At 38.6% G+C, this 1,153,433-nt stretch overlaps 7 protein-coding genes and 2 non-coding genes across 16 annotated transcripts; 6 read left to right on the forward strand and 3 right to left on the reverse strand.

Moving 5' to 3' along the window:
* The first annotated feature begins 1,005 nt into the window (after nt 1–1,005).
* On the forward strand, nt 1,006–222,402 carry PPP2R3A (protein phosphatase 2 regulatory subunit B''alpha). 2 transcript variants are annotated; one of them, XM_032630857.1, is made up of 15 exons: nt 1,062–1,174; nt 32,614–32,768; nt 56,453–58,912; nt 86,703–86,969; nt 95,511–95,614; nt 101,858–101,960; nt 132,758–132,832; nt 140,641–140,727; nt 144,590–144,746; nt 156,230–156,278; nt 156,738–156,827; nt 194,611–194,786; nt 196,079–196,197; nt 197,867–197,973; nt 219,761–222,402. In XM_032630857.1, exons 3-15 carry the CDS (start codon nt 56,921–56,923, stop codon nt 219,885–219,887), a joined length of 3,453 nt encoding a protein of 1,150 aa, XP_032486748.1. In that variant the 5' UTR covers nt 1,062–1,174; nt 32,614–32,768; nt 56,453–56,920; the 3' UTR covers nt 219,888–222,402. The 2 variants fall into 2 exon arrangements, with proteins under 2 accessions (XP_032486750.1, XP_032486748.1); XM_032630859.1 differs by lacking the exon at nt 32,614–32,768 and having other exon boundaries at nt 1,006–1,174.
* Nucleotides 222,403–223,840: 1,438 nt separating this feature from the next.
* Nucleotides 223,841–258,504, reverse strand: MSL2 (MSL complex subunit 2). The gene is made up of 2 exons (XM_032631128.1): nt 257,896–258,504; nt 223,841–227,195 (listed from the first exon to the last, which is right to left on the reverse strand). The coding sequence occupies exons 1-2, from the start codon at nt 258,035–258,037 to the stop codon at nt 225,604–225,606; spliced, it is 1,734 nt and encodes a 577-aa protein (XP_032487019.1). The 5' UTR covers nt 258,038–258,504; the 3' UTR covers nt 223,841–225,603.
* A 32,587-nt stretch (nt 258,505–291,091) lies between these two features.
* PCCB (propionyl-CoA carboxylase subunit beta) lies at nt 291,092–382,954 on the forward strand. The gene is made up of 15 exons (XM_032629926.1): nt 291,092–291,348; nt 293,992–294,111; nt 295,105–295,173; nt 297,888–297,944; nt 300,008–300,121; nt 308,103–308,213; nt 330,574–330,682; nt 331,941–332,061; nt 333,748–333,829; nt 353,566–353,689; nt 379,418–379,525; nt 379,766–379,866; nt 380,309–380,407; nt 381,237–381,336; nt 382,365–382,954. Exons 1-15 carry the CDS (start codon nt 291,160–291,162, stop codon nt 382,484–382,486), a joined length of 1,626 nt encoding a protein of 541 aa, XP_032485817.1. The 5' UTR covers nt 291,092–291,159; the 3' UTR covers nt 382,487–382,954.
* TRNAE-UUC lies at nt 351,385–351,457 on the forward strand. Its single transcript has one exon. It is a non-coding gene; the product is annotated as a tRNA-Glu (tRNA).
* A 3,457-nt stretch (nt 382,955–386,411) lies between the features above and the next one.
* STAG1 (stromal antigen 1) lies at nt 386,412–831,138 on the reverse strand. Its single transcript, XM_032629925.1, has 34 exons — nt 830,875–831,138; nt 703,760–703,877; nt 701,218–701,320; nt 683,990–684,154; nt 651,029–651,125; nt 591,580–591,656; nt 558,549–558,753; nt 542,893–543,044; nt 540,616–540,689; nt 518,253–518,376; nt 494,297–494,395; nt 493,703–493,782; nt 480,593–480,700; nt 477,469–477,583; nt 462,773–462,890; nt 454,372–454,475; nt 438,386–438,478; nt 438,195–438,284; nt 437,831–438,034; nt 436,760–436,830; nt 435,241–435,328; nt 426,280–426,360; nt 412,257–412,349; nt 410,078–410,252; nt 408,220–408,359; nt 405,016–405,117; nt 402,201–402,349; nt 401,326–401,454; nt 396,996–397,198; nt 393,052–393,226; nt 390,775–390,885; nt 390,107–390,221; nt 388,556–388,636; nt 386,412–388,468 (listed from the first exon to the last, which is right to left on the reverse strand). The coding sequence occupies exons 2-34, from the start codon at nt 703,786–703,788 to the stop codon at nt 388,445–388,447; spliced, it is 3,774 nt and encodes a 1,257-aa protein (XP_032485816.1). The 5' UTR covers nt 703,789–703,877; nt 830,875–831,138; the 3' UTR covers nt 386,412–388,444.
* Nucleotides 831,139–945,378: 114,240 nt separating this feature from the next.
* On the forward strand, nt 945,379–946,806 carry SLC35G2 (solute carrier family 35 member G2). Its single transcript, XM_032630825.1, has one exon. It carries the CDS (start codon nt 945,391–945,393, stop codon nt 946,627–946,629), a length of 1,239 nt encoding a protein of 412 aa, XP_032486716.1. The 5' UTR covers nt 945,379–945,390; the 3' UTR covers nt 946,630–946,806.
* A 5,505-nt stretch (nt 946,807–952,311) lies between these two features.
* On the forward strand, nt 952,312–1,035,217 carry NCK1 (NCK adaptor protein 1). Of its 4 annotated transcripts, none has more exons than XM_032630155.1 (4): nt 952,312–952,413; nt 1,014,310–1,014,553; nt 1,031,784–1,032,496; nt 1,034,522–1,035,217. In XM_032630155.1, exons 2-4 carry the CDS (start codon nt 1,014,328–1,014,330, stop codon nt 1,034,714–1,034,716), a joined length of 1,134 nt encoding a protein of 377 aa, XP_032486046.1. In that variant the 5' UTR covers nt 952,312–952,413; nt 1,014,310–1,014,327; the 3' UTR covers nt 1,034,717–1,035,217. The 4 variants fall into 4 exon arrangements, with proteins under 4 accessions (XP_032486046.1, XP_032486048.1, XP_032486049.1 ...); XM_032630157.1 differs by having other exon boundaries at nt 952,330–952,448; nt 1,034,522–1,035,214; XM_032630158.1 differs by lacking the exon at nt 952,312–952,413 and adding an exon at nt 952,468–952,847 and having other exon boundaries at nt 1,034,522–1,035,165.
* A 9,852-nt stretch (nt 1,035,218–1,045,069) lies between these two features.
* IL20RB (interleukin 20 receptor subunit beta) lies at nt 1,045,070–1,075,876 on the forward strand. 4 transcript variants are annotated; one of them, XM_032630160.1, is made up of 8 exons: nt 1,045,070–1,045,335; nt 1,048,002–1,048,112; nt 1,057,483–1,057,609; nt 1,059,181–1,059,371; nt 1,063,466–1,063,590; nt 1,065,679–1,065,829; nt 1,069,338–1,069,480; nt 1,074,961–1,075,876. In XM_032630160.1, exons 1-8 carry the CDS (start codon nt 1,045,263–1,045,265, stop codon nt 1,075,066–1,075,068), a joined length of 1,029 nt encoding a protein of 342 aa, XP_032486051.1. In that variant the 5' UTR covers nt 1,045,070–1,045,262; the 3' UTR covers nt 1,075,069–1,075,876. The 4 variants fall into 4 exon arrangements, with proteins under 4 accessions (XP_032486051.1, XP_032486053.1, XP_032486052.1 ...); XM_032630162.1 differs by lacking the exon at nt 1,048,002–1,048,112 and having other exon boundaries at nt 1,045,121–1,045,335; nt 1,057,438–1,057,609; nt 1,074,961–1,075,870; XM_032630161.1 differs by lacking the exon at nt 1,048,002–1,048,112 and having other exon boundaries at nt 1,045,121–1,045,335; nt 1,074,961–1,075,870.
* A 15,104-nt stretch (nt 1,075,877–1,090,980) lies between these two features.
* LOC116753754 lies at nt 1,090,981–1,091,087 on the reverse strand. The gene has a single exon (XR_004349855.1). It is a non-coding gene; the product is annotated as a U6 spliceosomal RNA (small nuclear RNA).
* Between the last annotated feature and the right edge of the window lie 62,346 nt (nt 1,091,088–1,153,433).

Consider the following 1,153,433-nt stretch of genomic DNA (forward strand, 5'->3'; position numbering starts at 1 on the left):
TATTTTTCTTTCCTTGAACTATAATACACACACAGCACCTATTATATGCCTGGTGCTGTGCTAGGTGCTAGTGACACAGAGTGAGGACAGCTAGGTGTCCAGGACCTGTCCTTGCAGGCCACCTAATCCCTGGCTATTTTTAAGTCTTCACGTACCCACCTACCTCCCACCCCTAGGTGCTCCTTACTCATGCTGTTTGTTCAATCTCCTGATTGACTTATTTTTTAAGTTGTTTACATATTTATGTATTTATTGATTTATCTTTTTAATTAAGAATTTCACTGTTTCACATTTTTCATATGTGCTCTTAGCACATGATTGTGGGCAGGTGGCCTATGAGTTCCTGTGTCAGTTACAAGGAAGGCAATTTTGGGAAGACCTTCCCAAGTTGAGTCCCCCCAGCGCGCGATGAGATTTATGTTTTAAACCAGACCATTTCACATGGTGTTAAATCTCAGGAGTGGTTATAAGGGTGTTATGTCTCAGGATAATTCATAAGTTGTACATTGGTTTTATACGGCTTTCTATATTTGTGTTATATTTAACAATAACTGTTAAAAATAAATATCTCTTCTTTCAAAATTCACACAACTTGTTCACTATATCATAATGACACGTGGCGCAGGTGCTGGCCACAGGTAGGTAGGATCGGAGTGACAGGGAGTGTCTGGTCAGCGGTGAGGGCTACCTGTCCACCGCCTCTGGCCTCAGTGGAGCCATCCAGTCGGCTACAGGAGGGCAAAACAACTAAATGAAGATAACAACAACGATAACAGTAATAATAAATCAGAGAGTGAAACTCTCATCCGCCAAATCGTAGTAAGCACTACGAATCGCATCCCCGCAGGCCCGCCATACAGGGGACTGCACGGACAGCGGCCCTGGCGGCTCTTGCGGCGCCCCTGAGTGTCCCCTTTCACTCTCTGGCCGGCAGAGTGGGCGGGGTCCGCTGGGAGGGGCGGAGCCTGGAGGGAGGGGCGGGGCGCCGAGCCCACAGCAGAGGGTGGGGCTGAGGGATGGGAAGGGGTGGACGGGCGGCTGGGCGGGGCGCGCTTGGGCCTCAGCTCCTCACGCGCCGCTTTCCCAGTCCACATCCCGCGCCGCCCGGAGCCCTGGCGGCCAAGGCTGTGCGCGAGCGGAGGCAGCAGCCAGAGGAGGAGCCGCGGGCGCTGAGGTAAGCGTGGGGCCGCCCGCCGCGCGGCCCGGAGCCCTCGCGTCCCGCGTTCGGCCCGCGGGTTGTGGCGAGGGAGGGGGGCGGTGCGCGGAGGCCCGGGCGGGCGGGGCCGGGGCCTGAGGGCGGGGACCGGCCTGGCCCCAGGGGCCGGCGGGGTCGGCAGGGCAGCGCGGCGCTGGCCCTGCTGGCTGAGCCGCGCAAGTCGGGGTTCGAGGCGGTGCGGGCGCCGCCGCACGACCGGCTCGGTCCCGGGCATTGTCAGCCCGGGAGGTGTGGAAACGGCCTGTCCCGGGGGCGCCCACGGAGGAGGGAAGGCGGGGGACGGCCTGGTCCCTCCCACTTTCGGGGGGCTGGGGGTCCAGTTCGCCCGTACAACCCTCGGGAACTTGTTAATAGGAAAGCTTGGCAGAGAAACAAATGCCAACGTTTTGGAAGAACTGAGAGTCACGTCGTTAGGCGCTGAGCCTTTATTTTCCTTCCCCGCCCCCTGACCAACCTCGGCCCGACTTGGCCAAAGAAGGATGTGTCACCAGCTCGCGGCCTCGGGCGGGATCCCGGGCCCGGCTGGGAAAGGGAGTACCTGAAACAAAGGTAAACAGGGGTCGGGCTGACCCCGGCCTTGCCCTGCGGCCGCCGCTGGGCCGCCCCGGTGGGTCTCACTCCCGCGCCGACCCCGGCCGCCGCCTCCCTCGGAGGGGCTTTCTCCTGGGGGACCTCTCGATGGAAACCAGCTGGCCGGCCTTGGAGTTGATGTTACATCTGAACTCTGCTATGCTCACGTTATTCCCAATCCTCTGACTCTGGTAAAGCTTAAGGAAACTGTATCCAGTTTTAGTGGTCAGCAAATGTAAGGGAGGATATATTGCTCTTTGTAAATTATAAGGTATTTTCTTATTAGGAAGTGGTCTGGAAACACGAAATAAAAATTTTTAACACGTAAGCAAAAAAAGAGTGATTAGTATGCCTTCCAAAATCTGAGGAAGTCTTCCTCCTCAAATCTTTTATGTACAAAACATCGCCCAAACCTTCCGTGCCAAGCATTTTTCTTTGTTCTTCGTTAGTCTCAGGCCTCAGTTTCTCATAGAGAGAGCACCCAGTCTGAGACCCTAAGAATAGCCATACTAGAGCAGAGTGTGTTTCCAGCTCAGTAGGCAACAGGCTTGTGTTATAGTAAAACACCGTTTTCTTTTTTGGTCATACTATTTTAAATTACCTCAATTTCATTTCTTCCAGGAGTATCCATGACTTTTAGTGAAAGCCTTTTTAAAAATCTATAGACTAATTTATACATACAGTTTATTCACACTTATTGCATCCTGTCCTCTCTGGCAGAAGAACTTATAGCATGAGATACTTGTGGAAAAACTTGAATCTTTTCTAACTCTGGGAGCTCAGAAATTGAGGACAGAGGAAAGAAGTTTTTTTTAAATGGAAAGCTTTGGAGAAGTCTTTACCAGGACCAACCTGGCTGTTGAGTTCAAAAAATAGCTTTATCTACGAATAATCTGAACTTTAAGCAGTTAAAGATTTATTTGTATTCATAAGTATTTGCATATTTTAAAATACAGCTAATATTCTGGAAATTGAAAGGGCTATACGACTTTATCTTAGTCTGACTTAATTTGGCCTCAATGTTTAGCTGAAAACACTGCCCTAAGAGAATGAAAGGTTCATTTCAGCAAGAAGGGAATAAAGGAGACGAGTAATATTGGGGTATGGGCTACTTGAGGTGGGTGCCTGTTCAAACCATAACTTTGCTTTTAAACGCTTCAGAGGCTTCGCATTACTTCTGGCAAACAGTCTACACTGATATGGTCCATACCACCCTTCAACACACAGCTTAAAGCTTTACTTCCTCTCTGAAGTTTTTCTTGACATCCTCCTCACCCCACCTCCCCCCCGAAAAACCCCATTGCCTGGCATAGAATTGATCACCCTTTTGAGTATGACCGTCCTCTAAATTAGACGTACCACTGACATTTTGGACCAGATAATTCTTCTCATGGAGGCTATCCTGTGCACTATAGGATGTTTAGCAGCATTCCTGACCTCTAGTTAATAGTTACCAGTAGTCCGCCTGCATACACACACAGTTGTGACAGTCAAACAGTCACACACCCCACACCACCCACACTCAAAAATGCCTCTAGACATTGCCAGATGTCCCCTGGGAGGGCCAAAATCACCCCCAGTTGAGAACCACTGTTCTAAAGGGACTGCTTGTCTTAACACTAATGACACTGCATTGTCCTCATTTGCTTCTGTGTCATTTTTTCTACTCTGCTGGGTTTGAAGGTAAGAGCAGTCATTCATTTAACAAACATCTGAGAGAGAGCCTACCTTGCCAGCCAGACCTTAATTTAGGTCTGGGAATACAGTGGTAAAAGCCACGGATGTGATCTCTAAACTCCTGGACCTTACAGTCTAAAGAGTGACAGACACATACATGTATAATTATACAGTTCCTCGTTACAATTGTGATAGATTCTGGAAGTACAGGGTTCTCTGAGTACATCACAAAGGGGTACTGACCTAGTTTGGAAACTAGGGGTTTCTTTGGGAAGTAACCTATAAGGGGAGGTAGACTGAAGAATAAATAGAAGTTACAAGGTAAAGCTTTGGGGGACTGTATTCCAGGCAGAAGGAGCAGGACCTTTTCTGGGAATTCAGAGGCCAGTATAGCTGGAGGATGGAGAGTGATAGGGGCCGGATGATACAAAATGAAGCTGGGAAAGTAGGTGAAGGCACGGTGAGCAGCAGTTCTCAGTCCAGCCTGTTTATCAGAATCACTAGAGGAACTTAAAACAATACTAGTGCCTGGGCCATGCTCCAGGCCCATTAGATCAGAATGTCTGCAGTGGGTCTTATTTCCTCCCCCAGCTGCCACTTTCCTCATACCTTCCAGCAGGATAACCACTGTTAGTAGTTTTATGTATCATTCTAGACATTTTCTGTGGCATTCAAGCAAATGCATACTCTTTCCTCCTGTTGTTTACGCAAGTGGTAGCATACTGTACACACTGTTCTGTTCCTTGTTTTGTTCTCTTAACAATATCCTGGAAATCTTTCCATTCTATTATATAGTTTTCTTATTCTTTTGAATGACTGTATAGTATTCCATTGTATAGATACACAGATTATTTAATGGATCCTCTACTGAGGGACATTTAAACTGTGTTCCTCTGTTGAGGGACATTTAAATTGTTTCCAGTAATTTACTATAACAAATCATACTATGCATATGCTAGTTCACATGTGTGTGAATATATTTGTAGGATAAATTCCTAGAAGTGGAATTGTTGGGTCAGATATGTACACACACACATTTGTAAATATTTGTGGTTGTAAAAGATTACTCTGGTCATATTGGAGAGAATAGCTTGGAAGGAAATGAGTGGATGTTGGAGAAAACTGATTCTAACTAAGATTACAGTGTGTTATAAAGTGAATTGTGTCCCCCTAAAATTGCTCTTTGAAGCCCTAATCCCTAATGTGACTATATTTGAAGATAGTCTTTAGGAGGTAATTAAAGTTAAGTGAGGTCATAAGGGTTGGGGCCCTAATCCAATAAAATTGGTGGCCTTATAAGAAGAGGAGGAAGGGAAGGCCATGTGCTCACAGTGAGAACATAGCCATTTACAAGCCAGGAAGAGAGTCCTTACCAGAAACCAACCTTGCTGGACCGTGATCTGGGACTTCTATCCTCCAAAACTGTAAGAATGTTAATTTCTGTTGTTTAAGCCACCCAGTCTATGGTATTTTATTATGGCTACCTGAGCTGGCTAATACAGTCAGCCTTTGGTATCTGCTGGGGATTGGTTCCAGGACCCCCCTGGATACCAAAATCCACGGATGCTCAAGTCTCTTATATAAGATGGCGTAATACAGTCAGCCCTCCATATCTGCAGGTTTACATCCATGGATACAGAGGGAAAACTACACTGTGGAAAGGTAGAGAAAAACTGATAGCTGGGACCAAGTTGGTAGCAGAGGAGATGGAGAGAAGTAAATGGATGCAAGGGATATATTTAGGAGGCATAATTGATAGGATTTGTTGATTGATACAGTACAAGCAGTGAGAGGGAGAAATACGTGTATAGAATAAAGCCCAGGGTTCTCACTTACCCAGCCAGGTGAATGGTGTTACCTGAGCTAGAGAACATTGGAAGAATAAATGGTTGAGGTGGTTTAAATTACAGTTCACTTTGGGACTGGTGAGAAGTGGAGATGTCACATAAGCATTTGATAATTCAAATCCAGAGCCCAGAAGGGTGTGATGGACTGGGGATATAAATATTTAGGTGTAAATTGAAGGGTGTAGATGGAATTACCCCGCACAGAGGTTGTACACCCACAGCCCAGAGCTGAATCTGTTTTACAGATCTGTGTTGTTTTTCACATACAGTGGTTTTTGTTGTTGTTGTTTAATTTTGAGTTAGTTGCCAGTAATTTAAAATCTGAAGATTTCCCATGAAAATCCAGATTTTGGAGGTTTTCTTTAAAAGTGAGAAGATGTAGCACTACTGAGCGGGCTTTCCCATATGAGAGCAGTTGATTGGAGCTCTGTCACAGCTGATCCCAGCTGCTTTCTAGTCCACCAAAGAGCCTACCACTCCCTAAAACTTATTCCTGGCCTGCTTTGTTTATTTTCTTCTCTGACTGTGTAAGCATATGTGTGATGCCTGCTCTAAGGAGAGAGTATAGAATAGTGATTCTCATTTTGGCTACACATTGGAAACATTGAATGGTTAAAAAATACTGATGCTGGGGCCTACCTCAATTTCTCTTTCTGTTTGCTTGCTCTGAATTGCAGCCTGGGATTTTTAAAAGGTCCTCAGGTGATTCCACTGAGCAGTGGAAATTGAGAACCATCTATAGAGATTAAGAAGAGAAGAGGGCTCAGGCCCAGCATTTCAAAGTTGGGTCAAGGAGGGTAACCCCAGGAGAGGGATGAGAAGTGGCCAGAGGTACAGTGGAATGACACCTTGCTTGCCCTTAAGGTATGCAAACTTAACCGAATATATTTGAAGGTGTTTCTAATTAGATGAAAGAAAGTGTTCTATTTTGCAGGTATACTTACTGTTTTTTTTGTTTTTTGCATGCATGCATGCATACATATATGCTGTTCATTACTGTATAGAGTTATGCATACAAAAATCAGTTAGGCTTTACGTAATAGGCCATTTAAAGAATTTTCGAGAGTAATTTAAACTATACTCGGTTTTTGTCTTAGAAACTCACTTTCAAATTTAATTCCAGTTTAAGATGTGTCATGAAAGGCAAGGGAAGAGAGTATTTTAAAAAGAGGAGTCATCAAGTAAAGATGTAGACATAAAATGATGTACTGACTTTAGCAAATGGAGTCTTTGACCTTAGCAACAACCGTTTTAGATTGAAAAAGGCAGAAGCCAGATTGAAGTGGATAGAAAGTAAGGAAATGGAAATGGTGAATGTTGGAAAAATCTTTTGAGATGTTTAATCAAAAGGGGAGTGATGAGGCAGGGGGAGTTGTCTTACATGTCTCTATGGTAGGTGCTTAGTCTGTGTTGGTTACCCAAACGCTTCTCCTGACTTTTCAGGGACGTATCTCAGTCGTGCCTGATTACCTGTCTACCCCATTTCGGAGGGATCTTGCTTATATTTGTTTTGGAGACTTTGTGCTTTTCACTGAGGAGATATTTTGCCAGGACCCTTGAGGCTCAGATGTTGGTGATTAGGCCCTTAGTCTCTTTCTTATCTGGAAAGCCATAGAACTCCTAAGGACCAGCAGGGCTCCAGTGACCCTGACATCATCCTTTCAGTGAACTGATGAACAAAGACCAGATTGTTGGCATGTTGGAAATGGAATACTTGGCTATGTCAGGGAATATGTATCTAGCTGTCATTCCTAGGGATAGTTTTTTTTTTTTTTTTTTCTTGCGGTACGCGGGCCTCTCACTGTTGTGGCATCTCCCGTTGCGGAGCACAGGCTCCGGATGCGCAAGCTCAGCGGCCATGGCTCACGGGCCCAGCCGCTCCGTGGCATGTAGGATCTTCCCAGACCGGGGCACGAACCCATGTCCCCTGCATCGGCAGGTGGACTCTCAACCACTGCACCACCAGGGAAGCCCCCTAGGGATAGTTTTTGCAGCTGTGTTTTTTTCTAATTAACTTGATATTGCAGTTTGGTTTTCCAGTTGCGTGTATGTAACATTTCTCATACTTTGAAATCTTTATCATTGATGGTGATTAAAGGGTATGGATATAAGTTGGAGAATTAGGCCCTCATTGAGCTCAGAGAGAAGCAGAAGAAGAGAACACCAGACAAACTTTGGTTTCCAAAAGGTTGTATGAATGCTGTTACCTTGAAGACTTTGGATTAGAATGACTCTCTGGAGTGGGTTGTAATGCAGATGTTCACTACCAATCTGTCATTTATCCATTTCTGCCTCGCTGGCAACCTTAATCTGGCACAAGAGAGTTTAAAGGTCAGTTTTACACTTCATGTTTCTAAGAGTTGTGATCTACCAGCAGAACAGAAACCACAGGGGTTGGAAAATGCCAAGGATTATTAGTGAAGAATGGTATTTATTAGTTGAAGGCATAAGCCCCATTGCTGTACTCTTTTTGCAAACAGGAGTATCATCTTGTAAGGGATTGTCCTTCATAGCTGTCATTGGTTCATCAGGTGCATGATGGTTAACTTCTAAATGAAGGATGACTTTGTGACATGAATAGCAGACTTTGGTTTAAGGTTTATACTGGGAGTTTATAATAAGAAAATATTTTGTTTAGAAACTTTTATGTGCTTAGGCAATTGTAGGAATTCTTTTATCGCAAATATAGTTAGGTACTATGCCTGATGGTGATAGATGGAGGGAAAAGTTCACTGCCAAAGTTGTCCAGAGCTCCTTTGGTTTGTAAAGGAGACAACAGTGGTTGCATGGTAATAGGATTTAGAGTCAGTTCGTGGGTGCATGACCTTGATCTGTCAAGTGTGAGCTGTGTGACTTGCTTTTATTGAGTTAAAATTCACATAACATAAAATTAACCATTTTAATCATTTTAAAGTGTACAATCAGTGAATCTCAATACATTCACAGTGTTGTGCAACCATAACCATTATCTAATTCCAGAACATTTTTTATCACCCCAGAAGGAAGCCGTGTACCCATTAAGCAGTTATTCCCCATCCCTTTCTCCCCCTATTTCCTGGAAACCACCAGTTTGCTTGCTTTCTCTATGGAGTTGTTTATTTTGGACATTTCATATAAATGGAATCACACAAAATGAGACTTCCTGTATCTGGCTTCTTTCATTTAGCATGATGTTTACAAGGTTCATTCATGTTGTGGCATGTGTTCCTTTCTTTGAATAATATTCATTCCTGTCTTTGAATAATAATTCCACTGAAAGGATATACCACCTTTTGTTTATCCGTTTATCAGTTGATGGACATTTCAGTTGTTTACACCTTCTGGCTACTGTAGATAGTGTTGCCAAGAGCTTTCGTGTGCAAGTTTTTACTTGAATACCTGCTTCAATTCTTTTGTATATATACCTAGGAGTGGAATTGCTGGATCATATGGTGATTCTATGTTTAACTTTTTGAGGAACTACCAAACTTTTCCACAGCAACTGCACCATTTTACATTTCCACTATCAGTGTTTGAAAGTTATAGTTTCTCCACGTCCTCGTCAACACTTGTTATTTTCTGGTTTTGGTTTGGTTTTGGTTATGGCCATCCTCGTGGATGGGAAGTGATATCTCACTGTGATTTTGATTTGCATTTCTCTAGTGACTAATGATGTTGTGCATCTTTTAATGTGTTTGTTGGCCATTTGTATATTTTCTTTGGAGAGATGTCTATTCAAGTTCTTTGCCTGTTTTTTAATTGGGCTGCTTGTCTTTTTTGTTGTTGAGTAGTTAAGAGTTCTTTATATATTGATTACTAGACCCTTGTCAGATACCACCAAGAGTGGTATGATCCTTCAGCAACCACCAAGGGTCTTCCATTCTAGTGCATAGTGAGTCGTGACATAACTAGAGGGCTGGGATCCAGCCAGTCACAGAGTCCCAGGTACAAAAGGTATTTGGATACGTTGTACCCATCCAGAATTAAAGGTATATTTTCTTGTAGAGCATGCATTTGTCAAATTCTGTTGCTATTCCTCTCAAATTTATTTATTTTTTAAATAAATTTATTTATTTATTATTATTATTTTTTGGCTGTGTTGGGTCTTCGTTGCTGCATGCGGGCTTTCTCTAGTTGTGGCGAGAGGGGGCTACTCTTCGTTGTGGTGCGTGGGCTTCTCATTGTGGTGGCTTCTCTTATTGTGGAGCACGGGCTCTAGGCATGCAGGCTTTAGTAGTTGTGGCACATGGGCTCAGTAGTTGTGGCTCTCGGGCTCTAGATCGCAGGCTCTATAGTTGTGGCACACGGGCTTAGTGGCTCTGCAGCACGTGGGATCTTCCCGGACCATTGCTTGGATTCTTAACCACCACACCACCAGGGAAGTCCCTCTTCTCAAATTTAGGGATAGCTGTTCTAGGTGTGTGAGTCATAGTTTTCAAAACTAAAGAGTTTTCAGGCTTTGAAGGAGAATAAAGGCAGTTCTTTTTATTGAACCAAGAATTCTCGCATTTCAATGTATCAACCTTTAAACTTCTAGAACTAAGACTATTTTCTGATTCAGTGGTTAGTGATCTCATTCACCTCAATCAACAAATATTTATTGAGTTACCACTATGTGCTTGGCACTTTGCTAGATACTAGAGATACAGTGCCTTATGATACAAGCCTAAACTCTCTCTTGACCCTGCATCCTCCTCCAAATCTGTTCCTCTCTGTTGTCTAACTGACTCAGTCCAGTTCCTTACCACCGGTCTCTCTTGAGTCCTCTCTCTTGAGTCAGGCCTTTACCCTCCACATTGCTAACTCCAGTGAGTAAGTTTTCAGTCTTTTTCTTACTTGACCTTTCAACAGCATTTTGCACAGTTGATTATTCCTTTCTTTGAAATGCTTTTTTCACTTAGCTTCCAGAGTACTACATTCTCTGGATTTCCTCCTACCTTACTGGTGATTCCTTCTCAGTCTTTTTGTTTTCATCATCTAACTGACCTCTGAAAATTGGAGAGCTGTTTATTCCTCAAACCTCTGTTCTTCCTTATCAACCCTATTTTCTTGTCATTTCACCCAGTCTCATGACCTTAAATATACACCAATCCTACCACCAAGGACTACCAATTTTTTCTCCAAGTTAGACCTCTTCTCTGAATCTCATACTCTGTTATCAAAGTGCCTACTTGACCTCTCCATTTGGATATCTAACAGACATCTCAAAACGGAACTCCTCCTCTTCCCCTCTAAAACCCACTCTTCCCACAGCCTGTCCCATCTCGGTAAATAGCAGCTCCATTCTTCCAGGAACCCAGGCCAAAAACCTTGGCAACATCTTTGACTCTCTTCTTTCTCTTTCACCCCACATTCAGTCTATCAGCAAACCCTCTTGGCTCTACATTCAGAATGTATCTAGAATTGGTCACATCCCAATATCTCTACTGCTTCTACCTTGTCCAAATCACCATTGTATCTCACCTGGATTACTGTCATAGCCTCTTTTTCCCTGCTTCAGTCCTTGCTCTCCTAGCAGCTAGAGGGACCCTGTTAAAAGTAAGTTCTCTGATCAGAGGCTTTACATTTACCTACAAGGCCCTACATAATCTAACCCCCCTTTTACTTCCCTGACCTCATCTCCTACTACTCTCCCCTGTGCTTACTTTGTCCCAGTCACAAATGGTTCTTGTTCTTCCTTCAACAAAGCAGCTACATCCCTGCCTCAGGACCTTTGCTTTCCCCTAATATCTACAAAGCTCCTTCTCTCAGGTCTTTGTTAAAGTTCATTTTCCCCAGCACTCCCTTCCCTTTCAAACTCTTCTTCCTAGATCTCTCAATAATCTGGGTGTTCCTCCCATCCCCCCAAGACTGAGCATTGAGGCTATTTCTCTCCCATGCCCCCATATGTTTATTCATCTTTAAGCTTTCTTTTTTTTTTTTTTTTATGCGTTACGCGGGCCTCTCACTGTTGTGGCCTCTCCCGTTGCGGAGGACAGGCTCCGGACGCGCAGGCTCAGCGGCCATGGCTCACGGGCCCAGCCGCTCCGCGGCACGTGGGATCCTCCCAGACCGGGGCACGAACCCGTGTCCCCTGCATCGGCAGGCGGACTCTCAACCACTGCGCCACCAGGGAAGCCCTAAGCTTTCTTTTGAACTGAGTCCCCCCAGTTTTGTTTTGTTTTGTTTTGTTTTAAGCAGTTTGAAAACTGCTTGTCTGTGAGGTTAGAAATAAAAAGCAGAGATTAGTGTCTGTGAATGGGTATGTCATTAAGGACTTAGAAATCATAGCAAAGGCACACTGAGCCCTTCCATTTCGTGATCACAGGCATAGTCCCTGTTTCACAGCCTTGAGAATGGAGCCCTGGAATGCTCCTGCTACGAGTACTGATGAACACAGCACTCCTACCAGCGCCAAGCCCCGAGCACTGTGGCTCAGGTGTCAGCATTTTGTCTTCTGTCAGCATGGTACGTCTTAGCAATCTTGGCATTCTCCTGGCATTCTAGTTGGTACCTCTTTCCCATGGCAGGCCCTGCTCAGTGAGTAGAAGTTCACTCAGTGTTGGCAGCAGTATTGGAATCCATGTATTAAAGGCAGTTAAGGGTTCCACATAATGAAGAGAGTGTGTTGATTCTACTGTGAAATGCCTCCGACTCTAAAGAAAAGGGCAACAGATCATGTCCAATGACGGTCTCTCTGGATAGCAGGTTAAGAGGTTTCATCTGGGTCATTGTTTCTCAGCTTGTCTGTAAACCTGCAGGCCTTCATGAGGGCCTTCTGGCGGGATCATGTTATTAAAGGCTGGAATGGTGTCTGTTTTGATTCATTATTTTAAAAGACAATGCATTATTTCTAATGAATTTTTAACCAAACAAGTATTATGTAAATATGTTCTCCTTGCCTCTACTCTTTTCCTAGATGAGCTAATTTCCTAGATGACAAATAAGTAGATAAATAAATAATGTAATTTCAGATAGTGGTAATAGTGCTATGAAAAAAATTAAGTAGGTCTATTCCCCTGATGATGAACACTTGGGTTGTTTCCAGTTTTTCCTCTTTTAAACATTACTGCAATGAACATCCTTGTACTTATGCAAATGTGTGAATGTTTATATTGTATAAACAACTGAAAGATGGAATTACTGGGTCATATAGTCATATAATCAAAATTTTAATAGATAATGCCAAATTGGTCCCCAAGGTATCTATACTAATATTATTTAACTATATAATATGTAATATAATTAAAAGCAGTAATGTGTTTATGTTTTTTAATAAATAAAATATTTTTATTACTTTTAGTTACACTAGGAATATAGAATACATTCTCTTTGTTAAAAGTAAAAAATTAACAGAGGACAAAAATCCTCATGCCTTCACCAACTTGCAAATTTTTGCCTCTCTCAAAAGTTTTTTAAACTCCTCTCTCCTTGTTTTAATTTTTATTTCCATGTGGTTGAGCATCTTTTCTAGTTTTTGACCATTTGTATTTCTTTTTTTCTTTTCTATTTGGATTGCATAGCAAAGACTGCTGGTTACCTCCTGTGATCCATTCTTCCTTCATCTTTAGTAATAGGAACCCCAGTTTTTAGCCAGGTCCATTGCTGCCCATCCAGAAGACTATATTCTTTGGCTTCCTTGGAGCTAAGTATAACTAGGTAAGTTTTAGCTAACAATACATAAGCAGAAGGGTTTGATATGACTTTCTGAAGGCTCCTTCAAGAGAGGAGGCACTCCCTCATCCCTTCACACATTCTATATATTGGAACACAGATGTAATGACTGGAGCTCTACCAGCCATCCTAGACTATGAGGACCACGGTGGTAGCTCAGTGAGCCAGAAAGTCTGGGTCTCTGAGCACTTGGTCAAGCTGCTGCACCAGCCCTCAACTTCTTTTGCATAAGAGAAATTTAACTTCTGTTTTGTTTAAGCACTCTTATTTTTGTTTTTTCCTGTTATATGCAGATAGTGAATACTTTTTATTTATTTATAGGAGTTCTTTGGCTTCTAGATACTCATTCTTTATTTATGAAAATGGTACATTTTCCTCCAATCTGTTGTAGTCCTCTCCCTTTGTTAGTAATGGTTTTTAATTTTGATGTCAGATTTACCTATCTTTGCTTTCATGGCTTTTGACTTTACTTTTTTTTTTTTACTAACTTTTTTTTTAACTAACTTTTAAATGGATGTCTTTCCTGCCTTAAGATATAAACATAGTATCTTACATTTTCTTATAATTTTATATAAAATTTAAATCTTTAATTCATCTGGAATTTATTTTTGTGAATAGTGTAAGGGAGGACTCTTGTTCAGTTGGCTATCCATTTGAATAATAATTTTTCTAATAAGTGGCATGTCAAATTATCAGTTAATAGATTCTCATATATGTATAGGTTGGTTTTAGGACTCTAGTTCCATTGATCTTTGCTTCTGTGACATTAACACACTTTTAATTACTATAGCTTGATAATAAATTGTGATTTTTGGTAGGCAAGGTCTTCTTTCTTTGTTCTTTTTAAAAATATTAAACATCAGGCTTCCCTGGTGGCGCAGTGGTTGAGAGTCCATCTGCCGATGCAGGGGACACGGGTTCATGCCCCGGTCCGGGAAGATCCCACATGCCGTGGAGCCGCTGGGCCCGTGAGCCATGGCTGCTGAGCCTGCGCGTCCAGAGCCTGTGCTCCGCAATGGGAGAGGCCACAACAGTGAGAGGCCCGCGTACTGCAAAAAAAAAAAAAAAAATTAAACATCTACAGCACAATATTTATAAAACATATGTAAGATGTAAAGCATAGCAGTATAATGAACACTTGTTATCCACTGCTCAGTTTAAGGAAAAAATATTGCTACTACTTTGTCTTTGTTGCCCCCGCTCCCCCGCCAAGATTCTCTTGGCTCTTTCACATTTCCACTTCCATGTGAAATGTTAGAATTAGCTTATAAATTGATGTTAGAATCAATTCATATAATTGAAGGCAATAATAGTTTCTGTATCAGTAATTGCTTTTTGGAAATTAATAAACCAATTATTTAAATGTTTTTCCCATTTAAAAAGCAACTTGGGTTGTTTCCATGTCTTAGCTATTATAAAGCTTCAGTGAACATGGGAGTTGCAGATACCTTTTCAAGTTAGTGTTTTCATTTCTTTCAGATACATACCCAGAAGTGGAATTGCTGGATCATATGGTAGTTCTATTTTTAATCTTTTGAGGAACCTCCATATTGTTTTCCATAGGGGCTGCACCAATTTACTTTACCTTGCACAAGGGTTCCCCTTTCTCCACATCCTGGCCAGTGCTTATTACTTGTTGTCTTCCTGATAATAGCCATTCTAACAGGTGTGAAGTGATAGCTCATTGTGGTTTTGATTTATATTCCTCTGATGATGAGTGATGTTGAGCACCTTTTATTCCTAGGTATTTTATTCTTTTTAATGCAAGTGTAAATGCTATTGTTTTCTTAATTTCTCATTCTGATGGCTCATTATAAGCATATAGAAGTGCAGCTGATTTTTGTATATTGATTTTGTATCCTGCAAGTTTACTGAATTTGTTTATTAGTCCTGACAGTTTTTTAGTAGAGTTTTTAGAGTTTTCTATATGTAATACTGTGTCGTTTGTAAATATAGTTTTATTTCTTCCTTTTTTTTTTTTTTTTTTTTGGTACGCGGGCCTCTCACTGTTGTGGCCTCTCCCGTTGCGGAGCACAGGCTCCGGACGCACAGGCTCAGCGGCCATGGCTCACGGGCCCAGCCGCTCTGCGGCATGTGGGATCTTCCTAGACCGGGGCACGAACCAATGTCCCCTGCATCAGCAGGTGGACTCTCAACCACTGTGCCACCAGGGAAGCCCTATTTCTTCCTTTCTGATTTGGATTCCTTTACTTCTTTTTCTTCCTAAATACTCTGGCTAGGACTTCAAATACTATGTTGAATAAATGTGGTAAGAGTGGGTCTCCTTGTCTTGTTCCTGATATTAGAGGAAAAGCTTTCAGCTTTTCACTGTTGAATCTCATGCTAGCTGTGAGCTTGTCATATATGGCCTCTCTTATGTTGAGGTATATTTCCTCTATTCCCAGTTTGATGAGAGTTTTTATCATGAATGGATTGTGATTTTTGGCAAATGCTTTTTCTGCGTTTATTGAGATGATCATATGCTTTTTATCCTTCATTTTGTTAATGCAGTGTGTCATATTGATTGATTTGTGGGCGTTGAACCATCCTTGCATCCCTGGAATAGATTCCACTTGACCATGGTGTATTATTCTTTTACTGTATTGTTGATTTCAATTTGCTAATATTTTATTAAGGATTTTCATCTCATCTTTGTTCATCAAAGATATTGGCATGTAATTTTCTTTTTTTATAGTGTTGTTGTCTGGTTGAATTAAGGGTAATGCTGGCCTCATAAAAAGAGTTTGACCCACGTACCTATGGTCTTCTAATCTATGACAAAGGAGGCAAGAATATACAATGGAGAAAAGACAGTCTCTTCAACAAGTGGTGCTGGGAAAACTGGACAGCTACATATAAAAGAATGAAATTAGAACACTCCCTAACATCATACACAAAAATAAACTCAAAATGGATTAAAGACCTAAATGTAAGGCTGGACACTATAAAACTCTTAGAGGAAAACATAGGCAGAACACGCTTTGACATAAATGACAGCAAGATCTTTTTTGATCCACCTCCTAGAGTAATGAAAATAAAAACAAAAATAAACAAATGGGATCTAATTAAACGTAAAAGCTTTTGCACAGCAAAGGAAACCAGAAACAAAACAAAAAGACAACCCTCAGAATGGGAGAAAATATTTGCAAATGATGCAACTGACAAGGGATTAATCTCCAAAACATACAAACAGCTCATGCAGCTCAGTATCAAAAAAAGGAAATAACCCAATCAAAACATGGGTGGAAGATCTAAATAGACATTTCTCCAAAGACATACAGATGGCCTAAAAGCACATGAAATGAGGCTCAGCATCACTAATCATTAGAGAAATGCAAATCAAAACTACAATGAGGTATCACCTTACACCGGTCAGAATGGCCATCATCAAAAAAAATCTACAAACAGTAAATGCTGGAGAGGGTGTGGAGAAAAGAACCCTCCTACCCCGTTGGTGGGAATGTAAATTGGTACAGCCACTCTGGAGAACAATATGGAGGTTGTTTAAAAAACTAAAATTAGAAATACCATATGACCCAGCAATCCCACTACTGAGCATATAACCAGAGAAAACCATAATTCGAAAAGATACATGCACCCCTCCCTGGTGTTCATTGCAGCACTGTTTACAATAGCCAGGTCATGGAAGCAACCTAAATGCCTATCGACAGAGGAATGGGTAAAGAAGATGTGGTACATATATACAATGGAATATTACTCAGCCATAAAAAAGAGCAAAATAATGCCATTTGCAGCAACATAGATGGACGTAGAGTTGTCATAATGAGTGAAGCAAGTCAGACGGAGAAAGACAAGTATCATATGATACCACTTATATGTGGAATCTAAAAAAATAGGGTACAAATAAACTTATTTACAAAACAGAAGTAGAGTCACAGATGCAGAAAACAAACTTATGGTTACCAGGGAGTGGGGTGGGGGGGAATAAATTGGTAGATTGGGATTGACATATACACAGTACCATATATAAAATAGATAAGTAATAACGACCTACTCTATAGCACAGGGAACTCTACTCAGTAATCTGTAATGGCCTATATGGGAAAAGAATCTAAATAAGAGTGGATATATGTATATTTATAATAATTTACTTTGCTGTACACCTGAAACTAACACAACATTGTAAATCAACTATACTCCAATAAAATTTTTTTTTAAATAATAAAATAAAATGAGTTTGGAAGTATTCCCTCCTCTTCTACTGTTTGGAAGAGTTTAAGAAGGACCATTATACTGTTTTTAAGTGTTATTCTTAGTTTTAAGTATAGTTTAATTTGTACTCATAATGGATTGTTGGTTAAAGATGGAACATGTGTGAAACACATGTCAAGATATCATAGATTAATGAGGAGCATGAAAAATGATAGTTCTGTAAAACTATTTCAAGATGCTCTTTATGAAATATGTAATTTGCATTCATCTGATCAAAATTTTTATGAAATATCAAGATGTTTCTAATACTTAAAATACTATATGATTAAAGGAAGCTGGGTGAAGGGTATAAGGGAATTCTTTGTATTCTCTTCGCAGTTCTTCTGGAAATCTATAATTAACTCAAAATAAAAAGGTTTTTTTAATCATTTTAAATATAAAAACATTAGCCAGGCATGCCTTAGTTTAAAGTCATGTGTATTCATACATGCTTATAATTGGCATTTGCTATTTCCTATTCTTAAAGCTACTCTAGAGAAAATAATTTCAGGTTGGTTAACCAAATACAAATAGCAAGGTAAAGATACTGTATTGAATATCACGAAACATAGAAGGGGTCTAATCAAATTCAGATGATTTCATTTCTAAAATGAATTGTCAATTGAGAGACTCCATGTGGTATGAAATAAGGAAGAGGTTTGCTCTAAAAAGAATTCATTTTCAACTTACTATACAACTAGTGTTATAGATAGCTGGATGTTTATTTTATTATCATTGATCTTATTCTGTTTAGGTACTTCAGATTCTCAAAAGGAAAGATTTAAATACTTGAAAATATGAAAAAGAAAAAATATACAGGGTTATTCTGTCCAACTGGCTTTTTGTTTATTGGTGATAAAGAGCTGAAGTATATGTTTGCTGAGAACTTCTCTCAAAGAGCAGCATGAAACCATTTCTTCTACCTTGATTAAACTAAACCTCCAGGGCTTCCCTGGTGGTGCAGTGGTTAAGAATCCGCCTGCCAATGCAGGGGACACGGGTTTGAGCCCTGGTCCGGGAAGATCCCACATGCTGTGGAGCAACTAAGCCTGGGCACCACAACTACTGAGCCTGCGCTCTAGAGCCCATGAACCACGACTACTGAAGCCCACACGCCTAGAGCCCGTGCTCCGCAACAAGAGAAGCCACCGCAATGAGAAGCCCACACACCGCAACATAGAGTAGACCCTGCTCGCCACAACTAGAGAAAGCCCGCACTCAGCAACAAAGACCCAACTCAGCCAAAAATAAATAAATAAATGAATTTATTTAAAAAACAAACAAACAAAAAAAAACTAAACCTCCAAATTATCAAAATAAGAGTTGATTTTTATAAGCTCAAAATGGAAGAATTCCAAGTATCAGTTCTTTAACGTTTGTTTGTTTTGGCTGCTATAATGTGGATTAAATTTCAGCCTACATTTCAATATACATTTAGTGCCAAGTCCATTTTTTAAATATAATTTTTATTTTATATTAGAGTACAGTTGATTTACAGTGTTCTTTTAGTTTCAGGTATACAGCAAAGTGATTCCATTATACATATATCCATTGTTTTTTAGATTCTTTCCCATATAGGTTATTACAAAATATTGAGTAGAGTTCCCTGTGCTATACAGTAGGTCCTTGGTGATTATCTATTTTATATATAGTAGTGTGTATATGTTAATTCCAAACTGCTAATTTATCCCTCCCTGCACCTATCCCCTTTGGTAACCATAATAAGTTTGTTTTCGAAGTCTGTGAGTCTGTTTCTGTTTTGTAAATAAATTCATTTGTATGTTTCTTTTAGATTCCACATGTAAGTAATATCATAGGATATTTGTCTTTCTCTGTCTAACTTACTTTACTTAGTATGATAATATCTAGGTCCATCCATGTTGCTGCAAATGGCATTTCATTCTTTTTTTATGGCGGAGTAATATTCCATTGTATACATGTACCACGTCTTCTTTATCCATTCCTCTGTTGATGGACATTTAGGTTGCATCCATGTCTTGACTATTATAAACAGTGCTGCAGTGAACACTGGGGTGCGTGTACCTCTTCGAACTATGGTTTTCTCAGGATATTGGTTGTTAATCCATCTTTTAATTTTTTGACAATTTTATTTGACAACATGTGATTTTCTTTCCATGATAAAACAGTTCATCTACTGTGAATAGAAGTCAAAATTTGTCCTTAAATATTATCAGTATAAAGACTTTGCCACATGAGCTTTATAATAAAGCTTTAATAATATGCTGAACTAAGATGAAATATTTTTACTTAAAACTCCTTTATCTTGTGTCATAAGAAATTTTTTAAAATAATTTTTTAAATTCCTAAGGAGGTTCACAGTATTATTTTTTAAAAAACATTCATTATTCAAGAAAGGTTGGGAAACACTGATCTGCATTGTAGGCCTAATCACTGAAATTGTACTGATTGATGTCAGATTGGGCCTGGATCCAGAATGGCCAGCCTGGAAAAGATGTACCATCCTCACAATGTAGGGACAGGATGTGTCATGGGATGAGGCCCTTTAACTGAAGAGCACAACATTGCCACTCACTTTCAGAAGGGTAATGATTTCCCCCTTTCAATATATGTTGTTGCTTTGGTCTTAAAAGTAGGCAGATGGACACATGTATTGCTCAACTGCCCCATTATGATCAAAGATTAGAATGTCCAAAAGACTCTAGGCTGCTAAAAAAAAAAAACAAAAAAAACAAAAACAAAAAAAACCACATTACATATCCATTACATATGGTGAAGTTTTTTTGGTTACAGATTAAATGAAGAAAGACCAGGAGAGGGAATGCAGTAGAGTATTATGAAAGCAAGAGCTGAAAGAAAAATGGAGAGAGAATATCAATGAAGGTGTATGTTTTCATGTCATAGAAAATGATTGGTTGTAAGGAATAAATATCCACTTAAAGATATATTTGTGGGCTTCCCTGGTGGTGCAGTGGTTGAGAGTCCGCTTGCCGATGCGGGGGACACGGGTTCGTGCCCCGGTCCAGGAGGATCCCACATGCCGCGGAGCAGCTGGGCCTGTGAGCCATGGCCGCTGGGCCTGCGCGTCCAGAGCCTGTGCTCTGCGGCGGGAGAGCCCACAACGGTGAGAGGCCCGCGTACGGCAAAAAAATAAAAAATAACATAAAAAAAAGATATATTTGTAAAAAGTTTATTTATAGGAAAAATACACAGGGAGCACATCAGTTCACTGCAATTTTAGAAACTGAACATACTCCTCTCTCTCTTTCTCTCTGTGTTATATGTGTTCTGTTTTCTTGACACCAGCTTCTCCTGCCATGTTGCTCATTGTGGGATGCCCCAAAACGGTGGTCTCAGCCATCAATTCTGTAGGACTTTAAGAACCAGAGCTCTCACCTAATTGACAGTATTCCAGTGCTTCAATTCCAGGTTCCTAGGAGAGAAAACATGATTGGCCTACCTTGAGTCAGTGTCTCAGCTAAACTTGACCAGGGATTGGAAAACAGTTGTGACTCAATAAAGTTGTTCCGCCTCACCTGTGAACAAGGCAGGTCCCTAAGAAGTAGGGATATCTCTTATTCAGTACATAGGAGAGAAGACTTAAGAAGGAATGGATTGGTGCCCTGAGCTCTGAAAAAAAAGAGGAGATTATAAAATATGTACGCCCCCACAAAAAAAAAGACAAGAGTGTAATAGTCTCCTAAATGTAATCTTCCTAGGAAGATTAGGTCAGTCTACATAAATCGCAACAATATCTTTTTGGATCCATCTCCTGGATTAGTGGGAATAAAAACGAAATGAACAAACAAAAAAACAAATGGGACCTAATTAAACTTAAAAGCTTTTGCATAACAAAGGAAACCATAAACAAAACAAAAAGACAACCTACAGAATGGGAGGAAATATTTGCAAACTATGCAACTGACAAGGGATTAATCTCTAAAATATACAAACAGCTCGTACAGCTCAATATCAAAAAAACAAACAACCCAGTCAAAAAATGGACAGAAGATCTAAATAGACGTTTTTCCAAAGAAGACATCCAGATGGCCAAAAGGCACATGAAAAGATGCTCAACATCGCTAATTATTAGAGAAATGCAAATCAAAACTGCGAGGTATCACCCCACACCAGTCAGAATGGCCATCATCAAAAAGTCTACAAATAATAAATGCTGGAGAGGGTGTGGAGAGAAAGGAACCCTCCTGCACTGTTGGTGGGAATGTAAATTGGTGCAGCCACTATGGAGAACAGTATGGAGGTTGTTTAAAAAACTAAAAATAGAGCTACCATATGATCTGACAATCGCACTCCTGGGCATATATCCAGAGAAAACTATAATTCGAAAAGATACACGTGCCTCAGTGTTCATTGCAGCACTATTTACAATAGCCAAGACATGGAAGCAACCTAAATGCACTTCAACAGAGGAATGGGTAAAGAAGATGTACATGTATACAATGGAATATTACTCAGCCATAAAAAAGAATGAAATAATGCCATTTGCAGCAACATGGATGGATCTAGAGATTATCCTAAGTGAAGTAAGCCAGACAGAGAAAGACAAATATCCTATGATAGCACTTATACGTGGAATCTAAGAAAAATGATACAAATGAATATATATATAAAACTGAATCACTTTGCTGTACACCTAAAACTAACACAACATTGTAACTCAACTATACTTAAATTTTAAAAATTTTTTAAAAGAAAGAAAATAAATAAAAACAAATGATACAAATGAACTTATATACAAAACAGAAGTAGACCCACAGACAAGAAAAACTTACTGTTACCAAAGGAGAAAGGTGGGGGGAGGGATAAATTAGGAGTTTGGAATTAACATATACACACTACTATATATAAAATAGATAACCAAGAAGCACCTACTGTAGAGCACAGAGAACTGTACTCAGTATTTTGTAATAACCTATAAACAAGAATCTGAAAAAGAATATACATATATATATATATGTATGTATAACTGAATCACTTGAAACTAATACAACATTGTAAATCACCTACACTTCAATTAAAAAAATCAGGTCAGTTTACAAAGTGAACCACCCACTGTCCATTCTATAACCTTAGGCAACTTTGTTTCCCCAATAATCTTTACACCTGATTCCCATCCAACAGGAATGAGGGCCCTAGAAGATGAGATAAAGTAAATGATTAAAACTTTAGGAATTTAACCAAAATTTTTCCTAAGACCTGTACTGTAATGTCTGTCAAGGTATGGATAGATACCTTGGTCTGCAGTCTGTTTCCCAGCTACAGTCGATAAAAGTCTGTTTAGGCAGATGACAAATCAGACTGGGGAGCTTCATTAAGTTCCATCCAGCTCACCTAGCTTGGTAACCACCAACATTCAAATGGCCTAGTCCTCCCACTCCAAAGTGGTGGGGTTGGATTTGTCTTGAGCCATTCATGCGTAGCACAGGTGAGTAGTAGCAAGGGCATTTATAAGGAGGAACACCACTAGGGGTAGATGTACTGAGTGACAATACTACCAGCAGAAGCTCTTAATGGTCCCCATTTATCAGTGTGGATGTGTCACTTTTCTTAAAGGACTAAGACCTGGTTGACAGAATGTTCTCAGATGTTTTGGTAACCAAATGCCTATACAGGAATACATTCTCTAGGGATTTGGACATGTGTCAGCTAAGTTTGGAGATCAGGGTAGTACAGAGCCCCCTTACAGGTGAACCAGAGATATATTGATGAGTAGACTTGTATAAAAGAAATTTCCTAGCCATAGTACACAAATAATCAATCATCCTTTGGTAGGCAGTCTTTCTCAGTGTGTATTGGAAGGGAGTCATGCAGTTCTAGTGGATCGTCTTCTGTATGTTGCCTCTCAGTGCTAGGGCATTTGTGATAGGGGCCAGGGATACTGGTCTTAGGTACAAGGCATGTGCTAAACCTTCTCATTAAGTAAAATTAAGGTTAGGATAAGCAGTTATCAGAAATGTCCAAGAGGGCCTCTTCATCCTAGATGGTGTCAGTCAGTCCGTCCTGAAACTAGTTTTAAAAGGTGACTTTTTTCCTAGTCTAGTCTCATCTAAAGAATCAGAAATGGCAGTATGTTAGCAAATTGCTTCTTTCCCTTTTCCCTTTCCTTCCTCATTAAGTTCTTCCTTTATACCGGGCACTGTACTGGTGTTGGGATACAGTGATGAACAAGTAGACAGGGTCCTTACCTTTGTGGAGCCTACATTCTATTGCAGGGAAAATACAGTAAATGTGTAAACAATAAATAAAACAATTACAGGTACTGGTAAGTGCTGATACAGACAGTAAACTGGGTAATGGGGTAGAGAGTAATGAAACAGGGCCTTGGTCAAGGGAGAAGAGTCTATTGGAGGAACCAAAACAAAGGCCAAGGAAGAGCAGTACAAGATGAGGTGAGGGAAGTGGTAGGCAGATTCTGGAGCTATATTAGGCCATGGTAGAGGAGTTTAGATTTTGTTCAAAATGGAGTAGGTAAGCACTGGAGCATTTTAAATAGGAGAGTGATTCACTCTGGTTTGTTTTCCTCTAGTTGTGCTGTTTGGAAAATGACTGAAGTATGGAGAGGCTAGAGTGGAAGCAGAGAGACCAGTTAAAAGGCCATGATGATAGTGCAGGTGAGAAAGCTGGATAATTTGGGCCAAGACTGTAGCAGGATTCTAATGAGAAGTGGTCAAAATTGAGAGAGATTTTGGAGATAGGGTTGATAGCCCTTAGTGAGTTTATATCCTGGGTGTGGCCTACAAATATGTCAGATGGCCATTCCACTTTTGGGGCCTTACAGACCCCTACCAAGGTATCTGTAAAAAGATCTATTGCCCCCATAAGGTACTCTGGTTGTGTATATACCAGGCTATACTGGGTTGTCTGTCTGTACAGTAAGTAATTAATAACAAGTAAACCCTTGCTAGACCTCATCTACAGGAACACAGAGGTCCCTTAGTCCCACATGCAGAATGTCAACTGAATGAAGAACTTTGGGAGTGTCTCAGGGTTCTCATCATATCCCTCAGGGTACTTGAGGCTGAATGACAGGTTGGTGAGGCAGGCTTGGTGGCTGCCCTGACCCTAGACTTGGACCTGTCAGCTCAGTCTGACATACCACATGTATGACCAGCAAATACAAAGCAAGTCGTGAACAACCTCACTTGTTCTATTATAGCAGATAACTCTTGTTTATTCTCAGCTCTCCTGCTCTCAAATTTCTGACTCTGTGCTCAACCTCCATACCTGCTTCTAGCCTTTTGGTTCGGATGCCCATCATGTCACCCTTTGAACCTTGTTCTCAGTTCTGCTTTCCTGTCTGATCTCAGCATCCTTTTTTCCAGCTCCCTGCTCTCCCAAACACACCTATTATTATATTGAATGAAAAATTTTCTGCTGAAATTGTGGCCACAGAGCCCCACTAGAGGTGGTGACACAGACTTGTACCCCAAGGGTTGTTTTTTTTAGTTAGGTACTACTCTTGAGCCCACAGGGCCACAACCTTTTGCCTTAAATTGTCTTACAGACAGACAAGTGCTTCCTACGCTCTTCCATTGGGCAAGCTCAGAGATTCACTGGATTGGAGCAAAAGTGAATGAACTAATGATCTTATTTGTGATACAACTTCAGCTAAGATAGGTCAAGGTTGATTAAATAGAAGGGATCAGTTGGCTCAATAAGTAAGATACCAAAGCTGTATCCAGGGCAGAAACAAAGAAATGGGGAAGCAGTGCGTTCTGTTGAGGGACATGTGAAAACCGTGAAGGTTGTCAGCTCAAAATAGTCTGCATTTCCTTCTTGCCTGTAGATATTCCTATTGGGCTTTTGCCCTGTTCCCCTACCCCAGTTGAATTTTGGGGTGCTTCACAGCATCTGACAGTTCATACATTAAGACAATAACACTGAATTCCTATCTTATGCTGTGCACTGGCTCCACATTGGGGATATAAGGATGAGTAAATTGCAGTGGCTTTCTGACTCACCTCTGCTTCTGCTTCCCTGATCCATCCCCCTGCCACCTGAATCCCATCATTTCCCTTCCTGAGAAACTGCAGCAGTGCTATAAATGCTTAATAAATACCTCATGAATAAATGGAAATTATTTCTAAGTTCCTTTTGTTCAGAGACTCTTTGCACTAAATCTTTGTATTTATGTTTTCTCCAAATCAAATCTCATGTTTTATACTTACATTAATTTTTTTCTTGCCCTGATGTTTGCAGCTCTTCCATGTTTAGAGTCTTCTGCATTTTTTATTTCCCTCCTGTTGATTTAATCTCATAGGTCACTTGTTCTAAAATAATAAAAGTTAAGCTTTGTGCTTGGTTCTATGGCATGTCTTGTATATAATTCTATTTCTGGATATGATGCCGTTTGTGAATATGCTTTTAATTATTTCTCAGTTTTATTATTGAACAAGCTCATTGTCTTAATTATGCTTACAAAGTTTGGTAATATACTTATAGTTTGACGTTCAAATAAGTAGCATTAACATTATTCGTTGGTTTTTAAGGGTCTAAATTTTACTCAGCTTATCTGTTATGATTTTATTTTATATGGCTATTATATGTGTCACAATTTAATCATTCACTAATAAATTTATTAAGTTTTCAAGGTTTCTGAAACACAAAATTGGGGTTAAAAAAAACTTGTGTTCTTGCTGTCCAGGTTACTACAAAGAACTTCACTGTTCTATAGATTTATATTCATCTGTCCTTCCTTCCTTCTGTCCTTCCGTCCTTCCTTTCTTTTTCTTGTGCCTACTGAGATTTGAGATGATTCCTTCTCTAGATGTTGAGAAATATGGAATTATGGCAGGGACTCAGGTACTGACTATCCCAGCTCCTTTGGCTTTAATATGGACAGAGGGGCTTCCATGTTAGAGAAAATTGTGCTCAAATCAGTTTTTCCACTTTCTAAGTATGTAATATGAGCAAGTTTTTTTTTTAACTTCCCTTAGCCTCAGTTTCCTCATCTGTGAAATGGAGATAACACTGTGCTCAATGCTGGCATAAAAATTAAATTAGATAATGCGTTTAAGTGCTCAGCACAATACCTAGCATATCAGTACTTTTAAAGTGATGGTGTAGTAATGCTAATCTTCCCTCTGCAAGCCCAGTACAAGAAGGATCAGTCAGCATAGCAGCATGCCTCTGCCTCTCCCGCAGTCCTTCACACACACCTCTCCCCTGCATCTAAGGAATACAAGCCCAAGATAAGAGTCCTCAAAGAGGAAACATGTCTAGTTCTCCTTGCGCTCTCATTATCTGCTGATGATGCTGGCATGAATTCCTGCAGAGAATGGTCTTACGCCGGATGTATGACCATTTTCTTGACTCTGCCAGTGGAGGCCTAGGGAGGGTATTCTTACTCTGACTCACCAATAAATTTTTGGTAAGTGATAGGCCTTGAGATGTGTGGTTATTAAAATATACTTTTAAATGTTCTAAAGGTGTAGGGTAGGATCATGGGAGAAAGTGGCTGAGACAGGGTAGTAAACAAGATCAACATATTTAACACTGTGGAGAAAAGGTCAAGAACCTAAGAGGCCAGGACATCAGACGGACTATCTATTTGAATGTCAAAATCAATAAGAATTACACTAGAAATAGTGTTGGAGTGACAGTGAACCAAAAGGTAAAATCAAGGAATGAAAGGGAGTGACCTTGGGGAGCCTTCAATCCTGCAATAAGGAAGCGTGGTGGGTGGTAAAGTCTAATGTTATGTGACTCAGAGCAGGGGATTTGGGGAGAGGGCAGGTGGAGAATGGTGTGAAAGTAGCAATGAGGAACCAGAATGGCACCAACCAGGCCTCATGTTTGAAGGGTGTGGAAGAGAAAAAGAGTTGTCATCTAAGAGAGCTACAGGGAAATCAGCATCCTCAGGGGAAGGTAGTTTCAATTTAAATAAGAAGGTGAAGGAAGTTGAAGAAAGCTTCAGAGAAGAGATCCGGGATCTGGGGATTTTGCTGTTGTCTACCCATGAGTCCACAGGGCTCAGTGGAAGGGTTAGGATTTCTGGAGATGGTATAGAGGCTTGGAGTTCCCCCTCCTCCTCCTCTTCATCATCATCATCATCATCATCATCATCATCATCATCTTCATCTCTCCCTTGCATACATCCTCAGTTCTTTTGCCTCTTTCTCACTTCAGCAGCCTTGCCTGGCTGAACCACAGCACTGATTAAATCCAATTCTTTGCCTATTCCATGCCTGTAAAATCATGCTGCTGAGCTTGCATTAAATTAATGATCATAACCTTAAGTGGGACCATAATGCTGCCTGGCAATCATACTAGATTTCTCTAGTCATTTTCTGTTTCATTTCCTCCTAGATGATTATTGCATGTCTCCAGTCTCCTTACATGTTCACCATCTCCTCCCCAGTCTTCACTTTCAATTGATGACCTTGATTCCTAGTTACAGAAAAGAAATAGAAGAAAAAGAGCTTTCACAGGCTTTCACAACCATACCTACCTACTACTTGTAGTAGTATCCGTATCCTCTGCTTTCTTTCCTCTTACTGTGAAAGAGCTAACCTAATAAGTGCTTCGTAATTCTTTCTCTTATATCAGTTTTACCCTCTTTGAATCATTGTCTTATACATGAAAATATGCTTGTATTTTCCCCGATCTTAAAAATAATCCTCCTTGACTCCACTTTCCCCTCTTACTATATTGCCTTGTTTCAGTTAAACTTCACAGCAAAACTTCTTGGAAGAGTTGTCTGTAGTCTGTTGCTAGTTTTTGTCTTCCCATTCTTTTTTTGTACTCAAGCCAGTCATATTTCTGCTCCCAAAATTCCATCAAAACATTTCTCTACAGTTATCTGACTTAACATTCAGGAGCAGAGTTAACCACTGTCTCCTCCTTGTAATACCTTCTTCACTTTATTTTAAAATACTTGTCAAGAACTATGCAGATCTAAGATTTTACCCTATTTGTAAGCTAACAAGTTAGCTTGCCAGTTTCATGAATGGTGGTAGAAGACACAAGACTTCTACACCAGAGATGAAAGACAGTTTACTACTTACAGCAATAGCAGTAGCCAGAGTAGGAGTCTTTTTGTACTGGTTCCCTTAGCGCTAGTTACTCTGAGACAATGTGAAGGGGGCCAGACTACACCTTTCCACATGGTGAGTTGAGTTATTAGAAACGAAACCTGATCTTAGAGAACCCAAATATTTTATAATGGTCAATAAGCTGCTTGCCTTCTCTTTGCTCCAGAGGGAGATAGTACCAAGTTTTCCAAGACTGTTTGCTATACAGACATTCTTGAAAAAGATCATACGGAACTATCATATCATATAAAATATCATATCACTATCAAGACAGGCAGTGCCTTGCTTGCAATGTGTACAGAAACACGAGAGACCCATGGAGAACTGTTTCACAGTTCCTCCCTCTCTGACCACTTATTTTCTCTCTCCTCTCCTTCACTTCCCCAGACTCTAGGAGTGGGCTGTCTAGTGCTATAGCCACTAGCTCATGTAGCTATTTAAATTAAGTTTTCAGTTGCATTAGCCATATTACAGGTGCTCAATAGCCACATGAATGGCATAGATATATAAATATTTCATCATCTCAGAAAGTTCTATTAGACAGCACTACTCTGCATGTTTGAGTGCTCCTAAGCTCAGCCTTTGGATGTTTCTTTCTGTATTCTACTCCTATATAGAAATAGAGATTTCTATAGAATCTTGTAGAATAAGATTTATTATGGAATAAATATTTATATATATTTCTCTCTCTTTTCTTTCTATATTCCCTCCCTTGGTGATCTCATCTAGTCTCAAGGCTTTAAATATGACTCTCAAATTTGTATAATCCTAAATCTCTCCCCAGAAGTCCAGATTTAATTCTTTAATAGCATTCTGCACACCTTTACCTGAATGCCTAGTAGGCACCTCAAAAGTAACGGCCAAAACTGAACTACTGACCTTCTTGCCACAGCTGCTCCCTCTCCCACCAACAAATCTGTTCCTCCTGCAGTCTTCCCAGTATGAATTAAGTCAGTTCTCTTCTTCCAGTTGTTCAAGCAAACAAACAAGTTTTTAAAAAATCAACCCTTAGATTCATCCTTGACCTCCCTCTTTTCCACAAAACTGACACATCTGTCCCATTGGCTCTTGTTTCAAAATATATCCAGAATCTGACTTTTCACCCTTCCCCTGCTACCACCTGGTCCAAGCCAACATCATCTTTTACCTGGATTATTCCAGGCAAATTTGGCCCCCTTTTTGGTCTCCCTGCTTCTACTCTTGTCCCCTGTGGTCCATTCTCGTAAGAGCAACTAGAATGGTCTTGTTTAAAAAGTAAGTCAGATCATGAATTTCTCTGCTCAGAATTCTTTAGTAGCTTCCTATCTCACTCAATAAAAGTCAAAGTCTAGTCACACTGGCATTCTCACTCTTGCTAAAATATTCAAGACATGCTCCCACCTCAGAGCCTTTATAGTTGTTGTTCTTTCCACCACTTCCCCCCCAACGCAGCTCCACACATGTGCTTTTTCCCTCATGATACTGACTTATTGAAGAGACCAAGCCAGTTGTCTTATAGTGAGCCATATAATGAATTTCTCTGTTTACTCATGGTGGTGTGTAGCTTATTTCTCTATTGCCTGTATTTCCTATAATTGGACATTAAATCTGAAAGTTTGATTAAAGCTAAATATTCTTGGCAAGAAAAATCCGTACATTATATTCAGTCTTCATATTACATTGAATTGGAAGGTACATATCTGATTATCCCACCATTAGTGATTCTAAGTTTAACCAAGGTGTTAAGGTGGTAACTTTCAGATCTGTCCATTATAAATTTATATTTTTACCTTTGTGATTAACAATCTGAAGGGTGAATGTTATTTTTTTAATCATGTGATTTTTAATAATGTTTTTTAGCTATATAAGTTTGTTTTTTCAAATAAAATATTTTTTAGAGATCCATCCAATATATAAAACAGATAACAGCAGAACTATTCTAGTTGCAGTGGGAAATGGCTAGTATTGGCAGCTTCCAAGGGAACTGTGACGAGCGCAGTTTGTAATTCACAGAGCCCAGCCAAGTGCTGGAGGAAACAGAGGCCCAAAGAGGATCCATGAAGTCTTAAGGCGGCCTAGCATCTCATGAGAAAGGCTCAGTGCGCTTTGTGTTAGAGCACAGTGTGGGGAGCTCTCACTTCCTGGGAAAGCCGTGGTTATGGATGATCATTAGAATGGCACTTGGTTTTTCCCTGGCAGTCCACCCACTGTTTTTAGTTGTCTGAGTGCTGTCTTTGACATTCTATCTGTTCTGCAGATGTGAAGATTTGAAATTACTTCATTTTTAGCGTGTGTTGGGCTGCAGACTTTTTTTGTTTCCCTTTTGGAAATTCTTCATCCACAAAGAATTCCAGAATCAGACATTATTCATCTTATGTCTGGAACACTAAAATCTCATGAGCTTCCATATGTCTTACCTCTTTCCACCTTTAGAATATTGAAAATGCTGCCACAACTGAAGTGAGTTTTATCATTTCCTTGCTGCTTGCTTCCTTTCTGCACCTTATTTATCGTACAGCCTTAATGTGCCTTTGTAAAGAATTGAACAAGTAAATTTGGTATATCCACAGAATGTATCTAAGATGTATGGTATATATTTTTATTTTCATGAAAAGAGGTCTCCCTATATTAAGTGGAAAAAGCAGATAATAAACTATAATTGTCTCACTTTTGTTAAAAAATTAATATTCACAAAAATCCCATGTCTATTTCTGTGAATGTTTATGTGTGTGTTGAAAGTCAAAAAAGGCAAAAATGTTCATATTGATATTATCTCTGGGTGTGATCTTTATTTTCCTCTTTGTATTTCTCTCTTTTTTTTTTCCCAGCAGTCGTGTCTTATTTCTACAGTCATTACTTTTATAAAGATTAAAATTGTTTTTTTAAAAAATAAGCAATAACAACTTTGATCTGTCAAATCCAAGCTACGTTGAAGGCGATTCCAGGCTCATCCTCTGCTTACTCCATCCATGCCATCTGTTGGGATTTTTCCCTGTTCTCTTATTGTCCCATTCAAGCAAGTTTTCCCCTGACCCAGGCTTGTATTTATTTTACTCCAGGTTCCTGGTCCTCTCCTAGAATTGCTCACTTGGCTCTGGAGAGATTCTCTGTTCTCTTGTACCCAAATAAACTTGTCAGAAAAGGAAAGGAGGATGCAAAAATTATGTTCTAAAAGGAACTGTCACTAGAATGTGATCAAGGCCCAGAAGTGCCCCAATATACACCTGTTGAATGAATTGATCTATTCTTTTTTGTCTCATTTATTTTATAAGTTCCTATAATCAGGAGCTTTGCTTGTTTTCTATAATGCCCTAAACATTTTGGGTACTTAATATACATTAATGAATAGTCCTTTTTTTTAAAAGACCCATAATTTACCTAATAAAAGTGAATGTAGGATCTGTTGTCAACTTTGACCAGAATTTGTGCTTGCACAGGGTTACAGAAAAGGACAGGATTTAAAGATAACTTACATTCAGCTCGTACTCATAGATTTGTGATCGTGGGTAGTCACATAAGCCTCTGAGCTTCCTTCATTTATAGCCTCACTGATTCTCTTCTGGACTCTCTCTGCACTGTCCTCTGCAGTGCTACACAGTGTATATCTGACCTGGTCCCCACCACCCCCGACTGAAATCTCTCAGGGACTCCCTGATGCTACATTGCCTCCCACCCAACCCCCACCATTTAGCGGTAGCACCTAGAAGCCTCTCTTCAAACTTGCCACTGGAATAGCACCAAACTCCCAGTAGCTCCTCACACCTCCCAGGCCTCCTGGGGCCACCTCCTGCCTTGCTCCGTTTGTCCACAAGGCATCTTTCTGCAGCCACTGCTTCTGCTTAACTCCAGGCTGGGCTTCGCAGCCCTCCTCTCTGGGGTGCCTTCCTTGATGTAAAAGATATTCTGTTTCTCTCCCCACTCACACTGCAAGCTGTTTGAGGCAAAATTATAGGATCTGTAGTTCCCTTGTCTTGAAGAGTACCTGGCAGCATTCAAATGTTTATTAAACTGTATTGTATATATGTTCTTCTAAAGCATCCAAATGATTTTTATTTACAGAATGTGATTTCATTTTTATATAATCTCCTCCAAAATAAGAAAAAGGCTTAGAAAAGGAAAATATATGAATTAAAGTAACTTAAAATACTACCAGCAGTCAGAGATGACTATTTTTTGGAATATATTACAGAGAATTTTTTTAAATTATAAAATGGTCAAAGTTTAACCTCCTGATTTTCCTTTGGAGCCAGTACTCCAAGAAATCAGTAGCTTTGCAAATTACATGCATTAAAAATTAATAGCCAGTTCATTGTGCTTCCCACATCAAAGAATACAAAATAGTTTTCTGGTAAATATATAGCTTTTTTGTAATTCAAAACAAGAAAGAATTTTTTGCTTTTCTCGTGTTCCCTAGACCCCAGAGCCATCTTTTGTCCTATTTTTCCAGAAGAGAAGGCGAATCCCAGTGAGGGAAGCGACTTGACCATCTTACTGAGCTGGTCAGTACAGAAGCAGAAGCTGGGAGGAGGAGCCCCTGACTGCCCACCTGGTGCTTTTCCCCTCAGGCACATTTCCTCTTTCTCCACTGGAGTAAAGATAAAAGTAAGTTTTTAAGCACTTCTAATTCCTGTATGCTCAAATTAGACCTGCTGCTGAGATGTTCTTATTTTACTTTTAGTCTCATTAAGACATTAGCCCTAAACCTAGAGCATTAATTGTTCTTTCATGTTCATATGTATAATTTCTTTGAGCACAAGAAAAATATTGCCTTCTAAGAGATTTCTTAATTTGTTTTCTCAACTATTTTTGAAGAGAACACAACAAATAAAAGATTCCAGGTCTCCTTTTTTATCCTGCAAATACATATAGTATATGTTTTTGTATTCCTCTAAATTGTACTCTCGGGATCAGTTTCCATACTGAGTCATCCACCACCGAGCACCCGTGTTTTCCAGGCAAACTGTTTTATTATTTCTAAATGACTCATTCCTTCTGAATCATCACACCTTATGTATTCTGTTAAATAAAAAGTTTTAGGCACTTTTCTACAATTTTTCTTCTTCCAGACTTCAAAATGTCCCATTTAAATGACATGGCTATTCAACCAGTTTTCCCTTGTATCTACGATTTATGTGGCTCATTTTCTTCTTGAACCCTTTCATAATTTGAGATAAGCAGAGGAAGTTCTTTACATCATACCCTCTGTTCCAGATGTTTCCTGAAATAGAACACATAAATAGCAGCATAAAAATATGTGTAACATCATTCTCTGTTTTCCATCATTATATTTATGCTGTTTAAGGTTTTATTAACTTCCCAAATTTTTACATGAATTTAGGGAGAAACACCTGTAAAAGAAAAGTATAGCTTTAATGTTTGTTGGTACACAAAATCTTTGGAATTCAGCATGTTGGAAGAATGTAGCACTTTCCTCCCTTGACTTCCATGTCATATTTGGCTGGTTCTCTTCCTCCCCTTTGGAAATTCATTCTCTGTCTTCTTCCTTGAATCATTCTCCTCACCCTATACATACCAGCCTTCCTCAAAGTTTTTTTTGTTTTCTTTTTTTTGTCTCATTATTCTCACATTCTTTTTTTTTAAATTTTATTGGAGTATAGTCGATTTACAACGTTGTATTAGTTTCAGGTGTACAGCAAAGTGAATCAGTAATACATATACATATATCCACGCTTTTTTTTTTTTTTTTAGATTTTTCTCCCATATAGGCCATTACAGAGTGTTGAGTAGAATGCCTTGTCCTATACAGCAGGTTCTTATTAGTTATCTGTTTTATATATAGTAGTGTGCATATGTCAGTCCCAATCTCCCAGTTTATCCCTCCCAACCCCCATCCCCTGGTAACTATAAGTTTGCTTTCTACATCTGTGACTCTACTTCTATTTTGTAAATTAAGTTCACTTGTACCTTTTCTTTTTTTAGATTCTACATATAAACGATATCATATAATATTTGTCTTTCTGTGTCTGACTTACTTCACTCAGTATGACAATCTCTAGGTCCATCCATGTTCTGCAAATGGCATTATTTTGTTCTTTTTTATGGCTGAGTAATATTCCATGTATATATGTACCACATCTTCTTTACCTGTTCTTCTGTTGATGGACATTTAGGTTGCTTCCATGCCCTGGCTATTGAAAATAGTGCTGCAGTGAACACTGTGGTGCATGTATCTTTTTGAATTACAGTTTTCGCAAGGTATATGCCCAGCAGTGGGATGCTGGGTCATATGGTAGTTTTACTTTTAGCTTTTTTTTTATGTCTATTCTTATACTAATACCACATTGTATTGAGTACTGTAGCTTTATAGTAAGTTTTTCTTTAAAACATTTTTATTGGGATATAATTGCTTTACAATGGTGTGTTAGCTTCTGCTTTATAAAAAAGTGAATCAGTTATACATATACATATGTTCCCATATCTCTTCCCTCTTGCGTCTCCCTCCCTCCCACCCTCCCTATCCCACCCCTCCAGGCGGTCACAAAGCACCGAGCTGATCTCCCTGTGCTATGCAGCTGCTTCCCACTAGCTATCTACCTTACGTTTGGTAGTGTATATATGTCCATGCCTCTCTCTCGCTTTGTCATAGCTTACCCTTCCCCCTCCCCATATTCTCAAGTCCTTTCTTCAGTAGGTCTGTGTTTTTATTCCTGTCTTACCCCTAGGGTCTTCATGACATTTTTTTTTCTTAAATTCCATATATATGTGTTAGCATACGGTATTTGCCTTTCTCTTTCTGACTTACTTCACTCTGTATGACAGATTCTAGGTCTATCCACCTCATTACAAATAGCTCAATTTCATTTCTTTTTATGGCTGAGTAATATTCCATTGTATATATGTGCCACATCTTCTTTATCCATTCATCCGATGATGGGCACTTAGGTTGTCTCCATCTCCAGGCTATTGTAAATAGAGCTGCAATGAACATTTTGGTACATGATTCTTTTTGAATTATGGTTTTCTCAGGGTATATGCCCAGTAGTGGGATTGCTGGGTCATATGGTAGCTCTATTTGTAGTTTTTTAAGGAACCTCCATACTGTTCTCCATAGTGGCTGTACCAATTCACATTCCCACCAGCAGTGCAGGAGTGTTCCCTTTTCTCCACACCCTCTCCAGCATTTATTGTTTCTAGATTTTTTGATGGTGGCCATTCTGACTGGTGTGAGATGATATCTCATTGTAGTTTTGATTTTCATTTCTCTAATGATTAATGATGTTGAGCATTCTCTCATGTGTTTGTTGGCAGTCTGTATATCTTCTTTGGACAAATGTCTATTTAGGTCTTCTGCCCATTTTTGGATTGGGTTTTTTGTTTTTTTGTTATTGAGCTGCATGAGCTGCTTGTAAATTTTGGAAATTAATCCTTTGTCAGTTGCTTCATTTGCAAATATTTTCTCCCATTCTGAGGGTTGTCTTTTGGTCTTGTTTATGGTTTCCTTTGTTGTGCAAAAGCTTTGAAGTTAGGTCCCATTTGTTTATTTTTGTTTTTATTTCCATTTCTCTAGGAGGTGGGTCAAAAAGGATCTTGCTGTGATTTATGTCATAGAGTGTTCTGCCTATGTTATCCTCTAAGAGTCTGATAGTTTCTGGCCTTACATTTAGGTCTTTAATCCATTTTGAGCTTATTTTTGTGTATGGTGTTAGGGAGTGTTCTAATTTCATTCTTTTACATGTCCCAGTCCAGTTTTCCCAGCACCACTTATTGAAGAGGCTGTCCTTTCTCCACTGTATATTCCTGCCTCCGTTATCAAAGATAAGGTGACCATATGTGCATGGGTTTATCTCTGGGCTTTCTATCCTGTTCCATTGATCTATCCTTCTGTTTTTGTACCAGTACCATACTGTCTTGATTACTGTAGCTTTGTAGTATAGTCTGAAAGCAGGGAGCCTGATTCCTCCAGCTCCATTTTTCGTTCTCAAGATTGCTTTGGCTATTCGGGGTCTTTTGTGTTTCCATACAAATTGTGAAATTTTTTTGTTCTAGTTCTGTGAAAAATGCCAGTTGTAGTTTGATAGGGATTGCATTGAATCTGTAGACTGCTTTGGGTAGTAGATTCATTTTCACAATGTTGATTCTTCCCATCCAAGAACATGGTATATCTCTCCATCTGTTTGTGTCATCTTTAATTTCTTTCATCAGTGTCTTATAATTTTCTGCATACAGGTCTTTTGTCTCCTTAGGTAGGTTTATTCCTAGATATTTTATTCTTTTTGTTGCAATGGTAAATGAGAGTGTTTTCTTGATTTCACTTTCAGATTTTTCATCATTAGTGTATAGGAATGCAACAGATTTCTGTGCATTAATTTTGTATCCTACAACTTTACCAAATTCATTGGTTAGCTCTAGTAGTTTTCTGGTAGCATCTTTAGGATTCTCTATGTATAGTATCATGTCATCTGCAAGCAGTGACAGCTTTACTTCTTCTTTTCCGATTTGGATTCCTCTTATTTCTTTTTCTTCTCTGATTGCTGTGGCTAAAACTTCCAAAACTATATTGAATAAGAGTGGTGAGAGCGGACAACCTTGTCATGTTCCTGATCTTAGTGGAAATGGTTTCAGTTTTTCACCATTGAGGATGATGTTGGCTGTGGGTTTGTCATATATGGCTTTATTATGTTGAGGAAAATTCCCTCTATGCCTACTTTCTGCAGGGTTTTTATCATAAATGGGTGTTGAATTTTGTTGAAAGCTTTCTCTGCATCTATTGAGATGACCATATGGTTTTTCTCCTTCAACTTGTTAATATGGTGTATCATGTTGATTGATTTGCGTATATTGAAGAATCCTTGCATTCCTGGAATAAACCCCACTTGATCATAGTGTATGATCCTTTTAATGTGCTCATGGATTCTGTTTGCTAGTATTTTGTTGAGGATTTTTGCATCTATGTTCCTCAGTGATACTGGCCTGTAGTTTTCTTTCGTTGTGACATCTTTTTCTGGTTTTGGTATCAGGGTGATGGTGGCCTTGTAGAATGAGTTCGGGAGTGTTCCTCCCTCTGCTATATTTTGGAAGAGTTTGACAAGGATAGGTGTTAGCTCTTCTCTAAATGTTTGATAGAATTCGCCTGTGAAGCCATCTGGTCCTGGGCTTTTGTTTGTTGGAAGGTTTTTAATCACAGTTTCAATTTCAGTGCTTGTGATTGGTCTGTTGCTATTTTATACTTCTTCCTGGTTCAGTCTAGGCAGGTTGTGCATTTCTAAGAATTTGTCCATTTCTTCCAGGTTGTCCGTTTTATTGGCATAGAGTTGCTTGTAGTAATGTCCCATGATCCTTTGTATTTCTGCAGTGTCAGTTGTTACTTCTCCTTTTTCATTTCTAATTCTATTGATTTGAGTCTTCTCTCTTTTTTTCTTCATGAGTCTGGCTAATGGTTTATCAGTTTTTATCTTCTCAAATAACCAGCTTTTAGTTTTATTGATCTTTGCTATCATTTCCTTCATTTCTTTTTCATTTATTTCTCATCTGATCTTTATGATTTCTTTCCTTCTGCTAACTATGGGGTTTTTTTGTTCTTCTTTCTCTAATTGCTTTAGGTGCAATGTTAGGTTGTTTATTCGAGATGTTTCCTGTTTCTTAAGGTAGGATTGTATTGCTATAAACTTCCCTCTTAGAACTGCTTTTGCTGCGTCCCATAGGTTTTGGGTCGTTGTGTCTCCATTGTCATTTGTTTCTAGGTATTTTTTGATTTCCTCTTTGATTTCTTCAGCGATCACTTCGTTATTAAGTAGTGTATTGCTTAGCCTGCATGTGTTTGTGTTTTTTACAGATCTTTTCCTGTAATTGATATCTAGTCTCATAGCATTGTGGTCGGAAAACATACTTGATACAATTTCAGTTTTCTTAAGTTTACCAAGGCTAGATTTGTGATGCAAGGTATGACCTATCCTGGAGAATGTTCCATGAGCGCTTGAGAAAAATGTGTATTGTTGTTTTTGGATGGAATGTCCTATAAATATCAATTAAGTCCATCTTGTTTAATGGGTCATTTAAAGCTTGTGTTTCCTTATTTATTTTCATTTTGGATGATCTGTCCATTGGTGAAAGTGGGGTGTTAAAGTCCCCTACTGTGATTGTATTACTGTCGATTTCCCCTTTTATGGCTGTTAGTATTTGCCTTATGTATTGAGGTACTCCTGTGTTGGGTGCATAAATATTTACAATTGTTATATCTTCTTTTTGGATCGATCCCTTGATCATTATGTACTGTCCTTATTTGTCTGTTGTAATAGTCTTTATTTTAAAGTCTGTTTTGTCTGATATGAGAATTGCTACTCCAGCTTTCTTCTGATTTTCATTTGCATGGAATATCTTTTTCCATCCCCTCACTTTCAGTCTGTATGTGTCCCTAGGTCTGAAGTGGGTCTCTTGTAGGCAGCATATATACGGGTCTTGCTTTTTTATCCATTCAGCCAGTCTGTGTCTTTTGGTGGGAGCATTTAATCCATTTATATTTAAGGTAATTATCAACATGTATGTTCCTGTTCCCATTTTCTTAATTGTTTTGGGTTTGGTATTGTAGTTCTTCTCCTTCTCTTGTGTTTCTTGCTTAGAGAAGTTCCTTTAGCATTTGTTGTAAAGCTGGTTTGGTGGTGTTGAACTCTCTCAGCTTTTGCTTGTCTGTAAAGGTTTTAATTTCTCCATCAAATCTGAATGAGATCCTTGCTGGGTAGAATAATCTTGGTTGTAGGTTTTTCTCCTTCATCACTTTAAATATGTCCTGCCACTCCCTTATGGCTTGCAGAGTTTCTGCTGAAAGATCAGCTGTTAACTTTATGGGGATTCCCTTGTGTGTTATTTGTTGTTTTTCCCTTGCTGCTTTTAATATGTTTTCTTTGTATTTAATTTTTGATAGTTTGATTAATATGTGTCTTGGCGTGTTTCTCCTTGGATTTATACTGTATGGGACTCTCTGTGCTTCCTGGACTTGATGAACTATTTCCTTTCCCATATTAGGGAAGTTTTCAAGTATAATCTCTTCGAATATTTTCTCAGTCCCTTTCTTTTTCTCTTCTTCTTCTGGAACCCCTATAATTCGAATGTTTGTGTGTTTAATGTTGTCCCAGAGGTCTCTGAGACTGTCTTCAGTTCTTTTCATTCTTTTTTCTTTATTCTGCTCTGCAGTAGTTATTTCCACTATTTTATCTTCCAGGTTACTTATCCGTTCTTCTGCCTCAGTTATTCTGCTATTGATCCCTTCTAGAGTATTTTTAATTTCATTTATTGTGTTGTTCATCATTGGCTGTTTCCTCTTTAGTTCTTCTATGTCCTTGTTAAATGTTTCTTGCATTTTCTTTATTCTATTTCCAAGATTTTGGATCATCTTCACTATCATTATTCTGAATTCGTTTTCAGGTAGACTGCCTATTTCCTCTTCATTTGTTAGGTCTGGTGGGTTTTTACCTTGCTCCTTCATCTGCTGTGTGTTTTTCTGTCTTTTCATTTTGCTTATCTTACTGTGTTTGGGGTCTCCTTTTCCAGGCTGCAGGTTCGTATTTCCCGTTGTTTTTGGTGTCTGTCGTCAGTGGCTAAGGTTGGTTCAGTGGGTTGTGTACGTTTCCTGATGGAGGGGACTGCTGCCTGTGTTCTGGTGGATGATGCTGGATCTTGTCTTTCTGGTGGGCAGGTCCACGTCTGGTGGTGTGTTTCGGGGTGTCTGTGGCCTTGTTATGATTTTAGGCAGCCTCTCTGCTAATGGATGGGGCTGTGTTCCTGTCTTGCTAGTTGTTAGGCATAGTGTGTCCAGCACTGTAGCTTGCTGGTCGTTGAGTGAACCTGGGTATTGCTGTTGAGATGGAGATCTCTGGGAGATTTTCACCATTTGTATTACGTGGAGCTGGGAGGTCTCTCGTGGACCAGCATCCTGAAGTTGGCTTTCCCACCTCAATGGCACTGCCCTGACGCCTGGCTGGAGCACCAAGAGACTGTCCTCCACACGGCTCAGAATAAAAGGGAGAAAAAATAGAAAGAAAGAAAGAGGATCAAATAAAATTAAGTAAGATAAAATAAAGTTATTAAAATAAAAAGTAATTATTAAGAAAAAAAATTTTTAAGTAAAAAAAAAAAAACGGACGGACAGTACCCTAGGACAGATGGTGAAAGCAAAGCTATACAGACAAAATCTCACACAGAAGCATACACATGCACACTCACAAAAAGAGGAAAAGGGGAAAAAATAATCTCTCTTGCTCCCAAAGTCCACTTCCTCAATTTGGGATGATTCGCTGTCTATTCAGGTATTCCACAGATGCAGGGTACATCAAGTTGATTGTGGAGCTTTAATCCGCTGCTTCTGAGGCAGCTGGGAGAAATTTCCCTTTCTCTTCTTTGTTCGCCCAGCTCCTGGGGTTCAGCTTTTGATTTGGCCCCGCTTCTGCGTGTAGGTCACCTGAGGGCTTCTGTTCTTCGCTCAGACAGGATGGGGTTAAAAGAGCAGCTGATTTGGCAGCTCTGGCTCACTCAGGCTGGGAGGAGGGAGGGGTATGTATGCGTGGCGAGCCTGCGGCGGCAGAGGCCAGCGTGAAGTTGCACCAGCCTGAGACGGGCAGTGTGTTCTCCCGGGGAAGTTGTCCCTGGATCCCGGGACCCTGGCAGTGGCGGGCTGCACAGGTTTCCCGGACGGGAGGTGTGGAGAGTGACCTGTGCTCGCACACAGGCTTCTTGGTGCCTGCAGCAGCAGCCTTAACGTCCCATGCCCGTCTCTGGGGTCCGCGCTGAGAGCCGTGGCTCGCTCCCGTCTCTGTAGCTCCTTTAAGCAGCGCTCTTAATTCCCTCTCCTCGTGCACCAGGAAACAAAGAGGCAAGAAAAAGTCTTGTCTCTTTGGCAGCTCCAGACTTTTCCTGGACTCCCTCCCGGCTAGCCATGGCGCACTAACCCCTTCAGACTGTGTTCACGTGGCCAACCCCAGTCCTCTCCCTGGGATCTAAGCTCTGAAGCCCGAGCCTCAGCTCACAGCCCCGCCCCGGCGGGTGAGCAGACAAGCCTCTCGGTCTGGTGAGTGCCGGTCGGCACCGATCCTCTGTGCGGGAATCTCCCTGCTTTGCCCTCCGCGCCCCTGTTGCTGCGCTCTCCTCCGTGGCCCTGAAGCTTCCCTCTCCGCCACCCGCAGTCTCCGCCCGCGAAGGGGCTTCCTAGTGTGTGGAAACCTTTCCTCCTTCCCAGCTCCCTCCCACTGGTGCAGGTCCCGTCCCTATTCTTTTGTCTCTGTTTTTTCTTTTTTCTTTTGCCCTACCCAGGTACGTGGGGAGTTTCTTGCCTTTTGGGATGTCTGAGGTCTTCTGCCAGCGTTCAGTGGGTGTTCTATTGGAGCAGTTCCACATGTAGATGTATTTCTGATGTATGTGTGGGGAGGAAGGTGATCTCCGCGTCCTACTCTTCCACCATCTTCTTCTAGCTCTTCTGCCCATTTTTTAATTGGGTTATTTGATATTTTTGGTATTGAACTACATGAGCTGTTTGTGTATTTTGGAGATTAATCCCTTGTCGGTTGCTTCATTTGCAAATATTTTCTCCCATTCTGAGGGTTGTCTTTTTGTTTTGTTTCTGGTTTCCTTTGCTGTGCACAAGCTTTTAAGTTTAATTAGATCCCATTTGTTTATTTTTATTTTTCCTCAGAGTTTTGTCCTTGACTCTTTTCTCACCTATGCAGGTTCAGTCTTGTCCACTCTTGTGGCTTTAAAACCTTTATCTGGTGCTTACTCCCAAGTCTTTATTTTCAACTCCTATCTCTACTGAATGGGAATTCAGTGTATTCATCTGAATGGGAAATATGTCTCCTGGATGCCCCACCAAAATAACACATGCCTGCAGCTGAGTCTGTCTCCCCTACACCCTTGCCCCCCATGCCTTAGCAAACAATAATCAGCCGCAGCCTCATTTTTACATCTCCCTAGAACCCAGTTTTTAAAATTTGTTATCAAATATTACATATTCTCATATTTAAGGTGTCAATCCTTAAAAGACCTTTTGAAAATATCAGTTTCTCCTCCCAACTAGGCCTGCTCCTCAGAGACAACGACTGCCAATTTTTTCTTAGCTATTTCTTCCATTATTTACCTTCATATTTATAAATGCATATATATTGCAACTTCATCATTAATTAATTTTAGACCTTATGTCTTGCTTTCCTGATATGAATTTCAGTTCTCTCACCCCTATTCCACCACATTAACGAAATAAAAGGTAAAAATTATATGAGCATCTCAACAGATGCAGAATTAATATTTAACAGTATTAAACCACCTTATGAATGGATTAAAGACCTAAATGTAAGACCAGACACTATAAAACTCTTAGAGGAAAACATAGGCAGAACACTCTTTGACTTAAATCACAGCAAGATCTTTTTTGACCCACCTCCTAGAGTAATGGAAAGAAAATCAAAAATAAACACATGGGACCTGATGACACTTAAAAGCTCTTGCACAGCAAAGGAAACCATAAACAAGATGAAAAGACAACCTCAGAATGGGAGAGAATATTTGCAAATGAAGCAACTGACAAAGGATTAATCTCCAAAATACACAAGCAGCTCATGCAGCTCAATATCAAAAAAACAACCCAACCCAAAAATGGGTGGAAGACCTAAATAGACATTTCTCCAAAGACGACATACAGATTGCCAGCAAACACATGAAAGGATCCTCAGCATCACTAATCATTAGAGAAATGCAAATCAAAACCACAATGAGGTATCACCTCACACTGGTCAGAATGGCCATCATCAAAGAATCTACGAACAGTAAATGCTGGAGAGGCTGTGGAGAAAAGGAACCCACTTGCACTGTTGGTGGGAATGTAAATTGATACAGCCACTATGGAGAATAGTATGGAGTTTCCTTAAAAAATCAAAAAAAGAACTACCATATGACCCAGCAATCCCACTACTGGGCATATACCCTGAGAAAACCATAATTCAAAAAGATACATGCACCCCAGTGTTCACTGCAGCACTATTTACAATAGCCAGGACATGGAAGGAAGCTAAATGTCCATCAACAGAGGAATGGGTAAAGAAGTTGTGGTACATGTATACAATGGAATATTACTCAGCCATAAAAAGGAATGAAATTGGGTCATGTGTAGAGACATGGAGGGACCTAGACTCTGTCATACAGAGTGAAGTAAGTCAGAAAGAGAAAAACAAATACCATATGCTAACGCACGTATATGGAATCTAAAAGAACGGTACTGATGAACCTAATGGCATGTAGGGCAGGAATAAAGACGCAGACGTAGAGAATGATCTTGAGGACATGGTGGGGAGGGGAAGCTGGGATGAAGTGAGGGAGTAGCATTGACATATATACACTACCAAATGTAAAGTAGATAGCTAGTGGGCAGCTGCTGCATAGCACAGGGAGATCAGCTCAATGCTTTGTGACCTAGAGGGGTGGGATAGGGAGGGTGGGAGGGAGGCTCAAGATGGAGGGGATATGGGGATATATGTATTCTTATAGTTGATTCACTTTGTTGTACAACAGAAACTAACACAATGTTGTAAAGCAATTATACTCCCGTAAAGATACATATTAAAAAAAAAAGCTTATGAGATTTTTTAAACTTAACAAACTAGAAATAGAAGAGAACTTTCTCAATCTGATAAAGGGTATCTACCAAAAACCCTGCAGCTATCATCATATTTAATGGTGAAAGACTTTTCCCTAAGATCAGGTACAAGGCAAGGATTTTTGAACTCACCACTTCTATTCAATATTGTTCTGAAGATCCTAGCCAGTGCAGTAGTCAGTAAGGCAGTAAATATTGGAAAGGAAAAAGTAATAACTCTGTAGTCTCAGATAATATGATTGTCTATATAGAAAATCCCAAGGAATTTACCCCTCAAATACTATAAGTGAATTTAGCCAGGTGGCAAGTGACAAGATCAATACACATAAGTCAAATCTATTTCTCTATACCAACAACAAACACAGTGGAAAATGAAATTAAACTAACAGTACCATTTGTATTAGCATCAAAAAACATGAAATACTTGGGAGTAAATTTAATGAAAGGCCTACAGACATTGCTTAGAGAAATAAAGGAGCATCTAAATAAATGGAGAGATACACTACGTTCATGGATTGTGATGACTGGAGCATTGATATTGTTAAGGTCTCCATTGTTACCAGATGGAGATTTAGATTCAATGAAATTCCAATCAAAACCCCAGCAGGTTTTCTCTGTGAAAATTGGCACACTGATTCCAGTATCGATATGGAAGTGCAGAGGACCTAGAATAGCTAAAACAAAAAGAAAAAAATGGAAGATTTACATTATTATTTTAAGGCTTACTATAAAGCTATAATAATTATGACAGAATGGCACTGGTGTTTATAAAGACAAAAGAATAGAGAATCCAGAAATAAATCCATATATATAGTAATTTGCTTTTCAGCAAAGTCTCCAACATAATTCAGTGGGGACAGGATAGTCTTTTGAACAAGTGGTGCTGGGTGATGTTCAAACTCAGCTCATACCATTAAAAATTAATTCAAAATAGATTGTAGACCTAAACATAAAACTTGAGACCCCCAGAAAAACCTTAAGAGAAAGCATCTATGTCCTTAAGATAGGCAGAGATCTTAAGACAGGATACAAATGTATTAACTATAAAAGAGAATTTGATGAATTGGATTAATAAAATTAGAATTAAAACCAAAAACTACTGCTAAGAAAATGGAAAGGGAAGCCACAGACCAAGAGATATCTACATCTAAAATATGTAAATGAACTTTTAGAGCTCAGTAGTCAAGGACAACCCAAAAGATTTGAATAGAAACTTCACAAAAAATGATACATTTGAATTGCTAATAATAAGCATATAAAAAATACTCAATATCATTAGTCGTCAGGGAAATGCAAATTAAAACCACAGTGGGGTACCACTTCACACTTGCTAAAATGGGTAAAATTAAGGAAACTGACAAGTATCCAAAAGGTTGTAGAGCCACTAGAGCTCTCAGGTGTTGCTGATGAGAGCGTAAAATGGTAGAACCACTTTGGAAAACTATTTTACAGGTTTTTTAAAATTAAACTACACTTCTCATGACTCAGTATTTCCATTGTTAATTACCCAAAAGAAATGAACACGTATTCACAAAAAGACTTTTACTTGAAGGTTCACAGCAGTTTTAATTCATAATAGTCCAAACTAGAAACAACCCAGATGTCCATTAACTGAATAGATAAGACAAATTTGGGTGTATTTAATTATACATCAATAGAATATCTACTAAGCAGGAAAAAGGTATATACAAATGATGCATGCAATAACATGGATGAATCTCAGAACCATTGTTCGAAGTGAGAGAAGCCAGACTAAAAAGTATACATCTCATGTGATCACATTCATGTGAAGATCTAGAACTGGCAAAATGAATGTATCGTGATAGGACTCAGATCAGCAGTTGTCAGATATTGCAGCATAGGAGAATTGATTTGGGAAAGGGCACAGGAATAGTTTTAGGGTGATGTAAATGTTCTTTCTTTTTTAGGACAGTGGTTACTACACAATATGAACATTTTTACTGTATGTAAATTATACATCAGTAAAGCTGATGTAAAATAAAAGTGAGGTGCTGAAGAGCTGAGAGGAAGCTCTCTGTTTTAGAGCAGCATTTGTCAATTAGTGGGCTTCATGAAAGGTGATCATGTGGATAGATGGGATTTCCAATCTCCAGAAGAGGATTCTTTAATCCATAGTGGGGGCTGGGAGCTGGAGGTAATAAGCCTGGTTTCTGGTGATCTGGACTTGGGCAGGGGAAAGAGGGCTAGTGGACTTACTCAGAAAGTAGACTTTTACTCAACTTTAAGTCCTTTACCACCCTCTCCTTCATATACAGCCCTGGGGTTGGTGCTTTTCTGGTTCATTTTTTTAACCAGCAAATAAGATTTCTGTCTTAGCAGGATGAAGGAGGGATGATTTTCTGAGTTTGTGGAGTAGTGGTGGGGAGAACTCTATTCCTTTGCAGACTTTCAAACAGTCCCCTGTGTTCAGTCCTCTACCCTAGCCCATTTTCTGTGGTACTTGGTACCTCCTAACCTGGGCCTTTGGGGGTTGTGCAGGGAGAATTGGTTTGTTTGTCATTAGTATCCTTTCCTCCTCTACTCTGCTAAGTCATTGACCATTCTGCTGCTGTTTTCTATCTTCATATACAGTGATTTGGGGTTACAGGTGTCTCTTAGGGTCTTTGAAGACAGAGTTTACATTCCTATTTTTGTTCTTACTGTTTGGAGGAGGACCTTAGAACAGTAAAAATCCATACTGTACATTTTCAACTTCAGCAATACCAAACTCCTGCTAAGTCTCCAAACACACAAGGTTTTTTTCATATCTCTGTACCTTTGTAGAACTCCTTTTTGCTTATAAGGTCCCGTTTAATTTCTTCTTCACCTGCAAAGGCTTTTATCTTTCAAAATCCAGTTCTCCCTCCTAACTTTTCTTGTCGGCTGCTTCTGTACCTTTATTTCACAAGAAATCCACTTCATCAGGAAGTTTACTCTGGAGGAATACCAGGAGCCACTGGAAAGTACTTGTTAGAGTAATCATACACTGATTAAAGTGAAAGTGATAGGAAGGGTTGAATGAACTCTGAAATTGCATATGAACCACTTAGATAGAAATTGGGAAAACAGACCCTGGCCCATTGCAGGGATGGAAGAAGCAGGGAAGATGAAAGCCTTGGGGTAGGTGGGCAGGCAGTGTGCAACAAGACTGGAGGAGGAATAAATGTAAACATTCAATATTTATTTATTTTATTTTATTTTTTTGGCTGCATCAGGTCTTAGTTGCAGCACGTGGGATCTTCGTTGAGGCATGCAGGATCTTTCATTGCGGCATGGGCTTTTCTCTAGTTGGGGTGTGTGGGTTTTCTCTCTCTAGTTGTGGCATGTGGGCTCCGGATCACGTGGGCTCTGTAGTTTGCAGCATGTGGGCTCAGTAGTTGTGGCGCGTGGGCTTAGTTGCCCCATAGCACGTGGGATCTTAGTTCCTGACCAGGGATCAAACCCGCATCCCCTGCGTTGGAAGGCGATTCCTTACCACTGGACCACCAGGGAAGTCCCATAAACATTCACAATATAAACTCTAATTTCCCTTTCTACCCCTGACATACATGTTTAGACCGATATTTCGTCAAATTGAAGATTGTAAAACACTCATTGCATGTGCCATTAAGAAAGAAAAAACTCAAACTATGATACAATGCTTTCTTATCATTTAGAACTTTTTTACTTATTAGAAGAGTTCTTTTCACAGATATCGTTTAGACAGATATTTTTAATTATACATAACTCTTGTGCATACATAGTCTTTGGGGCTATGCCATAGTCTTTGGGATTTTTTTTTTGAAATCTCACTTGCCAAGGTTACCAGTGACCTTCACATTGGCAAAGCCAGTGGGTAATTTTTGTTTTTCCTTAACCTCTCAGCAGCATCTAACACTAGTGACCTCCATTTTGAAAGTTTCTCCTTCAGCATCCTTGAAATTGCTTCTTAGGATCCCTCTAAGAATTCTGTTCTTCTCTTTAACCCAGAAATGTCAGTGATCCTCAGCCCAGAGCCCTTCTCACTTTATGCACTCACCCTGAGTGGCCTCTCAGGGCTGCCTCTCCAACCCAGATCTTGCTGCTGACCTGCAGGTTTTTATATTCACACTTCATGCAGTCATCACCACTTGGATGTTCCACAGGTACCTCTTCAAACAACACATTCAGAATAAAACTCTTATCTTTTCTATGGCCACCTCCCATAAGACAAAAACAAAAAGTCTGTGTTGGAAGTGACAACATTAGTCCCCCAATACCCAAGCGAGAAACCCAAGATTCCTCCCTCTTACTCTCTTCTCCTTTTCTGTGAATTCTTTCTCACTATCTAATCAGTGCCCTTCTCTTTGTTAGTTACTGCCACCTTCCTGGTTTAGGGTCTCACCACTTCTTGCATGGATTATTACAGCCTTCTAATTGATTTCCATGCCTCCACTCAGCTACTAGAGTCGTCTTTCTCAAACATAAACCTCATCATGTTACTTCCCAGCCTAAATGTCTTTGTTTCTTTTCGCATAGTTTTCCAAATAAAGTTCAGACTGCTTAGGTTAGCACACGAGACGGTCTGTGGTCCAGTTCCTGCTGCTCTCTGGTTTCCTCCTCTCTTGCATGTCTGTACACTTCCTCCGGTGAAATCAGCTGGAACTATCATAGTTCTGAACTCACTGTGCCATGTTAGGCCTCTGAGCCTTCACGTGTATGTCTCCCTCTGCCTAGAGTATTCTTCCTTTCCTTTTTGTCTAAATAATTCTCATTAATCCCTTAAAACTAGGTATATACACCCCTTATTTGGGGAAGCCTTTCCTTACTCTTAGATCTGATTTAAATACTCTCTTTCAAAATGGACAAAGGGCATGAAGAAAGGCTTTGTGAATGAACAACACAAAATGCCTACTAGGTAAATAAAAAGATGTTCAGGCTCAGATTAAAACAGTGTACTTCATTTATTCACCTATAAAATTTTCAAAGATTTAAAGAGTGGTATCACTCAAGGAGAACGTGGGGAGATGGGCCCACTCCTACACTGACATTGGAAGTATAAATTTGCCATTCTTCTGGAGCACAGAAAATGGATGTATATATTTATCTAAGAACCATTAAAAAGTATATGCATACATATACACCCCTTTTGACTCAGCATTCTCCTCCTTGCAATATATCCTAAGAAAATAACTTTTTTTGGTAAAACATATTTTCACAAGAAAAATTTCAGGATGTTCATTCATAAAAATATTAACAGTGGTTATTTCTGAATGGTAATATGAGTAATTAAAGTGTTTTTCTAACTTTTCTGAGAAGAACATGTATTAATTGTGAGAGCAAAACGGGAAAACAGAAGCCCCAGCCTAGTGCTCCTGATACCCTGTTGTGCTTGCCTCCCCTGTTGCCCTCATTAAACAGTGAGTGTGCTGAGGGCTATCACCATGAATTATTCAGTATCATCCCACCAGCCCCTGGCTCAGAGTAGAAAATGCTGGATGAGTGAGTTACACCAGTAACAGCTAATGAGCATTTCCTGTGTCTTGAGCATTGTTCTAAGCATTCGACATATTAACCTCATTCTCATAAGATGGGTACGATTATTATCTCTGTTTTGCAGGTGAAGTAGGCTGACAAAAGTTAACCAACTTCTGTAAGGCCACACAGCTGTAAGTGGCGGGGTTGGGATTCAAACCCATGCAGACTGGCTTTTACTAGTGACACAAGATAGCATCGTGGTTCTGAGTTAGATTGTATCTCTGATTGAGAATAGTTGGATTAGGTTCCAGGTCTAGGATTCCAGCCAGACAATTGGGCATCAGTTGAATCGTGGTCTAAATAAAAAGGCAGAATTTGACACCCACAGATCTGAACCAAATACCAGGGAAGTAATCTTCATTTCTTTGGCCTTTAAAAAAAAAAAACTCAAATCATTTTAGACTGTAAACTTCTCATTGAAATTGGTATCACCCCCTTGGGATTTAGCTTTGTTATATGTTCCCTCTCTCTGCTATTCATGTCCCTTCAAAACTTAAAGACCTAAATTTTTAATTAGTTCTTTAACTCTTCTTCCCACCACTTCTCTTTCTCAGTAAGATTACTTATGACACGTTCATCAAATTTTATCTTTAAAACCTATCAATCTTCATTTTTACCATATCTTCTCTTTTTTTCTTTTAAAGTCTCAGAATTTCTGAAAGCTGCATTCCTATTATCTGGAACTGTACTGAATAATATGATGGCCACTAGCCATATGTGGCTTTCTAAGTTAAAATTAATCAAAATTAGTTTGAATAGGCAAAAGATTTAAACAGCGCTTCTCCAGGGAGATACGGGGCTGGTCAGTAAGCACAGGAAAAGATGTTCAGCATCATTAGCCATGTAGATGTAGGTTAAAGCCCCAATGAGATAACACTACACACTATTAGAAAGGCTAAAACAATCACAAATGTTGAAGAGGATGAAGAGGATGTGGAATCAACCATATCTCTCATACATTACTGGTGGGAATGTAAAATGGTATAGCCACTCTGGTAAACAGTTTGGCAGTTTCTTATAAAAATACACTTAACGTTCAACCCAACAATCAGACTTGTAAATAACCTGTGGTTAATTACCATAGAGAAATGAAAAACATGTTCACACAAAAACCTGCACACTAATACTCACAGCAGCTTTATTTGTAATAACCCAAACTGCAAACAACATAAATATCCTTTAGTAGGTGAATGGGCAGACAAGCTGTGGTATATCCATACAATAAACTCAGCAATAAAAAGGAATGAACTGTTGATACATGCAGTAAAGTGAATGACTCTCAAAATCATTGTGTTCAGTGAGAGAAGCCAATCTCAAAAGCTTACATACTGTGTGATGCCACACATAAAACATTCTTGAAATGACAAAATCATAATGATGGAGAACAGATCAGTGGTCTGTTGACTATATGACTACAAAAGGGTAGTATGAGGGGTTTTGAGGGATGATGGGGTAGTTCTGTATCCTGATTGTGGTGGTACTTACTATAAAAGGAAGGGAAGAAGGAAAGAAAAGGAAGAAGTGATTCATGTAAAACTGATGGTATCCAAATAAGCTCTGTTAATAGTCAGTTTCCTGGTTTGGGTCACTGTGGTGATATAGGATGTTACCATTCGAGGAAACTGAGGGAAGGGTACACAGGAACTCTCTATATTATTTTTGTAACTTCTATGTGAGTCTACAACAATATCAAAATTAAAATTTTTTAAATGAAGTTACAATTCAGTGCTTCAGTTACACCAGCCACGTTTTAAGTACTCAGCAGTCCCATGTGGCTAATGGCAGCCATATCAGTGCAGATATGGAATGTTTCCATCAATGCAGAAAGTTTTATTAGACAGCACTGGTCTAAAAGCATACATCTGACTCTGGCCAGTGTTCTCTCCTCCTTGACTATTTCAGATTCTAATATCACATGAATACTTTCTTGTATTTTCTGTCATGTTACTTTATCAACTTGTTGTTTTGCTTATTTTCAAACCTAGAGAAATACTTCTCTTTACTTTCTCAAATTTCATGTCAATTTAGGAATTTATTTGACATGGGTTTTAATAGGTATCTGGATATTTAAATTTTCTAACAGTTCTGCATTTTGCTTCTGGACCAATTTTATCACCTGTATTAAGATATAGTCCTGGGACATCCCTGGCAGTCCAATGGTTAGGACTCCGAGCTTCCACTGCCAGGGGCATGGGTTTGGTCCCTGGTCAGGGAACTAGGATCCCGCATGCTGCACGGCACAGCCAAAAAAAAAAAGATTAAAAAAAAAGCTCTCATACAGTTATTCTAATATACTTTCTTGACAGTATCCATTGTATTTTCCTTCTCTTTTACCCTTACCCAAAAGCTTTTTCAAAATCTTGGATTTCTGAAAAGGTACGTAGTTTTTCGTGTTTGGTGCTGTATCTTCCCTGTCTTCTGGATGTACATCTTTTGAAAAGGTAATTCCTTCGATTGCCATGTTCTAGTCTTTTGTCCCATAACACTTATTCCTCTTCGGCACCTTTGTATTTTCACTTAAAAATTAATGGGTACTCACTTTATTGTGGAACTTTACTATGGAACTTTATACTTGAGCTTCATCCACCCTGCAGGATACTTAGCTTTATAGTTTTATATGAGCCACCACCTGGGATTTGAAGACAAGGCAGTAGAGGATGAAACAACAGCTCAAGATCCATTCACATAGCAACAAAGTTGAGACACTGAAGGAAAAAAAAGAATAGGGGTGACTCACCTGAAGAAAGACACAAAAAAAGAAAAAGAAAGGAATATTGGAATTAAGATTTATATATTTGTGGAAGGAAAATCTGAATATTATAATGATATCAGTGTTCCTTCAAAATAATTCACAAGTTTATTACAATTATAATCAAATTCCTATAGGATTTTTCTTAAAACTTGACAATGCAGAAACTCATCTGGAAGACCATCAAAGAATATTTGAAGTGTAAAAACGAATCATAATTAGAAATAGGAGGGAAAAAAGCCAGGTAGTAAAACTTAATAAGACAACAGTAATTATGATAGTGTAGGCTTGGCATAAAAACAGAGTAATAATCATTGAATCTAAAGAGCCAGGAAATATACCCTAAACAGTATAAGGATTCAACAAAAGAAAGGGTTCTTCTTGAATTAATTGTATAAATTGTATCTGATTTCACTGTCTGTAATACATAAATAAACAAAGGATATGAATAGAAAATTTACCAAAGAAGAAATATAACAAATAAGGAAAATAAACAGAATTTTCTAGGATTGAAGAAATAAAAATGAAAACAATGAAGTTCTGTTTCTCATTATTAAATGGGTAAAGGTTTTTATCATTAAAATGCAGATGCGATTGATGGTACAGTTAAACTCATGCTCTCCTTCTCTGCTGTCATCATCTCCTTCCTATCGTGGCCTTACTGCACCTTTCTTGGTGCAGTAGTATTGCACATTCTATCATTCAACAAATCATATCAGCTCTACCTTTGTCTCCAGTGTTCCTCTCCTGGTTCAAGCTCCCAGCCTTCTTGCCTGGTTTATTGCTATAGCCCCTGACTTGTTTCTTCTTATCTTGCTCCTCTGCAATCTCCTCTGAACACAGAAGCCAAAATTACCAATTTATAATGTAAGTCTGCCAGCAATCCCACTACTGGGCATATACCCTGAGAAAACCATAATTCAAAAAGAGTCATGTACCACGGTGTTCATTGCAGCACTATTTACGATAGCCAGGACATTGAGGCAACCTAAGTGTCTATTGACAGATGAACGGATAAAGAAGATGTGGCACATATATACAATGGAATATTACTCAGCCATAAAAGGAAACGAAATAGAGTTATTTATAGTGAGGTGGATGGACCTAAAGTCTGTCATACAGAGTGAAGTAAGTCAGAAAGAGAAAAACAAATACTTTATGCTAACACATACATATGGAATCTAAAAAAAAAAAATGGTTCTGATGAACCTAGGGGCAGGACAGGAATAAAGACACAGATGTAGAGAATGGACTTGAGGACACGGGGAGGGGGAAAGGTAAGCTGGGACGAAGTGAGAGAGTAGCATCAACATATATACACTACCGAATGTAAAATAATTAGCTAGTGGGAAGCAGCTGCATAGCACAGGGAGATCAGCTCAGTGCTTTGTGACCACATAGACAGGTGGAATAGGGAGGGTGGGAGGGAGATGCAAGAGGGAGGGGATATGGGGATATACGTATACATATAGCTGATTCCCTTTGTTATACAGCAGAAACTAACACAACGTTGTAAAGCAATTATACTCCAATAAAGATGTTACATAACTAACTAAAAAAAAAATGTAAATCTGATCATGTCATTTCTCTGCTCAGTAGACATCAGTTGTATCCCAGCTCACTCAGAGTAAAGTCAGATTCATCTTAATAGTCTACAGACCCTGCATGGTTTAGTGTCCTACCTTTCCTTTCTGGCCTCATCACTCACACTGCCCCCCTTGCTTTCTCTACTCTGGTCATGTTAGTCTCCTTGTCATTCTTGTAGTAAGTCAAGCATACTCACACCTCAGAGCCTTTTTACTTATGGTTATTCTGCCTGAGATGTTTTAGCCCAAAATACCTCCTCAACCTGCTCCCTCTCTTCTTTCAGATCTCCGTTCAGTTGTCAGTGAGGTCTTCCCTGACTGCCCTTTGTAACACAGTACCCTCTCATCCTTTCTAAGCCCTTGCTCCACTTCATTTTTCTCTATTGCACATATCACCATCTAAGTTATATGTTTACTTATGTGTTGTTTTTCTTTTTCCAGCTAGATTATCAGTTCAGTAGGTACGGGGACTTTATTCACTGCTGTATCTCTAGCACTTAGCAAGTGCCTGGCGCATAATAGGCACTCAGTATTTATTGATTAAGTAGGAACATTGATTGAACCTTTCTGTTTTGTTTCTTTAATTTTTTTCTTTTATTCTTTTTTTAATTAATTTTTTTATTGGAGTATAGTTGATTTACAATGTTGTGTTAGTCTCTGCTGTACAGCAAAGTGAGTAAGTTATACGTATTTTATGATAGTTTGTTTCCCTCCATCTGGCAGATATAACAATTAGAAACATATACACATCTAACAACACAGTATCAAAATACAGAAAGCAAAACAAATTAAGGGAGCAATAGAAAACTCAACAATAATATTTGGAGACTTCAATAGCCCCACTTTCAATAATGGATAGAACTACTAGGCGGAAGTTGATTGAACCTTTTTGGACGTCAACTTACAGCATGGTTTAAAAGCCTTTTTTTTTTTTAAGTAAGAGAATGTTAAATTCTATCCATTGATGATGAGAGAGAGAGGTCTGCATGTAGCAGGGTCTGAGAGGATGAGATCAAGAGCAGTAATAAAGGTTGTTTTTCTCTCTCTCTCTTAGAGAGTAAGAAAAGATGATGGTAGTGTAATAATTTCCAAGTATAGAGGAAGTTGTACAATCAAGAACAAGCACTATGTGTTGGCCATCTTTAATAAACTCAAAATGGATCAAACACCTGAACATAAGGCCAGACACTATAAAACTCTTAGAGGAAAACATAGGCAGAACACTCTTTGACATAAATCACAACAAGATCTTTCTTGACCCACCTCCTAGAGTAATAAAAATAAAACCAAAAATAAACAAATGGGACTTAATGAAACCTCAAAGCTTTTGCACAGCAAAGGAAACCATAAACAAGATGAAAAGCAACCCTCAGAATGGGAGAAAATATTTGGAAATGAAGCAACTGACAAAGGATTAATCTCCAAAATATACAAACAGCTCATACAGCTCAATATCAAAAAAACACAACCCAATCACAAAATGGGTGCAAGACCTAAACAGACATTTCACCAAAGAAGACATACAAATGGCCAACAAACAGATGAAATGCTCAACATCACTAATTATTAGAGAAATGCAAATCAAAACTGCAGTGAGGTGTCACCTCACACCAGTCAGAATGGCCATCATCAAAAATTCTACAAACAATAAATGCTGGAGAGGTTGTGGAGAAAAGGGAACCCACTTGCACGGTTGGTGGGAGTGTAGAATGGTATAGTCACTATGGAGAACAGTATGGAGGTTCCTTAAAAAACTAAAAATAGAACTACCATATGATCCTACAATCCCACTCCTGGGCATATATCCAGAGAAAACTATAATTCGAAAAGATACATGCACCCCAGTGTTTATTGCAGCACTATTTACAATAGCCAAGACATGGAAGTAACCTAAATGTCCACCAGATGTGGTAAATGTATATAATGGAATATTACTCAGCCATAAAAAGGAACAAAATTGGGTTCTTTGTAGAGACGTGGATGGACCTAGAGACTGTCATATAGAGTGAAGTAAGTCAGAAAGAGAAAAACAAATATCGTATATTAACGCATATATGTGGAATCTAGAAAAATGGTATAAATGATCTTTATTTGCAAAGCAGAAACAGAGACACATAGAGAACCAATGTACAGATACCAAGGGGGAAAGGAGGGGAGTGGGATGAATTGGGAGATTGGGATTGACATATATACACTATTGATACTATGTATAAAATAGATAACTAATGAGAACCTACTATATAGCTCAGGGAACTCTACTCAGTGCTCTGTGGTGACCTAAATGGGAAGGAAATCCAAAAAAGAGGGGATATATGTATACATCTAGCTGATTTACCTTGCTGTACAGTAGAAACTAACTCAACATTGTAAAGCAACTATACTCCAATAAAAATTAAAAGGAAAAAAAAGAAAACTAGGTTGATGGAAGCAAAATGTTGATGCAGGTCAGTAGCAGAAAATGAGGCTATAGGTGATGAATAGATGTTAAAAGTGTTGAAAATGAGTCAAAGGAGCTAGGCCTGCCATGATGCCTGATAGAGATCAGTAATGTGAATTCTTGAACTATGAGAGGTGTGAAAGCTCTCTAAATCCAGGCTAGTTAGTGTCATGTAAGATAGCAAGGAGGGTAGGATAAGAAATACCAATTGAGAGGCAGTTGTAACAAGGCAGAGTTGAGGTATCACTACTCTAGGTTAGTAAGGAGTGTATGAAGCAAAGGCATGAATCAAAGATAAGCCGTCAGTGATGTGGCAAAGAATGAGGTGATTAACTGCATATGGGATGCAAAGGGAGAGGAAATAAAAGGTTCTCTCAGTATTAAGAGATCATATTCCCTTTTAATTATTTTCTTTTTTCATTATAGGTTTTCCTGTCATTCACAGAAAAATGGATCATTTAAACCTTTGGAGGACTCAGTTATCACAATACTTCTATACTACCAACTGAGATTCATGACAGTAAATTTATGACCATAAATGTCTGCATCATAGAACTGCTGAAGAACTAAAAGAGAATATTCTTTAATCTTCTTAAAATTTATTCCTAAAAATAATCCTATAGTATCATGATATTACTAAATTAAACTAGAAGGCACAGTTATTAAATTATTAGACTTGTTAATAAGAGCACACATGTGCAACGGCTACTGTATCCTGACAGTTACCAAACCTCAAATTTTGATGATTTCCCTTTGTGGAAAAGGTCATTATATTTGCAAGAAACCACTGAACATTGTCATCAAATATATTTTCAGCTGAGTGTCTTTTAGGAGAATTTACTTGAAACAAGTTCTAGAAAATTCCATGCCCCACCACTAAGTGGATTTGATATTATGGCAGCAACTTACAGACTTGTGGTTAGTACTGTGAACCACTACAACAGTGTGGTGATAGACCGGCGTTTTGAGCAAGCTGTACATTATTGCACTGGAACCTGCCACACCTTCACCCATGGAGTTGACTGCATTGTGGTCCATCATAGTGTTTGTGCAGACCTCTTACACATCCCTGTGTCTCAGTTCAGAGATGCAGATCTGGACTCTCTGTTTCTACCCCATGAAAATGGGTTTTCCCCAGCTGAAGGTGACTATCCCCATCAGGCCCTCACAGGCATACCCAGGGTCAGGAAAGGATCTACAATTCAGAACACCTGTAACTTAAGGGACATTGCAGGAGAAGCAATCAGTTTTGCCAGTGGGAAAATAAAAGAATTTTCCCTTGAAAAACTCAAAAACTCTAACCACGCAGCTTACAGAAAGGGAAGGAAAGTTAAGTCTGACTCATTTAACAGGAGGTCAGTTGATTTTGACTTGCTCTGTGGCCATTATAACCATGATGGGAACTCCCCATCCTTTGGTTTACTCCGGAGTTCCTCAGTCGAGGAAAAATCTTTATCCCATAGAAACTCACTCGATACGAACCTGACTTCATTGCTTCTTCACAACTTCTCTGAAGAAGACCTGGTTACTCAGATTTTGGAAAAACATAAAATAGATAATTTTTCTTCTGGAACAGACATAAAGATGTGCTTGGACATCTTGCTAAAATGCTCTGAGGATTTGAAAAAATGCACAGACATCATAAAGCAATGTATAAAGAAAAAGTCAGGGAGTAGCATCAGTGAAGGAAATGGCAATGATGCAATTTCTAGCTCTGAAACTGTCTATATGAATGTAATGACCAGGTTAGCATCCTATCTGAAAAAGCTACCATTTGAATTCATGCAATCTGGGAATAATGAGGCTATAGATTTAACAGAACTGGTCAGTAATATGCCTAGTTTACAACTGACTCCCTTCTCCCCAGTATTTGGCACTGAACAGCCCCCTAAGTATGAGGATGTTGTCCAGCTCTCAGCCCCTGACTCTGGACACTTTCAAACGATAGAACTGCAAGATGACAAGCACAGTTCTAGGAAAACAGACACTGTAAAATCCATTCCAAACAACTCTGCAAATTCCTTGTGTAATTTAGAGATAAGTGATCCCAGACCTCTAAAAAATGTCCAGCTTCAATCACAGTCATTAACCATGAACGCTTTAGAAAATGTTTCTTCTGGTAATCTAGTGGAAACCCTTTATATTGAGGAAGAGTCAGATGGAAAGAAAACATTAGATAAAGGACAGAGGACAGAAAATGGACCCAGTCAGGAGTTGTTAAAGGTAAATGAAGATAGAGCAGAATTATCAGTTCGTGGTACTCATCTTAAAAAATGCCCTGCCTCAATGCAAAATGAAATTGGTAAGATATTTGAGAAACCAGTTGTTAATCTATCTGAGGAAGATCTTAAATCAAAAGTTCCTAAAGTTGAAGAGGGAAACCACAGAGATTTTATGAAGCCTAACAGTCAGGAAGAGATAGATAAATTGTTAATGGATTTGGAATCTTTCTCACAGAAAATGGAGACCTCTCTAAGAGAGCCAATTGCCAAAGGTAAAAGCTCTGTCTCTCTAAATAGTCATAGTCAGTTGACTGGTCACCTCCCTGTAGATCTTGAGCCTGAATCTAAAGTCTCTTCACCCACGGAAAAAGTGTCACCTTCCTGCCTAACAAGGATTATTGAAACCAACGGACACAAAATAGAGGAAGAGGATCGAGCCCTCTTACTGCGAATTCTAGAAAGCATTGAAGACTTTGCTCAAGAACTGGTTGAATGCAAATCAGGCAGAGGGAACCTATCACAAGAAAAAGAGATGATGCAAATTCTACAAGAGACCTTGACAACTTCCTCGCAGGCCAGTTTATCAGTCTGTAGAAGTCCTGTTGGTGATAAAGCCAATGACACTATCTCGGTTTTGATTCAGCAGACCCCAGAGGTGATCAAGGTAAGACCCGACAATCTTCAGTTCTGAGATGTCGCCAAAGAAATGTTCTAATGTTTGCAAAATTTATAAACAAAAACTTTTTTTGTTACTCATTTTATGTTCTACTAAAGCTCCTGCCCTGCACTAGGCACGGTCTCACTAAGTTCAGTGGAGAAAGCCAAAAAGCGAAATCTTTAGAGTCAGACTAGTTTTAGTTGCCTTCCCCACATCCTTTATCATCTTCCTAGCTCTGTGACCAAAGGAGAGTTACTTAGCCTTAATATTCTCATCTATATAATGGAAATAATAACGATCAAGATAACTTATGTGAAGCACAAGCAAGGTGCCTTACACAAAGTAGGCATTTAATATTAGTTCTTACCCTCAGTCAACCAGTAGGCCACTTATTACTGAATGCTGTGTAGAGTGCAAGCCAGTGTAGAATTTAAAATCTAGTTGGGGAAACAAAGCTAACATACCAGAAACAGTATGTGAACATGTAAGCATGTCTCTGAAAGTTTTGTTAGTGCAGTAGGTCTTCAAAGAAGGTAAAGACTAGAGGATGTGAGATTTCCTTCATCATACAAGTGGGAATAAATATCCATCTACAGTCATAGGGTAGAAGTATTTTCAAAAGGCTTTGAATCTACCCTGCTACTGATAGCATTGTTTTTGAATAATCCCAGAAAGGGAGTTATCTGCCCATTTGTAGGTATGTGTGTGTGTCTTAGCACAACAGGATTATTTTTGTTCATTTTACATGTCCAACGCAGTTGGTAAGAGGCTCTGCTCCACCTCACTCAGGGACCCAGGCTGATAGATGCTCCATGTTCCTACAGCTGCCCCATTGCCCCATCTGGAATATGTGGCCTGTGAGTTCACCAAGGAAGGCGAAGAAAGGGATGGAGCTTTTAACTGCCTTGTCCCACACATGACACACTTCCCATCTGCTCACAATCCAGTGATTCCAACCTGAAGTCTAAGAATCATAGGGGAGCACATAAAATATTTGGTGAGCACTGTCTCTACCATATGAATATACCATACATGCCAACATGTATGAATTCAGACATGAAGCCAAAGCAAGTTGTAAAATAATGATATGAATTATTTAGAGGTATTTACATTTGTCCAAAAAGTATGAATAAATACATGGATACATCAAATACAGTATTCAGAACAATGATTAATCCCTAGAGGAAGGAAGAGAGATGGAACTGAGGAAGGGTATCCAGGGCCTCAGTAAAATTAGTAATGTTCTATTTCATAATCTGGTGATGGATCGTAAGTATTTTGTCATATTATTTTATGCCATGTTGTATATCTTTAATGTAGTAAATTTAAAAAACAAATGGATATTAGAGATGGCATAAATATGGCCAAGTTAAAAAACAAGTTACGGGCTTCCCTGGTGGCACAGTGGTTGAGAGTCTGCCTGCCGATGCTGGGGACACGGGTTCGTGCCCCGGTCTGGGAAGATCCCACATACCGCGGAGCGGCTGAGCCTGCGCGTCCGGAGCCTGTGCTCCGCAACAGTGAGAGGCCCGTGTACCGCAAAAAAAAAAAAAAAAAAAAAAAAAAACAAGTTACTTATTATTTTAGCATTAATGTTTTCATTGGAACAGGAAAAAATGCATATTGTGATCAGAATAAATTTTACCTCGTATTTGTTTTGTGGCTGTTGTTGTCCTGTGCACATTTTTAGTTACTAGTGACACTAAAGTTTAAAACAATAACTACTTAAGGTTATTAAATAATTTAGGTCTAAAGATCCTCAAGTGTTCACTGAGCATTTCTGTGAAGTCTCTGTGTGAGCCTCCTCATTCATTGATTCACAGATGGTAATATCTTTAGTTAATGTGAGTCAGTGCTGGGGGGAGGAACTATGGAAATTAATTATAAAAATAAGAAAAAAATCCTTTCATGTACATAAGCAATACTGATGTGCTTAATATTTTATAAAGAAAAGAAAATGCCTATATAGCAACCTCAAAATGGTAATAACAGAAGATCTAACAGTATTTGTGATCTGAGCCATGCCAAGATATTTAGATGTATTTTCTCACTATTTCCCCATTAAAAAAAAGTCTACTTTCTCTGATGACATATTCCAATGTCTCACAGCCACTCTAGCGAGAAACTCTTACTGTAATATAGTGTTTTGAATTTTATTTAACCTCTTGCCCCATTATCTTCTGTGAAAAAATTCTTCTAGGAGAGGTGGGCTACAGAAAGCAGAAAATGTGAACTTGAAGCCAAGAATAGGTCCTGTGCAGCACCTCTCCTGTGTCCCTGGTTGACAGCTCATAAGTGTGTCTCCAATCTACGTACAGCTACCTGAAAATGACACAATGGCCTCTAATGAGCTCCCCAGTTTTTTGACAAGTATGGACTGAAGTCAAAATCATATTAAAAGACTCTCCCATAGGTCTTTTAAATAAGTTCCAATATCATAGAATAAAATTTGATGAGATTTCTTCTTTTTTTCCCCCCAGAGGTACATAATTTTTTTTTAATTGAGGTATAATTGACATATTATATTAGTTTCAGGTGTACAACATAACAACTTGATATTTGTATACACTGTGAAATAATCACCACAATAAGTCTTATTACCATCCATCACCATTATAATTTTTATTTCTTTATTGAGATATTGAGATATCTTCTTAATGAAAGTTGAAAAAGTAATTCATGAAAAGCTAATTTAAAGAAACAGGTAATATAAAATGTTTAATTCAGGAATGTACTTAATGCAAGAAAACAAAACCATTCTTCCTTGCCTCCTACCTTTTCATTTTTTTTGTCTTTCTTCTTATGAAATATTTTAAATCAGGAGATGGCAAACGTTTTCTATAAAGGGCCAAATAGTAAATATCTTAGGCTTTGCAGGTCACAAGTTCTCTGTCACATAGTCTTCTTTGTTGTTTGTTTGTTTAAACAACCTTTTAATACTATAAAACCATTCTTAGCTCCAAGTCTTAAAAAATGGGCAGTGGGCCAGATTTGGCCCACAGACTGTAGTTTTTCAACCCTTATTTTAAACAAATAGAAAAGTATTGTGAATGGTAGAAAAAGCATTCTTATTACTCACCACTTAGCTTTGTCAAATCTTAATGTTTTGCCATAGCTTTGTTTCAGATCTTTGTTTTACTTAATATTTTCGTTAATATCATCATCATTTAATAAAAGGTCATCTCAGATATAGTTGAAATCCCTAGGGCTCCCCTCCCCAGTATTCTCTCCCGTTTCCAGAAGTAACCACTTCTTGAAGTGTCAATATTTATCTCCTGCAAGCTTTTATTTAAAAATGTTTTTTAAATTTTATTTATTTATTTTTATTTATTTTTGTCTGCATTGGGTCTTCGTTGCTGCGCGCGGGCTTTCTCTAGTTGCAGTGAACGGGGGCTACTCTTCATTGCAGTGTGCGGGCTTCTCATTGCGGTGGCTTCTCTTGTTGTGGAGCATGGGCTCTGTAGTTGTGGCACACGGGAGTAGTTGCCTCGTGGCATGTGGGATCTTCCTGGATCAGGCTTGAACCTGTGTCCCCTGCATTGGCAGGTGGATTCTTAACCACTCTGTCATCAGGGAGGTCCCATCCTGCAAGTTTTTATACAGTATCGTTGGTCATGTTTTTATTCTTGTATAAAAAAAATGAACAGAAAGCAGCAGAAAATAAAATCAGAGAGGTAGGTTAGGGCCAGCTTACGAATGACCTTCCTTGTATGCTATGCTAAAGAGTTTGTTCTACAAAAAAGAAGCAGACTCTGGGCTTCCCTGGTGGCGCGGTGGTTGGGGGTCCGCCTGCCGATGCAGGGGACGCGGGCTCGTGCCCCGGTCCGGGAGGATCCCACATGCCGTGGAGCGGCTGGGCCTGTGAGCCATGGCCGCTGAGCCTGCGTGTCCGGAGCCTGTGCTCCGCAACGGGAGAGGCCACAGCAGTGAGAGGCCCGCGTACCACAAAAAAAAAAAAAAAAAAGAAGCAGACTCACAGATATAGAGAACAAACTAGTGGTTGCCAGTGGGGAGAGGGAAGCGGGGAGGGGCAATATAGGGTTGGGGGAGTAAGAGGTATAAACTACTAGGTATAAAATAAGCTACAAGGATATATTGTGCAACATGGGGAATATAGCCAATATTTTATAATAACTATAAATGGAATATAACCTTTAAAAATTGTGAATTACTATATCATACACCTGTAACTTACATAATATTGTACAGCAACTATACTTCAATTTTTAAAAAAAGAGTTTGTTCTAAGGGAGTGAGGCGCTAAAGGAGACTTTAAAGCAGAGGAGTCCCACAAATACAGTTTTTTAAGAATAATAATTTTTTAAAGAATAATAAATTAAGGCTTTTATTTTTTCAACATTTTGGACAGTCAAAAATTTTCCAGTTGTTCAAAACATTTCAAGTAAAAGACTTACGTAAGGGGCATGTAGGAATTGCTTTTATATGACATTGATGATTATCCCTGAGAAGAAAGATTGACTTGACAATATTATATATAATTAATATTTTAATACATATGTATTTCAAAATAATTTCTCACAAGGAACAGTATTTGTTGTCCAGAAATACTATTCAAACCTATATTGGGACAGGGAGTCAAATAGAAAATACTAGGAGGATGTTGAGAGATTGATAAAGAGGATATTGGTCTAAATCAGGGGTCAGCAACCTGTGGCCCATGGACCAAATGGGACCTGCCACCTGTGTTTGTAAATAGTTTTATTGGAACACAGCTAAAGTCCTTCACTTACATATGGTCTATGACTGCTCTTGTGCTTTGCCTACTAAGCTGAGTAGTTACAACAGAGACCTTAAAGCCTAATATATTTACAATCTGGCCGTTTACAGAAAATGTTTGCTAATTCTTAGTTTAGGTATTATTTCATAGTAGATCAGCAAAACAGACTTTTGATAAGGTTCAGTGTGATATTTTGTTAAAGACATTGGAAATCTTGGAAACATCATTAAATATCAATAGCAAAAACTACCAATGATGGGTGGCAGTAAAACAGTGTACCAGTAGAAACAGAAAAGTAAGTAAGCGCAGTTTCAGAATCCTTCATCATGGGTTCTGATCTACACAGCTTTCTCCCCTTTCCTCTCCAGTCACTCCCTATCTCTGACTTTTCCACTTAAGATAGATTCCTTTTTTTTTTAACATCTTTATTGGAGTATAATTGCTTTACAATGTTGTGTTCGTTTCTGCTGTATAAAAAAGTGAATCAGCTATACATACACATATAGCCACATATCCCCTCTCTCTCGCATCTCCCTCCCACCTTCCCTATCCCACCCCTCTAGGTGGTCACAAAGCACCGAGCTGAACTCCCTGTGCTATGTGGCAAAACAGATTCCTTTTCATCCCCTGTCTTATTGCCTGTTCTTTTGTCCTTTTCTTTGCTCATGAACTCTCTCACTGTGTCAAGTTATCTATATCATTGGTCAACAAATGAGTGTTTGCCTGTGTACATACATTTTTCACAAAGACTCTAAGTGACAGGAAACAATCCTGTAGGTCCTAGAGTAGCTGAGATGTTATTCAGATGGGTCTGAAATGAGTTAAACAGAAGAGAACAGTATGTTTTCACTTATATGTAGAATCTAAAAAATTAAAGCAAATGAATGAATATAACGAAACAGACTCACAGATACAGAGAACAAACTAGTGGTTACCAGTGGGTGGAGGGGTGGGAGATAGAGCAAGATAGGGGAAGGGGGTTAAGAGGTACAAACTACTAAGGAGAAAATAAAGAAGCTACAAGGATATATTGTACAGCATCGGGAATGTAGCCAATATTTTATAATAACTAAGTGGAGTATAATCTATAAAAATACCAAATCACTATGTTGTACACCTGAAACTAATATAATATTGTAAATCAACAATACTTCAATTTAAAAATAAGAAGAACAGCTTGTAGAGGAGAGAAAGGAGGTGTGGCTGAGGTTTCAAAGGGTTTCATAATAACAAATGGGTGAATTACTTAGGACATGTTTTGACATGGGACATTAAAAAATTTTTTAAACACTGAGAAAAATTGTACTGCTTTGGAAGTTCACGTAATAAATGATATTTTAATTCCATGTTTTATTACCTCCAGCAGATGGTATTACAGTTGTTTCTGGTCTGTTTTTAGCCTTATGGGGCAATAACCTGTTGGCTATTATTCACAGGTTAAAATAATAAACCCTTGCCTCCCCTGAAAATTATTTACTTTTACTTAATTTTAGTAAAAACAAAGCCAGGGGGAAATTTCCATTACTGCTTGTCTCAATGGAAAGAGTGGAGGGCAGGGGGAAGAATTCTTCAATGAAAGAGGAAGATTTTTTTTTAAGCTATACTATAATATTTAAGTCTAGTGAAACCATACAAATTTCACTAATTGAGGGGGAAACCTGTCTGAATTACTAGAAAGTACAAATTAAAATTTTAATGTTTAATTTTTTAAAAAAAACTATTAATTTCAAGATTAAAGAGTAAAACTATTATCAGAGTATTGCCAGGTGTGAACTTTAGCTGGATCTATCTTAATAATGTGGTAAAGATCATTCATAGTTGTTAAAAAATGATTAAAGAAGACAATTTAGGTGATCAAACAGACTTTATTTAACACTTCATGAAGTAGAATCTCCTTTTGGAGAGTGGCAAAATGGAGTGGAAGGCAAGAAACTTTTATAGGATTAAAAATGAAGAAAAAGGAAGAGGCAAATATCTGATTGGCTGGGGCCCCATAGTCAACCTTGTTTGGGGTGAGAAGGCCCACAGTTGGCTTGGCATTTGGGGATTAGCTGACTGAATATACAACATTTTTGGTCAAGTGGACCATTTACAGGGACACATAAGTTATCCAAGTTTTGGTTTGATGACATGGCAGAAGCAGCTCCATCTTGAGCCTAGAAGTTTATTTCAACATAGTTAATACATTATCGGTATGCAAAACGGAGGTTGCTAAAATGCTTTAAAATGCTTTTAAAAAGATAGTTTCTAAATAGCTTAAGCATGTACTGTGTACAGCACACAGTTGGGGATAAAGATAAATCAGACATCGTAAGCTTTGTGGAGCTCACAGTTTAGTAGGAGAGATGAGCTATTTACTGTGATGCAAAGTAGAAAGAATGGATTCCATGAGAGAGATAAGTGAAGTGCTACAGAGTTCAGAGGATGGAGAGAGAGATCCCAGCTTGTGGAATTCAAGGAAGTTTCTCTGGAGGAAATAGCATTCGGATGTGGATACCCTACTCTTATCCAATTAATTTACTTAAGGTCCTAAATGTTGGTGTTATTACAGTGTTAATGATACTAAGGGTAGAGGTTTATTTCTCACATTGGCTTAGACCATTTCCATACTGTTCCAAGACATCAAAATGTACCTTAGTCTTCTCCATCTATCTTACAAATATAAGCCTTTGGTCCCAGGAGAATCCAGTAAGGGAGGCTAGATGGATAGATCATAAATCCATTGTTTCTCTCAAACCCAGGCTCTCTGGTAGTCTAATCTCGATGATCAAGGGCAAACGAAATGGGCTTAACAGAACTCCCCTTCCAAGAGAGTATAAAGGGAAATATCAGGCTGCTGTGCTTATATTATTTCAATTTCCAAGTTAGTAGAATTCACACTAATAAAGTAAAGGGTTAAATGGGTGGGACCCATCTCCCATCATTTTTCTGCAGTTTTTAAGTCAGACTTTAAGCAGACATTCTATCTCACAACCTAATTCGTACCTTATCTTCTCTTTTACCACTTCAGACTCCAAAATTGTAATCTCTGGCTCCCAAACATACCCCTATTAAAAATGTAAGCACATGCAGAGAGATTTATGAATTCCTCTCAAGTTTCTTTGCCTGAGCCACTATCCTCTATTGGCCTTTATTTAGCAAATGGTAGCGTTAAATAAGTATTTATTGAATGAATAAACAAAAAAGTGAATGAATAATCAGATGAAGGATTTTTGCTTGTCTGCTTTGCCCCCTTCTCAAATGGAAACTCTGCCCTCTTGCCTGAAGGCCATCTCTTTCCCGGCCCTTGGCTTCTCAAGGATGCATGCAAAGGGACCTGACATAAGGTTCCCTTCTAGGACTTGAGGGTGGTGCCTTAGCAAGACTCAAATATATCACCCAGACCTCTGGCCTCTTAATTCCTCTAGATTTTAACACCTAAAAACCTATGGTGTTCTGGGGAAAATGCCATCACCTTCCCTGGCAAGAGGGGAGAACCCCATTAAAAGTGTAGATCATTTTACCTTATCGCAGGATGGAAATTTCTTGATTATAGACTGTAGGCATTTTGAGGAGAGGGTGCTCCCTTATTAACCATTGCACCCTCAAGCCCTAGTGTAGTACCTCCATATACAAGCTGTTTGTTTAAATCTTGAAAATTCCTTTTCCCCATTCTCAGAAGTCCTATCTTCATCCCCATGGATTTAGGTTGGAAAAGAACTTTTCTGGACACTTAATTTCAGTACAATTGTTTGTTTTTTCTTTGTTTGTTTTTGGATGCCCAAGAGGGTCAGAGTAATCTTTTAAGGTGGGAAGGATTTACACTTATTACTAGCACTCACTTTGTTTTTTCTGACCCTGATCAGGAATATGTGTCTGAGATACCATTCCAGCGGCAATAATGGGCCTTCCTAGGTTAATGATCTAACATTACGGTTTTTTCAAAGTTTAGATATTATATTCTATAATTTCATATATATTTAAATGCAGAATAATTATGTAAATAAATAAAATTGTATCAAAGCACACTTTTAGAACCTTATTAAAAGTTTCTTCTGGAGCATTTCTCTTTTTACTTTCTAGGTTTGTATCCATGCCTTCATTAAGATGAACCAGCCATGTCATTGAGGGAAAATGTTTCTTCTCCCCCAGCTTTATAGGTGCTGACGGTTTCTTGAGTTCAGTGCTGGAAATGTTTGACTAGAAATCAAAACACTCAAATAGGAAACCATTCTCCCTTCTACTTCATTAACCACCATGTAGACTAATAAAAGTAAAAAGGGATCTGGCCAGGGACAAATATAAATTTGCAGAATGAGTTCAACCAGTGTTCCTCCTCCACCTTTAATGTCTTCTAAGATCAGGTCCTTTTGCATCTCCATCCGTTCTAATTAATCAACATCACTTATCTCAGATATGTCCCCACCTGTATTCAAAAGAATATGATAGGTATGTATGTACTAATGTAGAAAAATGGTCACAATAAATAGATAAAAATATAAATTGCAAAACAGATGTACCAATGTGATCCCTTTTTGTTATTGATATGTCTGTATGTACACAAAAAAATGGGGAGGGGTAAATATGCTCCCAATTATGCATGTTCCTCTAGAAGTAAAATGCAAGACCCAGATATCCAGGTACTTCTGCTAAGTATAGCCCCCCCTACAGCCTCCAGAACAGGAGTGAAAAGGAGCTCCCAGAGCTCAGATTGCTCCTCGGTTCCCCTCACCATTTCTGCCTTAAGACCATCAGGACTAATCTGATATGCCCTTCATCCCTGTTTACATTAGTCACCAGGGAAATCTAGGAATCCAGATCATCACTTTCCTCCTCACCCTACTCTTGTACATCCCCTTTTCTGAGCCCAGCCCTGAAATCCTTTCACCATGCCCTCTTGATCATCCACTGGCAAAATGTCCTAGGTCATCAAACTCTTTTCTAAACATTCCCTTTACCTTCTTGTTCTAACTGAAACCTATTTCTCCCTAAGAGTACTATAGCCATGTGAAATGATGGCACTTTTCTTTCCCACTCCACCCCCTGTCTCACTGGATCTAGAGGGAGCAGTAAATGTTCTTACATTTCATTGCAGCTTCCAGGCTATTCTTTTTCCCACCTCTCTGAAACTACCCTCCCTCAACTTTGAGCTAATGTCATCAGACTTGCCACCCACTACCCCTCCTTGATTTTAGTCATCTACCACCCCCAGGTCCCTTCCCTTATTTCCTGAAGATTTTAATTCCTGGCTGTATGACACTTTCCAATACTACTTGCTAACATTCTTGTGAGTTTTCAGTAGATGAAGCATTCAGTACATGCTTCTCAGTTCTTTGATCTCTCCTCCAGTGAGCTTGTCCTCTGCCCTTCTTTAGCTACTCATTCTCTGGTCCTTTGTTTATGTCAGTGGCTTTAAAAGTATGGTTCCCAACTAACAGCATTAGCATCACCTGGGAGCTGATAGAAATGCATATCCTCAGGCCCAAGCCCAGGCCTACTAAATTAAAACTCTGAGGTTGAGGCCCAGCAACCTGTGCTTTAACAAGCCCTTTAGGTGATTCTCATACATGATCTTGTTTGAGAACCACTGTCATAGTTCATCATTAAAATCACTCTCTGAATGTACCTGTTTCCATGCCTTGCCTTCATTTTGTGGTACTCATCTGGGAAAACTCCAACTCATGTTAAATGTGTTTCTGTCTACTCTGGGCTTTTATTTGTGCAGCTGACCTTGACTGGAGAATATCACACAACCATACTGAGTGGTCTTGTGTTAAATTTATGACTGCCAACATACAGTGCACCTTTAGCACTCTGGCAGTCCTACTACATTTCCCTACTCCCTCACTTTCCCGCTCTGCAAATGACTCTTTCGTAGTTTCTTCTCTGTCCTCTAACATCTCCTCTTCCATCCTTGCCCTCAGCGAATTACTTTGGTTCCTATTTTACTGAGAAAACTGAAGCAATACGAGGAGACCTGTAGCCACCCACCTAGCCATATCAGTACCTATATACTTTCCCTTCCCTTCTGTTGCTGTGCATATACAGTCCGGGCACCTTTCTAAGGCCATCCTCTATACTTGTGCTCTAGATCCCCTCCTCTCCCATCAACCCAGGGACACTCCTCCAGTGATTGACCCTTTTCTCCCCTGCAGTCATCAGTTTTTTCCCTTTGATCATTCTGTCAGCAGATAAACAGACAACAATTCTGCCCTCTTTAAAACCAGGCATCCAAAAGGCACTTTGACATCCAAAAGACACAGCTCCATCAGTACATTTGCAACATAATGCTCAGCCCTAGGGTCCTTGACCATCAATTCTAGCCTTCTCTCTTTTTTTTTTTTTACATCTTTATTGGAGTATAATTGCTTTACAATGGTGTGTTAGTTTCTGCTTTATAACAAAGTGAATCAGCTATACATACATCCTCATACCTCCTCCCTCTAGCGTCTCCCTCCCACCCTCCCTATCCACCCCTCTAGGTGGTCACAAAGCACTGAGCTGTGCTATGTGGCTGCTTCCCACTAGCTATCTATTTTACATTTGGTAGTGTATATATGTCCATGCCACTCTCTCACTTCGTCCCAGCTTACCCTTCCCCCTCCCTGTGTCCTCAAGTCCATTCTCTATGTCTTTATTCCTGTCCTGCCCCTAGGTTCTTCATAACCTTTTTTTTTTCTTTAGATTCAGATTCCATATGTATGTGTCAGCATACAGTATTTGTTTTTCTCTTTCTGACTTACTTCACTCTGTATGACAGACTCTAGGTCCATCCACCTCACTACAAATAACTCAATTTCGTTTCTTTATATGGCTGAGTAGTATTCCATTGTATATATGTGGCACATCATCTTTATCCATTCATCTGTTGATGGACATCTAGGTTGCTTCCATGTCCGGGCTATTGTAAATAGAGCTGCAGTGAACATTGTGGTACGTGACTTTTTTTTTTTCTTTTCCTATGTTTTCCTCTAAGAGTTTTATACTGTCCAGTCTTACATTTAGGTCTCTAATCCATTTTGAGTTTATTTTTGTGTATGGTCTTAGGGAGTGTTCTAATTTCATTCTCTTAACGTAGCTTTCCAGTTTTCCCAGCACCACTTATAGAAGAGACTGTCTTTTCTCCATTGTATATCCTTGCTTTCTTTGTCATAGATTAGTAGACCACAGGTGCGTGGGTTTATCTCTGGGCTTTCTATCCTGTTCCATTGATCTATATTTCTTTTTGTGTGCCAGTACCGTACTGTCTTGATTACTGTAGCTTTGTAGTGTAGTCTGAAGTCAGGGAGTCTGATTCCTCCAGGTGCTTTTTTTTCCCTCAAGACTGCTTTGGCTATTCGGGGTCTTTTGTGTCTCCATACAAATTTTAAGATTTTTTTTGTTCTAGTTCTGTAAAAAATGACATTGGTAATTTGATAGGGATTGCATTGAATCTGTAGATGGCTTTGGGTAATATAGTCATTTCACAATATTGATTTTTCCAATGCAAGAACATGGTATATCTCTCCATCTGTTTTTATCATCATTAATTTCTTGGATCAGTGTCTTATAGTTTTCTGTATACAGGTCTTTTGTCTCCCTAGGTATTTTATTCTTTTTGTTGCAATGGTAAGTGGGAGTGTTTCCTTAATTTCTCTTTTAGATTTTTCATGATTAGCGTATAGGAAAGCAAGAGATTTCTATGCATTAATTTTGTATCCTGCAACTTTACCAAATTTCATTGATTAGCTCTAGTAGTTTTCTGGTAGCATCTTTAGGCTTCTCTATGTATAGTATCATAACATCTGCAAACAGAGACAGTTTTACTTCTTCTTTTCCAATTTGTATTCCTTTTATTTATTTTTCTTCTCTGATTGCCGTGGCTAGGACTTGCAAAACTATGTTGAAGAATAGTGGTGAGAGTGGACATCCTTGTCTTGTTCCTGATTTTAGAAGAAATGCTTTCAGTTTTTCCCATTAAGAATGATGTTTGCTGTGGGTTTGTCGTATATGGCCTTTATTATGTTGAGGTAGGTTCCCTCTATGCCCACTTTCTGGGGAGTTTTTATCATAAATCGGTGTTGAATTTTGTCAAAAGCTTTTTCTGCATCTATTGAGATGGTCTTATGGTTTTTCTTCTTCAATTTGTTAATATGGTGTATCACATTGATTTTGAGGATATTGAAGAATCCTTGCATCCTTGGGGTAAATCTCACTTGATCATGGTGTATGATCCTTATAATGCGTTTTTGGATTCTGTTTGCGAGTATTTTGTTGAGGATTTTTGCATCTGTATTCATCAGTGATATTGGACTGTAATTTTCTTTTTTTGTAGTATCTTTGTCTGGTTTTGGTATCAGGGTGATGGTGGCCTTGTAGATGAGTTTGGGAGTGTTCCTTCCTCTGCAGTTTTTTGGTAGAGTTTGAGAAGGATGGGTGTTAGCTGTTCTCTAGATGGTTGATAGAATTCACCTGTGAAGCCATCTGGACCTGGACTTTTGTTTGTTGGAAGATTTTTAATCACAGTTTCAATTTCATTACTTGTGATTGGTTGGTTCCTATTTTCTGTTTCTTCCTGTTTCAGTCTTGGAAGATTATATACATTTCTAAGAATTTGTCCATTTTGTCCAGGTTGTCCATTTTATTGGCATAGAGTTGCTTGTAGTAGTCTCTTAGGATGCTTTGTATTTCTGCGGTGTCTGTTGTAACTTCTCCTTTTTCATTTCTGATTTTCTTGATTTGAGTTCTCTCCCTCCTGATGAGTCTGGCTAATGGCTTCTCAATTTTGTTTATCTTCTCAAAGAACCAGCTTTTAGTTTTATTTATTTTTACATCTTTATTGGAGCATAATTGCTTTACAATCGAGTGTTAGTTTCTGCTTTATAACAAAGTGAATCAGTTATACATATACATATGTTCCCATATCTCTTCCCTTTTGCGTCTCCCTCCCTCCCCAGCTTTTAGTTTTATTGATCTTTGCTATTGTTTTCTTTGTTTCTATTTCATTTATTTTTGCTCTGATCTTTATGATTTCTTTCCTTCTGATAACTTTGGGTTTTGTTTGTTCTTCTTTCTCTAGTTCCTTTAGGTGTGATGTTACATTGTTTATTTGAGATTTTTCTTGTTTCTTGAGGTAGGATTGTATTGCTATAAATTTCCCTCTTAGAACTGCTTTTGCTGCATCCCATAGGTTTTGGATCATCGTGTTTTCATAGTCATTTGTCTCTTAAGTATTGTTTGATTTCCTCTTCGATTTCTTCAGTGATCTCTTGGCTATTTAGTAATGTATCATTTAGCCTCCATGTGTTTGTGTTTTTTTATGTTTTTTTCCCTGTAACCAATTTCTAATCACATAGCGTCATAGTCAGAAAAGATACTTGATATGATTTCAATTTTCTTAAACTTACTGTGGCTTGATTTGTGACCCAAGATGTGATCTATCCTGGAGAATGTTCTGCGTGCACTTGAGAAGAAAGTGTAATATGCTGTTTTTGGATCGAATGTCCTATAAATATCAATTAAATCTATCTGGTTTATTTTGTCATTTAAAGCTTGTGTTTCCTTATTGATTTTCTGTTTGGATGATCTCTCCATTGGTGTAAGTGAGGTGTTAAAGTCCCCCACTATTTTTGTGTTACTGTCAATTTTCTCTTTTATAGCTGTTAGCAATTGCCTTATGTATCAAGGTGCTCCTTTGTTGGGTGCATATATATTTATAATTGTTATATCTTTTTCTTGGATTGATCCCTTGATCATTATGTAGTGTCCTTTCTTGTCTTTTGTAACATTATTTTAAAGTCTATTTTATCTGATATGAGTATTGCTACTCCAGCTTTCTTTTGATTTCCATTTGTGTGGCATATCTTTTTCCATCCCCTCACTTTCAGTCTGTTTGTGTCCCTAAGTCTGAAGTGGGTCTCTTGTAGACAGCATATATATGGATCTTGTTTTTGTATCCATTCAGCGAGCCTGTGTCTTTTGGTCAGAGCATTTAATCCATTCCCGTTTAAGATAATTATCAATATGTATGTACCTATTACCATTTTCTTAATTGTTATGGGTTTGTTTTTGTAGGTCCTTTTCTTCTCTTGTGTTTCCCACTTAGAGAAATTCCTTTAGCATTTGTTGTAGAGCTGGTTTGGTGGTGCTGAATTCTCTTAGCTTTTGCTTGTCTAAAACTTTTGATTTCTCCATTAAATCTGAATGAGATCCTTGCCGGGTAGAGTATCTTGGTTGTAGGTTCTTCCCTTTCATCTCTTTAAATACATCGTGCCACTCCCTTCTGGCTTGTAGAGTTTCTGCTGAGAAATCAGCTGTTAACCTTATGGGAGTTCCCTTGTATGTTATTTTTCCCTTGTTGCTTTTAATAATTTTTCTTTGTCTTTAATTGTTGTCAGTTTGATTACTGTGTGTCTTGGCAAGTTTCTCCTTGGGTTTATCCTGCCTGGGACTCTCTGCACTCCCTGGACTTGGGTGGCTATTTCTTTTCCCATGTTAGGGAAGTTTTGGACTATAATTTCTTCAAATATTGTCTCTGGTCTCTTAGGCTGTCTTCATTTCTTTTTATTCTTTTTACTTTATTCTGTTCCATGGCAGTGAATTCCACCATTCTGTCTTCCAGGTCAGTTATCCGTTCTTCTGCCTCAGTTATTCTGCTATTGATTCCTTCTAGTGTAGTTTTCATTTCGGTTATTGTATTGTTCATCTCTGTTTGTTTGTTCTTTAATTCTTCTAGGTGTTTGTCCTTTAAGTCTTCTAGGTCTTTGTTAAACATTTCTTGCATCCCTCAATCTTTGCCTCCATTCTTTTTCCGAGGTCCTGTATCATCTTCACTATCATTATTCTGAATTCTTTTTCTGGAAGGTTGCCTATCTCCACTTTATTCAGTTGTTTATCTGGGGTTTTATCTTTTTCCTTCATCTGGTACATAGCCCTCTGCCTTTTCATCTTGTCTGTCTTTCTGTGAATATGGGTTTTGTTCCACAGGACGCAGGATTGTAGTTTTCTTGCTTCTCACATGACTTTTTGAATTACGGTTTTCTCAGGGTATATGCCCAGTAGTGGGATTGCTGGGTTGTATGGTAGTTCAATTGTTAGTTTTTTAAGGGACCTCCATACTGTTCTCCGTAGTGGCTGTATCAATTTACATTCCCACCAGCAGTGCAAGAGGGTTCCCTTTTCTCTACACCCTCTCCGGCATTTATTTTTTGTAGATTTTTTGTTGATGGCTACTCTGACTGGTGTGAGGTGATACCTCATTGTAGTTTTGATTTGCATTTCTGTAACGATAAGTGATGTTGAGCATTCTTTCATGTGTCTGTTGGCAATCTGTATATCTTCTTTGGCAAAATGTCTATTTAGGTCTTCTGCCCATTTTTGGATTGGGTTGTTTGTTTTTTGATATTTAGCTGCCTGAGCTGCTTGTAAATTTTGGAGATTAATCCTTTCTCAGTTGCTTTATTTACAAATACTTTCTCCCATTCTGAGGGTTGTCTTTTCATCTTGCTTATGGTTTCCTTTGCTGTGCAAAAGCTTTTATGTTTCATTAGGTCCCATTTGTTTATTTTTATATTTCCATTTCTCTAGGAGGTGGGTTAGAAAGGATCTTGTTGTGATTTATGTCATAGAGTGTTCTGCCTATGTTTTCCTCTAAGAGTTTTATAGTGTCTGGCCTTACATTTAGGTCTTTAATCCATTTTGAGTTTATTTTTGTATATGGTGTTAGGGAGTGTTCTAATTTCATTCTTTTACATGTAGCTGTCCAGTTTTCCCAACACCACTTATTGAAGAGGCTATCTTTTCTCCATTGTATATTCTTGCCTCCTTTATCAAAATTAAGGTGACCATATGTGCGTGGGTTTATCTCTGAGCTTTCTATCCTGTTCCATTGATCTGTATTTCTGTTTTTGTGCCAGTACCATACTGTCTTGATTACTGTAGCTTTGTAGTATAGTCTGAAAGCAGGGAGCCTGATTCCTCCAGCTCCATTTTTTGTTCTCAAGATTGCTTTGGCTATTTGGGGTCTTTTGTGTTTCCATACAAATTGTGAAATTTTTTGTTCTAGTTCTGTGGAAAATGCCATTGGTAGTTTGATAGGGATTGCACTGAATCTGTAGATGGCTTTGGATAGTATAGCCATTTTCACAATATTGATTCTTCCAATCCAGGAACATGGTATATCTCTCCATCCGTCTGTGTCATCTTTGATTTCTGTCATCAGTGTCTTACTGTTTTCTGAGTACAGGTTTTTTACCTCCTTAGGGAGGTTTATTTCTAGGTATTTTATTCTTTTTGTTGCAGTGGTAAATGGGGGTGTTTCCTTAATTTCTCTTTCAGATTTTTCATCATTAGTGTATAGGAATGCAAGAGATTTCTGTGCATTAATTTTGTATCCTGCTACTTATGAAATTCATTGATTAGCTCTAGTAGTTTTCTGGTAGCATCTTTAGGATTCTCTATACATACCATGTCATCTGCAAACAGTGACAGCTTTGCTCTTCTTTTCCCATTTGGATTCCTTTTATTTCTTTTTCTTCTCTGATTGCTGTGGCTAATACTTCCAAAACTGTGTTGAATAATAGTGGTGAGAGTGGGCATCCTTGTCTTGTTCCTGATCTTAGTGGAAATGGTTTCTGTTTTTCACCATTGACAGCGATGTTGGCTGTGGGTTTGTCATATATCAGCCTTCTTTTTTGACATCTCTTAATTCATCCCTCACCCAAAATCCTGAGACATCACACACATGTAAACCGCCAACAAAGACATTGGGGCAACTGATTTTATAGTAGTGTCACCATGCATTCACTGATATTCAACATGGCAGTGTCGGTGGATTGGAAACCCTATATTCCTTCGAACTTGAGTTGTCTAACATGTTTATAGGCCAAAATTGAATTCTTATGCTCTATAATGAACAGTCTCTACTTGAAGTAATTACTGAAGGAAGAAGAAAGGCAGACTTAAGAAGTACAGAACTCTATGAACCAGAAATTCCAGTTATCCAAGAATTATAATATGTAATAATTTTAGGTTCTTAATTATCTCTGCCTGCCCCAGATCGTAGAAGAGCATCTACCCCTAAGTATTAGGAACACTGAGAGTTAAAAATATTAGATTTATGGGTTCTTTTTCCTATGGAATGTGTTCCTGTCATTTGGAGGAGTTGAAGCAAGACACAAAAATGCTTAATTAGATGTCCTCCTGTTTTGCTACAACCAATGAGGTTAAGGCTAGAGGAGCAAAGAAACCATGGATCACCACCAACATCAACCACCAGCCTCCTTCCCCCACTCCAGTGTTGCATTACTAAAAGTAAAATAACATTCGTGACACAAAGCAAGCTATTAATAAGACAATGAGAAAACACCAAGTTGGAGCATAAAGGAGGATATAAAAATTTAGCATTAAGAATAATTAGCTTATAATCAATTTCCTCTATTAAAGCTTATTTACAATGATATTTTAAATAAAGTCTATGATTCCAAGTTATTATTAGCTTTTTTAACTGCTCTGCCAGTTAGAGCCAAGATGAGAAAGGCTTTTTTAAGTTGAGATGTAATAGTACAAAATTCACCCTTTTCAAAGTGCCTAATTCAGAATCACTATATTTGATACCCGTTACTTATATAATATTGTACATCAACTGTACCTCAGTTAAACTATATGCCCTATAGTGTTCATTGTATCACTTTATGTTTCTACATCAATAAAATACAATCACACACACAAAAAGTGCATAATTCAATAGATTTTAGTATATTCAACAAGATTTTGTAACCATCAGCACCAACTCCAGGACGTTTTCATCATCCCACAAAAAAATCTGTATTCATTAGCAGTCACTCCCCATTCCCCCCTCCCTCCAACCCCTGGCAATCACTAATCTTTCTTCTGTCTCCTTAGATTTGCCTGTTCTGGACATTTCATGTAAACAGAATCATACCATATGTGGTCTTTTGTGTCTGGCTTCTTTCACTTAGCATAATGCTTTAAAGATTTATCATGTAGCATGTATCAGTACTTCATTCCTTTTTATGGTTAAATAATATCCCATTGTATGAATATACCACATTTTGTTTATCCATTAATCAACTGATGGACATTTCAGTTGTTTCCACTTTTTGGCTACTGTGAATAACACTGCTCTGAACATTCATGTACAAATTTTTGTGTAGACAGAAAAAGGCTTCTGATTTAGCTTTTTTTTTCAAAACAGCCAGCTTCCTTTTTAAAATCAGAAGTACCCTCTTGATGTAGCGTAACTTCCTCTTTCATATGTAACTTTTTTTTCCCTGTAGCATCTTATGAGCAAAATCTTTTGATGTCACTTCAGAGTGACTCTCATGTCTTTCTGGACCTGATTCTTCTCACCTCAACACAGGTCCTCACAGCTGAGCTGATTTCCCAGGCTTGCTATGCTATGTGTTTCTATCACTCACTCAAATGTTCACAGTTTTGCTGCCTTGTTTATCCCAACAGGTCTTCTTAACTCTGTGGTCTTGATCAGTGCTATTATCTCAGTCTCCAAAGTCATTGTCACCTGAGGCTGGTATGACTTTACATGTTAGTTTATAAAATAAAGGCTAGACTTATTTTAGGACAACATATTGCATATATCGATACAACATTAACTGTTTAGCAGTTTTATACAAGTCAAAATAAGTGATTCATGTCTTCAGCAAATGTTCAAAATTTTCTCTATCCTGTGTAATCAACCCATTTTTTCCTTAAAACATCCCACAGAGCTGATGCTTTCTGAAGAGAGTGAATTAATATTGTATATCACCACTGTCTTCATTTTCAGAGGGGGAAGGGCAGGGAGTTATGAGAGGATTTGGAAAGCTCTAGAAAATCCATTCTGAGTTCCAAACTAAACTTCAAAGACTGAATCCTACAAAAACAATATGTTGGGTGTCACACACAGTTTTATCCTTTTATCTCCTTCCCACTGTCACCTTCCTTTAGGGTATAGGCTCTTTCTGGACTCACGCCTCAGTTCTGTAGGTCATTTCAGGACATGATAAGGGAGTATCTTTTCTTGCTTGATATATTGGAGGCTATCCTTAAAACAGTTCTATAGTTTTTAGTCATTTCAGAGAGGCCAGTCTCTTGTATGTACCCCTGCCAGGGAACCTGTAAAACCCTGTAACCCAGGAATCCACCACTGAGCTGGTTCTCTTTGAGAAAGGTTATCCTCCTTGCTCAAGCATGTTTGCTCAGGGGGAACATATACGGAATGGTAACACAAGAAAGGAACCCCAGTCAAGGCAGCTGGATCTTAAGGTAACAACTGATATATCCCAGTCATTCCCACAGCAAGAGAGCACCAGTCTTTTCCATCCTCTAGTCAAGCTGTCTTAACACAGTTGCCCTGAAGACCAGGTTGGGCCCATGGTCCAGACAGGACATCCTCTGTCTGCAGGCAGTGTATGTGCATGAATGATCTGCAGGCCAAAAAGAGATGCAGGTTGCTGTGCAGGAAACACCTACTATTGGCTAGCTGTCTTGTTAGGATGGACTTCATGTATGCTGCAGAGGGCAGGAGAGAGTATCGCATGGTTTATTCCAGAAGGACATTGGGAAGACCCTTACATTCGACTCTTTCCATTATAACTGACAAACCTTCCATCTTTGCAAATTGAATTTATAAACTATATGTTTATAGTTTTCTATTCTTCCTCATTCTGTTTAGTTCCTCCCTGGAAAACCTCACCTAGAAACAGCTTTTCCCTTCCAGCCCCCAGCCCCAAGGATTGTACCACTTTCTCTGTGACTGAAGTAAAGAGAGAAGAGAGCAGATCATAGGCCGTGTTTATGTCAATAGTGAAATTCCTTGTTTGATCTTTTTCCAGTAAAGAAGAGGTCACTCTAAAAGCCATGTTCTTTGCTGCTATGTTTCAGTTATCATATACTTCTTGAAACTAACTCACATTCTTAGACTCTTTCTTGAACCAAGCAGGTATACTTCCATACAGACACAAGTAAATATGTAAAAAGCAAATAAACAAACTTCATAATAGTCTTTCTCCATCAATAACTCACTGCCACAGACCAGTTCTTTCCTAACCCCTTTAGGGGACCTGGCCTTTCTCCCTGTGAATTTTTTGGAAAGCCATTGGATAAATAAAAACTTAGAGCTTATTTCACCATCAAAGGACATGGAGAAATGTCTTCTTCCTGCTTAAGAGGGGTAGCAGGACAGCCTCTTAACCACTGTTCTGACTTTGAAACTCCAGAGATTTATAAGAAGTAAATGAAAGTATTTGCTGTCCTTTGCTCTAAACCAACATTGTGCTAGGTGCGATGAAGAAAAAAAGGGATCACTTCTTATCTTCTTCGTATCCTCAGCACCCAGCAAAGTAACTGCACATAATAAGTGTCAGGAATATATTTGTTGAGTGATTGAATGACTTTACAATTGGCCTTACCCTGAAAAGTTTAGACACTATTGGAAAATATTGCCAGATTATAAAATATTGCAGTAGAAGCCCTTTTACCTGAACATGATTGGGATGGATAGTTACTCAATAGGGAATTGTAAACTCTATCCATGTATTCTGTAAAATGTGTATCTTAAACATTTTATTTTAACTTGGAACATTAATTATTCAGATCTTTTAATGTAGAGCCAAGCCTTTTCTTTGGAAATGAGTGTCATAATTGGAAATTGAAGTTTCATGACATCTTTTTGTAGTAAATCACACTCAGTATATTTGTTAACTGATTTCCAGAAACTTAAGTCAGTAGTGAAGCAATTTGAATGTAGTTACCTTCTAGATTTTAATGATTTTTCTCCTTTATCTCACCGATAACTAATTTTACAGCAGAAAAATTTTAGTAGTTTTTTGCCTTTACTGAGTCTTTATAAAATATTCAACTTAGGGTTTTAGTTTTAGAAATATCAACTCTCTTTTTTCCACATTCATATTTCATTAGTTTATGTAATTGAATTGAATTATTACTGTAAAAAGTACAACCAGTTTAAACAGATGGGGACAAATACAACCAACTCTTAGTAAGCATAGAACTCAACTACTGAGATAAGAAACATGAGAGCATAACAGAAACTAAACTATTAGCCATGAACCAGTGGTCCTGGGCATTGGTGGTTCTCCTATAGGTAAAATGGAGAGCATTGGTTCGTCCAGAGAATAAGTTAAGTGGAAGTCATTCAAGAAAGACTCTACAATATTTTATTAAGAGAATTGCAATAAGGGGACTTAAATAGATAATCCTTCATGAAATAGGTAAAATTTGAATTGAATTTCGAAGGATGGTTAAAGTGTGTATAATTTGAGGAGAAGGAGTATTCTCAGGAAGGGGATGAAAAGTCACACCCCTGAATCCATGGGTTGTTGTAGGAAGGGGAGAAATACAACTAAGGTGTGGCTAAAGTGAAAAAGCATTAAATCACAAGTCTAAAAACCCAGCTGCGTTCATAACAGACTTTTTTAATGTTTTAATTTGGAGGTAAATAATGAAGGAGGAATTAGAGCGTTATAGACAAGAGTGTAGGGAAAGCCACCTAGCTCAAAGAGTTAACCTGAATGAGAGAAAATTGGGGAGACAAAGGAAAGGCCCAGGTTGAAGCATTAGACCAGTGGTTTCAATGTAATCCTCTTTCAATCATAGTATATATTGAGAGCTTTCAGGTAAGATTTTGTATGAGTGGAGAATTCTACAGCTTAAAAAGAAATTTGAAAACTACAGGTTTAGGCATATAAGCCCAATATACATGTTATAAAGTGTTACCAGAATGTCTTAAAATCGAGAAAAAAACTTAAGTTGTAGGAAACAATGGAAAACCAAAGAATTTAATTCCCAGTAAATTAGACAAAGGTTCGGCGGAAGAGAATTGTAAGCTGTTTTTGGTTTTGGGGTTTATTTGGTAATATTTGGTTTATATTTTCTAGAAGTAGAAAATCAGTATGGATTGAATAATATGGATAACTGAAAATAAATATTGAATTCTAAATATTAAACATGAGATAATACTTGAAGATTTGCTTGTAAATAACTATGAGGCAGCTATTCAATATATGATAAAATAATAGAATTTTTTTAAAATCTGAGATTTCTTGAAAGCTTAAGAAAAACGAGTCTCACAAATTCAAGATGTATTATGTCATTGCTATTTGATCATCTTTTGTACCTTTATTATAACCAAATTTCATTCACTTCTGTGTATCTAAATCTGCTTTCTTTTGGCATTCCATCATTCCTCTTTCTTAACTAACCAGTGCTTTGACAGTAAATTTTCAAATGTATCCAGAGTCATAATCACTTCAAAAAAGTATGCTTGATCACTAGATAGTCTTCTGCAAACTGACCAAAAAAAAAAAGAAAAAAGATTTGATTTTAAAATCTGAGACTAACAAATCTCTGTATATTCCTGTTTGAGGATGATAGTGTTTTTCTCCATATTTTGACTGGTTATATCTAGAAGGTTTTAGACATTTGCTTCCCTTCAAATAAGAATGTTTTTAAATTATTCTTAAAATAATAGTTTCAAATTTGAAGTGCAGCATGTTCTTTTTTTCATAAAATATTAAATAGCAAAATCAAAAATGCTCTACATGTTCTCTCCTAGCTTGAGGAGAAACTGTTTTATGTGGCTTGACACCTCATGTACTCTGAGTTTAAGAAGTTAGCATTATCTGAGAAGTCACTATTTTTAGGTCCAGCTGTAATGTTTCTAACTTTGGTGCTCAGAGTAGTGGGTGCTTCCTTTCCCAGAAGGCTCTGTATTCTCCACATGGGCAGGTCAGTTTGACTTAAAGCTACCTACGAGGAGCAACAGGCCCATTGCAGCCCGTGTTTCTTACCTGAAAATTATGAGCAGGTCTTGGGAGCCACAGGCTGTATTTTGGAAGCAGCTGCATGTCAGTACAAGCATGGATTGTGGTCCCTGGAGGCTGGGAGAGCACAATGCTTGAACTTAATTTCTTTGGGAGATAAGAAGAAAAAAAATACCTTTCTACCTGACGAGATTGACAACTTATTGAGTCTGACTATCTTCAGAAGTGTGCTGGACAGTTTGATAAGTAAACATCCACTTTTCAAAGATGATGATCAAGGAAACATCTCTACGAAGGGACCCGGACTTAAGGGGAGAGTTAGCTTTCCTGGCAAGGGGCTGTGATTTTGTTCTCCCGTCACGGTTTAAGAAGCGGCTGAAGTCATTTCAGCAGACACAGGTTTGAAACTTGGGTGTTTCTTTTAAAATATTTTTATTACTAATAAAGCCACCCAGTGAACTAACTTACAAATAATTTTACAGCTCACTTGATATTAGATCAAGGAATTAATCTGTGTCCTCTATTCAGCTATTTCCAGAAAGCTATTTGTAGAGAGATTCCAACAGGTTTAAAAATAGACCTTCTGGACCTGAAGTACAGTACTCACATTTTTCTCTTGTAGAGAGGGAATCCAGTTTTAGAGACAATTAAATACAGCTTAACAAATATTTTAGAATTTTTCATAGAAATATCTTTGAGAAGTTAGAATTTCCATGTTAAAATCCTTGTTTGTACTTTGATTCAGTAGACTTAATTTGTATTAACATACATATATCTGTAATGAATCTTTTTTAAAAAAGAATATTGATCCTGATAGTCTTTTTTTTTTTGAAAGAACTATTTTTATACATATAGGCAGTTGTGTGTGTGTGATATACTGTGTGTAGGGAGCAAAGGATGGCAGTTACTCCTGGGTTGTGAAAGAATGTCTTCCCTCAGCTGTGAGGTTGAGTCATTTCTGCCTGCAGTGGCTGCTTGCAGAGATTGTGCTTATTTGCTTACAACTGTAGAGCCAGTGTCTCATCAAACAAGTTACCTAGCACTGAATACAATACAGATCAAGGGCCATATCAATGATGGACATCCAGAATCCAGCAAGAAACCATAGTTTTGTAGTTATTCTGACCTAAAGTAATTTCAAATTATTTGAGTGAATGATATGAAATTGCGTTTTTAAAAATAGGTCAAAAATGGTCAAATATTGGAAATGCTACAGTAACATAAGGGTACTGTTCAGAATGAATATCTAAATGATACTGTATAGGGAAAGACTGTAATGGAGAATTGAGATACTTTACACAGCTAATTCTGTTTTAATGCTGTTCCTAGATTTGAATGAAATAGTTTTATTTAAAGTGGGCAGATGCTAAACTTGGTAAATCTGACGAACTTTATATTACTGTTTTATTCTATAATGTTGTAAAGCGTCAGTTTTATTAAACTACTTTAAGACTTAAATTATATGTCTCCTATTGAACCCAGTGGAAAGTAAATCAATACACCTGAAAAGTTCAAAGTAAATGCATTCTTTTTATCTTCCCTTTAAGTATTAACATCAGTTTTATTAAATATGGACTTAAACAGTGAATTAGTAAATACTTCCCTATTAGTGAACTGCTCTGTGTTAAAGTACACTGAGGAAAGCAAAGTAGACTATTATATAATTGAATATTTTCCCATTCAAATTAAAACTTTGACAAATAGCCAGGGTTTCTTCTGAATGTCACTTATTTCTGTCAAAGCAAAAGTGTAGAGTTAACACTGAAGGGCTTGCTCTAAACCTTCTCCAGTATTGTGTGTTCACTAGAATATTGAGTTTCATTCCCAGTGGCACCAGTGGTCTCAATCCTATGGTTATAATTGCCCTGAAGTTATCCATAACTACCCTGGATGTCACACCATGGGAAACATTTTTGAGAAACAAAAAAGAATTTTGGTGACTGTATATTTGTAGTCTCACAAATCTCTTTCAGCATAGAGTAATAGAAAGGAAATGACACTAATACAAGTGACCTAAGTAAAGCCCCTGAAGAATTATATGCTTTATTTTAGAAATTTAAGAACAGTTTCTACTGTTATTGACTCATAGGACTATGTAATAATAATTGCAGATTTAGCACTAAGGCAGAGACAATTGTTTACTTAGAAGAGATTATCAGTTTGTTAAATCAAAAGTAGTTTGTAAACTTTAAATTGCCTTACAAGTGTAAGTGATTATTTTATTTAGTATTGAATCTGAAGGACCATGCCAAGTTATGTTTAATCTTTTTTTTTTTTTTTTTGCGGTACACGGGCCTCTCACTGTTGTGGCCTCTCCTGTTGCGGAGCACAGGCTCTGGATGCGCAGGCTCAGTGGCCATGGCTCACGGGCCTAGCTGCTCCGCGGCATGTGGGATCTTCCCGGACCGGGGCACGAACCCGTGTCCCCTGCATCGGCAGGCGGACTCTCAACCACTGCGCCACCAGGGAAGCCCTGTGTTTAATCTTTTGAGAATCCCATCCTTTGGCCTTGTGACTCATTTTCTTAAATAAGACATATCTCTGCCCAGCACAGTTTTGAGCCTCTTCCGTATGTTACATCCTGTAATTTCCTTTAATCCTCACAACAACCTTCCAAGAAGAAGGTTGTTGTGAGGATTAAAGGAAATTAATCTGTAAGGATTAAAGGAAATTAATCTGTTTTATTACTGAAATTCTAAAAGGTTAAGTAACTTTCCTGAGGTCACAGAGCTAGTAAGCCATCACTGATTTTTGTTAAGTTTTTCATATTTCATTGGCATCACTTCCCTCGGCAATGTCTTCCTTGACTATTGCTTTATATGAGTGATATCCTGATACTGCAGCAAAGGCTTGGTGTGACCAACTGGCCTTCGTATCCCCAACAGTATTAATATATGAGCAGATTCCACTCTGTATTAATGTCAGATATTAACATGAGAAATGGGCCGTGTTTAATAAAAGTAGGAGATTAAATCATATTTATCACATATTTATATGAATGAAGCCTGTCTTCCTATAATACTTATGCTTTTCAAAGGTAGCTAAAATTTTTACCCTGAATTTAAAAATCATGTTATAAGTCCATATGTCAAAAGGGAATATGATGTTCAGATCTACTTCATACTGATAAATCATTGTTCAGACTTTAGGAATGGCGTTAGGATATAATTTAAGGAAGAACACTCGAGTAATATTTTGTGTTCACAGTGAATTTAAAATAAATTTAGCTAGTCAACAGTCATGTCCATCTTTCATACTTTACGTAGCATTTAATAATGCCATGCTCATGAGCCTTGACAGATAATTTGGTCAAAATTAAGAATAGAAATTAAACTCTGAAAATCTTCATGGAATCTTTTTTGCTTTTTCTATTATGAATCTCAGAACTAAATTTAGTCTTCATTGCTAAAATAAACTTCTACCTGAATATTAGTGTACCTCCCCTCCCCTTTCCCTAAATCATGGTTACTCTTAGTCTCCCTGTTGCCCCCCAACCTTTAAATACTGTCCTTTCTATGTCTGTTTATGGTACACCACATCAAATCCTTTTTGGAAAAAGGAATGATATAAACTATTAAAGAATTAATAAACTGTAAAGAGAGTTTGGCTGTGGTGAAATTAATGACCATGATCCTTGTCTATTAGAGTATACTAAAAATGAGAGAATTGTGTATCTCAAAAAATAGCATGCCTCTGGTGGCAAGTCAGTCAGCCTGGTAGAAGACATTCTAAAACTAAATGCTTTAATTTTCTTAACAAAGACTTTCTTTGCATCAGGGACTAGCAGTGATTTTACCTAGATAAAGTCAAACTAGGGAAGAAGGTAGAAGGACAGCCCCCACAATACATTTTAGATCTATATATTTAAAAAGAACTCATTCTGTTTGCTTACTGAAGGACAGGTAGAAATGCATAGAAACACCAAGAACAGTCTTCAAGAAGAATTAACTAATCCAGGTCCAACAGACTGAGAATTCACCTTAAGGTCCTTAATATGTCAACTGACCTTGCTCTTAAATGTCTTGCTCATCACTGGTGGGAAAATGTACTGTAGGATTTTTTAAGCACAAATCTATGTAGACTCTAGTATTGACAGATGAGTAATGTACTGATTGATTCAGTGTAGGTAAGCATTCCCTCAGAGCATGCTTACCCCTGTCCATGGTTGAGTGAGCTCTTCATCTGTACTGCTTCTAATTGTGGTTTCTTGTGTCTATACCCAGCTTCCTGTTACTGGTGAGGACTTTCCAGTAATATATACTGTTTAGAATATTTGTGTCTCATAATCATATTTTCTTTCCAGATTCAAAATAAACCAGAAAAGAAACCTGGAACACCACTTCCACCTCCAGCCACCTTTGCAAGTAGTGCCCGACCTCTCTCCCCTGTTCCTCATGTGAATAATGTTGTGAATGCAACATTATCCATAAACATTCCACGGTTCTACTTCCCTGAAGGACTCCCCGATGCCTGCAGTAATCATGAACAGACTCTAAGCAGAATTGAAACTGCTTTCATGGATATTGAAGATCAGAAAGCAGACATTTATGAAATGGGAAAAATTGCAAAGGTAATATAACTACTAAATGACGTATAATCTCCCTTTCTCTAGCAATCCCAATCTCCCTCTCTTTACTGCCTCCTTGCTCTCTGTTTGTAAGCATACATAGATCTTTTTTTTCCATATTGGAAAAATGTATTTGATACTGATGTATTAGCTATGGTTCTACTTTATGGAGCTCTTAAGTTTGAAAAAAGCCTTAGAGGTTTCCTAGTCCATCCTCCCATTTAATACAGGAATTCCATCCATGGCATCACCAACACATAAATCCATTATCTGCTTGAATGCCTTCAGTGACAGGAAACTCACTACCTTGTCAAGCAGCCTGTTCCATCATTAAATAGCCTTCCTTGTTAGAAAAATTTCCCTTGTGTTGAATACAAATCTCTCTTTTTTGTTCTCATTCATTGATCATAACTCCTAGCCCTGAAGCCAGACAAGGAACAATTAGGCCAGCTCAACACTGTAATTCTTCTCAGAAATAAATGGATTTGCCACTAGGAAGCAAGTCTGTGATACTTTTCAATATATCCAACTGCTTCTAATTTAAGGTCTTAGTCCCTAACGCTAAGACTACTGTAATATCTTTAGTAATGGATTCTACACCTCCAGCCTCCTCCTAGAACAGTTACTACTGAGCATAATCATCAGTTTATATTTGATCATGTCATTCCCCAGCTCAGCAATATTCAGGGATTCCTACCATCTGTAGGAGTGCTTTGTTTCGTTTGGGTTCTGTTTTTATGATGCATGTATACTGAAGAGTCAGATCATACCTCAGGATTTAGCAGTGGTCTCAAGCTGTGCTTCAAGAGACAGAGGGGCTTTAGTAGGCTAAGGGCTGCACGTGGACAACTAGACACCAAGTGGGAGTTCCCAAGACCCCATGCACCCTTCCACTGGGAATGCTTCCTCTGCTTTCAGGAATAATATTTGAAAGTTTGAAGACTACCGCTTTTGAGGATAAAACCCAAACTACTGTTCCCTGCATGGGCCTGACCCACCTGCCCTCCCACAGGCTTGCCTCTGCATTTGGGCTCTCATAGTTCTCCCCTCCAAAGTGGGCTTCCACTCTGCCACTCCCACATCACCCATCCTCTAAGACCTAGCTTCCATTGTGTCCTGAGAGATGTCCCTGAACCCCCGCCCTGTCATGTCCCATCTTCTCTCCTACCTCTAACCTCAGAACATTTGTTACTGCTGTTAAATAATTTGTAAGTAGAGTGATTTTAAGGGAAGTGAAAAAGAATCCTTTTTTTATTCCTTTTTTCATCACCCCCCCCAATCTTAGAACTTGCTTTTTGACCCCTTAGAATGTTTCTAGTGAAAAACAACCTCTTTCATTCCAAAAGTAAGAGCTCACCTGCTTCTCCTTTATTGTACATATGAGGAAACCGAAGTCCTACAAGTATGTACGTGAAGTCACAGAGTTTGTCCATGTCAGGAGACATGTCCTCTGACTCCTGCATCGTGCTGTTTCTACCCTATCTCCCCTGGACGTATGCTAACATACCATCAACTGACTTCCAAGTTATATCCACCCAAATAAGTTATAAGTTCTTTCAGGACATTGGCATTTTCTTACCCCAAGCTTTGAGAGATGACTATTTTATGAATCAAGTGGTAAATTATCTGAGTGGGCTAGAATGATGAATCTAAATCCAAAAGATAGAATTTAGCAAGGATGAATGAAGTCTAATTTGGAGATAACATGTTAATCGCATAAATGCCAAACAGGGTATGTCTAACATGGTAACAATTTGTGTGAGAGAGACATGAGGTTTCATGGACCACTTCGGGCAGGCAAACAGGAGAGACTGCAGATTGCAGGACATGGTAGTTCCCCGGTGGTCTGCTGGGCTCCCCACATCTGGAGAGCCAATCAGTGACTAGTGCCTCACTGCCAGAGACCTGCAGCCTGCTCTGTCTTGAAGGTCTCTGGGTCGACCTTCCTCTAAGTATTCCCAGCGCCTAACTGAGGAGCCTTCCTGCTGTGCTGCCTCCACCCTCCTGCTCTGGCTCTCCCACCTGGCTGGTGGTAGCCCTGCCCTGCCTGTGGCTCAGTGGCCGCCAGCACTCCACAGTGAATGCACAGTGAGAGGAGAGCAGAGAGCCTGAGGACTCCACATGGTCACGAGAAGTGTAGGAGAGAGCGTAGTCAAGTCAGAGAAGGGGTTTACATGCTGGGGAGTCAGAGAGAGGACTTTCCTATTTACAGGCAGTGAGGATCAATCTGTAGGTGGCATCAGGAAACACTGCCAGTGTTGAAGCTGACAACATAGAGAAGTTTAAAAAGATAGAAAACTATTTTGTTTAGTAGCCATAGTAACAGGCATTTACGTGACAATTTACTGTTTATACCAAATTATCATGTGGCACAATAGCCCGTATACACATACGTGTCTGATTAACTTGTCTGAATTGTACTTGATTATAGCCCTAACTTCCATTAGGGGTGCCAAGCATTTGTGTTCACTGCTTAGACCTTAATTGTCAGCGCAGATAGCAAGGTGAACTGCTCAGACTTTTAAAAAGTTAAAACTAACATTGCATATAAAGATGAGGATGTGTGTATAATGACCTTGGAAGTACTGTATCAGCTTGTTTTATTGGATTTTGTCTCTCTATTCTTAAAATCATTTATTTTTTTAAAAATTCATTTAATCATGTCTTCCAGTTAGCTAGGCTCATGTAATCCAGCTTTTCCTTGGCTACAGCCAGTCTTTTAGCACTCACTAAATCAGTCTTACTTTCCACCGTTCTTTGCTCTACAGACCGTCCTCATCCTTTGGCAGTGCCTGTATCACTGACCCTCGTGTGCTTGTGTTCTCACGACAGGTTGGCTATAGGAAAGGAGAAGACAACCCCTGGGGGACAACAAAGGAGGATGTGGTCAGAGCAATAAATGAACGTTTTTATGGATTCTTATAGTTTACAAAGCTACTTGGAGGACCTTCCCTGGTGGTCCAGTGGTTGAGATTTTGCCTTCCAATGCAGGGGGTGTGGGTTTGATCCCTGGTCAGGGAGCTAAGATCACAGATGCCTCACGGCCAAAAAACCAAAACATAAAACAGAAGCAATACGGTAACAAATTCAATAAAGTCTTTAAAAATGGTCCACATCAGGGCTTCCCTGGTGGCGCAGTGGTTGAGTCTGCCTGCCGATGCAGGGGACACGGCTTCGTGCCCTGGTGCGGGAAGATCCCACATGCCGCGGAGCAGCTGGGCCTGTAAGCCATGGCCGCTGAGCCTGCGCATCCGGAGCCTGTGCTCCGCAACGGGAGAGGCCACAGCAGTGAGAGGCCCGCATACCGCAAAAAAAAAAAAGGTCCACATCAAAAGAAAAGAGAAAAATCTCTCTCTTATAAAGCTACTTGGAAGGCCACCTTGAGTTTACAGTCTACTCTCCATGATGCTTAAGTGTAGCTGTAGAGACTGGGGTCTGTTTTTTAAGTGCAAAGAAAACTCTGTTTATGAAATCTGCATCTGTTGGTGAAGTTTAGCTCATTCATCTTCAACCTCAAACAGCGTGGAGAGATTAATGTCCATTTCTGATTAAATTCTCAGTGTGTAGTTTGTACTTTTTTCCACAGCTTTAAGTAGTAATGGAGAAGAAATGACTAGAGAATGAATCTAAAAGGAGCAAAAGCAGCATAGGATGGGCTTCCCTGGTGGCACAGTGGTTGAGAGTCCGCCTGCCGTTGCAGGGGACACGGATTCATGCCCCGGTACGGGAAGATCCCACATGCTGCAGAGCGGCTGGGCCCGTGAGCCGTGGCCACTGAGCCTGCGCATCCGGAGCCTGTGCTCCGCAACGGGAGAGGCCACAACAGTGAGAGGCCCGCGTACCACAAAAAAAAAAAAAAAAAAAAAGCATAGGAACAGAAACTGAGGAACAGCAAGGGAAGTATTTGTCACCACTGAGTTTTAGCCTCTAAGAGAAAGTTGAGAGAAAAGAATGAAAGTCTTCTGAACCGAACAAAGCCCTCCAGCTCCTCTAATTGGCTGATACAGTACCATCTTGACCCATCGTGCCTGTGGCCTGGAAGCTAGCCTCTCTGTACCTTTTTTCTTCATCTGCAGAACTGGATAAAAATACCCACCCTCTTCTGTATGGGATCATGTCAGGGCCAAATGAAATAACGGGCGTGAGACATTTTAAAAATGTTAAAGAACATTACAAATATTGGGTGATCATCTCTTCCTGTGTATCATTAGACAACCTTGCTTTCAGTTCTTTATGTTGTTGGGCCATTTTTAGATCTAATTATAGGTGTCAGTCAAGCTTTCTTTGCTCCAGCAACGCTGACTCTTTCCTCCTCCTCTAAATCTTAGTTTCCTAAACCCATTTTTAGCACATCTTATACTTCCTCACTTGTCATCCAGTCTTTTCCTTTGTAAAAAGCCTTGAGGGCTTCCCTGGTGGCGCAGTGGTTGAGAGTCCGCCTGCCGATGCAGGGGACACGGGTTCGTGCCCCGGTTTGGGAAGATCCCACATGCCGCGGAGCGGCTGGGCCCGTGAGCCATGGCCGCTGAGCCTGCGCGTCCGGAGCCTGTGCTCCGCAGTGGGAGAGGCCACGACAGTGAGAGGCCTGCGTACCGCAAAAAAAAAAAAAAAAAAAAAAAAAAAAAAAGCCTTGACATGAGCTTGTTCTCTCCTTTGTTATAAGTTTCTATTCTGTTGCACTCAGGTTGATATCATTTACTTTTTTTTTTAGGTTCTTATTGATCTCTGACTCCCTTTATCTTTTTTTTTTTGTCTGCAAGAAACCCACTTAATTAAAAAAAATTTTTTTAACATCTTTATTGGAGTATAATTGCTTTACAATGGTGTGTTAGCTTCTGCTGTATAACAAAGTGAATCAGCTATATGTATACATATATCCCCATATCCCCTCCCTCTTGCATCTCCCTCCCACCCTCCCTGTCCCACCCCTCTAGGTGGTCACAAAGCACCGAGCTGATCTCCCTGTGCTATACGCTGCTTCCCACTAGCTATCTATTTTACATTTGGTATGTCAATGCCACTCTCTCACTTTGTCCCAGCTTACCCTTCCCCCTCCCCATATCCTCAAGTCCATTCTCTATGTCTGCATCTTTATTCCTGTCCTGTCCCTAGTTTCTTCAGAACCACTTTTTTTTTAGACTCCATATATATGTGTTAACATACAGTATTTGTTTTTCTCTTTCTGACTTACTTCACTCTGTATGACAGACTCTAGGTCCATCCATCTCACTACAAATAACTCAATTTCATTTCTTTTTATGGCTGAGTAATATTCCACTGTATATATGTGCCACATCTTCTTTATCTATTCATCTGTTGATGGACACTTAGGTTGCTTCCATGTCCTGGTTATTGTAAATAGAGCTGCAGTGAACATTTTGGTACATGACTCTTTTTGAATTTTGGTTTTCTCAGGGTATATGCCCAGTAGTGGGATTGCTGGGTCATATGGTAGTCCTGTTTTTAGTTTTTTAAGGAACCTCCATACTGTTCTCCATAGTGGCTGTATCAATATACATTCCCACCAACAGTGTATGAGTGTTCCCTTTTCTCCACACCCTATCCAGCATTTACTGTTTGTAGATATTTTTGATGATGGCCATTCTGACTAGTGTGAGGTGATACCTCATTGTACTTTTGATTTGCATTTCTCTAATGTTTAGTGATGTTGAGCATCCTTTCATGTGTTTTTTGGCAATCTGTATATCTTTGGAGAAATGTCTGTTTAGGTCTTCTGCCCATTTTTGGATTGGGTTGTTTGTTTTTTGATTTGAGCTGCATGAGTTGCTTGTAAATTTTGGAGATTAATCCTTTGTCAGTTGCTTCATTTGCAAATATTTTCTCCCATTCTGAGGGTTGTCTTTTTGTCTTGTTTATGGTTTCCTTTGCTGTGCAAAAGCTTTTAAGTTTCATTACGTCCTATTTGTTTATTTTTGTTTTTATTTCCATTTCTGTAGGAGGTGGGTCAAAAAGGATCTTGCTGTGATTTATGTCATAGAGTGTTCTGCCTGTTTTCCTCTAAGAGTTTTATAGTGTCTGGCCTTACATTTAGGTCTTTAATCCATTTTGAGTTTATGTTTTGTGTATGGTGTTAGGGAGTGTTCTAATTTCATTCTTTTACATGTAGCTGTCCAGTTTTCCCAGGACCACTTATTGAAGCGGCTGTCTTTTCTCCATTATAGATTCTTGCCTCCTTTATCAAAAATAAGGTGACCATATGTGTGTGGGTTTATCTCTGGGCTTTCTATCCTGTTCCATTGATCTATGTTCCTGTTTTTGTGCCAGTACCATACTGTCTTGATTACTGTAGCCTTGTAGTATAGTCTGAAGTCAGGGAGGCTGATTCCTCCAGCTCCATTTTTCTTTCTCAAGATTGCTTTGGCTATTCGCTCACTCTCTTTATCTTAATCCTTTGTTTTTAAGCAGATGCAGGCCAGCCATACATTTTTAAAAAATGGTCAAAGTGTATTGTCTTGCCATCCGCTGCCCTTCCAGTTTTTTCTTTTGGCACTTTCTCCAAGGGCCCGATACCCTCATGTTGCCCAACCTTTAGCTGCTCAGGGTGACCCACTACATGAAAAACAAGTCAGCCCTTTCCCATCTACTTCAAAACATATCTATTCTGTACTTTATCTCTTAGGATTCTGCCTTTGGGTCATAAAAAATTTGTAAATGTTAATCCCAGTGATTTACTACTCTTTATGAGCTGATGTGTACACATTTTAACTGGAGTCTTCTGAATAAAAGACTGTAATCTAAGGAAATGAAAGTTTTTAATAGTGGAAGTAGCCCCACTGGAGATAGTAAGTGCACAGTCCCTGGAAGTGTTTCGCTGAGCTGGTGACCACTTCCCAAGGATGAACTAGAAGATTCCTGATCCCTTCCAATTCTGAAAAATCCGTAGTAGCTCTAGTGGTGGGAGCTTCAAGCACCTTGGCAAGCCAGTTCCAGTCTCTCCTTGTATTTTCTCCCTTTTTGTGGCTCTGCACCCCCCACCTCCATAATACAGGCTATTCTTTCAAATTTTCCAGCAGTTACCAACAGCCTGTCATATTTAAGAGCATTTTCTTGGCAAACCACCATTCTGCATGAAAGGAAGGATTGGGATTGGGGAAAGTGGATTTGACAGTTACCACCCAAAGTATGTTAATTGTAAGCTTTGTACCTTGGCAGTCATAATTTATACAATAAACAAAATCCATTTGTTTGCTAAGCAACACCTTTCCCTCATTCTTGACCTCAGTGGAGGTATTTGACCTCTGGACTTAAGAAATCTTAAATTCCATCCTGCTTGCAGCACCGCTTTAGTGGCCCTGGCAGAAGCAATCTCATTTCTGCCCTGTACTTACCTTCCTTGTCCTGAATCTCACCATCCATATCGTCATCTCTGACATGAACCCAGCAGCCCTGGGCATTCTCTCAGCATAACTGATCTCAGATGAGGTACTATGCAGGCTTCTGTGGGGATCCCCCATGCACTGAGGCCTCACATCAGGAGCAGCTTCACTTCAACCTATTGTGGGTTCACATCCAGTCATCTGTCAGAGGGGAAGCTTCCCTTTGTAGAATAAGGCTCAACAGATCCTATATCTAATATGAATAATAAGAATATCTTTATCCAATGACAAGATGTGACTCTCTGAAGAGCTTCAGATTTGGGAATACATTTTATGTGTATATATAAAATTGGGATCATTTATAGAGACTATTTCTCTGCTAATATTTAGATATTATTATTACTTGGAAGAATTTTCCCTCTAGAAAAAAAGCAGGTTAATTTGGTACAGACTGTCTCTTATAAGAGTATAAGAATAATTTTTCTTAATTGAAAGAAAGAGCTTTTTTATTGAGGAGAAAAAAATCATTATCTTTTAGGGTATTGTATTTAATTCTTTCTAAGGCTTTTATAATATGTAGTCATTTGTGGTATCTTCTAAATAAATAATAGCATTTTAATTTTTGCCTTTCAGCTTTCACCTGAATTGTATCCATTTAAATAGATTTATAGCTGTTTTCTTGAACAGTCCAGGCTTTTCTGGTTCTTTTTGCACCTGGGGCTTAATAACACAATAAGCAAAGGAGAGAGAGGGAGAGAGGTGATAGAGTGTATTGACACCAAGTGAGTGAGCAATAAAGGTGGCTGTGTTTTCCTGCCAAAGGGGGAAAGGCATATACAACCATGACGTTCAGTCACTTCTTTTTTTTCCTAAAGGTAGAAAATATATGATGTAAGAGTGGTAGGAAGGGAGGGAGACTGGTTGCTTTTTCAGGTTAGGGGAAAGAAACATCACTATAAATGCACTTGAAGAAAAGGCAAATGGATTTTCATTTTCTTCATTAAACATGTCATCTTCTTATTTTGTTTCCCCTCTGTCTTGCTGAATCTACTCCAGCTGATGTATCTGCCTCTGCCCCAGTTTTGCTCCTCCAAGGGCCCTTCTGTCCACTGTGGCATGAAGGGTAAAAGCCACAAAGGCCCTTTCTTTGGTCATGTCATCTCTTCACTGCCCCTTGGCTTACACTGTATTTGTGCTTTATTTGCAGGTCTGTGGCTGTCCTCTTTATTGGAAAACCCCCATGTTCAGGGCTGCAGGGGGAGAGAGGACAGGATTTGTGTCAGCCCAGTCATTCATTGCCATGTGGAGAAAGTAAGTATGAGTGCAGTTACTCTGGGGCTGGGCAAGGAATTGTCTGGCCCTCATGACATGCTTTATAAAAGTCACTTATTTTACTCATTTATTAATTTTCCCCTTATCCTTTGTTTCAACAAGTAAAATTCAATGACTCACAGCTTATTATGCCCACACACAAATTCTTTCCCTAAGCCTTTATCTTACGTCTCTAATCAGTAAAACAGACCTTCAGAAATACTTCTTTAATGACTATTTGGTAGTTTCTTAGTTTCACTTGTTAACAATTTGAGTCTTAGGATTTGACTCTTGCAGCAGTGACATAAATGCTCCTTTAAGGGGAGCAGACCACACATGTCACATGCTTCCATTCTCATGTGATCAAATTTAGAATTGTATGTAGTTGATTTCTTAAAAATAGCTGAATTCTAGTAGATTTTAGTTACTACTTTTTGAAAGCTCCAGTTAAGGAACAAAGGAATAGTACATCTATCAAGATACTCCTGGATTTTAACATCCTGACAAGTTTTCTTGAACTCAAATCCAACTTTCTTCTCTCTTTTGTTTTTTTCTCCCTTCTTTCTTCTTTAGAAGTTATTTCTTGATATATTTATCAATTTAAGAGACTGTTATAGTATGCCCCTTCTACCTCTTCTAACTGATCAGCCTTCTTTAAATATGCTCTTCTCATCTTTTCTGGGCTAGATACCCTTCCTGATGAACTATTGGGAAATGCTGTTCACCTGATGTCACTATTATCATCATCATCATTTAAAATCAACATATAATAGCAGCAAAATTCAGCTTACAGATTCTTCTGGTTCTTCCATGCCACCTCAAAGCCCTTAGTAGTATAATGCTTGAGAACATAATAGGTGATGAATAACTGTATTCTTATTTTGAAAAATCTAGCAGCAAGTTGAGTTCACCAAGTTCTTCTTGCATTACAATAGAACTAAAGTGATCAGGGGATATAAGACTACCAGTTAATGGACTTCTTTTAAAGAACGACATCAAAGCTAAAAGTTATAAATGCTTCATGTTTTCCAGGTGAGTTTTAGTCATTTTGTTACAGGGAATAGTTCTAAGTTGTTCAAATACCAAGGACTAGAATGGCCCTAGGACTAGAACCACTCCTCATACACCAGCAGGATGACCCTCCAAAGTCAGGGCCGTGGTCACCATTCCACCTCTCCTATAGCAAATAGGAAACAGCTAGATAAAAATCTTAAAAAAAATTTTTGTGTGTGTAGTCGTAAAAGAAGAACTCCTTGGAGTCTAGAATTAGCAAAACAGCACTAATTAGGAGTAAACCAGTAAAAGAATTGGCATTTGCCATTCTGGCTGTCTCTGGCACCCTAGAACCTGAGGGAAGAAAATAGAGCCAAGGGCCTGAACAATAGGGGGGGTCAGCTTGGATTCCCTCTCCTTTCCCTACCAGTAAAGCCAGGACTTCAGCTGGGTGGTCTGCTTGTCTATTATTAATTATTATTGTTGTTATTAGAAGTCAGTGTATAACAGTAGCAGAATTGAAGATCTTGAAATGTGTAGATGTTCTAGCTTTCATTCAGCTAGCTTCTCTCCCCCTGGTAGGTGCCAGGCCCTGAAAAATGCCTCAGGTGGAGTGTGAACAAGGGTTAGAAAGAATAGGGATGTTACACAGCTCTTGTCCTGGGTATCTTCAGCCATTGAGTTCAGCATTGTTGGCAAAAGCCATCTAACAATCTGGGAAAGGAGCAAAAAGTGAGTTATTATTTCAGAGAACGTGTTGAAGAAGCTGGGAGATTAAAAAGGGGTGGGGGGAGTAGTTCATTCTATAAAAAATTAGAGCCAGAGAGAAGAACTATAACTACTTACATTCTAAGTTACTTTGAATATGCTAGGACCCTATGTTTGTGAGCCTGAGGCTGACTATCAAAGAAAAACTAGTAATCAACTTGTTTATCGGCAGTTAACTGCATAATATTAAGGAAAGTAACAGCCAGTTTTTTGTCTTAGACTTCGTGTCACCGGGATAGGGTGGACATTTCTGTTGGTGGACAGAGCAGCAGCACCCGCAACAGCTATATTCCTTTATTGAGATGAATCATTTTCACTCTATCTCTAAGGAAAAGAGATTATTTCTGCAAAGGCAAAAGGCAAAAAGACTTGAAGCACAAGTCTTCATTTTCAGTTACTGTAGGACACTGCTTATGAAGTTATACAGCATGAGCAACTGTCCCTGTCTTTTTTCATTAAAAAAAATTTTTTTTAAATTCTGTGAACAGATAACTGATGTCTGTATCAAAGCTTTATTTTCTGGCCAGATACTATAACGACTGGAGCGCCCTCTAGTGGGAGCTCCTTTCTCAGCACCTAAAATGCGTGCTTTAAAGGAGACTCAAGTATGGCTATTTTGGGAGACAAAGCAACTAAGCAGGATGGTTTGAATTACCACACTGACCTTAAAGAAGACATGTGTTTATTTTTATAATTTTTTACAAATTGTACCCTTTGCATAAAGTGACTTGGGTCCAAGTATAGTATATAAAACTTTCAAGTACAAAAAAATAACTGGCAGGACTTCCCTGGTGGCTCAGTGGTTAAGAATCCGCCTGCCAGTGCAGGGGACACGGGTTCGATCCCTGGCCCAAGAAAATCCCACATGCCGCGGAGCAACTAAGCCTGTGCGCCACAACTACTGAGCCTGCGCTCTAGAGCCCACGAGCCACAACTACTGAGCCAACGCACCACAACTACTGAAAGCCCGTGTGCCCTACAGCCCGCACGCCGCAACTACTGAAGCCCGTGCGCTCTAGGGCCCGCGTGACACAACTACTGAGGCCCACGTGCCTAGAGCCCATACTCCACAACAAGAAAAGCCACCGCAAGGAGAAGCCTGCGTACCGCAACAAAGAGTAGCCCCCGCTTACCACAACTAGAGAAAGCCCACGTGCAGCCAAAAAATAAATTTTAAAAAATTAAAAAAAAAATAACTGGCAGATAATGACACAGAATTAAAACATATTGGCATATACATACACATGCTGACTTGCTCCAGTAATAGGCTCTATATAATCTTGGGGGGAAAGTCAAATACAAAAGTTAACAGCAAAACAGGAAATAGTTTGCCTCCTGTCCCAGTGTTTATGGGGTGGAGGCTTCTGAGCCCTCCTCTGAGTGGTTTGAGCATGAACACCTTAACAGGCTCTTGTTCCCCTGCCTCTGCTCCCCGTCCCTTCCCTGCTCTGCTGCCCATTTCATATCTGTATTTTGACATCTGTTTCTCTTGCAGTCAAGACATTTTTAGGGGAAAGGCATTGCTCCACAGCTTTTCTTTTTGAGTTCCCAGTTTACCAGCTTTGTGACAGAGCTCCTCTTACACAGAGTCAGTAATATTGTCCCAGCTTTTTTATGCTTTACTTCCTCTTACCTTTTCATGTCAAAGTGTGATTTTTCGACTAACAAAACAATATTTCATCCTAAGAGCTCTGGATGATAGTTTAGGATAGCTATGTTTACCTTCTTTCTCCAGCTTTCACGCCTTTTTTTAATCTCTTTCTCTCCTGCCTTATAGAGTTCACCAGCCACTAGCATTGGCTGAGAATCAGAATTCACCTTTTCTCTCTGATTCATGCTTCTGATCGCAAAAGGCCATACCTGATTTGACTTTTCCCTCTTAGAGAGTCTCTCATCTGTCAGTGTCTGTGCAGTTCGTACTTAGTGGTGCTATACCTCACTGCCTTTTGTTGTGATCATCCCACCCATTTTCTTATCCTAAGAGGTGATTCCCATCAACACCTATTTCAGTAATCTTTTTCTGAAATGTATATTTATTTAACTTTGGGGGTCCTGAGCATGCTGAAAAATGTTAAGGAAAATAAATATAAAGATCATTCTATGGCTTTAATAATCGCAAATGAAGTCAGTTAAGGGTATATCTGTTAGATCACAAACATTTTTTGAGAATCTTCAATGTGAAAGTCACTATATCTAGTGTTAAGGGAAAAAAAGAGCTATAACTTTGCCTGCCCTTTAGGTGCCAGAGAAATAAAAGAAAGTTCGTGGTACAATGGTGTATGTAATACATACAAATTAAATAGTACAAAGATCAGTAAGGAATTTAGTTGTCAGAGAAGGTTTTTTGAAAGAGGTAGTTTATTAGCTGGACCTTAAAGAATAGCCAGCGTTCAGATAGCAAAGTTGGGAGAGGTGGTGTTCTAGGAGAGTAAAACAACATGAGAAATGGCACCGAGGCAAGAATGCACACAGCATGCTCAGAGAAGAGTGGTTCAGGCCAGCTGCCCGGAGTGGACGTTTCATTTATCATAGTAGTGAGATAGGCAGACTCTAGCCTAATTAAAGAGGGCCTTAAATGCCCAACTTAGACATCTAGACTTACTCATATAAGTGGTAGAAAACTGTTGAACATTTTTGGAAAAGGGAATTATATAATCAAAGAATGTTTTAGAATGATGAATTGTCCATGATGTGAGGTTGCATGGACACTGAAGCCTGTTATGACCCTCTTCCCTTCTAAAGGTCTCAGCATGAAGGAATAAGACCCTGGACTTGATGATAAGACAGAAATAGGAAGGAAGGAATGGTTGTCTAAAATGTTTTGAGGAAATATTCCTTAGGACTCTAGTATTCCCATCCCAAATTCCAAGCACCTAGTGGTCTAAGTTAGAAAGCTGGGAGTCATCATGGACTTCCCCCCTTTTACCCCTCCACACCTATCAACTACCATTTCCTTTCACTTGAACCATATTTGCCCCTTTCTCTTCATCTCCCACTGCCAGTATCCATGCTCAGGCCCTTGGAAAGATTTCTGCTTGATATTTTTGAAAAACACATCTGGTCATGTCTCAGTCCAAGTTAAAATTCTTCTGTGAGTAGGCGAAAGTCCAGGCTTCTTGACCTAACATAAAAGGGCCTCCAGGGTCCAATCCTACATGCTCATGTCCCCTTCCCTTACCACCCCGTGCTTGCAGCTGCTCAAATAATCTGTGCAGGCTCACACCAGGTCTTTGTACATGCATCCCTCTTGATCTGCAGTAGTCCACTTTCCTACTTCACAACTCTTCAGGGAATTTCACTGGTCCTCCTGTGTCTTTCCATGACACCCTGAGTTTATTACTTCTGTAATAACATTATACAGGATTATACATCTTATTGGTGTAGCTCTTTCACTAGACTGTAAGTTCCTTACAGGGCACAAAACTATGTCTTGGGCTTCCCGGTGGTGCAGTGGTTGAAAGTCCGCCTGCCGATGCAGGGGACACGGGTTCGTGCCCCAGTCTGGGAAGGTCCCACATGCTCCGGAGCGGCTGGGCCCGTGAGCCATGGCCGCTGAGCCTGCGCGTCCGGAGCCTGTGCTCCGCAATGGGAGAGGCCACAACAGTGAGAGGCCCGTGTACCGCATAAACAAACAGACAAACAAACAAAAAACTATGTCTTATTTTCTTTGTATTTCAAGTATTCACAAGGCCAGACAGTATCTGGCACACAATTAGCATTCAGTAAATGATTAAGGAAGAAAAGCAAGAAAGGTTGGAAACTAATTGGATGTGGAGAATAAGGAAGAGAAATAAGTTTAAAATGACTTCAAATTTTCAAGCCCAGATAACTTGGAGTGGTACCACCATTAACAAAAATAGACATCCATGATTTTTGAGAGGAAGATTTTAAATTTGGTTTTCGCTATTTTGACTTTGCTGTCAGAGTATAGCATCCAGATGGAAATGTCCAGCAATTAGTTGGATGTGACGAATTCTTAGAACTGGAAGATTTAATAGGGCCTTCATTTTCTTCTTAAGCCTGGTGCTTCAAAGTCTAATTTCAAAAGCCCCCTACCACGTTAGTCCTGAATGTGTCTGCCAACCTGGACAAGCAGAAGTTCATGTCTTACGTGGTATGTAGTGGTCCATCAGATGTGTTCCCTCCTATTGGGCAGCTCTGGAGTTCTGGTTCCAGATGCCCTGAGCTAACCTGAACAGACATTCTCCTTCAAGTGTATTTTTACATGCATTAGTTCAGTTGACTCTGTGGTCTCAGAAGCATTCTACAAAAATAATGTACCGTCTTGTTGTTGAGCTTTTATTAAGATGGCCCTTTGACAAAATCAAGAGCATGGAAAAATTTCCTTTTTTTAATCACTGAAAAGAGAGCACTTGATTCTTGATCTAAATGGCCTTCAGATCAGACTGAAATTACCAACTATTGATGTTGTAGTCATTGTTCATAGTAGCCAGTCTTCCTAAGCAATTGTTTCTTTTCTAGGTTGCTGAGTAACCATCATGATGATGCCTCTAAGTTTATCTGTCTTCTTGCAAAGCCCAGCTGCAGCTATCTAGAACAGGATGATTTTGTTCCTTTACTTCAGGTAATTTTCATTTCCTTTTAAAAATGGGTTTTATTTGTAGAGTTTCAGAGTCTTTTAAAATTTTTTCAACTGTGAGATATGTCAACTGAGATATACAAATTTAGAGGTCAGATTTCTAGACAAGTTGTTTCCAAGCTTGTTTTAGCAGCAAAATCCTTTTGTTTAGAGAAAATTAACACTGATAATAGTATAAACAGATAATAGTATGAAACAGATAAAACAGGGCTACTCCCACTGAAGCAGAAGAGAGAGGCCTTACTCAGCCTCTCCTCTTGCCCACCCACAGTAGTCACAGAAGCACCTTCTGAAACCAGGCAATTGGCCTAGTTGAGTAGACCTTTGTTAAGGTTAAAGAGAAAGAGATCGCCAACAGAAAGAGCCCACTTGGGGAATATTTATATCCAGGCCTTCTGATGAGAATCAATTGCATGCCAATACTGGATCTGTTTTTATTATAGCATTCTTCATAGCCTGATACATTACTTGTTAATATTCTTAATTTCATATTTAAATATTACATTTTTCTAAGTAGTTCACAAATTACTTGAAGCTGAGACCTGCCTTTCATTTCTGTTGAATGCACATCATTTTTTTAGTTGTTCTAGTAAATCCTTGTTTACTGTTAGTTAGGATACCTAAAGAAGGGCAGAAAGATGCATTAATGTAGTGCAGGTTTTTTTAAGTTGTATTCGTGGCTACCATGAATTTTTTAATAGATTTTTGTTGAATTGCAACATACATACACAAAAAGACACACTAATCACAGTGCATCAATTAATTTTCACAGTGTGAGCACATCTGTGTAACTAGCACCCAGATGAATAACCAAAAATTACCAGTACTCCCAAAGTTCTTCATGCTCCCTCCCAGTCACTGATGCCCTAGGGGAACCACTATCCTGACTTCTAACACTGTATGACATAGATTTCTAGTTGTTGGAACAGTTTTACATGTTCAGAAAATGAAGTTTGGTTGTAATTTATTTTGTGTGCAGGGTTTTGAGCTTGTCTTAATTTGCATGGTAGCCTTGATTATCCTTAGACTCATCTGCTACATGTTTTTGTTCCCCTTTAAAAAGTGTTCATGGGAATGAGGATTGTTAATCGTTTCTTACATTTAATCAAGATCATCATACATAATATCCAATATTATGTGTTCCTATTTATGTTTTGTGAAAGTTCTCCAGCCACCCCTCACCCTCACCAGCTCAATCCATTCGCAGCCGTGCTCTGTCTCCTACAAACTGCATCTTTTTGGCCCCCTTCCCCTAATAGCTTCTGGTTGGGTCTGGCAGATGGATAGCACCGCCAGGAGGTGGGAGGGCAGAAAAGAAAGAAGTTAGCATTTTTTCCCAACTCTTTGCTTCAGCACAGTAATGTATTTCTCTATAATACAGCTTCTGCTGGATGGCCGCTTCTCCACAGTTGTAGTGCCTACTGGGCTCCTGTAGCTCTGTTCCTCCCCTTGCCCTTTGGCCCTAGGGATTGTAACAATATCTTTCTGTTGCTCATCCCCGGTGCCTTCCACTCCCTTGTTTGTTCCCTTAACCTCCCCACGACTCCACACATAATTGCTTCGTGAAAGGTTCATATGGGTGAATTCTTTTTCCTATGGGGACCTACCTTGACTGAGTTTTATCAGAAGCTTTAATAAAAGCTTTGACAGGAATATAAATTAAGCTGTACCAAGAGAATTATGAACAAACAACAAAATTATGAGTTAGTGGACATTTTTACTTCCTTCCCTTAAATGTAAGGAGAAGTTTTATTTTCATATAAGATGTGGACGTATGGAGTCTTCTGGTAAAAGATGACAGACTGATACATTCTCCTCCCATTCTTTTCCAAACTCCTCCAGTTAAAATATAGATATTTAAAAGGAATAAATCCATGAAAATTAATGGAATGGCATAGAGGAACAGAGGAAGAAAAAAATCAGTATACAAGATAGGTAGTATTCCTTGAAGATAGAAAGCAGAAGCAGGCTAAGGAGACCACAGCCTGGAACGAGGGGCTGTATATGGGCTGCAGTGGAGAAGTGAGCTACTCTGTTCCACTCTGCTCATTAGGATCCCAGAGAGGCTGTAAACTTGGAGCTGGCAGAGCTAATGAGAAGTATTAGAAATGGGGAATCATTGAAGGCTGGTATACAGAGCAGTTGACCAGTTGACTCCTTACCTGGTTCCCAAATGTAAAGTGCAGCCTGACAAATTAACAAGCAATAGAGCATGTTAAGACAAATTCCAGTAGAGGAACATCCTAGATAGTGTCTGGCCAGTACTCATCAAAACTGTCAAGATCATCAGAAAGAAGGGAAGTCTGAAAAACTGTCTTAGCCGGAAGGAGCGTAAGGAGGTACAATAGCTAAATGTAATATGAGATCCTAGAACAGAAAAAAATACATTAGGTAACAACTAAGGAAATGTGAATTAAGTATGGCCTTGAATAATAGTAATAATAATGTATCAATATTGGCTTATTAATTATAGCAAATGCTAATGTAAGATGTTAATAATTAGGGATCTGGGTGCAAAATATGGGAACTTTATACTGTCTTCTCAATTTTTCTGGAAGGCTAAAACTGTTCTAAAAAGGCATTTTTAAAAAATAATTACTATATTCAGGGAGATTATATAAAACAAGAATAGATGCTGACACAAGAAAGAGCTGTTTGAATTTTAAAATGTAAGTGCCAAAATTTTAAATTTCAACATAAGGCCTGGAAACTAAAGTTAAGGATATCTCTGGCACACACAAACTCACAGATGGGGGAGAAAGAGAGAGACAGAAGAGAAGACATAAAGGACCAATTCAAGAATTTCAACATCTAACTAACTGGAATCTGAGGAAGAAAGAAGGGAAAAAATGGAGAGAAGGAAATCATCAAAGAAATAATATAAGAGTCATCAAGGAAATAATACAGGATGGAGAGAATTGGGAAGACTGGAGTGATAGGATGGGTCCAGAGAGCAGGAACCCAGTGGGATTCCTTGGGATTCCTGTTTCCTTTCTTGAGGAAATACAACATGCCTGTGTAACCATCATCTGATCAAAAACAGAATGTGACCCTCCCATCCCAGCCTCTCATGTTCCCTCCAGTTACTGCCCACAGAACCAGAATATACAGAATATAAATCTTCTGGTTGAAAGGAGCCTCTGAGTGCCAAACACAGTGAATAAAAAAAAGATATACATAAACCAGTCCTCTTGAAATTTTAGAAAACCACTGGAATCCCCCAGAGAGAAAAACCAGGTCACCTTAATAAGAATAAGAATCAGGATGGTATTAGATTCTCATTGGCAGCTCTGGGGAAATGGATTTGAATTCAGATTTCTACATCCTGCCAAGCTATCAATCGGATATGAGGTTAGAATAAAGTCATTTAAAAATTCAGAAAGTTTATCTCCTGTTTTCTTAGAGAGTTACGGGAATATATTCTACAGCAAATTAAGTAAAACAAAAAAGAGAAATGCATGAGATACAGGAAAGAGTGGATTCGATCCAGAGAAGCAGTGAAATAAAGTCCCAGGTTGGCAACTGAAGAACAGCCAGTCCAGAATAGAGAAGGTGGAGGATTTCTCTGGAAAGGGAGGTAGAAGGGGATAGTTGTTACATGTGAGAACAGGGAAACTGGAGAGTATGATGAAGATGCAGCATCGTGTATCAACAAGCTAAAGAAAAGCAATTAGAAACTCCTTGAAAAATGAAAAACCTGTGTAAGACAGTCATGTATAAACACGAAGCAAACTGAAATGTGACATGATTATAAACAACTGATGGAGGGTAAGAAAAGGAAGTTCATCTAACCTCAATGCCTGGAACATTCTCCTTTGAATGCCCCCAAGGGACATGATGTTGGACCAATAAGAAATGAAATGCATTCCTTATATGCTGCTTAACTTAGCATTCAACAGTATTTATATAATCAAAATGTCATAAAATATTTTGATGTATAACACCTAAAGTCACTCTATGGATTAACTGTAGAAAATTTTATTATGGTTGCAGAACAGTATTTAAACAACCTGAACAATGTAAAAGTCAAAATATTGCCAACAAAATGTGAAAGAGAAAAAGGAGAAGAGAAAATAAGGGTAGGGGTGCTATAATCACCATCCTATGTAAAAGGAAATTAAGGCACTAAGATGAATGGGGTGAAAATTAAATGTATAAATAGATTATTTGCAGTTTACAAAGATAACCAATACAAGAACTAAAAATCATAACCTCAAATATTGGGTAAGGTGAGTAAAGTGGGACAGTTTAAATGAACTAAACCCTCATCTTCCCTAGCAAAGAATAATAGATATTGTCTAAAGTTGATAGAGCTATAAAGAAAAGTAATTGTAGGGACTTCACTGGTGGTGCAGTGGTTGAGAACCCACCTGCCAACGCAGGGGACACGGGCTTGAGCCCTGGTCCAGGAAGATCCCACATGCTGCGGAGCACCTAAGCCCATGTGCCACAACTACTGAGCCTGTGCTCTAGAGCCCGCGAGCCACAACTACTGAGCCCATGTGCCACAACCACTGAAGCCCACATGCCTAGAGCCTGTGCTCCACAACAAGAGAAGCTACCGCAATGAGAAGCCCACACGCTGCAATGAAGAGTAACCTCCGCTCTCCACAACTAGAGAAAGCCTGAGTGCAGCAATGAAGACCCAGCACAGCCAAAAATAAATAAATTTTTAAAAATAAATTAATTTTAAAAAGTGATGCCTATTAAAAAGAGTAATTGTAACATAGTATTTAATTATACTTAAATAATAATTAAATTTTATGTTTAATTATAGAGTTAAGCAGCAAAAGAAATAAAAATATGAATGATTCAAAAGAAGTGGGGCTAAAGGTGCATGGATGGGGTAGGTTGGTAGAATGGTTCTTCCATGATAAGTTCTTATATACTCCTTGATTTTATACCATGTGTATATGTAATTTCTCTTATTTTTATTATGGATAATTTTGAGCATATACAAATGCAGGCAGAGTGATCTACTGAACCCCCATGTACCCATCACCCACCTCCAATAATGATCAGAAACCAAAGAGACAGAGAATTTAAAAAATAGTAGCACTTTCAGTAAGTTGAAATCTTGGTATGGGGAAAACATTAACAAAATAGACCACCAATTAACTAATTTCATCAAGAAAAAGGAGAAAGAACTAATAGACAAAATAAGAAATGACAAGGAGGAACAGAAGAAATTTTTTAAAAATCATAAAAGACTATTTTGCAGGCCTCAAATTTATTTGGAAATAAATTTGAAAACCTAGCTGAAATGGAAAATTTCCTAGGAAAATACATCTGACCAAAATTGACCCCATTTTATTTATTTATTTATTTTATTTATTTTATTTATCTATTTTTGGCTGTGTTGGGTCCTCGTTGCTGTGCACGGGTCTTCTCCAGTTGAGGTGAGTGGGGGCCACTCCTTGCTGCAGCGTTAGGGCTCCTCATTGCGGTGGCCTCTTCTGTCACAGAGCACAGGCTCTAGGCACACAGGCTTCAGTAGTTGTGGTGCATTGGCTCAGCAGTTGTGGCTCATGGGCTGTAGAGCTCAGGCTCAGTAGTTGTGGCGCACAGGCCCAGCTGCTCCGTGGCATGTAGGATCCTTCCGGACCAAAGCTTGAACCCATGTCCCCTGCATTAGCAGGTGGACTCTCAACCACTGTGCCACCAGGGAAGCCCAACCCCATTTTATTTAGAAAGCTTAACAAAGTAATTTCCTTAGAAGAAGTAGAGATCTTTATTAAGGAACTACCCCACAAAAAGCACCAGGCCCAGGTAGTTTCACAAGGGAATTCTACAAAACCTTCAAAGACCAGATAGTCCTAATGCTTAATAAATTATTCCAGAGAATTGAAAAGGAAGGAAAACTCTATAGCTCCTTCTATAAAACAACTGATACATAAACCAGGTACAGACAGTACAAAAAAGAAAATTGCAAATGAATATAATTCATGATTAATAATAAAAAGTAATAAATAAAATATTAAAAAGATGCATACAACCTGGTGGGATTTATTCCAGGAAGTCAAGATTGCTTCAGTATTAGGATCTTTTTTAATATCACATGTTGTTTCTAAGAAAAAAATTATGATTGTCTCAATAGATGCTGAAATCACTTTGGACAAAATTTAACACCCATTCATTAAAAAATGCTCAAGAAAGGAGATATTTGAGATACTTTCTTAACATGATTATAATATATATATACCTAGCGCTAAAGCCAGTATAGAAAAACATTAGAGGCATTTCCATTAAGATCAGAGACAGGGCAAGGATGTCACAATATCCATTACTGTTCAGCATTGTACTAGAGTAATTATACTGTACAAGAGAAAACAATTAGAGGCATAAGAATGGTTGAAGAAGTAAAGTATTCATAGATGACGTGACAGTAAACCTGGAAACCCAAGAGAATCAGTGATAAAACTCAAAACAATAAAATAATTCAGTAAAATAGTAGGAAATAAAATTAACATATACAATCACCAGATCTTCCATTTCTGACCAAAATGGAGTAACTGGGACTGGATTTGCCTTCCTACCCGAAACAACAAAAACGTCAGGCAAGAAATACAAAATAATGGTTTTCAAGGTGCCAGACATCTGGCAACAAAAGATAGTGATTCCTGAGAAACAGTAAACAAACAAAGTGATCCTTATGATTGCCTTGAGAGAGTTTCCAAGCCACAGTGTGTTGATGGGGACCCTAGGCAGAGTTCAGGGAACTCCCTGAGTTTAGGAGACAGAGCTGAGAATCTAGAAGGACCAAAGCAGCTAGAATTCTTGGGACAGAGCACCAAAGAGGAAAGAAATGCACAGAGAGAAAACTCCAAAGAGCTTCAGAACTCCTCCATGAGTATTCATCAGAGGTACTGATCAGCAGATATATGTGAGGAAAGTAACCAAAGCTGAAGAAAGAGCTACCCCAAATTAGAGGGAACAGTACCCATAAGTCACACAGGGCCAATCAAGACTAATATCTGTCTCTACCAGCCAGACTGGAAAACCTCATAATACATGGCACTTTAGGTAGAGTAGTCATAGGAGTCTTGCCTCAGTAGTGGGGAATAATTAGCCCTAAATTAGATAGCACTCAGTCCTGTCTAACAGATCTGAAAAGCAAAATCTAGAAGGATGAGAGGGTTTTTCAAAGTAACTTAACAGCATCCCAGAACATAAAATATTTATTCTATTCAGAACTTGAGAATAAAAGAATATAAAAATATCCAGCACTCAAAAAGGTAAAATTCAAAATGGCTGGCAACACCAGGCATGCAAAGAAACAAGAATACAATTGATGATTAGGAGAAAAATCGATCAATTGAAACTGACTCAGAACTGACACAGATGTTAAAATTAGCAGACAAGTATATTAAAACAGATATCAAAAACTGAATACTTTTTTCAAGACCCAAACTGAACTCGTAGAGATGAAAACTAAGGTGTCTGGGGTGGAAAATATACCAGATTAGATTAACAGCAGATTAAACATTGCAAATTAAATGACTAGTGAACTTGAAGACATAGAATAGAAACTATCTAAAATGAGACATAGAGACATAAAAAAAGAAAGAAAAATGAAAAGAGCATCAGTGAGCTGTGGGGCCTAACTTCAAGCAACTTAACATACTTATAAATGGAAGAGAGGATGTTGTTAGATAAAGAATTTGTCAGGTCTTAGTCGCAGTTTCCTAGGACGGAACTTCTAAAGCCTCGGAATTTCCCGAATGATGAGTGTCTTTGTTTTTCATGCCTGAGTTTATACTAATGAGGTGACTCATCGTGGGCCCCTGTATAGTTCCAGGATGAGGGCTTCCCATGCCAGAAAGGCCGACCATGTGATTACAGGTTTGAGACTTTCAGCCAGGTGATATCAGCCTGACCTCCAAAGAGGCAGGGAGCCTGGAGATTGAATTCAGTCGTGTGGCCAGTGATTCAATCAATCATGTCTACATAATGAAACCCAATTAAAAAGTCTGGACACTGAAGCACAATTGAGCTCCCCCTGGTTAACGATACACGGTAATGTGCTAGGAGGGTGATACATCTTGAGGACACAGAAGCTCCACATTTTAGACCTTCCCAGACCTTGCCCTGTGCATCTCTTATTTGGCTGGTCCTCATTTGTATCCTTTATAATAGAATAGTAATCATAATATATTACTGTCCCCAGTTCTGTGGGTCATTTGGGCAAGTTGTTGAACCTCAGAGGATAATGGAAACCCCCAAATTCATGGCCAGTTAGTCAGAAGTATGGGTAGCCTGGGAACCCCAGAGTTATGGCTGGTGTCTGAAGTGAGAGGAGTCTTGTGGGGGACTGTGCCCTTAACCTGTGAAATCTGCACTAACTCTGCATAGTTAGTGCTGAAATTGCATTCCAGGGGGACAGAAAATTATTTGAAGAGATAATGGCCCAGAATTTTCTGTACTTGGTAAAAACTATAAACCCATGAAACTAAGATGCTCAATAAGCCCAAAGCACAAGAAACACAAATCTATACTAGGGCACATCATAATAACGTGGCTCAAAATCAGTAATAAAAAGAAACTTTGAAAAGTAGCCAGAGAAGATAGTCACATTTCATAGAGTGGAACAAAGATAAAGATGACAGCGGATTTCGTGTTGGAAAAGTCCAAGCCAGAAGACAGAGGAGCAACATCTTTAAAGTACTGAAAGGAAAGAACTATCAACCTTGAATACTATACACAGTGAAAATACCGTTCAAAAATGAAGGTGAATTAAGGATTTTTTTGGACATAGAAAAGCTCAAAGAATTCATCACCAACAGAAATGCACTACAAGAGATGTGTTGTGTTTGTTTTTTATTTGTTTGTTTGTTTTAAAAGTTGTTTAGGCAAGGAAGAAAGTAATACCAGATGGAAATGCAAATCTACACAAAGGAATGAACTCCAGAAGTGGTAACTACATGTATGTGATTTTTTTATTATTCACATCTCTTTAGAAGAAAAGTAACTCTTTAAATGAAACTATCAACAATGCATTATGGTGTTTCTAATATATGTTTAAGTACAATTTGACAACAATAGCATAAAGACTGGGAGAAGAGAAATGGAAGTATATTGTTATGGCTTGCATGTAGTCCATGAAGTTGTATAACATCTCTTGAAAGTAGATTGTAGTAAACTAAAGATGTATGCTGTAACCTCTGATGCACCTCTAAAATAAGAGTTATAGCTAATAAGCCAAAAAAGGAAATAAAATGAAAGAATCATAAAGAACACTCAGTTAACACAAAAGGAGGCAGAAAAGGAAGAAAAAAAAAGAACAAAGAATGGATGGGACAAATAGCAAGATGATAGATTTAAACCTAACCATATCAGTAGTCACATTACGTATAAGTGGTGTGAATACCCCCAAAAGCAAAGATTAGACAAAAAACCAAGACCCAAATATAGTATGTTGCCTGAAAGAAATATAAAGACACAAATAGGTTAAAAGTAAAAGGAGGGGGCTTCCCTGGTGGCGCAGTGGTTGGGAGTCCGCCTGCCGATGCAGGGGACACGGGTTCGTGCCCCGGTCTGGGAGGATCCCACGTGCCGCGGAGCGGCTGGGCCCGTGAGCCGTGGCCGCTGAGCCTGCGCGTCCGGAGCCTGTCCTCCGCAACGGGAGAGGCCACAACAGTGAGAGGCCCGCGTAACGCATAAAAAAAAAAAAAAAAAAAAAGTAAAAGGAGGGAAATATATATACCATGCTAATATTAATCAAAAGAAAGCTCTTACAGAAATGCAAATCAAAACTACAGTGAGGTATCACCTCACACCAGTCAGAATGGCTATTATCAAAAAGTCTACAAGTAACAAACGCTAGAGAGGGTGTGGAGAAAAGGGAACCCTCCTACACTGTTGGTGGGAATGTAGATTGGTGCAGCCACTGTGGAACACAGTATAGAGGTTCCTTAAAAAACTAAAAATAGAGCTACCGTATGATCCAGCAATCCCACTCTTGGGCACATATCCAGACAAGACGAAAACCGTAACTTGAAAAGATACATGCACCCCAGTGTTTGTTGCAGCATTATTTACGATAGCCAAGACATGGAAGCAACCTAAATGTCCATCAGTAGATGAATGGATAAAGATGTATATAATGGAAGCCATAAAAAAGAATGAAATAATGCCATTTGCAGCAACATAGATGGACCTAGAGACTATCACACTAAATGAAGTAGTAAGTCAGACAAAGACAAATATCATATGCTATCACTTATACGTGGAGTCTAAAAAAATGATACAAATGAACTTATTTACAAAACAGAAACAGACTCATGGACATAGAAAACAAACTTATGGTTACCAAAGGGGGAAAGGAGGTGGGGGTGGGGGGGAGGATAAATTAGGACCTTGGGGTTAACAGATGTACACTACTCTATATAAAATAGATACACAACAAGGACTTACTATATAGCACAGGGAACTATATTCAGTATCTTCTAATAACCTATAATGGAAAACAATCTGAAAAAGTATATATGTATAAAATAAGTAGCAAGGATATACTGTATAGCACAGAGAATTATTAGCCATTATCTTGTAATAATCTATAGTGTAGTATAATCTGCAAAAATACTGAATCACTATGCTGTACACTTAAAACTAACATAATATTTGTAAATCAACTATACTTCAATAAAAAATTAAATGAAAAAAACTGATTCAAATTTGTAAAATAAATATCTATATTCCAAACGATAAATAAGTAAAATACAGGACTAATCCCATAAGGGACATACAGTTAGTAGACAAACAGTGGGAAAATGTTAATTCTCCCTAGATATCAAAGAAATGTAAATGAAAGCAGTCTGAAGATGACAATTTACACATTCTAAAAGAACCCCCCAAAAATGTTTATATCCAGTGATGGTGAAGTTGCCCAGAAATTGACTCATACATTCTTACAGCCATGTTGTTCCCACCCTTTAGCCAGAAATGTTACCACTAAGAACTTAAGAAAGCAACAATTTGGCAAAGGTAGAAAGGTCCCTCCTCATCCTCCTGACTTCTAAATGTTGGAACTCCCACAGCTGAGCCCTTTAACACCTTCTCTTTTCCATCCATATGCACTGTTTGGAGGATCTCACCTATATACCCAGATCTCTCTCCTCATGGATCTCCAGGAAGAAAGCAGACCCCAGCAGAGATTTTCCTGGGGGTGGGGTTTGGGGAATTTTTTAGGCACTTCAAGGGCTCTGAACTCAGTCAGAAGGGGCCGTGAAGACAGGAGGGGCCAGAGAGACCCCTAAAGCAAGCTTCTTCATAATATTACTCCCTTATGTTAATAACCAAATGTCCCAGGCTTTATCTGATGGGGAGTAAGGATGAGGTCCCCAGGAATTCCCTCATTGCAGTAGCCCTTAGCTCTCCTGCAGGCCACCAGATCTCAGCTGCCCTTGACCCCTGCCTCAAGTCTGTGAGAATTATTTTTATGAGATAGCCCATTCATATTTTGACTTCCTCACTGAAGCCCATGTAGGAGAGCAAAATTTGCCACCCCAAAATGTCTCTTTGGCATGTAGGTTATTTCAGGCTGAACACAAAGCCCAAAAGACACAGGAAAAAACTTTGACCTTCTCCCTAATTGCCTAAAAGAATTTAGATAGAGGGACTGTTCCTGGAACAGAGCTATCAGCAGAGATCTCTGCAAAGAATATGGGCTAAGTATGGTGGGGGAAACTGGGCAGGGCCTAGAAATCAGAGTCCACTCTGTTCTATTGTCTCTGTGTAGCCCAGCGAACACTTGTTTATCAAACATTTGCTTTTCCATCTTCATGTGAATTGCCTTCCTCCTCTTTGAAGTCCCAAACCACTACCCCCAACATCCACGTGTGTCTTTAGCTGAAGATGGTATTTAAGGTAAAGGCTTTGGCCATTTTGGCTAGTTACTCAGTTTTCCTGGGTCTCTCCCATGTATACACATTTAACTTTTGTTTAATTTTTCTCCTGTTAAAAAAAAAAAAACTCTTACAAATAAATGGAAAGACATTCCATGTTCATGGATTGAAAGACTTACTATTTTTAAATACCCATACTATCCAAAGCAATCTATAGATTGATGCAATCTCTATCTAAATCCCAATGGTCCCATTCCCCCATTCCCTGGCAACTACTATTTCTGTTCTCTGCTTCTCTGAGTTTGACTATTTTAGATACCTCATATAAGTGGAATCATGGAGACGTTGTTCATTGGTTATAAAGTTTCAGTTATCCAAGACAAATAAGTTCTAGAGATCTGCTGTACAACATAGCACCTATCATTAACAATACTGTATTGTGCACTTAAAATTTTGTTAGAAGGTAGATCTCATGTTAAGTATTCTTACCAAAAAACAAACAAAAGAAACAAGAAGAGAAGCAGCACAGGGAAAGTGTTGGAGATGAAGTATATGTCTATTACCTTGATTGCACTGATGGTTTCCTAGGTGTATGCATGTGTCCAAACTCATCAAATTGTGTATATTAAATAGGTGCAGTTTCTGTATATCAGTTATACCTCAATAAAGTTGTTTAAAAATACCAATGGTATTTTTTGCAGAAATAGAAAAAACAATTCTAAAATTCATATGGAATTTTTAGGACTTGGAATAGCCAAAACAATCCTGAGAAAGGAGAACAAAGCTGGAAGCCTCACACTTTATGACTTCAAAACTTATTACAAAGATACAGCAATCAAAACAGGATGGTACTGGCATAAACAGAGATATACAGACCAATGGAACAGAATAGAGAACCCAGAAATAAATTCTTGCTTATATGGTCAAATGACCTTCAACATGGGTGCCAAGAATAATAATGGGGAAACAATAGTCCCCAACAAATGGAGCTGGGAAAACTGGATATCCACATGCAAAGGAAAGAAGTTAGAACGTATCTTACACCATATAGAAAAATTAATGCAAAATGGATTAAAGACCTAAACATAAGACCTGAAACTATAAAACTCCTAGAAGAAGACATAGAGGAAACTTCACGATATTAGATTTGACCATGACTTTATGGATATGACACCAAAAGCACAGGCAACAAAAGCAAAAATAGACAAATGGGATTATATTAAACTTTAAGCCTTCACAGAAAAGAAACAGTCAGCACAGTGAAAGGCAACCTACAGAATGGAAAAATATTTGCAAACGTATCTGATTAGGTTACTATCCAGACTATATAAAGAACTCCTGTGACTCAATAACAACAACAACAAACAACCTGAATTTTAAATGGGCAAAGGACTTGAGTAGGTATTTCTCTAAAGAAAATAAAACGTCTGATAAGAATATGAAAAGATGTTCAACATCATTAAATAAGTAGGGAATGCAAAGCAAAACCACAATGAGATACCACCTCACACCCATTAGGATGGTTACTTTTTTTTTTTTTTTTTTAAAGCATTGGTAAGGATGTGGAGAAATTGGAATACTGGTAGGAATGTAAAATGGTACAGCCACTATGGAAAGTAATATGGAAGTTCCATATGATCAGCAATACTACTCCTGGGTGTACATCCAAAAGAATTGAAAACAGAATCTCAAAGAGATATTTGTACACCCACGTTGATAGCAGCATTATTCACAATAGCCAAGAGGTGGAAGTAACATAAATGTCCATCAGTGGATGAATGGATAAAGAAAATGTGGTATATACATGGAATGGAATATTGTTCACCTTTTTTAAAAAGGGAAATTCTGTCACATGCAGCAACATAGATAAACATTGAGAACATTATGCTAAGGGAAATAAGCCAGTCACAAAAAGACGTATACTGCATGACTCCACTTATATGAGGTATCTAAAGTGGTCAAATTCATACAGGTAGAAAGAAGAATGGTGGGTGCCAGTGGCTGAGGGAGGGTGAGGTAAGGATTCATTGTGTGATGAGTGTAGTTTTAGTCATCCGGGATTGAGTGGGTGGGGAGTGGGGGGAATCTGGAGATCTGTTGCCCAACAATGTGCAAGTGGTTGACAGTATTGTACTATATGCTTGGAAATTGTTGGGAGGATGAATCTTATGTATTTTTTTTGCCACAAAAAGAAAAGAAAAGGCAGGGTGGCTATATTAACGTCAGACAAAGTAGTTTTTAGAGAAAATAATGTTGCTAGGGAATGATAAAGGGATCAATTTGTCAAGAGGATATAACAATTCTAAATGTTTACACACCTAATAACAGACCTTCAAAATGCATGAATCAATATCCAATAGAACTGCAAGGATAAATCCACACTTATAGTGGTAGATTTCCACGTGCTGCTCTGAATAATGAATAGAACAAGTAGAGAGAAAATCAATAAGGATATAGAACACTTAAACAAAACTATCAACCAACCTGACCTAATTGACATTTGTATTACACTTCACTCAACAACAGCAGAATACACATTCCTTTATTTTTTCTCTGAAATCTTGATATATTTGATTATATTTTTCCCCACATGTTATCTTTTCTACTTTATATTGAAAACCAGAAAGGGTATTAGGAATCTGAGTAAGAAGGTATGGGTTCACACATACCTTTGTCATACAGTATACACATTCCTTTAACATGTACACAGAATATTTACCAAAATAGACCATATTCTGGGCCATAGAACAAATCTCAACAAATTTTAAATATTCAGCTCACAAAATATATTCTCTGACCATAATGGAATTAAATTAGAAATTATAAAAGATCTGTGAAAAATTCCTAAATATTTGATAACTAAATAACCTATGGGTCAGAGAAGAAGAAATCAAAAGGAAAATTAGGAAGTATTTTGAAATGAATGAAAATGAAAATACAACATATCAAAATTTATGGGATTCTGCTAAAGCTGTATTTATTTTTTTACTTCCTATTGTACTTTTTTTTAATTTAAAAATGTTTTTATACAGCAAGTTCTTCTTAATTATTTTATACATATTACTGTATATATGTCAATCCCAATCTCCCAATTCATCCCACTCACCCACCCCCATGCTTTCCCCCCTTGGTGTCCATACATCTGTTCTCTACATCTGTGTCTCTATTTCTGCCTTGCAAACCAGTTCAACTGTACCATTTTTCTAGATTTCACATATATGCGTTAATATACGATATTTGTTTTTCTCTTTCTGACTTACTTCACTCTGTATGACAGTCTCTAGGTCCATCCACATCTCTACAAATGACCCAATTTTGTTCCTTTTTATGGCTGAGTAATATTCCATTGTATATATGTACCACATCTTCTTTATCCTTTTGTCTGTCGATGGGCATTTGGGTTGCTTCCATGACCTGGCTATTGTAAATAGTGCTGCAGTGAACACTGGGGTGCATGTGTCTTTTTGAATTATGGTTTTCTCTGGGTATATGCCCAGTAGTGGGATTGCTGGGTCATATGGTAGCTCTATTTTTAGTTTTTTAAGGCACCTCTATACTGTGTTCCACAGTGGCTGTATCAATTTTACATTCCACCAGCAGTGCAAGAGGGTTCCCTTTTCTCCACACCCTCTCCAGCATTTGTTGTTTGTAGATTTTCTGATGATGCCCATTCTAACTTGTGTGAGGTGATACCTCAGTGTAGTTTTGATTTACATTTCTCTAATAATTAGTGATGAGCAGCTTTGCATGTGCCTCTTGGCCATCTGTATGTCTTCTTTGGAGAAATGTCTATTTAGGTCTTCTGCCCATTTTTGAATTGGGTTGTTTGTTTTTTTAATATTGAGGTGCATGAGCTGTTTATATATTTTGGAGATTGATCCTTTGTCTCTTGATTCATTTGCAAATATTTTCTCCCATTCTCAGGGCTGTCTTTTCATCTTGTTTACAGTTTCCTTTGCTGTGCAAAAGCTTTTAGGTTTCATTAGGTCCCATTTATTTATTTATTTTTTTATTTCCATTACTCTACAAGGTGGGTCAAAAAAGATCTGGCTGTGATTTATGTCAGAATGTTCTTCCTATGTTTTCCTCTGAGCGTTTTATGGTGTCCAGTCTTACATTTAGGTCTCTAACCCATTTTCAGTTTCTTTTTGTGTATGGTGTTAGGGAGTGTTCTAATTTCATTCTTTTACATGTAGCTATCCAGTTTTCCCAGCACCACTTATTGAAGAGACTGTCTTTTCTCCAAGGCAAGGTATCCTTGCCTCCTTTGTCATACATTAGTTGACCATAGGTGCATGGGTTTATCTCTGGGCTTTCTATGCTGTTCCATTGATCTATTTTTCTGTTTTTGTGCCAGTACCATATTGTCTTGATTACTGTAGCTTTGTAGTGTAGTCTGAAGCCAGGGAGTCGGATTCCTCCAGCTCCATTTTTTGCCCTCAAGATTGCTTTGGCTATTCAGGTTTTTTTGTCTCCATACAAATTTAAAGATTTTTTGTTCTAGTTCTGTAAAAAATGTCATTGGTAATTTGATAGGGATTGCATTGAATCTGTAGATTGCTTTGGGTAGTATAATCATTTTCACAGTTTTGATTCTTCCAATCCAGGAACATGGTATATCTCTCCATCTGTCTGTGTCATCTTTGATTTCTTTCATCAGTGTCTTATAGTTTTCTGAGTACAGGTTTTTTATCTCCTTAGGGAGGTTCATTCCTAGGTATTTTATTCTTTTTGTTGCAATAGTGAATGGGATTGTTTCCTTAATTTCTCTTTCTGATCTTTCATTGTTAGTATATAGGAATGCAAGAGGTTTCTGTGCGTTCATTATGTATCCTGCAACTTCACCAAATTATGTATCCTGCAACTTCACCAAATTCACTGATTAACTCTAGTAGTTTTCTGGTGGCATCTTTAGGTTGTCTATGTATAGTATCTTATCATCGGCATGATAGTTTTACTATCATGGGAAACAGTGACAGTTTTACTTTTTCTTTTCCAATTTGTATTCCTTTTATTTCTTTTTCTTCTCTGATTGGTGTGGCTAGGACTTCCAAAACTATGTTGAATAATAGTGGTGAGAGTGGATATCCTTGTCTTGTTCCTGATCTTAGAGGAAATGCTTTCAGTTTTTCACCATTGAGAATGATGTTTGCTGAGAGTTTGTCATGTATGGCCTTTATCATGTTGAGGTAGGTTCCCTCTTATGCCCACTTTCTGGAAAGTTTTTATCATAAATCGGTGTTAAATTTTGTCAAAAGCTTTTTCTGGATCTATTGAGATGATCATATGGTTTTTATTCTTCAGTTTGTTAATATGACGTATCACATAGATTGACTGGCATATATTGAAGAATCGTTGCATCCCTGGGATAAATCCCACTTGATCATGGTGTATGATCCTTTTAATGTGTTGTTGGATTCTGTTTGCTAGTATTTTGTTGAGGATTTTTGCATCTATATTCATCAGTGATATTGGTCTGTAATTTTCTTTTTTTGTAGTATCTTTGGTTTTGGTATCAGGGTGATGGTGGCCTCGTAGAATGAGTTTGGGAGTGTTGCTCCCTCTGCAGTTTTTTGGAAGAGTTTGAGTAGGATGGGTGTTAACTCTTCTCTAAATGTTTGGTAGAATTCACCTATGAAGCCATCTAGTCCTGGACTTTTGTTTGTTGGAAGATTTTTAATCACAGTTTCAATTTCATTACTTGTGATTAGTCTGTTCATATTTTCTATTTCTTCCTGGTTCAGTCTGGGAAGGTTATATACCTTTCTAAGAATTTGTCCATTTCTTCCAGGTGGTCCATTTTATTGGCATAGAGTTGCTTGTAGCAGTCTCTTATGAGGCTTTGTATTTCTGCAGTGTCCATTGTAACTTCTCCTATTTCATTTCTAATTTTATTGATTTTAGTCCTCTCCCTCTTTTTCTTGATGAGTCTGGCTAATGTTTTATCAATTTTGTTTATCTTCTCAAAGAACCAGCTTTTAGTTTTATTGATCTTTGCTATTGTTTTCTTTGTTTTTATTTCATTTATTTATGCTCTGAACTTTATGATTTCTCTCCTTCTGCTAATTTTGGGTTTTGTTTGTTCTTCTTTCTCTTGTTCCTTTAGGTGTAAGGTTAGTTTATTTGAGATTTTTATTGTTTCTTGAGGTAGGATTGTATTGCTATAACCTTCCCTCTTAGAACTGCTTTTGCTGCATCCCATAGGTTTTGGATCGTCATGTTTTTGTTATCATTTGTCTCTAGGTTTTTATTGATTTCCTCTTTGATTTCTTCAGTGATCTCTTGGTTATTTAGTAACGTATTGTTTGGCCTCCATGTGTTAGTGTTTTTTACGTTTTTCTCCCCTGTAATTTTTGTATGTTTCTTTTTTTTTTTTTTCTTTTTGCGGTACACGGGCCTCTCACTGTTGTGGCCTCTCCAGCTGCGGAGCACAGGCTCCGGACACGCAGGCTTGGCGGCCATGGCTTACGGGCCCAGCTGCTCCGCAGCATGTGGGATCTTCCCGGACCAGGGCATGAACCCGTGTTCCCTGCATCGGCAGGTGGACTCTCAACCACTGCGCCACCAGGGAAGCCCTCCCCTGTAATTTATTTCTAATCTCATGACATTGTGGTCAGAAAAGATGCTTGATATGATTTCAGTTTCCTTAAATTAATCGAGGCTTGATTTTTGACCCAAGATGTGATCTATCCTGGAGAATGTTCCATGTGCACTTGAGAAGAAAGTATAATCTGCTGTTTTCTTATGGAATATCCTACAAATATCAATTAAACCTATCTGGTCTATTTTTTCATTTAAACTTATGTTTCCTTATTAATTTTCTGTCTGGATGATCCGTCCATTGGTGTAAGTGAGTTGTTAAAGTCCCCCACTATTATTGTGTTACTGTCGATTTCCTCTTTTATAGCTGTTAGCATTTGCCTTATGTATTGAGGTGCTCCTTTGTTGGGTGCATAAATATTTATAATTGTTATATCTTCTTTTTGGATTGATCCCTTGATCATTATGTAGTGTCCTTCCTTGTCTTTTGTAACATTCTTTATTTTAAAGTCTATTTTATCTGATATGAGTATTGCTACTCCAGCTTTCTTTTGATTTCCATTTGCATGGAATATCTTTTTCCATCCCTTCACTTTCTGTCTGTATGTGTCCCTAGGTCTGAAGTGGGTCTCTTGTAGACAGCATGTATATGGATTTGTTTTTGTATCCATTAAGCGAGCCTTTGTCTTTTGGTTGGAGCATTTAATCCATTCACATTTAAGGTAATTATTGATATGTATATTCCTGTTACCATTTTCTTAATTGTTTTGGGTTTATTTTTGTAGGTCTTTTTCTTCTCTTGTATTTCTCACTTAGAGAAGTTCCTTTAGCATTTCTTGTAGAGCTGGTTTGGTGGTGCTGAATTCTCTTAGCTTTTGCTTGTCTGTAAAGCTTTTGATTCCTCTGTCAAATCTGAATGAGATCCTTGCCAGCTAGAGTAATCTTGGTTGTAGTTTCTTCCCTTTCATCGTTTTAAATATATGGTGCCACTCCCTTCTGGCTTGTAGAGTTTCTGCTGAGAAATCAGCTGTTAACCTTATGGGAGTTCCCTTGTGTGTTATTTTTCCCTTATTGCTTTTAATAATTTTTGTTTGTCTTTAATTTTTGTCAATTTTATTACTATGTGTCTTGGCGTGTTTCTCCTTGGGTTTATCCTACCTGGGACTCTCCGCACTCCCTGGACTTGGGTGGCTATTTCCTTTCCCATGTTATGGAAGTTTTCGACTATAATCTCTTCAAATATTTTCTCTAGTCCTTTCTCTCTTCTCCTTCTGGGACCCCTATAATGCAAATGTTGTTGCATTTAATGTTGTCCCAGAGGTCTCTTAGGCTGTCTTCATTTCTTTTCATTCTTTATTCTGTTCCGCAGCAGTGAATTCCACCATTCTGTCTTCCAGGTCACTTATCTGTTCTTCTGCCTCAGTTATTCTGTTATTGATTCCTTCTAGTGTATTTTTTATTTCAGTTATTGTATTGTTCATCTCTGTTTGTTTGTTCTTTAATTCTTCTAGGTATTTGTTAAACATTTCTTGCATCTTCTCAATCTTTGCCTCCATTCTTTTTCTGAGGTCCTGGATCATCTTCATTATCATTATTCTGAATTCTTTTTCTGGAAGGTTGCGTATCTCCACTTCTTTTAGTTGTTTTTCTGGGGTTTTATCTGGTACATAGTCCTCTGCCTTTTCATTTTGTCTATCTTTCTGTGAATGTGGTTTTCGTTCCACAGGCTGCAGGATTGTAGTTCTTCTTGCTTCTGCCGTGTGCCTTCTGGTGGATGAGGCTATCTAAGAGGCTTATGCAAGCTTCCTGATGGGAGTGACTGGTGTTGGGTAGAGCTGGGTGTTGCTCTAGTGGGCAGAGCTCAGTAAAACTTTAATCTGCTTGTCTGCTGATGGGTAGGGCTGAGTTTTCTCCCTGTTGGTTGTTTGGCCTGAGGCAGCCCAGCACTGGAGGCTACAGCCTCTTTGGTGGGGCTAATGGCAGACTCCTGGAGGGCTCATGCCAAGGAGTACTCCCCGGAACTTCTGCTGCCAGTGTCCTTGTCCCTGTGGTGAGCCACAGCCACACCCCCTCCTCTGCGAGAGATCCTCCAACACTAGCAGGTAGGTCTGATTCCGTCTCCTATGGAGTCACTGCTCCTTCCCCCTGGGTCCTGATGTGCACACTACTTTGTGTGTGCCCTCCAAGAGTGGAGTGTTTCCCCCAGTCCTGTCAAAGTCCTGGAATCAAATCCGTCTAGGCTGAGAAGTCTGATTCTCTGGGAATTCCTCCTCCCGTTGCCTGACCCCCAGGTTGGGAAGCCTGACGTGCGGCTCAGAACCTTCACTCCAGTGGGTGGACTTCTGTGGTATAATTGTTCTCCAGTTTGTGAGTCACCCACCCAGCAGTTATGGGATTTGATTTTATTGTGATTGTGCCCCTCCTACTGTCTCACTGTGGCTTCTCCTTGTCTTTGGATGTGGGATATCTTTTTTGGTGAGTTCCAGTGTCTTCCTCTGGATGATTGTTCAGCAGTTAGTTGTGATTCCGGCACTCTTGCAAGAGGGAGTGAGTGCACATCCTTCTACTCCGACATCTTGAGCCAATCACTTTAAAGCTGTATTTAATAAGTGAGTTTAGCAAGGTTACAGTTACATTATCAATGTACAAAACTCAATTTTCTTTCTATATGCTAGCAACAAATAATTGGGAATTGAAATCTTTTAAATACCGTTTATAATACTACCCCAAAATATCAAATACTAGAGGCAGATCTGACAGTAGATGTGCAAAACATGTGTACTGAAAACAGTAAACATTGCTGAGAGAAATTAAGATTTATATAAATGGAGAGATTGTCTTCTTTATTGATGGGAAGACTTGATATTATTAAGATGTCAGTTTTACCTTAGATTTGACTCTTAGAACCATAGTAATGTTTTGCATACTCTCCCTGAAATAAATAATAATCAACCAAGACCTGTAGGCAAGAAACCCAAAATAGAATATAAACAGTAACAAATGAACTGAACTGTATTACAAATGGACAGCACAACCACATTAAAGAGGGTAAAGGAAGATAAGGAAAGAGCTAACCTAAGTAACCTTGGAAAGAATTTTTTAACTGGAGACTCTTAAGACTAAAGACAAAAGGTACTGTACACAAATACTGTAGCCTACTTAGTAAATTACTTTCTCAATGGGGTAGGTGTTGGCAAGTCTGTTAAAGTTACAAAGGAAAGGGGGAAGTCATGAATGAACCTTGTGGTATTGAATTGAAATCAGTTATCTGTATGATTACATAGTTTTTAATATACACAGATAGAAAGAGAAAGAAATATATGTGTACATACGGACTGATATACACACATATATATATTCCTAGTTCTGTCTGCCAAGAGGGTCCACTAGCAATGACACCCTAGTAGTAACAAGCAGCCCCCAGATGTGGTTTCTCAATACCATTCTGCAGTAAAAGGAATCAGGGCTGCTTGGAGAAAAGGTTGATTCTAGGGCTGGAGCATGGAAAATATAAGATGAGACTGGACCATCTTGTGATACCAAAAAATACAGAAGTGCTTACAAAAGGGTGGGACATGTCAAGAGGACACAGGAGCCAATTTAAAAGAGTTCCCAGTGACCAAAGCTAGCTCATAAATTGAACAAATAAGTACGCCAGAGAGAAAGGACAGCTCTTCCTTATAGAAGGAAGGGGGAGACTTAGGTAGGGACAGACCTTCAAGATGGCAGAAGACTAAGACGTGGAGATCACTTTTCTCCCCACAAATACATCAGAAATACATCTACATGTGGAACAACTCCTACAGAACACCTACTGAGTGCTGGCAGAAGACCTCAGACCTCCCAAAAGGCAAGAAACTCCCCACATACCTGGGTAGGGCAAAAGAAAAAACAGAGACGAAAGAATAGGGATGGGACCTGCACCAGTGGGAGGGAGCTGTGAAGGAGGAAAAGTTTCCACACACTAGGAAGCTCCTTCACTTGTGGAGATGGGGGGTGGGTAGGGGGGAAGCTTTGGAGCCACAGAGGAGAGTGCAGCAACGGGGGTGCAGAGGGCAAAGCAGAGAGATTCCCACACAGAAGATTGCTGCCAACCAGCACTTACCAGCCTGAGAGGCTTGTCTGCTTACCCACTGGGACGGGTTAGGGCTGGGAGCTGAGGTTTGGGCTTGGGAGGTCAGATCCCAGGGAGAGGACTGGGGTTGCCTGTATGAACACAGCCTGAGAGGGCTAGTGTGCCACAGCTAGCCAGGAGGAGGTCCGGGAAAAAGTCTGGAACTGCCTAAGAGGCAAGAGACCATTGTTTCGGGGTGCATGAGGAGAGGGGATTCAGAGCACCACCCAGATGAGTGCCAGAGACAGGTGCAAGCTGCATCCATCAGCACAGACACCAGATACGGCATGAGACACTAGGGCTGCTGCTGCAGCCACTAAGAAGCCTGTGTGCGAGCACAAGTCACTCTCCACACCTCCCCTTCCAGGGAGCCTGTGCAGCCCACCACGGCCAGGGTCCTGGGATCCAGGGACACCTACCCCGGGAGAACGCATGGCACGCCTCAGGCTGTTGCAATGTCATTCTGGCCTCTGTTGCGGCAGGCTCACCCCGCATTTCGTACCCCTCCCTCCCCCCGGCCTGAGTGAGCCAGAGTCCCCTAATCAGCTGCTACTTTTAACCCTATCCTGTCTGGGCAGGAACAGACGCCCTCAGGTGACCTACACACAGAGGTGGGGCAAATTCAAAGCTGAACCCCAGGAGCTGTGTGAACAAAGAAGAGAAAGGGAAGTTTCTCCCAGCAGCCTCAGGAGCAGTGGATTAAATCTCCACAATCAACTTGATGTACCCTGCATCTGTGGAATACGTGAATAGACAACGAATCATCCCAAAATTGAGGTGGTGGACATTGGGAGCAATGATATATTTTTTTTTTCCTTTTTCTCTTATTGTGAGTGTGTATGTGTATGCTTCTTTGTGTGATTTTGTCTGTATAGCTTTGCTTTTACGATTTGTCCTAGGATTCTGTCTGTCCGTTTTATTTATTTTTTTTACTATAATTTTTAGTGTTTGTTATCATTCGTGGATTTGTTTTTTGGTTTGGTTGCTCTCTTCTTTCATTCCTTTCTCTTTTTTTCATTTCTTTTTCTTTTTTTTTTTTTTTTTTTTTGCGGTTTGTGGGTCTTTCACTGTTGTGGCCTCTCCCATTGCGGAGCACAGGCTCCAGATGTGCAGGCTCAGTGGCCATGGCTCACGGGCCCAGCCGCTCCGCGACATGTGGGATCTTCCCAGACCAGGGCACGAACCTGTGTCCCCTGCATCGGCAGGCGGACTCTCAACCACTGCGCCACCAAGGAAGCCCTATTTTTCATTTTTTTATTTTTAATAATTTTTTATTTTAATAACTTTATTGTATTTCTCTTTTTTCTCTTTCTTTCTTTCTTTTTTTCTCCCTTTTCTTCTGAGCCGTGTGTCTGACAGGGTCTTGGTGCTCTGGCCAGGTGTCAGGCCTGTGCCTCTGAGGTGGCAGAGCCAAGTTCAGGACACTGGTCCACCAGAGACCTCCCAGCTCCACATAACATCAAATGGCGAAAGCTCGCCCAGAAATCTCCATCTCAACGCTAAGACCCAGCTCCACTCAACGACCAGCAAGCTACAGTGCTGGACACCCTATGCCAAACAACTAGCAAGACAGGAACACAACCCCAACCATTAGCATAGAGGCTGCCTAAAATCATAATAAGGTTACAGACAGGCCAAAACACACCACCGGATGCGGACCTGCCTACCAGAAAGACAAAATCCAGCTTCATCCAGCAGAACACAGGCACTGGTACCCTCCACCAGGAAGCCTACACAGCCCACTGAACCACCCTTAGCCACTGGGGGCAGACACCAAAAACAACAGGAACTACGAACCTTCAGCCTGTGAAAAGGAGACCCCTAACACATGAGTTAAACAAAATGAGAAGGCAGCAAAACACACAGCAGATGAAGGAGCAAGGTAAAAACCCACCAGACCTACCAAATGAAGAAGAAATAGGCAGTCTACCTGAAAAAGGATTCAGAGTAATGATAGTAAACATGATCCAAAATCTTGGAAATAGAATGGAGAAAATACAAGAAACGTTTAACAAGGACCTAGAAGAACTAAAGAGTAAAGAAACAATGATGAACAATACAGTAAATGAAATATAAATTCTCTAGAATGAATCAATAGCAGAATAACTGAGGCAGAAAAATGGATACGTGACCTGGAAGATAAAATAGTGGAAATAACTACTGCAGAGCAGAATAAAGAAAAAATAATGCAAAGAATTGAGGACAGTCTTAGAGACCTTTGGGACAACATTAAACGCACCAACATTCGAATTATAGGGGTCCCAGAAGAAGAAGAAAAAGAGAAAAGGACTGAGAAAATATTAGGAGAGATTATAGTTGAAAGCTTCCCTAATATGGGAAAGGAAATAGTTAATCAAGTCCAGGAAGCACAGAGTGTCCCATACAGGATAAATCCAAGGAGAAACACGCCAAGACACATATTAATCAGACTATCAAAAATTAAATGCAAAGAAAAAATATTAAAAGCAGCAACGGAAAAACAACAAATAACATATAAGGGAATCCCAATAAGCTTAACAGCTGTTCTTTCAGCAGAAACCCTGCAAGCCAGAAGGGGGTGGCAGGACATAGTTAAAGTGATGAAGGAGAAAAACCTACAAGCAAGATTACTCTACCCAACAAGGATCTCATTCAGATTCGATGGAGAAATTAAAACCTTTACAGACAAGCAGAAGTTAAGAGATTTCAGCAGCACCAAACAGCTTTACAACAAATGCTAAAGGAACTTCTCCAGGCAGGAAACACAAGAGAAGGAAAAGACACACAATAACAAACCCAAAACAATTAAGAAAATGGTAATAGAAACATACATATTGATAGTTACCTTAAATGTAAATGGATTAAATGCTCCCACCAAAACACATAGACTGGCTGAATGGGTACAGAAACAAGACCCATATACATGCTGTCTACAAGAGACCCACTTCAGACCTAGGGACACATACAAACTGAGAGTGAGGGGATGGAAAAAGATATTCCATGCAAATGGAAATCAAAAGAAAGCTGGAGTAGCAATACTCATATCAGATAAAATAGACTTTAAAATAAAGAATGTTACAAAAGACAAGGAAGGACACTAAATAATGATCAAGGGATCAATCCAAGAAGAAGATATAACAATTATAAATATATATGCACCCAGCATAGGAGCACCTCGATACATAAGGCAACTGTTAATAGCTATAAAAGAGAAAATCAACAGTAACACAATAATAGTGGGGGACCTTACCACCTCATTTACACCAATGGAGAGATCATCCAAACAGAAAATAAATAAGGAAACATAAGCTTTAAATGACACATTAAACAAGATAGACTTAATTTATATTTATAGGACATTCCATCAGAAAACAGCAGATTACACTTTCTTCTCAAATGCACACGGAACATTCTCCAGGATAGATCACATCTTGGGGCACAAAACAAGCCTCAGTAAATTTAAGAAAATTGAAATCATATCAAGCATCTTTTCCGACCACAACGCCATGAGATTAGAAATCAGTTAAAGGGACAACAAACACAAACACATGGAGGCTAAACAATATGTTACAAAATAACCAAGAGAACACTGTAGAAATCAAAGGAAATCAAAAAAAAATCTAAAGACAAATGACAACAAACACACGATGATCCAAAACCTATGGGATGCAGTAAAAGCAGTTCTAAGAGGGAAGTTTATAGCAATACAAGCCTACCTCAAGAAACAATAAAAATCTCAAATAAATGAACCTTACACCGAAAGGAACAAGAGAAAGAAGAACAGACAAAACCCAAATTAGTAGAAGGAAAGAAAACATAAAGTTCTGAGGAGAAATATATGAAATAGCAATAACAAAATTAATAAAATAATAACAAAAATTAATAAAACTAAAAGCTGGTTCTTTGTGAAGATAAAGAAAATTGATAAACCATTAGCCAGACTCATCAAGAAAGAGAGGGAGAGGACTCAAATCAATAAAATTAGAAATGAAGTAGGAGAAGTTACAATGGACACTGCAGAAATACAAAGCCTCATAAGAGACTACTACAAGCAACTCTATGCCAATAAAATGAACAACCTGGAAAAATGGACAAATTCTTAGAAAGGCACAACCTGCGGAGACTGAACCAGGAAGAAACAGAAAATATAAACAGTCCAATCACAAGCACTGAAATTGAGACTGTGATTAAAAATCTTCCAACAAACAAAAGCCCAGGACCAATTGCCTTCACAGGTGAATTCTTTCAGACATTTAGAGATGAACTAACACCTATTCTTCTCAAACTCTTCCAAAATATAGCAGAGGTAGGAACACTCCCCAACTCATTCTATGAGGCCACCATCGCCCTGATACCAAAACCAGACAGAGATGTCACAAAGAAAGAAAACTACAGGCCAATATCACTGATGAACACAGATGCAAAAATCCTCAACAAAATACTATGAAAGAGAATCCAACAGCACATTAAAAGGATCATACACCATGATCAAGTGGGGTTTATCGCAGGAATGCAAGAATTCTTCAATATATGCACATCAATCAATGTGACACAGCATATTAACAAATTGAAGAACAAAAACCATATGATCATCTCAATAAAGTCAGAAAAAGCTTTTGACAAAATTCAACACCCATTTATGATAAAAATCCTCCAGAGTGTAGGCATAGAGGGAACTTATCTCAACATATTGAAGGTCATATATGACATACCCACAGCCAGCATCATCCTCAATGGTGAAAAACTGAAAGCATTTCCTCTAAGATCAGGAACAAGACAAGGGTGCCCACTCTCACCACTGTTATTCAACATAGTTTTGGAAGTTTTAGCCACAGCAATCAGAGAAGAAAAAGAAATAAAAGGAATCCAAATTGGAAAAGAAGAAGTAAAGCTGTCATTGTTTTCAGATGACATGATACTATACATAGAGAATGCTACCAGAAAACCAGTAGAGCTAATCAATGAATTTGGTAAAGTAGCAGGATACAAAATTAATGCACAGAAATCTCTTGCATTCCTATACACTAATGATGAAAAATTTGAAAGAGAAATTAAGGAAACACTCCCATTTACCATTGCAACAAAAAGAATAAAATACCCAGGAATAAACCAACCTAAGGAGACAAAAGACCTATATGCAGAAGCTATAAGACACTGAAGAAAGAAATTAAAGATAATAGAAACAGATGGAGAGGTATACCATGTTCTTGGACTGGAAGAATCAACATTGTGAAAATGACTATACTACCCAAAGCAATCTACAGATTCAGTGCAATCCCTATCAAACTACCAATGGTATTTTTCACAGAACTAGAACAAAAATTTTTACAATTTGTATGGAAACACAAAAGACCCCGAATAGCCAAAGCAATCCTTACAAAGAAAAACAGAGCTGGAGGTATCAGGCTCTCTGACTTCAGACTATACTACAAAGCTACAGTAATCAAGACAGTACGATACTGGCACAAAAACAGAAATATTGATCAATGGAACAGGATAGAAAGCCCAGAGACAAATCCACGCACATATTATCGCCTTATTTTTGATACAGGAGGCCACAATATACAGTGGAGAAAAGATAGCTTCTTCAGTAAGTAGTCCTGGACAGCCACATGTAAAAGAATGAAATTAGAACACTCCCTAACACCATACACAAAAATAAACTCAAAATGGATTAAAGACATAAATGTGGGACTTCCCTGGTGGCGCAGTGGTTGAGAGTCCACCAGCCAATGCAGGGGACACAGGTTCGTGCCCCAGTCCAGGAGGATAGCACATGCCGCGGAGCGGCTGGGCCCGTGACCCATGGCCGCTGAGCCTGTGCGTCCGGAGCCTGTGCTCCACAACCGGAGAGGCCACAACAGTGAGAGGCCCGCATACCGCAAAAAAAAAAAAAAAAAAAAAAAAAAAACCTACACTGAAGTATCACCTCACACCAGTCAGAATGGCCTTCATCAAAAAATCTACAAACAATAAATGCTGGAGAGGGTGTGGAAAAAAGGGAACCCTCTTGCACTGTTGTTGGGAATGTAAATTGATACAGCCACTACGGAGAACAATATGGAGGTTCCTTGAAAAGCTAAAAATTGAGCTACCATACGACCCAGCAATCCCACTACTGGGCATATACCCTGAGAAAACCATAATTCAAAAAGAGTCATGTACCACAATGTTCATTTTAGCACTGTTTACAATAGCCAGGACATGGAAGCAACCTAAGTGTCCATCAACAGCTGAATGGATAAAGATGATGTGACACATATATACAATGGAATATTACTCAGCCATAAAGAGTAATGACACTGAGGTATTTGTAGTGAGGTGGATGGACCTAGAGTCTGTCATACAGGCTGAAGTAAGTCATAAAGAGAAAAACAAATACCATATGCTAACACATATATATGGAATCTTAAAAAAATGGTTATGGAGAACCTAGGGGCAGGACAGGAATAAAGATGCAGATGTAGTGGATGAACTTGAGGACACGGGGAGGGGGAAGGGTAAGCTGGGACGAAGTGAGAGGGTGGCATGGACTTATATATACTACCAAGTGTAAAGTAGATAGCTAGTGTGAAGCAGCCGCATAGCACAGGGAGATCAGCTCGGTGCTTTGTGACCACCTAGAGGGGTGGGATAGGGAGGGTGGGAGGAAGATGCAAGAGGGAAGAGATATGGGGATATATGTTTATGTGTAGCTGGTTCATTTTGTTATAAAGCAGAAACTAACACACCATTGTAAAGCAATTATACTCCAATAAAGATGTTTAATAAATAAATAAATAAGGTAAACACCACTATATAAATGCCACAGTCAGTTTCCATCAATGGCTGCTGAAATCTGTGGGCACAAGTTTTCAGAGAAACAGGATATTAGCAGTGTCTTAAAGTATCTCCCCCATGATATTTATCAGTTATTAAGGGGTAATAATAAATTTATGGTGGCAACCCAGCAGATACCACTTTAACCAAGTGTGTTCTAAAATTAACACAAGTTGTAAAACATATCAGCGTCACATACTCCTTGTAAGACTGAAAAGGACACAACATCACTTCTGTGGTATACCCATTAAAAGTGTGTAACTTTAATGATGAGGAAATACCAGACAATGCCACATTGAGAGACATTCTACAGAATAACTAACCAGAACTCATAAAGTGTCAGAATCATGAAATAAAAGGAAAGACTGAAGAACTGCCACAGATTGGGAGAGACCAATGAGACACAAGAACTAATGCAGTTAGGATCCTGGAACAGAAAAAACGGATTAGGGGAAAAGCTGGAAATTTTTGAATAAGGTCTGTAGTTTAGCATTACATCAATGTTCATTTCCTAGTTTTGATAATTGTACTATGGTTTGTAAGTTGTTACCATTATGGGAAGCTGGGAGAAATATGTAGGAAATCTCTATAAAATTTTTGCAATTTTCTGTAAGTCTAAAATTATTTTCAAATAAAATTTAAAGAAATAGTAAGGTCCATTGGTTTTAGACTGTATGGGTAGGTATGAATAGCTAACTGCTCTGAAGAAACAAAGGAAAGAGATATAACTGATGTCTGTCCATTCATGACTAGCCAATTAATAGATTATATCTATGTTAGCATTGCTGTTGCCTCTGGTTATTAAATTAACAGTAATTATCTCCATTAGGTTCTCTAGGCTCATTCAAAGTGCTTTTAAAACCTAATTAGAAAATAAAAACAGTATTTCAAGGATTTAATATTCTAATAGTCTTCCATGAGAACAAAATATCAGATTTTAAAATAAATAAAATCCTAAATTGGAAAACACATTTGTCAACACAGTTATTTTGATGAACATTAGCTGGTTCATAGAACTTAACATAGATTTAAAGCTATTTGGCTACAAGGCTATTTTTTTCCCAAAAAATTTCCCATGTCTGTAGTTTGAGAAAGAATCGTTCTAGTGGGCTTGTGTCTATCATCCTTTCTGTGTAAATTTCACTTAGCAATCCCTACCAAGATCTGTGAGATGAATTTCCTGGACATGCATGTTAGAATTACAGTATGTACCTGTAAGACATTTGATTCATAAATCACCAAATATAGCTAAATTAAAATTTTAACTTTTTATTGACATATACTGTTCAAAAACACACATAAGTATGCTTGTGAAATATTTGAATTTAATAAAGTACTAATTAAATTTTAAGTACATTGTTCAATATTCTGAAACAGCGAGTTTGCTCAACTGGCAAGTATTCTACAAGAGGGAAAAAAATTCTGTAGGTGTCTTGGGGATTTTTTGGGTATGTTTGTTAATTTAGTTTGGTTTTGTTCTTTTTCAGGATGTGGTAGATACACATCCTGGCCTCACGTTCCTGAAAGATGCTCCAGAATTCCACTCCCGCTACATCACCACGGTAGGCCGAGTCCCTTTTTGTCTTAATATAACTCTGTAAGTCTCCTTTTTGTCATTATCTAGTATCCAGGCTTTCAGATCTTTATGCAAAATGGGCTATAATGATTATTTTAAGTGGAAGGAAGTAAAATTGAATTAGTTATTTCTATCTATTTGCCTTCTTATATGTGTCCAGCGCTTAAGAGGTCTCTTGTATATAAAATTTAAGTGATATGCTCATTCGGTCTGGTATTATGAGGTATACCTTTTGCTGTATCATTAATATTGATACCCAGTTGATCTTTAGCATTTGCAAATAATACTGAAAAGAATTTTCAACATCCTTTTCCAAAAAAAGATGTATCTATAGAGCCTCAAAGTTAGAACTGAAATGATAATGAAAAATAGATTGTATGTAATCAGAAAACAAATCATGTAAGAATTTAAAATAACATGATCACAATCTCCTATTTTGTGGGGTGTTCTCATCCCATGTTTCTCATACACAGCCTCATTTGGTCAGTCACAGGCAGGGCATGCAGTATGAGTGAGAGCACACAGGCCTACAGCTCATACTGCAGCCACACCAGGAATTCTCTGCCCTAGCTTCCAGATTATCTTTGGAAGAACTCCACAGCTGAACCAACCTCAGGGCACACCTCACATTCACAGCCATACCCGGGGGAGATGATCCCTGCCTCTGGTAAATAGAACAGTCTCCTCTGAGGAAGGCCCTCTCATTCTTAGGGCACTTTTTGTTGGCTACGAATTTGTTGGTTTCTGTTGAGTTACAGAATACTACCATTCTTTTTCTACTGTAGGAACTTCATTATTTGCTTTTACATTGATTCTCTTCTGTCATAAAACTTTATAAGATTTTATTTGAACCATAAGGTGTCACTGTCATCCAAGAGTATCTCAGAAGTTATTTTTGCCTGTTAACCACAACACTCTACTAAACTACCTCCACTACAATCACCCTGGCCCAGCCACTCATCCTTGTGTTTCACATAGATTCCTTCTAATTGGTCTCCCTACTTACACCCTCATTGCCCTACAGTCTAGTCTCCACAAAGCAGAGTTATCCTTTGAAAATATAAGTCAGACCATGTCACTCCCCTGCTCAGACCCTCCAGTGTTTCCCCATCTCATCACTCTGCTTCAGCAACAACGGCCTGCCTCCTCTCTGTTCCTGGAACAGAGCAAACCTGCTTCTGCCTCAGGTGCTTTGTTCTTACTCTTTCCTCTGCCTGGAATGCTCTTCCTACAGATTTCCACATGACTCACTCCCTCACTTCATCCAGATGTGTGCTCAGACATTCCCTTCTTAGTGAGACCTTCCCTGATCACCCTCTGCCTTCTTCACCCTTCTTCTGCCTGTCCCCTCCCTCTACACTTCTGTTCCTTTGTTCTGCTTTATTTTCCTTCTTAGCGCCTATATCACTGATACGTAAATTTTTTGTTTATTGTCCATCTCCTTCTCTATAACATAAACTCCATGAGAGGAGGGACTTTGTCTATATTTAGATGTTGCTATATCTCCAATACCTAGAATAGTGCCTGGCACATAATAGATACACAGTAAGTATTTATTGAGTGAATAAGTGAAGTTATTCATGCTTAAGAATTCTATACATAACCCTGGTTTCAATTCCAATAGGAATTATTGGGTTCTGATTGCTGACTGTTCTATAAACTAAGGACGTATTAATAGTATATTAGAATCTCAAGAATTAGAAAAGATCTTAAAGATAATCTAGACCAACCTTCTACCAATTCAGAGAATGCTGTCTACAGAGCAACCTTTTATTGGGATTTGTTCTTAGAAAAGATATTAAAGAACAGAATTATAAAAGAGATAAATTTTCCTTCTATACACTTTCTAGTTTGGTATTTATTGAAGTATGATCGCTGGACCTATGATGGTCTATAGTCATCTAGCAAGTGGCCCCCAGGAAGTTTTAGGAAGAGTGCAAAGCCATGAAACCATTTTGTTCACATATAATTCACATTTTCTGAGAAATGCTAGTATGTTAGTCATTGAACAAAAAGAACTACATAGGTCAATTAACAGGATCCAATTAAATATTGCTGCTGACATATTTGCGTGACATTTGCATATTATTGTTTACATTTCTTAAATTTATGCTTTATTGTTAGTATTATGCTGCTTTATCCCCAGTTCACAAAAATGAATCCAGTATAGCTGATTCACTTTGTTGTAAGCAGAAACTAATACAACTTTGTAAATCAACTATACTCCAATAAAAATTTTTTTTTTAAATGAATCCATTGCTCAGTAGTAGTCATTAAAGTGTAAAATACTTGTGAAATAATGATAATGGGGCAACTCAAAACATCATAACGTAAGTAGTAAATAAGATCTAACTGAGAATACAGAATGTGAATCTGTATGTCCTGAGATAAGTGTACCTACTGTTGTGATAATCTCATACTACCCTCCAAAACAGAAAGATGCAAATAAAAAGCATCACACTGAATACCTAGAAACAATTTTATTGGACTGGTTATCTGTTCTACCCAGTGCCTTTTCTATTATGAAATTTGGTCAGATAATGACATGAAGTCATTGAAAGTTTTAGGTTATTTCAGAGTACAGTGAATTTTTCTATAAAAAAATAAAAAATAAGCTTTCTAGTATGAAATTAATTAATTTTGTTGCTAATGGCATAGAAGTAACCAAATTAGAGAAGTGTCATTCTCTACCCTGCTCATGGCAAAGATAACAGTATTTCCAAGAAACTTACAAAGATCAGCCTCAGAATTAATGACAGATATCTCAAAAAAAGCAAAATTAATTTATCATATGACCCTATTGAATATATACTCTCAGTGGCATACAGTATAGGACAATTAACATATTTTGTTTGCATGGTAGAGTTATTCAGTTATTTCACTTTACAGTTGGAAGAAACTGCTTACACAGTGTATGACTCAAGTATTAGCTTATGTGTGGCACATATACAATGAAGAAAATTTGGGCAACTTTTATTTTCCATTTATCACTGAAAACCTATGCTACAGGAAAAGACTTTTTATTTGTTTGTTTAGTTAAGTATTTTGTCAGCTGTTTTAGAATGGAAAGGCAGAACACCAAATTTACATATAGCAAAAAAGGACATCACTACCTAAATAAGAGCAGAGTCACTCCACGTTCTCCTTTATTTCCAGAGAAGAGTTGGCAAGTGAGAAATAAGCCTCTTGATATCGAATGAAAATGAGAATTGGAAATACCAGCAAATTGTAGCCCTTGAGTTTGCAGGTTTGCATACTATGCAAAGAAATTGCCAGTGAATAAGGCTCTGCTTATCCTTACTGGCATATGCTGACTTTTGAGGAAAGAGGTACTCATGTGAGGTTTTAAAATTAGTGATAATATTGAAAATACTTTTTGTGATATTGGTGCTGGCAGTAAAGATATTTCTGTGGCTTGCTCAGATGGTGTCTTAGTGGTGTATTCAGTGTCTTGATTGGCCTGAATCTATCACTCCAGGCTGAAATGTCAGGATTTTCATTGTTAAGGACAAGGTAGTGATATTTCCTAAAATGGCTAAACTGGTGGAAACTGCTCATCACTAATAGCTTAACTCTTTCCCCTTGAGAACGTTTTCTTTTGACAGAGAAAGAAATCATTTTTATTAGATAGTTTTGTTTAAGTCCAAGTTCTGCAGGAGACCATGAAGAAATACTTTTCAGAGCCATAGTGACTAGAGTGGATCAGGAACCCATTCACACACACACACACACACACACACACACACACACACACCGCCTAATAGAAGAGCCAGGCTTCCAGCATTGAGTTGTTCATCTGCATTAAAGTCATCTACAAAGAGCAATCTCTCTGTAATTTCTGTGTCTGCATTTAATCTGCTTATCAAAAACTCTGACAGAACCACCAAACACATACTTCTATTCCTGGTGACCTCTAATTGTGAATTAGAGTTTTCCACTTCAATAGATATAAAGAAAAAGAAAGGAGACTGACTTACAATTCAAATTGTCAAGTTGACTAGATTCCTTGGTGAAAAATTATCAAATTTCATTTCTCTCACTGATAGTAAACAGTTTTTCTTACTATTATTAATTTTTACTTTTTTTTATATTTTTAAATTTTTGATTAATTTCTTTTTAAAAACCTAAAACTGGTAGACCAAAAAAGTTAGGGGGGAAAAAAAACAACTGTAATTAATGTAGAACCAGCAGTTACATACTCTCACCACTAGATGGTGCCCCTACCTCGATAAGCTAAAATGCTGAATCAGTTGTGTGGAAACCAATAAATGTGCTGATGTAAGGGGCCACTGAATAAGGAGATTTTAGGCTATGGAAAAATGGAATACAGGTACATTTTATTACAGTATGAGACAAGTAGGTTAGCAGAGGCTAAAAATAGGAAATTACTTAACATTCAAAATGTTTATGAATTTTAAAAATTCTGTCAAAAGAACAAAAGATGAAGAAAAGAATAAAATAAAAATAAATACAGATTAAAGTTTTATAATTTTAAGTGTTATATAGTACCTCCATAAGTAATATAAAATATTTGAGGGGTATATATATACAAAATTTAGATAGACAGGAAACTTAGACTTTAAGATAAATTTACATTCAAAATCAAGAAATAAGGACAAAAATCTAATAATGTGCAACAAAGAAAAGTTTGGTGTAATAATATGTATTGAAATTGACTTTAACTTGAGAGAGAAGACATGGAACTATGATAAAAGATATTCTTAATTTTTATTTTCATATATATAATTTCTGGCCTAAAATCCTCCATCTTTTTTATAGGAACTTTTGTGAAGCTAGTGCTAAAAATACAGTGTTGAATAAAACACTTTCTCTTCCCTGAAGCACCTCACTCAGAGTCTGAGTGACTGGGGCCAGTAGAGAAGTTGTAGACACCAGCTGGTCCCAGCTCCCACCTAACACGGGAATCCTGTGAGCTTCTGCCTAAATAATTGTGGTGAGAAGAAACCTCACTACTTCATACAACCCATTGCTTCATAAGGCTAATGTTAGGAAACTCTTGTTTACATTGAAGCATTTCTAACCAGTAAGGGCATTTCTATCCAGTAATTCTAGTAGTTCCAGTTCTATTTCTACCCTCTGATGCAGTACAAAACAAATCAACTTCTTCTTCCACCTGATAACCATTCAGATCATGGTCACATCTATACTGTAGTCTTATTTTTTCCTCAAGAGTAAACACAACTACATTAGTAGTATCTTTCACAATAATTTTGTATACAGTTCCCTGTTTTATATTTTCTGTACATCTTATATGCAATCTATCTATAAATCATAGACAACAGTACTGATTTTATGTAAAATATTAATTAGAGAACTTTCCTAGGTTAGTATCCATCTGCTGTTCAAAACTTTGGATAGAGTTATTCAATTAGCTATGAATCCAACCCATATGTCTCTATCACAAATATAACATGAAAGTCTTTGTTACACAGCTTTCCAATCTCATTAATTTATCAAGCAATTTTCCAAAGAAGATATACAGATGGCCAACAGGTACATGAAAAGATGTTCAACATTACTAATCAGGGAAATTCAGATCAAAACTAAAGTGAGATATCACTTGTTAGAATGGCTATCATCAAAAAGACAAGAAATAACAAGGATGTGGAAAAAAGGGAACTCATGTGCATTCTTGGTGGGAATGTAAATTGGTGCAGCCAAAGGAGGTTCCTCAAAAAAACTAAAATAGAATTACTGTATGATCCAGCAATTCCGCTTCTGGGTATTTATCCAAAGGAAATGGAAACAGTAACTTGAAAAGATACATGCACCCCTGTGTTACTGTGTCATTATTTATAATAGCCAATAAATGGAAACAACCTAAGTGTTCATCCACAGATGAATGGATAAAGAAGATGTGGAATACAATGGAATATTGCTCAGCCATAAGAAAAGAGTGGAATCCTGCCATTTGCAACACCATGGATGGACCTTGAGGGCATTATGCTAAGTGAAATAAGTCAGAGAAAGACAAATACTGTATGATATAAATCTTAAAAAAAAAAAAAAAAAGAACGCTCACAAACACAGAGAACAGATTGGGAGCTGCCAGAGGCAGGAGGTGGGGAGAAGGCAAAATGGGTGAAGGGAATCAAAAGGTATAAACTTCCAGTTGTAAAATAAATTAGTCATGGGGATGTAATTTACAGCATGGTGACTATAGTTCATAATACTGTACTAAATATTTGAAAGTTACCAAGAAAGTAAATCTTAAAAGTGCTCATCACAAGAAAGAAAAATTCTGTAACCGTGGAAATGGATGTTCACTAGACTTATTGTGGCGATTATTTCACAATATATACAAATATCAAATCATTATGTTGTACACCTAAAACTAATATAATGTATGTTAATTATACCTCAGTTTTTTAAATTATCATGCAGTTATTGACCACCTGATGATATAGGCAGAGCAACATATCAGGCACTGGGATGCAAGTGAAAAGAGATCAGGTTCCTTAGAATTTGGAGGTGATGACAATCAGGTGGACCTGTGTTGAGAATATAACCACAGGATGACCGAAGGAGACTCAGGTGACATCAGGAGCACAGAAGACTGCTCAACCCAAGTGCCTGTGCTGGGGCTTCCTATGGAGTTGGTAACTGAGCTAGATGCTGAAGGGTCGGGAGGAGTTAGCACTGGTAGCGAGATGGGGTGAGGTGTGCCGGGCAGCACAAGTCTGGACCTTCATCCTGAGGCTACTTTTTTCCTGTTATTTTTGGGAATCACTCTCTTTGATAAGGAATCCAGAAACAGAATAGTGGTTTGGTTCCTCATTAGGCCTACTCTTAGGATAGATGTCCAAATGTCTTCTCTTTTTTGTTCTTCTTGCACTAAAATAGCCTAAAAAGGGGATCTAACCTCTTCTATGATAAAAACCACCAAGGATACAGGATTTCCATATCATTAGATAATCAAAACTAAAGCCAAAGTACCAAAAAAGCTGCTTAATTGCTCTTCTCACCCTTGCTTCCTTTCGAAGAAGAAAAGAAAAAAAAGAAAAAACCCTAATAGGTCAAGTGCAAATTAAATGGGTGGGAATAACCCCAGGTAAAAGTGTTAAGAATGCTCTGTGGCCTCCTACCTCCAGGATTGCAGCCTGTCTTCCTTCTCCAGTCCTCCCCTACCATACATCCTCCATTTCAGACACCTTTGCTACCCATCCTCCTTCTCTCCCATCTTGTCCAGGGTCTTCTCCAGAGTTTCACCTTTGTTAAACTTATTAAAACACTAGTTAGTAACAAAACTGTTCATGCCTAAATAAGGACTCAGGTTATAGACTATCCCAGATGTATCTGAGTTTCCAGAGAGAGTTCAGAAGTCTTCAAAACTCCAATGGATAAGGCTATAATAACCAAAATATGCCCTCTTGAATCATACCATGTTGGCAGCCATTCTTCTGACCCAGTAATTAATTGTTAAGCCACCCCAGTGCAGATTTCCCACCTCATATGCCTTCCAGAAACATCTAGCCTAATAAGCACTACTTGAATCCCTATATGAGAGGTAAAACTGAAAGTGACATGTAGGCACCTGGGAAATGCCGACTTGTGAGCAAAGAATTTTTTTATTCTTAGAATTATAAGGGCAGATGCAAACTATATGGATGTAGACTTTTTTAATATAGTATTAATTTTTACTAGAAATTACACTTGATATAATCAAAAGGCCAAAACTTAGCTTGGTTCAAAGAATGTTCAAAAGATGGCCTTTGATAAAGTAATAGATATCTTTAATGTTTTTATTTGGTTTTGTTTTCCTTTTGGAACCAGGTTATTCAGAGAATATTCTACACAGTCAACAGATCTTGGAGTGGAAAAATTACTGCAACAGAGATAAGAAAAAGCAACTTTTTGCAAGTATGCCTCTCATTGAAATTCATATATAAGGAGCAATTTAAATAATAATCTTACTTCATTTAACAAATATTTGAGTGCTTATTGTGTGCAAAGCCCTGTCACTACTTTCAGTTGTTAAGCAGTTATCAGATACCTGGAATGTGTTGGGGGAACAAAGATGAATAACAAGAAATTTTTGCATCAGGGCATGCACTGTGGAGCAAAAGAGAAAAGGGCACAGACAGCCACACCTGACTTGAAAAATTCCACAGAAATGTATCATAAACATGCAGTGAAGGCTTCACAGTAGGACTGGCATGTGATCTTGACCTTAGAGATATCAGGAGTTTACCAAGATAAAGAAATCAAAAGAAAAGGGGATTCCAGATAGAGGAAGCAGCATAAACAAAGGCCCAGAAGCATGAAAGTGGCCCGTTCAGGAACTGCAGAACAGTCTTAAGTGGCCACAGGCTCCAAGGAGAGTGACCAGTGATGAGGCCTGAGGGGTGAGACAGGGCCAGGTTGGGAAGGGCCTTGCAAAAGAAATGGAGGAATTTCAACTTGTTCCTTTTAGCAGTGACTCTTTATCCATCTCCTGCTAGAGAAAAATACTAAAAATTCCTTTTAAGAAAGAATGCATTTCATTCAATTATTTTATTTATTTTACCAAATGAGAAAGTATTGACCACTAGTGGGAGCCTTTAACCGAGGCAATCTTCATGCCTGATTGTTCAAGCTCTTCTATTAACCTAAAAAAAGTAGAATTGGTCACACTTGAAAGGAAATGAAATATTTTACTTTAAGTAAATCATACTAAATGAAGCTTAAGCAAATAATACAACCTTATTTACACTCTGTTTTTCCCATCTTCATCTGGGACAGACAAAGTAATGAAGACTTGGCAAAATTAGCAATCCATAATAAATATGCAAACACCTTTTATTCTAATAAATGAAAAGTCATCATCACGGTCATTATTAATATTTACTGAACACCTGGTGTCTGCCTGGGCTCTCAAGAGGTAATGTGGTATGGGTTGAGATGGCAAGAATTCCATTAAAAAGGCCTTACACCTTAAGAATGATAGGGGCTTCCCTGGTGCCACAGTGGTTAAGAATCTGCCTGCCAATGCAGGGGACACGGGTTTGAGCCCTGGTCCGGGAGAATCCCACATGCCGCAGAGCAACTAAGCCTGTGCGTCACAACTACTGAGCCTGCTTTCTAGAGCCCCGTGAGCCACAACTACTGAAGCCCGCATGCCTAAAGCCTGTGCTCCACAGCAAGAGAAGCTCACACACTGCAACAAAGAGTAGCCCCCACTACCCACAACTAGAGAAAGCCCACGGGCAGCAACAAAGACCCAATGCAGCCAAAAATAAATTAATTTTTTAAAAATGATAATAATCCCTCACATTCCTGAAGCACATTAGAGTTTTGTATTTCTAGATCATTATTATAATCCATATGTTTTTTACTGATGGTAAAATTCATATGGTTGAATGACTTGGATAAGATCACACAGCAAAATAAGTGGTTGAAATGGAAATAGAACTCAAGTGTTCTACTTCCCTCTATTTTCTTCCCTACCCCTCTCCTTAGTCTTCCTCTTAGTACATGAAGGTATGCTCATAAAATATTCAAATAACATAAACGTATATAGAATAATAAGCAGAGGTCACTATCTCTTCACCCTGCCATTTCACTCCCTTTACCAGAGGGAACCCATGTTATCTGTGGTTTTATTCCTCTGTATATGTGTGTGTGTGTGTGTGTGTGTGGAGTATATATTGTATGTGTGGAGTATATAGTTTTGTTCTGTATGGCTGCTTTTTTGAATTATTTTTAATATGTGAGACCATACTTATTACTCTGTTAACTTTTTTTAACTTAACAGTATGTCTTGATGTTTTTTCATTTCCATTCATATAAATCTATCTCATTCTTTTAACTATTGCGTAATCTGGCATGGCTGTACTGTAATTACATACTTCTCTACTGAAGATGTTCAATTCACTTTCATTATCTTCCTATTACAATAATGCAGTGAACATCCTTATACTTTCCTCTTGTGTGTATATGAGTAAGAATTTCTCTAAAATGGAGTACTGGAGGGAAAATCCTGGATCAAATAGCATGTGCATTTTTTTTTTTTTTTTTTTTTTTTTTTGCGGTACGTGGGCCTCTCACTCTTGTGGCCTCTCCCATTGCAGAGCACAGGCTCCGGACACGCAGGCTCAGTGGCCATGGCTCACGGCATGTGGGATCTTCCCGGACCGGGGCACGAACCCATGTCCCCTGAATCGGCAGGCGGAGTCTCAACCACTGCACCACCCGGGAAGCCCGGCATGTGCATTTTTAATTTGATACATCCTGCCAAGTTACCCTACTAAACTCCTGCACTAGTTCATACTTAAATTTACATACTCACCAACAGCAGAAGTTATTCATTTTTTCCATTTTATGACAGTCCAGTAGATGAAAATAAGAGCTCCCTGCTTCTCAAGATATTTGTTTTATTGTACATATTCTGTGTGTACATTTATACACATTAAAGAGCATCTTATAAAAAAAAACATTACAAGCAAGTTTGGAAAACAGAAGAAAAAGCATATTTTACCACCCTAATAAAACTAATATTCTTGTATGTGTTCGTCTAATCTCATTCATATGCATATTTGGATTTTAGAATTTAATACAGTTCTTAATGTGTACAATCTTATATCCTGTATTTTACACTTAACATGTCATGATTTTCCTTTGTTTCTATATAGACTTTATAATTTTTACTGGCTGCAAAATCTTTCATTGAGTGGCTTTTACCATAATTTGGAATTCAAGGTGAAAAACATTATAAGAAAGATGACTATTTCATAATACAAGAGTATTACTTTGATAAAAATTATTTTCTAAAATGTAAATACTGGAATTCCATTTTATTTTCTTTTGAAGATTTAGCTAGTACATGTTTTAACCTTGCTTTTAAATTTTAATTCAGACTTCTCTCTTAATGGACAGCATATACCTAGATCTGCTTTTGGGGTTTGGGTTTTATTCTCAATCTGAAAATCTTTTAATAGGGAGATTTAACTCATTTACCTTTGTTGTGACTGTTGATATATCTGGTCTTATTTCTGTCGTCTCACTTTGTTTTTTCTATTTCCTAAGTTTCCTTGTGGTTTATCTTTTTTCTGACTCTTTCTAAAAACATCTTCATTTATCTGCCCATTTATATGATAATTTGGCTTATTATAAGAATTCTGGGCTCAAAAATTACTGTTTCTGGTGTTTTCCCTAGGGGCACACAGTGAGTCAGGGGAGACCCAGGCTTATTTCCAGCTCAGGGCCCTGCAGCTCTACCCTCCATGCCTTCTATGCCAGGCTACCCCACACTATCACAATGGTATAAATAAGTCACCTTTATGGTAAACTTGATGCCATTACAAAACCAAACCCTGCATGTGGATGCCCACTCTTCATAATAGAATAGATAGAAGATCAGTCTTTTAACTTTGAAAAGTTAAAAGTAATGTGAGTTTATGGCCATGTAATTAAAAGTCTGTTGTCTGATTGTTCTGTGCTTGCTAGTCTGGGGACCTCTGATAGGCTGCAGTCCCCTTGGTGATAGCTCTTCCCTTTCCCTGCTTTTAAATCCTCCGTAGCATCTAAGTCTTTGGTAAGAATATTACGGAGCATGTAAATGCTTATAGGTTGATCAATTGATTAAAAGGTAGGATGAGATTGCCTACTAAATTTCCTGGTTTGGTACCAAAACCAAAATTTTTAATTCAGTTTAGAGTAAAAATTAACTGGGATCTATATAATGGCCAAAGCTGGGTCTTCATATTTTTAAAATAAATTAATCCTTCTATTCATACCATTTCAGACTCTAGCACTTTTGGAAGAAGAGGAAGATATAAACCAAATCACAGATTATTTCTCCTATGAACACTTCTATGTTATTTATTGTAAATTCTGGGAACTAGATAGTGATCATGACCTCTACATCAGCCAGGCCGATCTGTCTCGATACAATGACCAGGGTGAGTGTTTCTATGGATGTTGACTTTACTATTTTGAAGAAGGCAAGAGTTAAATTGTGCTCATTCATTATGGGGAATTCCCATTTCTTAAATCCTGTATCTAATCAAGTCCTCTTGAAAGGGCCAAGAATTTTTAAGTAGAAATGAGTGAAGGTACTAATTTTTTATTTAGAAACCAGATTTAGGAGAAGGGGTTTGGAGGTAAGTAAGAAATTAGAGTCTTAGTTTTGATGAATGGGTGAGTCTTTATAGTGATGCTTATTTTCTGATGATGAACTGAATAAGAACCACATCTATGTAAAGTTTATTTGAAAGAGAATGTATATACACCTTTATAAATTCTCATTTTACAGTATTTATAAACAACCAAGGATGAAAATGATGTTTCTAACTTGCCAGTGTTTTCAAGGATTCATAAAACCTTTACTGGAATTTAGTTCTAGAAAAGGTATTTTCTCTGCAGGTGAATTTTGTGTGCTTTCTTTTGTCAGAAAACAAAAAATTACATATTACATGATATTACCCTTCTTACTTCATTTTGATCAGTAGTAAACTTAGAACCTGTTTCCTGCTGATTTAATATTCTTAACCAAGCACCAAGATACATTGATTCATTATTCTCTCATAAGATTGTCCCTGTTCTGTTCTTAAATGTCTTCTCAGATACTGTGGATTTTTTTAATAAGCCCTTAGCCTTTTAGATATAGCAAAGTACAAATCTTAAATAAATACTTTGAATTTTGCTTCTGATATTTGGTATATCTGTGACTAGTAGTAGACATCTTAAGAAAAGGTTCATTCTATATGTCAGTTTCCAGAGAACTTTCCATTTTAGCTCACAAAACTCAGGTGCCAACCAGGCATCAAGAGGAAATACTAAATTGTACTTATTTGATAAACAAGCATTTTAGTATTGTATTCTTCCTTCAAGTACAGATGTACCTCGTTTTATTATACTTTGCTTTATTGAATTTTGCAGATAGAGCATTTTTTACAAATTGAATGTTTGGGGCAGCCCTGCATTGAGCAAGTCAATCGGTGCCATTTTTCCAGCAGTATTTGTTCACTTCATGTCTCTGTGTCATATTTTGGTAATTCTCACAATATTTCAAAACGTTTTCATTATTGTTATATTTTTTATGGTGATCTGTGATCAGTGATCTTTGATGTTACTATTGTAATAGTTTTGGGGGACCATGAACCACACCTGTATGATAGCAAGCTTAATTGATAACTGTTGTTTGTGTCGGGCCTCCATATTCCCTGAGACACAACAATATTGAAATTAGGCAAATTAATAGCCCTACAGTGGCCTCTAAGTGTCCAAGTAAAAGGGAGAGTGGCACATCTCTCACTTTAAATCAAAAGCTAGAAAGCTTAGAGGGGAAGGCACGTTGAAAGCCAGGACAGGCTGAAAGCTAGGCCTCTTGTGCCAACAGTTAGCCAAGTAGTGAATGAATGTGAAGGAAAAGCTCTCAAAGGAAATTAAAAGTGCTATTCCAGTGAACACATGAAAAAGAAAGTGAAACTGGGAATTCCCTGGCTGTCTAGTGGTTAGGACTTGGTGCTTTCACTGCACAGGTTCAATCCCTGGTTGGGGAAATAAGATTTCCTGCATGATGTGGTTAAGAAAAAAAAAAAAAAGTGAAACAGCCTTGTTTGCTGATACGTAGAAAGTTTTAATAGTCTGGATAGAAAACCACACCAGCTACAACATTCCTTTAAGCCAGAGCCTAATCCAGAGCAAGGCCCTAACTCTCTTCAATTCTGTGAAGGCTGAGAGAGGTAAGGGAGCTTCAGGAGAAAAGTTTGAAACTAGCAGAGGTTGGTTCATGAGGTTTAAGGAAAGAAGCCATCTCTATAATATGAAAGTACATGGTGAAGCAGCAAGTTATCCAGAAGATCTAGCTAAGATAATGAAGGTGGCTACACTAAACATCAGATTTTCAATGTAGATGAAACAGCTTTCTATTGGAAGCAAAAGCCATCTAGGACTTTCATAGCTAGAGAGGAGAAGTCAGTGCCTGGCTTCAAAGCATCAAAGGACAGGCTGACTCTCTTGTTAGGGGCTAATGCAATGCAGGTGGTGACTAAGTTGAAGCCAGCTCTCACTTACCATTCCAAAAATCCTACAGCCCTTAAGAATTATGCTAAATCTCTTCTGCCTGTGCTTTACAAATGGAACAACAAACCGTGGATGAGAGCACATCTCATTACAACATGGTTTAATAAATATTTTAAGCCCACTGTCGAGACCTACTGCTCAGGAAAAAAAGATTCTTTTCAAAATATGACCCTGATTGGAGAGGACTGGCGGCGTGAACACAGCCTGAAGGGGTTAGTGCACCACGGCTAGCCGGGAGGGAGTCCGGGAAAAAGTCTGGACCTGCCGAAGAGGCAAGAGACTTTTTCTTGCCTCTTTGTTTCCTGGTGCACGAGGAGAGGGGATTAAGAGCGCTGCTTAAAGGAGCTCCAGGGACAGGCACGAGCCGCGACTAAAAGCGCGGACCCCAGAGATGGGCATGAGACGCTAAGGCTGCTGCTGCCGCTACCAAGAAGCCTGTGTGCGAACCCAGGTCACTCTCCACACCTCCTTCCGGGGAGCCTGTGCAGCCCGCCACTGCCAGGGTCCCGGGATCCAGGGACAACTTCCCCAGGAGAACGCACGGCGCGCCTCAGGCTGGTGCAATGTCCTGCCGGCCTCTGACACCGCAGGCTCGCCCAGCATCCACACTCCACCCTCCCCCCGGCCTGAGTGAGCCAGAGCCCCCGAATCAAGCGGCTCCTTTAACCCCGTCCTGTCTCAGCGAAGAACAGATGCACTCTGGCAACCTACACGCCAAGGCAGGGCCATATCCAAAGCTGCCCCGGGAGCTGTGTGAACAAAGAAGAAAAAGGGAAATCTCTCCCAGCAGCCTCAGGAGCAGCGGATTAAATCTACACAATCAACATGATGTACCCTGCATCTGTGGAATACCTGAATAGACAATGATTCATCCCAAATTGAGGAGGTGGACTTTGAGAGCAAGAGTTATTATTTTTTCCCCTTTTCCTCTTTTTTTGAGTGTGTGTGTGTATGCTTCTGTGTGAGATTTTGTCTGTATAGCTTTGCTTTCACCATTTGTCCTAGGTCCATTTTTTTTTTTTACTATTTAAAAATTTTTTTTCTTAATTGTTTTTTTATTTTAATAATTTTACTTTATTTTACCTTATTTTATTTTATTTTATTTTATGCTCTTTCTTTCTTTCTACTTTTTCTCCCGTTTATTCTGAGCCATGTGGATGAAAGGCTCTTGGTGCTACAGCCAGGAGTCACTGCTGTGCCTCTGAGGTGGGAGAGCCAACTTCAGGACACTGGTCCACAAGAGACCTCCCAGCTCCATGTAATATCAAATGGCGAAAATCTCCCAGAGATCTCCATCTCAACACCAACACCCAGCTACACTCAACGACCATCAAGCTACAGTGCTGGAAACCCTATGCCAAACAACTAGCAAGACAGGAATACAACCCCAACCATTAGCAGAGAGGCTGCCTAAAATGATAAAAAGTCCACAGACACCCCAAAACACACCACCAGACGTGGACCTGCCCACCAGAAAGACAAGATCCAACCTCATTCACCAGAACACAGGCACTAGTCCCCTCCACCAGGAAGCCTACACAACCCACTGAACCAACTTTAGCCACTGGGGACAGACACCAAACAGAACAGGAACTACGAACCTGCAGCCTGCAAAAAGGAGGCCCCAAACACAGTAAGATAAGCAAAGTGAGAAGACAGAAAAACACACAGCAGATGGAGGAAGATAAAAACCAACCAGACCTAACAAATGAAGAAGAAATAGGCAGTCTACCTGAAAAAGAATTCAGAATAATGATAGTAAAGATGATCCAAAATCTTGGAAATAGAATAGAGAAAATGCAAGAAACATTTAACAAGAACCTAGAAGAACTAAAAATGAAAAAAGCAATGATGAACAACCCAATAAATAAAATGAAAAATACTCTAGATGGGATCAATAGCAGAATAACTGAGGCAGAAGAACGGATAAGTGACCTGGAAGATAAAATAGTGGAAATAACTACTGCAGAGCAGAATAAAGAAAAAAAAAATGAAAAGAACTGGGGACAGTCTCAGAGACCTCTGGGACAACATTAAACGCACCAACATTCAAATTATAGGGGTTCCAGAAGAAGAAGAGAAAAAGAAAGGGACTGAGAAAATATTTGAAGAGATTATAGTTAAAAACTTCCCTAACATGGGAAAGGAAATAGTTAATCAAGTCCAGGAAGCACAGAGAGTCCCATACAGGATAAATCCAAGGAGAAACATGCCAAGACACATATTAATCAAACTGCCAAAAATTGAATACAATGAAAACATATTAAAAGCAGCAAGGGAAAAACAACAAATAACACACAAGGGAATCCCCATAAGGTTAACAGCTGATCTTTCAGCAGAAACTCTGCAAGCCAGAAGGGACTGGCAGGACATATTTAAAGTGATGAAGGAGAAAAACCTGCAACCAAGATTACTCTACCCAGCAAGGATCTCATTCAGATTTGATGGAGAAATTAAAACCTTCACAGACAAGCAAAAGCTGAGAGAGTTCAGCAACACCAGACTAGCTTTACAACAAATGCTAAAGGATCTTCTCTAGGCAAGAAACACAAGAGAAGGAAAAGACCTAAAATGACAGACCCAAAACAATTTAAAAAATGGGAATAGGAACATACACGTTGATAATTACCTTAAATGTAAATGGATTAAATGCTCCCACCGAAAGACACAGACTGGCTGAATGGATACAAAAACAAGACCCATATATATGCTGTTTACAAGAGACCCACTTCATACCTAGAGACACGTACAGACAAAGTGAGGGGATGGAAAAATATATTCCATGCAAATAGAAACCAAAAGAAAGCTGGAGTAGCAATTCTCATATCAGACAAAAGAGACTTTAAAATAAAGACTATTAGAAGAGACAAAGAAGGACACTACATAATGATCAAGGGATCGATCCAAGAAGAAGATAAAACAATTGTAAATATTTATGCACCTAACATAGGAGCACACCAATACATAAGGCAAATACTAACAGCCATAAAAGGGGAAATCAACAGTAACACATTCATAGTAGGGGACTTTAACACCCCACTTTCACCAATGGACAGATCATCCAAAATGAAAATACATAAGGAAACACATGCTTTAAATGATACATTAAAAAAGATGGACTTAATTATATTTATAGGACATTCCATCCAAAAACAACAGAATACACATTTTTCTCAAGTGCTCATGGAACATTCCCCAGGATAGATCATATCTTGGGTCACAAATCAAGCCTTGGTAAATTTAAGAAAATTGAAATTGTATCAAGTATGTTTTCTGACCACAACGCTATGAGACTAGATATCAATTACAGGAAAAGATCTGTAAAAAATACAAACACATGGAGGCTAAACAATACAGTACTTAATAACGAAGTGATCACTGAAGAAATCAAAGAGGAAACCAAAAAACACCTAGAAACAAATGACAATGGAGACACGATGACCCAAAACCTATGGGATGCAGCAAAAGCAGTTCTAAGAGGGAAGTATATAGCAATACAATCCTACCTTAAGAAACAGGAAACATCTCGAATAAACAACCTAACCTTGCACCTAAAGCAATTAGAGAAAGAAGAACAAAAATACCCCAAAGTTAGCAGAAGAAAAAAAATCATAAAGATCAGATGAGAAATAAATGAAAAAGAAATGAAGGAAATGATAGCAAAGATCAATAAAACTAAAAGCTGGTTCTTTGAGAAGATAAACAAAATTGATAAACCATTAGCCAGACTCATCAAGAAAAAAAGGGAGAAGACTCAAATCAATAGAATTAGAATTGGAAAAGGAGAAGTAACAACTGACACTGCAGAAATACAAAAGATCATGAGAGATTACTACAAGCAACTCTATGCCAATGAAATGGACAACCTGGAAGAAAAGGACAAATTCTTAGAAATGAACAACCTGCCAAGACTGAATCAGGAAGAAATAGAAGATATGAACAGACAAATCACAAGCACTGAAATTGAAACTGTGATTAAAAACCTTCCAACAAACAAAAGCCCAGGACCAGATGGCTTCACAGGCGAATTCTATCAAACATTTAGAGAAGAGCTAACACCTATCCTTCTCAAACTCTTCCAAAATATAGCAGAGGGAGGAACACTTCCAAACTCATTCTACGAGGCCATCATCACCCTGATACCAAAACCAGACAAGGATGTCACAAAGAAAGAAAACTACAGGCCAATATCACTGATGAACATAGATGCAAAAATCCTCAACAAAATACTAGCAAACAGAATCCAACAGCACATTAAAAGGATCATACACCATGATCAAGTGGGGTTTATTCCAGGCATGCAAGGATTCTTAAATATACGCAAATCAATCAATGTGATACACCATATTAACAAATTGAAGGAGAAAAACCATATGGTCATCGCAATAGATGCAGAGAAAGCTTTCGACAAAATTCAACACCCATTTATGATAAAAACCCTCCAGAAAGTAGGCATAGAGGGAACTTTCCTCAACATAATAAAGGCCATATATGAGAAACCCACAGCCAACATCGTCCTCAGTGCTGAAAACCTGAAAGCATTTCCACTAAGATCAGGAACAAGACAAGGTTGCCCACTCTCACCACTCTTATTCAACACAGTTTTGGAAGTTTTAGCCACAGCAATTAGAGAAGAAAAGGAAATAAGAGAATCTAAATCGGAAAAGAAGAAGTAAAGCTGTCACTGTTTGCAGATGACATGATACTCTACATAGAGAATCCTAAAGATGCTACCAAGAAACTATTAGAGCTAATCAATGAATTTGGTAAAGTAGCAGGATACAAAATTAATGAACAGAAATCTCTTGCATTCCTATACACTAATGATGAAAAATCTGAAAGTGTAATCAAGAAAACACTCCCATTTACCATTGCAACAAAAAGAATACAATATCTAGGAATAAACCTACTTAAGGAGACAAAAGACCTGTATGCAGAAAATTATAAGACACTGATGAAAGAAATTAAGGATGATACAAATAGATGGAGAGATATACCATGTTCTTGGATTGGAAGAATCAACATTGTGCAAATGACTCTACTACCCAAAGCAATCTACAGAGTCAATGCAATCCCTATCAAACTACCAATGGCATTTTTCACAGAACTAGAACAAAAAATTTCACAATTTGTATGGAAACACAAAAGACCGCGAATAACCAAAGCAATCTTGAGAACGAATAACGGAGCTGGAGGAATCAGGCTCCCTGGCTTCAGACTATACTACAAAGCTATAGTAATCAAAACAGTATGGCACTGGCACAAAAACAGAAATATAGATCAATGGAACAGGATAGAAAGTCCAGAGATAAACCGACGCACATATGGTCACCTTATCTTTGATAAAGGAGGCAGGAATGTACAGTGAAGAAAGGACAGCCTCTTCAATAAATGGTGCTGGGAAAACTTGACAGGTACATGTAAAAGTATGAGATTAGATCACTCCCTAACACCATACACAAAAATAAGCTCAAAATGGATTAAAGACATAAGTGTAAGGCCAGAAACTATCAAACTCTTAGAGGAAATTATAGGCAGAACACTCTATGACATAAATCACAGCAAGATCCTTTTTGACCCACCTCCTAGAGAAATGGAAATAAAAACGAGAATAAACAAATGGGATCTAATGAAACTTCAAAGCTTTTGCACAGCAAAGGAAACCATAAACAAGACCAAAAAACAACCCTCAGAATGGGAGAAAATTTTTGCAAATGAAGCAGTTGACAAAGGATTAATCTCCAAAATTTACAGCCAGCTCATGCAGCTCAATAACAAAAAAACAAACAACCCAATCCAAAAATGGGCAGAAGACCTAAATAGACATTTCTCCAAAGAAGATATACAGACTGCCAACAAACACATGAAAGAATGCTCAACATCATTAATCATTAGAGAAATGCAAATCAAAACTACAATGAGATATTATCTCACACCAGTCAGAATGGCCATCATCAAAAAATCTTGAAACAATAAATGCTGGAGAGGGTGTGGAGAAAAGGGAACACTCTTGCACTGCTGGTGGGAATGTGAATTGGTTCAGCCACTATGGAGAACAGTATGGAGGTTCCTTAAAAAACTACAAATAGAACTACCATATGACCCAGCAATCCCACTACTGGGCATATACCCTGAGATAACTATAATTCAAAAAGAGTCATGTACCAAAATATTCATTGCAGCTCTATTTACAATAGCTAGGAGATGGAAACAACCTCAGTGTCCATCAACAGATGAATGGATAAAGAAGATGTGGCACATATATACAATGGAATATTACTCAGCCATAAAAAGAAACGAAATTGAGCTATTTGTAATGAGGTGGATGGACCTAGAGTCTGTCATACAGAGTGAAGTAAGTCAGAAAGAGAAAGACAAATACCGTATGCTAACACATATATATGGAATTTAAGGGAAAAAAATGTCATGAAGAACCTAGGGGTAAGACAGCAATAAAGACACAGACCTAGTAGAGAATGGACTTGAGGACATGGGGAGGGGGAAGTGTAGTCTGTGACAAAGTGAGAGAGTGTCATGGACATATATATACACTACCAAACGTAAAATAGATAGCTAGTGGGAAGCAGCCGCATAGCACAGGGAGATCAGCTACGTGGTGTGTGACCACCTAGAGGGGTGGGATAGGAAGGGTGGGAGGGAGGGAGACGCAAGAGGGAAGAGATATGGGAACATATGTATAGCTGATTCACTTTGTTATAAAGCAGAAACTAACACACCATTGTAAAGCAATTATACTCCAATAAAGATGTGAAAAAAAAAATGACCCTAATTGACAATGCATCTGATCACCCAAGAGCTCTGATGGAGATGTACAATGAGATTAATGTTGTTTACATGCCTGCTGACACAACATCCATTCTGCAGCCCCATGGATCAAAGAGTAGTTTCAACTTTCAAGTCTTACTCAAGAAATACATTTCATAAGACTATAGCTACCATAGGTAATGATTCCTTTGATGGATCTGGGTAAAGTCCACTGAAAACGTACTGTAAAGGATCACCACTCTAGATGCCGTTAAGAACATTCATGATTCATGCGAAGAGGTCAAAATATCAAAATGAACAGGAGTTTGGAAGAAGTTGATTCCAGTCCTCATGGATGTCTTTGAGGGGTTCAAGACTTCAGTGGAGGAAGTAACTGCAGATGTGGTAGAAACAGACAGAGAACTAGAATTAGAAGAGGAGCCTGAAGATGTGACTGACTTGCTGCAAATCTCATGATAAAACTAACAGATGAGGAGTTGCTGCTCATGGATGAGCAAAGAGAGCAGTTTCTGGAGATGGAATCTGCTCCTGGTAAAGATGCTGTGAAGATTGTTGAAATGACAACAAAGGACTTAGAATATTATATAAACTTAGTTGATAAAGCAGCAGCAAGTTTTGAGAGGATTGTCTCCAATTTTGAAAGAACTTCTGCTGTGGATAAAATGCTATCAAACAGCACTGCATGTAACAGAGAAATCATTTGCGAAAGGAAGAGTCGATCTATATGGCAGATTTCATTGTCGTCTTATTTTAAGAAATTGCCACAGTCACCCCAGCCTTCGGCAGCCAGCACCCTGATCAGCAGCCATCGACATTGAGGCAAGACCCTCCACCAGCAAAGAGATTACAGTTTGCTGAAGGCTCAGATGATGGTTAGCATTTTTTTGCAATAAAGTATTTTTAATTAAGTTATATGTATTGATTTTTTAAGACAATGCTGTTGCACACTTAATAGACTATAGTATAGAATAAACATAACTCATATGCAATGGGAAACCAAAAACTTCATGTGACTCACTTTATTGTGATATTCACTTTATTGAGGTGGCCTGGAACTGAACCCACAATATCTCTGAGGTATGCCTATAGTCATACCTTCCTGTTACAAGAATAGCATAAAGATGGAGATATTTATCGGGGTGTCAGGCCAACCTTGTTAGCTATGCACCTTCTAATTACCAGTGGCCAGATCATCTGTATAACGTGAGCTAGTCTCCAGAGGTCATACAAAACCCTGTGGGCTCTAAAGCGCCTTCTCTGGCTGGCATAACCAAGTTCTCATTAAGCCCTAAAATATTGTATATACAGATACAGTAACTCATTAGAGGCATGTTAAAGGAATGAAGTCCAGAAAAGCAGGCATCTAGGCCTGCATAATGCAGGAGCCACTGAAACTCTGTGTAATTGCCCACCCACTAATCTGTCCTTAATAGGACAACATGATCTTAAGTTTTAGGAGCTTAAACTTTCTAACTCTAAAGAAAGACGTTCAAAAAGACTTTAGCTTCAGAATTAAATACCATTGCCTTTCCTATATAGCCCTCTTCTGTTCTATTTCCTCTTATTTTCAAATTATTAACCCCATAAACCAGTGCTCAACAAACTCTAGGGGGCCCTTATTCAACATTTGGTATGTGGCCAGGAATGGCAGTGCTGACACTCATATTCTCAGCATTCTTCAACCAGATTAATTAACCTTTATGTTGACTGTACCTAACGCTGTGCAGAAGAGTTAGAGCTGGTAGCTGTTAACTCTAATGATATCACTGGTTCTGAAGTTTTAGTGTGCATGCCATTGCCTGGGGCACTTGTTAAAAGAACAGATTCCTATCCTCACTACATCCCTAGGTCTGAGATCCACTGTTATCTCCCTTTTTTTAACTAATGATTTTGGTTACTTTTAACTCACAATGAGGTATGCTGATATAGATTACCTAGGATCTATCATCAAAAGCAACATACTATCTTAAGATATAATCATCCCTCTGAATAAAACTTACTGATGGAATTTATTTAAAAATTGTATGTTATATCATGTTATATCCTGGATTTTTATAGGATGAGAATATAAGAAAAGTATTTGTGGTATGTTTTAGTATCTTTTATAAAATTCTACCTGAAAAGCAGTTCTCCGTTGTTTTACTCAAATTCCCCAACAATCAGTTCCCCCCCCTTGAATTTAATGCTAGGATAAAATCTGTCTTGTTTTAGGGGAAAAGTTGTCTGGTCTCATTAGATAACAAGATCAATACAAATTTTGTACATTTTTGTCTTAGTTGTCAGGATATTTGGAACCAATTCGATGCTCAACTATATTAATATATCCCAGCTGTCAGGCACATCCATTTGCCTGTTCTTTTTTAAATGATTGATTGATTGATTGATAGAGTAAGCCATCTCAAATTCCTGCTTTCAAGAAGTATGTTATACATAAGTAAAAATTTAACTACTCATATTCTCATCATGGAAGATTATTAAGTTTTAGCTTGTGGCTACTTGAAAATAAATTTGCCAAAAATATTGCCTTTTGGAGCATGCTTTAACTAGCTTTGTACTTTTTATTTACATTTAGCTTCATCAAACAGGATTATTGAAAGGATATTCTCTGGGGCAGTAACAAGGTAAGAAAAAGCATCTGAGTTTTAAAATGAAGTACAAGTAATACTTTAACAATGTCATTTTAGCAAGGCTTCCTGCATAATTTGTCAGTGCTGTAGGTCAAATAATACCCTACAAAACATGCAGTTGTGGCTTCATACAAGATGGCAGTAATTCTTTAATATATGGGCATTAGTCCTTTATCTAAATACAGGTAAAAGTATTTAACCTGCTGATTATTTGTATTCAAATTAGAAACCAGATTTCTTTCTTCATATCTACAAATACTTTCTGATTTCATCCTCTAGGCATTTGAAAATAAGATAGGCAGTGCAAGGGGTTGCCCTTTGTGAGGTTTCCAGCATTCTATTTTTTTTTAACTTAATTTCCAAAGAAATGTTACTTTATTTCTTAGTCTCTCATAGTACTAAATTTATCTGAGTAATTGCTCAGGAAACTTTATAACCATGTGTTTTCTTCAGGGGAAAAACAGTACAGAAAGAGGGAAGAATGAGCTATGCAGATTTTGTTTGGTTTTTGATTTCTGAGGAAGACAAAAGGAACCCCACCAGGTATGACTTCTGAGTTTCCTTTGCCAAGATTTTAAACACATGAGCAAAGCTTAAAAAATTCATGATGTATACGAGTGAGTGCCAGCTCAACTAGGGGTGCCAAGATGGGTTTGACTTAGTCTCTGCCCTCAGACTGAATGTACAGCCACAGTGTATCAAGAGAAGTGCTCTTACCCCTGGAAACAAAGGTGAAGTGGCATGTGAGCTGGCCCTGAAGGATATTAAGCATTTATATGGAATATGGGAATAGATGCTGTGGATTTTAGTTGTTTCATGATCTTCCTTGTTCAGTAGTAAATTGGAGAGGAAAGAAGAGCAAACTGTGGATGACTAGTATATGAGAACATGCCCTCATTCTCCCGGTTAGAATCATCTCTCCCTTTCCTTGGCATACCTTGATTTATCGCTGTGAGTTTATCCATCTGTTTCTTACACCTCTGTAACACTGTGTTACACAAGCTAGGAACAAGAAGAAGAGAAAGACATAGATTTTTGTGTCCCTCTCTTCTTTTTATTCCTAGCTTGTGTAACACAGTGTCCTGCACATAGCTTCTGCTCAGTACCAAGGGAGGGAGAGTCTGCAGTCCCTGATGCTGCCTGCTGGTATTACTGACTCAGCTGTCTGCATGTTAGTTCAAAAAGTTATCTAAATGTTGGATATATGGTTTGGAAATCATTGAAATGGAAATAAAACTAATTTATTTCATGGGCAGCATGTTGTCCATTTCAAAGATAGTAATTTGTTGTTCATGTAGACAACTTAGAAAACATGGCTAAAGCAGAAGAAAATAAATTTTAATACTGATAATTCTAACACTCAGAAAAAGACTTAAAAATTGGTATGTGTTGTACAGTCTTTTTCATATAAACTTTTACATTCTCTTTGGACATGTAGGTTAATTAATTCCATAGGATTAGATTTAATCCTTTGGAATGTTATCTCCTAATATCCTCTAGTAGTTTTAGCTAAATAGTTGTAACATCCACTATATTTTTCCTTAAAATAAATTCCGCAGGAAAGGAATTGCTAGGTTAAGGGTGTAGACATTTTTAAGAGCATTTATAAAAGCTATTAAATTGATTTTCAGAAGAACTATCATTTTATACCTTTATCAACAAAGTATTGAGCATATTTTCTATAACCCTTATTCACACTAGGTATCTTCCTCTTAAAAATATTTTCGAATTTGATAAGAATTCAGTATTATCTTTTTTGCATTTCTTTGATTGCTAGTGAGGCTGAATTTTTTTTTAAGACATACTGAATTTTTTTTTGGCTGCTTTGGGTCTTCGTTGCTGCATGTGGGCTTTCTCTAGTTGTGGCGAGTGGGGACTACTCTTTGTTGCACTGTGCGGGCTTCTCATTGTGACAGCTTCTCTTGTTGCGGAGCACAGGCTCTAGGCACGTGGGCTTCAGTAGTTACAGCACGCAGGCTCAGTAGTTGCAGCATGCAGGCTTCAGTAGTTGCGGCGCACGGGCCCTAGAGTGCGCTGGCTTCAGTAGTTGCAGCATGCAGGCTCTAGGGCATGCAGGCTTCAGTAGTTGTGGTGCACAGGCTCAGTAGTTATGACACACAGGCTTAGTTGCTCTAAGCAACATGGGATTTTCCCAGACCAGGGATTGAACCCATGTCCCCTGCATTAGCAGCAGGATTCTTAACCACTGTGCCACCAGGGAAGTCCTGAAGCTGAATTTTTTTCATACATTTTGGGCCATTTTTATTTCATCTTAGGTGACTTGCCTTTTCATGTTTTTTGCTCATTTCTGCTGGATTAATTTTTTAAGTTTATCATTTTATCACAAATATACATCAAGCATTAAAAATTTTAAAATACATACATTCAGAAACCTTAATATAAAATTCATTCATAATTCTTTACCCCATAGTTAACATTTAGGTATATGTCCTCCTACCTCCTCCTCCTCCTCCCTCCTCATTCCCCTCCATCCCCTCCTTTCACTCCTCGTCCTCTCTCTTTCTCTCTGCACCAAGTGAGAAATCATTGTATCATTTAGTGTACAGTTTTGTGATACACTTCTTCACGTAAGAGTATATTTCTATGCCAGTAAGTGTGCATGTTTATAATTTACCATTAATTCATTATTTCGAATGTTTAGATGGTTTTTTTTTAATTTATTTTATTTATTTATTTTTGGCTGCTTTGGGTCTTCATTGCTGCATCGGGCTTTCTCTAGCTGCAGCGAGCAGGGGCTACTCTTCATTGCAGTGCGCGAGCTTCTCATTGTGGTGGCTTCTCTTGTTGCGGAGCATGGGCTCTAGGTGCCTGGGCCTCAGTAATTGTGGCACATGGGCCCAGCTGCTCCGCGGCATGTGGGATCTTCCCGGACCAGGGCTCGAGCCCATGTCCCCTGCATTGGCAGGTGGATTCTTAACCACTGCACCACCAGGGAAGCCCTAGATGGTTTTAATTACCTAAATTTCCGAAGGTTTGAAGGCTGTGCATCTTTCCATTTCTTGCCTTTTTGGTGTTCTGTTAACGCTCTCAATTTCAATCTTTTATCTTTCATGTTTACTTAATTATGAAAAAGCTTTCCTCAAATAGTTCCCATCTTTTCCTCCTATTATCCCATAGGAACAAATGATATAAATGATAATAAAGAAACTTTATATAACAAACATGAATATATACTTGCTCGCCTTTCTTCTATCAGCTTCTTTAAAAAATATAAATTATATACTATAATAATTAGGACAATATATTATTGGGTTTGTAGTATATAGAGATGTGATATACATAACAATAGCATAAAAAAGAGGGATGAGGGAATAGTTACATAGGAGTACCGTTTCAGTATCTCACAGGAATTAAGTATAAATCTGAAGTAATTCTAAGAAGTTAAAATGTATATGGTAAGCCCTAGAGCAACCAGCAGGAAATTAACTCAAAAATACATAGTAAAAAAAAAATCATTAAAAGAGTTAAGTGTCCCACTTAGAAAATATTCACTTAAATGTAAAAGAAAGCAATAAAGGAAAAATAGAGGAAAAACTCAAAGACACATAAAAAACAAAAAGTAAATTGGCAGGCATAAGTCCAACTATAACAATAATAACATTAAATGTGAATGGATTAATCGTTTCATCAAAACGCAGATTTTCAGACTGGGTCAAAAAAAAAAAAAACACGTTTTCTGGATACAGTTCTGTGCTGTCTATATGAGACACAGATTAGATTTAAAGATACAAGGAGGGAAAAAAGGAAAAGGAAGGCTCAAGATATGCCATGCAAACAACAATCATAAGAAACCTAGAGTGGCTGTATAAATATCAGAGGACATAGACTTCAAAACAAAAATTGTTACTAGAGACAAGGACATTCTATTTCATAAAAGGGTCAATCCAACAGAAAGACATTACAATTATATATGCACGTAACAACACAGAACCCTAAAAACATGAAACAAAAACTGACAGAATTGCAAGGAGAAGTAAATAATTCAACAATATTCGGAGACTTCAGCACCCCACTTTCAGTGATGGACAGTCAGGAAGAAGATCAACAAGGAACTAAAAGTCATGAACAGCACTATAAACAAAACTATAAATCAACTGGACCTAACACATATCTATAGAACTCCCCACCTAAGAACAGCCGAATATATCAATATATTTTTCTCAAGCATGTGGAACATTCTCCAGGATAGAGTATGTGGTAGACCATATAATAGCCTCAAAAAATATAAAAAGTGAAATTACACAAATTATGTTCTCTGACCACAATGGAATAAAATTAACAGAAAGAAACTTGAGGATTCACAAATATGCAGAAACAACGCACTGCTTGAATAACCAATGGATCAAAGAAGCATACCTAAAGGAAATTAGGAAATAATTTGCAATGAATGAAAATGAAGGAACAACATACCAAAACTTTAAGATGAGCAAAAAGGAAAACATAGTATACCAAGACTTATGGGATGAAACTGTAAATCCATCTATTGAAAAAGAAGAAATGTCTTAAATCAATAACCTAACCTTCCACTTTTAGATGCTGGGAAACAAGAGCAAATGAAGTATAGCAAACAGGAAAAAAAAAGATTAAAATTGATAAATGAGAGAATAAGAAAACAGTAGAGAAAGTCAATGGAGCCAAAAGTCAGTTCTTTTGAAAATATCAGTAATGTTAAGGCTTTAGCTATACTGATCAAGAAAAAAAGAGAACATACAAATTATTAAGGTCAGAATTAAGAGGGAACATGACTACTGACCATAAAGGAATGAAAAGGATTATAGTATATATATATTATATATAACAACTTTATGCTAACAAATTAGGTAGCAGACAAAATGAACAAATTCCTAGAGAGAGCCAAACTACTAAACTGGTTCAAGAAGAAATTAAAAATCTTAATAAGAAAAACAGTCCCGGGCTGAGGTAGCTTTACTAAAGGATGCTACCAAACACTTTTAAAAAATAACAGTTTTTTACAAACTCTTTGAAAAAATGAAAGAGGAAGGAACACTTCCAAATTCATTTTATAAGGCCAGTATTACCCAGATACCAAAACCAGACAAAACATTACAAGAAAACTGTAAACCACTATCCCTTATGAATATAGATACAAAAATACTCAACAAAATTAGGAAACTTAATCTAGCAAAATATGAAAAAGATTATATACCATGACTAAGTGAGACTTATCCCAAAAATGCAAGGTTAGTTTACCATCTAAAAACCCAGCAATGTAACACATCATATTAATAGAACAAAGGATAAAAACCACATGATTGGCCCAGTAGTCTCAGCAAAAGCAGTTGAAAAAGTTCAATATTGCTTCATGATTTAAAAAAAAAACAACACAGATTAAACATGGACAGGAATTTCCTTGACCAGATAAAGCATATCTATGAAAGAGCTACAGCTAACAACTAGTTAATGGTGAAAGTTTGAATGCTATTTTCCAAAGATCAGGAAAAAGACAAGGATGTCTGCTCTATTCAACACTGGATCCTAGACAGGATTATCAGGCAAGGAAATGAAATAAAAAGCATACAAATTGGAAAGGAAGAAGGAAAATTATTTTTTCATGTAACTTTTTTAATTTATTTATTTTTGGCTGTGTTGGGTCTTCATTGCTGTGTGCAGGCTTTCTCTAGTTGTGGCGAGCGGGGGCTACTCTTTGTTGCAGTGTGCAAGCTTTTCATTGCAGAGCACGGGCTGTAGGCTTCTGAGCTTCAGTAGTTGTGGCACACAGGCTCAGTAGTTGTGGCTTGCGGGCTGTAGAGCGCAGACTCAGTAGTTGTGACACACGGGCTTAGTTGCTCCACAGCATGTAGGATCTCCTGGACCAGGGCTCGAACCTGTGTCCCCTGTGTTGGCAGGCGGATTCTTAACCACTGCGCCACCAGGGAAGTCCCCAAAACTATCAATTTAAATATATACAGGAAATCCTAAGAAATCAATCAAGAAACTGTTAGAACTTAATAAAGGTTAATTTCAATTTACAAAATCAGTTTACAAGATTGATAAAATACATAATATCAGTTTACAAAAATCAGTTGTTTCTGTGCATGAAAAATCCAAAAATGAAATTAAGAAAATAATTCCATTTATAATAGCAGCAAAAAGAATAAAATACCTAGGAATAAATTTAACAAAAGAAGCATAAAAATTACACCGTGAGAACTATAAAATATTGTTGAAAGAAACTAAGGAAGATCTAAATGAAACAAAGATATCCCATGTTCATGGATCAGAAGGCTTAATATTGTCAGCATGGCAGTTACTCCCCAAACTGATCTGTAGATTCAAAACAATTCCTAACGAAATCTCAGCTACTTTTTTGTTGTTGTTTTTGCAATAATGGAAAAACTGAATCTTGAATTCATATGAAAAAACAAAAGGATCAGGGTAACCAAAACAATCTTGAAAAAGAATAAGATTATAGGACTCATACTTTCTGATTTCAAAATATACAAAGCTGAAGTAAAGACCATATAATACTAGCAATAAAGACAGACATACAGACAAATGGAATTGAATTAGGAGTCCAGAAGTAAATCCTCACATTTATGGTAATTGATTTTCAACAAGGATCTTAAGTCACAATTCAATGCGGGGAAAAATGTCTTGTAACAAGTGGTGCTGGACACTGGATATCCACATGCAAAAGAATGAATTTGGACCCCTACCTCATGTTATACAAAAACATTAGCTCAAATGGATCACAGACCTAAATGTAAGAGCTAAAACTATAAAACCTTTCAGAAGAAAGTATAGGAGTAAATTTTCACGACCTTGGTTAGATGCAGTTTCTTGGATGACACCAAAACCACAAACAACAAAAGAAAAAAATGAATGAATTGGACTTCATCAAAATTTTAAAAATTTATGCTTCAAAAAACAACATCAAGAACATGAAGGATAACCCACAGCATGGGAGAAAATATTTTTAGATGATATATCTGATACATAACTTGTTTCTAGAATATATAAATAACACAACTCAATAATAAAAAGACAGATTACTCAATTTTAAAATGAGCAAAGGATCTGAATAGACATTTCTCCAAAGAAGATACCTATACAGCCAATAAGCACATAACAAGATTCTTGATATCACTGTCATCAAAGAAATGCAAATCAAAACCACAGTGAGATACCACTTTACACCCACTGGGATAGCTATGAATTAAAAGTCAGATAATAAACAAGTGTTGGCAAAGATGTGGAGAAATGGGAACCCTCATACACTGCTATTGGGAATGTAAAATGCAGCAGCCACTATGGAAAACACTGACAGTTCCTCAAATGGTTATAGTGTTACCATATGACCCAGAAATTCCACTGCTAGGAATATACCCAAGAGAAATGAAAACATATCCACACAAAAACTTGTACACCCATACAAGTTTCATAGCATCACTATTTTCAGAGAGGGGGAAGATGGCAGAAGAGTAAGACACGGAGATCACCTTCCTCCCCACAGATACATCAGAAATACATCTACACGTGGAACAACTCCTACAGAACACCCACTGAACGCTGGCAGAAGACCTCAGACCTCCCAAAAGGCAAGAAACTCCCCATGTACCTGGGTAGGGCAAAAGGAAAAAAGAATAAACAGAGACAAAAGGATAGGGACGGGACCTGCACTATTTTCAGTAGGCAAAATATGGGAACACCCAAATGTCTATCAATTAATAAATGGAAAAACAAATGTGATATATCCATATAATCTAATATTCAGCAATAAAAAAATATGAAGTACTACATACTATAACAGTTGAATCTTAAAAACATTATGCAGATTAAGACGACATCAACCACAAAAGACTACATATTGTATGAATACATTTATATGAGTTGTCCAAAATAGGTAAATCTATAGATACAGAAGGTACGTTAGTAGTTGCCTAGGCCATGAGGGACGTGGAGAGGCAGGGGTGGGGCAGGGAATGATGTATAAGTGCTACTAGGTATGGAGTTTCTTTTTTGGATGTGATAAAAGTTAATTGTGGTGATGGTTATACAACTCTGGGGATATACTAAAAAGCATCTGACTATACATTTTAGATGGATGAATTGTATGATATGCGAAATATATCTCAATAAAGCTGTTTAAAAAGAAGAGTTGAGATAATACAAAGTATATTCTCTGACCATAATGGAATTAATGTAAAAATCAATAAGAGAAGGATGACTGGAAATTAAACAACATAATTCTAAATAATCCTTGGGTCCAAAAGAATTTTTCAGGAGAAATTAGATATTCAAAAGATAAAGGAATACTATGAATGACATACACACACACGTAAATGTGGTGACTTAAATGAAATGGACCAATTCCATTAAAGTCACAAGTTAACAAAAGTTGTCCAAGGAGAAATACATAACCTTAATAGTCTTGTATCTATTAAAGAAAATTGAATTCATAGTTTAAAACTTTCTGAAAAAGAAATCTCTCAGCCCAGATAATTTCACTACTGTATTCTTCCAAACATCTGAAGAAGAAATATCAAATTCTGTACTACTTCTTCCAGAAAATACAAAAGGAGGGAACAATTTCCAGCTTATTTTATGAAACCAGCATTACCTTGATACCAAAACCAGACAGACACATACAAGAAAATAAAACTACAGACCAACATCCCTCATGAAGATAGACCCAAAAATCATTAACAGAATACTAGCAAGTGAAAGCTCAACTTCTCAACCTCTCAGGCCCGGCCCCTCTTCCAAAATCAGCAGATGCCCCAAGGGAAAGATGGTCACAAATGCTAGGCTCCTCCTTTCTGGATTTCCTTCATCTGGACACCATAGTTCTTCACTGCCCTGTTAATAGTCCAGTGCCTTCAAAAAGGATTTTTACTGCAGATTTTCTCAGTGGGAGGGTTAATCCAAAACACTTAGTTCATCATTACCAGAAGCAGAACCCTTCAGATCAACTTTACATATCTCAAGATACATAACTGGATCTTTACTTATAGAAATATTGCCAAAAGAGGTTTTTAAGTCAAAAGCTTTCTTTTGTACCCCTTTTCTGCCTTGCATGTTGCCTTTCTCCTACCTAACAGCTAACATGTTGCTGAGGCCTTATTCTTTGCCAGGTAACAACTGTTGCATATGTGATGGCTTGTTTAATCTTCATATCACTATGAGTTTAGGTGTCAGTGTTCCCATTTACAGTTGAGGAAACAGACGCTCTGAGAGATTGTACACCTACAAAGTGACCTAGCTTGAATTCAAGTCCAGGTCTGTATCACTCCAAATTCTGGACTGTTTATCAATTAAAGGTATGGCCTATCATGTGAGACAGCATGTTTGCATGTCTGTCTTCTTACCAGCTAGGCTATGGAATCCCTAAAAGAGCATTCTCTTGGTGTCCTGAAATTCCTTATTGCTTAAGAGACTCAAAATTAGGCATTGGCCTAATTTGTCTCCTTGGCTTCTACTGGCACTTACTAGGCACCCAGAGTATTTGTTCTCAGTGCTTCACATTATCTTACAAAAGCAGAATGTGATCAGAAGACAGTTAAATCTCACTGTTGTAAAGTAATGACGAAAATATGTATACATCAAAATCACTTATTTAAAACATAGTAGAAATCAGATTTATGGCTTACGAATGACATGGGTAGAAAAAAATGTATTTCATGAAAGAAGTAATATACTCACTGAAGTGTGATAAGTGCTGTGTAAAATACTACGTAAAAAATTGTGATCTTGAGTCTTTCCTGTGCCTGGTCCTGTCAGGGTTAGATATGGAAAGTGTCTTTGGATAGATTATTTTTTGTGGACAGGCTTTTGCAACCAACCCTCTTTTGGTATGTCCTTTAACCACCCCTCTGGTCTGGCTGTTTATCACGTTCTGCTTCTGCCTTGGTCTTCTGACTAGGTGTCCTCTCCAGCAACTATCTCATTCATCTTTATGTCTGAGGACACTAGGCCAGTGCCCTTGAAGGTAGTAGGTGCTAAAATATGTATACTGAATATGCAAAGGAATATACATTTAGTTAATCCCTAAGTAATAACAAAGTTCCCCGTAACTTGTTTCTGCAATAGCTTATAGGAGTTTATATCAGGGATAAGACATTTCTGGTCTAGAAGTTAATTTCATTCAGCCTGAGAACAAGGCCAAAAGGTAATCTTGTTTATTCTATAATTGTACAAATACAATCTTTAATGAATATAATTATGCTTTAAAACCAAAAATTGGTGGCAAATATAGCAAAATTTTAACACTGGTTCTCTCTGGGTAGTTACTCCTTTTGTGTGCTTTTCTGTTTTCCAGTTTTCTTGCAATGAATAGTCATTACTTCTAGACCTAAGAAAATATTACCTTTGTTAAAAAGAACAGAGGAAAGAAAAAAAATTAAATCTGCATTGGAAAAAACTTCAGAGAGTATGTATTATTTTCAATAAGAAAATTTCCTCTGAACATGTCGTATTTAACCATCCAGTAGCCCCTGCTTCTAAACTTCCGGGGACAAATAGCTATCTACTGAGGTATATTATTTTATTTTGCCAGCTCTGAGCCTTAAAACATTTTCTCTTCTTTGTGCATTGATCCTTTTTATGCTAATACTCACAGAATTACATCAGATTCATCTACCACACAATATTCTTTGAAACATTATATTTAAAGGCAGCTCTTATGTGACTTTGGCAAATATTGAGGCAGTTTATTTGTCTCTTTCTTTGTGTTCTAGCTTTGATTCTCTTTTATGAGCTATTACAAAGAACTGAAGTATATGCTTTAGCTTTATTTGTTTTATAGACTCTTTTATCTTAGTTCTTAATTGAAAATGCAACTGACTTTATATTTCTTAGTAAAGTAAGCTGCCTTTCACTAAAGTCCTATTAGATAATTGCCAAAATCAAGAGGTACTTCCTTCCTATTGTCCTAATTTCTATTATCCTAAGATACGTAAGAAGGAATTTCAAGACACCAAGAGGCCTTAAAGACCACAGGACAGTCTACTGCTTCTTTCTGTACTATTCAAAACATTATTACTTAAAAAGTAATGAAACAGTGGCAAAAGAGCCACATATTACCACATTCATTGTTGCCCTCTGCTCATGAAGTCTGTGTCCTCAAGGTTTTTCTCACAATCAAGATATCAGGTCTGTCTCCTCAAGGTTTTTCACAAATCATGAAATCATGTTTCAAAGTGGGACAATATTAAAACCCTGAGAGTAGATGTGATATGACAGCCAAACTCTATTACCTCATGTTCATTGGCTCCAGTGAATGTCTCCTCTGTTCTTTGATGGTAATGTTAAACATCAAGCTGGTACAATTTTAAAAATAGATTTCTCAAAAGAATTTTGCAAGTATTACAGTTTAATTTGTTGCAGTAATGTAAACTTTATCTTTTGGAATACAGGTGCATTACAGATCTTAGTGTGGCTTACTTGAAAACAATTAATAGTCATAACTTATTTTCACCTTTTTCTCCTCAAAAGAGATTTTTTAAAACCATTAAGTGTATAGAGTTTCTCAGTATAGCTTAAGGCCTACAAATGGTAATTTAACCAAGAGTCTCTTAGAACCTTCTCTTGAGAAGTTTTAAATTACCGTGAATCAGTGGCTCTTTATAGAAAAATATTGTTCCCTGTTACCAATTAATGCTATTAGCTTCATATTCTATGATGAATTAGTGACATGGCTATACTTGCTACTGTAAGTGACATTGCTAAATGATAAAGTGGCCATAGTAGAGTGTGGGTAAGCTTCTAAATGAAGATAGCAACTTACCCACATATAGTACTTTTAGTCCCTCTTGAAATTCCACTAAAATGACAGTACAGAGATTCTTTTAAGGAATAAATCCATAATAACAAAGGAAAAAAGGAGAAAAAAATAAGGATTTGGAAACCAGAAAGTAAAAAAATTTAGCACACTACCTGAAACCTAAGCCACCATAGGAAAAGACAAAGAAGCAACTGGATATATCGCAAAAACCTCCAAACATTCAGGACTTTGGGGTACCGGGAACATTGGAAGTAGGGGTGGGATAAAGATAGAACCAAAAATGAGGAGAGTTTATAGAAAGTTTCTTTAAGGAAACAGCTGATCTCCAGATCATCTCCTCTACCCAGGCAGGAGACTGGTGCTTTATTCCCTCAAGAGTATAAAACAGAGGGCCTCTGGACTGGGGAGCACTGAGCACACTTGAAGGTAGGGCTACCATATTGAAAACAGATGAAATGAGTGTATGCTTACTGAAAGATAAGATGCCCAGTCTTCATTCCTTACTCAACTTTCAGAATCTTGGCAACCTGTCCTTAACCTCTAGGCAGGAGACAAAAAGATGCTTTTCTGGAGAATCTGGCCAGCCCACGAATAAAGACCTGAAAATCTGACATTGGCTCAGCCCCAAGGAAAGAACCCAGGCAGATCATTTTACAGCAAAGCTCAGAGTCAACAAACCCATAAGCCAGAACTTCCAGTCAGCTTTTTAGCATCTACTCTTAAATATGAGCAGAGAACAAAGGATCAGTAAATACCTAAGTAAAGCTTCTTACATAAAAGATAGAGACCAAACAGATAGAAGTGGGAGGAAAGTAACTTGGATGAAACAGAATTCAGGGAGAAGAAACCTTCAGCAAAAACAACAAATACACTGTTACTAGTAGCCTCAAGATAAGAGAAAAAATGAAATTCATAGAAAATGAACAGAATGGTACTTTTTATAAAAGAAACAGCGTGGAACCAAAAAAAGAACTCTGGAAAATCAAAATTATGATAGCAGGAAAAAATAATGTTCAGAAGATAAAGCTAGGTAGACCTCCCAAAAAGAACCCCAAAATTGAAGTAATATAATATAGAGACAAGATATGAAAATTAGAAAGCCAATCTAAAAAGTCCAACATAACTAGAAATTGAAATATAAGATTTACATGGTACTTTTAAAATTCAGCCATAAGAGAGTGATGGCAGCAAGATGGTGAGTTATAAGTTTCCATTGCTCATCCCCTAACAGAAATACCAATTGAACTGTCCATGAACAAAAATACCTTCACAAGAGCTAAGGATTCCAGGGCAGCACCAAAAGACCCAACCTTTGGGCCCACCTCAGCACCAATTCAGCCCCTGTGTCCCCAGGCTTCAGACTCAACCCTGTATTCGAGTTCCAGGCTTACCCCAGCACCAGGCCAGCCCTTGCAACCCCAGACTCCAGGTAGGATATTGCCGACCCATCCTCCAGACTCACCCAGCACCAAGCCAGCCCCTGTGGCCTCAGACTCATCCCAATGCCAAACCAACCCTGGAAACCCAGGTTCCAACAAACCCCAGTAGACCTCAAAATTGGCCAACCCCCAGAGACCCAGGATCCAAACTCACCCTTGCAGATTCAGGTTTTAGGTACCACAGGCCCATCCCAGCACTAGGCCAGTCCCTACAGGATCAGGCTCAAGACCCACCTCTTACCATCAGTGCCCATGGACCCAGGCACAGGCCCCACTCACCTGCTGACCCAGGTACCTGAGCAGCCTACCCAAGTACTCCAGCAGTAAACCTGCTCACAGACCCCCCACTAGACAACCTGTCCAAAATCTCTGAATAAGGAGACTGTTGAAAGGATTTCCCTGCCAAAGCCAATCTGTAAAGACTGAAATAAATGCCTACTTCTTCAGAGGCAGAAACACCAATGCAATGTGACAAGAATCACAAATAATCAGGGAAGCATGACACAATCAAAGGAACAAAATAAAACACTAATAACGTACCCTAAAGAAATTGAGATCTGTGAATTGCCTGACAAAGAATTCAAAATAATCATCTTAAAGGATCTCAGTGAGCTACAAAAGAACACAGACAACTAAGCAAAATCAGGGAAACAATACATGAAGAAAATGAGAAGTTCAACAAAGAGAAATCATAAAAATGAACCAAACAGAAATTCTAAAACAAAAGAACAAAATTACTGCACTGAAAAATTCTATAGAAAGCTTCAACAACAGAGCAATTAAACAAAAGAAAGAATCAGTGAGCATGAAAACAGGTCAATTAAAATTACCCAGTCAGAGAAAAAATAATGAAAAGCCTCCAAGACTTACAGAAGACCATGAAAATAAACAATATATACATTATGGGAGTCCCAGAGGGAACAAAGAAAGAGAAAAGGGCAGAAAACTTATTGAAAGAAAGAATGACAGAAAACTTCCCTAATCTGGAGAAGAAAATGAACGTCCAGATCCATGTAGCCCAAGGAACCTCAAATAGATAAAAATATTAAGAGATCTTCACCATAGCACATTACAATCAAATTCTCAAGTCAAAAACAATTTTGAAATCAGCAGGAGAAAACCAACTCATCACATACAAGGGAACTCTTATAAGACCAGCACTGTATTTCTTAGCATAAACTTTGCAGACCAGGAAAGAGTGGCATGATATATTCAAACTGCTGAAAGAAAAAACTGTCAACCAAAAATGCTGTGCTTGGCAAGGCTATAGTTCAGAAATAAAGGAGAGATAAAAACTTTATCATCACTAGACCTGCCTTACAAGAAATGCTAAAGAGAGTTCTTCAACCTTTCCTTAAAGGATGCCAACTAACATAAAAACATAGGAATTATAAAACCCACTGTAAAAGTAAGAATATAGTCAAGTTCAGAATATTTTAATACTATAAGGATGATGCATAAATCACTTTTAACTCTGCTATAAAAGTTAAAAGGCAAAATAATTTAACTGTAATTACAATAATTTTATAGTGAATACACAATCCATGAGTTATAAATTGTGACATCAACAACATAAAATGTGACAGGAGGAAAAGTTAAAACATAACAGATTTTGTATGCAGTCAAATTTAAGCTGTTGTCAACTTCAAATACTTTTATAACTATAAGATGTTTCATATAAGCCTCATGATAACCAAAAATAACCAAAACAGTCAGACACAAATTAACAAAATGGCAATAGTAAGTCCTTACCTATAAATAATTACTTTAAATGTAAATGGATCAAAATCACCAACCAAAAGACACAGAGTGGCTAAATGACTACAAACAAGATTGTACAGTATGCTGCCTACAGGAGACTCATTTTAGCTTTAAGGACACACAAAGCCTAAAAGTGAAGGGATGGAAAAAGATATTCCATGCAAATGGAAACAAAAAGAAAGCTGGGTTAGCTATCCTTATGTCAGACAAAAGACTTTAAAATAAAGACTAATAAAAGAGAAAGAAGGACACTGCAGAATGATACAGAGATCAATCCAACAGAGAATATAGCAGTTGTAAGTATTTATACACCCCAACATGTAAGAGCACCTAAATATATAAAGCAAATATTATCAGACTTAAATGGAGAAATAAACAGTACTACAATAACAGTAAGTTTCTTTACTACCGCACTTTCATCAATGCATAGATCATACAGACAGAAAGTCAATAAAGGAAATACTGGCCTTAAACAACATGTAGACCAAGTGGAACTAACAGACCTATACAGATCATTCAGATCATTCCATCCAATAGCAACAGGATACACATTATTTTCAAGTGCACATGGAACTTTCCCTAAGATCATATTTTAGGCTACAAAAAAGTCTTACTAAATTTTAAAAGATTGAGTTATATCAAGTATCTTTTCTGACCACAGTGGTGTGAAACTAGAAATCAATAACAGAAGGAAAATTCACAAATGTGTGGGAAGTAAAAAACACTCCTGAAAAATATACAATGAAGGAAAATCAGTTCTAAGAAGGAAGTTTATAGCAATAAATGCCTACATTAATAAAAAAAGAAAGATCTCAAATAACCTAACTTTACACCTCAAGAAAGTAAAAAGCAGACTAAACCTGAAGTTAGCAGAAGGAAGGAAGTGATAAAGATCAGAGCAGAAATAAATGAAATAGAGACTAGAAAAGATCAGTGAAATTAAGAGATGTCTTTTTAAAAAGATAAACAAAATTGACAAATATTTAGCTGGACTAAGAAAAAGAGAAGACTCAAAATTATAATTGAAGAGGAAGCATTACAACTGATACAGAAACACAAAAGATCATGTAAGACTACTGTAAGTACTTATATGCCAACAAATTGGATAACCTAGAAGAATGGATCAATTCCTAGAAACATACAACCTACCAAGACTGAACAGGAAACCTGAATAGACCACTAACAAGTAAGGAGATAGAATCAGTAATCAGAAACCTCCCAAAAAAGAAAAGTCTGAGACCTAATGATTTCACAGTTGAATTCTACCAGTGAAAGAATGAACTCAAATTATTCTCAAACTCTTCCCAAAAAGTGAAGAGGAGGGAATACTCCCAAATTCATTTTATGAGACCAGCATTACTCTTGTACCAAAGTCAGATAAGGACACTATAAGAGAAGAAAATTATAAGCCAAGATCTCTGATAAACATAGATACAGAAATCCTCAACAAAATACTGGCAAACTGAATTCAACAACACATTAAAATGATCATACACCATGATCAAGTGGGGTTTATGTCTAGGATGCAAGGATGGTTTGACATGCAAATCTATAAATGTCATATACCACATTAAGAGAATAAAGGACAAAAGCTATATGATCAACTCAATAGATACAGAAAAGCATTTGACAAAATTGAACACCCTTTTATGATTTAAAAAAAAAAAACTCTTATCAAGTTAGGTGTAGAAGGAATGTACCTCAACATAATAAAGGCTATGTATGACAAGTCCACAGCTAACATAATACTCAATGGTAAAAAGGTGAAAGCTTTTCCTCTAAGATCAGGAACAAGACAAGGATGCCCCACTCTTGCCACTTTTATTCAAGTGGAAGTCTTAGCCAGAATAATTAGGCAAGAAAAGTAAAGAAGAAGTATCCAAACCAGAGAGGAAGAAGTAAATTATTTTCTTTGCAAATGGCATAATATTATATACAGAAAACCCTTAAAGACCACAAAAAACTGTTAGAAAAAATAAATGAATTTCAGAAAGTTGCAGGATACAAAATGAACCTACGAAAATTAGTTGCATTCCTATACACTAACAACACTGAAATATATAAAATCTTAATGAAAGAATATGAAGAGGACAGAAAAATGGAAAGATACCCCATCTTCATGAGTTGGAAGAATATTGTTAAAATATCCATGCTACTCAAAGTGATCTACAGAGTCAGTGCAATAACTATCAAAATTCCAATGACATTTTTACAAAAATAGAAGAACAATTCTAAAATTCATACAGTACTAGAAAAGAACATGAAGCAATGTTAATGAACAAAAACAAAGCTGGAGGCATCACACTACCTGATTTCAAAATATACTACAAAGCTATTATAAAACAGCATAGTACTGGCATAAAAACAGACATATATACTAATGGAACAGAGTAGAGAACCCAGAAATAAATCCATACATTTATGGTCAACTGATCTTTTTCTTTTGGCTGTGTGGGTCTTTGTTGTTGCATGCAGGGGCTACTCTTTGTTGTGGTGCGCAGGCTTCTCATTGTGGTGGCTTCTTTTGTTGTGGAACACAGGCTCTAGGCATGCGGGCTTCAGTAGTTGTGGCATGCGGGCTCAGTAGTTGTGGCATGCAGGCTCTAGAGCACAGGCTCAGTAGTTATGGCGCATGGGCTTAGTTGCTCCACAGCATGTGAGATATTCCCGGACCAGGGCTCGAACCCATGTCCGCTGCATTGGCAGGCAGATTCTTAACCACTGCATCACCAGTGAAGTCCCTGGTCAACTGATCTTTTTCAAAGGTGCCAAGAACACACATGAGGAAAGGACAGTCTCTTCAATAAAGGGTGTTGGAAGAAAATAATAAAAGGTGTTGGAAAAACTGGTTATCCATATGCAGAAGAATGAAATGGGACCATTTTCTCACTCCATATAAAAAATAAACTCAAAATGGATTGAAGACTTAAATGTAAGACCTGAAACTATAAAACTACTAGAAGAAAACATAGGGAACAAGCTTCTTGACATTGATTTGTGGGGGTGGGGGAATATATCCCAAAAGCACATGCAACAAAAACAAAAATAGACAAATAGAATTGAATCAAACTAAAAAGCTCCTAGTAGGAAACAACAGAGTGAAGAGAGAACCTATGGAATGGGAGAAAGTATTTGCAAACCATACATCTGATATTGAAAATATTATAAGGAACTCTAACAACACAATACCAAGAAAACAACTAATTTTAAAAATAGACAAAGAGGGGACTTCCCTGGTAGTCCAGTGGGTAAGATTCCATGCCCCCAATGCAGGGGGTCCAGGTTCAATCCCTGGTTGGGGAACTAGATCCCACATGCCTGCCACAACTAAGAAGCCTGCAAATGCAACTAAGAAGTCCACATGCCACAACTAAGAAGTCTGCATGCTGCAACTAAAGATCCTGCATGCCACAACTAAGACCCGGCACAGCCAAAATAATAGAAAGAAAGAAAGAAAGGAAGGGAGGGAGGGAGGGAGGGAGGGAGGGAAGGAGGGAGGGAGGGAGGAAGGAAGCAAGCAAGAAAGAATAAAAATAGACAAAGGACCTGAATAGAATTTCTCAAAAGGAGACATACAAATGGCCAACAGATAAATGAAAAGATGCTGAATATCACTAATCATCAGGGAAATACAAATCAGAACCACAAGAAGATTTCACCTCAGACCTGTTAGAATGGCTTTTATCAAGAAGACAAAAGGTAACAAATGAGGATGTAGAGAAAAGAGATCCCTGGTACACTGTTGATGGGAATGTAAATTGGTACAGCCATTATAGTAAAGAGTATGGAGGGCTCCTCAAAAAATTAAAAATAAAACTAACTTATGATCAAGCAAATCTACTTCTAGGTATATATCCAAAGGAAATGAAATCAGTGTCTTTTTTTTTCTTTCATTTACTGAATACTGTTTTATTTCTGAGCAAAAATGGAAATATGCTAGTGGCATGTGACATTTTCTGGGCTCTAAAGAAACTCTCCTTTCTCAAATGATGACTGATTTAGAACCAAATGTAATGGTCTTTTTAACCACAGTAAATTATTAAGATAATTTTTGTTTCTAACTCCAAGCCCTTAAAAGTACAGGCTTCAAAGACTAGCCCCTTAACTTAAGCAAAATATTCTCTGACATAAATCGTAGCAATATTTTCTTAGATAGTCTCCCAAGGCAAAAGAAAGAAAAGCAAAAATAATCAAATGGGACTTAATCAAACTTAAAAGCTTTTGCACAGCAAAAGAAACCATTAGCAAAATGAAAAAACTTATGGAATGGGAGAAAATATTTGAAAAGATGGGACTAACATGGGGTTAATTTCCAAAATATATTTTACAAACAGCTCATACAACTCAAAATCAAAAAAACAACCCAGTGAAAAAAAGGGTAGATCCAGAAATAAACCCACACATCTATGATCAATCTATGACAAAGGAGGCAAAAATATACAATGGAGAAAAGAAAGTCTCTTCAATAAGTGGTGCTGGGAAAACTAGACAGCTACATGTAAAAGAATGAAATTAGAACATTCTCTAACACCATAAACAAAAATAAACTCAAAATGGATTAAAGACCTAAATGTAAGACCATATACCATAAAACTCAGAGGAAAACATGGGCAGAACTCTGTTTGACAGAAATAGCAGCAATATCTTTTTGGATCCATCTGCTAGAGTCATGGAAATAAAAACAATAAACAAATGGGACCTAATTAAACTTAGCTTTTGCACAGCAAAGGAAACCATAAACAAAACAAAAAGACAACCTACAGAATGGGAGAAAATATTTGCAAACGATGCAACCAACAAGGGATTAATTTCCAAAATATACAAACAGCTCATACAGCTCAATATTAAAAAAATAAATAAACCCAATCAAAAATGGGCAGAAGACCTAAATAGACATTTCTCCAAAGAAGACATACAGATGGCCAGCAAGCACATGAAAAGATGCTCAACATCATAATTATTAGAGAAATGCAAATCAAAATTCCAGTGAGGTATCACGTCACTCTGGTCAGAATGGCTATCATCAAAAAGTCTGCAAACAATAAATGCTGGAGAGGGTGTGGAGAAAAAGGAACCCTCCTACACTCGCACTGTTGGTGGGAATGTAAACTGGTACAGCCACTACAGAGAACAGTCTGGAGGTTCCTTAAAAAACTGAAAATAGAGCTACCATGTGATATGATCCTGCAATCCCACTCCTTGGCATATATCCAGAAACGATGAAAACTCTAATTCAAAAAGATACATGCACCTTAATATTCATAGCAGCATTGTTTATACTAGCCAAGACATGGAAACAACCCAAGTGCCCATCAACAGACAGTTTAAGGAGATGTGACATATATATATGTATATGATTTAGCCATAAAGAAAGAACGAAATATTGCCATTTGCAGCAACATGGATGGACCTAGAGATTATCATACTAAAAGTGAAGTCAGACAGAAAAACACAAATATTGTATATGTGGAACCTAAAAAATAATACAAATGAATCTGTATACAAAAGAGAAACAGACTCACAGACATAGAAATAGACTCACAGGTTATTTGTAATAACCTGTAAAGGAAAATAATCTGAAAAAATATATCTGAATCACTTTAAACACAATATTGTAAATCAACTATACTTCCATTTAAATAAATAGATAGATAAATAAATAAAATAGTCACTTTGCCCACCTCCCCCAAAGAAAAAAGACTGGCCTTTTCTCAAATTACTACAGTTGCAACTTGTGTCTTCTCTTTCTTTTTCCTTTTCTACCTCTTTTCTCCCCTTTTTTAGGTATAACTGACATATAACATTATACTAACATTATATTAGTTTCAGGTGTACTTCATGATTTGCTGTTCATATGTATTGCAAAATGATCGCCGCAATAAGTCTGCTTAACATCTGTCACCATACATGGTTACACTTTTTTTTCTTGTGATGAGAACTTCTAAGATCGACTCTCTTAGTAACTTTCAAATACGCAGTACAGTATTATAAACTATAATTACCACGCCATACATTACATCCCAGGACTTATTTATTTTATAATTGGAAGTTTGTAGTATTTGACCCCCTTAACCCATTTCACCCACCCCCTACCCTACTCTGGCAAATACCCATCTGTTCTCTGTATCTGTGATCTCTCAGTTTGGGGGTTTGGTGGTGGTGGTGGTAGTTTTTAAATTCCATGTGTAAGTGAGATCATACAGGATTTGCCTTTCTCTGACTTACCTACATAATGCCCTCAGGGTCCATCCATGTTGTCACAAATGGCAAGGTTTCATTCTTTTTTATAACTAATATCCCATTGTGTATATATACCACATTTTCTTTACCTATTCATCCATTGATGGAAATTTAGGTTGTTTCCATATCTTGGCTATTATAATTAATGCACAGTGAACATGGGGGTGTATACATCTTTTTGAGATGTTGCTTTTTCTTTTGATAAATACCCAGAAGTGGAACTGCTAGATCATATGGTAGTTCTATTGGCAATTTTTTTAAGGAGCTCCCTGCTGTGTTCCATAGTGCTGCACTAATTTACATTTCACAGCACACAAGAGTTCCCTTTTCTTCACATCCTTGCCAACATTTGTTATTTCTTGTCTTTTTGATAACAGTCACTCTGACAGGTGTGAGGTGTCTCACTGTGGTTTTGATTTTCATTTCCCTGATAGTGATGTTCAGCATCTTTTCATGTACCTGTTGGCCATTTGTATGTCTTCTTGGGAAAATGTCTATTAAGATCCTCTGCCATTTTTTCAGTTTGTTTTCTTGCTGTTGAGTTTTATGAGTTCTTTATATATTTTTAATATTAACCCCTTATCAGCTATATAATTTGCAAATATTTTCTCTTATTCGGTATGTTGCCTTTTTATTTTGTTGATGGTTTCCTTTGCTGTGCAGAAACTTTTTAGTTTGATGTAGCTTACTTGTTTATTTTGTTGGTTTGCTTTTGGTGTCAGAGCCAAAAAAATTCATTGCCAATGTCAAGGAGCTCACAGCCTAGAAGCTAGAAGTTTTACAATTGCAGGTCTTACATTCAAGTCTTTAACCCATTTTGAGTTGGTTTTTGTGTGTGATGTAAGACAGTGGTCCAGTTTCATTTTTTTGCATGAAGCTGTCCATTCTTCACAACACCCTTTATTGAAGAGACTGTCCTTTCCCCATTGTATATTCTTGGTTCCTTTGTTATAAATCAATTGACCATATATGTGTGGGTTTATTTCTGGGCCCTATTCTGTTCCACTGATCTGTCTGTTTTTATGACAATCATACTGTTTTGATTATTACAGTTTCATAGTATATTTTGAAATGAGGTAGTGTGATGCTCCAGTTTTGTTCTTCTTGCTCAAGTTTGCTTTGACTATTTGGGATCTTCTATAATTCCATACAAATTTTAGGATTATTTGTTTTATTTATGTGGAAAATGCCATTGGAATTTTGATAGGGATTTCATTTAATCTGTAGATTGCTTTGGGTAGTATGGACATTTTAACAACATCAATTATTCCAGTCCATGAGAATGAAATATCTCCATTTATATGTATCTTCAATTTCATTCATCAATGTCCTGTGGTTTTCAGTGCACAGATCTTTCACCTCTTTGTTTAAATTTATTCCCAAGTATTTTATTTCATTCTTGATGCAGTTGTAAATGGGGTTGTTAATTTCTCTTTCTGTTAGTTCACTGTTACTGTACAGAAATGCAACAGATTTTTGTATATTGATTTTGTATCTTGCATTTTTACTGAGTTTATTTATTAGTTTTCTTACAGTTCTTTGGTGGATTCTTTAGGGTTTTCTATATATATAAATATATATAATATTATATCATCTGTACATAGTGACAGTTTTACTTCATTTCAAATTTGGATAGCTTTTATTTCTTCCTCTTGTCTAATTGCTCTGGCTAGGACTTCCAGTGCTACATTGAATAAAAGTAGCAAGAGTGGGTACCCTTTTCTTGTTCTTGGTCTTAGAGGAAAAGCTTTCAGCTTTTCACCATTGAGTATGATGTTAGCTGTAGACTTGTTATATATGGCCCTTATTATGTTGAGGTATGTTCCCTCTATACCCACTTTGTTGAGAGTTTTTATAACAAATGGATGTTGGATTTTGTCAAATGATTTTTCCATATCTATTCAAATGATCATATGTTTTTTACCCTTCCTTTTGTTAATTTGGTGTATCATGTAGATTGATTTGCAGATGTTGAACCATTCTTGCATCCCTGGAATAAATCCCACCTGATCTTGGTTTGTGGTCCTTTCACTTTATTGTTGAATTCAGTTTGCTAATATTTTGTTGAGGATTTTTTCATCTATAGTCATCAGGAATATTGGCCTGCAATTTTCTTTTCTTGTGGTATCCTTGTCTGGTTTTGTTATTTGGGGGTAATGCTGACCTCAAAATTAGTTTGGGTGTTTCTTCCTCTCCTATTTTTTAGAAGCATTTGAAAAGGATTAGTATTAATTCTTTTCAGATGCTTGATAGAATTCACCAGTAAACCTGTCTGGTCCTAAGCTTTTGTTTGTTGGGAGGTTTTTCATTACTGATTCAATCTCCTTACTAGTAATTAGTTCAGATTTTCTTTTTTTCATAATTCAAGTCTTGGTAGGTTGTATGTTTCTAGGAATTTATCCATTTTTTTCTAGGTTGTCAAGTTTGTTGGTGTATAATTGTTCATAGTAATCTCCTACAATCCTTCGTGTTTCTGTAGTATTACTATTACTGTTTTTTCTGTCACTTCTGATTTTGAGTTCTGTCTCCCTCTCTCTCTCTCCTGTTTGGGAATATAGCTACAGGTTTGTCAATTTTGTTCATCTTTTCAAAGAACCAGTTCTTAGTTTCATTGACTTTTCATTGTCTTTTTAGTCTCTTTTTCATTTATTTCTGCTCTGACCTTTGTTGTTTCCTTCCTTCTACTACTTTTGGGTTTCATTTGTTTTGCTTTCTCTCATTGCTGGTGGAGTAAAGTTGTTTATTTGAGGTTTTTCTTGGGTTTTGATTTATTGCTATGAATTTTCCCCTTAGAACAGTTTTCACTGTATCCTCTAAGTTTTGGTATGTTGTATTTCCATCTTGATTTGTCTCAAGGTATTTTTTTACTTTCTTTTATTTCTTCTTTGACACATTAGTTGTTCAGTAGCATGTTGTTTAATCACTACATATTTGAGAATTTTCCAGTTTTCTTCTTGTAATCAATTTATAGTTTCATACAGTTGTGCTCAGAAGAGATGCTTGATATGATTTCAACTTTCTTAAGTATACTGACTTGTTTTATAGCCTAACGTATGATCTATCTTGGGGAAAGTTTCTCATGCACTTGTGAAGAATGTGTATTTTGTTGCTTTTGGATAGAATGTTTTGTATGTATCTGTTAAGTTCATCTGATCTAACATGTCATTTAAGGCTGATGTTTCCTTATTGATGATTTTCTGTCTGGATGATCTATTCATTGATGAAAGTGTGGTATCTAAATATCTTACTATTATTGTATTGCTGCTTATTTGTACACTTAAGTCTGGTAATATTTGCTTTATATATTTATGTGCATAAATATTTACAAATGATGTGTCCTCCTGTTGTATTGATCTCTATATCATTCTGTAATGCTCTTCTTTCTCTCTTATTACAGTCTTTATTATAAAGTCTTTTGTCTGACACAAGTATAACTAACCCAGCTTTCCTTTTGTTTCCATGAAATCTTTTTCCATCCCATGACTTTTAGTCTGGGCATGTCTTTACAGTCAGTGAGTTTTTTGTATGCAACATATAGATAGGTCTTATTTTCTTATCCACTCCCCAATCTCTTTTGATTGGAGACTTTAGTCCATTTACATTTAAATTGTTGATAGGTATGTACTTATTGCCATTTTTTAACTGTTTTCTGATTGTTGCTGTAGTTCTGTTTATTCTTCTCATGTTCTCTTTATGGTGTGATGACTTTCTTTCATGGTATGCTTAGATTCCTTTCTGTTTATCTTTGGTCTATCTTTTATGGGTTATTGCTTTGTGAGTACCATGAGGCTTACATATAACAAATTATACTGAGTAAATTTTAACTTGATAGGAACTTAAGCTTGAATGCATTCTAAAGCTCTACATTTTTGCTGTCTCCTGCCATGTTTTGCTTTTGATGTCACATTTTACATCTTTTATCTTGTATATATCTTAACCAATTATTATATAGTTTTACTACTTTCATCTTTTAGCTTTCATACTAGCTTTATAAGTGATTAATTCACCATCTTTACTATATATTGGCCACTACCAGTGAGATTTATACTTTCATATGTTTTCTTATTACTAATTAGTACCATTTTTTTAATTTTTTTATTTTTTTTAATTTTTGGCTGTGTTGGGTCTTCGTCGCTGTGCGTGGGCTTTCTCTAGTTGTGGTGAGCAGGGGCTACTCTTCGTTGTGGTGCACGGGCTTCTCCTTGCGGTGGCTTCTCTTGTTGCAGAGCATGGGCTCTAGGCACATGGGCTTCAGTAGTTGTGGCACACAGGCTCAGTAGTTGTGGCTCATGGGCTCTAGAGCGCAGGCTCATTAGTTGTGGTGCACGGCTTAGTTGCTCCACGGCATGTGGGATCTTCCCGGACCAGGGATAGAACCCATGTTACCTGCATTGACAGGCAGATTCTTATCCACTGTGCCACCAGGGAAGTCCAGCACTGTTTTCTTTTCTTCAATTCAAAAAAAAGTACCTTTCTTTTATTTCTTGTAAGGCAAGTTTAGTGGTGATAAACTCCCTAAGCTTTGCTTGTCTGGAAAACTCTTTATCTCTTCTATAATTCTTGATGAAAATGTTGCCAGGTAGAGTACTCCTGGCTAGAAGTTTTTTCTTTTAGTACTTTGAATATACCATCCTGCTCCCTTCCAGTCTACAATTTTTCTGCTGAAAAGTCAACTTATAGGGGTTTCCTTGTATGTAGCTAGTTGTTTTCCTCTTGCTGCTTTTAAGATTCTCTCCTTGTCTTTAACTTTTGACACTTTAACTATAATATGTGTTCCTGTGGATCTCTTTGGGCTACTCTCTTTTGGAACTCTCTGGGCTCCCTGGATCCAGATGTCTGTTTCTTTCCTCATGTTAGGGATATTTTCAGCCATTATTTCTTCAATTAAGTTTACTGCTCCTTTCTCTTCTCCTTTTCAGACCCCTGTAATGGGAATGTTGGTCTGTTTGCTGTCCCATAAGTCTTTTAAGCAGTCTTCACTTTCTTTCAATATTTTTGTTTTGTTTTTGCTCCTCTGATTGTGTGAGTTCCACTACCCTGTCTTTGAGTTCACTGATCTTTTCTTTGCTTCATCTAGTCTGCTGTTGAACCCCTCTAGTGTATTTCAGTTCAGTTATTGTATTCTTCAGTTCTGTGACTTCTATTAAGTACTTTCTTATACTTTCTGTCTTCGTTGAAGTTCTCACTGTATTCATTCTTCTTTTCTTCTGAGTTTGGTGAGCGTTTTTATGACCCTTATTTTGAACTCTTTATCAGGCAAGCCAATTATCTCCATTTCATTAAGGATTTTTTTTCTGAGATTTTTTTTTCTGAGATTTTTTTTTCTTTTTCTTTAGTTTGGAACATATTCCTCTCTTTCTTCATTTTGCTTGACTCTCTGTGCTGGTTTCTGTGCATTGATAAAACAAACACCTCTCCCAGTCTTGAAGTAGTGGCCTCACATAGGAGATGAACCTTATGGTTCAACCCTGCCCTAGCCTGTGGTTGTCTGTCAAATCTCTGTACTTATCCAAGCATCCTATTTTAAGTTTGATGGTTCCCTGTAGTTGAGGGTATGCAAAGACTGGTCAGTGTCCCAAAAGGAAGGATCTCAGTCAGCACCTAGATTCAGGCTGATTACAAGCCAGTCTCTCATCAGCAGCTCTTAAATTATGCAAATATATACAGTCCTGTGGAACCACAAGTATAAGCCCCACTGGCCATCAGAACTAAGTAATTGGGAGGTATTCCTGGGCAGCAATCGAAAAACATCAGGGGTGCCAGATGACTATATAAACTCCTTTCTGGGAGATACCAGCAGGCTGATGCAAGGCAAAGTAAGAGTGCAGAGATGGCATCCATCAGCCTGTGTTCCCTGAAAGCACCTCCATAGGGCCCTAGATGTGAGCCAAACCTGAGGCCTGTGACTAAGGCCAGTGACCCAGCACACACACTAGGCCTCTTTCACAGAAAGACTAGGTGGGGTTATATTTCACTCTGTTGTTTGTGTAGTGCTCTGAGCATGGTCGCTTACTATGAACTGTCTCTCCAGTCGTACAGTCTCATGGTACCTGGTAATGTAAGCCTCCCTGGCCACCAGAGCCAGGTGATCAGAAGGTGTCCCCTGGGTGGCAGCCACAAAAACCAGGGCTCCAGACATATATAAAAACTCCCCTCTGGGAGATACTGGCACACTGGAGTGCAGCAGAGGGAGAGTATGAAGGGACTTTGAGGTCTCTAGAAGGGATTACCCTTAGATCTGTGTTTAATTAAGAATTCTACCTCTCTGACTGCAGCTTTGGTGGTAAGCTAATAGGCTTCTTTAACAGAGAGACTGGGCTCCTGGGCGTGTTGCCTCTTGCTGTGCCCTGGGATTGGTAGCTCTTTAAGAATTCTTTCTCCATTGGTTACAGTCCTGTGGAACCCGTGAGTATAAGCCCTGGTGGCCACCAGAGCCAGACGATCTAGAGATGTCCCTGGAGGCAGCCACAATAACTAAGGAGTCAGACAAGTTTATAAGCTCCTTCCTGGGAGATACTGACCAGCTACAATATGGCAGAGGGGAGCTCAAAGACTGCATCCATCAGCCTTCATTCCCTGAGAGCTCCTCCACAGGCCTCTAGACGTGTGCCAAACCAGCAGCCTGCCCCTTAGGCCCAAGTTCCTGGATAAGCAAATAGGCCTCTCACTGAAAGACAAGGAGTGTGTTTCAGTCTGCTATGTGTGCTGTGCCCTGATGTGGTGGCCTGCTAAGAACTGTCTCCAATTGCTATGGTCCCATGAAACCCAGAAACACAGGCCCTGCTGGCCTCCAGAGCCAGGCAATCAAGTGGCATCCCGTGGGTGGCAGCAACAAAAACTGGAGCACCAGCCTTATGTAAAAGCTTCCCTCTGAGAAATACTGGTGCTCTGTAAGGCAGAGGGAGAGTGGGAAACTGGTGCCCTCTGGCTGGAGCGTGGCGCAGAGGGAGAGCGTAAACATGGTGCCTGCTAGTCTGTCCTTTCACAGTAGCCCAGCAGGCCCCCAGATGTGTGTTAAATTAGACGCTTGCCCCTTAGGCCGAGGCTTTAAGATAAGGAAATTAGCCTCCTTAACAGAAAATCTGGGCACCTCCATAGCGGCTGCTTCTGTACTTGGCCCTGGGGCAGGTGAGTCCAAGCATGCAAGCCCTTTAAGAGCCTTTTCTCACTTCACTAGAGGACTCAAGCCTCATTGGTTTTCAAAGCTAAGTGTTTCAGAGAGAGTCCGGATCAAGATGGCAGAGAAAGAAAACCTAAGCTTATTTCCTCCCACAGAGCCACTAAAACTACTTCATATGGAACAGCTGTCTCTGAGAACAGCCTGAAGACTAGCAGGACAGATTTTCTACAACCATAGATATAAATAAAAGGCCACACCAAGACAGGTAGGAGAGGCAGAGATGCAGTCCAGCAGAACCCATACCCCTGGTGTGGCAATCCCACAAGCAGGAGGGATATCGTAACCAAGGAGGTTTCCCCTGAGGAGCAAGGGGCCCCAGCCCCATGTCGGGCTTCACAGCCCACAGGCCTGCTCAGGGAAGATGAGCCCCTGCAATGTCTGGCTTTGAAAATCAGCTGGGCTTATGTCCAGGAGAGCCTAAGGCTCCACTCTTTGTGTGTGTGTGTGTGTGTGTGTGTGTGTGTGGTGTTAGGAAGTGTTCTAATTCCATTCTTTTACATGTTGCTGTGTGTGTGTGTGTGGTGTTAGGAAGTGTTCTAATTCCATTCTTTTACATGTAGCTGTGTGTGTGTGTGTGTGTGTGTGTGCGTGTGTGTGCGTGTGGTGTTAGGGAGTGTTCTAATTCCATTCTTTTACATGTAGCTATCCAGTAAGGCTCCACTCTTGAAGAGTTTGCACAAACTCACTCTGAGTCCCAGCACAGAGATAGCAGCTTGGAAAGAATCTGAATCATACAAGAGGGAGATTCATTGACTAATTTTAGGGCATGTGCCAGAGGGGCAGGTTTCTCGTGAAACTTTCTCCAGGGATAGAAGTGCTGGTGGGCTCCCTTTTTGTTTTTGCTCTCCTTCCACGCAGCTGGCCTGGCTCTGGCAGGCACCATTTCTGTCATTCTCCATCAACCTACCTAACACCTGGCATCCATCCCCAGCATTCCTCTGAGAACTCACCCCACCCAACCCACCAACCTCAGCCATCCCCTCCAAAGCAACTCCCACCCTGCCCCACCTGGCAGGTGGCCCCAACCAGCACCAATGCCCCTCAAAAGTGGCTCCTGCTAGAGGGGACCATCCGTGCGCACTAATGTGCCCACAGCAGTCGCAGCCAGGCCTCGTGAATGGCCAGGCTGGGGACTAGCCCTGCCCACCAGGGTGTCAACAGCAGTTGCGGCCAAGCCACTCAGCTAGCCAGACCAGGGATCAGCTCCATCTACCAGTGCACCCACAGCACTTGCAGCCCAACCACAACAAGAGAACATACACAGCGCATACAGGGGATAACCAGGAGCACCTCGCTCTGGTGACCAGGGGTGATGTTGCCACTGGGCCCCACAGGACACCTACATAAGACCAGTCTTTCAAGACTGGGAGATGTAGCTGATACACGTATTATGTAGAAACAAACACAGACAGTTAGGCAAAATGAGGAGACAAATAAGAAAACAAGACAAAACCAAAAGAAAAAAATTAAACAAAATAGAGATAAGCAATTAACCAGATAAAGGGCTCAAATCAATAGTCTTAAAGTTGTTCACTGGACTCTGGAGAAAAATAGATGAACTCAGTGAGAACAGTAACAAGATAGAAAACACAGAAAAGAACCAATCAGAACTGAAGAATAGAATAACAGAAATGAAAAATACACCAGAGGGAATCAGCAGACTAGAGGATGCAGAAGAATATATCAGCAATCTGAGACAGGGTAGTGGAAGTCACCCAATCAAAACAGCAAAAAATATTAATAATAATTTGTAAAATGAGGATAGTTTGGGACTTCCCTGGTAGACCAGTGGTTAAGACTCCACACTTCCACTGCAGGGGGTCCAGGTTTGATCCTTGGTCAGGGAAGTTCCCCATGCCACATGGTATGGCCAAAAAGTAATAATAAATTTAATTTAATTTAAAAAATAATAAGGATAGTTTAAGGGACCTGTGAGACAACATCATGTGTACTAACATTCACATTACAAGGGTCTCAGAAGGAGAAGAGAGAGCAAAAGTTTTCTTCAAAACCTATTTGAAGAAAAATGACTGAAAACTTTCCTAACCTGGCTAACAAAACAGACATCCAAGTGCAGAAAGCATAGAGAGTCCTATATAAGATGAACCCAAGACACCCATACCAAGATACACTATAATTAAAATCTCAAAAGTTAAAGACAAAGAGAGAATCTTTAAGGCAACAAGAGAAAAGCAACAAGGGACTCCCACATAAGACTATCAGCCGATTTGTCAGCAGAAACTTTACAGGCCAGAAGGGACTGACATGATATTTAAAGTACTAAAAGAAAGAAAGCTTACAAACAAGAATACTCTACCTGGCAAGGTTATTGTTCAGAATTGAAGTAGAGATAAAGGGTTTCCCAGACAAGTAAAAGCTAAAGGAGTTCATCACCGCTAAATAAGCCTTATTAAGAAATGTTAAAGGGACTTCTTTAAACAGAAAAGTGAAGGCCATAACTAGAAACAAGAAAATCATGTAAGAAAAAAATCTCATTGGTAAAGGCAAACATATAGTAAAGGTCAGTCACCTACAAAGCTAGTACGAAGGTTAAAAGACAAAAGTAGTAAAAGCACCTGCACCTATATATAAAACAATTAGTTAGGCAATACACAAAAAGATGCAAAATATGTCAGAAACATAAAATATCGGGGGCAGCAAATGTAGTGCTTTTAGAATGCACTCAAACTTAAATGACCATCAGTTTAAACAGACTGCTGTATATACAGACTGTTGTATATGAACCTCATGGTAACCACAAACCAAAAACGTATAACAGATACACAAAAAATAAAGAGAAAGGAATACACACATAACATGGAAGAAAGTCATCAAATCAGAAAGAAAGAGAACAAGAAACAAAAGAAGAAAGGAACAGAGAAGAACTACAAAAACAACGAAATGGCAATAAGTACACACCTGTCAATAATTACATTAGGGGCTTCCCTGGTGGTGCAGTGGTTAAGAATCTGCTGCCACAGGGAACACAGGTTTGAGCCCTGGTCCAGGAAGATCCCACATGCTGCGGAGCAATTAAGCCCATTCACCACAACTACTGAGACTGCGCTCTAGAGCCCGCGAGCCACAACTGCTGAGCCCACGTGCTACAGCTACTGAAGCACGCGCACCTACAGCTGGTGCTCCACGACAAGAGAAGCCTCCACAATGAGAAGCCTGTGCACCACAACTAAGAGTAGTTCCCGCTTGCCGCAACTAGAGAAAGCCCGCACGTGGCAATGAAGACCCAACACAGCCAAAAATTAATAATAAAATAAATATTTTTTAAAAATAATTACATTAACTGTAAATGGACTAAATGCTCCAATCAAAAGCAAATTGTGGCTGAATGGATTAAAAAAACAAGACCCATTTATATGGTTCACATTAGACTCACTTCAGATCTAAAGACACACACACAGAATGAAAGTAAAGGGATAGGGACTTCCCTGGTGGCGCAGTGGTTAAGAATCCACCTGCCAATGTAGGGGACACAGGTTCGAGCCCTGGTATGGGAAGATCCCACATGCCGCGGAGCAGCTAAGCCCATGAGCCAGAACTACCGAGCCCACGTGCCACAACTACTGAAGCCCGCACACCTAGAGCCCATGCTTCGCAACAAGAGAAGCCACTGCAATGAGAAGCCCACGCACCATAATGAAGAGTAGCCCCCACTCGATGCAACTAGAGAAAGCCCACGTGCAGCAATGAAGACCCAACACAGCCATAAATAATAAATAAATAAATAATTTTTTAAATGTAAGTGAAGGGATAGAAAAATATTTCATGCAAATAGAAATGAATACTAATGATATTAGTATTAGATAGAAATGAAAATCTAATATTAATGATATTAGAATACTAATATCAGGCAAAACAGACTTGAAAGCAAAGACTGTAACAAGAGACAAAGAAGGTCATTACATAACGATCCTTGGGGTCAATCAAACAAGAGGATATAACACTTCCAAATATCTCTGCACTCAACATAGGAGCATCTAAATACATAAAGCAAATATTAACATACATAAAGAGAGAAACTGATAGTAATACAATAACAATAGGAGGCTTTAATACCCCACTTACATCAATGGATAGATCATTCAGACAGAAAAATCAATATGGAAATATTGCCCTTAAATGACACAGTTGCACTTAACAGAACATTCCATCCAAAAATAGCATAATACACGTTCTTTTCAAGTGCACATGTAATATACTTTGGGTAGATCACATGTTAGGCCACAAAACAAGTCTCAATAAATTTAGAAAGATTGAAATCATATCAAGCACCTTTTCTGAAAGTAGAAATCAATTACAAGAAGAAAACTGGGAAAAACACAGACACATAGAAGCTAAACAACATGCTTCTAAACAACCAATGATTCAATATAGAAATCAAAGAGGAAATTTAAAAATACCTGAGACAAATGAAAATGGAAACACAGTGTTCCAAAAACTGGAGCACAGCAAAGCAGTTCTAAGAGGGAAGTTTATAGCACTACAAGCCTACCTTAGTAAACAAGGAAAACCTCAAATAAACAATTTAAGCTTATACCTAAAGAAACTAGAAAAAGAACAAACAACACCCAAAGTTAGTAGAAGGAAATAATAGAGATCAGAATGGAAATAAATGAAACAAAGACTGGGGAAAAAAAGATCAGTGAAAAAAACTAAATGAAAGAGAAGTTACAACTGACACAACAAATACAAAGGATCATAAAAGATTACTACAGTTATTTGCCAGCAAATTGAACAGCCTAGGAGAAATGGATAAATTCCCAGAAACATGCAACCTTCCAAGAGTGAATCAGGAAGAAATAGAAAATCTGAACAGACAGATTACCAATAATGAAACTGAATTAGTAATTAAAAAAAAAAAAAAGCCCAACAAACAAGCCCAGGACCAGACAATGGTAAATTCAAACAAACTTAAGGAAGAGTTAATACCTATCCTTCTCAAACTATTCCAAAAAATTGAAAAGGAAGGAACAATTCTAGATTCATTATACTGATATCAAAACCAGATAAAGACACTATAAAAAAAATTACAGGCCAATATGTCTGATGAACATAAAATGCAAAAATCCTCAACAAAATATTAGCAAATTGATTTCAATCATATAGTAAAAGAACGATACACCATTATCAAGTGTATTCCACAGATGCACGGATGGTTCTGTATGCACAGATCAATCAACATGATATACTACATTAACAAAGTGAAGGATAAAAATCACATGATCATGTGACTAGATGCAGAAAAAGCATTTGACAAAATTCAGTATCCATTTTTGATAAAAACTCTCAACAAAATGGATATAGAGGGAACATGTATCAACATAATAAAGGCCATATATGACAAACCAGCAGCTAAGAAAGTACTCAACGGTGAAAAGCTGAATGCTTTTCCTCTAACATCAGGAACACGAAAAAGATTTCCACCATTGACACTTTTATTCAACATAGTATTGGAAGTGCTAGCCACAGCAATCACACAAAAAAAGAGATAAAAAGTATCCACATTGGAAAGGAAGTAGTAAGACTGTCACTATTTGCAGATGACATGATAATATATAGAGAAAACCCTAAAGACTCCACCAAAACACTATTGGAACTAATAAATGAATTCAGTAAAACTTCAGGATACAAAATCAATATACAGAAATCTATTGCATTTCTATACACGAATAATGAATTATCATAAAGAAATTAACATAACAATTATATTTACAATTGCAACCAAAAGAACAAAATAGCCAGGAACAAATTTTGCCAAGAAAGTGAAAGACTTATACTCTGAAAACTATCAAACACTGATGAAAGAAACTGAAGACAATATAAATGAATGGAAAAATATAAGAATTAATATTGTTAAAATGTCCATACTATCCAAAGCAATCTACAGATTCAGTGCAATCCCTATCAGAGTATCAATGGCATTTTTCATGGAATTGGGACAACTAATCCTAAAATGTGTATTGAAACCACGAAAGACTGTGAAAACCAAAGCAATTTTAAGAAAGAACAAAGCTGGAGGTATCATACACCCTGATTTCAAACTATGCTACAAAGCTACAGTCATCAAAACTGTATGGTCTTGGCACAAAAACAGACACATAGATCAATGGAAGAGAATAGAGAGCCCAGAAAGAAGCCCACTCTTACATGGTCAATTAATGTACAGCAGTGGAGCCAAGAATATACAATTGGGAAAGGACAGTCTCTTCAATAAATGATGTTGGGAAACTTGACAGCTACATGCAAAAGAATGAAACTGGATCACTTTCTATGCTATATACAAAATATAAACTCAAAATGGATTGAAGACTTAAATGTGAGACCTGAAACCATGAAACTCCTAGAAGAAAACATAGGCTGTATACTCTTTTACATTGGTCTTAGCAATATATATTTTTTTGGATCTGTCTTTTCAGGCAAGGGCAACAAACAAAAATAAACAAATGAGACATCAATCTAAAAAGGTTTTGTGCAGCAAAGGAAACCATCAACAAAACATAAAGGGAATTTACTGAATAGAAATACTTGTAGATGATATATCTGATAAGGGGTTAATATCTAAAATATATTCTAAAACTCACACAATATCAAAAAAAACAAACAGTCTGATTAAAAAGTGAGCAGAGGGCATGAATAAACATTTTTCCAAGGAAGGCATACAGATGGCCAACAGACACATGAAATGATCTTCAATATCACTAATCATCAGGGGAATGCAAATATAAACCACAATGAGATCCTCACATCTTTCAGAATGGCTGTTATCAAAGAGACAACAAATAACAAGTGTTGGTGAGGATATGGAGAAAAGGGAACCCTTATGCACTGTTGGTGAGAATGTAAATTGGTGCAGCCACTACAAGAAGACAGTGTAGAAGTCTGTCAAAAAATTAAGAATAGAACTGCTATATGATCCAGCAATTTTACTTCCAGGTATTTACCCAAAGAAAACAAAAACACTAATTTGAAAAGATATGTGCACTCCAACGTTCAGTGAAGCATTATTCACAATAACCAACATATGGAAGTAACCTAAGTGTCCATCAATAGGTAAGTGGCTAAAGATGCTGTGATCACACACACACACACACACACACACACACACACACACACAATGGAATTTTACTCAGCCATAAAAAAGGAATGAAATCTTGCCATTTGAAACAACATGGATGGGCTTTAAGGGTTTTATGCTAAGTGAAATACGTCTGACAGAGAAAGACAAATACCATATGATTTCATTTATATGTGGAATTTAAAAAACAAACAAACAAACAAAGACAGAAACATACTCACCAATATGGAGAACACAGTGGTGGTCACCAGAGGGTAAGGGGGTGGTTGGGTGAAATAGATGAAGGGAAATCGAGAGGTACAAACTTCCAGATATAAAATAAATAAGGCATGTGGATGCACTGTATTGCATAGGGAATATAGTCAATAATGTGGTAATAACTTTGGTGACAGATGGTTACTAGATTTGTTGTGGTGATCAATTCATAATATGTATAAATGTCAAATCACTATGTTGTACACCTGAAACTAATATAATATTACATGTCAACTATACTTCAGTTTTTAAAAAGGAGGGGAAAAAATCTAGACTTGGTGGGAGTTGTCTCAGTTGTATGTCTTAAAAGTTTGGGTGCACAATGTGGGGTTCAGTGTGGGGTTCAAACTCTTTGCTCCTCAGGGAGAAGCTCTGGATTTTGAGTTTCTACCTGATTGTGGGTCACTGTGCTGGGTTGGGGTTTACAGCAAGATTGTGTCTCAGCATCTCCTACCCACTTAGGTGTGAGTTTTTTTCTCATTTGCCCAATATGTAGGAGTCACGCAGCTAGTTTTTAGTTTTTTTCAGAGGAAATTGGTCCATATGTAGCTATAGATTTGGCATGTCTTGGGAGGAGGTGAGTTCAGGATCTTTCTACTTGACCATCTTGAACCATAACTCTGAAGTCAGTCTCTTGAAGAGATATCTGTACTCCCTTGTTCATTACAGCGTTATCACAATAGCCAAAATATGGAATCAACCTAAATGTTCCTCAAAGAATAAATGGATTAAAAAAATGTGGTATATGTATAAACACACAGTGGAATATTACTCAGCCTTTAAAAAGAAGGAAATCCTATCATTTGCAACATGGATGAACCTGGAGGACATAATGCAAATTGGAATAAGCCAGGCACAGAAAGACAAAAATAGTGCATGATCTCACTTATATGGGAATCAAAAACAAGTCAAACTTATGGAAGCAGAGAGTAGAATGGTGGTTACCAGGGGCTGGGGGTGTGAGGGAAATGGGGTGATGCTGGTCAAAGGGTACAAAGTTGCAGTTATATAGAATGAGTAAATCTAGAGATCTAATGTACAATATAATGACTATATATTTAATATAATATTGTGTTAAATAGTGGAAATTTACTTAGAGAGGGTAGAGTTCAGGTCCTCTCATCCCTACCCCCCCCCAAAAAAAGTGGTAACACTGTGAGGAGATGATATGTTAAGTGGCTTTACTGTAGTAATCGTTTCACTGTGTATATCACATTATTTTGTTATTTTAGTTAAAATGTTTTTAAATTTTTTAATGAAATTAGCTACAGTAAAAAAGTAAAAAGAAACGTAAGATTTAAATTATGTATCTTATTTAACCCAATATATCTAAAATGTTATTTCAACATGTACTCAATATAAAAGTATTGATGTTTTTCTCTTCCTAAGTCTTCAAAATCTGTTGTGTATTTGCACTTAAAGACATCTCAAATTGGACTAGCCACATATAGCTAGTGGCTACCATATTGGACCATGCAGATTTGAATTACAAGAATGCCACAAAAAGAGAATGGATAAGGGGAAACAAAGGTAGGGAAGAAACAAAATAATTTGAGAAAATGTCCAAGAACTAAAGAATACTAGTTTCCAAATTGAGCCCAGCAAAATAAGTGAATTAGATTACAGACTAAGGCACCTCATCATATTATTTCAAAACACCAGAAACCTCTATAGGCTTCAAAGGAAAAAAAAACAAACAAACAGGTTACAGTCAAAGGATCAGTGAGTGGCTTTAGACTTCTCAACAACAATGGATAAATGGAAGACAATGGATCAGTGCCTTTAAAATTCTGAAGGAAAAGAACCACCAACCTATAATTCTATAAATACCAACTACATTGGGAGTAAATAAAAGGTATTTTCAATGATCCAAGATCTAAAAATGTAGCTTTTAGGAAGCTACTGAAGGATGTGTTACACCAAACAAGGAAGTAAACCAAGAATGAGGAAAATGTGATATATAAGAAACAGGAGAAAGATGAAGGGAATTCCTTGGGTGAAACTGTGAACCGGGCCTAGAGATCAACCAGTCTAGATGAGAGTAAGTCAGAAGGAACCAAGAAAGACTTCAAGGAAATGCAATTGATAGAATACCTAATGGGACTGATTATGGATTGTAGAAAACTGGTAGAGGTTTTGGGGTTGAATTAGTAACATGTACTGTATCCCAAAAACTAAGCAAAAAAAGAGAAAAGGAAAATGTAGTTATAAACTCTGAATGTTGAGTAATTTATCTATATATTAAGAGGCTGGGGAGGGCTGTGGGTAAGGTGGAATGAGTGGCAAAACAGCTGAAACCTCATCTTTCATAGTGCAAAATTAATCCACTCCTTAAAACAGAAATATGAGAAAGGAGCAATATAGACATCTTAACTGAAATGTAAAGATAAAAACCAAAATCAGGTGTTGAAAATGGTTGGATCTGGGGAAGAGAAAATAAAGGTCTGCCATTTTTTCTAATAAATTTTGTAAAACTATGTCTAAGTCTAAAGTATACACATATGTAACTTTTAAAAGAAACATGAACAATAATAAATCTGAGTGAATAAAGGACCTTTAACGGGCCATTTCTAATGAGTATCCTTATCTCCTAGCATTGAATACTGGTTCCGCTGCATGGATGTGGATGGGGATGGTGTGCTCTCCATGTACGAGCTGGAATACTTCTATGAGGAGCAGTGTGAACGGATGGAAGCCATGGGCATTGAGCCCTTGCCATTCCATGATTTGCTGTGCCAGATGCTTGACCTGGTGAAGCCAGCCAACGATGGTAAGATTGAGTAAAGAGCCATTTGCATTGTACACCTAGGTGTACAATGCACACTCCGTTGCACTGTAACGGAGTGTGGGATATAATCCTGGATGGTCCTAAATTATTTAACTTCCCAGAGTCTTCCATACAGGCTTTCCAAATACAGAAGTATTTAAGTTTCTCCTTTATTGTTAGCATAGAACCAGCAATTGATGGCAAATTCTGTTTAAGAAATAGGCTTTTTCAACTTAAAACAGAACTACCATATGATCCAGCAATCCCACTCCTGGGCATATATCCAGAGAAAACCGTAAGTTGAAAGGATACAGGCACCCCAGTATTAATTGCAGCACTATTTATAATAGCCAGGACATGGAAGTATCCTAAATGCCCATCAACAGAGGAATAAATAAAGAAGTTGTGGAACGTGTATACAATGGAATATTACTCAGCCATAAAAAAGAATGAAATAATGCCATTTGCAGCAACATGGATGAACCTAGAGATTATCATAAGTGAAGTAAGTCAGACAGAGAAAGACAAATATATGATATCACTTATATGTGGAATCTAATTTTTTTTAAAAAAAGATACAAATGAACTTATTTATAAAACAGAAGCAGACTTATAGATATCAAAAACAAACTTATGGTTACCAGAGGGGAAGGTGGGGAGGGATAAATCAGGAGCTTGAGATGAACACATGCACGCTACTATACTTAAGCTAGATGACCAATGGCGACCTACTGTATAGCACAGGGAACTCTACCCAATATTCTGTGATAGCCTATATGAAAAAAGAATCTAAAAAAGAATGAATACGTGTGTATGTATAACAGAATCACTTTGCTGTACACCTGAAACTAACACAACACTGTAAATCAACTATACTTCAATAAAATTAAAATATTAAAAAATATAAATTAAAAAAATTGTTTAAAGAAAAAAAAAGAAATAGGCTTTTTCCATAGAAACAGAAAGCAGACTAGTGATTACCAGGGGCTGAGGATTTGGGAGGGGAGATGGAGTTGGACTGCTTGATGGGTACAGTTTCCTTTGGGGGTGAAAAAATGCTATGGAATGTGACAGTGGTGATGGTTCTGCAACATTGTGAATGTACGAAAAGCCACTAAGTTGTACCCTTTAAAATGGTTAAAATGGTGAATTTTATGTGAACTTTACCTCAAAAAAAATCAATGTTTATAATCAAATAAGCATAATCAAATATGCACATACTTTTAAACTTCAGTAAAAGTTTTTTTCACTTGCCAAAACAGCTCTTGAAATTTACCAGATTTGTTCTTACACAGGCAAAATAACTCTACGAGATCTGAAGAGATGCAGAATGGCTCACATCTTTTATGACACTTTCTTTAATCTGGAGAAATACTTAGACCATGAACAGAGAGATCCCTTTGCGGTCCAGAAGGTACCAGTATAGTTTTAACTTCTATTTGAGGGCTGCAGTATCAGGGGTTGTGTGCTACAGATAAAAATGGTCTCTGTCTGCAGGAATTCTGGTATTTAAAGAGGTAACATTTAAAACATTTCATCACATACTGAAATGAGAGAATAAAGGACCTAGAGCACATCTCTTCCCATAGTATTAGAAAGTATATTGGGCTTGATTTAACTGTACCATTCAATTTCGGAATGACAAGGTAATAAAAACTAGATGCTCTCCAAAATAAGACAACCTTCAGATAATGTAACACTTTTTCAAGTAGTAATGATCACTGTACATGACTATCAGTTTGAAGACATTCTACAGCTGAAGAGGGGTGAGCTGCCTTCCCCATACACAAAAACCTGTGGACTCTCAGAAAACCCGTGTCCAGAAAAACACCAAACAAACAAAAAGCAGAATATCACCACTTCTTCTAATCCCCTGTTTAAAGAGTAAAAATTATATTGATGGAAAAGAACTGTTTCAGTTGAGTCCTATAGGAGTACAAGTACAGGAAACTTTCTCAGTCTTTTCTTTGTCTTCCATATGTTGCATAACTGTACTTGTAAGAATACAAAGATCAGCTTCTAAAACCAAATACTCTGCACTGGAACTTGGGGCACATCAAGATGCATTATCACTAGCCTGAAGTCAGTATTATATCATTGAGTTTAAGATGCCCCATTATTTTATATACCTTTAAGCAAGAAAAATTATTGCCAATTGTAAGTCTGAGATGCATGCCAATTTCAGAGATGTTAAAAGGGTGGGGTGAAGTGGATTAAATACAGTAATTAAGACATTGTGTAGTCAATATTTAGGTACTTGCATTCTTCTAGGCATAACTAACCTTACACCCTAGGGCAATACTAACTCAATTTCATCATGGAAAGACATCATTTAACCTAGAACATATAATCCAAGATGCTGCCTGTATTGTAGAAGGAAAAGAAAATATATGCCCTTTTTCCCCCTTCATTTCTTTTATTTATGTTCTAAATTTTACTTTAAATTTTTTACCTTTAAATTTTCCTTTTTTTCCTGAGAGGTGGTAATTATCAACATTCTGAAAGTGCAGAAAGTGCTCAGTAAATTCCAAGCACTGTGTTGAAAAGACACTGGTTATATAGAGATGACTCAGTATATAAAGAATGGGTATACAGAGATGAAAAAAGACAGAAGAGCAAAAGGCGGCAACCAAGCATAGTACAGCGAAGGAAATGATTGGGGGGAGAAGGGCAGTTTCTAAAAGATAACACAGATAACACGGTATCTGAGCTGGCTTTGAAAGAAGCAATAAAAATTTGTCAGAGGGAGGGATGGTACATTTCAGGTGGGCATAAGCAAACCACAGGTCACTCCACATAGCTGCTGTGCAAAGTGCCAGAGGAGAAGGGGCTAGAGAAGAGCCTCTGATAACAAGGGTGAAGAATCTAGACCTAAACAGTCTAGCTGCTGAACAGCCTTATAATTTTGTAATTCAAGGTGTAGAAAATCACTTTAGGAATGTTACTTTAGCACCACTTTTAACATGTTTAAATGAAACATTTTTCAGATAGGTTTTTTTCAGTGATGTAAAACATTTGTAATGACCTATCTCCAATTCTTTGTCTTTGATGTTGTTTCCTGTGGCTGTCCTCTTCCCAATCAGGATGTTGAGAATGACAGTCCTGAGCCCTCTGACTGGGACAGGTTTGCTGCTGAGGAATATGAGACCCTTGTAGCAGAGGAGTCTGCCCAAGCACAGTTCCAGGAAGGGTGAGTGAGTCTGCCTTGGTCTTGTAGAACTTTTTTTAACAGGGGTAATAACCACATTAGGACCACCTTAAAAAATCAAGCTAGTAATCCTTTCCTATTTCTACCATTTTTGAATATCATAAAAATGAGTGATTTTAACCAACTTCAGTTAAATGAATATTTCCCCAGCAGTCTTCTCTTTCCTTCTTCACTAATTTCCTGAAAAGTCTTCTCATGTGCCATTTCCTTTAATGGAGTTGTACCTTTCACTGAAAACTGAGATCATTCTGCAGTCACACTACTTTGCTAGGGATGTTAGTACACCCTGTTTATAAAGACAGGAGGAGGCTAGAACTGAAGCTCTTTTAAGTAGTAAAGATCATCATGTTTAAAACAAATCTTTATCAGACATGGTTTTGTGCTTTCAACCCTGAACAGGAAGTAACTTCTACAAGGATTTATAATAGGGTATAATTCCATAAAGGGACTGTGGTAAGAAATTAAATTATCCAAGACTTTTACTGCTTAGAACATTTCAGTAACTATAATTTGCTGGCTCTTTTCATCTTCTAGCGATTCCTTTAGCAGTTCCTATGATTCTTCCTTAGTCATTGTTTCTCTAAGCCTCTCAGTTAACCTTTATTATTAATGTAATGGATTTTGAATAGGCAGTATATTAATTTGATTTAATATTCAAATAAAAGAATAAATAGTAATTTTCCTGCTACCCAGTTGTCCCCAGAAGCAACCACCGTTATCATTTTCTGTGCACCCTTCCAAAGACACTCCATCCCCACTCCCTCCCATGTGTTCTCACACTCTCTCATACACAAACACACATATATACATACATATGTGTATATGTATAAAAGCAAATACACATATACATTCTTTTATTTCTTTCTTCCTCTTACACATATGGTACCATACTCATTATTTAGTTTCCTGCTTTTTCCACACTTTTATAAAGTTTCTGTTATACAAGATGAATAAGTTCTGGAGATCTGCTGTACAACATAGTATCTATAGTTAAAAAATGGTATTGTGCACTTTAAAATATGTTAAGAAGATAGATCTCATGTTAAGTGTTCCTACAAAAGAAAAAAAAACACAAGGAAATGTATGGAGGTAATGGATATGTTTAGTACCTTGGTTGTGGTGATGGTATCACAGATATAAGCATATATCCAAAATCATCAAGATGTATTCACTAAATGTGTACAGTTTTTTGTATCAAACTTCAATAAAGCTAAAAATGATAACAACAAAGATTGGGAGAGCAGCATGGTGAACCAGATACTTGTATTTTATGATCATTGAGGTATAAATGAGGCATCACAAATATTTGGGGGCCCTGAGGTGTATGAAAAAATTAATAAAAGAATAACTGAAGGTTGGAGAAAAAACAAATCAATAAATTGGAGATTATTCCATAAATATATTTAATGAATGTGCTAAGTTTTTTATAACTGCATAATATTCCACTATATAGTTATACCATTATTTTACATTCCTCCGTTCACAAACATTATAGTGAAAACAGTGAAATATTAGAGATATAATGTTGCAGTGAATAATCTTATGTGTCATTTTATACATATGCGGGATAAATTTCTAGTGTGTAGCAAACAGATAGCAAACTTGCAAAGACACAGGAGGATTTTAGAGAAACCAACAAGAAATGATGCAGACACCCAGAACTAGGTATGGTGGGAGCATTTCATCCCTAGGCCTAAAAGGACAAGTAGGTGAAACCATCATCAGAACCCAAAGAGAAAAGCTATATGGAGAGGGTCACCTGACAGAACTTGTGACCTTCGTAATGGGATTTAGCCAACCTGTGACAACCCAGCTGAGGGATAGCTGCTAGAATATCCCATTTCATTCTCATATCCTTCAGTATCCTGCAGGCACTTTGCTTTAGCTTCCAACCAGAAACCAGAAGACAAGAGAGCCCAATGGTGTGGTCCATTTGGGTCAGCCTCCTGGGGCACAGAGCTAGGGGAAGAGTAGATCTAGAGGGATAAACAGAAAATACCCAGCTCAGTAGATAATGTCAAATAGTTCTCCATAGAGATTGAACCATTAAGTCTTGAATATCTTTTTTGAGAGTACTGAAGAAGCCATCACCAAACCACCTTCTTTAATCTAGAGATTTCCTTAATATGCTTAGCCACAAAACTGGGACCTCATTTTTATGTCAAAGACCCAGAGGAAACCCTTAAAATCATTCATCATTCATTGATTATCTTAAGTCTGAGGGCATCAGAAAAGACAGGCAAGTTGATTCACAGGCATGATTTAGTTTTTTGGCAGGGAGCTTCATTAATACGAATTGGGGTAAGTGTACTGATCTTATGAAGCAATATCACTACTGTTAAGAAGATGTGTAGATGTTTATAATAGTGAAAACTGGAGACAATCTAAGTATTTAATAAGAAGATGATTAATAAAATTACCCTACACATACACAGTGCAATCCCATGTAACCATTAAAAATCATTTTGTGGATGTATAATTCTTAACTAGCAAAGAAAAAACAGAGATGTGAAAGAAGGCTTTGAAATATCAAGTAAAACTGAATAGAAAGGAACAAAATAAAGTTATCAGAAAATTAGGTATATATAAGGAAAACAAAAGGGATCTAACTTAAACACACTAGACAGTGGAGCAAATGAAATAGAAAAAAATATTCAAAGATAACAGAAAAGCTTTTTTGAAATTAAAGAAGACCTGAATCTGAAAGGTCAGAAGTCACACCATATCCAGGAAATACTGATGATGACTGGCCCCATAGATGTGTGGTGAATTTAACAGAATTCAAAGATAAATAAAAGTTTACTTTGGGGGCTTTTTCCATTTTTAAAAAATGCAAGTCACCAGACAAAAGAGGAAAAAGAAATCAGCCTTGCCTCAGGTACCTCCACAGTAAAAATAAATACTAGAAGATCATAAAATAATATTTATAACTTTCTCAGAGAAAGAAATTCTATATCCTAAAATTTTATACTAACCCAAGATGGCATTCAAACATGAAAACACAAATGGATATTTTCAAACATACAAGAACTGAAAGGAATAAAGCACCCATGAGCTCTTCTTTAAAAAGGACATAATCATAAAACCAAGAGATGAACCAAAATAGAGAGCCCAGAAATGGAATGGCCATGGTGGAAAAGAAATAATAGTGAGTGTTCAATCCATTTAAATATAAAAGGATAGAGGCAGAACATAATATTCTGGAAAAAATAATATAACTAAAAGTGGGATGTGGAGAGGAGGAAGAAATATATGTGTAAGTTTCATTAGCAGGGCCTCAACAGCTACCCTCTAAAGCTGATAAGTCAAGTTGAGGGTTTAAGGCTATTAATTAAACGCTTGAAAAACCAAAGCCAGACTCTAAATATTCTAATTCAATCAGAAAACATGTACACACAAAAAAGAAAAACACAGACCACGCAGCATAAAGATGAGAGAACTAAAACAAATACTTTTAGGTCAGTGAATATAAATGGAACAAACTCACTTATTAAAAGAAAAGTATTGAACTACAGAATGACAACAAAAGCTGAATTAAAAAAGACTAAACACCCCAAAAAAGCTGTCCTGATAACATCAGATTCTTGAAGCAGAAACTCCAAAAGGAATAAAAAGGAGAAATTGAAACCTGTATTTGCAGCCATAATAAAATATTCCCTGAAAATGGATACCTTTGTGGTTTATTGTCCAGAGACCATTTACAAAATACATATTAGGCCACAAACAAAACTTCAGTGGACTTCTAAAAAGTAACAGTAATACAGACTAGCTTCTCATTTCAAGGAGGTAAACAAAGCATCCTGTAGTTTTCAGTCTCTGATACCATATAAAAATAAGAAATACAGAGCACCACTTGAAGTAATAGGAGAAACTTTCAGTGGACTAAAAGAAGGAAAGCAGATGGAATCAGAATGAAGAGGGAGCCAGAGCTTAGGTTCTATGCAGGAAGATGAGGAAGATAATTGCCATAGATAAAGGGAGCAGCACTTACAGATGATTCATACCTTAATTTGACTGAAACCAAGAGCAAAAGAGAGACCAGAAGAAGCAGCATCCCGGGAAGTTGAACCCTGTACATCCCATCCTACCCATAAAGGAAAGACAAAATCAGTGAGTATGGGATCTTCGGGCAGCATGGCCCATCCATCCCCCTATTCCCATTTAAAACACTAGCAACCCCACATTGCTCTCTCCTAAGCAGCCAGTGCAGAGGCAACAGTCTGTTCTCTACTACATAGTAAAGTGGACAAATATCAACCAATAAAATACTCAACAAATGGAAGAACTTTCAACCCTGGAAGGAGACTCACTACAACAATCAGAACAAGACATCAAAATGGGTATATTTACTTTTCTTTTTTCCTGCACCGCACAGCATGTGGGATCTTAATTCCTCAACCAGGGATCGAACCCGTGCCCCCTGCAGTGGAAGCGCAGTCTTTAATCACTGGACCGCCAGGGAGGTCTGACTATTTTTAGAGATAAGAGAGAATATTACACTCTTCAGGCAAGACCAGCCAGATAGTATCTTTCCAGTATCTGGAAATGAAAAGAAAAAAAATCTTAATGAAAAAACATAATCATTGGGCTAAATAATAGAATGGACACATCTGAAAAGTTTTTGATTTGGAATATTGATTGTGATACAGGAGTAAGAAATCCTTGTAGAAACCAGTAGAAATAATAGCCAAATAATTCCCAGAATTTTAGCTGTTTAAACAAATAAAAATATACACAGAAACAGGAATCAGCAAATTTTTTCTGGCCAGGTAGTAAATATTTTAGGCTTTGCAGGTCTCTGTCACAATTACTTAGCTCTGCCATGGTGGTGTGAAAGTAGCCATAATGTGTAAGCAAGTGAATGTGGCTGTGTTCCAATAAAATTGTAATAATAGACACTGAGATATTAACTTCAGATCATGTTCACATCACAAAATATTCTTCTTTTGATTTTGTTTTCAAATTTAAAAAGGTAAAACCATTCTTAGCTCATGGGCTGTACCAAAACAGGTGGTGAGACAGATCTGGCCCACCGATTGTAGTTTCCCAATCCCTGTAGTAGAGTGAAATTTCAGAACATAAAAGATAAAGAACTGAAAAGCTACCAGAGAGGGAAAAGAAAAGATTACCCACAAATTAAACACAAAAAGAAATAGATACACTAACTAATATGTATAAAATAGACAACTAACAAGAACCTGCTATGTTGCACAGGGAACTCCACTTCACTTCACTATATAGTAGAAACTAACACAACATTGTAAAACAACTATACCCCAATTTAAAAAAAAAGACAGAAAGAGAGCACTTCACTGAAATACTGAAAAGAAAAAACCTTTGAACCCTGAATTCTGTTCCTATTTAAATGTGAGGGCCAGATAAAGACATTTTTAAACATTCAAAGATGCAAAATGGTTGCCACCCACAGATGATCTCTGAAAGAAATATTAAAGGGTATTCTTCAGCAAGAAGGTAAATATATCCTAGAGGAATAGTGGGATACAAGAAACAACAAAATTAGTAAAATTTATCCTTAGAATTAGGGAAGTATTGATTATAGATACTGTTAACAGAGAGCGTAAAAGAAGGTCGGGGTAATATGCTATGAATCTTCATTAGAGTGAAGAATATAGACACTGATAAATTTATATTTAACAATGACTAGAGTTAAAGTATGTCTGTTGGGCTTCCCTGGTGACGCAGTGGTTAAGAATACGCCTGCCAAGGCAGGGGACACAGGTTCGAGCCCTGGTCCAGGGAGATCCCACATGCCACAGAGCAACTAAGTCCATGCACCACAACTACTGAGCCTGTGCTCTAGAGCCCGCGAACCACAGCTACTGAAGCCCGCGTGCCTAGAGCCTGTGCTCCACAACAAGAGAAGCCACTGCAATGAGAAGCCTGTGCACCGCAACGAGTAGCCTCTGCTCTCGGCAACTGGAGAAAAGCCCGCACGTAGCAACAAAGACCCAATGCAGCCAAAAATAAATACATAAAGCAAATAAATTGAAATTTATTTATATATGTCTGTTAAAAAGTTTAAGGACGGGGCTTCCCTGGCGGCGCAGTGGTTAAGAATCTGCCTGCCAATGCAGGGGACATGGGTTCGAGCCCTGGTCCAGGAAGAACCCACATGCCATGGAGCAATTAAACCCATGCACCACAACTACTGAGCCTGCACTCTAGAGCCTGTGCTCCGCAATGAGAAGCCACCGCAACGAGAAGCCCACGCAATGCAACAAAGAGTAGCCCCCACTCACCGCAACTAGAGAAAGACCGCGCACAGCAACTAAGACCCAACGCAGCCAAAAATTAAAAAAAAGAAAGTTTAAGGAAAACCACTAAAAGAAATATTAAATAGAAAACTTTCTAATCATTTTTAGAAAAAGACAGTAGACTATTAACTGGAAAAATAGTTGTATAAAGAAAACTCAATCTACTAAAAGACAATGTGTTTATCAGTATTCTTTTGGTGAGAAGTGACTTTAACTCAAATTGGCATAAGGGGGTAAAAGCATTAGCAAAAAGGAAATTATTGAACTTTTATTGAATTCAATAATTATTGAATTATAGAACTGAGAAGTCTAGGGATAGTACTGACTTTAGAGACTTTGACTTTATCTCTTTCATCTCTTAGATAATGCTTTCCTTTCATTCTTTCACTCTTCAGCAAGTTTTTTATATGTGGTGGCAAGATGATACCTTCAAGTTCAAATAAAAGAGAAAATCCCTTTCCCACAAGGTCCAACAAGCTGCCCAGGACTTGTGTTGGCTCTGATTGGCTTGGTTTGGGTCTAGTCCCTGAACCAGCTCCTGAAGGAGTTAGGCCCAGAACTTAGCTTGGACAGGAGTCAAGTTCATCCAAACCATGTGTATTCCCAAGGAAACTTTGGGAATTTTGAAAATATGGCCCCAAAAAAGGAAATACTATACTGGTAAAGGAACACCAGATGTCCACTACAGTAAGAAAGGAGACAAGAAGACAAAGACAGACAAAATAAATGGACAAAGTAAGTCCAGATAAAGTATGAATCACAAAACTCAGAATGGATTAAAAATCCAACTGTACACCATTCTTTTAGATTCATACCTAACACAGGGGTAACAGTCAAATAAATAGTAAACAAGAGGAAATCAGGTATAGCAATGTTAATGAGACAAAGAGAATTGAAATCTTTAAAAGAAACTTACCAGTATTTCAGCAGCTGGCCATGAAAATAAGTTACGAACTTTATGCAATACATAAAACAAATCTGATATAAATACAAGGAAAAATTCACAATCCCATAGTCATATAAAAACCAACAAATCAAACAGGCTGAAAAATTCATAAAAAATATAGAATTAGTAAACTTTCATAGAGGTACTCAAAAGTATACTTGGTACCCAACAAATACACATGGAACCATCACAATAAAGTACCTATTTATTAAGGCATGAAGGAAACGGCAACATTTTTTAAAATTACTAGCATATAGGGCACATTTGTTACTTAAAATGTAACCTGAAATTAACAACAACAACAAAAATGCACATATCTGGAGAGTTAAAAATAAAATTTTGAAAAATTTAATATATCTTAAAATAATTGTTAAGCTAAAGAGAAGATCAAAATACCAACTACAGTTTCTTTTAGAATCAGGCAATGAAAGCATTATATTTATTAAAATCTGTGGGATATGGACAGGGGAAAACTTGTAACCTGTAGACAGAAATAAATGAATTAGGCGATGCATGAAAAAGGATGACAAAATAGACCCAAATAAAGTACATGAAAGGAAGAAGTTCAACAACTGTATTTCAAACAAAAATAAATCTATTAACTTATCCACACATACCCATATTCTGTGCCAAGCACTATTCTAAATATTTTAATTCATAAAACTTCTATTTTGTAGGTGCTGTTATCCCTAGTTTACAGATATTAAAACTGAACTACAGAAGATTAATCTGTCAAATCTACCAACATATATAAAAGAATACATCATAAGTAAGGGGGTTTTATCCCAAGATTGCAACAGTGGTTCAACTTTACAAAATCTGTCATTAACAGATGAAAGGAGTAAAAAAGGAAACAAAATATAAACTGATTCTTTGAAGGCATGTGATAAAATATATCTTCTGGTTTGGAAAAAAATCATAAAACTAAGCAAACTTAAGAGCACCTCCTTAATGGGTAAAGGGTATTAATCCCATGCCCCAGAAACAACCAGCTAAAAATATAATAGAAAAAAATCCTATTTGTGATATCAACAAAAAAAGTGACTCCAAAATATATGTGAAGAAAATATAAAATTTCACTAAAAGTTATAAAGATCATTCCCCATGTTAAAATTAATTTATTAATTTGATATAATCCCCCCAAATATGTTGTAGAACTTGATCAGCTAATTCTAAAACTCATACTGAACAATAAATACAAAAGACTTGCAGTGAGTTCTGAAAAGAAACAAAGGTATGGTGGGGCACAGGGGATGTGTACTATGAAGCCATAGTAATTAAACTCATTTTAGAATCCATGCCAAAACAGAAGATTTATGCAAAGCAATACAGTATATGATAAAGACAGTGTGTCAAGAAAAGTCTAGTCAGTAAAATGTTGGCTCTCTGGTGGAGTGAAGAAAGTACATATTAAGCTAATATCTGCATGCAAATAAAGAGTTTAAAAGCAAAAAAGTGATGGGAGAAATTTATAGGGAAATTATTTATAGATTTGAGTATATTTTAAAAGTGACAAATTCTATATCACAGTCAAAAGCAAACACATAGGGTTGAATACTCTTTCATAAATTGGATTCTTCAAAATCAATAGTTAAGAACATGAATATTAACCAATTCTACAACATCAAAAGATAGAAATTTCACCCAGGAAATAACAAAGAAAAATCTCACTTCACCAACAGTTAAAACGTAGTAGCCAGATGTAACAATTTTAAGTGTTATCTGTACTTAACAACAAAGCCCCAAAATACATGAAACAAAAATTGCCAGACAATTCAACAATTATAGCTGGAGATTTCAACACTCCTCTTACAGTAACTGATAGAACTAGAGACAGTCACTAAGGATACAGAAGACTTGAACAACACAGTCAACGTATTTGATCTAATCAATATATACACTCCACAAAACAGTAACAAAATACGCATTTTTCTCAAATGCACATGGAACTTCTTCAGGAAAGACCATCTGTTAGGTGAATAAAACAAGATTCAGTAAATTCAAATCAAGTATGTTTTCTGACCATTATAGAATTACAAATCAATAACAGAAGGAAATCTGGGAACCCCAAAATGTTTGGAAATTAAGTAACACACTTCTAAAGACGCATGGGTCAAAGAAGACACTGCAGGGAAATTTAATACTATCTTGAAACGAATGAAAATAAAAGAACATATGAAAATGTATGAGGTGCAATTAAAGCAGTGCTTAGAGGAATATTTATGGCCCAGAAAGGTCGAACATCAGTAATATAAGCTTCCATCTTAAGAAGCTAGAAAAAGGAAGAGCCAAATAGACCCAAAATAAGTAGAAAGAAGGAAATAACAAAGATCAGAGTAGAAATCCATGAAATAGAAAATAGGAAAATAATATGAAAGAACTGATGAAACCAAAAGTTGGTTCTTTGGAAAGATTTTAAAAGAGATAAAGCTTTAGAAAAAACGAGAGAGAGAGAGAGAAAGGAATAAATTAAAATCAGGATGAAAGAGGTTGCATCACTATGGACACTATAGAACTTAATTATAAAGGAATATTATGAACAACTTTATCCCAATAAATTTGACATCTTAGATGACATGGGACAAAATCCTCAAAAAACTCAAATTACCAAAACTGGCTCAAGTAGAAATGGAAAATCAGAATAGACTATATCAAGATACTAAAGTTATTAAGTTTTCCCCAAAAGAAAAGTCCAGGTCCAGATGGTTCCAATGGCAAGTTCTGTCAAATATTTAAGGGAAAAAATAATACCAATCTTTCATTAATACTGTCAGAAAATAATAGTAGGAGGGGAACGCTTCTAAATTTATTTTAGAAAGCCAGTATTACCTTTATACCAAACCCAGACAAAGATCACGAGAAATGAAAACTGCAAACCAGTATCCCTCATGAACATCAATATAAGACTTTTCACAAAATATTTATCAAATCCAGCAACATATAAAAAAGATTATACACTCTAAGTGGGGTTTACCTCAGGAATGGAAGTCTGTCTTAACATCTGAAAATCTATTAATGTAATACACCATATTCATATTAAAGGACAAAAACCACATAATTTCCACAGACACACAAAAAGCATTTGACAAAATCCAACATCCATTCACAGTAACTCTTACCCCAGTAAGGATAAAAAGGAACTTCCTTAACCTGATAAAAGGCATCTATAATTAACATCATACGTATAGTGAAAAACTGAATGCCTTTCCACTAAGATCAGGAACAAGGCAAGGATGTTTCTGTCCCTCCCCATTTCTACTCAGCACTGTAACTGAGGGTCCTATCCTGTGCAGTAAGACAAGAAAAAAAAACATTAAAAGTGTTCAGATAGATTGGAAGGAAAAAAGTAAATCTATTCCTAGATTATATATCCTTTAAGTAGAAAATACAAAGAAATCTGTGTAAACGCTACCAGAACTAATAAATGAGTTAGCAAAGTCTCAGAATACAAGCTCAGTATACAAAAATCAGTTGTATTTCCATGTACTAGCAATGAACAATCAAATAGTGAAATTCAAATAAAAAATTCTATTCACAACAGCATCAAAAAGAAAAAATACAATAAATATAACAAAAGAACTATAATACTTGCACGCTGAAAACTGCAAAACAGTGCTGAGAGAAATTAAAGACCCAAATAAATAGAATTAGTATTGTTAAAATGTCAATTCTCCCCAAATTGATCTACAGATTTAACCCACTCCCTATCAAAATCCCTGCAGGCTTTTGTTATAGAAATTGGCAAACTGATCCTAAAATTTATATAGAAATGCAAAATACCTAGAATAGTCGAACACTTTTTTAAAAGAACAAAGTTGAAGGACTTAGGCTACCTGATTTCAAAACTTACTAGAAAGCAAACAACCATCATGGCATTGTAGAATTGCTAAGTATACACAATCAATGAAACACTCTAGAAATAGACCCTCATATATACAGCCAATTAATTTTCAACCAAAGAAGAAAGGGTGGTCTTTTCAGAAATGATGCTGAAATAATTGGATGTCCATATGCAAAAACAAGAACCTCAATCCACATCTCACACCATATACAAAGATAATTATCTCGAGTTCCCTGGTGGTCTAGTGGTTAGAATTTGGCACTTTCACTGCCATGGCCTGAGTTCAATCCTTGGTGGGGGAACTGAGATCCCACAAGCCGCATGGAGTGCCAAAATAATTATTATAATTATTAATAAATAGTAATTATTATCTCAATAAATTTAAGAGCTGAAACCCTAAAGCTTCTAGAATAAAACATAGAAAAATCTTTGTGACCTTGGGTTAGGCAAGAGCAATAAAAATATTGATAAATTGGACTTACTTCAAAATTAAAAACTATTGCTCTTCAAAGACACCATTAAGAAAATGAAAAAGACACACTGGGGGAAAACATTTCTAAAACATCCTGATTAAGGATTCTTCCCAGAATATATAAAGAACTTACAGCTCAATAATAAAATGACAACCTAATTTTTTAAGTGAACAAAAAATTTGAATAAATATTTAACTAAATTAGAGGTACAAACAGCAGAGAGATATATGAAAAGATGCTTTACATCATTAGACATTAGGAAAATGTAAATTGAAACCACAATGAGATACACTACACAGCCACTAGAACATCTAAAATCACCAATTGGCAATGATGTGAAGAAGCTGGAACCCTCATATATTGGACTGATGTGGATGTAAAATTATGTAGCCTCTTTAGAAATGTTTGGCAATTTCTTAAAAAGTTAAACATACATTTATCATATGAATCAGTTCCACTCCTAGGAATCGACCCAAGAGAAATGTTTACCCAAGACTTGTACATGAATGTTTACAGCAGCATTATTCTTAGTAGCCCAAAACTGAAAATAATCCAAATATCCACTAAACTGGTGAATTGAGAAACAAAATATAGTATATCCATGTAATGGAGTGCTCTTCAGCAATAAAAAAAAAAAAAAGGAATGAACCATTGACAAACACAACATTGATGAATCTCAAGCCAAGTGAAAGAAGCTAGACAAAAAGAGTATATTCCAATCTTGTCTGATTCCATTTATGTAAAATTCTAGAAAATGCATCCTAGGGACTTCCCTGGCAGTCCAGTGGTTAAGACTCCGTGCTCCCAATGCAGGGGACACGGGTTCAATCCCTGGTTGGGGAACTAAGATCCCGCATGCCACACAGCACAGCCAAAATTTGAAAAAAAAAAAAAAAAAAAAAGCAGGCTTGCCAAAGGGGAAAGGGGCAGGGAGGATGGATTGGGGGGTTTGGGATAAGCAGATACACACTACCATATATAGGGTAGATGACCAACAAGGATTTACTGTGTGGCATAGGGAACTCCATTCAGTATCTTCTGGTGACCTATAGTGGACAAGAATCTGAAAAAGAGTATATACGTATAACTGAACCACTTTGCTGTACACCTGAAGTACACAGTATTGCAAATCAACTATATTTCAATAAAAAAGAAAATATCACAATTTTTTAAAATTTTCTAAAAAATTCTAGAATGACAGAAACCAAATCAGTGGTTAGCTGGGGAGGGCACAAGTGATTCTAAAGGGGCATGAGGAAACTTTCATTGGGGGGGGGCAGGGGGGTGGATATTTACATGATCTTGAGGTGTTGGTTTTACAGGTGTATACAAAAGTCAAAACTTATTAATTATACACTTTAAATATGAGCAATTTATTCTATGTCAAATATACCTCAATAAATAAAAGGAAAGAACTACTAATACATGCAACAACACGGATGAATCTAAAAAATACCATTCTACATGAAAGAAGCCGGACACTAAAGACTACATATTATATGATTCCATTTATATGAAATTTCTAGAAAAGGCAAAATTATAGAGCCAGAAAACAGATCAGTGGTTGCCTAGTTCCAGGATTGAGAGTACAAAGTGAATGCAAACAAGCACAGGGAGAGGAAAGGCAGATGGAGAGATGAAAGTATTCTACAATTGAATTGTGGTGATGATTGCACAATTACTAAAACACATTAAACACTTAAGATCAGTGAATTCTATGATATGTAAATTAAACTTAAATAAAACATTAGTAAAAAGCAAGCACCCAAAAAAGTTTAGCTTATTAAATTGGCAGGAATTTTTTAAGAGATGGTATGAATTCAGTACATGCTTGCATTCCTGCTGTATACTAAGCACTACTGGATATTGGTGAACACAGACAGGATCCCTGCCTTAGCAGGGAAAAACAGGCAGGTACAATTAAAATAAAGTGTCTTAACTGCTCTCTCATAGAAGCAGCACATTGTAGTAACATACTGCTGGTAGAAGCAAATTGGCCCAACCTCCCTGGAAATTAATCTGACAATATGCTGTAAAAGCCTGAATTCATACCCTTTGACTCCCGATTCTAATTCTGGGTATCGATTGTAAATAATCAGAAATTTAGATAAAACTGTTCTATCCAAACAGTTGGCATTGGTCACAGGTAATTATAAAATTAAAAAATTCAAAGCAACACAAATGCACGATAATAGAATAGTTAAGTAAGTCATGGTATCTATGTGTCATATTTTGCAGACATTTAAATTATGTGTTGCACAAAAATGTAACATGGAGAAATCAGGGTTACAAACTTGTGATATAATCTCAATATTAAAAATGTGTATCTATATAAACATGCTAAATGATAAGGCTCCAAAATATTAACAGTGGTTAACTCTGGGCTGTGGGATTGCAAGTACTTTGGTTTTTTTTTTTTAGTACTTTGGTTTTTTATACTGTTCTGTAATTTATAATGTTTGTATAATGAACATGTACTACTTTAATAAACAGGAAGAAGTTATTTTTCTCCTTTATCTGTTTACATAGCTGATATATATTCACTGCAGAACAGTTAGAAATGAAGATAAAAATCTTCACCTAAAATCTACCACCCAGAGATAGCCTGACTTATCATTTGGGAGTATATCCTTCTAGACATTTCTTTGCAAATAGATAAGTAATTTGTTTTACAGAAATGGAACTTTATACTACATATTGTTTTGTAACCTGATTTAGAGGAAGGAGAAAATAGAGATAGCAGGTCTAAACACTTAGAAGTTTATTAGTCTAAAAAGGAGAGAAAATAGATGGCAACTAAAGAGAATAGGTAACTGGCTCAAGCAAAAGTTTTTCTCGAGTTGTGTTAGTGCTCAAAGAAGGTGCCAGTGTGTGTGGAGGGCAGAGAGGGGAAGCAAAGGGATACAGGCAGAAATACAGGTGAGGGGTCACGAGAGGAGATGCGGAGACCAGCTGTAGTGAAATTTGACCAGTGCATATGAGAGGCTTCTGCTGGACACCCATCTTCTCATGTTGTGGGAGATAAGATAAGGCCTACACAGAGCACATGTGGGTGATGAGATCTCAAGGGGAGAGGAGAAGCCTTACAACAGCCATGGCCTGTAGGGTGAGCACTAGAATGTCAACAAAGGAGAAGAAAGGCCTCTTTATTACAGTTGTTAGTAACTGACTGACATGGTTCAAAAGCAAGGCCAGACCCAGAATTCCAAGGCTACATCACCTAGGGCTTCATCTCAAGAGGAATTACAAATAAATTAGGGTGAGTTTGCCAAACAGAAATTACCAGAATCAAATATTAGAAAGGGAGGATGCATGGTAGTGCCATGGAAAGAGCATAAGCTTAGGAGCCAGACAGATCTGGTTCTACCTCCCACTCACCAGCTGGGCAGGTTATCTGACTCCTGAGGCTAAGTTTCAGAAGATACCAGCAACCACCTTCCAAGGTGGTTGTGAGAATCAAAGATAATACATATAAACACCTGGCACATCGTAGATACCTGACAAATAATAGCTATTACTGCTCCCTGAAGGAGAAGAGATACAATATAACATCATGGTTAAAAGCACAGAATTTGGATTTAGACAAATTTAGTTAACTTCAAAGCCATGCTCTATCAATCACTAGAGCAAGCCTCAGCATCCCCTATACAATGAGGATACCACCTGCCACACCAAGCTGTTTCCGGATTAAATAAGACAATGTACATAATGTATTATGCCCTTAGGCATAGTGCCTATGTAATCAATAAACAATGGCTATTATTACTACCACTTCTGTGATCTTGGTCACATTATATAACCTCTCTGAATTATAATTTAGTCAGGTATTACATTAGCATTCCACTGTCTACCTTGTTCCCTTCATTCCCAGGGCACAGAACATGGCACACAGTTGGCAACAGTAAATATCTGTTGCATGAACAACAGGACTGTACTGAGAATTAAAGATAATGTATATAACGTATCTAACAGTGTCTGGCATATAAATCCTGGGAAAAATGGACCTATTTGTGTTTCCACTGGAGCATGGGCTCCTTCAGGGCAGAGCACCTTGTTTTATTCATCTTGTAATACCAGCACCTGGCAAACTGTTAGGGATGTAGGAGATCCTTAGCAAATGTTTACTGAGTGGCACAGAAGGCAGCAGTAACCTGGCAGCCACCCTCACTACAAGAATAACGCAGGAGCCCAAACAACTTGACCCTCCAAAATCAACTTGAAATTCTCTATCTACTTTACCATCTAACATCATAGGTCACCTCTGGGCCAAGTGCCTGTACCTCCTGATTCAAGGCTCGTACTTAGGTAATGCCTTCAATAAGCAACCTAGTAAAAGATAATAAGTAATCTGGTAATGACTCCATATTTTAGTGAGGTGAAAGAGGGTAAAGGGTCTCCATAAGTATGAGTTTGCAAACATTGTGAAGTATCCCATCTAGCATCAAAGTAATGAACGGTCTTAGGGGAAGCCAAGGTACCAGTTACATATACCTAGTCAACTAAATGACCATGACTATGTGTCACCTACATGAAGATAGCAGGTTATGACACCAAACTTATAGTTAACATTCTTATGGTTTCTGCAATAAAGTTTAAAACTCCACAAAAACTGTGAAAAGCAGGCTAAAGGGTCCCCTATGTTGCTATCTTAAGAAAACGCAGCCTGTAATAATTAGAAACAAGATTCTCTGCCAATCTGACAAATACTTGATTACTTCAGATTTTTAGTTAAGAGTCTTTTACATTATCTCAAAAATACTTTCTTACCGGATATTCTGGTGTTTCACCAACAGCTTTACATTTGATCAACTTAGATTAAGCACAATTTTCTTTTGCATTCTGAGAGTCATTATCTGATTAGTAGAGAAAGATAAGCTTACTGCAGAAAAATTGCAAAATATAAAGAGATTAAAATCATCCTCGGTTCAGTCATCCAGAGGTAACCATTATTTATACTTTGGTATATTTCTTTTTGATGCTTAATGTTACTAGTGTATTCAAAAACATGACTTTTAATGCTTCAGAGTATTCTCTCAAGCAGTAACACATCCATTTTCCCTATCATCGGACATTTAGATAATTTAGAAGAACTGTTTTCTACTGAATGTTTTTAAAGGTGGATTTCTCCTTTATACTAAATATAAACATGTACTGACTTACACCTTGTATGAGATCTACATTTACTTCATTCAGCACTGGAAAATAAGACACTGTAGGCAAAGAAGGCCCATCAGAAACCCACTGGAGCAGTCTTCCAGGAATGTATGCTATTGAGAGTCAAGTCTGGGGTAAGGGGCTGTATGGAGCCTGGCTGTCCTGAGTGAGGTGGGAGAATTTAGCAGAAGAGCAGGGATCGTGGCGGGTGGGGTACGTGTGTGTATACATTGGGGCATGAGTTATAATCTTACAAGTCCAATAGTTCTGAGTCATTATTTTATAATCTAAAATTTATTCTAAAATTTTTATACTATCTACATCCAAAATAAGTAAGAATTAATAATTGATGACTCATGACCCTAGAACTGCAAGACATCCTCAACCATCAAAAATGTAGTATCAGGACTTCCCTGGTGGTCCAGTGGTAAAGAATCCGCTTTCCAATGCAGGGGACGCGGGTTTGATACCTGGTGGGGGAACTAAGATCCCACATGCTGCGAGGCAACTAATCCCACGCGCCACAACTACTGAGCTCGCGTGCCTCAACAAGAGAGCCCACGCGCCCTGGAGCCCACATGCCACAACTAGAGAGAGGAAACCCAGGCGCCACAACGAAGAGCCCACACCTCAATGAAAGATCCCGCACGAAGACTCCACGTGCCGCAACTAAGACCTGACGCAGCCAAAAATAAAGAAAAAAAAAATGAAGTAGGATCAACTTTCTGAGGCAGGAAAGGAGGTGGTACATATTAGGAAATTTTAACAAAAGTTGAAGCAAAAGATTTTCTATAATAGTTACTGAATGGGTCAATAAGGAAATTCTCTGAACCAAAATCTAACTTCTAAAGTATTGATATTTCAGGTAATCCATTTTATATAAATGACTTAGGTTATCTGTTCTTAAAAGCATAAAGGTAAAATTCATCCACTCCTATTTCTAAAGTGTTATAGACTCCAATTCAGAGAACTATTTAACAGTTTATTTTATACATACAGCCAGCATATATCTTAGATTTCCTCAGATAAGCCCTGAATCAAATATTCTATCCCTTTGCCCCTGTAGTCAGAATCCCAGAAGTGGAATCAAACCACAACTCCCAGACAACACCCTGAAACTGCATACAAATTCTTTGTCAGACCACATATGTGCCAGTCATTATTTCTGCTCATTCTAGCTATTATACTTCCATCCCAGGAATCTGCAGAACTAGCCCTAATACTTTTGCCCAGAAATTGCTCATCTGAAAGGGGAAACTTACTTAGGGAAACAGGTTTCTAAAGGCTATCATATTGCTAGCAAAAATATGATATCTGGCAAATTGCAAAAGTATATGAACCATCATTTTCCCTTATGCTAACTATGAAGTTACTAGTAGTTGCTACTATGTTACTACTAAGTTAAAGAATTTGTTCTCAATTTGATATCTAGGGTTTCTTAGTGAACTGTTTGTGAACTCTATGAGTTCTGCTTTAAAGCTCTGGCCAATTAACAGAGAATACCTCATAAAATAATTTCATTTGAGCCCAGTGGAATCCCAGTGACCTACGAGTAAACCTGGAAGTGGTCATTTAGAAGGAATCAGTAAACATTCTCTCTCCCTCAGGAATTCCTGGAGAGCAGGATAAAGATTAAGGCTCTTGCAGTTCTGACTTTAGTGACTTCAAGGTGACTTCTGCACCCTCACCATTTTACTGACTCCAGCCTTCCCCAACAACTCAACACATAGTTTTACAAAAGCATTAGGACATCATTTTTCATTCAACAGTACATTTTAAGCACCTAGCACCAGGCACTAGACTATATAGCCCAAGAAAATTAGTGAGTTATAAAATGGACACTTTACAGTTGAGTAGGGATGACATTTATTTAATTATACAGTTATGAAAGAAATAAACAGGGTAAACCAATAATGGAGAGAGGCTTGCAACTTAGGATGCTGAGGGAAGAAGAATCTCCTAGGGAGGTGATGAGAACCTAAAATTTGAGAAGGAAAATTATGCAAAAAGCAGGGAGCAAAAATGTTCTAGGCAGAGGGAAAAATATAAGCAATGGCTCTGAGGCAGGAAACTGTGTTGAGGACATTTTAAAAGGCCAGTGTAGCTGGAGTATAGTGAGCAACAGAGGGAAATGTGGCTGGAAAGATCAGCAGGGGCCAGATCATGTAGGGCCTAGGGAAGAAACTGAAAAAAGTTAAACAAGGTAGTAGTGTAACCCCACTTGCGTTTTTTGAAGATTACTCTGCTACATTGGTAGAGGGGCAATAGAGGCAGGAAGACAAATAAGGAGGCCATTGCAGACATCTAAATAAGAGATGGTGGAAGCTCAGGCACTGGGAATCAAGAACCTTTTCAATGACATCTCAGATTAAAAGATGAGCACAAGTTAACCAAAGGGGGAAGGGCACTGCAGGCCACTGAAAAACAGGTATTGTACCGTGGCATTAGGTCCCAAGACCTATTCTGACACTGTAAACAGTCTGGTATGACAAAAGCAAAGGGTATGTGATAGGAGCGAAGGCAAGAAGACCAAGTGTTAGAAAACTATTGCAATAATCCAAGCAAGAAAGTATAGCATCCTGAACTAAATCAGCGGCAATGGAGAGGAAGAAGCAGGACTGCATCCATGTGGTATTGAAAGTGGTAGGAGAGAGTGGCTGGATTTGAAGAGGGAAGGGGAAAGGCAGGAAGAGGAGCTTGGAATAACAAGGTTTATGGTTTTGAGTAGGTAGATTATGGTGCTGTTTGCTAAAATAGGGAGAACCAGGGGTATGGGAAGGACGAGTCCAGGTTTGTACACGCTGCCATATGGGAAGAGCCACTTAATAGACAGCTGGATACGTGGCAGTCTCCAACTTAGAAAGAGGCTGAGGCTAGACATGTACATTTAGAAACCACAGGTGAACAAGTGGTAGATAAAGCCATAGAAAGACTGATTGCTCAGGGAAGTACAAAATGAGAAGAGCTTAGTCCAGAATGCTGGGATGCACTAACCCTAATGGGGCAAGAGTTAGAGCAGGGTTTCTCAACAAAAGCACTGATATTTTAAGCTGGGTAATTCTGTTGTGAGGCACTTTCTGTTACATTGTAAGATGTTTAGCAACACACCTGGACTCTACCCACTAGATGCCAATAGTGGGACAATCAAATATGGCTCCAGACACTCCCAAAAGCCCCCCGGAGTGGGGGGAAGCACCGCCAGCTGAGAACTACTGAGTTAGGGTAAAAGGACTCACCAGGACACTGACAAGAGGTTCTGAATGAGCTCCCTCAAACTTAAGATTCCTCCAAAGTCTCTGTGTATATTACTGCTCTTGGTGCCTTGAAAGTACAAAAGAAATGCAGGTGACATTCTACTACATCCAACCCACAAAACATTGGAATACTTTTAGGTACTAGATTGGATCAAATCCATTGCTGGAAATCCCATTTCTGTATGAGGCTACAGTGGGGGAAAAATACATACTCTTTTGTAAAAGATTTTTTATTCACAAATTACAAAAAAAATTGTGACCCTGCCCCACAGTATAGGATGAGGTGTCACCATCCTGCTTCAGTAAGCCCCAGCACTTCTCCATCAAGAGAATAATGTGATATTTTCCAAGAGTTTATGATATATAGACCCTCTCACCTAATCTCTTTTCAACACTTATAAGGGGTAGGAACTGCTATTAGTCGAGGAGGCTGATGCAGGGGGGTTAAGTTACATGCCCAAAGTCCTATTAAGTGACCTGAGATTAGAACTCAACTTCCAAAGTCCATGCTCTAAGGCTAAACCACTTAGCCACTATTCCAGATGGCCTCCATTAGGCTACAAGCTTTGTGAGGAAGGGGCTGGTTGGTCTTTTTCACCATTGTATCCCTAGCATTTGGCTCATGCTTAGCAACAGGAGCTCAAATAGTTACTGTGACTGAGTCTCAGTTCAGACTTAACTCTTTAATTCATTCCCAGATCTGCACTGAGAGCTCACAGACAGCAAGTTAGGTTACCAAAAGGAAGAAAATGCCTTCCATTCTGACAGGAAATAAGCAGCCAGCGTCTGACACTACATTTCTAGAATTAACTTTTCTTTGAGAGTTTTTCCGCCCAGAAATGGAGCCTCTACCATCAACCCTGCTTCAGTTGCATTAAAGCAAACGTACTCTCCTTATTGCCTCCTTATTCAACATACACCATAACTGGCGTATAACTATTGAGGCCTCAAGGAGATGAGGGAGGAGTGGAAACAGAAATTAAGTATGGAATATTTTTGCAAAATGACAGTTAAGTAATTTCTGACAGGATCATAAATGGTACTCAGGGCAACGTTTTCCAAACATCAGATAAGCTTTTTAATAAAAATGTAATATTCTCTACTCTCTATGAATAGGTGCCACCTACTAGGTATTCCTGCCTCAGCATATTTTTCATCACCAGGCAGTCTTGGTACCTTTTTTAATAAAAGGACTATATATCCAGAAATTTCTGCACAGATGAAGCAGCCATCATTCTGAGATAAAATATTTTGTCATCCCTACCTGGAATAGCCAGGAGGGGTGGCCTGGAGGATATGGAACTCAGGAAATACAAGTAACCTCTAAAGAGGGAATATGCTGTGGCGTTCTGCAAAGAATGGAGGGAAACCCATGAGTGGACTTTAATATGCTCTATGTACACATAGATATACATCTTCAACGTACTTCTTGGAAGCCATGGAAGCTATAAAACTATTTGAGGGAAAGTTCCCCACTCCGCATGGAAGCCACTTCAATGAAAGCATTCATGTAAAATTCATACTTTCCAGACCTCATACCCTCCCTAACCTAGCTTCATCCATAATGCTCTCATTCCCATCAAAGCCTCTAGGGAAGGCTTGATTCAGCCAGTTTTCAACATAAGTAAGAGGGAAGGGAGAAGAATGTGTTTTCTGTTCCAGAGCACTGTCCCCTCCAGGGTGGCTCAGTTGTTCACAGCTACCATTTAGCAACTCGGGGTATTTCTGCTAGCTGGTCTTGTCTCTAGTTTGCTATACTAACTTCTACCCAAACATTAAAACTTTCTTTTAAAAAAATCAGTAACTCACTTTTGCTGTTCTTTCAGCTCCTTTGAAGATTATGAAACAGAGGAACCTGCCTCTCCCTCTGAAATTGGAAACAAAGGCAATAAAATAGTGACCTCAAGCCTTTCAGAGAAATGTGGAAAGCTTCAGTCAGTGGATGAAGAATAGCTGCCAATGTCTACATGAAAGGGAGATATGTATTTTAAATGTTTTTTTCTTGTGAAGAGATGCTGTAGTTTGCATATTGCTTTTTAAAGGCTTTGATTTCTGCAAGTGCGTTATCTGCAGCACTAGGAATTTTTTTAACGTTTTTGAGCAATAGCTCTGGATACACATACCCAGTTTGGGAGACTCCTCCAATTTGCCTCAAACCTCTTACAGAGCTTTTCCTCAGAAGCAAGTAAGATATACATCACCTTCCAACGTCTGTGAATCAGCACTCTTCACCCCTGAATGTACCAAGGATCTCTTGGGGACAGTGCCAAGCACAGTTCTCTGCACAAAAGCAGGAGTTGCCTCTGTTGTCCAGCATCCCTGAGGCCCGTCAGGGCTCCTATGGAGCCCAGAAGAAACCTTCACTTGCAGAAAACTTGAGTCAAAAAATTCTGGAACTTGAAAAAGCAGTCAGGGCCTCCAGAACTGAATTAGCCCTGGTAATAAAAGCACTGCCAAAACATCTCAGAGACTTCTTTTAATTGTATGTGTACTGGAGTTCAAAGATCTTGAACTTAATCTAATTTCACAATGACCTGCCAAACTGCTAGTCACTTTACATCCTCAGGTATTGTAACCACTGGGCCTTCCAACCTTGCTGGCAAGCTCTAAATAATCCCTCCCCATCCTGACTGTGGATCTTATATAAAATCTGAAGAAAAACTTGTTAACTGAAGACACGTACAGAATATGACTCACACTTGGGGGGGGGGGAAGTTTCCTTAATTTTAACTCATCTAATATTTGTAGAGAATTATTGAGTGATTAATCTAAAAATTAGTTGATGTCCCCTCTATACTTCATATCAGAAGACCTACTTGAAGACTTAATTATATATGAAAATTCTTACTAGACATATTCATCACTAAATAGACTAGGCCAACAGTAAAGGCCTCAATCTAAACATTATTCCTTAACTTCATGTTGAAAAGAAACTATATCAATTATTGCATCCACTTCAGTATTTATCACAAAAATGGAAGAAAACAGTGATGCCACCCATAAAGGAAAGCAACTTCATGTTTACTATAGTGGTAGATGTGGTCAACACAGAATACATTTTTCAGCAAGCCACAATGCAGCCAAGCCCCGCAATACTGTTGAAGATAAAATTGAAAATAAACTATTAAAAAGGATGGAAATTTCTGACACTATAAAAGAAACCCCCAAGAAACTTTTTAATATCCACTTCTGTCAAAGTCATCAAGTTTTCTCCTGGATTTTTTGTTTTAACCTCAAGTCCTCAATGTCAGAATAGCTTCCTTTGCACCCCACATTGGTTCCCTTGCTGGTGTGACGGCCAGACTTTGAAACAATCAAACCTTGGGCTGTGGTAGGCAAAAAGTGGAGAAAAGGAGAATTTAGGAAATGTACCATCAACTAGTATAGTTAGTAATAGAGTTCGCAATCCTTCCTGTCAGTATTCTCCCAGTTTCCTGTTATTTTACCTTCATGATCAGAACTGACCTTCCATTTAACTATTACAGAAAGTATTAAAAGTTAGTTTCTAACAGTTCACAAAGAATAAATAAAAGCTTAAAAGTGACTAAATTTTTTGGAAACACTACAAAAAATAATCTAAACACACTGGTAAATTATTAGGATTAAAAGTGTTTATGTGGTACATGAAATTTACCGTCTATCCCATCCAACCTTTACCAGGGAACAAAAGCAACTTTACATTTTCAGATAAAAATGCTATAAAGGTAAATTTTGTTAGAAGCCAGATATGGTTTAAAGGTCTTATTAGCCATAATGATCTAAACTATTTCTAAGACTCAGCAAAAATTCAGTTTTCCAATATACATTTGATTTTGGTTTTTTTACTACATGGCTGTACTTGACCTTGTTTCTACTTACTGAAGTCCTCTTTCACTTTGGTCAATAATTGGTTTCAAAAGTCTACAGTTATTATAAAAGTACAGCTAACAATATCATTCCACTTAAGATAGTGCTTTTAATTTAGGTTACCCAAAGTATCACATTTTCAGACGTAAGAATGTGTTTCACTGTACTCCCTTCTTAGTATTGAATGTAAGAAATGTGAATTCTGAGGAACTAAGATAGTATATATTTGACTTTCTGGTAAAGATCATGCAGAATATAATCATTACTGCCCAACTGGAAATTTCAAGTTATTACAATATCCAAGACTCCTGACAAAAGTTAAATTGAGGGTATGATCTTATTGCTAGTCAATGAAAAATGAGTTTCATAGCATAACATTGCCAAGGTAATCAAACTAATGAAATTCTGTATATTTTCCCTGCATCTTATCTATGTCATTGTGTACTGTTCAAAGTGTTTATAAAACTCTAGATTGATCAAATGAGAGAAGTCATTTGCTCAACTTTTGGAAATGTTATGGCGTGTTTGGGTGGAGAAGCCTGCATGATTTAACTTTTGTTTTTGTTTTTCCCTTTTTGCAAAACTAAATAAAGTTGTCAAATATGAACTAAGATAATCACTACACACTTTTGGTTTTAATCACACTTGCAATTCATTTTTATGTTTGAAAGAGTAGCATTATAAACAAACTTGAGTTTCAAAGAGAATAACTCTTTGAACCCCTGGGAAAACTTTATAAAGAAAGATCTGGAAGGATAACACCTCATAATGAAAAGTGATTTCCTCTGGGAATAGGTATTTGGGTTTGGAAGTGAGAAGTTCACAGGGATCAAAGGAGACTTTAAGCCTTATATATAGTATATTCTTTTAAAAGAATGTGTAATTGTTATTTGGATACCTAAAACTTAATTTTTAAAAATGAGGGAGAAAAATTAAAATACCATCCACACATTAGATTCCCATTCTATACTGTGAACTTAGTATTTTCTAAAGCATTTTATATTTGTTGCCTGTGATATGGGAAAAGAAATTTTACTTTTCATCTGTTGTTAAACTTTTACTTTTCTTCAGCGAGGTCACCAACGAGTTATTTTAAGAAAACTAAGAACACAGTGAAGGAATTCTTTATCCTAGAACTGTATTACACCTCTGCTTAGAGATGTAGACCTATGGAAACTAATCAAAAAGATTAGCTCTAAAACTGTCAGCTCTAAAACTTCTGTCACCTAAGGTGAAAGATCATTGGATCATTTATGGTAATTACAAGAACTCAAAAGAACAAGTGAAGATGAGTCATATTAAATGCTGTTATTGTTTTGGTGGTTTCAAATCCTGTTGAAGTAAATCCAGTTACTTCAGTAATAATTTCTCAATCATCCCTTGTTAGCCATTGGTCAGCATTCCTAAAATAACTCATGGTATAAAGAAAAACAACGCAAAAATCAAGGCACTATAATTAATACTCTTCCCCAAATGCATATAATACAGGCCATTCAGAGCGTGCTATCCCAAACTCCTCAGTATTCTACAACATAGAATTACAAAACTAACATTTATTGATAGATTTAAGGTGTAATACAGGTTTCCAAAAGTGTGGCAGTGAGAATACCAGCATAAAAAAGAGAAACTTGTGCTAAAAAAAACCTGAATTCATCACTGGCAATATTACATAACAATCAAGGCCCTCACATACTAATGATTTTCACTTTATCTATATTGCCAACCTCCCATGCATCAAAAAACACAAAACTAAGATTATCAAACTTGGGAAGCAATAAAGTACTCAAGGAATTTTAAAATCATAATATTAGGAAAATTTGGGAGATTTGCAAAATTTATCCTAATCATCCATGTGTACAATCTCATTTCTAGTCATTTTTGCAGTGATCATTAGTGAATAAAGAACAGATTTACAAGTTTATATAGCAGGGCATCTGCGTCCAACACAAAATTGTTACAAACTTTAGGCAAATACATGTTTCATAAGACAGTGCTAACACTTAGAGGAATTAAATAAAATTCCGAAACTTGGAAAGCAAATAAAGACAAGACAACTAAGAAGCATTTTCCACCATTTACTCTTGTTATCAAAAATAGTTCAACTCTTCTCGCAAAACAAAAACAAAATAGTACATACTGGACACATACATCACATTTTTCTTCCTATGGCTTTAGCCCACCCCCACCCACCAAGAGACAAAAAAAAAAAACAAAAAAAAAACCCAACAACAACAACAAAAACAACTCTACCTGACCACATTCACAGAAAATGACACCAGGATACACTACAAAACAGAAGGTGTCATCTGCTCTGTGTCCAAAGGTTTCTTCTCCATGTTTTGTACTAGGTGAGTAACCATCATTGAAAATGCTGTGTGCCAAATCAAAACATAACTTCAACATATGTCAGATCTCAAGAGAGATGGTGAACGTAGTAGAAACTGAAAATTTTCCAGCAGTATTTTTCTTTAAATAAGCACTGTCAAAGCAGCAACTCTTCTTTTAAATCATAAGGTCATTTCTTTACAACCTAGTCAGTCCTTGTTTTATTTGGGCTGTGCTCTTTCAAGCAACTGACTAGATTTCCCTTCAACAGAATGTTGTGACTCACTTATCTCCCCCATAAAAATTACAGGGAAGAAGTGCATTTAAACTGAAACATAGTTTGTGCTTTACATGCAAGAGTATTCTAAAGAATATCCTCCTAGCTTCAAACCCACCTAAATGCACAGGCTTCATAAAAAGGCATTTTTATTAGGCCTCTATAAAGAAGTCTCCACAATGAATAGCACCCTAAAAAAAAAAAAGGAAAGAAAGAAAAAAGCATATTCAAAATGAAGTCTGTGGCAAACAGAGGAAACAAAAATCACTTTGAAGTGGCCAATGGCAATAGGTATAATGCATAAATCTGAGTAACTTTTGGAGCATTATTCTAAAATTATTTTAAATAAATCCCAATTTCTAAATAAAACATTTAAATAATTTTTTAAAAAATTCTGTCACATACCATAGTCTAAATTCAATTACCTTCAGAATAGAACTGTTCTTCTCCACTTCATTTATCCTATTAGAACATTGCTCAAAGTGAAGGATTTGTTTTTTTCCCTAGAAATGAGTCAGACTTAACTAAAAATGGGGATCAACTCAGAAGAGTTTTGTGGCATAAACAGCTAAAAACATCTGCAGTCTGACAATTTCAGTTTGTTCACTTTTAAAAGACAGATTTCTTCAACATTCTAATGAGGGGCAAATTTTCTTTCATAATACTGCTGATTTAAGAACTGCTACATACACCAGTAGCCAATTTTCATGATTAGAAATGGTATTATGTCAGCACAAAGGTTGAGCTGGACACATCAGCTTTTCAACAGGAGAAACATCAATGGCATCTGAAGGTAGCACTGAGTCTCCTGAACAAACTAATGGCTACTTTTTCACAAGATATGAGCACAATCTTTATGGACTGACTAGATACCACTTCCTTACATTTAATCATAAACTTTGATTATGCACAAAGCATGACCATAAACAGTGAGGTTAATGTTATTTTCCTTGCCAAAGTTCGTTTTGTATAAATCAGTTGCATCAGCATTTGTTCTCAAACTATGAGGTTCTGTAAGAACTAAGGACATATAGTTGTAGGGTTACTCCTCCATTATCTGCAAACTATTTCCCCGACACTAACACATATAACTTAGCAATGAAAACACTTGATACAAGTGATCTATATGCAGGAGCTCCGGCAAGTTAAACCAACAAAACCATAGCTGCCGTAAAACTGTAGCTATTTCCCTACCAGAGGTAGGTTTAAAGACCCACTGATTTAACAGTCGAATCTCATGTCTATAGCTTCATCCAAACTTTTATCATCATGTGTACTGGCAGCTAAAAACGTTGTTACTGGGGACCCTGTGACATTAATTACACTGGTGCTGGTACTAGCATTGCGCACAGCAATGCTAGTCACGTTAATGCCCAAAGTGAGCCTGGTCTGCTCCAAGGCCTTTTCTGGCACAGCAAATGCCTCCAGCTTCTTCTCCCCATTGGCCATATAGGAGTTTTGGCAGCCACGACATATACAATCTAAGCAGGCTTTGCGGTTAGAGTAGCAAGGGCAGCGTTGGCCGCGGCATGTAAGAACACTTGGATTTTGAGTAGCACGCCCACATTTACACCCTTTCTTTTCCTGGGGTTTTTTATACACAGTCTTGGTAGGACTTCCTGGCATAAAATGATGACTAGGAATCTTTTCCTTTACTGTTTTGTCTTTTTTAAGAATACCTGGCTTGGTTTTTGAGTGAGATTTCTTGGATCCATGTTCATGACTCTTTTTCATGCTTTTAGCAGATAAAAGTACAGTTTTGCTGATTTTGGGTGTTGTGCCTCCATTGGGAACAGTTGCTATAGGTTGAAGAGAAATTTTGCTCTCCCGTTTCACTGTCACAGGAGCAGATGCCCCCAATGTTGGGCCTCGGATAATGGTAGAAATTGGAAGTGGTTGAACTTTCTCACTGTCGCTTTCTGATCTGGATCGTTTTCTATTCAATTTTGCTACCTTCGGAGTTGCTGCTGTACATGATAACCCATGAAGTGCAGGACTGGTGGACATAAAAACATTATGGCTAAGAGACTGGGAAGAAAGCTGCAGAAAAGGTCCATTGGATACAGTGGCTTCCAAGTTGGGCTGCAAATTAGGGCAACAGACTTCTGTGTTTGAAACAGTTTCTAAGCTGCGGAGTACTTCCTCAACACTCAGTAACAAAGAGTCACCAGGTTTTATATCTTCACTGAAACTGCAAATATCAATGCCTGTGGAGCATAAGTCAGTGGCTACCGTGTCACAGACAGGTGGCAAACTGTCAGACAGATCCTCAGTTTTTATGTCAACAGTGTTACATACATCAATTGTATTTGAATGTTCAGGTGAAGGAATATTTATACCAAATCTATCTATTGAAAGCCCATTATAAGTAGGCAAACCATTGATAACAGAACTGCCAATAGCAATGCTGAGGGTGCTTTCAGATACTGGAGATAAACTAGCTTGAGGATCAGTTGTGGGTTCTGAGGTCGAAGGTAAAGGGGAATGTGTCAAACACAAAGTAAAGGATGAATCTGAGGGTTTTTCCGTCTCCTCACAAAACAATGATCCATCATTAAGCAAAGCCAAAATATCAGAAGAACAGTCGACTGCTTCTATTATATCCCGTGCCAATGTAGTCTGTGTTATATATTCACAGAGTTTTTTGTAGCAGTTCACTAGGATGCTTAACTGCTTGTTTTCCTCAAACTGCTCATAGTCTTTGCACCAGCTACATGAAGGCTTCATCATCATTTTCTTGCCTTTACAACTTTTGCAGACATAGTGTTGGCAGGTGGAGTTGGTGGGTGCAATAGGATCTTGTAGCAAATGTCCTAAGAGGGAAAAAGGAGGAAAGCAAAGATTTTAGTAAGATAAATTTATAATTTCAGTTGAGATTATAAGTAATCTATTAAAGTTAAGATGGAGTAAACTCACCAGACCAGATAACAAAACATGTATCTTACAGGAAACAGAAAAATACTCAATAGCTCACTTCACTTCCATGCCATATTCCCCATTCCTTTATCTCAAACACAATCTTCCTCAGTCTGCGTTTCTCCCCCAAATCAGTATGTTCTGGTCCACTTTCTTATTCTCTTCTCCAAAGGCTAGAAAGAGGTGGTGATCAGTCACTAAAAGCACAAACTAGGCTTACAACCCTTGGGACCTCAACCTAACCCAACTGTTGGTAATGCCACAACATACTGAGCACAGTCATACTGTTTATTTTGTGTTAGACATGGGAAAAAGATAAGAGCAAGAGAGAGTTAGTCCCTGCCCCCATTAAACATCCTTTGAGGGCATTAATCATTCAGTACAATGGCATCTTCATAGAAAAAAGTACAATTTCAAACCATTTCATTGTATATACCAATCATAAACTAAGAGAAGACCAAAATATAGTTATGATGGAAAAGAACTATATTCATTTATTAAAAAAGGAAATATTACTAAATTCTTTTATAGAAAATCAAAATACAATGACAATGGAAATAAGTGTTTAAATGTAGTTAAAAAAAAAAAACAGAGTATAATACTGGGCTCAAATTCTTCTGACAGAATACACAATGACCGTGGTCATGAACCACAAGTATCCAAAGTATAGCAATATAGTATAAAAGTGAAAGTGATCCCCCAACTTGATATAACTCCTAAACTATAAATGATCTATACATATGAATTAAAAAGGGGAAAACAACTAGCTCCCCAAAGAAGCAACTGGTCATTGGTTCCCAATTCAGGACAAATAGTAATTAACTCAAAGCAGCACCTGTTTTCTTATATACATTACATAACTTAAGACTGGAACAGAAAGTACTTCTGGTTATAGCTAGTGAAATCAGCAAACCCTCTCCCTTAAAAGCAACTATAAACCTGAAAATTTTTGACAAAGAGTCATTTTCACAACCAAAGACATAAAACCATCGGAGAAGCATTTATGTTTGAAAAACTGATTTCAGGTAAGGACAGTTGGAATCTGTGGTGTTCTGCTCCGGGGCTACCCAGGTTCTACCCTACCACCCAGCTCTATCAGTGTTACCCTGTGAGAACTGGAAGCTGCTGTGATGGAAGGGGACTCATTCCACTTAGTACAGAAGACAATGCATAAACATGGAGGCATTATCACTGGAAGTGACTTATCAGAAGCTGGCCAGTTGGGGAGGACAAACGGCTCAGCTTTTACTAGCCTGAGGTTACACAAGCTCAGGTTAGACAGAGAGGCCTCACACAAGATGGCAATTTTCCCCTAAGTTGATCTATAAATTCAATATAATCCCTTTGAGAATCCCACGTGGCTTTTTCTTTTTTAAGAAATTAACAGAATGATTCCAAAATTCATATGGAATCACAGAGGACCTGGGACAGCCAAAACAATGTTGAAAAAGAACAAAAAAGTTGGAGGACTTACACTACTAACTTTACAATCTTCCATAACCATAGTAATCAAGACAGTATGGTAATAGCAAAAGGATAGGTACATAAATCAATGGAACAGAATAGAGAGTCCAGAAAGAAATTTACATTTATGGTCAACTGATCTATTTGACAAGATTGTCCAAATAATTCAACAGGGGAAAAGAGAGTATTTTCAACACACTGTGTGAGACACTTTGATATCCCAATGCCAAAAAATAAACATATACAATATACACAAATATTAACTCAAAGTAGATCATACACATATAAATCTAAGAGCTAAATTTCAGAAGCAAAGCAAAATGCAGGAAAAAACCATGACTTTGGGCTGGGCAGTATTAGATGCATCATCAAATGCACAAAAGGGGAAGAAAATTGTAAAATGGATATTCACAAAATAAAAAACTTGTGCTTCAAAAGTCACCATTAAGGGCTTCCCTGGTGGCGCAGTGGTTGGGAGTCCGCCTGCCGATGCAGGGGACACGGGTTCGTGCCCCGGTCCGGGAAGATCCCACGTGCCGCGGAGCAGCTGGGCCCATGAGCCATGGCCACTGAGCCTGCGCGTCCGGAGCCTGTGCTCCGCAACGGGAGAGGCCACATCAGTGAAAGGCTCACGTACCGCAAAAAAAAAAAAAATCTCAAAAGTCACCATTAAGAAAATGAGAAGATAATCCATGGACTGAGAAAAAATATTTGCAAACTGTATATTTGATAAAGGGCTTACAACATGATATATTAAAAACACTTTATGCAAATCAATAAAAAGACAACTCAATTTAAAAATTGAACAAAAGATTTGAATAACCATTCCACCAAAGAAAATATATAATAAGCACATGAAAATATGCCAGTATAATTAGTTATTAAGGAAAGTGAAACTATGGCATACTGCTACACACCTACTAGTATGGATAAACTCAAAATGAGGGATAATACCAAGAGTTGGCAAAAATGTGGAGAAATCAGAACCCTTCTATATTACTGGTGGAAATAGAAAATGGAAAATCACACTGGGGAACAGTTTAGTAGTTTCTTTAAAAGTTAAACAGGGCTTCCCTGGTGGCGCAGTGGTTAAGAATACGCCTACCAATGCAGGGGACACTGGTTTGAGCCCTGGTCCGGGAAGATCCCACATGCCGCAGAGCAACTAAGCCCGTGAGCCACAACTACTGAGCCTGGGTGCCACAACTACTGAAGCCTGCGCACCTAGAGCCCGTGCTCCACAACAAGAGAAGCCACCGCAATGAGAAGCCCGTGCATCGCAACGAAGAGTAGCCCCCGCTCGCCACAACCAGAGAAAGCCCACGCACAGCAACAAAGACCCAATGCAGCCAAAAATAAATAATTTTTTTTTTAAGTTAAACATTTACCATACAAACCAGCAACTCTACTCCTAGGAGCCTATTCGAAGACAAATGAAAATATACATCCATATAAAGAGATGTTTGTGAATATGCATAGCAGCATTACTCATAATAGACAAAAACAATCCAAATGTCCATCAACTAGTGAATAAACAAAATGTAGTATATTCATACAAAAGAATACTGCTCAACAATTAAAAGAACTATTGGTACAAACCAAATCATGATGAAGTGCAGAAACACTGTGTTAAGTGAAAAGCCAGATGCAAAAGAGTACATTATTGTATTATCCCTTTTATATAAAATGTCTAAAAATGACAGAAAAGCAGAAATAGTGATTGCCTAGGTCTGGGGGCAGGAGCATGGGTTAATTGTAAATGGGCACAATGGAACTTTTGGGGGTGATTAAAATGTTCTAACATCATATCGTGCTGATGCTTGTACAACTCTAAAAATAAATAAATAAAAACGCCTTAAGACAAGGCCCCAGTAGTTACAGAGTCCAACCTTCTTTCTACCCAATACAGGAATCCCTTAAAGTACCCTTGACTTAATCTAAGGAAGGCTGTAGGGGATATTAATACATAGAGAGATGTGTACACGCTTAAAAGGATAAACCGTAATACGGTTAAAGAGAAATACGTTATCTACTGGGAAGGAGAGACTGAACAAAGTGAAAAGGGACAGCACTACACTATTCTGGGTTTAATCTGTTTGGTAGCATTTAACTTTTAAACCATGTAAATATTTTACATAATTATATAACAAGACTAAAAACTTTAAAGGAAATTCCTACAAATCAAAAGTAAAATGTACCAAAACTCTAATTTCTTATCAAATTGATGGTATAACTATTCAGTTAACTACTTCAAATGACTTTAAAACAGAAAATTGACTCTAACGTTACATCCTTGTTTTGTTTTCAGAAATTACATTTATTGGTGGTAGTGTTGAAAGTTATTATAAAGTGTTAGTGTCTAATTGTAGGATAAAGTAAATGCTGATGCCCTTGAGAATCTAGATATTTTTTTTAGTAGGAGGAAGGAAGTCATAAGATGTGAAAAGTAAAAAATCCTGTAGTCCTGAATTTCAATTGGATTTATCAGTATAAACTCATGTTTTCATCTTAAAAGTACATATTTCCTAGCACTCACTATACACTGAAAAGGCGTGGCAACAATGGCAATGAACTCAGATAACCATGTTGAAAAACAATTTCTTGTTCAAAGGAATCAGAGCTTCTTGGACAAATGGCTGATTCTAGATCTGTGGCATAAGTTAGACGAGATGAGTTTTGATTACCTTCTTATGCCGGAAAGCAAGGAAACTATCAAAGATCCGGATAACATTAAAGGAACTCAGGAGCAAACCTAAGAGGTTTCCAGTGACCAAAGATGAGAAAATCTGAGCATGCATAAATGCAATGGAATATAAAGCACACCTAAAATGTTCAAATCTCTAGAGTTCATTTAAAAAAAGGAAAAAAAATCAGACACTAGTGAACCAGCTCATTAGTTTGAAAACTGGTAAATAAAGAGCAAGAAGCAAGTATTTATTCTGATCTACCTTACCTATATATAACTAAACCACCAAATAACCAAATCACAGATGAGAAGTTTCTCTTTATGGGAATAATGTAACTAATAAATGAAGAATGACATAATTTGAATGTCATCATTTTATAAGCCCTAATGATTTGCAAACTGTACAAGCTAAGTGATAAGTAAGGATTACCTCTTCTGGCCTTCATTCCATCACTGATTTTCTTTTCACCAGTCATGTCAATCAAAACCTCCCGGGAGGTACCAAACACCTTTAAAGGACTTACACCCTCCACATCTGTGTATTCTTCTATGAGATTTTAGGAGACTATGCCTAATACTAAGAACTGAAAATAGGTTAGAAAACACAATAACTATCACTTATTGATTCATAATTCCACCACCACTGAGTTCCTAAGAACTTCCACTATGTGGCCTCATATTACCTACTGGATTGCCCAACCATTCCTCAACACAAATATTTGAAATTTTAATCTATCATTAAAGATGCCTATAGGCAAACTTGTTTTATGCACTCAGCTAAGTATCCTAACCCTCAAAAGCGTCCCAGAGGGTTCTCTTTACACCTCACAACAAAGGCAGCTCCAGTGATACAGGAACAAAGAAAAAGTTCAGAGGCTTCTTAGAGCTGGGTTAAGTGTTAGCCATATACTTACTACATGTCCCTAAGGAAACTCCTCCCTGCAAAATTAAGAAATGTCAGATAACACTTTTAAAATTGTAAATATACATCTTATACTAGAAAGTAAAATGGATGGGCAATCTTCGTCAAGCGGAAGTGCATCACTTACTGGCAGACTGTACTATAAAAACTGGGTAGTATTTGGGGAAAGGTTTAATTTGCTTTAGCTTACATCATGTTCGCTATAGTTTCACACTCAAGTACAAAAAGACTTGATCAAAACACATCTTCAGACCTTAAAAATTTATAGTTCATGACAAAAAGTTTTCCCACTGCACTGCCTTGAATCCTTAATCTGCAATATATCACAGGAATTATCTTCCTTTACATAATATTAATACAAGTTGTCTTCTAACTAAATGAATTTGATATTATGTGCGCCTGTTTAAATAATACTAAATGATGCTATACTGACCCTAAAAATACTAAAGACTAAATTTCATGTTTACTCTTCACTTTAATAGAAGTTACTAATTCCTTTTTTATTCTCCCTCTTCTTCACTTTTCCCATCCTCAAATCACCCAATTATAATTTGAGACTAAAATTTCATTTTAGATTACAACAGTCATTCTGGGAATTTCTGGGAATACATAAATATTGGCAAGAAATTTGCTAAGATATTTAATATCAGATTTTTTTAATGCTCTTAGCTTGGTGAAACTTTTTATTATAGTAGTTTCATAAAGTCAGAAAGTAGTATAATTAATTTTTATATACCTATGTATACCAGATTCAATAATTATCTAGATTATGCCACATTTGCTTCATCTACCCATCTTTTGTTCTTAAGTATTTCAAAGCAAATCCCAGCAAACCTCTAAATACATCAGTATATATCACTACAAAGTACATTTTCTTATGTAATCGCAATGCCATTATCACACCTAACAAAATCAATTATTTAAATAAATTTTAAACCAAATTTAGGTTTAACTTAAGGTAAAAAAATCTTAAAAGCCCTAGAAAAGGGCTTTAATTCTGGCATAAAAAAAACATTTCAAAAGTTATGTTCTTCTCAGTAAACATACTTTTTAGCCATAAAACGTTCCTTCTATTAAACAGATTTAACATAGACATTCAAATCACTACTTTATAGTATTAATAGACCAAAGGTAGCACTTGGACTGGTTGCCACGCACTTTATCCTTACCCCTGCAAAGAATAACTGACAGCATCAAGAATTACAAAGCAGCCTAAGTTTGAAAGAGAGACCCACAGCACCAAAATAAATAAGCAAGTAGGTCTCAAATCAGCTTGCCCCTTTCTCCATACAAGGGATAGGCACAACTCCTTAGTATAAGCAAACAAAGATATGATTAGTTTTGGCAAACTCTTCTAAATACATAACTGATTCCAACTTCGAACAAAGCCACTGGTAATTCATTCACTTCAGAATACCATTGGTAAAAGTGGACCATACTATTAATGTTATGCTGACATGCAGACTACCAAGTAAATTATGCCTTAACTGCTTCTGAAACAAGATCTTTTATTCTCCTTTGTACAGTGATTGTGTTTAACCCCACTAATATCCTGACCAGATGACTGGGGGAAATTAAGTTTAAGAAGTGCAGAGAGAGGACACAAGAAAAAATAAAACCAATAATGGCTAAAATGCTTAGCAAAACTTAGTGAATGACTAAAAAACGATCTTGTGAACACTGGACCTGGCAATAATAATGATCATAAAATAAAACCTACAAAAGCTACAATAGGTTAAAATCTGACAGGGACAAACTAGATGTGAGCAACAACAGAGAGACTACAAAATCAATTCCTCATTCTAAAGTTTACATGGAAAAGAAATGATCCCAATGAAAATAATTTCAGTAAAATGAAAACTGAAAATAGTGGAAAATGGTTTAAGGAATTAAACTATCTCAATGGCTTAATTTTGTCGTTTGACCAAAAAAAGCATTATATAATTCTAACAGGCACAAAAAGAGCACTGATCAGAATCAAAACATTCTGTATTTACCACCACTCCTTGTCCAGAATTCCTTCTCCTGGTAATGCTTCTATTACAGCAACAAGGAATGCCTAATCAAAAACCTCAGATAATGCAAGTAATTTTATATAAGCCTTATTTGTTGTTGATGAGATGACACTTCAGGATCAGGGAAAATTAGCCAAGTCTAATATAAACAAATCCTGACGTCACTATCAGAAAGCAAAAAATGCACACAGGCAGGTCATGGTTAATAATTAAAACCATCATACCATTTCTCCAAGAAGCATTCTTGGAAACCAGAGTATTAAACAGTCAAGGAATTCACAAAAAGAAATAAATCTTACGATACTTAGATACATGGTATATACGGAAAAGTATCTGGAAAGAGGGAAAAAAATCAGTATAGAGCTCCACAGCTGTCAAATATGTGGTATCCTACAAAAGAGAGAAAGCAGTTTTCTGCTTTTACTGATAATGTAAGCAACATGAAACAGAAGGGATATCATATAAGATACATTTCTACATAAAATATGCTTTCCATCACAGCTTAAATTTGCTTCCCAACAAATGGACCCACATCAAAACTGATTAGCAAAATTAAAGGTTACCAGATACTTATATTAAAGCTCTAAGGCAAAAGGAGGAAAAGAATAAAAATGAAAAATTTCACTTGCTAAAATATAGTAATTATATTCATTGAGATTTTCTTAAAATCATTACTAAAGGAACTTTAAAAAAAATAGTACTAACTGGTTATCTTAAAATACTCAAAAAAGTAGAATTCTTAAATAAGAAGTTTCTAGGTTCACTTATGTTACTGATTCTAAAGCCGATTTCCTCAGCAATCACTACTGAGTAAGATAATGTACTTTTCATCAGCCATTCCTTTCCAAATGGCCTAAATAACTGTATTGACCACCTAAATACAGACAGTCACACAGACAGAAAGAAATACAGAAAAAGAAGAGGGAGGGGGAAAAAAAAAAGCTTTATTAGCAGCAAAAAGAATTTTGTTGCCAGCCAGATCACATTGCTGTGAAACTCCTGAATCCAAGAGAGGACAGTAACTTAAGCAATGACAAAACATTTCACTTGAATGATGACAAGTGGCACACGTGGTCTTGGAAAGGCACTCTCAAATGTTGCAGACATAAAAACTTCAAATATTTTGTTCAGAAACGCAGTCTTGGATTCTTCTGCTATGCAAATCTCTCCTGCACCATAACGGCAAGACTCTTTTTTTATAGACTCAATCTGACTCAATTTGTTTCAAATATACGTCATACGTTTCCATTTTCTACAGTATGACCAAAAAAGAAAAAATATCTTTGTCCAGATTTTAAATTTTCTCAAGAGAAGTCAATAAAGGGACTTCCCTGGTGGTCCAGTGGTTAAGACTCCACGTTTCCACTGCAGGGGGCATGGGTTCAATTCCTGGTCAGGGAACTAAGATGCTACATGGCAAGGCCAATAAACAAACAAAAAAAATCAATAAAAACGTGTGAGCCTGATCTCAAAGCGGGGCGGGCAGGGGGTGGCCTTTAATTTACAAAAGGTGATAAAAATGAAACTGCAGAAACACTAGTAATGAATGATTGGGCGGGGAGAGGTCAATTAAATGCCAAGATCTTTGTTCAACATGTTTGAGAAGGTTCCATTTTGTTCCATTACAAAACATGTTCTTTCTAATAAGAATTTTTTTCTGTATGTTTGACACTATACAAATTGATCATTTTCTTTCATTATATTATTACGTGACTCTTTCAACATTTACCTGAATATTTCTCATAAACATGAAAAACTGGTAGATGTTAAATCCTTTGAAGCAGGGGTTCACAGCCTGCTAGGAACCTGGCCACAAAGCAAGAATCAGCAAGCGAGCAAAGCTTCATCTGCCGCTCCTCATCACTCCCCATCACTCGCATTACCATCTGAACCATTCCCTCCTGCCCCCAACCGTGGAAAAACTGTCCTCCCTGAAGCCGGTCCCTGGTGCCAAAAGGGTTGGAGACCGCTGCTTTAAACTTTACAAATCTGTTACAAATCAAAGAAGTTTTAAAGTTCATCATTGTTGGAAGTCAGGTTCCTAGGCAGTGAAACTCTTGGCAGAGAGGTCAGTGTGCTGAAAGTTTATCAGGTGAGGAAGGAAGGGGCAGAAGAACAAATTAGGCTGGGATGTACCACAACGAAGGCCTCAGATGACCCCACAGGGAGCTCTGAAGCTGGGAGGGCTCTTCAAGGTTGTCTTATGGTGGGACATGGGAGCCAGGTCTTTAATGGACTAGTCTTTGAATGCAGGCTACTCCAAGGAAGGGGATGTGAGCTTGGGTGAGTGGCTCTCTTCAGCCAACAGCAAATCCCAGGGAAGTCTGACAACCCCAGCAACACTCCCACTAACTAAGAAAATGAAGTCCTTCAGTCCTGAAGTGGGGATTTGGGTAGTGTATACATAGCATCCACTACAATTAGTAATTGTAACTGTCCAAATCTGATGAATATGAGTAAAAAAAAATGTAATAATGATGATGTACCTTTAAAAATGACTAGCCTTTGGGCTTCCCTGGTGGCACAGTGGTTGAGAGTCCACCTGCTGATGCAGGGGACATGGGTTCATGCCCTGGTCCAGGAAGATCCCATATGCCGCAGAGCGGCTGGGCCCGTGAGCCATGTCCACTGAGCCTGTGCTCTGCAACGGGAGGCCACAACGGTGAGAGGCCCGCGTACCAAAAAAAAAAAAAAAAAAAAAAAGACTAGCCCTCCATTCCTTAAAGCTATAAAGTGACTAAATATCTAAGTTCTTTCTAGCTCTAAAATTTGATGATGCTAAGATTTTACGGCAAGATCTACAATGTATCAGAAGTCTTGCATTTGAATACCATTAACTGTTTAGGTGATAAGTATTATCAATATATTAGAGTTCTATCTTGTAGATTGAAATTTTCAATAAAACTTTCAAAATAAAATCCAATGAAAGCTTGCATATTTCCACTTCCCTGTATATTTTCATAATTTCAAACTTACCGAATTAACATATTTAAATATTCTCAAGTCTGATGATCTTTCTTCTTTTCAAAACCCTTCCTAAAGGTACAACTAAAAACTGTCCAAACAAACCAAAAAACAAAAAATACCTTCAACCTTCAAGCAGCCTTTAAAACCCAAATGCTTTCGTTTGTTTTGTTTTTTGTTTTAAATATTTATTTAGTTATTTAGTTATTCATTTGACTGCGCTAGGTCTTAGTTGCTGCGTGCAGGATCTTCATTGCAGAGTGTGGGTTCTTTTTTAAGTTGTGGCATGCAGGATCTAGTTCCCTGACCAGGGATGGAACCCAGGCCCCCTGTACTGGGAGCACAGAGTATTAACCGCTGGACCACCAAGAAGTCCCTAAGACACAAGTCTTTGGAATGACATATGCAGCCTTTCAGAATCTAGCCCACACCCACCCTCCCCCCAAAATTTTGTAACATTAAGCTTTCTCCACAAACTCCATACTCCATTCTCACCTGGCCATTCCAAAACAAGCAATGCTTGCTTACTCATTCCTCTGTGATTTGCTCTTCCTAGAATGTCCTTCTTCCTTCCCTGCATGGTAAACTTTATTATTTTTTTTTTCCCTGCGTTGGTTCTTCGTTGCTGCACGTGGGCTTTAGTTGCAGGGCATGGGGGCTACTCTTCATTGCGGTATGCGGGCTTCTCACTGCAGTGGCTTCTCTTGTTGTGGAGCACGGGCTCTAGGCTCGCGGGCTTCAGTAGTTGGGGCAGGCAGGCTCAGTAGTTGTGGCTCCTGGGCTCTAGAGCACAGGCTCAGTAGTTGTGGTGCACGGGCTTAGTGGCTCCGCTGCATGTGGGATCTTCCCGGACCAGGGCTTGAACCCGTGTCCCCTGCATTGGCAGGCAGATTCTTAAACCACTGTGCCACCAGGGAATTCACTAAACTACTTACTCTTTAAGAATTGACTCAAATATGACCTCAGAGAGGAAGCCTTCCTTAATTCCTAGCCCTCAGTTTGTTCAAAAAGCACTTTGCACATTCTCCTATTATAGCACTTATCACATTATACTGTCACCATTCACTGGGTCTCACTCAAGGCCGGAAACTTATTTATCTCTGTATCCTTAAACCAGTGTTGGCACATAAGCCAGCACCTAATAAATGTACAATGAATGAATCATAAAAAGCACACTAGAGTTGGGAGTGACCTTGGAAATAAACTTGTCCCATGGCCTCATTTTAACCAAGATGGCCTTTCATAAGATTACATAGCTAGTTACTAGCAATGAGAAATAGTAGCTTAGTCTATTGATTCCCAATCTAGTATTCTTTCTACTTAACCAGCAGCACCCCTACTTCCGCTACTAAGTCCATGGCATCCACTGAGACAATTTTAGCTTCTTTTCACTTATCAAAAAGAATGATCACTGAAATTGGACCATAACAGAAATCAACATATTAACCACAAGATGTAAAACCTTTTGGGGGAAGGAGACAGAAGAACAGGTACTGGCAGTAACGAATAGTGAGTGGGTCAGGAAGAGTGAAACAAAGGGGAGAATGGATGACCAATAATAGTTTTGTGAGGGTCAGGAAATCTTTACTGCATAGAAATTGGAGCTACAAGAGTCCTGCCTGGATCTCTACACACCAAGCTCAATTTTTAAAGTCAATCTTAAATGTTTTAAGTGAACATATATGCTATAAAGCACTGTACTACCTCCTCTGTAAAGAAAGCCCAACAAAAAAAACCTCAGCCTGCATGTCAGTCTACAAATTTACAGCATGAAAAATCTTAGCTAAAGACTGTATATATATGTATATATACATATATATGTATATATATGTATATATTAAATGGGTGTTATATATATAATATTAAGTATAAAATAATTAAAATATGTACAGTTGGTTTTCATAAGTGATATCACTTTAGAAAGCATTATGAATAGTAGCAGCATTAAACTGATGCTGATCAACCCCAATATATACATACACCTTATTCTTCCTGTGAGAGTAACTATGCTGACTCCGAGTCATATCCATTCAGCTTAGATTCAATCAATCTGTAACAGCATTATCAAGGCACATATAAAGACTGAGAAAACATACTTCTACTGATGTCAAAAGTCTGACATAGGGCCTGAACAATAATCCTTCCATAATCCAATCCATTGATCTAAATATCCCCATTCTCCAACTTTTCCAAATGAAGAATTGTTTAGGCTATCTTCATTTAAGAAAATATTCCTCTTTCCTCAATCACTTCAGCGAGTAACTTCTGAGGCCCTGCTATATGCCAAGCACTGTGCATTTAACAAAGGATACTTGGACGTTTTTACATCACTGAATTACAGCACCAAAATTACACCTCAAAATTAAAGATGTAAAGTATGTCTTGAAACAATAGTAAGAAATCTCCTAGATACATAAACACATGGGAATAATAATCTGGATTCAGCTAAGAACAAAAATGACAATACCATAAAAAGACCTTATGTATCACTTAGCAAATGGGCATAGATGAATCAACTGTTTCAGACAATTTAAACTGTCCTTTTTAAAGCTTGTTTTTAGTTTTACAAAACCTGTGCCCAATATACTTTTTTGCAGACATACGTTGAAGTCTAAACCTCTTAAAAATCTTTTCATTAGGCGAAATTCGTATGAATGCTACTCATTGGGTTTGACATATATACACTAATATGCATAAAATATATAACTAATAAAAAACTGCTGTATAAAAAATTCAAAAAAAAAAGAATAAGCTCAACTCAAAGAGAAATGAATTTGAAATTAGAGAACCCTCTTAAGAAGACAGCACTGTTTTCCTCTTGGCAGAGCTTCCTAACCCAGGTCCATTCTTTTTAAATTTTTGACTAAGCAGCACTTTAGAATATGTTCCTTTAAACTTCAACACAATTTATTTTAGTAGTAAACCAAAAAGCAAATACATGCCTCAAAAAAATCAACAGGTCCAAACAACAAACTAAAGTTTCAAGGAAATTATTAGTTCTCTAATTAAATATTCCAGCAGCTATGTTCTAAACCACTTTTAGCCCCTGATCATCTGGATTCCACAAACCTGTAAACTTTTCTTTAAAATATCTAGCACAAATAATTTCGCAGTATGACAGGAAAATGTGCATTTTAATTTAAAATAAGGGAATATTATAATATATATGCTCTGGTCACTAAAAATGGTGACACAGAGAGGTATTTTGACCACATGACCCGGTAATTATTTTAAAGTTCATTGCATCACTTTAAATAACTAAGCACTACTATACTGAGAGACCAGTGATAGCTAAACATGTATACCAGGGGAGTGGGCGGTGAAAAAAAAAGACAAAATCCGTGTTTCCAGTTTGGGAAAAGGATTACAACCAGTCTGCAGACAAATGAAAAATGGAAATCGACTGTTAAATATCGCAATTTTAAAAGTATGAACGTTACTCAAGCCAAGCTGTTTACTGCACATCTGAATGGTTAAATTTCAGAGTTTAACTTTTATATCTTTGGTCAACCTACAACTATGAAAAATACTTCCTGATACTCTTGGATGTATCAACAGTTTATACAAAGTAAGTAAGCTTCACCAGTCAAGTACTATTATAACTAAAAAACCAAACACTGACCGTACATTATTAAATGGATGATATATAAACCACAACACATTCATAAACTCAAGTCATGCCTCATTTCACATTCTAGTAAGAATTAAAAGAGAATGCCAGACACCATTTATCTTAATAATTATGCAGGGGAGATTTTGTAGAGTGTTTTGTGGTTACAGAGCACTTCTGTAATATTCTGTTATTTTCATATTTTAGCAAAGCCATGATGGTCTCTCGTTAAATTATTACCAATACGATAAAACAGGCTAGTCAATTAGGCACAATTAAATCGATTCTCAGCTGAACAACAAACGTTAATTGAATAAATCAATATTAAGCTAGTTCCAAATTTCCCACACTGGTGTTCCACTGTACCAGAATGCATTAACAGGTTTGCTTTAATACCCTCCTGGAGAGTCATCCCCAAATTTACATTAGTGTCTTAAAACTGAAAACTACCAATGTCAAGAAACTTGCTTAACACAGCATTACTTAAATTTATTGGCACATGTTTTTTCGTTTAAGTACACCTATAAACCTCACATAAGGAGCATTCAAAGACAGCACTACTGTTATCCATGGATTAGTATTAGAATCACCTAGATGGCCTGCTTCAGACTGACTCAATAACTGCAGATACTGCCCAGGAATGTGTATTTTTAAAAAGCTTCCCAACAAATTCTGATCCACAACTGGGATTAAAGATACTTTAACCTTTTTTGCCTTGATGAACTGGGACTTTTTTTTTTTTGCGGTACGCGGGCCTCTCACTGTTGTGGCCTCTCCCGTTGCAGAGCACAGGCTCCGGACGCGCAGGCTCAGCAGCCATGGCTCACGGCCTAGCCGCTCCGCGGCATGTGGGATCTTCCTGGACCAGGGCACAAACCCGTGTCCCCTGCATCGGCAGGCAGACTCTCAACCACTGCGCCACCAGGGAAGCCCAAACTGGGACATTTTTCTAATCAGTTAAGTAAGAAATGTGATTCAAAGATTTCAAGAAATTTTTAAAATAAACATATTATCAAAGATTATACTATAAAGTTCATTTTAATAAAACAAAGAAATTTTGACTTCCCACTAACAAGGGCTACATCTTGCTTTATTTAAATAATGTAATAAACGCATTTTGGCAATATATCTATTTTTAAATGACCTCTCTTGTTTATAAACTCATGAATGTTAAAAACAGGCGAAAATTGAATATATTATGCAAGGACAAAGCTGTAAATGTGACTTGGTTATTTGTAATTCTTGTATCTTTTACAAAAAAAAATTTTTTTAGTGTTCTGTTACTAAATGATAAACTAAGGGTGGCTTTAGACTGGTATTTGCAAACACTTCAAATAACACACAGCCAAGTGTAGTTAGTCTTTATTCTCTAAAAATAAAAGGCCATACTGTATATCACTATGTATTCTCCTGCTAACATTGCTTTTTGGATAATTACCTACACCTTGTTGATATGGAGAATATTAAGAGAACAAAGACAATTTACACAGAAGGATAATAATAATCATGAACCAGATATTTGGAATCATTAGTATTTTTATGTTCCTCATTACCTAGTATTTCAATAGCAACCTAATTTTCTTAATGTTTCTTGTCCCCAACCAATGATCCATTGAATGGATATATGAAGAATTGAGAAAACTAAAACAATATGACTAAGAATTAATAAAATACGTGACTGAGTATTAAAACAACTTAAAACCCTCACGGCAGAAAGGATTTGGCAGAATTATTAACTGGTATGGCACGTGATTTGGTCCAGTAGTCATTTGACATCTCAAATTGCCTCACTTTAGAGGAAGAAAAATAGTTAAATTATCTTCTGTTTTTTAAATAACGGAAACCTTTTACTACATGAACAGTATGGAACACCTTCTTGAACCCAATTCACTAACACTGATATGGGGGAGTTGTTTTTCAAGTCTACAGTGGTGAGCTCCAGTGATCTGTTCATAACCCTATCCAGCTCAATGTTTTAAAATCAAAACCTCAGATGCAAACACTGAAGGCATCTTTCAATGCTCCCACTGGTTTCAGGAACAAATCTAAGTTCTTTAGTTGTTATAGCACTGTCCAGTAGAACTTTTTTATACAATGATGGAAATCTTTTACATCTATAGTAAGGTAGCTATTACCCACATGTGGCTACTGAGCACTTAAGAAGTAGCTCAGTATAACTAAAGAACTTTTCTAAATTGTCACAACAGCTAAGTGGCTGCTATATAGGACAGTGTAGGTTTAGAATATAATCTGAAGTAGCTCAGTATAACTAAAGAACTTTTCTAAATTGTCACAACAGCTAAGTGGCTGCTATATAGGACAGTGTAGGTTTAGAATATAATCTGATTCTGCTTCCAGACAAAATGGAATAATTACATTTTGTTTCATTTTTGTTTCAGTTGGGAGACTTACTCTCCCAAGTGAAACAAAAACTGGACAAAACAATTGTTTTCCAATATACTGGGCAACAGACACCACACAGCAGTGATCCGTGCATGGAGGAACAAATGAGCTAAGCCCTACAATTGCCCCAGCTTGCTGTCTGGAGACAATCTTCAGGCCACAGCACAAGGAGGGAGAACCAAGACAAAGCTCAGTAGTCTCCCGGAGTTGAGAAGACAGAGTCGCGAAGACAAGGCAGCTGGACTTCTCAGGGCAGAGTACTAGAGATGACAGAGCCGCACAGAGAAAGAACACCGTATTTATAGATGGTCTCTTTCAAATCTTCAGCTGAGTACTGAATGATCAGCACATGTTTATAAGGAAATTACCCCAGGATGGAGAAAGAATCCCCAGAAAGGAACAAAAAAAAACAATCCCTATAACTCAAAGGCAGCAGAACAATTCCTATTCCCACCACCTAGTGTGCGAAACCTCATAATTCACAAGGCATCAGACAGAGTAGTCAAAAGGTTCTTGCCTCAAGTAATGCAGAAAAATTAGCCCCTAAAGGCTGCTCTGGTTCCACCTAAAAAAAAAACTTAAAAACAAGCCTTGAAAGGATCAAGGATCAAACTATCTGCAAGTAACTTAACCAAATTCCAAGAAAAAAGCTCAAGAATATTTATAGTACAAAAATACCCACCCACAAGGTTAAAATTTTACCAACAAGGTACCATTCACAATATCTAGCATCCAATCAAAATTAACTCGGTATGCAAAAAAGTAGGAAAATATGACCCACGCAGAGAAGAAAAACCAAAGAGCAACAAAACTTCTACAGGATTACAGCAGAACAGTAAAAATTCACTATGTGACTATTACATTATACATTCTCACTATATTCCATATGTTCAGAATTATTTTATGCACCTAAAAACAGAACTTCAAAATACATGAAGCAAAAAGTGACAGAAATTCCAAAGAGAAACTGATAAATCCATAATTACAGTTAGAGATTTCAACATCTCTCAAAACATGACAATAGAAAATCAGTAATGACACAGAAGATCTAAACAACACCATCAACCAACTTATGAAAATGTTTTAACTGACCATAAACACTGTGAACCAGTAACTATTCTGACTGCAAACAAGATAAAGCAACGCTGATTCTTATACAGGTAAGGTTTCATGAAATAATTCAAGATCCCAACAACATCAGAATTCTACGGTTAAAAATAGATAGGGCTATTTTGCAGAGTAAAATTTAGCTCCCTACCCCAGAGGTATTCAGGAAAAGGCTTAGGTGAACTTTCAAGAATATTACAGAAAGAGTTATTTGATGTGAAAAAATGACTGTATGAATTATGGTGCTTTCTGTCTAAAGCTTTATAAATTCTCATCATGAAGAATAACCTATTAATACCTTCCTTGTAAAACATATGTAAAAATTGAGCTGGCAAGCTCAATGACGCTATAAAAGGATCCCTGAAACAGCTCACAGCTTCTGGTGGATAGAATATGCCAGTCATATCCTATGTCACATCCTGAATAAATTCACTCACAAGCTGGACAACCAACTGATTAACTGTAGAGGGGATTCAGAAATCCAACACAAAGATACCTGAATTGGAATGCTCCCTTCTAACCCTAGAATCCCATATTATATATGGCCAGAGTCCCAAATTTCAGAACAGCAGACAGAGATTTAAACTTCAAGGGAATGGCATTTAGCACGATTGAGAGGAGGTCAAAAGCTATACCCCAGACCACCCACCTGCACATGCAGGATCTTAGTTCCCCAACCAGGGATCGAACCCACACACCCTGCAATGGAAGTGCAGGAGTCTTAACCACTGGACCACCAGGGAAGTCCCTAGGTATGCCTTTAATTGTTGCAAAAAGAATTTTTTTTTTTTTTTGCGGTACGCGGGCCTCTCACTGTTGTGGCCTCTCCCGTTGTGGAGCACAGGCTCCGACGTGCAGGCTCAGAGGCCATGGCTCACGGGCTTAGCCGCTGCGCGGCATGTGGGATCTTCCCGGACCGGGGCACGAACCGGTGTCCCCTGCATCGGCAGGTGGACTCTCAACCACTGCGCCACCAGGGAAGCCCTGCAAAAAGAATTTTAAAAAACTACTTGACTTTGCCAGAAAGCCTAAGTTATTTCCAAATTTGACACCAGACAACATTTTAAGTGCACATTTTTTGTGGATTGTAACAATAAAAATAGACAAATGCTAATTGATAAGACAAACTAAATTCAAAACACAAAATATATGCTGGCTATAAAACTAGATTAAATACAGGTTGAGATAGGCAGATATTCCAAATCTGCAAAGATTCAACATTTCTGAACAGAAAGGCAATGAACTAGAATAATTCTGTTAAAATATTACGGAGTCAGAAAAAGGAAAAGATGAGGAAAATGGTCAGACATACACTAATTAAGGTGAAAAAAATTATCTGAATTAATTTCCTAACATGGGAACAACAAAAAGAAATCTTTAAAAGAGGAAAGCGAATAACAGAAACTAAACAGTTAAGAAAAAAAGTCAAAGGTGATGGACAAAGAGAAAAATATAAATTAAAATAAAGATTCTGAAATACCACCTTTTAAATTAAAAGATAAAATTTAATCAGACCTCACAAAAACAGATTAAATCATACATTAAAATGTAGCCAGGTGGACTCTGAGGGAAGGTGTCAACTGAGAAGCTAATACAATAAGGCATTAACCAATTAGTGATAGTATGCTATCAATGCAATGAAAACAAGGAGTGCAAACGCAGGAGGAGGACTAAATGTTCAAATTAATTTGAAAGAATGAAAACCACAACCCCAAGACTCAAAAAATATGTTGTTTGTTTTACTATATCAAACAGTATATCCTATGATTTTAAAATCAAGGTTTCCAGGAAGGGGCACAAAATTAAAGTTTTTAGATTTTAGCCTTTCCTAAACATATTTCTAATAACATTTCCTCACTAATCCCAACTCCCAGGCACCATCAAATTACTAAACACTGTCTCATCCTTCTCTTCATTCTCCTCAGGCCCACACTAGATCCGGTCTATTTCCTCTCTTAACTGAATCCTCTCCCAAGCTACTGATAAGCCAGGTTTTATCGAATCTTCCATACAATTCAGTACTTTCTGTCAAGTATATATACCCTGTGAAAGCACTGTACTAGACATGTATATAAATTTAAGGATAGAAAATATTTCATCTATTCACAGTGAAATACGCCTAACCAAAGACAAATTGTAATACGGTATACCAAAAAATTAAGCTGTTATGATAACCATAAAGAGGACAAAATTTTCCATTTGCGTTATCTTATGTTGTTTCCTTTTCACTACCACCACTATTCCGGCCTCTATAATATGGATACATCTGATATCCTTCCTAACTGGGTTTCACCACACTCCAATAATCAATCCTATATTCTATCCCAAAACTAACCTTTTTAAATACAAAATCTGTATATAACATCACTCTCCTACCTAAAATATTTCTCAAACACAACAGGGATTTGCAAATTCCCCTACCCATATCAGGATGGGGGGGAGGGGAGCGGGGGGGGGCATAAAATGCACATTACAAGGCCCTGCCCACAGAGATTCCAATTCAATCAGCCTGATATGATAATTGGTAATCTGAATTTTAACAATCCCTTTAGGTTTGATTTAGGTGGGCTATAGAGCACACTTTGAAAAAGAACAGGTCTACGAGGTAAATGTCAAATTCCTTAGCCTGGCATCAAGGTTCCCTGTAAAAAGGCCCCAAGTTACCACTATAGGGCAAGAATGGACTCTCTTCATTAGAGATAAACTTGATTTTCTGCAGCCTAAACAAGCCAATGTTCTCTCCCTCAAGTCTTGCTGAAAATGTTCACTTTTTACCATTCTTCCTGGCCTAGCTCAAGCACCTAGCTTTTCACCAAATTGTGAAAAGGAGATTTTTCTTAGGAAAAGAAACCAACAGTTAAATTAATATATCTGACATAAAAAAAGTAGCTGCCAGAACACAGTACTAAATATTGTTCTTCCTTAACCAACCTACTAGATAAATGTTCCCTAAAGAATTCTTCCCAAATCAGAGAGAACAGGTAAACTTAAGTCCCAAGAAAAAACTGGTAAACCAAACTGCTTTAACCCCAGTGAGGGTTGCCCAAACTTTGACCCAAACAGTTATTCAAAAATGAGTTACGTGGGGGGAAAATCTCACTTACTGTTAATTTCTGAAATTTTTACACATGTGACAAACTTAACTTACGAGTAAGTTAATATTACATCAATGTTGGTAATAACATAAGTGCCTCTAACACACAATAATTGCTGGTTTACTTATGTCTTCCCCATAACACTGAGCAACATATGGGTAGGGGCCATGTGTCTTAATTCATCTTTTTATTCCAGCACTGAGAACAACACAGTGATTAATAAAGATTTTGTGAGCAAAAAACAAAATTTTTTTCAAGATAAAAAAATGATAGTGATTCTCCAAAGATGATATACAAACAGCCAAGAAGCATATGCAGGAGAGAGGGGGAAGATGGCACAAGAGTAAGACGCGGAGATCACCTTCTTCCCCACAGATACATCAGAAATACATCTACACGTGGAACAACTCCTACAGAACACCTACTGAACGCTGGCAGAAGACCTCAGACCTCCCAAAAGGCAAGAAACTCCCCATGTACCTGGGTAGGGCAAAAGAAAAAAGAATAAACAGAGACAAAAGAATAGGGACGGGACCTGCACCAGTAACAGGGAGCCATGAAGGAGGAAAGGTTTCCACACACTAGAAGCCCCTTCGCGGGCGGAGACTGTGGGTGGCGGAGGGGGAGAGCTTCAGAGCCGCGGAGGAGAGCGCAGCAACAGGGGTGCGGAGGACAATGCGGAGAGATTCCCACACAGAGGATCGGTACTGACCAGCACTCACCAGCCCAAAAAGCTTGTCTGCTCTGGGAGCTGAGGCTCGGGCTGTGGGTCAGAGCACAGGGAGAGGACTGGCAGCCTGAACACAGCCTGAAGGCGTTAGTGCACCACCCCTAGCCAGGAGGGAGTCCCGAGAAAAAGTCTGGACCTGCCGAAGAGGTAAGAGACTTTTTCTTCCCTCTGTTTCCTGGTGCCAGAGGTGAGAGGAGAGGGAATTAAGAGTGCTGCTTAAAGGAGCTCCAGAGACGGGCGCGAGGCGCGGCTAAGAGCGCGGACCCCAGAGACGGGCATGAGACGCTAAGGCTGCTGCTGCCGCCACCAAGAAGCCTGTGTGCGAGCACAGGTCACTATCCACACCTCCCCTCCGGGAAGCCTGTGCAGCCCACCACTGCCAGGGTCCCAGGATCCAGGGACAACTTGCCCGGGGAGAACGCACGACGCACCTCGGGCTGGTGCAACGTCAGGCCGGCCTCTGCGCCGCAGGCCCAGCCCACACTCCATACCCTTCCCTCCCCCGGCCAGAGTGAGCCAGAGCCCTCGAATCAGCTGCTCCTTTAACCCCATCCTGTCTGAACGAAAAACAGACGTCCTCCCATGACCTACACGCAGAGGCGGGGCCAAATCCAAAGCTGAACCCCGGGAGCTGTGCCAACAAAGAAGAGAAAGGGAAATCTCTCCCAGCAGCCTCAGGAGCAGCAGATTAAATCTACACAATCAACTTGATGTGCCCTGCATCTGTGGAATACGTGAATAGACAACGAATCCTCCCAAATTGAGGAGATGGACTTTGAGAGCAAGATTTATTATTTTTTCCCCTTTTCCTGTTTTTGTGAGTGTGTGTGTGTATGCTTCTGTGTGAGATTTTGTCTGTATAGCTTTGCTTTCACCATTTGTCCAAGGGTTGTCCATCTGTTTTTTTACTTAAAAATTTTTTTTTCTTAATTATTTATTATTTTAATAACTATTTTATCTTACTTTATTTTATCTTCTTTCTTTCTTTCTTTCTTTCCACCCTCCCTCCCTCCTTTCTTTCTTTTTTTTCTCCCTTTTATTCTGAGCCATGTGGAGGACAGTCTCTTGGTGCTCCAGCCAGGCGTCAGGGTTGTGCCACTGACGAGCCAACTTCAGGACACTGGTCCACAAGAGACCTCCCAGCTCCACATAATGCCAAACGGTGAAAATCTCCCAGAGATCTCCATCTCAACAACAACACCCAGCTTCACTCAACGACCAGCAAGCTACAGTGCTGGACACCCTATGCAAAACAACTAGCAAGACAGGAACACAGCCCCATCCATTAGCAGAGAGGCTGCCTAAAATCATAATAAGTCCACAGACACCCCAAAACACACCACCAGACGTGGACCTGCCCACCAAAAAGATCCAGCCTCATCCACCAGAACACAGGCAGCAGTCCCCTCCACCAGGAAACCTACACAACCCACTGAACCAACCTTAGCCACTGGGGACAGACACCAAAAACAAGAGGAACTATGAACCTGCAGCCTGTGAAAAGGAGACCCCAAACACAGTAAGATAAGCAAAATGAAAACACAGGACAACAAACAGCAGATGAAGGAGCAAGGTAAAAACCCACCAGACCTAACAAATGAAGAGGAAATAGGCAATCTACCTGAAAAAGAATTCAGAATAACGATAGTAAAGATGATCCAAAATCTTGGAAATAGAATAGAGAAAATGCAAGAAACATTTAACAAGGACCTAGAAGAACTAAAGAGGAAACAACCAATGATGAACAACACAATAAATGAAATTAAAAATATTCTAGAAGGGATCACTAGCAGGATAACTGAGGCAGAAGAACGGATAAATGACCTGGAAGATAAAGTAACTACTGCAGAGCAGAATAAAGAAAAAAGAATGAAAAGAACTGAGGACAGTCTCAGAGACCTCTGGGACAACATTAAACACACCAACATTCGAATTATAGAGGTCCCAAAAGGAGAGAAAAAGAAAGGGACTGAGAAAATATTTGAAGAGATTATAGTTGAAAACTTCCCTAATATGGGAAAGGAAATAGTTCATCAAGTCCAGGAAGCACAGAGAGTCCCATACAGGATAAATCCAAGGAGAAACACTCCAAGACACATATTAATCAAACTGTCAAAAATTAAATAGGAAAAAAACATATTAAAAGCAGCAAGGGAAAAGCAGCCAATAACACACAAGGGAATCCCCATAAGGTTAACAGCTGATCTTTCAGCAGAAACTCTGCAAGCCATAAAGGAGTGGCAGGACATATTTAAAGTGCTGAAGGAGAAAAACCTACAACCAAGATAACTCTACCTAGCAAGGATCTCATTCAGATTTGATGGAGAAATTAAAACCTTCACAGACAAGCAAAAGCTGAGAGAGTTCAGCACCACCAAACCAGCTTTACAACAAATGCTAAAGGACCTTCCCTAGGCAAGAAACACAAGAGAAGAAAAATACCTATAATAACAAACCCAAAACAATTTTAAAAATGCAAATAGGAACATACATATCGATAATTACCTTAAATGTAAATGGGTTAAATGCTCCCAAAAAAAGACACAGACTGGCTGAATGGATACAAAAACAAGACACACACACACATATATGCTGCCTACAAGAGACCCACTTGAGACCTAGAGACACATACAGACTGAAAGTAAGGGGATGGAAAAGATATTCCATGCAAATGGAAACCAAAAGAAAGCTGGAGTAGCAATTTTCATATCAGACAAAATAGACTTTAAAATAAAGACTATTACAAGAGACAAAGAAGGACACTACATAATGATCAAGGGGTCGATCCACGTAGAAGGTATAAGAATTGTAAATATTTATGCACCCAACATAGAAGCACCTCAATACATAAGGCAAATACTAACAGCCATAAAAGGGGAAATCAACAGTAACACATTCATACTAGGGGACTTTAACATCCCACTTTCACTAATGGACAGATCATCCAAAATGAAAATAAATAAGGAAACACACACTTTAAATGATACATTAAACAAGATGGACTTGATATTTATAACACATTCTATCCAAAAACAACAGAATACACAGTTTTCTCAAGTGCTCATGGAACATTCTCCAGGATACATCATATCTTTGGTCACAAATCAAGCCTTGGTAAATTTAAGAAAATTGAAATTGTATCAAGTATCTTTTCCGACCACAACGGTATGAGACTAGATATCAATTACAGGAAAAGATCTGGATCAAATACAAACACATGGAGGCTAAACAATACACAACTTAATAACGAAGTGATCACTGAAGAAATCAAAGAGAAAATCAAAAAATACCTAGAAACAAATGACAATGGAGACACAATGACCCAAAACCTATGGGATGCAGCAAAAGCAGTTCTAAGAGGGAAGTTTATAGCTATACAAGCCTACCTCAAGAAACAAGAAAAATCTCAAATAAATAATTTAACCTTACACCTAAGGTTTAATAATTTAACCTTACACCTTACACCTAAAGGAAGAAAACATAGGAAGAACACTCTATGACATAAATCACAGCAAGATCCTTTCTGACCCACCTCCTAGAGTAATGGAAATAAAAACGAAAATAAACAAATGGGACCTAATGAAACTTCAAAGCTTTTGCACAGCAAAGGAAACCATAACCAAGACCAAAAGACAACCCTCAGAATGGGAGAAAATATTTGCAAATGAAGCAGCTGACAAAGGATTAATCTCCAAAATTTACAAGCATCTCATGCAGCTCAATAACAGAAAAACAAACAACCCAATCCAAAAATGGGCAGAAGACCTAAATAGACATTTCTCCAAAGAAGATATACAGACTGCCAACAAACACATGAAAGAATGCTCAACATCATTAATCATTAGAGAAATGCAAATCAAAACTACAATGAGGTATCACCTCACACCAGTCAGAATGGCCATCATCAAAAAATCTAGAAATAGTAAATGCTGGAGAGGGTGTGGAGAAAAGGGAACACTCCTGCACTGTTGGTGGGAATGTGAATTGGTACAGTCACCATATATGGAGAACAGTATGGAGGTTCCTTAAAAAACTACAAATAGAACTACTATATGACCCAGCAATCCCACTACTGGGCATATACCCTGAGAAAACCGTAATTCAAAATGTTATAACACACCATTGTAAAGCAATTATACTCCAATAAATATGTAAAAAAAAGCATATGCAAAGATCACCAACATCACTAATCATTAGAGAAATTAAAATCAAAACCACAATGAGATATCATGTCACACCCATTAGGATGGCTACTATCCAAAAAACAAACACACACACACACACCCCAATAACGAAAACCAAAAGAGGAAACACAAGTGTTGGCAAAGATATGGAAAAACTAACTGGAAACCTTGTTCTGCTGGTAGGATTGTAAAAGGGTGCAACCACTATGGAAAACAGTATGGAGTTCCTCAAACAATAAAAATAGAAATACCACACGATCCTGCAATCCTACTTCTGGGTATATATTCAAAAGAACTGGAAGCAGGGTCTCAAAGAGTGTTTACACACCCATGTTCTTAACACTATTCACAACAGCCAAGAGGTGGAAGCAACTCAAATGTCCAACGTTGGATGAATGAATAAACTAAGCATAGTGTATACATACAATAGAATATTATTCAGCCTTAAATAGGAAAGAAATCCTGTCTCATGCTACAACACGGATGAACCTTTAAAACATTATGCTGAAATAAGCTAGTCAACAAAGACAAGTATTGCATGATTCTACTTATATGAGGAATCTACAATAGTCAAATTCAGAGAGACAGAAAACAGAATGGTGGTTACAAGGAGTTGCGGGGAAGGAAGAAAATGGTGCTTGCTTGTTGGGTACAGAGTTTCAGATTTACAAGATCAAAAAGTTCTGGAGGGGCTTCCCTGGTGGCGCAGTGGTTGAGAGTCCGCCTGCCAATGCAGGGGACACGGGTTCGTGCCCCGGTCCGGGAAGATCCCACATGCTGCGGAGCGGCTGGGCCCGTGAGCCATGGCCGCTGAGCCTGCGTGTCCGGAGCCTGCGCTCCGCAACAGGAGAAGACACAACAGTGAGAGGCCCGCGTACCACAAAAAAAAAGAAAAAAAAAAAGAAGTTCTGGAAACCTGTTTCACAATAATGTAAATATACTCAACACTACTGAACTGTACACTTAAAAATGGTTAAGATGGTAAATTTTACATTATATGCTTACTACAATAAAAAATTTAACTATAGTGATTTTAAGTACAAGAAAAATAAAATCTTAAGTATCAAATGAACTCACACTTGAGAAGAATATAAATGTAAAACATTAGTATAACACTTAACGTACGATTAAACAAATGGCCTTTTAATTTAGCCTCTAAAAGGTATGTGGTTTAAAATAAATCACGCTAAATGTTCAAATTTCATTTTAGAAGATTCTTGCTATTTATAAATTGTTTGCTCAGTCAAAAACAAAGTATTTCTGCTAAAAGAATCAGAACTCCAGAACTGGAAGAGATTCTTGAGATAATCTACTGCACTAATTCCAAAGTGGGCCCACAAACAATGCCAAAATGAGAAAAATAAGGAAAATGAAAGTAGTCTTTCATAAAACTAAATCTATTTAATTTTAAGGCATATACTTTATTCTGAGAGCACATCCTTCCTACTTTGAACCTTGCTCTTTTTATCGGCAGCTTCGTCCATTCAACAATGCTTTTTCAGCCAGGAACTGTCAAGTGCAGGGCTACAACAGTGAACAAGACCAGCAAGACTCTCACCCTCAGGGAACCACGTACCTTGTAGTGGAATGTGAGAGTAGCAGTAGTAAGAAAAGATGACAGGATTTGCTTTTTTAAGTCCTTAACATTCAAAACAAAAACTTGGTCAGCTTAGGTCAGTGGGAAACACTATTCTCCAGCTCTTTCCTATTTTATAAATAAGAAACTGGATATCCAAAAGTTCCACAACTCTTCAGTAAAAGCCAAAACCACTTTGTTTCTAGAATTAAAAACATCAGGGAGGGGCTTCCCTGGTGGCGCAGTGGTTGAGAGTCCGCCTGCCGATGCAGGGGACACGGGTTCGTTCGTGCCCCAGTCCGGGAATATCCCACATGCCGCAGAGCGGCTGGGCCCGTGAGCCATGGCCGCCAAGCCTGCGTGTCAGGAGCCTGTGCTCCACAACGGGAGAGACCACAACAGTGAGAGGCCCGCGTACCACAAAAAAAAAGAAAAAAAAAAAAGAAAACCAGGGAAATATTCATGTCCCTGAGATTTGACCATTATTAATTTACAGGACTCCAAATATCTCAGAGCATACTATTTTTCCACTTAACATATCCTTCCAGTTCTAACAGTATTTGATTCTACATATCAAACTTGTTATGTCATTTGAGAATATAAAAGCTTAATAAAAAACTTAAAATCCCTAGGGCAGAATTTATTGAGTTTCATGCCATCAAAAGAAAATTCATTCTACATACTTCGTGATAAATGATAAAGCAAGTCCAACGTTAAGAACAAGGGGAAAGAACTGACACAGAAATAGTACCCACAGTAATACTGTCTTGGTCACTGTTTCTGTGGCCTAGAAAGTACAATAACTCTCTGGAGCATTGCTATCCCATTCACCAGAAACTTCAGAAAGTTTAAACATACAAAGCAACTGAAAAACAAGCAGTGATAATCAGCTAATTAACATTTCAAAGAACAATGACAACGAAACCTGTAGTTCCAGTGAATAATCTAGGTTTGACAATATTTGACCAGACAGTTCAATCTCTTCTCTCACTTCCCCCTACCTTTCTCCATCTCTGCGCAAGGGTGGCACAAAGTCCACAGACTTGTTCTCATGGGTTCAAAAGGTTTTTCCCACTTAAAAATAAACTCACATATAACACAAATTTGGAAAAACAAACTTAAAGAAGATATTATCCCCTTTTGTGGATACAAGAAATTTAGGCAAAACGTTAAAGTAACTTGCCTAGACAGAAAGTAGAAAAGTTAAGATTTGTACCTAACTGCAAAGTTCATAGACCCTTTTTCCCTCCCTCACCTCCTCTCACTTTCTTTCTCTGAGTCTGTCATAAACACCTACATGCTATTCACTGAACAGGAGAGAATGAGGCAGAAGGAACACAGAAATGTACAAAGATACGTTTGAAAGAGTTAAAAGCACCTGTGACAGAACAAAGAATTCACTGAGGGAGGGAGGGAATTGATGAGTTAGACCATACACAGAAAGAATATATTTTAGGCAGAAGGAACTTCAAAGAGCAAAGGTGGGGAAAAGAGAAGGAAGACATAAGGCATGTATGTTCAAAAAGACAAAAATATCAAACTGACTGAAGCTGAGAAATTATTAGAAATTAAGAGGGCAGTTAAATACAAAGCTGAAAGGGGAGGTTTGGGTCAGACACTGGAGGACCTGTTGAAACAAACTCCCTATTTACAGCGCCAAGATAGAATTAAAACTTAACTTTTACATATCTATTATCCTAATGAAATAAGACTGCACATGCCCTATTAACTGGAAGGAGTTTATGCTTTCCAGCTAGGAAAAAGAGTCCAGGACAGTATCTGACACAAAGATGAAAACTGTTGGATCTGAATTCAAATAACTGGGTTTTTTCCCCCATCTCTTCATAACCACAGACTTATGTCCAAAGAGATGAGGGGAAAAAACTGAACCTACATCCATATTGCTGAAATTTTATGCCAGCTGCTCAATTATAAGGGAGAAGTAGAACCCATAAATCTTTTGCATAGGATGGTGGGGAAGAGAAGCTTGAACAAGAAGGAATAATTAAAAGCCCCAATGTCACAAAAATTCCTTTGAGTTGTCAAGACTGATTTTAAAAAAAGCTACAGTTGGACTTTCTAATGTAGCTCTATCTTTAATACCAGTTTTTAAAATGCAGGTTAGATTCTTGGAAAATGTTCAATTAGACCACAACTGTCCTGAAGCTACTGATAACTTAAAATTCCAAGCATCTGCAAAACTACCATTTCCCTCTTTGAGAGCTAAGTCCCATCCACCATGTAAAAAGCAGACCTACCAGATCTTCAAGTGTTACCTGGATAATGACATCACTCTCTACTGCAGTTCTAGCAGGCCAGGATGGGCTGGTCTATGCCCTCTACATCACCACAGTAGCAATTCCCCCACCAAAAGAAAGGTTTGTGTTGAAAGAAGTTATAGTAGCCCCATCTCCTCATTCCACAAACTATCAAAAGCTATGAAGACATAAAAAAAAAAGCACTCCATTAAAAAAAAAAAAGTGAGAGTGGGGTGGTGGAGTTCGCTGAAACTAAGCAAATTCTTATACTATATTTGTAAAATGTAAGCGGAAAAGAAACTTTGAATCTAGCCCAAAGCTCTCATTTTACATGTTAAGAAACTGAGGCCCAGGGCAATTAAGTGATTTACCAGGGCAACTGCTTCTCTATAAAGGTGTTAAGTGTCAGTTACCAGTCAGTGTAGCACTTAATCGCTTGTAAGAGTTACTTAAATGTTTATGAGATTAAGAGCACGATGTGCAAAAAAAACACTCTTCACCTCTTCTGTACCCCTCAGGGCTTTGCCCCAGAGCTATACGGAAAATGCTGAATGAATCTCAAATGAATACCATTTCTCCCTTCAGCCACTACAGTCGCAAAATTTCTCTTAAGATAAAGCTGAAATGCCTGAATTTCTCAAATTCTGACTAAACAAGTAAGTGGATCAACAAAACCTCAAAAGTTTTGGCGAAGTAAGAATATGAAGTGGAGTATTACTGTTTTGGTTTTGCCAGTTACCCTTTCCTTTATGTTAACGTTTTCAGTCTAAGTTTTTTCAAAAATAAATTATTATTATACGCATACAATTAATAACTGAGATAATAATCACAAATTATTATCACTTTTGAGACACGGATTTATTAGACAATTTAGCATATCTTCATCTCTCAAAAATAACTTGAAAATATCCTGCCCAGCACAAAGTAATACCTCTTGAACAAAAACACCCAAAATAACCCTCTACCAGGCCACAATATAGTAAAACCAACCAAAAAACGTAATCCTGTAAAAAATCCCACCAGCTAAAATGCACTGAACCATCAGTCTGCCCTGGCTCACTGTTTATCGTCAAATTGTCAAAGCATTAGAAGAACCCGGGGGGAAAAAGTTCTGCAGCGACTTCACCGGCTATACCACCACCCACACACAACACGTTTGGGGAAATGCAAACACGCCACATGTAGGTGTTTTAACCAGGTTTAACCACGTTTAAACAAGGTAGGTATTAAGTCAGCTTTGGTATCAAAAGCTTTAAAAAAAAAAAAAGAGAGAGAGAGAGGGACAACAACACAGATGCATATTTCACCTCTTTAAAAAAAAAAAAAACACCAGAAATGACCCAAGGCGAATTTAACAGTTTTGAACATTGAGGCCGCTGTACAGAGCGGTTTGGAAGGGTTCTGTCTTTCTGAAATGCCGGAAAAAAGTCCTCTGCCGAGTTTCAAAACTAAAGACCGCAAACTACCGCACAAATAATAAAAGTTTAATACAAACTACCCCGCCGTCAAACCGTTTCTGCTACCATCGCCCTGAGTTTTTTTTAAAACAAGCACTGAAAGGGGAACAATAAAAAGCGTCTCACCGCAAACGCAGCACGAGAGGGACTGTCGGAAGTAAGGCAAGAGCCTGTTAATCTCTGTAAACGCCTTGGGGTCTCCGGGGTCGTAGTTGAGCACTAGGCGGCTCGCGGAAATGTAGAGAGCAGTAGCATTCACGGGGTTCATTGCAGACACTTCGACACTGTTGGCTCTCGGTTGAAGAGAAATTCCGGATCCAACTTTGTAAGCAGCCAGGGAACAATGGCGAATTTGCAACAATTCGGAGGAAATCGAGGGAGAACCACTGGCCAAAGTTGTAACCAAAATCCGTACAAGTTTGTAGAGCCGTAGCAGTCCTCCCACACATGGGGCCTTGGCGCCCCTCCTCCGTCCCTGAGATTTGCAGACCAAGGGGAAAAAAAAAAAGAGAGAAACCAGCGTTCGAGTTTGTCCCGAGCGGCCGCGGGGCGCAGAACGCGGCGGCTTCGGCGCTCAGTCTAGCCCCGCGGCTCCGCGGGCGGCCTGCGCTCGAGCTGCATCTCGGGACGCGAAGGCACCTCCTGTGGTCGAACTGGGCGGTCGCGAGAGCAGGCCCCGGCCCGGTCCAGGGGCGGGCACGCTTCTCACGGGCTGCAGGGCCCTTACTCCATCACAGCGCCCGGCGCGGAGGCAGCGGCGACGGCAAGGACTGCGGTGAGGTCGTCGGATTCGTCGATCTAGTGCACCGAGCCGCGGCGGCGGCGAACGTGGCTGCTGCGGCTGGCGGAGGCCGCCGCCGCTCTCTCCATATCGGACACGCCTGGCTCTCCGCCCCGGCGATTACAGCCCGGCAGTTCCCTGAGGTGGCGAAGCGGACAGGAGAGGCCCCCGCCCGAGAGGGGAGGGCCGGGGAGGAAGTGCGCGGGCCGGCGGCGGCGGCGGCGGCGGCGGGAGAGGGCGGGGAGCAGGCCCGGCCGGGCCGCGGCGGCGGCCCTAGCTCCTCAGTCGCTTACTCGGAGGTCACCAGGCGCAAGCGCCGCCCCCTCACTGCCCGGCCATCTTCTCCGCGCGGCACACACGGACGCCTCCTCCGCCAAGCACCACGGTCGCCGCCGCCCACGGCGCCCACCCGGCCGCGGCAGAGGCTGAGGCGAGCGCTCACACCGCCAGGCCCCGCCGCCGCCCAGCGCACACAGCAAGGCCCCGCCGCAGGCCCCTCCCCCCGTGCCTCGCCGCCCTCACCCCGACTCCACGCGCCACTCTAGCTCGGTAGGGCCCGGGCTGCTGCGGCCTTAATGTATCCCACGGGCTGTGCGGCGCCTCAGACCCTGCCGGCGACGACGACCGTTACCCCAACGGGCAAAGCCACTGTCATCCCCGAGACTCCCCCGCCGCCGTCGTCGCTAGCGCTCGCACGCATGCGCAGACCACACTCTCACCCCTCCCCCCCGCCCTTTGCTTTCCCTTCGCTTCCCTTTTCCCCTGCTTCTCCTCTAAGAGCCCCCTCCACGCCCTCCCAGAGCTACCGGCTCGCTCTGCGCATGCGCATTCCACTACCCAGCTCCACCGCCTTTCACCCTTACGCGTGCGCTTTGACCGCCCACCCAGAAAACCGGATAAACACATCAGCCCGCTCACGCCAGCCCCTCCCCACAGCCAACCCACCCTGAGCTCATTGCGCATGCCTGGCTCTCCACTTACGGCTCTCTGTACAGAGCATGCTCCCGGCGAGCCGCCTGCTCTTTCCGCCCCTCCCCCATGCGCTCTCAAATTCCCTCTTAGGCGTGTAGGTTGTGGTGAAACATTCGTTAGTTGACCCATCTTTCCCCAGTGTGAGCTGTAGGCTTCTCGCACTACACTGCTTCTTCGGTGTCCGCCAACGCGGAGGCCCTGCTGGGTCGCGCCATGTGGCTCTCTGCGCTGGCGCAACGCGGCCTTTCCTCGCCCTGGCTGACCGCGAAGTGAGGAGGAAGCCCCGCACCGCCCGAAGCCCCGCCCTCGCGGCCTTTCTCCTGGAACCGCGCTTCCCGGCCGCGGAAAGGGCGCTGTCGCCCCGACACTCGCCCAGCCCAGAAGGGAGGCGACGAGCGACGTGGCTGTACGCCCAGCGGGCATTCGAGCTTCAGGGTCTTGGTTGGGGCCGCGGCCCGCGTCGACGGCAGCCTGAGGTCTCTGAGGCCCGGGCAGGCCGTCTGAAGCGGCGGTGCCCGGACCCACCTGCCTCTCCCGCCTGCCCGAGCGGGCTCTACCTGCGGCCTCTGGTCCTTGGAGTCCGACTGACGCGGGCAGCCCGGCTTTCCAGGGGCACCGGCCGGGACTGCACAGAGCTCTCCACGAGAACAGAGTGCAATTTAAAAACAAAACGAACCTCTATTTTAGCTCCTTTAACAGACCTAGCCCCTCTGTGTGAACAGATCTCTTAAAGAACCCATGGTCCTGCTTTAGAACCCAAATCCTTGAAAGTATTATCTTTTTTTTAAACAAGTTTTGGCCTTGTGTTTTTGCAGGAGACCAAGGACACTGAGATATAAATAAACAAAGCCTAAATTAACGTCTGATTCCCCTCCCCTCCAAAAGGACAAAACCTTCTTTAAAAATAGAAACAGCGTTGGAATCATTATCTCTGGGTACACCAGAGCTCTTCAGCATAATTTTTTGCCCATAGTAAATGCTCTACACATGTTTGCAAAGTAAGATTTATGACGTATGTAAATCTTTAGCGGCACAAATACCTGTTAGTTTTAGAGGCTTGCCACTTAGAGTAGAAATGGAGAGTTAAGATAAGGGAACCCATGTAACCTCTGATATATAATTTTTATTACCATTTGAGAATAGGTTTATTTTCTTTACAAGTCCTAGCATATTATCAGTATATAAGTATTAAGCAAAAATAATTATTTTCCTAGTTTTGTAAAACGAGCAAAGCTGTGCAAAATATATTTGGTCGTCATTTATCTAGAAAATGACAGTCTATAAAATTCACTCTTTTTTAAAAGCCTCATCATTTTTTTTAATAAGAGATCTTAGTTCTAAGTTCACTTTCAGATAAAACTGTTATAATATACAGTTCTATTTCTATTCCAGACTCTTAAGTTCTACAACACACAGGTTGTTCTTCCCCAGAGGACCAACACAGAGAGTAAAATAATCAGCACTGTTTCCATTCAGACAGTATAAATTAGCAGTCACCCTAGGCAAGTGATTACTTGCAGGCCCTTAACCTTGCTGATTTTCTCATAAACTAATTTTTTAAAATCTCTTGAGATGTGCACATCAAATTAAGATAAATTCTATTGATGGTTTGTGTGTGAAAGAGAGACAGAGAGAGAGGAGACAGTTCTTTTATAGCTTCTGAAATTGGTTGCAACTGGTGATAGACTGTGGCACTTAGAGGCAAAGCCTCTCCACACTGAAGTATACTCACTTGAGGTTTGCCTAAAAAGAAAACAAAAGAAGGGTTTATATAAAAAAAGTGCTTGGATCAAATAGGAGAAATCATACATAACTCAAATTCCTTAAACTATCAACCTAGGGTAATTTTTTTCATATTTTGTGTTTAATTATTATTCAGCAGTAAAAGTGTTAAAGTTGCCAGATCTAACAATAATATGAAATGCCAGTTTAAAAAATTTTTTTAACTTTTTATTTTAGAATAGGTTTGAAATTACAGAATTATTGCACAGATAGTACAGACAGTTCTCGTCACCCAATTTCCCCTATTACTAACATCTTACCTTAGTATGGTACATTTGTCACAATTAATGAACCAATAGGAATACATTATTATTAACTAAAATCCATATTTTATTCATATTTGTTCAGTTGTTCCCTAATGTCCTTTTCCTGATCCAGGATCCCATCCAGGATAGCACATCACATTTAGTCATGGCTCCTTAGGCTCCTCTTGGCACTCAGTTAAATTTTCATTTCAGAGAAACAACAAATACTTGTTTCCTTCTTACTATCGTCTTTCCTACCCATTTTGAATTAAAGCTTCCCTTTCTGTCTTCCAAGATTTCCATGTGCTTACCTCTATCATTGCACTTACCACACTAAGTGACAGTTGTTGGTTTAGCCCTGTCTTCTCCCTATTATACTATAACTGTTGAAGAGCAGTTTTCTGCTCTTCTCCCTCTTTGCCTTTTATCGTCATTGCCTAGCACAGGGTTTGACATATAACAGGTACTCGGTAATTGTTAAAATAATGACAGGGACTTCCCTGGCAGTCCAGTGGTTAAGACTCTGCGCTTCCAATGCAGGGGGCACGGGTTCGATCCCTGGTCAGGGAACTAAGATCCCACATGCCACAGCGTGGCCAAAAGATTTAAAAAGTAGTAAAAATTTAAAAAAATAAAGTAATGGTGAATTACTAGAAACGCAATAATGTAAGTAAACACCCCAGTACAGTGTGTGGTGAACAATAGGCATGGACACATGTTGGCTTCTCCTTGGGGAAAGACATAAAATGTCTTACAAATTTAAAGACGGTTCTTACATCAGCTAGATCAACGTCAATTCTAAGATCCTTAATAAAACAAGAAGTGTGGATTGATTTGAAACACTCAGAATAATCAACCAACAAGTATTTATTGATTGTACTCTAGCACTTTGGGGATAATAAAATAAACGCAGAAGTAGTTGTAGTTATACTTTCAAAGAACAAAGATCAGGCTGGCAGCAACTCAAAGGGATTTTCTGAGGGGTTAAGCCCTTTACAAAATTGTGAAATAGTTGTTTGCCTTCTTTTCTCTTCCTCTTTCACCCTCCTTCCTCTGCCCCCTCCTTCTTCTTTCTACACAAAAATCTACCTAGAAATAATGTTCCCTCTTCCCAGGTTGCATTCTCCCTCACTACCTAGGGTCTCCACTCCAGTGCCTTTGCCATTATAACCATCTGTTGTCTGTGTCCCCACCAACCCAAATTTATATGTAGAAATCTTTTTTTTTTTTTGTCCGCGTCCCTTGGCATACGGGATCTTAGTTCCCTGACCAGGGATTGAACCCCTGCAGTGGAAGTACAGTCTTAACCACTGGACCGCCAGGGAAGTCCCTATATGTATATAGAAATCTTAACCTCCAATATGATAGTATTACAAGGTAGGGCTTTGGGAGATAATTAGGTCATGTGGGTAGAACCCTTAAGAATGGGATTAGTGCCCTTATAAAAAGGACCCCAAGAGAGCTCTCACTCTCTCTGCCATCTAAGGATACAACAAGAAGTCAGCCATCTTCAACCCAAAAGAGGGCCCTCACCAGGTGATCATGCTGGCACCTTGACTCACACTTTCAGCATCCAGAATTGCAGAAATAAATATTTATTGTCTAAGCGGCTCAGTTTCAGTTTATGGTATTGTGTTATAGCTGCCCAGGATCACTAAGACATCATCCCTACCAAATTTTAACAAGTGCTTAATCTACTGTCATCTGGAAAGAAATCAATCCAATTAACCTCAATTTATGGAGAGTGATAATAGCTTAATCTAACTTCCAGCAAATCTTTGAAGACTGGCCAGAGCAAATACCTCTTTATGGGGAACAGCAAACCAGATGAACTTAAACGAGGACCTAATCCAAACCAATCCTGTTCTTTCCGACCTCCTCCTCAAAAGGTGCCCCTCAAAAGAAACATATCCCTTTGCCTATCAATTCCTGTTGATATTTTTTCAATGAATTCTTTTCTAAATCCATACATATATCCATTCATTTCATCCAAAACATTTATTTAGCAAGTCTAGCGTCTATTTATTTTATATCTCAAATATTAAAATTGCCTTCGGCTTTTTCACCCCTAACTCCAGCCTAGATAAAGCAGCTGCTTTGTTGGTCATCCGCCTAGCAGAGTGCCAGACACATACTAAGGTACCTACTAAATGCTACTGTTTTTATTCCTTAAGACACTTTCAACACTATTCAAATGCCTATTAAATTTGTCCATTCATTTATGCAACCAACATTTATTGCCAGTTATATGCCAGGCATTCAGAATACAAAAATGAATAATTCAACAGTTTCCAGCCCTCAAAGAGTTCACAGTCTAGTTGCAGTGGCAGCTATGTAAAGAGCTAATTTATAATTCAGAGTGGTAAGGATTTAGGGATGCACTTGATGCAAATCTAAAGTATCTTAGTAGATATTTCTGTTACACTATGGGTTAAACAAGCTTGTGTAGACTTTCCTGGGAAAATAACTGCAATTATTCACAGCATTGTTTCTAAGAGAAAATGTGTTCTGCATTCCAAACAGTCAATTTAAAACTGAATTTTTGGAATACAGCCTGTTTGTCCCTGGGGGCTGTCTATGTGGCCATTATCTAAGATCCCTATTTGTCTTAGGACAATTTGTATCTCTTTACAATTCCCACCTGTTCCATATGGCCTATGGTACTACCTGAAGGTTGCTAGTCTCAGGGCCACCAACTTACTCTACAGGGTTCAGCACTACATGACTGAGACAGTTCTCTGCTCAAGCAAGTTGAGTCAAGAAGGTAGGACTAAAGGAGTCTCAGTCCTAAATTTGACTGTTCAAAATTTTACTATTAGGGAAGGTAGTGAGAAAAGTTCATCAAGAGAGTGATGAGAGTTTGGAAACACTGCTATGTGAAATGAGAGCAGGAACTGCTTAGGGACAGAAAAAGGGATTGCAAAAATGGTTTCCAAAAGGGTATACCTCTTGGATAAAATAGGATCTGTAAAGATATCTTAGTAGACACTCCTGGACAATAAAGGCTTAAAAAATGGTCTTTGAACCACGAAAGACCCCAATGAGCCAAAGAACTCTTGAGGAAGAAGAACAAAGCAGGAGGCATCACACTTCCTGATTTCGAGCTGTACTATAAAGCTATAGTCATCAAAACAGTATGGCACTGGCATAAAAACAGACAAATAGACGAATGGAACAGAATTGAGAGCCAAGAAATAAACCTAGGCATATATGGTCAACTAATATTTGACAAGGGAGCCAAGAATACTCAGTAGAGAAAAGACAAGTCTCTTCAACAAGTGGTGCTGAGATAACTGGATATTCACATGTGAAAGAATGAAATTGAACCCATATCTTACAACACTTAACAAAAATTAACTCAAAATGGGGCTTCCCTGGTGGCGCAGTGGTTGAGAGTCTGCCTGCTAATGCAGGGGACACGGGTTCGAGTCCTGGTCTGGGAAGATCCCACATGCCGCAGAGCAACTGAACCCGTGAGCCACAGCTACTGAGCCTGCGCGTCTGGAGCCTGTGCTCCGTAACAAGAGAGGCCACGATAGTGAGACACCTGCGTACCGCGATGAAGAGTGGCCCCCACTTGCCACAACTAGAGAAGGCCCTTGCACAGAAACGAAGACCCAACACAGCAAAAATAAATAAATTAATAAACTCCTACTCCCAACATCTAAAAAAATAAAATAAAAGTAAAATCCTCACTGGAAGTAAACCTTTAAAACAAAAATTAACTCAAAATGGATTAAAGACTTAAATGTAAGACCAGAACTCATGAAGCTCCTAGAAGAAAACATAGGAATAAAGCTCCTTGACATGAGTCTTAGCAATGATTTTTTTGGATGTGACATTTAAGTCACATGCAACAAAATCAAAAATAAACAAGTGGGAGGACTTCCTTGGTGATCCAGTGGTTAAGAATCCACCCTCCAATGCAGGAGACGCAGGTTCGATCCCTGGTCAGGGAACTAAGATCCCACATGCCACAGGGCAACTAAGCCCATGGGCCACAGCTACAGAGACCATGCCCTCTGGAGCCCATGTGCTCTGGAGCCCACGTGCCACAACTAGAGAGAAGCCCACATGCTGCAACAAAGAGCCTGCGTGCCGCAATGAAAGATCCCGCCTAACACAACTAAGACCCGACTAAGCCAAAAATAAATAAATAAATAAATATTAAAAATAATAAAAATAAATAAACAAGTGGGACTATACCAAACTAAAAAGCTCTGCACAGAAGAAAAAACCATCATAAAGTGAAAAGACAACCTGTGGAATGGGAAAAAGTATTTGCAAACCATATATCTGATAAGGGGTTAATATCCAAAATATAAAAAGAACTCATATAGCACAATAGAAAAAAATCCAATATAAAAATGGTCAAAGGACCTGAATAGATATTTCTCCAAAGAAGATATACAGAAAGCCAAGAGGTACATGAAAAGATGCTCAACATCACTAGTCAGAGAAATGCAAATTGAAAACACAATGAGATATCACCTCACATCTGTTAGAATGGCCATCAACAAAAAGATGAGAGATAACAAATGCTGGTGTGGATGTGGGGAAAAAAGGAAACCCTGATGCACTGTTGGTAGAATTCTAAATTTGTACAGCCACTGTGGAAAACAATATGGAGGATCCTAAAAAAGTTAAAATTAGAACTACCATATGATCCAGCAATCCCACTTCTGGGAATATATCCAAAGGAAATGAAAACACTAACTCAAAAAGATAACCGCACCCACATGTTCACTGCAGCTTTAATTACAATAGCCAAGACGTGGAAACAACCTAAGTGTCCATCCATGGATAAATGGATAAAGAAGTTGTGGCATATGTATACAATGCAATATTATTCAGCCATTAAAAAAAAAACAAGGAAATCCTACCATTTGTGACAACATGGTTAAACCCTGAAGGCATTATGCTAAGTGAAATAAGTCAGAGAGAGACAAATACTATATGATCTCATTTATATGTGGAATTTCTGAAAATAAAAACAAACAAACTCATAGAAAAAGAGATCAGACTTGTGGTACTAGAGGCGATGGGAGATGGAGGGAAGTATTGGAGAAAGGTGGTCAAAAGGAACAAACTTTCGGGGCTTCCCTGGTGGCGCAGTGGTTGAGAGTCCGCCTGCCAATGCAGCGGACACAGGTTCGTGCCCCGGTCCGGGAAGATCCCACATGCCACGGAGTGGCTGGGCCCATGAGCCATGGCCGCTGAGCCTGCGCATCCGGAGCCTGTGCTCCGCAATGGGAGAGGCCACAGCAGTGAGATGCCTGCATACAGCCAAAAAAAGAAAAAAGAAAAAAAATGTACAAACTTTCAGATATAAGATAAATAAGTACTAGGAATGTAATGTACAACATGATGACTATAACGCTGATATATGATAAACAGGAAAGTTACTAAGAGAGTAAACCCCAAGATTTTTCATCACAGGAAGAAAATATTTTCCTTTTTTCTTTTCGTTATTTTCTTCTTATTGTATCCATATGAGAAGATGAATGATAGCTGAACCTATTGTAATCATTTTGTAATATATGTATATCAAACCATCATGCTGTATGCTTTAAACTTATACAGTCATATGGGTCAATTATTTCTCTATAAAACTGGAAAAGCATGGTATTTGCAACTCAGAGACAGACTACAAGCTAAGAATGAAGATTTCTAACCTGATATATATATATATATATATATTTGCTGTACACCTGAAACTAACACAACATTGTAAATTAACTATATTTCAACTTTAAAAAATGGTTTAAAAAAATATTTCTAGCCTGAAGTTGAACAACCTAGACTTTGTGGACCATGTTGTCCTTCTTGTTATTCCTGAGCTTTGGGAGGTAGCATGGAGTAGTGGAATTAGTGTGAACAAATCTTTATTCCAATACTTACTATGTAGATTTGGGGAAAATATTCAAGCTTTCTGAGCCTTAGTTTTCTCAACTGTAGAATGGGGATAAAAATACTTTCCTTAAAGGGTTACCATGGAGAGTCATATATTCATCAAATGTGTTTCTAACACAGGCACTATAGGTACACAGGTGAAAAAAACAGTCTCAAGGAGTTCCAGTCTACCAGCTAAGACAGAAATGAACATACAGTTATAACACAATGAGACAAGTATTTCAATATGGTGCTGTAAAAACATGAGAAGGGACACCTGACCAGACATCAAAGCTCAGGAAAATATAGAGGAAGTGATATATAAAATGTGACCTGAAGGACAAGTAGGAGAAGCAGGGGAAGGGCAGGAAGAGTCTCTAGGCAGAAGGAAGAGAATGTAGTAAGGCCTAGAGGAAGAAGCTTGCCTATTTGGGAAATTTCATGTAGTTGAGTAGGGCTAAAACATATATATTATAAGAGGAAAAGTTATGAGATATGAAGGATTTTATGAACATTATAAGAGTCATCCTAAGAGTAATGGGACATCATAGAAAATAGATTTTGGATGCAGGTGCAAGATTAGAAGCTGAGAGACCAATTAAGAAGCCACTGCAGTATTTCACCAAAAGATGACCTTGCCCAGGGGTCGTCAATTACAGTCTGAAGGCCAAAGGCCTATTTTTGTATGGCCTACAAGTTAAGAATTTTTTTACTCTTTTAAATTTTTTAAAATAATACTAATATTTTACTACACATGAAATTTATATGAAATTCAAATTTCAGTGTCCATAAATACAGTCTTGTTGGAACACAGCCACACTCAATCATTTATGAATTGTCTAGAGTATCTTTTGCACTGCTACAGGAGATTTGAGTAGTTGTGACCTGCAAAGCCTGAAATATTTACTAGCTGGCCTCTTTTTTTGGGGGGAGGGGGGCTGCACTGGGTCTTAATTGCGGCATACAGGATCTTTTAGTTGCAGCATGCGGACTTAGTTGCGGCATGTGAACTCTTAGTTGCAGCATGCACGTGGGATCTAGTTTCCCGACCAGGGATTGAACCCGGGCCCCCTGCATTGGGAGCACGGAGTCTTACCCACTGGGCCACAAGGGAAGTTCCTAGCTGGCCTCTTACTTTAAAAATTCACTGACCCTTGATCTTGGGCATTAAGCTAAGGTGGTGTCAGTGAGGGATGAGAGATATTAGGAGACTGAATCAATAGGAGATGGTGAATGGTGGAATGTGAGAATGAGAAACAGTCACAGGTGATGTCCAAGTTCTCTTATTTTGCCAACCATAATAACAAACACTTACATGGCCTTACCATGTGCCGGGCACTGATCTAAGTCGTTTAAGTATATTAACTCATTAATCTGTTCAACAACCCTATGAAGTATTATTTTTATCATCCCCATTTCACATATGAGGAAGCTGAGGCACAGAGGTCCAGTAATTTGTTCAAGGTCACACAGTTAATGTGAGGTGAGAATTGAATCCAGGCTGTCTGGTTCCCCAGTCTCTACTCTTAAGATTATTCTATAAGTTCAGAATAGGGAACTCAGCAGGAAAAATGGGTTTGGAGGGAAATGATGAACGCAGGTTTTAGACATATGCAGTATAAAGTAGCTGTGGAACTTCCAAATTAAATGTCCTATAGGCAGTTGGATAAATGAATCTGGTGCTCTGGGTGTAGGAGGGAAGGATCTGGGTTGTAGATATAGACTTGGGAGTCAGATGGCAAGAGCAATCATGGGAGAGATAGAGATTACCCAGGGGAAATAAGAAGAGAAAAGGGCTAAGAATGAAACCCTGAGGACCACCAATAGTTAAACAAAGAGTAGAGAAGAGCATCCCACAAAAAAACACTGAGAAGGAGTAGTTATAGAGATAAGCAGCAAACTGGAAAGATTTTTCATCTTGAGTCAGGTGGTGTATGTAAGTACTAGCATAACAACCAGCATACAGTAGGCATCACAAATGGTAGCTCCTGTTACTATTGAAGTCTTATTTGAAAGTACTAGCTCTTTCTTAGCCACAGTATGGGGCTGTTCCAAACCTTTTCCACATTCTCACGTCTTTGAACTCCCATCCTCCCTTGCCTTCCAATTCTTAGCAGCAGACCTTACGTCTACTTTAAGGAGAAAATCAAGATCTCCTTCTTCTCTACATCAAAATATTCCATAATTCCCCATCATTCATTCTTCCCTTCTCTTTCTGGCTTCCTCCAGGACTTTGCTCCATGGTTTTTCCAAGTTTTACTTCTTCAGCCCTCCATCCATCATTGCTATATTTCTCAGTTCTATCTAGCTATGCCATATGCTTCTTTCAGACCATCTTTCAGACCTCATCTTCTCTCTCTTCCTTTAATCTGTCAAACTTTTGGTAGAATTCAAGCTTATTTCAATTTTTTCATTAGCCATTAATTTTTTCATCTCTTGAAATCAGATTTATGCCCCCACCATTCTAATGAAGCTATATTCACAGAGGGCCCCTACTGTTTGACTTATTTATTGTCCAATCACTACTTTCAACAATGCTATATTAAATTGTCCTTTCTTGTTCTTGTATTGCATCTTAAGTAGAGCCCGTAACTTTCTGGTTAATAAAGTCCAGTCTAGTTTAAAACTTTGAATCAAGAGTAGGTTTGACTGAAATCACAGAAAACCTAAAATAACTATGGTTAAACAACATAGAAATTTATTTCTTTCATGTTTAAAAACAGGCCAGAGGTAGGCCACGCACAGTTGACATGGTAGTTCCACTGTCATCCGAGACTCAGGCTCTGTCATTATACCCTACCATGCAAATACATCTACCTTCAAGATTATCTTATAGTCCAAGATGGCTACTGAAGCTTCAGCATTTCAGAAAACAGTAAGGAGGAAGGGAAAACAAAAGGGCCCACTTCCCAGCTGAATCAGAGCCTTTTAAGCAGTCTCCAATTTTAAGCAGCCTGCATAACATTTCTCTTATGTTTCTTTGGCCATAACTTAGTCACTTTGCCATGCCCAGTTGGAAGGGAGTCTGGAAATAGCCTTTTAGTAGGTGCATGAACTTGCCAAGTAAAATGGAAGTTCTACTATCAGGGAAGAAGGAGAGAATAGACTTTGGATGGCAACTAGCAGTTTCTGCCACAAACTATAATCTCAAAATGTTTTAAAATCTTATCTCTTCCTCTCCCTTCACTCTTCAAGATCTAGCTCCTCTTGGTGTGTAGGTACAAATAGGAGAGAAAGAATGACAGGGCAGTAGCACCCTTAAACCCAGACTAGCAAGGGCAACTCTGGGGAAACCTCTCCTCCTGTCAGGTAGAGGGGTCCACAGAGCCAAGGAGATTTGCCCAAGAGTCTAAGAAATGGCCAAGGGACAGCAGTTGGTAATAGAGATTTGATGTTTGGATTGAGGTGAGCATGTTAGGAACCTTGAAGAATGAGGAAAATCCAAGGTAAAAAGAGAAGGGAGGTGGGCCAGGAGCCATATTTGGGAGACCAACTGTACCTGTGCTGCCACATTCTGGTGTGAAATGCCAAGGACTTCAAAACTTCTAAATTGTAACCTGGCCTTCCATGCTGTTTTGAAAATATATTTTTCAAAGTAGGAAAATGAAACATATTTTATTTAAAAGTTTTTTGTTAGTTTGATTTATAACTTATAAATATTTAGATATATGGTATGTAAGCTGCCATTTATACTCTTGTCCTGGGCCCTGCTAATGGTTGAGGTGCTAAGGGTCTGCCCAACTGGGAAGGATCGAAGTTCTTACCCTGACGGTTGCCACTACTTCTCTGGCTAACATTAACTGGCAACTGATGTTCTGAGTGGCAGGCATCCAAGTTCAAGGTCTCTCTTGGGTATGTGTTTGTATTTCTCTAGGACTACTCCTGGGTGTCCACTCACATGCGCCCAGATATTCATGGGAGGATATCTCTGGGTTTGCCACTTCCAGGACCTCTTTGGTTCACACTCCCAGCACTCTATCCCATAGTCTCCTACTGCCAGCACCCCCTGGCCTGGTGATAGCTTCCTGAAGTGGGGTACAGCCAAAATGGTTCAATCGTGGCTACTTTCCTCAGGGCCCATCTAACAGGAATTACTCATTCTTGCTATGAAAAATGGTGGGAGTTCAGACTACTCCATAGCCTACCTCCATTGCCCATTTGACATCTCTCTTCTGTTCCTTTCCCTTTGCTTACATCGTCTCCTACTCAAGAATACATTCAACCAGGAAATCAGCTTCCCTTTCCCACACACCCTGACTCCAATCTCACCTGGTGGTGAGAATAGAGGAAAAGCATGTTTCCCTGGGAGGGGAACAAAAAGCCTCTTGCCATAAACACACAACCACAAGACTAGACTCTGATCTCCTATTTCTTCTCTCTTTTCCTATGAACTGGGAAGAGAGAGAAGGTTGGGGTGGTGTCTGGTAGTAGCAGGACTGGTCTTGTTGCCTCAGTCCTGAGGAAAATGGCTGCAACATTTGAGGTCCTCTGCTTCATTATCCTCAGCTATGGGCCCTCAGTCCCACTTCTGGAACAAAGGAAAGGTACAATTCAACAACATCAACCTACTTTAATAAATCTTGACCCTTCTTTTCCTTGACTGCTCTGAAAAAATTTTTTTATCCTTCATTACATCTTTCTTCTGAAAACATTCTTTCTCCATTGTTCCGCGATTTTGCACTGAGTGTTCCTACGTCTGTGTATTCTCTTTTTCACTAGTGGATTATTTCCTCCTATTTCAGTTTGACATTTAAGATAACCTTAAATTGAAATCAGCTATTTACATTCTCACTTATCAGACCATAAGTTTTTTGAGGGCCTGAAGTATTAGTTCATTTATTTTTGAATGGACACATGAGTGGTTGAATGAATGAATTCAGGCCACAGTTGTCAGCTCTTCTTATTTCATATCCCTGCTCTGGCAACTCATCCTCTCCAGTGGATTAAGTGGCCCCTTCTTCTTGAATAATTGTTGTATCTGTATCTCTACTTTGACATCTCTTCAAGCTTCAGATTCACATCTCTAGCTTTCTTCTTCACCTAGATGTGCTGTAGTCACCTTAAAATGTATATATCCAAAACTGAATACATCATTTCCCCAATATTCAGGTCTCACATTGCTCTTCTCTATTATTTCATTATGCCATTGTCCTCTCTTTCTCTAAAGCTTATAACCTTGGAGTTACCACTTCCCCCAACAAGTGTTATCAACCCTTTTTCTTCAAAACAATAACAAACCAGCTTACTACGATTATTATGATTCTATTTTTATGGGGTACTTAGAATAGCCAAACTCATAAAAACCAAAAATATAATGGTGGTTGCCAGGGCCTCAGAGAGGGAATAATGGAGCATTATTATATTTAATGGGCATAGAGTTTCAGTTTTACAAGATGAGAAGAGTTATGAAGACGGATGGTGGTGATGGTTGCACAACAATGTGAATATATTTAATACCACTGAACTGTACAGTTAAAAATGGTTAAGCTGGTAAATGTTATGTGTGTTTTACCACGATGAAAACATTAAAAGCAATGATAACAAACTCCCTTATTACAGATGTTATACATCTGCAAACAATTTATTTTTTTTAATTTTTTAAAATTTTATTTTATTTGGCTGTGTTGGGTCTTCATTGCTGTGTGCAGGGTTTCTCTAGTTGCAGAGAGTGAGGGCTACTCTTTGTTGCGGTGCGTGGGCTTCTCATTGTGGTGGCTTCTCTTGTTGTGGAACACAGGCTCTAGGCATGCCGGCTTCAGTAGTTGCAGCACGCGGGCTCAGTTTTTGTGGTACATGGGCTCTAGGCACGCGGGCTTCAATAGTTGCAGCATGTGGACTCAGTAGTTGTGGCTCACAGGCTCTAGAGTGCAGGCTCAGTAGTGGTGACTCATGGGCTTAGTTGCTCTGCGGCATGTGGAATCTTCCCTGACCAGGGATCAAACCCATGTCCCCTGCATTGGCAGACGGATTCTTAACCACTGCACCACCAGGGAAGTCTTGCAAACAATTTATAAATGCAAACAAAAAAGACCACCTGTAAACCCACGTGTTAACAATTTGCATGTCTTTACAGCCTCTATATGTACACAAATACATATATATTTTCCACCAAAATGACATCATGAATGCAATTCTATTTGGAAACTGTTTTTGGAACCTATTTTTTTCACTTGACAACATGCCATGAGCTTTTCCCCATTTTGTGAAATTTTCTTCTACCACAGTGTTTCTCAAATTATGGTCCCTGGCAGCATCAGCATCACCTAAGGACTTGTAGATACAAATTCTCACACACTACCCCATGTTTACTGAATCAGTAACTCTGGGGGTGAGCGCAGCAGGCTGTATTTTGACAAGCCCCCCAGGTAATTCTAATGTACACAGAAGTGTGAGAGCCACTGTTCTACAATATGACTTTTTAACAGCTCATGATATTCCATTGAATAGTAATACTGCAATCTACTTAAGTATCCTGCTATTATTGGACATTAAGGTTATTAATTTTTCACTATTTAAATAACACTCAGTGAATGTTGCTGCAAGTAAACTTTGAAGACATCTCTGAGAGGGAAATAAACCGCTATTTTATTTAGGCCATTGTATCTAGGGGTCCTTTTATACAGCATCTTAGCCTTTGCCCTAGTGTACCTTCTTTACCTCAAACTTACAGTTGACTTCTAGCCAGACCCTCTAACGTAAGCCTCCTAGACCTATAATTTATCTTAATTAGTATTGACTTATTAAGCTATTTAAGTCTCTAATTTGCACAAATCTCACCACCCTCCTCTGCTCAAGAACTACTACTGTTTATTCATTCACGCATTCATTATTTAAGGTACACTGTCTGAAGTGATATTAGAAAAATAACATGGACACAGTCCTTACCCTCACGTACCTTTATAGTATCGTTGGAGACTTTGACAAAAGGGATATTAATCAAACATTCACACAAATAAATATAAAATGACAACTTTGATAATTACAAATAAAAGGAGAGGATATAAGGGACATATAACAGAAGCATTTGATTTAAAGAAGTCAGGGAAGGCTTCTCTAAGGAAGTGTCAAACTGAAATTTAAGGATGAGTAGACCTTAAGTACTGAAAAGGGAAGAGATGAACTTTCTACCCAGTGAAGGCAAAGACCCTGCAGAAGAGAAGCATGGTGATTTTGAGGAGTTGACAGAGACCAGTTTGGCTGGAGCAGAGAGATGGGGGGATGGTACTAGATGAGTCATAGAGACTGGTAGGATCTAGGCCGTGCAGGGTCTTAGAGACAATGTTAAGAATGTTTGTTGGGACTTCCCTGGTGGTCCAGTGGTTAAGAATCTGCCTTCCAATGCAGGGGACACAGGTTCGATCCCTGGTCAGGGAGCTAAGATCCCACATGAGGTGGGGCAACTAAGCCCGCGTGCCGCAACTACTGAGCCCACACACCACAACTAGAGAGCCCGCGTGCCACAACTACAGAGCCCATGCGCTCTGGAGCCCACGCACCACAGCTAGAGAGAAGCCCGCATGCCACAACTAAGACCCAATGCAGTCATAAATAAATAAATATTTTAAAAAAGAATGTTTGTCTTTATCATATGAACATTGAGAATCCATTGAAGAGTTTAGGTTTGAGAATGGCATAATCACGAAATAGTTGCTTAGATGGATTAACTAACTAACTAACTAGCTAATTCTACCCTTAGACTTTTGTTCTTCCCCATTTATATTGTCCTCTGGGCAAACCACCCAACTTCAAGTCATGAGTAACTGCACAAGGGAGACTGAGAATGAGTGGCCAATGACACAGGAGAAAAACTAGGAGTATGTGATGTCAAAGAAGCCAAGAGAGGGCTTCCCTGGTGGCGCAGTGGTTGGGAGTCCGCCTGCTGATGCAGGGGACGCAGGTTCATGCCCCCGTCCGGGAGGATCCCGCATGCTGCGGGGCGCCTGGGCCGGTGAGCCATGGCTGCTGACCCTGTGCGTCCGGAGCCTGTGCTCCTCAACAGGAGAGGCCACAGCAGTGAGAGGCCCGCGTACTGCAAAAAAAAAAAAAAAAAAAAGGAGCCAAGAGAATTTTTCATGAAGGAGGAAGTGAAAAAGAAGAGAGTGATCATTAGTATTCAAGGCTACTGAGAAGGTGGGTAAAATGTAGATTTAATATGTCCATCACTTCCCAATGCCAATGAGATAGAGTCTGAATTTCTTACCTTGGTATTCAAGGCCCACAACAATCTTATTTTTACGTACACTTCCATCATTTTTCCCATGACATCGCTAAAATGAGCCTTTTAGACATGGTGCTCTTCAGATAAAGTGCCCCATTTATTTTATCTAGAACACTCTGCCTACCAATCACCATTGGCTGTATCTTCTGCCCACTGCTACTTATCTAATTACTACCTATTTTCTAGGCCCTGACCCTGTTTCACCTCCTCTACGAAGATTGCCGTGGAGGCCACTAGAATGTACCTCTCAGATCTCTGATTGCAGTGAGCATAATTGAATGAGGGCACCAGCTATTGCCCTCTGCAATTCATCACTGTTTACACCAAGGTTTTGCTTCCCATGGACTGCTCCCAGACAATGACTGAGCATGGCACAGATACTAAGGTAGGCCCATTCCTGGGAGATGCCAGACTCCTCTGACAGATGACTCTGAGAAATACTAAAACAACCGTCCAAGCTGTCCTTAGAACTGCACTGGGGTGTAAGATGCTTACATCCAATCTTCCTTCCCTCATTCTTTCACTCAGAATCAGACTTGCATTGTAATCTGATGGCTCTCCCAGTCTCCCTTTTTTGCCGCCCCATTTTCTCCAACAGTCATTACCTCTAGCACATTTCTTGCATTATTAATCTTGTTTTGCATCATTTCTCAGGGACCTGGACTTACACAAGTGGTATCAGAAGTGGTCCAAGAAAACAGGTGGTAAGATAGAAACTTGGACTGACTCATCTACTGCCATCCAAAGAGAATGACAACCTGGTTTGTAGGTGGGGCATAGGTAGTTCCTGGCACAAGATGGTAGCTCGGTTGCTAAGGATTCCACCGATGTTAACCTGGGAAAATGGCCCAGTGGAGGGGAATGCTGTGGCAGATGTGATGACACAGGCATTTGAAAAACATGGGAAGGAACAATGCCTACAAAGATAGTAAAATTGGGTTGTTACTACCAAGTTGTATTGATGCCTGCAGAGAAATCATGAGAGACTGAAGGCCACTAACAACAAGCAATTTTTGGTTAAGTGAGAGAGCCATAGGCCTGTAGGATAGGTTACAAAGAGACCTTTATCTCCATCAGGGGAAGGGAATACACAACTGAGTGGCAGGATGAAGACCTAATTGTTAGAGTAGCAGAGCTCCAGAGACATTAAAATGCTCAGCTAAGGCAGGTCTACAATAGCCTTCCAAGGGCACTGAAGTACTGGATAGAGGCGGCAAGTACAGTACAGTGTTTGGGTGGATGGGGTGCCTGCCTTCAAGACACGGTGTATGTATTAAATCAGAGACCTCTATATGGCACTGTGTCCTCATTAGGAAGAATACATGGGTCTGGGAACCAAGCAGAAGTGACCCCACTTACTATGACACCCAATGCCCCACCGAGGAATTTTGGGCTTCCTGTACCCACAACTCTTGATTCTGCAGGTTAGACATCCAAGTCCCCAAAGAGGGCACACTTGTGCCGGAGGATATAACAGGGACCGCATTGAATTACAAGCTGCAGCTGCTGCCAGGGTGCTTTGAGTTGGGTGCGTCCAGGCACCAGCAAGCGAGAAGAATCACTATCCATCAAGAGTAGTTGACCTTGATCAGCAGGGGGGCTGCTTTTACACAATAGGGACAAAGGGGAACACATGTGGAAGCCAGCGATCCACTTGGGTGCCTCCTGGCGCTCTCTGTTGTAGCCATAAATGGACATACAATACAACCTGGCCTGGGAAACGTATGATTACCAATGGTTCAGCCGCTTCCAGAGTGAAAGTTTGGGTCACATCACCAGGTAAGTCAACAAGACCAGCCAAAGTGATTGCTGAGGATGAGGGGATTTGTGAATGGATGGTAAAGGAGGGAGAGGATGAATACCAGTTGTGGCTCTGAGATCAACTCTAGCGACAGAGACTATAGCTTGTGCTACTAAATGCCCTCTTCTGAGTTTCCTCTCAGGAAGAAAGGCCCACAGAAACAGAGAGGAACTGCTTCCCAAACCTGTGGGAAGAGGCAGGTCCATGTGAGGCTAAGGGTAGACTGTGGTGGCTGTGAGAATGTGCCTTTCAGATCTCCAACTGCAAGGAGTATAATTGACCAAGGGCCCCAGCTACTGCTCTCTGAAATCCATGGCTGGATTCACTCTGAGGCCACACATCTTGCAGGCTGCTCCCAGCCAATGACTGAGTGTGGCAGAGAAACTGAAGTTCCTGGGAGATGTGGGACTCATCTGGAGGGTGACTTTGCTTAAGGACTCCCTGATGGTCTTGCTCTGGTCCTTTCCTCTCTCCTTCACTCAGGGTCAGATTTACCTTATGCTCACAGTCTAGAGTCTCTCCCAGACTCCCCTGGATCCCTCCCCATTTTCTCTCACAGGCATCACATTAATACATTTCTTACATATTCAATCCTGTCTGGTGTAAATTTCTTGGAGGACCTGGACTAAACCCTTGCCCTAAGCCCTCAGCTGAACTTTTTTTTTTTTTTTTTTTTTGCGGTACGCGGGCCTCTCACTGTTGTGGCCTCTTCCATTGCAGAGCACAGGCTCCGGATGCGCAGGCTCAGCGGCCATGGCTCACGGGCCCAGCCGCTCCGCGGCATGTGGGATCTTCCCGAGCTGGGGCACGAACCCGTGTCCCCTGCATCTGCAGGTGGACTCTCAACCACTGTGTCACCAGGGAAGCCCCTCCCTATTTGAACTTTTATAGCACTTGCCCCCACTGCTCACCTGACACTTCCCAAATGCTACCTAGTCTCTTAGAGATAGCTACCATTATGTCACACTTGTCAACCTCTGCACTTCACCAAGTGCCCTATACCTAGAAAGAACTCAGTGCAACAGTCATAGGAAAGAGGTTGTCAGGGGTGCTGAGTTGTTCAGACTATCTTGCACCCCAGGATTGATGTTCCACACTTACTTCAAGTTCCTGGTGTACTATATCTTTCTCCACTCTCCAAATCTTCTACTCAAAGAGTTCCCCATCTTTACAGGGTGGTTTCATCTTTAGTTTCCTGTCCCCAAACCCCATACATTTTACCACATACATTGACTCAGTAGAGGATGTGGCATAGACAGCTACCTGACAACCAAATTTTTGTGACCCCCTTTCTGTAGTGTGGAGTTGTTGCTAATAAGAGGCTGGCCAGGCGGCGACCACACTGCCAAGCTTGATCCTGTATCCAGGGGTAGCTGGGATCTTTAAGAGGCAGGACTCCTCTTCCACTTATCTCCTTCCGTATTCTCCAGTTGAATATGGGTAGGGATGGTGAGGCCACAAGTCAGAAGAGGCCTGGGTCCCTGAATCACCATGTGGAGGAAAGCTGCCCACCATGTGGAGGAACACCTACACTGGAATGTTGGATGAGTGAACAATAAGCTTCTATTATGTTAGGTTACTGAAATTTGGGGGTTGGTTTTTTACAGTTGCTAGCATTATTCTAAATAATACAGAAATCATTTGTCCTTTTCTTGGCCACTCACCATCTTAACTCCCTTTTATTTAGAGGGAGTGTCCTTTTATGGGACTCTTGAGGACAAACGGATTAGATCCTTCTCATGCTAGGGTGTGGGCATGTTACTTAGTCTCTGACAATCTGACACATTCCCACTCAAGACTCTGAATGTGGGAGTAATGCAAAGATACATGACAATATAGAAACCGTTCACAGTGGTGGTATGGCCTTGAGAATCCAGGGGCAGTGGCAGCAAGGCCTGGCAACAATGTTTTTTAGGTCAAAGTCCTAACAAGACTGTTCTTGTGGCATGACCTTTTCTGTGTTTTCCTGCTTCTAGATTCACTTGCTTTTTCACTTTTCTTCATTCTTCTTGACAATTCCTTCCTTGCAATAATTAATTATCTTCTTCAAAGCTCCAGAATTTGTTTCATCTACACTATCTCCTATCTACACTGGCCTCTCCTCCCAAGCTAGAGTCAACAGGATGACCATTTATTAAGCACCCAGCACTGTGAAAGGCGCTCTAAATATGCTGTCCGACAATTTAGTCCTTCCATTTCTTCTATAGGGTCAGTATTATTATTGCTGTTAATAAATGGGAAAATTGCAGCTCAAAGAGATTAACTGATTTTTTCAGTGCTTGTGAGTGTTACTTGGAATTCAATTTGGATGGCATCAAAGCATGTTTTTCCATTGCACCAGAAACCCTTCACCAACTCCTAATTACTGCAGTGCTTCTTTCTAGGGCCTCTTATAGCCTACGATCATCTGATTCTGGAAGTACGGAATAATATCAATATTTACTTAATCCTTTCCTATACATAGAAGTGGTTGTAAAGAAAATTTTCTTGTTGCAGCTGTTTTCTAAGGCTTCAAAGAGTATGTGTTCTTCTTTTCCTTTCTTGTCCTTCCCTTCTCTTTTCTTCCTTTTCCTTCCCTTCCCTTTCACCCTTCCTTATTTTCTCTTTCTCTCTTACCCTCCCTCCTTCCCTCCCTCCCTCCCTTCCTTCCTTCCTTCCTTCCTTACTTCTTTCCTTCCTCCTTGACAAAACAACATATCATGTGATATAGCAGATAGTACATGGTGGCATCACTTCAGTCAGCTCCAGGGGAGCTGACTTTCCTTAGAATGCACTGCAATCTAAGATGCTTCTTCCCAACCTTCCTTCCTTGTTTCTCTCATTCACTTAGGGTCACTCACGCTAGCATCAACCATAAGGTTGGGTGCACCATACCCTAATGGAAAGTAATTATCTTTATTACTTTTGATATTCCTCACTAAGTATGTCTCAAATATCAACAACACCCTTGGGAAACTGTATAGGTTTCCTGTGCTCCACGAGAAAGAAGCTGCCTCTAATGATGGAGCTGAGGGTCAGATAGTTTCATTTTCCCAGAGAAACTGGAGTAGGGAGAGACAAAGTCTTTCAGTGATTGAATACCTCCCCTGTATTAGGGACCATTGGTCCTAGAAACATAGAAATAAAAATTATAGAATCCTTACCCTAAACAACCCTATAGTCCAGTGGAGAGTCATACATTAATAGTTATCTTTTCCAGTTTCTAGATGTTAACTTTAATTGATTTAGAACAGCATAATTCATACCAAGTGCTTTAAACCATCCATTATAATAGAAATAATTGTGAAATTAGCATAGATCATATAACTTGTTAGAATTATAGCAGGAATTATAAAAGAAAAAGAAGTGAGGAGAAGCCACTAATTAAAAGAAACATTTCTTAATCCAGTATCATGACTCTTGTCTTAGAATTTTCTGAACAGTTGGAAGAGGGCTAGAAAGGAGGAGGATGAGGGGAAATGAAAGAATATTTCTTGTATCATGGCTGCACTTTAATTTAAATGCAACCCAGTATCCAGAAATGGGGAGAATCATTAAAACTCTTTTGTTTGAAATGGAAAAGGCCATCCTCAAGGGTAGTAGAATCAGTATACTCAGAAGGCAATACTGGAACTGTTCTTGTGAGCTCAAGGACTCTTTCTTCGAATCCACATTGTTTTTCTTATCTTCTACCATCCCAGTTGGATGTCTGTACACAGTATACCATAGTTCTGAACACATCCATCCCAAACCCATTGCCAGGTATAAATACAGATAGAATTGGAGTGTAATGTGGGTGGGAAGGGTGAAGTTAGCAAAACCTGAACAAGTAATTTTAATGCAACTGATCAAGAAGGTACTGGCGTAGAAGTAGGGACAAACCATGGGAACACAAAATAAAAATGTAGTAATTTTGTGGGATGGAAATCATGTTGGATATTAGAAGGAAGGGAACTAAGGCCATCAGGAAAAGCAAGAAGGGGAAGGGAGTGTTTTTAGAGAAAGTTAAGGCTATCTAGTGGGCCAGGTGGAGGGGGTAGGAGAAAGCCCCAAGCAAAGGACTGAACTGGTAGAGGAGAGAAAAGGGAAAGGCATCAGCGGCCTAAGTGTCAGATTTTTGCTTCATAGGGCTGAACAAGGTGGGCGATTGAGAGGTGGAAGTAGAAAAGGGACAGGTTGCTGAGCGGAGCACTGAGGGAAAGCAGAAGCAAAGAGGTAGGAAGACAGAGAACTGGTTAGAGAATTAGAATCACTAAGAATCATAAGCCTCTTTTTGTTGAGAAAGACAAGGACCTTTAGGATAGAGGGGCCAGGGCAGCATGTTCAATGGCGGCAGGAACAACATAAATGATTCAAGCCAGAGCTAAGATTCCAAACTGAAGTCTGCTAATGAGACACTTTCTGCAACCCAGGTAACCAGAGAAAGTGTAAGGCTCTCTTACACAGATATCACCAATAAAATGTAGAAATTGATAAAAGCTGTAAATTAGGAACAAAACCAGATGGGAGTTTAGAGAAAGAAGAGGTTGCTTATAATGGGAAATTGTGGAAATGTTTTGCAGAAGAAATGGTGTTTGGAACTGGAGGCATTAGATTTGGACATGCAGAGATAGCATTGAAGAGAACAGCAAGGCAAGAATCTTCGGTGACCTAGTGTAGTGTTGGGAATGATGTCCTCCCAAAAGGTATGTCCAAGCCCTAACCCCTGGCACCTCTGTGAATGTGGCCTTATTTGGAAATAGATCTTTTCATATGTAATCTTGTTATTGATCTCGAGATGAAGTCATCCTGGATTTAGGGTGGGCCCTAAATCCAATGACTGGTACCCTAACAAGAAAAGGAGGAGGGAGATCATAGACAAGGAGACACAGGGAAGAAGCCCATGTGAAGATGGAGATTGGAGTGATGCTACCACAACCTTAGGAACACCAGGGCATGGACCAGGTTCAGTATGAAGAAAGGGTATGGGAAATGTAGGAGGAAAGGGGTGGTAGAGAGAGCCTCCGGGTTCCAGGTCCTGGAAGTGGAACAACCAGGAACCACTGGAACCTGGGAGAGACAAGAAAAGATTCTCCTCTAGAGCCTTTGAAGGCAGATTGTCCCTGCTGACACCATAATTTTGGTCTCTTGTCCTCCAGAACTGTGAGAAAATAAATTTCTGTTGTTTTAAGGCACCAATTTTGTGATAATAGGTTGTGGCAGTTCTAGGAAACTAATGTACCTGGTATGATTTTTCTGACTTTTTCCAGCAACTGTGGGCAGTCTGTGAGCAGAATCAGAGTGATCCAAAGGAAGCAGTGACCCAGGGTTGGGCCTTGGCATGGTGATCTTTTTTTAAATTTTTAAATAAATATTTATTTATTTTGCTGTGCCGAGTCTTAGTTGCGGCACATGGGATCTTCATTGCGGCATGCAGGATCTTTAGTTGCAGCATGTGGGATCTAATTCCCTGATCAGGGATGGAACCCTGGTCCCCTGCATTGGTAGTGCAGAGTCTTAGCCACTGGACCACCAGGGAGGTCCTGGCATGGTGATTGTGATGGAAAGGAGTTGAGGGAGGCTAGAGTGCTAGAGTAGGTAGAGTTTAAATAGTTATACTGTGGGAATTAAAAGGTTCCATTGAGGGAATGGACCAGATTCAGTATGAAGAATGGGTGTTGGGGGAAGGTAGGAGGAAAGCGGTGGTAGAGAGAACCTCCGGGTTCCAGGTTCTGGAAGTGGAGCAATTCTTGGTGATTACAAGGCCCAGCTTGTGGGTGGCTGTAGTGGAACAGAGCTGAAGGCCCTTCTTGTTGAGGAAGCTGAGGCATTCTCAGGACAGCTAGCCAGAAGATATTGGTATAAAGGCTGAATAAACTCTCTGAGAATAGCGGTGGAAGGCAGATGTGATGGTTAATTTGATGTGTGAGCCTAATTATGTTAGGCTAAGGGATGCCCAGATAGCTGGTAAACATTATTTCTGGGTGTGTCTGTGAGGGTGTCTCTAGAAGAGGTTTGTATTTGTTTGAGTATACTGGGTAAAAAAGGATCACCTTGGGGCTTCCCTGGTGGCACAGTGGTTGAGAGTCTGCCTGCTGATGCAGGGGACACGGGTTTGTGCCCCGGTCCGGGAAGATCCCACATGCCGCGGAGGGGCTAGGCCTGTGAGCCATGGCCTCTGAGCCTGTGCGTCTGGAGCCTATGCTCCGCAACGGGAGAAGCCACAACAGTGAGAGGCCCGCATACCAAAAGAAAAATAAAGGATCATCTTCACCAATGTGGGTGAGCATCGTCCAATCCATTGGGGGCCTGAGTAGGTCAAAAGGGCAGAGGAAGGCCAAATTCCCTCTCTGCTTGAGCTGAGATATCCATTTTCTCCTGCCCTAGGACAGGAGATTCCTGATTCCTGATTCTAGGGCTTTTGGACTCAGATGGAGACTTACATCATTCACTCTCCAGCCTCCTTTTCTCAGACTTTTGAACTCAAACTGAATTGCACAACAGGCTTTCATGTTTCTCCATCTTTCTTTCTTTTTTTTAAAATAAGACCATATAATCTTTAATATTCATTGATACATGTGTAAACATGCAATAAACTATGAATATTATAGAGTGTTTTCTTTTTTAATTGAGATATAATTGACATATAACATTATATTAATTTCAGACATACAACATAATGATTCTATATTTGTAGATATTGTGGAATGGTCACCACAACAAATCTAGTTAACATATGTCACCATACATAGTTACAAATTTTTTTCTTGTGATGAAAACTTTTAAGATCTACTCTCTTAGCAACTTTCAAATATGAAATACAGTATTATTAACTATAGTCACTATACTGTACATTACATCCCCATGACTTATTTATTTTATTCCTGGAAATTTGTACCTTTTGACCACCTTCACCAATTTTGCCCCCATTTCTCTCTCTGTCTCTGTCACCAATCTGAGCTTTTTTTTTTTTTAAGATTCCACATATAAATGAGATCATACAGTATTTGTCTTTCTCTGACTGACTTATTTCACTTAGCATAAAACCCTTAAGGTCCACCCATTGCAAGATTTCATTCTTCCTCATGCCTGAATAATATTTGTATATATATATATATATAATATACATATATAATATAATATTTTATTTATCCATTTATCGATTGGTGGACACTTAGGCAGTTTCCATCTGCCTAAGCTAGTTTGGCTATTGTAAATAATGCTTCATTGAACATGGTGGTACATATACCTTTTCAAATTAGTGTTTTCATTTTCTTTGGATAAATACCCAGAAGTGGAATTGCTAGATCAAGTGGCAGTTCTATTTTTAGTTTTTTGAGGAACCTTCATACTGTTTTCCATAGTGGCTGTATCAATTTACATTCCTACCAAGAGTGCACAAGTGTTCCCTTTTCTCCACATCTTCACTAACACTTGTTATTTCTTAACTATTTGGTAATAGCCATTCTAACAGGTGTGAGGCTAAAACCTCATTGTGGTTTTGATTTGCATTTCCCTGATGATTAGTGACGTTGAGCATCTTTCCATGTACCCATTAATCATCTGTCTGTTTTCTTTGGAAAAATGTCTATTCAGATCCTCTGTCCAATTTTTAATCAGATTATTATTATTATTTTGCTGTTGAGTTATGAGTTCTCGCTTTCTATTTTTTTAAATATTCATGTTATTTTATTGTTTAAAAATTCCATCCACCTTTAATATTCATTGAAAATGCTGACTCCTCCATTTTAAAAAAAATTATTTATTTATTTTTGGATGCATTAAGTCTTTGTTGTTGTGCACGGGCTTTCTCTAGCTGTGGCGAGCAGGAGCTACTCTTTGTTGCAGTGCGTGGGCTTCTCATTGCAGTGGTTTCTCTTGTTGCGAAGCACAGGCTCTAGGTGCGTGGGCTTCAGCAGTTGTGGCTCACAGGCTCTAGAGCGCAGGCTCAGTAATTTTGGCTCAAGAGCTTAGTTGTTCTGCAGCATGTGAGATCTTCCCGGAACAGGGATCAAACCCGTGTCCCCTGTATTGGCAGGTGGATTCTTAACCACTGTGCCACCAGGGAAGTCCCTCTCTCTATATTTTGGATGTTAACCCCTTATCAGATATATGATTTGCAAATATTTTCTCTCATTTGGTTGGTTGCCTTTTCATTTTGTTGATTGTTTCTTTTTCTGTGCAGAAGCTTTTTAGTCTGATGTAGCCCCACCTGTTTATTTTTGCTTTAGTTGCCTTTGTATTTGGTGTCAAATCCAAAAAATCATTGCCAAGACCAATGTCAAGGAGCTTACTGCCTATGTTTTCTTTTAGAAGTATTGTGGTTTCAGTTCTTACAGTGAAGTCTTGAATCCTTTTTGAGTTAATTTTTGTCTGTGGTGTAAGGTAATGGTCTAGTTTCATTCTTTTGCATGTGGATATACAGTTTTCCCAGCACTGTTTATTGAAGAGGCTGTTCTTTCCCCATTGCATATGCTTGGTTCCTTTATTATAAATTAGTTGATCACATATATGGGGTTTATTTGTTGGCTCTTGATTCTGTTCCATTGGTCTACACGTTTGTTTTTATGTCAATACTATACTGTTTTGATTACTATAGCTTTTTAATAAAGTTTGAAATCAGGAGCACAATGACTCCAGCTTTGCTCTTTTTTCTCAATATTGCTTTGGCTACTGGGGTCTTTTGTGGTTCCATGCAAATTTTAGGATTGTTTGTTCTATTTCTGTGAAAAATGTCATTGGAATTTTGATAGGGATTGTGTTGAATCTATAGACTGCTTTGGGTAGTATGAATATTTTAACAACATTAATTCTTTCAATCTATGAGTGTGGAATATCTTACCATTAATTTATGTCTTCTTCAGTTTCTTTCATTAATATCTTATCATTTTCAATGTACAGGTCTTTTACCTCCTTGGTTAAATTTATTCCCAGGTATCTATGTATGTATGTACGTATTTATTTATTGGCTGCAGCACACAGCATGTGGGATCTTCCCTGACCTGGGATCGAACTCATGCCCCCTGCAGTAGAAGCACAGAGTCTTAAACACTGGACCACCAGGGAAATCCTATTTCCAGGTATTTTATTTTTTTAATGCAATTGTAAATGGGTTGTTATCTTAATTTTTCTTTCTGATAATTTGTTATTAGTTTAAAGAAATGCAACACATTTTTGCACATTGATTTTGTACCTTGCAACTTTGCTGAATTCATTTATTAGCTCTAATGTTTTTCTGGTTGAGTCTTTAGTGTTTTCCATATATAATATTTTATTTGCAAATAGTGACAGCTTTACTTCCTTTCTAATTTGGATGCCTTTTTTTTTTTCTTGCCTAATTGCTCTGGTCCATCTTGCAGACAGTAGATAGTGGGACTTCTCCTCCTCCATAACCACATGAGCCAATTATTTTTTTAAAATTAATTTTATTGAAGTATAGTAGATTTACAATGTCATGTTTAATTTCTGCTGTACACTAAAGTGACTCAGTTATACATATATGTATTGTTTTTCATATTCTTTTCCATTATGGTTTATCACAGGATATTGAATATATTGATAGTTCCCTGTGCTATACAGCAGGACCTTGTTGTTTATCCATTCTATATATAATAGTTTGCATTTGCTAATCTCAAACTCCTAATCCTTCCTTCCACTACCCATACCCTTGGCAAACACAAGTCTGTTCTCTATATTTGTGAGTCTGTTTTTGTTTCATAGATATGTTCATTTGTGTCATATTCTAGATTCCACATATAAGTGATATCATATGGTATTTGTCTTTCTCTTTCTGACTTAACATCACTTAGTATGATAATCTCTAGGTCCATCCTTGTTGCTGCAAATTACATTATGTCATTCTTTTTAATGGCTGAGTAATATTCCATTGTGTATATATACACCACATCTTCTTTATCCATTCATCTGTCACGAAACATTTAGGTTGTTTCCATGTCTTGGCTATTGTGAATAGTGCTGCTATGAACATAGGGGTGCATGTATCTTTTCATATTATAGTTTTGTCTGGGTATATGCCCAGGAGTGGGATTGTTGGATCACATGGCAACTCTATTTTTAGTTTTTTGAGGAACCTCCTAACTGTTCTCCATAGTGGCTGCACTAACTCACATTCCCATCAACAGTGTAAGAGGGTTCCTTTTTCTCCACACCATTTCCAGCATTTGTTATTTGTAGACTTTTAATGATGGCCATTCTGACTGGTGTGAGGTGGTACCTCATTGTTGTTTTGAGCCATTCTTATAATAAACCTCTTTATCTATCTATCATTTATCACCTAAAAGTTCTGTTTCTTTGGAGAACCCTAACCCTGACTAATACAGCAGGAAAGAGGGAAAAAGTGAGCCCGACACAGACATCATGAGAGAAGGGAGAGGAGGGTGTGTTGTGGAGGTCAGGGGATGCTGAAAGGTGGTACCAACAGATGGCAAAAACTTCAAAGGGGGACTTCCCTGGTGGTCCAGTGGTTAAGAATCCACCTTCCAATGCAGGGGACGTGGGTTCAATCCCTGGTCAGGGAACAAAGATCCCACATGCCACAGGGCAACTAAGCCCATGCACCACAACTACTGAGCCCACACACAACTAGAGAAACCGCGTGCCGCAACTACAGAGCCCATGTGCTCTGGAGCCCATGCACCACAACTAGAGAGAAGCCTGCACACTGCAACTAGGACCTGATGCAGCCAAAAAAAAAAAAAAAAAAAAAAAAAAAATTCAAAGCAAGAGCAGCTCAGCAAGGGTGGAAGGGATGTCTGGAATTGCCTCTGGAAAAAAGGATAGGGCAGTTCTGTTCATTTCTCACAGAGCCCAAGAGGAGCCAGAAAAGACAAAGATTTTCCAAGATGGTGTGAAAAATGTGTGTGATCTGGGGAAAACCAGGTTCCACATCTTGATAACCATTTTAACTGGAATTTAAGCCAGGTCTCTTGTAACCCAATCTTAGTAGCCAAAGAAACACAGTTCAGGGGAAATAATGTGAATTTAAAATACTTCTTTTTTTTCCTTCAATTTTTAAAATAAAACACTAAGGGTGAAGTGCATTCATAATGCACAAGAAACACTTAAAAAATCCTCTCTCCCCACGTGGAGGGTAGCTGCTCTCCAAAATTTCCTCCAACACTCTTTACTCCTACCACGCAAACCTCAGTAAGGTGAGAAGACACGGGTACTGCACTATACCTAATTGACAGAGAGCTCTGGCCCTTATTCTGAAATTAACTGCTGAATTTGCACTGAGGCCACGCCTCTCCCAGGCTGCTCCCATCCAATCAGGGGCAGAAATATTTTGGCTCCAGGACTTAACAGCCTTGCTGAAGTTTCCTTAAAACTGCATAGTAGTCTAAAAAGCTCCTAGTCACCCTTCTTCCTTCTCTTTCTCCTTGACGGGGGTTCAGAGTTGGATTGAACCTGACTGATAGTTCTTCCAGCCTCTCCCAGATTTTGCTCCATTTTCTCTCACAGGTGGTCCCCTAACTGATTTCTTACGTGTTTAATTCCCCTCTAGGCAGCTGCTTCTCTGAAGATTCAGACTAACACATTCTCCCAAATATGGCACCTCTTCCAAATTTACTCCTTCCTTCTATTTCACCCATTTTTGCTGACAGTGGTCATTGACAAGAATAGGATGGCCAGATCAGGGTGACTCCTGTCTTGAAGTGTAGAAATAACTCAGACATAGGAATTCAATGAAGGGGCACTAGGGACAGGAAAATAGGCCAAAGCATGCAAGGATTCCAAAGGGCAATTGTTGGGTAAATACATTCTCCCTTTTTACTCCTCCTCCCACCCACCCTAGGCTGGGTCTTGCATCTGAAGTAGGAGAAATAACATGATAGATCTTTAGAATTCTGTATTGAGCACCCATGGGCCAGGCACTAGTACAGCAAAAAAGAAGACTGGGAGGAGAAAGAAGGGGAGGGAAAGAGAACTACCTGGAGGGAGCACTTAGGTTCAGTCTAACAGTTGTCTCTGGATCCCTTCTGTGCTGGGCTTTCTGCTAAATGCTGGTTACTCAAAGTTAAATAAGAACAAAATCTTCCTTGCTTCCCGAGGGACCGATAGTTTCCCTAACCCAGGTAGAGGGAGGATCAGTGTAGACTGCCTTGAGGAAATACCTGAGTAGAGCCTGGAAGGATGAATAGGCATAGGAGAAAACATGCTATTGTCTATTTGCTAGCTCAGTTCAATTCCACAAATACATTCTGAAGGCCTCCTGTGTGTTGAGCCTTGTTCCAGGTGCAAGGGCCACAGTGGTGAGCAAGCTGCCACAGTCCCTGCCCTCTGGCTTGGGAATTTAGTTGGGAAGAGTTCTAAACAATGTTAACACCATGTGAGATGTGCCACAGGAGAGGGATCTGCAAAGCATCTTAGGACAAAGGAGTTCCAATGCCCCAACCCGAATCAAGTCCCAATGCTGAATATAGCAAAATTCTTCACACTGTAACTACATCCCTGCTTTTCAGGCTCATGTACCACCATTATCCCAAAAGCTGGGGACTCAACCATGTGTGTGAATCTGAACAGGTCATTATTCCTGGCATGCAGCTACCTTCTCAGAGATAACTTTCCTTTACACACCCAGCCTTGCCTAAATTCTCCACTGTGCTACCAGGCTGGTCCTTTGTCTACCTCTCTAGATTGGAAAGGTCCTTAACGCAGGGACCCAGATGCAGGGCCAAGAGCATCTACTACGGAGTCAGAGAGATGCAGGTGGGCTTTGTCCAGCCATATGCCTTCAAGCCTTAGACCCTCAGCTTCACTGCATATGTAGGTGAACAATTCCTACTCCAGGAAAGTAATAAGTACTAGTGGTTAGTTCTTGGCACATAGCAGCTGCTCAAAAATGTTTGCTAAATTGAGTTCTATTAACGTTGAAGTCTCAGGCCAGAGTTTGGACTTTACGAAGGCCCTGGCTGTGAGCTGGAGCTCGGCGGGGTTAATGATCAACTTTAGCAGTTTACTGTGGCTAAGAATGTGAAATATACACCTTGTTCTTTGCTTTGAAGAGCTGACTATTAGCTGGGGAAACAGATGGACAAGCTCCGAACAATTCAGTTCTAAATCCCTAGAGCAGTGGTTCTCAAACTCGAGAAAGCATCAAAATCACCTACAGGCCATCTGTTGAAACAGATTGCTGGCAACATCCCCAGAATTTCTGATTCAGTAGGTCTTGGATGGAGCCTGAGAATTTGAAAGTTTGCATCTCCATCTCGCTTTCAGGTGATGCTGAAGCCTGGTGCTCAGTAAGTGGTACATAATACGTCTGTGTTTGAATCCTGGTTCCACTACATCTCTAGTCTTGGCTGATCAAATCACTCTACCTCTCTGTGCTTCATTTGCTACATCTGTGAAATCAGGATAGTAAGCTAATGCAGGTAAATGCTTAAAGCAACACTTGGAACAGTGTTCAACAAACGCTGGTTAACTTTATTTTCTAAAGAAAGTGAGAGGACAAAACCAGGGGTCTAGATAGCCAGAGAAAAGCGAGGGCTAAGTCGCTCTTCTGTGCAGCCTGGCGGGCACAAAATCGGTTGACCAGTCCCACACGACTCAGGGTGACGCCCTGGCGCAGCCTCTGGTCTCGAGCTCTCGTGCCTTTCTGCTAAACGCACTCCGCATTCCAGCCCACAGGCTCCCTACATGCCGCCGACGCTGCGCAGGCGCAGACCCCGCGGTGTGCACACGATGCACATGCGCACTCAGACGCGCTGGTAAAGCAAAAATGGCGGCGGCGGCGGCTGTGCGCATGGCGGCACCCGGAATCAGGCTCAGTGCTGTAGTGAGAAGTCTCCGGGCCGCGGTGCGCAGCGTGTGTACCCAGCCTGTCTCTGTTAATGAGCGCATCGAGAACAAGCGTCAAGCCGCACTACTGGGAGGAGGGCAGCGCCGCATCGACGCGCAGCATAAGCGAGTGAGTCCTAAAGGGGCCGAGGCCAGACCGCTTCCGGCGGTCGCGACCTATCACAGCGTGAGCGGCTCGCGGCGTACGGGGCCTCCCAGCCAATCCGCGCGATGCCTCGAGGGGCGGGGCGGAGCCGAGGATGTTCACCTTGTGAACCTGTTGCCTTTCACTGGGGCAGGTAAAATCAGGACAAGCACCGTTGTGCTTTGTCACTGTCTGCTTTCCCTTTGGAATTTTAGACGGGTCTGGCTGGGCTCCAGCGGCTTACCAGTTAATAGCTATGAACTTTTGGACAAGTTACCCCTTTGGAGTCAATTTATTCTAAATAGAAGATGGTAATAATTCTCCCCTTGTAATGTTACTGGAATAAGATAGTGAAGCAATGATAGGCACTTAATTAAAAAAAAACCTTGTTCTTCTCATGCCCCATGAAAGAGTGGTGGTAGGTTCTTGCTCCATTATGGAAGCAGGAAAATCAAGGCGTTTGGCAGGGGAAGTTACATGGGCAAACTCACATTCACCTGGGGTGGCTGTGTGGTGTGCGCAGGGAACTTGTGGAAACTCTGCCCCCCGAATGCCAGCCGAACCTCCTTTAGGATATCAGCGTGCTTGCTGGGTAGGAAAGACACCTTCGGAAGCAGGTGTTTTTTCCTGGGGTTGCTCAGGTTACTCTGAGAGTTTGGCTGGAGTGAGCAGCTGAGGCACTGCCACCCACTGCCCGGGGTACTGCGAGGCCCAGATCGGTGACTTGGGACTTGAAACGAGGCTCGCTCAGTGCGTCCCGGACACGTGTGAGTCTGGCCTGATGTGCTGGATGGGTTAAATAACCAACCTGGAAGATGCAAAAGTGAAATTTTTAGAGGTGAAGGATACTGAGGCATAAATTTACAGACGTGGGGGTAGTGGGGTCTTTAGTGAGGACATTTGCACTGGCCCTTTATTAACTCTAATTTGAGTGTTAATTTAGATGTTGTAAATGCCCATTTGACAAGAGCCTGAGTGTGACAGTTCCTTTTTGCCATTTGGGAGTGAGATGTAAATTTGGTTGAGAGTGTGTTGTGCCTGGAGTGCTTTTCCTCCCTTCCCTGAGGTCCCTGGGGTGGCAGTGTCTGGGTTGAGGGAGCTTTATTATTATTATTTTTTGGCTGCATTGAGCGGCATGCGGGATCTTAGTTTCCCAACCAGGAATTGAACGGGTGCCCCCTGCAGTGGAAGCAGGGATTCTTAACCACTGGACCTTCAGGGAAGTTCTGTGAGGAAACTTTAGATTATCCTCTGGAAAGGCCTGTCAGTGCACCCTGCACTCTTTCTGTTGGGGCCCATGGCTCAATCTCTCCCTGGAAGAACATCCCACCCATTTCCAGGCGGATCTTACTGGATTTAGATGCAGCCTCCAGAAACTGTTTTTCTTTTGCCAAGGCTGACTTAGTCAGGAGGCTTACTTGGTTTAAATCTCCTACCCCATACCCTTTTACACAATATTTGGACTACTTCCCCAGGATAGATTCCCAGAAATGGAATTACTGGGTCAAAAGATACAAACATTTTTAACACTGATATATATTGCCAAATTGCTTTCTTTCTTTTTTTTTTTTTTGTGGTACGCGGGCCTCTCACTGTTGTGCGCAGGCTCAGCGTCCATGGCTCATGGGCCCAGCCGCTGCGGCATGTGGGATCTTCCCAAACTGGGGCACGAACCTGCGTCTCTTGCATCGGCAGGCAGACTCTCAACCACTGTGCCACCAGGGAAGCCCACCAAATTGCTTTCTTGAAAACATTTTATTTTACACAGTAGTGTAGAGGATTACCTTTTTGTTTTAATACCACCTCACTGGCTTTGGCTTCCTTCTTAAGGGGAAAATACAGCTAGTTAGAGGGTTTGTTTTTTTTTTTTAACAGGGGTCGGGGATAGACAATGGGCCCCATTATTGGTCTTGGTCTAAGGGCTTGGGAGCCCAAACAATGGAGGCTCTTGACAGGTTGAGGTCTCCAACGTCACCCTCTCCAAGAACCATTTTTTAACTCCTCTCAAGTGAGCTCTTTAGCACTCTCTGTCCCACTCTTTTAATACTAAGCCACTCTCTGCTGTGGGGTTGTCTGTGTATCACAGTCACTGTCAGGGGTAGGGTCCCTAAGCAGGGCCCCCAATGTAGGAGAGGACCCTGGAGGCGGCAGGAGAAGTGTCCTTGGGGCTGGACCCTAGTGAGGTGAGCTTCTGTGGGGCTCCTTAGAAGAAGCTTGTGAACCTAGGAGTGTAGCCTCAGACCCTTCGCGAAGCCTGCTTTAGTTTTCTATCTCCTGCTTCTCCGTTCTCCTTTTTACTGCTCCTTGGGTCTCCAGTAAATGTTTGTAGAACTCGTTATCTTGTTCCAGGGTCAGGCTCTCCTTACCCCCACTTCTCCTCTCTGCCTTTCCTTCCTACTCCCTTAATTTGCTTCCACAGTTAGTGGCTCCTGGAACAGCCGATCTGCCCTGATTTCCTTACTGGCTGAATTCTACTGATAACACCTTTCTCTTGGGCAGGTTTATGGAATAGAGGCTTTCACATAGGGTGAAGGCAAAAACTAGCCCTCCTGGCCCTCCCATGAGCACTCCTTGCTTACTGACTTTTGTCTATGATGACATCACTGAGCGATTTTTGTTGCATTTTAGGGAAAGCTAACGGCCAGAGAGCGGATCAGTCTCTTGCTGGACCCTGGCAGTTTTGTTGAGAGCGACATGTTTGTGGAACACAGATGTGCAGATTTTGGAATGGCTGCTGATAAGAATAAGGTATCTGTTCACAGTGGTGGTGCAGGCTTCCAGGTTTCACTTACCAGCTGTGGCCCTGCTGTTCGACACACTAGATTAATGAAGTCCTTTCAGGATTCAGGATGCATTGAAACATTTTCAAGTGTGAGGCCCTGGAATTGCAGAAGTGCCTCTTGAGAAGCACTGCTGGGGCTTCCAGGTTCCCCACTCACCTTTGTCTACAGATGAAGGAATGTGGGTGCACTACTCATACCTTGTGCAGGGTGACTCTGGCCCAGCTCCCAGGGCTCCGGTGTGGGTTCACAGTTCTTGCTGGTATAGAATGACAAACTTAGAAGGAGAGTTGGGAATTTTTTTGGATTGTGTTCTGGTCTGCCTAGGCACCAGGAACCCCTAAAGGCTAACCAGTCACCTCTTTTGACATACTTTAAGTTTATGCCTTGGAGTTTTGGAGGTCAGAGTTACCAACACTTGTTCCTTCAGTTGGGTGTTCTCCATGGTGCACAGAGTTCTTTGGACTCTCTTTTGGTCCATTTATTTTCAAGACTATGATCAAAGATTTGTAACCTTGGCACTAAACTTGGTGGCTCCATTTGAGCCATTATGGGCCACACAGTGACTGTCAGAATTCCAAGCAAAATGATAGGTTTGCCTTTTTAAGGTTTGGGGGTGGGATGTGTGGCTCTGTAGAAGTTGCCATGTTTTGTTATGTATTCTCCTTCCTCCTGTGAGGGTTCAGTAGTGGCATCCCTAGGGGGTCCCCTGATTATTCTGCTGAGGCCCACTGAGGCCCAAGACTACAGTGTTCTGTTGATGAAGCAGTAGCCCAGTGCTTGCTGTTGCAGAGCTGAGGGGGGAAGCGGGGATTCCTTCATGTTCTTTATTCATATTGAATTTTAAGGAATTTGGGGTGTGGTTTTTTTTAGGGGGAGTCTTTCCTTGGGGCATAACTGCGAAATTATTTAAGAGAAGTATTTGGTTTTTTTAACTTTCATTTTTCTATTTTTCTGGTAGTTTCCTGGAGACAGTGTGGTCACTGGACGGGGACGAATCAATGGAAGATTGGTTTATGTCTTCAGTCAGGTATTTCATATTCTAATTGGCTGAGGTTTCCTTGAGGGCAGAGCCAGGAACAAAATATGTGAGAAGAAAACAGTCCTGGGGAATGAAAACTTGCCTGTAGTTGGGGCAGGTGAGGGAATTACTTTGTTTCTTAGTGCATATGTCCAGAGTATTACACTATTATAATGTAATAGGGTGTTTTTAATTAGGGAGAAAGACTCCCTAGTCGGTGTGGGGGAGGATCACAGGGCAGTAGTCATCTAAGAAGTCCCAGGAACCAGGAGTTTATCCAAGTGAGTGAGAGTCCTTTTGGCAGGTTGGGTGCATGCTGGGAGGGCAGCTGTGTCCTGGGCAGATTGTGTGGACCTGAGGGAGTGCAACGGATGCAGCTTGGGCAGAGGGGATTTGACTCTCAGAGCCACAGGCCGCTTGAGTTTTAGGCTTTCGTGAAAGAGTTCAAACAATTTTTGTTAGGCTGCATCAAGACATACAGTTTCTTCACACGGACACCATAGGAGAATGTAGTAGGCAGAATAATGGCCTGCAAATATATCCAAATCCTAATCCCTGAGACCCGTGAATATGTAATTTTACCTGCCAAAGGGGAATTAAGCTTGCAGATGGAATTAATGTTACTAATCAGTTGACCTTAAAATAGAATAGCTTGCGTTATCCAGGTGGGCCCAGTGTAATCACAAGGGCCCTTAAAAGTGGGAGAGAGGCAGAAGGGGAGGTCAGAATAATGCTATGTGAGAAGGACTTGGTCTGCCTGTTTCTGGCTTGGAAGAGGGAGGAAGGGGGTCATGAGGTGAGGAATGTAAATAGATAGTCTCTAGAAGCTGGAAAAGATAAGACAACAGATTCTCCTCTGGAGCCTCCAGAAAGGAGCATAGCCCTGCTAACCTTGATTTTAGCTCACTGAGACCCATGTAGGACTTCTAAATTACAGAACTGTAAGATAATGAATGTGTGTTGTTTCAAGCTGCTGAATTTGTGGTAATTTGTTATAGCAGCAGTAGAAAACTAACACAAAGAACATGTTGTATCCTATTTTTTGTTTGATTTTTTTTTCTCCACTAAGAGACAGAAATATGTATATAATTCTAAATATTTAGTTTCTTTTTACAGATCTTAAAGGTATAGAGCTTATTTAGGAACCTAGAATGTTTTCCAGGTTTGAGAGTAAAATAATTATACTTGATTATTTTAAGAGTTATTTAGACAGTACTCATTTGCTAATGAATTACTTTTAAAATATTTTAAAACTGTGTTATAAATGTGTCTGCCAAATGCCTAACTAGAAGGGATCATCTCTCTTTTTTTAATTTATGAGAGCTAGGCAAAGAATTGTATAGAAGGAACCATTAGTAAGATAGCTAGAACAAAGAAGGCTATTGTGCTTTCTGGGCACAATGTTCCCTTAACTATTAAGGAGATAACAAAAATTCATTGAATTGATGCTTCCGAGCACCTCTTATGCCTGTGGGTTTGGGTGGGAGTGAGGGGGAGGTGGAGATGACCGAGACAGTTCTTGCCCTGGAGAAGCTAATCATTTTGTAGGTAGAATGGGACAGAACAGGGGTGGCTACAGTTACCGATAGTCGGTGAGAGGTTCTGGGCAAGTGCCATGGGCTCAGGACAAGGGAAGGTCACATCCGGATCCAGGAAAGCTTTAGGGAAAATGGGGCATGTGAAGTAGGCCCTGAAGGATACTGAGGGGGAGGAGTGATGGGTCAGATTTTTTGTAGTGATCCCCCAAATGTTAATATCTGCAGACATTGTTTTCTGCGGGGAGCTTCTGTTTTTCCAGAGAAGCAGTCGCAGTCTTTTGCGTGATAATTGGCTTTAGATGTGTTCTGGGGGAAGGGGGTGGGGGGAAGGAGGGGCCAGCAGTGGCTCATCATTCACTGTACAGATTAGGCATCTCACCTGTTTTCAGCCTTGCCTTTGCTGCCTTTTGTGGCTGGGGATTGTGACTCCAGAAGCCCTCTGGTTAAGTTTCTTGAGAGAGTAAACCTCCTTTCTCCTCTCCAGGTGAAGAAGAGGCCCTGTGGGGTCTAACTGCTCCCAACACAGACTTCCTGTCAGTCTGCTTTCCACCGCACTTTCTGTGGTTCCTGGGCTGTCCCCTCCTGTGGTTACTCCCTCGGCAGGTGTAAAGGCTTCCATTTGCTCCAAGTCAGATATTCTTGTGCTTTCACTTCCCTCATTTGTTCACTCTCTCTTCTGCTGTTGTTTCCTCTTCCTTTCTTGTCCTCATGGGCTGAATGTGTTTTTAATTCCCTACTATCTTTTTGATGGGGATTTAGGAAGGAGGTCATTCCTACAAGAAGCTTTTTATATCAGAAGGTAATGAAAATCCAGAAGCAAGAAGAAGCAGTGAGGACTCATTCACTTCTTCCACCTCCTTTATCAAAACAGCAGATTGACCTCCACAGAATCTGATTTTTTGGGGTTAATTCTGCCTGAAAAGTTTTCCTTCCCTCAGAGCTACAAGTCATTTTTGTATACAAAGACTAGGTCTTTTGCTGTTCACATTACATGAACTCCTTTTAAGACATTTTATTCACTATTCATTCTATGGAATACTTTATGTCACACTTTCCCCCTAATCTTTTAAACTTCTGAAAATCCTTTAAAAATTTTTATCTATGAATTTTCCATTTCCTCCTCCTATTGGGTCTTCATCTCTGGCTAGTCACTCCATATTATTTTTTGATTTGTTTTCTTTTTAGGATTTTACAGTTTTTGGAGGCAGCCTGTCGGGAGCACATGCCCAAAAGATCTGCAAAGTAAGTATTTATCTTTTATAAATTTTCTTTTTTTAAAAAAAATTTTATTTTATTTTTGACTGCGTTGGGTCTCCGTTGCTGTGTGCGGGCTTTCTCTAATTGCGGTGAGCAGGGACTACTCTTCCTTGTGGTGCACGGGCTTCTCATTGTGGTGGCTTCTCTTGTTGTGGAGCGTGGGCGCTAGGCGCATGGGCTTCAGTAGTTGTGGCACACGAGCTCAGTAGTTGTGGCTCACGGTCTCTAGAGCACAGGTTCAGTAGCTGTGGCACACGGGCTTAGTTGCTCCGCGGCATGTGGGATCTTCCCGGACCAGGGCTCGAACCTGTGTTCCTTGCATTGGCAGGCGGATTCTTAACCACTGCACTACCAGGGAAGCCCCCAAAGTAAGTATTTAATATTGAAAACAAACTCAATACTTTCATCAGTCACATGGGGTGGGGCAGAGGTGTGCAGGATGTGGTGCTGACCTGAAGGTGCCTTCAGTAAAGGGCAGGAGGTCTTAACATTTTTTGTAGCATGGATCCCTTTGGCAGGCTGGTGAAGCCGGACCCGCATTTTTTATATATTTTTAAAATTTAAAGTCTTTATTGAATTTGTTACAATATTGCTTCTGTTTTATGTTTTGGTTTTTTGGCACGAGACATGTGGGATATCAGCTCCCTGACCAGGGATTGAACCTGCACCCCTTGCATTGGAAGGTGAAGTCTTAACCACTGAACTGCTGGGGAAGTCCCTGGACCCGCATTTTTACATATGCATAAAGTAAAATGTAGGATTACAAGAGATTGAAAATTTAAAAATCACATTTGTAATATATATGCTTCCTTATTAATGAATTAAATCGAGATTTAGAAGTGGATAAACTGCTATAATTTTAAAGTTGGCATGAGTTGAAAATGATATTTCAAGATATCTGCCAGAAAGTGGGACCCACCAGAAAGTGGGATTTTCCTGGTAGTCCAGAGGTTAAGACTTCACACTTCCATTGCAGGGGGCACGGGTTCGATCCCTGGTTGGGGAACTAAGATCCCACATGCTGTGCGGTATGGCCAAAAAAAAAAAAAAAAAAAAAAAGATATTTGCAGCAACTTTAATGTGGCATAAAAAATCTGTGGCTTCTATTAATGACAGTCACAGGTATTTCTAATACTGCTGTGGTTAATAAAATTTTCCAAGTTCATGGACTCCTTGAAATCTACTCACAGGCTTCTTACGGTTCTGAGGATCCCAAGTAAAGAACCCATGGTCTAGGTAGAGAATCCAGGTACTAAAAAAGCAGTGCAAATGATGGCATTTAAAAAATGCTGCTACAGATGAGATGCTCTGGTGGTGAATAAAAGTGTAGATCATATTTGGGGAGTTTTGGAATAAAGGTAGAGTTGATCTTTAGTAGCTGGGCAGGGCTTCCCTGTGTAATGGAATACCTAGCTTCTCTGTGTGGTCCTGTCATGTGTTACTCCTGAGACCTTGGGCCAATCCCTAAACTTTTAAACCTTCCTAATTTCCTCCACAATTTATTGCCTCTGTTGTGATTACTAAATGAGATAATGGAAGTGAAAGTGCTTTGTAAATTCTCAAGGACTGTTAGAAATGTTGCTCATTAGGCTGTCAACTACTGACCCATGAGGAAAATCTGTCTTATTAGAAGTAAAAGGGCTGGGCCTGGCCTCCAGTTAATAGATGGGTCCACATTTACTTTCACAAAAATACTGCTTTGCCATTCTATCAGTTCAAAATATTATTTTGTTCAGTCCCAGGCTGAAAAAATACTACAGCCTGGGCCTGAGGCTCTAGAAGTGGTTGCCATGAACAGTCTTCGCCTCTGCAAATGGGAAGTGCTTTGGCTCTTGGCTGCTTGGGGGACTTCAATTAGCGGTTTAAATATCTGATTTTCTGTCTTCCACGAGGTACCCAATCATCATGTGGAATGGAGCCAGTGTTATGGACTCCTGTTTTGAAAAGTACACTCAGAGCATTTTCCAGAAAACCACCATGCTGCTTTGTAAATGCTGTTTTTCATAACAGGGTCAGTTGTCTCACAAAAGATTTTTCTGCTATCTCAGATCATGGACCAAGCCATGACAGTGGGGGCTCCGGTGATTGGACTGAATGACTCTGGGGGAGCACGGATCCAAGAGGGAGTAGAGTCTTTGGCTGGCTATGCAGACATCTTTCTGGTGAGAAACCGTTAATAGAGAATGGAAGAGTACAGGGAGTTCTCTAAGCTGTGTCCTGGTCAGAGCTTCCCTATCTTACCTCATTGTGTCCTGTAGCTCCTTCCTGTGTCATTGGGGTGGCATGAAGGGTGGATGAAAAGCAAGAGAGATGGGGGTTCCTGGTGGCCTAGTGGTTAGGACTCTGCTGTGGCCCCAGTTCAATCCCTGGTCGGGGGAACTGATAAGGTGGGGAGGGTTATCTTTCTTTTTCTTTCATAGAGACCACTGATACTTATAGGGGAAAACAAAATTAAAGATTATTCAGAAGGGAATGTCACTTAAATAATTTTTTTTCAAAAGCAAGGAGTAGGGAATATAAAAGATTAAAATGAACTGACTTGCTAAAAATTAGGAATTTTATTATTTTAACTTTATTTTATATCAGAGTATAGTTGAACAATGTTATGTTAGTTTCAGATGCACAGCAAAGTGATTCAGTTATACATATACATGTATCTATAGAATTAACAGTTTTTTAAAAAAGCAGTGTTTTTTTTTTTTTTTTTTTTTTTTTTTTTGTGGTACGCGGGCCTCTCACTGTTGTGGCCTCTCCCGTTGCGGAGCACAGGCTCCGGCCGCGCAGGCTCAGCGGCCATGGCTCACGGGCCCAGCCGCTCCGCAGCATGTGGGATCTTCTCGGACTGGGGCACAAACCCGTGTCCCCTGCATCGGCAGGTGGACTCTCAACCACTGCGCCACCAGGGAAGCCCCTGTGTTTTTTTTTTTGTTAAGACATTACAAGATCATTATACAAAGTTCAAGCTGTAGTACAAAGAAGAAAGAAATCCCACCATCACCCAAGATCCCACCATTCAGAAGCATTTGGTGAACATCATTTCAGATATCTGCTTTCTTACAGACTAAAAGAGAAAGAAATGAAAAGAAACACAAAAATTAAGTACATTATTTGAAGTAGGAAGTCATTGTAAGAGAGGTTGGGGTGAGGGAGAGATACTGCCAGATGTAAACTTGAGAGAAGGGACAGATCAGCATTTCCAGGGAGGGGAGGAAAGAAAGGACAGAGACAGGCAGACATTGTTTCTAATCAGGCCAGCTGTTCTTGTCATCCCCTGGCCTGCAGGCTTATGAAGGTTTTTATTCCCTGCCACTGCCCTTTGTGTTCAGTCAGAAAAATGTGTGTTTACTTTGTGTACGATACCTCTGGTAGTTGTGGGAGCACTTGTGTACGTTGAGAAGCCACTTTGTAGATCTTAAACCTACTTTTTAATCTTTAAACTTGAGCTCTAGGGGTAGCACACTGGGGAGTAAAGGCACTCCTTTATGTCTTTTACCCACATTCACCAGTTGTTTACATTTTACCTGTTTGCTCTATCATTTTCTCTCCGTATGCACATATTTGCACGGTATATTTTTCTGAAACATTTGAGAGTAAATTGGAGATTGTGCCTCCTTTATCTCTTAAATCCTTCATTGTATATTTTCTAAGAACAAGGACATTTTTATATAAACAGAGTACAGTAATTGAGAAACTTAATATTGATTCATCAGTATTATTCTTATTCATATTTCATCAAATGATCCTAATAATGGCCTTTATAGTTATCCCCCCGCCCCAGTCCAGGATTAAGTACTGCCTTTAGTTGTCATATAACTTTAATCTCCTTCAATCTGGAACATTTCCTCAATTTCTCTTTGTCTTCTATGACTTTTGATATTTTTTAAAAACAGCTTTATTGAGGTATAATTTACGAAGCATAAAATCCATCCATTATAAGCATACATTTCAACGATTTTTAAGAAACTTGTGCAGCCATCACCACAGTCTACAATTTAGAATCTTTCACTCCAAAAAGATCCTTCCTGCCTGTTTTCAGTCAATTCCTACCCAGCCCTAGGTAGCCACTGATCAGCTTTCTGCCTCTATAGTTTTTTCATCTCTCTTCACTTAAAATAATGTTTTTGAGGTTCATTCATATTGTACTGTGTATCAGTGATTTGTTTTTATTGCTGGATAATATTATATAGATATACCATATTTTGTTTATCCATTCACTAGTTGATGGACATTTGGGTAGTTTTTACATTTTGAATATCATAAATAATGCTGCTATGGACATTTGTATATAGCTCATCGTGTGGACATATGTTTTCATAACCTTTGAGTAGATTCCTAAGAGTGAAATTGTTGGATCAAATTATTGAACCCAAGTTCTTGTGCCCAATGCACAGTGAAGCCAAACAAATGGAAATGTCGGAGATTGGAGCGGAGAAAAGTTTATTGTAGGGCCAAGCAAAGACCTGAACTCCTCCATGGGTTTCAGGGAAGAGTTTTTAAGGGGAAGGTGAGGGAGGGTAGTAGGAGGGTGTGTGTGTCTGATTGGTTGGTGGTGAGGTAGCAGGGTGGTGTTTCAGGAATCTCAGCCATCAGCCTTCTGGTTCCAACCAGTCTGGGGTCCACATGCTTGTGCTCAGGGGGCCTGAGTTCCTGTAGAAGAACTCAGAGATATGTATGGAATTGTTATGCACATCCTCTGAGGAGGAACCAGGCCCAGGCCCCATGCCGCACTATTATTTCTTTCTGCATTCCCTCAATCCCCTAATTAGTAACTATTTGAGTCTGCCCTTTGGAACTCAGGGAAGGTCTAGGAGGCTAAAACCTTTTTCCTACAAACAAGAAATGGGGGACACAGAAAGGCTTTTGTACTTGGGAGGGCCTCACAGGGTCCTTCTCGGCTTCATTATAAGTTTATGTATAACTTTTTAAGAAACTGCCAAATTTTTTCCCAAGGTGACTGTACCCTTTTATATTACCACAAGCAGTGTAATTGGGGGTTTCTGGTTCTCCCCATTCTTGTTGACACGTAGCATCGTCAGTCTTTTCCATTATAGTCATTTCAGTGGTAAGTGGTGGTATCTCTCCGTGGTTTTAATTTGCATTTCCCATCTCACTAATCCTGTTGAGTATCTTTTTACGTACATGGTAGTCATTTGTATATCTTCTTTGCTGAAATGTTTGTTCAGATCTTTTGCTCATTTTGTAATTGGATTTTGGGTAAGAGTTCTTTATATATTCAGGATACAAGTCTTCTATCAGATATATGATTTTCAATTTTTTTTAAGTCTATCTTGTTTAATGTGTCATTTAAAGCTTGTGTTTCCTTATTTACTTTCATTTTGGATGATCTGTCCATTGGTGAAAGTGTGGTGTTAACGTCCCCTACTATGACTGTGTTACTGTCAATTTCCCCTTTTATGGCTGTTAGCATGTGCCCTATGTATTGAGGTGCTCTTATGTTGGCTGCATAAATATTTACAATTGTTATATCTTCTTGTATTGATCCGTTGATCATTATGTAGTGTCCTGTGTCTCTTGTAATAGTGTTTATTTTAAAGTATTTTTTCTGATATGAGAATTGCTGTTCCAGCTTTCTTTTGATTTCCATTTGCATGGGATGTGTTTTTCCATGCCCTCACTTTCAGTCTGTATGTGTCCCTAGGTCTGAAGTGGTTCTCTTGTAGCAGCATATATATGGGTCTTGTTTTTGTATCCATTTAGCCAGTCAGTGTCTTTTGGTTGCAGCATTTAATCCATTTATATTTAAGGTAGCTATCAATATGTATGTTCCTGTTACCATTTTCTTAATTCTTTTGGGTTTGTTATTGTAGGTCTTTTCTTTCTCTTGTGTTTACTGCCTAGAGAAGATCCTTTAGCATTTGTTGTAAAGCTGGTTTGGTGGTGCTGAATTCTCTTACCTTTTGCTTGTCTGTAAAGGTTTTAACTTCTCTGTCGAATCTGAATGAGATCCTTGCTGCGTAGAATAATCTTGCTTGTAGGTTTTCCCCTTCCATCACTTTAAATATGTCCTGCCACTCCCTTCTTTGTTGTGGAGTTTCTGCTAAAAGATCAGCTGTTAACCTTATGGGTATTCCCTTGTATGTTAGTTGTTGCTTTTCCATTGCTGCTTTTAATATTTTTTCTTTGTATTCAGTTTTTGATAGTTTCATTGATATGTGTCTTGGCGTGTTTCTCCTTGGATTTATCCTGTATGGGACTCTCTGCTTCCTGGACTTGATTGACTGTTTCCTTTCCCATGTTAGGGACGTTTTTGACTATAATCTCTTCAAATATTTTCTCAGACCCTTTCTTTTTCTATTCTTCTTCCGGGACCGTTATAATTCGAATGTTGGTGTGTTTAATGTTGTCCCAGAGGTCTCTGAGACTGTCCTCAATTCTTTTCATTATTTTTTTTATTCTGCTCCTCGGCAGTTCTTTCCACTATTGTATCTTGCAGGTCACTTATTCATTCTTCTGCCTCAGTTATTTTGCTATTGATTCCTTCTAGAGTATTATTAATTTCAGTTATTGTTTTCATCACTGTTTGTTTGCTCTTTAGTTCTTCTAGACTCTTGTTAAATGTCTCTTGTATTTTCTTCATTCTGTTCCCGAGATTTTTGAACATCTTTACTGTCATTTTATTTTATTTTATTTTAAAAAATTTTTTGCGGTACGCGGGCCTCTCACTGTTGTGGCCTCTCCCGTTGCGGAGCACAGGCTCCGGATGCACAGGTTCAGCAGCCATGGCTTACGGGCCCAGCCGCTCCGCGGCATGTGGGATCTTCCCGGACTGGGGCATGAACCTGTGTCCCCTGCATCGGCAGGCAGACTCTCAACCTCTGCACCACCAGCAAGCCCTACTGTCATTATTTTCAATTCTTTTTCAGGTAGGTTGCCTATTTCGTCTTCATTTATCTGGTTTTTTAGGTTTTTACCTTGCTCCTTCATCTGTAACATATTTTTTTGTTGTTTCTTTTTTGTTTTTTTTGTTTTTGGATAGGTGGGGCGGTATTCCTGCCTTACTGGTTGTTTGGCTTGAGGCATCCAGCATTGGAGTTTGCAGGCAGTTGGATAGATCTGGGTCTTAGTGCTGAGATTAATACCTCCAGGAGACCTCACTCCGATTAATATTTGCTGGGGTCTGAGGTTCTCTGTTAGTCCAGCAGTTTGGACTCAGAGCTCCCACCACAGGAGCTCGGGCCCAGCCTCTGGCCGGGGAACCAAGATCCCGCAAGCTATGTGGTGTGGCAAAAAAAAAAGAAAAAAAAAAAAGAAAAGGAGCAAAGAATATCAAAGAATAAAAAACAAAATAAGGGCTTCCCTGGTGGCACAGGTTGAGAGTCCGCCTGCCGATGCAGGGGACATGGGTTCGTGCCGCAGTCTGGGAAGATCCCACATGCTGTGGAGTGGCTGGGCCCGTCAGCCATGGCTGCTGAGCCTGTGCGTCTGGAGCCTGTGCTCCACAATGGGAGAGGCCACAACAGTGAGAGACCCGCGTAACGCAAAAAAAATTAAAAAAATTTAAAAAATAAAATAAAATTAGAAACGTAAAAAATATATTAGGAAACATAAAAATATAATTGAAACAACTACAACAAGGTAATATAAAACCACAACAGAAAAAATAGAAAAAAAGTGGGGGCATGGGGGGAACAAGCCAAAAGGAGAGAACAGTAACAAAGTATGAAGAATAAAATAAAATTGGAAAATAAAAAATTTATTAGGAAATATAAAAATATAAATGAATCAACAATAGTGAATCAACAAGGTAAAACAGTACCCCAATCTAAAAGAGGAAAAATGAAAAAGAAAAAAGAAGACTTGGCTCTTGGGGTGGAGTTTAGGAGGGGTGGAACTTAGGCAGGGGCAGGGTTTAGGGTGGGGTGGAACTTAGGCCGGTGGGGGGGTGAGGTCTGAGCATGAGGCAGGGCCTTTGCTTAGGACCGTGTCACTGGGGGTTCCTCCCATCCCCTTAGGTGTCTGTGGTCCCCCACCGGTGCCTAGTAGGTGCCCTAGTTGTGCAGAGACATGAATTCTGCATCCTCCTAGTCTGCCATCTTGACTCCCCCCTCTGCCGAGTACGTTCTTGCTTCAGTTTCTGACATATCCGTTGCCCTCCAGGCCATCGGGTGGGCTGGTTCCTGACTGGCGTGCACACTCTGTGCTGGTGGTAGCCTGGAATTCCACACCTGGAGAAACTTTTCAGCTAGCGGGGCAGCCGTAGGGAGGTGGACAGGGGCCATCTCCATAACTTTTTGTCTTGCAAAACTGAAACTCTATACCCATTAAACAGTCACCCCCCGTTATCCTCTCTGCCACCCCCTGGTAACCACCCTTCTACTTTGTCTCTATTATTTTGACTAAATAACTTAAGTAAAATTGTACAGTGTTAGTCTTTTTGTGACTGGCTTATTATTTCACTTAGCACAATGTCCTCAAGTTTCATCTATGTTGTAACATGTGACAGGATTTCCTTCCTTTTCAAGGATGAATAATATTCCATTGTATAGATATACCACATTTTGTTTATCCATTTATCTGTTGATGGGCATTTGGGTTGATTCCATGTTTCACCTATTGTGAGTAATGCTGCTATGAATGTGGGTGTACAAGTTATCTCCTTGAGACCCTGTTTTCCATTCTTTTTGGTATATCCCCAGAAGTAGAATTTCTGGATCATTTGGTAATTCTATTTAAAATATTTTGAGGAACCACCATGCTGTTTTGCACAGCAGCTGTACCATTTTACATTCTTACCAATAGTGCACAAGGGTTCCACTTTCTCCACATCCTCACCAACACCACTTGTTTTCTGTTTTTTTGATAGTAGTCATCTTAATGTGTGTGATGTGGTATCTCATTCTAGTTTTGATTTGCATTTCCCTAATGCAAGTGATTTTGAGCTGGAGGGGGAGGAGCTTGCAACAATGGGGTGAGGTGTAACAACAATGGCCACCTAAATTCCTAACTTCACCTCTGATCAGAATCAACAGCCAGCTGTCGGAGCATAGATTTGCGAAATTTGGAGGGCAGGGTCCTTTTTGTCTGCCTCTGTATAAGCCACTGCAGGAACACATGCACAGCTGCATGCCTCATGGCTGGGGGTAGGGGGTGGGTAGGGGTAGCTGCTACAGTGCTACCAGTTGAAATTGACGAAATTAACCGCGATTTGCCCTCTAAATCTTCCTATGGATGTTAAGCCTTCAGTAGGCTTAACAGAGCTCCAGAAAGTTACATCAGACAGATTCTGCCAGTGTAATTTTTGTCCAGGTGGGGAGACAGATTCCTGATGCTTCCCATTCTACCATCTTCTCGGAATCCTCTCTGTGGATGCCTTTTTGTGCTGTCGTGAGCTATGTCCTGTGAATTATAGAAATTGGTCTCAGACCCAGGTCAAGGCTAAAAGTGGACATACTTCTCTTAAGCTGATGGGGCTCAGGGAAGGTTAGAAGCTGGGGGATGGGCAAGGAGTCATTGGGCTCTTATCTTTCCTGGGTCTTCAAGCCCCCTGGGAAATCTTGTTTTTCCTGGAAGGTGGCCTGAGGCTTGGCTCTTCACCTTTGTCCCTATGGAACCTTTTTGCCTTCTGCCACCTCCCTATTGCCCATCTGCCCTGTATAGGGGTGGGCAGACATTGAAGACTGAGTAAAGTAGCACCTGCCTCTTAGCCTTGCCTTGTAACTGTTGGGCATCCTCTGTGGAGGGTGTGAAGGGGCTCCAAGTAGAGGTCATGGATCCAGGGTAAGTGTTGGCCCTGTATATTCCACCTAAGGTTTTCTTTCATTATTCCAGCCAGTTTTGTACAGACAGGGGTCCTTGCCTGAGGTGTGTTTAGAGCTGGGGTGAGAGTGGTAGGATTCTCTCTGAGCTCATGTCCTGGTGGAGCTTTCGGGGAACTACCGCCCTGCCAAGGAGAGAAGAGGTTTTACTTGCCCCAGAAAGTAATATGCCAACCATCCCACCAGCTATGGGAAAAGTTGCATATACAATATTCTGGAAGAAACTGTACAGATTAGGCCTCTTGTCTCTAGGATAGAATTTCTGTGAATAAAAGCCAAATGTACTTTTATTGTTGCCTCTGTCTTTCTGCAGGTAATGCCTCGAACACCTCTGTAACCAGATGCCTTTGCCTTTCTCTTTTGGCAGAGGAATGTCACGGCATCCGGAGTCATCCCTCAGATTTCTCTGATCATGGGCCCATGTGCTGGTGGGGCTGTCTACTCCCCGGCCCTAACAGACTTCACGTTCATGGTAAAGGTAAGAAAAGGACCTGGTTCTCCTGCCCTTTGAGAGTTGTGCAGTACCTCACCTGCAATAACAATAATTCCTGACCCAGATCTGGGTTGTTATCTGCACGCTTATTGGATTTCAGTGCAGTGCTGATAAGGTCTTGGTGGAGAGAAGGTTTTGGCATGAAGACTGTAGCTTGTGTGGGTTCAGTGGCAGAATGTGCTTGTCTACTTCATTGGTGGGTGATTTTACTTGTTGATCTGAATTGCAAATGATTTTCAGGTAATCAAAGGTCCTATCCTCTGCCCAGACAGATGATCGTTTACTGAATCCTATTCAGAAAGTTTCTCATGGAAAGCTTTTCTGTAAACTGCTTCACTAGGAGGTTGTTTCTTATGTCCCACCTTTATTTCTTCAGCTGTTTGCCATTTTATTACATTTTGTCTATGATGGTAATGGTAAATCTGATCTCCAACTTCATTGTAAAGAGGTCCATATCTTTATTACATGATTTATATGAAATGATATTTTTAAATGATTTTTAAAAGAAGCCTATTTGAAATCATACATGGGTAATTACCTTTAACCTGATACTTAAAAAAGAAATCAGTCTTTTCCTCTTAAATATTTTTAACCATAATGAGCAATAAATGTCAAGACAGGGCTTTCCTGGTGGTGCAGTGGTTGAGAGTCCCCGCCGATGCAGGGGACATGGGTTCGTGCCCCGGTCCGGGAAGATCCCACATGCTGCGGAGCGGCTAGGCCCGTGAGCCGTGGCCGCTGAGCCTGTGCGTCTGGAGCCTGTGCTCCGCGACGGAAGAGGCCACAACAGTGAGAGGCCCGCGTACCGCAAACAAACAAACAAAAAATGTCAAGACAAATTATGGGGCAAAAAGGAAAGAGATTCATCCAGTATGAAAACAGTGTAAATAGAGGAGCATTAAATAGAGTAGGAAATACTTTTCTCTTTGGCAGTAGGAATTAAAGTTTAACAAAGTGCTTACCCCTTGACTCAACTATTCTTTCTTGGTGACAGGTTAAAAGCAACTTAAATGTTCAATGTTCAGTTTAGGGTGGACTTTAAAAATTAAGATGAACACATCTCTTATTTCCTGAGCAAAGCAGGATTCCTTGAACTTTGCCCACTAAATCTATATATGCCATACCTACGTGGTGCTACCCCAATTGTGTCCTACCTGGCAGGAATGGAGGTGTGGGATAAATTCTTCTGGCCATTCTTTCCTCCTCTCCCTACATACATGCTGGAAAATTCTAAACTGCTTTCTCTTATTTTTTTTAAATTAATTTATTCTTTTTTTTGGCTGTGTTGGGTCTTCATTGCTGCACATGGGCTTTCTCTAGTTGAGGCGAGTGGGGCTGCTCTTCATTGCAGTGCGCTGGCTTCTCACTGCGGTGGCTTCTCGTTGCAGAGCACGGGCTCTAGGCGCGTAGGCTTCAGTAGTTGTGGCATGTGGGCTCAGTAGTTGTGGCTTGCAGACTCTAGAGCACAGTCTCAGTAGTTGTGGTGCACGGGCTTAGTTGCTCCGTGGCATGTGGGATCTACCCGGACCAGGGCTCGAACCCTTGTTCCCTGCATTGGCCAGGCAGATTCTTAACCACTGCACCACCAGGGAAGCCCTGCTTTGTCTTATTTTTTTTTATTTTTTTAATTTTTTTTTTTAAACATCTTTATTGGGGTATAATTGCTTTACAATGGTGTGTTAGTTTCTGCTTTATAACAAAGTGAATCAGCTATACATATACATATGTTCCCATATGTCTTCCCTCTTGCGTCTCCCTCCCTCCCACTCTCCCCATCCCACCCTTCCAGGCTGTCACAAAGCACCGAGCTAATATCCCTGTGCCTTGCGGCTGCTTCCCCCCAGCTATCTACCTTACTACGTTTGTTAGTGTGTATATGTCCATGACTCTCTCTCGCCCTGTCAAAACTCACCCTTCCCCCTCCCCATATCCTCAAGTCCGTTCTCCAGTAGGTCTGCGTCTTTATTCCTGTCTTACCCCTAGGTTCTTCATGACATTTTTTTCCCTTAAATTCCATATATATGTGTTAGCATACGGTATTTGTCTTTTTCTTTCTGACTTACTTCACTCTGTATGACAGACTCTAGGTCTATCCATCTCATTACAAATAGCTCAATTTCATTTCTTTTTAAGGCTGAGTACTATTCCATTGTGTATATGTGCCACATCTTCTTTATCCATTCATCCGATGATGGGCGCTTAGGTTGTTTCCATCTCCGGGCTATTGTAAATAGAGCTGCAATGAACATTTTGGTACATGACTCTTTTTGAATTTTGGTTTTCTCAGGGTATATGCCCAGTAGTGGGATTGCTGGGTCATATGGTAATTCTATTTGTAGTTTTTTAAGGAACCTCCATACTGTTCTCCATAGTGGCTGAACCATTTCACATTCCCACCAGCAGTGCAAGAGTGTCCCCTTTTCTCCACACCCTCTCCAGCATTTATTGTTTATAGATTTTTTGATGATGGCCATTCTGACTGGTGTGAGATGATATCTCATTGTAGTTTTGATTTGCATTTCTCTAATGATTAATGATGTTGAGCATTCTTTCATGTGTTTGTTGGCATTCTGTATATCTTCTTTGGAGAAATGTCTATTTAGGTCTTCTGCCCATTTTTGGATGGGGTTGTTTGTTTTTCTGTTATTGAGCTGCATGAGCTGCTTGTAAATTTTGGAGATTAATCCTTTGTCAGTTGCTTCATTTGCAAATGTTTTCTCCCATTCTGAGGGTTGTCTTTTGGTCTTGGTTATGGTTTCCTTTGCTGTGCAAAAGCTTTGAAGTTTCATTAGGTCCCATTTGTTTATTTTTGTTTTTATTTCCATTACTCTAGGAGGTGGGTCAGAAAGGATCTTGCTGTGATTTATGTCATAGAGTGTTCTTCCTATGTTTTCTTCTAAGAGTTTGATAGTTTCTGGCCTTACATTTAGGTCTTTAATCCATTTTGAGCTTATTTTTGTGTATGGTGTTAGAGAGTGATCTAATCTCATACTTTTACATGTACCTGTCAAGATTTCCCAGCACCATTTATTGAAGAGGCTGTCCTTTCTCCACTGTACATTCCTGCCTCCTTTATCAAAGATAAGGTGTCCATATGTGTGTGGGTTTATCTCTGGGCTTTCTATCCTGTTCCACTGAGGTATCTTTCTGTTTTTGTGCCAGTACCATACTGTCTTGATTACTGTTGCTTTGTAATATAGTCTTAAGTCAGGGAGCCTGATTCCTCCAGCTCCTTTTTTCGTTCTCAAGATTGCTTTGGCTATTTGGGGTCTTTTGTGTTTCCATACAAATTGCGAAATTTTTTGTTCTAGTTCTGTGAAAAATGCCAGTGGTAGTTTGATAGGGATTGCATTGAATCTGTAGATTGCTTTGGGTAGTAGAGTCATTTTCACAATGTTGATTCTTCCCATCCAAGAACATGGTATATCTCTCCATCTATTTGTATCATCTTTAATTTCTTTCATCAGTGTCTTATAATTTTCTGCATACAGCTCTTTCGTCTCCTTAGGTAGGTTTATTCCTAGATATTTTATTCTTTTTGTTGCAATGGTAAATGGGAGTGTTTTCTTGATTTCACTTTCAGATTTTTCATCATTAGTATATAGGAATGCCAGAGATTTCTGTGCATTAATTTTGTATCCTGCTACTTTACCAAATTCACTGATTAGCTCTAGTAGTTTTCTGGTAGCATCTTTAGGATTCTCTATGTATAGTATCATGTCATCTGCAAACAGTGACAGCTTTACTTCTTCTTTTCCGATTTGGATTCCTTTTATTTCCTTTTCTTCTCTGATTGCTGTCGCTAAAACTTCCAAAACTATGTTGAATAAGAGTGGTGAGAGTGGGCAACCTTGTCTTGTTCCTGATCTTAGTGGAAATGCTTTCAGTTTTTCACCATTGAGGATGATGTTTGCTGTGGGCTTGTCATATATGGCCTTTATTATGTTGAGGAAAGTTCCCTCTATGCCTACTTTCTGGAGGGTTTTTATCATAAATGGGTGTTGAATTTTGTCGAAAGCTTTCTCTGCATCTATTGAGATGATCATATGGTTTTTCTCCTTCAATTTGTTAATATGGTTTATCACATTGATAGATTTCCGTATATTGAAGAATCCTTGCTTTCCTGGAATAAACCCCACTTGATCATGGTGTATGATCCTTTTAATGTGCTGTTGGATTCTGTTTGCTAGTATTTTGTTGAGGATTTTTGCATCTATGTTCATCAGTGATATTGGCCTGTAGTTTTCTTTCTTTGTGACATCCTTGTCTGGTTTTGGTATCAAGGTGATGGTGGCCTCGTAGAAGGAATTTGGGAGTGTTCCTCCCTCTGCTATATTTTGGAAGAGTTCGAGAAGGATAGGTGTTAGCTCTTCTCTAAACGTTTGATAGAATTCACGTGTGAAGCCATCTGGTCCTGGGCTTTTGTTTGTTGGAAGGTTTTTAATCACAGTTTCAATTTCAGTGCTTGTGATTGGTCTGTTCATATTTTCTATTTCTTCCTGATTCAGTCTTGGCAGGTTGTGCATTTCTAAGAATTTGTCCATTTCTTCCAGATTGTCCATTTTATTGGCATAGAGTTGCTTGTAGTAATCTCTCATGATTTTTTTTATTTCTGCAGTGTCAGTTGTTACTTCTCCTTTTTCATTTCTAATTCTATTGATTTGAGTCTTCTCCCTTTTTTTCTTGATGAGTCTGGCTAGCAGTTTATCTATTTTGTTTATCTTCTCAAAGAACCAGCTTTTAGTTTTATTGATCTTTGCTATCGTCTCCTTCATTTCTTTTTCATTTATTTCTGATCTGATTTTTATGATTTCTTTCCTTCTGCTAGCTTTGGGGTTTTTTGGTTCTTCTTTCTCTAATTGCTTGAGGTGCAAGGTTAGGTTGTTTATTCGAGATGTTTCCTGCTTCTTAAGGTGGGCTTGTATTGCTATAAACTTCCCCCTTAGAACTGCTTTTGCTGCATCCCATAGGTTTTGGGTCGTTGTGTCTCTGTTGTCATTTGTTTCTAGGTATTTTTTAATTTCCTCTTTGATTTCTTCAGTGATCACTTCATTATTAAGTAGTGTATTGTTTAGCCTCCATGTGTTTGTATTTTTTACAGATCTTTTCCTGTAATTGATATCTAGTCTCATGGCGTTGTGGTCAGAAAAGATACTTGATACAATTTCAATTTTCTTAAATTTACCAAGGCTTGATTTGTGACCCAAGATATGATCTATCCTGGAGAATGTTCCATGAGCACTTGAGAAAAATGTGTATTCTGTTGTTTTTGGATGGAGCGTCCTATAAATATCAATTAAGTCCATCTTGTTTAATGTATCATTTAAAGCTTGTGTTTCCTTATTTATTTTCATTTTGGATGATCTGTCCATGGGTGAAAGTGGGGTGTTAAAGTCCCCTACTATGAATGTGTTACTGTTGATCTCCCCTTTTATGGTTGTTAGTATTTGCCTTATGTATTGAGGTGCTCCTATGTTGGGTGCATAAATATTTACAATTGTTATATCTTCTTCTTGGATCGATCCCTTGATCATTATGTAGTGTCCTTCTTTGTCCCTTTTAATAGTCCTTATTTTAAAGTCCATTTTGTCTGATACGAGAATTGCTACTCCAGCTTTCTTTTGGTTTCCATTTGCATGGAATATCTTTTTCCATCCCCTAACTTTCAGTCTGTATGTGTCTCTAGGTCTGAAGTGGGTCTCTTGTAGACAGCATATATAAGGGTCTTGTTTTTGTATCCATTCAGGCAATCTGTGTCTTTTGGTGGGAGCATTTAGTCCATTTACATTTAAGGTAATTATCGATATGTATGTTCCTATTCCCATTTTCTATATTGTTTTGGGTTCGCTACTATAGGTCGTTTTCTTCTCTTGTGTTTCTTTTCTAGAGAAGTTCCTTTAGCATTTGTTGTAAAGCTGGTTTGGTGGTGCTGAACTCTCTCAGCTTTTGCTTGTCTGTAAAGGTTTTAATTTCTCCATCAAATGTGAATGAGATCCTTGCTGGGTAGAGTAGTCTTGGTTGCAGGCTTTACTCCTTCATCACTTTCAGTATGTCCTGCCACTCCCTTCTGGCTTGTAGGGTTTCTGCTGAGAGATCAGCTGTTAACCTTATGGGGATTCCCTTGTGTGTTATTTGTTGTTTTTCCCTTGCTGCTTTTAATATGCTTTCTTTGTATTTAATTTTTGACAGTTTGATTAATATGTGTCTTGGCGTGTTTCTCCTTGTGTTTATCCTGTATGGGACTCTCTGTGCTTACTGGACTTGATTAACTATTTCCTTTCCCATATTAGGCAAGTTTTCAACTATAATCTCTTCAAATATTTTCTCAGACCCTTTCTTTCTTTCTTCTTCTTCTGGAACCCCTATAATTCGAATGTTGGTGCGTTTCATGTTGTCCCAGAGGTCTCTGAGACTGTCCTCAGTTCTTTTCATTCTTTTTTCTTTATTCTGCTCTGCAGTAGTTATTTCCACTACTTTATCTTCCAGGTCACTTATCCGTTCTTCTGCCTCAGTTATTCTGCTATTGATCCTATCTAGAGTGGTTTTAATTTCATTTATTGCATTGTTCATCGTTGCTTGTTTCATCTTTAGTTCTTGTAGGTCCTTGTTAACTGTTTCTTGCATTTTGTCCATTCTACTTCCAGGATTTCGGATCATCCTTACTATCATTATTCTGAATTCTTTATCAGGTAGATTGCCTATTTCCTCTTCATTTGTTAGGTCTGGTGGGTTTTTATCTTGCTCCTTCATCTGCTGTGTGTTTTTCTGTCTTCTCATTTTGCTTATCTTACTGTGTTTGGGGTCTCCTTTTTGCAGGCTGCACGTTCGTAGTTCCCGTTGTTTTTGATGTCTGTCTCCAGTGGCTAAGGTTGTTTCAGTGGGTTGTGTAGGCTTCCTGGTGGAGGGGACTAGTGCCTGTGTTGTGCTGGATGAGGCTGGATCTTGTCTCTCTAGTGGGCAGGTTCACATCTGGTGGTGTGTTTTGGGGTGTCTGTGGCCTTATTATGATTTTAGGCAGCCTCTCTGCTAATGGGTGGGGTTGTGTTCCTGTTTTGCTAGTTGTTTGGCATAGGTTGTCCAGCACTGTGGCTTGCTGGTCGTTGAGTGAAGCTGGGTGCTGGTGTTAAGATGGAGGTCTCTGGGAGATTTCCACCGTTTAATATTATGTGGAGCTGGGAGGTCTCTTGTTGACCAGTGTCCTGAAGTTGGCTCTCCTACCTCAGAGGCAGAGCCCTGACTCCTGGTTGGAGCACCAAGAGCCTTTCATCCACACAGCTCAGAATAAAAGGGAGAAAAAATAGAGAGAATTAGTAGAAGTATGAGTAAAGAAAGAAGGAAAGGTGGAAAGGAAGGAAGGAAAAAGAAGCAAAGAAGGAAAGAAAGGAGGGAGGGAGGGAGGAAGGAAGGAAGGAGGGAAAGAAGGATAAAAGACAGAAAGAAAGATGATACAGTAAAAATAAAATAAAGTATAATATAGTTATTGAATTAAAAAATATTTAAAAAAAAAAATAAGGGACGGATAGAACCTTAGGACAAATGTTGGAAGCAAAGCTATATAGAGAAAATCTTACACAGAAGCATACACATGCACCTTCACAAAAAGAGGTAAAGGGGGAAAAATCATAAATCTTGCTCTCAGAGACCACCTCCTCAATTTGGGGTGATTCGTTGTCTAAAGGAGGGAAGGAAGGAAAGAAAGAAAGAACGAAGGTAAAGTATAATAAAGTTATTACAATTAAACTTAATTATTAAGAAAAAGAATTTTAAAAAAAAAATCATGGACGGATAGAGCCCTAGGACAAATGGTGGAAGCAAGAGTATACAGACAAGATCTCACACAGAAGCATACACGTACACATTCACAAAAAGAGGAAAAGGGAAAAAAAATCATAGACCTCGCTCCTAAATTCCCCCTCTTCAATTTGGGATCATTCCTTGTCTATTCAGGTATTCCACAGATGCAGGGTATATCAAGTTGATTGTGGAGCTTTAATCCGCTGCTTCTGTGGCTGCTGGGAGAGATTTCCCTTTCTCTTCTTTGTTCTCACAGCTCACAGGAGCTCAGCTTTGGATTTGGCCCTGCCTCTGCGTGTAGGTCGCTGGAGGGCGTCTGTTTTTTCGCTCAGACAGGACGGGGTTAAAGGAGCTGCTGATTCGGGGCCTCTGGCTCACTCAGGCGGGGGGTTGGGGGATGGGGGTAGGAGGGGCACTACGTGCGGGGCGGGCCTGCGGCGGCAGAGGCAGCGTGACGTTGCGGCAGAGGCCGGCGTGACGTTGCACCAGCCTGAGGCCCGCCGTGCGTTGTCCCGGGGAAGTTGTCCCTGGATCCCGGGAACCTGGCAGTGGCGGGCTGCACAGGCTCCGCGGAAGAGGGGTGTGGAGAGTGACCTGTGCTCGCACACAGGCCCCTTGGTGGCGGCAGCAGCAGCCTTAGCGTCTCCTGCCCATCTCTGGGGTCCGCGGTTTTAGCCGCGGCTCGCGCCCGTCTCTGGGGTTTGCGCTTTCAGCTGCGGCTCGCGCCCGTCTCTGGGGTTCGCGCTTTTAGCCGCGACTCGCGCCCGTCTCTGGGGTTCGCGCTTTTAGCCGCGGCTCGCGCCCGTCTCTGGAGATCCTTTAAGCAGCGCTCTTAAACCCCTCTCCTCGCGCACCAGGAAACAAAGAGGGAAGAAAGAGTCTCTTGCCTCTTCGGCAGGTGCAGGCTTTTCCCCGAACTCCCTCCCGGCTAGTCGTGGTGCACTAACCCCTTCAGGCTATGTTCAAGCCGCCAACCCCAGTCCTCTCCCTGAGCTCCGTCCAAAACCAAAACCCGAGCCTCAGCTTGCAGCCCCGCCCGCCCCGGCGGGTGAGCAGACAAGCCTCTCGGGTTGGTGAGTGCCGGTCGGCACCGATCGTCTGTGCAGGAATCTCCCCGCTCTGCCCTCCGCACCCGTCGCTGTGCACTACTCCGCGGTCCCGAAACTCCCCCCTCCGCCTCCCGCAGTCTCTGCCCGCGGAGGGGCTTCCTAGTGTGTGGAAACTTTTCCTCCTTCACAGCTCCCTCCCACTGGTGCAGGTGCCGTCCTTATTCTTTTGTCTCTGTTTTTTCTTTTTTTCTTTTGCCCTACCCAGGTACGTGGGGAGTTTCTTGCCTTTTGGGAGGTCTGAGGTCTTCTGCCAGCCTTCAGTAGGAGTTCTGTAGGAGTTGTTCCACGTGTGGATGTATTTCTGGTGGATCCATGGGGAGGAAGGCGATCTCCGCGTCTTACTCTTCCGCCATCTTCAAGGTCCCCCCGCTTTGTCTTATTTTTAAAACATTTTTTCCCAGTTTTATTGAGATATAATTGACATATAACATTGTTTAAGTTTAAGGTGTACATTTAAAAAAAAATAATTTATTTATTTTTGGCTGTGTTGGGTCTTCATTGCTGTGCGCAGGCTTTCTCTAGTTGCAGTGAGTGGGGGCTACTCTTTGTTGCGGTGCACGGGCTTCTCATTGCGGTGGCTTCTCTTGTTGCGGAGCACAGGCTCTAGGCGCGCAGGCTTCAGTAGCTGTGACTTGAAGGCTCTAGAGCGCAGGCTCAGTAGTTGTGGCACACAGTATTAGTTGCTCTGCTGCATGTGGGATCTTCCCAGACCAGGGCTCGAACCCGTGCCTCCTTCATTGGCAGGCGGATTCTTAACCACTGTGTCACCAGGGAAGCCCCCTTAAGGTGTACCTGTTGATTTGATACTTACATATTGTAAAATGATTACCCCCATAGTGCTCTCATAATTACCATTTCATTCTTGTGGTGATTAACGTTTAAGATCTACTCTCTTAGCAGTTTTCAAGTATGTGATACATTACTGTTAACTATAATCTCCATGTTGTACATTAGATCCCCGGAACTTCTTCATCTTATAACTGGAAGTTTGTATCTTTTGACCAACATCTCCCCTCACTCCAACACCACCCCCGCTCTTAGTAACCACTATTCTTTTTCTGAGTTCAGCTGTTTTAGGTTCCACGAATAAGTGAGATCATATAGTATTTCTCTTCCTCTGTCTGACTTATTTTACTTAGCATACGCTAAGTGAAATGCCCTAAAGATCCATTCATGTCACGAATGGCAGGATTTCCTTCTTTCTCATGGCTGAATAATATTTCTCTGTGTTTGTCTGTGTGTATGTATGTGTCATGTTTTTTTTATTGATATGGATATCCAGTGGATAATTCTGTGTGTATTTGTATGTATGTCACATTTTTTTTTAATCCATTCATCCATTGATGGACACTTAGGTTGTTTCCATATATTGGCTACTGTGAATAATGCTGCAGTGAAATGGGAATGCAGTCCTCTGTTTGAGGTCCTGATTTTATTTCCTTTGGATATATACCCAGAAGTGGGATTGCTGGATCATTTGGTAGTTCTATTTTTAGTTTTTTGAGGAACCTCCATACTGTTTTCTATAGTGGCTGTATCAATTTATATTCCTACCAAGAGTGCACAGTGTTCCCTTTTCTCCAGAACTTTACTAGCACTTGTTATTTCTTGTCTTTTTGTTAATAGCCATTCTAAGAGGTGTGAGGCTAAAACCTCATTGTGGTTTTGATTTGCATTTCACTGATGATGAGTGATGTTGAGCATCTTTTCATTAGCCATTTGTATGTTTTCTTTGGAAAAATGTCTATTCAGATCCTCTACCCATTTTTTAATCAAAAAATTTTTTTTGCTGTTAAGTTTTATGAGTTCTCTATATATTTTGGATATTAATCCCTTATCAGATATATGATTTGCAAATATTTTCTCCTGTTCGGTAGGTTGCCTTTTCATTTTGTTGATTGTTGCTTTTGCTGTGTAGAAACTTTTTAGTTTGCAGTAGTCCCACTTATCAATTTTTGTTTCTATTGCGTTTGCTTTTGGTATCATCCATAAAATTATTGCCAGGAGCAGTGTCAGGGAGTGTTTCGCCTATGTTTTTTTCTAGGAGTTTTACAGAGTCGGGTCTTTAAGTCTTTAACCTATTTTGAGTTAATTTTTGTGAGTGGTGTAGGATATGTGTCCAGTTTCATCTTCTGCATGTGGTTATCCAGTTTTCCCACCATCATTTATTGAAGAGACTATCTTTTCCCCATTTAGTGTTCTTGGCTCCCTGGTCAAGTATTCGTTGATTGTATATGTGAGAGTTTGTTTCTGGGCTCTTGATTCTGTTCCATTGGACTGTGTTTCTTTTTATGTGATGCCATACTTCTGTAGAAAAATGACATTGGAACTTTGATAGGAGTTGCATTGAATCTATAGATGGCTTTGGGTAGTACAGCCATTTTAACAATATTTTTATAAACATGGGATTTTTTCCCCACTTGTGTCATCTTTGGTGTTTCTCATCAAAGTTCTATAATTTTCAGTGTTTAGATCTTTCACCTCCTTGGTTAAATTTATACATAGGTATTTTGTAATGTTTGATGCTATCGTGAATGGGCAGGTTTTATTTCTTTTTCAGATATTTTCTATATAGTGTATATTTTGTACATAGTGTATAGAAATACACTGTATTTTTTGTACTTTTTGTACGCTGTATCTTTTAATCCTGTGTTTTCATCCTAAGCAATCCCATCCTCCACTTGCAGAACTTTAATTAACACCTGCATATTGGCACCACCTCCTCTTTCTTGTCCTCCGCAACTAATCATTAAGCCTTAACCATTCTACATCTTAACTATTCCATGTGTTTAATGAGAGTACAATAAAAATGCTAACAGATTCTTTCTTAAAGATCTAGACAAGTTCATATTAACAAGAAAACTACAATGTAAGAGTAGACATTCCATGAAGGAAGTGCAATGAAAGGCTAGTCCTGCCAGGTGAGAAAATACGTTTTAAAGCTAAAATAACTAAAACTATTTGTTCAGTTTGTAAATAAATAGACCAGGGAACAGAACAGAATTGAGTAACAGGACAGAACTGAAAGATAGATCTAAACATATTTAGACATTTAATTTATGATGGAAAGGATATTATTCTATTCAGAGTCACTGATAATGGCAATTTCTTGTATCAAAGACACCAACGATTTCTATATCATTAAATCCAGTTGACATTTCTCAGTCCTATCTTACTTGACCTTCCAGCAGCATTTGACCTATGTCATCACTTCTTCCTCTTTGAAACATCAGGGCACTATACTCTCTTGGTTTTCTTCTAGCAATTCTCTCATTCCCTTGGTGATCTTATCCTGCCTCAAGACTTTAAATATCCATCTATGTATGTGCTGACAACTCTCAAACCTATTTCTTCAGGATGGAATGGTCTCCTGAACTCCAGGATTAAACCTTCAGTTGCCTATCAACATTTCCATTTGGGCTTTAATGGGTTTCTCATCTCTAATGAGGCCCTCCCAAAGTGCTGTCTTGTAGCCTTCCCCATCTCAATAAATGGCAAGACCAGCCTTCCAGTGGCTGAGGTCGAAAACACTGATTCATTTTTCTGTTACATTCTGAGTTCAATCAGTCTAAAATCATATTTGCTCTATTTTAGGATATAATCTAAAATATAATAAAATTCCTATGTACTTCTTATTACACTGCTATTACTTTGATTCAAGCACCTCACCTGGATTATTGCATAATCCTTCTAACTGGTCTTCCTGCTTCTGTCTCTGCCTCCTCTCCCAGTTAATTAAAAAATTTTAAACAATTTAAAATTTCTAATGTAATACATACTCAGCGAAGTACATAAAATACGTAAAGTTTAGCAATTATTATAAAGTACAGATCCATGTAAATGACACCCAGATCAAGAAATGGCCCTCCAGGAGCCTGCCCCCATTACCCTCATAATGAGTATTGTCTCCATCCATCCTGCCTAGAAGTATTTGTCTCAACTTTTATGGTAATTTTAAAATTTGCTTTGCTCTACAGTTTAAAATTTTAATTATGCCTCACTAAACAATGGGGTTAATGCTGCCTATTTTACCTTTAATGTAAAGTGAAACATAACATGCATTCTTTTGTGCGTGACTGTGACGCATGTTTATAAGATTTATCCATGTTCTTTGTAAATGTAGTTCATTTTAGTAGCTGTGTAGTATATTATCTTAAGATCCTCATCCTTTCTACTGTTGATGGATATTTGTGTTTCAAGATTTTTCTCATTGCAAATGATTCTGATATAAGCATTCTTATACATGTATGTTGATGCATACATATTTCAGTTTCTCAAGGTGGGGCAATGTTAGGTCATAGGATATACATGTCTTCAGCTTTTCTATGTAATGCCTGTTTGCTGAAGAAGTTGCAGCAATTTACACTTCTACTAGCAGTGTGTGAGAATTTCACTTGTTCTACATCCATGCCAGCACTTTTATTGACATAATTTAATTATGCCAGTTTGCATGTGGTGTGATCTCTCTCTTTTTTTCTGTTTTGTTTTTAATTTTAATTTTATTTATTTTTGGCTGCATTGGGTCTTTGTTGCTGCACGCGGGCTTTCTCTAGTTGCAGCGAGCGGGGGCTACTCTTCGTTGCAGTGCGCGGGCTTCTCACTTCGGTAGCTTCTCTTGTTGTGGAGCATGGGCTCTAAGCACGCAGGCTTCAGTAGTTGTAGCTTGTGGGCTCAGTAGTTGTTGTGCGCAGGCTCAGTCGTTGTGACACCCTGGCTTAGTTGCTCCGCGGCATGTGGGATCTTCCCGGACCAGGGCTCGAACCCGTGTCTCCTGCATTGGCAGGTGGATTCTTAACCACTGCACCACCGGGGAAGCCCTCTCATTGTTTTAATCTGCATTTCCATGACTAATGAGGTTAAACACCTTTTCATATGTTTCTTTTTTCTTTTTTTTTTTTTTGGTTGTGCTGCGCAGCTTGCGGGATCTTAGCTCCCTGACCAGGGATTGAACCTGGGCCTCAGCAGTGAAAGCGCTGAGTCCTAACCATTGGATCGCCAGGGAATTCCCTCATGTTTCTTTCATGGCATGGCTGTTCATCTATTTTACCCATTTTTAAAAATTGAGGTTTTTGTTTTCTTCTTACTGATTTTTAGCAGTTCTTTGTATATTCTGGATGTAAGTTCTTTATCAGTTATATATATTGCACCTGTCTTCTCCCACTCTGTGACTTCAGTTTTTTCTTCTCAATGCTATCCTTTGAGCAGAATTTTTAGAAAATTTTTTTATCTTGAAATTTCAAATTTACAGAATTCTTAACTGTTTGAGAGTGGGTTATATATATCATGTCCCTTTACGTTTTTAATGCTTCAGTATATAATTCTTTTTAAAAAATTAATTAATTAATTAATTAGACTGTGCTGGGTCTTAGTTGCGGCATGCAGGATCTTCATTGCCGCTTGTGGGATCTTTGCTGTGGCATGCTGGATCTTTAGTTGTGGCATGCAAACTCTTAGTTGTGGCATGCGAACTCTTAGTTGCAGCATGTGGAATCTAGTTCCCTGACCAGGGATCGAACCTGGGCCCCCTGCATTGTGAGTGTGGAGTTTTAGCCACTGGGCCGCTAGGCAAGTCCCCAGTATATAAGGGTGTTTTCTTACATAACCAGTTGTTAAACTCCAGAAGTTTAACACTGATACAGTACGTTTTAAAAAAAATTGTAGAGTATACAGAAGAAATGGTTAAGTGGTAAGATTTAAGTTACAGTTCTGTGGTCTTAGGTATCTTTACATTTTTTGTGCAACCATCGTCACCAGTCATCTCCAGAACTTTTTCATCTACCCCAGTTGAAGCTCTGTACTCATTAAACATTAGTTCTCCATTCCCTACTCCCAGCCCCTTTCTGTTGCGGAATTTGTGGACTCAAACAATATTTGTCCATTTGGCTTATTTCACTTAGCATAATGTCTTCAAGGTTCATCCATATGGTACCATGTGTCAGAACTGCCTTCCGTTTTTAGACTGATTATGCTGTAATAAACGTTGGTGTACATGTATCTGTTTGAATCCCTGTTTTCAGTTCTTTTAGGCATACACGTAGGAGTGGAGTTACTGGGTATTTTGGTAATTCTGTTTAATATTTTGAAGAAACATCATACTGTTTTCCACAGTGGCTGCACCATTTTACATTCCCACCAGCAATGCACAAAGGGTTCCAGTTTCTCTACATCCTTGCCAGCGTTTGTTTTCTGTTTTGATAATGGCTATCCTAATGTGTGTGAAGTGGTATCTCACTGGTTTTCATTTATATTTCCCAAGTGATTAGTGATGTTGAACCTCTTTTCATATTATTTGCCATTGGTATATCTTTTTTGGAGACATGTCTATGCAAGTCTTCTGTTCATTTTTTGATTGAATCATTTTGTTGTTGTTGAGTTGTAGGAGTTCTTCATATATTCTGATATTAACCCCTTATCAGATCATGATTTGAAAATATTTTCTCCCATTCTGTGGGCTGCCTTTTCATTCTGTTAGTGTTCTTTGCACAGAAGATTTTAATTTTGATGAAGTCCAGTTTGTCTACTTTTGTAATCTCTGCTATTGTTATCATACCCAAGAAATCTTGCCAAATCCAGTGTCACATACTTTCCCTGTATATTTCCTTCTAAGTTTTGTAGTTTTAGCTCTTATGTTTAGTCTTTTGATCCATTTTGAGTTAATTTTTGTATATGATGTAACATAGGTCCAACTTCATGTTTTTGCACGTGGATATCCAGTTTTCCTAGCACTGTTTTTTTTTCTTTTCCATCATAGTTTATTACAGGATATTGAATATAGTTCCCTGTGCTATACAGTAGGTCCTTGTTGTCCTATTTTATATATAGTAGTGTGTATCTGTCAATCCCAAACTCCTAATTTATTATAACCATAAGTTTGTTTTCTATGTCTGGGAGTCTGTTTTTGTTTTGTAAATAAGTTCATTTGTATCGTATTTTAGATTCCATATATAAGTGATATCATATGGTATTTGTCTTTTTCTTTCTGACTTGGTTCAGTTAATATGATAATCTCTAGGTCCATGCATGTTGCTGCATGGCATTATTTCATTCTTTTTTATGGCTGAGTAGTATTCTATTGTATATATATACCCATCTTTATCCATTCATCTGTTGATGGACATTTAGGTTGGTTCCATGTCTTGGCTATTGTAAATAGTGCTATAAATATGAATACTGAGGTGCACCTATCTTTTTTGAATTAGAGTTTTCTCTGGATATATGCCCAGAAGTGGGATCCGGCACCATTTGTTGAAAAGACTGTTCTTTCTTCATTGAATGGTCTAAGTATCATTGTTGAAAACCATTTGACCAGGTATGGAAGGGTTTATTTCTGGGCTCTCTATTCTGTTCCATTGGTCTATATGTCTGTCTTTATGCCCGTACCACACTGTTTTGATTTCTGTAGCTTTTTAGTAGGTTTTGAAGTCAGGAAGACCTCCAACCTTGTTCTGTTTCAGAATTGTTTTGGCTGTACACAGAGTTCCCTGAGATTCTACATCAACTTTAGGATGGATTTTTCTATTTCTGCAAAAATGTCATTGAGATTTTGATAGGGATGGTGTTGAATCTGTACATTGCTTTTGGTACTTTTTACATCTTAACAGTATTGAATCTTTGAATCCATAAATGGAAGATATCTTTTCCATTATGTCTTATTTAATTTCTTTCAGAAATGTTTTTCACTGTACAAGTTTTTTTTGCCTTTTTGGCTAAGTTTTACCTAAGTACTTTATCCTTTTAGAAACTATTGTAAATGAAATTGTTTTTGTAACTTCCTTTTCAGATTGGTCATTGTTAGCATACAGAAATGCACCTGATTTTGGTGTGTTAATTTTGTATCCTGCAACTTAATTTGTTTATTCTAACTTTGTGCGTGTGTGGAATCTTTGGGGTTATCTACATATAAAATCCATGTCATCTGCAAACAGATAATTTTACTTCTTCCTTTCTGATTTGGGTGCCTTTTTCTTTTTCTTGACTAATTGCACTGGCTAGGATTTCCAATACTGTGTTGAATGGAAGTGGAGAAAGCGGGCATCCTTGCCTTGTCCCTGATCTTAGAGGAAAAGCTTCCAGTCTTTAACCATTGAGTATAATGTTAGCTGTGGGTTTTTCATATGTGGCCTTAATCATGTTGAAGTAGTTTCTTTCTAGTTTTCTGAGTATGTTTACCATGAAAGAGTATTGAATTTTGTCATGCTTTTTCTGCATTGCGATGATCACGTAATTTTTTCTTTTTGTTCTTTTAATGTGGTGTATTGATATTGGTGTGCTCAACCATCCTGGCATTTCAGGAAAGAATTCCTCTTGGTCTTGGTGTATAATTCCTTATAAAATGTTGAATTAGATCTGCTAGTATTTTGTTGAGCATTTTTGCATCAATATTTATATGGGATATTGATGTGTACTTTTCTTGTAGTGGCTTTGTCTGGCTTTGGTATTAAGGTAATGCTGGGTCTCAGAATGAATTAGGAGGTATTTCCTTCTCTTTAATTTTTGGGGAAGAGCTTGAGAAGGATTGGTGTTTAATCTTTCTTAAAATATTTGGTAAAATTCACTGGTGAAGCCATTTGGTCTTGGGCTTTTCTTTGGGAGGTTTTTGATTACTGATTCAGCCTCCTTACTAGTTACAGGTCTATTCAGATTTTCTATTTTTTCATGATTCAGTCTTGGTGGTAGTTGTGTGTTTCTAGGAATTTGTTCATATCATCCAGGTTATCCAATTTGTTATATAGAATTGTTCATAGTACTCCTATAATCTTTTTATTTCTGTGGAATTGGTAGTGATGTCCCCACTTTCATTTCTGATCTTAGTAATTTGAGTCTATTTTTTCTTAATCCATCTAGCTAAATATTTGTCAATTGTATTGATATTTTTGAGGAGCCAAGTTCTGGTTTTACTGATTTTTTTTTTCTCCCTCTGTTTTTTCTATTTTTCATTATCTCTGCTCTAATCTTTATTTTCTTTCTTTTGCTAACTTTGGGTTTAGTTCTTTTTCTTTTCTTTTCTTTTTTGTTTAGTTCCTTAAGGTATAAAGTTAGGTTGAGAACTTTTTTTTTTTTTGCTTATTGATTTTTTTGGCTGCATTGGGTCTTCGTTGCTACGCACAGGCTTTCTCTAGTTGCGGTGAGCGCAGGCTACTCTTCGTTGCGGTGCGTGGGCTTCTCATTTTGCTGACTTCTCTTGTTGTAGAACATGAGCTTTCAGCGCACAGGGTTCAGAAGTTGTGGCACATAGGCTCAGTAGTTGTGGCTCGCAGGCTCTAGAGCACAGGCCCAGTAGTGCACAGGCTTGGTTGCTCGGTGGCATGTGGGATCTTCCTGGACCAGGGCTCCAACCTTTGTCCCCTGCATTGGCAGGCAGATTCTTAACCACTGAGCCAGACGGAAGCCTTGAGGACTTACTTTCTTAGTGCGTTTAACAGCTTTAAATTCCCCTCTTAGCACTGTTTTTGCTGCATCTAGTAAGTTTTTGTACGTTTTCATTTTTCAATATTTTCTAATTTCCCTTGATTTCATATTTGGTCCATTGGCTGTTTTAAAAGTGTGATGTTTGGGACTTCCCTGGTGGTGCAGTGGTTAAGAATCCACCTGCCAGTGCAGGTGACACGGGTTCGAGCCCTGGTCCTGGAAGATCCCACATGCCGTGGAGCAGCTAAGCCCGTGCGCCACAACTACTGAGCCTGGGCTCTAGAGCCTGCAAGCCACAACTACTGAGCCTGTGCGCCACAGCAACTGAAGCCCACGTGCCTAGAGCCTGTGCTCTCCAATAAGAGAAGTCACTGCAATGAGGAGCCCACGCACCACAGCGAAGAGTAGCCCCCACTCACCGCAGGTAGAGAAAGTCCATGCGCAGCAAGGAAGACCCAACGCAGCCAAAAATAAATAAATTTATGAAAAAAAGTGTGATGTTTAATTTCCACATATTTGTAAGTTTCCAGTTTTTTTGTTTCTAGTTTCATTCCATTGCGATCAAACAAGATAGTTTGTATGATTTCAATCTTTTAAAATTTATTAAGGCTTGTTTCACATATGCCTAACATGTAGTCTATCTAATATAATACTGTTGTCTACTCTACCATCTAGATTACAGTTTGGTCACTTGTCCCAAAAATGTCCTTAATGGCATTTTCTTTCTCCAGTACAGGATCCATTTCAGGATCACATATTGCATTTAGTTGTCATGTTGCATTAATTTCCTTCACTCTGTGACAATTCCTCAGACTCTTTGTCATGACATTTTGAAGGCTACAGAATGAATTATTTCATAGATTGTTGCTCAATTTGGGTTTATCTGGTATTTCCTCACGATCAGAATCAGATTAGGTAGCCCAGCCTCTCTACTACATTAGTGATGTTGTATCCTGCTCAAATAATCACATCTGGAGACAAGTGATGGCCATCTGCTGGTGACATTAATTTGATCATTGTTGAAGTGTTGTCTGGTTTCTTCACTATGTAGTTTTTTCTTTGTAACTGATACTCACTGGGGAGTTGCTTTGAGACCATACAAGTATGCTGTTCCACATTATACTTTTTGCCTTGATTTAGTATCTATTGATGATTCTTGTCCAAACCAATCTTTACAAGATGGTTATTTTCCAGCTCCACCACTTGTTTCATATCAGTTGGTGATCTGCTCTAAGGAAGAGCCCTGCTTTTCTTGGGCATTTGTTTATTTCATTGACTTAATATGGGTTCATGGATTCCCTATTTTACTCAATGGTTTATATTCCATTACAGTACTATCATTATTTTGATGCTCAAATTGTCCTTCTTTTAGCCAATGGGTGTCCCTGTAAGCTGGCTTCTGTGCTCTTTTGATAGGAGAACGAATGTCAAATGTATACTTTATGGGTAGTGTGTTTTAGTTCTTGAACTTTTTCCTACCCTGAAGTCAGGAAGATACTTTCTATTTTCTAAATGTTTTATTATTTTGCCTTTTATGTTTGCATCTAAAGTTGGAGTTGATTTTTACACATAGTATGAAATAGAGGCTAGTTTAATGCTTTAAAAATTTTTTTTCCAGTATAGACACCTAGTTGACCTAGAGCCTTTTATTGAAAAGAACAATCTTTCCTGCTCTGTGATGTCATTTATATTGTGAATCAAGCGTCCATATATCGAGTGTTTCACTGAGCTTTCTTGGTCTGTTTGCTTATCTCTGTGCCAGTCAATACCATGCTATCAATTACAATGGCTTTACGACAAATGCTGATACCTGGTACAGCAAGTTGTCCTTCTGTAGTTTCTTTAAGTGGTATGGATATGGGATATTCTTGACCCTTTGCATTTCCACAATTTTTTTTTTACAACTTTGAGATATAATTGATGTGTGGTGAACTGCACACACTTTAAGTTGTGCAATTAGAGCTTTGATGCGTGTATACAACCATGAAGCCATGACCACAATTAAGATAATGAACATAACCATCACTTCCCAAAGTTTCCTCATGTGTTGTTGTAACTCATTCTTTCCTACCTCCCAGCCCTGTCTTTAGGTAACTGTTCATCTGCTTTTTTTTTAAATTAAAAAAAATTTTTTTAATTTTATTTTTGGCTGTGTTGGGTCTTCGTTGCTGCATGTGGGCTTTCTCTTGCTGTGGCGAGCGGGGGCTTCTGTAGTTGGCGGCTAGCGGGGGCTACTCTTTGTTGCAGTGCACGGGCTTCTCATTGCAGTGGCTTCTCTTGCTGCGGAGCATGGGCTCTAGGTGCACGGGCTTCAGTAGTTGCAGCATATGGGCTCAGTAGTTGTGGTGCATGGGCTTAGTTGCTCTGTGGCATGTGGGATCTTCCTGGACCAGGGATCGAACCCATGTCCCCTGCATTGGCAGACGGATTCTTAACCACTGTGCCACCAGGGAAGCCCTCATCTACTTTTTATCACACAGGATTAATTTGCATTTTCTAGAATGTTATATAAACAGAACCATACAAAATGACATTTTGTATGTACAAAATATATACAAAAAGTATGTACTATTTTTTTTTTTTAATGGGGCTGATTGCTTTCACTTAGGATAATTATTTTGAGATTCACTTGTTGATGGAATTGGGCTGTTTCTAGTTTTTTTGTTTTTGGCTGTGTTAGGTCTTTGTTGCTGCACGCACGCGTTCTCTAGTTGCAGTGAGCGGGGGCTACTTTTTGCTGCAGCGCGTGGTCTTCTCATTGTGGTGGCTTCTCTTGCTGCAGAGCACAGGCTCCAGGCACGTGGGCTTCAGTAGTTGCAGCACTCAGGCTCAGTAGTTGTGGCATGCAGGCTCTAGATCATAGGCTCAGTAGTTGTGGTGCATGGGCTTAGTTGCTCAGGTATGTGGAATCTTCACGGACCAGTAGTTGAACCCGTGTCCCCCGCATTGGCAGGCAGATTCTTAACCACTGTGCCACCAGGGAAGTGTCTGTTTCTAGTTTTTGATTGTTACAAGTAATGCTCTTATGAACATTTGTTTGAGTCTTTGTGTGGAGTGGGGAAGATAGACCTCTCTAGCTAGGCCATTCTAGCAAGATTCCAAACCAAGGATCCAAAATAAAGACTGATACAACACAGATAATAGCCTAAGGACTAATGTCCTTAGTATATAAAAACAACTATCTAGTAGGAGAATGGGCAAAGAACATGAACAATGAGCTGACAGAGATGATTGTAGTAAGATACTTATTGCAGCATTGCTTGTTGTAAGTAAAACACTGGCAACGGTCTAAAGGACCATCAGTAGGTGGCAGTTAAGTAAGTTGCGATACATATCCTACTATACTGATACGGAATAATCTTCAAGAAGTTTGAGAACAGTGTGTGTAGGACAATGTGCTAGAGAGAAAATAAGAGGGAAAAATATATAAATGCTCATATGCATGGATGTCAGAGAAACTGACAGTGGTCGCCTTTGGGGATGGAAATTAGAGGGCTGGAAATAAGGGCTTGCATGTAGACTTACTTTCTACTGTATCTCCTATTCTGATTAAATTTTTTACAGTATGTCTTTATTATCTTAAAGTTAGAAACTAAAAATTAAAGCCTGTCACTCTCTCAGAACACCAAACATTGATTTTCATTGTCTCCAGATGGCTTCACTTAAAGTGACTGATTAATTTTAGGCAAGCTGCACACTATCACAGTGCCTCAGTTTCCTGATCTGTAAATGGGGTGATAATAGTACCTAGGCTTTAATGACACAATCCCATGAAATGCTTAGAAAAATTCTTGGTGTACAGCAAGCTCTGAATAAGGGTCACCTGTTAGGGTGTTCTACAGATGAATGACTGGTAGCCACACTGCAGGCCATTTTGCTGAGAGAGAACCAGGCAACGAAGATTTTTTGATAGACAGTGAGGCAGGGAAAACGTGGGTCTTTGGTTTGGATACGCATCTGTGAGCTGTGTCCTAACCTGGTTTTGCGAGTTCTGGTGCTCTGAGATTGAACTTTCTGGAATTCTCTGGTTTCAGGACACCTCCTACTTGTTCATCACTGGCCCTGATGTTGTGAAGTCTGTCACCAATGAGGACGTTACCCAGGAGGAGCTCGGGGGCGCCAGGACCCACACCACCATGTCAGGTTAGAGGCCTCGAAGCTTACCTTACTGTTGTCAGACACTGAGAAGAGGAATTGCTAGAAGTGACAGTCTGTACAGATATCACTTCATCGACAGAATTTCTTTGAATAGACAGTAGTGTCATGTATTGTTTACAGATATAGTAATAAAGGTGGATTTATATCTCAAACTCGTTAAATTACAGGCTACTACTAATGCTTTCATAGTCTTTGAAGTTTTTGAGCAAATTAGAATGATGGTTACAAGAATTATGATTCATAAAAGTATGTGTGCTGTGGAAAAAGTAGCACAGGGTAAAGGGGGTTGGGATTGTTGCAGTTTTAATGAGGGTGGTAAGGACAGGCCTCACTGGGCAATAATTGAGCAGATTTGAAGGAGTGGACTGAGTGCATACCTAGGGGAGAAGCATCGCAGGCAGAGGCTTCTGAGGAAGGAGAGGGGCTGGTGTGTTCGGTGAGTGGCAAGGAGGGTGGTTGGATTAGGGACATGACATGATTTGACTTTAAAAGCCCAGTTGGGCTGCCTGGTAGAGAAGAGACTGGGGGCAGCGGTAGAAGCAGGGAGTCCGGTGGGGTGAACCTGAGAGGGAGTTTCCTGCCCCACTTTCTCTATCATGTCTATGGCCCTGTTTGGCTCTTCTGTGATTTCAGAGTGTTCTTGAGGAATGATGGCTTGACTCCTTACCACGTGGTTCCCCTTCTTTCCTCCTTTGTTCTGCCATTGCTAAGTACCATGACATGTGCCAGCCGTTTTCCTTTTATTTTTTATTGTCCAGCTTTCTTGAGCGTTAATGGACATATAACCAGGCATTATTCCAGTTGCTGGGCTGCAGTGATAAGACAGGCCTAGCCTCTACCCCGTTGGAGCTGATACTCTCGGGGAGATGTCAGGCAGTAAACAGGGAAATGGGTGCTGCAGGGAAAAGTGTGACGAGAATTCCCACCTGGTCCAGGGATGGAGAGTGAGGGGTGTGGGGAAAGTTGTGCTCTGGAGAGGGGCAGGGAAAGCCTCAGCAAATAGGCGACACTAGGTCAAAGACCTGGATAATGAAAGGAGTGACCCTTGCAGGGAGAACAGGCTGCATGGACTGAGGGTCAGCCTGAAGGTGTGTGGTGTGGTACCATCCTCAGTGGAGGGGGCGGCGACAGGGCTGTTGGCACAGTCTGGTGCAGACCTGCCCTAGAAGGGGCAGGTGGGCATGAAGCTGCGTCTCTGGGCTGACAGGCACCCTGGCCCATTATATACTCCCTGTTTTCTCAGGCGTGGCCCACAGAGCTTTTGAAAACGACGTGGATGCATTGTGTAATCTCCGGGAGTTCTTCAACTACTTGCCTCTCAGCAATCAGGACCCCGCCCCCGTCCGTGAGTGCCATGATCCCAGGTGAGTTGCAGGCCGGAGCTCCTCTCATTTTGCAGGTTGGCTTGTCCTTCTCTGGCCTGTGTGCCCTGGCGGGACCTCCAGGGTCTGCCCTGGTGGGCAGCTTGGAGTAGATTGTGCAGTGGAGTCGGGTGTAGGCATGGTGGTGGCACGTCTGGGTATAGGAGCCACAAAGGATTTTATTTACTTATTTAAAAAGAAATTAAAAAAAAAATTTCTGGCCACGCTGTGTGGCATGCAGGATCTTAGTTCCCCCACCAGGGATCAAATCCATGCCCCCTGCAGTGGAAGCTTAGAGTCTTAACCACTGGACTGCCAGGGAAATCCCAAGATATTTTATTTTTATTCACGTTTTTCCTCTCTCTAATATCTGACAAGTAGCTTGGGAGTAAAAAGTGGCCAAAAAAAATATTATTTCTGAGTCTTTGTCCAGAATTGAGATATATATATGTGTGTGTGTGTGTATATATATATATATATATATATAGTCTTAACATGAAATAAATAAGTCTATATATATATATATATATATATATATATATATATATATATATATAAACATGAAATGATTCAGACAGCATGCCCTTTAGGAAATGTGCTTATGCACACCTGCTTGTGGCCAGAAGCTGGGGCATTCCTGGGGAAGGGTGTGTTGCTGACCACCTAGTGAAGACCTTCTTTCCTTCTTACTCTTCCGGCCGCTGCCTGATGTGGGGAGCACCGCAGAATAAGCCAGAAGCCCAGCTGGGGAACTATAGCTCCAGACCACTGGCTGCTGTCTTCTCCATTTTGTTTCCTCTCTGATTTTGAAGCATTCACTTGGCCTACAATACTTCTGCAGAAGGACTTGAAATTGTGTCCCTCAGGAAGAAGCCGTCCCTCGGGAAGAAGCCGTTTGCAGACACTGCCCTGGGCTTCTACCTATGGGGCCGTGTCTGGGCCCGGGATGCTCTGAAGAGTCATGTCCCCAGGGCCACTCCTTGTCTGCCTCTGCCTCACTCCTCAGGGGATACAATCAGCGGTCCACTGTGTGTAGTCATGAGAGGGAGGGTGGTCACAAGGCCCAGAAGCGATGGGCACAGCCTCCTTTTCCAAGCTGCTGTACTGTTTGGGGTTCTTGAAAGGTTTAGGACATCATTTGAAGGTGTTACGGTCCGAGGGCCCAGACATGTCTGAACAGCCTGCTTTGGCCCAGCCATACCTCCTCGTCATTCAGTCCCAGGGAAGCTGTATGCATATGTGTAAATGACACATGAAAAGTAAGGGAGGACTTTGTTACTGGGTGGGGCTGTACCCAAGACGCTGGTGCTGAGCTCTCTGGGAAGCTGGGCTTGATGGTACAGTGGCTTGTTCACTATAATGTCCTTTGGTACTCCATACAATACCTAGAATGTAGGAGGTGTTCAGAGAGGATAAATGAAGGAATCTCCACATTCAGGGGAATAAGCTCATTTTTTTTTCCTCTAAATGAAAACAGAAAGATCTTCTGGGTTAATATCAAGCTCAGCTTCAGTTTAATATGGTGGTAACAAAGGAATGTATCTTTGGGGACTGCTTTGCTAGCCCAGCAGGGACAGAATCAGTCCAGCCCCCATGCTGTGTCTCCCCCATTTCCTCTCCCATTCCCCACCCACAGAAGGCAACGGGCTCTTCCATGTTGATTATATCTGCTTCTTTTTCTATCCAAAGTGACCGTCTGGTTCCTGAGCTTGACACAATTGTCCCTTTGGAATCTACCAAAGCCTACAACATGGTGGACATCATACACTCTGTAAGTGCCACATCTGTCTGTCTTGTCTGTGCTGGCTCAGCCACGTGCATGTCATTGTGCTTTGGCTCAGTGAGGAAGTGCTTTACCCACAGGCCTTACCATTGGGCAACACAGGCAGGGCACGGGGTGGCACAGAACAAGGGCACTGAGTAGTGTGCTATGGGAAGAGCTAGTGGCTGTGGCCACCCTACTGGCTTGGATGGGCTTGGGGGTTTGGCAGTTGGGTCCGCAGAGCTCAGGGCTCTTGAGCTGGCACTCTGAGGCCCGTAGAGAAAGGGCCGTGTCTCCAGAGCCTGGAGTTGAGGCAGGATGACTCTTCGTGTACCTCTGTTTGGAGCCTCATGCTCAGGGCATTTTGTTTTTCTCTAGAGAAAGGAGAGTGAGTACATAAGGTGTCCTGTGACAGGGTTGAGGGGTGTGTGTGTGGGGCGGAGGAGGACGCGAGTCATTTGTACCTTTTTCTTGGTGTAGCAGGTTCCTGGGTCATTAAGTGAAGAGGACAGTGTTGGGGTGAACTGGGGGCATCCGTCGATGGCCATTGTCTCCCTCACACTTTCCTACGCGCCCTGTGCTCTTAGCTCTTCTCGATTAACTGAACCCAGACGGCTCTGTGGGCGCAGCCTCTCCGAGGCCCTGGCTCTCCCAGTGACCTGTTCCTCCTCCCTGTACTGTGGGGAGTCAGCGTGAGTCAGCAGCCGTGGCCGGGCTCTGCCTTTCCTCATTGCTGGATTCTTAGCCTACTGAGCACCATTTGAGCCCGCTTCTACCAGCATGCCCTCCTCTGACCTTAGCCTTCAGTACTCTCTACACCCTCACAGTTGTGCTGTCCGTCTCTCACCACCTCTGCTCCTGGACTCCCCAGCCCTCAATCATCCCGTTCCTGTGGAGCCCTCTGCCCCTCCTGGCCTCTGCCTTCCTGGCCCAGCTTGGACTCTGCCATTATGCCAGATGTTAACAGCCAGGCACTGTTCTCAGTGTTGGTGCTGTATGACACTGTGATGGACAAAAACCCTGCCTCGGCGACCTCACATTTGGACGAGAGATTGAGAGAACAAAAGCATACGTGGCGTGGGTAGTTTTAGGTCCAAAAGTAGTGTGAAGAAGGTAAAATGGGGTCTGTGTCATCCGTGCTCCAATTCTCCTTTTGCCCTGTGGAGTCCCATCCCTGGTTCAAGGCTGCAGCCAGCCAGCCACCCATCCATCCATTCATCCATCCATCCATCCATCCATTCATCCATTCATCCACTCATCCATCCAGTCACTTATTCATCCACCCACCCATGTTGCCAGTGGGGCCTGAGCCTGCCAAGGGAAAGCCCCGGAGCCTTGCTCCAGCCTGAGCTGGGTCCTTGGTTCACCTCTCTGGTCTCCGGCTTGAATATGTGCCGTGAACCTCCCCTCAGCTCCTGTTTTTATCTTCTTCACTTTCCCTGATCGAAACCCTAACTTCCTTCTCTATTCCCCACTCTGATCAGATGACATCAGCATTTCCTTCGTGGAGAAAATTGAGAGCATCAGGTTCATCACTTTCCATAGGTGCCTGTTTCTCCCTCTCCACCATCCCTCCGTGTCTCCCCAGGCTGAAAGAATGAGGTGCCTCACCTGGGCTCCTCACTCCATTGCTTCCTGTCTGGCATCTTGCTTTCTTGACTGGTTTAACTTCTTCTCCCTCTCTTAACTCCTTCCTCTGGGCAATAAATGTGTTTGAACATGTATGAACTTCTTGTCTGCTAAACCAAACCCTTCTTAACCTGAATCTCTGTTTAACTGACATCCACAGTCTTTTCTACCTTTTTCCTTAAACTCCTCTTGTCTCTTCCTTTAGTCCTCTCTGGAATCTGGCTTCTGCTTTCCTCCCTCTGTTGAATGACAGCTCTCCTAATGACCTCTCCAAATTGCTAAACCAGGGAACTAAGGGCATTAAAGAGGTATAGTTACAGAAGTAACCATTATTAAAATAAATATAAATCCTCCTAAATAACCGAAACATTTATATAGAAAGATCAAATCAATGCATCACATAGAGAAACAGACAAGCCTCCCCAGTGTTCTCTTCCAGGCACTGTTTTCCCACCAAGCCCCTGAGGGAAACCACCATCTTGACCTTTAACAGCATAAATTAGTTGTTCTTGGATTTGTATACTATATAAATGGAATCATATAGTGTGCGATCTTTTCTGTCTGGCTGCTTTCATTCAACGAGATGACTGAAATTCGTCCATATTGTTGCAATGCATGTTATTCTCGTGGTTCTCCTTAGGCTTTTTTTTTTTTTTAACTTTTGAATTTTATTTTTTATACAGCAGGTTCTTACTAGTTATCCACTTTATACATATTGGTGTATACATGTCAATCCCAATCTCCCAGTTCATCCCACCAGCAACACTCCCCACCACCACTTTCCCCCCTTGGTGTCCATATGTTTGTTCTCTACATCTGTGTCTCTGTTTCTGCCCTGCAAACCGGTTCATCTGTACCATTTTTCTAGGTTCCACATATATGCGTTAATATACGATATTTGTTTTTCTCTTTCTGACTTACTTCACTCTGTATGACAGTCTCCAGATCCATCCACGTCTCTACAAATGACCCAATTTCGTTCCTTTTTATGGCTGAGTAATATTCCATTGTATATATGTACCACAACTTCTTTATCCATTCGCCTGTCGATGGGCATTTAGGTTGCTTCCATGACCTGACTATTGTAAATAGGGCTTCAGTGAACACTGGGGTGCATGTGTCTTTTTGAATTATGGTTTTCTCTGGGTATATGCCCAGTAGTGGGATTGCTGGGTCATATGGTAATTCTGTTTTGAGGTTTTTAAGAATCTCCATACTGTTCTCCATAGTGGCTGTATCAATTTACATTCCCACCAACAGTGCAAGAGGGTTCCCTTTTCTCCACTCCCTCTTCAGCATTTGTTGTTTGTAGATTTTCTGATGATGCCCATTCTAACTGGTGTGAGGTGATACCTCATTGTAGTTTTGATTTGCATTTCTCTAATAACTAGTGATGTTGAGCAGCTTTTCATGTGCTTCTTGGCCATCTGTATGTCTTCTTTGGAGAAATGTCTATTTAGGTCTTCTGACCATTTTTGGATTGGGTTGTTTGTTTTTTAAATATTGACCTGCATGAGCTGTTTATGTATTTTGGAGATTTATCCTTTGTCCGTTGATTGGTTTGCAAATATTTTCTCCCATTCTGAGGGTTGTCTTTTCGACTTGTTTGTAGTTTCCTTTGCTTTGCAAAGCTTTTAAGTTTCACTAGGTCCCAATTGTTTATTTTTGTTTTTATTTCCATTATTCTAGGAGGTGGATCAAAAAAGATCTTGCTGTGATTTATGTCAAACAGTGTTCCTCCTATGTTTTCCTCTAAGAGTTTTATAGTGTCCAGTCTTACACTTAGGTCTCTAATCCATTTTGAGTTTATTTTTGTGTATGGTGTTAGAGAGTGTTCTAATTTCATTCTTTTACATGTAGCTGTCCAGTTTTCCCAGCACCACTTATTGAAGAGACTGTCTTTTCTCCATAGTATATCCTTGCCTCCTTTGTCATAGATTAGTTGACCATAGCCATGTGGGTTTGTCTCTGGGATTTCTATCCTGTTCCATTGATCTATATTTCTGTTTTTGTGCCAGTACCATATTGTCTTGATTACTGTAGCTTTGTAGTATAGTCTGAAGTCCTCCAGCTCCGTTTTTTTTTTTCCTCAAGACTGCTTTGGCTTTCGGGGTCTTTTGTGTCTCCATACAAATTTTAAGATTTTTTGTTCTAGTTCTGTAAAAAAATGCCATTGGTAATTTGATAGGGATTGCATTGAATCTGTAGATTGCTTTGGGTAGTATAGTCATTTTCACAATATTGATTCTTCCAGTCCAAGAACATGGTATATCTCTCCATCTGTTTTTATCATCTTTAATTTCTTTCAACAGTGTCTTATAGTTTTCTGTATACAGGTCTTTTGTCTCCCTAGGTAGGTTTATTCCTAGGTATTTTATTCTTTTTGTTGCAATGGTATATGGGAGTGTTTCCTTAATTTCTCTTTCAGATTTTTCATCATTAGTGTATAGGAGTGCAAGAGGTTTCTGTGCATTAATTTTGTATCCTGCTACTTTACCAAATTCATTGATTAGCTCTAGTAGCTTTCTGGTAGCATCTTTAGGATTCTCTATGTATAGTATCATGTCATCTGCAAACTGACAGTTTTACTTCTTCTTTCCCAATTTGTATTCCTTTTATTTCTTTTACTTCTCTGATTGCTGTGGCTAGGACTTCGAAAACTATGTTGAAAAGTAGTGGTGAGAGTGGACATCCTTGTCTTGTTCCTAATTTTAGAAGAAATGCTTTCAGTTTTTCACCATTGAGAATTATATTTGCTGTGGGTTTGTTGTATATGGCCCTTATTATGTTGAGGTAGGTTCCCTGTGTGCCCACTTTCTGGAGAGTTTTTATCATAAATGGGTGTTGAATTTTGTCAAAAGCTTTTTCTGCATCTATTGAGATGGACTTATCGTTTTTCTTCAGTTTGTTAATATGGTGTATCACATTGATTTTGCGTATATTGAAGAATCCTTGCATCCCTGGGATAAATCCCGCTTGATCATGGTGTATGATCCTTTTAATGAGTTGTTGGATTCTGTTTGCTAATATTTTGTTGAGGATTTTTGCATCTATAGTCATCAGTGATATTGGTCTGTAATTTTCTTTTTTGTAGTATCTTTGTCTGGTTTTGGTATCGAGGTGATGGTGGCCTCATAGAATGAGTTTGGGAGTGTTCCTTCCTCTGCAATGTTTTAGATGAGCTTGAGAAGGATGGGTGTTAGCTCTTCTCTAAGTGTTTGATAGAATTCACCTGTGAAGCCATCTGGTCCTGGACTTTTGTTTGTTGGAAGATTTTTAATCCCAGTTTCAATATCATTACTTGTGATTGGTCTGTTCATATTTTCTATTTCTTCCTGGTTCAGTCTTGGAAGGTTATACCTTTCTAAGAATTTGTGCATTTTTTCCAGGTTGTCCACTTTATTGGCATAGAGTTTCTTGTAGTAATCCCTTAGGATGCTTTGTATTTCTCTGGTGTCTGTTGTAACTTCTTGGTTTTCATTTCTCATTTTCTTGATTTGAGTCCTCTCTTGATGAGTCTGGCTAATGGTTTATCATTTTTGTTTATCTTCTCAAAGAACCAGCTTTTAGTTTTATTGATCTTTGCTATTGTTTTCTTTGTTTCTATTTCATTGCTCTGATCTTTATGATTTCTTTCCTTTTACTAACTTTGGGTTTTGTTTTGTTCTTCTTTCTCTAGTTCCTTTAGGTGTAAGGTTAGATTGTTTATTTGAGATTTTTCTTGTTTCTTCAGGTAGGCTTTATTGCTATAAACTTCCCTCTTAGAACTGCTTTTGCTACATCCCATAGGTTTTGGATCATCGTGTTTTCATTGTCATTTGTCTCTAGGTATTTTCGGATTTCCTTTTTGATTTCTGCAGTGATCTCTTGGTTATTCAGTAACGTATTGTTTAGCACTCCGTGTATTTGTGTTTTTACGTTTTTTTCCCTGTAAATCATTTCTAATCTCATAGTATTGTGGTCAGAAAAGATGCTTGATATGATTTCAATTTTCTTAAATTTACTGAGGCTTGATTTGTGCCCCAAGATGTGATCTATCCTGGAGAATGTTCCATGTGCACTTGAGAAGAAAGTGTAATATGCTCTTTTTGGTTGGAATGTCCTATAAATATCAATTAAATCTGTCTGGTCTTTTGTGTCATTTAAAGGTTGTGTTTCCTAATTTTCTGTTTGGATGATCTGTCCGTTGGTTTAAGTGAGGTGTTAAAGTTCTACACTATTATTGTGTTACTGCCGATTTCCTCTTTTATAGCTGTTAGCAGTTGTTTTATGTATTGAGATGCTTGTATGTTGGGTGCATATATATTTATAATTGTTATATCTTCTTCTTGGATGGATCCCTTGATCATTATGCAGTGTCCTTCTTTGTCTCTTGTAACATTCTTTATTTTAAAGTCCATTTTATCTGATATGAGTATTGCTACTCCAGGTTTCTTTTGATTTCCGTTTGCATGGAGTATCTTTTTCCATGCCCTCACTTTCAGTTGGTATGTGTTCCTAGGTCTGAAGTGGGTCTCTTGTAGACAGCATATTTATGGGTCTTGTTTTTGTATCCATTCAGCAAGCCTGTGTCTTTTGGTTTGAGTATTTAATCCATTCACGTTTAAGGTAATTATCAATATGTATGTTCCTATTCCCATTTTCTTAATTGTTATGAGTTTGTTTTTTCTTTTAAAATAAATTTATTTTTGGCTGTGTTAGGTCTTCATTGCTGTGTGTAGGCTTTCTCTAGTTGTGAGCAGGGGCTACTCTTTGTTGTGGTGCATGGGCTTCTCATTGTTGTGACTTCTCTTGTTGTGGAGCAAGGGCTCTAGGTGCGTGGGCTTCAGTAGTTGTGGCACGTGGGCTCAGTAGTTGTGACTTGCGGGCTCTAGAGCGCAGACTCAGTAGTTGTGGGACATGGGCCTAGTTGCTCCGTGGCATGTGGTATCTTCGCTGTGCCACCGGGGAAGACCTATGAGTTTGTTTTTGTAGGCCCATTTCTTCTCTTGTGTTTCCCACTGAAAGAAGTTCCTTTGGCATTTGTTGTAGATCAGGTTTGATGGTGCTGAATTCTCTTAGCTTTTGCTTGTCTGTAAAGCTCTTGATTTCTCCATTGAATCTGAATGAGATCCTTGCTGGGTAGAATAATCTTGGTTGTAGGTTCTTCCCTTTCATCACTTTAAATATATCATGCCACTCCTTTCTGGCTTGTAGAGTTTCTGCTGAGAAATCAGCTGTTAACGTTATGGGAGTCCCTTGTATGTTATTTGTCGTTTTCCCCTTGTTGCTTTCAATAATTTTTCTTTGTCTTCAATTTTTGTCAATTTGATTACTGTGTGTCTTGGCGTGATTCTCCTTGGGTTTATCCTGCCTGCGACTCTCTGTGCTTCATTGACTTGGGTGGCTATTTCCTTTTCCATGTTAGGGAAGTTTTTGACTATAATCTCTTCAAATATTTTTTTGGGTACTTTCTCTCTGTCTTCTCCTTCTGGGACCCCTATAATGCGAATGTTGTTGCGTTTATTGTTTTCCCAGAGGTCTCTTAGGCTGTCTTCATATCTTTTCATTCTTTTTTCTTTATTCTGTTCCATGGCAGTGAATTCCACCATTCTGCCTTCCAGGTGTCTTATCTGTTCTTCTCCCTTAATTATTCTTGTATTGATTCCTTCTAGTGTATTTTTATTTTCAGTTATTGTGTTGTTCATCTCTGTTTGTTTGTTCTTTAATTCTTCTAGGTGTCTGTTCTTTAATTCTTATAAGTCTTTGTTAAACATTTCTTGCATCTTCTCAATCTTTGCTGTCATTGTTTTTCCGAGGTCTTGGATCATCTTCACTATCATTATTCTGAATTTGTTTTCTGGAAGGTTGCCTATCTCCACTTCATTTAGTTGTTTTTCTGGGGTTTTATCTTGTTCCTTCATCTGGTACATAGCCCTCTGCCTTTTAATTTTGTGTGTCTTTCTGTGAATGTGGTTTTTGTTCCACAGGCTGCAGGATTGTAGTTCTTCTTGCTTCTGCTGTCTGCCCTCTGCTCTCTGTAATCTTTTGTGTGAACAAACCACAGTTTATCTACTGTTGGTGGGCATTTGGGTAGTTTCTAGTTTGGAATTATTACAGATAGTTCTGATATCATTCTGTTACGTGATTTTGGTAAATAAACAAACAAACTTTCACGTTTCTGTTGAATCTGTAGTGAGGAGTGGAAGTACCGCCTCATAGCCAGGCATACATGGAGCCTTAGTGGACCCTGCCCAAGGGTTCTTCAAAGGCTGTGTCAGTTTGCACTCCCACCAGCAGCATTTGAGAGTTCTGGTGCCTTAACATTGTCACCAACACTTGACCAATACCATACTGCCTTAATTATTCAGTTGATAGTACGCTTTCACATCTGGTAGAGATAGTTCCTCTTGATTATTCTTTTCTTGGAGTTTTCTTGCCTAGTCTTGTTTATTTTTCCATATGAAATTTAGAAATCAGTTTGTCTTGTTTTAGGGTGAAAGCGGGGGGTGGAAGTAGGGCATCCTTTTGTTGTTTTTATTGGGATCCCATTAAATTTATGCACTAACTAGGGAAAATTGACATCCTTATGAATCTGAAACAATCTAAAAACACAGTTTGCATTTTTATTTGTTAAAGTGTACTTTTCTCTCCTTGACTGTTTTAAAGATTTCCTTGTTTATTCCTAAGTATCTTTTTATTGTAGATGGGGTCTTTTCTATCTTCTGTTGTTTTTTAGGTATATATGAAAGCTTTTGATTCTGTTTATCAATTTTATATCCAATTACCTATTAAGTTCTCTTATTATTTGTTATAGTTTTTCACTGTTAATTCTTTTGGCTTTTTCAAGTATATTAGTATATTGCCTACATACAAATAGTTTTGTCTTTTCCTTTCCAGTTATGTTATATCATTTCTTTCTCTTGTTCAGTTGCATTGATGTACCTCCATATTTTATCAAATGCAGTGATAAGCAGTGGTTGTCATAGTGGGCATCTTTGTTTTGTTCCTAACTTTAGAGAGACTGTCATTAGTATTTCCTAATTTTATATCTTTTTCTTATGTTAAGAAAGCTACCACTGCTTCCTGTTTTTCTTTAACATCTTTACTGGAGTATAATTGCTTTACAATGTTGTGTTGGTTTCTGCTGTATAACAAAGTGAATCAGCTATATGTATACAGATATCCCCATATCTCCTCCCTCTTACATCTCCCTTCCACCCTCCCTATCCCACACTGGTTTCTATTTTAATTTTTGTTGTTGCCTACTTGTTTTCTTTGTAAATCAGGGGTGGGTATTGAATATTGTTAAGTGCCCTTTCAGCATTTATAGAGGTAATCACATTGATTTTTCTTAGTTCTATTTGTAAATATATCTTAATACTTGTTATATTTTATAAATGTTTTATTTTGAATGTTTACATCAATATCATGGAATGTTAGCTGATTTTGGGGGTATTTTATTTATTTTAAACTTTTTATTTTATATTGGAGTATAGCCGATTAACAATGTTTTGATAGCTTCAGGTGCACAGCAAAGGGACTCAGCCATACATATGCATGTATCCATTCTCCCCCAAACTCCCCTCCCATCGAGGCTGCCACATAACGTTGAGCAGAGTTCCCTGTGCTATACAGTAGGGCCTTGTTGGTTATCCATTTTAATTATAGCAGTATTTACATGTCTATCCTAAACTCTCTGACTATCCCTTCTTTAGGGAGGTGGTGTATTTTAAAATCAGGTTTTGGTGTCAGTGCTCTTGCATCATTTATTAGTTTGCTAGGGCTGCCATAACAAAATACCACAGACTGAATTGCTTAAACAAAAATTAATTTTCTCACAGTTCTGGAGGCTAGAAGTCCAGGATTGAGGTGCCAGCAGAGTTGGTTTCTGTTGAGTCCTCTCTTCTGGTTTGCAGATGGCTGCCTGCTCACTGTGTCCCGATGTGGGCTTTCTTCTCTGTGCACAAGAAAGAGAGATCTCTGATGTCTTTTCCTCTTAAAAGAACACCAGTCCTTTCAAATTAGGGCCCCAACCTTTATGACCTCATTTACTTTATCTCCTTAAAGGCCCTGTCTCCAAACATAATCACATTGGGGGTTAGGCTTCAGTGTATGAATTTTGGCGGTGGGGATACATAGTTCAGTTCATGAAGTGCCATAATGAGAATTTGCAAGTTTTCTATGCTTTGGAACAGTTGAAATAGCATTGGGATTATCTGCTCTTTAAAGATCTGGTGGGATTTTCCTGGTGGCGCTGTGGTTAAGGGTCTGCCTGCCAGTGCAGGCGACATGGGTTCGATCCCTGGTCCAGGAAGATCCCACGTGCCATGGAGCAGCTAAGCCTGTGTGCCACAACTACTGAGCCGGTTTTGGTAGACTATATATATTTTTTCTATGAATTACCTATTCCAGATTTTTAATTTTACCTGCATAGGATTATGCAGGGTATATAGTCTTAGAAGATTAGCAAAATCTGTTTCAGTGGTTTTCTCTGACATTTCTTGTTTTATATTTTCTTGATAGTTACCTAGTAGTTGAAATATTTTATTGATGTGTTTCAGAGAATCAACTTTTTGTTTAATTTTTGTTTCTTTTTAAAGCTATGTATTTTCTGCTCTTTTATTGATTAATTCCTTTTGTGCTTTCTTTCAGTTAATCATCTTTTTTTCCTTCTCGAACTTTTGAGCTAGAAGTTTAATAAATATATTCTGTTTCATTTTTAATACTGTATTTAAGTCCATTGTAGAAAACATAGTCAAATAGCCACATCTAACTGTAGGGGAGGTTAGGAAATATGATAGCCATTTGCGCATCGTTTCTTCTACAGTGGTAGAAACAGAAGCTGGATTTTTGGTGGATACTTAGGAGTCTCTGCTACACTCTCTAAATCCTTTTTAAATAAAAACAAATAATATGTACAAACGAAAAAACTTAAGTATAGAAACATGTAAAATGAAATGCAAATATTTTCTCTCTCCTCCTTATCAGTCTTTCCCAGAGGTAAGCACTATTAAATTTCTTGTGTATCTTTCCAGAAAAAAATTTATATGTCAAATATATTTCAATATATTTACTTTTAACTGAAAGTAGATTGTATTATAGACACTTCCACACCTTACTCTTTTTTCACTTTCTTTCCCTGTCATGGCATACAGGTCTACCTTATTCATTATAATGACTGTATAGTACTCCATTGTATGGATGGAACATTATTTAAACTTTACCGTACTGATGGACATTTAGATCTTTAATAGTTTTTGTTGTTATAGCAGTGCTGCAGTAAACATCTGTGTGTATTAGTATGTTTTTGTGACTATATCCATTGGATTAGAACTTAGTAATGGAATTTTGTCAGTGGCATGAATTCTTAAAATTGTTTAAAAAAAAAAAAGAGGGGGAAGGTGGTATTTCTGGGTAGTCAAAGTCTCCTGAATACAAAACTCTACACATACTTGAAAAACTATATGTAGGCCAATAAGAAGAAAAAATAAAACTACCATTTCCATTCCTTTATCATAATTGTAAGACAGGAAACTACAAACTTCATATAACAATAAGTAGAACAATAAATACCACTTTTTAAAAAAAATTATTTATTTTTGGCTGTGCTGGGTCTTAGTTGTGGCACGTGGGACCTTTAGTCATGGCATGTGGACTCTTAGTTGCAGCATGCAGACTTCTTAGTTGTGGCATGCATGAGAGATCTAGTTCCCTGACCAGGGATCGAGCCCAGGCCCCCTGCATTGGAAGCTCAGAGTCTTAACCACTGGACCACCATGGAAGTCCCTAAGCACCACTTTCTAGTAGGATTGTTTCTTGAATTTTGGCAACAAGTCTCTGTGGAGAGCTGGAAGAAGTGTTGAGACACTGCTCAGAAGAAAGAGAAGGGAATTTAGAAGAAACCACTCAGGGAGAGAAAGTTCACTATAAGAGTGAAAATACTGGAAAAGAGTCCTGTTAGGTCAGAAGAGTTACTTAAGAGGAGGGACTTAAACATACACAAGAATCAAGAAAGCATGGAAGGGCATTCCTTCTAGGGAAGAAAAGATTAAAAAAGAAGAGAGAAGCACCTTTGGAAATTGTGAAGTGAGGGAAAAATGAAGAAAGAGGTAAATTTATGTGTCTACAAGATAAAAAAAAAACACTGAAGGTCATACTACCCCTTTCCCTACCACCCTCTTCTAATATCAAGACACCCATTAACTAAGTGGCACTTTGTTATACTGACAGAAGAGGGCGCTCTTGAACTGGGAATCTTGTTCACCATCCCAGACTGTCAACCCTGTCCACAAAATGCAGATACAAGTAGTTTATCTATACAGAGCTACTAAGATAAGAAAACCAAAAATGAGAACAAAAAACTTCAATTGACAAAACTCCCTTCATTGTAAAAGTTAGTCATTCAGCAGATGATCACACTGCAGTAGAGTTCAGTATCCTCAAATCATCACCTGAGTTATGAAAATCAAATTCAGCAACTAATGACAGAAAGGACATAAAATAGGAAGAAGTAAAGTTAGAGGTGACTGAATTAAAATGGAGGGGGACAAAATCATATATGAGAAGTGAAGACAGAATTATAAAGTGCTCTAGGGAGATTGTATTTGAATGAAATTTAATCAGGAATGTTGAAGAAAAGTGGGAAAACAACCAAAAGCATAAAGAAAAAGGTAAAAAAATCAGAAAAAAGTGACTAAAATGGAAGATAGGCAAAGAAGACTGAACATACATATAACTGGAGTGTCTGACGAAGGGCAAACAGGAAGAGAATTAATGTTTAAAACTGTAATCCAAGAAGACATCCCAGAAAAAGACCCAGAGCTACATAATGAAAGAGCTCACTGAGTGTATGGGAGAATTAACCAAGAATGATCAAACTCGAGTAAATATCCACATATAACTATTAGATTTTTTTTTTTTTTTTTGGCTGCACTGGGTCTTAGTTGTGGCATGTGGGATCTTTGTTGTGGCATGTGAGACCTTTAGTTGTGGCATGCAGACTTCTTAGTTGTGGCATGTGGACTCCTAGTTGCGGCTTGTGGGCTTCTTAGTTGTGGCATGTGGACTCTTAGTTGCAGCATGCATGCAGGATCTTGTTCTCCAACCAGGGATCGAACCCAGGCCCCCTGCATTGGTAGCGTGGAGTCTTACCCACTGGACCACCAGGGAAGTCCCACTACTAGATTTTGAAAAGAAAAATCCTCAAGACTTTGGGGCAAAAAGATTAAATAACTTACAAGGATGGGAGAATTAGAGTAGCATCAGACTTTTCAAAAGCAACAACAAAGCAAGGCAACAATAGAGAAGCACTTCCTGGAGACTCCAGGAAAGACTAAAGATTTTATATCTGGCCAAGCTGATGTTCATGTATTAAGACTAAAGAAAACCAGCTAAAACTGAGGGAATTCTGTGTTCCCAGGCTCTTCTTGAGGAAGCTTCTAGAGGATGAGTTTCATCCAACCAAGAGATTACTGGACAAATTTTAGGAAAAGGATTGATAGTGCTTATTTAATTATAAGACTAGAATAAGGTTGGGAATGAGGGTAGAGAACAATGTATAAATGCTATGTTTCAGTTGCAGAAAAAAATGCCACTGAAAGGTGGAAGAGAAGGAAGAGTGAAAGAGTATAGCAGAATAAGTATACTGATTGTTGTGACTCAACAGATATTAATAGTAGACAACCCAGTTAATAAGACATTAGATGAGGAAACAGACTAAGGGCGTTAAAAAGGTATAATTACAAAGGTAACCACTAGACCAAAAATATAAATCTTTATAAACAGCAACATAAAACATATTACTTAAACAGTAAATATAACATGGTACACAGAATAATTACAAGAATAAAAAACATCTGAAATACCAATAAATATGAATGGCCAAACTTATTTATTAAACTTGTTTATCTCATTTATTAAAAGAAAAGGATGTTCAATTTTCCTCAAAAAGCAAGACCAACTATATGTGGTGTACAAGAGACAAAGTGATTCTGAAAAGTTAAATGTAAGGGATGGGGAAAGGTATGTCAGGAGAACAGAAACAATGCTGTGTGTGTGAGCCTAATATTGGGTGATGTGAAATTCAAGTATTTACTGTGACAAGGGAAGACATTTTCAAATGCTAAAAGCCATAATTCACAGTGATGATGTAAAAGATCTATGCCCTAAATGATAAAACTACCATCTTTAAAAAGGAGAAACTATAGGATGTCCAAGGAGACATAGGTAGAAACAAATAATAATAGATTTAAATGTACCATAATTAGTACAAAGTAGGTCAAATGGACAAAAATAAGTAAGATATAGAAGACCTCAATAACATCACAGATAGATATTAAAGATCTATCTCAGACTTTACAGCCTGGTAATAGGCAATGAATCTTATTCTCAAGTGCACATGGAACATTCACAAAAGTTGATCACATATTTGGTCAGAAAGAAAGCATCCTAGCAGTCCATAAAGCAAAAATATTACAAAACAAAATGATTAAGACTAGAAATTTATAGCTACAACAATAAAAGCACTGTCTCATTTAAAATAAATCTGTTAATTCTTGAATAAAAGGAGAAAATATAAGCCAAATGACAGAATTCTAAGAGAATAAAGATAATGAAAACACTACATATCAAAATCTATGGAATACTGTCTATGAGAGGAGGAAAATTTATAGCCTTAATTGCTTAGTGAAAAATGAAAGAAGGAAAAGAAACTAAATTCTCCACTCAAAAAGCTGGGGAAAAAATATTCCAAAGAATAACAAGACAGGATTTAATAAGGATAAAAGCAGAAATTTTATGACTTGGGAAATAGAAAAATAGCTGTAACTAATGGAATAGAGTAACTACTAGCTAACTTTAAAAAAAGGCACAAGTAAAAAGTGGAAAGGAGAAATGATAGAGATAGAAGAAATTTAAAAATCATAAGAGGTTAGATGAACTGGACATTTTATTTGGAAAATACATTTTACCCAAAATTGACCCCATTAGGGGTAGAAAGCCTAAGTGGACCAAATTACATAGTAGTTATTTCACAAAAATAGCACTAGACCTAGATAATTTCATGTGGGAATTCTATGAAACCTTCCAAGACCAAAGAATCACAGTGCTACATAAATTATTTCAGATCATAGACAGTAAACACACACACACACACCCTGTACAAATTCTTTTTATGAAACAAGTATGACATTGATATACCTGAACCTGATATAGAACTGAAAAAGATTTCAGATTGGCATCATTTACCAATATTGATGCAACAATACCAAATAAATGTTAGCTAACAGACTCCAACACCATGTTAAAATTATATACCATAAGCAAGTGGGATTTATTGTAGGAATGCAAGGTTGGTTCTAGAAAATCTATAATATACTGCATTAATAGATAGACAGGAGAAAGATTATATGGTTGTTTTCATACAATGCTGAGAAAAGGCTTTAAGAAAGTTCAACACCCATTTCTAATAGAAACACTCAAGAAAGTAGGAATTGATGAATACTTAACATGATAGTTTAATATACACTTTTTCAAGACAAAGCATCTTAATATGGAAATACTTACACTAAGGTCTGGGACAAGGCAAGGATGCTGTCTCTATCTCCACTATTATTTAACATTGTACTGGAGGTATTAGCCAATGCAATTAGATAAAGAAGAAGATCAGTTAGAGGCAAAAAGCTTTGCAAAAGTTGACCTATGCTTGTGTATGACATAATATGCTAAAAATCCTAGGGAATGCGTGATAAAACTGAAACAATAAATAGGGAACAGGATATAAAATTAACCTAGGAATAGTCTTCATATACATGAACAGTAACCAATTATATTGTGGTAATGTAAAAACTCATTTTGCATAGCAATAAAGATAAAATATTTAGTAATAAACTTATGGGGCAAATTTTAAAACTTCTGAAAAACATGAAAACAGACTTGAACAGATGCAGAGACATCCCTTGTTCCTGGATATTGAGTTAATATAAGAACATCAAAAGAAAAGCTATGGCCATATCCTCTATTAAAGCATGCTGTAGTTAAAACAGTGTAGTCCTGGCACATAAATAGATCAGTGGAATAGAATAGAAAAGCTAGAAGTTGATTCAAGTACATATAGAATTCTGGTACATATGATAAAGGTATTATGTCAAATTCCAGGGGCAAAGATTAGCTCTTCAATAAATGGTGCTAAGGAATTGCCTGGCAGTCCAGTGGTTAGGACTTTGCTCTTTCACTGCTGAGGGCCCAGGTTCAGTCCCTGGTTAGGGAACTAAGATCCCACAAGCTGTGCAGTGTGGCTCCCCACCCTGCAAAATAAATAAATAAAGAAATGGTGCTAGACACCTGGATAGCTGGTTAGGAAAATATAAAATTTTATTCGTAGTTTATACCATATGCAAAAATAAACTAATAATAGATCAGAGAACTAAATATAATAAGTGAAATATTTAAAGAAAGCATAGATAAATTTCTCTAACTTTAGGAGAAGGTAAAGGATTTTGAACTATGATTTAAAATTCAGTTTCAGTTAAAAAATTGATAAGTATGACTATATAAACATTTAAAAATTCCACTCTGCATAGCAAAAAAATACATGAAGTTAAAAGACACCCAGGGGGACTTCCCTGGTGGCACTGTGGTTAAGAATCCACCTGCCATCGCAAGGGACACAGGTTTGAGCCCTGGTCCAGGAAGATCCCACATGCCACGGAGCAGCTAAGCCCGTGCATCACGACTACTGAGCCTGCACTCTAGAGCCTGTGAGCCACAACTACTGAGCCTGCATGCCACAACTGCTGAAGCCCACGTGCCACAATTATTGAAGCCTGAGCACCTAGAGCCCGTGCTCTGCAACAAAGAGAAGCCACCACAGTGAGAAGCCCACGCACCGCAACAAAGAGTAGCCCCTGCTCGCCGCAACTAGAGAAAGCCCGCGCACAGCAGCGAAGACCCAGCACAGCCATAAATTAATGAATGAATGAATGAATGACAACCAGGAATTCCCTGGTGGTCCAGTGGTTAGGACTTCATACTTCTACTGCAGGGGGCACAGGTTCAATCCCTGGTTGGGGAACTAAGATCCTGCATGCCTCGTGGTGTGGCCTCCCCCCAAAACAACAACAACAATGACAACAACAAAAAAGACAACCAGCAAACTGGGAGAAAATATTTGCAACGTATATCACAAGTAAAGGACCAATATCCCTAATACGTAAAGAACTTTTTTAAAAATTGAAGGAATAAAGACTAAAACTGATAGAAAAGCAGGCAAAAATCATGAATAGATAGCTCACAAAAGAAGATACAAAATGGACCTTAAACATATTTGAGAGATGTTCAGCTTTACTCATAATGCTAGAAATGCAACTTAAAATTATACTGAGTTATTTCTCTTTTGTCAGATTGGCCAGTGATTCAAAACTTGAAAATACTTTCCATGGCAAGTCTATGGGGAAGCAGGCACTGTCATGTGTTGATGGTAAGAGCTATCTGAGAGTTTGCCCCAGCAGTCCCACTTCTAGGAATTTACCCTGAAGATACACTTCCCACTTTACACAATTATAGATGCACAAGGTTCCTACTGTTACAGTGTTATTTATAATTGCAAAGTATTCTAAACAACCTGAATGTAAGTGTCAAAATAGTGTACACAACACATAGGAGATTGGTTGAATAAACTTTGGTACGTCCACACAATGGAGTACTATGCAGGAGTGAAAAAGAGTGAGGAAAAGCTCTATGAACTGATATGGAGAGATTTCCAGGATATATTGTTAAGTGAAGAAACTCAGAGTGCAAGAGAGAAACTCAGAGTGTGAGAGAGTATCTATAGTTTGTTACTTTCCATCTAAGGTGGAAGGGGAATTAAAAATCTATAAATGTATCTACTCATTTTTGCAGTGCACACACAAAGGATAAATCAGAAAATGATGACATTAATAACAGGGTGAGGGAGTTCCCTGGTGGTCCAGTGGTTAGGACTCAGCACTTTCACTGCTGTGGGCCCGGGTTCGATCCCTGGTCAGGGAACTAAGATCCCGAAAGCTGTGCAGCACTGCAAAAAAAAACCCAAAACAAAAACATCGTGAGTGGAAGGGATGGGGAGTGACACTATTAACCTATATTAATGTTTACATACTAAAAATAAAATCAAGACAGGGTGGGGGTAAACCTTTGAAATAAAAACAAATGAAACTGTGTTTCAAATGAATAACTTTTGAACGCAGTATTTTGACTATATACCTTTAGTCTAATGACAGAAATAGTCATAAAGAAATACTGAATATTGGGTTTTTGTTTTTTTGCTGTCATATGGGTTAGCAATTCTGAAACCATTTCATTTACATTTGAGGATTGAATAATAACTACGTTTTGAGGATAATGCGAGTTAGATGTCCACTATAGGAGAAAGGAGTTATAGTATGGAAAGGGGGATACTAGAATGAACCCTGTAGTTGAATTGGAAGTTGGAATTGGAGTTATCAGTATGAACTCCTGGTTTTCATATTACTTACAGAAATGTGTGTGTGTGTGTGTGTGTGTGTGTGTGTGTGTGTATGTAGATCTCCTAGCTCTGTGCCCTGGGCTAGCTTCTTAGAAGCAGCCATTTATTCTACCCCCCACCCTTGGGGACCTGGGTCCCTTGGAGAAATGGCTGATTCTAGGGCTTGGGGCAGGAAAAAAATACAAGATGAATCTGAAAGTAAGGTAATTCCAGAATGTAAGGTAATGCTCAAAGAATGATGGAGAAGCATCAAAAGGGCATAGGATCCACCTTGAATGAGCTCTCACTGTCAAATGTGGAATACTTTGAACATAAAATAAATGTTGGTGGTAAAGATTACAATCCACATAATAAAACAAAAATCTATACCTACATACTGTGGATTTCCCATAAGTAAATGGGAAAGGCAAAGACATTTTTGACAATAGAATACCAAGTAATAAATGGAGAAGGAAAAATGGGGTTAGAAAAATTCTTTGGCAGTTATCATGGCAGAAATTGGGTTAATAATCAAGGATCATCTATGAATGCTAACTAAACCTACTAGGTAAAAGCTTGATGAAGCATAGGATTTTTACATAATTTCAGAATATTTCCCTACAAAATACTTATTGATTACAAGTGGAAAAATAGTAACTTTACAGGGGAGAAACCTGATATATATCACCACCATTAATGGACAAAGTGACATCATGTGCCTTTTGATGTGATGCACTTGAGAGGGTCACTTCTGTGATATTCTGCCAAAAATGCTTTACCTGAAATTAAACATGAACAAACATGAAACCCAAATAACCAAGTAACTGACCTGTAGTCTTCAAAAATGTTATGAACATAAAAGACAAAGATTGAGGGGAAAGAATCAAGGCAGGCTAAAGAGACCACATGACCACTCAGAGTACCAGGTGATCTTGGGTCAGGTTCTAGAACCAGATTTTTGTTGCTATAAGGGATGTTATTGGAATAACTGGTGAAATTTGAATAAGGTTTTATAATATATAATAATATATTAATGTTAATTTCCTGATTTTGATAATATCACTGAAGTTATAGAAGAGAATGTCCTGTTCTTAGGAGGTAGACACTTAGATAGGTACTTAGAGGTAAAGAGGCGTCGTGTCTGTAACTTATTCTCAAAACAGTTCAGGAAAAAATGTTGTGTGTATGGACATATATATAGTTAGAGAATATATATACAGACACATACTTAAGAGACAGACAGAAAAGCAGGGTAGGCAGGTTGGGAGAGGGAACTATAAAGCTTACATGGTAAAACGTTAATAAATGGGGAATCTGGGTGAAGGATATTTAAATTTTTTTGTATTCTGGAAATTTTTATGAAAGTTTGAAATGATTTCAAAGTAAGGTAAAAAAAAAAAGTGTATTAAATATGCCAAGTTCAAATAGAACCTTTAAAAAAGACTATACTGGTTTATCCTCTTCCATTTGTGTACGAGAGTGTTTTCCCTTCCAGCAGGGAGGAGGTAGTGCCTCTGCCTGTTGTCCTGCTTCCTGGGAGAACCTGTGGTAGGGAGTAGCTATCCAGCCTGTAATTCTGTAAATGTCTGTCATTCTATAATGGAGTTGGATCTTGGTTATCATTTTGAGCTCAAGAGTAAATTTATCCCTGCAGGTTGTTGATGAGCGAGAATTTTTTGAAATCATGCCCAGCTATGCCAAGAACATCATCGTTGGTTTTGCAAGAATGAATGGGAGGACTGTTGGAATTGTTGGCAACCAACCTAAAGTGGCTTCAGGTAGGAGGGAGACACTCTCATAGACCTTGGGGGGTGGTTGGGAGCCAGGGCTGCCTGGGCCCAAGGTGCCCATCTTCTGCCTTTTCCTCAGACACAGCCTTCAGTGGCCAGAGAAAGAAACTCAAATATCAATAGATGAAGTTGTGAAAGCTCCTTTGTCTCTTAATTTCTTAAAATTAACATAAGCATCTGAAAATGCTTCTTTCATGCTTCTCTAATTTTTTAAGGGTTTATAGATAACTTTCCTCCTCAACTTTTAAGGTCTTTACTTTTTCAGAGGCCTGCTTTCTGTCCCCCTAGTTACATTATGACTCACCCACTAAACTGTGAGCCCCATGAGGCCAGGGGTGTTAGTGTCTTATTCACAGTTTTCTCTCTAGTGCCTTTGATGGTGCCAGGAGAACAGTTGGTCCGTGACAAGTTATATACGCTTTTAAAAAATAATTAATTAATTAATTTGGCTGCGTTGGATCTTCGTTGCTGCACACAGGCTTTCTCTAGTTGCAGCGAGCAGGGGCTACTCTTTGTTATGGTGCGTGGGCTTCTCATTTTGGTGGATTCTCTTGTTGTGGAGCATGGGCTCTAGGCGTGTGGGCTTCAGTAGTTGTGGCATGCGGGCTCAGTAGTTGTGGTGCGCAGGCTCGGTAGTTGTGGCGCAAGTACTTAGTTGCTCCATGGCATGTGGGATTTTCCCGGACCCGGGCTCGAACCCATGTCACCTGCATTGGCAGGCAGATTCTTAACCACTGCGCCACCAGGGAAGTCCCTGATCCATGACAAGTTAACAGCATCTTGCTGTGTCTGTACCCCACAGCTTTCTGGTGAGATGGTCAGACTTGAGTAACAGCCAGGGTGTGGGGACTCTTCCATGGTTGTGCTCTGGGTGGGGTTGGGGTCTCTGGATAGTGCTTCCCTCCTTACTATTTTCCTTCTTAGGTTTCCTTTGAATCCCTATGTGGGACGCATACACCCTCCCTTTTTGACCTAGCCTTATCTTTTATTTCTGCTGTGACAGTTTCTCCTTGTCTTTAGAAAAAGGTTTGTAAAAGTGTTTTTTATTGTGGTAAAATATATACAACATAAAATTTGCCATTTTGACCTCTTTTTTTTGTTACTAAACTATGGTTGATTTGCAATATAGTGTTAGTTTCAGGTGTATAGCAAAGTGATTCAGCCATATGTGTGTGTATATATATATATATATATATATGTACATATATAACTTCTTCAGATTCTTTTCCATTATAGATTATTACAAGATATTGAATATAGTTCCCTGTGCTATACAATAAATCCTTATTGTTTATTTTATATATAGTGGTGTGTATCTGTTATTCCCATACTCCTAACTTATCCCTCACCCCCTCTCCTTTCCTCTTTGGTAACCATAAGTTTGTTTTTTATATCTGTGAATCTGTTTTTATTTCATAAATAAGTTCATTTGTATTATTTTTTAGATTCCACATATAAGTGATAACATATATTAGTCTCTGTCTGACTTACTTCACTCAGTATGATAATCTCTAGGTCCATCCACATTGCTTCAGATGGCAATATTTCATTCTTTTTTATGGGTGAGTAATATTCCATTGTGTGTGTGTGTGTGTGTGTGTGTGTGTGTGTGTGTGTGTGTGTGTGTATACCATATCTTCTTTATCCATCCGTCGATGGACACTTAGGTTGCTTCCATATCTTGGCTATTGTAAATGGTGCTGTTATGAACATTGGTGTGCATGTATCTTTTCGAATTAGAGTTTTTGTCTTTTCTGTATATATACCCAGGAGTGGGGTTGCTGGATCATATGGTAGCTGTATTTTTAGTTTTCTTAGGAGCCTCCATAGTGTTTTCCACAGTGGCTGCACCAACTTACATTCCCACCAACAGTGCAAGAGGATTCCCTTTTCTCCACACCCTCTTCAGCATTTATTGTTTGTAGACTTTTTGATGATGGCCATTCTGACTGGTGTGAGGTGATCCCTCAGTGTAGTTTTGATTTGCATTTCTCTAATTATTAGTGATGCTGAGCATCTTTTCATGTTCCTGTTGGCCATCTGTATGTCGTCTTTGGAGAAATGTCTGTTTAGGTCTTCTGCCCATTTTTGGATGGGGTTGTTTGTTTTTTTGATATTATTTTAACCATTTTTAAGGGTACAGTGCAGTGGCGTCAATTACCTTCACAATGTGTGAACCCATTACCACTAACTTTCCCCCCCAAATTTCAAATCATCCCAGACAATTCATTTCCATCCTACCTCCCACCCTTGGTAATCTTAATCTACTCTCTGTGAATTTACCTATTCTAGATATGCCATATAAGTAGAATCATACAATATTTGTTCCTTGGCATCTGGCTTGTTTTACTTAGCATAATGTTTTCAAGATCCATTCATATTGTAGCATGTATCAGAACTTCATTTTAATTTTTCATGTCTATATAATATTCCATTGCATGTGTATAACTGCATTTTGTTTAATCATTTATCTGTTGATGGACACTTGGGTTGTTTCCACCTTTTTGCTATTGTGAATAATGTCACAGTGAACATTGGTGTACAAGTATTTGTTTGAAACCCTGTTTTCAATTCTTTTGGGTATACACCTAGTTGTGGAATTACTGAGTAATATGGTAATTTTAGGATTACGTTTTTGCGGAAACATCACACTGTTTTCCACAGTGGCTGCACTGTTTTACATTCTCCTTAGCAATGGACAGGGTTCCAATTTCTTCATACTCATCAACACTTGTTATTTTCTGGTATATTTTGATAATAGCCAGTCCTCATGGGTGTGATGTATTATCCCATTGTGGTTTTCATTTATATTTCCCTAATGATTAGGGATGTTGAGCATCTTTTCTTAGGCTTATTGGCTATTTGCATATCTTTGGAGAAATGTCTATTCAAGTCCTTTGCCCATTTTTTGATTACTTAGAGTTTTTTTGTTGTTGTTGAGTTACAAGCATTCTTTGTATATTCTGGATATTAAACCCTTATTAGATAAATGATTTGCAAATATTTTCTTCCATTCTTTAGGTTTTCTTTACACTTTCTAGATAACGTCATTTGATATACAAAAGTTATAAAATTTGATGAAGTCTAATTCTCTTTCTCTCTCTCTTTGTTTTTGGTTGCTTGTGCTTTTGGAGTCATATATAAGAACTTATTTGCAAATTCAATGTCATAGAGCTTTCCCCCTATGTTTTCTTTTAGGAGTTTTATGCTTTTAGTTTTCACATTTAGGTTTGATCAGTTTTGAGTTAATTTTTACATGTAGCGTAAGTTAGGGGTTCAGCTTCATTCTTCTTCATTTTTTTTTTTTTTTTGGCAGTATGCAGCCCTCTCACCGCTGTGGTCTCTCCCGTTGTGGAGCACAGGCTCCAGACGCTCAGGCCCAGCAGCCATGGCCCATGGGCCCAGCCGCTCCGCGGCATGTGGGATCCTCCCAGACCGGGGCACGAACCCGCGTCCCTGCATCGGCAGGCGAACTCTCAACCACTGCGCCACCAGGGAAGCCCCATTCTTTTTTTTTTTTAATAGATCTTTATTGGAGTATAATTGCTTCACGATACTGTGTTAGTTTCTGTTGTACACCAAAGTGAATCAGCCATATGCATACATATGTCCCCATATGCCCTCCCTCTTGAGCCTCCCTCCCACCCTCGCTATCCCACCCCTCTAGGTCATCGCAAAGCACTGAGCTGATCTCCCTGTGCTATGCTGCTGCTTCCCACTAGCTAATTATTTTACATTTGGTAGTGTATATATGTTGATGATACTCACTTCATCCCAGCTTCCCCCTCCCACCCTGTGTCTTCAAGTCCATTCTCTATATCTTTATTCCTGCCCTGCAATTAGGTTCATCAGTACCATTTTTTTAAATATTCCATATATATGCATTAGCATTTGTAGAGAGCTTCATTCTTTTCCATGTGGAAATTCAGTTATCCCAGCACCATTTGTTGAATAGACTTTTCTTTCCCTTTTGTCAGACATCAGTGGGCTGTAGATATATAAGTTTGTTTCTGGGGTCTCAATACTATTCCTTTGGTCTGCAAGTCTATCCATGTTCTAGTATCGCACTGTTTTGATTACTGTACGTTTGTAGTAAGTTTTAATATTGGGAGGTGTGAGTCTTCTCATGTTCTTCCTTTTCAGATTATTTTGGCTTTTTTGGGACCCTTGCAATTCCATATGGATTTGACTGTTGGCCTTTCCATTTCTGCAGAAAAGGTTGTTGGAATTTTGGTAGTGATTGCATTGAATCTGCTGATCACTTTATGAAGTATTGACATTTTAACAATGTAAAGTTTTCTAACTCATGAACACAGGATGTCTTTCCATTTATTATTTATTTATTTAAAATTTTTGGCTGTGTTGGGTCTTCATTGCTACATGTGGGCTTTCTCTAGTTGTGATGAGCGGGGGCTACTCTCTGTTGCGGTGCGTAGTCTTCTTATTGCAGTGGCTTCTCTTGTTGCTGAGCGTGGGCTGTAGGTGCGTGGGCTTCAGTAGTTGCAGCACATGGGCTCAGTAGTTACGACATGCAGGTCCCAGAGTGTGCGGGCTTCAGTAGTTGCAGTTCGTGGGCTCAGTAGTTGTGGCTTGCAGGCTTTAGAGCGCAGACTCAGTAGTCGTGGTGCACAGGCTTAGTTGCTCTGTGGCATGTGGGATCTTCCCAGCCCAGGGATCAAACTCATGTCCCCTGCATTGTTAGGCGGATTCTTAACCACTGTGCCAAAAGTGATGTCCCCTTTCCATTTATTTTGGTCTTCGTTTATATCTTCAGCAGTGTTTTGTAATTTTCAATGCACAGGTCTTTAACGTCTTGGTTAAATTTACTCCTGTTTTATTCTTTTAGTTGCTATTGTAAATGGAATTCCTTTCTCAATTTCTTTTTTGGATTGTTCATTATCTGTTTATAGAAAGACAACTATGCAACTGCTTTTTGTTTGCTGATCTTGTAACCTGCAACTTTGCTGAATTTATTAGCTTTAGGAGCTTTCTTGTAGATTCTCTGGAATTTTCTACATATAGGATCATATTTAATGCATATAAAGATAGTTTTACTTCTTCTTCTCCAGTTTAGATGCCTTTTATTATTGTTTTTTCTTGTCTAATTGCTCTGGCTGGAACTTCCAACACAGTGTTGAATAGCAATAGTGCCATTGGGCATCCTTGTCTTGTTCCTGATCTTAGGGAGAGAACTTTGTGTTTCACTATAGAATATGATGTAAACTGTGGGTTTTTCATATATGGTCTATGTCATGTTGGGGAAATTTCCTTCTATTTGTAGTTTTTGAAAGGTGATAGCTTTTGCCAAATGCCTTTTCTATGTCGATTGAGTTGATCATGTAGCTTTTGTCCTTTGTTCTATTAATGTGTTGTATTATACTGATTGATTTTTTTGTATATTGAACCACTTTTGCATTCCTGGGATATATCCCATTTGGTTATGGTGTCTAATCTTTTTTTTTTTTAAATAAACTTTATTTTTTAGAGCTTCTTTTAGCTTCACAGTAAAATTGAGTGGAAACAACAGAGCATTCCCATATATACTCTGTTTTCACACATGTACAGCCTACCCCACTGTCAGTATTCTGAACCAGAGCACTATGTCTGTTACAATTATGGAATGTACATTGACACATCATTACAAGTCCATGGTTTACTATAGGGTTGACTCTTGGCATTGGATATTCTGTAGGTTTGGATAAATGTGTAATGATATGTATCTACCATTTGCAGCATCATATAAAATAGTTTCACTTGCCCTAAAAATCCTCTGTGCTCTACTTATTCATCACTCCCTTCCCCCAACCCTGATAAACCCCTGGCAACCACTCATCCTTCTACTGTTTCCATAGTTTTCCTTTTCCAAAATGTCATATAGTTGGAATCATACAGTATGTAGCTTTTTCAGATTAGCCTCTTCCAGTTAGTTATATGGAGGAAGCTGGTCTGAGAAGGCCACATACTCTATGATTCACGTTTCCTCTGTGTCTTTTCACGGCTTGATAGCTGATTTCTTTTTAGTGTTAATATTACATTGTCTGGATATATCACAGTTCATTTATCCATTCACCTACTGAAAGACATTCTGGCTACTTTTAAGTTTTGGCAGTTATTAATAAAGCTGCTAAAAACATTCGTTTGCAGGTTTTTATGTGGATGTAAGTTTTCACCTCATTTGGGTAAATACCGAGGAGCATGATTGCTGGCTCAAATGGTAAGAGTGTGTTTAGTTTGTAAGAAACTGCCAAACTGTCTTCCAGAGTGGCTGTACTAATTTGCATCCCCACCAGCAGTGAAGGAGACTTTCTATTGCTCCACATCCTTGTCAGCTTTTGGTGTTCTCAGTGTTCTGCATTTTGGCTATTGTGATGTGTGTAGTGGTATCTCACTTTAATTTGCATTTCCCTGATGACGTATGATGTGGAGCATCTTTTCATATGCTTATTTGCCCTGTCTGTGTTTTCTTTGGTGAGGTATCTGTTCAGGTCTTTGGCCAGTTTTTAATTGGGTCGTTTTCTTATTGTTGTGTTTGTTTGACCTAAACAAAGAGGTAAACTCAAAAAGATGAGTTTATTCAGGAATAGCAGAGGAACTGTAATTTAGGACAAGCAAACCATAGCAAGCTACAGGTGAGTCCATTGAGGGTTTGGGGCAGGTTGTATTTATGGACAGGAAATGTATAGAGGGGAGAGTCCAGTTAGAGTCAGTTAAAATAAACAACAAATGGAGACCAGCCTTGGAAACTTCCTGAGCAGATAAAATCAGTCCAGTCACAGAAACAAAACTCAATTCAGCCCACTTGGTGAGTCCATCCTGACCTGGGTCATCTCCCAGTCATGAAACTTCCCAAGGTTGATATGAGATAACCCCTGATCAACCCCCTGTCATCTGAGAAAATTTTGGCACTATCAGTGTTCTGTAAATCAGGCCTTTAAAGGAAATCAGTTTCTTAGTCCTTAAGTTTTTGTCTTCCTGAGGACACATGTGTGAGATTTTCCAATTACATCCTCCAGTTCTATTTTAGATTGAAATTCTTTCACAAGTTTTGAGAGTTCTTTGTATATGTTAGATAGCAATCCTTTATCAGATTGTGTGTTTTGCAGATACTTTCCCCCAGTCAGTGGTTGTCTTCTCATTCTCTAGACAGTGTCTTTCACAGAGGAGAAGTTTTTAATTTTAGTGAAGACCAGCTTACCAATTATTTCTTTCATAGATCATGCCTTTGAAAGTAGTGTATCTAAAACGTTGCTGCCATTTCCAAGGTCACCTAGGTATTCTCCCATGTTATCTTCTATGAGTTTTATAGTTTTGTGTTTTACATTTAGGTCTCTGGATCCATTTTGAGTTAATTTTTGTTAAAGGTATAAGGTTTGTCTACATCAGTTTTTTTGGATGTGGATGTCTAGTAGTTCCAGCATCATTTGTTAAAAAGACTGTTTTTCTTCCGTTGTATTACTTTTGGTCCTTTGTCAAAGATCAGTTGATTATATTTATGTAGGTCTATTTATGTAGGTCTGTCTGGGCTCTTTATTCTGTTCCATTGATTTGCTTCACCAATACCATACCCCTGGATGATATTGAGTACTTCTATCCATGAACATGGAATATCTCTACTTATTTAGCTTTTTTATTTTGTTCACCAGAGTTTTGTAATTTTCCTCATATAGATCTTGTTTTGTTAGATTTATGCCTATGTATTTTTTTTGGGGGGTAGGGGTGCGCTAATGTAAATGGTATTCTATTGTTAGTTTCAAATTCATTGCTGGTATACAGGAAAGTGATTGACTTTAATAAATTCACTTTGTGTCCTGCAGCTTTGCTGTAATTATTAGTTTCAGCAGTACTTTTGTTCTTTAGGATTTTCTACATAGACAGTCATGTCATATGTAAGCAAAGAAAGTTTGATTTCTTCCTTCCCAATCTGTATGCCTTTTATATATTTCCTTTCCTTGTTCCATTGTATTAGCTAGGACTTCCAGTACAGTTTTGAAAAGGAGTGATGAGAAGGCACATTCTTGCATTATACCTGATCTTAGTGGGAAAGCTTCTGGTTTTTCACCATTACGTATGATGTTAGCTATAGGTTTTTGTAGATGTTCTTTATGAAGCTGAGAAAGTTCCCCTGTATTTCTAGTTTGCTGAGAGTTTTTATCATGAGTAGGTGTTGGATTTTGTGAATGCTTTTCTAGATCTATTGATACATGGCCATGCCACGCAGCTTGCAGGATGTTAGTTTCCCAACAAGGGACTGAACCCAGGCCCGGTCAGTGACAGCATGGAGTCCTAACCACTGGACCACCAGGGAATTCCCTGCATTTGTTTTTTAAATCATGTAAGAAATAAAAAGTGGTGTTACAGGAGACAGGAGAAGATGGCGGAAGAGTAGGACGTGGAGATCACCTTCCTCCCCACAGATGCATCAGAAATACATCTACACGTGGAACTGCTCCTATAGAACACCAACAGAACGCTGGCAGAAGACCTCAGACCTCCCAAAAGGCAAGAAACTGCCCACGTACCTGGGTAGGGCAAAAGAAAAAAGAAAAAACAGAGACAAAAGAATAGGGATGGGACCTGCACCAGTGGGAGGGAGCTGTGAAGGAGGAAAGGTTTCCACACAGTAGAAGCCCCTTTGCGGGCAGAGACTGCGGGTGGCGGAGGGGGGAAGCTTCAGAGCCACGGAGAAGAGCACAGCAACAGGGGTGCGGAGGGCAAAGTGGAGAGATTCCCACACAGAGGATCGGTGCTGACCAGCACTCACCAGCCTGAGAGGCTTGTCTGCTCACCTGCCAGGACAGGCTGGGGCAGGGAGCTGAGGCTCAGGCTTCGGAGCTTAGATCTGAAGGGGTTAGTGCCATGGCTAGCCAGGAGGGAGTCTGGGAAAAGTCTCGAGCTGCCGAAGAAACAAGAGACTTTTTCTTGTCTCTTTGTTTCCTGGTGCGCGAGGAGAGGGGATTAAGAGCACTGCTTAAAGGAGCTCCAGAGATGGGCGCGTGCCGCAGCTATCAGTGCAGACACCAGAGATGGGCATGAGACGCTAAGGCTGCTGCTGCCTCCACCAAGAAGCCTGTGTGCGATCACAGGTCACTATCCCCACCTCCCTTTCCTGGAGCCTGTGCAGTCCGCCACTGCCAGGGTCCCGTGATCCAGGGACAACTTCCCCGGGAGAACGCATGGTACGCCTCAGGCTGGTGCAATGTTACGCAGGCCTCTGCCGCCGCAGGCTCGGTCCGCACTCCGTACCCCTACCTCCCCCCAGCCTAAGTGAGCCAGAGCCATCGAATCAGCGGCTACTTTAACCCCGTCCTGTCTGAGTGAAGAACAGACGCCCTCAGGCAACCTACATGCAGAGGCGGGGCCAAATCCAAAGTGGAGCCCCGGGAGCTGTGCGAACAAAGAAGAAAAAGGGAAATTTCTCCCAGCAGCCTCAGAAGCAGCGGATTAAAGCTACACAATCAACTTGATGTACCCTGCATCTGTGAATACCTGAATAGACAACAAATCATCCCAAATTGAGGAGGTGAACTTTGGGAGCAAGATTTATTACTTTTTCCCCTTTTCCTCTTTTTGTGAGTGTGTATGTGTATGCTTCTGTGTGAGATTTTGTCTGTATAGCCTTGCTTTCACCATTTGTCTAAGGGTTCTGTCCATCTGTTTTTTTTTTTTACTTAAAAAATTTTTTTTCTTATTTATTATTTTAATAACTATTTTATCTTTATTTTATTTTATCTTCTTTCTTTCTTTCCTTCTTTCCTCCCTCCCTCCCTCCCTCCTTTCTTTCTTTTTTTTCTCCCTTTTATTCTGAGCCATGTGGAGGATAGTCTCTTGGTGCTCCAGCCAGGCGTCAGGGTTGTGCCACTGACGAGCCAACTTCAGGACATTGGTCCACAAGAGACCTCCCAGCTCCACATAATGCCAAACGGTGAAAATCTCCCAGAGATCTCCATCTCAACAACAACACCCAGCTTCACTCAACGACCAGCAAGCTACAGTGCTGGACACCCTATGCCAAACAACTAGCAAGACAGGAACACAACCACACCCATTAGCAGAGAGGCTGCCTAAAATCATAATAAGTCCACAGACACCCCAAAACACACCACCAGACGTGGACCTGCCCACCAGAAAGATCCAGCCTCATCCACCAGAACACAGGCAGCAGTCCCCTCCACCAGGAAATCTACACAACCCACTGAACCAACCTTAGCCACTGGGGACAGACACCAAAAACAGTAGGAACTACGAACCTGCAGCCTGTGAAAAGGAGACCCCAAACACAGTAAGATAAGCAAAATGAAAACACAGGAAAACAAACAGCAGATGAAGGAGCAAGGTAAAAACCCACCAGACCTAACAAATGAAGAGGAAATAGGCAATCTACCTGAAAAAGAATTCAGAATAATGATAGTAAAGATGATCCAAAATCTTGGAAATAGAATAGAGAAAATGCAAGAAACATTTAACAAGGACGTAGAAGAACTAAAGAGGAAACAATCAATGATGAACAACACAATAAATGAAATTAAAAATATTCTAGAAGGGATCACTAGCAGGATAACTGAGGCAGGAGAACGGATAAGTGACCTGGAAGATAAAATAACTACTGCAGAGCCGAATAAAGAAAAAAGAATGAAAAGAACTGAGGACAGTCTCAGAGACCTCTGGGACAACATTAAACGCACCAACATTCGAATTATAGGGGTTCCAGAAGAAGAAGAGAAAAAGAAAGGGTCTGAGAAAATATTTGAAGAGATTATAGTTGAAAACTTCCCTAATATGGGAAAGGAAATAGTTCATCAAGTCCAGGAAGCACAGAGAGTCCCATACAGGATAAATACAAGGAGAAACACTCCAAGACACATATTAATCAAACTGTCAAAAATTAAATAGAAAAAAACCATTAAAAGCAGCAAGGGAAAAGCAGCCAATAACACACAAGGGAATCCCCATAAGGTTAACAGCTGATCTTTCAGCAGAAACTCTGCAAGCCATAAAGGAGTGGCAGGACATATTTAAAGTGCTGAAGGAGAAAAACCTACAACCAAGATAACTCTACCTAGCAAGGATCTCATTCAGATTTGATGGAGAAATTAAAACCTTCACCGACAAGGAAAAGCTGAGAGAGTTCAGCACCACCAAACCAATTTTACAACAAATACTAAAGGAACTTCTGTAGGCAAGAAACACAAGAGAAGGAAAAGACCTACAATAATAAACCCAAAACAATTAAGAAAATGGGAATAGGAACATACATATTGATAATTACCTTAAATGTAAATGGATTAAATGCTCCCACCAAAAGACTCAGACTGGCTGAATGGATACAAAAGAAGACCTGTATATATGCTGTCTACAAGAGACCCACTTGAGACCTAGAGACACATACAGACTGAAAGTGAGGGGATGGAAAAAGATATTCCATGCAAGTGGAAATCAGAAGAAAGCTGGAGTAGCAATTCTCATATCAGACAAAATAGACTTTAAAATAAAGACTATTACAAGAGACAAAGAAGGACACTACATAATGATCAAGGGATCAATCCAAGAAGAAGATATGACAATTGTAAATATATATGAAGCCAGCATAAGAACACCTCAATACATAAGGCAAATGCTAACAGTCATAAAAGGGGAAATCGACAGTAACACTTTCATAGTAGGGGACTTTAACACCCCACTTTCAGCAAGGAACAGATCATCCAAAATGAAAATAAATAAGGAAACACAAGCTTGAAATGATACATTAAACAAGATGGGCTTAATTGATATTTATAGGACATTCCATCTGAAAACAACAGAATACACATTTTTCTCAAGTGCTCATGGAGCATTCTCCAGGATAGATCATATCTTGGGTCACAAATCTAGCCTTGGTAAATTTAAGAAAATTGAAATTATATCAAGTATCTTTTCCGACCACAACACTATGAGACTAGATATCAATTACAGGAAAAGATCTGTAAAAAATACAAACACATGGAGGCTAAGCAATACAGTACTTAATAACGAAATGATCACTGAAGAAAACAAGGAGGAAATCAAAAAATACATAGAAACAAATGACAATGGAGACACGATGACCCAGAACCTATGGGATGCAGCAAAAGCAGTTCTAAGAGGGAAGTTTATAGCAATACAATCCTACCTTAAGAAACAAAAAACATCTCAAATAAACAACCTAACCTTGCACCTAAAGCGATTAGAGAAAGAATAACAAAAAAAACCCCCAAAGTTAGCAGAAGGAAAGAAATCATAAAGATCAGATTAGAAATAAATGAAAAAGAAATGAAGGAAATGATAGCAAAGATCAATAAAACTAAAAGCTGATTCTTTGAGAAGATAAACAAACTAGATAAACCACTAGCCAGACTCCTCAAGAAAAAAAGGGAGAAGACTTAAATCAATAGAATTAGAAATGAAAAAGGAGAAGTAACAACTGACACTGCAGAAATACAAAAGATCATGAGAGATTACTACAAACAACTCTATGCCAATAAAATGCACAACTGGAAGAAATGGACAAATTCTTAGAAATGCACAACCTGTGGAGACTGAACCAGGAAGAAATAGAAAATATGAACAGGCCAATCACAAGCACTGAAATTGAAACTGTGATTAAAAACCTTCCAACAAACAAAAGCCCAGGACCAGATGGCTTCACAGGCGAATTCTATCAAACATTTAGAGAAGAGCTAACACCTATCCTTCTAAAACTCTTCCAAAATATAGCAGAGGGAGGAGCACTCCCAAATTCATTCTACGAGGCCACCATCACCCTGATACCAAAGCCAGATAAAGATGTCACAAAGAAAGAAAACTACAGGCCAATATCACTGATGAACATAGATGCAAAAATCCTCAACAAAATACTAGCAAACAGAATCCAACAGCACATTAAAAGGATCATACACCATGATCAAGTGGGGTTTATTCCAGGAATGCAAGGATTCTTCAATATATGCAAATTAATCAACGTGATACACCATATTAACAAATTTAAGGAGAGAAACCATATGATCATCTCAATAGTAGCAGAGAAAGCTTTTGACAAAATTCAACACCCATTTATGATAAAAACCCTCCAGAAAGTAGGCATAGAGGGAACTTTCCTCAACATAATAAAGGCCATATATGACAGACCCAGAGCCAACATCGTCCTCAGTGGTGAAAAGCTGAAACCGTTCCTATTAAGATTAGGAAGAAGACAAGGTTGCCCACTGTCACCACTCTTATTCAACATAGTTTTGGAAGTTTTAGCCACAGCAATCAGAGAAGAAAAGGAAATAAAAGGAATCCAAATCGGAAAAGAAGAAGTAAAGCTGTTACTGTTTGCAGATGACATGATACTCTACATAGAGAATCCTAAAGATGCTACCAGAAAATTATTAGAGCTAATCAATGAATTTGGTAAAGTAGCAGGATACAATATTAATGCACAGAAATCTCTGGCATTCTTATACACTAGTGATGAAAAATTCGAAAGTGAAATTAAGAAAACACATTTACCATTGCAACAAAAAGAATAAAATATGTAGGAATAAACCTACCTAAGGAGACAAAAGAGCTGTATGCAGAAAATTATAAGACACTGATGAAAGAAATTATAGATGATACAAATAGATGGAGAGATATACCATGTTCTTGGATTGGAAGAATCAACATTGTGAAAATGACTGTACTACCCAAAGCAATCTACAGGTTCAGTGCAATCCCTATCAAACTACCACTGGCATTTTTCACAGAACTAGAACCAAAAATTTCACAATTTGTATGGAAACACAAGCGACCCTGAATAGCCAAAACAATCTTGAGAACGAAAAATGGAGCTGGAGGAATCAGGCTCCCAGCCTTCAGACTATACTACAAGGCTACAGTAATCAAAACAGTATGGTACTGGCACAAAAACAGAAATATAGATCAATGGAACAAGATAGAAAGTCCAGGGATAAACCCACGCACATATCGTCACCTTATCTTTGATAAAGGCGGCAGGAATATACAGTGAAGAAAAGACAGCCTCTTCAATAAGTGGTGCTGGGAAAACTGGACAGGTACATGTAAAAGTATGAAATTAGAACACTCCCTAACACCATACACAAAAATAAACTCAAAATGGATTAGAGACCTAAATGCAAGGCCAGACACTATCAAACTCTTAGAGGAGAACATAGGCAGAACACTCTATGACATAAATCACAGCAAGATCCTTTTTGACCCACCTCCTAGAGAACTGGAAATAAAAACAAGAATAAACAAATGGGACCTAATGAAACTTCAAAGCTTTTGCACAGCAAAGGAAACCATAAACAAGACCAAAAGACAACCCTCAGTATGGGAGAAAATATTTGCAAATGAAGCAACTGACAAAGGATTAATCCACAAAATTTACAAGCAGTTCATGCAGCTCAATAACAACAAAACAACCCAATCCAAAAATGGGCAGAAGACCTAAATAGACATTTCTCCAAAGAAGATATACAGATTGCCAACAAACACGGGAAAGACTGCTCAACATCATTAATCATTAGAGAAATGCAAATCAAAACTACAATGAGATATCATCTCACACCAGTCAGAATGGCCATCATCAAAAAAATCTAGAAACAGTAAATGCTGGAGAGGATGTGGATAAAAGAGAACACTCTTGCACTGTTGGTGGGAATGTAAATTGATTCAGCCACTATGGAGAACAATATGGAGGTTCCTTAAAAAACTACAAATAGAACTACCATATGACCCAGCAATCCCACTACTGGGCATATACCCTGAGAAAACCATAATTCAAAAAGAGTCATGTACCAAAATATTCATTGCAGCTCTATTTACAATAGCCAGGACATGGAAGCAACCTCAGTGTCCATCAACAGATGAATGGATAAAGAAGATGTGGCATATATATACAATGGAATATTAGCCATAAAAAGAAACGCAATTGGGTTATTTGTAGTGAGGTGGATGGACCTATAGAGTCTGTCATACAGGGTGAAGTACGTCAGAAAGAGAAAAACAAATACTGTTGCTAACACATATATATGGTATCTAAGGAAAAAAAAAAGTTCATGAAGAACCTAGGGGTAAGACGGGAATAAAGACACAGACCTACTAGAGAAGGGACTTGAGGATATGGGGAGGGGGAAGGGTAAGCTGAGACAAAGTGACATCGACCCATATACACTACCAAACGTAAAATGGATAGCTAGTGGGAAGTAGCCGCATAGCTCACGGAGATCAGCTAGGTGGTTTGTGACTAGCTAGTGGGGGTGTGATAGGGAGGGTGGGTGGGAGGGAGACGCAAGAGGGATGTGATATGGGAACATATGTATATGTATAACTGATTCACTTTGTTATAAAGCAGAAACTAGCACACCATTGTAAAGCAATTATACTCCAATAAAGATGTTAAAAAAAAAAGAAAAAAGTGGTGTTACAAACCAAAAATACAATAATACTGGCTTTTTATATTTCCCCATGTAGTTATCTTTACTGGAGATTTTTACTTCGTCATACAGTTCTGTGATACTATCTACTACCTTTTTATTTCAACATGATGGGCTCCCTTTACCATTTCTTGTAGGGCAGGCCTAGAGGTAACAAACTCCTCAGCTTTTGTTTATCTAGGAATGTCTTTATTTGTCCCTCATTTTTGAAGGACAGTTTGCCAAGTATAGAGTTGTTGGTTGAGTTTTATTCTTTCAGCATCTTGTTTTTTAATTTTTTAATTGAAGTATACTTGCTGTATAATATTATATGTTACAAGTGTACAGTATAATGATTCAGAAATTTTAAAGGTTATACTCTATTTATAGTTATTATAAAATATTGGCTATATTCCCCATGTTATACATATATCTTTGTATCTTATTTTATGCCTAGTAGTTTGTGTCCTTTACTCCCCTACCCCTATATGGCCCCTCCCCCGCCTTATTGCTCCTCACCGGTAACCTGTAGTTTGTTCTCTATGTCTGTGAGTCCACTTCTTTTTTGTTATATACACTAGTTTGTGGTATTTTAAAAATTCCATATATAAGTAATACCATACAGTATTTGTCTTTCTCTGACTTACAGTAAGTCCCTTACATATGAATCTTCAATTTGTGAACTTTCAAAGATGCGAACGTGTGTTCGCCTGTCTAGTCACGTAAGTTAGTTCACGTGCGTGGCATACATTGTCACGTGCTTGCATTCTCTACAAGTGGTTGTGCTTTTGTGTACTTTATGGTACGGTATAGAGTACAGTAGTACAGTATCTTTATTTCAAGCCCAGTATGTCCGGAAGTGAGCATAAAAGCAGTGGTGATGTAGTGGGTACTGCTAAGGAGTGCCAAGTGATAACAGTGGAAAGAAAAATGAAAATAATTGAGAGAGTGGAGCAAGGCAAAAAGATGGTAGACATCACTCATTCTTATAACATGAATTGTTCAACCATCGGCACAATTCTAAAGAACAAGGACAGGATCATGAAACATGAAGTCTGCTGTGCTGACGATGTCAACAATACTATCGAAGAAGCGTGGAAAAGTGATGGAGGAGATGAGAAACTCAGTGTGTGGATGCAGGGTCAGCACCAGTGTCGAGTCCTGTTCAGCTTAATGCTGATTCAAGAGAAAGCTAAAAGCCTTTATGAAGACTTGACAAAGAAACACGATGAAGAATCAGAGGGTGCATCTTTTAATGCCAGCCATGGCTGGTTTCATTGCTTCAAGACTAGAGCCAACCCTCACAATATGGTAGCTGCCCAAGAATGTCCTGTTCGGGAAATTATTGATGAAGGCATGTATTCATCCAGGCAGGTTTTTAATGTGGATGAGACAGGACTGTACTGGAAGAGGATGCCAGACCAAAGTTACATCAGTAAGGAGGAAAAGTTGATGCCAGCCTATAAAGCAGCAAAGGATAAGCTAAGTCTGTTTTTTGGTGGCAATGCTTCCAGCGATATGAAGCTGAAGCCTCTCTTAGTTTATCATTCAGAGAACCCAAGAGCCCTTAAAAGCATAGCCAGGGGCTCTCTTCCTGTTGTGTGGAAGAGTAACCCCAAAGCCTGGTTACACAGGCCATTTTCCAGGACTGGTTTCTCCACCACTTTATCCCGGACGTGGAGAGATATTGTTTGGAGAAGGGTGTCCCATTCAACATTCTTTTGCTGCTTGACAGTGCTTTGGGCCATCCCCCATTCATAGACAACTTTCATTCCAATGTCCTGTAGTGCATCTGCCACCGAATACTATGTCGCTCATCCAACCTATGGACCAGGGGTTATAGCGACTTTCAAGAAATATTATTTATGTCACACTTTTCATCAGGCAGTAAAGGCGAGTGATGAATCAGGAACAAACTTGCGACAATTTTGGAAGGACTATAATGTCTACAGGCCGTAAAAAACATTGACTTTGCTTGGCATGAGGTTACGGCCATCACTGTGAATGGGGTTTGGAAGAACGTTTGTCCGCAGTTTGTTCACAATTTTCATGGATTTGAGAAGGTGGATGAGGAGTCCAAAGAGGTCTTCAGCAACTTGGTGACCCTCAGCGAGAAGCTGGAGCTAGATCTGCAAGAGGATGACTTCACTGACTCCTTGCTGTGCAACATGGGAGCTTACTAATGAAGACCTGATGGAATTGGAGGCCCAGAGAAACGATGAAGAGAGACAAGAAGAAAAAGTAACTGAAGAACCTAAGAGATTCACGAGGTAGGAAATGGCAAGGGGATATTCTTTATTTGAGAAGGCACTGTTAGTTTTTGAGGCACAGGACCCAAACGTAGAATGGTACACAAAGGTTGCAGCAGCCGTGCAGAATGCAATCCGGTGCTACTGTGTCATCTATCACAACAAAAAAAGAGCTACTACCCAGACATCACTGGATCGTTTTTTCAAAAGGGTAGATAGAATTGAATCCAGCAAGGAACTAGAATCTGTGCCATCAATGTCAGACGTGAGTGAAATTGCAGCTTGCTTTCCATCTCCTATTGCTGACAGTCCTTCAGCTCTACCATCTCCTACCTCCTCTCCCTCCTCCAGTCAGCAACTCTTCTTGCCTGTTCACTCGATGCCAGCCCCTGGATACCAGCTGTTGTACTGTTCTACTGTGCTTTTCAAGGTACTGTACTGTAGGATTAAAGATGTTTTCTTTAGTTTTTGTGTGTGTTGTTTTTTATGTATTATTTGTGTGAAAAGTATTATAAACCTATTACCACAATTACTATATAGCTCATAGTGTTAGTACCTAGGCTAACTTTTCTGGGCTTAACGAACAAATTGGACTTACGACCGCACTTGAACAGAACTCGTTTGTATGTAGGGGACTTACTGTATTTCAGTTAGCATAATGCCTTCCAAGTCCATCCATATTGCTGCAAATGGCAAAATTTTGTTCTTCTTATGTCTGAGTGGTATTCCATTGTATATATACACCACATCTTCTGTATCCATTCATCTGTTGATGGACACTTAGGTTGCTTACGTATCTTGGCAATTATAAATAATGCTGCTATGAACATTGGGGTGCATGTATTTTTTCAAATTAATGTTTTTGGGTGTTTTGGATATATTCCTAGGAGTGGAATTACTGTGGCAGAAGAACTGAATAGACATTTTTCCAGAGGAAATGCATATAACCAATAGGCACATGAAAAGATGTTCAATCTTGCTAATCATCAGGGAAATGCAAATCAAAACCACAATGAGATATCACATCACACCTGTCAGAATGACTGTCATCAAAAAGAGCACAAATAACAAATGTTGGCAAGGATGTGGAGAAAAGGGAACCCTGTACACTGTTGGTGGAAATGTAGATTGGTGCAGCCACTCTGCAAAATGGTATGGAGGTTTCTCAAAAAACTAAAAATAGAACTACCATAAAAAATAGAACTTTCAGCACTTTAAATATGTATCCCATTTGGTAATCTTATTGAAGATTCTTTTTTTAAAAAAATATTTATTTATTTATTTTTGGCTGTGTTGGGTCTTTGTTGCTGCACGCGGGCTTTTTCTAGTTGCGGTGAGTGGGGGCTACTCTTCTTTGTGGTGCACGGGCTTCTCATTGCAGAGGCTTCCCTCATTGTGGAGCACGGGCTCTAGGTGCATGGTCTTCAGTAGTTGCAGCACGCAGGCTCAGTAGTTGTGGCACACGAGCTTAGTTGCTCTGTGGCATGTGGGATCTTCCTGGGTCAGGAATCGAACCCGTGTCCCCTGCATTGGCAGGCGGATTCTCAACCACTGCGCCACCGGGGAAGCCCTGAAGATTCTTTGTGTATGATGAGTCACTTCTCTCTTGCTACTTTCAAGATTCTGTCTTTGTCTTTCAATAATTTGACTGTAATGTGTCTCAGTATGGGTGTGTATGAGTTTATCCTACTTAGAGTTTCTTGAATTTGTAGCTTCACGTCTTGTGCCAAAATTGAGAAGTTTTTGGACGTTCTTTCTTCAAATAATCTCTCTGCCCCTTTCTCTCTCTCTCTTCCTCTGGTACTGCCATGCGGTGTATGTCAGTTCTCTTGATGATATTCCATAGGTCCTTTAGTCTCTATTCACTTCATTTTTTCTTTTCTTTCTGTTCCTCAGACTGGATTATTTAAGTTTTCTTATCTTCAAGTTTCCTTATTCTTCTTGTCTACTCAGGTCTGTTGTTGAACCCCTGTAGTGAACTTTTCATTTCAGTTATTGTACTTTTCAGCCATGGAATTTCTGTTTGGTTCCTTTTTATAATTTCTCTTTATTGATATTCTCATTTTGTTCGTACTTTTTTTTCCTGATTTTTTTAGTTCTTCATGTTTTCCTTTACTTCCTTGAGCATATTTAAGACAGTTGATTTAAAATCTTTGTTTAGTAAGTTTATTGTCTGGGCTTCTGCAGGATGGATTCTTTTAATTTATTTTGCTCATTTGAATGGCTGTACTTTCCTGTTGCTTTGTATGCTTTGCTATTTGTTGGAAACTGAACATTTGAATATTATAATGCAGTAACTCTGAAAATCATATTCTCCCCTTTTTCCAGAGTTTGAGGTTTTTTTGATTGTTCAGTGCTGTAGTAGTCCATTTTTCTAGTGACTTTTCCCAACTGTTTTTGCAGAGGCTATATTCCTTGTTGTTTTCCTAAGCTTGTGTCCAGCTATTGTTTTAACAGAGATTACCTTGAACACCAGGTGCCAAAACAGACAAATAAGAAAACATCTCTCCTAGTCTTTGCAAATTGGCTTTGTACTGAGGCTGTCCTTCAACATGTAGCCAGACTTAAACTGAGTTTAGGTATCAGCCCAAGGTTAAAGCCTAAGTTCTTCTCAGGTCTTTTGTAATGTTATGTTTTCATTTTAATTCATCTCAAGGTATTTTCTTTTTAAAAATTTTTTTATTGAAGTATAGTTGATTTTCAATGTTGTGTTAATTTCTGCTGTACAGCAAAGTGACTCAGTTATACATGTATATATTCTTTTTCATCTTCTTTTCCATTCTGGTTTATCACAGGATATTGAATATATTGTTAGTTCCCTGTGCTGTATGGCAGGACCTTGTTGTTTATCCATTCTATATATAATAGTTTGCGAATCCCAAACTCCCAATCCTCCCCCGCCCACACTTGGCAACCACAAGTGTGTTTTCTATGTCTGTGAGTCTGTTTCTGTTTTGTAGACAAGTTCATTTGTGTCATATTTTAGATTCCACGTATAAGTGATATCATATGGTATTTGTCTTTCTCTGCCTGACTTAATTCACTTAGTATGATCATCTCTGGGTCCATCCATGTTGCTGCAAATGGCATTATTTCATTCTTTTTAGTGACTGAATAATATTCCATTATATATATACCACATCATCTTTATCCATTCGTCTGTCACTGGACATTTAGGTTGTTTCCATGTCTTGACTATTGTAAATAGTGCTTCTGTGAACATAGGGGTGCATGCATCTTTTTGAGTTATAATTTTGTCTGGGTATATGCCCAGGAGTGGGATTGCTGGATCATATGGCAACCACCTGTGTAGGAGGATTCCCTTTTTTCCACACCCTCTCCAGCATTTATTACTTGTAGACTTTTTAATGATGGCCATTCTGACTGGTGTGAGGTGGTGCCTCATTATAGTTTTGATTTGCATTTCTCTAATAATTAGCAATGCTGAGCATCTATTCATGTGCCTATTGGCCATCTGTATGTCTTCTTTGGAGAAATGTCTATTTAGGTCTTCTGCCCATTTTTCAATTGGGTTTTTTTGTTGTTGTTAGTGAATTGTAGCTCTTTATATATTTTGGAAATTAAGCCCTTGTTGGTTGCATCATTCGCAAATATTTTCTCCCAGTCTGTAGGTTGTCTTTTCATTTTGTTTATGGTTCCTTTGCTGTGTGAAAGCTTATAAGCTTGATTAGGTCCCATTTTTAATTTTTGCTTTTATTTCTGTTGCCCTGGGAGACTGACCTAAGAAAACATTGGTACAATTTATGTCAGAGAATGTTTTGCCTATGTTCTCTTCTTGGACATTTATGGTGTCTTGTCGTATATTTAAGTCTTTAAGCCATTTTGAGTTTATTTTTGTGTGTGGTGTGAGGGTGTGTTCTAACTTCATTGATTTACATGTGGCTGTCCAGCTTTCCCAACACCACTTGCTGAAGGACTGTCTTTTCCCATTGTATATTCTTGCCTTCTTTGTCGAAGATTAATTGTCCCTAGGTAAGTGGGTTTGTTTCTGGGCTCTCTATTCCGTTCCACTGATCCGTTCAAAGTATTTTCTAATTTCCCTTCTCAGGTCTTTTCTGAACATGCATCTGGCTCTAGGCACGTCTGCGTCTTTCTGAAGTCCCTTGTATACACAGGTGATCTTGAATGCCCTAATTCCCCCCCCAACCCCCTCTCTCCCTGTTTTTTTCCTCCCAGGCCTTAGGAAATGTCAACCGTAATCTTTCACCCCAGATGTCTATAGGTGGTTCTTTTGCCTTACAGTGAGCAATGCCTGCCACTTTTCTGGCCTGAGTGAGTTCTGAGTTAGGTGAAGTGATGAAAGGCTTGCATCCATCTTTCAGGTAGCCCCCAGACAAGGTAGAACAGACCTACATGGTGATTTGTGCCTCAGGTCTTCTTTGCTTCCTCTAGAACCAGGGAAGAGTGTGGGGCAAGTGTAATTCAAAATGCCACAGAGCTTTCCTACAGTTTCTAAGTTGCCTTTTTCCTGATTCAGCTTTTACTTAGTTGTAATTTTTGCCTGTTCCAGAGTTTTGACAAAGTTGGTTCTGACAGTTTCTGCATGTGTTTTGATGTTTCTGTTTGCAGACAGGAGCTTGGAGCTCCTATTCCACCATTTTGTTGTCTAGAAGTAGTGTTTAAAGTTAGGAATTTACACATACTGAAAATGCATTTTGTTCCTACAGTAAGTTCTCGGCTGTTCATGTATCTCTTTAGTTCCTCCTCTTTGCTGTGTCTGTCCCTGGTGTGGACTTCACATGATTTTCTGTGTCTGCTCAGAGATACTTCTTGTCCTGTGACTATGTCTGCAGGTTCTGGCGCCCTCCAGTACAGGTGCACTTTGACAAACTCACTTGTTAAGAAACTGCTTGGCTCATTGTGGAAACTTTATCTACAAATACTTAGAATGTCTATCCCAGGGGCCTGCCCTAGCCCTGGCTGGAGTCTGAATACCTGGTTCCATTGTGGTTCCTCAGCTTCCCTTCTTCTTGACTCAGTAATTCTTTGTGATGTTTATGGGGTGTCAAAAAAGGCAGCTTTAGAGGCTCACAGAGGAGGCCTCTTTTCTGGTTCTCATTTCTTTTTCTTTTTTATTGAAGTATAGTTGATTTACAGTGTTGTGTTAATTTCTGCTGTACAGCAAAGTGACTCAGTTATACGTATATATATTCTTTTCCATTATGGTTTATCACAGGATACTGAATACAGTTCCCTGTATTCAGTATCCTGTGATAAACCATAATGGAAAAGAATATATATACGTATATATTCCCTGTGTTGTACCCTAGGACCTTGTTGTTTATCCAGCCTGTATATAGTAGTTTGCACCTGCTAATCCCAAACTCCCGATCCTTCCCTCACCCACTTCTCCTCCCCCTTGACACTGGTTCTCATTTCTTCCTTGTAGGAATTAGCCAGGGCTCATTGGGCTCTCTGGGTGCCAGGTGCTCTGTCAGGCCTGGACTAGGGCCTAAGATGATGAGGCCATCATCTTAGTAGACCTGGGGCCCACTCTTGGCAGCTCAGGGCCACAGGTTTTCCATTTCTGACTGTGTTCATTTCCCCAACGATTTTATCTTGTTTTGGTTGTCATTGCTTGTATTTTTCTTCATTTTGATTTTTATTCTGGCCTCTTTGTACTTCTTGTGGTTTCTTAATTTAGAATTATCTTCATCCCAGGACTCATCACTCACATTCTTTATTTCAAGTCATTAACATAGATTTTTCTTTTATTGAGTTACAGTTGAGGCACAGTAAATTACATGTTCATTGGGATGGGTTTTGGCAGTTAATACAACTTTGTATTCACCATTCAAAATAAGATATGGAACATTTCTATCATCTCAGAAAATGCATTAGGCAAGAGGGAAGTTTTGCCTGTTGCTATTATTTTTTGAGTTGTCTTTTTATTGTTGATTTGTAGCATTCTTTATATATTCTGGATGTGAATCCTTTGTCAGATATGTATATTTTAAATATTTTTTTCCTGGTCTGTGACTTGTTTATTCATTTAATTAATGGTGTCTTTTGATTCACATTATTTTAAAAACTTGGTAAAGTCCCATTTATCAGTGTTTTTACTTCTGATTAGAACTTTTTGTGTCCTGTCCAGGAAATCTTTGCCTACTACAAAGTTTCAAAGATAGTCCACATCATCTTCTAGGAGCTTTGTAGTTGTGGGTTATGTTAAGATCTACAATCCATTTTGGGCTAATTTTTGTGTGTAGAGTATAGAGTGAAACAGGAGTCTACTTCCGTTTTTTTCCATACAGATATTTAATTGTTCCATCACCATTAGTTAACAAGACTTACTTTCCACACTGAATTGCTTTGGTGCCTGGTCTAAAATCAGTTGTGTGGGCCTGTTTCTTCACAATCTATCCTGTTTCATTGCTGTTTTTGCCTACCTCTATGCCTCTGCCATACTGTCTTGATTACTGTAGCTTTGTAGTTCTTGGTGGTTCTCACCAGGGACAGTTTCAATATCCTGGGAACATGTGGCAGTGTTGGAAACACTTTTGGTTGTCACAGTGGGGATGAGGGGTGGAGGGGTGTGCTACTGGCATCTAGTGGGTGCAGGCCAGAGATGCTGCTCTACATCCTACGTGCAGAGGTCAAACACCCACAGCAAAGAATTATCCTGTCCAAATTGTTGATAATACCAAGACTGAGAAACCCTGCTTTTGTGAGTCTTCAAGTCAGTTAGTGTAAGTCTTCCTATACTGATATTTTAAAAAAGAAAATACCGTTTTGACCATTCTGTCTCCTTTGTATTAACCATGTGAATCTTAGAATCCGCTTATCAGAAATTCCTATGATTTTGATAGGAATTGCTTGAAAAATACAGATTTCTCCACTATACTTGCTATTAAACTTTAAATCTAAAATAATTAAAATAGTATAAGTAATTAAAATTAAATACAATTAGGAACTTAGCCTCTCACTTTTACTAGTCATGTTTCAAGTATTCGGTAGCCACATGTGGCTAGTGGCTACTTTGTCGACAAATAGCGGAGCCGGAGAACATTTTCATCATCATAGAAAGCTCTTTCGGGCAGCACTGGTATAGATCAGTTCGGGGATTGATTTATTCTTCTAATCCATGAGTATATACGTTTTTTTGTAGCTATTCTTTATCAGATAATGGAAGTTCAATTGTACTCCTAGTTTACTGCTAGTTTTTAATTATGAATGTTGGATTTTCTCAGATGTTTATATCTATTGAAGTGACCATATGGTTGTTCTCCTTTAATAATTTCATTGCTTTTCACACATTAAATCAAGTCCGAATTCCTGGATATAACTGCACTTGGTCATGATGCACCAGTGTTTTTATCTAATGCTGGAATTGATTTGGTAATGTCTTAGGACTGTTTTTATCTATGTTCATGAGGGATTTTGGTCTGCATTTTCTTGTAATGTCCTTTTCTTGTTTTGGTATCGGGGTAATGCTGGCTTCATAAAATACTTTGCAAAGTGTGGTAGGAGAGGGTTTACTAGTAACTGAGCTCTCATTCTGTGCCCTTTCACAGATACCATCTCCTGTAATCCTTACAGCTGTGGTAGGAGGGGGATAACACCCCTGCCTTTCAGGTGGCGAATCTCAGGCTCAGAAAGTGAAGTAATTAACCTGACACGTGGCTATAGCTGGTGAAGCCAGAATCTGATTCCAGGGTACAGGGACTCTCTAAGACCAGCCCCTGGATGTCACCTCCCATGACTGGCTGCAGGGGCGAGGCAGGCTGTGCATCAGGTGGCAGCAAGCAGCCCTTCAGTTTACGAGGCTGAGACTGGCTGCCTGCCCTGGGCTTTGCCGCCGGACCCTCAGGGGCGGCGCCACTCCTTGGCCCTCTGGCCAGTGCCAGGTGGGTTCTCCTGTCTTCCCAGTTTTTCCTGGAGTGTGAGGATCCCCTTAGCCGTTTTCTGAGGAGGTAACTTTGGTGCCTCCTTAGTAACCAGCTCTGCATGGTTGCTGGGGGCACATTCCCAGTGTGGGTGGGACTGGGAATTGCCCAGAAGCTCAGCCTGGATGATCTGTCTTTTTCTAGGATGCTTGGACATTAATTCATCCGTGAAAGGGGCTCGTTTTGTCCGATTCTGTGATGCGTTCAATATTCCACTCATCACATTTGTGGATGTCCCTGGCTTTCTCCCCGGTGAGTCATTGACAGAGGTGGGGGCCAGGAGAGGCGGTTTTGCCCAGCGAGGCACCCACTTTATTTGGAGATCTTGCAAAATTCCCTCAGGATTTGTGACGTCTCCATATTCTGGGTGTCTGGATGGTGCAGCTGTGTGAGGGGTGGCCCTTTGGGGAGGGGGAAGACCTCCCAGCTGAGAGCAGAGGCCGACCTCCTGAGGATTCTGTGGGCATCCCGTAACTCTTCCTCGTGACCCAGGCACTGCGCAGGAGTACGGAGGCATCATCCGGCATGGCGCCAAGCTTCTCTACGCGTTTGCCGAGGCAACTGTGCCCAAAGTGACAGTCATCACCAGGAAGGTGAGGAACTCACGCTGGAGGCTGTGAGCTCACTCACTCCCATGGCAGGGCCGTGGCTGGAAGTTTGGCCGAGAGGTTCAGCAGTGCTGGAGGGAGACTACGCCTCGCTCCCCTTAAAAAGCTCTGGAGGACAGCACGGCATGGACAGCCCTGCAGACATGCCCTGCAGGGGTGTCCCTGGTCATCTGGGAACTGAAAGCAGCAGTGGGAGAAAGCAGCAGTGGGAAAAAGCAGCCGGGAGAGACCATGACCATGAACTGTGAAAGGCCTGTGGGCTGCGCCCTTGTGCTCCGGCTCCCTGGCCTCACAGACACTGGGACTTTAGCAGCCCAGGAGGGCTCTTCTTGCTTTCTGTCCTCATTTTGCTTGGCTTCCTGGGGTCTTGCAGGGATGTGACATGGGTGACTCGGGCACTAACATTCAGCATTTGGGTCTGTTCTAGGCCTATGGTGGCGCTTACGATGTCATGAGCTCCAAGCACCTTTGTGGTGACACCAACTATGCCTGGCCCACAGCAGAGATTGCAGTCATGGGAGCAAAGGTGAGGCACCCTGGCTTTCCCTTCTGCATCTGGGAAATGTTGGAGAGGGGCCAGGGCTCCAGGGAGTTGGGGTCTAGACCCTGGCAAGCCTGCCTCCTGCCCTCACTTCAGGCGTGTGCCACCGTCTCCGTGCCCGGGTGGGAGGAGCCTAGAGTGGGTTTTGAGACGTCAGTAAAGGGGAGAGGGCTGAGTCAGCTGAGCTGGCCTTCGGAGGACTGGACGTTTCCCCTGGCCCCAAGATGCTGACTTAGGGCAGGTGCTTCCTGTTGCTGAGCCCGCTCCCCACTCCTTTCCTGCTTCAGAACAGCTGTTGCGGCTGAACCAGCTAACTCCCATGCCCCCGCCTCTCCAAGCTGACTTTCAAGGGTTCTGACGTGAAGGCTCATCTTTCAGTCCTCATTTTTCTACATTTGCATTTCAGTCTTTCCACCTCTGGCCATTGAATTGTGTGCTCAGGGCTCAGAATCATGAAAAAGGGAAACAGCAGTCTGCTTCCCTCAATGAGGGAACTGTGGATTTAACAGTAGAAACTGGGCCAAATATCTTGGCCTCAGAGAAGGATAAATGCAGTTGGAGAGAGCAGGACAGAATCTGGGGAGGCAAACACCTGGCTTAGCCTGGGCTGCTCGTCACTGGGGCCACAGCTGAGCATCCATCACAGCCCCCGGAGTCACGGAGGTCAACTCCAGGCCCCTGGACCTGGCACTTGTCTCTGGTACACTTCGATTTACCAGGACACTGGCAACCACGCCCATGATGATGAGCTGAGGGAGGCCTGCCCAGGTCTCCAGGGGCCTCCAGGGGCGTTCACTAACTCCCCTCGTGACAGGGCGCTGTGGAGATCATCTTCAAAGGGCACGAGAATGTGGAGGCCGCTCAGGCAGAGTACATCGAGAAGTTTGCCAACCCTTTTCCTGCAGCCGTGAGAGGTAGGGCCTGTGGTGGGGAGGGCAGCTCTGTTCGTTTGTTGGGTCACTTGCTTCTTGTTTTACTCCAGAAAGTCTGCCTTTGTCCTTCCAGTTTAATCTGGAGACCAGTGAGGGCTGGTTTGTCCCTGAGCAGTCTTCACTTAAAGACACTGCTTTGTCACCAGAATCAAAACAACATTGCTGAAATGGCTGAATCTCTTAGCGTTGTTCCAGTCACCCTATTGCTGTGAAAAATCTACCCAAAACAAAGTGACTTAAAACCACCACCTTTTGTTTTGTTTTGTTTTGTTGTTTTCCCTCACAGTTCTGAGGGTCAGCGGTTTGGTCTGGGCTGAGCTGGGTGGCTCTTCTGCTGGCTGGGCCTGGGATCAGTCATGCAGCTGTGTCATCTGGTGGTCTGACTGGGGCTAGTCCACGATGGCCTCACTCACATGGCTGGTGCTGGCTGTCAGACTATCTCTCCACGTGGTTTCTTATTCTTAGGGAGGCTAGTCTACACTGCTTTACATTGTGTCCTGAGGGCAAGAGGGAGACTGGGGCAGCTGCAAGGTGCCTTGAGGCCTAGGTTTGGAAGTTGCAGTGTTACTTTTGCCACATTCTGTTGGCCAAGGCAAGTTACAAGGCCAGGTGAAGAAATACAATCCATTTCCTGATGGGAGGAGTGGCATTAGTAACATTGCAGAGGGGTTTATGTACAGGATGGGAGGAATTGTTGTAGTGATTTAAAAAAAATAAAAGTGCACTTTCTCAATTGGATTCCCTGTTGAATTCATCCTGGTAGGGAGAGGGTCACATTTTCCTTTTCTTGCCGAGTGTTCCTAGGCCAGAAGTGTGGGACCTGCCAGAGGAACAGGGGGCTCCTGGGATCAGGGGAAGGTTCACAGGACCCAGCTCCTCTTGTGTCAGGTTGGGCCCTGCTCACACTGTTGGCCGCAGAAGATAGTGCCCTGGCTGAGCACATGTGGTGTTGGATGGGTGGCAGCATCTGGGGCTGCAGATGATCTGCTTCCTTTCCTGTGCTTCCCCAGGGTTTGTGGATGACATCATCCAGCCTTCCTCTACACGTGCCCGAATCTGCTGTGACCTGGATGTCTTGGCCAGCAAGAAGGTACAGCGCCCATGGAGGAAACATGCAAATATTCCATTGTAAATGTACCAAGGGTAATTACTACCTGGCCATTTGCACCCATCCCTGCCGTTTGCAGTCATGAAACCTGGGAATCTAAATACCAGTAATAACTTGGCTAAGTTTATTAAATTCTAGAAAGATTTCATTTGTGCCTTCCTATAAAATTGTTTTATTAAAAATCCCAGCAGTTTTTGAGCATAAATCTTATTTTTTTGTGGTAAAAATCTGAAAAATCAAGAAAACTAAAGAAAACACTCTTCACTTAGCGCTGACCCTTATTTGACACCTCTGTGTATTGTTTTCCTTTCTTTTCCCAAGAATTAACTTTTTTCTCTAAAGGTGAGATAATAAGCTTTTAGGGTGAAGTACTTGTCTGCTTAGGCTTTTGGTTTTCTTACTTTTAAATTATATAACAGTTAAGTGATATGTCCTATCCTTTCAATTCCTTCAGGAATTGTTGAGGATTAAAGGAGATGTTTTTAATTGTGTGTGTGTGTGTGTGTGTGTGTGTGTGTCTACCAGAATAGATACTCAGTAAGGCATATACCCTATATTAATTTCTTACCTTATATTAACTTCTTTCCAGAAACGTGTTCTCACATTTTAAAAAACTTACTTTGGAAAATTTCTAACCTGTGGAAATGTTGCAAGAGTTGTATACCCTTCACCTAGATTACCCAGTTCTTAACATTTTCTACATTTGCTTCATCTTTTATATAAATATATAATTACTGTTTTTACTGACCTATTTGAAAGTTGCAGAATCATGACCTTTTGTCCCCCCAAATGTCAATGCTTATTTCATATGAAACAAGGCTCATTGTCTTACACAGTCTTTAATGACATTGACATTTTTGAAGCATGTTCACCAATTATTTTGTAGAATGTCCCTCAATTTGGGTTTGTCTGATTGTTTACAGACATTTAGATCCAGGTAGGAGTAATACACAGGAGTGTTCTTTCCTTGTATTACATTAGGAAACACGTTAGGTTTTTCCATTATTGATGAAATTGAGTCTGATCGGCATTCTTTAAGCCTGTCAGCACACTTTCATCCACTACTTTTTAGTATCCATTATGATTCTGGCCTCAATCAGTTGTTCTATGTTGGTGGTAAAATACTGTATTTCTAACCCTATCATTATATCCACAAGGAAAGAAGAAAGAGCTTTCTCTTAAGTTTTTAGTATCAATTTAGATGCATAAATTATTTTTTCATTTTTAAACATTTTTTCCTGAAATAATAATTTTTCTTACTATGCTATCACCCTATCAAATTTTCAAACGCACATTATACTAGTTTATTGAGAATCATATATTATTATTCATAACTGAAATCTGGGCTTAGTACATAGTAGGTGTTTCATAAATGTTTTAGTGAATGAATATGTTCAATCATTCAATCAAGAAAAAATAGAGACTGATGAGTTCTTTAAAAATTTAATGTTACTTACTCTGCTGCTCAGAATTTCGTGATACAGCCAGAGGGGCGCTCTTTCAAGCTGGTTCCTCAGTCCTTTTGATATGTCACAATAATTGTGCACTTCCTTATTTTTTGACACAGGGTAATGTACCAGGTTCATCTTATATTTTCCTCACCCAGCTGCAGATTCAGTGATTTCTCTAAGAGCCCTGGTTTCTTTTAGTAGATGAAATTTAGAAGCAAACATATGGCCTGAAACATATTTTTGTCTTCCTAACTAGGTGGTTAGTTCCTAGGGGGCAGAGATGTTTGGCCATAGGCTCCTTGTACTTCTCTTTGGCACCAGCGGTAAGACTGTAAGCCACTGGAGCTGGGAAAGGAGTGGTGGCAGACTCCTGGTCTTTTAGAGGCCTCCTGGCTAAGGAAGAACCGTACGGGTTGCTTAGCATGCGTTTCAATAGCTTAAAGTTGCCTGGCCAATCCAATTTCTGGGGTCGGTCAAGCTAGGATTTGGCCCATCTGAAAACCAAGCTGGTGGCGGAGACACGGAGCTGCAAGATCTTGGAAGCTCTGTCAAGTAGACCAGCCTCAGTGTATTGCAGAGCAGCAGTCAGTTTTCTCATCAGCTGCTCTTAGGAATGTCTTTCCCAACTGTGGTCTCGTCTTAAAGGGACAGAGAAAAATGATGAATCTTGTAACCAGAGAGGACTGGGGTGTACTGAGTAGAGCGCTGGCAAATTTGTGTTTAGACCGAGAGCAGATAATACAGCGAGTTGTGGTGGAGGTAGGAGGCTCTGTGAGTGTCCTGCTGTAACTGTCCCTGCCCTAAGTATGTAAACCGATTTGTCATGAACCACACAGCTAATGAGTGGTGAAGCTGGGATTTGAACCCAGGCAGTACTGTCTGAATCCCAAAGGGTTGGAGTGAGAAAGGTGGTGGTCTGCTCCACTTGGGATTGTATCAACCCAAAGAGCTACTAAATTTGGAAAACTTTCCTACCTTATGCATGATGGCATCTTTTTGAGTTGCTGGAATAATCGGAGCACGCACATCCAGGAGCAGCCTTCCAGTGCTTGTTTGTGTAAAGTCTTTCCAGCTTCTCTCCTGACCGTGTCTTGGTCTCCCCAGCCCAATTCTCTGCTTCTGGATGCACTGATGCTTTTTGCTGGCACGTGAGATGTGGTTTGCCCAGAGTAAGAGAAGCCTGTGAAAGACACTCACCCAGTACACTGACTTTAACACCCTTGATGGAGTTGTTGAATCAACACAGACTCCACCTGTTTGACAGATGTGAACTTTAAGTCCTTCTGGTTTCAAAGGATTTCTGGCGAGCTGTGGCTTTATTATATATATTTTAGTGAAACTACAGGTCCTCATGCTCTTGCTTCCCTGTCAGCATGGGATCTCCACCATTCCAAGCAGAAGCTGTGGCTACTCAGTGGGCAGAGCCTCAGTCTGGGGCCTGTGTGGAATCCAGCCAGCACATTTGGTCAGATGTGGCAGCCTTAGTAGGTTGTCCCTACTGTCCTGGAGATGAGAAATGCCTCATTTTTGTGTCATTGGGAGCAGAAAGCTATTCTTCAAGATGTGATGCCCAGTGTAGACCCCTACAGAGCAAGGCACTTAGGAGGGCATGGATGGAACCTTACCTGAGTTTGGTCTGATATGTGGAGCCTGAGCAGGCACTAAGCCTTTGTTTTCCATGAAGACACTGCTCCTTGTTTGATAGATTCTTTTCTGAGAGCAGGGCCAATAGAGAGTCACAGTCAAGTCACATCTGGGAGGTTTGCAAGCTTGTCCAAAGGTAGAGTCACACATGGGTAAAGCCCTGGTCTAATCTCATAAACACATAACCTTCAAGATGAGCTGCTACAGAGATCCGTGCTCATCACCTTCCCTCCTGGGCTGCCTGGAGAGCTCACCTGCCGATTTATCCCCTGCATTCCTGCCTCTTCTGCACCGCCATCTTAGGCCATCTAATGAACACGGCCCAAAGAACACAGGCCCATAAAGTATGGGATACAATTTTGTTCAGAGTGACACCTGGCAGCAGTGTCAAGAGAAACCCTCACTTCAGCAGGCATGTTGAACACAAGTGATCTTTACAGGGCACTGCTATAGGGGGCAACTGTGCAGAAGTGCTGGGTCTGGATCTCAGGTGGGGGAAGGACCCAGGCTTCAGACCAGTTGATGATAATCCCTGAATGCCTCTTCCAAAACGCAGCCCACGAGAGGCTTCCTCTTGAATCACAGACCACTTGGCCTAGCTAGTCTCTCACTCTCTCCAAGGAAATACAAAGAATGAAAGAAAACTGATGAGCTAGTCCTAAGATTCTGCTTGCTTAAAAAAGTAAAGCCCCATTTGATACAGGAATTTTGCCATCCTTTAACAAATGATCTGAAAGAGCAAACTCACTCTCAGTTTTTGGTAAAAAGGGAAAGCTTCATCATTCTGTCGACAGGACAAGAAATCACCCCTTTAAAGCTTTACCTAGTAGGAACAATAGGATGACTACCACAAGCCTGATTTTGAATAGTTTATTAAAGGAAAGGTGAAGCATCAGTTTCAAATTGTACAAAAGGAAAAAAACCTCATATTGCAAATGTACAATTTACAGAATTACTAGCAAAACCAATCAAGGAGACACTGAAAATACAAAAATTCGATTGACTTCAAACTGAACTGGAAACCCATCGGAGTCGATATTACGCCTTTTCTGTTGCACGGTAGTCCACAATTCTAAGTCAGCATCTGTTTGTTTTCCACGTGAAACTGTCAAGCCAAGGATCAATCTGTGCAGGTGCCAGGGCACTTCCCAGCCTGCTCCCTGGCCAGAACCACAGGCGGGCAGGGCTGGCGTGGTGGACAGTCCAATCAATCATCCCCGCCCCTTCACTTCCAGTGAAACCCACATTTCTGGAGGAAAACGAGACCCCAGCCCCAACTGGAGCCCAGGAATTGCTCAATTAGCAGATAAAACATTTTTGGTGACCAAGTTTTTTTCAGAACTGTACAAATGTTGAGAAAAGTTTGTTTTGTCTGTTTACTAAAAGGATGAATAAAATAATCCATTTTGCTTTCCCACATAGTCACTGGGTGCACAGATTTTTTTTTTTTAAATGCTTTTGTTTTTTGGTAAAAAGGGAAAGCCTTATCACTCTGTTGCAGCTACTTTACTTTAAAAACCAGCCCAGAAACAGCTGTGAATGGATTGGTTTGGAAGTTCTGAGGCTTACTTTAAAAATCAGAAAGGAAGAAAAAGTGGGCTTTTTAAAATAACAGTAGCAGCAAGTCATAAAAGTCTAAGCAGAATGTAGCTCTAAACCATTAAAGGCTGTCCTGAAGATTCATAATTTCTTTCCCCCAAAGAATTATCCTTAATATGCACATTTAACACTGAAATGTTGCTGTATTTCAAGGTAAGCGTAAGACCTTCACCCTCTAAGCACAGATTTCTATGCAGCACATACTTCTATAATCAATCAATCAGTAAACTTAATTAATTCACAAAATTAGTGCATAAGGGTATTAAGTGCATGGGAAGGAGACACGGTTATGTTACACTTAAAGTTACGTTTGAATGGCAAAGGAGTTCTTCATGATTATCTTTTTAAGAAAATGGAAGTCCATGTAACTTGAATTTGGCAGGGCATGAACTAAGTGGTAAAAACAGCAAACTGATAACTTGAGAACCATCTTTGTTTTACTGAGAATACTTTATTTGCTGGTAGAAGTTGCTAAAAATGCACAGAACAAATACCAATAGAAAATGTACTGTATTTGAATCTCCCTAATCTATATAAAATGAATGGTGTACAGCATCTGTTGGAAAAATGGCTGCTTGGACATGTCTTATTTTATGCCCCCTTATAAATAAAAATAAACCTTTTTATTCAAGAGTATATAAAATCGGGGAATTCATATCCATGTCCACAGAGGGTGTATGGTTTTTGGCAGAGATGCACTGTCAGAGTTTCATCTTAGCTTGTCAGTATTCTGCTCCTCCATATTTCTGTATTCCACAAGGTCCAACCAAATCCAGTGAGCTCCAAAACACTCTTCGGCAATTAGGATGAGCTGCTTTACTCATAGGTTTAATAAAAATGGTTAGCTTTTAAAACATAAAAAGGCAAAATGTTAAAACGGTTTTTAAATTGTACAACAGGAAAATAAAGTTAAAAATATTTTTTTTTACTCAATGCTGAGCTTTCATAAAACAGGTGTATTACAGTGTTTATCTTGACAGCTGTTTTAAAAATTTAAAATTTCTTCCTCCCTCCAGAAAAACACACACATCTGTATTGGGATAAGTCCAATAATAGGACACAAATGATTTTTCAGGTCAGTCTTTCTGAGGTGACATTCACCAACATTCTCTTGGGTAATTTACATGCTCCTCTTCTGTCACTGCAAAAAGGGATTGACCTCAATCATTTGATTAAAAAACAAACCAGATCACATCAAAAGTGTTTTTTTCCCCATACAAGCTATCACAGTATATAGGCCTCTAGCTCTAAATAATAGAGTTCCAGATTTGTAAATTTTCTTCAGACTTCAGAACATAGGCATTCCAAATCCCTAGAAAAAGTGAAACACAATTATTAAATTCACGCATAAACAAGACCCAGAAACCATAATAAAGAACAGTAATAATTTAACATTTACTGAATCGTCTTCTATGATAGCTGCAGAATCAAAGAAATCTGGCCTCAGCTCAGCTCTCTCTCGCCGATTTCTTGATGGGGGCTGGAAAGAGAAGCCAGATACTTAATTTTTTCCTGAGATACATTAAGACAATGAACTGTGATAATCAGCTAATATTTCTAATAGTATCATAAATATAAAGAACTGTTAAGGGTCAATTTGAAAGGAAAAGAATCTGGCTTTTACAGGAGCATACATTAAAGAAAAATGTAACAGTATTTGGCTTTTAATTATCACTTAGATAAAAAAGACTTTCAAATTACAATAAATGTGTAAATGCATATAAATAATTTTTGGGCCTATAAACAAAGAACATACCTCTCAATCATGGAATAATTATAAGATTGATCAAATACTAGGTGACAAAACTTCACTAAATTCCCCAGAGCAGGTAGATGGACAGCTACTGATGGGTGGGTTGAGGGAGGGTTACAGATTGGATATGGTCTCATTTACATTTCTTACCAAACCTTTTCATTATGGAAAATTCAGAACATACAAAGCAGAACGCTATGGGGTAAATTATGTCCCCCCAAATTAATATGTTGAACTCCTAACCCCTAGACCACAGAATGTGACCATATGTGGAGACAGGGCATTTAAAGAGGTAAGTAAAAGGAGATCATATGGGTGGGTTCTAATCCAATGTGATCCATGTTCTTATAAGAAGAGGAGACACGCACAGAGGAAAGATCAGATGAAGACAAAGGGAGAAGATGGCCACCTACAAGTCAAGGAGAGAGGCCTCAGAATGAAATTAGACTTGCTGACACCTTGCTATTTGACATCTAGCCTCCAGAACTGTGAGAAAACACATTTCTGTTGAAGCCACCCAGTCAATGGTATTTGTTATGGCAGTCTAGCAAATTAGTACATAGAGAAAGCAGTATGACACCCATCACCCAGCTTAAACAATTTTCAAACATTTGGCCAATCTTGTTCCATTGAATTCCTGTTTTTTTCTTCTCCATGTCATTTCATGTATGACTACTTCAGTATGTATCTCTTAACAGATAAAAACTTCTAAAAAACATAACCGCCATGTATTACTATTTCTGACAAAGAAAATTTCTTAATATCACCTACACTTAGTCCATATTCAGATTTCCTTATTTTAAACTTGTCTCTTCACATTGAACAAATAAGGTCCATATTCTGCATTTGGTTGCTATGTTGGAGTGCAGTGTACACAGACTCCAATTTAAAGTACAAGAGGCCAGACGAACATGCTATACTGAAAGATCTAGTGTAAGCTGTTTTTCATGAAGGTAATAAGGAGCCAGTTCCTGTTATTGCCAGAATTGAAAATCTGACTGCTTTGAAAACAGGCTTGAAAAACATAAGCTCATCCAAATGCCCACAAGTGCTACAAGCGCTACACAGGCCCTGCCCACTGTTGGTCAATGTTACCTCCTCCTCCTCTTCCTCTCACGGGGTTCTGAAAACGAGTATCATCTTACACCAACACCTTCACATATTTTAACAGAAGAAAAATGTATTGAACTTCCTTACCAGGTCAATAACCATAGTATCTTCAAATTCTTCATTCATATCTTCTAACTGACTCCGGGATGACATCATTACATCTTCAAAGATGGGCTCAGCATCTTCCTCCATTAGACCCCGACTGATACAGAAAAAGCATAGTCAGAAAGCTGTTCAGACTGATAGAACCTGGAGTTCTGGCTCTTACACTGGGTCTTTTAACCAATGAAAGCACACCTTCCAATTACAACCAGTAGACTGCACAAATTATGATATTGAACTCTAAGGGAACTAAGAATCATTCATTTGGTTAACTCAAGATTTCATCTCAACTCATCAGAAGGAAGTATAATTTAAATGCAGTAACAATATTACTAGCTAGCTATGTATCAATTCCCACAGAACTCTTAAGTGATTGGTCCCATTATTATCCCAAATTTACAAATGAGGAACCAGAGGCACAGAGGTTTTAGAGCTTATCCAAGGCCACACGGCTGGCAAGTTGCACACTAGGATTTAAATGCTGAAAGCCTCAAGCACCCATGTCCTCCATTCCTATCCTACGCTGCATAGCATATCCTAAATTATGATTTTAACTCTTCTTCTAAGACCAAACATCAGAGAAACCCAAGTCGTTACACAAAATGACCATCACACAGTGATCATGTTCTTGTGACACTTGATGTAACACTTACACGGCATGCCTTACTCCAGTTCTCACTTTCATGTAGTTCATTCCTGTTCTGTCCTTCCGATTTAAGTCTTCTAATTTCGGCTGGCCTAACCAAGAGATCTGCATCTGAGGACTAAGAAAGGGTACTATTATTCATTTTGTGGCAGCAGATGAGGAATTTAGGTCATCAGTCCCCTGCTAAAACGGCCATGGTTGGTTGGCCTAATCCCCATGTAAGGGGAGTTAGCTGGATTTATTCCAGGGTCAAGGTTGAGATCATGATCAAAGGACCTGTCTGCAGAAATGGCAGTAAACTGGAGATCCCTAAGTCTCCAAGAGAAGCTGGCTGTGGAGGCTAGTTGTTAGGTGTGAAGGCAATCAGAATATGTCACCCCAAAATATGCTTCTTTGAGATAAAAACTGTTTTGAACTGAAGGCAATTAACAAGTAGTAAAACACAGAAAAAGTTCCCCCTTTTCTGCCTAAAGGCAGGAAATAAATTCTCCTTTTACTGGAGACAGACTCTTATCAGCCCAGAGATGGCAGCAGAGGCACGTGCAAACAAATCCTGTTAAACAAATGCTTATCTTCCTAGTTAAGATGAGGACTACCTAGCCCTAGTTGGACTACCCCAGTCCAAACTTGTTTGTCTTGTCATTTCTTCACAATTTTCTTTGTCTAAAGGGCTTAAAAGCTTCCTGGCTCTGGTCACTTCTTTAGGTCTTCATTCTCTTGTGAAGGCTCCCATGTACATGTAAAAATTTAATAAAATTTGTATGCTTTTCTCCTGTTAATCTGTCTTTGTCAGTTAAATCTTTAGACCCAGCCAGGGCCCCTAAGAAGGTTGAGGAAAACTTTTTCCTCCCCAACAGGTGCCAGCTTCTTTCCCCAAATCCCTGCTAAACAAGAGCACTTCTCACACTTCTGTATCCAGCTGCTGCCCTACTTACAAGTGTTCCTAGCTGCACACTCAGTCCTCGAAGGGACAGGAATGATGCTGGCTTCGTGGCTCAGAGCTCTCCAGAGCTGAACAAGGGAGGGTAGATCACATTTTTTCTCAGTCCTTCTGAGGAAGTTTGGACTCAGGTACATGCTGAGCCAAATCACCTGTACTCTATCCTTACTGGCACGTGGACACTTGCATAAAATCAACATGACTCTTGGGATGGAAACTTGAACAATTTTTGGTAGCTAAAATCTGCCGCATAAAGTTCTCTCGAAGCAGCTGTCTTTATATCATGTTAGGCTGCCACCCTGATTCAACCTATAAATCTGTAGCAGGAAAAAGACGACAGACCACAGCCAGGAGGGACTGACATGGTAAGGTCAGGGAAGCAAGGCTCCAATACGGAGGATACACCCCCTCCCCCAGTAGGAAATGGAGTGGGAGTGCTGGTCATAAGGCAAACTACCCTCTAAGATGGCCCAGTTATGCAGTGGCTGACAAAGATGATCCTTTCAGCTTTGAAGAAGGCAGATCTTCAGAGCAAAGATTCCTTATGAAAACCCAGGATCTGAATTCTTGTAACACTGCCCCTTTCTATTTTCAACCTGCTAAGTTTGTTGAGTTCTAGTGAGAATTCTCTCTTATCCATCAGAGTAATTCACAGCATTACTCTAATATGAACAGAAACACAAGTGAGGAGCTTACAGACTTTCAAAGTTGAATGGCAAATAACAAAAAGTTAAGGTTTTCAAAGCAAAAGTCATGCCATCACCCTGCCTTTTCCAAGATTTTCAGAGCCGTGGTACTAGAAAACAGTTTAATCACTAGTGAGGTAAAAAAAAGGTAAGAGCTTGATTATCCTACAGAAAGGACCGCTATTCTCAGAATTTATCACTGCTTTAACAATTCTTAATCTATGAACAGTTCAAGTTTAAAATATAAACCAAGACAAAGTACTATTAATTAAATGGCTGATAAAAGTAATAGTCTATTTGGGGTTCAGACTAGGAACAACCTTAGCAGAGACTCTTCTAGGCTCTCTCGCCAAGGAAGTAAACCTGCATGTGTTCTTGGCAAATCTCTGAGAAGAAACAGACCTGCCCAATGAATCTGTAAACTCCAAATGAAATCAGCACTTAGTAAGACACCATGCATCTATAGGTCTCTGGACTTGAAGGAACTGAGATCCACAAGTGTTTGCAGACTTATTATACATCTTCTAATATAAGTTATTTAAACTCTGTGGTTTTGTTTTCTCATTAACTGAGAAAACAATATGCTCAGATGAAATAATTTTTCTTACTTTAACAGTTGCAGGTTTTATGCCAAGAAAACAATTTTTTTACTACTTACTTGTGTAAAAAGTCAGGTTCAGAACCATGTTCAGACTCAGGCTCCTGAATCTGCTCTCCCATGGGCCGGCTATTCTCTCGCAGAACAGTGGAAGTGAGCTGTGGTGCTGGCAGGGGGCCAGGAGTCTGAATCATGGTGTCAGTCCTGTTCAGCCACGTATTATCCAGACTTTCATCTGTAAAATTCCAGTTAATGAGTGTCACAGAGTGTCATGGGTGGAATGAACTCTGGTAGAAGTTATAGCACAGATTTAAAGAGCATGGCTCTGGAGTAGACTGCCTAGGTTTGAATTCCAGTTACACCACTCACTTGTGTGACTTTGTATAAGCTATTAAATTTCCAAAATTCAGTCTGCTCATATACAAAAGGGGATATTGGTAACTGACCTCATTGAGTTGTAAGGCTTAAATAAGGTAATGTATGTAAACATCAAATGTTAGCTATCCTACATTATCATCTCTTCCAAGTCCCTCCATCCCTACAGAAGGGGAAGAATGTGGCCAGCCAGAGAGACCCCTCTAACCTTCCTTTTGCTCAAGCAATAAAAGGCCTATTTACTGGGTCTTAGAGGGGCCCCAGGCAGCAGCACTTAAAATCTGGCTGGCCTTTACTGAGAAATCAGCAAATCCTGTTACACAATTAGGCACTGGTCACCAGAGAAACTCTTTGGCCAGGTTATACTTGCGGGGCTGGATTGAGGGACTCACTGATTTCATGCCTCTAACTTCTACCTCTTTAGAGAAGTCTTCTCTGATCACCCCACTCAGCCCCCACTTACCATTCTTTTTTAGCTTCAAGAGGAAACAAAATCATTCTTGCTCACTTAGGGCTCAATTATACACTGTCCTGCATTGGCAGGTGATCTGTCATGTGTATATGTTATCTCTGTAATTAGATTTAAGTTTCTTCAAGAGACCAGGCACTATTTTTTCCTTCTTCTAAAGATCATTTATAAAGATTTGAACAGATTAAATTACTATTTATAGCATTATTTGCATATCTAAATCCTGATAAAATGCTACATAAAGTTCTACCTATAAAATTCTAAATTACAGTTGACCTTTGAACAATACGGTTTGAACAGCATGGGTCCACTTAAACTCAGATTTTTAAAAATAAGTATGTACTCCAGTACTACACGATCCACAGTTGGCTGAATCCACGGATACAGAATCAAGTACATGGACTGTAAAGTTAGATATGGATTTTCAACTCCATAGGTGGCTGGTGCCCCTAATGCTCCCCCTCACCCCACTGTTCTAGGTCAACTGCATTTTCTTGATGTGGGAAGACTTAAAAAATAGTATTACTGCTATGTGTTTCCTTCTGAAGAATTTTAATCACAAAATGTAGTATGAATCCCATTGTTTTTCCTCCCCCAATAAGTCTCAGAGACATGTGCATGTGAGGCTCCTCCTTTGCCATCAAGCATTCTCTCTCTCTCAGTGTATTCTCCAGTTTCTAAAATTTTGTCAGACCCATGTATGTTCTGGATAGGCTTTTCTGTTCCTGGAAATACCTACCTATTGTCTGGTTAAGGTCATTCCACTGATCTGAAGCTCACTACTGAATCTCTTCAGCAAAGATATGTTACATCTTCTTTTATTCATACCACTTTTCATTCAACATTTAATTCAAAACTTTTATTCTCTGCTGCACTTAACATTTTATGATCATAGGAATGGTCTCATTTAGGTTCTTAACCTGGTAAACCATCTTTCAGCTTTCTACTACATGTCATCCTTTCCAGAAAAATTTTCCCTGATTCATTATGAGTTTGGTCACTCCCTGTATGTTTCCAAAGAACCTTTTTGGCCCATCAGAGCACTCACCACGCTGAACTGAAATTGCCTGCTTCTCTGTCTCCCTTTCTTCACTGGGAATTAATACCCAATCTCCAGCATCTAGTACAGTTCTTAGGAAGGTGCTTGGTAAAGACTTACTGAATAAAAGAGTAACTTCAGGAAGAACTCACTCTTCTTGAAGAGATCCTCCTAACCCTCAAGATTCCTCAATGAAAACACTTCTTGCTAAGCTCTCTCATCTTCATTCCAAACAGATGAAACTCTGTTGCTTAAGGATTCTGGACATGTAACTTACCTTAGTTACTTGGTAAATTTGAAACTGATACGGAGCAAGTTTTCTTTTTTGCAATTTAATGATTACCAAATTAGGTTATCTGGTCTGTATATGCTTCTCCGTCCTGAGGATGATAATACTAACTGCTCCATTAATGTATAGATAAATGGTTATCTAAATTCTCTAAGCCTTTGGTTTCTTCTGTGTAAAACCTGGATAATACTGTTGAACTCAGAACTGATTTATAAAACATCTATACAGCATTTATTATGTGCCAGGGACTGACCTAAGTGCTTTACAAATATTAGTCAAATAAATGATTAAGTGATGTAATGCACGTAAAACACATTCTTGGTATAGCAAGGACTTGATGAACTCTGGCTAAGATGACCATTACATCTAAGAAAAGCTATGAGCAGAAAAAAAATACAGATAGAGGAATAGATGTGGGGTGCCCTGATAAAAAGGCTGCTCTAGAAGACATTTCCGAAAGGAAATGACTGGCATCATTCTTTAGAGAACAGTTCAGGATCTTATACTATAACAACAGGGTTCTGTATTTTCATTTTCTGGGCCAAAAAGATTTTAAGCCCCAAAAGATTTTAAACTTGAAAGGTAATCTTAAACTTTACCATCAAGTCTGTAAATATTTTCAAATCTTTTATTCTCTTCAAAATATACATTCAGCCTAATCTACTGACTGATGCAAGAAAAGGGGCATTACTATATGACGACAACAGCAGCTAACATTTATCAAATGCTGCCTATGTGCCAAGCACTGTGCTAAGTAATCACTGTGTGTGCGCTAAGTTTTTTGGGGAAGTATCTAATTTAATATTCACAATAGCTAACAGGACAGATACTCAGATCATCCTTCATCTGATCAGTGATTGAGGCTTAGAGAGGTTCAGTAACATGCTCAAAGGTTACACAGCTGAAAAACGAGAAAGCCAGGTCTGAATTCTAGAACTCTGAATTTAAGAGTTTGTGCTCTTCATCAATAGTTAATACTGCCTCCCCAATGATGAAAGAAACATTAGACTTAAATTCTAATTAATTTTGCTGCAGGTCTCAGCAAAGTCTTTGAGGAGTCACTATTTTTTAGCAGCAGAGGTACTAAACAGAAGGCTGTGAACAGGGGCAACACAGCGTGATGCAGATCACTGTCCTCTCTTGCTTTGGAGAGATTCTATTAGGAGAAGCATGGAGATGGAGCAAGATTATTTGGGAAAATAAGCATTTTTACTTTGAGTTTTCTTAGTTTAAGACTAATGTTTTGTTTAATAAAGCAATCTTTAGTCTTTTTGGATATAGGAATATCTATTATTGATCACATTTTCATGACAGTTCAACTCCCTGTTCCCCATAGCCTATGAGGGTTAAAAAACCAGATCTGGCCATCACTATTTTAATATACAAAAATAAATTATCCAACCAAGTGGTGGAAATGGAAAGTTGTTCTGGTATATTCATTGTGCTGCAGAGTTCCATCCTCAACTTACCAAAATCTCTCCTATATTAGGATGCATTTTGATAGAATAACATTATGACTGTCTTATTTTAAATTTTAATGTATTAGAGATCTATGGTAAGGGGATCAGTTTTATAAACCTTCCTGTCTCCTCTTTTTCTCTGTGCCTATCTTCCTCTGTGTTCAATGCTTTTTCAAGCTCTTTTTCCTTGACCCGCTTCTGTCCTGTTTTGTCTGTCACAACCTTTGTGGCTGAACCTCTCAGTGTATATGAAACATACAAGGAAATAATGTGCTTAACAGTATTATCTTGCTTCAATGGATTATTTACCACTTTATTTTTCTTGATACTATCAGGAACACTATTTGCCTCATAGTATAAAGGCACACTTACCTTCTACTCGTTTTTTGTGAAGTGGAGGTCGTCCTTTCTTATTCCTTACTGAGGAGGTTTTGCTGCTGCTTCCACTGTTCACAGACATTCTATCATCTTCACCTCCAGTGACTAATGAATTTCTATAGGAGATGAGTGGAAGCCATACATCCTCCCTCCTTTCCATCATCTGTTCCGTTAGGAATTTTTCTAGGTATGAGTGACTAGAAACACAAAAGAAGCAGTCATTTTTATGGAAGCAGTTCATGCATCACTTATTTAATTTTTTTTTCATAACCTGAGGCTCTCTCTCTCTGAAGGTTATAAAAAATCCTTAAGGACACACATTAAACTATTAACAGTGGTTACCTTTAGAAAGAGAGGGATTGAGAATTTAAGGTTTTGCTTCACAAATTCCTGGAATACTTTTTTTTTTTTTTTTTTTTTGCGGTACACGGGCCGCTTACTGTTGTGGCCTCTCCCGCTGCGGAGCACAGGCTCCAGACGCGCAGGCTCAGTGGCCATGGCTCACGGGCCCAGCCGCTCCGCGGCATGTGGGATCCTCCCGGACCGGGGCACGAACCCGTGCCCCCTGCATCGGCAGGCGGACTCCCAACCACTGCGCCACCAGGGAAGCCCCTCAGGAATACTTTTAAACAAGCAAATGTATTACTAAGGGTGTATGTGTATTTCTTCCTTTACTCCTTTCTTTGTTTTTAAATACCAATGTTTAAAATAAAAATCAGAAGTCTGGCAAAAAAGGTTATTGAATTTTCTTTTAAAGTGTTCAAACCAGGGCAGGATTTCTAGAATGGTGGCGTGAGGAGCTTGGCATACCCTCTCCCCAGCAAAACAACCTGTTTGGTGATGGTTGTTGATAGTGGGGGAGGCTTTGCACATGTAGAGGCAGGGGGTCTATGGGATGGCAACTCTCTGTACCTTCTCCTCATTTTTGCTATGAACCTAAAACTGCTCTAAAAAATTAAAGTTAAAATAAATAACATAAATAAATTAAATCACATGTTTTCCTGTCAGTCTGGAAGACTCTACATGGCCCAAGACTGCCCTTCTCAGGAGCAATCAGTGAGGGACCTTCTAAGCTGCCAGTCCCCTGGCTGACCATGGGGCAAAGTAAACACCCTGAACTGTGATAGCAGCTTTCAAAAGCCACACCCACATCCAACAGTAAAAATCTAACTTGCTAAGGAGGTTTAAGCACAACCTTTGATTAATAAGGGGCTGACACAGGCTAAATAATAAAAAACAAGGGAAAAAAAGATCTGAGTAGGGACAGCAGAGGCTGCATACTGCAAGAGAACAGACCTCACAGAGTTTGTTACTCCAAATAAATGACCAAGCAACCAACAACATCTATCTCTAGGAGGATGAAGAATGAATATCAAGAGTAGCTAAATTATTATTTTACAATGTATCACATATGCAATACATTATCTAAAATGGTCAGTTTGCAACAAAAAATTATGAGACAAAGAAACAGGGAAATGTAATCCATATGTAGGAAAAAACCCCCAAGCAATAGAAACTTGGCCCACAACTGCAAAGCAATTATTATACATATGTTCAAAGAACTAAAGAAAACCATGTCTAAAGAATTAAAAGTATAATAACACTATCTCTCATTAAATAGAGAACATGAATAAGAAGATAGAAATATAAGAAAAAGAATCAAATGGAAATTCTGCAGTACAACAATGGAAATTTAAAAGTCACTAAAGGTGCTCAACAGATCTGAGCTGGCAGAAAAGAAATCAGTAATCTTGAACACGTATCAATAGAGATTATGTAATCTGAAGAGCAGAGAGAAAAAAAAAATGAAGAAAAATGAACAGTGCCTGAGAGAAATGTGGGATTCATTAAGTACACTGACATGTATAATGGGAGTACCAGGAGAAGAAAGGTGTAGAAATAAATTTGAAGAAATATGGCTAATCACTTTCAAATTTGATGAAAAACATGAATCTACACATTTTCAAAGCTCAACAAAGTCCAAGCAGGATAGATGCAAAGAGATCCACAACCAGATGTATTGCAGTGAAAATGATGAATGCCAAAGATTAAAAAATCTTGAAAAGTATCAATAGTAAGAGAAAAGTAACTCATTACACACAAGGGAACTCCCAATAAGTTTAAAAGCTGACTTCTTTTTTTTGTTTTGTTTTGTTTTTTTGTGGTACGTGGGCCTCTCACTGTTGTGGCCTCTCCCGTTGCAGAGCACAGGCTCCGGACGTGCAGGCTCAGAGGCCATGGCTCACGGGCCCAGCCGCTCCACGGCATGTGGGATCTTCCTGGACTGGGACACGAACCCGTGTCCCCTTCATCGGCAGGCGGACTCTCAACCACTGTGCCACCAGGGAAGCCCCAAAAGCTGACTTCTCATCAGACACAGTAAAGGCCAGAAGGAAGCAGGATAACACAGTCAATGTGCTGAAAGTAAAACGCTATCAACCCAAAATCTTGTATCTAGAAAACTGTATTTCAAAGCTAAAGATGAAATAAAAACACTCTCAGGTGAACAAAAGCTTAGAGAATTTGTTGCTGGCTTACTTGCTTTACAAGAAATACTAAAGGAAGTTCTTCAGGCTAAAAACAAATCAGAGAGTAATCTGAATTTACAGGAAAAAACAGAGTGCTGAAAGGTAATTACCAGGTAGTCATAAAGGACAATATAATTGCATATATACTTATCTTTTGTCCTTTTCACTGATTTTAAAAAGAAATTGTATAAAACTATGCATTGCTCTGTCACTGGAACAATAACATAGAAATGTGTATTTGACAATGTACACAAAAAAAGTGTGTGACAGCAAAGATGTATTAGTAAGGAAATGATAGCAGATGGTATTTCATACCCACAACTATGAAAATAACTAAAAAATATAATTAAAGATCTCTGAAGGAATTAAAATGTTACACTAGAAAATAGCCATTTAATATAAAAGAAGGCAATAAAAGAGGGAAAAACAAAGGCACAGACATATAAAAAATAGAAATTATTATGGCAGAGATTGTTTCAAAAGAAAAAACATGATCTAACTACAGGCATGCCTCATTTTATTGTGCTTTGCTTTACTGTGCTTTGCAGATACTACATTTTATACAAATTGAAGGTTTGCAGTAACTCTGCATTGTCAAGATGATGGTTAGCATTTTTAAGCAATAAAGTAGTTTTTAATTAAGGTATCGACACTGTTTCTAAGACATCATGCCATTGCACACTTAACAGACTACAGTGGAGTGTAAATATAACTTTTCTATGCACCGAGACACCAAAAAATTCGGTGACTTGCTTTACCTATTACAATATTTACTTTCTTGTGGTGGTCTGGAAGTGAACCTGCAATATCTCTGAGGTATGCCTGTATATGCAGTCTACAAGAAACACACTTTAGATTCAAGGGCAAAAAGACAGAAAGTGAAAGGATGGAAAGAAAGCTATACCATGCAAATAGTAACTAAAATAGAGCTGGAGTGGTTACACTAGTATCAGACAAAATAGACTTTAAGAGAAAAATTACTAGGGACAGAGGAGAACATTTTATAGTGATAAGTAAGAGTCAATCCACCAGAAGACATAACAATTATAAACATATATACAACTAACAACAGAGCCCCAAAATACACATGAAGCGAAAACTGAGAACTGAAAGGAGAAATAACAATTCAGTAAAAATTGTTGGAGACTTTAATACCCCACTTACAGTAATGGATAGAACAAATGAACAAAAGAAAATAGAAGACTTGAACAGCATCCTAAAGAAAACTATAAGCGAAATGGACCTTCAATCTTCTTGAAACCAGTCAAAAACAAAATAAAACTAAAATATAATTAATATAAAAGGAAAGAAGAAAGTTTTCCACAATAGTTAAGCCAGTGTTCATAGATCTTTGAATTAGAGAATAAGAGATCATTTCCACTTGCAAATTCTAGGGTACTGAAAGGTAAATAATCAAAGAAAAACTATATAAAAGTTTGAAAGAAAATTATAGTCCCCTAAAATAGGGGTCCCCAACCCCCAGAGTCTGTTAGGAACCAGGACGCACAGCAGGAGGTGCGCAGCGGGTGAGCAAGCAAAGCTTCATCTGCCGCTCCCCATAGCTCACATTACCACCTGAACCATTCCCCACCCCTACCCCCCATCCATAGAAAAACTGTCTTCCACGAAACGGGTCCCTGGTGCCAAAAAGGTTGGGGACCGCTGCCCTAAAACAACCTATCAGAGCCTAAGTTACCAAGAGTAATTATATCTAGATGATTTTTTTCAAAAATTAAACATTTAAAATTATAATGGTGTCATGATAAAAGCCACTTGTCCTGTAACATGCAACTTACACAGTCTTTTTGTCTTGTCGAAGAAGCTTAGATGAAAATTCACTTAGTACTTCTAGGAAAGCCAGATTAGGAGGTGGATATTCTTGTCCTTTCTGATTTTGGTATTTAAAGGCAAATTCTATGCCATCCCTGAAATAAAAGAAAATATTGTCTTATTCTTCCAAATAGCTAGTATAGTTCTTCAATGGGCTAGAATTTCAAAAATAGTTGGGAAGGCAGCAAAATCATCACTGAAGGTAGTAAAATCTGACAAATTCAAATGGTAAAATAATGTTAATTTGTATGACATAGTTGCATAATAATATTTAATTTTATTACTTACAGTGGAAAACAACTTATATTGTGAACATGTATTTCACAACTTATACTGGGAAAAATAATAAGAAATAGCTAAATACCCACAAAGCTAAATTCCTGTATAGCTTTTAGAGATAACAGAATACCCTGGAAAGATACTGAGATTGTTAGAAAATTTGGTTCTTAGAGCTGGTCATGGTACCAAGCAGGTGTCTGAGTTTTTGTAAGATACTTAAAATTTTTTGTCATTCAGTTTTCCATTATGAAATGAAGTTGCACAGTGCTTTTAAACCTATGTCTCCCACAACACTTTCTCACCAATAGACCAGATAAGAACATCCTGTTAAACTTTCCTTTCTATACTTTATAAGATGAAAAAATGTGTGAAGTAAGTAACTATTTTTCAAATTAAAAATACCCTCCTGGTTGAGAATCACTAGATTAGACAACCTCTAAAGTTCTCATAACTTGAAAATTCCAACATTTGTCACTTTAAAAATTGGTCATATAATAGTTGTTTCTGGTAAATTCCAGTAAACCAGACTGTATATAACAGAGTGTTTATTTAGCTCACTCACTTGTGAAGCGTGGCAACTGCTTCTCGTGTCTTGATCTGGTCCAATCCGAATGTAAGGGCAAAGCGACGTGCCAATTCTTTAATGCCACTTACATGGGCAGATGTCCTATCTAGGTTGGGACCTTGCTCTTGAACAAGTTCATTAAACAACTGGTAGAAAGAAAAAAAAAAAAAGAGGAAAAAACCTATAGTTAAGAAATATTTATTTATTGTTAGAATAAGTAATATAATTTAAAAATATTTAAAAGCCATATGATAAAATATATATTTCCTTCCTTGTACTAACAGTAGCCACCACTGTTCCCGTTCTCCAAGTCATCTACTATTTCTTGAGCTCATTTTCATGCTAGTTGTGTGATTAAATGCAAACCAAATTTCTCTTTTACCAAAAAGGAACACATTTTGGGTTGGGAAAAGGAAATATGTTTACAAAAATATACTACGTATTCATAAACATCTATGTATTCTTTTTGTTGTTTTCACAGGAATGGTAATATATGAAATACAGGGTTCAGAACTTTGTTTTTTGACAAGAACATTATGTAAAAGAAGACCATTAAGATATATGGGGTGATTTTTCCCACCCAATAAAACAAAATATACAAGAAAGTTCTTAAACTGAGTGAAGAGGTTTTATAATTACATAGACATTACATATATTGTATCAAAATAACAGAAACAAAACTCTGGAGTACTAAAGAATATAAAAGCAATCATCATTCTGTCATTGAAGTCAGACACTTAGATTATCTGCCTTCCCTTCTATTATGAGAGACGGATAACCCAAGCTTTCATCTAAAGCCACTCCCTGCTTATGTACTGAATCTCCCTGTCCTTTACCTACTTAGTGGTTTGGTCCTGAGCTATTGCTTTCTCCTGAATCCATTAACTATTCCCTCTCTGTTAGATGCATGCACCTTAAAAATCAAGCAAACAACCCTAACTTCTTAATTCCATCTCCTCTGCCAGTTACCAACACGTTTTTCTCATTCTCTTTACACAAAGATCCTGAGTATTGTTTACATTTGTTTTCTTCCTCATCTCCCAATCTCTCAATACACTTTAATCACACCATTTCACGGAAATAGCTCTTATCTTCTATTAATTATGTTGTCTACCATTTTAGGTTTCTTTAGCAATAGACCAGCTTAAACTACTTACTCTGCCATGACTAGAAACAGCAGTTCTTCCAGAGATTTTCAAATTTATACATAGATAATTGTTAATAAATTCTTAAACTTTAAAATGTTTTCACAGATAATTATACACAATAGCCTTAAACTTTAAAATTTACATTTAAAATAAATTACAAAGAATATATTTCACTGTACGAATATCAAAGTTCTCTTTTCTCTTTCCCATTAGATCATTCTTCTCTCCAAAGATAATCAAAGTTAAAGTCTGAAATGTGACTAATTTAGACACATTAATACATAAAGTGACTAATTTAGACACATTAATATATTACATATATAAAGTTTTAACTTTTACATAAATGGTACTGTACGATATATTTTATCCTGAAACTTGCTATTTGTCACTTAATATTTTGTCTTAAAAATCGTTTAGCTACTTCAGAGTATCAGTATATTTAACCATTCCTCTGTTGATGGACATTTAGACTATTTCCAGTTTTGCAATATTACACAAACTGTTGCAGTACAACATCTTTCACATATACGTTTTTGTGCACACCAGCATGTATCTATGTAGATACCTAAGTAGCAAAAGTACTGGTTTAAAAGGAATGTATACCTTAAATTTTGAAATATACTGCAAAATTATATTCCAAGAAGGTAAGAGCAACTGCTTTCACAAGGGACCTTTTCTTGCCACATCTTTAGCAATCACTGGTATTATCTATCATTTTAATTCATGCCAGTCTATTTGGCAGTGATAAATGTCTCCTTGTTTCAATCTGTATTATATTAATTATTAATTAAGTTATGCCTCTTTTCATGTGTTTACTGCTTTTTAAATTTTCCTCTTCTGAAAAGTGGCTTTTCATTTGCTCACTTTTCTATGGGATTTATTTACTTTTGTTACTGATTTGTAGGATTTGCTATGTATGATTAAAAATATTTTCCCACAATCTGTCACTGTTTTTTAAATTTTGTTCAGAGTGCTGGTTGATGTATAAATCTGTGTAAGTATATATATATAATCAATTTTTTACATTGTGGCTTCTTTCCTTGAGGACTTCCCTACTCCAGGACATAAAAATATCCTTTTATTTTCTTATAAACTTTTAATTTTTAACATGTATATGTAATCCACCTAGTAGTTATTTTGGGTGCATGTTATGTAGGGCTATCACCTATTGAATAGGCCCGATCCTTTCCCCACTGACCTTTATCATAGGCTAAATATATACATACATACCTACAGCCATCCCCAACTCTCCCATCTCTACGTTAATACTAGGCATTTACTAGAAATCTTATTTAGGCAATACATGTGATGTATTTTCTTCTTTGGATACTATTGTTGCCCCTTCCCTTATTAAATACTTTAAAAATGTATTTAAAAATTTTTTCTTTAAAAATGATTACTTATAAAATATCCAATTTGGCATTTCATCTGGTCTAAGAATAGATCACCTTAGGATTTCATCTATTTGAAATGTGAACTATAGGACTGTCTTCCTAAAGAAAATACACATAACACATCTTTGTACCAGAAAGTATCCATAGTAATGTATTAATGCAATGACCTAATTTAAATGAGGTAAGATACCTAGCACACAATAATAAGCACATGGAAGTGCTCAATAATATTAATTCTACTCTTCATCTCTTTCCCTTCAAATTTCTTACCTGTTGTAAACTGAGAATGAGGGTCTTGGCACACTGAATTTTATCAATCTGCCTGGTTTTACTCAGTGTTTCCTTAATAATATCACCATAGTCATTGTAATACTGTGAGAAAAAGAAAAAAATATAGTTTTAAAACTGTTGGAAAAAAAAAAAAAACTGTTGATATTTAATGAGATAAATAGGCTGATGAAAGAAATGGAAAGGTGAGTACAGAGGTGTTTAATTTTTCATCCTAAAAACCTAATGAGAGCTAAAATATATTGTCTAAAGTTAAAGGAATACACATTTGATATTTAAAATTATGAAATAATAATAATTAAACTAAAAAATTGGTAATTCCAAGAGGAGAAGAAGTGATATAGGTGAGCAAAATTCCTCATTCTTTACAACATGGATTCAATAGATTTAAAAGGTGACAAATCAAGAAACAGAACTCTGACAGAAACATCTTAAAGAGCTAAAATCAAAACAGTTAAAATTTCTTGCTTACTTCTGGGGAGTAGGCCTAAATAAGGGGAAGGGCAGATTACAGTAACAGATTTAAGTTTTCACTGAATACTTTTGTGCACTCACTATCCCCCATAACATGTCTATATTTTACCATTATAAAAAATAAAAACACTGATTTCTTCAACAGTGATTAAGAAAAATTCAACTAATTTCTTTATAATTCAGTTTTTGGATACAGGATTTAAAGAGTTTTCCTTGTGAGTAAATAATTAGGAAAAACTTTGAGACCATTAAATCTGGATGTTACTTCCAAGCTAGAGCATAAAACCTATAACCTATGTAAAGAAGTGAGTATATTAGCTTGACAACTGGATTTTTATAATCTTCAAGAAGATGGGTATTCTTCCATGATGTGAAGTGCAAAAAAAAAGGGGAAATGTCTTGAAAGAATCATCCTTTCAGTGCAATTAAAAATTATCTCAATGCAGATAAAAAGAGAAAGATATATGAGAACACTAAAGTGGTTCGACAGGTAGATCAACAATAAATTCAGATTTTTAATGATCACATAGAGAAATGAGGCAAAAAGCCAAATAGACAAGGATGTATAATAAAGAATAGCAAACAACTATTAAAATATTCACAAAAAGATTAAAGCCTAGAAAGAACAGAGGAGTGTAAAAATTGCTAAGGATGATAAAGCTTATTTCTTGAAACCAAGACAGTATTGCTAAGGGATGACAAGGAAAACCATATTAAGCTCATATTTATCTAACCAAACCCCGTTTCGACATTACTTTTGGAAGCCTTGTCTGGTTGCTCACTTAAGTCTCTATTTGTGCTTGCTTTGTAATTTATACATCTATCTCTACAGTAATCATGATGAGGCTTTATGGTTTAGTGGAAAGAGCTAAGCTTTGAAGCTAGGCAAACCTAAAATCGAGTGCCAGTTTTTGCTACTTTAATAGTTGTGTGGGGACTTCCCTGGTGGTCCAGTGGTTAAAATTGGTCTTGCAATGCAAGGGACACCAGTTCGATCCCTGGTCAGGGAACTAAGATCCCACATGCCGCGGGACAACTAAGCCCGCGCACTGCAACTACTGAGCCCACGTGCCACAACTAGAGAGCCTGCGTGCCGCAACTGCAGAGCCCATGCACTCTGGAGCCCTTGCACCGCAACCACTGAGCCAGTGCACTCTGGAGCCCGCGTGCCACAACTAGAGAGAAGCCTGCATACTGCAATGAAGAACCCACGCGCTGCAACGAAAGATCCTGCATGCTGCAACTAAGACCTGACGCAGTCTGTAAGTAAGTAAATAAATAAATAAATAATTTAAAAAAGTTGTGTGGATCTTCGAAAGTTATTTAACCTCTCTGAGCCTTAATTCCCTTATCTGTAAATGATGATATTATTTCCTAACTCACAGAGTTACTGTAATCAACAAAGATAATATAAAAGCTTTAGAACAGTGTCTCAAATATAAATGGCATAGAACACAGGCAGCTATTCATTATTAGCATGTTATATTATGTTTACATTTCAGTTTCTCTGTTAATCTGTAACCTCCTTAGTACAGAAATCATGTCTTATTTAAATCCCTGGCTACTAACACAGTGCTCATCACACTGCAGTTGTTTAGCAAAATATGATGACTTAGTTACTATGTCATAACTAGAATTGGACATAAACATGTGAATCAATGGAATACACAATATTGAACATGGGCAAAATAAAATACTGTGTCTGACATAAGAACAAGGCCAAAATACATAAACTGAGAAGTGTGCCTCTTAGGCTATATCAAAGATTTTTGAGCACTGCTTTTTTTGTGGTTCAGAAACAAAATGCAGCTTCTGGAAAGGAGAGCAGCCAGGAAGGCAACTACCTATCAAAATCCTGTCATATAAAGAATGGTATAAAACCTTTCAACATCTCTTTACCTCCCTCAGGAAAAAAATCCCAAGTTCTCACACAGCATATAAGGTCTACCCTGTCAGTTTCTTTAAATCTTACCTCTGGCTCCATTCTCATAAGCAATCTATGTTACTATATCAAATTACTTGCATTTCCCCCAAACAATTCATTGCTTTGTACACGAAGTCCGATCTGCCTAAAAGTCCTCCTACTACTTTTTTGCTTGACTGGCTAATTTATGCTTATCGTCTCAGACTTAGTTCAGAAGGCACTTCTAAGCAGTTTTCATTAGCCCTCATATTTCTTAAGAGCGGGGTATCTGTTTTATGTATTTCCAGGAACCCCTATACGTACCTCTGTTATACTGTATAAATGCAATTGTCTAATTACTTGACTATTTCCAGCTTTAGACCACTTTGGAGTAGGAATTTAAAAATCTTTGTAACTTGAGTGCCTGGCAACACAGTAGTAGGCATACTTATAAATGTATCTGAAGAGATTTCATAGGGAAGAGAGTTAGCTTTCTTCCGTAAGAGTCCATGGCCTCATGCAAATAAAAAGGCATTCTTTCATATAAATGTAAGCAACTCCTACTTTATGGAACTGATATAATAGTATAGAGTGATAAAAAGCTCGTATATAAAAGAGAGGAATTTTAAATATATCAGAAAATCATCAATAATATTTAGGTAGGAGCTGTCAATTTTAGCTTATTCATCATTCTTTCATGTTTAATTGCAAACTTCTCTGCTACTAAAGTGGAAGGAGAAAAATAAGAATATGAAACTACTATCTTAATAAATAAATATCCCATTTAAAAAAAGACTGTAAAACTATACCTTCATGTAGTGTTTAAAGATGTCTGCAGCTGCATGCATGTCAACAATATCGTAGATGATAAGTTTGCTGAAGGCAGCAAGTAGATTCCTTCTCTTATGTAAGGCCTCAATTTTATTAGCTTCGTCTTCTTCATCACCCTCTAACCACAGAAAATAAATTACTTATGAACTTTGGCCCTCTATCCAAGGTAAAACAATGCAGACAATCTGCATAATAAAAAACCAGCTTATAACTTTACAAACAGGTACAATTCAGTTTTAGATGGGCTAAAAACTGTTAGCTATACTGATTATTTTAGGGTGCTATATTTAGTTAAACATTTATTAAACACTTAGTAGGCACTAAGGTTTCTGTCTTCTAGGAGATTGTCATAGCAAAGATTGAGTAAAGTAAACAAACCATATAGATTTTTTTTCTGATACTTTTGTCATAATAATACTGTTGTTCTGTTTACCTTTAAAATGCTGTCTTCTCTTATCTGAATATTCCTTATGTGCTAATGTATTTCTACAGAGAAGAAATTTCTAGAAATTTTTAAGACACAGGGAAAAAGTTTTCTTTTAGAAAAATATATGGGGAGTAATGGAAATTATATGGAGGAGTTAGTTTTCAGTTCTTGTCCTAAACATGGTTACACTGTAAGCTGAGAAAGTATATTTTGCAAACTATGTTAATGTACATATGCATTTTTTAAAACAAAACCTTACCAAATGCTTTCAAACAAGTAGTCTTTATTCCTCAAGTTTTAGATTCTTAGGCCCTATTGGCTTATCTATTTCTAATCCCAAGAAAAATCTCTCCACAAGGCCATAGACAATAAAAGTTAAGACATTTGTTTCAGGCTCTGTACTGACCCTCTCATGTTTTGTCGTGCCCTTATTTAGGGACAGTGTTCTTCCTTCCCTTCTTTGCGTGTACATATTCATAAAAAAACTTACTCTCAACTTCTCTCTTCCCTTTCTATTAACTGGTCCTGCTGTGAAGCATCAATGCTTTGAGAAGTTGGAAATCTTTTTGCTTAAGATAAGTAGAAGGTAAATTTTATCTCCTGAGATTAATATGAGCTCAAAATAAAGATCCTTTGTTCACAGCCCAGTATTTTCTAAAATGTTCTATTAAATAAAGAATATTCTAATAGCACCAGGTAGATCTGTGGATCTGATATGCCACAGATCTTAGAGATTATCTATTTCACAAATAACCTATGTAATATTTATTTATAATTATTTATATTCAGTCTAATTTTACTAAGTTTTCATTCTGCAGGCTCAGCACAATTTTGACTGGTGAGGTTTGATAACATTCTTTTAGCACTTAGTATCTTAGAGTCACATTTTGTTAATTTAAGTAATATATGATCACTACTCAGAAGGAGAAAGGAACTCAGATGCTTTCCTTTAGAAAAATTGTGAACCTGGAAGCAGTTCAATTAGAAAAAAACCATCTATCCTAAATATACATTTTACACATGTGGGAAATGACAAATGTACACAATTATTTATTATAGCATAGATTATAATAGTAGAAGATTGGAAACTAGCCAAATATCAATATGAGATGAATAATATAAATTATGCTCTATTTAAATAATAAAATACTATGTAGCTATTAGAATAAGGAAGCTCTATATGTAGTGATGGGGAAAGATCTTTAAGGCACTATGTTAAAATTAAAGCAGGGACACCTCACTGTGTATATTTTTATTCTTGTTGGTTTCTTAACTACATGAATGTATTAACTTTTTTTTTTTAAGAGAGAAACTGTAGTATTTTTTAGGATTGAATTTGAAATTTTTTCTCATATCTTTTGGGGTTGGTAAAACAAGATCAATATTGACAAAATGATAGCTACAAATACCCATGCTCTGGTTCTCCTCATCTTGGTCAATGAAAACATGATCCATCACAAAACTGAGGAGTTCAGACTGAAGTCCAGTATCTGGATTAAACACCAAAGGCTGAAGGCCCTCCCTGCCACCTGTCATTAATTGGTGGCTGAAAATCATCAATAGATCACAGAGTAACATGAAAGCCTGGAATGCAAAGGAAATTCATCAGTAAAATATTGTACAAATGTAGCTGTAACTACAAATCAATGTTAATGAAACTATACTAAATTAAAAACAGCTCAATAACAGTACCATAATAGAAATTCTGAGTATTCAAATTGCAGCTACTTAATTTTAATTTCCAAACTGAATAAAATTATTTTGTCTCATTACAAACTAGTCGTACTTAAGACTCTCCACCCCCCTAAATATAACCTGCTTCTTTTACTTGGCTATATTAACTCAAAACAGTTAAGAGATTTTTGACTTGAAATTATAAAAAATGAGTTAAACTCAACTCTGGAAATACAAAATTGATATAATAAATTAATGACAGATGTTACAAATCAATCTTATACTGCATAATCAAATAATAAGCATAAATCTTAAGACAAACTGTATAATTCAACAAATTACAATGTAGTACTTTAAGTCTGTAAGCTCCTATTTTGGATTCTTCTTTAAAAAATCTATTGTAAAACGAAATTTTTAACAGTAGGTTAAATTGAATTCAAGGTCATTCACATAAAAAACAGTGTCTGAAAGCTTCCCAACAAATGTAATCACATAAAGAAACTTTCAGTATATTTCCCCATAGAGAAAGTATTATAGTTATGTTGCCAAATTTATCCTATTTAATGGATGGTACAAAATAAACTTGTATCACCAGTTTATTGAAACTGAAAGATTTTGTTATGGAATAACTGAGGGCTCTGATACCTCAAAACAATCCACTCACCCCCTTCTAAAAATTGACTTCTATGGGAAAACATAATTTTGGAATGTATCTGGAGATGGCTGTATATTTGGTTGTTTACCTCCAGCAAAACTCATGGCAGTTCATGCTCTAAGTACACAACCATGAAATACATTACTTGAGTCACTTGAAAACAGGAGAACATGAAAGAAATCCAGGAAAATATATATTTTTAACTGAGGCCATACTTTTGCATGTCACCAAACAGTGAGGATGCAGAAACACTAAATTTTTGGCTTAAATGTCCTGAGCTAGGTACTTTTTAGACAGCACTGGTTGAGTTCAGAAGGTTTAGAGAATAAGGTTTAGGAAAGACCATTTCTGTTCCCATTTACGTTAGATGCTGATAACTCAATAAAGAAGAGACCTGGATAACCTATTTGTAGGAAGAGACAGCAAAGGGTAAGTACTGCTGTACTCTTTTTAGATATAGACTCGTTTTGTAGCCCAACATCATTAAAAAAAAAACGATATGGAAAAGGTATATCTGTTTTATATAAAAGTATTTCCTAATAGAACAGTATAATTAAATAGATTACAAAATCACTTTGTGAAAATGGTATTGCCTTGGGCTCCACTTTGACCCTCTTTGGTCTGCGACCTTTCCGAAGGGGTGAGGAGTCTGTTGGACCAATGGGATATGCCCACCTGCACCTCTACTTTACATCACTGCCCAGGTACAGGGATTCAGGAATTCCTTGCCCTCACAGACCTGATTCTGCTACCAGGGGGTGCACAGGCATCTTTCCTAGACACACTGCATCCCCAGTGTGTACTCCTAGGCCCCAGGGTAATCAAGGAGCAGCTGTCTGAAGAAGTGATGTTGATAGTTTGGATATGTGGGCTGAATTGTTCATATGCATGTGTGAGGAGTTCTACCTGGTGTGGGAAAGAGCTGAAGGTGAGAAGAGAAGGTGGACCCTATGCCAGCTCCCCAACTCTCCAAGTTCTGGTAAGGAATCAAAACTTCTAAATCTGAACCTGCCTTCCAGGCCATTATGACAGTATACTTGTCAAGGTACAAAGACGTGTAACAGGTTAGCTTACTTTGTAACTTAAATATTCAGACATCTATATTCTTGTCCCAGGTGCCACAAATGTTAGGGATAAACCTGCATGCTAAGAACTGTCATAAAAAATAACATCTTTTTAAAAAAAATTTACATCTTACTGTTCTTCAGTAACTCATTTGAGTTATTTTTATTGAGAGCTCTTAACTGACAATTTCTTACCTGTTCCTTCACTGGAGTATTAACATTAGATAGGCACTGTTGGCAAACAGCCAAAAAGGATTTCACTGTTTTCCTCAATACCAACAAATCCTCCTGTAAGACATATTCAAATTTACAAGCATGAATTACAATATCCTATAAAACTGATCCAGAAGAAATAGTAAATGGAAAATAGCCAAACTAGTTTATTGTTAAGGAAATTCATAAAACCAAATATATTGTTGGGAACCAAATCATATAGTTATTTCCTAGTTATCTTAATGGAAGGGTCAGCGAAACTGATAATCCTGAATACTCAGTTCTATTTAGCTTTGGAATGCTCAGTATGATTTCCTCCAACATATTTGCCTTTATCAATATGGTTTACTCAGGCTGATATTAAAATTTTTAGTCATTGCTATAGCAAATACTAGCTGGTAGGAAAGTGACAGAGTGCAGCAGCATACTGAAAAAAATCAATTAAGCAATAAACATGTACTCCCATATTCTCAGGACTCTGCAAAATGTCAAGGGGAAAAGATAACTTTAAGATAGTGTCCATGTTCTCAAAGAGTTAACATCTTAGCAGGGAGTTAGACCAATTAGAGAGTAATTAAGTGTTTAATTTTTTGGTGTTAACTCTAACTGTAGCAGAAAGAGCTGAGTTGGAGGCAGCTTCATAGAAAGATGGCCTTTAATCTAAGATTGGATGGGTGAATAGGATTTAATCAGATGGCCATATAATATTCAAAATGAAACATCTGAAAAGTATAAAAGGAAATTTAAATTTATCAAGTACCTATAATGTGCCAGGCACTGGTATGAGGGCTGTTACATAATTTCATATTTATATTGATTAGAAGAAGTAGTTATTATTAGCAAGTGTTTGAAACCAGGACTGTCTGATATCAGAGTTCACGATCTTTTCACTGACTAATGAGCAAGACGCATGCAGATGACTCAGTATGATATCAATATTTAAAATAGTAATGAAGAGTAATTAAATGAGCATAGGCTGATGTAGGAATCACTTTTAAAAAGTACTCTGTGAAACTAAAATTCTTTAAACTACTCTATTTTGTACAGATGAGCGTACTTATTCCTTTTTGGGATCTTCACATCCCAAATAATGATACTTTAAAAATTATACATTATTTCCTTTTGCTAAAATGAGTGCAATATTCAGAAGAAGGAAATAAGATCATCTTGTGCAGAGTAATAGAAAGGACACTGCCTCCAGGACCTTTAATGTTCCTGCAGATGAACATCCAACAACCAAACCTCAACATTCCTTGACCTTTAATTTCAAAGACTCACAAAGCAGTAGGGGAAATAGACAAGAGAACACGCAACTGCAACAGAATGTAAGGAGTGCTATGTTGGAAAGCCTAACCCAGAGTCAAAAGTAGTCACAGAAGGGTTCCCAAACAAGACTACATGTAAGCTGAGTTCTGAAAAACTAAAAATTATCTACCTATATGGAAAGGTGTTCCAGAGGGCACAGAATGTTCAAAAGCCCAGAGGTGCTTTTGAGAGACTGCGAATTTATTGCAGCTGAGGCACAAACAGGGAGGAGAGTGGTGAGAGAAAACTGAAGAGAAAAAGAGGACCCATTTTCCATTTAAATGGAAAGTACTTAAAATGCTATGCTAAATTATTTGGCTATTATCCTGTCGGCAATAAAGGAACTAATGAATAGGATTTTTATCATGAAGTTGCTAATAATTTATGTTAAAGAATCATATTCTAAGCAGAAGGGAGAATGATATAAGATAGGGAAGCTAGTTAACAGTAAACACAATCTTCTGTTGAGGGCTTATTATGTGCCAAATACTGTGTTCTAAGGGGAATAAATTTAAGTCTCACAATCACTCTATGAAGCAAGTGGTTAATACGCCTATTTTACAGATGAGGAAACTGAAGTTCGGAGCATTTATAGATTCTAAGCGATAGAGTAAGGATCCATACCTAGGGTTATCTGACTCTAAAGCCCATGCTTCTAATCATTATTCTACAGTTCATCACATATTAACAAAGGCCGTGGGAATAATCTAAAATGAGGGCCTGAAAATGAAATGTTGGCAGAAAAGATGTAAATAGATTGAAGAGAAATTAAAGCAGGCAGGATTGATAGAATTTAGGAACTAATCAGAACAGGGGATGTTGATGTTACGCCTACATTTCTAGGTAGTTGCCTACTAAATGGCTTACGGTATAAGGCACCAAGAGAGTTAACACAGGAACAAATGCTAAGGTAACAAGTTGGGCTTTAGAGATGATGATCTGCGATCCCTGAAAGATATGCTACTACAGATGTCTAGTAGGCAGCTGGATGAATTCAAAGTTCATGGTAAAGAATCTGAGCAAGAGTAGAGACTTGGGAGTCCTCTGTATTTAGCTGGCAGCAGAAGCCATGGAAGTAGATGAGACTGTTAAAGGAGAATATGTAAATAAAGAGGGCTGACAAAAGTATCCTGGGGAACACCGATATTTAACAGATGGATGAGAAAGAAGAGCATATGAAGAAATCTAAGAAATGGTCTGAGAAGTAAGAACAAAACCAGAACATGGCATCCCAGAGGTAAGGTAAAAATGAATGGAAGGACTTCCCTGGTGGTGCAGTGGTTAAGAATCCACCTGCCAAATCAGGGGACACGGGTTCAAGCCCTGGTCTGGGAAGATCCCACATGCCGCGGAGCAACTAAGCCTGTGAGCCACCACTACTGAAGCCTGCGTGCCTAGAGCCCATGCTCTGCAGCAAGAGAAGCCACCGCAATGAGAAGCCTGCGCACTGCAACGAAGAGTAGCCCCCAGTCGCCACAACTAGAGAAAGCCTGCGTGTAGCAATGAAGGCCCAACACAGCCAAAAAAGAAAAAAGAATGGAATAGTTTAACGATGACAAATGTTACCAAAAGACAAGATAAGGATTAGAAAGTATTGCAAGGATAAAGGGCTAAAGTCAAACCGCAATGGGTAGAAAGGAGATAAGAAAGAAGGCAACTCTTTCAAAAAAGTTTGACAGTAAAAATTAAAAACAGAACTACCATATGACCCAGCAACCCCACTACTGGGCATATACCCTGAGAAAACCATAATTCAAAAAGATACATGCACCCCAATGTTCACTGCAGCACTCTTTACAATAGCCAGGACATGGAACCAACCTGTATGTCCACTGACAGAAGAATGGATAAAGAAGATGTGGCACATATATACAATGGAATATTACTTAGCCATAAAAAGAAATGAAATTGAGCTATTTGTAGTGAGGTGGATGGACCTAGAGTCTGTCATACAGAGTGAAGTAAGTCAGAAAGAGAAAAACAAATACTGTATGTGAACACATATATATGGAATCTAAAAAAAATTTTTTTAAATGGTACCGATGAACCTAGTTGCAGGGCAGGAATAAAGATGTAGACATAGAGAATGGACTTGAGGACACAGGGTGGGAGGGGGAAGCTGGGGCGAAGTGAGAGTAGCATCAACATATATATGCTACCGAATGTAAAATAATCAGCTAGTGGGAAGCAGCAGCATAGCACAGGGAGATCAGCTTGGTGCTTTGCGATGACCTAGAGGGGTGGGATAGGGAGGGTAGGAGGGAGACGCAAGAGGGAGGAGATATGGGGATATATGTATGCATATGGCTGATTCATTTTGGTGTACAACAGAACACACACAGTATTGTGAAGCAATTATACTCCAATAAAGATCTATTAAAAACAACAATAACAAAAACCAAAAACAATAAAGAGTGAGAAAAATAGGACAGCTGCTAGAGGTCTTTTGGCGTCTTTGTTGACCTTTTCAACATAAAAGATTTGAGAATATTTGTTGAATAAGTAACTGAAAGAAAAACAAAATGCAGGCCATGCTACTAACTAGCTATGTGACCTTAGAGAAATTATCTTATATCCCAGAATTACAGATTTTAAAAATCTATAAACAAGAGGGTTGAACTATGTATTCTCTGAAGTTCTATTGCATTCTGTGATTCTGCTGAATTAATTTAGGCACTCAAACGAGAACATATGGGTGCTAACTGGTAAACCTAGTATGCAAAGGATGAATGTTCAGTTCCTGCTAGTACCTAGAATAGTGCTTGGCACATGGGCAGATGTTTAGTAAATATTTGCTGAATGAAATCCAAGTACACATAATACAGATGATACCACAATCCTAGGGAGAAATATGTAATGTGTTCATTTTATCACACAATAAATATAATTAAAAAATGATGCTAGGAGGTATTAATCCTCCTTTATTCCCTTAAATTTCATGGTTAGTGTGCAGTTTGACGCAGTCTAGGGAATCAGCTATCTTTGGAGTTGGAGGCAAAAGATTCCTTTAAAGGTCAGTGTAAAATGATTATTTGCCAATTCATCTGAGGAGTTGTAAATTTAACATCACAACTAAGTAAGCAACCTACTGATTGTAGCATTTTAAGAAGAAAGTGGAAATGGGAAGTAACCAAGGAAATACTGAGAGAAGCTAAAGGCCTTCTTTAGCAATAAGTTTAGCATAGATTTGGATGCAACCTAAATATTGAATGCTCAAGAAAGTTAACTTAATTGTAATCAGTTAGAATTCATTGAGAGAAATATAAGTACCAATCAATAGGTTTAGGTAAACAGGCACAGATACTGTATATTTAACAGAGTTAGCTAATCTCATATAGTAGATTCCTTTGAACAGCTGGGAACAGAATTTAGGTTTTTTTGGATTTCAGAACACAATTTTCCTACAAACTTCATTATGCTGGCATCTTACACTACATAAAGTTAACGTTTACTTGGCACTTAACCGTGTACCAGGCACTAATCTAAGCTTTTGACATATTAACTCAACTAATCCTCTCAACTGTGATGGGTATTGCTATTATCACTCCCATTCTACATATGAAGAAACGGGCACAGAAATGTTAAATGCAGGCCCAAAGACACAGTTAGTAAGTGGAGTAGTAAATTAACCAGAGCAGTCTGCTTCCAGAGTCTGTGCTCTTAACCATTTTGCTATAATGACTCTTTTTATAATGCGGGAAAATTAACATATTGAAGAAACAGGCAGCATTATGGAGGTAAGAAATTTGAAACTCCAGTCAGTCAAATATATTTATATATAAACAAAAATGCCAGTCAACCCAAAAGACACTGAAAAAGAACAACCCAAGAACAAGGTGTGCTAATTATCTAGACTGCAATTTTAAGCAACTAGCATGTTGCTTAAATGTTCCTTTCAAATGTGTTTTCCTAGATGAAACCAATATTTTCTCTTATTTTCAGAAAGCAGCTCGGCGTTAAGAGCACTTTTTCCTAAAGTAGCTATGGAAAGGAATTCAAATGGGTCAGGTGAGAAGAGTACACTGAAATTTAAATTATAACATCTTGGCTATATTCTTTTGTATGCCTTTTGCAAGCTGCTTCACTAGCCTGGCTAAAATTTTTTTTGCTTCCCCATAGATCTAGTGAAACGAAGAATTAGACAACTGAAACCCAGTACGCTCTAATGTGAAAGGGCTAAAATAGTTTCAGTTTTTCAGTGATCTACTGGCAAAAATAAGAGAAATATCTCTTAGTGAGTTAAGATGATGTTTTAAAAATACACCCCGACCAGAAAAATCTCAACAATGAAGACTCCCAAATAAGGCTGGCACAATTAAGATGGTGAATTTACCATATAAGCCATATTAGAAGTTTTCTCAAAGGTACAAAGGCTCAAAATACCCTAACATCTTGGGAAGAAAAAAAAAAGATCTTAAATGCAGATTGCCCCTTAAGAGCTAAGTACTCCATATGATTATAGTCAGTGAGGAAAGATAAGGATTTAATTCCGAAACACACAGAACATGCAGATTTTAAATGAGTGATTTCTTTTCATTTTGTATCACAATTTTATGTGTCTAGAGGAAGACTAAATTTAGCTGTCCTTTTATTCACAACTATGTAATACCATTAAGATAATCATAGCCAGAAACTGAAGCCATGGAAAAACCAGCAGTAAACACATAAAACTAGTTCAACATTACCTGACAAATACACATTTTTAGAATGGGCAGAAATAAAATAGGATAAAGGTGTGAAATAAGGACCTAGATCACGCCAAAGATCTTAGATTATGAAAATAAAGCCTGTTAAGAATTTAGTGTTCAGTTTTCAGGATAAAAATGGGGCACAAAACAAAACAAATTACAAACAAGACCAAGGGGTTACCTTACTAGGCCAGGGACTGGCAAACTTTTTGTATGAAGGGTCAAATAGTAAATATTTTAGGCTTTGTGGGTCATAATGTCTCTGTTCGAACTACTTAACTCTGCCACTGGAGCAAGAAAGCAGCCCTAGTCAGTACATAAATGAATGAGCATTACTGTGTTCCATTAGAACTTTATTTACAAAAACAGGTGTCTGGCCAGATTTGGCCCATGGGCTATATAGTTTGTCCAGTCTGTATTGGGCTATATAAAGCTCTTTGGAGGTATAAACTGTGTTATGCTTATCTGTACTTAGCATCATTACTAACATATAACGAGGCTCATTTAATTATTTTTCAGCTCAACTAAGTCATTCTATCATAGTAAATATGATAGAAACACATGTAACTAAATTCATTCACTTGGGATGCATCGGTGTCACCATTGTGGTAGGGTAAACCCTATGGAATATCTTTGAAATTGCTTTCTTATATGAATAACTGCTACTAGCTTCTCTTTTGAGGCTAAGGAGTGAGTGTGCCACTCTTGTTAATACACAGTAAAATAACTACTGGATTTTTAAACCCCAAATGTAATACCTAGTTTTCAATGTTGTTGCTGTTCTTGGCGATCTGAATCCCCACCTGCTTGACTCCTGCCATTGCCTCAAAGGCTAATCCACTTATGATCCAGGAACCCTTAAGCTGCCTACTGTAGTTCCAAAACATCTTCTGATTTCTCTTTTCTGTGGTGTACAAAGATGAAGAAGCTAAAGGAGGAGTCAGAGGAACAGGGGAAAAGTAGTGACTGTTAGGACCAAAGCGAGAGATTTGAATTCCCAGATTTTCAAAACACAGATGGAGGACAAAGTCTACCATGCTATATTCCAAACCTACAGTAGATACTGAGCATGTTTACATGCTCCCGTAACCTCATATAATAGTTCATTTAGTATTAATTTTTGGTTTTGGCAGGGGAGAAGATTAGGAAAGCACAGACTAGGACTGCAATTTAATGCCATCAAAACAACAATTATTGTTGACTGAAACATTTCTTTTAATCTTCCCAACAACCCTATCCAGCAGTGAATATCACATATTAGGAAACTGAAGTTCAAATGTGAAGTAACTTGCATACCTTTGTCATAGGTGGTAAGAAATGGAGTCAAAATTCAAACTCGGATTTAACTCCAAAGACCATGCTCCAACAGAAAAAATGCTGGAAATATATCCTGTTTATAAACTGGGAGCTTCTTATATATATAAATTAGGTGAGCAACAATAAGTCGTTTAAACAAATACCTAGTAATTACGGAATGACCACTGGAAAAAAAAAATTCAAAATTAAAAACCTACTGTGGAAAGGAAAAGGCATTACTTTATCAGGGAATATTAAATAGGTTAAAACACTTATTTCCTTTTACTCAAATAAAAGGCCTGACAGGAAAGTAAACTTTTATCATTAATTTTGGTGGAGAAAGATCTCCAATCTCTGTACTGAAAAGTGGGAAGTGTTAATGTTTCATTTAAATATTCTTAATGTTGCTTTAGGCCTCTAATAAACTCAGTTAAAACACATTTTTACGTTATAATAATTGTTATTTAGAAAAGATCGTCTCAGTCCTGGCTCATTACTTAGATTCTGAGGTATTAAATATCTTAGGAGTTAAGAATATTTATAAAGTGGTACTTTAAAGACCACCGTCCCTGTGTAAGTAAAAACAGCATCCAACTGGACAGGTTAGGGAAGCTGAGGAAGCCTTATGCTGTCCTTCAAGGGGTGGGAAGGTATTCCTTACCAGATAGAAAGCTCCAAAAGTAGAGGCCCAGGAATAGGGTTGCAAACACAGCATAGAATTCTTAATAGAATGTTGGAATCGTGACTTGTAAGTTCTCTTTTAAGTTGAACATATTTCTGACTTCCACAGGTTTTCAGAATGTTAAGAGTTGGATAAAACTTTGGACAAGTTCAGAGTTCAGTATAAACAGCCATCTACTTATGTATTCCAGATTTTAAAAAAAGAACATTCTGAGAGCTGAACAAGAAATGAATATAAAACAAGTCCTGGATCTTTCTCTCCTAACTTTCCTAGACCAGTCAGTCAGGCACTTGAGATAGGATATATTAATAGAAACAAAGCTATCAAAGAATGACTCTGAAGTCATGGACCAATCAAAAAGAAATGCTTAAAATTAACTCGATAGTGAGAATAGTCTTCTCAAGAAATGAAAGGTAGGGGGAAAAGATCTAGAAAAGAATGAAGTAAAATGGTTATAAACTACTAAAAATTCATTCCTAGAGGGACAGCTATTATTTCCAACTCTTGGCCCCATTCCCTTCCCCTTCAAAGCAGTTAACTCTGCAGATGGAGAGGTACTATCTATGTTTTGTTACTATAGGAATTTGGGGGAAGGACCTGAGTGAGCTATCTCTTTTCTTATTCATTGCTATTCTAAAGGACTGGGAAGGGGAGAGGAAGAGGTCTAGAAAGCAGCCTGTAGATTTTTATACACAGCAAGGTTAAACATGTCTCTTCATGGGGCTTGGCCACCACCAGTCCCATGTTCACCCTAAACTTCTCCTTTCCCCAGTTTGTTTGGAGGTAAACAAGTTGAAATTTGCAGAGGAAAACCTTTAGTCAAGAGGGTAACGGAGGACCAAATTTCACAGTAAACATGCTATACTCCTCAATAATAATTTCACTTGTAGCTCTCTGGGGGATGTAGACTTTCTTTAATTTAAAGACTTAGGGATAAGGCCTGGGTTCAGAATGCAGGGATGTTTGCCCCAGGCCATTCCCACTGCTGTCTAGAATAGAAACATGCAGGGTAAGGCAGAGAGCACTACAAATTTAGGACTACAGAGAGTAGGACAGCTCCTCCCAGGAGGAAAAAAAATTGAGGATAAATTCTAGATCCCCAGGCCAAAAAAGGCAATAGGGGCATTAGTTTAGCCCTAACTCTTATTTACCTGGCTCTTTAAATGTCTTTGTATATGTCCAGAAGGAGCTGAAGGAAGAAGGATGTTTTCTGCTACAGAGAAGAGAAACGGAAGGCTGCTTCTACAGGACCAGCACTAGGGGGCACCGGAGCAAAGTATACTGAGCATGACCTGTGAGACTGCCAAAGAGCTTCAACTCTGGAAATTAGGGGAACAGAGGAAATACCCATTGGTGAAACCCAGTGCACTTCCATTTCAAATAAAGATCTAATCCTGTTCTTGATACAGTCATCTCATATACTCAATGTATAGAATACTGCTTACTGTTGAGTTAAATTATAATTCGAATTTAAACTTCAAATATAACTACCATTCATAATCCCCTGAATGACAGTGTTCATGACAATAGGGAAGAAAAATAAATTTTAGAAAGTACTCTCTAAAGAGCAATTTAGCAATATGTATTAAGCCTTAAAAGTATGTACAGTCTTTGATCAAGCAATTCCATTTCTAAGAATATAAGATGTAACAATGCAAAACACAGAACAAGCTTTTGCACCAGAATGTCCACCACAAAATTAATTTTATTAGTTAAAATGTTTAAACAACCTAAATATCCAAGAGAGGAGAGTGGTAAAATAAATTATGGTATAGCTACACTAGGGACTACCATGCATACATTAAAAATATTATCTATAAACATTTAATAAATGAAGAAAATGTTATGTTAATTGAAGAGGAGACAAAATTATAAATACATCATGATCTCAGTAAGATTGAAAAATATGTAAGAAAAAGTACTAAAAGAAAATACACCAAAATATTAACAGTGGTTATCCACAGGTGGTTAAGATTTGGAAATTTTATTTTATGTATATAGTCTTTACAATGAACACATACTCAAGTAAGAAAGCTCAAATTTAAGAAAACCATTCTACCTTATATTTTACACCAAAAACAAATAAACATAATTTATTAATTAAAAATGTAAGTGACCTCTTCAGAGATTTAAATGAATTTCTATAAATGTAACAATGAGTAGAGAAAAACAAAGCAGTCAGGTGGCCAGCTCCCTTATTAGATAAATGGCTGATTCTATATTAACATAATTATTCCACAAAAAAAAAAAAAAATTAATTCATGTGATAAGACTTTCAAGTTGTCTCTACAAAATCAATATTACAAATGTTAAATATATAGACCCCAAGGGTCTGCTATATTACATTTAAATTTCAGGAAACAAATTAAAGGGAAAAAAAGGATAGAGAATTTCAGGTGCATCATTAGCAAAGTCTTCCATATACTTTAACTAAGCCACTGACATTACAAACTCAGCCATTTAAAATCACAGTAACTTCTCATTTAAATACCTTTAGGGATACAGAATGATGAAAGAAAACTGCCATGTGACATAATTTTTCGATACCCAACTAACTGATAACTGATATTGCTAGTTTGTGTTAAGTGAGGAGTCAGTGTGTCCTTAGAAAATCTGTTTTTAAAAAAACACCACCAACAAAACTCTAAACGTAGTTGTATTAAAAGCTTCACAATACAAGATTTTAAAGAGTACTAACAGAAAGACACTAGGATTGAGATTCAAAAGACTTGTGCTGTAAGTCTGTGATTTTAGATGTCTCAATTTTTGTTAAGTATAAGGTTCCTTATCTGTAAAATGGGATTATAACACCCACTTTATAGGATTATTAAGCAGATTTAATTAAATTAGAGCATTTAAAGTGATTAACAAAATGTAAAATATCAACAAGGTAAAAATAACAACGTCCCCTTTTAGGCCTTACCTAAAACAAACAGGTTTCATCAAGTTATTTCCAAATTCCTTTATAGCTCTAACATTACATTTACAAACAACAGAAGAATGCTGCTACACCAAATAAGATACAGAACATACTAAGCACTTTTCCAGTATTCATTCAGGCCCAACAACTCAATGAGTTATATGTGATAAACCAAAACCTATGATTAGAAGATGGAGAATCAAGAAGTTTTCGTAGTAGCAGTTTTTAAAAATTAATTTTTGTGATATTAATATTCACTTTAAATATCAACAACAAAAACAATCCCTCAAAAAGTATCAAAAGGTATAAAGGAAAACATAAATTTCTTTCCTTCGTATGCTTGCCCCCAAAGAATTTCTATTTCCCAGAGGTAACCACTGTTAAGATTCATGTATATTTATCCAGACATCTTCAGTATAGCAGTTATTATTAACCTTAGCATAGACTGCAAAATTCTAGAGCTAGAAAGAATTGGCCCAATACAACTTTAAATTTCATGAAATGTAACCTGAGACACAGATAAGTGATTTTTCACTTGTTATTAGTACCTGGAAAGCCCTTTACAACTGATAAAATGCTTTGATATAAATTATCTATTTTAAAATTATTTAAGTGACTTCCCTAAAGGTTATTTACACACGTTAATGATGTGGCTGAGACTATACTTAGGAAGTTGGTATCTTATCAAGTGGGATGTTAATAATATAGATTACATGTGTACAAAGCTGATGTATGTGGCTCTTACATTTTCAGAGATATCCTATATCATATAGGGGATTAGAAAGTTTGGCAATTCCTGATCTTGTGATTATTATAAGCAAGAATCATTAAAATAATTATTTTAAAAGGAGGAATATTAGCAACGAAAGATTAATTTTTCAAGTTTGCATGTATCCTGAAGATTCATATTTTTCAAGATTATCTCTTTGAGACAACCACTTTTAAACTATAGATACAACCGATACACGATTACTAAATATACTTTGGTTTACAAAAATTATCAACAACTTCAAAGTGAGAAGAAACAACTTGAGAGACACCTAAGTAAGGAGAAGTTCACATGTGATATAAATGCACACAAAACTACAAATGGAAATCAATTGAACAATAAAGCACCTAAAAGATGCTATGGCATTCTTTCTGGAATGAAGAAAATCAGTGTTGCCTGCAAAATCTGCATTGCCACTGTGGCAATGACAACAACAAAATCTGTAGAATGATTAATGACAAAAAGGAAGTTATTTTTACTAGGAGAATGTATCAGATGAAAATTAAACAGAAAGGCAAGGAATCTCAAAATAATTCTGCTGTAACAGGATTAAAAAAATAGAAAATATTCAAAGAAGTAGGTCCAAGAATAGAGATTCTCACTCTAATTATGGAACATAGTTGTACAAGGACAAAATTTAAATTAAATGGAGGAAATAACCACTAATTATGCTGAAGTTTTAGGCTAGTGTATATTCCAAATTTACTAAAATGTAGTCACCAACATTCAGTTAAAATACAAATAACTCAGATAACCAAAATGATGTCAGTGGAAAAAAACAATATAAAAGTTAACCAGGTGAAAAAATCAGAATAAAAGTAATTGTGTATAATATATAAACTCTTGCTTTCAAATTTGAACTTACATATATTCAATCTCCTTTAATCTTACCATATAAAATAACATTTAAAAAAATATGAAAATGTAATATAGTTTTAAAGTGGTTTTGTTTTTCAAGACTGAAACTGTTAATAAAATAGAAAAAAAAACCCAATTACTTCCAAAGGCAAAGAAATCCTCAAATTATTCATAGGAAAGGACAAAAAGAAATTCTTCCTCCGAGAAAAGAACGCTCCATATCAAGCAGTTGTTTATATATGGAAATGTATTATTTACGTTCTTTACTGGTTGAATAGCTTGTGTTTTGTTAAGCTGAGGATATGTAAACATCATAGTATTTTTATTGGGTTCTTTATCAAGTGTTTGCTCTTTACTCATATATTCAAGACTCTTTGATTTCATAAAACAATTGAAACGTATTTGTTTTATATTTAAGTCAGATAATTCCAATGTATAAAATACTTTTTTAGTCTGATTCTCTTCATGGTTTCTAATTTTCTTTTTAGTAGTTTTTTTTTTTTTTTGCCATGAGCTTATTTTTCTTAAAACTTTGTGGAAAACTCTTTGAGGCAAGTTCCTTCAGAAAGGATTTATATTTGATTGTCTTAGGTTGCTTGGGAATACCACCACTGCAGAACATTTTAAATCAAAATCTTATTTTGTTTTTCTGTTTGTTTGTTTTTTTTTCTAATGGACCACAGAAATAGTATGAATTTAGGGTGCAAGCTATGTGACAGCTCATGGTTATAAACTTTCATGGGTGACCTATTTTCTCCCCTTTAATTAATGACAAATTTTAAGACAGGCTGTTTCCCTTATATTCCCCCATGAATGGAACTGGTATGGATTTATTTCTAATTTACCCTCATGCTGGTGTAGCTCTTTAAGATCCCAAATTTATCAAGGAGACATGCTACCTATTAGACTTTCCTCCTCGAGAGGGCCTTGGGATTCGCCTAGATTAGAAAATATCCTCAAGGTTAAGTAGGCTTTAGTACTATGCTTAACTCTCTTGGATCCCAGTTTCACTTAACTTCTGGTTTATATTTCCCCTTTTGTTTTGCATGGTCACGTGTAGATTAAAAATTAAAAAAAAAATTTTATCCAACGATGTAAACTTAAAAAAAAAAAAGTATTCTTTAGTTTGGGCCCCAAGGTGCCATGATGCCAGAACTGAAAGCTACATACTTTTGTCTTTCAATATTCTCTTTTTTACAGCATGTCGCCTATCAGAGCTCTTGTGGTTTCAACAACAGTTACCTCTTATAAGAATTTAAACTTTGTATACACATATAACTCTGTGTCTATTGCTCGAAAAACTGTTTATCTTCCAAAGAGGTAAAATATATATACAGGATAAAGCAATAATTGATAACATTATTATATATTTTATTAAAATTATAATTTATTACAATAACTGATAAAAATAAATTATTAAATAATGAGTTAAGCAAAGTTATTTTGCTTTAGTAGTACCCCTTCTGCCTACAGAAACTCTTACTTACTTTGGAAGGAGAACCATCAGTAATTTTCACCAACTGCCAAAGAATCGAGTAATGGGAACACTGCAGTGCCTGTACGACTATCTGTATCAAATAAAAAATTCAAACAAATGAGACATAATTTACGTTTGTACAATATTAAGAGAACAATATTTATCATAGTTTTTATCTTACAATAAGGTTTCAAGTTCAATATTTGTAGAATTAATGAGAATGTATAAAATAGTATTTAGTTAAAAAAAGACAAAACCAACATATCAGTCTAGAGAATAAAGATATAATGTATCTTGATAAATATGGACCCAAATGATACTACACTTTAAACAAAACTGCACTGTCAGAATACTTTGCTCAGTCAGATTTTTAAGGGGAGGTTGAAGAAATTGTTTTTATCCAAATTTTATACCTAAATGATTACTTATTTTGCTTTAAAGAATTTTTAATATAAAATACAACACATACAGAAATGTGCATAAAACATATACAAAACAATGATTGAAGTATATGAAGAAAATACTGTGTCACAGATTAGTCTTTGTAGAAAAATGTGGCTATTCTTTGATATGACACCAATACTCCAATTTACGTTTGTGAGAGAAAGCAAAAGACATCTTCCTCTTATTATGAAAATAGTCTGACCTTATGAGCCTGCCCTGGAAATTCCCCCAGGCTCCCTGGACCACACTTTGAGAATCACTGCTCTGGGAACAGGATTGCTGGGTCATATAGTATGTGTATATTTAACTTTACAGTAGATAGTACCAAATTTTTGTCCACAGTGGATGTATCTAATAGTCTTTGACAGTTCCTGCGGCTCCATGTTTTTACCAACATTTGATATCATCAGATGTTTTAAATCTGGTTATTTTATTATGTACGAGTAGTATCTTAATGTGGTATTAATTTACATTTTTCTAATTACCAATGGAGATGAGCACCTTTTCATTTTTTATTGGGCCTGAATTCCTGTTCTGTGAAATGTTTATCCATATTTTTCACAGAGACAAATAGAAGAATTTAGGAAAATAAACACTGGTTAAGAATCATAATAAAAAAGAAAATTTCATTTTGGATAGGTCTTTTTTTTTTTTTCCGGTATGCGGGCCTCTCACTGTTGTGGCCTCTCCCATTGCGCAGCACAGGCTCCGGACGCACAGGCTCAGCGACCATGGCTCACGGGCCCAGCCACTCTGCCGCATGTGGGATCTTCCCGGACCGGGGCACGAACCCGTGTCCCCTGCATCGGCAGGCGGACTCTCAACCACTGCGCCACCAGGGAAGCCCTTGGATAGGTCTTTTACTACATTTTTGTTTGAATACATGGTACATCTTTATTGCAATAAAGCATGTCTGATAATATGATATTCCATTATTATAATGTCTCTATTATTTTCTCCTCCTGATAAACTAAAAACCCTAAGAGAATGTAGAGAATAAATCAAAAGAGAAATCAGTAAGTGGAATGCTTCAGGAAGTACAATTTTGGCTGGTTTTACTTTAAAAATTTCAGGTTTCAGATCACGTAAGTAAAAGATATCTCCAATGCACCTACTCAGCACTGAAAATAACTCATCAGAATTAGAGGGATGAGTGGTGCTGCTTTTCATACAAAACTAATGAGATGTCAGGGTTTTATTAAACATGATAATTAAATGATTGATTCATGTCAGAATGCCAGAAATAAGACTACCGAAACACTGTCAACTTATGAACATTAATGTTAAAGAAATCATCTTACTATACTTAGGGGATACTCAATATGGTACACCTCTGGTTCTGAGACACCTTGTGATAACCTTTACTTTATACTAAGAAGTACTAAAGTGGTTTGTGTGATTTAAAACTTTTTCTTGAATTTGAAACAATCTGCATTGTTAAATTACTAGAAGAGTGATATACAAATGAACATTAACCAACGGGAAATTAAGATATGGAAAAAAGTAATGTTGAAGAACGGCCTGATTTTGGTTATATCTATCCTAATCATTACAAATATCATTTCCTTTCCTTCTACATTTCTATGACCTATATACTAGGAATTATTCAAAGTGTGTTCCAAAGTTGTGCACACAAGTTTCTTAGATGTGGTTATAAGAGAAGAGAGATTGGTCACTTCAATACCTATTTCCAATACAGCATCTCCATTTTAATTTTCAATATATTGGTATTCATCATACATTTACTTTAAAAGGGCTCCACTGTATTATTTTAAAATAAAAAGCTCACTCTCATTGACTGGGAAATATTTTGCTTTCTCACAGGTATAATTATATAACAATATAGTTGATCACACTTCAAAAGAAAATTCAAAACTCTTCCTTCCAGGCTTTACATCAGTCATATTGATTTTATCCCCTATACTAGCAATGTTATCCTAACTCGTCAAAAGTCGTTTATTTAGCAACTTCATCTTTCTGTAGTCATGTAAAACAAGAAGGACAAGCAATAAAACAACAAAAAAGCCAAGAGAGATTATTCTAACCTATTAGCACCACAGTCCTTCTGCCTTTTCTTGACTAACACTGCTCTGACCCTGGAAAGGATCTTCAAATAATTCCAATTATTAGTCTGATGACTAAGAATTTCTTCCAACCCTACTCTTCTGACCTCATTTTTCCACAAGGCAATGATGTACCTGGAAGGACACAGTAATGTATATTGCATACTTCTGGGCAAAAATTAGTTAAGAAGCAGGACTGCCTTCTCCATCTTCTCCTTCCCTATCCGCCAGCAGGATACCAATAACCCAAGAGACCATGGGTCCCTGAATGACTTGGCAGTGCAGTGACACGTCGCTTCCTTTAATTGTGCCTTAATGTTATGTAAGTGAGAAATAAATTTCTATTGTGTTAAGCCTCTGAGATATTGAGATTAATCTATTATAGCAGTTAGCATTACCTTAACCAACATAAAAATTATTTTGTATTAGCCTTTTTTCTTAATAATTACTTTTATCTATTTAAAGGAGCTAGCTCTACCTTTGATTAGCAGACTGAATCAATAAGAATCATTCAACCTACAGCTAATGATATATCTTGAAAATGAAGATGAACTGTATTATTACATCTAAGTTAAGACCAAGGGATAAACTCTTAGAATGTTTAAAGTTTAGAAAAACTGAATTTGCCTGAAAATAAAACCTGACAGGAAACTAATAAACGCAAGTGCAGATATATGTTATCTACACATATAGGACATGTTTAAAATTCTGAAAATCCACATAATGACTGGGATAAATTTAGGCTCTTTTACTTTTCTGCTTGCAAGAGACTTTAAGGGGAAGGAGGCTCAAATTTTTTAGTGCACAAGTACATGACAAAAGAGTGAACTAGGGCTTCCGTGGTGGCGCAGTGGTTGAGAGTCCGCCTGCTGATGCAGGGGACGCGGGTTCATGCCCCGGTCCAGGAAGATCCCACATGCCACGGAGCGGCTGGGCCCGTGAGCCATGGCCGCTGAGCCTGTGCGTCCGGAGTCTGTGCTCCGCAACGGGAGAGGCCACCAACAGTGAGAGGCCCGTGTACCGCAAAAAAAAAAAAAAAAAAAGAGTGAACTAAACTTAATACTAGTCTGCTTCTAATATCCAAAACTGATCTTTTTATCATATTTAGACTTGGTTAACATGAGTGACATTAATATTCCCTTTTAAAAAGAGCCTTTAGGTACAAATTAATAATCAACATGGTTTCACCAAAAAAGGCATAAGCCTGGTAAATAAGTGCATGAAAAGATGTTCAACATCATTAGCATTAAGAAAATATATATTAAAAAGCACAGTGAAACACCACTACATATCTACTTGGATGGCTAGAGTAAAAAATATTGATAATATCAAGTGCTGATGAGGATGCAGAACAACTGGAACTCTCATATGTTGCTGGAAGAAATGCAGAATGGTACAGCCACTCTGGAAAATGGTTTGGCAGTTTCTAATAAAGTTAAACATACACTTATCATAAGACCCAGCAATTATACTCCTGGGCATTTACTTTAGAGAAATGAAAATTTATGTTCAAACGACGGACTGTATACTAATATTCATAGCACTTTTTATTGTGATAGCCAAAAGCTGGAAACAACCCAAATATCTTTCAACAGTTGAATGAATAAAACAAACTGTGGTGCATCTACACAATGGAATACAACTAAGCAGTAAAAACAAACCAACTACTGACTCACACAACAACTTGGATTAATCTCAAAGGCATTATGCTCAGGGTTTACATACTGTACAATTCCATTTATTTGGAAATCTCAGAAAGACAAAACTATAGTGATGGAAAACAGATGGGTGGTTTTCAGGAGTTGTAAGTAGCTCAGTCATATGACTATAAGGGGATAATATGAAGAAGTTTCGGGGATGATGAAACTGTTTTGTATCCTGATTGTGGTGGTGACTACGTAAATCTATACATATGTTAAAATTCATAACTTTACACAGGAAGGAAGACAAGTCAGTTTTACTGTATAATAATTAAAAAAATAAGAATCAGTGTGGCAAAGAGCAGAGTTTGCAGTAATAGTTTTGAGTAAATGCGAAGAAAAGCACAAACACTGAAGCTAGTAACAAATAAGCCTTAATATAATCATAAGCAAAAACTGGACTAAAATTAAACAACTCCTGTATTATGTTCTGTCTAAAGAAATGTGTTGATTTCTAGTTCACAATGATAGGTTAAGTACCAGCATCTAATCTCTCCCCACAATTCCCAATGAAACAATACAGTGCAAAAGAAGTTTGGAAAAAATAAAAATACAAAACAATAAGAGTTTGACATGGGGCAAACATCAGAAGGCATGGGATACTATAAATAGCAGTAGCAAATTAGCAGTAGAAAATTTGAAGAGACAATGAAAATAATTTAAAAGCATGGTTAAAGTGGGTATGCAACAGCTATGAGACTTTAGGCAAGTTATTTAATATCTCTATGTTTCAGTTTCATAATCAATAAAATGAGAATAACGATGTATATTCTAAAGGGTTGTCATGAGGCTTCAAGAAATGTATGCACATAAAGACTTAAAATAGTACCTGGTACATAATAAGTACAAAACTTAAATTTTCTATTATTGATGGCTTGATAGGTCCCAAGTTACTGATATGATTACATTTCCTTCTTTATGGGTTTAATCACACTATTTTGTTATACAGCATATATTTACCAAAATAATTTATGAATTGTTCTTTATTGGTTTTCAATTTTTAGAATCTGGAAAGATATTCTTGGAACTATGTATTGAAGCAGAATTTTAATATTTAATTTTTCTTAGATGTTGCCTAAGGGAAGGTTTAAACTTACAGATATACAGATATACCAACAGGAAATTGGCACAAAGGCCACAAAACAGGATAAGGAGAATTTTAATATTTTTTGCCTTCATTTTACAAAAAAATGTTTGAAGAAATACTACAATAAATTCTGAAATGTGGGTTCTTTACAAACGAATGACTATTGTGTTAGGGAACTGCAGTAAGTTTTATATTTTCCATAGGTTAAGAATTCATTAGCATAGGGGTAGGCATAAACAGACCCTGGAACATATTCTTGTGCCAGAAAGTATGGAAGTGCTCAAAAAAATATTTAAAGCACATAGGAACAGGCTGGAAAGAAATTCCCCCTGGCTAAATCTGCAATAATTTCAGCACCAAAATGAATAACAATAGTACTGTTTTAACCAGATGAACAGAACAGGAATAAAACAGAAACCCATGAGTCCACACTGATACTAAATTTTAAAAAATAAATTTGAAATTTAAAAAGGTAAACAAATTAATAAATACATAAATAACCAAAGGGAGAAGGGAAAGTTCTTCCTTAGAGCAGAGGGCCAACAAATAAATATAAAATAAATGACAGAGTTAGGAAATCGCCACTTCAGTTACCATTTTGTGACTATCATAATAATAAACGAGTCAGGCAAAATCACAAAAGAATGCTCAAATTATTATGTCAAAGTTTGATAAGAAACAGGATTATTTACACAGTCTTAAAGAATATTCCCACAGATTACTTACTCATTACAAAAGAAAATGGTAACTCTACATGGGAGATACTCAGCAGACGTTACTTACTAAAGTGATCAAAATTAATTATCAACAATACTGAACAAACTGCCATCATGTGCTTCCTGATGTGATTCACTGAAAACAGAATATCAATTATGTAGCATTCCTGCCACGAATGCTCAATCTAAACGTGTAGATCAGACAAAAGTAAATGGAGAACATTCTATAAAATAACTGGTCTGTACTCTTCCAAATGTCAATGTCATGAAAGGCAAAGCCTGAAAAACCATTCAGATTAAAGGAGAACAAAAAAAAGACATTACAAAAATGCAATGTGGGACTTCCCTGGTGGTGCAGTGGTTAAGAATCCACCTGCCAGTGCAGGGGACATGGGTTCAAGCCCTGGTTGGGAAGATTCCACATGCCATGGAGCAACTAAGCCCGTGTGCCACAATTGCTGAGCCTGTGCTCTAGAGCCCATGAGCCACAACTACTGAGCCCACGCACCACAACTACTGGAGCCCATGCACCACAACTACTGAAGCCCACATGCCTAGAGCCTGTGCTCTGCAACAAGAGAAGTTACTGCAGTGAGAAGCCCGTGCACCTCAACAAAGAGCAGGCCCCGCTCGCCACCAACTTGAGAAAGCCCATGTGCAGCAACGAAGACCAAACACAGCCAAAAATAAATAAATAAATTTATTTTAAAAAATTTTCTAAAAAAAAAGAAATACAATGTGCTATTATGGCTTGGATCCTGGGCTGGAGAAAAATTGCTATAAAAATATTATTAATATTTATTGTACACATGCATATTAATATTATATGGGGAGGAAGAGTGAGAGGGAGAGAGAGCGAGAGGCACGCAAGCATGTAAGAGTACAACTGGGAAAAATTATTGACAATTGATGAATTGAAGGAAATAAGAGTTGATTTTTCGATTATAACTTTTCTATAATTCAACTTTAAAAAAAGTATTTTAAGAATAGCTGAATTTTTTAAACTTTGGTTTTACCTATTCTAGTATAATTGTTAAAATAGCACTGACATGAGAAAAGGTAGACCACAGAAAGAGGAAGGAAAAAAGAATTCAGTTAATCCTGAAGAGTGGGCCTGCGAAACTTCTAGTTGAAATGGTTACCATGGAAAACAAACAGTCAAGCATATAAGGACAATACAGTTCCCCCCAAATAGCTAGAAAGTTTTAAGGTATCTTCAAAATGTTAAGCATAACTGAGGGTTAACAAACAGCAAACTTTTTGGCAGTTCTTTGATATCCTTGCTCTAAAAGAGTATTTTCTTGGATTCTAATTAAAAGGAACAGAGTTGGAATCTAAAAAAGTAAGCTTGCATGGTCCTATGAAGAAATGGCTGAATACAGGTTTTGGATTCTCAGTACTGAGTATCTAAAGAGATGTTTCTAAGAGGTGCTAAATGCTAAATCATTTCTGATTGCTAAAATGAATAAGAGTGCAATCTAGTAGTGAGGTATTCAAACTTCATACACATGTTTAAAGTAATAAAGAATGTGTGTATAAGAAGTTAACAAAGTTAAAGCAAATCTCACATAAATGCTCTCTTACTCAAAGAAATTAAAATAAAATTGGGTAGATAATGCATATGCAGTAAAAAATAAATAATAGAAAACCAACATAATCACAGAACAACATTGTGAGACTGTAACAAGTCAGGTCTAAGACAATAAATGATGGTATGGAGAATTAAAAATAAATTTAGATATAGTTATAATCTCCAGATAAAACAGAGAAGTGCTATTCTTATTCTCTTCTTGAGGAAAATGTGAAAATCAAAAAAAAGATTATCTTAACTCTATCATTCCCTTTCAACTCTGAAGCACAGCTTAGAGTATCAGTGAATTGCATTTAGGCTACTGAAAAGTTTGAGACGAAAAGAGGATCAAAGCTGAAGAGTCAACAATAAATGAAGAAAAACAAGGGGTTAAATTTTCAGCATTTTTCCACAAACTATAATAAAACACCTAACACAATCAGGGACATTTGTTATTAAGAGTGGCTACAAAGGAGCGATCAAAGACATGAATTAAGGCAATTTAAGAGTTAATCATAGCAATAATAAAGCATTGTTTCTATGATGAACTTTTAACATGAAATTATAATTTTGTTATATCTATTGATTACTTTAGTATAATGAAGTGTCATCTAAGCATCCCATATTACCAAAACAGGAATGGATGAGCTCACACCTAAACACCACCTTATACCTAACTTATGGGGTTGGTGTTTTGGTCTACATGAATGAGTGTCTGCAATGTATAAAATAACTCCTAATTCTTAATAACAGATTGTTACTGTTAATTAGCAATAATTATAATTGTTAATTAGTAAGTAACAAGTTAGTTCTCATACAGAAGTATTAAATTCTTAATTCTCTGTATGATAATTAAGTTGACTATTCCAAGTCTCTTCCAGACTGGAGAGAGTTTGTTGAATTCCTGCCCTTTTCACTCCAACTTATATGAATGCAAAAAAGTCTAAAATCTGCTAAAGGCCTCCAAACTTATGTAAGTATGATTCACCACAAAAACTAAGCCATATCTAAGGCTTACTATTATCATTACCTAGAACAGTGCCCAAAATACAGCCATGATCAGAAATTTTCATTATATTAAACTGATGAAGTTTTGAAATTGCTACTATAGTAAGTAATGGTATTTTCCCTAAAATAGTCATAATGTTTATGTCAAAATTAAATATTAAACTTTTGCTACATTATAGCAAACTTTTTCTATTCTTTTCTGTTCAAATCTGAAGATATAATATATCCATCTGTAACACTGAATCACTATGGCAATAATTCTCAAAGGAAGTGGCTGCGTTTAAGAATTATCAACTATGTTCCATGAAAGGCTTTTGATAATCCTACACGATATCAGAAAAGCTTTCTAAAATGACACAGAAAGAATATCAATAAACTCCTACCTGTTCTGGCATAGCTCCATGTTCAATTCCAGTCTTCAATAATCTGTAGCAATTACCAAACAGATCCCATTTTGTGAGATCATGAGCGCTAAAATAAACAAAAATGCATTAACTTTATTCTAGAGTGGAGGAAGGTTTAAATTTGTTGAGCTCAGTTTCAATGAGGGAAGAATAAAGTAACTTCATTTTCTAGTAGAACTGTGGAAGTTCCATAAGGAAATGTTCAAGTCCTCAAACTTAGAAAGAAAAAGAGAAAGAGGGAGAAGGAGAGGGAGAAAAAAACAAAGAGAGAAAGAAAAAAATTAGGAAGGGGGGAATGAGAGGGGGAGAAAAGAAGAGGGAGACGGGTAGAGAAAGACAGAGTGGAAGCTGATATTAGGAATTCATTAAAAGAAATCAAAAACCATAAAACTTCGTATGTTAAAGTGAATGTTACCATTTCTTTCTTTCTAGTATGTTTTAAAGCACATTTAAACAAATTCATTCAGAATTTCAAAGTATAAATACATGCGTATTTTTGAAAAAGAGATTTGTATTCACGAGATGGAGATAAATTAAAGACAAAGTCAGGGTAAAGGAAATATGGCACAGTTCAAAAACTTTAGTGTAGCTATTTACATGTGCTGAGGACTTCTGAATGAGATAACACTGACAGTGTAAATTCTCATGAGCTCTGCTACTAAAAATAGCACAATTACTCATTGTCAATTTTTATTTTCAAACGTCAAAATATTTTCTTAAATAGGAGTTTTGACACTGGTTGTCAACTTTTATTTTCAGATGTCAAAATATTTTTTCAAATAAGAGTTTGTTTCTCCATGGAATTCTGTACTTGCGTATACAGAAAAGGTTTAGATTTTAGACACTGCTTTTGAAATCTGAAGTATTCATCAAAGTAAGGGCTACGCCTAAACATTCTTTTTCACAACAAAGTTCTTTATTTTCCTTTCTTTATGGAGAAGATAAGCATGTTTTATTACAAAGGATATGCAAATTACAATTTGAAAATGACACCTATTTCATTGATCTGAGCCTTTTTTTCCTTATTCAAATCCAACAGTTCTGTCTACATAGTAAGAACACAATAATAAACAAACTAGACAAACAAGGACAATTCAGGAAAAAAAGCTTATAGAAATAATTTTGTGGCTTTCTCCAAAGCTGTGATTTTTATTTAGTAAGATTTCTAAGAGCTAGCAACTGAAAATTATACCTATAAAAACTCTAGCTTGCAGAATAAGCCCATCTAATTTGTTAATTATACTGATTATCTTAAACTTTTACAGTGTACAGTGTACATTCATTACACAGAATGATAAATCTTACTCCTTAAGTAATCAAATTATAATAAAAACTCATAATTTATCTGTAGGAAATCTGAATAATAAAAACATCACAACATCTCAATATTTCTCTAAAATTTCCCAGTATTACATGGATGTTAAACATTGCAATCAGTTTGTTTTATGTTGACTAATATAGGTTATTCATTAAATCTACTTTAAATAAAATGACATACTTGTGGAAAGAGGTTAACCGCTTTAATGTAGAAAGAACATTGTAAATATCATCATCATCAGCTTCTTCTCCCTATAAAAAAAAGAGCAGACAGTACCTTAATACCATAAATTTACTCATCCTCAAATTCACATGGAAGTCTATTAATATTTACTGCCTAAAGAAAAATTCTTTTTTATTATATAAATAGTATATATTCACTGTTGATAAATGAGAAAATACAAATAAGCAAAAAAACAAAAAGTAAAAAAACACCCATAAGCCCAACACCCAGAAATAACCACTTTTGCATTTTAAACAATGTCATAAATGTGACTTCGTACAATTTTCTGATTAATACCTTTGGATAAATTCCTTGAAACTGCTGAGTGAAAGGATAGGTACTTTAAAGATTTTATTGGTTATTTGAAAGATTTTACTGATTGTCAGTTACATCTGTAACTTCAAAATCACAATGAAAATCAAAAAATGGTTGAAAAAAATTAAAAGTTAAAATTAAAAATTAAAGTAGGGGAAAACTGATTACATGGATTAAAAGTAAATCCTATCAGCCTGGCCGTCAGGACATACAAAGCTGTGGGAATTCCAGATTGCCTTACATAGATTGAAAGGAGAGGGCAAGAGACAGGAATCACAGAAATAATTATAAAAATAACCAGTTGGAGATGCTTGCTGCTATCTTAGGCACACCACTGGTGTGCTATCCTAAAGCAGCTATCCTTTATAAAGCACACAATTTTTATGTTCTATTCATTAGCACGTAATAGTTCAGTAATATTAAAATGCAAATTAGGCCCCAGGAATAGAAAATGAAAAAATGACTTAAGAAAAGTCAGACCTTTTTAAAAGAGAAAAAAAAAGTCTGTCTTTTATGAAACAGATTTTTAAAATAAAAATGAAGTGTAACTAAGGCTGATCTTCATAAAATGAACAACTGCAATAATGCTGCTAAGTTTTGAAAGTAGAGAATTCTACTAGATTTTATTTTAAAATGGAAACAATTTAAAACTCAGCTACCTTGAAAAATTATTAGCCAAAATCATTATATGTACACATTAACTTTAAAACAGACCTCTTGCAATAGATCTTCCACAGAATGATTGAATCGATCTACAAACTCATCAATCAGTTGGCTTCGAGCTATGTCAACTCTGTTCTGGATGGTATACTCTTCACTGCATAAGATGCTATAGGTTTTACTGCAGGCTTCTAGAACATCTGATTCTATGTGTTTCTCCACAACAAATTTAATCTGTTTTAGTAAAGCATCTAGATGCTGAGGAGGAAAAAAAGAAAAACTATGATATTTAGATTAACAAAAATTTAAAAAAAGCATCTGTCATATAACAAATAAGCCTATATATTACATGAAAATAAAATAATTCAGTTAATAAAACTGACTATAATAGCAGAATTTCAATTTTATAGTGTCTTACCTTTTCCATTCTACCTGTGCTATAAATTTCTAGATCAAAATACTGTGGGATTTGTAGCAAGTTTGCTACCTTCTCTGCATCTGCAGAATACTAGAAGGAGAAGCAAAGAAAACAAAGTAACTACTTTAATAGTACAGTGTAATAAGCAAACTCAGTGGCATATTATCACAAAACTGTAAATGAAACTGTACCTTTGATAGCAACATAGGCAGTGTGATGATAAAATGCTCAGTCAATTTGTTTCTATCATCAATCTGAGTTTTCCTTTCTTTGGCAGTTAGCACCTAGAAATAAATTTAAATGGGCAAAGAATAAGAGTGTCATGTACTAATTTATAAATCTACAATGTTACAAAGATGATGAAGCACTGGCAGATAATATAACAGAGAATTTTCAGAAAAGTTTATTAACAAACTACTAAAATAAATGCATCTAGTTTTATTCAAATTATTACTATTACTTTATTAAATAGCTACTTATTTTAGATAAGTTACTACTTGTTTAAGTAAAAACAAAAACATTTCTAAAAAACCAGTTATGCATATAAAAATACTGGAACCAATGGAGAAATAATTTTTCTAGAGTTTTAATCTCAATATATTAACAGTTATCTCCCCTAGGTTAAATAAACTATTCTAAAAGTACTTTAGCAAGTAATCCTTTTTTAATACCATCAGCAGCTAGTAAATTTTCACTTATTTTTAAAGCATATACTAACGATGTTTCTGGACTCATTTATATTTGATTGTTCTTGTAATTAAGCCATAAATCTGTTAGGCAATAATCAAGACAGAGGGGTACAGCCTGTGATCACTGAACAGATTAGAGCCCTTCACCTTAGCCTGTATTCAACTAGCTAAACTATAGGTGGTTCCAAAAATAAAATATTAAAATGCAGGCTCAGTTAGGATAATTATTTTCCCAAAGTATTCTGCAGTTTATTATCTTGAAGGAATTTACCATCATAATGTTGAATGGTTTTATGGGACAGAAACATTCCAATGTAAATTGCCACTTTATAAATGTAAACCTCAATGTTTGAGAATGTATGAAAGAATAGGGCCTCCTATCTGATTCTTCTTTCAGGTTGTTTTTCAACCTCTTAAACATATAAAATAAACATTTTGGAATGATCTACCACCAAGTGTCATGTTTAGTTCTGCACAAAGCAATTAAAGGGGCTACATGTAAAGTGAAATATGTATCTAGAAATGTATGCAGGATATTGAGAAGTCTTGAAATTCATTTGACAATGTAGGAAAGGTCTAAGGATGTGGACTTTAGGGTAACAGCTATTTTGATTAAACGGTCATTGTGTCAGGCACTCTACACACATGAACTCATTTAATCCTCACAGTATCTCCGATGGGACAGCAAAAATGGTATAATACCTATGAAGGGGAATTTGCCAATATCCAACAAAATTGTATACATATTTTTCCTTTGCCCCAAGCAGTCCCACTTTAGCAATCTACCCCACCAACACACCTGGTACAAGTACGAAATGACACACTATTATTTGCTGCACATTATTTCCAGCAAAAGACTGACCCAAAAGACTCTCAATATTATATCCACATAATAGATCATACATAGCCATAAGAAAATGAAGATCTCCAAATAAAGTTATGGAGTAATACCCAGGATATACTGTTAAATTAAAATGTAAGGCACAGAACACCATATAAAGTATGCTATCCTTTGTAGGAGACAGGAGATTGAACGGGAGGAGAATGGAGAATAAGAATACACATATTTGTACGTGTGCATGCATTCATCTATATTTGCAGAATGAAACACTGGAAGGATAGACCAAAAACAAATAAAAATGGTTACTGGTAGCAAAGGGGTGTAGAGGGAGGCATATAAGAAAGACTTCTCTAAATATATATATATATTTTTTAACATGGTTTTGACTTTTTAACTATGTAAATTTTTTACATATTTCCAAAAAATAAAAATGGAAAACATAAAAGTAAAGAGGTAAAAACCCTCTTATGCTAAATTTAAGTCAGAAATATCAATATGAATGTGTGATTTAAACATATGTGTATATATAGAGAAATATATATATTTCTTAGCTCTGTGTACGAATGGTGCCTAGCAGAAATGACAACCAATTGACAATGAGTAACCCTAGTAACAAGATTTTGATCTTTACATATGACTCTATATCAAAAGGAAAAAGGGCTTGTGGGAGATTCCTGTGCTAGGGTAATGTAGTATCAGCCTACAAGGTGACTCCCAATTGACCATTGTCTCCTGGTATTCATGCCCTTAATATAATCTCTTCTGAAAATGAATAAGGCTGACGTGTAATCTAAGGAATATTGTGGGAATTATATTGTATGACTCGAGGTCATAAAACACACACAAGTGTCCACCTTACTCTCTTTTGGACCATTCATTCTGGGGGAGGCTGGCAAACTTGAAACAGTCCTACTGAGAGGTCAACATGGTAAGGATCAAAGGCCTCCTACCAACAATCAACACTAACTTGCCAACCATGTAAAAGAACCATTATGGAAGAAGCAAATTTACTATCAAGACTTCAGAGGTTAAAGCTCTGCTTAACAGCTTAACTGCAACCCTATGAGAGAATCTAAACCAAATTAACAGCTAAGCCACTCACAAATTTCTGACCCACAGAAACTATATGAGACCATGAACACTTTAAGCCTCTAAGTTTTGAAGTATGGTAGTCCCCCTCTATCCATGTGGGATACATTCCAAGACTCCCAGCAGATGTCTGAAACTGCAGATCATTCCGAACCCTATATATACTGTGAATTGGTACAGCCACTATGGAGAACAGTATGGAGGTTCCTTAAAAAACTACAAATAGAACTACTATATGACCCAGCAATCCCACTACTGGGCATATACCCTGAGAAAACCAAAATTCAGAAAGAGTCATGTACCACAATGTTCATTGCAGCACTATTTACAATAGCCCGGAGATGGAAACAACCTAAGTGCCCATCATCGGATGAATGGATAAAGAAGATGTGGCACATATATACAATGGAATATTACTCAGCCATAAAAAGAAACGAAATTGAGCTATTTGAAATGAGGTGGATGGACCTAGAGTCTGTCATACAGAGTGAAGTAAGTCAGAAAAAGAAAGACAAATACCGTATGCTAACACATATATATGGAATTTAAGGAAAAAAAATATCATGAAGAACCTAGGGGTAAGACAGGAATAAAGACACAGACCTACTAGAGAATGGACTTGAGGATATGGGGAGGGGACAGGGTAAGCTGTGACAAAGCGAGAGAGTGGCATGGACATATATACACTACCAAACGTAAGGTAGAGAGCTAGTGGGAAGCAGCCTCATAGCACAGGGAGATCAGCTCGGTGCTTTGTGACCACCTAGAGGGGTGGGATAGGGAGGGTGGGAGGGAGGGAGACGCAAGAGGGAAGAGATATGGGAACATATGTATACGTATAACTGATTCACTTTGTTATAAAGCGGAAACTAACACACCATTGTAAAGCAATTATACTCCAATAAAGATGTAAAAAAAATCCATGATAAAGTTAATTGATAAATTAGGCATAGTAAGAGATTAACAAAAATAACTAATAAAATAGGACAATTATAACAATATACTGTAATAAAAGTTATGTGAATGTGGTCTCTCTCTCTCTCTCAAAATATCCTGTATAAATTTAACATCTTTTCCATCTTAACTAAGAACTGATCAAGCACTGTGGCTATCACTTTTGCAGTTTGAGGTGTGACAGCAAAACTAATAGGAATTTCTTTTTCCTTCCTCACAATTTCAGATAGAAATCTATTCTTAACGATGATCTTAGCAAACTCATCATGTGATTTTTTTCTTTCCTTGTTAAGTCTAGAACTTTCACCTATTCACTTAAAGGAGGCACTATGGCTTCTCTTTGACATATCCGAATTGCCAGCATCACTACTCTTGGGCATTCAGGCAATATTAAGTAAAATAAGGGTTACTTGAATATAAACACTGCAATACTGTGACAGTCAATCTGATGACCTACAACAACCACTAAATGAATAACTGGTGAGATACACTGGACAATGGTATAATTCAATGTCCCGGGCAGGATGGAGAGGGACAAAGCTGGATGGCATGAGATTTCATCATGCTTCTCATAACAGCATGCAACTTCAAACTTATCAACAGATTACTTTTGGAATTTTCCATTTAATATTTTTGGATCATAGCTGACTGGTAACTGAAACTGTGCGAACAGAAACCATGGGTAAGGGACAACTACTGTAATTTCTTTTACGCAGGAATAGATAACTAACAGAAGCAATAAAGGTAGGAAGTGAGACTGGGACATTTTGCTCTGAAAGAAAGCACTCAAAAAATGATGACATGTCAAAACAATAAGAAATTAGCCTGGCCTGAAGGGGCTGTCATTCAAAATTGGGACATAACATATTCTTAAAACTTTTATTTTGGAAAATTTCAAAAACACTCATTTTGTCATTATTCTTTCATCAATTTTCCTAAAGCTTTTTTTCTTCTGTAGCATTTTAAAATTTTAAATGTCTTTATTGGAGTATAATTGCTTTACAATGGTGTGTTAGTTTCTGCTTTATAACAAAGTGAGTCAGCTATACATATACCTATATCCCCATATCTCCTCCCTCTCACCCTCCCTATCTCACCCCTCTAGGTGGTCACAAAGCACCGAGCTGATCTCCCTGTGCTATGCGGCTGCTTCCCACTAGCTATTTCATACTTGGTAGTGTATATATGTCAATGCCACCCTCTCACTTCCTCCCAGCTTACCCTTCCCCCTCCCCGAGTCCTCAAGTCCACTGGCTATGTCTGCATCTTTATTCCCATCCTGCCCCTAGGTTCTTCATAATTTTTTTTTTTTAGATTCCATATATATGTGTCAGCATACAGTATTTGTTTTTCTCTTTCTGACTTACTTCACTCTGTATGACAGACTCTAGGTCCATCCACCTCACTACAAATAACTCAACTTCGTTTCTTTTTATGGCTGAGTAATGTTCCATTGTATATATGTGCCACATCTTCTTTATCCATTCATCTGTCGATGGACACTTAGGTTGCTTCCATGTCCTGGCTATTGTAAACAGAGCTGCAATGAACACTGTGGTACATGACCCTTTTTTGAATTATGACTTTCTCAGGGTATATGCCACATAGTGGGACTGCTGGGTCATATGGTAGTTCTATTTTTAGTTTTTTAAGAAAACTCCATATTGTTCTCCATAGTGACTCTATCAATTTACATTCTCACCAACAGTGCAAGAGGGTTCTCGTTTCTGCACAACCTCTCCAGCATTTATTGTTTGTAGATTTTTTTGATGATGGCCATTCTGATAGGTGTGAGGTGATACCGCATTGTGGTTCTGAGTTGCACTTCTCTAATGATTAGTGATGTTGAGCATCCTTTCATGGGTTTGTTGGCAATCTGTATATCTTCTTTGGAGAAATGTCTATTTAGGTCTTCTGCCCATTTCTGGATTGGGTTGTTTGTTTTTTTGATATTGAGCTGCATGAGCTGCTTGTATATTTTGAAGATTAATCCTTTGTCAGTTGCTTCATTTGCAAATATTTTCTCCCATTTTGAGGGTTGTCTTTTCATACTGTTTATGGTTTCCTTTGCTGTGCAAAAGCTTTTAAGTTTCTTTAGGTCCCATTGCTTTATTTTTATTTCCATTTCTCTAGGAGGTAGGGCAAAAAGGATCTTGCTGTGATTTATGTCATACAGTGTTCTGCCTATGTTCTCCTCTAAGAGTTTGATAGTGTCTGGTGTTACACTTAGGTGTTTAATCCATTTTGAGTTTATTTTTGTGTATGGTGTTAGGAAGTGTTCTAGTTTCATTCTTTTACATGTAGCTGTCCAGTTTTCTCAGCACCACTTATTGAAGAGGCTGTCTTTTCTCCACTGTGTATTCTTGCCTCCTTTACCAAAAATAAGGTGACCATATGTGCGTGGGTTTATCTCTGGGCTTTCTATCCTGTTCCATTGATCTATATTTCTGTTTTTGCTCCAGCACCATACTGCCTTGATTACTGTAACTTTGTAGTATAGTGTGAAGTCAGGGAGCCTGATTGGTCCAGCTCCGTTTTTCTTTCTGAAGATTGCTTTGGCTATTCGGGGTCTTCTGTGTTTCCATACAAATTGTGAAATTTTTGGTTCTAGTTCTGTGGAAAATGCCATTGGTAGTTTGATAGGAATTGCACTGAATCTGTAGATTGCTTTGGGTAGTATAGCCATTTTCACAATGTTGATTCTTCCAATCCAAGAACATGGTATATCTCTCCATCTGTTTGTATCATCTTAAATTTCTATCATCAGTGTCCTATAATTTTCTGCATACAGGTCTTTTGTCTCCTTAGGTATGCTTATACCTAGGTATTTTATTCTTTTTGTTGCAATGGTAAATGGGAGTGTTTCCTTAATTTCTCTTTCAGATTTTTCATCACTGCTGTATAGGAATGCAAGGGATTTCTGTGCATTAATTTTGTATCCTGCTACTTTACCAAATTCACTGCTTAGCTCTAGTAGTTTTCTGGTAGCGTCTTCAGGATTCTCTATGTATAGTATCATGTCATCTGCAAACAGTGACAGCTTTATTTCTTCTTTTCCAGTTTGGATTTATTTTATTTCTTTTTCTTCTCTGATTGCTGTGGTTAAAACTTCCAAAACTATGTTGAATAATAGTGGTGAGAGTGGGCAACCTTGTCTTCTTCCTGATCTTAGTAGAAATGGTTTCAGTGTTTCACCATTGAGAACGATGTTGGCTGTGGGTTTGTCATATATGGCCTTTATTGTGTTGAGGAAAGTTCCCTCTATGCTTACTTTCTGGGTTTTTTTTTTATCCTAAATGGGTGTTGAATTTTGTTGAAAGCTTTTTCTGCCTCTACTGAGATGATCATATGGTTTTTATCCTTCACTTTGTTAACATGGTGTATCACATTGATTGATTTGCCTATATTGAAGAATCCTTGCATTCCTGGGAAAAACCCCACTTGATCATGGTGTATGATCCTTTTAATGTGCTGTTGGATTCTGTTTGCTAGTATTTTGTTGAGGATTTTTGCATCTATGTTCATCAGTGATATTGGCCTGTAGTTTTCTTACTTTGTGACATCTTTGTCTGGTTTTGGTATCAGGGTGATGGTGGCTTCGTAGAATGAGTTTGGGAGTGTTCCTCCCTCTGCTATATTTTGGAAAAGTTTGAGAAGGATAGGTGTTAGCTCTTCTCTAAATGTTCGACAGAATTTGCCTGTGAAGCCATCTGATCCTGGGCTTTTGTTTATTGGAATATTTTTAATCAGAGTTTCAATTTCACTGCTTGTGATTTTTCTGTTTATATTTTCTATTTCTTCCTGGTTCAGTCTCAGAAGGTTGTGCTTTTCTAAGACTTTGTCCATTTCTTCCAGATTGTCCATTTATTGGCATATAGTTGCTTGCAGTAATCTCTCATGAACCTTTGTATTTCTGCAGTGTCAGTTGTTACTTCTCCTTTTTCATTTCTAATTCTATTGATTTGAGCCCTCTCCCTTTTTTTCTTGATGAGTCTGGCTAATGGTTCATCAATTTTGTTTATCTTCTCAAAGAACCAGTTTTTCGTTTTATTGATCTTTGCTATTGCTTCCTTCATTTCTTTTTCATTTATTTCTGATCTGATTTTTATGATTTCCTTCCTTCTGCTAACTTTGGGGTTTTTTTGTTCTTCTTCCTCTAATTGCTTTAGATGTAAGGTTAGGTTGTTTATTTGAGATGTTCCCTGTTTCTTGAGGTAGGATCGTATTGCTATACACTTCCCTCTTAGAACTGCTTTTGCTGCAACCCATAGGTTTTGGGTTGTCGTGTTTTCATTTGTTTCTAGGTATTTTTGATTTCCTTTTTGATTTCTTCAGTGATCTCTTCATTATTTAGTGTATTGTGTAGCCTCCATGTATTTGTATTTTTTACAGAATTTTTCCTGTAATTGATATCTAGTCTCATAGTGTTGTGGTTGGAAAAGATACTTGATATGATTTCAACTTTCTTAAATTTACCAAGGCTTGATTTGTGACCCAAGATATAATCTATCCTGGAGAATGTTCCATGAGCACTTGAGCAGAAAGTGTGTTTTGTTGGTTTTGGATGGAATGTCCTATAAATATTAAGACCATCTTGTTTAATGTATCATCTAAAGCTTGTGTTTCCTTACTTAGTTTCATCTTGGATGATCTGTCCATTGGTGAAAGTGGGGTGTTAAAGTCCCCTGCTATGCTTGTGTTACTGTTGATTTCCCCTATTATGACTGTTAGCATTTGCCTTATGTATTGAGGTGCTCCTATGTTGGGTGCATAAATATTTACAAATTGTTGTATCATCTTCGTGGACTGATCCCTTGATCACTATGTAGTGTCCTTCTCTGTCTCTTGTAATAGTCTTTAAGTCTACTTTGTCTGATATGAGAATTGCTACTCCAGCTTTCTTCTGTCTTCCATTTGCATGGAATATCTTTTTCCATGCCCTCACTTTCAGTCTGTATGTGTCCCTAGGTCTGAAGTGGGTCTCTAGTAGACAGCATATATACGGGTCTTGTGTTTGTATCCATTCAACCAGGCTATGTTTTTTGTTTGGAGCATTTAATCCATTTACATTTAAGGTAATTATCGATATGTATGTTCCTATTACCATTTTCTTAATTGTTTTGGGTTTGTTATTGTAGGTCTTTTCCTTCTCTTGTGTTTCCTGCCTAGAGGAGTTCCTTTAGCATTTGTTGTAAAGCTAGTTTGGTGGTGCAGAATTCTCTTAGCTTTTGCTTGTCTGGAAAGGTGTTAATTTCTCCGTCAAATCTGAGTAAGATCCTTGCTGGGTAGAGTAATTTTGGTTGTAGGTTCTTCCCTTTCATCACTTTAAATATGTCCTGCCACTCCCTTCTGCCTTGCAGAGTTTCTTCTGAAAGATCAGCTGTTAGCCTTATGGGGATTCCCTTGTGTGTTATTTGTTGCTTTTCCCTTGCTGCTTTTAATATTTTGTCTTTGTGTTTAATTTTTGAGAGTTTGATTAATATGTGTCTTGGCATGTTTCTCCTTGGATTTATCCTGTATGGGACACTCTGTGCTTCCTGGACTTGATTAACTATTTCCTTTCCCATCTTAGGGAAATGTTCAACTATAATCTCTTCAAATATTTTCTCAGTCCCTTTCTTTTTCTCTTCTTCTTCTGGGACCCCTAAAGTTTGAATGTTGGTACATTTAATGTTGCCCCACAGGTCTCTGAGACTGTCCTCAATTCTTTTCATTCTTTTTTCTTTATTCTGCTCTGCAGTAGTTATTTCCACTGTTTTACCTTCCAGGTCACGTATCCGTTCTTCTGCTTCAGTTATTCTGCTATTGATCCTTTCTAGAGAATTTTTAATTTCATTTATTGTGTTGCTCATCACTGTTTGTTTGCCCTTTAGTTCTTCTAGGTCCTTGTTAAACGTTTGTTGTATTTTTCCATTCTATTTCCAAGATTTTGGATTATCTTTACTATCATTTCTCTGAATTCTTTTTCAGGTAAACTGCCTATTTCCTCTTCATTTGTTTGGTCTGTAGGTTTTTACCTTGCTCCTTCATCTGCTGTGTGTTTCTCTGTCTTCTCATCTTGCTTAACTTACTGTGTTTGGGGTCTCCTTTTCGCAGGCTGCAGGTTCGTAGTCCCTGTTGTTTTGGTATCTGTCCCCAGTGTCTAAAGTTGGTTCAGTGGGTTGTGTCAGCTTCCTGGTGGAGGGGACTAGTGCCTGTGTTCTGGTGGATGAGGCTGGATCTTGTCTTTGTGGTGGGCAGGATCGCGTCCGGTGGTGTGTTTTGGGGTGTCTGTGACCTTATTATGATTTTAGGCAGCCTCTCTGCTAATGGGTGGGGGTTGTGTTCCTGTCTTGCTAGTTGTTTGGCTAGGGTGTCCAGCATTGTAGCTTGCTGGTCATTGAGTGGAGCTGGGTCTTAGCATTGAGATGTACATCTCTGGGAGAGCTTTCACCATTTGATACGTGGAGCTGGGAGGTCTCTTGTGGACCAGTGTCCTGTACTCGGCTCTCCAACCTTAGAGGCACAGGCCTGACACCTGGCTGGAGCTCCAAGACCCTGTGAGCCACAAGGAAAAAGAGAAAAAGGAAAAAAATATATATATCATTGCTCCCAAAGTCCACCGCGTGAATTTTGGGCTGATCCGTTGTCTATTCAGGTATTCCACAGATGCAGGGTACATCAAGTTGACTGTGCAGATTTAATCCGCTGCTCCTGAGGCTGCTGGGAGAGATTTCCCTTTCTCTTCTTTGTTTGCACAGCTCCTGGGGTTTAGCTTTCGATTTGGCCCTGACTCTGCGTGTAAGTCTCCTGAGGGCGTCTGTTCTTCGCTCAAACAGGGTGGGGTTAAAGTAGTAGCTGATACGGGGCTCTGGCTCACTTAGGCCAGTTGGAGGGAGGGGTACGGAATGTGGGGCGAGCCTGCGGCAGCCATGATGTTGCAACAGCCTGAGGTGCGCCTGTGCTCTCCTGGGGAAGTTGTCCCTGGATCACAGGACCCTGGCAGTGGAGGGCTGCACGGGCTCCTGGGAGGGGAGGTGTGGATAGTGACCTGTGCTTGCACACAGGCTTCTTGGTGGCTGCAGCAGCAGCCTTAGCGTTTCATGTGTTTCTGGTGTCCGCGCTGATAGCCGCGGCTTGCACCCGTCTCTGGAGCTAGTTTAGGAGGTGCTGTGAATCCCCTCTCCTTGAGCACCCCGAAACAATGGTCTTCTGTAGCATTTTAAGGCAAGTTCTTTGTATATCATTTCACCCCTAATATTTAATTATGTCTCTAACAGATGAAGATGCAAGAATAATTAAGCTTTGCATCTCCAACAATTGCTGTTGTCCTCCACATGAGTTGTTTTTTTTCTTACAGCTTTCAATTTTTCTTACAGCTTAAATTTCTTAAACAATAATTCCTTATTATCATTTCATACCCAGTCCTTTGTTTTCTCAGTCTCTACTTTTTGGAGTCTTTCCTATATTCGTATTTAATGCAATGTTTAATATGGTTAAATTTATGTCAGCCATTGGGCTATCTGTTATCTATATATCTTATGTCTTTTTTTCTCCCCTCTCTTCGTCCTTTACTGCCTTCTTTGCAGTTAAACATTTTTTAGCGTGCTATTACAATTTCTCTGTTGGTTTCATTTCCCTTTTTTACGTATGAGTAGTTACTCTAGGGATTACAATATACTTCTTCAACTTATTACAACTAACTTCAGATTAATAATGAATTAATTATAGCAAAATACAGCAATTTTACTCCAAGAGAGTTCTATTTCCTTTACCCTTATTTGTGCTATTCTCACATATCTATATATATTATAATCTTAATACTACAGTGCTATAATTGTTGCTTTAAATAATCTCATGTCTCTTTAAAAATTAAAAAAAAATATACTACACACAGCCTTTTTTTTTTTTTTTTTGCAGTATGCGGGCCTCTCATTGTTGTGGTCTCTCCCATTGTGGAGCACAGACTCCGGATGTGCAGGCTCAGCGGCCATGGCTCACGGGCCTAGCCGCTCCACAGCATGTGGGATCTTCCCGGACTGGGGCATGAACCTGTGTCCCCTGCATCGGCAGGTAGACTCTCAACCACTGTGCCACCAGGGAAGCCCTACACAGCCTTTTATATCCACCCACATATTTACCATTTCTGGTACTCTCTGTTTCCTCCTGTGGATTAGAGTTTCCATTCTTTATAGCTGGAAGGACTTCTTTTAGTATTTCTTCTAAGGCAGGTCTTCTAACATGTCTCTCAATCTTTGTTTATATGGGAATGTTTTTATTTTCACTTTCATATGTGAAAGATAATTTTACTGGATTTAGAATTCCTGGTTGGCAATTTCGTTGTCTTTCAGTGACTGTCATTCTGCTGTCTTCTGGGCTTAACTACTTCTGATAAGTCAACTGCTAATCTTATTGCTGTTGTCTTCCACATGAGTTATTTTTTTTCTTACAGCTTTCAGTATTTTTTGTCTTTAGCTTTTAAACAGTGTGACTACCCTGTGTCTAGAGGTAGATATTTTGTGTTTATACTATTTGGATTTTCTTAAATTTCTTGGACCTGTGGATTAACATTTGCCATCAAATTTGGGAAGTTTTTGGCAATTCTTAAAATGTTTTTCCTTCCTTTTCTTTCTCTCACTCCTTTCTTCATAGGACTCCATTACACAAATTTGGTGACTTGATGTTGTTTCACACATTTCTTAGGCTCTGTTCATTTCTCTTCACCTTTTTTCCTGTTTTTTTTTTCAGAATGAATAATTTCTATTAATCTTTCATGTCCACTGTTTCTTCTGTCATCTCAAATCTGTTGAGCTCATCTAATAAATTTTAAATTTCTGTTACTGTACTTTTCAACTCATGAATTTTCATTTGAAAAATTGGAATTACTGAGATTCCTTATTTGTCGTTATCTTTTCCTGTAATTCTCTGAACATATTTTCCTATAATTCTTTGAACATATTTATAAAAAAGGGCTCTGAAGTATGTGCTAAACCCAACAATTGCACCTACTGAGAAAACATTTCTACTGTCTACTTTTTTCCCCTGAGTATGGCCACACTTTACTGTGGCTTTTTTTTTGCATGGTTCCAATTTTTCTGGAAAAGTGGACATTTTTTGATAATATTCTGTAATAATTATGTATTTAAAAATTATTCTTCTAAGTGTCATTTCAATAAATTAAACTTAAACTGTGTAATTTGTCTCTCCCATGATGTGTGGCTTCTGTTGGGAATTTTTATTCTTATTTTTGTTTTTTAGCCTGTCTTCCTGGGAGTCTCCTCTGTGTTTCAATAGATCACTAGTCAGCCAATGATTTGGGTAGAGGTGGTGCTCAAATGATCCAAATTTATAAGGCTCCTCGCCTCTGAGACCTGATCTGTTGTGGGATAGAGAACACATTCAAACTTCAGCCACTGTGTAAGTTTGCTTGACTTTTATTTTCCATTGGGTTCTCTCTCTCAGGTTTCCCAGTCAGCCAGGGATGTATGAAGAGTTTATTAATCCTTTTATTGCTTTCTCATTTCTAGCATTTTTTGTTAGATTCTTGGCTGGTTCACTATTCGTACCAACTTGCAGACACAATCCCTGAATATCACAGGTACAGGATTTCCTTGTTTCTGCCATTTCTAGTTGACAAAGCTGTGGACTTTTTCCCATTTGTACCATATTGAGTCTGCTCCCTTGACAGCAAAGTTGCTGGTTTTTACATACAGTGCCACTCTGGTAAAATTACAGATGTCACCAATCAAGCTGTGGGTTCTGTGTAAACTGTAACCCTAGGCAGGAAGGCTGTAGACTCACTCCTACAGCTTTAACCTGAAGCTTCAGTAGTTTTCCAAGAATACAAGCACACCTCATTCTTATGTTTTGCAGATATTGCTTTTTTGAAGAAAACAAATTGGAACTTTGTGACAACCCTGTGTTGAGCGAGTCTATTGGTACCATTTTCCCAATAGCATTTGCTCATTTTGTGTTTGTGTGTCTGTTTCTGTGCCACATTTGCTAATTCTTGCAATATTTCAAACTTTTTCATCATTATTATTATACCTGTTATGGTTATCTGTGATCAATGATCTTTGATGTTACCATTTAATTGCTTTGGGGTGCCAGAAACTGCACCCATATAAAATGGGGAACTTACTTGATAAATGTTGTGTCCCACTGCTCCAACTAGCTGTTCCCCCATCTTTTCCCCCTTCCTGAGACTCAACAGTATTGAAATCAGGCCAACTAACAACCTTACTAACCCCTAATAAGCCTCTAAGTGTTCAGGTGAAAAGAAGAGCCACACATCTCTTGTTTTAAATCAAAAGCTAGACATGATTAAGCTCAGTGGGGAAGGCATGTTGAAAGCTGAGACAGGCCAAAAGCTAGGCCTCTTGAGTCAAACAGTTAGCCAACTTGTGAATGCAAAGGAAAAGTTCATGAAAGAAATAAAAAGTGCTACTCCAGTGAATACATGAATGATAAGAAAGTGAAACAGCCTTACTGCTGATATGGAAGAAGCTTTAGTGATCTGGATAGAAGATCGAACCAGCAACAACATTCCATTAAGCCAAAGCCTAATCCACAGCAAGGCCCTCACTCTCTTAAATTCTATGAAATCTGAGAGAAGTGAGGAAGCTGCAGAAGAAAAGGCTGAATCTAGTTCATGAGATTTAAGAAAAGAAGCCATCTCTATAACATGAGTTCAAGGTGAGGCAGCAACTGCTGATGTAGAAGTTGCAGCAAGTTAACCAGAAGATCTAGCTAAGTTAATTAATGAAAGTGCCTACACTAAACAAAAGATTTACAGTATAGACAAAACAGCATTATATTAAAAGAAGATGCCACGTAGGATTTTCACAGCTATACAGTTGGTGACTTTAAGTTGAAGCCAATGCTCCTTCGCTATTCTGAAAGCCCTAGGGCCCTTAGAAATATGCTCAATCTACTCTGCCTGTTCTCTGTCAGTGGCACAACAAAGTCTGGGTGACAGCACATCTGTTTACAACATGGTTTAGTGAATATTTTAAGCCCACTGCTGAGACCTACTGCTCAAAGAAAAGATTCCCTTCAAAATATGATTGCTCACTGACAAAGCATCTGGTCACCCAAGAGCTCTGATGGAGGTGCACTATAAGAATAATGTTTTCATGCCTCCTAACACAATATCCATTTTGCAGCCCATTGTTCAAGGAGTAATTCTGACTTTCAAGTTTCATTAGTAAAGAAAGAGATTTTGTAAGGCTATAGCTGCCATGGATAGTGATTCCTCTGATGGATCTGTGCAAAGTCCACTGAAAACTTTCTGGAAAGGATTCAGCGTCCTAGATGACACTAAGAATATTCATGATTCAAGGGGAAAAGGTCAAAATATCGACATTAACAGGAATTTGGCAGAAGTTGATTCCAATCCTCATGAATGACTTTGAGGGGTTCAAGATTTCAGCGGAGGAAGGAACTGCAGATGTGGTGAAAACAGAAAGAGAATTAGAATTCAATGCAGAGACTGAATATGTGATAAATCTCATGACAAAAACTTTAACAGATGAGGAGTTGCTTCTTATGGATGAGCGAAGAAAGTTGTTTCTAGAGATGTAATCTACTCCTGGTGAAAATGCCGTGATGATTGTTGAAATGACAACAAAGGATTTAGAATATTACATGAACTTAGTTGATAAAGAAGTGGCAGAGTTTGAAAGGTCTGACTCCAATTTTGAAAGAAGTTCTACTGTGGGTCAAATGCTATCAAACAGCATTGCATGCTACATAGAAATTGTTTGTGAAAGGAAAAGTCCATCAATGAGGCAAACCTCATTTTTGTCTTATTTTAAGAAACTGCCACCAGCAAAAAGATTGCAACTCGCTGAAGGCTCAGATGACAGCATTTTTTTTTTAGCAATAAACTAGTTTTAAATTAAGGTATGCACATTGTTTTTCTAGGCATAAGGCATTGCGCACTTAATAGACTACTGTACAGTGTAAACACAACTTTTTATGCATCAAGAAACCAAAAAATTCATGTGACTAGCTTTACTGCAATATTTGCTTTATTATAATGGTCTGGAACGGAACCTACAATATCTCCAAGATATGCCCATAAATGCTTCTCAATTTGTTGTTTTATCTCTGGCTAATTTCCAGAGCCCTGATGTGGGTTTTGATAATTTTTCCAGTTTTACACTTTTTTTTTTTGGCAGAGAGGAATTGCCTACCTCTTCACACTACCAGAGCCAGTCTTTCCATCACGATTATCTCAATTCATCTTAAATAGCAATAACACCTGCATTATTAGCCCCATACTACAGGTAAGGAAATTAACAAAGAAAATAATCAACTGTCCAAAGATTACATAGATGTTAAGTGGAAGAGCCTCCAAAACTAGGCAGTTTGCCTTCAGAGCTTTTCTGTACCTTTAACAAATATGAATGTGAAAATTTGTAAGATACTAGACTAGAAGCAGGCACAGGTGCTATAGAAACATGGATGCAAAGAATCTATTTTGGTACCTGAGTAGACAGAATATAAGATGAACTACCACAGCATATATCATTTACAAAAAATATTCAAATATTTAAGACAGTTAATTACATTAAAAGCTTTCTTTTTCTTTTTTTTTTTGTAGATTTCTAATATAACTTACTCTCTTGCCGGTACCCCTTCCCACTGGAGGATGTGCCTCAGCAGCTTGACGAATCGTACAAACCATTAGCTCTATAAGAGCACTCTCCTGACGGTCAGACATTGCTAAAGTGAAACAAAACACATTAGTATGAGTAGGTAGTTTTACAATAGCCATGTATCAAAACTGAGCACAATTATAAAAAACTGTAGTCTATTACTTAAAGACTAAAGTTCTATTCTTTGTCCTTTCCTTGTTTTAAGAATAATATGTGCTCGTCGTAAGTCAAACAAGAAAGAGATATACAAAGTAAAAAAGACAATAAACTCTGGTTTCTTCTAATACTTGGTCTCTTGTAATATACTTCTGAATTAGGCAATGCCAAAATTTTCCTTCTATATCACTTCAAAGCTCATATATCTTTCTTTTACTTTTAGCAAAAAAAGAACATGCTATATCTTTTCAAAAAATTAATAGATTTTGAATATCTTTCAAGTCACATGACATGTACAAATAATTATGTTAAATAATTACAAGTTATTACATAATTTGTGTTCCACAATTTATTCAGCCTTCTCCTATTAACATGCAAATTTTCCCCAAATTTTTGTCACGTTTACAAACAATGCAGTAATAAATATCATAAGTACACATGTATTTATGTAACTGATACTTTTATTTCTATAGAATAAATTTCAAGAGAGGGAGTAATGACTCAAAAGTTAAAATCTTGGTACTGACAAATCAAAAAGGTTACTTACTGCAATCCACACCTCCAACTGCAATGATGAGAATGTTTGGTTCCACATATCCCTGCCAGCACTTGATGTTACAAGTCCCTTTAATGTTTGCCAATCCAATGATTGAAAATGGTATGTTATTTTGCTCCTGCCTAACTACTAATTAGTGGAGTGTATTTTCTTGTTTATTAGTTTAAAATTTTTTTGGAGATTTTTAATGTTTATTCTCTGCTAATTTTTCTATTGTTATTCACCTTTCTTGGATTCTTCTTTTTTTACATTTATTTATTTATTTATTTTTGACTGCGTTGGGTCTTTGTTGCTGTGCGTGGGCTTTCTCTAGTTGCGGCAAGTGGGGGCTACTCTTCGTTGCAGTGCACAGGCTTCTCATTGCAGTGGCTTCTCTTGTTGCGGAGCAGGGGCTCTAGGTGCACGGGCCTCAATAGTTGTGGCATGCAGGCCACATTATAACAGCTTTATAATGTTATAATATACCTTAATGTGTAACTTAATTCAACTAATTTGAATATTTAGTTGAACAAATTTCCCTTATCTAGTCCTTTTCCTAAAAAATTTCTATAAAGCTAGTAGCAAACAATTAAATATTTTCTATGTGTAAGGCACGGTTATAAGTGATTTATATGTATCTATTGGTTTTATCCTCAAAACAATTCCAAGAGCTAGGAATTAATATCTTCACACTTTGAAGATTGGGAAAATGAGCCACCGAGAGGTTAAGTAACTTTTCAAAGCACTCAGTAGTAGAGCCAAGATATGAACCCAGGTAGTCTGACTCCAAGGTCTATGCTCTTAAGCACTATGCTACACCACCTTTTTAAAATAAGCTTGAAATTCTACATTAACTTTTATTTTTTAATTTTATTAGAGTATAGTTGATTTGCAATGTTGTGTTAGTTTCAGGTGTACAGCAAAGTGAATCTGTTATACATATACATATATGCACTCTTTTTCAGATTCTTTTCCCATATAGGCCATGACAGAGTACTGAGTAGAATTCCCTGTGCTATATAGTAGGTCCTTGTTAGTTATCTATTTTATGTATAGTAGAGTGTATATGTCAATCCCAATCTTCCAATTTATCCCTCCCCCACCCACCCCACTGGTAACCATAAGTTTGTTTTCTATGTCTGTGACTCTTTTTCTGTTTTGTAGATAAGTTCATTTGTACCCTTTTTTTTAGATTCCACATATAAGCAATATCATATGATATTTGTCTTTCTCTTTCTGACTTACTTCACTCAGTCTATGTAATAAACTTTTTTTAAAAAATAAATTTATTTTCTTTTTGGTTGCATTAGGTCTTCGTTGCTGCGCACAGGCTTTCTCTAGTTGCAGCGAGCAGGGGCTACTCTTCGTTGAGGTGTGTGGGCTTCTCGTTGCGGAGCATGGGCTCTGGGCACACAGGCTTCAGTAGCTGTGGCACGCAGGCTCAGTAGTTGTGGCTCACGGGCTCTAGAGAGCAGGCTTAGTAGTTGTGGTGCACGGACTTAGTTGCTCCGCGGCGTGTGGGATCTTCCTGGACCGGGGCTCGAATCCATGTCACCTGCATTGGCAGGCGGATTCTTAACCACTGTGTCACCAGGGAAGTCCCAGTCTATATAAACTTTAAAATCATTTTGCTTAGTTCCTTCTCTCACCTCCCAGAACTCTCTCAAACCTACTAGAATTTGAACTGGTATTTTAAAGAAAATTATACATTACACTGGGAAGAACTGACATTTTAATAATCTTTTCAGCCAGGAACATGATATAGCTCTTCATTTATGATATCTTATTTGATATTATTTAATGAAACATTATGATTTTATTCACACTGATTCTGTATGTTTCCTGTTGAATTCATTCCTATGTATTTTTAAAGATACATTTTTGAGACTAATTTGAATAGTTTAATTTTATCTTTCTGTCTCCCTCTCTCCTTCCTCTCTGTTTTCTCTGTATACTTATTTATGTTAAAGACCAATTAAAAAAAAAGACCAATAGATGTGGGGATTATAGAGACAGAACTAGGCATAAATTAAAAGAAAAAAATATTAAGCTTTAGAAATTGAGAAGTTTGTACTGATTATTTCAAAATAAACTGGGACAATAGCAATGAAAAGGCAAACAAAGGCATAACATCTTATCCCTTATTCTGTACCAAAATCATCCTAAACAGGAATAATTTTTTGTTTCACATTTTTTGTTTCACATTTTAATTGTGATAGAAAAAGCACATGAACTTTAGCTTGTCTTAGGAAAACCACAAGAAACAGCTTCAGCTTTCCATTTATACTCCCTGATCCAATAAAACAATCAAGTTTCTATTTTATGATTCTAGAATTTCATATTTTTTTCAATTTGGCTGGGGATAGAGGAATGACAAGATTGCCTATGAACTAAATGCATTTTCTATTATTTATGAAAAAAAATCTAGTTCTATGGAAAGTGAGGAGAGAAAAACTTACCTAGTATAGAAACATTCCACTATTATACACTAAAATCCATACATTAGTGTTGAAGAAAAACTCAACCTTATACAGTGTCCAATGCCATCAATTTTATTAGTTTATAATTTGAAACCATCCATTCAGATATGGTAAACTCAAAACATTTGAAATTTAACTGAAATCTCTTTGGGGATAAAACAGCAAAACCAAATAATAAAATTGAAAACAAAGCAAGCTTTAAGCCACAGACAAGAGCCAAACAGCCACAATGATAGAAAGGAAAGGATGGCTGTTCGCACTATGAATTACCAAATACTTACACAACTTTCTATGTCTGCAGAAACCTCTTTACACATCATCCCCATTTTCTCATTATTGATTTCAGTCTTATCACCCTCAACTCTGGATTTTCTCCTTAATATCACTGAAAAGAAACACTAAAAAGTCACCTACAACCTAAATCTTCACTTAAAGCTGATGGTCTTTGCATAGTCCTTTTTCTCCTCTGCAATACGTGATATCATTAACCATAGCTCTCTTGGAACACCCTCTTTACTGGGCCTTCTATAGTGTACAATGAACTCTTACTATCCTTTTTATATAGCTTGCTCTCACTCTTTCTTGCTCTTCCTGCTTTTGTCCCCTTCCTATCCACAATCTTTAAAACTCACCATGGGCTTTTTCTTTCTATAATCTATTTTTATCTTTTATATTTTTATCATATCCCATAGAGACCACTCCAAACCATGCTGACAAAAAGCATTTTTTTAATACGAATTTGATCACATCCCTCCCCTGTTTAAAATCCTTCAGTGGCTCCCTATTATACTTAGAATGAACTAAATAAATCCACTTATGATTATGGACTTAAATGTTCTACATCATCAGGCCTCTGCCTCTATCTCATCTAGTGCCACTGGCCCACTGTGCTCAAGCTACTGCAGCTCCTGGAATATAACAATATCATTCATGCTTCAGATACTCTGCAATGGCTATTTCCTCTATCTAGGCAGCTCTTTTTTTGACACTTCCCATGGCTAGCCCCCATATCCTTTAGATTCTTGGCTCACAGGTGGCCTCCTTAGAGAGATCTTCCTTTTGGGATTCAATCTAAAGATGGACCCCTTCTTACTGTTATTATCCATCACAGATACTTACTAACTTTTGAAATTATTCTGACCACTTAGTTTTGGTCTGCCTTCGTCACTTGAATGTAAGTTCCATATGGGCAGTGAGCTGACCTTGTTTAAGACTGCACCCTCAGTGCTTAGTATAACAGCACATAGAAGGTGGTCAATAAATATTTTAAAATTATGAGTGAATTAATGATTCCCTACTTGAAGAATACCACTTATACACATTACTTCACCCATCAACTGGATCTCAGAATTCTAGCATTAGAAATGAGCACAGGGCTTCCCGGGTGGCGCAGTGGTTAAGAATCTGCCTGCCAATGCAGGGGACACGGGTTCGAACCCTGGTCCAGGAAGATCCCACATGCCGCACAGCAACTAAGCCCATGTGCCACAACTACCGAAGCCCATGTGCCTAGAGCCCGTGCTTCGCAACAAAGAAAAGCCACCTCAATGAGAAGCCTGTGCACTGCAATGATGAGTAGCCCCCGCTCGCTGCAACTAGAGAAAGCCCATGCGCAGAAACGAAAACCCAACACAGCCAAAGATAAATAAATAAAAATAAATATATCTAACAAAAAAGAAATCATTAGCTTTCATTGCAAGCTATCAAATGTTTCAAAAACTGTTTAAAAAAAAAGAAATGATCACATAAGTTTATCTAATCAAAGAGCCTTCTTTATAAATGAAGAAGCTAAGTTAAATGAAGAAGAGAAGTTAAATGACTTAGTTATGGCCCTGTTTTTGTCTGATTACTTGTTACCCAGACCTTCACATTACACTAAAAATTTATCCAGCAATTTGATTTTGCTGTAGAATACACATATACCCCCCAAAAACCCTGTCCCTTAAAAACACTGCAAGGCAGTCTTACAGCAGCTGTGATTTATTATTATTTTTCTTTTCCATCATGGTTTATTACAGGATATTGAATATAGTTCCCTGTGCTACACAATGGGACCTTGTTGTTTATCTATTCTATATATAATAGCTTGCATCTGCTAGTCCCAAACTCCCAATCCAACCCCCTCCCCCGACCAGCAACCACAAGTCTATTCTCTGTGTCTGTGAGTCCACTTCTGTTTTGTAGACAAGTTCATGTGTGTCATATTTTAGATTCCACATATAATATCATATGGTATTTGTTTTTCTCTTTCTGACTTACTTCGCTTAGTATAATAATCTTTAGGTCCATCCATGTAGCTGCGAATGGAATTAAGTCATTCTTTTTTATGGCTGAGTGGTACACTGTATATATGTACCACATCTTTTTTATCCATTCATCTGTTGATGGACATTTAGGTTGTTTCCATGTCTTGGCTACTGTAAATAGTGCTGCTGTGAACACAGGGGTGCATGTATCTTTTCGAGTGATAGTTTTGTTCTGTTATATAGCAGTTGTAATTTAAATTGCTATTGGTAGTCTTTGACAATGTGTCTGTTTTCCCAAATTTTAGTCCTATATTTGCAACTGCTAACTAGACTTTCATCCACTGGAATATCTATCACACTTCACTTATGTAAAGTATAACTAAATTTCTAATTAGTCTTAAGGAAATAAGTAAATCACTAATGGCATTTTGTTATCATAAAATATAGCAAAATAGTAGCTCAGAATATTGATTTGGATACCATTCCATACCAGAGCTTATATGTGGCACAGCAAACATATGGACAAATGTATGAAAAAAAGTTGAATCATGATTTCAAAACGGTCCTGGACTTGTTACACATAAATTCTCCAGCCTTGCCTTCCCAGATTCAATCATACCCTAAAACTGTGGTTGACTTAAAATTTTTTCCCCATTTTACAACTCACTTTTCTAGCTAAAATCAAACCAACCAAACCAAGCCAAACCAAACGAAACCAAACCTAACCAATCTCTTGACTGAAAGTTAAACCCAATGTCAACTAAACTTAAACCACAAAGAAAACTTAATAATACATAGTTATTTTAAGAAGGTAGATCCAGGGCTTCCCTGGTGGCGCAGTGGTTGAGAGTCTGCCTGCCAATGCAGGGGACACGGGTTCGTGCCCCGGTCCGGGAAGATCCCACATGCCACGGAGCGGCTGGGCCCGTGAGCCATGGCTGCTGAGCCTGCGCTCCGCAACGGGCAAGGCCACAACAGTGAGAGGCTCGCGTATGGCAAAAAAAAAAAAAAAAAAAAAAAAAAAAAAGAAGGTAGATCCATCTAGAACACCTTGATGACTGACAGTAATTACTATTTTCTGACTGACACATCTTATTTAAATGAGAGTAAAAAGTTAACAATACCAAATCATAGCACCTTGGCTCTTCTTCCCGTAATTTATTATGTCCCCTGCTTCCCTTCTCCTTGGATATAACCTTATAGAGCATACTTGACAAAAAGAAAAATGGCCTGGAATCATAAATAAGAAGCTCTAGCCTATTGTGATAATTTGCTGATTCTATGGCCACAAGCAAGGAAGGAAAATGGATGAAATGTACTATTAAATACTATGCCAAGCGTTTTGCTCAAGTGTTGACTGGGCTGTAGTGATTAGAAAGGAAATTGATTTTACTAGATAAAATATTAAGATTAGTTAGATTTATGAGGTCAGGGAACTTAGCAGGAATATGTATGAGCAAAATAAAGGCAATGTAGAATGTATGTTCATGTTCCTCTGATTACTTCAAAAGTGAAAGGAACCCAGAGTATAGTTGAGAGTTTGACCTAGTGAGAAGGTCCTGTCAACTTAATAATAGACCTGTCTTCTTACCAAAGATATGGAGGGAAAAAAAACACATGCAAATATAGTAGATAATAATCAGAGGTGGGGTCAAATATACTATAATAAATTCTACCTTGAAAGAAGGTCTGGGAAATTTGGGGGAAGGATTTGTGTTACAGATTAAGAATGAGGGGAAAAAAAAAAGAATGAGGTTGTGAGGCAAATATCTTGAATTTAAAAGCAGCAATTTCAGCCAGTTTACTGGAGTGTTTTTGGGTATGATGCATAGCTATTGTTTCTCTCACTGAATTTGGTCAAAGCCAGAGCAGATAATACCAATTAGCATCACTCTTGGAAAGAACACTGGGGGATGGTCACTAAACTGTTTAGGTAATCTACTGCAGGTGATGGCTCATTCTGCTCTTATATCCCAGAGGGTTGAACTACATAGAAAAGCAGGGGAAACAGAATAGGGAATCAATAGTATACTATTTTATTTAATCCTCACAACAACTATATAAGGTAAATAAGAAAAAGAATCCCTATATTATAAAGAAAAGGAAGCTAAGGAGCAGAAAAAATGAGGACATAAGTCACAAAGGACAGAGTTAGAAATCTGAATCTGTTTCTTTTGATTCTAAAGTCCATGTTTAGTTCATTACAAGCCTCACTTACATCACGGTGTCATCTACATTTTAGGACTCTGTATGGATTAAATAGTAGTTCTTTAAACTACTGTTGTGGGCTAGATTGAAAAACAAGCTATACAGAGGAAAAAGCATTGCTAGTTTTAAGGAGCTAATATTCATATAATCTTTTAGAATATAAATGCTTTATTAAGTATACATATCCATTTTGCTGTTCATGTTATTACACAAAGTGTAATGTAAGATGCATACTTCAGAAATTATCAATATAGTAATTATTTCTCCCTATTTCTTGAATAGCTAGGTAAGTGACTTTATTTTTGATTTCTTTATTTTAATTTTTAAAAAGCTATAACAAAAGAGGGGATGATTGTGGTCTAATTAAATCATTGTATGTGAAAGGTTAAGTACACATACATAGCAAAAAGATTCTGCATGTGCCTTTTTTTTTTTACCTTAAGTGTGTCAGTACTTTGTGTCTCAAATCAGCATAAAAAAAACTTTTTTGAATGCTACATAACATTTACAGGATTTTAAAAACTTGTGTGGCATGAATGGTAGTAGTCCTAATACAGAAAGATGTTATACACTATTGAGACATCCTTGCTTGTTATAGGAAACAAACTATTCTCTTTGCAAAAAAAGACACACAGTACGCTTGCATATACTCATTTGTAAGAAGTGATCTATACAGGGTGGTATGATAATTAATGCAAACCCAAAACAATATGTAAATCAACTTATCGAAATACTATACCTTCCTCTCCTTGAACAGGTTCTTCTAATAACAATTCTGTCATACATTCCCAGTCTTTCAATAGTTCTTGAGAGCTCTCCCACAAACTGTCCACCAAGTAGGCAGCATGCTCGTGTAACTAAAAATAACAAATCAAATGTGATTGAAGAACATTTAATGAAGAAACTAGTAATAATATATTGAGTTGTTAAGCCATTTTCTTCATAATTAAAACTGCTTGGTCACAATGTTTCCAAGAGCCACTAAGAGAACTATGTATATATATATACATACATACATACATACAAACACATTTGCATTCCACTGTTGATAATGGGGATGCAATATATAGACTTAATCATTTAAAAATAGTAGTAAGGTTAAGAATCTCCTAGTTCAATGAAATCATATATTGATGAAGAAACTGAGAGTACAACTAGTTAACAATTTTCCTGAAGTTATAAGCTGGATTTAGGGTACTTTTCTTTACTCTTTATTTGTCTTTCTCTACAACGATTTTTTTTTTTTTTAAGAAAATGAACTTTCTCTCAGAATTCCATTTGACACTTTGGTACCAGGCTTACTTACTTTTTATCTCTGTTATTTGGTTAAGGTCAAAATGGATGTTACTCCATCTCTCTGATTTTCCACTCTCATTTCCACTTAACTCAATGAATTCCCCATCTCACCTCACCTCCACTTTTTGCTGCTCATTACTCTTTTCTTTGGAACCCATGTTCCCACAGTAAACAACACTCTCAAGTTCCTCAACAAACATTTCAGATGGAACGTTTTACCATCTGTCAGTCATTGAACTGTGAAGAATATTAATTACTTTAGTAAAGTTCTTTAGAAAAGGTAAGTAGAAGTGTTGGCCATGTTCTGGTTTCTGCTACTTACAATTAACTTCTCTACCCTTGCATAAAAGTTCTACCACCTCTGAGTCTCATGACAACCAGCTAAACCACTTTCAAACTTTACATTGCAACCTGTTCACTGGCTGTTAAAATAATTTAATGTATTGAGACCAAAGTTTCAAAGAAATGAAACGGAGAGGATATGTATAGAAGGTATAATCCACCAAAAATATAATTGTGAACTTTTTTATACCTATTCTAAAAATGTGTATAGCACACAGAATGTTAAGTACTATTTCATATTTCAGTTATATGTTCTTGTATTTGTGAGAGAAAATGGTTTTTGCATCATGAGGAGTGGCCTGAAAATGTGTGAAAGTCACCTTGGTAGACCTACTGATTATCTACTGATATCTTAGCACATTTGGCATGTGAGTTGCTTTTCTTCCTCATTCCTAATTCTACCATTATTCTTAACTTCTATGAAAATTTTGATGATCTATTTAAAGCTCTGCCTCATTTGACCTCTTGAATTCTATACTTCATTTCCACTGCATTTCAAATCTCACATTCTGGCTTCTGAAATGCCTCAGGAAAACTACGTACACACGCATACACACACAACACCCCACAGTTTCCCAATGTTTTTTGTCAAAGCCAGAGTAGATAATATTGATTAGCATCTCTGCTTAAGGAAGAAGATGGACAAACGTTTGCAGCCAGGTCTATTCAAACTTTCTAAACCACACATCCTAGGAAAATATCCCTAAACCATAAGTAACATCATTCCAACAGTGACAGGCACAAGTAGTGCACAACCTGGTGTCAAAAATGAAAATTAACAGCAGAAAACAGAAAAACCAATAGTTTCAAAAAATAGGCTATTAAGCCTATGCTGAAATGGAGTTATTATTTAGTGGGTACAGAGTTTCAACGTAGGAAAATTTTGAAAAAGTTCTGGAGATCAATGGCAGTGACAGCTGCACATCCATGTGAATGTACTTAATGCCAATGAAGAGTACACTTAATAATAGTTAAAATGGTAAATTCTGTTATTTCACCAAAATTTTAAAAAAAACACTATACTGAATAAACTTGCTTTTATGCCTGATATACTTAAATATGTTTGTAGAACAGGTATAAAAAAGTTCACAATTATATTTTTGGTGGATTATACCTTCTATACATATCCTCTCTGTCCCTCTTAATGCTTTTGGTCCTCAATTCTGGTTTATCTTATATGATATTGTCCTTTCAGCTTTCTGTAAGCCTTTGTTAACTACATCCAGCATTTATCCAGTTTGTTTACTTCCTGTGTTAAATTTTTGATTAAGGTGTGTTTGTAAACATTTTAATTTCTTTATTTCAACCCTAAATGACAATCTGCTTTTTTAATAAAGCATGTTAGTCTCTTTATATTTATTGAGATTACAGATGTTGGCATCTGCTTCCCTGTGCTCTCCTGATGACATTTTCTTTTTTTTTTTAAGCTGTGCTTCCTGCAGAGTTTTATTTTCTAACTTATATTTTCTCCATCGCCAAGATCACCAAAAATAATTTTCAGACATCTGCCTTAAGCTTCACAGCCATATTATTTAGGCTTAGTTCTAATTTTTTTCAGATTTATTTGCTTACCAATATTTCTTATATTCCTTATTTTCCGTTTATTGCATGCAGTTTTCATTTTGCTAGAAAACACCCTCAAGTAATACCCTGCATATAGGGTACATAGGTAGTAAACATTTTAATTGCCTATCCTTTGATTAGTTCCTCTCCTCCATTCTCTCTGTTTTCTTTACAGAGTTTCTACTAGATAATATAATAAAGTTTCTTAATCTGTACTCCCTGTCTCTTAATTTCTCTCTCATAATTTTTTTTTTTTTTTTTTTTTGCGGTACGCGGGCCTCTCACTGCTGGGGCCCCTCCCGTCGCAGAGCACAGGCTCTGGACGCGCAGGCTCAGCGGCCATGGCCCACGGGCCCAGCCACTCCGCGGCATGCAGGATCCTCCCGGACCGGGGCACGAACCTCTGTCCCCTGCATCGGCAGGGGGACTCCCAACCACTGCACCACCAGGGAAGCACTCTCTCTCATACTTTTCATTTCTTTCCTCTTTTGCACTACTTCCTGCAAAAATCCCAATCTTTGGTTATGTCTATTCATGTCATTTAATAATCCACCTCTCACCTACATTTTGGAATTCATGTTTTTAATTTCTAAGAAGCCTCTTCCTCTTTCATAATTGCTTCTTCTTATATTTGGGAGCATTAATCAAAAATTTTCATCAGGGGCTTCCCTGGTGGCGCAGTAGTTAAGAATCCGCCTGCCAATGCAGGGGACACGGGTTCAAGCCCTAGTCTAGGAAGATCCCACATGCCGCAGAGCAACTAAGCCCACGCACCACAACTACTGAGCCTGCGCTCTAGAGCAGCGAGCCACAACTACTTAGCCTGTGTGACACAACTACTCAAGCCTGTGCGCCTAGAGCCTGTGCTCCACAGGGAGAAGCCCATGCACCGCAATGAAGAGTAGGCCCTGCTCGCTGCAACTAGAGAAAGCCTGCACGCAGCAACGAACACCCAACTCAGCCAAAAATAGTAAATAAATAAAAAACAGATACCTAAAATACCTAAAATTAAAAAAAAAAATCATCAGTATGTTGGGCCTTGCGCTTCTTTTTCATGATACTGATTTTTTTCAAGTTTCAGTGTTTCTTGGTTGCCAGTACATATATATTAATGAGTCCAGACTCAAGAATACTGGTAGCTAGAATCCTTTTCTTGAATCTGGTTGCAATGTCCTGGCTTCCTTCGCTGTGTAGGAAAGTGGAAAAAGAGGATCTATAATCAGGTAGGCTTTTCCTCTAATTGTAGGTATGCACTTTGCATTTTGAATGCAGAAGTTCCCTCTCCCTACTGATGGCCATACATATCTGGGGTAGTTATTCACTACTTTGCTTCTCAGACCAGTGTCCACATCCCAAATGCCTGGACCAGCATTTCTGAAGAGAGGAATAAGCTCCTCTAAAGGGCAGACACTTAATTACTACTGACAGCTTACTCCTTTCACCAGCCTTTGCTGCTCTGATCTTTAATGTATTTCAGATTTCTACCAGAAAATCTCAAAAAAATTTTCCCTCTTTTCGTCTCCTGTCAGGGTATGGGTTACTTAACTGGAATTCAGTCATTTACTTTACAGTTTCCACAAATTCTTCACTGTCCTGGTCAACTGGTGATATCTCATTCATTTTGACTTTTTTTCATGAGGTTTTCAGTTGTATGAGTTGCTGGCACAATTCAAGGCTTTAAATTGCATAATTTCACTAGCATTGGCATTTTTAAGAATGACATTTCTATGCCTTAAATCAAGGCATATTAAAATTTAATTCAAGAATGTTTTCATTGTTCTAGAAATTTTTTTGTGTATATTCTCAATATAGATGCTAACTTCTTTGAGCATTAACTCTTTCTGACTGTAAGGCGGTGGCTTAATAGAATGCTTTCTGTTAACAATAATAACCACTTGTTTCAAACTCAATGTGCATACCAGCAGGACATGATAATGTGTTGGCCCATTTTCTGATTAAGAGTTTCAAATTCACCAGTATGAGCGACAACAATCAGTATAACATGGTCTGTCAGGAACTGGCTTGATATAATATTTATGATACAGTCTTCCTGTCTTGGGGCATGTGTGATGGCCACATAACTTGCTACTCTCAAATCTCTACAAGAAAAGATCGATGTCTGAGGAAAAAAAATTTTAACGTGGCCAATAGGGTAAAAGGTTACAATCGCCTTTCAGACATTTCATACCAAGGACCTTCTATTGGTAGCAAAAGGTGAAGCTATAAGAAGGAAGGCCTTGAAGCATTCTCGATGGCTATAAAAAAAAAACTGGGATTCAAAAGGATCTGGAGGGCTTCCTTGGTGGCACAGTGGCTAAGAATCCACCTGCCAAACTCTGGTGGGGCTAATGGTGGACCTTGGGAGGGCTCACGCCAAAGAGTACTTCCCAGAATTTCTGCTGCCAGTTCTTTGTCCACATGGTGAGCCACAGCTACCCCCTGCCTCTGCAGGAGATGCTCCAACACTAGCCACCCAGTTTCCAGATATATGCAGGTCAATGGACTGACTCAGCCTGACCTCCTGGCACATCCCCCGGGGGTCTGTGCCATTGGTCAGCACTTCGCTCTGAAGGAGGTGGGCTCACCATCAGGCTAGGTGTGTGTAGTGGAAATCAGGACAACCATCCTGCCACAGGTACATGTGGCTGACAGGGCCTTGGTGCTCCGGCTGGGTGTCAGGCCTGAGTCTCTGAGGTGGGAGAGCCAAGTTCAGGACACTGGACCACCAGAGACCTCCCGGCCCCATGTAGTATCAATCGGCAAGAGCTCTCTAAGAGATTTCCGTCTCAACATGAAGACCCAACTCCACTCAAGGACCAGCAAGCTCCAGTGCTGGACACCCCATGCCAAACAACTAGCAAGAAAGGAACACAACACCATCCATTAGCAGAGAAGCTGCCTAAAGTCATAATAAGTTCAGATACCCAAAAACACACCAAGGGACGTGGTCTTGCCCACCAGAAAGACAAGATCCAGCCTCATCCACTAGAATACAGGCACTACTCCCCTCCACCAGGAAACCTACACAACCCACTGAACCAGCCTTACCCACTGGGGGAAGACACCAAAAACAACAGGAATTATGAACATGCAGCCTGTGAAAAGGAGACCCCAAACACAGTAAGTTAAGTAAAATGAGAAGAAAGAAATACGCAGCAGATGAAGGAGCAAAGTAAAAACCAACCAGTCCAAAAAAATGAAGAGGAAATAGGCAGCCTTCCTGGAAAAGAATTCAGAGTAATGATAGTAAAGATTATCCAAAATCTTGGAAATAGAAACGTTTAACAAGGACCGAGAAGAACTAAAGAGCAAACAAACAATGATGAACAACAAAATAAATGAAATTAAAAATTCTCTACAAGGAATCAACAGCAGAATAACTGAGGCAGAAAAACGGATAAGTGACCTGGAAGATAAAATAGTGGAAATAACTACTGCAGAGCCGAATAAAGAAAAAAGAATGAAAAGAATTGAGGACAGTCTCAGAAACCTTTGGGACAACATTAAACGCACCAATATTCGAATTATACAGGTCCCAGAAGAAGAAGAGAAAAACAAAGGGACTGAGAAAATATTTGAAGAGATTATACTGGAAAACTTCCTTAAGATGGGAAAGGAAATAGCTAATCAAGTCCAGGAAGCACAGAGTCCCATACAGGATAAATCCAAGGAGGAACACGCCAAGACACATATATATCAAACTGTCAAAAATTAAATACAAAGAAAAAATATTAAAAGCAGCAAGGGAAAAGCAACACATAACATACAAGGGAATCCCCATAAGGTTAACAGCTGATCTTTCAGCAGAAACTCTGCAAGCCAGAAGGGAGTGGGAGGACATATTTAAAATGATGAAAGGGAAAAACCTACAACTGAGATTATTCTACCCAGCAAGGATCTCATTCACATTCGACTGAGAAATTAACACCTTTACTGACAAGCAAATGCTATGAGAATTCAGAACCACAAAACCAGCTTTACAACAAATGCTAAAGGAACTTCTCTAGGCAGGAAACACAAGAGAGGGAAAAGACCTACAATAACAACCCAAAATAATTTAAAAAATGGTAATAGGAACACACATATCAATAATGACCTTAAATGTAAATGGATTAAACGCTCCCATCAAAAGACACAGACTGGGGCTTCCCTGGTGGCGCAGTGGTGGAGAGTCCGCCTGCCGAGGCAGGGGACATGGGTTTGTGCCCTGGTCCGGGAGGATCCCACATGCCGCAGAGCGACTGGGCCCGAGAGCCATGGCCGCTGAGTCTGTGCATTCGGAGCCTGTGCTCCACAACGGGAGGGGCCACAACACTGAGAAGCTGGTGTACCGCAAAAAAAAAAAAAAAAAAAAAAGGACACAGACTGGCTGAATGGATATAAAAACAAGACCGGTATATATGCTGTCTACAAGAGACCCACTTCAGACCTAGGGACACATACAAACTTAAAGTGAGGGCATGGAAAAAGATATTCCATGCAAATGGAAATCAAAAGAAAGCTAGAGTAGCAATTCTCATATGAGACAAAATAAGTCTTTAAAATAAAGACTATTACAAGAGACAAAGGACAGTACATAATGATCAAGGGATCAATCCAAGAAAAAGATATAACAATTATAAATATTTATGCACCCAACATAGGAGTACCTCAATACATAAGACAAATGCTAACAGCCATAAAAGGGGAAATCGACAGTAACACAATAATAATAGGGGAGTTTAACACCCCACTTTCACCAATGGACAGATCACCCAAAATGAAAATAAATAAGGAAATACAAGCTATAAATAACACATTAAACAAGATGGATTTGTTATTTACAGGACATTCCATCCAAAAACAACCTAATACACTTTCTTCTCAAGTGCTCATGGAACATTCTCCAGGATATACCATATTTGGGGTCACAAATCAAGCCTTGGTAAATTTAAGAAAACTGAAATCGTATCAAGTATCTTTGCCAACCGCTTTGCTATGAGACCAGATATCAATTACAGGAAAAAAACAGTAAAAAGTACAAACACAAGAAGGCTAAACAATATGCTACTAAATAACCAAGAGATCACTGAAGAAACCAAAGAGGAAATCAAAATATACCTATAAACAAATGCAGCAAAAGCAGTTCTAAGAGGGAGGTTTATAGCAATACAATCTCACCTCAGGAAACAAGAAGAATCTCAAGTAAACAACCTAACTTTAAACCTAAAACAATTAGAGAAAGAAGAACAAAAAAACCCCCAAAGTTTGCAGAAGCAAAGAAATAAAGATCACATCAGAAATAAATGAAAAAGAAATGAAGGAAACAATAGCAAAGATAAATAAAACTAAAAGCTGGTTCTTTGAGAAGATAAACAAAATTGATAAACCATTAGCCACTCATCAAGAAAAAATTGGAGAAGACCTAAATCCACAGAATTAGAAATGTAAAAGGAGAAGTAACAAACGACACTGCAGAAGTACACAGGTTCATAAGAGATTACTACAAGCAACTATATGCCAATACAATGGACAACCTGGAAGAAATGGACAAATTCTTACAAAAGTACAACCTTCTGAGACTGAACCAGGAAGAAATAGAAAATATAAACAGACCAATCACAAGCACTGAAATTGAAACTCTTGATTAAAAATATTCCAACAAACAAAAGCCCAGGACCAGATGGCTTCACAGGCGAATTCTATCAAACATTTAGAGAAGAGCTAACACTTATCCTTCTCAAACTCTTCCAAAATACAGCAGAGGGAGGAACACTCCCAAACTTATTCTATGAAGCCACCGTCACCCTGATACCAAAACCAGACAAAGATGGCACAAAAAAACTACAGACCAATATCACTGATGAACATAGATGCAAAAATCCTCAACAAAATACTAGTAAACATACTCCAACAGCATATTAAAAGGATCATACACTATGATCAAGTGGGGTTTATTCCAGGAATGCAAGGATTCTTCAATATAGGAAAATCAATCAATGTGATACACCGTATTAACAAAGTGAAACATAAAAACCATATGATAATCTCAATAGATGCAGAAAAAGCTTTCGATAAAATTCAACAGCCATTTATGATAAAAACTCTCTAGAAAGTAGGCAGAGAGGGAACTTATCTCCACATAATAAAGGCCATATATGACAAACCCACAGCCAACATCGTTCTCAATGGTGAAAAACTGAAACCATTTCCACTAAGATCGGGAACAAGACAAGGCTGCACACTCTAACCACTATTATTCAACATAGTTTTGGAAGTTTTAACCACAGCAATCAGAGAAGAAAAAGATATAAAGGGAACCCAAATCAGAAAAGAAAAGTAAAACTGTTCACTGTTTGCAGATAACATGATACTACACAGAGAATCCTAAAGATGCTACCAGAAAACTACTAGAGCTAATCAATGAATTTGGTAAAGTAGCGGGATACAAAATTAATGCACAGAAGTCTCTTGCATTCCTATACAAAAATGATGACAAATCTGAAAGAGAAATTAAGGAACTGCTCAAAAAGAATAAAATACTTAGGAATAAACCTAGCTAAGGAGACAAAAGACCTGTACACAGAAAACTGTAAGACACTGATGGAAGAAATTAAAGATGATACAAATAGATGGAGAGATACACCATGGTCTTGGGCTGGAAGAATCAACATGGTGCAAATGACTATACTACTGAAAGCAATCTACAGATTCAATGCAATTCCTATTAAACTATCAATGGCATTTTTGAACAGAACTGGATAAAAAATTTCACAATTTATATGGAAACACAAAAGACCCCAAATAGCCAAAGCAATCTTCAGAAAGAAAAATGGAGCTAGAGGAATCAGCCTCCCTGACTTCAGACTATACTACAAAGCTACAGTAATCAAGGCAGAATGGTATTGGCACAAAAACAGAAAGATAGATCAATGGAACAGGATAGAAAGCCCAGAAATAAACTCATGCACATATGGTCATCTTCTCTTTGATAAAGGAGGCAACAATATACAATGGAGAAAAGACAGCGTCTTCAATAAGTGGTGCTGGGAAACTGGACAGCTACATGTAAAAGAATGAAATTAGAACACTCCCTAACACCATACACAAAAATAAACTCAAAATGGATTAAAGATCTAAATGTAAGGCCAGACACTATAAAACTCTTAGAGGAAAACATAGGCAGAACACTCTATGACATAAATCACAGCAAGATCCTTTTTGACCCACCTCCTAGAAAAATGGAAATAAAAACAAAAATAAACAAATGGGACCTAATGAAACTTCAAAGCTTTTGCACAACAAAGGAAACCATAAACAAGACCAAAAGACAACCCTCAGAATGGGAGAAAATATTTGCAAATGAAGCAACTGACAAAGGATTAATCTCCAAAATTTACAAGCAGCTCATGCAGCTCAATATTAAAAAACACACAACCCAATCCAAAAATGGACAGAAGACCTAAACAGACATTTCTCTAAAGAAGATATACAGACTGCCAACAAACACATGAAAGAATGCTCAACATCATTAATCATTAGAGAAATGAAAATCAAAGCTACAATGAGATATCATCTCACACCAGTCAGAATGGCCATCATCAAAAAATCTAGAAACAATAAATGCTGGAGAGGGTGTGGAGAAAAGGGAACACTCTTGCACTGCTGGTGGGAATGTGAATTGGTACAGCCACTATGGAGAACAGTATGGAGGTTCCTTAAAAAACTACAAATAGAACTACCATATGACCCAGCAATCCCACTACTGGACATATACCCTGAGAAAACCATAACTTGAAAAGAGTTATGTACCACATTGTTCACTGCAGCACTATTTACCATAGCCAGGACATGGAAGCAACCTAAGTGTCCATTGACAGATGAATGGATAAAGAAGATGTTGCCCATATATACAATCAAATATTACTCAGCCATGAAAAGGAAATGAAATTGCATTATTTGTAGCGAGGTGGATGGACTTAGAGTCTGTCATACAGAGTGAAATAAGTCAGAAAGAGAAAAACAAATACCATATGCTAACACACACACACACACACACACACACACACACACATATATATATATGGAATTTAAAAAAAAAAGGGTCTGAAGAACCTAGGGGCAGGACAGGAATAAAGACGCAGACGCAGAGAATGGACTTGAGGACACGGGGTGGGGAAACGGTAAGCTGGAACGAAGTGAGAGAGTGGCATGGACATATATACAATACCAAATGTAAAACAGATAGTTAGTGGGAAGCAGCTGCATAGCACAGGGAGATCAGCTTCATGCTTTGTGACCACCTAGAGGTGTGCGATAGGGAAGGTGGGAGGGAGATGCAAGAGGGAGGGGATATGGGGATATATGTATATTTATAGCTGATTCACTTTGTTATACAGCAGAAACGAACACAACATTGTAAAGCAATTATACCCCAATAAAGATGTTAAAAAAAAAAAAAAGGATCCGCCCTCCCATGCAGGCGACACAGGTTCGAGACCTGGTTTGGGAAGCTCCCACATGCCACGGCGCAACTAAGCCCGTGCGCCACAACTACTGAAGACCTTGTGCCTGGAGCCCGTGCTCCGCGACAAGAGAAGCCCCTGCTCAATGCAACTAGAGAAAGCCTGCGGCAGCAACGAAGACACAATGCAGCCATAAAGAAACAAATAAATAAAATAAATTAATTTTTTTTAAAAAAAGGATCTGGAACCCTAACAACAACACAAAAGTTTACTTTCTAAACGCAGTTTTTTGTAACATAATTTCATAAAAGCAGCATGAAAATCAGGCATTTGCAAGCATTCTTTGTACTCCTTGGGAATTAGATGAATAAAAAAGGTAGCTCATTAATGGAGAAAGAGTCATTGTACAGCAAACAGATAATCAGAATTATATTAAAATTTATGTATAAATTATATAACATAAATTAAAATTATATTTATTGTCTAGGTGAACTTTACATTGCTATATCTAAGTATAATTTATTTTATAGGGTGTCCTCTAATCCCGTATATAACAAACTAATCTCATTTTCCTGGTGACTTTATTTACAATTTTCTGGGTGTGTTACCATTTATCTTTAATTGGCTTCAAGGTTGCTCATAAATATTTTACCTCATGTTTTTTCTGCCCTGCTCACTTCTCTGTCGAATAGTTAAATACACTAAAGGAGTTCACTGTATAATGGAATCTTATATTTATTCCTTTTATGGAAAATCAGTTACAGTGCAAATAACCATTCCAAATTATTAAGCCTAAAATTTCTAAATACTGTTATATTGGCTTTTATTCTCTGCAGAAGCAGAGCCAGTTATTGGTGAAGCTTGAAGAACATATTAAAAAAGAACCCCCAAAAGTTAATACTCTGGGGAAATTTCCTGGTTATATCAATAATATGTCTGTTAACTTTCTGTCTTAAATTACTGTCATAATGCACCTCATCATTCCATATGCCTAGAAGGACAGTTACCGTACTTCTAGATTGTCCAGAAATGTTCTGGGTTATGATTAGTGCTTTGGAATAATTATTAATAGCATCCTTGTCACTCTGAAAAGCAGCACAGTTTGTACAGGAAGTATTATGGTCACACTACATATAGGGAAATATGGACTCATCACATGCAAGTACCATTTATCCTACTATATGGCATGTATCTCAAATACACAAGGTATTTTTTCACTTGAAACCAATGACTACTAAAAAGGAAAGAAAAACTAGTTTAGGCAGATCTCTTAATCTCCATCATTTCACCTATAATTCCCATATAAAAGAGGACTACTACTCCATGGACTACAAACCTCTCTCAATTCAACATTTTAGAATTCTATTACTAAAATGTTACTATTTAACATCCTAGTAAAACAAAGGAATAGGAATGATTTTCAATTCAGTTAATTCTAGTTAACTGATCAGTAATCATCTATAAGCTGGACTTATTCTACTTTATGATTTCTAAGGTCTCTTTCAATTCAACTTTTTACGAGTCTAAAATATTACTGAAACACACATTACAGTAAAACAAGAGGAATTCAGAATAAGACAATCAGAATCCCACCGTATTGTAAGAATATGGCTTTAATAAGCATTCAGCTCCAGGTGTACACAAGAAACCCTTAAGTATGATTTGCAGTTGTTTTTGCAGCTGACAAGAATGCCACAGAGGAGAACTGGGAAATATATTTTAATGTTCTTATAACACTTTAGTAAACAGCAGCAAACACACGGAACAGCAGTACCATTTGAAATATAGAGCAGTAATACACATCACAAATTATTGCTTTATATAGAAGATGAAACTGTGTAAAACTAACTACTTATGGATTTTAATATATCAAAAAGTAAAGTCCTTGGGCTTTCAGAGATCTAAAACATTTTCTTTCAATTAATAATCAAGTTAAAGTAGCCTGATCATCATATTCCCTAAACTTTTCAGCAGTTTAAATAGTATATATGTGTCTCATCCCTATCAAATTTTGAAATTACTGTTGCTGTTAAAGTCAAATTTTTAAATATGACTTGATTGTTGCAAAATACTTTTAATCCCATTTCTTTAAAGCCTAAAGGGCTAAAGATTTAATTTGAATCATCTACCACAAGTGGGATATTTATTAAGTACTTAGTGTTTTACCTTAAACATTCACAAACATCTGTATTTTACTCCATAATATATCCATACTTGCTTTGTTAAGAAAATAATGCTTTAAACCCTTACTATGGAAAGTGTGGTCCCTGGACTTCTGGTCCAGAAGCATAAACATCACCTAGGAGCTTGTTAGAAAGGTAGCATCTCAGACCCCAACCCAGAGCTACTGAATCAGAACTGGCATTTTAACAAGATCCCACGTAATCTGTATACACATTTAAAACACTGTTCTTAAATTCTTAAACACGTCCTTTACTCAAACGCAACTCTCCAACTGGTTTTGTTTCTGACTTTATTCTTTCTCTATCTGTTCCCAACTCACTTAAAAGATACCGGGAATTCCTTCACCACTTTACCACTTTTCTGGCTTTGCTTTGCCCGAACGCCACTCTTTCCACTGAGTAAGTTCTTACATCTCTCTCTGATTTTAATTTTCTTATAGACTGCCTGTTTGTCTCTCTATTCCTCATTCCTACAGGGTTTCTCCAGCACTTTCAAACTTGAGCATACAGTCTCAAGTTTTTCTTCTTCCTGGACATTCCAATACAAACCAAAAATACTCTTTCCCCAAGTAAAGTTCAGGGTCCTAGATTTCCAGATTTTCGCCACCTTTTTTGCAACTCTGTTCCCACTCACTTATAAGCCAACAAGTTTGTTCATTCAGGGGGTCTTTAGGTTTAGTTTGCCATTCCCCCAATGTCATACCAGCAGTAGGAAATACAGTTCTAATATCAAAGAACATTTAAGTGGGCAAAACAAAGTTCACTTGCGCAAACAGATTTAGATAGATAATATGTTATGGATGTTAACTGTTTAATTGATAAACTGACATGGAAATGTCACATGGAATTACTACTATGGATTTGTACAACTACTAATTTACATCTAAATTCATATTTTTCTTTCTCCTTAAATAACATAATTTTCAAACAAGATAAAACTAATGGTTTTAATAGCCTGACAATGTTCATGAACTGTTTAAATAATATAATGTGTTTTTTTTTGGCCATGCCACACAGCTTGCAGGATCTTAGTTCCCTGACCAGGGATTGAACCTGGGCCTTCGGCAGTGAAACCACGGAGTCCTAACCGCAGAACTGCCAGGGAATTCCCTAAATAATATAATTTAAAAGCCATGGGCAAAAATTCAAGAAAAAAAAAAGCAACAATAAAAAGTATGTAGTATTACAATGCAATACTATAAAACTTAAAAAATTGCTAGCCTATATTCAGTGTTAATCCACACCTGCATACATATTCCCACAAAAGGTAGAGTACTGATTCCATAATCATAAAATCAAATCCATGGAGCAGGGAATTCCCTGGTGGTCCCAGTGGTTAGGATGCAGGCTTTCACTGCCGTGGACCCTGGATCAATCCCCGGTTGGGGAACTAAGGTCCCACAAGTCACATGGCACAGCCAAAAAAAAAACCAGAAAAAAAACAAAACAAAACAAAGAAAATATCCATGGAGTCAGATTTGTAAGAAACAGGCTTGTCTTCATTTGATTAAAAAATATCGTTAATTACAATGAATTAAACAATTTTATTTAAAATGTAATCTAATGTTAAAACAAAAACAAAATAAAGAATTATGTTAAAAATTTACCTCACTTTCAAGAAAGAAAAGAACCAGCATCCTAATAAGGTTCCCATTTGGACTGTTCCTCCCCCTCCTCTTTGCTAATGCTTCTTCTGCTTGTGGGTCGTGTCTGCTAAATAGCCTGGAAATAAGTAACAAAACAAGAACTTTACAAATTTACATGGATATGAATTTTAGTCTTTTCCTTCAATGTATAAATTATTTCAGTGTTAAAAGAAGAAAACAGTATTAGAGATCAGGTTACTGATTTGTTTCAACACAAGTATGTAACTGATGTTTTTATAGGTCAAAAAAGTGGTTAGATCTAAACAATTTCATACAGTTCAACTATACATAAAGTGTAAAAGAAAGTTTTTTTTACTGATGGCTAATCAATGTTCAAATCTTTATGAAAAACAAACTTTTTATTCTCTATGATAGATACTAAAGTATGTAATTTTAAATAGAGTTCTATTTTCTTAAATATCCATTTTACAGTCATGTAATTATAGAATTTAACCAAAGGTTCCAGCAATAATGGTAAAAATTCAGACTTTTAATCATGATTTACTTCTTCCACTATCTTCTGTTTACTAACCTATTACCTAGAAACAGTATTCAACAACCCAACAGTATTGAGTAAAATGAAAGAAACATTAAATTTATAAAAACGCTACTTAGTGGCAAAACTTCTAGAATACGGCAAAGAAATGACCTGAAAATTTTAATTTCCTAAGAAGACTTATTCTAACAAAACTTAAGGACTACTCAAGGTGCCTTACTCCCAGGTATTGCTCCAGGTAAAAGGGATATAATACTGAACAAAGAAAAAATCCCTATTCTCATTGAGCTCTCACTCTAGTGGTTGGAGATAAACAGTAGATCAGTATATACCACCTCAGGTGTTACAAGGAAATACAACGGTCTAGGAATAGGAATATAGAGTGCTAGTTTAGACATGGAAGTCATAGTAGGCCTCTCAGATGAGAGGCTAAATAATTGAATTAAATAAGAAAAACTTCATGTGACATAAAATATAAACCAATTTCAAGCAGAAAATGAGTATTGAGAAACAGTATTTTTGGAGGGAAGGGGAAAGTATATGGTGGGGGTATAGAAGACTAGAGTATTATCTTGAAGCTATATCTGCACAGATATCAGACTGGTTTAAAAGAAAGCTTATTTGGGTGGCTTTCAGAGGTGGGGGGCAAATGGAAAATATGAGGGTCCTTTACACTAAAATGTACAAATTTAAATAACTGCATTCACTGTATATAAGGCACTGAGTAATTAGCTTAATTTTTCTAATATTAAAATGTAGAATTTTCAATGACATTAAAACATTCATTTCAGATACATTTTACCATTTTTTGGATGCTTGGTATAGCTTAATACACTAGACTAAAAAACAGACTAAGTCTATGTGCATGCACACATTTTTTTTTTTTTTAAACTTTATCGTGGAATTCTGGGGCTAGTCTACAGTTTACTTGTTAAGATTTTAACAGATCACAATATTAAATGGTGGGAAAATGCTGAAAGAGTTCATTAAGAATCAAAGTTCTCAAACTGAATATTTTCAGGGCAGGGGCATAAAACAAGCTTATGAAGTGAAGCTTTCATTTGCATAGGAATTGACTTCCTTTTCACAAAGAAATAAAAAATAATGGCAGCTTACATTTGTCAATTTTTACGTAAAATATTATAATTTAAAATTCTTTAGCAAGTGTTTCAAACTTACAAAAACACAATACAAATAAAATTAAATATATCCAAAGGCTCTTTCTGATTACAGTGCTGCCAGTTTATGGCCTCTATTCTGTAGCTGACCAGCCTTTTTAGCCTATCTTTTCTTTGAAACTATAGAAGTAATAATTCTTTCTAAAAAAACACAAAGCTTTTTGAAAAGTTAAGTAGAGAATAGAGTAGAATTTATTACTAGAATACAATAAAAAAGGAAGGGAAAAAAAATAAAAAAAAAATAAAAAAAAAATAAAAAAAAAAAAAAGGAAGGGAAGACTACAGTATACCCTTGATATTTGTGATAGACAACACCTCAAGATAAATATGGAAATAGCATTATTCTTTATTAGCCAATGATGTCAGAGTCACTGGCAAAGTCAATATCGTATTTTAAAAGTCATGCCTAAAAATTCTGACTTTCTTCCTCACTTTCATTACCAGCATGCCCTACTAGCCAGCTTCCTTCTTAAAGATTTTTCACATAGAAACAACTTTTTCTCACTTTGAGAGGTACCATTAAGTAAAGAGCAGTTTGTGGCTGCAGCACTGAACTGCTGATGCTGGATGGAGGGCCAGGCCTGCTCATTATCAAAGTTAATCATCCATGTACAACAGTTGCCCAGTGCATGATTTACATCTGTGCTTAGCATAATTACAAATCACAACATGTAATGGACTTCTGGGTTCACCTGTCAAAGTCACTAAGTTAAATCTATGAACAAAAACGAAAACAAAGCAAAACATCCCCTTGCCCAAGAATATGTTTACATTTTAAGAATGAATTAATCTACTAATAAATTATGTAACATATACAGTAGACCATGATCAAAAATATATTTCATAAGAATGTTTAATTATATTCATAAACTCTCACTAGCGCTATGCTTTGTCAAAAAAATAGATGAGATTTTGCTTTTAAACTGTAACTGCATATATAATTTTTAGCATCATTATGGATTACTGATTAAAATAATCCTCATCCTGACAGAACGGAGAAAAATGAAAATTTGGGAGGCGTTTTGAGGATATTTAAATTACCAATGTTGAGAAGATGAGAACTCAGAATTTTAAAAGGGAAAAAAATTTGGTGAAATAAAATATCAGTTACTTATGGGAGTCTTTATAAACTTCAAGCACTTCTCCTTTCTCCACTCACACACCTAAGCTGACTAGCTGAGAACCATCCTTTTAGATTTCAGGCCAAAGGAATATATCACAAGGGACATCATTCTCAGGGATGTGATTCATGATGTGCACGTAGGTGTGAGAATATTATAACCCCCAGAACTTGGGGCAATGGCCACTTCTAGCACTGTTTTCAGTCACTATTACTTTCTTTCATTAACTGTAAAACAACGACAAAACAACATATGAAAGTGGAACCTGGTTTCAAAGAGAATTAACTCACTTTTTGTGAAGGAATTCTCCAGCTGCCACAGCAACAGGGCGATGTGCTGAGTATACCAAGTGGTAAACATTTTCACAGTCTTCATTGGAAAGAGCTTCTTCACTTCCACTGAAAAATTCAGAAAGTAACACTGAGCCAAAAATATTTACTGTCAGTTCTACCTTGATTAACATTTTGTAAGGTTCTTTATAAAAGCTCAAGCATGCTGACTTTATTTTCCTCTCTTTTTAGTCTGACTTTGAAAATAATATTTCTCTTTAACTGTAAAAGACACTTAATTGTTATATAAAATTCAGAAACTACAGATAACACAAGAAAATAAAATGTCCACATTTCTTCTCATACACACCTATGGACAATGAGTATTAGTACCTTGGGATATATATTAGCCCAGTTTAGCTCAGTTTCTTTAAATGTGCATAAGATTTTTGTTAATAGGCACTGGTCACGTATTTGCCCCTGTTTTACAGAGTTAAATTATTATTGTACTATGTAACTCTTTCCAGAATTGTCTATTTTAAATTATAGTTTATCATAATATTTACAATACTATTTAGTCTTCTTTCTATGTAAAATGGATTCACTAGTCATAACCACTCCTCTATTAACACAAATTTCCCACCTTTCTATTCATGTATTCTTAAAGTTTGAACCTTTTCTTGGTTTGCTGGAATGTATCTTTAAGTATTTTTTTCCCAAAGAGGGAACATCTATTTCCTGATTATTAACATGATTAAAAATGTCTGACAGGGTTATAGATTAATGACTAGATGACTACAGAATTCTTGGGCTATACAGGTTCTTGACAAGATGTAGGGGTATAAATTCATTCTCTGGAGATGCATAGAGGTTAGGAGGAGATCGAGGGATCTGACAAATATAAATTAGAATGACCTTTGCAGCAGAATAAGGTAGCTGCATCATAGTATAAGGGAGAAACTTTAGTTCTGAATGAAAAAGAGCTGAATATCAAGGATGGGAGACAGAAGCATTTTTTAAAGTACACTTTTTTCCCCCTCTCAACAAGGCCTAAGTTTTAACCTCTTCACTTAATTACATGTATATCATCAACTCAATTAGCTAATACCCTCAGGATAAAGTTAAACTCATAGGAAAAAAAATTTAACAAGATATCTCAGTAATCTAAGCTCATAAGTGAAAGGAAAGTAATCTATACCAAAAGAAGAATTAACAGATGCAGAGAAAAAGAATTTAAAGATGGTATAACAGGATGTTAAAGGTGACTTAACTTGTTGTTTTGGGGAAGTTCTGGTAGAGAGTCCACAAGCCAAGAAAAATAAGGCCAGATCATTTCATGCAATGCTATAAGAGACTGGAGAGTTAGTTTTGGGAACCTTAGCTCATTTCTCACCGAAATAATATATAAGTAGACATTAGGAGATTGAGCAATATAATGAGTAGAAATCCATACTTCTTCCATGTTTCCTTTAGGCCAGATATGGAATACTTAAAGGGAGCCAGCCTGGATAGTTTTAAAAGACATTTTGCCCAACAAGACCACCTAAAGGGCAAGCAACTCAAACAGAGGAAACCTGAAAGTCAGGCGCTGAGTCACACAGTAAATAGCCAGAGGAGGCACTGTCCACTCTGGGGAACTTCCCATTGTCATAAATACCTAGAGTGGGGATGAGACAGGAGGGAAAGGGACAGGACACAAAAAGCTAGATAATGAAGAAGGGGAGCAGCTGTTGGGATGCTAAGATAGGCTAGAACCAGCTCAAACCAAGGTGGCTTTGAGAATAGTTGGGTCACTGACCTTTAGCTAATTATACCTTCATTGAAATACTAAAAATCACTCCCTCTTACACCATGACAGTTCCGAGGAGGACCATAAAAGTTCAAAAACTAGGCAGTGGTCCAATTCTTGGGAAATCCCCACCCTTCACCAAAATAGCAAGAATATTCCTCCCACTCAGCCTATGAAATTACTTAACCCATAAAAACCTATGACCCCATGCCCCTGGGCAGATCTCACCCTCCCAGAAGACCCTGTGCCCTGGAGCCACTCTTGCCTTCTAAGACAGACCTCATTCTGCTTATGGAATGTGTATCTCTCTAAATAAACTTGCTTTCCCTTTACTATGGTTCACTCCGGAATTCCTTCCTGTGGGAAGCCAAGGACCCTCACTTGGAGGTCCATCCTAAGGACTTCTGTGGGTTCCAGGATGACATCTCCCTCTCCTGCAAAAGGGAGAGCTCTCTGAGGAATCCACAGAAGGACCAATGTACCTAATGAATTATTAGGTCACTTGACACAGCTGGAGGGCCATAACTATACTTTTATATAAGACATGATTTGCCCTTATTTCCTCCAATGAAAACATAGAAAAAAACCTTAAAAATAGACTTTTGAAACTAGCCAAACCATTTTCTAAATTCATGATGAAAGTATGATTTTTTTTAGCCAAACAAGGTCTTAGATGGTTTGAAAATACTTTTTAAGGAAGTAAACTAGCCTGAAAAGACAATACTGGAGGAGTCCACGAGAGAATTACTCTTCCTTGGAAGTAAGGGAAGAAGTAATATCAAAGCAAAGTTTACTCTTGTCTAAATGAGCAATTACTGAAACTAAATAAAAAAAGGAAGCAAAAAAACCCAAAAAAGGGTAAAAAAGTAATCCTTAACAATAGATTTTAAACTCTAGACAATTCCGATGAAAAATACAAGTGGTTGGAATGTGGGTATTTTTTGTTCAAGGGAAAGACATTGATAAGCTTGTGAAATTTACAAGTAAACTATAACTAGGGGGCATAATAATTTAAAATAGAATTGAAAAGGAAAAAATTCTTCATAAATGACAAGGAAGAATGAGATGTAAGGATAAAGTGAATATTATCAGAAGATGTACAAATCATGAATAGAGAGGTACTGATCTATATACTCTGAAGTATACCAAGCAACAACCGAAAAGGAAAGACAAGTGAACAATAGTAGTTCAAGACTTTAACACATCCTTCTGAAAAAGTAGACAAAAATAAGCAAAGGTATAGATAATTTGAATGACACTAAATAAATTCAAAGTAATAAATATAAATAACTATATACACAACACAGATATGTATTGTTTCTAAACATACTTAGAAAATTCAGAAAATTGACCAAAGTACTCAGAACACATTCTCAAATAATACAATAAAATAGAAAGAACAGCTTTAACCAATCTGATCTAGGGAGAACAAAAATTACTACTGAATAATTTTGATTTAAACTGAAAATCATAAAGGTAATCAAAATACTTAACATTGTCTATGAAAATATTCTATGTCCAAATTTTTAGGAGACTAGTAAAGTAGTACTTAAAGGTATATTTGTTACTTTAAATACGATTGTTCAAAAACAAGAAAGAAATAGCTAAAAGAAGCTAGTTCTTTGAAAAGAACAGTAGGATGAACAAACCTCTGCCGTGACTCATCAAGAAGAGGATACAAATAAAACGAACGATGCAAATAACAAAAGAAATAATAAAGTTTTATGAATAAAAATATCATAAGCTATCAAACAATAAAGTTGAAAACTGTGATAAAACTGATATACTATAAAAATCATATGAAAAGCCAAAATTATTACAAGAGGAAATAACGGTTAACTTAGATGGATAACCACTGAAGAAGTAGAAATGGTAATCAAAGACCTTTCTCTCAAAAGAAACTTAAAACTGACATGGCTTTAACAAAAGAATTCTCTCAAAATTTCAAGGAGGAATTAATCTGTCATAGCAAATTTATTTCAGAACAGGAAAACGGTGAGCAACTACTAAAGATATTTTACAAACAGTATATATCTTGATTTCAAAGTTGGGTAAGGAACAGAAAAAATTATGTCAAATTTACACACAACACAGATGTGAAAATCCTAAATAGGATATTAAATATAACATTGCATTTAAGCAAAATACAATGAAAACAAATATGTTCAAACAGGATTTATTCTAGAAATGCATGGGTGTAAATTACCATTAGACAAATCTAATGGCTCAACATTAGATTTGTTGGCTTTGATATTATTTCTTCCCTTACTTCCAAGGAAGAGTAATTCTAAAGGCTCAACAATGTATGAAAGGAAAATCCCAGAAAACTGAGAATACAAAAGAACTTCTATCATATCAAAAACCTATCTCAGAAATAACTTTAGATGCCTTCCTAGAACAAGAACAAAAAAAATCCACTATCAGTGATACTTTCATAGTGTTCAAAGTCCTGGCTAATGGAAGTAGACAAGAGAATGAAACAAAGTTTTAAGGTTAGAAAAGGAGAAGACAGAACTGAAATTGTTTGCAGATCATATAATAATCTACGTAGTAAATTCAATACAATCAAACTGTCAACATGGATAAAAGTTCTAATAGGCTGCACATAAAAGACCAACATAAAAATTAAATGTTTCCTTGCCTTAGCAATAACTAAGTAGAAAATATTTTTAACACTAAATACTAATAACAATAAAACAATAAAAACATACAGTATTTAAGAATTAACCTAGTAAATAATGTACGATACCTCTAGGAAAAAATTAAAAAAAAATTTAAACCTTATATAAAAGACCTAATGAGATCTAAATAAAGCATTACAATACATAATTGTAAAAGATTCCATTCTCTCCTAAATTTTTTATAAAATTAAATGCAGTTCTTTGTTTTGGCCATGCTGTGCAGCCTACGGGATCTTAGGTGCCCCAACCAGGGATCGAACCCGTGCCCCCTGCAATGGAAGCATGGAGTCTTAACCACTGGACCGCCAGGGAAGTCCCTAAATGGAGTTCTAATATTTAAACTCCCAACCAAAGTTTCTGAGGAATTAGACAAAAGTACTTTAAAAATTCATAAAGAAGAAAAAACAAATCCACAAGTAGCTAAGTGGATTTTAAAAAGAAAGGCAAAGAAGAAGGAACAAACCACTAAGAGGCCATATTTATAACATACAACATATACTAGAGTATAAAGCCACAATAACAAAGAATATGGTAGTGGAGCAGAAAGAGGTAAAAAGAGATCAAAACAACAACAGACCCTAGCATACATGATGTTTGGTGTATGACAGATAAAGCCTCACAAAGCGGGGAGGGGAGGATTTGTAATGACTTTGCCGGCACTTGCATTCTCTCACATAGATTCTTCCTAGTTTTTAGTCAAAGCTCTATAGATGAAACTAACTATTCCTATTTTAAAATCTCTACCATATTAATGACACAATTTAAATGCCTTATTTCCTTTCTCCTACTTCTATACCATTCCAAAGAAGCCTATTTGAAAAACCTATCCCTTTGAAGCCTTCTCTCTCTTCAAACAGAAGTATGTTACTTCTCTGATACTGCATAAAAGAACTTTTATGTAAAGAAAGTAGACAATATTCAAAATAAAAAACAAAGAGAAAACAAAACATTTTGTTTCAAACCTAACCTTAAAATGTGAAAGTAAAACCTAAAGTGATAAGAATATATATTAGGGTTATATATGCGAAGTACATCAATAATGCTGGGAAAAAACATTAATATATTAGCAGAGGGGGCACCTTGAAGATGGCGGAAGAGTAAGACGCAGAGATCGCCTTCCTCCCCACAAATACACCAGAAATACATCTACACGTGGAACAACTCCTACAGAACACCTACTGAAGGCTGGCAGAAGACCTCAGACCTCCCAAAAGGCAAGAAACTCCCCACGTACCTGGGTAGGGCAAAAGAAAAAAAGAAAAAACAGAGACAAAAGAATAAGGACGGCACCTGCACCAGTGAGAGGGAGCTGTGAAGGAGGAAAAGTTTCCACACACTAGGAAGCCCCTCTGCGGGCGGAGACTGCGGGAGGCGGAGGGGGGAGCTTCGGTACCGCGGAGTAGTACACAGCGACGGGTGCAGAGGGCAAAGCGGGCAGATTCCTGCACAGAGGATCGGTGCCGACTGGCACTCACCAGCCCGGGCGGGCGGGGCTACGAGCTGAGGCTCGGGTTTCGGTTTTGGACGAAGCTCAGGGAGAGGACTGGGGTTGGCGGCTTGAACATACTCCGAAGGGGTTAGTGCACCACAACTAGCCGGGAGGGAGTTCGGGGAAAAGCCTGCACCTGCCAAAGAGGCAAGAGACTTTTTCTTCCCTCTTTGTTTCCTGGTGCGCGAGGAGAGGGGTTTAAAAGAGAGCTGCTTAAAGGAACTCCAGAGACGGGGGCGAGCCGCGGCTAAAAGCGCGAACCCCAGAGACGGGCGGGAGACGCTAAGGCTGCTGCTGCCGCCACCAAGGGGCCTGTGTGCGAGCACAGGTCACTCTCCACACCCCTCTTCCGCGGAGCCTGTGCAGCCCGCCACTGCCAGGTTCCCGGGATCCAGGGACAACTTCCCCGGGATTACGCACTGCGGGCCTCAGGCTGGTGCAACGTCACGCCGCCTCTGCCGCCGCAGGCCCGCCCCGCACGCAGTGCCCCTCCTTCCCCGTCCCCACCCCCACCCCCGGCCTGAGTGAGCCGGAGCCCCCGAATCAGCGGCTCCTTTAACCCCGTCCTGCCTGAGCAAAAAACAGACGCCCTCCAGCGACCTACACGCAGAGGCAGGGCCAAATCCAAAGCTGAGCTCCCGTGAGCTGTAAGAACAAAGAAGAGAAAGGGAAATCTCTCCCAGCAGCCTCAGAAGCAGCGGATTAAAGCTCCACAATCAACTTGATATACCCTGCATCTGTGGAATACCTGAATAGACAAGGAATTATCCCAAATTGAAGAGGTGGAATTTAGGAGCGAGATCTATGATTTTTTTCCCTTTTCCTCTTTTTGTGAATGTGTACGTGTATGCTTCTGTGTGAGATCTTGTCTGTATACTCTTGCTTCCACCATTTGTCCTAGGGCTCTATCCGTCCATGGTTTTTTAAAAAAATTTTTTTCTTAATAGTTAATTTTAATAACTTTATTATACTTTACCTTCATTCTTTCTTTCCTTGCTTCCTTCCCTCCTTTAGACAAGGAATCACCCCAAATTGAGGAGGTGGTCTCTGAGAGCAAGATTTATGATTTTTCCCCCTTTACCTCTTTTTGTGAAGGTGCATGTGTATGCTTCTGTGTAAGATTTTCTCTATATAGCTTTGCTTCCAACATTTGTCCTAAGGTTCTATCCGTCCCTTATTTTTTTTTTAAAATATTTTTTAATTCAATAACTATATTATACTTTATTTTATTTTTACTGTATCATCTTTCTTTCTGTCTTTTATCCTTCTTTCCCTCCTTCCTTCCTTCCTCCCTCCCTCCCTCCTTTCTTTCCTTCTTTGCTTCTTTTTCCTTCCTTCCTTTCCACCTTTCCTCTTTCTTTACTCATACTTCTACTAATTCTCTGTATTTTTTCTCCCTTTTATTCTGAGCTGTGTGGATGAAAGGCTCTTGGTGCTCCAACCAGGAGTCAGGGCTCTGCCTCTGAGGTAGGAGAGCCAACTTCAGGACACTGGTCAACAAGAGACCTCCCAGCTCCACATAATATTAAACGGTGGAAATCTCCCAGAGACCTCCATCTTAACACCAGCACCCAGCTTCACTCAACGACCAGCAAGCCACAGTGCTGGACAACCTATGCCAAACAACTAGCAAAACAGGAACACAACCCCACCCATTAGCAGAGAGGCTGCCTAAAATCATAATAAGGCCACAGACACCCCAAAACACACCACCAGACGTGAACCTGCCCACTAGAGAGACAAGATCCAGCCTCATCCAGCACAATACAGGCACTAGTCCCCTCCACCAGGAAGCCTACACAACCCACTGAAACAACCTTAGCCACTGGAGACAGACATCAAAAACAACGGGAACTACGAACGTGCAGCCTGCAAAAAGGAGACCCCAAACACAGGAAGATAAGCAAAATGAGAAGACACACAGCAGATGAAGGAGCAAGATAAAAACCCACCAGACCTAACAAATGAAGAGGAAATAGGCAGTCTACCTGAAAAAGAATTCAGAATAATGATAGTAAGGATGATCCGAAATCTTGGAAGTAGAATGGACAAAATGCAAGAAACAGTTAACAAGGACCTAGAAGAAATAAAGATGAAACAAGCAGTGATGAACAATGCAATAAATGAAATTAAAAGTACCCTAGATGGGATCAATAGCAGAATAACTGAGGCAGAAGAACGGATAAGTGACCTGGAAGATAAAATAGTGGAAATAACTACTGCAGAGCCGAATAAAGAAAAAAGAATGAAAAGAACTGAGGACAGTCTCAGAGACCTCTGGGACAACATTAAACGCACCAACATTCGAATTATAGGGGTTCCAGAAGAAGAGAAAAAGAAAGGGACTGAGAAAATATTTGAAGAGATTATAGTTGAAAACTTCCCTAATATGGGAAAGGAAATAGTTCATCAAGTCCAGGAAGCACAGAGAGTCCCATACAGGATAAATACAAGGAGAAATACGCCAAGACACATATTAATCAAACTGTCAAAAATTAAATACAAAGAAAGCATATTAAAGGCAGCAAGGGAAAAACAACAAATAACACACAAGGGAATCCCCATAAGGTTAACAGCTGATCTCTCAGCAGAAACCCTACAAGCCAGAAGGGAGTGGCAGGACATACTGAAAGTGATGAAGGAGAAAAACCTGCAACCAAGACTACTCTAGCAACCAAGACTACTCTACCAGCAAGGATCTCATTCAGATTTGATGGAGAAATTAAAAGCTTTACAGACAAGCAAAAGCTGAGAGAGTTCAGCACCACCAAACCAGCTTTACAACAAATGCTAAAGGCACTTCTCTAGACAAGAAACACAAGAGAAGGAAAAGACCTATAATAACGAACCCCAAACAATATAGAAAATGGGAATAGGAACATACATATCGATAATTACCTTAAATGTAAATGGACTAAATGCTCCCACCAAAAGACACAGATTGGCTGAATGGATACAAAAACAAGACCCTTATGATGCTGTCTACAAGAGACCCACTTCAGACCTAGAGACACATACAGACTGAAAGTAAGGGGATGGAAAAAGATATTCCATGCAAATGGAAACCAAAACAAAGCTGGAGTAGCAATTCTCATATCAGACAAAATGGACTTTAAAATAAGGACTATTAAAAGGGACAAAGAAGGACACTACATAATGATCAAGGAATCGATCCAAGAAGAAGATATAACAATTGTAAATATTTATGCACCCAACATAGGAGCACCTCAATACATAAGGCAAATACTAACAGCCATAAAAGGGGAGATCGACAGTAACACATTCATAGTAGGGGACTTTAACACCCCACTTTCACCCATGGACAGATCATCCAAAATGAAAATAAATAAGGAAACACAAGCTTTAAATGATACATTAAACAAGATGGACTTAATTGATATTTATAGGACACTCCATACAAAAACAACAGCATACACATTTTTCTCAAGTGCTCATGGAACATTCTCCAGGATAGATCATATCTTGGGTCACAAATCAAGCCTTGGTAAATTTAAGAAAACTGAAATTGTATCAAGTATCTTTTCTGACCACAACGCCATGAGACTACATATCAATTACAGGAAAAGATCTGTAAAAAATACAAACACATGGAGGCTAAACAATACACTACTTAATAATGAAGTGATCACTGAAGAAATCAAAGAGGAAATTAAAAAATACCTAGAAACAAATGACAATGGACACACAACGACCCAAAACCTATGGGATGCAGCAAAAGCAGTTCTAAGGGGGAAGTTTATAGCAATACAAGCCCACCTTAAGAAGCAGGAAACATCTCGAATAAACAACCTAACCTTGCACTTCAAGCAATTAGAGAAAGACGAACAAAAAAACCCCAAAGCTAGCAGAAGGAAAGAAATCATAAAAATCAGATCAGAAATAAATGAAAAAGAAATGAAGGAAACGATAGCAAAGATCAATAAAACTAAAAGCTGGTTCTTTGAGAAGATAAACAAAATAGATAAACCACTAGCCAGACTCATCAAGAAAAAAAGGGAGAAGACTCAAATCAATAGAATTAGAAATGAAAAAGGAGAAGTAACAACTGACACTGCAGAAATAAAAAAAAGCATGAGCGATTACTACAAGCAACTCTATGCCAATAAAATGGACAATCTGGAAGAAATGGACAAATTCTTAGAAATGCACAACCTGCCAAGACTGAATCAGGAAGAAATAGAAAATATGAACAGACCAATCACAAGCACTGAAATTGAAACTGTGATTAAAAATCTTCCAACAAACAAAAGCCCAGGACCAGATGGCTTCACAGGAGAATTCTATCAAACGTTTACAGAAGAGCTAACACCTATCCTTCTCGAACTCTTCCAAAATATAGCAGAGGGAGGAACACTCCCAAATTCATTCTACGAGGCCACCATCACCTTGATACCAAAACCAGACAAGGACGTCACAAAGAAAGAAAACTACAGGCCAATATCACTGATGAACATAGATGCAAAAATCCTCAACAAAATACTAGCAAACAGAATCCAACAGCACATTAAAAGGATCATACACCATGATCAAGTGGGGTTTATTCCAGGAATGCAAGGATTCTTCAATATACGCAAATCTATCAATGTGATAAACCATATTAACAAACTGAAGGAGAAAAACCATATGATCATCTCAATAGATGCAGAGAAAGCTTTCGACAAAATTCAACACCCATTTATGATAAAAACCCTCCAGAAAGTAGGCACAGAGGGAACTTTCCTCAACACAATAAAGGCCATATATGACAAGCCCACAGCAAACATCATCGTCAATGGTGAAAAACTGAAAGCATTTCCACTAAGATCAGGAACAAGACAAGGTTGCCCACTCTCACCACTATTATTCAACAGTGTTTTGGAAGTTTTAGCCACAGCAATCAGAGAAGATAAGGAAATAAAAGGAATCCAAATCGGAAAAGAAGAAGTAAAGCTGTCACTGTTTGCAGATGACATGATACTATACATAGAGAATCCTAAAGATGCTACCAGAAAACTACTAGAGCTAATCAATGAATTTGGTAAAGTAGCAGGATACAAAATTAATGCACAGAAATCTCTGGCATTCCTATATACTAATGATGAAAAATCTGAAAGTGAAATCAAGAAAACACTCCCATTTACCATTGCAACAAAAAGAATAAAATATCTAGGAATAAACCTACCTAAGGAGACAAAAGACCTGTATGCAGAAAATTATAAGACACTGATGAAAGAAATTAAAGATGATACAAAGAGATGGAGAGATATACCTTGTTCTTGGAAGGGAAGAATCAACATTGTGAAAATGACTCTACTACCCAAAGCAATCTACAGATTCAATGCAATCCCTATCAAACTACCACTGGCATTTTTCACAGAACTAGAACAAAAAATTTCGCAATTTGTATGGAAACACAAAAGACCCCGAATAGCCAAAGCAATCTTGAGAACGAAAAAAGGAGCTGGAGGAATCAGGCTCCCTGACTTCAGACTATACTACAAAACTACAGTAATCAAGACAGTATGGTACTGGCACAAAAACAGAAAGATAGATCAATGGAACAGGATAGAAAGCCCAGAGATAAACCCACACACATATGGACACTTTATCTTTGATAAAGGAGGCAGGAATGTACAGTGGAGAAAGGACAGCCTCTTCAATAAATGGTGCTGGGAAAACTGGACAGGTACATGTAAAAGTATGAGATTAGATCACTCCCTAACACCATACACAAAAATAAGCTCAAAATGGATTAAAGACCTAAATATAAGGCCAGAAACTATCAAACTCTTAGAAGAAAACATAGGAAGAACACTCTATGACATAAATCACAGCAAGATCCTTTCTGACCCACCTCCTAGAGTAATGGAAATAAAAACAAAAATAAACAAATGGGACCTAATGAAACTTCAAAGCTTTTGCACAGCAAAGGAAACCATAATCAAGACCAAAAGACAACCCTCAGAATGGGACAAAATATTTGCAAATGAAGCAACTGACAAAGGATTAATCTCCAAAATTTACAAGCAGCTCATGCAGCTCAATAACAAAAAAACAAACAACCCAATCCAAAAATGGGCAGAAGACCTAAATAGACATTTCTCCAAAGAAGATATACAGAATGCCAACAAACACATGAAAGAATGCTCAACATCATTAATCATTAGAGAAATGCAAATCAAAACTACAATGAGATATCATCTCACACCAGTCAGAATGGCCATCATCAAAACATCTAGAAACAATAAATACTGGAGAGGGTGTGGAGAAAAGGGGACACTCTTGCACTGCTGGTGGGAATATGAATTGGTTCAGCACTATGGAGAACAGTATGGAGGTTCCTTAAAAAACTACAAATAGAATTACCATATGACCCAGCAATCCCACTACTGGGCATATACCCTGAGAAAACCAAAATTCAAAAAGAGTCATGTACCAAAATGTTCATTGCAGCTCTATTTACAATAGCCCGGAGATGGAAACAACCTAAGCGCCCATCATCGGATGAATGGATAAAGAAGATGTGGCACATATACACAATGGAATAGTACTCAGCCTTAAAAGAAAATGAAATTGAGCTATTTGGAATGAGATGGATAGACCTAGAGTCTGTCATACAGAGTGAAGTAAGTCAGAAAGACAAAGACAAATACCGTATGCTAACACATATATATGGAATTTAAGGGGAAAAAAATGTCATGAAGAACCTAGGGGTAAGACAGGAATAAAGACGCAGACCTACTGGAGAACGGACTTGAGGATATGGGGAGGGGGAAGGGTGAGCTTTTACAGGGCGAGAGAGAGTCATCGACATATACACACTAACAAACGTAGTAAGGTAGATAGCTAGGGGGAAGCAGCCGCAAGGCACAGGGATATTAGCTCGGTGCTTTGTGACAGCCTGGAGGGGTGGGATAGGGAGAGTGGGAGGGAGGGAGACGCAAGAGGGAAGACATATGGGAACGTATGTATATGTATAGCTGATTCACTTTGTTATAAAGCAGAAACTAACACACCATTGTAAAGCAATTATACCCCAATAAAGATGTTTTAAAAAAAAATAAAATAAAATAAAACTAACAGTAAAAATTTCTTCCCTTATGAACAATAAAAATCTTCCTGACTTTAAAAAATATATATATTAGCAGATTAAATTAAAATATTATACTTACTGAAGTATCAGAGTAACCAATCGAATAGCTTCCACAGCAACATCATATTCCTTATCAAGTGTCATTGATACAATGCGATCCTGAAGAAAAGTTATACATCAAACCAACCATGAACAGAAAGTAAGTGGAGACAGATCTGAGGTAATGTCTTTGGATGAGTTCATGGAAGACTAATGATAGATTAGTCTAATGATGATTAGATTAAATGGAAAGCTTTACTCTTGAAACCATATTATCATAGTCCTATGCACACACCAGGAGGTGTTATAAATGTTTATAATATAAAATCTTTTTCATCAACTGGCATTCTCTAACAGAGACAAACCTACCTTGCAAAATTAATATAACTATAAAAAGCTGTCTATGAAAAAAATCTTATTTTAAGCAGGTGAGCCTTCTATTGAAGGTAATGAATAAGAACTCATGTTGGTAATATCTTTTGTAAAGCAGAGATTCATCTATTTAATACAGGTTCATTTAAAGAATATGCAGTAAAGAATATGACCTAAACACTTGTTATGGTAATGTCATTTGCTAAACTAGCTAAAAGGAGCATTTTTAAAGTGAAAAAGGAAATACGCTAAGCATTCTTACCTTGAATCGGTTAGTGAATAGCTCCAATTTGGGGAATAATTCTCTATTGGTATACAGACTTTGTAGAGCTTTCAAACACTTCAGCCTGACTTCTCCTTGCTTCAGAAATACAAACAAAAACAAAACAGAAGCAGTCAATTCTATGCCACAAAAGTTGAAAAGATTTTCAAGTCTGTATGAAGACTAAAGTCATTTTCAGCTTAATCATTCAATTTACTTCATATTGTAATTCAACATAAGGTGGAACCAAGCAATTCTATTTGCACTTACATTTAATTAAAAATGCATTAAAAATCCCTTAGTTACTTGAGAGTAAGCTACACCTTTTTCAAATGTGTATCAACTCTGGTTCAACATGAAATACTTCCCACATTATACTGTGGCACTTCGAGAGAATTTCTGACCTATGATTTTAATTAAAGAAGGGTATGTTAGTTTGTCCTTCCTGTAGAAAAATCTAATTTCATATTAAAGGGTCATCATTTATTCATTTCACAAATATTTACTGGATACCTTTTACTTTCCAGAAAGAGCAGTTAAGAAAACACGATAAAGGGAAGAATGTTTAAAAACAGAGGCAAAATGATAGAGTGATGTGTCCTGGGGCTGCTATTTACTAGAGAAATACAATAAAATCATTAACTTGGAGTAGAAGGTGTTGGTGATCAAAGTGCATTCCGGGTCATCTAGAAATTTAGCCAACTCTCAAATGATTAAAAAGAGAACGAAGTTTCTGTGTTCAAAAAGCAACATGCTGGGGACTTCCCTGTGGTCCAGTGGGTAAGACTCCACGTTCCCAATGCAGGGGGCCCGGGTTCGATCCTTGGTCAGGGAACTATATCCCACATGCCACAACTAAGAGTTCGCATGCTGGGACTGAGTCCACGTGCTGCAACTAAGAAGGCTCCATGCTGTAACTAGGAGTCTGCATGCCGCAACTAAGAGTCCACATGCCCCAACTAAAGATTCCCACATGCCCCAATGAAGACCTGGGGCAGCCAAAAAAAAAAAAGCAACATGCTGTAACAGTAGGAGTCCAAGTTTTGGAACCAGACAAAGCTAGATTTACAATTCTATAGCTTAGTAGCTACATGAGAGATGACAAGTATATTAATCACTCTGATACTCAGTTTTCTCATTTATAAAATATGATACCGACTTCATAAGGTTGTTATAAAATTTGAATGCTGGTAAAAGTTTTAACAACTAGCTCTGGGGGATGGGGCCCTGAATTGTTGCACTTGCAGATTTCTGTGATGTGATTACTCCCTCCATGGCCAATTTCAAGCTACCAATGATACTGAACTCATATAAGTGAATGGATGTGCATAATCACTCTCCTGAAAGCTGATTGAGACACCACTGAATGAGATAATGCTTGCTGGTAAAGTCTCTAGCACATAGGAGGAACCTCTGGTAGATGCTGTTGAGGCCCCGCCCAGATGTCCAAATCCTAATATACAAGGCTAATCTTCCTGCTTCTTCCTGTATTGACAGCTAATGGCGCTTACCTGCATCTTTCTCTGGAGAATTGACCATGGCTGAAAAGAACCACCTGGTACAAAGATTCCTATGCTCTACCTTGCCTCTCCTGTCCACACCCTTTCCCTCCTTCAGGATGAGGCTCATAGCCAGTGGGGAATGATATAGGAGGGTAAAAGAGCCCACCCTCCTTGCCTCAGGACAGTACAACCTCTGAGGTGCAATTTATTTTTCAAAATTCCTTCTGAGATGATGCTCAAACAAAATTTCTTCTGAAACCACATTTCTGTTAGTGTGTCTCCTGCTTAATCCTATATTCCTCACTTTCTTAGAGGCTTCTCAGGAGAATACAAACTTCAATGTATCACTAGCACAAAAATCTCTGACTAAGGCTGGGCTTCTAAGGAATGTGACCTGAACAGTTGGTACCAAGTGTAGTCCTAAGAAGCAGACCTCAATGATGGGATTCTGAGCTTGGATCACTTGAAGGAAGGACTACTATGAGGAAGGACTCAATTTCTGGTTGTAAGTGAAGTTAACGATAGTCTCTGACACAGAATAGCAGCCATTTGCTAATTCACTTGCGGGTGAATGGAGATGTGCACTTAGCTTGTACAACATGCCAAGCATTTGAGGGATGAGGGTAATTAATAACTATAAGGACTATGGACTAAGGACTATGGCTGTCACTGAGATGCTAAACAGAGAAAATGACAGGCTAATTAATCACCAGTTTAAATCAACAACTGGCAACATTTAATGAGATCCTTATCTCCTGCAGATAAAGAGCTGAACATACTGAAGACCAGACCCAGAACTCAATTTTAAGGGTGGCAGAATTTAAGGGACTTTGCATCCCAGGCAAGTCTACGCCAAAATCAGGGCCATATAGGAAAGAAGTGCAAGTTCAAAGAATAACTGGTGGATGCAGCTGATAACCTTCAACTCCAAGTTTCCCATGAACTTGTGGGTCTGCAAATAAGTTTCATGTTAGAGGGTAGCATGCCTCCTCCACCCACCCCTCCCCTCGAATATATGGAAACCTCAAGCGAAGCAAGTACCTTAAGGACAATGCTAGTAGCCCTCCTCATGCTCTATACTAACCTTCCCTTGTAGCTCCAAGCTAAGGTCAAATTTCAGCATAGCCCAAATGGGGAAGTGCTGGGTCTGCTAAAGGAGGAGAAGGATTATATGCTATAGGTGCTGCAGGAATGGGCCAACTTGAACCAGTAAGAACCAAGAGAGTGTCTGCTGAAGATACTGGACTGGAAATGGGAATATCAAACAGGATACGAGAGTTTTTAGATATAGGGCACTCTCCCTTGCCTCAGGATTTAAGGCCCATGGAAATGGCCTAACACATTGCTGGATGACTCCTGGAAAAAGCAACGTTGCATATTAATGAAATAAGAGATCCGAGAATCGTTGTGGCAGACTGTGAAGAAAGGCATTTAAAACACAGTAAAGTAAAGCATGCCATAAAGGATCTGTTGTATAAACTCAGAAGACCTACTAGTTGAGTACGTTCCTCAGGAGGGCCCAGAGAATATTGTTTACCAAGGCAATAAAGAAAAGACTGGTGATGGGGGCACAGGCATTGCTGAGAAACTCCATAACAGCTGTATTCTGTAGGCTAGAGCTGGCAATAGGAGATACTCAAACAGAATTTGGCTTCCAGTACAATGAAGATGATGAGATCACAGAACAGCAGAAAGAAGGTAGCATCAACTAACTAGTAGATGCAAGGTGGGCATAATAATTATAATGGGCAGCAATGTTGAAGAGCAGCCCATGGGGATCTATGGAGATGGCTCACAAGATATGGTCTTCCTGGAGGCAAGATGTGGAAAGCCAACAAAAGTATTATGTAATATGTATCTATAATCACAAGAGATCAACAACAGATAAGCAAAAGACTAAAGACAGCTGACCCAAAGTAAAATCATAACCCCAGATGTAAGACAGCATGTAAGAAGTTTCCTTACTTGTAACTCTAAATTTAAAAACAAGGCCAGAAAAGATGAAATTACTCTATCCATTCAAGTTCACACAGCAAATTATAGGTAGAACAAAGACATCAGTCAAGTTTTATCTACACCTTGTCCAATGATGCCTCCCAATCAACTACTTCTCCTCCCAAATCTTGGCTCTTTAATGTACCAAATCTTGGTACATTACAGGGACTTAATTAAATAACTTAATAATAATGTCTAACAGTAACTTAGATGAAAAATCAGTTGTATTTTTGTTAATTTCTCTATTTGGGGGCTCTACTATACTCTGAAGGTATTTCTACTACAAAACATAAATGTTTTGTTGTTTTGCTATTACACAAAATCTTATTCAGATCTGCATGTTATTTAACAGTGCCTAACCCATAGCTGCTGCTCAATAAATATTTTTTGAATGAATAACTATATAATATAAAAATAAGAAAACAAACAGAAAAATAAAATAATTTGTTGAGGGAGGGAGCTGGGCATATTTGTCAGAGACACTAATCTATCAGCATTTTTGCAAAATTATTTTTGAAAAAAATGTTAAGAGCTATAAAAAGTATTGTATAGCATAATGGCATCATTTCATAATGAGTTGTATTTTTTTTTTTTTTTTTTTTTTGCGGTACGCAGGCCTCTCACTGCTGTGGCCTCTCCCGTTGGGGAGCACAGGCTCCGGACGCGCAGGCTCAGCAGCCATGGCTCACGGGCCCAGTCGCTCCGCGGCATATGGAATCCTCCCGGACCGGTGCACGAACCCGCGTCCCCTACATTGGCAGGCGGACTCTCAACCACTGCGCCACCAGGGAAGCCCAATGAGTTGTATTTTAAAGGGACAATTTTCATGCTTCTAGAAGAAAATAATGGTTGTTATTAAAATGCCTATGTATAATGTTAACACCACAATGGGAATAAATGAACCAAATTCAGGTGGCCTGTCAAGGAGCAGATTTTATTTTTTAATGTGGTGGGGTAAAGGGAGTACAGAGAAGATAGTCTTTGTTGTTATTTTTTGACAATTTTATTGAGACATATTTGACATGCAAAAAACTTCACGTTTGTTTGATGCACTTGGACATATGCATACATGCATGGTACTATTATAATCAAGGCAATAAACATACTCATCACCTTCAAAAGTTTCCTTTTAACACCTCCCCCCCTTTTTCATTTGGTGAGAAGAGAAGTCTTGAGAGGGACACTGTTATGTACTATTAGGAAAGAGAGTCTTGTTCATGTAGTCTTTAGACCTCCACTTGGCTCCATAAGAATAGGCCTTAGCCTTGGAACACTCCCTTACCAAGAGATACAGTTGCCAACAAAAAACACCATGGCATGATAGAATGAAAGGGCTAGGCAGCTGGCTCTGGGGGAGGGGTGGTGGTGATGAACTGACTGATGTGCTGGCCTCCCTCTGGCCATATGGGGATAAATAGGGATATTGATAATCTCTCTGTTAACAGGGAAAAGCTGGTGCAATGCATGAGGGTGGAAATGTGAAATGGGTCCTAAAAAGTGTAGGGCAACAATAATCTGGGCTCTTGGTCACCTTTGCGCTCCCATTTCACGCCCCCCAACTCTCAAGGTGTCTTAAGGGTCACAAATGATGTCTGAGAGAAATAAAGGGGTCCCATGCAGGAAATTTTACCTGATCCAGGTGGCTTACAGGCCTCAAATAAAACCTGTTTCACTCAATGCAAAACCACCTATGGCATTGCTGAAAACAAAAGTGTTGAAATGAAGTCCTTCTTCGAAAGTGAAATATGGAAACTGAAGGACGGATATGAACAGGAGCCAGGGGAGTCTCATACAGCCTGGTTGGTGCATCTGTTTGATGAAGGGGCACTGCAGACTTTAACTATCTAGGGCTGAATAACACAGGGATGGGGCCAAGATCTCTGGGTCCCCATTGGGGACCAGAGGCCCTATGCCCCTGTCAAGATAGAAGGGAAAAGGGGAGAGGGGAGCTAAACTTCTATGGGGCCTTTGGATACTGGTGCCCAAAAGACAGGTCCCCACAGAGGCAGAATTAAAATAGTAGGTCTGGGAAGAATGTAGTTACCCATGGAAGACAAGTCCACATGTATTTGTGGATGAGATTCTTTGGACCATTTCAGGTACTGATGATCCTGGTTCCTACTATTGAATACGTAATAGGCATTATTAACATTTTGGCTGTGTACGGTACTGAAAACCACCATTGCCTCAAGCGGTATGTACCACAACAAGGACAAATTCAAGCTTAATGGGCCAGCTGCATTCCTAGCCTGCTCCAGAGCTGGCCAAATCATGGTGCGTTGTTCAACAAAAATACTGTATCTACGGTGGGGAAAAGGACATCGCTCTGTTAATTCGAGACAATACAAGCAGCCCAATCAGGCCAGTAAGGAAGGCCTCCAGAGTTTGGAAGTTGACAGATTACCAAAGGATAAATGTAGAAGTTTCAGCTTTTGCCCTAGCAGTTTCTGATATTATCACCATCACTGAGACAGTACAACCCATATGGAAAACAAGTATGCTGTTGACTGATCTGGCTAATGCCTTCTACTCGATCCCTCTGCAGAATGAGGTCATGACCAATTTTTGTTCTCACTGAACAGCCTACAATATACTTTTACTGTACTCCTGCAGGGATACCTAAATTCTTCTATAATATGCTACCAGAGGGCAGGGCTTGATCTTCAATAAGCTCAAGTACTACAGAAATTTTAGTCATCCCTTATATTAACTACACGGCTACAATACTAATTTCATGGTGGCTACACTTAGTCACTGACAGAATGATAAGTACCAATTTGACTATAAATCCAGATAAAGTCCAGGCCCTAGGCACAGCAGGTGCAATTCCTAAGGCCTAAGATTCAAAGATGACATTATGGCATGGCTTACTGACAGCTCTGTGAAACTAAAGGCAGATGAGGTCTGCTGGGTTGCAGCTACCATCTGAACCAGTAAATGGCCATCTTTTGACTATCAGGTGTGGGCATTCCAATAGGTCAAGCTCTGCACTGTGGTAATGGCAGTGCAGGCCACCTCTACTACCATTCCTTGATACATTTTTCACCAACAAATGGGCTGTTGCCAATGACTTAGCCATCTGGTCAGGCAAATGGCAACTAAAAGACTGGACTATTAATGGATCCCCCATATACGGAAAAGAACTATGGCCGCAGCTTGCTCCCTGGGAAGAAAAAAACATGTCACTTATGTAGATACTCATGGCAAAGGATCTTTTTTTTATTTTTAAATTTTTATTGAAGTTAAGTTGGTTTATAATTATTACTTTCAGGTGTACAACATACTGATTCAGTATTTTATAGATTTACCCACCATTTAAAGTTATAAAATATTGGCTATATTTCCTATGTTGTACAGTACATCCTTATAGCTTACTTGTTTTATACATAGTAGTTTGTACCTCTTAATCCCTACCCCTATCCTGGCCCTCCCCACAGGTAACCACTAGTTTGTTCCCTATATCTGTAAGTCTGTTTGTTTTGTTATATTCATTCATTTAATTTTTTAGATATAACATATAAGGTGAAAATGCAGAATTTGTCTTTCTCTGTCTGACTTATTTCACTAAGCATAATACCCTCCAAGTCCATCCATGTTGTTGCAAATGGCAAAATTTCATTCTATTATATGGTTGGGTAATCTTCCATTGTATGTATGTATGTATGTATGTGTGTGTGTGTATATATATACACACACACACACACACATACAATGTATATATACCAAATCTTTATCCATTCATCTGTTGATGAACACTTAAGTTTCTTCCTTATCTTGGCTACTGCAGATAATGCTGTTACGAACACTGGAATGCACATGTCTTTTCAAATTAGTGTTTTTGTTTTCTTTGGACATAAAACTAGGAGTAGAATTGCTACATCACATGGTAGTTCTATTTTTAGTTTTTTGAGAAACCTCCATACCGTTTTTCATAGTGGCTGTACCAATTTACATTCCCACCAACAGTGTATAAGGGTTTCATTTTCTCCACATCCTGGACAACATTTGTTACTTGTGGTATTTTTGATGACATCCATTTTGACAGGCATGAGGTGATATCTCACTGTGGTTTTGATTTGCATTTCTATGGTGATTAGCAATGTTGAGCATCCTTTCATGTGCTTGTTTGCCATCTGTATGCTTTCTTTGGAAAAATGTATATTCAGGTCTTCTGCCCATTTTAAAATCAGGCTGTTTGGTTTTTTAATATTTAGTTGTATGAGCTGTTTATATATTTTGGGTATTAACCCCTTATCTGCCATATCATTTGCAAATATTTTCTCCCATTTAGTAGGTTGTCTTTTCATTTTGTTGATGGTTTCCTTTGCTTAAAAGATTTGCAAAAGATTTTAAATTTAATTAGGTCCCATTTGTTTATTTTTGCTTTTGTTTCCTTTGCCTTAGGAGACAGATCCAAAAAAATACTGCTACAATTTATGTCAAAGAGTGTCCTGCCTGTGTTTTCATTTAGGAGTTTTATGGTTTCAGGTCTTACACTTGGGTCTTTAATTCATTTTGAGTTTATTTTTGTATATGGTGTGAAAAAATATTCTAATTTCATTCTTTTACATGTAGCTGTCCAGTTTTCCCAAACCACTTATTGAAGAGAGTGTATCTTCTCTACTGTACAGTCTTGCCTCCTTTGTTGAAGACTGACTATATGTGCATGGGCTTATTTTTGGGCTCTCTATTCTGTTCCATTGAACTATGTGTCTGGTTTTGTACTAGTACTATACTGTATTGATTAATGTAGCTTCGTAGTGTAGTCTGAAGTCACGAAGCATGATACCTCCAGCTTTGTTCTTTTTTCTAAAGATTGCTTTGGCTATTCAGGGTCTTCTGTGATTCCATATATGTTTTAGGATTATTTGTTCTAGTTATGTGATAAATGTCATGGGTATTTTGATAGGGACTGCAATCTGAAGATTGTTTTGGGTAGTATAGCCATTTAAACAATATTAATTCTTCCAATCCAAGAACAAGGGATATCTTTTCATTTTTTTGTATCATCTTCAGTTATTGTCATCAATGTTTTATAGTTTACAGAGTACAGGTCTTCCATCTTGCTTAAGCTTATTCCTAGGTATCTTATTCTTTTTGATAAAAACTTAAAAAAGTTTTTATTCGAGTACAGTTGATTTACAATGTTGTGTTAATTTTAGGTGTAGAACAAAGTGAATCAGTTATACATAAACATATATCCACTCTTTTTTTAGATTCTTTTCCCATATAGTCTGTTATAGAGTATTGAGTATAGTTCCCTGTGCTATACAGTAGGTCATCATTAGTTATCTATTTTATATATAGTAGTGTGTATGTATCAATCCCAGTCTTCCAATTTATCCCTCCCCCACTTACCCCCTGGTAACCATAAGTTTATTTTCTACATCTGTAACTTTATTTCTGTTTTGTAGATAAGTTCATTTGTACCCTTTTTCGAAGTCCACATATAAATGATATCATATGATACTTGTCTTTCTCTGTCTGACTTACTTCATTCAGTATGGCAATCTCTAGGTCCATCCATGTTGCTGCAAATGGCATTATTTTGTTCTTTTTTATGGCTGAGTAATATTCCATTGTATATATATACCACATCGTCTTTATCCATTCCTCTGTCGATGGACATTTAGGTTGCTTCCATGTCCTGGTTACTGTAAATAGTGCTGCAATGAACACTGTGGTGAATGTATCTTTTCAAATTATGGTTTTCTCTGGATATATGCCCAGGAGTGGGATTGCTGGGTCATATGGTAGCTCTATTTTTAGTTTTTTAAGGAACCTCCATACTGTTCTCCACAGTGGAGGTACCAGTTTACATTCCCACCAACAGTGTAGGAGGGTTCCTTTTTCTCCCTCTCCAGCATTTATTGTTTGCAGATTTTTTTGATGATGGCCATTCTGACCAGTGTGAGGTGATACCTCACTGTAGTTTTGATTTGCATTTCTCTATTAGTGATTTTGAGTATCTTTTCATGTGCTTTTTAGCCATTTGTATGTTTTCTTTGGAGAAATGTCTATTTACATCCTCTACCCATTTTGTGACTGGGTTGGTTGTTTTTTGGATATTGAGCTGCATGAGCTGTTTGTGTATTTTGGAGATTAATCCCTTGTTGATTGTTTTGCTTGCAAATATTTTCTCCCATTCTGAGGGTTGTCTTTTCGTCTTGTTTATTGTTTTGCACAGCCTTTGCTGTGCAAAAGCTTTTAAGTTTAATTAGGTCCCATTTGTTTATTTTTGGTTTTATTTTCATTACTCTAGGAGGTGGATTGAAAAAGATGTTGTTGTGATTTATGTCGAAGAGTGTTCTGCCTATGTTTTCGTCTAAGAGATTTATAGTATCTAATTTCATTCGTTTACATGTAGCTGTCCAGTTTTCCCAGCACCACTTATCAAAGAGATTGTCTTTTCTCCATTTTATATTCTTGCCCCTTTGTCATAGATTAGGTGACCACACGTGCATGGGTTTATCTCTGGATTTTCTATTCTGTTCCATTTGATGCAATTTTAAATGGGGTTGTTTTCTTGCTTTCTCTTTCTGATAGTTCATTACTAGTATATAGAAAAGCAACAGATTCCTGTATATTAATCTTGTGTCCTGCAACTTTACTTAATTCACTTATTACTTCTAATAGTATACTGGTGGTCATTTTAGGGTTTTCTATATATAGTATCATGTTATCTGCAAACAGTGACAGTTTTACTTCTTCCTTTCCAATTTAGATGTCTTTTATTTCTTTTTCTTCTCTGATTGCCATGGCTAGGACTTCCAATACTATGTTAAATGGAAGTGGCAAGAGTGAGCATTCTTGTTTCTGATTTTAAAGGAAAAGCTTTCAGCTTTTCACTGTTGAGTATGATGTCAACTGTGGGTTTGTCACAAATAGCCTTTATTATGTTTACATATGTTTCCTTGATATCAACTTTGATTAGAGTGTTTATCATGAATAAGTGTTGAAATCTGTCGAATGCCTTTTCTATGTCTATTGAAATGATGATGTGGTTGTAGTCTCCATTTTGTTAATGTGGTGTATTACACTGACTGATCTGTGGATATTAAACCATCCTTGCATCCTTATAGTAAATCCCAGTTGATCATGGTGTATGATCCTGTTTATATATTGTTGAATTAGGTTTGCTAATATTTTGTTGAGAATTTCTGCATCTATATTCATCAGAGATATTGGTCTGTAATTTTCTTTTTTTTGGTAATATCTTCGTCTGGTTTTGGTATCAGGGTAATGGTGGCCTCATGGAATGAATTCAGAAGTGTTCCTCAATTTTCTGTAATAGTTTGAGGATAGATAGTAGCTCTTCTTTACATGTTTGGTAGAATTCCCCTGTGAAGCCATCAGGTCTTGGACTTTTATTTGCTGGGAACTTTTTGATTACTAATTCAATTTCACTACTAGTGACTTGTCTGCTCAGATTATTTCTTCCAGATTCAGTCTTGGAAAAGTGTACGTTTCTAGAAATTTACCCATTTTTTTCTAGGTTTCCAATTTGTTGGCATATAACCATTCATAATATACTCTTATGAGTTTTTTGTATATCTGAGTATAAGTTGTAATTTCTCCTCTTTCTTTTCTTATTTTGTTTATTTGGGTTCTCTTTTTTTCTTAACGAGCCTAGCTAAAGGCTTATCAATTTTGTTTATGCTTGCAGAAGACTAGCTCTTGATTTCATTTATCTTTTCTATTGTCTTTTTTGGGGGGGGTCTCTATTTTTATATTTCCTCTCTGATCTTTATTTTTCCTTCCTCCTGCTGACTTTGGGCTTTGTTCTAACTCTTTCAGATGGTAGGTTAGGTTGTTTATTTGAGATTTTTCTTGTTTCTTGTAGGCCTGTATCACTATAAACTTCCCTCTGAGAGCTGCATTTCTGCATCCCATAGATTTTGGCAAGCTGTATTTTCATTTGTCTTGAGGTGTCTTCTGATTTCCTCTTTAATTTCTTCATTGACTTTTTTTGTTCTTTTTTTAGTAGCATGTTTTTGTGAAGGACCACACATTTGTGTTTGCAAAGGAACTTAAAATAAAAACATAAATGGAACTCGTGTCGATCAAGTTTGTGCCCAGTGGGCTGCAACAATTGCCTGGTGGGTACATCTATGGAAAAAGGAGTCTACTTCAGATGCAAAAATGGGCCAGAGCCCAAGAGATAACCCAGAAGTCTAAGGATGTAGTACAATCTTGTGATTTTTGTCAATATACTCAAATCATCCAGAGAGAAGAACTGGGACACATTAACCAAGGACTGGGACTCACCTGGATCTGGCAGATTGTTCACATTAAACCCCTGACCACCAGCCACAGGCAAAGATGATGCCTCACTGCCATAACACCTAGTCAGGCTATTGTATAGCTACTCCAGTCTGGCATGTGGATGCTGAAACATAGCTGTCCTTGAATAAAATTTATGTCATATTTTTGGATACCCCATGGGACTTCACTCTGACCAAGGAACATCCTTCACTGCCCAAGCAAGACAACAATGGGCACACTCTCAGGGACTATGGCTACTAGACACTCCAGTGCAAGGAAAACAGGCACTGCAACACACATTGGGAAATACTGAGTATGGTTGTGGTGGAAGTAGACTAGGCAGCCATGTGCTTAGGCTGTGCCTGCAAAATCACAATCTCAACATGTCATTCATTCTTCTTTTTTCCTGTTGGAGTGTACGTCTTTGGGGTGATCTGCAGTTCTGCCTACGACTGTACCCCAGACAGGGCTCCTTGACTCTAGTCTGGATATGATACATACCTTGGGGAACCTCCTTACCTATGGGATACCAAAAAGGTGGGAGATGAAATCAAGGAGTATCAGGGTGCTAGCGAGGGTCCTTCTAGTAGTACTGGGCACACTGACCCTTTCAATCAGGTGGGTGACGTTAACAGACATGTCAAGTTTGTGCAGCCCTTCCCTAGACTGGCCAACTGAGGCCAAAAAGTTTGTGTCAAGCCACAAAGGCACTGGGTGCCCACAGAGGAGGTAACATCTGGCTTGGGTTACAATACCAGGGCAGCTAGTATCACAAGCAGTAGACCAGAGTAGCTCTGGCCTGAGAAGATTCATGAAGTGGGAGAGGAGTAGAAACATTAATCTTTCCTCTTCTCACTCCTACAGAATCATCTGCTGTGTCTGTTACAACAACAGCCATAGTCAGAGGAGGCAAACTTAAACAATGCTGGGATTTGTCATCACAGAATGAATTCCTTCTCGTTCCGCATTCCCACTGTAATGGCCTGGCTGACACAAAACTGCTCAGAACTTCCTCAAGTTGTCAATGGGTCAAATAGCTGGGTCACTCCTTTGATACAGGCCCAGATGCAGGCATGCTCCGGAGTCCCTTACTTTAATATTTCCTATGATGTGACAGAAAAAAAACCCTGTACAAGAATGCTTATTACTGATCTATACCGACATTTTGGACTTGGATGCCCAGTATGTAATTTTTCTCTCCCTGCAACCACATGGTAAAAGCAAGCCAAGGCTGTATATAACTGGACTAGTCAGCATTATCAGAACAAAATCCCTGACATGTGTCCCCTGCACCCCTCAGGGTTATGTATTTCTCTGTGGACCCCAATGGGCAATAGAATATCTGCCTCCAGGGGAAGGATTGTTGCCTCAGAGTTCTAAGGCTGACTGTCCATGTCAGCAACTGCAGAGAGGGCTGAAAAGGACCCCTTCTGCTGATGTACTACAAAGTGGCTCACAGTATCCTCCTGGGAAGACAAACTAACCACTGGTTTCATTCTGCTATCCAAATTCTAATACTGGGAATAGGTATGCAGGCCCTAGAAAAAAATGGAGTCCTGTCCTCAACCATGGCAGAAATAGCTAACACTATGCCCAAGCCATCCAAGCCAATGAGACTCACTGAACTCACTAGTCAAGGTGGTGATGGATAACTAAATAGCCCTCAATTACCTGCTGGCAGAACAAGGTGGTGTTTGTGTTATTGTCAGCATTTCTTACTGTGTATACGTCAACAATTTGGGGAAGCTGAAAACTGAGCTGATGAACATCCATGCTCAGGAGGGATGGTTATCAACTGTACACACACAGTCTCCCCAAACTCACAATTTGACCTCTTTAGCTGGCTTAATCCACATTGAAGACCACCCTCTAGGGTGGCTTGACTGTCTTCCTGGGTCTGGCTCTCCTAACGGGCCTGGTAAAGTGTTGTTTCCTAATGACAGGAAGGCTCTATGAACACTCCACATCCAAACAGATTGTTCTGGGACCCTGGTGAACCCAATTCTGCCTTCAAGTTTGGGGTGGGTGATTGACATGCTTTATCTGCCATGTCAGTGGTCGAGCAGGGGTGAGGGGTAGACTGTTGGGAAAGGCAGTCTCCTGTACAGTGTTTTGACCCACACTTGGCTTCACAGGAAGAGGCCTTGGGTCTGGAATACTTCCTTATCAAGTAATAAGAGTCTTCATGGACTGTGCTGGGTTTATCACCTTGTGTGGGAATATCACTCCCGTTTTAGACTCAGTGTGTCTTCTTTTGTTCTGCTTAAGTGTGTGCATCATATGGCACCTGGCCAACCCCACTATTAAATCTGTCCCCTGAGAGGACAGAATAGGGTCCTTAGTTCTGTGGCACAAGAGTGGTGCATGCAGGGCAACTGCTCTGTGTTGACTGCTGGACCATGGGGGACTGACACTACTGAAGCTAATCTTGCTCTGTCTGTCCCTTCTCCATATGAGTAAAGCATTGTTCCATCCAATGCTTGACTGTGTTGTGTCTTCCTTGGTGATCAGTATGCAGTGGGCAAAGAATCTGAACTTCTACTTCTAGTGATCGGCAACAGATGTCATTTGCTTGACATATACAGAGCTAAAAGGTTTTTGGTAAACTTGAGAAACAGAACATGGGATGAGTGAACACAAAGATGGACTAACTGAAAATAAATCCCACCCAAGCACTGAGATTTTGATGTAAGCAATCAAGCATTTGCAAGAAAGTAGAAGAATTGTACACATAAGCTAAAAGCAAAAAACAGTACAGTCATATTTACAAACTGGAAAGGACAAAGAAAGGTAATCTAGTGTCATGAGCATAAATACAAAAAGAGAGTAAGATACTTAGTGCAGAGCACAGAGATTACTAAAGCTGTATCTAAATTAGACCTATTCTGTGTCACCCTCAATGTCAGAACTAAAACCAATGGGTAGGAATTTAGAAATAAGTTTTGGTCAACAGAAAGATGAACTGAATTTCTAATAACTCCTTTAGCTGTTAGAGATTGTCCATCTTTCTAATGACCAAAATTTAATACTGCAGAACTTACACAAATTGGCAGTATGAAAAAAGTTTGTCTTATTTATAGGAGGGTAGACTAGGTTATAACCTCTAAAATTCTAAAGTCAAGACAAAGAATATCAAATCATTATGTTGCATACCTTAAACTAACACAATGCTAAATGTCGATTATATCTCAACAAAAATGGAAAAATGCAATTGATAATTAAAATGTAATTTTTTAAAAAATGAGAAGAAATTTTATCAGCTCATTTGAAAATGCACAGGATGAGTCTGAAGACAGAGGTTACAGCCTATACAATGAACACTTTCAACCAGATGATTAAAAGGAGAGAAAGGAAATTAATCTTCAGAGAAAAAAAGTACAAGGTGATCAGAAAGGGAATGACAAAAAGGAAAGTTTAGAAATAAATATTTAATACTTACACTCTTTTCTAAGTAAAGCAATTGGAGATCACAGGAGAGGTTTATAAAATCATCCTATCGAAAACACTACTTACTCCTTAAATCATTTTATCAACAATGTACAAGAGAAACCTACCTCTTCCTTTATCTGGACAGAGGATTTCTACAGACAGACACAGTTTAGTGATTTGTTTTAAATTGATTTTTAAATCAAATTAAAGTTTTAATTTGGGGAGTTTGGGGAGACTGTTTATTTTTTGATAAGCCACATCAAATTGGTGTTTTCCCCAGAATTTGTGGACATACATAAGTTCTGTTAAAACTGGTAATTGTTACTGTTATTGAAATTCAGTAGAATACTCTATTAGGGAGGTGAGGAGAGGAGGAAAACTGGTATGGTAGTAGTAGGGAATAAAAATGAAAGACTTTAAACTTATTTCTACTAAAAAGCTTGTCTGCTTGGATTTAGTAGTATGGATATGCCTGCATGAGGGCACAAGGTGTAATTCTAATATCTCTCACACCAGTAAAATTTAATTGGATGCATCTGAGATGAGGCTTAGATGTAAAGGTCCCCAGTACCACATGAGGACTGGAAAAAGAAAACAAAATCGAGTTTGGGATTTATTACTATAGACAAAAGAATCTGAATTGATAGGGAAAATAAATATATTCAGGAAAAAATTCACTATGTACACACTAACTGGATTTTCCTTCAAATGAGGTGGGAAATAAGAATCCCTTTTAATCCTCAATTAAAAATTAGTCACCGAAACTGACCAACCAACTTATGATGATCTCCCTACACTCTGAACGCTCTTTTATAGCAAAAATGGCCTATAAAATTCCCTTGGGAACTTTCATTATAATTTATGTAATTTTGTGGTTTTCTTTGATAATACTTAGCACACTATTATTTAAAAAATAAATCCTCGGGGAACCGGATCAACATGGCAGAGGAGTAGGACGTGGAGCTCACCTTCTCCCCACAGATACATCAAAAATACATCTATGTGTGGAATGACTCTCACAGAACATCTACTGAATGCTGGCAGAAGACTTCAGACTTCCAAGAGAGCAAGCAACTCTCCATGTAACTGGGCAGGGCAAAAGAAAAAGAGAGAGAAAGGAATCGGGAATGGGCCTGAACCTCTGGGAGGGAGCTGTGAAAAAGGAAAGGTTTCTGCACACTGGGAAGTCCCCTCAATCCCTCTGTCCACTGGCGGGGACAGAGGGGTAGCTTCAGAGCCTTGGAGGAGAGCACAGCAACAGGTGTGTGGAGGGCAAAGCAGAGACAGACCTGCACAGGTCAATGCTGACCGGCACTCCCCAGCCTGAGACGCTTGTCCACTTGCCCGCTGGGGCAGGTGGGGGCTGGGTACTGAGGCTCGGGCTTTGGAGGTCAGACCCCGGGGAGAGGACTGGGGTTGGCTGTGTGAACAAAGCCTGAGGGGGGTAGGGTGCAGGGTGCCACAACTGAGGGCATCTGGGAAGAAGCCTGGGCCCACCAGAGGCAAGGGACCATTGTTGGGGGGCATGAGAGGAGAAGGGTGGGCCTGCCATAGGAGCTTCTTTCTCTGCATGCTCACAGGCAGCAGGGCACTGCCTATATGAGCTCCAGAGGCAGGCAGGCGTGAGCCATGGCTGACATCTCGGACTCCAGAGGCAGGTGCGGAACGCTGCCGTTGCTGCTGCCACTTTCAAGGGTCCTGTGAGCGGGGGTGCAGATCACTGCCCTCACCTTTCCAGGAGCTGGCACGGCCCACCACTGCAGAGGGTCCCATGAAGTGGGACCAACTTCCCCGGGAGTGCGCACAGCCAACCACTGCTGACAAGGGCCCTGCAACCTGGTGCCAACCACTGCCCCCGCCTCCACGGGGTGCACAACACACCGCTGCCACCTATGGTCCCAAGATCTAGGGCCAACTTCCCCAGGGACACATGACCTGCTGCCGCCATTGCAGAGAAACTTGCGACCGGGAGCCAACTCTTGCCCCTGCCTCCCTGGGAGCATGCACCTGCACACCCCGATCAAGGGGATAACAGCCAGCACATGCTAAGAAAGAGACAGCAAGCATCCAAACCAAAAACAGCACTCATGTCAAAAAAATACTGAACCCACACAAGCTACACAGGGATTCTCCTGCTTATAAATAGCACTCCAAGACCGCAGTAGATAATTGTTTCTCCTGAACTCACAGAGTAAGAGAAATATAAGCAAAATGAAAAAGCAGAGGAACCACTCTTAGTTAAAAGACCAAAAAAATTGCCTGCAGGAACAATGAAAAAGACCTCCTCAGTCTAACAGACACCGAGTTAAAAAAGGAGGTAATGAAAATACTGAAGGAATTAAGAAAGGCTATCAACAGAAAGGCAGATTACTGTAAAAAGGAACTTGAAACTACAAGGAGGAGACAATAAAAATTAGAAAATTCATTTGCTGAGACAAAAGCTGAGCTCAAGGCAATGAATAGCAGAATGAATAATGCAGAAGAAAGAATAAGTGACCTGGAAGATAGACTAATGGAAATTACTCAATCAAAACAGAAGAGAGAAAGCCAAATGAAAAAAAAAAGTTAAAGCAACATAGGAGACCTATGGGATAATATAAAGCAGGTCAATCTATGCATAACAGGGATTCCAGGAGAAGAAAGAGAAAAGGGGATTGAAGATGTATTTGAAGAAATTATGGCTGAAAATTTCCCAAACTAAAAGAAGGAAACAGATATCCAGATACAGGAAGCACGGAGGGTCCCAAAGAAGATGAAGCCAAACAGACCTACATCAAGACATATTATAATAAAAATGGCAGAAGTTAAAGATAAAGAGAGGATTCTAAAGGCAGCAAGAGAAAAACCAAGAGTTCTTTACAAGGGAACCCCCATAAGACTATCAGCTGATTTCTCTACAGAAACACTGCAGGCCAGGAGGGCGTACAAAATATATTCAAAGTCTTGAAAGAGAAAAATCTGCAACCTAGAATACTCTACTCAGCAAAATTATCATGTAGAATAGGAGGAGAAATAAATAATTTCTCAGACAAGCAAAAATTGAAAGAAAACAGCAATACTAAACCTATCCTGAAAGAAATATGGAAAGGTCATCTCTAAATAGAAAAGAAGCAGCAAGAAGAAATAGGAAGGAGGAAATCACAATTGGAAAGTAAATCACTTAAATGAGCCAGTATAGAGATCAAAAAGAAAAAAAAAAAACAACCCTATTTGTGAAAGCAATGATAAACACAAGGAACAGCAAAGGGATAAACATGAAGATGTAGAAAGGGACATCAAAATCATAAAATGTGGGGAAGGAGAGTAAGAAAATGCAGATTCTTTTTCTTTTTTTTAAATGTGTTTGAGCCTATATGACTACCAGTCTAAAGCAAGCATATATGGGAAGGGGTTAACATACTTGAAAACAGGGCAACCACAAATGAGAAACATACAATAGATTCACAAAAACCGAAGAAAGAACACAAGCATAAAATAAAAGGAAATCATGAAACCACAAAAAGAAAAACAGAAAAAGAAAGGAACAAAGAAGAAACAAAGAATCAACTGGAAAACAAGGTTTTAAATGGCAATAAATACATATATATCAATAATTACCTTAACTGTCAATGGACTGAATGCTCCAATCAAAAGACATAGAGTGGCAGACCGGATAGAAAAAACAAGAGTCTACAATATGCTGCCTACAAGAGACCCACCTTAGGGCAAAGGATACACATAGATTGAGAAAGAGGGAATGGTAAAAGATATTTCATGCAAATGGAAATGACAAGAAAGCAGGAGTTGCAATACTCATATCAGACAAAATAGACTTTAAAGCAAAGGTTATAAAGAAAGATAAAGAAGGACACTACATAATGATAAAAGAATCAATACAAGAAGATGATTTTGTACTTATCAACATATATGCACCTAATATAGGAGCACCTCCGATACATAAAACAAATACTAACAGATATAAAGGGAGAAATTGATGGGAATACAATAGTAGGAGACTTTAACACCCCACTCACATCAATGGACAAATCTTCCAGACAGAGAATCAACAAGGTAACAGAGGTCCTAAATGATACAACAGTTAGACTTAATTGATAGTTTCAGGATACTACATCCAAAAAAAAGCAAACAACAACACTCCACAACAAACAGAATACACATTCTTTTTGAGTGCACACAGAACATTCTCTAGGGCTGACCACATCCTAGGTCACAAAACTAACCTCAACAAATTTAAGAGTACAGAAATTATTTTAAGCATTTTCTCTGACCACAATGGCATGAAATTAGAAATCAACCACAGGAAAAGAAACGAGAAAAGAACAATTAGTTGGAGACTGAATAACATGCTACTAAAAAACCAATGGGTCAATGAGGAAATCAAAAAGGAAATTAAAATCTACCTTGAGACAAACAACAATGAAAACACAACCATACAAAATCTATGGGACACAGCAAAAGCAGTTCTTAGAGGGAAATTATAGTGATATAGGCCTCCATCAAAAAACAAGAAAAATCTCAAGTAAACAACCTAAACTATCACCTAAAAGAATTAGAAAAAGAAGAACAAACAAAACCTAAAGTCAGCAGAAGGAAGGAAATAATAAAGATTGGGAAGGGAATAAATAAAATAGAGATTAAAAAAAAAAAGGAAAAAATCAACAAAACCAAGAGCTGGTTCTTTGAAAGGGTAAACAAAATTGACAAACCTCTAGCCAGGCTCACCAAGAAGAAAAGAGAGAGAACCCAAATAAACAAAATGAGAAATGAAAAAGAAGAAGTATCAACTGATACCGCAGAAATACAAAAAACATAAGAGAATACTATGAACCATTATATGCTAACAAATTTCACAACTTAGAAGAAATGGATAACTTTCTAGAAGCATACAGACCACCAAAATTGAATCAATAATAGATAATTTGAACAGACCAATCACTAGAAGTGAAATAGAATCTGTAATAAAAATACTTCCTACAAACAGAAGTCTAGGACCAGATGGCTTCACAGGTGAATTCTACCAAACATACAAAGAACTTACACTGATTCTTCTCAAACTCTTCCAAAAGACTGAAGAGGAGGGAACACTCCCAAAGACATTCTATGAAGCCACCATCACCCTGATACCAAAAGTAGACAAAGACACCACCAAAAACGAAAATTATAGGCCAATATCTTTGATAAATATAGATGCAAAAATCCTCAGCAAAATATTAGCAAAAAGAATCCAACAACACATAAAAAAGATCATACACTATGACCAAGTGGGATTCATCCCAGGTTCACAAGGACGGTTCAACATATGCAAATCAATCAGTGCAATACAGCACATTAATAAAAGAAAAGTCAAAAACCACATGATTATCTCAAAAGATGCAGAAAAAGCATTTGACAGAATTCAACATTCATTCATGATAAAAACTCTTACCAAAGTGGGAATAGAGGGAACATATCTCAACATAATTAAAGCCATTTATGAGAAACCCACAGCCAATATAATAATCAATGATGAAAAGCTGAAAGCCTTCCCACTAAAATCTGGAACAAGACAAGGATGACCACTCTCACCATTTCTTTTCAACATAGTATTGGAATTCTTAGCCACAGCAATCAGACAAGAAAAAGAAATAAAAGGTATCCAAATTGAAAGGGAAGAGGTAAAATTGTCACTATATGCAGATTACATGATACTATATATAGAAAACCCTAAGGACTCCACACAAAAACTACTAGATCTAACAAATAAATTCAGCAAAGTAGCAGGATAGAAGATTAACATTCAGAAATCGGTTGCATTCCTTTACACTAACAACAAAATATCAGAAAGGGAATGTAAACACCTTTTAAAATTGCACCCCCCCCCAAAAAAAATTGAGGAATAAACCTGACCAAGGAGGTGAAAGACTTATATGCTGAGAACTATAAGACATTAATAAAGGAAATAAAAGAGGATTCAAAGAAATAGAAAGATATCCCATGCTCTTGAACTGGAAGAATTAACATTGTTAAAATGGCAATACTACCCAAAGCATTCTACAGATTTAATGCGATCCCTATAAAATTACCCATGACATTTTTCACAAAACTAGAATAATCCAAAAATTTATATGGAACCATAAAAGGCCCAGAAGTGCTAGAGCCATCCTGAGGAAAAAAACAAAGGCAAAACTCCCCAGACTTCAGACAATGCTACAAAGCTACAGTAATCAAAACAGTGTGGTACTGGTACAAAAACGGGCATATGGATCAATGGAACAGAATAGAGAACCCAGAAATAAACCACACACCTATTGTCAATTAATCTTTGACAAAGGAGGTAAGAATATACAAGGGGAAAAAGAAAGTTTCTTCAGCAAATGGTGCTGGGAAAGTTGGACAGCTGCATGTAAATCAATGAAGTTAGAACACACCCTTACACCATGCACAAAAATAAACTCAAAATGGCTTAAAGACTTAAACATAAGACAACATACCATAAAACTCCTGGAAGAGAGCATAGGCAAAACATCCTCTGACATAAATTGTACCAATGTTTTCTTAGGTCAGACTCCCAAGGCAATATAAATAAAAACAAAAATAAACAAATGGGGCCTAATCAAACTTGCAAGCTTTTGCACAGCAAAGAAAACCATAAAAAAAAAAGAAAGACAACCTACCAAATGGGAGAAAATACTTGCAAATGATGCAACAGACAAGGCTTAATCTCCAAAATATACAAAAAACTCATGCAACTCATCAACAAAAAAACAAATAACCCAATTGAAAAATGGGCAGAAGACCGTAATAGACATTTCTCCAAAGAAGACATACAGATGGCCAATAGGCACATGAAAATATGCTCAACATCACTAATTATTAAACAAATGCAAATCAAAACTACACTGAGGTACCACCTCACACCAGTCAGAATGGCCATCATTAAAAAGTCTACAAATAACAAATGCTGGAGAGGATGTGGGGAAAAGGGAACTCCTACACTGTTGGGGAGAACTGTAAGCTGGTACAACCACTATGGAGAACAGTATGCAGGCTACTCAGAAAACTAAAAACAGAATTACCACATAATCCAGCAATCCCCCTCCTGGGAATATACCTGGACAAAACTATAATTCAAAAGATACATGCACCCCTATGTTCATAGCAGCACTGTTCACAATAGCCAAAACATAGAAACAACTTAAATGTCCATCGACAGAGGAATGGATAAAGAGGATGTAGTAAATATATACAATGGAATACTATTCAGCCACAAAAAAAACAAAATAATACCATTTGCAGCAACATGGATGCAACTAGAGATTGTCATACTAAGTGAAGTCAGAAAGAGAAAGACAAATATATGATACCACTTATATGTGGAATTTAAAATATGGCACAAATGAACCTATCTACAAAACAGAAACAGACTCAAGTTGGGCAGGGAGAAGGATGGACTGGGAGTTTGGGATTGGTAGATCCAAACTATTACATTTAGAATGGATAAACAACAAGGTTCTAATGTATAACACAGGGAACTATATTGAATATCCTGTGATAAACCATAATATAAAATATAAAAAAGAATGTACATATGTGTATAACTTAGTCACTTTACTGTACAGCAGAGATTGGCACAGCACTGTAAATCAACTATACTTCAAAAAAAATTTTTTAAAAATGCCAAACCTATAAAAAAATTAATTGCTCTGAGCTGTCTAGAAAAATCAATCAATCAATCAATCAATCAATAAGTAAAAAATGCTCCACAGGCTAATAATGGTAATATATAGAAAATAAGTCTTACACTATTACCAAAATTACTGTAAAAGTCTAAGAATATAATTGCATTTAAAAAGATAAAATGAAAAAAAAAGATAAAATATCTTCTAATAGTTATGATACTTCTAACAATTCGAATAATGGAATATAACATCTTTTAAAAGAAATCATTGTTAAGATTTCTTTTTTGTGTGTGAAAATCTGGCAATTCAAGTTATAGAATGTCAGGTCATTCAATATAAAAATTCCAGCAATTTATCATTCCTATCCTTGGTTATTTAAGGATTACATACTCAGGACTTAATAATGTGAGATTCCTTTTAAGTCAGAGCCTTTTCTAAGAGAGTGGAAGTAGAGACAGATTTTAAGACCAGATATTCTAGAATCCAACAAATCTATTCAACTCTGCTAAAACATTCTACTATGATATGACCTTAGAGAATTCAAAATAAGAAAGCTTACTTAGTTCCTATATATTAAGAGAAATAGGAATCTCTTTTGATTCCAAACTAGAAAAAAATTATAATTAGCTTATTGAGAGACTACATTCTCTTAAAATTTAGATGTACCAGGTTGCCAACCTTGGTTTAAGACGGCATTACAACTAAGTAAGACACGGTTTTCACACATATGCTGATGTCTCAAGTTTCATCATGGCCACAAGTAAATAGTATTCAGCTGTATCATCTTAAATTTCCATATTATTATAAAGCTTGAGAAAAACTTTCTTTTGCGGTATGCGGGCCTCTCACTGTTGTGGCCCTCTCCCGGTGCGGAGCACAGGCTCTGGATGCGCAGGCTCAGCGGCCATGGCTCACGGGCCCAGCCACTCCGCAGCATGTGCTATCTTCCCGGACCGGGGCACGAACCCGCGTCCCCTGCATCAGCAGGCGGACTCTCAACCACTGCACTACCAGGGAAGCCCCCGATGCCATCTTAATTCCTAGCTTTCTAGTATTAATATTAGGACAAGTACATCTTCTATGAAAGCTGAGAACAGAGTAACTTACCCTGTCATGAAGAGTCCAGCCAACATATTTTAGGTAACTGTCATTTAGGAAGGCATCACTATACATTTTCATCCATACTCCAATTTCTTCAATACAAATGGCTCTAATCTCAGCAATAGCATCACTAGAGAAGGAAAAAAAGAGTCAAACCTCTGATTAATATCCAAAGCTAGAAAGTACTTCATACTCATTTTCAGCAAGCAATAGATATCAATATTATCCAAATACCGTTTTTATATCTGCCCTTGCAAAGGCCTCCAACTTGAATATCTTCTATTTTTTATATGGCTTCTATAAAATAAAAACCACCAATAGCAAACAAAAAAAAATGCTTCTGGAAATCATCTTATTTTGACTCAACTGCTCTATTTTCAATGGACTAGGAAATGACATTTGGAGCTTTCTGAAAGCCTCACAATTATTATGGGATCAATACACATGTTAAAACTTCTGAGGAACCAGAGTATCAACATCCAAATACAGGATAATGGAGAACTCAAAACGTGTTTCTCTAAATAACTGTGACTCTTTCTAAGCTAGTATACATCTAAAGAATTAAAAAATAATTTTCATGAACAAAAAATTAGTATCTATGAGGCAAAATTGTAGCAGCCTGTATTATTTGAAAATGTACAGTAGTTTACAAAACGAAGACCTTGAAGTAACTGCACAGGGAAGAAGAATAATTCACATTTAGTCACAACAGAACAATCCTGGTGACCACACTATGAAGTGGTAGCAGAACAAACCCCAAAAGTCAGGTCTCTGGCTCTGTGCCCAGACAGCTTTTCACCTCACCATAAGCATCTACTACAACCCTCCTGGAATTACTTCTACTCTAAAATCTGTGAACCATGAACAAATACACTGTTAATATTTTATTCAACAGGATAATAACTCTGGCTAAAAAAAACCCGTATTATACAATTAAGATAAATCCTTTCTTTTGTAGATCAATCTTAAAGGTTTCTGAGTTGCCATACATGAATAATTTTTAATTCTCCAATTTACACAAGGCAATCATCTGTCAAGGAGCTTTCCTTAGTTTCTCTTTTGTGATAAAATGAGTGCTAGTATTCTAATATTTAATTCTCTGCTCTAATAAATCTTAGTTCCTTCTAAGTCCTTGTCATTGCTTAAAGAATAAAAATGTGAGAAACTTTCAAAACCATACTACCAATTACAGTCTTTAGTTTTCCTACACTTTTGCTGTTGTTTATACCTTTTTCTCATGGAGAGATTCTATAGCACAGAGGCTAATGATACAGACTTTGGAGTAAGACATCCTGAGTTCAAATCCTGACTCTGCTATTTACTAGCTGCAAGTTATTTCCCTCTTTCTTAGATTTCCTCACCTGTAAAACAGGGATAATAACTGAACCTAGACCTCACAGTGACTGTGAGGATGAACTCACTTAATAAAAGTATCAATAAAAGTATCAATAAAATACTTAGAACTGTGCCTGGTACCTACTAAAACTTTCCATCAATGTTCATTATTATAATCTTTTAATTGTCATCAATCTAGACATTCATAGATGATACAATATAAAAAGTAGCTTAAAAACTGTGAAAGAATGTTCCTTGACCTTTAAAACAATGAATGTGAATGGTTCAAGGGTATTTCTTTTTTTCTAAATATGAAAAATTTCAGACATTACAAAGTTATTATGCTTTAACTTCATATATATTGTTTTACATATTTTGAAACTTTACATACATTATATCTTATAGGCTTCCTCTCCAACTAGATTTTTTCACAAACCAGTTTTGCAATTTATACACACTGATTCACACAGCTCCAAGTCCAATATATTAACCTTAACTGATGTTCAGTGTTCCTTTCTATAAATAAATTACTTATACATTCTCTCAGTGGCAGATATTTAGGTTGTTTCCAAGTTTTTGCTTTTATTAACAATGAATGGCATAAGCATTCTCGTACATGTCTGCTTGTGTAAGCGTTTCCCCTAGGGCAGTGTTTTTAAAACAGTACATTACTACCTACTAGCACATTATGAAATAAATTTAGTGAGTGGGGAAAAAAAAAGTATTTGGGATAGAAAATACTAAAATGTTTCACATGGGGTAAGGCAAGTTAAGTATTTTTTCTTGGAACATCTGTGTACTTGATGTAGGAAATGGTCAGTCAAGTCTGTGAGACACTGCTGTTATACTTAGAAGTGAAATTTACTGGGTGAGAAGGAATACACATCTTCACCTGAATTAGATATTAACAAATTTCTCCATATAGTGCTTTCATCCCTGCCTGTCACTTGGTATTGTTCTACTATTTTATATAAATTTCTACTTCTAAGAACTACAAGTTCATATACTTTGTCTTCTTCTACTGGGCTGTACAAATAAAAAAAAATAACAGCAAAAATAAAACAAAATAAAATAGCACCCCTCCAAAACCAAAACATAACCACAAAATACCCAAATCCCAAAGATCAATTACACTTATTCTCTGCTGAAATACGCTTGTACAAACCAATCAAAAAAATTAAAGCAAAAAAAACCAGGCTGAGTTTTTTATTACACAAGCTCAGAGAAGTAGGGTAAGGACACAATGAATAGGTATGGTATTTTGATTAAAACTATAGTGACTACTAAGTACAGTAACTCATAATACATAGCTCAATCATTCTTCCATTCATTACCATTGGTATTACCATTACCTCTGGTATTGAGATTATAGGTGGCTGATTCCCAAGGCTAGAGAATATAAAGGCTTAGCTTTATTTCAGTAGGAAAATATTGCTCAAAATCTTTTTTTATAACCATTTCTATGTCTAAGCCTAACCTCTAATACCTTTTTCTCATGCTTATTAGACTGCCAAAAGCTCATGTTCTTGAAACACAGCTCTTCTCTGTAAGCACTGCCGACATTTAGATACAGCTTATTTTCTTGGAATCCCAGTCCTTGTCTACTTCAGATGGTAGTCTGACGCCTCCCACTTTAACTTAAAATTTTTTTCATATCCTTTTTAGATTTACAATTTGACTATGTATGTAAGACAGCCCATTCTACTACTATTAAAAGTCCCTAGGTGATTTTTCTCCTATTTGGGTTTTGGAGCTCTAATCTACTTTGCTTGCTGATACTACCCTATTAATCATTCTCTACATGTAACTATATTATGTAATTACAGACTATACAGTAAAATAAGAATTTCTTTGTGGTGGTCTTAAAATGTCCACAAATTTTCTGTTACTATTCCCTTTGGTGGAGACACATGCTTCTTTTCTAGAATATGGGTGTACTTAGTAACTTGTTTCTAATAAATATAATTCAGTGGAAATGATGAATTTTGGCATCTGAAGCTAGGTCAAAAAAGACATAGTGACTTTTCCTTTGCTCTCTCTCTTGGATCAATCTCTCTCAGGAAAGCCAACTGCCATGTCTTAAGGACATTCTAGCTGCCTTATAGAGAACTCAATGTGGTGAGTAACTAGGTCTTCTTCCACCAGCCATGTGAGTAAGCCATATAAGAAGCAGATGCTCCAACCACAGTCAAGCCTTCAAATGACTGCAGCCTCAACCAAAGTCTTGACTGCAATCTGATGAGAGAACTTAAGCCAGAACCCCTTAGCTAGGCCACTCCCAAATTCCTGACACACAGTAACAATGAGATAATGTATACTGTACCAAGTTTTGGCGTAAGTTGTTATATGGCAAAAGATAACCAATATTCTTAGTTTTACTGTTATTGAAGGCCTTTACCAATTGAGCCATAACCAATCTTCTTTTAGTTTGGTCTATGAATGACTTCTTTAGTCCAAATAGCTCAACTGCACACATTACACGTCTGTGGTGACTCCTACACTCACAGTGCCCTCATTCCACTCTGATTACCTACAATGATTATTCTTTCAAGCTCTAGTAAACTTTCAGGTCTGCCATGATTCATGGCACATCCTCTTATTACCACAGATAGCTTTCTTTTTGCCTTCTAGGAACTAACATTCTATTTAAGTAAATGAAGTACAAAATGAAAATGCAGTATATTTCTAAATATTCCCTGACTTACTATATATATATATATATATATATATATATATATATATTTTCCCCCCTTCGGTACACGGGCTTCTCACTGCTGTGGCCTCTCCCGTTGCAGAGCAACAGGCTCTGGATGCGCAGGTCCAGTGGCCATGGCTCACAGGCCCAGCCGCTCCGCGGCATGTAGGATCTTGCCAGACCGGGACACAAACCCGTGTCCCCTGAATTGGCAGGCGGACCCTCAACCACTGCGCCACCAGGGAAGCCCCTACAATATATTTTTTGATATACAGATATTTCTTTTCTCATATTTTAGAGATCTTCAGTCTTTGATTTTTATATTACATTTATTTTTAACACCTTAATCTCTATTTGCAAAGGTCTCACTCCATTTAGAAAGATAACATTTAGCTGCAAGTGTTTGGAAGTTTCCAAAGCAAAGATTAAGTAGGGGGCAAAAAAGTTAGTAAGACAAGAGGAAATGTATAAAGAAAATCACAAGATGAACGAATTTTCACAGTTCTAGTACTGGGGCCTTGAAATGAACAACTAAAAATGAAGTTAGAATACACTTTACTTGCAAACTCAAAGAAAGAAAAAAACTAGAATAGTTCTGGGGCAATTAATCCTCTGCTGTAGCTCTTTTTTAAAGCATAAAAGAATAATTATGTTTATTTCTATGGAAAACTTACCTAATTTACTGATCCTCAGTTAGTATGCCTTTACTTTAATATCTAACAATAATCTAACAATTTAAATCTAACAATTAATTCAATCTTAATTTAATTTTAATTAATATTTAATTTTTGAAGTTGGGGTGGCAGGAGAGAAAAAGCATTAAAACTTAAAGTGTCATCTCTCCACAGCACTTCTATTTCTAGTATGTACATGCAGTAACATTTTCCCTTAATAAAGTGGACTAAGTGATACTTCTGGAAAAACCAATGATTGGTATCCATGACATGCTGATCACTTTGGCAGGCAGGTCATACTCTCACCTATATTTTCAATCCTCTTTTGAGGAACTGAAATTTTTTAAAATAAATTTATTTATTTAGTTTATTTTGGCTGCGTTGGGTCTTCGTTGCTGCACATGGGCTTTCTCTAGTTGCAGCGAGCAGGGGCTACTCTTCGTTGCAGTGTGCAGCATTCTCATCGTGGTGGCTTTTCTTGTTGTGGAGCACAGGCTCTAAGCGTGTGGGCTTCAGTAATTGTGCCTCCTGGGCTCTAGAGCACAGGCTTAGCAGTTGTGGCACAAGGGCTTAGTTGTTCCGCGGCATGTGGGATCTTCCTGGCCCAGGGCTCGAACCCATGTCCCCTGCACTGGCAGGCAGATTCTTAACCACTGCGCCACCAAGAAAGCCCAGAGGAATTGAAATTTTAGTGTACCAAAAGTGAGCTATGACAGATTCAATACTAGTATGCAAGGTCTGATTAAATTAAAAAATCAATAAGGTAACAGGAAATTAAAGAATTGTTGCTTTTATGAGAGTAATAGGTTGAAAATTTTGGCAAGACTCAGAAAGGGTGGGTCACTAAAATGAAATAAAGGCTATGTTATTTTGGTGTTGAAGACTGAAGTAAAATCATAAAAAATGATATGGATTCTGCATTCAAAATTGTGTGGTTGAGCCAAGATGGACAGGATTTATGCTTCTTCCACTTGAAAAAACTAAAAAAACTGCATAAAATAATATTTTTTAGGTGTTGGATATCAGGCAGAGCAGGGCAGTGTTATAGGCAGGGGAACGTATACAGAGCCTGGGTATTTCCCAAAGTTGAGGAAAGGAAGCTGGGACTCTAGAGGACAAGGTGGTTAGATTTTACAAGGCACAGTACCAGAGATGCACAGAGAGAGTGAGCACTGGGCATGTGCAGAAAGACCCTATCAACTCTTCAGCTGAGTATAAAGAGCATGTACATGTGAACAAACCACTCAATGCTGGGGAAAGAATGGAAAGAGCAGAGAGGGCAACCTCTGGAGCAAACATAGGGCTTGGAATACTTTGTGTTCCAGTGAGGCAGAGCAGAAAAATCTTGTAATTCACAGGGCATCAAGAAAAGTACAAAGAATGTTTTTTTCTTAGTATCTGGGTAAAGTTAACCTTAGACTAAACGCTGCCCTGATCCACTTAACAAACCTTAAATATAAGTCTTGAAAAGATCAAACATTAATTATGTCCCAGAGAAAAGTGGATGAATATCTTAAGAATACATTGTCTAGTACCCAACAAAACAAAATCCACAGTGGTTGGCACCTAATAAAATTGCCAGGCATTCAAAGAAAATGACCCATAATAAGGGGAAAAATTAATCAAAACAGAATCAGAAATGAAACAGATGATAAAACTAGTGAAACAGAACATTAAAAGTTACAACAAAATATATATATTCAAGAGGCTTGAGGAGAGCCTGGAGGTAATAAAAGAAAAATGAAGAAAACGACCCTGAAGAATATCATGACAAAACTGTTAAACTAGTTAAAAAACAAAACAAAGAATTTAAATGTAACCAAGAGCAAAAGATAAATTAACTACAAAGGACACAAGATAAGAATGACAGCAGTTCTAGTTGGAAACAAGCCAAACCAGAGATAATGGATCAATTCCTTTAAAAGACTGAAAAAAAAAAAAGGTCAACCTACGATTCTATACTAAGAGAAAACACCTTCCTTCCCGTCCCCCCAAATAACTCAAAATACAAAAGCAATCTTTTTAGTTTTCTGGAAATAGATTCAAAATGTTGAGAAGCATTTACTCATAAAAAGCTGATGAAATTTGGGCCCAGAACAGCAAAAATCTATGGCATTCTTGAATGGACATAACCCCTTCAAACACCCTAAAACTCAGAGCAGCAGGTGTAGTGGAGGTAGCAGGATTGGGAATGCCCATGAAAACCATGGTTTTAAGATGAGGAAGCTGACTTGATTGGTAGCAACATGCTAAATACCAACACCCAGGGAAGATTTCAATAAAATGAGCAAACTCTGTAAGAAATAAATGGGGAAATAGCAGAGTTCTGCTAGCCTAAAGTTACAGTCCAGGAGAGATAAATTCCTCAGATTAAGTCCAAGTAAATTATTCAAAAACAAAACCCCCAACAATATGACAAACTTCAGGGGAAAAAAAAAAATCAGAATCCAAATTTGCTAAGATATATTTTGTAAAATGCACAGTTTTTAACAAAAGATTATATGATGTACAACGAAAAAGGGAAGTAATACCTATACTTGGAAATTGAAACAGTCTAAAGAAACTGTCTCTGAGTGGGCCCAGCTGTTAAATTTAGCAACGATTTTAAAGCAGATCCAATAAATATAATCAGATTATATTTACAGATGCTATATTCAAAGAACTAGATGAGAACATGACAAGGCCTCAACCAACAGTGGATTATGATAAAGAAACAGCAACTATAAAAATAGGACCAACTGAAAAGTACAATAACAGAAATAAAAAACTCACCATATGGTTTCAGCAGCATACTTGAGTTGACAGAAAAAAAACACTGAACCTGAAGATAGGTAAACAGAAATTACCCAAAGAATAGAGATGAAAAACACTGAGGAAGGAAAAACGAGAGAGAGAGAGAGAGAGAGAGTGTGTGAGAGCGCGCACATGCATGTAAGCTCCAAAAGCCTAGGAAACAGTATCATGTATACCAGTATATGTGTGAAAGGAGTACAAACAAAGAGAAATGGGTAAAAAATACTTGAAGAATCAACTGCTAAAAGCTTATGAAATTTGATGAAAAACATGAATCTACAGATCCAAGAAGGTCAACAAAATATTAGGATAAACACAAAGAGGTCCATATCTAAACACATAAGCAAACTGTTGAAAGCCAAAGAAAAATGGGAAAAAAAGAAGAAAAGAAAATAAAAGCTACAAAAAAAGTGACTCATAAATGTACAGGGGAACAGCAAGATTAACAACTAATTTTTTACTCAGAGACAATGAAGTCCAGTAGGTGGTAGAAAGGCACTAAAAGTGTTAAAGGAAAATAAAACTGTCCACCAAGAATTCTATATCCAGCCAAACTATCTTTCAAATATGGAAGATGAAATAATGACATTTCCAGATAAACAAAGACTGCTAGGACACTTGCCTTATAAGAAACTGTAAAGAAAGTCCTTCAAACTGAAAGGAAGTAACTCTATACAATAACTCAAATTCATAGAAGAAAATGAATAATGTTGGAAATGTTAACAACAGGGTAAAGAGAGAAGATAGCATGAATACTTCTTTGTTTAATTTCATTGAAAATCTTAATATTGTATATACTGATAATAGTTAAAATGGTAATGTTGGGATAATACCAAATAGAGATAAAAGATATTTGACAATAATAGTACAAAGGAAGAACAAGAAAATGGGGCTATACTGGAGTAAAGATGCTACATTTATGTGAAATTAGTCATGCTAATGGGATGTAGTTTCTGTAGCAACCATAAAGAAAATAACAGAGATTGTTCAATGGATAAAAACACAAGATCCAACTCTAGGCTGTCTATAAGAGATATATTTCATATTCAAAGACACAAACAGTGAAAGGATGATAAAAGATACATCATACAAAAAGTAACCATAAAAGAACTAGAGATATATTATTATCAGGCAAAGAAGTCTTTGAGACAAAAAAAAAAAAAGTCATACTAAAAAAGAACATTCATATTGATAAAAAGGTTTACAGGAAGATGTAACAAAACCGCAGAATATATCCTTTTTATATGCACATGTAGTTTTTCTTTTTGGATAATCCAACTGATTAAGAAAAAAACAAGGCCCATAAAGTATAAAATGATTTAAATATCAATACCTGAAAGTGCGTTTACTAACAACAATGAAATTAAACTAGAAATTAAGAAGAGAAATTAATTTGGAAAACCTCCAAATATTTTGAAATTAAACAAGAAAACTTAACAACCCATGAGTCGAAGAAGAAATCACAAATAAAATAAGGAAATACTTAGTTCTGAATAAAATTTAATATACAACATATTTGTTATATAAAAAGTCATGGTATGTCACTAAAGTGGTACTTTGAGGGAAATTTATAGCTTAGCATGCCAGATAAGAAAGGAAGAAGGCTATACAAATCAACAATCTACCATAGGAAACTAAAAGAAGACAAGTAAATTAAAACTCAAGCAATCACATGGAAGGAAATATTAAGGTTGAAGCAAAAATTAATGAAATAAAAAAATACATAGAGTCAATGAAAGCAAAAGTTTATTCTTTGAAAAGATCAATATAAGTGATAAACCTTTAGCTAGGCTGACTGACCAACACAAAAAAGAGAGAAGATACAAATTACAAAATCAAGAATGAGTAAGGAGACATCCTACAGAAATAAAAATGATTATAAATATCATAAATAACATTATACAAACAAATGTGCAATATGCATGAAATAAAGTATTGTCTGAAAGAGACAAATTACCATAAAGAATCAACAAGGAATAGAAAATTTGGATAGATCTATAGTAAGAAGTTTACTTAGTAAATGAAAATCTTCACACAAAGGAAAACCTAGGCTTAAAGGACTTCCATGGTGAATTCTATCAAATTAATAAAACAAGACAAAACCAAAAAAAAAATCTTCCATAAACTCTTTCAGAAAATAGAGCAGGAGGGAACATTTTCCAGTTCTCTGAGGTTAGTAAGCATATTAATACCCCTTATGAAAGTAGACACAAAAATCCCTAACAAAATATTAGCAAACTAAATCCAGTAGCATAGAAAAAACATATACCATGACCATGTGGAATTTTCCCAGATTGCAAGATTGGTCTAATATCTGAAAATGAATGTAATACCTTATATCAATAAAAAAGCCTGTATTTTTATCTCAATTGAAGCAGAAAAAATGAAATCAAACAATCAATCACAATAAAAACACCTAACAAAACCAGGTTAGAAGGGAATCTCATCCTACTAACAGGTATCAACATAAAAAACTTACAGCTAATGACATTATACTTAATTTTAAAGACTAATTATTTTCCCATTAAGATCAGGAATAAAAGTAAAGCTGTCCTCTCTCACCACTTTTACTCAATATTGTACTGTAGATTCTATTCAGTACAATAGGCCAATAAAAAAATTAAAAGTGCCTTTGTTCACAAATGGCATGATCCTTTATGAAAGAAGCTACAAAAACAAAACCCCCAAACTACAGAACTAATGAAAGTATTTTATAATTTTGCAGCAATAAAATAATATTTTACATATTAATAAGGAAGAGTCTAGAACAAAAATTAAGGACACGATTCCCATTATAACAAAATAAAAATGAAAACAAAAATAAATTAAACAAAAGTAGTATAAGACGTACACTGAAAATAATAAAAATTGCTAAGAGAAACTACAGAATATGTAAATAAATGGAGATACAACCTATAGTCACAGAATGGAAAATTCAATATAATGAGGAAGGAAATTCTCTCCAAATTGGTGTACTGATTCATTATATTCTCTATCAAAATTCCAGCAAGATTTTGTGTAAAACTTGACAATCTGATTATAGAATTTATATAGAAATGTAAAGAATCTATAATAGTCATAATAATTTTGAAAAACAAAGTAAAAGGACATAACACTACCTAATTTTAAAAACTTACTCTAAAAGAAAAATACTGTATGCTCTCACTTATATGTAGACTCTAAAAATGCTAAACTAATAGAAATAGAGAGTAGAAAGGTGGTCACCAGATGCTGGGGTGGGGGGAAACTGGGGAGATGTTGGCCAAAGAGTACAAACTTCTAGTTATAAGATAAATAGGTTCTAGGGACCTAATGTACACCATACCATGGTGACTACAGTTAACAATACTGTAGTACACAGTTGAAAGTTGCTAAGGGAGTAATTCTTAAATGTTATCACCACCTAAATTATAAAAGGTAATTACTTGAGATGACAGAGGTATTAACTAACCTTATTGTGATAATCATTTCACAATATATTATGTGTTTCAAAGGATCTTGTTGTACACCTTAAACTTACATATGTTATTATGTCAATTACATCTCAACAAAGCTTTTAAGAAATACCTTAAAAGTACTGTAATCAATACAGCTGGTAAGAGTTTAAGGACAAATTAGAAAATTCAGAAATAAAACTTTGCATTCATGGTCATTTGATTCTCAAGAAAAGTGCTAAAGCAACTCAGCTGAAGAACAGCCTTTCACCAATAGTGCTTGTAAAAATGAATACCTATATGCAAAAAGTGTCCTTATATCGCACCATAAACAAAAATTAACTTAAAAAAATCATTCATATAAATTAACTTAAATGATTAAACTTCTAGAATAAAACACAGAAGAACAGTTTGGGTTAGGAAAAATGTTCACAGATATGACATCAAAAGCATGACCATAGAAGAAAAATTGATAAATTACTGCAGTCAAATTGAAAACTTTTGTTCTTCAAAAGGTAGCATTAAGAAAATGAAAGGAAAGCCAAAGGCTGGGGAAAAATATGAAAATCATTTATGTGATAATGCACCTGTATCAAGAATACAAAAAATACTCCTACAAAATCCCTCTTGATAATTGTTAGAATAAAAAGACAGACAATCAGTACAGATAGAAAAGACTTCAACAACAACCATCAACCAAGTTTGACCTAATTGACATAAAAACAAAACCATGATACATACTCTTTTCCTATGCAAATAAAAAATTTATCAAGATAGAACATACTATGGGCCATAAAACAAATATCAATAAACTTAAAAGCATTCAAGTCACATAAAGTATGTTCTCTGACTAGAATGAACTTAGGAGACAATAACAGAAAGTTCTGAGATATTTGCAAATATATACCAAACTTCTAAATAATCCATGACCCAAAGAAACAAGTCCAGATGGAAAGTAGAAAGTATTCTGAACTAAATGAAAATGGAAACACAACATATCCAAATTTAGGGGATACAGCTATAGCACGGCTAAGAAAGAAATTTATAGGAGTAAAAATTAATAGGAGAGAGAAAAGTAAGGCCTTATATCAGTGATCTCCATTTCCCCTCTGAGAAACTAAAGAGCAGAGGAAGGAAAGCCAAAGAACAGTAAAAGAATAGTAATCAAGTGAAACAGAAAGCAGAAAAATAGAGAAGTACAATTAACCAAAATCTCATTTTCTACGAAAATATAAATATAATTGATTAGCTCTAGACCGACTGATATGTGAGAGATGAAACCACCAATACTATGAACAACTTTATGCTGGTATTTCTTGAATATACTTCAACAACTTAGATGAATCTATCATTTTTTTGTAAGACAAACTGAACAGTCTTATATCTACTAAAGAAATTTAATTTGTAGTTTAAAACATCCTTACAAAGAAAACTCTAGAACCCAATGGTTTAATTCCTATCAGAGGAAGAAATAATACCAATTTTATTCAACTGTTCCAGAAAATTAAAAAGGAGAGAATACACCACAACTCATTCTACAAAGCCAGCATCACATTGGTACCAAAAACAGTCAGAGACTCTCAGTAAAATAAAAGAGTTATAGATATATATCCCCCTTAAACACAGATACAAAAATTCCTAGGGAAATTTCAGCAAATGACATCCAACAAGATAAAAAAAGAATAATAGAGAAAGGAGTGGCCAAGATGGAGGTTAGAAAGATGCTAAACTCACCTCCTCTCACAAGCACACCAAAATCACAGTAATTTTCAGAACAATCATCAATTGTTGTAAGATGTAACTTACATCACTGAAGACTGTAACTTACCAGAAAAGATTTTGTACAACAAAAGACATAAAGAAGGAACCACAACAAGACCAGCAGGAGGGGCAGACTCTCAATATAATCAAATCCCATACCTGGGTGGGCAACCCACATACTAGAGAATAATTGTATTGTAAAGGTTCTCTCACAAGAGTGAGAGTTATGAGCTCCACATCAGGCTGTCTAGGTTGGGGGTCCAGCACTGGGCAGAGAAGCCCCCAGAGCATTTGGCTTTAAAGGCCAGGAGGGCTTGATTATAGGAGGTCCACAGGACTGGGGAAAATAAAGACTTCACTCTTAAAGGGTGCATACAAAATCTCACGTGCACTGGGGCAAAGGGCAAAAGCAGTAATTTGATAGGAGCCTGGGCCAGACCTACCTGCTGGTCTTGGAGGGTCTCCTGTGGAGGTGGGGGGCAGCTGTGGCTCACCCTGGGGACATAGACACTGGTGATAGACATATCAGGGAGTATTCATTTGAATGAATGCTTGGGGAGGCTAACATCTGGCTTCAGGCATCAGCACAAGAGCTGGCCCCATCCAACAGCCTATAGGCTCCAGTGCTGGGATGCCTCAGGCCAAAAAACTAACTGGATGGGGACACATCCCCACCCATCACCAGACAGGATTCCTAAGATTTCCTGAGCCAACATCCACCTAAAGACAGGCCTCTAGACAAGGCCCTGACCATCAGAGGGCCAAAACCCAGCTCTACCCCTCCCACTAGGAAGCCTGCACAAGCCTCTAGACCAGTCTCACCCACCAGGAGGCAGACACCAGAAACAAGAAAACTACAGTCACTCAGCTTGCAGAATGAATTTGGAAATGCAGGCCAGACATTACCCTGGGACCAGCTAGGCCCTGGTCCTTGGATTACAGGAGGGGAGTGCACTGCTGGGAGCCATTGGATGTAACCTACAGAGGGGCACTTCTACAAGGTCAAGACATCACTGAAGACATCAAACAGGAAATCAAAAATTACCCTGAGACAAATGAAAACAAAAACACAACAATCCAAAACTTATGGGACACAGGAAAAGCAGTTCTAAGAGGGAAGTTTATAGCAATACAAACTTACCTCAGGAAACAAGAACAATCTCAAGAGAAATGTAACCAACTTACCACACACATAAAAATACAAATAGCAATTTAGACAAAATGAGGTGACAGAGGAATATGTTTCAGATGAAGGAACAAGACAAAACTACAGAATAACAACTAAGTGACATGGAGTCAGGCAATCTACCTGAGAAAGAGTTCAGAGTAATGATTGTAAAGATGATAAAAGGTACTGGGACGAGAATGGATGCATGGAGCGAGAAATTAGGAGTTTTTAACAAAGAATTAGAAAATATAAAGAAGAACCAAACAGAATTGAAGAATACGATAACTGAAATGAAAAACACAATAGAAGGAATGAATAGCAGACTAAATGAGGCAGAAAAATGTATCAGTGAGCTGGAAAACAGAGTAGTGAAAATCACTGCCACGGAATAGAAAAAAGAATGAAATGAAATGAGCAAGTTTAAGAGAACTAAAGCACACTAATATTCACATTATAGGGGTCCCAGAAGGAAAAGAGAGAGAAAGAGCCTGAGAAAATATTTGAAGAGATAATAGCTGGAAAGTTCCCTAACCTAGGAAAGAAAACAGTCACCCAAGTCCAGGAAGTAGAGAGTCCCATACAGGATTAACCCACAGAGGAACACACCTAGACACATTGTACTCAATTAACAAAAGTTAAAGATAAAGAGAGAGTATTAAAAGCAACAAGGGAAAAGCAACAAATTAAATACAAGGGAACTACGATAAGGCAGAGTTTCCAGCAGAAACTCTGCAGGCCAGAAGGGAGGGGCACAATATTACTTAAAGTCATAAAAGAGAAAAATCTATAACCAAGAATACTCTACCAGCAAGGCTCTTGTTCAGATCTGATGGACAAATCAAAAGCTTTACAGACATGCAAATGCTAAAAGACTAGCTTTACAACAAATGCTAAAGGAACTAGGCTGAAAAAAAAGGCCACAACTAGAAACAAGAAAAGGACAAAATTGAAAAGCTCACTGGTAAAGGGAAACATATAATAGGGGTAGGAAATTATCCATATACAAAGCTGGTAGGGAGGTTAAAAGACAAAGGTAATAAAATCATTTGTATCCAAAAAAAACAATGACAGTTAAGGGATACATAAAAAAATTAGAAAAACAGTTATTGTGAGGGGAGGGGAGTACAAATGCAGGGTATCTAAAATGCATTTGAAATTAAGATATCAACAACTTAAAACAAAAACATATCTATAGACTGCTATACAAAAACCTCATGGTAACCACGAACCAAAACATGTAATAGATATACACACAAAAAAGAAAAAGGAATCCAAACATAACACTAAAGACAGTCATCAAGTCACAAGCGAAGAGAACAAAAAAAGGAGGAAAAAAAGACCTACAAAAACAAGTCCAAAACAATTAACAAAATGGCAATAAGAACATACACATTGATAATTACCTTAAATGTAAATGGATTAAATGCTCTAACCAAAAGACACAGACTGGCTGAATAGATGCAAAAAACAGGATCCATATGTGTGCTGCCTTCAAAGAGACCCACTTCAGATCTAGAGACACATACAGACTGAAAGTAAGGGGATGGAAAAAGTTATTCCACACAGATGTAAATCAGAAGGAAGGTGGAGTAGCAATACTCATATCAGACAAAATAGACTTTAAAATAAAGACTGTAACAAGATACGAAGAGGGACACTACATGATGTTCAAAGGATCAATCCAAGAAGAAGATATAACAATTGTAAATCTATATGCATCCAACATTAGAGCACCTAAATATATAAGGCAAATGGTAACAGATGCAAAAGGAGAAACTGACTGTAACAAAATAACATTTGGGGACTTTAACACCCGACTTACACCAAAGGACAGATCATCCAGATAGAAAATCAATCAAGAAACACAGGCCTTAAATGACACCTCAGATGGACTTAATTGATATTCAGAGCACATTCCTTCTGAAAGCAGCAGAATACACATTCTTTTCAAGTGTACATGAAACATACTCCAGGACAGATCACATGCTGGGTCACAAAGCAAGCTTTGGTAAATTTAAGAAAACTGAAATCAGATCAAGCATCATTTCTGACCACAACTCTATGAGGCTAGAAACCAACTTCAAGAAAAAAACTGTAAAAAACACAAACATGTGGAGGCTGAACAATATCCTACTGCACAACCAATGGTTCACTGAAGACATCAAACAGGAAATCAAAAATTACCCAGAGACAAATGAAAACAAAAACACAACAATCCAAAACTTATGGAGGGAAGTTTATAGTGATACAAACTTACCTCAAGAAATAAGAACAATCTCAAAGAGACAACCTAAATTTACACCTAAAGCAACTAGAGGAAGAAGAACAAATAAAACCCAAGGTTAGTAAAAGGAAAGAAATCATAAAGATTAGAGTAGAAATAAATGAAATAGAAACGAAAAAAACAATACACAAGATCAATGAAACTAAAAGCTGGTTCTCTTAAAATATAAACGAAATTGATAAACCTTTAGCCAGACTTATCAAGAAAAAAAAGAGAGGGCCCAAATCAACAAAATTAGAAATTAAAAAGGAGAAATGACAACTGACACCAAAAAAATACACAGAACCCTAAGAGACTACTACAAGCAACTCTATGCCAAAAAAATTGATAACCTAAAAGAAAGGGACAAATTCTTAGAAAGGTACAATCTCCCAAGCCTGAACCAGGAATAGAAAATAGGAACAGACCAATTACAAACACTGAAATGAATCTGTGATTAAAAAACTTCCATCAAACAAAAGTCCAGGACAGAAAGCTTCACAGGCGAATTCTATCAAATATTTAGAGAGGAGTTAACACTTATCCTTCTGAAACTATTTCAAAAAATTGCAGAGAAGGAACACTTCTGAGCTCATTCTATGAGGCTACATCACCCTGATACCAAAAACAGACAAAAATATCACACACAAAAAAAATTACAGGCCAATATCACTGATGAACATAGATGCAAAAATCCTCAACAAAATACTAGCGATCTGAACCCAACAATACATTAAAAGGATCATACACCATGATCAAGTGGGATTTATCCCAGAGATGCAAGGATTTTTCAATAACCTCAAATCAATCAATGTGAGACACCACATTAACAGACTGAAGAATAAAAACCGTATGATAATCTCAATAGATGCAGAAAAGCTTTTGATAAAATTCAACATCCATTTATGATAAAAACTCTTTAGAAGGTGGGCATAGAGGCAACACACCTCTACATAATAAAGGACATATATGACAAACAGACAGCTAACATCATACTCAATGGTGAAAAACTGAAAGCATTTCCTTAAAGTTCAAAAAGAAGACAAGAATGCCACTCTCGCCACTTTTATTCAACATAGCTTTAGAAGTCCTACGAAGGTAATCAGAGAAGAAAAAGAAATAGAAGTAATCCAAATTGGAAAAGAAGATGTAAAACTGTAACTGTTTGCACATGACATGATGCTATACATAGAAAATCCTAAAGATGCTACCAGAAAACTATTAGTCCTCATCGATGAATTTGGTAAAGTTCCTGGATACAAAACATATAGAAATCTGTTGCATTTCTATACCCTAACAACAAATCATCAGAAAGAGAAATTAAAGGAACAATCCCGTTTGTTATCGCTTCAAAAAGAATAAAATACCTAGGAATAAACCTACAAAAGGAGGCAAAAGACCTGTACTCTGAAAAGTATAAGACACTGGCAAAAAGAAATTGAAGACAACACAGATGGAAAGATATACTGTGTTCTTGGATAGGAAGAATATTTTTTTTAATTAAATTTTTTTTTAATTTATCTTTTAAAAATTGTAGTTTATTTACAGTGTGTTAGTTCAGGTGTACACAATAATTCAGCTATACACGCACACACAGACACATACACACATATATTTTTCAGATTCTTTACCCTTGTAAGTTATTACAAATTATTATAGGTCCCTGTGCTATGCAGTAGGTCCTCATTCGTTATCTACTTTATATATAGTAGTGTTTATATGTTAATCCCAACCTCCTAATTCCTCTCTCCCTCCATCCCCCTTTGGTAACCATAAGTTTGTTTTCTATGTCTGTGGGTCTATTTGTTTTATAATTAACTTCACTTGTATCTTCCATTTATCTGTCGATGGACATTTAGGCTGCTTCCATATTTTGGCTACTGTAAATAGTGTTGCTATGAACACTGGGGTGTATGTATCTCTTTAAATTATAGTTTCCTCTGAATATATGCCCAGGAGTGGGATTCCAGGATCATATGGTAACTTTATGTTTAGTTTTTTAAGGAACCTCCATGGTGTTCCCCATTGTGGCTGCACCAATTTACATTCTCACCAACAGTGTAGGACGATTCCTTTTTCTCCACACCCTCTCCAGCATTTATTATTTGTAGACATTTTGATGATGGCCATTCTGACTGGAGTGTGGTGATACCTCACTGTAGTTTTGATTTGCATTTCTCTAATAATTATGATGTTGAGCATCTTTTCTTGTGCCTGTTGCCATCTGTATGTCTTCTTTGGAAAAACGTCTATGTAGGTCTTCTGCCCAGTTTTTTGATTGGTTTTTTTTTTGAGCTGTATGACCTGTTTGTCTATTTTGGAAATCAATCCCTTGGTGGTGCACTGTTTGTAAATATATTCTCCCATTCCATAAGTTGTCTTTTCATTTTGTTTATTATTTCCTTTGCTGTGCAAAAGCTTTTAAATTTAATTAGGTCCCATTTAAAAAGTATTTGTTTTTATTTCCATGATTCTAGGAGACAGACCTAAAACAATCTTGCTGCGAATTATGTCAAAGAGTGTTCTGCCTATGTTTTCCTCCTGGAGTTTTATAGTAACTGGTCTCACATTTAGGTCTTTAATCCATTTGAGTTTAGCTTTGTATATGGTGTTAGAGAATGTTCTAATTTCATTCTTTTACATGTAGCTGTCCAGTTTATCCAGCACCACTTCCTTTTTTTTAAATGATTCACATTTTATATAAATTTATTTTGTTTATTCATTTGGTTATGCCAGGTCTTAGTCACAGTTCGCAGGTTCCTTAGTTGTGGCATGCATGTGGGATCTAGTTCCCTGACCAGGGATCAAACCTGGGCCCCCTGCACTGGGAGCATGGAGTCTTAACCATTGCACCACCAAGGAAGCCCGTGGCACCACTTCTTGAAGAGACTGTCTTTTCTTCATTGTATATTCTTGCATCGTTTGTTGTAGATTAATTGACTATAGGTACATGGGTTTATTTCTGGGCTTTCTATCCTGTTCCATTGATCTTTATTTCTGTTTTTGGTGCAATACCATACTGTTTTGACAACTGTAGCCTTGTAGTATAGTTTGAAATCAGGGAGCCTTATTCCTCCAGGTCCGTTTTTCTTTCTCAGGACTGCTTTGCCTATTTGGGGTCTTTTGTATTTCCATACAAATTAAAATGGTTTTTGTTTAGTTCTGTGAGAAATGCCATTGGTAATTTGATAGGGATTGCTTTGAATCTGTAGATGGCCTTGTGTAGTAGAGTCATTTTAACAATATTGGAAGAATCAATGAAAAAAGAAAGATATAAATGAACTTACTTACAAAACAGAAATAGAGTGACCGACACAGAAAACAAAGTTTTGGTTACCAAAAGGGATGGGCAGGGAGAAGATAAATTAGGAGGATGGGATTAACATATATACATTACTGTGTATAAATGTAATAGATAACCAAGAAGGACCTAATGTATAGCACAGGGAAGTATACTCAATATTTTGTAATAACCAACAAGGGTAAAGAATCTGAAAAAAATTGATATACATTCATATACAGTAAGTCCCCTACATACGAACCTTCAAGTTGACAACTTTCAAAGACGTGAACGTGCGCTCGCATGTCTAATCATGTAAGTTAGTTCACATGTCTGGCGTACACTGTGATGTGTGTGCATCCTCTTCAAGTGGTTGTGCTTTTGTGTACTTTACTGTACAGTAATTTATATAGTAGTAGAGTATCTTTATTTCAAGCCCAGGATGTCTGGAAGCAAGTGTAAAAGCAGCAGTGATGTAGCTGGTACTGCTAAGAGGCACCAAGAATTGGAGGTCCACAGCAAAGACAAAGAGAGAGACAAGAGGAAGAACAAGTAACTGAAGAACTGAAGAGATTTACGATGCAGGAAATGGCAAGGGGATTTTCTTTAGTTGAGGAGGCACTGTTAATTTTTGAGGCACAGGAGCCAAATGTGGGACAGTACACAAAGGTTATAGCAGCCATTCAGGATGCAATCCAGTGCTACTGTGTCATTTATGATGAGAAAAAAAGAGCTACTACCCAGACATCACTGGATTATTTTTTCAAGAGGGTAGACAGAACTGAATCTAGCAAGGAACCAGAACCTGCGCCATCAATGTCAGGCATGAGTGAAACTGCAGCTTGCCCTCCAACTCCTGTTGCTGACGATCCTTCAGCTCTACCATCTCCCACCTCCTCTCCCTCGTCCAGTCAGTAACTCTTCTTCCCTGTTCACTTGATGCCAGCCTCTGTAAGCCAGCTATTGTACTGTACTACTGTACTTTTCAAGGTACTGTATTGCAAGATGAAAAATGTTTTATTGTTTGTGTGTTTGATTTTTATGAATATTTGCGTGAAAAGTATTATAAACCTATTGCAGTACAGTACTGTACTGCATAACCAATTGTGTTAGCTGGGTACCTAGGCTAACTTTGTTGGACTTAACAAATTGGACTTACGAACACACTCTCGGAATGGAACTCATTTGTATGTAGGGGACTTACTGTATATATCTATATATCTATACATACATCTATATCTATCTATCTATATCTATCTATCTATATATATGAATCACTTTGCTGTATATCCGAAACTAACAGGACATTGTAAATCATCTACATTTCAAAAAAAATGACTTTATAGCAATAAAAAGATTTAAATGAAGAAAAATAATATATCATGATTATGTGTGCGGGTTTTATACCAAGAAGTTCAGGTTGAGTTAACGTTTAAAAAATCAACCAATTTAATTCACCACATTAACACTCTTAAAAAAGAAAAACCACATAGTGATCTCAAAAGATGGAGAGAAGTATTTGACAAAATTCAATATCCACTCCTAACAAAGTGTCAGAAAACTAGGGATAGGAAACTTCCTCAACCAGATAATCTACAAAAAACTTACAGTTAAGTCTTAAGGATGAAAGACCTTAATTTTATTAGTGAAAGAAGCCAGACCAAGACACGAACAAAAATCAGGAGTACAAAGTGTAAATTCCATTTCTATAAAATTCTAGAAAATGTAAACAAATCAGTTAGGAAGGAGATCACTGATTGCTTAAGGATGGGGAAGGGGGAGAGTGGCAGCAAAGGAGGAATTACAAAGTGGTAGAAGAAAACTTTTGAGGATAATGGATATATTCATTATCTTGCCTGTGGTAGTTTTACAGGTAGGGGTTTGTGTGTTGTGTGTGTGTGTGTGTGTGTGAAAAGTCATCAAATCATGCACTTAAATGTGCTGTTTATTTTATGTTAATTATACGGCTATAAAGCTGTAATTTAAAAAAAAGACTGCATGGCAGGTACATGGAAATTTTTGTTTTGAAAATAAATTTGTCGATAATTCATTACATGCATGGTTTATGTAAGAAAGAGGATGTGATACTCCATTCAGAGAATTCATATTCAAAGTAAAAGCCTTGGTTCTATTTCAAAAGAGTTTTACATTTTCAGTTAAAATAAAATGTTTTAAGGTAAGTTATCAAAGTTACAAATTTTTCCTTTTTTAAAAAAATAATTTCCCTGTTTTAATTAACTTTTAAAACTAACTGGCCAATTAAAGTCTTAAATGTGTCTAAAAACAGTGCATCTATTATCTGTGTCTATCTGCCTAAACATATCAAATCACACCTAATTAATAGAACGCAATAAGCATTATGTATGATTCATTATTTCTCCATGAAATATGCTCATGTAGTATTTTAATAGGTCACACGTTTCACAGAAAGACAACGTGCAATGGAGCATGACAAAAATACTTCAGAAATACTTTGATCCTATTTTCTTGTGTATAGTTGAAGGTAAAGAGGAGCGATGTTATAAAGATGCTGCATTATCTGCAGAGGTGCCCTCTACTGTACTCATTTCTCCCATCTTAACCAACACATTTTTAAAACACTGTTGGTTAATTTGATCATACAACAAGATGAGTACAAAAGGGCCGCAAGCAGGGAATTTATTTTTTCAAATATGAAGACAATCAAATCTTAAGGTCACATTAACTTAATGATATCTTATTAATATTACATCAGTACAAATGCAAGTACATAGGATCTCTAACAGTATATGTTCTGAATCTGGAAGAGTGTGGCAATGATGGTGGTGGTACAATTTTGACCATTTATTTAGCTTTTATACCCAAAGCTGTTTTCCGGCTAACAAAACGAATAATTAGAAAGTTTACATTTTTATTGCCTAGGACTACAAAGAAGCAATAAATTATTTAAGTTAAAAATGTTCTAAATGATTTTTAAAATCCCTTACCGGTATCTATGAACAAATATACCCTTAAAAATAGAGTTCATCATATTTTCGATTTCATCCTGATTTTCTTGTAGCTGAAATGAAAAATAAATAAAAATATAAATTAAAATATTGATCATTTTATTTGCAATAAAGAGTTCCAATTGTTTTTAATTCCTGATTATTCTCATTCTGGGTAATTTTCAATCTTTTTTCTCATATATTGTGCAACAGATGTCCGAAATTAATAGTATTCCTTCATTATTTCTATAGCTTTTCTACATTGGCTTAAAACCACTTTCTGTCTCTCTCAACATGTATTACACAATGACTAAAAAGAAGTGGTGTGTATAAGTGTGACCAGATTACTACCACAAAATATCACCTGCTTTTGGAATAGGCCTCAATTTCTTTACCTCTCCTGTCCAAACCAGGTCCCCTGCTTGGTTTTACATTTCTTGGTAACAGATCATCCTCGATTATCATATTTGCCATTGTGTAAGAAAGTTCCTATTCCACCTGAAGTATCCAAATATTACTCTGCGTCTGATTAGCAACAAACTGAGCATTGGTCAAATTCCCAATATAGGAGGAACAGCAGAAGATAGCAAGGACACTAGCCATTAGTGGTGAAATGCAGCAACAAAATAAAATACTATAGAAAAGATATAAATAAATTTCAGGCAATACTACACATCAGAGTTAAAGTTTGAGTTTACTACTCAAAAGGAACAAAAGCACTGATACAAAATCACATTCAAGATGATAGTTTTTATTTTAATTTCTTCTGCAGTGAAATATTTGCTTTTACTGCATTTATACAAATGTGACAATAAAATTCCTTCAGACTTTCTCTTTTGCTATATGCTTTGTTTTGGGTTTTACTGAAATAACTTTGGGAATACCTTTATAGTAAATCATTCAAATTACTGAAACTTACTATAAGTTCTAATTTTGCTGCATTTATTATACAAAAAATTAAATAATTTATAAGAGATACAGTTTGGTTAGCAGTTCTTACTAAAGTACAGTTCCAAAACTTACTTATAATTATTTTTGGTATAGAATGTGCTATGAGTTGTACTGTGTTCCTCAAAACTTCATATGCTGAAGTCTTAACTCCCAGAACCTCAAACCTTATTTGGAAATAGGGTTGTAGCAGATGTAATTAGTTAAGATGGGTTCATACTGGAGTAAGATGGGTCCCAAATCAAATATGACTGTCTCCTTTTTATAAGGGAGAAATTTAGAGACACACACACAGTGAGAAGGCCATGTGAAGATTAGAGTTATCTGCCAGTTCTAGCCTATACAACTGTGAGACAATACATTTCTGTTCTAAAGAAAAATCAGGGACTTCCCTGGTGGTGCAGTGGTTGGACTCGAACCCTGGTCTGGGGAGATCCCACATGCCACAGAGCAACTAAGCCCATGTGCCACAACTACTAAAGCCGGTGCGCCTAGAGCACATGCTCTGCAACAAGAAAAGCCACTGCAATGAGAAGCCCCCGCTCTCCGCAACTAGATAAAGCCCGCGTGCAGCAATGAAGACCCAATGCAGCCAAAAATAAATAAAAATTTTAAAAATTAAAAAAAAAGAAAAATCAGTTTGTGGTATATGCTACAGCAGTCCTAGCACTCCAATACAGCACAGACCATAATTTAATCATAAGTTTGTTGCTTCCTGCTGCCTGTTATAACCCATTATTTATTGACAGCAATATATTTAGAGCACTGAGATATTATTCTTTTCTCAAGTTAAAATACAGACTAACACTGTACATCTAAAATTTCATTTCTGATTGGATGAATAAAAATGTTGCCTACTAAAAATCCAGTTTAAAATCTCTTTCAACACATTTATAAGAAAATTTCACTGTAAAATTGGAACCAACCTTATTATTAACAGAAGTGTCTCATACATCTACTAATATATAGTCTTTGGCTTTCTCCTGCAATGCATCTTTGCTGGCCCCTAGTTCTGATGTTAGTATTTACTGTGCTTTCTGGGTCCACAGCCTGATAATCTTTTTGAGTTATCTAATTCCCAGACCACCTTCTTTCTAAAGTATGGTTGTTCTGTGTTTCTCTTCTGCCCTCAGACAGCACTCAGATAATCAATCACTGGCTGGAAGCAAATTCCACTTTCATTTGAAAACTCTGAGATCAAATAATCAAACTTAAAAAAAAACAACTTTTAAAAATACACACAAACCTTTTTAGAGAGAATAAAAACACATATGATATATTTACTACACATTTACAGAACATAAGAATCACAGTTACTGTGAACCTTACCTCTTTGCGTTTTTGAAGTAGTAACTCCAACCTTTCGTTGGCTCTCTTCCCAATCATTTTATTTCTCTCAGCTTCATACTGTCTCTGTGTATTATCCTGATGAATACTGAGGTTTAAGGCAACATTCACCAGAGCAGTCATGAGCTTCATGGCTATGAAATAAAGTAAGATTATAGTATTCACCTGTGAATCAAAATTTCATCCATAAGATTACAAATTTATAACAGAAATGGATGATGGAAGGAAACTAGTCAACTTCTATGTTTTACAACCTAGGCATAATTTAAATAAGAAAGACGAAAAATTATTTTATAGAAATAAACTCACCATTTTAGTCTGTGACAATTTTCTCTGCCTCAGTGTCCCTATAAGCTTGGCTCATTAACATTCCCACTTAAAAACAGACTCATCCTGGGAGTTCCCTGGTGGTCCAGTGATTAAGACTTGGTGCTTTCACTTCCGTGGCCCTGGGTTCAATCCCAGGTCGGGGAACTAAGATCCCAAAAGCTGCATGGTGCGGCCAAAAAAAAAAAAAAAAAAACTCCAAAAACCCCAAAACGGACCCATCCTAATTATCAGCAGGAAGGATTTATGTAGTCTCCTCAACAACCCCTTTCCCTCACCTTCAAACATACACAACCTAAGTAAGAGCATACTAACCAAACCTTTTAGACCTTTCTTCTGGCCACCAATTCTGTGTATATAATTGCTTCCTTAATACCTTTACTTAGATGCGTCAAAGTGTCTTATTTGCTTACAATCAATTCATGACTTTTACTCCCAAAGATGGTCCTTTCCCTGTGTTCCTCATCTCAATGAATGGCATAACCTCTGATCCCTGAAAAATAGACTGAACCTACCAAAGTCATTAAATTCATTAAAAATATATTCTGTGAATTTCTGATCTGTTCCCCCAGTCACAGTGTTAATGTATTTTTAAACACTCACTTGTATTTGTAAATCTAATTAAATATTATCAAACTTCTCTTTCAAGTCCTCTGAGGAACAGGTATGACACAAACCTTAACCTTTTGTCTATTCAAATTTACTTTCATCATTGAGATGATAAGAGTGTAGGGAATTCTGGTAAAGGAATAATAGTTTGTGATGGCAAAATGATCTCCCTTTTTTTTCATTTAGTTTATTTATCTGCAAATACGAATGTTCAGTTATTAATGAGTGTTTTGGAAGAACCAATCTAAACATCTGCAAACATATACACAACTAAAGATGAGCATGCATTTCTTTTAAAGCTTCTAAAATTTCCCTTTAATTACATATATAAACATGTATACACAATAGTGTAACTATATCTATCTATCTACACATACACATACACACACACACACAGACACACAATTCGTTATTCGGAAACTCTATCTACATTTTGGCCAAATCCATGTTACTAGCAATGCTACTGCCCTCAAACCAAAATATAAGACAAAAATCCTAAAAACAAAATGTAAGTTAGTGAGTAGTTAGAAATGCATTTAAATGAAAATGTTTCCCTTTTCCTGAGATACGGCAACTAAACATAATAAATTGAAAAATCTTCTTGTGTTTCAAAATATAGGCTAGTGATTTTACAGCATTTTACAAACTGTCAGTAGAATACCTCTGAAGGTTAAAAGTACTCTTAAAATTAATCTGTATAAAAAAGAATAGCTCAAAGGCAGAAGGGATCTGGTGCATTCAAATTGTCCAAGTCAGGGATAACAGATAACAGTTTAACAGAGCTTGCCCTAAGCATACAAAGTCATACCCAAATGGACCTTAATTCAGTTTATACTTCTAGATCTCTAAAATAAAATGAATTGAAGATCAAGGAGTTGGAAAGCATTAAATTAACACCAACCCTGGCTGGAATTCACCAGCAGAAGCTGAAATACAAATTTTCTTGAACTTAATTGTTTTTTGTCTTCAGCTATATATCTCCTTGGGAACCCAGAACCCAAACTCCAGCTGTCATTGTGTAATGACCCTCCTCCCATCCTAGGTATATATAAACAACAAAATATATCAACATACTAAAAAAAAAATGCAAAATGATCAATATATTTTCAGAAACATATTAGATATGATAGAGCATTATTTACTGAGGTGTTTATGGACCTGTAAAATTTAAACTTCACTGAAATTTTCACTTTACATACTAACATATAAGCAAATAAACAGCTATTGAGGAGAGATTTCTAACTTAACGATATAGATACAACATGGGGATTGTGATAGGGATTATTGAGTCCACTGAAAAAAGACTCATTCCTGCATAGACTGAGCACTAATTAAGTTTTACTGGTATTACTAACAGAATTTTATAAATCCAGTAATTCAGCCTGGTTTCTGTGATGTGGGCTTTGAAGTGCCTTCTCTTTGTCTACCAAGGAGAATACTTAATTTAGCCTTCATATTTTAACTGCTGGCTACAGAATGGCAAACTTATTCTACTGCTGTGCTACTAAGAATGTGTTCTGCAAATATGTGTTGACCACAAATGGCTTGTTACCAGTTCATTAAAAGTATAAATTTGCAAGTAAGTTTTTTAGAAATTTTTATAACAATCAGAATAATCTTATGTCTACTGAATCTAGTAATAAAATGACACTAAGATCATAATTAAAAAACTAGTCTTTCACCACTGAGAGTTCAAAAAACACTTATTTAGTGCATCCCCATTCATTTACCAATCCATAAGTACTGAGCATTGTTTTGTGTACTAGAAGCACAAAAGTGAATGAGATAGAGTATCTGCTTCCATGATTTTTATCTTCTAGTGAGGAGAAAATAATATATCAATAGATAATATACAAATGAAAAAATCTTCAGTTAAAGAAAAAAAATATGGTTAAAAAAAGTAAAGTATGGTAAAAAGGACAGAGAGCAAGTGGGGTGGCTAGGCCTCTCTGAAGAGCTCATATTTAAGCATGCATGAGGCAATGAGCATGATTATATGACAGAAAATGTCCCAAGGAGAGGGAATAAAAAGTGCAAAGGTTATGAGGTAAATTGTTATGAGAGGGGACTCACAAAAGAGCAAGGTACTTAGTATGGCTGAAGCACAGAAATAGGCAGAAGCAGGAGACAAGGTTGAGGAGGAAATCAAAAGGCCAGGTTGTAAGAGTTTTACTAGGATCTAGTTAGGACTCAAGAATTAAATCTAGGGCTTCCCTAGTGGCGCAGTGGTTGGGGGTCTGCCTGCTGATGCGGGGGATACGGGTTTGTGCCCCCACCCAGGAGGGTCCCACGTGCCACGGAGCGGCTGGGCCTGCGAGCCATGGCCGCTAAGACTGCGCATCCGGAGCCTGTGCTCCACAATGGGAGAGGCCACAACAGTGAGAGGCCCGCGAACCGCAAAAAAAAAAAAAAAAAAAAAAAAATCTAAATGAGATAAGACCCACTGGAAATTTTGGTGTGGGTGAGAAATAGTCTGATTTATACTTTTAAATGCTATGTGAACAGACTAGAGAGGAGTAAAAGTGGAAGAAGGGAGACCAAATAGAAGAACACTGAAAGAGAACTGAACATATTTTGCCAAAAGCTTACAATAATGATTCTCGAGTTTTTGGCCTTGAGCAACTCAGTAAAGCAATGCTAGCTTGGATTGAAGTGGTAGCAGTAGGTGGAGAGAAAGTTAGATCTGAAATATATTTTCAAGGTAGAGCTAAAAGAATATGATAATATAGGAAATGAGAGAAATAGGAAAGGCAAGGGTAATTAGAATGTCTTGTGCTTATTAGTTATCTAAGTGGACATGGTTAATAGATATACATCATAAAAATATTGGTTTTTAGAGCCATTAAACTGGATAGCATATTGATTCAATGGACGACTATTCAGCCACTAGAAAAAAATGAGGCATGATTTATATGTGCTGTAAAGTCTGCCAATAAAATTCTTGGTGGAAAAAAAGGCAAGATGCCTGTCACTGTGTATATTATAATATCATTTACGCATGAAGAAGGAATGAATTATTTATTATTATGTGCCAGTCACTCTTCTAAGCTCTTTACACACACTTATTCATTTATACCTCACAACTCTATCAAGTTAAGTACTATAATTATTTCTTTTATACATAAGAGAAAACTGAGGTATAGATTGGCTAAGAGACTTGGCAATTACACAGCCAGTAACTGGCAGAGATAGAATTTGATTACAGCCGTCATGCACCATAGTCTAAGTTCTTAACCACTACACCATACTGTCTCTCACTGAATATGTATGTGCTATCATATTCATAAAATCTTTGGAAAGATATAAAAGAAACAGGCAACTTTGGTTGTATTCGGAGAAGGGAATTTGATGGCTGAGAGCCACGGGTAGAACACTGACATTTCACCATATAACATTTTTAAATCTGGAATTTTAAATCATATGACAGCATTACTCTCTCACCATCATTTTTTTAAATTAATTTATTTTTTATACAGCAGGTTCTTATTAGTTATCTATTTTATACATATTAGTGTATATATGTCAATCCCAATCTCCCAATTCATCCCACTGACCCCCACTTTCACCCCATGGTGTCCATTTGTTTGTTCTCTACATCTGTGTCTCTATTTCTGCCTTGCAAACCGGTTCATCTGTACCATTTTTCTAGATTCCACATATATGTGTTAATATACAATATTTGTTTTGCTCTTTCTGACTTACTTCACTCTGTATCACAGTCTCTAGGTCCATCCACGTCTCTACAAATGACCCAATTTCGTTCATTATTATGGCTGAGTAATATTCCATTGTATATATGTACCACAACTTTTTTATCCATTCATCTGTTGATGGGCATTCAGGTTACTTCCATGACCTGGCTATTGTAAATAGTGCTGCAATGAACATTGGGGTGCATGTGTCTTTTTGAATTATGGTTTTCTCTGGGTATATGCCCAGTAGTGGGATTGCTAGGTCATATGGTAATTCTATTTTTAGTTTTTTAAGGAACTTCCATACTGTTCTCCATAGTGGCTGTATCAATTTACATTCCCACCAACAGTGCAAGAGGGTTCCCTTTTCTTCACACCCTCTCCAGCATTTGTTGTTTGTAGATTTTCTGATGATGCCCATTCTAGCTGGTGTGAAGTGATACCTCATTGTAGTTTTGATTTGCATTTCTCTAATAATTAGTGATGTTGAGCAGCTTTTCATGTGCCTCTTGGCCATGTGTATGCCTTCTTTGGAGAGATGTCTATTTAGGTCTTCAGCCCATTTTTTGATTGGGTTGTTTTTTTTGGCAGTGTTGGGTCTTCCTTGTTGCACGGGGGCTTTCTCTAGTTGTGGCGCATGGGCCTCTTATTGCAGTGGCTTCTCTTGTTGTGGAGCATGGGCTCTAGGCGTGCAGGCTTCAGTGGTTGTGTCACACAGGCTCAGCAGTTATGGCTCGCAGGCTTGGTAGTTGTGGCACACGGGCTTAGTTGCTCAAAGGCATGTGGGATCTTCCTGGACCAGGGCTTGAACCTGTGTTCCCTGCATTGGCAGGTGGATTCTTAAACACTGCGCCACCAGGGAAGTCCCAGGTTTTCTGTTTTTTAATACTGAGCTGCATGAGCTGTTTATATATTTTGGAGATTAATCCTTTGTCTGTTGATTCGTTTGCAAATATTTTCTCCCATTCTGAGGGCTGTCTTTTCATTTTGTTTATAGTTTCCTTTGCTGTGCAAAGGCTTTCAAGTTTCATTAGGTCTCATTTGTTTATTTTTGTTTTTATTTCCATTACTCTAGGAGATGGGTCAAAAAAGATCTTGCTGTGATTTCACTACCATTATTTTTTAATAGAAATAATAAAAACATGGAATTGGTTTTCACTTTATTCACTGAGGAGTGAATAAAGATAAAAACGTCTTTAGATTGAGTCTGAGATAATTCAATATTTACAGTCTAGCTTTCTACAGTCCACCAAAACAGTGCTTCAAGAAGGAAGAAGTAGTTATGTCTTTCAAGAAAGATGACACTAAGAAGGTACTGCTGACCTCAACAAGAGCAAAGGCAGTGAACAGGTAGATAGAAACCTGACTGGAGTGGGTTTAAAGAGAATAAGAAGAGAGTGAGTAGAGACAGTAAATAGAAATAATTCTTTAAGATTTGCTATAAAGAAAAGGAGAAAAATAGGACTGTAATTAAGGAGCATGTGGAAACAAGGGAGGGTGTGATGGTCAGTCGTATGTGTCAACTTGGCTAGGCTACAGTATCCAGTTATTTAATCAAGCACTAATCCAGGTGTTACCGTGAAGGTATTTTGTAGATAAGATTAACATCTGTAAGTAAAGGAGACTACCTTCAATAATGTGGTGGCCTCATCCAATTAGCTGAATGCCTTAAGAGCAAAAACCAAGGTTTCCTAGAAAAACAATTTCTGCCTCAAGACTGTACAACTCCTGCCTAAGTTTCTAGCCTGCTGGCCCACCCTACAGATTTTAAAATTGCCAGCTCCCAAATTGTGTGAGCCATTCACTAAAATAAATCTTCCTCTCCCCCAATATATATATCTTTGTGTGTGTATGCAAATAAGAAAATAAGTAACTAAGTATATCTCCCGATGGGTCTGTGTTTCTGAAGAGCCCTAACTGATACAGTGTTTCTAAAAGATAAACGCTGTTATAGCATATTAACATAATGATAAAGGGGATGGGGGAACTGAAGCAGGACAGAGAGAAAAAACACCCTGAAGAGTAAAGTTCTTGAGGCGGTGAACAGGAATTGGATCCACTGCACAAAGGCAAGGACTAACCTTAGATAGACAGTACTGTAATAAGAGAAAAAGCAGAGTATATGTGTACTGGTACACCTAGATAAGTAGGTTTAATCACTGAAGGATTCTCTTCTGTCTCTATAAAGCTAGCAAGATAATCAGCTAATTGTGAAGAAAAGAGGATAGCAGATGCTACAGGTTTGAGGAGAAGGTGTGAAATAATCTTATAAGAAAGTAGGAATATCCATGGCATAGAATACTGTAATAGGATTGCTAGGCAGCACTAAAGTCCACTTGAGAGAAAAATGTAAAATGCCCAGCCATTATAACTATGTGTTGTTGTTCGATAGCCACTTTCAGCTCCACTTGTGTAGGTATGGAACAGGTAGTAATATGAGGTTTTCCTAGGGGGTATAATGGAGGGCAAGGATGCTGAGGATCCTTCATGAGAAGGACATGGTTATAATAAATCTGAATAACAGAATCTACGCTAGGAAAGTGGAGGCAGTGAGGACATCAAGAACACTAAAAAACAGAGTATCAAAGAATTTAAAGCCCCAATAGAAGAAAAACAATGTTGGAGCTGGGACCATATATAAAACAAAAACTGGAACAAAAGAGATTATTGGCAAATGGGATGGTTAAAATTAAGATTATGGACACTGGCCCTTTTATTTACTATTGAACAATTTGCATTTACGTGTTCTTCAACATAAAAATGAAAACTAAAAAGCTGTCTTTATATTTAGTGATACCTACTATACTTCTGAAAACTATTACTATAAACCCTGGAAATATATATGATAATGGGACAAAACTAAATTTTAAAGAGAGGTATGATTATATTCCCTCTTTTTTTTTTTAAAATTGAAGTACAGTTGACTTACAATGTTGTGTGAGTTTCTGGTGTATAGCAAAGTGATTCAGTTATACATATATACATATTTTTTTCATAACGGTTTATTACAGGACATTGAATATAGTTCCCTGTGCTATACAGTTCAACACTGTTATCTGTTTTATATATAGTAGTTGGTATCTGCAAATCCCAAACTCTTATCTCCCCCACCCCCTTTCCCCTTTGGTAACCATAAGTTTGTTTTCTATGTCTGAGTCTATTTCTGTTTTGTAAATAAGTTCATTTGTATCATATTTTAGATTCCACATATAAGTGATATCATATGGCCTTTGTCTTTCTGACTTACTTCACTTAGTATGATAATCTCTAGGTCTACCCATGTTGCTGCAAATGGCATTACTTCATTATTTTTTATGGCTGAGTAGTATTCCATTGCAATTATGTTCCTTCTTTAGTTTTAAAAAACTTATTTAAAAAAACAAAAAGGCTTACAATAAACTTCCTCTATCCAAATAATAAACATTTAATCAATCCCTGTCTCTTAAAAACCCAACCAAAATAATGAGAAAACAATTTTCTTCTTCAATAAATCCAGAAAATTACCTGCAACCCCAAACCACAATGTATCAATATACGTATACGGAAAGCAGACAGATGAAGCATGCAAATCAAACCAAATGGTTGAAAAAGCTTGACAACTATATCTAAAGAAATACAAAAAGAAAAACAATTTTGCTCTGTAGAACCCAAAAGCATTAAGGAATTGGAGAAGTATTGGTGTCCACAGAAGATGAAGTGAAATAAGGTCTGAAAATAGGAGCATTATTTCAAAGTTTGTATAGTAAGTAATTAAATCTCCACTCGAACCTAGGCAGTCAGGCAATTCCCCCAACATACACTCATCTTGGAAGTCCAGAAAGTTTATTCCCTGAAGAATATAAACCAGAGATTTGGACTCATCAGACACAGAGGAGGGATACAGGTGAAGTGCAGAGTGCCCTGGGTGCTCCTTCACCCTGTATAACTCCCAAATGGCGGACAGCAAACAGACTTAAGGAGATTGAAAGATCCTTTTGCAAAGAAGCTAAACTTCCCCAGGGAAAAATAATTATCAATATCAAGAGTTTAGGGTCCACAGTGAAAATGGTATGTGACCACAGGACCACCCTACAGTGATGCTCACCAAAGAGGCCAGAGCCATTGCCCCTCCCTGTCAAACACAACACACACACACACCCATGCCACCCCCAACCCCCACCCTCTCTGGCAATCTGCTCTTTAGTGTCTCATTGTCAGCAATGACTAGAAAGCCAATGAATAGATACTTAAGGAACGTTTCCAACATGAAAGACACTGATAAAAGCAGAGAATTGGGAAAGAGGTCAGAGTAGGGTGTAAAAAAAAAAAACCTTCAGAGTAATAATTAACGTTGTCAAAGAGAGATAAAAGAAAATGTTACATCCATGAAACAATGTTAAAAAAAAAAGACTTGGATAATGCAAAAGAACTCTTAGAATATTTAAAATGATAATGGAAATTAAGCTCAATAAAGTTGAAGAAATACAAGAAAAGTGAACAAAAAGACTAAGGAATGGAAGCTAAAAGAGAAATAACAAGAAACTCAGGATTGATTCAACAGATTAACATCCAAGTAATATGTATTCTATGAAGAGTGCCCAGCATAATGAATGGGAATTATATACACACATTAGGGTATATCACCATGATATTTCAGAAAATCAGGAACAAAAAGAACATAAAGCTTCCAAAGACAAGAAACAGGATCAGAATCAGAACTTTGAAACAGGATTGGTCTTCTCAACAGCAATACTGGAAACAAGAGGAAAAATTCCGAAGAAAATTTTCAATAAGTTCCACATTGGTTCAATTAAATGTAAGAATAATTTTTCAGGCATGTAAAATCTCAAATATATACTTTTCCAATACTCTTTTTCTCAAGAACCTATCAAAAAACATGCTACCCAAAAAGGAGAGAATAAATTTAAAAAAAAAAAAGAAAAAAGGGCAGGCCAAAGATAGAGGTTTCAACAAAAGACAAAGGATCCAAATAATGGCAGAAAAGTTAAATAACTTAAAGGACATAAAGATTTTAGAATACAACACAGCCTTATCAAACATAATTGTAAAAAATTAAAAGTACAGAAAATGTACCCCACAAAATTGATTATAACATCCTATTATTTGTTTAAAAATAAAATAAAAAATCCTCACATAAAAGGAAACACCAACATGTCATAACAAAATTAAGAAGTGGTATGATTATGGCTAATTTTTATTTTTGTACTTTTCTCCTTTTCTGAATTCTTTGTAAGTTGTATATGTAATTTTATATGTACAGAAAATGTTTAAACATACAACATGGAAGTATTAATGAAAAATCTACAAGAAATTTTCTCAATTTCTCTATCCTCTTTAGAGCCAAACCAAGCAAGCTCTGTCATTCTATCACAGTTATAATATCTGACACTTACTGAATGACTTGTATATGTGAAACATTTAACACGAATTATTTCATTTAAGCCTCACAACACTCCTATAAAATGGGACTATTAGTAGCAATACTATACAGATGAGGAAAGTGAGGCACTAAAGTTAAGTAACTTGTCCAAGGTTACCAAGTTGATACATAAAAGATATGATTATAAAATGATTTTAAAAATCATAATTTCTTTACAAAAACTAGCCCCCAAAAGAAAACTAATTTTCATACCTGATCACAGAAAGTAAAGGCGATAAATCTAAGAAAATGATACTTCTGTAACTAGAAAACATAAAACATTACTCTAGATACCTATATTTACATTTGAAAGAGTAATTACATTTAAAAAGTTTACTGTATTTTATGTGTACAGTTATATGATATAGTGGCACTCGCAAATTTGGTCTATTATTGAGCATTAATCTCATGAGAACACCAAAAGTCTACTACATACAAATTCTAGAAAGGTGAAAAAAAAAGTGTTATATCTAGAGGAGCAACGAGAAACACAAAGGTATTAAAGTTAAAAAAAAAATGCATTGGTGAAAATACAAAGCAATGAGAAAGTAAAAATTTCTTTAATGAATAAAAGGAAAATATAAAGAAATTAAGGAAGAGAGCTTATTTATACTCTACAGTCTGCTCTTTGATAATGCCAGATTGACCTAAAATTTTGAGGTTCTAACCATAGCAACCAGAAATATTCAGTCTGGTTAAGAGTTATAAAATACCTACTGAATTTAATAAATAGAATTTGGCATGTGAGAGCCAAAAAGATATGTAAAAATGAAAGTGCATGCTGTTAGTTTTCTTAATAGCAGTTTTTGAAAGATCTGTTTATTTACTTGTTTCTGATTTCCCCATTTGCAATGTCTTCTATTACGAAAATAGTAGGTGTTCAATAAATTCTGAGGAAAAAAAAAAACACGAGTGAAGGGAAACACTGCACACACTACTGGCTCTTACTGTCATTACAGAATAACAGCTGTAGTTTACTAAATGTCAGGCACTAGTTCAAGCTTTCTTAATTTCTTTTAATGAGGTAGCTATCATTATCTTTCCCACTTTGCATATGAAGAAAGTGAGGCCAAAAGGACTTGTCCAAATTACCCAATTAGTAAAAGGCAGAAAGGGATATGTATTCAGACAGCCTGGTCGAGAACCCATTCTATGAACCCTATATTATATGGTTTCAGCAACCAAAAGCCAAAGAAAAGACATCAATTTACTGAGACAAGATTATTTTCAGTCTGTGATGGGAGAACAACAAAATTTCTTACAGCTTTTCTTTTCTCAGAGTAAAAGTCCAGAGATGCTGACTTGGTAAAAAAAATGTTAATCAACAACAAATCATATGTCAATATAAAATCAACCATATACCAATATAATAATGTTCAACAATCAGATACAAAGAAATGTTTACTTCCGCAAGAATCTGAGAGTGACCTATTATTGTTAACTAGTGGTAAAGACTGGCCTCCCAGCATAATGAGCCACCTGACTGCCATATGATGATCTTAACCACATTTTCTAATTTTTTCAGAATTCATTTTAGAAAAAAATAGAACAGAATCAATCACCATGCTATTATTAATAAAATTTTGTAGTCTTAATCCCCCTTTGTTCAAATTAGCATTTTCACTTTAGAAGTGAGAGGTAGCCAGTATCAATCTATTTGTAACATAGAAAATTATGCAGGTGAGAAAACATCAAAAGATAAAAAAGGTAAACCAACATTATTCATCTCGCCATCTAACAAAAATTTGAAGTCACCAACTTCTAACGTATTGGCATACATTTTAAAAACAAATGCCTAAGTATAATATAACTATAAATCTAAAAAACAGATCCTTTGAGAGTAGAATTATCTTTATAATACCAAACACCACAGTGGTAAAACAAAGGGAAACCTACTTGTTTTTGAGCTGGAGGAGGAAAATATTTTTCATGAAGATTCCATGAAATTGGGGAAAGAAAATATGGCCAGCCTCAGATTGTAAATCTACCAAAATAATAATGACAAAATACTACTTATATAAATTAAATCCACAAACTATGCTCTATTCTAATATGTCTGAGATAGCTATTTAGAAAAGCAACAAAGGCACTTAATTCTGAAGATAAATCGGTAATGAAAACTTTATTACAGTGTAAAGTTTCTTTATTAAGCTGAGTCAGACATATAGGAGAGTATGCTTTACAATTCCAATTAAAAGAATAGAAAAAAATAAGGAAAATATAATACAAAATGTAATTGCTAACAGTCTGTTTCAATTTAATGGTAAAAAGAATTTCAAAAAGAAGGGAGAAAGCACAGTTTACTGGGAAAATGAAACTACTTCTACCTGGAGAATAAACAAACCTGAAGAACTACAAAATGATGAAAATTTTAGTAAAAATGTGACAAAAGTATACAATTAAATGCAATGCATAAACACTGACAATTGGGACATATTATTAACTAATAACAAGAAAATGGGATATTTGGAAAATAGATTAAAAGTACTATTGATAAAACCACTCTGATGATTTATGAAGCTCTAAAACTTATCTTTTCTGTACCCTACAAAACAACTAACCTGATTGTCTCTCTTCTCAGCTAAGATATAAGCAATGTCAAGGAGCATTTTATTCCAAAGCCGATAATCATATCTGGCCATAACTGCCTTGTAACTGTCCATGCACATAGTCTTTGAAGCAGAGGATTAAATGTTCCTGCCCATTTTATCTAGTCCCCAAGACTCCTCCTGCAAAGTGAATAAAAACGATTATCTTTTAATCTACCCCTTATACACATATCATAAAAGAAAAAAAGGGAGGGGGTACCAGAGAAGAGAGCAAAGATGAAAAGAAAATAATCCTTGAAAAGATGGATAATTATTATCCAGCCTGGAATTAAGTTCTCAGCAAGATCTCTGTGCTTTGTTGTTGGGTAGGTGACTGATGTCTCACTTTTTATGAAACTGAGCTTTGGAAGATATGATCATTAATGTACACAGAGAAATTACAGTAATATTTCGAAATAAATTTGAGAATAAGTTGAAAAATAGGTTAGCTTTTAAAAAATAAGTATAAACATAACATTGAACTCCTATTTTTCTTGATTTCTGATTTTGAAAAGTAATTAACAAATACAAATAGGCTAGATGATATAAAAAAAAGCTGAGGAGAAAACCAAATGGCATTTATCAGGCAGTTTTAAAAGCTATCATGATCACAGGTAAATTGTGAGAAAAGGAAGACAGAAAGGCACTGGAAGGAGGAGGGAGCAACTCAACTCAAAAGAAATAGGAGGAAAGCCATAATTAAAATATGTTTAAGCACACATAAAATTAGCAATGTATAGATTGCCAAAGGGATAAATATACAAAAAACATGAAAATAATAAAAGTCACTGAAAATGGGCCAATGGAAAGAAGAGCTGAAATGGACCATCATAAAGTCAGTAAAATACAGTAATATTTCATTTACATGGCAGTGAAGGACAAATGCAAATGAATTAAACTGCATTTTTCAGGAAACTGAAATGTTTTAAAACTCAAAATATTCTGTATATTTCTATAATATACTATTCCTTCTCTTGTGTTCATAAATAGAGTATGTGGCATATATTTAGTCTTTTATATAAAATGCACACAGGTTTCTGGATTAAACAGAGGTAGCTGGCCGCTACAGAGGAGCCCCAGATTGCTCTGTATCTTGATATCTGGAAGCAAATTTTTTTTGTCTTTTTTGTTATAAATTATCATTTCACAATTCTGTCAGCAGGACAGAAAATCTAACACTTGCCCTCCAATCTAACACTTGCTTCTCTTTCTCTCTTGACATTGGGAAACTAGATAATAACTGTTTATGGCAGTAATTTTGGCTATTCAGAAGTAACTTCTATCTTATGTTTAAGTTTTGTTTATTTCAAATCACTGCATTTACTATGCATCTGAAAACCAGCTAAACAGGAATTACTGTACGTAGATAAAAGAAAGATGAAAAGTAAAAAGAAAATATAAAGAAAAGAAAAAAAGCAAACATAAAGGGCAGAAGATTCTAAAAGTGATGAAATTAGAAAGAAAAATTGTATAGCATCAGATAACTTTTAAGTAATAAATAGTATATTTACAGTACCTTTTCAAAAAGTTACACCTGGGTACAAGATCTCTTTTTATTCCTAATAATGAGGAAGAGGATACTCTCAAAACACAGAATAAAATATGTTTGATGTTTGTTCTATATAGAAAATTTTTTCAACAATAAATTGTGTGATTTTACCTTTTTAAAAAAGATAAAATTAAGTAAAAGATCTTCCTCTTTTCCCAGTGAGAAAAAGGACACCCTCAAAAGAATAACTGTGTGTCATGCTTGCTCCATATAGAACTGCAACTAAGGGAATAATGGAAACTAATAATATGTATTAACCACATTAAGGAAGGAAAAAGGAGTGGAAAAAAATATGGATGACTCTATATAAAATTATCACATTGGCTTTAGGCAACAGGTTAAACCAGAAAATGATAAAATTTTAAATCCAGGGTTTGCAATGTGTAGTCCCCAAAGTATCAGTGTCAGCAACAGCTAGAAACCTGTTAACTCGGGGGCAAGGCCACACAATCTGTTTCAGTAAGGCCTGGAGGTGATTCTGATGCATGCTAAAGTTTAAGAATCAGTGCATTCAATAAATTAGATAAATGAGAAATTTAAATTCAAGATGAAATGCAATTAATTAAATTAAATCTCATTTTTTGTCATGGTAATGTGCAAGATGAATATAGCCAGAGTTATTGATATTAAAAAGGATGTAATTTGGGAGTATTTAAATATATGTGTATGTACATACACACACATACTCTCTCTCTGTATTACAGGAGAAAAAGAACAATCATTTAGTCATTTTAGGTAAACACAGTTAAAATCGTTGAGGAATTGAGAACGATGGCTAAATTAACAAAATTACCTTGTTACGGAAAAACAAGGGGAAAAAGAACATACTTGACTCAGAATTTGTCTAGATAATTCTAAAATAAAAGCAAAAGTGAAAACTATAATGTCAGTTCTTCAGGACTCAGCCTACCTACCTGAACTGATTTTAGAGACATTACATTTAGGTTATTACAGCACTAGGAATGGAAAAAATGCCAGCTAGGTCACACTTACCTATTACAATTGGATAGAATTGTTTAAAAATACATATATATAAACAAAATTTACACATTTATGTATAATAACAATGAACTATGAATGTAATTAAGTAGAAAAACTACTATGAATTTGGAATTTCAACTATTATTTGGGTTTACCAAAGAACATGGCCTGGTGGACTCTTAAAATTTATTTGGTTATAAAATAAAAATGCAGGAAAATACATGTTCAGAAAGAGATTTGGTAACACTCGCCAGAAAATTTCAATTTTCATTCTCAAGACTATCAAATGCCAGTTATCAAAATAGGCACACATTTTACTTAGAGAATACAAACCATTCATGTGAATTTTGGAGAAAAACTATTTTTCAAGAGCAAAGTAATGAATTTAATATTTAATCTAAATAAAACTTAACTAGAATAGAACATATTTAACAAAACTAAATTGAAAAGGAAATAAAATGTTGGTTACTTACCAGCAAGGGTACTTGTATGTCTAAAAGCTCTGACCTGGGAGTCTGACAAACCAGTCAAAAGGGAGATTACTGTGTCCATCATATACTCATCATAAATTATGCTATACTGACATTGTCGAATCAGGACTCCAATAAATTCACAAAAGTTTGAACGAAATTTTTTCCACTGAGGTCCAGGCATGGTAAGGGGGTAATCACCACTGTCCTAAAAGGGATAAAAAAAGAACATATTAAATGTGACATTAAGTTTGATCAGTATTTTTTCCTCCTACTGGAAAAGGAACATTTTTCTCAGAGTAGATATGGACAGAAATCAAGGGGCATAAGATGGCTTTCTCGTTTTTTGCTTGTTTTGATCTTCGACATCTAAATTGTTAAAGTGCTCAAAATTATTATTTACAACCAGTATTTAATCCATTATTCTAAGCCATTCATTCAAAATTCAAAATAATAGTTCCAGTTTTGCTGTACTTGGGTCCTAGTTGAGATAATTTAAAGTAGGAAATTAAAAAAGAATTGAAGTTTAGACTAGAAAGGATATTTGCTACTGAATTCAGATCAAACTAATGATGATACCTGTGACATATAGCATCTTTCAATTATTTTAAATAGACACTTTAAAGAATTGACAGTTTCAAGAGTATAAGCACTTCACTAAGAAGTCCAAAACCAACTTTTCACATCTGAAACTGCAAACCTGTTTTTTCCAATTTTACTATGAACTTTCAATTAACTCTATTTTATGGAGTGAATTTATTAACTTTTCAACGAAAAATATCTAGCATGGGCTCTTGGTATCACGAGATTGTGTTGTCTTGTTTAAAATACAAAACTGACAGTTGAACCCAGCAGAGGTTTCCCACTCTAGCCTAAAACATTTTGGTGGAGGAATGGAAATTCACAAGGCAGAGAGTGCGAAATTCTGTGAACATAGTTATCTGTATACTCTCAGTTTGTGGCTATTTGTCTTTTCTAGGCCAAACTTCTGTTAGGAAAATTGGTTATAAATGAGGTCTTGAGCTCTGTTGGTGTCCCAGGAAAGAGAACTAGTGTGACACTTAGAACAGCAAGAAATCCCAAGAGCAAGGAACAGAAAGCAGAGATAGGGAAGAGCTTGGCAGTCAGTCAAATACCCCCAAAGAAAGTTAATTTTGGCACTACATGAGTATTATGTGGGTTACTAAGCTCTATAGGACATCAAAAAGGAACTGACGGGGCTAGCTGAATCCTCCCTGCTCTTTAGACTGGGGGTGTGGGAGCACAGACTGGAGAGGGTAGCAGGGTGGAGAGGGGAGATGCTTCTCAAAGATATCTCTGAAGGCTGCCTGCTGCGTAAATTTCACAAAAGCCCACCAGGGTAGAGCCTCTTTTGCTTTGTACCAACTGTGAGATTCAGCCATTTAGTGCTCACAACCAGATCTGGGCCCCAAGGAAAGTACAAAGAAAAGAATCTATCTAAACAGCCCCAACAGCAAGAGGAAAGGAAGCCAGAAAAATCACCATTTAGGAAAACCTAAATAAAACCTAAGTATACTTCAAAGATTCAAATGCAGCATAAAACAAAACAAAACTCTAGGGAACTGAAAAACACACTTTTTTTGAGGTATAATTCACATATAACATTAGTTCCAGGTATAAAATATAATGATTCAATATTTGTATATATTACAAAATAATCACAATAAGTGTAGTTGACATCTGTCACCATAAACAGTTACAAATTATTTTGCTTTTCTTGTGGTAAGAACTATTAAGATCTACACTCTTAGCAATTTTTCAATATGCAATACAGTATTAATAACTATAGTCACCATACTTTACATCCCCAGGACTTATTTATATTACAACTGGACGTTTGTACCTTTTGTCCCACTTCACCCATTTTGCCCATTCCCCCCAACCCCTGGCAACTACTCTGTTCTCTGTATCTATGAGCTCGCTCAGTGTTCTTCTGTGTTGTTTTGTTGTTGTTGTTATTTTCATTTCACATATAAGTGAGATCATATGGTATTTGTCTTTCTCTGACTTATTTCACTTAGTGTAATGTCCTCAAGGTCCGTCCATGTTGTCACAAATGGCAAGATTTCCTCTTTTTAACAACTGAATACTATTCCTCTGAGTGTGTGTGTGTGTGCGCGTGTGCGTACATACCACATTTGCTTCACCCATTCATCCATTGATGGACACTTAGGTTATTTCCGTGTTTGGCTATTGTAAATAATGCTGCCATTAATATGAGGTTGCATATACCTAAAATACTTTATTTCTTAAAAAATTCAGTTGATGAACTGAAGGAAAGGATGGTTACTGATAGGAGATACATTAGTAGCCTAGAAAATAATGTGCAAGACATATCAGAGAAAAAAAACATGTAAATGCTAGATGAGGCCTGTGGAAAAAACCTTTTAAAATGGACAAAGTAGGTTAGTATTACCTTTTAAACCTTCTGTCCTTTCCTTTTTCATTGATTTGGAACTCATATGTGGTGCTGATGGTCAACAGCCATTTTGCAACCATGAGGGGACAGTATGAAGATAAAGAATGGTACAGAGAAAGATGGAAAAAATGTAGGTCTTTGCTCTGTTGAGGTGTAGTATCAATACCAACCATGTTCTCTCTACTCCCAAATTTATTTTGTGTGAGACAAACTCCTGTGAATTAAAGCCACTGTTGGTCAGATTTTCTGTTACTCACAAACAAATCCATTCCTGTTATAGTAGAATTACAAGCAGTGGGAAAAGACGAATTATTCAGTAAATGACTTTGGTACAGTACAACTGGATTTTCATTAGAAAAAAATCAGATATCTATTACACCATACACTAAAATAAATTCCTAACGAAATCAAAACACTTAAAAATAACCAAAAAAAGAAATAGCAGAAAACATGGAAGAATCTTTAACCGTGGTCATTTTAAGTCTTTTGTCATTTACAGACAGTTCTGGGTATACTCTGATGCATTTGCAAAAATGTTCCTATACAAGGGTTTCATCTTCAAGGAATTCATGGAAAAGACTGACAAGTACAGGTTTCTGGTAACTGACTATAATGCTGAACTGAATGAATAAGTATTTTCAGAACTCTAATGGAAAACTGATGAATTCATTAAAGTGCTAACAAAAGATCAAGATGAAGAAAATATTAATTACATGGGACTGAGTGAGCTGATGAGTATGATTATAATTTTTGTGACTTTCTCTTTAAATAAAAAATCCCACAAGGACTCAGAGGCAAAAAATATACAAATGAATTTTCACTGCAAAGTAAAGGAGTTGTTACAGTGGATGATTACTGGACTGAATGTCAATATTATGACATAGTATGAGTGTTTCATGTTTGGTAATTGCAATCATTGTTGCTTTCATTGTGGTCATCCATTTACAATGCTTGGTGTCAGTTTATCTCTCTCAGTGTGTGTGTGTGTGTGTGTGTGTGAAAAAAGAAAACATGGAAGAGAGTCCCTCCCATCAAGCCTCTTAGATAGCCTCATCCACCAGAGGGCAGACAGCAGAAGCAAGAAGAACTACAATCATGCAGTCTGTGGAACAAAAACAACATTCACAGAGAGATAGACAAGATGAAAAGGCAGAGGGCTATGTACCAGATAAAGGAACAAGATAAAACCCCATAAAAACAACTAAATGAAATTGAGATAGACAACCTTCCAGAAAAAGAATTCAGAATAATGATAGTGAAGATGATCTAGGACCTCAGAAAAAGAATGGAGGCAAAGATCGAATGGAGGCAAAGATCGAGAGGATGCAAGAAATGTTTAACAAAGACCTAGAAGAATTAAAGAAGAAACAAACAGAGATGAACAATACAATAAGTGAAATGAAAACTACACTAGAAGGAATAAATAGCAGAATAACTGAGGCAGAAGAACGGATAAGTGACCTGGAAGACAGAATGGTGGAATTCACTGCCACAGAACAGAATAAAGAAAAAAGAATGAAAAGAAATGAAGACAGCCTAAGAGACCTCTGGGACGACATTAAACGCAACAACATTCGCATTATAGAGGTCCCAGAAGGAGAAGAGAGAGAGAAAGGACCTGAGAAAATATTTGAAGAGATTATAGTCAAAAATTTCCCTAACATGGAAAAGGAAATAACCACCCAAGTCAAGAAGCGCAGTGAGTCCCATATAGGATAAATCCAAGAAGAAACATGCCGAGACACACAGTAATCAAATTGGCAAAAATTAAAGACAAGGAAAAATTATTGAGAGCAGCAAGGGGAAAATAACATACAAGGAAACTGCCATAAGGTTAACAGCTGATTTCTCAGCAGAAACTGTACAAGCCAGAAGGGAGTGGCATGATATACTTAAAGTGATGAAAGGGAAGAACCTACAACCAAGATTACTCTACCTGGCAAGGATCTCATTCAGATTCAATGGAGAAATCAAAAGCTTTACAGACAGGCAAGAGCTAAGAGAATTCAGCACCACCAAACCAGCTCTACAACAAATGCTAAAGGAACTTCTCTAAGTGGGAAACACAAGAGAAGAAAAGGACCTACAAAAACAAACTCAAAACAATTAAGAAAATGGTCATAGGAACATACATATTGATAATTACCTTAAAAGTGAATGGATTAAATGCTCCAACCAAAAGACACAGGCTTGCTGAATGGATACAAAAACAAGACCCACATATATGCTGTCTACAAGAGACCCACTTCAGACCTAGGAACACATACAGACTGAAAGTGAGGGGATGGAAAAAGATATTCCATGCAAATGGAAATGAGAAGAAAGCTGGAGTAGCTATACTCATATCAGATAAAATACTTTAAAATAAAGAATGGTACAAGAGACAAGGAAGGACACTACATAATGATCAAGGGATCAATCCAAGAAGATACAACAATTAAAAATATATATGCACCCAACATAGGAACACCTCAATACATAAGGCAACTGCTAACAGGTATAAAAGAGGAAATTGACAGTAACACAATAATAGTGGGGGACTTAACATCTCACTTACACCAACAGACAGATCATCCAAAATGAAATTAAATAAGGAAACAGAAGCTTTAAATGACACAACAGACCAGATAGATTTAATTGATATTTATAGGACACTCCATCCAAACACAGCAGATTACACTTTCTTCTCAAGTGCACACAGAACATTCTCCAGGACAGATCACAACTTGGGTCACAAATCAAGACTCAGTAAATTTAAGAAAACTGAAACCATATCATGCATCTTTTCTGACCACAACACTATGAGGTTAGAAATGAATTACAGGGAAAAAACGTAAAAAAGACAAAAACATGGAGGATAAACAATACGTTACTAAATAACCAAGAGATCACTGAAGAAATCAAAGAGGAAATCAAAAAATACCTAGAGACAAATGACAATGAAAACACGACCATTCAAAACCTATGGGATGCAGCAAAAGCAGTTCCAAGAGGTAAGTTTATAGCTATACAAGCCTAGCTAAAGAAACAAGAAAAATCTCAAAAAAAAAACAATCTAACCTTACATCTAAAGACACTAGAGAAAGAAGAAAAAACAAAACCCAAAGTTATCAGAAGGGAAGAAATCATAAAGATCAGAGCAGAAATAAATGAAATAAAAACAAAGAAAACGATAGCAATGATCAATAAAACTAAAAGCTGGTTCTTTGAGAAGATAAACAAAAATGATAAACCACTGCCAGAGTCATCAAGAAAAAGAGGAAGAGGACTCAAATCAATAAAATTAGAAATGAAAAAGGAGAAGTTACAACAGACACCGCAGAAATACAAAGCATCCTAAGAGACTACTACAAGCAACTCTATGCCAATAAAATGGACCACCTGGAAGAAATGAACAAATCTTAGAAAAGTATAATCTTCTAAGACTGAACCAGGAAGAAAGAGAAAACATGAACATACCCATCAGAGTAATGAAATTTAAACTGTGATTAAAAATCTTCCAACAAACAAAAGTCCAGGACCAGATGGCTTCACAGGTGACTTCTATCAAACACTTAGAGAAGCGCTAACACCCATGCTTCTCAAACTCTTCCAAAAAATTGCAGAGGAAAGAACACTCCCAAACTCATTCTATGAGGCCACCATCACCCCAATACCAAAACCAGACAAAGATACTACAAAAAAAGAAAATTACAGACCAATATCACTGATGAATATAGATGCAAAAATCCTCAACAAAATACTAGCAAACAGAATCCAACAATACATTAAAAGGATCATAAACCATGATCAAGTGCGATTTATCCCAGGGATGCAAGGGTTCTTCAATATACGCAAATCAATCAACGTGATACATCATATTAACAAACTGAAGAATAAAAACCATATGATCATCTCAATAAATGTAGAAAAAGTTTTTGACAAAATTCAACACCCATTTACAATAAAAACTCTCCAGAAAGTGGGCACAGAGGGAACCTACCTCAACATAATAAAGGCCATATACAACAAACCCACAGCAAACATCATTCTCAATGGTGAAAAACTGAAAGCATTTCCTCTAAGATCAGGAATGAGACAAGGATGTCCACTCTCACCACTATTATTCAACATAGTTTTGGAAGTCTGCGCCACAGCAATCAGAGAAGAAAAAGAAATAAAAGGAATACAAATTGCAAAGGAGAAGTAAAACTGTCACTGTTTGCAGATGACATGATACTATAAATAGAGAATCCTAAAAATGCCACCAGATAACTATTAGAGCTAATCAATGAATTTGGTAAAGCTGTAGGATACAAAATTAATGCACAGAAATCTCTTGCATTCCTATACACTAATGATGAAAAATCTGAAAAAGAAATTATGGAAACACTCCCATTTACCACTGCAACAAAAAGACCTACCTAAGGAGACAAAAGACCTGTATGCACAAAACTATAAGACACTGATGAAAAAATTAAAGATGATGCCAACAGATGGAGAGATTATACTCTGTCCATAATCCATGTTCTTGGATTGGAAGAATCAATATTGTGAAAATGACTATACTACTCAAAGCAATATACAGATTCAATGCAATCCCTATCAAATTACCAATGGTATTTTTTATGGAACTAGATCAAATCACTTTAAAATTTGTATGGAGACACAAAAGACCCCAAATAGCCAAAGCAGTTTTGAAGGAAAAAAATGGAGCTGGAGGAATCAGACTCCCTGACTTCAGACTATACTACAGCACTACAGTAATCAAGACAATATGGTACTGGCACAAAAACAGAAACATAGATCAATGGAACAACACAGAAAGCCCAGAGATAAACCCACACAGCTATGGTCAACTAATCTATGACAAAGGAGGCAAGCATATACAATGGAGAAAACACAGTCTCTTCAATAAGTGGTGCTGGGAAAACTGGACAGCTACGTGTAAAAGAATGAAATGAGAACACTCCCTCACACCGTACAAAAAAATAAAACTCAAAATGGATTCAAGACGTATATGTAAGACCGGACACTATAAAACTCTTAGAGGAAAACATAGGAAGAACACTCTTTGACATAAATCACAGCAAGATCTTTTTTGATCCACCTCCTAGAGTAATGGAAATAAAAACAAAAATAAATAAATGGGACCTAAAGAAACTTCAAAGCTTTTGCACAGCAAAGGAAACCATAAACAAGATGAAAAGACAACCCTCATAATGGGAGAAAATATTTGCCAATGAATCAACGGACAAAGGATTAATCTCCAAAACATATAAACAGCTCATGCAGCTCAATATTGAAGAAACAAACAACCTAATCCAAAAATGGGCAGAAGACCTAAATAGACATTTCTCCAAAGAAGACATAGAGATGCCCAAGAAGCACATGAAAAGCTGCTCAACATCAACAGTTATTAGAGAAATGCACATCAAAACTACAATGAGGTATCACCTCACACCAGTTAGAATGGGCATCAACAGAAAATCTACAAACAACAAATGCTGGAGAGGGTGTGGAGAAAAGGGAACCCTCGTGCACTCTTGGTGGGAATGTAAATTGATACAGCCACTATAGAGAACAGTATGGAGGTACCTTAATAAACTAAAAATAGAATTACCATATGATCCAGCAATCCCACTACTGGGCATATACCCAGAGAAAACCATAATTCAAAAAGACATATGCAGCCCAATCTTCATTGCAGCACTATTTACAATAGCCAGGTCATGAAAGCAACCTAAATGCCCACTGATAGACGAATGGATAAAAAAGTTGTGGTACATATATACAATGGAATATTACTCAGCCATAAAAAGGAATGAAATTTAGTCATTTGTTGAGATGTGGATGGATCTAAAGACTGTGATACAGAGTGAAGTAAGTCAGAAAGAGAAAAACAAATATCGTATATTAACGCATGTATGTGGAACCTAGAAAAATGGTACAGATGAACTGGTTTGCAGGGCAGAAGTTGAGACACAGATGTAGAGAACAAACATGCCCACCAGGAGGGGGAAACCGCGGTGGGGTGGGGATGGTAATGTGCTGAATTGGGTGATTGGGATTGACATGTATACACTGATGTGTATAAAATTGATGACTAATTAGAATCTGTAGTATAAAAAAAGAAACAAACAAAAAAACAACTAATACTAAACTTTCTTGGGGTTACTTGTATGGAAATATGTTAATATAAATGTTTCAGACATTACATGAAATTTCTAAAAATCTTATATGTTGTGGTACAATGTTATAAGTCATAATTCTACTTATTACTTTAAAATGTATTATCTCAGAAATAAGTAAAAAAAAAAAATAAAGGAAGAATAGTCTCAGAGTGGGGAAATCTTTTTTCCAAATATAATAAAAAACTCAGAAGTCATAAAGCACGAACAGATTCAATCAACATAAAAGTAATTTTTTTATTAAAAAAAACACAACAACACTAAAAGCAAAGTCAAAGAAGTAACAACAGGATTTGGCTTCCAGTTAGAATATAGAAGGTTACAAACAATGAAAATAAGCTGAATCAACATAAAATAATCATAGCTTTTCTTAAGCCCATCTTGAACTGAAGTAACCTGAATTCCAAAGAATGATAAGCCTTGCAAGAAAAGAGGAGACATACATACTTTGTCATCTGTGGCAGAACCAAGGAAGAAAAAGGTAAGGAGAAATCAGGCAAAATGTTAACAAACTGTCAAAGATCAAGTGTCAGTGTAATAACAAGGAATTGCTCCAAAGCTATTTTTTGAGGTGACCACAGGTTTCAACTAGGTAATTAAAGCCTGAGACAGAAGAAAAGACAAAACCTTTATTAATGCAGGCCTACAGGGGATGATCCTCAATTGCTGGGGGACAGGTAAAAAACTCAGCTCACTTCTCCAGACCTTTCTCTCCTAAAAGCCAGAAACCTTAATCTGATGGGGGAGGATCAGTACACTGAGTCACCACTATGGCACAGCAAAGACCTACCACAGCTAGGAGAAGGGTAGAAGAAAAAATCCTTTAACTATGGGAGAGAGGGAGACAAAACACTGTCCTGGACCCTGAATCCTATACCAATACCAAACAGAGGTCTGCTGGCATTGGGAGGTGGATAGGAAATTCCCACCCAAGGCCAACCACAGACACAGGTAAAGTTTAACTGCCATAGGAAGGAGGGTCAGGAAAGCTGAGAGGTCCTTAAGTACCTCCAGGTACAGAAGACTTGCTTAAGATTTAGGCAGGACTAGGACAAAAGAGAATCCCCATGCCCTCCCTCATCATAGCACCAGGCAACAAGCCACACCACTCAAGAGTGTAGAGCAGGAGTACTCTGTGGCACAGGAGTGTAGAGAGAGCTGAAAGCTGAGGGTGCAGCATAAACGCTGAGAAAAAAAACCTCTGGTATCCTAAGCACAAGGCAACAGCAGCCTACAACTAGAAAAATCTGAAGCCTGTGGTATACTAAAGATAATAGCAATAATAGAACACAAACCTAGCTCAATTCCTAACCACACTGAAAATGTATACTGTTTTGTCCCTTTTAAATTTGTTTTTTTTTTTTTTTTTTGCGGTACGTGGGCCTCTCACTGCTGTGGCCTCTCCCGTTGCGGAGCTCAGGCTCCGGACGCGCAGGCTCAGCAGCCATGGCTCACGGGCCCAGCCACTCCGCGGCATGTGCGATCTTCCCAGACCAGGGCACGAACCCGTGTCCCCTGCATCGGCAGGCGGACTCTCAACCACTGTGTCACCAGGGAAGCCCGCTTTTAATTTTTATATCATGTGCAAATATTGTGATTAAAAGGAAAAACATTTTGGGAAAAGGAAAATCTCCCATATCTACTTCAAAAGGCAGTTTCTTGCCTTACTCTGATATTAGTTATAAATTTCTTCCTGTTATATACACTTATACATGCCATGTGAAAAGAACAGTCTAGTTAATGATGGACAGTAGGGTAATGAAAACTAACATCCTTCACAAAGCAGTAATTTCTTTTCTCAGTATAGCTAAGAAAATGAAATAACAATAATAAAATGAAGACAATAATCAAGTAGTCTAAATGGCTTATCCACACTAATATTTAGGTTCTTTGAGGACAGTCTCATTATAATGCTTTGCATAAGAAATTTATTGATAAACTAATGAAAAGGTAAACCATATCAAATAAGTAACAGGTACAGAAAAGCAGAAAGAAACTTAGAGTAGGAAGAATATCAGGCAGAGACATGCAAGAAGGATAACATAGAGCAAACCAAAAAGGTCCAGTAAGAAAGCAATTCCTCTACGTATGTTCAGAAGAATAGAAGGGGAGAAATCTACAGCAAAATATAACATAATATAGCTAGTATTCGTATGGCATGTGCTTTTCATGTATATGATCTTGTACTATCCATACACTGTGGTGACTCTTAGTATGTATAAAGATGAGAAAAGTAAGTTCTAAAGAACCTGTCCTACATCATAGAGCTACAGGGTTCTAGTTTTGGGATTGTAAAATCCATGTATTCTCTACTCTACAATGGGGCTTCACCTGGTTTACTCCAGTAACCCTGGAGGACAGAAAGGTTGTCTAGTGAATATTCTTCCATGGGAGGAACACTTTGTTTCTGCTCCCAAACGAGAGACAAGAAACTAATGAAGAAGTCTATTTTGGAAGTTTTGGGAACACTGATGGGGGGTGGGATAAAGGGTGTCAAGCTTCAGAGACGAGAGCCAACAACAAAAACTAGAAGACTGAGAGCCTCTGACTGGGATTAGAATAACCACCTTATAAGAGGTCCACTGCAAGGTAGAGCCATGCAGCTAACAGAGGTAGAAGGCTAACTGCCTAATCCCTAAGCGTTTGATATTTGGGAACCCAATGTGGTCACAAACCATAGATATCTAAAGAGATAAAACACTCTCTAGGAATAAATCCAAGAGGCTTGATTTTTAACCCAGCGGATGGGCAATGTCACAAAAAAAGTTACCTATTTTTGGTGAAACATGGCTTTTGGATCCCTAATTTCAATAGACTTACCCAAAGATATATACCACTATTGCTTAAAACAGTAATTTGCAAACACTTCTTTGAAGAAACTGTACATCCACCCAAACATCTACCCACCCATTTATCTATTCATACATTTATTAAGCGACAAATATGCTCTGGCACTACACCAGGTCCTTGGGCACATAACGATGAGCAGAACAAGGGTCTTCTTCTAAGAATCTCTATTTTTTTCCAGCTTTATTGAGATATAATTGATAGATGACATTGTATAAGCTTAAGGTATACAACATGTCGATTTAATACACATGTATTGCAAACTGATTACCATCATTGCATTAGCTAATATCTCCAGCCCATCACATTGCTTTTTTTTTTTCTTTTTTTGGTGAGAACATTTAAGGTCTACTCTCTTACCAAGTTTCAAGTATGTAATACATACTACTACTGTACATTAGATCACCAGAACTTATTCATCTTATAAATGGAAATTTATACTCTTTGACCAACTTCTCCCCATTTCTCCCATCCCCTAAAGAAACTCTATTTTAATTGAGAAGATGAACATGTAAAAAAATAGTAAGTGAATTAAATACAATGATAGGAACTTGACAAGCATACGTAGTACTTAGAAAGGAGTGTCAATTCTCTGCAGAAGCAACTGGGAAGGGGAAACAGGGTCAACAGCATTCTAGGCAGTAGCATTAGCGAAGGCCTATAAACAAAGATACAAAAAAGGGAGCACAGACCTACTTTAAGTTTGGAATCTAAAACAGATTTTGTAACCAAGAAGAAAGATGGGGCTGGATCAAAAAAGGCTTAGGAAGCCAAACTTTATTCTAGAGACAGTAGATGGTCACTGAAGGATTTTCATCAACAGCTATGAGTTTTAAAAAAATATTTCTGGTTCCAATATGGAAAACAGAAGAAAAGGTGAAAGAAATGGAGCAAAGGTGACTTACCACTGCAGTCAATCCAAAAACAGAAGGGTGAGAGCAGAGACAGTTTAAGATAGTAACAATAATGATAGATGAAATGGCAGGGTCATGATAAATATTCAAACGTTAAAGAAATAAAATCTACTGAAGTAAGTGACTGATGGACAAAAATGACTTCTGTTTCTGATGTGGTCATCTGGGTGGGTTTATTCACAACAGGAAGCAAAGAATTCTTTTCCCCTGACTCCTGTAGGAGGCATAACTCTTTTGTTTAAGAATGCCTAATTAGGACTTCCCTGGTGGTGCAGTGAATAGAAATCCGCCTGCCAATGCAGGGGACATGGGTTCGAGCCTGGTCCGGGAAGATCCCACATGCTGCAGAGCAACTAAGCCCATGTGCCACAACTACTGAGCCTGTGCTCTACAGCCCGAGAGACACAACTACTGAGCCAATGCACTGCAACTACTGAAGCCCATGTGCCTAGAGCCCGTGCTCCACAACGAGAAGCCACAATGAGAAGCCCACTCACTGCAATGAAGAGTAGCCCCCACTCGCCACAATGAGAAAGCCTGCGCAGCAACGAAGACCCAATGCAGCCAAAAATAAATAAATAAATAATTTTAAAAAAAAGAATGCCTAATTAGTATGTCCCATTAGAAGAGACTGACGTCCTTTAATTCATAAATGATTGATACAGAATATCCTATTTCCAGACCTCAGGCCACAGTGGTATCTACATTCAAAATAAATACAAAATTTCAGGAACCCATTGTCAACAAATACCAAAACCTTTAAGTGGCAAGTTGACATAAGCATAATGTTAATAAAATGCCAAATTACTTGAGACTTGAAAAGGGAAAAGTAGTTTTACAAAAATTCAATAGTTATCACCTTAAACAACTGATCAATCTTAGCATCACTAATAAGTGGACAACCTGACATTATGAGCTAGCTACTGTGACAAAATGTAAAGTACACAGCATCACCTACGAAATTATCTTGCAAAAAAATGTAAATGTAACCTAATGAAGTCACTAGACCTAACTTTCAGGTACAAAATACAGGAGATATAGGGATAAGTTAAATGATACCAGGAGGGGAAAAAAAAATTAGATAAATAAAAATGTGAGGTATTTTTTAAGATAACTAGACTGTCACCAAACGTTAATGTGATACAAATAAACACCAAAAAAAAGCGGGGGAACTGTTTCATATTTCAAAAATGTCCTGAAAACACAACAATCAAATGTGATATGTAGGGACTTCCCTGGTGGCACAGTGGTTAAAGATCCTCCTGCCAAGGCAGGGGAAACAGGTTCGATTCCTGGGCTGAGAAGATCCCACATGCCACAGAGCAACTAAGCCCATGTGCCACAACTACTGAGCCTGCACTCTAGAGCCTGTGCTCTGCAACAAGAGAAGCCACCAATGAGAAGTCTGTGCACTGCAATGAAGAGCAGTCCCCGCTCACTGCAACTAGAGAAAGCGCAGGTGTAGCAACGAAAACCCAAAGCAGCCAAAACATAAATTAATTTTTAAAAATGCAATATGTAAATTGGTGTGCTTTACTTCTCTGTTGTCTCTCTAATATCCTAGGTATGCTTCTACCAAGGGGTCACTTGCCTTTGTTGTTTTCTCTTCCCCTGGATATATGCATGGATGCTCCATCACCTCCTTCAAGTCTTTATTTAAGGTCACATTCTTACAGGGTTTTCCTGACCATCCCATTTAAAATAATCCTTCTCTTCCCAATTTCTTCATTCTTCTCTGTTTTATTATTCTGCATAGCATTTATTATTTGTCATACTATAATAGTTTGCCTATGTATGTTATTCATTAGCTTTTCCCCCAAACTAAAATGTAAAGTCCAGGAGGGCTGGGATTTTCACTTGGTTTATTCAGTGCTATATCCTCCATGCTTGGAATGGTTAACAGACAGTCAAGTATTTCTTGGTCAAATGAATGAATCACCACGAAAACAATACTGTCAAAATGGGCCTAAAATAATGGTAAAAGCATATCTAAATGATCCCTACAGATATTTTTTTCCTTAATCATAAATCTTGACAATCTGTGTTTCTTTAGGCACAGACAGAATGAGGAAAATAGGTAAAGTCAAACCAGCAACGGGACTACCAATATCACTCCTTTTAAATATGTCCTACTCCTAATTGACATCAATTATTTACATGAAGTGCTACCAAATGTCAGGCCACTACTCTCAACCATGCATCTTCACAAACATTTCATGAAGAGTGCTAAATGATTAATGAGTTTATAAGAAAAAAATGTTTACAAAATTCAAGACATTGATTACCTCTGAGGTGAAGCATTTTAGTATTCTTAGTAATATTTCAGTTGTTAAGCAGGGGGGTGGGAGATTTACATGTATTACATGTTACATTCTTTTATGTGTAGCAAATGACATGTAATTTTTTTAAGTGGGTGCATTAAAGTATTTGAAATTATCCACATTAACATCTTCGAGTTCCTGAAATCACCAGAAGAAATCCCAAATTCTGGAGTACAATTATCTGAATTATCACAATGTTACAGTCCTTGTTTAACATCTGTTAATTTACATATCACAGTGATTAGTAGAGTTTTTCATTTTAATTTTTCCTCAGAAAGTCAGAATGCATAATAACTGTGTGTCAGGGGAACAAAGAAAGGATATACTTCTTATCTTTGGAAAGATCCAGTAGAAAACATTTTTATGAAACAAAACTGAGTGGCTTATATAAATTTTATCATTAAATATATCCTTTGAACTTTTAAAATAAGTCCTATTGTACATTTAAAAACAACCAAAAAATAACTATAAAGATTAATTATTTAGATAGACTATTTTGGCTGACTGCCATGATGCACTTAAAGAAAAACTGCTCTTTACTATCAGACCTCTGTGAATTAAGCCCAAACTAATTTCCAATTTTGGCAAAACCTCAGACTTTTTTAAAGTATCAGGAAATTCACTTGGCCCACAGAGACATATGTACACCAATTAAGAAACACTATAAAAATACATTTGGAAAGAACAATTTTACAAATCAATTCAACAAAAATGTCACTATAATCTTATCTCTGTATCTCTAGCATTTATCTAGGACACTGTCTGATGTACTTAGGAGGAAAACAATGTTTTTGGACATGGCTCATTTATTAGTATTAAATCCAATCTCCTTAGTCTAGTCTACAAGGCTATTATTCACTCTCTCCAGCTTTGTATCTTGCTGTTCCTTCTATACATCCAAAACTCCATCTTCTCTATAAGCTCCTTCCTGGTTTTACTGCTGAACTTCGATTTATTTTTGAAAATCTAATTTCACACCTAAATAATCTGTGAAGCACTCACACCTCAGATAATGAACTCATCCTTTGGGTTCTCAATGGGTCTTATATTTCTTAACTATTGAACTTGTCAAGGTATTACTGCTATTAGTTTACGAAGTTCTTTCCTCATTTAGAACATGAACTCACTGTCTAGAGCTATAACTTTGTTGATCTCTAAATATATAGTTCCTAACTAAAAACTGGACATACATTAAGTATTCAATAAATGTATACTGAACAAATAATAAAAAAAATGAATCCCATATAAGTTTGAAAGATCAAACAGTTCATTTGTTTAACACTTGTTAAAATAGAAAGTGCAATAAATGTGTATCATTTATGTCACAGTAAAATAATGTTTTTGTAGGTATGTTTTAAAACTGAAGGATACCAATGCTTGAAATTACCATGAGGTAATTATAACCTCAATATACAGTTGATCATGACTAATCCAGATGGGGAGTTAATCTACTCCCCATTGATACAAATGTTATTGTTGAGTTATACTTGCGTTTATGACTATCTCATTTAAGCATTTCTCATAATAAGAGTGATGCCTCAGAAAACTCAATCTAAAAAGATTTAATATTAATCAACAGAATATAACTGGCCCTTTAAAAAATACTAGTTTAATTCCATAACTCATTCAGTCAGTCCTAAGACACTGGTAATATAAACAACCAGAAATTTATTATATGACTGAAGGTGTGAGTGGAAAGAGCACAACTGTTACTTGAGTACCCTTCCCCAGCTACTTCAGATTATACACTTAGAGTTATATACCACACAGAATACAGTAGTGGCTATCAGTATGAACTTAGGAGCTAGATGATCTGGGTACAATTCCTGGCTTTGCCATTTACTAGCTGTGTGACCTCAGGCAAGTTTCTTAACCCTTTTTGCCTCAATTTTCTCATCTGTGAAAAGGCGGTAACAATAATATAGAAGACATACCTCATAAAAATGTTGAGAATTACATATATGTAAAGTACTTACAATGGTGCCTGGCACATAGTAAATATGATATCTGTATTTGTACTATTACTGTTCAACATATTTCCTGCTGGCTCCAATACATTACACTGCAAGCTTCACAGCTCTAATACTATTTCCTGTCTTACACCTTTTCACATTACAAATTGGTTACAATTTCTTGAGTTTTCATTAGTTTTCTACATGATTACTCCTTTGTCTTGGCATTTTTCATATCCAACTTTGCTTCCTTTCTTTAATATTCTGTTTACCTTCCTCAACTTGGAGTAGTCTCCAAAGTGATACAGACAACACAAACTGAGAGGTGCACTGCAAAAAAATTAGAACTTCTATTTTTATCTAAAAATCAGAAACAAGATATTTAAATATAGAGAATAAGATTGGTATGCCCTCGCTAGGTTCATATTTCAGATTGTTTTGTCACAGATGGTATTTGAGGTATCCCAGGAGAATAAGAATAGATCAGTGCTCTAAAGGATTGACATTAGAAATGGAACTCTTCACTGATTTCTTCATTTTGTAAGTTACTTATGACCACTGCAATAGATTTATGATTTATACTATTTATTTTTAACTCTTCACAAAATGGAAATGCACAGATTTCTAGAGAAAACAGACACAAAAACAAATATCTGAATATGTAATCACAAGTGAATAACAGAAATGAGGAGACACTGACACTTCTTGCACAAGCTCTTCTTAGACCACTGATGATGAGCTAATGACATTCATCATCAGAAACTGACTTACTCATACGTGTACTCATACGTGCAATTAATTATATATATATATATATATATATACGCTTCAACGAACACTAAACGTTAATGAACAAGGACTACACACTCAGTCTACTCATAAAAGGATGAAAAGAAAATAAAACTTTATATTTATTTATTAGGTATTTAGGAAATAAACTTAGTTCAGAACTAAGAAAGTCTGCAACAATCACCAGGCAGCAACTTCTTAAGCACTTTCCTTACAAGATAAGAACTCAAGCCTTTTGAGAAAAAGTATGGGGAAGAGGGAGACATGGACAGAATAATTTAGCCTTTTCATAAGTTTTCACTATTAGGAATTTAGGATAAAAATGCTTTACTGATGGAATGTACAATCAAAAATATTTAGAGACTTTAATTTGGGACTAGAAGTAAATTCAGCTTTACTCTACCACATTTTGGCATCTCTCTACATTTTCTCAGTTTGTACTACTTAACCATTTTTACATTTCATAATATTTTTAATCCTCTGATTAATAACTGCTCAAATGGATAAGCAACTGAAAAGTTCTATACTTAAGGTTAAATAAACAAATTCACAGAAGCACGTATGATTAGAAATGAGAAGAGAAAAAAGCTACAAGATTAAGTCGTATCATTATAAAAGAGCACAATAAACAAAATTTCTATTTATAATTGTGAGCAGAGCAAAACAACAGACAAGAATGAAAGGCACTAAGTGAATAGAGTTGATTCGTGAACAATACAGGTTTGAACTGTGCAAATCCACGCAAATTTTTTCAATAAATATATCGGGAAATTTTTTGTAGCTTTGCGAAGATTTGAAAAAACTCGCAAACCACAGCCTGCCTAATAAAAAAAATTAATAAAAACAGGAATGTCATGAATACCATTTATTTTATCACAACCATAAAATATACATATATTATAAAAAGTTAAAATGTATCAAAACTTACCCACACAAACACTTACAGACTGTCACATGGCGCCATTTGCAGTTGGGAGAAATGTAAACAAACGTAAAAATGCAATATTAAAACATAACTGTGTAAAATTAACTACAGTACATACTGTATTGCTGTCATAATTTTGTAGCCACTTCCCGTTCCTATTTTTAGTGAGCACCGGCTTACAATGCTATGTGAGACTAATCATCTCCATGTAAGCAGTTTATTTCTTCAGTAAATTGCATAATTTCAGTAAAAAGTGATCTCTTGAGGTTCTTGCATATTTAACATCATATTTAGTGCAATTCTGTAAACCTTAAATAATACCATGGGATCCACGTGAAGTGCTACTAATGATGATGAAAGTGGTCCCCCAAAGCAGAGAAAAGTCATAACATTACAAGACAAAGTCGAGTTGCTTGATATGTGCCATAGATTGAGGTCTGCAGCTGTGGCTGTCCACCATTTCAAAATAAATGAATCCAGCATAACGACCATTTTAAAAAGAAGAGAAAATTCGTGAAGTCATCACTGTAGCTACACCAGCAGGCATGAAAACCTTGTACTTTTCTGATGTATCTTTTTATTTCATATTAAATCCAGTTCTTATGTTGGTGCTGGACTGCTTGAAGAAAGGCATACCTATAGACTCTTACATGAGTTGAGGAAACGCAGTCATTATATGAAAACTTAAAGCAAAAGCAAGATAAAGGGTCTAAAGCTGGAGAACTTAATGCCTGCAAAGGATGGTTTGACAATTTTAGAAAAAGGGTTTGCTTTAAAAAATGTCAAGATAACGGGCAAAGAAAATTCTGCTGACCAAGAGGCAGCAGACAACTTCCAAGTCACCATTAAGAAAATCATTGAGTAGAAAGGATATCTGCCAGAAAAGGTTTTTATTTTTTATATTTTTTATTGAAGTATACTTGATTTCCAATGTTGTGTTAGTTTCAGGTATACAGCAAAATGATTCCAGTATATATATTTATATATATATTTATTTATTTAGATATATGTAAATATACCTGCATTTATTATTTATATATATGTTTCTTTCTTTACATTCTCTTCCATTACAGGTTATTACAAGATATTAAGTATGGTTCCCTTTGCTATACACAAGGTCCTTCTTGGTTATCTATTTTATATATAGTAGTGTGTATATTTTACATCCCCCCTTTCCCTTTGGTAATCATAAGTTTGTTTTCTATGTCTGTGAGTCTATTTCTGTTTTGTACATAAGTTCATTTGTATCTTATTTTTTAGGTTTCACATATAAGTGATATCATATGATATTTGTCTTTGGTTTACTTCACTTAGTATGATAATCTCTAGGTCCATCCATGTTGCTGCAAATGGCATTATTTCGTTCTTTTTTTATGGCTGAGTAATATTCCATCTCACACACACACACACACACACACACACACACACACACACACACCACTCTTCTTGATCCATTCACTTGTCAACGTACACTTATGTAGCTTCCATGTCTTGGCTATTATAAATAGTGCTGCTGTGAACATTGGGGTGCATGTATATTTTCAAATTATGTTTTCCTCTGGATATAATCCCAGGAGTGGGATTGCAGGATCATACAGTTAGCTCTATTTTTAGTTTTTTAAGGAACCTCCATATACTGTTCTCCATAGTGGCTGTACCAATTTACATTACCACCAACAGTGTAGGAGGATTCCCTTTTCTCCATACCTTCTCCAGCATTTATTATTTATAGACTTTTTGATATTGGCCATTCTTTTTTTTGGTATTTTGTTTTGTTTTGTTTTTGTTTTGCGGTATGTGGGCCTCGCACTGTTGTGGCCTCTCCCGTTGCGGAGCACAGGCTCCGGACGCACAGGCTCAGCGGCCATGGCTCAAGGGCCCAGCCGCTCTGCGGCATGTGGGATCTTCCCGGACTGGAGCATGAACCCGTGTCCCCTGCATCGGCAGGGGGACTCTCAACCACTGTGCCACCAGGGAAGCCCTGATATTGGCCATTCTGACTGGTATGAGCTGATACCTTATTAGAGTTCTGATTTGCATTTCTCTAATAATTAGCAATGTTGAGCATCTTGTCATGTGTCATGTGTATGTCTTCTTTGCAGACATTGCTTTTTACATCTTCTGCCCATTTTTTGATTTGGTTGTTTTGTTTTTATGAACTTGAGCTGTATGAGATCTTTGTATATTTTGAGGATTAATCCCTTGTCAGTTGCATCATTTGCAATTTTCTACCATTCTGTAGGTTGTCTTTTAGTTTTGTTTATGGTTTCCCTTGCTGTGTAAAAGCTTTTAAGTTTAATTAGGTCCCATTTTTTAATTTCTGTTTTTATTTCCATGACTCTAGGAGATGGATCCAAAAAGATATTGCTATGATTTATGTCAAAGAGTGTTCCGCCTATGTTTTCATCTAGGAGTTTTATACTATCCAGTCTTACATTTTGGTCTTTTTAAAAATAATTTATTTATTTTATTTTTGGCTCCATTGGGTCTTCATTGCTGCGCATGGGCTTTCTCTAGTTGTGGTGAGTGGGGGCTACTCTTCGCTGCAGTGCATGGGCTTCTCATTGTGGTGGCCTCTTGTTGCAGAGCATGGGCTGTAGGCGCGTGGGCTTCAGTAGTTGTGGCTTGCAGGCTCTAAAGTGCAGGCTCAGTAGTTGTGGCGCTCAGGCTTAGTTGCTCCACAACATGTGGGATCTTCCCAGACCAGGGCTCCAACCCCTGTCCCCTGCATTGGCAGGAGGATTCTTAAACACCAGTGAAGTCCTACATTTTGGTCTTTAATCCACTTTGAGTTTATTTTCGTGTATGGTATTAAAGAATGATCTAATTTTATTTATTTACATATAGCTGTCCAGTTTTCCCAGCACCACTTACTGAAGAGACTGTCCTTTCTCCACTGTATATTCTTGCATCCTTTGTCATAGATTAATTGACCATAGGTGCATGGTTTTATTTTTGGTCTTTCTATCATGTTCCATTGATCTGTATGTCTCTTTTTGTGCGAGTACCATACTGTTTTGATAACTGTAGCTTTGTAGTATAGTATGAAGACAGGGAACCTGATTCCTCCGGCTCTATTGTTCTTTCTCAAGATTGCTTTGGCTATTTTGGGTCTTCTGTGCTTCCATACAAATTAAATTTTTTTTTATTCTAGTTCTGTGAAAAATGTCATTGGTAACTTAATAGGAATTGCACTGAATCTGCAGATTGCCTTGGGCAAATAGTCATTCTGACAATGTTGATTCCTCCGATCCAAAAACATGATATAGCTTTCCATCTGTTTGTGTCATCTTCGATTTCTTCCATCAGTGTTTTATACTTTTTGGAGTACAGGTCATTTGCCTCCTTTTCTAGGTTTATTCCTAGGTTTTTTTTTTTGTTTGTTTCTTGGGGTTTTTTTGATGCAATGGTAAATGGGATTGTGCTTTCTCTTTCTAAATTTTCATTGTTAATGTACAGAAATACAACAGATTTCTGTGTATTAATTTTGTATACTGCAACTTTACCAAGTTCACTGATGAGCTCTAATAGATTTCTGGTTATGTCTTTAGGATTTTCTATGTATAGTATCATGTCATCTGCAAACAGTTACAGTTTTACATCTTCTTTTCCAAGTTGGATTACTTTTCTTTTTCTTCTCTGATTACCTTGGCTAGGACTTCAAAACTATGTTGAATAAAAGTGGCGAGAGTGGACATCCTTCTGTTCCTAATCTTAGAGGAAATGCTTTCAGCTTTTCACCACTGCGTATGACAGTAGTTATGCATTTGTCATATATGGAGTTTATTATGTTGAGGTATGTTCCCTCTCTGCTCACTTTTTGGAGTTTTTATCATAAATGGATGTTGAATTTTATCAAGAGCTTTTTCTGCATCTATTGAGATGATCATATAGTTTTTATTGTTCAATTTGTTAATGTGGTGTACCACACTGATTGACTTGCAGATATAGGAAAATCCTTGCATCTCTGGGATAAATCCCACTTGATCATGGTGTATGATCTTTTTAATGTATTGTTGGATTCAGTTTCTTTGTATTTTCCTGAGGAATTTTGTGTCTGTGTTCATCAGTGATATAGGCCTGCAAATTTCTTTTTATGTGGCATCTTTGTCTGGCATCAAGCTGATGGTGGCTTCACAGAATGAGCTTGTAAGTATTCCTTCCTCTGCAATTTTTTGAGATAGTTTCAAAAGGATAGGTGTTAACTCTCCTTTAAGTATCTGACAGAATTTGCCTGTGAAGTTATCTGGTCCTAGACTTTTGTTTATTGGGAATTTTTAAATCACAGATTCAATTTCAGTACTTGTAACTGGTCTATTCCTATTTTCTGTTTCTTCCTGGTTCAGGCTTGGGAGATTGTACCTTTCTAAGGATTTGCCCATTTCTTCTAGGTTGTCCAGTTCTTTGGCATATAGTGGCTTGTAGTAGTCTCCTATGGTCCTTTATTTCTATGGTGTCAGTTGTAACTTCTCCTTTTTAATTTCTAATTTTATTGATATGGGTCCTCTCCCTTTTTTTCTTGATGAGTTTGGCTAAAGTTTTATCAATTTTTTTTTTTTTTTTTTTTTTTTTTTTTTTGCGGTACACGGGCCTCTCACTGTTGTGGCCTCTCCTGCTGCAGAGCACAGGCTCCGGATGCGCAGGCTCAGCGGCCATGGCTCACGGGCCCAGCTGCTCCACCGGGGCATGAACCCATGTCCCCTGCATCGGTAGGCGGACTCTCAACCACTGTGCCACCAGGGAAGCCCAAGTTTTATCAATTTTAAAAAATATTTTCAAGGAATCAGCTTTTAGTTTTGTTGATCCTTTCTATTGTTTTTATAGTCTCTATTTCATTTATTTCTGCTCTGACCTTTATACTTACTTTCCTTCTACTAACTTTGGGTTTTCTTTGTTCTTCTTCCTCCGGTTGCTTTAGGTGTAAAGTCAGGTTGTTTATTTGAGATTGTTCTCATTTCCTGAGGTAAGCTTGTATAGCTATAAATTTCCCTCTTAGAACTGCTTTTGCTGTGTCCCGTAAGTTTTGCATTGTCCTGTTTTTGTTTTCATTTGTCTTTAAGTATATTTTCTGATTTCCTCTTTGACTTCTTCAGTGATCCATTGGTTGCTTACTACAATATGTCTAACCTCCAAGTGTTTGTGCTTTTTGCAATTCTTTTTCTTGTAGTTGGTTTCTAGCCTCATAGCATTATGGTCAGAAAAGATGCCTGATAAAATTACAACTTTCTTAAATTTACTGAGTCTTGCTTTGTGGCCCAGCATGTGACCTACCCTGGTGAATGTTCCTTGTACAGTTGAAAAAAATGTGTATTCTGCTGATTTTGGATGGAATGCTTTATGAATTTCAATCAAATCCATGTAGTCTAAGGTGTCATTTAAGGCCTGTGTTTCTTCACTGATTTTCTGTCTGGATAATCTGTCCACTGACGTTAGTGGGGTATTAGAGGATCCCACTATTATTGTGTTACTCTCAATTTTTCCTTTTATGTCTGTTAACATTTGCCTTATACATTGAGGTGCTCTTATTTTGTATGCATATATTTACAATTGTTGTATCATCTTGGATTGATCTTCTGATCATTATGTGGTATCCTTGTCTCTTGTAACTGTTTTTATTTTAAGGTCATTTTGTCTGATATGAGTATTGCTACTCCAGCTTTCTTTTGATTTCCGTTTCCATGGAATACCTTTTTCCATCCCCTCACTTTCAATCTGTAAGTGCCTATAGATCTGATGTGGTTGTCTTGTTAGCAGCATATATATGGGTCTTGTTTTTGTATCCATTCAGCCAGCCTATGTCTTTCGGTTGGAGCATTTAATCCATTTACCTTTAAGGCAAATACCCATATGTATGTTCTTATTGCCATTTTGTTAATTGTTTTGGATTTGTTTTTGTAGGGCTTTTTTCTCCTTTTGTCTTTTGTTCTCTTTTTTTGTGATTTGATGACTTTCTTTAGTGTTGTATTTTGATTACTTTTTCTTATTTCTGTGTATATCTACTATAGATTTTTGGTTTACCATGAGACTTTGATATAGCAATCTATACATATAATGATTGTTTTAGGTTGTTGATCTCCTAATTTCTAATGCATTTGAAATATCCTGCATTTACATTCTCCTCCTTTCACAACTATTGGTTTAGATATCATATGTGTGTGTGTGTATAATTTCCTACCTTTACTGTATGCCTTTATTGGTAAGCTTTCCCATTTCATAATTTTCCTTCTTCTACTTGTGGACTGTTCTTTTCTGCCTAGAGAAGTTGGTTAGCATTTGTTGTAAATCTGGTTTGGTGGTGCTGAACTCTCTTAGCTTTTGCTTGTCTGTAAAGCTTTTGATTTCTTCACTGAATCTGAACAAGAGCCTTTCTGGGTAGCATATTCTTGGCTGTAGGTTCTTCCTGTTCATCACTTTAAATATATTATGCTACTCCCTTCTGGTCTGCAGAGTTTCTGCTGGAAAATCAGCTGATAACATTATGGGGGTTCCCTTGTGTGTTACTTGTTGCTTTCCCCTCATTGTTTTTTAATATTTTCTCTTTATCTTTAATTTTTGTCAATTTGATACAATGTATCTTGGTTGTGTTCCTCTTTGGGTTGATCCATTATGGTACTCTCTGCTTCCTAGACTTGGGTTACTGCTTTCTTTCCCATGTTAGGGAAGTTTTCAGCTATTATCTCTTCAAATATCTTCTCAGGCCCTTTCTCTTTTTTCTCCTTCTGGGACTCCTATAAGGTGAATGTTGGTACATTTGGTGTTGTACCAGAGGTCTCTTAAACTATCCTTTTTTCTTTCCATTTTTTTTTCTTTATTCTGTTTCACAGCAGTGATTTCCACCACTCTGTCTACCAGTTCACTTATTTGTTCTTTTGCCTCATTTATTCTACTGATTACTTCTAGTGTATTTTTCATTTCAGTTATTGTATTTTTTTTTATTTTTATTTTTGGCTGTGTTAGGTCTTCATTGCTGTGCGTGGGTTTTCTCTAGTTGCAGCAAGTGGGGGCCACTCTTTGCCGTGGTGTGCAAGCTTCTCATTGTGGTGACTTCTCTTGTTGGGAGCACGGGCTCTAGATGTGCAGGCTTCAGTAATTGTGGCTCATGGGCTCTCGAGCACAGGCTCAGCAGCTGTGGCGCACGGGCTCAGCTGCTCCGCAGCATGTGGGATCTTCCCAGACCAGGGCTTGAACCTGTGTCTCCTGCACTGGCAGGAGGATTCTTAACCACTGCGCCACCAGGGAAGCCCCAGTTATTGTATTCTTTAACTGTGTTTAGTTGTTCTTTATTTTTTCTAATCCTTTGTTAAAAACTTCTTGTAACTTCTCACTCTGTGCTTCCATTCTTTTCCCAAATTCCTGGATCATCTTTCCAATCATTACTCTGAACTCTTTCTCAGGTAGATTGCCTATCTCCATATCATTTTGTTGCTTTGGGGTTTTACCTTATTCCTTCATCTGGAACATATTGCTTTGCTGACTCATTTTGTCTGAAGTTCTGTTTGTATTTTTATGTATGTGGAAGGTTAGTTATGTGTCTTGACCTTGAAGAAGTAGCCCTCTGTAGGGGATGTCCTATGTGTCCCAGTAGTACAGCTCCTCTCGTAACTCAATGGCCAGTTATCAGCTGGTCCCACAGTAGGTTCTGACCTGTGTTTGTGGACTCAGTTCCACAGGTTTGGAGACTGTGCATTTCTTGCTTCTGTTGTCTGCCCCCTGGTGGGTGAGGCTAGTCTAGAGGCTTCTGGGGGGCTTCCTGGTGGGAGGGGCCGGTGCCTGCCCCCTGGTGGGTAGAGTTGGGTCTTGGCCCTCTGGTGGGCAGGGCCATGTCAAATGGCGTGCCTAGTGGTGGCTATGGGCTCAGGAAGTCTTTAGGAAGTCTGTCTGTTGATGGGTGGGACCATGTTCCAGCCCTGTTGGTTATCTGGCCTGACGTGTCCCAGCACTGGAGCCTACAGGCTGTTGGGTGAGGCCAGGTCTTGGCACTAATGTCCCAAGCAAGATGTCAGCCTTCAGATGATTTTTCCCAGATATGTTCACCACCAACTTTTATGCCCCAAGAGAGAGCCACAGCCACCCCCTGTCTCCCCAAGAGGCCCTCCAAGACCAGTGGGCAGTTCCGGCCCAGGTGCCTTTGAAGTCACTGCTTTTTCCCTGTGTCTTGGTGATCAAAAGACCTCGTGTGCATCATCCAAGAGTGGAGTCTGGTTTCCCGAGTTCTGTAGAGCTCCTGTGGTCAAGAGATGCTGGCCTTTAAAGCCAAATGCTCTGGCGGCTCCTCCTCCTGATGCCAGACCCCCCCGCTGGGGAGCCTAATGTGGGGCTCAGAACTCTCACTCCTGTGCGAGAACTTCTGTGATATAATTATTCTCCAGCTTCTGGGTCACCCACCCAGGGCGTATGGGATTTGACTATATCATGAGTGCACCCTTCCTACCATCTCGTCTCCTCTGTCTTTGAATGTAGAATATCTTTTTCGTAGGTCCCAGTCTTTTTTATTGATGGTTGTACAGCAATTAGTTATGATTTTGATGTTCTCATGGGAGGATGTGAGCTCAAGGTCTTCTACTCTGCCACCTTGTTTTCTCTCCTGGCCTGATCAGAATGGGGTGCTGGCTGGGACTAGGCAGAGCTGCAGAACCCAGCTTGGCATCAGCAGTGCCAGCAGCTGCTCTTCAGGAGCACGGCAGATCCCTCGCTGCCTGCAGCCAGGTGTTTTTATACAAATCCTGGTAGCAGGCGAGGAGCTCAGCTTCGCTGGACTGGTGATCTCAGCTGCAGCCTCAGTCTCTGGTGTGAGCTGGGAGTCCCAAACATCCCATCCTAGTCAACAAAGCTGCTGAAAAGAAAAACTTTTTTCTCTTCCAGCTTGGGTCCTACAGAGACAGCCTACAAATTAACTGACAATCGACAAACTTACTGGAGAAGAGACATTTACACTTGCACGTGGGAGTTGCTCAGTGATAGGTAAGTCTGCCTCAACAGGTTTTTAATGCAGAAGAAAGCGCCCTACTTGGGAAAAAATCATCACAAACAACATTATTAGTAAGGAAGATAAGCGAGCACCAGGACTTAGGTAAGAAGGCACAGGCTAACTCTACTTTTTGTGCACATGCAAGTCAGGTTTATGATCAGGACTGCTCTTATCTGTAAAGCTACAAACTCCCAGGCCTTGAAGGGAAAATATAACACCAGCTACCAGTCTTTTGGTTGTAGAACAAGAATCCATGGACAATGAGAACCCTTTTCTGGATTGGTTCCATCGATGCTTTGTCCTTGAAGTTGAGAAGTACCTTGCAAGTAAGGAACTGACTTTTAAAATTCTCTTTATAATGAACAATGCCCCTGGCCACCCAGAACCCTATGAGTTCAACACCAAAAGTGTCAAAGTGATCAACTTGCTCCCAAACACAGTATTTCTAATTCAGTCTCTAGATCAAGGAGTCATAAGGGCCTTTAAGGCTCATTACACACAGTACTCTATGGAAAGGATTGTCAGGGCTATGGAAGAGGACCCCCATAGAGAGAACATCATGAAAGTCTGCAAGGACTACACCACTGAAGATGCCATTGTTGTTAGAGAAAAAGCCATGAAAGCTACCAGGCCCGAAATCATGAATTCCTGCTGGAGATAAATTTTGCCCAGATGTTGTGCATGACTTCACAGGACTAAGGACAGAGCCGATCAAAGAAATCATGAAAGAGACTGTGGATATGGCAAAAATGGTCGGGGTGGAGTGGAGGGGGCAGTGAAGAGTTTTAAGATATGAATCTTGAAGAAATTCAAGAGCTAATAGACACTACACCAAAGGAATTAAGAGAAGATGACTTGATGGAGATGAGTGCTTCCTAACCAGTGCCGTACAATGAGGAAAAAGACATAGGAGAAGCATTGCCAGAAAACAAATGACATTAGACAATCTGGTACAAGGGTTCTGCTTACTCAACACTGCTTTTAACTTCTTTTACAACATAACCCTTCTGTGATATGGGCATTGAAACTGTAGCAAATGGTGGAAGAAGGACTGGTACTATGTTAGAGAAATGAAAAAGCAAAATTCAAACAGAAATTATGATGTATTTCCATAAAATTACACCAAATATGCCTGCCTCTCCTGCCTACTCTTCCACCTCCTCCACCTCTGCCATCCCGGAGACAGCAAGACAAACCCCTCCTCTTCCTCAGCCGACTCAATGTGAAGACGATGAGGATGAAGACCTTTGTGATGATCCACTTCCATTTAATGAACAGTAAATAATCACCATGCCATACACTTAATAAACATATCTGTTGTATATGTGTGTGTCTCCATGTGAAAATATAGTAACTGTATGGCAAGAACTGTGTCACTCGTGTCATCATCGTCATTGCCTAACTATTCATTGTGTAGAGCTTCGTGTGCAAGACTTGTATTGAAGTGGATAGCCTACCCATACATAGGCATAAGGTGAGTGATATTTAATATATACTGTTCTATAACTTTGCTTTCAAAGAATTACATTACTGTACAGTATGACACACTCTCACTCTCATAGTTGGAGAAACTGCATATCAGCTTATCACCACAGGTAAGTGATTTTTCTTTAAAAAAGTAACAGTGTTTCCAATATTGTATTATGAATATGACAGTAATACTGTATGCCATAAAAATTTTATAACAATTCATTCACTAGTATAAAGGCTAGGCTACCATGAAACAATTGTATCAGTTACACTAGGCTAGCAAAAAGCAATCAGATTGCTGGCTTCTTCGTTATCAATGCATAAATCATCATAACTGTAAGAAAATATAAATTATTCACATTATCTTTTCATTTTTGATGCCTAGTATTAATAATACATATAAGATCTATGGTGTTTTGCATCATATAAGACAATACTGATATAGGTACTAAGAGACAGATGATTTAGCTTATAAACAGATGACAAACTTACAGTAATGATACAGTACAGTACTGTAAATGTACTCTCCCCTTTTTATGCTTTTCTTAACATTTTTTCTCTAGCTTACTTTATTGTAAGAACACAGCATATAATATATATAAAATACAAAATATGTGTTAATTGACTGTTAATGTTATTCGTAAGGCTTCCAGTCAACACTAGGGTATTAGTAGTTAAGTTTTGGGGGAGTCAAAAATTATATGAGGATTTTCAGCTACAGAGAGCTGAGAGTACCTAACACCCGTGTTGTTCAAGGGTCAGCTGAATATTAAATGTGTTGTGTTGCAAAGGTTTCCCTACATAGATGTCATACTGAAATATATGAAAACTATACAAATTGACCTTTGGGAAACATATCTAAGAATTGATACATGGAGATCTGATTGTAATAACCTGGGGAAGAAATACAATTACAGTGTGCTTTACCTCCTGGCAACTGGCTCCAACAGGAACCAAGTATATCTATTGACTTTCAAAAGCTATAGGCTGCTCTTGGAATTAACATATTATATTTCTAAATTAGGCTGATATTACAATTACAAAGGATATGTGGCCAGGTGCAGATCTGTAGTTATAACCAATTTGTAACAAGGAATAGAAGCTACAGTATACTACTTTTTCAGGCAATAACATACTCTTGGACTACCTTATTCAACTTAAACACTTTCAACTGAAATGACTTCTAACTCATCTCACCTTTACTTTAGTTTGCGATAATACAATATATTCATTCATTCAAAAGAATTTTAATGCCTACTCCGTTAACTAGGCACTTTTCTAGGATCTTGGGATCTAATGGTTCTTTGATATTTCAGAATTTTATCACAAAATATAATTCACCAAAACTAACCTCCTCCCACTCCCAAGGAATTAAATAACCTATACAGTATTTTGAAGAAAAAAAACTTAAAATACTGTACAGTTAACAATATGAAAGCATTTAAATGCATTCTTGAGTATATACAGAGTAGCAAAAGATCAATATCTTGCTAAAGAGTTTAAGATAAATTTTTTGTATCTGCATCTGAATTATAATTTCATTAAATTCAATACAGTGAACAATATGTGACACAATCCCAGTATATGTTTATGATGTATTCAGCTCCTAAGTTTTACCACTCCGTATCAACAATGGCTTTTGCAAATACAGAGTCTGTCCCTCCAAAGTACGTAATACCACCTTTCAAACAGAATTTCCATTTGTTCTTGCTTCGATGAATCTTGTCATACTTGCAGACAATTTAATTATCAGTGTCAAACAGGTCTGGCACAACTTGCTCACTAACATCATCTCTGGAATTTTTATTTGTTTGTATGTTTATTTATTTATTTTGAATTTAAATTTTTACTTTTCAAATTGGTTATGCAATAAAGTCTCAAGCAAAGTGAGTAAGCATCCTATTTATGACACTGTTTTAAACCACCTAATTAAAAGCATTATATAGATATTTAAAACTGAAACTGACAATATTTATTAAAACTTCTAATCATCACAATTATATTTATTTATTTCTAAGTAGCTTTAGAAGATATCAAATTCTGCTTTAAATTAATACTCTAATAATCCAAACTGTATTAGATATACTGTTGAAAAAATAATATAATGATGATATTAAACGTCTTCTTTGATTAGGTCAATAATCTCAAATATTGGGACAAAATGTTTAGGAATATGAAATGAATGCCTTCTGAATAATTTCATTTGCTACATTTTATTCATTGTTGTTTCCCCCTCATTCTGTTTTCATATATGAAGTGTTTTTATAACAAATCTTGGCTTCCTCTTTTTATTTGCCTTAGAACAACAGTTCTCAATAGTTCTTATACATTAGAATATCACCTAGTGAGCTTTAAAAAAATCTCTATATCCAGGTCACATGCCTTACAAAGTAAATCAAAATGTCTGTGGGATGTGGAAGGGAGCCAGGAGTCAGTATCCCCATGAGATGTTAATGTGCAGCAATGTTTGGAAACTACTGTCTTAAACTCTTAATAATCATTCCATCACGTGTTAGTGCTGTGAAGGTCCAAGATATATACTACTTTTAAATCTACAATCTGAATCACCTGTATTGCAAGCCTGGCATAGTAGTTAGTATAGTAGCTGGTGAGTAAAACTACTACTTGCACCTTAACTTATATCTTATCTGGCTTTAACTTCTATTTGCAACATATAAAAACACTTGTAGTAACAACAAAATTATTTTTTAGTGAACAGTAGTCCCACAGAGATGTTTCAGAATCTAGGATTTTTTGCAGTTTAGAAGTTAATACAGTGCATATACCTTATATTTCATCATACCCCAAAAGAATCTGGGGCAGCCCCCTGTAATCAAGAACATTAACATTTAACAGCAATGCATACAGATATTCACACTGACTGTGATGAATAAAAATTTTAAGTAGTCTCATGTTATTTTAGGCCAGGTTTTGGAATTTCAGAGCGTTTTGGATTACAGAAATGAAGACAAGTGATTATGGAGTATATCTGCATAGGTGACAATTTAATGTCTCCCCTACCTCCCATAAAATGTGAATAAATAGTCTGAAAGCCACTGACAATGTTTCTGTAAAATGTTTTCATACTGCTGCTAAAGGTGACACCTGATGAGAAAGACATATATTGAACAGCCTGCGTTTGAATGTCTGCTTTGACATGTGTTTGTAGCACTTTTTTAATTAAAAATAAACACTACTTACTGCTACTACTAATAAAAAGCCTAACCCCATCTTACTAAGAGTGGACCTAGAAGAAAACCAATCTTTGTTGTTAGTGTTGAAAGTCAAGAAAAAGGAACACCTAATTCAGAAAATAGAAATCTTAATTAAATCAAAAGGCAGAACGTTAAAACTGGAATTGATGCTGGCCTAAAGCATGACATGAATTGAGTTCACCATAAATAAAATAAAGAAATAAAACTGTAAAAGTATCTCAACATTTACAGTGTAAAACTGCTTGAGTGAATATTTTAGTGAAAATGGAAAATCATGCAGAAAAAAATGGTTTCTGCATGATTAATTTGTGAAGACAATAAAGAAAACTTGTATTCTTAATGGAAATCAGATTATCTCAAGTAGAATGTCCCAAATAGAAGTTCAAGTTTTACGCACACACACACACACACACATACACACACACACAAAGAAAATGGGAAAGGGGTGGGAGTGGGGGAGGTGTGCGTGTGTGGGTATGTCAGTGGTGGGGATCCATGTAAAATAATTTCGGGAATTCTGGATTGAATTAAGTTAAGGAGATTTTTCTCCATTAGGATTTCTAAGAACCTTAAATAAGTTAATATGCTTTCACAATCTCTAAGGTAGGTATAATAGGCAGCCTGCTCACACTTCCTTGACCTCCCAACCCTTTTTTCTTTAAAGCATTTAACAAGATTAGTATTCCACAGAACATGAAATTGCTGGAGATGTATTTATAAGTTCAGGAATTTTAGATGGTCTTCAAGAATGAATATCAAGAGTCAACTTCTACTTCACACCATGAATTTTCTTATCCTTATCAGCTATCAGTCACTATTCAGTGCTACTACCTCCATGCAATGTAATAAAATTCCCAAATGAATGAGATTAAGTTTGGAATTAACAGCATGGATTATCATATAAATGAGAAAACAGTGTATCTTCTCTTATACTAAACACCAAGTCAAAACAAAACTTAAAATAACATATTCACCATTTACAAGTGTAAGCAGGCAGTTTGTATAAATATTGAAATGCTATACCTCATCAAATTCTTCAGTCATTTTTCTGATGATTTCTGCATTCTGCATATTTCGAAACATCTCTATTCTCACAGTACCTGTGGAACAACAGATTTTATATAGTTAATCTTTTTCTATCCCATGCTAAAAATTAAATTTAACCTGAGCACTGTTTGAAAAGTTTTATATGAAAGTGTTTGGGTTTTTCTTACTTCCCCCAAACTTCTATGTATTCTAAAGGAATCCCTTGTTTAAGAATTTAAAAGTTCTTTAGACATTAAAAAAAAAACCCTGAATATCCTATGAATTAGATAAGTATAAGGAAAAATATTGAGAGAAGTGTTGAAGAAGGAAAAGACAAAGACATAAAACAATGAATTTATATGGTAAGGAAGCCCCTAAAGATTGACTTAAATATATACTGGTGCTAACCAGACATACAGCTGGCTGCCTTAGTCTGAAAAACATCCAAGTATAGAAAGTGTTATCTCCCTTAAAGGCTCCCTCTGATATTTTTTAATCATCAGAATATTCTTCGATAAATTAAAACTAAATGTCCCATAATCTAACAACACATTTCAGTTATATCTGCTTTTTTGAACATGAAGAGTTGCTCAATAACTTCTACATAAGGATCAAACAATCAAAGAAAATGTTAACCTCTTTCAACATCTCATTCTTTTGTACTACTTTTACCTTACTTTATTTTTATCTCAAATATGGTTATGTAAATATTATCATGGTTTATATTGAAAACCTGTGTTAAAAATAACATTTAAAGAAACTGAAATAAGGTTCAATTTAAAGAAACTGAAATAAGGTTCAAAATCAACTTAGGTACAAAGAATTCCAGCCTAATAATTAAATGAGGTTCAGTTTCAACTGTATAAGTGTAAAATACTCAAGTTAAAAATCACAAAAATAACACTCAATGAATCAGTAGGAAAATAATTACTGTATAACCTCTGACAGGCTCCTTGCCAGTGATTACCAGCTCCAACTCAAATCACAACTAGGAATGTAGGTGGGAAGAGGCTCTGAAATGTACTGTATGCTTACAGGAAAGACCATGGAAGCAGTAGGATAGCCACTAAAAGTCAAAGTATGATCTTAATTCAGAGTCCCAACAAAAACTACAATGGAACATGTGGCACTTATTAAACTCAATTTAACTGAATTAAAATCTATAAAATGAGAAAAAAGCCCTATCTGCCCTTTCTTTTAATCAGGATCATTTAAAAGCACAGTTTATTTAGTGATACATAGTTCTCATTCATTTTCTGGATGATGAATTAAGTACTACCAACAGATATTCCCAATATTCAACTTTAGAGATGACAGTCTAGGCTGGAATGTGGATGAAAAGGAAAAATATTTTTAAAGAGTTCTTCCCCAACATGCAATTTCTGAAACAAAATGAGAAACTTTTTATCCTGATTTTATTTTTTTATGTGAAAAACAGTAACGTAGAGAGTATTCAATGGTGTTGAAGACAGGTTGTTTATGTACTACAATACAGCCTTTATTTTCAGAGGATTTTAAAAAATTAAATAAACAAGAAGTGTGCTCAACTGATAATTGTAACTAATCTCAAATAAAAGTAACTGTCTGTTAGACATTCTTAAAATCACTCAAAACAAAATAGTTTCTATTTAACCTTGTTTGGGTCATGAAATATTCTGTCAATCTGAAATAACATTACCATAGATAAAAAGCATGTAATTTCAGGGGTTAATTCATGGTACTCTTGATAAGTAAAATTACATTCATAAGTACTAATAAAAAGAAGTAAAATTAGACATTAAAATTTTTGAACATGGGAAGAATTAACTGTTCTTCTTAGGGAGATGGAAACATTTTATATTTTGAATGGAATGTCATTACATGGTTGTACGCATTTGTCAAAAGCCACATATCTGTATACTGTGTGTGAATTTTAATGTATGAAAATTAGATCTTGGTAAAGTTGATTTTTTAAAAATTCAAGAAAAGGGACAACATTAATTCTACTACTTCATTAATAAGTTGCACATATCACTCTTAAAATACTCCCAGTGTAAATAATGTTCAACTACTCTATATCCATGATTGACATGGCAGTTTTCATATTCAGTGGAGTCTTAACTATAGTTTCAATAAAATAGCTATGTTAGTTCATAAAGAGAGGACTATTTCACTGCATCAATTTCATGTGGTAAAGTGAAGGACAACAAAACAGTAACTAGCATTAAAAGCAATATGAAGAAAACCTCATGCTTAGCATCTTTAAAGATGACTACAATATGCAAATATCAATTACTAATAAAATAAAATCAGATGTTTAAAAGCCATAATTTTGAAAATGAACAGAAGCTTGTTACTGATTTTTCTTTTAAGGAAGAAATTCCTTCTCCTGCCACAATGACTATTCCAAAGATTAGCCTATTTACTTATTTTCCAACTGTTCATTCTTCTCCAATTGGGTACCACAACTCTACAGAAACTGCTTCCTCACACCAGCTGTCTCCGAACTGCTACATCAAACAGTTTTTCCTTAGTAATAATGTATCTAATGTATTTAAAGAATTTGCTTATTTTATTGGTTCCCACAGCAGTATATATTTACACTATATTCTCTGATGACTTATTTTTATTTCTTTCAGTTACTTTTAGTCATTTAACCTAAGTACATACAGGTAATTTCTAAAGCTCAATCCAAGCATTCTTCTTTACCCTTTTTTTACATTTTCTAACCCGGATGTGGTCCCTACCTATCTAGATCACCCACTAGAATAAAGTATGGCAGAGACCACAACGTACTGATCTTTGTATTCCCCCATGAACCTTGAAAAATGCCTGACATGTTAAGCTCCTCTGTCCTTTTAAGCTTTCTCTGACAAAGAAAAAAATCTTGCCTTAATTCAACACTAATGTTCAAAATAAATTAAAAAGCTAATCTCAGTTCATCTTTGGATTCTTGCTTCTTAAAGATGCATATTTCTAATAGAAGATTATCTTAAGATTACGGATAGTAAAGGTAAATAAAAAATCTGAAATGATTCAGATTCATGGAAACATAAATATCTGAAAATAAAGAATAAAAGAGAGAAAAGATCACCTTCCACTCTCTTAAACACTAACAAGTTATCTATGAGAACCCTAAAAGAATAAGCCACCAACATACATATTTTATATTAAAAAGTTTGCTTGAGCAGGCCCTCCTCACAAGATTGTACTTTTTTAATAAAGCAAAAACTTTCAAAATTGTCATTTTAAACTATGAATAATTTTAGAAATGGAAGTAACATCAGAAAACTACCATCAAGTTCTTAATCATTTAAACTATGTCAAATGCTGGTAACAGCAGAAATTGATACAATCCCTGTGGTATGCAATTCGGCACATGTCTACCAAAACTAATTTACATCCTCTGTTGTCTTGATATTGTACTTTTTGCAAAGTATCCATAAAATCACACATGTGCAAAATAATGAATATACAAGGTTATTCCCTGAAGCACTGTCTGTTAACAGTAAAATAGGAAAAAAACCCATATGCCCATAAATAAGAATCTGATTAAGTAAGTAAAAATGGTGATGATAACAACAATGGTGGTGGCAGCCTACATCTGGGTGCTCACCATCTGCCAGGTATTGTGCTAAATAAGTGCTTAAACTTCCAAACAACCTTATTCAGAATACAATTTTTCTCCCATTTTACAGATGAGAAAATTGAGGCACCTAGAGATTTAGCAACTAAAAAGGGTTTTCCAGCAGCACATCCATGGCCTGCATGAAGGCAATCTGGCTATATAGGTCCATGAAAACCACTACTTTTAATTGGCTCTTAAAGTCAATGGAAGCCATGGAGACAAAAAACAATAAAGCTATCTATGACTGATATGAAAAGACCTGTAGGATACATTTATACCTGAAAAAAGAAGGGATAGGTTCCAGTTCAAGATGGTGATGTAGGAAGACCCTGAACTCATCTTCTCCCACGGACAGAATTAGTCTAGTTACATATGGAAAATTTTCCTCTTAAAAAAACATATTCAAAAAAAAAACATAAAGGCTGGCTAAATGACAATTATACATCAGGCAAACGAGAAGAAAACCACATCAAAGCAGGTAAGAGAGGCTGGCACAAAATTTCACCAAATATGGCACAAAATAAACCCGACCTACAGCACAGGGAAACACAAGCGGCAGGGAACTCAAAATCAGAGCTTCTCCCTGAGGACTGAAGGGCTCAAACCCCACATCAGGCACCAAAAATTTTAAAGGCATGCACTTGAGAGATAAGCCAACACCCGCCGCCCCCCCACCCCGCCACCAGCCAAAACATCTAATTCTGAAAACCAACAGACCTCACATCCTGAGACCCACAGGACAACACCAATCTGGTAGAAAGCTCTTAAATGGCCTGCACAACTTGGACTCATCTACCCAGGGCCCAGCTCAGAGGCAGCCTAAAGCAACTCAACTTGAACTGAATCCGGATCACCTGCTTACATTAAAACCATGGCCTAAGGGGCAGGCATCCAATTTAACACACACATCTAGGAGCCTGCTGAAACACTCTCTGGGGATGGAGAATGGCAGGCACCATCTCACACTTTCCCTTTGCTGTGCTCCAGAGCACCAATATTTCCCGAAAGAGAGAAGACTACATGTGCCTGGTGCCCCAATTTTTCCGGCTGCTACCCAGGATATGATTCTTGATCGCCTGGCTCTAAAGGCTGGGGGAGCTTGCATTCCTGATCACATGCAACTGTAATAATCACTGTCACCCAGAATGGAGCTCATACCCATCTGGTGCCCTGATTTTTGTGACTGCTACCAGGGATCACCTTTACTTCACCTGGCTTTCATGGTCAGTGGGGCTGACATTTGTAGGTACTGCAACACTGTAACCAATGAAGACAGAGTTCTAAACCAGCTACCACCTCCAGGGCACAGCAAGAGGCAACAGAACCAAGAACTCAGTCTTTCTGTGAAAGAGACCTATTAGCTGAACATTATGACTGTGGCTTGAGGGGCAGGGTTCTCTTTAAACACACATGTAGGGGTTGACTGTAATCCTTTTCAAAGATTTCAGAGGATGGGCACTATCTTCACACTCACTCTCTGCAGTGTTCCAGAGCACCAGTGTCTCCTGCTGAGAAGCTTTACATGCATCTGGTACCCTGGTTTTTGTGTCTAATACCTGGGACATTTTGCAACTGGAGCCCAGGGCTCCCTGATCACTGGGATCTGGTTGCAAAAGGGGCTTGGGTACCTGGGTTCCATGGGACTGTGGCAATTAGAGGGATGGTTCTGGGCAGGTTACCACACGTAACCCACTGCACAGACAGCTGGCTGAAGCACATTTCCCGGTGTATGAAAGAGGCCACTTTGCTTCTCCTGCAGCTTTGGATTGAGAAGCAGGCTTCAAGGGTTTTTTAAACATCTTTATTGGAGTATAATTGCTTTACATTGTTGTGTTAGTTGCTGCTGTATAACAAAGTGAGTCAGCTATATGTATATATATATATATATATATATATATATATATATATAAAAAACCCCTCCCTCTTGCATCTCCCTCCCACCCTCCCTATCCCACCCCTCTAGGTGGTCACAAAGCACCGAGCTGGTCTCCCTGTGCTATGCGGCTGCTTCCCACTAGCTATCTATTTTACACTTGGTAGTGTATATATGTCAACAGGATTTAGGTTTGACACACATGCAGTGGCATATGGAGCAGCTCTAAAGGAACATAGACTGTGGATGTCATTTTGGCACTCTCCTTTTGCCTTGCTCCAGCTCACTGTTATCTCCTACAAAGAAGTTATACACTCATCTGAAGCTCTGATTTTTCTGACTGCTGCCCAAGGTATACTTCCAGATTGCCTGGTTCTGGTAACCAGTGAGGCTTATGTTTGCAGCCTTTCAGGACTGCATATATTATACCTACATACTTTTAAAAACGGCTAGCTGATGGCTTGGTTTCTAGTCAGCCTCAATCTAGGTGCTGAGATCCTCCACTCTGGGACAGTGACAGGCCTTGGCACATCCTCAACTACTGGGAGCTACTAAAAATATATTAGGATGCTTAGACACGCAAAGAGGTTTGAGAGACGACCAATAGCTGGGGCAAGGCTGAACAAAAAGGTTCACCTCCTACACGAGGCCACTCCTTCAAGACTGGGAGGGGGTGGTTGTTTCATCCACTGTATATAAACCAATAGAGAGAGTCAAGCAAAATGAAGAAACAGAGGAATATTTTCCAAATGAAAGAACAACAAAACTTCAGGGAAAAAAAAAAAACTTTAATGAAATAGAGATAAATATTTTACCTGATAAAGTAATGGTCATTTGATATCCACCAAATGGGTGGTAATGGGAGTAATGGATAAATACAGTGAGAACTTCAACAAAGAGATGGAAAACGTAAAAAAGCACCAATACAATTCACAGAGATGAAGAACACAATAACTGAATTGAAAAGTACACTAGATGGGTTCAATACAAAATGAAACAAAAGAAAAAATCAAACAACTTGAAGACAAGGCACTAGAACTTACCCAATCACAGCAGCAAAAAGAAGAAGGTCAAAGACAGCTTAAGTGACGCATGGGATGATACCAAACATACTAATATTCACATTTTAGGTCTCCCAGAAGAAGAAGAGGGAGAGAAAGGGGCAGAAAACAGACATTCAAGTCCAGGAAGCCTAGAGAGCTCCAAAAGAGATGAACTGAAAATGGCTCACAGTAAGGCACATTATAAATAAAATGTCAAAAAGACAAGAAGATAATATTTAAAACGAGAAAAACAACTAGCTATATACAGGAACTCCCATGACACTATCAGCACACTTTTTAGCAAAAACTCTGCAGGCCAGAAGGGAATGCATGATATATTCAAAGTGCTGAAATAAAACTTCCAACCAAGAATACTATACCTGGAAGAGCTCTCATTCAGAATTCAAGGAGGGAGAGTTTTTCAGAGATGCAAAAGCTAAAGGAGTCCATCACTACTAAACCAGCCTACAAGAAATGTTAAATGGATGTCTTTAAGCTGAAAGGAAAGGGCACTACTCAGTTATCAGAACACATATGAAAGAATAAATCCCACTTAAAAGTAAATATATAGTGAAGTAGTGGATTAATGACTTATGAAGCTAATATGAAGGTTAAAAGACAATAAAAATAAGCATGACAGTAATTAGTTAAGGGATACATAAGATTTTTAAAATGTAACATGAAAAATATAAAATGTGGACAGTGCAAAGAGAGTAAAAACGTTAAGCTTTAAAATAGGATGGATGAAACTTAAGTTGTTACCAACTTAAAATGCGGTTGTAGGTGTCATGACAACCCAAAGCAAAAACCTACAGTATAAATACACAGAAAAAGAAAGGAATATATACATATCGCTAAAGAAAGTCATCAAACTATTCGGTTGGCCAAAAAGTTCATTATGGAAAAATGTTACAGAAGATGTTAACATGTTACAGAAAAACCTGAACGAACTTTTCAGCCAACCCAATACAAAGTAGGAGAGGCAGAGAAGAAAAAAGGAACAAAGAGTAACTATAAAAACAACTAGGAAACAATTAACAAAATGGTAATAAACACATACCTATCAGTAACTACTTTAAATGTAAAAGGACTAAATTCTCCAATCAAAAGACATGGAGTGGATAAGTGAATAAAAACACAAGTCCCATCTATACGCTGCAAACATGAGGCACACTTTAGATGTAAGAACACACACAGACTGAAGTAAAGGGATGGAAAAAAGATATTCCATGCAAACGGAAACCAAAAGAAAGCTGCAGTAGATATATACATATATATATATACACACCACACGTAACAGACTTAAGAGAAAATTAATGGTATAGATATAATAAAAAATAATAGTAAAGGAGCTGTCCAACAAAAGGATCAACATTTGAAAATATTTATGAAACAAACATATGAAGCAAATATTAAAAGAACCAAAGGGAGAAAGAGAAAGCAATACAATTATAGAAGACTTTCATACCCTACTTAAACCAATAGACAGATCATCCAGACAGAAAATCAATGAGAAAACAACTGCCTTAAATGACATTAGACCAGATGGATGTAACAGATATTTATAAAACATTCCAACCAAAATCAACAAAATACTTATTTTTCTCTAGTGCACAGGGAACATTTTCTAAGATAGATCATATGTTTGGCCACAAAACAGTCTTAATAAATTTAAGAGGACTCAGTTTTGGCTGAAAAGATGGCAGAGTAGAAGGACGTGAGCTCACCCCTTCTGACAAAAACACCAACATAACAACTAAATGCTGAATAACCATTGACCAAAAAACAGAAAAGAAAAAAAAAAAAAAAAAAAACCCAGAACACTGGAAGCTGCCAAAAACGATACCCTATATCCAAAGACAAAGAAGTGACGGGACAGTAGGAAGGGCACAATCGCGATAAAATCAAATCTCATACCTGCCATGTGGGCGACCCAGAAACTAGAAAATAATTATACCACAGAAGTTCTCTCACAGGAGTAAAAGTCCTGAGCCCATGTCAGACTTCCCAGCATTGGTACCTGGTGAAAAGAGGAGGAGCCCTCAGAGAATCTGGCTTTGAAGGGCAGCAGGTTTGATCGCAGAAATTTCATAATACTGGGAAAACAGAAACTCCTCTTGGAGGGCACACACAAGGTCCCGTGTGCAACAGGACCCAGGGAAAAAAGCAGTGACCTCATAAGAGACTGGGCCAGACCTGTTAGTATTAGATGGTCTCCTGTGGGGTCGAGAGTGAGGCTGTGGCTCACTGCTGGGACAAAGACACTGGGAGTGGTGGTTCTGGCGAGTACTCATTAGTGTCAGCCCTCCTGGAGGACACCATTTCCTCCTGAAGATCTAGCCCCACACAAAAGCCCATAGGCTCCACTACTCGGAGGCCTCAGGCCAAACAACCAACAGAGCAGGAACACAGCCCCACCCATCCACAGACAGTCTGCATAAAGTCTTCCTGAGCTCAGCCCTTCCCACCAGAGGAACAATACCCAGCTCCACCCACCAGTGAGCAGGAGGCCCACAAGGATGCGTGCACAAGCATCATAGCCACCACAGGGGCAGACAGGAGAAGCAAAAATAACTACAATCCTGCAGCATGCAAAACAGAAACAGCAATCACAGAAAGTTAGACAAAATGAGATGGTAGAGGGGTATGTCCCAGATAAAGGAACAAGATAAAACCCCAGAAGAACAATTAAGTGAAGTGGAGATACTCAATCTACCAGAAAAAGAATTCAGAGTAATGAGACTGAAAATGCTCTGAGATCTCAATAAAATAATGGAGGCACAGATTGAGAAGATACAAGAAATTTAACAAAGATCTAGAAGAAGTACAGAACAAACAGATGAACTATACAGTAAGTGAAATGAAAAATACAATAGAAAAAATCAATAGGAGAGTGAGGCAGAAGTGAGCTGAAAGACAGAATGGTGGAAATCACTGCTGTGGAACAGAATAAAAAATAAAATGAAAAGAAATGAGGACAGTCTCAGAGACCTCTGGGACAACATTAAACACACAAACATTGGCATTATATTACAGGAGTCCCAGAAGGAGGAGAGAGAGAGAAAGGACATGAGAAACTATCTGAAGAGATAATAGCTGAAAATTTCCCCAACACGGGAAAGGAAACAGTCACCCAAGTCCAGGAAACACAGAGAGTGCCAGGCAAGATAAACCCAAGGAGGAATACGCCGAGAAACACAGTAACCAAACTGACAAAAGTTAAAGACAAAAACAAAATGTGAAAAGCAACAAACAACATACAAAAGAAATCCCATAAGGTTATCAGCTGATTTCTCAGCAGAAACTCTGCAGGCAAGAAGAGAGTGGCACAATATATTGGGTTGGCCAAAAAGTGCCTTTGGTTTTTAAGTAAAAATGAAAGACACACTTTTCATTTTCACCAACTCTATTGAACAATGGAGTCATCCCTTTGTTCCACTACCTTCTGCCATTTTTCAGGCAACTTAACTCCATCTTCCCAAAACTTTTTATCTTTTTGAGCAAAGAACTGTTCCAGGTGCCTTTTACAGTCTTCCAGGGAATTGAATTTTTTTCCATCAAGACAATTTTGCAGTAATCCAAAGGTGCAATGTCTGGTGAACACAGTGGGTAAATCAGAACTTCCCATCCAAGCTGTAACAGTTTTTGCCTGGTCATCAAAGACACGCACGGTCTTGCGTTATCCTGATGGAAGATTATGCGTTTTCTGTTGACTAATTCTGAACACTTTTCATCAAGTGCTGCTTTCAGTTGGTCTAATTGGGAGTAGTACTCATTGGAATTAATTGTTTGGTTTTCTGGAAGGAGCTCTTAATACAGGACTCCATTCCAATCCCACCACATACACCACATCACCTTCTCTGCATGAAGACCAGCCTCTGGTGTGGTTGGTGGTGGTTTATTTCACTTGAACTGACAATCTCTTCCACTCCACATTATTATCCAGTAACCAATTTTCATTGCCCGTCAAAATTAGTTTTTTTTTTTTTTTTTTGTGGTACACGGGCCTCTCACTGTTGTGGCCTCTCCCGTTGCGGAGCACAGGCTCCGGACACGCAGGCCCAGCGGCCATGGCTCACAGGTCCAGCCGCTCCGCGGCATGTGGGATCTTCCCGGACCGGGGCACGAACCTGCGTCCCCTGCATCGGCAGGCGGACTCTCAACCACTGCGCCACCAGGGAAGCCCCAAAATTAGTTTTAAAAGTGTAACGTTTTCATTAAATTGCAGCAGAGAATCACATAGGGAAATAGGGTCAAGATTTTTTTTCGCTTAACTTATGTGGAACCCAAACATCAAAGAGATTCACATAACCAAGCTGGTGCAAATGATTTTCAACGCTTGATTTGGATACTTTGACTATGTCGGCGACCTCCCGTGTGGTATACCGTTGAAATTTCCAGCACAAAACTTCGCAAACCACCTTTGACATGTTCAATCAGACACAGCATCTTCTCCATACACTGCACAATTTTTTTGAGTGTTTCAGTTGCGTTTTTACCTTTCTTGAAATAATAAACCATAATATGCAGAAAATGTTGCCTTTTATCTTCCATCTTCAATATTAAAATGCTACACAAAAATTCACCAAATTTGATGTCTTTTTTAAAATGCACGCTGATATGACAGCTGTCAAATACAATCTAACAAAACTGTTTTGAATGAAGTTAAAGCCAACTAAGTACTACTATAGCAATCTTACAGAAAAAACTGAACCTTTTGGCCAACCCAATATTTAAAGTGATGAACGGGGAAAACCTACAACCAAGAATATGCTACCTTGCAAGTCTCTCATTCAGATTCCACAGAGAAATCAAAAGCTTTACAGACAAGCAAAAGCTAAGAGAATTCAGCACCACAAGACCACCTTAACAACAAATGCTAAAGGAACTTTTCAAAGTGAAAAAGAAAAGGCCACTACTACAAACAAAACTACTAATAGAAAAGCTCACTGGTAAAGGCAAACATAAAATAAAGGTAGGAAATCATCTGCACACAAATATGGTATCAAAACCAGCAACTGTGAGAAGAGAACACAAATGCAGGATACTGGAAATGCATTTGAAATTAAGAGACCAGCAAATTAAAACAATCTTGTTTATATATAGGCTGTTGTATCAAAACCTCATTGTAACCACAAACTGCAATTCTACAATAGATACACATACAAAAAAGAAAAAAGAAGCAAAACACAACACTGAAGTTAGTCATCAAATCGTAACAGAAGACAACAAAAGAGGAAGGGTAAAAAAAAGACCTACAAAAAGAAATCCAGAATATTTAAGAAAATGGCAATAGGAACATACATACCAATAATTACCTTAAATGTAATGGATTAAATGCTGTAAGCAAAAGACACAGACAAGCTGAATGGATACAAAAACAAGACCTGTACACATGCTGTCTACAAGAGACCCACTTCAAATCTAGGGACACATAAAGACTAAAAGTGAGCGGATGGAAAAAGGTGTTCCATGCAAATGATAATCAAAAGAAAGGTGGAGTAGCAATACTCGTATCAGACAAAATAGACTTTAAAATAAAGACTATTACAAGAGACAAACGAAGATACTACATAATGATCAGAGGATCAGTTCAAGAAGATATAACAATTGTAAATATATATGCATCCAGCACAGCAGCACCACAATATACAGAGCAAATACTAACAGCCATAAAAGGAAAAATTGACAATAACACAACAATAATGGGGGACTATAAGACCCCACTTTCACGAATGGACAGATCATCCACACAGAATATCAAAAAGGAAACAAAGACCTTAAATTTCACATTAGACGAAATTGATATTTATAGAGTATTCCATCAAAAAGCAGCAAGATACACATTGTTCTCAAGTGCACATGGCACGTTCTCAAGGACTGATCACATGATAGGTCACAAAAAGAGCCTTGGTAAATTTCAGAAAATTTAAATCATGTCAAGCATCTTTTCTGACTACAACGATTATGAGATTAGAAATCAGTTATAAGAAAAAAACTGTAAAGAAACACAAACACATGGAGGCTAAACAATATGCTACTAAAGAACCATTGGATCAGTGAAGAATCAAACAGGAAATAAAAAGATACATAAAGACAAATGATAACGAAAGCACGATGATCCAAAATCTATGGGACACCATAAAAGCAGTTCTAAGAAGGAATACAATCTTACCATAGGAAATAAGAAAAATCACAGATAAACAACCTAATCTTATACCTAAAGGAACTAGAGAAAGAACAAACAAAATCCAGAGTTAGTAGAAGGAAAGAAATCATAAAGATCAGAGGAGAAATAAATGAAATAAAAACGAAGACAACAAGACAAGATCAATGAAATTAAAACTGGAATGCAAAGATTTCTCGTTATCTCGGCAAATCAATCAACGTGATACACTACATCAACAAACTGAAGAATAAAAACCATATGATCAGAAAGGGGGAAGATGGCATAAGAGTGAGACGCAGAGATCACCTTCCTCCCAACAGATACATCAGAAATACATCTACACGTGGAACAACTCCTACAGAACACCTACTGAACGATGGCAGAAGACCTCAGACCTCCCAAAACGCAAGAAACTCCCCACATACCTGGGTAGGGCAAAAGAAAAAGGAATAAACAGAGGCAAAAGAATAGGGATGGGAACTGCACCAGTGGGAGGGAGCTGTGAAGGAGGAAAGGTTTCCACACACTAGGAAGCCCCTTGGCAGGCGGAGACTGCGGGTGGCGGAAAGCGGAAGCTTCGGTGCTGCGGAGGAGAGTGCAGCAACAGGGGTGCAGAGGGCAAAGTGGAGAGATTCCCGCACAGAGGATTGATGCCGACCGGCACTCACCAGCGCGAGACGCTTGTCTGCTCACCCGCTGGGACGGGTGGGGGACTGGGAGCTGAGGCTCGGGCTTCGGTCGAAGCGCAGGGAGAGGACTGAGGCTGGCGTCGTGAACACAGCCTGCAAGGGGTTAGTGCATCACGGCTAGCCAGGAAGAAGTCCCGAGAAAAGTCTGGACCTGCCGAAGAGGCAAGAGACTTTTTCTTCCCCCTTTGTTTCCGGGTGCGCAAGGAGCGCTGCTTAAAGGACCTACAGAGATGGGCGTGAGCCACGGCTAACAGCGCAGACCCCAGAGATGGGCATCAGACGCTAAGGCTGCTGCCGCCGCCACCAAGAAGCCTGTGTGCGAGCACAGGTCACTCTCCGCACCTCCCTTCCAAGGAGCCTGTGGAGCCCGCCACTGCCAGGGTCCCGGGATCCAGGAACAACTTCCCCAGGAGAACGCACGGTGTGCCTCAGGCTGGTGCAACGTCACGCCAGCCTCTGCCGCCGCAGGCTCGCGCCACACAATATAGCCCTCCCCCGCCCCGAGTCTGAGTGAGCGAGAGCCCCCGAATTAACAGAAACTTTAAACCTGTCCTCTCTGAGCGAAGAACAGACGCCCTCCTACGACCTACATGCGGAGGCGGGACCAAATCCAAAGCTGAGCCCCGGGAGCTGTGCAAACAAACAGAAAGGGAAATATCTCCCAGCAGCCTCAAGAGCAGTGGATTAATAATCTGCAATCAACTTGATATACCCTGCATCTGTGGAATACTTAAAGAGACAACAAATCATCCCAAATTGAGGAGGTGGACTTTGAGAGCAAAATTTATTTTTTCCCTTTTCCTCTTTTGCTGAGTGTGTATGTGTACGCGTTTGTGTCAGACTTTGTCTGTATAGCTTTGCTTTCACCATTTGTCCCAGGGTTCTATCTATCCATTTTTTTGTTTTTTTTCTTTTTTTTGGTTTTTATTTTTTAAAAAATTTTTTTCTTAATTATTATTTATTTTAATAACTTTATTGTATTTTACTTTATTTTATTTTCTTTTATCCTATTTCTTTCTACTTTTTCTCCCTTCTATTCTGAGCTGTGTGGATAAAAGTCTCTTGGTGCTGCAGCAAGGAGTAAGGGCTGTGCCTCTGAGGTGGGAGAGCCAACTTCAGAACACTGGTCCACAACAGACCTCCCAGCTCCACATAATATCAAACGGTGAAAATCTCCCAGAGATATCCATCTCAACACCAGCACCCAGCTTCACTCAAGGACCAGCAAGCTACAGTGTTGGACACCCTATGCCAAACAACTAGCAAGACAGGAACACAACCACACCCATTAGCAGAGAGGCTGCCTAAAATCATAATAAGTCCACAGACAGCCTAAAACATACCACCAGACATGGACCTGCCCACCAGAAAGACAAGATCCAGCCTCATCCACCAGAACACAGGCACTAGTCCCCTCCACCAGGAAGCCTACACAACCCACTGAACCAACATTAGCTACTGGGGACAGACACGAAAAACAAAAGGAACTACGAACCTGCAGCCTGCAAAAAGGAGACCCCAAACACAGTAAGATAAGGAAAATGAGAAGACAGAAAAACACACAACAGATGAAGGAGCAAGATAAACAGCCACCAGACCCAAAAAATGAAGAGGAAACAGGCAGTCTACATGAAAAAGAATTCAGAATAATGATAGTAACGATGATCCAAAATCTTGGAAATAGAATGGACAAAATGCAAGAAACATTTAACAAGGACCTACAAGAACTGAAGATGAAACAAGCAATGATGAACAACAGAATAAATGAAATTAAAATTACTCTAGAAGGGATCAACAGCAGAATAACTGAGGCAGTAGAAGTGATCAATAGCAGAATAACTGAGGCAGAAAAACGGATAAGTGACCTGGAAGATAAAATAGTGGAAACAACTACTGCAGAGCAGAATAAAGGAAAAAGAATAAAAAGAACCGAGGACAGTCTCAGAGACCTCTGAGACAACAAAAACTCAACAACATTCGAATTATAGAGGTTCCAGAAGAAAAAGAGAAAAAGAAAGGGACTGAGAAAAAAGTTTAAGACATTGTAGTTGAAAACTTCCCTAATATGGGAAAGGAAATAGTTAATCAAGTCCAGGAAGCACAGAGAGTCCCATATAGAAAATATCCAAGGAGAAGCACGGCAAGACACATATTAATCAAACTGTCAAACACTGAATACAAAGAAAACATATTAAAAGCAGCAAGGGAAAAACAACAAATAACACACAAGGGAATGCCCATAAGGTTAACAGCTGATCTTTCAGCAGAAACTCTGCAAGCCATAAAGGAGTGGCAGGACATATTTAAAGTGATGAAGGAGAAAAACCTACAACCAACATTATTCTACCCAGCAAGGATCTCATTCAGATTTGATGGAGAAATTAAAACCTCTACAGACAAGCAAAAGCTGAGAGAGTTCAGCACCACCAAACCAGCTTTACAACAAATGCTAAAGGACCTTCTCTAGGAAAAAAAAACACAAGAGAAGGAAAGGACCTACAATAACAAACCCAAACCAATTCACAAAATGGTCACAGGAACATACATATCGATAATTACCTTAAATGAAAATGGATTAAATGTGCCCACCAAAAGACACAAACTGGCTGAATGGATACAGAAACAAGACCCATACATGACACCCACTTCAGACCTGGGGACACATACAGACTGAAAGTGAGGGGATGGAAAAAGATATTCCATGCAAATGGAAACCAAAAGAAATCTGGAGTAGCAATTCTCATATCAGACAAAATAGACTTTAAAATAAAGACTATTAGGAGAGAAAAAGAAGGACACTACATAATGATCAAGGGATGGATCCAAGAAGAAGATATAACACTGTAAATATTTATGCACTCAACATAGGAGCACCTCAATAAATAAGTCAAATACTAACAGCCATAAAAGGGGAGATCGACAGTAACACATTCATAGTAGGGGACTTTAACACGCCACTTTTACCAATGGACAGATCATCCAAAATGAAAATAAATAAGGAAACACAAGCTTTAAATGATACATTAAACAAGATGGACTTAATTGATATTTATAGGACATTCCATCCAAGAACAGAATACACATTTTTCTCAAGTGCTCATGGAACATTCTCCAGGACAGTTCATATCTTGGGTCACAAATCAAGCCCTGGTAAATTTAAGAAAACTGAAATTGTATCAAGTATCTTTTCCGACCACAATGCTATGAGACTAGATATCAATTACAGGAAAAGATCTGTAAAAAATACAAACACATGGAGGCTAAACAATACACTACTTAATAATGAAGTGATCACTGAAGAAATCAAAGAGGAAATAAAAAAAAAATCTAGAAACAAATGACAATGGAGACACGACAACCTAAAACCTATGGGATGCAGCAAAAGCAGTTCTAAGAGGGAAGTTTATAGCAATACAATCCTACCTTAGGACACAGGAAACATCTCGAATAAACAACCTAACCTTGAAGCTAAAGCAAGCAGAGGAAGAAAAACAAAAAAACCCCAAAGTTAGCAGAAGGAAAGAAATCATAAAGATCAGGTGAGAAATGAAGGAAATGATAGCTAAGATGAATAAAACTAAAAGCTGCTTCTTTGAGAAGATAAATAAAATTGATAAAGCATTAGCCAGACTCCTCAAGAAAAAAAGGGAGAAGACTCAAATCAATAGAATTAGAAATGAACAAGGGGAAGTAACAACAGACACTGCAGAAATACAAAAGATCATGAGAGATTACTACAAGCAACTCTATGCCAATAAAATGGACAATCTGGAAGAAATGGACAAATTCCTAGAAATGCACAACCTACCAAGACTGAATCAGGAAGAAATAGAAAATATGAACAGACCAATCACAAGCACTGAAACTGAAACAGTGATTAAAAATCTTCCAACAAACAAAAGCCCAGGAGCAGATGGCTTCACAGGCGAATTCTATCAAATGTTTAGAGAAGAGCTAACACCTATCCTTCTCGAACTCTTCCAAAATATAGCAGAGGGAGGAACACTCCCAAATTCCTTCTACGAGGCCACCATCACCTTGATACCAAAACCAGACAAGGAAGTCACAAAGAAAGAAAACTACAGGCCAATAACACTGATCGACATAGATGCAAAAATCCTCAACAAAATACTAGCAAATAGAATCCAACAGCACATTAAAAGGATCATACACCATGATCAAGTGGGGTTTATTCCAGGAATGAAAGAATTCTTCAATATACACAAATCTATCAATGTGATAAACTGTATTAACAAACTGAAGGAGAAAAACCATATGATCATCTCAATAGATGCAGAGAAAGCTTTTGACAAAATTCAACACCCATTTATGATAAAAACCCTGCAGAAAGTAGGCATAGAGGGAACTTTCCTCAACATAATAAAGGCCATATATGACAAGCCCACAGCCAACATCATCCTCAATGGTAAAAAACTGAAAGCATTTCCACTAAGATCAGGAACAAGACAAGCTTTCCCACTCTCACCACTGTTATTAAACATAATTTTGGAAGTTTTAGCCACAGCAATCAGAGAAGAAAAGGAAATAAAAGGAATACAAAACGGAAAAGAAGTAAAGCTATCACTGTTTGCAGATGACATGATACTATACATAGAGAACCCTAAAGAAGCTACCAGAAAACTACTAGAGCTAATCAATGAATTTGGTAAAGTGGCAGGATACATAATTAATGCACAGAAATCTCTGGCATTCCTACATACTAATGATGAAAAATCTGAAATTGAAATCAAGAAAACACTCCCATTTACCATTGCAATAAAAAGAATAAAATATCTAGGAATAAACCTACCTAAGGAGACAAAAGACCTGTATGCAGAAAATTATAAGACACTGATGAAAGAAATTAAAGATGATACAAATAGATGGAGAGATATACCACGTTCTTGGATGAGAAGAATAAACATTGTGCAAATGACTCTACTACCCAAAGCAATCTACAGATTCAATGCAATCCCTATCAAAATACCACTGGCATTTTTCACAGAACTAGAGCAAAAAATTTCACAATTTGTATGGAAACACAAAAGACCCCGAATAGCCAAAGCAATCTTGAGAACGAAAAAAGGAGCTGGAGGAATCAGGCTCCCTGACTTCAGACTATACTACAAAGCTACAGTAATCAAGACAGTATGGTACTGGCACAAAAACAGAAAGATAGATCAGTGGAACAGGACAGAAAGCCCAGAGATAAACCACACACATATGGACACCTTATCTTTGATAAAGGTGGCAGGAATGTACAGTGGAGAAAGGACAGCCTCTTCAATAAATGGTGCTGGGAAAACTGGACAGGTACATGTAAAAGTATGAGATTAGATCACTCCCTAACACCATACACAAAAATAAGCTCAAAATGGATTAAAGACCTTAAATGTAAGGCCAGAAACTATCAAACTCTTAGAGGAAAACATAGGCAGAACACTCTATGACATAAATCACAGCAAGATCTTTTCTGACCCACCTCCTAGAGTAATGGAAATAAAAACAAAAATAAACAAATGGGACCTAATGAAACTTCAAAGCTTTTGCACAGCAAAGGAAACCATAATCAAGGCCAAAAGACAACCCTCAGAATGGGAGAAAATATTTGCAGATGAAGCAACTGACAAAGGATTAATCTCCAAAATTTACAAGCAGCTCATGCAGCTCAATAACAAAATAACAAACAACCCCATCCAAAAATGGGCAGAAGACCTAAATAGACATTTCTCCAAAGAAGACATACAGAATGCCAACAAACACATGAAAGAATGCTCAACATCATTAATCATTAGAGAAATGCAAATCAAAACTACAATGAGATATCATCTCACACCAGTCAGAATGGCCATCATCAAAACATCTAGAAACAATAAATGCTGGAGAGGGTGTGGAGAAAAGGGGACACTCTTGCACTGCTGGTGGGAATGTGAATTGGTTCAGCACTATGGAGAACAGTATGGAGGTTCCTTAAAAAACTACAAATAGAATTACCATATGACCCAGCAATCCCACTACTGGGCATATACCCTGAGAAAACCAAAATTCAAAGAGAGTCATGTACCAAAATGTTCATTGCAGCTCTATTTACAATAGCCCGGAGATGGAAACAACCTAAGCGCCCATCATCGGATGAATGGATAAAGAAGATGTGGCACATATATACAATGGAATATTACTCAGCCTTAAAAAGAAATGAAATTGAGCTATTTGTAATGAGATGGATAGACCTAGAGTCTGTCATTCAGAGTGAAGTAAGTCAGAAAGAAAAAGACAAATACCGTATGCTAACACATATATATGGAATTTAAGGGAAAAAAATGTCATGAAGAACCTAGGGGTAAGACAGGAATAAAGACGCAGACCTACTGGAGAACGGACTTGAGGATATGGGGAGGGGGAAGGGTGAGCTTTGACAGAGTGAGAGAGAGTCATGGACATATACACACTAACAAACGTAGTAAGGTAGATAGCTAGGGGGAAGCAGCCGCAAGGCACAGGGATATTAGCTCGGGGCTTTGGGACAGCCTGGAGGGGTGGGAGGGGGAGAGTGGGAGGGAGGGAGACGCAAGAGGAAAGACATATGGGAACATATGTATATGTATAGCTGATTCACTTTGTTATAAAGCAGAAACTAACACACCATTGTAAAGCAATTATACCCCAATAAAGATGTTTAAAAAAAAATCTACAAACAATAAATGCTGGAGAGGGTGTGTTGAAAAGGGAACCCTCTTGCACTGTTGGTGGGAAGGTAAATTGATACAGCCACTATGGAGAACAGTATGGAGGTTCTTTTAGAAACTAAAAGTAGAACTATCATATGATCCAGCAATCTCACTCCTGGGCATATATCTGGAGAAAATCATGGTTCAAAAGGGTACATGTACCCGAATGTTCACTGCAGCACTGTTTACAATATCGAAGACATGGAAGCAACCTAAATGTCCATCGAAAGAGAAATGGATACAGAAAATGTGGTACACACATACCATGGAACATTACTCAGCCATTTAAAAAAATGAAATAATGCTGCTTACAGCAACATGGACAGACGTGGAGATTACCATATGAGTGAAGGAAGTCAGACAGAGAAACAGAAATATACGGTATCACTTATAACTCGAATCTTAAAAAAATGATACAATGAACTTATTTACAAAAGAGAACAGACTCACAGACTTAGAGGACGAACTTCTGCTTCTCCGGGGGAAGGGTTGGGGGAGGGACAGATCGGGAGTTTGAGACTGACATGCACACACTGCTACATTTAAAATAGATAACTAACAAGGATCTACTGTATAGCACAGGGAATGCTGCTCAATATTCTGTAATAATCTAAATGGAAAATAATTTGAAAAAGAATAGATACGTGTGTGTGTATGCACACATAACTGAATCACTTCGCCGTGCAACTGAAACTAATACAACATTGTTAACAACTATACTCCAATATAAAATAAAAATTTAAAAAAATTTAAGAGAACAGAAATCATATTAAGCATATTTTGCAACCACAATGGTATAAAAGTATTAATTAGTTACATGAAGAAAACTGGACAATTCACAAATATGCAGAGATTAAATAACATATGCTCCTGAACAACCAATGGGTCAAAGAAGAAATTAAAAATACCTGAAGCAAGTGAAAATGGAAATGTAACATACCAAAATTTATGGGATACAGCAAAAGCAGTTCTAAGAGGGAAGTTCATTGTGATAAATGCCTACCTCAAGAAACAAGAAAAACCTCAAACAACCTAACTTTACACATCAATGAAATAGAAAGAGTAGAAACAAATGAAGCCAAAAGTTAGTAGTAGGAAGGGAATAATAAAGATTGGGGTAGAAATTAATGAAACAGATACTAAAAAGACAATAGGAAAGATTAATGAAACTAAGAGCTGATTCTTTGAAAAAATAAACAAAATTGACAAGCCTTCAGCTAGACTCACCAAAAAAAAAGACACAGAACTCAAATTTTTTTTTTTTTTTTTTTTTTGTGGTACGCGGGCCTCTCACTGTTGTGGCCTCTCCTGCCGCGGAGCACAGGCTCCGGACGTGCAGGCTCAGTGGCCATGGCTCACGGGCCCAGCCGCTCCACGGTATGTGGGATCTTCCCAGACCGGGGCACGAACCCGCGTCCCCTGCATTGGCAGGCGGACTCCCAACCACTGCGCCACCAGGGAAGCCCACAGAACTCAAATTTTTAAAAAAGAAACAAAAGAGGAGATGTTATATCTGATTCTACAAAAATACAAAGGATCATAAGAAACTACTATGGCCAAAGATATGCCAACAAATTGGACAACCTAGAACAGGGGTCCCTAACTCCCATGTCACAGACGGGTACCAATCCTTGGCCTGTTAGGAATGGCCCACACAGCAGGAGGTGAGCAGCGGCAAGAGAGCAAAGCTTCTGCTTGCTCGCCATCGTTCCCCATCACTCACATTACCGCCTGAACCATCCTCCCCGCTCCCCATCAATGGAAAAGTTCTCTTCCACGAAACCGTTCCCTTGTGCCAACAATGTTAGGGGACTGCTGACCTAGAAGAAATGGATAAATTCTTAGAAACATAGTATCTAATTAGAGTCAATCATGACAAAACAGAAAATCTGAATAGACAGATTACTAGAGTAAAGAGATACAAGTAATCAAAGACCTCTCAACAAACAAAATCTAGAACCAAATGCTTCACTGGTGAATTCTACCAACCATTCAAAGAAGAATTAATGCCAAACCTCCTCAAACTCTTTCAAAAAACAGAACTGGGGTGAGGGGAGCAGGGAACTATTCCAAACACATTTTACAAGGCCAACATTACTCTCATACCAAAAGCAGACAAGGATGCCACAAAAAGAGAAAATTACAGGCCAATATCCCTGACAAACACATATGCAAAAATGGTCAAACAATAGCAAAACAAATGCAACAATACATTAGAAGGATCATACACCATAATCAAGTGGGAATTATTCTAGGGATGCAAGAATGGTTCAACATAGTTAAATCAGTCAATGTGATACACCACATTAACGAAATGAAGGATAAAAATCACATGATGATCTCAATAGATGCAGAAAAAGCATTTGATGAAATTCAACATTCATTTATGATAAAAACTCTCAACTTAGCAGGCACAGAGGGAACTTATCTCAACATAATAAAGGCCATATTTAACAACACTACAGCTACCATTATACTCAACAGTGCACAGCTGAAAGCTTTTCTCTACGATCAGGAAAAGACAACAAGGCCTACTATTGCCACTTCAACATAGTACTGAAAGTCCTAGCAGGATCAATTAATCAAAAATAAATATATAAACAAATTAAAATGTATCCAAACTCAAAAGGGAGAAGTAAAACTGTCACTGTTTGCAGATGACATGATCTGATATACAGAAAACCTTAAAGACTCCCCCCACCCAAAAAAATTGTTAGAAATTCAAAAAATGTTGAACGAACAACTAAGGATGATATGAGATATTAAATATAAAGTACTTAGTATAGTACCTATAAGATATTCAGTTAGTACTGGGTTGGCCAAAAGGTTCGTTCGCTTTTTTCCGTATGGTGGTTCTAGTAGCGCTTAGATGTCTTTAACTTCATTCTAAACAATTTTGTTAGACTGTAGATGACAGCTGTCATATCAGTGTGCATCTTAAAAAAACTTATCAAAACTAGTGAATTTTTGTGTATCCCTTTTAATATTGAAGATGGAAGGGAAAAAGCAACATTTCTGGCATATTATGCTTATTTCAAGAAAGATAAAAATGCAACTGAAACAAAAAAAGATTTCTGCAGTGTATGGAGACGGTACTGTGACTGATTGAAAACGTCAAAAACAGTTTGCGAAGTTTCGTGCTGGAGATTTCTCGCTGGACCATGCTCCATGGTCAGGTAGACCACTGAAGTTGAGAGCGATCAAATTGAGATATTAAATGAGAACAATCAACGGTATACTATGCGGGAGATCGCCAACATACTCAAAATATCCAAATCAAGCAGTGAAAATCATTTGCACCAGATTGGTTATGTGAATTGCTTTGATGTTTGGGTTCCACATAAGGGGAAAAAACCTTCTTGACCATATTTCCCCACGCGCTTCTCTACTAAAACGTAATGAAAACGTTTCGTTTTTAAAACTTTTTTTTTTTTTTTTTTTGCAGTAAGTGGGCCTCTCACTGTTGTGGCCTCTCCCCTTGCGGAGCACAGGCTCCGGACGTGCAGGCTCAGCGGCCATGGCTCACGGGCCTAGCCGCTCCGCAGCATGTGGGATCTTCCCGGATCGCGGCACGAACCCGTGTCCCCTGCATTGGCAGACGGACTCTCAACCACCACGCTACCAGGGAAGCCCAAAACTATTTTTGACAGGCGATGAAAAGTGGATACTGGACAATGTGGAGTGGAAGAGATGGTGGAGCAAGCGAAATAAACCACCACCAACCACACCAAAGGCTGGTCTTCATCCAAAGAAGGTGATGTTTTGTATATGGTGGGATTGGAAAGGAGTCCTCTATTATGAGCTCCTTCCAGAAAACCAAACAATTAATTTCAACAAGTACTACTCCCAATGAGACCGACTGAAAGCAGCACTCGATGAAAAGCATCCAGAATCAGTCAACAGAAAACGCATAATCTTCCACAAGACTGCACGTTTCTTTGATGACCAGGCAAAAACTGTTAGAGCTTAGCTGGGAAGTTCTGATTCACCCACAGTATTCACCAGACATTGCACCTTCGGATTTGCATTTATTTTGGTCTTTACAAAATTCTCTTAATGGAAAAAATTTTAATCCCCTGGAAGACTGTAAAAGGCACCTGGAACAGTTCTTTGGTCACGAAGATAAAAAGTTTTGGTAAGATGGAATTATGAAGTTGCCTGGAAAATGGCAGAAAGTAGTGGAACAAAATGGTAAATCCGTTGTTCAATTGAGTTGTTGGTGAAAATGAAAAATATATCTTTTTACTTTAAAACCGAATGAACTTTTCGGCCACCCCAACATTAAGCTCTCCTACTTTTAGCATTCATTTTTGGATAGATTATTCTGCCCATTTTGGAGGCAAGCCAAAAGCTCTAATTCCTTATTTGAGCACTAATGGACGCCAGTTTCCTACTTGTGCATGTTGCCAGGTTAGTGCTCTTTGGAGAATGAGATCAGTCACCTCTTTCATTCCAGAACCAAGGAAAGTCATTCTAGCAATTTTCCCATCACCCAAACTTATAGCCTCCACCTCCAGAGTGGAACTGATCAGATACAACAGCACTAGACATCTGGGCCCCAAAAGCCTAGAACCCACGACAGGGATGAGTTAAGGCAATAAAGTCGTTATTCTTAGAGAAGTCAAGCAAGAACCAGCAAACTGTCTTATTTTCATATATATGAACCCATAGCTTAGAGAACTGTCTCACCTTATATTCTTCACTCCTTTTCAATTCAACCCCTGCTCTTTTCTATAATGCCAGCCACAGCAGGAACCCTAGCCTTCTTTGTATCCTTACAACAAGGTACAGAAGGAGGTGGAAGAGAAGACTGAAGGCAGACAAGAATTTTACTTAGGAAAAAAACAATTTACCTAAATATAACTAAAGATTTATAGCTTTTATGACATAGTAATTTTCTGGCTCAATCAAAATTAAACCTGGTTGTTGGGATTTCCTGGGAGTAGGATACTAACACTGCCTGAGAGCACTTAACAGACAGCCTTCCAAACAGTAGATGTTTTTTAAGCAACTGTTCCATGTATTGAAAAACTTTTAAGACTTTTCTTTTGAAGAGTGAATATAGAGTCTAAATAAATAAAATCTAATCTGGTGATGGACCAGAAAGAATCCAGGCACATCACAGGATGTGTTGGTTGTCTTTTATTTTTTGTTCCATTTCTGCTGTATGTAATAGACAGCAGGTTGTAAATCAAAATGAAATGGAGAAAGACTGAACATAAATATGGATATATTAGTAGAGAAAATCTGAGTCAAAAGAGGGGAAGTAATGCTGAGGCTACTAAAATGAAGAAAGACTCACTAAAGAAACATCTGCATATCAGAAATGTAGGACTTGCCAGTTACCTAGGATTCCAGTGACCATATGTAAAGTCTTTCTCAAGATTTAAGGAGAGGGAGTGGGAAAAAGGTAAAGAGAGACAGACACTTTGCTTACCTTTTGATGAGCATTTCAAGCTTAATTATAAATATCTTGGGATGTATTTGTTCTGTCTAGGTAATACATGCAAAAATGGGAAAAAAATTACCTCACTCATTACTATAAACATATAGTTTCAGAAACTTATAAACCCTTTAGAATTCCTTAAAAATAAAAATTGTTGTGATTACATCTCCAGTAACAAGTCTGTCTCTAGATGGCAGACTGTACTTTGTAACATTCCTTGTTTAAAAAAAAAAAGCTAATATACTTCTTCCTCTGTAAATATAAAAAGTAAATGAAACATCAAACTAAATGCTCAAAAAGAAAAATCACACATTTGATTTTTTGAATACCAAGTCTTTCAAAACTGCATAGAGTTTATTTACTAAATACTAGAATTTCAAATTTTGGAGCTTGGTTGAGCCATGCTAGAATAGCCCAGGGCCAAAGCAAGCAATGTCCTAGAGCTATAACCTTTCAAACTATTTTCACCAAATCTTCATCAATATTATAAAAACCTCATCTTCAGTGCTAATGCTGTTCACACAGACAAGAATTAGAGGAAAGGACAGTAAGGAAAATGAACTTGTTTTTTAAAATGCCTGCCTGCTACCTCAGGCTCTCTTACTGTTGTTAATATAATTCAGGGTTTCTTAATCTGTGGCACATGGACTCCTAAGTATCTACAAACTTTCTCAAACTGTATGAAAATTTGGGTTTATGTACTTTTGTGGAGAAAGGCCCCACATTTTCAGGACATTATTAAAGGCATTTGAGAACCCCAAAAGGTAAAAATTACACATTATAGGAAAAATAGCAACCAAAGATTTTTCATCTTAGGGAAATAAAGGGAGAAATAAAATTGCGACAGTAAATTATAGCCCTAGAGAAGATTCATCCTTCAGAGCATGATATGGAAAAGCAAAGACTGGACTTGGAAATGGGGAGAAGAAAAGGCTGAACTCTTTCCCATCCTAATAAATCAGGCCATGAGTGAAATGGTATCATTTAAGGAGAAAAAGGTTTCATCCCTAAATGGCAAAGAAAAAAGCACAAGGGAACTTACCCATTACGTTACAGGAACCTATAAATTACTTGGTGAAAATTTTTATTTATCAAGCATCCTGTTTACAGACAACATGATACATTTCACTCCAGTTACATAATATATGTAAGATAATTTAGGATTTAAATATTTGAGATTATTTAGGATTATTTGGCAGTTTCTTATCAAACTGCATGTAAATGACCAAGTCCTGTTTCTTTAACCTGTTTTGCAAAGCTGTGTCAACAGAAGATCCTAAATAATCTCAAGCTTAGTTTTGTGAAATCCTCTTATAATTTTTTTTGTGCCACTAAGACTTTCTCAACCCATCTTTGTCTAAAATGTCTTTTTTTCTATTTTATCTTTTATGTATGTGATCAAAGAGAAAAAAAAAAACTAACTGGTCTTAATAAAAGAGTCTCAAAGAATTTTTCTTAAATTCCCCAGTATTTTTTATTATTATTATTATTATTTTTTTTTTTTTTTTGCTGTACGTGGGCCTCTCACTTTTGTGGCCTCTCCCGTTACGGAGCACAGGCTCCGGACGCGCAGGCTCAGCGGCCATGGCTCACGGGCCCAGACGCTCCGCAGCATGCGTGATCTTCCCGGACCGGGGCACGAACCTGTGTCCCCTGCATCGGCAGGCAGACTCAACCACTGCGCTACCAGGGAAGCCCTCCCCAGTTTTTTTTTAAAATATACTTTTTATTTCAGAATAGTTTTAGGCTGACAGTAAAGTTACAAACATAGTACAGAGGTTCCCTTTTACACCTCAACCAGTTTCTACTATTGTTAATATCCGACATTAGTATGGTACATCTGAAACAACTAATGAGCCAATATTGATAACATTTTCCCATTAATGATAGGATTATTATTTTATTAAGAAATAATAGACATACATCACTGTATATAAGTTTAAGGTATAGAGCATGATGGTTTGACATATATATATTGTGAAATGATTACCACAATAGGTTTAGTTAACATCCATCATCTGATATAGATACAAAAAAAAGAAAAAACAATTCTCCTTATGCTTAGGATCTACTCTCTTAACAACGTTCCTATGTATCACACAGCAGCGTTAAGTATATTGATCATGTTGTACACTACAGTGCTAGCATTTATTTATCTTATAACTCAAAATTTGTTCCTTTTCATCAGCTTCCTCAGATTCCCCCTCCACCTACCGTGATAACATTATTATTAACTAAACTCATACTTTATTCAGATTTTTTTAGTTTTTACCTAATATCCCTTTTGTGTTCCAGGATCTTATCCAGAATACCACAAAAGATGGTAGCTGTCATATCTACTTAGGCTCCTCTACATCGTGACACTTTCTCAGACTTTTGAGATTTTGATGGTTTTAAGGAGCAATGGTCAGATATTTTATGAAGTATCTTTTACTTTGGGTTTGTCTGATGTTTTCCTCATGGTTAGATTTGGTTTATGGGTTTTTGAGAGGAAAAACAAAGAGATAATGTGTCATACTCATCACATCAAAACTAGTGTACATGCTATCAACGTGACCAAACAATACTGATTAACCAATCATGATCATCTAGCTGAGGTAGTATCTGTCAGGTTTTTCTACTGTAAAAGTTACACTTTTTTCCTTTTTTCATACCATACTCTTTGGGAGAAAGTCACTATGTACAGCCCACATTAAGGGGTGGAGAATTATGCTCCATTTCCTTGAGATTTATGTAAGTAACTACATTATTTTAAATTCTTCTATGAAGAATATTTGTTTATTCACACCTGTTTGTTTCATTAGTCAATCATTATCAGCATGGACTCATGAACATTTTATAGTTTGAGTTATAATCCAATTCTATGATATTTATTTTATTGCTCAAACTGTTCCAGGTTTGGTGTTGAGGGCTTTTTCACAGTTGGCTAATACGTCCTTCTGACATACCCTCACCATTGTTTTGTTTTCTTTGAGCACTTGTTTACTTTCTGACACTATGAAATGTACCAGGCTTACCTTACATATTTCCTGTCCCAGTCCTAGAATCTAACATTTCTTTAAGGAGCCCCAGTTTATTTTAATGGAGAATGGAATTAAAAACTGAGATTTGGTTCTAGGTGATTCGCTGGTACCGGCTCATTACTAGTGGGATGTCATTTCCCTTAGGCCCTCTTAGCTGAAAGAACATATATACACTAAGCTATATATGAGTTATACTAATGCCTTCAACAGCATTACCAAATGGATTATTCTAGCGTCTTCCCCTTGCTTATCCATAAAATCTCCTCCTCCAACAGTGAAAAATCCGGTTCCCACCATTAACCATCTATTTACTTAATTTTCCAACCTGAGTATACATGTATAGTGACCTCAGGATTGGTAACCCATACCCACATGGGAAACAACTTTGCCATTTAGCGTACAGTGCTTACATATGCTTACTTTTTTTTTTATTGAAGTATCATTGATTTACAATACTGTGATACCTTCAAGAGTACACCTTAGTGATTTCAGTTATACATATGTATGTATATGTCTATATTCTTTTTTCTCAATTCTTTTCCATTATAGTTTATTGCAAGACAGTGACTATAGTTCCCTGTGCTATACAGGAAGTCCTTCTTGTTTATCATATACAGTTCCTTTTGTCATTAGTCATGAATCTCCACTCATTTCTTTAGTTACTTAGGACAACACCTTTTCCCCAAACCCCTTCAGTGAGGTTATTTCATGTATTTTTAATACAGTTAGATCCTTCTGTCATAGTCTGCATTCATCCTGGGATGACCGAATAAGTAATTTTTTTTTAATTTGCAGGCACTGATTTTTATTCTTTGTGCTATAAAGTTCTACGGGTTTTGAAAAATGTATAATATCACGTATCCACCATTACAGTACAATACAGAATAGTTTCATCAACCTAATTCCCCTACTCAACACGCACCCTTCCCCAAAACCCTGGCACTGATCTGTTTACCATCTCCATAGTTTGCCTTTTCCAAAATGTCACATAAACTGGAATTATACAGCATGTAGCCTTTTCAGACTGACTTCTTTCACTCGGCAATGCCCACTAAGATTTCATTATGTTTCTGCATGGCTTGAGAACTCATTTCCTTCTTATCGTCAAGTACATCAAGTAGTATTCCTTTTACGGATGTACTACAGTTTATCCATTTCATCTACTGAAGGATATCTTCGTTGTTTCCAGTCTTTTAGCAATTATAATTACTATAAACACTGACATTCAGGTGTTTGTATGGACATAAGTTTCAAATCAGTTGGGAAAATACCTAAGAGCATGATTGCTGGAAGGCTGTGTTTAGTTTTGTAAGAAAATCTTAAGACTGTCTTCCAAAGTGGCTATGGCTATACCATTTTGTATTCCCACCAATAATGAATTCCTGTTGCTTCACATTCTTGGCAGTAATCGGTTTTATCAGTTTTTTTTGAACTTAGCCTTTCTTGTATAGTGATACCTTAATTTGCACTGCCCTAATGACAATGATGTTGAGTGTCTTTTCTTATGTTCATTTGCCATCTGTATATTTTCTTTGGTGAGATGTCTGTTCAGATCTTTTACCCACTTTTTTAAAGAACTGTTTATTTTGTTACTGTTGATTTTTTAAGAGGTCTCTGTATATTTTGGATACAAATCATTTATCATATATGTGTTTTGCAAATATTTCCTCCCACTCTGTGACTTGTCTTTTGAGTTTCTTCCCATTATCTTTTGCATCAGAAAAAAATTTTACTTTTAATAAAGTCCAACCTGCCAAATTTTTCTTTCATGGATCATGTTCTTGGTGGTTATATCTAAAAACCTCATCACTAAACCCAAGATCGTGTGGACTTTCTTCTATGTTTTCTTTTAGAAGTTTCCAGTTTTGTATTTTACAGGATTTATTTTGAGTCACTTTTAGTGTAAAGGACTCTGTGTTTAAGTTCATTTTTTTCCATATAAACATCCAATTGTTCCAGCACCATTTGTTGAAAATCTTCATTTAATTGCCTTTGCATCGTTATATATGTTTTAAAGAAATCAGCTGACTATATTTGTGTGATTTCTGTAATATTTTAAAAGAATAATTTCTGGTATACAAATCTGATACCTATCTCCAGGAACCCACCAGAAAAAGAAAGATAAATATATACCAAAATATTTCATTTTCCATTCTCTCCATATTTTAATAATTTTTATCCTGTGCTCTGGACATACAACAGTTTCTCATAAACGATAAATCTGTCAGAATTATCTGTGGTTTTCAATGCACTCTACCCAAAATAGTACCTGTATACATCTATATTCAAAAGCTCTTCCAAAAACATGAGTAATAAAAAATTAAGATTTTTCATTAGTCCTTAGAGATTTCAAAGTCCACAAAAGTAGAAATTACTTTACAACAATATAAAAGATAAATATGCAAAATGTGAAATGCAAGTGTTAAAGTATCAAAATTACATGTTACATTTATACACACACACATACACATATGAACTTATCATTATCCAAGGAAAGAAATCACTTTAAATTGATATATAAAGGTTCTGATTATGTGATACTGTAAACAATATTAATAATATAAATCCTCTTTGTGAAATGCTAACTAAAATATGTAAAACATCTGAAAAGCATCTGAAACCTTATGAAGTTGTACGAAATTACTAGGATAAATAACTAAAAGTAGAAACCCGAAATACAGAAGAAGCACCTTTCTCTGATAACACTGAGCCTACAAAGCACAAACTGGGAATTCTGAGGTGAAGGGTCAGAAGAAACAACTCTTTCATGAAATGGGGGCTCAAAGAATTTCACCTCTAGATTAAGGTTAAATTAGCAGTAAATCTAACACTCTGGGGAGTACAAAGAAAGGTTTTTCTTGTGTTTGATTGTTTTCTTCAAACTAAGTACAAAGAAAGGTTTTTCTTGTGTTTGATTGTTTTCTTCATACTAAGTACAAGGAGGTAAATGTACCTGGGAGTTAGTAATCAAAAACTGGTGCTCTCACAAATATCCTGAATTCACATAATCTGAATCAGGAAACTGCAAAGTGTACTTAGTTGCAAATGGTCCTAGACTGGTAGTATTCCTGGGCATCTGTCAAGTAAATGATAAATCCTCAGTAGTGGATTGTACCTTTACCCTAGGCCTTAAATAAATTTGAGAGAAAATATGGAGCTTGAAATTAAAAGTAACTAAACATATCAAAAAGAAGAGCAATACGCAAAATGAGAAGCAAAAAAACACCACAGAAATAGACTGAAATATTAGAATTAAGACTTAAATATTAGAATTATTGAATGCAGCTGTTTTCCCCTTTCCTGTTTAACCATTTCTGCCCCCTCTAACCTTAAAAACCTAATTATAGGAATGAGATCACTAAGCAATTGAAACAAACTCCTGACTTACACTCTCCTGAATGCACGTCATGCCTTTTCTAACCTGTTGATTCTTTTCCTAGATAAAAAGTAGTAAGAATAAAGAATTAAATAGTTAAAGAATGATTAGCTCTCTATCCCAAACAGCCCCCTAAGGAATACTGCAGGCAGATGATGCAGGCAAGATAACATCTGAAGAAAGAGTCAGCCAGCCTGCACTCAATGGTGAACGATACAGAACCCAACCTCCTGCCTCAAAGATTCACTGAGATTCTTCTGCCTCCATTTATCCGTTTAAAGACTGTCACGGCTGAGCAGAATCTTTGGAGTTGGTCTCTGGAGACGAGTCCACCATCACCTCAGATTGCCTGCTTTTTGGATTAAAGCACCTTTCCTTTCTATTGACACCTGTCTCTTGAATTATTTGCTTATGAGCAGTGAGCAGCCAAACCTGGGTTCAGTAACATTATGAAATACAGATATAAGTTAGAATTATACTTAAATATTGGAATTATCAGATACAAATTATAAAATAAATAAATTTACTTTTTAAATAAGGAAAACACAAGACTGAATATACATGGAGAACAATTCCATGAACGTCTTTTTCTTTAAAAAGAACAAAGTAGCTATAATTTCTACAAACGGGCAACAGAGTAACTAAAATAGATTGGCAAAGATGAAAAAAGAGTAAACTGAAGTGGAAGATGGGAAAAATTACGCAGAAATCAGCACAGAAATTTTAAAATACACAAATGTAAATAGAAGACAGTATGCAAAGTTCAAACAGTTACTAGGGAAGAAGTGAAATAAAATGAGAACAAGCAATATTTAAAGAGATAACTGATGAAAATCAGCAAACAAAAGAAATGCATTCTATACCTAGAACATAATAGAGTTAAAACTGCAGAATACCAAAAACAAAAAGAAATCTTAAACTTTGGGAAAAACAAATACTGAAAAACAGAAAAATGATTATTCCAAGTTCTCAACAACAATACAAGCCAGCAGACAGTGAAAGTTTTCAATGTGCTGAAAGGAAATAATTGTTAATATTAAATTATATACCCATCAAAATATATTTTAAAAAATAAAGACAATTTAAACACATATCAGACAAAGTTCAACAGAGTCTACAAAATCTCCAACAGAACTTCAAAGGAATTTCTAAATGGTGCCCATCAGGCAGAAGTGATCCCAGATACATATGAAATGAAGAAAAAATTAAAAACATGAAGTGGTATGAACATGCGTAAAGCAAAATAAGTAATAATTCTTTAAAAAAATAATTATAATCGGAAAACTAACATTTAAGTTACAACACAAGAAAGAAATTCTTTCTTATCAAAGAATTATGATATTCTAGGTGCTTCTACTGTATCGGAAAAGGATAAAGGTGGTAATTTCCTTTAGATTTTGCATATGTTAAGTATTACTTCTATAATTTCTAGGGTAACCATTTAAGTGAATGTGAAGAACATAAAATTGTCCAATGTAGTAGAGGATAAAAAAGGAATTCTTTTATATTGAAAGACCTAAAGGCAACAAAGAAGAGAAAAATAAAGAAATAAACCAAATATCCAGTGATTATATTAAATGTAAAAAAAGGATTAAGTGATACCGTTAAAAAAAAAAAAAACAGGGCTTCCCAGGTGGCGCAGTGGTTGAGAGTCTGCCTGCCGATGCAGGGGACGCGGGTTCGTGCCCCAATCCGGGAAGATCCCACATGCCACGGAGTGGTTGGGCCCATGAGCCATGGCCGCTGAGCCTGCGCGTCCAGAACCTGTGCTCCGCAACGGCCACATACCGCAAAAAAAACCCCAAAAAAGAACAGTTTTTAGACTGAATAAAAACATACAATTCAGGTTCATGTTGTTTACAAAAGGTATCTAAGAGGTAAAGATACACAGAAATAATGAAATCAGAAAGGCAGAAAAGGCTGGACCAGAAAACCGTAACAGGTAATGGGCTTCATTAAAATTTAAATAAATAGACTTTTACAAAAAGGCACTGCCAGAGATAAACAAGAACATAAAATAAATATAAAATATTTGAGTTATAAGAATTATTTCAATATTTGTATGAGCCTAAAAACATAATGAGGATGTGTGAAGGAGAGGATCTGGAGGGGAGAGAGAGGGAGTGGGGAGGCCTTCAAGGACAAATATATAAATCTACAATCATGATGTGGGATTTTATATATATCTCTCTCAGAGATTTCAAGAAAAGCGAACAATTAGTATAAAATACTTTAACACTATTATTGAACAACCTTAACCTAATGGACACAACTGTACCTAGAAAATACATAATACACATTAATTTCAAGTACACATGGAATATTTGCAAAAACTGACCATAAAACTTTAAAACAACACTACACAAATAAGAAAGGACTGAAATCATACAGAACATTTTCTCTGGTCTCAAGTCAATTAAGCCAAGAAGCAAGCAATAACAAAAGTTAACCAGAAGATCTCATGTTTGAAAATTAAGAAATATGCTTTTAGAGGTCGGCGGGAAGATGGCGGAAGAGTAAAACGTGGAGATCGCCTTCCTCCTCACGGATACACCAGAAATACATCTACACGTGGAACAACTCCTACAGAACACCTACTGAAGGCTGGCAGAAGACCTCAGACCTCCCAAAAGGCAAGAAACTCCCCACGTACCTGGGTAGGGCAAAAGAAAAAAGAAAAAACAGAGACAAAAGAATAAGGACGGCACCTGCACCAGTGGGAGGGAGCTGTGAAGGAGGAAAAGTTTCCACACACTAGGAAGCCCCTCCGCGGGCGGTGACTGCGGGAGGCGGAGGGGGGAGCTTCGGGACCGCGGAGTGGTGCACAGCGACGGGTGTGGAGGGCAAAGGGGGGAGATTCCTGCACAGACGATCGGTGCCGACCGGCACTCACCAACCCGAGAGGCTTGTCTGCTCACCCGCCGGGGCGGGCGGGGCTGCGAGCTGAGGCTCGGGTTTCGGTTTTGGACGGAGCGCAGGGAGAGGACTGGGGTTGGCGGCTTGAGCATAGCCTGAAGGGGTTGGTGCGCCACGACTAGCTGGGAGGGAGTTCGGGGAAAAGTCTGCACCGGCCGAAGAGGCAAGAGACTTTTTCTTCCCTCTTTGTTTCCTGGTGCGCGAGGAGAGGGGTTTAAGAGCGCTGCTTAAAGGAACTCCAGAGACGGGCGCAAGCCGCGGCTGAGGGCGCGAGCCCCCGAGACGGGCGCGAGCCCCCGAGACGGGCGCGAGCCCCCGAGACGGGCGCGAGCCCCCGAGACGGGCGCGAGCCCCCGAGACGGGCGCGAGCCGCGGCGGGAAGCGCGAGCCCCAGAGACGGGCGCGAGCCGCGGCTGAAACCGCGGACCCCAGAGACGGGCGGGAGACGCTGGGGATGCTGCTGCCGCCACCAGGGGGGCTGTGTGCGAGCACAGGTCACTCTCCGCGCCCCTCTTCCGCGGAGCCTGTGCAGGCCGCCACTGCCGGGTTCCCGGGATCCGGGGACAGCTTCCACGGGAGTACGCACAGCGGGTCTCAGGCTGGTGCAGCGTCACGCCGGCCTCTGCCGCAGCGTCACGCCGCCTCTGCCGCCGCAGGCCCGCCCCGCACGCAGTGCCCCTCCTTCCCCCATCCCCCAACCCCCGGCCTGAGTGAGCCGGAGCTCCCGAATCAGCGGCTCCTTTAACCCCGTCCTGTCTGAGCAAAAAAACAGACGCCCTCCAGCGATCTGCGCGCAGGGGCAGGGCCGGGTACAAAGCTGAGCTCCTGTGAGCTGTGAGAGCAGGGAGGAGAGGGGGAGGTCTCTCCCGGCAGCCGCGGAGGCGGCGGATTGAACCTCCACAATCAACTTGATGTGCCCTGCATTGTGGAATACCTGAATAGACAGGGAGTGATCCCAAATTGAAGAGGGGGAATTTACAAATACCGTATGCTAACACATATATATGGAATTTAAGGGAAAAAAATGTCATGAAGAACCTAGGGGTAAGATAGGAATAAAGACGCAGACCTACTGGAGAACGGACTTGAGGGTATGGGGAGGGGGAGGGGTGAGTTTTGACAGGGCGAGAGAGAGAGTCATGGACATATACACACTAACAAACGTAGTAAGGTAGATAGCTGGGGGGAAGCAGCCGCAAGGCACAGGGATATTAGCTCGGGGCTTTGTGACAGCCTGGAAGGGTGGGATGGGGAGAGTGGGAGGGAGGGAGACGCAAGAGGGAAGACATATGGGAACATATGTATATGTATAGCTGATTCACTTTGTTATAAAGCAGAAACTAACACACCATTGTAAAGCAATTATACCCCAATAAAGATGTTAAAAAAAAAAAAAAAAAGGGGGGGGAATTTAGGAGCGAGATCTGTGATTTTTTTCCCTTTTCCTCTTTTTGTGAATGTGTGCATGTATGCTTCTGTGTGAGATCTTGTCTGTATACTCTTGCTTCCACCATTTGTCCTAGGGCTCTATCCGTCCATGGTTTTTTTTTTTAAAAAAAAAAAAATTTTTTTTTTAATAATTAATTTTAATTGTAATAACTTTATTGAACTTTACCTTCGTTCTTTCTTTCTTTCTTTCCTTCCCTCCTTCCCTCCTTTAGACAGCAAATCACCCCAAGTTGAGGGGGTGGTCTCTGGGAGCAGGATTTATGATTTTTCCCCCTTTGCCTCTCTTTGTGAACGTGTATGTGTATGCTTCTGTGTAAGATTTTCTCTGTATAGCTTTGCTCCCAACAGTTGTCCTAGGGCTCTATCCGTCCATGGTTTTTTTTAAAAAAAATTTTTTTTTCTTAATAATTAATTTTAATTGTAATAACTTTATTGTACTTTACCTTCGTTCTTTCTTTCTTTCTTTCCTTCCTTCCTTCCCTCCTTTAGACAACAAATCACCCCAAATTGAGGATGTGGTCTCTGGGAGCAGGATTTATGATTTTTCCCCCTTTGCCTCTCTTTGTGAACGTGTATGTGTAAGCTTCTGTGTAAGATTTTCTCTGTATAGCTTTGCTTCCAACATTTGTCCTAGGGCTCTATCCGTCCATGGTTTTTTTTAAAAAAAAAAATTTATTTTTCTTAATAATTAATTTTAATTGTAATAACTTTATTGTACTTTACCTTCGTTCTTTCTTTCTTTCCTTCCTTCCTTCCCTCCTTTAGACAGCGAATCACCCCAGGTTGAGGAGGTGGTCTCTGGGAGCAGGATTTATGATTTTTCCCCCTTTGCCTCTCTTTGTGAACACGTATGTGTATGCTTCTGTGTAAGATTTTCTCTGTATAGCTTTGTTTCCAACATTTGTCCTAGGGTTCTATCTGTTCTTTTTTTTTTTTTTTCTTTCTTTCTAAATATTTTTTAGTACAATAACTATATTATACTTTATCTTATTTTTACTGTATCTTCTTTCTTTCTGTCTTTTTTCCTTCTTTCCCTCCTTCCTCCCTCCCTTCCTCCCTCCCTCCCTCCCTCCTTTCTTTCCTTCTTTGCTTCTTTCTTCCTTCCTTCCTTTCCTCCTTTCCTTCTTTCTTTCCTCAAACTTCTACTAATTCTCTCTACATTTTCTCCTTCTTTCCCTCCTACCTTCCTTCCTTCCTCCCTCCCTCCCTCCTTTCTTTCCTTCTTTGCTTCTTTCTTCCTTCCTTCCTTTCCTCCTTTCCTTCTCTCTTTCCTCAAACTTCTAATTCTCTCTACATTTTCTCCTTCTTTCCCTCCTTCTTTCCTTCCTTCCTCCCTCCCTCCCTCCCTCCTTTCTTTCCTTCTTTGCTTCTTTCTTCCTTCCTTCCCTTCCTCCTTTCCCTCTTTCTTTCCTCATACTTCTACTAATTCTCTCTACATTTTCTCCTTCTTTCCCTCCCTCCTTCCTTCCTTCCTTCCTCCCTCCCTCCTTTCTTTCCTGCTTTGCTTCTTTCTTCCTTCCTTCCTTTCCTCCTTTCCTTCTTTCTTTCCTCATACTTCTAATAATTCTCTCTACTTTTCCTCCCTTTTATTCTGAGCCGTGTGGATGAAAGGCTCTTGGTGCTCCAGCCCAGGAGGCAGGGCTCTGCCTCTGAGGTAGAAGAGCCAACTTCAGGACACTGATCAACAAGAGACCTCCCAGCTCCAAATAATATTAAACGGTGGAAATATCCCAGAGACCTCCATCTTAACACCAGCACCCAGCTTCACTCAACGACCAGCAAGCTACAGTGCTGGACAACCTATGCCAAACAACTAGCAAAACAGGAACACAACCCCACCCATTAGCAGAGAGGCTGCCTAAAATCATAACAAGGCCACAGACACCCCAAAACACACCACCAGACGTGAACCTGCCCACTAGAGAGACAAGATCCAGCCTCATCCAGCACAACACAGGCACTAGTCCCCTCCACCAGGAAGCCTACACAACCCGCTGAAACAACCTTAGCCACTGGAGACAGACATCAAAAACAACGGGAACTACGAACGTGCAGCCTGCAAAAAGGAGACCCCAAACACAGTAAGATAAGCAAAATGAGAAGACAGAAAAACACACAGCAGATGAAGGAGCAAGATAAAAACCCACCAGACCTAACAAATGAAGAGGAAATAGGCAATCTACCTGAAAAAGAATTCAGAATAATGATAGTAAGGATGATCCGAAATCTTGGAAGTAGAATGGACAAAATGCAAGAAACAGTTAACAAGGACCTACAAGAACTAAAGATGAAACAAGCAACGATGAACAACACAATAAATGAAATTAAAAGTACTCTAGATAGGATCAATAGCAAAATAACTGAGGCAGAAGAACGGATAAGTGACCTGGAAGATAAAGTAGTGGAAATAACTACTGCAGAGCAGAATAAAGAAAAAAGAATGCAAAGAACTGAGGACAGTCTCAGAGAGCTCTGGGACAACATTAAACGCACCAACATTCGAATTATAGGGGTTCCAGAAGAAGAAGAAAAAAAGAAAGGGACTGAGAAAATATTTGAAGAGATTATAGTTGAAAACTTCCCTAATATGGGAAAGGAAATAGTTAATCAAGTCCAGGAAGCACAGAGAGTCCCATACAGGATAAATACAAGGAGAAATACGCCAAGACACATATTAATCAAACTATCAAAAATTAAATACAAAGAAAGCATATTAAAAGCAGCAAGGGAAAAACAACAAATAACACACAAGGGAATCCCCATAAGGTTAACAGCTGATCTCTCTGCAGAAACCCTACAAGCCAGAAGGGAGTGGCAGGACATACTGAAAGTGATGAAGGAGAAAAACCTGCAACCAAGACTACTCTACCCAGCAAGGATCTCATTCAGATTTGATGGAGAAATTAAAACCTTTACAGACAAGCAAAAGGTGAGAGAGTTCAGCACCACCAAACCAGCTTTACAACAAATGCTAAAGGAACTTCTCTAGATAAGAAATGCAAAAGAAGGAAACGACCTATAATAACGAACCCAAAACAATATAGAAAATGGGAATAGGAACATACATATCGATAATTACCTTAAATGTAAATGGACTAAATGCTCCCACCAAAAGACACAGATTGGCTGAATGGATACAAAAACAAGACCCTTATATATTCTGTCTACAAGAGACCCACCTCAGACCTAGAGACACATACAGACTGAAAGTAAGGGGATGGAAAAAGATATTCCATGCAAATGGAAACCAAAAGAAAGCTGGAGTAGCAATTCTCATATCAGACAAAATAGACTTTAAAATAAGGACTATTAAAAGGGAAAAAGAAGGACACTACATAATGATCAAGGGATCGATCCAAGAAGAAGATATAACAATTGTAAATATTTATGCACCCAACATAGGAGCACCTCAATACGTAAGGCAAATACTAACAGCCATAAAAGGGGAAATTGACAGTAACACATTCATAGTAGGGGACTTTAACACCCCACTTTCACCCATGGACAGATCATCCAAAATTAAAATAAATAAGGAAACACAAGCTTTAAATGATACATTAAACAAGATGGACTTAATTGATATTTATAGGACACTCCATCCAAAAACAACAGAATACACATTTTTCTCAAGTGCTCATGGAACATTCTCCAGGATAGATCATATCTTGGGTCACAAATCAAGCCTTGGTAAATTTAAGAAAACTGAAATTGTATCAAGTATCTTTTCTGACCACAACGCCATGAGACTAGATATCAATTACAGGAAAAGATCTGTAAAATATACAAACACATGGAGGCTAAACAATACACTACTTAATAATGAAGTGATCACTGAAGAAATCAAAGAGGAAATAAAAAAATACCTAGAAACAAATGACAATGGACACACAACGACCCAAAACCTATGGGATGCAGCAAAAGCAGTTCTAAGGGGGAAGTTTATAGCAATACAAGCCCACCTTAAGAAGCAGGAAACATCTCGAATAAACAACCTAACCTTGCACCTCAAGCAATTAGAGAAAGAAGAACAAAAAAGCCCCAAAGCTAGCAGAAGGAAAGAAATCATAAAAATCAGATCAGAAATAAATGAAAAAGAAATGAAGGAAACGATAGCAAAGATCAATAAAACTAAAAGCTGGTTCTTTGAGAAGATAAACAAAATAGATAAACCACTAGCCAGACTCATCAAGAAAAAAAGGGAGAAGACTCAAATCAATAGAATTAGAAATGAGAAAGGAGAAATAACAACTGACACTGCAGAAATAAAAAAATCATGAGAGATTACTACAAGCAACTCTATGCCAATAAAATGGACAATCTGGAAGAAATGGACAAATTCTTAGAAATGCACAACCTGCCAAGACTGAATCAGGAAGAAATAGAAAATATGAACAGACCAATCACAAGCACTGAAATTGAAACTGTGATTAAAAATCTTCCAACAAACAAAAGCCCAGGACCAGATGGCTTCACACGTGAATTCTATCAAACGTTTAGAGAAGAGCTAACACCTATCCTTCTCGAACTCTTCCAAAATATAGCAGAGGGAGGAACACTCCCAAATTCCTTCTACAAGGCCACCATCACCTTGATACCAAAACCAGACAAGGATGTCACAAAGAAAGAAAACTACAGGCCAATATCACTGATGAACATAGATGCAAAAATCCTCAACAAAATACTAGCAAACAGAATCCAACAGCACATTAAAAGGATCATACACCATGATCAAGTGGGGTTTATTCCAGGAATGCAAGGATTCTTCAATATACGCAAATCTATCAATGTGATAAACCATATTAACAAATTGAAGGAGAAAAACCATATGATCATCTCAATAGATGCAGAGAAAGCTTTTGACAAAATTCAACACCCATTTATGATAAAAACCCTCCAGAAAGTAGGCATAGAGGGAACTTTCCTCAACATAATAAAGGCCATATATGACAAGCCCACAGCAAACATCATCCTCAATGGTGAAAAACTGAAAGCATTTCCACTAAGATCAGGAACAAGACAAGGTTGCCCACTCTCACCATTCTTATTCAACATAGTTTTGGAAGTTTTAGCCACAGCAATCAGAGAAGAAAAGGAAATAAAAGGAATCCAAATCGGAAAAGAAGAAGTAAAGCTGTCACTGTTTGCAGATGACATGATACTATACATAGAGAATCCTAAAGATGCTACCAGAGAACTACTAGAGCTAATCAATGAATTTGGTAAAGTAGCAGGATACAAAATTAATGCACAGAAATCTCTGGCATTCCTATATACTAATGATGAAAAATCTGAAAGTGAAATCAAGAAAACACTCCCATATACCATTGCAACAAAAAGAATAAAATATCTAGGAATAAACCTACCTAAGGATACGAAAGACCTGTATGCAGAAAATTATAAGACACTGATGAAAGAAATTAAAGATGATACAAATAGATGGAGAGATATACCATGTTCTTGGATGGGAAGAATCAACATTGTGAAAATGACTCTACTACCCAAAGCAATCTACAGATTCAATGCAATCCCTATCAAACTACCACTGGCATTTTTCACAGAACTAGAACAAAAAATTTCGCAATTTTTATGGAAACACAAAAGACCCCGAATAGCCAAAGCAATCTTGAGAACGAAAAAAGGAGCTGGAGGAATCAGGCTCCCTGACTTCAGACTATACTACAAAGCAACAGTAATCAAGACAGTATGGTACTGGCACAAAAACAGAAAGATAGATCAGTGGAACAGGATAGAAAGCCCAGAGATAAACCCACGCACATATGGACACCTTATCTTTGATAAAGGAGGCAGGAATGTACAGTGGAGAAAGGACAGCCTATTCAATAAATGGTGCTGGGAAAACTGGACAGGTACATGTAAAAGTATGAGATTAGATCACTCCCTAACACCATACACAAAAATAAGCTCAAAATGGATTAAAGACCTAAATGTAAGGCCAGAAACTATCAAACTCTTAGAGGAAAACATAGGAAGAACACTCTATGACATAAATCACAGCAAGATCCTTTCTGACCCACCTCCTAGAGTAATGGAAATAAAAACAAAAATAAACAAATGGGACCTAATGAAACTTCAAAAGCTTTTGCACAGCAAAGGAAACCATAATCAAGACCAAAAGCCAACCCTCAGAATGGGAGAAAACATTTGCAAATGAAGCAACTGACAAAGGATTAATCTCCAAAATTTACAAGCAGCTCATGCAGCTCAATAACAAAAAAACAAACAACCCCATCCAAAAATGGGCAGAAGACCTAAACAGACATTTCTCCAAAGAAGATATACAGAATGCCAACAAACACATGAAAGAATGCTCAACATCATTAATCATTAGAGAAATGCAAATCAAAACTACAATGAGATATCATCTCACACCAGTCAGAATGGCCATCATCAAAACATCTAGAAACAATAAATGCTGGAGAGGGTGTGGAGAAAAGGGGACACTCTTGCACTGCTGGTGGGAATGTGAATTGTTTCAGCCACTATGGAGAACAGTATGGAGGTTCCTTAAAAAACTACAAATAGAATTACCATATGACCCAGCAATCCCACTACTGGGCATATACCCTGAGAAAACCAAAATTCAAAAAGAGTCATGTACCAAAATGTTCATTGCAGCTCTATTTACAATAGCCCGGAGATGGAAAGAACCTAAGCGCCCATCATCGGACGAATGGATAAAGAAGATGTGGCACATATACACAATGGAATATTACTCAGCCTTAAAAAGAAATGAAATTGAGCTATTTGTAATGAGATGGATAGACCTAGAGTCTGTCATACAGAGTGAAGTAAGTCAGAAAGACAAAGACAAATACCGTATGCTAACACATATATATGGAATTTAAGGGGAAAAAAATGTCATGAAGAACCTAGGGATAAGACAGGAATAGAGGTGCAGACCTACTGGAGAACGGACTTGAGGATATGGGGAGGGGGGAAGGGTGAGTTTTGACAGGGCGAGAGAGAGTCATGGACATATACACACTAACAAACGTAGTAAGGTAGATAGCTAGGGGGAAGCAGCCGCAAGGCACAGGGATATTAGCTCGGTGCTTTGTGACAGCCTGGAGGGGTGGGATGGGGAGAGTTGGAGGGAGGGAGACGCAAGAGGGAAGACATATGGGAACATATGTATATGTATAGCTGATTCACTTTGTTATAAAGCAGAAACTAACACACCATTGTAAAGCAATTATACCCCAATAAAGATGTTAAAAAAAAAAAGAAAAAGAAATATGCTTTTAAGTAATCTATGAGTCAAAGAAAAAGAAAATTAAAATACATTTGGAATTAAACTAGTGAAAGTAAACATCACAAGAAGATATAAACATTAAAAATATAAGGGAATATTGCAAACAACTTTATTTTAAAAATTTGAAAAGTTAGATGAAATGGGAAATTTTCTAGAAAAATATAACTTGTCAAAATAATAAAACACCTGAAGGGTGCTAAATCAGTTAAAGAAATTGAATCAATAAAGTCTTCCAACAAAAAAATTTTAGGCCCATATAGTTTCAATAGTGAATTCTATCAAATGTCTGTAAACAATTCATTTAGTTTTCCAGAAAACAGAAAAAGAAGATATTCCATATAATTCACTTTTGTAGTTAGCAAGCCTTGATAATATAACCTGAAAAGGAATGAATAAAAAGGGAAAACAGCAGGCCAATCTAATTGATGAATACAAATGTAAAAGATTCTGAACAAGATATTAGCAAACCAAAGCTAGAAATAACTTCAAAAATATAATACACCATGACTGGAGACTAAACAATATGCTACTAAATAACCAAGAGATCACTAAAGAAATCAAAGAGGAAACCAAAATATTACCTAAAAACAAATGGCAATGAAAACAGGACCACCCAAAACCTACGGGATGCACAAAAGCAGTTCTAAGAGGGAAGTTTATAGCAATACGATCCTACATCAAGAAACAAGAAAAATCTCAAATAAACAACCTAACCTTACAAATAAAGCAATTAGAAAAAGAGGAACAAAAAACACCAAAAGTTAGCAGAAGTCATAAAGATCAGATCTGAAATAAATGAAAAAGAAACGAGGGAAACAACAGCAAAGATCAATAGAACTAAAAGCTGGTTTTCTGACAAGATCAACAGAATTGATAAACCATTAGCCAGACTCATCAGGAAAAAAAGGAAGACTCAAATCAACATAATTAGAAATGAAACAGAAGTAACAACTGACACCACAGAAATACAAAGGATCATGAGAGAATACTACAAGCAACTATATGCCAGTAATATGGGCAACCTGGAAGAAACAGACAAATTCTTAGAAAAGTATAACTTTCGAAGACTGACCCAGGAAGAAATAAAAAATATGAACATACCAATGACAAATAATGAACTTGAAACTGATTAAAAATCTTCCAACAAACAAAAGCCCAGGGCCAGATGACTTCACAGGTGAGTTCTATCAAACGTTTAGAGAAGAATTAACACCCATCCTTCTGAAACTCTTGAAAAATATAGCAGAGGGAGGAACACTCCCAAATTCCTTCTACGAGGCCACCATAACCCTGATACCAAAACCAGAAAAAGATCTCACAAAAAAAGAAAATTACAGGTCAATATCACTGATGAACATAGATGTAAAAAACCTCAACAAAATACTAGCAAACAGAATCCAACAACACATTAAAAGGATCATACACCATGATCAAGTGGGGCTTATCCCAGGAATGCAAGGATTCTTCAATAAACGCATATGAATCAATGTGATGCACTATAATAACAAACTGAAGGATAAAAACCATATGATCATCCCAACAGAGGCAGAAAAAGCTTCTAACAAAATTCAACACCCATTTGTGATAAAAGCTCTGCAGAAAAGTGGGCACAGAGGAAGCCTACCTCAACATAATAAAAGCCATATATGACAAACCCTCAGGCAACATCATTCCCAATGGTGATAAACTGAAAGCATTTCCTCTAAGATCAGGAACAAAACAAGGGTGCCCACTCTCAACCACTATTATTCAACATAGTTCCGGAAGTTTTAGCCACGGCGATCAGGGAAGAAAAATAAATAAAAGGAATATAAATTGGAAAAGAAGAAGTAAAACTGTCACTGATGGCAGATGACACGATACTATACATAGAAAGTCCTACTGATGCCACCAGAAAACTACTAGAGCTAATCAATGAATTTGTAAAGTAGTAGGATACAAAATTAATGCACAGAAATCTCTTGCATTCCTATACACTAACAACAAAAAATCAGAAGGAGAAATTAAGGAAATACTCCCATTTATCACTGCAACAAAAAGAATAAAATACCTAGGAATAAAACTACCTAAGGAGACAAAAGACCTGTACACAGAAAACTGTAAGACACTCATAAAATAAATCAAAAAGAATACAAACAGATGAAGAGATACACCATGTTCTTGGATTGGAAGAATCAACATTGTGAAAATGACTATACTACCCAAAGCAATCTACTGATTCAATGCAATCCCTATCAAATTGCCAATGGCATTTTTCACAGAACTAGAACAAAAAACTTTACAATTTGTATGGAAACACAAAAGACCTCGAAGAGCCAAAGCAATCTTGAGAAACAAAAAAGGAGCTGGAGGAATCATGCTCCTTGACTTCAGACTATACTACAAAGCTACAGTAATCAAGACAGCATGGTACTGGCACAAAAACGGAAAGATAGATCAATGGAACAGGATAGAAAGCCCAGAGATACACCCATGTACCTATGGTCACCTTATCTTTGACTTAGGATGCAAGAATATACAATGGAGAAAAGACAGTCCCTTCAATAAGCAGTGCTGAGAAAACTGGACAGTTACATATAAAACAATGAAATTAGAACACTACCTAACACCATACACAAAAATAAACTCAAAGTGTATTAAAGACTTAAATGTAAGGCCAGACACTATAAAACACTTAGAGGAAAACATAGAACACTCTATGACATAACTCACAGCAAATATCCTGTTCACCCCACCTCCTAGAGTAATGGAAATAAAAACAAAAATAAACAAATGGGACCTAATGAAACTTAAAAGCTTTTGCACAGCAAAGGAAACCATTAGCAAGACGAAAAGACAACCCTCAGAATGGGAGAAAAAATTTGCAAACGAAGCAACTGACAAAGGATTAGTCTCCAAAACATACAAGCAGCTCATGGAACTCAATATAAAAAAAAAGCAAACAACCCAATCTAAAAATGGGTGGAAGACCTCAACAGGCATTTTGCCAAAGAAGACATACAGATTGCCAAAAAACACATGAAAAGATGCTTAACATCACTAATCATTAGAGAAATGCAAATCAAAACCACAATGAGTTATCACCTCATACCTGTCAGAATGGGCATCAACAAAAAATCTACAAACAGTAAATGCTGGAGAGGGTGTGGAGAAAAGGGAACCCTTTTGCACTGTTGGTGGGAATGTAAACTGATACAGTCACTATGGAGAACAGTATGGAGGTTCCTTAATAAACTAAAAATAGAACTACAATATGACCCAGGAATCCCACTACTGGGCAGATACCCTGAGAAAACTGTAATTCAAAAAGAGAAATGTACCCCAATGTTCACTGCAGCACTATTTACAAGAGCCAGGTCATGGAAGCAACCTAAAAGTCCAACGATAGATGAATGGATAAAGAAGATGTGGCACATATATATACAATGGAATATTACTCAGCCATAAAAATGAACAAAACTGAGTTATTTTGTAGTGAGGTGGATGGATCTAGAGGCTGTCACACAGAGTGAAGTAAGTCAGAAAGACAGAAACAAATACTATATGCTAACGCAAATGTATGGAATCTTAAAAAATAGTACTGATTAACCTAGTGGCAGGGCAGGAATAAAGACACAGACAGAGAATGGACTTGAGGACACGAATGGGGAAGGGGAAGCTGGGATGAAGTGAGAGAGTAGCACTGACATATATACACTACCAAATATAAAACAGATGGCTAGTGGGAAGCTGGTGCATAGCACAGGAAAATCAGTTCGATGCTTTGTGATGACCTAGTGGGGTCGGATAGGGAGGGTGGGAGGGAGGCTCCAGAGGGAGGGGATATGGGGATATATGTATACATATAGCTGATTCACTTTGTTGTACAACAGAAACTAACATAACATTGTAAAGCAATTTTACTCCAATAAAGATGTAAAAAAATATATACATAATACACCATGATCAAGTTAAATTCCTTTCAAGTATGCATATTAGATATAACATTAAAAGATCAGGGACTTCACTGGCACAGTGGCTAAGACTCCACGCTCCAATGCAGGGGGTCTGGGTTCGATCCCTGGTCAGGGAACTAGATCCCACATGCATGCCACAACTAAGAGTCCGCATTCAACAACTAAGGAGGCCACATGCCACAACGAAGGAGCTGGTGAGCTGCAACTAAGAAGCCCGTCTGCTGCAACTAAGGATCCCACATGCTGCATCTAAGGAGCCAGTGAGCTGCAACTAAAGGAGCCGTGGAGCTGCAACTAAGGAGCCCACCTGCCACAACCACGGAGCCCACAAGTCGCAAATAAGGAGCCCGCCTGCACAACTAAGTCCTAGTGCAAATAAATAAATAATTTTTTTTTTTTTAAAGGATCAGTGGTAGCCAGGGATGAGGGGTGTAGAGTTGGCAAGGGATAAATAGGAGCATAGGAGGGATTTTTAGGACAGTGAAACTATTAATACCATAGTAGTAGATACCTCATGCATTTGTCCAAACCCACAGAAATTTACAGTGCACCTGCAGACTAAAAAATTCTCCTGTAATATTAGTAAACAAAGATGTTATGGCCATCAAGCCACGAGGAGCTGCCATGGCTCCCCACTGTGCACCGAGGGGAATCAAGATATACAAAAAACAGGATACTGGCCTAAGACAGTTAAGGTGCATATCAAAGGAATGATTTCAAGGAGCCTAGACTCTTGCATCTTCCCATAGATAAAAAGTGCTAAATTCATTAACTTAAGATGTCTAGTTTTTCTTTAATTAACAGTAATATTTTGATGTTCTGACTACTTGGTTTTTGTTGCAAAAACTCCTATATACCCTGGTTCCTCCCTTACCTCTTCGAATCAGTCCCTCAGAGCTATCTGAGAGGCTATCTCCTGAGCTTAAGTCCTCAGCAAGTCCACAAAATAAAACAGAATTCTCAACTTTTAGGTTGTGCATTTTTTTTCAGTCGACAAACCCTAATTTAAACTATGAACTTTAGTTAATAGTAATGTATCAATATTGGTTCATCAATTTTAACAAATGTACAAGATGTTAATAGGGGAAACTGTGGGGAGGAAAGAAGGGTATATGGGAACTCTGTAATTTTTGCTCTATTTTTTATAGGAGTTTGTGGTTTACAAAAAAAATTAAGTCTACTTAAGAAAAAAAAAGATACTATTTATAAGGAATTTTTTAAATGCCTAAAGTCCAGAAATAAAAATTTTGGTAACACATATATAACACCTTTTCACTCATACACAAAACTACCCTCTAAAATGTTGAATGAAAATAAAGACCTAAATAAAGAGAGCAATATATACAGTGATCATGAACTGGAAGAGTGGATTTTATAAAGATGTAAATTCATCCCCCACTGATGTACAGCAATGGTTCTCAACTTCTGCCCCGCCCCCACCCAGATATGAACAATGAAGGTTGGGGTGGTTGGACAGCGGCAACAGGTACCTATATCCATTAATAAGTAATTGTGATTATTTAAGAATAGAAATTTTAATTTTTCTTCCAAAATTATGTTTATCATTTTGACTAATAATTCTAAGTTGTTAGGACGTAATTAAATTGTTTGGAATTAACTACTTCGAAAAGAAACTTTTATGGGCTTTTTTTGGCCTATTGATACCATGAAAAAATTACTGAGACAGTAATCAGCCCATGAAATGCAAAATTCAGGAAACTCTTGACGTCACTGTTCCTGGGTGAGATCAATTCTCTAGCAATCCTAACCTCCTAGAAAACCCTCATGCATTTGGAAATCCACTGTTAGGAACAAGCACTGCAACACAGAACCATTACTTGGTATAACCAACTAACAAGGTATTTCTAACCCATAATAAACAAGCTTAAGCAACATCCTTAATAACTAAAAAAATCACATTGTCACTGAAAACTATTTATCAATACCTCTGATACATATTTCTTAAGTCTGTTATATACTGATGCTAGAATATACCCAAATATGTATGCCTTTACCAGTGGTGTTTTAAACAATAATAATACTTTGAATATAGAGATAACATATCTTTATTTTGTTATACATAATATCATAAATATTATCATTGTGTTCTTAGTTTCCTCAGAACTTATTTCTATGAAAATTTATGAAGTTACATAGCTTTAAAAATGCATAACTGTAAGTGAACAGTGTTTGAATGAACTTCTCCTTTGTGATCTTTCCTACTCGACACTGAATATACCCTATTATCACACACTGATTTAGTCAGTAGTATATTTTAACTAAGGGTTCCAGAAGTAAAAAGAATTCATTCCAGATGGTTTAAATAAAGAGATTTTAATGAGGAGAACACAGATGTGTGAGCAAGGTTAAGGAAACAGCTAGGGCTGCTGATGCAACTTAAAATAGCTAACACAGGAAACCAATACCATACCCCAGACTCAAGGATCGAGATGAGAAAATAGTAATAAGAGAGCAAAATAGAAGAGGGGTTGCTGAAACTCTACTCACAACATGGTGTTCCAATCTGTCGTGTCATTTGAGGGATGTCCCTTCTAGTCAAAAAGTAGGAAAATAAGTTTTGTAACTTTTTCCTCCCTTACTTGGTTCTCATCTCACTTTAGCCAAATTTTTTAACATCTTTTTGTTCTTGATTCTTATGTAGTGTTAGAGGAAAATGGGCTGATATGAAAGAACACCAATGTGGATATTGGAAATTACTTTGCAACAAAAGAAGTCCTTATAAAATGCAAATCTTATCTCAATAAATAATATAAAAAAATTTCCCCATGTGTCCTTCGCCTTCTGAAATTTCCCTGTAATGTGCTACCTTGCAAATGTTTCCAATATTGTTTGAACTGTAGTTTAACCCATCAATCATTTTTATAACTTACAGATTTTGACTTACACTTAATTTTGAGTCACATTTTATTACCACTCCAAGGTAATAAAAAATTTATTCCATGTTTTCTTCTAGTGCTTTTATTATTTCTTTCTTTCTGGTATTTATTTGTTCTTTCTTAAAAAAAATTGTTTGTTTCTGCTATTTATTGTTGATTTTTGTATTTAAACTCCTGATGCACTGGGAATTTATCTTGGTGCACATTATCAAGTAAGGTGTAGATCTGAAATAATTTCAAACATTTTCCACATTTTTATCTTAAAAAGATTTTTTTAAAGATTTAATTTTATTTATTTTTGGCTGTGTTGGGTTTTCATTGCTGTGCACAGGCTTTCTCTAGTTGCAGCAAGAGGGGGCTGCTCTTTGTTGTGGAGCACAGGTTCCAGGCACGTGGGCTTGAGTCACTGTAGCATGTGGGCTCAGTAGTTGTGGCTCACGGGCTCTAGAGTGCAGGCTCAGCAGTTGTGGTGCATGGGCTTAGTTGCTCCACAGCACATGGGATCTTCCCGGACCAGGGCTCGAAACTGTGTCCCCTGCACTGGCAGGCAGATTCTTAACCACTGCGCCACAGGGAAGCCCCTTACAAAGAAGATCTTTTATTCTATCTCTTCTAACTGCCTATTCTAATAAAAAACAAACATACTAATTTATCTATAGTATCTCCATCTCAATAACTCACCAAATTACTGTTTTGTGACACTTTTATTAAAGTACAGTAGTTTACAGTATTATATTACTTTCAAGTGTACATCATGTTTAATATTTTTATGGATTTAAAGTTATAAAATATTAGCTATACTCCCTGTGCTGTATAATATATTGTTGCATCTTATCTATTTTATACATAGTAGTTTGTGTATCTAAACTCCTACCCCTATTTTGCCCCTCCCCCACCCCTCTTCCAACTAGTAAACTTGAGTTTGTTCTCTATGAGTCAGTTTGTTTTATTATATTAATTCATTTATTTTTTAGAGTCCATATATCATTGATAACATAGAATAGTTTTCTGTCTCCATCTGAATGATTTCACTAAACAAAATAAATCCTGGTTCCATCCAAGTCCTTGCAAATGGCAAAATTTCATTCCTTTTTATGACTCAGTAATATTGCACTGTGTATATATACCACATCTTCTTTATCCATTCCTCTATTATTGGACACTTAGGTTGCTTCCATACCTTGGCCATTGTAAATAATGCTGCTGTGAACACTGGAGATGTGTTTCAAAATAGTGTTTTCATTTTCTTTGGACATATACCCAGGAGTAGAATTGCTAAGTCATATAGTAGTTCTATTTTCACTTTTTTGAAGAACCTGCATAGAGTTTTCACAATGGCTACACTGAAGTACATTCCCACGGATGTGGGTCTTTTTAATGATAGCCATTCTGACAGGTGTTCAGTGATATCTCACTGTGCTTTTGATTGGCATTTCCATGATGATTAGTGATGCTGAGCATCTTTTCATGTGGCAGTTGGCCATCTGTAAGTCTTCTTTGCAAACATGCCTACTCAGGTCCTCTGTCCAATTTTAATTGGATTGTTTGTTTCTTCAATGTTGAGTTTTATGAGTTCTTTTTGTATTTTGGATATTAACCCCTTGTCAAATATATTGTTTGCAAATATTTCTCCTATTCAGTAGGCGTCCTTTTCATTTTGTTGACAGTTTTCCTTGCTGTGCAAAAGCTTTTAAATTTGATGTAGTCCCATTTGTTTATTTTTCCTTTTGTTTCCCTCGCCTGAAGAGAAACATCCAAAAAAATATTACTAAGACTGATGTCAAAGAGAGGACTGTGACTTCTTCCAGAAGTTTTATGGTTTCAGGTCTTAACATTTAAGTGTTAATCCATTTTGAGTTTGTTTCTGTACATGGTGTGAGAAAGCAGTCCAGTTTGATTCTTTTGCATGTATCTGTCCAGTTTTCCCATCACTATTTTTTGAAGAGACTGTCTTTTTCCTATTATATATTCTTCCTTCCTTTGCTGTAGATTAATTGACCACATGTGGGTCGGTTTCTTTCTGGTCTCTATTCTGTTCCAGTGATCTATCTGTCTTTGTACCAGTACCATACTGTTTTGATTACCATAGCTTTGTAGCATAGTCTGAAATCAGGGAGCAAGATTCCTCCAGCTTTAATCTTTTTAATCAAGATTGCTTTGGCCGTTACAGGTCTTCTGTGGTTCCATATACTTTTTAGAATTATTCTTGTTCTGTAAAAATCGTCATGGGTATTTTCATATGGATTCTAGTAAATCTGTAGGTAGCTTTGAGTATTACGGACATTTTAACAATATTTATTCTTTCAATCTATGAACATGGACTATCTGGTTTTTTGTATCATCTTTAGTTTCCTTCAACAATGTTTTATGAGTATAGATTTTCCACCTCCTTGGTTAAGTTTATTCCTAGGTATCTTATTCTTTTCAATGAGATTTTAAGTGGAATTGTTTTCTTGTCTTCTCTAACAGTTCATTACTAATGTTTAGAAAAGCATCAAATTTCTGAATATTAATCTTGTATCCTGTAATGTTACTAAATTCATTTATTAGTTCTAACAATATTTTGGTGGAGACTTCAGGGTTTTCCATATATAGTATCATATCATCTGCAAATAGTGACAGTTTTATTTCTTCCCTTCAAATCTGGGTTCCTTTATTTCTTTTTCTTCTCTGATTGCTATGGCTAAGACTTCCAATACTATGTTAAATAGAAGTGGTGAGAGTGGGCATACTTGTCTTATTCCTGATTTTAGAAGAAAAGCTTTCAGGTTTCCACTACTGAGTATGATGTTAGCTGTGAGTTTGTCATAAACAGACTTTATTATGTTGCCATGTTTCCTCTATACCAACTTCAATGAGAGTTTTTATCACGATTGAATGTTGAATTTTGTCAACTGAAATGACTGTGTGATTTTTTTTCTTTTTGTGAATGTGGCGTATCACACTGATTGATTTACAAATGTTGAACCATCCTTGTGTCCCTATATTAAACCCAACTTGGTCATGGTGCATGGTTCTTTTTATATATTGCTGAATTTGGTTTACTAATATTTTCTTGAGGTTTTCTGCAGCTATATTCACCAAAGACATTGGTCTGTAATTTCTTTTTTTCTTTTTTCTTTTGTAGTCTTTGTCTGGTTTTGGTATTTGTGTGATAGTGGCCTCGTAGAATGAATTTGGGAATGTTCCCCCCTCTTCAATTTTTTGGAAAAGTTTGAGAAGGATAGGTAGGTAGCTATTCTTCATGTTTGGTAGAATTCCCCTGTGAAGCCATCCAGACCTGGACCACACTTGCCCTGTTCAGAAGTAAGGCCAGGTCAGAGCCAGCTCTAGACCAGTATGTGGTTCAAACCTCTCATTCCCCAAGGAGGATCCCCGAGCTTCTGACATCCTCTCCTCACTAGGGTGCAAGTCCAGACCTGATCATTTCTCCTCCCTTCCTATCCAACTCCATGTGGATCTTTCTTTAGTCTTGGTTATAGAAAAGCCTTTCTCCCAGCCTACACTTTGTTTCAACGACAGTAGGTACACATGTACTGTATTTCTGAGGTGTTCATGGGGGGGAGGGAGCTCAGCATCCTCATATTCTGCCATTTTGATCTCCCTCTTTCAGAATTATTATATTGCCTTTATTAGTTTTGCAAACTTTCTCTTGAAATTTCTAAACTTTCAATATCACTCCCAAATAGTAATCATACTTCATTTTATTATCCAAATGTGTCAGCTTATATTGCCAATATTAAAGAAGAGTTGTGAGAGTGGACATCCCTGCCTTGTTTGACTTCAGTGAAAATGACTCTACTAGTTTTCCTTGAGCATTATGTTGGCTTTGGGGTTAAAAGGCTTGTTTTCCTTCCATTTTCTACTTTTCACTCTTTAGATATCCCTTTATTCATCAATACTCCTCTGTATACTTCCCCCAAAAAACAAAACTCTTATACAACTACAGTACAATGATCAGAATGATAAAATTAACAATTTATGTTCTAACCCACAGAACTGATTTCGGATTTCAGTATGTGTCTCAATAATGTTCTTTTTACCAAAAAAAATCTAAGATCGTGCACTGCATTCAGTTCCTTTAGTATCGAATCTGGAACAGTTCTCTGAGTCATTTCTTTGTATTTCATGATACTGACACTTCTAAAGAGTACAGTATATTGTGAAAAATATATCTCAATTTGAGCTCATCCAACGTTTCCTCATGAGTAGGTTTAGACTCTGAACTTTTGGCAAGAATACTACAAAAGTGAGGTTGAGTTCTTCTTCTAGGTGTATAACACGAAGTACATGCTATTAACTGGTTCTATAACTGGCAGTGTTCGCTTTCATCATTTGTTTATGGTGGGGTCTACCAAGTCTGTACAGGTAAAGTATCAATACCATTTTACCCATAATAGATATCTTGTAAGGAGACAATTTGAGGAGGTAAATACTGTGTTCTTCACTTTCCCCCACTAGTTTTACAGTGCAAGCACTGAGTTAAAAATTTACTTTAGTTTATACTTTTTACACTCATCAGTGTGGTTATGTTATTTATGCTATGGCATGGCATGGTTCATCTGTTCTGATAGCATCCAGTTTTAGGATTTTCCCTCCATCTTTATTGATTTTTCTTTTTTTCTTTCTGAGTATGTGAAACATGAAGACAACTCCAAAGTCAAGACTATTCAAAAAGTATATTCCAGTAAGTATCATCCCTTTACCTCAATTCCCTCTAAGCTTTCCACTTCATTTACATACACACACACCCAACGGGTAGCCAATCATTCTATCTTATCTTTTTTTTTCTTTTTGGTCAAGTGACCAGATACATGTGTATATTCTATTATTTCCCTTTCTTTCTTCTAAAAAAAACCTCGAATACTTTTAGACACTCTTTTGCACTTTGCACTTAAAAAATGTATCCTGAAAATCTCCCTGCCTTAGTCCACAGAGATCTTCCTCATAATTTTTTGCAATGACAAAAAAATCCATTGTATAAGTTGTACCACAGTTTATTCAATCATTGTCCTATATCTCAGCATTTAGGTTGCTCCCAGTATTTTACAAGTACAAACAATATGGTATTTAGTAACCCTGTGAATTTGTTTTCATAAAACTGGAGGTATATCTTCATGGCAAATTCCAGAAACAGGATGGCTAGGTCAAAAGATAAAAACATATGTAATTGTGGTAGATAATGTCAAATTTCTTTCCATGAGAATTATATCAATTTGATTTCCAACAAACAATGTAATAGTGTCTGTTTCCTCATAGCCTAAAAAACAGAGTGTTGTTATAACTTAATTTTTATCAATCTGATAGGCGAAAATGGTATCTTGGTGTAGGTGTATTTTGTAGTTCTTTTCTTTCATATGTTTTAATATCTGCTTACTACAGTTTCACAGGTACTTGGGTCTATTTTAGATTTTTACTATACTGCACTGATGTGAGAGACAGTAAGTTTTCTCTCTTAAACATATTAAGAAAATATGCATCTATGTCTGTTTTATTAGAATGTTTTAAAATCCATTTTGTCAAATGTTTTTTCAGGAACTACGAAAATAGCTGAAAGGAAGTGGCAAGGGATAAGAACAGAAAATTCAAGAAAAAGAAATAGAAATGGCTCTTAAGCCACACTCGTAAGAGAAATACAAATTAAATCATCCAAATACAAAAATTAACCATGGATCAATGACCTACATATAAAATCTAAAATGATAAAACTATTAGAAGAAAACATAGAGATAAATATTCAGGCTCTTAGAATTTGCAATAGATTCTTAGATTTGACACCACAAGCATGAGTAAAAAAATGAAAAAATAGGTAAGTTGGACTTCATAAAAGTTTAAAACTTTTGTTCATCAAAGAATATCTTTAAGAAAGTGAAGAGACAACCTACAGAGCGGGAAGCCAATAGCTGCAAGTTATTAACAGTTGCATGTTGTATATCTGATATGGGTTTAATATCCAGAATATATAAAGAACTCTAATAACTCACAACAAAAATAAAAAGCATCTAATTTTAAAATAAGCACAGGATCAAATACACATTTGTTCAAGAAAGATATACAAATTGCCAAAAGTACATGAAAAGATGCTCAAGATCACTGGTGATTAAGAAAATGTAAATCAAAACCATAATAAGAAATCACTTCATACCCCCCTAGGTCAATAAAATTTAAAAATCGGAAAATAAAAGTGTTTTAGAGAATGTGGAGAAATAAGAATCTTCATACATTTCTGGAATTTAAAATGGTGCCACTGCTGTGAAAACAGTTTGGCAGTTCCTCAAACAGTTAAAATAGAATTACCATATGATCCAGCAATTTCACTCCTAGGTATTTACACGGAAGAATTAAAAAATAAGTACTCAAGCAGATATCTGCCCACGAATGTTCACAGCAATATTCACAGCAACCAAAAAGTGAAAACAACCCAATGTCCATTGACAGATGAATGGATAAACAAATTGTAACATATACATAAAATGAAATAAATTATCAGTACATGCTACTACTTGGATAAACCTTGAAGACATTATGCTAAATGAAAGACAGCAAAAACAAAAGGTCACATATTGGACAATTCCTTTTATATAAAATGACTAAAACAGGCAAATCCATAGGAGTAGAAAGCAGATCAGTGGTTGCCAAGGGTTGCAGGGAAGAAGGGAATGAGGAATGACTATGTAATGAATATTAGGTATCCTTCTGGGGTGATAAAAAGAAGTTTTGATACTAGAGAGAGGTGGTTGCACAACACTGCTAATGTGCTAAAAACTACTGAACTGCCCACTTTAAAATGGTTGTTAATTATTTAAGTGAATTTCACCTCAATTTAAAAAAATCATACTGACATATTTTTAAATCATTCCTAAGAGCAATACAAAAATTTGATAAAAACGCTTTGTTGTAAAGACCAAGAAGAAACAGACATTTTCATATATTAATGATAGAAGTAAAAATGGGTACAATTCCCATATCAGGAAATTTGGCAATATCTAATATAATTACAAATATATTAACCTACAGACATTCTTCCACCAGGAGCAAGTAAAGGTACACACAAAATTACTCACTGTAACAGAAAAAGACTACAGATAATGCAATGGTCTGTTAACAGAAGACTAATTAAATAAATTGTTGTACATACACACAAAGAAATGAATGCTATGATGCTGGAAAAGGGAGGGGAGGGGAGGGGAGGGGAGAGGAGAAGGGAAGGAAGGAAGGAAACCAAGAAAGCTCTCTATACACCAGTATCTTTTTTTTTGGAGCGGGTGCGGAAAGAGCATATATTTCCTATTTATATAGATAGACGAATATACAACAAAGTAGTTAAGAGCAATTAACTCTGTGGACATAGATAGGAAGGCAAGAAGTGGTAAAGGCTTTTTGCTTTACATATCTCTCTCTCTCTCTTTTTTTTTTTTTTTTTGGTTTTTTGAACCATGGGAATGAATTACAAAAGGAAAAAATTTTAAGACTACCAGTTGTTTTAAAATCAAAACTCAATCTAACAGGACAATTACACAGTTTAGACAAGATAACACATGTAAAGCACATCACTCAGTGCTTGCCTTTCCCATTTTAAGACTGTAAAATTAACAAACTCACTTTCCTTCAAATAAACTAATCTCTTGCCAATCCTCACCTGTCTCTATGCTCTAGGATTCAGCCATAAACTCTCTTTATGTCCTACAGTGTGCTGTTATTTTCTTGTCTTCCGGAATTTTTACACAGTCTGTTAACTTTGGCCTTTCTCCTCCTCCTTAATTTTCTCTTACTCAACCTTAGTCCCAGGGTAGAGTTTCTTCCTCTGAGATGCATTTACTTACAAATATCCCCACATTCACACATACACAGAAACACACAGCTTAGGTTGGATCAGAAGCCCCTCCTTGTTATTCCCACACTACCTTCTGGTTAGACATATAGACTTCAGATTGAGACAAGCCTGAATCTAAATCGTGAATTTGGCACTTACAAACTGTATGATGTCCAAAAACGAACCTAAGCCCTGTATTCTCAGTTTCCTGAACTACAGAATAAAAATCACATCTGACTGATAGAAGTGTCAAACCAATATTAAATGAGCTAATGTATGTAAAGCACACAGCTTGGCACATACTAGTCATTAAACTGTAACCAGTTTTATTATTATTACTTTCATGGCACTGAGCACTTTAGTAAACTATTGGTATATTTCCCTCTTTTTCTTTGCGATAAAGCCTTCTTTAAAAATTAAACTTACTCTTAATACTGGGGCAGAGACTGTCTTGATAATATCTGTATACTTTGGAACAGTGCTTAGTATAACTTAGGTACTCTGTAAATATTTGATAAACTTATGTCAATATGGTGAGCGATAACTTAGAAATAAGAAAACCTTCAAGAAATCAATTTGATCAGTGATCTCAATAAAAGACAACCATTCTTTCTGTATTAATAAGTAAAGAACGGTGTTTACCAACTGATTTTCCCCATGTAGCACATTTAACCTGTTAATATTTATTCTAGAGAAGAAAAGTATCTATCAGTTATCTATTAATATGATAAAAATAAAACTTTACTTTTAACAAATTGTCTATGGATTCCAAATGACTGTAAACTTAAGAAAACTGATTTTCATACTTATGTTACCTTGAATTATTTAAGCTTCAAGCATTTCATCTATAACATGAGGACTCAATGAATTTTAGCAACTAGCATAGTTTACAATATGGAGCACAGATACAAATAATAACAGTAAATACTAATTATAAAATCTTATGATCTAAAAAGCCAATTCATTAATTTAAGATTTCCTTCAAAATATTAAAAAATTCAGAAGTCTGTTGAGTAAAACTGAACCAGAAAAAAAAGAGAAATATACTTAAATAAAAATAATTTTATCAGAAAAAGATGAGCACATAATTCCAGGATGAATTATAAAATGACTAACACAAGGTAAAGTAAAATTGACACTGCTGGACTGACAGTCTTAATGTACATCATTTATTGCAACATTCTGTACCTCGACATCCTGAACACTGGATAAAAAAGTTGATTAAATCCAGAAGTGCGATGTCCCTGTCTTGTTTATATGATTCAATCCAGTCATCAACCACAGACTGTGGGGGGAAAAAAACCACAAAATTAAAAATTAAAAAATTTATAGCAAATAAATTTTCAAAAAATTCCTGATTTTCCATGTGTATCTATTTAAACAAGAAAACTACTTACCTAAAATCATCTCTCTGTAGCCAAATAAAAGTAGAGATTCCCTCATGTTGAAAGGCAATTCAAAGGTAAATTACTAGGTTTCAGAGATTTGTGCAAAATAGAGCACAATATAAGCCTGATTTTACCAGTCACATTAAGTCCAATAATTATTAAACAACTATAGATACTAATATTCAAACCATATTGTGAAAATAACACAAAAAGTAACTTCACTTATACATAGATATAAGCTGAGTATCAGAAAACCCAGCAGAGAATAAAAAGAATACACACCAGATATAATAAAATGCATTTTTTTCCCAGGTATACAAGGATGACTCAATATTAGGAACTCAAACAATTCAATTTATCAACAATGTAAAGAAGAAAAACAAATGATTTTAATACTAGATCTCAAAAAGGTATCTGATAAAAATCCTGCAGCCAAGCTTAATAAAAAACGTCTAGAAAAACTAGTGTTATGTGATATGTTGGTAAACAACATAAAGACAAAGACTACAACATATGTGTTGTTGAAATCCTTAACACTTTTCAGCTGTAAAAAAGAATGAGGCAAGGATGCATCCCTAAGCATTCAACACAGATTTTAAAAGTTTTTAGTTTGTGCAAAAATTAGTAAAATATCAGTAAACACAATTCTCCTTTCCTATAGTTGATAAGAAAATTTGAGTCTCTACCAAACTGACTTGAAAGATTAATAAAAAAATTTGACAAGACAACTGACAAAAGATAAATGTACAAAATAAAATTTTAATGTTGGCAATATATAAGAAATATAAATAGATTGAGAAGGCTGTTCACAATGAAAATCATCTAAAAACAAACTCAAAGACTGTATAAATTTTAATGATGAAAATTATAAAAAACTTACAGGATATTGAAAATGACCTAAATTAGTTTCATATACTGAATTTTTAAAAAAAGATTTAGTGCTGTATCAATAGTCTTTCCAAATTGCTAGATAAATTTAATGTGATTCCACTTAGCATACTACCAGGCAGAATTGTTGAGGGTCTTTCTGGGGGTGGGAGGTGGGAAAGCACAGGAGACCAATAAAAATAATTTTTTTAACAATTTTAAATAAATTTTTAGTTTTGTACTTAGGTATAATTATATACAGTAAATGCGTAAATCTTAAGTTACTCCTTGATGAAAATTTACATATACATACACCTGTATAACCATAACCAAAATGAAAATATAAAAAAATTTCCAGAACTGAAACAGGCCACCTCATGTTCCATTCCAGGCAGTAACCATCACAAATGTCAATAGTTTAACTATTATTCCTTTACAGTAGATATGTTTTTGAAATTCATATAATACTGTGCTTTGTGTTTGATTTCTTCCAGTCAATGTTTTATCAGTGAGATTCAGTCATGTTATAGTATGTGTTATCAGTAATTCCTTGTTTGTACTGCTGGATAGTATTTCATTGTATTCATATAGCATATTTTATAACCCATTTTACTACTGATGTACATGAGAGTCATTTCCGTTTTAGGGCTATCACAAATAAAATTGTTATGAACATACCTGTACACATTGTTTGACATACACATTTTTTCTGCAGTATATATACCTAGTAGCAGACTTATTAACAAACAGAATACATATATATTGAGGGCCAGTACACAATGTCATCCAATTTTCCAAAACAGATGTATTAAATTATACATCCTCCAGCAATGTATGATATTAGGTGCTCCACATCCTCACCAATACCAGGTTTTGTCAGCCCTTTTATTTTAACCCATTCTGCTGGAGCGTACCCCTTTCCCTTCTTTAATGATCTCTTCTGAGGAGCAATCGTATTTCCTTCTCTAATATGAAAGGGGGACTTTATCATTAACTGCTGATGTATATAACACTGTTTCTCTGTCTCATCACATTAGTGTCTGGAAGATTTTGTTTTAAAAGTACAAAGAAAATACAACGGTGGTAGGAGAGGCTAAAAAGAAAAAAAGAACAGCATGGTATCTGTTCAGGGTTCACTTTTGTTGCATAATGTGTTCAGGCCCTCTTGGCTAAAAATGGTGGTGAGGCCTAAGAATGGATAGAGCAGGTTAACAATGACTTTGAGACTCAGGAGCAAAGCAGAAATGCTTTGTGACCCAGGTAATGAAGTATGGCACAAAGCAGAGAAGGAAGCCATTTCCCCACTTCTATATGGGGCCCAGCATTGTGAACGCACTCTGAACATGGTGACCAAATTTTTCTTTAGCTCCCAAAGCACAAATATTAATTTATAATCCCACCAGTTATATATGAAGAGCACAAAACATTCTGAATAAATAAGACTAATGAGGAGGGACTTGCATTAGGAATATTAAAATAATACAAAAATACTGAAAACAATATAGATTGAAAGTAATATAGAAAAGTAATACAAGACAGTAGAGCACAGAAACAGATCCAGGTATATTTAAAACAAGCTATAACAGAGGAGATATTTCAATTTTAGATGGAAAAGGGTGGTTTATCTAATAAATAATACTGATATAATTGGTTATTCACCTGGAAGGAAACAAAGTTATACCTTTTAAAAGTTATCAGAGACGTGTAGGGGCAAAGGAATCTAAACAACTAATACGATACCGTAGTGAAGAATTCAATACAGAATGTATTTATTATTTATTTACCCATTCAACCATTCTGTATCTTTTGATTAGAGAACTTAGTGAATTTACATTTAAAGTAACTACTGATAGGTATGTGCTTATTGCCATTTTGTTAATTGTTTTCAAGCTGCTTTTGTAGTTCCTCTCTATTCCTTTCTTCTTCTCTTGCAACAAATGAAAATGGCAATGTAACATACCAAAATTTATGGGATGCAGCAAAAGCAGTTCTAAGAGAGAAGTTCACTGTGATAAATACCTACCTCAAGAAACAAGAAAAATCTCAAATAAACAACCTAACTTTACACCTCAAGGAATTTTTAAAAAAAAAAAGAACAAATGAAGCCCAAAGTTAGTGGCAGGAAGGAAATAATAACGATTAGAGCAGAAATAAATGAAACAGAGACTAAAAAGCCAACAGAAAAGATCAATGAAACTAAAAGCTGGTTCTTTGAAAAAATAAACAAAATTGACAAACCTTTACCTAGACTCACCAAGAAAAAAAGAGAACTCAAAAAAATAAAATTGGGGCTTCCCTGGTGGCACAGTGGTTGAGAGTCCGCTTGCCGATGCAGGGGACGCGGGTTCGTGCCCCGATCCGGGAGGATTCCACATGCCGCAGAGCCACTGGGCCCGTGAGCCATGGCCGCTGAGCCTGCACGTCCGGAGCCGGTGCTCCACAACGGTAGAGAGGCCGCAGCAGTGAGAGGCCCACCGCAAAAAAAAAAATAAAAAATAAAAAAATAAAATCAGAAATGAAAGAGAAGTTACAACTGATTCCACAAAAATGCAAAGGGTCATAAGAGACTACTATGAACAATCATATGCCAACAAATTGGACAACCTAGGAAAAAAATGAGTAAATTCCTAGAAACATACAACCTAATAATACTATATCATGATGAAATGGAAAATCTAAACTGACCCCAATTACTAGCAAGGATTTTGAATCAGTAATTAAAAACCTCCCAACAAACAAAAGTCCAGGACCAGAAGGCTTCACTGGTGACTTCTAACAAACATTCTAAGAATTAATGCCAGTCCTTCTCAAACTCTTTCAAAAAAAGGAAGAGAGTGGAAATCTTCCAAACACATTTTATGAGGCCAGTACTACCCTGATACCAAAACCAGATAAAAAATGCCACAAGAAAAGGCCAATTATTCCTGATAAACATAGATGCAAAAATCCTCAACAAATATTAGCAAATCAAATTCGGCAATGCATTAATAGGATCATATACCATGACTGAGCAGGATTTAGTCCTGTGATGCAAGGATGGCTCAAGATGCAAAAATAAATGTGATACACATTAACAGAATAAAAGATAAAAACTGCATGATCATATCAATAAGTGCAGGAAAAACTTCTGACACAATACAGTATTCATTTATGACAAAAACTCTAAAACAAACTGGGTATAGAAGAAACAAACCTCAACACAATAAAGGCCATATATAACACCCACAGCCAACATTACTCAATAGTGTAAGACTGAAAAGATTTTCTCTAAGATCAGGAAAGACCAGAGTGAACAAACACTCTCATCACTCCTAGTCAACATAATACTAGAAGTCCTAGCCAGAGCAATCAGTCAAGAAAAATAAAAGGTATCCAAATAGAAAAGGAAGAAGTAAAACTTTTTTTTTCAGATGATATGACCTTCCATACAGAAAATCTTAAAGACTCCATCAAAAAACCGTTAGAAAAAATAAACTTATTAAGTTGCAGGATACAAAATCAACATACAGAAAATAGTTGCATTTCTATACTACATAAAATCGCATTTCTATATTAAATCAAATTTAATAAATCACTAAATTTAATAGCAAAAAATCCAATTTAGAAGTTGGCAGAGAAACTGAATAGCTTTCCAAAGAAGGAATACAAATGGCCAAGAAATATGTGAAAAGACGCTCAACATCACTAATCATCAGGAAAATGTAAATCAAAACCACAATGAGATATTAATGTCACACCTGTTTGGAACAGCTATTAAAAAGATAAGAGATAACAAGTGTTGGTGAGGGTGTGCATTGCTAGTGGGAATGCCAACTGGTACAGCCACTACGTAACACAGTACAGATGTTCCTCAAAAAATTAAAAAATAGAACTACCATATGATCCAGAAATCCCACTTCTGGGTATATATGCAGAGGAATTAAAATCAGGATTTTATTAAAATATCTGCACTTCCATGTTCACTGCATTCACAATAGCCAAAATATGGAAACAACCTCAGTGTCTGTTAAAAGATGAATGGATAAGGAAAATGTGGTATGTATATATATATATACCACATACACACACACATACACACACACACACACACACACACAATGGAATACTAATTCGTCCATGAGAAAGAAGGAAATCCTGCCACTTGAAACAACTTGAATGAACCTTGAAAGCACTGTACTAGGTGAAGTAAGTCAGAGAAAGACAAATACTATATGATAACACTTATATGTGGAATCTAAAAAAAAAAGCCAAACTCAGAGAAATAGACACAGAGTAGTATTTACCAGGACTTGAGGGTAAGGGAAATGGTGAGAAGTTGGTCAAAGGGTACAAACTTCCAGTTGAAAGATTAGCAAGTTCTGGGGATACAACATACAGAACAGTGACTATAGCTAACAATACTGTATTATATACTTGAATGTTGCTGAAAGAGTACATCTTAAATGTTCTCACCAGAAAAAACAAATGGTAATAATGTGAAGGGATGGAGATGTCAGTTAAAGCTATGGTGCTAATTATTTTGCAACATGCTAATGTATCAAATCAACACACTGTACACCTTAAACTTACACAATCTTATAGTCAATTTTATCTCAATAATGGTAGAGGAAATAAAAAAGAAAAAACTGCCCATTTAGAATTCTGTATCTGGCCAAAAGGTATTTTTCAAGTAGAAGCAACATAAAAACTTTTCAAAGAAAACTAAAACAAAACCAAGCAGATAGACTAATAAACACTCCTCTTGAAAGAAAACTACCCAGACTGAATAAAAATCAATCACATGATATTTACAAGAGACACATTTTAAATATAATAGCACAGATAGGTTGCACTAAAAGGGAGAAAAAATGTATACCATGCAAACATTAACTATAAAAAAAGCTGTTATGACTATGTTTACAGCAGACAAATCAAAACAAGGAATTACAAACCAAAAAAAAACATACTTATGGGACTTCCCCGGTGGTGCAGTGGTTAAGACTCTGCCTGCCAATGCAGGGGACACGGGTTTGAGCCCTGCTGATCTGGGAAGATCCCACATGCCACGGAGCAACTAAGCCTGTGTGCCACAACTACTGAGCCTGTGCTCTAGGGCTCACGAGCCATGACTACTGAAGCCCGCAACTAGAGCCCATGCTCCACACAAGAAAAGCCACCTCAATGAGAAGCCCACACATCACAAGGAAGAGTAGCCCCCGCTCACTGCAACTAGAGAAAGTCCACGCACACCAACGAAGACCCAATGCAGCCATAAATAAATAAATAAATTTAAATAATAAATGTCAGTGTTTACATTATTAAAAAAACATACTTTATAATAATAAAGTGCTACATTCATCAGAAAGATAAAACAATTATAAGTTTTTACATACCAAATAACAAGAGTCCCAAAATACATAAAGCAAAACTGAACTGAAAGTAAAAATATGCAAATCGATAACCACAGTTGAGACTTTTACTGTATGTCTATTGGTAACTGATAAAAGAAGCAAACACAAAAACAAAAAATAGCAAACATACAGAAGAGTTGAACAGCACTGCTAATAAACATGACCTAATCAACATGTATAATTATAACACCAACAATTAGAGAATACACATTCATTTTAGGTACACATTGAACATTCACCAAAAGACCAAAAAGCAAGCCTTTATGAGTTTTTAAGGATGGAGAAAAAACACAGGGCACATTCTCGGATCATTTTAGATTTAAATTAGACATCAGTAACAAAAACGTTACCTAAAGTATCCCTAAATGTTTCGGTAATTAGGGAATATTTTGAAGTGAATGATAATGAAAATACAACATATCAAAAGTTGTAGAATGCAGGTAAAATAGTGCTTAGAGGGAAATTTATAGCTTCACATACTTTATAATAAAAGAAGTTCTAAATGAATGATTTAAGCTCCCACCTTAAGAAACACACATTACATTTAAATGTTGGTTGTCCTCAATTAGGGAGCAGGGAAAGATATTACTCCAAGATTACAAGAAGAAACATTTCTAATAACATATCCACAGCCTCTCAAAGAGGTCATAGCCTTAGAACATCTAAAATACGAGGTATAGTCACACAGTCATTCTGGGACCTAAGCTGACAGAGGCTCTATTATCCTCTCTAAGAGGTTTCTAAGGTTGATCCTGAAAAGTCAATATCCAGCTGATGAAGAAGTAAACACAGAAAAGCATGGCAGATTTTTGTAATTCAGCTTTGGAAGTAGTACATATCACTCTCTCTAATACTTCATTGGCAAAAACTTGTAAACTAGCCACATCTAGATAGAAGGGGAGCACAGAACCCTGGTGGCGCAGTGGTTGAGAGTCCGCCTGCCAATGCAGGGGACACGGGTTCATGCCCCGGTCTGGGAAGATCTCGCATGCCGCAGAGCGGCTGGGCCCATGAGCCATGGCCGCTGAGTCTGCGCGTCCGGAGCCTGTGCTCCGCAACGAGAGAGGCCACAACAGTGAGAGGCCCGCATACCGCAAAAAAAAAAAAGGGGGGGGGGGGGGGGGGCGCAGAAACATGAAGTCTGTTTTGGCCAGTACCCTCCTGGAACTTTCTCCACGATGAAAAAAGAAAAATAAATTTTCGGTAAGTGGCCAGTCATCTCTGCCAAAATCTGCCCCTGTGGCTATAAATATTTATATGCAGCCTTCTTCCTACACAGAAATAATACCTGCATGGATACTGTAAGTACTGTTTACTGGGGCAAAAATACTATCAATTTAAATGTCTATAAAAGAAGGTTTCACCAAACTAGAATAAAATGTAACTAACAAATGAGCTGTACTGATACGTTAGCACTAATGATACAGTAAGTTATTTGTGACATATTAATTAAAAAGAGAAACGTATGATTCTTTTAAAGTAAATGGTATCACACACATGCATTTATAGTAGCATACAAACAGATATACAAAAATTCAAACTGTGACACTGACAGGCTTGCCCTTGATTCATTCCAAGAAGTTTAAATCTAAGACTTTACTAAAATGAAAATCTCTGAGAACTTAGCCACAGATCCTTAAAGGGAAACCATAAGCCAACATCTGAATCACAGATAACAGTCAAATGATAAATATCATGACATTTGCTATATGATTATATCATATTACAGTATAAGAAGAAATTTGTAGTAGTTAGAAGTATAATATTTTTAAAACTGAGAAAGAAAAACTAAAGAGAAAACAAAAGAAAATGTCAAGGATAAGAAGAGGAAATAGAAATATGTGAAAAAGAACAGTCAATGTCATGGTTAAAAATGAGTTTTAAATCTGCCTCTAAGCTTCTTATAAACTAAACCTAAAAAAAGATAATCAATTCAATATGGATATCTACACAGTACGCTGAGTGCACATTTTTCAAACTCTACTAGATAAATATACTTCTTTCGGCAGACCATTTGATAGGACCTCAGTTAAACAGACAAGGTCATAGAGAATTAGTATTCTATATTGTTGCTTAAGAGTAGATTCATTTGCTTTGGAGAAATACAAGCAGATGGCAATATAGTTACTTCATAAACTAAAGACCCTAACTAGGAATCTTAAATGAATAAAGGGCCCTCCCTCTTCCCAACCAACAATCACTATATAATAAATTAATATTTAGATGAGTTTTTTCACCATAGCCCTTAGTAATATCATATACATGTTTTCTGTGAATGCAAATAAAAAAATAAATACTACATAGGTAGACTAAGAGTTCTTTATTACTCCATGAAACTAGACTGTTATTTTACCCTCAGATATGAGCTAAAATGTTCTTGGTTTTCAGAGTTCTCTAAAGGCTGCTTTTTCTTCTTGTTGATTTTTGTGTTTTAACTAACTGCAGTTTCTGGCCAATCTGATCATATCACTGTCCTTTTACACAACTGTATTATCGCCTAAACTTAGAGAAATTTGTTTTTAAGCTCAGATAAATGGTGTGACATCACATGACAGGCCAGATTTTATTCCAGAGTTACGAATGGAATCACAGATTGTAATATCATTTCAATGCCATTTTCAGAAAAATAATAGTGATGTCTAAATAAATTGGTACAGATAAATTAAAATGACATTTTAAATATCAATTCTCTTAATGTAAAGTTTTTATATTCTTGGCCTCAGAGGAATTGCAGGGGACTATTACAATAAGCTGAGTTGCCTCCTACTCCTAAGCCTGGGAAAACATTATCCAATTAACAGAACTGTTGGTTAGTGTGATACTCACAGGAATGGAGACCATGTCAACACCTATTATATATGAATTTGTGCCAGTGGAGGGATCCTAATAATTTGGATTTGACCACCCAAACTGAAAAGAGCCTTAAGAAGTCAAAGCAAAATAATATGCCTAAAAGACTCAGCAATCAAGAAGGAGAAAAGAAAAAGTAAATTGGGTATATATGAAACAGATGGGAGATTTAAAGCATAAAGACTTTCTGGAAGTCTAAAAAAAAAGACTATCAAATTTAAATATTCATTGGATCAACCTAAGAATAATCACTATAGAGCATGAATTAACATCCTGGAAGTTGAATGGGGAAAAAAAATCTCAACACAAAATAAAAATACAGAAATGGAATTCATGAGGTAAGGGATAAAAGATTTGGTAGATATACCTAAGACTAACAAGTACAGGTGTTTGAGATGGGGAAAAAAGAGAATACAATTAAAGTGATCATTTTAAGAGGAAAAACCACCTGATCAGTGAAAGATTTACATCTGTACATTAACATAGCTTATCTAGTTGTTGCCAGAATTAATGGGAAAATGACACATATAAGCAAGTCAAGATAAAATTCATAAATTCCAAGGAAAAAGAGAAAATCTCATAAATGTCAGGACCAACAGTTAAAGTCAGATAATCTATACAAACTCCACCTCTACATACAGAGCATCCAATCTGCATTCAATGCCTCTCTCTTAAGAAAGCAAATAGCTGCCAACACCACACATTTAAGGAAAGCCTCTTCATCAGTTATCAATTTACTGTGCCTTGGCTCCAAAGCTACTCTTCAGTATCTGCTCTATAATAATGAACGGGACTTTATAAGCATTTCTCTTTCACAGTAAGCACTATTTAAGCTTTATTAGCATAGAGCTCTGGAAGGATACTGCAGAAGGAAAGGGGTTTTCTCTTTCTGGTTTTGGTATGTCAGAGTCTAGCTTTTCTTGCTCTTGCTACATAGTCCAATAGCAGCAAGTGCGTAAAAGGAAATCCAGTGGTGTTTGTCCCAGGCTTATGCCAAGAGTATGCAGTCCTTTGGCAACCTTGTACTCCAGCCTGGGAGTAGTGATTACCCTCCTAATGCAGCCCTACTGACATAGACACTGGCAGGCTTCAGGTCTCACGCTGGCAGCAGTGCCACATCTTTCTCTGTACAACTGTCTACCATGCTGAACATGACTGTACCTCAGAATATTGTTTCCTGCTGCCCAGAAACTGTGAACCAGCTCTGGTTAAGGCAATCCAGTGAACTTCTCTGTCATTCAGCAGGCTGTAACTCCACTTTCTCCAACAAGGTCTGAACCCCCGCCTGGGGAAGGGAACCCCTCTCTTCCAAGGCTGTCTTTCCTTGAGAAATCTCCTTCAGCCCTAGAAGATTTAGTGTTATTTTTACATCTTTATAGTTAACTCTTCTATCATAGTTTAGCAATTATGTATAATGCATTTTACCAATTCAAATTACTCTGTAGTTTCGACTCCTGACTGAATCCAGACTGGTACAGAATTAGTCCCAGGAGTGGTTCCAAATGATAAACCAGTAAGGATAAGATTTGGGGACTGGTTTGGTCATGCCCTTGGGATTAAGCCTAGGGCTGAGCTGCTCGCCAAGGAAATGGGATGCTAGTAATCTATGGCATACAGTAGTTTCAGAACAGTGAAGCTAACACCTGTGGTACACTGTGATGAAGTGTCAACTCAAGCACATGCCTTGGGAACTTAAGTGGCTGCTATGTCTGCTATTACAGCAGTAATGAGAACTGTGAGGACAGCAGTATGAGATAAGATACTTTTGTGTACAATTGAGCACTTAGAAAATGACAAGCTCAAGTCCATTAATTCTCAGCTTAAGTCACAGTGTGAGAACCAGAGAGCTTCCATGATTCCCCTGGAAGAATCTCTTCTTTCTTATACGTATGGGGCTGATATTGCCAAAGGTCAAGCTAAAAATTTAATTGTGTAGGTTGCTGAATTACAAAAACAGCTGAATTCAATCTCATCAAGTTTCTCATTTGAAAATTAAAACCTTGATCGGGAAAGACTGAGATCCTGAAATCAGAATGGAGATATCTAGTTGGTCTTAGATGAAACTAACAATTTTGACCTCTTTCCCACTCCCTTAGCCCCTCACCACTAATTGGGAGCCTTCCATACCAGTGGAAGTAGCTTGCTTTCCAGCGTCTAAGAACACTAGCCTTCCATGGCTTGAAAACCTTCTGATGATCTCACATGGGCAGATGCCTTGAAGGGGGATGCTCATTCTCCTGAAGACCCACCACAATCAACTCCTTTTGCCATTAGATCCGTAACTAGGGTCAAATCTCAGCATGCTCCAGGGGGACAGGTACACACTATGACCCAAGAGGAAATAGCTTACATACCCAACAGAAATTGGAGAACCATGTGTGGAGTAGATTCCTGAAGTATTTGACCAAAGAGGATGAAATATAATGCTACATCAGGGCAAATTAATTGACATGGGTGCACTCAGTAGAGATAACAGATTTACTACATTAGTCCATGTACCTGAAAATGGCTCTAATTAATTAATTATCTAGTTGGTGCACTAAAAGTTGGATTTAAAGGTTGAGATGCCAGAGCTTTCCTGGCACTGATAAGGATGGAGGGAGGAAAGAATCTAATGATTTAGGGAGTTGGACTGGATTTATCACGTGACAATTTCATACTGCTATTCCTCAACTATGTTATACAAGAGGGCCCAGAAAGCAATTAGTGAAGGGAGGAGCTACATCTCCCATTCTTACAGAGGTCTGTGGTTACTCTCCTTTGTGAGCCTGGTATGAGTGTAGGGGATGTGGTCATTAAGAAGATCATCAATGGAGATGATGACAGCCAAGCTAATACAGCCCAAGTGGCTATACTTAATCGTCAAAGACAAGGTGGGTTCATTACCTGTAAGGGGAGGCAGGGATGTACTTGTCACCAGAATGATTTGGCCCACAGAAATTTTTGGCAGCAGCTAACTGATTACAGTGCCCCTGGGAACAAAACAGGTGGGCAGCCTAGTAGAATACTGTTTAATTTATATAACAGGAAAAACTCTAGGTCTGGTAGCCAGAAGTCTAACTTTGTCTCCAACACATTGGAGAGTTATAGCCTTCTCACCAGTTACTAAACCTGGGTTAGCTCACAGATCCAGAGTCAGTTGAACAAAGTGGAAACCAGGTCCCTTGAAAAAGGAGCCTGCACAGCTATTGCAAGTCACACCATACACCCTCCTCTAATCCTTCCCCAGAGACTTGCAGCCATTAATCAGAGGTGCTACGTACTGTAAAAAGGAAACACTCACTCTCATTAATAGACACTGTCTCTGAATCGCCCTTATTTCCTGGCACTGAGGTCCACAAGTTAAATTAGAGGCTTATGGTGATACATGATACATGGGTCAGGTGATACATGGGGTTTTAACGCCAGTCTGACTGAAAGTGAGCCCAAATGGTCCAGGGACTCACCCTGTGGTTATTTCCCTGGTTGCTGAATAGATACTTGGAAGAGAGATACCTGGCAACTGAAAGGACCCCACATTAACTTTCTGACCCACGGGATAAGAGGCATTATGGTAGGAATGTCTAAAGCAAAGTTCATGGAACTTCCTCTCCTTACCAAGATAATAAACTAGAAGCAATACTACATCCCCAGGGGAATTACAGAATTTAATCAAAGACCTCAAAGAGGCAAAGGCAGTGAAACCTATCATACCCCTATTAAACTCACCAGTTTGGCCAACAGAGAAGTCAGATGGATCCTGGAGAACAACTATGAATCATCATAAGCTTAATCACGTGGTGACCTTCACGGCAGTTGCAGACCCTGGCACTTGATAAGCAGCTATTAACCTGGCTAATGCCTTTTTCTCCAATTAACAAGGACCACTCAAAGTAAGTTGTTTTTACCTGGAATGGACAAAAGTATAACTTTCACAGTGTTGCTTCAGCACTATGTTAATTTTCCTGCTTTCTGTCATAAACAGTTGTCTTGGTTATCTACATCTCACAATCTGTGAGAGTCAGGAATCTAGATACAGCTCATCTGAATCTTCTGCTTAGGGTCTCACAGGGCTGCAATCAAGATATTCACTATGCTACATTCTCATTTGGAGGCTCAAATGGGAAAGAATCTACTTCTAAGCTCACTTATGTTGTTGGGACAATTTCTTTCCTTGCCATTGGTTGTCGACTGAGGGCCCTGACCTCCTGCTGGCTACTGGCTGGAAACAACTCTCAGGGCCAAGAAGTTCCTTGCTACATGGGCTTCTCCAACACGATCAATTACCTGTCAAACCAACAAGGAGAATCCTGAGAGCAAACCTGCTAGCAAGATAGTGTCTTGCATAATACAGTGTAATCACAGAATTGCCCTCCCATCACCTGTGCTATTATTGGTGGTTAGAAGAAAGTCACAGGTCTCAACACACTCAAAGGGATGGGTCAAGGACATGAATAGCAGAAGGTGGGGGCCACCAGGGGCAACACCTGAGTCTGACCACCAAAACTGTGCACAGATATCTTGATCATCTTTACAATCCATAAAACATCACACTAGTTCACTATTTTGATGACATGCCCCAACCACTGAATGCCCAAATACTTAACTGAGGTGGCCATGGGGCCTCTAATGTTTTTAGAGAGTTACTGCCCTCTATTTTGTATATGTCTTTCTAAGATTTGCTTGTACTTAATACTTTCTGTTCATCATATTCAATTAGCACAATGCTGTCAAAAAAAACACTAAATAATTATGTAGAATAAATATCAGAAGAAAAAGCTAAAAGAAATAAAAACATTACTCTGAGGAGCAGGACTGGGAATGGGTAGGGAAAGACATGACCGACTGCAATTTTGGTCACTGTACTCTTTGATTTTTCTAAAAAATCATGTACATATATTACTTAAATAAAATTTGGCTTCTAAAAGGAAGAAAATAAAGATATGGATCAAGAAAATACTAGGTGAATAAACAAAACCAGAAATGCTGAAGTGGCAATATTAACATAAAACTGGCATTTAAGATTAAAAGCAATAAACAGAAAATAGATATTATATAATGGGTAAAAGGCTAACTACTAAAGGCTTTTAAATAAGTGAAATATTTGCTTTAAGTTTGCTTTTTAACTTTTATAATTCTCAAATCCAGTAATTTTTCATATAATTTTTTTCTAATAGTTTTATGACATCATTGTTTATATTTAATTTTCTACTACATTTAGACTTTCATGCATGATAGGAGTTAAAGTTCTACATTTTTTTCAAGTTGTTAATCAAGTGACAATTATGAAGAGAAAGAAACAGGCACGACACGTTTTTTAACAAATTAAATTTTCATATATACGTAGGTCTGTCTGTGTTCAACTGATCCATTTGCCAGTTGTTGAGCCAATCACGTGCATTAAAATTTTCTGTAGCTTTACGTACAGTCTATTAATTGGTAGAGTGAGTCCCTTGTTACTTTTCGTTTTCAGAATTTTCTAAGTGTAATTTGTTCTTCTCAATCACTTCAGCAATTTCAAAATCAATCCCTAAGATTTTGAATGGTGTTGCATTATATAAATAAATGAATTTTAAGACTTTTAAAGGAAATACTAATGAACAATAAATATTTCAGAAAAATACTGATTTACTTCTAATCAAAGAAACAAAATCCTGGGGATTCAAAATTCCACCATTAAAAAAAAATTTTTTTTTAATTGTAGTTGATTTACAATATTGTATGAGTTTCAGGTGTACAGCATAGTGATTCAGTTTTTCTTTTTCAGATTATATTCCATTATAGGTTACTACAAGATATTTGATATAATTCCTTGTGCTGTACAGTAAATCCTTGTTGCTTATCTATTTTATATACAGTATAATGGTTTGCATCTGTTAGTCGCACACTCCTAATCTGTCCCTCCCCCACTCCTTCTCTCCTTTGGTAACCATAAGTTTGTTTTCTGTCTGTGAATTTGTTTCTGTTTTGTATATAGATTCATTTGTATTATTCTAAAATTTTTATTGAAATACAGTTGATTTACAGTATTACATTAGTTTCAGGTGTACAGCATAGTGATTCAGTATTTTTACAGATAAGTCTCCATTAAAAGTTATTACAAGATAATGGCTATAATTCCCTGTGCTATAAAATATATCCTTCTTGCTTATCTATTTTAGACATAGTAGTTTGTATCTCTTAATCCCATAGCTCTACCTTGCCCCTCCCCCCTTGGTAAGCACTAGTTTGTTTTCTATATCTGTAAGTCTGTTTCTGTTTTGCATATACATTCATTTGTATTACTGTTTAGATTCCACATTACAAGTGATATCATACAGTACTGCCTTTCTTTGTTTGACTTATTTCACTAAGCATAATATTCTCTAGGTCCATCCATGTTACTGCAAATGGCAGGATTTCACTTTTTTGTGGCCAAGTAATATTCCACTGTGTATATACACCACATCTTCTTTATCCATTCGTCCATTGGGCATTTGGGTTGCTTTCATATCTTGGCTATTGTAAACACTGCTGCTAAGAACACTGGGGGGCATGTATCTTTTTAAATTAGTGTTTCCATTTTTTCCACATATATACCCAGAAGTGGAATTGCTGGATCATATGGTAGTCCTATTTTTAGTTTTTTAAGGAACTCCATACTGTTTCTCACAGTGGCTGCACCAATTTACATTCCCACCAACAGTGTACAGGGTTTCCTTTTCTCCGTATCTCCAAGACTTGTTATTTGTAGACTTTCCGAGGATAGCTATTCTGACTGGTGTGAGGTGATTATTTGTCAGCTATTTACTAAATGTTGAACATATGCATTTTACTGTGGACGGTGGTATAGTGGATACAAAAAGTGCTTGCCATAGTTCCTGATATCCAAAACCATTTAATCTTGGGGGGTTTTTTGGTTGGGGGGGAATGGGACAGGGAGGGACACAAGCCTATCATAAGGGGGGACGGGACAGGGAGGGACACAAGCCTATCCTAAGTATCTAGCTAGTATCTCGTATGAGAGGAGTTCCTGCATTAAACGTGACTGGAAGAAGCTGTACATACTTTAAGGAAAGCTAAGGGAGTTTAACCTCACATTGAACACATGTTTTTCAAATAATAGTTAACTTCGACCACCTGTTTTTCGGTAAGCCATCAGCAGGAGCTGATAATGGAAAACTGAAGAGCAAATGTGGTCTGCTACTTCCTAATGATGTCAGACTTTAAGTTAAATTAGTGATTCAAGAGGTTTGTATTTCATGAGCCAGCAAATATAAATATATAATTTGAGAGATAAGCAAAGAGTTGCCAACAATTTAATAGTAAAAAAAGAACAAAAAATGAGAAAGAGACCCTCATTACATGTCTTTATTTTTCTCTTTTGTGTGAATTAGTGTCAGAGAATTTGTGGAAATAATTCTGAACTGCTATGCTTCTTTGTATGGTCATACCACTCCCCAGCTAGAAGAGATACTGGTATCAAAAGAAATCAACTAAAAATGTCCAAATGAGTTATTTTTATTTACCTCAGCATTTTATTCTAAGCAGCATTTTCTTATGGTAAATTCTCTAACACACATTTTAAAAGAACATGATTAATTTGTGGTAAGGGACACTACATATGCTTGGCAAGGTCTTTCTTGGCTCAAAAAGTGACCTCTCAGAATCCTTCTCCTTATAACTTTCTCCAGCCTTAACCTAAATTTTAACATGATGTATTCTAGAATTCCATACAATATCTACAAATACAAAATACAAACACAAAATACAGATTCAAAACCACATTAAGCCTCACTGAAAGGTGAGCTTTGAATTTTATCATAAACCAAGCATGACTAAAATATTTTGTATCACAATACACTGACATAAATCAGCCTCATTTGATTCTCATAAGAAGCCTCATGGGCAGAACATCAATTACTGATAAGGAAATTACAGATGAAAGGTATTTGGTGACTTTCCCAAGACCATCCCAGCTAAATAATGACAACTTTGTCTTCTAACAGTGCAGTATTTTCCCCACTATTAAATAATAGGGGTCCATTTTAGGTCAATCAAAGCTAAAAACACCTGGATAGCATACACTGAATTTTCAAACCATTTTAAGCCAAGTTTTTTCTGAACCCTGAAGTCAGTAAATCTCTTAAAATGACTATGTAATCTGTATCATCTACAACCATTAAAAAAAGTTATCCCATTTTTGTCCTCCTCTAAAATACTACACAGTTCTTGGTTTCTTTCTCTTAATTCACTCTTCCACTGATTTTCCTTCCCAACTATTTCCTCTGAAAACATCCTGAACTAGCAGTTCACTGTAAAATTACTCTACACATTAAAACCAATTCACAAATCTGTCTCTACCTCCTTGGCCCAATCTGAAACTTGGATATTTTCCCTATGGCCTCAGAATACTACAGTATTTCCTTTTTTGTGCTTTATGATAACTGCCTCTCCTAGCTACTGTCATATCCGAGCCACACTATACCTATCAGCATTCGAAACTCATCAGCCTTTAAGACCCATGCCAGGTGGCTTACCGTCCTACCACCACCTTCCTTTTTGTGATACATTAAGTAGCCTTTACAGTCACCCCTCTCTCCACGCCCAGTCACTGAACTTTGTTTCTTGGTTCAAAGTCTTCCCCTCTACCCCAATCAAGCCATCCAGAGCCATTTCAACCATGTTAATAAAGATATATCTGATATCTTAAGATACACAATTTTTACTTCTGTTGGTCTAAAAGACCATCAATGTTTTTACTTCGAACTCTCCATTCACATCCTAGACATCTAAGAACTATTCCATCTTTGAAATCATTTCCATACTACCTGGAATGATCTCTGTCCATTTAGTACAGAACGCCTTACACTCACACTTTGCCTTTTGAGCCTCATCAAGAACTTTAGTCCTCTAACGTCTTTATCTTGCATTCATTTCTTTACCAATTCTTACAATGTCATTACAATTTATGACACAAACTAGAACACTTACAGGGTGAAAGAGGGTGCTATTAATAATTATGCTAGAAAAGTCTGTCCTAAATCCTATTATACATCCTTTCAATGTCTTGCCAGGACTCTCAGAGCTGCTTTGTGTTGACGATGGCTTCAACTACTAATAGAAGGTTATTCTGGAATTTCTGCACAAGCAGCAGAAAAGTGGAGTTAAAGTCATCCTAGTTATTTTTTCTCTCTTCCATTTTACTCTGGGATTCATCAATTCCTTCTGTAATTTATGAAATGACTAAATATCTGAAACATTTTATAAACCAAATAGTTCTAAAAGGATTTCTAAAATAACATCTTTAAAAAAAAATCTTCCCAGTGCTTAATATAACTGAAGAATAATCTGCTATTGTATGCAATGTGGGGAAAAGGTGTGAAATGGCTGGTTCTGAATGACCAGGAAGTGATATCATAGCATACAAATCTAAGATACATGGGTGGATACGATGACATGGATTATTAAGACATAACTGTAGTGAAAATACACCTGTTTTGCTGTTAATGCATGAGCTGTCATAAAGTTGGCAACAACTCTTTCAAAGTACAGAATATTTGTCTCTAATGTGTCTTCTAAAATCAAGATACATAAATTATGAAATAATGGTGTTTCATAAACAAAGTTAGGCTTGTGGATATTATAGGTAAATGATTTCCTATCATATCACCCAGAATAACCCTGTCTAGTCCAGTTAATCACACTCTTCTCAGTTAAAATACAGGATCTTAGTAAAAATACAGATTAATATTTGTCAGACCTACTTAAAACGGACAGGAAGAAAAGACCTAAGCACAATCAAGTTTAATGTCATAAGACAACAGAGTTCACAAGGAGAAGCTAGCAAGAAACACACCAAGGCACATATCTCTGAGTGAAGAGTGAAAGTTGGAGTTTTAATAGAGGATACGTAGTTTTTAACTTTCTTGAAAATGTGTGTTCACATAGTCCAGAATTTCCACAGCCAGTTAGGAAACATTCATATCCTAGCCCAATGATACTGCAAACAACACAACATCTATATACACTTTCTAAGACTGTGCATGTCAGATTAGTCTTTGTCTTGTTTCAAGCAATTCAAAACCCTCAAAGGACTATAACTACTGAAAAGGAGTTCCTGGCACAGATCAAAACCTACATTTTTGTTCCTTCTAGTAAACAGTAAATTCACATTTCTAATATCTGGTTACAAGGCTGCAGGAGGAAAATCAAACAATTATATGAAGTTATACTCCTACAAATTTAGTCTTCAATGCCATTAACAATCCTTTTAAATATCCCAGATCAGTTTTCTCTCTGCACTTATTTTTTTTAAATCAATTCCAAATTTTTTTTACCACTCTCATTTCTGTTCATGCTTATCAAAAATTCTAGCACTGACTCCAGGTTAAGAAATCCTGTACTAGATCAAAAGTCCTCACTGGGAGGAAAATCCTTTTTGTCTTCTCATCTCAAAGGCTTAGGACCAAAGCCCAGGAAATGATAAGGAATTATATCAACATATATATAGTTTTCTTCAGCAGTTTGGACACAAATCATGAAAAATAAATTTCTGAAGGGTTCTGCTTTATACAAGATTAAAGTTAGTGTACCGGGTAAGAAACTGCACAAGCACACTCAATCCAAATTTACTGAGGTGGACAAAAGAAGAAATTCTAAAAAAGTCTCATAGTTCAATATGTCTTTATTCATATAATATTTTCTGTATTTCAATTCTTACTGAAGCTGTAAGTAAGGAATTTTGACCAGAAGCATTAAAGTAAGTTAGATCCTCTCTGTGAAAATAAAGCTAGTAGAAAGCACCATATTCCATATATTCAAATATCTATAAACAATTCATAAACACAAATAAATATGTAAAATAAAGGCTATTTTTCCTTAAAATGACTTCATAAAGTAAACCCATTATATACATAATCTTTTACAAATATTTCACTATCATAATCACAAATACATCAACAGTCATATCTCTATTTACTTCATATGTCCTAGACCATCTATATAAAATGTGATATACCTGTGGATGATACCTTTGGAAGGTTAGGGGATATCATGAAGAAGACTAATAATATCTGAAACACCTAAGTTAAAGCCACAAGCTTGACATCAGCAACAACACAAAAAAAAAACAACAGCAATGTGTTTACTGAAGCTAAATACATGAAAAATAGTAGGTATCTTTGGATGTAACTGAATAGAGGCTGTGAAAATTCCTAGAGTCCCTAACTTCAACTTAGGACTTTAGTTCTAAATAACTTAAAAGGAGATAATGCTCTTATCTTAGCACTAATCAGCAGCTTTTATAATCTCTGTATTGAAGAAATTAAACAAATAAAAATATTTACTGTATACCTTCCCTCTAATTATCTAAAAGTAACCAGAGTATGACAATTATGTGTTCTCCCTTTCACAGTGTATACCAAACTGGGTAACAACTACCCAGCCACTGACTCCATTACCTGGCTCACTGTAGTACTGGTAAGTTTCCATCAATGGAATGTAAACAGGGGGACCAAAAGCGTCTAAGAAGTAGGTAGTGCTCCATTCTCTCTCCCCTTCCAGCCACTGAATGCAAACAACACTGAGGCTCTAAGGGAAAGAGGAGCCAGAAAATGGAAGGAGCATGGATCCTTAAGTCACCATATGAAGGAAAGACACCTACCACTTTCTTATATTATATATATAAGAATGGTTACATATATCAGAAATTAATGTCTATCATGATATGCCACCAATATCTGAGGTTTATTTTTTACAGTATGTATATTACTCTATGTAGATGCTAGAATTGTTGGGGACAGGTTAAAACATCCACAAATTTCAGAGAGTCATTCTAACTAAACAAAAAATCAAAAACTCACTCTTAATATTAAGCTATCATTTGAGGATTTTCAAATACCTATGAAATGAAAAAAGCAATTTATATCTTCTGCCCTAAAACATTCTGTATATTTTCCATATTACTTTTCATTCTAGGAAAATGGGAGATATCAGGACTAAAGCACTTTTAAAAATTAGCTTACAGTTAATCACACATGTTATTAGGTTATTATTAGGTTAAAGCAAGAGTTAAAGATAGACTCAGGGGGGCTTCCCTGGTGGCGCAGTGGTTGAGAGTCCGCCTGCCGATGCAGGGGACATGGGTTCGCACCCCGGTCCGAGAAGATCCCACATGCCGCGGAGCGGCTGGGTCCGTGAGCCATGGCTGCTGAGCCTGCGCGTCCGGGGCCTGTGCTCCGCAACGGGACAGGCCACAACAGTGACAGGCCCGCGTACCGCAAAAAAAAAAAAAAAAAAAAAAGACTCAGGGAAGAATCAGAAACTTAACATTTTAATGTTAACGTCTTTTATCACAAAAATACTGACATTGCTCAACAAATAGCAAAACAAGACTCTTTTCACTTGCTCATTTTTCTACTGGAGCTGGTAAACAGTAGATAAATGTAAATGTACATATATCTTTGAGAAACAGTAAACAACTTAATAATTCAAATACTACATAACACAAAAACTGCAAGAAATACAGTTCATGTTTAGAACTTTCTTACAACTGTTCTCAAAAACCTAAGAATTTTAAGGCACTAAACTGATTATGAAATAGTCTGGACCAGTTCCACATGTCAGTTTAAGAGATGCAAAAGATGTTGAGATGTGACCATGAAGCTTAAACAATGAATATGTTCAAAGGTAATCCAGCTGAATCTCTAAAAGGGATCAACAATGATTATTTTATAAAAATATAATCATTTGTGGGGAAAACCTTGGGCTATAAAATCTGAACATTTCTGAAGTTCAAATAAAGATACTGTGATTCTCGGGGATGGGGAAGGGTAAGCCGGAATGAAGTGAGAGAGTAGCATTGACATACACTACCAAATGTAAAATAGCTAGCTAGTGGAAGCAGCCTCATAGCACAGGGAGATCAGCTCAGTGCTTTGCGACCACCTAGAGGGTGGGGTAGGGAGGGTGGGAGGGAGATGCAAGAGGGAGGAGATATGGGGATATATGTATATGTATAGCTGATTCACTTTGTTATATAGCAGAAACTAACACAACACTGTAAAGCAATTATACCCCAATAAAGATGTTTAAAAAAAAAAGATACTGTGATTCTAAGATACAGTGTCCTGGTGTTTGTAAAGTTCTATTTATTTCACCTTCGTCTTACGTATAACCTCCCACAGGATCCCAAAAAAAAAAAAGTTAAGGTTTCTTTTTAATTGGCATAATTTTGACAAATTCAAACTCTCTCTTGCTTTATGTCTCCCTCATATTTTATTAAATTTCACTGTTTGTAACATTAAGAAAGTCACAAAAATTACCAATGACAAAGTATATACAAACATTTTTACATAATAAAACATTACTAATATCAGCTATAATACAGGTGAGCTGAAGAACAAACCCCAAAAGTATCTGGACAGTCTCTTCTCAATAAAATAAAAATGTGTTTAGGCAACCAAAATAAGATTAGCTTTTAAGTGAGAAGCATATGTGTTCATAGTGTAACAGACACTGATATGGCCATTATGCAAGCCCAAATAAAGCCAAATTTTCTTCTCATCGATAAGCAGTAGATAAACTAGTAGGTAGTTCAGGATGAAGATGCTACTCTTTCCTTTATAATGAGATAGAACTGTTCCTCACCTAAAGTCATTTAAGCCTTTAAAAGGTATTCCACCACTTTTAAATGATCCCAGGATGTCATTTTAACCTTTTATTTTAAACATAATCAAAGATGACATTCTTGTGTCTGCATTTACAGAATGAGATTTCTTATCCATGGACCAAGAGAAAGAAGGAATAATAATAGAAACAGGTCTTCAAGAGAGGTTGGGAGATAAAGTCAGAAAGAAAGGTAGCCCTAGGACAAGAATTGTTAGGATGGAGGGAGGAGGGAGAGCAGAAGGGGATGGTGGTGGAGAAAGTATCTGTCTTGAGTCAAGAATTTAGTTTCACGCTGAAGTGGTCCTGGACACTGTCCTCTGACCCTCCCCACTATAGACCTATGCTGGGTTGTAATTCAATTCCCCCAGTCCTTCATTCCTGCCTTCTTGTACTTCCCCAACTTCCACCTGATGGTGATCATCAGGATTGCAATGCTAACAACAATGGCCACCAGGACCACCACAGCGACAATACTGGAACTAGCTGTCAAAGCTTCATGGGGGTTGGGGGGGATTTCTTACCCATGTAGAGATTACCAACAGGAGACTTCCACAGAAGAGCATACTGAGACTGCTACAGCCACAGAAGAGTAATTCAACCCTACCCTCCTCTCAACATAGGCAGAGCTAGCAATGTCCATCTCATCCAGTGTCCATCTCATCTAGGATCTTCTAAGAGGTGTTCTGTTACTGCTTAATATAGATGGTGGGCTGCTTGTAGTGCTGGCATGTACCTGGAATGGAGCCAGCGGCCGTCACAAAAGAGGCACTGCAGCTCAGCTTCCCAATCTGAGTTTAAAAGGCACAGGCATCCTGGCAGTGATGCTTTTGCAACAAAGGTGTTGTGCTGAAGACTCAGGTCTTCTTTTTCCAAATCATGGATGCCATGATGGATGCCCATGAGGTTCACCCACCAGCACTATGACATCTATGCTGCACTGATGGGCCTTCAAACACCATTTCTATCACATTTGGGGCTCTGCAGGCAATCAACGTCCACAAAGGTATGCTTGCTAGGCTTCACCAGGCTTTGACCACTTTTGTGGCCACTCGTGCATGGCTTGCAGGAACTAAGAAGTCTAAAATGAAGCAGTTCGCCTCAAGAGCACAGTGCCTGGCACCAGCAGCACTCCCACCCTTAAAACATCAACTTATTCATGGGACAATGTGAAGTGCAACATTAGGCCCAGACTTCCCACAAGGGTCAAGACAGAGGAATGAGAAATACACAGGATAGAAAGATATTCATAGGGCTTAAAACAGAACCCAATGTCTGGTGCCTGGGGTAGAAACCGCAATTGTGCTGCCCTGGCAGTTTCTTCCTTTTTGTTATGTAAAATTCGTTTCTGATAAACATCAAAATGTACAGTTGCTAAAGTTATGATTATGTATACCTTAATGATTATTAAAGTATTAACAATTTCAATCCTTTGACAGTCTACCTGCTGCCATGGAAAAGATCATCTATCTAAGATCTTTTACGTATGAGAGAAATAAACTATCTTGTTTAAACTGTTATTTTCAGTTTTCCACATTTACCTTCAGCTAAACTTAATCTAAATGTTTTTATATTAAATTTAAATTTTTTATTATGATGTTAAAAATCAGAATAAATGTTTTAATATTTTTTTCATGATTTTAAGTCCTGTACCCAATATCCTGCACTGTAGTGGTTGCAGCTATAAGCACATATTTCTTGTATTACACTCATATACTGGTTCTATCCAAGTACTTGTATTTGCTTAGTTCTATAAGGTTTTACTCATCTTCATTGTAGTATTTCCTTCCTTCAATATTTCTTGACCATCTTTGTTACAAAGTTCACTTCAGTCAATAGTACATTTGTTCTCCCCTCTAACGTTTCAGTACCATTTCTTCTATAATTAAACTTCTTAAGACATTCTTCAGCCATTTTAATACTTCTTGAAACTTTTAAGCTTTTCAATGAACAATTCAAAACTTATTATAAACACATTTATCCATTCTATTAATAGCTCAGAAAGGCATTCAATTCTCATACAGTCACTAAATAAACTGTCAGTTCAAACACAAGTTAACAGGTGAGATTTTAATAAACTCACCGGTGCTTTTTCACTTTCCTTGGTGTCGACATAGAGTAATTAAAATTCACCTACACCGGGCTTCCCTGGTGGTGCAGTGGTTGAGAGTCCGCCTGCCAATGCAGGGGACACGGGTTTGGGACACGGGTTCGTGCCCCGGTCCGGGAAGATCCCACGTGCTGCGGAGCGGCTGGGCCCGTGAGCCATGGCCGCTGAGCCTGCGCGTCCGGAGCCTGTGCTCCGCAGCGGGAGAGGTCACAACAGTGAGAGGCCCGCGTAACGCAAAAAAAAAAAAAAAAAAAAAATCACCTACACAAATCTTAGGGGAGAACTCCTCTGCATTTGATACCTTGAGATTTGGCATCTAACCCATTTGTAAGTTGGGAACTAGAAGAAATCAATGTCCTATAAAAGTTCATACTTTTCTTTAACATCAGAACAAAGTTTCCTCCCTAAAAGAGAGAGAATGACTAATCACAGACTATCCCGCTAAGATACCTATGTCTTTCCCAATCATAACTTCAATGGACAAAATCAGTTTTACCCACATAGTCACCTGTCAAAAGCAAACAGGAGACCAAACTGTGCTATTAAGTATACTTCATTTATAGGCTGAATCCAATTCCTCATTCACATAAGTTATTATTATCAGTACATTAAGACCAAATGGAGTTTTCTTAGCATTAATCAACAGTTTATAATAGTATATTAACAGATCATTTGATTAGTATGGAGAATTTCCTTTCCCTTCGATGATTAGCAAGTCTATGAAGGGAAGGGTCAGGCAAGTTTAGTTCATATTCTATCTCTTGTACCTAACCCAATGCCTGAAACAAGAGCTCTCAATGAATTTTTGTTGAATGAAGCAACTGTAGTCCAACATTTTTAGTTGAAGTCTGGAGGAACAAAATGCAAATGCCAATGGATTATAGAAATTCACTTAAATGCTAACTCATGACTACTAAAGCAACAAATACCAGATTAATAGCTTGAATGTTCCAAAATTCAACATATAGTCAGTGTCATGCACCTAGAAGTCAAAATGTCCAAACCAAACTATTCCCATACCCATCTACTAACACCTATACTCTTAAAAATTTCCTGGGCTTCTCTGGTGGCGCAGTGGTTGAGAGTCCGCCTGCCCATGCAGGGGACACGGGTTCGTGCCCCGGTCCGGGAGGATCCCACGTGCTGCGGAGCGGCTGGGCCCGTGAGCCGTGGCTGCTGAGCCTGTGCGTCCAGAGCCTGTGCTTGCGACGGGAGAGGCCGCAGCAGTGAGAGGCCCGCATAGCGCAAAAAAAAAAAAAAAAAAAAAAAAATTTCCTTTCAGTGAATATCCCCAAGTCAAACAACTAGGAATTACCTTAGATTCTGTCCTCTTTCTCATCCTTCAGAAGCATCCTACAGCCTTAATATTTATAGAATCGGTCACTTCCTCTTCCTTTTCACCCTCACTGACACTATAAATGCAAACTCATTACTTCCCAACTGGATCAATGGAGGGGGAGAAAAAAAAAAAAGTCTCCTAATTGGTCTTTCTTCCAGCCCTACACACCCCAAATCACTACCTGTACTGCTTCCAGAAAGGTATTTCTAAAAACGCTAAATATGATGTTATTTTCTTTCAAAAATGCCACCAATTTCAAAAAAAGCCAAAACATTCAATGTTCAGAATCTAGCTTCTCTCAGCTCTATTTTTACTGGACATCTATGCCCTCTTTGTAGGGGTAGAGATTTCATTTTTGCATGCCCTGTTTCTGCTGTAAGAAGTGCCCTCTGCTACTGCCTAGCTAACTCCTACTCATCTTTCAAGTCTCAGGTCAAGTTTTAGCTATACAGGCAAACCTTCCACAACCCTGTCCTCTAGACATGCCCAAGTGAATTTTCAGAGTTTTCAACCCACTCAGTATATCTGTTTTATTAAAGTATTCTGTAACACCTGTTTCCCATAAGGGCAAAACTGTGGTTGTTTTTCTGTACACTGAGGAACTATCTAGCACAGCATCTGATTACAGGAGGTGTGTAACAAGTATCTATTAAGCTAGTAAAACTGATTCTTTACAATTCTGATAAGGAGAAAAGACTTAAAATAGAAAACGGTCATAAATAGTTGTAGGAATCAAAGGTTTCTGGAATGCTGGAGAAATAAAAGCAGCCAGGTTCTTTAACACAAATCTTATCAAAGCCTTCACATTTCATACCTCTCCAAAGGGGAAGGGATACTGTCATTTTCCAAATATATGGACATTATAAGCCCTCCTTTTGGGGGGCATTTCCGAAATGCTATCCATTTTTATTTCAAAAAATAAAATAAACAAGATAGACAAGAAGGTATCCAGCTTCAACAACATTTAATACTTTACAGCCATATTTGTTTCTTTCTGCTTCCTTTTCAGTAACTGCTGTAGTACCCCACATACACCCATCTGATCCCATTCTCCTTCTCCTATCTCCTCAGTAAGTAACCAGTAATATAAACTTGATGTTAAATAAGCTTAGATATGTGTTTATATAAGCAGTACAATATACTATGTATCATTATGTAGCTTGCTTTGTCCCTTAAAATCCATTTCTGAAATTTATCTATAATGGTACCTAGAGCTCTAACTCACTCATTTGAAGTGTTTGAATATACCACATTTTATTTATCAATTGTCCTGTTCATAGACATTTTTTACTTCCTTTTTTTTCTCTTTGCTATTACAAAGTAGCAATAAAAATTCCTGTATTTGCCTCATTTATAAAAATACACAAAAATTTCTCTAAAGGTTACAACTAGGAATTGAATTCCCTTTCTTCAAAGTATCTCAGTTAAAAAAAGACATAAAAAAGAGAGAAAAGTGTTGCCCACCATGTAGGCACTCATTAAATATTTGCTAAATGAATGAAAAATGAATAGGTCATTCAACTTTTCTTAATACTGTCAAATTTTTCTCCAAAGGGGTTACTCCCACTTGTTGTTATTCTACATCCTTACTGACTCTCACTATCTTCCAGACATTTTTATGTCACTCAATATGAAGAGTATGAAACAGAATTTTATTCTATTCCACTCAAAATTGTATTCATTTTTCCTTACTGTTTTCTTACATGGGCTATTGTTTTCTCTAACACGTTCAGAATGCTGATTTTTTTTTTTTTAGTGTTAATTTTCTCTCTAGGAGTTCTGCTCATCACGCATTAGTTCTAATACCCTAGTTTATGCTGAAATTCCTACATAGACAATTGTATATTCTGCAAATACGGAAAATGTTGTATTTTCCTTTTCAATTGCTATACTCTAGTGTTATACTCTAGTGCTTTTTCCTGGGAATTCATCTAAATTTCCCTTTGTAAAACGCCGTGATGTGAGGGACTTCCCTGGTGGCGCAGTGGTTAAGAATCCACCTGCCAATGCAGGGGACGGTCTGGGAGGATCCCACATGCTGCGGAGCAACTAAGCCTGTGCGCCACAACTACTGAGCCTGCGCTCTAGAGCCCGCAAGCCACAACTATGGAGCCCAAGTGCCACAACTACTGAAGCTCATGTGCCTAGAGCCCATGCTCTACAACAAAGAGAAGCCACTGCAATGAGAAGCCCGCGCACCACAACGAAGAGTAGCCCCCGCTTGCCACAACTAGAGAAACCCCACACGTAGCAACGAAGACCCAATGCAGCCAAAAATTAAAAATTAGAAAGTGCCGTGATGTGAGCTATAAGGTTTTTGTGTGATAACTTTATCAATCTAAGGAACTTCCCTCTTGTTCGTTTATTCATGAAGAGTTATTGTTCATTATGAATATCAGCTATATTTTATCAAAAGATTTTTCTAAACATTCTATATCAATTTCCCCCCAGGATTATCTGCTATATAACAGTAAAATATTTTCTAACATTAAGCCACCCTTGCATTCCTAAGACAAAACTTCTAAGTCTTAAAAATGTACTGAACTGAAATTGCCAATATTTTGCATTAGTTGACCTTTTCCACCATTTCTTTTTCTATTTAATTTCCATTTTTTATTATGCCTTTCTTCCTAATTACTTTAGTTTTCCTATTTTTCTTTCTCTAAGTTTGTACTACTTTTGCTAATAGTAATACATTTAAGACTGTATATTTATTCAAGTAGTGCTTTAGCTGGCCTCAATTTTTCACTAACATTACTTTCACTAACATTCACATTTCAACTCTGTTTATGTCCTCTTTACCACATGAATTATTTAAAAGCGCCTTTCCAGACTTGTGAGTATAATGTAGTGTAGAAAGGGAATTTTGTGTATTTCAACCTTATTGCACTGTAGTCAGAGAAAAGGGTCAAGCATTCTTTAATGAAATATTTCAAGACTTTCTTTCAGTCCTCAATATTTTACAGTTATACTATACAGGCATACCTAAGACATATTGCAGGTTTGGTTTCAGACCACTGCAATAGAGCAAACATTGCAATACAGAGAGTCACATGAATTTTTGGTTTCCCAGTGCATATAAAAGTTATGTTTACACTATACTATAGTCTCTTAGGTGTACAATAACATTATGCCTAAAAAAACACTGTACATACCTTAATTAAAAAATAATGCTGTTGGAAAAATGGTGCTGATAGACTTGTTTGTCGAAGGGTTGCCACAAACCTTCAATTTGTAAAATATGCAGTATCTGTGAAGTGCAGGAAAAAACAAAAAACACAAGGAATGCCTGTACTATTACTAGCTGTGTAATGATTTTCACTTATCTTGTTGACTCCTGAGAACGAACTCTAGATCCGAGGGAATGTGACTGTAAATTTCTACAAAACTACCTCTTCAAAAACTATGTCTCTACTATTCCCTGAGGATTCTTCCCCTGCATATTTTGGAAGCCTTTCAATCCAAAGTCACTCAACTGCTCTTTCATATTTACTTTTTTATTTCTCTGGGCTACATTCTAAATGAATTCCTAATGAATGCCAATTCCTCAATTCTCCCTTTGATGGCATCTAATGTAGCTTTTTATCCTCAGTAAAACCAATTTACTAAGTTTATTTCCTATTTGGTATTAGATAGAATTTCTTCTTTCATCTCTCTAGAATCTTAAATATACTTATTTCTTTTATTATTCATCCCTCCTTAGCCAATGATTTTGTGATTATCTCTGCTCATTCTACTCACTCCACTGCACAACTAGATCATATAGTGGGCTTAGAAAGAACTTCCTGGTCTAAGATGATACAGGGGATTTTTACAGACCCAGTCTCCAACCAAGAAAGTGGTCATTTTAATTCAGGACCTGGTTATAAGGACTATGTCTGTCCTCTCCCTTCCTTCAGCCCATGATTTTCTAAAAGTGGGGTTTTAGTGTGTTATTATCCAAACTAGGACCCTCTTGAGATTAAAGGAGTCTCTACTAATAACTACATGGATGATAAGCATAAACTAGAGTCTGAAGGGTAACCTGAGATATACAATCCCCTAATCATAAGCCTTAGCCTATGAAGTTCTCAGCGGCTTTCTTCAGTCTCCTTTACAAGTATGGAGTCACGTGTTAGGCCCTGGCTTCATGTAGTTTAAGCCTAACTCTATTCCTCTACCCTTCATGAAGCACCTTTCATCTTTTTAACACACAAGAGCCAAACTCTCGGCTACAAGTGCCTGGTTCTGCTACCTTAAGCCCAATCCTGATCACCAGGTAGTTTTTCTTCTATATAAACCACAGAAACATTTAGTTTCTAAATTCATTAATGTCTACCCTCTTTTTAATATTTTATCTTTCATTACTTTATGTTTGAAGTGAAGAGGTAATAAACACTTAAATTAGTGTGCCAGCTTCAATAAAAGACCTGCAACAGAGTTTTTTAAACATGCATTCCTTTTGCTCAGCAACCACTTTCAGGAATTTATGTTACAAAGGATTCCCACGTGCACATTTCAGAGGGATATATAAGGATATTCAAAGAAGTACTATGTTTAATAGAATAACTACTCTTAAATAGTTATCTTAAATATACTTATATTCTTCTTTAACAATAAAGCAGCCCAAATGAAAACTGGTTAAATAAATCATGGACCAGCCACATTAGGGAACAGTATATAACTATTTAAAATTATAAGGTTAATTCATGGGAAAAAATGCCTACAATAGAAGGCTGAGTAAAAAAAAATTACAGAAGTTTGTAGATTAATTTGAATATAGCTAGGAAAGAAAAACATAAAAGAATAATAAAAAATTACAGCAAAGTAGAAAATGCTTAGGGTCAATTCAATAGAAGAATAGTGAGAAAAAGTTGAAAAAGTGACTTAAAACCAAATTATGCAAGTAGCAGTAGGCTCTGACTACTAATCTTTACCTTTCATAAAACATGAATCCAAAAGAATTTAAGCAGAGAGTAAAGTATGGAAACAGCAACAGGGAAGAGTAATGTGGATGAAGAATATAGAAGATACTGGGCAAAAAAGAAAAAACGTACACTACTCACTAGTGTGTATCAAATACAGATGACTAGATTTTGTTCATATTAAATATTGAAGATTTTGTTCATATTAAGTAAAAGTTGGAAAAATAAAGTTCTGCATGAAAAATGAAAAGCAAAATACTAAAATGCAATTTTTAAATTTAATTTCATCTTTCTGCTTGTGTTCCCATGTAGGGGTGGGAGGCAATAAACAGAAATCAAAAATAGTATTTCTGTAGCTTGTTAACAATTTTTCTATTACAGTATAATAAAGAAACTGTCAAGCTTAATGGCTAAACGTCACTTAATATATTTTAAAATTATACTTATGTAATCTAAGGTTGTCCATTGCTTTAGGTAACTGGGAATTCAGTATTTCTTTTACTATTTAGCATCATCCCACCACTCCACCTCCTTCCCTTCCCACACAAATTCCAGGATTCTTGAACACATCAATCTGGTAACATACATAAAAAGCAGTAAACACTAAACTCCCTTAAGGAATTCAAAGGGAAATACAGGTTAAAAAATAGAAGGTATACTAATGAAAACTTGCCTGCTTTTAGGTCTAAAAATAAATCTGTTTCATCAATTACCTAAACTTCAAACTTAAATTGAAAATGAAGCATCAAAAATGAGCAGATATCAAATTAAAAGATTTAACATATAATCATCAGTAATCAAAAAATGCAAATTAAAATAATGAATTACCATCTTTGCCTATGTTGTCAAATAATTCTTAAATATAAAGTGTCCAACTGCTAGCTACACTTCTGGTGAAAGCTAAACTAGTACAACTTTTGGAGAGTAAAAATGGTATTATTACCACACAGTTAAATATTCTTTAATGAAATAATTTTACCTCTAGTACTTTAAAATGAAAAAATGATGTGGGGAAGTAAATACAGATGATAAGTTTTAAAACAGTGGGAAAAAATGTAAAGACACACATAATCATGGTTTATCCTTGTAATGAATTAGTAAGAAGCCAATGAATATATGCTCTTCTAAACTATTTAATGGTATTTGTTGAGTCAATGAGGAGAGAGAAAAGAGTAAGAAGGTTATAAAAGATCGATCTCTCTCTCTCTCTCTCTCTCTCTCTCTCTCTCACACACACACACACACACACACACACACACAAAAAACCATAAAATATTAACTGTGGTTATTCCTAATTCACTCTTAGGAATGTTTTTTATACCTTTTCTTCTTTCAAATATTCTTCAATACACATGTTACTTATATTAACTCAAATTTTTAAAAAAACACATATTATTAAGGCAATAAAAATTCTTAGGCAGCTCCTGTTACATGCAAGTTACTTTACTCAGCACAATGTAATCTAAACTTTGTAATCTTAAACTCACTATTAAAAAAAATGCCTTTCCTGACACCTTTTACAAAACAAGCAAAGAAAAACTTTTAAGTTAATAAACTTCTTGATTACACAAACAAGAGTATATAAAATGTCAATATATACACGAATAGGTTCCATGCTATTGACTGTATTGCTTTATTAATAAGATAAAAATACTTAAAAACACTTAAAATTTACCTGCATTGCACTTTTCCCCAGTTTCACCACTTCAAATAATGTGACAGGCTCCCCTTCACCATTCTGTTGAGGATGCCCATTAGCTCTTCCACGGCCTGTTCCTCTAACTCCAGCTTCAATTCTACTCTTCTCTCCTGGAGATTTTCGAGGTTTCTTATTTGTAGACTGAATAAAAAGATGAGGAAAAGTTAAATTAAATGCAGGCATACTTTGCTTTATGCAAGAATGATCTCAAATTATGTTTGATCTTGTGAAAGGGAAGTTAGCACTGTTATAGATAAGAGACATAATCCCAAAGGAAGCTTTACAATGTTTTCATTGATAAAAACAAAGCGCAAACAGCAAACTACAAGTTAATTTATACAAGGCATGAAAATAAAGTTAAAAGAAAAAGATTTAATATTTTGTACAATAATGCCAATGCTGAACATTTTAACCATGTCCCAACCATGCCCCCTTCTTGACATTTTCTTCTTCCTATCTTCCTCAATATTCTATTTCCTCAGAAACCTTGTTCAATAAAACATTACTTAGGGCTTCCCTGGTGGGGCAGTGGTTGTGAGTCCACCTGCCGATGCAGGGGACATGGGTTCGTGTCCCGGTCCGGGAAGATCCCACATGCTGCAGAGCAGCTGGGCCCATGAGCCATGGCTGCTGAGCCTGCGCGTCCGGAGCCTGTGCTCCGCAATGGGAGAGGCCACAACAGTGAGAGGCCCGCGAACCGCAAAAATAAAAAAAAATAAAAATAAAACATTACTTGGAAAAAGCTGCATATTCAACTTCTCCCTCGACTTAAGTGCTCAAATATTTCTTATCCAGTCATGCAACAAATATATATTGAACATATTTGGAACCATTCTAGATACTAGAAATACAGCAAACATTTCCGCCTTGACAGTTTACATTCTTCAATTGACAACCCATCCCACGCCCCCAATTTTTTTAAAAAAGTCAACACTAGTTATCACCTTATCTGTGTCTCACCTTTAGAGTCAAGATAGAATTGCTTGCAGTCACTGTTATTATTCCCATAAATTTCATTCATATATAAACTCATCAGGGTTGCTGCTACACCAAGCCCACCAGTAGAAGTAATGTTGCTAAACGCAATAGACATTTTTTGAAACTCTCTCAACAGGCCATGTTATCTCCCTTGTCTTTCAGATATCTTTTCCCTCCCTATACTCCTTACCTGTCAGTTACCTTAGGTCTCTCCTGAGCATCTTCTCAATCTTTATAGTCTCTCTTGAATGATTTACTTCACTCTCATAATAGCCTGTTTCAGTTATCAATTTACTGTTCCTCATCTCCAAATGTATTCTAGTTTGCCCCACTCTGTAAACATTTCTCTTTTGTCATATGCTGCACAGGCAGGCTTATAACGAGAGGGCCCTGGAGGAACATTACAAAGCATAACATGGAAGGGCTCTTCTCCCTGCTCACAGGACCTGCTCCCTTCATTCTGTGTTCCTGTATTCTTCACAGTACTCTTTCACTCCTCTTAATAGTTAACAGCCTGACAACCATTTGTGTGTGTGGATTAATATATATTGAATTTACTGCTTATTTTTAAATAAATTATTTTTAGAACAGTGTTAGATTTACAAAAAAAATGTGAAGATAGTACAAGGAATTCCCATATATATCACGTCTAATTACACCTATTATTAACACCTTACTATTTGTATTGTACATTTGTTATAATTAATGAACCAAAATTGATACATTAACAAAAGTCCATACTTAATTCAGATTTTCTTAGTTTTTGTCTAATGACCTATTCTGTTCTAGGAGCCCATCCAGGGCACCTAGACATACTCACATCATGTCTCCTTAAGCTCCTCTTGGCTCCAAGTTTTTATACTTTCCTGGGTTTTGGTGACCTTGACAATTTTGAAGAATTTTGTACAGGGATTTTGTACTGTACAGATATTTTATACAACGTTCCTCAACTGGGGTTTGTCTGATGTTTTTCTAATGACTAGACTGGGATTATGGGTTTGGAGAGGAAGGTGTGAGAGACAAAGTATCATTTTTGTCACCTCATATCAAGGGTATATACTAACAATATGATTTATCACTCAATGTTGACCTGTTAATCAGATGGCTGAGGTGGTATTTGTCAGGTTTCTCCACTGTAAAGTTACTTTTCCTCTCCTTTCCATACTGTACCCTTTGGAAGAAAGTCACTGTGTGCATCCCACATTTAAGGGGTGGGGAGTTATGCTCCACCTCCTTGATCCACCTCCTTGAAGGTGGAGCATTTACGCATACCATTTGAAATTCTTCAGTATGAGAGATTTGTCTATTCTCACTCATTCACTCAATCATTTGTACTAACGTAGACTCATCGACATTTATTTTATATTTTTGGATTATAATTCAATACTATTTTTTTTTAAGATGTTAGGGTAGGAGTTTAGTAATTTATTTATTTATTTTTGCTGTGTTGGGTCTTCGTTTCTGTGCGAGGGCTTTCTCTAGTTGTGGCAAGCGGGGGCCACTCTTCATCGCGTTGTGCGGGCCTCACTATCGCGGCCTCTCTTGTCATGGAGCACAGGCTCCAGACCCGCAGGCTCAGTAGTTGTGGCTCACGGGCCTAGTTGCTCGGCGGCATGTGGGATCCTCCCAGACCAGGGCTCGAACCTGTGTCCCCTGCATTAGCAGGCAGATTCTCAACCATTGCGCCACCAGGGAAGCCCATTCAATACTATTTTATTTTGTTGTTCAACTTGCTTCAGCTTTGGCCATTAAGAGATCTTTCAGTTGGTTCCTGTGTCCATTTGACATATTCCCATCATTCTGTGTGTTTTGCTTTTTATTTTTTTAGCACTTGGTTACTTTCTGGCAGCACATCATTCTCCAGGCTCATACTGTATATTCTCTTTTCCAGTTTTAGAATCAGGGAGTTTAGAATCCAAGGAGCCCTGGTTCCTTTTATTAGAGAATTTTACTAGAGATGAAGATCTGGGCACTAGGTTTGGCTCCTTGATACTAAGTACCCTTGTTTCTAGTCCCTTAAGCAGACAAAACAAAGAAATGTATGTTCCATATATATACACATAACTATAAATGTTTCTGTATGCAATGATCTGTTACCTATATTAAGCTAAACATAAGTTGGAACTGGTATCTCCAACTCTAATCCATTACCACATGGATGCTTCTTCCCCTTGCTCATCGACAAACTCCCACTCCAACAATGAGAAATCTGGCTCTCCTCAGTATTCACGTAGAGCAGTATTTTAAGCCCTACCCCATGGGAAACAACTTTATGAACTAAACTGCAGTTCTTATATACACTGTGTACAATTTCTCTGACTTTAGTCTTACAGACTCATTTCCAAAGTTACCTAAGTCAGCAACTCTCTCCCCACTCCCTTCACTGCAAAAGAGATTACATTGTTACACTCTACATTCCATCCTGGTATTCCCCCTACCTTATAAATGATTTTTTTAAACATCTGTATTAATAAAATTCACTCTTTTTCTGAAAAGTTTGGTGGGCTTTGACAAACGCATACTGTCATGTACGCACAACTATGGTATCACAGAGAAAAGTTTCACTACCTTAAAAAATGCCTGTGCTTCACATCCATTCAACCCTCCCACTTCGCCTTGGCAAACACCAAATTTTTTTTAATCACCACTACAGTTTTGTCTTTTACAGAGAGTCATATAATTGGAATCGCACAGCATATAGCGTTTTCATACTGGTATCTTTCATTTTAACAAAATGCATTTAAGATGGATCCGTGTCTTTTAGTGGTTGAATAGCTCATTTCTTTTCATCTCTAAACAATATTTCATTGTATGGATGTACCATGTTTTGTCATTCATTTACCTAACGATGGACATCTTGGCCACCATTTTTGGCAGTTAGGAATAAAGCTACAAAGGCATTCACATGCAGGGTTTTGTGTGGACAAAACTTCTAAATCAGTTGTGTAAACACCTAGGATAACTGGATCATATGGTAAAACTATGTTTAGCTTTGTACAAACCTGCCAAACTGTCTTCCAAAGTGGCAATACCATTTTGCATTCTGACCAGCAATGAATGAGAGCTTCTGCTGCTTTGCATTCTTGCCAGGAAATTGGTACTGTCAGGTTTTTAGATTTCAGCTACTCTAACAGGCATATGGTGATATCTCCTTGTTGTATTAATTTGCAATTCCTGAGCGATAAATTATTAAAGATTTTTCAATAAATAATAATTCTTCACAGTAAACTTTTCTGTTTAAATTACTGGTGCGAATTTGTCTCCTGATTAAAATCTCCATACTTGCATTATCCAGTATCATGGCCTCTAGCCTCACACAGCTAACTGAGCACTTGAAATATGGCTACTCAAAACTTAGATGAGCAATGTTTTGACTATCCACAAGGTTGTGAAGATTTAGTATGAAAAACAGCATATAAAATATCTCATTCTGGGCTTCCCTGGTGGCGCAGTGGTTGACAGTCCGCCCGCTGATGCAGGGGACACGGGTTCATGCCCCAGTCCGGGAAGATCCTACATGCCGCGGAGTGGCTGGGCCCATGAGCCATGGCCACTGAGCCTGCGCATCCGGAGCCTGTGCTCCGCAACGGGAGAGGCCACAACAGTGAGAGGCCCGCGTACCGCAAAAAAAAAAAAAAAATCTCTTTCATATATTGATTACATGATGAAATTATAATATTTTAGGTATACTAGGTTAAATAAATTATATTATTAAAGTTAATTTCACCCACTTCTTATAATCTACTAGAAAATATTAAATTACAGATGTAGCTCAAGTCACATTTGTTAGACAATGCCATTCTATTCTAATACTATAACCACAGTAATCCTTATATTACAAACTTACTCCAACACTTATTTTCTTCTTTCTTTGATCTCTAATCTCCAATGACTCTCATAACCATCAAGTTAAAGTTCAAAGTCCTCAGCACAGCAAGTAATGCTATCACTTATTACCTGTTCGGTCATCTACCACACCAGATCCCTATTTATAGGCTACTATCTTCCCATACTGACCAATTTAAAATTGCTTGAAAATATCATTATTTCATGCATTCATCCTGTTTAGCTGATAGATCCTGGCTCCTCCTAACAAGTCTTGTTTCTGTGCTCACTCTTTGGAAAAATAGGTGTCTTCCCTATGGCAGGTATGTGCATGAGCACTTGTGTGTGCATATGAAGAGGGGAGGGGGGAATGTTATTTTTCTTTATTGAGTAACACATTCCCATGGCTAAATATTCAAAAGGTAATTAAAGTTACACAATGAAAACTTGCCCACTCTTACCCTCAAGCCTTAGGAAAGAAGACTGGTCCTTTCAACCAAAATTATTCATTCCTATGTGTCATTCCAGAGACATTTAAACATATTTTAAAAATACACATGACAGAAATTAAAGAAGACGTAGATAAAGAGAAATCCATCCCATGTTCATGGGTTGGAAGACTTAATATCGTTAAGATGTTAATACTACCTAAAGTGATCTTTCTATAGATTCACTGCAGTCTCTATCAAAATGCGTATGACCATTTCTGCAGAAACAGAAAAATCCATTCTGTAATTCATAGGGAATCTCAAAGGACTCCAAGTAGCCAAAATAATCTTGAAAAAAGAACAACGCTGAAGGACTCACACTTCCTGATTCCAAATCTTACTACAAAGCTAGAGTAATCAAAACAGTGTGGTACTGGCATAAAGATACACAGACCAATGAAACAGAATAGAGAGCCCAGAAATAAACCCTCACATGTATGATTAAATAATTTTTGACAAGGGTACCAAGACCATTCAATGGGGAAAGAATAAAAATGAAACCCACAGAATGAGAGAAAATATCTGTAAATCATGTATCTGATAAGATATTAATATCCAGAATACAAAGAGAACTAAAACACAACAACAAAACAACCCGATTCAAAAATGGTCAAAGAGGACTTCCCTGGTGGTGCAGTGGTTAAGAATCCGCCTGCCAACGCAGGGAACATGGGTTCGATCCCTGGCCCGGGAAGATCCTACATGCCATGAGGCAACTAAGCCTGTGTGCCACATCTACTGAGACCATGCACCACAACTACTGAATCTCATGCACGCTAGAGCTCACGTGCTGCAACTACTGAAGCTCGCGTGCCTAGAGCTCATACTCTGCAACAAGAGAAACCACCGCAATGAGAAGCCCACACACCACAACAGAGAGTAGCCCCCACTCACCGCAACTAGAGAAAGCCCGCACACAGCAATGAAGACCCAACGCAGCCAAAAATAAACTTTTTTTAAAAAATGGGCAAAGGACTTGAATAGACATTTCTACCAAGAAGATATGCAAATGGCCAATAAGCATGTGAAAAGATGCTAAACATCTAATAATTAGGAGAAATGCAAATCAAAACTACGAGATGCCATCTCACACCTATTAGGATGACTACTATCAAAAAAAAGGGTAAAGTCTAGGCAAGGCTGTGGAGAAACTGGAACTCTTATGCACTGCTGATAGGAATGTAAATGGTACAGCTATTGTATAAAACAGTATGGCAGTTCCTCAAAAATTAAAAATAGAATTAATCATATGACCACCAATAACACATCTAGGTATGTACCCAAAAGAATTGAAAGCAGGATCTCAAAGATATTTGTACACCCTTATTCACAGCAACACTGTTCACAATAGCTAAACCTTGGTAGTAACCCAAGTGTCCATCGGTGGATGAATGGATAAGCAAATGTGGAATATAGATACAATGGAATATCATTTTGCCTTAAAAAGGAAGGAAATTCTGACAAATGCGGCAATGTGAATGGATCTCAAGAACATTATGCTAAGTGAAATAAGGTAGTCACAAAAAAGGCAAATACTGTATGATTCCACTTACATAAAGTACTTAGTCAAAATCATAAGGGACAGAAACTAGAATGGTGATTGCCAGGGGCTGTGGGGAGTGGAGAATGAGTAGTTACTGTTTAATGCGTGTACAGTTTCAGTTTTAAAAGATGAAGAAAGTTATGGAGATGGGTGGTGGTAAGGACTGCATATGAGTATATTTAATGCCATTGAACTGTACACTTAAAAACGTAACTTGGTAAACCACATGTGTATTTCACCGAATTAAAAAATATTTTTGAAAAAAAATGCATATATATTTCCATGTATCTATTATATTTTATGTTATGTATGCACAGTTATGCACCATTCTATTTTCACTATCAACATATTTTATACTTAATCTATAGCAAAAACCTACAGAATGTCTTGACTTTTCCGAAAGCTGCAGTGTTCCATTACATAAATATACATTAACTTATTTAGCCATTGACCTATTGATGAACATTTATTTTGTTTTGGATCATTCACTATTATAAATAATGCTGCAACAAGTAAGCTTCTGCACATGCAGGAATGTTTGCATGTGTCATAGACACATACATCATTACACATATTTAGTTACATATATAGCAGGAACTAAACTCCATGAATAAAGAGAAAATAAACCATAATTCTCAATCCTGGGAGCCTATTAGCACTGGTTATAAAGGGTGAATAAGAAGGTAAAAATATCCACTTGATCTTATCTAGGGTCTAACTGTATTTTATCCCATTATCCAAGAATGATTTTTCCTATTACAGACCTATACAGTAATATACAGTAAAGATGCCGAAAGATAAACCAAAAAGCTGATGTTCAGAAAAACTGCCCAATAAAAAGAGTAAGGAAGAGGAAAGGTCACAGCATAACAGGATATATGCAATCTTTAGCTTACACCCAAGGGGCACAATTTTTCAGTCCTGATAATAATAATTCTCTCAGAAAACAGGTATACTTATTCCATTAAATAAAATAACACATTTGTATAGAGATTGAGGGCAGTGCTGTAAGGGGGATTTGAAAACTAAGAACTGTGACAGTTATTTCAAAGGGTAAAAATATATACATTACTCTTTAGTTACTGGTGACTTTCCAGGCTCCCTTCGCTACACTTTTTGTGCTACAAAGGTCAGGACACCTGTAGATGTAGTCTCCTTTCTGGACAAAGGAACCATGGTGCTCTCAAATGAAAGAAATGGGTGATGTTCTGTATCAAACTTGCTTGTTGGACCAGTTTTGAGTTTGTGCCACCTTAAGAACTGAGTCATAGTGACCAGTGTGAAATACTAACTCATTTGTGGTTTTGATTTGCATTTCTGTAACAATTAGCAATGCTGAACATCTTTTCATGTGCCTGTTGGCCATCTGTATATCTTCTTTGGAAAAATATCCATTCAAGTCTTCTGTCCATTTTTTTGACTGAGCTGTTTGTTTTTACAATATTGAGTTGTATGAGCTGTTTGTATATTTTGGGTATTAACCCCCTGTTGGTCACATCATTTGCAAATATTTTCTCCTGTTCCTAGGCTGTCTTTTCATTTTGTTGATGGTTTCCTTCCCCGTGCAAAAGCTTTTAAGTTTGATTAGGCCCCATTTGTTTATCTTTCCTTTTATTTCTTTTGCCTTGGGGGACTGATCTAAGAAAACATTGTTACAATTTATGTCTGAGAATGTCTTGCCTGTGTTCTCTTCTAGGAGATTTATGGTGTCATGTCTTATATTTAGGTCTTTAAAACAGTTTTTAGTTTATTCTTGCACACAGTGTAAGAGTGTTCTAATTTCATTGATTTACATAGTTGTCCAGGTTTCCCAACACCACTTGTTGAAGAGGTGGTGTTTATCTTTTTTTCCGTTGTATATTCTTGCCTCCTTTGTCATAGATTCCTTGACCATAAGCATGTGGATTTATTTTTGGGTCCTCTATTCTGTTCTATTGATCTATAATGCCAGTATTTGTGCCAATACCACACTGTTTTGGTTACTGTAGCTTTGTAGTATAGTCTGAAGGCTGAAAGGGTTATGCCTCCAGCTTTGTTCTTTTACCTCAGGACTGCTTTGGCGATTCTGGGCCTTTTGTGGTTCCATATAAATTTCAGGACTATTTGTTCTATTTCTATGAAAATGTTATGGGCATTTTGATATGGATTACATTAAATCTGTAGATTGCTTTGGGTAGTATGGACATTTTAACAGTATTAATTCTTCCAATCTAAAAGCATGGATACCTTTCAATTTCTTTGAATCATCTTCAATTTCCTTCATCAATGTCTTATTGTTTTCAGCATATAGGTCTTTCAACTCCTTGGTTAAGTTTACTCCTAGGTATTTTTTGACACAATTTTAAATGGGATTGTTTTTTTACTTTCTCTTTCTGACATTTCATTCTTAGTGTAAAGAAATGCAACACAATACCTCACACCGGTCAAAATAGCTATCATCAAAAAGTCTAGAAATAATAAATGCTGGAGAGGGTCTAGAGAAAAGAGAACACTCCCACACTGTTGATGGGAATGTAAATCAGTACAGCCACCATGGAAAACAGTATGGAGGTTCCTTAAGAAAATTAAAAATACAGCTACCATATGATCCAGCAATCCCACTCCTGGGTATATATCCAGAAAGAATGAAAACTCCAATTCGAAAAGATACGTGCACCCCAATGTTCACAGCAGCACTATTTATAATAGCCAAGACATGCAAACAACACAAGTATCCATCAACAGTCAGACTGGCTTAAGAAGATGTAGTATACATATACAATGGAACATTACTCAGCCATACAAAGAATGAAATATTGTCATTTGCAGCAACATGGATGGACCCAGAGAATATTAAATTTAGTGAAATAAGTCAGACAAAGACAAATATTATATGATATCACTTCTATGTGGAATCTAAAAAATAATACAAATGCATCAATATACAAAACAGAAACAGACTCACAGACATAGAAAATAAACATGGTTACCAAAGGGGAAAGGGAGGGGGGAAGGGATAAATTAGGAGTATGGAATTAACAGATACAAACTACTAAAACAGATAAACAACAAGGATTTACTGCACAGTACAAGGAACTATATTTAATATCTTATAATAACCTATAATGGAAAATAATCTGAAATATATAATCTGAATCACTTTGCTGTACACCTGAAACTAACACAATATTGTAGCTCAACTATGCTCCAATTTAAATAAATTAATAGCAAAAAAAAAACAGAAAAACTGAGCCTTTGTCTTAATTGGTAGGTTACTAATGCCTTAGTAACCTAGCCAGTAACCCAGTTCCTCTGGAGCTAGAGTTCTGTCCATTATCAGTATGTCTCAGGGACAACTAGCTGTAGCCCAGATGTAGCTCAGCACAGATCTTTGCATGCTCACTCATCCTAGAGATATAGTCTCCCTGGTAGAACATGATCAGCTTACTCCATCTACCCCAACTACTACCTGCCTAGGAAATCTTTCCTCCACTAACAGAAAGCGGATCTCTTCCCTAATATGTGCCTCAACCTAGGGTGCATGTCTAGCTTCTAATGTCTTATCTCATAGAGTCTCAGTTATTCCACCTTTAAGAATTCATGCTTAACAGCCCAAGTGACAATATGTGGTATTACTGTCAAATATGTATAACCTTAATCTAGTCATTAGCAAAAATCAAACTGATTCAGTCTACAGAATATAAGATATTAGGAAACAATTTTTTCACTCATTCAACACAACCTTTCTTTTATTTCTACATTCATCATACAGTTACTATGTACCAAAAATATTAAAAAGTTGATCCTTCTATATAGTACCACATATACCTTTCAAAGAACTCACAGTGTTTAAAACAGATGTTATTTTTCAACATCCTAATACAATTTTGTCAATTGGTGGTGGAGGACGAACACTCATGCTTCAAATCCCGTAAACCACAGTGTAAGTGAGATATCTATGGTCCATAGGGTTGTAATAAAGAAACTAGAGTTCAGGTATTCATTGCTGCAGCTAATTCAAGGGACATAGTGGGGGAAAAGAAAAAAAAAAAAACGCGGACAAGTATCTGCAGGGGAAAAAAAAAAAAAAACTACCTGAAACAAACCCTGCCTCAACATATCAAGTTATGAATTTTATGGAAAATACGCTCAGAGTTTCAAAAAGCTATACAACCTTCACTTTGTGAAAATGATGCAATTTAATGTCAGAGTTTAGAACAATCTTTAGGACAAATGCTTTACTACAACTATATACTACTTAATTTAAATGTGTATCTATACTCCTGGTAAACTTTTTAAAGTAAAAATTGGCATAGCTCTACAGGAAGATTATCCAAAATTACTCTATCCCAAAAGCTCTATATAGGATAAGCTGCAGTCTAAATGTGCAATACCTTTTCTACAAACTTTAAGAGACAGAGATATACCAACTTTTTTTTAATCCTTTGTGCCTTACCTGAATTTATTCATAAGCTATGAATGTAAAGTAACCTCTATCCTTTCACAAATAATGTACATCAAATATTTGGGCTAGTTTAATGTAAAATCTTTAGAAACATACAATCAAAACAGAAACACAGATAACTACACTGAACTAAATTACATTAAAAAGACTTTTCGGGCCTCCCTGGTGGCGCAGTGGTTGAGAGTCCGCCTGCCGATGCAGGGGACACGGGTTCATGCCCCGGTCCGGGAAGATCCCACATGCCGCAGAGCAGCTGGGCCCGTGAGCCATGGCCGCTGAGCCTGCACGTCCGGAGCCTGTGCTCTACAACGGGACAGGCCACAACAGTGAGAGGCCCGCGTACCGCAAAAAAAAAAAACTTTTCATGGAAATTTGGTTTAGGTAAGTGTTGGAATGGTTCAATGAAAGGAAAAATAACTTCCCGTGACTGGTAACTGTGGAAAGTTTCACAAAAGAGATGAATTGCAAGTTGGGACTTAGTGAATTAAGTAAGATTAGTAAAATTCGTAAGATGAGCATAAATAGAATTTAGGAAACAAGGATTCCAGAAAGAAAAAAACACCATGAGCTAAAGTATAGTAGAAGTGGAAAAGCACAAGCCACATACAGAAGGACAAAATAGATGTATCTGACTGAATAAAAGGTTATGAGTTGGAAAACACAATAAAAAAACAGAAGAACATGCCCCAAAACTAAAAGGTGCTTCTTGCTATTTGAACAAGTTAAAAAAAAAGGGTCAATCTGGCAGTATTAAAAAGGATAGGATGGAAAAAGGAAAAGACTGAAAAGCAGAAAGACAATAATACAGACTCCTATAAAGTGAGGCCTAAAGAAAGGAACTTGGGAAATGTAAAAGGGACTGATGTACAAGACACTGTAAAATAAAAATTCATGAGATTCGGAATCTCATTACATATAGGAGAGGGGGAAGGGACTTGGGATGAGGAAATTAAATAGTGACTCACATTTTAATTCTAGATTCCTGGAAAAATTATGGTATCTTTTAGCAAAATTAAGGAAGTCAGAACTAAACTTTAGTTAAATGAAAAATTTTCAAAGTAAAACAACAAGCTAATTTGACAGAGAAGAGGAGATACAAGTCCAACTGATAAATACATTTCCAAGAGGGATCATAAAAGTATGTAGGTTTAAGCCACAAAAATTATTTTAAGAAGAGATTTCTATTTCTTAGAAAAATAAAAATAGAAAAAGTGGTATGGAAAATGACCAACAGACAATTCGAAACACAAATGACCAATATTTCAGAACATACTGATGAAATGTTACAGTACTTATAAATTAGAAAATATTTAACAATCAGTGTACTCAATTCAACTTACTATAAAACAGGTAATGCCATATATTTTGCTGCGTAAAAGGCAACCCAATAATACACATCAAAAATTTTCAAAACATATGGCATATCTTTTGAGTAATCAATTCTACTTTTAAGAATTTAGGATTTTAAAAAGTATCTATGGCTCTAGAGCAAAATTTATTTTTGAGATATAAGTTTATGTCAGCATGGTTTAAATCAGTGAAGAATTTTTAACATAAATGTTCAACAATGGGGACTATTTAAATAAATAATTTCACACAGAATACTATGTAGCCATTAAAATTATGTAAAATATATAAATGATATGCAATTCATGATTATAAACAAAAGTACCAAGTAATTTAGAATATCCAATTTTTATAAATAAATTCACCCGTTAACCTCTCCTTCTGATACTCATTGTTAATATTTTGTTGTGTATGCTATGCTCCATCTTCTATGTGTATGAATACACAGACATAAAAGTAAAAATTGTATCTCTTTTTATTTACCCTTCCTACTCAGCCTACGTAAATATGAAAGTTAAATAATGCTAAGAATATAAGTGCTGGTTCTCACTTAAATAGAATAAAGGGAACAAAACCCTTAATAAAACATTAAATGAGAGACTAAAGATGGGTTAGCTTACAGATGTGCTGATTTGCATGGCAACTAAATGCAACATGAAATCCTGGACTGGATTCTAAACCAAGGAAAAAAAATATTTTTTCTTTTGCTTAGGGCATTATTAGGACATCAGGCAAAATCTGAATGAAGTATATGTACATAAGGTCAGTATTATATCAATATTATTTTTCTGATTTTCAAACATGTACTGCTGTTGTGTAGAATATCTTTGATTTTATGAAAATGCATACTAAAGCATTAAGAGTAAAGTGGCTTCATGTCTGCAACTTTCAAAAATAATAATTGGTATCAAATATAAATTTTTATATATAAATATATATTTACATTTATGTGTCTGTGTATACATAGAAAAAAATATGATAAAGCAAATGTAGTAACATGCTAACATTTGGACAATCTGCATGAAGAATCTGCATAGGAATTCTTTGCAGAATTCTTGGAATTCTTCTGTGTATGAAATTATTTCAAAATAAAAAGAATTTTAAACACTTGAGGGTAAAAAGAGTGATGATTTAACAAAATTAAACACCACTCATTCATTTAATAAACGCTTACTGAAAGTCGAACACTACTATACAGCAGTAAACAAACCAGATAAAAATCCCTGCCTTCATGCAGCTTACCTTCTAGTAGGAGGAGACAGACAAAAAGCAAATAAGTAAAGGGTACACTATGTTAGATGGCAGTAAGTACTATAGAGAAAGGGGAAAACACACACACACACACACACACACACGCGCGCGCGCGCACACACACGGAGGAAGGGGACAGTAAGTCCCTTTGGGTAGGAGGGAAGATACGCAATTCTAGATACCATCCATAGGGAGGCCCCAGTGAGAAGATGACACAGGGCCCTGAGACAAGGAGCACACCTCCTAAGTTTCAGCAAAGGCACATGATGGTGGCTGAATCCAGTGTTGTAGTAAAAAATGACTGATGCAATTTGCAAATCAATTAGACAGGATGTGTTGATAGTCTAGATATAGGCTGAGAAAGAAAGACTCAAAGATGACTGCAAGATTTATAGCTGAGCAGCCAGAAGCACGAAGCTGCCATTACGGAAAAGGGGTGAGCAGGGGATAGGAAGCTTGAAAGTTTGGGTATTTTTAACATCCTGGGCCCATTAAATATCTAAATGAAGATTCTCAATGGGTACTGAATATGAGTCTGGAGTCCAGGGATAAAGTCCAAAGCTAGAGATAAAATCTGGGTGACATAAGCTTAGAGATGGTGTTTAAAGTCATGAGATTGGACATCACCAAGGAAGTACTGTGTAGACAGAGAAATAATGTCCACTATTTGCTAATACAATCACAGGGGTAGAATAAACATGATACTATATAGTGTTTGTTTAGAGATCAATAATCATTTGGATAGAGAGCCACAATAATAACAAATATGAATTAGGACATCTGCAAAATAAGAGTGGTTTAATAAGAAACAAACCTCTCTGAAGTAACAGTATACTGAAAAGAAATACCAAAGATGAGATGTCTCCTAAGAATTTAGAAATAAAGAAAATAATACTGTCCAAAACAGAGATCCTTATATTATTTGTTTTCATTTGACTGAGTAAATTAATAAAACCAGAGATCCATGAAGTCCTCTTAACAAGTATGAACAGTATTAAAATAGCTAAACAAAGAGTGTATCAGTCAAAACTTAGAATTGTTCAAAATGGAGCCAGTCAATAGAAAATGTCCAAGCAATCTTCAGAACAGGTACTGTGGAATAACTCAAATATGATCATCTGACAATTACACCTCTCAATTTTAATTAACAGCTTGGCATTTTGTCATTCTTGAGGAAAAGAGTTTGGGAGGTAGGTTATGAATTGAAATCCTAGCTTTGCTACTTATGTAATGTTGTGACCTTATGCAAAATACCACTTTCTATTTTTGTTTTCTACTTTGTAAACTGCATATAAGACCTATTTCCTAGTATTGGTGTGAAGATTAAATGACATAAAAAGCTTCAGCTCAGTACAAACCCCTGAGCAGAAACTCAGGAAGTTCTGTTGTTTCCAAGATCAAGAAATAGGTCTGAGTCAGGTGGAAGTATAGCTAGCCATGTGAACTAATGAGTGTGAAAATACGGACTAAAGTCTAATACAAGTCTCTAGAATGCTACTATCTTATGCAGGCTGACATTTTTCAATTGTATAAACATGGGATGAACATTTACCTGCTAGATTATGTAGTAGCAATTTCACTAAAAATAAAATCTAATTTCTAACCAGAAAAGAGATAAGCGTTTGGATACACAGACTCCTTTTCATCAGGAAAGCAAAATATTACAAAGATACAGCTGTAGACAAGTCAAAATTAAATAGCTTATAAAAAATAATACAATAGCCTGATGAAGGGGTGAATAAATTCTCTTTAAGGGAAAAAAAAAGGTTTTCTTCAAGAAGACAGCACTTAATCTGAATCTTCAAGTGAAGAATTTTAATTGGAGGGGAACAAATTCAAGTAAGCAATCATGTAGGTAGTTTATTCTACAACCTTCAAGCAACTTTAGTCTTATTTCCAATTTGGTACCTATAAACTATGAATCCTAGAGAAAGCAATGCAACTCACCTATAGTCTTAGAAAAATCACATACTAGCAAGGGGAATTAAAATAGTCTCCAGCTTCTAAGTACAAGACTTTTTCACTTTTCCCAAAATGTTTTTTAAGGAACACTGTACCACCAAATAGTTCTAAAAATTAAGAAGGATTATAAAGAGTGACTATAATATATGTCTTTTCCTCCACTATTTTTCTCCCTTTAAATAAAGGTGGAGGATAAAAGCAAGTGTAGAGAAAACTGTAGAAGTCATCCTTCTATCCGTTTTGTTGTTGTTGTTAGATTGTCCTGGAAAAGTAAAAGTTATGGAGTTTCACCGAAGCTAATTAAAGACTGTGGCAAACAGATAAATACTGATAGAACAGCAATAACATAAAAAAAAATTTTAAGTCACTACAAAGGACATACATATATAAGAACTGGTTAAATAACATAACCATCAATTGCAATAAGTAGATCATGATTCAAACTACAAACTATTTTTTAAAAGATAATATTTATGAAATGATTATAAACTTTAAATGTGTTAATCAGTGATGTTACTAAAATACTGTTATCTTGCATTATGATAATGATATTGGGGTGATGTTTAAAAAAGAGAGAAGGCAAGCCCTTATCTTTTAGAGATATATTCTGAAATATTTAAAGATGGAATTATGTCTAGAATGACCTTCAAAATAACATGGGAAAGAAAGACTGGCCATGACTTGGTAACTGCTAGGTAAGAGTTATATGGAGGGTTTATTATACTATCATGCCTCCTAGAGAAGGAGGCTAAATTTTTCATAATAAATTTTATAAAATAAAATTTTAAAACTATGAATAGCAAATCCCATCATAAAGGTGAGTGTAAAATAGTACAAGCCTTAACCCAATGACACATTGATACTACTGTCTCTGACAGTTTATACCACCTTCAATTAAATGATGACTTGTGTATTCAGATTACATAAAGATATACCTCAAAGTAAGGATACCTAGAGCTTTTCTAAATTTCTCAATCATGTATAAATGAGAATATATTCTGACACTGGACCCAAATACTACCAAAATGCATAGTTAGGAGCTCACAGGAAATCTGAGTTGCATCTAAAAATAAAAGGCAAAGAAATCATAACTAACTACACCTCATTCCATGTTGATCATCTCAATGCCTTCACATGGACCACCATTTATTTACAAGAGAAGCATGGAAAGCAAAAAAGATACTATAATTAATTTCCTTTTTCTAACCACTACTAAGCCAATTTATGAAGCAAAGTTTCCAAGAATTTCTGATGTGTCAGCGAGATTTGAAAAAGTGTTAACAATACTAGAATTAACAAATAACTCATATCAAGCCCCTTTACTTGGTAACCGTTAAAGGAACAAAGAAGACAAGTATATACATACTGGAGGCCGGCCAGGTCGACCCCTTTTTCTTTTTCCTTTGACCTCTGTTTCTTCAAGTTCGCTGCCAGCATCAGAATGGGCAGTAGTTTCATTAGTTGAATCCCTAGAAAATATGATATATTATTTTAGTGAACAAATTAATAATATATACCTATTTATAATACAATGCAGCTCTGTTCCACTGGTTTCCTTACCTCCTGCTATATGTACACATATGGCTGATTAGAAGTGGTTTATACTTCCACTTTCAGAAAAAATCTATAGCAAATTGAAAATGTTACCCTCCCTGCTAATATCACATAACACTGAATAAAATGATTCCCCAAATAGAGAAATACAGACAAGGAAATGACTGTGGAAATGGCAGCTGCTATACAACATATAAATGCAAAATAACAATTGCAAAAGACTAATTCTTCAATATAAAAAAGACAAAAGCTTGGGAGAAATTTTATTCATTTTATAAAATAATAAAAGTGTGCTGGTCAATGTTTAACAACTGGCTCTTCAAAAAATATATGCATAAATTATTAGAAATGTTAACAATATAAAGGATGCATAGCATGCAACTTACAAAGAATAATAAAATGCACAATATTCTTTATTGTAAATTCTATCCAGCTAATTGATTCATATAAAATGATTTTGATAATTTTGCCAAACTCTTGTATCCCTAGCTAACCTATGGTTGCAACTGATGAACAAATAGGGTTTTGACATGAAAGACAGTTGATATCTTTGTTCACTTTAATGAACAGAATGCAAATGAAATGACAAAGACACTTGTGGGAACTTCACTAATTGGTCAATGTTGGGAGCAACTTTTTTACTGAACGGAATACATAATAGTTCTCGAACACTAGAAGGATATGTCAATTTTTTGTGGTATCATAATGTAATGACTATAGACTTGATACACCTTTAAGTTTAATCTGTTATTAACAATTTCTCCATCACTTTATTGAGTCCACAAACAACAAAACAATAAACTGAGCCCTGATGTGTAGTGTTTGCTGATTTTCATAATGTGAATGCTCTCCCCGCAGCCAAATTCAAACTACCAAAGTGACATCACCAAATACAGAGTTGAGAAGTAATTAACAGTAGCAGTACACTACTAAAAAGTATTTCCACCATACATACAATAATAGGTGTAAATAAAAATCTCAAGAACACAGAAAATAGTAGGATGTAAAATAATTAGGAAATGATGAGTTTTGAGTATTTATTACTTTTGTTTTTAACATGATTTAATTAATTTTAAGTTTGCATAATTTAACTTTTTATAATGGCTACGTTATACTGAAAGAGGTCACAAAATTCCTGTAAATTTAATATTCAGCTCTCCAGGCCAGTACAGGCTGGCCCCAGCATGGCACTAAAAAGGTATAGATAGTATTAACAGAAACATCCTCACTGAGTTCTACATTACTAACTGTATAAAGGATCTGCATAAAACTGCAAATAGCAGGAAGAATTGTATGTCTCTCACTTTCAATCAAAAACTAGACATGATTAAGCTTAGCGAAGAACGTATTTCAAAACCTGAGACAGATAAAAAGCAAGGCCTCTTGCACCAAGCAGTTCGCCAAGTTGTAACTGCAAAGAAAAAGTTCTTAAAGAAAATTGAGAATGCTACTCCAGTGAACATATGAATGATAAGAAAGCAAAACAGCTTATTGCTGATATGAGGAAGTCTTAGGAATCTAGATAGAAGATCAAATCAGTTACAACATTCCCTAAAGTCCAAGTCGAATCCAGAGCAAGACCCTACAAAGGCTAAGACAAGTGAGGAAGCTGCAGAAAAAAAGTATGAAACTAGCAGAGGCTAGTTCATGAGGCTTAAGGAAAGAAGCTGTCTCCATAACATAAAAGTGCAAGGTATGCAGATTCCTAATTTGTAGCTTAATGACACCTATAAAATGAAAAGTATCTGCCATTACCCTGATCACATCTCCCAGAGAATTCATAAGATCAAATTCTAGATCTGTCCTACAACCCTAACAAAATCTAATAATGAGATGCCACCAGAAATGCCAAGGACTCACCAATCACAATCTCAGGGAAAAGAAGTTCTGGCATGGGGGTGAGAGGGTTAGACACACAGTGTGATACAGGATAGAGGTCTACAAACTTTCTCTGTAAACAGTCAAACAAAATATTTATGCTCTGCAGATTAATTCATTCTCTATTACAACTTATAGTCATAAACAGTCTGCAAAGGAATCAGTGTGACTCTATTCCAATAACACTTTATTTACAAAAACAGTCAGCATGCCAGATTGGCCCATGTTCATAGTTTGCTGACTCCTAATATAAGACAGTGTAACATGTTTTTTGTTCAGTAACACAGAACATGCTGACATTATGATGCAAGGGCTATAGATGGATATAGTAATTACACCCTCTGATAGTTCTTTTACTTCAAACATATTACCCAACTATCAGAGAACATATTTGATGTCTTATTAATGAGAGCATTTTGATACAGAAAAGTGTTACATGCATTTTAAAAAAATAAAAAGAAAGCTATAATACTTACTGTAACACTGGTAACTCTGAAGTAATCATTGCTGTAAAGATCTTTCCACAATGGAGCAAAGAATCAAGTGCTGTACAACTCAAAACTTTCAAAATAACCTCAAAGGTAATCCTGTTAACTAAAATAAAAAGAAAGAAAGAAAGGAAGAAATTATTTTTTCTAGCTTTACTGAGGTGCAGTTGACAAATAAAACTGTTACTTACAGCAGGATGATTTGATATATGGTTACATTATGAAGGGCTTCCCCCATTGAGTTAATTAACAAATCCACCACCTCACATATTTACTTTTCCTTTTTTTTGGTCCCAATATTCAGTAAGTTCTACTCTCTTAGCAAATTTCAATTATACAAAACAGTGTTATCAACTATAGTCACTATATTATACATTAGATCCTCAGACAATATTCATTTATAACAAAGTTTGTACCCTTTAACCAGCCTCTCCCTATTTCCCCTACCACTTGGCCCCTGGCAACCACTTTTCTACAAATTCCCCACCCCCACTTCAAGATTCCACATATAAGTGATTCCACACACATACACACAACAAGTTTTCTTTACCCATACATCCATGGACACATAATGTTGTTTCCATATTTTGGTTATGGTGAATAATGGTGCTATGAGCATGGGAGTACATCTATCTCTTTGGGATAATGATTTCATTTCTTTTGGATATATACCCAGAAGTGGGATTGCTGTGTAATATGGTAGTTTTTAATTATCTGAGGAACCTCCATACTGTTTTCCAGAGGCTTTACCAGTTTACATTTGCACGAACAGTGAAGGGGTTCCATTCTGCACACATCCTCAACCAGAATACATCTCTTAACTTTTTGATAAAAGCCATCCTAACAGAGGTGTGAAGTGATGCATCATGGCTCTGATTTTCATTTCCCTGAAGACTAGTGATTTTGAATACCTTTTCATGTAGCTTTTGGTCATGTATATACCTTCTTCAGAAAAAATGTCTATTCAGGTCTTTTGAAAATTACTTTAGAATAAAATGAATATGCCAGAATACACAGACTACAATCAACCAGTACTATCAACAAGCACACTTCTTAGTATTTACCCAAATGAACTGAAAATTTATGTCTACATAAAAGCCTGCACAAAGATGTTTACAGCGGTTTTATTCAAAATTGCCAAAACAGGAAAGAAAGGTGTCCTTTAAGAGGTGAATGGATAAATAAACTGTGGTACATGCAGACAATGGAATACTATTTAACACTTAAAAGCAATGAGCTATCAAGCCAGGAAAAGACACAGAGAAAGCTCAAATGCATATTACTAACTGAAAGAAGCCAATCTGAAACCACTACATACTATATGATTTGAACAATATGGCATTCTGGAAAAGGCAAAACTATGGAGACAGTAAAACTATCAGTGACTGCCAGAAGTTATGGGGTAGGAGAGATGACTAAGTGGGCACAGAAGATTTTTAGGGCAGAGAAGATATTTTGTATGATACAAGAATGGTGGGTACATCTAACTGTACATTTATCAAAAGCCATGGAATATATAACACAAAGAGTGAACCCTAATGTAAATTACAGACACTGGGTGATAATGTCAACATAGGTTCATTGATTGTAACAGACATACCACTGTAATGTGGGATGTTAATAGTGGGAGAGGCTATATGTATGTGGGAACAGGGGTTATAGGGGGAATCTCTCTACCTTCTGTTCAATTCTACTGTGAATATAAAACTTCTCTAAAAAATAAAGTTTATTAAAAAAAAAAAAGTAGCAGAGGAAGTGGGACAAAAGAGAGCATCCAAGACAGGCCATGGCACAATACCTAATAGAATAACATAGGTATACTAGAATTCCAGAAGGAGAGAGAAAGATCAAAGCAAAATAAATATTTGAAGAGAGAGCACAGGAGAACTTTCCAAAAATAATTTAAGACATTAAAACACAGATGGAAGACCAGAGAATTCCCAAGAATAATATCTAAAATATAATATTGCTAAAAATGAAAGAAAATTCAAAAGGAAGCTAAAAAAACATAATTCCTCACACACAGAAAAACAAAACATTTTATCAGACTTTTTGGTAGAAACTATGTAAGGTGAAAGACAATGGAATAAAACTAATGAGTGGAGAGGAAAAAACCATGAACACTGAATTATCAATCTTTCAAAAATGAAAAAAAGAAATGATGTCATGGAAAATGGAGGAGTAAGAAACCTCAAGAATTAGGCCCTCCAATGAAGCAACTCTTAGCTTGCCAAAAAAAAAAAATGACAAGACATCTTTTATGGACATCTGTAATCTAATAAAAACATATAACAAAGAGAGAAGTGCCTAACAGTCTATTTTATTTGATAAGAGGGCACAATAGTATTTTTGCTTACCTGTATGCCATCTCCCCTCCCCCAAATCTATGGTGCCCACAGGGACAGCAAACAGAGTTACTAGTATGGCTTGCTGGTGCCAAGGGGAACACCATGGACCCAATCTCAAAAACTGTGGCAGAGTGTTTTGAAGAGCTTCCCTTTTTTTTGAAAGAGTATCATCTTTCAAAAAGATTTAAAGACAGACAATAAAAGTAGTTGCCAGGGGCAAGACAATGGATTACATAACTAACAGACAATCTAAAAAGCCTCAAAATAAAAAGGCAGAGGAGTTAAGATATTTGAAGAATAAGTACTTCAAAGGGATATCACACATACTAGGAAATGTAGACTGCTACTTGAATGCCCAGGGCTGGATGAATTCTTAGAGAAGACCTGAGGGGCACAGGCTTGCAACTCTAGCTGATCTTTGCTCTCTGTGCAAGCACAGGGTGAATACTAAGGCAAAGTTGTAGGTAGCCTGCCTAACCTCTGAAGAAGTACCTCAGCTAACAGACAATCTGCAAAAAAACAAGAAATTACATTTTTCCAACTCCCATTAACTAAGGAAATCTGGAAGATCACTGCTAAACACCCAGACAACAAAATTTCAGTAACCACACATGACAGGGAATACAGTCCTTGAAAAAACAGTTTAGAAAAAAGTAAATAAAGAAATGACTGCAGCCCTTGAAAAGACAACAACAGTAAAGCATGAGGAGGAGAGGAGAATCTAGTATTACAAAACTGTAATATTCAAAATGTCCAGTTTTTAAAAAACAAAAAAAAATCAAAAGGCATACAAAGAAATGTGAAAATATGACCCATTAACAACAACAAAAAAGAATTTCACACAAATCATCTCCATGTAAGCCCAGATATTGAAGTCTGACTTCCAGAGAAAACAGACTTACAAAAGTATATCAACAGAAAGGGGTAGAAAGAATATCTGAAGACACAATGGCAAAAAACTTACCAATTTAAAGTTAAATACAGAAATCTACACAATCAAGAAGGTAAATGAACTCCAAGTAGGAGAAACTCAGAAGTGAGTCACACACAGAGATACAGAGAACAAGCTAGTGGTTACCAGTGGGCGGGGGTGGGGGGGGATAGGGGTGGGGTTTGGGTCGGTAATACAGAGGTGGGGGAGTTGGAGGTACAAGCTACTGGGTGTAAGATAGGCTCAAGGATGCATCATACAACATGTGGAATATAGCTAACATTTTGTAATACTGTAAATGGAAGGTAATCTTTAAATTTTTAAAAAATTTTTAAAGAGTCACACAGATAAAACTATAGTTTACCCTTGAACAACACCAGGGTTAGGGGCACTGACTCCCTGCACAGTCAAAAATCCACATATAACTTTATAGTCAGCCCTCCGTATTTGTGGTTCCACATCAGTGCTCAACTAACCACAGACTGTGTAGTATTTTAGTTTTTGTTGAAAAACACCTGTGTAAGAGTGGAAAGGTGCAGTTCAAACCTGTGTGATTCAAAAGTCAACTGTATAGTTAAACTGTAAAAGCCAGAGATGAAAGAATCTTGAAGGAAGAACAAAAACAATCCACCTCATCATATACAAGTAATCCACAGAATCCACAGTAAGACTAACAGCCAATTTCTCATTAAATATCATGAAAGCCAGGAGACAGTAGGATGACATATCTAAAATGATGAAAAAAAACTGTCAAATAAGAATTCTATACCCAGCAGACTATCACTCAAAAATGGCAGAGAAATTAAAACATTCCTAGAAAAATAAAAACTAAGGAAGTTTGTTGCTAGACCTGCCCTGCCCTACGAGAAACGCTAAAGGAACTCCTTCATGCAGAAATAAAGAATAAACAAAACTTGAAGCCACAGAAAAAAAGGAGAACACTGGAAAAATTAACTACACAGGTAAATGCAGAAGCCAGTATTATTTTATTTTTGGTTTGTAATTCCTGTATTTGTTTCCTTTATGATTTAAAAGTAATAAAATAGTATTTATATACCTATGTTAATGAATACACAATGTATAAAGATAGTTTAACTTTTAATTGAAATATAGTTGATTTACAATATTGTGTTTGTTTCAGGTGTACAGCAAAGTGATTCAGTTATACCATTTTTTCAGATTATTTTCCATTATATGTTATTATAAGATATTGTAGCTTTGTAGTATAGTCTGAAGTCTGGAAGGGTTATGCTTTGTTCTTTTTTTTTTTTTTTTTTGCAGTACGCGAGCCTCTCACCGCTGTGGCCTCTCCCGCTGCGGAGCACAGGCTCCGGACGCGCAGGCCCAGCGGCCACGGCCCACGGGCCCAGCCGCTCCGCGGCACGCGGGATCCTCCCGGACAGGGGCACGAACCCGCGTCCCCTGCATCGGCAGGCGGACCCCAACCACTGCACCACCAGGGAAGCCCTATGCTTTGTTCTTTTTCCTCAGGATTGCTTTGGCAATTCTGGGTCTTTTGCAGTTCCATATAAATTTCAGGACTATTTGTTCTAGTTCTATGAAAAATGTCATGGATATTTTGATATGAATTGAATTAAATCTGTAGATTTCTTTGTCCAAAATGTATGGGCATTTTAACAATATTAATTCTTCCAATCCAATCCATCTTTCCATTTCTTTGAATCAAAAGATGTAATTTATTTACAATAATATAAGTGAGGGATGGGGATGGGAGCAAAACTTTACAAGTTATTACAGGTATACCTCATTTTATTGCACTTTGCTTTATGATCTTCAAAGATATTGCATTTTTTACAAATTTAAGGTTTTGTGGCAACCCTGCTAGTCTATCACTGTCATTCTTCCAACAGCACTTGCTCATTTCATGTCTCTTTGTCACATTTTGGAAATTTCCCAATATTTTTCATATTATTATTATGTGTCCTATGGTAATCTGTGATCAGCAATGTTACTATCATAATTGTTTTAGGATGCCATGAATGACATCCACATAAGCCAGCAAACATAATTGATAAATGTTGTGTGTGTTATGACTGCTCCACTGATTGGCCATTCCTCTGTCTCTCTCCCTCTCCATGGCCCTCCCTATTCCTGGATACATAACAATATTGAAATTAGGCGTGTTAATAAACCCACAATGGCCGCTATGTGTTCAAGTCAAAGGAAGAATTGTATGTCTCTCATTTTCAATCAAAAACTAGACATGATTAAGCTTAGCGAAGAACGTATTTCAAAACCTGAGACAGATAAAAAGCAAGGCCTCTTGCACCAAGCAGTTCGCCAAGTTGTAACTGCAAAGAAAAAGTTCTTAAAGAAAATTGAGAATGCTACTCCAGTGAACATATGAATGATAAGAAAGCAAAACAGCTTATTGCTGATATGAGGAAGTCTTAGGAATCTAGATAGAAGATCAAATCAGTTACAACATTCCCTTAAGTCCAAGTCGAATCCAGAGCAAGACCCTACAAAGGCTAAGACAAGTGAGGAAGCTGCAGAAAAAAAGTATGAAACTAGCAGAGGCTAGTTCATGAGGCTTAAGGAAAGAAGCTGTCTCCATAACATAAAAGTGCAAGGTAAAGCAGCAAATGGTGATGTAGAAACTGAAGCAAATTATGCAGAAGATCTAGCTAAAATAAGTAATTAAGGTGCCTACACTAAACAAAAGATTTTCAATGTAGACAAAACAGCATTACTTTGGAAGAAGATGACATCTAGGAATTTCATAGGTAGAGAGAAGTCAGTGCCTGACTTCAAAGCTTCAAAAAACAAGCATACTTTCTTCGTAGGGTCTAAGGTAGCTACTGACTTTCAACTGCAGCCAGTGCTCATTTATTATTTCAAAAATCCTAGGGCCCTTAAGAATTACACTATATCTATTCTGCCTGTGCTCTAGAAATGGAAAAACAAAGCCTGGATGACAACACATTTGTTTAGAACATGGTTTAGTGAATATTTTAAGCCTACTCTTGAGATCTACTGCTCAGAAGGTTCCTTTCAAAATATTACTGCTCATTGACAATGCACCTGATCACCCAAGAGCTCTGCTAACAATGCACCGTGAGAGTTATGTTGCTTTCACACCTCCTGACACAGCATCCATCCTGCAACCCACAGGAGTCATTTCACTGTTCAACTTTCATTAGTTAACAAATACATTTCATAAGGCTGTAGCTGTCATAGTTAGTGATTCCTCTGATGAACCTGGACAAGGTCAGTTGAAAACATGGAAAAGATTCAGCATTCTAGATGCCATTAGTAACGTTTGTGATTCATGGAAAGAGGTCAAAACATGAACATAAACAGGAGTTTGCAAGAAGTTGATTCCAACCCTCATGGATGACTTTGAGGGGTTCAAGTTTTCAGTGGGGGAAGAACTGTGGGTGTAGTGAAATAGCAATGAACTAGGATTAAAAGTGCAGTCTGAATATGTGACAGCATTATTACTATTCTCATGATAAAAACTTTTACAAATGAGTTTTGCTTCGTAGGTATGAGCAAAGAGAGTAGTTTCTTGAGATGAAATCTACTCCTGGTGAAGATGCTGACAAGACTGCTGAAATGACAACAAACAGTTTAGAATATTATGCAAACCTCATTGATAAAGCAGTGGCAGAGTTTAAGAGGACTGACTCCAATTTTGAAAAAAGTTCTATTGCAGGTAAAATGACCTCAAACAGCACTGTATGCTACAGGAAATTAATTCATGAATGGAAGAGTCCACCAATATGGCAAACTTCACTGTTGTCTTATTTTAAGAAATTTCACAGTCACTCCAGCCTTCAGCAGCCATAAACACTGAGGCATGACCCTCCTCCAGCAAAAAGACTACAAGTCAACGAAGGCTCAGATGATGGTTAGCACCTTTTAGCAATAAAGTGTTTTTTATGTATGCACATAAAGGTATGTACATAGTTTTTTAAGACATAATGCTAATGAATACTTAACAGACTACAGTAACTCAAGTGACTCACTTTGCTGTGATGTTTGCTTTACTCCAGTGGTCTAGAACCAAACCCACAATGCATTTGAGGTATGCCTGAATATATGAATAAAAACCAAGTTACTATCATTTCAAACTAAATTGGTATAAACGTTAAGATATTAATTCTGATCACCAGGATGATTACTAAGAAAATAATTTAAAATATTTAAAACGTGAAAATGGTACGCTAGAAAAAAATCAAACACAAACAAAAGCAGTGATACAGGAATCGGGCAACAAAGAATATATAAGACAACTAGGGACTTCCGGGAAGATGGCGTAAGAGTAAGATGCGGAAATCACCTTCCTCCCCACAGGTACATCAGAAATACATCTACACGTGGAACTGCTCCTACACAACACCTACTGAACGCTGGCAGAAGAACTCAGACCTCCCAAAAGGAAAGAAGGTACCCACGTACCTGAGTAAGGCAAAAGAAAAAAGAATAAACAGAGACAAAAGGATAGGGACGGGACCTGCACCAGTGGGAGGGAGCTGTGAAGGAGGAAAGGTTTCCACACACTAGGAAGCCCATTCGCGGGCGGAGACTGCGGGTGGCGGAAGGGGAAAGCTTCGGAGCCGCGGAGGACAGCACAGCAACAGGGGTGCAGAGGGCAAAGCGGGGAGATTCCCGCACAGAGGATCGGTGCTGACCAGCACTCACCAGCCCGAGAGGCTTCTCTGCTCACCCGCCAGGGCAGGCGGGTCTGGGAGCTGAGGCTCAGGCTTCGGTCGGAGCGCAGGGAGGACTGGGGTTGGCGACATGAACACAGCTTTTAGGGAGTTAGTGCACCACGGCTAGCCAGGAGGGAGTCCGGGGGAAAGTCTGGACCTGCCAAACAGGCAAGAGACATTTTCTTCCCTCTTTCCTGGTGCGCAAGGAGAGGGGATTAAGAGCGCTGCATAAAGGAGCTCCACAGACGGGCGCGAGCCGCGGCTAAAAGCGCGGACCCCAGAGACGGGCATAAGAGGCTAAAGCTGTCGCTGCCGCCACTAAGAAGCCTGTGTGCAAACACAGGTTATTATCCACACCGCCCCTTCCGGGGAACCTGTGCAACCCGCCACTGCCAGGGTCCCGGGATCCAGGGACAACTTCCCCGGGAGAACGCACGGCACGCCTCAGGCTGGTGCAACGTCACGCTGGCCTCTGCTGCCGCAGGCTCGACCCGCACTCTGTACCCCTCCCTACCCCCAGGCTGAGTGAGCCAGAGTTCCCAAAGCAGTTGTTGCTTTAACCCCTTCCTGTCTGACTGAAGAACAGACACCCTCCAGCGACCTACACCCAGAGGAGGGGCCAAATCCAAAGCTGAGCCCTAGGAGCTGTGAGAACAAAGAAGAGAAAGGGAAATCTCTACCAGCAGCCTCAGAAGCAGCAGATTAAAGCACCACAATCAACTTGATGTACGCTGCATCTGTGCAATCCATGAATAGACAACGAATCATCCCAAATTGAGGAGGTGGACTTTGAGAGCAAGATTTATTATTTTTTTCCCCTTTTCCTCTTTTTGTGAGTGTGTATGTGTATGCTTCTGTGTGAGATTTTGTCTGTATAACTTTGCTTTCACCATATGTGCTAAGGTTCTATCCGTCCCTTTTATTTTTTTAACTATTTAAAAGACTTTTTTTCTTAATAATTATTATTGTATCTTACCTTACTTTATTTTATTTTCTTTTAGCCTATTTCTTTCTACTTTTTCTCCCTTTTATTCTGAGACGTGTGGATGAAAGGCTCTTGGTGCTGCAGCCAGGAGTCAGGAGTGTGCCTCTGAGGTGGGACAGCCAACTTCAGGACACTGGTCCACAACAGACCTCCCAGCTCCACATAATATAGAACGCCGAAAATCTCCCAGAGATCTCCATCTCAACACCACCACCCAGCTTCACTCAACAACCAGCAAGCTACAATGCTGCACACCCTAAGCCAAACAACTAGCAAGACGAACACAACCCCACCCATTAGCAGACAGGCTGCCTAAAATCATAAGTCCACAGACACCCTAAAACACACTACTGGACGTGGACCTGCCCACCAGAAAGACAAGATCCAGCCTCATCCACCAGAACACAGGCATTAGTCCCCTCCAACAGGAAGCCTACACAACCCACTGAACCAACCTTAGACACTGAGGACATACAAAAACATCCCCTAACCACCGCGACTATGAACCTGCAACCTGCAAAAAGGAGACCCCAAACACAGTAAGATAAGCAAAATGAGAAGACAGAAAAACACACAGCAGATGAAGGACCAAGAAAAAACCCACCAGACCTAACAAATGAAGAGGAAACAGGCAGTCTACCTAAAAGGAATTCAGAATAATGATAGTAAAGATGATCCAAAATCTTGGAAATAGAACAGACAAAATGCAAGAAACATTTAACAAGGACCTAGAAGAACTAAGGATGAAACAAGCAATGATGAACAACACAATAAATGAAATGAAAAATACTCTAGATGGGATCAAGAGCAGAATAACCAAGGCAGAAGAACGAATAAGTGACCTGGAGATAAAATAGTGGAAATAACTACTGCAGAGCAGAATAAAGAAAAAAAATGAAAAGAACCGAGGACAGTATCAGAGACCTCTGGGACAACACTAAATGCACCAACATTCGAATTATAGTGATTACAGAAGAAGAAGAGAAAAAGAAAGGGACTGAGAAAATATTTGAAGAGATTATAATTGAAAACTTCCCTAATATGGGAAGTGAAATAGTTAATCAAGTCCAGGAAGCACAGAGAGTCCCATACAGGATAAATCCAATGAGAAATAGCCAAGACACATATTAATCAAACTGTCAATAATTAAATACAAAGAAAACATATTAAAAGCAGTAAGGGAAAAACAACAAATAACACACAAGGGAATCCCCATAAGGTTAACAGCAGATCTTTCAGCAAAATCTCTGCAAGCCAGAAGGGACTAGCAGGACATATTTAAAGTGATGAAGGAGAAAAACCTGCAACCAAGATTACTCTACCCAGCAAGGATCTCATTCAGATTTGATGGAAAAATTAAAACCTTTACAGACAAGCAAAGCTAACAGTTCAGCACCACCAAACGAGCTTTAAAACAAATGCTAAAGGAACTTCTCTAGGCAAGAAGCAGAAGAGAAGGAAAAGAACTACAGTAACAAACCCAAAACAATTAAGAAAATGGTAATAGGAAGATACATATCGATAACTACCTTAAATGTAAATGGACTAAATGCTCCCACCAAAAGACACAGACTGGCTGAATGGATACAAAAACAAGACCCATATATATGCTGTCTACAAGAGACCCACTTCAGACCTAGAGACACATACAGACAGAAAGTAAGGGGATGGAAAAAGACATTCCATGCAAATGGAAACCAAAAGAAATCTGGAGCAGCACTTCTCGTATCACACAAAATAGACTTTAAAATAAAGACTATTACAAGAGACAAAGAAGGACACTACATAATGATCAAAGGATCGATCCAAGAAGAAGATATAAAAATTGTAAATCTTTATGCACCCAATACAGGAGCACCTCAATACATAAGGCAAATGTTAACAGCTATAAAAGGGGAAATCGACAGTAACACATTCATAGTAGGGGACTTTAACACCCCACTTTCACCAATGGACCAATCATCCAAAATGAAAATAAATAAGGAAACACACACTATAAATGATATATTAAACAAGATGGTCTTAATTGATATTTACAGGACATTCCAACTAAAAGCAACAGAATACACATTTTTCTCAAGTGCTCATGGAACATTCTCCAGGATAGATCATATCTTAGGTCACAAATCAAGCCTTGGTAAATTTAATAAAATTGAAATTGTATCAAGTATCTTTTCCGACCACAGCGCTATGAGACTAGATATCAATTACAGGAAAAGATCTATAAAAAATACAAACACATGGAGGCTAAACAATACAGTACTTAATAACGAAGTGATCACTGAAGAAATCAAAGAGGAAATAAAAAAAATACCTAGAAACAAATGACAATGGAGACAAGACGACCCAAAACCTATGGGATGCAGCAAAAGCAGTTCTAACAGGGAAGTTTACAGCAATACAATCCTACCTTAAGAAACAGGAAATATCTCAAATAAACAACCTAACCTTGCACCTCAAGCAATTAGAGAAAGAAGAACAAAAAAACCTCAAAGTTAGCAGAAGGAAAGAAATCATAAAAGTCAGATCAGAAAGAAATGAAGGAAACGATAGCAAAGATCAATAAAACTAAAAGCTGGTTCTTTGAGAAGATAAACAAAATTGATTAGCCAGACTCATCAGGAAAAAAAGGGAGAAGACTCAAATCAATAGAATTAAAAATTAAAAAGGAGAAGTAACAACTGACACTGCAGAAATACAAAAGATCATGAGAGATTACTACAAGCAACTCTATGCCAATAAAATGGACAATCTGGAAGAAATGGACAAATTCTTAGAAATGCACAACCTGCCAAGACTGAAACAGGAAGAAATAGAAAATATGAACAGACCAATCACAAGCACTGAAATTGAAACTGTGATTAAAAATCTTCCAACAAACAAAAGCCCAGGACCAGATGGCTTCACAGGAGAATTCTATCAAACATTTAGAGAACACCTAACACCTATCCTTCTCAAACTCTTCCAAAATATAGCAGAGGGAGGAACACTCCCAAACTCATTCTACGAGGCCACCATCACCTTGATATCAAAACCAGACAAGGATGTCACAACAAAAGAAAACTACAGGCCAATATCACTGATGAACACAGATGCAAAAATCCTCAACAAAATACTAGCAAACAGAATCCAACAGCACATTAAAAGGATCATACACCATGATCAAGTGGGGTTTACTACAGGAATGCAAGGATTCTTCAATATATGCAAATCAATGTGATACACCGTATTAACAAATTGAAGGAGAAAAACCATATGATCATCTCAATAGATGCAGAGAAAGCTTTTGACAAAATTCAACACCCATTTATGATAAAAACCCTGCAGAAAGTAGTCATAGAGGGAACTTTCCTCAACATAATAAAGGCCATATATGACAAAACCACAGCCAACATCGTACTCAATGGTGAAAAACGGAAAGCATTTCCACTACGATCAGGAACAAGACAAGGTTGCCCACTCTCACCACTCTTATTCAACATAGTTTTGGAAGTCTTAGCCACAGCAATCAGAGAAGAAAAGGAAATAAAAGGAATCCAAATCAGAAAAGAAGACGTAAAGCTGTCACTGTTTGCAGATGACATGACACTATACATAGAGAATCCTAAAGATGCTACCAGAAAACTACTAGAGCTAATCAATGAAATTGGTAAAGTAGCAGGATACAAAATTAATGCACAGAAATCTCTGGCATTCTTATACACTAATGATGAAAAATCTGAAAGTGAAATCAAGAAAACACTCCCATTTTCCACTGCAACAAAAAGAATAAAATATCTAGGAATAAACCTACCTAAGGAGACAAAAGGTCTGTATGCAGAAAATTATAAGACACTGATGAAAGAAACTGAAGATGATACAAACAGATGGAGAGATATACCATGTTCTTGGATTGGAAGAATTAACATTGTGAAAATGACTCTACTACCCAAAGCAATCTACAGATTTAATGCATCCCTATCAAACTACCACTGGCATTTTTCACAGAACTAGAACAAAAAATGTCACAATTTGTATGGAAACACAGAAGACCCCGAACAGCCAAAGCAATCTTGAGAACGAAAAATGGATCTGGAGGAATCAGGCTCCCTGACTTCAGACTATACTACAAAGCTACAGTAATCAAGACAGTATGGTACTGGCACAAAAACAGAAATAATGATCAATGGAACAGGATAGAAAGCTGCGAGATAAACCCACGCACATATGGTCACCTTATCTTTGATAAAGGAGGCAGGAATGTACAGTGGAGAAAGGACAGCCTCTTCAATAAGTGGTGCTGGGAAAATTGGACAGGTACACATAAAAGTATGATATTAGATCACTCCCTAACACCATATACAAAAATAAGCTCAAAATGGATTAAAGACCTAAATGTAACACCAGAAACTATCAAACTCTTAGAGGAAAACATAGGCAGAACACTCTATGACATAAATCACAGCAAGATCCTTTTTGACGACCTCCTGGAGAAATGGGAATTAAAACAAAAACAAACAAATGGGACCTAATGAAACTTCAAAGTTTTTCCACAGAAAAGGAAACCATAAACAAGACCAAAAGACAAGCCTAAGAATGGGAAAAAATATTTGCAAATGAAACAACTAACAAAGGATCAAGATTTATATGCAGCTCATTCAGCTCAATAACAAAAAAACAAACAACCCAATCCAAAAATGGGCAGAAGACCTAAATAGACATTTCTCCAATGAAGATGTACAGACTGCCAACAAACACATGAAAGAATGCTCAACATCATTAATCATTACAGAAATGCAAATCAAAACTACAATAAGATATCATCTCACACCTGTCATAATGGCCATCATCAAAAAATCTAGAAACAATAAATGTTGGAGAGGGTGTGGAGAAAAGGGAACACTCTTGCACTGCTGGTGGGAATGTGAATTGGTACAGCCACTATGGAGAACAGTATGGAGATTCCTTAAAAAACTATAAATAGAACTACCATATGACCCAGCAATCCCACTACTGGGCATAAACCCTGAGAAAACCATAATTCAAAAAGAGTCATGTACCAAAATGTTCACTGCAGCTCTATTTACAAAAGCCCTCAGATGGACACAACTTAAGTGTCCATCATCGGATGAATGGATAAAGATGTGGCACATATATACAATGGAATATTACTCAGCCATAAAAAAAAATGAAATTGAGCTATTTGTAATGAGGTGGATAGACCTAGAGTCTGTCATACAGAGTGAAGTAAGTCAGAAAGAGAAAGACAAATACCGTATGGTAACACATATATATGGAATTTAAGAAAAAGAAAGTCATGAAGAACCTAGGGGTAAGACAGGAATAAAGAAAAAGACCTACTAGAGAATGGACTTGAGGATATGGGGAGTGGGAGGGGTAAGCTGTGACAAAGTGAGAGAGTGGCATGGACATATATACACTACCAAATGTAAAATAGATAGCTAATGGGAAGCAGCCGCATAGCACAGGGAGATCAGCTCGGTTCTTTGTGACCACCTGGAGAGGTGGGATAGGGAGGGTGCGAGCGAGGGAGATGCAAGAGGGAAGAGATATGGGAACATATGTGTATGTATAACTGATTCACTTTGTTATAAAGCAGAAACTAACACACCATTGTAAAGCAATTATACTCTAATAAAGATGTAAAAAAAAAAAAGACAGGTAGAAGAAAAACAGCAAAATGGCAAAGTCCTTCTTTGTCAACAATCTCCTTAAATATAAATGTATTAAACTTATCCATTAAGAGACAGACTGGCACAATGGAATGTTTTAAAATGATCCAGGGATTTCCCTGGTGGTGCAGTGGTTAAGAATTCACATGCCAATGCAGGGGCATGGGTTCAAGCCCTGGTCCAGGAAGATCCCACATGCCACGGAGTAGCTAAGCCTTGCGCCACAAGTACTGAGCTTGCAATCTAGAGCCCGCGAGTCACAACTACTGAGCCCATGTGCCACAACTACTGAAGCCCGTGAGCCTAGAGCCCGTGCTCCGCAACAACAGAAAAGTCACTGCAGTGAGAGGCCTGGGCACCGCAACCCTGCACCTCTCGCTGCAACTGGAGATAGCCCGCGTGCAGCAAAGAAGACTCAAGGCAGCCAAAAATAAATAAATTTTGAAAAAAAATAAAATGATCCAATGACACGCTGTCTACAAGAAATTCATTTTAAATTTAAATACACAAAGAGATTGAAAACAAGAAGATACAAAAAGGTATTCTATACAAAGGGTAACCAAAAGAAAGCTTGAGTGGCTATGCTAATATCAGACAAAATAAATTTTGTCACATTTATTATGTGAGACATAATAACACTGAGTAAAAATGATCAATTCATCAGGAAAATACAACTATCAAAAAGATATATACACCAGACAGCAGAGTCCCAAAATATATGACACAAACACTAACAGAATCAAAGACAGAAATAGATAATCACTATAGTAATAGCTGGTGATTTCAATATACCACTTTCAAAAAAACATAGAAGATCCAGACAGAAGATCAGTATGGAAACAGAGGACTTGAACAATACCATAAACTAAACAGACATAATAGACATATATGGAACACCAAACCCAACAACAGTATACACATTATTCTCAAGTGCACATATGAAATTCTCCAGGTTAGCTGACTAGGCCACAAAAAAGTCTCAGTAACTTTTTCAAGACTGGAGTCATAGAAATTATCTTCTTTGAGCACAATGGAAAGGAAGTGGAAATGAATAACAGGAGGGAAACCTGAAAAATTTACAAATACATGCAAATTAAACAACACACTCTTAAAATTACTGAGTTACAGAAAAAATTACAAGACAAATTAGAATAGTTTGAGACCAGTGAAAACAACACCACATACCAAAATTGATAAGACGCGACAAAAGCAGTGCTCAAAGAGAAATACAGCTGTAAATGTTTACATTAAAAAAAAAAATGAGGGAGCCCTTCAAGATGGCGGAAGAGTAAGATGTGGACATCAAATTCCTCCCCACAAATACATCAGAAATACATCTACATGTGGAACAACTCCTACAGAACACCTACTAAACGGTGGCAGAAGACCTCAGATCTCCCAAAAGGCAAGACATTCCTCACGTACCTGGGTAGGGCAAACGAAAAAAGAAAAAACAGAGAAAAAGGAATAGGGACAGAACCTGCACCAGTGGAGGGAGCTGTGAAAGAGGAAAAGTTTCCACACACTAGGAAGCCTCTTCACTGGCAGAGGCAGGGGGCAGCGGGAAGCATCGGAGCCACTGAGGAGAGTGCAGCAATAGGGGTACAAAGGGCAAAGTGGAGAGATTCCCGCACAGAGGATCGGTGCCAACCAGCACTCATCAGCCTGAGACGCTTGTCTGCTCACCTGCCGGGGTGGGTGGAGGCTGGGAGCTGAGGCTCGGGCTTCGGAGATCAAATCCCAAGGAGAGGACTTGAGTTGGCTGCGAGACCACAGCCTGAAGTGGGCTAGTGCGCCACAGCTGGCCAGGAGGGAGTCCAGGAAAAAGTCTAGACCTGCCAAAGAGGCAAGAGACCATTGTTTGGGGGAACGAGAGGAGAGGCGATTCCTGTTCCATGTACCCACAGAAGGTAGAGCACCACCTAAGCGAGCTCCAGAGATGGGCGCGAACTGAGGCTATCAGCTCGCACCCCAGAGACGGGCATAAACCGCTAATGTTGCAGCAACTGCCACCAAGAATCCTGTGTGCAAGCGCAGGTCACCACCCATACCCCCTCCCAGGAACCTCTGCAGCACACCATTGCCAGGGTCCCATGATCCAAGGAAAACTTCCCGGGGGGGACACACAGTGCGCCTCAGGGTGTTGCACCATCATGCTGGCCTCTGCCGCCGCAGGCTTGCCCCACATTCCGTACCCCTCCCTCCCCCAGCCTGAGTGAGCCAGAGTCCACTAACAAGCTGCTACTTTAACCCCATCCTGTCTGAGCAAAGAACAGACGCCCTAAGACAACCAACATGAACAGGTGGGGACAAATCCAAAGCTGAATCCCAGGACCTATGCGGACAAAGAAGAGAAAGGGAATTCTCCCCTAGCAGTTTCAGTAGCAGTGGATTAAATCTCCAAAACAAACTTGATGTACCCTGCATCTGTGGAATACCTGAATAGACAACAAATCATCCCAAAACTGAGGCAGTGGACTTCAGGAGCAACAATATATTTTTTTTTCTTTTTCTCCTTTTGTGTGTTTGTATGTGTATGCTTCTATGCGTGATTTTGTCTGTATAGCTCTGCTTTTACACATTTGTCCTATGGTTCTGCCTGTCCGTATTTTTTAGTTTTTTTGTATAGCTTTTACAGCTTGCTATCATTGGTGGATTTGTTTTTTGGTTTGGTTGCTCTCTTCCTCATTTTTTTTGGTCACTTTTTAATTTTATTTTTAATAATTACTCTTCATTTTTTAAAAATAACTTTTATTTTCTTCTTTCTTTCTTTTTCCCTTTCCTTCTGAGCTGTGTGGCTCACAGGGTCAAGGTGCTCCGGCCGGGTGTCAGGCCTGTGCCTCTGAGATGGGAGAGCCAAGTTCAGGACACTGGTCCAACAGAGACCTCCCACCTCCACATAATATCAAATAGAGAAAGCTCTCACAGACATCTCACTCTCAAAGCTAGGACCCAGCTCCATTAAATGAATAGAAATCTACAGTGCTGGACACCTTAGGCCAAACAACTAGCAAGACAGGAACACAACCACACGCATTAGCAGAGAGGCTGCCTAAAAACATAAGGTTCACAGACACCCCAAAACACACCACCAGACACAGACCTGCCCATGAGAAAGACAAGATGCAGCCTTATCCACCAGAACACAGGCACCAGTTCCCTCCACCAGGAAGCATACACACCCACTGAACCAACCTTAGCCACTGGGGGCACACACCAAAAAACAACAGGAACTACGAACCTGCAGCCTGTGAAAAGGAGACCCCAAACACAGTAAGTTAAGCAAAATGAGAAGACAGAGAAACACACGCAGATGAAGGAGCAAGGTAAAAACCCACCAAACCAAATGAAGAGGAAATAGGCAGTCTACCTGAAAAAGAATTCAAAGTAATGATAGTAAAGATAACCAAAAACTTGGAAAGAGAATGGAAAAATACAAAAAACATTTCAAAAGGACCTAGAAGAACTAAAGAGCTAACAAACAGTGATGAACAACACAATAAACGAATTTTTAAATTCTCTGGAAGGAATCAATAGCAGAATAACTGAGGCAGAAGAATGGCTAAGTGATCTGGAAGATAAAATAGTTGAAATAACTACTGCAGAGCAGAATAAAGAATGAAAAGAATAGAGGACAGTCTCACAGACCGCTAGAACAACTTTAAATGCACCAACATTCGAATTATAGGGGTCCCAGAAGGAGAGAAAAAGAAAGGGCCTGAGAAAATATTTGAAGAGATTATAGTTGAAAACTTCCCTAATATGGGAAAAGAAATAGTAAGTCCAGGAAGCGCAGAGGACCCATACAGGAAAAATCCAAAGAGAACGCCAAGACACATATTAATCAAACTATCAAAAATTAAATGCAAAGAAAAAATATTAAAAGCAGCAAACAACAAATAACATATAAGTGAATCCGCATAAGGTTAACAGTTGATCTTTCAGCAGAAACTCTGAAAGCCAGAAGGGAGTGACAGGACGTATTTAAACTGATGAAAAGGAAAAAACTGCAACTAAGGTTACTGTACCCAACAAGGATCTCATTCAGATTCGACGGAGAAATTAAAACCTTTACAAACAAGCAAAAGCTAAGAGAATTCAGCACCACCAAACCAGCTTTACAACAAATACTAAAGGCACTTCTCTAGGCAGGAAACACAAGAGAAGGAAAAGACCTACAGTAACAAACCCAAAACAATTAAGAAAATGGTAATAGGAAGATACATATCGATAATTACCTTAAATGTAAATGGATTAAATGCTCCCACCAAAAGACTAAGACTGGCTGAACAGATACAAAAACAAGACCTGTATATGTGCTGTCTACAAGAGACCCACTTCAGACCTAGGAACACATACAGATTGAAACTGAGGGGATGGAAAAAGATATTCCATGCAAATGGAAATCAAAAGGAAGCTGGAGTAGCAGTTCTAGTATCAGACAAAATGGACTTTAAAATAAAGACTAATACAAGAGACAAAGAAGGACACTACATAATGATGAAGGGATCAATCCAAGAAGAGGTAACAGTTGCAAATATTTATGCACCAAACACAGGAGCACCTCAGTCGGTAAGGCAAATGCTAACAGCCATAGAAGGGGAAACTGACAATAACACAATCATAGTAGGGGACTTTAACACTCCACTTTCACCAATGGACAGATAATCTGAAACGAAAATAAATAAGGAAACACAAGCTTTAAGTGATACATTAAACAAGGTGGACTTAATGGATATTTATAGGACATCACATCCAAAACAACAGAATACACTTTCTTCTCAACTGCGCATGGAACATTCTCCAGGATAGATCATATCTTGGGTCACAAATCAAGCCTTGGTAAATTTAAGAAAATTGAAATCGTATCCAGTATCTTTTCCGACCACAACGTGATCAGACTAGATTATCAGTTACAGAAAAAAATCATAAAAAATACTAACACATGGAGGCTAAACAATACATTACTTAATAACCAAGAGATCACTGAAGAAATCAAACAGGAAATGAAAACATACCTAGAAACAAATGACAATGAACACAAGACCACCCAAAACCTATGGGATGCAACAAAAGCAATTCTAAGAGAGAGGTTTATAGCAATACAACCATACCTTAAGAAACAAGAAACATCTCAAATAAACAACCTAACCTTACACCTAACGCAACTAGAAAAACAAAAACAAAAAAATCCCAAAGTTAGCAAAAGAAATCATAAAGATCAGATCAGAAATAAATGAAAAGGAAATGAAGGAAACAATAGCAAAGATCAATAAAACTAAAAGCTGGCTCTTTGAGAAGATAAACAAAATTAATAAACCACTAGCCAGACTCATCAAGAAAAAAAAGTGACAAAACTCAAATCAACAGAATTAGAAATGAAAAAGGAGAAGTAACAACTGACACTGCAGAAATACAAAGGATCATGACAGATTACTATAAGCAACTACATGCCTATACAATGGACAACCTGGAAGAAATGAACACATTCTAAGAAAAGCACAGCCTTCCGAGACTGAACCAGTAAGAAATAGAAAATATAAACAGGCCAATCACAAGCACAGAAATTGATACTGTGATTTAAAATCTTCCAACAAACAAAAGCCCAAGACCAGATGGCTTCACAAGAAATTCTATGAAACATTTAGAGAAAACCTAGCATCTATCCTTCTCAAACTCCTCCAAGATACAGGAGAGGCAGGAACACTCCTAAACTCATTCTACAAGGCTACCTTCACCCTGATATCAAAACCAGATAAAGATATCACACACAAAAAAAAAACTACAAGCCAATATCACTGATAAACAAAGATGCAAAAATCCTCAACAAAATACTAGCAAACAGAATCCATCAGCACATTAAAAGGATCATACACCATGATCAAGTGGGGTTTATCACAGGAATGCAAGGATTCTTCACTGTATGCAAATCAATCAATGTGATACACCATATTAACAAACTGAAGAATAAAAACCATATGATTCTCTCAATAGATGCAGAAAAAGTTCTTGACAAAATTCAACACCTATTTATGATAAAAACCCTCCAAAAACTAGGCATAAAGGCACTTATCTCAACATTATAAAGGCCATATATGACAAACCCACCGTCAATATCATTCTCAATGGTGAAAAACTGAAACCATTTCCTCTAAGATCAGGAACAAGACAAGGTTGCCCACTCTCACCACTATTATTCAACATTGTTTTGGAAATTTTAGCCACAGCAATCAGAGAAGAAAAAGAAATAAAGGAATCCAAACTGGAAAACAAGAAGTAAAGCTATCACTCTTTGCAGATTACATGATACTATACATAGAGAATCCTAAAGATGCTACCAGAAAACTACTAGAGCTAATCAATGAATATGGTAAAGTAGCAGGATACAAAATTAGTGTACAGAAATCTCTTGCATTCCTATACACTAATGATGAAAAATCTGAAAGAGAAATTAAGGAAACACTCCCATTTACCACTGAAACAAGAAGAATAAAATGCCTAGGAATAAACCTGCCTAAGGAGACAAAAGACCTGTATGCAGAAAACTGTAAGACACTGATGAAAGGAATTAAAGATGATAGCAACAGATAGAGAGATATACCATGTTCTTGGATTGGAAGAATCAACATTGTGAAAGTGACTATACTACCCAAAGCAATTTACAGATTCAATGCATCCCTACCAAACTACCACTGGCATTTTTCACAGAACTAGAATAAAAAATTTCACAATTTGTATGGAAACACAAAGGACCCTGAACAGCCAAAGCAATCTTGAGAAAGAAAAATGGAGCTGGAGGAATCAGACTCCCTGACTTCAGACTATACTACGAAGCTACAGCAATCAAGACAGTATGGTACTGGCACAAAAACAGAAATATAGATCGATGGAACAGGATAGAAAGGCCAGAGAAAACCCATGCACATACGGTCACCGTATTTTTGATAAAGGAGGCAAGAATATCCACTGGAGAAAAGGCAGACTCTTCAGTAACTGGTGCTGGGAAAACTGCACAGCTACAGGCAAAAGAATGAAATTAGAACACTCCCTAACACCATACACAAAAATAAACTCAAAATGGATTAAAGACCTAAATGTAAGGACACTATTAAACTCTTAGAAGAAAACACAGACACTCTATGACATAAATCGCAGCTAGATCCTTTTTGACCCACCTCCTAGAGATATGGAAATAAAAACAAAAATAAACAATGGGGACCTAATGAAACTTAAAAGCTTTTGCACAGCAAAGGAAACCATAAACAAGATGAAAACAAAACCCTCAGAATGGGAGTATTTGCAAATGAAGCAACTAACAAAGGATTAATTCCCAAAATTTACAAGCAGCTCAATATCAAAAAACAACCAACCCAGTCCACAAATGGGCAGAAGACCTAAACAGACCTTTCTCCAAAGAAGATATACAGATTGCCAAGAAACTGATGAAAGAATGCTCAACATCATTAATCAGTAGAGAAATGCAAATCAAAACTACAATGAGGTACACCTCACAACAGTCAGAATGGCCATCATCAAAAAATCTACAAACAATAAATGCTGGAGAGGGTGTGGAGAAAAAGGAACCCTCTTGCACTGTTGGTGGGAATTTAAATTGATACAGCCACTATGGAGAACAGTATGGAGGTTCCTTAAAAAACTACAAATAGAACTACCATATGACCCAGCAATCCCACTACTGGGCATATACCCTGAGAAAACTATAATTCAAAAAGAATCTTGTACCACAATGTTCACTGCAGCTCTGTTTACAATAGCCAGGACATGGAAGCAACCTAAGTGTCCATCGACAGATGAATGGATAAAGAAGATGCGACACATATATACAATGGATTATTACTCAGTCATATAAAGAAACGAAATTGAGTTATTGTAGTAAGGCGGATGGACCTAGGGTTTGTCATACAGAGTGAATCAAGTCAGAAAGGGAAAAATACCATACGCTAACACATATATATGAAATCTTAAAAAAAAAAAAAAAAAAAGGTTCTAAAGAACCTAGGGGTAAGACAGGAATAAAGACGCAGACCTAGAGAATGGAGTTGAGGACACAGGGACGGGGAAGGGTAAACTGGGACGAAGTGAGAGAGTGGCGTGGACTTATATACACTACCAAATGTAAAACATAACTAGTGGGAAGCAGCCGAATAGCACAGGGAGATCAGCTCAGGGCTTTGTGACCACCTAGAGGGGGGGAATGGGGAGGGTGGGAGGGAGACGTAAGCGGGAGGAGATATGGGGATGTATGTATATGTATAGCTGATTCACTCTGTTGTAGAGCACAGGCTGACACGCCACTGTGAAGCAATTATACGCCAATAAAGATGTTAAAAGAAAAATTTTTTAATGAATTCAATAACCTACCTCTATACCTTAATAGGAAAAAGAAAAGCAAACTAAATGTAAAGGCAGAAAAATTTAAGAAATAATAAAAATAAAAGAAATAAATAAGAGAGACTAGAGAAACAACAGAATTAGTAAGACAAAAAATTGTTTTTTTAATGTATCAACAATATTGACACACTTTTAGATAGACTCAGTAAGTAAAATAGATAGAAAATGCACATAACTACAATCATATATGAAAGCAGGAATATTACTATCAACCTTACAGAAATAAAAATATTGTGGAAGAATAGGACAGAAAATTGCATGCCAATAAATTGCATACCCTGTATTAAATGGCTCAAGCAAAAATTAAAAAATCAGAAGAAACCTATAACATGCAAAGAGATTGAATCAGTTATTAAAAATCTCCCAACAAAAAAGTCCAGAACCAGATGGCTTCACTGGTGAATTCTATAAGCAATTAAAAGAAGAAGTAACACTGATCCTTCTCAAAGTCTTCCTAAAAATAATGAGGAAGAAAAACTTTGTAACTCAATCTATAAGGCATTTCTTTTATAAAAAGACACCACATCAAAAGAAAAAAAACCAGAAACCAATTTTCCCTATAAGTGCAAAAATCCTCTAATATATATATATATATATATATATATATATATATATATATATATATATATATATATAAGCAAACAGAATCAACTACATATTAAACGTAATATGTATACCCTGGCAGTGGTTCAACATTAGAAAATCAATGAATGTAATAAAATACATTACGTGGTTCTTTTTTCCTTCTTTCTAATAATCATCTCAAATTATGACAAATAGCATTTGACAAAATCTCAAGGGACAGCAAAGAGCCAAAACACTCTTTCCTGATAAAAACATGCAAAAAACTACAAATAGAAGGGAACTTTCTTAGTATAATAAAGGGCATTTATGAAAAATATGTAACTTTACACTCAATGTTAAATGACTAAAATAAAAGCTTCCCCCCTAAAATCAAGAAGTCAACAATGTCCATTTTTACCACAGCTTTCAACAAATTACTGTATGTTCAAGCAGAATTAGGCAATAAAGAGACATAAACTGCGTCCAAATAGATAAAGAAATAAAACTATTCACAGACAACATAATACTTTATATTTCAAAAATATCAAAGAATCAACAAGAACCAAATACTAGTAGAAAAAAGTTGCAGGTGCAAGATAACATAACATACAAAAATCAATTGTGTTTCCTTTTTAGGATAAGTTTACAATGTTACAGGATACAAAATCAACACACAAAAAACGGCGCTATTTTGGTACAGTGAAAATAAAGAAACCAAAAAGGAAGGGAAAAAATTACATTTACAGTTGCATCAAAATAAACTAAATACTTAAAAACAAACTTAACCAAGGTAAAAGATTTGTTCATGGATGGTTAGACTTAATATTATAAGGATGTCAATACTATCCAAAACAATCTACAGACTCAATACAATCATCATCAAAATCTCAATTAGTTTTTTGTAGAAACAGAAAATTCCATCCGAAATTCTTATGGAATCTCAAGAAAAGAACCCTTAAAAACCTGAACAATCTTGAAAATAGGAACCAAAGTTGGATGTCTCAGACTTCCTGAGCTCAAAATTTATCACAAAGTAAAAGTAATCAGAACAGTGTGATACAGTGTGATACTAGCATAAAGATAAATATACAGACCAAAAGAATAGAGAGCCCAGAAATAAATCCTCACATATTTGGTCAAATGAATTTTGGCAAAGAAGCCAAGATCATGTAATAGGGGAAAGACTGTCTTTTCTAAAAAATGGTGCTGGGAAAAGTGGATATCACATATAAAAGAATGAAGTTAAACCCTGACCTTACACCATACACAAAAATCAATTGAAAATGGATCAAACACTTAAGTGTAAGAGCTAAAACTATAAAACTCTTTAAAGAAAAACTAGGGCAAAAGCTTCATGACACTAGATTTGGCAACGATTTCTTGGATATAAGACGAAAAGCACAGGCAACAAAAGAAAAAATAAGTTGGACTTCATCAAAATTGGAAACTTTTCTGCATCAAACAACATTATCAATGGAGTCAAAAGGCAACCAAGGAATAGGAGAAAATAAAATCTGCATATCATATATATGACAAGAATCTAGTATCCAGGATACACAGTTGACCCTTGAACAACATAGGGGTTAGGAGCACCAACCCCCCACACCGTTGAAAATCCACGTATTAACTTTACAGATGGCCTTCCATATCCACAGTTCTGCAGCCACAGATTCAACCAACTGTAGATTGTGTAGTACTGTAGTATGTATTTACTGAAAAAATTCCGTGTTTAAGTGGACTCACACAGTTCAAACCCATGTTGTTCAAGGGTCAACTGTATTTTCTTACGATCCAACAAGACAAAATATTCCAATTTAAAAAACGGTCAAAGGACTCAGACACTTCTCCAAAGAAGATATATTATTGGCCAAGAAGCACATAAAAAGGGTTGAGGCTCAACATCATTAGAGAAATGCAAATGCAAATCACAATATGATACCATTTTGCACTCATTAGGATGGCTATAATCACAAAATGGAAGATAAATCTAAGAAAATCTCTGTCATCTTGGGTTAGGTAATGAGTTCTTAAATATGACACCAAAAGTATTATCCACAAAAACACAAACAAAAAACATTAACTGGACTTCATCTTTCTTCTCTGCAAAAAACAGTTAAGAGACTGAAAAAACAAGTCATACACTGAGAGAAAATACTTCCAAATCACAAATCTGACAAAGAACTTGTAGGAAAAATATTTAAAGACCGCTCAAAACTCAAATATAAGAAAGAAAACAGTTCCTTTTTTTTTTTAAATGGGTGAAATATTTGAACAGACACTTCACCAAAGAAGATAAAAGGGTGACAAATATTCCAATGAATGCTCTTTACCATTAGGGAAATGGAAATTAGAACCACAATGAGATACAGCTACATACTTATTAGAATGACTAAAATTAAAAAGACCATTTCAAGTGTTGGTGAGGAGTCAGAACAACTGGAAACCTCATACATAGCTAGAGGGAATACAAAAATAGCACAATCCCTTTGAAAAACATTGTGGCAATCCTTTTAAAAGTTAACCACACACTAACCATATGACTGAGTAATGCCACTCCTAGATATTTACCAGGTACAAAGAAGCTTATGTTCTTACAAAAAATATGTACTCAAATGTTCATATGAGCCTTATTCATAATTGCCAAAAACTGGAAACATGCCCCTAACCATCCTTAATTGAATGACTGTATAGATATGCAATTGGCATATCCACAAAATGGAATACTACTCAACAATTAAAAGGAATGGACTGTTGATATATGCCACAATATTGATGAGTCTCAAGCACACAAACTATGTACTTACTGTAGAATTCCATTTATGAGGTAATTCTCAAAAACCACAGAGACAAAGAACAGATCAGTGGCTGTTAGAGGTTGGGGGAAAAAAGGATTGACCACAAAGAGACAGCATAATAGAATCTGGTGGGTGAACTATGTATGCAAATTAAAACTCTTCTTTTAAATCCAACCAGGATCTTTTTCAGAAATTGAGATAATTCTCAAATAAATATGGAAACAAAAAGGAACTGGAATAGCCAAAACAATTTTGAAAAAGAAAAAAGTCAGAAGACTCATAATACCTAATTCCTATGTACAAACTTACACAAGCTTAATAAGAAACACAAATATGAAATGTTTTACATATTCATAAGCAATTTACATTTTTCACTTGGAAAAGCACTATGGACATTCTATATCATCTCTTAATCCTTGTGTCATAAGTATATTTAACCCATTCCTTGGGTTAAATTTAGCCTGTCTATAATTTTTGACTGCTGTAAACAATGCCATCATGTATTCTTCCTCAATCACACAAACGTATTTGTAGGACGGCTTCCTTGTAATGAACACTTTTAACACATTCACGCAATCTTTTACTGCCAAATTACCATCTAAAAATACTGTACTAATTATACTCCTTTTACTAATATATGTTGTATTAAATATAAAAACATACTTACTATGTATTTAAACTAGTACAGTTTTAGTTTCATACCAGTACAACTTTAAAAGGCAGAACACATCAGCTTACCCTTCCTGCCCCTAACCCTCTTGCTTTGAAAATAAAGTCCACTGCCAGGTTTTTGGATCATATACCAAGATGTCTAGTGATGGTTTCAGGACACTTGCAAAATTTTGAGAATCTCAGTTCATGGATATTTTACTTAAATAAAATAATCTGGTGCCTTATTTGCTTTTTCTCCTTTTAATTGAGTCTCATTTTATTAAGCACATCCAACTTTGTCTTAGAAACCTGTATCTTTTGTTCTGGGTACTCTCTACAGCTTTAAAAATATTTCCCTTGGTGGAGAAGGTATAAATAAATGATGAGGACCAATCTTTCACTTAACATTTTACCAACCCTTAACCTTTATTTTTGTTCTTAATCATAGCTTTAAAAGTCTTGTTTGTACTTAGTACATTTTTCATAAGCCATCCTAAACATCGTTCATATAGTTCTAGCAATCTTGGAATTCATCATTGGTCATACATCCATCTATTCCATTTTTATAGGCAGTCTTCCATAAATTGGTATCACTCTGTAACCAACTCGCTTGTGCTTTTTTTTCTTTATTGAAAACATCCAATATTCATTAAATAAGTACCTACCAAGTACTGCCTACATGCTAGACATCGTGCTTATTTTCACTTTCAAGAATGAAAACTCCCCATTCTTTGAGTTATGTTGGTTTTGAAGATACTCTACCTAAAAGAACATATATGTCTCTCACTCACTCTGAAAGTTTTTCTAATACCTAAGGTACACCTCTCATCATCACCAATGTTGTCTTCTGAGCTGACCTGATTACTTCTCAGGGCTCCTGACTCTTTCACTTCTCCCATCAGTTCTCACACTCAAAATAAAATGCAAAAGAGCTGTTTCCCTCATTTTGTCAAACTTCTGAGGGGTAATAAATGGCAACAAAACTAATAAAAAGCAAGCCGAAAATCAATAAAAACACAGGTGAACTCAATAACACCATCAATCAACTGCACATAATTGACATGTATAAACTACTTCTTCCAACAATAGCAGAATTCACATTCCTCTCAAGCTCACATGGAACATTCATCAGGACAGATCACATTCTGGACCATAATACATTCCTTAACAAATCTGAAAAAGCAGAAATCATACAGTGTAAGCTCTCAGACTACAACGGAATTAAACTAGAAATCATTAATAGAAAGATAGCTGGAAAATCTAAAACCACCTGGAGATTAAACAACACACTTCTAAATAACACAAGTCAAAGAAGAAATCGCAATAGAAATTTAAAAACATTTCCAACTAAATGAATATGAAAATACGACTTATCAGACTTTATAAGATGCAGCAACAGTAACAAAGAGAAATTTATAGCATTGACTGCATACATTAGAAAAGAAAAAAATCTAAACTCAATCATCTAAGCTTCCATCTTCTGAAACTGGAAAAAAAATAACAAATTAAATAAAAACTAAGTATTAGAAAACAAATAATAAAAACTAGAGAAGCTGGGCTTCCCTGGTGGCGCAGTGGTTGAGAGTCAGCCTGCGATGCAGGGGACACAGGTTCGTGCCCCGGTCCGGGAAGATCCCACATGCTGCGGAGTGGCTGGGCCCGTGAGCCATGGCCACTGAGCTTGTGCGACTGGAATCTGTGCTCCGCAACGTGAGAGGCCACACAGTGAGAGGCCTGAGTACTGCAAAAAAAACAAAACTAGAGAAGCTGAAAAACAGTAAATCAACAATATGACTGGAATGACTAAAACCAAAAGATGGTTTTTTGAAAAGATCAATAAAATCAGTAAACCTCTAGCCAGGCTAACTAAGAAAAAAGGACACAAATTCCTGATATCAGAAATGAAAAAGAGAATATCAGTACAGAATAGCATTACATTGAAAGGATAATAAAAGAACACTATGAATATGCTCACAAATTCGATAACCTAGATGAAATGAACCAATTCTTTGAAAGATACAATGTGCCAAAACTCACAAGAAGAAACAGACAATCTAAACAGGCCTATTATCTATAAAATAAATTGAATCAATATTTTAAAACCTTCCAAGACAGAAAGCACCAGACCCAAATGGGTTTACTAGTAAATTGTACTAAACATTTAAGGAAGAAGTTATACCAATTCTCTACAATGTCTTCCAGAAGATGGAAAGAAGTAGAGGGAATACTTCCTACCTCATCTAGGAGAAGAGCATTACCCTAACACTAAAACTAGATAAAGACATTGCAAGAAAATTGCAGACCAATATCTCACATCAACCCAGATGTAAAAATCCTCAACAAAATACTAGCAAATCAAAATTTTTAAATGTATTAAAAGAATTATGCACCACAAGCAAGTGGGATTTATCCCAGGTATGCAAGGTTACTTAAAAATTGAAAATCAAATAATGAAACCCATCACATCAAGAGACAAAGTAAAACCACATGGTCATATCAATTCAGGAAAAACATTTTATAAAATCCAACACCCATTCATAATTTTTAAAAGAACTCTCAGCAAACTAAAACAAAGGGGAACTTCCTCAACTTGATAAAGAACATCTACAAAATTCCTACACATAACAACATACATAATGGTGAGAACCTAGCCCTCTAAGAACAAGAACAAAGCAAGGATGTCTCTTCTTGCCACTGCTTTTCAATACTGTACTAGAAATATCCAAGCTAAAAGGGAAATAAAAGGTATACAGACTGGGAAGGAAGAAATCAAAATTTCTCTGTATGCAAATTACACAACTCTCTATAAAAAAAACTGAAAGAATAGAAAAGTCATGAACTTTCATATACACAAACAATGAACAAGTGAAACTTGAAATTAATACAACAGCATTTATATTAGCACCACAGAAAAGAGAAGTATTTGGATATAATTCCAATAAATTATGGACAAGATCTAGACAAGGAAAACTCCAAAACTCGAATGAAAGAAATCCAAGAACTAAATAAGTGGATAGCTATTTCATGTACACAGGAAGACTCAATCTTGTCAAGATACCAGTCCTTCCCAACTTGGTCTATAGACTGAACACAATCCCTATCAATTTCCTAACAAGTTATTTTCTGTATATCAAAAACTGATGCTAAAGTTGATATGGAAGAGAAAAGTCCCAGAATAGCCAAAACACTATTGATAAACAAGAACAAAGTTGGATGACTGACATTATCAGAATATAAGACTTGCTTTAAGTCTATAGTAAACAAGACTGTGACAGTGGCAAAAGAAGAGACAACTAGATTAATAAAATAATACAGAGCCCAGAAGTAGACTCACGCAAATACAGTCAACTGATCTTTGACAAAGGAGCAAAGGTGATACAGTGGAGGAAACAGTATTTTCAAAATACAGTGCTGAAACTGGATATCCATGTGGGGAAAAAAAAAAGGAGGAGAATCTAAACACAGATCTTACACTCTTCACAAAATTAACTCAATATGGATCAAAGACCAAAAGGTACACTCAGAAGCAAAACTTTTAAGATAACACAGGAGAAAATCTAGATGACCTTGGCATATGGTGATGACTTTTTAGATACAACCTCAAAGGCACAAGCTATGGGGGGAAAATGATTGATAAACTGGACTTACTAGAATTAAAAATTTCTGCTCAGCAAAAGACTGTCAAGAGACTGAAAAGACAAGTAACAGACTGGGAAGTAGTATCTTTCCAGACATTTTTGTCTTTCTAATATTTCCAAGATATTTGTCTTTCTAATATTTGAAGTAGCCAAAATACACAAAGAATTCTTAAAACTCAGTAAGAAAACGAACAGCCTGCTTAAAATGTGGGTGTAAGACTTGAACCAACACCTCACAAAAGAAGATACACAGCTGGCATATAAGAATATGAAAAGATACCTAACATCATATATCATTAGGGAATTGCAAATTTAAAAAACAGTAAGATACCTCTACACACCCATTAGAATGGTGAAAATCCAGAAGACTGACAAAACCAAATGCTGATGAGGATGTGGAGCAACAAGAACTCTCATTCACTGCTGGCAGGAAGGTAAAATGGTACAGCAACTTTGGATGAGTTTGGCAGTTGCCTACAAACTCAACATACTCTTACCATATGATCCAGCAATCATGCTCCTAAGTATATAACCAAAGGAGGTGAAAACTCATCTCCACACAAAAACCTGCATATAAATGTTTATAGTACCTTTATTAAAAATTGCTAAAACCTGGAAGGAACCAAGATGTTCTTCAGGAAATGAATGGATAAATAAACTGTGTTACATGCAGACAATGTAATATTAATCAAAACTAAAAAGAATGAGTTACCAAAACATGAAAAGACAGAGGAGGAACCAAGATGGCGGAGCAGAAGGAAATGCTCTCACTCCCTCTTGCGAGAACACCAAAATCACAACTAGCTGCTGGACAATCATCGACAGGAAGACACTGGAACTCACCAAAAAAGATACCCCACACCGAAAAACAAAGGAGAAGCCAAAATGAGATGGTAAGAGGGGCACAATCACAGTAAAATCAAATCCCATAACTGGTGAGTCGGTGACTCACAGACTGGTGAACATTTATACCACAGAAGTCCACCCACTGGCGTGAAGGTTCTAAGCCCCACGTCAGGCTTCCCAATCTGGGGATATGGCAAGGGGAGGAGGAATTCCTAGATAATCCGACTTTGAAGCGTAGTGGGAATTGACTGCAGGACTTCCACAGGACTGGGGGAAACAGAGACTCCACTCTTGGAGGGCAAACACAAAGTAGTGTGCGCATCGGGACCCAGGGGAAGGGGCAGTGATCCTGGGCAAGACGGAACCAGACCTACCTACTAGTGTTGCAGGATCTCCTGCAGAGGCAGGAGATGGCTCTGTTGCACCATGGGGACAAGGACACTGGCAGCAGAAGTTCTGGGAAGTACTCCTTGGCATGAGCCCTCCCAGAGTCTGTCATTAGCCCCACCAAAGAGCCCAGGTAGGCTCCAGTGTTGGGTTGCCTCAGGCCAAACAACCAACAGGGAGGGAACCCAGCCCCACCCATCAACACTCAAGTGGATTAAAGTTTTCCTGAGCTCTGCCCAACAGAGCAAAAGTCCACTCTACCCACCACCAGTCCCTCCCATCAAGCTTCTTAGATAGCCTCATCCACCACAGGGCAGAGAGCAGAAGCAAGAAGAACTACAATCCTGCAGTGTTTGGAACAAAAACCATTCACAGAAAGACAAGATGAAAAAGCAGAGGGCTATATACAAGATGAAGGAACAAGATAAAACCCCAGAAAAACAACAAAATGAAGTGGAAATAGACAACCTTCCAGAAAAAGAATTCAGAATAATGATAGTAAAGATGATCCAGAACCTTGGAAAAAGAATGGGGGCAAAGATCAAGAAGATGTAAGAAATGTTTAACAAAGACCTAGAAGAGTTAAAGAACAAACAAACAGAGATGAATACAATAACTGAAATGAAAAATACAATAGAAGGCATCAATAGCAGAATGACTGAGGCAGAAGAACGGATAAGTGACCTGGAAGACAGAATGGTGGAATTCACTGCTGCGGAACAGACTAAAGAAAAAAGAATGAAAAGAAATGAAGACAGCCTAAGAGACCTCTGGGACAACATTAAACGCAACAATATTTGCATTATAGGGTCCCACAAGGAGAACAGAGAGAGAAAGGACAAGAGAAAATATTTGAAGAGATTATAGTTGAAAATTTCCCTCACATGGGAAAGGAAATACCCACCCAAGTCGAGTAAGCACAGTGAGTCCATACAGGATAAACCCAAGGAGAAACACGCCAAGACACATAGTAATCAAATTGACAAAAATTAAAGACAAGGAAAAATTATTGAGAGCAGCAAGGGAAAAACAACAAATAACATACAAGGAAACTGCCATAAGGTTAACAGCTGATTTCTCAGCAGAAACTCTACAAGCCAGAAGGGAGTGGCATGATATACTTAAAGTGATGAAAGGGAAGAACCTACAACCAAGATTACTCTACCCAGCAAGGATCTCATTCAGATTCAATGAAGAAATCAAAAGCTTTACAGACAAACAAAAGCTAAGAGAATTCCACAGCACCAAACCAACTCTACAACAAATGCTAAAGGAACTTCTCTAAGTGGGAAACCCAAGAGAAAAAAAAGACCTTCAAAAACAAACCCAAAACAATTAAGAAAATGGTCATAGGAACATACATATCAATAATTACCTTAAACATGAATGGATTAAATGCTCCAACCAAAAGACACAGGATTGCCAGACGGATACAAAAACAAGACCCATATATATGCTGCCTACAAGAGACCCACTTTAGACCTAGGGACACATACAGACTAAAAGTGACGGAATGGAAAAAAATATTCCATGCAAATAGAAATCAAAAGAAAGCTAGAGTAGCTACACTCATATCAGATAAAATAGACTTTAAAATAAAAAATGTTACAAGAGACAAGGAAGGACACTACATAATGATCAAGGGATCAATCCAAGAAAAACATATAACAATTATAAATATATATGCACCCAACATAGGAGCACCTCAATAAATAAGGCAACTGCTTACAGCTATAAAAGAGGAAATCGACAGTAACACAGTAATAGTGAGGGACTTTAACACCTCACTTACACCAATGGACAGATCACCCAAAATGCAAATAAATAAGGAAACAGAAGCTTTAAATGACACAACAGACCAGATAGCTTTAGTTAATACTTATAGGGCATTCCATCCAAAAACAGCAGATTACATTTTCTTCTCAAGTGAGCACGGAACATTCTCCAGGACAGATCACATCTTGGGTCACAAATCAAGCCTCAGTAAATTTAAGAAAATGAAATCATATCAAGCATCTTTTCTGACCACAACGCTATGAGATTAGAAATGAATTACAGGGGAAAAAATGTAAAAAACACAAACACGTGGAGGCTAAACAATACGTTACTAAATAATCAAGAGATCACTGAAGAAATCAAAAAATACCTCGTGACAAATGACAATGAAAACACGATGATCCAAAACCTATGGGAGGCAGCAAAAGCAGTTCTAAGAGGGAAGTTTATAGCTATACAAGCCTACCGCAAAAAACAAGAAAAATCTCAAGTAAACAATCTAACCTTACACCTAAAGGAACTAGAGACAGAAGAACAAACAAAACCCAAAGTTAGGAAAAGGAAAGAAATCATAAAGATCAGAGTAGAAATAAATGAAATAGAAACAAAGAAAACAATAGCAAAGATCAATAAAACAAAACTGATAAACCATTAGCCCGACTCATCAAGAAAAAGAGGGAGAGAACTCAAATCAATAAAATTACAAATGAAAAAGGAGAAGTTACCACAGACACCGCAGAAATACAAACCATCCTAAGAGACTACTACAAGCAACTCTATGCCAATAAGATGGACAACCTGGAAGAAATGGACAAATTCTTAGAAAGGTATAACCTTCTAAGACTAAACCAGGAAGAAATAGAAAATATGAACAAACCAATCACAAGTAATGAAATTGAAACTGTGATTAAAAATCTTCCAACAAAGAAAAGTCCAGGATCCGATGGCTTCACAGATGAATTCTACCAAACATTTAGAGAAGAGCTAACACGCATCCTTCTCAAACTCTTCCAAAAAACTGCAGAGGAAGGAACACTGCCAAACTCATTCTATGAGGCCACCATCACCCCAATACCAAAACCAGACAAAGATACTCCAAAAAAAGAAAATTACAGACCATTATCACTGATGAATATAAATGCAAAAATCCTCAACAAAAATACTAGCAAACAGAATCCAACAACACATTAAAAGGATCATACACCATGATCAAGCGGGATTTAGCCCAGAGATGCAAGGATTCTTCAATATACACAAATCAATGTGATACACCATATTAACAAATTAAAGAATAAAAACCATATGAACATCTCAATAGATGCAGAAAAAGCTTTTGACAAAATTCAACACCTATTTATGATAAAAACTCTCCACAACATGGGCATAGAGGGAACCTACCTCAACATGATAAAGGCCATATATGACAAACCCACAGCAAACATCATTTTCAATGGTGAAAAGCTGAAAGCATTCCTCTAAGATCAGGAATGAGACAAGGATGTCCACTCTCACCACTATTATTCAGCATAGTTTTGGAAGTCCTAACCACGGCAATCAGAGAAGAAAAAGAAATAAAAGAAATATAAATTGGAAAAGAAGAAGTAAAACTGTCACTGTTTGCAGATGACATGATACTATACATAGAGAATCATAAAAATGCCACCAGAAAACTACTAGAGCTAATCACTGAATTTGGTAAAGTTGCAGGATACAAAATTAATGCACAGAAATCTCTTGCATTCCTATACACTAATGATGAAAAATCTGAAAAAGAAATTATGGAAACACTCCCATTTACCACTGCAACAAAAAAAATAAAATATCTAGGAATAAACCTACCTAAGGAGATAAAAGACCTGTATGCAGAAAACTATAAGACACTGATGAAAGAAATTAAAGATGACACCAACAGATGGAGAGATATACCATGTTCTTGGATTGGAAGCATCAATATTGTGAAAATGACTATACTACCCAAAGCAATCTACAGATTCAAAGCAATCCCTATCAAATTACCAATGGCATTTTTTATGGAACTAGAACAAATCATCTTCAAATTTGTATGGAGACACAAAAGACCCAGAATAGCCAAAGCAGTCTTGAGGGGAAAAAATGGAGCTGGAAGAATCAGACTCCCTGACTTCAGACTATACTACAAAGTACAGTAATCAAGATAATATGGTACTGGCACAAAAACAGAAACATAGATCAATGAAACAACATAGAGAGCCCAGAGATAAACCCATGCACCTATGGTCAACTAATCTATGACAAGGGAGGCAAAGATATACAATGTAGAAAAGACAGTCTCTTCAATAAATGGTGCTGGAAAAACTGGACAGCTACATGTACAAGAATGAAATTAGAACACTCCCTAACACCATACACAAAAATCAACTCAAAATGGATTCAAGACCTAAATGTAAGACCAGACACTATAAAACTCTCAGAGGAAAACATAGGAAGAACACTCTGACATAAATCACAGCAAGATCTTTTTTGATCCACCTTCTAGAGTAATGGAAATAAAAACAAAAATAAATAAATGGGACCTAAAGAAACCTCAAAGCTTTTGCACAGCAAAGGAAACCATAAATAAGACGAAAAGACAAACCTCAGAATGGGAGAAAACGTTTGCACACGAATCAACGGACAAAGGATTAATCTCCAAAATATATAAACAGCTCATACAGCTCAATGTTAAAGAAACGAACAACCCAATCCAAAAATGGGCAAAAGACCTAAATAGACATTTCTCCAAAGAAGACATACACATGGCCAAGAAGCACATGAAAAGCTGCTCAACATCACTAATTATTAGAGAAATGCGAATCAAAACTACAATGAAGTATCACCTCACACCAGTTAGAATGGGCATCATCAGAAAATATACAAACAACAAATGCTGGAGAGGGTGTGGAGAAAAGGGAACCCTCGGGCACTGTTGGTGGGAATGTAAATTAATACAGCCACTATGGAGAACAGTATAAGGGTTCCTTAAAAAACTAAAAATAGGATTACCATATGATCCAGCAATCCCACTACTGGGCATATACCCAGAGAAAACCATAATTCAATAAGACACATGCACCCCAATGTTCATTGCAGCAGTATTTACAATAGCCAGGTCACGGAAGCAACCTAAATGCCCGCTGACAGATGAATGAATAAAGAAGTTGTGGTACATATATACAATGGAATATTACTCAGCCATAAAAAGGAATGAAATTGAGTCATTTGTGAGACGTGGATGGATCTAGAGACTGTCATACAGAATTAAGTAAGTCAGAAGGAGAAAACAAATATCGTATATTAACGCATGTATGTGGAACCTAGAAAAATGGTACAGATGAACCAGTTTGCACGGCAGAAGTTGAGACACAGATGTAGAGAACAAACGTATGGACACCAAGGTGGGGGAAACCGCGGTGGGGTGGGGATGGTGGTGTGCTGAATTGGGCGATTGGGATTGACATGTATACACTGATGTGTATAAAATTGATGACTAATAAGAACCTGCAGTATAAAACAAACAAACATCGAACAAATAAAACAACTAATACTAAACTTTCTTTGGGTTATTTGTATGGAAATATGTTAATATAAATGTTTCAGACATTACATGAAATATCTAAAAATCTTATATGTTCTGGTATAATGTTATAAGTCATAATTCTAGTTATTACTTTAAAATGTGTATCTCAGAAATAACTAAATTTCCTTGTCAATTGCATTATTATGAACTTTCATCAAATCTTTAACCATGGTCATTTTTAAGTCTTTTGCCATTTACAGAGTTCTGGGTGTACTCTGATGCTTTTGCAAAAATGTTCCTATAAAAGGGTTTCATCTTCAAGGAATTCATGAAAAAGACTCTGACACGTACAGGTTTCTGGTAACTGACTATACTGCTGAACTGAATGAATAAGCATTTTCAGAACTCTAATGGAAAACGGATGAATTCATAAAAGTGCTAACAAAAGATCAAGATGAAACAAAAAATTAATTACATGGGACTGAGTGAACTGATGAGGATGATTATAATTTTTGTGACTTTCTGTTTGAATAAAAAAAAATCTCACAAGGACTCAGAGGCAAAAAATATACAAATCAATTTTCATTGTAAAGTAAAGGAGCTGTTACAGTGGAGGATTACTCGACTGAATGTCAATATTATGACATAGTATGAGTGTGTTTCGTGTTTGGTAATTGCAATCATTGTTGCTTTTGTTGTGGTCATCCATTTACAATACTTGGTGTCAGTTTATTTATCTCTTGTAAAAATAAAATACAGCGTGTGTGTGTGAAAAATTAAATTTAAAAATAAATTAAAAAGAAATAAAAAAGTAAAAGCATGGAAAAAATTATAGTATGATAACACTAATCCAAAAAAAAAAACCATGAAAAGACATAGAAGAAACTCAAATGCATATTACTAACTGAAAGAAGCCAATCTGAAACTGCTACATACTATATGATTTCAACTACAAAGCATTCTGGGAAAGGCAAGACTATGGGACAGGAAAAATTATCAGTGGTTGCCAGGGGTTAGCGAGCAGGAAAGATAACAGGTGGAGCACAGAGGGTCTTTAGGGCAGTAAAACTTTTCTGTATGATACTGTAATGACGGACACATATCATTATACATTTATCAAAACCCACAGAATATACAACACCAAAACTGAGCAGTAACATACAACTATGGACTTTGGGTGATAAGAACATGTCAATGTAGGTTCATCAATTAAACACATGTATGTACCTCTATGGTGCAAGATGTTGATAGTGGGAAAGAATGTATGTACATGGGGACAAGGAATATACGGGAAGTCTCCGTATCTTCTGCTCAATTTTGCTGTGATCCTAAAACTGCTCTTAAAAGTAAAGTCATTTTTAAATAAACAGTAAATAATTAGCAGATTAAAGTTTTCCACAGATGTTAATTCATATCCTTGATCAATTTTATGATCCCATATGGATTTAAGCACATCTGTGCAAGAGTGCATGTGTACACAACAGATTCAGAGGCACAATGCCCCATCTACTTAAACGTGCAGTACCCCTATCTTTTTGCCATGCACTGTGCCACAAATGAGAGAAAGAAAAATAAAATGCAGAATATAACTCCCAGCCTGTACCTTTCCCAAATAACACCGTTTTATAAATTCTCGTTAACTGAAACAAGAACAAGCAAAACATAATGCATAATTTCCAATTACATGCAGTATCACCTGTGGAGTACAAAGTCCTCTTCTTTAATCAGAGGAATTCACTCTCTAGGTAAAGACTTATATAATACAATCTAATTAATTCAGGCCCCTCTTTTATCATTCCTAAAATTTTACCTGAGTTGTCTTAAAGAATCTCTTAGCAGTGAATGTGTACACACATACACACATGGGTAGGTGGTAGTGGGGTGCAGCATGATTTGCAAAGCAAAACAATGATTAAAATGATAATATTTCTAAAAGTGCTTTTTAACAATTTTGATAAGTACTACTCTGTAACTACATACAAGTATTACATTCATTTACTCTTTTTACCAGAATTGTGTTTGTTACCTATGTTTATAATAGCAAATAAAAGATATTAAGAGAAAAAGTTTTGTCCAATACAACATACATAAATGTATACTTCATAATACAGAGAATTTAAGTAGATTTCAATCAAGAAAACAAAGTACCAATCTCTCTTCCCAGTAAAATTTAGCCTACAAATGAGAAAGATTTTCTAGTTCTTTCAGTGAATAAAAAGAATGCCAAATAGAATTCAAGCCTCCAAATTACACAGCAATTCCTACTATAAGATGACCCAAATAGGAAATAGGCAACGTCATGACACAAGAAATGGGGAAGTAATAAACTTCAGAAAACATTAATCCTGAAAATCTCAAATATTAAAGAGACAAGATAATTTATACCAAAACTGAATTACGTGCTCAATGGGACAGAGATAAAAAGTTCATTGGTAACAGCAAATTGGCTCATTATTCCTCTTTTCTAATAAAGTATTCTAAAAAACTATCCCCTTCTTTTACTACTGCAAGGTAACAGAGCCTTAAAATCAAAAGGAAATACAGCAGAGGGCTTTAAGAGTTGGGGCTCTGGAGCCAGACTGTCAGGACCTTTAGAATGATACGCTTTCTAACTCTGCAGCTTACTATGCCTCAGTATTCCCACCTCTCAAACAGGAATAACATTTAAAAAAAGCATACTTCATATGGTTGCTGAAAAGAGTTAACTGGAAGAATGCCTATAACTCTTTAATAAATATTAACACCTCGCTACGGAAAGAAGGAGCAGATAAAAATATAAAGGAATGTCAGCTCTGCGAGGGCAAATATTTGTTCTTTTTGCTCACTGCTATATTCTTAAAGCCTGAAACCTAGTAAACATTTGTTGAATTAACAATGTATGTGTGTATGCATATACATTATGTAAATATAATTGAAAGCAGATGATGCAAAACTGAACATGAGGAGAATTCTCCGAGCTAACACACCAAAATCAGCAGCTTTTTCTTTAAAAGAAAACACAAAAATAGTTGAGGGCTGCATTCTCAGTAACTGTGACTTATTCAGCAGTGACATTAAACATTAAGATGGCTGGAGGGGGAAGGTGGGAGGCCAAGCAAGGAGTTAAGGGATAAGATGGAGGAATAGAGTATATGAGGAATGGAAGAAAGTTGTTTGAAAAAAAACCCACAAATGATCTTATACACACATACAACACAGATGAATGTCCTTACACTAAAGGAAAATGACAAGCCTAAATAAGACTCTTGTCACATCCAGAGAACTTTGAACTTTTTCTGTTTTTATCAATCTCTGCCAAAGCTTTACATGTTAACCTCTGAAAATGCAATTCCATAATAAACCTCCTCAAACTATTTCCCAAAACACTGCCTCCATATCTTCTTCACATCTAGTCACACTTTCCCTTTACTTTTAGTATTCCCATTACTTTATGTTCTTATATTCCAAAACCAAGAGATAACACCAAGAATCTTAACGCTCTCCTACAATCGCAACTTCCGCTGCTCCTCTCCCATTACTCTACTCCTAATTCCAAAGTGCTTGTTATTTCTTTTATAAAACCAATTCTCTTCTGCTTCTGTGTATGTGCAAATACTACCCCATGACCAATACCCCACTCTTCCTGGAGCAAACTGGAAATCTAGGAAGGGTTAGGTCTCACACTTACTGATGTAATAAGCTTCACACCACCTTGTACATACTGCTGAGAGTACCTTTTGCCTTGTATTGTGTGTGTGTGTGTGTTCATGTATTATTTTGTAAATAGTAAGTGTCACAAATTTCTTTCAGCTCCTTATTTTTGTCACCCCACTCTATATTGTTTTTTTTTAATTAATAAACTTCATTTTTTAGGGCAGTTTTAAGTTCACAGGAATTTGCCAAATAATTTAAGTGATTCATTTGCATTTCTAGTTCTTTAGGAGATTTTATCATCTTTTAGGAAGAACTGTCTTCTCTTTCTGTTCCTAAGGAAACGTCTGTACCTGGCACCCATAAAGGGTGTAAAACATAAATATAGCACGTGTAAAAAATATATACCATGACACTGACGTAACAATAAACTGGTAAATAAATAGCTAATTCGTTAGTAAGTTTGTTTTTAGTGCTATTGTGCATGGGATCTTTTTCTCATTATAATTTCTAACCAGTTACATAGAACTGGTTAAGGTAAATATAAATTACCTTTTAGTTTAACTAAAATTTCTCATTTCTGGAAATCTGTACAGCACTGGAGCTATGAAAGGAAGATTACAGCAAGCTCCACCACTGGTTCCTCTCTAGAGAAGAATGAGGCCTCCTGAGTTAGGTTTCAAGAGTTCAACAGGCAGGTGTACTATGTGAAAAATGTAGAAAAATCTAAAAGCATCAATTGAACAAATTCAAACTAGAGCTTTGATAAGGGATCAGAATCCGAAGTCAGACGCAAAATAACAAATCTAAGAAACAGGAGTAAAATTATACACACAAAGTGGAACCAAGAGAAAAGAATCTTATATAAAGTACTATATCAAGACCAAAGCAGATTAGAAACAAACAATAAAACTTCAAAGACTACAGGGATATAATACATGGATTTGTGGCAGAATCAAGACATTCACTCATCTTTATTATTAGTCTAACAATCAAAATTTAAGAAAGCATTACAGATATGTATCCATTATCATTTTTAAGAAAAAATTAAATTCAAATAAATTTAATACAAAGCCCTCCAAAATGATCTTAAACCATATTAAATTATACAACTAAATGACTACAAATAAATATGTTATTGACTGGCCTGCTCTAAATTTAAATAGCATTAAAAATGCCAGCAGGGACTTCCCTGGTGGCAGTGGTTAAGAATCTGCCTGCCAACACAGGGGACACGGGTTCGATCCCTGGTCTGGGAAGATCCCAAATGCCATGGAACAACTAAGCCCATGCACCACAACTACTGAGCCTGCACTCTAGAGCCCCTGAGCCATAACTACTGAGCCCGCATGCCACAACTACTGAAGCCCGTACGCCTAGAGCCCGTGCTCCACAAGAGAAGCCACTGTAATGAGAAGCCCGCGCACCACAACAAAGAGTAGCCCCCGCTCGCCACAACTAGAGAAAGCCTGTGTACAGCAATGAAGACCCAACGCAGCCAAAAATACATAAATTTTTTAAAATAAAATTTAAAAAATAGATCAAGTTTTTTTTAAAAATGCCATCAGCCTTTAAGATAACCAAGTAAAAATGAACCCCAAGGAAATTAAGTTCCTTACACTGAATCATCCTGTACTAAATATACAATAGAGAATATGCTTACAAACAGATAACTGACCTATCAAAATTACAGGAATTTATGTTCCCATGTGCTTTATATGAAAAATACATTGTGGTTTTTAAAAATTAAAATTTTCCCAAAATTCAAATACCACCACCATTTAACTTCTCCCCAGCTAAACGTTACATTCTTTTAAATATTTTCCTAATGGATATACTTACTCACACAAATAAGAATCGCCTGGCAACTAACAGCTTCAATAAGAAAAACAGATCACCAGTTTAGTAACTGCACATGAGGATTAATAAAAACATTCCAAATATGTCCTTTGGCTAAAGTAAATAAAGATCTACTGTTAAAAGAGTTTCTGAAAAAATAAAAATACTTATGGGAATATAGTCCTATGATTTTCATATAAAAATTATTTCAAAAGTGTGGAAACAACAACCACATCTTACCACCATCCTAAGAAAAAATTTATGGAATTTAACAAAAACATATAGGGTAATTTTTTTTAACCTGGTTAAGAAAACAACACTAAAGGGCAACCTTTTTTTCAATTCCCCTTAAAATATGTGCATTACTCCATTATTAAAGCTTTCCATAAACAAAAATGTTTAATTTATGCATAATTTATAGCTCAAGTTTAAAGTCTTATTTAATCAACTCTCTTTCCACATTAATCACTGCTTCAACTTTCACTAACTCAGCTTATACAATATTAATTTGCAAAACTGGCTTTCTAATACTAATTCTAATTTCCAAAACAAGAACAACATAATAAACTTTTCTCACTGCAGCATGCACACTTCTGTTCTCTGGGTTAGGGATGAATCTGTAGTCTCCAGGAGGCATTCTAGAATAGTTTTCTATATGCTTAGTTTCACAGGGGAAAAAAACCCACAAACTTAAAAAGCCAAGACCATCGTCTTCTGGAGCCCCCCATTCCATACCCCCACTGGTATTTAAAATCTACTAAATGCAAGGCAATGTGAGACAATGTTGGTATCCAAAAATGTTTAAATTATGGTGCCTTCTCTTAAGGAACTTAAAATTCAGTCAAACAGAAAAAATACACAGAATCCATGACAGGTTCTTAGTTTTTTGAGGGAAGAATATGTGCCTACTAAGTTTGATGAAGCAGTGAAAAATAAGATTCTATGGGACCATGATCAGGAAGAAATGGGTTCTTAATAAATCCTTATAACTAAATAAACTTTAAAGAATGAGGTCCAGTTTTTCCAAAGACGACATGCAGATGGCAAACAGGCACATGAAAAGATGTTCAACACTGCTAATTATTAGAGAAATGCAAATCAAAACCACAATGTGGTATCACCTTCCACCTGTCAGAATGGCTGTCATCAAAAAGTCTATAAATAACAAAAGTTGGAGAAGATGTAGAGAAAAGGGAACCCTCGTACACTGCTGGGGGGAATGTAAATCAGTGCAACCATTATGAAAACAGCATGGCAGTTCCTTAAAAAACTAAAAACAGGAACTACCATATGATCCGACAATTCCACTCCTGGGTATATATCTAGAAAAAAAGGAAAACTTGAACTTGAAAAGATGCAGGCACCCCAGTGGTCATAGCAGCACTATTTATAACAGCCAAGACATGGAAGCAACCCAAGTGCCTATCAACAGACACTGGGTTCAGAAGATGTGGTATAAATGTACAATGGCATATTACTCAGCCACAAAAAAAAAGGACTGAATTACTGCCATCTGCAGCAACATGGATGGACCTAGAGAGTATTATGCTCAGTAAATTAAGTAAGATAGAGAAAGATAAATACTATACATCACTTATATGTGGAATCTAAAAACGAATACAAATGAATGTATATGCAAAACAGTCTCACAAATACAGAAAACTTGTGGTTACCACAAGGGAGACGGAAGGGGGGAGAGTCATCAGGGGTTTAGGGTTAACAGATACAAACTACTATGTATATAAAATAGATAAGCATCAAGGATATACTGTATAGCACAGTGAATTATACCCATCATCTTGTAATAACCTATAATGGAATATAATCTGCAAAAATACTGAATCACTATGCTATATACCTGAAACTAACACAGTATTTTAAATCAACTATACTTCAATTAAAAAAAAAAGAAGAATGAGGTCCAAACCAGATAAAAGATATAAAATTGCAGTGGTTCACTGCTTTGTGGGTTGGTTTAGGAAAAGTTCTTTTATAACTGGAAAATCTGAACATTGTTTATTGAACAATAATTAAAGTATCTAATTTTGTGTTGTTACTTTAAATCCGGAGAGAGCTATGTGTGAGTTCTCCTCAAATCTACTACTCTACCAGTAACAAGTAACATTTTATCTTAAATTCTGAAAAATTCTTTACATCTTGAACACCGGTATAATTAGAAAAACCTGAACTATAATGGATTACAACCCAAAAAATAAGGCAATCATCTAAGAGTCCATAATGATATAAATAAAAATTGAATGAAAAAGTAAATAAGGGGAAAGGGAAAGTTTTTCCTTACAGTAGAATAAATAAATGTATAAGGAATGATAAAAGGAGAAAAATCACCACTTAATAAACATAATTATTTTTTCAGGCAGGAATCATTTAATGGATACCAAAACTGGTAGGCAGAAGTATAGTGAGAAACTTAGGTATAGTCTCTAAGTATCTCCCCACAAGATATTGATACAAATTAATTACAAAGAGGAAAACAGTAATATTATAGTGGAGAAAACAGGCAAGCCCCTCCTTAACCAGGGGATCATAGTTATCACCGCTAATGATGAGACATTTCAGCAGAGGTCTCCTGACATGAGGAACAAAGAAGGGTACAATTTCAGTTCTGCCGTATTCTTGCCAAAAAAGAAAAACTTGAATTTAATCATAAGGATAATCACATGAACCCAAACTGAAGAACATTCTACAAAATAACTGGCCAGTATTCTTCACAAGTGTCAAAGTCATGAAAGACTTTATAAGGTTGAGAAACTGCCACAGTCGAGAAGAGGTATGACAACTAAATGCAACGTGTGATCCTAGGTTGCATCCTAGATCAGAAAATGGACATTAGCGGGACAACTAATGAGATATGAATATGGTCTACATATTAGTTAATAATATGGTATCAGTTAATTTTCCAGTTCTGATAATTGTGCTGTGATTATGTAAGGTATTGGCATTTGGAGAAGCTAGGTGAAGGATACAGAGAATAAACCTCTGTATTACTTTTGGAACTTAACTGAAATTATTTCAGGAGGGAAGGAGAAAACTCCAAAATAACTCCCAAACGGTACACTAAAATACACCTCATTAAAAGATCTAAGAACATGAAGGAAAAAACCAGTGAGGTATTTTCTCAATTTTCCCACCTTCTGCCAAGGGTTCAAAACATTCCTTCATTCTTAGTAACTCACTTACAAAAGCTGAGCATGAGTGCTATGTAGGTTCTCCCTCCCCTCCCCCTACTCAACATAATCTGTGTCTCTTGAAGATTGAGACAACAGTAACTATTCTAACTCATTATAATCAAATTGCACTTAAACTATTTGCATATCCCATATGCGGCGAGCCGCTTCTGACCAGCAGAATGACGAATCACCACACGCTAGATTCTTCTCGCATCACACTTTATTGGAGTACAGCTTGGTTTCGGGCGGATGGAAGGAAGACCTCGTACGCTCGAGCCTGTCTGCTTATATAAGGGCTTAAGGACTCGTGTAAGTCCCTGATTCGTCCGTATGGTTATCGCATTTCGCAAGCCGGACTTTGGATAGGCCACTGCTTCAAAACCTGATTAGCATATTAGGTGCATACGCCCTAGCGTCATACTTAGTGCATGCGTAATGGCTATCCGGCCGCGCCCTACATCTCCCCCTTTTTTCTTTTCGACCATTGCAGCGGACATTGACCTGTACCAGTGCTCATACCGGGGTATGTACACGGTGTACCGGTAGTTTCCGCTTGCATTCGCAGACACCCTCCTGCGTGCAATGCTCGCAATCGAACTGCAGGGTGCAAGGGCTGTCTTCACGTGGCATGGGCTCCTCATGGAGGTGCAATGGTAACGAGACCTCTCCGTGCAGAGGCAGCCCCTAGGGCCGATCCCCTATAGAGGTGCAATGGCGGCAAGGCCCCTCTGTGCAAGGGCGATCATATGTTTTTTAGGGTGGAGAGCCAGGCTGCGGGGGACTCGCCTTCACTGATGGCCACAAGCGCCTGAGTGAGCATTATCCTATCTCGCCGGGTTCGAATGCGAATACGACAGACCAACCAGAGACACAACACTATCCCAAACAAACAGCAGGCTGCGAACAGTCCCACACCCACCCATTCCTTAAAAAAGGAAAATGCTCTAGCTAGCCATGCGGTAAATTCTCCAAGAGTCACTGGATCCACTCTGGTTGCATTCAGCTGCAGGATATTCAACTTCTGCTTAAATATCCCCTGGCAGCCTCTGCAAGATCCTTAAGTATTTTATAATCCACCATCTCATAATATCTTTGACGCGTGGCTGGGTCTTCAAACACCGGAAAAGCTGTGGGTACCTGAGACCAGACTTCTCTGGGTATGAATGTACACTTTGGCGGTTCCCGAACCGCAGCGCCAGGGGGGGCGCTAGCAATAAAAGCGGAAGTCTGAGTACATGTTAAAGCTTTTGATTTAGCAGAAGCACAAAATGGCGGACAAGCACCCGCAGAGGCACAAAATGGCGGACGAGCACATGGGGAACTGCCATATCGTCCTCTTTCATATTCGGCAGCTGCTTCTTCCAGATCCGCCTCCTCCTTGGGATTCAACTCATCTTGAGACAAATAAAGCGCTTTAAATTCATCTAAAAGTGGATACAATCCTGGCGTTGCATCCGATTTTTCTATTTGTTTTTCTCTCTTTTTCCTAGGATTCTTAGGCCTATCTACCGTAGTCCCTATATTTTCACTTTCTGACGCACTATCTTGATGTATGCTAAGAGCTTTATGGCCCATCTGTACAATATCTTCGCATTTCCCTTCTCTTAAGCATGAATGTATCATTCTCCATAACGGAAACGTGCCTCGAGAGAGCTCCCCCATTTTGTGACGATCAGCCAAGTCCTTCCCCAGTTTTTCCCAAGATGGAACAGTCAGGCTTCCAGACACCGCAAACCATGGGGCGGCACCATCAATATCCTGCAACAGTTTACTAATAGTTTTATGTGAAATCTTAAGTCCTCAATCGTTCAGAAGGGCTTGGATGGGCTCATGGAATCCAACGGTTGGTTCCGCGGATGAACTATTCCCCATAGTTCACTCTCATATATGAGCAACTTGCTAAAGCGGGAAGATCTCTGACCTATCTAATGGCCAGGGGAGACACACTCGGTCGGGCTGATGGCACCGTAGCCACACGCAGACAAAAAGTGCGACAGCTACGAAGAGAACGAAAGCGAAAATAAAAATCTCGGGCTCTATTGCAGCAAAAAACATACCTAAACTGGACTACTTAACGGCGGTTCACTCCGTGTGTCGAGTTCTGAATCGGTCCTCCATGCGGGGTGCGCAGGTTCCCGGGTTTCGGCACCACTTGCGGCGAGCCGCTTCTGACCAGCAGAATGACGAATCACCACACGCTAGATTCTTCTCGCATCACACTTTATTGGAGTACAGCTTGGTTTCGGGCGGATGGAAGGAAGACCTCGTACGCTCGAGCCTGTCTGCTTATATAAGGGCTTAAGGACTCGTGTAAGTCCCTGATTCGTCCGTATGGTTATCGCATTTCGCAAGCCGGACTTTGGATAGGCCACTGCTTCAAAACCTGATTAGCATATTAGGTGCATACGCCCTAGCGGCATACTTAGTGCATGCGTAATGGCTATCCGGCCGCGCCCTACACCCATAGAGTTCCATGGGACTGTACTGTGCAACAAATAGAATTTCAATAAATCCTTAAAGGGGAAAAAAACTGATAAAACCAATGATATTTTTACATGCCTCAAAATGCCATAAATATTCAATCCCATTAAGAAAATTACTAACCAAAGAATGCTAAAAGCCAGAGATTACAACAATGGTAGTAAGTTCTTTTATCTTTTATGCTTATATTTTGCACTTCCAAGGCTCTTCCCTCGTATTAGTTTCCTAATATAGCAGCCCTAATATAGCTACGGCTGCTATAACAAAGTGCCATAAACTGGGTGGCTATAAGCAACAGAAATTTATTCTCTCAGTGTTCTTGAGGCAAGAAGTCCACAATCAAGATGTTGACAGGGCCATGCTCCCTTCCAAAGCCTCTAGGTGAGGATCCTTCCTTGCCTCTTCCAGCTTCTGGTAGCCCCAGGCATTTCTTGGCTTATTACAGTATAACTCCAATCTCTGCCTCCATCTTCACATGGTTCTCTTCACTGTGTCCATGAGTCTGTGCCTTCATATGGCATTCTCCTTCCTCTGTCTCTGTTCTCTCTTCTAATAAGGACATCAGTCAAACTGGATTAGGACTCATCCTAATTGAGTATCATGTTAACTGAATTAAATCTGAAAAGACCCTATTTCTAAATACTAAGGTCACATTCTCAGGTAGGGGTTAGGACCTCAACGTGTCTTTTGAGGGGGACACAAATCAGCCCACAATACCCCTCTATTCCATAAAAGTATCATTTAGAAGTTACTCATGCAACACCGTTTTAATAAATGTTTACTGAGCAACTCCTATATTCTATGCAAACTCCTTACGCTCCAAATAAGTGCTGAACATAGAGGGGTAAGTAAATTAGATGAAATCCCTTGTTTTTTGTGGGTTTTTTTGCGGTACGTGGGCCTCTCACTGCTGTGGCCTATCCTGTTGCAGAGCACAGGCTACGGATGCACAGGCTCAGCAGCCATGGCTCACAGGCCCAGCCACTCCGCGGCATGTGGGATCTTCCCGGACCGGGGCACGAACCCGTGTCCCCTGCATCGGCAGGCGGACTCTCAACCACTGCACCACCAGGGAAGCCCGAAATCCCTTTCTTTAAGAAGCTGGTATTTCCAATTCATAGAATCAGACAATAAAAGAGATAAACATAACTTCAGATTGTGCAAAGTGCTAGGGGGTGATAAAGTACTTCAAGAGGATGGTTTTAGACTTTCTGAGGGGATAACATTTGAGCAAAGACTTGAAGGATGTGCAAGTGTAATGGCCAATGTAAAAGGTTGGAGCAGAGTGACTATTCTTGACAACGGAGGGAAGGTATTTCTTTACTTAAGTGTTGTGGCCATATGGCAATGGTGCGGACAGTTTACAATTTATTAGGCATACCAACTTTAAAATTATGATCCTTACTTTAATAGAATCTTCTATCAAATTCTGTACATCAAAATGTCAGACACTTAATTTTTTAGATTATGCTATTTCAATTTTGGATAATTTAAATTTGTGTAGCCCACAACCATACCATGAGAGTTTGATGATCACAAATAGTGAGTTTCAAAGGACATTTAACTTAATAATTGTAGGTTAAGTCAAGATGCTGTGTTGTTTTAATGCAAAATTATAGGTTATACAGATGTATTTTTTTTAATTAATTATTTTTGGCTGCGTTGGTCTTCGTTGCCATGTGCAAGCTTTCTCTAGTTGCGGTGAGAGGGGGCTACTCTTGGTTGCGGTGTGTGGGCTTCTCATTGTGGTGGCTTCTCTTGAGCCCGGGCTCTAGTCGCACGGGCTTCAGTAGTTGTGGCTCACAGGCTCAGTAGTTGGGGCTCATGGGCTCTAGAGCCTGCGCAGGCTCAGTAGTTGTGGTGCATGGGCTTAGTTGCTCGGCGGCATGTGGGATCTTCCCGGATCAGGGCTCGAACCCGTGTCCCCTGCACTGTCAGGCGGATTCTTAACCACTGCACCACTAGGGAAGTCCTACACAGTTGTATATTTACTGTTAATAAATACTGTGCTCCACAATTAGGAGAAAATTAACTTAAGAAGGAAAAAACTTCAGCAGAGATTGAAGAACAGACTAGAGTACTCCCCCAATAGAAGGCTTCTCGGTATTCCACTGAAACTAGGGGTGGAGCAAAAAGTAAGGTGAAGTATATGTATAAAAGTCCCAGAATAATCATAACCATACCCTTTCATCACTGCTCACTGGAGCACCAAGCCTGCCAGCTACCCCAGGCAATCACCTGGATTAAATATAGTCCAGGAATGCCTCTGATCAGGTTTCTCCTATTTCTCTAGTGTTCCCCACTGCCAAGCTCACTATCTTCAATGGTAGTGATTCAGGGAATTAGTGAAGAGGCAGAAACTACTGTACTAAGTACAAAATTCTAAGGTATTATCATTGTGGTAGCTTAATACAGTTTAAAACAATGATCAGGTTTAATGCAGACTGTTACATTTAATTAAGTTTACTAGACTCATTTCTTATGTCTCAGTTCTCACAAACATGCAGTATTTCTGTCATATGCTCTTATTACACTGGTACTAAAGAGGCTACAGCAAAATCTCTACTAACTAGAACCTGTACAGTATGAATGATTTCATGTCTGGAACACATATCTGGACAAACAATGTTTTGCATTAAATCCCAAAATTACTAAGCATGTTGAACGGCAAACATAAATTATACTGAACACTCCCTTGATATCGTTGCTCAGAACTGTATCTTTTATTCTCCCCATGCCCAAAAGGACTATAAGGAATATTCTTACAGAAGAATTAGGTTTTAGTTGCGAGAATCTGGTGAAAAGGCTAAACATATGAAGGTGGGATTTTTTTGGTGCTAAACCTACTACCTTTCCTCGCCAACTACCCCTACCCCCATGATCTATTATAGGTAAAATGTTAAGTTTTGTTGTCTTCAGCCCCCATTGCCTGTGCTCAAACCACTCTCCACCTCCACTTCACCTACACCACCACCACCACCACCACCCCACCCCCTTTTCCATATTTCTATATCTCTTAACATCTCAAATGTTGCATTCACAGAATGAAGTGATAAGTCTTTTTTTCAAAAGTTTCCTAGAATATTATTGCCCATGTTATTCATGGCACCTATTTATAAAACTGCCTTGTTTTATATTTATACATGACTATTTTGAAATTTATGGTAAGGCCAAGATCTTGAATATCTTCGTATAGAGATATCTTAGCTATCTAGAACTCAGCTGAAAACTAGGACAAATATTCTCCCACAATTTGAATTCTCTTAGTTACCCACTGTCTCTCCTAAACCATTATCACTCCTGCCCTCCAAGTGTGTAAAGGCTCTAATCTTCCTCCATCAGTGTCATCTACTTCCTGATTACCTACCACTGCTCTTCACATTCACTGAAGATGTTTGCATCTTGGTCAGAATTCTGCCCTTATATGTCCTACCAGCATGGGCAACATCTATCTAAAACCCAAGTCTCAAGATTCCTGAACCTTTTCAATTCCAAAGACCTTCACACACAGCCTTCGGACTTTATCTACCAATTTCCGCAGCCAAACAATTAATCTGACCCAATCTTCCAACATTCACAGCTCTCTCATGCCCACACTTTCCTTATATCTGCTCCTCAACTTCACACACACAACCTAGTACCAACCATTGTCTACCTGGTCCCTTTGTCATCTTCTTTCCTTGATAAGCCTACATGTGAATGATCTCCTAGACCAATTCCTTACCAACACCTTTTACCACTGGTCCTTCTGTAGGACCTATCATGTAAAAATCTAAGCCTAAAACAATCCCACAAACTATTTTCTCTTAAACATCCAAACTATTGAGCAGTGTTGGAAAAGGATCAGAGACATGAAAATTAATACCACTCTAAACTGTGGTCTACAATTTCTGGTGGAATTGTAGTTCCACTAAAACAATGTTTTTATTTGTCCATGATAGACTCCCTCTCTTATTCTCTTCAACAACTACTCCAAATTTTAATCTTTAGACCCTTTCCCATGGCCAACCTGCACCCTCCCTGAAGTTCATTTAAAAAAAAAAAAAAGATTCAGTCATTAGTAATGAACAATCTGCTCAGCTTTTTGCATCTCCCTTACTCATTGTCTCTTCTTTAATATTATCTCAGAAAATAAGGTATCCTTCTTCTTGTTCTTGCTCTATCCCTTCATATCATTATTTCATTCTCTACTATCTCTTTCCCTAAGCCTACAAACCATTCAAGTGTCCCCTTATCACTTAATACAGAAAGATTGCAGCTCCCTATCTTGGTAGGTACCACAGTCTCTGTTTTCCTTCCTAGAAAAGCAGCTTATATTCACTGCTCCCATCTCCTTGCTTCTCATTCCCCTCTCTTGTTTTGTTTTGTTTTTTTAATCTTATTTTAGCCCTAATTCTCTGTTGAATTACTCTTTCAAAAAAATCACTAGGGTATTACAAAATTATCAATATTTTAAATGTTTCTTCAGGTTATTATTATCTTTTATAAATACATCCTAAAATATTTACAGATGAAATATGTCAGGGATTTGCTTCAAATGAATATAGGATTGGAGATACACAGATGAAACACTATTAGCCATGAGTTTATAACTGCTGAGGCTGGGTAACAGTTACATATGGGTTCACTATACAATTCCATTTACTTTTGTATGAAATCTTCCTTAATAAAAGGTTCATAATAATAAAGAACACAGGTCTACATTATAGTATCCTTTTCAACTAGAGCATAATTTTTAACTACCACAGAAGTCACTGAGTCACCTGGGTTGGGGGAGTATTCCCCTCCCACAACCTCCCCAAAATTCCCCAATCCTTGACCTCATGCAACAACAAATAACCTATGGGATGTGATACATCCTTTAGACATGTTGGACAGGTTTAAATGTTGTTTATGCCAATTTTTAAAGTACCTGATGATTCCAAAATCTTATTTCAGATTTGATTTTACTACTTCTTCCTGTATACATTTTCTTAGCTGCAAAATTGTGACTTTTGTCACCACAGTCCATAAACTGAGCTTCTCTTCTCAAGAGTACCCCCACCTCCCAGTCTTTCAAAAAAAGAAATTAACTTAATAAAATTAAATTTTAAAATTCTGTTTTTCCTCCAAATTATTCATCTCATCTAATGGAATCATCTTGTCACCCAAGCTGGAAAATCAGAAACCTTGAAATCAGTCTTGACTCCTCCTTAAAATCTTGCCCATTTTACCAGCAAAATGTATTTTAAATCCACCTCTTCCTCTCTAATCCTTCTCACACTGCCCTAATAAAGGCCCCTCACTGTCCCCATGAATATCTCAATAGTCTCCTACTCTTCTTGTTTCCCTCAATTCAATATACCATCCTAGAGCCAGACTGTTTTTTTTTAAATATTAATTTAATCACACCAGATCAGTTTCAAATAACTCCCTATCATTTCTAGGATGAAACTCAAGTTCCTAAGCATAGCAAACAAAAATCTTAATGATCTGGCTCCTCCCTAGATTCACTTCCAATCTCTCCCTGACATTTTAATTTATGTCTCTGGTAATACCAAACTACTTGTCATTCACTGCAAACACCTTTCTGTTTTACACTTTCATGACTTTGCTCATGCTATTTTCTCCCTCAAACATTCTATTCATTTTGTTCGTGTATTATTGAAAGACTCCAGTTTGAGTTAATAAAGACTTCAGTAAGGAAGCCAATAAAACAGAGAAAAATGAACGTGTTTTTATTTAAAAAATAAATAAATAAAGATTCCAAAGTTCATAATAACAACACCAAAATTAAAAGTTATGTATAAACTTACCAAAACATACACAGGATAAATGTGAAAATAAATAGTTGACTCCTGTGAAGTTCATTTTACAAGATGTGACTAATGAATAACTCTGAATAGTGAAGTTACGAACAATGTTTATTCCTTGTTTTTGCTTCTCTGTACTTACTATGAACAACTGTTATACATGCAATAAAAGATAACTCTAAGATTTTTTTTAATTATAATATAGTTATTTTACAATGCTGTGTTAGCTTCAAGTGTACAGCAAAGTGCTTCAGATATATACATATACATATATGTATACATCTGAAGTAGGAAGGTAGGAAGCCTTGAACCCTGCTCATTTATCAAGCTCACATCTCAGTGCAAAGTTCCAATGGCCCCTGAGATACCTCCATAAAAAGCTGACCTCTATGGAAACCAATGAGGAGGGGAAGAGCATGTGAGGGGGACAGTGAATACTTACGATCACCTTCAATTCTGGCACTTCAGGAGAAGGAACACCTGAAGTCAGTTCAGTGACTCAGAACAAAACGGAAAGGATTGATAAGAATACCCCTGTTTAACCAGGGAAATATCACAGATGTAAGTGGAAAGAGCACAGGAAGGTCTCAGAAGAAAGTTTCAGGAAATTAAGGGTCATCTTGTGCATCAAAGCAGTAAAAGATCTTAATAAGGAAAGATAAGTAGATTTGACTTCAGAAAAATGAAAACTCTGCACATCAAAACAAACAAGCAAGCTACAAAACTAACCACAAAAAGACAAAGTGTTCATATTAACATCTGAAAAAGTGGTAACTTACAGACACAGTGAAACCAGTAATAAGCATGCAAACTGGTAAAGGACAAAGATACAGAGGAAAACTGGCTAATGCACTTGTAGAAAAATTCCTGACATCACTAGTGAAATACAAAACATCATTTCATTAGTGCTCTAAATTATATTTCTTTGATCAATAGTGAAGTTAAGCATTCTCCCCTCAAAAACATATTTTAAGTGGTACTACTCAATAATGGCATCGTAAAATGACATGGACACCCTCTTATATTTCTGGTGTTACTTAAGATTAAGAAATTTTCAACTCATTCTACAAAGTTGGAAACACTACAAAGATGCCCACTATCACTGATACCATTTAACCATAGTAAAGGTCCTAGTCAATGCTACAAGAAAAAAGAAAAGGAGGAAAGGGGGAGAGGGAGGAGTGGGGAAAGAGAAAGAGAAGGGAAGAGACCAGATCATGTACACCGACAAATAACCAGAATCTATAGAACTAAAGAGTCCAGCAGTATTGCCAGATACAAGGTAACAGAAAATTCATAACATTTCCAATTAGAAAATAAAATACACAATTTACAATGGCAACAACAAAAAACACTACATCTAAACAGTTTCTCAACCTCAGCATTTATTGACATACTGAGCTAGATACTTTGTTGTGGGGGCTAGTCTGTGCATTGTACAATGTTCAGCAGCATCCCTGCCTTCTACCCACGAGATGCAGTAGCAACTCCCAAGTTGTCTCCAAGACAACCAAAAATGTCTCCAGACAATGCAAATGGTCCCTGGGGGACACAAAATGACCCTTATTAAAAATTAGTCATCAAGAATAATGAATACTGGGCTTCCCTGGTGGCGCAGTGGTTGAGAGTCCACCTGCCAATGCAGGGGACACGGGTTCGTGCCCCGGTCCGGGAAGATCCCACGTGCCGTGGAGCGGCTGGGTCCGTGAGCCATAGCCGCTAAGCCTGCACGTCCGGAGCCTGTGCTCCGCAATGGGAGAGGCCACAACAGTGAGAGGCCCGCGTACCACCAAAAAAAAAAAGAAGAATGAATACTATGGAGAAACAAAAGAAAATCTAATGTTATTAAAAATACATTAAAAGTTTTGATCAACGAGTGCCACTCCATGCTCTTGGATGAGGCAACTTACCATGTGATTTCTCCCTCAAATGTATCAATTTGATGCAATTCCCTTCTAAATTCCAGCTGAATTTATTTTTACTTTGGTAACTAACAGTAACCCACTTAATGTAGCATCTAGTCTGTGCCAGCCACTATTCTAACACTACACATATATTCACAAATTTAATCCTCCCAAGGGCAGGAAGTTTCTCTTAACTTCATTTTACAAATTACAAAACTGAAGCATCCAGTGGTTAATCAAGCCCAGGGTCACACAATTACTAGGTGACACAGCCAGGATTCATCCCCAGCTGACTGGGTCCAGAATGTACACTCTTAACCACTTCACTATCTTATCTGGCAAAACAATGCAAAGACAACCTTGGAAAGACTGAAGTGAAGTGCCTGGAAAACAATTACACTCCTGGAATCTGGAAGTAGTTGGCTCTTTCCTACTAATTTTGATAGAACTGACCACACCAGGAATTTATCTGCAGTAGAAAAACAGAAATCCTCATGTACTCCTGGTGGGAGTACAGGCTGGTGCAATTATTCAGAAGAGTAATGTGGCATTGCTTAGTGAAACTGAGTATATGCACACATAACCCAGGAATGCAGGTCTTGAGTATGTATCTGTAAGTGGACATGTATAAGGATGCTCTTTTTCAGCACTGTTTGTGCTAGCAGAGAGCTGGAGGAATTACAGTGTCCATCACTGCACTGAGGTAATGGTTAAGTGAAACATGGCAGATGAACACTATGGAATACTCAGAAGCCATTAGATTCAATGGACAAGACAGGCATAGAGCAACATGAATAGATCTTTAAAACTGAGTGGTGGGGGAGCTTCCTTGGTGGCGCAGTGGTTGAGAGTCTGCCTGCCGATGCAGGGGACGCAGGTTCGTGCCCCAGTCTGGGAAGATCCCACATGCCGCGGAGCGGCTAGGCCCGTGAGCCATGGCCACTGAGCCTGCGCATCCGGAGCCTGTGCTCCGCAACGGGAGAGGCCACAACAGTGAGAGGCCCGCGTATCACAAAAAAACAGAAAAACAAAAAAACTGAGTGGTGGGAAAAAGAGCGAAGAATAAAATGATGCCAATTCTGCTTCATGTCTGACTTGGAAAAAATCCACACAAGACAGCAATGTATGTTTCACAAGAATGCACACAAGGGACTTCCCTGGTGGCGCAGTGGTTAAGAATCCACCTGCCAATGCAGGGGACACGGGTTCGAACCCTGGTCTAGGAAGATACCACATGCCGCGGGGCAACTAAGCCCGAGCACCACATCTACTGAACCTGCGTGCCACAACTACTGAAGCCCACAGGCCTAGAGCCCGTGCTCCACAACAAGAGAAGCCACCGCAATGAGAAGCCCGTGCACCACAACGAAGAGTAGCCCCCGCTCAACACAACTAGAGAAAGCCCACATGCAGCAACGAAGACCCAACACAGCCAAAAATAAATTAATTAAAAAAAAAGAATGCACACAAATAGATGTATATATATCAATCATGTTAAATAAATGCCTATGAGAAGAGAGAGAAAAGAATGGATAATGCAGATAAAAGGAAATAAATAAAATGACAGCAAGACCTTAAATGAGTCAATAATTATCATGTGCCATGAACCGAGGACAGGATTAATTCAATACTCTGCACTTGGGGTTCAACAAGTATATCTAAAATAACTTCAAAAGACAAAAAACTTAAAAACTCTTCTAGAAAGCAACTAACATATATTCAGACCTTTAAAATATCAATAATCTTTGATTTAGTATTTCTTATTCTCTGAATCTATTCTAAAATAAAAATAAATGTAACTATTTTTACATGTAAAGCTGTTCACTTGTCCTGAACCATTTATAATATAAAAAAATAAACATAAAACTGGAAACAGGGCTTCCCTGGTGGTGCAGTGATTGAGAGTCCGCCTGTCGATGCAGGGGACACGGGTTCGTGTCCTGGTCTGGGAGGATCCCACATGCCGCGGAGCGGCTGGGCCCACGAGCCATGGCCATTGAGCCTGCGTGTCCGGAGCCTGTGCTCCGCAACGGGAGAGGCCACAACAGTGAGAGGCCCACGTACCACAAAAAAAAAAAAAAAAAAAACTGGAAACAATGCCCTATAAATGGAGAGCAGTTACTCATGAAATATTTTATGTACCACTAAAACAATGATTATAAAATATTAAACATGAAATGTTAATGATATTATATGGAAGGACAATATATGAAGGATGACCTCTACTATGCATGTTTTATATACAGTCACGTACACAGAAAAAGACTGAAAAGGAAATGCACTAAAATGTTAATAATGGCTATCTATGAGCTACGGATTTATATGTGATTTCCAGTACTTTTCTTTATATTTCCTTGTATTAAACATAAAATAGGAATGCTATTAATATTTTCATTAGGTAACAGGATAATTCAGTACTACTAGAACAGCCCAAAGTAGACCAGGACCTATGGTCATCAGGTCACATGGTCACTATCATTTAAAAACAAATGATTTTTAAAAATATTTCCAAAGGTCATACTGATGAGGGACATACAGATTTTAGTATTTAGAACTCATTTATTGAACTTCCAAAGTGTTTTGTCAAAAAATTAATGGGGGTACCCTACATTTCTATGTAGTCTATTATGAAAAGTTTTTCTTTAATATCCCAAAGTATTTCCTTAATAAAGGAAACAGTAATACCCTAAATTACCTTTGATTTATTAACTGCTAATTAATTTTTATCACAAGTTATTTTTTACTAGCAAAATTAGAAAACCTAATATAACTATACAAACCAACATAGCTATAACTTATCTAGTGTATCAATTTCAGCACTACCACCATAATCAAAATTTTTTAAAACCCTAACATAAAGTAGAAACAGCAGATACTTAAATTAGTAAAACTGCCCTCATTCTAACACCACAATTACAAAAGAGGTGGGAAGTAGATACTGATGAAAGTTCCATCATGTGATAAGACAGATATTATTGTGCCAATTTGCATGGCTCTATTAATTATTATTATGGAGTTCTTAATTAGACTTGATTTTACTTACTTTACAGACCTCAAAATCCAAAGTACGCACCACCACCTCCCTTTTCACACCATTCCTATAACCCTAAGAGAGGCAGGTTCATGGGACTACCTTAAGAATCCAAGTGAGAGCAGCCTCTAATCTAACCAGAGTCAATTTAGTCTTTATTCCTGGTTTTACCATTCTTTCTGACCCTGCACAATTAACAACCTTTCCATGTCTCAATCTAATTAACTCCTCTGAGATAGGTACTACAGAGGGTAGAATACAGAATGTAACTGATAGCTTTGAGAGTGTTTCTTTAAACAATAGTAAAATTAGGAAAAGTGACAACAAAAGCTTCCAAGATGCTTTTTCAAAGGGTTTGGAAAATTATTTTTTCAAATACTTTTCCTGTCTCATTTTCATTATTCGTAAAACTACTTCCAGTAAATTGTTTAACAGTAATATAAGTGTTAAATTTTTGTGTGCTAGTCTGTTAAACTTCAAGAGGTTTAAGAGGATTCCTTCAAAACCCTCTTTCATTTGCTCAATTCTCTTCTCAAGCATATTAGACTCCATTAACAGCCAATCATGTAAGCTGAGCTGCAAGTGACCGGAGAGTTGCCATAGCAACAGCTGCTTTCCGAAATACGTGTTATGCATTTTAAAAGCTCTCACAGAGAGGATACCACATCTATCAATTAACAACCTAAGCTCAACAGAGCGCATTACCCAAATGAAATGAAAAACTCACCTACCTTTAACAAGGTAACTACTCTGTAACTAAAGGAATATCTGATATTCTTTAATCAAAGTGTTATTGTGTTCTATAAATGTCAAAATCAAGCTTATAAATAATAACACAGAATACAAAAAATAGATGCACAGCTTGTTTATTAATGCACAAAACTGATACAGGAAAGGAAATAAGAATAATCAGAACTACATTTAGCAATGGGCCATCAAGGGTAATGAATGAACATAATATGCTATAATAAAAACTGCCAAATTTTCACACAATTTTACTAACGAAAAAGTTGACCCTAAATGTGGTAGATTAAAACATTTTTCAATGCACATATGGTACATGCATGTGTGTATGTGTCACACACACTACATAAAGATGTGTAGGCACAGTAAATACAAAAGACATTCTACTGTTTTTAAGAAAAATCATTCTTTTGGCAATTCATCAGAGATAGACATCTTTTCTTCAAAGACTATACTGGGGAAATTCATTCTCATGAAGAGATGCACAGCTAGCCAGGGTTAACCAGCGAAGTCATGGAATAGTGTGCAATTCTGCAATAAAAAACTGTCAAAAACAAACTTGTATCTTCAAAGTAACTTCAAAATTGATATTTAATGAATGTACATGACTAAAGGAAAAAATAGGATACAAAACTTAGCAGTCTTGAAAAATCTATTTCTAAAACTATACTCAAACATCTAATTCACGTAAATAAACAGAATGCATAAAAAGTATTACCCAAAGCGTTTTTAATCAGGAAAAAGTTGCTACAAATAGGACAACTAGGTAAAACATACTGAAATTACTAAAAATCTAGGGACTAGGGAAGGGAAGGAATGGGAGTCTGGCATTAGCAGAGGCAAACTATTAAGTATAGGATGGATAAACAACAAGGTCCTACTGTATACCACAGGGAACTATATTCAATATACTGTGACAAACCATAATGGAAGAGAATATGAAAAAGAATATGCAACGGAGAAAAGACAGCCTCTTCAATAACTGGTGCTAGGAAAACTGGACAGCTACATGTAAAAGAATGAAATTAGAACACTAACATCATACACAAAAATAAACTCAAAATGGATTAAACACCTAAATGTAAGACCGGACACTATAAAACTCTTAGAGGAAAACACAGCAAGAATGCTCTTTGACATAAATCACAGCAAGATCTTTTTTGACCCACCTCCAAGAGTAATGAAAATAAAAACAAAAATAAACAAATGGGACCTAATGAAACTTAAAAGCTTTTGCACATCAAAGGAAACCATGAACAAGACGAAAGACAACCCTCAGAACGGGAGAAAATATTTGCAAACAAAGCAACAGACGAAGGATTAATCTCCAAAATATAAAAACAGCTCATGCAGCTCAATATTAAAAAAACCCAACAACCCAATCAAAAAATGGTGGAAGACCTAAACAGACATTTCTCCAAAGAAGACATACAGATGGCCAAGAGGCACATGAAAGGATACTCAATATCACTAATTACTGAGAAATGCAAATCAAAACTACAATGAGGTATCACCTCACACCAGTCAGAATGGCCATCATCAAAAAATCTACAAACAATAAATGCTGGAGAGGGTGTGGAGAAAAGGGAACCCTCTTGCACTGTTGGTGGGAACGTAAATTGATACAGCCACTAGGGAGAATAGTTCCTTAAAAAATTGAAAATAGAACCACCATATGACCCAGCAATGCCACTACTGGGCATATACCCGGAGAAAACCATAATCCAAAATCTTTCGGATTATGTACCCCATGTTCGTGTACCGCAATGTTCGCTGCAGCACTATTTACAATAGCCAGGTCATGGAAACAACCTAAATGCCCATTGACAGATGAATGGACAAAGAAGATGTGGTACACATATACAATGGATTACTCGGCCATAAAAAGGAACGAAATTGGGTCATTTGTAGAGATGTGGATGGACCTAGAGTCTGTCATACAGACTGAAGTAAGTCAGAAAGAGAAAAACAAACAGCGTGTATTAACGTATATATGTGGAACCTAGAAAAATAGTACAGATGAACCTACTTCCAGGGCAGGAATAGAAATGCAGGTGTAGAGAACGAAGGTATGGACATAGGGTGGAAAGGGAAGGGCAGGATGAACTGGGAGATTAGGTTTGACATAAATACATGACCGTGTGTAAAACAGATAGCTAGTGGGAACCTGGGTATAGCACAGGGAGCTCAGCTCCATGCTCTGTGATGACCTAGATGAGTGGGATTGGGAGCGGGGATGGGAGGGAGGCTCAAGAGAGAAGGGATATATGTATACATATAGCTGATACACTTCGTTGTACAGCAGAAACTAACACAACGTTATAAAGCAATTATACTCCAATAAAATATATATATATATGTATAACTGAGCCCCTCTGCTGTACAGAAGAAATTAACACAACATTGTAAATCAACTATACATCAATAAAATCTAAATAAATAAATGGGCTAATTACTGTTAATTACTAAAGCAGAAATTCAAAAAATAAGGCATAACAAAAATGAAAAAGAAATGTTTTAATAGCTATTAAATGAGACAACTAGCAACAAGTCACCACAGCAGTGACCAGGCATGGCCCCAGACACCTAAGAACAACCCTAGAAGGCACAATGATTGAAGTATTATTGTATTAATGAAATATTCATTAACTTAGATAATTCCTTTGTTCCAAATGCTATTCCATCTCTGAAGAGTAGAAAACATAGTACATTTCTCCTTTCAGTATAAAAATCTCACCCTTATTTCAACCCTGTATTTCTTAACTTACACAAACCCTGAACACCAAACACAATTCAAAATCCCAGCAACATATTAAAACTACTAACAGCTTAACTCTTCTAAGCAATTTATATGTGTTAATTCATAGGATCTTCACAATATCCCTTATTATCTCCACTTCACAGATGATGAAACTGAGATACTGAAAAGTTAAGCAACTCACCCCTAGTCAAATGGCCAGTAAGTTGTGGAATCAACGTTCTTACCCAGACAATCCAATTCTATATCCCCTACCTTTATCTATTATCCACAATGCCCAAGTAACTGAACATGGTTTACAATCTCCAACCCTTCATCCTAACTGATGTTTCTCCAGTTACCTCTCACCCTTTCTCTCCTTAGTTTAGTTAACTCATTCTTAGCTGTGTCAATTTCCCAGCTTAATAATTCAAGCAAAGCAAAAAAGAATTAGATTTTTTTTAATAAAAATCAAGTAGGTTGAAAACAACCCCCCCAAAAAAGGAGGAACTTGTTCATCTATGAAACCTAGATAAAAACTGTTCAAGAGGATAAAATAAAATGCCATTTATTTCTCCTTATGCAAAAAGATACATACGTATAGATGAGTATGGTTATGTGATGATATAGACAAGTAACAATTATTAAATGCTTACTACATGCTAAGCACTGTCTTAAAAGGTTTTTTTAAAATATGCCCTAACATTTAATTATCACAACACCCTAAGAGGTACATATTACTAACCTTGCTTTCGAATAAGCAAACAGGTAAAGAGAAATGAGGTAATCTGCCCAAAGGTAGAGAGCTAATAAGTGACAGAACTGGAATTCAAAAACCTCTGGCAGCTTCACCAGTGACAACCTATCTTATCCATGACTCAATCAGTTAGCATCAGTGAAAGGGGGAATTAAAGATTTTACAGGTAAGTAGATCTGTCACACAGGCAGTCAACATGTTATAAACATTCTTAAAAATAATCATGGCTATGCACGCAGATTTAACAATCATAAACTTTTAGAAAAATTAGAAAACACCAAAATATAACATTTGAGGCCTGTTAAATCAACTAAAGGACTTCCAATTCAAGATGGCAGACTGAGCACACAAATGTGCCTTAAGAATATAAATCAAATCACAAACGTATGGAAGAAAAAGTATTCCATCATCATATCAGAAATTTGGGGTGTACCTGGAAAATAAAAAAATCAGATTAATAAAAAGTGAGCAAAGGGAACCACAACCAAGATAGCAGTTTGCATCTTTCCAACCAAGTCAAAGAGAGGCTCCAAGCTTAAAACACAAAGAGCAGGAGGTGAAGGTGGGCTATCAACCAGAATATAAATCAGTATATCAGTAATTAAAGAACTGCATTCCAAATGATTTAGTCAACTCTCCCTGCTTAAAGAAAAAGCTGAGAGCAATGGCTGTTAGGCTCAGGATTAAGCCCAGGCACTAAAGTGCTCTTCAAATAGGTTTGAAATAATTTTTAAGTCACTAATGAATAGAACAGAAAATACAAAGCGAGGGTATATACCACTTCATGGAACTTTTACTCAGTTATATATTTATAAATATATTTATATTTTATAAATATATTTATAAATGTGTGTGTGTGTACTAAGTTTCAGTGTAAATTATACTATGAATCACAGTTTTTAAAATCAGAAGGCTGTTACTCGAAATTAAGTGTGCAGGTCTGAGGAAGGCTCCTAGGGTGGGTGTTGAAGGCTGAAAAAAAAAAGCGGAGAAGCAGTTGAAACACTAAAGCATTCCACTCCCCACATAAGCTATGATGAGTTTGGCAATTGTGGCTACCTAACAGTCTGCCTCCTCCTCAACCATATATACCTTAAAGCACTTTTCCCACCTTTCTTTCCATTATCAACCCACTAAGGAGCTTTTTAAACATTTTCCCTGATCACCCCCTCTATGAAATTTTAATACCACAGATATACTTTGTATCTATCTGTTTGTATACTATACGTATATCTGTGATATATACTTAAAAGGGGCCACTTTTTTTTTACCCCCATAATCAAGTTTTACCCCTTTGAGAATTCATGTCTTAGGGTAAATAAAGAAGCCTACCACATGCCACAGTCTAAGGAAAGAACCTATGAATGAAACAAACCTACAGGAGAGAACCTCACTGACCAACTTAATCTTTCTTTCATGAGTATGGATAGCCAAAACTCAACAAATCTAAAGGAAAACAAAAGAAAAAACAACAAAAATAACCAAAGAGAGGGCAGAGATGCAAGCCCAGAGGGTAAAGGTCCCAACCACAGAGGATTATTCCCAGGTCTTAAAATCTAGTGGTATTTCCCCAGCTGGTTTTTAAAGTTACTTGGGACTTGTGACTGCTTTCTTTTCTTTCTATTTTCTCCCTTTTGAACTGAAATGACTAATAACTGTCATCCTAAGGCTGTCCCACCACTGTATTTTTGGAATAGATAACTATTTTTCTGGTTTCACAGGTCCACAATAAGAGAGCTTCATCCATACTTGATGTATATAATTTATCAATAGATATGAAATATGGGACTTCTGAGCTGATGAGATTTAGATGAGACTCTGAACTCTGAATTGATACTGTAAGAAGGATAAAACCTTTGGGGACCTTGAGGTGGGGTTAATGTATTTTACATGTGAGATGGATATGGATCACAGAGGCCAGAGCGAGGACTATAGTAGGCAAGATTTTGGCCCGCATCCTCTCTACTCCCTGCAGTTACTCCTGTACACATCTCACTACATGGGAAACGAGTTAGGAACTTTAAAACAGGGAGATTATCATAGATTATACGGGTAGGCACAAATGCAAATCACATGGGCCCTTAAAAAAGAGGAAGGCAGAAGATCAAGGATCAGCAGAAGAGGCAGGAGAGATTTAAAGCTTGAGAGGGATTCAACCTTCCATTGCTGTTTCTGATATGAAGTGGACCATAACCGAAAGAATGTGAGTAGTCTCTAAAAGCTGAGAATGACTCCCCTCTCCCAAGTCAACAGCCAGGAGGAAAAGGGACCTCAGTCCTTACAACCACTTGAAAATCAATTCTGCCAACAATATGCATAATCAAGGAAATGGTTTCTCTCCTAAAGCTTCCAGCAAGGAACAGCCCTGCCAATAGATTTTGGCCTTGTGAGACTGCACAGACTCGGCCTAGCCCACTGAATTTCTGACCTATGGAAACTGTAAGATGCTAAATCCGTGGTAATTTCTTAATTGGCAATCAAAAGCCAACGTAAGAACTGCTACACCAATTTTGCAGATCAGAAATCTGAAGCACAGAGAGCTTAAGTAACTTGCTCAAGATCACATTACCAGTAACTACTGATGCTGAGACTCAACCCCAAGTAGTGTGGCTTGTGTTCTTAACCATAAAGAAGACAACAAGATCAAGAAGGAACAGAGATAGCTGAGCATCTAGAATGAAACTTGAAGACTTTCTTTGGCAGAAGCTAAAACACACAGAACAACATTCCTCCTTTATAGTTTCAACAAATCACTTGGTTCACAACTAAATTATATAATTATAATATAGCAGATGCTGTTGTTTAAAATCACTTTTAAAATCAATTTACAGTCAAAACAGTCTAAATTATATATAACTAAGTATAAACAAAGCTTTGATGAGGTAAAAATAACATCACAAGTTAACAAAAATTAAAAGATGGAGGAAAGATAAAAGGAATGTTAGATACACTAATCCCCTGATCTTTGAAAACAGTAAGATACAGATACTACCTAAAGTTGATAAATCAAGAAATAATGATATAAGTGAGAAAATGACATTGGTATAAAAATTAACTTGTAAAGATGGTTTTCTGAGGATTTTGGAAAGGGATAGATATTTTACTTTTCATTTTGTGCATTTCTCTGCTTTTTTTAAAACCATGGACATGTATTACATCTATAACTCTTAAATATATTTAGTAAACACACCTGGATGTGCGTCAGGTCAGGTTCTCTGGGAATCAGACCCAAGACTGAGTTAGAAGGTGAAGAAATTCATCATGAAAAATGCCTATTAAGTATGAAGGGGAGGGACTTCCCTGGCAGTCCAGTGGTTAAGACTCTGCACTTCCAATGCAGGGGGCGAGGGTTGGATCCCTGGTCCGGGAAGTAAGATCCCACATGCTGTGCAGTCAAAAAAAAAAAAAAAATAAGAATTAAGGGGAGAATGAGCAGGAGCTGAATAGGCAGAGAAAGCCTTCAGGCCGCAATGCAGGTCTGACTATAGTGTCTGAGCCTCAGACCAGTGCAGCTCCAGTCTGCCAGTCCAACAGGGAGCTTAGGCGCAAAGACTGCCTTAGAGAAGTCCCACATTGGGAAGAAACAGCTAGACCCTAGTATCCTGCTGTGCTCAGTTACTGGCAGGGAGCTGCCCAGGAAGAATGTAGCCATGGCTCAATGCTGCAGCATATCCCAAAGGCTCTGTGGCCTGGAGGCTGACAGTTAACAACATTCCTTAAAGGTAGGTTTCTTCCAAGGGAGATCTAAGCAGAACACCTATAGGGCTGTCACAGGCGCCATATAAGGGAATGCTTTGCAGCCGTTAAAAATGTTAGCGAGTGCTAATTTTCCATTACACTTCCTATAAGAAGCCCTAGAGTTCTTCAGAGGTATCTCAAAGGCAGACTGTTCAGGCTAGTGAAGAAAGCCAAATACTGAAGTTTTGTATTTCCATCCCACTTTCAACAAAGCAGTTCCACTTTTATCTGCTTTATTTACTACATTTCTCCCTAAAATCAGTTTGAACAAATGACTGCAATGCTAAAAAGAATTCAAAAAAACCCAAAAATTCAAAAAACATCTCTGAGACTTCCCTGGTGGCGCAGTGGTTAAGAATCCGCCTGCCAGTGCAGAGGACATGGGTTCAATACCTGGTCCGGGAAAATCCCACATGCTGCGGAGAAACAAAGCCCATGCACCACAACTACTGAGCCTGCGAGCCCCAACTACTGAGCCTGTGCACCACAACTACTGAAGCCCATGTACCCTAGAGCCCGTGTGCTGCAACTACTGAGCCCACGTGCTGCGACTACTGAAGCCCACATGCCTGGAGCCCGTGCTCCGCAACAAAAGAAGCCACCGCAATGAGAAGCCCGTGTGCCGCAAGGAAGAGTAGCCACAACTAGAGAAAGCCGGCACACAGCAACAAAGACCCAAAGCAGCCAAAAAAAAAAAGCCTCTGTCACAAAAAGTAACTTTTAATTGAAAAAAGTAACCAATGTGTGTTTAGAATTAACTCTCATGCTTGTGTGTAAACCTGTAACACAAACAAAAAAGACTAGAAGGATAAACTTCAAAATGTTATAATAGAAGTTACCTACTGGACAGTGAGATTATAACTTTTTCCTTTTTTGCTTACTTGTATTTTCTATACTTTTTACGATTCCCATTACAAGATCTTGGTAATCAGGAAAAGTAAGCTCTCTTAAAAATTTGTTTAAAAAAAAGCCCTGAACTGAAAACATGTCTCTTCCCACAACCTCAGATCTGTATTACTACAAAAAAATTATTTGGCCTCTTACTAATAACAAAAAAACCCACATTTACAAGGCCAGACAAAGACAAAACCGCTTATATGTGGAATCTGGGAAAAAAACAAACAAGAAACAAATGAACCTCTATACTAAAAAAGAAATAGACCCACAGACTTAAAAAACAAACTTATGGTTACCAAAGAGAAAGGGTGGGGTGGGGTGGCGCGTGCAGTAGATAAAGTAGGAGTTTGGGATTAACATATATACGATATTGGGTTGGCCAAAAAGTTCCTTCGGTTTTTAAGTAAAAATAAAGACACATTTTTCATCTTCACCAAGAATTTTATTGAACAATATATTCACAGTTTTGTTCCACTACCTTCTGCCATTTTTCAGGCAACTTTGTAATTCCATTTTCCCAGAACTTTTTAACTTTTTGAGCAAAGAACTGTTCCAGGTGCCTTTTACAGTCTTCCAGGGAACTGAAATTTTTTCCATTAAGAGAATTTTGTAAAGACCGAAATAAATGGAAATCCAAAGGTGCAATATCTGGTGAATATGGCACATGAATCAGAACTTCCCAGCCCAGCTGTAACAGTTTTTGCCCAGTCATCAAAGAAACACAGGGTCTTGCATTATCCTCATTGAAGATTATGTGTTTTCTGTTGACTAATTCTGGATGCTTTTCATCAAGTGCTACTTTCAACTGGTCTAATTGGGAGCAGTACTTGTTGGAATTAATTGTTTGGTTTTCTGGAAGGAGCTCATAATAGAGGACTCCTTTCCAATCCCACCATATACAAAACAACACCTTCTTTGGATGAAGACCAGCCTTTGGTGTGGCTGGTGGTGGTTCATTTTGCTTGCCCCACAATCTCTCCCATTCCACATTACTGCACAGTATGCACTCTTCATCGCCCATCACTATTTGTTTTAAAAACATAACGTTCACATGTCAGTAGAGAATTGCATGGGGAAATATGGTCAAGAAGATTTTTTTCACTTAACTTATGTGGAACCCAAACATCAAAGTGATTCACAAAACCAAGCTGGTGCAAGTGATTTTCAACTCTTGACTTGGATAGTTTGAGTATGTCGGCTATCTCCCACGTGGTATAACATTGACTGCTCTCAACGTCTTGATTTGATCGCTATCAACTTCAACTGGTCTACCCGACCTTGGAGCATTGTCTAGCAAGAAATCTCCAGCACGAAACTTCACAAACCACTTTTGACATGTTTGATCCGTCACAGCACCTTCTCCATACACTGCACAAACCTATTTTGTTTCAGTTGTGTTTTTTTACCTTTCTTGAAATAATACAGCATAATATGCTGCAAATGTTTTTTCTTCCATCTTCAATATTAAAATGGCTACACAAAAATTCACCAATTTTGATAAGTCTTTTTTTAAATGCACACTGATATGACAGCTGTCACATACAATCTAACGAAATTGTTTCAAATGAAGTTAAAAACAACTAAGCTCTACTAGAGCCATCTTACAGGAAAGAAAAAAACAAACTTTTTGGCCAACTCAATACTATATATAAAATAGATAACCTACTGTATAGCACAGGGAACTATACTCGATATTTTAAATATTTCCCAATATTTAACCAATACGGGAAAAGAATCTGAAAAAAATAGATATATATCTATGTATAACTGAATCACTCTTCTGTACACCTAAAACACAATATTGTAAATCAACTATACTTCAATTAAAAAAAAAGCAATATGCTTATCCTCCCAAAAAAATCATATTTACAAATTATAACATTCACTTCAAAGAACACTCTACCCATTAAGGAACAACACATGCATTTAATTATTCCAAATAACATCTTTACGTTCAACTAGTGAAATCATAGCACTTATTGCTAGCACACAAATAACTAAAACATATTACATAATTTTCAGGAAATTTTCAATGATTTGAATATATGTGTCAGCAACAATTTACAGTAAAATTATTCACTAATCATTTCAATTTTACAGATTCATTCAACATTAGCAGCAATGTATGTAGTAAAAAGCACATAATTTCACATTACTCTCTTGGTTTTTCCACCCCTGTAGCCAAAAAAGATTCTAGTATTCCCATTTAATAAATGCAGAATTTGGTGTATGAGGCCAAGGTCACCAAGCAATTAAGTGGCAATGCCAGGGGAAAACAATGATTCATAATTGATTTTTAGACTACACTGGTAAGGCTCTTGCAAAATTCACGCATTCCTCCCGTACTCTAATTTACCCAAATAAAAATACATTCACTTTAAAGAAAAAAGCTACAACTCTAGATTTTCTTTTCTTTTTTTTTTTTTTAATCAACTTGTACTTTGAAGAAAAATCATGTATCCCAGTACATGTTGGGATAAATGTTAACTGACACCACAAAGAGTTTCAATAATGGATGGATTTTCCAGCTCTTGGTGAACTGTTTATTTTTGTTTTGCATTTATAAAGACTATGCCAGAAAGAGCACAAAAACAAAGAGGCTCAAGTTTTTAATGGGATTTTTTTTCTCTTTAAAATAAATTACCAAAAATGTGTATATACCTTATAGCTCATGTTTTTTTCTCTTCCAGATGCTTTATATATCTATGACAGGTACTATCTCATACTCTATTTGGTTCTCAATACAGCCTACTATTATCTTCACTGATGCAGATGGATAGGAAGTAAAGGACAAAGCTAATGTCTGGACCCAACATATCTCTAGATAACTCCTTTGACAGAACTAAGAAAAATGTAAAGATAAACTAAGAAATACTTTAAAAACAGAAGGGCTGTTGAAGAAGAATTTTAATGAGAAAGTAATACACTGAAATGGTGAACAAATACAAATGATGCCAAGTGCAGAACAAACGAGATAAAGGAATAAATTAATATTCTCATCTCCAGTGCTTTATAAGGTGGTAGGAAGTTGAGCTGCTGAAACAACAGCTGACTCACATAACCCATTCAAATAAAACACATTTCTATAATTTCACTCAAATAAATATGCAGAAACACTTTTTTTTTCCTCCCCCCTTTGGTTACTGCTTACCAAAGCAAAGATTTCCCTGACCTGGAGCTGGCATTCTAGCCAACATACATGAGCCTAACCAGAATAATAGAAATGTCATGAGAATTCAGATTAGCCCACAAAAATGAAGTCCACAAACTGAAAATCATTGCTCCTGCTAAACGTATCAGTTAAGACGGAAACAGCATTTTTAATGGATGTATGTGCACACACAGATATCTGTGTTTCAATACAAAAGAATATCTTAAATTTGGGAAATGGGGGTTAAAAAGTAAATAAGGATACATAATGAAAAGTAAGACTCCTACAACCCCTTATCCCAGAGGCAATTAGACCCACAATTGTAACCAATTGTGTCGGTATCTTTTCAAATGCATTATATGCCTAAACAGACATATATGTATATATTAGGAGTACTTTTTTTAAGCACTGCAATTTAGAGAAAGAAAAAAATTGGAACAAAATTTTGCTATTTTGTATTTTTGACATCCACATACTTCCGTTAAAACTTTACCACAAAACAGAAATTAACAAAGTGTTATCACCAAGACGTAAAAATCAACAACTGGAGAACCTGGAACAAGGTAAGCACTGAGCAAGTGTACCAACCACTCCACTCCACCCCAAAACATACATACACACCCGCCTAGGCAAAAGAAGAAACAAAGAGAATGAGTATAGCAGATAAACTTCAGATTTGGAATACAAGAGCACTGTTAGACAAAGGAGATAAACTTCAGATTTTGAATACAAGAGCATTGTTAGACAAAGGCCACAGTGAAGAAGCTGCCTAAACTAGTAATTCCGATAAAAGGAAAAACAGACTACGCAGAGCATACCAACATGGAGTAGTCAGGTCTTGAGAAATGAAAACTGTCTTAAATGCTTCATTAATTTATGGTTAATTAAACATTTTTTGCACAGATAGTTTATAAGCAATGTTGTGTACTTTATATGTTCCCACTGAAGTGGAAACATAAATTCAATTTTTTTCCACTGTTAGTGATGATGAATCTGATCATTTAGTTAATAAGATGGTAAGATTTACCAGATCTTTCCCTTTACAATTTGTGGAATGATATTGTTGCCCAAAGTATCTTTCATGTAATGATGTTAGAATCCATTGATGATCCTTATCTGAATCAGTTATTTCATTAGTGATTGCAAAATGGTAATTTTCTAATTCTTTTTTATTTCCCATTTATTCACTGGCATTTTTCTATTAAAAAAAAAAAACTTCCACTTACAAGCAAGGATAAACTATAGCTCTGCCTAAAAATGCAGCAGAAATGCTTAATTCTTTACCTCTACTTAACCGTTTTTTCAGAATAAGGAGTTTCTCCTATTTACATTCCTAGAGTAGCAAGCCAGTTTCTCTCTCTTTCTGTCTTTCTGAGTAGCCCTGTGGATCCACAGATTTTCTATAATCAATTACAGTTATTCTTTTTGATGTTAAAATTGTTCCAAATTTACCCAGTGGGTTTTTTTCATGCACAGGGAAAAAATTGGAGACCAAGAACTGTGTCATCTAATGGGCAGGCTTTGAAGTGGAAAATTTCCCCCTTTCTCCTTAGATATTAGTTATGAAAAGAGATTAAAATATTGAGGTAGTGACACTGTAGCATATACATACAACTTATAATAGGGGCTGTGGGACCCAATTACATTACAATTTTATAAATCCTACATCAAGCAGTCATTTCTGATGACCTAAATTCATCTTTGTTTAACCTACTCCTTTTAGATCTTACCACATGTGTTCTAATGTATTATAAAATGTATGATCTAATAATTATATAATTATAATGGATTATAATTAGCACCGTTTTTCCTCCCAAAAATGAAATAAGAAATGAAATGTCTCTTCATCCTGGGCTCAGAATATACTCGACATTATCACAGGATGAAGAGATTTTACAGTATAACCTAATTATAACAAGATTTTCAGCAAACACAGTCATTCAATGTTTTCAGTTCACAAGGAATACAGAAAAGAGAGGATCAAGTTAAAGAACATCTCTGAAACAAAAAAAAAAAAGGTTGGAATGTTTTAAAAATAAGCAGCCTTGTCTAGTAAAGCAGTCAGTATCTTAGAGGGAAAAGAGCATGAGGTATTCTAGATTACAAGAGAACAAAGACATAACAACCATGGGCCTTGACGTGGTCCATTACTCATACAAGGGGAGGAAAAGACACTATGAAAGACTTTTGGAATCAACTGGGTAAATCTGAACACGAACTAAGTACCATAGTAAAATATCACTCTTACTTTTCTTAGACATGATAATGGTATAGTCATATACAGAAATGACATTTTTAGGCAATGTAGACTGACATATTTATGGCAATGAAAATTTATGTCCACACAAACACTTCTAGACAAATTTTCAAGAAGTTTATTTCTAATAGCCAAAAATCGGTAACAATCTAAGTGTCCAACAACAGGTGAATAGATGTACTGAATATATGCATACAACAGAATGCTATGCACCAAATAAAAGAGAGAACTACAATGCGCATGACTTTTAAAAGACAATGCCTCACCAAAAGAAACCAGAAGCAAAAGTATATACTTATGATTCTATATATTCTATTTAAAAATTCTGTCACATATACTGACAGAAAGCTGAACTGTAGATGCCTGAGATAAGAGTGGTGGCGTATATGATTGGGAGGAAACATGACAAAACTTTCTGGAGGGCTAAAAACGTTTTTCATCTTGATTGTGATGGTGGTGGTTACAAAAACCTATACATTTGTCAAAACTAAAACCATGCACTTAAAACTCTAACATTTATAAACACTATCCACAATAAAGTTGATTTTAAGAAATAAGTAACAAAAAAAATCCTATTCACAATTGCAACAAAAAGAATAAAATACCGAGAAATAAATTTAACAGAGGAAAAAGACTTGTACATTTTAAACTACAAGACACTGATGAGAGAAATGGAAGATGACACAAATAAATGGAAAGATATACCATGCTCATGAATTAAAAGAATTAATACTGTTAAAATGTCCATACTACTCAACACAATCTACAGATTCAGTGCAATCCCTATCAAAATTCCAATGGCATTTTTCACAGAAATAGAACGAACAATCCTAAAATTTGTATGGAACCATAGGACACCATGAAGAACCAGAGCAATCTTAAAGTATAACAAAGCTGGAGGCATCACACTCCCTAATTTCAAAACAGTAAGACACTGGCATCAAAACACACACACAAATCAACAAAACAGAATACACAGCCCAGAAATAAACTGAGGAATATATGGTCAATTAACTTATGACAAAGGAGTCAAAAATATGCAACAAGGAAAGAACAATCTCAATAAATAGTGTTGAGAAAACTGGACAACCACATGCAAAAGAATGAAACTGGACCACCATCTTACATCATTCACAAAAATTAGCTCAAAATGATTAAAGAATTGAATGTAAGACCTGCAACCGTAAAACTCCTAGAAGAAAATAAAGGTGGTAAGATCCTTGACATTAGTCTTGGCAATGATTTTTTGGATTTGATACCACAGGCAAAGGCAACAAAAGCAAAAACAAACAAGTGGGACAATATCAAACTAAAAATCTTCTATACAGCAAAGGAAACCATCAACAAAATAAAAAGGCAACCTACTGTATGGGAGAAAATATTTGTAAACCATATACTTGATAAAGGGTTAATATCCAAAATATATAAAGAATTCATACCACTCAATAGCAAAAAAAAAAAAAAAAATCCAATTTAAAAATGGGCAGAAAAAAAAAAAAAAATGGGCAGAAGATCTGAATAGATATTTTTCCAAAGACATACACACATGGCCAACAGGTACATGAAAAGACACTCAACATAACTAACCATCAGGGAAATGCAAATCAAACCAAAATGAGATACCACTTCATATCTGTTACAACGGCTATTATCAAAAAGAGAAAAAATAAGTCTTGGTGAGAATGTAGAGAAAAGGGAACTCTTGTATACTGCTGGTAGGTACATAAATTGGTGTAACCACTATGGAAAACAGTATGAACGTTCCTCAAAAAATTAAAAATAGAACTACCACATGATCCAGCACTTCCACTTCTGGGTATCTGTCCAAAGGAAACGAAAACACTGTCTCAAAGAGACCTACATTTCCATGTTCATTGCAGCATTATTTAGAATAGCCAAGATATGGGAGGGAGCAACTTAGGTTGCACATTACATAAAGAAAACATGATATATTATATATAGATAGATATGACTGTACATGTATATATGTGCACACACATATATATCTATATATATGCAATGAAATACTATTCACCTATAAAAAAGAAAATCTTGTCATTTGTGAAAAATGGATGGACTGTGGGGGCACTGTAAGTCAGACAGAGAAAGACAAATAATACTACACGATCTCTTAAATGTGGAATCTAAAAAATTAAAAACAAAACAAAACAGAACACCAAACTCATAAATATAGAGAGGGGATTGGTGGTTGTCAGAGGCAGGGGGTCAGGGTGGGCAAATGGATGAAGGTCACCAAAAGGTACAAACTTCCAGTTATAGAATAAGTAAGTCCAGGGGATTTAATATACAGCATGGTGACTACAGTTAATAATGTTGTATTATATATTTGAAAGTTACTGAAAATTTTAAAAGTTCTTATCACAAGAAAAAAAAATTGTGTAAATATTTGTGTTGATGTTTACTAGACTTATTTTGTGCAATATATACAAATATCAAATCATTATGTTGTATATCTGAAACTAATATAATGTTACACATCAATTACATCTCAATAAAGGGAGCACTAATAAAAAATACTTTCTTAATTGCGGTGATTGATGTTTTCACAGGTGTACACTTAAGTCAAAATTTAATAAACTGTACAATTTAATATGTACACGTTATTGTTGTCAATTCTAATTCAATAAAGCTGTTAAAAACAAAGCTAAATGGAGTCTTGAATAATTAGTTCCCTCTTCCCCTTTCCATAATAAACAAATGCTACAAACAACCCCTGAAAATGTAGACTACTTTAAAAGAAAAAAACTAAGTGAACTGGGAAAACAACTTGAATATAATTGAGACTACGAAAGCAACAACAAATGTCTTTTTTAACTGTGAAATGCTAAATGATATTAGTTTAAATAAGGATCTAGATGGGAAAGCTGATGTGCCAGGAAGTTTCAGACCCAAATCTCACTACCCACCACTTCCTTTTCCCCAACCAACTTCCAGCCAAGAGTGACCATTTAACAAGGTCCAGCCTTGAGATCTGAAGACTACTTTGGAGTTACTGATACAATCACTGTTGCTTCCCCTTCTTCTATCTTCCAGTGCTTGGAGCCATATCAACCACATGCAAACATGAAAAAGAAGCCAAAAATTAATCATGGAGATACCTGTTCTGATATCACTGTACCAGTGAAGCAATACAAGCCAATTATGTAAGAAAAATGAAGCCTTAATTTATCAAGCCAGGGTAGTCTGGTTTTCTGTTACCTAATACCAAATTCAATGCTAACTGATACAAATAAATACAGTCACCATTTCTTTTTAAACACTGAGATATAATTGACACATCATAAAATTCACCCTTGTATACTTTAAATACACAATTCAGTAGTTTTTAGTTTATTCACCAGGTTGTATAATCATCACCACTATCTAATTCCAGAACATTTTCATTATCTGCAAAAGATACCCTACACCCATTAGCAGTAACTTCTCCTATCCATAGCCCCTGACAATCATTAATCTACTTTCTGCCTGTCTGGATTTGCCTACTCTGAACATTTTCATATAAATGGAATCATACACTATGTGAACTGGGTTTGGCTCTTTTTACTTGGCATAATGTTTTCAAGGTTAATCTATATTAACTAAAGCATGAATCATTACTTCATTCCTTTTTATGGCTAAATAATGTTTTGTTGTATACCACATTTTCTTTATCCATTTACCACCTGATGGTTGGAGACAAAAGCAATATACAAAAGTCAATAGTTTTTGTGCTGGAGAAAGAAATGGAAATGAGATTAAAACGTTCTCATTACAACAGCAGCAAGACCTATACAATACTTTTGAATGAATTAAATAATTTGGCACTAAATATAAATTTAAGGAAACTATACATTCTTATCAAAATCATAAGCACTACCATATATTTAGAAAGCACTATCATAGGCATGTCAGTTGTCCCCTATATTAAGTAATGAATTTCATGTAACTCAAATTAGAATCCAAATAATTTTTATATTATTATATTTTTAAGGAAGAAATGACCACATTTATATATAAGAACTAAATGCTGCAAACCAGACAAAGATGAAAAACAGGGTAACTTGGAACGTGCTTCAAATATGAAAGCATTATTGTCACAGAAAACAACTCAATAAAGTATTAATATAGAAACAGAACAATATCAATAAAATAATAAACTGAGAAAGAGTGCCATAAAAATGAAAATTTTGAATAAAATAAGGGCAATCATTCAAGTCAGTGGGAATGGATGGCTTAATTAAATATTTCTAAAGTGCTTGTAATATTGAAGAAAAACTGGGTGCTCTAATGTTATAAGACATACAAAAATAAACTCAAGACAAATGTGAAGTGTAAAAGATAAAAATAAAAATCTTGCAGGAAAAAAAGCTGAGAAACATTCACAATTCAAAACTAAAAAGTATAAAGGGTTCCCATAAAAAAGTTTTTGGGAAAAATAAGAACATTTGCAACAGAGGTAATGAAGTATTAATGTTTTAACACACAGTGAGCTCTTACAATCTGTAAAAGACAAACAACCCAAATAGAATTTGGGCAAAGGATATCAAAATAACAATTCACAAAAGAGGAAAATTACATGTCCACACATGTAAGAAAAGATGCCCAATCTCAGTACTCAGGGAAATTCAAATTAAAAATAACAATGAGGGCTTCCCTGGTGGCACAGTGGTTGAGAGTCCACCTGCCAATGCAGGGGACACGGGTTCGTGCCCCGGTCCAGGAAGATCCCACATGCTGCATAGCGGCTAGGCCCGTGAGCCACGGCCACTGAGCCTGCGCGTCCGGAGCCTGTGCCCCGCAACGGGAGAGGCCACAACAGTGAGAGGCCCGCGTACCGCAAAAAAAAAAAACAAAAAAAAAAACAATGAGATAAACATTAAACCTATTGGGCTGGCAAATGTTTAAAAAGCTATAGCCCAATTCCTAGCAATGAAGTAGGAAAAAGTATTCTCACACACTGCTAGTGGAAAATTTTGGTAGAAAGCAATTTGGCAACATCTACTTAAATAAAAAATATAAAAACCCTTAAACCCAGCAATTCTACTTCTGGAAATCTATCCCACACAAATAAAAGCATCTGGAAGTAAGGACATATATTCAAAGATGCAACACTGTTTAAAGTGGCAAAAAACTAGAAAGACAATATTGGATAAATGTGGGAATGGCTAAATAAATTTTATATAACACACCATGAAGCAGTCTTCTGGCGTCATGAAAATAATGAATAAAAGTTATGGACAGACAGCAGAGTTATTCCTTAGATGGGGGATTTCTCTAAGGTACTATTAGTGAAAACGGAAAGATGCAGAAAAGTATATATAATGATCCCACCTTTTTAAAGTCATCATCACAGCAAGCCTATATATGTAATTGGGAATACAAATATCTGTATAAGCTATATGAAGAGAGACATAAATATGGAGCAATATATTATACTGTGCTATATACACAGTTAGAATGGAAGTAGTTCTGATGCAGTGAGAAGGGAAAGTTTAGAGCTAAGCCAAAAAGAATGGCACAGGAGGATAAATTCTCATTTGTCTTTATGTAAAAATTATAAAGTATTTTTTATTTTAAGCAGATATGTCAAGATACAAATTTTATCCAATATAAGGGTTAAAGAATTACACTTACATATAATAAAGAAAACTAAGCACTGCTTGTTGTAACACACACAATAATTTAATTAATACATGGTAAAAATATATGAATAAGAACTATCAATTGAATTATATAGAGGAAAATAAAATCATTTAAAGTTGTAATCTCTCTGACTAAAAATATATTAATCTGGGAATTATAGTTCAAAATGCTACAAAATGACAACTTTACCCATGCCCTACTTGCAAAATATGCCTCTTTTATGCTAGAACTGAAAAGTGTATCAAACTCACCAATATTTAATTGTATGATTTAAATGAGCAGCTTTCATATGTGAAATTAAGCCATTCAGTTACACTATGGATCTGCCTGTAGCCTTAGGGGAACAGTATACTCCCTTAAATCAGGCATAATCCAAGCAAGGCAGTATATAGGCATGAGGTCATAAATACGAACTGAAATACCAGGTTATACAAACTTTCTATAAAATTAATATAGCCTCTGTCATTTACTAACACTGGCACTATATAAACAAAGATAACTTCATCTTTTAAAATGTTTTAAGACTCAGCTAAACAATGGCATACTGAAAGAATTATACACCTTAATCAAATGGGATTTATTCCTAGAAAGCAAGGATGGATCAACATATTAAAATCAATCAATGTGGAACTTCCCTGGTAGCACAGTGGTTAAGAATCTGCCTGCCAATGAAGGGGACATGGGTTCAAGCCCTGGTCTGGGAAGATGCCACAGAGCAACTAATCCCATGCACCACAACTACTGAGCCTGAGCCCTAGAGCCCGTGAGCCACAATTGCTGAGCTCATGTGCCACAGCTACTGCAGCCAGCATGCCTAGAGTCTTTGCTCCACAACAAGAGAAGCCACTGCAATGAGAAGCCCACACACTGCAACGAAGAGTAGCCCCCACTTGCTGCAACTAGAGAAAGCCCATGCGCAGCAACGAAGACTCAACGCAGCTAAAAATAAATTTAAAAATTTATTTTAAAAAAATCAATCAATGTAATACACCACATTAACAAATGATAGGGAAAAACTACATGATGATCTCAAATGATATAGAAAAAGCACTTGACAAACTTCAACACCATTTCAAATTAGAAACACTCAACAAACTAGGAATAGATGGAAATATCTTAATATGATAAAGGCCATATATGAAAAACCCACAGCTAATATCATACTTAATAGTGAAAGGCTGAAAACTTTTCTCTAAAATCTGGAAGGAGTTAAGGATCCCTACTTTCACCACTTCTATTCAACACAGTACTAGAAACCACAGCAATTACGCAAGACAAATAAATGGCATCCAAATAGGAAAAGTAGTAAAACTGTCTGTACATCACATAATATTATATGTAGAAAATCCTAAAGATTCCACACACAAAAAAAAGCTTTCGATACTAATTTTAAAGACTTAGGGCTTCCCTGGTGGCACAGTGGTTGAGAGTCCACCTGCCAATGCAGGGAACACAGGTTTGTGCCCCAATCCGGGAAGATCCCACATGCTGCAGAGCGGCTAGGCCCGTGAGCCACGGCCACTGAGCCTGCGCGTCCGGAGCCTGTGCTCCGCAACGGGAGAGGCCACAACGGTGAGAGGCCCGCGTACTGTGAAAAAAAAATAAAGATCTAGCAAACTTACATGATACAAAATAAACACACAAATATAAGCTGTGTTTCCATATACTGAGTATGAACAATTTGAAAATGAACAATTCCATTTACAGTATCATCAAAAATAAAATAATCCTTAAAAAACTAATATCAGTATAGCTGATTCACTTTGTTGTAAATCAGAAACTAACACACCATTGTAAAGCAATTATACCCCAATAAAGATGTTTAAAAAAAAAAAAAAAAAAAAAAAAAAACTAATATCAGAGCTACCTGCAATTCCACTCCTGGGCATACATCCGGAGAAAAACATAATTTGAAAAGATACATGCACCCCAATGTCCACTGCAGCACTACTTATAACAGCCAAGACAGGAAGCAACCTAAGTGTCCACTGACATATGAATGCATAAAGAAGATGTGGGGTGTGTGTGTGTGTGTGTACACACACACACACACACACACACAAAATGGAATATTACTCAGCCATAAAAAAAGAATGAAATAGGGGCTTCCCTGGTGGCGCAGTGGTTGAGAGTCCGCCTGCCGATGCAGCGGACGCAGGTTCGTGCCCCGGTCCAGAAAGATCCCACATACAGCAGAGCGGCTGGGCCCGTGAGCCATAGCCACTGAGCCTGCGCTTCTGGAGCCTGTGCTCTGCAACGGGAGAGGCCACAACAGTGAGAGGCCCGCATACAGGGAAAAAAAAAAAAAAAGAATGTAATAATGTCATTTGCAGCAACATGGATGAACCTAGAGATTATCATACTAAGTGAAGTAAGCCAGACAGAGAAAGGCAAATGTTATATATCACTTACATATGAATCTAAAAATAATGATACTAATGAACTCATTTACAAAACAGAAATAGACTCACAGACACAGAAAACAAACTTATGGTTACCAAAGGGGAAGGGGGGAGGGATAAATTAGGAATTTGGGATTAAAATATACACACTTCTATAAATAAAGTAGATAACCAACAAGGACCTACTGTATAGCACAGGGAACTATACTCAATATCTTGTAATAACCTATAATGGAAGAGAATGTAAAAAATGAATATATATATATGTATAACTGAATCACTTTGCTGTATACCAGAAATTAACACAACATTGTAAAGCAACCGTATTACAATAAAAAATTTTTTTAATTATTTATTTTTGGCTGCATTGGGTCTTCATTGCTGCGTGCAGGCTTTCTCTAGTTGTGGTGAGTGGGGGCTATTCTTTGTTGTGGTGTGTGGGCTTCTCACTGCGGTGGCTTTTCTTGTTGCGGAGCACGGGCTCTATGCATGCGGGCTTTAGTAGTTGTGGCTTGCGGGCTCTAGAGTGCAGGCTCAGTAGTTGTGGCACACGGGCTTAGGTGCTCCATGGCATGTGGGATCTTCCTGGACCAGGGCTCGAACCCGTGTCCCCTGCATTGGTAGGAGGATTCTTAACCACTGCACCACCAGGGAAGTCCCTCAATAAAAAATTTTTTTAAATAAAAAATAAAACTGGCAAGCTGAAAAATAAAATACTTAAGAACAAATGTAACAAGGAAAGCAAAAGGCTTATATACTAAAAACTATAAAAAGTTGTTGAAAGAAATTAAAAGAAATGAACAATCCAGCAATTCTGAGTATACACCAAAAACAAAAGCAGGCTATCAAAGAGATACATGTATACCCACATTCAGAGCAGCATTACTCACAACAGCACTTGGAAGCAATCCAAGTGTCCACTGATGGGTGAATGGATAATGATACAATATATACATGTAATGGAATATTATTCAGCCTTAAAAAGGAAGAAAATTCTGACACGTTATAACATGGATGAACCCTGAGAACTTTATGCCAAGTGAAATAGACTAGTCACAAAAAGACAAATAGCATATGATTCCACTTATATAAGATACCTAGAGTAGTCAAATTCATAGAGACAGTAAAACAGTGGCTGCCAAGGGCTGTGGAGAGTGAGAAATACAAGGTTGTTGTTTAATCAATATGGAGTTTCAGTTTTGCAAGATGGAAAGAATTCTGAGATTGGTTATACAACAATATGGAAGTACCAAATACTATTGAAATGTGCACTTAAAAATTATGATGGCAAATTTTACATTATGTGTACTTTAACACAATTTTTTTTAAAAAACCTACAGCTAATCTTATACTTAATGTTGAGAAAGCAGAAGCTTTCCCATTAAGATCAGGAACAAGGCAAAGATGTCCTGTCATCACTCTTTTTAAACACTGTTCTAGAAACCCTGGCTAATGCAATAAAACATGAAAAGGAAATAAAAGGTATATGGATTGGGAAAGAAGAAACAGAACTGCCTTTATTCACAGACGAAATGATTGTCTATGCAGAAAATCTGAAAGAATAGACAAAAAAAACTCCTGTATAATAAGCAATTATAGCAAAGTTGCAGGATACAAGGTTAATATACAAGTCAATTGCTTTCCTATATTCCAGCACTGAACAAGTGGAATTTTAAATTAAAAACATAATGCCATTTATATCAGCACCAAAAAATGAAATACTTAGGCACAAATCTAAAAAGCTATACACAAGATCTATATGAGGAAAACTAATCATGATGAAACTGATGAAAGAAATCCAAGAACTAAATAAATGGAGAGCTATTCCATGTTCATGGATAGGAAGACTCAATACTGTCAAGATAACAGTTCTTCCCAACTTGAGCTATAGATTCAACACAACCCCAATCAGAATCAACAAGTTACTCTATGTATATCACAAACTCATTCTAAAGCTTAAACAGGTAGGCAAAAGACCCGGAAGAACCAACACAGTATTAAAGGAGAAGAACAAAGTCAGGGTGACTGACACCACCCAACTTTAAGACCTGCTTTAAATCTACAGTAATCAAGACAGTATGATACTGGCAAAAGAACAGACAGCTAGATTAAGAAAACATTACAGAGAGCCCAAAAACAGACCCACAACAATATAGTCACAACTGATCTCTGACAAAGGAGCAAGGGTGACACAATGGAGAAAAAAGTAAATCTTTTCAACAAATGGTGCTAGAACAAATGGACTTCCACATGCCAAATAAAAAATTAAAAATAAATAAAAAATAAATCTAGACACAGATCTTACGTTCTTCACCAAAATTAACTCAAAATAGATCACAGGCCTATTATCTAAAATGCCAAAGTATAAAACTCCTGGAAGATAACATAGGAGAAAATCTAGATGATCTTGCATTTGGAGAGAACTTTTTACATACCACACCAAAGGCACAATTCATAAAAGGAAAAAATTAATAAGTTGGACTTTGATAAATTAAAAACTTCTCCTCTGCAAAAGACACTCTCAAGAGAATAAGGAAAGTCACAGACTGGGAAAAAATATATGTAAATAATGTATCTGATAAAGGACTGTTATCTAAAATATACAAAGGACTCTTAAAACTCAACAGTAAAATAGACAAACAATCCAATCTAAAAATGGGCAAAAGATTTGAACACCTCACCAAAGAAGATATTCAGATGGCATATTAGCATATGAAAAGATACTCAAGAAGACACATCTATTGAAATGGCCAAAGTCTGGAACGCTGACAATATCAAATTCTGATGAGGATGTAGAGCATCAAGAACTCTCTTATATTGCTGGCAGGAATACAAAATGGTATAGCCACCTGGAAGACAGCTGGGGGGTTCTTACAAAACTAACATACCCTTACCATACAATCCAGCAACTGCACTCCTTGAAAGTTATCCAAATGAACTGAAAACCTGTTTTCACATAAAAACATACACACAGATGTTTATAGCAGCAGTATTCATAATTGCTAAAACTTAGAAGCAACCAAGATGTCCTTCAGCATGTAAATGAATAAACTGTGGTATTATTCAGCAATAAAAAGAAATGAGCTATCAAGTCAGGAAATGACAGCAAATGCATATTTTTAAGTGATGTAGCCAATCTGAAAACACTACATACTGTATGATTTCAACTAAATGGCATTCTGGAAAAGGCTAAGCTATGGAGTAAAAAGTGGTTGCCAGAGGTTAAGAGGATGGGAAGGATAAACAGGCAAAGCACCGATTCCTTTTAGGGCAGTTAAACTATTTTGTATAATACTATAATGGCCGATAAATGTCATTATACTTTTGTCAAACTCAAAAAATATACAATAAAATGAACCCTAATGTAAACTATGGACTTTGGGTAATAATGACATGTCAACGCAGGTTCACTAATTATAACTACTGAACCACTCTGTTGCTAGTGAGGCAGGCTGGGAATGGTGGGGGGAGCGGGGCACAGGGTAGGGCTATACAAGAACTCTCTACACTTTCAGCTTAATTTTGCTGTAAACCTAAAATGCTCTTACCAAGAAAAAAAAAAAAAAGGAAAGAAAGAAATGAAGTACTGATAAGTGCAACAACATGGATGAATCTCAAATGCATTCTGCTTAGTGAAAGAAACCAGAATCGAAAGGCTGCATGCTAGATGATTTCATTTATATGACATTCTGAAAGAGGCAGAACTATATGGGGTTGGAGGAAGAGGTGAACACATAGGGGCATGAGAGAACGGTTAGAACTCTTCTATTTGATTCTGTTGATAGTTTCAGAACCGATGCATTTGTCAAAACTCATGAAAGAGTAATTTCTATTATATGTAAACTACACCTCAATAAACCTGACATGAGAGAAAACTTTGCTTTCTTCAACATCTCTAAGGATATTCTTTTTGATAAGTTATTATTTATAATGTTTGGGATTTTTTCATTGTAAATAAGCTTTAAAGGTTTTAGACTTATAAATATAATGAATATAGTAATAACCTTTCTGCTTTACAAATTAAAATTTAGAGCTTACCACGCAACACTTTTTACTTTGAAATCTATTATAATTCCTCTGCTCCTTATGGACTAAGTTTCCTCATTTAATATTACATATCCTCCAAAACAGGTGGTTCATAACTTCAATCAGAGTACAGTTCTCAAAGTGTGGTCCCTGGACTGACATCAGTATTGCCTGGGAACTTATTAGTACTGCAAAGTATCAGGCCCCAAACATGACCAAATAAATCACAAACTCTCAGCTTGGGGCCCAACAATCCCAGAAGAGCCTTACAGGTAATTCTAACACCGTTTTAAGAACGCCTAGCCACAACTCCAGATGAATTAAATCAGATTTTCTGGGGTGGGGTCCAGCCATCAGTATTTTTTTAATTCCCCAGATCATTCTAATGTGTAACCAAGGTTTATTTTGATTCAATAAGTCTCGGGTTGGCATCAGAGGTCAGATTTTTAACAAGCGTCCCAGTCATTTCTAATGTCAATAGCCCAAGGATCTCTGATTTAAAAAAAAAAATCATGCAATCACAAATAATGACTACAGTCTACTACCAGAATGTACTGTACTTTTTTATTACTGGTAAAACTCATCTACTTGAACATTTTGAAGTTAGACACAACCCAGACATTTTAAAATCTGGAGTTATGCAACTAAGAGGATAGAAAATGAAGAAACCAAAATTTCCACAGCCTGACTGCATTCCCTAGATCTGTATCTTGTTTAATAGAGAAGTTAGAGCATATATTTATAGAAACTGGACTACACAGCAAATATTTAAATAAATAAACATGAGGTATATTTGGTGCAAGTGAGATAGCCACAATCATTTTTTTTTTTTTGAAATACACATTACAACTATAGAAAATCCGATGATTACCAAACTTTAGCACTAACACAGGTTCTGTTTGTTTTGGATTATTTTTAAACATTTGTTGAAGAAAAGTAAATGATAGGTGAGCCAACTGTCTACTTCTATTAAAAACTCACTTTAGTATTAAATACTCTGTAAAACTTAAAAACTAAGATAAAATTTTATTTGAGTTTTAGTATTATAAGACTCCACTTTTGACATTTCTTTTCTTTTTCTCCCATCTTCCCCTGGCTTTCCATTTACAATCTTTAAAAGCAGAATATCTATAACAAAACATATATATATAGATATATAAATATAGATATATATATATATATATCACCTGACAGTTTACAAATCACTTTCAGATACATTCTCTCAGCCCCATTAACAGGCATCATTATCAATTTACAGAACAGGAAACTGTGACTAAAGGAGGTATATGACTTACCCCAAAAAATCAAATAAGCCAAGATGTAAACCTATATTCTTCAGCTTCTCAATGCTATTTTTAATTGCTAAAGACCAGTGATTGACCCACACCTTAAGACCCACTGATTCCTGAAACAATAGGTATAAAGTAATTCTCCTTAAGATGATCCCTTACTTCCTGAATGTATCATTTTCTCTTCTTAGAATCCTATTTCACATCATAAAATAGTAAACAAGTTTGTGGAGAACACACTTTCTTGTTTTCTTATTATTTTAATCTATATATTTAAAAGCACGGGAAATCATTGCTTCAGAAACGTATAATTTCCTATAAAACTGGGGTTCCTCTTTCTAAAAATCTCCTGTGATGAGAAATCATTTTAGAAGGTATGAGAATAATAAATGAGGGCAGAATGCTGTTCCCATAGAGACTCTTAAGCAAAAATCTTCATTCCTGAGTTTCTGTATGTAACAATTCAACCACACTTGCTTTACAGTCAAGAATCCAAACAGTTTCCTATTTTGCTCACATTAGAAAATACTTTGATACTAGTGTTATTTGCTAGCCAGCTGTCTTACTGAAGAGATCAAACCATCTTTTTGCTCCTACTAAAAATATCTCCCTTTAAGGTCCCACCAGCCTACTTAATTTTATAGGGAGACAATGCCTCTGCTGAGATAACTGCTTTATTCATACACTTAAGGATTCTGTTTTTAACTGTTTACCCATTGTTGTATTGTAATTTATAAGAAATATATATTTGGTCCTCCTGGCACACAGCTCCTAAAACCTATGTAATTTCCTAAGAGATCAGAGCGATAATGTCTTTTGTTATTCGTAACAAGCCCCTTTCACACACCTGAGTTTATGTTAATGAGATGATTTTTAGAAAGCCTCTAAGGATGGGAGCTGGTTGCCAGGGAACCAACCACGCAGTTAGAGGATCAGACCTTTCAACCCCATCCCCTGACCTCCAGGGAGGGGAGAGGAAAAGGGATGAAGATTGAATTAATCACCAATGATCAATGATTTAATCAATCATGCCTGTGCAATGAAGTCTCCATAAAACCCCAAAAGGAAGTTCACATGGGTTGATGAACTCGTGGAGGTGGGGGTGCCACGCCCCTTCCCCCACACCTGGCTCTATGCCTCTCTTCCATCTGACTGTTCCCAAGTTGTATCCTTTTTATAATAAACCTATAGTCTAGCAAATAAACTGTTTTCCTGAGTTCCATGAGCCACTCTAGCAAAATAACTGAATCCAAGGAGGAAGTCGTGGGAACCTCCATTTACAGCCAATTGGTCAGAAGGACAAGTAACAATCTCTGGCCAAATGCAAAAAGTAAAGAAAAATAAAGATTAAAATTTTTTCAAAATTTGAACAAAATTCACAAATTTATAGAGTATTCTGAATTAAATGAATATATTATAACAGTAACTTAAGACAGAGCATACTGAATCTGGGCCATCTTTCCCAGACCTATGAATCAAAAGAAACCAGTCTATCATAACAGTAGGAGACTTAGTAAAAGGAAGAGCCAAGGGATGAATCAAATCCTCAGTGTTGGAAGAGGTAGTTTATATAGGAGTTTCTTGATTAATTTTTAAGTAATTTTTTAATTAAGTAATTTTTTAACTTCAGACTGGGGATCAAGTTGCAATTTAATTCACTAGCTGTATTTTCTGTTTATGACAACAGGAGCAATAAATCTTTCTTCTTTATTTATCTTCATTTAAAATAACCTAAGATGCTCTGAATATATTTAATTTCAGTAATTAAGATCATTATGATGATTTCTTTGATTTTCACAAGATACCAAAATTTTTTACTATGAAAGGTCTATGTCATGGTTTACATGAAAAAAAAAGAAAAGAAGAGGGGAGGGGAGGAGAGAAGAGAAAAGAAATCTAGGCATAGGGTTTAAAGAAGAATGGTGTGAGGGGCTTCCCTGGTGGCGCAGTGATTGAGAGTCTGCCTGCCAATGCAGGGGACATGGGTTCGTGCCCCGCTCTGGGAAGATCCCACATGCCGCGGAGCGGCTGGGCCCATGAGCCATGGCCGCTGAGCCTGCGCGTCCGGAGCCTGTGCTCCGCAACGGGAGAGACCACAACAGTGAGAGACCCGCATACTCAAAAAAAAAAAAAAAAAATTAGAATGGTGTGAGAAGTTATACCTAGAACTCATGATTTTAAGTGGTAAGAGTTAAAGTTCATAACAAAAGTAGTTTTCTAATGGTTACAAAATACCAGTTTTCTGTGAGCTGAACAATTTCATATTATGCAGGCTTACCTGTATTTTATACAAGTTCAACACATCAAACTACATTCACAAGATTCTACTTTTGTCTTCAAAGGTTACAAAGCGCCCCCCCCCCCCGCCCTCCCCTCCTTTTTTAACATTTTATGTTAGGGTAGGCTTATTCTTAAATTTGATTAAACTAATAAAGGAAGATAACTGTCAACTGCAAAGAAAAGAAAAGTATACATTTGTCTCTTAAAAAATATAAAGTTGGGCTTCCCTGGTGGCGCAGCGGTTGAGAGTCCGCCTGCCGATGCAGGGGACACAGGTTCGTGCCCCGGTCCGGGAGGATCCCACATGCTGCGGAGCGGCTGGGCCCGTGAGCCATGGCCGCTGGGCTTGTGCGTCCGGAGCCTGTGCTCCACAACGGGAGAGGCCACAACAGTGAGAGGCCCGCGCACAGCAAAAAAAATAAAAAAAATAAAAAAAAAAAAATAAAGTTAATTATACTTTGATATTTTCTTTTAAACAACGAGTATCATTTTTAGGCAGCTTTACAAATGGTCAAGCATGACAAAATATTTAATTTCACTAGCAATTAGAGGAAAGCAAAACAAAACAATAATATACTATTTTTTACCCATCAAATAAGAGATCATCATATTCAGTGTTAGCAACACTCAAACTGAAGATAAGAATATAAATTAACACAATCTTTTAGGAGGGCATATTTGGAAGATCTTGTAGGAATTTGACAGAAATATACTTAAAACAACAAAGATCTAAAAACAAATTTGTTTATTAAAGGGCTATAAATTAGAAATAAGCTAAATGTCCATACTGTACCATGCATGGACATGCTACGCATAGTAGATTCATGCTATGGAAATACAATGCAGTTTCTATAAAAGAACAAAATCTATCCTTATGCAGTAATATGAAAGATGTTCACAATAAAAAGTTAAAAGCTATAAAAAAAAGATGTATAATATGAATTGTATTTGTTTCCTTGGGCTGCCATAACAAATTATCACAAATCTGATCGCTTAAAACAACAGAAATTTATTCTTCACAGTTCTAGAGGCCAGAAGTCCTCAAGGTGTAGGCAGGGCCCTACTCCGCACAAAGGCTCTAGAGAAAAATCCTTCCTTGCCTCTTCCAGTTTTTGTTGGCTCCAAGTGTTCCTTGGCTTGTGGATTCAAATCTCTGCTTCCACCTTCACATCACCTTCTCCCCATATCTGTTGACTTCACATGGTCTACTTCTCTGTGTCTTGTCTTCTCTTCTAAGGAGATTTGTTATTGGATTTAAATCCCACCCTAATCCAAGATGACATACCTCAAGATCCTTAATTATATCTGCAAAGACCCTTTCACCAAAAGTCACATTCACAGGTTCCAGAGGTTAAGACGTGGACATTTACGGGGGTCTATTCAACGTTATCCAGCCCAGTTACATTTTGTTAATTGTATACATGTATGAGCATACATTTTTAAGTAGCTAGAAAAAAAGGAGTAATGAAAGGATACAGAGAAAACCATTAACAGTAATTACCTCTCAGGAAAGGGAGGCAGATAATAAAGTGAATGGGAATTCTCATATTCTACTTTATATACTTCTGAAAAAAAATTAAATAATGAACACTTTACTTTCCCACTGCCCTAGACAACCATTTCTCACACACCCACATTAAGTCTCTCTTCAATCCTACAACAAATCTTTTCCCATCTTTGCTCAGCTTCCCCCTTCACTGAAAAGACAAACTGTCACAAAACTTCCACAAACTAAAAACCCTACATTTACCCACTCGTCAGCACCTGCACCCACATACTTTACCTCCCTTCAGTGAACTTGTCAAGGTTATATTCCCACAATTCCTCAATTTTTTTCCTACATCAATTTTTCACACACAAATTGATCATTCACCTCAGCAGAGAAAAACATTTTCAATTTCTTCTTTTATAAATTTTATTATAAATGTATTTATTTAATCTCTGTCTGCACTGGATCGTCGATGCTGTGCACGGGCTTTCTGTAGTTGCGGCAAGTGGGGGCTACTCTTCCTTGCGGTGTACAGGCTTCCCACTGCAGTGGCCTCTCTTGTTGCAGAGCATGGGCTCTAGGCACACGGGCTTCAGTAGTTGTGGCACACAGGCTCAGTAGCTGCGGCTCACGGGCTTAGTTGCTCCACGGCATCTGGAACTTTCCCGGACCAGGGCTTGAACCCGTGTCGCCTGCACTGGCAGGCGGATTCTTAACCACTGCACCACCAGGGAAGTCCCCCTCGATTTCTTTTAAAAATCTTCTCTGGAACCAGTTTTATATGTCTACTTGCTATTTCCAACATCTCTCATCCCATTCTTTCTTAAACTCACTCCTGTAAGACTTTTTCCCCACTATGCCACCAAAACAGCTAGTCAAGGTCACCATTAACTCCTTTTGGTAAACCCAATGGTCAATACTCAGTCCTCGACTCATCAGCAGCACAGTCAAAATTAAAAACATTTGTTGTCTTCCAGAATACCTTACTCTTCTACCTGTCCTCCTTTGTTGGTAACAACTTCACTGGAACCTCCTCTCCTCCCCAACCATTTCAGATTTGAGTACATACCCCAGTGCAAAACAAACCCAATGGGCTCTTCTCTATCTATGCCCAGTCCCTACAGATGACAACATGTAATCTTACAGCTTTAAAGATCATCTAAACTAATAATCTCAATTTTTTATCTTTAGTCTAAAAATCTTTCCCAAGCTCTTGGTTTTTATTATGCGACTCCCTACGCTGACATCACCACCAGGTATCTGCGAAGCTAACTTTCCCTACCATCAAATATCTGCAGCAGATATTTACTTCTTCAGGTCTTTGGTTCTCAATAGCTTTATTCTTACCATTCTAATAAAAATTGCAACTTTCTACCTCTCAACACTCTCAATACTCTCACTTTGCTCTACTTTTTTCTTTTACAAGAGTACTTACCACTTTATTTACTTATGTTTAGCTATTGTTTATACTGTGCCCTCCTCCTCAAACTGAAATGTAACTTCCATTAGGATAGGGATCTTTGCCTTCTTTGTTCACTGATTTATCTAGAATACAGCCTGTCACATGGTGAACACTCACATATTTGCTAAACTGATTTAATTTAAAAAAATTTTAAATAAGGAAGCCGTTCCTCATTCTGCTCTCATTTGTAGTTGATTTGCTACCGAAATTTCACTTCTGTCTACCTATGATCTACCTCTGACCTCTTCTAGTTTTATTTCTAAAGCTAACTGAACAAGTCCTCCTCTGTGACACATCATGCTGTGTCACATCTCCTATCCAAAACATCAATTCAGTTTCAGTTTTAACATCCTCAGTTAAATAAACATATTTTAAAACTCATCCATATTTTAAAATTCTCTTGATCAACTCCAAATTCAGACTCCTCCAAATTCCTGTCTTTGACACAAGATTTTAGTTTGACTTTTTTTTTTTTTAATTTATTTTTGGTTACATTGGGTCTTTGTTGCTGCACGCGAGTTTTCTCTAGTTGCAGCCAGTGGGGGCTACTCTTCGTTGCGGTGAGCTGGCTTCTCACTGCAGTGGCTTCTCTTGTTGCCGAGCACAGGCTCTACATGCACAGGCTTCAGTAGTTGTAGCGCGCGGGCTCAGTAGTTGTGGCTCGCGGGCTCTAGAGCACAGGCTCAGTAGTTGTGGTGCACCGGCTTAGTTGCTCCATGGCATTTGGGATCTTCCCGGACCAGGGCATAAACCTGTGTCCCCTGCATTGGCAGGCAGATTCTCAACCACTGCGCCACCAGGGAAGCCCTAGTTTGACTTTTCAAACCCTCTTTTGGGAGAGCAGGTAGGAGGCTGATGCAGAATAATCACTTGGTAGTTTTTTCCAAAATATAAATAGTATCTTCCTCTCTACTCTGACCCTACATTTGCACATTCTGATTTATCAGGGGAAGTCATAAATAGATATATGCTTTCCAAAAAACTTCCCTAGACACTTCTGATGTTATATAATCCCAAGCACTATACTGACAACCAATGAATTAAAATATAAAAAATAAATACTACAGGTTGTAATTCATAATCTTTAAGTCTTCACATCCATGTTTCTCTAAAAGAAAAATACTTTCAGAGGAACAAAAAGTTAATTAACAGATTAATCAATAGATTTGATTAATCCTAAGAAATAAGGAGGGCCCTACCAAGTATCCACATCATGTCTACATAACTCCACCTTCAGAATTCTAAGCTTGTTACCATGTTACATGCCCCCAATTCTTCCTTTTGCCTGCTAATGCCTATAAATTTACTTTAGAATATTCAAAACTGCCCAATTGTTGAAAAGGAACAGTTCACTCTTCCCTTTGATATGCTACGTTCTTCTACACTCCTAAAATGTGACAATGTCCTTCCAGCTTCTCTCCTTTTTGCCATACCTCCCAAATTATTTCTTCCTCCCTGTCTAGAAAACTTTGCCTAGAACTGGTAATTGTAGAAAATGATCTCTGGATGCTCATGCTAGTCTCCATTCCTAATTCTGAGCAACTAAGCACCAAGGGGACTTAAAGAAAAAGGATCACTAAACTGGGTTTCTAACCTTAGAAACTTTCCAACTCAGTTTTCTCATCTACTAAATGCACATACAGAAGTAGATTATTTCAAAAGTCCCTTCCAGTTACAGGATGTATGATTCAATGATTCTGTTACTTACAATGGGATTGCTAGAAAGAAATTAACACAAGGTCTCTCAAGAACAATTTAAAAGAACATTTTATGTGCTTTCTCAACTATTTTAAGTAGATTTAACAATCCCTATCTTGAATTACTGAATCTTCAAAAACCTTTAAATATACTTTATTTTTAAAATATCCAATTTGCCTACAATATATTAAAATGGACTTTAAAAAAACTGACTTTTATCCTTGAATATTTTGGCTCCTGATTAAAACTTAACCCCTAGCTGACACACCACCACCACTATTCTATCCTCAAATATCTACATGTGTATACAATTATAAAAAATCTTATTAAAAAAGAACCTCTTCTTCAATGAAAACATCAGTACCCAATACCTCATTATAGGAAAATTACCTCTCCAAAATAAGTAGTGTTCGTTCTACTTTTTCAGAGAAGTCCTAGAAGTCACTGTATCCCATAATCAAAAGCAGCTCAGTGAAACAGGCCCAGAAGCACCTGAACTTGCTTCCTACCTCTGCCACTTAATAACGTGTACTAGCCACCCCACTGTGTAAATATACCTAGCCTCTCTGAGCATCAATTTTCCCAACTGAAAAGATAAAGAAATACCTATCTTGTGGGGATGCTCTGAGGATTAAAATAGATCATATAATGCATCTTTCAGTGTCCTAGGAATATAGCAATCACTCAGCAAAAGGTAGCTATTACTTTTGTGAGAATCATTTAACAAATCCATTCTTTCTACCCATTGAAACTTCAAATGAAGTCTGCTAATTAACATCGTAATATATGAAGAGCTATTTCTTTGCCCCCAGTTTCACTATACGAATTAACTAGATTTTAATTAGTGATTCAAACCTAATTTAACTACTCTTTTACATCTTTTTTTTTTTTTTTTTTTGCAGTACACGGGCCTCTCACTGTTGTGGCCTCTCCCATTGCGGAGCACAGGCTCCGGACGTGCAAGCCCAGCGGCCATGGCTCACGGGCCCAGCCGCTCCGCAGCATGTGGGATCCTTCCAGACCAGGGCACAAACCCGTGTCCCCTGAATCGGCAGGTGGACTCTCAACCACTGCGCCACCAGGGAAGTCCTACATTTTTTTAAATGAAAATCACTAATTGTTAAAATTATTTACAACCAATAATGACCAACATTAAATTCAATTATTAAATTAAATTAGCAGGTATAACTTATAAATTCAACTACCAATTCATTCATAATTCACTTCATTTATCCAGGTTCAGTTACTGATTTTAGGTCAAAAAATTGAAAATGATTATAAGCAAGCAAAAAAGCCCCAAAATACACATGCAAACACTGAAAACTAAAAGGAGAAACAGGCAGTTGAATAATAATAGTTGGAGACTCTAAAAATCCTACTTTCATCAATGGCTGGAACATCTAGACAGAAGATCAATAAGAAAATAGGGGATCTGAGTAACACTATAAATCAACTAGATGTAACAGACATACACAGAACACTCCACCTAACAAAAACATACACTCTTCTCAAATACACATGGAATATTCTCTGGGATAGGCCACACGTTAAGTACCCAAACAATCCTCAGTAAATTTAAACAGACTGAAACCTACAACGTATTTTCTTGGACCACAATGGAATGAAACTACAAATCCATAACAGAAGGAAAACTGGAAAATCGGCAATATAAACCCACCCTTAAACAAGAAACAAGTCAAAGAATAGATCACAAGGAAAGTTAGAAAATAACTTGAGACTAATGAAAATGAAAATACAAGTTACCAAAACCTTGTATACAGCAAAAGCAGTGCTCAGAAGATAATTTATAGCACCTAGAAACACCTACATTAAAAACAACAAAAGATATTGGGATAATTTGATAGCCACATGAAAGAGAATGAAGTTACACTCTTAACTAACACCATACAAAAGTTAACTAAATATGGTTCAAAGACCTTTTGTTGAAGAGACTGTTTCTCCTTTACTGAATTGTTCTGCATCCTTGTCAAAAATCATTTGACCACAGAAGAAGTATGTTTATTTTTAGATTGGTTCTTTTTATTCTTATTGTTTTGATTTAAAAAATCACTTTTGATTCCTGTAGCTTTGTAGAAGTTTTGAAATTGAGGTGTGGGAGCCTTCCTACCTGTTTTTCCTTTTCAATATTGTTCGACTATTTGGGGCCCCTGCAATTCCATATGAATCGGAGGACTGGCTTTTCCATTTCCATATCCTACTAGGTGCGAAGTAGTATCTCATTGTAGCTTTGGCTTCGATTTTCTTATTGACCAGTGAAGTTTTTTTTTTTCCCAATATGCTTGTTGGCCAGTTGTGTATTATCTTTGGAAAAATGTATTTTCAAGTCCATTGTTGATTTTTTAAAATTAGGTTGTCTTTTTGTTGTTATAAGAATTTTTTATATATTCTGAATACTAGACCTTCATTAGATGTATGACTTGCACATAACTGTCTTTTAACTCACTTGATAGTGTCCAGAGTTTTTAAGTTTGATGAGGTACAGTTTATTTTTTCCCTGAAGTACTTGTGGTGTTACCTCTAAGAAACCATTGCCAACTGCAAGGTCATAGGTTACCTCTATGTTTTCTTTTGAGAGTTTTTGAGAGTTTTGTAGTTTTAGCCTTTATATTTAGGTCTTTTTCTCTCTCTCTCACACACACACACCACAATGCAAAATTAAACCTACACTGTATTTTGTTTCCTTTCCACAGTCCTAAAATTTCAAAAAGTCTTCTTATATTTCGTATTCATTGCAACAAGGTAGTTATTTGCATAATGACTTCACTTTAATGTTTATTTAGGTTACAGCCCCTACCCCATTATAACCACAGACTAGAAGAAACTAATGCAAAGTAAAGTTTGCCAAGAAGAAAAATCTAAAACTAAAAAATGGTAAAGGGCTTCCCTGGTGGTGCAGTGCTTAAGAACCGCCTGCCAATGCAAGGGACATGGGTTTGAGCCCTGGTCTGGGAAGATCCCACATGCCATGGAGCACCTAAGCCAACACACCACAACTACTGAGCATGCGCTCTAGAGCTCGCGAACCACAACTACTGAAGCCCTCGTGCCTAGAGCCCATGCTCCACAACAAGAGAAGCCACCGCAATGAGAAGCCCGCACACGACAACAAAGAGTAGCCCCTGCACGCCTCAACTAGAAAAATCCCACAAACAGCAAAAAAGACCCAACGCAGCCATAAAAAAAATAATTTTTTTAAAGTAAATAAACCATTTTATTTAAGCAACTATTTTTACAAGTAGCTTGAAACTGTAAATGCAACTAAAAGCCAAATACAAAAAAAAATACAATCTACTCAACCAAACTGAGTTAAGTGAAATGGTCATGTGAAGTGTATTTTTATCACAACACACAATAATCACTCTGTCCAGCTTCTTTGAAAACAAAAGGAAAAATGTCATTATCAGAAGCAATTATTCTGGGTAGAATCTGGAACTCTCTCAGGCTTTAAAACTGCTGGAGATGCTTTGGAAATTTCTACTTAAAACTAGAATGAAATTCTGTTCACAAAAAACTGTACTAAGGACTTCGCTGGTGGCACAGTGGTTCAGAATCCACCAGCCAATGCAGCGACACAGGTTCGATCCCTGGCCCGGGAAGATTCCCACATGCCATGGAGCAACTAAGCCCATGAGCCACAACTACTAAAGCCCTCGTGCCTAGAGCCTATGCTCCACAACAAGAGAAGCCACTGCAATGACAAGCAAACGCACCACAACGAGTAGCAGCCCCTGCGCATCACAACTAGAGAAAGCCCACACACAGCAACGAAGACCCAATGCAGCCAAAACTAAAAAAATATTTTTTTAAAATAGAAGTGCACATAAAAAAAAAAATTTACTGTAAAGCTCCTGATACAACCCAAAACCTATGGGGTACATCAAAAGCAGTTCTAAGAGGGAAGTTTATAGCAATACAATCCTACCTTAAGAAACAAAAAACATCTCAAATAAACAACCTAACCTTACACCTAAAGCAATTAGACAAAGAAAAACAAAAAAAAAAAACCCAAAGTTAGCAGAAGGAAAAAAACCATAAAGATCAGATCAGAAATAAATGAAAAACAAAAGAAAGAAACGATAGCAAAGATCAATAAAACTAAAAGCTAGTTCTTTGAGAACATAAACAAAATTGATAAACCATTAGCCAGACTTATCAAGAAAAAAAGGGAAAAGACTCTTTTCAATATAATTAGAAATGAAAAAGGAGAAGTAGCAACTGACACTGCAGAAATACAAAGGATCACGAGAAATTACTACAAGCAACTCTACGCCAATAAAATGGACCACCTGGAAAAAAAAACAAATTCTTAGAAATGCACACCTTCCGAGACTGAACCAGGAAGAAACAGAAAATATGAACAGACCAATCAATCACAAGCACTGAAATTGAGACTAAGATTAAAAATCGTCCAACAAACAAAAGCCCAGGACCAGATGGCTTCACAGGCAAATTCTATCAAACATTTAGAGAAGAGCTAACACCTATCCTTCTCAAACTCTCCCAAAATATAGCAGAGGGAGGAACACTCTCAAACTCATTCTACAAGGCCACCATCACCCTGATACGAAAACCAAAGATGTCACAAAGAAAGGAAACTACAGGCCAATATCACTGATGAACATAGATGCAAAAATCCTTAACAAAATACTAGCAAACAGAATCCAACAGCACATCAAAAGGATCATACACCATGATCAAGTGGGGTTTATCCCAGGAATTCAAGGATTCTTCAGTATATGCAAATCAATCTATGTGATACACCATATTAACAAATTGAAGAAAAAAACCATATGATCATCTCAATAGATGCAGAGAGAGCTTTTGACAAAATTCAACACCCATTTATAATTAAAGCCCTCCAGAAAGGAGGCATAGAGGAAACTTTCCTCAACATAATAAAGGCCATACATGACAAACCCACAACCAACATCATCCTCAATGGTGAAAAACTGCAAGTATTTCCACTAAAATCAGGAACAAGACAGGGTTGCTCACTCTCACCACTACTATTCAACATAGTTTTGGAAGTTTTAGCCACAACAATCAGAGAAGAAAAAGAAATAAAAAGAATCCAAATCGGAAAAGAAGAAGTAAAGCTGTCACTGTTTGCAGATGACATGACACTATACAAAGAGACTCCTAAGGATGCTACCAAAAAAACTACTAGAGGGCTTCCCTGGTGGCGCAGTGGTTGAGAGTCCGCCTGCCGATGCAGGGGACACGGGTTCGTGCCCCGGTCCGGGAAGATCCCACATGCCGCTGAGCGGCTGGGCCCATGAGCCATGGCTGCTGGGCCTTCGTGTCCGGAGCCTGTGCTCTGCAATGGGAGAGGCTACAAGAGTGAGAGGCCCGCGTACCGCAAAAAAAAAAAAAAAAAAAACTACTAAAGCTAATCAATGAATCTGGTAAAGTAGCAGAATACAAAATTAATGCACAGAAATCTCTAGCATTCCTATACACTAATGATGAAAAATCTGAAAGGGGAATTAAGAAAACAATCCCCTTTACCACTGCAACAGAAAGAATAAGATATCTAGGAATAAACTTACCTAAGGAGACAAAAGACCTGTATACAGAAAATTATAAGACACTGATGAAAGATATTAAAGATGACACAAACAGATGGAGAGATATACCATATTCTTGGACTGGAAGAATCAACATTGTGAAAATGACTCCACTACCCAAAGCAATCTACAGGTTCAATACAATCCCTATCAAACTACCACTGGCATTTTTCACAGAACTAGAACAAAAAATGTCACAATTTGTATGGAAACACAAAAGACCCCGAACAGCCAAAGCAATCTTGAGAAAGAAAAACAGAGCTGGAGGAATCAGGCTCCCTGACTTCAGACTATACTACAAAGCTACAGTAATCAAGACAGTATGGTACTGGCACAAAAACAGAAATATAGATCAGTGGAACAGGATAGAAAGCCCAGAGGTGAACCCAAACACATATGGTCACCTTATCTTTGATAAAGGAGGCAAGAATATACAGTGGAGAGAAGACAGCCTCTTCAATAAGTGGTGCTGGGAAAACTGGACAGGTACATGTAAAAGTATGAAATTAGAACACTCCCTAACACCATACACAAAAATAAACTCAAAATGGATTAAAAACTTAAATGTAAGGCCAGGCACTACCAAACTCTTAGAGGAAAACAAAGGCAGAACACTCTATGACATAAATCACAGCAAGATCCTTTTTGACCCACTTCCTAAAGAAATGTAAGTAAAAACAAAAATAAACAAATGGGACCTAATGAAACTTAAAAGCTTTTGAACAGCAAAGGAAACCATAAACAAGAGGAAAAGAAAAGCCTCAGAATGGGAGAAAATATCTGCAAATGAAGCAACTGACAAAGGATTAATCTCCAAAATTTACAAGCAGCTCATGCAGCTCAATATCAAAAAATCAAACAATCCAATCCAAAAATGGGCAGAAGACCTAAACAGACATTTCTCCCAAGAAGATATACAGATTGCCAACAAACACATGAAAGAATGCTCAACATCATTAATCATTAGAGAAATGCAAATCAAAACTACAAGGAGATATCTCACACCGATGAGAATGGCCATCATGAAAAAATCTACAAACAACAAATGCTGGAGAGGGTGTGGAGAAAAGGGAACACTCTTGCACTGTTGGTGCGAATGTAAATTGCACTGTTGGTGGGAATGTAAATTGATATAACCACTGTGGAGAACAGTGTGGAGGTTCCTTAAAAAACTAAAAACAGAATTACCATATGACCCAGCAATCCCACTCCTGGGCATATACCCTGAGAAAACCACAATTCAGAGTCATGTACCATAATGTTCATTGCAGCTCTATTTACAATAGCTAGGATGTGCAAACAACCTAAGTGTCCATCAACAGATGAATGGATAAAGATGTGGCACATATATACAATGGAATATTACTCAGCCATAAAAAGAAACGATATGGAGTTATCTGTAGTGAGGTGGATGGACCCAGAGTCTGTCCTATAGAGTGAAATAAGTCAGAAAGAGAAAACCAAATACCATATGCTAACACATATTTTTAAAAAATGGTTCTGAAGAACCTAGGGGCAGGACAGGAATACAGATACAGACGTAGAGAATGGACTTGAGGACACCAGGATGGGGAAGGGTAAGCTGGGACGAAGTGAGGGAGTGGCATGGACATATATACACTACCAAATGTAAAACAGCTAGTGGGAAGCAGCCGCATAGCACAGGGAGATCAGCTCCATGCTTTGTGACCACCTAGAGGGGTGGGATAGGGAGGGTGGCAGGGAGGGAGACGCAAGAGGAAAGAAAGAAATATGGGAAGATATGTATGACTGATTCACTCTGTTGTAAATCAGAAACTAATACACCATTGTAAAGCAATTATGCTCCAATAAAGATGTAAAAAAAGAAAACCTCCTGATTAAAGTATCCCAATTTCTGTGAGTCCACCTAAAAGAAAATTAAAGACAATACTTATAATAGCATTAAAAAATTCAAATACCTAATAATAAATCTAACAAAAGATATGCATAACTTCTGTCCAGAAAGCTATAAAGAATGTCATTTCTCCCCACCCCAAAACTTATCTAAAGCAACAATGCAATCCCAAACAAAATTCCAACAGGTTTTATGGTTTGGCTGGGGGTTCTATTTTTGTTGTTGTTTTTGGGGGGGCGGGGGGGAGGGAGAAACTGACAGGATAGTTCTGAAATACACATAAAATGTAAAGAAACAGACTAAGAAGTCGTGAAAAAAAAAAGTGGGAAGACTTGCTTTGTAGAATATTCTGAATCAACATTAAATTCAATAAATAAGGCAATGATATTAGGGCAAAGATAGACAGATTCAGGATGGAGACCCAGAGACAAAGCATGCATATACAAACATGAATTATGAAAAGATGACTGCTGACCAATAGGAAAGGTTTCTGATTTTTTTGTTTGATTGTTCCTAAGTGATGACAGGACAACGGAATATCCGTATTAAAAAACATTAGGGGCTCCCTTGGTGGCACAGTGGTTGAGAGTCTGCCTGCCGATGCAGGGGACACGGGTTCATGCCCCGGTCCGGGAAGATTCCACATGCCGTGGAGCAGCTAGGCCCGTGAGCCATGGCCGCTGAGCCTGTGCGTCCAGAGCCTGTGCTCCGCAACGGGAGAGTCCACAACAGTGAGAGGCCCGCGTACCGCAAAAAAAAAAAAAAAAAAGAAAACATTAAAACTTGACCTAATACACACACAAAAATCATTTCCAGTTAAAGTATATGCCTAAATAAGTAAATAAAGCTTCTAGATGATTTAGAAAAGTAACTTAGCAAACTCCAAGCAAGGAAAGGTTTTTCTAAACAGGGCACAAAAAGCACTACGCATAAAGGAAAAGACTGATAAATATAACTATATAAGAACTTCTTGGCACCAAAAGATAACATTTTAAATGGCACCTTAGGCAACTACAGAATGGAAGATACTAAGAATCTATTTAAACTGACAAAGGACTCAATATTCAGAATATATAAAGAACCCCTATGAATCAAAACAGAGACAATCCAATAGAAAAACGGACAAGTGACAAGAACAATCACTTCACAAAATAGCTTGTAAAAAGAGCCAAAACTGAGGTGATTAACAGCATTAGTACCCAGTGAAAATACAAATTAAAACCCTCAAAAATGGCTAAAACTTTAGAAGACTGCAGTAAGCGCTGGGGAGAAAAATAAAGGAAAGGGAATTCCCATATACTGCTGGCAGAAATAAAGTATGGTAAAACCACTCTGGAAAACAACTTGGCATTTTCTGATTACATACATTAGGACCAGGAGATTTCACTCCTAGATATCGATACAACAGAAATGGTAACACGTGTGCATTAAAAATATATACAGGAGTGTTCTTAGAAGCGTTATTGGTTATTTGTAATGGCCCCAAACTGAAAATAATCTAATGTACATCAATAGTAGAATGAATAACTTGTGGCATAATCACACAATTGAATTCTGAATTAAAATTAACTACAGGGCTTCCCCGGTGGCACAGTGGTTAAGAATCCACCTGCCAATGCAGGGGACATGGGTTCAATCCCTGATCCACGGAAGGTCCCACATGCCACAGAGCAACTAAGCCCGTGCGCCACAACTACTGAGCTTGCACTCTAGAGCCTGCGTGCCACAACTACTGAAGCCCGCGTGCCACAACTACTGAAGCCCACGTGCCTAGAGCCCGTGCTCCGCAACAAGAGAAACCACTGCAATGAGAAGCCCGCGCACTGCAATGAAGAGTAGCCCCCGCTCACCTTAACTAGAGAACGACCGCGTTCAGCAACAAAACCCAAAGCAGCCAAATAAGAATTAATTTTTAAGAAAAATGAACTATAGGTCCGCACAACCTGGAGGAATTTCACAAATGCACTATCGACTGAAAGAAGCAAGACAAAAAAGTAGTGTGATTCTGTCCATGTGAACCTCTATAAAATAGACAAAGCCAAGCTATAACATTTAGGGATAAAGGCTTAGGAGGTAGAAATATTTTTAAAAACAAGAAAATTATAACCAAAAAATTCAGGGCAATCGTTCATTTAGGATAAAAGAATGGAGCTGTAATGCGAACAGGCATGCAGTGGAGGAGCTTCTCCAGTGTGGACAATGTTCTGGGTCTTGACCAAATCAGTTTCACAATGTTTACTTTATAATAACTAGGCAGTACCTTTATGCTTGATGCACTTTATGTGTTTTATTTCACAATTGAAAGCTCTTTTCAAAAGGCAAATACATGGCAAAAATCTACTAGACATCTTAGACAATTACTGTAGCTAAAAAAGGTATGAAAGGTATACATAGGGGCTTCCCTGGTGGCGCAGTGGTTGAGAGTCCACCTGCCAATGCAGGGGACACGGGTTCGTGCCCCGGTCCGGGAAGATCCCACAAGCCACGGAGCGGCTGGACCCGTGAGCCATGGCCGCTGAGCCTGCGCACCTGGAGCCTGTGCTCCGCAACGGGAGAGGCCACAACAGTGAGAGGCCAGCGTACCGCAAAAAAAAAAAAAAAAAAAAAAAAAAGGAATACATAAATTGATATATCATATCACTTAGATAAAGAAGTCACTTTGGGCCTGGTCTCATGGTTTCTGCTCTGGTCTTGCTCTTGCTTAGTATGAATGCCTGCACCTTCCTTAGCTCAATCTTTCTCTATCAGCTTATTTTATCTTGAAAAAAGATAAAACCCTTAGGTTAAATCTTCCAAATCTGAGTTTTCCAATGAGTGATATGCAAACCACCAGTGGCTAAGGAATAGTTCCAGGTGCAACACTAAACAAAAGTTTTTAATCTAAAACTGGCAAATGGCAAAACTGCTGACATTTGTACCTGAATAAGTGAAGTTCTGAAAACTACATGACCCATTGCTTTGACCATGTGCTTCTGGGATGCTTATTCCACAAACCCAATCTAGCCATGCAGATAAAAAAAATAACTCAGGCTCTACTTTTTTGTAGAGCCTAAGTAAATTACTAACCAAACCCACAAACATGGCTACATTACAACAATATTCTAATTAACTAATTGGCCAAAGCAGCTCTTAACATTATAATGCTTAAGACAAAAAAAGAGTAAAAACGTCTGTGCATTCTCTCCCTGGTATACAACTGCCCACAGTAGAAAGTAGCATAAACTTTCAAATCAAGACTGCCCTAGACTCAAATTATAACACTAACTAGTTATAAGACTTTCTGCAAATTACTACACTTTTTCAAGCCTTAGTTGCCTCACTTATAAAGTAAGGATAACAATCTATATCTTTTGCCAAACACTTCACATTTCTGAGCCTTGGTTCAGAATGAAGATAATAATACATACAACCCTTCCAGCATTGTCGTAAGGATTAAGCAGGAACTTATATAAATGGATTATCACAATGAATTGTATATAACAGGCACTTAATAAAACAGTTGCCCTCTGTTTTTCCCTTTCTCGTTGCTCTCCTTTGTAAATGCATGGAGTATAATGCCACACAGTCTTATTAACCCTACCCAACACCCACATCCCCCAAAAAACCCACATGCACTTACTTAACCTCATTTTATCCCTTAGACAATCTTAAAGCCCACATTCATCATAAAGTTACCACTGACTTTGATGTTACAGGTATTTCAGTATTAATAAGAAAAAAATTCTATATACCAGGAAAAGAAAAATTGTAGTCTTTTCAGAAAACAAAACAAAAAACAGACTATGAATCTGGGAGTACCCAGTGGATCTATAATCCTAGTCAGAAATCATAATACAGAAAGTTAAAACTTAGGAATTCAATTTTGAATGTAAATGACAAAAACAATTTCCCTAAAGCTGCAATAAAGTGAATACAATGAGAAGTGGCAAATTCCTTCTAACCTAACCCTATGTTCTAAAGATACTTATCCTCATGTAAATGGACCAAATGAAAACATAACCCCAGTCTCTATACCCTCAAAACTTTGTTATGACTTTTTTCTAGGGGGGAGAAGAACAAAACATAGGACTGAAAAATCCCTAAAAAGGGAGACATTTCTTTAAAACACACACACACACACACACACACACACTCTCTCTCTCACTCACTCTCACACTCTCTCTCTCTCTCTCTCACTCCAATTCCTGAGTTGGAAATCTATTTTTAAGTATTTCCATTTTTAAATGTAGACATATTTAAATTTTTCTTTCTGCATCTCACTCTTCTAAAGCAAGAAATTCTTGGTAAAGAGTTATTACTAATGGCTTTGAGTATGACAATGGCTTTATCTTTAAGATGCCTAGGGTTTGCTTCAAAGTAACATGGGGGAGAGGGGAACAGATACGGGTATAGATGAAAAAAGACTGGACAAGAAAACAATTTTGAAGCTGGGTGATGAGTATATGAGGATTCACTGAACTAATCTGTCTTCATCTGCATGTTTTAGGTTTTTCCACAATTAAAGGTTATTTTAAGAAAGTAATAAATTTTAGCCACAGTTCTATAGAATGCTTTGTCTTGCTGTGTTGAAATTTTTCAAATAATTACATTCACCTAGTAAAAGTTTAGGTTTTTAAACATTCAGCACTATATTTTTGCATTTAACGTAAGTGTAATTTTAATATTTGTGTCTAGCTAGAGTAGTAAAATCCTGTGATGCTCTGATTCTTGTTTGCTGATGGCAGCTAATATCATGTGATATTAAAATCTAATCAAAGGGGCTTCCCTGGTGGCGCAGTGGTTGAGAGTCTGCCTGCTGATGCAGGGGATACGGGTTCGTGCCCTGGTCTGGGAGGATCCCACATGCCACGGAGCAGCTGGGCCCGTGAGCCATGGCCGCTGGGCCTGCGCGTCCGGAGCCTGTGCTCTGCAACGTGAGAGGCCACAACAGTAAGAGGCCCGCATACCGCAAAAAAAAAATCTAATCAAAAAGACATCCAAAATATTCAGAAACCCTCATACACTGATAAGCAGAAATGGAAAATGGTATAGTCATTTTCGAAAACAGTTTGCCAACCTCTTTAAATGTTAAATATAAATCTACTATATGACCTAACAATTCTACTCCAAGGTATCAGTGGAAGAGAAATGAAAATGTCTACACCAAGACTTGTACACAAATTTCACAACAGCATTGGTCACAACAGCCAAAAAGTGGAAACAACCAAAATGACTGTCAACTGGTGAATGGATAAACAAAATGGAAAGAATACTCTTCGACAATAAAAAGGCAAGTACTGAAATGTGCTATAATATGGATCATCCTTCAAAACCACTTAAATGTAAAAAGCCAAACACAGAAGACCACATATTTTAAGATTCCACTTGTATGAATTATCCAAAAAGGGCAAATTTATAGATACAGAAAATAATTAGTAGTTTCCTACTAGTGACTGAAATTTCATTAGGGATGAAAATGGGAAGTGACTACAAATGGTTATGGAGTTTCTTTTGGGAGTGACAGAAATCTTCTAATCTAACCTGTCCATTGACAGATAAATGGATAAAGAAGATGTGGCACATATAAAATGGAATATTACTCAGCCATAAAAAGAAACGAAATTGAGTTATTTGTAGTGAGGTGGATGGACCTAGAGTCTGCCATACACAGAGAAGTCAGAAAGAGAGAAACAAATACCATATGCTAACACATATACATGGAATCTACAAAAAAAAAAAAAAAAAAAGGAGGAGGAGGTTCCGAAGAACCTAGGGGCAGGACAGGAATAAGGACGCAGGCGTAGAGAATGGACGTGAGGACATGGGGAGGGGGAAGGGTAAGCTGGGACGAAGTGAGAGAGTGGCATGGACTTATATACACTACCAACTGTAAAACAGACAGCTAGTGGGAAGCAGCCGCATAGCACAGGGAGATCAGCTCAGTGCTTTGTGACCACTTAGAGGGGTGGGATAGGGAGGGTAGGAGGGAGACGCAAGAGGGAGGGGATATGGGGACATATGTATATGTATAGCTGATTCACTTTGTTATAAAGCAGAAACTAACACACCATTGTAAAGCAATTATACTCCAATAAAGATGTTTAAAAAAAAGAAATATTCAAAATTAGACTGTGGTGATGGTTGCACAGCTTTGTAAATTAACTAAAAATCACTGAATTATATACTTAAAAACAAGAGTATTTTATGTTATGTAAATTATACCTCAATATAACTGTAAAGGAGAAGGGAAAAGACGGGAAGGAGGAGCAGGGGGACTACAGTGCCTCTGAGATGATGAATGAATGGAAAGATTAATCTTTAAGAAGTAACCTGACCAAAATCTTAGCTAAATAGATGTCAGAGCCAATACTGAAATCCAGGCTTGACTACAAAATCCTTATTCTTCCTACATCCAGAAGTAAGGGGGCACTAGAAGCAACGTATGTCTTACTCAACTTTGCAAGGATAGATTAAATCCACTAGTGAAGCAGTATATGGGACACACAGAAAAAGGCTCCTTTAAAACTGAGGTAAAGTCACCGTGAGAATTAAATTAGAGAATCATACATCAAGAGATAAATCATCTGTAGAATGAAAAAGTAAATACACAAAATACAAACAAGGTGGCATGGGAATCAGGACCTAGCTCTTGTCCATAACTATATGAAAGCTGAAACCAAATTAACTGAAGAGTGAAGAGTGTTGAAACAAATTAAATCTCGCAGTTTGTCTCCAACACTGTCTCTGGATAGTGTTCTGACCCGGATCTGCTGTAGTTCAGACACATATATCAGGCTATCACAGCTCAATAATACTGACAACTAAGATGATCCAACTCACTTTGGGTTAATTCCAGGTTTACTGGTCAATCTTCAGATTATAATCTGTGTCTGATATAGGTCTTCCGACAGGAGGAAAACGAAATGACTGATGAGCATGGACAGTCCATTTCATTTGAAAATTACATTTCTCAGTGTGTATCAATAACCTGACACCCTGATTCATACCTCAGACTTCACCTGAAACCTAAATCACTCCTACATTTAAATAATAAATTGAACTTCTAAACATATCAATTCTGAGAACCAGAGTCTGCTACATAGTTCATCAGTTCCTGCCACACTTAAGAACTGACTCATCAGGCAGTCAGCCTTCCCTAGAGACACTCTTCTGCCCTGCTGCATGCCTCTGAAAACTGCAATTTGTATTTTGTTTGTTTTACAAACTAGATGAATGCTGCTCAGAAATCTGGAAACAGACAAAATGTCCCCCCCAAAAGACAACTGCTTATATTCATATTTCATAGTTTATAGAGCACTATTACAGTAGCCCATTTACTAATCCAGCACCCTCTGAGATGACCAGGACATACATGCTTATTCCCAATACTAGTGAGTCCATGAGTTAAAAAGTTATTCACAAAAAAACATGCTGCTAATAAACAGACTAACCTGGATTAGAATCCAGGTCTCCAGTCTCCAAATCCAGTTGTTCCTTCCTCTTTAGACACTGAAAGTGTCTAAAACGCCAACCCAATAAAACCAAGAAAGCCTGTGCTTCTACCAGAAAAATCAATGATTATTTTCTGCAGTCTTAAAAACAGTCAGAAATCCTTTAATAAATAAGATACATAATCTTACAGAGATCAAGATAAACTATAGTAGAGAGAAATGCTCAAATTTGAATAAAGGAATGAAACTTATAAACAAAGGCTTATAAACAAGGACTTCCCTGATGATGCAGTGGTTAAGAATCTGCCTGCCAATGCAGGGGACATGGGTTCGAGCCCTGGTCCAGGAAGATCTCACATGCCGTGGAGCAACTAAGCCCATGTGCCACAACTACTGAGCCTGCACTCTAGAGCCCACGAGCCACAACTACTGAGCCCATGTGCCACAACCACGGAAGCCTGCACACCAAGAGCCCATGCTCTGCAGAAAGAGAAGCCACTGCAATGAGAAGCACGCATAGCGCAACGAGAAGTAGCCCCCACTCGCTACAACTAGAGAAAGCCCGCGTGCAGCAATGAAGACCCAATGCAGCCAAAAATAAATAAAGACTTATAAACAATATTGAAGCAAGTACTGACAGAAACAGTTCCATTTGGAACCAAATGAAGAATTTTAATTTTATATGTTAATAAAAACAAGGAAGTGCCTTCTATTAGAATCTTGTTAGAAAACCTAATGCTCTTTTTGTATTTTTTTTTTTTTTAGAAGATGTTGGGGGTAGGAGTTTATTAATTTATTTTATTTATTTTTTCTGTGTTGGGTCTTCGTTTCTGTGTGAGGGCTTCCTCCAGTTGTGGCAAGCGGGGGCCACTCTTCATCGCAGTGCGCATGGCCTCTTTTGTTGCAGAGCACAGGCTCCAGACGCGCAGGCTCAGTAGTTGTGGCTCACGGGCCTAGTTGCTCCGCAGCATGTGGGATCCTCCCAGACCGGGGCTTGAACCTGTGTCTCCCGCACTAGCAGGCAGACTCTCAACCACTGCATCACCAGGGAAGCCCTCTTTTTGTATTCTTTACCAAAAGAAATGAAATCACTTATAGATAGACGGGGGTGAAGTTAATTATTTGGTTCCATTACAAAAGAGGTACTGAGAGGTATACTATGACCCAGCAATTCCACTCTAGGTATATGTATCCGAAGAAATAAGGGCATATGTTCACCAAGAGACTTGTACAAGATTGTTCACAGTAGCTTTATCGTAATAGTCCCAAACTGAAAAGAACCCAATTGTCCATGCACAAAAAAAAAAAAAAAAAAAAGGATATACGTTTTGGTATATTCATAGAGAGAATACTACATAGCAATAAAAAAGGAACTGTGGGTACATGCCACAATACGGATGAACCCCACAAACATCACGTTGAGCAAAAGAAGCCAAAGTACAAGTAACTGATGGCTACAAAAGCTGGAATAGGTTGGGGAGGGAGAAATAACTGAGAAGAGAACCTTTTGGGGGTGCTAGAAATGTTTTAGATCTTGATCTGGGAGGTGGTTACGTGGTAAAAATTCATCAAACTTACAAGCAGTGTACTTTATGTATTAACATGTTAAATGGCAATTTTAAAAGCTGGCATATTTATTTGGAACCTTTAACACAACACAGAAGAATGTCTTTTAATCTTAAATTTCAAAACATAAGACTACTCCAAGAATGTAAGTATAACTGGAAAAGTGATTTTATACTAAAATTAGCCCACAGTAGATTCAACCAAAATTATTACAGATATGTATTTCAAATTTTGTTCTAAAATTTCTTAGTTTGCTGTATGCCTTCAAGGGTTGGGCATAGCAAATGTCAGAGTAATCTCTATCCTAGCCTCGTTTCAATCATTTCAACATCTTCCAAAAATAAAATAGTAATTAAATCCAAGTTTATCAATGAATAGATAAGGTTGTCTACTGAGAAAGAGAGGGTAAGTGGTTAAGGGGGCTACAGGAGAGTAGAAATTTTTAAATAACTGCTATGAGAAATGAAAAAGAACTAACTAGGAAAAAAGAAGAATTACTGGGTAATGTTGAGGGTCCAATTAAGATTGGTGAGCATGGATATTTAGTGGCTCCAGTCTACAAAGTTAAGGTTTTCTCCAGATGTGCTCAGCAGGTCAGAGCCAGGTACACAGAAATGAAAAAGATTAACTGATCTGTGGCTGAGTATGGGTTAGATAGATGCAATGAAGAGACAAAAGTGCAAAGCAGCTCAGCGTATTCCAAAAGTTACATAAGGTTCCAAGCTACTTAAGAAAATTAAGGCAGGAAGGGGACAAAAGAGGTGTCAAAGGACTAGAAGGCTCTATAAGATTGAAAAGAAACCGTCAATGTCTATGTTCAAAAAGAAATCAAAAAATTGAACAACATATGCAGAAATTCATGAATAGGTCTTTTACAGCAAAGTACCATTTTTTCTTATTAGTTTAGAAAATGGAATGCTCCTGCCTAACAATTCAAATTTCCTTTTTTAAAGGAACTAGAAAGGTTCCAAATGGAAAAGGTCAAATGCTTAAAGTATTACAATTGCAAATTTATATGTTCCTCAACATTTCTATGTAAATCCAAAGATTTTTTTTCCAAAGATATTTTGATTTAACTAAGGAAGTTTCCAAATTTCTTAGTGAATCAATGAACCTTTACCAAAAATCTTACTGTAAGCAAATCGCTCACCCCATACATCAGAATACCACCCTTTAATAGTGTGTGTTTATCTGTTTAAAGTGAGATCATATGACAAAAGAATTATTTTCCATTTCCAAGCTCTGTCTAGCTTAACCTTAAAGTAAAACTGGTCAGTAACAATATGTAATGAGTGAATGGAGTAACAAAGTCAACAGGAAAAAGGTGGCTGAAAAGATTTAGGAACAAACAGCATAGTAAAGGCATTAATCTCAGCAAAGAATGATGTTTTCAGCACATCTGAAGCTGTAATGAAATAATCTCTAATAAAAAGGTTTAAAGTATAACAATCAAGCTTAGTATATGATATGAATCTAAATTATTTAATTTGGTTGAATTTAAGTATCATTTATTGAGTGTCTATTATTTTGCCCAGCAATGTGCTTGCTCTGCTGCTATGGAACATGTTCCTACCCTGAAGACACTTCATAGTATAGAAAAGAAACCCACACGTGAATTATCACAGTTTATCACAATACAAACAGTATTTAATTAAGTGCCAAACAAGTAAGATAAAGTCATAGTAGGGTATTTGCAACTTAACCAATATGGTTATTAGCTGGGGGTTGGGGGAGAATCACTATCACACCTCACAGGAATACCTGATGTTTCTGAGATGCCTGGCTACAGTTTGGACTAAAGATCCACAGCTGTTTTCGTGGTGGTAGTAAGAGATTTGGTTTTTCCATGTCAAAGAAACATTACTAACATACATATGCACACATCATTTATACACACAGGAACTTCGTTTTGGTTAATAAACTTTCAGTATCTGTTTTCGGTGATGGTTACTGTTCTCTTAATATGATGCAGCAAAACTTAGCAAACTGTTTTCCAAAGCTTATGTAAGTTAAACCAGAAATTACAGTGCAATGTGAAGAAAACGGCAGCTAGGTTCTCTAGCCAAAATTAAGACGTATTTGCCTATACCTGTAACTCTGTAAAACTGTGCTCCTAGTACTGGCATACAGCCTCAAAACACACAAACACATGGAGTTTCATTGCTTTAATTTCATCATTTAGCTTCTACAATATTGCCTAAGAACTATTTCTTACTTGTCACCCTCTGTATCCATTCTTTCAACAAATTCTACCACTGTCTAAACAGCTCGTTGCAAATGCAAATTTTCACCTGCCAGTGATCTTTAAAAGGTGAGCTTCCATACACAGAAACCATTTATACTATTAACACTAGGAGCATCAGTAGTGCTATCAATCCATTTCAACCCATATCATACGTTTAATGGGCTGGTATGGGATGCTTCTCACCATCTATTGTATTTTACCCACTCTAATATACACATTTTCCCCCATTTCTGAGGTAAAGATGCATCTCACAATCTATCGCATTTTATAATTGTGCTGGACAGTAATTAAACTTAGCTGTCATTGTTCTTACATAACCTTGTCATAAACTGTGTTATCTGCATTGTTAGTTTCATGCATGTTGAGTTTAACTACCTTTAAAATGTCTTGACACTGAAAAGTTACTGTGTACAAAGGTACAGAAATTGAGATCAGCAAATCAAATTTCATTATTGCTAGTAATAATCCCAATTCCATGTTTTCTCGCAAAGCAACGATAAAGTGATTTATGGGATATGAGAACAGCCACAAGTAGATGAAGCTGTATTATGCTTTGTTACTGAGATACATGCCAAAGGATAGCTTATCACATGCCAAGCAATGCAAATGAAGACAGAAGAAACTGTCAAGTCTCTGCGGATAAAAGATTTCAAAACAATGAGTGGCTGGTATGACCAATTATAGACTGCACAGGCATACAGCATGTTCCTTCTTATTGTACATAAAATAGTGCTGTGTCGTATCTTAACGGCAACTCAGGTTCCATGAAATTAAGATTTTAAAAATTAGAACCCTTCATTCTTGCTCTTTGCCATCCTAGGATGGCACCACCATTCACTCAGTTATTAAAGTTAGAAACCTGGAGATCATTCTTGACTTGTCATTTCCAAAACACATAAAGGATCACAACACTTCTCATTATTACCTCTATTGCAACCATAGCCCAGGCACCATCACCTGAACACTGCAACGACCTAACCCTCCCCTCTTCCATTCCACCCCCAGCACAATCCAACATTCACACCTCAGCTAGAGGTGTCGCAACCTTGGCACCTTTAACATTTTGGGCCAAAAATACTTTGCTGGAGGGAGCCTGTCCTGTACTACTGCAGAATATTTAGCCATATCCCTGATCTCTACCCACTAATGCCAGTAGCATACACCATCACCCCCAGCTGTGGCAAATGAAAATGTCTGCAGATTGCCAAATGTCCCCTTGGAAGCAAAATATAACCCACAGATGAGAATCACCGAGCTAGAGTGATGTTTTTTAAACATTTCTCTGCTTAAAACTCTCCAATGGTTTCTCATTTTACTTATAATAAAATCTGTGCTCCTTAGAGCCTTGCTCACCCAAACGTATCCTATGTAATCCAGATTCTGCCCTACCCCTCTAACCTCAGGTGAAGCCACTATATTCTTCCTGCATTATGCTCCCTCCATAACAACCTTTCAGTCCCTAAAATACCACAGCCATTTCTGCTATAGAGATTTTGCCTTTGCTCTTCCTTGTGCCTGAACCATTCTTGCCAGGTTATGTGCAAGCTCAGCTTAAATTTAACATCCTCGAAGATGCCTTTCCTGACTCTGTTTATGCATCTCACTATTACCCATCACAGTACCTCACTTATTCCCTTTACAGCTTTTAACACAGTGTACAGTTATTTTGTTTGCCTGATTATTGACTGTCTCTCACATGAGGACAAATACCTTGTCTGCCTTATTTCGAGCATCTAGGCAAAATGAACAAATTTATTAACTCGAGAACCTTAAGTACTAGATAAGTTGGTATCAATAACTTGAACTCCACCCCCCTCTCATTTCCCACCTATATTTATAATCACTCCCTTGAAGTGGAGGGAGGAGAGTGGAGGGGAGAGGAAGAGACTAACAAAGCCCTCATCCATAAAGTATCTTTGTCATCATCATGTTCTCCGAAACACTGGGTGCAGATTAAATGACATATGTAATGAATCTAAAGCACTTGGATGGGTGTGATAAACAACCTGTATTCAATAACTGATGTCTTTGTATGTAAAGCACCAAGCACAACACCTATACAGATAACTGAAAAATGACAGTTCTCTTGCCCCTTTTAATATCACTCTACCACCAGCTCGCCCTGAATACAGTAAGAATGTAATTTTGTACCTAGGAGATACCTCTCCCCTTCCAGGCCTCCAGGAACATAACATACCATACTAGGTGTAACACAGGTTAGTCATTCATATATGTATGTTGACTGAGGAAAGCAAAATATCTGTTAACCAAAGCCAATTTATCATAAAAAGACTTCAGAATTATACTTCAATTAGCTTCAGTAAACAAAATAACCATATGAATATTCAATTTCTGAACCCAGCTTTAAGTTAAATTCAGGAAAAATATAAATTACTGTTTAACAATATCAGCGTTGGTTACTAAATATACCTATACGTCTAATACAAATACAAGTCTACTTATAGAAAACTGCACAACTTTTACTTAATAATTAGAAGAAAATGATTTATCTTAAATTCCTTTTTAATATACTGTTTCTGACAGCATTCTGTATATGCATTTGGGGCGGGGGGGGTCCTGAGGAAAGTGGTAAAGCAATGTATTATAAAGGAAACATAAAGGCAGCCAGACTGCCAGGGTCTGAATCCCAGTTCTGCTAATTACTAGCTATGTGAACTCTGGAAAATCACTTAACTTCTCCATGCCTCAGTTTCCTCATCTGTAAACTAAGACTTAACAATACTACCCACCTCATGGGGTTGCTGTAAGGATCACCTAAGTTAATGTATGTAAAATGCTTAAACAGTGCCTAGTATATAGGAAATACTGTTAACTATTAATGTTACCAATACTGTTAACTATTAATGTTATTGTTATTTTATTTCTTTGCATCATTATGGTTAACAGCTGCCTTACTGGATAGCACATATACAAAACATTTCCATCACTGCAGAAAGTTCTATTAAACAGCACTGTAACAGACTACAGGATAGTTAGAATGCCTGATGAGATAATGCTTATCTTCTCTAATTTTTTAAGAAGTGCTTAGGAAAAAAGCACTCTAAACCCAAAGTAGTTTTTAATCTAATAACTTTGACAGGTAACAAAGAACTTGGGTTTTGGTCTATTTAACAAGTCAAATAAAAGAGAAGTGGTGAAGGAAAGAGAGACTTTTTTAAGGATCTCTATTCAACAAGATAACAAAACAAATGAATTTTTTATTTCCTGTCTACCTTACCCTACTAAACACTCTCTGCAAAGGCTACCATACTTAGAAAAGGAATTTGTTATTAATTATATTCAAATATAATTATCAACATATCAAAAAAAAACTTGTGATACAGTATTGTAGGTGCTTCTTTAACACAGTAAATAAAAGATCCAGAGGTGGGTCTAACAGCCCAATTTTAAAGCACTGATTAGGATAAAAAATATTTTGAGATATCTGTATCTGCAGATACAGATCTGCAACATCTGTAATTTAATATGAAAATATTTCTGATTTCTATTGGTAACAAAGCTACAGCATTGCTCATACAACGGTGATTTGTTGCCTACATTCAAAGTTGAAAATGCTAAATCTTACTTAGAGGTTAGGGAAAATGAAAATATTTTCCCATCTAAGTTTATGAACTCCAGGTTTTAAAAAAAAGTTGCTTAAGAGATTAGACCTCAGAGTTATAAAAACCTGGACTCAAACCCACCGCTTCCTAGCTAGGTAATATTGGGAAAAGGTACTTTACCTCCTCTGTGAAATGTGAGTAATACCTATATAAGATAGCTGTGTTTATTATCATGCTACTCAACATAGTATTTGCCACATTCTCAATAAACCTGTGTACTATTAAAATCAGTAACCAAGTTCTGACAGTTATGTACTTCAGAACCCTCTGTGCATCAGAAAATCAGAGATTTGATGTCAGTTGGTCTCGGGTAGATCACACCCATTCTTTGGTATATTTTTAAAGCTCCCAGGTGATTCTAATGTGCAGCCACTAGCCTAAGGACAAAGTTCAAACTCTAGTTTGGCACACTAGGCACTATGGTCACTGCTTACAGCTCTAAATTTTAATCACTCCTCTATAGGTAACCCCAAGCTCTTCACACACACTCAAATAATGCTTCCTGGGCTATAGTAGTGGCTCTCAAACTTCAGCCTGCATTAGAATCACTGTTAAAACACAAATTGCTGGTCTCTATCTCAAGAGTTTCTGATTCAACTGGACTGGGGTGAGGACCAAGAACTTGTATTTCTAACAAGTTCTCAGGTAATGTTAATACTGCTGACACAGGGAGCACAATTTAAGAACCACTGGGTTCTAGACTACATCACTACATTGTCCCTGTATATTCACCTGGAATGCCATTCCCATCTCCATCATCCCATTCTTGCTTGGCTAACTTTCACTTTTCTTTCAAAACTTATATAAGAACTTGCCTTCAGGAAGCATTTGCTCACTTCAACAAACCACCTCAAGGCATTTATTACCTACTATAAAACTTATCTGCCAAAAAAAACCACACTACAGAATATTCTTAATGGTATACTAATGCACAGGTTAAATATCTACTACCATATACAGGCTGTTTTGCAAGAATTGGGGGAAAAGGCCTCCTTTGGGCAGGCGAATTAGAAAATGCTGAAAAAGCAAATGGACAGTTGGTCAAGCAGAATGAAACCCGAATTTCAGCCCCCACCTAGCCCCTTGGCCGTGGCACCTTTATGCAGAGCACGACCAATTCCTAACCAGTCATGGCAGCCCTGGCACAGCCTACCACTAAAACACAAAGGAAGAGCCCTTAGATCAATCCTGGACTTGAGAAAGGGAGAGACGATGGGAGAAAGGGGAAATAAGGCTGTCTGGAAAGGATTTTTGGAGAAGGTATATCACACCTAAGTTCTGAGTCTTGAATCGCCTTCTCTGTACATCAGGAAGACAAGAACTGTGCTTTAATGTTTTTATACCCACAGTGTATGGCTCACTGTAGATGTTCAATAAATGTTTGAATGACTCACAATGACTAAAATTATATGAAGACACTTGCTAATCTATCTCTTTCTCACCAAATAAAGAAGCAAACACACACCCATAGCTGGAACCAAAAACCATAAATACTATCTAAATATTAACGTATTTGGCCTGTACACTAATCAGCTAGGGGAAAGCATGAATTATTCTAATAACCTGTTGGAAGATGAGACAAAAGGGCCTGCTGATAACACACTTAGGTTTTTCAAAACTAAAGTCTTTAAAATCAAAATTTTTGCATTACCTGATTCAGAACTGATTTCCTGATTATTTCAACATGGACTAAAAAATTTACAGGAATCTTGGAAACTAATTTTACAACAAAGAAATTGAGGCTCAGAGAAGTAGTGACTCAAAGGCACACAGCTAGTTAGTGGTAAAGCTGTAATTAAAACTCAAGTCACTGGCCCTATACTAGTTTTCTCTCCTATATCACACTCCCTTTGGATTTATAAAATAAAATATTAAATATCCAAAACTTTTTTTTAAACTCAGATTAACCCAGGTTTTGTTCTCTCTACCCCATTTTTATGAGAGGAAAAGCAGCCATCTAACCATCTTACTTTGTCTAGGAACTTAAAGAGGTAACTTTCAAGATTACGTTTTGCTTTTGGTACAGATTCATTCCTAAGTCTCTTTGTTTGCAAAATTATACATGCAAAGCTAATATTCATAAATAAAAATCCTGATACAGTCTTCAAATTTTCTCAATTATCAAGGAAGCATTACAATGGCTTTCCAAGATACAGTACTTTCTAAAGAAAGAGCCTGATTTTTAAAATACGTTTAACAATAAGCAGAAAACTCTGGCTATAACTCTCACCTCTCTATTAACCTGAGTACCTCATCCTCTGACCTCTCATTAATGGTTTATTAAACTAGCTTTATGTGCTAATAAGAACCAATTAATTAAAATTCTTTGCTTCTGGAAAGTAATCTTATGACTTATCTGGATTATAATTTTATTCACCTTTTAAATTTAAGATGAATGTCTTTTGGATTTATATACAATGCAACATAGACTAAGAGTTAAGAGTTAACTTTTTAACTGACACAGCAATCCACGAGACATGCTTGGTTTTTTTTCTTTTTTTTTTTTTTTTTTTTTGCGGTACACGGGCCTCTCACCGTTGTGGCCTCTCCCGTTGCGGAGCACAGGCTCCGGACGCGCAGGCTCAGTGTCCATGGCTCACGGGCCCAGCCTCTCCGCGGCACGTGGGATCTTCCCGGACCGGGGCACGAACCCGCGTCTCCTGCATCGGCAGGCAGACTCTCAACCACTGTGCCACCAGGGAAGCCCGAGACATGCTTTTATTACTTCCAATTATACAGGTGAGAAAACTGAGATTTAGAGAGGTTAAAGAATTTGCCCAAGTTTACATGCCTAGGAAGGAGATGAGTTAGAATCTGACATAGGCTGTGTAACTCAGGTGTCAGGAACTCTCTTGGACAATATATAATGGCTTTCTTAGCCTTTAATCATGTGATAATGCTTCCTTCATCTGTGAACATACAAACTTTTTAACTATCCCTAACAGTAGAAGGTAAGTAAGGCATTTTCTTCCTGAAAGTTAATTTAGGCTTTAAAAATAAAGCAGAACACAGCTTAAGACATTCTTTAGCTTTTGTATCTTGCATTCTGTCCTAAGAATTTCTGCGTGTATGCTACCTTGTACTATCTCTACTAGAGAACAGAGAAAGCCTACCTCTCAGTACTCTAAATGAGATAAGAAAAAATAATAACATGATATAATAGAATCGACAGACCTTTAGAATAACAGAGGGAATAAGGGACCTCAAAAGAGACAATCAGGTCATGTTCATGCTTGACTATGTATAAAACTTTTTTTCTGCCTAAGATTGAGGAGACAAGCAGTGGTGTCTCAAACCTCTACCTGAACCTTTAAACCAACTCAACAATTATGAAGAGAAATCTTGTCAAAGAGCCTAAAAAGGTAATACTTAAATATTGTTATCTCAATTAGAAAATAAAAGGACTACCCTGAAAAACTCTTCCAACTCTTCCTGACCCATTAAAAATAATCTATCATTTGGGGGGACCTGACAAGGAGAAGGGCTTGTCCTCTTACCTCTGCACTTTATGCTTCCAAAGTATCCTGAACCTAACGCCCTCACAACATTTCAGGTAGTATCCCTATTTGTTTTGTTGCTTTGGGGTTTGGTTTCGGTTTTTAATCTCTCCCCATAAAACAGAAGCTGTTTAAAAGCAAAGTCTATATATTTAACAACTTTGTATACTCACTACTAGTCATGGAGTAAGCACTCATATTAATATTTGCTGAAAAAATTTTAACTGGATTCCCATCACAGAGATAAGACAACTGAGGCCTCTAGAAATTAAGTGTTCTACTCAAGACCTCATGACTGTTATATGATAGAAAAAGAAAACCAAATCTCTGTAAAATAAACTTCAAAAGATTACAAAAAGCATAAATAAGGCTGAGATAAAAATGCCCTTTTAAAAGATTTAGAGTGTGGGTTCTGAAAGTAAGTCTGGATTTAAATCCTGGCTCTCTCATTTATTAGTTGTCTGGCCTTGCAACAATTAGTCTACAAAATACCGTGCCTTATGAACACCACCACTTACCAAATCTTACAGTGCCAACAATAAATGCAATAATGCATTTGCAGTAAATGAAAATACAAAGACGGTGATAACTGTTGGCTGAAGTTATCAGGAAAGATTTTACACAGATTCTACAGCTCAGTGTTTGTTTTTTCTGTTTTTCCTTTCTTTGTGAGCTATATCAATTATACAGCATAATACATAAAATCTAGATAACAGTTTAAAGAATTATCAAGTGAACACTCCATGTAACTACTACTAACATCAAGAAATAGAATACTCCAAAAACTTCTCTACAATGTGTCCCTCCCTCATCACAAACTTGAGAGGTTTAAGCAAATCTAATAAACTTAATTTAGTTAATTTAAGATTAAGTAAGTTTAATCTAACCTGTAAAACAGATAGCAACATAATAATAACAATTTCCTCACAGGGTTAGTGTAAAATATTTACTGGTATACAGTAAACACTCAATGAGTGTTTCTTACACACACATTATACCCCAGAACAAAGACATGGGGTGGGGGGGGCGGGGAATATAACTATGTAATCAAATTGGTGAGAGCATAAAACCTACACAGAGAAGTACAGCACAGAGACAGAGCTGGAAAGCTAGGTTGGGGCCATGTAAGAAATAAAAGAAAAATCTAAGCTAATAACATAGAGGAAATTGAGAAAATTCACTGGGCAGTTTTGAAAGACAATTCTCCATGGGTCTCTTGTTTTTCTGCCTGTCTGGAAAACAGAGGCACCAACTGCCTTTGATCCAATCTTTTCAAGTATATTTGTAGAATCTTGGAAAAAAGAAATAGCATCTCCCTCAGAGAAAAGGAGAGGTATGCTTACAACCCATTATAAAGATTCCAGTTTCTCTAAGCTTGGGATTCCCCTCCTCTAACACAACCCAATGCATGTGCGAGTGTCACATCTTCACCCTACCGTGTACAAACTGGGGCTCCAAGATCTGACACTAATAACTGTGGCTACTGCTCTTGCTGTAATGCACTGTTCTTCATCTCTGACCAAGGAGTCTCATGACTCCATTAAACTGTAGCAGGTTAACTTAGCCTGCAAGTAGGGTAAAATCTCAGAACTTTCACAGTTCTTGACAGGCATTAGCACATAATCAATGTTTATTATAATTGATAGATTCCACTTCCACACTGTCAGAAAGGATAAAAAATGCAAAACCCAACTATATGCTGCCTTCAAGAGGCACATTGTAAATATAAAGGAAAAAGGAGTTTTAAGTAAATGGATGAAAGAAAATACATTACAGAAACAGTAAGCTCAAGAAAGTTGGAGTGGCTATATTAATATCAGAAAAAGCAGATTTTAAGACAAAGACTATTACCAGGGATAAAGAGGGACATTTCATAAAGCCCAATTCATCAGAAAGACCTAATAATCATAAATTGTATGTGCCTAATAACAGAGCTTCAAAATACATGAGGCAAAAATTAACAGAATTAAGGGAGAAACAGATAATTCCACAGTCATAGTTGGATATTTTAACATCCCTCTCAGCAACTGAATAGAACTAGACTAAAAAAAAACAAAACAAATAAAACAAAACCCAAGACATAAATGACTTGAAAAATGCTACCAAAGCACTTTAATCTAATTGATATTTACAGAATAGTACACCCAACAACTGCAGAATATTCTTTCAAGTGTGAAAGGTACATTTACCAAGATAAACCATATGATGAACCATAAAACAAGGTTCAGTACATTTAAAAAGATTAAAATCATACAGAATATATCTCAAGACCTCAAAATAAAATTAAGTTGGAAATCAATAACAAGATATCTAAAATAATCCCAAATACATGAAAATTAAACAACACGTTTTTAAATAATCCGTGGGTCAACAAAGAAATCACAAAGCAATCAGAAGCTATTTCAAACTAAAAGATAATAAAAATATCAAAATCTGTGGGATGTTGCAGTGCTTGCAGGAAAATCTATAGCTTTGAATGCTTACATTAGAAAACAAGAAATGTCTGAAATCTATGACCACTTTAAGAAGCTAGAAAAAGAAAAGCAAAATACATGGGGGAAAGAAAATTATAAAGAACAGAAACAAATGAGAGAGAAAAGACAAATGGAGAAAATTAGCAATGTTATTTTTGAAAAGAGATACAAATAGATAAACCAAGAATTAGACTGGCCAAGAAAAAAAGAAAGAACACATTAACAACACCAGAAATTAAAGAGATATCACTACAAATCCTACAAGCAGTCAAAGGATAACAAGGGAATCATATAAACAACTAATGTCAACAAATTCCTTTAAAAATACAACAAAACTAACATAAGATGAAACAAAATCTAAATAACTCTATGTCTAGTAAAAAATTGAATTTGAATTTACCAAAATTTTTCCCACACACACAAAAAAAATTTAAGTTCAAATGGTATCACTGATGAATTCTGTCGAACAGTCAAAGAATATTGCACAGTCTTTCAGTCAGTAGAGGGAACACTTCCCCGGCTTATCTTATGAGGCCATCATAATCCTAATACTGAAACCTGAAAAAAAAGTTACAACCAAAGAAAACTACAAAATAATATCCCTGATGAAGAAATATCCTCAAGCCCTAACAAAATATTAAACATAAAAAGGATAATACACTGTGATCAAGTGAGGTTATCCTAGGCATCAAGATTAACATTTGAAAACCACTACTGGTGTTTGAAAACCTGTGGTAGAATGATGAGCACTTTGTTGCTAAATTTGGCTACTGCAAATATTTTTGTTCACCTACCCCAACATACAAGAATATCTCTCATCAGAAATATAAAGACGTAAGTATAATTGCTAGGTTTATGGTACATGTATTCTTTAACTTACTACAAGTCATTTTCTTTTGCAAAATGACTATGTCCCTCCAAAAGTGGGAGTCTAATTTCCCCACATTCTCATTAACACTTGATATTATCAGAATTTTTAATGTTTGCCAATCTGATAGAAGTGAAATGATTTCTTCTTATGGTTCTACTTTGCACTCTCGCAATTACCAATGAGATTATAATTCGGCTGTGGGTTGCTGTAAGTCATGATACCACATAGGTGAGTTGCAACCAGCATTCTTAATTTAAAAAAAAGAAAAAATTAAAAAACCAGCGTGTACCACATAAAGGTTAGACATTATTTCCATGGTTTGTGTGTTTGTACTGGGTCACAACATAAAATGTTTTTGTAACTTTGAACTTCTAGCAAGTTAAAAGCCATCTCTAGAGCTGTTTAATTACAGCAAAACTCCTTAGAGAAATTTGGGCAACTAACTGGTACATCATTTAGGCCCACAGTACTAAGGATGTATCTTATAAAGAAGGCAGGATTGAGATGTCCTTTAAGCACTAACTGGCTTAAAGAATTAGAAGAGGGAGAAGAAACCTGAAAGAAGAAATAAGGAGTGAAACAAAAAGGATTCTATAAAACAAACTGGTCTATGACCTACTTAAAGCTCACTTAAAAAGAATCACATTTGTCAATAAGACAAGGTTTCTCTCAGCACTAAAACATAGGAAGTTGGGATCCCATCCTCTTGACTACCAAAATGACAGAAAACTGATCCTTCCTTCTCTGTAGACACATCCTAATTCCCACCTCAAAAATCATCATCTCTTTCTTGGGCTTATGCAAGAGCCTCCTCTTAGGTCTCTGCTTCCTACCTTTCCCTACAGAGCGTCACAGTACCAAGAATCATCTAAATTCTAGAGATTCATATTTTAATTCAGCTAACAAAGATTTTCCAAGCGCTTACTATATCACCTCTCTATTAAGAAATTAAGCTGTACCTCCCGAACAATTTTAACTCCTGGTTATAGTCTCTAAATCTTGTTATTCTTAACTAAAACTGTCCTAATTGCCTCCTCCTGAAGGTGTTTTGCTTCTTGGACTGTTAAATCTCCCGCATACCATGACCAATTTCTGCTACCCTCTTTGTCCACCAATAATATCCCTACTCTATTTTAAATAACTATTCTTTTTCATAATCCCTTCTTCAAAAGTTGCTGGACCAATCACACCACAGCAAATGTCTGGTGTAATGAGTGATCTTAGGCATTTAAATTTCTTAACTTCCCTGAGATTCAATCTCATCCCTAAAATGAGAAACAATAAGTATCAAGCAGTAATGAGGATTACATAATCTCTATTGCCTTTTTTATTTTTACTTAACTTTTTAACTTTTATTTTTAATTTCCTCTAAATGCAATAAAATGCTTTTATAGAGGGACGCACTTCAACTGAGGTACCATGAAATACAAAACGGAAAAAGCATGAAGACAAAACCAGTATGAGTAAACTCACCAGGTAGGGTTACACTGCTCTGCCTATGTGCTCTTCTTGTACATCCAGATTCTGAAGAAGCAACTGTAAAGATTCTTCTTTCCCCATGGCAAGCAAAATTCTAACAACCCACAATGACCCACACCCTAGTATATAACCCTCCCCTTGAGTGTGGGAGAGACTTGTAAATATAATGGAACATCACTCCTGTGATTGTTACATGGCAAATAGATTTTTGCATATGTATTTAAGTTCCCTAATCAGGTGAGTTCACCAAAAAGGAGATCTTCCTGAGTGGGTCTGACCAAATCAGATCAGCTTTAAAAAGGGGTCTTAAAAGGGAGTCCAAAGGACAGAGACAGAGGAAGCCAGAGCAACTGACTTCTGCTTGCCTGGACGAAAGCAAACAGCCATGATGTGAAATGCCTACGTGAACATGTGGTAAGGAACTGAGAAAGGTCCTTGGCCAACAGCTAGAAAGAAGATGGCAACATCAGTCATACAGCCACAAGGAAATTCTGCCAACAAGTAGTGAGCATGGAAGAAGGTCATGAGCCTCAGATGAGAACTGCAGCCACAGCTAACACCTTGATTTTAGCCTGGTGAGATGATGAAAAGAGAGCCCAAAGTACCCAGATTTCTCACCTACAGAAACTGTGAGCTAATAAATGGGTGTTGTTTAAGCTAATAAATTTGTGGTACTTCGCTATACATAAAAAGAAAACTAATACACTCCATCAACAAAGGACAAAGCAGAAAAGGATAAAAAGGGGGAAGAGACATCTTTTTCTCCAGAGTGCACTGTATCTCCTCACAGCACTGATTATGAAGATATACAGATCCAGAATCAAGGAAAAAGATTAAAACTATAAAATTACATAAATTTTTACAGTTTTAATAATTAAGAAGGGCTTTTCCACACACAGCTTGTTATACAACTACCATATAATTTATTACCTTCATTTTAGTGATGAGGAAAGAAAGGCTGGAAGAGTGACACCCCAAAGATCACAAACCTAGGGTATGTTTAAAGTAACTTCAGTCCAGGGCTCTCTTCTCCCCTACCACAGCCCCCTTAAGGCTTTAAAAGAGTCATTCAAATCAACAGTACCTGCATACTGTCTTCAAGGGAAGCATTTCTAGTAACATAACAATTTTCCGTATTTCAAATCTATTTAAATACCCCTTGGCTTTGTCAGAATGTCAAAACTAAAGTGGACACTGAAAAATTTCCAATCAAAAGTAGTTTGGTTGTAAAAATGACCATGGGTAGACCATTTGAAAAAAACAATGTACATTTTGAAATGTAATGAAAAAACTTTAGCAAAACGCTTGTCGGTTTTCTAGTACTTTATTTAGATAGCAAACAAATTGTGTTATAACTATTCTCAAAAATCCAAAGCAAGTAAACAACCTTTCCAAATCTTTCACTATTTCCCCCCTTGGGCAAATTTGTTTAGCCTGAAACATTTCGTACGTTACAAATATGAGAACGTGGTACAATATATCATACAATACACAGGTTGTTTTTATTTTCACTGTTATATGTATTTTCCTAAGTGCTTCACCATCAGAATTTGTAATTTTCTTAAAAAGATACAGGAAAATCTAAAAGGTGTAGTCAAATTCCACGTAAGTTACAAATCACACAACTTTCTTCATGCCTAGTCAAATACTTTCATAAACACTATGTTTGCTAAGAGATGCAAAATAAAGTCCTTTCTAGTCACAACCACGAGAAGGAATAAACTATATATTCATCATCTTAACATCGACTTTAACAGCAAATAATTCGCTGTCGTCACATACAAACTGCATCATTTTGAGTCTATAAGCGTCCAAAACCATCCCATGATTTATACGCCCGGGGCACGATTCTCTGCAATGTGAAGAAAATCGATAAAATTTCAAATGTTGGTGGAAGGGGTGACGTGACAATCCTAAAACCTGAAAATTTCTTAGTCCCTACAGCACACAAGAAGCACCCCGTTTGGACTCTCCAATCGAGGCCCAGGTCCAACTCCAGGCACTCCAGTTTCCCAGCTCTTCACCACCACCACCACCCCGAGAAAGGAGGGAAAACAACTTTTATTGGCCTCGTCTCCTGGGGGGCTAGCAAACTAGCGGGGCAGTGCTCCGGCCTGGACACGTTTCACAAGGAGGCCTCCGTCGGGGGCGGGGAGGGCAGATAGCGGGAAAGCCCGGCTTCGACGTCCCCCCTGCCCCAAGCGCCAGCCCCCCGCTCCACCCCACCGAGACGAGGCCTGGGCCGGCCGCCACGCCGAGCGACCCCCCGGCCCCTCCGCCGAGGCGAGCTTGTTGTCATGTGACGCCGCCACCGCCGCTAAAACACCGCAGAAACGCAGGGCGGCGGGCGGCACTCGCACCAGCCCGCCTCGGCCCGGCCCCGCCGGGCGCGGGCGAGTCCCGAGAGTCCAGGCGGGGGGGGGCGGAGGGCGGGCTTGGCGGCGGGCCCGAGCGCGCCACAAAGGCTTCCGCGCCCGTCGCCGTAGTGCCTGAACGGGCGGGGGCACAATTTTCGGGGCCCGCGAGAGGGGTGCGGAGCGACCAGGGCTCCGGGGCGCCCGCCGCGCCCACAGTCGTTCCCCCCGGCTCCCGGACGGCCGGCGACCGCCGCGCCCCGCACAGGCCCGCGCGGCCTCCCTCCCCCGCGCGGGGCCCGCGCCCGGCCAGCCCGCTCCCCGCTCGCGCTCTCTCGCTCTCTCCCGGCCTCCATCTTGGATCGGCGCTTCCAGCCCCCGCGCCGCTGCCGCCGCATTCCCCCTCTTTCCCGCCCCCCGCTGCCGTCGCCGCCGCCCGCACTCACCTCAGCTGCCCATCCGGGCGCAGCCGGCCGTCGACCTAGTTTCCCCCCAAAAGTCTCCGGTGTGTTATTCCCGATGTGGGGGGGTTGTTACGGGGTGGTCGCCGGGGGTTCGGGAGCGGGGGCCGCGCCTTCAACGGAGCTGCAATCCTAACCCGCCATCTGGTGGCATTTTCCACACGCCAATGGCGCCGCTGCAGACTTGGGTCCGGACCGCCCTCTGCTGGCCGCCGTGCTTACTGCCTCGCTGACGGGACGGACCTGCCCGGAAAGGGGAGGGAGCTGAGGCGCGAGCTGGCGGCCGCGGCGGGGACGCGCGCAAACGCTTTCCTGTGGGGATTACGCGCACGCGCGCCAGCGGGGCGGGAAACGTGGCCGCTGCGTGGCGGCCCGGCCCCCGCACGGAGCGCTGGCCCAGCTCAGCCAATCGCGAGCGGCGGATACCTCTCCGTGAGGGCCCTGTGGACTGTTCGTGGCTGCCCGAGGCGGGCGGAAGGATGGCCGCGGCGGCGCTTGCGCGACCCGCTAGCTGAGCTGCTGCCCGCCATTTTTGGAGCTTTTCCGAGACCTGGGAGGGAAACCCGCCCCCGGCCCCTCCACCGAGGCCCCTCCCCGGGTCGCGGGACTGGCGCTTCCCCGCAGCCCCGCCCGGCTCCTGCTACCCCCATCCCCCGCCCGGGACGAGCTCTGCGGAAACGCGAGGGGGTGGCGGCACGAAACTCTGCTCCCGCCTCTTTTGGGTTTGATGAGGGCCTCAGAGTTTAGCATTGTACTAGCGATTTATTGTTGACTGTTGACGAGCCGCTTCCCCCGGCGCCGGTGTAAAGGTTTCGAGAACTGTTTGGGACCTCCCTCGCCGCCCATCTAGACCCAACACTGCTCGCCGCAGGCCGATTGGCGTCGTCCCTGCCTCTGTAAAGCAGATCCTCTCCGTGGTGCCGGCTTTGCATAAGGCGGCAGCATTGGCTAGTTAGTGAGTAAAGAATGTAGGTAGACTGGGAAAATATAGCCTCTGCTTTGGAATCAAATTTCACCTTCCACAGCCTAGGACTACTGTCAGTAGCTGTGACATGGACGTGAAAATCCTAACCTTTTAGCTGCCAAAAGGGAAAGTTGATTAACGTGAGATCATGACCAAAATATGCCGCTGAATGTCGCCTTTCCCTACTCTCCACCCGCCTCTCTGTGGCCGTGGCTTCTACATTTCACCCACTCACAACTTTCAATACAAAAGTGAATCCTTAGTCTCCCAGGTCATCAGCCCCATTTATGACTAAATCTCTGTTACTATACCCAGCTCTATTTCTGTCTTGCCTTAGAATCGCTCAACTTTTTTTAATAGTCTTAACGGCCAGCTTCCAGTAGATTACCCGTATTTCTGATTTCTCTCCCAAGGGTCACAGGTGTGTGGGTTTTCACTGGAGGAAGTCACAATTCTACCTGCTTGGTATGAATTTGTGACTGCACTCCCACTTACAATTTTTTTCGCTCATCTTTGGTTGACTTCCTATCGTATTCTCCCCAAGGACTATTGAAGCTTTCCTTGTTAAGGTGCCAGTCCCAATCCATACTAATAGATAAAATCATCTAGTTGCCAGGGATAAAAGCTATGGAATTCCAATTCCGGTTTGATATTCTCTCCGTATTAAAATATCTGTAACCACACCCTGTTCATGACCTCTCAAATTCTCACCAAATTAACCCATTCTCCCCTTCTCTCCAAAGCTAGTCTTTCTTCCTGGACTACGCATGCCGTCCCTTCCCATTTCCACCTTCCACCACTTTCCTAGGTGGTTATATCTTCAACATCTTGCCATTGGCTTCTGTTTTTCAGCAGTTTCCATGGTCATTTTTAAAATTTCAGTACTACTACTCCCTCCAGTTACAATACGATCAACCTTCTTTTCACTGTCACATTTCTCAAAAGAAGCAGTCTCCCACCTTCATTACCACCTTATTCCTTAGCTTTTATCAATCTAACCGATAACAACAAACTGAATTTACACTTTCAGGTCACAATCATTTTCTCATTCTCTTTTTCTTGGCACACCCAATCCTACACCCTCCTTGAAACCCTATTTCCCCCTTTTTTAAGACAATTCCTGGGATCTACAACCTACCTGGTTTCCTGGTCTTCTGATTCCTTGGCTGGCGCCTCCTCTTTTTTCCAATCCATAGTTCCAACTCCTAGCTCTCTGTTCTCCTCTACTATCCTTTCTCTTCAAAAGTCTCTTTATATTACTATCTGTTCCTGATTGTCTCTTAACTAACATTCCTCATATTCAGCTTTCTTGCCCAAAATTCAGCTCCAGCCCAAAATTCAACATTTAAGGTAATGCATCTTTCTTATTCAAGTTTCCTGATTTCTCTTAATAGCACTGTAATTTCAGATACATTCAAGCTATAGCTATTTGGTAAGATAAAGTAATAGGTCCTATAACAAGTTAACTTTGTTGCAGAATCACACATTTCCCAGTAGCCTCTGCTTTCATGAAATTCTTAATCAAGATTCCAAAGTTCTTGGCAAAGATTTTCAAACACCACAGTTTTCATTAACAGCTTCAAGTCAGAGGTATGAACAAAATGTCAGAAAGAATACCTGGAACTAGTGTAGGTAGGTGCTAAGGGTTCTTAAGTATTATTTGGGATAGGGAATAAAGTATCAACAGAACAAACATTTGCTTAGTCCAAGTTTTTTAGTGCCCTTTGGAATTTCTACCTCATTGTTCGTTTCAAATTATCTGAAATGAGACCAGGCCCACTTTGAAGATTCAGGTTGATAGGTTAGATGTCTAAAGAAGCACATGCTGAGGGCTTCCTCCCTGGTGGCGCAGTGGTTGAGAGTCCGCCTGCCGATGCAGGGGACATGGGTTCGTTCCGCTGATCCGGAAAGGTCCTACAGGCTGCAGAGCAGCTAAGCCCGTGAGCCATGGCCGCTGAGCCTGCGCGTCCGGAGCCTGTGCTCCGCAACGGGAGAGGCCACAGCAGTGGGAAGCCCGCGTACCGGAAAAAAAAAAAAAAAAAAGCACATGCCCATTAAGCTTTTATTTCAACTCAATCTTTTAGCCAACCTGGTCCAAAAATATAATATTAAATTTAATATTATAAACTTAAAATTGCATTTACAGAATTACACATTAATGTAAATGTAATATAAATGCTTTACAGACTAAATGGCTAACATTTATTAACCAATAACGTGAAGATCTTTGCTTTATAACACAAAAAGCTAGTTTGTGACTATTTAGATAGCAAAACTCCTTTTAAAATTTGGCTGAACTTATGTCTTTTTCCCTTCTGGATAATTTTAGCATGAAGAAGATTTCAAAGTTATTCCATTGACCTTAGAGTCCTGCTTAAAATAAAAGACAATCAGCCAACTTGTTTCATGACAATAATGATGGCATTCCTTTCACAGAACCTTTTTTTTTTAATGACTTTATTTTTTTAGAGCAGTTTTAGGTTCACAACAAAATTGAGAGGAAGGAACCAAGATTTCCCATATACCCTCTACCTACACCCATTATAGCCTTCTCCTCTGTAATCAGCATCACTCACCAAAATGATACAGTTGTTACTGAGGAAGAACCTATATTAACACATCATAGTCACCCAAAGTCCATAGGTGATTCCTTAGGGTTCACTCTTAGTATTGTACATTCTATGGGTTTGAACAAATGTATAATGACATACATCCATCATTATAATATCATAATAGTTTTTTTATTGCCCTAAAAATCCTCTGTGCTCTGTGTATTCTTCCCTCCTCCTCCCTCATCCCTGGCAACCACTGATTTTTTTACTTGTCATATGGTAGGTAGGCTTTTCAGAATGGCTTCTCTCACTTAGTAATATGCATTTAAGCCTCTTCCATGTCTTTTCATGGCTTGATGGCTCATTTCTTTATAGTGAATAATAATGCATTGTCCAGATGTACCACAGTTTATTTACCCATTCACCTACTGAGGGACATGTTGGTTGCTTCCAAGTTTTGGCAATTATAAATAAAGCTGCTATAAACATTCCTATACATGTTTTTGTGCAGACATAAGTTTTCAACCCCTTTGAGTAAATATCAAGGAGTGTGATTGCTGGATCATATGGTAAGAATATCTTTAGTTTTCTAAGACACTGTCAAATTGTCTTCCAAAGTGGCTGTGCCATTTTGCATTCCCACTGACAATTAAGAGAGTTTCTGTTGCTCCACATCCTTGGTGTTGAAAGTATTCCAGTTTCTGGCCATTCTAATATGTATATAGTGGTATCTCATTGTTGTTTTAATCTGCACTTCTCTGATGGCTTGTGCTGTAGAGCATCTTTTTATATGCATATTTGCCATTGTATATCTTCTTTGGTGAGATGTCTGTTAATGTCTTTGGCCCATTTTTAAATTGGGTTGTTTCTTTTCTTACGGTTGAGTTTTAAGTGCTCTTTGTCTATCTTGGATAACAGTCCTTTATCAGATGTGTCTTTTACAAATATTTTCTCCCAGTCTGTGGCTTGTCTTCTGATTCTCTTAACATTGTCTTTTGCTGAGCAGAGGTTTTTAATTTTACTGAAGTCCAGCTTATCAATTATTTCTTTCATGGATTATGTCTTTGGTGTTGGGTGATACCTAAAAAGGTATCACCCTACCCAAGGTCATCTAGGTTTTCTCCTAAGTTATCATCTAGGAGTTTCATAGTTTTGCACTTTACATTTAGGTCTATGATCCATTTTGAGTTAATTTTTGTGAAGGATGTAAGATCTATGTCTAGATTCTCCTTTTTTTTTTTTTTGATGTGTGTGTCCAGTTCTTCTGGCAACATTTATTGAAAAGACTATCTTTACTCCACTGTATTGCAAGATCTATTGATTATATTTATGGCGGTCTACTTCTGGGCTCTCTGTTCTCTTCCACTGATCTATTTGTCTATTCTTTTGCCAATATCACAACTGTTTTGATTACTGTAGCTTAATAATAAGTCTTGAAGTCGGGTAGCTTTAGTCCTCCACCTTTGTTCTTCTCCTTCAGTATTATAGGGCTATTCTGGGTCATTTGCCTCTCTATATAAACTTAAGAATCTGTTTGTTGATATCCATAAAATAATTTGCTGGGATTTTGATTTGGGTTGCATTGAATCTACTGATCAAGTTAGGAAGAACTGACATCGATGATATTGAGTATTCCTATCCATCTCCTCATTTATTTAGCTCTTTTCTGTTTGCATTCATCAGAGTTTTGTAGTTTTCCTCATATAGATCTTGTAAGAAAAACTTTTCAAAGTAACATTTGATTCATGATTGTTCCCTTTTCCATGACTTTTACAGAGTTCTAGACACAGCTACTGGATATTTAGACTACAGAAAAGTCTTCTGATTATGCTTTCTCACACTTCACTTTGACTACGTCCACATACCACATGAATATCTAAAACATAGTATTTTGGGGATCATGACCACTGTCCCATTTTACTCTCCCAAAATCAAGTATTCTTCCTTTGCATTTTTCACTTGGCTACAGGATATTTACTGTTGTTTATCAGCCAGACTTTCACAAAAATCAGAAATGGTTTTCCCTTTTCTACTCTTGCAATTAAGGTGTGCTGCCAACTGGTGGCAGTAATGTGCCATAGTGTCCTACCTATCAGATTAAACCATGATTTTTCCATACCATTTGTTTTCAATTCCTTCTAAACATGAGCAATTAATTCTGTCCCAAGATTGGTAATAAGACAGAGCCAGAAGACCTCCCCTTTCAGAATCAGTAACCTGGGTTCAGGCAAAATACTATCCCCCCAAAATGGAGGAACAGAACTACTCAGACACTTTAAAAGAGAAATCTCATAAGCAGAGGGCTGGAACTCGTGAAGGTAGAGTTAAGAACTCTTAAATATCATTTAGGGTAGAGAATAAAGTATCACTAGAACAACCATTTGCTTAGTCCAAGTGTCTTGGTATCCTTGGAATTTCATTTTAAAAGATCTAGAATAATGCCTGACATATTTTAGGGAGTCAACCTTGATAAAGGTAGATGTCTGAAATATTGTTTCCATATAAACAGAGCAACCAGCCTCTAATTTCTTTTTTCAGTCAAAGAAATGCACATATGACAACAAGTAAAATGAAACAAATTAAATTGTAACAAGTCAGATAGCACAAAAGAATTTATGATGAAAAGCAACAAATCTCATGCTAATCCTTTCTACCTCTAGGACCAGTCCCCAGGGACAACCTCTTTTGCATGTTTTTGTTTGTGATTACTTCAGTATTTCTAAATATGCTTATATCAGCTTTAGACAATATCTAACAACTCCCTGGTACAAAAGATAAGGATTATGTTAACATCCAGTCTTCCAATATTTAAGAGTTACATTAATTTTAGCTCTTTTGTTGGTTATCTTTGTAACTTTTAGTAGTACACTGTGAAACTCTAGACAATATTTCAACCTTAGATAGTATTTCGACTCTCTGATATTAATACCACCATTCTTCCTTCCCACCTTCTACTCACCTCCCTTAAACACAGTCAATATCTTTTATGTTTTGTCTATTAGTTGACTCAAAATTAACAGCCAGCTTCCAGGCTATGGAGAGTGCCAGGATTGCATTTTCTTCTCTTCAAGACATCTGTCACATCCACTAGAAAGCCACTCAAAGGAAAATGTGCAGAGTATCAGGATCAAATGGATTCTCTTTCCTTATTATCCCCTGCCCAAATATTTGTGCTTCACACTTGGGCGGTAAGCTGCTTTGTTTGGCTTTATTTCTCGTAGAGTTTCAAATTGCCCTTGTGGAGCATGGTCTCTAGGCGCGCGGGCTTCAGTAGTTGTGGCACTCGGGCTTAGCTGCTCTGCGGCATGTGGAATCTTCCCGGACCAGGGCTCGAACCTATGTCCCCTGCATTGGCAGGCAGATTCTTAACTACTGTGCCACAAGGGAAGCCCTAAAGAAAATCATTATTTCTTAAAAAGAACTTTTTTTTGCATGTTTCATACTAATTTAATCAGACTTACGTAAGTGATATCTGGACTGTGAGATGAACTGGGGTCTAATATTAGTTTCCTATTGCTGTTGTAACACACTGTCACAAACTTAGTGGCTTTACAGCAACACAAGTTTATTATCTTACAGTTCTGGAGGTCAGAAGCTCTAAATAGTGTCCACAGGACTGAGTTCTTTTGGAGGCTCTACGTGAGAATCCACTTCCTTGCCTTTTTCAGCTTCTAGAGGCTGCTCGCGTTCCTTGGCTCATGGCTGCTTCTTCAGATCACTCCAGCTTCTGCTTCTGTGGTCACATCCTCTCTCCTCTCCGACGTGCCCTTATAAGAACCCTTGTTATTACACTGAGAAAAAGAACTTTTTTTTTGGCGGTACAGGGGCCTCCCACCGCTGCGGCCCCTCCCTCTGCAGAGCACAGGCTCTGGACACACAGGCCCAATGGTCATGGCTCACGGGCCCAGCCGCTCTGCGGCATGTGGGATCCTCCCAGACTGGGGCATGAGCCCGTGTCCCCTGCATCAGCAGGCAGACTCCCAACCACTGCACCACCAGGGAAGCCCGAGAAAAAGAACTTTTTTAATATAAATATTACATGCATGTGACCAGTTTAAAAAGTTACTTACCTATCATTTTCCCTTACCCTCTTAGTTCTCCTCTCAAGAAGCAGCCACTGTTATCCATTTCCAGAAGCTTTTGGACTTTCTCTTTAATCTTAGTGTTATGATATTTCTATGGATCAAAATTTAATAACAAGTTACTAGGACCAGAACTGCATTTTTTTTCTGAATACATGTAAACAATTAGTGAATATAAGCATCTTCTGTCAATGGTATTTAGGGAGACATGCATTGAGCACTTACTAGTATACATGGCAGATACTTGGTGTTTTGTTTGTTTGTTTTGTTTTGAGGGCTTAGTTTTATTTAGCTACAGTTGTATTGAGGTGTGATTGACATATAATAAACTACACATATTTAAAGTGTATGATTTAATGATCTGTGACCTATATAAACCTATGGAGCCATCACCATAATCAATATAATAAATATATCCATCAACTCCAAAAGTTGCCTCATAGACCTTTGTAATCCATCCCTCCCTGCCTTTATTCATCCATTCAGGCAACCACTGATCTGCTTTGTCACTAAAGGTTAACTGCATTTTCTAGAATTTTACATAAATGGAATAATACTTTCTTTTTTGTTTTATTTCTTTACTTAGTACAATTATTTTGAGATTCATCCATATGGTTGTGTATAGCAAACATTCATTCTTTTTTAGTGCTGCTGTAGTATTCCACCATATGATTAGACTACAATATGTCCATTTACATGCTGATGCACATTTTGTACATAATTTTTTCTTCTTATAGTATAACTGTTATGAACACTCAAACACTGTGATTATGTTTTACTGGATTTGATCTTTTGTAGGTAGACTAAAAAGGCCGTCTGTAGAGCAAGGACCAAAAATTCAAATGCCTATAGGAGCCAGACAGATAAATAAGTAGGGAGGAGGGGAAAATTTGACATAATAAAAGCAACAGTTTAAACTTTATGGTGAGTGGCAAACTGACACTTGGTATCCATGTTGGGATGGGTGGAGATTATGACAAACGGGAGAGCTTGAACCCAGTTTAAAGCAGGTAGCTTCTCAGAATCATCTGGTTGTTGCCAGGCTGTCCAGTGTTGCCAGGGCTTCCTTTTTTCTTTTTCTTTTCCCCAAGGGCAGTCACAAATCCAGATTGTATGTGAAGTTTCTTAATTTTTTTTTTTAAGTATGGAAACAAATGAAAAATAAAATTCAGGAATCAAGACAGGAGGGAGGCCGAGGTGAGCTGGAGCCGGGCCCGGAGAGGGGCGAGTCTGCCACGCCCAGGACTGGGACCCCGGACTGGTTTCCCGTTTCCCGGGGAGCGGCGGGTTGATGGGCGCTACGGGATAAGGAAAAGGAGGTGAAGCTCACTGAAGAGGCTTGGGTTGGGAGTGCTGGAGGAGTGTACAGGTGGGGAAAATGTACCAGCGTGTATGCCTACGGGGACCACGTTTTCCAGAACAGTTAAGCCCACTGTCAACTATGCTGTCCCACCTTCCTCGGGGGACCTTGAAGATGGCGGAAGAGTAAGACGCGGAGATTGCCTTCCTCCCCACGGATACACCAGAAATACATCCACACGTGGAACAACTCCTACAGAACACCTACTGAAGGCTGGCAGAAGACCTCAGACCTCCCAAAAGGCAAGAAACTCCCCACGTACCTAGGTAGGGCAAAAGAAAAAAAGAAAAAACAGAGACAAAAGAATAAGGACAGCACCTGCACCAGTGGGAGGGAGCTGTGAAGGAGGAAAAGTTTCCACACACTAGGAAGCCCCTCCGCGGGCGGAGACTGCAGGTGGCGGAGGGGGGAGCTTCGGGACCCCGGAGTAGTCCACAGCGACGGGTGCTGAGGGCAAAGCGGGGAGATTCCTGAACAGACGATGGGTGCCGACCGGCACTCACCAACCCGAGAGGCTTGTCTGCTCACCCGCTGGGGCGGGCGGGGCTGCGAGCTGAGGCTCGGGTTTCGGTTTTGGACGGAGCTCAGGGAGAGGACTGGGGTTGGCGGCTTGAACACAGCCTGAAGGGGTTACTGCACCACGACTAGCCGGGAGGGAGTTCGGGGAAAAGCCTGCACCTGCCGAAGAGGCAAGAGACTTTTTCTTCCCTCTTTGTTTCCCGGTGCGCGAAGAGAGGGGTTTAAGAGCGCTGCTTAAAGGAACTCCACAGACGGGCGCGAGCCGCGGCTAAAACCGCGGACCCCAGAGATGGGCAGGAGACGCTAAGGCTGCTGCTGCCGCCACCAAGGGGCCTGTGTGCGAGCACAGGTCACTCTCCACACCCCTCTTCCGCGGAGCCTGTGCAGCCCGCCACTGCCAGGTTCCCGGGATCCAGGGACAACTTCCCCGGGACAACGCACGGCGGGCCTCAGGCTGGTGCAACGTCACGCCGGCCTCTGCCGCAATGTCACGCCGCCTCTGCCGCCGCAGGCCCGCCCCGCACGCAGTGCCCCTCCTTCCCCCATCCCCCAACCCCCGGCCTGAGTGAGCCGGAGCCCCCGAATCAGCGGCTCCTTTAACCCCGTCCTGTCTGAGCAAAAAACAGACGCCCTCCAGCGACCTACACGCAGAGGCAGGGCCAAATCCAAAGCTGAGCTCCCGTGAGCTGTGAGAACAAAGAAGAGAAAGGGAAATCTCTCCCAGCAGCCACAGAAGCAGCGGATTAAAGCTCCACAATCAACTTGATATACCCTGCATCTGTGGAATACCTGAATAGACAAGGAATGATCCCAAATTGAAGAGGTGGAATTAGGAGCGAGATCTATGATTTTTTTCCCTTTTCCTCTTTTTGTGAATGTGTACGTGTATGCTTCTGTGTGAGATCTTGTCTGTATACTCTTGCTTCCACCATTTGTCCTAGGGCTCTATCCGTCCATAGTTATTTAAAAAATTTTTTTTTCTTAATAATTAATTTTAATTGTAATAACTTTATTATACTTTACCTTCGTTCTTTCCTTCCTTCGTTCCCTCCTTTAGACAACGAATCACCCCAAATTGAGGAGGTGGTCTCTGAGAGCAAGATTTATGATATTTCCCCCTTTACCTCTTTTTGTGAACGTGTATGTGTATGCTTCTGTGTAAGATTTTCTCTGTATAGCTTTGCTTCCAACATTTGTCCTAAGGTTCTATCCATCCCTTTTTTTTTTTTCTAAATATTTTTTTAATTCAATAACTATATTATAGTTTATTTTATTTTTACTGTATCTTCTTTCTTTCTGTCTTTTTTCCTTCTTTCCCTCCTTCCTTCCTTCCTCCATCCCTCCCTCCCTCCTTTCTTTCCTTCTTTGCTTCTTTCTTCCTTCCTTCCTTTCCTCATTTCCTTCTTTCTTTCCTCATACTTCTACTAATTCTCTCTACATTTTCTCCCTTTTATTCTGAGCCGTGTGGATGAAAGGCTCTTGGTGCTCCAGCCCAGGAGTCAGGGCTCTGCCTCTGAGGTAGGAGAGCCAACTTCAGGACACTGGTCAACAAGAGACCTCCCAGCTCCACATAATATTAAACGGTGGAAATCTCCCAGAGACCTCCATCTTAACACCAGCACCCAGCTTCACTCAACGACCAGCAAGCCACAGTGCTGGACAACCTATGCCAAACAACTAGCAAAACAGGAACACAACCCCACCCATTAGCAGAGAGGCTGCCTAAAATCATAATAAGGCCACAGACACCCCAAAACACACCACCAGACGTGAACCTGCCCACTAGAGAGACAAGATCCAGCCTCATCCAGCACAACACAGGCACTAGTCCCCTCCACCAGGAAGCCTACACAACCCACTGAAACAACCTTAGCCACTGGAGACAGACATCAAAAACAACGGGAACTACGAACGTGCAGCCTGCAAAAAGGAGACCCCAAACACAGTAAGATAAGCAAAATGAGAAGACAGAAAAACACACAGCAGATGAAGGAGCAAGATAAAAACCCACCAGACCTAACAAATGAAGAGGAAATAGGCAATCTACCTGAAAAAGAATTCAGAATAATGATAGTAAGGAGGATCCGAAATTTTGGAAGTAGAATGGACAAAATGCAAGAAACAGTTAACAAGGACCTACAAGAACTAAAGATGAAACAAGCAATGATGAACAATGCAATAAATGAAATTAAAAGTACCCTAGATGGGATCAATAGCAGAATAACTGAGGCAGAAGAACGGATAAGTGACCTGGAAGATAAAGTAGTGGAAATAAGTACTGCAGAGCAGAATAAAGAAAAAAGAATGAAAAGAACTGAGGACAGTCTCAGAGACCTCTGGGACAACATTAAACGCACCAACATTCGAATTATAGGGGTCCCAGAAGAAGAAGAAAGAAAGAAAGGGACTGAGAAAATATTTGAAGAGATTATAGTTGAAAACTTCCCTAATATGGGAAAGGAAATAGTTCATCAAGTCCAGGAAGCACAGAGAGTCCCATACAGGATAAATACAAGGAGAAACACTCCAAGACACATATTAATCAAACTGTCAAAAATTAAATAGGAAAAAAACATATTAAAAGCAGCAAGGGAAAAACAACAAATAACACACAAGGGAATCCCCATAAGGTTAACAGCTGATCTCTCAGCAGAAACCCTACAAGCCAGAAGGGAGTGGCAGGACATACTGAAAGTGATGAAGGAGAAAAACCTGCAACCAAGACTACTCTACCCAGCAAGGATCTCATTCAGATTTGATGGAGAAATTAAAACCTTTACAGACAAGCAAAAGGTGAGAGAGTTCAGCACCACCAAACCAGCTTTACAACAAATGCTAAAGAAACTTCTCTAGACAAGAAACACAAGAGAAGGAAATGACGTATAGTAATGAACCCAAAACAATATAGAAAATGGGAATAGGAACATACATATCGATAATTACCTTAAATGTAAATGGACTAAAATGCTCCCACCAAAAGACACAGATTGGCTGAATGAATACAAAAACAAGACCCTTATATATGCTGTCTACAAGAGAGCCACTTCAGACCTAGAGACACATACAGACTGAAAGTTAGGGGATGGAAAAAGATATTCCATGCAAATGGAAACCAAAAGAAAGCTGGAGTAGCAATTCTCATATCAGACAAAATAGACTTTAAACTAAGGACTATTAAAAGGGACAAAGAAGGACACTACATAATGATCAAGGGATCGATCCAAGAAGATATAACAATTGTAAATATTTATGCACCCAACATAGGAGCACCTCAATACATAAGGCAAATACTAACAGCCATAAAAGGGGAGATCGACAGTAACACATTCATAGTAGGGGACTTTAACACCCCACTTTCACCCATGGACAGATCATCCAAAATGAAAATAAATAAGGAAACACAAGCTTTAAATGATACATTAAACAAGATGGACTTAATTGATATTTATAGGACACTCCATCCAAAAACAACAGAATACACATTTTCCTCAAGTGCTCATGGAACATTCTCCAGGATAGATCATATCTTGGGTCACAAATCAAGCCTTGGTAAATTTAAGAAAACTGAAATTGTATCAAGTATCTTTTCTGACCACAACGCCATGAGACTACATATCAATTACAGGAAAAGATCTGTAAAAAATACAAACACGTGGAGGCTAAACAATACACTACTTAATAATGAAGTGATCACTGAAGAAATCAAAGAGGAAATTTAAAAATACCTAGAAACAAATGACAATGGACACCCAACGACCCAAAACCTATGGGATGCAGCAAAAGCAGTTCTAAGGGCGAAGTTTATAGCAATACAAGCCCACCTTAAGAAGCAGGAAACATCTCGAATAAACAACCTAACCTTGCACCTCAAGCAATTAGAGAAAGAAGAACAAAAAAACCCCAAAGCTAGCAGAAGGAAAGAAATCATAAAAATCAGATCAGAAATAAATGAAAAAGAAATGAAGGAAACGATAGCAAAGATCAATAAAACTAAAAGCTGGTTCTTTGAGAAGATAAACAAAATAGATAAACCACTAGCCAGACTCATCAAGAAAAAAAGGGAGAAGACTCAAATCAATAGAATTAGAAATGAAAAAGGAGAAGTAACAACTGACACTGCAGAAATAAAAAAAATCATGAGCGATTACTACAAGCAACTCTATGCCAATAAAACGGACAATCTGGAAGAAATGGACAAATTCTTAGAAATGCACAACCTGCCAAGACTGAATCAGGAAGAAATAGAAAATATGAACAGACCAATCACAAGCACTGAAATTGAAACTGTGATTAAAAATCTTCCAACAAACAAAAGCCCAGGACCAGATGGCTTCACAGGTGAATTCTATCAAACGTTTAGAGAAGAGCTAACACCTATCCTTCTCAAACTCTTCCAAAATATAGCAGAGGGAGGAACACTCCCAAATTCCTTCTACGAGGCCACCATCACCTTGATACCAAAACCAGACAAGGATGTCACAAAGAAAGAAAACTACAGGCCAATATCACTGATGAACATAGATGCAAAAATCCTCAACAAAATACTAGCAAACAGAATCCAACAGCACATTAAAAGGATCATACACCATGATCAAGTGGGGTTTATTCCAGGAATGCAAGGATTCTTCAATATACGCAAATCTATCAATGTGATAAACCATATTAACAAATTGAAGGAGAAAAACCATATGATCATCTCAATAGATGCAGAGAAAGCTTTCGACAAAATTCAACACCCATTTATGATAAAAACCCTCCAGAAAGTAGGCATAGAGGGAACTTCCCTCAACATAATAAAGGCCATATATGACAAGCCCACAGCAAACATCGTCCTCAATGGTGAAAAACTGAAAGCATTTCCACTACGATCAGGAACAAGACAGGGTTGTCCACTCTCACCACTCTTATTCAACATAGTTTTGGAAGTTTTAGCCACAGCAATCAGAGAAGAAAAGGAAATAAAAGGAATCCAAATCAGAAAAGAAGAAGTAAAGCTGTCACTGTTTGCAGATGACATGATACTATACATAGAGAATCCTAAAGATGCTACCAGAAAACTACTAGAGCTAATCAATGAATTTGGTAAAGTAGCAGGATACAAAATTAATGCACAGAAATCTCTGGCATTCCTATATACTAATGATGAAAAATCTGAAAGTGAAATCAAGAAAGCACTCCCATTTACCATTGCAACAAAAAGAATAAAATATCTAGGAATAAACCTACCTAAGGAGACGAAACACCTGTATGCAGAAAATTATAAGACACCGATGAAAGAAATTAAAGATGATACAAATAGATGGAGAGATATACCATGTTCTTGGATGGGAAGAATCAACATTGTGAAAATGACTCTACTACCCAAAGCAATCTACAGATTCAATGCAATCCCTATCAAACTACCACTGGCATTTTTCACAGAACTAGAACAAAAAATTTCTCAATTTGTATGGAAACACAAAAGACCCCGAATAGCCAAAGCAATCTTGAGAACGAAAAAAGGAGCTGGAGGAATCAGGCTCCCTGACTTCAGACTATATTACAGAGCAACAGTAATAAAGACAGTATGGTACTAGCACAAAAACAGAAAGATAGATCAGTGGAACAGGATAGAAAGCCCAGAGATAAATCCACGCACATATGGACACCTTATCTTTGATAAAGGAGGCAGGAATGTACAGTGGAGAAAGGACAGCCTCTTCAATAAATGGTGCTGGGAAAACTGGACAGGTACATGTAAAAGTATGAGATTAGATCACTCCCTAACACCATACACAAAAATAAGCTCAAAATGGATTAAAGACCTAAATGTAAGGCCAGAAACTATCAAACTCTTAGAGGAAAACATAGGAAGAACATTCTATGACATAAATCACAGCAAGATCCTTTCTGACCCACCTCCTAGAGTAACGGAAATAAAAACAAAAATAAACAAATGGGACCTAATGAAACTTCAAAGCTTTTGCACAGCAAAGGAAACCATAACCAAGACCAAAAGACAACCCTCAGAATGGGAGAAAACATTTGCAAATGAAGCAACTGACAAAGGATTAATCTCCAAAATTTACAAGCAGCTCATGCAGCTCAATAACAAAAAAACAAACAACCCCATCCAAAAATGGCAGAAGACCTAAATAGACATTTCTCCAAAGAAGATATACAGAATGCCAACAAACACATGAAAGAATGCTCAACATCATTTATCATTAGAGAAATGCAAATCAAAACTACAATGAGATATCATCTCACACCATTCAGAATGGCCATCATCAAAACATCTAAAAACAATAAATGCTGGAGAGGGTGTGGAGAAAAGGGGACACTCTTGCACTGCTGGTGGGAATGTGAATTGGTTCAGCACTATGGAGAACAGTATGGAGGTTCCTTAAAAAACTACAAATAGAATTACCATATGACCCAGCAATCCCACTACTGGGCATATACCCTGAGAAAACCAAAATTCAAGAAGAGTCATGTACCAAAATGTTCATTGCAGCTCTATTTACAATAGCCCGGAGATGGAAACAACCTAAGCGCCCATCATCGGATGAATGGATAAAGAAGATGTGGCACATATACACAATGGAATAGTACTCAGCCTTAAAAGGAAATGAAATTGAGCTATTTGTAATGAGATGGATAGACCTAGAGTCTGTCATACAGAGCGAAGTAAGTCAGAAAGAAAAAGACAAATACCGTATGCTAACACATATATATGGAATTTAAGGGGAAAAAAATGTCATGAAGAACCTAGGGGTAAGACAGGAATAAAGACGCAGACCTACTGGAGAACGGACTTGAGGATATGGGGAGGGGGAAGGGTGAGTTTTGACAGGGCGAGAGAGAGTCATGGACATATACACACTAACAAACGTAGTAAGGTAGATAGCTAGGGGGAAGCAGCCGCAAGGCACCGGGATATTAGCTCGGTGCTTTGTGACAGCCTGGAGGGGTGGGATGGGGAGAGTTGGAGGGAGGGAGACGCAAGAGGGAAGACATATGGGAACATATGTATATGTATAGCTGATTCACTTTGTTATAAAGCAGAAACTAACACACCATTGTAAAGCAATTATACCCCAATAAAGATGTTTAAAAAAAAAAAAAAGACAGGAGGGAATCAAAATATTAACTTGAATAAAAATCCTGCTATTTGTTCAATTAGATACTGAATATATTCATTGTATAATTCTCTCTTTTTTGTTCATGTTTGAAATTTTCATAATAAATACAATTTATAAAAATTAGCTTGGGGGCTTCCCTGTTGGCACAGTGGTTGAGAATCCGCTTGCTGATGCAGGGGACACGGGTTCGTTTCCCGGTCTGGGAGGATCCCACATGCAGCGGAGCGGCTGGGTCCATGAGCCATGGCGGCTGAGCCTGCGCGTCCGGAGCCTGTGCTCTGCAACGGGAGAGGCCGCGGCAGTGAGAGGCCCGCGTAACACACACACACAAAACAAAATTAGCTTAGATAAAGCTAGTTAGAGAAATACCTTTGGGTTGGCAAATGGGCTTGCTAATGGTCCCCTCATGCAACGGAATACACCCATTACCCAGTCATAAGCAAAACTGGACAACCTCAGGCTTTCCCGTGAGATTCAGGCCTTCCCCATAAGCTTATAACATCGAGGAGCAGAGAATTTGTTGAATCCTACTGACAAGCCAGGGGATAAAGAGAAACAGAAAGGAAGTTAGACAGAATCAGAAACAGAGGAAGCCCAGAAAAGGTTTAGTCTTTTAAGCTTGATTCCTTCTAATCTCATCTATCAGAGAAGTCATTCCTACTTCTCTGGGAAGAGAAAGATGCTGAATTCTTCTCATTCTTTTTCCTTCTGGGGAGTAGAAAATTTCTTCCCTCTATGAAAACAAAAGGAGTGAGAAATTTAAATGCTTCACCCCTGTGGTGGGCGTTTTGATGCACTGCCCAGATACCCCTAGTATAAAGACTTGTCCCAGGTACTGGGTGCTGTTGGCAGAGTCTTTGGAACCTTCAGGATTGCTACATTTGCAGAAAGCTACATCGCTCAACGTTAGGCCCCTTCCCAGGTTGCCCCACGTTCAATTACTGAACAAAGTTGGGGTATAAGAGCCTGACCATCTTAGCCAACTTAGGTCAACTCTGAAGGTCAATTCTAATCTCCTGACCTCACTATGGGACCTGCATACAGCTCAGTTCTCCCTCTGCCCAATCCTGCTTCCTTCTTCTCTGGTTCACAAGTGTTAGTTCCAAGGGTACTCCTTAATAAATATCCTGCCTGTTAAACTCTATCTCATACTCTGCTTCCCAGGAACCAACCTGTGGTGGTTAGTGTCAGGAGTGAGATTTGAGAAAGTAGGCCCTAAGATGTGGTCTTGGAGTTTGATCATTAGCTGCCCACCTGACAATAAGCACACCATCAGACGATTACAGTCCAATTGTTAAAACTTTCATGGATGGTAAATCAGGTTGGTACATTAGTGGAAGGCTATGTATTAATGGATATGACGTATCAGGTACTTGAGACATATGGGGAAAATAGTAACTATAAGGACAATGAAATTAACTGGTCCTGTAGACTGAATTGTGTCCCCCTCCCCTCAAATTCATATGTTGAAGTCCTAACCCCCTACGAGATTGCATTTAAAGATAGGGCTTTAAGGAGGTAATTAAGGTTAAATGAAGTCTTATGAGTAGGATCCTGATCTGATAGGATTGGTGGTCTTATAAGAAGAGGAAGACACCTCTCTTTCTCTCTCTCTCTCCTTCCCTCTCTCCTTCCTTTTCCTCTCCTCTCCTCCTCCTCTTCCCCTCTCTCCCCACCACACACAGGGAAGGAAAGGTCATGTGAAGATATAGCCAGAAGGCTACTGTCTGCACACCAGGAGGGGAGTTTTTATTAGGAACTGAATTGGCTGGCACCTTGATCTCTTCCCAGAAATCTGAAAAATAAATTTCTAGTGTTTAAGTCACCCAGTCTATGGTATATTGTTATGGCAGTCTAAGCTGACTAAAACAGGTGACTATTCCTTAGCCAGATTAATGCACTGTAAAAAGATAATGAAAAGCTGAGTGATTAACCACCAATTGAAAGCTAAAATGAAGACTACAGGGTCTCTTTTGTAGTGCATAAAGTGGCTCTCATCTCCTGCAGTGGGAGACCAGAATAAACTCAGGGTGGCTAAGCTCCAAAGATTAAACTTTTAGCCAAGACAGATATACTAAGCCAAGGTCAGGGCCCTGGTTGGAAAAGAATGGGGCTTGACACAGTAGATGAGGATATTTCCAGAAGAGGCCTGCCCTCCTCTGCTAAGACCTATCACTTCCCTCCATTGTTCAGAGATGGTGAAAAGACCTCTTCACATCAAGACAACAACTGCTCTCCCTCTCAAGATTTGTTTTCATGTTGCCTCCTGTCCTGTAGGCCTTAACTGATGATAAGCCTCAATGTGCTGGATATAATAATGTAAGAAAGGGACTATACCCGAAAGGAGCTTTAATATCCAGTCAGCATAAATTGAGAGACTATATGTAGGATTGAATTTTGAGGGTGCTTGATGAACAGAAAGGGAATATAAAGTTGGATAAGGGAGAAATTGGGAGCACTCTCCTAGTACTAAGGATTTAACAACTTAAAAAAAAACCCAAGAGTCCCTCCCATCAGAAAGCTTGCACGAGCCTCTTAGATAGCCTCATCCACCAAAGGGCAGACAGCAGAGCAAGAAGAACTACAATCCTGCAGCTTCTGGAACGAAAACCACATTCACAGAAAGATAGACAAAATGAAAAGGCAGAGGACTATGTACCAGCTGGAGGAACAAGATAAAACCCCAGAAAAACAACTAAATGAAGGGAGATAGGTAACCTTCCAGAAAAAGAATTCAGAATAATGAGAGTGAAGATAATCCAGGACCTCGGAAAAAGAATGGAGGCAAAGATCGAGAAGATGCAAGAAATGTTTAACAAAGACCTAGAAGAATTAAAGAACAAACAGAGATGAACAATACAATAACTGAAATAAAAAATACAATAGAAGGAATCAGTAGCAGAATGACTGAGGCAGAAGAACGGATAAGTGACCTGGAAGACAGAATGGTGGAATTCACTGCCATGGAACAGAATAAAGAAAAAAGAATGGAAAAAAATGAAGACAGCCTCAGAGACCTCTGGGACAACATTAAACTCACTAACATTCGCATTATAGGTGTCCCAGAAGGAGATGAGAGAGAATGACCTGAGTAAATATTTGAAGAGATTATAGTCGAAAATTTCCCTAACATAGAGAAGGAAATAGCCACCAAAGACCAGGAAGCGCAGAGAATCCCAGGCAGGATAAACCCAAGGAGAAACACACTGAGACACATAGTAATTAAACTGACAAAAATTAAAGACAAATTATTAAAAGCAACAAGGGAAAAATGACAAATAACATAAAAGCAGCTCCCATAAGGTTAACAGCTGATTTCTCAGCAGAAACTCTACAAGCCAGAAGGGAGTGGCATGATATATTTAAAGTGATGAAAGGGAAGAACCTACAACCAAGATTACTCTACCTAGCAAGGATCTCATTCAGATTTGGCAGAGGAATCAAAAGTTTTACAGACAAGCCAAAGCTAAGAGAACTCAGAACCACAAAACCAGCTCTACAACAAATGCTAAAGGAACTTCTCTAAGTGGGAAACACAAGAGAAGAAAAGGACCTACAAAAACAAACCCAAAACAATTAAGAAAATGGTCATAGGAACATACATATCGATAACTATCTTAAGTGTGAATGGATTAAATGCTCCAACCAAAAGACACAGGCTCGCTGAATGGATATAAAAACAAGACCCATATATATGCTGTCTACAAGAGACCCACTTCAGACCTAGGGACACATACAGACTGAAAGTGAGGGGATGGAAAAAGATATTCCATGCAAATGGAAATCAAAAGTAAGCTGGAGGGCTTCCCTGGTGGCGCAGTGGTTGGGAGTCCGCCTGCCGATGCAGGGGACATGGGTTTGTGTCCCGGTCCGGGAAGATCCCACATGCCGCGGCAGCGGCTGGGCCCGTGAGCCATGGCCGCTGAGCCTGCGCGTCCGGAGCCTGTGCTCCACAACGGGAGAGGCCACAGCAGTGAGAGGCCCGCGTATCGCAAAAAAAAAAAAAAAAAAAAAAAAAAAAAAAAGTAAGCTGGAGCAGCAATACTCATATCACATAAAATAGATTTTTTTTTTTTTTTGTGGTACGTGGGCCTCTCACTGTTGTGACCTCTCCCGTTGCAGAGCACAGGCTCCAGACACACAGGCTCAGTGGTCATGGCTCACGGGCCCAGCTGCTCCACGGCATGTGGGATCCCCCCAGACCAGGGCACGAACCCGTGTCCCCTGCATCGGCAGGTGGACTCTCAACCACTGCGCCACCAGGGAAGCCCTAAAATAGATTTTAAAATAAAGAATGTTACAAGAGACAAGGAAGGACACTACATAATGATCAAGGGATCAATCCAAGAAGAAGATATAGCAATTATGAGTATATATGCACCCAACATAGGAGCACCTCAATACATAAGGAAACTGCTAACAGCTATAAAGAGGAAATCAACAGTAACACAATAATAGTGGGGGATTTTAACACCTCACTGACACCAATGGACAGATAGATCCTCCAGACAGAAAATTAATAGGGAAACACAAGCTTTAAATGGCACAATAGACCAGATAGATTTAATTGCTATTTATAGGACTTTCCATCTGAAAACAGCAGATTATACTTTGTTCTCAAGGTCACACAGAACATTCTCCAGGACAGATCACAACTTGGGTCACAAATCAAGCCTCAGTAAATTTAAGAAAATTAATCATATCAAGCATCTTTTCCAACCACAAAGCTATGAGATTAGAAATCAGTTACAGGAAAAAACACGTAAAAAACACAAACACACGGAGGCTAAACAATACATGGCTACGTAACCAAGAGATCACTAAAGAAATCAAAGGGGAACTCAAAAAATACTTAGAAACAAATGACAATGAAAACATGATGATCCAAAACCTATGGGATGCAGCAAAAGCAGTTCTAAGAGGGAAGTTTATAGCAATACAATCCTACCTGAAGAAACAAGAAAATTCTCAAATAAATGATCTAACCTTACACCTAAAGGAACTAGAGAAAGGAGAACAAACAAAACCCAAAGTTAGTAAAAGGAAAGAAATCATAAAGATCAGAGCAGAAATAAATGAAATAGAAACAAAGAAAACAATAACAAAGATCAATAAAACTAAAATCTGGTTTTTTGAGAAGATAAGCAAAGTTGATAAACCTTTAGCCAGACTCATCAAGAAAAAGAGGGAGAGGGCTCAAATCAATAAAATTAGAAATGAAAAAAGAGAAGTTACAATGGACACTGCAGAAATTCAAAACATCATAAGAGACTACTATAAGCAACTCTATGCCAATAAAATGGACAACCTGGAGGAAATGGACAAATTCTCAGAAAGGTATAACCTCCCAAGACTGAACCAGGAAGAAATAGAAAATATGAACAAACGAATAACAAGTAATGAAATTGAAATTGTGATTAAAACTCTTCCAACAAACAAAAGTCCAGGATCAGATGGCTTCACAGGTGAATTCTACCATTTAGAGAAGAGCTAACACCCATACTTCTCAAACTCTTCCAAAAAATTGCAGAGGAAGGAATACTCCCAAACTCATTCTACAAGGCCACCACCTCCCTGATACCAAAACCAGACAAAGATACTACAGAAAAAGAAAATTACAGACTGATATCACTGATGAATATAGATGCAAAAATCCTCAACAAAATACTAGCAAACAGAATCCAACAACACATTAAAAGGATCATACACCATGATCAAGTGGGATTTATCCCAGGGATGCAAGGACTCTTAAATATATGCAAATCAATCAGTGTGATACACCATATTAACAAATTGAAGAATAAAAAACATATTTACAAAAACCCAGGAGACAGTGTGAATTTGCTACTAGGATGATTTCTAGAAGGCATGGGAAAAGTGATGGCTCATAGGAAGTTGGGTTAAAATGCCATAATTGCCATGAAAACAGTGGAAGAAAGAATTCAAAGAATCTGACAATTGGTCATGCTACAGACCATGTACTATGTAAAGATGAAAACCCACCAGATGATCAAATTACTGAAGGCCAGGAGGCTACACCATATGTAAGGACATAAGAAATGTACTGTTGTGAGGGGCACCAGTCTCATTAAGAAGCTCCATGGTGACTTTCTATGAGCCAGAGTTGATGGTAAAGGAAGCCATTAAGGAACTAGGTTTATTGATAGCAACAGGGATAATAGGACCCCCAAATGATAGAGGTCAGGTTATGTTGTTTAATGGTCAGAAGCCAAGTTGGACAATTATTGTAATATAAATTCAGAGGAGCAGCCAGTGGGAAGTGACCTACACAGAATTATGCAGACAATTAATAGAATATGATGTCCCTAGGGGAAAAATAAATGGGCAGTCAATAAAGGTACCACTCAGTTTGTATCATCAGTTGAATTCAAAACTGCATAGTCAGGAGACTGAGGTAATCGCCCCAGTTAAAATCATGATTCCTTGTCAAGTTTCCAAATATGAATCTGTGTTTAGACCTGGAGCTCACTAACTTAAGAAGAGATCAGGTCCCCAGGAGGAAGGAAACCTGTAATACCATGCAAATGTACTCAGTAATGATTTCCTCAGTTTTTCACCAAATGTTGTTCCAGAACCCTTGGACCTAAGGCCATTTACTCAGATAACTGTGCACTGGGAAAATGAGAATACATAAACATTTCAAGGCCTGTTGATCATAGAGTCTGAATTGACACTGATACTTGGAAATCCAGAGAATCATCATGGTCTCCTTTTCAGAGTAGGTGCACATAGGGACCAGGTAAAATGAAGTCCTATCCAAGGTCCAACTCACAGTGAGCCCAAATGGCCTATAGATTCACATGTTAGTCCTGCCACGGAATTCCCCATACCTCCATTTTATTCACCAGTCTGGTCCCTGCCAAAACCAGACTGATTCTGGAGAAAAATACAAGATACAATTCTTTGCTAAAGCAGAATAACATAGACACAGGTACATGGTATGCGACCATCAAAATGACAAGTATGTTCTTTTCCATCTATCTCAGAAAAGAGAATCAGAAACAGTTCTCATATACATGTAATGGATAACATTTCTGCCCCAGGGCTGTTAATTTTCCCACCCTTAGTAATAACATAGTTGTCAAGAACTGTGAAGGGTCTGAGATTTTACCCAGTTTGCAAGCTGACAAGTTAGCCTGCCACTATTGCAGATGCTGGCAGAAGACATGAGACTCCTGGGTCAGTCAGTAGACTTTATTGTTCACAGCACAACAAGCAGCGTGAAGCTTACATTTGCACTAGTTTCCCTTGTTCCCCAGGAACCATGAGGAAGATGTGAGGTGGTCTAGATAGAGCTGTACATGCAGTGGGTTTGCTTCATGGCTGAGATACTCTGAGTTTAGAGAAACTTTTATCAAACAACCTGCCCAAACTTTTCCCCAGACAGAGGTATTATCTTTATTATATCAAACACCAAACAAAGCTGTCTTTTGCAAAATCATAAGCTATCACTTATAAGTGGAATCAGAAAAATGACACCAATGAACTTATTTACAAAATAAAATCAGACTCACAGACAGAAAATAAACTTATGGTTACCAAAGGGGAAAGTGGGGGAGGGATAAATTAGGAATTTGGGATTCACAGATACACACTACTAGATATAAAAATGATAAACAACAAGGACCTACTTTATAGCACAGGGAACTATATTCAATATCTTGTAATAACCTATAATGGAAAATAATCTGAAATAAAATATATGTAACTGAATTATTTTGCTGTATACTAGAAACAATATTGTAAATCAACTATATTTCAATTTTTTACTTAATTTTATTTTTAATTATTTTTTCCACTGTGCTGTGCAGTATGCAGGATCTTAGTTCCCCAACTAGGGATCGAACCCGCACCCTCTGCAGTAGAAGTGTGGAGTCTTAACAACTGGACTGCTACAGAAGTCCCTGCTATATTTCAAATTTTTTTAAAAAAGAGTTGTCTTTTGTTCTGAAGAGAGATACTATCTCTATCTTATAAGGTTGTTCCTATACAAACATCCTTGAAAAAATAGTTCAGGACAAAAGCTGTTGGTGTCTGCATGTAAGATGAGCAGAAACACAAGAGATCCATGGAAAATTGTCTCCCAATTCTGCAGAATTGGAGGTATAGGTCTCCAAAGGCAACACAGTTTCACCAGGGAACACAGCAAGACTCCCAGTGAGCTACAAGCTATGGCTGCTAACCCAACTTCTTTGTGTTCTTTGACTCCAGGGACCTTTGGGCAAAAAGAGGAGTCACCATTCTGGCATCAGAAGGTTACACATGGAGGTAGAGAGGAACATGTTTGGCATTCAGGTGATCCAAATGCACATCTCTTGGTGAACTCTTGTCCAATTTTGACCATAAGTGGACTAGTGTAGCAATCTCAGAGCAAGAAGGACATAGTGACAGGGTTCATACCGTTCAAGGTTGAGGGTCTGGGTCATGCCACCAGCCCAGCAGGTATGATAGTTTAGGGTAAGGGGAACCCAGAATGGATGGAGAAAGAAGGAGACAATGAGTATCAGTTGAAGCCAGAGACTAACTGGCTTCAGTTAGGGGTTTTAGTTTGTGCCATTAACCTTCCTTTTTAGTATTTCCCACAGAAAAAGAGGCCCATCCTAATTATGGCGTTTCTGCTCCAAGAACATAAACGAATAAGTATATCTGAATAGAACAATGGGTAGATTGTGTTACCTAACCAAACTCGGGTTCAGTTGCCCAATGCACAGCAAAGCCAATCTACGGACACTGGGTTGTAGTGAGGGAAAGTATAGCATTTATTGCAAGATGCTCAACATGGGGCCACGCAAGGAGAATGGGCAGCTCATGCTCAAAAGACTCGAACTCTCTGATGGTTTTGGGGGAAAGTTTTTTAAAGGCAAGGTGAGGGAGAGAGTCCCATATACCTGATCAGCCAGGGGACATTCTTTTGATTGTTGCTGGTGAGGTGACCAGGTGGTATTTTGGGAATCTCAATCATCAACCTTCTGGTTTGGTTCCAACTGGTCTAGGGTCTATGTGCTAGCAGTCACTATGCAGTTAACTTCTTCCATCTGGAAGATAAGTAGAATTGCTCGGTCAATGGGTATATGGATTTTAAATTGTATCATTAATTTTAATTGCCCTTCAAAAGGATAGTACCAATTTATACCCACAATCAACAAAACAACTCAAGGATATGGGTCAGGATAATATCCATAGCCCCTGAGGAGGAACCAAAGGTCCTTAACTTTGCTTTATGGCTAAACTATTATTATTTTGTCTTGCTTGACCTTTTCCTTCCTTTCTGCATTTTCTTCCTTTTCTGATTAAACTTGCTCTTTGGAATTTGGGGAAGGCCTAGGAGGCTAAAGCTTTTCTATGAATAAGAGGTGGGAGATATGGGGCCCCATCTCCAGTAAGGCCCTGCAGGGTCCTGCTTGGCTTCAACTGTAGTGGACAATGTGACATGTGCCCAGATCTATGTTCAGTGAAGGATCTGTTCCCCCGACTTCCAGGAATTCTATTAGCTCCTTTGGGGATTGCCTCCACTGTGGAAAGGCATGTCCCTTCCCAGGATGGCCCATATCCAATGACTAGTTAGTGCCAGGGTCCTGGTCATCTCAGTCTAATCTGGGATAACTCTGCACCAGAATTCCTTGTGAGGTCAGCTGAGGCTCTCATTGGTTTGCATCCCAGTTTAACTTTTCCCTCTGTTCAATTCTGCTTCTTTCCCCTTCCTTCCACAGATTTTGATACCAAGGGCACTCCTTAATAAATATCCAGCCTATTAAAATTCACCTCAGAGTCTGCTTCCCAGGGGACACATTCTGACACAGCCATTTATAGTGTATCCTCCTAATAGATTACTGTGTACCTATTAAAAAGATACTGTACCTCCATATGATGAATTAGCTTGGAAAGAAACATTAAGTTAAACAAAATCAAGTTAATATATAGTAGGAAAAAATCTGGATGTATGCCTTAGTATTAATGGTGAGTATCTCTGGATAGTGGTTTTTATTTTCCTTTTTATTACTTTCCTGTATTTTCTGAATTTCTCTATTTATTATGTGTTGATTTTATAATCAGTAAGTGCAACAAAGCTATTTTCATTTTGGAAAATCAACTTTGTCGTAAATAGACAATCTCTTCCACAGCTGGGGCAGTAAACTGGTGTAAACATTCTGGAAATTAATTTAACCATATGTATAAAGGCCCTTAAGTCCCAGTAATTCTACTTTGAGGAATTTATTCTTAGAAACTAATTTAAAATAGAATTAAATAAATTAATGTAATTGAATATATACAAAGATATTTCTTACAGCTTTACTTATATTAGTCAAAAAAAAAATAGAGAGGGACCTTCAAGATGGCAGAGGAGTAAGACATGGAGATCACCTCCCTCCCCACAAATACATAAGAAATACATCTACATGTGGAACAGCTCCTACAGAACACCTACTGAATGCTGGCAGAAGACCTCAGACTTCCCAAAAGGCAAGAAAATCCCCACATACCTGGGTAGGGCAAAAGAAAAAATAAAAAACAGAGAGAAAAGAATAGGGACGAGACCTGCACCTCTGGCAGGGAGCTGTGAAGGAGGAAATGTTTCCACACACTAGGAAGCCTCTTCACTGGAGGGGACGGGGTGGGCAGGGGGTACACTTCGGAGCCACAGAGGAGAGTGCAGCAATAGGGTGCAGAGGGCAAAGCGGAGAGATTGTCACACAAAGGATCAATGCCAACCAGCACTCACCAACCTGAGAGGTTTGTCTGCTCACCTGCCAGGGTGAGTGGGGCCTGGGAGCTGAGGCTCGGGCTTCAGAGGTCAGATCACAGGGAGAGGACTGGGGTTAGCTGTATGAACACAGCCTGAAAGGGTCTAGTGTGCCACAGCTGGCCAGGAGGGAGTCTGGGATAAAGTCTGGACCTATCTAAGAGGCAAGAGACCATTGTTCTGGGGTATGCGAGGAGAGGGGATTCCTGCTCTGTGTACCCACAGAAGGCAGAGCACTACCTAAGCGAGCTCCAGAGACTGGTGCGAGCCGTGGCTATACACTCGCACTCCAGATATGGGCATGAACCGCTAATGCTGCAGCCGCTGCCACCAAGAATCCTGTGTGCAAGCGCAGGTCACTACCCACACCCCCACTGCCACCAGGAACCTGAGCAGCCCACCATTGCCAGGGTCCCGTGATCCAGGGACAACTTCCCTGAGAGAACACACTGTGTGTGTCAGGCTGTGGCAATGCCAAGCCGGCCTCTACCACCACAGGCTCACCCCACATTCCAATTATGACTACCATACCCCTCTCTCCCTGGGCTGAGTGAGCAAGAGAGCCCTAATCAGCTGTTGCTTATACCCCTCCTGTCTGGGTGGGAAACTGACTCCTGAGGGTGGTGTACACACAGAGGGGAGGCCAAAACCCAATCTGAATCCCAGAAGCTGTGCAAGCAAAGAAGACAAAGGGAAATTTCTCTGTGCAGCTTCAGGAGCAGCAGATTAAATCCCCACAATCAACTTGATAAACCCTGCAACTGTGGAATACCTGAATAAACAACGAATGTTCCCAAAATTGAGGCGGTGGACTTCGGGAGCAACTATAGACTTGGGGTTTGCTTTCTGCATCTGATTTGTTTCCGGTTTTATGTTTATCTTAGTTTAGTTTTTAGTGCTTGTTATAACTGGTGGATTTGTTTATTGGTTTGGTTGCTCTCTTCCATTTTTTAATTTTTTATTATTTATTTTAATTTTTAAATACTTTTCCTTTTTTCTCTTTTTGTGAGTATGTATGTGTATGTTTCTTTGTGTTATTTTGTCTGTTTAAGTTTGCTTTTACCATTTGTCCTACTGGTCTGCCTGTTTTGTTTTCTTTTGTTTGTTGTTTGTTTTCTTTTTCTTATTTTTTTTTGTTTTCTTTTTATGAATGTGTGTGTGTATGTTTCTTTGTGTGGTTTTGTCTGTTTAGTTTTGCTTTTACCATTTGATTTAGGGTTCTATCTGTTCATGTTCTTTTCTTTTTTCCTTGCTTTTCTTCCAAGCTGTGTGGCTGGCAGAGTCTTGGTGCTCCAGATGGGCGTCAGGCCTGAGCCTCCAAGGTGGGAGAGCCAAGTCCAGGACATTGGACCACCAGAGGCCTCCCAGCCCCATGTGACACCAATAGGCAAGAGCTCTCCCAGAGATCTCTGTCTCAACACTAAGACCCAGCTCCACCCAATGGCCAGCAAGCTCCAGTGCTGGATGCCCCATACCAAACAACTAGCAAGACAGGAACACAATGCCACGCATTAGCAGAGAGACTGCCTAAAGTCATACTAAGTTCACAGACACCCCAAAACACACCACCAGACGTGGCCCTGCCAACCAGAAGGACAAGATCCAGCTCCACCAACCAGAACGCAGGCACAAGTCCCCTCCACGATGAAGCCTGCACAAGCCACTGAACAAACTTCACCCACTGGGAGCACACACAAATATAATGGGAACTATGAACCTTCAGCCTGTGAAAAGGAGACCCCAAACACAGTAAATTAAACAAAATGAGAAGATAGAGAAATATGCAGCAGATGAAAGAACAAGGAAAAAACACACCACACCCAAACAAATGAAGATGAAATAGGCAGTCTACCTGAAAAAGAATTAAAAGTAATGATAGTAAAGATGATCCAAAATCTCAGAAATAGGATGGAGAAAATACAAGAAACATTTAACAAGGACCTAGAAGAACTAAAGAGCAAACAAACAATGATGAGCAACACAATAAGTGAAATTAAAAATACACTAGAAGGAATCAATAGCAGAATAACTGAGGCAGAAGAATGGCTAAGTGACCTGGAAGATAAAATAGTGGAAATAACTGCCAGGGAACAGAATAAAGAAAAAGAATTGAGAACAGTCTCAGAGGCCGCTGGGACAACATTAAATGCACCAACATTCACATTATTGGGGTCCCAGAAGAAGAAGAGAAAAAGAAAATGTCTGAGAAAATATTTGAAGAGATTATAATCGAAAACTTCCCTAACAGGGGAAAGGAAATAGTCAATCAAGTCCAGGAAGTGCAGAGAGTCCCATACAGGATAAATTCAAGGAGAAACATGCCAAGACACATATTAATGAAAGTATCAAAAAGTAAATACAGAGAAAAAATATTAAAAGCAGCAAGGGAAATGCAACAAGTAATATACAAGGGAAGCCCCATAAGTTTAACAGCTGATCTTTCAGCAGAAACTCTGCAAGTCAGAGGGGATTGGCAGGACATGTTTAAAGTGATGAAAGGGAAAAACCTACAACCAAGATTACTTTACCCAGCAAGGATCTCATTCAGATTTGACAGAAATTAAAACCTCTGCAGACAAGCAAAGGTTAAGAGAATTCAGCATCACCAAACCAGCTTAACAACAAATGCTAAAGGAACTTCTCTAGGCAGGAAACATAAGAGAAGGAAAAGACCTGCAAAAACAAACACAAAACAATTAAGAAAATGGTAATAGGAGCATACATATCGATAATTACCTTAAGGGTAAATGGACTAAATGCTCCAATAAAAAGACATAGACTGGCTGAATGGATACAAAAACAAGACCCATATATATGCTGTCTAAAATAGGCCCACTTCAGTCCTAGGGACACATGCAGACTGCAAGTGAGGGGATGGAAAAAGATATTCCATGCTAATGGAAATCAAAAGAAAGCTGGAGTAGCAATCCTCATATCAGACAAAATAGACTTTAAAATAAAGACTATTACAAGAGACAAAGAAGGACACTACATAATGATCAAGGGATCAATCCAAGAAGAAGATATAACAATTGTAAATATTTATGTACCCAACATAGGAGCACCTCAATACATAAGGCAAATGTTAACAGCTATAAAAGGGGAAATTGTCAGTAACACAATAATAGTAGGGGGTTTTAACACCCCCAGGTTCACCAATGGACAGATCATCCAAAATGAAAATAAATAAGGAAACACAAGCTTTAAATGACACATTAGAGTAGATGGACTTAATTGATATTTATAGGACATTCCATGCAAAAACAACAGAATACACTTTCTTCTCAAGTGCTCATGGAACATTCTCCAGGATAGATCATATCTTGGGTCACAAATCAAGCCTTGGTAAATTTAAGAAAATTGAAATTGTATCAAGTGTCTTTTCCAACCACAACACGATGAGACTAGAAATCAATTACAGGGAAAAAATGTAAAAAATACAAACACAGGAAGGCTAAACAATATGCTACTAAATAACCAAGAGATCACTGAAGAAATCAAAGAAGAAACAAAAAATAGCTAGAAACAAATGACAATGAAAACATGATGACCCAAAGTCCATGGGATGCAGCAAAACCAGTTCTAAGATGGAAGTTTATCACAATAAAATCCTACCTCAAGAAACAAGAAAAATCTCTAATAAACAACCTAACCCTACTCCTAAAGCAATTAGAGAAAGAAGAACAAATAAACCTAAAGTTAGCAGAAGGTAAGAAATCATAAAGATCAGATCAGAAATAAATGAAAAAGAAATGAAGGACACAGTAGCAAACATCAATAAAACTAAAAGCTGATTCGTTGAGAAAATAAACAAAATTGATAAACCTTTAGCCAGACTCATCAAGGAAAAAAGGGAGAAGACTCAAATCAACAGAATGAGAAATAGAAAAGGAGAAATAACAACTGACATTGCAGAAATACAAAGGATTGGGGACTTCCCCGGTGATGCAGTGGTTAAGAATCCGCCTGCCAATGCAGGGGATATGGGTTCAATCCCTGGTCTGGGAAGATCTCACATGCTGCAGAGCAACTAAGCCTGTGCACCACAACTACTGAGCCTGTGCTCTAGAGCCCACAAGCCACAACTACTAAGCCCACATGCCACAACTACTGAAGACTGTGCACCTAGAGCCCATGCTCCACAACAAGAGAAGACAACACAATAAGAAGCTCATGCATCGCAACAAAGAGTAGCCCCTTCCTGCTGCAACTTGAGAAAGCTCATGCACAACAACAAAGACCCACCACAGCCAAAAATAAATAAGTAAATTTATTTTTTAAAAAAAGGAAATTCAAAGGATCATGAGAGACTACTATAATCAACTATATTCCAATAAAATGGACAACCTGGAAGAAATGGACAAATTCTTAGAAAATCACAACCTTCCAAGACTGAACCAGGAGGTTATACAAAATATGAACAGGCCAATCACAAGCACAGAAATTGAAACTGTGATTAAAAATCTTCCAACAAACAAAAGCCCAGGACCAGATGGCTTCACAGGTGAATTCTATCAAACATTTAGAGAAGAGCTAATACCCATCCTTCTCAAACTCTTGCAAAAATGTAGCAGAGGGAAGAACACTCCCAAACTCATTCTACAAGGCCACCATCATCCTGATACAAAAACCAGACAAAGATGTCACAGAAAAAGAAAACTACAGGCAAAATAACTGATGAACATAGATAGAAAAATCCTCAACAAAATACTAGCAGATAGAATGCAACAACACATTAAAAGATCACATACCATGATCAAGTGAGGTTTATCCCAGGAATGCAAGGATTCTTCAATATACACAAATCAATCAATGTGATATACCATATTAACAAATTGAGGGATAAAAAACATGATAATCTCAATTGATGCAGAAAAAGCTTTTGACAAAATTCAATACCCATTTATGATAAAAAAAAAAAAAAACTCTCCAGAAAGTGGGCATAGAGGGAACCTACCTCGACATAATAGAGGACATATATGACAAACCCACAGCCAACATCATTCTCAATGGTGAAAAACTGAAACCATTTCCTCTAAGATCAGGAACAAGACAAGGTTGCCCAGTCTCACCACTATTATTCAACATAGTTTTGGAAGTTTTAGCCATGGCAATCAGAGAAGAAAAAGAAATAAAAAGAATCCAAATCAGAAAAGATATTAAACTCTCACTATTTGCAGATGGCATGATACTATACATGGAGAATCCTAAAGATGCTACCAGAAAGCTACTAGAGCTAATCAATGAATTTGGTAAAGTAGCAGGATACAAAATTAATGCACAGAAATCTCTTGCATTCCTATACACCAATGATGAAATATCTCAAAGAGAAATTAAGGAAACACTCCCATTTACCACTGCAACAAAAAGAATCGAATACCTAGGAATAAACCTCCCTAAGGAGGTAAAAAAAACCTGTACTCAGAAAACTATAAGACACTGATGAAAGAAATCAAAGATGACACAGACAGGTGGAAAGATATACCATGTCCCTGGATTGGAAGAATCAATATTGTGAAAATGTCTATACTACTCAGAGCAATCTACAGATTCAAAGCAATCCCTATCAACCTATCAATGGCATTCTTCACAGAACTAGAACAAAAAATTTCACAATTTGTATGGAAACACAAAAGAACCTGAATAGGCAAAACAATCTTGAGGAAAAAAATGGAGTTGGAGGAATCAGGCTCCCTGACTTCAGACTATACTACAAAGCTACAGTAGTCAAGGCAGTATGGTACTGGCACAAAAACAGAAATATAGATCAGTGGAACAGGATAGAAAGCCTATAGGTTTATCCAGGAGATAAACCTATGCACATATGGTCACCTTATCTTTGGCAAAGGAGGCAAGAATGTTCAATGGAGAAAAGACAGCCTCTTCAATAAGTGGTGCTGAGAAAACTGGACAGCTACATGTAAAAGAATGAAACTAGAACACTCCTTAACACCATACAGAAAAATAAACTCAAAATGGATTAAAGACCTAAATGTAAGGCCAGACACTATAAAACTCTTAGAGGAAAACATAGGTAGAACACTCTAGGACATAAATCACAGCAAAATCCTTTTTGAGCCACTTCCTAGAGAAATGGAAGTAAAAACAAAAATAAACAAATGGGACCTAATGAAACTTAAAAGCTTTTGAATAGCAAAGGAAACCATAAACAAGATGAAAAGACAACCCTCAAAATGGGAGAAAATATTTTCAAACAAAGCAAATGACAAAGGATTAATCTCCAAAATATATAAGCAGCTCACACAGCTCAATATCCAAAAAACAAACAACCCCATCCAAAAATGGGCAGAAGACCTAAATAGACAATTCTCCAAAGAAGATATACAGATGGCCAACAAACACATGAAAGGATGCTCAGCATCACTAATCATTAGAGAAATGCAACTCAAACCACAATGAGGTATCACCTCACACCTGTCAGAATGGCCATCATCAAAATATCTACAAATAATAAATGCTGAAGAGGGTGTGGAGAAAAGGGAACCCTCTTACACTGTTGGTGGGAATGTAAATTGTTACAGCCACTATGGAGAACAGTATGGAGGTTCCTTAAAAAAATAAAAATAGAACTACCATATGACCCAGCAATCCCACTACTGGGCATATACCCTGTGAAAACCATAATTCAAAAAGAGTCATGTACCACAATGTTCATTGCAGCTCTATTTACAATAGCCAGGACATGGAAGCAACTGAAGTGTCCATCAACAGATGAATGAATAAAGAAGATGTGGCACGTATATACAGTGGAATATTAGCCATAAAAAGAAATGAAATTGAGTTATTTGTATGAGGTGCATGAACCTAGAGACTGTCACACAGAGTGAAGTAAGTCAGAAAGAGAAAAATACCATATGCTAACACATATATATGGAATCCAATAAAAGAAAAAGAAAGTGTTCTGAAGAACCTAGGAGCAGGACAGGAATAAAGACACAGACATAGAGAACGGACTTCAGGACATGGGGAGGGGAAAGGTAAACTGGGATGAAGTGAAAGAGTAGCATTTACAACTATACACTACCAAATGTAAAATAGGTAGCTAGTGGGAAGCAGCTGCATTGGACAGGGAGATCAGCTCGGTGCTTTGTAACAACCTAGAGGGAAGGCATAGGGAGGGTGGGAGAGAGGTGCAAGAGGGAGGGGATATGGGGAGATATGTATACATGCAGCTGATTCACTTTGTTATACAGCAGAAACTAACACAACATTGTAGGGCAATTATACTCCAATGAAGATGTTTAAAAAAAATAAACAACATAAATGATTCACACATGTACATGTTATATGTTTGTGTGTATAAATTTTATAGCCATTCAAAATAGTGTTTATTTTCAAAGAATATTTATTGACATGAAAAATATTGCAATATAATGCTAATAAATGGTAGAAATTAATATATAAGATTATATGTACTGTTTGATAATTTTGACATTATCTTGGGGGTCGTTTCTTATCAGCATATATACACATGAATGTATATGTATCTACACACACATACATGTGCTCTCACAAAGGAAAAGACTGGGAGAAAATATGTAAAAATATTAACAATAAATATTCCTGAATATTGGAATTTCTGGTTCTTTTAAAAATCTTTCATCTTTTCTAATTAAAAAAAGTAATATAGGGCTTCCCTGGTGGCTCAGTGGTTGAGAGTCCACCTGCTGATGCAGGGGACACGAGTTCATGCCCTGGTCTGGGAAGATCCCACATGCTGCGGAGCGGCTGGGCCCGTGAGCCATGGCTGCTGAGCCTGCCCGTCTGGAGCCTGTGCTCTGCAACGGGAGAGGCCACAACAGTGAGAGGCCCGCATACTGCAAAAAAAAAAAAAAAGTAATATACATGCACATGATTATTAAAATAGAAAATTACATTGCAAAAAGGTATATGCAAGGGAAACTAAACTTTCCTCACATTCCAGATCCCCCAGATCCCAGAGGAAACATTTTCACAGATCTCTTATGTCTGCATCCAGACATAAGAAATACTTTGTGTCCATATTGCCCTTTTTACATTTTTTACACAGATGAGAGCATACTATCAATATTAACATTGCCCTACATCACCCTTTTTCTCTAACAACTGAGCTTGGGGATTATTTATCTATATACATCTACTTTCTTTCTAATGGCTGAATAGCATTTCAATGTACCATGTGGACATTTAGGTTATTTTTAGTTTTTTACTGTTAAAACATTCCTTTTTTTATATACGTTTTAAAAACTTTTAAAATTTTATTTACTTTTGGCTGTGTTGGGTTTTTGTAGCTGCCCGCGGGCTTTCTCTAGTTGCAGTGAGTGGGGGCTACTCTTCGTTGTGGTGCACAGGCTTCTCATTGCGGTGGCTTCTCTTGTTGCGGAGCACGGGCTCTAGGCACGCGGGCTTCAGTAGTTGTGGCTTGCAGGCTCTAGAGCACAGGCTCAGTAGTTGTGGGGCATGGGCTTAGTTGCTCCACGGCATGTGGGATCTTCCCGGATCGGGGCTCAAATCCATGTCCCTTGCATTGGCAGGCGGATTCATAACCACTGCACCACCAGGGAAGCCTGAGGGTGGGACTGTTTTTGCAGCTCAGAGTCAGGCTGACTCAGGGCCTTCAGTGGCCAAGGTCATAAGGTCCCCTTAAGGGTTTCCCTGGTGGAGCAGTGGTTGAGAGTCTGCCTGCCGATGCAGGGGACATGGGTTCATGCCCCGGTCCGGAAGATCCCACATGCTGTGGAGCGGCTGGGCCCGTGAGCCATGGCTGCTGAGCCTGTGCGTCCGGAGCCTGTGCTCTGCAATGGGAGAGGCCACAACAGTGAGAGACCTGCGTACGGCAAAAAAAAAAAAAAAAAAAAAGGTCCCCTTAAGAGCTCTAGCTACTGTCCTCTTCAGCCGAGTGAACTTCTCAGGCTGCTTTATTTTTTTATCTTTTTAAATTTGGCTGTGCCGTGCACCTTGCGGGATCTTAGTTTCCTGATCAGGAATTGAACCCGTTCCCTCAGCAGTGAAAGCGGGGAGTCCTAACCACTGAACTGCCAGGGAATTCCCACCAGGCTGCTTGTCTTGTTTTTATTTGATTTTTCTTCTTCTGCCTGTTATCTTTAATATACATTCTCTCTCTTCATTTTTCCTTTAGATAGACTTAGGTGATCCATCTAGCTATTAACCTTTTCCATTAAATTTTTTTTACTCTGGAAAATTTCAAACATGTACAAATTTTGAGGAAACTGTAAAATGAAGAGTATACCTTCATATATCCATGACCCAGCTTCAAAAATACAGTGTATATACCCCTACACATTTTCCCAACAGATTTGCTTTTAAGCAGATCAAAGAAGTCTGAAAGTAAACTTTTTTTTTTGTAGTTTGAGAACAGATCATAATATGCCAAACCGTCTCCCCATCACCTCATCCTTTGTATACCACTCCTTAGTGAATAGCCCCATCCTCCCCCTGGAAGCCCAGGTCGCCTCCTCCTCTGAATCCCCCACGATCCAGTTGATAAAATCTAGCTGGTCCTGCTTCCTACTCTTCCTATGCACTACTCCTCTCTATTCCCCTTGTCACTGTCCTAGTTCAGGCTTCTGCATCACTCTTCTGGATTGGCCCTTCTGCATGTCTGGAGCCCAACACTTGAGACTTTAGACACTCTGAGACAACCAGCATTAGGGGTTTGGTATGTGTATTAGTTATCTATTGTTGTGTAAAAATTTCTCCAAAAGTTAGCGGCTTTAAACCATACACATATATCATGTTACAGTTTCTGTGGGTCATGGATCGGGGCACAGCTGAGCTGGGTCCTCTACAGTCTCTCACAAGGCTGGAATCATGATTTTAGCCCAGGGTCTGTGATCTCATCTGAAGGTTCAACTGGAGAAGAATCGGCTTCCAAGGTAACAACTCATTGCCTGTTGGACAGAGGGCTTCAGTTCCTTGCTGGCTATGAGCTAGAAGCTGCCCTTGGTTCTTTGTCACATGGTCCTCTACTACATGACTGCTTACCTCTTCAAAATGTTCAAACCCAGAGGCAACAGAGAATATCTGCTAGCAACGTAGAAGTTACAATATTTTATAACTTAATCATGGAAATGATGTCCCATCACCTATTCCATAGAATCAACTCACTAGGTCTAGCCCACACTCAAGGAGAGGGAATTATGCAAGGGCATGAATACTAGGAGTTGGGGGATCATTAGGGGCCACCTTAGAAGTCTGCTTACCACAATGAAACAGGAGAAGTTTTCCACAATGGCTAGAGGGCAGAACTGAAAAGAAAGCTGAGGCACGGGGAGAGCTTGTGGTCCCCACATGTGTATGTTGAACTTGAGGCCCAAACTCCAGCATACAGAAACTCAGAGTAGGAGACTGGTGAATAAGAGCAAGCAACAGAAAATTCTGCAGTGGAATATAGCACAAAATGTATTTATGTTTGCTATAAGTTTTCTTGTCAGTAGAAATATTGGCTGCCAGGTATATTTATATTGCATTTTTCACGGGGAAGCAGGGTTTATATATCATTAAAATACAGAAGCATTTCTCAACTTTTCTTACCTCACTGACTATTGCATTTGTCTCCTTCAAGGGCTAGCTTTCCTTGGCTACCTCTGAAATGTGGATGTTGCCTAGGGTTGGGAATTGTGCTCTTTTTTCCTCTACCTCTCATTTCTCTCCCTCATAGTTCCTTCACTCTCATATCATTAACAATAAGGAAAAAAAATGTCCAGATCTACCTCATTAGTTCTCACTTCTCCAGCTGCCTATTTAAAATATCCAGCTGTTTCTTGGAACATTGCCACCAAGATGTAACATCATAATCCTCAACTTAACATGTCTCAAGCCAGAGTTATCATCTCTCTCATAAAATTAGTCCTTCAGATACATACCCAGAGGAAATCATTAACCACAGTTACTGATTAACTATGGGGTAAGGGACTAGGGTTTCACAGTGGGGGGAATTCTTACTTTTCATGTTAAACTTGTCTATGCTATTTTTACTTTTCACAAGGAACACGTTTAATCTAAAAATAAAATGAACAGCTCTTCCTCCTGACTTAAGCCCTTGTGTTTCTGGTCATGGTTCCCCATCCTTGCTCACCCATACTCTGCCTCCTCCTTGATCCTCCCTCTTTCAGGGTCTATTCAAGTGTCTGAGGTGATAAGCAATGGTGTCACTTTCTATTGTGACAATACTGAGGGACAATTAGAGTACAAAATAGAGAGACTCAGGAAGAAGACCATGATAAACCTAAACTGGATGGGGCTATGGACAGGAACATAGGGCAGAAATTCTTGAAGGAGCCATTGACTTTGATATTGTTATGGCAGAATTTTACACTGATCTGAGAAGGATGAGACCAGCAAATTAGGTAAGCACTAGGAGTGGGAAGGTCTGAGGACCATGTAGGAGTTCCCGATTGGTGCTAGGGTGAAGGGTCTCACAGTGGCAGAGGCAGATTTAGAGTGAAATCATTAGAACTTAAGCTTCAGGGATCTGACATGCACACACCTCTTCCAGAGCTTCAGGGAGGACACTAGAAGAATTTTCTAATACTGATATATTTTTGTAAACTTTGCAAAAATAAAAAATTGATTTCCACTTATAATTCTCCTGTGTCACACCTCATGAGTTGTGTAGCATTGGAATGGCCATGAACATTTTGGGAATCTGATTAAGGGGAACTCAAGTAGGAGAAACATTTAGTTTGGATTTAGTGAAGGGTATTTATGTACTCATCAGTCAATTCTATATATAGTAATTTATTTCTTGCTGTCCTGGGATAGAAATGCCTTCCAGGAGAACTCCTATTGTCCAATACACTGATTTACCTGGGATCATGACGTGAAAGTACGAAGTTAGAGGATGGATTGCCTTACGAAGTTGTCCATAGAACCTGGCAATGGAAGTATATGAGGAGTGGAAATATGGTTTGAAATATACAGATCCAGATGTTAATCTGTGGAATATTTTAGCAATCATTACACATGAACAATTATAAGCAGGTAATTCTGTTCTTATTCATGCCTTTGGGAATATACTTAGTGACAAAACATTTATAACTATAAATACTTAATACATTCTTAAACTTTTTTTGATGGGATTTCCATGAACTAGAATTTGTCAGGATTTCTGTGTTTAACTTTCTGGTTGATTTGCTGCCACATATTGATATGGACAAAGACAATGTAAAACTCAAAATGTGCCACTACAACTGGAACATTAACAACATACCAACGAGTGAGCATTATGAGTTCAAAACGTGTTTAAAATTAGTCCTTGTGTTAGTTTGCTAAGATTGCAGTAACAAAGTACCACAGAGTGGGTGGCTTAAACAACAGAAATTTATTTTCTCACAGTTCTGGTGGCTAAGAGTCTGAGATCAAGGTGTCAGCAAAGTTTTTTTTCTTCTGAAGCCTCTCAACTTGGTTTGCAGATGGCTTTAGATGGAGGAAAAGCATTCGACAAAATCCACACCCATTCATGATAAAAACTCAATATTGTCAAGATGTCAGTTCTTCCCAACTTCATCTATGGGTTCAACACAATCCCAATAAAATTCCAGCAAGTTATTTTGTGGATATTTACAAACTGATTCTAAATTGTATATGGGGTGATGTCACCAAGATGGCAGTGTAGGAGACCCCAGTCTCTGTCCTCCCACAAAAATCAACAATTAGATGGGTATCCACAAATAAAAACAGCTTGGGAGACCTCAGGATTCCACTTAAGAAACTTCAGCAACACAGTAGGAAAAAAAAAATTTTTTTTAACCTGAGACTAACTCACAAAAAGGGAAGAAAGAACAGCTTCATTTTGCCTGTATCATCCTATCCCCCAGGTCAGCACTGCTCGGCTCCAAGAGGGAATTCCCCAGCTAGAAAGAATTCTCCTCATCAGTAAAGGGAGAGCAGGATGAACAACCAGCCTTTGGGGGCAATACACAAAGGACCTGGTTCAGTTTTACCCCACCCAGAGACTGGCAAAGCTGAGACATATAGAGCTATGTAGACATATAGAGATATAGAGACATAAAGACATATAGAGACAGCTAGGAACAGGTGCTCGCAATATCAAACATATGGTGGGAGCCCCTGCATTTTCCAGTGACCAGATTTTCAGGGGACCCCAGCAGCTTTTCCCACCCACCACTATGATTGTGTCTGCAACATCCCCTGCCACTAAACAGACACCTGCAGCTGGCTCCCACAGCCAAGTGTGTGCACACAACTGGCTCCAGCCACCACCAGTGCCTGCCCTGATCTCCAGCTGCTAGACCCAAAAGCCACTGCAACCATTGTAGACTCCCCACAACAAAAGACCACACACTTGTCAATGTCGTGGGCCCCATCAGCCTGAGCCATTGTCAACACACACACCATAGACCTGGAGCTGCCACATGTCCCTGCATATTACACCTTACACCACTAGACCCCAGGTCAGAGCATTCTCCTGTGTACCCCACTCACAGGTGAATGTCTTTCTTTATCAAAGTTGGTTCATAAAGTCTGGAAGAGGTGACTTCTTTCTCAAATGTGTAGACTCCTATGAAAGACTACAAAGATGACAAAGAATCAGGGAAACATGACACCACTAAAGGAACACAGTAAACTTCTAGTAACTGACCACAAAGAAGTGGAAATACATGAATTTTCAAAATAATTGGTCTAAAGATGCCCAACAGCTGTAAGAGGAGACAGATAAACAATTTAATGAGATCAGGCAAACAATATAAGAACAAAACGGGAAGTTTAACAAAGAGATAGATAACAAAAAAGAACCAAGCAGAAATTTTGGAGTTGAAGAATTAAATTGAAGCATTAAATTAAAGAATTAAACTGAAGAATACAATAGAGAGCTTCCACACTAGACTGGACCAAGCAGAAGAAAGAATCAGTGAATGTGAATGAAGACAGATCATTTGAAAATATTCAGTTAGAGGAGCAGAAAGAATGAAAAGAAAAGAAGAAAGCCTGTGGGACCTATGGGACTCCATTAAGATAAACAATCTATGCATCATTGGAGTCCCAGAAGGAGAAGAGAGGGAGAAATAAGTAGAGAGCTTATTTAAAGAAATAACGGCTGAAAACTTCCCAAAACTGAGGAGAAATTTGGAAATCCAAGTTCATGAAGCTAATTTCGTCTTTCAATCCAAAATGATCTTCCCCTAGACGAATTATAATAAAACAGTCTAAAATCAAAGACAAAGAGAGAATTTTTAAAGCAGCAAGAGAAAAAACTTTCTTTCATACAAGAGAACCCCCACATTGCTACCAGTGAGTTTTTCAACAGAAATCTTGCAGGCCTGGAGAAGGGGCATAGCATATTCAAAGTGCTGAAAGTAAAAAACTGCCATCAAGAATACTTGACCTGGGCTTCCCTGGTGGTGCAGTGGTTGAGAGTCCGCCTGCCGATGCAGGGGACACAGTTTCGTGCCCTGGTTTGGGAAGATCCCACATGCCGTGGAGCGGCTGGGCCCGTGAGCCATGGCCGCTGGGCCTGCGCATCTGGAGCCTGTGCTCTGCAATGGGAGAGGCCACAACAGTGAAAGGCAAAAAAAAAAAAAAAAAAAAAAAAAAGAATACTTGACCTGGCAGAAATGAAAGCAAGGTAAAGCCTATTCCAAACAAATAAAAACTCAGAGTTCATCACCATTAGTTCTGCCTTACAAGAAATGATGAAAGGAATTCTTCAAACTGAAACAAAAGGCCGCTAATTAGTAACATGAAAACATATGAAAATACAACACATCAGAAAATAATACTCTAACGGGCTTCCCTGGTGGCACAGCAGTTAAGAATCCACCTGCTCAATGCAGTGGACACTGGTTTGAGCCCTGGTCTGGGAAGACTCCACATGCTCTGGAGCAGCTAAGCCCATGTACCACAACTACTGAGCCTGTGTGCCTAGAGGCCATGCTCCACAACAATAGAAGCCACCGCAATGATAAACCTGTGCATTGCAACGAAGAGTAGCCCTTGCTCACCGCAACTAGAGAAAGACTGCGTTCAGCAAAGAAGACCCAACGCAGCCAAAAATAAATAAATTAAATAAATTTATTTTAAAAAAAATAAATAAAAGAGAAAAAAAAAGAAAAGAATACTCTAGGGAATTCCCTGGGGTCCAGTGTTTAGGAGCTGGTGCTTTCACTGCTGTGGGCCTGGGTTCAATCCCTGGTCAGGGAACTAAGACCCCACAAGCCATGTGGCACATCCAGAAAAAAAAAACCACCCTCTAATACTGTAATATGGAGGTGTGTTAACCACTTAACCCTAGAATAAAGGTAAAAGAACAAAAGTATTAAAAATACCTATAGCTACAATACTTTCTTAATGGATACACAATATAGAGACATTGAAAACATAAGAAGGAGAGGAGTAGTAAAAGAGTAGAGTAAAAGGGTAGGTATGTGACTGAAATTAAGTTGTTATCAGCTTAAAACATATTGTTATAGATGTTTCAAGTAAGCCAGAGGGTAACCAGAAAACAAAAACCTATAGTAGGTACAAACAAAATAAAGATGAGGGAATCAAAGTACATACCTAAGAAAAATCATCAGTTCACAAAGGAAGACAGCAAGAGAGGAATTATAAACAAAGGAAGTACAAAACAGCTAGAAAACAATTAACAAGGTGGGAATAGTAGTCCTTATCTATCAACAATTACTTTAAATTTAAATAGATTAAATTCTACAATAAAAAGGCATCAAATGGATGAACAAATTTTTTAAAAACCAGACTATATGCTGCTGCAAGAGACCCACTTTAGCTTCAAAGTCATATGTAGGCTCAAAGTGGAGGAATAGAAAAAAATACTCCATGCAAATTGAATACCAAAAGAAAAAATAGTCTTTAAGTCACAAACTATAAGAGGCAAAGAAAGGGATCAATTAACCAAGAGGATATAACAATTATAAATACATATGCACCCAGCATCAGAGCACCTAAATATATTAAGCAAATGCTAACAGATCTGAAGACAGAAATAGGTAGTAACACAACAGTTGTAAGAAAATTCAATACCTCATTTTCAGCAATGGAAAGATCTTCCAGACAGAAAATTAATAAAGAAAATATTGGACTTGAACTATACTTTAGACCAAATGGCACTAACAGACATAAAGAGAACATTCCTTCCAACAGCAGAAGAATACATATTCTTCTCAAAAGCCCATGGGACATTTTCCAGGACAGGTCATATGTTAGGTCACAAAATAAATCTTAATGAGTTTAAAATGACTGAAATCATATCAACTCTCATTTCTGACCACAGTGCTATGAAACTAGAAATCAATAACAGGAGGAAAACTGGAAAATTCAGGAATATGTGGAAATTAAACAACACACTCCTGAACAACTAATAGGTCAAAGATGAAATAAAAAAATATCTTGCGACAAATGAAAATGGAAACACAACACACCAAAACTTATGGTACACAGCAAAAGCTGTGATAAGAGGAAAGTGTAGAGTGATAAATATCTACATCAAGAAAAAAAGAAATATCTCAAACAAACAACCTAATTTTACACCTCAAGGAACTAGAAAAAGAAAAAACAAACTAATTGCAAAGTTAGCAGAAAGAAGGAGATAAGAAAAATCAGAGCAAAAGTAAATGAAATAAAGAATAGAAAAAAAATAGAAAGGATCAATGAAGCTAAAAGTTTGCTTTGAAAGATAACCAATAGACAAAACTTAGCTAGATTTACCAAGAAAAAAAGACATAACTCAAATGAATAAAATTATAAATGAAAGAGGAGATGTTATAACTGATATCACAGAAATACAAAGGATCATAAGAGACTACTGTGAACAACTATGTCAATAAAATGGACAACCTAGAACAAATGGATAAGTCCCTGGAAACATTCGACCTACCAAGACTGAATCATGAAGAAATAGAAAATCAAACAAACAACAAGTAAGGAGATTGATCAGTAATCAAATCCTCCTAACAGGGAAAAGTCCAGGTGGCTTCATGGGTGAATACAACAAAACTTTTAAAGAACTAATGCCATCCCTTCTTAAACTTTTCCAAAAGATTGAAGAGGAAGGAACACTCTCAAACTCATTTTACAAGACCAACATTACCTTTTTACCACAGCCAGATAAGGATACTACAAGAAAAGAAAACTACAAGCCAATATCCCTGATGAATATAGATGAACTACATGAAAAATGAACTATCTGGAAAAGAAATAAAGAAAATAATTCTACTTAGAATAACACCAAAAACAATAAACTACTTAGGAATCAATTTAACTAAGGAAGTAAAACTCTTAGATATTGGTGAAAGAAATTGAGGAAGATACAAAAAAATGGAAAGATCTCTCATGTTCATGGATTGGAAGAGTTAATATTGTTAAAGTGTCCACACTATTCAAAGTCATCTATAGATTCAGAGCAGTTCCTATTAAAATTCCAATATCATTTTTTCACAGAAATAGAAAACATAATCCTAATATTCATTTGCAATCACCCCAAAAGACCCCAAATAGCCAAAGCAATTCTGAGAAAGAACAGAGCTTGAGGCATCACGCTTCCTGATTTCACACTTTTATTACAAAGCTATAGTAATCAAAACAACATGGTATTGCCACAGAAACATACACGTAGACCAATGGAAAAGAATTGAGATCACAGAAGTAAACCTACACATATGTGGTCAACTAATACGTAATGGGGATAATATACTCTCTTCAAAAAATAGTGTTGGAAAACAGGATATTCACATTAAAAAGAATGAATTTAGACCCTTAACTTACACCATTCACAAAAACTAAGCTACAATGGATTAAACACTTAAAAATAAGACCCCAAACTATAAAATTTCTAGAAGAAAACAGGGAAAAAACACCTCTCTATCAGTCTTGGCAATGATTTTTTAGATATGACACTAAAAGCACAAGCAACAAAAGCAAAAGTGGGGGTGGAGTCAAGATGGCATACTAGGAGGACATGGAATTCGCATCTTCTCACAACTAGTGCACCTACCAGGCATCGGTGGGGGACCACGGACACCTAAGGGAACGGGAGGAACCCCCAGCAACTGGGTAGGATGTGGGGTGTGGGGGGAGTGAAGGGGGAGGAGATGTGGAGGCGGGACAGGGCTGGCACCCCTGAGAGGTGACTGGGGAAGGGGAAGGGATCCCATGCCAGAAGGGGGAAATTGGGGAACCATTAGGAGGGCAGAGGATCAAAAGGGAGCATGGCCAGGTTTCCCCTGCCCACGTGGGCCCCCAGGAACCTGCTGAGATCCCAGGCCTGATCCTCTGCCCACGGAGGCCCCCTAGAGCCATGTGGGTCCAGAGGGAGTGGGAGGGTGGGAAGGGGGTGCAAAAGTAAAGGCTGGACCACCAGGACCGGCATCTCTGAGGGGTGGCTGGGGGAGGGGAGGAGTTCTTACACCCAGAGGGACCCACCCACGGTTAGGGGTCCAGTGATGATGGGGGAGACGCTGGGGGAGATGGTGGGGGAGGGGTGTGAAGGAATAGAAGAGAATGCGGCCAGTGCTTTCCCTGTCCATTTAGGCACTGGGGAGTCTGTTGGGATCCTGGGTCTAATCCTCCTGCCCTCGGAGCCTCCCTCCTGCCGCAAAGAACCCAAGTCCTGCCCCTACACTCCACCCAGGACCCTACCTCTATACTCGGAAATACAGATAAAAGATATTAAAAGCAGCAAGGGAAAAGCAACAAATAACATACAAGGGAATCGCCATAAGGTGAACAGCTGATTTTCAGCAGAAATTCTGCAAGCGAAAAGGGAGTGGCAGGACATATTTAAAGAGATGAAAGGGAAACACCTCCAACAAAGATTACTCTACCTAGCAAGAACCTCATTCAGATTTGACGGAGAAATTAAAACCTTTTCAGATAAGCAAAAGTTAAGAGAATTCAGCACCACAAAACCAGTTGTAGAACAAATGCTAAAGGAACTTCTCTAGGCAGCAAACACAAGAGAAGGAAAAGACCTACAATAACAAACCCAGAACAATTAAGAAAATGGTAATAGGAACATACATATCGATAATTACCTTAAATGTAAATGGAATAAATACTCCCACCAAAAGATATAGACTGGCTGAATGGATACAAAAACGAGACCCATATATATGCTGCCTACAAGAGACCCACTTCAGACATAGGGACACATACAGACTGAAAGTGAGGGGATGGAAAAAGATATTTCATGTAAATAGAAATCAAAAGAACGCTGGAGTAACAATCCTCATATCAGACAAAACAGACTTTAAAATAAAGACTACTACAAGACACAAAGAAGGACATTACATAATGGTCAAGGGATCAATCCAAGAAGAAGATATAACAATTGTAAATATTTATTCACCCAATATAGAAGCACCTCAATGCATAAAGCAAATGCTAACAATGATAAAAGGGGAAATTGACAGTAACACAATAATAGTAGGGGACTTAAACACCCCACTTTCACCAATGGACAGATCATCCAAAATCAAAATAAATAAGGAAACACAAGCTGTAAATGACACATTAAACAAGATGGACTTAACTGATACTTATAGGACATTCCATCCAAAATCAACAGAAAACACTTTCGTCTCAAGTGCTCATGGAACATTCTCCAGGATAGACCATATTCTGGGTTACAAATCAAGCCCTGGTAAATTTATGAAAATTGAAATCATATCAAGTATCCTTTCTGACCACACACTATGAGACTAGATATCAATTACAGGAAGAAAACTGTAAAAAATACAAACACATGGAGGCTAAACAATGCGCTACTAAATAATCAAGAGATCACTGAAAAAATCAAAGAGGAAATCAAAACATACCTAGAAACAAATGACAATGAAAACATGACAAACCAAAAACTATGGGATGCAGCAAAAGCAGTTCTAAGAGGGAAGCTTATAGTAATAAAATCCTACCTCACAAAACAAGAAAAATCTCAAATAAACAACCTAACCTTACACCTAAGGCAATTAGAGAAAGAAGAACAAAAAAACCCCAAAGTTAGCAGAAGGAAACAAATCATAAAGATCAGATCAGAAATAAATGAAAAAGAAATGAAGGAAACAATAGCAAATATCAATAAAACTAAAAGCTGGTTCTATGAGACGATAAACAAAATTGATAAACCATTAGCTAGACTCATCAATAAAAAAAGGGAGAAGAGGGCTTCCCTGATGGTGCAGTGGTTGAGAGTCCACCTGCCAATGCAGGGGACATGGGTTCGTGTCACGGTCCGGGAAGATCCCACATGCTGCGGAGTGGCTGGGCCCGTGAGCCATGGCCGCTGAGCCTGTGTGACTGGAGCCTGTGATCCGTAATGGGAGAGGCCACAACAGTGAGAGGCCCGCGTACAACAAAAAAAAAAAAAAAAAAGGAGACTCAAAACAGCAGAATTAGAAATGAAAAAGGAGAAGTAACAACTGACACTGCAGAAATACAAAGGATCATGAGAGATTACTACAAGCAAGTATATGCCAATAAAATGGACAACCTGGAAGAAATGAACACAGTCTTAGAAAAAGCACAACCTTCTGGGACTGAACCAGGAAGAAATAGAAAATATAAAGAGACAAATCAGAAGCACTGAAATTGAAACTGTGGTTAAAAATCTTCCAACAAACAAAAGCCCAGGACCAGATGGCTTCACAGGCAAATTCTATCAAACATTTAGAGAAGAGCTAATATGTATCCTTCTCAAACTCTTCCAAAATATAAGAGAAGGAGGAAAACTCCCCAACTCTTTCTACGAGGCCACCATCACCCTGATACAAAAACCAGACAAAGATGTCACAAAAAAAGAAAACTACAGGCAAAATCACTGATGAACATAGATGCAAAAACCCTCAACAAAATACCAGCAAACAGAATCCAACAGCACATTAAAAGGATCATACACCATGATCAAGTGGGGTTTACCCAGGAATGCAAGGATTCTTCAATATACACAAATCAATCAATGTCATACACCATATTAACAAAATGAGGGATAAAAACCATATGATAATCCCAAAGATGCAGAAAAAGCTTTCAACAAAATTCAACACCCATTTATGATAAAAACTCCCCAGAAAGTAGGCATAGAGGGAACTTACCTTAACATAATAAAGGCCATATATGACAAACCCACAGCCAACATCATTCTCAATGGTGAAAAACTAAAACCATTTCCTCTAAGATCAGGAACAAGACAAGGTTGCCCACTCTCACCAGAATTATTCGACAGAGTTTTGGAAGTTTTAGCCACGGCAATCAGAGAAGAAAAAGAAATAAAAGGAATACAAATCGGAAAAGAAGAAGTAAAAGTGTCACTGTTGCAGATGACATGATACTATACATGGAGAATCCTAAAGATGCTACCAGAAAACTACTAGAGCTAATCAATGAATTTAGTAGAGTAGCAGGATACAAAATTAATGCACAGAAATCTCTTGAATTCCTATACATTAATGATGAAAAATCTGAAAGAGAAATTAAGGAAACACTCCCATTTACCACTGCAACAAAAAGAATAAAATACCTAGGAATAAACCTACTTAAGGAGACAAAAGACCTGTATGCAGAGGTCAGATTGGCCATGATCAAAAATCTACAAACAATAAATGCTGGAGACTGTGGGGAGAAAAAGGACCTTCTTGCACTGTTGGTGGGAATGTAAATTGATACAGCCACTATGGAGAACAGTATGAAGGTTCCTTAAAAAACTAAAAATAGAACTACCATATGACCCAGCAATCCCACTACTGGGCATACACCCTGAGAAAACCATAATTCAGAAAGAGTCATGTACCACATGTTCATTGCAGCACTATTTACAATAGCCAGGACATGGAAGCAACCTAAGTGTCCATCGACAGGTGAATGGATAAAGAAGATGTGGCACATATATACAAAGGAATATTACTTAGCCATAAAAAGAAACAAAACTGAGTTCTTTGTAGTGAGGTGGATGGACCTAGAGTGGGTCATACAGAGTGAAATAAGTCAGAAAGAGAAAAACAAATACTGTATGCTAACACTTATATATGGAATCTAAAAAAAATGGTTCTGATGAACCTAGGAGCAGGACAGGAATAAAAATGAAGACATAGAGAATGGACTTAAGGACACAGGGAGGGGAAAGGGTAAGCTGAGACGAATTGAGAGAGTGACATTGACATATATACACTACCAAATGTAAAATAGATAACTAGTGGGAAGCAGCTGCAAAGCACAGGGAGATCAACTCTGTGCTTTGCGACCACCTAGAGTGGTGGGATAAGGAGGGTGAGAGGGAGATGCAAGAGGGAGGGGATATGGGGATATGCATATGCATATAGCTGATTCACTTTGTTGTACAGCAGAAACTAACACAACATTGTAAAGCAATTATACTCCAATAAGGGTGTTAAAGGAGAAAAGAAAAGAAAAAAAAAAAAAGAAAAAGTAAGTAAGTTGGACTACATTAAGCAAAAAGACACATCCAAAGAATCAATCAACAATATGAAATGAAAAGGTAACCTAGGAATGGGAGAAAATATTTACAAACCATATATCCAATAAAGGGTTAACATCCAAAATATATAAGGAATTCATAGAAACTCAACAGCAAAAAACCAAATAATCTAATTTGGTTTTGGGTAAAGGACCTGAATACATATTTTCCCAAAGAAAACATACATATGGTCAACAAGTCCATGAAAAGGTGCTTAAAATCACTAACCATCAAGGAAATGAAAATCAAAACCACAACGTGATATCACCTCACACCTGTTAGAAAGGCTATTATCAAAAAGAAAAGAGATAAATAACAAAGTCTGGCAAGGATGTGGAGAAAAGGGAACACTTGTGCACTGTTGGTGAGAACGTAAATTGGTGCAGCCACTATGGAAAACAGTATGGAAGTTCCTTAAAAAATTGAAAATAGAACTACATATGATGCAGCATTCCCACTTCTGGGTATATATCCAATGGAACTGTTATCACTATTTTGAAGAGATATCTTCACTTCTGTGTTTATTGCAGCATTATTCACAGTAACCAAGACAAGAAAACAAAGTGTCCATCGCGGACGAATGGGTAAAGAAAATGAGACAGAGAAAGACTAACAGCGTATGATCTCACTTATATGTGGAATCTAAAAACATTAACATCATAGAAATAGAGAGCAAATTGATGGTTACCAGGGAATAGGGGGTAGGGAAAAAGGGAAAATGTTGGCCAAAGGTTATAAACTTTCAATTACAAAGTGAATAAGTTTCAGGGATCTAATGCACAGCATGGTGACTATCGATAACAATACCTTATTGTATACTTGAAAGTTGCTATGAGAGTAGATCTTAAATGCTCTCACCATACGAAGAAGAACAACAAAGATGGTAATTATGTGAGGTGAAGGATGTGTTAACTAACCTTACTGTGGCAAACATTTCACAATATATACATATATCAAATTGTCACTGTACACCTTACACTTACACAACCTTATATATCAATTATATCACAATAAAGCTGGGAAAAAATAAAATTAAGAATTTTAAACAATAATCAAAGTTTACATAGAAAGGCAAAAAATCCAGAGTGATAAATATAATATTGAATGAGCAGAACAAAGTTAGAAGATTGACATAACTCAGATTCAAGACTTACTATAAAGCCACAGTAATCAAGATGGTGCAATATTGGCAAAAGAATAAGCAAATAGATTAATGGCACAGAACTGAGAGCACAGAAATAGACCCTAATAAATATAATCAACTAATCTTTGACAAAGGAGCAAAGATGATACAATGGAAAAAATATATTTTCAACAAATGGTGCTGGAACAACTGGACATCCACATGCAGAAAAAAAAAAAGAATCTAGACACAGATCTTACATTCTTCACAAAAAAATTAACTCAAAATGGATCATAGACCTAAATGTAAAATGCAAAACTTATTATGAAGTTCCTAGGTGATAATATAGGAGAAAACCTAGATGTCCTTGGGTAAGGTGATACCTTTTTAGCTACAACAAAGATACAATCCATGAAAGAAATAATTGATAAGCCAGATTTCAGTAAAATTAAAATCTTCTGCTCTGCAAAAGACAATGTCAAGAGAATCAGAGGGCAAGCCACAGACTGGGAGAAAATATTTGCAAAAGGCACATCTGATAATGGGCTGTTATCCAAAATATACAAAGAACTTTTAAAACTTAACCATAAGAAAATAAACAGCCCAAATAAATGGACCAAAGACCTTAACAGACATCTCACCAAAGAAGATATACAATGGCAAATATGCATATGAAAAGATGCTCTACAGCACAAGCCATCAGAGAAGTGCAAATTAAAACAACAATGAGATATCACTATATACCTATTAGGATGGCCAGAATCTGGAACACTGACAACACCAAATGCTGATGAGGACGTGGAGCAACAGGAACTCTCTTACATTGCTGGTGGGAATGCAAAAGAGTACAGCCACTTTGGAAGACAATTTGGCAGTGTTTTACAAAACTAAAAATACTCTTACTGTATAATCCAGCAATCACACTCCTTGGTATTTACCCAAAGGAGCTGAAAACTTATGTCCACAGAAAGACCTGCATGGGAATGTTTACAGCAGCTTTATTCATAATTGCCAAAACTTGGAAGCAACCAACATGTTCCTCAGTAGGTGAATGGGTAAATAAACTGTGGTCCATCTGGGCAATGAATTATTATTCACTATAAAGAAATGAGCCATCAAGCTATGAAAAGACATGGAAGAGGCTTAAATGCATATTACTAAGTGAGAGAAGCCAATCTGAAAAGGCTACCTACTGTATGATTCCAATCATATGACAGTCTAGAAAAGGCAAAACTATGGAAGCAGTAAAAGATCACCAGTTGCCAGGAATAAAGGAAGGAGGGAAGAGGTGAACAGGCAGAGCACAGAGGGTTTTTAGAGCAATGACACTACTCTGTATGACACTATAATAGTTGACACATATCATAATGCATTTGTCAAAACCTATAAAACTCTAATATAAACTATGAACTTTGGGTGATAATGATGTGTCAGAGTAGGTTTATCAATTGCAACAAATGAGTCACTCTGGTGTGGGATTTTGATACTGGGGGAGGCTGTGTGTGTGGTGGGCAAGGAGTTACATGAGAAATCTCTGTACCTTCTGCTCAGTTTTGCTGTGATCCTAAACCTGTTCTAAAAATCATATAAAAGTTGAAAAAAAAATTGAAACAATTTATCTCAAATTATGTTCTCCAGGAAGCAGATCTGAGATGGAGTTTAGTGAGCTGGATATTCATGGGGAAGTACCCTCGGGATCGACTTGCTGAATGAAGGGGAAAGAAGCAGGAGTTGACAGAGCGAGAAATCAAACTGTGATGCAAGCCCAACGGTAGGCTTGGCTCCCTCAAATGGAGTTTCAGAGTGAGAGTGGCCCTTCAAAGTTTTCCCAAGTCGGGTTGAGGTGGCTAGGTCTTTATTTCCTGCATCTTTCTTCATTGGATATGGCCAGTCCTGAGACTGACCTTGGGTGAATGGCCAGCCCTGAAAGACTACCCTTAGGTGAAGTTAATCTCTACAGATGAGACAACCCCTGAAGGAACTGATGACCAAAGCTTGTCTGCTAACAGCACTCCTAGTAGTTGGGGCAGCAATCCTGCAATGAAGGGGATCTGAGTGGCAGATTACCATGTCCATGACATTCACCAAGGAGAAATTCACCAGAGCTGAATGGCCCAGCTGTCCAGATGGAAGGAGGTAGCCTTCGACATTGTATTTCAGAAAAGTACAAATGCAGTTGGAGAATCCTAACTTCAAGTTTTAAAAGTTCTATTCTAATTTCTGATGCATCACTAACTAGTCCCACAAAAGCTAATTGCTAATCCTTGGAGGATATTTTTCAGAAATAACATAGCTTTGGAGTATGGAGAAGGGCAGAGGAATCGCTCCAAGGTAGACAACTAGCCAGCAGCTTGAAACCTTACAGTCTCTTCAAGTTTGAATTTTGTAATTTTAAAATAGTTGGTATTTTCTCTTGTACTCTTGATTCTGGCACTATCCTTGTTCACTTCCAGAAATTCATCCATGCTTAATTCTTCAGTCTTCTTGTCTGACAGCAACAAAGGAGCAGCGAAGCATATGTTTCATACTCCTTAATGAGATCTTCTTCTGGCCCTCAGCCTGCCGGCACTTTTCAATGCAAGAAATGCAGAGCCAACAGAGGCTGAGGGTGAGTGCAGCCAGCCTGCATTCAGTGTGCAGCTGCAGCCTCCAGGAAGCGCCTCTCTCAGCTTGCATGTAGCTAGGAGGCAGAACAGAAGCTGGCCCTCATCCTGTCCCAGTTCTGTTTTGAGTGGAACACTCGATCACTCTGAGTTTCCGGGGAGACATGGCAGAGGGCATAGGACTTGGTGACCTCCAGGGCTGGTGGGAGTCTCAAGGGATATCTTAGATGTGAAAATGCTCCATAAACTGGAATACACTAGACAATCACCAGGCAGAGTTTGTGCTTGTGTTTCTCTTACAGTTTGACCTTGTAAAGTAAATACTCTTTCCTTGGCAAAAGAATTTTAGTCCCTTCCAAGAACTGGGACAGCTTAGTGCCCTGAACATGCCCTCAATTTCAGTCGCGAGGTTGAATTCTAATCCCCAATCTTCTGCCACCTTAATCTCACTTAATCTCTCCTCTGAAGTAAGAGAATTTGACTCCATGACTACTGAGTCCCCTCCCAGCTGGGTTAAGCTGATGTGGGCTGAAGGGAACTGGACACATCGGGGTGGAGGACACCTTGGTAAGCAGAGGGAAAAACACCAACTAGGATTTAGGAGACCAGAGACCTGATTCACTCTTCCATTAACCAGCTGGTGACCTTGGGCACATCACTCAAACTCTCTCAATCTCCAAAAGAAAGTGGAGATAACATAACATTTTATAATAATACGTCAAGATTTACTATGAGGATTAAACAAAAGAATTTATGTAAATTACCTACCAGTGTCTGGTGGCCTTCTTATTTAACTATCTCATGGCCTGGTTGTGGCAGAAAGAAGATAGTCGGCACTGCTTTGCTCTTAGGCTCCAAAACCCAGAACCTGCTATAGGTAAGATCCACCAGCCTTGCTAGGATTGAGCCATGAGCTTGAAGAAGATGATTTTAGTGTGGACCCTGAAAAGAATGAAAGTTCTTGTGTCCAGTGGAGCCTCATGAGAGCTGGGATACTATGAGGCCTGAGGCGCAAAGCTGAGCCCACCACACCATCCCCCTATGAACTGAGGGTAAGGCCAAGGAAATTTCAGTAAGTGTACAAAGGTGGTAATAGCATTGCTTGGCTGTAACATTCCAGGAATTGTTAGTGTATGTGTCAGTGAGCTATAGTTGCAATAATTGTGTGTAACAATAATCCCAAACTCATTTATTCTTGCTTGTGTATCTGAGAATTGGCTGATCTAGACTGGATTTGGTTGGATGGCTCTGCTTCAAGCTGTGGGTTCACCTGTGTTTGGGTCTTCATTAAGAGTATGGCTCAGATATGTTCCATATGTGTTCATTCTAAGGCTCAGGCTGATCGGGCAGTAGCTACCTGGGGACAGTTCTTCTCATGGTGAGAGCAGAGATGCAAGAGGGCAAGCCCAACTGCACAAGCATATTTCAAGTTTTCCCTTGCACGGTGTCCGATAATATCCTTCTGACCAAAGAGAATCACAAAACTTTGCACACAGTAAGGAGAAATATATCCTGCCTCTAAAGAGAGGAACTGTAAAGTCACATGGCAAAGGGTGTGGATGCAGACAAAGGTGAAGGACTGGTGCCAATAAATCCATCCACCATACTGTCTAAATGTAATACACATCTGTTTAGTGGGCCACATAGATGTGATAGGCATTTTGTCTCATAATTCAGAGAGGACTGGTCACAGAACAGAAGGTCACTTGAGTTACCTTATGTGGAGCATACATTATTATAAGACGTCAATGTCTTAAGCATCTGAGGTCAGGAAATGAGACTGTGCTGGTGACATGGGACTCAAAACCGAAAGTCAGGATGTGATGCTACCCCTCCAGTTCTCACAAAGTTGCATGGCTCTTGGTTTCCACTTCTTTTGCATTTGCTTTATTTAATCTGTTTCTTTGTGAGGACCGGTTTCTTTTTTCTTCCCAAGGTGACTCTTCTCTCATTATTTTAGCTTCCTACTAGCTGTGGTGCTGGCTTGTCCCCGTGCTGATTTAGGCTCACACTGTATGTTTTTTAATTAAAATATCCATCAGAGACAATCACTGGGCTTTTCAGCTTAGCTTATTCAGGGAATTTGGTTGCCTTTGGATTGGTTTCCATAGGTTCTAATAAAATGTGGCCAGAGGAGGCAGGATCCCAGGCTGAGTAGGAGCTACGCAAGGGATCATTTCCAAGAGGGGGTGTTGAGGCAAAAATGAACATGTTCATTTCGCAGTCGCAGGAGATCTAGAAAAAGGGGGAATGTGCCACCCAGAAATATTCTACTAAACTAATTCCCTAAAGGAATTTATGCAAAACCTTACTGATACAGGCTCAAAACGTCTTCTTCAGTTTAGGTTCCCATTTCTCCGACACCCCAGTATCCTCCATGACTGCTTCTTCTTTGGTTCTCTCTTTAAATATTTGTGCCCCTGGGACTCAGCTTTTACACTCTGCCCAGCTGGACATCACTCATGGCCAAGGCCACGTGCCTGTTTGTACAGCTGGTTGTGAGACTCAGTGTCATCAGGACTCTGTCTCTCTACATTTCTCTATACTTATTTCCTTTCAGTTGACTCCTCCTGGGCTTAAGCAGCTGCAGGCATACATCCTACTAATTTCACAATGAGCAAAATGGGTGGTTATTTTCCCAGTGGTTCCCACAGAAGTCGCAGAAGTGAATCTCACAGTCTAAGATTAGCCTGGTTGAGACACACAGAGTAGTAGATGTTTTTGGTGCTCCATCCAGATCCCCTCTATCAGCTGTTACACTTTTCCCATCCTTATCCCTCTTCCTACCACCCACAGCTGTTTTGAGGCTTTGGCTAGCAGCTTAAACCTGTGACCTTAACTTATGAGAGTTGCCCTTCGTTAATAAGAGCCTCCTAACCCAAGGATGCCTGGAAAGTTACACTGCCTCTATCTCTAGACCAGTGACTGACAGACAAGGAGGTACAAAAGGGCAGCACCTTGCCTCCAGGCAGAAACAACTCTATTGTGCAATTTGTGTTCCAGAGGCAAGCTTCTCCTTCCAGAAACAAAATCAGGTCAAATCTGGGCTTTACCTGACATCAGCTTTCTTCTCGTCTCCTTCCTCTTCTCTATCTTGCTTCCCTCACTCCCTTACGTGTTTCTCCTAAGAGCACATCCTTACATCTGAATCCTTGCCTCAGGCTCTGCTTCTAGGGAACCTCATCCGAGACACATGCACATTTCTGAGTCCGTTACTGAATGATGGTTAAGGAGAGAGATTATGCTAAGGAATAACCAAGGTCACATGCCCACCTATACCGCATAAACCTGAACTCCTGAATTTGTTTCATCAAGGACCTTGATTTTGTTCACTGCTGCAGCCCCTAGGTCCAGAATAGCACAATGAAGATATCTAGTAAGTATTACTTAAATAAAGAAAAGAGTGAACTGAGTATGTATTTATTATTTCCCCCCAAAATTGGGAGGGGGAGATGATAACTATGTACTATAGAGACAAACAAGCAGAACTAGACTTAAAAACCAAAACCTCTTTCACGTGCCAAAGGCCAAGTTCCCCTCAATGACCAGATGCACCAAGTATCTGTGACCCTAAGCAGTCCTTTCGCTTTAGGATTTAAAAAGCATTCCAGGAAGTGTGTTTGTTGCTTATTTGCCATCTGGTGAGTAATGAAATTACTTCAAGTAAATAATAAGTATGTGCTTGTTATTTAATATAGGAATTGCAGAGAGCAGTAACCAAATCCTGGAAAAAGGTTTCTTGCTGAGTCATTCACTCTTGCTCAAGACAAGCTTTCACTTTGCATTGAATTTTAATGTGATGTTTCCTCATCGTCCCCTCCCCCTCTCCTGTAGTCAGCTAGTGAGTAATTTCTCTGTGGCTAGAGTAGCAGCTGACCTCCCAGAAGGGTCAGGCCAGCTCTGCTGAGACATTTCCAGGGAACCCCAGGCCTTTGCACTTCCCAGGACCCATTCATGAACTTTTCCCCAAGGGCCCATGTGTGAAAGAAAAAAATCCATTTGTTTTCTCAAAATTTATTAATTATACCAAGTATGCTGGTACAATTCTAGCCCAAACTCAAGCAACTTCGAGTTAGTTCATTTTACTTGCCATGAGTAAAAGTGGGGTTTCCATCAAGCTTTTGAAATAATGACAATATTGGGAGTCACTGAATAATCTTATTTTAGGGAGATAAAAGTTTACAAAAGTCATACTGGGTTGGATGGGAGCAAAAGTCAAGTCAGGGAGAGCCACCAGAAGGCTGTTTTGGTAAACCAAGAGAAAGATTTGTTAATTTTAAAAAGCGTCAAAAATGCAGTTTGGGGGACTTCCCTGGCCGTCCAGTGGTTAGGACTCCGTACTTCCACTGCAGGGGGCAAGGGCTCGATCCCTGGTCTGGGAACTAAGATCCCACATGCTGCACAGTGCGGCCAAAAAAAAAAAAAAAAAAAAAAACCCTCTGGAATAAAATTGATCACCTCCAAGGATCTGGCTTCACTGTGTGAAAGGGGAACCTGTACTGTGGAGACTGGAACTAACAAAGTTCTCATAGCCACTGTCCTCAGCATCTCACCTGAACAATCTCTGTAGCTGCCACCAGGTGACAGGTGCTAGGAGCCTGGATCATGGTGTGTAACCTTTACACATGTAACCTTAGGCTCTCAAGGCCATGGACAAGTGGCAGTCCATATGGTTTGGTCCATAAGTATGAAACTTATCTTTGATATGAATTAGCCAAATACTCACTATTAGCAAGGGCTGAATTATGACTTTCATGGGCCCTGGAAGTTTGAATTTGTGGACCCTTTTTCCATAAAAAATATTAAAAATTGTATTTTATGACTGTGTTGGTATAAAGATGAATACAATCCAGGCTGCATTCGCTTTTTTTTATTGTGTTAAAATACACATAACAGAAAATTTACCGTTTGGAGTGTACAGTTCACTGGCATTAAGTACACTGGATTCGGTTTTATATATTCATTGTATTTATTTTTATTATGAGTTTTACAGAAATGAAGATGAAAACATTTTGTGGTCCCTTTAGAGTACCACGGACCCTCGATACTGTGCTTGCCGTGCCTAACGGGGAAGTTGTCCCTGACTATGAGAGGGCAAAACGGGCAAGGAAAAGCAAAACTGAAATGTACTCAAACTCACTTTATAGTTCACACACAAAAATGATATTCAAACCTGCCTTTCCATTCTGCAGGGAGATAGTAAGCCTGGGAAGCAGTGTGTCTGAGTGGACAGAACATAGGACTCAGGCAGACTGAGATCAAGCCATATTTTTGCCCCTTACTAGCTGTGTGTCACAGCCGGCACAGGTGGGGCTCACACAGGCCCAGGGAGGAGCCCAGGGACAGTGGGGGGGGGGGGGTGTGTGTGGCGCCCACAGTGCCAGCAGACTTAGAAATAGCACCAGCTCCAGGCCGAGAGGTCTTGGCAGGGCTCCAGATGAAGCTCAAGACAGTCTCCGGGAGTCCGATGGGGAGAATGCAGAGTTCAGGAGAGGACGTATGTATCAGTCACAGCTGCAAAGTAGGCAACAGAAACAAATAAGCAAACAGGAGACTGAGGGGAGAGGAGCAAATGCCAGTCAGGCTGGCTCAGTGCTGCTTTTCTGGAACCTGATCTGAGTCTCCTTGTTCTTGCTGCAAATGCCATAGGTTGCCTGAAACCGCGTGCCCTTCAGTACTTGTCTTCTCAAGCCTCAGTTTCCCCATCTATGCAATTAGGAATTGGTCTAATGACTCCTAAGGTCTGATGAACCATTTGCCTTATTCCAACTTCCTAATAGCTCCACCGTCTTTCCTGCTCTAGCTCCAGATTGTTGGAATTCAGAGCTTAATGTCCAAGTTTCTGAGCAGAGGTTGCAACTTGGTAGCTGCTGGGCCAAATCTGTCCCACAAGTGAGCTTTGTTTGGCCTGCTCAATGTTTTTAAACTTTGAATTAATTGCCAGCATCCCCAAATCAGGAGATGGCTCATAAAACTCTGAAGTTCTCCCTCCTCTTGAGAAGTTGGCAGCTCTCCCTTCCCACATGGTCTTGGCTGGATCTGAGTAGGAGCTGGCCCTTCTACATGAAGCACCCCTGCTGCAGGGTGCCACAGTCTTCCCTAGCCCATTCCACTCTTGCATGGTCCCTGTAGACAGTTGGATTCGCTACCCCTGCAGCTAAAGGCCACAGTCTTTTCTTATTTGCTGAATTTCATCTCTCTGGTGCCCAGGCACTGTCCCTTGTGAAGTGGCTTAAAGCTGACCGTCATGCCTCCCAATCCTTATGGTTCATTCTGAACAAAACCTTTGAGCCTTGAGTCACCCACAGCTCATCTCCCCAGGGGGACCTCAATTCAAAGAGCAGTTTTCCCTGTTACCCTCTGGCCCTTCACTCTTCTGATAATTGTCCTGAATCTGGAGATATTGGAGTCCCTCTGACTAGGTGTTGTTCCGCCCTATCAGGGCATTGACTAAATAGTCCAGAGGTGCCTGCCCCTGAGGATCCAGTTAATTAAAGACTGGAGGACTGAAGAGGGGCAGTGCCAGTTGGAAGCTCTGAAAGAGAGAGAGAGAAACCAAGAGAGCATGGGAGCCACCAGGAATCATGGAGGTCACACAGGCTACGTGCCCATCAGCTGCTGCCATGTTACTGCCTGTGTTACCTCCACATTTCCTCACAAACCGGTTCTGTGTTTGTTTCCTCTACTAGACATCTCAATTACAACTGGACTGGAAAAGAATGAGCTTTTTAAGCAGTTCTACAGGGATTTACTCATAGTAGGTTGAGACAATTCAAGGGTAAGTTTAAGTCAAAATGGTACAGATTGTACGAAGACATTCAAGTACCATGTTCTAGATTGTTTTCCTGAGCCAGCTCTAACCTTATCTGCACTGCAATTTTCTCTCCCCTTCTCCTCCCCTATCACTGAACACTATCATTCCTACAAGCTAAATATCTCTGGCACCTCTGCACTCTATCCGGAGAGCCTCTGCTTTGGTTCAAACAGCCTGGCCTGCTTGCAGCTCCCAGCTGTCAGGGTGAAGGTTCTAAATGGAAATCAGAGCATCTTACTTTCCAACTTAAAATCTCTGAGGGCTTCTCACCGACACCAGGGCAAAAGCTAAGTTTCTTCAGTAGATGCTGGAATCCTGCTGACACCTGGCCCTGCCTCCCTCTCCAGCCTCATGTGATACCCACACTCTCCAGTCACATAAAATACCCACAGACCCTCAAGGAGTCTCTTAAGTTTTCTAGCTCTCAGCCTTTGCTCTCGCTATTTCTTTCTACATATTTCTTCATTCTCAGACTACTCCCTGGCAAACTCCTACCCATCCTTTAAGACCCAGATCAACGAAGCCTCATCTGGCCTATCCTGCAAGGGATTAGGATGGGGCAGGATGACTAGGTGACAGTTCCTTGGAGGCTGAGCACCAGAAAGGGGTGAGGCTCTGGCTATGAGTAGGAAACAAAGAAATAGACCAGCGATTGCAACGTGGCAACTTCCCCAGTCTACATTCTATCTCCAGAAGTGTTTTCTTTGTCAGGCATAGGTTTTAATGTTTTTAAATTTGAGAATTTGTTCTTTAGTTCTCTATTTATGTTAACATTCCTGGCCCCTGAAGGCCTCTGGGTAAATGAATGAAAGCGCTGTGGATGGAGGGCTGGAAAGGATGCAAAGGGGAGAAGTTCCTTTTTCAGCTATGAGGAGTTGGCCACATGGGGTGGTCTGAGAGTCAGGGACCCTCACCCCACCTCATCCCACACCTGTGGGAGTTACTAAACATTGAAGTTCAATAGAAGGCTTTCCCACCTTTACTCCTTCTCCCTGCTCTCTACTCTCTAAGGGTGGGAATATACCATGAAAGTCAAAGTAAAGAGTTGTCTGTGCGTGGTCCTGGACTCCCCATGTGTGCTTGTCTAACTCACAGCAAGGCTGAGAGGCAGCAGAAGGTAGAGAACTTGGACTCTTAAGTCAGACCAAGTTCAAATCTCAGCACCCTGTAGAATGTGGGTCTGCCAACAGGTTACTTCACCTCTATGCCTTTATCTTCTCATCGGTAAAATGGGGATAGTAATAGTATCTACCTATAAAGTTGTTGTGTAGATTAGATGAATTAGCTATGTAAGGCTCTTAGAACAGTGTCAGAGTGTTTACATAGGAAGGGCTATGTAAGTGTTTGCTATTCTTGGTTTTGGACAGTACTATCCCTCCAGTCCACAAGAAGGAGTACGGTGCTGACACTTTGTGGTGTATGTAGGGCCTTAACTGTAGAGCTCCTTATTAGTGTGATTGGAGGTGTCCCTGATCAGCACGCTAAAAGCTGATGCTACAGAGTCTCCTCAAGGAGGTCTGCTCCTTGCTGCCTGGGCTGCAAGAGCCAGGGATGAGTGCTCACAGGTTGGCCATCTGTGGGTACGAGCCATGCCACCACCAAGTCCTGTTCCTCTCATCTTTCTGTCATAAGGTAAGACTGGTATGCCATGTGGAGAGAGAGAGAGGGAGAGAGAGAGAGATGGCAATTTGATTTGCATCCTGCTGGTAGAGTTTTGTATCTTTCTCTGTATCCAAATAATTCAGAACCAAGGCAGTAGGACTTCCCTGGTTGCACAGTGGTTAAGACTCCACCTGCCAATGCAGGGGACACGGGTTCCAGCCCTGGTCCGGGAAGATCCCACATGCCGCGGAGCAACTAAACCTGTGCACCACAAGTACTGAGCCTGTGCTCTAGAGCCTGGGAGCCACAGCTACTGAGCCTGCGTGCCACAACTACTGAAACCCGTGCGCCTAGAGCCCGTGCTCCACAACAAGAGAAGCCACTGCAGTGAGAAGCCCGCACACCGCAGCAAAGAGTAGCCCCCGCTCGCTGCAACTAGAGAAAGCCTGTGCAATGAAGACCCAAGGCAGCCAAAAATAAATAAATAAATAAATAAATAAATAAATAAATAAATAAATTTATTTAAAAAAAAAAAAAAAGAACCAAGGCAGAAGTTTGCAGAAAGCTTCCTGGGGAGCTCAATTACACTCATGCTGCTTTTCCCTCCCTCTAATGCTTGGTCCCTTCTGTCCTTTGTATGTGCTTCAGTCATAGCAAAGGGCACACTAGTATACCAAATTTCTTCAGTTCCCAAAAGTTACAGATTGTAAGACATCTTTTAATCTATTAACTTAGCAATAGATATCTGGGTCACGGGAACCTATAACATTAAAAGAACTCATCCATTGACACATCTGATTTCAGAAGCTTTAAAATGTTTTAAAATCATCTTTTTAAGATAATGATTTTTGAGAAAATACTCTTGCTCTCCAATAGACTTGTGAACTTGGTGGGGTCAGGGACAGCGCATTTTTGTTCCTCCCTCCAGGCCATGACTGTTGATGTCCTGAATGAATGTTTCATTTGGAAAAATTTCCGGAAGCTCCCTTAGTCACCATGGTAACCCAAAATTGGTTTCACAGTCCTGTGTACCAAGGGGAGCCCTGCTGAGGAAGGCTGCCTGCTGACCTGGACTCTGAACCATGCTGCAAATGCTGGCTTCTCTTCCCAGACAGGCAGAACAATGATGGATATAAAATACTTGGAATGAAAACCTCAGCAATACCCTTGCTAATATAAAACAATTTATTTAAAATAATTATGTTGTCAATTGTCAGACTTTCTTATCAATGCAAAAAAACCTCTTCTCTCAAAGTCTTTTCTCAGTGAGCCCTAAATAATATGAACAAAGGACTCTCAGTGCAGAGTTAGAAAATCTATTCTCATGGTTCAGTAATTTGTTGAACTTCTGTTGAATCCAGTTATTCTCTGAAAGTTTAGAGATGTCACTAAGAAAGAATGTCTATAAAAACAATAATAGCTTCCATTTCCTGGGCTCCTATTAATGTTGCAGGTACTTTCCATGCACTTAGTTGACAAACACATATATCGCTTACTATGTGCCTCGCACTGCTCTAAGCACTTTGCACATATTAATTCATTTAATTCTCATAACAAGCTTACGAGGCATCTTCTATTGTTATCCGCACTTAATAGCAAACGCTTACATAGCCCTTCCTATGTAAATTTCATCATCTGATGAAATTGAGGTACAGAAATGTTAAGTGACTTGCCCAAGGTCACATAGCTAGTAAGCTATAGAGACAACATTCAAACCCAGGCTGCCTGACTCCAGAATCTGTGATCCTAACTAAGTTGCTGCACTGCCTCTTTTCATCCTTTCAATAATTTAATAAAATAGGTGTTATTAGGCTTATTGGATTGGATACTGAGGTTCAGTCAGGTAACATGTCTCTATGGCTTCTTCCCTTCTGACTACATTCTAACTTGGGAAATTCTGGAAACTCTTCAGTGGTTTAGAATCAACCTTCCATCTTCCACGTCCCCAAACACAGATTCATACAGTCACAGGAAATTTATAATGCCTCTCCCAAAATTATTTTTAGGAGATTAAGAGTCCCAATCTTTGTAGATAAATTATTTTGGAGTGGTAATCTAAGGCATGCACTGGCAGGAGTTGAATATGCAAGCTTAATGAGTTTAATTAATTAGAAGAGAGTGTTTCTTTTAAGATCACGGAGTAACTGCTCTTTGAAGTGTGAGCTGGTAATTGGGAATACAGTGACTTAAATGCTTAAAGCATTTGAATTGTATTATCCTAAGAATGTGCTCTCAGAGCATGGAAGACTGATTGTCTTCCACAGGTGAAAGGTGGTCAGTAGGAAGAAGACAGAAGTTAACACCCTAAAGTTGGGGTCACTTTTCCCAAGCCAAATTGTCAGTCCCTTGAACGTAGAACAGTGAGGTGACCAGTCATCCTGGTTGGCCTGGGACTATTTTGGTTTTAGCACTGCAAGTCCCTCATCCCAAGGAAATCTTTCTTCTTTTTTTAAGATTTTTTTTATGTGGACCATTTTTAAAGTCTTTATTGAATTTGTTACAATATTGCTTCTGTTTTATGTTTTGGTTTTTTGGCCGCGAGGCATGTGAGATCTTAGCTCCCCAAACAGGGATCGAACCCACACCCCCTGCACTGGAAGGCGAAGTCTTAACTACTGGACTTCCAGGGAAGTCCCCCAAGGAAACCTTTCAGTCCTGGGAAAACTGGCATGGTTGGTCATGCTAAATTAAGGGCCAGTTATGAATGACAATTTGAGGGAGAAATTCCCTGTTGGATGGAGAAAGGGAGCTGAGGAGAGAGGTGAGGGGCATCCCAGGCAGAAGGAGCAGTTTGAGCAAAGGCCTGAGGTATGGAATGTGATGGTGTTCTGGGGGGGAGTTGTAAGGATCTCATGTGGCTCTACTCTGGAGTTGACAGGGGATGCTGAGTGGAAAATGAGGCGAAGAGAGGTGGCTAGCCAAATAGGAAGCTGATGGAATCTGAAATGGCCAGAACTTTATGATCCTGGCTCAATGCTAAGAAGTTTATCCCCAGTGGTAAGGAGCATTATCAGGACCGGGAACACTTTTATGGTGATGGTGGTCTTTTTGCTCTTGGTTAACTTAAAACAAAACAGAATCTTAACTCAGTGGGCTTCAAACAGTTTTACTCTTAAATTCCCTAAAATTATTTGAAAACTGTATATACTGTGCATATTTTGCATATTTTTAAGTTGACCTTTAACATGTTTATCATAAGTTTAATCATGGCAAAGGATATAATTTCTGGCACTTTATAAATATTGGCATTTAAAAATAAACTGTTGGGCTTCCCTGGTGGTGCAGTGGTTGAGAGTCAGCCTGCCGATGCAGGGGACGCAGGTTCGTGTCCCAGTCTGGGAGGATCCCACATGCCGCGGAGTGGCTGGGCCCATGAGCCATGGCCGCTGAGCCTGCGCGTCCGGAGCCTGTGCTCCGCAACGGGAGAGGCCACAACAGTGAGAGGCCTGCGTACCGCAAACAAACAAACAAACAAACAAACAAACAAAAAACTGTTATGGGCTTCCCTGGTGGTGCAGTGGTTAAGAATCTGCCTGCCAGTGCAGGGGACACGGGTTCCAGCTCTGGTCCGGGAAGATCCCACATGCCGTGGAGCAACTAAGCCTGTGCGCCACAACTACTGAGCCTGTGCTCTAGAGCCTGTGAGCCACAACTACTGAGCCCACGTGCCACAACTACTGAAGCCTGCATGCCTAGAGCCTGTGCTCTGCAACAAGAGAAGCCACCGCAATGAGAAGCCCACGTGCAGCAACAAAGACCCAACGCAGCCAAAAATAAATAAATAAATAAATAAGTAAGTAAACTGTTATATCACTCTTTTAAATGAATCCTGTGGAATCTAAATATCCAAGCAATGCAATACCATCCTCCAACCAATGTTCATTTAAAACATACACGAGCAACGTCTTTTTCAGTAGAAAATTTTGCATTGCAAAATTGCATTGCATCTATTTTTTCTTCTTGAACTTATACTTCCATTGCACTTCCTTCACAAAATTATATTTTTATGCTTGAAAATCTTTTATTGATCACAGTATCATATTTCTTTGTGACAAAATTATGTATATAAATTGAAATGGAATTTTATAACATTTGCTATGACCATTACACTTCATTTAAATATTTCTTCTGGATTGAGTTATCATTACAATTAATATAAGTACATATTTGATTAAAACAATATAAATATATCACAGACTTTGATAAGTAATACTAAATATCAAAACTAAAATTTATTGAAGTAAGTTTATTAATGAGGTAGAGGGCTATTTTAAAAATTGGTTCATGAATGCATAGATGAAAATTATTTATTGCTGGAATGAGACAGTATCCAGTATCAATCATATTCCTTTTTTGTTTGTTTATATATGTGTGAGCCCTGAAAATCTTATTTATATAAATAAGATGATGGAAATGGAAGGCATTTTGTTATAAACAAATGCATTCAGTGCTTCAAACTCCTCTTAAGTTATACACCACAAAATAACAGAATGATATATTATAAAAATTTATTTTCTTTGAGCTGTCAGCTGATAGCTTGCTTAGATCCTCCTACAGTTTTATTGAAGAAAGAATAGGAAATACCTGGCTTACAAAAAGTTTTGTTATCCAGTGATTTACTTTCTTAGCACCAACACCCAAACATGTACCCCCTTTACCCCAATACATGCACACCCTTGTTTGGTGCACCACAGTAAGATTCAGGTCTGACTTTCTTTTGTAAAGAGAGAGAAGGATAACTGTAAAATAGTAGGTAGGATAGGAGAACCTGCAGGGTACAAACCCACGTCAATCATTTAGAAAAAAAGAAATAAAGTCTTCATGTGCCTCTAGCGCTGCACGGGCTTCAGGTTGAAGATCACTGTTTTAGGAGATGTTGTTGCTGATCCATGTGGGATCTAGGATGGGAATGTCTACCTCCCCAGTCCACGATCAACTTTCTAAACAAGAGTTTTGAAAGAAAAAAGAAATCCCCTTCTTGTGTCTTGCCATGTTGGCCTTTGCCTTGAAGATGCTTGTGTTAGGAGGGCTCCTGTACCTTGAGCTTTCTGTCTCTGTATCATGACCTTCCTTCAGCTCTGCTTCTTAACCTTGGGCCCTCCACTGGTGGCTATCATCCATAGATAAAAAATACCAGGGATGTCTTTCCTATCTTTATCCTGTTTCACAGGGGCTAAACCCAGAAAAAGATTCCAATGGAATAATTACCTTTGGTAGAGTTGTTATCTTGGTTTGAACCTACAGAAAGGGAGATGGGAACGGACCCAGAATTCTGGGGTCCTTGACACAATTTTCCCCAACTCTGACCATGAATATTCTTGTAGAGTCTTTCTCTTTCTCTCTCTCTCTCTCATACAGTGCCCCCTGCCCCACCCCACCCACCCAACACATGCATGTGAAAAAGACTGGAGATGTTTTAAACAGCAGGCAATCTATCTGGCAGGAGTGTGAAGAATATATGAATGGGTTAAGACTAAAAGCAGTGAGACCACTTAAGAGACCTTTATGGTATCATGGAAGAGATGCTAATGGCCTGAACTCAGGCAGGAACAGTGGAGATGGAAGGAATGGGTGGACTTGGGAAATGTTAAAGAAAAGGAAAGGAGTTATTCAACTTAATTACTGACTGAATGAAGGTGATGAAAGAGAGGGTGAGGTTCAGGATGAGTTCCACTTTTCCAATATGGGTAACTGGATGAATGTTAGTACCATTCACCAATCAAATACAAAGAAAAAATGAATTTGAGAAGATGGGAAGTTCAATTTTTGCATGATTATTTTGAGCTGCTTGCTGGATAGATAAAGTAGGCAGTTGGGTGTAGAGTCCAGGAAAGGAGTCTTAGTTGAACATACAAATTTAGAAATCAGCAGTGTATAGGTGGAAGTTCAAGTCATGAGAGAGGGTTAGATTACCCAGAAAGAGGGTATGAAAAAGATTAGGAGAGGGCCAAGTGCATAATCCTCAGAAAAACAAACATTCAAATCTGGGCAAAGAAGAGAAGCTGGGCAAAGAAGAGAAGCTATCCAAAGAGGTGATAAAAACAGAAGAGAGGTAGAAGGTGAACCTAAAGAGGGAGGGGAGCTTCCAGAAAGACACAAATGGTCCTAGAGCCAAATGTCTAAAAATGTGCATTGGATCTCTCATAGATAGATGTAAACAAAAAAATTTTGCCCAGTCCCATTGCCCCATTAATATCCCCCCCGCATTTCTTTACTTCCTCTAAATGCTAAACTTCTGGAAACAGTTTTCCATTCCTGTCTCTTATTCCTCATCTCCAACTCTCCCCTTAGAATCCAGCAGTATGGCTTCTGCCTTTTCCATTCTACAGATCTTGATCTCTCAAGAATCTTATCAAGAATCTTATCAGTGGCCTTTTCTCATCCCAGTCTTTTGGAGATGATGCCAGGAAGCAACAGTAGGGGTGTAGGAAAGTGAGAAAGAAAAAGGAAGAAAGCCAATAAATGGTACCCTGTCAAGTCAATTACCAATGTGAGTGACTAGAACTTAATGCTTCTGGGGAACTCTGGGAGTCAGTGTAGAACATGGGCTCAGAGTTATCCTAAGGAGTGTGGGATCCAGGATATTTATACACCAACTTCAGTTAGTCATTGATTAAGGGCTGTTGCATTGTAGTGAGGATGGGGAAGCACTAATTCCCCAGCACTTTCTTGAAGTATTCTTTTTCTCTGATTTCTGTCCTCGTACTCTAACCAAGTCCCTATTCCCTTCTTTGCCCTATCTCCTTAAACAGTTATTTTTCTTTCTTCTACCTCTTAAACAAGAGCAAACTGCAAGGCAGAACTCCAGTCTCCAGTCCTCTGTTCTTTGTTTCTTTACACACTTACTTAATTGTTTTTCTATCCTCATTAACTTAACTCTTGCTTCTATGCAGATTACTCCCAGTGTGTTGAATGTAATTATGTTCAATGACTTAGCTGTTAAGATCAAGATTTATTTAAAGGTCTTCATAAAAAAAAGGCTTTGGGTATCTTTTATAACTCAACAGACTGAAAAATCTATAAATGTCTGCTGGGAGTCATTCAGGAATTACACTTCCCGCTGACAGTGTGAGAAGCAGACTCAGTATATGACTCAGCTTGCAATCAATCGATGGAGCATTATGCTTCAAGGAAATGGGAAATTCTCATAGCAATTTAGAATTTGTCACTAAATCTAGTCTGACTCTTTGTCCAGAAAGAAGTGTAGCTCCCTACTGTCAAAGCCTGAGCTCTTGGGATCTTTGCCTATTTCCTAGGCAGAGCCATAATTAACAATGTTTGCTATCAAGAAAAGCAGCATGATGCATGTTCTCAAATCAAGCCAGCACGCATGCATGTGTGTGTGTGTGTGAGAGCGAGTGAGAGAGAGAGAGAGAGGTGGAGGCAGTGAATAGTGAAGGGTTGGGTGACAGAGGTGAAGTCTGAGGGAAAAGTGAACAGATGGCTTGCAGGCAGGTCCTTGGCTCTGGCCCTATCCATCCCACTGGCTGCTCAGGGAGTAGTGGAGAGGGGAGGGAGTTTTAAACTTTTAAACAGTACTTAGTCTTCTAAGTCTTAGTCTTCTACTACCATCATTTATAATTTTCCTTTGGCCTCTGTCTTTGACTCATATTTAAGAGTAGAGCAATGAAGGGAGTTCCCTGGTTGCCTAATGGTTAGGATTCTGGGCTTTCACAACCATGGCCTGAGTTCAGTCCCTGGTCAGGGAACTGAGATCCTACAAGCTGTGCAGCATGGCCAGAAAAAAAAAAAGAAAAAAGAAAGAGAGACAAGTAGAGCCCTGAAAATTTGCCTGGAGCACATGGCAGGGACTTTGTCAAGAAGCCCTAAGAATTCTAATTCCTGACTGATTGATTGATTATTATAGTTCATGTGCAATATTACATAAGCTACAGGTGTACAAAAGAGTGATTCACAATTTTTAAAGGCTACACTCCATTTATAGTTATTATAAAATATTGGCTTATATTCCCCATGTTGTACAATATATCCGTGTAGCTTATTTTATACATAATAGTTTGAACCTCTTACTCCCCTGCCCCTATATTGCCCCTCCCCCCTTCCCTCTCCCCACTGGTAACCACTAGTTTGTTCTCTATACCTGTGAGTCTGCTTCTTTTTTTATTCACTAGTTTGCTGTAGTTTTTAGATTCCACACATAAGTGATATCATACATTTATCTTTCTCTATCTGACTTATTTCACTTAGCATAATTCCCTCCAAGTCCATCCATGTTGCTGCAAATGTCAAAATTTCATTCTTGTTTATGGCTGAGTAGTATTCCATTGTATACGTGTGTGTGTGTGTGTGTGTGTGTGTGTGTGTGTGTGTGTGTGTATGATATCTTCTTTATCCATTCATCTGTTGATGACACTTGGGTTTCTTCCATATATTGGCAATTGTAAATAATGCTGCTCTGAACACTGGGGTGCATGTATCTTTTCAAATTAGTGTTTTTGTTTTTTTCAGATATATACCCAGGAGTGGAATTGCTGAGTCATACGGTAGTTCTATTGGTGGGAATGTAAATAGGTGCAGCCACTGTGAAAAACGGTATGAAGGTTTTTCACAGTGGCTGCACCAATTTACATTCCCACAAAGAGTGTACAATAGTGCTCCCTTTTCTCCACATCCTCACCAACATTTGTTATTTGTGTTCTTTTTGATGATAGCCATTCTGACAGGTGTGACATCTCATTGTGGGTTTGATTTGCATTTCCCTGATGTTTAGTGATCTTGAGCATCTTTTCATGTGCCTGTTGGCCATCTGCATTTCCTCTTTGGAAAAATGTCTATTCAGTTCTTCTACCTATTTTTAAAATCAGGTTGTTTTTTTGATGTTGCATTGTATAAGCTATTTATATATGTTGGATATTAACCCCTACTGGCCATATCAGTTGCAAATAGTTTCTCCCATTCAGTAGGTTGTCGTTTCGTTTTGTTAATGGTTTCCTTTGCTGTGCAAAAGCTTTTAAGTTTAAGTAGGTCCCCTTTATATATTTTTATTTCCTTTGCTTTAGGAGATGGATCCAAAAAATATTGCTATGATTTATGTCAACAAGTGTCCTGCCTATGTTTTCGTCTAGGAAACATGGTTTCTGGTCTTACATTTAGGTCTTTAATCCACTTTGAGTTTCTTTTTGTCTGTGGTGTTAGTGTTCTAATTTCATTCTTTTACATATGGCTGTCCAGTTTTCCCAGCACCACTTATTAAAGAGATTGTCTTTTATCTATTGTATATTCTTGCCTCCTCTGTCATAGATTAGGTGACCATAAATGTATGGGTTTATTTCTGGGCTCTCTATTCTGTTCTATTGATCTGTCTCTGTTTTTGTACCAGTATCATACTGTTTTGATTACTGTAGCTTTGCAGTATAGTCTGAAGCCAGGGAGCCTGATTCCTCCAGCTCTGTTTTTCTTTCTCAAGATTGCTTTTGCTATTCGGGGTCTTTCATGTTTCCATACAAATATTAAAATTGTTTGTTCTACTTTTGTGAAAAATGTCATTCATATTTTGATAGGGATTGCATTGAATCTGTAGATTGCCTTGGGTACTATGGTCATTTTAACAATATTAATCCTTCCAGTCCAAGAATACAATGTGTCTTTCCATCTGTTTGTGTTGTCTTTAATTTTTTATATGTCCTATTAAAATTTGTTTTTGTTTATTTTCTTTCTAGAAGCTTGAAGATGTTCTGCTTGTCCCTAGGATTCTGAAATTTCACTAAGATATGCCTTGAAGTGAGCCTGTTTTTGAGAACCATGTGGGGTTATAGGCCCTTTCGATCTGCAAACTCTAAGATATTGTCCTGAATTATTTCAAGGATTATTTCCTCCCTTCTGTTTTCTCTGTTCTATCTTTCTGGACTCTTTATTTGGATTTCCTGAGTAGGTGTTCTAATTGTCTTACTTTTTCTGTCCAGTGTTCCATCTTTTTGTCCTTTTGTTTCACATCATGGGAAACTGTCCCTTTCCATCTTTTTACTAACTCTAAAAAACTTTCTACTATCATGTTTTAAATTTTCAAGTCTCCCTTTGTGTTCTCTGAATATTCCTTTTTATAAATATACACTTTTCCTCTTTCACTGATGTAATATTACTCTCTCTGAGAATTTTGGTTATTACAAAAAATTTTTTTTCTCCCAGGTTAGGCTCTGTTTCCTCAAAATTATCTTTGTTTGTTTTGGTCTCTGTGAGGCTTTCCTCAGATATGTGGTGATTTTTGGCCTCTGCTAATATTTAAAGATAAGGCATAAAAAGCTGATTGGGAGCTCTGAGAGCATGGGTTGGGGTTTGTCAGTTGTGCGTTTCACTGTACAGTGGTCTAGCAGGGCCAGTGGTTAGCGAATCCCTATGTCAGAATTTTGAAGTCTCATTCTTGAGCTTGTTAGAATACTCAGAGAAGGATCCTCCAGGTTCTTGGAGAGTACATGCCTGGCTGCCATTATTCTGGGAGGTAAGAGATAGAAGAGAACTAGTGGTTTTAACATTCAGTATGTGAACATTCACACTCTCCTGTTTTCCATGTGGATCTCCCTATCCCCAGTTGGGCCTGATGTCCCCCAGTGCAGAGATCCTCAGATTTTCCTTCTCCAGAGAGCAGTCCTCTTTGCTCTCAGAGGGAAGGCCTCCAGTCTCCTTCGAGAGTGGGGGTGAGGTCATTTCCTTGCTGTGTGGATTGGGAGGGACATCTGGGGAACTGACAACTTCTTAAAAGAACCTTCAATCCATCCCTTTTATCTCTATCCCTTACTTCAACCTCACTTCCGGTGGTATCTGGTGCTGCCAATTCATGATCTTTTGGGTTTTGCAGTGTAAATTGGGCTGTTTCTTACCTTCCACCATCACTGACTGTGGATTCCATTTACTAGAGTCTGCTAAGACAGTTACTGCTTGTTCAAGCATTTTCTAACCTCCAAAATTCCGTTGTTGTTGTCTCCTTTTCTCTTGGTCCTTGTAGGTATATGTCTTTTTAAAAAATCCCCTCCTAGTTGTTTTAGTGAGATATTTGAGCGAGAGCAGAGGTTACTTCAAACTTTCCAATTGTCATCCTAATTTAGGTGTCATGGGACCACACCTTGGATGTTCCCCCTAGTTAGGGCCCTCCTCTGGGAAACAGAGGTAGTGGGAGAGAGGACTGGGTCTCTGGAGGAGCTTCAGAAGAAGGGAATCCTATGAATCTAGAATATGCAACCTCTCTCCAGGCCAAAGAGCACGGGGATTCTTGCGGTTAAGTGCACACAGCCAACGAGGTTGTGCGGGTGCTCTCTGAGGCTCACTGGAGACTCAGAAGAGGGTCAGGACCCACACAGGAGCTTGTCCTCCACCATCTGATCACCCCTTAGTTCACTGTTTACACTCCACCTCTTCCTTAACTCCTTTCAGCCTGAATGAGTGTCTCTTGGCAATCTTTCCAGTTCTAGAAAAGATAAGAACTCTTTACTGGTAACTTCTCATTTGTGAACTGTTAAAAACAAAATCAGGGACTTCCTTGGCAGCACAGTGGCTAAGAATCCGCCTGCCAGTGCAGGGAACATGGGTTCGAGCCCTGGTCTGGGAAAATCCCACATGCTGTAGAGCAACTAAGCCTGTGTGCCGCAACAACTGAGCCTGCACTCTATAGAGCCCGCGAGCTACAACTACTGAGCCCGCGTGCCACAACTACTGAAGCCTGTGTACCTATCGGCCTGCTCCGTAACAAGAGAAGCCACCGCAAGGGGAAGCCCGCGCACCGCAATTAAGAGTAGCCCTCGCTCAGAGCAACTAGAGAAAGCCCACGCACAGCAACGAAGACCCAACACAGCCCAAAACAAAACAAAACAAAACAAAATCAATTTCTCTGAACATTTTAGAATGCTGCAGGTGAAAAGAGCTTAGAGAACATCAAGTTTAATCCTGCTATTTAGAGCTGAGGAACTGGTAGGTCCAGAGGGGTTAATTGATTTGCTCAAGGTCACACAGTTGCAGAGCAGCAGAGCTAACAATAGAGCTCAGGCCTCCCCACTCAGGCCTCCCCCCCACCCCCCGACCCCGCAGTCAGGAGCCTGTGCCCAACGCCATCTGCCGCGCGAGCAGGCTGCCCATCTGCGCAACCATGTCTCCTTAAAGATCACTAAAGTGGTTCATAAACCACCTCATAGCTGAAGCAGAGTTTGCTCTAATTTTTATCACACTGATTATTACAAATGATATTAAATACCCAGTGTGAGCAATCACATCTCAAGTTCTAAAGTGGAAAAGTCTTTGAGGATTAATGGAGCGAGAAGAGAGAGCTTATTTTGCATATAGAAAGTTTGGTGGCAGGCTGGTTATTGTTCTTCACCTGTTTAGAGAGGGTGCAGAGGGGAGAAAAAATGAAATGGCAGAGGCGCAAAGGTAGGAAGCCGGGGTGAGCCCCCTCTACCCCTAGTACTTCTGCTGGACCTGGTTCTGGTGAACCCCTACCTCCCAGCAGACCCCCTTCTTTTACTTTGTGAGTATTTTCACAGTCAAATTGAAGCAGAAAGATCCATATATTACATATATTATTAATATAAATAAATAATAATAATGAATGTGATAAAAATTAGAGCAAACTCTACTTCGGCTGTTAGGCGGTTTATTAACCACTTTAATGATCTTTAAGGAGGTGTGGACACATAGACTGGCAGCCTGCCCACATGGGCAGGCTCCTGTTCCTTGTAAAGCCCCTAGGGTTCAAACCATGCCCTAGGGCAAGGACAGACACTGATGAAAACATGTGGGTCCTGGAGCCTCTGATAGTCATTTTGAAACCACGAGGGGAGAAGCCTGCAAAGAATGGAGCCAACAATGAAGAAGTGGATTTGAGAAACAGAGAGAAACTGAGTCCTAATCCCATCATTTAAGCATTTGCTTAAAGCCTGGCCTAAGACTCTGGACTGTTCAGTTACACGAGCAATTATAACCCTTTATTGCCATTGTCCATTTTACTTAATTTAAAATAATACACAACATGTTCATCTCTTTTGCATTTCCATGTATATGACTTTCTCTCTAGTCAGCCAAAGGTACCTACTAACCATGAGGGTGGGGAGGATTAGGACTCCTAAAAAAGGAGTTTAATGAGAAAAAAAAGAGTCAAAGTTCATTTTGCTATTTGAGTGCAGAAAGGAGAAGAAAGTGAGAGAGATTGGGAGTAAAGAGGTAGACCCTTGTATTGTGACTTTAACTTTCCAGGCAGAAATTCCAAGGCTATTGAATAGACTGTGGAGGAAGCTGAGAGTAGAAGGGGCTTCTGTTCTACTCCCTGTCGGGAATGTGGGAGGAGGAAGCCCCCCAAGGTGCCTCTGCACCAACACAGGATGACGAAAGCAGAGGAAAAGTGCAGTGTGGCATAGACAAGGAGTCATCGAGGTGACTCTCCTCATACTCTTGTGTAGTATGGAAGTGATCCAGGGGCTCCTGCCTGCACTGTGAGGGATATAGAAAGTAGCTGATGGTGCTAGTTGGTCTGTCACCATGGTGGCAGCAAAGTGACTTCGCAGCCAAAAGACACTTGCAAATTACTTGGGCTGGGAATCCTCTGGGAGTCACAGCCAGACATGGGGGGATCCATAGTGCCAGTAAGAAGCAACCAGGACCAGAGTTAATCTTCCCTGCTGCATCTCCTTGACTCTCTCTGTTGGTGATTCCTCATGTGATTTTTAATTTTTTTTTTTGTAAGCCCATAGTTTCCTCTGTGAGTACTATGACTTGTGGATGTGCTTGACAGTGTTTATGTATTTGCATTTTTAAGTTAACTTTTTAAAAATTATGGCAAATATACATAGCATACATTTACCATTTTAACTATTTTAAAGTATACAGTTCTAAAGTGTATTCACATTGCTGTGCAACCATCACTACCATCCATTTCCAGAATTTTTTCATCTTCTCCAACTGAAACTCTGTACCTATTAAACACTAAGTCCCCATCCTCTCTTCCTCAGCCCCCACCCACCCCCAGTCCCAGGTACAATTATTCTACTTTCAGTCTCTATGAATTTGACTACTCTAGGTACCTCATATAAATCATACGACATTAATTGTTTTGTTACTGGCTTACTTCTCTTAGCCTAATGTCCTTAGAGTTCATCCATGCTGTATCATATGACAGAATTTCCTTCTTTTTAAAGGCTGAATAATATTCCATTTTATGTACATTCTATATTTTGTTTATTCATCTGACAACACTTGCATTGCTTCCACCTTTTGGCTATTGTGAATGAGGCTGCTACAAACATGAGTTTACAAATGTTTGTTTAAGTCCCTGCTTTCACTACATTTAATACCTTGAAGTAGAATTGCTAGATCATATGGTAATTCTATTTTTAGTTTTCTGAGGAATTGCCATACTGTTTTCTGTAGTCAGTATTCCATTTTACATTCCTACCAGGAATGCACAAGTGTTCCAGTTTCTCCACATCCTTACCAACATTAATTATTTTCTGTTTTTGTTTTTGATAATAATCTCCCTAATAGGTGTGAAGTGGTATCTCATTGTGGTTTTGATTAGCATTACCTTAATGGTTAGTGATACTGAACATCTTTTCATGTGCTTATTGGCCATTTGTATATTTTCCTTGGAGAAATGTCTATTCAAGGCTTTTGATAACTTTTTGTTTTTGGCTGCACTGCACAACATGTGGGATCTTAGTTCCCCGACTAGGGTTCGAACTCACGCCCCCTGCAGTGGAAGTGGGGAGTCTTAACCACTGGACTGCCAGGGAAGTCCTTGATAACTTTTTAATCAGTTGCTTTTGTTGTTGTTGTTGAGTTGTAGGCATTCTTTATATATTCTGGTTATCAATCCCTTATCAGATACATGATTTGCAAATATTTTCTCCCATTCTATGGGTTGCCTTTTACCCAGTTGATAGTGTCATTTGACACACAAAAGACACTTAATTTTGATAAAGTCCAACTTAGCTATCTTTTCTCTTTTTGCTTGTTCCTCTGGTGTTACATCCAAAAAATTATTGCCAGATCCAATGTCATGGAGTTTTGCCATATGTTTTCTTCTAAGAGTTTTATAGCTTTATCTCTTACATTTATGTCTTTGATCAATTTTGAGTTAATTTTTGTATATGGTGTAAGGGCAGAATCCAACTTCATTCTTTTGCATGTGGATATTCTGTTTTCCCAACATTAAATGTTGAAAAGACTGTCCTTTACCTACTGCATGGTCTTGGCACCCTTGTCAAAAATCATTTGACCATATATGTGTTCGTTTCTGGGCTCTCTGTTCTATTCTTTTGGTCTATGTGGCTGTCTTTGTGCTAATACCACACTATTTGGATTACTGTAGCTTTACAGTAAGTTTTGAAACCAGGAAGTGTGAGACCTCAAACTTGTTCTTTGTTTTCAACATTTTTTGGCTTTAAGGTTCTGTATGAGTTTTGGGATGGATTCCATTTCTGCAAAAAACAGCATTGGAGGTTTGACAGGGATTACATTGAATCTGTAGATCACTTTGGGCTGTACTGACATCTTAGTAATTTAAAATCATACAGTCCATGAACACAAGGTATCTTTCTGTTTGTTTTTGTCTTAATTTCTTTCAGCCAAGTTTTTTTAGTTTTCATTGTACAAGTCTTTCATCCCCTTGGTTAAGTTTATTCCTAAGTATTTTATTCTTTTGGATGCTATTGTAAACGGATTTTTTTCTTAATTCCCTTTTAAGAGTGTTCATTGTTAGTGTATAGAAATACAACTGATTTTTGAGCATTGGTTTTGTATCCTTCAATTTTGCTGAATTAATTTATTAACAGTCTTTTTTTGAGTATTTAGGGTTTTCTACATATAAACTCATGTCATCTGTGAACAGAAATCATTCCTTTCCTATTTCAATGTCATTTATTTCTTTTTCTTGCCTATTTGCTCTGGCTAGAACCTGTAGTACTATGTTGAATAGAAGTGGTGAGAGTGGGCATCCTTGTCTCATTCCTGAGGAAAAGCTTTTAGTCTCTTACCATTGCATGTAATGTTAACTGTGGGTTTTTCACATATAGCCTTTATTATGGTGAGTTAGTTTCTTCTATTCTTAGTTTGTTGAGTTTTTAAAAATCATGAATGCATTTGCATTTTTAATAACCAGAAAATTTCATTTAAAAATCAAGATTTCTGGGAATTCCCTGGTGGTCCAGTGGTAGGACTCGGCGCTTTCAGTGCTGTGGGCCCAGGTTCGATCCTTGGTCCGGGAACTAAGATCCCACAAGCCAAGGTTTTCCTGGTGGTGCAGTGATTAAGAATCTGCCTGCCGGGCTTCCCTGGTGGCGCAGTGGTTGAGAGTCCACCTGCCGATGCAGGGGACACGGGCTCGTGCCCCGGTCCGGGAAGGTCCCACATGCCACGGAGCGGCTGGGCCTGTGAGCCATGGCCACTGAGCCCGCACGTCCAGGGCCTGTGCTCCACAAAGGGAGAGGCCACAGCAGTGAGAGGCCTGCGTACCGCAAAAAAAAAAAAAAGAATCTGCCTGCCAATGCAGGGGACATGGGTTTGAGCCCTGGTCCGGGAAGATCCCACATGCTGTGGAGCAACTAAGCCTGTGCACCACAGCTATTGAGCCTGTGCTCTAAAGTCCGTGAGCCACAACTACTGAGCCTGTGTGCCACAACTAATGAAGCCCGTGTGCCTAGAGCCCGTGCTCCACAACAAGAGAAGCCACCACAGTGAAAAGCCTGCACACTGCAACGAAGAGTAGCCCCGACTCGCCGAAACTAAAGACAGCCTGCACAGCAACAAGGACCCAATGCAGCCAAAAATAAATAAATTAATTAATTTTAAAAAAAATCTATCCCAGAAAGAATTTAAAAAAAAATCAAGATTTCTATCCCATATTTAAAAAATAGAAGATCTTTCAACACTGGATTCACATTTCCTTATGGTCTCTGAAGCTGAACAAACAGCTACTCTCCTTATACAGCATTCTCTTCAGACATGATCTCCATACAGACTTTTTACTCGTTTTACTTATCTAGAGGGATTTACTTTTGGGCCCCTCTAATCTTAATAGTAAACATTAATTTAGTGCTTGCTGGGTGCCCAACACTGTCCTAAGCCCTTTACATGTATTAGTTAATTTAATCCTCATAACAGCCCTGTATAGTAGGTTATTATTGTCCCCTTTTCTGATGAGGAATCTGAAGCTCAGAACTAGTAATTGGTGAAGTGAGCAAATGTTGTAATAGAGTAGTAAATGATAATGAAGAAAGAATTGATTGGGGGAAAATAGATAACTGTGCTTATTGTTGGTGCCCTTTGTTTTGTACACAATTTGAAGACTAAGGCAAGTGCTTGAATTTTGAGACAGCAAGTTGCCTCACTTACTTCAAGATTTGTGGTGTGCCAGGTATTTGAGGTTGATAAAAGTCTGAATGTTCCTAAAATGGGGTGTTACTGTGTGCCTCCCTGTGTGGATATACAAAACAATTTTTAGTTGCTTGGCCCAGAGTGCTACAAGAACTGAGCTTTGTGTCTAACTGCAAGAGTGAAGTGGTGGTGGTGCTGATGGGGGAAACACGTATTTTCACAATGGTAATCAGGAACTCTAGTAATTTCTTCAGGCTTTGAGGAATTTGAATCAATTTTTGGGATCAGAAAACAGGCCTCTTGAACAAAGGCTGTATGTATATGGAAACAAAACAAAATATATTTAAAAAATCTTTTCTGACATCTCTTTCTGTAGGAACAGCAAAATATTTCACTTTATTTTTTAGGTTGAAAGAATTTCAGCTGCCTTGCTCTCCATGTCAACATGATGTCATTTTCAAAAGAAACACTAGTCTAGTATCAAAAAATTGAAAAGCAGTATAAATCTTAACAGAAGTTTCTTTGAGAGGTACCTATAATGGACATGTTCTTTTTTCATCTGCTTATCACTTTTTTTTTTTTCTTGTGTATCCTTTTGGAGATATTCTGTCTAGGCATGTATATTTGTATGTCCCTATACATTTCTATGTTTCTACCTGCCTATTGGTCTGTCTGTTTGTCCATTTCTCACTCTCTAGTCCCCCTCTTTTTTTTTTTTTTTTTGTGGTATGCGGGCCTCTCACTGTCGTGGCCTCTCCCATTGTGGAGCACAGGCTCTGGACACACAGGCTCAGCGACCGTGGCTCACGGGCCCAGCCGCTCCACGGCATGTGGGATCCTCCCGGACCGGGGCACGAACCCGTGTCCCCTGCATTGGCAGGCGGACTCTCAACCACTGCGCCACCAGGGAAGCCCTAGTCCCCCTCTTTTACACAAACAGCAACTTACAGTCCACACTGGTCTGTACTTCTTTTTTTTGTTGTTGTTTGTTTGTGTATTTCCTATCTTAACAGTATATTCTTAGAAATTGTTTCATATTGTTATCACAGTTTGTGACACCCAAATTTGCCCATCACTTTATGGGTTTTTTACTGATAATAGAACCTTGAGTTTCCTTTGGAGAATGACTCCTCCCCCATTCTTTGTCCCTAGACTAAAGCATACGGTTGGGTATATGATCCAGAATTTGCTAATGAGACGTAATAAGATTTTATTGGAACTACTTGGAAATATGTGCTTTGTTTCTACTGGAATGATTAGCTATAAGGATGATATAGTTTCAACACTGGCGAAAGGTGGGGAGGTGGGGAAAAATCACTACATGAGAATAAACTCTTTGAAGTCCACAGAGAGAGAAGGAGTGACCATATCCTGATGACATTGTTTGCACCCTGGATCCAGCCATACCTGAAGCTATCTATTTATAGATTTTTTTCAGTTAAATCAGTTTGCGTTTTTGACAATTGTCGGAAAAAGTCCTCAATATTATAGCACAAAAGAAGAATTCCACTTATTACACATAACAAAACATCTAAAAATCCTTCTTCCTGTTTCTCAGTGTCTCTCAGTATCATTCAGAATGGCAGCTGTGCTAAATTCCTAGTCTTAAACCTCTCAAACTCAGATCACTCTACATCTTCATTTTTCTCAATCGCATCCTCAAAACTTTTCTGGCTCTCTTCCTCCCCCACTTCCTCCAAGAGAAACATAAAATCTAGCTGAGTTTTGTGGATGAGTCTAGCCTTCTGAGGCTCCTTTTGCTTCTGTTCCTTTACTCCTTACCTAGATCAGCACAGTTAATGCCCAGGTTGCTTTCTGAACAACAAAGGATCCTTCCTCTTCAAAATGAAGCAAGGCCAAAGATACTTGTTAATTTTCTGTTCTGGTCTCATTTGTATTCAGTACAAATAGGGGAGATATTAATTCTGTTTGCAAGCAGCTACTCCTGGGGTTACCTTTGGGTAAGTCTTACCAAGATAATGCCTCGATGTTTTGTTTTGTTTTTGTCTGTGTGCTTTTTGAAGGGGTGGGATGGGGAAAGAATTAAACTAGTTAAACCAGTTTGAACATTTTTACAAGCCAGAGAGATGGTCAGGCCTTGGATTCAGACCCAGCTGACATGGAGTGCTAGGGGCAATCATTACTCACTCTATTGCCTTTTATTTCCTCCCTCTTTGGGAACATTCTTTGGGTTTTCTACTGAAACAGCCAGAGACTCTCATCAACAACCGCATCACTCAGCAGCTCCTTCATAAACACATTTTCCAGACACTGTGCCCAAGACTCTTTTAAGTGTCCTAAGGATATCAACTCATTCAAAAGCAGGCCAGCTGCAGTTGGGAGAGCACCAGCACTTGCTCCATAAAGATCTAGATTGTCTCTTCCCATCAAGAGGCACCCAAAAGTTCTATTGTGCTGGACACTTAGATGACCCCCAGCCCTTTTGTGGAACACATTGATTCTGAGTAGTCTGAATCCCATTCTTGGGTCTATTCAAACTGTCTTTGATACCCTCAGGCTGGGGGACTTGGTGGGGAGATCACCTAGAATTATGGCTGCCTGGAGCCTGGGAGCTATCAAGATGACTCTGGGAGACATCTCACCTTTTAAAAGTCCCTTCTTTCTTTCTTTCTTCCTTCCTTCCAACATTTATTTATTTATTTAGTTGGCTCCACCAGGTCTTAGTTGTGGCATGTGGAATCTTTGTAGCAGCATGCAGGATCTTTAGTTGGGGCATGCGGGATCTTTAGTTGCAGCATGCAGGATATTTTAATTGTGCCATGCAGGCTCTTAGTTGCAGCATGCGGGATCTAGTTCCCTGACCAGGGCACCCTGCACTGGGAGCATGGAGTCTTAACCACTGGACCACCAGGGAAGTCCCAAAAGTCTCATCTTTCTTTGACACATTTTTTTTTCTCATGAATCTTCCCAACTGCAGTGAAGTATTATAGTGTCCTGGAATGGTAGGAAAAAGGTGGTAGGATAAAGATGGCATGGCACATCCAGGGGATAGTTGAGAATTTAAGGAAGAGGCTATTTAAAAAGGTGTGGGCAGGTTTAAAGGAAACATCTGGGAGCCAGGCCTGCAGGGGCAAGGGCAGCAAGTGGTAAACAGGACTAAGAATGAACTGTAGGAGAGGGCCACAGGATTGGAGTCATGGCGTTCGGATAAAGAATGCAGCCACTGCTAATAGAATGGCCCTCTGAGAATGTAGGGGAGAGGTCCTGAGTAACATCCTGCCCTGTGATCAACACTCTGCCCTGTGATGGACCTCCTGCACATGCCTCCCATTGGCCAAAACCAGACAAAAGCCAGAGGACAGTTGATGTCGTCCATAAAAGTCAGTCCTGAGTCACAGAACAGGGTGGTGAGTGGATCTGGAAGGACAGAGGAAAAACCAGCAGTCATTTCCTATCTTTTCCTACAGCTAGCACCTTGGTTCAGGCCTCACCCTTTCTTGCCTGGCCTATGCTGATGGCCTTCCTGCCTGTCCTCGTGACCCTGTTTCCAAGAAGCTGTATTCATTCAGCACGGGATTGGGGTATATAGACCTCCGTCCAGGAACCAGATCTGCAGCGTCAAGACACTTGCCCCAGAGACCTCATCGGTAAAACACCAGGTGGAGCCGGGGGATGCCCGAAGACCTTCCCGGACCACGATTTACTGATGCTAGACATGTTTTAAATATCAAGGAATCGACTTGCGACTTTTAAACGCAAAGGGACAGGTGGAAATGGATTGAGGCTGCCTCCCTGCCCCCTTCCAGAAAACCATGTCACTCCGGCAGACCGGCGATTGCTTCAAAACCATGTCACTCCGGCAGACCCGGTCTCTCGAAGGGCATAGGCTAAAGCGATCCCGGAAGGCACTTTCGCGGCGCCTGGGCCCTCCCACCGCGCGAGTAAGGGCCACAAATTCCCGGCGCTCCCCTTTGGTCTTCCACTTGGGCACCTGCCGGTGGGAAGCGAGGGGGAGCAGCGGAGAGCGCAGGCGCAGGGTTTGTGCCTGTGGCGCCGCTCTCCCTGCCCAGCCAGGCGGCCTCAGCCGCCCCTGCCGCGGTTTTCCTGGCGAAGCGCGCGGTGGCCTCAGTGGGCTCAGAGCCTGGACTAGGCGCGCGGCAGCGGGCAGCCCCGGCCGGAGCACCGGGCGCTCCTTCCTCGCCGCGACGCACAGGTAACCGGGCCCCGGCAGCCGGTCGGCAGCAGTGGACTGGGACCTTGACCCTGCCTGCCGGGCCGCCCCACCCGTAAGGAGTGGGAGCGTACCCCGAACCCCACACGCTCGCTTTTAGCCGAGGCACTTAAGAGGCCGAGTCCCTCTTTTGGGGTTAGGCCGGGCCCTGGGCGAAGCGCCCCGCCCCCTTTACAAGCCTTTGCGGAGGCTCTGCTCGACGCCTGAACGGCTGCGGGGCCGCCACTTCCCGGCACTGCTCTCTTGGAAAACCTGGACGCGGGTTCGGTAGGGTCAGTATCAGCTGTGCGCCCCCGTTTCCTGCCACCGTCGCATGTATGGGTCCTTCCCCAGCCTCTCTGATAAAGGCCAGGAGCTACTGCTTTCCTTTCGCCCAGGAACCCACCCAAACAAGGGAGAGTCCCTATGGCGCCATGGGATCAATTTCAAATACAAACTTTTAAGAATGCTGGATGGTTTTAGAAATAGGGCCGAGAATGAGTATTTGCCTTTACTCTGTTGTCTGTCTCTGCCTCTTGGACGCCAGTCTATGTGGGTTGAGATTTTCGCGGAGATTAAACGGTTTGGAGAAATCTTTGCCCAACGAAAGGCGAGGGCAAGGAGGAAGGGCCAGGCCGCGGCCGAATGTAGCGGGTGGAGGCTCAGAGCAAGTCCGCTCAGCCTTCCCCACCACCGGGGAGGAAAACAGGACCCTCCCTGACCCGGCTCCGGGCTGTAGAATTTCTACGCCTCGTGCGCCCGTTTGGCCTCTTTAGAGAGAAGAGGATGGCAGGGTGCCGCGGGCCAGCAGGAAGGGCGAGTGGGAGCGCTGCGCGGACCCGCATCTCCGGCCAGGCTTTTGCCGGGCTTGGCGAGGAGCGGGATGGAAAGCTGGCGTCTCAGTGACGATTGAGGGCCCGGAGATAGTGACGCACTAGGCGAAGAGGGCTGGGGGCGCCTGGGGAAGGGGCGGTCTCCGCCAGCTTTACGGCTCGAAAGGACTCGATTGGGGTTGCCCGTGTCCGTGGTGCTGAAGTGCTTCAAGCTCCTTCGTCGGCTTACTTCCCGGGCGGCGGCCTACCTTGCGGTTCTACTCTGCACCTTTGAGTAGCCGCTCTCCAAGGCAGGTGGCCAGAGTGGCGCCGGCTCCCTGGCTCGACACTGAAACCCTTTGCGGATGGGTTGATGCTGGTTTCCCGCAGATAACATGAAGGCAAACGTGGCTCGCCCTGGGGTGCAGATAAAGCATATGCATAACAGGTTTGATTTACCTACATGGGAGGACACAGGGTGAGCATAAACATGAACTCTCACCTATGCATATGCATAGCATATGTAGGATGCATGTATGTGTATATGCACACAAACATTACGCACATGTAAATACACTCATTGCTTTTCAGTGCCATCACACACTACAAGTCACACATTTTTCCCAGAGCTTCTTGTGTAATCCATCTTTATTTTTTGACAGGTTAAGTGTTTCTGAACTCCGCAGAACCATTAACTTCCATAGTTATCTGTTCCCAAGTCACAGAACCTTGGAAACAGGTGAATTAAAGTGTTTGGTATTTTGCTGAGCAACGAAGTATTTACACATATTTAAATTCCAGAACAAAGATAGTCTAGAAAGATGTAAAATTGATATTGATACAAAAAAGATGTTGCTAAAGGAAGTTTAAACAAGAAGAATTAATGAAAAATTTAATACAGAACAATAGCTAGCTAACAATCTTATGGAAAGTTATAATCTGAAGAAAATATGACTAAGATGTATCATAATGCTGACAATTTCAAATATACTGGTGGGATATGGTTTGTGAACTCTGTAAAGATTACATATATACTTTTCAAAACATTGAATATCTGTGGTTTTTCTCTCATAAAATGTATGCTCACTGTAAGAAATTTAGGTGACCGAGAAATACATAAAACCAGAGAAAACCATTGTAAATAGATTTTTAAAAAATTGAAGCATAGTTGATTTACCATATTGTGTTAGTTTCAGGAGTGCAGCAGAGTGATTCAGTTATACATATATGCATTATATTCTTTTTTCTGATTCTTTTCCATTATAGTTTATTACAAGATATTGAATATAGTTCCCTGTGCTCTACAGTAAATCCTTGTTATTTATCTATTTTATATATGGTAGTGTGCATTTGTTAATCCCATACTCCAATTTATTCCCCCTTCCCCTTTGGTAACCATAAGTTTGTTTTCTAGGTCTGTGCGTAATTAAGTTCATTTGTATTATTTTTTTAGATTGCACATGTAAATGATATCATATAATATTTGTCTTTGTCTGACTTACTTCACTTAGTATGATAATCTCTAGGTCCATCCATATTGCTACAGATTACATTGTTTCATTTTTTTATGGCTGAGTAATATTCCCTTGTGTATCTATCTATCTATCTATATCTATACCTATATCTCTATATCTCACATCTTCTTTATCCATTCATTTGTTGATGGACAGTTCAGTTGCTTCAGTGTCTTGCCTATTGTAAATAGTGCCTCTGTGAACACTGGGGTGCATGTATCTTTTTGAATTAGAGCTTTCATTTTTTCTGGATATATGCCCAGGAGTGGGATTGCTGGATCATAAGGTAACTCTATTTTTAGTTTTTTATGGAACTTCCATACTTTAACAGATTTTCTCTTAGATGAACACACATGCATTTTAAATGGACCAATCTTCTGTTGGTTGCATTTTCACTATGTAATTTATCATTAATGTCTTTCAAACCAATACATATAAAACTAGGTCATATCATTAAGTGTTGTATAATATTGCACTATGTGGGCAGAACATAATTTGTTTAAGCAACCTTATAATAATGAACATTTATTTATTTCCAATTTTTGCTGTTATTAGACAGTTCTGCAATAATATCTTTGAACAAACATTTGTGCACTTATCTATTTTCTTAGAAAAAAAATCCTAGAAGTGAAATTGATCGTTCAATGGATATGTACATTTTATGCTTTGATACATTGATTTGTTTATTTATTTGTTCAATTATTTCCTGTCTCCTCCCTTGTGTGCTTTATTCTTTACTATGTTCTCAGTATCTACACAGTGTCAAATATATGTATATTCAAGAAATATTTGTTGGAAGAACACTATTTCTAGATTGTTCTACAGAAAAGATGTACCAATATATACCAACATAAACACTGAATTAGAATGTCAGTATCCCCACACTATCACCAAAATCAGGGTTTTCTTCCAATTGGGTAGGCAGTAAAGAGCATCTTTTTATATATTTATTGGTCATACTTACTTTTGTTTTGTGAGTTTCCAGCTCATATCCTTATTTTTCTATTTTTCTTATATTCTTTTTCTTATTTGTAAAAACTCTTTGTATACTGAAGACTCTGTTACATGTTGCAAGCTTTTCTTGATTTTTTATTTTTAAACTTTATGATTTTTTCTGCTGTATGGAAAATTTCAGTTTTTATGTAGTCAAATATATCTTTCCCCTTCCCTTTTTTAAAAAAATTTAAAAAAATCATTTTATTGGCTGCACCATGAGGCTCGCATTATCTTAGTTCCCTGACCAGGGATCAAACCCGTGCCCGCTGCAGTGGAAATGTGAAGTCCTAACCACTGGACTCCCAGGGAACTCCCAGATTCCCTTAGTTTAGTTAGAATTAAGAGATAGAAGATAGAGTTAGGTTGCAGCATTGTGGCAACCAATGCTCTGTACCACAACTAACTAGACCCAGAATTAGAGGTCTCTGGTTAAACGGGTGACTTTCTTCAAAGGGGACCAGCTATGCCATTCTCCTAGCATTTGTTGAGTCTGGCAATGCCCTAGGGCCTGGGGATTCCAAGAAGAAGATAAGGACACAATCTCTGTTCTTGGAGCAGGAACACTTTATCAGGGGTTTGTGTTACATACACAATTCACATTGATACCTTGTATCAAGGACTGTAACAGAGTCCTGTAGAAACTGTTCTTGAGTCCAGAGGAGGAACAGATTGTTTAGTGAGAGCCTTCTCCAAGTAGTTCGCCTGGAAGTTTTTGGGGACGTGGGTGGGAATTTGCCAGATATTGCTTTGTTGGGTAGTAAGTAGTTGATGGCCTTAAGTTGGACTGGAAGCTGACAGTCTGGATTTGAAGGCTGACTGCTATAGTAAGCTCCTTGTAAGCTTGGGCAAGTTACTGAAGCTTGCTGATCTTCACTAATTTTTTTTCTTTTTAAAGAGGGACTGACATTAGTGCCTGCCTTGTTGGGGTTGTTGTGGGATTAAGTAAAATAATACACACTGAGCCCTTGGTATAAGCCTGGTGCATAGTAGTCTAGTCTATTTATTTTCTTGCCTTTCTATAAAGTTGCATGTAAATCACTCTGGACAAGTGATTATTGATCCCATTGTCAGAACTCTTAAGAGTAAAACTATGAACCGTTTGTGTCTTCTGAATCTGTGAATAATTCTCCTAATCTGGAAATTTCTCTCTTAATGTTGCTTAAATCACAAGCTGCTGCTTTTTACTGGTTCTCATGCTAGTCTGAAATTGTCTAGTCTGAAATTGTCATTACTTTTGCTTTGTTCTCTAGTACTCTGATGTTAAAGCAAATACATATTTAATTGTATAACTTCCTTTAATGTGCATAGCACTTGTTGTGTCTGTTTTGTGGTACTTGTTAGCATATTTCTTTTCTCCAAAATGAACATGTAAGTTCTTTAAGAGAAAGCGTATGTTTTCTAGATTTTTAAAAAAGTTATCTTTTATTACCATTATCTGTTTTTTAAAAAATTTAAAAATTAATTATTTTTGGCTGCCTTGGGTCTTCATTGCTGCACATGGGCTTTCTCTAGTTGCCGTGATCAGGGGCTACTTTTCACTGCAGTGTGTGGGCTTCTCATTGTGGTGGCTTCTCTTGTTGCAGAGCACGGGCTTCAGTAGTTGTGGCACGCGGGCTCAGTAGTTGTGACGGTCTCTAGAGCACAGGCTCAGTAGTTGTGGCGCAGGAGCTTAGCTGCTCCGCGGCATGTGGGATCTTCCCGGACCAGGGCTGGAACCCGTGTCCCCTGCATTGGCAGGCGGATTCTTAACCACTGCGCCACCAGGGTAGTCCCTGTTTTCTTTTTTTTTTTTTTTTTTTTGCTGTACGCGGGCCTCTCACTGTTGTGGCCTCTCCCGTTGCGGAGCACAGGCTCCGGACGCGCAGGCTCAGCGGCCATGGCTCACGGGCCCAGCTGCTCCACGGCATGTGGGATCCTCCGGGACCGGGGCATGAACCTGCGTCCCCTGCATCGGCAGGCGGGCTCCCAACCACCGCGCCACCAGGGAAGCCCCCTGTTTTCTTAATTTTATCTCTCATACTATCTTAGCACAGTGCCTTCCACATCATAGGCACCTAGTAAATATTGACCAAGTGAAGGAATAAACATAAATGCATGAGGCTGCCAGAATAGCTGGTGTGATCTCAGGCTGCCCTCATAGAAACAGGATCTCCTGACTCGGAGAGATCATAGAAACTGGTATATGTTCAGAGAAGAATGGTTAAGGTGGTAAGATGAAAACCACGATTATACGTGGAATAATTGAGAAAGAGAAGATTTTCAGTTTGTAGAAGAGAAAACTCATGATAGGAGACCTGGGACGGGGAGGGTAGGAAATAGTAGTTCCTGATACTGAAATGTCATGTGGAAGAGAGAATTAATTAGTGATCCCAGAGCAAATATGTAGGAACAGACACTGGAGATTGCATATAGAGAGATTTTTGACTCAATGTTAAAAAAGAATTTTCTAACAATCAGAATGACTCCCAGGTGGCTGCCTTGAGAAGGAATAAGTTTTCTGTGACTGTAAGTTCAAATGGAAACTGTACTATTTGTTGGGGTTGCTGTAGAGGCTAGAGTTACTTTCAAAGAAATTGGAGTAGATGAACTCCACAGCCTTTTTCAACTCTCATGGTCTTTAATTCTATGCATATTATTATAATTTGTATATAGTTACCCTATAATAAACATATACATGTTAATGTATATACTGTATTTGGATAAAGAAATATATATATATGTATGTACTTACCATATAATCTCATTATTATCATATTGCCTAAATTAATGAAGGATGAAAATTTCAAAAACTTGATTATTTAAAACATACTACTAACATCCTTTTTTCTTGAGGACAACAGTTTATAAAATATTGTTCTACATGAACACTGTGTGCTTAAACTACAGTAAACAAGTTTAATAATGTTGTTAGCATCTCAAATGTAAATAAATATTTTTTTCAATTTCTAAATTGAATCTAAAAAGAGAAAACAAGTAAGTGAACCAGAGTCAACTTGTCCTGATTCAGATGAGTTGTGATGTAAAGTTCAGGACTTCATTACCACTATCACCATCATCGCTAACATTTATTTAGCATTTACTGTATACCTAGCTCTGCTTTAAGCACCTCACACATATTAACTCATGTACTTCTCCCAAAAAATCTAGGTAGATTCTGTTATCCCCAGTATATTTTTTCATGTTTTATTTAGAAATAATTTCAAACTTACAGAAAACTTGCATGCATAGTCCAATGAACTCTTGGGGTGAAGGGTAATTCTTACATATACTTCATCCCAAGTTCTCCAATTATAAACATTTTACAATGCTTGCTTTGTCATTCATTCATATACTTTCTCTTTTTTTCTGAACCAGTTGATAATAAGCTGCAGATGTGATGCCTAATTACCCCTAAGTACTTAAGTAGGAAGGCTACACTTAAGTAGTTTTCCTTAAAGACAAGACACCCTCCTGCATAACCACAGAATTGTCACCAAAGTGAGGAACTTAAGATTGATATAATTCTGCCATTGAATCCACAGACCTCATTCAATATATGCCATTTCCCCCAATAATTTCCTCTTCAGAAAAATGTTTTTTATTTCTTGTCTGGAGTTAAATCCAGGGTTATGAATTGCATTTAGTTGTCCTGTCTCTTTAATCTTTAATTTGTGACAGTTCCTCATTTCTTCCTTGTCTTTAGTGACCTTGACATTTTTGAAAGTTCAGGCCGTTAATTTTGTAAATGTTCCTCATTTAGGTTTGTCTGATGCACGTTATGCATTTTGGGCATAGTTACACATTTTTGTCAGGAAGATGATAGAAGCAATACTGTTTTTTTCAGTGGATCTTATTAAGGGATACAATATTGATTTGTCTTTTTGCTGGTGATGTTAACTTTGATGACTTGGTTAAGGTGATAACTTCTCCACTGTAAAGTTGTTATTTTTCCCGTTGTAATTATAAGCCTTTTGTGGGGGGCACTTTGAGACTATGTAAGCATCCTATTCTTCAACAATCTTTCGGTCACTTATTTTATGATGGTTCTTGTTCAAATAAATTATTACTATGATGATTGCCAAATGGCAATTTTTCCAATTCCAACATTCATTTGACCTTTACTAGTTGGTATTCTGTTGTAAGGGAGAGTTTTCTCTTCCTTTATTTATTTATTTGTTTGTTTATTCATTTATTTACATTAGTTTGGACTTGTGGATTTCTATTCTATTAGGTGGATTATAACCAATTACTATGATTAATGATTATTGACTTTGATGCTGAAATTGTTACGGATTTGGTCATTCGAATCCCATTCAAGCTGCTTCTTGTGTTGTTTTGACATCTCTATGATCAGAGTACTTTCTAGTGTAAGATGTTCCAGGCTCGTCTTGTACTTTTCCTGCCCCAACCATTTCAGTCATTTCAAAAGCTATTTTTCCAAAGAGCCCAGCTTCCTTTTAGTAGAGAATGCAAGATCTGGGTGCTAGGTGTGGTCATTGCTACTGGAGTATTGTAACTTTAGGGCCATCTTAGCAGACAGAACTGGGAAACTCTTCAGCACATCTATATTTATTTCTATATCTATTCATCTATTTATATTAAAATGTGTTTATTCTAATATCTTCAACTGCACTCCAACACCACAGTGCTCATTCTAGTCTTCACCCTTTTTCTGTTTGTATCTTCTTTCTCTGATGGTGAGAAATCTGGTTCCCATTATCTTCAGGGTATTGAACTATTTCCTCATTCTCCCTTTATATAACCAATATCCTGACCTCATGGGCCATCCCCTTGGCCCCAATTCCTCCTCAGACCCAGTCTTGCTGCCTCCACCAGCCTCCTCACAGCCTTAAGTTACACAGCTAGAAAGTGGTGGAGCTGGGGGGGAAAAATGCAAAGTTGCTAATTACTTGACTGAGAGCCCTTTATTGGGACTTCAAGCCCAAGGGTATCTATTGTGAAACTGCTCCTGTGAAGATGCTCAAGGAAAGGGGGCCCTTGGGCTAATGGGATGAAGATTTAACCAGGCAGAGTGGCAGCCCTCAGGACTGTGCCTTCCATTAGAAACTTGGAGAGTGAAGGATGGAAGCTGCCAAATGATGCTACCTGCCAAGAACGACAGGGGATTCTCCAAAATTGGTGCAGTTCAGTAATCAGTCAGCCAGCACCTCCACTGCAACAAATCTCCACTATGTTTTTACTATATTGAGAGCACATTCCGTTAGGACAGAAACATATCACTGTGCTATTATTTTTAAAGAGGAAATATTGCTTTTATTAGCAGCTCCTTAAATTGAAATTCTAGGAGATGGATGATGGTGTCCGCTGTTTTAGTGCTGACTCCATTTCCTGGTCCAGAAGATCAGAAATCTGTTCATGTTTTAGAAAACAGCATGAGGTCCATCTGTTGAGGTCAGATTTTTCCACATTAACACAGAGATTTATAGAGCGGTAACTTATGTAAGAAAAACCAGTGTTGATTATATTCTTTGCTGCCATTTAGAATCCATACGATTTTTTTTGTTAGTCCTGAAAATATAGTAATGCACGCACACATGAGCAATGAATTAATTCTTTCAAACACTATGTATAATAAAGGCATCCTCCTTAGTTTATGTAGTATTTCACCTTTGTTTTGGTTTGGGTTCTACACACCATCCATCCAGTTTCTCTCTGTAATATGGTCTGTTTATCCACAATTTTCTTTGCAACAGAAGGCACAGAAATGTAAGAGCTACATTTGGCTTCCTGGGTGACATTTTTTCTAACTGAAATACCGAGTAATGACTTTTTTTCCTCTAATGAAAATAGCTTGATTTTTTTCCTGGATTTTAAAGTAAATGCATGCTTATGTGGAAAATTAACCTAAAAAGTAAAAAGAAGAAAGTGCTGAATAATTGAAATTTCACCATCTGTAAGTATATATATAAATTGTTTTATGTAAAGTCATACCATGAATACTCTTTTATACCCTTCTTTTTCTTAGCAATGTGACATGAAGGTTTTTTAATGTCAATATATATACATATACAGTATCTTTTTTGATGACTGCATAATATTGCATTGATGTTTTTATTTAACAGGTCCCTCATTAAAGGACAATTAGGTTATTTCCAGTTTTTCATTGTGTAAAGAAAGCCATGATGAATATCATTGCTTGCCATCTTTATGTACTTTACTAGTGATCTCCTTAGGATATATTCCTGGAAATGGCATTGCTGGGTCAAAGAGTTCACACATTTTAAATTTTGGTACTGTTGCTGGTAAAATTAACTCCTGATGCGATGGATTATACTGTGCTTTTCCTTCCTATACAATGTCCCTGCCAGTGATGGGACTTTATAAAGTCTCTTTTCAGCTTTGCAGTAGCATTATATATTTGTGTGTGTTCTCTAAATAGCATTAAAGGAGTGGAACGACTTTAATAAATCTAGGTATGCCACTTAAGCAACCAGATGTTGTCAAGTTTCATTCAAAATCTGACTTACGGTTTGGTCTGAAACAAGATGCCATCTGTTCACCATTTTTCAATTGCTTTACGTTATTTGAGTTTAATAAAATTTGAGATGTGAGTGGTGTCTACAGTGTGAAGAATCAGTTATGATCAAATGAAACCAAATGTGTACAATTTTGAACTGATTCATTTGGCATTTTCATAAATCTTGGCCTTGAGAAAATTCAGGCTTGGCTTTTTCATGGATAAACAGCAGCCAGAACAGGGCAAATGTGAGCAGGTGGTATATGTAGTATTTGAGGGATTTGAGAGTAGGCTGTTGATCCTGGGTGTTCCTTTTTTGTTCAGGGACTGGTGTAAGACCTGGAGGGTTGGCAGCCTTCTTTGAACTCAGCTGGGCTATTTGATCCTTTCTAGTGAGAATTAGGTAAAGAATAAACAACCAATAAGTACAACTTTAACAAGATATCAGAACAGCGCTGTAATCTGTCTTATATTTAATTAGCATCTAACCTAATTGGTGATTTAACCACTTAGATACATACAGAAAAGATCATGGAAACAGAAAAGGATCATTTTATTCCTTCCCCTCCCCCTTCTAGCGATGACTTCCTGCCACTCTTGACAGAGTCACCCAGCACAGCTGAATTTAAAGATGCTGATTCACTGTAAACTAATTCTGCTTTTATTAAAAAAAAAGACAGTAGGGAGCTTCCCTGGTGGCGCAGTGGTTGAGAGTCCACCTGCTGATGCAGGGGATGCGGGTTCGTGGCCCGGTCCAGGAGGATCCCACGTGCCGCGGAGCGTCTGGGCTCGTGAGCCACGGCCGCTGAGCCTGCACATCCGGAGCCCGTGTTCCGCAACGGGAGAGGCCACAGCAGTGAGAGGCCTGCGTACTGCAAAAAAAAAAAAAAAAAAAAAAAAGACAGTAGGAAAGTAAGTGGTAGATGATAAATATATATTCAATGAGAATGGCATATTTTATGCAAATTGATAAGTCCACTGCTTCAGAGATGAGAAAGGCTCTTTCCTGGAAGGGGAAGTGTCGATTATAATCGGTGAAAGACTCTTGCATTCCAGCAAGTTCTTAGCTGCCAGCCAACACATTCATCACAGTGTGCCAGAATGGATTTTAAAACGGTACAACATAAATTGCTCTTTTCCAAATCAGGCATCATCACCCTCACACAAGCCAAGTCAACCTGCTTATCTGAAAACTGCCACATAAGGCTTTTTTTCAATCTCAGTTAACCTTTTCCTTTCCTGGTATGCACGGTTCATTAGAGTCTACTAAAGTCATTAGCCACGATTGAGTACAGAGGAGACGGGCTTCTCCAGTTTTGCCTACACAGCAACTAACATGCCCAGAACTTCCAAGGTGATGGTAACATAGAATATTTAGGCCAGCTCTAACCAGAATGATAACTCTCATCCCCACCTCCCTTTCCCACCCACCTTCTGCTCCTACAAATTTAATGATTTCTTTTTTCTCATTCTTTGTCCTTCCCAGAGCCAGCTGTTGACTCCTAGCAGCTCCTGCACAGCTGATAGTCCCTGGCTATCCCTTTCCTAACCTCCTGCCCTAGAGCTGTCAGCTGAGTCTCCAGCTCAAACTTGCGCTAAGCCTCCTGTTTGGTGCATCTCTCCACTACTCCTTCCTGCCTCTCCCCGACCCCATACCCATCCCATCCGATCTCTCTCCTTACCTCACCTCATCTCCAAGTCCTTTAGCTGTAATTCTCTCCTCTCCTATAACCCAGACTGACACAGCCCAGCAACATCCTGAGGCCTTGCTCTCATTCTCCCATAGCCCAGCATAGCGCAATTCTTCTTAGCTCACTTAGACCACATTCTACCTTGTTCCTCCCGGCCTGGCCTACTCTGGAATCCAGTATCTGTTGCCCTTCTTAGTTCAGCTAAGCAGCCTTCATCCCCAGCTCAGCCAGCCACGACCCCAACTTCAGCCTATCTCAGCTCCATCTAAGGAGCCTTGACCCACATCCACTTGGGCAGCTTCTGCTATTCAGCCCAGAATAAGGATTCTTTCTCACCTAAGTATTCCTCTTCTAAGTGATGTTAGCTAGCGTGCTGAGGAGTTTATCATTCAGCCTAGTGTGCCCCAAACCTCTTCTCACCTGGAGTGAGTGAGCTGTCATACCGTTCTGGTGCTGTTGTGCATCTGTTAGCACAGGGAGTGATCCTCACACAGGATGTCACCACAGACCTGTCACCAGCAAAACAGAGCAATGATGATGGATTTAGAGTGGTTCATCCACATTCCTCCCCTGTTTCTTCTAAGTAAGAAGGTGAATTTGAGGGCTTCCCTGGTGGCGCAGTGGTTGAGAGTCCGCCTGCCGATGCGTGGGACACAGGTTCGTGCCCTGGTCCGGGAAGATCCCACATGCCACGGAGCGGCTGGGCCCGTGAGCCATGGCCGCTGAGCCTGCGCGTCTGGAGACTGTGCTCCGCAGCGGGAGAGGCCGCAACAGTGAGAGGCCCGCGTACCGCAAAAAAACCCAAAAAACAAACCAAAAAAAAGAAGGTGAATTTGAGAGACGGTTGGCAGGGTCAGGAGATGCAGTCATTGACTATGGAGACAAAAGCTAGCTGTTGCTACAGTAATACAAAAGTGAGCCCTAGTGAAGAGCTGGACTATCAGGGTCAGAGCACCAAAATCAAATTCCACAATGCAAGAAGCTAGCTATACGTCAGACTCCCAGAGTAAATTATTTTTTCTCAAGAGCAAGAAGTGCATGGATAGAGTGAAGGATTACATATCCTACTAATTTTTAGGCCAAATGTCAGTTTATTACTGGTCAACAATGTGAATATAAAGATCAGAATTCATCCCCAAGGACCCCCAATGTAACATTTTGGGGACAAACACCTAAGAGTAGCTACCATCAGTTATATTCACAAATTATGTGTGAAAAAAACCCAGTTTATAGCCAATTTAAAGTCCAGTCTAAGACTGTATCATTTTTACTCTGAAAAATCTAAAATGTGGAAAGTAATCACTTCTGGCTAGTGTAAATGAAAATACTAAGTAATTAAGCAATCATTTCAACACAGGATTAATAAAATATAATACTTCTGTCAAATATTCAGATGACTACTTTGAAGTATTTTGAAGTAAAGACATTGTCCTTAAAAAAAAAAAAAAAAAAGACATTGTCCTTATTTCATGAAGTAACTTCTAATATATTAACATTCATTGCTCTTAAGTGAATTCAAAGTATAACTTATTTTAGCCACCGAAACATTTTGAAAATGGAAAAAAAAAAAAAAGGTAAAACCAAGACTTTTTTTGGTCTTTTAAATTCCAAATGCTCAATGCCAACCTTTCAGTGAATACCCTTACTCCCTCTGTTCATTCAGTCTGATTTCATTGCCATTTCCTTATTTCTTTCTTGGTGGGTGGTTCAGGATCTCTTTCACAAGACAAGGAGGCATGAGGAATGGGGTTGAAGGGCTTTCCTATTTTTAGATTGAAAATTCTTCAATAATGTATCTCAGATGAAAGTTGTCTCAATCCAAGAAGTTTGCAGGGATGCTGACCCCTCTCCCAGATATATCTTGGCTGGGCTGCTGTGACAATCCTGGGCCAGCACGGGGCCAGCATAGAGTCCAGTGGCAGGCCAAACCAGGAGAAGGCTTCCTCAGGGTTCTGGAACCAGTATCTCTAGCACAGAGACTCAGAATTGCAGCCACGCAGCAAAGATAACAGTGTGAGGACAGTCTCAGAGGTGAAACCAGGACAGAAATGGGAGAATGAACAGCAGAGCTTGTGATAACTGATAGCAGGATGGGACAGAGTTCAAGGAGCAGTTGTAGAATGCAGTTCAGGAATGAGTCTTTATTTTTGTTCAATATTTGTTAAGTGTGCTCTGTGTGCTAAGAATACAAATATGAATGAGAACTCTCTTGCCTTCGTGGAACTCACAGACCACAAAGGAGATTGTGACTTGGCAAACTCCCTTTAGGTGGTGCCTAGATCTGTTGAGAGAGTAGGCATGGCAGATTTAAGGAGCTACCCTGGGCTGTTGCAAAACCCAGAAAACTTGAGATGTGCTGAAAAGTCCTGCCCAGCATGGATGTGGGAGGAGATGGAGTCATACTGTGATGGCTCCTGACTTCTCTGTGGCTCTGAGTCTTCTCAGAAACAGCACTTAAAAAAAATCAGAGGTCTGAAGGACTTCTAAAATTTGTCTCTTGGCCTGGTTTGCTAGCTGGGCCTAGATGAAGATTTGAGTAGACAGAATGTGTAAGGAAGTTATAATAAACTTGCCTTGATAGTTGTATTTCCAGAGAACTATCTAAGTAATCACATAAAATTTAAAAGGTTTCTAGTAGAAGATGGCTTGAAGGAATTATTCGGATTCTGTCTTAATTAGCAGTCCTAAGTTATTTACAATTGACATGTATTTCTTCAGTATGAGCTCAAAGTGCTGTCTACCCATCTTTATGAAAATCTGATGTTATTCTTACTCCAGACTACCAACCAATCCTGGTTGATGCTTTCAAAAATCTATTCTATCTTTCTTGATAAATTTTAGGCTATTTTTCTGAAACAATAACCACATGAGGAACAAAATGTAAGCAAATTGTCTACTATGAATTACTGTTGTTCGCCACCCTGTCTCATCAAGAAAAGAATTAATAGCAATTTAAGACTGTTGGAAGGGATTATCTTCAGTCTTTGGTTCATTAGACTGGCATTACGTGTGAATGAATACTCTTCCATAAATTTCAAAATATTAATGCTTTATTGGCATCTGTATTAAAATAATATTGTTAAAAGCAGAATAAGCAGGAGAGGTTCCTTGACTGGTGGGATTCAATTTTACATATCACATGGTATAATACACAGTGCATCTGTGTATCTGGCAAGGTTTAGTTACAGATAACAAAAGTCACTCTGGCTCTTTCAATCAGGAAGAGATAGAATACAAGGAATCAGAAGTCTCTCAAATCATTGGAAGGGCTGGAGGAGCAGATTTTAATCTGGGCCTCCAGGCACATTTCCTAGAGTGCATTGTTTTATCCTTTAAAAAAGTTACAAAGTTAGCAATTTATAAACTATAAGTAAGCCTTCTTGCTATAGAAACAAATCAGAGAGGAAAATAAGCATTTCTTCTATACTAGTAAGAAAATCTTCACAGTACTTTGACTAACATGAAGGAAGCAAGCTAATAGTTATTGAGCACCTGCTATGTGCCAGGTATGATTCTAGATGCTTTTGATCCATCTTTTCATTAAATCCCTAGTAATAACCTTTCCAAGTTAGTAATATCAGCCCATCTTACAAATGAAGAAACTGAAGTTTAGAAAGGTTACACGATACATGCACAGGCAGAAAGTGATAGAGGTAGAATTCAAGCTCAAATCTGCTGCCTCAAGAATTGGTTAGACCTGTTGTCCAGCATTGGTTATTTTTTCATATATATAAATTTATTTATTTATTTAATTTTTGGCTGTGTTGGGTCTTCGTTGCTGTGCATGGGCTTTCGCTAGTCGCGGCGAGTGGGGGCTACTCTTCATTGCAGTGCGCGGGCTTCTTTTGTTGCGGAGCACGGGCTCTAGGTATGTGGGATTCAGTAGTTGTGGCACACGGGCTCAGTAGTTGTGGCTCGCAGGCTCTAGAGCGCAGGCTCAGTAGTTGTGACACGTGGGCTTAGTTGTCCCTCGGCATTTGGGATCTTCCCAGACCAGGGATTGAACCCATGTCCCCTGCGTTGGCAGGTGGGTTCTTAATCACTGTGCCACCAGGGAAGTCCCCCAGCATTGGTTATTAATCCAAAGTCCTATCTGGTGGTATCCAACCAGAGTTCTGATTCAGTATTTAATGACTACATCCAACAGGGCAGTTTACTCAGCCCTTGAGAGGTGTTTTATAATTCACTTTATTTCTAGGTGATCCATGAGGATGTGGTTGTTAAAAGCAGATGTCTCAAACAGTATCACAGGGGTAAGCAGCCAGCAAATATTTTCTATGTCAGGCTAAAATAATCTTGTCCATGTCACTTGACCCAGAACTTTGTAGTCTCATCCAACACTTTTCTACATCTTAAGAAGATCAACAATTCTTTTCTGGGGAAAATCATGGATTACATGCAGGCAGTTCTTTTCCACACCAGTACTAAGTGTTTGGATCTTTTCTCTAAGAATACAAATCTGATCTTTAGAGATTCACAAAATGATGGTGTCTGAGTTTTCTGTTTGCTGCTGTAACAAATTACCACAAACTTGGTGGCTTAAAACAACATGAATTTATTATCTTGCAGTTCTGTAAGTCAGAGGTCCAGTTCGGGTTATCAGTGAGCTAAAACCAAGGTGTTGGCAGGGTGTATTCCTTTCTGGACATTCTAGGGAAGGATCCACTTCCTTGCCTTTTCCAGCGTCTAGAGGCTGCCCACATCCCTCGACTCATGGTTCCCTTCTATCTTCAAAGCCAGCAACAGCAGGCTGAGTCCTCACATTGCATCACTCTGACTTTGCTTCTGTTGTCACATCTTCTCTGTCTCTGTTTTCCACTTTTAAGGGTCCTTGTGATTACATTGGGCCCAACCAGATAATCCAGGATGGTCTCCCTATTTTAAGGTCAGTTGATTAACAGCCTTAACTCCATCTGCAATCTTAATTCCCCTTTGTCATATAAGGTAAAGTTCTGGGAATTAGGATGTGGACATCTTGGTGGGGCTTGGGGGGCATTATTCTGCCTACCATGGATGGTTACTTTGCAGAATAGTATGGAGGAAAGGGCTTGGGAAGGCAGACCTGGACCTGAATCTTGTCTCTACCATTAATTAGTTATGTCACCCACTAACTGGCAAGTTACCCAACCTCTCAGAACCTATTTCCTCATATCTAAAATGGAGATTATAATACCTACTTCATAGAGTTGTTTTGACCTTTAGATGATAAAATAAAGTTCTTAATATATGCCTGTCACAGAATAGAGGCTAAATAATCATAGCTATTCTTATAATTAGAGAATCTAGAGCCATATTCAGGATGAAACAATCCAAAAGATTACTTCCCAGGTACTTCGAGGCATCTGTGCTTGATATTTCCTGTGGTTTCATTTTTCCTTTAACTCTAGTTGAATGTTTGCCTCAAATCCTTTCAAAACCAAACAGTGTATTGATCCTAAATAAACACAAAAAAATGAATGAAGACACACTTTATCTCACTATTGGTCTCAGCTAGTTTCTCTCTGTAGATGACGTCTGAACAGAGAGCAAAGAGGAAACATGAATCCTCTTGACTTATCTCTTATTTATTCTTTCACAATCTTCCCCTGGCCATCAAAAACTGTTTCCTCATTTACATTCAGGGAAAACGTCAACATTGTTATCTGTACCTTTTCACATATGTGACTTTTCCTGTGATGGTTATGGATCTACCCCTGTGTAAAGGATCGGTGGCAGCTGGTCATCCCATTTACCTTTAAACTCTCAGAAAGCTGAAGTTAATGATTGACCTGTTGTGTTCAGAACCCAATATTGGATCCATATTAACTAGCCATTAAAAATGATGTTGTAGAATATTTAATGACATGGAAAAATGTGTACAATGCACTGATAAGTAAAGGGGAAGTTATAAAATAGGATATAGTGGTTGATACCATGTTTGGGGAAAACAATGTTCACAAATAGAAAAAGACCTGGAAGGGTCAGTAGTTATCTCTGAGTGGTAGGATTATGAGTTGTTTTTATTTTCTTTGCTTTCTCACATTTCTCAATTTTCTACAATAAACATATATTGCTTTTGTAATAGGAATAAACAAAATGTGTTTTTTTCTAAAGGGCTGATGGTGGTAAATAGCTTCTCAGTCAAGCTTGTCCTGAGCAAGCCCAGGGAATCCTGATGAGGAACTGCTGTGGTCTTGTTGGTGGGACTCACTTGACTGGGCCAAGCTATGAGACATGCTCTGGGAAGCAGGGAAATAGCAACTGAAGTTCAGCCTGGTGATGCTGAAAGACATGTATCTCCACACCCTTCTTAACTGGTTGATAATAGTTTAATTAAGAAAAGTGGATAAACTTTATTTAAAGAACAGCTCCAGTTATGCCTGAGGAATTTAATATTAAAGAAAATATGGGAGACCTAGCAGCATAAATAGAGCCAGAGGCAGAGAAGCTAAACACACACATTCTCTTAATAGCTAAACTGCTCACCCTAATGTTTTATTATTCTTGAAATGTTATTAAGGACTTTAAAGTATTTTAATGGATAAGGCTCCCTATTTGGGTTACTAGCCATTTAAATCCATTTATTTATATTACTTATATTTTGTTCTTAACAAAATTTGCTTCATTAAAAAGTAGTCCATTCATTCAACAAACAGTTATTAAGCACCTATCTCATGCCAAGCATTGAGCTAGATGCTGCAAATATAAAAATTAATAATATCTAATTTTAATACCTGTGGGGTAAAAACCCTCACAGATCTAGCATAAGAGAAAGACAAAAACACAGTTGTAATTCAATGCATTCAATAAATTCTATGATTAAAGAACTGAGGTGGGCATCTAACTCAGGCTGGGGTGGGAAATGGGCCTAGGGAAGTTTTCCAGAGATGGTAACATTTAATCTGGGCCTTGAAAAATGAGCAGTAATTTACCAGGTGAAAAAGCAGGAAAAGAGTATTCCATAAAGAAGGAACAGCTTATGTAAAAACCCAGAGCCATGAAAGAGCATGACATAGAGAATTTCCTGCAGTTTGGAATAGCCAAAACTTCTGTGCTTATGGAGGACAAGCAAAGGATGAGGCTGTGATGGTTAATTTTATGTGTCAGCCTGGCTGGTCAAAGATTATGCTCATGTTTCTGTGAAGGTGTTTTTGGATGAGATTTACATTTAAATCAGTGGATTTGAGTAAAGCAGATTGCTCTCCATAATGGAGGGTGGGCCTCATCTAATCAGTTGAAGGTCTGAAGAAAAAAACCTGACATCCTCCAAGGAGAAAGGAATTCTGCCAGCAGACTGCCTTTGGGCTTGAACTGCAACTGTTCCCTGGGTCTACAGCCTGCTGGCATACTCTGAAGCTTTTAGACTTGCCAGCCTGCATAATTGCGTGAGCCAATTCCTTAAAATTATTCTCTCTATATAGGTGTATATATACACATCCTATTAATTTTGTTTCTCTGGAGAACTCTGACTAGTAAAGAGGGTAAAGGCAGAGGACAGGGAGAGTTCTTCTGAACAGTTCTGCAGTTTGATGATCACAGGAAACTGCAGGTTTTCAGCTGCCTACCATTGATTGAGCAGTGATGCTAAGACACCAGAAGTGGGTATGTGGGCCTATAAGATCCTATAGAGATGTCAGTAGTCAACATCATTCACCATTCTTTTCCATGTCTTCCTCTTCTTGGTTTTCAAACCCATTCCATTCCATCCAACAAACATTTATCGAGTGCCAGTATGTGCCAGACACTGTGTTGGGGCTGAGGATATAATGGTGAGAAAGTCTGCTATCACGAAGTGTATGGTCTGGTGAGAAAGACAGGATATAAACAAATGAATGCAGGGGCAATGGGGCACAAAAATTGGAGAGAACAGGGAAGGCTTTGCAAAGGAGGAAGTAACACTTGAGCAAATCACTGAAGCACAAATGTGAGCTGTACAGGTAGACAAGGGCAGAAAGGGGGAGGCCCACGTCATTCCAGGCAGACAGAATCATGTGAAAAAAGATTTAAAAGTTATTGAACACTTGCTAAGTGCAAGATACTTAGTGTTTTGTATGTATTAACTGATTTAATATTTTTATTCTACCCTATTAATATCGAAATTTTACAGAAGAGGAAATAGGTAAAGATGTTCAGTAAGTTGCCCAAGGTCACATATTTAATAAGTTCTGTAGCTAAGATTCAAATCCAGACAGTCTGGCTTCAGTATCCACCCGCCCCCCCTTTTTTTAAAATTTCCATCCCTGTGCCACTCTCTGTCTTCCTTAATCATGTAGCAGCCACAGAGTCATTAAATCTTTTTTTTTTAATTGGAGTATAATTGCTTTACAATGTTGTGTTAGTTTCTGCTGTACAATGAAGTGAATCAGCTATATGTATACCTATACAGATTCATTAAATCTTAAAGCCAGAAGGTCCTTAGATAATCTAGTTGAGTGGTTCTCCCACAAGAAAATTATACATTAGGATTATTGGGGAGGTTTTTGAAAATACCAATGCCTTCCTTTCTCCCCTGCCCCACACTGGAGGAAGCACTACATTTTCCCCGTTTCTTTTCTTTTCTTTTCTTTTCTTTTTTTTTTTGGCGATATGCGGGCCTCTCACTGTTGTGGCCTCTCCCGTTGCAGAGCACAGGCTCCGGACGCGCAGGCTCAGCGGCCATGGCTCACGGGCCCAGCCGCTCGGCAGCATGTGGGATCTTCCCGGACCGGGGCACGAACACGTGTCCCCTGCATCTGCAGGCGGACTCTCAACCACTGCACCACCAGGGAAGCCCCTCTTTTCTTTTTTTTCCTATTTAAATAAAATTGTGGTAAAATATAAATAATACAAAACTTGCCATTTTAACACATTTTAAAAATATTTATTTTTATTTTTGGCTGCGTCAAGTCTTAGGTGTAGCACGTGGGATCTTTCCTTGCGGTGCGAGGGCTTCTCTCTAGTTGTGACATGTGGATTTTCTCTCTCTAGCTGTGGCATGCGGGCTTCAGAGTGCATGGGCTCTGTAGTTGTGGCGTGCGGGCTCCAGAGAGCATGGGCATTGTAGTTTGCGGCGCTCGGACTTAGCTGCCCCGCAGCATGTGGGATCTTAGTTCCCCGACCAGGGATCGAATCTGCGTCCCCTACATTGGAACGTGATTCTTTACCACTGGAGACAAGGGAAGTCCCTTAACAAATTTTTTAAATGTTCAATTCAATAGCATTAATTACATTCACAATATTGTGCAACCATCACCACTATCTATTTCCAAAACTTCTTCATTACCCCAGACAGAAACCTTGTAGCTGTAACTCCCCATTCCCTTTTCTCCCAGCCCCTGGTAATCTCTAATCTATTTTCTCTTTTTATGAATTTGCCTATTCTAAATGCCACATATAAGTGGAATCATACAGTATTTGTCCTTTTGTGTCTGGCTTATTTCAGTTAGCATAATGTCTTCAAGGTTCATCCATGTTGTAGCGTGTATTGGAACTTCATTCCTTCTTATGGATGAGTAATATTCAATTGTATGGATATACCATATTTTCTTTATCCACTCATCGGTTGGGGCACTAGGTTGTCCCTCTTTCTAAAAACACATACTGAGGAACCATTGCTTTTTAAAACTGAGGAACCATTGCTTTTTAAAACTTAACAATGTCATACACAAGGAGAATAAAATGACAGAAGGAGGGCTTCCCTGGTGGTGCAGTGATTAAGAATCTGCCTGCCAATGCAGGGGACACAGGTTCAAGCCCTGGTCTGGGAAGATCCCATATGCCGTGGAGCAACTAAGCCCGTGTGCCACAACTACTGAGCCTGCACTCTAGAGCCTGTGAGCTACAACTACTGAGCCCGCATGCCACAACTACTGAAGCCTGCGTGCCTAGAGCCCATGCTCCACAACAAGAGAAGCCACTGCAGCGAGAAGCTTGGGCACCGCGCGGAAGAGTAACTCCCACTCGCCTCAACTGGAGAAAGCCAATGCACAGCAAACGAAGACCCAACACAGCCAAAAAAAAAATTAAATAAAATAAATTTTTAAAAAATGACAAAAGGAGGCAGGGGCTAAGTACCAGATGACACTGGTAAAAGGCCCAGAGGAGTGACATGTATACATTTTGGTTTGGATGACAGGAGGCTAGTTCTTAGGGTGGAGTTCTAGTGGCAGGGGTGCTCACATGATTGAGGCTTTTCTCCTACTTTCTGCACAGATGTTTTGTCATCATCACTCATGCTTCCTGCCAGAGAAATTATGATTTCAGGAAAATGAAAATAGTTTATTCTGCTATGAAAGTGGAATGTGACTCTGACAGTGATAATACTTTGTCCTTTAAGGGAATAAAATAAATATCATTTTCCCTGAAATCATTTGCATGAATAAGTGGCAGTTACTTCTGGGCTAGGATATCAGACAGGGCTGTGTCTGTGGGAGACAGGAGTAACGTTGAGAAGGTAAAATGGAGAAAGAGGGAGGGGATTGGGGAGAGGAAAGAGAGAGAAGAGCAGGGAGGAGAGACTAATTTGGGGCACTAGGTGACAGAGTTCTAGACAAAACTTTGGGACAAATTGTCTTCAACAATAAGACCTACTGACCTGCTCCTCGTGGCCTACCTGGTGCCCTTCACATACAGTGTGTTCAATAATATGTACCGAGTTAGTTTCCTAAAGTGAGTACTTACCTTTACTTCCTTTTAAGTTATTGCAGTTCAAAGTGAGGTAGGCCATTAGTTTTCTCCAAATATTTTGTTTTCCACCCTTCCACGATGCTCTCCCACTCCAAAACCTCCTAAGATTTCACTTCTTCTCAAAGCTGAGTTAACGCATGTTTAGAATTTAGCACGTTGTCTGTACAAATGTAAATATCAATACATCTGGCTATTGATAGTATTGTTATTATTGACTTCTTCCATATTTCCTTCTGTTTTCACTGGATTTTAGAGCCATCAGTTGTGCCTTTCTTTATTGTTTGTTTTCCCATTCTTGCTTTTATGCTAATTCTGATTGTTTCCATTAGAGCTGAAAATGTTTTCATGATCTCTGGCTAAATCAAGATCTTGTCTTCTTAGTCTTTTTCTGAGAGCTATTGCAAGGATGCTTTAATCTAAGTGTTACAAAGGAGAAATTGATAATGTGCCTTATTTTTTGCTTTTCTAAGAGAGACGTAGATGGACTGTTGTTTGTCAGGCAATAATCTGATGCAATATGAATGCTATTCTAATTGCAATTTCTGCCATTATATATGGTATATCTATCCTAAGTAATACATCTGAGTAAGAATGATTCTGTCCTGGTTGCTCTGAAATTTCCTTTTATATTTTTATAGAGATTCAGTTGGTTTACCATAGAAGACTACTAGATGGTATGTCTCCTCTTTTTTCCCCCTTTGGTTGAATTTGCTTATGGTAGTTCCTTTTTAATTTGAGTATTTGAAATATTATACAATTAACTTTTCTTGCAGCCCCTCTTTTACATCTTCATAAAACTGTCCCGTTTCATGATTTGACTTATTTCATTTTGATCATTTGCCACTTAACACACAATGTGAATATTATCAACCTTCTAAGAAGGGCAAACATCTACTTCTTCATGATAAATCCCTCACTTTCTGAATGTGACTGATTTAAGAAAGGCATGCTCTTTATCTTCTATTCTGTTATTTCTCACTTATTATCATTATTCTTGTCTTTCAAGTTCTACTTTATTAGTTAAATTTAAGAACTGATTTTCTAGTTCCAGAGGTTGGAGCTTAGAAGGAGGTTCTTTCCTCTCTAAAGCAGTGGGCCTTTACACAAAGATACAGTCCCAAAGAGTATTAATAAAGTACAAGCAGACTTACATGCTGCCTCTAGTTCTCCTGATCCTCATGAGTTGCAGTGGGGAGAGTGAATCCCTATTCAAAGAGGGGTGTTAAAGGTTATGCTAAGCTGGGTTCATCATAAGGATTGGTAGACTCATGCTCACAGCCTTGAGGCCTCAGAATATGGGCCCCTTTTCATCAGTTTGGAGGGATGAATGGCTTCTCTCAATAGTTCTCAGGAGATATGTTTAACAGCACAGATCCTATGCATGTCCTGATGTCTCACGATATCCTGGAAAGGTGGTTGTTGGGTCTTCCCTTTCAGGTGACCAGTTAGGTGTGGTCTTTTCATTTTCATTCAGGGGCAAGACTGTCCAAGCACACTGGGGGAATAAGGTATCTCAGGACTGGGCTGCTCAGGTATAATGTAGTAACCTATCAGTTTGTGATAAATATTTAGTTCAAAGCCAGTCTGATTCATGAGTGTCAAATACCACGTCAATGCCCACATTTAAACCACTGTATTATAATCAAGTTGTACTAGCCAGCTTTATATCTAAGACTGTTTACCATTTTAGGGATCAGTCTGGTAACTAAAGAAAGAAGCTCTGATTACCAAGTGGCATTTGCTGTAGGCACCATAAGGAGATTTTCTAAGGATTCCCACCAAGACAGTAGGGATGGCACTGTTCGTTTTCTCAGCCTTAGGAGAGAGGTGATCTTGGGCCTTAGGTTGTGGGATGTAGCTTAGGAAACAGTACCTCTTTTAGATACAAATACTGCTTTTTCAGGCTTGCAATACTGAATTGCGCCCATTGTTCAAGCAGACACCAAACTATGTATCCTTTTAGTCCATTTGTCCAACATTTCAGGTTGATACATTTGTAGCTGGATAGGCTAGTCTTCTGGTCCTATTGTTTGACATTCCCTCTTCTCAGCTGAGTTGCTCTATGCAGCTGAAATGGACACCTCTGCCTGGGAGGGGCCAGCCCCACATAAATGTCAGAGGAACTGGAGCCATGAAATTAGTTCAGATTCTTCCTCTCTGTAAGGAAGGAGGAGGAACTGAGTTGGCATATTGGTCAGAACAATTTTGAGCAGGTGGTAGAAATTTGTGATCACTGAATTGCATGGTGGTCTCACATGGGAGAGATATCAAAACACTAGAAGTGTGAAATCATTAAACAGACAAACTGAGAGGTGAGTTAAAAGACCCCAACAATTATCATCTAAAACTTTCTCTTAAAATAGACATAGTTATTGCTCTAGTTGGTGGCAGAGCTAGAACTCAAAACCAACATTTCTGACTCAAATTTTTAATCTCTGGAAAAAAGTTTTGTTTTTCTCCTCCTCTTTACTTGTCTATATGTTACATATGTTTAGAGTCCCAATTCAGGCATCCTTTCCACCTGGAAACCTGCAAAGATCCCCCATATTTGGGTTACATGCCCTTTGTATGTGCTCCAACAGTTTCTTGTACTTCACGTAGTTACTTGCATTATTAACTTATTAAAATATTAAATTTGAATTACTTGTTGTCTCTTCCACTAGTCTATAAGCTCTATGAGTGTTGGGGCCATGGCTGTTTTATTTATCTTCATATTTATAGAGCCTAGAATGGTGCTGGGCACATGGTACCTCAGTTAGTATTTATTGAAATGTTCACAGGTTGAAAGACTTAAATGTGCAAAAATGTAATTACTAGTCAGGATTCCAGATTCTCTTCAAAAATTATATTTCAAAGGCTGAAATTAAATGAAACTAGGGAGAATGAATAAGATCCTGGGACTTCCCTGGGGGCCAGTGGTTAAGACTCCACGCTCCCAATGCAGGGGGCACGGGAAGATCCCACATGCCACATGGTGTGGCCAAAAAAAAAAAAAATCTTTATGTCTCCCTTTAGTATAAGATGGCTTTTGCATCAGTGGGATACAATATAATATTTTAAAAAATATATTTATTTTTTTTATTTTTATTTTTGGCTGTGTTGGGTCTTTGTTGTTGCGTGTGGGCTTTCTCTAGTTGCAGTGAGCGGGGACTACTCTTCGTTGCAGTGTGTGGGCTCCTCATTGCAGTGGCCTCTCTTGTTGCCGAGCACGGGCTCTAGGTGCGCGGGCTTCAAAAGATGTGGCACGTGGGCTCAGTAGTTGCAGCCTGCAGGCTCAGTAGTTGCAGCCTGCAGGCTCTAGAGCACAGGCTCAGCACTTGTGGCATATGGGCTTAGTTGCCCCATGGCATGTGGGATCTTCCCGGACCAGGGCTTGAACCTGTGTCCCCTGCATGGGCAGGCAGACTCAACCACTGCACCGCCAGGGAATCCCTGGCAGGGATTATATATAATATATAATATAATATATAATTATATATAATATATAATATTATATTATAATAATTTATTATTATATATAATATAATATTATAATATAATATTATAATATAATATATAATTATATATAATATATAATATAATATTATATTATACAATATAATATTAATGGTGTTGAGAAATACCTGGAATATATCTGTTATAGACTAATCCACTGAGAGAAATGAACAAAGATGACACAGTTCAAATAACAGTTTAAAGTATACAGTTGGACTAGGATTAAATACATTAATTTATACCTAACAGGATGTTGACTAAAACTTTCCTCTTCATTTTATGTATATATATATGTATACACGCCACCACACACACGTATATATAACAATCAAAGTGATTCAGTTATATATATGTGTGTGTATGTATATGTACACACATACATATAACAGAACCACTTTGCTGTACACCAGAAACTAACAGAACATTCTAAATCAACTATACTTTAATGAAAAAAAAAAGTTTCCTCTTACCTCAGAATTAGAATCCAGGATCTCACAATGGGGGACAAAATATCCCAGTTTCAAAAGCCAATCATTTTGGTCCAAATATAAGAGGCCTTTTACTTTAACTGTCACTAAGACCACTCCTCCTTCCGATTCCTTAAAATACTAGGGAGGGAAATAGGGTGTTCCAGTTATCTATTGCAGGTAACAAATCACTCCAAAGCTTAGTGGCTTAAAACGACAACAATCATTTTATTATCTGTCATGGTTTCTATAGATCAGGAATTTGGAAAGGACTTGGCAGGGCAATCCTGACTCAGGGTCTCTTATATACTTGAAGACAGATGGGTGGCTGGAGTTCGAACAGCAGGGGGCTGGAGCAGCTGGGGGCTTACCAGGAATTTCTCTCTCTTCAGGTGGTCTCAGGACCTCTCCATGTGGTTTCTCTCCATGGGCTAGTTTGAGCTTCCTTACAGCATGGTGCCTTCAGAGCAGTCAGACTGCTTACTTGGTGGCTCAGAGCTCCAAGCACAAGTATTGCAGCTAGGAAGGAATAGCTATATTTCCTTTTATGTCCTAGCCTCAGAAGTCATAATAGGTCACTTTTACCATACTCTATTCGTTGAAACAGTCACAAAAGCAGGGCTAATTTTAATGGGAGGGAATATAGACCCTACCTCTCTATTTAATAATGTCAAACTCACATTTTACAAAACCAGACATGTAGTATGGGAGATACTAGACTAGTGACTCTCTTTGGAAAATGCAGTCTGTCAAAGGGATCATATTATCTATTGTGGGTCCTTGGTCTAAGAAGAATGTTGTGCTTTTTCCTAATGGGGAGGGGAGAGGGATGTTCCTCCTTAGAGCCAACTGAGGGTGAAAGTTACCAGATCATTATTTACAATGATTGGGTGTGCTTTCTCGTTCTCCAATTGGAAGTCTGCTTAGAAAGCACATTTTAATTTGCTCTTTGCTTGCTCGAGGAAAGAGAAGGGGGCAGTGGTGAGTGGCCTATATACTCACTGGAGTAGTAAGGATATGTGACTTTCCTATGTCAAGTGAATACTTTTGGTGCCTAACCAAGAGAACTGCCCACCCGGCAAGAGGACCCAAACAGCAAAAACCTGTGGGCTGGGCTTCCCTGGTGGCACAGTGGTTGAGAATCTGCCTGCCAATGCAAGGGACACGGGTTCGAGCCCTGGTCTGGGAAGATCCCACATGCTGTGGAGCAACTAGGCCCGTGAGCCACAACTACTGAGCCTGCGCGTCTGGAGCTTGTGCTCCACAACAAGAGAGGCCGCCGCGACAGTGAGAGGCCCATGCACCGCGATGAAGAGTGGCCCCTGCTTGCCACAACTAGAGAAAGCCCTCGCACAGAAACAAAGACCCAACACAGCCAAAAATAAATAAATAAATAAATTAAAAAAACAAACAAACAAACAAAAAAAAACCTGTGGGCCATATCCCCAGGGCAGGAGACTCCCCCACATCAGGAATTTGTGCACTGGGGAGGCTCTACAGAACTTACATAAGATAGCCTGCATTTGGATGCCTGCAACCTACAGAGTATCAATGGCCTATCAGAGTTAGCACAGAAACAAAGACAATAATCAAAGAGAGAATTTCACCATGTATTAGAGTCAGGGTTCAACCTGAGACACAGAACCAATAGGAGATTTATTACAAGGAATTGGCTAATGTAACTGTGGTGGCTGGATAAGGAAGTTTGTAGTCTGTAGGGCAGGCAGTCAGAAAGAAAAGATCAGGAGCATGTTGGAACCCATGAGCAAAGGCCAAAGCTTCTTGTCCACAGGTAGTAAGGAAAGGAAGGTCATGAGCAGGCTAGAACCCCAGTGGCATGAATTGTTTGGAATCTGTGAAATCATGGAAAGCCTAATCCGTTTTTGGAAGGGCTTACTTGATTAGGTCAGGCCCACCCAGGATAGTCTTTCTTTTATTAACTTAAAGTCAACTGATTAGGGACTTCTATCACATCTGCAAAAACCTTCATAGCAGCACTTATATTAGTGTTTGATTAAATAACTAGAGAATGTAGTTCAGCCTAGCCAAGTTTATATATCAAAAAGCCATCACACAACAGCAGCCAGTGTATGAGATATGTGTCCTTTCCTTTTCCTTCCTCCCTGTGCCAATACACCAGGGGAGCTGGAGCCTAGAGAGATAGAGGAGGTGTCCCAGACCATACTGCCCTCCCAAGGACTCCAAAAGGAGGGAAAGGGAGAAGGAGTAAACCAACAGAATATGTCCTTCCCCTATTTGTTCCCCTGGGGCTACAAATCTGGCCTGCAGTGGGAAGGGGAAAGCTTTGAAAGGATATAAGACACAACTTTAACAATTTTAAGCAAGTGGGAAGTTATGGGATCTAACTGAGGTATCATTAAGATATTTGCTGACTAGCAAGGAAAAGAGATTTAACAGCAAATTTGGGTACAATGACTGGAGACAAAATTCCACTGATGGAGACAACTAAATAACAAAATGATGAGATTACAAAAATTAGAAGAACTACTGCAGATGTTAAACAAAGAAGAAAAAAATAAGTGGCTACAGTGGTCAGGGAAGGCTTGTTTCTAAAAGGCAAGATTTGGACTGGGCCTCCTTAAAAGATGAGCAGTATTTAGAAAGTGGGAGCAGAGGGGAAGCTAGTGAGAATAAAAGCTTAGAGAAACATGCACATGTGGGGAGTCAGGACAGGGAGAACACTGGACTGATCAGAGCAAAGTATGTTTGTTAAGGAGCTAAGTATTGATAGGGGCTAGACTAGGCAGGGTCTTGAGAGTTAGGCAGAGGAGTTGAGACCAATGACGTAGTTGGTAGGAAAGCTTGTAGGTTCTTGAATGGAAAGCTTGAGGGAAGTTTTTTGTTTTGTTTTGAATCTGTTAAAGGCATTAATGTGACAGTGGTATAGTATAGTTGGATTTTAGGGGAGAAGGACTGGGATCCAAGAGGGCTAGTCAGGATGCTGTTGCAATATTCTAGATGGGAATTCATAAAAACCTGATCCAGAATCACAAAGGTAAAATGGAATTGGAGGAGAAAGGAAAAATCTGAGAAATATTTCAAAGACAAAAACAATAAGATTGATGACCAAATGGAGTGTGATGGCAGAAAGGATAATTGAGTATTCCTTGGTTTCTAGCTTGGGGAACTAGAAAGATGGTGGTATTTCAAACATAAGTGAGGAATTTAGGGAAGGAAAATCTATTTGGGAGACCAAGACTGTTAATTCAGTTTGTGATTATTGAAGCTAAAGTCATAATTTGAAGTGGAAATATCCTAATAAAAGTTGAAAAAAGAGAACATCCAGATTAGCCTGATAGCAATATGCATGAAGGACTGCAAGTGGGGGGGGGGTCCATGCTAGGAACTGAAGGGCTTGGAGGCACAGGTGGTGTTTTTTAAAATGACTCTTCCAACTGAAGGTGGTGTCATTTAGAAGAGAAAGGAGTAAATAGGAACAGTTGGTTTACCCAGATGGTGTTAAAGAACAAAATAGGATTTGATTTCTGGACCATGGTTTAAGATCCTAGAACTGGTGAGTTTTCGGCAAGCAACAGGGAATATGTCATGAAGACAAAAAATAAAAAGGTTTCCTTTTTAAAAATTTTTATGTTTTAGAGGGGAGGGGTGAAATCATTGGGAAGGAAATAGGAAATTGTTCTTGGGGAGAGGGGAAAGAACTAAAGAGAACTAAGTGAACAAATACAGGTCTCAAAGAAAGAATAACATTGTAGAAGACACCCAGTGTTTCAAAAGAGTTAATTATAGGTGAAAGGAAGCTGAATTTATTAATATTCATTGAGAGTTTACTATATGCCAGCACTATGGCAAATCCTTTATATGTCATGGACATCCTTCTATGTCAGTAAAGATCCGCATTGTCATTTTTAATGGCTGCATAGCATAGTATCGAGGGTCATTCTGGTAAGCTACAATGAACTCTCCTATTCATACATTTTCCCCACCTTTTTGTATGCTCTCTTTTTCTCAATAACAGATGAACTTTTCTTTTTAGTTTGTAATTTAATTTTAAACAATTATCATGATTCAAAAAATATAGTAAAAAGTATACAGTAAAAATGTTTCCTTCTATTCTTGTTTCCTGTCCCACCCCAATGATTATTAGCTTCCTTTGTCTCTTTCCATAATTCACTTGTTATACTTTTTATATTATATAAACAAATATAAATATGTACCCTTATTTTTTCCTTTTTTTAAAAAAAAACATAAGGTAAAATGCATCTTGTGATCATCTCTTTAGGGTAAAATCTTAGATGTGATATTGCTGAATTAAAGGGTAGTTTTAGTTAAAATCTTAAACATATTGCCCAGTTGCTCATCAGAAAAGCTGTATATAGCAAAAATGCATGAATGTCACGAAATCCATTTTATTTATTTTCTAATTTCAGTGCATCCCATATATCTGAAAATGTATGGGAAGCCAGAATAAACATTAAAAAAAATCACTATAATTTGTAATATAAGACTAGTTTGGGTATCATACAGAAGTGATTATACAAAAGAATTTGGACTTAATCATTATAATTTATAATACAGACAAATGGACACAATGAGAAGGAAAGGTTTGATCTATGTTGTCGTTTATTTTTCTGTGTTTATCTTATTGGATGCGTAGAGAGGGAGGAATGAACAAATGGAAAAATATCAGTTGTTTGTGATGTAAAGAAAATACAGCTTAATGAGACAAAGAAAAATCAGAATGAGACATAGGGGCAGACTTAAGATGAGAGTGAAAAAAGGGTAGACAATTTCATTGGGCTTCATACATCTGATAAGGCATATTGCCAGATCATCTCTTCCTATTACTTTTTTTAAAAAAACTCCTGTTACAACCTCTACTATCTGTTATTGAATTGGTACATATGATTATAATAGAGATTAAAACTATATTTCAAGTGATGAATATGTACATTTGTCTTTTTTTTCCCTCTTAAATAGAATTGATTGCCTGAAGAAATGGATACTTCTCCCTCCAAAAAATATCCAGTTAAAAAACGGGTGAAAATACACCCAAACACCGTGATGGTGAAATATACTTCTCATTATCCTCAGCCTGGGGATGATGGATATGAAGAAATCAATGAAGACTATGGAAATTTTATGGAAGAAAATCCAAAGAAAGGCCTGCTGAGTGAAATGAAAAGAAAAGGAAGAACTTTCTTTGGAACCATGGATACTCAACATCCACCAACAGAAGACCCAATGACCAATGAGATTGGACAATTCCAAAGTTTTGCAGAAAAAAATATTTTTCAATCCAGAAAAATGTGGATAGTGCTGTTTGGATCTGCTTTGGCTCATGGATGTGTAGCTCTTATCACTAGGCTTGTTTCTGATCGTTCCAAAGTTCCATCTCTAGAACTGATTTTTATCCGTTCTGTTTTGCAGGTCTTATCTGTGTTAGTTGTGTGTTACTACCAGGAAGCCCCCTTTGGACCCAGTGGATACAGATTGCGACTCTTCTTTTATGGTGTATGCAATGTCATCTCTATCACCTGTGCTTATACATCATTTTCAATAGTTCCTCCCAGCAATGGGACCACTATGTGGAGAGCCACAACCACAGTCTTCAGTGCCATTTTGGCTTTTTTACTTGTAGATGAGAAAATGGCTTATGTTGACACGGCTACAGTTGTTTGCAGCATCTTAGGTGTTTGTCTTGTCATGATCCCCAACATTGTTGATGAAGATAATTCTTTGTTAAATGCCTGGAAAGAAGCCTTTGGGTACACTATGACTGTGATGGCTGGACTGACCACTGCTCTTTCCATGATAGTATACAGATCCATTAAGGAGAAGATCAGCATGTGGACTGCACTGTTTACCTTTGGTTGGACTGGGACAGTCTGGGGAGTATCTACTATGTTCGTTCTTCAAGAACCCATCATCCCATTAGATGGAGAAACCTGGAGTTATCTCATTGCTATATGCATTTGTTCTACTGCAGCCTTCTTAGGAGTTTATTATGCCTTGGACAAATTCCATCCAGCTTTGGTCAGCACCGTGCAACATCTGGAGATTGTGGTAGCCATGGTGTTGCAGCTTCTAGTGTTACATATATTTCCTAGTGTCTATGATGTCTTTGGAGGGGTAATCATTATGATTAGTGTTTTTGTCCTTGCTGGCTATAAACTTTACTGGAGGAATTTAAGAAGGCAGGATTATCAGGAAATACTAGACTCTCCCATTAAGTGAATACCTGATTATTGTTAATGTTCAGTTATTAATAGGTAAATGGACATTTTAATGTTCATCTGGAAATGTGTTGTATAACTGACAGAGTGCTATATAATTAATATATGCAGATGTGGAAAAATTTATTCTAGTCTAATAAATTAAAAACATATACTAAATTATGTGGAATATCATGAATCTGGTCTCTTTGCTGTTAATAATAACAGGCAATTTTTATTATAAAAATGATTATTTATTATAAATAATAAAAGGGTAGAGAAATGTTAACTTTTATCACTAAAGAACATAAGACTTGAAGAAATGACTCCTTTCAGATGGAAATTCTGTGGTCCTGAAGTTCAAAAATTAGTAAAATGTTCATGCCCAATGTTCTATAAATGTTCAACAAAAATCCCTCGATATTCAAAAATCTATAAGGTGAAATGTTGAATACCAAGCCCTGTTTTGTCACCTATTTGCATTAGAAAACTAGAGGTGATTGGGCTTGGTAGAGTAGCTTGAGTGAGTTGAGGCAAGAAAGAGGGAACGAAGGAAAGGAGCTGGTTTTTCACTGGCAGTGGTGGTTGTCCTACCTTAGAAGAAATTGGTCTTCCCCTTGCTGAGGCCACATTAGGCAATGCATAGTAAATGGAGGGAGGGAAAAGCTTGGATTCCTGCCAGCTCTACTTAGTCTATGCCATTTTGTGCCTTATGGTGGGAGATAGAATGTTGGGGGAGGGTCTACTCATCCTCAGTTATGCAGATCTCTTCCAAACCTGCCCTTGTTTATGTAGTAAGTATATGTGTGAGCTGCAGCTGAAAAAGACACTAACAGTAATCATAGTACATTCGAAAACTGAAAACTTTGTGTCCTGAGATTCTTTTCAGAAGAGCTTAAAAGTCTGTAAAACCACATAGATTTGGGAATTTTTTACTAATTTAGCACAAACAAATGTTGATATGGTATTGCTTATTAAGCTATCGTTATTGAGCTATCTTAACTTCAAATACACCCATCTATAACTCTCCTCTGTGATGCTATGACTCAGACCCTGCAAACTACATTTTTCCTATGCCAGCTGGTCTCACTAGGTTCCACCAATAAAGGGCATTAGAGGGGGACTGTAAAACAGAGAGGATAAAGGACTTCCTCCTTTCTGTTTGCTTGCAGTTTCTGTCATTTTTACCCCCGCAATAAGCAAGAGCCCTTTGGTCCAGAAGCAGCAATTGGTCTCAGCCTTAAGCTTCTTTTGGCACTCCTCCACCCGCTACCCAGCCTCATCATCTCCCTCTCAGTAGCAGCAGGACCAGTTGCACAGCATCCTCCCAGGGGTATAAGCTACAGGTCAGCAAGTCATTCCTCTGAGCTCCTGAGACCTGATGATCCAACCTTGATTCCTCTTTTTCACTACTCCTAGGGGTTCTAGCTGCTCTCTATAGTTATCATATCTGGGCTGCTTCACTGTTTCCTTTTTGCTTTTCCAGTCCATCAACACCCAATACTATGTTCTCTGTTGTAATATCTTGTGATTTCTGTTCTCCTAATATGCCTTCAAAGATACCCCAAAAGGAACCCAAAGTCATTTGTAGGGTGTTTGTACTTTTGGAAAATGTTAACATTCAGATTTTTCAGGAATTACTGGCTCTCAATAGAAATTACCCAAACTGAAGCACAGAAACAAAAAGATTTGAAAAAAAAAATGAACAGAGCCTGGAATGACCTGTATTAAGGAGTAAGAAGTCTAGTATAAGTGTAGTTACAGAAGAAGAGAGAGAATGGGGCATAAAAAAAGATTTGAAGAAATACTGGCCAAAAGTCTTCCAAATTGGGTAAAAAGATACAACAGCCAGCAATCTGCAGATCCAGGGAAATAAGTGAACCCCCAGCATCATAAATACAAAGAAAATCACACCTGGAAACATAGTGTAACTACTGATAAACAAAGATAAACAAAATCTTAAAAGCAGCCAGAGGAAAAGATATATGACACACAGGAAAACAATGATAAGAATTACAGCTGGCTTCTTATCAGAAAGAGTAGAGGCCAGAAAACAACAGAATGACAGTTTAAAGTGCTGTAAGAAAACCCTTTGATGGCTTCTCATTGCCTATAGGATAAAGTCTAAGGCCCTTAACTTGCATAACCCACTCTTGTTTACACTTTTAGTCATCTTCTGCTCTAGCAATATTCTACTATTGTGTAATACCTTTTTTTTTTTTAACGCAGGCCCCTCTATGTGGAAAGACCCTCTCTTCTTGGCCTACTTACTTGCCTGACTAGCTTGACCACACACACCCCTCCCCCTGTGGACTAATGTCCCCCTGTACATATCTATTGCTGTATTTACTATACAAATAAGTACCTGTTTAAATCTAATTCTCTGACATTGAATGGAGCTCCTTTAAGTTGAGGACTGATTTTTAGGTCTCTGGTATCTATTGTACTGCTTACCACAGAGTGGACTCAATCAATTTTTGTTGAATTAATTACCATGAAAGACTAACATTACTCAGTATAGAAATTGAATTTAGTTACGAGTCCACTAATTTCTATACTTCACAGTCAAGCCTGTGATTACTTTCTTCTTACTGATTAGTAGATAGGTTTTTTCTTGTCCTAAATAGTCCTTACAGTGATGCTAAACCAGATCATTCTCTCTTTTTTAAAAATTTTATTTTTGGATGCGTTGGGCCTTCGTTGCTGCGCACAGGCTTTCTCTAGTTGCCGCGAGTGCGGGCTACTCTTCCTTGCGGTGTGTGGGCTTCTCATTGCAGTGGCTTCTCCTGTTGCGGAGCACAGGCTCTAGGCGTGCGGGCTTCAGTAGTTGTGGCTCGCGGGCTCTAGAGCGCAAGCTCAGTAGTTGTGGTGCGTGGGCTTAGTTGCTCCGCGGCACGTGGGATCTTCCTGGACCTGGGCTCGAACCTGTGTCCCCTGCATTGGCAGGCAGATTCTTAACCACTGTGCCACCAGGGAAGTTCTAAGCATTTCCAACAATAAGCCCTCCATAGTTTTCTGGGAAAGGTCTTAAGACATGGAGGCTCATTTTTCCTTTCCTTTTCTTCCCAGATTCTTTCCTTTGGAATGAATGAAGTGAACTGTCTACATGTTTTTATCCTAGAAAGATTAGCTACGCGTATCTGAGGCCCCATTTCTAGTCCTTAGGTCATAAGTTTTGACCTAAATGTTGTTGCCTGATCCTGGCTAGTTCCTAGTCCACTCATAACGGATAAGCAGGGTTGATTCCTATTTTTGGTTTGAGTTCTGCTTTTAAAAGAGAGAAAGAAGCAGCCAAGCGCATGTTTACATTTGGAAGTTGGGGAGACAGACTGTGTGAAAGGAGGTCTCTGGGACAACTCCCACCCCTTACCAACATGGACTCCATTCTTCTAAGTACACCATACTGCAATATATGACTTTCTGTCTATCTACCCTTCCACCCAATGCTTTCCTCTCTCATTGCTGTTTCCTTATTTTTCTTCTTCAATTCCTTCTCTTTTTCGTATATCTTTTTAGTTTCTCTTTCTTTCTTTCTTTTTTTTTTAAGAGTTCCTGGTAAGAAAGGGTGATGAGGGAACTTTTAAAGGAAGATTAAAAGAAAAACACATATTTACAGGGAACTAAAATCCTTTTATGAAAAAGCTCTCTCCCTTACTTCTTCTACTGCTTAAATAGATGGCACACAGTAGTCAATAGATCTGGATCAAAATCTCACAAAGGGTCTGTTCAGATAATTGGCCCATTCAAAATACATATTCCCATACAAAATAAAATCTAAACTTATGACTTCAGCATTTTTTCTGGGTTTAATTTCTCCACTTAAGGCAGTGATATAAGCTACCTGATGGCAAGGAATATTTTACCTGTTATATTTGTATTCACACTCCCTAATCCCATCACATGTAACTAGAATTGAATTGAGCCAGGTGTAGCTAACAGTTTGCCATGTGATTTTGGAGAAATAGTTTCAACCTCTGGACAATGGTTTATATAGTTTCAAAAATGAATGTAATAATATCTCAATCCATAAACTTTATAAAATGTATCAACAAATAAAACCATTGTATTAGACAGCTTGGGCTGCTATAACAAAATGCCACAGACTGTGGCTTAAACAACAATTTAATTTCTCACAGTTTTGGAGACTAGTAGAAGTCTGACATCTGGGTGCCAGTATGGTTAGTTTCTCGTGAGAGCTCTCTTCCTTGTTTGCACATGGCTGTCTTCTCACTGTGTCTTCTTGTTGTGAAGACAGAAAGCAATCTCTCTGCTGTCTCTTCCTACTGTCTCTTCTTATAAAGACACTAATCCTACAGGATTAGGGCCCCACTCTTATCACCTCAGTTAACCTTAACTACCTTTCAAAGGCCCTATCTCCAAATACAGTCACATTGGGGGGTTAGGGCTTCAACATATGAATTTTGAGAGGGAACACAATTCAGTCCACATCAGCCATGATAAAATATACACAGGTATTTAGACCCTCAGAATAAATCCAAAATTCACTTAATATTATTGACTTTAGATGCTAATTATGGGATATAGACAGAGTACTTGCCCAGAATTTCGTGATCCATTTGCCCCAGTCAACTTGAGGCCAGGAAGGGACCATGGGTGATTTGTGCTTGACCTTGTGATCCTATATATGGCAAGAGAACCACATTCCTCTATAAGGACCCAAACGAATAATTTTTAAGTTAAATACAGAAAAGCATGAACTCTTGGAATTTACAGTCAGGACCAGGATTTAAAATGGAAATGGAAGATGTATTCATGCTTTAAACAATATTTCCTGACGATCTACCACGTGCTAGGCACTGGGGAAAACTGAATACTGACATGGTTCCTGACTTAATTGAGTTTACAATCAGGTAGGGGTATGGACAGGCCCTTTCAACAGTAGGATGGGGAAAATACCTGTGCACCCCAGCAGGCTTCCCTAAGGGGGCATCACCTAAGCAGAGCCCCAGAGATGTCTGGGAAGAAACGAGGCAGGTGATTGGGGGTTGCAGCGGGGGTCTCAAGAGAACCAACTTATTGACGGCTGGGGCTGGGCCGCTAAGAGTGGGCAGACCCGGCACCCAAGGTCACTGTCCCCCTCACAGCAAGGCTACCGCAGCCAAGACGGGAAGCTACCCACAAACCGGGGTACTTTGAAGGCCCTCAGGCTCAGCTTATTTCGGTTTGCGGCTCAAATTAAGCATATGTCTTACATTTTTCTCTCAGGTCCCCATTTCCAGGCCTTTTTGTTTGTTTTTTCTTTTTCACTCCCCGCCCCTAAGAACCTTCCGCTGGCAAGACCTTCTGGTACAGAAACCAGAAAGAAGCTCCCAGAGCAGTCGGGGTTGAACTCGGGAAGCAGTCATTTCTGCCGTAGAATCTCCTGTGGCGCTGAGGAGGAAGGCCCAGAGTAATAAGCCAGAACAGCCGGGGAGACAAAAGCAACAAGACTCAGAGTCAAGCAGGGAGCTTCTTGCGTTCTCACTCCCTCTCGGCGGAGCCCCCTCAGCTCGCTCCACACCCAGCACAGCACTTGATTGACAAGGGGGCCCGCCCAATCCCAGCGCGGCGCAGACGGCTGTCGCGTCAGTGGAAGGGGGGACTGAGCCTATCGGATTGGGCAGGGAGGGGGGTTTGCTGCCCGCGCGGATCCGCCCACGGCCTCGCGACCATTCGGCGCTGCAGCCCCGCCCTCTCGACACGCGCGCCCCGCCCCTCTCCTCAGAGCTACGCGGCGGCTGAGCGGAGGCGTCGTGCCGTAACGGCCATCGCGGCGGCCGCGGCGGCGTCCCGGTGCCCTCCTCAGGTGAGCTGGGGCCACCCGGGCTCGGCAGAAGGGAGGTGAGACGGTTGTGCCGGCAGGCAGACGCACAGAACAGCCTTTCCTTGCTCCGGGAATCCACAGAGCCTGTTACTTGCCACGGTGCTTCCTCTTCCCCGGCGAAGTTAGCCCCCGGGGCGCCGTCTGCCGCCCCGGAGCTGAGCCGGAGGGGGCGGGGAGGCCGCTCGGCCGGGCCTGGGCGTTTGCCTCGGAGCTCCGCGCGACCCTCCGGCCACTGCCCCGGGCGGCGCGGCCCCGCGGCCTCCCGGTCCATCCCCGGAACGTCGGGTCGGGGTGAGCGCCGCGGCCGGCCGCCCCCGCGAAGCTGGGAGATCGAGTGTGAGGCGCGCGCCCTTCCCCGTTTCTTTTTCTCCCCAAAAGTCCTGTCGGCTGTTGTGGCGCAGTCGGAGGCCGCGAAGGTAGGGACGTGGTAGTGGAGGGAAAGGGGCGCGCTCACCTCCAGCTCACGAGGAGGGGGAGGGAGCCGTTCCCCTTGCGGAGGGTGGACGTCTTCGGGATGCGCCTCCCGCCCCTCCTCCCACCCCCAGCCGTTTCCCTCCTCCTCGGGAAAGCTGGGTTATTTTAATCTTATGGACCTGCTGTAGATTCATACGCGAGTTGCTTGGGCTGTGAGCTTTTGACTTGAGTTGTAATATATCCGGTAAGAAAAGAAAATGTATCTCGATAGTTGTTTTGTAACCTTTCTTATGTGTGTCCATGAAAGTTAAATTTGCCATAAGAGGCTCGGGAAGCTGGATTTTGTTCGGGACTGAGAACTCTGACATTATAGACGCCTAATTAGTGTCGAACGAATGAACTAGTCACCTAAAAATAATTCTACCCCGTTAGATTTGGTGATAAACCATGGGAGTTATGAAAGAATAAGGTTAAGGAGAAATTTCTAACCCCATCTTGGGTGGTGAGCAAAGAAGCTCACTCAGTGTCCGGTCAGAACGGGTAAGTGTTGCAAGAGGTATTCATTGTTAAAAATCTTACTTTGGTAGATTTATGAAAGACCAACTATACAATTTATTAAGCACTTGGAAAGCACTGTGCCTAAAGTCTCAACCTTCAGCGAGTTCACAGAGTCAATGGGGTCGGCTCTTAAACAGGCATCCCATTCAAAGTTTGATAGAAACTCAAGAACTATGCATTGGTTGATTAATATTGGTTTTATTTCATCTTGATCACAAACTTTGGGATTTTCTTCTTTGGAAAATTGTCATCTGTGAACAGTTTGCAGAATGTTCAAGATTTCTCAGCTGTGCTTGTTCATGTATTAAATTTTAAATTGTTTGCTCTACTTTTCTAAGTATTATCTTTAGTCCAGATGTTACCAGTGCTTTCAGGTACATGTAAATAAAGCTTCGAACATTTTGTTAGATATTGAATGATGCTTTATGCCACTGGGTTCATTCTTTTGAACCTTTGAGAACTTTCCTGTCAAAACTCAAGGTAGATTTGATGTGATTATTGTTATAAATCACATGTCAGGAAGAATTGATAAATACAGTTGCAGTCCATTTTTTCCCTCTTATAGTTTAATTAATAATTTTTACAATTTACTCACCTTTATAATATGGAAAAATACCAAGTGTTGTCTACCTACACCAGAAGACTAAATGATTATTTAGTTATTTGGTCAATAAGTAGAATTAGAGGAAACTCTTGAAATTACTAAGCATTTAACAAATTCTCCGTGAATACTTTGCTGTGCTGTTTGAGGAAGACAGCTGACAGGGCCACAAATGACATTTAAAGATTATTTAATAAGGCAACAGTTCTATTTGGATGCTCACTTTATTTGAAAGATAGAATTTATAGTCTTCCCTTCAAAACTGATTCCATATGCTGACTTTGTTTTGGTGATTTTATCATGCTTAAAATTACCCAGACATAAACCTTGGTTTTATCTTTGACTTCCTCTATCCACATAACTTAACACTGACCAATTTTTGTCAACCATTTTCTGAAATTTCTTTCAGATATCTGTTCCTTCCCACTAGCTTTTAACTGGGTTTTCTGCCTGTCTTTTCTCCCTACTCAGTATGTTCTGCCTTCTGCCTGTTCTTAAAATAATGCTTCCAACGCCCTCACTGTTAAACCAGCAATAGTTCCCTGTTATTTACAGAGTATAGTTCAGAATTCCCAGCCTTCTAACAATCTGCTCAAAACCTGTTTTTTCTAATGATGGCACTAATTCTCTATAGGAGCTGTCCACCCTAACCAACCCAATCTCTTGTTCTCATTTAGACTTTGTATTTTTCTACCTTGGTATCTGTTGAGACTTTGCCTACTAATAGCCTGCATTCTTTGAAAGGAATTTTCCTCCTTAAATTAAGTGGCAGATGAAGGCAAATTTTGTTGAAGTTTCATTTTTGGTCCTTTAGTGCAACCTTCCAGATCTTTCTGTTCTCTTTGTTGTTGCTTTCCTTTGAACGCACCGCCCTTACTGTTTTATCATTCCTTTGGTTTTTAATCTTATGTGGACTTGTATCATAATACTATGGAACAATATTGTAGGAACGTTGGAATCCAACCATCTGTTTTATAGATAGGGAAAACATAATCCATACAGACTAACTGCACTAAAATTCACCTAGTGATGGTGGCAGAGCTGAGACTCAAACCTTGATTTCCTGCTTGACTTCCTAACTCAAGCTGTGTATATTTAAAAAAAATATATTGTGTATTCTATATGAAACTATACTTCTTTTCATCTCTTGCAATGTCATTTTGTATTGTTTGCTTCACATTACTTTGCATTTTGTGTATTAATGCCTTCTGATATAGTTTCAAAACTTCTGTATGAGGGCAGGGGAACCTTCATGACTTGCATTGTTTGAATCATTGAAACAGTGATTTAAAGTCTACATAGAGACTTCTAGCATTTTGGATGTATTAACAGCTTTAACAAAAATAATACTGTCATGTCCACTGTTGAGTCCTGACTCACTAAAGATGAATCTCTTAGAAGTTTCACTGTTGGATTTTAGTTTGTTTGATTCTCTTGATAAAAGAGACTTGAATCTTTGGGAGCCTTGAAAGTAGATGTGAACAATGACTTATTAGGCGACTAAGTTTATTGACCTAACTAAGTGTTCTTTTTCTCTTTTTTTTTTTTTTTTTTTTTTGCGGTACGCGTGCCTCTCACTGCCGTGGCCTCGGCCTCCCGCTGCGGAGCAGAGGCTCCGGACGCGCAGACTCAGTGGCCATGGCTCACGGGCCCAGACGCTCTGCCGCTTGTGGGATCTTCCCGGACCAGGGCACGAACCCGTGTCCCGTGCATCGGCAGGCGGACTCTCAACCACTGTGCCACCAGGGAAGCCCCTTTTTCTCTTTTTGATAGAACAGTAACACTTTTACATTTTGCTATTTTTTCATTTTGTTCATCTGTCAAGAACCAGATTATTGAGCAATCTGCTTATTGAGCAAAACATTCTGTAAACCATTTGTTCCATTTGGGGAGTTAGAGAGCTTTTATATATTTGTTCTTCACGTTTTTTTTCCCTCTTAACTTTAAAGTTTCTGTTAATACCAGCAGCATAGGGTTTCCTTGGTATTTTTGTTACATTGATGTAGCAAGAGTTGAATGGTATAAGACAGCACAGAAAACTATCAGGTGAAATATCTCTGGAGGGTATGCTTTACTTTTTTGGCCTGAAACAAATTAGAAAAATTAGAAGCTATTTTTCTTTTATTGTTTGGTTGTTTATAATGGCTTATTCTTATTTGTTTGAATAATTATCTGCTAAAATAAACTGTGGAAACACTGTTTCTCTTGTTCTTTTTTCCTGAAATTGTACCTAAGGAGTGCTGAATTGGATAAGTATGGTATGAATAATTTCTGCTTTTGTTCAAACAGACCAGTTGAATAAAGCGGTGAGAGTATGGCTTGGAGAGATCTTTTAAAAAACGGGTGAATTGAAAAGGTTTTTTTTTTTTTTCTTTTTTTTTAATGAATCAGCCTTCCCAAACTTTCAGTACATGCATGCTTCAAAATCATGTTGCATTTAGATCAATTCAAATAATAAATATAACAAAGAATTTAATGTTCCTTGTATTTTTTGAGTATTCCAGCTATATTGTAGAACATTTTATTAATTAAACAAGGCACTGGAAAGGTTTTTGGAAATACTTGATCACTTCCAGATACTATATGTTTTTAAGCAACATTTTTATTTTTAGAAACATTTAGAATACTTCCTGTACAACGTCCCGCCCCCCCCGCCCCCCAACCCCGAATTTTTGCTGCCCTAGGAAGTCAGATTTTGGGTTGGCCAAAAAGTTTGGAAAAACCCGAATGAACTTTGTGGCCAACCCAAATACATTAGTTTTTCTATGTTTTTTTACATTTTTTTTTACATATTCTTATAAAGCCTTCCATGATTTGGCTTTTGCCAGCTTCTAGCTGCATTTCTTGGCATTATCTTTTTCCTTTAGGCTAGTCTTTGGGCCTTGAATAGCCAAGCTCTTTTTTGCCTTGGAGCCTATGAACATGCTCTTCCCTCTGGCAGATGGCTTTTGTGGGTTAATAAGTATTAAGTTTGGCTGCTAGTAACAGAAAGACACCGAATAATTTCTGTCCCACAGCAGAGAAATCCAGAATTTACATGACACTCATTTATTAAGTGTTATTTCCAGTTGTTTTCCTATTATAAATAACTTTGAAATAAAGATCTTTGTGTATAAGACCTTAGAAAATTTCCCTTTTGATTAATTCCTGTTGTGGGATCCAATTGAATGTTCCATTAATTTCTTTAAAAACTTGTTTAGAGAAAGTATCATTATGTTTTTTAAAATTGCAAAGTGGCCAAATTTCAGTGTATCCCTAATGAATTTTTCCAGTTGTAGACATAGGCCCATTACCCAGATCAAGGTATAGAACATTCCTAGTGCTCCAGAAGGGTCTCTCATGGGTCCTCCCAAATCTGTATCTCCCCCGCCCCCCCCCCCCGCAAAGTAATCACCATTTTGACCTATATCACCATAGGTTACTTTTGCCTGTTCTTGAACTTAATATAAGTGGAACCATACAGTATATACTTTTGTGAATGGCTGCTTTTACTTAACATTGTGTTTGTGAGACTCACCCATTATGTTGGGTACAGCAGTAGTTGGTCTTTTTCACTGATGGCAGTATTTTGTTGGATGAATATATACATTTTAAAAAAATTCACCATTAATGGATGTTTGATATACTTCATTTTTTTTTAGCTGTTGTGAATAAAGCAGCTATGAACATTTACTTACAAGTCTTTTAGTGGATATACACCCTCATTTCTTTTGAGTATATATACATGGGAGTAGAATTGCTCTGTTTTTGTCTACCAGTTTTGTTTTTTTTTAATTTTTTCAACTTTTTGGCTGCATTGGGTCTTCATTGCTGTGTGCATGCTTTCTCTAGTTGTAGCAAGCTACTCTTCATTGTGGTGCGTGGCTTCTCATTGTGGTGGCTTCTCTTTGCGGAGCACTGGCTCTAGGTATGTGGGCTTCAGTAGTTGCAGCATGTGGACTCAGTAGTTGTGGCACGCGGGCTCTAGAGCGCAGGCTCAGTAGTTGTGGTGCACGGGCTTAGTTGCTCTGCGGCATATGGGATCTTCCCGGACCAGGGCTCGAACCCGTGTCCCCTGCATTGGCAGGTGGATTCTTAACCACTGCACTACCAGGGAAGTCCCTTTCTACCAGTTTTTGAACCTGATTGAACTAGTTCTCTGGCTGGTCCATAGTAGTTTCCTGGGATTTCTCCCTTTACCATAAAGCTTGTGATTCCCTTTACCTTAACTGTCTTGTTTCCTGTGAATCATGTAATTCTTTTTTATTTTTTTATTGTTTTGACCCCTTCTTTTGATGGGGTATATCCCACAGTAGATTACTGTGAAAAGTTGAGATCTGCGTTAATAAAAACCCCCTTTATTTATTTATTTATTTATTTATTTATTTAATTATGGTCTTCCCACTGATTTGGTTGGTTGGGTAAGGAGTTGTAGGTTGGAAATAATTTCCCTTCTGAATTCTGAAGGCATCTCTCCATTGTTTTATAGCTTGTGGCCCATTTAAGAATTCTGAAGACATTCTGATTCCTGATCCTGTTTTTTGCCTTTCTGGAATTTTGTAAATTTCATGAGGGTGTGACTTGGCATACATCTATTTTTGTGTGTTTCCTTAGATATTATTCGTTGTGCCCTCCAAATCTGCCAGATTATGTTCATCAGTTCTGGGAAATTTTCTTGAATTTTTTCATTGACGGTTGGATTAATCTGCTAGGGCTGCCATAACAAAATACCGTAGACTGTGTGGTTTAAAGAACAGATACTAATTTTCTCACAGTTTTGGAGGCTAGAAGTCCAAGATCAAGGTACTGTCCGGGTTGGTTTCTGATGAGTTCTCTTCTTGGCTTGTAGACAGCTGCCTTCTCAGTGTGTCCTTACAAGACCTTCCATGGAGAGAACTGTATCTTTCCTCCTCTTATTTTGAGGATACCAATCCTGTTGGATTAGGGCCCCACCCTTATGACCTCATTTAACCATAACTACCTCCTGAAGGCTGTATCTCCAAATACCGTCACACTGGGGGCTAGGGCTTCAACATATAAATTTTGAGGGGACACAGTTCAGTCCATTACAGTGGTTTAGTCTCCTCACTTTTGTATCTCTCTCTGTGAAACTTCTGTTCTTTGTTTGAATCTCTTAGACTAGTCCTCTGATACTCCCTTTTTCTCTTTTCACCTCCTAGTCTTTTGGCCCTGTTTTATATGGGAGGCTTTCTTAACTTTATTTCCTAAGCCTTCTGTTGAATTTTTCATTTTTTGCTGTGAAGATTTTGATTTCCCAAGAGTTCTTTTTGTTCTCTTAAAGATTTTCTTTTATAGAAAGCATTTTGTGCTTCTGTCATGGATGCATTGTCTTCTCTAATTTCTGAGGCTATAAATAGCTTTTTTTTTAACTTTTTTTTTTTTTTGCAGCCTCTGTTCCTTCTAAATTGGTCTCCAGCTTTTATGTTGGAGGCTTACTTCAGGTGTCAGTAACCAATCCTTGGATGTTATCTAGTGAGTGAAAGTCTGAATTGATGGGGACTTGAAGACTTTGAATTTCATTTCATGGTGGCCCAAGCGAGCCATTTTTTGAGAAAACCCTGATTGATGTGCAGGAGGTGTTTTCCTCTTGGGTCAGGTTCATGAAGGAAAACTCAAATCTGCTTGAGGTCTGAAAGTTTGGCCACCAATTTTTTTGGTTTGAGGGATTGGATTTCTCATTCCCCTACTTTTGGTAGGGTATGCAGCTCTTTAATTGTATCTGGTGAGCCCTAGTTCAGAGTGGAGTAACCAACCAGTCAGAATGATTTTACATTTTTAAAGGGTTGTAAAAAAATAATATGTGGCAGAGACTGTGTGGCCCGTAAAGACTAAAACATTTACTATCTGGCCCTTTACAGAAAAGGTTTGCCTACTTTGTTCTGGTTGTAATGGTTCTGATTTCCTTTAATAAAGCTTCTAGACTACTACTTTTACTCCCACTCAGGCTTCAGTTTACAATCTTGGGACTTCCTGAAGCTATTTGTTTTAATTTAGTTTAGTGCATATCATGGAAGTTATGACTAAGAATTGGTAGGATATACTCTATTATCAGAGATATGAGATTTTTTTAATGTAAAATGTCAAGAAGTAGGAAAAGCAAAATACTGAAGAAATAAATCACAACGCATAATGAGTGTACATGTGCATTGTTCTTTTTCTTGTCATCTAAGTGCAGAACATAAGTGTGTATACTTTGAAGAATGGGGAAAGGGGCATTGAGAACAGGCCCATGTCATGTTTTAAATGAGCAATTTTCATCAACTCTCTCTGTAGTTGGTAAATCATAACTGGCAGAATAAATTGGCTCCAGACAAGAAGCTGTTCCAGGCAGTAATATACATATACATATATATGTGTAAGTGTGCGTATATATGTGTGTGTGTGGTTGTATTTGTCCACCTGATATCAGAAACGAGAGAGAGAATTAATGTAAGCCACGTGGCAGGGTGGGAGAAACAGGAGTTGCATTGTTACAGGAAATAAAGTAAAATGTCTTTTCCTTTAAGTGCTAGCTGCTGAAAAACTGTTACGTTTAGTCTTAATTGTGTGAGCAGTCTCATCACAGGTTTCTTGTGTAATACTTTCTTTCCTTTAAATGGTGTCTTATCTTTAGTATTTATCTCCGTTTTTTTGGTTTTTTTTTTTTGCTGCATGTGGCATGCGGGATCGTAGTTCCCTGACCAGGGATCTAACCCGTGCCCCCTGCATTGGGAGTGCAAACTCTTAACCACTGGACCACCAGAGAAGTCCCTATCTCTGTTATTATTATTATTTTTTACAAATTTATTTAATTAATTAATTTATTTTTGGCTGCATTGGGTCTTCGTTGCTGCTCACGGGCTTTCTCTAGTTGCGGCGAGTGGGGGCTTCTCCTGTTGCGGAGCACGGCCTCTAGGCGCACGGGCTTCAGTAGTTGTGGCTCCCGGGCTCTAGAGCGCAGGCTCAATAGTTGTCGCCCACAGTAGTTGTCTGCGGCATGTGGGATCTTTCTGGACCAGGGCTCGAACCCACGTTCCCTGCATTGGCAGGCGGATTCTTAACCATTGCACCACCAGGGAAGTCCTCTCTGTTATTTTTTAATATGTATATTCCAGACTTGTTTCTTTGAGTATACAAACTCATGCTCACTTAAAATAGGATCACATGCTACATTTTGTTTTCTAATTTGGCTCTTATAAACATTCTTTCGAGTCAGTATATATAAGTTTAAAAATTCTAGAGACAGACAACTTGAATTCCAGTATAGGCTTCATCACTGTTTGGGCTTAGGCGTCTACAAGCCTCATTCTTCTTATCTGTAATATGGGGATTATACTTAATCAAAGGATTATTATAAGGTTTACGTGAGAATTCATGTATCCACTTAACTGCTAAGCAGTGATTGGTGTACATTAAGAGCTTTAGAATCAGTTTTAGATGTAAAATAACAGGGTTCAAAAGTATAGGTGTTGTAAATGTTGGTAACTGTTGCCAAACTACTATTCAGAAAAAACATACGAATTTATATCTTTACCAACAAATAGTGTTCCTTTACTTTGCATAATTATTCTAATTTTTGATAACTTGGTAGGTAAAAAACTGGCAGAACTAAAAGGAGAATTAGACAAATTCATAAATATAATTTGGGATATTTTAGTATAACTCTGAGTAATTAGTAGAACAATAAGACAAAAAAGTCAAAAGATTTGAACAACATAATTAACAAATGAGTCTAATTACATGCATAGAACATTTTACCCAGCACCTGAAGAATACAGATTTTTTTCTAGTGCCTATGGAAATTTCCCCCCAAATTTACATATGCTGGACCATAAAAAAGATGGAAATAATCAGTTCTAGAATATGTGCTCTGACATGTTGGAATTAAGCTAGAAATCAATTACAAAAAATAACTAGAAAGTGACATGTCAACTGTTTGGAAATTAAACAGTATACTCCTAAGTAACCCAGGGATTAAAGAAGAAATGACATTGAACTCTTCTGAACTGAATGATGAAAATATGACATAACTTAAGGGATACAGGTAATCCATGCTTAAAGGAACGTTTATAGCCTTATAATGCATATGTTAGAATAAAGGCTAAAAATAATTGAAAAGATTACTGTGTAAAGATGGATGAGTGAAATATGCATTTACTTTTACTCCCCTCCAAAGCCTACCAAGATGATTGATCGTATAGAATATTTTTTAAAGGTTGGAACTACATAGGTAAAGAGAATGGAAGAAGCAATGAAATTTGGAAGCTGGAAAGCAACAGCCTGATAGAAACATTTTAGTAGATTTAAAAATGTTCAGGGCTTCCCTGGTGGCGCAGTGGTTGAGAGTCCGCCTGCCGATGCAGGGGACACGGGTTCGTGCCCCAGTCCGGGAAGATCCCACATGCTGCGGAGCGGCTGGGCCCATGAGCCATGGCCGCTGAGCCTGTGCGTCCAGAGCCTGTGTTCTGCAATGGGAGAGGCCACAGCAGTGAGAAGCCTGCGTACCACAAAAAAAAAAAAAAAAAAAAAAAAAAAAATGTTCAATCCTAAACTGGCAGTAGGAAAAATAGAAAAGAATCCTCAGGCTCAGGAATTGGCAGCATCAGGTATTCTTGTGGAAGAAGGGCTGAGAGTGGTGCTAAAAATAGAAGGATTGCTTGAAAGTCTGTTTAAGAAGCCAGCTCAGTTAATCATAATAGCCAAAAAGTAGAAACAGCCCAGATGTCCATCAACTAATAATGGGTAAATAAAATGCATATTGCGATAAACAGCAATGAAGTACTCATACATGTTATAACGTGAATGAACCTTGACAGTATGCTTATGTGAAAGAAGCCAGTCACAAAAGACCACATATTGTATGATTTTATTTGTATGAAATGTCTAGAAAATACAAATCTATAGAGATAGGGAGTAAATTAGTGGTTGCCTAGGTCTGGGAATAGGGGAGATTAGAGGGAAATGGGAAGTGACTGCTCAAGGGTACGGGTTTCTTTTTTGGTGTGATGAAAATGTTCTAAAATTGATTGTGATGATGGTTGCACGACTGAATATACTAAAAATCATTGAATCGTATGCTTTAAATTGATCACTTGTGTAGAATTTGAGTTATATCTCAGTAAGCTATTACAAAAAAACAACAACAAAAAGGCAGCATGAGCCTAGATCTCTTTGTCAATTTGTATAGCTAAGTGACTGCCCTCTTTACTGCGGCAGCAGAAGACTGAAGATTTATCCTCTGCAGTGGATAAAATACAGTGTCTCTAAGAGAGGGGTAGATACTAATGTAATTGAAGACCAGTTATCCTACAGTGAACACCTGGATTAAGTGAATGTGCTCAATGTTAGAACCCTTATTGAGGTCCCTTCTCCTCTTGGGGTCCCAGAATCCTGACAATCAAGTAGGAACTTAGAGGATGATTCTCTTAGTAGAACCAAGGAGAAAAACTCTGAAGTTATTCGCCCTAGTTTTAAATATGAACAAGACAGTCAAGGATCACCAGATTCATGAGGAAAGCTTTTTTTTTTTTTTTTTTTTGCGTTACCCGGGCCTCTCACTGTTGTGGCCTCTCCCGTTGCGGAGCGCAGGCTCCGGACACGCAGGCTCAGCGGCCATGGCTAACGGGCCTAGCCGCTCCGTGGCATGTGGGATCTTCCCGGACCGGGGCATGAACCCGTGTCCCCTGCAACGGCAGGTGGACTCTCAACCACTGCGCCACCAGGGAAGCCCATGAGGAAAGCTTTTAATATAAGAGACCTAAACAAATAGAAAAAAAGAATTTGGGGCAATAAGAACTAAAAAAAGAGCTCTTGAAAATTAGAGGGTAACAGTAAGAAGAAAATAAAAGAATGGAAGTTAAAGTAGAGGAGACCTTGCATAAAGTAGAGGAAAAGATGGAAAACAGGTAAAAAAAATATATGTAATTCAAAGGTCAGTCCAGGAGATCAACTTCTAAGCAGAAGTGTTGGTAAGAGAGAACAGAGCAAAGAGTGGAAAAGAAATAACGGTGAAATATTCAAGAAAAATACCCAAAGTTGAGGAATATCATTTTGCGTATTGAGAAGCCTTCTGGGTTCTCAAGGAAAATGGATGAAAACAGATAAATGTACTTTGAATTAGGGTCTAGTCAGGAAAATGGAGAGTATACTACTTATAACAGAATTGTATAATATAAAGAGTTGTTTAGCCAGATGTTATGGGTTGAGTTGTGTCCCTGCAAAAAAGATATGTTGAAGCCCTAACCTGCGGTACCTCAGAATGTGACCTTGTTTGGAAATAGTCTTTTCAGAGGTAATCAAGTTAAAGTAAGGTCATTAGAGTGTCCTTTAAGCCATTGTGACTGGTGTTCTTTAAAAACAGTGGGGAAATTTAGACATAAATTTGTACACAGGCATGCACAGAGGGAAGATGGCCATCTACAAGCCAAGGAATGCCTGAGACTACCAGAAGCTAGGAGAGAGGCCTGGAACAGATCCTAGCTAATACCTTCAGACAGAGCATGGCCAATACTTTGATTTCAGACTTGTGTTGTGGCCTCTAGAACTGTGACATGGATTTCTGTTCTAAGCCAACCCAGTTTGTGTTACTTTGTTATAGCAGCCCTCAGAAACTATAATAGACTAGGTAATTGGAGAACTGAAAAGGCAATAAGGGAACTCTCAGGTATCACAAAGATAATTAACTGTAGGAAGTAATTAGCCCCTAGGGTTGGGAGAACAAAGAGAAGAGATTGGAATTATTGGAATTCAGAAGCTTGAAGAGTGTCCCTGAGGAACTGGAACTCAAACTTCGGAGGAGTTGCTGCCTGCTCAGGAAGTGTAAGTATTTTAAGAGACTTGATAAGGCTGGTCTGGGAATGGCAGGAAAAACACAAAAGCAAAAAGTTGCTAACTGAAACCAATTGCTGATACTGGAACAATTGCTGAAGGTTGACAGTTGATACTGAGCTGAAGGAGTATCTCCCTGTTCCCTCCTTCAACCTACTAGTGTCTTTCTAGTGTCCCTTTTAGGCAGAGTCTAACAGGAAGCCAGCTAGCAAAGAACTGTGATTTGCAGGGTTCCAGCCCCTCAGCATTACAAAGCAGAGTAGAGAAGAGTAGTTTTGAAGTCTAGGACAGTAGCTTAATAACCAGTACACACAGACACTGAGATATTTCATTGTGAAATTTTGGAATACATGGGACTGTAAGCTTCCGGAGGGGTAGAAAGGTCTATAAGCTTCTGGAGGGAGAGAAATGGGTCCCTCAACTTCAGAGATTGAGTATTCTCAACTGCAGCCTCACAAGCCAGAAGACAGTGAGCAAGGCCCTCAAATTCTGAGGGAAAATGATTTCCAAGCTAGATTTCTTTACCCAGCCAAATTATTAAGTACAAGTATAGAATGTAGGCATTTTAAGACGTGTAAGGTCTCCAAAAATTTCTCTTCCTCACTTCCTTCTCAGAAAGCTATTGTGTGATTTGCTCCACCCACCAAAAGGAAGGTGTAAACTTCAGTGAAAGAGGAAGGTGAGCATTATAGGAGACAGGAAATCAAATTCTAGAGGGACAAAGGGAATTCCTAAGGTGATAAAGAGAATTCCCTTAACGCTAACTGATTATCAGATGAAAGAGCAGTAAGTCTGGATTTGAACAGGTGAGAAGGCCCTGGTAGTTTTATGACAATGAAACTAATAAAATACCTTATGTCTGTGTCTCTTAATTAGGCAATTGGCAAAGAGTTTGAAGTTGAATTAGTGATATCTTTTGTTTGCTTAGCTTTTTATATTGGAATTTAGAGCTTCATTCTGGAATTTCTTTTCTCTTGTACTCTCCCTTAGGTGATCTCGTTTAAGCCTATGATTTTAAATAGTATTGATATGTGGCTGACCTCTTGCTCAGGCAAGACCTCTGCTCTAAGCTCCAGAGTCATTTATTGTATCCATTACCTACTACTGTGTAAAAACCACTCCAAAACTGAGTGGTTTAAAACAATAATCATTTTTCTTCTGCTCATAGATCTACATTTAGGCAGCACTTGGATGGAGATGGCTTGTCTCTGTTCCAAGTGGTATCATCTAGGGTTGCTTGCTCATACTGCTGACAAATTGTTGTTAACAGTTGACTGTGAACTCCTTGGCTGGCTGTGGGCTAGGGCAGCGGTCCCCAACCTTTTTGGCACCAGGGACTGGTTTCGTGTAAGACAGTTTTTCCACGGACCGGGGTGGGGGTGGCCGGGATGGTTCAGGCGGTAATGCGAGTGATGGAGAGCAGCAGATGAAGCTTTGCTTGCTTGCCACTCACCTCCTGCTGTGTGGCCCGGTTCCTAACAGGCTGTGGACTGGTACTGGTCCGTGGCCCAGGGGTTGGTGACCCCTGGGTTAGGGGCCTTGGTTCCTGTCCATGTAGATCTCTACGTAGGCTGCTTGGGCTTCATCGTAGCATGATGGCTGGGCTCCAAGAGCAAGCATCTTGAGGGTATCCAGTAGAAGCTGTAACACTTTTAAGACAGCCATGGAAGTTGCATAGCTTCACTTCTGCTTAGTAATAAGCCTACCAATATTCAAGGGGAGGGAAGTTTTCCCCCCCATTAAGAGGTGGTGTCTAAATTACATAGTAAGAGAAGCATTGAAGATATTGTCTCAGCCATCTTTGGAAAATACAATATGCCAGATACATCAAGCTGTTTCCTTGATTTTGCCACTTCTATATATATCCCATAGGTATTTTGAACTTAAAACAATCAAAACAAATTCTTGATTTCCTTACTCTTAAACTGTACGCTTTCCCTGCTGCCTCCATTAGTTCATTCCTCAATCTTTCTCATTTCATTCAATGGTATTGCCGCTCACCTAGTAGCTAAAACCCAGGTGTCATACCTGATCCCCTTACTTCCCATACTTCTAATCCATCTTGTCTCTTCAAACTCCAAATACATCTTGAATTCTTCTGTTCTCTGTCTACATAGTTACCATACCACTCAAGTCCAGGCTGCCAAGGTACCATCATCTTTTTACTTGGACTCCTGTTGTTATTTATTTCAGATATAATTGACGTTTTATTAGTTTCAGGTATACAGTGTAATGATTCACATTTGTATTAACTGCTCTTCTAAAAACTTGTGGTAAAATCCACATAACATAAAATTTACAGTTCTAATCATTTTTAAGAGTATGTAGTTCAGTATTAAGTATATTCACATTGTTGTGCAACCAATCTCCAGAACGTTTTCATCTTGCAAAAACGAAACTTTGCATTCATTAAACAACTACCCATTCCCCCAATCCCTGGCAACCACCATTCTACTTTCTGTTTCTATGAGTTTGTTTGCTCTAGTTATCTCATTTAAGTGGAATCATTGGCATTTGTCTTTTTTTGACTGCTTTATTTCACTTAGCATAATGTCTTCAAGGTTCATCCATGTTGTCACATGTGCAAAGTTTCCTTCCTTTTTAAGGCTGGTAATATTCCATCGAATATATATACCACATTTTGTTTATCCATTCATCTATTGATGGATATTTAGGTTGCTTCCACTTTCAGCTATTATGAATAATGCTGCTATGAACATGAATGTACAAATATCTGTTCAAGTCTCTTTTCAGAAATTGCTGGACAGTATGGTAATTCTTTATTTAACTTTTTGAGGAACTGCAATACTTTCTTTTAAGGAGCTACCATCCCTCCCTCCCTCCCTCCCTCCTTCCTTCCCTCCTTCCTTCCTTCCTTCCTTCCTTCCCGCCCTCCCTTCCTTCCTTCCCTCCTTTCTTGATAGTAGCTATCCTTTCATATGCTTGTTGGTCATTTGTATATCTTTAGAGAAATGTCTGTTGAAGTCCTGTATTTAAAACTTTTGTTGTTATTGAGTCTTAACTAGTCTTTGTATTTCTACTGGTTTTTTTCCTTTTAACTAATTCTTTACATGGCAGTCAAAGAAGGGTTAAGATTTCTTTATTAATCGTGGTATGCTAATAGCTTTAATAAGCACAAATCTTAGTGGCTTAACACAGTGGAAGTTTAAATTACTTTTTCATGTCAGTCTAGTGTATATGTGTGATGGAGTAGGAGTGTGGATACCTCTGCTCCTTGCAGTAATTCAGGGGCACAGGCTATTCTATCTTTTTAAATTATCACTATCATCACAATATGACTTTTGAGGCTATCTTGAAAAGGGAAGCAAGTATGGAGGAAGATTTTAGGGCCCACTAAAAAGTGGCGTATATCACTTTCACCCACATTCCATTGGTCAGAACTGAGTCCCATGACTCCACCTAACTACAGAGGCGGCTGGGAAATGTAGTGTAGCAGTGTACTAATGAAAGAGAGAACACAGATATTAATGAGCACTAGCAGTCTCTGTCACAGTGTATATTAGATTAGAACTCCCTTGCTTAAAACCCTTTAATGACTTCTTGTTACCTATAGACTAAAATTAGCCTATGTCTGTTCCAACCTTATTTTGTACCATTTCCCCCTTATTATTCTCAACTTACATTAGACTGGGTCATTTCCTATAACATGCCAAATATTTTTTCCTCCTGGAACCTGTGTGTTTTGTAGTTTCCTTTGCTTGGAGCACTCTAAATATTTAGATGACTCCGTCCTTCTCATCTTCAGTATCAGCTTAAAATCCATCTCTAACTAAAATCCCAAACAAAAATAGCTCTCCTATTCTCTGTCCTTTTTGATAGCACTGTGTTTACATCTATCACAGCATTTATCACAATGTATAACTATTTTATTTGAAAAAAAATTTTGTTTGCTTTACTTGTGTCCTCTGCTAGAAAGAGATGTGTTTCTCACTGTTGTATCCCTGCAGCACCCAGCCAATGCTTAGCACACTCTAGTAAATGTGTTGTATGAATGAATGACTGTTATACAGAACAGACTGAACTGGAGAGACTGGAGGGAATTATAACCAAGAATTCTAATGGTAATTTAGGTGAATTGCTGAGGGCTTGGGTTTTAGTGGTGGCAGTGTCAATGGAACAGAAAAGGATGAAGAGGAATCAAAGGAAAAACCAACACAAATTGCTGTGTGACTAAAGTGGGGAGTCTGGGTGAAGGGGATGATAGTGGTTTGTAATTAACAGATGAGTAAAGAGGTTAGAAGAGTTGGTGTTTTGGAGATAAGGATGAGTTGGGATTGATGTGTGTTGAGTTTGTGGTGATAGCAAGACTTTCATGTAGAAATATTGAGGAACAGTAGCTTGGATTAGAGCACACAATTGAAATTATAGATTTGGGTATCAGTTGGGCCCAGGTGATAAGATGAAGCCATAAAAATGGATGATCTACTGAGAGAGGGTATATATTGATAAGAGCAAGGGGAAAAAAAAAGAGAAGCCAGATATGGAAACCAGGAGTAGGTGGAGAGGGAGGAGAACCAATTTAATACAGGGCTAAGGAAACCAGGAAGTTTCAGAAAGAAGAAAGTTTAGCTTGACTGCTGCTGGTGTGGGTATTCTTTGTGATATGCATTTGAAGCTTCTGAAATGTTACCTTTCCTGAAGGTTATAAAATGGTGATATTAATATCTGCTTCATAAGGTCGCTGTGAGGATTATTAACATACTATGCTAAAAGCAGTTAATGTAGTTGCTCTTTTTAGTACGTGTCCATTAAACGTTTTGAAGTGAAATACAATACAAGACAATACCGTTAAGCATCAAGAAGGCATTAAGGAGTTTGTAGAGGAAGAAAAGGCTTCTGAGCTTGCTGTAGCATCTTTTCCTTAGAGATATATTCTTTTTAAATGTTCCAGTAAGTTAGAATTGTACTAAAAGCCTATATAGAGATAACATTTATGAATTTATTTTGAAAAGTTTTTAGTAGGAATTTTCTGATCTGAAAATATACAGAATCATAGCAGTACAATGGCGGTTCATCTGTTTATGCTTCTTAACCACATCCTTTTACTGAAGTTATTCCGGAAGCATTTATAATGCAGGTGCTCCTTTGAAAGGCATTGTCCTTTAAAATGGGTTGAGACTAAATTCTTATTTAACATTGAAATGAAATGAAGGTATATTTAAAATGGAAATATAGTTTTATATGTCAAATTGTACTAACTGCTTAGAGTATTTGACTTTTGGTAGTGGAACTTGGTCATAGGTAGTGTGGAGAAATTCCAGTTCCTTTTTGCAGTTGCCACAGGATTCTGTCTCCAGATAATCAAATAAGAGAGCCATTTACACAAGGGGAAGTGGGAGCTTTCCTGCATTCCTTTTCATTATCTTTTTGTTTAGGGAACTTTGACAGGTTAGCTGGGCAGTTTGGATGTTCCATAGCTTGCATGACCAGTCTTTTTTTTTTTTCCTCCCATCTTAACATGTATTATTATGGAAAAAAGTAACTTATTGTTGCCTTTTCATGATCAATAGCAGTCTATAAGTAAGAGTAGTAGTTTGGAATAAAGGGTAAGGTAAAAAGGCTGGTAGGCAAGGAAAGAAGTATTTAAAAATGAAGGAGGGGAAGGGAAAAAGTAGCTGAGAGATAATTGGTGAATAGAGCTTTTAAAATTTATCTTTCTCTTTGCCTTGGGGTTTCAACTTGCTGTGAATTAGCAGTTGAAAATTGCTTTGCCAGTAGCATATAATTGGTGACTTTAAGGGTTATTTGCTACCTGGAACAGACATAATTTCTTACAATTCAGATATAACTAAGTTTATACTTTCTTACAGTTGGTCGTAGAATTTTTAGTGTTAGGTGGGAGGATAGGGCAGGGAAAGAGGATTATGTAGCAGGCACTGTACTAAGTGTTTTATGTATGACTTTGTTTAATCTTCACAACAACCCTGTAAGATGTTATCAAAGCACAGAGAGGTTAAGTAACTTGCTCAAGGTCACACACATAATAAATGTCAGAGCAAGAATTCAAAGTATGATGTTTCTGTTTTCTTGTAGTTAATCTTTTTTTTTTTGTAGTTAATCTTTTATTCATCTCTGCTTCATTTACAGTTCCATTCAGTCACTGGGTCCTGTTGGCTTTTTAAAAAAAAAAAGCTTTATTGAAATATAATTCATATACATACAGTTCACCCATTTGAAGTATACAATTCTGAAATCGACCACAGAAAGAGAAACGAGAAAACAAGGATTGCATGGAGACTTAACAACATGCTACTAAAAAACCAGTGGGTCAACAATGAAATCAAAGAGGAAATTTAAAAATTCCTTGAAATAAAGTATACAATTCAGTAGCTTTTAGTACTTGCAGAGTTTTGCAATCATCACCACATAGAACATTTACACCACCCCTCAAAAGAAACCCCACTCCTGTTAGTTGTCACCCTCTGACCTCCCCTACCCCTAGTCCTTCTAGACAACCATTAATCTACTTCCTGTCTCTAGATTTGTTCATTCTGGGCACTTCATATAAATGGAATCATATATGTGGTCCTTTGTGGCTGGCTTCTTCCATTTAGCATAATGTTTTTAAGGTTCATCCATGTTATAGCATGTATTAGTACCTTATTATTGCATGTATTAGTACTTTATGACTCATTAGTACTTTATTATTATTGCTGAATAATATTCTGTTGTATGGACATACCAAATTTATCCTTTCATCAGTTGATGGACATTTGGGTTGTTTCTCCCTTTTGACTATTATGAATAATACTGTTACAAACATTCATGTATAAATTTTTTTATTGTGGTAAAATATACATAACAGAACGTACCATTTTGACTGTTTTTAAGTGTATAGTTCTGTGGCTTTTAAGTGTATTCACATTGTTGTGTAACCATCACCACCACCTATTTCCAGAACTTTTTCAACTGAAACTCTGTATCAATAAAATACTAAATTCTCATTCTCCCATCCCCTCTGCCCCTGGTAACCACCATACTTTCAGTCTCTATGTAGTTGACCTCTCAAGGAACCTTATTTAAGTAGAATCATACAATATTTGTCCTTTTGTGATTGGCTTATTTCACTTAGCATAATGTCTTCACATTGTAGCACGTCCTTTTTAAGGCTGGTAATATTCCATTGACTGTATATATCATTTTATTTACCCATTCATCTGTTGATGGACACTGGTTGCTTCTGCTTTTTGGTTATTGTGAATAATGCTGCAGTGAATATGGGTGTGCAAATATCTATTCAAGACTGCTTTCATTTCTTTTGGGTATATACCCAGAAGTTGAATTGCTTGATTATATTTTTAATTTTTGAGGAACCCCAAACTTTTCCACAGTGGCTGTACCATGTCACATTCCTACCAGTAATACACAAGGGTTCTAATTTATCCATGTCTTCACCAATACTTGTTATTTTCTGTTTTTTGATAGGATTAGCCATCCTAATGAGTGTGAGGTGGTATTTCATTATGGCTTTGATTTGCATTTTCCTAATGATTAGTGATGTTGAGCATCTTGTGCTTGTTGGGCATTTGTATATCTTCTTTGGAGAAATGTCTATTCAAATTCTTTGCCCATTTTTTAATTGGGTTGATTTTTTGTTGTTGTAAGAGTTCTTTATATATTCTGGATATCAATTCCTTATCAGATATGTGACTTGCAAATATTATCTCCCATTCTGTGATAGTATCCTTTGATGCACGAAAGAGTTTAATTTTGATGAAGTCCAGTTTATTTTTTCTTTTGTTGCCTGTACTTTTGGTGTTAGATCTAAGAAATTATTGCCAACTCTAACGTTGTGAAGCTTTTGCCGTGTTTTCTTCTAAGGATTTTATGGTTTTAGTTCTTCCATTTATGTCTTTGATCCATTTTGAGTTCTTTCAGTATATGGTGTAAGGTAAGGGTTCAGCTTCATTTTATAAATTTTTATGTGAATATATATATTTCTTTTGGGTGTATAGCTAGGAATGGAATTCCTGGGTTATATGGTAACTATGTTTGGCCTTTTGAGGAACTGCCAAACTATTTTCCAAAGTGGCTATACCATTTTACATTTCCACCAGCAGTGTATGAGGGTTCTAATTTCTCCATGACTTTTTGGTTTTAATTTCTCCACACTGTATTACCTTCTGACTGGCTGATTTCAAGTTTCCTTGGCTGACCTCTTTGGTGATGATATCACAACTCTGCCTTTCTGCTGTCCCCTTTCACCAATCCATAACGCTGTTGGTTGTATCATAAAAGTTTAGAGCTGAAAGGAACTATAGAGAATCATGGAAGTCAAACCATTCATTTGCAGTTGCTGAAACATAGAAGTTAAGAGATTTGACTCAAAGTTATACAGTGATAGTGTCAACACTAGACAACCTCCTATGTGCATAGCTTTCATTTTATTAAATCATGTTTCCTTTTTCTGTGTCTAAAACTCTTTACCTGACTGTCTTAACCAGGTCTCCTCCTCATCCTGTCCCCTAAAGAACAATCTAAAAGCAAGGAGTTGCGTGCAGGTAATTTATTTGGCAGATGATCCTAGGGAACAAGAGCAAGGGGCCAGCGTGAATGAAATAAAAGAAGAAAAGCCAATACAAGAGTGTGTTATTGAGTTATTCAGTGCTATGGCAATCAGGACTCAAACCCAGTGGGAACTTTTGAGGCTCTAGATGCTTCTCAGTTTGTCTGTTCAGGGATGGACAGGAGTAAACTGTATCATCTGTTCTTGTTCTCCATCAGTTGACGGTTGCCTCAGTGCAGGGTAAATTCTTTCTCCTTCCCTCCCCCATTTTAGGGCTGCACACGAGAGCCTGCCAAGTGGTGTCTCACTTCATGGCTTTAAAGAAGCTTTAGGGCAGAAAGAAAATGAATCACAGTGAACACTATGGGGGAAGTAAGTCAGAACCTACCTGTAACTATTAGCCTTGGCTTATGACTAGTGTGGTAGGCAGAATAATGGTCTCCCAAAGATACATACATCCTAATCTTCTAAACCTGTGACTATGTTACCTTGCATAGCAGAAGGAACTCTGGAGACAGGTTGATTTTTCTGAATTATCTGGGTGCGCCCAGTGTAATCACAAGGAGCCTTATAAGAGGAAGGCAGGAGGGTCAGTTTTAGAAAGAGAAAAAATGGAAAAACTATAAAATATAAAAGAAAGGTGAAATAATAAAACTATTATATAAAGGTGAAACATTTTAGAAACAATACGTTGACTATAAATTTTGGAGAATTTGAATAAAATTGGCTCTGTTTCATTTAAGAAAAGAAAGGAAGAAAGATGTGACAGTGGAAGGCAGAGGTCATGATGACCTGGCTAGGAGCCAGGGAATGTGGGCAGCTTCTAAAAGCTGGACTGGATTTTCCCCTAGAGCCTCCTGAAGGAATGCAGGCTTTGATTTTAGCTCTGTATAACCTGTTTTGAACTTATTTCCAGAACTTTAAGTTAACAAATTTGTATTGTTTTAAGTCACTAAATTTATGGCAGTTTGTTACATAGCATTAGGAAACTAATACAGCTTGAATCAAAGGAGAGTTGGATTGCGTGAAGATGAAGATTTTTCTGATAGAATCTGTGCCTTGCTGCCAGCCTCTCCTTTGATTCTAGCTGTTTTAGGTTTCTGCTTTGTAACAAGTTACCACAAATGTACCTCTTGCTCTGCTCAGATCTGTTTGGACCCTGCATTGATTCTACTCCTTTGTCGAGTCACTGCAGCCTCAACCGAAATTTAAAAAGGGTTGTTGCTGCAAGCTGGTGCTACCTGCTGCTGCAACTGGTCTTGAAGGAAGGATTAATATTCATCATTTTCCTCTTTCACCACCCATTCTAGATTTCCCTTATGCTGGGCCAGCAGTTAAGCTGCTCTAGGTTGCTTGTGACCTCTAGACTTCCAAACCGGAGGGACTTGAGCCCTTAGTTGTCTTGCACTTTTTGGGCCGTTGTTGCTACAATTTCCTGTTTCCTCTATTAGTACCAAGCTTGGAAAACAACCTGAGTCTGAGACAGACTGCTTCCTACCTACATTGTGTACAACAACTCCTAATGATAATGAGAGTCAGTAATCATTCCTAGTATATTTATTTCTTTGCCTGCTGGTCTATCAGCATGAGGAGGCCAAAGTGCCCAGGTAGTGGTTGTAGCTTTTTTTAGTGCCCATTCATTTAATTACATTTCAGTTAGTACAATTAGGTTTGCATTAGTTACTTTTCAACCAACACATTTGTGATAACCATCATGTAGGGAACTTTCAGGACCATGAGAAAATGTAAAAGGAGAGAGAGACTAGCCTAGGCCTAGCATTCAGGGATTGGGAAAGGTTTCTCTGAGGGAATTCTACTTACTTAGACACTGGATGGATGAGTTGAAATTAAGCAGATAAAGAGGTGGGGAAGAACATTCCAGCAAAGAACACATCCTGCATCAAGGAGGTGCTTGATGCCCTCCTCCTCTGGAACCCTTTCTTCCGTAAACTTCCATGGTTGTAGCTTTTAGTAGAACCCTTATTGTATCTTCTGGTAGAAGCGTTACCCTCAGGACCTCTAATACGGGAGAGCTTTTAAATTGTGGGTATGTGGGAAATCCAGATTCCACAAATGAGTTACTTGGATTGATGGTGAAAAGACTTAGTTAGTCTTGGTTTCTGGACTCGTGCATTCTAGATAATAGGGTTATAACACCATAGTTGTTGGGTCATCCTGGAAGACCAGCAGGGCGACTGTTCAGCTGAGCCTTTAATATGCCATTCCATTATTTTGTTAGTCTGACAGTTTCCTGGTGATGTGATATGTGGTAGGACCAGAGTATGCCATAGTCAGATGCTTATTATTATTTCTCCTTCCCCATTAGACAGGTCCTTTGGTTTGAGGTGAGGTTAAGATGGGTCTCATTTTGGTAAAGCAAACATTTTGAAACCATTGGATGGTGGTGCTAGGCACAGGTATTATACTGTAAATGTTGAGGGACACTTTGGGCAGGGAAGGCAATTCCATTTCTAGAGTAAGTGTCAGTTCTGCTCCCTCCCAGAATGCAAGGGTCCCAACCCCATTATACCACCTGTTTAGCTCTATGTCTGATAAGTTGCTGTTTGCATTCTGCGTTGATCCTAATCTTGCTAGAATTTTGTCTTTTTTAGTAAGGCTTTTTTATAACATTTTCTAAAAGTATGTTAATGATTTTTTTAATAATAGGGAATCTGATGAACAGAACTTCTAAGTTTTTTTTTTTTTTGCATGGTACGCGGGCCTCTCACTGTTGTGGCCTCTCCTGTTGCAGAGCACAGGCTCCAGACACACAGGCTCAGCGGCCATGGCTCACGGGGCCCAGCCCCTCCACGACATGTGGGATCTTCCCGGACTGGGGCACGTACCCGTGTCCCCTGCATCGGCAGGTGGACTCCCAACCACTGCGCCACCAGGGAAGCCAGAACTTCTAAGTTTTATGTAATCAACTGTATGATTCATTTATGAGGAATTTAAGAAAAGGCAAACTATAGTGACAGAGTATTAGTAGTTGCTAAAGGGGAGAGGATTGACTGTAAAGGGGCACAAGGGAACCAGAAAGTGGTGTTGAAAATGTTTTAGATCTTGATTGTGGTGTGGGTTTCACAATTTTATACATTTGTCAAGACTCATTAAACTCTACACTTAAAATCAGTGAATTTTGTATGTGAATTCTATCTCACAACTGATTTTAAGGAAAGCAGAGGATTTAATGTACTCACTCGTCAATCTTTTCCATATTTATTTTCCTTTATGGATTATGCTTTTTGATTAAGTTTGAGAAACTTCCCTTCTCTGGGATATTTTTTTCTGATTTTCCATTTTCTTAATTTCTCTTTATTTCCTTTAATGTCTTGAAATGTACACACTATTTGATTTAATCTGGTAGAGTAAGACACAGACATGGAAATGACTGTCATGAAAGAAGTTTTTACTCACAGTTCCTTAGAAACAGAAGCCACGCCACACCAAGGAGGCAAAAGGAGTCAAGGGGAAAGTATGGAGCCTTTATTGTGGTTTCTGTGAGAAGGATGAGTCAGGGTAGGCACGCTTGAGCAAGTCTGGGGTTGGATAGTTTGAATGATTTATAGCTCTGGGTGATAGGGGTGGTCTTTAGTTGTTTCTAGTAGTGGCCCTGGCATGATTTAGGGCAGGGAGAATATTGGCTTGGTATGTGAGAGGTTTTTTGATGGAGATGGTTGGGGATATGGGCTCTGGATTCATTGGTTGTACATCAAAGATGTGCTCTTGGGCTTACTGTTTGCTATCTCTAGGGATTAGGTAATCCTGGGAGGGACAGTCCTCTGGGTCTGAAAGGCCCTGCCATGTCAGAGCATTACAAAATATAGAAAATTTAAAAACATGATTAATACACTTATGCTTTCTTTATGTTTACTCTCAACTTTTTTCAGTTTTTGATTGAAAAAATATTAGTTAAGCATATTTCATCTATATTTTTGTTAAAAATACATTAAAGCTATAAACCGAGATCCACATTTTGATAGCATAATACTTTTATTGTTGCTTGGTTCTTATTTTATCATTTCTATTATGATTTTCTTTAAAATTTTTTGCCTAGGAGTCCATTTTTAAGTTTCCAAACATTTCAAAGATGTTTTATTGATGATTTCAACATTATATTGTGGTCAGAGAAGGTGGTCTTAGATATAAGTTCTTTGAAATTTTTGTCTTTCTTTGTGACTCCACGATTGTTTTTTTAAAATGTTCCATGTGTACTTGAAATACCTCTCCATACCTATTAATGTTGCCATAATATTGTTTTGTCTGATATTAAGATCGCTACGTCATCTTTTTTGTGTTGGTGTTTGCCAAAATATTTTTTCATTTATTTTCAGCCTTTCTCTCCTATAAGCAGCTTTAGTTGGATTTTGTATTTTATTTTTATATCAAATCTGATAACCTCTTATTATAATCTCTTATAAATGAACTAAACTCATTTACATCTAGTTTATAAGTAGATTTATTTTTCCTTGTTTTGTTTTCCACTTTTTTTTTTAACTTTATGTCTTTTGATGAATTGATAATTGAGTACTGCTCATAACTCAGTTTGTAACAAAGTGGGAATGTAGAATCTTACCTATTGACCTCATTGCCACAGGTGACATATCCTTATGTGGCATCAGCCTCAGTCACTAGATCCTTGTGTGCCTAATATGCTAGGAACTGGTTATACAGTGATAAATATTGTTTCTATCTTAGTGGTAGTGATGGTATTCTGAAAGTAGATTTGGAAACTTTTACACTACAAAAGTATGAAAGAAAGGAAGGGAGGGAGGGAGAGAGAGAGAGGGAGGGAGGGGGAGGGAGGGAGGAAGAAAGGAAGGAAGGAAGGGAAAAGAAAAGAAAAAAGTTGATGAGATGATAAGTATGATTTTCAGGGGGAAAAAAAGCATGTGTTTCTTTTTAATAGCAAAATAGGTACATATATATCCTGTACAATCTTTTGGCTTTGTCATATTAACATTTCTTCACCAATATCTTCAGAGACCCATATAATTTTAATAATTAGTTGAATTAACAAATTTTTAAACTAATTTTTTAAAATATTAGAATGGGTAATATATGCCTGTTGTATAAAAGCAATGATAAGATAAAATAGAAAGAATTTTTAAAAAAGAAAGCCTTGTTAAAAAATGAGATAAATTTATCTGTGGAAGTAGTGGACTAGGAGCACAGCTTGCAAAGTGGGGTTGAAGCCTTGGCTATGCCAGGTTTAGATATGGAAATAGTTGAGGTGATCTTTAATTCATGTCTTGTAAGATCATAGAGGCTGACAGAGTCACACGTGATACTGGAGACCAGAGTTAAGGACACTGGGTAAAAACCAGATGTAGGGGTGGGTTGCCTTACTTGTTATAGGAGGCAAGCTGCAGCTGACTACTACTTGAGAATAAGACTTACATGGTCACATCTTAACTCCAAAGGAGGCTTAAAATATAATTTTTTATTGTGGTTGCCATGTGGTGAGCCCAGTTGGGGAGTTCTGTTACTTAGGAAGAAGAGGACAAATAAAGAGGTAGACAACTAACGGATTCTGCCATATGGAGGTACGGAAATTATAAGAACTGTACAAGAGGCAGTTGCATAGAGAAGGGATTGACTAACTCTGCTCAGAGATGTCTGGGGAAGTGATGCAAAGAAAACAAACATGAAAAAAATAACAAACATGAATGAGATCATAAAGGATATTCCGGAGTTTGCTGAGTGAGGAAGGGCATGCTATATTGAGGACTGGAACACCATGTGAAGGGAGCTGAAAGTTATGATGTTGATTCTGTAAATTTAATTATCACATGCATGTATTAAGGTGCCAAGGATACAAAATGAAATGAGACTTTGTCTAGTTCATCTAAGAACTTGCTGTGTAGGGAGACATTATTTAAGCAGCCTGTTTCAGTGACAGGACACTGAGTACCTTAATAAAATAAATAAAAGTTTGTATAAGAGCACAGTGGAGAGGCACCTAAGTCAGCCTTATCTGATGATAAGAGAAATGACTCTTGAATTTAGGTTCCAAAGAAGGAGCAATACTGAGGTAAACATCCTTAAAGGATGCCAAATTTAGGGAGCAGAACATGGATCTTTATGTATGGGTAGAGGATAGGTGGAGAATATGGAAAGATATGACTGTATGAAGGTGTTTTTATCCTGAGGGCTAGTAGGAACCATTGAGGGATTTTGAGTAGGGGAATTCAAAGCTCAGATTACTCTGGCTGTAGTGTGGAGACTAGGTTGTTTAGAATTTAATAATTAAACAGAAAATGATAAAAAGGGAAACATTAGACCTAGAAAGTTTAAATGTATATAACTTTAACCCCCGATTTTTAAAATTGTGGTAAAATACATATAATACAAAATTTACCATCCTAAACTGTTCCCTCAGTTTTATTGAGATATAATTGACATCCAGCACTGTATAAGTTTAAGGCTTATACAACATAATGATTTGACTTACATACATCGTGAAATGATTAGCACAGTAGGTTTAGTGAACACCCATCATCTCATATGGGTACAACTTTAATGAAATAGAAAAAAAAATTTTTTTCCTTGTGATGAGAATTCTTAGATTTTCTCTCTTAACATTCATATATAACATACAGCAGTGTTAATAATATTTATCATGTTGTACCTTACAACCCTAGTACTTATAACTGGAAGTTCGTACCTTTTGACTAACTTTATCCAATTCCCCCTCCCCTGACCCCTCTGGTAGCTACAAATCTGATCTCTTTTTTTCTGAGTTTGTTTGTTGTTTGTTTTTGAAGTATAATTGACCTATAACACTATGTTCTTGGTATATAGCATAGTGATTCATATTTCTATACATTTCAAAATGATCATGATAAGTCTGGTTATCTGTCACCATACAAAGATATTACATAATTATTGACATATACCCCACACTGCATATTTCATACCTGTGACTCATTTATTTTGTCACTGAGAGTTTGTACCTCTTAATCTCCCTCACCTGCTTCTCTTCCCCCCACCCCTCCCCTCTGGTAACCACCTGTTTGCCCTCTGTATCTATGACTCTGTTTCTGTTTAGTTATGTTTGATCATTTGTTTCTTAGATTCCACATATAAGTGAAATCATACAGTATTTCTTTTTCTCTGTCTGACTTATTTCACTTAGCATAGTACCCTCTAGGTCCATCCACATTGTTGCAAATGCAAGATTTTATCTTTTATATGGCTGAGTAGTATTCCTGTGTGTGTGTGTGTGTGTGTGTGTGTGTGTGTGTGTGTGTACATTTATATATACCACATCTTCTTTGTCCATTCACCTGTGGGTGGTCACTTAGTTTGCTTCCATATCTTGGCTCTTGTAAATAAATAATGCTACAGTGAACATAGGGGTCCATATGTCTTTTTGAATTAGTGTTTTGATTTTCTTTGGATAAATACCCAGAAGTTGAAATGCTATGTCATCGTAGTTCTATTTGTAGGTTTTTGAGGAACCTCCATACTGTTTTCCATAGTGGCTGCACCAATTTACATTTCTCCCAACAGTACATGAAGGTTCCCTTTTCTCCACATCCTCACCAATACTTATTTGTTGTCTTTTTGATAATAGCCATTCTGATAGCTGTGAGGTGATTTCTGAGTAAAGTCTTGAATCTATGTTTGAATAAAAATTACACATGGAGGGCATGAGAGAGAAGTAGAATTAAGTGCAGCAGTTAACGTGAAAGATGCTCAAATGTTATGAATAATTGCATGTTAAATAAGTCTTGGATTTCAGGTGCCCACAAGTTTGGTGTATGTCAGGAAAATATGGTTCGTAAAAAGTGATGATGCAACCTAAACCTTATTTATACTGTACATCATGGGGAAAATGATAGTTCCGCTGTCCCCTGTGCTGTGTTTACTCGTTTGGAAATATGTACAACTTGGAGTGACACTTTTAGGGCATACAGTAATTAGAGTGTACTAAAGAATAAGGGGTGGAATAGTGAGCACTTAATATAATGAAAAAATTAAAAAACACAATACAGGGACTTCCCTGGTGGCTCAGTGGTTAGGAATCCACCTACCAGTGCAGGGGACATTGGTTTGAGCCCTGGTCCAGGAAGTTCCCACATGCCGCAGAGCAACTAAGCCCATGTGCCACAACTACTGAGCCTGCATGCTACAACTACTGAAGCCTGTGTGCCTAGAGCTTGTGCTCCGCAACAAGAGAAGCCACTGCAATAAGAAGCCCGCGCACTGCAACGAAGAATAGTCCCGCTCGCTGCAACTAGAGAAAGCCCACACGCAGCAACAAAGACCCAAAGCAGCCAAAAAAAAATAATAATAAAATAAATAAATTTCTAAAAAATAAACAAACAAAAAAACACAATACAAATCTGGCCTTGTTTAGCCCAGAAAATTTAAGGGGAGACTTAGATTATAGTTTTGGTGCTCAAAAAAAAAATTTTTCGATATTCTCTTATTCAGTTCCCTTATAAGAAAATGGAGTTTCAGGGAGGTTGATATGACGTTCTCTGAGTCATAGCAAATGACAGAGCATTGTCTAGAACCCAAGGATGTGGTTAAAAAGGAAATTGAATGCATCATAAGCATATTTTATTCACAGGGGCAATGAAGCAGGGCTGGGACTAGGGTGAGACAAGCATCTAAGTTGCCTAGGGTACAGAATTGAAGGAGGTACTCACTCTTAGGTGCAGATCCTGCACTTGCAAGATCCCTATTTATCAGCATAATATATGAACATGGTTTAAATGTCAAATAGGGTAAGAGATACCTCCTAGCCCTACAGATTAGGGATAGCCTGAGGAAGCTAGATGGGGTGATGGTAGAAGAGAATTATCCCCTAAGACCTAGCCCTCTGTGTGCTCTCTAACAGTTTGCAAACACCTGTGGAGCATTGCTTCACTTTATGTGAGAACAATGTAGGGTGTATTGTCTTCAGGCCTGGACTGGTTCATATTCTCCTTTTTCCCTTGAATCAGATTTCAGAGAATGTAGATTTTCCTTTGTGCCTTTTTAAAAAAATTTTATTTATTTGTTTATGTTTGGCTGCATTGGGTCTTTGTTGCTGCACCCGTGTCCCATTCATTGACAGGTGGATTCTTAACCACTGTGCCACCAGGGAAGTCCCTCCTTTGTGCTTTTAAAGCTGTGTTCACCTACACAACCGCCTGGGGGTTCTCTCAAGCTTGGCTGAAAAGATAGAGAATCTAGACAGTCCTCTCATTTCCTCTACCTTAACAGGCCACATACCCAAATATGGAGGCAATGTAGAGATAACAGTAATAAAGGCATGAGATAATCCAGGTGTTTTACTGTCATAGTCCAGTAAAACTGGTCTCTAGTTTCTGACTCCTGTTTTGTTTTTGAGGGTGGAGTCACCTAGTTTAGTTCCATTCTCCTTAGGAAAGGGACGTGTTTCTTTATGAGAGTCCTTTTCCCCAGTGCTTAGGGGTTAGAGGCAGTCTAGGCTGAATAAAATCGCTCCTTCCATGTCTTAGGAAGATAATTTGTATTTCCCAGAAACTCCAGGGTGGATGACACATGGAGTAGAAAAGCTCTTCTCTAACTATTAGTAGTTTCCTTTTTGGCATTACCCTTTGTGAGGAGAATGAAACCAGAATGTACAGCCTCTGTCTTAGAACTAGTGAGTATAAACTTGTTATGCTGCTCCTCTGGATCTGTCCTGTTTTAACCTGATACCAAGCTTGCCTTCTTAGGACCATTATATTTTTTGTTCTTTAGGCCTTTGGTATTCAAGGCAGGCCATATGTTTTTATATTACATTTTAAAATAGGTGTGTTCTGGCAGCTAAGAGTTTATAAAGTGGAAAGACAAGTAATTTTATTGGTCCAGTCAGAGGTAGCTAAATGTATAAACAGCAACACACTGGACCTAATTTACAGACGCAGCTGGCATAGTTTGTAATGCTAATTGGGAGCAAAATATGTTTAAAATAAATCAGAATTACAGGTAAAATAATATTAACAAGAAATAGAACTTTTCCCACTAACCTGTAAGTTCTTCCAGGACAGCTTTAGCTTTGTAAGCTGGTTCACTCACACTGTGCCTAGAACATAGAAGGACCTCAAAAAAAAACCTGGTAAATGTTTACAAGGGAAAGCTTGGTAAAATCAGTGATTTGGTTGTTTATAAGACCCACAATAATGTTCAGTGTTAGCTTTCATTAAACCCTTTCCAAAGTGTACATGTACACGCACACACACACAGTTATTAAATTTGGAAGTATCTGTACTTGCTGGTATTAGAGTTTCCTTAATCCCCATCTAGCTTTTTATATTCTTGTTTTTGTTCATTTTTCTTCCATCTGAAGTCTTCTTTCTTAGACTGTTCTTTTCTCCTTTAAATTTCATACTCTTTTTTTTCAGTCAGTTTGGTTCCCTATTATCATCGTACATACATGTTGGCCCTATTAGTTTATTTTTAACAGAAAGGTAATTTTTTGCTATCTCTGAAATGAAAAATGCAGAGGTAGGTTCTAGATTGAGGAATGATTAGGTTTAAGGGCTCAAAAAATGAAATCTAATCGTTATTTGCCTCTCAGCTTCATTGCCAGGTTCTACATAGTGATGTTTACTCTGAGTGTACATGTTCTTAGGTTTAAGTCTGTTGGGAAAAGGGTGTCATCCCAGTAACCCCCATAGATATCCCAGGAGTCTTTCTGAATGAACAACTTGAGTTTTAGGCCCATTCTCCAACTAGTCACAAGAATTAAGGGAATTTAATATTCTGATTTGGCCGTGCAAGAATTGCAGATACTATATCACAGTTGATGGAACTCCACCTAAAAAATGGTGAAATAGAATTGGGGGGTGGGGGTGAGGATGGAGAGGGTAGTTTCTCAGAAAGAAGTTGAGATAGTATCACAAAAAGAAGAGAGATTAGATGCTGGTACAGCTTAAAAGTTAGTTATTCAATATTATGATTGACTTAATTTTTGATTTTTAAGGGATCAGTGAGGCTTTCTAAATTTTTTAATTATCAAAATAGTATATGAGGGCTTCCTTGGTGGCACAGTGGTTAAGAATCTGCCTGCCAGTGCAGGGGACACGGGTTCAAGCCCTGGTCTGGGAAGATCCCGCATTCCACAGAGCAACCAAGCTCGTGCGCCACAACTACTGAGCCTGTGCCCCAGAGTCTGCGAGCCACTGAGCCCACGAGCCACAACTACTGATTCCCACGCGCTTAGAGCCCGTGCTCTGCGACAAGAGAAGCCACCACAATGAGAAGCCCACGCACTGCAATGAAGAGTAGCCCCCGCTCGCCGCAACTAGAGAAAGCCAGTGCGCAGCAATGAAGACCCAATGCAGCCAAAAATAGATTAAAAAAAAAAAAGTATACGAACATAGTTTAAAATGTCAAATAGTGCTAAGAGGCCTGTAACAAAAATAGCAGTCCTTTGCTCTCCCTTTACTTTTCCCACCCCTTTTACTCAAGAAGTAATCACTTCCAACTCTCCTAGCTGTTTCTAATGATACCAGATGAAGCAAGAAGAAACAGCTAAAAAAGTTGAAAGTGATTACCTCTTGAGGCAAGGGGGAGGAAAAAGGAGCAGGAGAGCAAACAACTGTTACTTTTGTTATAGGTGCCTTAGCACTATATAACGTTTTAAGCCATGTTCATATATTACTTTGATAAGTAAAAACTATATAATGCCTGTATTATCTCTTATTCATTAAATTTAGACATCTACTGATTTTCTCTTAAGATAAATGAGGATATTCATTTTCTTAACCTATCTTTCTTGGCCCCATTGTCTTGATAAAATATAATCAGATTCAGTGTTTTCATTATCGTGACCACATAAACCATGTATGTATTGCTTACAGCTGACCCACCTCCTATGTTTAAATTTCTTTTCTTGTGTAACTTCATATTTTTTTCTTGAAATTTGTAAGATTCTCATTTAAAATTTTCTCTGTTTTCTTTGAATTTGTAGCTAAACCTTCCCACACCCTACAACAGTTCTGTAAAATTCATACTTGGTTAATTTTTCACATAGTCATACCTGTCAGATAATCTATCAGGTTTTTCTCTTTTTCCTGTAATCCTACTCCAATTTGGACTATTTATTGTAGACCTGTTACAGAGCTTAATTTGCTTTTCTTGGCATTCTGGAAGTCTCTTTGCCTTTCTTCATTGGTCCCCCTGTTTCCTAGGTCTAGTGTCTTCTTTTATCTTGCTTTATTCCTTTGTTTTGCTGTAAGCGTGTTTTCCAGTTGTTTCCTGAATAAGGGTACATTGGAATTAAATATTTTGAGAATGCATGTCTGAAAATTATTTTATTCTTCTCTCATACTTAATTGGTAGTTTGGCTGTATATAGGAGAGTCATCATTTAATGGGTATAGAGTTTCAGTTTTGCAAGATGAAAATTGTTCTGGAGATGGATGGTGGTAATGATTGAATAACACTGTGAATACTTAATGCCATGGAACTGTAGACTTAGAAATGGTTCAGATGATAAATTTTATGTGTATTGTATTAGTTTGCTAGGGCTGCCAATACAAAGTATCACAAACTGGGTGACTTAAACAACAGAAATTTATTGTCTCAAAATTCTGGAGGTAGAATCTGATCTGACATCAGGTGTCAGCAGGGTTGGTTTCTGGCTTGGTTGATGGTTGTCTTCTCCCACTGTCTTCATATAGTTTTCCCACTGAGTGTGTTTGTGTACTAATCAGCTCTTAAAATGACACTAATCATACTGGATTAGAGCCCACCCTAATGACCTCATTTTACCTTAATTACTTTGTTAAAGACCCTATCTCCAAATGTAGTTACATTCTGAGGTACTAGAGGTTAGGACTTCAGCATCGGAATTTGGAGGAGGGGTGAGAGTTCAACCCAAAACAATGTATTTTACCACAACTTTAAAATTACATATAAAAATATGATTACAGTCAGTTTTTTACCCATTTATGTTTAGTTGTGAAGCACAATAAGGATTAGATCAGTTAATGTGTTTACATTTGTTGTATTATGACATTAAATTCTTCATTATGTTACACTTTTGTTATAGATGGTGGTTTATACCATAATTGCTCATAATTTAGCAATCTTAGCAAGATTATCATATTGCTTTTACTTTAGCAGTAACATGTAATGACTTCTTTGATTTATATAAAATGCAGTATTCTTCAGATTATAAAATGGCAATACATTCTTATTGTGATCTTGGTACAGCTTATTGTAATTCAGAGAGTAATAAGTAAAATTTTGTGATACCTGACAAAATAATCATATAGGGAATAATGCCTTGTATATAAAAGGCATTAATTAAACAAGTTGTTGAAGAGATAGAGTTATAGTCTATTTTTTGAGAGCAGGATTTTTGCTTCATATGCCTTTCTTTACTCTCAGGCTTTAGCTCAGTGTCCTCCTACTCTGTAATAACTACTCTATAAACGTTTGTTGAATGAATAAGTGAATAAATTTTGATATGCACAGGACTTTAGCTCTTGTCATTATCTTGTGCTTTCTCATATTGGGGATGTTTTCAAAGTGATATTTTCAAAAGTGGATAGGATAAGATGGCAATTTATTTGACCTGTCCTTTTAAAAAAAACGGGTAAGTAGTCTTTATTTCAGACTAGCCTGTAACTTTTTGTTTTCCTCATGGTGGGATTCTTATCCATGTTGTTTTATTAGTACGAGTGTCTAGCAGTTAAAATTACTTGATGAGATAGTAGGTTTTAAAACATTGAATAGAATAAAATAATCTTATGAATTGCCTTGTCTTTTTGCATTACAGCATATTGAAGTTAGTTATTGGGGGATTTTCACCCCTTCGTTGTTTACTGAGAGATCTGTAGCCCAGCCAGACTTCCGGAGCTCCTCACTTGGGTATTGACACTCTGCTGATTTTTATCAGAAACAGGAAGTTGTCAAGTTATGTGTTAAAGTACAGCAGAATCTAAAATTGCATTTGTATTAGCATGGGAGATTTCCCTTTAGAATTATTTTCTATTACTGGCTGGTTCTTTACTTTTTCCTTGGAATATAATAACTGGCTTCCCCAAAATGGTCATATTTATCATGATCTATATATTTACCTAGTAAACAATGCCCTTCCTCATTGTTTATGTATCATACGCAATATGGTAAAATGATTTGATAAGATGATTGATAAAGTGACTTAGTGTCATTAATATATGGATACACCAAATGAATTTTTAAAAGTAGGTTGGGAAGAACATGCTTTTAGCTGTTTGGCCTGATGTTATTCCCATATTTAGATTAGTAATTCTCTGAAGGTTCCTAAAGTGGACCTTTTAGGGAGTTTATAAGACCCAAACTGTTTTCATTAGACTGGGATGTTCAGTTTTCATTTCTACTCTGGTGTTTCCAGATACTGCATAAAACACAATGATATAAAGATGTCAGCATATGGAAGATATGCAGAAACTCAGTGACTGTATATTGGGTGATGATACAAAACCATATATGAGTAAAAATAGTTGCATTTAAGGCCGAACAATGAATGTTTTCTGCTATATATTTATTTTAGTTTACATACAACAGGATTCACACTTTTTGGAGTATGAATGGGATTTGACACATTCTTGGAGTTATGTAATCACTACCACAATATAAGTACAGAACAGTTCCTTCACCTTGCTCTCAAAAAAAAATTTCCTCTTGCTTCGTAGTCACTCTCTTCCCACCATTAACCTGTGAAAACCACTGATCTATTCTCTTTCCCTATAATTTTGCCTTTTTCAGAATGTCATATGTAGCCTTTTGAATCTGGCTCAGTGAGATTGCTGGGTCGCATGGTAAGTTATGTTTATAAGAAGCTGCCAGACTGTTTTCCATAGTGGCTGTGCTGTTTTGCATTCCAACAAGTAGTGTATGGATTCCAGCTGCTCTGCAGCCTCATTCACACCTAATATTGTCAGTTTGTTTGTGTGTTTCCTTCTTTCTCTCTTCCTGTTTCACTCACTCGCTTGTTGCTTTCTTTACCCCCTCCCTTCCCTTTCTTTGTTCACCTCCCTTCTCTTTTTAATCCATTTAATAGCTGTGTAGTGATAACATTTTGTGGTTTTAATTTGCATTTCTGTAGTGACTAAGGATATTGAAGGTCTTTTCATATGCTTATATGCCATCCATATATCTTCTTTGGTGAAGTATCTGTTCCAACATTTTGTCCACTTAAAAATATTAAATATTTTACTATTTAATTAAATAATTTATTATTAATAAATTATTATTTATTATTAAATAATAATTTAGTGTGTGGAATCTCACATAGTAGTGGCTCTACTGGCCTGACCCCCATGACTTTGGTCTGGGAGTCTTTGGCCTGTTGAAACCCAGGTGATAGCCTCCTCTTTGGACACTGGGGAGGCAGCCTTCATGATTTCAGAATAGCCTTTGGGGTCCTTCTTTTCTTGTCATGAAGAATATCCCGAGTTCCCAACTGAATAGCTTTGTGGTCCCATCCTGTAAAACCTAAGAAGGCTGACAATCTTCCTTCATTCTGTCCTGTCTCATTCCAGTTCTGATTGGCTGTTTCCTGCTGGAGTGGCTGATAAAGTCTGATGTTCACACCCATACTAATCTCTTTATCAAGGGGTCCTTGGCCACAACCTTAGTGTTCTGTTCTGAACATAGTGCTTTCTCATTTTTTTTTTAACATCTTTATTAGAGTATAATTGCTTTACAATGGTGTGTTAGTTTCTGCTTTATAACAAAGTGAATCAGCTATACATATACATACGCCCCCGTATCTCTTCCCTCTTGCATCTCCCTCCCTCCCACCCTCCCTATCCCACCCCTCTAGGTGGTCACAAAGCACTGAGCTGATCTCCCTGTACTATGCGGCTGCTTCCCACTAGCTATCTATTTTCTGTTTGGTAGTGTATAAATGTCCATGCCACTGTCTCACTTTGTCCCAGCTTACCCTTCCCCCTCCCTGTATCCTCAAGTCCATTCTCTAGTAGGTCTTTTTCTTTATTCCCGTCTTGCCCCTAGTTTCTTCTGATCATTTTTTTCTTTCTATTTTTTTTGTTTTTATATTCCATATATATGTGTTAGCATATGATATTTGTTTTTCTTTCTCTGACTTCACTCTGTATGACAGTCTCTAGGTCCATCCACCTCACTACAAATAACTCAGTTTTGTTCCTTTTTATGGCTGAGTAATATTCCATTGTATATATGTGCCACATCTTCTTTATCCATTCATCTGTTGATGGACACTTAGGTTGCTTCCATGTCCTGGCTATTGTAAATACAGCTGCAATGAACATTTTGGCACATGACTCTTTGAATTGTGGTTTTCTCAGGATATATGCCCAGTAGTGGGATTGCTGGGTCGTATGGTGGTTCTATTTGTAGTTTTTAAGGAACCTCCACACTGTTCTCCATAGTGGCTGTATCAATTTACATTCCCACCAACAGTGCAAGAGGGTTCCCTTTTCTCCACACCCTCTCCAGCAATTATTGTTTGCAGATTTTTTGATGATGGCCATTCTGACGGGTGTGAGATGATATCTCATTGTAGTTTTGATTGGCATTTCTCTAATGATTAGTGATGTTGAGCATCCTTTCATGTGTTTGTTGGCAATTTGTATATCTTCTTTGGAGAAATGTCTATTTAGGTCTTCTGCCCATTTTTGGATTGGGTTGTTTGTTTTTTTGATATTGAGCTACATGAGTTGCTTGTATGTTTTGGAGATTAATCCTTTGTCAGTTGCTTCACTTGCAAATATTTTCTCGCATTCAGAGGGTTGTCTTTTCGTCTTGTTTATGGTTTCCTTGGCTGTGCAAAAGCTTTTAAGTTTCATTAGGTCCCACTGTTTATTTTTGTTTTTATTTCCCTTTCTATAGGAGTGGGTCAAAAAGGATCTTGCTGTGATTTATATCATAGAGTGTTCTGCCTATGTTTTCCTCTAAGAGTTTTATAGTGTCTGGCCTTACATTTAGGTCTTTAATCCATTTTGAGTTTATTTTTGTGTATGGTGTTAGGCAGTGTTCTAATTTCATTCTTTTACATGTAGCTGTCCAGTTTCCCAGCACCACTTATTGAAGAGGCTGTCGTTTCTCCATTGTATATTCTTACCTCCTTTATAAAAGATAAGGTGACCATATGTGTGTGGGTTTATCTGGGCTTTCTATCCTGTTCCATTGATCTATATTTCTGTTTTTGTGCCAGTACCATACTGTCTTGATTACTGTAGCTTTGTAGTATAGTCTGAAGTCCAGGAGCCTGATTCCTCCAGCTCTGTTTTTCTTTATCAAGATTGCTTTGGCTAATCAGTGTCTTTTGTGTTTCCATACAAATTGTGAAATTTTTTGTTCTAGTTCTGTGAAAAATGCTAGTGGTAGTTTCATAGGGATTGCATTGAATCTGTAGATTGCTTTGGGTAGTAGTCATTTTCACAATGTTGATTCTTCCAATCCAAGAACATGGTATATCTCTCCATCTATTTGTATCATCTTTAATTTCTTTCATCAGTGTCTTATAATTTTCTGCATATAGGTCTCTTATCTCCTTAGGTAGGTTTATTCATAGATATTTTATTCTTTTTGTTGCAATGGTAAATGGGAGTGTTTTCTTAATTTCACTTTCAGATTTTTCATCATTAGTGTATAGGAATGCAAGAGATTTCTGTGCATTAATTTTGTATCCTGCTACTTTACCAAATTCATTGATTAGCTCTAGTAGTTTTCTGGTAGCATATTTAGGGTTCTCTATGTATAGTATCATGTCATCTGCAAACAGTGACAGCTTTACTTCTTCTTTTCCGATTTGGATTCCTTTCATTTCTCTTTCTTCTCTGCTGTGGCTAAAACTTCCAAAACTATGTTGAATAATAGTGGTGAGAGTGGGCAACCCTGTCTTGTTCCTGATCTTAGTGGAAATGCTTTCAGTTTTTCACCATTGAGGACGATGCTGGCTATGGGTTTGTCATATATGGCCGTTATTATGTTGAGGAAAGTTTTCTCTGTGCCTACTTTCTGCAGGATTTTTATCATAAATGGGTGTTGAATTTTGTCGAAAGCTTTCTCTGCATCTGTTGAGATGACCATATGGTTTTTCTCCTTCAGTTTGTTAATACGGTGTATCACGTTGATTGATTTGCGTATATTGAAGAATCCTTGCATTCCTGGGATAAACCCCACTTGATCATAGTGTATGATCCTTTTGATGTGCTGTTGGATTCTGTTTGCTAGTATTTTGTTGAGGACTTTTGCATCTATGTGCATCAGTGATATTGGCCTCTAGTTTTCTTTCTTTGTGACATCTTTGTCTGGTTTTGGTGTCAAGAGTGTTGGTGGTCTCGTAGAATGAGTTTGGGAATGTTCCTCCCTCTGCTATATTTTGGAAAAGTTTGAGAAGGTTAGGTGTTACCTCTTCCCTAAATGTTTGATAGAATTTGGCTGCGAATCCATCTGGTCCTGGGTTTTTGTTTGTTGGAAGATTTTTTTTTTTTTTTTTGCGGTACGTGGGCCTCTCGCTGTTGTGGCCTCTCCCATTGCAGAGCACAGGCTCCGGACACACAGGCTCAGCGGCCACGGCTCACGGGCCCAGCCGCTCTGCAGCATGTGGGATCTTCCCGGACCGGGGCATGAACCCGTGTCTCGAACCCGTGTCTCCTGCATCAGCAGGTGGACTCTCAACCACTGCGCCACCAGGGAAGCCCTGTTGGAAGATTTTTAATCACGGTTTCCATTTCAGTGCTTGCGATTGGTCTGTTCATATTTTCTATTTTTCCTGGTTCAATCTTGGAAGGTTGTGCATTTCTAAGAATTTGTCCATTTCTTACAGGTTGTCCATTTTATTGGCATAGAGTTGCTTGTAGTAATCTCTCATGATCCTTTGTATTTCTGCAGTGTCAGTTGTTACTTCTCCTTTTTCATTTCTCGTTCTATTGATTTGAGTCTTCTCTCTTTTTTCTTAAGTCTGGCTAATGGTTTATCAATTTTGTTTATCTTCTCAAAGAACCAGCTTTTAGTTTTATTGATCTTTGCTATCGTTTCCTTCATTAATTTTTCATTTATTTCTGATCTGGTCTTTATGATTTCTTTCCTTCTGCTAACTTTGGGGTTTTTTTGTTCTTTTTCTAATTGCTTTAGGGTGTAAGGTTAGGTTGTTTATTTGAGATGTTTCTTGTTTTTTAAGGTAGGATTGTATAGCTATAAACTTCCCTCTTAGAACTGCTTTTGCTGCATTCCATAGGTTTTGGGTCGTTGTGTTTTCATTCTTATTTGTTTCTAGGTATTTTTTGATTTCCTCTTTAATTTCTTCAGTGATCTCTTGGTTATTAAGTAGTGTGTTGTTTAGCCTCCATGTATTTGTATTTCTTACAGATTTTTTCCTGTAATTGATATGTAGCCTCATAGCGTTGTGGTCAGAAACAATAGTTGATATGATTTCAGTTTTCTTAAATTTACCAAGGCTTGATTTGTGACCCAAGATATGATCTATCCTGGAGAATGTTCCATGAGCACTTGAGAAGAAAGTGTATTCTGTTTTTTTTGCATGGAAAGTCCTATAAATATCAATTTAGTCCATCTTGTTTAATGGGTCATTTAAAGCTTGTGTTTCCTTATTTATTTTCATTTTGGATGATCTGTCCATTGGTGAACGTGGGGTGTTAAAGTCCCCTACTATGATTGTGTTACTGTCCATTTCCCCTTTTATGGCTGTTAGTATTTGCCTTATGTATTGAGGTGCTCCTATGTTGGGTCCATAAATATTTACAATTGTTACATCTTCTTCTTGGATTGATCCCTTGATCATTATGTAGTGTCCTTCTTTGTCTCTTGTAATAGTGTGTGTTTTAATGTCTATTTTGCTACTCCAGCTTTCTTTTGATTTCCATTTGCATAGAATATCTTTTTCCATCCCTTCACTTTCAGTCTGTATGTGTCCCTAGGTCTGAAGTGGGTGTCTTGTAGACAACATGTATACGGGTCTTGTTTTTGTATCCATTCAGCCAATCTATGTCTTTTGGTGGGAGCATTTAATCCATTTAAGGTAATTATCAATATGTATGTTACTATTATCATTTTCTTAATTGTTTTGGGTTTATTATTGCAGGTCTTTCTCTTCTCTTGTGTTTCCTGCCTAGAGAAGTTCTTTTAGCATTTGTTGTAAACCTGGTTTGGTGGTGCTGAATTCTCTTACCTTTTGCTTGTCTGTAAAGCTTTTAATTTCTCCGTCACGTCTGAATGAGATCCTTGCTGGGTAGAGTAATCTTGGTTGTAGGTTTTTCTCTTTCATCACTTTAAATATGTCCCATCACTCCGTTCTGGCTTGCAGAGTTTCTGCTTAAAGATCAGCTGTTAACCTTATGTGGATTCCCTTATGTGATACTTGTTGCTTTTCCCTTGCTGCTTTTAATATTTCTTCTTTGGATTTAATTTTTGATAGTTTGATTAATATGTGTCTTGGTGTGTTTCTCCTTGGATTTATCCTGTATGGGAGTCTGTGTGCTTCCTGGACTTGATTAACTGTTTCCTTTCCCATATTAGGGAAGTTTTCAACTACAATCTTTTCAGATATTTTCTCAATCCCTTTCTTTTTCTCTTCTTCTTCTGGGACCCCTATAATTCGAATGTTGGTGCATTTAATGTTGTCCCAGAGGTCTCTGAGACTATCCTCAATTCTTTTCATTCTGTTTTCTTTATTCTGCTCTGCAGTAGTTATTTCCACTATTTTATCTTCCAGGTCACTTATCCATTCTTCTGCCTCAGTTATTCTGCTATTGATCCCTTCTACAGAATTTTAAATTTCATTTATTGTGTTCATCTCTGTTTGTTTGCTCTTTAGTTCTTCTAGGTCCTTGTTAAAACGTTCTTGTATTTTCTCCATTCTATTTCCAAGATTTTAGATAATCTTTACTATCATTATTCTGAATTCTTTTTCAGATAGACTGCCTATTTCCTCTCCATTTGTTAGGTCTGGTGGGTTTTTCCCTTGCTTCGACATGTGCTGTGTGTTTTTCTGTCTTCTCATTTTGATTACTGTGTTTGGGGTCTCCTTTTCGCAGGCTGCAGGTTTGTAGTTTCTGTTGTTTTTGGTGTCTGTCTCCAGTGGCTTAGGTTGGTTCAGTGGGTTATGTAGGCTTCCTGGTGGAGGGGACTAATGCCTGTGTTCTGGTGGATGAGGCTGGATCCTGTCTTTCTGGTGGGCAGGTCCACATCTGGTGGTGTATTTTGGGGCGTCTGTGGCCTTATTTTGATTTTAGGCAGCCTCTCTGCTAATGGGTGGGGTTGTGTTCCTGTCTTGCTAGTTGTTTGGCATAGGGTGTCCTGCACTCCAGCTTGCTGGTCATTGAGTGGAGCTGGGTCTTGGCGTTGAGATGGAGATATCTGGGAGATGTTCACTGTTTGATATTACGTGGAGCTGGGAGGTCTCTTGTGGACCAGTGTCCTGCGCTTGGCTGTCCCACCTCAGTGGCACAGCCCTGACGCCTGGCTGGAGCACTAAGAACCTGTCCTCCGCACGGCTCAGAATAAAAGGGAGAAAAAAAAGAAAGAAAGAAGATTAAATAAAGAAAGTAAAATAAAGTTATTAAAATAAAATATAATTATTAAGAAAAAAGTTTTTTTAAGTAATTAAAAAAAATGGACAGACGGAACCCTAGGACAAATGGTAAAAGCAAAGCTATACAGACAATATCGCACATGAAGCATACACATACATACTCACAAAGAGAAATAGGGAGAAAAAAATATATATCATTGCTCCCAAAGTCCACCTCCTCAATTTGGGATGATTCGTTGTCTCTTCAGGTATTCCATAGATGTAGGGTACATCAAGTTGATTGTGGAGATTTAATCCACTGCTCCTGAGGCTGCTGGGAGAGATTTCCCTTTCTCTTCTTTGTTCGCACAGCTCCCAGGGGTTCAGCTTTGGATTTGGACCCACCTGTGCGTGTAGGTCGCCTGAGGGCGTCTGTTTTTCGCTCAGACAGGACGGGGTTAAAGGAGCCACTGATTCGGGGGCTCTGGCTCACTCAGGCCGGGGGGAGGGAGGGGTACGGATGCGGGGCAAGGCTGGGAGGCAGAGGCCGGCGGGACGTTGCACCAGCCTGAGGCCCGCCGTGCGTTCTCCCGGGGAAGTTGTCCCTGGATCCCGGGACCCTGGCAGTGGTGGGCTGCACAGGCTCCCCAGAAGGGGTGTGTGGATAGTGACCTGTGCTTGCACACAGGCTTATTGGTGGTGGCAGCAGCAGCCTTAGCGTCTCATGCCCGTCCCTGGGGTCCACGCTGATAGCCGCGGCTTGCGCCTGTCTCTGGAGCTCCTTTAAGCGGAACTCTTAATCCCCTCTCCTTGCGCACCAGGCAACAAAGAGGCAAGAAAAAGTCTCTTTCCTCTTCAGCAGCTCCAGACTTTTTCTTGGACTCCCTCCTGGCTAGCCGTGGTGCACTGGCCCCTTCAGGCTGTGTTCACGTAGCCAACCCCAGTCTTCTGTCTGGGATCCGACTGAAACCCGAACCTCAGCTCCCAGCCCCCGCCTGTCCTGGCGGGTGAGCAGGCAAGCCTCTCGGGCTGGTGAGGACTGGTCGGCACCGATCCTCTGTGCGGGAATCTCTACGCTTTGCCCTGTTGCTGTGCTCTCCTCTGTGGCTCCGAATCTACCCCACCTCTGTCCCCCGCAGTCTCCGCCCACGAAGGGGCTTCCGAGTGTGTGGAAACCTTTCCTCCTTCACAGCTCCCTCCCACTGGTGCAGGTCCCGTCCCTATTCTTTGTCTGTTTTTTTTTTTTTTTCTTTTACCCTACCCAGGTACGTGGGGAGTTTCTTGCCTTTTGGGAGGTCTGAGGTCTTCTCCCAGCATTCAGTAGGTGTTCTGTAGGAGTTGTTCCACATGTAGATGTATTTCTTCTGTGTTTGTGGGGAGGAAGGTGATCTCCACGTCTTACTCTTCTGCCATCTTAAAGCTCCTTTCATTTTTAAAAATATGGGTAGGCAGAGAATTTTCCAACTTAATATTTAAATTCTGCTTCCCTCTTGATTAACAATTCCATCTTTATTTCTCTACTTGTGTTTTAGTATAAGCATTCAAGAGAATCTAAACTTCACCTTCTGCACTTTGTTTAGAAATAGCTTGAAGCAAATAGTCCAATTTCATCCTCAAAAGTTTTACCTTTCATTGAACACTAAGACAGGAACAATTTGTCTTCTTGGTCATTCTTACTAGAGAGTTATCAATTTTCTTGATCTTTTCAAAGAACATCCTTTTGGGGACTTCCCTGGTGGTCCAGTGGCTAAGGCTCCATGCTCCCAATGCAGGGGGGCCTGGGTTCAATCCCTGGTCAGGAAACTAGATCCCACATGCCGCAACTAAGAGTTTGCATGCTGCAGCTGAAGTTTCTGCATGTCACAACTAAAAGATCTGGCGTGCTGCAACTAAGCCCCGCACAGCCCAATAAGTAAATAAATATTAAATATATGTATATTTAGGGAAAAAAATCCTTTTGGTTTCAGTAATTTTTCTTTTATGTTCTTTTTCAATCTCATTGATTTCTGATCTTTATTAAGTCCTTCTGTTTCCTTTGGGTTTAATGTGCTCTTCCTTTTCTAGTTTCTTAAGGTGGATGCTTACATTATTGATTTGAGGTCTTTTTTCTTTTCTAACATTTTGTTACTAGCATTTTAATGCTACAGATTTCCTTCTAAGCAGTGCTTTAGCTTCATCCAGCAAATTTTCATATGTTGTGTTTTCATTCAGTTCAAAATATTTTCAAATTTCCCTTGAGAAGACTCTTCGGCACATGAATTATTTAGAAGTGTGTTACTTAATTTCCAAATATTTAGAGATTTTCCAGTTTTTTTTCTGTTATTGGCATCTAGTTTAATTCTTCATTGTCAGAGAACATATGCTGTGTAATTTCAGTTCTTTTACATTTATTAAGGTTGGTTTTATGGTCCAGAATATGGTCTATCTTGGTGAATATTCTGTGTGTACTAGCAAAGATGTGTACATTTGTTGCTGTTGTTGAGTATAATGTTCAGTTAGATTCAGTTGGCTGATGTTTAGATCTTCTGTATCTTTCCTGCTTTTCTGTCTACTTGTTCGGTGTATTACTGAGAGTGGTTACAGTTCAGAATAATTGTGGATTTCTTTACTTCTTTCAGTTCTAGTAGTTTTTACTTCATGTATTTTGGAACTTTAATTGTTAATTATATACATATTTAGGATTGTTGGGTTGTCTTGATGAATTTACCTTTTTCTCATTAACTCAGGTCTTTATACCTGATAATTTTCCTTGTTCTGAAATATACTTTCTCAGATACTAATATAGCCACTCCAACTTTCTTTTGACCACTGTGTGCATGATCCTTTTACTTTTAATCTATATAGCATTATATTTAAAAGGTTTTTTTTTTTTTTCCCCCCGGTATGCGGGCCTCTCACTGTTGTGGCCTCTCCCGTTGTGGAGCACAGGCTCCGGACGCGCAGGCTCAGTGGCCATGGCTCACGGGCCCAGCCACTCCACGGCATGTGGGATCTTACTGGACCGGGGCGTGAACCCGTGTCCCCTGCATTGGCAGGCGGACTCCCGACCACTGTGCCACCAGGGAAGCCCTTAAAATGGGTTTTTGATAACAGTTGGGTCTTATTTGTTAATTTAATCTGATAGTCTTATCTTTTAAAAAATTATTTATTCGTTTATTTTAGGCTGTGTTGGGTCTTCACTGCACGTGCGCTTTCTCTAGTGGTGAGCAGGGGCTACTCTTTGTTGCTGTGCGTTGGGTTCTCATTGTGGTGGCTTCTCTTGTTGCAGAGCACGGGCTCTAGGCGTGGGCTTCAGTAGTCAGCATGCAGGCTCAGTAGTTGTGGCTTGTGGGCTCTAGAGCGCAGGCTCAGTAGTTGCGGTGTACAGGCTTAGTTGTTCCACGCCATGTGGGAACTTCTCAGACCAGGGCCCGAACCCGTGTCCCCTGCATTGGCAGGCGGATTCTTAACCATTGCACTGCCAGGGAAGTCCCTTGATAGTATATCTTTTAATTAGTATGTTTAGGTCATTTATTTTGTGTAATTATTGATATGTTTGAGTTTTATTATTTGTTACTCTTTGTTTCTTTTTTTTTTTTTTTTTGCGGTACGCGGGCTTCTCACTGTTGTGGCCTCTCCTGTTGCGGAGCACAGGCTCCGCGGCCATGGCTCACAGGCCTAGCTGCTCCGTGGCATCTTCCTGGACTGGGGCACGAACCTGTGTCCCCTGCATCGGCAGGCGGGCTCTCAACCGCTGCGCCACCAGAGAAGCCCACTCTTTGTTTCTTTTGGGTTTTGTTTCTGTTTTCCCTTTTCCTTCTTTTCAATTGAGTGTGTTTTTAAGTATCCATTTTAATGTATATATTGGTTTTCATGGCTGTTATCTCTTTGTCCTTCTTTTTAGTAATTGCTCTAAAGATTATAATATACTATATACTATATATACTTAATTTTCCTAGTATATCTAGAGTTTATATTTTACCACCTCAAATAGAACATAAAGCCTAACAACTGTATATAGGTCCCATTGCCCTCCCCACTTATATGATAATTGTCATATGAATTATACATATGGGTTGAAAGCCCCCCCATGAAAATATTATAATATTCCGTTTCAAGAGCTATGTTTTAAAGAACTTAAGAGATGAAAATTAATCTTATACTTACCTAGATATTTCCCATTTTTGTTGCTCCTCCTTCATTCCTGAAGTTTCAAGTTTCCCTCTGATACCATTTTTCGTTTAGCCTTAAAGCTTCCTTTACATTTCTATTAGAGCCAGCCTGTTGGCAGCAAAGTGACTTAGTTTTGATTCATCTGAGAATATCTTTATTTCATTTCATTCCTGAAGGATATTTTCACTGAATATAGAATTCTGGGTTGTCAGTTGTTTTCTTCCAACATTTTAAAGATATGGTTCATGGTTTCTGATGAAAAGTCCTGTAGTTCAGATTGCCCCCTATATCAGGATTTTTCAACCTTAGCACTTTGGACTGGATAATTTTTTGTTGTGGAGGCCTATCCTATTCATTATAGGATGTTTAGCAGTATCCCCATTAGCACCTCCCTCCTCCCCAGCAGTGACAATAAAAAATGACTCCAGACATTGTCACATATACCCGTGGATGTGAAATAACCCCCAGTTGAGAACCATTGGCCTGTATGTAATATGTTGTTTTTCTCTGGCTGCTTTCAAGATTTTTCTTTTACTTTTGGTTTTTAGCAGTTAGATTATGATGTGCTTGGACATGATTTGAATTTATCCTATTTGGGGTTTGCTTAGTTTCTTGAATCTGTAAATTTATGCCTTTTGCAAACTTTCGGAAAGTTTCAACCACTGTTTCTTCTAAGCATTTTTTTGTACCGGTATCTTTTCTTTAGGGATTCCGAAGACATGAATAGTAGCTCTTTTGATATTGTCCCACTGGTCCCTGAAGCCCTGTTCTTTCTTTTTCAAAAATATTTTCCCCTCTCTGTTCTTCAGGTTGGATAATTTTTATTGATCTGTCTTCACGTCTACACAGTGTTTCCTCTGTTGTAGTTTGTTGAATGGCACACTTTAAAAAGATATGTCCATTTCCTAATCCCTGCAATTTGTGAATATTACCTTATGTGACAAAAGGTGTGATTAATTAATTTGAGGATTTTGAGAGGAGGATAAATTCCTAGGTTATCTGGTAAGCTCTAATTCCAATGCCAAGTATCCTTATAAGAGTGAGGCAGAGGGAGATTTGCTAGACAGAAGAGGGGGAGGCAGTGTAAACACAGGGGCAGAGTTAGTGATGCAGTCACAAGGAATGTTGACAGCTACCAAAAGCTGGAAGGGGCAAAGTACAGGTTGTTCCCTAGAGCCTTCAGAGGTAGTACAGCCCTGTCAACACCTTGATTTCAGACTTCTTGATTGTATCCTTGATTGAGACCTTCAGATCTCTGACAGAATAAATTTCTGTTATTTTAAACCACCCAGTTTGTGGTAATTTGTTATAGCAGCCATAGAAAATTAATACATCTGCCGTCTTGATTCTGCTATTCAGCCTCTCCAGTGAAGTTTTTATTTCAAATATTATGATTTTCAGCTCTAAAATTTCCATTTGGTCCTATTTAATAGCTTCTTCTCAGATGAGATTTATCTTTCCATTTGTTTGAGTGTTCACCTTTACCTCATGGAGCATGGTTATATTAGCCACTTTAAGATTTTTGATAATTCCAATATCTGGGTTATTTTTGGTTCGCATCTATCTGTTGGTTGTTTTTTCTTCCAATTCTTGCCCAAATTTTCCTACTTCTTGATATGTTGGGTAAGTTTGAGTTATATACTGGACATTTCTAGTATTAAGTTGTGAGAATTGGGATCCTGTTAAAATCCTTTGGAGAATTTGCTGTTGTTTTAGTAGGCATCAATCTGATTAGATTCAAACCAGTTTTTACTTGGTTTTATGGGCAGTAGTTCCAATATCAGTTTCATTTTCTAAACCTTTGCTGTACTATTTGAGTCTGTTTGCTATGTGCACCAGTCAGGGATGGTCTGGGCTTGGGCGGTGTTTATTTTGTATTTCCGTTCTCAGTGCCTTTGTCATGCTTCTTTGGAAATTCCATGCATGTCCAACTTGGGGGAGGGGAGTTTAGTACTTAAGTTGGTTTCATAACTAGAATTATAGATATAAAAGATTCACAAGCTTGATACTAATTGAAGTGGTAAGGATAGATTTTATTCAATAAATACTACGACAGGGAAGAGAGTCCAGCATGAACTGAATTCAACTTTGCCAAAACAAAAGGCAGCAGACTTTTAAGAAGTTGGAATGTGCTAAGGGAAAGTCACAGAGCGGTGTTGAAGGGGATTGATCCATATGGCGAGGGCAACAGGGTTTGTAACTGGTACTTATCCAGAGGAGAAATAAACTTCTCTTTATAACAGAGGCAGTGGTGCAAGTTAGAGCAAGGCACCCACCAAAGTTGGGCCCTTATCTTCCTACAGGGTCTGGGAACAAGAGTGAGAGTTATCTCCTTGAATGTTTGCATTTTAAACAGATGGCTCTTGGGTCCTTGAGAAGACAGTTTTAGGTGGTAGACAATTTATATCTCAAGGGAGCAGAGGAAGTATTTATAATTGCAAGCTTTCTAAAGTAACTGCTCTAAGAGGGAGTTCAGGGGCCTATCACCAAGATTTAGCTGGAACAAACAGTAAATTCTGGCAGCATTGAGCTTTCTCAGGCAGGAACTTAAGGGGGCTGGAGGGGTCATCTTAGGGATAGAGCCTTAAGCTATTAGAAACTATCCTAGTGTTTGTTCAAGTCTGTTAGTGTGAGTAATCATTTATGACAAGTCATTTATGCTTAGAGTCTGCAGTTTTTTGTTGTTGTTTGTTTGTTTTTGCGGTACGTGGGCCTCTCACTGTTGTGGCCTGTGGACTCTCCCGTTGCGGAGCACAGGCTCCGGACGCACAGACTCAGGGGCCCAGCTGCTCCGCGGCATGTGGGATCTTCCTGGACCGGGGCACGAACCTGTGTCCCCTTCATTGGCAGGCGGACTCTCAACCACTGCACCACCAAGGAAGCCCCGAGTCTGCAGTTTTTATAGGTCAGGATTGAGGCCTAGTTAAGAAGAGGGTTCAGAGGAAGCTGGCTACTGTTTGGTCAAAGAGAGAGTCTTTGTCATAGATTATGTTCTTCTGCTCTTCTTTCATGGGAGTTTTCCAATATTCTCCAGCTCCCAGTGACCCCTTGCTTCCTTTGGCCAGAAAAATTGGGTTTTCTTATTAGAGTTTCAGTCTCGCATGTTGTTGCTCAGTTCTGGGCCTGACTGTGCCTGACTGTGCCTGACAGGGTGAAGAGGCTATAGAGAAAGCATAGGTGTCCTCTTGGGGTCTTTTTTTTAAATTATTTTAAAAAATTTTTTGGCTGCACCGCGTGGCATGTGGGATCCTAGTTCCCCATCCAGGGATCAAACCCGTGTTCCCTGCATTGGAAGCATGGAGTCTTAACCCTTGGACCATCAGGGAAGTCCCCTCTTGGGGTCTTAACGTATATGCTGTCTCCATCATTGTGTCAGCACTGCAGATCTGCACTGAGGCTGGCCTTGGGACCGGGCTGGGAGAGGGGGAAAAGAAGGAAAAAACCTCAGGGACTTAACCCACCCACTCTGGCTTTCAAGAGGCTTTTCCCCCTGTTTTTTGGCCAAATGAACTTCTCTTCCAAATGAGGTTCTTCCTTACTGCACCTTCCACACAATTTCCCATTCTTCTTGGCTTTGGGTCATAGCTAGGAAATAAAGTGTGTGTGTGGTAGGGTGACCAAAAGGAAATTTATTGTTTGGTCAAATTTCAAAGGAAATTTGTGTATTCAACAGGATATTTATGTATTCGTCTGTTTTCAAGCTGATTTCCCTCTCCAATCTACCTATTGTATACTTTTCAGGGTCCTTAGGTAGCTGATGCTTTGCATTTTTTTTCTGGAGATTTTAGTTGTAATCAGTTGGAGAGAAAGTTTGCAGCAGGCTTACACTCATCATTCCTGGAATTTAAAATACTTAGGCCAGGACTTCCCTGGTGGTGCAGTGGTTAAGAATCCACCTGCCAATGCAGGGGACACAGGTTTGAGCCTTGGTCTGGGACGATCCCACATGCCATGGAGCAACTTAGCCTGTGTGCCACAATTACTGAGCCTGTGCTCTAGAGCCCACGAGCCACAACTGCTGAGCCCGCGTGCCACAACTACTGAAGCCTGCTTGCCTAGAGCCTGTGCTCTGCAACGAGAGGCCACTGCAATGAGGAGCCCGTGCACTGCAACTAGAGAAAGCCTGCATGCAACAACGAAGACCCAACGTAGCCAAGAATAAATAAGTAAATAAATAAATTTATAAAAAATAAAAACAAAAGGTGAGTGGATAAACAAAAAAAATAAAATACTTAGGCAAGTGAGTTTTAATATTTAAAACAGTATGGAAAAGTTCATTGATAAAGTTTTAGATTCCACATTAGAAACTAGTATTTAAGAAATTCTACTGCTTGTCAAGTTTTGGTGTAGTACCAAAAAAGAATCCACAGTTATCTGAAAAGACTCTTAAAATACTCTTCCCCTTTTCCAACCATACATTTGTGTGAGACCAGGTTTTCTTTTCAGCCAAAATGATGTTGTAATACATTAAATGCAGAAACAGATATGCGAATCCACCTGTCTTCTATTAAGTCAGACATTAAAAAGATTTGCAAAAATGTAAAATAATTCTATTCTTTTCATTAATGTTTTGTTTTAGAAAATAAAATTTTCATAAAATATGTTAAAATGTATTGGATTGAATGTGATTATATTTAATTGAATTGAAAATATCCTAACATTTTCTCACTTTTAATTCCTAATATGGTAAATATTGATAGATAGACCCAACCTAAACAAAAAAGCTCTTCAGTTTTTAAGTATGTAAAGGGGTTTTGAAACCAAATAGTTTGAGAATTGCTGATTTACTAGGTAATTGGTTTCCATGTATTTATAACTTGTGTATTCCTCTTCTGTTCCTTAATAGTCAGCAGTAATCAAAAATACATGAACTCTGGGGGGAGTGAAAAGAACATGCATTTGACTCCCAGTTTCAACCACTTATTTTCCAAGGTTGAAGAGCCATTTAACTTCTTAGTATCTGTATTATACTTGTAAAGTGAGGATAATACTTTAAATGATTGTTGTGAGGGAAATGCTAGGATATACCTGAATTACAGACATTTAGTAAATGTTCCTTGGTATAGAGTTACATATTTTTAGCAACTCTCAGCCTTTGTGACGGTGTAAAAACCTCTCATCTTAAGCCAGTAGGTGTTCTCCAACTTAGTCTGTTGATCCCTTTCCAATAAGAAAGAATGGTGTAATTTATGAAGATCCCAAGAACAGTAAATTTCATGTTGTCTGTCTTTAGTGACATGTTGAAATGATTGAGTTCTTTAATTCCAACTTGGTTCTGTTCTTGTGGTAACCAGATCAGAAAAGGCCAGAAGTATGATCAGCGATTGTGTCTAGGTCCAGTTTGGGAATGAGATTGGAAGTGAATTTGAAAAACAAACTGAGATCAGGAAATAAGCCCAGGAGAAAAAGGCAAGCAGGATGTGAGTACTATAAAGTGGGACTGATGTCAAATCCGAGGTTCATGATGTTCATAGTATCAGAGGAGGGCAGGTAGTCAGTGAGGATCAAATTGGTAGTTCAGATTTTATAAAGGAAATCCAACACTTGATGTCAGGGAGGAAATGGACACTGGTTGATGAGGCTCCTGGGTTCAGGTGCTAGGTACAAGGACAGAGAGACCAAAGGATAGGAATCCAATTCCTGGAAGAAGAGTGGGGCCAAGATCATCCCAGTGCAAATATTGTTAGTGTAGTTGCAAACATGGAGCTGAAGCTTTTGTAGGAGAATATGGAATATTAATTGACAACCTTTACAGCCAGGCCTCTGGGCTGAATCAAAGTGCAATGGAGTCACTTCAATATTTAATTTCTGTTTTTTGAACTAAACTTTTAGTCTCTAACCAAAAGAGAGCAAGAGAAATGGCTATTACAATAGTGCAAATGTTACTACCCGTAATTCTACTCTGAGCATCTGTTCCAAGGTAAGCATGAGATGGGAAGCATTTACTTTCTCAGTTGGCCTCAATTGTTGTCCCTCTTGTAGTGTTAACATGTTATTTTACTTTGTTACTTGTTTTTAAAGATGCATAGTTTTCCCTACTATCTGAACTCTAAGGTTAGCTCTTTTATCTGGTACTTAACTGAGGAAATGGTCAGCAAAGGAAAGCTGAATTATAAGTGGGTTTTTTTTGTTTGTTTTTTGTTTTCGTTTTAGATTCCAATTGTTTAAATTCTGTGTAATTCTACTGTAAAGCAGATTTAGTTCTATGACAACTTACTACTCTTACATTTCTTTTTTTCTCTTACATGCCCCATGTTTCCTCACCCATACTTTGTGTTCTGGATGCCAGTTCCTATTAGCTAGCTTTCAGTTGTTTTTCTCTTTTTATAGTACATTTTAAAAAATCAAGTAATACGTACCTATTGAAAAATATTCAAACCACACATACCTATGGAGTAGGGAATGAAAGTCTTACCAGTCTTACCACTCAGTGAGGCTACCACTGTGCAATTTGATGTGTGTCCTCCCTGAACTTTTTAATGCATATACAAGCATATGTAGTAGGATGTTTTCAAAATACAATCATAATGAGCATATTGTTTTGAATTTGCATTTTTTGCTTAATATTTCTTGGACATTTTACCATACCAGTATTTATAATTTAGGCACTCTTGGTGTACATTTCACTCCTGATTTTTCACATAAGCAGTGCTGCAGCAAACATTTTTACATAAATGACTTCGGGTACTTGAATCATTTTTGCCCATAGTATGTAGATTGCTGGTTCAAAGAAATGTGCATTTACAATTTTGAGCTGTTCTTCAAAAATTTTCTTCTCAAAAAGTACGATAACCAAATTAAAAAGATAATGACAAAATGGAAAAATTTATACCAAAGACAAAGGGCATATATTCCTACTATACAGAGAGCTTCTAAAAACTGAAAGAAGCCACACCATAGGAAAATGGTCAAAAGATAGGAACAAGTAGTCCACACAGAAAAACAAATGCAAATGTCCTTTAAATTTTGGGAAAGGTGCTCAATCTCACTGTAATAGAGAAACACAAATAAAAACTGCTCTGAAGTAGCATTTCTTATCTATCTAATTGGCAAAAATCCAAAATATTGACAACATAGTTTCTTGGCAAGGCTGTGAAGAAATAATCACTCTCATATATTGTTGAGAATACAAAAAGATAAAGAGCCAATAGATAGGAAATTTGGCAGTATTCACAAAATTATATAAACCTTAAGCTTCATCTCAGCATTCTTCTATGACTCGAACCCAGAGGCACAGAAAACAGGAAAACAAAGTGACATGTATATGAGCACTATTGCAGCACTATTTAATACCAGAAGACAGGAAACAACCCACTGTCCATCAGTAAGGTTTAGTTGAGGAAAGTGTGATACTTGTATAATGATGAAGTACTATGGTAACATAGGGCAGAAGTGTAGTACAGTATAACAAACAGGGTGTTAATATTGATAGTCAAGATACAGAACATTTCCATTACCACAAGAATCCCTCTTGCTGCCCTTTTATAACCACGCATTTCCTTCCCACTCCCACCCTGTCCATAACCCCAGGAAGGCATTAATCTGCTCACCATTTCTATAATTTTATCATTTCAAGAATGTCAGATAAATGGAATTATATAGTGTGTAACCTTTGGGATTGGCTCCCCCCGCCCCCCAATTCAGCATAATTCCCTGGAGATACATCCAGGTTATTGCATGTAGCGATAATTTTTTTCTTTTTATTGATAAGTAGTGTTCCATGGTATGGGTATACCACAGTTTGTTTAACCATTTGCCTGTTGAAGGACATCTGGGTGGTTTACATTTTTTGACTTCACAAATGAAGTTGCTGTAAACATTCATGTAAAAGTTTTTGCATGAATATAAATCTTCATGTCTCTGGGATAAAAGCCCAAGAATACAACTGCTCACTTGTATGGTGGTTGCATGTTTAGTTTTACAAGAAACTGCCAAACTGTTTTCCAGGGGTCTGTACCATTTAAAATTCTCATCAGCAAAGTACGGGTGATTCAGTTTCGACATATCCTTGTCAATATTTGGTATTGTTACTCTTCTGTTTTAGCCATTCTGATAGGTGTGTAGTGATGTCTCAGTGTGGTTTTAATTTGCATTTTCTCAGTAGCTAATGATGATGAGCATCTTTTCATGTGCATGTTTGCCATCTATACATCTTCTTCAGTTAATGTCTCTATGTCTTTTGCTTGTTTTCTAATTGGAGTTGTTTTTCTACTGTTGAGTTTTTCCTTTTATGGATCTTACTTTCAGTGTCAAGTTTAAGAACTCTGCCTAGCTCTGTAGTCTGAAGGTTTTATTCCGTATATTATTCTAAAAGTTTCAAGTTTTATATTTAAGATTGTCATCCAGTTTGAGTTAGTGTTTGTATAAGGTGTGAGTTTAGGTTAATGTATATTTTTTTTGTTTGCCGATTTTGGTCTCCATTAGCTCTTGCAACATTTGTTGAGAAAGCTGTTTTCCTCCATTGAATTATTTTTTGCACCTTTGTCAAAATTCAGTTGGGCATATTTGTGTGGCTCTATTTCTGGGTTTTCTGTTCTGTTCCATTGATATATGTGTGTATCCCTTTGCAAATACAGTAAGTCTTGGCTTACTGTAGCTACATAGTAAGTATTTCCCCACTTTATTCTAACTTTTAAAAATTGTTTTTGCTATTCTAGTTATTTTGCCTTTCCATAAAAATTATAGAATAATAATTCTATATATATAAAAGTTTTTGCTGGGATTTTAATAAGAATTACATCACCTGTATATCAGTTTGGAAAAAATTGACACCTTTACTGTGTTGAATCTTCCATTCCATAAACACTATTATTTAGATCTTTGATTTCTTTCATCTGCATTTGTAGTTTTCAACATATAGTCCTCTTGATGTTTTGTTAGATTAGCACTTCTTTCATTTTTTTCCTTTTATTATAAATGGTATTACTTTTAATTTTGGTGTCCATGTGTTCATTTCTAGTATATAGAAATACAGTTGCTTTTTGCAGGTTGATCTTGTGTCACAAATTTGGATAGATTTTATTTTCATTTTCACTTCAGTGTAAATGAACTTTCCTTGAGACTTCTTTGACCCATGGATTATTTAGAAGTATGTTCCAAATATTTGGAGGTTTTTCTGTTATCTTTCTATTGTTGATTTCTAGTTTGATCCTGTTGTAGTCAGAGAATACACTTTATAATTTCAGTTATTTTAAATTTGTTGAGGTTTATTTTATGGCCCAGGATACGGTCTATCTTGTTATTTGTTCAGGGGCACTTGAAAAGCATGTCTATTTTGCTGTCGCTCATTGGAATATTATATAAATGTTGGTTAGATCCTGTTGGTTGAATGTGTTATTGATTTTTTTTTTTTCTTTTTTTTTTTTGCGGTACACGGGCCTCTCACTGTTGTGGCCTCTCCCGTTGCGGGGCACAGGCTCCGGACGCGCAGGCTCAGCGGCCATGGCTCACGGGCCCAGCCGCTCCGCGGCATGTGGGATCTTCCTGGACCAGGGCACGAACCCGTGTCCCCTGCATCGGCAGGCGGACTCTCAACCACTACGCCACCAGGGAAGCCCTTGATTTCTTTTACATCTTTGCTGATTGTCTGGCTGATGGGTAATAAAAGTCCTGGCACCTTAGTTGGTCTTTACTTACACCACCAGGCAGAGATGTTGCGGTGCCCCATTATAGCCTCTCAAGGGTAGAAAATCTAGGTTTCCTTCTTGGTCTTTGCTGGCATGGGTGGGGCCCGTTTTTTTCTGCAGTGTTTGACTGGAGTAGAGTTTTTATCGTCTAAAAAGTTTTCTGTATTGCTAAGCTGTCCCTTTTTTGATCCATTGTCTGGAGAGCACTGGGTTTTGTTGTTTTTGTTGTTTTTTCTCTGCCTGTTGGTGTGTTTAGCTTGCCAATCTTCAAGTCTAGGATATACCAGGCAAAAAGAAAACCTAGGGGATTCACCACTGTGTTGTTACTTGGGTCCTGAGTTTCCCAGCTGATTTTCCTTCTCTTTACCTTTCAGAGTTTTCTTTTGTTTGATTCATATGTAATATCCAGGGTTTTTAGTTCTACTTAGCTGGAGAAATAGAGAAAAGTACAACTACTCTGTCTTCCTGGAAGTCAAGGTCGTCTGTCTAATTTACTTTTGTATATAGTGTGAGGTAGGGCACTGTTTTTTCCCAAATAGATAGTTAGTAGTCCTAGTATCAGTTACTGAATAACTCATTCTTCTCCAGTGATTTGAAATGTCACCCCTACTAGATATGAAATTCTCATATTTTTGCATATTTAAAGACACATAGTAGAAGTTCGCTGACTTGCCTAATTAACTGACTAAACCCCTTTATTTCCATTATGAAACATATAACCTGATACCCTTGACATATTTCTACTCTCACCAATTGAGTTGTATCTGCTTACCAAGAATTAGAGGTGTTGTATCTTTCAGGTGTGCTTCTTACTATAATCTTGTATATTATATAAATTAACAAAAATAGTGCTGAAAGAAAATTGCTTTTGTGAAAACGAAGTTGATTGCTTTGGAAAGACTTACAAAGAAGTCACTTAAAAAAATTACTTGCTTGTGAATTAGGCCTGCGTGAGACCACTGTAAATGTTTAGGGGGAAAATATATACAAAAATTCATTTTGTGTTAAGTGGTTTGAAGTACTCCATCTATTTCAAAAAGACCTAAATTAGAAGAACTCATAGCTAGTATATTAGAGAAGAGGGCTTCTAAAGCTGCCTGTATGTAGGCGTATCTGTTTCTGGACCTTAATCTATATTCTACTGGTCTATTTGATATTCTATACCAATATCATATTCTTTTAAATTGCCTTAATATTTTAGTGCATTTTGATATCTGATAGGGTATGTTTGCCTATAGTGGGAATTTCAGCTGAAAAGAACAAAACCCAACTAAAACTGTCTTAACGTAATAAAGAAACACATTAGTTCAAGGAACTGGAGGTTTAGGGGGCAGTTTTTAGTACTTATTTTAGCAGCTCTGGCTCTATTTCCCAGAAGCTCTCCTTTCATTTGTTTGTCAGCTTCATTCTCCAGCTGGTGACAAGATGGCTGCAGGCCTCACATCTGTCCATGACAAAATACAAAGACAGTCTTTTACTACGTTTCTCAAGAGCCAGTCATCATTACCCTGAAGTTGCTAGCATAGTTTCCCTTGCATCCCATTGGCCTTAAGTGGGTTAATATGGACTAAACTAGCAAGGAAGAGATTGTCATGATTGGCTTAGATGAGTTCTCAGTCCTGCATGTACATTAGAATCACTTGGATGGCTTTTAAAAATAGTAATGCCTGAGTGACAATCCACACTGATTAGAATCTCTGAAGTAGGGGCCCCAAGCTCCTGTATTTTTTAAAAAGCTCCATAGGTGATTCTAAATGGAGGGAAAGCTTTCATTAACCCAAATACACCTTTGAAGCTAGAGTCGTTCCCCCAAGTTGCATGGCTAAAATAATAATAATGAGGTGGCAACTATAAGGATAATTGGGATATTGTTAGGAAAAGAGAAAATGAATGCTGGATATACAACCTACCAACTATTATACCAACTCTTATTGTTGTGTTTTTTTTTTTAACCAACTCTTATCATTATACTCTTTTTTTAAGATTAATTTTGTAGATTAATTTTTTAGATTAATAAGGGGGTGGGGAGACAGGTTCCCACAGGAAGGAATCACAGTTGGTGCCCAAGTATCCCTGACAAAATCTCTCTGCTTTTCAGTGTCTCAAAAAGTCTATCACTTGTGATTTTTTACATCATGCACCAGTTATTATTTAGACTTGGTTGTACTGTTTTTTGTTTTTTCCAATTTGGCTGCGCCTGGTCTTAGTTGAATGTAGCACGCCGGTTTTTTGTTGCAGCATGCGTGATATTTAGTTGTGGCATGTGAACTTTTAGTTGAGGCATGTGGAATCTAGTTCCCTGACCAGGCATGGAACCTGGGCCCCCTGCATTGGGAGTGCAGAGTCTTAGCCACTGGACCACGAGGGAAGTCCTGGTTGTAAGTTTTTATTTGCAAGTAATTTCAAACGGAAAAATTGCAAGAATACAAATTAATTTTTCTGGTTTCTCCCTGTTCGTCATTTCTTGAATGCCACATCGTCCTCTTTTTTCTTTAACATTATTAATTTTGCTGCTGTATATACTTGAGTCATTATTTTAGAAGACTGTATGGTAGGTTTTGAGACCTTGCAATAACCCCCCAAAAGTATCTACCTTGTAGATGTAAAAGTATCTACACTTGAATGCGAGGGCTTGTTGAATTCTAGATTAAAATGCATTTCCCTGAGTACATTGAAGAACTTGCTTCATCATTGAGAAAACAGAATCAGTATTTTGGATAGTCAATATCCAAAATCAGAAGCTGATTTTTTTTGCTTGCTAAACCGGGATGGCTCTTTATGTAAAATAGTCTCTCTGAAGAAAGCAGAGAGCTATTCTAGGTTCAGAAGTGACTTAGGTTTGTAACATTTCCTTTCTTTGTTCTAAAAGAGTTTGCATAAGTTGGATTTATTTGTTCTTTGAATTTTAATAGAACTTGCCTGTGAAACCATCTGGACCTGGTGTTTTCATTATGGGAAGATTTCTTAATGACTAATTCAATTTTATTACTTTTGTTATTTTAATTTTTCTATAAATTTGTACATTTTACTTTTTCTCAGATTTATTGATGAAGTTTTTAATATTGCCATGTTTTTTGAATGTCTGTAGCATCTATAATTATGACTCCCTTTTTATTCCTGGTAATTTGGTGTGCTTTTTTTCATTTTTAAAAAAATTTATTGAAGTATAGTTGATTTACGATGTGTTAATTTCTACTGTACAGCAAAGTAATTCAGTTACACATATATATATATGTTCTTTTTCATATTCTTGTCCATTATGGTTTATCACAGGATATTGAATACAGTTCCCTGTGCTATACAGTAAGACCTTGTTTATCCATGCTATATATAATAGTTTGCATCTGCTAATCCCAAACTCCAGTCCATCCCTCCCACACCCCCTGCCCTTGGCAACCAAAAGTCTGTTCTCTGTGTCTGGGAGTTTGTTTTGTAGATAAGTTCATTTGTGTCATATATATTGTATTTGTCTTTCTCTTTCTGACTTACTTCACTTACTATGATAATCTCTAGGTCCATCCATGTTGCTGCAAATGGCATTATTTCATTTTTTATGGCTGAGTAGTACTCCATTGTATATATATACCACATCTTCTTTATCCGTTCCTCTGTTGATGGACATTTAGATTGTTCCATGTCTTGGCAATTGTAAATAGTGCTTCAATGAAGAGTGGGGGTTCATGTATCTTTTCAAATTATAGTTTTGTCTGGATATATGCCCAGGAGTGGAATTGCAAGATCATATGGCAACTCTATTTTTAGTTTTTTGAGGGACCTCCATACTGGTTTTCATAGTGGCTGCACCAGTTTACATCCCCACCAACAGTATAAGAGGGTTTCCTTTTCCCCACATTCTTTCCAGCATTTGTTATTTGTAGACTTTTTAATGATTGCCATTCTGACCAGTGTGAGGTGGTACCTCATTGTAGCTTTGATTTGCATATCTTTAATAGTTAGCAGTGTTGAGCATTTTTTCATGTGCCTGTTGGCCATCTATATGTCTTCTTCGGAGAAATGTCTATTTAGGTCTTCTGCCCATTTTTTGATTGGGTTGTTTGTTTTTTTGTTATTGAGTTGTTTGAGCTGGTTGTATATTTTGGAAATTAAGCCCTTGTCGGTCACATCATTTGCAAATATTTTCTCCCAGTCCATAGTTTGTCTTTTCGTTTTGTTTGTGGTTTCCTTTGCTGTACAAAAGCTTTTAAGTTTGTTTAGGTCCTATTTGTTTATATTTGCTTTTATTTCTGTTGCCTTGGTACGATTTATGTCAGAGAATGTCTTGCATATATTCTCTTCTCAGAGTTTTATGGTGTCATGTCTTATATTTAAGTCTTTAAGCCATTTTAAGTTTATTTTTGTGTATGGTGTGAGGGTGTGTTCTAACTTCATTGATTTACATGTGGCTGTCCAGCTTTCCCAACACCACTTGCTGAAGAGACAGTCTTTTCTCCATTGTATTTTCTTGCCTCTTTTGTTGAAGATTAATTGACCTTAGGTATGTGGGTTTATTTATGGGCTCTCTTTTCCTTTTTTCATTGATTAGTCTTGCCAGACTCTGTCCATTTTTTAGTCATGACAAAGAACTACCTTTTGTTTTGCTGAGCCTTTCTTCTATATCTTTGTTTTCTGTTTCATTAAATTCTGCTTTTATTTGTATTATTTCCTTTTATCTACTTTTCTTTATGTTCTTCTTTTCTAACTGAAGACAGATGATCAGTTCATTAATTTATTTTTAACTTTTATTTTTCTGATGTAACTGTTTACAACTACAAATTTCCTTTTTATATACTCCTTTTGCTGCATCCCACAAAGTTAGCTATATAGTCTTTAATTTTACTTTTAAGTATTTTCCAAATTCTATTATGATATCTTCATTGACTCATGAGTTTTTAGAAGTTTCTAAATATTAATATATAAGGTTTTTGAAAAGCTGTCTTTTTATTATAATTGTCAGAATATGGTTGTAGGGTGCCAAGTACATGAAAGATGTAGAGACTTTTTTATGGCCTAGCATTTGATCGATTTTTGTATATGTTCTGTTTATATTCTTCTGTTTGGAACTTATATTTGTATATGTTTATTACATCAAACTTAGCGGTTATGATGTCAGTTCTTCTTTAGCCTTACTAATTTTTTGTCTCCTTAATTTATTACTGAGATAAACATGTTAAAAGTTGTCCTCTATGATGATGATTTTGTCAATTTTTCCCTGTGGTTCTATTTTGGAGCTATATTAATAAGTACCTATAAGTTTAGCTGTTATATATATTGAATAAAACCTTTTATCATGGGCTTCCCTGGTGGCGCAGTGGTTGAGAGTCCGCCTGCTGATGCAGGGGACACAGGTTCGTGCCCTTGTCCTGGAAGATCCCACACGCCATGGAGTGGCTAGGCCCGTGAGCCATGGCCGCTGAGCCTGCGCTCCGCAATGGGAGAGGCCACAACAGTGAGAGGGCCACGTACAGCAAAAAAAAACCCCAAAAAAACCCTTTTATCATGATGTAGTTAATTTCCTTATCACTAGTAATAGTTTTGCCTTAAGTTATTAATACAGCTACACCAGTTGTGTATTGATTAGCGTATGCCTGGTATTTTAATTTTTTTCATATTTTTATTTTCAATCATTCAGTGCTCTTTGGTTCTTAGGTGTGTTTCTTTGGAAAAGCATGTAGACTACTACTAGTTAAGCCTTATGTAAAATATTTTCTGTGTGGTTACAGTGCAGAAGCTGCTGAAAAATGGCAGAAGAAGTGGTGGTAGTAGCCAAATTTGATTATGTGGCCCAACAAGAACAAGAGCTGGACATCAAGAAGAATGAGAGATTGTGGCTTCTGGATGATTCTAAGTCCTGGTGGCGAGTTCGAAATTCCATGAATAAAACGGGTTTTGTGCCTTCTAACTACGTGGAAAGGAAAAACAGTGCTCGGAAAGCATCGATTGTAAAAAACCTAAAGGATACGTTAGGTAAGTTATTTTTGTATTAAAACAAGAATGACAGTACTTTCTATTAAATGAATGCTGGAGCTTGGTTCTTTGTACTGAATTTTGGCAGCAGTGGGCAGAATCAACTAGAACATCCCAGGGCTGGGATTTCAGCTAGGCAAGGTAAATTTGGCTCATAGCAGGGGTATTCAAGTCAGGTGTGTTCAAGGAGACAGTGAAGGTCAGTTTCTGTAAATCTAGCTGGTGGATCTGGCCAGAGTTCAAGAGTCAAGCCAGAGTGATGCTGACAGTGGAACTTAACTCTGATCTTCTATCAGGGGCTCCTTGAACCATGAGTGCCTGTTGGAATTTAGACAGATTCTACATCTAATTGAGATAGGGATAAAATGAGTGAGATGCAGAATATCCTCCTTGTCATCAAGGCAACATATTTTACAGGATTGCTTCATTGCTTCATTTTACATCTAATGGCTTATATGTTGAACTGTGCTTTTAAAAACAAACTATCATTTTATTCTTATATTTGATAAAAGAGTTTTAAATTGTGCATTACTGTATATTAGCATCTATAAAACTTATCTCTTTCTTATTTTGTTTCTCTTTTTTCCTCTTCTTTCTTCCCCTAACTGTAAATTTTGTTTGTTTTTACTGGCCTTCCGTTAGGGCCAGGGATAGGGGAACCTGCTTCACATTGGGCTTGGCCAAGCTGTGATAGGAAGGAAATACGTGCAGATGAGGCCTAGGCTGTCTCTCTCTCTCTCTCTCTTAATTCTCCTTGGCTGACAGGAAGGAATTGGGAGGGACAGAATTTCCCTCAGGTATTCAGGCAAGCATGCTGTTACTTAATAGTTTTTGGTATATATGTAGGAGAAGAAGTAAAATTTCTCCTTGAAAAAAGATAGTTTGAGAGTAATGTGGCATGATTGATGAATATGGAATATTACTGACTAACTGCTTTATATTAGTTTTTATTTCTTATTCAGCATTATTGTTATTCTATTATTCTATTCTAAAGGTCATTTAATAAATGGAGTTACTAATCTGAATTTTCACCATGATACTTAACCGCTTTAACTAGGTTTGCCTTTTTTTGAGATTTTAAGGTTTTGCAAATAAGGCCATTATTATTAGTTTTTAACAGTAGTTTTTAAATAGAAGACAATTCACATATGAATGAAAGACAGTTGGAAAGAGATTGTCCTTGAATAGCTGAAGAGACCAAAGTTAGAACCAGGAATACTTGTGATTTTGTAAATACTGGACATTTATTTAAAGCATGTTGATTAGGTGTATTAGGGAAAGTTAAGATAACTTCTATCAAGAAAGTATGCCTCATAGTGATGAAGGCACAGAAAGGACTAGGGCCACACCTAGATAAACTTGTATGTTCCTTTTAAAAAGGATAGTGGTATCCTGAGAGGTATAGCAGATGTGACAGTAATTAACAAAAGATAGTGAAAAAACTAATACAGAGCAAAGAGGAAAAACACCCCAGTTTTAGATATGACTGCATATGAATTTTAAAAGCCTTATTAGATACAGTTTTTATTATTAATACTCCTGGGAAACCTTCCATATTATTTTCTGATATTATTGAGACAGTTTTAGCAAGACTATATCTATTTAAGTTCTAGGCTATCGCTGTTAATTTTATTAGTATATTACAGTTATTGCTGTCTATTCCAGAGGACTAGTGGTCTATAGTTAGACTGTATAATGATGTAAATCCAGCTTTTGCATCGGACAGCCTTCTTTCCTTTCTCAGAATTTCTGAATCCCTTTTTGGTAGGTAACTTAAATGTCCCATATAACTAATGGATTTTTTTCACAATGATTGATTGTGCTGATGGAGACACTGTTTGAAGGTTAAGAAAGAAAAGGAGAAAACAAAGGAAAGAATGAATACATGAATATATTTTCAACTGTTGAAAAAAAAATACAAGCTTTAAAGCTTCTTCCAAAATAAATATGAATAGTAAGGTCATATTTGTGGCCATCACGATATACTTGTTTTATAGGTTCTGTTGGAGTTCAGGGTAAAAGTGTTTTGGAAAGAGAGAAGCCTCAGCAAACCTTTCTATTGCCTGGGTGTGGGCCAAGTCACATGGATTGGGTGTGGGGAGTTTCAATGTTGCAGAACCAGGAAGTTCACGGAGAATTATCCTGAGCTGTGTTAACAAACTGACGAAAGAGAACACGGGATTTTTTTTCAGAATGGATTGGTTAAAGGTCTTTAAAGATTTTTTCAGTAAGTTAATCTGTTTATTAAATCTGTAGTTTTCTTGTAGTTTTTGAAATAGAGTTTTCACTTTGTGAATTTAAAGGAAAACTATGGATAGAACATGGTAGGTTTATATAGGCTGGTGCTTTATATTGTTTATGAAACATAAGCTAAGTGATTGGTGATACATCAAATATCAATAGCTTTGACTTGATAAGTAATTAAAAAATTTTTAATATCAATGTTTAAATAACAGACAGGAAAAGGATATAAATGATTTGAGTTTGATGCAATTAGTTCTTTGAACTTAGCATAGACATTTGAAGTGAATTAAATAAATTGTAAACATATTAAAAACAGGAGGAGAAAAAGGCTTTAAGTGAGCAAGTTCCTTCATCCTCAACATTTGAAGTAACATGATATTGTTCTGGTGCTTTTTGCTTAGATTTCAGAGGACCGATGTAGAAGATAATGTTTAATAAAAGCATCAGTAAAGAGAATGTTTTGACTTAATGTCGGATTGCTAGAAATTGCTATTTTGGTTAATGTGAGACTTGATATTTTGAAATGAATTGTGAGAGCAGCTGCATACAAAGAATATGAAAACATTGATAGAAAATAGTGAATTCTTAGATTGTTTTTGAGTTCAGGTCATAAAGTAATTCTAATACTAACAAGAACCTCATCTGTGTATCTGCTGATAGCCTTTTTATACTCTTATGATAGTGAACTTGATTTGGTCTCTTTGAACAATTGCTCGGTGGTTCTAGGAAAATGAACAGAGGGATTGTTGTAGAAGTCTCTTATGTGTAAGGAGTCTAAGGAAACAAAAAGTAACCTGTCAAAAGATTTCGGGGCAAAGGGCAAAATGGAAAGGGAGTAAAAGCACTTTGTTGAAAAAAAAGTTGTAATATTAAGACTGATTCATTTCTTTAATTAACTTTGGTGGCCAAGTAAATCCTTTTAGAATATATCTCTTTTGTTTACTTTTTGGGGAGTTGTTAAAATTTTAGACCCATTTTGGGGGGTTAGTTTTCCTTTTAAAGAGCTTATTTATTCATTCATTTGTTTATCAACATTTTTATTGAGAGCCTACCCACTGCAAGCCACACAAAAATTATAGAATGAAAAACTAACACTAACTGTCACAGAAGTTACATTCTGGTGAGGAGGTAGGTGGCGGTTGTTACACTAACTGTCACAGAACTTACATTCTGGTGAGGAGGTAGCTGGTGGTTGTTATTTATTATTAATATTTCATATCTGAGTTTGATATCTAAGTGATGTTGACCATAAATCAACTAGAAGTGGTATAAAAAGAATATATTATGTCATTGATACAGTGATTTAATATATACCATCAATACAGTATAAAATCTATAGAGTCTTAGAAAGTTGATAGTTATTTTTAAATACATGTGTAGACTGAGAGTCAGGATTTGAGATTTATAATCAAAATATTCCTTTCCTCACTGCCTGCAGTAAGCCAGAATTTATATTTATTTAGCTCTGTAGCTGTTCACCAACCTTTTCCCTGAATGGCCTTGAGAAGTAAGAGGAAACAATACATGTGCTCCTTGTGTGATAGCCAGAATACCCTTGAGAACAAAAAGGGCACATTGTTTTAGAGAAAGCAGAGAATAATAAAAAGCAGTAATTTATCTTCATATAAATCAAGTGAACAGATAAAAATACAAAAAAATCAAATAAAAACCTGTACTGGAAAGAACATCATTTATATGTATTTAGAATTCCTTTGTTCTGCTCCCAGATATATCACTTATAGGCCATGTGGCCAAGGGTATATAACTTTCCTAATCTTCTGTTCCTTATTTGTAAAGGCGAGAGTTGGGCAAGACCAGATGATCCTGGAAAGTCCCTTCTGACTCTGAAAGTCTTTAGTCCTGGTAAACAACTGATCAGTCTTACATGTGGTATAGAAATCAGGGGAAAGTCCATAAGGGAGAAACTGGTTTTGAAGAAGGAGGAACATAACAGAATTATAGTTCCCTAAAGAATTCGCAAGAATCCGTAATACTTTCTTAGGCCTTATTCTATTGAACACTTGTTTACTCTGAGTTAGATGGAAGGGAAATGACATACTTAAGATAAAGACCTAATGATGGAAGTATAACTAGTACATTGAGTTCAGAAATTTATTTGAAAGCTAAAAACTGAGAAATAAAGATGAATAGAAACAGACATAAATGTAAAATTCTACATTAAGTTTTTAAAAGGAATTGAAAAAGTTGCTGAGAATTTGCCTTGGCTGCAATTTACATGAGTGAAAGACTTAGTAGGAGCTGCTGTGATAATGTAGGTGCTAAAAGAAATATCTCAACACTCTGTATGATGGCATTGTTTCAAATCTACGAGGCACTCAGGTGAAGGGATGCAGTAGTTCCCTAGTGTGTGTGCTGGCCAAATAAAACATGACATCGTCTATTCACTTTGAATAAATATACTTTAACAGTGATATTGAGAAACTCAGATGCTTCCAAATACTAGCATCAAGTATATCAAAGGATTTGGAAACCAGGTTACATAAAGAATAGTTATGGGTACAAAGATTTGCCTTAGGGAGAGGACAACTATTGTGTGAAGATGGAATATTTACAGTGCTTAACCAGATTCTTAAAAACTTTTGAGGAGTTAATAGTTCATTGTTTTGGTCAAGAAACAGTGCTATAGGAAGAAAGAAGTAAGACTAATGGATTGGAGTGGGGAAAACTATACTAATGCTTTTGGTTTTTTAAACAAAGCTAATGATAAAAATGACTGCCTCAGAGTTATGCACATCCTCAGTGCATATACCTGAGTATTATTTCCCTCCCAACTCTGAAAAAGTAAATGCCAGAAGCACTAGGAGGTAGGAAAGTAATAACCACATTGATTGAGTGCCTGCTAGGTGCTATGCACTGTGCTGAGTGCTTTACATATAAACTTTAAAAAATTCTTTACAAAACTTTTCTGAGATAGGTACTTACTACACACCACCATTTCACAAACAAGGAAACTGGAGTTTAAAGAAGATTAAATAACTTGACCAAGATCAGATTAACCAGTAAGTAACAGCACTAAAGTTTAAATTCAGGGTCTCTTTTGTTAAGAGTTTCCCTAGTGCACACATAACTATAGAGTAGAGAAAAGATTAGAGTCAGATAAGTAATGGATGGAAAAGATTTGATGCAAAAGGGACTGATTAAAATTAGGAGGATTGTGGTGAACTAACTGTGAAGCTGGGAAAAATTTAGAAAACATAATACATTGATCTGAGGGAGCCTGCTTGTTGTGGAATGATCTAATTGTTGCTGATTATAACATACTTGAGAAATTAAGAGATACTGATACTTTACATTTGTATAATTTTGTAAAGTACTTTTGCATCTACTCTCTCATTGATAGCATGAGATTGGAAGGACTATTTTTAAGCAGAAACAAAGGGCAATAAACAGGCCATTCTGGAAGATTTGTAAGCAGGGGAAAAAGCAAGCTATTGATTACGCATGCATTTGTCATTCACGTGATAAACAGGACTTTGTTTTGTACAGAAAACAAATATTCTAGGCTTATATTCTTTCTCTGAACTATTTCTGGCCTCTAAGATTAAAATAGGTTGTTTTGGTGTTTTCCCACTTAGGGCTTTAATTGTTGGGTCTGTCCAAAAATTCTTCACAGTTTTTTGGACAAGGTTAATTAGTCTTAGACATTATCTTTTTCAGAATCAAAAGAAAAATATTTTTGAACTAGCCTTTATTTTCAGGTTTAGAATTTTATATTTGCTTATGTCAGTATTCAGTTTAATCAGTTTAATAAACACATTGATCATCTGCTGTATGTATACAGTTCTAAGTAGTATAGGAAGTGCAAAAGATCAGTGAGACATTAAAAATGCTTCTGTCTGGAAGCTTATGCTCTAGTAGATGGACTTAAAAGACAAACACAGGAAATGCTAGCATACAAGTACCTCAGAAGTACAAGGTGCTGGGGTACTTCAAAAAGGAGAGCTTATAATATCATTGAGGGTGACGATGGGGAATGAAGGATGTTGAAAAACATGAAGCAGAAAGATAAATAAAATAATAAAGTTGTTATTTGAAATGACACCTCTTGAATGGGTACATTTTTGAAAGGCAGAAGTTTTAATGAGGTTTTGCTAAGAAACTAACAAGGTAAACTAAGTCATGAAGGTAGAAACATCTAATTCAGGGGATTTAAGTGGCCCATTCTTACTAAAATTTAGGATAGTTTTAGTGCAGGGCGTTATAGAAAGATGCTTTTGTTTAACATTTACTCTGTGTACTGTACTATTACTTTATTTTATTCAGTTCTCACAACACTCATGGTAAGTGCTGTTTCCTCCATTTCTGAGCTCAGAAAAGTGAAATAGCTTGCTCAAGTTTCCACAGTTAGTAAGAAGCATACCTGGGATTTGAACTCAAAGGCTGTTTCAAGGTCTACACTGTTTTCTATAGTCTATACCAGGGGTGCCCAACCCCTGGGCTGCGGACGGATACCTGTCCCGTGGCCTGTTAGGAACCGGGCAGCACAGCAGGAGATGATTGGCAGGCCAGTGAGCGAAGCTTCATCTGCTGCTCCCCGTTGCCTGAACCATCATCATCCCATCCACACCCCCGCCCCATCCTTGGAAAAATAAAATTGTCTTCCACGAAACTGGTCCCTGGTGCCAAAAAGGTTGGGGGCCGCTGATCCATACCATAAGCCTGGAAAGGAAGGCTTGAGGACATTCTAGAGAGGGCTGTAGATTCCAGGATTCCAGATTCCTGCCTAATTTGTTAGGCAGGAGAGCCACTGTTGGCTTTTGAGCAATAGGGTCATGTGATTGTAGCTGTAATACAAGATTAGACTGGATGATGTGGATGATGGGTTGAAGTGGGATAGATTGGATTAGTAAAAAAAAACTAGTTAGTGGGTAGTGAAGGCTCAAGCACAACAACATAAGCCTGAACTAGCACATGAATAGTGGAAATGGAAAGTGTTGGCATAAAGGACATATGGTGACTTTAAGGATTTGATGTGTGAATCTTTTAAGAAAATAATTTTTATGATGTAAAATTCATGAAGTTAACTGTTTTAAAGTGTACAGTTCAGTGGTATTTAGTACATTAACAATGTTGTGCAACCACCACATCTGTCTAATTCCAAACTATTTTCATCACCCAAAAGGAAACCCCATTTCCATTAAACAGTTGTTCCCATTACTCCTTCCCTTTAGTTCCTGGCAACCACTAATCTGCTTTCTGTCTATATGGATTTACCTATTCTGGCTATGTCATATATATGGGATCATACAATATGTAACCTTTTATGTCTAGTTTCTTTCACTCAGCATACTGTTTTTGAGGTTCATTCATGTTGTAGCATGTATCACCACTTCATTCCTTTTATGGCTGAATAATATTGAATTATATGGGTATACCACATTTTGTTTATCCATTCATCTGTGGATGGACATTTGGGTCATTTACATCTTTTGGTTATTGTGAATAGTGTAGCTATGAACACTTGTTTACAAGTATTTATTTGAATACCTGTTTTCAGTTCTTTTGGGTATATACCTAGGGATGGAATTATGGTAGTTCTGTGCTCAACATTTTGAGGAACCATCAGCTGTTTCCCACAGCAGTAGCACCATTTTACATTTTGACCAGAGGGGTTCTCCTCATCAACACTTATTTTCCTTTTTCTTTTCGTTTGGTTTAATTTGGTTTTATTATAGCCATCCTAGTAGGATGTGAAGTGGTATCAGTATTTCATTGTCGGAGTTCCCTGGTGCCGCAGTGGTTAAGAATCTCCCTGCCAATGCAGGGGACATGGGTTCGAGCTCTGGTCCGGGAAGATCCCACATGCCATGGAGCAACTAAGCCTTTGTGCCACAACTACTGAAGCCCGCGCACCTAGAGCCCGTGCTCCACAACAAGAGAAGCCACAGCATGAGAAGCCTACGCACCGCAATGAAGAGTAGCCCCTGCTTGCGGCAACTATAGAAAGCCCTCACGCAGCAACGAAGACCCAGTGCAACCAAAAATAAATAAAATTGATTCTTTTAAAAAAAAAAAAAAAGTTCATATGGTTTTGACTTGTATTTCCCTAATGACTCATGATGTTGAGCATCTTTTCATGTGCTTTTGGGTATTTGTATATCTTCCTTGAAGAATTATTTATTCAAGTCCTTTGTCCATTTTTGAGATAGGTTTTTTTTCGTTTTGTTCTTAGGTTCTAAGAGATCTTTATATATGTTCTGGATAGAGACCCTTATCAGCCTTATGATTTGCAAATATTCTTTTCTAATTCTGTAGGTTGTCTTTTCACTTTCTTGGTAGTGTCCTTTGCACAAGTGTCTTTTATTTTAATGAGGTACAGTTTATCTTTTTTTTTGGTGTCAAATCTAAGAATCTGTTGCTATATCCAAGGTCATGAGACTTTTCCCTATGTTATCTTCTGAGTGTTTTAAAGTTTTAACTCTTATATTTGGGTCATCTATCCATTTTGAGTTAATATTTGTATGTGGTATGAAGTAGGAATCCAACTTCGTTCTTTTGCCTGTGGATATGCAGTTGTCCCAGCATCATTTGTTGAAGAGACTATTCTTTCTTCCATTAAATGGTTTTGGCACCCTCCTCAAGGTCAAAGTCAAAATATATGGAGCAACTGGAATAGAATTGAGAGTTATTTCAGAACTCTCAATTCTTTTCCATTGGTCTATTCCTCATTCCTTTTATGCCAGTACTACACTGTTTTGAGTACTGTGGCTTTGTAGTAAGTTTTGAAATTGGGAAGTGTGAGTCCGTCAACTTTGTTTTCCATTTTCAAGTTTGTTTTGGCTATTTGGGATAACTTGCGATTCCATATGAATTTTAGGATCAGCTTTTTCCATTTCTGCAGAAAATAGGGTGTTGGTACTTTGATAAGGATTACATTGAATCTGTGGATCACTTTGGATAGTATAGGCATCCCTTGGTATCTGCAGGGGTTTGGTTCCAGTACCCCCTGCAAATAACCAAAACTCAAGGATGCTCAAGTTTCTTGTATAAAATGGCATAGTATTTGCATTAACCTACACACATCCTCCTGTATACTTTAAATCATCTCTCAATTACTTGTAATACTAATACAATGTAAATTCTATGTAAATAGTTTCTGGTGCATGGCACATTCACATTTTCCTTTTGGGAATTTTCTGGAGTTTTTTTCCCCAAATATTTTTGATCTGAGGTTGTTTGAATCCACAGATACAGAACCCATGGATACTGAGGGCCAACTGTATTGCCATCTAAAAATACTAAGTTTTCAAACGCATAAACACAGAATGGGGGCTTCCCTGGTGGCGCAGTGGTTGAGATCTGCCTGCTGATGCAGGGGACACGGGTTCATGCCCCAGTCCGGGAAGATCCCACATGCCATGGAGCGCCTGGGCCCATGAGCCATGGCCGCTGAGCCTGCGCGTCCGGAGCCTGTGCTCTGCAACGGGAGAGGCCACAACAGTGAGAGGCCCGTGTACCACAAAAAAAAAAAAAAAACACAGAGGGCTTCCCTGGTGGTGCAGTGGTTGAGAGTCCGCCTGCCGATGCAGGGGACATGGGTTCGTGCCCCGGTCTGGGAGGGATCCCACATGCCGTGGAGTGGCTGGGCCCGTGAGCCATGGCCGTTGAGCCTGTGCGTCCAGAGCCTGTGCTCTGCAACAGGAGAGACCACAGCAGTGAGAGGCCCGCGTACCGCAAAAAAAAAAAAAACAAAAACCACGATGTCTTTCCATTTATTTAGGTCTTCTTTAATTTCTTTCAACAATATTTTGTAGTGTTTAGTGTACAAGTCTTGTACCTCCTTGATTAAATTTAATTTCTGTGTATTTTATTCTTAATGCTATTAAAAATTGAATTTAAAAAATTTCCTGGGACTTCCCTGGTGGCACAGTGGTTAAGAATCCATCTGCCAATGGAGGGGACACGGGTTCGAGCCCTGGTCTGGGAAGATCCCGCATGCTGCGGAGCAACTAAGCCTGTGTGTCATGGCTACTGAGCCTACGCTCAAGAGCCTGCGAGCCACAACTCCTGAGCCTGCGTGCCACGACTACTGAAGCCTGTGTGCCTAGAGCCTGTGTTCTGCAACAAAGAGAAGCCACTGCAATGAGAAGCCCATGCACAATGAAGAGTAGCCCCGCTTGCCACAACTAGAGAAAGCCTGTGTGCAGCAATGAAGACCCAATGCAGCCAGTCTGAATGAATGAATGAATGGAAGGAAGGAAGGGAGGAAGGAGCCCAATAAGGTTTGGGGGGGTTAAGAGCACAGGAAAAAAAAATTTCCTTTTCAGATTATTCATTGCTAGTATATAGAAATACACTGATTTTTTGTGTGTGTTTTTGTATCTTTCAACTTTGCTAAGTTATTGGTTCTAGCTTTTTTGTGTGTGAATTCTTTAGGATTTTCTATATAAGATCATGTCATCTGTGAATAAAGATTATTTTACTTCTTCCTTTCCAGTTTCGCTATCTCTTATTTCTTTATCTTGCCTAATTGCTCTGGCTAGCACTTCTCGTACAGTGTTGAATAGACGTGGTGAAAGAGGGCATTTATGTCTTGTTCTTGATCTTAGGGGAAAAGCTTTCCATCTTTCACTACTGAGTGTGATGGTAACCATGGTTTTTTTCATAAATGCCCTTTATTTTGTTGAGGAAATTCCCTTCTGTTCCTAGTTTGCTGACCATTTTTATCATGAAAGGGTGTTTTATCACTTTTATCATGAAAATCCCAAATTGCTACTTGCAGTACTTTTGTGCACATTTGCCAAGGGCAAAAAATTTGAGTTGCTAGCAGAGGTCAAACAAGGTGACCTCTCATTTCAGCTCTCATACTGAAAATCAGTGTCCTTTTTGCAGTTTAATGCCGTGTGTGTATGTGATTTTACTGTTTAAAATGGTGCCCAAGCATAGTGCTAAAGTATTGTCTAGTGTTCCTAAGTGTAAGAAAGCTTTGATTTGCTTTATGGAAAAAATATATGAGCTAGGTAAGCTTCATTCAGGTATGAGTTTATAGCGTTGTTGGCCATGAGTTCAGTGTCAGTGAGTCAACAATTTATATTAAATAAAGTGTCTTTAAAGAGAAACACACATAACAAAAATGTTGTGAACAGAGTATCCCCTAGAGCAGTGGTTCAGTATGCTAACTAAGTATTCATGGTCACCTTATAGAACAGAACCACCATGAATAACAAAAATTGACTGTTGAGTATATTTTTATCTGTATTCATACAGGAAAGGGTATTGGTCAGTAGTTTTCTTGTGATATCTTTATGTCTTTGGTATCTAGGTAATGCTGGCCTCATGGAATGAGTTATGAAATGTTTCCTTCTCTTTTGGTAGAAGTTTGAGAGACAAATGTTTGGTAGAATTCAGAAGTCAAGTTATCTGGTTCTGGGCTTTTCCTTGTTGAGAAGTGTTGATTACTGATTCAGTCTTTTACTTCAGTCTATCCACATTTTCTGTTTCTTCTTGAGTCATTTTTGGTAGTTTGTGTGTTTCTAGCAATTTTTTCTTTTCATGTAGGTTTTCTAATTTATTGGCATATAGTTTGTAGTATTCTTTTATTTCTGTAAGGTTTGTAGTAATGTCCCCACTTCAGTTCTGATTTTAGTAATTTAAGTCTTTTCTCTTTTTTTTCTTGGTCAGTCTCGCTAAAGATTTGTCAGTTTTGATATTTTCAAAGGTTTCATTGCTTCTTTGTTGTTTTTCTGTACTCTTTGTATTTACCTCTGCTCTAATCTTTATTATTTCCTTCCTTCTGCTAGCTTCTGCTTGATCTTTTTTTAGTTCTTTAAGGAGTAAAGTTAGGTTATTGATTTGAGATTGATTTTCTTTTTTAATGTAAGCTGGTAGAGCTATAAATTTCCCTGTGAGCACTGCTTTTGCCATAGCCTGTAGGTTTTAGTATGTTGTGTTTTCGTTTTCATTTATCTCAATGTATTTTCTAATCTCACCTGTAATTTTTTCTTTGACCTACTAGTGGTTTGGGTGTGTTGATTAATTTCCACATATTTGTAAATTTTCCCGTTTTCCTTTCTGTTATTGATTCTGAATTTCATTCCACTGTGGTCAGAGAAGATATTTTATATGATTTCAGTTTCGTGGTCTTTTGTTCTATCCATTATTGAAAGTGAGGTATTGAAATCTCCAACTATATCGTAGAACTGTCAATTTATCCCTTTAATTCGTTAGTTTTTGCTTTATTATATGTCTTGCCGCTCTGTTGTTAGGTGTGTATATATCTATAATTGTTAAATCTTCTTCATGGATTGACTTGTTATCAACATATAATGTCCTTTGTCTCCTGTAACAATTTTTGTCTTAAAGTCTTTTGTTACCATTTTCATGGAATGTCTTTTTGCATCCTTTCACTTTCAAACCTGTTTGCATCTTTGGATCTGAAGTTAGTGTCTTATAGATAGCATAGTGTTGGATCATATTTTTTTAATCCATTCTGCCAATCTTTACCTTTTAGTCCAACATTTCAAGAAATTACTGGTAGGAAAGGCCCTCTGATACTTTGCTGTTTGTTTTTTCTATATGTCTTATACCTTTTTTCCCCCTCAGTTCTTTTATTACTACCTTTTATAATTGATTTTTTTCATATCTTAATTGAAGTATAACTGCTTTACAATGTTGTGTTAATTTCTGCTCTACAACAAAGTGAATCAGCTGTATGTATACATATATCCTCATATCCCCTCTGTCTTGAGCCTCCCTCCCACCCTCCCTATCCCACTCCTTAGGTCATCACAAAGCATCAAGCTGATCTCCCTCTGCTATGCAGCAGCTTCCCATTAGCCATACATTTTACATTTGGTCGTGTATATATGTCAGTGCTACTTTCTCACTTTATCCCAGCTTCCACTTCCCCTGCTGTGTCCTCAAGTCCATTATCTACATCTGTGTCTTTATTCCTGCCCTGCCTGCCACTAGGTTCATCAGTACTACTTTTTTTAGATTCCATGTAAGTGCGTTAGCATACGGTATTTGTTTTTCTCTTTCTGACTGACTTCACTCTGTATGACAGAGTCCATCCACCTCATTACAAATAACTCAATTTCGTTCCTTTTTATGGCTGAGTAATATTCCATTTTATATATGAGTGATATCATCTTTATCCATTCATCCGATGATGGGCACTTAGGTTGTTTCCATCTCCGGGCTATTGTAAATAGTGCTGCAATGAACATTGTGGTACATGACTCTTTTTGAATTATGGTTTTCACAGGGTATATGCCCAGTAGTGGGATTGCTGGGTCATATGGTAGTTCTATTTGTAGTTTTTTAAGGAACCTCCATACTGTTCTCCATAGTGGCTGAACCAATTCACATTCCCACCTGCAGTGCAAGAGTTCCCTTTTCTCCACACCTCTCCAGCATTTATTGTTTCTACATTTTTTGATGATGGCCATTCTGAGTGGTGTGAGATGATATCTCATTGTAGTTTTGATTTGCATTTCTCTAATGATTAATGATGTTGAGCATTCTTTCATGTGTTTGTTGGCATTCTGTATATCTTCTTTGGAGAAATGTCCATTTAGGTCTTCTGCCCATTTTTGGATTGGGTTGTTTTTTTTGATATTGAGCTGCATGAGCTGCTTGTATATTTTGGAGATTAATCCTTTCTCAGTTGCTTCGTTTGCATATAATTGATTTTTTTATGATGCACATTTTGTTTTGTTCTCATTTCTTTTTCAGTGTGTTTAGTTTTTTTCTTAGTGATTACCCTGTGGATTACAATTAGCATCTTAACTTTTTAACAATCAAGTTTGAAGTAATGCAAATTTAGCTTCAATAGTATACAAAAGTCTGCTCTTTTATAGTTTTGTCTTTATACATTGTGTGCCCATTAACCTAGATTTGAAATTACCGTTTTATATATTTGCATCTTAAATCATATAAGAATAAAAGAGGACTTACAAGCTAAAAAATGTAACTGGTTTTTATATTTACAGTGTAGCTACCTTTACTACTGTTCTTCATATGACTTTAGTGACCTTTCATCTCAGCCTGGAGGACTCTCTTTAGCGTTTTTTATAGCACAGGTGTAGTGTGACAAACTCCTTCAGTTTTTGTTTACCTTGGGAGTATCTTAACTTCTTCAGTTTTAAAGGACACTTTTGCTGGACATGGAATTCTTTTTTTTTTAAACTTTATTAGAGTATAATTGCTTTACAGTGGTGTGTTGGTTTCTGCTTTACAGCAAAGTGAATCAGTTATACATATACATATGTCCCCATATCTTGTCCCTCTTGCATCTCCATCCCTCCCACCCTCCCTATCCCACCCCTCTAGGTGGTCACAAAGCACCGAACTGATCTCCCTCTGCTATGTGGCTGCTTCCCACTAGCTGTCTTATTTTACGTTTGATAGTGTATATATGGACATGGAATTCTTGATTGATACTTTTTTTCTTTCAGCATCAGATTCTACCTTGTCCTTAGGGTTTGTTGTTGCTCCTTATTGTGGTGGTTTTGTTTGTTTGTTTAGTGACTTTTCTAAACTATTTTTATAAAGTCTGTGTCATTGTGTGACCACACAATGTGTGACCACATACATCTGTGTTCTTTTGCTTAGTTGTTAGCCAGTGTTTTGAAAGAGTTTTCTTAAACACGTGAAACCAAAAGAAAAAGAAAAAAAACCTTTTTCAACACTTAGCCAGGCCATTTGCAACTCTTCCTTAGCCTTTACTTACTGCTTCTTCAGAGCTTGAAGGTCAGCAATAGGTGAAAGCTCAGGGTCTACTCAGGCCTTTGCTGAACAAGTGCCGGTTCTGGCTATGTATGTGGCTTTCTTGATTTTCTGGTATACACGGGCTTTTCAAAGCCCTTATTACCCCATTTGTGTCCTTACTCAAACTTTTCCTTCCTAGGATTTTTTATCTGTTTCTTATCCTAGTTGTTGTTTCTTCTACCAGTCTGCTGCATCAATTAAATGATTTCAGCAGAAAACATCCTAGCCCTGGGAATGCTCCAAGTCAGGTGAAACCACGGCAAGTCATTGTGCCGGTCCTTCAGGTAGCTTCCAGATAGGTTGAAACGCACAATTACAATTCTTTGTGAATAAGATCTGTATTGTTCTGTCTGGCATTAGGAGTTCAGTTTGCTATCCTCACAGCCACCACTGATTTGGGATTTAAGAGATATTAGGCAGGCAGCTTAAAATGCTACAGTGCTCTCTTACTACAAAGCAGCAGCTTCTTTATTCCCTAAGCTTAGCTAGTTTTTATAAGTTTTTTACTAGATTCTGGAGTTCCACAAAAGTTGATTTTGACAGTATTCGCCAGCTCATTAATTACTCTGTTGGAGGGATGGAACCCTAGAGTTCCCTGCTGTGCCAGAAATCCCTGATGTATGAATTTTTCATGATGATGATACATCATTAACCAGAAGGAAAGAAATTGGGAGGGAGGGAGTTAGTTGATTTATGGGTCTTGGAGAGGTCATTTTTATTTGGACATGGAAGTTGTATTTGAGGTGCTGATGGTACATTCATTCTGTAGATGTCTAGTGACATTTGGAATTGTAATGCTTGAATTCCAGCTTAGAGCTACAAAGAGACCTTGGAATCTTCTATAGAGAAGTTATAGAAAGTGAAAGTGTATGATTTCCTTGAAGCAGAGGCTAAGTCCAAGCATGGCATCTTGGGAAACACTTTCAACAAAGGAATCATTCACTTGTTCTTTCAGCAAACATTCACTTTGTTCCTGCTACTAGTATAGTTACTGCTAAGTGCTGGAGATACAAGGTAATAAGATCCAGCTTACTGCCCCCAGGAAACTCACTCTTATTAGATGGACAAGTAAGCAAGTACAATGCAATTTTATAACAAGGTTTCGAGGAGCCCAGACAGAGGAACACAAGAATATTTAAACAGGTCAGTAGGGAGACTCTCGGGGAAATTAAAGAAGGAGAAAATGTTGTACAAAGTTATCTGTGATCTTGGTTGCTGTATAGAGAGTTTGAAAAGATCGAGGGCTCTAAAAGGGACTAATTTGGCAGTGAAGAGATGACAGTTTTAATTGAGTAGTTTTGGTGGAGATAGAGAACCAGATTATAAGGCGTTAGGAGTGAGTGAGTGGTGAAAAAGTTGAAGGAAAAAGGGAAGACAGTTTTATAAAGAATGATATAGTTAAAGAACAATAGCAGAGTTGAAGTAACTTTATTTTGGAATAAAAGCGATCTAAATGTGTTTTTAGACAATAGAAGGGAGTGAGTGGGAGGGGAACAAGGATGGCCAAGAGTCCCAAAAAGAGGCAGGAAAGATGGTAGGTATTAAGAACCCAGAAGGATCAGAGGTTGGGAACTTGGGAGAAGAAAAAGAGTAAGGGTAATGAGAAAGAATTTTGAGATAGTGAGAAAGTATTTGAGAAATTTTACCTAGGAATGCCTTAGTTTTCAAGTGAGCAGCGGTGAAAATGCCTGACTAAAGTTGCTGTAGCATACATTTGTGATGATAGTACCATTTGGTTATTTTTTTCATTCTTTTAACAAATATATATTAAGCATCTCCTGTGTACTAAGCACTGTATGAGATCCTTGGGATTATATCCATGAACAAAGTCAGCAAAAGTCTCTGCTGTTGTGGATATATTATTTTAAAATAAACATGAGGTAAAATAAATAGAGCAACCTGGGTCTTGGGAACTAAGAAAGCAAATGGGAGGATTACCTAGACTTAACTGCAATGTTATATTGCATATAAAATTGTGATTTAAGTTACTATTTTATTTCTATACAGCAAGTTAATAGAATCTCAGTTAATAAAGTAAGACAAGAAGAATACGGGTTTGCTGGAGCCTTTATAAGTCGTGAGGATGTAAAGAAAGAAAGAGAAAGGTGAGAGGGAGGGAAAAAGGAAGGAAGGTTATCTTAGTTAAAAGGCTTGAAAGAATTACAGAATTGAAGATACTTTCTTAATAATGAATCAATTGGTGTTTTTGATTATCATGATTTTATATTCTCATTACCCTTTTTTATTTAAACAGGCATTGGAAAAGTGAAAAGAAAACCTAGTGTGCCAGATTCTGCATCTCCTGCTGATGATAGCTTTGTTGACCCAGGGGAACGTCTGTATGACCTCAACATGCCTGCTTATGTAAAATTTAACTACATGGCAGAGAGAGAGGATGAATTGTCATTGATAAAAGGGACAAAGGTGATCGTCATGGAAAAATGCAGTGATGGGTGGTGGCGGGGTAGCTACAATGGACATGTTGGATGGTTCCCTTCAAACTATGTGACTGAGGAAGGCGACAGTCCTTTGGGTGACCATGTGGGTTCTTTGTCAGAGAAATTAGCAGCAGTCGTCAGTAACCTAAATACTGGGCAAGTGTTACATGTGGTACAGGCTCTTTACCCCTTCAGCTCGTCCAATGATGAAGAACTTAATTTTGAGAAAGGCGATGTAATGGATGTTATTGAAAAACCTGAAAATGACCCTGAGTGGTGGAAATGCAGGAAGATCAATGGAATGGTTGGTCTGGTGCCAAAAAACTATGTTACCATTATGCAGAATAATCCATTAACCTCAGGTTTGGAACCATCGCCTCCACAGTGTGATTACATTAGGCCTTCACTCACTGGAAAGTTTGCTGGCAATCCATGGTATTATGGGAAAGTCACCAGGCACCAAGCAGAAATGGCATTAAATGAAAGAGGGCATGAAGGTGATTTCCTCATTCGTGATAGTGAATCTTCGGTAAGTTGGTTTTCAAAGGTAAATGGAAATAGAACTCTGAGTATTAAAAAAATAAATAGAAGATTAGAGAAGTTAAGTGGCTTCCCTAAAATTAACCAGGTAGTATATTTGTTAAAATATGTAAAGTTTCTTAGTGAAAGTCAGTGTTCTTTCCAAGTGTATTTATTTTTAGTAATATATAGCCCTACCCTGGATTATTTAAAAGCCTTGTCCTAGTTCTGTTGGTTTTGCTTTCCTGAAATATTTTCTTTTGCATTAAACTGAAAAATGGAGAAAATTGAACATTGGTTTCTTCACTGAGAGTAGAACAATGCAGTAGACTAAACTGGGAAAAACATTTCTTAAATTGCATAATGGATACACTGTCATCCTTACAATAAAGGAAATCCCTGAATTTAAAAAATTGATATTTGCTTTTTGTATAAATTGCTTGTTTGGAAGTTGGAATACACTATTACATACCTCAGAAACCCATTTGAACATGCACTCTGTATTTGAAGTGCATTTGCAATAAAAGATAAATTCTGTTCCAATACTAGTAAAACAATAAAACTGTAAAACCATAAAAATTGAATAAGAAAATAGTTTTGTGGGCTCTTTTGGGTACTATCTAGGATTTTAGAGTTTGACAATACTCATTTCCCTTAAAAATGGCCTTTATTTTTCCTTGATAAAGGATATCACTACTTTTCCATGAGTAGTAGTGGCTTTTTTTGTGTATATGTATTTGTACAAAAGTTAATGTATGATTGTACAGAAGGTTGAAAGAAAGAAAACCTATCTGTTTGAGTGGTGTGTGTGTGTGTTTAAGGGGTGAGGGGTGGGAAAGATGAGAGGGCGAGATTGAAATTAATGGAACTGCCTGATGTGAAGTTCAGGAAATGGGGGCCTGTACATAACCCCTCAGAAAGAGAAGGTGATTGATGATAGGGAAGAGTGGTGGGATTTGTTTTCTGTTAGTTGCCTGACCTGGCCCTACTTTCTAGGACAAGCAGTGGGCAGAAGGATTAGAAGGGAGTGACCCTGGAGTGGGTGGTAAATAACCATAAGATGTTTCCAAGAAACCCACTGTTTGAAACTTTGGCAGTAACTGTATAAGAGGTTGATATAGACTATTCAGAAGAGTGTAAGGTTAAAAAAAAACAAACCTAAAACTTGATTGCAAAATACTGTGTATTTTCTTGTGGGTAATTAAGCATAGATATTATCCAAAATATACCATTACTTTTAGTAGTAGAATTTTTAAATTAGAGGTCTCAAATAGGCATATTTCATTTGACCTGCACAGTGTTTTTAAACATTTGAATTCATTGTCAGTTTTTAAATATTGGGAGATTTAGTATAAGAATTTGGACATCAGATTTCCCTTTTAAAATTGGAAGGCCTGTCAATGTTGAGCCGTATTCCTACAAGGCAACAATTGCAGTTAAGTGGCCACCTCCTTTAGATTGGCCATGTACTGTTGTTTCCCCCTATATAGCCATCCTGGCCATTGTTTACATTTCTTTTTTGCCCCTTACAGACATTTGAGTTTATGATCTCTTATTAGAGTTTAAATTAGTTCTCATTTTTGTGTCCTTCATCTTTGAGATTTCAGAGTATTTACTCTGTAAGACAGCTACTGTTAGCTACTAATTGAAAAGGGGTGGATGTCTTGGATTTTCTCCTATGTTTCTCCAGTAGTTTGAATGGAGAGAAGATAGTTTTTATGCTTCAGATGTTAAACTAAAGGATTTGCCCTGGTGTTAGGTAGAGCATAATAGTTAAGAGACTTAAGAGTCTGGCTGCTTCGATTTGAATCCTGGCTCTTTTGTTAACTAGATGGATGATCTTAGGCAACTTAGCTTCTCTTCAGCCTTGATTTTTTTTTCATCTGTAAAATGGGTTTGTTTTGAGGCATAAAGGAGATAATTCATATAAATAATTTAGTATTGTGCCTAGTACTTAAAGTGCTCACATTTTAGCTGTTATTAGTTTAATATAAAAATGCTAATAGATGTCTTTCAAAATTTTTTTCTCTTTTAGCCAAATGATTTTTCAGTATCACTAAAAGCACAAGGGAAAAACAAGCATTTTAAAGTCCAACTAAAAGAGACTGTCTACTGCATTGGGCAGCGTAAATTCAGCACCATGGAAGAACTTGTAGAACATTACAAAAAGGCACCAATTTTTACAAGTGAACAAGGAGAAAAATTGTATCTTATCAAGCATTTATCATGATACTGCTGACCAGAAGTGACTGCTATACAGTTGTAATTCGTCATGTGAAGACTGAGAAAATATCATTCCAGTCATGCTTGATTGGAAATTGCTGTTTCTAACTCTATATGAAAATTGACTATAATACATAAGTATTTTTATTATAACTCAGTTCATACATATATACTACATATGCCAGACATCTGCATAGAGCAATTCCTTATCCTTGGTCTTCTGTTTCATTGGTTTTTTTGCTCTTTTTCTCTTTGCTTCTAATATTAAGGTTTTATATTTTGAAAAAATGATGCAAATCGAAAGTCTTTATATGGAAGAATTTCTTTATTGCCTTTCCTTTATTTCCTTGTAAGGGCACCACCTTAGTTACTTCTGCAATGGTTCTCTTCATATAAAATTATTATATCAATTATATCAATATATGGCATATGCTAAAATAAATTTCTTGGAGAGTTGTTAATCTTTTCTGTGACTAAATAGCAATAATAAATGGAAAATTAGAAATTATTTTCAGGTATTATATTTGTCACAAGCCATTGTAAATATCAAGTATGTTGTGTCTGTCATTATTTTTCAAAATTCGTTTGTTTTCAGTGTAAAGCAAAACATACGGGACATAGGTTAGAAAACATATCTTGTACAATTTAAATTTACAACTGTTGGAAACAAAAATCTGTAAGTTCCTAAGTTTTTTTTTCTTTTTTTTTGGTGCTTCTCTCTCATCTGGTTATTCAAGAGAACAAAACAGTCTCTGAGATATTTAGCTTTTCAAACTGTAAATGGATGCTCTAGTGTTATTTTTTTCCCCCAGTGTTATTTTACCAAAGCATCTTGTTTTTGAATATGTTATATCTGTGTCAATGTGAAAAAAGCTATGGCCAAAGTTTGAAGAAGTAAGGGTCAACGAGATACTTGGTTCTCCCCAACCCCACCAAAAAAAAAATCAGTAATTATCAGGCATAGTATTTCTATTCTCATTTTCTTCTTTCAGCTTTGAATTTTATTGACTGGGACACTAAAATTGATGTATACCTGAGGAAAAGATGTGATGTGCTAATGGTAAGGGAAAATTATTTTTAGAATCTTATATTTGCAGATGCTTCTATTAAGTTTTTGTTTATCAAGCAGAAGTTTGGGTGTATGGATGAGAGGCTACTGTAGCGTATTTAATCTATTTCTATACATCACAGAAGAAAACCAGTTATACTTTATGGTCACAGCTTTTCCCCCCACTGTAAATTCTGGAGATTTAATTTAAGCAAAGTACTTTCAATATTTTAATAGAAAATACTTACTAAAACCACATAACTTAGTAAATAGTAGAAAGTCATGAGATTTTAAAAAATTTCCCCAATGCTGCCTACGCAAATGAATGTTTCCATTCTTTAATATGTTATGAACAGACATTTAAGACACCAGAATTACTGATTCTAAAATTGAAGTTGTCTAATTCATGAGGTTTTTGATTTTGGTTTTTTAAAATTTTATTTTAAATGTTTTTTTAATTCTCTAAATCTTCAAATCATTTAAAGACTTACATTGCCACTGGGTGGCAGCCCTGACTTCTCCCACTAAGCAATAGGAGTTAGCAAATATAGACATTGTACAATTTTCTATCTTCATTGCATCTGCTTTTAAAGCCTTTTAGTTCATATTTCATTATCTTCCTCAGCCCCCTTTGTTTATTAAGATGATTATTAGTAGGCAAGTTTAATGGAAACAAAAGTCATGTATTCTTACCTTTTTTGCTGTAAAATCACTTGAATATAAATTGAGGAAAATAGTTTTAAAGTAGTTGTAAAATGACTAGGTAGCAAACATCTTTTTAATTTTAAACATTTGATGATGCTTTCTTTTTATTTTCCACCTCTTTGTGGTCCCCACCCCCCAGTCTTCCTTATTTTAAAAATGGATATTTGTTTAAAAAAAAGGGAGAGGAGCAACTCAATTACTACTTTGCATCACAGACATGAGCTATTTATAGCAAACCCTGCAGAGCTGATGTTAAGGATTTTGAGAAAGTAGCTAGGAATGGAGTAGCACTGGAAGCAGAATGCATATTTCTGTGCCATAATTAGATTTATAATAACTAGGGAATTCCTAGATAGTCCATGTGTGCCAATGATAGCTATTGTGTGCTCCTCTTAATATGTGATGAAACCTCACTGGGAACTACTTAATTTTCTACTTCAACATTTTATCAATTTTTTAAAAGTCTTAAAAACCAATCTTTACATCAATGACTGTTTTTTAAAAGCATGAATTAATTTTCTTAAGAACTAGAACCATCTTAGAAAACATCTACATAACTAGCTAGTAGCAGGACTTGTATTAGAAACCAGGTTTCCTTATTCCCAGCCTGATACACTCTATATTGTGACACATTGGCTTCTCTGTGCTTGTTTTTAGACAAGGAGGAAAGTCCTGGGAAGAGCAGTATTACAGTAGTTTTCTTCCACCTGTGAGGAGATGCTTAGCTATCAATTTAAATATTCATAACACACATAACCCTGCCCAACCCACTTCTACAAATAACTTCTCCAAAATCTTGGAAGAAGGTTCTTCAGAACTTTATATAAACTCAGTAACAAAAAGCTATTGCTGCTGTATCTGTTATTTGGTCATAAGTCCTTAAGTTCAGCTGAATACATATTCACAAACATATATTACACGTCTTTGTACACAGTAACACAGGCACCTGGCACTATTCAAGATGGTGTGTCACAGACATATCACTTAAAATCAGAAGGCCTAAATGCAGTCAACTGCCATTGCTGGAAGATAAAAAGCCTAGCAGATGAGCAACTTGGATTGTTAGAATGATGTTATCCTCATAGATATGTGGATAGATCAGTGGCACATAAGTTATCTCCAGCGTTAATGCTTTAATTCTATCATCTAATCCAGAGATTGCGAGAAGCAGGGCCACTACTGTCTGTGTAGGTACCTTGTGAGAATTAGGAAAAGGCACCTCTTCTCTGGGCAAGCCCAGCCACTTTTTTTGCTGTTGAGGAGTCCGAAACTCACCACCACTACCCTTCTCCCATCTTGCAAGGTGCCCTGTTCAGGATACAACCAATACAGTTCAACCCACAATGCTTAAAAAAGTAATTGTTAACATTTTAAAATTGGGGGATTTCACATAAAATCCAGAGTTCTGTTTTCCCCTGAAAAATGAGAAGCTGATAATACTAAATTTGAATTCCCAGAAGGCATCAGATGGTATGGATGCTTCCCTTATTTTTACCAATGCATATGGTTAAAAACAAAATTAAAAGTGTAAAAAAGGCTCTTTCCCAGCCTTTATTCCCCCTTAGTTCAAGTCTCCAAATGCAGTTACTGTTACTCCCTGTTTTTCCTGTAACTTGGAGTTATCTGGAAACTTACCATTTTGCAGAAATACTTCAGGTGCAATGTCCAAATCAATAAATTAGGAATGTAGCATTTCAGCATGCTTTAACTTTTCCACTTTAATATTTTGCTAGAAGAAAAGGAAATCCTTTGTAATCCTGTATTTATATACATCCTTTAACTGTTTTCGAATGGCTTCACAACTGAGGTTGCTTCTAACTTAAAGTACATTTGATACAGGATAGATGACATCCTCATTTTATGCTTTGAACAGCATCCAGTGAACTTTTTGAAAATGCCATATTACTGCTTCTGGGGAAAACCTGTATTTTATTCTATTGCAAGGCAATGTAGGAAGCTCCTCTCTTCTGATAAACTGGTTCTATTGGTTTAGCAAGTTTATATGACTCAACTCTGTCATCTTCTAAACTCTTACAGACCAGCATGCTGTGCATACTCCACACCCTAGTTTTTTGCTGTTGACCTAAAACCAAATGACCAAAGAATATATTTTTCTTGTTTACTAATGAGGGGTTCTTGTGATTTGAAAGTATACAGTTTGCTGAGACTTGTTTGTTTAATGAGTAGAACATAAACTGGGCTTGGTGAGGTTTTGAAGAGCAGGAGGAGGAGTTTTTGTTATTATTGGCGGTGTTCACGAAGGTAAATGTTTTAAACCACAGTGCCTTTTTGAGGGTATGTTTGTTGGCTGGAGCACTTTCATTATCTCAAATACTTCAGAATTGGCCTGATGCCTACAAAGGATTCACACAAACTTTTAATTTACCAATTGGACTGGCTGATTTTCTAAATGTTTCCACTCAGATTACTTTTTTAAGCTGTTTTTGAAGCTCCAGGGAAAGCTGGTCTCAGTATTTTGAAATAATGTTGCAAATTTTATTTGTAGTTATAACTACAAAGAAGACAAAGAGTACTCAATTTCCTCTCCATGTTTTCTTGTACCTCGTGGAATGATAATGACTCAAACAGAAAGACAAGCATAAATAGACAATTAAGAATAGACATCTAAGGTAGTTAAGGTATTTAGTTGCTTTAAATCTCTAGGCTCAGAAACTATGTAGAACATTTGGAGATAGCTTTCAGGAAATTATGGAGACAGGTGGAGTCCAGAATGAGACTAAAGTGTTGTCTGTTTTAGGTTAAATACCGGAATGGTTATTAAATTTGTTTTTTTTTTTGAGCATTTGTAGAAGAAATTAGTGATCCCTGAATAAGCATGTCTTTTCTTAGAACAAGTAATGCCAAACAAACATTTAGTTGTTTTGATATGGTTTCTAGACTATAGATAAGGGGGATGTTGTAGAAGAAAACAAGTACTGATTTCATCAGCGCATATGCTAATCACTTGGCGTCAAGATGAGAAAAATACTTTTTGAACGGTTATATCTGTTTATGGTTTTGTGTCTTTGTTTTGCTTTTGGAGATACTTATCCTTCAACCAACCATCCAACCACCTCATGTCAAATGTTTGATTGCGTAGGTGCCAGACTCTTCTAACCTAGCAAAATGATAGTGAAGAAAATGGACAAATTTGTCCAAAAGCTGTCCTAAAACTTTCATTTCTAGTGATGTAATGCCTAATGGAGAAGTGCTATGAAGAAAAAACAGAGCAAGATGAGGAGGTCGGAGAGTGAGAGTGGGGTGTTAATTTATATAGGATGGTTGGAGGCCTCATAAAACAGACTTTGAGCATATTGTGTGCTTCACTTAATAGAATCACTGATGACTAGGATTAAACCAGTGAATGACTGAAAATACAGCAATCAAAATCATTTGAAAATTATTAAGATCTTCGCTATTACAGAGCATTGTTTCTGGTTTTCAAATTTTAGAATTGAATAAAATAGTATTTGTTTTATTTAAACACGGAACTTTTAAGTACAAAGGACTATTCTGAATAAGGCCTGATTCTACATCTTAAGAGAAGTTGTTGGGAAATGTCACATAGAAAAGAATCAGTTATAACTACAGGAAGGAGGGCAATTTGACAGACTTAAGGGTTTTAATTCATCACCCCCTAAGGAAAGAATTGAGGTTAAGGGAGGTTAAATTCCTGATGTTCTGCACTGGTGCCAGACAATAAACGAGGCAGGAAATTGAAGAAGAAAATAATATTCAGAGGAGGTTGAAAAAGGGCTGTAAGAACCCTGAAAACCAGAGCTTGAAAGTGTGTGAAAGTTACATCTGGAGCAGACTCAGTGGAAGCGGGAGTTAGAAAAATCTATGACAAGGAGAATTCCACTGTTTAAATACACTGTGTTACTTCCAGAAAAATAATAGTAATAATTTAGACAGTGGGTTACAATTAAATGTCAGATGTGCTAAAACAGGACGGATATTTAGGAATCTTGGTAAAGGGAAGAGAACTATTTTGTGTTAAGTAGAGCAAGGAAGGGTTATTGCAATTAACTGACCATGTGGTCTGTGCCAGGGCACCAGGACCTACCCTGCATTTGCACAACCCTAAGAGTGAGTGCCTGAAATTTTGCACCCTTGGTGCCTCCCTTGCTTCATTCTAGTCCCAGCCCTATGGGGCTCAGAGGGCTTAGGATTCTCTTCCTTGACCATCAATCTCCTTTTCCTTCCCCACTCTTTACTTTTCCACAAAAACCTTTAAATCCTTGCTTTTCTTTCTGTAATTAAATATTCAAATAGTGTAATAGGAAAAAAAAATTCCTATTTCTAGACTGTACTTGTTTATGATAGGAAATAGCTTTGTTCTTCCAGCGGTTCATCTTCAGACATAGGCGACTGATCATCTTCAACTCTGGAAGGCCGTGGAAATTAATCTGAGAAGTGCAGCAACAGGTTAGAAGATAGTTTGGTTTTGGCATGTTGCATTGACAAAATATCACAACCAGCTGATGAGAAAGTGTAGAAAGAGAAGTTCCTCAAAGCCAGAAGAGAAAGGCAAGATCAGAGTTGGGGATCCAGGCAAGGGTAGGGGCTAGCAAGTGAGGCACGGCCCTCCAGAGGTTCTCATCCAGTGGCATGGCCCATGCAGAGGTGGATCGTCTGAGTTCCTTGTTGATTCATGGACCAGTCCTGAGAGGAACTGCCATTCAAAAGCTTGTGGCAGGCAGGTAGCATTACCCCTCAGTGCCCCTAGAGGTGTGCTGAGCCCAGGTCAGAGACTTTCTGCAGTGGCTTGTGAAGGATTGGCAGGCCGTACTGCCTTGTCAACATGGCAGTGCTGGGCAGGGGCATCTTGACAGGGACCCATGCCCAGGTTGAGCTATCTTAACACCTCAAGGTTTGGTGAACAACTCTTCTTCCTCCCCCATCGCATAACTAAATGAGTCTTGTTCTTTCTCCCATTTTCTGTTTACTTTCCTTTTCCTTTTTCTTTTCATCCTCAGTCTGTTTTCCCCTCAACTTTTCCATCCTTGGGCCTTCCCATGCCATTCTCCCAGTTGGAATGCTTAACTGCAAGCACATCTTTCCTATCCAAATCTAAACGGGTACATCCTTGGAATTCCATATTGAGGATTGTCTGTTCTCTAAAGCCTTTGCTGATCTCCTAGATCACTAACTCTTTTACGTCCCTCAGACACATTGTGAGCCCTCCTTCGATACTAATTGGGAGGTAGTAAGGTGAGTGGAAAGAACTTGGAGTTAGGCAGATCTGTGTTGGAATTCCTGTCTCCATCCCTGACTGGCTCTGGGATCTACAGTAAATAAACTTCAGATGTGTCCTCACCTGAAAAGTTGGGAATCAAATTTTATCAATACCTTGCAAGTCTGTCGTATAATATATGGAAATGTGTATAGAGTGCAGGGATCAAGGGGAGGATGCAGCAAGTGTCCTTGACCTTGATGTAGTTAAAAGATACACAGCGAATACTTATTGTATATTTACTTTGCCAGATTCTGTTCTAAGTGTACCATCTCATATAATCCTCAAAACAGCCCTACGAATTAGGTACTATTACAGTTGTCTCCAATTTACAGAGGAGGACATTAAAACATTGTTTAAAAGACTTGGCGAAAAAAACACAGCTAGTAAGTGGCAGAGTACCAATACCAACCCAGACAGTCTGGCTCCAGAGCCCATGCTTTTAATGACCACCCTCTAATAGGTGTCACCAACTGGAAGCTTTTTTTGCTGATCCAGGGGCACCAAATGGAAGCTTTTTTTGCTGATCCAGGGGCCAAAGTGAAAGATGGGCAGCCCGCAAAGGGCCAGCCAGTCAGAGCAAATAAACCCTAATGTATTTATTGTTAATATTATTAATATAACAAATGGTTAATACAGCATTTGTGAAGACCTACTGTGTCCCTGGCACTGTGCTAATGTGCTTTGTCTACATTCTTTAATTCCCACAAATATTATGCAAGACATTGTTTTATAAAAATGACGCTCATAGAGTTGCTTTCTTCCCCTTCACATCAAAAGAGCACTACTTTTCCCATCCAATCCTCAGCCTGCAACTATCTAGCTTCTGATCCAAGTTCTCCGCTGAAACTCCTCTTACTGAGATTACAAATGACCTAGGTGACGTAAATCCAGGAGACATTTTTTGATAATTTACTCAGTGACTCTCTTCTGCACCCCACTTGGTGATCACTCCATCCCTCATCATTTCCAGGACCATAGTTTGTTCCAGGACCACCTCTCTGACCTATTTATTGCCCCTATATCTTCCTATGTCATTTTGCTTGTACTGGTCCTTTAAATGCAGGTCTTCTCCTGGAGCGTATCCACACGTCTCTGTAATCTACATACTCTCCCTGAATGTTCTCACCCACTTCCTGTTCTCAGCTACCAATGAAATGCTGAATGTAGGGGAAGTGGTGCCATACCCTGACACTCATAAACTGAGACAAAGATCATTTGAATATTGGAGACTGCCCCTGCCCATATGAGCACCTCAAAGTCGAGTGTATCAAACTGAACACATGCAGCCTTTTTCTGTACCATCCCCAACCCTGCCTGCCCCGCTCCCATCCCACCCTCCTTAACATTATTTAGGTTGAGATGCTGTCATCCACCTAGTTATTCAAACCTAGAATGTGAAAATCATGTTTGCATCCTCCTCCGCCAATCCACTCAACATCTAGGAGCTGTCAATTCTACCTCCATCATTTGAATTTAGTCACTTCTCTCTACAGACATGGGAAAACCTAGTGGAAGCCAACATCTCTCAACTGGCTGACCCACATCCCTCCCTCCTGGCCCACCTGCCTCCAGTCTGGCCGCTTCCACGACTTTCTCTACCCTAGTCATAAATTTTTTAAAGCTCAAATACAGGGAATGACAGATTAGATTTGAGCTTTTAACCCTCATTGCCTCAGGATAAACTCTGAGCTCCTCAACAAGGCATTCAAAGCTCTCTCTTGAATCCTGTTTTTGTCTACCTTCGAGCCCCATTTCTGGCCACTCCAACCTTGCTCTCCAGTTGCATCAAACTTCTCGTGGTTTCCCAAACATGCTATGGCTGGCTGATTTTTTCAGCACTTAATACTCAGCCCAAAGTCACCTTCAAGAAGTCTTCTCTGATCCCCCAGGCTGGGTTAGGTGTTTCTCTTTAATGCTCCTTTATTCCCTTGTGAATATTTCTGTCACTTCATTTTCAGTATTGATTTGTGACTATTCTCATGTCCATTTTCTCTACTAGGTTTTGGTTGAGGACAGGAACTATCGAATTCCCAGGATCTAGTACATAATAAAAGCCCTTAGTGAATGTCTGTTGAATGAATAAATAAGTAACTTTCCCAAGGTTATATTGCAAATAAATTCTGACACTGGAACCAAAATGTGTTGCACTCTGAAATTCATGTTCTTTCCACTGAGGCGTTTGCACATGTGGAGTGTTTAGAGTCTTTAAAAAACTGACATTTTAAGGGGCCAAACCCTATCATAAGATTTTCCTTCCAATTTAAAAAATTTAAATAAAGTTTTCAATAATACATTCACATGGTTCAGTAATCAAACATTATAAAAAGATTACAGCACCCACAATAATTGAAAGCAGGGTCTTGGGATATTAGTACATCTGTGTTCAGTGCAGCATTATATTCACAATAGCTAAAACGTGGAAGCAAATCAAGTGTCCATCAATGGGTGAATGGATAAGCAAAATCCATTAGTATATGGACTATTTTTCAGCCTTAAAAAGGAAGGGAATTCTGCCATATACTACAAAATGGGCAAAACTTGAGGACATTATGCTAAGTGAAAATAAGCAAGTCACAGAAAGACAAGTACTGCATGATTCCACTTACATGAGGTACTTAGAGTAGTCAGAATCATAAAGAGAGAAGTATAATGGTGGTTTCCAGGAGAGGAGAGAAGGCGGAGTTATTGTTTAATGGATATAGAGTTTCAGTTTTACAAAATGAAGAGTTACGTGGACCGATGGTGGTAATGGTTGTACAACAATTTGGATGTATTTGATACCACTGAACTGTATACTTAAAAATGGTTAAGATGGTAAATTTATGTTATGTGTATTTTACCACAATAAAAACAATTTTTTAAAATCCCCGAACAAACAAAAGGTAGTGGAAAGAGTCTCGTTCCCATTTTTCTCCTCTGTCTTCCCAATTCCCACTCCCTTTGCCCCAAGGTAAACAGTCTTGGTAGTTTTCTCTATCTCCTTCCAGGTGTTTTTGCAGCTGCAAGCACATATGAAGCTATATATTCTTCACCTCCTGACTCTATAAAAGATATTTAGAAAAAAATTTTTAAACTTCTCTACTTTTTTTGAAGTAGAGATGTAGAAAAACAGCTAATCAGTACCTAGCTTGCATGAACTCACAGGAGAGAGACTTGGAAGAGAACAGCTATTAGATAAGAAGTTCAGATAATCTTGCCTGCTACTGCCAGGGGTGCCTCTGGAGACCACCAGCGTCCCCCAGAGCAGAGCCTATGATCTAGGTATCTCCCCCATGCAGATTCTTAAGCTTCCCAGTTATCTTTTCTCTGGAACTCTCCTAGGCCACACCCCCTGATGCAACATCTGGGTTTGGGCAGAAAGGAGGGTGGTGCCCAGCCTGCCTCTTGTGAGGTGTCTGGGCTGGCTCCTCTTTCCAGAACAATTCAGGCTTTACAGCGACTCAGACTCAGCTCCAACTTCTGCGTTCCGAAGCAAGGATGGCTGATACGGAAAGAGTGCTTCATTCTGGAAGGAAACAATGTTCCAGGTCAAACTGAGCCTGCCAAACAGAGACCCTCACAATGGTTCTAGAAGAAATCGAGACAAGTCTTATCATGTGGTTTTCCTACGCCTTGATTCCTTGTTTGCTCGTGGGTAAGTATGAATCAGAATACCACTTACAGTCTGGGACTCAAATGTAGGTTAGGAAGGTGAAAAATACTTTCCCAGGGTTTGGGGTTGCAATATATGCATAGAACATCTTATGTCTGTTTTTGAAAAGGTTTCTCACCTCCTAATCCTCCATCCCCACAGAGAAAAGGCCTGCATTCTGTTTAGAAATCTCTCAATGTCCACAGAACAATCTAGGGAGATAAAGCATCAGAAAAATAGTTTAAAGGTTAGCAGAGATCCATGCATTTTGTTATTTATCTTATTATTTAGTTTTAAAAGCCACAACATAGTTATTATCTCAGTCTTTTTGTGTGTGCCTCAGAGATGTTCACTGTAAGGACAGGTTTAAGTAAAGATTCTAACAAAATACACGCGAATAGAAAGACATAATTTGCAACTTTAATATTGGGTACAAGATTTATGAAAATTGGAATTCTCTCCTGGTCACTTCAGAAAAGGTAGCAGTCAGGTACTCCATACCACTTTAAAAACTATTTGGTTTGGGGCATTTTGCCTGCCAGTAAGATTACATAATTTTCTCTGCTCCATTCTGGCTGCTTGCACCTACATGTTATTGTTCTGAAATCGCAGCTTTCACTTTTGATGTTTCTTCCTGTCAACTAACATTTAAAAGAAATTTCTAATTTGAATACACCAAGGTCCTAGGCACTTTGCAGTGTCTGTGGGTGTCTTGAGTACTTTCTTTTTTTTAACACTGAGAACTAATTATTCTAGTTAGTTTAAATCAGGTAACAAATCAGTGCCGAGGTGATTAGCAAATGTTTAGAGCTGACTTAAACATCAAATATATGCCTGTGTAGCTCAAAACCCTTCACAACTCTATGTCTCAGCACATGATGAGCAACTTTGCTGTTTGTTTCATGACACACCATATTTAGGCCCCAATCCTATTTCTCACTACTCCTTGAAAACAAGTATGGGCCACAGGCGGCTGCTGTCTTCACAGCTGGCGCATCACCCCCCCACCCCCACCCCCCCCACCCCCGCCATTTCCTCCTCCTGGTCTTTATTGTAGTTCTTTCCCTCAGAAGCTCCCTCTCCAGTCCTTACCCCATCCCAAACCCGTCCTCCCATCATCATTCCAGATGGATCCCTGCTCCTGCAGACCCTTCCCAGACCTCTCTCCTTTGATCCTTGACCCCATGTACTCTGTTTCAGTGGGTTATTTCTGTTGCCTGCACTGGCCTGAAGGCAGGACCTAGGCATCTTTCCTGGCGTCCCCACAGCCCCTAGCATAGGCTCAGCATGTTAGCTGATCAGTTAGTTACTTGATTCATTGATTAGTTGGTGGCACAAACAAGTTGCTAGGAAAACACTCCTCCACTAAGCTAAAGGGAGAAGACGGGGTGGCCAAATGAGAAGGGGAAAGGCCAGCATATTTTTCCTGATTTTTTTTTTAATTGAGGTATAACTGACATATGACATTATATTAGTTTCAGGTGTACAACATAATGATTTGATATTTGTATGTATTGTGAAGTGGTCACTGTAATAAGTCTAGTTAACAGCTGTCACCATACAAATTTTTTCTTCTTGTGATGAAGACTTTAAAGATCCACTTTCTTAGCAATTTTCAAATATGCAGTATAGTAACTATAGTCACCATGCTATATATTACATCCCCATGATTTATTTATTTTATAACTGGAAATTTACCCTTTTTGATCCCCTTCACCCAGCTTTTAATTTGACATTTTCTTCAATGAGGTAGTCCAGTCTTTTAAGCCTTTTCCTGAAGACTCCTATTTCAAGTAGACCTGGAGATGAGTACTCTTTTGCCACCTGTAAACTTACACAGAAATAAAAACAACAAACAAAAAACTACAACAACCATCCCTGTCCTCCTCCACCACCCACCCAAAAAAAAAAAAAAACAACCAAAAAAACCCCACCAGTGGTAGAAGCCACAAGGATGTCAGAGTGAGAAAGATCTGTGTATGTTTTGACTTTTATCACTTGCTCGTTCAGTGAGTATATCTCTTATCACTTCAGTTTCCTCATCTGCAAATTGGTCAAAATAGCTACCTTTCCGTTGGGAGGTGTCAAACGAGATTATGCAAACAAAGGCACTCTGAAGATGTTACTTTTCATCTGTTGGTTATGCAAACCGATGGTGGTGTCAGCAGTTATTTGCTTTAGCTGAGGTTGCCTTTATGCAATTTTGACCATTTACTCTGGACTGTGTAGGAGCCTGCAATGATTTCTGCAATGTCTAAATGAACTTCTACTACTTACTCTAGATCCTTGGGACAGATGGGTAGAGGTCTTGCTCTCTTTTACAGAATTTATTTGCCTTGCCCTGTCCCTTTCAAATAATAGTGTGTAATTCAGGAAACTGATTCCCACTACCAATAATAATAATAATAGTAATAATAACAGCAACAATGACCATCGCAACTGCCATTTATGACCACACACTGTGCTCTGGATTAGCAAAAATATTCTCTTGACATCTCACATCAATCCTGCAAGGTAGGTGATATAACCCCCATTTTATACACTAGGAAAGAGCGGCTCAGAGAGGTTCAGCTATTTGCCCAAGCGTATACATCTAATAAGTGGGAGAACTGGGATTTGACTCTGGTTCTGCTGGCTACAGAGCCTGTGCCCTTTGTACTTCTCTGCAGAAGAAGCTGAGACGTTGAAGCAGGCCAGAAAAAGTTTGGAAGGACAAAGCAAAAGGAATAAAGAAGATGTTGCTGTGTTTTCTGACACATTTGCCATAAGGGCTGTTGGAGGTAAAGGTGGCAGAACAGAGCCAGCGGGGGAGCTGACAGCAGACACAGTGAGGGGAAGCCAGCATGGCGATTCCAGGGAGGAGATGCAAGGGGTTCTGCCTGGGAAATGTGCCCAGGGGCTTTGTGGTGGGCATAAACCTCAGAATGACACAAAGGTCTAATGTGAGATAGGAATTCAGGGGGAAAAATCAGGCCGAGGCTAATTTCACTAAGGAGCCAAGACTTGGTTCACCTGTTTCGTTTTCATTCATTCTGTATTTCTGAGCGCCTGCTGTGTGCCACGTTCTGGGTGGTTAGATATGAACAAAACAGTGTTTTCTGTCTGCAGGGAACATAAGAACCTGCTGGGAAATACACCTAAGTCTTTAGGGGTTTATCATTCATAGATTTTTTTATTATTATTATTGAGGTATAGTTGATTTATAATGTGTTAATTACTGCTGTATGGCAGAGTGATTCAGTTATACATATATATATATATATATATATACATTCTTTTTTATATTCTTTTCCATTATGGTTTATCCTAGGATATTGAATATAGTTCTCTGTGCTACACAGTAGGACCTGTTTATCCATTCTATATATAAAAGCTTACATCTGCTAACCCCAGCCTCCCACTCCATCCCTTCTTCCAACCCCCTCCCCCTTGGCAACCATCAGTCTGTTCTCTATGTGCATGATTCCATTTCTGTTTCATAGATTGGTTCATTTGTATCATATTTTAGATTCCACATATAAGTGATATCATATATCGTTCATAGTTTTAACTATCTTTCAGGTACCTGAAGTAAGGTCTAGATCAGTGGTTCTCAACCTCAAGTGCACATTGGAATTAACTGGAGAGCTTTTAAAAATACAAATGCCAGGATTTCACAGCCAGAGGTCTGATTTAACTAATCTAGGGTGCTGCCTGGTCTTTGGGATTTTTCAAAACTTCCTGGGTGGGGCTCCTTAGAGAAGTGGTTTATTCCATAACTGGGAAGAGAAAATAGAAGTTTGGAGCATCTTGTGGTAAGGAAGGAAGTGCTCAAAAAAGGATGGGGAAAATGCAACAAGGATCCTGGATTAGATCCTGGAATGAGAAAAGGACATTAGTAGAAGATTTGGCAAAATCCAAATAAAGTTTGGAGTTTAGTTAATAGTAATGTACAATGTTAGTTTCTTAGTTTTGACAAATATATTGTGACTATATAAGATGTTAGCATTAGGGGAAGCTGAGTGAAGGGTGTACAGGAAGGAACTCTGTGTACTTACTGTCTGCGTTTTTTCCCTATAAATCTAAAATTATTCTAAAAATTAAAAGTCTATTAATAAAAATAACATGAAAAAAGAGAGTGAGAGATGGGAGTAAGCCAAAAGGACAAAAAACCCAAAAAAGCTCCCAATGGCCAAAGCTGGAACGATTTGAGTAACAAAATAAATAACGATAGGGCTTCCCTGGTGGCGCAGTGGTTGAGTCCGCCTGCCGATGCAGGGGACATGGGTTCGTGCCCCGGTCCGGGAAGATCCCACATGCCGCGGAGCGGCTGGGTCCGTGAGCCATGGCCGCTGAGCCTGCGCTTCCGGAGCTTGTGCTCTGCAACGGGAGAGGCCACAACAGTGAGAGGCGCGTGTACTGAAAAAAAAAACAAAAAACAAACAAACAAAAAAACGATAGAATAAAATAAATTTCTATTACAAATGGTGGAGAAGGAAGAGCTATTTCTTACAGAATTCCAGTTAACACATAGAAAATCACAAAACATCGCAGCAATGATTGTTGCAAGTAATATCTACCAATATACACAAAATTTAATGGATGGAAGTTGGGGGAGAAAGAATATTTGCATAGTATCACAGTATCTCCCCTAAGTTATTTATTAATTATAAAGGGGAAAATGGTCATTTTATAGTGAAGACATCACCTTAACCAAGTAGTCAAGGTAAACACCACCAGTAATAAGACATAGCAACATCATGTATTCCCTGTATGTGCCAAAAATGCACAACCTTAATCAAATCATGAAAAAACATCAGACAAACCCAAACTGAGAAATAGTCTAGAAAACAACTGACCAGTACCCGTCAAAAATGTCAAGGAAAGATTGAGGACAGATTGAAGAAGACTAAGTATAGATATGACAACTAAATGTGGGATTCTGGATTGGTTCCTGAAAAAGAGGAAGGAAAGAAGGAAGGACGGCAGGCAGGAAGGAAGGAAGACTTTAGGGGAAAAAATCGGTGAAATTCGAATAAATACTGAGGCTTCATTATTGATATTGGACCAATGTTAATATCTTCCTTTTCATATTTGTACTATGGTCATGTGCATCTGGAAGGCTGAATGAAGGGTATATGGGAGCTCTCTGTACTATTTTTGCAGCTCTTCTGTAAGTCTGAAATTATTTCAAAATAAAACTTAAAAAAACACCCACAAAAAGCCACCTCCCCAGTAATTCTCATGGGCAGCCAAGGTTGAGAACCATTTAGAACTCTATATACCAGTGCTTCTCAAACTTTAATATGCTTATGAATTACCTGGGGGAGCTTGTTAAAATGCACATTCTGGTTGTGTAGGGCACAGCTTGCAGCCTGAGAGTCTGCATTTCTAATAAGCTCCTGGGTATTGTGATGCTGCTGATCCAAAGACCATACCTTAAGATCCTGAAGCAGTAGATCACTTTCCTGAGGCATGAATTGGTTTGCATACCTTTTGAAGCTGGGGTGGGGCACTAGTTACTTAGGCAGCCAGTGATGCCAGCAACCTGCTTAGCAGCCATGTCCTAGCTCAGCCTTGCTCTTTTCTTCTTCTGGTCACATACAAGGGGATTCTCTTGAAATAATTTACTATATTCGAGGGAGACATTTTAGGGTATCGTGTCAGTTCATGGTATCAATATCCCCTGAAGTGCAAGCCCCATGGGGTAGTCAGAATGATGGTCCGCCAAAGACATCCACGTTCTAATTCCTGGAACCTGTGGATATATTACCTCTTATGGAAAAAGGTATTTTAAAGATGTGATTAATGTTATGGGATTTTGAGATTAGGAGATTATCCTGGATTATCAGGGTGGGCCCAATCTAATCACATGAGTCCTTCAAAGCTGAGAACCTTTCCTGGATGCAGTGAGAGAGAGATGGGAGGACAGAAAAAGAGGCAGGAGAAATTTGAAGCATGAAAGAGACTCAACCAGCCATTGTTGGCTTTAAAGATGGAGGAAGGAGGAGCCATGCGCAAGAAGGTGGGTGGCCACCAGCAGCTGGGAATGGCAAGAAAACAGTCTCCCCTGGAGCCTGCAGTCCTGCCAACACCTTGATTTTAGCCCAGTTAGACCTGTGTAAGATTTCTGATCTATGGAACTGGAAAATAATAAATCTGTGTTGTTTTCAGATACTACATTTGCGGGAATTTGTTACAGCAGCAATAGAATACTAATAGGCCGCAAGAAAGAGGAATCAGCTTTGTGAATGCAGCTCTATGCAAAAAGTGTTGCTTAGCTACTTTCTGCCACATTGAGCACCAGAATCTTAAATAGTCACAGTCACCTGGCTCAAGTCTCTATTGGAAACACCCAAGAGGCTCCACCCAGTGGGCCTTCTTGAGATACTGAGTCAGACTGCTAGAACAAGAACAATTCTCTACAGTGACAGGAGCATAACTATTCACAAGGAACCAAACGATTATACAGAAGATATTCCAATATCTTGGTCTAGCTCCGTTGAGAATTCTCATCCAGTGTGGCTGAGGAAATAATTATTCCCAATTTTGCACCCTTCTCTCTGTGGCCAGTAGTCTTTCCTGTTCACACTGTAAGCTTACTCTCCCCTCCTGCCTTGAGTGTATTCTTTGTTTTTGCATTTACTCATTCACATCAGGAAGAGTCTCTATTCACTGGTTTCTTCAGAGACTTGACTTCAATACACATTACTCCTGGCTGGTAGATGACATTTCTTGTTAATGAGAATGGTGGGTGGATAACAAAGTTTTCTTTTTCTTTTATTTATTTATTTTTGCGGTACGCGGGCCTCTCACTCTTGTGACCTCTCCCGTTGCAGAGCACAGGCTCTGGACGCGCAGGCTCAGTGGCCATGGCTCATGGGCCCAGCCGCTCTGCGGCATGTGGGATCTTCCCGGACCGGGACACAAACCTGTGTCCCCTGCATCAGCAGGTGGACTCTCAACCACTGCGCCACCAGGGAAGCCCCAAAGTTTTCTTTTTCTCCACTGAATTGTGTTCTCAGGACCACAGTGAGCCTTGTCTAACTACTGGAGGGGATTCACCTATGAAACCCTTCATAGGTGAAAGGAGTCACTCTCAGCTTGGAGTCTGAGCTGAAAATAGACTTCCCTATTTAGTGTCCTAGCATAAAATGGATTTTTCCTCATGTAGGGCCACCATGCTTTCTATGTAACCCAATTAAACATCCCCTGGCATCAGTAGTTCATGGGCATTACTGATTTTCCATCTCATTCCCAATGTGTATGTGTGCTACATAAACAACAGCGAAACAAAGATGGAATTTGGAATATATGGTACAAATGGCATAAAGATATTGAAGATGTTGCCTACAGGGCTCAGAAAGAAGCAGTAGTTTTCATTTTAAGACAGGAATGAGACTGAGTATTTTGCCCATAGTGGAGTTAGATTTGGAACTTCACAGGTAGGAGAAGACAGTTACACAAGTGCAAACTGCTGCATAACATAATGGAGCCACCTAAATTTTGGGACATCTCTTGCTGTTGTCCTGCCTGTGTGCCCCTCATGAAGAAAGATATACCCAGAAACTCAACCTCAGAGTAGTTGCTTAAATCCTTGATGAGTGCCCTGGTCATTAGGACACCTAATTGTTAGGTCTCCCACCCTAAACAGGTGTCCCTCACTGATTTAATTGACTGCACCTAATTCTACAACTTTACTTTTCTCCTGGGTGCATTTCATCCTGTTTGAATTTATCCTATCATGGTCTTTTAAAATGTATCCTGTCATGCAGATAATCAGAATTAATGCTAAATTTTTAGGTGTGATGACACTATGTTTGTATTTTTTAACTGAAATTTTGTCGAGGTAATTCTAGATTTATATGCAGTTATAAGAAATAATACAGAAAGCCCAGTTTCCCCAATGGTATTTCGCAAAACAATAGTATAATATCACAACCAGGATATTGACATCATTGATACAATCCACCCGTCTTATTCAGACTTCCCCAGCTTTACTTGCACTCGTTCGAGCGTGTGCTTGTGTGTGTGTGTGTAATAGGTTTGTGTATTTATTACCACAGTCAAGATACTGAACAGTTCCAGTACCACAACGATACTCCTGTTGCCTTTTTAGAACCTCCCCCTACTGTGCCTTTCCCCACTGTTCCTAACCCCTGGCAACCATTAATCTGTTCTCCATTTCTAAAATTTTGCCATTTCAAAATGTTATAAAAATAGAATCATACAGTATGTAACTTTTGGGGGGTTGGGTTTTTTCACTTGGCATAATTTCCTAGAGATTCATCCAGATTGTTTTACATAGTGATAGTTTGTTCCTTTTTTTTTGCGGTACGCAGGCTTCTCACTGTTGTGGCCTCTCCCGTTGCGGAGCACAGGCTCCGAACGCACAGGCTCAGCGGCCATGGCTCACGGGCCCAGCCACTCCGCGGAATGTGGGATCTTCCCGGACCGGGGCACGAACCCGTGTCCCCTGCATCGGCCACTGCGCCACCAGGGAAGCCCCAGTTTGTTCCTTTTTATTGGATATACCATAATTTGTTTAACCATTCACCTGTGGGCATCTGGGCTGATTCCAGTTTGTTTATAGACATTGTTGTGCAGATCTTGTGTGACATAAATTTTTACTACTTTGGGATAAATGCCCAAGAGTGCAAATGGTGGGTTGTATAGTAATTACAAGTTTAGTTTTACAAGAAACTGCTGAACTATCTTCCAGAGTGGCTGTACCACTTTATATTCCCACCAGCGATGTAAGAGTGACTTTACCTGCATCCTCACCAGGGTCTGGTATTGTTACTTTAAAAATTTTTAGTCATTCTGATGGCTGTGTGGTGCTATCTCAGGGACATTTTAATTTGCATTTCCCTAATAGCTAATGATGTTGAACATCTTTCATGTGCTCATTTGCCATCTGTATGTACTTTTTGGTGAAATGACTCTTCATGTCTTTTGCCCATTTTCTAATTGAATTGTTTGCTTTTCTACTGTAGGGTTTTGAGTATTCTTTGTATATATATTCTAGATATGAATCCTTTGTGCGATATAGTTTGCAAGTACTTTCTCCCGGTCTGTATCTTGTATTTTCATCCTCTTAACAGGGTCTTTTGCAGAGCAAGATATTTTAAGTTTGATGATGCCCATTTATGTTTCCTTTTATGGATCTTGCTTTTGGTGTCAAGTCTAAGAAATCTTTGTCTAGGTCTGAAGATTTTCTATGTTTTTTCCTAAAAGTTTAGAGTTTCATATTTTGCATTAAGTCTATGGTCCACTTTGAGTTATTTTTTGCCTAAGGTGTGAGATTTAGGTTGAGGTTTTTTATTTGCCTGTAAATATCCAGTTGCTCTAATATTATTTGTTGAAAAGGCTATCCTTCCTTCATTGAATTGCTTTTGTATCTTTGCCAAAAGTCAGTCGAGCATATTTGTGTGGGTCTATTTCTGGGATGTCTATACAGTTTCATCAATCTATATGTCTATTTCTTTGTCAATACCACACAATCTTCATTACTGTAAGTCTTAAAATTGGACAGATTGATCTCTCTCACTTTATTCTTTTTCAGAGTTGTTTCAGTTATTCTCCTTCCTTTGCCTTTGCTTATAAATTTTAGAAAAAGCTGGTATATATCTACAAAAAACCTTGCTGGGATTTTGATAGGAATCACGTTAAACCTGTATATCAATTTGGGGAGAATTACCATTTTAACTATGTCAAATTGTTCGATTCATGAGCACAGTATGTCTCTCCATCTATTTATATTTTCTTTGAAATCTTTCACCAGCATTGTGGAGTTTTCCCCATACAAATCCTAGATGTGTTTCATTAGATTTACACCTGAGCTTTTCTTTTGGGGGAGGGAATGATTGTAAATATTTTAAATTTCTGTGTATAAGTGTTCATTGCTAGTATTTAAAAGTACAACTAATTTTTAATGTTTACCTCGTATCCTATGAACTTGCTGAACTCACTATTAGTTTTAGGAGGTTTTTTTGTAGATTCTGTGGGATTTTCTACGTAGCGTGCAAATAGGGGGAGATTAATTACTTCTTTTCCAATCTGTAATGCCTTTTACTTCCTTTGTTTGCCTTATTACAGCTGCTAGAACTTCTAGTACAATGTAGAGTAAAACTGATGAGGGTGAGCACCCTTGCCTTGTTCTTGATTTTAGGGGGAAAGAATTCAGTCTTTCACCATTGAATAAGATGTTAACTGTAGGTTTTTTATAGATGGTCATTATCAAATTGAGATAACTCCCTAATGTTCTTGACTTGAAGAGAGGTTTTTTGTTTTCTGTTTTTAAATCATGAATGGATGTTGAATTTTGTAAATGCTTTTTCAGTGTCAACTGATATGATTGTATGATTTTTCTTCTTTAGTTTGTTGATGCAGTGGATTACATTAATTGATTTTCAAATATTGAACCAGCCTTGCATACCTGGAATAAATTCCACTTGATCATGGTGCATAATCCTTTTTATACATTATTGAATTTGGATTGCTAGTATTTTGTTGAAGATTTTGGCATTTAAGTGCATAAGATATATTGATGTGTAGGCTTTTGTGTTTTTAAATACACACTACCTTTACCTGATTTTGGTATCAGGGTAATACTGGCCTCATAAATTAGTTGGAAAGTGCTTTTTCCTCTTCTATTTTTTTGAAGAGATTGTATAAAATTGGTGTTAATTTCTCTTTAACTATTTCATAGTATTCTCCAGTGTAACCATCTGGGCCAGGAGATTTCATTTTTGAGAGTTTTAGAATTATGAATTAGAGCTTTATATTTACATAGCTTTATAATCTTCGCATATCTGACTAGGGAAATGTTTTGTCTACTTTACCAGAGGAAGGATGTCAGAGAGGACCACGCTCCACCCTCCCGGGTGACCTCACTGCAGCTGGCTCTTTTCCTTTTCATCCCTTGGGTGATTACAGGTTTAAAGGTGGGGATGGCAGGAAGCCTCCCTTGTGGGTACCCTAGGTGTTTCCTCACAGGGCAGGCCGTGGATGCTGAGAGTGAGATCAGGATGCATCACAAGGGTCCTACATTAGGGAAGAAGCAAGGGCACCAGGTGGGGTGTCCCCAGCAGCACCCATCCTCTCGTGGTTACAGTGCTGGATAACGAACAGCAGGTGCCAATCTGGAGACAGGCACACAGATGAAAAGTCCCAGGCAAGGGTCCCAGCCTCATACACACCATGCTGTTGATATTATCACTGCAACTGTAACAGCAAAGGGAGGCAGGTGTTGGGCATTAAAAGAAGAGCGTGTGAAAGTCGGAGGAGAAGACCATATCGGAAGATCCGGACTGCACCCTGGGTTACACGCAAGGATGAGCCCTGAGGCTGCAAGGTCCTTATGAGGGCAGGTTCAGCTTCACAGGCCTCTTTGATTCTGTGTGCAAACTGTAGACCCACTGTGTGCACACTCTGAGCACACAGCTGTGTGAGCAGGTGCTTGAATCCCGGCTGGCTCAGAGGGCTGCAGGCTGCCTGGGGTGGAGTCTCCGAGCTGGCTTGGTGCCTTTCTGCACTGGACTCCTTCCACGGCAGACCTGAGCCTGCACTTCTCAGATGGCAGCTGCGCCCTGTTTGGCCTTCTTGGGGACACAAACAAATTGCTTTGGTACCTGAGGATGGCAGTAGCAGGAGAAGGTGGTGATGAGAAGCTGGCAGGAGCCAGTATGGGTTTACCATGTAGGGGTGGGGGGCTCAGGTTTACGCAACTTGCTTTAGGTCACATAGTAAGTGGCAGAGTCAAGGCCTGCATCTAGATCAACGTGACATAAGGGTTGTACATAATGTGCTTCAGTTTCCTCATTTGTACAACAGAGAAACTAATGGTCCTTACCTCCCAGTATGGTCATGAGGATTAAATGAGATAATCATGTGACAACCTAGCACACGGCTTAGATAGAACATGGTAAGTGCTCAATAATATTAGCCATTATTATTATTAATATTAACATGCCATTCAATCACCAAAGGCAGAATTACAATGATGATAGCAAAAATTTAGCATGAACACAAGTATGGTGACTTTAGAGTTGTTTCTAGTTCCTAAGCATGTTTGGCTTTTCATTAGAAACTAACTTGAAGCTGTGGCATTTCCCCCGATGCCAGCCTCCTGAGCTCACCTGTCAGCCTGTCTATCTGCCTTGGTCTCAGATGGAGTGGCTGTTCTGCCTGCCCCTCAGAACCTCTCTGTACAATCAACCAACATGAAGCATGTCTTGACATGGAGCCCAGTGATTGTGCCTGAAGAAATAATACACTATTCTGTCGAGTACCAAGGGTGAGTTTTGTGTGGTTTTTTTTTTTAGTTTTTCTCTTTTAGACATTAGTTGATTCCTCTCCAGGAATCACAACCTTCATTCCAGAGCTCAAGGAGGCTTTGTGAGCCCAGGGAGAGGTTACTTCCCATGATCTGCATCCTCTGTCTGCATGGGCACTGAGAGAGTTGAAGCAACAAGGGAAATTGTCCCATGGATTTGACAGTGAACTCCCTGGGAGCACAAACATGTATAAAGACTTTTTGGTGAAGCTTCTTTCCAACAGTGAGTCAGTTGTCTAATGCTGAAGAAAATTTTAAGAAGAAACAAGTTTGTCTCTGACTTGAGGTGGAGAAATCACTGGGGACGCAGACCCTTTGGGGGTGGGGGAGACCTCAGTTTTTCCTGACTGTGTGCTTGCCCCTAGAAGCCAAAACAAATTGTGATCCTATAGGTCAGCTGGCCCTTCTCCAGGTGTCCAGGCCCTCGGAGCTGTCAAGGAGTGACAGGGACACAGAAGATGCTCAATATATTTCATTAACAACTTATACAAACTGAACAACTACACGTGCAGACATTCTCTTAGGCTCACGGGTACAGTTGACAAAGCTTCTGGACAGAGGGAGCTTACATTTAGAGGAGACAGTAAAAAGGTAAAGAAATAAGTACACGAGGTCTGCACTGTCCAGTGTGGTAGCCACTAGACACAGACAGCTATTTAAATTTAAATTAATCAAAGTTAAATTAAATTAAATTAAAATGTCTGTTTCCCAGTCGTACGAGCCACATTTCAAGTTCTTAATAGCCACATGCGGCTAGTAGCTACCATATAGAACAACAGGGATACAGAACATTTCCACCAACACAGAAAGCTCTACCAGGCAGCATTGCTGTAGGTAAGTTCAGATAGAAATCAGCTCTAGGAGGAAGCTAAAAGGCTGATGCAACAGAGAGTTTCTTCTGTGGTAGCTTTTTATCAGATGGTCGGGGAAGGTCTGTCTGAGGATGTGCTATTTAAGCCAATATCTGAAGGACAGGAGCAGGCAGCCAATGGGAATGCAGGGGCAGAGCATTTGAGACACAGCGAACATGACAGCCTGTCGGAGGGAGGGCCAGGAGGCCTGTGTGGAGGGAGCATCACGTTTAGGGGTGTAATGAGAAGGCCAGAGAGTCTTGTAGGCCATGGGAGAGAGTTTGGATTCCATTCTAGACTCTTTGGAAGCCACTAAGGAGACAAATAAGATGCTCTGCTGAGTGATGCATGGTTTGAAGACTGGCAGGAAAGGAAGCGGGAAAATCAGTCAGGAGACACACAGCAAGGAAAGGGATGACAGTGGCTGAGACTGGGGTTGTGAGCATGCAGATGGAGAGACTGGGACACAGTGGGGTTTATGCTTGGGTCTCCCTTGTCTGGTGAGAAGGAGTAAGGAAGAAAGGGTGGTCGGTGAGGGAGGAGAGGGGAGAAACGCGTATGGAGCAAATGCTTGTTTTCCTGACCCATGAAAAGTCAGTGGATGCGACAGTTACTTGAAACCATCATTGAGCCTGGGTAGAAGGGGCTGGTGTGACGCTGTCCCCTCCTCTCTTTGGCCAGAGAGTATGAGAGCCTGTACATGAGCCACATCTGGATCCCCAGCAGCTGGTGCTCGCCCACCCAAGGGCCCGAGTGTGACATCACTGATGACATCACCGCCACTGTACCATACAGCCTCCGGGTCAGGGCCACCCTGGGTTCACTGACCTCAGCATGGAGCACCCTGAAGCACCGCTTTAATCGAAACTCAAGTAAGGCTCTTCTCTCCTCACTCCCCCGCCCCCAGCAGCCTCCCCTTCAGGAACCATGCTCACTGAGACTGTTGGGATTCTTTTCAGCATCAAATTAGTCTTGCAAAGCCACAGTACTGTGAACATCAACAGCCCTAACTGCTCCATTTTAAAAAGTCAGCTGCTTCCCACAGGCCCTCCCTCTCATTTTGAAAGAGACTTTGGAAGTCAGTCCTGTCTCTGGAAGGAAAACTGCTCTGCAAGTGGGGAGATGGGGCTAGGACGGCCTCTCCCTACCCTAGTAGTGCCTCATAAATCTTACACTGCCTCCCATCTGGGGCCTCGCTAACTCCATCTTTGTTGCTGTGTGAGCATCTTCTTCGTGCAATAGGGTCTATACATGATTAGGAACAGTCCTTTGGGAATAAGTAACTTTTCTATAGCAATAGAACCTGGAAAATAATTGAGAAAGAAGTAAGGGAAGAGGGCTTCCCTGGTGGCGCAGTGGTTGAGAGTCCGCCTGCTGATGCAGGAGATGTGGGTTCGTGCCCTGGTCCAGGAAGATCCCGCATGCCGCGGAGCGGCTGGGCCCGTGAGCCATGGCTGCTGAGCCTGCGCATCCGGAGCCTGTGCTCTGCAACAGGAGATGCGACAACAGTGACGGGCCCGTGTACCGCAAAAAAAAAAAAAAAAAAAAAAGAAGTAAGGGAAGAATCCAGATAGGTGACCAAATACGGCAGAGTACAAATAATGGCCAGTGTGTAGAAGGGTGTGTGTGGGGAACCGCAGTAGCAGGGTCTGGATGCTGGGGGCGAGGAAGCAGCTTGTCACATGGTGAAGGGCTTTGACATAAAGCTTGATCAAGTCGGAAGAGGAGGGCCACAGAAGAAGAGAAGGTCTAGGCCAGGTCTGTCTTACAGAACAATCACTCTGGCTGTGGTGTGAAAAGTGAACTGGAGTAGGACAAGCCTTCCGGGCAGGTGAACAGTGAGGATGGGGTTGTAACACTCCAGCTGAGCCAAGGTGGGTCCTGATCCCAGAAGTGGGGAAGGGATGGGAAGAAGAGGACAAATTCTAGAGACATTGCTGAGTTAGAAAGGACAGCGCTTGGGGACCAGTTATTGGGAGACAGAGTGGGGGGAGATAATGATGGCGTCCATCTTCCAGATGGGGTTAGTGGGAGTGTCACCCAAGGAAGAGAACCCAGGAGCAGCGACTGGTCTGAGGAATAAGAGTTGCTGCTGGCTTTGGGCTCTTTGAGATTGAGATGCCTATAGGATATCATGCCACGGATGTCTGATTGGCAGTTGGAAATCAGGCCCTCGGGCTCAGACAGGTCAAGGTTAGACACACAACACAAAATTAATAGCTAGTGGCTTGAGAGCAGGTGAGATGTCCAGGGACAAGACCTAAGGACAAAGAGAACCCAGGATAGGCTCCTGGGAAACCTTAGGTTTAAAAAGAGGGTAGAGGGAAAGGCACTAGTAGGTGCTGGGCGGGGAGAGGGTCATGGAGGGGAGAGCAGATGAGCTGCTGCTGGGCCTGAAGGAGGCCCCTAAATGGGTCCTTGAGAAACTGGCTTCATGGAGCCGTGGTGATGGTGGACAGGCTGCCAGCTGGAGGGTTGAATGGAGGCAGAAGGGGCAGGGCAGGTGTGGATGATAACATGACCAGTTGGGACATGCAGGAAAGGCAAGGGAAAGGCCTGCGGTGACCTGTTTTCTTGGTGTGACAGGTGACCCTCTGCTGGGAGTGAGGACAAAGGAAGGTTTGGGGCAGTAATGGAATGAATCAAAGGTTACTGAGGACTATATGAGATTGGGTAGAAATTAGGACGGTTAGAAGGTGAGGGAGTCCATGCTAGAAGGGGCTGAGGAAGGTGAATTTGAAGGGGAAGTTGGCCCTCTAGAGTCAGGCAGGTGGGGTTGAAATCCCAGCTCAGCCCCTTGAGTCCTCATCTGTAAGAAGGGCAACAGTTTGCCTCACTGGGTAGTTGTGGACAAGATGAAAAGTGCAAAGGCTCATGGCGGTGCTGTCTAATCATAGCACTCAGCTATTAGTAAATATTAATATTAATTACCCAAGGGATGCCCAGAGTTGAGAGCCAGAGAGCAGAGGAAGGAGGGAAGAGCTGGGGGCAGCAGTGGGGCAATTGGAATGGATACCAATAGAAATTTTGGTGCCGAATGTGGGCTCCTCTTCCCAGTCTCTTTCTCTAGGCACTGGGAGGATATGGTGGAGGCAGTGGGATCCCATTGCAGGCCCTGGGGAAGCCTGAGAGGCGCTGGAGGGTAGTGCAGCTTTGCCTCTTCCTGCCGTGCCTGGGCAGCACCCGGCACCACCTCCCTTTGGCTCCTAGAAGCACGGGCTCCAGCCAAGGTCATTGCTGGGGGCTGGCAGCTGTTGGAAAGGAAGGCACAGGGCATTTGGAGATTGAGGGAGTGCCTACAAAGCTATGGGGGCGGGTGTGTGCAGTAGCAGCTTGTGCTTGAGAAGGCCAATATAAACAGGAAAAGGGCCACTGCAGGAGGAGCTGGGGAAGGGAGTCTCTGTACCTGCCCCAGAAGCTGCTCCTGTATGGTCCCTGTGCAGGTGAAGTTAGCTGCAGAGTTGGGATGGAATCGAGACTCTCAAGGGCATTACGTCTGTTCTTTGGCCTTTGAAAAAGGCCACGCTGACTTCTCCCAAGACATATGAAAAATCTTATTTTAAGGCTCTCTTGAAAAGGATCTCCTACTCTTAAAGGGAAGCCTGTTGAGAGCAGAGGTTCTTAACCTCAATTATATGAATTCACGTCACAGGGGAGCTTTAGAACCACTTATCTCCAGGGCCCAAGCTTAGAGTCTGATTTAAGCGATCTATGTGCATCCTGTTCATCAGGAGTTAAAAAACACCCCACAGCAGAGTCTAGAAACGTGGAAAGACATGGACTCAAATTCTGGCCATTAACTGTGTGATTCTGGGAAAGTCACTCAACCTCTCTGAGGCTGTTACATTATCTGTACGATAAGAACAGTATTTACCTTCTTAAGCTTGCTGGATGGATTAAATGAGATAAGTTTGTACAGTACACAGGACAGGAGTTCTTGTCCCAACTTTGTCAAAAAATTCTCTGAACTGAAATGACAGGTCATTTTGTCTAATTCTAATCTCAACATAGATGGAGACCAGGGAATCCAATTCTAATCATGTTTGACTTAAAACTGGAGGAGTCAAAACATCTCTCTCCCTACTGGAGGTGTTTCAGACACAGTTCTTGTGGTGCTGTAGGCTCATATGAAGCCTCTGGACTGGGTCTGTTTTGTACAGTTGGTCCCTGACTTTCCAAGTCCTCATGTTCCTTTTCCAGGCAGCTCTTCAAATGCCAGGAAATACTTTGTTCTCTGAAAACTCCCTGCAGGAACTGCCTTTCTTTTGAGTGTCCACTGACCCCAGTGCAGGAGGATGTAGCCCAGAACACACTCCGCTAAACTTGCCAAGCCAAGGCCAGCAATTGCGGTGGCCCCTCTGGTCCTGCAGCATCTGGATCTGAGAGGCAAGTCTGGATCCATCATCAGTAACCAGGGACTAAAGACTGTCTGTGTGGGCCCTTCTGTTCTTGGTCTCCTGATAGGAAAGTATCCGTGGGGGCTGCTGGCCTCTCTGTTTGGGATCCAGTAATATGAAGGATGGTGCTTGTGCTTATGCTGTAAATTTCTAGAGCTGATTATTGGAATTTGTAAAACCCTCTGATTTTCCAACATCTTCCATTAAGGATATGAGATTGAAGAATCCTTGGACTGAGAATAGAGAGGCCAACCCATCCACAGGCTGCTGATTTGCTGATGTTTGAGAGTTAGCAGCAGCCAGTATATATAACTGATCTATGCGAATTGTAGTAAGTTGTTGTCATTTGTTTTTTTCATTTGCTCATCATTCAAAAAGTGTCTACTGAGCACCTGCTGAGTACAGGAGAGGATCAGTGTACACGCCTCTGCACACCGTGAAGCCATATCCAAACCCCTCCCCTCCCATGAGCCTGACATGTTTCTACTGATGGCTTGGTCATGGTCTCCCTGGACAAAACTCAGTCTTGTGTGGGGCTGGCTTTGATTCTCTCCTTGTCTTGCCAACAGCCATCCTCACTCCACCTGGGATGGAGATCACCAAGGATGGCTTCCACCTGGTTATTAAGCTGGAAGACCTGGGGCCACAGTTTGAGTTCTTCGTGGCCTACTGGAAGAGAGAGCCTGGTGCCAAGGTGAGACTTCCACCCTTGGCCTTTGAGTTAGACTTTGGAGAAGCAGTCACAGACCTCCGAGAGCTGGATGAGGAAAGCCAGCCCCTGCAGTGCTTGCTGTCTGGGGTGGCCTGAGGATGAGCGGGCCTGGGTGAAGTGTGGGAAAGGAGAGATGGGCGTAGGTTGACAATCCCGGCAGCCTCTTCCTCAGAGGACTGCCTTGGTCCAACCCAGACTGTGGCTGGGAGCTGTCTCAGGCCACGTTTGCTAAAGTATGAGGGCTGCCTCCTTGCCCTAACCTCTGCCATAGTTGGATCCATGATACCTTTTCAATGCATTTCTTCTCCCTCATCAGCATGTCTTCTCAGCCATTCTCCCTGCTGTTTACAGGCGGCAGACCAGGGTGTTCCAGATCAACTGGATGATTTCAAAAGCATATGAGGCTGGCACAAGGCTCTCGAGGGTGTGTATCTGGGCAGGGTGCAGAAGTCGGGGCAGAGAGTCAGGAGCTGGCTGATAAACAGCACTAATTCTGAGCCAATGGGCCACCCGGAATGCCTAGATGGGGCGCTGCCCTACCCTGTGGGATGGATGCTGCGGGCTAGGCTGGGTGGGAGGTCAGCTCTCCCAGAGGGTGTGGCCAAGCATCCTGCAGCCACAGCAGCAGAAAGGATGGAGCTTGGGCAGACCTGTGGAGGCCCTGTCCAAGCTGAAATGGTGACAAGGCCCACTCGAGTCAGCACAAGGAAAAATAGGCTCTGTCACAGGGATTAATATGGTGCTATAAGGGGCTCTCACAGACTCCATGATCAGAGCAGGCCCAGAGCCAGGCTGCAGCACAGCCTCACTTGCCCAGGGGCCCCCGTCTGTGGAGTCTCTGATTCCCTCCAGCGGGTCCTCTCTATTGCACTCTTTCCGTGGCCCTCTCCCCAGCTTGCTCGCAGGCCCTGATCCCTCACCACTCCTTCCTGCACATGCCTATGGCTGTGCCTTACCAGGCCTGACTCCTCCTCGCCATGTCCTCTCCCCTTGGTCCCTGCTTCTAGCTGCAGGTATCAGTTCCCCAAGATCAGTTCCTAGCAGAGGAAATCTGACTGGTACTGCTTGTCTTATCAGGCCAAGCTTAGGGGTCGCCGGTTGCTCGCTGGCCTCTGATAGACCATTTCCAGGCCAAGGGTACCCCTGACCTAATGCCAGTGTCTGAGGGACAGGTCATGTCCCCTACCACCCACTCAATGGGGACCGTGGGCTGGGTAGCTTCCCCTGGAAGGTGGTGTGTGTAGGTGGAACAGGCAACAGCCATGGTTTCCAGCATTTATTCCTGCTGGGTCAGGGCCCAGTGGTAGGAGGTGGCATTGCCAGGCGGAGGGAGTCGAATGCGGGACTGATCAGGGCCTGGGCTGGCTGGGAGCATGCAGATCCCTAGGATTCTTCGGGAGGTGCAGAGCCGGTGCTGGGAGAGGAGCCCGTGTCCTGAGCCACCTGGGCCTGGCCCAGACGAGTCTCCACAGGTTCAGACGCAGAGCACAGCCCTCAGGGGGTGAGTGGGGGTGGAGGGGCGTGCAGATGGATGGACAGACAGTGAATGGATGCAAGTGTGAGGAGGCACTGCCCACAGGCTCCAGTGTTCCTGTGCACTGATCCCCCTGGCAGCAGTGGCCCGGCCAAGCCACCAGTCAGATTTCTGACCTTCAGGTCTCTGTCCAAATATTACCCTATCAGAGAGGTCTTCCCTAATCCCTATTCTGGTGCCTCCTCATCACTCTCTACCTTTTTGCCCTACTTCATTTTTCTTCATAACCCTCATCACCACCTGATGTGTGTTATATATGGTCTGTCTTACCCCACATAAGCTCCACGAGAGCAGGAACTTTGTTTTGCTCAATGCTGTGTCCCTGTTTTGTTCAGTGCTTACACCAGTGCCTGGCACACCGTAGGTGCTAAATAAATAAATAAATATTTAAGAATGAATGAATGAATAAATGAATGAATGAGAGGAACATTCTGTATGCATCTTGGAAAGGAAATATTTACAGCTTCCCTTCCCTCCTTCTCCCGCTTTTGTGTCCTGCTTCCCCCAGAGTGTAACTGTTTTCTGTTTTCTTAAAGGAACACGTCAAGATGGTGAGGCGCGGGGGCATTCCGGTGCACCTGGAAACCATGGAGCCAGGGGCTGCACACTGCGTGAAGGTCCGGACGTTCGTGAAGGCCATTGGGAGGCACAGTGCCTTCAGCCAGACAGAATGTGTCAAGGTGCAAGGTAAGACCGCCTGTCTGCCCCTCCTGGGCGATGCTCGTTGCTTGCTGCTTCCGAGTATCCCCTCGGTTTCCCTGACCTGTTCCCCCAGGCTGGGTAGATCCTGTGGTGAAATTTTTCTGCGTTCCAATCCCCCCCGAAGAGAGTCCACTCTGGGGCTGGGCAGGGGTCACTTGGCAGCTGTCTAGAACACTTTTCCCTGAAAGCTCCCGAGGCCTGAGGCCAGATGTTGCAAGGCTGGTTGACCCGGTGGCAGCTGCCTGGGTATCAGAGGGGGGTGCTAGTGAGGCAGTGGGGCCTGAGCGTCGCACCTCGTGTGGACGTAGCCCACTGTGTAGCACGGCTGCGCTCAGCTGGGAGGGGCCTTATAGAAAGTTTGTAGAATCCTCTTGTTTGACTTAATTTTTTCCCTTGAATTTTTTATGGTTTAAAAGCCTGCAGTGAAAAGAAATAAAACAAAACCCCATATCCCATGATTTTGCCACACAAACACCATGAGTGACATTTGTGTATAACTTTTTAGTTTTTTAAAAATTATCATTTTGAGGGCTTCCCTGGTGGCACAGTGGCTGAGAGTCTGCCTGCCGATGCAGGGGACACGGGTTCGTGCCCCGGTCCGGGAAGATCCCACATGCCACGGAGCGGCTGTGCCCGCGAGCCATGGCCGCTGAGCCTGCGCGTCCAGAGCCTGTGCTCCGCAACGGGAGAGGCCACAACAGTGAGAGGCCCGCGTACCACAAAAAAAAAAAAAAAAAAAAAGATAAGGTACGTGTGGAACCGCCTTCCTCATCCATGTAATTCCCACCCCTCCCCCAGAGGTATTAGCTTTTTGTATATCCTTCTAAAGACTTCTCAATACATTTACAAGTAAATGGGAATATATTTTTATATATTTCCCCTCCTTTTAGCACAAATGTTAGCACACTCCATGCACTGTTCTGGATCTTGTCTTTATCACTTTACATATCTTGTAGATTTTTCCATATCTGAAAAGAACTTTTTCATCCTTCTTTGTAGCTACATAGTATTCCACTGTATGTATATATAACTAATTCAACTAGCTCCCTATTGATGGGTATTTAGTTTTTTTCTCCCAATATTTTGCTATTACAGCCAATGCTTTCATTAATTACCTTGGGCATAGATCATTTGCTGGTATACTTGAAGGATAAATCCCTGGAAGTAGAGTTGCTGGGTCAAAGGACTGTTAGCCTTTGTGTAGACACATGTTGTTGTTGAATTATACATACACTTTGAGTCTGCTTTTTCACAAATATCACATCCATAACATTTTCCGTGTAGATTTTCTGATTACCATTTTATACTACTTTTTTTGGGTCTTTATTTATCTTTTAATTGAAGTATAGTTGCTTTTCACAACTATAGTTCTGTTAGTTTCAGGTGTTCAACAAAGTGATTCAGTTATATGTATATATATATGTATATAAATCTATTCTTTTTCAGATTCTTTTCCATTATAGGTTATTACAAGATACTGAATATAGTTCCCTGTGCTATACAGTAGGTCCTTGTTGGTTATCTGTTATCTTTTTTTTGCGGTACGCGGGCCTCTCACTGCTGTGGCCTCTCCTGTTGCGGAGCACAGGCTCCGGACATGCAGGCTCAGTGGCCATGGCTTACTGGCCCAGCCGCTCCGCAGCATGTGGGATCTTCCCGGACTGGGGCACGAACCCGTGTCCCTTGCATCGGCAGGTGGACTCTCAACCTCTGCGCCACCAGGGAAGCTCTCTGTTTTATATATAGTTGTGTGTATATGTTAATCCCAAACTCCTAATTTATCCCTCCCCCAGACCCTCATTTTATACTACTTTTTAAAACCATGTAAGTCAAGCTTGTTAAAAAAAATTCGAACAACACAGAAGTATATAAAGTAAGAGGTACACGTTCTCCATTCTCCCCACACCACTCAGGAGGTTTCCTTTGGCAAGTCTGGCATTTAATCCTCCAGTCATCATGTGATACCAGTACTCAGAGGCACAACTGGGACTGGACTGTGCTTACTGCTTTGTACCTCGCTCACCTTCACTGGGCATTGCTATTGTGAGCACCTGTTAATGTCAGTACATATAGATCTACCTCACTGTTTAAGAACATGCATAACAAGCCAGTATATGGGTGTGCCAATGTATATGTAACCATCCCCCATAAACAGGTATGTTCTGTGCTTTCCAGTCTTTTGCCACTACAACCCGTGATGCAGTGAACAAGTCTGTATATATCCTAATTCTCATTTTAATAGCTGAACTCCTGTCCTGCCGTGATGATATCCCATGATGTATTAAATCATCCTCCATGGGGGGTATTTAGATCATTGCCATCTGCTTTTGAAGATGATGTTCATTCACTGATTCATTCATTCATTCAGTGAATAATTATTGAGCACTGACTATGTGCCACCTGCTGGCCCCGTCACTGGGATACAGCAGGGAAGTCCCTGCCCTCACCGAGCTTACCTTCTAGTTGGGGAGACAGGCTACAAGGCAGTAAACAAATGAGATGGTGTCCCTTGGTGGTACGTGCTATGAGAAAGCACACCAGAGCGTGCTGGGATGGCAGAAGGTGCAGGGGTGCTGCTTTGGGCAGAAAGTGGGGCTGGTTATGCGAGGCTGTTGCTCTAATAAAGATGTTGCTGTGAACTGCTTTCTGCATACGTTTCCTTCCTTGGAATTATTCTTTGGAATCCACTCACAGGAGTGGATGAAAGAGTATGAACATCTGTGCATCTATTGATGTGTACTGCCAACATATTTTCCAAAATCATTGATACAAACTCTGGGGACCCCAGCCATCTGGAAGAGCCCACCAGCTTCTCTGCAGCTGCATTGGCTGTGGCACCCTTCACATCCTGGGTGAGCAGTCCAGCCCAGAGGGGCTAAACGAATAGGACAGAGAGATGGGAAAGTAACCTGTCCCCCCCTTCCGCATCTCCAGACGTTCAGACTTGGCACTTTCTGATACATCACTTAGTAGAATTTGGAGCCAGCCCTACCTGTGTGACCTGGGGTAAGTCACTTAACCCTCGCAGGGGCTTGATATATGAGTTATTATGTGACTGTGCTCTGAATTCAGCATTTTCCTCCATCACACGAATCAATGCCAAGAGTAAATTGTGAAATACACTTTGTTTTCAGTTACTGCCCAGCTCCCTTCTGGGCTGTTCTCTTTTGGTGCTTCCCCCTCATCCTGCCCAGGGCCTGGCCCTCTGCCTTCTTCCTGGCAGTGGCTCAGAGGTACGTGCAAATACAGCTAGGAGATGATGCTCCTCCCTTTCCCTTCCCAAGAAAAAGATCGTAATCTTCCTTGGCTTTCTGGAAACCAATCTGGATTCTAGAAAAATGGCTTTAATGGTGGTCATTTCGGTCACTAGGGCACACATCAGATGTCAGGGTGTTGGCATCTGCTCTCTTGGCCCGTGTGCAGAGCCAGATCCAGGAAAGTGAGGGAGGCCCAGGATTGTCTCCTAAGCCGGTTCCTGTCTTTCCGTTTCCAGGAGAGACCCTGCCGCTGGCACTGGCTCTGCTCTCGTTTGTGGGCTTCATGCTGATCCTCGTGGTTGTGCCGCTCTCCATCTGGAAAATGCGCCGGCTGCTCCAGCACTCCTGTTGCCCCGTGGTGATGCTCCCCGACACCTTGGTAACTGTTCTTTTTCCTTTCAGCATGATGCTGACCCGATGTAGTCTGGGCCTTAGTGGGGCAGGGACACACATATCGTGGGTTTACAAGCATTTGCACAAAGCGGGGAGAAGAGTACTTATAGGAATTCCCTCCAAGTCAGAGGGGCTGGGAGACGTCCCATCACCAGGGGGTGGTGGCCTTCTCCAGGCTCCCATCAGGCCTCTGCTCCTTGCCCCCAGGTCCTGGCACGGCCAAGGCAGCAGGTGTGTAGCCCAGCCCAGGAGGCTCTGCATTCCAGACGTCATGCATATTCTTACCCTGAGGACCGGCCTACCGAGCCTTCTTACCTCCCTCCCATCATTGTAACAGCAGCTGCATCCAGAAATATGTTCCAACACAACATAGTCAGTTCATACGCCAAGAGCCTCATGGGTCCTCAGGGTGAAGTGCACGTGTGTGAAATTAGGGCGCGTGGAGCCTGCTTTGCCTTTGGCTGGGGGCAGGGGGACTAGCTGGACCTGTGACTACCGAAGGTGAGGGATCCCAACTCCTCACAAGCCAGGGTTCTTATCTTACTCCTGAGGTCACTGGGCCATAGATCTGAGTGTCTCCAGTGGGGACAGGCCCTGTGTGCTGTGCCAGGGTCGGGGAAAAGCAAAAGCAGGTCTCCAGAGATCCCCACACGTTGCATCTGTCTGCTTTCTGTGCACCCTAGCCCCCCACCTCCGCCCCAGACCTCAACCCACCAAGCAGTGCAACAGAACACAACAAAATAATAACAAACAAAAGCAAACCCATCCCTGTCCCCTCAGGGATATCTCACCCTTCTGTCCTGGGAGGATGGGGTTAGGGGTCAGCTTCTCAGAAGCAGCTAGAGCCAGAACTGCCTGCAAGCTATACATTCCTGTAGTTCCTTGTCAGCCAGGAGTTACCCTGGAAGGGTGCCTCTTGTGACATCACAGGACCCTGAGAGCACAGGCCATGCTCCCCCTTCACAGGAGGACTAACCCTCCCTGCAGCCCAGTCCTCAGGACACCCTGCACGCCCCACCATATGATCCTAGTGTCAGCTCTCTTTCTTTCCAGGAGTTTAGGGAGTCATGACTCCAGGGGACACTGGTCCAGAATTAAGCACCAGGCACCGTTCTAAGGCTTTATGGATATTTGCTCATTTCATTTGCCCTTTTTCATAATGTTTACCAACCAGTGTTCTTTACATCGGTTCCCCCTCCAGCCCCTCTGGATGACTAAAGGGTTTACTGCTAAACATAAAGGCAGTGGGATGTATCAAACATAGGGGACAGGGCTGGCCTGCATCCCCTTCAGCAAGAACTTGAGGGGCTCAGAGTTCCCTGAAGCACAAAAGGATGTGTATTCTGCTGTTGTTGGGTGGTGTTTTATAAATATCAATTGGACCAAAATGTTTAATACTCTTCAGATCATCTTTGTCCTCACTGATTTTGTTGGAATAGTTCTATTAGTTATTGAGAGAGAGACAACAAAATCTCTAACTATGAGTGTAGATGTGTCTGTTTCTCCTTTCATGTCAATTTTTCCTTCATGTGTTTTGAACCTGTTTTAGGTGCATACATATTTATGATTGATAGGTCTTCCTGAATAATTGAGTCTTTTATCATCATGAAATGTCCCTCTTTATCTCTGGCAGTATTCTTATCCTGATATCAATATACCCTTTTTTGTCTACTGTTTGTAGGGTGTATCTTCTTCCATATTTTTATCTTAAACTTATGCGTGTTCTCAAATTTAAATGGTGTCTCTTGAAGCAGCACAGAGGTTTTTTGCTTTGTTTTGTTTTGTTTTTTAAGTGAATCTGTTCCAACAATCTCTGCCATTTAATTGCAATGTTTAATCCATTAACACTTAATTCTAGTCCTCTCACTTCCTAACTTTTCTGTTTGCACCCATATCTGTTTTCTGGTTCTTCTGTTCATGGCACCAAGAGAGACCTGCCCTCAGCTCCTCAGGGAACTGTAAAAAATGGGAAACTCACCCAGAGACATTCCCTTCTTCCAAGTGTCAACTTTTGGTTGCTCTCCTGTGACTTAAGGAAGTTGGTTTCATATTTTGATCCGTTTTTGAAGTTGCTCTCTGCAGGAAGATCGGTCTGATTGGTGCTCCTCTGCCGTTAGTAAAAGCGGAGCCCTGCAGTAAAGGAAGAACCCCTGAATGAACCGAAAACGATGATGATGGGAGGGGAGCATTCCTGGCTCAGCAGGTCACTAGCTCTTCTTTTGCACACACATAAAAAGCTCAGCCTCCTCGGCTGGACTCCACTGAGGAGTTACCCTTTACGGCTTCCTTCTCAACTCTATTTCCATGCTTACCCTCTACTCACGAGCTCTTGCATTCCTAATACCCTCCTTCAATTTCCCTCTTCTGGTCCTACATTCAATGACCTAGCAGAGTTCCCTCCAAGGACCCAGTGTATTGTTAGGGAGCCACGGAGTAAAGGGCCAGGGAAAGAACAATGTAAAGGGTCCATTCCCTGTAGAATTTCAGGTGCACAAGGAAAGCCCTCCAATGGCAAGAGCTCCTAGGAATCCTAATGTATTATGAGCCATACCCTAAAAATAGCTTTTGGAGAAAACCACGCAACTGAGATGAGACCAGAGACAAGGACATTCTTTTTTTTTTTTTTTTTTTTTTATTCATTTATTTAGGCTGCACTAGGTCTTAGTTGTGGCATGCAGGATCTTTGTTGCAGCATGTGGGCTTCTTAGTTGCGGCATGGGACTCTTAGCTGCGGCATGCATGCAGGATCTAGTTCCCTGATCAGGGATCAAACCTGGGCCCCCTGCATTGGGAGTACAGAGTCTTACCCACTGGACCACCAGGGAAGTCCCGAGATAAGGAGATTCTATGAGAGAATGACCACTTTTGTCTGTGGAAGGTAAATGCCATGACCCTTGACCACCTTTTGCTTCTCTGTTCCCCTTACCATCCTTCCTACTTTGTTCTAGTGTCTGTTCCTACATGCATTCTTTTCCATAAGGCTTTTAATGTATTCTGTTTCTCTCCAGATTTTAACATGGACAGTTTCTCTGAGTGTATGCATTTCCCACAGTGTTTTGTGAGAAATAGATAGCTAGTGTCCATCAAATCCCAAATAAGTTCTGGAGCTGCACATCACCACCACCATCTCCCCCCTCTCAGCCTTTACTTTAGCACAGCCTAGCTGCACTTCAACATTTGCACTGGTCATAGATAATCCTCCAAACTATTAAAAAGCAACTTCCAGCCAACCTTGCAAAGACCATGCATCTTTCCAATTAAACCATGGAAAATTACCAAGTGGAAATCCTCAACAAGTCTTCAAAAAGTCCTATTGAGTTTGTAAGTGTTTAATTTGTCTGTTTGGATTAAACATTTCATGTCTTCATCTATAATTTTACAGTTGGTGATGGTTGCACTCTGAAATGTACCATTAAGAATGTCTTTCCACTCAAGTTTTTATCACCAAGTAACAGTCTATGGCAAAAATATATATGCAAGGAAAATTATACTAAGACTGCTTGGTGTGTGTTCCCTATTTTAAAATATAATGTATTTTCCTTGTCCTTTACCCATAATTGCTTCATGGGGATGGAGGCTTTGGTGCTAAAGGTTCTTTGTTTCCTTTCTGTGACTCACTTTATTCTTTCTCTTCTTGCTGTCACATTCCACTGTAATGTGGGTAGCAAACATCAAGATGGCCTCAAGTTAGTCGTCTCTAAATTGAGATGTGCTCCAATGGGCCATCCCAAGTCTGACTTTGTGTGCTTCATAGAAAGTGGAGTTTGTGAGCCCAGATGCCTCTGGGGCCCAGATAGATTTAAAAAAAAAAAAAAAAAAAAAAGAGTGTACAGTGCAATAAATGTGATTTAATAGGGAGAGATAGATAGGAGGACCATGGCAAACATGGCCCAGCTAAAGAAACCAGCTTCTTCTCAGTTCATGCAGTTTGCTGCCAAGAGGGGATGTGAGCCAGCAATCCAGACTTTATAATTTGAAATGAGAATCCAGCAATCCAGACTTTATAATAAATCTCCTGATTTTCAAATGTTAAGAACAAATTCAAATTTAAAAAAAGTATATCAGCTGAACCTTGCTTGGAAGTTTGTTCTAAACTATGGGACAACAGTTTTGTACCTTCTGAAATTCTGAAAGTAAGCTGTTTCACTTTAATGTTCTAGAACGACGCCATCCAGTATGGTAGCTGCAGCCATATGTGATGATTAAGCACTTGAAATGTGACTAGTCCAAACTGAGATGTGCTGTAACTATGAAATACATGACAGATTTTGAAGACGGTACAAGAAGAGTATAAAATAGTTTATTAATATTTTTATGCAGATTAGATGTTGAAATAATATTTATTTTTAAAATAAAATATATTTTTAAAATTAACTTTACCTATTTCTCTCTTTATAAAATGTGCTACTGGAGAATTTTTAATGGCTTATGTAGCTCACATTACATTTCCATTGCAAGGCACTCCTCTAGAGTTTAAAAAGCAATCAGGTATAAGCACCGCAGATGTAGGTAGCCAGTGTCCTGGGAATCTGACCAGACCAGCATCAGGGAATTGGTGGTGGGCTCCACACTGACATCCCATTCAGTGAGCCTTGCTTTCCCATTATTTGCCTGTGGACACCAGGAGTGAGCCCTGTAGCCACCTCTTTACAAACAAGATCAAGGGCAACCGACTAGATGAAGCTAATGTCTCTGGGGATGGGGGTGGAGGAAACCATTGTGCCCACCTGCCACTCTTTAAAGTGATGACAGGGAGGGACTTCCCTGGTGGTCCAGTGGTTAAGACTCTGCGCTTCCACTGCAGAGGACACGGGTTTGATCCCTGGTCGGGGAACTAAGATACCATATGCCCTATGGTGTAGCCAAAAAAAAAGAAAAAAGAAAAGTGATGATGGGAAGGGCTGTGGGAGAAGCTGTGCGCGACCCAAGTGAGTTTGTTGGAGGCGAGTGGTCTAGGGGTGACACTGGGGAAAGTCGCCCTGAAAGGTTGATACCTGCATTTTTACAACCAGTTATGATGATGTATTGGGGTTGCTGGGAGAAGATAGCAGGAATGTGAAGTATGAGTAGGAAGGGACTCCTGTTTATGGAGCACCATCCCTGGACCAGACACCCTGCTAGTGCTGTACGTGGAGCACCTCAGACCAGGTCACTCTTTTCAGAGCTCTCTGGCGGAAGAAGGTTAGATTTTTTGGACCAGAACTACATTCTGGGCTTCTGTGGGGCAGGGTCCCCTAGGGAGGAGTGCCGAGGAGGCAGGACCCCAAGACATCTGCTGGTTGGTGACCTGGGAGACGATCTCAGTGAAGGTGGGAAGCCCTTGTTCTAGGGGTTAGAATTGTCTTTGGGCTTTTCTGCTGCTGGAAAGTTAATGAATCAGATAGTTGAGGTTTTTGGTGATATTCTCCACGATTACTATTACTATGACTATTCACCTCATGAATATGAATGAAAATTGTTTTTCAGAAAATAACCAGTTCACCCCAGAAGCTAATCAGCTGCAGAAGGGAAGAGGTAGAAGCCTGTGTGGCGGCCGGGCTGTCTTCTGAGGAGCTCCTCAGGGCCTGGATCTAGCAGATGAAGCCTAGAAACCTGGTCTGCAGGACACGGGACGGTGAGGGGAAGGGCCGTGCTTCGGCTTTCCTCCAAGGACAAAGGACAAGAGAAGAAGAGCCTGCTGTGTCTGTGTTAGAAGCAACTGTCAGAGGTAGAGTGGTGTGGCCGACGGAGCACTGAGAGGGGGTCAGGGGATGTGACCTCCAGCACTGGATCTCTCTGCTGTCCTCTAGGGGGATGACCCTGTGGAAGGTGCTGCGTCTCTCAGTTTTCTCAACTATACAATGAGGGGATTAAGTACCCAACCATTAAACCATATGTATATATATCCATATCATCTCTCCACAACTTGCAGAGCTGTAGGGAAATTGGCAACACTGAGCACTGGGATTGGTTCTGCTTTTCTGAAGAGCAGTAGATACACGTGTAACAGGAATAATCCCAGGCTCTATACACCTGCTGGCTTGGAGATCCTGCTTTGCTAGAGGAACCTTGAAGGGGAAAGGAAGGGTGGGTGCAATGGGGTTGATTTCACTTCAAGCCAAATGCCTGCTCAGAGGTAACTGAATGGCTCAGCCAGCTCCCCAAACCATGACCCGGAGGGAGGCCACAGCCCCCTGAAAATGGGCCGCGCGCAGATGCCGCAGACACGTGAAATGCTGTACAGGGTAGATAGTGTGTGCACACTGAGGACAGCAGCTAAAATGCATGTGCATGATGAGATGAGACCGCAGAAGGATGTTGATCATAAGTGCGATGTTTGCTGTGTTCCTTTTTCCTGCACTGTTATAGCACTGAATGAAAAATAAAAAGGTGTCACCTTGGGTAATCATTGTGGTTTCTTCCAAAAAAGTTGTCTTTAGGGTTCCAGTTATATCATCAAACTTGAGTGCAGGTCACCTGAAGACCACCTTTGGTCAGGAGATGTGGGAGTAGCCCCAGGTAGGGGATGGGGCAGGGAACCAGCGAGGGGCAGCGTCTGGCTGCATGGGAAACGTGACTGAAGCAGCTGGCCAAAGCCTCATCCGGCCAGGATGTTCCTGCGTCTTCCTGGAGGCCTTGTGATACAGGAAATCCCTTGGGGACCTCTTTTCCTTAAGACAGCTCCTCGGGTGTCCTTAACTCTCCTAGCATGTTCAGCTGGGGCACGCGACTGAAGCCTCTTCCCGACCCTCTCCCCCACCAGGTGAGGAGGAGTCAGGGTCAGAGAAGGGATGGAGGGGGAAGTTTCTTGAAGGCTGAAACGATTGCTGGGCAAGGCCTGTACCTCCCTTTTAGACCCCAGCCCTCCCAGTTCTGGAGCCTCTGAACTGGTTTGTCTCCACCCCCATTTCCTGGGCCCCTTCCAGCCAGCCCAGAGGTGGAGACAGTCTAACTGCTTCAGCCAGGTGTTTCCCCTACAGGATAGAGGCCCACAACCCTCTCTCCATCTGGTGGGGTTTCGAGGAGCCAGAGAATGGGCTCTCTTTAAGATGAGATCACTGAAGATCATTTCATCTGTACCATTTTGTATGCCTCTGTGTTGTCTGACTCTTGTACGAAGAGTATGTGTTCATTTTACCTTTGACCTAACCTGGAAACATATTTTTAGTTTGCAGAAATAAAGACGATACTAGTTCACCAGTCGCCAACCCCCTCCTCCCTCTCGCCTGTCACCTGTCTAGGCCCAGAACCCAGAAATGACCCCTGACTTCCCTCTGCTTGCGTCCCTCTCACAGATAGTCTCACTGCCTATCTACCTTGCAGGCATTTACAGGTATACAGGAATTTCTCTCAGTTATTCTAGTGTCGTCCCATGTCCCCAGAATCACTTATCGAAGCCCAGCCATGCACTGGACATTGAGCTAGTTCCTGAAAGTAGGGGGGCTGCCTCCCCTGTAGCTGGCCATTCCCTCTGGCCCGGAGTACTTGTGTTCTAACTCCCCAGCCTCCCCTCCTCCTCTCCAATCACCCGGCCCTCTAAGCTGGGACACTTTAATGAATGAAAATGGGTGTGATTAATAACTACAACAGGATGGCAGGGAGACTGACCATCTCTCACAGTCCTTCATGCTGCTCAACTGAGTTGACACCCGTGACCCCAGAATCAAGCCCAACTTTCTTAGTCCTGCCTTCAGATGCTGCCAGAGTCCAAGGAATAAAACCCCTGCTCCATGACGCTTACATTCGAATGTGGGGGGGGAAAGGAGAAATAATAATAAAATAATACTAGCAATGATCATTATTAAGTGAATTATCTAGTATATTGGGAGTTTGTAAGTCCTATGGGAAAATGACAAGGTGGAGCAGAAAATGGAGGGGTGGGGTAAGGGCAGGTTGCATCCTCCTCTGAATGAAAATGAATGGAAACAGCAGAACCACAACTGTCAAATAAGTCACACAGTGTGGGAGATTAAGCAGGACTCTAGAACAAAATGGTTTGGCAACAAAGCCTCAGGAGTGTGCGGTCTAAAACAAAAACTATATTTAGTATTTATGCTGTTTGTATTGACAGTGTATTTTTTAAAGCTATTCCCTTAAGTTGTCAGAGCAAGTAAATAATTGTGTTTATTTTTATTTATTTATTTTTTTGCAGTACGCGGGCCTCTCACTGCTGTGGCCTCTCCCGTTGCGGAACACAGGCTCCGGATGTGCAGGCTCAGCGGCCATGGCACACCGGCCCAGCCGCTCCGCGGCACGTGGGATCCTCCCGGACCGGGGCACAAACCCGTGTCCCCTGCATCGGCAGGCGGACTCTCAACCGCTGCGCCACCGGAGAAGACCAATAATTGTGTTTATTTTGACGGGAACCTAGATTTCAAGATTAGTGGAAGGGAAGACCAGTGGTAGACTCCAACATTTGAGGGGGAGCAGTGTACTGCTGGAACTGAACTGAATATAGCAATATGAAGTCATGTCTTTATAAAACATTAAATGAAAAATATATTTCCTTTATGGCTTTTTGCCACTGAAATGGCCCAGTTGCAATGTACCCCAGATTTTGGTTTCTAATGCTATTTTTCTCCCCAAAGGAGCCATGGTATCTTGGAACAATGTCTGATTCCAATGTCTGATTCCAGGGTGCAAGGCAATCCCAGGACACCTACACTTTGTTAGGCCAGAAGAAAAGCTTTCAATAGTTGGGTCATTCAAAATTATGCAAGAATCAATCTAAAAGGGGTAAATTTGCCCAAGCCAAAGTTGGGACAATGTGAGCATCAAAAAGAGGGTTCTGGCTTACATCAATGGACACAATAAATTTGAAAAGTCATGGGTCCATAACTGTACACACAAAAAGCAAATGCTCAGAGAAGATGAATAGAATGTATTTCTACTGATTCTTGTTATTGAATCCTGTGGGGCTTATTGACTTGCTGTATCAAAGAATCATACTAGTAAATGTAGACTAGTAAATGTAGGTACAGCAGTCAGAAGGTGGTCACCACCAGCATTACCTGGTCCAGGCCATGACCCTCCCCACCATGAACGCCTGCGAAGCCTCCCCTTCCAATCTTTTTGCACTTGCACATCTTTCCTGCCAAGGCTTCCGCGGCAAAGTTCTTTTAAGTTCCTTTTACAGACTGTAGACTGTCTCGCCTTTGTGCTACATTTCCCCAACTCTTAGATTTTTTTTTTTTCGACTTATTTTTCTGTGTGCCCATTTTATGCTTTGGCTAACTTCCTGTGGGTGCTTAGAATTCTCAGTTTCCTTGTTATCTGGCCTGACTCGGTCCCTTCAGGGAACTTCCGCCAGCTTCTGAGCCCACCTGGAGGGGGAAACCTCATTACGTCCACAGCTGTCTGGCGCCACCTAGTGTTGAGTACGGGAAATTCCTTCTTTTGTTCCCACTCGCCTCGAAGCGCCCTGGGCTTCCGGGATAGATAAAAGGAAAACTCAGGCAAGTTTCCTAGAATGAGAACTCAACAGCAAACTTCCACGGGCTTGGTCCCTAGCAAACCTCCACTGTTGTCAGTAGATTTAGAGTTTAGCAAAGGCCACCATATCCTCGCTCGTGTTCAGTCTGTCCCCAGCCCATGATTAAGGGCTCCACTCTGTGTCCACGTGGGTCTCCCTCCTCCCCTGTCTGTCGGTCTTTCCTCTGTGCTGCCCTTCCCTACGTCTTAAAAAAGGAGTTTTTGGTATTTTTCCCCATGTGTTCTATTTCTAGCCTATCCCTGGGTTTGACTGACTTTCTTGTTCCCACGACGGGAGAGTCATGTTAAACCATTTTGGCGCCCAGACTGTGACGTTTGGAAGTGGCACACAAGAGTTGACCCCAAATTACAGTTTTCTCTTTCTGGCTCAAGGGATTCTCAGGTCCTCAAGCATCTAACAAAAAAAGCCTGGAAAACCCACACAGGTGGGAGCAGGAGGTTCACAAAGGGAAGACACAGCCCTTTCTGCCTCCTTCACTGGAGCGGGCTGCCAGCGCAGGAGAGGTTGTAAAACCCCATTAAGGACCTTGGAGGAAAATTTGACGAGGCTTCTCAGGTACCTGCAAAAAGCCCCCAGTGCAAAAGCACAAACTCTCCTGTGGGAGGAGGTACATGTCCCTGGTCCCTCTACTGCACCCCACTGGGGAAATTTTAAAAAAACGACTTTAAAAAACCTGGCTGTTGGAAAAATAAGTGCCTGTGTAAACCTCAGTAACTTCTACGTTTGCTCCTGTGCTTTAAAATGACTCATCTATGAGGTGGCCACACATCTCCAAATTTCCTGGAGATGCCAGGAAGTCTTCTATCAAACTGCCTTGGTGTCAGCCTACAGATGTTATTTTGGGTTAGGAGATCACACCTCAGAACTAGGGCCCTCTGATGCCATCCCGCCTACATTAACCTCTCTGAAGGGCTTCCTCCCTCCCTCCCCCTTCCTTCCTTCCTTTTATCTTTCTTTTCTTTTCTAACAAAGTTTTAAACTCTGAAGGAGAAATTTAATTTGGCATTGGCAAAGACAAGCCTCAGGCTGAAGAACTGATAAGAAGCTTGGGTCTGAGCCAAGGGGGTGGACTACCTCCACCCCCTTCCCAACCTCCAATCAGCCACCTCTGAGTTTCCTCCCTTCCTAAACTTCATCTACCCCTTTATTGCCACCCCAGACACAAATCAGTCAGTCTTTGTGCTCCAGTGCCTACCGTGAACTGAAACTTGGTATCACTGAACCTCTGGAATTGTGCCTCTCCAGGATATTCAACCAGCCTGCCCTGTGTCAGCTCTCATGACCACTCTTCTGGGTAGGATAGGACAGGAGAAGAAAGGATTTCTTCTTTAGCTACTAATAAGCAAACTCCTCCCATCACCAAGGGAGAGTGTTGCCACTTTGGAAATGGGTCTGTCCACTCTGTGAAGACTGAGATGACCAGGTCTAGACATGCTTCTTGCTTGTCTAGCTCAGTAGTGTCTGAGACATGCCTGGAAGACATTGATCAAGATGGTGGAGTGAGCACACATCAAGCCCCCTCTGTAACCTCCTCCAGCCACAGAGGAGTGATTGATGAAATGTGCATACACACACACACACACACACACATACACACACGAGCCAATGAATGAATCAAAAAATAAATCGATCTTTATGGACCAATAACGAAGAATAAACCTACAGAGTAGGCTGGTGAAATGTAGCCCAAGGGTAGAAGGAAATGGGTATACATAGATTGAGCTTCAAAGCTCATGTGGGAATGGAGATGAGTGTACCCTGTGCTTGGCAGGAGACTGGACCCGTGCTTGCTGCATGAAGCTGGGGTTGGGGCTGGTTGTCTTGCCTATCCAGCAAATGGGGGCTGAAAACACTCCAGAAACGTGCTGCTTGCCCATGGTGCAGGAAGGAAAAGGGGCATCTTTGCTAAAGATGGGAACTGGGCTGGTCCTGCACCAGGGGTGCAGCGCCAGGAATTTTGTTGCCTGAGAGCCAGCACCTGAAAGTCCATAATTTAAGAGTCCACCTTGGGTGTGCAAACCAGGAAGAATGGGCTAAGTCAGCTGCAAAAGTTCTTACCATGCAAGGACTTGTTCATGGAAAACACTCCCAGGCAGAATGAGCTTTGGAACAAAAATGACAAAGGACGTTACGAAATTCATCTTGAGGCTCATTTTACAGACTCAACAGACAGAAGAATTCATAACAGAAGAGATGGAAATAATAGATAATTTGAAAATCTAAAAACTCATGGAATGTCTCCCACTCTTCCTTAAAATGTAGTGGTGGCAGCTTTTCTTCCCTGCCAATTGAGAGTATTTTGGATACTTCTGGGTAATAGAAAGCTCTAGAGCCACTTTCACTACGAGTTTGCATTCATAATTAAAATTACCTATTCCCAGATAGTAATAAAAACTTTGAACTCTCATGAGATATAAAGTTTCTTTTGTCTTTAGCAGGTGGCTTCCTGACTTCAGGGAAGGTGTGGTCAGCTTCTATCTCTCTTTTTTTACATCCTCCTCCTTCACCTGCAGCCATTGTGGACCCCTCTGAGACTGGAGTTCAAGGGAAGAGGGAAAAGGGGGATCAGGAAAGGTCTTACTTGATTGGAACAATGGAAAGCTGGGTTTGGTCTTCCTGGGACCCACTGAGGTTTAAAGCTGCTTCTTTCTCCTATGAATACTTTTGTGAGTTTTTCGTAAGCTTTCCTGCTGAAACTCTCAGACTGTAACTCCCATGTAGGTAATGAATTTTGTTTTTCCAGCTTGTGATGGTTAACTTTATGTGTCAACTGGGCTGGGCCATGGGGTGCCCAGATATTTGGATGAACACGATTCTGGGTGTGTCTGTGAGGGTGTTTCCGGAGAAGAGTAACATTTGAAATGGTGGATTGGGTAAAGCAGAGTGCCCTGCTCGTGGTGGCTGGGTCTCATCAAGTCACTGGAAGGCCTGAGTAGAATAACAAGGCTGAGTAAGAGAGAATTCTCTCTCTCTGCCCAACTGTTTTCAAGCTGGGACATCAGACTTCTGTCTTCAGACTCAAGCTTGGACTGGAATTTACACCATTGGCTTTCTTTGTTCTCAGGCCTTCAGACTCAGACAGCAACTGTACCATTGGCTCCCCTGGGTCTCTAGTTTGCCAACTGCAGATCTTGGGACTTGTCAGCCCCCAAATCACATGAGCCAATTCCTTATAATAAATCTCTCTCTCTCTCTCCCCCACTGGGAGGGTCCAGAAGACATACCTTTCTTTTTATCTTATTTTATTCTAAAAATTGAATTATAGTTGATTTATAATATATTAGTTTTAGGTGTACAACATGGTAATTCAATATTTTTATAGGTTATACTCCATTTAAAGTTGTTATAAAATATTAGCTATATTCCCTGTGCTGCACATTGCATCCTTGTATGTTATTTATTTTATACCTACTAGTTTGTGCCCCTTAACCTCCTTCCTCTGTCCTGTCTTGCCCCTCCTCCCACCCCTCTCCCCACTGGGAACCACTAGTTTGTTCTCTGTATCTGTGAGTCTGCTTCTGTTTTGTTATATTCATTTGTTTGTTTTAGTTTTTAGATTTCACATACAAGTGAAAACATGCAGTATTTGTCTTTCTCTGCAGAAGACCTTTCACCATCACTGTGAGAAATAAGTTTGTGAGGGGAGCCCTGACATCCTTGGAGAGCTCTGATCACCTTTCTCTGCAGGTCAGATCTCACAGTGGCAGCTGCAGTCATCGAGGCCTAAATGCAATGGGAGTAATTAGATCCAGGGTGGCAGGAGCCAAGTGGTGGCAATCAACCGCCAAAAGCAAGGTGGACATGGTTAGTGTAATAGACAGCAAAGTCAAGGCAGCCATTGGGAAAGTCTGACTCATACAGGCTTAGGGCGTTGGCTCCTTCATCATGGTGTTCCTAGAAGTGAAATTGATAGGAAGCCTATTACATTCCTACTTGATCTGTAGGAACAGAAAAGTTCTAGGTCAAGGGAACAAAAGTCTAACCTGAATCATATAAAATAGATAACCAACAAGGACCTACTGTGTAGCACAGGAAGCTCTACTCAATATTCTGTAGTAACCTATATGGGAAAATAATCTGAAAAAGAATGAATATATGTATGTGTATAACTGAATCACTATGCTATACACCTGAAACTAACACAACATTGTAAATCAGCTATACGCCAATAAAATTTTTTAAAAAAACAGAGGACTGTGGCCTCTCAATCAATTCCCAGACCTGAGCCAGTTTATAGACCCAGAGGCCCTTGAATGAAAGGGGTGCTAATGCCCTTTAAGAAGGACCCTGGAACATTACCAAACATTTGTACTGTTATTCTTCCTCCCAGGTTTCCCCAAAGGGACTTATAGCCTTTTATCAGGGTAACTGCATTGGGGAAAAGGAAATAATCAGGCCTTTTGGGGACTACTGGACACTGATTCTGAACTGACAGTGATTTTGGGAGACCCAACATGTCACTGTGGTCCACCAGTCAGAGCAGTGACTTACAGAAGTCAGGTGATCAACGGGGTTTAATTCAGGTCCATGTCAGAGTGAGCCCAGTGGGTCCCTGAACACACCCTGTGGCTATTTCCCTGGTTCTGGAATGCATAATTGGAATAGATATACTCATTAGCTGGCAGAATTCCCGCACTGCTTCTCTGACCTGTGGAGTGAGGTGGGAAAGGCCAGGTGGAAGCCACTAAAGCTGCCTCTACCTAGGAAACTAGTAACTCAAAGGCGATACTACATTCCTGGGGGGATTGCAGAGATTAGTGCCACCATCAAGGACTTGAAAGATGCAGGGGTGGTGATTCCTACCCCACCCCCATTCACCTCACCTATTTGACCTCTGCAGAAGAAGGATGGATCCTGGAGAATGACACTGCATCATGGAATATTATAAGCTTAGCCAGGTGGTGGGTTTTTAAAAATTTATTTATTTATTTATTTATTTATTTTTGCGGTACGCGGGCCTCTCACTGTTGTGGCCTCTCCCGTTATGGAGCACCGGCTCCGGATGCGCAGGCTCAGCGGCCGTGGCTCACGGGCCCAGCCACTCCATGGCATGTGGGATCCTCCCGGACTGGGGCACGAACCCGTGTCCCCTGCAACGGCAGGCGGACTCTCAACCACTGCACCACCAGGGAAGCCCTAAGACGCTAGTTTTGAGTGGGGCCCAGAACAAGAGAAGGCTCTGCATCGGTCCAGGCTGCGGTGCAAGCTGCTCTGCCATTCGGGCCACAGGATCCAGCAGATCCAATGGGGCTTAGACTCTCATGGCAAGTAAGGATGCTGCTTGCAGCCTTTGGCAGCCCTTGTCAGTGAATCACAAGTCAGGCCCTTAGGGTTTCCCTGGAGAACACAGACTAGTCCACAGCTGCAGCTTTCCTCTGGTTCCCTCAGACACTACCACCTGTTCTGTATTCATAGGCCTTTTGGCCTCCTCCAACTGAGCCAGGCACCCAGGCTCCTTTTTCCCTAACAGCAGGGAACACACATCAGGCTCTCTGCATGGAACCCTAAGGTTGGGCTTAAGAGATAAACTGCCCCTCATTCCATCCTTAGCCTGGGGTCGGTGAAACTCAGAGCACTCCAACACTCTCTCCAAAGACATCCTCTTCACAAATCCTTTGAAATGTCCAAAAACTCAATCCTTTTTATGTCCTCTCTATGGGTGTTAGGTACAATATTTGGATATTCCCTTAAAGTTTAATATCATGTTACATATTGAAGAGGTAAGGAGGGAATAGCATCTTTGCAAGGAGACCAGGAGATGATTAAATGTGAACAGGCAGTTATGAAAAATATTGCTCTTGGAAATAAAAAGACTCCAATAAGTAGGATAAATAAGAGGCTAGAATAGCTGATGAGAGATGAGTCAATCAAAGGAGAGAAAGAAATTACATATAATACAGAACCAAAAGACGGAGAAATGAAAACTATGAAGTTGAGAGTCATGGAAGATAGACTGAGAAATTCTAATCCGAGAGACGTTCTGAGTGAGAAAACTGGTGAGATCACAGGAGAGGGAATGGCTGAAAAATTTCCGTAATTGAAAAAAATTCCAGTTCAGAATAGTGCACTGATTATGGTGAGGGCAAAGTAATTAAAAAACCCAAACAATCCCTCCCGAGCACCACCACCGGCATGCCTCACTGGGAAGAGAGCAAGGAGAGCCGGCATCAGTGCGATCACATTTCCATCACAGGAAACATCTGGGTCAAAAGTGTGTCCTGCCTTCTTTTGCCCAGGGAGGGAGAACAGGGGGCGTGCGACTGTCGTCTCCACAACTTTCTACTACTCCCTTCTCTCTCCATAGACTAACAGGCTTTTTTTTCCATTAAAAAAAAAAAAAAAAGACTTTTCTGTTACTTCTGGTCCACATGTAGTTTATGAGGAGCTCAAGGCACTCGTCGTTTAGGGCTCAGACACAGAGTACCACACACACAGTAGGAGCTTATTCCAGGGGTTTTCCTCAGTGTTGACACTCGGCTCTGTGATTGGGGCCTGGCTGGTTCAGTGATGGGGACAGGACGGGCAAGGGAGGAAACAGCAGCGCCTGTCTCCTGTGACATATTCTAATTGCTGTCCTATTGTAGAGCTGTCACAGGCGCTGCTTTCAAAGGATGGAAAGAAGAGGAAGGGAACAAACTTAAGATCTGGCTAGCCTCTTGATTTTTAATCTTTAGGCCAACTAAATTTATCTCCAAAAGGAATACCTGCTTACTGTAAAAAGTTCGAGCAACATAGAAGGACGTAAATCAAAAAGCCCCTCCTTTCCTTCCTTTCTCCTTCATCCTAGGTGTGAGCTCTATTTGCTGTGCCTCCTTCCACATCCTTCTCTCTCAGAGATGGGATAATATGTGAAGTGTCAGCAGATCTGGTTCTCCCATCCCACACTCCCTCTTCTCTGGAGCCCTCCTCCACTCCCGATTTGGGAAGGTAGGTGGGAGATACTCATCTCTTCAAGGAAGCTGTCACAGTGGAATCAGAGATGAAATATGCCAGTTCTTGGATTTTAGGCTAAAATGTTCAACCCAACTACGAAGTAGAAAAGGTTGAGCAGAAAAGGTTATGTTTTGGCAGTTTTTCCCCCTCTTCCCAAACTCAGGCTAGATCAAGCTGTGGCTGAGGGAGAGGGAAGATGAGGAAGTAAGAAAGAACAGTCAGGATGTCAAAAGGGCATCTCCTGTGCCCTCCCCTGGGGGTTAGACATAACATATGAGCGTGTTATAGAACGCTCAGGATAGAGTTTGGGGACTCAGGAGCTGAGGGGTCAGTGATAAACCTCCATTTGGAGCTTTGGGGAGCAGACACTCACCCTCTGAAGATGTGATATGAAGTAAGCCCCTAAATCTATAGGCCAAGGTAAGGAAAGAAAACTTCTGCATTGACTAAGTTTAAATATAAAATGCCTTCATCATGAAGAACCTAGGGGTAAGACGGAAATAAAGACACAGACCTAGTAGAGAATGGACTTGAGGATATGGGAAGGGGGAAGGGTAAGCTGTGACAAAGTGAGAGAGTGGCATGGACATATATACACTACCAAACATAAAATAGATAGCTAGTGGGAAGCAGCCGCATAGCACAGGGAGGTCAGCTCGGTGCTTTGTGACCACCTAGAGTGGTGGGATAGGGAGGGTGGGAGGGAGACACAAGAGGGAGGAGATATGGGAACATATGTATATGTACAACTGATTCACTTTGTTATAAACAGAAACTAATACACCATTATAAAGCAATTATACTCCAATAAAGATGTTAAAAAAATAAAATAAAATGCCTGACTTTATCCAGGATCCACCATGGTTACTTTTTCTGCATCAGGAGGAAAGGAGACTCCAAATAAAGGTAAAATCGCATTATGTAACAATAACAAAAGTCATGACACGTACACCAGGTGATCTATCTATATATCACTATATATGACTTTTATTAGATATCTATATTTTAATATATATTATATATAGATATAACATATTTATATATAATGTATTATATACAATAATGTATAATATTATATATAATAGTTGGTCTTTTTAGGTTATTTCCACTTAAAAAAAATTCCCAACACTGCTGCAGTGACTATCTTTGCACATTTGTGTGACTGTATGTAGGTCGGATTCGTAGATCAGAGGGATGTGCAATGTAAAGTTGGATTCCACTTAGGCTTTTGACTCTATTCCTCCCTTTCTTTCTCAATGAATTTTATCCTGAGATGAGATGAAAGAGTAGTGGTTTCAATTTCTCCCTCTCATGCCAAGTTAAGATATTTAAACATGAAGTGTGGGTTTGTCTATCACCAAAGAGGCGCTGAAAAGTGAATTTGTTTCCCACTCTGTCTTCTTCTCGGATATTTGTAAGTATTTGGATCAGTGGCTTTGTTTCTTGCTTTTCTGAGAGTGGCTTCCAGAGGAACCCGCCGGAGCCAGCTGCAGTTCCGAGAGGTGCCACTAGGTGTCAATGTAGGTCTTGATTGGCACCAATTCTTGGCTGCAGTTAATTTGGTTAGGTCCCCGTGGAGCCTCAGCGTCCTCTCCTGCAAAATAACAAATGTCCGTCGTGCAGGGCACTTTCTTCAGGAAGGACTCCAGGGAGCTCAGGAGTTTGCATACGAAGCCGAGGGAGCGAGGGGCTTCTGATAATGATATTCAATGTCTAACGGAGTCGCTTACAGGCAGAGCCAGGTCTCTCCCCGCTTTGATGTATGAGATTATTATGGAGAGGTAATGTAGGCCAAGTGATGCTGTTCGGTGGGCTGTGCATGTGGACCCCTTTGTGAATTGTGAGGCCTGGCGCAGCCGAGATGGTCGCTTCACAGGGTGGGAGGAGAGGGGTGCAATGGGGACTGCCGTGGAGGGCCAGGCACTACTCTCCCAGTTCGTTCTCAGCTGCAACAGACTGGGCCTCTTCCCCGGGGTGCGAGGGAGGCCAGATGTGGTGAGCATCTCTCCCCGGGCCATTGGTGGAAGGCAGAGAGCATTGCCTTGGGGAGATGGCCAGAGAGGCTACCAAGTGGTTGCTACTCTGGACTCTAGAATGTTGACCCAATCAATATTAAATTTATGCAGGGGAGCTCTTCAATCCAGGCCTTTATGAAGGTGACAGGAGTAAAAGGAGGAGTGAGCTGGCACTCTGGAATGAGGTCTCAGTAGAGGTCCTTCACCAGCTGACCTCCAGTGAGAATGGCAGCAGGGCTGGTAGACCCCTAGACAGGGTTGCCAGTAAAAGAGTCTCTATTCTCTTCCTCCAGCTTGTGCAAGCCTCTTCCACGGCCCACTTGTTTAGACTGGAGTGTTGTGTGTGTTTTGTTCTGTTTTAAGATTTTTATGTTTGAGCCACATCACCAGCTCAAAACAAAAATTCTATCCTCTTGCTTTACTGTTTCTACCTACCCTGGGGAGTCCCCACAGGCTCTAACTAGGGGTGATGAGAACCACCTCTCAAGGCCTCCATATCTCACCTCCATGCTGTTCCAGAACCCCCGATGGTTTAACCCCTGGATCTGAACTGTGGTCACTGCCACAGGGCATCCCTGCCAAAGTCTGGTCCTAGATGGATGGATGTTTGTCTTCTGCAGAGTGAACTCTCACCTTGGCCTCCAAGTTATTTACTCAGGTTTTGCTCACCTGCTCAGCTGTTACCCTCAGGGCCCAGCACAGGCCCCAGCCAGGTGCCCTGCCAGCTCTAGTTTCGCCTCACAAGCCCTGAACCCAGGCCTCAGGCCTCTGGTTAGGGCCTGGGTCCCCGTTCCAGATTTCCCATAGACCTGTCCATCCCGACAGCTTTCTTAGCCGCAAGTCTGGATCTTAGACGCTTTATTCCCAGAAGATCCCAGATCCTACTACAGACTGTCCACCTTTCTCCTGAGCCCTGCAGATGGTGGGATGTCAGGCAGGGGCGTGGCTTCACAGCACCACATAATCCTATTACACTCCTCCAGGGCATCAGCAATAGGGAGTTATATACCTACATCCCCATGGGGCCTTAGCATCCTCTCCCCGAATATAGGTAAGGCCTTAATGTGCATAACTAATAAGGCACCCCCAACGGCCCCTCGGTGACTTGCTATCCTTACCCAATGGACTAAGAGGCAGAGGGTGTAATTTGTTAAGTTCTGGACTCACTTTGGACTGAGTTACTTTTACTGTTGACAGAAAGCTCTTCATCTTTGTACCAACAGATGTGAAAAGTAAATCTGTATATACTGACTCTTTATTCGCTGATTTCTATGGACAGGCACATATGCAATTACTGTCTATTATTGAATGAGTAAGTGCTGGGCTCTGGCTTCAGGCCTGTGAGGAGTGACTTGTTGCCAGCCTGCTAGGATGGGGATGTGGGGGCGCTGTGAGTGCTGGGCGGCTCTCACACTTTCTTGCTCTCTCCTCCCCAAACCTGGGCATTCAGCCTGCTTCTGGGGCCTGGATGTTGTGTTTTCTGCCCTGCTCAGCATTCTTCGCTGCTACAATCTACAGTGGGAGGGGCGTTTTAAACCACATTGGACAGAAGCGCCTTCCTCTTGGATTTGGGACAAAGCACAGGCACCGTGGCACTTTCTGTGTGACCGTTAAACATGCCTCCAGGCTCCCGCAGCTGAGGGTAAGACAGAGGAGTACTGGGGTTCCTGATTTAACCATGTTATGCTCTGAGTCACGTAGAAGACAACCATAAATATGGTTCAGTGGTTGGCAGGCAGGCAGTCGGGACACGGGATGAGCAAAGAGGTGAGGGGGATTAGAGCTTGCTGGGAATACATGAGTGACGGGCTGGAGAGAATTCTGGTGGTCTGGATCAACTCTGGAAAACATCTAAGACTCTGGCCTAGCATTCAGTCCTGTCCAGGACTCATAAACGAATTTCTGTTTGAAGGGTCTGAATCCCAGAAGTGGGATGGTGGTCATTAGGGAAAAGCATAGTGAAGCAGGGAGGGAGATGCACAGAAACGGTGGAAGGGACCCAAGAGGATCTGGATGGAGCATTGAGAGGGTCCCTTCCACATGTCCCCCATCAGCCCTTGTGCACGTTGTTTGCGATTGGATCTGTCAGCGCGCCCTCTTGGGGCAGGTGATGCGCAAAGCTCTTGGTCAGCCTTGTCAGAAGATTCTCGTTCCTTGTGGGAGCTGGACTCTCCAGTCTCCATCCATGTGCTCAGATCCACATTTTTGGGATCCCTTCCTCTCAGTACCAACTCTAGTCTGGGATCTGGGCTTTTCTTGGGGATGGGGTTCAGCCAGAGCTCAGGTGGGATCCTCAGCCAGCACCTCAGCTGCCCCCTGACGAGCAGGAAGCCCAGAAACATGTGGAGAGGCCAGACTAGAGTGAGGGTGAAATCTGTCCATTAGGCATTGTGCACATGGTTGATGCGGAGGACGTCTTTGGTCATTTAGTCCCCCCAGGGCGTCTCACACAAGGGAACACGAGACCTAGAGACATGGATGCAATCAACTCACAGCCTATGGGCTCCTGGGCCTGGCCTGGCTGTGCTGGTGGTTTCATCACTGGTCATCATTCAAGTTTCTGCCTTCCTGGGTCCAGGAAACGAGGAAATATATTACTGTCCGATCACTACCCAAACACCCCCAAACAGCGTCACACTGTTTGAATGCCCCACGCAGGGGAGGGTCTTCCAAGGAGGGACAGGAGTTCTGCCAACAGTGCAGCTGGGACTCACTGTGCAGCAAAGCTGGCTTCTGTTGGAACACACATCTGATTGAGCTACCTCAGTTTCCCCAGATTGATCAATTCCTGGATATGAAAGCAGAAATGGCCCAGATTCACACTAGGCCCCCACTTTTCCTCCGTTCCCTCAGCTAAAAGAATTCATTACCAAATCCTCTTCTTTCATTTTTGGGAAAAAATACCCCATACATTTAAAAGATGGGGCAGAGTCGTGGCAGACAGCATGCTTCTCAGGCGTGATGTCCTACACGTACTACTCGATCACACTGAACTATGGAAAAGTCCACTCTGAAAAACCCACACATTTGACTAATGCGTGTTTGATGCTCCAGTTTTTTTTTTTTAAAGATATGGAATGCTTCATGAATTTGCATGTCATTCTTGCACAGGGGCCATGCTAATCTTCTCTGTGTCGCTCCAGTTTTGGTGTATGTGCTGCCGAAGCGAGCACGATGGTCCAGTTGATTCACTGGGAATGATATGTGGTATGGGTGGAATCTGTAGCAAACATTTTTTTTTTCTTTTTTAAAAAATAACAAATGATATCCTGTGGTCTCTCTTCCTTTTTTATTTTTTGTCAACCCCAAGTACAATGCACACTGATAAAAACGGTGTACGTTGCATGTATCTGCGATAATAGCCGAAGCCAAGGCAGTCTGAGGCATATTAACAGACTTGTCTGTGGAGCAGAACATTATGTAAGATGCGTTTTCCTCTAGAGCCAAGCTGCTCAGAATTCACCTGCACGGCAGATAAGTGGCCCCTGGGCCCAGGTGCAGCCCCGCGCCGGGCCAGCGGCTGGGGGAATTTTCTCACCAATATAATCGACACAAGGGTAGGATTTCCATTTAGCGCAGCAGAAACTAACATGAAAATTGTCACTTGATGTTTTGCAGTCTGGCTGTACTAATGTCACCTATGGAACCCAAGATAATTTCAGTGACATCTTTCTTTTCCCTGGGAGGAGAAATGTGCTTTCTGCCAGTGTCCATCTGACAAACCTGGATAAACATTTTCATGGCAGGTGGAGACAGTGTATAAAACTGTCCCCCGAGCCCGACCCCAGCAAAAAAGATATAGGGCTAAATAATGATAGACCACTTGGTGGAAGCTGGTGAGGTAACCTTGATTCCTTCCTTCTGGGCGGCCAGGGGCTCCTTCGACTGTGGTGACCAAATGGATACTGGAAGAAAGCCGGGCACCCTCATCTGTGCAGCTCTGTGAGCCTTGGGTGTGGCCTGGTTAGGGATGTGATGCTGTTCACCTGCAGCCCCGCACCCCATCCAGTCGCAACCCCTCCTCTGCGGCCCCAGATCCTACATCACAGCCCCTGACCAGCAGCACCGTGGCTAGGGATTGGCTGTTTATTCTTCCGTGTGTGCTGTTACTCTGCAGGTACTGATGGAGCCCTTCCCTAGGCTGCTGTCTGGCTCTCCCTCCCACTTCAGTTCTCCACTCCCCAGCCTTCCCTGGCTTCTCTGCCTTCTCAGCTGTTCTACTGTTGCTCTCTCCATCAGCACAGCATCGCTCACTTCTCAGAGCCTCCATGAAACCATCCAATCCAACTGTCTCCTCTGTTTGCCTTTTGTTCTTTATCCAGGCCTTGGGGCTGCTCGGGAAAGTCACGGAGGTGGAGTCAACATCCAACCTCAGCTGGAGACTCTGAGTTGTGCTGAACTTCTCTTCCTCTTGGAGGACCTCCATGGCATTTCCCCTTCAAGCCTGGGCCCTCAAGGCTTGGTCTATTTCTGCCTCCCCATGTCTCGAGGAGTCTTCCCACCCCCGCCCCGCCAACTTTCATACCTCAATGACTCTGTCGCTTCTTTTGCTCTCAGATTATAGTTCTCGTCTTCCTTTGCTGGACTTTTCCAAGGAATGATCAGCATTTCTGCCTCTTCATTTTCACCACCTGCATGCCTCTAATCTTTTGACATTTGGTTTCCATTTCTTCCATTTTGTGAAAATGATATTTTTGAAGGACTCAGATGAGGCTGCGTGAGATTCAGTGGCTGCTTCTTAGGCTAGTGGCAGGGTTTGTCTCGTGCGACCAACATATCCTTCTTGTGGGAAATAGAATAATGACCCTCCAAGGATATCCATGTTCTAACTCCTGGAACCTGTGAATATGTTACCTTATATGGCAAAAAGGACTTTGTAGATGTGACCAAGTTAAGGATCTTGAGATGGGGAGATTATTCTGGATTATCTGGGTGGACCCAATGTCATCACAAGGGTCTTTATAAGGAAAAGAGGGAGGAGACAGGAGAGTCTAATTCTGGGTGGAGCTGTAATGATGGAAGCAGAGTGATGCCAGGCCACGAGCCAAGGAATGCTGGCAGCCTCTAGTAGCTAGAAAAGGCAAGGACTGGATTATCCCTTAGAGCCTTCAAAAGTAACACAGCTCCGCCAATACTTAATTTTAGCCTCATAAAGCCCATTTCATTTTCCTTCCCTCTAGGACTTTAAGAGAATAAATTTGTATTGCTTTAAGCCACTAAGTTTGTGGTAATTTGTTACAGCAGCAATAAGAAATGAATACACTTCTCAAACTTCTCTTCTCCCTAGATTGTCACATCTAAAGTGATGGAAACTTCTGCTTCTTCTGCTGGTGCTTTTCAACCTGTTTTCTCCAAAATGGGAGCGTTTTAAGCCTCAGTCCTCTTCTCTTGCTGTGCATTTAGCATTTTCACAATGAGTATTTGTAGAATTAGTCTGTTTAACAATACCACTGTATTCGGCGCATCTGGGGATACCTCCCTTCTTAGAGAATCCTCCTCCACCCACAGCCCCTGCTGGGTGGACAGCAGGCCCCCGACCACCCCCCAGTTATAGCTGATTGGCACAGGAGTGCACACCTCATCTAAGGGGAGCTCACTGGCCAGCTGACCTGATGCCGAAAAGGAGAGATGGGCTGATCAGATGCCCTCTCTGGGGAATCTAAGCGATACCAAGTTGCAGTTCACGGTAGGCACTAGAGCGCAAAGACTGGCTGATTTGTGTCTGGGGTGGCAATAAAGGGCTAGATGAAGTTTAGGAAGGGAGGAGACTCAGAGGTGGCTGATTGGAGGATGGGAAGGGGGTAGAGGTAGTCAGGGAAGCTGAGGAGCCACTCCACGGGGAGGAGAGAGTGTCTCTGTCTCGAAGTGGCTTTGGTTTTGCCTTTCCAATGGCCTGGGAGTTTTTCGTGTTTCTCTGAGACACTTTGTGTCCTCACAGGATTCTTCTTTTTTTGGAAGAGTACATTCAAGTAGCTTTAATACATCTTTTTCCAGTTTTTAAAGTAAATTTATTTATTTTTGGCTGCATTGGGTCTTCGTTGCTGCACGCGGGCTGTCTCTAGTTGTGGCGAGCGGGGGTTTACTCTTCGTTACGGTGCGCCGTCTTCTAATCGTGGTGGCTTCTTTTTCTGTGGAGCTCGGTCTCTAGGCGAGCAGACTTCGTAGCATGCGGGCTTTAGTAGTTGTGGCACGCAGGCTCAGTAGTTGTGGTGTGTGGTCTTAGCTGCTCCGTGGACTGTGGGATCTTCCCGGACGAGGGCTCAAACCCGTGTCCCCTGCATTGGCAGGTGGATTCTTAACCACTGCACCACCAGGGAAGTCCTAGGACTCCTTTTTTTTTTTTTTTTTTTTTTTTTGCGGTATGCGGGCCTCTCACTGTTGTGGCCTCTCCCGTTGCGGGGCATAGGCTCCGGACGCGCAGGCCCAGCGGCCATGGCTCACGGGCCCAGCCGCTCCGCGGCATGTGGGATCTTCCCGGTTCGGGGCACGAACCCGCGTCCCCTGCATCGGCAGGCGGACTCTCAACCACTGCGCCACCAGGGAAGCCCTAGGACTCCTTTTTGACTTGAGCTAGTTTGGATTTCTGTTCCTTACAATAAAAGATTCTCTGATTAGAATGATCTATGATTGTCCAGTTGCTCAAGTCAGGAAACCTGGGGGTCACCTTGGACTCTCCTTGTCTTCTTTGTTGTCCTGGAGCCTGAATATATGAAAAGGAGGAGGACCTGGGACAGACCCTGAGAAATACCAACATTTAAGGAGTGAAAGAAGAATCGTCAACGGAGGAGGAGAAGGAACAGTCAGAGAAATGGAAGGAAAACTAGGAATGCCTCCTGAAACATCCAGAAGTGAACGGAGGGAGTGGTTACAAGCACTAAATGTCATCAGATCCTAAATCAACTTGTTTTTGTTTTGATGGGTGATAAAAAGTAAACAACTTTTTTGAAATACAGTATCTTAAAACTGGGATTTGGGGGAAGAACATTTGGGTGAGGGAACACATAAGCCATCCTCCAGTGGAAGCCAAGACAAGTCGTTTATTTATTTTTAAATTTTATTTTTTATTATTATCATTTTTAACATCTTCATGGGAGTATAATTGCTTTACATTGTTGTGTTCGTTGCTGCTGTAAAGCAAAGTGAATCAACTATATGTATACATATATCCCCATATCCCCTCCCTCTTGAGTCACCCTCCCACCCTCCCTATCCCACCCCTCTAGGTGGTCACAAAGCACCGAGCTGATCTTCCTGTGCTATGCGGCTGCTTCCCGCTAGCTATCTATTTTACGTTTGGTAGTGTATATATGTCCATGCCACTCTCTCACTTCGTCCCAGCTTACCCTTCCCCCTCCCTGTGTCCTCAAGTCCATTCTCTATGTCTGCGTCTTTATTCCTGTCCGGCCCCTAGGTTCTTCATAACCATTTTTTTTTTAAGATTCCATATATATGTGTTAGCATACAGTGTTTGTTTTTGCTCTTTCTGACTTACTTCACTCTATATGACAGACTCTAGGTCTATCCACCTCACTACAAATAACTCAGTTTCATTTCTTTTTACAGCTGAGTAATATTCCATTGTATATATGTACCACATCTTCTTTATCCATTCATCTGCTGATGGACACTTAGGTTGCTTCCATGTCCTGGCTATTGTAAATAGTGCTGCAATGAACATTGTGGTACATGCCTATTTCTGAGTTATGGTTTTCTCAGGGTATATGCCCCGTAGTGGGATTGCTGGGTCATGTGATAGTTCTATTTTCAGTCTTTTAAGGAACCTCCATACTGTTCTCCATAGTGGCTATATCAATTTACATTCTCACCAACAGTGCAAGAGGGTTCCCTTTTTTCCACACCCTCTCCAGCTTTTCCTGTTTGTAGATTTTTTGATGAAGTCCATTCTGACTGGTGTGAGGTGCTACCTCATTGTAGTTTAGATTTGCTTTTCTCTAATGATTAATGATGTTGAGCATTCTTTCATGTGTTTGTTGACAATCTGTATATCTTCTCTGGAGAAATGTCTATTTAGGTCTTCTGCCCATTTTTGGATGGGGTTGTTTGTTTTTTTGATATTGAGCTGCATGACCTGCTTGTAAAGTTTGGAGATTAATCCTTTGTCAGTTGCTTCGTTTGCAAATATTTTCTCCCATTCTGAGGGCTGTCTTTTCCCCTTGTTTCTGGTTTCCTTTTCTGTGCATTTGGTCCCATTTGTTTATTTTTGTTTTTATTTCCATTTCTCTAGAGGGTGGGTCAAAAAGGATCTTGCTGTGATTTATGTCATAGAGTGTTCTGACTTGTTTTCCTCTAAGAGTTGTTTTTTTTTTTTTTTTTGCGGTACACTGGCCTCTCACTGTTGTGGCCTCTCCCATTGCAGAGCACCGGCTCCGGATGCACAGCCTCAGCGGCCACGGCTCACAGGCCTGACTGCTCCGTGGCATGTGGGATCTTCCCAGACTGGGGCACAAACCTGTGTCCCCTGCATTAGCAGGCGGACTCTCAACCACTGCACCACCAGGGAAGCTCCCTCTAAGAGTTTTATAGTGTCTGGCCTTACATTTAGGTCTTTAATCCATTTTGAGTTTATTTTTGTGTATGGTGTTAGGGAGTGTTCTAATTCATTCTTTTACATGTAGCTGTCCAGTTTTCCCAGCATGAGTTATTGAAGAAGCTGTCTTTTCTGCATTGTATATTCTTGCTTCCTTCGTCAAAGATAAGGTGACCATATGTGCGTGGGTTTATCTCTGGGCTTTCAATCCTGTTCCATTGATCTATATTTCTGTTTTTGTGCCAGTACCATACTGTCTTGATTACTATAGCTTTGTAGTATAGTCTGAAGCCAGGGAACCTGATTCCTCCAGCTCCATTTTTCTTTCTCAAGATTGTTTTTGCTATTCGGAGTCTTTTGTGTTTCCATACAAATTGTGAAATTTTTTGTTCTAGTTCTGTGAAAAACGCCGGTGGTAGTTTGACAGGGATTGCACTGAATCTGTAGATTGCTTTGGGTAGTATAGTCATTTTCACAATGTTGATTCTTCCAATCCAAGAACATGGTTTATCTCTCCATCTGTTGCTATCATCTTTAATTTCTTTCATCAGTGTCTTATAGTTTTCTGCATACAGGTCTTTTGTCTCCAGGGGTAGGTTTATTCCTTGGTATTTTATTCTTTTTGTTGCAGTGGTAAACGGGAGTGTTTCCTTAATTTCACTTTCAGATTTTTCATCATTAGTGTATAGTAATGCAAGAAATTTCTGTGCATTAATTTTGTATCCTGCTACTTTACCAAATTCATTGATTAGCTTTAGTAGTTTTCTGGTAGCATCTTTAGGATTCTCTATGTATAGTATCATGTCATCTGCAAACAGTGACAGCTTTACTTCTTCTTTTCCGATTTGGATTCCTTTTATTTCCTTTTCTTCTCTGATTGCTGTGGCTAAAACTTCCAAAACTATGTTGAATAAGAGTGGTGAGAGTGGGCAACCTTGTCTTGTTCCAGATCTTAGTGGAAATGGTTTCAGTTTTTGACTATTGAGGACGATGTTGGCTGTGGGTTTGTCATATATGGCCTTTATTATGTTGAGGACACTTCAGTCTATGCCTACTTTCTGCAGAGTTTTTATCATAAATGGGTGTTGAATTTTGTCAAAAGATTTTTCTGCATCTATTGAGATGATCATATGGTTTTTATTCTTCAGTTTGTTAATATGGTGTATCACATTGATTGATTTGTGTATATTGAAGAATCCTTGCATTCCTGGGATAAACCCCACTTGATCATGGTGTATGATCCTTTTAATGTGCTGTTGGAGTATGTTTACTAGTATTTGGCTGAGGATTTTTCATCTCTGTTCATCAGTGATATTGGTGTGTAGTTTTCTTTCATCGTGCCATCTTTGTCTGGTTTTGGTATCAGGGTGATGGTGGCCTCATAGAATGAGTTTGGGAGTGTTCCTCCCTCTGCTATATTTTGTAAGAATTTGAGAAGGGTAAGTGTTAGCTCTTCTGTAAATGTTTGATAGAATTTGCCTGTGAAGCCATTCGGCCCTGGGCTTTTGTTTGTTGGAAGGTTTTTAATCACAGTCTTAATTTCAGTGCTTGGATTGGTCTGTTCATATTTTCTATTTCTTCTTGGTTCAGTCCCAGAAGGTTGTCCTTTTCTAAGAATTTGTCCATTTCTTCCAGGTTGTCCATTTTATTGGCATATAGTTGCTTGTAGTAATCTCTCATGATCCTTTATATTTCTGCAGTGTCAGTTGTTACTTCTCCTTTTTCATTTCTTATTCTGTTGATTTGAGTCTTCTCTCTTTTTTTCTTGATGAGTCTGTCTAATGGTTTATCAATTTTGTTTATCTTCTCAAAGAACCAGATCTTAGTTTTATTGATCTTTGTTATCATTTCCTTCATTTCTTTTTCATTTATTTTTGATCTGATTTTTATGATTTCTTTCCTCTGCTAACTTTAGGGTTATTTTGTTCTTCTTTCTGTAATTGTTTTAGGTATAAGGTTAGGTTGTTGATTTGAGATGTTTCTTGTTTCTGGAGGTAGGATTGTATTACTATAGACTTCCCTCTTAGATCTGCTTTTGCTGCATCCCATAGGTTTTGGGTTGTTGTGTTTTCATTGTCATTTGTTTGTAGGTCATTTTTGATTTCCTCTTTGATTTCCTCAGTGATCTCTTGGTTATGTAGTAACATATTGTTTAGTCTCCATGTCTTTGTATGTTTTACAGTTTTTTTCCCTGTAATTGATATCTAGTCTCATAGCGTTGCTGTTGGAAAAGATACTTGATATGATTTCAATTTTCTTAAATTTACCAAGGCTTGGTTTGTGACCCAAGTTTTGATGTATCCTGGAGAATGTTCCATGAGCACTTGAGAAGAAAGAGTATTCTGTTGTTTTTGGATGGAATATCCTATAAATATCAATTAAATCCATCTTGTTTAATGTGTCATTTGAAGCTTGTCTTTACATATTTATTTTCATTTTGGATGATCTGTCCATTGGTGAAAGTGGGGTGTTAAAATCCCCTACTATTATTGTGTCACTGTCAATTTCCCCTTTTATGACTGTTAGCATTTGCCTTATGTATTGAGGTGTTCTTATGCTGGGTGCATATATATTTACAATTGTTATATATCCTTCTTGGATTGATCCCTTGATCATTATGTAGTGTGCTTCTTTGTCTCTTGTAATTGTCTTTATTTTAAAGTCCATTTTGTCTGATATGAGAATTGCTGCTCCGGCTTTCTTTTGATTTCCATTTGCATGGAATATCTTTTTCCATCCTCTCACTTTCAGTCTGTATGTGTCCCTAGGTCTGAAGTGGGTCTCTTATAAACAGCATATATATGGGTCTTGTTTTTGTATCCATTCAGCCAGTCTGTGTCTTTTGGTTTGAGCATTTAATCCATTTACACTTAAGGTAATTATTGATATGTATGTTCCTATTACCATTTTATTAATTGTTTTGGGTTTGTAATTGTAGGTCTTTTCCTTCTCTTGTGTTTCCTGCCTAGAAATGTTCCTTTAATATTTGTTGTAAAGCTGGTCTGGTGGTGCTGAATTCTCTTACCTTTTGCTTGTCTGGAAAGGTTTTAATTTCTCCATCAAATGTGAATGAGATCCTTGCTGGGTAGAGTAATCTTCATTATAGGTGTTTCCCTTTCATCACTTTAAATATGTCCTGCCACACCCTTCTGGCTTGCAGAGTTTCTGCTGAAAGATCAGCTGTTAACCTTATGGGGATTCCCTTGTATGTTATTTTTTGCTTTTCCGTTGTTGCTTTCAATATTTTTTCTTTGTATTTAATTTTTTATAGTTTGATTAATATGTGTCTTGGTGTGTTTCTCTTTGGCTTTATCCTGTATGGGACTCTCTGCCCTTCCTAGACTTGATTGACTATTTCCTTTCCCATATTAGGGAAGTTCTCATCTATAGTCTCTTCAAACATTTTCTTAGTCCCTTTCTTTTTCTCTTCTTCTTCTGAGACCCACATAATTCGAATGTTGGTGCATTTACTGTTGCCCCAGAGGTCTGTGAGACCGTCTCAATTCTCTTCATTCTTTTTTCTTTATTCTGCTATGCAGTAGTTATTTCCATTCTTTTATCTTCCAGGTAACTTATCCGTTCTTCTGCCTCAGTTATTCTTCTGCCTCAGTTATTCTTCTATTGATTCCTTCTAGAGAAGTTTTAATTTCATTTACTGTGTTATTCATTGTTTGTTTGCTCTTTAGTTTTTCTAGGTCCTTATTAATCCTTTCTTGTATTTTCTCCATTCTATTTCCAAGATTTTGGATCATCTTTACTATCATTACTCTGAATTCTTTGTCAGGTAGATTGCCTATTTCCTCTTCATTTGTTTGGTCTGGTGGGTTTTTACCTTGCTCCTTTATCTGCTGCGTATTTCTCTGTCTTCCCATTTTGCTTAACTTACTGTTTTTCGGGTCTCCTTTTCGCAGGCTGCTGGTTCATAGTTCCTGTTTTTCTTGGTGTCTGCCCCCAGTGGGTAAGGATTTTTCAGTGGGTTGTGTAGGCTTCCTGGTGGAGGGGACTGGTGCCTGTGTTCTGGTGGATGAGGCTGGATCTTGTCTTTCTGGTGGGCAGTACCACATCTGTTACTGTGTTTTGGGATGTCTGTGAACTTAGTATGACTTTAGGCAGCCTTTCTGTTAATGGGTCGGGTTGTGTTCTTGTCTTGCTAGTTTTTTGGTATGGGGTGTCCAGCACTGGAGCTTGCTGGTCGTTGAGTGGAGCTGGGTCTTAGCGTTGAGATGGAGATCTCTGGCAGAGCTCTTGCTGATTGATAGTACATGGGGCCAAGAGGTCTCTGGTGGACCAATGTCCTGAACTCGGCTCTCCCACCTGAGAGGCTCAGGCCTGACAGCCGGCTGGAGCACCAAGACCCTGTCAGCCACATGGCTTTTTGGAAATCTGAGGTCTTCTGCCAGTGTTCAGCAGTTGTTGTGTAGGAGTTGTTCCACATGTAGATGTATTTTTGATGTATTTTGGGGGAGGAAGGCAATCACGTCTTATTCTTCTGCCATCTTGAAGGTGCTCTCTCTTCACACTATTCAGTTTTGAAGTGTTCCATACTCACAGATCAATCAAGGAAATGCTTGAGGGCAGATTTAGGGAAATCTTCCATTACTCCTGTTGCTAGAGGATCAACATTTCATCTGGAAAGGACCTAAATCTGGCAATCTCACTTCAGGCCTAGCTCATCCACCTTTTTTCCTTTTGTGCTTAGTCTGTTTCACTTGCTCATACCAGCCCCTGTGCAGAGGCCTTGCCCCCGGCCCTTCAGACCAGAGTTCCTCGTGAAATGGCTGAGCTGACACCTCAGCTCGGGATGTGCGCTGAACCTCCTCACAGGACACTCAACTCAAGATGTGTGTATTCACTTTTATCTTTTAAAATTAATCAATAGACAGCACACATGCCTGGCACTTTTTTCCTTTGTGCTTAGTCTAGTTTCACTTGCTCATAGGGTACTGCATGCCGTGGCCTTCTTCCCGGCAATGCATACAAGAGTTCCTAAGCGTGAAATGGGCAAGTTGTTTATTAATGCCAGCTGCAAAATACATACAGGGACAAGAAGTGAGTGATGAGGATTTCAACTAGATCTGACCTTGAGCTCCTCAAGGTCAAGGCATGTGTCTTATTCACCAACCTATTTGCAGTACCCGGCTTAGCTCCTGGCATTCGTTCATTCTTGCTACAATCTTTGTCACACATTTAGGTCTCAGGAACATAGTAGGCATTCAGTTGGACAAATTAAGCTCTTTTTACATCATGTTCTGAAAATTGTGCATCTAAAAAACTCCAGACTTTCCTAGCTGACAATTTTAGCTGCCAGAATGCATGGGAAGAAAACACAGTTTGTTTAGAAGTAAAAATATTTTCCACTTGCCATGGAAGGAATCCAGATTTTGAGTAAGTATTGAATTGTGTGATATTGAAATATTTAATGAAAAAAAATGTGTTGTTTGCATGGATTGATCCATGCAACTAAAATTGTTAATACAGAGATACTCCTCACTGAAAATTTTAAGGATAAGGGCCTCCCTGACATTGGGCTGGACATGCCCCTGAGTGAAGGGGATGCCCTAAATCTCCCAGTGTATCACTCTGAAGTCACAGTGATCCACGTGGTGTCCTTTGTCCCATCAAATGAAATTCAACATGGACCCTTGGCAGTAGAAAATAAACTCCTACCTCTGTGACTCATTTTGGGAAAAAGAAAAGAGGAACTGTATAATCAAATGTGCTCTTTTGGAGATTCTGGGAGTGGCAGGACAGAAACCTTGTGGGTAGCATGCTTAGGTTGGGTTGAAAACACACTGGAGTGTTTCTGTGTCCATAAGAAGCCCTCTAGGTTGGCTGCAGCCTGGCTTTGTGATAGCTGATTAGAATGCAAAGCAGTCTTGCAGGCTTGTTCCTGGAGCGTGTCTCACCTCTGTCCCCTCAACTCTGCCTAGGCCCATTCCTAAGTGTGAAAGTTCTCATTGTTATCTTGGTTACAGAATCCCATTCCTTGTCTGTTTTCTTTGCCCTTATCCTCACATTTCTTTGAATGTCCTTTCATGGGACGCCTTGATCTGCTCCCAGAGAAATGCAATTATCAGAAATCAACCTCTCTCACCCATTTCTGCCCTAAGCAGCTTTCGCCCACTGGTGAATTTCACATTGTACTGAGAAAGTCAGCAACTAATACTACTAATAATAAAATATGTTTGTATTTCTTAGATGACTTTTTCCACTGGGGACTCACTGGTGAGAGCTAGGTGCTGAGCAGAGTGAGTGTGTATATGAGCTGGAAATGGAGAGCAAGAAAGAGACCTGGCCAGCTGAAGCTTTTCCTTGACAGCTAATTTACATTTTTTGGTATCAAGGGGTCTGTGCCAGTAATTGGCATGCAGATTGTGTCTGATGGGCCTGTTATACTGAATAAAGGAATCTGCTAGTTAGAATAAGCCAACCCCAGGCTGATGGATGGGGCATAAGGAGGTCATTGCAAAAGAGAAATTTTGTCTGTGTGTGTGTCCCTGTTCGTGCGTGTGTTTCACAAGAATTTCTACCCCCTCCCCTCTCCCTCTTTATCCAGCAAACTCTAATCTTTCATATTGCATTGAGACAAATGTTGCTCCATTTCTCTCCCTCTCTCTGTTTTTCCCTTGAAGGGATATTTGATGGAACCCACTCCAGGTTTTAATAAAGTGCGGGGGCAAAGGAGAAATTAAAGCAGTGTCATGGTTTGTTAGCAGCCCAGGATCTTCCAGGATGGGCCCAGGCTACAAATTACACTCTGGAATTAATTGGCAGAAGGTAGTTTTCCTGTCCATCATTCTTAATCCAAAGGTGTGGGTGGAAGCAGCTGTGGGACATCAACAGAAAAACGTGTGCTCTTATCTATTTCCCCTTTGCTTTGTCTAAGTTACTGGTGTGATTAGGTAGCTGTTTTCTGGACCCTCACCCCATGCCTCGATTAGGTAGGAGTTGTGCTATTTGTTGTTACCTCTTGGCTTAGCTGGGTGATTCTAGGCATCCTCCTAAGCAGGGTGATTTCAGTCCGGGTACCTGCTATGGGTCATCAGGGTCCATATCTGGGCTTCCCATAGCCCTGGGAGACTGAAAGACCATTTTCTTCCTTTCTAAAGCTCTATAAAAACCAAAATCCCTACAGAGTTAACTCTTATTCATACAATATATGTTTGTTAGATAGACTACTATGTTTGGGGTAAGACTTAAAGAAATATAAAAACATAGGAAGAATCAGCTTGTGTTTACCCATCCCTGGTTCCTCCTCCCAGATTGGAATAGATGATATTGACTCTTGCTTGTCTTGTCTGGGACATGCATTTAGACCACTAGGGAAGTTTCATGCTCTCAGCCAGCAGTTAGCTTCCCCTAAGAGGCTGGTTCCCCGCCTTTATGCTCTGTAGGCCTGAGTCTGTCTTTCCTGGCACAAAAGGGAAGAATTCCTGTATGTCAAGCCCAGAAATCCTTAGGATGAACCTTTCCCAACTTGAAAGGAGGAATCTTCATCTGTCTAGCTCCTCCTATCTGAATACAAAACTTGAGTTTATCAAGTTTGGTGAGTGAATTTTTAAACTCCTATTTACAGTATTTATGGTTCTCCTTACTGTTTGGGGGTCTTATATCTAACAGGACTTCTGAAAATGTGTGTGAGGCTTTTAAAAAGACTGTAAAAACATATTCAAGCAAAACATTATATTTTTAAAAAAGAAATAGTTGAGTCCCTCTTAGAAAAATTTTTGCTTTCTCATTTTTCATTAGAAAAATTCAGTTGTGTCACTGAGCAGACATCAGCAAGGGTTCTTCTCAAGCCCTTCCTTTGTCTCCTGAACTGATACAGTAGGGCCCCATTGGGTTATCTTTTCCAGCCATGTCTTCCCCCAAGGCTGACTTAACAGGTGAATGCACAAGGGTTAGAGGGTCAAACCATCTTTGACTCAGCCCTACACTTTTGCTTGGCTCTGCAAGCAAATACATATACATATATATTATATATATGTACATATGTATATATATATATATCTTGCTAACCCCTAAGCGTGGGCCAGTGTCTCCCAATCCTTTTTTTACCTCCAACAGCCTATAGAAAAGTGTTCTGTCCACAAGTGGTACCGGAGGGAAAGTAGAATTAGGAGGGAGGTAGAGGAAGAACAATGACGGGAGGCTAAGGAACAGGAGGGAGGGAGGGAGGTGAGCATGAAGAGAAAAGAATGGAAGAGGGAGAAGAAGTCCAGAGATGAGAGCAGAGGGGAGGGAGCTGGAGGGCTACTGCCCAAACCCCATTCTGTCAGGGAGCTTCCATGGTTCCAGGGCATTGCTGCTGCGCCACCTACAGGCCTGGCGGTCAAACAGAGGCAGGAAATGTCTCCGCCCATATTTCTTTGAACTCTGCACAGCCCCTACCTAATGCCTTCCCCCGGCGAGGAGAGACCTCCATCCCTTCTGCCCAGTGTACCAGAGGGTCTTTTATTGGCCGCTGATGCAGGTGGTACTCTGTGTTTCTCTTAGACACATCAGTATGTGTGAGTGTTTGCTTCACAGAGGATTTTTTGGTGGCCAGAGAGGGGAAAAAGAAAGAGGAGGAAGTGAGGTGGGTGGTATGGTGTCTGCTGGAGGTTCAGCTTGGTGGGCTGAGTCCCTGGAGGACACAGAGGTCCCTGCTAGCACCCAGGTTTCTCAGGTTGCCCAGGCCCGGGAGTGGGGTGTTCTAGGAGTTGATAGGGCCACTTGGTGAGACTCTGGGTGCTGGCAGAGCTGCTTTGGGACCCAGGTGATGAGGTGAAGCACAGAGCTGGGGAGACCACTTCCCCATTTCTGCAGAGGGTCTAGCACCGTGAGGTCACCTGAGGACGGTGGCTTTGGGAGCATCCGTCACAGCACATGTGGCACAGACGGAGGCATCCCCCCATGGGCTGGTGGAGCTGAGGCTCCTGCAAGCAGCTTTAAGGGCAGGGGATACGGACAAATAAGATGTGGGGTCCAGAGGAAGGAAGGGCTGATGTCTGGTGTCAACTGCATAGATCAGCTGTGAGTACGTGGCAGGCTCCCCTTTGAGGACTTCCAGAAATAACGGTCTGTCTGGGAGTCCTGCTATTTTGTAAGAGGGACTATTAAGCCCACACCCGAGGTCAAAGTTGACTTTCTAGGTTCTAAATTTCTAATTTGGGCCACCTTCCCAAATGAAAGAGAAAAGAAAAGAAAAAAGAAAAGGAAAGGAAAGGAACGAAAAGGCTGCAGCTATTGGGAGCAGGCCCCAATAGCTGCAAGTATGGGTTTCCTTCTAACGAGGTGCCTTCCAGCAGGGCTGCTGTGGGCACTGCCTCTCTCTGCTCCTCTGAAGGATGGACTGTCTCCATTTTATACCCCAGCCTTGCCTCTGGACAGGGAGTCTCCTTCTTAAAACTCCCTTCCCCTTGTGTTCTCAGAACATTTAAAAACCTTACACGAAGCTCTTGAGGGTTCAGGTGGGCTTCATTTTATGCTCTGTTGATATTTCTTCCTGTTCCTCTTCATTCTTCTGCCTGCCATGAGTTTGGCAACTCCGGACAGGGCCAAGGCCAACCAATGAGAATTAAAGAAACCTTTGTGCAAATGATAAAATAGTGCCCTTTCCTTGGGAGACTAGCCCCACACAGGGTGCATAGTGCGCTGACCGAATCACAGGCTGAATTTGAGCCCCTACTCACCTCCTTGTCCAGGTGCCCTGTACAGAACATACTAGAAAGGGGCCTGGCCTCTTTCACCTTCTCACTTGTCAAGGGTGCTACCATCATCATGTGATCACATGCTTCATTTTTAGTATCATTTTCTTATTGCCTACTTTGAGTTTTGTTGATTTCTACCAAAAAATATCTTCATGTTCTCCTTAAGCGTGTATGCACTCTTTTTTTTTTTTTTTTTTTTTGTGGTACGCGGGCCTCTCACTGTTGTGGCCTCTCCCATTGCGGAGCACAGGCTCCGGACGCGCAGGCCCAGCAGCCATGGCTCACGGGCCCAGCCGCTCCACGGCATGTGGGATCTTCCCGGACCGGGGCACGAACCTGTGTCCACTGCATCGGCAGGCGGACTCTCAACCACCGTGCCACCAGGGAAGCCCTGTATGCACTCTTAAAGTGTTGCTCCCTGAGGATTTGAGTTGTTACTGTGTTAGCTGTGTGGCCAGTCAGGTTTTAATTGAGAAAACAAAGTCATTTTAGTTATTGTGACAGAAGGATTTTAATGTAGGAAATTGTTTAAGCAGGTGGTAGAGTTGCTGAGAAGACAAACAGTGGATGGATAAAACAACCCAGAAATCAGCAGTAGCAGGGGGCTGCTCCCTCCCTGCATGGGAGAGATGAAGCAAGAAGGTAGTGGTACCAGGGCAGCAAAAGCCAACAAACCAAAGATGGGAGCATGGAAAGATAGACATTCTTGGTTCCTCGATGGCCACATTATGCTGTCAAACCAACCCTAGGATCACCCTCTTCTCATTTTCTTGTTAGCAAGTAATGAATGCCTGTATTTGTTTGAATCTGTTAGATTTTCTGTTACTCATAGCTGAATACATCTGATGTAATATTCATCCAATTCAAAATAATCTATGTTAATAATTGCATTACATTAAATGCAATAACTGCATTTATATTCAATGAGCCCTTTGAAGCAATAGCTGCCTGGTTGAGGCCACAGTGACCTCCAGGCCTGGCCTGTGGGTGCAGTTTCCTCTCCAGGCCCGCAGGGGCAAATTGGAGGTGCCAGTCAGTGATGGAAGCAGAGCTGTGGGTGAAGAACACTGGGATTCAGTTCCAGGGTCTCCCACCAGTCGCCACTATTGTGTGGTTCATTCAACGAGCTCAGCCTCTGCGCACTTGCCAGGTGTCCCGGAGGAAGTAGTTTCCATTTCTTAGGGCAAGCAAAGATGCAGGGCTTCCTGATTGGCCCACTCAATATAAATGTACATTTATAGTATTTATTCTGGAAGCTACCCTGAGCCTGGAACTCAACAATGGACTCCAAGATTTTCTCACCTTTTTCCTGGGTTCTGTGATCTCAGGGTGGTGAGTTAATGAAAAAAAGAAAAAGAAGTTTCCTTGAGGCAAGGCCTCTTTTTCTGTCCCTTTACTGTTGATTTTCAGTCTGAGGTGAGTTTTGCTTGTTTATCGTGAGCGGCAGTGGGAAAGTGTAACTAAGAGTTGTCTAACAGTGGGTTCATTTTGCCCACCTGGTGGGCTCAGTTTTGTGGCACACAAGCTAGGCTCAAACACTCCACATGCTGCTAGAAATTGATCTTACAGCAACCAGGGAGTAAACACTTTTGGACAGGTTTTTTCTTTTCCTTCCATTTTGTGTGTTATAAAACATATTATATTTTGTGTTAAATCATTTTGCAACCACTTTTACATCTTACTATTACACAGTACAAAAGTTCTCAAGTTGATATAATTTTTCTTCTTCTTCATCATCATCATCATCATCATCATTGCAAACTGTGTATAGGGCTTACTGTCTGTGAGGCACTGATCTAAGCACTTTACAAAGCCTAACTCATTTTAATCCTCATGACAACCCTATAAGGTGTTAGGGGTTGGATTGTGTCTTCAATTCTATCCCAATACCTCAGAATGTGGCCTTATTAGGAGATAGGGTCTTTATGGAGATAATCAAGTTAATTGAGGTCAGTAGGGTGGGCACTAATCCAGTATGACTGGTGTCTTGATGAAAAGGGAAAATTTGGACACACAGATACACATACAGGGAACACACAGGGAGAAGATGACCATCTACAAGCAAGGAGAGAAGCCGCAGAAGGAACCAGCCTTACCAACACCTTGATTTCAGACTTCCAGCCTCCAGAACTCTAAGATAGGTTTCTGTTGTTTAAACTACCCAAACTGTTGTACATTGTTCTGTGTCCAGGAACCCCCCACAGGTACCAAAATCTGCTGAATGCTCAAGTCCCTTGTATAAAAGGAAATCACCAGGCCTGATGTTGCTCCTGGCGTGAGCTGGTCTGGCAATCTCCTGGGAATAAACACTGGAGGTAGAGAAAATAGAAATATCTCTCATAAACAAGAAATATTTTTCAGGGACTGAACAGTTTAAATTCACATTTTAAAATAATTTATTTGCAAAGGTGCAGTCCTGCTAAAATACAAACCAAATTTTCATTAGTGAATAGAATACTTAACATCCAAAGCCCTGACTGGTTGCAGGCTGTCTGAAGAAAAAGGGGTAAGAAATTGGTTTATCTCTGTCTGCATGACTAAAAGGGTCCCCTTAGAGGCCCTTCCAAAGGAAAAGGAAGGCCAGCCTGAGGACCAATTCCCGCTTAGATTCTAGGATGCAAAATTCAATCAGGTACCAAAATGACAGTTTTCCAGCTTCAAAAATTAAACCTCACCTGTAGCAATGGGAAGAGGCTGTTGGCAGCTTTAAAATATTTTCTCCGCTACAAGTTGTTTACTTGACATCTGGTGCCCCACTTTCAAGCAAGATTACTTATGGCCCTTAATAAATATTTGGCAATCTGGTTAAAAACCAGGACTTCTAAACCTGCCTTTGGCCTTAGTATGGCAGTGTTTGAAAGCTGATTCCTCAAATAATGGGAGATTGAGGACGAAGACTCCACCTCTCGGCGGCCCCTGCCCTGAGTACCAGAGTTGACGATGAAGGATACCATGTGCTAAGCTTTTGGACTTCTGCTGAGAGTCAGGGTGTGAATACTTCAAAGAAAATATCTTATTAAATTTCCATGCATTTTAAAAGTTTTTTTATAATTAGACTTTTTATTTTAAGATATTATAGATGCACATGAAGGTGTAAGAAATAATACAGAGACATGCATTAAAATTTGTGTTTGTGCGGGCTTCCCTGGTGGCTCAGTGGTTGAGAGTCCGCCTGCCGATGCAGGGGACACGGGTTCGTGCCCCGGTCCAGGAAGATCCCACATGCCATGGAGCGGCTGGGCCCGTGAGCCTGCGGGTCTGGAGCCTGTGCTCCGCAATGGGAAGGGCCACAACAGTGAGAGGCCCGCGTACTGCAAAAAAAAAAAAAAAAAAAAAAATTGTGTTTGTGTGTGTGTGCATTTTCTTCCGCTCGTGATGCTTATGAACACCCTTCTACTTGCTCTGTCTGGTTAGTAAGGAATCCTGCAGGAGGGTGAGGCGTATGGTAGAATAGCATCCTGAACTCTGAGCTGGCCTGTACCAACCCACCACACACAGAACTAAAAGACTGTGTGTTCTTATCCTCTGTTAGTGTTATAAGGGAAGAATTTAGCCACGTATGTCAGAAGTCCAGGCAGTAATGAAATTTACCTCAGGTGTGCACCTTGCAAATGACCATGAAACAAACCATAAAAAAAATCAAAAGAGGATGAAATAGAATATTTATTTCTACAATGGAAGAGAAAAATATTTGTGATATTTAAAGCAATAGAAGATATCATCAGAAACAAGGTGAATCGAATCAATTATAAAATAATTTCAACTTTTTCGTAGGGAAAAAATACTAAATGAAATGAAAAAATTAGAAAATTATTTTAATTATCATAAATAAGTCTTAAGGGCCAAAATAGATACAGAATTATGCAAATGTATGGCTAAGACCTGCACTCTACTTGAGGATTTATCAAAAGATATGAAGATATTGTTTACATATAAAGAATGACAGGTAACATCTTTAATTAATATCACCCTTACAATTTATAATGTTGCCACATCATCATAAGGAATAGATTTTCTCTAACAAAAATGTCTTGTTTTTGTTTCTTACAGATAGCAAACTGACATGAAAAAATGTTCAGCCTGAGTAATAACTAAAGAAATACAGATGTGAACAGCTAAGGAATGCCAACATTAAAGTAATAAAAATAAATAAGATCGAGAAAACCTGTTAAGTTAGGTTCTGCATGGAAAACCCACACACAGTTGGCTACTCTGTAATTTGTTCCTATTTTTCTCAAGTGCAAGTTGGCAGTTTATAATAAGAACTATGAAGCATTTATATCCTTTGACTTGGTAATCCCACTTTTGGGAAAATACCCTCAGGTAATAATCCAAATGGAAAAAAGCCATTTTTACAAAGGTATTTATGGCAGCATGTTCATAATAGGGGAAAATAGAAAGTGACCCAAATGCCCAGTGAGTGGGAATGGTTAAGAGAACCATGGTGTATCAGAATTCCCTGTGACCACTGAAACTGAAAAGTATGTGAGCTGTGGAAATGTGCACACATCACAAAGCTAAGTGCAAGCAAAGCAGAATGCAAAATAGAATAACCACTCTTATAGCTTCACATAAATGGTGTCTATGTTCTGGTGAGTCTGGGAAAAAATGTAGGTAGATGTAAATAGCTGGAAGTTTTCAATTCCTGGGGTATTTTTCCTATAAAATTATTTATTTAAATATTTGTCAAACATCTACTATTTGACAAAACAATGAGATGGTAGTTAAAACTTCATTATATGGGTAATCCATGCAGTCAGTTCTTTTCTAACATGTAGGGTGTTTCTAGCTTCCTTTGGAGAGCTGACCTCTATTTCGGTACTATGACTATTGCTGTGGTTGGGTGATCACCTGGGGCCTGCTGCCTGCCCAGGAAGCCATTATGAGGATGCTGCAAGTCTCTGTGGACGGCCTGGAGGAAGGGGAGTCCCTCTTCCCTCCCTGTTCCAGATACAGTCTTCTTACTTTTCCCTGAAGTTAATACATTCTCTGAACCTTGAGGAAGATTTAAGTAATGCTCTGCTCCAGGGTTCAAAGAAAGGACCTAAAGCATAGAGTGAGAGCAGCATTGGGTGAGTGAGGATCTGACCCTTCGTCCATGGTCTAGCAATCTTTTTGCATTGTATGTACCTTATCAGGTATGACTCTTAGGTAACTTGACTGCAAATTCTAGAAAATCCTGCCTCAGTTCACTCAAAAAACATGAAAAAAAAATATCCCTTATAACAAGAAGCCCAGGGGTAGGGCAGCTCCATACTGGTTAATTGCCCAGCTCCAGGATCTTTCCATTTTGCCAGTTGCAGAATGTCAGCTTTGTCCTCTGCCACCTCTGCTTGTGGTTCCAGCACAGTTGCAGTGGCCCTAGTCCACAAATATAACACCTAATATCAGCACTGTCTTTTTCTCTCTGAAACCTTTACCAAAATCTGCCCCCCGCCCCCACCCCTCTCATGTCCAGCACTTCTTTCATTTCTCGTTGGCCAGAATTGCATTCCATGTCATGCTTAAACCAGTTGCTGTCAAGAGGAATGAAACCACAATGATCTGCTAAGGTTAGACCTAGAAGGACTTGTCCCTTTAGCTGGGGATTGGGTTTCATTTCCTCTGACACTTCCTGGCTTCCAAGGTCCTCCCCTCCTGGTCCTCTGGCTAGGAAGCTGGGTCTTTAGTTTCTCCACTCTGCCATCCACTTTCTTCAACTGTGTCTACATCCAGAGCCATGATGGGTTGACTGAGTATGTAGAGAAAATATAGCAACGTGGATTATCTCCACGTTATGGAAACCTCAGTTTCTCTGGTCAGAGAAGGGTTCCCCTCTCTTGGAGTTTTAGGAGTCTACCCAGGTACTGCAGGAATTGCCAAGAACTTGCCTGGGGACAGTGAGAGAATGGGAAAAGCAACCAACCAAGCCACCCAGGGGAATTCTTTCAGTCTCTCAGACTTGTAGGGACTTTCTTTCCAATGCCTCAGATCAGAGATAGATGGTTTTTCTTGGAGTTCTTTCTGTCCTCATTTGGTGCACAATTCCAGGCTTCAGACTGCCTTCGAATCTAGGCTCAGAGATACTGAAGAATAAAACCTGGAAACTCACCATTTCTTTCGGTGGTTCTTTGAATTCTCGTTTCCTTTCCCAATCTACTTGTCAACATTTACTTTTCAGAGTCCTCAGAGGATTGCTCCATGCATTCTGTCCAGGATTTTAAATTGTGTTCAATGGGAGAGAGAAGTTGGAGGGTGCTTACTCTATCTTGACTACAATTGGAAATTTACCTTTTTTCAGTTTCCAATATATGGAAGTTACCAGTTTATGAGAAGGAAGAGTCTTTCAAAATTTATAGAGTGTAGAAGTGATGATGATATTTTGGACATGATGTCAAAGAAGAGGCAAGAAACAATCTCTCTCTAAAATTTGCATTAATAGTACAGGAGACCAAAGAGGGAATTCATGGGAAGGAAGGGTGGTCTAAAATTGGAGCCATGGACTTTTAGAGAAAGGATTTTGCTATGTTAATTGTCTCAAGAGCCACTGGTAACAAATGCAGGTAAGATCCTCTTCCTAGGCCTGCTTTAATGACTTGGCAAGATTAAAGATAATGTGCACATATATAAATGTTTCTAAGCATGTGAACAGTATATTCTTTTATCACAGACTTTCTTCACATATATCATATTAGCTAGGACCATTTTGGTTGCAAGTGACAGGAACTTATCTTGAGCAGACTTGGGCCAAAGAAGGAAATTACTGGTTAATGGACATCAATGAAGAATGAACTATCATGCTGTGAAAAGGGAGGGGTGACAGCGGGGCTTCAGCAGCAATCTGATCCATGGTCTTGAGCATGGTCGGTGCTCCTTGTCTGCTGCTCTCTGCAGATGAACTTTCTCCATATGGTGAGAAACAGCTTCTGAGAGCACCTGTGTTTCTTCCTTTAAGTCTACACAAATGAAGAAAGTTCTGAAGAATGTCTCTGATTGGTCCAGACAGTATTGGATGCCCACCACTAGCTCAGTCAGTTGTGGCAGGGATTGGAAGGAAGATTCATGGAAGAAAGTGGTGACAACTGAGGAAAATGCATGGATGAAGGTGGAGTGGTAGCAGCAGTTACTTGAAGGGAAGGGTTTTGGTCAAAACCAATACAACAGTCAACATAAAAGGGAGCTTCATTCTCACCCAGGCTAAGATATTATAGCCTTTTAATCACATGGTTCTACTATTAAGTTCTATTTTTCTTCTCCAGAATCCAAATTTACCTGTATCCTCTGGCCTTCCTTTCCCCCAATCCTCCTTCATTACAAAATAATCCTGTTTTGGATATGTTCTATAATTTTTTTCCCTCTCTTCTCAAGTTTCTTTCAGTTGGTTGCTTCTTCCTCTCAATCCACCACCAACTCTCCCTCTTTCTTCTTGTTTCTCTCCCTGTGCTCTGTGGACCTTCTGTATCTATAAGCAAACTGAAAATAGCCATTCTGCCAAAAAGATTCTGGTCCCTAGTTCATAGGGGAAATGAGGAGAAAGAGAATGAATATTGATCCAACATTCACTGAATTCCAGGTCCCCAGGTTTCCTAGGTAGCTCAGTGATAAACGACCCAACCCCTCTCATCCAGGAGCTGACAGTCATAGTGTGGGTTAGGTTAATGGTGGAGGAAACCTAGGGTCCTGGGGGACAATTGGATTGACTCCTGATCTGGATTTCCAAAGGAAAAGTTAATGCTTGTAGAAGCTAAGTAATTTCTCCTAGCTTCCTAACATACCCGGGAAGCGTTAGAAATAGGAATCATCTTTGGTCTGTGGGGCCAAAGCCCATATTTTCTCCACTACACCACTCTGCCTCTGGAGGGGAACTTGCGTGAACGAGAGCTCAAATCAGGCTTGAGTCCTCATCACAGCTGCCTTGGAGGTTCTATCTTCCCTTTCTCTAGGCTCATGCTGCCATGTGGTATGACTTAAAAGATGGGATGAACCTCTACGTCCATTGTCACCTCTTCGGGATTTGCCATTGATTGGATAACACATTCCTACAGAGACATATGAGGGAGAGAGCATCACAGGTCATTAATCCCAACACTCTGCATTCAATTAGGGCTGTCTCAAATAAGGTATCCACAAAACAGTGTGTGTTAGGGACACACAAAGCTCAGAACGTAAGCTTGGCAGGCTAAGAGGAAAGACTTAAAGACACTGACACCAGGGTCCCCAAACAGCTCAGCCAGATCACTCGGTTGTGAAGATGATGGTTCATGAACTCTCCCACACACTTGGGACTTCCAGTCACCTTTTTAAAGTTATAAAAGTTATTCCATACATTCTTTCTCAGGAAGCTACTGAAGGATGTGCTCCAACAAACCAAGGGATTAAACCAAGCAAAAGGAAGACATGTGTCTTATGTTGGGCTCCCTTGAAGACTCTGAGACACGGATTCTTGTGCAAGTGATTTATTAAGGAGAACTCTAAGGAAGTAGAGGAAGCAGGACAAGGAAATAGAGAAAGCCAAACAAGGGGTGATTCCAGGCAGAGTTCAGTCTGATCCTCCAGGAAAATGATGGAGGGTAAGATACTTTAGAGTTGTCCCAATCTGAGACAAAGGAGCTGGCTTGCATGCTCCCACACTAGTCCATTAGTTAAGAGTTGCTCTGGGGGGTGGCAGGTGAGGGATGAAAATTCCAAGGCCCTTGGATCTTCAGCTTCAGGCAAATAGCCTTCAGTTGCCCAAGGACTGTCCTCCTAAGAAGAGCTGCAAGCACTAGCTGTTGGAAACAAACACACACTGAAGCCAGGAAGCATGTGTGTGTGTGTGTGTGTGTGTGTGTGTGTGTGTGTTTGTACGTGAAAAATGGTGAAATGGTGAAACAGGGACATGAGAAACACAGACTCCAACTTAGCAGAGAAACAAAGGAATCTCCAGGATAATGGTCAAGGGAAATCCCAGGATGGCAGACATGTAAGCCATTCAGATTGCTGGAGTGGATCCAAAGCCTGGGAGAGAGCTGTTCAAAAAGATACAAGTGATAAAATGCTTAATGAGTCAACATATTGAGAAGACATTTACATATATGAGGAAGAGTTCACACCTAGATTAATGATAAGAATATAGAAAATTTAGCAAATGGAATACCAAAACAATCATAAAATCCAGGGAAAACAAAATCTATTAGAAATTAATAATAGTTCATAAGCCTCATGACTTAGCTGTGAATAGCATTTACATGATCCTAATAATATAAACACTGAATATTGAATTTAACTAGAATTATAAATCAACTCCATTGGGAGAATGGGGACAAGAAGAAGGTGTGTGTGGTAGGGTTAGAGACAGTGGCAAAAAAGTCTCATCTTCCATACTGGGAAGCCAGTGGATAGTGCAACTGAAAAATCAAGAAGTAGCAGGATCAGCAAGTTACTTAGAGATAGGGAGGAAAACATCTAGAACAATCCTCTAAAAGTTGAATGTATTTCATACAAGTCTTGCACAATGATTTGATTCTTGAAACTGTGTGCATGTGAAACTTTTCCTAAAAATAAAAGAGTAAATTAAAAAAGGAGTAAATCCCTACAGGCAGAGATGACAGAGATGCGGAAAATGATGAGAAATAGGAGTCTGATTCAGATATATTTCAGATAGTTTGTGTTCTCCCCATTCCCAAGCAGGGCCCCAACAGATAACAGTGCCAGTGGGGAGACTTTGATCTGTAGACTTGGGGAAAAAAGCATCTTAGAACCTTGGAAACTTAAATGCATGGAACCATGAAAGTTTGGAATCTTATATTCATAGAATCTCATTTTAGTTCATCCTCTAAAACTCAGCTCAGCTCTCACCTCCTCCAGGAACTCTTTACTGAGTGATACTTTTCCCACAGCCCCAAGATCTCTGCCTTTCCTGCTACCCCAGCACTCATCAGCCTGTAGAATCAGGATGTTTACTTGCCGCCCTCCTACACTGATGGCAGAACATGGATCCTTAATCATTTCCGGGTAAACTCGGTCATTTCTACTTTGAACACAATTGTCCAGGATTCCTGCCCCAGCTCCCACCCTCTGCCTGGAGTGATACCCAGTCCAGGGAGCTGGAGACGCCTCAGCATCATGGACAGCTCCTGGTCTCTGGTCGCGGCAAGAGGCCATGCTGGCATCTGGGATGTGTCACTTACCTCTCTGGTTTGGTTTTTGGCATCCTGAGCCACTGACACCTCCTGAGGTGTCTGTGTCATTGGTCTGTGTCTTCCTGGTCTTGTCCACAAGGCCCCTCCTTGTCTGCTGTCCCTCCTCAGCCACATCCTTGAGCCCTTTGGATGAAACTCCTGAGCTTCTACAATATAAGGAATACTCAGGAGAGGTTCTGCCAGGTCCTATTTGCTCAGATGTGCCTTGCCAGCATTTTACCCCATTGTGTCTTCTTTTTTTTTTTAATTTTAATTTTATATTGGAGTATAGTTGATTTACAATGTTGTATTAGTTTCAGGTGTCAGTACAGTGATTCAGTTATACATATACATATATCTATTCTTTTTAAAATTCTTTTCCCATTTAGGTTATTACAGAATATTGGGTAGAGTTCCCTGTTCCCATGTTGTGTCTTTACCGTACTGGGGCTGTGAAACTCTCAAGGACCTCACTTACCCTGCTGGGCCTTGCCTGGGAGTGACACGCATCCCTTCTCCCACAGATCCCTGAACTTATCTGTACTAGTTTTCTGTTGCTGCAAAATAGTATTACCACACGTGTAGAGACTTAAAATAAGACACGTGTATTATCTCATGGTTTCTGTGGGTTGGGAGTCTGGCCATGGCTTAGCTGGGTTCCTTGCAAGGCCACAGTCAAGGTGCTGCCAGGGCTGAGTTCTTCCCTGAAGCCCAGTTGGAGAAAGATGTGTTCCAGGCTTGCATGGCGGTTGGCAGCACTCATTCCTCAGCCATGGGCTGAGGGCCTCAGTTTCTCGCTGCTGTTGGTTGGAGGATGCTCTCAGCTCCTTGGCACGTGGTCCTTGCCACGGGGATGCTCCCGGCACGGCAGCTGGCTTCTCACAGTCAGCAAGGGAGGGTGTCTCCTTGCAAGGCAGGCACTAAAACTGTATGTAGTGTAATCACGTACCCATGATTGCGGACATCCTGTCACCTTTGCCATATCTGTTGGTCGGAAGCAAGTCACAGGTTCTGCCCACACTCAAGGGGAGGGGATTTGCAAGGGCATGAGTACCAAGAGGTAGAGATAGATGGATCATGGGGCCCAGCTCAGAGTCTGCCCCCTGCAGGGTCCAGCTCTTGGGTCTAGAACACCCACCTGGGGGGTGCAGGACCCCCTACTCCTGAATTAATCTCTGACTCCCCTTCTACCTCTCTGTCTCTTTCTGCCCTGTGGAGACTTGGGTGGGGGATCTGACCCAACTTAGGTGTGTCTTCGGAATTCTACTTTTACAGAATGTTGCCTTTGTGTACTCAGAAGTCAGGATTTTGAGATCTCAAGCAGTTTGCTGTCAGAAGTTCCAACATTGTATTTTAAACTCAAAAGCTGAAAACTCACTTCTTTGTTCTTTGCTTTTTATGCCTTTCCTTTTCAATGTAATAAACCCAAAGTACCCTAACTGCTGCCCCAAAAGTGCAGAAAAATGATGGGCAAGAGTGAATGGTGGGGAATCCCATCCCTGTGCCCTGCTACCATATGCACGAGTTGCAGGAATGAAAGCAACACAATGTCAGGGACCTGGATGCAAACCCTGGCTCTACTGCTTACTCGATTTGTGGCCTTGGGCAAGTCACTTATTTTCTATGAACCTCAGTTTCCTCCCCTATAAAATAAGGATAGTGATACCTATTCTTATCATGTTCTGAGGGTTAATTGGAATAAAGTTGGTAAAAACTCCTCTGTAAACTATAAAGTACCGTATACGTGTACATTCCCATTATCGTTGCACAAGTGCACAAGAGGCCACTCTGATTGTAGGCAATGCTCAATTTTGACATGGCTTCTTTGTCGTTCTGTAGACAGGGCCGTAGCCTTTAATGTAGGCTAGATGTGTAAGAGCAGATGTTGACCGCAGACTCGTAGCTGTGACTTGCTTGGGCAAGGCCTGCTTTGTCTTGAGGTTTTACCTAATCAGTGTCACCATAACCAGAGGGTAGTATTAGGTGTGTGGATGCTCCTGGTAAATGACAGGTGGAGTGAATCAACAGTGCTATTCCTCAGCTGGGAGTGTGATTCCAAAATGCCATTCGGGCAGAGTTTATTCCTTCCCTGAACAATGTTCTTTCCATCACAATGGCATTATGACCTACCGTGTCATGCAGTCGCTATGGTCCCAGGCTCTGTGAGGGAGAGTTATGTCATGCAGAGGCTTGCAGAAGTGCTTTCTTCTTTCTGGACTTGCTCAAACAATATTAATTTTAATAAGTATCTATAGAGGCCGACTGCCATTGGATGGTATGGACAACATAGGCTATAAAATTCCTCTAACTTTCTCCTGAACATCTCATCTTCTGCTGCCCCATAGCTCATCTTTTACTAGAAGAAAGAAATTGCTACATCAAATTGCAGATCCAGCTGGAGGTCTATAAAATGAGAAAAGCAACCTGTTACCTGGGTATGAAATTTGGACCCTCCTGATGGTGGAAGGATCTTCCCCACGGGACTGTCTCATTCAGTCCACGGATGTTTTAAATTTGTCCTTCTGTAGTTGATCTAAAGATCTCTACCTCCTGGTTGGGGCTTTCCACATCATCTGTCTTTAAAGCCAGCTGAATTGAACATGCAGTGTCTGGGCAAACTGCATTATTTGTCTAACATTCTTAGCAGGGTGACTGTGAGTGTACCTCCAGCTTCACGCTGACATGGGGAAAAGGAGAGGATGATTCAGTGATCCTAAATGGTGGTATTTTGGGCAAAGTGAGAACTCAGAGTGTGATTGGCAAAGGGAAAGCATTAGTCCATCGGGCTCAGAGCCAGAAGCCCGGCTTAACCTGCTCTGCAGAAAAGAGATACAGGGATGGGGAACCAGTGTCGGGGAGACATCCTCTGCCTGAGGGATACAGCGAGCAGGGTTAAGCACTGCTCCAAGGCAATGAGTGTTTGCTCCCTGTGTTACTTTTCTAGGCCCACAGGCAGATGGATGTTGTTAGCATTTTTGAGTGTTAGAGACTTTATGGATAGAGCTTTATTTAATCACAATAAAAATTCTATGAAGTAAGTATAATGACCATGGCTTTTATAGTCACAATAGCCTCAAAGACTCAGATGAGAAGAAATGAAACTTCAAAAATTTCTCTAATATTGAACTCAGAGGCAAATTCCTATTCCTACTGCTAGAAGATATGTAACCTAGCAATGTTTCAAGCCCTTTCGACACAAGGTACTAATTTCTTTGTCCCTTCTGTTTAAAATGTAACCGTTTCAAGGTCTGTGGCTCTCCCCTGCCCCGCACCCCCATACTCATATATCTTGTTCAAGGGAGGCTTCAGGACCCAGTGGCATTGGGTTGGTGGGCTGATGGCCTGTGGTTGCCTCACTGATGAGGTATCTGCTGCAGGTGCCCCTCTTTGTCTCTTTTTCCACTTCAGTTTGTACTTAGGCCAGAGGCAGGGGTATCTTCCTCTGTTGATTTGTCCCCACTCCTGCCCTTGCATTGCTGCTGTCACCCTGAGCTCAGTTGCAGAGAGATTCCTCTGATCTGTCTGGGCTGTCCTCCCCAGACTCAGCGACGGGGTCCACTTGCCTTGTGCTGTGCTTACTTCCAGGCCGGCTCACAGTGTTCATTCTCAGTGAACTTCTGCTTTCCATTCATGCCCATGGACACTCCTGGGGCTTCTGCAGCCGGCCCATCACCTCCCAACGTCAGCTCTGCAAGGCTGCTTGCTGGCTGACTCTCAGAGCTCTCTGGTGGGCAGGGTACAGCCTTCTCCACTCTCAGATGCTCTCTGCCCAGCCTGAGCCTGCCCCGGGCATGAGAGGCAGGGAGCTGTGTTCCTACAAGGTGTCTCCTTCTTCTTTCTCTCAGAACTCTCTTCCTTCTCCTCCATCTTGGAGCTCTTCCATTTGCTGTGGAGTACAGGACAAATCTGCTTTCTCTATTCGCATCCCCATTTAAAAACCTTCATGTTTCGTACCCAAAAAGTGTCCTTTGACCATAAAAGATAAAGAATGCAGCACATTTGTTCCCAAAAGTAACTGTTGCTACCTCAGTGGATGTCCTTCCTTCCCTTTAATTGCAGAGTGTGAATGGGACAGTGGCTATACAGTATCATAACTAATTATTTGAAAAGTTATTTCACTATACTAATGTTATCTCCCTTTCACAATGAGGAAATTGTCTCAAAGAGGTTCAGTGTTTGACCAAGCTGGTACAAAACCCAGAGTTATCTTAAAGCAGATGCTCCCCCGCACTGTGCCAGTCGTATTACTTCCCAGAGGAAGCCCATGTTCTTTGCCAGTTTCTGAGTGGGTGCAAAGAAAGGCCTTACAAAGATGGAATTGTTGGTCTTAAGGTGCAAGAGATAAGAGTCATCACTGGAAGATGGGCTGTGTTAGGTGGGGCGGTAAGAACCACATTAAGTGCACAAGCAATAGGCAGATTCTAGCAAACAGGTCCCTGTTGCTTCAGCTAAAGCAGGAAAAAGGAAGAGGGGGTAAGTATATCCCCAAGTATGCTGACTGTTCTCTGCATTCAAGGGATCAGAGAAACCAATGAGAACCTCCGAGTGGGTTCTATCCTGTGAGAGGACCGCAGAAACAAAGGAGCAAAAGATAAGGGCACATTCTTGACTTCTGAGGGCTGATTCACCAGCAGACAGAAACACAGTGTTGGGGACACACAGGAGACGTGTGAACTCCCAGTTCCCCAGACAGAAACGTTAATTGTCAGAAACGTAATAGAGCACTCTCAACTCAAGGTGGTGGGTTGAATCCATACAATCACTTCTTTTCCCTGCTCAAATCTCACTGAAAAGATAGAAGGGATAAAAAGGGAATAAACCCACAAGAACAAAGAATACAAGAGAGAACAAATCTCCAGACATTAATATTTGGAAATCCCCACACAAATGGCTGGGTCACCACCTGATCTCCTGTTGCACCCAAGCACAAAGAGCTTCTGGTCAGCTTTTTTAGGACTTCACTTTCACTTTTCTTTTTTTTAAAGATTTTTTTTGATGTGGACCATTTTAAAAGTTTTTATTGACTTTGTTACAATATTGCTTCTGTTTTATGTTTTGGTTTTTTGGCCACTAGACATGTGGGATCCCAGCTCCCTGACCAGGGATCGAGCTGGCACCACCCCTGCACTGGAAGGTGACGTCCCAACCACTGGACTGCCAGGGAAGTCCCAGGACTTCACTTTTAGACGGGCAACCAAAGATCATCAGACATTTGTGACAAGTCTCGTGTAGAAAAGATAGTGACCAAAACAAGCAAACAGGAAAAAGTAACTCTGAAGAACCACAAATAAGAAAGGAAGAAAAATCTTTAAAAAAGCTCCCTATAATTGAATATCCTCAGAGAGATGAGAGGTAATATTATATGAGGTGTCCTTAGAGAAATGAGATGATGTAATATGCAAGAGCTCATGGGAATTTAAAATGTGATAAAAGCGATATATTTAATAAATAAGTTGGAAGATAACATTGAGTAAGATAGTGTGAAAGATAATCCCTCAGAAATAGAATAACAAAATAAAAGAGCTGGAAAATAGGAAAGAAAAGATAAAGCTGGAGAGTCAGGTTAAGTTGTCAATATTTGATGAAAAGGAGCCCCAAAGAGAGAAGAGAGAAAGTGGAGGAGAGGAAACTATCCAAGAAATGATGCGGGAGAAATTTATAGAAATAATACAAGATGATTTCCAGGACAAGAACTTCTGGATTTAAAGGCCCATCAAAATGAATGAACAGAGTTTGACTACAAAATACATCTTCATGTAATTTCAGAATACCTGGGACATAGACACAGGTCTAAAATCTTCTAAGGAGAACAAGCAGGCTATGCATATATATCAGGAATCAGGATGGCATAGGATTTATCATGGAAACTCTGGAAGATGGAAGATAATGAGTCATGCTTTCTATATTCTAGAAAAGATATACATTTCAATCTAGAATTCCATATTCTGCCAAACCATCAATCAAGATTGAAGGCAGAATGATATTTGCAGATATGTAAGTTCTTACAAATGTATCTCCTTTGTTCAGATGTTCAGAAAGCTACTGGGTGTGTGCTCCACAGAATGAGACTGCAAACCAAGAAAGAGGAGAACATCAAATTAATGTGGGAAAAAGCAACACAGGAGAGTGGCAAAGGCAAAGGGAATTCCCAGAATGATGGGAGAAGTTCCAGTATTGTAGCTAGTCTGTAGGTCCAGAGAGCACCAGCTGAGATTTGAGGAGAAGGATGGAAGTCCTCAGGAGGAATGTTCTCAAGAAATCCCCTGGAGCTTGTAAGTTACCCGATAGGTTTGATGGCATTGAGATGGTGCATATCTTCCACAGGAGGAAGTTGACATATAAAGTATAAAATATAAAGATAAGAAAGAGATAAGAATATATTATTTAGAAATAAACAATCAGAAAAAATAGTCTAAAAAGCTAAAAATGGTTACCTCTGGGCAGCAGGAATCAGGGACATAGTGGGAGTCATCCCAAGGACCGATGTTTTCATTTAAGTCTGTAGTTCTATTTAAAAGGATGCATATATATTATTTTGAAATTGATGATGTTTGTCATTTTTGACCTATGAAAATGGCAGTTTCACCTGATCATACTTAGTAAAAATTAAATTATAACATAAGTGTGAAAGAATCATTAAAACAGTGCTATACGTATCAAGATTTATTAGTTCTATAGCATTATATAAAGAATTTTTCAAGATAGAAAAAGGAAAACAAATTATGAGCACTTTGGTATAACTCAGTGGATGAGATAACTCTTCAATTATATCATCTCTGCCCTTCTAGTATTCTTCATTTCTGTGTATGAATTGTGTTTTCATGACAGTGTTGCATCTCCCTGGTTTCTTTCTTGATAAATGATTATTTGAAAACCATGGCAAAACACTTGTGCTGCTTGTTCATCCCTTGGCTTCTCTTGATGCCTATAATTAGTATCTCTCTCTCTAATCCCTTTCTCCAAAAGCTTTCTCTTTCCTGACTTGGTCCAGATTTCCTGAGAGATATTGGACAGGATTCAGACTGTGTTAGGGTCAGGAGAGACACAGTGGCCCACTGTCCAGTGCTGGTTCTGGACCCTGGAGAGAACACAAACACATCTACCTTGGGAACTGCTCCCAGATGCTCTGGGTGAGCCCAAGGCAACCATATGCACTATAGGATGTATCCACTTTGTCAGGGCTGATTGGGTCAGAAACGATAATTTACCCAATCAGATTCCCTTCTCCAGGAATTTGGACTTGAACTGGACAGCCAGCCAGTTATTTTGCTTCTTTGTGGAATGGCAGGAGCCATGGGTTTCTCAGGGGCTGTGGGTTATGCAATCCGTCCCATGAGCTGAGGATCAGGAAATGCCAGCCTGCAGAGCCAGGGTAGTGAAGCACATGTGCAGAGAATCAGAAATGAGAGAGGGACTTGAAATCATAATGATTCCGAGTTCTAGTTCTTTCCTGAGAAAGGCTGCATTCTTCTTCTTGGTTTCTGTAAGACAGCTTCGTGGCCTTAAACAAAATTCTCCCCCTTTCTTTGTTGAAACTAGATTGAGTGGGCTTCAGTGACCTGCCACCACGAGAATACTAGTGGCGACATGTTAATTTCTAGAAGTCTGTAATTCAGTGATACACAGGACAGCTTATGTTTTCAAGGTTGGGGAGCATGGGGACGTGGGTCCTGGGCAGTGGGGAAGCCAGGGCGGGGGCTGGCAGGGGTTCTGTGTGAGTGAAATTTACTGGGCTTAGTGAATATGATAAGGAGCTCCCCTACTTCACAGGCATACCTCGGAGAGAGCCCGACTAGACTAGCTAAATATTATTTTCCTTCAAGTTTTAGTGTTGGTCTTTGAAGTGCAGTGGATAGTTTAAAACCTAAATAAGTCCAGCTGGTATTTAACCCTGGCAAGTGAGGGGAGACACCTTTTTTGATGAAGATTTTTCTCCCTGGTCTTCAGTGTGTGCAGTGTGGAATCCATTTTAGAAAGCGCCTGTCTGGATTAATTTCTTTTAATGCTCAATATTTTCCTTCCTTCCTTCTGCTCTGTCTGACCTGATATGATGTCATTTGGGCTGTATTAAATATTTTTTTTTTGAAAAAGAGTGAACATTATACATTTCATCCCCCAAATGCTATTTCTGGGTCTACAATTCATCTCTGCCACGGCATTTTCCTGGTTCCTAAAGGACTCTGGTACAGACATACCCTCTCCCCCTCCTCCCTTTCACCTTGGATTCAGCACTAAAAAATGTAGAAGACGCTAATAAGGCAGGAGGTGCTTTATGCCACAGGGTATAGATGATACTATTGGAAATGAGGAATCTTCTTCCTGAATGTTGTCAATTTGTTACTTTTCTGAGTCTGCTGGTGGCAGCTCAGCATGGGGCCCCGTTATCTCCCCGGCCCAAGCAGCTGGCTTTGGGGGCAAGACTGGACTAGGAGAGATTGCTTTGCAGCCCCAGTGGGGCATTTCACAATTTCCTTTTCCTTGAGAAACTTTAAAAAGCCATCCAGGCCTCACTACCTGTGCACTTCATTTAGAGCGGCCGCCATGTGACTCAGTTCAGGAAAGGCAGCAGTCAGAGTCCCTGCTGTGGAGAGGGAGAAGCGTGTCACCCTGCTGGGGGCTGGCACATGGGACACAGGGCGCAGGGGGTCTGGGAGTCAGGCCAGCCTAACTCAACAAGCACTTATTTGACACCTACTGTGTGTGAGCGATTATTGCAAGGCCTAGGGGACAGAGGTCAATAAGAGGTGGTCTATGACTTCAAAGAGCTCATAGTTCAGTGATAGAGATGGAAAGATAAACAAATAATTAACATGTAATAGGTAAAGTGCAGAGTGAGAAGGAAATTCAGGAGCAGGAAGAAGGGGCATCTAGAACTCGTAGGTGTGGAAGGACGAGGGATGGACTATGGGAGGAGCTGGTCATCTCATCTGAGTCTCAAACAATGAACAGGAGTAGTCAGTAGTAAAAGTGAGGGGAAAGCCTTTGAGGCAGAGGGAACAGCATGAACAAAATGTGGAAGTGTGAAACCGAGAGGCCTATCTGGGAGACAAGTAGATTGCTAGAGTGTTCAAGAGAGGAGGGGGAATATATAAAACAGGGCTGGAGAGGTAAGCAGGGCCTGGGCAGTTGTGTACCATGTTGCCAAGAAGGGGACTTGCCCTTGTCCTGTAGGTGTTGGGAAACTGTCAGAATAAGGGCATAACTTTCATGGATGGAGGGGCTGAGCCTGAGGGGCAGCCCAAGGGATGAAGCTCAGGCCCAGAAGCCCTGGGGAAAATCTGGGGGTAGAGGGAGAACTGAAGGGCTGGCAGCAGGGGTGTTGGACACCTTCAAGTGCTGAGGGTCTGAGCAGGAGTAGGACAGTAGCGGACAGCCAGGTGGGTAGATGGGCGAGGAAGAACTGATGCGTTCACTGGCCTTGAGGGCCCTGGATCTGAAGTCTGTACTGTGAGGTCAATACTGAGTGTCAGAATAAGCCTAAATAGATGAGAATAGGCCTCCTGCAGAAGCTGGAGGCCTACTCAGCTGTTGGCACCAGACAGTTCAGGAGTCGTGACCCTCACCTCTTGCCCACCCCTACCCTGTTGAGCTAGTTTTAGGCGATTACAAGTTTCCACCAGAGTCCATTTTCAGTGCTGGAGGTGACTGATCAGAACCAAGCCTAGTCATCAGGCTGTTGATATGGTTCCTGTCAATAGCTACAGTGGCTTGAGCCAGATGACGGCCATGGAGGTAGAGAGAAACGGACAGATTGAGATGTATTTTGTAGACTGACGCAGAGGACTTGGTTATAGGTTAGATGTGGGAGGGAGCAAGAGGCATTTCAGGACTGACTCCCAGATCTCTGGCTTTTAGCTACTAGAGGTTGGTGGTACCAACCCTTGTCTCTGGGAACTTAGGCTAAGATACACCTTCAAACACTCAATCCTAACATAGTCATTCTAAATACAAATCCATTCCAGAATATCTCTGCACATACACAAGACTAGCAGAAAGAAGAAATAAGTTTATAGAAATAAGGTAATTTTTTCCAGCTTTACTGAGGTATAGTTGACATATAACATTGTGTAAGTTTAAGGTGTATGACATGATGATTTGATAAGCGTGTGTACTGTGAAATGATTACCACAGTAGTGTTAGTTAATACCTCCACTACCTCCATAATTACTATTTCTTTTTTTTTTCTTTTTTTTTACCGGTATGCGGGCCTCTCACTGTTGTGGCCTCTCCCGTTGCGGAGCACAGGCTCCGAACGCGCAGGCTCAGCGGCCGTGGTTCATGGGCCCAGCCGCTCCGCGGCATGTGGGATCTTCCCGGACCGGGGCACGAACCCGTGCCCCCTGCATCGGCAGGCGGACTCTCAACCACTGTGCCACCAGGGAAGCCCACTATTTCTTTTTTGTGGTGAGAATATTTCAGATCTACTCTCTTAGCAAATTTCAAGTATGTAATACAGTACTGTTAACTATAGCCATCATGCTGTACACTAGATCCCCAGAACTTATTTATCTTACAACTGGAAATTTGTGCCATTGACCAATCTCACCATTTCCCCCTTCCTCCAGTCCCTGGCAACCACCATTCTATCCTGTTTCTGTGAGTTTGGCATTTTTAGATTTCACATATAAGTGATATCATGTGGTATTTGTCATTCTCTCTCTGACTTATTTCACTTAGCATAGTGCCCTCAAGGTCCATCCATTTTGTAACAAATGGCAGAATATCCTTCTTTCTCATGGCCAAATAATATTCATATATATTAATATATACATACACCTTTATATATACATACCAACTCTTTATCCATTCATCTGTAGATGTATAGTTAGGTTGTTTCCATATCTTGCTTATTGGAAATAATGCTGCAATGCACATGGGAGTGCAGATATCTCTTTGTGATATTGATCATTTCTTTTGGATATACACCCAGAAGTTGGATTTCTGGATCATATGTTAGTTCTATTTTTAATTTTGTAAAGAAGCTCCATACTGTTTCTGTAGTGGCTGTACCAATTTACGTTCTCACCAACAGTGCACAAAAGTTCCCTTTTCTCCACATCCTCGCTACACTTTTTATCTCTTGTATATCTCTTGTCTTTTTGATGACAGCCATTCTAACAGGTGTGAGTTGATGTTTCACTGTGGTTTTAATTACTATTTCCCTGATAATTAGTGATGTAGAGCACCTTTTAATGTACCTGTTGGCCATTTGTCATCTTCCTTGGAAAAACGTCTCTTCAAATCCTCTGCCCATTTCACTTGGATTAATTAATTAATTAATTTTGCTGTTGAGTTATGTTAATTCCTATGTATTTTTGATCTTAACCCCTTATCAGATATATGATTTACAAATATATCTGGGTTGCCTTTTCATCTTGTTGACTGCTCCTTTGCTGTGTAGAAGTGTTTTAGTTAGAGGTAGTCCCACTTATTTACTTTTGTTTTTGTTGCTTATGATTTTAGTGTCATATCTTAAAAAATTGTTTCCAAGACCAATGTGAAAGAGCCTTTTCCTTACATTTTCTTCTAGGAGTTTTATGGTTTCAGGTTTTATGTTTAACTCTGAATTCATTTTGAGTTAATTTTTGTGGTGTAAGACAGAGGTCCAATTTCATTCTTCTGCATGTGATTATCCAGTTTTCCCAACTCCATTTATGGAAGCTACTATTCTTTCCCCGCTGAGTATTTTCTTCCTGGTTTCATTGAATCGTCTTTCTGTGTTTTCTTATAGCTTATTGAACTTCCTTAAACCAGTTATTTTGAATTCTTTATTGGATAAATTGCAGATCTCCATGTCTTTGGGGTCAATTACTGAAAGATTATTGTAACTCTTTGGTGGTGTCATTTTCCTTGATTTTTCACATTCTTGAAGTCTTGAGCTATCTTTGCATTTGAAGTAGTCACCTCCTCCTGTCTTTACTGACTTCAGGAGAGGAATATCTTCCATTAGCCCAGCTAGGGATTCTGAGGCTTTCTCAGACCCGCTATGGACACACAGGTTCCATACTTCTTCCTCTTGTGGCAGAATTCTTAAGCTTGTATGCTTTCTCTTGATGCTGCAACACACCAGATCATGTGCTGACAGCCTCCTTTTTGTTTTTCTGGAGGAGGTACTGAAGCTCAAGGTTGTGGTCTTTTCCTGGCCTGCAGATTAGGACTGGCTTTCTGTGCTTGCTCACCAGCCATCTGCCAAACCTTGCTCTCGCTGCCATTGGTAGTACACCTTGAGAACGGGCTGCTGGGTCGGGGTGTGTGTGGTTGAAGCACATGGAGCACTGCAGTTGCCTGTGGCCCAGTTGGGGGGATCTGTGGGCTACATGTCCCTAGCAGGTGTGGGTGGGCTTGATAGGGTCCTTGGTACAGTTAGTGGGTTCACATCCCTTTAATGTTCTCCAAGATTCCTATGTGCTGCTCTCCCATCCTCTTCCTGCCCCCCCGTCATGCAGCTCATGACTCAGTACTCTGGGTGGAGTGAGAGAGAAATGGGCCTCCTTGGCAGCATCCGGCACAAGTAGGTAAATCAGGTGCTTACTCAAACACTCCCTTTCCCCTGTGGGAGTAATCACAGGCCAAGAAGAGAAGATGTCACTTGGCCCTGAGCTATGCTGGTTTGGGAAGGGGTAATGTGGGAAAACCAAATTGTTCCTCTTACCCTCTCCAATGCATTCAAGCTTGCATTTTTTCTTCCAGTGGTGTGCTGGAAGTTCTCCACTGGAAACCTGAACTTCCGCAAAGGTTCTCTGGTCCATGAGTAATTGTCTAAGACAGTGTTTTCCAGGGGCTCCCAGACTATGGCTGAGAGGGGCTGGAGCAGGTTCATGGGCCACCACTGCAGGGTCCAGAGCTGGGACAGAGGTCTATATGCCTATTATCTGCCACATGGGTGGGCATGACCCCTCCTGGGTCCCTTGGTGTATGGTGTTGGATCCCACAGCTCCCATATCTGTGATGGATGCCAAATTGTTATTGTTGAGGTGTCTATAGGGGGAGGAACAAGGGATGTCTTAGTCATGTTGGTGACATCACCCCAGAAATGAGATAATTTTATATGTCTTCAAATAGTATTGTTTTAGGATATCAAAGAAGATCCTTGAGAGAATCTATGTCCAGGACTGGGGTGAGGTGACTGAGACTCCTATGGTATAAAATTTAAGGAGACCCTCACTCTCAGGGTCATGCCCTCCAAATCCACCCCTGTTGCTGCGCATGGCAAAATTTCATTCTTTTTCGTGGCTGAGTAGTATTCCATTGTGTGTGTGTGTGTGTGTATATATATATATATATATATATATATATATATATATATATATACCACATCTTCTTTATCCATTCATCTGTTGATGGACACTTAGGTTGCTTCCACATCTTGGCAATTGTAAACAGTGCTGCAGTGAACATTGGGGTTCTCCTTGGGCTTCTGTGTTATTGCTTTCTCCATTGTCTTCTCCCATCCCTCTGGCTGACCTGGGTCCATCCTTTTTTGGTTCATATGCCCCTCAGATGTTGCTCTTCCACCAAGTTGTGTCCTGGTCCCCCTCTTTCTTCTCTCTGTATTTTCCCTTCCTATAGTTATGGAATTATTATCCTATAATTATAATTCCTATAAATCACTCCCATAGCAACTACAATATGTAAGTCATTGACTCCCATATCTACATCTACAGTTCAGATATTACTCTGAGATCTCAGATCTATGTATTCAACTGCCCACAGGATATCCCACAAGTATTGCAAACTTAACGTGCCCCAAGTTGGACTGATTATTTCCTAGAAAATCTGATACTCTTCAAGTAGTACCTTTATCAGTAAATGTTAGCCTTTATTCAGCTGCCAGGGCTTTGGACATCATCCTAGACATACCCTTTCCTTCATACCTCACACACAACTGATGACCAAGTCCTATTCTTTCTATCCTCTTGATACACTCCTATTCACTTCCTCTTCTCTGTAATCTTCTAATTAGTCTCCTTGGTTCCAGTCTCACCATATACAATGTATTCTTCAAACTCTTATCCTTGTGATCTTTATGAAATACAAATCTGACCATTTCACTCTCTGGCTTAAAACTAGTCAAAGGCAGGGGGGACCTTCAAGATGGCAGAGGAGTAAGATGTGGAGACCAACTTTCTCCCCACAAATACATCAAAAATACTTCTACAAGTGGAACAACTCTTACAGAACACCTAGTGAACACTGGCAGAAGACCTCAGACTTCACAAAAGTCAAGAAAACCCCCATGTACATGGGTAGGGCAAAAGAAAAAAGAATAAACAGAGACAAAAAATAGTGATGGGACCTGCACCAGTGGGAGGGAGCTGTGAAGGAGGAGAGGTTTCCACACACAAGGAAGCCCCTTCAGTGGCAGGGATAGGGAGTGGATGGGGGGGGAAGCTTTGGAGCCACGGAGGAGAGTGCAGCAACAGGGATGCAGAGGGCAAAGCAGAGAGATTCCTGCACAGGGGATTGGTGCTCACCAGCACTCACCAGCCTGAGAGGCTTGTCTGCTCACCCTCTGGGGTGGGTGTGGGCTGGGAGCTGAGGCTTGGGCTTTGGAGGTCAGACGCCAGGGAGAGGACTGGGGTTGACTGCATGAACACAGCCTGAAGGGGGCTAGAGTGCCACAGCTAGTTGGGAGGGCATCCGGGAAAAAGTCTGGATCTGCCTAAGAGGCAAGAGACCATTGTTTTGGGGTGCATGAGGAGAGGGGATTCCTTCCCCATGTGCCCACAGGAGGCAGAGCACTGCCTGAGTAAACTCCAAGGATGGGCACGAGCCACGGCTATCAGCTCGCACCGCAGAGATGGGCATGAAACGCTAAGGCTGTTGCCACTGCCACCGAGAATCCTGTGTGCAAGTACAGGTCGCTATCCACACCTCCCTTCCTGGGAGGCTGTGCAGCCGGCCACTGCCAGGGTCCCGTGATCCAGGGACAGCTTCCCTGGGAGAAAACAGAGTGCCTCAGGCTGTTGCAATGTCATGCTGGCCGCTGCCACCGCAGGCTCGCCCCACATTCCAATTATAACTACTGTACCCTTCCTTCCACCTGGCATGAGAGAGCCAGAGCCCCCTAATCAGCCGCTGCTTTAACCCCGTCCTGTCTGGTCAGGAAGAGACTCCTGAGGGCAACCTACATGCAGAGGTGGGGCCAAATCCAAAGCTGAACCCCAGGAGCTGTGCAAACAAAGAAGAGAAAGGGAAATCTCTCCCAGCAGCCTCAGGAGCAGCGGATTAAATCCCCACAATCAACTTGATGTACCCTGCATCTGTAGAATACCTGAATAGACAAAAAGTCATCCCAAATTTGTGGTGTTGGACTTTAGGAGCAACTGTAGACTTGGGGTTTGCTGTCTGCAACTGATTTGTTTCTGATATTTATGTTTATATTACTTTAGTTTTAGAACTTCTTATCATTGGTGGATCTGTTTATTGGTTTGTTTGTTCTCTTTTTTTGATTATTTTTTTTTATGTTAATAATTTTTAAAAATTGTTTTATTTATTGTTTTTTAATTTTAATTTATTTTTCTTTCTCTTTTTTTTCCCTTTTCTTCTGAGCCATGTGGCTGATAGGGTCTTGGTGCTCTGGCCTGGTGTCAGGCCTGAGCCTCTGAGGTGGGAGAGCTGAGTTCAGGACATGGACCACCAGAGACCTCCCAGCCCCATGTAATATCAATTGGTGAGAGCTCTTGCAGAGATCTCTGTATCAATGCTAAGACCCATCTCCACTCAATGGCCAGCAAGTTCCAGTGCTGGACAACCTTTGCCAAACAACTAGCAAGACAGGAACACAAACCCCCACCCCCTCCATTAGCAGAGAGACTGCCTAAAGTCATACTAAGTTCACAGACATCCCAAAACACACCACTGGATGTGGCCCTGCCCACCAGAAAGACAAGATCCAGCCCCACCCACCAGAACACAGGCACCAGTCCCCTCCACCAGGAAGCTTACACAACCCACTGAACAAACATTACCCATTGTGGGCAGACACCAAAAACAACAGGAACTATGAACCTGCAGCTTGTGAAAAGGAGACCTCAAACACAATAAGTTAAACAAAATGAGAAGACAGACAAATATGCAGCAGGTAAAGGAGCAAGGTAAAAACCCACCAGACCAAACAAACAAAGAGGAAGTAGGCAGTCTACCTGAAAAAGAATTCAGAGTAATGATAGTAAAGATATCAAAAATTTTGGAAATAGAATGGAGAAAATACAAGAAACATTTAACAAGGACCTAGAAGAACTAAAGAACAAACAAAAACTGATGAACAACACAATAAATGAAATTAAAAATTCTCTAGAAGAAATCAATAACAGAATAACTGAGGCAGAAGAATGGATAAGACCTGAAAGATAAAACAGTGGAAGAAACTACTGCAGAGTAGAATAAAGAAAAAGGAATGAAAAGAATTGAAGACAGTCTCAGAGACCTCTGGGGCAACATTGAATTTGCCAACATTCGAATTATAGGGGTCCCAGAAGAAGAGAAAAAGAAAGGGTCTGAGAAAATATTTGAAGTGATTATAGTTGAAAACTTCCCTAACATGGGAAAAGAAATAGTCAATCAAGTCCAGGAAGTGTAGAGAGTGCCATACAGGATATATCCAAGGAGAAACATGCCAAGACACATATTAATAAAACTATCAAAAGTTAAATACAAAGAAAAAATATTAAAAGCAGCAAGGGAAAAGCAACAAATAACATAGAATGGAATCCCATAAGGTTAACAGCATATCTTTCAGCAAAAACTCTGCAAGCCAGAAGGGAGTGTCAGGACATATTTAAAGTGATGAAAGGGAAAAACATACAACCAAGATTACTCTACCCAGTAAGGAGCTCATTCAAATTCAATGGAGAAATTAAAAACTTTCCAGACAAGCAAAAGGTAAGAGAATTCAGCACCACCAGACCAGCTTTACAACAAATGCTAAAGGAACTTGTCTAGGCAAGAAACACAAGAGAAGGAAAAGACCTACAATAACAAACCCCAAACAATTAAGAAAACGGCAATAGGAACATACATATCAAAAACTACTTTAAATGTAAATGGAATAAATGCTCCAACCAAAAGACACAGACTGGCTGAATGGATAAAAAAACAAGACCCGTATATATGCTGTCTACAAGAGACCCACTTCAGACCTAGGGACACATGCAGACTGAAAGTGAGGGGATGGAAAAAGTTATTCCATGCAAATGGAAATCAAAAGAAAGCTGGAGTAGCAATTCTCATATCAGACAAAATAAACTTTAAAATAAAGCCTATTAGAAGAGGCAAAGAAGGACACTACATAATGATCAAGAGAATAATCCAAGAAGAAGATATAACAATTGTAAATATTTATGCACCCAACATAGGAACACCTCAATACATAAGGCAAATGCCAACAGCCATAATAGGAGAAGTTGACAGTAACACAATAATAGTAGGGGACTTTAACACCCCACATTCACCAATAGACAGATCATCCAGGATGAAAATAAATAAGGAAACAGAAGCTTTAAATGACACATTAAACAAGATGGATTTAATTGATATTTATAGGACTTTCCATCCAAAAACAACAGAATACACTTTCTTCTCAAGTGCTCATGGAACATTCTCCAGGATAAACCATATTTTGGGTCAGAAATCAAGCCTTGGTAAATTTAAGAAAACTGAAATCATATGAAGTATCTTTTCCAATGACAACGCTATGAGACTAGAAATCAATTAGAAGAAAAAAAACTGTAAAAAATATAAACAAATGGAAGCTAAACAATATGCTACTAAATAACCAAAAGATCACTGAAGAAAACAAGGAGGAAATGAAAAAATACCTAGAAACAAATGACAAGGAAAACACAACAACCCAAAACCTATGGGATGCAGCAAAAGCAGTTCTAAGAGGGAACTTTATAACAATACAATCCTACCTCAAGAAATAAGAAAAAGCTCAAATAAACAACCTAACTTTACACCTAAAGCAATTAGAGAAAGAAGAACAAAGAGCCCAAAGTTAGCAGAAAGAAAGAAATCATAAAGATCAGATCAGAAATAAATGAAAAGAAATGAAGGAAATGGTAGCAAAGATCAATAAAACTAAAAGCTGGTTCTTTGAGAAGATAAACAAAATTGATAAACCATTAGACAGACTCATCAAGAAAAAAATGGAGAAGACTCAAATCAGTAGAATTAGAAATGAAAAAGGAGAGGTAACAACTGACACTGAGGAAATTCAAAGGATCATGAGAGATTATTACAAGCAACTATATGCCAATAAAATGAACAACCTGGAAGAAATGGACAAATTCTTAGAAAAGTACAACCTTCCAAGACTGAACCAGGAAGAAATAGAAAATATGCAGACCAATCACAAGCACTGAAATTGAGATTGTGATTAAAAATCTTCCAATAAACCAAAGCCCAGGACCAGATGGCTTCACAGGCAAATTCTATCAAACATTTAGAGAAGAGCTAACACCTATCCTTCTCATACTCTTCCAAAATATAGCAGAGGGAGGAACACTCCCAAACTCATTCTACAAGGCCACCATCACCCTGATACCAAAACCAGACAAAGATGTCACACACACACACAAAGACTATAGGCCAATATCACTGATGAACATAAATGCAAAAATCCTCAACAAAATACTGGCAAACAGAATGCAACAGCACACTGAAAGGATCATACACCATGATCAATTGGGGTTTATTCCAGGAATGCAAGGATTCTTCAATATACGCAAATCAATGTGATACACCATATTAACAAAGTGAAGAATAAAAACCATATGATCATCTCAATAGATGCAGAAAAAACTTTTGACAAAATTCAAAACCCATTTATGGTAAAAACGTTCCAGAAAGTGTGCATAGAGGGAACCTACCTCAACATAATAAAGGCCATATATGACAAACCCATAGTCAACATCGTCCTCAATGGTGAAAAACTGAAACTAAACTATTTGCACTTAGATCAGGAACAAGACAAGGTTGCCCACTCTCACTACTATTATTCAACACAGTTTTGGAAGTATTAGCCACAGCAATCAGAGAAGAAAAAGAAATAAAAGGAATCCAAATTGGAAAAGAAGAAGTAAAGCTGTCACTGTTTGCAGATGCCATGATACTATACATAGAGAATCCTAAAGATGCTACTAGAAATCTACTAGAGCTAATCAATGAGTTTGGTAAAGTAGCTGGATACAAAATTAATGCACAGAAATCTCTTGCATTCCTATACACTAACAACGAAAAATCTGAAAGAGAAATTAAGGAAACACTCACATTTCCCAATGCAAAAACAACTACAAAAATACCTAGGAATAAACCTACCTAAGGAGACAAAAGACCTGTATGCAGAAAACTATAAGACACTGATGAAAGAAACTAAAGATGATACAAACAGATGGAGAGATATACCATGTTCTTGGATTGGAAGAATCAACATTGTGAAAATGGCTATACTACCCAAAGCGATCTACATATTCAGTGCAATCCCTTTCAAACTACCACTGGCATTTTCCACAAAACTAGAACAAAAAATTTCACAATTTGTATGGAAACACAAAAGACCCTGAATAGCTAAAGCAATCTTGAGAAAGAAAAACGGAGCTGGAGGAATCATGTTCCCGGCTTCAGACTATACTACAAAGCTACAGTAATCAGACAGTATGGTACTGGCAAAAAAACAGAAATATAGATCAACGGAACAGGATAGAAAGCCGAGAGATAAACCCATGCACATATGGTCACCTTATCTTTGACAAAGGAGGCAAGAATATACAGTGGAGAAAAGACAGCCTCTTCAATAAGTGGTGCTAGGAAAACTGTACAGCTACACATAAAAGAATGAAGTTAGAACACTCCCTAACACCACATACAAAAATAAGCTCAAATGGATGAAAGACCTAAATGTAAGGCCAGATAGTATAAAACTCTTAGAGGAAAACATGTGCAGAACACTCTATGACGTAAATCACAGCAAGATCCTTTTTGACCCACCTCCTAGAGAAATTGAAATAAAAACAAAAATAAACAAATGGGACCTAATGAAACTGAAAAGCTTTGCACAGCAAAGGAAACCATAAACAAGATGAAAGGGAACCCTCAGAACGGGGAAAGTATTTGCAAATGAAGCAACTGACAGAGGCTTAATCTCCAAAATATACAAGCAGCCCATGAAGCTCAATAACAAAAAAACAAACAACCCAATCCAAAAATGAGCAGAAGACCTAAATAGATATTTCTCCAAAGAAGATATAAAGGTTGCCAACAAACACATGAAAGGATGCTCAACATCTTTAACCATTAGAGAAATGCAAATCAAAACTACAATGAGGTATCACCTCACACTGGTCAGAATGACCATCATCAAAAAATCTACAAACAATAAATGCTGGAAAGGGTGTGGAAAAAAGGGAACCATCTTGCACTGTTGGTGGGAATGTAAATTGATACAGCCACTATGGAAAACAGTATGGAGGTCCTTAAAAAACTAAAAATAGAACTACCATATGACCCAGCAATCCCACTACTAGGCATATACCCAGAGAAAACCATAATTCAAAAAGAGTCATGTATCACAATGTTCATTGCAGCACTGTTTACAATTGCCAGGACATGGAAGCAACCTACGTGTCCATAGAAAGATGAATGGATAAAGAAGATGTGGCACGTATATACAGTGGAATATTAGCCATAAAAAGAAACGAAACTGAGTTATTTGTAGTGAGGTGGATGGACCTAGAGTCAGTCATACAGAGTGAAGTAAGTCAGGGAGTGAAAAACAAATACTGTATGCTAACACATATATATGGAATCCAAAAAAAAAGAAGTTCTGATAAACCTATTGGCAGGACAGGAATAAAGACACAGATGTAGAGAATGGACCTGAGGACACGGGGAGGGTGAAAGGTAAGCTGGGATGAAGTGAGAGAGTAGCATTCACATATATACATGACCCGATATAAAATAGATAGTGGGAAGCAGCCACAAAGCACAGGGAGATCAGCTCAGTGCTCTGTGGCCACCTAGAGGGGTGGGATAGGGAGAGTTGGAGGGAGATGCAGGAGAGAGGGGATATGTGTATACGTATAGCTGATTCACTTTGTTATATAGCAGAAACTAAACAACGTTTGTAAAGCAACTATACTCCAATAAAAATGCTAAACCAAACCAAACCAAACCAAACTAGTCAAAAGCTTCCCACCAACGAGGAAAAAAGCCTAGACCTTTTAGTCTGGACTCCCTGAGCCTGCTCACATTCAGGCTCCGAGGCAAGATTTAGTCTTCATGACTCAGGAGGGCAGTGGCATGTAATTTCAGGGAGACAGGTTTCAGCCCAGCATGACTTTCTACCAGTGATTGCTGGCCACAAAGCAATGGGTTCCCTGAAGTAGTGAGCTTCCCACATCTGGAGGTGACTGGACAGGAGCCGAAGGACGATAGCAGGAGGGTGCATGAGGGATTCCTGCCCTGTGTGGAGTATTGGACTATTGGACCTCTCATCTCCCTTCTATGAGAAGAAGACAAAGGGAAAAGGACTAATATTTGTTGAACATTGACTATGTATCCTGCATTATGGTTGATGCTTTATATTTATTGTTCATTTTTCCTAACAATCACTTTAGGGGGAAGTGCTATTATTATCTCCATTTTATTGATGAGGACTCTAAACCTCAGAGATGTGAGACAACTTTCCCAAGCCCACTTGGAAGGTAAATGGCAGAGCCGGGCTTCTAATCCACCCTGGAGTGGTTCTCAAAGTGTATTCCTCGATCTGTAGCATCAGCAACACCTGGGATCTTGTTAGAAATGCAAATTCCCTTTGTCAGTTGTTTCATTTGCAAATATTTTCTCCCATTCTGAGGGTTGTCTTTTGGTCTTGTTTATGGTTTCCTTTGCTGTGCAAAAGCTTTGAAGTTTGATTAGGTCCCATTTGTTTATTTTTGTTTTTATTTCCATTTCTCTAGGAGGTGGGTCAAGAAGGATCTTGCTGTGATTTATGTCATAGAGTGTTCTGCCTATGTTTTCCTCTAAGAGTTTGATAGTTTCTGGCCTTACATTTAGGTCTTTAATCCATTTTGAGCTTATTTTTGTGTATGGTGTTAGGGAGTGATCTAATCTCATACTTTTACATGTACCTGTCCAGTTTTCCCAGCACCACTTACTGAAGAGGCTGTCTTTTCTCCATTGTATATTCTTGCCTCCTTTATCAAAAATCAGGTGACTATATGTGTGTGGGTTTATCTCTGGGCTTTCTATCCTGTTCCATTTATCTATCTTTCTGTTTTTGTGCCAGTACCACACTGTCTTCATTACTGTAGCTTTGTAGTATAGTCTGAAGCCAGGGAACGTGATTCCTCCATCTCCGTTTTTCGTTCTCAAGATTGCTTTGGCTATTCGGGGTCTTTTTTGTTTCCATACAAATTGTGAAATTTTTTGTTCTAGTTCTGTGAATGGAATATTACTCAGCCATAAAAAGAAACGAAATTGAGCTATTTGTAATGAGGTGGATAGACCTAGAGTCTGTCATACAGAGTGAAGTAAGTCAGAAAGAGAAAGACAAAGACCGTATGCTAACACATATATATGGAATTTAAGGGGAAAAAATGTCATGAAGAACCTAGGGGTAAGACAGGAATAAAGACACAGACCTACTGGAGAACGGACTTGAGGATATGGGAAGGGGGAAGGGTGAGCTGTGACAGGGCGAGAGAGAGACATGGACATATATACACTAACAAACGTAAGGTAGATAGCTAGTGGGAAGGACCGCATGGCACAGGGATATCGGCTCCCTGCTTTGTGACCGCCTGAAGGGGTGGGATAGGGAGGGTGGGAGGGAAGGAGATGCAAGAGGGAAGAGATGTGGGAACATATGTATATGTACAACTGATTTACTTTGTTATAAAGCAGAAAGTAACACACCATTGTAAAGCAATTAAATCCCAATAAAGATGTTAAAAAAAAAAGAAATGCAAATTCCCAGACCTAGTAAATCAGAATCTCTGGGGGTGGGTGGGAGCCAGCCATCTATGTTTTAACAAGCCTTCTGGGTGATAGTGATGCCTGTTAAGTTTGAGAATCACTGCTCTAAAGAATGTTTCATTATATCTGATTATGTACCTGGGAAAATGTTAGGAAGAAAGTCTACGTCAAATTTTTTTTTGGAGAATTTTGAAAAAAAAAAAATCATCTCAGTCCATGTGGCATCCACATCCCATCCCTCAAGTGTGGGCCAGGCCAGGGAGCTTCACGGTAGGTCCAAGCATCCAACAGCTCCCAGCAGATTACAAGGTAATTCAGAACTACATTTTCCTTGAGGACAGCTTCTTATAGCTTCTCATATCATTGTGTGTAAGGAACAATATGAATCTGGATAAAAAAACCTCCAAAACATAACTAAAAACAAAGAACACCTTCCAATATAAAATACGAAGAAGATAACACAAATCCTCCAAACTCCTGTTCAGAGACTGAGTTCAATAAAAGCAAGAGAAATTTTGTGTTTTTTTTTTTTTTTTTTTAAAAAAGCCAGATAGAACTGCTGGTTGTATGCTATCATTTATTTTGTGAATTCAGCAACATTTTGAGTGAGACCCAGACACTATAACATTTAAAAATAATGCAACCTTGCTCTTGATGCAAGTGGTAAAAGCAAGAGGTCTCTGTGGAGCTTTGCTAAAGGGGAAAAAAAAAAAGAAATTAAAAACTGTCCACTAATGTGCCGGCAAGTAATGAAATAAGAATCTGACACTTGGTGCATTGAAATGCAAACAAGATGTCCCTGTGTTACCCCAGCCATTCATCATAAAGGCCAGTGCATTTCTGCTTATTATACATGAGGTGCAGTGAATTATTACCAGTCTGGTTCTTCTAACAAACTTTTCAAAGTATGTACATGATAGGGTCAGAAGAGATTTATACATGTGTTTGTGTGTGCACTCATGCAGGATGTGAACAAGAAGTGTATGTTCTTCCGCCTGTGAATACATGGACCCAAATATATTTGGATTATAAATAAGAAATTCAGGAGATGACCCAGGTATTTGGAAGCGTTCCCTCTCTCTCTCTATCCTTTTCTGTCTCTCTCTTTCTCACCACCCCCCTTCTCTTTCTCTCTCTCTCTTCTGTGCAGATACATCTATAGATAAAATGGAATTTAGTGTCAAGGAACACCAACCTAAACAGGTTTTGGGAAATGTGTTGCAAGGGTTTTGATGGATTAAGACCATCTTGGAAACCTATGGTTGTAGATACTGCATCATTGTACCATTGTACATTGAGTTGGAAAAGCAAGGGCTGAAATGAGATTTAAAAACAAACGAAGACAAAACCTGAGAGGTGGCCAACTAGGTACTTGGGGTTTTAGAGATCATGTTTGGGACACATATATATCTATATGAACGTGTGTCAACCTCTTTTATTCCCCTAGTGGAAAGACATCTTTTTATTGAAAGGAGGCTGAAGAAAATAATTAACTTTTTGATTTGTTTGACTATCTTACATTTCAGTGCAACAAAACCTGAAATATTAACATATTTGTGGTGTGTGTGTGTGTATGTGTGTGTGTGTGTGTGTGTATGTATAAGGTTAGAGTTGGGTTTGGACATGAATTTGGCACAGTGACTCACGGTGACACAAGAGCATATGTTAATTAGAGGATTTGGGGTGGGGGGAGAAAAATTTTTAAAAATTAAAAAAAAATTAAACTTTACAGGTGTTACTCATCCTAATAACCCTCAAGAGTTAGTTTTCCTGTTAGTGTCTGAACAGATGGGAATATTGAGGCACAGGGAGATTAAGTATTAACCAGAAAGTGATGGAGCTGGGATTTGAACTCAGAGTTGCCTTTGAAGGCTGCTTTCAAAGCCTTTGAAGGTCCCAAGGTGTGGAGAACTGGGCTGTGAGGAAAATGCAGTAATGGCTCCCAGGCAGATTGATTGGGATTTAAGGTGCCCTCTTCTGTTTGCTAAGGGAGTGACACATGAGATGGTGAGAGTGAGGAAGCAGGAAGAAGGTTGGTGAGGGGATTGCAATGATTTCTCTGTGAAAATTTTCCAGGCATATCTCCTAAACCAATTTCATTACAGGATCTGGTACAAAGTTGGCACATAAGTGGAATAAAAATGTGGACATTCATTTAGAATACACAGAAAAACACCTGAAAGCATATACAACCAACTTCTAATAACTGTTAATAGTGGGGAATGAGATTATGAGAAGGGAGAAGCAGGAGCCTTTACTCATTATTCACGTACCTCAGTCTTGTTTTTAAACACTTTTTGTCATGGAAAGTTTCAAATATATACGAAAGTAGAGAGAATAAAATAATAGAAACAAAATAGAATACTTGTACTCTGCCCCAGGTTCAACAATGATCAAGTCATGGCCAATCTTGTTTCATTTTATCTCATTCCCCAGCCCATTCCTCACCTCCCTAGCTTATTTTGAAGCAACTCCCAGAGAGCACAGCATTCACTAGTAATGTATTGATTCAGAAAAGAAAAAAGCATGTTCTAATATAAAGTGTAAAAGAGAAATTAATTTGGAATCTATGATAATTCAGATACGGTTGGAGTTTCCATTGTCTAGTTAATTTTTTGTAAAGCAGTGATTCTCATACCTGGCTGATCACTGAAATTTTCTGGGACGCTTTTTAAACATGTAGCTTTCACATCCCACTAGGACCCACGGAATCAGAATCTCCGTGGCAGGCCGAGGGATCTCTGTGATTAAAAAGGTCCACATATGATTCTGATGATGAGCCAGGTTTGGGAACAGTTGGTCTACTTAAGATAAACTGTTTCAAGTACCTTCAAGCACTTTGGAAAGACTTAATTCCATATAAGCAGTTGATACGCTAATTACAAATTTGTCTTATCTAGTCATTAAATTAGGTTCCCTAAGGACTACTCTGAATCCCTTGGATTAAAGGAGTGGTTGAATCTAGTTAACCTAGTTCTGATTAGTATATAGCTATAAAATAGAAAAACACATTTCCTTAATATATTCTGCAATTCATACTCATTACCAATGTAATACTACTCTTTGCTACAATCGGTGAAAACACATACTTTATTTTTGCCAGTAGATTACCTAATTTTAAGGTGACAAATGGAATCTCAAAGGAATTAAGTAACTTTCCTAAGGATTTATAGCTGGTTAATAGCTGATCCAGGGCAAATGAAAAACCTGCACTGTGATTGGCACTGGTGGGTCAATGACAAATAACTCGGGGTTCCAGTGTTTCAGGAACTTAGAACTTAGTGAGGGGGACAGACAGGTCTTGTGAACATGACCTCCACAGACTCCGAACACCCGCAGCCTAGATCAGGTGACAACAAAAGTAGTGGACTTATCTCATTAAACAAAGTCAGGTGCCCCCAATATGAAACTGTTTTAATTTTTTCGGAACAGAACTTAATTTCTATTTTGAGCTTTTATTCTGACAACAAATGGACACTTAATTTCCACTGATGTAAGTATCTTGGTCTGTTCAGGATTTCCTGCCCCCTCCCCTTCCATGGGGTTGAAATGAGTTCTGGGGGCATCAGAATGCCAAGACATTGGGAGATGGGGGGATTCTAGTGTCATCTTCCACGCTGGCATCTTCTGAGCATCTCATTTCCATCTGGTTCATAAGGGCTGGTCTATGTAGATTACAGCTGTGTCTCTTTATCCCAACCACAAGGCTTCTTCAGGTCTGGGTCTTAGCTGCTCCCACAGCCCTCTCGATTGTCCCCACACAGATGGCTGTTCCATGCACTGTGCAGCTGTGATATAATAAGAAATACATATTTGGTCTTTGTCCCTGATTCCTGGCACAGAGCTCCGAAGACCTATGGGATTTCCTGAGTGATAAAGGTTATAGGAACATCTTTTTTTAATCATAAGAAGCCCCCTCAACCATACCTGAGTTTAAGCTAATGAAGTGACTCTTGGTGGGCCCATAGATAGTTTTAGGATGGGGCTGGTCACCAGAAAGACCAAGTCTTGATTAGAAGCTTGGAATTTTTAGGCCCACCTATTACCCCGACCTCCAGCCTAGAGATTGATTTCAATCATCAAGTCTAGTGATTTAGCCAATCATACCTACGTAATTAAACCTCCATAAAAATTCCGAAATGTCTGGGTTCAGAGAGTCCTGATGCTGGGCTTTAGGAAGTTCCATGACTTTTGGCAAGTACTAAGCTCCACCTGGGAACTGAGCACAGATCCTCCTTACTCTTGGACCCCCAAATCTATCTGGGAATTCTGTTATGCACACTGCCTCCAAAAGACTTGGCTTGGTGAGTGTGGGTTGGTGGGAGTAGATGGGGAGAGGTGGGAGAGCAAATGGCATGGGTACCCCTCTCAGGGACTCACCTGGGTCCAGGTTTCTTCCTTTCCGTGTAATGACTGCAATACTGGTTTTTGCTGTCCCAATATTCCCATAGAGTGTGTCTATTTTTCAGTAGCAGGTATCAGTGTGTTTCCTTTGATCTTCTCTCCCCTTTGCCTTAACTCCCCAGATTATGGAATATTACGCAGTCTGCTGTGGGTGTGGATTGGAAGAAACTTTGAATGACCACACACATTCTTTCAAATCTTTTAATTTATGGTATAAGCTATGCCCCTTGGCTTCTTCAAGGTTAAAAATGTCAATGCCCTCCAGCCAAGACCAGCAAGAACACACCTTAGTAGAAAATATTTGGTTTATTACTGCGTGTGGTGAGGGAAAGCACAAGCCATAAAGAACTGAGGTGTTGTCGCTAAGAGGGTGTTAGAAAGAACTCATTATAGAATTGGGCTTGTGTTAAGAGATTTGAAACAGTTTATAAGGAAATGGGATTTTGCTCTAGATTGGATGCTGCCAGGAAGTAGGGTAATTCTACGATTGGGGATCTAATACATTTTATCTAGAAGGGGAGAAGACTAAAGACTAAAGAAGACAGAGGCTAAAGCTCTAGTACACAAAGAAGTAGCAGTCACTCATATTAGCTGGGGGAGGGGGATCTTGGGTATTTTTGTGGCTTGAAGAATTTCCGTGTTTTGACCCTGTTCAGACATGATTGTGGAGTGGTCTTGTTTTTGTCTTGATGTATTATGGTTTCATAGTAGCCTTGTCTGATATTGATGTTCTGTGAAGTTATTTATGTTTAACAAAACACCCAGGCCTATCTGTGGGTGCCAGACCAGTTCCAAAACCAAGGCCAGACTGACACTATTCTTTCTCAGAATAAACTCCAGATTTATGTCCCCTAAATGGTTTTCAAAGCACAAAAAAACAAGAATACATCACTTACGTTTTCCTAGGTTCCCAAAGTCTAGCTCCTCAAAGAGAGGAGAACTCCCAGACATCAGAAAATCTTGGAGAAAATGACATCAGTTAAAATATTAAAACATTATTCTATTATCTGCACAATGGCAGATGGTTGATGCTATGAAGGGGGAAATCTACACAGCCTCTTTCTGGGAAAGGAGACCTTGGAGATGCCTTTTGAGGGAGAAAGAAGAAACGGTACTGTAGGCAGAAGAAAAAGCCCTCATTGGCGGAGCTGGGGGAGAGTGGGCGTGCACTTAGAGTGTGCAATCATGGCACTTGCCTTGCCCACAGTCCCTTCTAAGTAAAAGCAAAAGATTCCACCCCTGTCCACAGCTGATGGGATCACAAATGCTTACTGACACAAGGGGCAGCCACTTTGCAGGCTGGAAGTTGCCCTGCACACAAAGAAGAGGTGGGCCAATCAGATCTTTCTCCTTCAGGTACGTGAACTAGAAGATGCCAAGAGGAGGAGGCTGTGAGGGGCTAGAGCTGGAGCTTAAGGGCTGTGTGAAGAGGAGCTTCGAGGAAAAGTGGGAGCTGAGAGGCGTGATGGAGAGTCCAAGTTATGATGGAGCAGGGACTCAAGGCAGAGAAACGGCAGGTTGAAAGAATAAGCCGTGAGGAGGCTGCAACAGAAAAGCCCCAGGGAGAGAAGATACCTGAGGACAGCTGAATCCTATCGGTGTGGGGTGGCAAAGTGGAAATCCACTCATCCTGAGGGTCTTCTTTTTCTGCAGGTGGGGACTGATGTGACTAGAAAGTCCCCTGTTCTGGAATTCAGGTCCTTTCTTCTTCCTCACTGCTCCACATATATCCTTAAAAATGCCCCTCCCCCATTCAAATTTATTTGAGTTATTCGCATCTAAAAGAACTCTAGTTGAGGGAAGCAGGGACTAGACCCAGGTGCTTGCTAAGACCTGGAGTTTATAGATCCCCATCAGAGCTTGTTCTATTGAAAATGACAGAAAACCCAACTCAATTTTATTTAAGACCAAATAGCATTGTATTGCCTCACAAACTGAAAAGCCCAGTAGTTAGCTTCAAGCATGCTGGATTGGGGGCCTCAGACACTGTCCTCAGGACTTCTACCCCGTGTCTCTGCTCCACTTTTCTCTGTGTTGTCTTCAGGCAGGCTCTCTCTAGGTTTACATCCTATGGACATGGAGTGTCTTCTTCTGGCAATTCTGGCAAAAATCCTGGGAATGAGGATGGGCCAACTTGAATTACAGACCTGTCCCCGAACAAATCCCCATGCTGTTAGAACTTGGTGGATTGGTGGGACCAGTCCTGCTCAACTTCATGAATTAAATTAAGGGAAAATGCTAGACAAACACATTTAGCTGTCTACCAGTGTGTGCTCACATGTTTGTGTATGCATGTGCCTTTAAATGCATTCATTATTTCTAGCCACCAGGAAGTGAGGAGCTTAGACAAGATGGAAAAAAAAAAAGACCACATAGCCATTGTCCGGATACGAATGCACCCTTTAATTTAAATAAAAATTAGTTCAGAAGCCAATACACATTTAATCTGTTTTCATTACTTTTTTTCATCTACCCAGATAACATTGGAGTTTTATATAGATGGTGGCAAACCATGATTAGAGGGCCATAGGATCATGAGAAAATGAGGTTCTCTATGAACCTAGAAGCAAACCAGCTCTGTGTGGCAGAAACCTGTGTCCTGGAGTTGAAAGGGTGCAATCTGGTCCTGTCACCTACTGGCTTGAGTCAGAGTCTGTAATTGGAGATGGTGATAGACATCTTGTGCTGCTGGTGAGGGTTAAATGTAAGATAAGACGTTGGCACATGGGAGGTGCTGACTGATGGCAGCTATTGTTATCAGGAGCCTGTTTCATGGCTGCATAGATCAGCCCTGCAAGATCCTTCCGCCTTCAGGCAACACACACAGCATCATTTCAGACATCCTGTCGGGCTGCTCTGCCTGACCCTATACTCAGCCGATCCCCAGTAAAGAAAAACCCTGGTTGAAATCATTTGACAGTGAGCACTTTGAAAACTATAAGTGGAATCCAGCTGATAGCAAGTTAATAACTAGCCAGATCCCAAATAGCCTGATAATGATGAGAGAAAACATATGTCAGGTAGAATTCAATCTCTCTATTTCCCAAGCTGGTCTGTTTGGGAAAGACTCCTGTTATAAATGGTATCCTCAAATCTTATACCCAGGGGTTTGTAAAGCAGTCCCTAAAAGGGTGTTCATGCACATTGTGTGTATGGATTTGTGCGCCCATGTGTTTTGTGTGAGCAAGAGGAACAATGGTGTTGCTGAAGGGGCCAAGAATTTGGGAACAGAGACTGATGAGGGCCCTGGCAGGTGATAGGATCCTTGCCAAACCCATGACTGGAACCTGAGAATGACTGAGGGGCTGGGGTCCCACTTGAGGCTGCTCTTGCTAGGACTGTCTGCAGGGCAGAGTAGGCCCAGAGAAAATGTCTAAATGGAGAATTCAGAAGCTGGTTTTGAATAGAACCTTGCTGCAGCCAGTGTCATAAGAGAGAGTGGGAAGCTGGCTCTGTGGCTCATGAGCTAAGTGCTGGGCCAGAGCTCTACCACTGCACCATCTGTGCAGCAGTGCACCTTCCTGCCTCGTCCTTGCCAGTCAGGTGTGGGATCAACACGGTGAACCGGCTCCAAATCAAAGCCCACATGGACACCATCTTTCAATGACCCTTTCTCTAGCTTATCAGAGGGGAATGGTGTAACACGTGGAGCAGTCATTTGGAAGCTAGTATTTTACAAAGTTAAAGATACCAAATTTTAGGGCTTATACTTAGTGAGTGCTACTAGCTTCTAGGCAAGAAATAAAGTGCAATGAAAGTTTAGTTATTCATTTATTCATTTGTTCATTTCACCCTGTCTTCCTCTTAAAAGAAACAAAGCATTTTTCAATAAAAGGAGAAGCTGCTGAGGAACAGGAATATAGAAGCACCTCAAACCTCAGTTGACATTTTAATATAATTGATAAAAATAAGAGTTTTGAGCTTCCTAGAAGAAAGGGAAACACACTGTATCTGATAAAGGGAGGCATACAAGCACATCTGGAGAAAAACTTTTTCTTGTGATAATTTCCCTAAGTAAGTGCCAAAAAAGTGTAAGTAAAGTGAAAAAGTGTGTTAAGTTCCTCTAAATTAGTGGCTCTCCGAGTGCAGTCCCTAGGCCATCATCATGGAACTTGTTAGAAATCCAGATTCTCAGGCTCCACCCCAGACCTACAGATCAGATACTCTGGGGGGTGGGGCCCAGCAGTCTGAGCTTTAACTTGCCCAATAAGTGTTTCTGATGGATGCTGAAATTTAAGAACCACTAAGTTAAATGTCATGCTTAGGTGTTTAAAGAGGGGCCAGGTGCTGACTACCTTGATAACTGCCCTCCTTGTTTAGCGTGCCCTCAGCAATCTGCAAATGCAGGTGACCTATTTATTGGCCCTCCCCATGCCTATGGTCTTTGTATAACACTGGAATAGGGAGGCAGAGCTGTCTATCACCAGCTTTTTTCAACCCTCACTTGTTTGTTTGTTTGTTTGTTTTTCTTTGCGGTGCGCGGGCCTCTCACTGTTGCGGCCTCTCCCGCTGCAGAGCACAGGCTCCGGACGCGCAGGCTCAGCGGCCATGGCTCACGGGCCCAGCCGCTCCATGGCATGTGGGATCTTCCCGGACCGGGGCACGAACCCATGTCCCCTGCATCGGCAGGTGGACTCTCAACCACTGCGCCACCAGGGAAGCCCCTCACTTGTTTTTTAGGAAGACGATGGCTATTTTTGGAAGACACATTCTATCAGTTTTTTTTCACCTTCAGACTTGCAGTGATGTTAACATGAACGCACCTTTGCATTTTCTTTGGCTGCAAATCTTTGTCAGTACTGTCAGGGAAATAAAACCCTGTAAAATATAAATAGTATAATTTCTTCTCAGTTCCTTCCTTAATATGTGCCTTATCATCTTATTAGAGGTAGAAATTTAATTTACATCCACTAAATCTAATCAAAATTTCTAATTCCCCACAACATATATTTGTATTTGTCTTCTCTATCAGCACACTCATCCATCTGGATTTTTGCAGAACAACTCGGTTTTCCCTTTCTATGGAATACAATTCTTTCTATTTTTTTCTTAAAACAAACTTAATGAACAATTTTAGTAAGAGTAAAATGAAAACTCCAAATAGTTGTCTTTCAGATTTGAAGACAAATGAGAGACTTGATGTTTTGATTTTTATTCAGGTGTATTATGTTATATAGACGCACAATGTACACCACACTGTTGAAACATTTCCAGGGATTCTGCATTTAGAGTTCAAACTTTTGGCCTAGGTCAAGTAGAATATTATATGTATGATCTTTCTTTTTTGGTCCACCCTATCTAGGACAACGTCACTTTTACTCTCTCTGTATAAAAGCATACAGTTTGATTGTTGTAGTTATATGTCTTGAAATTGGGTAGACTGATTTTTCCTAATTTCTTCTTTTTTGCAAAATAGTTTTATTTACTTTAATTCCCTTGCCTTTCGCTATAAGTTTTAGAATATTCTTGTCTATATCTGCAAAAAATCTTGCTGAGATTTTGGTAGGAATTGTGTTTAATTGTATATCAGTTTGGGGAGATTGGAAATCTTCATCATGACATGTTTATCATGCCAAGTCTTCCAATCCATGAATATGGTATGTCTCTCCATTTATTTAGATCTTCTTTGATTTCTTTCATTGTGTGGTTTTTCTTTGCATTGTGTAGTTTTCAGTAAGCAAGTCCTGTACATGTTTATAAGATTTATACCTAAGTATTTCATTTTTTGAGAGACTGCAAATGGTATTGTATTTTTAAATTCAATGTCCATGTGTTCATGGCTAGTGTATAGAAATACAAGAGAAAATTTTATGTTTATCTTGTATCCTGTGACTTTGTTGTATTTCTTATTAGTTCTTGGAGGTTTCTTTTTTTGTTGTTTTTTTTGTTTGTTTGTTTTTAGATTCCTTGGGATTTTCTATGTAGGTAATCATGTCATCCGCAAATAGGGACAGTTTTATTTCTTCCTTTTTGCTCTGTATGCCTTTTCTTGCCTTATTGCACTGGATAGAATATACAGCATTATGTTGAATAAGAGTGGTGAGAGCAGACATCCTTGCCGTGTTACCGATCTTAGAGGAAAAGCATTCAGCTTCTCACTATTAAGTGTGATGATGTTGGCTGTAGGTTTTTTGGTATATAATCTTTATCAAGTTGAGGAAGCTTTCCTCTATTCCTATTTTTCTGAGAGTTAAAAACAATAATGAATGAGTATTGGATTTTGTCCAATGATTTTTCTGCATTGAGTAATCATATGCTTTTTCCTCTTTAACTTGTTAATGTGGTGGTTAACTGATTGATTTTTGAATATTGGACCAGCCTTGCATCACTAGGAAAAAAATCTCTCTTAATCATGGTGTATAATTCTTTTTTATATACTGTTGAGTTCTGTTTGCTAATATTATGTTAAGGGCTTTTACATACTCATGAGAGATATAGGTTGGTAATTTTCTTTTTTGTATCTTTTTGTCTGGATTTAGCATCAGGGTAATATTAGCTTCATATCAATAAAATGAATTGGGATCTGTTCCCTCCTCTTCTATTTTCTAGAAGAGATTGTGTACAATTGGTGTTAATTCTTCATTAAACATTTGGTAAAATTCTCCAGTGATACTACCTGGGCCTGCAGTTTTCTTTTTGGTAGTTTTAAAATTGTGAATTCAATTGTCTTAATAGCTATAAGGCTATTCAAATTACTTGTTTCATATTGAATGAATTGTGGTAGTTTGTGTCTCTTGAGAAAGTGGGCCATTTTATCTATTGTCATATGTATGTGTGTAGAGTTGTTCATGGTATTCCTTTATTTTTCTTTTGATATCTAAGGATTTTTAGTGATATTCCCTATTTAACTCCTGATAGTGGTAACTTGTGTATTCCCTTTTTTATCCTTCTCAGCCTTGCTAGAAGTTTGTCAGTTTTATTGATCTTTTATAAAGATGAACTGTTGGTGTCATTGACTTTTCTCTATTGTTCTTCTGTTTTCAATGTCATTGTTTTCTGTTCTCTATTAAGTCTTTCCTTCTGCTAGCTTTGGGTTTCTTTTCTTTTTTTGGTCCTTCGGTGGAGAGCTTAGATTACTGATCTTAGGCTGTTCTTTTCCATTGTATGCATTTAGTGCTATAAAATTTCCTCTAAGCACTGCTCTAGCTGTGTCCCACACATTTTGATAGGTTGTGCTCTCATTTCCATTCAGGTCAATTTATATGTTGATTTCCCTTGAGACTTCTAATTTGACCCATGGATTATTTGGAAGTGTGTTGTTTAGTTTCCAAGTGTTTGAAGATTTCCACATTATCTTTCTGTTACTGAACTTTAGTTTGATTCCATTGTGGTTGTAGAACACCCTCTTAAGATATCAATTCTTTTAAGTTTGTTGAAATTTATTTTATAGCCCAAAACATAGTCTATCTTTGTATATGTTCCATGAGCACTTGAAAATCATGTGTATTCTGCTGTTACTGGGTGGAATGTTCTATAAATATTGATTAGATCTTGTTAGTTGAATGTGTGGTTGAGTTCTTTGTACAGCTTATTTTCTGTCTAGTTATCTATAACTTGTTGAGCAAGGGGTGTTATAGTCTCCAACCATAACTGTGCATTTGTATATTTCTCCTTTCAGTTTTTGTTTCACATATTATTCAGCTCTGTTGTTTGGTGCATACACATTTAGGATTGCTATGTCTTCTTGATGAATTGACCCTTTTATCATTATATAATGTCCTTCCCCATCTCTGGTAATTTTCTTTTCTCTGAAGTCTACTCTTGCTTTCCTTGATTACTGTTTGCATGATACATAAGTTTATATTATTTTACATGTCTATATCTTTACATTTAAAACAATTTCTTTTAGATGGCATATAATTGGGTCAAGTTTTTAAATCCACTCTGCCAATTTGGTCTTTAGTTGGTGTATTTAAATAATTTACTCCTAATCTAATCATTGATATGTTAGTGCTTATATCTGCCATTTTATTTTGTGTCTTCTCTTTGTTCCCTCTGTTTTCTTTTTCCTGTGGGTTGCTTGAACAGCTTTTAGAATCCATTTTGATTTTAGTATAGTGCGTTTGAGAGTACCTTTTTGTATAGTTTTCTTTTTAGTGGTTGCTCTAGGTATTATGTTATATATACATAACTTATCAGTCTATTGGTGTTGTTATTTTATCAATTTGAGTGGAGTATAGAAAACATACCTTTTTCCCTTTACTCTCTCCCATTTATAATATATTGTCTTAAATATTTCCTCTACATATATTTAAACCATGTGATTCTATAATTTTTGCTTCAATCATCAATCATAATTTAGAAAATTCCAGAGGAGAAGAAATATGACTTTCTTTTCTTATCAAATCTCCTGTAACATCTTCCTTCCTCCTCTCTTGGTTAGTGACTTTATTGCATCCTTCAGGAACATTCTTGTTTCTCCACAGTCAAATGTTCAAGACTATCTGCCCTTATACTGACATTCTTTGTCTTTTGTTATAGTGGAAGAAGCATCCTTCAATGTGTACTAGAATCTCTTCCTCCTCTAACCTTCCTAAGGACTCTGTTCCTACAATCACTCTTTTCCTCCTGCTGTCTCTTCAGTCTCTCCTTTACAACTGGATTATTCCTGAAGGTCGACAAGCACATGCTTAAATATTATTCTCTATCATTCTCTATCTGACTTCATTTAGCATAATGCCCTCAAGGTCCATCCATGTCACAAGTGGCAAGATTTTTTCTTTCTTATGGCTGAAAAATATTCCATTGTATATATTTATATGTTTTCTTTATCCATTCATCCATTGATGGCCACTTAGTTATTTCCATATCTTAGCTACTGTGAATAATGCTATAATAAACACGGGAGTGCAGATATCTCTTTGAGATAAGTCATTTTATTTCCCTTGGATATATACCCAGGAGTGGGATTTCTGGATCAAATGTTAGTTCTAGTGCTAATATTTTGAGGAAATTCCATGCTGTTTTCTTTTCTTTTTTCATTTTATTTATTTATTTAATTTTTATTGGGGTATAGTGCTTTACAATGTTGTGTTAGTTTCTACTGTACAGCAAAGTGAATCAGCTATACATATACACATATCCCCTCTTTTTTGGATTTCCTTCCTGCATGCTGTTTTCCATAGTGACTACACCAATCTGCATTCTCACCAACAGCACACAAGTGTTCCCTTTTGTCCACATCCTTGTCAACACTTGTTATCTCTTGCCTTTTTGACAATAACCATTTCAACAAGTGTGAAGTGACATCTCAAGTGGTTTTTTTTTTTGCGGTACGCGGGCCCCTCACCGCTGCGGCCTCTCCCGCTGCGGAGCGCAGGCTCAGCAGCCATGGCTCACGGGCCCAGCCACACCGCGGCATGCGGGATCTTCCTAGACCGGGGCACGAACTCGTGTCCCCTGCATCGGCAGGCGGACTCCCAACCACTGCGCCACCAGGGAAGCCCTCAAGTGGTTTTGGTTTCCATTTCCCTGGTGATAAGTGATGTTGGGCATCACCTATTGGCCATTTGCATGTCTTCTTTGGAAAAATATTTATTCAGGTCCTCTGTCCATTTATGAAATCATATTATTTATTTAGTTTTTTGTTATAGTGTTGTGTGAATTCCTTATATTTTTTGGAAATAATACCATTATCTGGTATATAGTTTGCAAATATTTTCTCCCATTCCATAAATTGCCTTTTTATTTTGTTGATTGTTTCTTTTTCTTTACAAAACCTTTTAAATTTGATATAGTCCCACTTATTATTTTTGCTTT

The sequence above is a fragment of the Phocoena sinus genome, chromosome 4 (assembly GCF_008692025.1).
Source record: "Phocoena sinus isolate mPhoSin1 chromosome 4, mPhoSin1.pri, whole genome shotgun sequence".
NCBI lineage: Eukaryota > Metazoa > Chordata > Mammalia > Artiodactyla > Phocoenidae > Phocoena > Phocoena sinus.

Excerpts from the sequence above, each read along its gene's own strand:
- PPP2R3A (XM_032630859.1), top strand. The coding sequence starts at position 56,921 with ATGGCAGCAACTTACAGACTTGTGGTTAGTACTGTGAACCACTACAAC. Across the intron at positions 95,615-101,857 it reads TTCATTGCCATGTGGAGAAA|GTTGCTGAGTAACCATCATG; the intron begins GTAAGTATGAGT and ends TTTCTTTTCTAG. Across the intron at positions 132,833-140,640 it reads ACTCCCGCTACATCACCACG|GTTATTCAGAGAATATTCTA; the intron begins GTAGGCCGAGTC and ends TTTTGGAACCAG.
- MSL2 (XM_032631128.1), bottom strand. The coding sequence starts at position 258,037 with ATGAACCCCGTGAATGCTACTGCTCTCTACATTTCCGCGAGCCGCCTA. Across the intron at positions 227,196-257,895 it reads CCTCTCGTGCTGCGTTTGCG|GACATTTGCTACAAGATCCT; the intron begins GTGAGACGCTTT and ends TTTCCCTCTTAG.
- PCCB (XM_032629926.1), top strand. The coding sequence starts at position 291,160 with ATGGCGGCGGCGGCGGCTGTGCGCATGGCGGCACCCGGAATCAGGCTC. Across the intron at positions 294,112-295,104 it reads TGGCTGCTGATAAGAATAAG|TTTCCTGGAGACAGTGTGGT; the intron begins GTATCTGTTCAC and ends TTTTTCTGGTAG. Across the intron at positions 380,408-381,236 it reads TTGCAGTCATGGGAGCAAAG|GGCGCTGTGGAGATCATCTT; the intron begins GTGAGGCACCCT and ends CCCTCGTGACAG.
- STAG1 (XM_032629925.1), bottom strand. The coding sequence starts at position 703,788 with ATGATTACTTCAGAGTTACCAGTGTTACA. Across the intron at positions 651,126-683,989 it reads TGGGGAAAAGTGCAATGCAG|TCTGTGGTTGATGACTGGAT; the intron begins GTAAATTTTAAG and ends TTCCCCCCACAG. Across the intron at positions 435,329-436,759 it reads CGGTTAACCTCTTTCCACAA|CGCTCATGATCTCACAAAAT; the intron begins GTATGTCATTTT and ends TGTTTATTTTAG.
- SLC35G2 (XM_032630825.1), top strand. The coding sequence starts at position 945,391 with ATGGATACTTCTCCCTCCAAAAAATATCCAGTTAAAAAACGGGTGAAA.
- NCK1 (XM_032630155.1), top strand. The coding sequence starts at position 1,014,328 with ATGGCAGAAGAAGTGGTGGTAGTAGCCAAATTTGATTATGTGGCCCAA. Across the intron at positions 1,014,554-1,031,783 it reads AAACCTAAAGGATACGTTAG|GCATTGGAAAAGTGAAAAGA; the intron begins GTAAGTTATTTT and ends TTATTTAAACAG. Across the intron at positions 1,032,497-1,034,521 it reads TTCGTGATAGTGAATCTTCG|CCAAATGATTTTTCAGTATC; the intron begins GTAAGTTGGTTT and ends TTTCTCTTTTAG.
- IL20RB (XM_032630160.1), top strand. The coding sequence starts at position 1,045,263 with ATGGTTCTAGAAGAAATCGAGACAAGTCTTATCATGTGGTTTTCCTAC. Across the intron at positions 1,045,336-1,048,001 it reads GATTCCTTGTTTGCTCGTGG|AAGAAGCTGAGACGTTGAAG; the intron begins GTAAGTATGAAT and ends ACTTCTCTGCAG. Across the intron at positions 1,063,591-1,065,678 it reads AGAGAGAGCCTGGTGCCAAG|GAACACGTCAAGATGGTGAG; the intron begins GTGAGACTTCCA and ends GTTTTCTTAAAG.